Here is a 1,066,755-nt window from a genome sequence, read left to right on the forward strand (position 1 = left end):
CTCGCCGGGGACGCGGGCGGGCGGCGAGGGGACGCGGCGGGGGCGCGGGGCGGGCGCGGCCATGGAGCGGCGGCGGCGGCGGCGGCGGCAGCACTAGCGACCGCGGGCGGACGAGCGGGCGGGCAGGGCCGCCCGGCGCCGCGGACCGAACTGCACAGCTCAGCAAAAGCGCCCTCGCCCTCCGCGCGCCGCCTCCTGCGAGCCCAAACCCGGCAACATTTTTTAAAGCTCCAATCCATCCTTTGAAGAAAGGGGGGGAAAAAATAGCATTGATCGGAGAGACTGAGATATATATATATATATATATATAATTTTTTTTTTTTTTTTGGCTCCTGCTAAAATTAGCCGGGCTCGCCGCGCGCCTGTGTGCGAGTGTGTGCGAGTGTGTGTGCGTGCGGGCGTGTGTGTGTGTGAATGTGATTACTCCAGGACTCCTCGGGCTCCGGAGACGCCATTTTCCCCCTTGATATCTCTCTCCATAAATCGGTGGCGCGGCGGAGGCGGCCGCGCCGGGCGGGAAGCGCGGGGCCGGCCGGGGCGCCCGCCGCTCGCCGCCGCCTCCGCGCGCCCGGGGGCCCCGGCGCCCCCCGAGCGAGGGCGGCCCGCCCGCGGCTCGCGGTTTGACAGATGCTCATCGCCATGGAGTTGCCGCAGCAGCACCTTTGGGGGCTCGGGCAAGCGACGGGAGCCGGGATCTGAGCGAGCACCGGGGCCAGCGGATCCGGAGCCGCCGGGACATGGGTGAGCACACGCGGCGACCTTGGCCCGGGAGCACGGCGCCCAGCCTCCCCGCGGCGCCCCGGGCCCCCGCACGCCCGGGGCCGGGGGCGGTGTGTGTGCCCTGTATGCAAAAGTTAACGTCGCCTCGCCGGGGCTTTGACTTTGCACCGGGCGGGAAGGGGGAGACGGGGCTGAGGGGGCGGGATGCCGGTCCCCGCCAGGCTGCGGAGGATGGGCGCGATTCCGGCCCGCCCGCGGGTGGGCAGCGATGCTGGCTCATTTGGAGTGGCCCGTTGGCGGCGGCGATAGTGGAAGCGTCGGGCTGGAGGGCTGGTCGCTTATTGAGTTTCGCCTAATCTGATTCCCCCCCCCACCCCCCCCACCCCGCCTTTTGCACCCTCCCTCGGTCCTGCCGCCGGCTGCCTGGGCTGGCGGGTTTGGCGTTGGTGGAGTGGACTCGAGAGGGGGAGGGGGTAGGGAAAGAGGTGGGAAGGCAGCAGGATAGGTAGACATATATATTATTTTGGGGGGTCTCTTTGTAACTTGCAGGTTAAGCGGAGCTAGAGAGCTACATTGGATATTTGGGGGGGGGGGCATGTATCAGAATCTAACGTGTCGTTAATAGAAAGAAGAACAGGGAAGAAGTGGTCCAGCCGGCGAAGGTTGGTGTGTGCTTGTGTTGTGGCTGTGTGTTAGTCTTTCTCTTAAAATCTTAATCAATGGATCTGAGTCTCTGTCTCGTGCTCTCCGGTTTTGGGACTCTGAAAAGACAGGAATTCCCTTAAAAGCAGACGAATGCCTTTTTTTTTTTTTTTTTTTTTTTTTTTTTGAAAGCACGCATTGTGTGTGTTTCTAGAGGAGCCCTGGGCTTGAGAATTAACGGCAGGCTTCCCCGTTCGGTGGTTTCCAGTGGGAAATCACTCCGGAAAGGGAGCCCTTCAGTATCGATTTATTGTTTTTGTCTTTCAAACCATTATCTCTTTGGCTAAAATACTGTCTGAGAAGTTCCACAGAGACAAAGTCAGGTAAACTGGACTGGGCAGATCTTTAGCAAGATGGTGATAACGGTGATGCTGTTTGGGGTGTCTGTTTGTGATGGAAGCCTTGCTGGGTAATAGCAATTTCTGATCGGTAGAGCATGCTGCTTCTAAAAAAATAAGTGACTGCCTAAATGCTGTCTTCCAGTCCCCCTCCCCTACATGCTGCAAACACCCCTCCTCCCTTGACCCACACGCTTACAACAATTCTGAAATCGGATCCAACTGGGAATATTTTCTTTGGAGATCGGAAAGTTGTGCAATTGGAAGTAGAAGATGAGGCTAGAGGTACTGGGGGAGTTGTGGGGAGGGGGTTCTTATTGCCCCCTGATGCTGCATTTATTCTTTTTGTGTGTCTGTGTGGGTTCTGAGGGTGTGTATATCCATCTGAAAGGACTGTTGAGGGAAGGATTTCCGATTCGTTTCCGCTTCAAATAAACTGTCCTGATAATCTCATGGTTGGCGTCTAATACTAAAAGGCCAATTTGTGTGTCTCTTTATCGCCTCAGAAACTCTTCCAAAAGGGCAGTTTATTCTGGAATCTACAACAGCTACTTTTCATTCCACGCCCTCACCCCCTACCCTCCACTATCCACACCTTTCCCCCTAAAGTTTGGTTGGAGTCCGTGGTCTTTAAGGAAATCTAATACTACTTGTTTTTCAATAATATTATTATTTTTTTTTTGTTCTCTTCCTTTTCATTCCTTGACTCTGTTTCCTGTTTTTCTTCTTTTCCTGTAGATTCATACAAAAAACTAGTTTTATAAAGTAGCTGTCACTAAAACTATCTTGCTGTTGGGGCCCCACCTCTTACCCTCTAGTAGTTCACTCAGGTAAATCTGATTTACCCCCATTCAAACTCATCTTCGTTTGCAAACGTGTGTGTGTCTTGGGAGGTGGAGACAGGAGTGTAGTAGAGAAGAGGGACGTAGAGAGGAAGGGTGTTGTTCTGTGCAGGCCACATCTGCAACACTGGGGCCAGACCTGGACCCTCTGGGAGAGTTTCCTTTGCTCACCCCAGTTAGATGTTGTCTGGCTGGGATGGGGAGGCGGGGCCAAACTGGCCAGGGGCGTGTGAGGGAGGAGAAAGTTTGTAGCTCTTTAAAATGTAGCCAGTTTACAATCCCTGGTCATTCCCTCCCCTTTCTCCTCCTTTCTGTGGCTTCCACCATCCCAGACTCCCAAGACTCCCGCGGGGAGGCTTGATCTCCTGCCCTGACACGGTTGTCCAAGGCTTCAGAGTGTAGCTGAAGATGTTCTGCTTTCCTCTGTGCTTAATGGGATTGCCTCCTACCAGAGACGGGCGTTAGGACAGATCCGAGGAGTGTGGTTAAGCACAGAGTATTTGTAAACTTAGGGAAGGTGGTCTAAGAAGATAAGGAGACCAGGTACTCTGAAAGTGCTGCTTTGCACTAGATCTCCCCTCCCCCAGTAAGAAAAAAAATTCCTCGTCTTGGGAAGTAGAATTGGTGCAAAAGCTGGGCTGTGGGCGCTGCTAGCCACTCTAGTAACCTGAGCTGGGCTGGGGGAGGAGGTGGTGAGGGAATGTGATCGGGAGCCAGAGGAGGGAAACGGACTCGTCTCCCGGAGTTGGGAAAATAGACGTGTCACTGGAATAAACAAACTGGAGGTGGGGGAGGGGAGGGCTTGTAGTGAACATAAGGGGGAGTGGCTGAGAAGCGGCGGTATGGTAGGAGAGGGCCACTTCTGGCTTAGGAGAAAATATCAACTGCCTTATATGTTCATAAATGGGCTAGGCAAGTGAAGGGCTGTAATCCGATCTTTTGTACGTTAACATCATAATGTTACATAGGAAGGCGCTGCTGGGCAGGCCCAGTTCTGGACTTCACACGGGGGAATCCTAGGGGTATCCCTGAGTGAACCTAGGAGCCTCTTTGGTGCCATCAGGGCTTCTGGTCATGTACTCATATTATTCACAGCAAGCTACTTTGTAAATCACCTAACCTCAGTGAGGGTTGGGAGACAGAAAACATTGCGTGGAATCTTTGTAGAATTTTGTTGAGAAAGGTAGGTGGGGAGAGGCAGGAGGCAGGAGTTTGCCGAAGAAGAAATAAATAGGTAGGCATTTCCCCTGGATCCCTGATTCCCTTTCTGCTGTTATCTTGACTTTCAATTCCATTAGGGGCCGAATCAATACTTCTCTGGCACAAAAATATACCTCTAGGAGAGTTCTCTCAAGCCAGTCATTATTTTTAGTTGTACTTCAATCTCTGCTTCGAAGCTTCTCTGTAATATGCAAAAGGAGGAAGATGAGAAGAGGCTAGATGGATGGGATGTCCTTTCTTGATTCTTGCAGAGACACTGAAACTTGGCTGGGCCTCAGCCTCCCAGAATGCCAGTTTTTCCCTTGGAGACTTGAAGTTTTAATTGAAACCAGAAAGCTATTGAAGGCAGACCCAGCCAATGAAACCTTGTTTTCTCTCTGCTCAGGAATGGGAAATAAATAATTTTTTGCTGATGGCATTTCAAGTTGCTTCAGTTCTGCCCTTGCCAGAAGAATGGGGTAAATTATTATTAACACATTAGCATTGTCAGGAGTAGCAGTGCCTTAAAAAAATGGGATGATGTTATTGAGTTTATTCAGGGACCCACTGTGTGGGAGAGGTCTATGGGTGGGGGGCCGGTGGGGGGCAGGACGGGGGCTGCTCTTGCCCTGAAGTGGGACAGCCCTTCCCTGGAAAAAAGGAAGCCTCACAGAATCCTTGCTGCATACCACTGTGCTTGGTCCTTGGGTTCTTGCAATGAAGAGAACAAGTATCCAACTTCACTCCTGTTCTGTGGTCTATTATGAAACCTGGTGAGCTTACCAAAATGGTTGAGGCCAGGATTACCGTCGTACATATAGACATAGGTTTAAGATTCATCCAGAACTGTTTCTAAAGGCAACCCTGGTATTTCACCAAATTTTCATCAAGCTTCAGTCACTTTCATCAACCTAACACTTGATAAATGCAGAAAAGGAAATAGCAAGGTGTCCACAGAATGTACTACTTCATGAATTTGGGGGATAGAAGCTAACCTAAAGTTTTGTTTTGCTGCAGGTTTTCATTTCCATTTTCCCTTAGCCTTCAACTAGATTCTGATGCCCACTTAGACATACCAAGTTGGGGCAATATGAGGTTTGGGGGGGAACTGGTAACCTTAGATGGCTGAGTGCAAGTTAGTGGGCCCTTAGAGTTCTCAAGTGGAAGTTCCAACCATCTTTCAAAGTTTCTGGTCAGAGCAGAGTCCCTTTTAGAGTGTTTTTTTTTTTTCTTTTCCTTATCCACAGAGGATACCCTCCAAAGTTGAAGGAACATTTTTTTTTTTTCAGTGGCCTTTGGCTTAGAAACTCCCAGTTGACTTCCTATCCTGTTCAGAGCAAATGATGCCAGGGTGAAGCAGAGAGTTGAACAGCCCTGAAGTCCACAGAACACCTGGGGAGGAAGCAGGCAGCCCTCCCAGGAACTGATGATGGATTGTGATCAGCAGACCCATGAGAGATAATCGTAGGTAAAGCCAGCTGAACTGACCCCAGGCAAGCTGAGGCTTCTACCCTTCCAAGTGTTGGGGAGGGATAAGGATGAATGGTAAGCAGATAACAGGTGCAGAACTTTGCCAGCTTGGAGAAATGTTTCCCTTACCCAACTTCTCCCATCAAAAGTATGAAGTATCCTTTCATATGCATAGGTCTTTGTTCTTTTCAACATAGCTTCATATCACATCAGCCCCCTTGATTCTTCTAAGGGGGGAGGCCAGATAAGGAGTTTATCCCCATTCAGAAGATGAGGCAATTGACATAGTGACTTGCTGAAATGACAAGGTGGTTGCCCACCTGGGACCGGATGTTAAAGTGTGAAGAGCATTACACCTGAAGTGACAAGATCTGCTTTGGATCCTGTCCTTGCTACTTCCCAGTTAAATGGCCCCTGGCAAGTTATTTAACTTCTTTGAGCCTCAGTAACCTAATCAGGAAAATAGGGATAAAGATGCTTAGCTTGTCTACTTCACAGGCATTGTAAGGATTAAATAATACCAGCTAATTTCTGTAATTGAACTCTGAGAGGATTTCCATGCTGCCTCCTGGAAACTGGTGCCTGGGATTATTGTCACCATAGCCCAGAGATTAATAACCCTTTGGTGTGACCAGAAATGCCAACAGGGGCCCTTGTGTTCTAAGACAGTCAGGGAATACTTGTTTTCTGTTCTTGAGTTGACTCACAAGAAAAATGTGTGTGTGTGTGTGTGTGTGTGTGTGTGTGTGTGTGTGTATAAATCAGTTGAATTATTGGAGGCCTTGTATATGTCATGCATATCTAAGACTCAAAGTCTCAGATAAGATGCAATTTGGACTCGCAGGTGTATAGGCACTCAGGAAATGCTCTTAGCGTTAGGAATGAGAAGAAGAAAAGAAAAAAGATACGGAGGTACACAGAGAGTTAGGGCAAGCTGGAGAGAGTGAGGGGGAGTTTCTCCTTAGGGAGCCCTAGTGGCTGAGCAGTGACATTCAGGACAGTATTTAGCCTCTCTCAAGAAAAGAGCTCATAGCAAGATTGCCTCTGTCCCAGAGAACCATGTAGGGTGTCTAGAATCAGGAAAGCTTTTCACAGTCCATTTGCTCCCTGCCTCCTTTAGATTGCTTCTCTTTCTCTCTCTCATGATTCCCGGCTTGTCCTGTCCAGCAACCTGCACTAAGCACCTGGTAGTGTTCTCCAGTGTACCCCATTTTACACAACACTTGCTGGCTTCTGCTCCCATCAGACTGGTTTCTTCACTCACCTTGGGACCTCTGTACAGGAGTCCACTTCTGCACCTGAGTTCACTCTTTGTTTCTGCCTCCTCTCTGGAAGGTGTCTTGATTGGTCCCTTTTAGTCAGAGCATTTACCTCTTAGGATATCAGACCAGCTCTCAGCTCTGCACCCTGGTCTCTAGAGCACTTCAGGTATAAAGCACTTGCTTGGCAACCAGCTCATGCTGCTTTGCTGTTTGTTGTCACTACCGCCCTAGGCTGTGTGAATCCTTAAAGAAAGGAGCCAGGTTTGCCCACAAAGCCCTGTTCCTACTTAGGAGTGATTTCTGTTGCATGCATGAATCACAGAATTTATGCAAAGATAGGATATTAAAAGTAAATGTTGTTTAAGGTATACCAAAGCTCTGCACTGTCAAGCAACACAATGAAGGCCTCTTAAACAAAATGAATAATAACCACTTATGTTAATGGCTTTTTATACTTTTGGCCATCTTTCAGGGGCAGTCACCCACTCTGTTTCTCCCTCGAAGCCTAAGAGATAATGATGTTTTACCACGTGCACATCCTAACAGTCACTGATTCACTCATTCATTCAATCATCAAATATTTATTAAGTGCCTACTAGAGGCTCATTGCCACACTAGCACACATAGCTCTTGACTTTCTCTGAAAATTCCGGTTGCATTTTTGTCCACCACACTTCTTTTGGTACTTAACTGCGCAATCTTCTTTGTTACTTTAATCCCAGTGCTTCCCTGCTCCTCGGTGACAGTGAGGCTGGCTGCACTGGAAAGGAAGCCAGAGCAGAGAAATGTGCTCAGTTCCAGGAAGGGCTCCTGAGAGGCAGACTGTATGTTGGGCTGGCCACCCGTTAGCATATGTTGGGGGACACCTTCTTAGCTTGGGGCACCTCGAAGTGAATGAGGTTGGTTGCTATGGATGGAGGGGACCATTCTGAAATTTTGTGATTCTATAGCTAGAAGTGTCCTAGGAGTTTTGAAGCTTTTTTTTTTTTTTTTTTTTTTTTAAAGCTCAGAGCTTCTCAGACCCATTTAATGGCAGCCCAGCAACCATCCAAACCAATCCCACTGAGGAGTTGTGCCTTTTGCTAAGTGCTTGCTGTGGTAGAAGAGCTCTAGAAATGGAAATAGGGTCAGCAGAAATTGCCCAGTTAGAACCAGAGAGCCAGACTTGGAGGACAGGGACAGGGAGAGGCTGAGATGGATGGTGAGCTAAGTGTGAAGAAATATCATAAAGAATAAGATAAAGAATCATGTGGAAGGAAGAAAAAGATTGATTCTCTACATCTTTTTTGAATACTGGCCCCCTTTGGTGAGATAACTGAGTGGAGTAGAGGGAGCTGATGCAGACGGTTTAGAAAATCTGGAGTGTAATATTCCCTATCTGGGCTCTGCTACTGCCTCCTGTGCTAAGTAAGCATCTGGAATCTCTGCTGTGGCTACTCCACAGCCCTCATGGATCTGGGGGGCTGGGTGTTATTTTTGGGCGTGTAGGCTGGGCACAGGCTATGCCTGTGCTTCTGGGATGTCCTCAGCAGAGTCTGTCCTGCATTGGCCAGGGTTCCATAACAGCTGGTGATTGGTTTCTGTGCATTTTGAGGTCAAAGGGAACGATCCCCAGTTTGTCCAAAGCCAGAAGCCTCTGTGATTTGGGGTGGGGTGGGATCAGGAAAGTTGAGCTTTGATCTGAAGCCCTCTGAAAGTTCAGTGGGAATTCTTACCTACTCACCAAGGAACACCTGGTTGGATATTTAGGAAGAGGAAGGTTCTATAAGCTACCAAGACGTGGCAGTTACTTTTATTCTAGGATTTACTTGGGATAGGGGGAAAACCAGGTGACACTATTAGCCTAACTTGGTGAAGAACAATTTCTTCATTTTTCCTTCTGTCTGCCAAAGATTTGCAATTCTGTCAGTAGAAAAAAACTGCTTGGGTTTGAAATTGGGGTTGGAGCTGGAGAGATGGGAAGACCGGAGATGCTGAACTTGATGGATCCAACATAGTAGCCTGAGAATGCTCATCAGAAGCCGTGGGGCACCATTGTTGTGTTTGTAGCAGAATAATGAAATCTGGATGGCAAGTTCCTTGCAGTGGTTAGTGGCTCTTTCTGTGACCTATTGTTATTTGAGCTATGAGACCTTGATTTTTTTAAGTATTAAATTAATACTTAATTTGGTTAATAATGGTGGCTAAAAACAATAATATGATGTCAGAGCCATGTGGGCCTTCTTTCTGCTCATCACTTTGTTCTCAAGAGCTCACTTACAGTGAGTTTTTTGATCCACAAATATCTATTAAAATCTCAACATTGCTGCTGTGTGAGCCATTGTTCCTGATACTTTTCAGTGGAAAAGGTCCATGAGACATGGCTTTTGCCCTTGGAGAGTGGATAGTATATCTGTAGAGACATGCATAGCTCAAAAGGAAAGCTTCAGTCTGCAGCCAAAGTAGGAGTATGATCTAATGGAATTATGCTATTTGTGTGATCAGGAGCAGTCAGGGAAGGCTTTGAGAAGGATGTGGTATTGGGTTTGACAGTAGCATTGGAATAAGGGGATATTCTTAGTGGATAAAATAGCTTTGGCACAGGAGCAGAGGTGGGACAAAGTTCAAATGTAAGTTTGGAATTGCCACACACACACACACACACACACACACACACAGGAGCAGGGTGCCCCTGATGACAAGGTCCAACTGGCTGATATTGAGGGGCTGATCACCCATAGGAGGCATCTTGATGGTCTGAGGACTTCTCAGTGGGAAGGACAAGGTCTCTAAGTTGGACCCAATCTAGCTGTACATAGTTTTCATTCAAACTCATTTTCAGCCCTCTGATTCAACCGACTTTGTACACTCCTTGACATTTAAATATGAATGTGATGAGACTCTGATGGGTGCTGGGGGTGGGGAGGCAAGGACACCAAGGGATGGAGAGGACATTGTCTCTGCCCTCAGTCTGGTGGAAGATTTCATAAGAACTCATGAAAGGCAGCTATCTAAGGCTAACTGAACTGTATTGGGAGTGCAGGGAAGGCCAGAACCACTGGCATTGGACAGATCCCAGAAAGCTTCAGGGACTAGGTGGGGCTTGGGCTGAGTCCTGAACAATGAATGGGACAGTCTTGCATAGGTTCAGATCTGCAGAGAAGAAGCTCAACTTGAGAATATAGAGGCAGAAGGAAGATAACTTCTCAGAGACCAGGGTTCTGTGGAATGTCAGATGGCCAGACAGATGAAATGGGGGTCCTGTGAGAAAAAGGCCAAGGCTGCATGTTGAGATGGGAGCCATGACCAGAGTTTTCAGAATGCCAGGGGAATAGATGTGAGGAGCAGAAGGATGTGCCAGTCAGAGAACTTTCACACATAACACACAGGACAGAACCCTGACATCTGACTGTCCCATCTACCATTGGTATTGTTAGCTACCAACTCTTCAGTCTGGTATTCAAAAGAGGTATTTTCAGAATAAAAAATAAAACTATATACGAGCATTTAGAATGGGAATCAGCCACTCTGGAGAATAAAAATGCTCTGATACTGGCATTTATCAACAGGAGTTTAATGTATAATTGGAGGAAAGACATACAAGTTTTGGTAACAATGTGGTATTAAAAGGCAGTTCAAGATTCCTGAAGGAGAAATATCATAAAGGAAGGGAATAGAGCTAATATTTGTTTAGCTCTGGTATGCCATACATCTCCTTTGTGGAAGAAGCACAAGCATGTAGGTGTCAAATTATACTTTATGTTCAAATGACAGTAAGCAAAGTGATTGTGGAATCAGATGGTTGAGAAGTCGAGGAATTTGAATTAGGACTGAACAGGTAGTGGGGTCAGAACTAGAGACCCTTGAGAGAAAAACTGTCGAGTTTATTATTTGTTGGATTGTTTAGTTTATCTCCATTGCCTTCATGTACGTCTATCATTTTCATCCCCAGTTTACAAATGGCATGGTGGAGGACCAGAGTTTAAGTGGCTGCTAACTCTGGGTATTTGAAGACGGGTGGCATGATGAGTGAGTGGAAAGCAAATGACATTTGAAGTCAAAGAGCACCATCTCAGTGACTTTAATTAATTTCTCAACTCCAGTTTTCTTTTCTTTAAAATGGGCACATCTCAGGGTTAAATAAAAAACTTAAAGCACTCGTTATATACTAACTAGATGCATGTTAAAACGTAGGATCATTTTCTTTGCCAGGTGGCTCTCTCTACTCTATTTGGACAGGAAATACTATGACTACAGTTACTTCTTACATTTTGCTGTATTTCACCTTTTAGGTGCTATTCTGCATATGCTATTTACTGTTGTCTTTGTAAAGTTTGGTGAAAAGACTTGGAGGGCAGGTGAGAAAACTGATACTCAGGATTTGGAAGTAAAATGAAAAGTCAGGTGGCAGACTGGTCTTGGAGCTCGTATCTGTAGAAGTAGCTAGGGGTATCACTTTGTGTTTTAGAGACATTATCATGTAAATGTAAGAGTACAGGCTTTGGAATCTTATAAACCCTGGATTTGATTGTGGATCTGGTGTAGGTAATATGGGCCCTTGAGCAAAGTATTACCCTCTCTGGGCCATTATTTCTACATCTGTAAAATGAAAATAGGTCTTCTGTATTGCAGGGCTGCTGTCTTGATTAAACTCATAATACCTGTTGAGATCATTGGTTACATTTACCACCTCTCTCACGGTGAGTGTGTGCTTTCCTCGACTGCATGGAGAAACACAGGCAACAGATGATATGCCAGAGGTAGAACTTGCCCTACGAACTTGGGGATTGGCCCAGCCAGAGCTGTACAGATCTCTCTCCAGAGGCTCTAAGGCTCATGCTGTTGTGTTGTGTTATTGGTTCCCAAAGGAGGCACTATTTTTGAAGCTAGAGCTGGAACTGTTGGTTAATGGAAAATGTGCCAGCCTTAGGCCTCAGAAGTTTGATTCTGCTTCTCTCCCTATCATGGAGATCCCTGAACACAGGGACTGATCCTTAGTTTTGCATGGGGTTCAGTCAGATGGAGCCATAGAACCAGCAGGATCTAGAAGGAAGTTGAAAGAACCAGCCCAGACTTTGAAGGACTCTGGTTGTCAAGTTCAGGAGATAAGGCTTAGCAGCTGAGAATGTCAGAACTGAAGGAGCCACAGTTTACGTTATTGCACCCTTTCATTCTGAAGACGGGGATGGGGAGATCCAGGGAAAAAAAGGAACTTGTCCAAGGCCACCTAGCACCAGATGGCAGAGCAGGGAATTGAGCCTGTAATTTGTGACTAAACCAAGTCAGTTTCCTCCATAAGACAAACTGGGAAGAAGAAGAAAAGCAATAGTCAAAACAACAGCAAACACTTAAGTTACCAGGTGCAAATTAAACTATTTGTATGTGCTTCCTATTGTATAGGGAGTTTGGGGAGGTTGGCCTCCAACCCCTGTCCCCTCAGGCTTTACTTGGGATCTGTGAAGAGAGGCAGCAATTAGCCAAACACTAGCTTAAATGACACAGGCTATGGAAGTAAATCAAATTTAACAAAATATTTGAGTGTCCACTATGGTGATCCCAACATGTTCTTTCATAATTATCTTATTTAATCTTCAATTACTTCTCAAAACAACCCTTGAGGTAGGATTATAACCCAATTTCCAAATGAGACTTGAACAGTGTAAACATATTTTCTAGGAACAGTTACTAAGTGGGAAAGAGAGGCTAAGTAATCTAAATATGTGACATCAGATTGGTGCTGCTTCCATTCTTCTTTTCAAGCGGAAACATAGCTTGGACACTTGCTGTTGGATCCTTACTGTGTATGCTCATTGTGCTCTGAACTGTGTCAGAGATCCATGTAAAACCCAGCTCCGACCCTTGTGGAGTTCCTGGTCTGGTGGAAGAGAGAAATAAGTACATGGAACATTGCAGTAGTTTGCCAAATGCTCTGTAGCAGAATGCTCAGGGAAGTGAGAGCAAGACCATCTGTGAGTGTAAGTGTGTGTGTGCGTGTGCATGCGCGCGCACGCTTGTGTGTGTGTGTGTGTATACATACAAGGGGAAAGGAATAGAAAAGGAAGTTTCAGCCGGCCTCCATGAAGAATGTGAAACTTGAGGCAAATCCTGAAGAATGACTTAGAGGTTACAGTGTGGAGAGAGGAGAAAGGTCAGCTGGAGGAATTAGGAGGGAATCCCATGAATCAATGCAAATCAGGGGACTTTGGGGAAGCCACAGCTCAGCAGACACTGTTGGGGAAATTGGTGGGTGCAGAACTCAGGAGCAATGCTTGGAGGAGGTGATCTGTGGATAGGAAGGTACCATCCAGATATGTGGTATAAAAAAGCCACTGAGTCTGACCTTCATTTTTCACTGTAGACCACTGGTGTGTTTGCAGGGTTAGAGAGAGCCATCGTAGCAGAGCTATGTTGCCCTCACTGATTGAGAGCTGGGTAAGGGTTGGGTCACTTGATCAATTTATCAGAGTTTATGGTGCATTTACTCTGGGTATTTCTGCAGCAGGAAGGATTTCAGGGGCAGATCACTCAGAGTCATGGGCACCTGAGTCAAATGGTGCTTGGTGGCCTTTGACACATTCTCTTATTCAGCATTTCCTCAGTGAATGATTTGGAGTATTGCTCCATGGATCAGGAGCTGTGCCAGGCTCTGGGGACTCCATGGTGAGCCAAATAGACTAGCTTTTACCCTCAGGGGCATACTGTCTAGTGCAGGAGGAGGCGGGGTGCAGAGTTGCACCCATGAGTGGCACATGCATTTGTAAAATATAATAAATGCTAGTGAAGAAAACCTCTGTGCTGTTAAGGCACAAAATAGGGAGTCCTGATCTGGTTGTGAAGCTTGGGGAAGTGCCTTTAGACCTGGGCCTGAGTAATGAAGAGGCATTATTAACTCAAGGGGGCTGGAGGAGGACCCTAGGTTCATGCCAAGTCTTTGAAATGGGAAAGGCCACTTCTGACTCCCCACCTAAATACCTTAGGTGACATAAAGAAAGATGAACACTGAATCACCTCCAAAACCAGTCAGATCGTGACTGGTTTAAATTCTCTTAAAAGAATTTGAGTAGGGGTTCTTATAGCATTAGGCCAGTGAACCTAGGTTAACATACATTAGCTTCCCTATCTGTAGTTAGGTGGGATCACATTCCATCCTTTTACACCCTTTGCCTTCTAAGATCAGAAACTCCTAATTTCTGTCAACTAGAAAAATTGGCAGTCATCCGGTCTACTGCATGGGCAACTTTAATAAGACAACTGAAGATAGTTTCCTCCCTGCTGTCATTATACATATCTTCAAAGTCTATGGCTTTCAGAAACCAAATGGAAAAGTCTGAAGGAGGGAGGTTTGAGAGGGGTGGAAGCAGGGCATTGACTTCTGGGCAGAGATGGCTCCTCAAGTTCAGCTCTGAGGTAGACACAAAGAGCCCTTGTCACAGTGCATATTGGGGATTTCAGCTCTTCAGAATTTCAAAGAATCTGGCAGAAGAAGCCCTCATCGTCCAGCAAAACAGTAGTAGGTAGATGTCTACTGTCAATGGTGTTCTAGTAAATGCTTAACACCCTGTTCTGCAGATTTGTTTTGAAGCCATTATTTGTGAAGTTTGCTAATTCCGGTGGTGTAAACACTCTTACCATAGCCAATTTTCAAACTACCAGCCTGACCCCATTGAATGTGGAGTTGGGAGGAGAGACACAGGATAGGCTCTCAGGATCCCCTTGAGGCTGCTGTCAGCACACCGCCATTACTGTTCAAGAGAAACTTAGATGATGAGATCATTGACAACAGCAGTAGCACTGAGACGAGGATTTGATTGCCTTCCAGGTGGACTGAAGGTAGAGTCAAAAGCTGCCCAGTGCTTTTTCTGTAGATGAACACTACCTGGTATGACTCTCTTCTCCTTTACAGCATGAGCAAAGAGCAAGAACCAACAGGAGGCCTTAGAGGGAAAAACACCCAAATAAGGTAAAAGGAACAGTATCATGAAAATTATTTACTACAACTGCAAAATAAGAATTTCAGGAAGCTGCCAGACATCTGCAACAGGAAGAAGCATGACCGCCGGTGGGATAGGAGCACAGAGTCACAGGGAGGGAGTGTGCAGAGATGAAAAACATCAGAATCAGCTGAAAGGAAGATGCATGAAGTAAAGAAAGCCTGCAGGGATCCAAACTGTGTAATAGCAGAATTAAAAATCTGCAATAGAGACAAAGGGAACACGGAAAATAGAATTAAGTTGGTATCATGGAGGGTAGTTTGGGGTTTGCTCTCCCACAATGCAAAATCAAGAAATAAAAACAGTAAGAGAGAAAATGAGGGAAATGGAGGACATAGATGGGAATGCTAAAGTGAGGATTACAGGAAAAACTGAGAGAGAAGCCAGAACCATTGAGTAGAAGAAATAGTTAAAGAGGTATGATCGCAGGGGATATTCCTGCCTCTATAGATACAAAAAGCTCATCATGTTGTAGGAAAAATAAAAGGAGAGGGATCTTCACTGTACTCATTTTGTCATTCATAAAATTCTAATACAATGGAGGAAAGATCTTCAACTATAACAGCGTAAAACAAGTTGCCTACAAAGGAAACAAACCAGGCTGGCCTGCATTTTCTCTTCTGTTATTTCCAATGTTAGAAGACAGTCTACAGAGTTTTGAGGGGGAAATGTTTCTGGTCTGAGATTATGCTTTTACAGGTAAAGATGGAAGAAATGACTTATGGGGATTTGCAGGACACAGAGCTGAGGTGGGGCTGGGGGTGGGGCACAGAAGAGTTCTGTGAGAGGGGGAAGGTCAGGAATGAGGCAGGGGACTCTTGTATATTTGTAGATTGTTTGCCTTTAAGACCATATGGGGTGCATGTTTTTAATTTTTTTTTAATAAAGAGCATGTGTAGTTTTATTTAAAAAAAGATAATAGTCATAACCTAATAAGGTAGACCAGGAAGGCATTTGTTCCATCTTGCTGATGAGACATTGAGGCTGAAAGAAGACTTATGTGGGCTCCTACTTGACAACACTAGGTACGGAATCCACATGTTTGACTCCTGTTAAATATGCCAAGGGCTCTGCCAGCTCCACCATATTGTCTCTTTGGAAGGCAACAGTCCAGCTGATGATGGCCTGCATGTGGGTGGTGCCGTGGGAGCAGAGCAGATGGGAGAGGTGGATGATGTTGGGAAACCCAGGCCGTGTTGGGTTGTTCATTTATTAATTCAGTCAACCAGCATTTCTTGAGTGTCCATTATGTGTTGGGCACAGTGCTAGGCATTGGGACTGCATGCATGAATAAAAATGCAACCTTTGTATATTCAGAGACTCAGAATAGTGATGTAAGGGAGAAATACCTTTAAACACAGAGTAATCGTGTTCATTGGTCAAGGCAGGAGGTAGGGGTAAGTACATACATTAGGGAAAGCCTAAGCCCATCAGAATCATCTGGAAGGCTTGGGAAAAGCCAGAGGGCTGGACCCCACCCTGGGAGCCCTGATTCAATAAGTGGGGCTCAAAAATTTGCATTTATGTTGCTATACTCTGGGATTAGTAAGAGTTTCCCAAGGCTTCAGGATTAGGAAAACTTCTTCCATCTTGCAGATTTGAACGGTAGAGAGGATGCGTTCCTTGGGACTCTTTTGGGTTCTGAGACACATCTAGCCATCCAGGATTCCCCAAGTCCCTCAGAGAAATAATTCTGAAGGTCCACACTATCTAATGTGGAGTGTCCTCATAGGTCTGTGGCTGTGCAGGGTAAAATTAGAGTCTTGTGTCTGGAAGAGACCTTGTTCTATTCATTGCTGAGTTAAGTGTGGAGTAAAGGACTCAAAGCAGCCTCTCAAATAGTCACTGTAGAAGGGAGAGCCATGGGTAGAGGGCAAGTTCCTGGACTTCTCCCCCAGTGTTCTTTCCAAATACATCACCACCCTTCTTGCCCCTCTGTTTCCGTGGGACCTGCTGGGCAGTTATTTCCTAAGCAAGTTTTATTACTCCTGTGCCCTGACACCAGGTCCTACAGGAAGCCACCAAAGAGTTAACTTTATTTGGACTAGGAGCCTGAGCCAAGTACAGAGTGTCCATTGTGCACCCGCCCCCTCTGGAGGAGTCGCTGACTGCTGGAATGTGACAAGGCAAAAGGTTTTCACCTTGCGTTGGCTCCTCTCCTCTGTGAGTGCACAAGTGGGTGCGTGTGCTCACGCTCACATGTTGGCAGGGGTACACCACAAGAGAACTCTCAGTTGTCTCCCAGACTCACCAAAAAAGTGAATGGTGAATTTGGGGTGGCAGGTATGTGCTGGGAGAAGGGAAAAGAACAACAGCTTTGTGTGCTGGGGAAGTAAACAGACAGGTTAGGTTTCTTTGCTCTTCACTTTTGAAAGCTTCTTTATTTTTTTAAGGTGAGGGGTGCATGTGGACATGGGGGGCTAGATTATAATCCTCAGCATAGGCAGTGAATTTCACAGAGGGCGCTTGGGCTGGCAGAGCTGCAGTCAAAGTAGTTGGAACCACAGGACTTTGAATAGCTGTCAGGGGGCTAATTCATTTTCATTCAGAAAGAACTTGAAGCCCTTCAAGTACCCAATCCTGCACTCGGTGTTGAAGCAAATGTAAGGGTTGTACAACCACAGTCGGTCTTAGCCTGAGACTGAATTGCGATTGAGTAAGGAAAATAAGATTTGTGTGCTCGAAACAGCAAGAAGACGATGCAAGACTAGTATTTAGTGGCAAACTATACAGCTGGGTGCAGTGTAAGTCAGGCCAGGGAGTGAATGCTGTGGTCCAGAGTTTATAAAATGTTGCCATGAAGAAGTGAAGGCTTGGGCATGACCTTGAACTATGGAAAGGTTTGGGATCTGTGTGTTTGCTTGTTCATTCCTTCGCACGACAAACATTTGGAGAGGACCAGTTATATGCCAGTCATTGCATGGGTCGGTAGAAGGGGATATAAGAAAAGATTCTATAAAAATACCACGGTGGAGAGAATTCTGTGTTTGTAATGCCACAGTGGAGACTGGTTTGACTTGAAAAGGCAATGCAGGTTGGTGGCTAATGAGTCCTAAGACTGGATTCTTTTTTTTTTTTTTTTTTAATTTTTTTTGACATTTATTTATTTTTGAGACAGAGAGAGAGAGAGAGAGAGAGAGAGAGAGAGAGCATGAACAGGGGAGGGTCAGAGACAGAGGGAGACACAGAATCTGAAACAGGCTCCAGGCTCTGAGCTGTCAGCACAGAGCCCGACGCGGGGCTCGAACTCACAGACCGCGAGATCATGACCTGAGCCAAAGTCGGACGCTTAACCGACTGAGCCACCCAGGCGCCCCGAGACTGGATTCTTAAAGTGAGACTGGTACAGAAAACCGTGTTCGTGAACATTGGGATGATTTGAAACTGTGTTACTGTTTGATCTCTGTTATTTACCATGTCATACTCAGACTGCCCTGGTTCGGGTCCTCATGCCACAAGAATTGAATTTCAGTTGAGCCTCCTTATGGTCCCCCGCCTCTAATATCAGGTTCCATTAATTCACCCCTTACACTACATGCCAGAATTATCTTCCTAACGCGCAGCTTTGAGTGCCTCTTTCCTACTAACATCCCTTAAATGGCTTTCCATTACCTGTAAGATAAAATCTAGCTCATTAGCATAGCATTCAAGGGTGTCCTGTGATCTGGTTGTAACCTTTTATCTCCAGCTTTAACTCTCACCAGTCCCCATTTTGTGCCACATCTCCTGGCCAAGCGTCAACTTTCTCTTTCCTGAGCGTGACCCTCCTGCAGGCTCCTGCTTCAGGCCTCCCTGCATGCTGTTCCCTCTGTCTGCCATGTTTTCCTTCTTCCCACTCCACCTGTTGAAGCCCCTGAAGGTCAAAGCCATATTCTGTGCTCTCCTTGAAGCCTTCCTGTGTAGTTTCCCATCTGTTTCTCTGTACCTCACTGAAGTGGGAAACATTTTCTCTTCCCTTGTTTCTCTTCTTTACTATAGGACATATAAATATCTACTTTGTTGTAGTTGTTTTCCAAATCTCTCTTCAAGAATGCGAACTCTTTGAAGAAAGGGACTGTATTTCAGTTGTTATCTTAGGATCTTGACTGGAGGAGCACTGAAAAATAAATTGTTGAATTTTCATTTTTTTGTGGACCTCTCACAACTTGAGTTTTAAGTTTCAAAATGTTGTCTTCAACATCAATTAATTCATGATTTATACCATTCAATATAAGGAACTCTGAAGGGAATTTTTTTTTGATGGGAGAGATTTTCTTAATAATATACCATTTCACACTACTATCCATTCCTCTAAAGTTAGATTTCATCTTCTTTTATCACAGCACAGAACCTGCAATAGACATTCAAAGGTCCAGGTGGATTTAGTTTAGGTTAGGAACGTTTAATGGAGAACATGGCTCACTCTTTTGCCCTGACACAAGAATAACTTCATAAGTACGTACCAGGGAATTAAATGTCACATTGAAGATTCCTGCCAGAGGAAGCAAACCACTGAATACTACTGCCTTGTGAAAACATGGCTTGCAGTTTGGATGGACCCGGGGTACGAGCTGAGAAAGATCTACTGGACAATTGGTGCTTGACACACAGGGACACATTCTAAGGCATCTTGATGTCTCCTCAACAGCTAGTGTGGTACCCGACAACCAGTAAGAGGGGCCTCAATGAATGTTGACTTGAATATGACTTTTTAAAAATTATATAAAGTTTTAGGAAGGTAGATCAGTCTGGATGACACAAATAATCTTACAAGTGAAAGAAACTTCAAGTGTCACCTGGTCTAACTGCCTTCCCCTGCCCCTAAGTGGGGACTTTGTCCCTTCTGTAGCCTGGGGCACAGGTGGCTGCCCAGTCTTCTTGTGACAGATTCAGTGAAGATGCTCTTGCTCTCACTAGGGCAGCCTCTTCTCTTCCAGAAATGCTGTGTTCCTTGGGTTTTCCCCTTAGAGGAAGCAGTTGTAAATGTGTCTTTCTGCAGGGCTGAGCGGTTTCCAGGAGCCGAGTATGCTCCTGGGCTTCTCTGGGGAGCAGAGAATGGCTGCCTTGCTGGCCAGCTTCCTCACACCATGTCAGCCGAAAATGTACTGATTCCAGAGGGAGAAAAGACATGCCCGGTCTCCAGGCTTCATTTTTGGCTGTTCTCAATGTGTCTTTGCAGTTCTTAGGCATTTTCTGGTGGGCACATTTGCTGGTTACTACCTTGAATTGCTGGGCTCCAAGGTAGAAGGTGTGCAGTAATGTCTTCTGCTGGGAAACCCCAGCCCATTGAGCTATTTAAGGCTTGAGTGTGATCTCACCTGCAGCCTAGGGATGGAAGAAGATAGTGTCTTGAAATTTTGTGTAGCCCTGGGGCTCTCTGTTTTCTCTTGAGGATGAGCACTGCATTTCCTTTGGGTCTTGAAAATGACGAGTCTGAAACTGGGAATAATGGGACATACAGTGAATAAGGGTGAGGGATAGTTTAGCTGGTCCTATGATGGTCTGCAGAGAACCTGACTGATGTTTCTGGTTTCCTCTGGAAGGAAGGCAGAATCAAAGACCCTGGGGGTGGGGGGTGGGGAGAGTCATTCCTGATACCTCCAAAGGCCTGTGAAATGCTCCTTCTCTCTTTTTCCCTTTTTTGTTGTCATGTAGACAGAATGCCACTTTATTTAAGGACCAGAAAGGGAATTAAAGCTGTCTCGAATGGCTATTTTTATCTAAATAATTGATAATGATTAAATATCTTTTGTGTGGACAGAAACATTTTTAGTGATTGTTTTGTATTAATCACAGCATTAGAAGTGATTTTCCACTGAACTCTTTATGTTTTCCTCTTTCAAGCCTGCATCTAAGCTTTGCATTTGTTTTAAGAAATAAAGCTAATTTTGTGTAATTGAAATAATTTACCATGGAAGATGATAAAGAAAGAATGGTCAGGAGGTTAGCTAAATGTCCTTCCAACCAGACAGCGGAGGGTGGCTCAGGGGTTGTGTTCAGCTTTGCAAACTGTTCTTCACATGTCAGAGGGAAGTGGTGCAAGAAGCCAGCCAAACGTGGTTCCCACAGACCTGCCTCAACACTTTAGACTTCCCTTTCGTCATGGTTGGTTTTGATGGTGACTCAGCTAGCTGTGGCTTCAGTATAAGAAACTTGTAACTTTGTATTGAACTGGAGGACTGGCTGCTCCTATCTTTATTCTTGGGCCCATAGCCAGAAAAATTAACCATTCAGTGAAGGGCTGTGTGTGTGTGTGTGTGTGTGTGTGTGTGTGTGTGTGTGTCTGCGTAACATAATCCAATATAATCCAATTTGGGGATGTGCATGTTCTGGTTTGTTTTTTTTCCCATCTTTTTTTTTTTTTTTTTTTTTCCCCCCTGATGCCATAGATTAGGGGGAAGGGGCTTCTAGAACTTGAGTTACTTTTGAGGTCATTTTCCTTCCTGCCATGACTAATTATCTCTCTGTTTCTCAGTTGCAGATCTGACCTCTTCTGAACACTTGGCCGTGTCTCCATTCCTGGGACTCTGAACCCAGCAGCTGGACCACTTTGTCCTTGGGATTTCGGGTGTCCTCGCTTCTCACCTTTCCCTTTCCCCCTCTTCTCTCCCACCTCCTGAGAACTCCTGAAGACTGTAGGATTGTCATGGAGTCCAGGGAAATCTTAAGCACCTCCCGGCAAAGGGGGGACGAGTCGGAATTCCTGCCTGTCTCCTCAGCCAAGCCACCGACTGCTCCCGGCTGTGCAGGAGAATCTTTGCTCTCTGCTCCAGGACCTGGGAAGGGGATCCCAGTGGGCGGAGAACGCATGGAGCCAGAGGAGGAGGATGAACTGGGCTCAGGGCAGGATGTGGATTCCAACTCAAATGCAGACAGTGAGAAATGGGTTGCAGGAGATGGCCTGGAAGAACAGGAATTTTCTATCAAGGAGGCAAACTTTACAGAGGGGAGTCTGAAGCTGAAGATTCAGACCACCAAGCGGGCTAAGAAACCCCCAAAGAATCTGGAGAACTATATATGCCCCCCTGAGATCAAGATCACCATTAAGCAGTCTGGCGACCAGAAGGTGTCCCGTGCTGGGAAAAATAGCAAAGCCATGAAGGAGGAGGAAAGAAGCCACTCCAAAAAGAAGGTAGGGAGCCCCGTTTTGTAGGGTTTTTTGTTAATTCATTTTTGCCACACCCCCTCCCCCCCAGCTATTAAAGGTCTGTTTGATTATTACTTATTTATTTTGGAATTATCAATCTCTTTGATGGAATACTTAACAACCTCCAGAAGAAATGCCTCTGATATCTTGTACAGTGTCTAATTTATTATTATATCTTCTACCCACATGAAAATTAACAGCTACTAGAATTATAATTCTGGAACATTTCTATTTATTGTGTAGCAGCCTCTTGGGTAGGTCAGACCTGGCTAAGCTGTGACAAAATTAGAGGGTTTTTTTCTTTTTTAGCTTTAATATTTGCATCTGTTATAGTTAAGCATGGGATATGGAGAGTTTTGGTCAATCAGAAGAGTCAAGAACCTTTATAACCTTCTTTTGGTTTCAACCACCATTGTTAAGCCTGTCTAAAATAGGCAAGTTAATCACTGGACTAAGGAAGTCACCTTCATAGTAATTTAGTCCGGTAGAAGGTGAGAGATCATTGCTCTGAAAGCCAGTGGTGAGCCCTGGAGCTCAAACTGGAGAAAGAAGAAGGAGCGGATAACTGACCTGAATCTTTGTCTAACACATCACAGATGTTTTGAGATTGGGTATTGACTGAACTTGGTTGGTTGTCACTTTCCTCCTACAGGCCTAACTGGTGGAAAGCAGCCCTCTAGGGGATTGGTGGTGGTATTTGGTTGGGAATGAATGGGACCAGGTTTCATTGTAATTATATCACAGGGGGTTACAGTGACTTCCCTTCTTGGGGGGGGGGGGGGCGGTATGGCACTCAGCTATAATAGCAGAGGACTGCCCTAGTCTCGAAAGCGTTCCAAAACTCTCTGGGGCTTGTAAATGCCTCTGAAAGGAGCCCCCTTGTTGACAGAGGTTTTGGGTTCAGGGTGGTAGGAGTTCATCAGAGTCTTTGTAACTTTCCCCCACATCTTATTTACTTGGGCTCTAGACATGATGGATTAGCTAAAAATAGTACAAATGAATGACCCTCTTTCCATTATGGCTCAGAGATAATCTGTAGCATTTTTTTTACTAGTGGTTTTTGAGCTTTTCTGTAATCATTTTCAGTAGAACTGCTAGGACTCATGTTTTTTCATTGGTGTAAGCCTTGTGTCCTCCCTCACGCTAAGTGTTTGGGCTGATATATTGAATTTAAAATCCAAAGACCCCGATGAGGGGAGATTTTCTGGGTGACCAGTGCCTTCTGGTTTGCTCAGACTATCCCAGTTTTAAAACCAAAAGCCCTGAAACCAGGTACCCCTTCAGTCTTGGGCAAGCCAGGACAGTTGGTCATCTTATTTTAACCTTTGGAATATAAAATAATTTTTAGAAATCGGCTTGTTTTCACAGAGCACAGAGGTTGTGCTTTCCTTCCCCTGTCCCCATTACAAGTTGCAGTGATTTCTGGGGTTTCTGTCATAAAAGAGTACCTAAGTGCCTTTGGAAACTTTTGAAATTCTTGCCAGAAAATGGAACAGTTCACATTAGGCTCCACTTGGAAAGTGAGGCTTTGCTTTGGAGTTGGGTCTCTTCAGCTTTGAAAATGAGTATCTTTGTCTGTGGCCATTGAGATGGCCAGTTCTTTGTGCATTGTTGGATTTTTATGTGGGTGGGCAGTCTCAAAAACTGTGGTAACTGTTTTCCCTCCATCCCCATCACTGCCAGGGTTTGAGCAACAGCCCACAGTTTGGGGTGTGCATACCCAAGTTCATTACCCTAGAAAGAGCTACGTTGTCCTGATCAGTTATGACCTTCCATAAAGCCACAGGAGTGTTCCCAAAGATAGTCCTCTGCCTCTTGGAATGCCCCAGAATAAAACTCTGGAATTTGTGACATGGGGATGATTTAGAAGCTGTAGTGTGCAGTGGACCTCCATTCTCATTTCTGAAATTCTCAGGCTGGTCATCATTAACCAAAAAGCTGGATGCCCTTTTTGTGCTTTCTCGGAAAGAGAGGTGACATCACTTCTCCCAATGTGTGACACCCCAAGTGAGTGTTTCTAAGTCTCAGAAATTGGAAGGGAGGCAAAGGGAGGGGAAGGACTAAAATTCAGCTCACAGTGTTGTGTTATGCTGGTTTTGCTGACACTGTAATGGGAGTATCTACAAAAATTTTAAATTGTTAGGGGCTTGCTTCATACTCTGCTTCTCCATCCGTCCTAAATTTATTTATGCCTAGAGCGGTTACTTCCCAGAAATGAATGAATAAAGTTATCAGTACTGAGTCTTAATCACTTGATAGATGATGGAAACGTTCTCTGATCTCTATTGGATTAGAATGTTAACTCTCTTACTTTCCAGAGTTCCTGTTGTTTGGAAAAGAGGGAGTTAGTAAAAGCTGAAGTTGAGGTGGAGAGGTAGAAACCTTGCTTGCTGTTTCAGGGCCATGAACTTGCAGAATTTACTTATTTGTAGGAATGTGAAACGTGATCAGTAACTTCGGACGGGGGAAAGGATGAGGATGGCATTTGGTAAGCAACAGATCAGAGTCTGACTCCAAAATCCAGTCTTCTGGGTCTTTTTTTAAAAAGCAAACTCTACTCTCAATGTGGGGTTCAAACTCACAACCCTGAGATCAAGAGTCGCAAGCTCTACTTGACTGACCAGCCAGGTGCCCTGCCACCACTTTTTTTTTTTTTTTTTTTAATGAGGCAAGCCACTCATTGGAGAAGTGTGCATGGAGTGGCCCCTGGGACTCAGGTCCTAGACTGGGAGCCAGGAGGGAGGCTCTGTTGACCTGATCCTTGAGTTGGTAGAGATGCCTACTTGGGGGTCACCTGAATATACGTGTTGGCTTAGAGCAGGGGTCGGCAAACTGTAGTCTGTGGGCCAAATCTTGCTCCTTCCCTGTTTTTATATAGCCCACAAGCAAAGAATGGTTGGAAAAAAATCAAACAAAGAATAATATTTTGTAACATGTGAAAATTGTTTGAAATTCAAATTTCAGTGTCCATAAATACAGTTTTATTGGAACGGAGCCACATCCATTTGTTTACATTTTGTCTATGACTGCTTTTGCACGAAGACGGCAGAGTGGAGTGGTTGTGACAGAGACTGTATGTCCCACAACGCTTAAACTGTGTACTATCTGGCCCTTTCCAAAAGGGAAAAAATTATGTATATATACATATATATGTGTGTGTATATATATACATATATATGTATATATATACACTATTATTATTACTATTATTTGACGAGCCTTTTTTTAGGGAAAGGACATAGAGTTTCAGGATAACAAGGATTTTGTTTTGTTTTGTTATTAAGGATTCAGCCTCCAAACTTGGAGGCTGGGGGAAATTGGGTGTTACATCATTATGTGCTGACTTTTTTTTTTCTTTTTTTGTAGACCAATTAATTTTGTTCAAGTCATTGTTTGACAGCCTTAGGCAAAGACAGCTTATATTGGATCCCAAATGATTTTCTTTTTCATTGGTTTTTGTAAAAAGAATACTCCTTAGGATAATGATAGCGTTCCTTACATAACAGAGCTAGGCTTTTGCTAGGCTAATTGTATTTCAGTATGTTCTACTACTTTGGTGTGAAGACGTGTATGTGTGGCATCCTCAAGGCTTTATTCCAAGACTGAAACCTAACACCAACCCTCCAAACCAGAGAGGCATTATAGATGTTGAGGCAACATGGCCTCTAAAGTGGTAGGATGGTAGGAGGGACCCATGAAGATACTCCCTCACTGGCTCAAGTTTGCATGGACTCTTTCTAACCAGGGGACAGGTCACCTGTCTTCCATATGAAATTGAGATGGCAACTGAAGTGCTATATGGCAGTGGGTTTCTGATGAATGAATTTATGTGAGGTGTAAGAGTAGCATTTGGTGAGAAGTAGAGGCTGAAAAGAGAATTCTGAACATATTTCAGGGCCTCAGAACTGTGCTGTGGATGGACCTCCTTTGCAGATGATCTCATTAAAGAAAGGCAACTTGCTCTTTACCATGGTACCAGCATTGTTGCATATTAGACTTACTCAGGCAAGTGATGAAATAACATAAACTTCATGTAGTTCCCTTCTAGGTCACTCAGTCAAAACAATAGAGAACATGAGACAGAGTTTCTAGAAGCAAAATTCAAGTATAGCACATGAGCGTAGAATGTTCCAACAGTGACAAGTCTTTGAAAGGCTCGCAGCTGGGCAGAGCTTAGCAGCTCTCCTCTTTCCTGAGAACTTTTTGTGAGAATCAGGAGCTCCTCTCTGGGTTCAACAGGATGAGAAGGACAGGGGACTTTTACCCAAGCTCCATTCAGTGACCCAGGCTAGGAGATGTGGGTGGCAATCTGTACCAACTGGCTCGGTGACTTTGGATCTGGAGTATAACCTTGCTGAAGCCCCAGTTTCTTTATCTGCCAGATAGAGATGATAATTTCCACATTGTATAACTCAATGGAAGATTTTAGGAAAAATGGGTAACTTACAGAGCACACATCATGATAACCAGTTTGGATTTGTGGCAAGCCTTATGCTAGCTGTTTTACACGTATTTACCTTCACTATTAGTCCTTATAACAGTCCTGCCAGGCAGATACTACTTCTTCACAGATGAGGAAATTGAGGCTCATTTGCTTCAAAAGAGCAGGAACAGAAATGGGCAGGGTTGGTCTTTGAAGCCAGTTCTTCTGTACTCCAAAGCTAATGTTGTATTCCAGTCCTGAAGTGGCCACACTCTAAAAGACTGCTGGAAGGTAAAGATTCTAAGCACTGGGACATTTCCTCTACACCTTCCAACATTAGTTAGGGTGACGAGATCATAACCTGGTATATTGCCCTTAATTCTTTTTTTTTTTTTTAATTTTTTTTCAACGTTTATTTATTTTTTTGGGACAGAGAGAGACAGAGCATGAACGGGGGAGGGGCAGAGAGAGAGGGAGACACAGAATCGGAAACAGGCTCCAGGCTCCGAGCCATCAGCCCAGAGCCCGACGTGGGGCTCGAACTCACGGACCGCGAGATCGTGACCTGACTGAAGTCGGACGCTTAACCGACTGCGCCACCCAGGCGCCCCTATTGCCCTTAATTCTAAGTGTTCCAGGTTGTTTGAAGGAAAATTCAAATCCTCATGAGTTAAAGTCTTGTTCTTTTCCTTTGTTGTGCTTACAGATTTTTGTTTGCCTTTAACCAAAATGCAACTTCTATTTCATTTCTTTGGATTTAGTTTTCCCTTTTCCCAGCTTCATCAGGAGAACCTGTTTCCTCCAATAGCAAGAACTTCAACCTCACATTTGTCACGTGCCTGCCGTGGTCCTGGAACCATGCTTGGGATTTGTCCTGGACAATCCCACCTATACCATCTTCGTGTGTCTATGGAAAAACTTCAGCATTCTTCTCTGAACACTGCTAACCCTCTCTTAGGAAGTTCAACGGGTCATGCACTCATTTGCCCATTCTTTAAATAGCACCTTCTTTGTGCCAAATGCACAAAGTATGGATGTAGATGGGAAGCGAGGTTAGCATCAGATTGCAAGGAATGATGAATGTCAAATAAATAAATGGGTTTGTATTTAATTCTGTAAGCAATGGGAATGCTCAGTGGGCTTTGAACTGGGGAAAAGGAAGGTTTGGGGGCCCAGGGAATATAATGAAAGTAATGCAGAGCAAAGCACCTTAAAAGGGGAGTCTTTAGGTAATACAGCTGTCAGTGATGAGGCCTGTACTAGGGTTCTCCATTTTTCCATAGGGTGTTAAGGGGCACATTTCTCTCTTGACTCTCTGTGGTTGTAGCAGTTTGGCACATCAGATAGTTGGGAGGGGGTGCTGGGCAGGAGAAAAAGTTAGCTCAGAATGCCTGATGTCTGGCTGCTGTACCCATCATCTCCTCCATGGTGGTGGTGGCCCTGGGCATCCAGCAGAGAGCCTTCCACCTTCCTTGTGGCTCAGGTGTCCTTCCCTTCCCATCATTTTGCCCAGCAGCCTCTCCGGTCACTCCTACATGCATCCCTGGGTTTGCCCTCCCTTTTTCTGGGGGGTGAGAATGTGGTGTTTTCAACTCCTGAGAGGATGAGCTTCTTCCCCCACAGCACCCTCAACCTGATAAGAGAGCAGGTCTCACCAGCTTTTCTTTGCAAGAGGCTGAATTTCCCTCTTGTTTAGTTTTATGTTTTCTCACTATAGATTTTTTTTTAAAGCAGCACATTCCTATTTATTCATCAGTGTGCTTGAAAATTTTGTTTCCTGATAGGTTTCTTTCTCCCTTGTTATTTTATAGCTACAGCTGCCTGAAAGGTGGTAAGTGACCTTCTCCACAAAGTATTTGTCTTCATGGGGCAACAAGTAATGTTTGACATCTGGAGCTGAAGGTGTGCTGGACAGAACACTGGACTTGGGGACAGGAGCCCTGGGCACTAGCTCTGTCTCTGTCACTAACAGAGACTAATTTCAGCAAGATTGCTTCACCTTCCTGGGTCTCAGTTTCTGCATGTTTAAAAAAAAAAAAAAAAAAAAAGGATGAACTAAAAACAGCTTTTGACCTCTGCAGCCTTATGTCTGTTCTAAAAACTGGAAACTTTAAGAACCATTCTGCTAGATGGGGCAAGTCTTTCTCTTTAATAAAACTAGTTACTATAAACAAAATTTTTGACCTCTCTTTGGACCCACTGTTCCATCATCAGATTATTTCCTTTCTGCCCCAATGTCAAAAGGCCCACAATTGTGGGAGCAAGCGTCAGAGTTGAGTTTAAAAAGTGGTGAGATTTATCAAACTTGTGTTCCATGACGATATTCTGGGAAAGTTTGGTTCTTTCTTCCCTTTCTTGTATTTTTTTTTCTTCTGTATTTGGGATTCTCTAGGGGTTTTAAGCACCATGCTGGCTCTTTTCCTCTTGGTTTTGATATTCCCTTGGTAGTCAGTTTGACTTTGGACTTCTCCAAGGAATAGTCTTTGGTGAACTCCATACTATTGAAGATAACCTGGCAGAGTAATGAAGCAGAGAAACTGTGTTCTGTTCCAGTGGAGAGCCCTTCATTCTCTGAAGTGAGGAATAAGGGATCTGTTAGCAAGAGTCCATGCCCTGAGAGTGAATTGGAAGTCAGATCCCCTGTGTTCTGGACTGGGTTCTCACTGTCTTTGGAGGAAGAGACCTTGGGCTCTGTATCCCCTCAGGCACATTACTTAACCTCTTGAGACTGTGTCCTGATTGTGTGAAAATCAGGGATGATACCAGCACCTTCTTGTTAGTGTCTTGAGGCGATGGAAGGGCCTGTGGCCACTTAGCACAACCCCTCACTCAGTGTGCATTATTCTGATTACTGTGCTAGCATCCAGCACATTTGGGCCACCCACAGGACCATCCTCTATGAAAGCACAGCTGACCCACAGTAACTTGCAGTGGTGCTGGGCTCCTGGGGGTGTGGGTTGTCTCAGAAGCCTCTGTTTCTCTAGGCTGCTTCTGCTTTCATATTGCTACAGGCTGTGTTGAATTGTGTTCGTGGACAGCAGTGCTGCTGTTTCATTTCTGATGCTGCACAAGCATCAACTAATATCACTGGTGGGTTGGTTTCTTTCTTTTTTTATTATTTATTTATTTATTTATTTATTTATTTATTTATTTATTTGGCGGTGGTGAGGATTGCTATGGGGATTTATTTAGAGATGGTTCAAAGGTCTTTTATCTCTGTGGTCATTTATCTGCCAAACCAGGATTGCTGCTGAGCTCAAAGCTTGACTCAAAATGAAAGTGTTAAAGCCGTGTCATAAGAACGACCAGTTGGGGTTCAGTGGGCGCTGCCTTCTCCCCTGGCCACGTTGTCAGCATTTGCAGAATCTCCCTCTTCTCCATCATTGCAATTTCACATCCTCAAAAAGTTCTCTCAGAGCTGCATTTCCGGTTGATCTTCGATGACATGGCCTTTTTTATTTTTAATAAAAGGTGAGAGAAACGATCCCTTTTTGCTCTGCTCTACCCCCTCCTTTGATTCTTCTGATTCCTGCAACTTTAAGTTCAAACGTCCTGCCTTCAAAGCACTCCCATGCAGGATGTCCCAGGCATCTCAGGATGACCCCCGCCTGCCTTGCTTGTGCATGAGACACGAGTGGCTTTGGTCAGGAAGTCATTGGGCCTGGATGAGGGCATAGGCTGAGAGCAAAGGGATGTGGCAGGGAGGTTTTCAGAGCCTGGGTCCCAGGCCTTGGTTCAGGCTCCTGACTGCATTATATATAGAAAACAGCACAAGCCAATGAAGTCTTGTGTTGTGGGGTGGGAGGGTTGTTTATTGACAGTAAGCTGAAAATTCAGTGTTATAATTTGCATACGGCCTAATTGCTTTGAAGAAGGAGTTTCAACTTGGATGGTCTTCAGGGTAACCTCAATTGGAAGGTGGCCATGGAGACTCTGGGAACCACCCCCCCCCCTCCCCCAAAGAGGAACCAGTGGCCAGAGGGATAGGCTGCCAGTGGGGAGGGCAAAAATTCAGTGGAGCCAGTTCCCCGGGAGGCATACAGACAGACATAGCATGCAAACACCCACATGGATTCACAGTTGCACCCAGCATGTGCAAGAGTCTGAATTATATGTCCTGGCTGGTGAAGCAGTGAGCCCTCTGTGCAAGCTGAGGCTGCTGTCTGAGCATGTCAGAACGTGGCAGTCAGAGCTCTGCGTTGTGGGCAGGTTTGGAGTACAGAACTTCGAGGGCTCCTTCTAGCTTTCCATGGTATTCCAGGGGATCTTGCCCTATGAAGGCAAGGGGCCTCCCTGTATACTTTGAATGTGCATTTCTCTCTGGAGTCCCAGGTTTTTATTTATTTATTTTTTTTCCTCTCTGCCTACCCCTCCCTCCCTGGGCCAACTTCTCTCACCTCCTCACCAGCCTGTGACCTCACCAGGGGAAACAATGGAGGCCTTTATTTACTCTGAAATGTCCAAGCAGTTCCCATCTTGCTACCTGGCCTGTGAGGCCATTTGATAATCATCATTAGTATCAAATGCAGGTCGCTTCGGTGTATTTTCTAGACCTTGTTTATTGTGTTTTTCCCCAGACCTTCTTCTTTGCCTCCCACAAGTTTCTAGCCAGCCTCACAGTGGGGGATCAGAAGTAGGGAAGGAGGAGAAAACTCTTGAAGAGAGACAGACTGACAGCAGTCAGACAGACTGACCTCAAGGTGTGCCACATGCCTTGCCATTAAGAAGTATTCATTTGCAAATATGAATGTGCCCAAGAGCGTGGGCAGCTTTTTATGCTAGGCCAGTTGGTTCATTGGCTTAGTGTTGTGAATGAGAACACAGCTCAGGAGTTGCAGTGTTTTGCCTGACAGACTGGACCCCCAGAAAACCACCCTAAGGGAGTTGCTTCTTCTTATGGCTTCTTATAGCAGTACAGCCAAAGGGAATCTATTTTTAACCTATGATGGGAATTTCCATTTTTCCATCCCTGTCTTTTTTAGGGAGCAAGGAGGTGAAAACCAATGAATTTGGGTGTGTGGCCCTTCCCTGTACCATCAGGTTCCTAAAGTCCCTGTCTGCCCACTGGATTGCTGACATTGAATGGGTGGTGGGTTAGCATCAGGCTGGGGTTTGGATGCTGGTGGGTCATGGAGGAAATAAAGATTGGGAGATCCAGAAAGGGTCTGAGACTAGGGGTTAAATCCATCGAGGGCATAGGCTGGACTTTGGCAGCAGCTCAGGGAACAGGGGAAGGCTGACCACAGCAGTTGTAGGTCAGAAGAAAAGAAGGGGTCCACAGTTGGGTCACACTTCCAGAATCATGGAATTCACTGAGAGTGAGTATTTTCATTTAGCACCTCTACTAAACAAACAAAAGATACCTTCCAAAATCCCTTGTGGACAGTTATCTGTCATTTGGCAGCCGCTCAGTGGCCCTCAGGGAAGAGACTTGGTATCTCCTGAGGCAGCCCTGGATTTAGGAGAACTCTTTTTTTTTTTACGTTGCGCTGAAGTCATCCTTTTAAAGCTCAAATATTTCCAGTTCCTGAAACTGTTCCTTGGAGTCCATGATTTCCTGGTGCCGAACCACCTTGGTTCCTATGCTACAGATGCTGGTTTGTCATTGTTTCTCCTAAAAGGCAAAGATGAGGAGGTGGGTACTCACAGACCAGAGTACAGGACCCAGGCCTGGAAGGTGGTCTGGCCTTACACAGAACCAGGGGATTGTGACCTCCCCTGCTCTAAGCACACTACTTCTATTAACAGGACTCTGGGCTGTCCCAACTTTTTGGCAGCTTCAGAATTGTTGGTATGCCCTGAACTCAAGGTCAAGGAAACTCTCCAATTTAATTTTGCCTTATGCTACTCTTGCTGGTCTAAATGATCACATCCTACATTCAGTGGATATTTTAGACCAAAATTCAGGTGTTTGCATTATCCTTATTCTCATCTCTTTGTGCAGAGTTCTAGGCAGAGATGTGAATCAACTGCTAGTCAGACAGTCTCGTCTGGGTCTGTGGACTACACAGAAGGCACAGAAATAAGGCGGCTTTGAAATGTAGATGGCCATCTCACTCAGAATCCCTCTTCCCTGCTTTCTCTGGTGGGATATCTCTAGATGGGTCCACCAACTGCGACCATGCTTTCTCATTTACATAATGGCCTTCTTGGTTCTAACGGAAAGGGTTGTTAAAAGTGTGCTGTCAGAAGCAGGTTATTTTCTTCTCAGTTACTGCGTAAGCTCTCTGAGGACAGGTGTTATATCTGTTAATATAATATTCACTTATTTCCCCAGCCTGGATGTTAAACAAGTTCATGTTCACTGTGTGCCAATGAAGGTAATTCTATGGAAGACACTCTTTTCTATCAAAACACCTTCTCCCTAGTTAGCCCTGTGTATTTTGCATTGGTTCCTTAGAAACATCTTAAATCTTTCATCATGCTGCCTTTTTTTTGTGCACTCATCCAGATACACCATAGCAGAGCTGAGACATCTAAATTCTACACGAATCTACAGAATTGTATGGTGTGCTCAGCATAAGTGCTGTGTGGGGTATAGAAAGACCTTTATTAGAAAGAATCGATCTCAGGGCATTTAGGGAAAAACCCAGGGCAGTATGCATAACCAACTGTCAAAATACGTGTTCCAGATAGTGCCTAGTGTGAAAAATTGGTAGCAACCATCACACCTGACCAGCACCTTTACACAGTGTTCACATCTGCCCAACTGTTGCCTCTTTCCAGTTTGTTTCTTAGGCTAGTTCAGTGAAGTAGCTGTTGTTCTTCCATGTTTTAGAGACTTAGGAAGGGACTTGGAAAGCTTTTAAATGGCTTGCCCTGAAATTACAGGTAATTATGGGATGGGGGGCCTCACACCCTCCTCAGACCCTCAGGTCTCATGGTTTCCAGCAGCGAGAAGCGATCATTGAAAGATGCACTCTAGCGGGTCCTGCTGAGACATCCTCCAGGAGAGAATCACTGAGTCTTGTGCCATCCACCTGCTTGCTCCTGCTGCACACCCGTGGACTAGCCTGTGGGGGAACCTGGGCATTGTGGCATCTTCCCAGAGACTCACAGCCCCTTTCTCGACTGCCCACAGTCATCTCCCCACTGAAAGACACTCAGCAGGGCACCCCAGCAGTGAGGTGTGGTAGACAGTGATGGCTGGCAACACAGCACAGGGCTGTGGGATAATAGGCTCGCTGTGACTTAATCTAGAAGCTATTGACAGTGTACTCTAAAGTGTCCCGGTTTAGACCGAAAATGTGGGATTCACAAAGAGCCCCTCCAAAACAGGACTCCAGGAGCTCTGTCTGGTCTGAGAAATGAAGGGAGGGTGGCTACCCCACACCAGGGATTCTGGGTCCGAACCCCCGTTCCGCCCTTAATGAATGAATCCTTGTTTCCTCATACTTAAAAGGGATTAGTACTGTCTCTCTTCCTTCCACATCACTTTGAAGATAATCTGAACAAATGGTTCTGAAATGTTAAAAGTGCAGTGGAAATATGAGGTGCTCTTCTGTGCAACTGCCCCGCAGTCGATTTCGAACAAACTATAGTCTCTAATTAAACTTTTTCCATGGCTTCCTCCAGTATCCCCTCAGCGCCTGGCCTCTTTCTTCCCCTGCTTTGAATAAAGCCCCCAGACGTGGCTGTGATGAACAGCAGCTGCGGGTTGGAAGCGGTCAGCAGCCTAGTCCAGATACCCGCCACATGGTGTAATTGCCCTTTGTGAAATTCCGGGGTGAGAGGTCAGCCCTCTTTGCCCATCTTTGTCACTTCTCAGTCATCTGTATCCTGGTGGCAGTTGTGTTATCCCAGTATCCTTCCCCTACCCCCCTCCTCCACCCCCCTTCTCCTGGAGCCCAGGAAAAAACCATCTGCTGAGTTGGCTTTCAGAAGATTTTTTTTTTTAAATACCAATTTCCCTTTGTTCCGAGGCAACCTCCAATCAGAGCTGGGGTCTGCTGGGTTTGGCGAAAGGCTGGTATTGTGTTTCGTGCTCCCGGAGGAAAGGTTGTCCACTTGCTTTTCTTTTTGATTCGATTCCCTGCCATTCTGCAGGAGAATCAGGGGTTGCAGCTGCTGCTGTCAGCTGTAAATAGGGAACCCCCTTGTTTAAGAACCTACACGTTAATCCTTTGGCAGGGGGAGGAAAAAAAAAACAAAAAAACAATAACAAAACAGAGAAAAACATTAAAACCAACGCTAACAAAAGTCTTTCTTCCTGTTCCTGTCTCATCCCCTAAATCACACAAGATCCTACTAGTTGCTTAATCTCACAAGAACTTGCTGGCTCTAAGGTTTTCTTGAAGTGTCTTTGGTGTCTAGCCTCTTATGTTTTCTGATTTCTTGCTGAAGAATATGAACTGCCCATTAGAGGCATAGGAGAACCATTTCTCATGGAAAACCTGAATCACAGAGAAAGGCTGTGCAGTCTGCTTTCTTGGTCATAACAACGTCTACTGTTTTGGTGCTTAGAGTAGTTGGGAACTTTGCCAAGTGTTTGACACATATTGTTTACTAAATCCTCCCCACAATCACAGTGGAGATGTTATTATCCCCATTTTCCAGAGTATAAGATGAGGCTCAGACACCTCCAGTTACTTGCCTCAGGTCTCAGAGTCAGGAAGCTGTGATCCCAGCATGTCCACCCTCTGAGCTCTAAGGCCTATGGCAGCTCACAAGGTGCTCAGGCGGACTGAACTTAGTGTGGATGTCAGAGGTCCTCACCTTCAGAGCTTGCCTTCTAGAACACCTGTGGGTGAGGTGCTTTCTCAATGCTTCCATTTCTCTGCCTGTAAAACTGGAACCACAATAGCTAGATGCCAGGGAACCCAGAGAGAGTTGGGCAAGTCTTGTGAAAGCTTTGTAAGTGCATCAATCTCTGAAGCTAGAGCTTGCCTTTATCCTCTTTTTCTATCACATTCCACAAAATGGGTAAAACTTCTCTCAGCAGATTTAGGACATGCTTTGACACATCCTCTCAAGTTACCTGCAACTTTGGGGACTACCCTCCCTGTACACGCTCCCATCTTTAGCCAAAGGCCTTTGCTAGATGTTGGCCCTTTACAAACAAAAGAGTGTTTTGCTCCTTTATGGTGATAAGAAGAGGGGTCAGCAAGTGAACACATGATGAATTCCATAAATTGGTGAAAATCCATAAAATCCATAAAGCAGCTTTGAAACATGACATCTCCTCCCTCTTCTCACTATTGGGCCGGGGCTATGACCCAGAACCCGGGAGTTGGAGTGGGGGGGGGGGCCTCTGGCTTCCCTTAGCATGGAATATAAAATAAAACAAGTGTGTGTGTGTGTGTGTGTGTGTGTGTGAGAGAGAGAGAGAGAGAGAGAGAGAGATAGAGAGAAAGAGGAAGGGAGGGAGAAAGGTTAATATTTTCTCTTTTGCTTTCTTCTGAGGACATAGAATTTTCCTAGATACTTAAAATATGTGTATGTGTCTGTATTGATTTTAATATCGTAAAATATATTGTAGGCTCCTATTAATGTAGATTATAAGAAATGTAGCAAGTTAACTGAGCAATATACTCATCTGGTCTCCAGAAACTAATAGACTCTTGCTCAGCATCTTACTCTATGAAATGAGGTAATTTTAGTAAACGTTCTCTCCTTTACTTTCCAGTACAGTCCAGACGTGAACACAAATCTCACCTGAAGGAATTAGAGAGAGACAGAAGACCAGGTGAGGGAGGTTGTAAGCCCACAGACTGGGCAAACAGTGGGCCTGGGGTCAAGAGGAATTGTCCATTTGCTCAGCTCTGTCAGCTGACATGGGCTGCATGCTGGGTTAACCAGGGTCCCTTTCTAGCCTGGTTTCACCCAAGGCTGCAGATCCCATAGTTGTGAGAGCAGGAGAGGCAGAGAGGAGTAGGAAATGGAAAATGTTGACTTCACAACAGTGTGCTCTGCTGGACGTGAGCAAGATACCCTAACAAAGAGACACAGAGTGAAGATGAGCAGAACTTGGGTGCCTCTGTTAATGGGGACCATCCCACTTAATATACTCTCTTTTTTCTGCATCACTGAGCCATTCACTACTGTATGCATTCATTTAATCAAAGATATTTTCTTCAATAGCTATTTATTGCATGCCAAGCACTGTTGTAACTGGGCATTATTTCTCAAATGTCCAAAGTGGGGTAATGTGTCTCCCTTACTTGCAAGCTCTGTGTCTACGTAGAAAATGAGACAGAAAACCTTCTCCATAATATTGCCGCTAGGAAGAAGGATGCCAAAATTCTCAGAAAATACCTTGTACTTGACTGGTTCTTTGATTGTTAGGAACAGTCTGTGGCAAATTAAAAAGGTTCACAAGAAGCACCTCATGAGATGAGATGTGAGTTGAAGGTGTCCATTCTGGTAGACACATGTGGCTTTATGGTATTGACGTATTTAATCTATAGGATGTCCTTGGGATTGTCAGCAGAGAAAGAGGAGAAAAGAATGGCAAGGTTGGTTCTGAAAAATCACATGTCACATGTTTTGGTACAAGGGACAGAATCCAGGAAAAATAATGGGGGTGTGGGGATAGAAGTGGAAAAGGCTGGTGTATTGGGGCCAATCTGGTGCAAGGGTAGAAGCCACTAGAGAGCTGGCCACTCCCAGGGGAGGACGGGAAGGACAACATCTGGGAGAAGAGGTATGCAAGGGGATGAAAGGTAGGAAATCACATGTGCGTATGGGCCGTGTTGGCATTTTAAGGTCTGGGGGAAGGGACTGTCTCTGAAAGGCTCTATTGGTCCAGGTGACCTTTGCAGAGGAGGAATGGAGCAGTGGAGACACTGGGTACTCCTGGAGAAGCCTGGCTTGTGGTCCTGGACCTTCTCAAAATTATTTAATGCTTCACCCCAGGTACTGGCAGGTTGGTACTGGCATGGAAGCCAGTGATGATAGCCTTCAAGGGGCAGCAGTACAGTTGGGTCTGGAGAGAGGCGGCTGTGGGCCAGGCCAGCTGTGCCCCTCTGCCTCTGGGGAGGAGCAGGTGCTGAACCTCTGGATGCCTGGCTTTCCTTCTGGCCTCATTCCTGAATGACAGCTGACCTTTGCTCCCAATTTTAGGCTTTTAGCCGATTCTTCTCTGTCTGGGCCTGACTGTGGAGGGCCTGTGGCTGCTGCGGCTCATCTCATTTAATGCAGGAAGATAATTGTCCATCCTTACAGCTTCTCTTTCTCAGAAAGAGGACAGCTCAGCTATGGGGCTTCAGTCTGCAGGCACTGGAGGCAGGGCTCGAAGAGAGGACAGATATTCAAGGTGATGGGCCAGGTCAAATCAATACACATCAGAGAGGGACCCATAGGCACAGATATCCTTCTGTCATCATATTTCTCTGACAAGCTGTGTCTGAGAAAGTAGTGAGGTCTGGTGTCTACTAGAGAGAATTTAGTGGTAGGTGAACATACGTGTGTGTGTGTGTATGTGTGTGTGTGTGTGTGTGTGTGTGTGTGTGTGTGTGTACAGCTTCTGGGAAGATAGATGTTGCACATGATGTGATAGAGCCGTGGCCCAAGAAGCAAGAAATTAGGTCTGTGAACTTAACCTAAACCCTAAACCTGTGTTTCCTCATGTGCCTCTTGTTTCTCAGGGGCCCATCGTGAAATGAAGGTAATTAAGCAGAAGACCTCAAAGTCTTTCTCAGCTCTGATATTCCAAGAAATACCCATATAAACACTGATTCATATAACTGGGCATTTACACATGTAACTAGGAGGCATATTAATATATAGACAGGATTTTCCTTCATCAGCAGTATAATGATGTGCACAGTTTTTTTTTTTAAATAACTGTCTATAAGTATCAAATACATATTTGAGAAAAAGTGGACATATTCAGCCACACCTAATATGAAAGATGACCGGGAATTAAAAAGGAGGGAAGTCACATGAGCCTCCAGGCAAGTGAAAGGGTACAGAGCCATTATTCCTAATTTATATGGACTTGTCTGGCCTCCAGAGAGAGCTTCGTATTTTGTTGGGGAGATCCGAGTGTGATGCCCATGTTCTCCCAGATGCTGAGGTATGTGCAGAGCCCAGGGAAGGATGGAAGAAGATGGGATGCTCGAATGAACCTTGAAGAAAGCAAAGGACTGAGGCAGGAGGGAAAAGTAACCCATGGCCTTTCTTGAGTCATTGATGGAGAGCAGAGTGCTCCTGGTGCACCTCAGGCTGATTGGCTGGCTGGCAGGGTTTACCTGGAAAATCTGGAATGCAGAGAAGTCTTGGAAGGCCAGATTAGGGAGATCTGACTTTTTCCTGAGGGCAACAAGAAAGAAATAGAGTTGCCCACTCTGGCACTGGGGAAAACAGGATGGCAGAGTGTGCAGGGATGGGGGCTGCTTTAGGAAGTCATACTACAGCCTGCATTGGGGAGAAGCAAGCCCAAAGGCAGAAAAGAAATAGAAGTGAACTGTAGCACCCAATGAGGTGAGGAAGGACCCTTGGTATTACACTGAAGAGGCCTAGAGAGCCATCAGGCAGGTGAAAAGGTGCCGCCTCTAACATTTTCATTCCTGGAACTTTAAGAAGCTTGGTCATTTTCTTAACAATTCATTGATTCATTTTCTGAAGAATTTCTAAGTGTCTTACCGACACTTACGAAGAGTTGATTGGAAAGTGCCTTGAGAGAAGAGCTTAAGGCATGAGCACAGGCTTCAGATGCTGCCTTCTTATCCTGGGGTTTTGTTTCCACTAGCAATGCCCAGTGCAGGAATGCTAAAAGGAAGGCATTCATCAGATCTATCTTCTTGTCCCTTTACAAACACAAGGTTTCCTGTACTTCAGGGTCATCGCTCATGGTGTGGGGAGTTTAGATTTCATATGGAAGGTTCACTGTTTCTGGTCTGTTCTGTTTTCTGCTCTGCCTTGCCACTCATTCGTCTGCTACTGCAGAGTTCCCCAGCTTGGCTCGGGGCTCAGTAAATCTCTTCTTTCCCACGAAGCTTTCAGGGAAATGGGGGGAAAAGCCAGCATATGTTTGCTTCCACTATCATCTCTTCTCCAACCCCTTTTTAACCAAACTTTAAATGCGACCCACCCATACACAATGTGGAGGAACAAATTGCACTTTTTCTGTGTTAGAAAGGAGTGAAAATGCATATGGCCGTGATGGGGAATTTCCCCCACCCTCAGAAGATGGGGGAACAGGGCAATGGTGTGAAAGAATGAATTAGTTATGGCAAATCTCGTTAGTGTCCATTGTAAGCAGAGAAGCTAAGCCATCTGTGGCCACTTGCAAAATTGTTCCTTGTTTGTTCAGCCTCCCCACCGAAGCAAATCTTTGTGGCTTCTGATAATTTGCATACTGTCACTTGTTTGCCAACTGGAGGGTGTCTGGACATGTGTATATGAGGGGGCATCTGTGTGGACATGTATGTGTGTGCTGAAAAGAACCCACTGTTGGTATGCTGCTGTTGAAATAGATGCCTGGGGGTGGGGGAGAGGTGGCTGGCTTTGACTGAGTTCTGGGCTTAGGAGGAGAGGAAGGAGCCTTGGGGGTCCTGTTAGTATTATTTTTAGACATTTCTAGTCATCATCTTCAACTGCCTTCATGTGCTTCCATCCCTCACTCCTCTCCTGAGTCCCTTGTTGTCCTGATTCCTCTCCCATATTTGCCTTAATTTCCGAGTTCTTAATTAGTGGTGTGTGTTCTGCAAGAAGCAGAACATGTTTAGGGCAGCTTACTGTCTGAGTTATAAGCTAAGAGAGATGTCTTAGGGTAGTGTATGCCACCAGCGTGACCAAATCGTTCTGTGTCAAAGATACTGCTGTTTTATCTCCACTCATTCTAGACGTGTTTTACAGTGGATCTCCTGTAGACGAGTGGTATTCCAGATGCTCTAGGGGGCTAATGGCTGCATGACCTTTATTACCCCTGTCTTCGGAGAGTTTCTATGGGGAAAAAGTGATGCGTGATAAGGAGCTCATGCTCTGTGGATGGGATGAACACAGTTCTGGAGGTCATGAGTGGAGGGATTGGTCATTGTGGTCCAGTGGCCACTGAAGGCTTTGCATTTAAGGGCCTGTGCAAGACAGATGATCGTGTAGGGTGCATGGTCAGGAGGGTGGTCATTCTAGACTCCTAAGATGCCCAGGCTGGCCAAAAAAATTGGCAAATGCAAATCTGCGAAAGTTAAACAAAAATGTTCCTTCTGCTTATCATCCCATCATCCAATGAGAAGGATGATATAATAGGAGAAGAATCTGGGATAAGAGTCGGAGTTCTTCAGTATTTGTTTCTAGCAGCACCAGCAATTTATTCTCCCCATCTTGATAGCAGCTTACTTGGCCACACTGCACCCTAATGTCTCCCTTGAATAAAGGGTATCATGCTCTTTCCTTCTTCTCACTTCCCTTTATACTAGGCAAACTCTGACAAAAAAGAAAGTTGGCACTTTCATCTCTCTGGAAGACCTCTTTTTATACTTCTGCCTTTTAGGGTGGCATTCTTCATAGCTATCTAAGACGGTCACACTGCCTCCCATTGCTTGATGGCTACACACAAAGAATAGTAAAGATGAAGGAAGCCTTGAAGACCATCAGAGCACTCTCCCCTTTACAGATGAGGAAACAGCCCAGATCAGTGATGTTTCATATTTGTCCAGGATCATATGGTCAATCAGTGATGATCTGAAAAAAAAAAACAAAAACAAAAACAAAAACTAGTCTGTCCAGTTATCATAATGCTTGGGGCTAAAAATGAGACTGGATACTTGATTGCTGTGGCCATTTATTGCCACTGCATGGAATTCTTCCCTGCCTATTTGCGTGGCCCGTCTTATGACAGGTTGGCCCTTCTCTCTTGAACCCTCCTGAACACACCATGGCTTCGCCCAGGAGAATCAGATAAAGGAGGCTTTTATTTCCTAGTTTCCATGTGCTTGCAGCATTCAGAGAAGAGGGCCTGGCAGTGGGAGTGGGGTGGGGAAGAAAACATTTGTCTTTCAATACTGGCCTGACATGAAAGCCTCACTGACGGGCACTTTGAGAACCCAGCTAAATAATGGCCACCACCAAGACAAAAGATAAAACTGACCCACTAGTTATGCGGTTACTTAAACATGATTTACCCTGCATTATACTGGCTGGGACCTGGGGGTCTCGTTTCTAACGAGCCAAGAGACAGCACAATTAATTACATGGGAAGGAACGCTATCAGACAGCAAGCTAGTCGTTGCAAAAGAAAAGGTCCTTAAATATTCCCTACCTTCCTCAAAAACTGTCAGAAACACACAGAAATAGCACAGCTCACATATTGGTGGACATAGGCAAGCATGGGGAAATGATGAGGGCAAGTGGTCCGGGTATAGGATGTAAGCAGGATGGGTGATCACCTGGAACTAGAGAGGTTGCAGTGATGGGGGACAGGGCCAGGGATTTGGAAGGGAATTGTCTTATGATTTGACTGAACATGAAAAGTCAACCAGGAGCTCTACGTTTCCACTGCTCTGGTGGACATGATTTCCATCCTGTGTGTGCATCTGATAGTCCATGGGGGCCTCTACCCTCAATGGCATGCCCACTTGTGGTAGTTAGGATGGGGATTGGGGTGGGGAGCTAGAGTAGAAAGAAGGCTCAGAAGGTAGAGAAGCCCATGAGAATGGTGGCCAGTTATAGGAAGTGTCCTGTCCACCATGACGGGCAGTTTTCGAATCATCTTTTAATCTAGAAGCAAATCCCTACAGCCTTCCTCTGACTTAATTGCATTGGGGGTGTCACCATATCTCCCCTCAGTTAAACATAGTGGTCAGAGAAGTTGGCTCTGGAATGGAGTGTGGAGCTGGGAAGATGAGAAGGTAAAGTCTGCAGGGTTTGAAGAGGGCAAGGCCAAAGGTTAAGGGAGAAAGGTTAGCAGCAGGCGAAGACCCAGGATTGAAATATTTGCTGAAGGCTGACAGGCAACAGAATAGAGTCAGACAAGTGGCAAATTCCTATTTTCTCTTCTAATTGAGAAAATATTTTGAGTGGTATTCAGTCAGACTGCATAATGAGTGGGAGTGGGGGCTAGAGATGGAGAGAGAGAACATGAATGAGAGAGAATATTACTAAATTACCACAGAAGACCGAAGTGACTATAGAGTTCAAGGAGTTGTGCAAATGTGCCATCCTCCCTTGGCTCCTCATTGGCCAGCTCAGCCTTCATTTCTTTACCCAGTTGTTTAGCACATGGTCACAGAGGCCCTCCTTTAGATGGAGGGGTTGGTGGCTGCCCTTAGGCGTTAGAATCAGATAAACAAAATAGAGGCCCGTCCCCCCTTTCAAGGCTAGGCAGGTATGTAAGCACGCAATTCCAACACAATCTGTGACCCTTGATTCGATGCTGTTGTTACTGTTGTTTTCTTTAAAACCTAAATTGTATATCACCTGGGTCTATGCGCAGTTTAGTGAATAATCTGAGATAATCTTGCATCTAAGAGATGATATAAAGGGAGTTGATGCTTAGTGGGGTTGCCTGCACAGCCCGAGGGATTGGGTAGCAGGGCCGCAGTCTGTGTGGTTGGGGGAGTCTGGGTGTGGAGAAGTAGTTAGGAAGTAAAGCAGTTGTTTCTTGACTCAACCAGAGCCAGCTGCTCCCCCTCCTTCTCTGTCCTGCCTGCTCTTTCTTGTAAGAAATGGCTGCGGTGTTCCGGAGAGCGAGTGTGTTTGAGTTTCCCTGCTGGTGGTCAGAAGCACTGGTGGTCTCTTCACTCAGATATTTATGAATTGCAAGAGCATAGGGTTGGAAAGGCTGGGAAGGATCCCTTGCCGAGTGGAGCCCACAGGAGTTAAGTGAGGTCACCACCGTGCCTTGTGAGATTGTGGCAGAGCCGGGACCCTGCCCTCAGCCCCCTGACTCCCCAGCCAGCTCTGGGTACACTACTGCCTCTTTCAGGAAGTGATGACTCAGATTTTTTTCATCAACATCTCTCACCCCAACCCCCCTCCATTTTCTTCCCACAGCCACCAAAGCCAATAATAGACCAAAAACAGTTTCAATTTTAGGCAATTTCCTTTTTTACTTAGAAATCTATGGTTAGTGAGGGGTGATGGTGGCTGGGGGAAGCAGGCATAAGCTTTGGAGGGGATGGGTTTTCCTGATTGTCAGGTAACCTGGAGGAAATCAGAACCTTCATGGAACCTTGAGTTGGTCTCTGAAAGAGCCCTTCCACTCTGAAGTCCTTTGGCTTTTAAGTTCACAAGGGAGTCTTCCCCACCTGCCAATTCAAGGCCCATTCCTAAAACTAAATAAAATTCTAACGTAAGTTTTAAACTTTCACAACTAACTCATGTGAGCAGTTACAAATAATTTATAAGTGACATTCCAGGCTTCTGGATTTTAGTTCCAGTAGTCCTAGGTACATATTTCTTTCTTTTCCAAGAAGGTAGAAACTTCGCTTTGTTGCAGGGCTAAAGTTGGAAATCACTTAAAGAAATTATTAATAATCTAATAATAATTGCTATCTCTAACATTTTGTATATTAGGCTCCAAGCCAAGCCCTTTACATACAAATGTATACAACAACCCTAAGAGGTTAGTCATGTTATTCTTATTTTGCTGATGAGTAAACTGTGGCCCCGGGGACTCAGCTAGCATATAGCAAGTGCATATGAGAGTTAGTACTTGAAGTCAAGTCAATATGATTTTAACATTCATACTCTTAATCACGAAGCTATATAAGACCTCCCATTTGCAGTTTGGAGGTCACACACTGTAATAATATAGCTTTTAAATTTCATTAAGTGTTTGAGTCCAAATGGCGTGTACTTAAAGTTTATTAAATTTGTAAGGCACACAAAGACTTCATGAAGACCCTGTTTTAACAAATGCCTTAAGTCACAAACTGTGCATTCTGTTACATTATTTGTTTTTAGAATAATAGGTGGAGAAGAGCCCAAGATGAAAGAACCTGGCTGAATTGTTTTGTATCAGCTATATTCTCACTCTGGCTGTTCCTTTCACGTTCTGGGATCAACAGGAAGACAAATCCCTTTGCCGTGGGTCTCAGTGGGCAGGAGGGAGGACTGTGGAGATGATGGCCACCAGAGGATTTTGGGAAGTTTAAAGTGTTATCCAAATGCCAGAAGAGAATATGTTAACAGCTTTTATTTTATTTTATTTTTTGTTTAACACTAAACAAACTTCAGTCTCACTTTCCAGATCATTCTCTTTGAGATCCCTTTCCAGAACGTTCACTTGGGTAACTAGAATGAAGCCTAGTTTAGTTAGAATGTTTGGGTAGCTCAGTGTTCTGGTTCTTAGGAACAGTTATATATATTTGACTCAAATATTTGGTCAGGATGTGCGTAGGAATGTGTGCGTTTGTGTGTGCATATTTTGACACCCAAACAGAACCATATTTTCTGGTTTTACTGTCAGTGTCCTTATTCCTCTCGCCCACTTTGGGGTAAGAGATTATGATAAGTGATATCTGTGGAGATTTCTGTTTTCAAGACCTTCACATCCTTTTCTTTTCATTTGAAAGCATTTTAAGGATTTGTTGCCGGATATCTTATGTGGTTCCTGAAGGTGCATTCAAATGTGATTGTAAGCTTGCTGTTCTAGAGGCAGCCTGTGCCGAATGGCCAGCATCACCTTGCAGTCCAGGAGGGTAGGAAGCAGAGAGACACTCTCTTTGTGTGAGCACTATTGGAGGTTTTCAGCTGGGTGATTTGAGGTATCCAGAATGTTCCCTCCAACCTCGACAAGAACAGGTGTCATTTAAGCAACCTCTATTGTGTCTTCACCAAGCTCCCAAAATGCCTTAAATGTGAAATCTCAAACACTTTCATAAAATTAGATTCTTCCTGTGAAAGGGACCCATGCTGGTATTCTCAGCAGACACTTAGCCAGCCTCATCTGTGGTTTGTGAGTGGCCTTTCCATTGTCGGAGAGTTCTGGGCTTAGATGCTGCTTTCTTTATTGGGTCAAAGTAATCCTCTTTGTAACCCTACGTTTTAGTCTTATCCAACCCTAGAACACAGAAGCTATGCGAGAGAGTTGGTAACAGTTTTCTAAGAACCCAAAGTAAAACCCAGATTGCATCATAAAAAAGAGACTTGATTTGAGGGGAAGTCCTTACAAGTACCATTCATGCATCCCCTTGTTTGTTCTGCTGTCACTTATTAGGTTCACTCTAAAGAATTAATGAAGGGTCTCTCAGGAAGAAAAAGCAAAGTCTTCCCTCATTTAAGACTCATTACTTAGAAATATTCTAATTCTGAGAGAGTGAATAATGCACTTCTTCTCTATGGTGATCACTTTAGCACAGCTTGGCTACTTTATCCAAATTCCTGTGTTGTACTGTCTATTTATTCCAGATAGCAGGCAGACAGGAAATAGGGAGAAGTAGAAGGCCTCATGGTGTTTAGTGACTGTGCACTATTAGAAACCGGTGGTTCTCAGAACTGGCCATCTCCCTGGGTATCATCACATCTCTCTACTACATTATTTATAGTCTATTAAAAATCACAGAAGGCATGCATGTTTGGGGAAAAAGTTGATGTTTTGCTTCAAGTGCAAGCAATCAAATTTAAGGTACATCTGGGTGCCTGTTATTAATGTCCCATAGTGAGCATTTATTTGTTCCAGTAACATTTGATGAGTTTGTATTCTGAGGTAGTCATTGTATTTCACTTTAAGAATATAAAATCAAATAGGACATATCGTCTTCCTTGAAGAATCATGCAAACTTGAGTGAGATAGGCAAACAAAGTGGAAATTATAAAATAATGTATTAAATGCAGTGAACAGAAGGGATGCTCCTCTAAATCACATTGGGGTGGGGAGAGAAAGCTGCAGGGATGGAGGTGAGGTAACTCTTGAAAGTTTTCAGGAGCAAGAGGAATCAGCTGCAGTAAGAAGGAGAATGATCATTCCAGAAAGTAGGGATGGCCTATGTGGAGGAATGGGTGATAGAGTAATAGATCAATTGGATTATAGGAAACACAAGTAGTTCTGTTCAAATTAGTGATGCAGAGAGTGTGTTGGGAGCACAGATGAGGGCAAGCTATGGGAAGAATGCAGATAAGAACTAACTGGTATTTATTGGATCTTTGCTAATGTGCCAGAGAGAATTCTAAGCCCTTCACATGTATATATCATCCAGTCCCCATAAAACACTAGGAGATAGCTCACATTCATTCTCCCCACAATACAAATGAGGGAACTGAGGCACAGAAATATGAACTCATTTGTCACTGAGATAAAAAGAGGTGGAGTTTGGAATTGAACCCTTGAAGACTAGCTCTAAAGTTTGCTCTGAATCACTGTTCTTTGGGCCTTGTGTATGAGGAGATTGCACATTATCTGAACAACTTGGGTTTATTTTAGACCTAGGAATAACATGGACAGAATTACATTCTGGAAAGGCCGCATGGAGAGCCATGTGGACAGAAGATCATAGGGAAGAAAGGCTGGAGGAAAGGAGGCCAGTTGGAGGTCTTTGACATAATCTAGGTGAGAAGTGATAAAAACCTGAAACGCACTGGTGACAGGAGACATCATCAGAAGCGAATTGATTCAAAAGGCATAAGCAGGTAGGATCTGCAGGACTCAGTGGCTAATGGGATGTGGTTGTTGAGTGAGAAGGTGGAATTTAAGTTATCCCTTAGGTAAATGGATACCACCATTCACAAAGAAAGGAAGGCTTGGAGAATGGATGCTAAAGCAATTCAGTGTGATTCCTGTTGTTTCAAGGGCCCATGGGATACCCATGTAGCAAGCCCAATAGGCAGCTGAAAATATTTGAGTTCTGCAAAATGTTGTGGGCTTGGCATCTGTTAATAGTTGAAAGCATGGGTGTGGCTTAATTTGTCTGGTGTAACATGTAGCGTCTGAGGACTATGGAGAGAGCCTTGGGGAATCACAGGCATTTAAAAGATAAGTGAAGGGAGAAATGAAAATGTTTTCAAAGGCTGATCTTGCCAGAGCAGGAGAAACCCCAAGAAGTTCCCAGGAGTGTATGGTTTACATAGCATAGGCTTTGGCAAGACTGGTCGCTGTGATTTTGGGAGAGTGTTTTCAGTGGAATTGTGCTGAGATCAGAAGCCAGTGAAGAAGGGGTGGAGGAAAATATAGTATAGAACAATCCTCCCAGAAGCTTGCCTTTGAGTGAAACATAGCCCTGCACCAATGTGAGTCAACTTCTTAAACATACATCATGGAACATTTGAAGATACCTGGAATAGAGAGGCTGGGACAGTCTGCCCTTGGTGTATGTAGTACTGAATTTCCACCCCTAAACACATATTGAATAGGACTTGTTTTATTGTGGCCAGGTGTGGGCCCAATATGATAGAATATGAAGGAAAATTATATGGTGTAAGTTCTGCCCTCAAATAATTTTTATTCTTGCTGTAGAGCTAAGACAAACATAGGAAAGTAAGAGAAAAAAAAACTTGCTAAACTGCCAATCAATAGGCTATCACAGAAGGGAGAGATCAGAGTTTTCTGGAGTCCTTGGGGATACAGGAGTGAACTCTATCCTAAAGGATAGAGCCAGGAAGGATCAGGGAACATGGCGTGAGCTTTGACGCAGAGATGCATGGGAATGGCATGTGCAGGCTGGGGAGGGAGGCAGGCAGGAGCCCAGCTATGCCTCTCAGATATAAGGCTTTTCTTTTCTCCAGTAGTCTGCTTAACTGTGTATGCCTTTGTCCGGACTCCTCTTTCAGGAACTTTCCATGTGCTCAAAACCTGTGTTGCATGGTCTCTCCATCCAAGAGGCTCTCTCATGTCACTTCTGCCTACTAAGGGGGACACATTTTGACATCTGCTACCTGTTACGCTTGTACTTTTCTTAGTCCCTCAACAGATCTTTGTTTTTTTTTTTTTAATGTTTTATTTATTTTTGAGAGAGTTCAAGTGGGGTAGGGGCAGAGAGAGGGGGACAAAGGATCTGAAGCAGGATCTGCACTGACAGCAGCGAAACCAATGTGGGGCTTGAACTCACAAACTGGAAGATCATGACCGGATCCAAAGTTGGATGCTCAACCGACTAGGCCACCCAGGTGCCCCCAGATCTTTCTTAATTTCAGAATTTCCCAGTGGTACAAGATATCCCAGTGGATATCAAGGGGAACAGTGAGAAAAGCTGTGGGTGAGAGTGGGAGACAGAGGAGTTGTATCATTGGATCATGTTGGCAGCCCTTTACCAAGGAGGCAGACTGCCATATAACAAACTACCCCAAACTTAGTGGCATTAAAACTACAGCCATTTTATTATGCTGTCAAATTTGTGGATGAGCGCAGTGGGGATGGCTCATCTCCATTCCTTGAGGACCAGGAACTCAGTTGGAGTGGCTGGGACAGCATGAATTTGCTGGCAATGTGACCAGGACCTTAGCCCTAGCTGTTGGTGGGGTCTCTTCACTGTTTTTCATGTTGTGTCTGCTGTGCACGTCTGGGGCCTGGGGTAGTTAGAAAAGCTGGGGCTGCCTAGGTGTCCCTCTCTCCACACAACCTCTCAACATGGCTGACTTGAGTTTCTTCACAGCATGGCAGTCTCAGGGTAGTTGGACTTCTTCCATGATATCCTTCCAAAAGAATCAGGTGAGAGCTGTGTGGCTTCTGTACCTGCCTCAAAATTTCCAAACGTCACTTTCTTCCACATTCTATTGGTCAAGCAGGTCACTAAGGCCAGTCCAGATTGTTAGACTCTGTATAAGCCCTGCTTTTTCTATATGGCCATAGGAGAGAAAGGCACCACTTGTTTAAACGATGTGCTCCTGACAGTAAACCAGTGTCCACGGAGAAGTTTGTAAGAGTGTCACAATCTGTGTTGAGAAGGTGTTTGTACAGTAGTTTAAAGAGCCCTGAATTAGGAGCCGAGAGTCATGGGTTCTAGTTCTGGCTTCATCTCCATCTAACCAACACTAGAATACCTTTGACTTGTGAATTAAGATACTGGTCGTATTGATTTTATATTTTACACTATTAGACCAAGACCCTGGACTGCATGGAGTGAGATTGAGTGTAGAAGTTAGCGAATAGTTCTCTCTCTCTCTTTCTCTCCCTTTCCCCCTCTCCTTCTTACTCTCTGTCATGTGCACACACACACACACACCAAGCACATTTACACACCAGGCAGACACATGCGCCAAGCACACACACGCCAGGCATACACAAATTCTTATATTCTCTATAAACTGGGCAAAGGGTTGAATGACTGACTACTCACACAGACGTTGGTCAGTTCCTGTTTCTGCCACTTAATAAACAGACACATGATCTTTCAACCTCGTTTTCTTTATCTGTCCAATGGGGACAATATTAGTTACCACCTGGCCAGTGTGTAGCTAATATGAAATAATACGTTCCGTTTCTGTTTAGAGTAGATTCTCCATTAGAATCATCATAATCATTCTGATTAGTTGCACTGATAAGAGTCAGAATTCCCATAACGCCTGGCTGGACTCTTTATTATGAAATACCAGTGTGTGTGTGTGTGTGTGTGTGTGTGTGTGTGGCTGGGGGGGGGGGTTGGTGTGGGTTCTCAGGTTTTGTGTCGGGGCTGTCTAGACTTATTTGATGAAAGATGTGCCGTGCAAATGTACCACTGTGTTGGACTCTGCATGAAGGATTTACAATCAAAGCTGACCTAAGGAACTTAATTACCACTCAAGTAGATGATCACATATCCTCATTGTGAGTCTTGAATTGGCTGAAATTTATATCTGAATATGATATTCTAGGAGTTTATCTTACCACTCTCAAGATGAACAGGGCTGTGAGATTCTATTTTCTTTAACGTGCTGCAACTTGACCGCGGGGGCTGCCTGCCCTGAAGCCCCTGCTGTCTTCTGCATGTACAATCACAAACTCCTAGCTGCAGGAACTTGGAGCCCTGAGCAGGCATCCAGTGAAGGAGGAAACCCAAAGCCTGTGTCCCAAAGGATAAATAAGTAAAGATGTTTGTCAAAATGCATAGAGTGCTATTTCTCACCCTTGCGCTTTTGACAGGAGCAAGCATATTGTATGTTGCATTTATTTAGACCCTTACTGCTAAGGGTAAGTGCTCTGCAAACATGCCCTATTTAGCCCTCACTGCATATACTGCTGCTTTTTCTGAGGTCTTTAATTCAATGAAATAAATTACTTTAAAAAGAAGTGCTGTGCAGCTCTCAGAACAGTAAACAAGAACAGTTCAGGTCTTTTCAGGAACCTGAAGCCAAGGGATGGTTTGTTTTTTTGGTCTCCAGGAAGAGCTGGGACAGAAGGAGGTATTGACCTGGCTACTTTGGCCGGCACCCACCAGGTCCCTCCCTGGCGCTCACATTCCCCAAGCATGTAACTTAACACCTGTCCTTCTGCCTGCAAACAGAGCTCACAGTGATGGCTGAGCCCCCTCCTGCCCCAGCCCTGCAGTGGCTCTGCACCCTTTAACCTATGATTTCAAATCCTGACAAACCAGAACCAGAGAATACACATCCCCCCCAGGATTCTGATTTTAGGCCAAGAAAATATTTAATTAGAAAAACAACTCCCAGGGGAGGTCCTAGGATCAGCACATCCCTCTGTTTCTGTTTCCAGACCTAGATGAGAAGAAAAGATGTAGGGGTCGCAGAGACATTTAGGACTCACGAGGAGCTTCCCTCTCTCCCAGAGATGGGCATGTGGGCCGAACAGCGTCCTCTCTCACCATTTCGATGCCAGCCCACATGAGCTACACAACACCCCCTACTATTTCCGTCTGACATAGCCAAGCTGAAACTCGGGTCAGTAAATAATTAATTTGGAAGTTGGGGATGTCAGTGGAAAAGTCAGCTGTGACGGGCTCAAATAACAAGTCCCAAATGTGATAGCCACTCTCTGGCCCTCTGAGAGAAGACCTGCCGGTTCTATTAGACCAGGACAGCCTTGTCTTCCGGCCTGTCTCTCTGCATTAAAGTCAAGGAACTATATCTGTCCATCTTTGAATCACATCTTTGTCCCCAAATGCTTGTGCACACTGGGCAGACTGGTGTTTTCTTTCCTAAGTCCACCAGGCCCATGCAAGTCTGCATGACTCATGAGAGAGATGAGTCTCGGTTCCAATATCTCTGTGGGTTTGGGGAGGGGTCAGGCCGTGAATAAACCATTACGTGGCTGATTCTACATCCTTCTCTTTCACCGCAAAAACCTCAATTTCCCTTTTTGTGGAAAACAAAACCCTCTTTCAGTGCCTCATCAACGGGACTGTGGCCTTTGAATTACATGGTGTCCTTGGAAATTTTAAAGATTAATCGGCTTTTGGATGGAGTGGCTGGGATAGCCCCTGCCCCTGTCCACTGGGGAATGACTGGTCTCCACTTCTGTTCCTTCCGACATTGCTGCCAACTTCATGTGTAGATGAGGAAATTGATTGGTCTCTGAATGCTTTGCGAATCCACAGATGTGTGGCTGAGAGGCCCTCAAGGCATCCACCACAGGACCAGCTGGGTCAGAGAGTTCCCTCACCCCCCCACCACAACCCCAGGCCTCCCTGGAGCTGGAGGCAGGAGTGAGTGATGTTGGGGCTGCAAATCCCAGATTGCAGCAAATGAGGACAAAAGCTGGGACTGAAAACCAGAGGACCTCTTGAAGCCTATTCTAGGGGGCTTTCTAGCACACTAAGTTGAGACATTTCTAGAAAGAGTAAACAAACAAAATTGGACACAAGCTGTGTAAGAATTTTAAAACTGTAAACGTGATGTGAGGACAAGATGTGATGCTTATTTCTTGAGAGAGTTTCTTTCCCCTTTTGTGCATCTAGATGTGTCATTTATAAGCTAATTAAATACCTACTCTGTGCTAGTTTTAGCTTCCTCCCTGGTCTTGCCCAAGACTCCATGTATATCCTACTAGGTGTCTGCTATGTGAACTCTCTTATATACTTTGGGAGTGTATATGGATTGACTTAGGCCCTGTAAATGCCAAGGCTCTTACGAGACATAAAAAGACAGTGAAATGTGCTTCCAATTTCACCCAAACTGCTATTTAAAGACTCATCTCTCACGACTTTCTGAGTGGCCTGTTCACTGCCTGACCAGGCTTCCATTTTCCCACTTCCTTTCTTCTGTTCACATTGCTGTGACCTTAAATGCCTTCCTCCCTGTCCTTCATTTAGCCAATAGTCACCTGTCCATTAACAATCCCCTCCCTTTCTGGTCTCCCCTAATCTTCTATCACCAGTTACTCAGTAGCAAATATGTCCCCATTGTCACATTTCTTCTTTTGGACTTAAATTTTATTTATTTGTTTGCTTTTTGCGTTCTCTCCCATTTAGATTGTGAAATCTCTTTTGGATATAAAGGATTTAATTTATTGGCATTCCCCATAGCACTGTGCTCCTTGCACACAGCAAGTACTCAATAAATGCTAATTGACTTTATATGATTAATCTCTGGACAATATATGAATATATTCTATGCTATTTCCGCTCTCCAGAGGTATTTTGCTATCCATTAAGTGAGAGGAGATGGGGTTACCTGTAAGTCTATATAGAAATCCCACACAGAGATCTTCTTTAGTTAAACATTTTAGAATTGGGACACCCAAGCTAAATTTCTCAATAGTCATTAGAGAAGAGCACCAGAGAAGGGAAATTTGGCATAAGGGCAAAGGATTTAGTACACGTTTCTGAATCCTGTTGAAAATGTGCCTGTAGATTCACCTGTGGTTGTGAGCACTCAGGAGAGATTACAGGTTGAAATTGGCCATCAAGGTGATCAGATTTAATGAGGAGTTGAATTCAACAATGCCTTCCCCAAGCATTCTGCAGTTTCCCTAGGAGAACATGTTCTTTTATAGAAAAGGAAGCATTTAATTGATTGGAAAAAGGAAATGTTGAAATTCAGGAACATGACCCAATGGGCGACAACTCTCAGACACACCAATGTCCCACTAGAAGAAGAAAAAAATGATTTCAACAGCTAACTGGAAGGTATTGGGACAGGCTGCAGAGAACCAGGAGGGGCAAGGAAGCCTTCTGGTGAAGTCATCAGTGCCAACCAAAGCACAAGCATGGTCTTGGTGGGATCAGAATTGCATGTTGCATATCAGGCTATGAGCTAAGATGACATGACTGTCTTTTATATGGGTTCAGGTGGATGGCTTCCTAGCAGCAGGGGGATAGATTTAAAGGCCTTTAAAAGTGTTTTACCCCTCCGTATTTAATAGCATCAAACTCTTTACCAAGACTTGAACCAGAGAACCGGATTAATAATATTTGTTGTAGGGGCACAATCTGGGGTTTGCTGAATGTAAGTTTTCATTTGGAGATAATATACACTTTAACCTATTTCTGAAATATCTCTGAAATAGGGAGTTATGGACCATTTTGTAACAGGGATCAGCTGAATCTGAATGATGCATTGATGCGTGGCCAGGATGTAGAGAAGAGGCTCTGAGTTAGGAGGGAGGAGACTTGAATTCCAGTTCCTCCTCTTCCATCTGCTGGCAGCTCAGCCTCGGGCAAGTCACGTTATTTCCTAGCTCACTTGCTCCTTCCTTACAATTAAGGTTCTATTAACTGCCTGAGGTTAGAGGTCAAAACCTATATTAAAATCTATTAAATTTCCTTTATATATCTAAATTCTTTGATTCCATTATTTAATAAGATTAACCTTGCTTGCCGTCACACGATACATTTTAGCAAATAAAAACTCAACTGAACTGACATCGCAGAAACCGGTGCCAAATATCTGAAAGAAGGCAGATCGACAATGGCTGAGATAGACATGCCATGATAGGTTGTAATGGGCACAGTGAGGGGCAAATACCGGAGTGGTGCCATTTTTCTGGGATGAGAACGGAAGGATTGTGAACACCTTTAGAAGAGATTCTGGATGAAACCTGTAAGGTAGCATGGTCCTTCCTTTCTCATCAAAACCTCACCCATGTACCCAAGCTCCACAGAGAACAGAGAGCTATGAGGTATTCCATGACTGCTGCTCTTGGGTTCAAGGAGCCTCTAGAGAGATGTTACGGTTGGCTCTTCGTGGGGCCCTTTCCCATAAAACATCTGGGCTGAATTCAGTCTGAGGAATGTACACTGCCATCCTCAGACACTTTGGCTGGGAGGAAAGATCATATTTCTCGGATTCCATTTTAGTAGCTGTCAGCTGGTGCTGCCTTGGAATAAAGAAGAACGTTTTTACCTCCAAAGGCAGATCACTCTACTGGTCTTTTGGGACAGTAAAGAAAATGCCATATTCCTTAAGAGAGTCAGGAACAACTTCTTCTTGAGTATAAATTGTCTCCCTTGTGTTTGCGTAGGCCCTATAAACTGTACAAAAGAACACAAGATGTGGTCCTCAATAGCCCAGAATTGACACTACTGTTGGAAAGACCAGGCTTACATACCTGAGGGTGTCGTTACCCTAAGTTGGGGGTATACTACCATCTTGTCTTGGAAACCTTCCCTGATAACAAGTCATTGCATATTTCCCTTTTCTGATTCCATATTGCCTATATTTTATCATTGGTAATATAGATGCTATCATATCTCACTTTTTCTATGTTCATGCTTCTTTCACATCAGCATGTATTTTAATTATAGGCAAGGTTATGTACACGTTTTTATCACTTCAGTAACTCTGGAAATGTATCAAAGCAGAAGTCTTGACTTCTTTTCCTCTTATAACCCATACCACATGTATAAGATGCAGACACACAAGTGCTGACCAGGAATTTGTTTCTTGATTGATTCATTGCCACCATCATTTTGTTTCTCATGGAGTTTGCATGGATTGCAGTTCTTCTAAGGGAGTGACATTACTGGGGCAGACGGGCCTCGTGGGACTGAGAAGTTTATCTGGAACTGTCTTGCAAAGCCTCTCTGACTTCCACTGTGCCCGAGGCAGATGTGGCCACTGTATTCTCTGTACTCCCTACACCCGTGGTTGCCCTCCTGCAGGTGTTTGCCTCCCTAATTATATGTCCAGTTCAGGAGGTAGGGCCTAGCACACAGTAGACACTTAATACGTCCTTGTAAATGAATGAATGCTTAGTGAAGTAATGACTGAGTATTGAGCTCTGGGAGCTCAGATGTGATAGATCAAGGTGAGAAGGGAGAAGAATGCAGTTGCAAGTCTGTCAAGTTGTTTGGTGGGTATTGGCCAGCAGGCCTGGCTTGCTGGAATCCTGCACTGAATTTGTTTGGGTCAGGCCTTCTAGGTCACTTTTGTGACCCAGCAGGAACAGCTTTCATTACACTATAGGGCCCACCTTTCTTGGCTTACTGTGAGCAAAATGAAGTGTTAGTCTCTAGAAGTGTGAGCTGGCTGGTGGCTGAGGTGGGTAAATATAGCCTACTTGGACACAAATGGTCAGTACTCGGTTACCTGCTCTATGAGAGGAAACACTGGTAGCATGGTTTCCCCATGATATGTAGACTCACACACACACACACACACACACTACTGATTTGCCTTGGGAGTACATTGTGCTTATTTGTGAGAGGCCACATGGTGCAGTGTAAAATCCACCGTATCCGAAATTGGATAACACAGATTCTGCTTCTAACTCTGGTCTTCCCTGAGTGTGTAACCTTAGAAAAGCCACTTCACCATTCCCAACTTCTGTCTGTAGGATGCGTGCATTGAACTTCATTATCTCGGAGTCCAAAACTAGGACTTCTCAGAGGTAGAGTGAGTTGCCTTTGTGGCAATGCGTGTTCCATAGCAGGAATTCTGTGCCTTGGAGGTGTGGCTTTGTTAGATGACCATGAGTGTCTTTCCAGCCTGAGACTCTGATGGGGCAACTTTCAGCTGATTTGAAATCACATCAGCATGAGCCAAACTGACATCAGAGGAGAGAGAGGGATTACACTCTTTGTGTGCAAGCCACAAGTGAATTCATTACCCGCCATGGCTATTTTGATGGTAACAAAGTTATCCTCATTGCTCACCATTTTGAATCCTCTTTGTTCAGGCCTGTTATTTGTTGGGCATCTGCTCACAGGCTCATGCCCTTTCTCTTCTTCCTTTGAGAAACTGGCACCTGGAGTCCCTTAGGACTTGCCATAGAAGCTGCTATTGTAGCCGGGGGCTCAGGGTGCCCTGTGCTGGCCATGTCCTCTCTGCAGGAGGCTCTGCAGCCCCTAATGGTCTAATTGCCGTTGTTTGGAGAATGACTTCCACTCTCCAGTCATGTGTGTCCTGTTGTCACTGTCTCCACTCACTCTGTGCAGTCCTCCCAGTGTCTATGCTGCTAGAGATCTTTATCCACGTCAAAATGCTTCTGAAGCTTCACAGTCCTGAGAGGAGAATTATGTCACCTCCATTTTACCTGATATCATTTTCCTGAAGCCGTAAGAGGACATGTTTTCACATTTTTTATAACTGTGTTTTATGGAGGGCATATGCATACACACACACACATACACACACACACACAGAGTCACAACTTCTGTATTAGCCTCCTGTTGCGTCTGTAACAAATTGCCACAAACTTGGTGGCTTAAAACAACCTAAATTTATGATCTTTTAGTTCTGGAGGTCAGAGATCTGAAATGGGTCTCACTGGACTAAAATCAACGTGATTTTAGAGTTGTATTCCTTCTGAAGGTCTAGGGGAGACTCTGTTTCCTTTTCTTTTCCAGCTTCCAGAAGCTGCCCACATTCTTTGGCTAATGGTTCCATTCTTCTATCTTAAAGCTAGGGACTTATGCTGAATCTTCCTTATACTTCTGTTTCTCTGGTTCTACCTTTTCTGCTTTCTCTTCCACTGGTAAGGAGATTTGTGAATCCATTGAGGCCACCTGCCTAATGCAGGACACTCTCCCTATTTGAAGGTCAGCTGAATAGCAACCTGAATTCCATCTTCAATGTTAATTGCCCTTTGCAATGCACCATAATGTATTCACAGGCTCCAGGGATTAGGACATGGGACATCCATTCCTTATTCTGCTTACCACACTTTATTTTAGCAGTTATGATAATTTGGATTAAGAAAACATTAAAGGGGCGCCTGGGTGGCGCAGTCGGTTAAGCGTCCGACTTCAGCCAGGTCACGATCTCGCGGTCCGTGAGTTAGAGCCCCGCATCAGGCTCTGGGCTGCTGGCTCAGAGCCTGGAGCCTGTTTCCGAGATTCTGTGTCTCCCTCTCTCTCTGCCCCTCCCCCGTTCATGCTCTGTCTCTCTCTGTCCCAAAAATGAATAAACGTTGAAAAAAAAAAAAAAAGAAAACATTAAAAAACAGATAACTTGCCTTTAACTCTGTAATCTTCAAGTACTTCCCCAAGCACAATCCTTTATACTTGGAAATGAAAATAATTGCTTTTTGTTTAGTCAAATTTGCTATAATTTGTAGAACTACTGGCATCGTAACACCTTTAAGATATATTTTAATAATAAGACATTTATATATTTGTAAAAGAGTCTGATTAAATATTTCCATTCATCAGAGGTTCTGGAAAATCTGCATTTCACTGTTAGTGATATCTGAATTTGGATTCAGGTCCTTCACGTTTGAAGTACTCTGAAAAGGATAATTTGGCTGTACTACTTTAATCAAATGGACAAAGGATATAGAAGAGATTGGCAGTGTGTTTATTAAATTCACAAAACCAACATACTAGATTATAGTCCAGCGAGTGCCTGCCACATCTTACCAGGTGTCTGAAGCCCAGATAGGAGCAATTCTGGGTCCTAGGAAAAGACTTTACTGTCATGGAGTTGCAGGTGCACACATGGGGAGTGAAGGAGTGGCCTTGTGATCTTCCATGATGATCCAAAGAATAGGGAGTCTGAAGAATAGATTTTGGTTAGAAAAACAGAAAGCCTGTCTGGAGTTGCTCTGGAATATGCCAGAGGATAGGGTATTCCTATCTGTTGAGAGTCGTCACAATTCCCTGGACTTTGTCTCCCCAGTCCCTGGCAGGGAACCCTCCCAAGAAACTTGCCAAGGTTAAGCATTTACGGGTTTTGCTGGTCTTGAGTATGGAGGTGCTGAAGTTTTGGTTATTATTCTAGAGAGGGGGCTCTGGATGATGGGGCTCCAAGGACTCGATGGTAAATTTACATCAACTCCTTCTGGCATTTTGAAGTGAGAATAGGCATATGCTTAGTGTTTTGCTGACAGCTTAGAAAGATTTTACATTTCACCTTTACACTAATGGCCACATTACGTATTACACACTGTGGCCATTACACCAGGAAAGGAAATAGCAAGAAAGCTAGTAAGGAGAGCTGAGGACTGCCACTCTTTAACACTTGTGATCAATTACTTCATTCCCTCATGTTTGGTATGGAAATAATCATTCCTGCCCAATCTATCTCAAGAATTATTATAAAGACTACATATGATGTGGATGTACTTTCAAATTGTCAAGTATTGAGTTTCCAACACTTCAAAAGACACTGGAACAGAAAGGGAAGGTAAGAGGTAAGACTATCCAATTCGATTCTGTGATGCTGCATTGTTTTGTTGTTGTTATTTTTTAACCACATCTCCATGGACAATGGGAAAAGGTAGGTTGTCTTTTGTTTTGAGTCACAAACCCTGCACTTTAATTGATGTTTCATTAATTAGTGGAACATCATTCATGGGATGGAGTTCGTGGAGTGTTAAATGGAAGGCATATATGTTTGGGGGTGGGTGAGCACAAGCTGTGGGATCCATTATCAGTTTATTTCTCAGCTTTAATTGTTTTTATTTTAGTGTTTTGTCTGAAATGACGCTCTACATTCACAAAACATTATTGGATGTCTCTCTAGGAAACAGAAGGCTGTACTTGGATAACTAACCTTACATCCTGATTTCTCTATATTCTTGTGAACGTGGACTAGAGGCCAGTAGATTCTAGGAGCATGAAATGTTAGAAATAAAGGTGGCTTCTAAATGATCTGGCTCAGAGGGTTTTTAAAAGAGAAAAAAAAAAAAAAACATTATGGCAAAAGTTGGGCATTTTTTCACTATAATATTTTCATTCAATCAATGAATGTTTTTGAATACCTGTTCTGTGCCAGGCCTTGAGCTAAGTGCTAAATGCACCAAGATGACAGACTCCGTGCCTGTCTGTAAGGAGTCCTTGGTCCAGAGAGGAGCTGGGCATTAAACAATTAGTGTTCAGTGCTTGTGCTGGGTCTGGCTGATAGGAGGCTATGCAGGATAAACCAACAACAAATAGGACCTGTCTCGAAGATTGCCTGGGGGTGGGGGTGGGACGGTAAGGAAAGGCTAAGTATTTCCCATCTCTTTCTCTAGATAAATAAGACTGGGTCCATGAGGGACTAGTTTTCACTGCCTGCCCCATCAGGACCTCTTTTCCTTCTCAGTTCTTTGCCAACCTCTGACCCTGGAAGCCTAAGATCTATTTTTTGCCATCATCCTTCTTATTGTTATTATTTATGACGGTCATTGTTTTAACTGCTCCAAGGAGATAATTGCCTTAGTTGCTAAGGCAACCCAACATATTGGGTATAAGAGCAGCCAGCAGAAAGGGTTTGCCAAATTGCAGGGCTGGGTGGGAGGTGTGGGGTGGGAGAGCAAGGGAGCTCAGCTGTGGAGCTTGAAAATAGCCATGTTCAAATTATCTCTGCATTTCTTCCACTGAGGAGCGTGAAGCCACTTGGAATCCGGTGCCTGCCAACTCCTCACCCACCCCTGACGCTTCCTATTTTCAACCCAGCTAGTGCACTCTTTCACTAACCCTCAGTGCTCAGCCAAGAGCTTCCTGGGGTTCCAGTTCCCAGACTCACAACTCCTGTCTGCTGCTATTCAGCCCTGGAAATGTTCTTGCCCTTGATTTCTGGGGCCTGCAAGAGTGAAGCTGGAGGGGGTTGCAGCACACAGGAGTGTGCCTGTGTACCCCCTTTTCTGGGCACTGCTCATCGTCCATGGCAAGCAAGTCATAGTCCCTGCTGGTCTTGTTCAAAGCTTGTACCCTCCTCCCTAACTTGGGGAAGAAAACAGGGACCGATGACAATGACCTTTTTTCCATTTTAATTTTTGAAGACTGAAACATCTTAAGAGGTCAGCTTCGTTGCCCCCATTAAAAATAGGTAAACTGAAGCCCAGGGAGAAGAAAGTCATCAGATACATTGATGGAGCAAAAGTGACTGTTCTAGGCCTTGAACCTCAGGCTCCTTTCCCCCTATGCCTCCGTCAATGCCACTGGCTTTTGTCCTTGGCTACTGACTATCTTAGTCTGAGGTTCAGGTGATTATACTCCATCCAGCCTCTGTGTCCTCTAGTTAACTTTTTGTCTCCTAGCCCTGTGTCCTTATGCCAACATGGGGAGTGGTCCAGAGGGAACCGTGGGGCAGGAAGATGCAGGAAATGAGTGTATCTTATTGGCTAGCTTTGTTTGGCAACATTTGGCCATCCAGAAGCAGCTACTGCCATCAAATAGGATAATGGGCAGAGGTAGAGGCAAGATGACAAAAGGATTTCTTACCAGAAGATTTGAGTGGGTGTGATTGATTCTTTCAGCAGCCCCCTTCTCCTCTTCTTTCCTGCTCACCCGACTCACACTCAGCCTCCAGGATGTCTGTGGGGAGGGCCGGGCTGCCTCTGTGTCCTTAGCAGCCTCCAGGGTGTCTCCCTAAGTGTGTCCCAGGGCCCTCTGCTCGAGCACCGCCTCAGAGTTGATCTATCTGAGCAGGTTAAATAAACAGGTCTGTGTTTGGGTTAATTATCACTGGTTCTGTTGCTCTCCATTACTGCTCCATCCGGGACTCTGGCCAAGGAGCAGATGGGAGAGGCTGCATCCTCACCCCTGCCTCCTCATTGTGTCTGGCTCTCCCTCCTTCTCTCTCTCCCTCTCTCTCTGTCTCCCTCCCTCCCTTATTTTTCTCCCTCCTCTCCCTTCCCTCCCCTCCCCCATTCCCTGCTTTCCCTTCCCCTCTTCCCTTCCTCCTCCCTCTATTTGCTCTCTCTTGCTCTCTCTCCCTCTCTCTCTCCCCATCTCTCTCTCTCTCTCTCTCTCTCTCTCTCTCTTTCTCTTTTTGGCTGAGCAAATAGGCCAGATGGCGGTGAGGGGAACAGACAACAAGTGAGGCATGGCATATGGGGAGCTTGTTTAATTTCGGCTCCTGTAGGGAAGTAGATTGGAGGAGGTGAGCTAAAAAGCAGAAAATGGAAAGGAGAGGGTAAAAAAAAAAAAAAAAAAAAAAGAAAAAAAACAAGAAACCACCACCACAACAACTGACCCTTCCAAGGGGGGAAATTGGATTTAATTTACTATTGTTGGCTAGTGAAGCCAGTTGAGAATGAAGTGAATCTAAGGCAGAAAGTACCCTTTGTGCCTCTCCTAGGTTCAGTCCCCTCCTCCAGTTAGCACCCCTTGCACCCCCTCTCCCTCTTCCCCAGGGCTCCAGCTCTGGGGGGCTGCTCTGTGGGGGGCAGTGGGCGCTGGGCAGGATTTCTTATGTGACATGGTAAATGGCTGTTTGTATGTCAATTCCAGGCAGAAGTCTGGCCAGCAGTTCAGGGACAGAAGCAAATAAAGGTGTCCGTGCCTACAGTAGGGGTTGAGGCAAGACTGGCCCCCAGTTAACCTGGTCCTTCCTTTGCTCTGAGCCTTCTTGCCTGGTTTAATGTGCCTTCTCATTTTGATTCAGCTCTTCATGGGTAGCTGCCCACAGAACCACACCTCATCCTGTGGACCTTGTCCACTCCCTGTACCTGCATGGAAAAGTCCAGTCAGGCTCTCGGAGAACAGGGTATAGGGACCACAACAAATGGCCCTTCGGCAGACATCCTTTGTTTTTCATCAGAATTTATTTAACCTTCATGGTGGCTGCCTAGAATGTCAGCCTTTACTCCTTTACTGGGAGTTTTTTGGAGAGATTCTGGCCCATTCCTTGGTCCCCCCAGGGCACGTGTTCCTGAATTACTCTGTGGCTTAGCCTAGCTCCACTCTGCCGTTGCTGGACAATCTTTCTCACAGTAGCAGATTGAGCCCTACCATCCAGGGAAGCAGGGATCTCAGGGACTGGGAGAGACCTAGGAGCCTTAACAATGACCTTAGGAAAGAAAGAAGACTACAATCCAGGCTCATCAGCCTGCCCCCTTCCCTGCAGGAGCCTCCCCAGCTCCAGCAGGCAGCCCGTTCGTGCAGCAGCTGATAACCGGATTAGGCAGCAGAATGGGGAGATGAGCACCCCGAGGGGCCCTGCCTGGGAGCAGGGGCTCCCTGGCCTGGTGTGGCGCTGCCACTGTCAACACCCTGAGCTGCTGCCGCTGGCGGGGCATTTGCATGTGTGTGCCCTACTCTACACGCTGCTGCCAGTGGGAAATGCCTGCGGTGGAGGTTCACACGGGCCACTGCTGCACAAAGCTCCGAGGCCAAGCCGCGCAGTGGCCCTCTCTGGCGAATGTCGCACACTCGGACCCTCGAAGCAGCACGGGTGCCACGGCTGCTCAGAGCTGAGCCAGATGCAGCCTTTGCCTGAGTGTGCCCGGCCGTGTGAGCCAGAGCACAAGCGGGCACCCTCCTGCCTCCCCCAGGCCTCCTCTTAAAAAAGGTCTCTGTCGTGCTTGCTTTTAGTGGCAGGCCGGCAGTTTGATCTCCCCTGAATGCTGTCCCCTCATTTGAGCCTTCGATTCTCAGAAGATTCGGGGCATTGTCCAGGGTGGCGGGATGTCGGATTGATTTCGGAGCCTTTGTGTGGACGTGGGGCTCCTGAATGAAGCTGTTATATGCGTCTGGGGCTGGCGGGCAGGCTGTCCGGCTGCAAGCTGGGCCTCCCTTTGTTGTGGGGGCCTCATTGAGTCCACGGAAGAGGCTCATTTCAGGGTGATTTACTACCACCCAAACACCAGCTGTCTGTTGTGCGGCTGCCTCTGCCGGCCCCCTCCTGGGGGACCGCATCCCCTTCTGAAGCTCTCAGAGCCCCCACCCCTTTCTTTAAACACTTAGGCTATATTCACATTCTCTGTGTGCATCTATTCATATTACAGATTTGTGTTATGTGCATAAATACATATGTGTATGCGCATAGATATGTAACATTCCTTTTTGGGTTTGTTTTTTAATCGGGGGCTGGAGGCTCAGGCAGTGAGAAAGCTGACAGACTGGGAGCTCTGCCCCTCATTAGCTGTGTGACCTTGGGCAAGTCACTTGATCTGTCAGAGCCTCGGTTTCTTAATCAGAAAAAAAAATGAGAACGTTCTTCTCGGCAGGAAGAAAGTATGGATATACTTCTTGGAATATTAATGTATTTTAAAGCCATGGGGAAAAAGAAAGGAGGTTGTCCTATGACTCTGACATTTTTGTAAAGCATTATTCAGTGAAAAGAAAAACCACCAGGCAATGGGAGCAGGGAATTTTACTAAACGACCAAAGTCTCTCAACCTTGCCAGGTGACATGCCAGGTGCTTGAGGAGGCAGCATCCAGACTCCGCTGCCCTGAGATCTCAGACTCTCATGACATGGCCCTCTCCTGACTAAGGCCATGTTCTGTTGGAGGTGCTAACTGCACATCAAAGGGGGACACAAGAGGAAGCTTTTGATGACAGGTGGTGCTCAGGGAAGGCTCCTGGAGGAGGTGATGCAGGATTATTTTGAAGTTCAAGGTAGTCTGTATGAGAAGGGGCTGAGAAAGTTATCCTGTGAAGCCTCAGTGGCCATCCCTTTCTGGGCAGCCTTCCCTGATCTCAGAGGCTCCCAAGCATCAAGGAACCTGGAGAGTGTTTGAATGGAGTGGGGGACATGATCAGTTGTGCAGGGTAGAGAGGTTGCTCTGCCATTTCTGTTTTGGGCGATTTGAGGGTGGGTAGGTTGTCAGTCAGCCAGAGGACTATTTAGAAGGTGAACTATTCTAATAGTTCAAGAAAAATAGCAGTTAAGGTTTGACTCATAACAGGAGTGATGACCAAGGCAGGGGGAGGAGACATTTATGATGTACAACTGGCCTCAAGACTGATTAGATGTCCAGGGTTGGAGAGAAAAGCATGGGTCCGCAATGGTACCCACATCTCTGTAAACTAGGGCAAATAACAATACAAAGCTCATAGCACTGCTAGCCTGGCACATAATAAACACTCAATAAATGTCATCTCTAATGATGATGATTATTATTGCTTTTTTAGGTGGCTGAGTGAGTGGTTGCTTCCAGGCCATGTCCCTGAATGGGGAATATATTTTGAAAAAGAAACAGATTTGGGGGGGTTGGATGGGAGTAGTTGGACGACTGGGATGATAAGTTTGGGGCATAGTTAAGCCTTCATGGGTGTTATTGGATGTAATTTTGGAGGGGGGGACAGAGTCTGGGTTGGAATTACCTCTTGGTTCCCTCAAAATGGGTAGCTTAGTGCTCACAATATGCAAGGCACATTAAAGCTGTTTGATGAATTTATAGAATAATGTATATCCTGAGTCTTAACAATCAGGAACTATCAGCTTAGAGATAATCATTTGCTCTGCAGATACTGAAGAGCACCAGTAAGTGTCATGCATTACAGACACAGTGAGGAAGAACCAGGTGGGTATGTACCAACACGGAGATTGTAGTCTAAAGTGGCTATAAGGATGACCAGAAAGCTACATGCTCATGTGACTGGAGAGGACTATCAACATTGTCCCTGGCTGTCTAGGCGTTACCTTGGAGTAGGGGTGGGGGACAGGATGCAGGAAGCATCTAAGTTATGCTGAAATACCCCATGCTTTTGTCTAGTGCTCAGTGGTCAGAGCCAGATCTTGGCAAGCGGGCTTGTCACAAGCCAGCCCCGGGCATGGCCACTGTCTAAAGCTGCACTCCTAGTGCTGAGAGAAGCAGCAGGTGGGTGGGGCTTCCCAGTTCCCGAGGATTCCAGCATCAACCATATTAACTGTGGCCGCCTTCACACATAGGTCATGGCTTGTACACCAAAGGCCTGCATCTCCCCCATGCTTGCTTTCAGATGTACCTTCATGACCCACAGGGGGGTTTGCTGTTGGTTTCTCCTTCATGTGGCTTGACATCCTCATGAGCTTTTTAAAGTTTAAATTTAGAACAACTATAGGCTCACACTTCTGGGACCTGCTCCAGAAGGTGTTATAGCAAGTACTAGACTCTCTCAATATCCCAGAAAAGGGAACTGAAAAGAGCCTTAGAAATCCTTGGAAGGAAAAAATTATCCTCCTTTTACTGAGAACAAAAGTAACTCTAGGAAGGAGAGGTGCCGGCCCAATCCACATAGCCAGGGGATGGCCAGGGAGGATTCCACACAGACATCCTGACCTCCCACTTCCGAATGTGCTCTACCTTTTCTGTACTGCTTCATATTGCTATTCGTGTGTGAGATTAAGTAAGTTAACGCCCCTCTCTCTTTCTTACTATTCCCATGAGAAAAATAAGCTATTGGACTAGGTCAGCACTTTACAGTGTATGGTCTGTGGAACACACATATTCAGAACATAAAGAGGTATTAGAGGCTGACAAAGATCCCATGAGCAAAAAAAGATTGGGAAACACCTGGCTGAAGGAAGGAAGCTATATAAGCAGATGTCTTTGCAGTAGGATGCCTCAAAGCCTTTAATGTGTTAGTGAGCATCATGGATCTCCAAGTGTGGTTGAGTTTATGGTGTTTCACAAACTCATTGGGTCACAAACTGATGCCTACTAGACCACTTATCCCTGGACCACTCCCAACTTTGATTCTTGTGTAGAGACAGCCTTCTTGGCAGAGAGGCATAGATCTTTGGGTCAGTGGGTCTTTGTAAAGATGTCACACTAATTTTTCTGCCTTGGGAGGCTAGATGGGTTTGGGAGACACCCGGAAAAGATTCTGGAGAAAGAAGCTTTGTGGAACACCAATTCCATTAATTGTCACTATCATCCCCACCTCTGGCCCCCATCACCAAAAGAGAGAGGAAGGAAACAAGGAAGGGAGGGCCAGACAACTAACCTGAAGAAGAGGGCCATGGATGCCTTTCTCTGAATTAGAACAAAAGATGATTTCTTTGCCTCTTCAGGGAGAACACAGTTTAGAAATGTAGGCCTGAAAAAGCAAAGGGGAAGAGGGAACAAACAAGAACCTTGGTTTACATTTCCAGAGGAGGAAAGAACAAGGGGGATATCAGAGCATGCTAGTTTTAGCAACTTTGGCCTCATTTCTTTTATTAAGGAAACATCAGGATGGTTCCTGGTCTTGGTCATACCTCAAGTAGCTGAAGAGTCCATGGCTTTGCCAAATGTCGATTGATAGCATGCCTCTCAGAAGGAAGATTGTCTGTGTGCTGGCATCGTATGCATGTTCATGCACGCACCTCGAAGGAGCAATGTGGGTAAAGGGAATTGTGTCCAGAGCACATTTAGCTTCCACCTAATTGGGTTGGTATTCCAGGACCTTGCATCCAGACATAAAGATCAGCCTCTGATAAGCTGCTTTTGGCAACTTAGATTGTGTCTGTTATTTATTGGGCAACACAGGATGGATCACGTAACAAGATATATTTGCACTTGCTGCCTGGGCATGTGGGAGGACACACAAGTAGACACAGACTGATGAAGAAAGATGGTGAGCAAGTATCTCCCAAGAGCTGGTATGGAACCCTCTGCCAGCTCTTTTCACCATCCGTATCTCCTCATTCTCTCCGTGACTACTGAGTCTTTTCTGTTCATCAGCAGAGTATTTCCTGGGGTAGATACTATGGAGAGAAAGGCGGCAAGCTTACAGAGAGTTCTCGTGGTAATATGTTGTGTATATACAGAGCAACAACCTTGGGATTACCAAGTATCTTTCCCCCTTTCCATCCTTGGAAGCAGCAGGTCCCCAGAGCAGGCATCTAATTATATTCATGACCTCCTCTGCAGTAGATATGATCATTTAGTTATGTTTCAGTCATTACCCCTTTCTGAGGAGGTAAGTGTAATTGGACCCATTTTGCAAAAGCGAAAATGAGGCACAAAGAAACAAGTGTTACTCTGGGATTCAGAGAGGGAAATCACAGTGGAGTCAGAGTGTGCTCCCAATTCCAAAATTCTATACTGTTGTGGGGAAGAAATGACTAAGCCCCTTCACCACCCAACATAGCTATATTTCTGGTTGCTTTTATCCTTTTTCAGGATAGAAGGAATAATTGGAGAATCCAGACTTCAGGAGGCTGAGCTTCTTATTGGATTTCAGGGAAGTAGCTTCCTTCCTTTAGGAAGAAAGCATGGAGAATCTCTGCTGTCCACAGTGTCTTTGCTGAGCAAGTGAAGGAAAACGGATACATAATGTGTGAGCCCTTTCTTAAAAGAGCTTGCAGTCTGTTGAGGAATAAGGACATACATATGAAAACTGAAATACCATATATCATTAAGTCTAAGATGCCACAGACAGTAAGACAACTTCAGAGCCATTAGAATGAAAAAAATCATGCATCCCCAAATCAATGGGATATGGTAGTAATACAAAAGGTAAATGAAAATAAAAGTTGATTATCTAGAGTCCCTATGTGTTCACTTACCAGTTGTTTCTTGCTGATACACCAGTGCATGAGGAAGTAGCCGAGGAAGGGTACAGATAGTCATTGCTGTGAGTTCTCAGTGAGGAAGGCTGCTTGGGACATCAGTAGGGCTCAGTACTAAAGGAAGGACTTGCGGAAGATGTGACACTGGATGAAGCCTTGAAGAGCAGGGGAGATTCCGAATGAGTGGAGAGGAAGAAGATGTGGTGGGGGATGTTCAACTCTGGGGAGTGAATTGCCAAAGAATATCATGGAGACACTAATTTAGTCATAGGTGCATTAAGGTATTGTGTCTTAGCTCAAGCTGCTATGGCGAAATTCCACAGACTGGCTGGCTTAGGCAGTAGGCATTTATATCCTACAGTTTTGGAGGATGAGCAGTCTAAGATCAAGGTGCTGGCAGGTTTGGCTCCTGGTAAGAAACTTCTTCATGGGTTGCAGATGCTTCTCTTCTCACTATGTCCTCATGTGACAAAGAGAGACTCTCTGGTGTCTCTTCCTCTTCTTATAAGGGCACTAATCCCATCATGGGTACTCTGTGATCTCCACTGGACCTAACTAACTCCCATAGGCCCCATCTCCAAATACCTTCACGTTGGGGTTAAGGCTATTTTATTTTATTTTATTTAGAGAGAAAGAGAGAGTGTGCATACACAGGGGAGAAGCAGAGAGACGGAGAGAGAGAAAATCCCAAGCAGGCTGTGCACCATCAGCCCAGCGCACAATGCGGGTCCCGAACCCATGAACTGTGAGATCATGACCTGAGCTAAAATCAAGAGTAGGACGCTTAACTGACTGAGCCCCCCAGGCGCCCCAGAAGTTAGGGCTTTAACATACGAATTTTGAGAGCTTGAGTAAAGTAGCATTATCAGGTCTATGTTTTGAGGAACTGTGGACATCTGCTTTAATCAAACCAAATGCCACTGGGATTCTTCTGGGTTTTACATCTCTGTTCCATACAGCTGTCACAGAGTTCTGCTCTGTGGAGGATGTAAGGTGAAGGGAACACATGACCTCTGTTCTCAGGAGGCTTAGCTATAAAATTTAGGGCATGCAAAATTTAAAGTTATGAAAGACTTTAAGAATAAGGCCAGGTAAGATGGAAGGTGTGAGGGGTACTGACAATCTGTTATAAATTGTGAACAGATAGGAGATCACTGTGGGCTAGTTAAGTAAGACAGGGTTTCCTGGGGCAGGTGGCCTTGGGCAGGGTTTCCTGGGCAGGTGGCAAGGGGCCTTGAAGGTGGCAGGGCTTATGGAGTGGGGCTGGTGGAGTGGAGAAGGGCATGGGTAAATATATGAGAATGTGGAGTCAGATATTTGGGGGTCTTTAGCCATATGAGCATCATCCAGCATTTACCTATTTCATGCTGGACATGGCAAGGCAGTTTGTTGTTGATTGTGTTTATTTGTCCAGGGTATAGCCAATGAAAGGACTAGAAGGGGAAGGGGAGGGCCAGGAAGATAAGGGAAAGCACCTTCCACATCAGCCTTGCTGTTCCCCACAGTCTATGGAGAGAGAGACAGAGGGAGGTTCGCAGCTTCCACTGTCAAGCTGGAAAAACTTTCCTGCTTACCCAGCAGCAAGATTTTGAGAGAGTTTCAAAGAAAGGAACAGAGAGCTGGAGGAGAGACAATAAATGAGAGAGCCTATCAGAATGGAAAGGGCAGGGCATTCATACTTGGATTAGTGCCCATTCTTTGCTTTCTGTGCCCTTTCCTCCTCTCTTCCATTATTTGGCAATTCACCTTATAGGACTGTGGCCTCTGTTTTATTGCAGTTTATAGTTATTTACAGGTTGTATTGTTGACTTATCTCTTCCTTGCTTTTTAAAAATTTATTGTTATTTGATTCATTTCTTCTCTCTCCAATTACAATGCCAGGTCCTTGAAAGCAGAAACTGCCTTTTTGTATTTCTGAAAGTGTTGGGCTATGTTTTCTTCTTCTTAGTAAATACTCAATAATATTGACTTCAATACTTTGGGGAAATAGATAGGATGCAGTTTTTAAATAAAAGAAAAAAATAAAGATATATATACAATCCACGTCTCTTTATGTGGCTTGTATTTATCTGATGAGTTACACTCCCAATCCGGCTGATTTACCAGTCACATTATGAGACACTTCAGGACCCCAGTGGCATTTGAATGCCTGGATCATTGCAATGTGGGCTGGTGGTCAGTGCTTAAGTGGGCCCACCATCTTTTTCATGGACAAAGAGCCTGGATAACTGTCTCTGGAATCATAAGATGCAAAGTGCATGTCATGGTGAGAGACATAGACAAGCTACAGACAGGCTTCTGAAAAATGTGGCAGTTCTCGGGGAATGATCTAAATGGAGTGTCGGTGGGTACTTCAGTTTTTAGTTGAATAGAGATTGTACTCCAGTAGTGACAACTGCAGACTTCGCTGGTTATTTGTTGCTGTTTCTATGCTGTCTGTTAAAATGAGTACACATGACACGTTTTGTATATTACCTTAAGGGTTATATGGGTCAAGAGAACTCTGTGTAACTGGGGGCTAAAAAGCAGAAATATACTTCTTAAATTTTTTAATACTTTTTCAAAAGTTATTTATTTATTTTGAGAGAGAAACCTAGAGAGTGAGAGGGGGAAGGGCAGGGAGGGGGTGGAGAGAGAGAATCCTAAGCAAGTTCTGCGCTGTCAGCACAGAGCCCGACATGGGGCTCGAATTCATGAGCCATGAGATGATGACCTGAGCTTGAATCAAGAGTCAAATGCTTAACTGACTGAACCACCCAGGCACCCCAAAGCAGAAATGTACTTAATAAAATTAATATTTACAGGGAAGGTGTGATGGAAAACTAGAAAGAGAAGCATCAGTGAATATTATGACTTGTCCACAGAGTTTTGAATCTAGGGTCCCAGGTTGCTATAGAGTCCTGTAAGTGGTTTTGAGGTTTTCTCTTAACCTTCTGGAATTGGATGCACAGATTTGTCTGTATATGAATTTAAGCATTTTATGGGAAAGGAATCTACAGCTTTCATCAGATTCTTAAGACCATCTGTGACCCAGTTAGGAGCTACTGCAGATTCAAACTCCTCAGATCTACAGATGAGGAAACCAAGGCTTAAAGAGGGTTACTGACTTTCTTAGGGTCCATCAGAGCTGGGACAATTATGCAGACTTTTAGTCTAACAGCAAAGCATTCTCTCCACTATTCTTCCCTGACAGTTCAAGAAGTCACCTTTGCTTGTGGATTATTTTCAGAATCCTACTGAGAAGGATGAGCCACTAAAAAGAGATTAGAGATTGATTTCCTGCCAGGGCCTCTAATCCACCAAGGCAACTGTTGTATTAGAACTAATGCAAACCCACCACGAGCTCACCACAGAATAGGGATTTTGTGCAATGAATCACAGAACCCTGGAAGGATGATCTGGACAGATCCTAGAAAGCAGGTGTGAAAATGCTCCTCCACCCTTGGTGAACATTGTTTTAAGGAGCCTTACACCCAAGGTTGAGGACCCAAGTATAGGGAATAGAAACTTAGCCTGACTTATCTAAAGTCATAGAAATGCCTTTGCCTAGCCTACAAGCATCTTGTGTATTAGAACTAGTGCTAATTGCTTCAGGCTCTTTTCCTCAATACAAGGAAATCTTTTCCTCAATACAAGGGCATTGGCTTGCTACACAATGACTGGCGCGACCACGGCAGTGATGCTTTAGCTGCACGTGAGCTTTTTCTTGGAGGCAAGGCATGTAGTATGGTGAGGCACACGTCCGTGTGGAAGTCAGGGTCAAGTGTCTGGGAAAGAGTAGTGGAACACTGAGGATGGTGTGTGGTGGACCAGGGAGGTGAGGGAGGAAGAGAAGAGAGCCAAATAGTAGTCATGAATGAGAAGGAAGTCAGGGCTTTGGGGGAAACAGGATGAAGAAGCATGGCCAAACTCTGGGAGCAATTTGAGGCCTTCCCACTTAGTTATGACAGATGAAGTCTGGTTAGAGGTGGCTGTTTGAAGGGTGCTAGGTATCCGGCTACCCACCATTCACGGGCAGCTCGAACTCTTACAAAGTTAGTGCTTATATTACACTGAAATATTGTCTTCTTGCATTCCTTATATATTGCCACTGTGCAGTTTCTTAAAACCCCTATAAACCAGGTCTTTCCTTTCTTCCACAGAAGACTGGTCATGCATAGCTCTAGTCTTCTAGATGTTAAACAACCTTAGTTTCTCCAGTTTCTGCTCACTCTGTAGGTCATTCTTTGTAATGCTTCTTGAGTGGGAAACATTCCCTCCATGAATGCTTTAGTTAAATATAATTCAAGTATGAATAAAGTGGAATCCATTCCTCCAGATGCAGTCTGATGAGTGCAGAACACAGTGGGATTTGTGAAGGTACTTTCGTAACCACCTTGACTCCTTATGCTGTGCCTGTAATGTAAACCTAACTAGCTTAATCAATGCTAAGTCAATTTTGGATCAGTGTCCAAATCATCTATGAAGATGATTTCAGTGTGTTCTCTGTTGTCCATTACTTTGGTTATTCTTTTCCATTTTATGTCCTCAGTGGAGCTGACTTAAAAAAAAAAAAGTTCTATGACTTTATTTAAGTGGATAGAGAACAGAATAAGGTTTAGCTAAGAAGTCTGGGCATAGAGGGGTGCCTGGGTGGCTCAGTTGGTTAGGCGACCGACTTTGGCTCAGGTCATGATCTTGCAGTTTGAGTTCAAGCCCTGCGTTGGGCTCTGTGCTGACAGCTCAGAGCCTGGAGCCTGCTTCAGATTCTGTGTCTTTCCCTTTCTCTACCCCTCCCCTACTCTCACTCTGTGTCTCTCTGTCTCTCAATAATAAGTAAATGTTAAAAAAAAATTAAAAATAAAAAGAAGTCTGGGCATAGAGAAGTCCCTTTATGTCTGTGGTCTTGACTTTTTTTTTTTTTTTTTAATAATGTTGATTTTTGAGAGAGACAGAATGTGAGTAGAGGAGGGGCAGAGAGAGAGGGAGACACAGAATCGGAAGTAGGCTCCAGGCTCCGAGCTGTCAGCACAGAGCCTCAGGCAGGACTGGAACCCATGAACCCTCTTAGATCATGATCTGAGCCAAAGTCGAATGTTTAACTGACTGAGCCACCCAGGCACCCCTGTAGTCTTGATCTTTTAAAATGAGTAACATACTCACAGTAATTAGAACATATAAATAACCAGCCCAGGACATAGAACTCCATCTCAAGAATTTATCTAGACCCAGTCAGCCACACTAGTGCTAACTTTGTCATTGTGGTTCTACTTGGCTCTCCCATTCCATGTTGGATCCTGCATGTCAACTTCACACAGCAATCACTGGCCTTCATGACCAATTTCAGATAAGTTTTTCCTGTTCGAACTCACAGTCATCCTTCGGGTATGATTCTGGTGTGTGACATCTCAAACCTCATCAAAAGGAGTAAAAGACACTCCTTCAGCCTACTGTTGATTGGAGAATGTGCTCAATAGAGTGATATTGATCTGTTGATCAATATTCTTTCTGGCATCTTTGCTGATTTTCTCGGATCTAGTCACAAAATGTCACATGACCTTAGCTCACTAGGAGAAAGAAGAACCACTAACTTGTTTGTGACCCTTAGTAGGTCACTACAATCTTGGTGTACCGGTTTCATATTTTGTAAAATGAGGGATCTTGGACTGGAACAGCTTTTCTGAGAATGTTTTCCAAAATGTTGCTAGGTGTTAGGCTAAAAAATGAGGATAGATGGAAACTTTGGTGATTAAGTAAGTTTTCTAAAAGCTTGTTAACAAATTAAACAAGTTTCTTTATAAAGCATCTCTCAGAACCTTTCACATGTCCGTGTGTCTTATGAAGCTCCAAGAATGACGCTTCATATGCAGTTTCCCCCAAACACTATTTGATCATGGAACACTTTCAGTTGGGACAGATATTCTGTGGGTAACCCTTTTGAAAAACAGTGAACTAGCTAGCTTTGGCAGAATCTTTAGGGATCTCTGTGCTGACAAGTGCATTCTTCACTCAGAGAGCCCAGGGCTGGATGTGAAGGGCAGGTCACTGCCCAGCCATCAGCCAGGCTCCAGTGCCCACCAGGAGAGCTTGTCCTTCTGTTGCAGTTATTACCATGAGGAGGGCACTTCCTGACCATGCCTGACATTGAAGAATGGAGCAATTCCCTGTACATGTCTCTCCCACCATGCCCTCCCCTCCTTCTGCTGTCCCCTCCCCAGCACTCAGGGCATCTGCCTTGTGAAGCTCATTAACCTCTTTAATGATGCAATATCCTTTTTCCATATAAACCTAGGTCCTGAAAATTGGCCACTCTCAGTGCCTTTCAGGAGGAGAGATTTCACTCATGGCTCTTCTATTTCTGGTATGGGGACATGCTTAGGAGAGCACGAGGGGAAAGTTTGGTGGATTTCTTGAATCTTCAGAATGACTTTACTGGTGCACAAGTGTGACCTTCTGGTGCCCTGAAGATCGATTCAGTGCTAAATCCATTTGACAAAAGGCAGACGTTACATTTTGTAAAATTCATTTTTGGGGGGGAGTCACACATCTGAGTCCTGAACCATCTGAGGTAAGAAACTGTTATTAGGATAGGCCCCTTTGACTTTGTTCAGAAGTACCAGTTGATATAGGGCAGCTGGGGAGAGGACTTGGGTTCATTTCTGAAATCCACGGCCCCCTTCCGTCTGCAGTGAGTTTGGCTTCAGGGCTGGATAGTTTGGGTTGACATCTCAGTCCTGCCACTTGCCAGCAAGTTGGGTGATCCTGGATAAGAAACTTGGTCTCTGATTATTTCCGTCGAGGAAGTATGATCTGAATTAAATACCTTTAGTCTCTGTTAGTAGTTTTTCAACTATCTGTGGCCCACAATACAGCTGTAATCCTGCTGGAACACGTCAAGCATGGCATTATCTGGAGCTTGCTTTACTGCTACTGCCAGTTATCTAGACATACCCTCATTGCCCACCCCCAACCTGCCATGGGCACATGCATGCACACATGCACCCAGCGATACATGAGTCTGCATGCTCTATATCCCCTGCAAGGCTCCACTGTAGTTGATGGGCTGTTGTTAGGAGGTTTAAATAACATTCTGCTAATAATAATAGCTAATGTCTATTCAACATTTACTTTGTGCTTCTCTCTACTATGTGCTTCATCTGCTCTACCTCATTTAGTTTTCCCTACAATTCTGGAGGAAACATTTAGCAGATGATGGAATGGAGACTTAGAGAGGTTAAACAGGGTGTCTGAGGCCATGCCACTGGGATTTAAACCCTGACTCCAGAGTCCAAGCTTTCCACTCTGTTATAAAGTAAGGGAAGCAATTCATAAATCATAAAGTGCTCTGCAGATCAGGGACCATTTCTATGGCTGCTAACACTCTCACAATTCAAAATGTGCCAAAGGATAATGAGGAGAATCAAAGTCCCAAGGCACCACAACCACATCACTGATGTTTGCTAGGGGAATGTATTTCTCACCACCCCATTTCTGGTTGGAGATGGTCTATGACGGATCTAAGATTGAGGAGTAGAGGAACTTGTGTGTGACTCTCCACTTTATTGAGAAAGAACTGGGAAGTTCCAGACCCCCTCCTCTCCCATCTGTCACCCACTGAGAGTCCTGTTTGAATTTGGTCTCTGAGCCAGGGGAGTATAGTCTGAGGACAAAGACTACTGAAGTAGAGGATACTGTCAGGACACCACAGAGCACAGGGACAGTACAGAACACACTCCTGAGCTTCAGCCAGGTTAAGGGGATGATCAAATAGGTCAGTCCTCAGATCATTCGCTTGACTTACCAGCCCTTTCCTTGGGGCTAAAAAGCAAGCAGTAGCTGAGAATAGATCTCAGGCCCTAAATCTTGAGACTCTAAAAGTAGTAAGGTTAAAATAGATATTTTTAAAGATCTTGCTGTTTATTTAATAACTTGCATCAGTGATCCATTGCATATCTTTGACAGCCCAGTCTTTCTAATTGCCTCTGTCCTGTCTCTGATTTGATCATTATCATGTCTTTTGGGAAACTATGGACCTGAGCTCCCATCTATGTTTTCCATGTAAGAAAATATAAGCTTGGACTAAGAGGCCTTTCTTCCATTGTCCACTGATGGAAGGCACCCTGTGGGTTCCTGAGATGCCTACAGGGACCATCATAGATGCTGTATTTGTGTGATATCGGTTCATGGTCCAAGCTCAAACTCCCTTTATAACCAGGTTCTCAAAGTAACAACCTCCATCAGAAATCTAAACTTAGTCATCTCCAAAGATGGAGAACATCTTTCTTCCATTTAGTTTATTATTGGTGAATTAAATCCTTTTGGGCTCTTTTGTGATACGGAAGGGAGGTGATATTTATTTTAATTATCAAATGGAACCCATGATGGGATTAGGCACAAGGGTGCTGTTCATAGGGCATGGGAAGGTGGCAGCCCTTTGGTCTTATCTGTGGTGGTCCATGGGCAGTGATCACTGCCTTCTCCTGTTTTATCTCAGGGGACTGTTTTCAATCAGCAGACTGTTTACAGCTCTGCAGCTGCCCCCGAGAAATGCCGTGTCTGCTAAGCTGTACCGCGTGGGGGGAATACTTTCAGCATGTAGAACATAATCCCTCACTAAAACCTTAAATTATCCAAACTGAAAGAACTTTCAGGGTTTAACTAGCTTTTCTCAGTGAGGTGGTTTGTTTTCATTTGCTTCGTTTCTCTGCTCTTGGCCTTTGAGCTGACTCTTGTCAGTTTCGTTCCTATTTAAAGTCAGTTTCACCTTTCGGTTCCCTTCTTCCACCTCAGCCTTGTAGAGTTTCATTTCCCCATATAGAGTGCACGCTGGGTGGCAAGGGGGGTGGTGGGCTTCATAATTAAGTCTAAAATAAGGAGATATCCCTGAAATATGACCAAAATATTGGACAATAAGTGGAAAGCAATTTGATTTAAGAACAAATCGCTCTTGGAAATCTTTGACCTTCCTATTACTCATCTATGCCTAATGGTATTGAAGTAGATCTTGGTTCCCATGGTTCTTAACTCTGGCCGCATGTTGGAATCACTGGTAATTTTTGTAAGAAAGAAAACACCGTGATGTCTGTGCTTTATCCCATACCAGTTAACTAGAAAATCTAGAAATGCCTTCCAGGCACTGGCATGTCAGGTTTCCTAGGTGATGTGGATGCTCAGCCAGGGTGGGAACCACAGGCCTGGATGCTTGCTGAGGATCTTGGTGCCTTCTTAGCTGAGCACTTGTCAGGATTATCATGCTAGTGGCACCTTTGTCATAGCAGCAGCAACGGAACAGGTGTAATGTGTCTCTTGACAATCCCCTTTCCTAGATTGGTAAATACGGTTACTAAAGTAGTATTTGTTTTAAAGGTGATCATCCAGAACATTTCACCTTTATCTTCTTACTACTTCCTTGTTGCGATAGAGGAAGGGAGGCTCTCCCTCATCAGGCCTCATAGAGCTCTCCCAGGATGGGAGGGAAGTAAGCTGGTGTGTGTGTTGGGGGAGGGGGGGGGGTCTCTGCAGAGCGCTGACTCTGTGTCTGTGCTCCAGGAGGCTCAGCACAGCCTCTGAGTGATCACCCAGGGCGGGTCCAGAAGCCTGCCTCTCCTTGGTAACCCAAGTTGGCAACATAGTAATGGCCCGCAAAGCTAAATTCTAAATCTCAGTCAACTGACCTCATTTCTAACATCTAAGAATGGAGCAAGGCTCTGACTGAAACCCAGTGAATTTCATTAACTTTCAATGCCTAAATGCTTATTCTGAGCCATTCTGGTTTACACACCTCCTCTTTCCCTTCTCTTCATCCTCTCCAGTCCCTTGCCTACCCAAGTGTGAGAGAAGCACAGAATCTAATCCAAATTATAAGTGTGGTATGCGATAACAATTTATTTTTCAGTTGTTTTGCAGTCAGTAGATGTGAACTTTTTTTGTTTTTGTTTTTGTTTTTGTTTTTGAAGGTGAGTGAGGAGATAGGGAGAAGTCTTTAGAACATCTTCTAATACACAGTGTATTTAAAAAACATCAGATGCTGATTTCCACCATATCATTTTCAGTTTCACAAATAAAGGACATGCAAAAAGAAGCATGGAGTCTCAAACAAGATTTAAATCATGTTTATGGTATTAGAAACATTTCAATCCTTTGCAAATGGCTGATGAATTTGATATGATATCTGTTGTGCATGAGGTCTTTGATATTGAAACTAATTATGAAAATGGCCACAACATTTGTATCTGCAGTGTGCCAGGAACCGACTTAGAAACTTCACACGGAATCATCTCTAATCTTTACCACAAATAGACGATGTTGTTTTAATTTTACTGATAAATAAAACAAAACAAAAACCGAGGCTTAGCAAGTTTACAAAACTTGCCCAAGGTCACACAAGATAGCAAATAAGAGAGCCAGGAATCAGTCCAAGTTGGTCTTGATCTTAGTGTTCTCCCAGCACCCCTCTGATTCTGAAGAACTGATGATATGGTCCCTCCTCAAGAGAATACTCTTTGAATGAGGGGCAGTGATGGGTTACAGTGCTATCCTTGAGCCTGTGTTAAATTCTACCGATACAAATCTTAAGACAACCCACCATATTTTGTTAGAGATTTATGTCCTATGCATATTGATTTTGAATAGAGCTTTGATAATCATTATTGCATATGAGCCACATGATAATGATATGAGGTGGACAGTGCCATTGCTTTACCCTTTTATTCCCCCAAGGAAGAAGACCAAAGCAAGGAGAAATTGATTGCCTTGTTTATATTTAGAAGCTTCTTCAGTGTCAGAGCTGGGGCTGGGACGCGGTCCTTCTGACTCCTGGTACAGTCAGAAGTGCACAGTGCTCTTTCCATCACTTGTGACTGATGGTAGATCTTTATCCACAGCCTGGCCTCATTGTTGTGCCCTGGCTGAGCAGGTCGTCAAAGACGCAGAGCAGCTATATTAGGACCATTAGGTGACAAACTGGACTGGCTAGCCAGACTGGTCTTTCCAGCTTCATCTCTCACCCTGGCCAATTCACAGTTCTACCAATCTGTTGCTGCTGCTGCTTCTTTTTAAATAATTTTCTATTTCTTTTACTTTTTTTAATTTTAATTTTCTTTTTTTTTTTTTTTTTTTTGAGAGAGAGAGCGAGAGAGGGGGAGAAAGCAAAGCAGGGGAGGGGCAGAGGGAGAAGGAGAGAGAGAGAGAGAATCTCAAGACTCCACACCCAGCACAGAGCCTGACTTGGAATTGGATCTTATGACTGTGAGATCATGACCTGAGCCGAAATCAAGAGTCAGACGCTTCACCGACTGAGCTATCCAGGTGCCCCTGTACCAGGCTTCTAAACACTTTTTTGTCCTGCTTCAAGGTCAGCTGACTTCTTTTCTCACTCTTGACATGCTCTCCTGTCCTGTCACCCTCTGATAAACCTTTCAGTTCCAGAACCCCCCCCTCAGGATCTCTTCTATGATTACAGCCCGTTCTTGGTATCTCCCCAGGCCCTAAGTTCCTAAGATGTTGCTGTCCAGACAGTGCAACTCACTTAGCACTTAGCACATAGAGCTCTGAGTTTTGTTCAGATCCTCAAATATACGTAAAGCTAGAGATATTTTTGTCTATTCTTTAAAAAAAATTTTTTTTAACTTTATTTATTTTGAGAGAGAGTGCACCTGCACGTGTGGGGGAGGGGCAGAGAGAAGAGACAGAATCCCAAGCAGGCTCCACGCCATCAGCGCCAGAGCCCAATGCGTGGTTCCAACTTACAAGCCATGACATCACTCCCTGAGCCAAGATCAATAGTCAGACACTTAACCACCTTCACCACCCAGGTGCCTCCATGTATTCTTTTCTATATGCTAAGTACAGGGATGGACGTGGGGGTAGCGGTTCTTAAGTGTGGCTTCGTGGACCTAGTGGACCTTAACAGATACACACGGACCATTCGCATTTCTCTGGTGTACTATATAGTACTATCTCAATGGCTGCCAGGGTATTCTGTGAAAGAGAAAGGAAAGAAGTAATTATTTTTAAAGTCAGAACGGATCAAGCGTTTCCCATTGAGGCTGGGAGTGTGGGAGTGGTCCCCAGAGAAGGAAAGAATATGCAAGCCCATTTCTGGAGTGGCTGAGCCAAGACCTTCAGAGCATATTGAACAATTCTGTCACCGTCGACAATTGGCGTGGGCAGAACCAGGAACCAATGTTTCTGAAGAGTGGATCTGGGTGTCAGAATTTAAAGATCTTGAATTGAACTCAACCATTGAAATGCTTTTTGCTCTTAAGCCCCATCTTTCCTTGTTAAGAGTCATTCACTCAGTCTCTGACTAACTGTTGAGTACCTATTTGGGACAAGGCACAAATGTTAAGTGATACACAAACAGAGATAATGAAGATATGGTGCCTGTCACCAAAAATATATCAAGTTAGCAGGGTAGAAATGCTAACATGTATATAATAAGTGCTTATGAGTAGGACAAAGAGAAGGGAGAAATTATTCTAGACCTGCAAGTAGCCTCATTTACAGAAATATTCACTGATGAATTTAACTGGGCCTAAAAACTACCTTGAATAGGCAGAGGTAGGGAGGGAAGCATCCTGGTCCAAAAGTAGGGAAGTATTCCAGGTGTTGCGGGAACAGTGAGTAGCTACATGAGTTGGAGTAAATAGTTGGGGTTATGAAACAGTGAGTCGTAGAGGACGTTGAACGCCAGGTCATGGAAATCAAACTTTCCTGGACTGAAGGGACATTTTACTGTGGCATAGCATCCAAATTAATGTTCCGGTGTCTTCCCATCTAAAATGAGGCCAGGTAAACAGACTGCTCCCTCTCAGCCCCCTGCTTGTGGTGAGGAACAGGGAGTCAACTGGCATCGAGGCATCTGCATCCTTTAGCTGGAAGCAAACACCACCGGCTACATACAGCATGGAGCTTGGTTATTGAGGCAGAGAGTTATTATATTGACTCTCTGAACTCTCTCTGTGAAGAATTTGCAAACCCAAGAGGGTTGGTAAGTGACAAAACCTTTCTCCAGTTTTCTTCTGATGCATGCTGGAAGCCAGAATTTAAATAATCTTTGGAGAGATGCTCCTAAGCTTCTGATAACATTAATTACTATCTACTCTCCTGGCCACATTTGTCACATTTGATCCTCTCCTCCTTGAACCACTTTTCCCTTGGCTTCTGGGACTGCACTCTCTGTTTTCCTCTCAGTTCTGCCTGTTTCTTTTCTGAATCTTTTGCTGATCCTTGTCATCTCCCTGACCTCTAAACGTTGGAGTGCCCCATGACTCAGCCTTCCATTCTCTTCTCTCTGTTATATGCTCACAGGACATCGATTATCATCTATACACATAAGACACTCAAATGTTTCTCTCTAGCCTGGACGTACCAGCTGAAACTCCAAACTCGAATAGCCATTCTGTTTTCCACCATAGACGCTCCTCTGCCCCAAATCTGCAATGGCTCCCCATTTCATTCTGTGCAAAAATCAACTCTTTGCAATGGCTTGCAGAGTTGTGAGTGAGCTGGGCCCTGTTACCCGCCTGGCCTCATCTCACTGTGCTCCATCCACCTTACAGAATTCTCTAAGCACCAGTCAACTTCAGGTACTTGGTTTTTGCTGTTTCCTCCCCCATGTATCTGTAGTACTTGCTCTTGATCTCTCTGCTTAAATATCAGTTATCCATGATGCCTTTCCTGGCCACTCTCTATAAAATAACACACTCCATCCCTTCCTACTTTCCCTCTTTCTCCTAACCTACTTCATTTTCATACCTCACACTTATCTCTACCCGATGTGTTATGTATTTTCTTGCTTATTTGTTCATTAGCTGCCTTTCATTAGTTGGCAGAATGAAAACACCTTAAGGTCAGAGACTTTGCTCTGCTCACTGTGTGTCCTTGTGCCTAAAACAGTATTTGGTACATAAGGGGGTGTTCAATAAATACTTGTAAAATGATTCATGAAATCATCTCCTCTAGATAGAGAACTCAGAAGAGACAGTCTGGGTTAGGATCTGGCCCAGGATGAACTTGGTCAAAGGTCACAGCCAAGGATAGTCCTCACGGTGGAAGTCTTGGATTGAGACCAGATTTTGCTGCAAACATGCTCTCTGGTTTTCGGCAGTTTGAGAATAAATCTACCAGACCACAGTTTCCTCCTATGTTGAATCGGTGCTGATATCTTACCAACAGGATAGGAGTAAAGATCAGTTGAGGGCATGGATGTACTTCTGCCATTTACCTGCCCCGAAAAAGCAATCAGACTTGGCTCCTCTTGTTTTCTTGGAGAAGGGTACATGTCCAGTCAATTCTGTTTGTCTTCCTTTGGCACAAGAAAGCAATGTAGGGGTTTTTGTTGTTATTGTTGTTGTTTCTAGTTTCAAGCAGGCATTTTGTGGGTGGATGTGAAGACATTTGGTTTTATTTGGGGGATGGTTTCTTATTTTATCCTCTTGTTTATGTAGGGTTTTTGTTTTGTTTTGTTTTAATGTGATAAATGGCCAGCAACTTCCCTGAACCCTGTGGAAATGGTATCCAGGCTACAGAATAATTATTTAGTGAGTGGTGGATCCAGTTTATGTTGGCACAGATCAAATTAATCATGATTAGTCATGCCTTCTCTGACAGTAACCTCATCCCTTGCAGAAAGGCTCCTCTTTATTAAGAAGGAATAGCTGTGAGGGATTTCTGAGCCCCACTCTGGTTACACTGAGTGTATGGGGCTTTCCCCATATCTTGGCAAGAGAGATTAAATCCGGATTTAATTATCCAGATTAAAACAAACAAACAAACAAACAAACTAACAAACAAATTCCCATGAGGTGTCTCTCTCCCTGCTACTACTGCCCACCAGAGGAATTTAACTTGCAATATTAAAAGGAAAACAGTCTTTGCAGTATGCTCCCCCCACCCTGTAAGGGGAACACAATTAATAAACGTAATAGTAATTATAATAAGTCTTAAGGAAGTAGTGTTCATTATAGTGGGACTAAATCCACAGGTTTTCTATCCTGGTACCTTGGCCAGCGTTTGCATCTTGGGGCTGGCAGTTGCTAAACCTCTAAGCTGCTTACCATCTGAAAAGCACTTCCCTGTCTGGGGTGTGTGTGTGTATTGACTTCCAAGAAGAAGGCAAGTTCATTGCCTGGGAATGTTGATAAAGAAGCCTCCTCTTCAGCTTCAGTCCAAATGGAAACATAGAACATTTGGAGAATAGGGAAGGACACAGTAGGCAGGCAGTGGACAGGGAGTCAGGGGATCTGGCTTCAGTTCCGGTTGTGAAACCTTAGGAAAGCTCTTAACCTCCTGGAGCCTTTACTCTTGCATCTGTAAAATGGAATAATAATACAGAACATCGTTTAACCATAAAAAGGAAGGAAGTTCTGACACATGTTACAACATAGATGAACCTTGCAGACGTTATTCTAAGTGGAATAAACCACTCGTAGAAGGACAGATGCTATGGGATTCCACTCATATGAGGTACCTAGAGTGGTCAGATCCACAGAGATAAAAGGTGAAATGGTGGTTGCCAGGAAGTGGGCAGGAGGGACTAGGGAATCAGTGTTCAGTGGGTACAGTTTTACAAGATGAGGAGTTCTGTGGATGGATGGTGGTGATAGTGGTGTACTGTGTGAATGTACTTAATGCCACACTTGAAAATGGTTAAGAAGCTAAGTTTTCTATTATGTGTATTTTGCCAAGAAATTTTTTAAAGATTAGAAGTGGAATAATAATCATCTCTGAAAATTATGTTTTTGAGTTTATTATCTATTATGTCTCTTCAGAGTGGTGAGGGGTGCGTAAAATGAAGAAAGCATCGGAGGCCAATCTACAGGGTCCCAACAGATTTGGAAATGAGCCCCACACTTCCACCAGGATGTGTATTTGCAGGCCTGTCTACGAGAGGGAGTTAGTTGCATATGCTTCCACAGAGCAGATTTAGATCCAATAAGTAGGAGTGATAGGGAGGCAGAAATTCATATTAATGTAGGGAAATTTTTCTTTTAAAAATAAATAAAAAGCCCGTGTAAGAGAGATGAGCTTCCCCAGGAAGTAGTCAGCTCCCTCTCACGGGGGTGTCTGAGCAAATGCCATGGTCATGTGCAGAGTCCTTCATACTCTCGTGGGATGCTGGATGACATAACTCTACATTGTTTTCCTTTCCCACATTCTGTAGCTTTCTTCTTCCTCTTGTCACTGGCATGAGTGTTTCCTTTCATTCCCCTAAATAACGGCATCTATTACTACAAAAGAGAAAAATAACCCTGGAGTTATTAAGGACTCCATAGGTTCCGTGGGAGTAAATTGAATTATCTAGAGACAGATCAAATCCGCTTGTAAGAAACTGTTTTGTTCTCGGAGGAGTCACCAACTGTGACTTGGACCTCAAACTTAAGGGTTTCCAGTTCACCAAAGGGAAGGAAATCGGCAAACTCAACTCACCGAAGTGGATTTAAGCTTAGGAACACTTTACCTCCTTAAAATGGCCATGCTAAATGCCTGTAGGAAAAAGATTTAATTAGCTACTAAATTGTGTTCAGTGTTATACATGCTTATAACGTTAATCTTTGTGATTAGTGCCAACAGAGGCCACCATATCAGCCACAGCATCATAATTCTCAGCTAGAAGTATGCTTTTTTACACAGTGCAAAAATTTTGTTATTCTTATATCTTTTAAATTTTGGCATCATCATCGCTTACTTACAGGGTTGATAACAGGTGCTTTTTATGTAATTCTTGGGAATACAATGAAATAACTTCCTTGCATAAAGTCTGTCTCAAATAAGCCTTTAATATACTCATTTCTTGAGCTAGCCAGTCTTTTGTCCCAGAGTTAATGAGTTGATAATTAAAGTCAAGAGTCAGTTCATTCTGAAACACGCTCAGTGCCCTGAAAACTTTTGGTAAAATTAAACTGGAATTTCATGGCATACTGTCACTACCTTTATCATATTATTTACCTTAATGTTTTGGAATATTCAGATGATTTCTCTGAGCTCCTTGAGATTAGAATTCATGTCTCTTTTACCACGGTATCTCTGTATATAAGTACAGTGGGTATTTAGTAAATGAACCTCAGAATGAATGGTGAAAGTCTGTAATCATCCCGTACGAAGAGAACCCATACCTGTTGTTTGTAACTGGGATAGTGGTCTTTAAGATGTGATTTCAGGAGCTCTTAATGCACTGGGGGGCCAATGTTGGGGACAAAGAGGACAATAAACCTAACCATAGAAGCTTTGCTCTTTATCTGTTTTACACATTGGATCCCATGCAAGTTTTCTCTAAGAATATTCTGAAAAACACACGTGAGCAAATACTTAAAACATTAGCAAATGCTTTCATGGTATATGTCTATGTGGTGTGGTGTATGTTGCAGAGCTTGGGATAAGGTATAATGTTTTCAAGTTTCTTTACTCACTTTAACTCTCTATTAAATGCTTCTCTAGTTTGAAGGAATTGGGCTGCTTACAATACAAGTTGTTCCATTAGGGATCTGTCAAAACTAGCTAAGGATTTTGTTCATATTCACCAAGTTTTTGGTGACTACCAAGTGTTTTGTTCTTTTCCTTCTAAAGAGATTGGAACTTCCCATTAGTGGATTCATAGTGATCACAGCTTAACCATATTGGACAATGAATTACACAAGAAACCTATAGTTTCCGAATTGTTCCAAACCCTATCAAGTATATAGAGAAGTGTATTTTACCAAAGACTGTTACTTTGACAGTTACTCCTGGTTGTTTAATAAGTTCCCCATCTCTGTAGTCATTCCCTATACCCACAAGGGTGATACAGTGGTAGGCTGATAGACTCTTTTTTGTCTCCAAAGGGTTGTATAAAGAGAGATGGGCAGTGTGACCTGTAGGGTATAATATACCTGCTGCTGACTTTCTTTCTTTAAGTGACAGAAGAAGGAGGTTCATGAGGAATGGGGAAAAGGAGAAGAAACAAGCTGGAAGGTCACTGAACAGTCAGAACTGTGCCAGCAAGCCTGAGGGTGCTGGGCCTAGCATTTGGTGAGGGGGGGCTGGTCCAGAAAAGGAATTCTTATCCATGAAGAGTTCAGGGGCCCTACAGTTGGACACTTCCCATGGGAATGTGGATAGATCCCTTCCATTTAACACATCCCCAACCCCCTTTCTCTCTCTTTCTCTCTCTCTCTCTATTTCTGTGTGTGTGTGTGTGTGTGTGGTCTTTACTTTACCATTTTTGTCTTTCTTTCCATGGTAGCTCAACCCTAGACACTTTTTGCTTACCCTGAAACTGATCTTTACTATTTGGTACAGTTTCTCAAAACCACAAGTCCCTTGGGCACAAAAAAGAAACTAGTCCTGATACGTTCTTCAAACTATATAAGAAGGTCTTTTTAAAGTGTGTTCTTTATCTCTGTTCTTAATGGGTGGAGATTTCTTAGACTCGTGTTAATTGGAAGAGACCCACCTAGATGACCTTGGCTCAAATCAAGTTATTCTGGAGACTCTAATTTTCTAAATGCTTCCTCCTTTTTTCTACCTTATGTAGAAATCCGTGTCTGGAAGTAGGTGTTGGGAAAAAAGCAAAAATGGGGAGTAAAACTTAAAATTTTTATTCTTCCTCATGATTATTCTTATGAAGAAATCTAGTACAAGCAACCCCAAAAGAAACCAATTTCCCTCCCCCCGTTATGTCACAGAAGTTCAGAGAGGGCCATTTTTCTGTTGTCGTGGAATGGAAAACAGCTGAGGGCTGCCTGGCAGCCTTTTAGACACGCGTATCTATATACAGCAGCTGTGAGGATCCTCTTTCAGCAGTGGGACCTGACCCCACCTTTGTGCCCGTATACCTTCTAGGCAGTGTAGGTGAAGGCACACCATCTTCTCTGTGGGCTCACTATGGGCACTTAATTGCAGACATTTCAGATTTTTCACTCTCAACTACACCATCGAAAGGAAGCCCTAGACTGTTCCTTACTGCTAGCGGATCTGGAAATTTTTTCAGAAGACTTTTTTTTTTTTTAAAAAGGAAAGTGTTCTTCCCACTTCATCTTTCCCCTACGCTCAGCCCACTGAAGAAATAAAATGCAAATTCTATGGGAGAGAGACCACTGGTTTGTATTCATACTGAGGTGTCAGTGACTGGTGACTGATGAGTCCATGAGAAGAGTTTCTATAGAAATAATTGAGGAAGAAGAGAGTAGGAAGGCCTGGTGTCCAGCATGTTTAGGTAAGAGACAGCACAGAACCAGAAGTAAGGGATGCTGAGTGAAGGCCAAGAGTCTGGAAAACACAGCATCTCCTTGGTTTGCCTGAGCCTGGCCGTGAGATGGTGAAGTAACAACCTCACTTCCCTTGACTCTTGATCAGCTTGGCATCCAGCGTGTTCTGAGTTTACCTATTTTGTTTAATTTGTTTGCATTTACCTATTTTTCATCTGGTACTTGCCTTGGCTTATCCTTTTATCCTAGAATTTGGTATTTTTTGCTGTGTCCTTGGGATTGCCAGTGGATTCATCATTTTATCTTTTATGCTTGGATGATACATGCAAAGTAGCTTACTATTTTTGCTTTTGTTTTTTAGCACTTGCCAGAACAAAACATTCCCCAGCCTCAATTGTTCACGAACAGCTCAAGGAAAAAATACTTTGAGTCATTCCTTCAAAAGATTTCAGTGATACGTTACAGATGATAACTATACAGATGTCAGGGAGCTCAGTAAACCAAATCTTATCAGAAGGTAAGGGAGGCGTTATAGAACAGAAAATAGTCACGTATTTCATATCACAGGAGAGTGGTGAAGGGTAAAGATGGATTGGAGAAGGTATTCCTAGCAATCGGGGAAGGATGCAGGTGTGCCTCCAGATGCACAACTGTCACTTGAACGCAATGAAGAGAATCGCATGGCACGTTGAAGAGGGATTCTGAGTCAGTTGTGCTCACAGTGAGTATCACAATGGTCCACTACAAACTGCGCTGCCTGCCTGTCCTGAACCACTTGCAAGGAGGGCGACACCGTGACTTCTCATTTCCTCTCACACTCACTTGCACGCTGCTTTGGGGGTCACCAACTGCATCCGAATTACCTGGGAGCTTTTTAAGTATACAGATTTTCAGGATCCACTCCAGACCAACTGCATCAGAACTTCTGAGCGTGGGCCTGGGGAACAGACACAGGCACATGGACGAGCTCACACTCACACATTTTTAAGTTCCCCAGGTGACCCAGGTGAGCAGGACACATGGGAAGCACAGACGGAATAGACAGAGAGCTTACTGTGCACAAGTGAACCAAACCAAGTCCAGCCATCTCCTTTACTGCCTTGGGCTCTGTGAAGGCACATTTTTCATGGTGGAGTCCCCGAGAGAGGTGGGATCCTCACAGGGCTGGCACAGGGATGGCACAGAGACCCCCACAGTGCTGCAGATTGCAGGGGACACCATCCATCTCAGGCCTCACTCAGGCCCAGTGGAACCAAGTCATGCCCAGGAAAGGCAGCAGAAGGCGGAGGCAGGGTTGTGCCCTGTGTTTTCATCAGCATGTGACCCTTTCCAGTCTTATCAAAATCTGCGTGGGTATTTCCTGCTGACAGGCCCCTGGAGGTGCACTAAGCACAGAGGCCGGCTGGGAAGGGAATGGGGGAGAAACTCTGTATTGTGGATTCAATATCAGCTCTGTGATTTCCCCCCCAAGGGATAAATATTGTGCTTTGCAGCTTATATGATGGAACAGACTTCCTATGTGTACGATTCCAGGAAGAGAGTTAATAAAACCTCTTGATACCTTGCCTCCCCGGCAACATTTATTTGTCTAGCAGTGAGGCTGTGTGCTGTTCATACAGTACTGGTGTTAGGTTGACATTTGTTTTGACCTTTAAACTTTATGCTTCCTCCTTCGCCATCCTTTCCCCCCAGCCCCGCCTGCCTCCCCACCTCCTGTTGTTCCTCAGTGAGTGAGTTTGATCTTCTGCGACCTGGGCTTTTCCAGAGGTTGACTCTCCCAGGCTTGGTTTGGGTGGGGTGCAGCCTTTTCCTCTTTTTTCTGTGCAAGGGTCATTGTGCGACTGTAAAATTATTGTCTGGCGGCAGCACGAGAGGCATTTTACGTGTGGGGAGTGTGGAGAGTTTTGTTTTTTCTTTAAATAAGAAAAGGAAAAGAAAACACCTCCGGATCCACATCTGCCTGGGGAGTGCAGGGCTGGGCCTCTTGCATTGGCTGGAGAAGGCCTGCCCCTCCTCTAGAGTCCTGCCTCGGGCCCAGCGGGGATGGGGAGCCCATCCCTGGGAATACTGGTGCTTGTCAGGGAAAGGAACATTCTTGGCTCCGAAGCTTCTTCAGGTCCTGGGGGTATTTTCATGAGAGTGTAACCCCAGGACTAAAGGAAAATTCCACTCCTGGGCAGCCTGGTATTTCTGTTCTTGGTCATCCTCCCCAGCTGCTAAGTGTTGTACTTAAGTTTTCAGGCTCTGCCCTCAGACTGGGTTTGAAGCCAGCTCTGTGGAATACCACTGGACAACCTTAGGTAACTTCATGTTTCTTCACCTCTGTTTTCTCATCTGTTTAATGATTGGAGTTTATGGGGAATCATTGAGAATTAAGTTAATGAGAATTAATTAATTCTCATATTGAGAATTAAGTATGATGGAACGTATAAAAATGCCTAGAATAATACCCGGCATTAAATAGATACCCAAAAGATGTTATACCTTAATGTTACGACTTCTTAAGTATCTCCTATCTGAAAGAATCTTTATTCCATAGTATTTTCAGAAACTGGACTTTTGAAGGTGAACTGTGCCCTTCTGTGTGGAAATATCTAGGAGAGGTTCATTTGTTCTTTGTTCCTTTTACTTTCTTGGTATATGTTAAAGACCAGGACATTTTCTTTATTCATGTCCATGGAATGGATTGTTACTGTCCCTCATCTTCCTTCCATACCTACTCCTAATGAATAAGAGCCCATAATTATCTAGCTATGACCTATGGCGAATTATAAAAAATAAATGTAGAGTTTGTAGAGGAAGCATGCTCACTAAGGGTGCCTCTAGACCTCCCATCCATGGTGTAGACATGCAAAGCTTTTCCCTGCAGGTGTTATGTGTGCTGTGAGCAACCTCCCTTCACCACTACATTTTAGAGAGAGGATGTCTATGGAAAGGATCCTCAATAACTGTGATTCTAAGCAGTGAATCTTAGTTGCAGATATGCCCCCAAAGACCTCGTGGCAAGGTCAGCTCACAGCCAGGCACAAAGACAGGGGTAAGGAGGAACTCTGGCAGACGCTGCAGGGCCGACTTGGCAGGACTGGGGTCTGCAGGTCACCTGCCCACTCCTGCACGGCAGGCAGCACATTGAGGTTTTGCCTGAGTACATCTTTGCTATGCCAACAGAAATTTGCCGCCTTCTTGCTCCTAGAATGTAGAGAAGTCGTAGTTCGTATGTTTGGAACCTCACTCTGTAAGTGCTTATTCCGGATTAATGGAAACCAAAGCCAAAACCTAAACAAATAAACAAGTAAACAAATACCCAATCCAACTATTAGGGCTCTGTGGAGTATCTCAGCTCAGCCAAAGAGCATGTGGTCAGATTCCAAGTACAGTACTAATCTCTCTCTTTCTCCCCTGCTCCCCACTCCCCCTTCTCTTAGGGGTGTATTCATTCCTTTCTTGGCATGGCCTGGCATGGCAGCATGTAGTTCCTAGGTGACATGTTAACATACTTCCTTTCTCCTGCCACAAACACTTAGAGTATCTAGGGACAACATTGCCATCGAATCAGATTAAAAACAGAAGTTCGAGCCAAAGGTAGATCATAGTTATTGAAGGGTAATGTGAGAAGGAGGAAGGAAGGACCAAGATTCTTGTGCTAATTCCTGGTTTGCTATGGTTTTGAAGATGTTTTTCTTAAAAGGATGATAGTCTTTACTGCCTCTTTAGATGTAGGCATGGGCCTCTGCATAGTCAGGTGGGGTCAGTCTCAACTAAAGCGGCGGTGAGGGCATGGGAAATTGTTCTATCTGTAGAACTTCATTGAAACATACATTCCTGGGGTGCCTGGGTGGCCCAGTTGGTTAAACGTCTGACTTCAGCTTAGGTCATGATCTCAAAGTTTGTGGGTTCGAGCCCTGCATTGGGCTCTGTGCTGACAGCTCAGAGCCTGGAGCCTGTTTTGGATTCTGTGCTTCTCTCTCTGCCCCCTCCCCCACTCTGTCTTTCTCAAAAATAAATAAAACATTAAAAAAACACACACATTCCTGACCTATATCTATTGAAGTGTCCTTCAAGAGTATGTGTGTATGTGTATGCCCTGCTCTTCACCCCATACCAAAATGGGAATTAGACAACTCTGTTACCAATGATTGTCACTAGCTGTGATGTGTATCAGAGATTAGCAGGAGCTGTCATACAGAATGTCACTTGGCAGTAGCTTATTTGAGGAGAGGGTGTGAATACCTAGGGTTATGGGAACTTTGAGTTGAGGGTAAATCGAGGGTCATCTAACCTAACCCTTTTACGGACATTCTGGAAGATACTCTTCACCCAGCTTGAAAATGTCATGCAGTCTGGAAGCCAGAATTTGAACCTGTGTCATCTGATCCCAGAGCACACACCCTTGACACTTAGGCATGCAGACAAATGACAGTAACCTCGGGATTTGAGTGAGTCAGGAGTCTCTAGATACTTAACAATAGATTCATGGGATTCTACATTTTTAGTTGGATTTTATTCTAAGTCAAATCACTTCAAAGTTGGTATAATGCTTTGCAGAAAGGATAATGACAAGGTCCCTGGAGGTAAATTTAGATTTTTTTTTTAAACTTTCCTGAAAATGCTAATGAAAGTCTTAAGAATGCTGATACTTTCAAATCAGTTCCCAAGCCTTCTCACCAGAAAGGAAAACCTTTAGCCATTGGCCTGAATCTTTTCTTTTTCTTGTTTTTCTTTTAACTGCTATTGGGGGGAAAAAAGTTCAATGTTTATTCATCCAATATGTTTTTTGACCATTATTTTATAAAGGCTCTGTACAAGATCTGACACATACATGTTTGAGTATGATGCTCTCCCTATCCTCAAAGAACTCATCCTCTTCTAGGAGACACAGACAACTAAATCAACATGTGGATATTCCTGTGTGACAGATGCCGTTAGCAGGATGCAGAAGGTGCTATGGTAACATAGCTGGGGAAGTCAGGAAGGTTTCCAGAAGAGGTAATATAAGGTTATGATGTCTGGACTCCTCTCTTTTTCTCACTGTGCTCCTGCAAGAATTCAGTGCTTAAGTTTTGCTTACATTTTTTTTTTTCTGCCATGACTTCCTCCCATAGTCTGGTTTCCAACAAATGAATGAACTATAACTTTTTGTCCCTCCTAGTTTCTGACCTCTTTTTTCCTGGTAGAGGCATACCTTATTTTATTGTGTTGCACTTAACTTGCGCTTTGCAGAGATTGTGTTTATTTATTTTTTTTATTTTTTTTTATTTTTACAAATTCAGGTTTGTGGCAACCCTGCATTGAGCAAGCCTGTTGGCACATTTTCCCGAAAGCATTTGCTCACTTCATGTCTCTGTATCACATTTTGGTAATTCTCACAGTATTTCAAACTTCTTCATTATTATTATGTTTGTTATGGTGATCTGTGATCAGTGATTGTGGCTCTCTGGAAGTTCAGATGATGGTTGGCGTTTTTTAGCAATAAAGTATTTTTTAATTAAGGTACATACACTGTTTTTGGTTTTTAGACCTAAAGCTATTGCACACTTAATAGATTGCAGTATAGGGGCGCCTGTGTGGCTCAGTCGGTTGAGCGTCCAATTCTTTTTTTAGGGCACTTTTGCCACTGGCGTTTTTTCCTTGCCCTCTCCCCCATCTCTTTCCACGGCTCAGTTGTTCACCCAGCCAGTGCTCAGATTTAGCTATTCCTGATTCACTCTACAGCACAGCCCGTGCTTTTCATGAGGATGGCCATTCAGACCCAGCCTCCATTGATTTTTCCTAAAAGGCCAAAGAAAATATGATTTCCAAACCAGACAGAATCTACTCTCATTTTATTTAGCAGCACTGTGAGGTGGAACTGTCAGGATAAGACTCTATCTAGCAAGTTAGAAACTCCCAAAGCCAGAGGGACAGGAAATTTCATGGTAAATATTTAAGCTCCTGGGCTCCAGGGCAATTGGAAAGTACGTGTTAAGAAGCTTTCCTCTTTCCCTTTAATTCCCCGTATTCATCACTTGAGCTGTGCCATTTGGGTTTATCTTTTATGCCTAAAGAAGTCCTGCCTTTTAATCTGTTAGCCAGGGGGGAAAAAATTGTAAAGAAATATAAAATACCTTAAATAATGCCACAGAGAGATAATATCCTGGGGGTGGGGGGGCATTTAGCACTCAGATGTCCTTACCTGCATGAATGTACACACAGATACTCATCTCTGCTGCTGGCCTGTTTTGTAGAGGAGGATACTCGATATGGGATCAGCAGGGCTTGGGGGCTAGCCCTGAACATTCTGTTTACATTTTGTCTGCTTGTGCCTCAGTTTCCACTTGTGAAGTGGGGAGAAAAGTTTCTCCTTAGGCTGTCTCCCAGGATACCCAGAGGATAAATATTAGATAAGTCGGGAGGGAGTACTTTAGAGGTCAAAGTTGGGCAATGAAGGTCAGATAGAAGTTGGTGTCTCCTCAGTGCCAGCATGACCCTGGTGTGTGACTTGGTGTTCTTTTACAGGGAGCACTGTCTTTCCTTTCCTCCCAAATACAGGAGGAGAAACCAGGGATCAAAATGTGAAATAACTTGCCCAATATCCCCCCACTCGTAAGTAGCAGAACTGGTTTACGCACTCAGCTCAGTGCCTGGCGCTAAATAGTCATCGCATCAGCATGGACCATTATGTTGTGACTGTTAGTGTCATCCTCGTGGTTATGCTGCGTTTCCTTGTGAACCTGACTTTCCTCTCTGCACTGGTACCATCTAGTATGTTCTTGTCAGGCGGGGAGTGTTCTACCTATTTGCCTCCTCTAGGTCTACTCTCTCCCTCAGAGCAGGCACCACCCTCCTTTCCCCCCAGGCTTCTGAGCAGGTAAACTGAGGACTTCTGGACACCAGTCAGGAAGAGAGCAGGGGCTTGTGACAAGCTGTAATAGGTACATTTTGGGGCCAGTGATAAAAAATCTGATTTCTCAAGCACTTTATTTGTCTGCTGGATCAGAATGGCACTGATTAGTACTTTCCATGGAAAAATAGAAGTTGGGGAACAGCCTTCCCATTTCTGAATTTGACTGTTATATTTACAATCTCTAAGCAAATGTCTGGAATTTCACCGACAGATTCCCCGGGGCACGGAAATCAAGTTCCTTGTGTGTGCATGGGCTGAGGGGCAAGCTGGCATTTTGTCTTTATCTGCTGGAGCCCCTCCTTCCCTTCTCCCTGAAGGAGACAGTGCCAAGATTTGAGCTGTTTAGTTTGGCTGAGTTTAGAGGCATTGATACTGAGCTGGTCTTGTATGAAATCCACTTGCTGATTCTTTTCGTCTGAAACTGGAAAGTGTAATAGCCTCTGGAGGACAGAGAGGCATCCCTCCTTTCCATCCCTCTGTCATTCAGCCTGCAGGGTGCTGATACCCCAAGATCTGAAGACCTGCTCAGCAAACTGTTCAAGCTGGCAGGGGGCCCCTAATCACTCATCATCTCCTGCCTCGAGTTTTATTCTGGGCATTTTGTAAATGGGCTCAGTGTTGAAAAGTTCATTAGAAGCTTACCAGTGAGAATTTGGTGTCACTGTTTGGCATATCTGTACAGAACTCTTAGGTACTGAATCCTAAATATTCGTTATTGTTATCATTTGATTTTCTTGACCTCATTGCATGAAGTTCATTAAGAATGCAACCCCCTAAAAAAGCCTATGTTTTATTTTTTCTGAGGTCAAAAATGTAATTATTTGAAGTTAGCAAATCCAGTGGTGAGACAGTGTACTTTCCGTTAAGTGACTCCTTTGCTTTTGCTCTCCAAAGGTCTAGTGTGGCTTTTGTGCTCACTGCCCACCATTGCTATCTGGGTGCCGTGAGAAGGGCTGGGAGCCCGTGGAGGGCTCTCATGGAGGGCGGAATGGTAGAATTTGTCATTCCTGCCCAGAGCCTGGGACAGACCTGGGATCTCTCCACTGGAGCCCCTGCAGGGACTGAGCTGCCTGCTGAGGTCTATTTACTTAGCCCCAGAGAGTTTAATCCTGTTCAGTGTGGGGTGATGTCACTGGGTCAGAGCCTTGGAGCTGGGCAGCAGAGTGGAAGAAGAAGGATGAATGGCTGGTTGAGGCGTGAGGTGTTGGGTGGCCACTGCACAGTGGCTGGAGCAGCCTCCTGGCCATCACCGTGTGTTGATTTTGTAGTGAGATCATTACCTTCCCTGGATTGTTAAATGCAGTTTAATCTTCCTTAAGACAGGGCTGGACAATGTTGCTTTTGTGACTTTAGAGAGTCGCTAGACAAGTTAGAAGAGGCTGGGTTTCCAGAATTCCACCAGGAGAAAAGGCACAGCCCTGTCAGAGTAGGGAGGGTGGGGGCGGGTGTAAAGCTTCTGTTCTCTGGAAATGTGCACAGTGTCATCGTCATCAGAGCCTCGCACTTGGTGGGGATGTTGAAAGGATTAAGGGCATGTGTGGAGCTCCCACAAAGTGCTTCGAGCTGGGAAAGCTTGCCTCAGATGGAGCATAGCATAGCACACCCCCGAAACCAGGAGTATCAGTTCCTGGAGTTCTAGAAACACCTCATGCATTACAGATGTCAAAATACATAAACTGCCTAGGTGTGTATTAGTTTCCATTGGTGACTGAGGTGAGTCTTGCAGTTCCTTTCTTCTTTCACAACAATAATGGCCTGCCAGTGGTTACTTTGGGGACAAAGTTGGCAGGAGAGGACAGACAGGGAAAGGGAGGGAGAGAGAAAAGGAGGGAGGGAGAGAGAGAGAAAGATCGCTTGTCCAGGCTGCCCACTGCTAACTGCAGGGAGACTTTGTAAAGAGACAGGCTTTGAGGAAAAATCTGAAAACACGCTTGGAGTCTGTGTGTGAGCTTATCCAACCCTCTCTAAGGGTGGTCATCTAATTACCTACCTTTACTAACACCTCACCTTTCCGCTCTTCTGCATCGGCTCCTAAGTTACTACATTGCCCTCCTGCTGCCTTTTATTTTTCTCTGTGGTTATGTTTTCTTCTCTCCTTGTCCAATAGTCTAACAGAGTAAAATTTAAATCATAGCATCTACAGATTCTACCAAGCACCACCGTCTGTCACACACAGACATGCTTGCGTGCAACACCACACTTTCCTACCACCACTTTGGGACTACAGGAGAGAGCTCCTTCCTTGTTTGAGAGTCAAGGACTCACAGCCTGTCTACTCCTGGCATGACCTGTGCCCAAGTGTGCAGTCATCTTGTTATTCAGAAACACAAAACACTCAGGCGAGCTGGGCTCCAACTCTCCCAGGAAGACACGTGTTGCAGGAGACCCAGTTGTACTCCATGATGATGTGCTTCGAAAGGCTCCAGAAAACAGGCACCTGTCCTCCTCCTTCCTTCAGTTACCTTCCTAATTTCCTACAGAAGAAGAAGATGCATAGTTCAGGGGTGAGGGGCCTCAGGTCCCTGATGACTAGTCCCATCCTTGCCTCTCTGAATTGTGTTTCCCATTTTAGAGCTGTCATTTCTCTCTTCCTTTCATCCTTTGGGTACTTACGATTTTAAATTATCCCTATCACTTTTAAGGATCATGCATCTCAAGTGTCTGTTTTTTTCCAAGGTTCCCTTTTTTATATTTTAGGACATATCCACTTGTTCTTAAGTTCCAGAACTAACTGATTAAGTCCAAGCTGGAACTTTTCATCCCAGTTGTGATTTTGTGGCGTTTGTCATTTGAAATGTCCATATTCACACCTTCATTTATACATTTATCCATTCATTCATCTACTCGTCCATTCATCCATCCTTCTATCTAAACAATGGATATTTATATAAAACTGGCTATGTGTCAGGCACTGCTCTAGACCTTGGCCTCACTGTGAACAAGACAAGCATGATACTGGGCCTCATCTTAGAGTTAGAGTCTGCCAGAGAAGAGAGACTTTAATAAGGAAAAATGTAAAGCTGTTGAATGTAAGGCCGAGGAAGCAATGTGCTATGGCAGCCCAGAAAGGGCTCTCACCTAGTACTGAGGGTCACAGAAGTCTCCCTAAAGAAGTGGTGTCCAAGGTGAGAGCTGAAGACTAAGGAGTCAGCTAGATGAATGGTGGGCTGGGTGAGATGGTGACAAGTCTGCCTGGGTCAAGAGAAGGAGTTGCAGTTTGTTCAAATGACCTGAGGCAGGAATACATCTGGTGGTTTGGAGGAAGTGATAAGTGCCAGTATGGCAAGCCTGGCCAAGTAAGGCAAATATGCAGCCAGAAGGGCTAGTGAGGGAGTTCTAGAGGGTGGGGTGGGGAGATGAATGGGGCCTCATGGTAGAGGTCTTCCTGGACTTCCTCCCGGGGACAATGGACAATCACTCAAGATTTTAAGCGTGGAAACAACATGACTTTAGTTAATTATTTCAATGATTGCTCTGTCTGTTCTGTGGAGAATGGGTTGTAGCTAATAAGGGTGTCTATGGAAGATATGCTTACCTAACTGAAATTCTTAGAGACACAAAGGAATTGGCCCACATTGTTCTGATCGGCACCACTCCCACTCTGATATTTTTTAATGTGCCCCCTTTTTAAATCACTAAAGCCACAATGTTCAGGTGTACTTCTTGAGACAATTGCACATGTGTGCACACACACGCACACACCCACACACACTGCAGGAAGGGTCCACATCATTTTCACTTACGCATCCCCCATTGCCTAGCAATAAAAGGTGCCCAGTGAATGTTTGCCAAATTGATGAATGAATGAAGAAATGCGTAATCCCTCATTAGACACCCTTTTGAAAGAATTTTCCCACTATTGTTTCCCTTGATATCCAAATGAGGTACATGACAGAATGCAAGGGAGAAGGAAGGAATGCAGAAAACTGAACTGAGAGTTTCTGCCTCTGAGAAGTGAGCAAGTGGGGCCACACTGCGGCTTCTTGATACTCTGGTTCTCCAAGTGTAAAATGAAGGAGTTGGACTGGAGAAAGTCTATTAATCACCTAGTTTGGGTAATTCTATAACTTAAGGCACTGTAATACTGTTAAAATCAAACACAACCCTTATTATTGACAACCCTCAGCATTTTGAGTTTGCTTTGTCAAGGAATGTGGGCCATTCCTAGAGGGATGTCAGAAAACCAGGACCACTTTATCATGAGGTATTGCATTATTTCCTTCTGGTCTAAAGGATTAAGGAAAATGAAGTAGCTTTTAGGAATGCAGGACGACCTCAACCAGAACATTAGAAGCCACTTAGAGAGTCAGGCTGCTTCCAGCAGGGCATAGGCAGAAAGAAGGGATTCCATTATAGAGAGATTTGTTTTCTTCTTTCTCTCCCTTAAAGAGAAAGAAAGGGGATAAAAGAAAAACAAGACCTGAACTTTCACATCCTGATAAGAATTTCCTGGTATTTACAACATGTAAAATAAACTTTTATTTTTTTTAGAGAAATGCATTTTTGCTCCTTGGCCAACATGACTACTTTGGGAGGAAAAGAAATACAGCCTTTTGGTTCCAATATGTAGATCAGACAGAACAAAAGAGCACACAACTTTCTTTCTTTTTAAAATATTTATTTACCTCATAAGGGAAGGAGAGAAAATTCAGGAAGAAACAGAAAAGAAGTTCTGTCAAGAGTGCTAACTCAAATAATGTTTCATGACTGTATGGAAATTGCCTAGTTTGGGTGTGTTGTTTTTCCTCCTGTTGGGACTCCAGAGGGGGCTCCTTTCTTAAAGGACTGGTATGGTTCCAGTGGAGTAAGCTAGATAATCTTTTGGGCTAAGCTCAGGCAGTGAATCCACAGGGATGGATAGAGGCATACTGTGTGCTCTTCCGGATGTCGTGGGGGAGCAGAAATGCCCTGAACCAGTCCCTCCTCTTCCACTTGGTTGTAATCTAGGTAGGCAGACACCATGACAGACAAAGGAAGGTGGCATGTCATGACCACCTTGTCCTTAGGATCATTATATCTGGGAAGCCCTAACGGCTTTCATATACATGACCTGATCTCATCTTCACTAGATCCTTACCTGAAAGAGTCTCAGTAAACTTGAAAGAGCGCTAGACTTAGAGTTAGACTAGTCAGACTTCTGGGATTTTCCACGAGTCACATAACCACAAAAACCTCCATTTTCTCCTCTGTAAATTTGGTTTCCTCATCTCTGTTCTCACTCTTCCCAGGATTATTAAAAGGATCAAATAAAATAATGGATTTGAAATTGTTCCTTACGTGGTGGGAAACTCAACAAATAGGAGATAACCTGCACATTGTGATGGGCAGGTAATAAGTGTTCTGCACATTCCAGGAATGAAAACACACGATGTTAATGGTAACCTAAAGTCCAGAGACTTGCCCAGGGTCTTGTGGCTTGTCTTCAGCAGAATCCTGGATCTTCATCCAGGAAGGGGTATTTCCGTGTCACCTGTGATTGTTTCTCTCACGGTGGGATTCAAACAAAGAGGAAATCAGTGAGAAGTATAACCATGAGGCAGATTGCATAAACCATCAAGTGTTCACAGAGCTCCTCGGATGCATTTTTTTAAACCCACAAAATAGAAAGTTATTCCCAAGGCCGATCCAAGGTAGTGGTGATTGTGCCACATGGTAGAGTGTCAGTGACGGTGCTTAGTCAGGGACCCAAGGAGATACTATGTCCAAGAAAGAAAGAAAGAAAGAAAAGAAATGACAAGGGTAATGATATTCTATTGTACTTTAAAGTTTCTTTAGACTTTCATGTATAGTAGAATATTTGATCCTTTCAGAATTCCATAATGTAGGGAAGAAAGACATCTCTATTATCCTCCAACTTGAAATACAGAACCTAAAGCCTTGGAGAGTTTAAAATAACTTATCCAAGGTCGTAAAACCTGTAAGTGGTGAGTCTAGTGTCAAGTCTTGTTGAGACTTCAAATTCTTATCTCTATGGTGCTAATGCCACCAGTTGTGTACATGAAGCCTTGGACAATTGGTTTATTTTGCCTATATTGCAGATTTCTTGTAGTGAAATTAGTCAGCCCTAGCAAAGAAGTGGGCAGTTTTGTTGAAGCAGCCCAATGTAGGGGTGAGGGGTGGGGCACCCTGACCTGATGGGCTGCATCCTAGAAAGCCATTGACATGGTCTTGGCTAAGTTAGTGTCTTTGTTCTCTGATCTGGAAGATGAATGGGTTGGACTCTTCCCTCTGGCTCTAAATACTATGTTTTGAGAGACAAGGATGAAAGGAACTATAATTCTAACCTTTCCTAAAGATATAATATGGAGGATAGGAGTTATTCTTCATAGTATGCTGGTTCTAATAATTCATTTTATTTGGTAGAGTGCTTTAAATTTTTCAAGGGCTTACCCATCCTGTTTCATTCATTCTCACAATTTTCTTTAGAGAGGTTGGCCAATGAATGATTTTTATGACTTCTTCTGACCATTTTTGCCTTTCTGTTCCTTAAATAGACCTAGCCTAGACCTTCATCAGGATCCTTGTACTTGTTATTATCTCTGTTTGGAATACTGTTCTCTGCCATTACTTGACCTGCTCCTTCTTGTCACTGGAGTTGGGCTCACATGCCACTTCTTCAGAGGGGCCTTTGCATATTCTCCCACTCAAAGTCCCTATGGCCCAGTTATTCCTTATCACACTGACCTGCTTTATTTCCTTCAGAGTATTTATTGCTCCCTGAATTGTGAAGGTTATTTCTTTACATTATCTGTCTCTCCATGCTGGAATTTCAGTTTCAGTAGAGCTGTTTTCCTGGTCTGTATTATAGAACAGTGGTTAGCACATGATAGGAGCTTAATCTTTGTTGGCTGAAATAAACATCTTATGGGAAATTCAGCAACTTGTTCAAGATTACATAGTCAAGGTGTGAATGAGCTAGGATCAGAATTCCATCTCTCTACTCCTGTACAGTTCTTTCCACTTGATATTATGCAGCCAAGACATATGCATATTTATACCTAGGAGTTCCTGATGACTACCGATAAAATTTAGAATGATGGTGAGGCATTTATGTGAAACCGAATGCATTTCTTAAGGGAAATGAGGAAATCCCTGAGGCTTCTACCTTTTAGCTTATGATAACAGAACTTTATAATCTGTGTGCTTTGTATATTCAACATCAATCATCCCATATTTGTTTTAACTCATTTTAAAAGGAAGCTTATTTTAGGAGCACTTTCAATAGTTTTTATTGATGACGCTTGGATTTTAAAATATATACACACCATCACGCACACACACTCGCGAGAGAACGTAAACAATGACATATGGGTTAGATTCCCGGTCAAACTGCAGAGATTTTCTCTCTGACAGAATCTCAGAGGGCTTTAAGTGTAAAACATCAAACACATGAAGTTGCCAGGACATGGCTGTTCCCTCTAAAATCAGACTCAGAGGTTACAGTACATGTATTTCCTTTTTTTTTTTTTTTTTTAGTTTAATTATTTATTTTGAGAGAGAGAGAGAGAGAGCGCAAGTGGGAGAGGGGCAGAGAGAGAGAGAGAGAGAGAGAGAGAGAGAGAGAATCCCAAGCATCCGCATAACGTGGAGCCAGACATGGGACTTGATCCCATGACTGTGAGATTGTGACCTGAGCAGAAATCTAGAGTGGGATGCTCAACAGACTGAGCCACTCAGTCACCCCTACACATCTTTCCTTGATGGTCTAGTTTTCCTCAGTCATCCACTATGAATCTGTCAGTTTGTTGGAACTTGTTTTGGGGATCAGGCAGAGTTGAGTACCACCTAGGTTACCTCTTAATTGTATAGTTTATTTACTGCTGTGGGAAGCAAATGGCCTTTTGTTTGCCCTATGTTTCCTCTTTTTGGGCATTAAGGAAATTCCCTAAGGATGAAAATTTTTGAGAGTTGGTGAGCAAGGCCATGTTTATTGATTTCCCAGTCTCTGGACTTTCTTGAATCTTCACTCATCCTTCTACTTCCCTTTAGAGACTAAATGTTACTGTTCCATCATTTTAAGACCATTGTCCCCTCTTCTTGTTGATTTTAGTTGTGGTTTTTCCCTTTTGTTATCTCTTTATTGAGATAGAATGTCCCCAACAACACACAGCATTTCTAGTTTAGGCCAAGTATGATTTTGTAAAAGGACAAGTCAGCATTGCCATTTTCTCTTATGTCTTTAGTGACCTGCCAGAGTTTTGCCACCTTGGATTTTGTGAGTGTGACCTACTCCTAACTGAAAGAACGTTGTCATTCTCCTTTAAGTATTGTCCAATAACTCACCCTAAATCAAAGTATTACCTATCTGTGTGCAAGCTAAACACTTTTTAGTTCTTTCTTTTTTCTCATCCCCTCTTCCTAGAGTTTTCCCCTCTTTTTATAAATGACCTTGTATAGTTCTATATTTCATGGGGTACTTATTCCCCTGGATCATTGCTGTCTATCAGTCCCACTATGGATTTTTCACTGACGAAGCTTGCAGAGATATGCCCATTCATCCCACCCTTTATTTCTGGTCTGTATGCTATCTTCCTATCTTTGACAGAGTACCTCCTTTTCCTTGGAAATGTAGTATTTGAATAGTTCCTGGTTGATGTCTCTTCCAAAGATTTTGAAAGCTACAGAGTTGACATTCTTGATTTTCCCTGTATATGTGCTTATTGGCTCATAAAGAAAATGTGCCTCCCAGGCTTTTGGGTTAGTATTGATATCAGCCCAGATTTAGACCTACATTCTAGCACACGTAGAAATGCAAACATGTGATTTTAGGGCTTTTTGACTTTTTTCCCCATAGAATTACATGCTTTTCCATACCACTTATTTATGGCATTACTGTGCCATTTATACAGTTATAAGCAGAAGTCATTGGCCAAAGCAAAAAGGCAGATATGTCATGTGGAACTTAGAAATCAGAGTTTTGGACAAATAAGCTTTCATGGTAAAGACCAAAGGAAGAAGGCAGGGTAAGACCCCACCTAGGACCTATGGGGAGGAGAGCATGTGTTTCTAGCTCTAAGACAACATCAACTCCGTTTGGCAAAGAGAAGCTATCTATGAGAGAAAGCAAGCTTCCTTTGTCATCAGTCAAGTGTCCCTTGAAGATGTGGGGCTTCCTTCTTTTCCCTCTCCTGCCAATGAGAAGTTCAGTGGCACAGAGTTGGAGGACCACATGGGACCAGAGGAGTGAGGAGATGTATTGACTTTCACTTGATTTACTCAAGCAATTGAGTTTGTCTGGGGAAATGTGATCTTCTCCATCAGCTGTCATGCTGAGATGCTCCTGTCATGCTGTCAGTAGCTTTCAGTTTTTGATTCTTCTCTCAAATTTGCTGTCTATCCGCTAGCAGAACAGACGAAAGATACTTTGGATACCAAGAAGGGAGAGCATTTTGAGCTGTTACCTGGGAATCCGTCTACAGACTTTGAAGGCCTGTCAATTTAATCATGATGGTGTGTAGTAATGTACAAGGAACAATAATGCTTTTGAAGGTAATTTAGATTTCTCTTTAGGAATGATTTTATTTATGAGGAGATGAGCATGAATAGTGCCAGGACGAGAAAGGGCACTGCTGTGTAGGCAGGCTTGTTTCCTTAGTTATGGTGATATAGCTTAATTCGATATAGTACAGTAGCAATAATTGGAAGGATATTTCATTTATATAGCACCTGTCAGCCTGAAGTGCTTTCAGAATCTCCACAAACAGGCACTGATTTCCGTCTCAAAAAAAAAAAAAAAAAAAAAAAAATGCCATTGAGTTGAAGATGGAACTGAGACCAGCCCCAGAACCTCCAACAAAATATGTAACTGAGTGGCCCATTGTGGTAGACAACCTGGGAATGGGTACCCCTCATTTTATGAAACAGGTGAATTAATGAAAATATATGTAGAAATTGAGGTTTTTTGGAAGTCAGTTCTTCAAAACTAAATACTAACACTTTAGGTATTGGCCATTTAAAGATAGTTCAGGAAAATCCTTAAGAAAAGAATGGAAAGAAAAAAAGAAACAAACATTTCTTGTAATGTGAATAAAGACCTTCTGATTTGTCTGTTTCACTCATTTGGACTTGTATACATTAAGGTTTTGTTTGTTTGTTTAGTTTGTTTTTAAGACAGGAACTAAGTTATGCTTTAAAGATCAATGGCAAAATGCAGCCCCAGAGGGTAATTTCCCAGATGATGTTGGGTAGAAAAAAACCCTCCAGCTACTGAAAGAAGTTCACCCTCAGGAGTGTAGAATCTTAGTTTCTGGCTGGTTCCTGGAAAAGCCAGTCATGTTGGTGGAAAGGGTATCCCTCCTCTTTAGCAAAGGGGAGGGAATCTGCCTCCTTTCACAATGCCTTCCCCCAGCAGCAGAAGGTAGAGGTGGGGGAAAAATATATCCTTGGGGACTTACCCAGTGACTTTGGGGGACAGCATATAATTTTCGATGCATTTTCAAGTTATGATGTCACTGTATAGAAGCTGACGTGTTCACTGGCAGAGCGACTCAAGTCGAGCCTCTGTTTGTTCTGGATGAGGATCCTATGGAAGGTCTCAAGGTATGACTTTAGATGGCTGAGCCATTAGCAGAGTGAAGGGAACAGGTGCCCGGAAGCCACAATATTCTGCGGAGCTTTAAGACCTTATCTTTTTAGTATGTTGGCTCCCTTATGTTGTTATTAGTTCTGCTAGAAACACTCCTAAGAAGGGAGTGGAATTGTTTATGGAAAAGACAAGCACCCCACACTAATTAAATTAGGAAGATTATCATTCATAAAAATGATCAATTAAACATATGAACGACACTCAAGAAACTTATTTTTCCTTGTGGTTTAAAGCCAATCACTGGCTAAGCAAGTCTTCTATCCATGGGCTTTAAAGTGATCATTCATTCATATATAGTGACCGTGGCTAAGAGGAGAAAAGGAAACATGGGGTTTGTCCCTGCTTTACCAAAAACAGCCCTGGGACCTGAAAGGAATCATTTAACACCCCATTGCTTCATTTTCCCTCTGTAAAATGAAGGACAAAATGATAATAGGAACGTTTTCCAGCTCAGTGTTTCTAAGGCTCAAAAATGTAAAGCTGCCGTCAAATCCAGTTCTTGAAATGATGTTTCCTTCCTGTGTTTCAGCAAGTACAAGCATGCTCTCTTGAGTCTGACTTCATTCAGTTTATTGGAAGATGTAGGGAGAAAAGGACATGATCTAAGTGTTGGTCCAGAAAGTAAGTGGGTGGCCGCTGAGCAGAGTCTGTTTGCGGCGGACTGTGTCCATTTCACTCTCTCCATTCACCCTGAGACTCATGTTCAGGCAGCAGCCCGTCACCTCCTTGCTCTCTTGCTCCTGCTTTTCTCTTCTTGTCTTCTTCAGAAACAAACAGAAGATTTGATTTTTTTTTTTTTTTTTTTTTTTTTTTTTTGGTGATCCTCTGTTCTTATCTGTTAACGGAGAAGGAAGCAAGATGGACAGTGGGCTTTTAGCAGCCCGAGTCTGTCCCAACCTGTATGCATAGTAAACTAACTCCTCCCACATTCCTGAAATTTAGCAAAACCAACTGTGACACGCCTGGTTTATGTTAGTTTTATTTCAGAAAGTACTTTTCCACACTGATTCCTCCTGATAAGGCCTGCCTGGGGCTGCTTTGCTGGCCCCGGGAGAGTCAGAAGTTATTGTGTGGCAAGCTGTGTGATCCAATTCACTGGACAAACCCAGGAATGATGTAATTTACCCAGATCTATTCTTCAAACCAAATCTCCACCCATTAGGATATTTTTCTCCCTTCTCCTTTGAGTCCTGGTAGCTGCTGCCTGGATTATGGTTCTAGGATCCCTGCAAGAAGAACAGCCTGTGTTTTCTGTGGAAGAAATAGCCACATATCCCACTGTCATTTTTCTCTTGGGATTATTTTTGCTCCAGAAAGGGGAATTTGGGTACTTGGGGCTCAACCTAAACAACAACACAACGAAAGTAATAATAACGAATCCTCAACTGAACCATTGTGCTCATCAGCAAGTGTTATTCAGTTCTTTCCCTTTACCAGGCACTTGGAAAGATAAAAGGCAAGTCTAAATACTATAGCATCCAACTTATTAGTCCCACATGAACTCATGTTTACAAAGTTTTTTTCTGAGCAGAAGGTATTTATTAGATAATCATTCAGTATTTTTTTCATTTTGATTAATCAAAGCCAACCAGAATTTCTGATCCATAATAACCAGTGTAATCGTATAAGACACTATAAAGCCGTATACAAGCTGAGAACTTTGCTGTTTTAGTTAACATGGGCAGCGTCATCCCCAGTACGTGTAAGCCTCCTCTGTGCTTTTTGAAGTTGATTCCCACGATTCGTTCACAGAGCAGTAGGGTGTAGGCTCTCCACATTGGCTGCTTAGCAGAATCACCTGGAGGGAGGCACTCTTAAGACCTAGGATGCCTGGATCTGACTCCCCCAGGGTCTGTTTAGTTGATATGGAGGTGCTAGCTGGACACTGAGGTTTTCAAGAGGTATGCAGTCCATGTTGAGTATTGCTTGTCTAGAACTTCTTGCCTCCGAGAAATTTACAATTTCTTGGGTGAGATAAAATGAACATCCCTTGAAAGAGAGTAAGTACTCTGAAGAAGTGTATGGCCTAGACAAGCTGTAAGAATATTTGTTTCCTCAAGCATAATATTTACTTATTCAGTAATGTAATTTTTCAGAAAGACTGACTGAACACCTAGTATGTGCCAAGCACTGCTGCAGACGTGGAGGGCACCAAGGGAGCAGAGCTAGTGAGGAATCTGCCTGTTGTGGAGTTCAAGGTTGCCAGTGGGTCCCAGAGATTCTGAGGAACTGGTTGCCCTGGAGGCAGGCTTGGTGGGATTGGTGGAGAAAAACAGGGTAGAGAGGGGGGGCCCTTTCCTGGCACTACAAACAAGATAGGAGACTCGGCCATCAGACATCAGACCACTGAGGTGCTGAGTATGTGACTTTGCTTTTTTATGTTTCACCATAGAAAATACATGAATTCTGATGAGAATATGAAGATTATGAGTCTTTAGCTCCTTCAAATAGGACCTCGGACACACCCCTTTGAGTGAAATTTTTTTCCTATTAATGTCTATTGGCAGCTTAAGACATTCTAGAACAGTGGTTCTCGGGGTGGTTTTGCCCCAGCCCAGTAGGAGATATTTCAGCAATGTCTGCAGACGTTCTGGATTGTCATGATTGGTTGGGTAGAGGCCAGGGATGCTCCTAAGTATCTTATAGTGCACAGAATGATTCAGTCCCAAATGTCACAATTGCAGTGGTTGAGAAACCTGTTTTGGAGATAAGGAAGAAAGATGGGAAAAAGACATCCTGTGGGTATTCCTCTCCCCCCTCCCACACATCTCTGTGCATAGTTGTGCACATGCACATCAGTGCTTTGCTTTGTGGGCCCCCCACCAGCCCTGGGGGAGACTTGCATCTTCCAGGGGTGGGGCCATAGTTAGGGTCTCCATGCCTCCCCTAAAGCACATTGTTTCCTTGTGCTTTCACCACACTGGAGAAATTCCGGTGGAGAAGTGCCCTTTGGTTGCCCATATGTTTTCCTGCTCTGTTTTACCAGCACCTGGGCCTCTGCCCTGGTTAGGATTGAAACTGAAACATTGTGTTCTTTTTTTTTTTTTTTTTTTTCCCTCTGGGGGCAATTGATAGCTAACAAACTCTTCCCTGGACACTGAGAAATTTAGAACTTCTAAATAAAGTTTTGACTCCAGTCTTTAAAAGCACAGGGTGATGTCAGCTGAGGCGGGTGGGTCAGTTGCTCTAATGTGATGGGTGGGGGAGACAGGAAACCATTAGCTATTGCTTCTTCCTCCTCTCCCTAACTGTGGACGGGGCATCCATTTGGAGCCAGAAACCTGCATATGAATCCTGACACCCTTAGCCCTGCAGTTTGGGGTGAATCACTTCATCTCTGACTCTGTTCTGTCTTCTGCAAGGTGCTGTTCATTTGGGGAGCATTAGATTTAATATATATAATGTGCCTGATACATAGGAGGTGCTTAATAAACGGTAGTTTTTACAGTGTTATTATCTGTAAAGGGAGAGGACAGGACTGGGTGATACCAGTATCCATCCAACTCCAATACTCAAATATATTGCCATGTTGTAAAATAGGCTTGGCTTGCACTGAAATAAGGAGGAAATGTTTTATATTTGTGTGAAAGCGAAGATATGAATGTCTGCATGTGTTCCACGCAATTTTTAGGTCACATCGAATCCTATTTCCTCCTCCCCAACGAGCAGAAGCGGCAAGAGCCGGAGGACAAGGTACAGTGACTGCGGTCTGGCTGAGAAATGGCCAGAGCTGTACCTGAGCCACCTCCCAGGGAGCATGCTGTGCACCCGACGTGCGCTCTGTGTCCCGGCCGAGCTGACACAGGGACAGCTGCCAGTGCCTACTGGCACATGGACTTTCGTGTTGCCCACAGCTACCTGGAGCACCTGAACCTGCGGCCTGCGTTCGTCCCCCCCTGCCAACCTGGCACCGGGATGTGTTAATTGTCTTTGCCTGACCACTTCCCCCTCATGTGCTGCCTCCCCTCCACCGACACCACACGTATCAAGTATGAATGCCAGTGTTTGATGTTGGCTGATGTGAGAAGTTTGCCTCCCACCTTTTTTTTTCTCCTTCCAAAGGAGAACAACCTGAATACCACACACAGTGTTATCTTGCTCTGACTTTGAAGAGGAATTTCTCCCCTTAGGGCTCTATTCCTGGTGTAGCATAATCTAAGGAGGGAAAAAAAAAAAAAAAAAAAAAGTTTATCCCAGGGAAGCCAAGTCAGCCAAGAGTTATTCAGAGTGTCTGACTGCCTGTTATATTTAGAAACTACGCAGAGGCCAGCTTGAAGAATGCTCAGAGCCTTTCCAACAATGAGTGGTCCTCTTTGAGTCCTTCTGCTTACTTGAAGCAGCCAGACAAAGAAAGTCCCCCTTAGCCTACAGTGTCTGTCTGGCCATCATTATTTGAGTGCGATAGGATTGGAGATGAGGAGACCAGCAGCTCTATACTGTTAGGAACCTAAAATTAAAGGCTGGGATCTCCAAATTGTTTAGTGTCCAATGCTTCCCTTTCTGCAGAGGCATGTGTCAAAGCACATACCGCTTGATCCTCTGGACCTGTTTTGTTATCTGTAAAATGAGGGGACTGGACTTAATGCTCTGAACCTTCACTGCACGTTGAGATCATTTGTGGAGCTTGTTAAGAATATACGCACCACTGGGGTGCCTGGGTGGCTCAGTCAGTTGAGCGTCCGACTTCGGCTCAGGTCATGATCTCACAGTCCATGAGTTCAAGCCCTGCATCAGGCTTTGTGCTGACAGCTCGGAGCCTGGAGCCTGCTTCGGATTCTGTGTCTCCCTCTCTCTCTGGACCTCCCCCGTTCATGCTCTGTCTCTCTCTGTCTCAAAAAAAAAAAAAAAAAAAAAAAAAAAAAAATTAAAAAAAAGAATATACGCACCACTGCTGTGTGACCAGAGATTCTGATTTACAAGGTCTGGTTGGTGCCCATTGGACCTTGGCGTGTTCTCAGTGCTCCTCCTCAGGTAATTCACATTTCTAGCTATGGTTGACAATCACTGTCAAGTGCTTCTCAAAGTGTGGCCCCAAGAGCAGCAGCAGCATCTGAGAGTTCATTTGAAATGCATATTCTTGGACCCCCCCCCCCCCCCCCCCCACCTACGGAATTAGAGACTAATGGTTGGGACCAGCAATGTGTTCTGTCAGATTTTCCAGGTAGTTCTTATGCATGAAAAAGTTTGAAGAAGCGGTAGATTGGGTAACTTTTTAAGGGTTCTCGCTAGGTTTTAAGATCTATAATCATATAAACAGTCTAGATAGGGTGTGAGATCAAGCCAAGGCCACACAGCTTGCAAAATAGGTGGTGGAGTATTTACTAGAATCTCTGCTTTCAACTACCATCCAGAGCTTCCTTAATTATCCAATTAGGAAAATGTTTAGGATTCATGGCATGTTTCCCTCTCTCTGTTCTCTGTTCCTTTCTCTGTCTCTCTCTCTCTCTCTGTCTGGATTTAGCTTCTAAATCCTGTGAGCCACAGGATTGTGGAGAAAAATGTTATTTTTAGCTCATGGGGTACCTGCAAGGCAGGATATGTCCGTTGTAAAGAGAAATTATTCTTTAATTCTTAGGCATGTAGCAAGGGGTGATCTATTTGGGAATTATTGGCCTGTTTATTGGTTTCTGCTACCACTGTGACCAAGTGGTTTGTGTTGAAGTTGGTTGGCAGGTGAGTATCAAGATCACAGGACAGCCTGCACAGTGTGAAGAGGGGAGCAGTGAACAGGAGGGAAAGTGGCCAAGGCACAGCACCTTTCTCTCAGGACACAGCTGTGATTCCTTTGAGCTTTTCTGCAAAAATATCTACGATTGCTGTCATTGTACTGTGTCTTGTAAAACCCACTCTCAGCAGCGGTTACAATAGTTTTCAAAAAAAAAGATGTTCTTCAGCAGGGTCTGGAGTGAGTTTTAGGGCTGAATTTGAGATGTCTTAAGAAGCAGCTTTATCTGATTGTCCTCTAGATTAACGAGGAACTTGCTCACAGCACTCAACAACAAGAGGCAGATCTAGGATTAGAACCTCGGCTTCCTAACACCCAGGCTGAAGTATTAGGGGTTAGAAAGAATAAGCGGGCTTCCGGGACGGTTTGAACTTGGACACAATTGGGGAGGATCCTGGAGGCTAACAGAGTGACCGACAGGCTAACAGGGCGAAGGGAAGGAGCCTTAGAGACTTTCCAGTAAATTGCGCATCTTATGGAAAGGGAGATGGGAGCCCGGATGGGGGAAAATCACCTGCTGAAGGTGACAGGTGCCGAAACAGATCCCAGTCCTTGTGAGGCCATTCTTATCCAGTGCTCCTTCCATCTGGCACTCCACATTATTTTTTAAAGTCACCAAAATAGAGGATTTGCTGATCCCCTTATCTTCACATCCACCTCAGGCTGTGTTAAGTAGACAATGTTGAGGAAGGATGTGTCTTGGGATCCTGATTCAGTTTTTTAGGGATGTACCATGGGAGACAAAATGTTTCTTAGGGCCCAAGATTTATGTGTCATAAATTCCTTGGATTGTAAAACAAAGAAATGTAGATGGACACAAGATCTTCTAACTGAAATGATAGGCAGAGCTCAACTCCCATGGAGAATCATGGCTTTCCCAGATTTAGCAGAGGTCCTACCCTCTGGTTTCAAAAACTATACATGATTCCCCTGCTGCAGAAAAGCAAGTCACTCTTACTTAAGTGCAATACATCTAGAGTAAGAGAGTGGTCTTATCAGGAGATGTTACTGTGAATAACGTCACTGCTTGCCATGGCGTTTTACTGATATACCAGTGAATCTTCTCGCAGTCCCATTGCTGTTTTCCCACCCACTCTCTTTCCCTTCTTGGAATGCCATGGCTTATGAAAGCGCCATCACTAACCGTGATTATTAAAAGACCATGTGCGGTCTCTTGGTTAGTCAGCCTCAGGTTCTTCTTGGAGGCCCACAATGTCAGTGGTCCCTAAAGTCCTGTTGTTCATGCGTTGCTCCTCAAGCACACTTAAAACCAGGTCTTCCTCATGGCCTGGCCTGGGTTCCTTTTATTCACTACAGATTTTATTAGGAATAGAGTGTTGCAGACTCCCAGGGGCGGGGGGTATTTTTTTCCCCTTTCTGTGTCTCAGTCTGCCCACCTGCAAACTCTGGGCTTTTCTGAAGTTGTTTATTGGTCACATCCAGGGATGACACAACCTGATGAGACCCTGAGGAGCTATTTTGAAGTGGAGTAGGCTATCGATAGCAGGTCTATTTTAGACCTGCCTGGGGGCGCCTGGGTGGCTCGGTTGGTTGAGCGTCCAACGCTTGATTTCTGCTCAGGTCATGATCTCATACTTTGTGAGATGGAGCCCCGCATCGGGCTCTGTGCTGACAGCAGGGAGTCTGCTTGGGATTCTCCCTCTCCTTCTCTCTGCCCCTATTCCCCTCACTTGCACTCTTTTGCTCTAAATAAATAAAATTTAAAAAATCAATAAAATGAAATGCCTGAGACAAATACACCACGCTCTGTGCTGACCCGCACATTTTGAAAGATTGAAATCATTGTTTAGAAAACCACCAAATACACACATGCACACACACACACACATACACAAGCCCTTGCCCTATTAAATAGAGTTCTCTGAACTCTGAACAATTGTCTGCCGAATTGTTAGTAATGCAGGAGAGATCACCAGGGTCTTTTAAGATAAGTGGAACACTTGCCTTCACAGCAGATGTCCCCAGTCTGTGATTTTCAGTGAGCCCTGTGCTGTGGTTTAAAGTGTTTTAGCTTTCTGTCTCCCTGTCTGGATGCTGGTCCTTCCCTTTTCCACTGTTAATAAACATAAGCAGTTTTTTTCACCAAACCCACCTTCCAATTTGTGCTTCCAATTCGCCGTCAATGGAAAACAACATAGCCAAGCTGGTAAAAAATGTACCAAAAGAGCAAATACGTTCTGATCCAAGACCTGAGCAGCTCTTCTACTGTGGAACTTACCTTCCACAGGTTTTCTTGTTTAGTCGGCTTCGGTGAACTCACTTATTGAGTATTTGAAAAGCGAACATCGCTATTTTATGGATTGAGTTTCCCTCAGGATTGTGATTCCTCCCAGGGCCACAGAGGACATGGACAATCATTACATACGACTGAGTTAAGCACAGTTTCAGAGCTGGAAGAGTTCATGAATGTCACGCCGGAGGAGACCTGGCGATAACCAAGGGGAAGGCTTGTCCAGCCTCTGAGAGCGCGTTAGGATGACCAGGAGCTACTAAAGCACCATTGCTTGTTTCCCACCTGGAGAGATTCTTATCTGGGGTGAGTCCCAGGATCTGTATTTGTTAAAACTCTTCCTGTGATTCCAGTCGCAGCAGGAGTTGAGAGCCAGGCATCTCCTGTTACAGATGAAGAATATAAATCCCAGGGAGTGGAGTGGCAGGCAAGACAGCATTGTCTCTGCTCACAGTCAGCCAACAGGCCTACAAATGGCAGAGTGCTGTTCTGGTAGCTTCTTTACATGCAGTCCTGTGGAAACAGCTCTCACTCCTTCAACTGTTCCTCAAGTGGCTTGGTTTCAGGATTTGGCCAACACATATGCACACGCACTCCACAAACACACACACACACTCCACTTCGATAAACTGTGGGATGGTCTGCAATGGCAAAATGATCACCTCTTTCATTTCCTCTCTTTCTCCTTCTCTGCTCTTTTCTTTTGGACTTCCTCCCCCCTGAAAGAGGGTAAATACGGCCTCAGGAATGCACTTGCTCAATATTGTTCCCTGAACTTGATCTGCCAGTGATGTATTAATTAGCTGGTGCAGTGCGCCTTAACAAACAGGTTACAGGCAGCTCCTGGTGTGCGTTAATGCTTAACCAGAGATGCTCAGCAGTGGTCTTCTTTGTGGCCTAAATGTAAAGAGGGATGTGGTTGACTTTATTTTTATAGATGTTTTCTTATAAGTGTTGACATATTGTTTCAAGGCCATATGCCAGCATATTTGCTATGAGTTGTCTCACATATGTTTAAACTTTTGAATAATAGCATATATTCTATAAGTTGTAAGTCCAAAGCCTCAATTTCCGCATACATGACCATGCTTCTGTTTTCTCACGTGCGTGTGTTACTAACTGTATATGGCGTGACTTCCACTCTGCCGTTATGTTTCAAACTTTCCTTGAAATCAATGAGTGAGATCCCTCTCACGTAATCTCCAAGCTATGGTGGCTTATTCCCTGTTACCCTGAGGAAACGCCTCCGACATTCCCTTGTCCCTACCCACTGTACAGCCTCGTGTGGGGCCTCCCCATCCAGGCTGAATTGCTGATACAGACTTGGGATCTCCCAGTGTTCTCCTGGCAGGAGGAGCAGCAGTATCTGGGGCCAACTCCCACCTGCAAAACCAAGCCTTGTTCTTCCCTCAAACCCAGAACTCTAGGGGCTGGTGCTAATGGAAGGCAGGTGGGAAAAATGTGTTGCTCTCCTGTGATTGAGAGAGAGAGCTAAATTAGCACAGCAGCCAGTGTTGGTTGGTTGTTTTAATTAAGAACGCAGCATTTGTACGTAAAATTTTTTTTTTTATGTACAATTATACTCTTGCACCCAGTTCCCAAACTCTGTCTCCCTTCTGTGTTTCCCATCCCCTGATCCCATCCCAAATCAGTACGCATCCTTTTCCTGAAATCTTCCCAACTGTGAGGTCCCAAAGGCTTTTCTTCGTCTGAATCCATAGCACACAGTGGTTAGATGGGTGTGGCAGCTCCTGGGATTGGTCTCCCTTGAATACTTCCCGTAACATCTGAGCATTCACTCCTGTGTTTTTCTGCTGGAAGCACATAGGATCCATATATGGGGCCTAAAAGCCATGGACCTTTTTTCCAGGAAAGATATACATAGGCACAAAATGGTGTATGCTTTATCAAGAGATTCATGGACCCTCTTAGGAGGCCCATTAACCACACAATAAGAACCCTCTGGGGGGATAGATGGCATGTTATCCCCCAAGAAGTAACAACGTTGAGAACATACTGACTTTTAAGACACATTTTCTAGAGAAAAAAATGTAGCTCAAAACCATAAAGTCCAAGGATCTCATAGATCATTTAATATAAGCTATTCATTTTACAGATGAGAAAATCGAGCCCGAGAGAGGGATGGTGTCTCCCTGGGACCACGTTGCGGTTTGTTACAGAAATGGGACTGAATTGGGGTTTCTGTCCCAAAGTTCACCTTTTCTGGCACAATAAAATGCCTTCCAGTAAAGTGAAAGTTGACTTTTTGACTCCTTTTTGGATTCTTTATCACTCTGAGGTATAGGGAGGTAGCCAGGAATTTAACATACAGCCTGAGGTGAAAAGACATCTAAAAAAAAAAAAAAAAAAGAGGCTAATCTAAACTATCATGTCATCTTTCAGAGAAAAGGCGTATTTTATCAAGCATCAGAAGCTTTCAACAAAGGTACCTCCAGTCTTCTTTGACGAGTTGCATATTCGTGGGGACTGGGCAGCATGAAACCCAACAGCCAGGCTGAATTTAACCTGTCACCCTGGAAACAGAGGTCCCCACATATGTCCCAGCTCTTCTCCAGGCGTCAGGAGACCAAAATAACTCTCGCTTATCTCCTATCCTGGGGCCTGAGACCTGAGCAACATTATCTGCAGATAAGTGTAATCTGCCCAAGGTCAACCTCAGACTTAGCTGGAAGTCAGCTCACCTGCACACTGTAAACACCCTCCTTGGAGCACAAGGGAGGTCCCTCTGAGGCGGGGCCCAGCCGCTGCCAGGCTTTGCCCTCTTCAGTCCATCAGTTGCATATGTGTCTTAGTTTGGGCTGCTACAATAAAACACCATAGAGAGGGTAGTGTAAAACAGCAGAAATGTATTTCTCAATTCTGGAGTCTGGAGGTCTGACATCTGAGTCTGAGTCTGAGAAGGCCCTCTTCTGGGTGTCAGACCTCTGCCTTCTCGCCCTGTCCTTGCGTGGTGGGAGGGTCAAGAGACCTCTCTGAGGTTTCTTTTAGCAGGGCACTAATCACATTCATGAGGGCTCCACCCTTGTGACCGAATCACCTCCCAGAAGCCCCACCTCTGAGCACCATCACATTGTGGGTTAGGAATTTCACGTATGAATTGGCAATGAATGCCATCATTTATTTAGCCCATTGCATTATGCTTATTGGACTTCAAATATATAGTTGCCATTGTGCTGGGCACTGTGGACAAAGTCTTGGCTGATAAGCACTGATTAATTCGAGAAGTAAAACTGACATCTGACACTCCAGGATTTTTATGAACATGATTATTATTACCGTTAACATCTTATATCTGTGTAGCCATTAAAATGGCAAACTGTGTTCCCCACAAATGCTTAAATAATCAAATGTGGAAAAAGGCTTAAGACTGTGTGAGAGGGGCGCCTGGGTGGCGCAGTCGGTTAAGCGTCCGACTTCAGCCAGGTCACGATCTCGCGGTCCGTGAGTTCGAGCCCCGCGTCAGGCTCTGGGCTGATGGCTCAGAGCCTGGAGCCTGTTTCCGATTCTGTGTCTCCCTCTCTCTCTGCCCCTCCCCCGTTCATGCTCTGTCTCTCTCTGTCCCAAAAATAAATAAACGTTGAAAAAAAAAAATTAAAAAAAAAAGACTGTGTGAGAGTCAGTTGGTGTGAGGGAAACAATGTGTGACAGGGCCTTTGCACAGGTGGTTCCCGCTTCCTGGGATTCCCTTGCTCCTACCACTAACCTCCTGCCCACATCCCACCCAAACTTGCTTAGATGCGATGTCAGCTTAAGCATGTTTCCCAGGGAAGCCTTTCCTGACTGTTGTCCCTCAGCCACCTCAGATCACAGAAATGCAGGCGCTCATAAAAAACACACCCCTGAGTTCCTTAGACTCTGCGTGGTTGTGCTCTGACATTCATTGCAGTGGTGTGTCTGTGCCTCCAGATGTGAGCCGGGTGTAGGGAAACCACCAATGATGTCTGCAGTCTCCCAGGAGTAGTAATAGCTCAGGGGAACTAGGATCACTCTGGACTTGAAACAGGAAGGACCATTCTGAGAATGTAGGGTTGTTGGGGAAGGGAAGTAAGCTAGATAAGCAGCCTGTGCTGGGGGAATACTTGACCAGAGCCTTTGGGTCAAGGGGCACGGCTGGTCTGGGGATGATCCAGCAGGGAGGAAGCCAGGAAAATAATACTCCCGACTTTCTTCACCTTCCCACCTGCATCTCCTGCTGGTGGCTCCTCCTTGGCTGAGGCCAGAGGGTAAAGGAAAATGACTCCGTAGAGGTCAGTATCCCCAGGAAAAAGCAAGGTTAGAGTCGATGTGGAGCAGGCCTGGAGAGGCATGTGGAAGATGGCTGGCTCTGCAGGCAAGTTACCCCAGTCTTCTTTCCTCTCAGCTCCTGTTCAGGTCAGCACCTTTGAAACCATGGAAAGCTGTCCACAACTGAGTAATCATTCCCTACCACAGTTAATATTTACTCTCCTTTGGCCACTGGCACCATAGGAACCAGGTGTGTTGGGTCCAGGGGACATGCTCCAGCACTAGGGAGATGGTCAAGACTCTGGCTGGCTGTTGTCAGCGACTCCCTTAGCCTGAGGGAAGTGGGTTTTTATTTGATGCCAGGAGATCCCAAGGTTAATCATTCACCACGTCCTGCCTGCTACTGTCTTGGTCCAACATTAAAAAAAAAAAAAAAAAAAGAACCTGCTTTGGAAGTCATTTCCTTTTGATATTTGGGGAAAGTGATACACTGCTCTTTCATTTACATTTTGTTTTGAGGGCAGGGTGTTCTTTAAAGGTAGCTATGGAAAAGCAGTGATTTCCATGGGCATCCTGCTTACAATTCTTCACGGATTTCCATCTCTGATTGGATCTTTATGACAACCCTAGTGGTGATAGGCATTGATCAGACCTTCAAAATGTAAACAAACAATTTCAATCCTGATAAGGACTATGAAACAAAGGTGCCATGAAGGCCTGGAAGGCAAGGGGAAGGTTCTGTGTCAAGACCCTGAGAAGAAGTGAGGGTGGCTTGGGCAGTGCTGCCGAGCTGGAAGGTCAGCATCGTGTAGCTGTGCAGAGCACAGGATGTGATATCATATCACACCACGATGATGTGATAATGTAAGCTAACGATAGCCAGTAGGAGGAGATGAGACTGGAAAGGGAGGGGGCACCTGGCACCTTGCTGTTGCTTGTGAAGGGGTCTTTCTGGAAGCTCTATGGAGAAGGGATAGAAGGGAAACCAGAAATGGATTATAAGGCTCTTGTGGTAGTTTGGGTGAGGGATGGTGATGGGACATTAGATGGAAAGTATCACACGTGTTTGGAAGCTGTTTTGGAGGAGGAAGAAAAGGACTTCTTGCAGATATATGACTGCATTTGGGGGTTTATCCAGTTGAAGTATGTCATGAGCCCTGTCACTGCATAGCCATGCTCTGCAGGAGTCTTGATTTTGTTACCACTCAGGAAAGAGAGAGAGAGAGAGAGAGAGAGAGAGAGAGAGAGAGTGTGTGTGTGCGTGCACACATGGGTGGGTGCATGCGCACGTACATGTATACCAGAGTTTCCCAACATTGAGACCATCCATATTCGAATGTCCTGAAGGTTTGGATGTATTATTTTTTTTTTAAACCAAATATTGGGATTATTTATTGAGCTTGCCATCTAAAAAGAATGAGGTGTAGAAAGGGGACAATTTAACACATTCTTTTTTATAGTTCTTTGGTCTCTTATTCAGTTTACCCAGAACCCAAAAGGAGCATTTCCCACAGTGTGGTTGTTAAACTGTTACCTTTCCAGGCAGACATGCATATAAAGTCATTAATGTATTTATGGGAACCATCTGGCCACTGGAAATGATCCATTTCATACCCTAAAGAGATGGAGATGATCCATTTCATACCCTTCTCTCGGCCCTTCAGTCCAGTCCAGGTTAAAGGAACTAGACTGCTAGTAGGTGAATTCTGGCTGAAGTGAGCTCCTTCACCCACCTGGCACTTGCCTCCTCACTCCCGCTGCTTGGTCAGGCAGGAATGACTGGCGTGCACCACCCTCCAGGGTTTCTTCTTTTCAAGGCTCAGACCGAGGCAGGCACTTCCATCATTTTTCCCCATCAATGTCACTGGGCCTGTATGTCACTGGGCCTGATCAAACTGAATCTCCTTGAGAGGGAAGGGAATAGCTATGTGTGATTTTTGTCCCATACAATCTAACCAGGATGCCCTACCCAGAACAATGATTCATAATTACTTAATATTCAGGTCAAGCTCCGTTGACTTTCTAAACAATTCCCAGACTTAGCACTTCTCTTGTGTAGTGTCAGGGTGTTCATTTCTTGGCCAAAAGGTATACAGGTTGGTATAACTCTAAGAGCCAGACTTTTTTTTTCTTTCAGTAAGAAAGAAGAGCCAAACTTTTCTTTCTTTCAGTAGAAGTGAGCCTAGTTCCCCTGGCATTGGAGGAAATCTATAGGTTTTTGATGGGTCAGCTAGGTCTGGGCATGCTTAAGTAGATACCAGAGGTATTCTTCCAAAGCACAGAGCCCTATGAGGAGTTAAAGACTAGAAAATAAGGGAAATTCTCAGGAGAGAACACACCATAAAAGATAAAGGACACACTTTTCTTGCAGGGGTCAGGGGTAAGGGGCATCATTAGGAACCAGAATTAATGAGTTTGGTCTTCTGAAAATGGTGTTTTGTTATACAGCAGACCATTGAACTGTGTTAATAGTCATATTGGTTATGTTCAAAATGCTGCTCTTTTGTAAATAAACACAGCGGAGTTCTGTAGCTGTGAAGGCCCAGGCCCTTGGCACGGCTATTCCGGAGTAAGTAGTAAAACGTCTCTTCAGGACTGCGTGGCAGCTACCCCAATGGAACACTAGTGACTTGAGTTACACTGGAACTAAAAATAGCAGGTGCTGTCATGTACACAAGATCACATGTGACAGGCAGACAGGAATGTGCTCCTCAGGGCTGTGGACTTCTTAGACCATGTCTCCACAGGGGCTGCTTTCAGATTCAGATGCTCCCTCCCCTCCTCCATCTCTTCTCTTTCTTTCCCTCTTTCCTCTTGTGACTTTCCAATTCCTGCCTTTCCCTTTAGGTCTCACTTTCCTCCACAGTGAAAACAAGGAGTTGGACAACTCTTTCCTAACCTTCTTAAATTCCCCTTCTGCTTACTTAGTCTTTCTTCTTCACCTCTTTTGCCCTCTACTTGTTCTCATTCTTTACATTCCTGTATTTTTCTCCAGAACTCCTTCATCTTATCCATGTCTAAACAGGGTAATTCATTAAATGAAGCCTCCTTATATCCTAGATATGATTTACTGTTTTCAGAGAGAAAACTCTTCACAGATTTAGACAATTATTCATTGTTTCCTTAAGTCATGATATCTTCTCATGATTTTTGGAAGATGACAGAGAAGAATGTGGGAAAATGATGTCGTGTTATTGGAACAATTTTTTTTTCCCTTTTCCTTTTCCATGCACCACTCTTTTGACTAATAACTTATTCTGGGAAGGAAAAGAGACAAAATCTGGGATAGGTAGGTTGTCTTCTGGTATTTGTATCTCTTGGGGAACAAGTTGCCCAGATATGCATGATTTTGAAGGAATAGAGACGCTTGAAGCAAGCAAATGGACCAAACTGGTATAGAATTCAAGGGCTAAACCTCATATGCCTTAAAGTGAGGGATGTACTGTGCACATGTTTGTGTGAGTCTAAGAAGCAGCGTGTTGTGGGTAAGAAAGAAAAGAATAAATAAGTTGGCTTGGACCAGTGGATGATACAAACCAATATATTCTAGGTTCCTCATCATGGGATATTGTACTATGCTTCAAAATCTGGTGTACCTCATTTCAAGCAGCAGATATTTTCCTGAAGAGATACATAAAGTGCATTTTTGTTAATTGAACTACAGAGTCAGTGGAGAGACTGAGGAAGAACATTGTGGAAGACGATTACATGTAAAATGGGGTAAGACAGCTGCTTAAAAGCAATCCTGTGGCGAACTTATTTTATAAGGACTGGTTTTTGTGTCTGATATCTTTTCCCCTTTTAATGGTTACCTTAAAAAAACTCAGTGTTTTTGCTAATGGATCTCAAAGTATTTTTGTAACTCTCATGGTCTGTGAGAGAATCTTCAGTTCTATCCATTGTGAGGAAAGCAAAAGCCCACAATTATGATTCAACTTGCCCCAAACATACAGACACAGAACTTGAGTATAGAAAGGACCATGGGGACCTTGAAATTCAACCTTCCTTGTAAGTGAAGAAACTGACCTGAACGTGGAACAGTGGTCTCTGATTTAGTGAGCCTCATCCACTCTACCCTCGTTAGAGTCCTATTATGGGATGTTCTTATGTGGCCCAGTCTGAGCTTCTCCAGACCTTGTTACTTACTGGTTTGCATGACTTGCTTTTCCTAGGAAAATAGAGTGAGACATAATTAAAGACTGGATATCCCTTTGGTAGGCATTTGACACAAGGCTGCTCTGGAATCCTGGCCTTCCCTGGAGGTCATTCTGTATGTACTTTGACTCTTGGATGTAGTATTCCCTCAAGACCCACAGAACTAAAGTTTTAGGGCGCCTAGGTGGCTCAGTCAGTTAAGTGTCCGACTTCGGCTCGGGTCATGATCTCACAGTCTGTGAGTTCGAGCCCCGCGTCGGGCTCTGTGCTGACAGCTCGGAGCCTGGAGCCTGCTTCAATTCTGTGTCTCCCTCTTTCTCTCTGCCCCTACCCTGCTTGTGCTCTCTGTCTCTTATAAATGAATAAATGTTAAAAAAAAAATTTTAAAAAAAAGAACTAAAGTTTGGGGACAACTAATATAGGACATTTCCTCTCTCCAGGGATTTTAATGTATAGAATAATTTGAACGTCAACATCCCTCAAGCCCTTGAGGAATGAAATAATAGATTAAGGGCAATAGAAGCATTTTCAGGATACTATAAGTTAGTACTGGAAACTTAGATGGAAAACCTGATCTTCACTTATCAGCTGTGTACCTGAGGCTTTGTGTATATAACAGCTGCCAGGCACCTGTGGGGTTGATTGTGGGTCCATGTGTGTGCATGTGTATAAGAGCATGTGTGTGCATGTGTGTGTGCCTACTCCTCTTCCTTCAGTATTTCACAGCCTACCAGTTCTTCAGTTTCTTACTCAAATCCACCCCCCTTCCTAAAGTCATATTAGCCTACTCCATCATGGTCTTCTTAATCACCCTGGACAGGGTGGAGGCACTTCTTTCATGCTGTTCTGTTGTCCTTATTACCCTTTATGCATTTGCATGCTCTGTTGAACTGTTCTGACTTCATGTTGGGCATTTACTTTTCTTCTTCATGTTGGAGAGCAAGACTGCTTGCTACTTGAAGGTATGAGTTGTCCTTCTTTTGGGTTTCCCCACAGCTTCAGCAAGACCCTGAGCTCAGCTCTGAGATTGTAGGGTTAGAACATCTTGCGTTTGGGAATCCAAAAAGACATTGACTGGCCCAACTTGTTCATTCAACAAATAAGTTGCTGAACATTTACTCCACTTGCCAAGGTCAACCAGATGAAGCAATGATAGGGCTGGGAAGAGAACCAGCTCACCTAGTCTTATCCCTCTATACTCAAATACAAGTGTCTGAACCAGATATCCAAGCAGAAGGCTGGCAGGTCCTCCATGCTTGTCTGAAGAATGTAGTGGGCAGTCTTGAAATCATGCCTCAAACTTTCCTTTTTTCTTTGCCCGGTTACATACTTGTAGATATCTCCGTTATTCTGAAGTGTCATATCTTTCCACACATAAATGCATGCAGAATGTCGAATGAGAAAGATGCCACATTAGGGAACCAAAGAAAAATAAAAATGTGGAAGGAATACTGATGTATCTGTGAGAAAAGCAAGAGAGCTTCATTAATTTTTTAAAATTGTTTTCCTTATGGATACCTTTCAAATGGTACTTTTTTTAAAACTGCAAATCTGTCTTCTAGCAGCAGAAATGATCACAAAAGCTTGTGCCTTGCATCATGTCTGAGTCTCCATGCAATACTGTCTTCTTCTGCTCCCTTTTGGGGAAAAGTTATTTCTGAGTTCTGTATGTGCATGTGTGCGCGCGCGTGTGTGTGTGTGTGTGTGTGTGTGTGTGTCTGCATGTCAAGGGTGTTTCTCTCTGATATCACAATGATCTCTGTATATCTATCTAAACATATTGATATCCCAGTTTGCTTGGGTTTTCCCACCTATGTGACTAGTAGTAACACCTAAACTCTAAACATGCTGAAAACAAGCCTACATCTTTCCAGTAAGTTTTGTGCTTGCACCATGTTCATGACAGGAAGCTTTCCTTTCTGGTAGTGGTGCTTTAATGCAGGGACCTTACAGTGGGAGGACTCAGTTTCCCTCCTCCTTGCCACCTTGGCAGTGGCATACCATCTTTTTTATATCTTAACTCCTACCTGAAGCTTTACCCATCCAAACTGACAGCTTCCTTCTAGGGATTCTACTATCACTTCCAGTAGGCTCTCTGCAGCCAGTGCAGAACTGGGCACAAAACCATTGCAAGTGTGTTAGTTTTTACCCCCTGATTACACTGTGTGCTCTGCAAGGCAAGGATAGGAATCTTGTATGTTTTCTGTGACAACAACTTTGCATAGCATGGTCTTGGCAGTATAATGTGAGCTGAGACTGATCAAGGCTCACGACACAGGGAAAAGTATATATTAAAACCACATTTTAAGCTTCTACATAGAGTTTGTTTCTTGATTGCATACTTACGTTGTAGATCTTAAGTTTATGTCCACGGATTTCATCTTTCCATCTTACGAGTTTATTTTTTGTTGTTTTCTGTTAAGATCTTAGTAGTTACTCTACCAAGAAGCATTTTAAATTTGTTTTACTCAATTTAGAATCATGGAACCTTTTCCATCCTATCTTAAATTATCCATGCACCATCATAGAGACATTTCCATTCATATTTGGTGGCTTTTTTTTTTTCCTTTGAGACACTTCAAGCCAAGAGTACTTGGCAGTTTCACTTTTACTTTGAAAGCCAAAAAACCCCCAAATGGTAATAACATCCAGAATCCCCTGGGCGAGTCAACATTTTATCATTGTGAATTTATTTGCCGAAAGCCCTTTATACCTTCTTGATTAATTTTCCAATGATTCCTGATGTTGGGGAACTAATGGCATCACTCCTTGCTAAAAGGTTTATATTGCTGATTTAGGGTGTTCTGTACCTGCTGGAACTTAGCACTCTCTGGATCCACAGGGGCTCCTGGTCCAAAAGGGCATGAGGTCAGGGCAGCCCCTCAGAAGAGGACTTGAAGTCATTTTCATTATTATAATTATTTCTTCTCATTGAGCTAGCCTCATGATAGTTAAGTTGCTTTCCAAATTTTTTGTGTATGGATATAACCAATTTTGGAAGCAACAAATGTTATTTCTGAATCTTTCCTGAATTATCTTGACCTTCTGATCACAAAAAGAAGAAATGGGTCCTTTGGGATGTGACCACATGGTAATGTGGAAGAAGTCCAAGATTAAGACAGAATACATGTCTAGTTGGCCCTGTCCCTCTGTCTCTGCCTAAACTCAGAACTTCTTTGGCATTCACTGTTTTGGCACTGATCAGAGATACAGGGGATCATGACTTGGAGGCTGAAGAAATCAGCAATTTCACTCAGGAGGGTTAGGCAAGGTGTAAGGGGAAGAGGGACAAGTAGGCCTTGGCTAGTTGGAGATGGCATTCCAGTTGGGGCCTGGCACTATGGAGGATGGCAGCTCTGGAGTGGGGAAGTGGTGAGCTGCATAATGGTGGCTGGGTCTTGATGCCGAATAGCCTAGAGAAGCAAGGAGTTTGGACTTTACCCTCAGGGCAAACAGAAGCCATCAGAGCTTAGAAATAAGGCAGTTGGATCTTCGGATCTGCCCCTTAGAAATTACGTTCCTGGGACGCCTGGGTGGCTCAGTCGGTTAAGCGGCCGACTTCGGCTCAGGTCATGATCTCGCAGTCCGTGAGTTCGAGCCCCGCGTCGGGCTCTGTGCTAACAGCTCAGAGCCTGGAGCCTGTTTCAGATTCTGTTCAGATTCAGGGTCTCTCTCTGACCCTCCCCCGTTCATGCTCTGTCTCTCTCTGTCTCAAAAATAAACGTTAGAAAAAAAAAAAAAAAAGAAATTACGTTCCTTTCCAGTGACAGAATGGAGACTAGGTCAGAGGTAGAAGACATTGAAAACCCCCCAACCCTCTGGAAGCTTTTGTGGTTCCAGTAAAGTCATTCCCTTACTGTACCTTAAGTTTAGAGGTAGTAACAGCTTCTCCATTAATCACTGTTTGTGCTCCTCTCGCATCCATCTACATCATTGTAAATTAATTCCCCTTAACTGCCCCGGTTTGGGTACACCATCTGTTTCCTATGAAGACTCTGGCTGATACACCCTTCTTCACACTTCCTTATAATTGCTTGTATCTATGTTTATCTCCCCACTGGCCTGTGAGCATCTGAAATGCAGAGGGCGACCATGTGTCATTCATTTTGAAGTTTTCACCGTTTTGACTGAAATATGTCATTTGCTAACTAAGTTTTGTTTGAAACAAGGATTTCAGAGGCAGAAAAGGTCAGGGTCAAACAGGTTAGCTCAGGGAAGCTTTCAAAGGGGAGACTTGAAGTGAACCAATGGGGATGGATCTGCTGTTTGGGATATATGGAGAGAAACTGAGGGCAGTTCTAAGAGGAACATGAGCACATGTATTAACAGGAAAGCAGGAAAGATCCTTACGGGGACCACAGAGGAGATCGACTTTCCTAGAACGCACTGGTGGGCTGTGTGGAGAATCAGCAGGAAGTACATTTGAAAAACCCTGTTTCCTTTCCCAAGTTATTTCCCTTTCTAATTACATTTGACCCCAGCAAATCTTAACATGATTTTGCTGACCCCTGATCATTTGCTGCATTAAGATTGGGAAAGAAGTTTCAGAAACTGACCACAGAAGAAACCTTAAAAAAGAAATAAATTAATAAATTGTCATTAACCAGCTTTTTGTGAGTGACTGTGAATCCATACAAATCCCTTATTTCCCCATCCTAAACACCAGTAGGATGCAAATCCTAGGCCAAGTAGGATTAGGTGCCCTGGGGTGGTATATAACTGTGGGGCTGGTTGCTTCTCTGTTTTAATTGCTGGCAGCAGAATCCTGAAGGACAGTTTTTGGCATGAAGGTTTCCACTTGCCCCAGTGAGAATATTGTGCTTTTCTTTTGAGGCACTGGAAGGTTCAGATGGGGACATTCAGGAGGATGTAGCAGGAGTTTGGGGAACCAGACTGAAGGAGTGTGCAAGAAATGTTTGGATGACGCTGGGTAATCTGACTTTCAAAACTGCAATTAGATGACCCTAGAAACATGAGACTTCTCTTCATTCTCCTACAAAGGCAGCTCCAGGAAAAACCAAAAGTTCAAAATATGAATCCCATAAATACACATTACCTTTGTGTCCCAGTCTGGAATTAACATGTTTCAGGGAAGAGTAATGTGTGTGTGTGTGGTTCCTAATCTCAGACTTTAAAAGGAAAATTAACCTGCCATCCTGAAAGACTCCTTGGCTCTATGAGGGAAATGGATATAAAGGGAACCGGCCCATAAAAATGGGTCAAGGGGTTACCCATGGCCTCCAGCATTTTGCTGGATCTAGGGAAGAGGCTCCGTCAGGCAATTTGTCCTTAATGAAGTCTCACATACAGATAATATTGTTCCTTTAAACAAGAGCTTTGTCTCTCATTGGCCACAGCTCATTACCCTGGTGTCCAAAAGTTGGGGGGAAAGCTGAGGGGTGGGCGGAGTGGAGGAAACTCAAACCCAAGTGTTAGGAGGCATGATTCATGAAAGATCTGGCCAAAATGGACAAGAGAATCTCTGGAGCCTGTGGGTCAGGGGATAATAAGCAGGTTATAAAATAGAAACACTCAGAATAACCCTTTTCAGGAAAGAATCTAATGCAGAAAGCAAGAGTCCCTATGTTCTGTTAGAACAGCCAGTGTTGGGACTGACACAGTCCTCCAGGCTCCCATCTGCTGTGCAAAAGGGAAATTGCCCTTAGAGCCTCCCTGCAAGGGTTATTTTCTCCCCCATTTGTACAGGTCCCCATGGATTTAATGGATTTTATCACTGCATTTGTTGGAAAGGAAAACAGCGGGAGAGCTCTTATCCTGGGTACCCTTTTCTTCATTTCACAAAATATCTCCACCTTTCCTCTCCTCCCAACACATATTCAACCTGCTTTATTTTCCTGTGTGAGGCCTCTGAAATAGGCAGCAAGGGACGAGGGAAGGGAAAAATAAAGATTTGAGAGTCAATAGAACTGAGTTTGAGTCCCAGCCCTATCTGGTGAGTGTCCTCCTTTCTGAGCATTCATCTGCAAGGGAGATACTGAACTAGATAATGTACAAGGTGCCTTCCAAATTCTAAAATTATGTAAAGGTTGGAAATGAAAAGTATACTAGAACCCCTTTACAAAGATGGAGGGAGACTAACTTTATAATATCGGGCTGAAAGAAATGTGCCCCTGTCTTCGTGGTTTCCTGGTGTCCATTCACAATCAGATTCAAGCAACACTTCAGTTAGGAGACCCCCCCCCCCCACCTCAACTGAGTCGAATAGGAGATGCCAGTTCCCAAGGCTTTACAGACCATCACTTTCACAGCTGAGTGAATAAGGTTTGATTTAGGGATTGGAAACCTTAACTGTAATATCTTTTGCTTCCTAACATGTCATGTCCATTGGATTTGGGAAGCAGTTTTATAGAACTTCAGAACATTTGATGTAACTTTGCATGTAGATCACTGTGTTGAGAGATTGAAGAAAAGAAACATTTGAATGGAAGCCTATAGCCCCCCCCCCTTTTTTTTTTTGCTCAGAAATATAAAGAATAATTTTTTAAAGCTGGAAGGGATCCTGGGTATCACCTAATTCAGGGAGAGGCTTCAAGTGATAAATCTCTTGGAATGTTGTGCAGAATTGTATTCAAATGTGAATATACGTATTTTCTGAAGAGAGACATATGAAATTAAAAAAACAATTGTGAGCAGGGGTCCTCGCCCCAGCAAATTTCCACCTTTCTCATTTTATAGGTTAGAAAGCTGAAACTCCAAGGAAAAGTGTTAGGAAGCTGAGACCCCAAGGGGAAGTGCCCGATAGCTCATGGTCTATCTCAGAGCCAGGGCTTAAACATAGATTCCTACTTTCTGCTTATTTTGTTTGGGTCTGTTGCAGACAACTTGCTATCAGCATTTTAGACCAGGCCTTAAATTTTAAATTCTTTGAAAAGGTAGCATACTGCATTTACTTATGAAGAGACAAAACCCATCTAGCAAGAGATTTTCCGGGCTGCAACTCTTAACTCATCCACCCATCTAGCCCCATGTCTCTCTGGACACTCATCCAGACAGATGTTTAAATAAATACATGCACGTACACATTCACATGTGTGGACATGCACATGTGTTATTACACGTATGTCCCTGTGGCAGTGGCTCACATGCTTTGTGGGAAGAGGGAGACACCAGTGAAAATGGTGCGTTTTTTTAACTGGCTAACAAAAAAAAAGGTTACAGTTTTCCGGTCAGCCTGATCATTTTTTACCCTCCCTCTGCAGTGTGGTCATGTGACTGTGATACTAACTTCTACCCACTGTGTTTGGAGCATACCTTACCAAGTAGAGTTTGTATTTTTGAAATGTAACATTTACCATGACTGCTGAAGAAACCAACAGATCTAAGGAGGATGGGGACAGAAAGTAATTTTATTTACAGTTGCAGTTAAACCTTGCATTGACACCGAATATCAGCCTTTGTCTTTCTTCCTTCTGCCAGGAGGAGGATTAAAGCAACACAGAAGCTCATGCCCCCATACGGTGGTGCAAACGTATCATGGCTTGCAGTATGCAAGAGACCTTCAGTCACTGTCTGTCGGTGGGGGTCCCAACAGGGATGGGCATTCTTGGGATGGCTGGTCCAAGAGCTGACACACATAGACATCATTGGTTTCTCATGCTCCTTAAGGCTGGTGTGGTGACTTTTCTGAGCAGGATGACCGGCTAGCTCAGCAGAGAATAACAGCTTGGTCTTGTTCCCCATAGAAATGAGCTCTAGGAGGCCCAGCAATACCTAACTGGGCAGCCTGACAGGTGCCCCATCAATGCACCCAGGGCTTGTAGGGTTAAGGACTGTGGGAGGCACAGAATGGAGGGCAGTGTTGTCATGAGGATCGTGAGAGGAAGCCTCTGTGTGAGCCTTTGCCGACATCACTCTTTGCCTCGATTCTCAAACTCCTCCTTCTCCAACATGCAAACACACAGACGGAGACACACACACACACACACACACACACACACACACACACACACACCTGCAGAGGTTGTGCCTTGTACCACAGTGATACTGGTCTCATTCCTAAAAATACTTGAATAAGTTAGTTTTTTTTTTTTCCCTCAGATTCAATCATTTTGTATTGATACACAGGATCCCATTGGACATCTATGATTTGGTTAGAATTCTGATTGATTTTTAGTCCTTGGTTCCTCTAGAAAACAGGTGAGCAAGAAGAAATGGTCTGTAACGCCCCTGTGGGGTGAATTGTTTCATTAAATGAGCACTACTTTTTATTCTCCCAATCATTGTATTTGGCTTTTCACATCAGCTTGGCATGGTGCCCAGAGGGATCTGCTGGTGCCTGGTTGAGCACCTTTTCTTGGACTCAGGACAGTTGCCTCTTCCTTGGCAACATTGGTGCTTGTCCCCAACCGCACTTTGAATTGCCTCTTGCCAACACCTTGAAAACCAAGTTTCTAGAGGTGAGTTGCAATGAATCCAACACGTGAGCTGGAAAATGACAAGTCATGGGGCAGTGTTTCTAAACGTTTATAGCTGGAGGAGAGCCTCAGCGTGTGGGGATGCCACACTCAGCAGGCGTAGGCTTTCCCTTGTTTTGAGACTGTTTTCTTTAATGTGAAAATCCCACTGGCCAGGGGTGGTGCTCAGACTGTCACTTCTGTGGCATTAACAGTGGGTGACTCCAGGAGGTCTCTTTGGGCCCATGTCAATGATGTGTTCATTTTGAGCATCAGATACCCAGAGAACAGAGAGGGGACATGCTGTAAAAGGGGAGGAAGGCACTAAACTGCTTCTCTGAGAATCCTTTTCCACTGATGTTCCCTACAGTCAAACAAAACTCAACTTGAACAGTCCATTCTGTCACTGTGTCCTTTCAGACTGTCTTTGAAATTGAGGCGTTACCATTGGAAGATACCCTATGAAGATGGCTTCTCTCCTAGAATGTCAGAGTATGTAAAAAGTTCTGGCTGCTGCTGGGGCGGGGGAAAGCCTTTTCTTCTCTTTCCTAGAGGAAGCTCTCCTTCTCTATCCAGAGACAAGTGCTGGATGGAGATGCAAGGAAAGAAGCCAAGAGCTTCGTGTCTCAGCCACAGGCCTCACAGGCTCTCGGATTTCCTACAGAGCATGACAGTGTGGCCTCACTGACAGTGTACTAGACGGAGAGCAGAAAGCCTTCTGTGAGATCTTGGACCTCAGTGGTCCCATCTGTAGATGAGAAACTGGAATCAGCCCCCAGCTCTATCAGGCTCTACATGTCTACAATGTTGCCAATCATTAAAAAGGGAAACTACACAGCTTTGCCTTCTGAGGAAAGAGAGAGTACGTAGGGATTGATCCAACTTGTATTTAGTAATTAATTTGTTCCATAAACACATAGTAATTCTACAGTGTGCCAGACACTCTGTTCTGGGATCTGTGGATTTTAAGATTTTAGTCATAACCTCAGGGTCATCTGAGAGCTTACACCCAAATAGTCTGCATCTGTTTCTGGACATGGGGATGCTAATGGGCTTTCAGCTCACAGGTTAACCTGGGCCCCCAAGATCTGCTGGGGTGTTAGAATAGTGCTGGTGGCCTTCTCTGCCAGTCAGATCCGTAAGTCCTTTTGGTCAGGTTCCCTTATGGAGTTTAGAAACACCCCTGATCAGGTGCTAAAGTTTCCAAGTCCCATAGGCTAGAAGTACAATGATGAGTAAGGTCAAGGTTCCTTGTTCTCCAGGAACCCTCCGCCTAGCAGGAGATCGAGGCAGAAAGTGGCCTGAGGCAAAGCCTGAAGGAGCAAAGAAGGGGCACCTAACCCCATGCGAGTATAGGGGTAGTGGGGAAAGTGGGAACAGAGAACCTCACCCAAAAGCAGAGGATAGCATCTTCCAGAAGCTACCTCTGCCTTATTTGGTTTGGGCAGAGTTCTATAAAAATACGTCCAGAATCTTCCTCATGTTAAACCTGCACCAGATGCAAGATAGTTCTTGTGGAAATAGAGGTTTCTGTGTGGGGAGAGGAGATCAGCTTCAGAGATCAGACTGGCCCCATAGCATGTAGTGACCTGTTTTCTGCCCTCGGGACTCATGCCCTTTCGTTGGAGAGGCAGGTTCTTCGTCCAAAATGGAGACATGCACAAGAGTGAAGGGTAGTCAAAGAGAAAAGTGATGACTTTGATAGCAGGTTCTTCAGATGGTCAGGAAAATAAAGCATTTGACCACAGAATGAGGTAAAAGGAAATGACTTTAGAGCCACTGAGACTTGAGTTTAGTTCTGTTCTGAGGTCTCTAGCTGAGAACAGAAAGTCTTCAAACTTCCATTTCCTTACATGTAAAGTAAGGGAGGGCACTCTTGCCTCTTGAAGTTGGTATGAGACTTGAGTTCTAGTGATGTGGAGGTGGAGGGGCTCATTGGAGTGGCTCTGTCTCCAGGTTAGATGATGGTTGGATTCCACACACCAAGAGTCAGTCCTTCATGCTCAGAACACGGGTGAACGTTTTTCCGGACGATATGCTGGACTTAAGGTAGACTGATCCCCCTCTGGAGCTAGGGCCTTTCCCTGGTTATGAAGACCACCCCAAGCTTTGTCCTCTCTTCCTTCCCCCTCGCTCCTTCAGCACACTTTGCTCACCCTCATCGGTGAGGGTCCAGATTCAACACTGCTTCTGTGTCTGAGTTCTAGAAGGGGTTCCACTGACACACCAGTTGTAAAGCTGCTGCTGCTCCTTCTTCTTCTTCTTCTTCTGTTTATTTATTTTGAGAGTGAAAGAGAGAGAGAACATGTGTGCATTGGCATAAGCAAAGGAGGGGCAGAGATGGAGGGAGAGAGAATTCCGAGCAGGCTTCTCACTGTCAGCATGGAGCCTGATGTGGGGCTCGAACCTGCGAATTGTGGGATCATGACCTGAGCCGAAATCAAGAGTCAGGTACTTAATGGACTGGGCCACCAGGTACCCCAAGGCTTCTCATTCTTTATTCAGCCATAAGTCTTGCATTTGCCCTCCTGCCGGGTTGCGATAGGGAGCACAGGAGGCAGAGGATGGAGAAGAGGCTAAGATTTCCTTTCTCTTCAGGCTCAAGGTAGTGCAAGTGGAAGTGGAGGTTGCTGTGTACAGTTGTGAGGACCTTTGGCTCAAAGGAATCAGAAGAAATTTAATAAAAATCCCAGCCCAAGGGTGAAGTCAAATGCCTCTGGTTCCGTAAAGGTTAATTTATTACAATAAAGAGGGTGAGAGTTCTCTGTGGCTTCTTACACACTCAGAATTGGCAAAGCAGAAATATTATGTATTAGCTTAAATGATGGCAAATTTTAGGCGGCCTAGGAAGTAGGAGCGTCCAGTGGGAGGCAGAGATTAAATAAAATTTCCTTCCTATTTAACTGGATGTTTGATTAGTGGACCCAATGCTAAGTCCTTTAGAGTCAGACCCTCTGAGCAGAAGTACTTGAAGCTTCAGGGAGGAGACAGATGCAAGCTTGCTGCACTGTGAACTATTGCCCCTGATATTGTGCAGTGTACAACTTGTGCAGCTGTGCATGGTATTCCAGGAGGTCAAAATATGAGCAGAATTTTTTAAATTGGATTGCATTTGACAATCATATTTGTAGAAAAGGTTCACCTGATTGGTGATATAGCAGGAATACAGGTGTGTGAGGGTGGCTTACGAACAAGAAACCTATGGAATTCAGGGACGTCGAATCCTGTTTAGCACTTAATGTGAATTGAAATCTCGTAAGTTGGGCTATGTGTTCGGCTGCTGGCATTGGAAGTATCTTTTTGGCCAGGGAGGACTGGGTGGAAAGATGCGGAGCTCTTGGGCTTGACATGGAAAGTGCCAGGAACTCAGTGTATACTTGGATTCCTGTTCTCTCCTCAGTTTGGAAATCAGTCAGCTGATACTTGCTAAGATTTTGCCATGTGCCCAGTGCCCAGGTACTGAGGTATGATAGGGGAGTATGTAATTCCGGTCCTTAAGGATGCGTCTCTGTCTGGATGAAGACACAAAAGTTAGACCGCACAATCTGACACTCAGGTGTGTGGTAAAAGTCATCGAGGCTTCAGAATTCAGAGATGGGAGCTGTTAGCAGGGGTTTGAATTGAACTTGACACTGTGAGTCAGATTTGAGGGAGTGCTCTAAGGATGGGTCCACGCCTGCTTTCCTAGGGTCAAAGAAGGCAGACGTGGGCAATAGAAATTCAGATTATCCAATTAAGACTTATTGCCACTGTTTACTTGGGTCATTTTCTTGGGGCTGGGGTTCCAGAAATTTGAGGTTTTTTGATAGCACCCCCCCCCCATTTTATTGAGATACCGTTGATGTATACACATTGTGTCATTTAAGGTGTACAATGTGATAATTTGCTGCACATACATATTCTGAAATGTTTAGCACGATAAGATTAGTTAACACATACTTACCTCCCGTAAGCACCATTTTTTGGTTGCTGATGTTACGGTTGACACTGCCTTTTGCTACTAATACCCATGTTTAATATCCCTGTGTGATACGGGCGTCTGGTAGCTTCTAGTCTGTGTCTGTCTCTTGTATCCCTGTCTTACAAGCTTGTGGAGTCAGCAGGGTGACAGATAGAACCCTACTGGAAAGAATGAAGGTGGAGCCAGGATTACACATTTACCGCTTTGGTCAACCGATATGATTGCAGTCTTCCAGATTTTCTTTGAAGCTGAAACATATGTTTCTGTTGCCAGGCAGGTGAGGACCCTGAGACCCAGACAGGCAAAATGACAGCCTCAGGACACACACATGCTTAGTGATGGGGCCGTAGCCTCTCTGGGCCTTCTGTTTCTTCATCTGTGAAGTGACAGGCTTGAAAGACATGATCTGGGAGGACCCTCCAGCCCAGTGGCCTGAGTCCGTGTCTAATACAGCTTCCCTGATTCCAAGTGAATGCACTCTCTGTAACACCAGGCTGTTTCTTTGGCTGAACAAAAGTGATTTGATTCCCCAAATCAATAAACAAATTAGAGAAACAGTAGAGAGAGAGCCTGGGAACCGAGGGACAACAGATGAGAGAAGGCCTGGCCTAGAGAGGGGAGAAGTGGGAGGGGCTCCCAGGGAGCTTCCTGCAAAAGCCAGAGCAGGGCAGGCAGGGGCAGGCAGGGCAGGCCGGCCAGGAGATTGCAGCCTTCACTGGCCTTTTTCATTCTGTGGTGTCACTTGCCTGGGAACCCGCTAATGGGGGGTGGGGGTGGGGATAGGGGTGGGGGGAGAGGGGTTAGGGCAGACCCCTGAAGGGGGAGAGAAGGAGAGGGGCTGTGTAGCAGGTGCAGGCCAAGGTTACATTGCAAATACTTGGGAAGGACCCAGGGGCCAGACTGCAGGGGCAGTTGTGAAAACATTATCTTGGGAAAATGTGGAGAGAGGTCTGCAGCTGGCTGAGGGGAGAAGGTGCAGAAGGAGGAAGGAGGGAGCCCTCTGGGGAGGGGCTGGCCAAATTCTAGAAAAGGCCAGTGGTGAGTTTTGTACTTCAGTGATACCTCTCTACCTACCTTTACTGGAAGGGAATTTTCCCATCGATGTCCAGTTATCAAGACAAGACACAGCCCCTCTGTGGACACCAGGGCGTTGCAGAGAGAAGTACAGCCTTTCTCTGAATGAGTCCTCAGCTGCCTGCTTTTACAATCTGTCAGAGGCCCGTGTTCAGTGCAATAGGGCCCCTCAGCTCATCACCCACATTGTCCCCCTCCCCTTTAAGTTTTTATTCTTCTAGACTGAGTTTTAACAAAAAAGCACTTAGGATTTTTTACAAAATATCTTTTAAATTGATTACTCTCCACACTCCCTTCTTCCCCAATGGGTCCTTTCACCTCTTTCTGACCCAGAATACTGTGTGTCTTGCTTTGAGCTGACAAGAACGCATGAAACATGGATCCAGCCACCGACTTAAGGAAATTGACCATCTTCCAGGGCTTGTTCTGTTTGGGGTCAGATAATAATATTGCCCTGGATTAAATCCAGACAGCATTTAGGAATCTTCGGGCTCATTTTGTGCATTCCCTCAATTGACAAGTAGCAAATCTGCACACAGCACCAGCCCAGCTGCATCCTTGAGGGTAAAACCAAGAGGCCATGGATCCAAATGACTTAGTGTAGGGGTAAGGGGAGAGCCAAGAGACTTTGCTAGGAGTGCAGGCTGGTAAGAAAGAAACATTGCATTTGAAAGCTGGAGGCTTAATTATGTTCCAGACCAGCCTCCTCACCAGGCAACCACATCCCAGACTGGGCAAGTGACTTTCCTAGGGTCACATGGTTAAATACTGGGGACTCAAAAATATAATGTCCAGTCTCTGTCATTGTCCATTTGACCACCCTAACGCAGAACCCAGGCAAGAATCTGGCCAAATAATGAGCTCAATTGCACTTGAGCGTTATACCTGCGTGGGGAAAGTGTGTGGTGACTATAACCACTTTAAAATCAGTCATCTTGGTCTGGGATGATTGTGGGTCTCTGCGGAGCCAGGAGGTGCACTGTGGGCAGCCACAGTTCCGAACAAAACCTGGGACATGTGTGTCCTGGGGACAGTGAGCCATCAGATTATGTGAACTGAGAAATCCGAACTGTGTTGAAAAATCTATGACCTTTCTTCTGGTTCTTGGAAATCTATAACCTTTATGGTTCTTGGAAATCTACAACCTTTCAGAGCATCTTCAGATCTTCCAAGAATAGGTGGGTTATTGCATAGGACTTCTATATCTTGCTGTTTATTTGCTGCAGACTTACCTGTTTCAAGCAGGTGTCTCCATCACTCTGCATCCATGTTGAGTTTTGTAACTTATCACATTTAATCCTCTTTTACCCCAGTGTTAAGTGATCTCCTAAACAGGAAGTGGCAGGCCTGGATTTGAAACCTTGTCTAACACCATGTTACACACTCTTTTGTTAGTCTGTGTTGTCTTTTGAGAGGCAGGTGTTTGTTTTTTTAATTATAGAGATATTTCGTTACAAACTGTTTCATATATAAAAAAGAAATTTATTCCAGTGGCAATGCAGAGGATCATAAAATCACTGAACCTTAAAAAAAGAAGGACTTCGGACTTTGTTGATCTCAGCCTCCTTGTTTTGCAGATGAGGAAATGAGGCTAGAACTATGAAATGACTTTGGCCAAGGTCAGGCAGTAGTGAGCCCAAGACCCTCAGAACAGCGTGCTTTCCACTCTGATGCACGGACTCCTTTGGTTTACAGCTGGTGTCCATGGCCGTTGGGGTAGTGACCAAAGGTTGCCAAGGTGACAAGTGTCCTTAGTGGGTTTCATTTAGTGTCTTAACTCCTGCCCCCATTCCACTGATGTGAATCACTTTTGAGAAGATTGAAATCATACCTGCCTACCTCTTGCAAAGTTAAAGGTGGCCTACACAGAGGCCCAGGGGACATGAAGGATTATTTCTTTGATGTTTGTTATTTTCACAAAAGCATTTATAAGAACATTCTGAGAGTTCTTTTCATGAAAAGAAAAGAAATACACACACACACACACACACACACACACATTTAATGGGATTATGTTCAGTTGTTACAGTACCCTTCTAACCATCTCTGTCTGTGAGAACATGCTTCAGTGCTCCAGTCATTGTTTCTATCCCTGTGAATTTGCTTTCACTTAATATTGTCACAAGTACAGGGCACCTGGGTGCCTCAGTCGGTTGGGCGTCCCACTTCAGCTCAGGTCATGATCTCATAGTCAGTGAGTTCGAGCCCCGCATCAGGCTCTGTGCTGACAGCTCAGAGTCTGGAGCCTGCTTTGGATTCTGTGTCTCTCTCTCAACCCCTCCCTCCCTCCCTCCGCCCCCGACTTCTCTCTCTCTCTCTCTCTCTCTCTCTCTCTCAAAAATAAAATAAAAACATAAAAAATTTTCAAAAAATATTGTCACAAATACTTCTCCATTTGTTGTTAGTGATTTTAGTGACTAGATAATATTTCACTGAGCACACACATACACATACACACACACACACGCCCCACATTTGTTTTAATAGTTTGCTATTATTGGACTTTTGAAAGCAGGCAAATAATTTTGTAGGTAGCTTTTTATTCTCTGGGATTGTTTCATTAGGACAGATACTTGAGAGTGAGAAATAGACGTCCCTTTTACCTCTTGATATTTGTGTCATGTTAGTTTTCCAAAGATGAATCAAAATGTCACCTTTAGTTGGGGGTGGGCGATCACCTGGTTTCCTTTGATCACCAAGATCAAGCACCAGATACGGCCAGAGCTCATGCCCTCTCCCATGAGAACTGAGGAACACTTACCCACCACTCCGTCATCTGAGAGTGTGGGTATAATTTTCCCTTCTCCTCCTTCCTCTGCATAGCAGTGGAGCTTTTCTTTTTATAGTAAGTCTTACTAGCTTATGTTTCCTTCTTTTCAGACAGTCACACAAACATTTTTGGAAGTAGGTGGAGGTGCAAACAGAAATGGAAGCCCTTTCTCTCAATCTTTACAGCCTCCTGAGTGGTAACAGAGGGCACCCCTGTATTGTAGTAGGACACTATAGTCCAGAGGTTGATAGCCTACTCAAGGTACTGAGCAGGCTGCAGAAGTGAGACTCACAGTCAGAACCTTGTACTGGGGATCCAGTGTTTGTCTTTTATTTCCCTAGTTTTACTGAGATATAATTAGGATATAAGCACTGTTTAAATTTAAGGTGTACAGCGTAATGATTTGACTTGTGTGTATTGTGAAATGATTTTCACAGTGAGTTTAGTTAACATCCGTCATCTCATATGGATACAAAAAAAGAAAAAGAAAGTGGAAACTGCCTGGATCTGCCTTGGCTCAGGTGATCATGCTGCACTCGGGTTAAAATACAGCCAGCAGGTAGGAAGTGGACACTAAGAATTTCCACTGAGAAAGATTGTTCCAGAATGAAGTAGGTTTGCATGTATCCCACGTGTACACCCTGAGGACAAGGAAAATTGAACTGATCCCAAGCAACAGCAACAGGTAAAGACCATGGCCAGGTCTGGGCAGGCAGGCTCACTCTTTCACAAAAAGGGGTGCCCTGTGGTACTTGCCAGTCACTGCTGGTGGTGGAATGGGCTGGCAGCTGGAAGCTGTACCAGGCCTGCTAGTCCATGGGGCTTAAGGAGGCTGGCTGGTTCGTGGGGGAGTGGCAGCAGTTGCTGGCGGCTCTTTCTGGCTTGCTCAGCAGGAGAACATTCCTCACCAGGCCAGCCTCAGCTGGGCTTAGAGCCACCCAGCTGAGCGCCACGTGGCAGGTGGGCAGTAACATGACTGGAGCTTGGGTTCTGGAGCCCAGTGCTCAACCTACAGCCCAGTGGTTTCCCTGTTTCAGGGCTTTAGTTTCTTCCTCGATCACGCAAGGTAGGTAAGAATCATAAATGGACCAGGGGAAGACACTAGAAGGCAGTGAAGGCATCCACTCCTTGCTTTCCTAAGTCTTGGAGCTTCTGATGCGGTGTTTTCCTGGCCACCAGACAGAAGGAGTTCTGGCACCTGCTTATCCTCTATCTGGCCTGGGCCTGTGAAGTCTAGCCTGGTGTGTGCCTCCATCCTCAGCTCAGCGTTTCTGAATGGTGGGGGAGGCAGAGGCGGGGGCGGGGATGTGGGCAGGGGTTTACACTCAGGCTTTTTGTCCTCTGCAAGCTGTGCACACACAGGGCACAACTTCAGGAAACCTCTGTGATGTTGAGGGAAAAAATAGCACTCCCTGTTCTACCCACTCCATCATTCACACACCTTTTTCAGAGTGTCGACCCCCATGCCCAAGCACTGGAAATACGGGGATGAAATGGCTCTGGTGGACAGAAGCCATGTCTAGGTCACTCAGAGGGAAATACTGCGTGTCTAGCACAGTGCCTGGGACATGGTGATTGCTCAGTTAACACTTGTCTCAGAGACTGACTGAAGACACAGTCTCCGATTTCAAGGAGCTCACGATTTAGTACAGTAAGACAGATGGATGTATCGTCACAGTGACATTCTGGTAAGTGACTTGAGAGAAATGTATACCTGGTAGCTTGGGAGCCATCAAAGTAACATTTCCTTTCATAGAAGTAAGAGGATTACAATTTCTTATTGGCAGGTAAGGATTCTGCTTCCCACAGGATGTCCGGAGAGATATATTGCTTCCCACAAAGATACATTGACTCTGGGAACAGCCTGTGTTGGTGGAAAGCAGTCTGGGTTAGGAGTAGGGAGACCTATGTTCCAAACCTCACTGGCTGACTGCCCTCAGACACGATCTCTATGTGCTGCAATTGTTTTCATATATAAAATCAGGACATTTATTCCTTCTTTGCCCACCTCCCAGAAAGGTGTTGCTTAAAACCCCCTACTGGCTCCACAACACCTACAGAATAAAATCCAAACTCTGTAAAGCAGAATCCAAGCTCTTTACAATCTTACCTCTCTTTCCTTTGCACCTGGCATTGTCCTGAATTTCCTCAGACATTCTTTATCTTTCTCTACCCCTGTGCATTTGTATGCAGTGCTCCCTCTGTCTAGAATTGACCTATTCAGAGACTTTCCAAGCTCAGCTGTCCCTGCTTTCTCCAGAAGAAGATTTGCATCCTCACCTATAGCTGCTCCCATGCTCCTTCAGCCATCCTTCTAATAAAGAATTCATTTTTCCTGTTTCCCTTTTCCTGTTTATGCACCTGTCTTTCTTCTCCTTTGGTTTCTTAAAGGCTTTGGACTCCCCTCCTACTCCTCTGTTCCTGACACATGGCTGTGTTAAGTAAGTGCTTGTAGTATTGTTGAATATATTGGAATAGACTGGCTCCTGGTCTTTCACAGCAGTGGGTGGGGAAGAACCATGGGTGGAAATAAAAAGAAGCATAATAAAAAGAAGCGTTCAAAAGAATGTCCTCAGAATCAGGGCTGATCATCAAGGATATGGATCCCGTTGGCATATCTGGGGATTTGCGTGTTGTTCCTCGCTAGGGACACCTGCCTTGGGGAGCTGTACCCCACATCTGTGGATGCACAGCTCATTCTGGTGTGGCTCTGTCTAGAGCAGAAAGGCAGAATGGGCTGTGGTTCTCTGGAGCCACTATACAAAGGATATACCTCTACTGATTAAAACCCACTATCTCTCCTTTTATTTCTTTGATTTCCTTGTAACTGTTCGATCATTGTTTGCTGATTGAGTAACTGCATTTATCAGTATGACAGTGACTTAGGCTCTGCAGAGTGGAGTGATCCAGGTTGAAGCATGACTGATTTGGGGAGAAAATTTGCTTTTGTGGACCTTTAGTTTGACCTAGCATCCCTTTTTTTCTTATAGGGAGTGTGAGAAGAGTTATTTAAGTTCAGGGCTACCTATCCCCAACTTCTTCATCACCAGGCAGTCCAGGTGATGAATTGTAATCTGGAAAATTATAGCTTCTTAAAAAAAACAATCATGTTGTACTCCCTTTTTTATCTTCTAGCATGTTTTCATAGCTTCTTGCAGTGTCTTTAATATGAATACTTACCAATTTCAATTTGCATCCTAAAATAATTGACAGTTGATACTAAACCACTGATTAGCAAACAAATTCCAATCAAAATGTCATAGGTGTTTCAATTCTTCAGGTATCGATTCCCTAATTCCTTGTAGAATCCACCACCTGCTGTGGAAAAAAGTGACTAGGTTACATTTAGGCTGCGAGACTGCAATTCTTTGCAACCTCCTTTACTAATAACCCTCCTGTCCAACCAGCCTCACCCTCCAGCTGCCCCCACTGAAGATATTACAGGTGTCAGCCTGGAGAACTGGACTCTAGCTCACTCCCTACTGTGACAGAGGTGGTGCATGACAATGGCTGGTCTATCATTGAAAACCTAGGTGTCTGAATGAGATGTCCCCCAATGCTCTTCCTCACAGGTACATGCATGGCTATGGCCCAGAGTCACCAACTATGCAATTGTTTCCAGTTTGAGTATAGAAATAAAAAAGACTTTACCTTTGCTTAGCTCCTTATGAGTTATTCATTAGAATATATGGCTGCCTACACAAAATATCAAGCAGACTCTAAATCCTAGAGTAGATATTGGTTACCTGAAAGCTGTTAGCATTTAATAGCCTAAAAAGAAATAAACATTCCTGGCTTTGTTTTCTTGCAGGTGATATTAATGAAAAAGACACATGCTTCCATCCATCTGGGGGAGAATACCTAACAAAACAAAAACCAATGCTAGGTTCTCCCTCCCTGTTCTAGTAATTGTGGTTCTATTTTAAGAAAATGAATAACTGAAGAACACATCTTTTATTTAGCAGGACATAGATGGCATTTTTTTTTATGCCTAGCCTTATTATTTGGTGCTGAAAACATTTGCTTTGTGATCAGGACTTGCATCCACTAAGTCTTATGAGTTGGGGGTGTCAGTACCACATACCAACAGGAAGGCATTCTAGAACATGCAACAGCAATACAGAAGGGCCTAAGAGGTCACTCTTAGGTCAAGGAAGTTAAAACCTTGCAAAAACACAGATTCATTGCTTTTCAAATGGGGGCTTTTGTGCAAAAGGGAAATAGGAATGATCCTTATTAGCCAAGTGCCAAAGAAGTAGAAATGCAGATAATGTTAAGTATGAGAACCAAAACGATCTTGGAGGCCAGTGCCCTTGATTCACAAGTAAGAAGCAATTTGACTTTTCTCTTCATCATACTGCTTAGTTGTTACATGTTCTTGAGGTGAGCAATGGGATTAGTTGAATACAAAAGAGAACAATACTTGATGAATCTTCAGTGCAAAAGCACTTTGGCTTAAGAGCAACCATGGCTGGGGCACCTGGGTGTCTCAGTCGGTTGAGCATCTGATTTTGGCTCAGGTCATGATCTCACAGTTCGTAAGTTCGAGCCCCGCATCGGGCTGTGTGCTGACAGCTCAGAGCCTGGAGCCTGCTTCCGATTCTGTGTCTCCCTCTCTCTCGGCCTCTCCCCTGCTCATGCTCTCTCTCTGTCTCAAAAATAAATAAAACATTAAAAAAAAATTAAAAAAAAAAAAAGAGCAACTATGGCAATAATTCCAAGTGGCTGAGGGGATGACTCTCCAGTGTCCTGACAATGTCTCTGTCATCCCAAACTCCACCCAGGTCCCATCTCTACACCCCTGCACAAATCCTGAGACTAGTTGTGGTGCCTTGGAAGGTGGGGGGTGGGGGATAGGGGAGGAGAGTATGGATCTTAAGATGGCAGCCTCCCTGCCTCTTGGCTGCTCTTACAGTCCACCCGTCCTTCAGTGTTCATCTCAAGCCTCCCCTCTGCTGGGTCCCTCACAGAGCATCCTGTCTCTAAGAGCCAGTACACGTCTCATCTCTGGTACACTCTGCCTAATACCTGGTCATTCGCTTCATACAACATCATGTAAAGGGTTTTGTATGATTTGTGTGATTCACTTGTATGGCTTTTTAATGTGGCAGGTACACTAGATTATATCCTTTCTAAGGGAGGTTTCTCCATTCACATTTTTTTTTTTATTGTCATACCCTACTGACCCAGTGCCTGCCTAAAGTCAGTGCTCTGTAGGTATTTGTTGATGGATTTCTTGATTGCTCTTCTATATTTCTGAAGGTTTCACAAAACATTTCCATGGGTATGCCCTTAGCTTTTATTCTAAAAAACCCACTAAATATTTAACACTAGCAAAATATTTTTCTAAATGAGAAGTTACAGCTTTGGGCTATCTCCTATCTCTCCTCCTTTTTTTCCCCCAAGAGCATTGCCATTTTGAGGCAATTCATAAAAAGAAGAGGGGAGAGAAGAAGGAGGAGGGGGCAATGAGAAAGGGACATAGTGGCTAGGAATCCAATGGAGAATGGGGTGGATCACTATGGACAGTAGGTAAAGGGTCGTGGCCCCAGTGCTAGGAGAAAAAGGAGCAAAGAAGAGTCTTGGTCTTGCTGGAGACATGGGGACTGCACTCTTCTGCATGGACACTGTTCCTCTGTTCTACTTGGACTTGGGTTAGTGGCTTCTCAGCTCTTCTCCCAGGAGAGAGGGGCACAGCCTCTCCAGGACATTGCTTACCCAGTCATAGAGTTATTTTTTATCTTTTATTCAGAAACTTGCTCTGTCTTACTCTGCTTGATCTCTAGGTGTGGACATTAGGTAAGATTTTTTCATATTATGGTGATAGCCTGGGATAGGAATGCATATCGGTTGTTTACTTATCAAGAAGTTATACCTTGTCTGTTTCTAAAGGAATTTCAGAGGTTTATAAGCATAATACAAAATCCAGCTATTATGGGAAGGGCAAAGCAGAAATCATCTGAACAGAGTGATAGCTATCTGGTTCCTTCAAAGTTCTGATCATCTACCTTGGGTGACTGACTTGGGCTGTAGGTTTGCTGGAAGCTACAAGGAAATGGGAAATATTTTATACGACCACTTCCATTTAACAAAACGCACACATATACCTGCAGAATATTTCCCAAAGTATCTTTAAACAGGAATTGTTTCTTATGTAGTAGACAGTATTTTCAGGTCCAGTTTTAGAAAAGATAAACACTAATCAAGCAAGCTGGCTTTCAAACTGACCTCCTTGAAATGTAGAGGATATAAAGTTAAATTGGAAATCCAGGAAAACATTTCCAAAGTAGAATAAGATGATATGGTTCATCAACTTTGGGGTAACCCTCATCTGACCCATTTATCCCAAGACAGTCATAAGGAATAAAATAATTTCCTGGCTGCTGCAGATTTCCTGATGCAGATTTACTGGATGATGCAAATAATAATAATAATAATAATAATAATAATAATAATAGAAATAATAATAATGTCCCCACCTTTTCTAGGAACTTTTTATTCAGTCATATTCAGTCATTCTTTCATTTCTCAAAGGTTACTAGAACAGCAGAATAGAATAGGAATAGTATGGCCCTTGGGATCACAGGACCTGAGCCTAACTTACAATACTGCTACATATTAGGTGTGTGACCCAGGACAAGGGAATTAATCACTTTGTGCCTCGTTTCTTCACCTGTTAATAAGGAATCACTATTACCTTGTTTCAAGGATTAAATGGAATTACACATAAACAACTAGCATAGTACCTGGAATTTCATAGGTGCTCAATAATTGTTAGTTGAAACTTGTTGTATCAAAATACAATCAAATATGTGATATCTTCTCTTAAGGAATTTCAAGGGAAGCCAATAAGAGTCCAAAAGGAAAGTTCTGGTAGAGGGATTTTCACTGGTTCAAAATATACTTGGTCCTTTGGAATCTCAGTGTTGTTGCCTTTCTTACAGGGCAAAGAAAAGGATGACAAGGAGGTACCCCCTTGCCACCCTCTCTCTGAGCTGCCAGGCCCTGGCCCTGGCACAAAGGTTCACTGCATTCAGCTCTCCAGTTGCTTTGTACCTGTTGGGCCTGCCCCCATCCAGGGGCCCTTTTGGCCTTTCTTTTTTCCTCTCTCAAAAGACCCCAAGGGGGTCCCAGGGCCCAGTGGCTGGACTCCCAGGTCGCCTCACAGAGGCCGTGTTGTCCAATAGAAAGGCATGTGGAGTCCCAGGGTGAGAGAGAGGAGGACATTATCAATCATGAGCTGTGAAAAACCAGGAGAGAGCGGGAGGGCTAGGAGAGCAGGGAGGACTGAATTGAAGTAGAGGATTTTTTTTTTTCCTGGTCCTGTTGTTGTCGTTGTTGAAGCCAGCGTTCTTGGACATCTGCCCAGACACATGCTGAGTTAAAGAAGCAGCAGGATAAATTCTTAAAGAGTGAATTGGGAGAGGGGCAGGAGCTGGGGGTGGGGAGGACTAGTGAAAAGGAACCAAGGAATGATTCCAAACCCCAGACAAAGGAGGCCCCTGTAGACGAGCCCAGCCCCAGCCCGGCCCTTCTGGGGCTCAAATATTGGTTTGTTTAGCACAGAATCCAGGAACACCAATGCTCCCTAATAGCTGCTTTGGACTCACAAAAGGGCCAAGGAGGGAAACTACAATTTCTTGAGCTTTCTTCTTTATATCCACTGCAGGCTGAGAATGCTTTTGGGAGAGCTTCTCTCTCTTACTTCATTGGCCCTGGAGATACTTATTGATAAGCTACAGTTCATAATACAATAGTATGATGACCTAAGCATGGGGCTAACCAGTGGTGATGGCATCTTCTGTTTGGTGACAAATTTCTGGGTTTGTTTTGTTTTGTTTTGTTTTTGTAGAGAAGAAATTTATGAAAATCTTGCCTGGATTCTATGGTAGGAAATCAAGGACTTTATAATTAAATAATTGATCAAATCAGACTTTGGAATAGATAAATCAGTGAGGGCTGAGCAGCCAGAGATCTCAATGATAGCTCATTCACACATTTCTTTGTTGCAGCATATATATCTCAACTCTCCACTAAAGTCCCCTTGTGGCCCAGCCCCATGCAAGGGTTTGGGAAGATACAGGTATCTTGAGTCTTAGCCTAGCCTATCAATCCATAGATGACCAGCATTTTCAACAGGACATAACAAACTATTCCTCTCCTGGGCAACTAAGTTCATACGTTCATACCACAAAGAGTAACCGCACAGGTAATAGAGGCCTTGGGGGAACCAAACATTATCATTACAATATAGTTCATGTGAATGGCACATCCTTGAGTTGAGCATTACACGCCCTGTGTGCCATATTTGTGAGCCTCAATTGGCTCCTCCATGAGTGTGCCCACTTTCTCTGAGGTTTAATAGGAGGGAGATGGAGAGCAGGAAGAATAGTGGAAATTCGACAAAGCGGTGCAAATTCAGCCCTAGTTAAGCTTAGCACTTTTTATCAATGGCCCCAAATGAAGGAGGATGGGCATGCTGCCATCCAGAGCATGAAACAGTAAGAGAGTAACTTTTCAAAACACAAACTGGGCCTTATTATACTTCCAAGTAAGTGTAGTCACCTCTCAAAGTATTCTTCTAAAGAGGCTATGCACTAAATATTGTCATTGTTCACAATACATTTGAAATATCTCTTTGTTGTCTTCAAGTCACTGGTTTTAAAAAAAAGAGATCATCGCAGCAGTTTGTAACTTACATAGCTGACTTTTCCCAACAGGGCCCGAGGGATCTATACTTAGGAAGTTCCATTATGCTGAAATGTGGTGGAGCATGGCCTTGTAACATGGCAGTGAAAACAGTGGGGCTCAATGTCTGTGAGCTACCGCAAGTCCTGACTTGCCGATCCTGGCTCTTGAATCATAAGTCATCATCAATGTAGTGGATGAGCCCTCAGATACCACTGAACTGGGTACATCCTTGCGTATGGGGATTCCAGCAGCAGCTGAGGAGATGAGGTGTTTTTGATTCATTCTGATTTGTTTTCAGTCACTTTGAAAATTATTTCTGGAGCATTGACTGTTTTTCCTAGTCTGTGTAATTGGAAGAGTTTGACAGAAAGGAGGTGGATAGAAAGAGAGAGAAGATGATGAGAGAAAGAAAGGAGGCCTCCACAAACTTATGCTTTGCATTTTCAGACCTGCTATGGATTGAATTGTGTCCCCTCATAATTTGTATATTAAAACCCTAGCCCACGATGTAACTATATTTGGAGAAAGAAACTATATAAGGTTGAAAAATGATCACAAGTTTGAGTCCCTGAGCCAATAGGATTAGTTCCCTTCTATGAAGAGACACCAGAGAGCTTGCTGGCTCGCTCTCTCCATCATGTGAGGTCACCTTGAGAAGGTGCCCATGTGCAAGCCAGGAAGGGAACTTGAACCAGAAGCAGAACTCTCTTAGAATCTGGATGTTTGACTTTGGGGTCTCCAGCACTATGGGAAAGGAAATGTCTGCCATTTTAGTCACCCAGTGTTTGGTATCTTGTATGGCAGCTGGAGCTGACTGGGCTGACAAACCCTATATCCAGTGACATCTATGATAAGTGAAAAAAAATAATGAACAATAGTGGAAGTTTCTTTCCTAACTTCTTGAAGAAGGCTGAATCTTTATTTAATTTAACCTAGAGAATGAATGGAAATGGCTCCCACTACAAGGCCTGTTTGGATCCATTTGGGATTTTTGAAGCTGTGGATGAGACATTAAGGTGTTATTACAAACTGGGTTGCCAGTGCACCTTCTCATTGCTCGTGATCGCCAATTCAGCACGTCTTACAAATGTTACTGATTTGCTCTATTGCACTGGCACCTCTTAATGATTTTTTTTTCCTTTTTGGTCAGGTATAATTCTACTGATCACACTGGATTCTGCTGATAAAATGGATCTACACTGAGTTTATTTAACTTGTTAAGTCAATCAAACAAGTGAAAATATTTTAGCTTTTCTTTTAACTGCATAGGAGAAATAATTAGTAAAGCGAAATTCTGCAGCTATTCATACCCCAATTTCCATTCTGCTGAAAGAAGAATCACCACCATCAGATTTCTGTTTTGGCAACATGCCATTTTAGATTTCACACCATCATTAAGATGCCTACTGTGTGTCTGCCATTGTTATGACAAGTGAGTTCCAGAATTGTGGGAACATTGTCTTGTAGTAGAAAGTAGTTGTCTTGAGCAAACAAGAGTCCTAAAGATTAAACTAGAGTGACTTTCTATGGCAGAAAAGTAAGGTGGTCAGTTGGTTTTGTCCTTGGCTTTGATCCCTTTGGCCTGGCACAGTCCCCCCTGTAAAATTTGGACATGCCCAATGTCATTTTTTTGGTCAAAGTTTAGAATATCTCAGATCCTTCTGTGTGTCCAAATTCTTACCAATGCTTAGCCCATCTTGTCAAAAGGGAATTGAGACTGGATATGCCCTAAATAACTGAATATAAATTATTATGAAATATTACCTCTGAGTTATTTTCCTTTTAAAGAAGAGAACATACTATGAAATCATGCAGTATTCCCCATATGGCTCACACTGGGACACTCATTTGCCTGCACGTTAGTAGAAATCATATGGTAAAAATTTTAGATAGCTCAATCAGTTTTGGGGGGAAAACAGCTGGGTGCTTAATGGTAGAACCTCTTGGAATCTTTAATACAGCACTTAAGTCCACATTGCGAATCTACAGAAGGGAGGACAAAGGAGGTGATGTAATATGTGTAGCATTTCCCAAACTGATTTGACCATGGGACATTTATTTTGACCCAAGGTCAGAATGGATCAACATTATACAAAACAAATTCACATTTGGGAAATGCTTCTGCAATTTAAAACCTGAATCCTTTTTTTTTTTTTTTAACGTTTATTTTTAAGAGAGAGAGAGAGAGAGAGAGAGAGAGAGAGAGACAGAGCATGAGCGGGGGAAAGCAGAGAGAGAGGGAGACACAGAATTAATCAGGCTTCAGGCTCTGATTCATCAGCACAGAGCCCGATGATGCGAGACTTGTACCCACAAACTGCGAGATCATGACCTGAGCCGAAGTCGGACATTTAACTGACTGAGCCACCCAGTGGCCCCTAAAACTTGAATTCTTATGCAAGGCAGTAACCTTATGTAGGTACTCTTTTACCCCACTGTAAAATTTGGGGACTGGCCTAGCTGATGCAAAGGCTTTCCCCAGATTGCAATTTTATACCTCTCTTATTATAAAAAAAAAAAAAAAACCTTAGAGGCATCTCTAAGGGGAGAATTTCAGATGAAGGGAAGTCATGTGAAGATGTTTGGCTCTTCTCCAATCACACTGAAGTTCCCCACCTCCATTTTGCTTATACAAAGGAGGGTGTTTCTGCTTATCATCGGTGTGTTGCCAACTTTGGGGATGTGATCAGATGGGCCCTGGGCAGAGCAGTGGTCAGAGAACAGTTACTAGGACTACTCCTCTGCTTTACTGACCCTACTACAGTTTTATTCCCATCCCTCTGTAAGCAGTGAATACAGGAAAACCACGCACAAATTTTAAAACATACTGTTGCAAAAAGATTGGGGTTACTGTGTACTTTTGAGGGAGGAGAGGGGAAGAAACCTTATACATGGAGAATTTGAATTGATTCCAAAAGTCTGGATTCACAAAACAGTACGTTGTGTTTTTTCCAGTTTGAAATGTTTCCTTGGTTTCATGAGTCTCTTATAGAGGGAGTGGATCATTCCACAAAGCATTGGGAGGATAGGGAATATGTATCGTTTGGGGTAACTTAAATTCAATTTTCTGCTCAGTGACTTTCCAGAGTGCTTATTTGGTAAGGCCTTGTATAGAGTCGTCTTTCCTTTTTCGTTTTTATTCCCAAACCTCCTTAAAAAAAAAAAAAAAGAAAAAAAGAAAAGAAAAAGAAAGAAAATGAAGAGCAAGGCTAGTTGCACATTTTCTGAATGCAGCAGAGGACTGTTTGTGAACATTGTCAGAGATGTGCTTCTCTGATCCTGGCCTCACCTGGTGCAGGATCGCACACAGAGGAAAGCCAGCTCAGTTTCACCTGTTTTGGTGGATCATTTTAGACCTAACCTGTCCTGCAGGGATGCCCAAGGCTTTACTGACTCTCTCCTTTCTGTAGAAAAGCATGTGGTCAGGGGAGATCTCTCGGTTCACAAAGTTTCAGATTCTCCCTTCCAAAGGTCTGTCTCTTCCTTGAAGTTTACTCCTTTTACCAACTTCTCTGACCTTTTCTTTCTTTGAGTGTCATTATGTCTTTTAATTATCCTGTCCATTTCTGACACTTAGTTACCTTATATCTGGATTATTCACAATGGATATGCCAGAGGCTGACACAGGTTGTTGGAGCCAGGCAGACCTGACCCTATATTCTAACTCCACTTCTTGCTAGCTATGTGAACTTGGGCAAGTAGCTAATAACCACAAGGCTCAGAATCCTCATTTATAATTGAAAAATAATTGTACCTCCCTCATCAGGTTTCAGAGAGGATTAACTTTGCACTGTGCCTGGTACTATGTATGTATTCCATAAATGGAGGGTTTTGTTATTATTGGTTTTAGATTATACAGGCATAGGGATCTTCTGAATTAAAACTAATAACATCTAGGTGATTGTGATACTGGTTGTAATAGATTTTAAAATAACCACCACCTCCCCCCACCCCCCATCTCTTCCAGTCACTGTTCTGTGCTTTCTGCCTCCTGAGGGTGTCTGTTGGAGCTGAGTTGCCGTTTTGATCTGTCTGCACTTCCTCTCAGGCTGTCAGGGACTGTGGCTCATACTTCTTTGTATTTCCCTGGTGGGGTAATAAGAACAAAATTGGTATTTAATAAGTATTTATTGATTACTAAATAGATTAGCAAATGCCGAGAGCCAGAAACGAAGTGCTCCCCTTGGCTCTGGAGAAATGTGGTCTTTGGGGGACAGTGTATAGAAGGGAGCCCTCCTTCCAGTCCAGGGGCTCCCTGACTGCCAGAGCTTTTAGGTGAAGTTGGACACCCTTTATGGATTTGATGACAAAGAACTGGAGAGGCCCTCAGCTTCCGGTGCACTTGCAGCCCAAGCTGTTCTTGTTCTGCTGGAACACATGCGAACACAACAGTTACTGGGGAGGTTGTGTAGCATGCAGATGCCCAGGCCAGATCTGGGTCTACCCTCAGGGATGCTGACTCTGCAAATCTCAGAGTGTCTGGGAATCTAGACATTCCCTAAGTGCTCAGGAGATCCTAATGCCCCCCACCCCCGTTTTCTGACCGCTCTCTGAAAAACACCTCATCAGAGAAAAAGCCCCATCACAGAGCCCCCTCCAGCCCTTTCTCTGGTAAGGCTGAATTTCCTCAGAATCCCAGGATGCAAATGAGTCATGACAGAACTAGATAGCAGTCGTCACCCATTCCCTTAAACATCAGGACATTTGCTGGATTCAGCCTATGTCTGCAAACTCACTGTCTCCTGGGTTGTCCTCCCAGGGCTCCCTCCCCTCACCCTGCCCCTCTGAGGAACTGCTCATGTGCCCTCTGGGTTCTGATTACAGGGGCCTGGTGGGGCCGTGCTGTGCTAGGCTTCCCACTCCCTGGGCCCTGCTGGTCCCTGAATGAGAAACAGCTGTCTGCCCCGCCCCTCCCCCACTCTGTTTAGGCTGGTTGCACAAAATACACGCTGTTCTGCAAGCCAGGTCCCAGCTCTCCCAGTTCTCTGGCCTCTGAAGCATGTCATATTTGTTTTTTAATCACATCGGACAAATGGCTGCAGCAGGCTAGGGCCGCCCCTTAGAGCAGTCTCCTTCCCAACTCATCACTGCCATGTGTTCCTGGGGGCCCTCAGGGTGGAAGGGAAGCGTTGGCTCTGATCAGGGGCCCATGATTCTGGGCCTTATGTCTAAGAGCACTCAAGCTGGGCATGCTGGAAGTCAGGGTCTGGGCCAATACTTACTTAGGCACCACCAGCACCTGGGAGCTTATGAGAAATACAAAATCTTGGGCCTCAGCTCAGAACATGGGGCTCAGCAACCTAGATGTTTCTGATACATATTCCAGTTTGAGAACCTTTGCTTCTAGAGTCTTTGAAGTTAAGCAGCAATTGAGTTTGGGCTAGGCATATCTTTCTGGAGAGAGGAAAACTTGCTGAGAGCCTAGCAGAGGTTACTTTTCCTCCAGTGTTCTAAGAAATGAGAGCATGGCCGTTTGCTGTGGCCAGAGAGCTGGGAGGGTGATGAATAAGCTAGACAAGAGTCTGGAAGACCAGGAGAGCAGGTGTGGGCACCAGAGCCCACATGTGCCATGGTCTGCCTGGGTCAGGTCCGCCTTGGAACTGGATGGGCAGTGGCAGGAAAATAGGACCGAGCACTCAGAGCCCAGGCAGTAACAGGTCACAGGGCAGCTCCCAGGAAGGAAGGATAGTGAGCCCTGTGTTCCTGCCCACCAGGGTGACATGCACGCATGGGTTAGTCTCGTTCAATCCCGAGAGCATGGTTTAACCAAGGTTACATTTTCTCTATCGAAAATGGTCACTTTTTACTCCAAGCTCTCCTGGCGTATAGTTTACACTCTGTGTATTACTTACTATAGTTAGAAAATGGGAAAGACGAATCTTTCAAATTATGAGATTTGCCTTTGATTCTGTCTCTGAGACAGTGCGTGGGTTTTTTGTTAACAAATAATTCAGTTTGGGGTATGAAAGGTGAGGCCTCCAAGGCTTGGCATGAAAGGAAACTGATTGTTCTGCCAAAAAAAAAAAAAAAAAAAAAAAAAAAAGAAAGAAAAGAAAAGAAAAAGAAAAAAAGAGAAGAAAAGAACAGAAAAGAGAAAAGAAAATGTGTAAAGAGACCAGAGTAGGAAGTGGAAAAACAGGTATGTGCAAGGCTGGGCCGCGGGGGGCGGGGTGGGGGGGCGTGAGATCTTGATTCATATCAGAATAGAAAATGAAAAATAGGAATACAGATTGGACTCCAAGAATTTGTAGAAACTTGAGGCAGGCATCAGACTTCTCATTTAACATAAAGTAATGGGACTGCACCCATTGTCTACAGGTCTTCTAGGATGATTCAGCTGACCTGTGGGTCACCTTGCATTTTACCATATGCATAGAAGCTCCCAGAAGACTGGGACCTCATTTTCTGGCTTCCTTCCTCACCAAGAACATGATACTAGGCCTTGCTTAGAGACAGCTCTGAGGACATAATTGTTGATGGGAATGGCAATACAGAAAATAGTTCAAGAAGTGGCGCAAGGAGATTGATGGTTAATTGCTACATAAATACAAGCTAGACTGAGAGCATAGGTTATAAAATGGTAAACGCTAGCTCAAAACTGTGAATTCAAAGGAAGACTTGCTCAGTGCTCTCACCAGAGTGCAGGTGGGGAATATGGGGATGGGTAGAAAGTGGCTAGTTCCAGAGATGATTTGTGACCCCCCAGGAGTTAGAGGAGAGGCACAGAGGTGGAGAGAAAGGGACTTATCATTTCTTCAGCAACTGTCCTAATGTAATAATCTATCAAATAATTACTCATCAAATGCCAGGTGCTGTGGCAGGGACAAGAGTTTCAGAGATGAAATAAGACAGCAGTGCTTGCCTTCAAGGAGTTGTGTAGGAAGTGACCCACAGTGGGAGCGCACAGTGGGAATACCATGCAGTTCTCTGCTTACCAGAGTGCCCCCCCCCCCCCCCAGCAGACTGGAGAGTGGAAGGTGATGAGCTAAATGCAAAGGAGAGAGCTGGGAGCCAGGGCCAGTTCTTTGGAAAGGGTACAGTCTCTGGAGAGACAAGCATTTTTGCAGGCAGGTGATGGAGGAAGGGGTATGGCTGGCTTAGAAAGTAGAAGGCAGAGAGACCAGAGAACAGCCTGGGTTGGGGCTGGGGGACAATCTATAGCAGGTCAGATTGGGACCATCTGGGAGCTTCTAGGGAGCTTGGATTTCACTGATCAACTAAAAGGAGCCATGGAAGAGTATCAATGGAGGAGGGAGGTGAGAAAAATTGTGTTTTAGAAAGGTCATTGTGTTGGAAGGAGCAGTGGAGGCTCAGGGCACAGGCAGAGAACTGGTCACTCATGGCTCAGGACAGCTCTCCCTGGGGCCCACTGCCTTCCAAAGGATGATAGTCCCAGCATCTCACTGAAGCCCATGGGTGAGGATCATTTTGTGAATGTCATCATGCTAGGTCAGCCCTCAAAGAATTGTGAGGGGGACAGCATTATGCTTGGAACTGCTTCCCTACTTCCCCTGTCTCCTTGTTCCCTGCCTTTCCATTCACTGCCCTGCTCTCTCTCAAATTCTCCCCCCTGGAGAGAAAAGCCTATCTAATTAAAGTTGCCAGATTTAGCAGATAAAAATATAGGACTCCCACAAATATCTCTTTTAGTATAAGTATACATGGGACATACTTACACTAAAAAGTATTTGTCTTGTGTCCAAAATTCAAATGTAACTGCTTGCCCTTTTATCTGGCAACGCTGCATATCGTACATCACGTAATTTCATTTTAGGGTTTAGAGGGGTCCATCTTATTTACCTGCCCAGTGTCCCTTTCTCCTATGAAGGTGCTGAGGGCCTAAAAGGTCAAGTGGCTTATTTGCCAAGTTCATACCACCCTTAGGCTCCCCCAAATTGTTTGTGACTTCAGACCAGCCAGCTGTCCACTTCACAACCTCTTCTCCACACCTAGGAATGAATTAGTTAAAAGTGTCAGCCTTCCCAGAGGTATTTGCATTTTAAAAGAAGGCCTAGGGCAAAAACTCCAAGAGTGTGAATCTTTAAGAATGTAAATGCAGGTCTTAAACAATAGATGTGTGGGAAGGCATTCTGGTCCTGGTTCCTTCTTGGAATTCAGTGAGTGCCTCTCACTGTCTGCTCTGGTAGTCAGGGGAGCCCATGTGGAGCCCTTCTGGCCTCTGATCCAACAAATAACCATGTGAAGTATTTGGCCATGGACAACAATCCCTTCTATTGGAATAATACCCCACACTTTTCAGAGCACAATCACAGGCATCATTTTGCTTAATCTTTACAAGTTTTTTTTTTTTAATTGTAAATGATATTTATGTACTTTACATGTTTCCAATTTTGTTTCTGCCACCAAACAAACCAGAAAAGTTTCCACAAACACTGAATTACATACCAGCTTTTTATAAACACACTGCAGTCAAATTTTCATTCTTTTCCTCCCCCTGCCACCCCCCACCCAACTTCATTTTTTAAGAATGCTATAGCTTCTCCTTGGTTTGGTCTTGTTTAACAGTACACTTCAGCTTCGATATTTCTGCTATCCAAGAAAGGGTGTTGGATTGTCAAATTCAGGAAATGGAAGAGCTGGAAGTGTACTTGGGCCCAACCAGGTCATGTTAATGATGGAGCTCACAGGTGTGGAGTCCACAGGCTTCTCCACCACACTCCATTCCACTCTGCTTCATTCCGCCCCACCTCACTGTTTCTGATCCCACTCCACTCCACTCTACTCCATTCCGTTCAACTCCACTCTACTCCCTTCCATTCTACTCCACTTTACTCCATTCCACCCCATTCCATTCTACTCTACTCCACTCCATTCTACTCCATTCCATTCTACTCCACTCCACCCCACTCCATTCTACTCCATCCCACTCCACTCCACTCCACTCCATTCCATTCTCCTCCTCTCCACTCCACTTCATTTTACTCCATTCTATTCCACTCCAGTTCATTCCACTCTGCTCCATGCTACTCCATTCCATTCCCATCCACTCCACTCCACTCCACTCCTCTCCTCTCCACTGCATTCTACTCCACTCCACTCCATTTCACTCAGCTCCATTCCATTCCACTCCATTCTGTTCTACTCCATTCCACTCTACTCCACTCCATTCTAATCCATTCCACTCCATTCCACTCACTCCATTCTACTCTATTCCATTCCACTTCCACTCCACTCCATTCCACTTCAATCCACCTCACTCCACTCCATTCTGCTGTATTCCATTCCACTTCCACTCCACTCCATTACACTCCACTCTACTTGATTCCACTCCACTCCACTCCACTCCACTCCACTCCATTCTAATCTATTCCACTCCACCCCATTCCACTCCACTCCACTCCATTCTACTGCATTCCACTTTACTCTACTTCGTTCCGCTCCATCCCATCCTACTCTATTTCATCCCACTCCACTCTACTCCATTCCACCCCACTCTACCTGACCCCACTCAATTCCACTCCATTCTACTCTATTCAACTCCATTCCACTCTACTCCATTCTACTCTACTTTTTCCCCACTCCATTCCATTCCACTGCATTCCACCCCACCCCACTCCACTCCATTTCATTCCATTCCATTCCACTCCACTCTACTCCATTTCATTCCACTCCACTCCACTCCATTCCACTCCACTCCACTCCATTTCTTTCTACTCCACTCCATCCTACTCTATTCCATTCCATTCCACTCCACTTCATTCCACCCCACTCTACCTGACCCCACTCAACTCCACTTCACTCCACTCCAGTCCACTCCATCACAATCTATTCCACTCCACTCCATTCCACTCTACCCGATTTCACTCCACTCCATTCCATTCTACTCCACTTTTCTTCCACTCCATTCCATTCCACTGTATTCCACCCCACCCCATCCCATCCCATTCCACTCCACTCCACTCCACTCCACTCCATTTCTTTCTACTCCACTCCATCCTACTCCATTCCATTCCATTCCGCTCCACTTCATTCCACCCCACTCTACCTGACCCCACTCAACTCTACTTCACTCCACTCCACTCCAGTCCACTCCATCCCAATCCATTCCACTCCACTCCATTCCATTCCACTGTATTCCACCCCACCCCACCCCATTCCATGTCACTCCATTCCACTCCACTCCACTCCACTCCACTCCATTCCATTCTACTCCACTTTTCTTCCACTCCATTCCATTCCACTGTATTCCACCCCACCCCATCCCATCCCATTCCACTCCACTCCACTCCACTCCACTCCACTCCATTTCTTTCTACTCCACTCCATCCTACTCCATTCCATTCCATTCCGCTCCACTTCATTCCACCCCACTCTACCTGACCCCACTCAACTCCACTTCACTCCACTCCACTCCAGTCCACTCCATCCCAATCCATTCCACTCCACTCCATTCCATTCCACTGTATTCCACCCCACCCCACCCCATTCCATGTCACTCCATTCCACTCCACTCCACTCCACTCCACTCCACTCCATTCCACTCCACTCCATGTCATTGTACTCCACTCTAGTCCTCCCCTGTCCACTCTACCCCATTCTTTTTTTAGGATTCTTATAGTCCCTCTTCCCTGTTTTAAAACAATGCTTTGATAGCCATGGCTTGCCCTCTGTTTCTTTGTCATATTTTTTCTTGCTTCTCAATATTAGTCTGGGTAGTTCTAGGCTAGTACAGATTTATAATTGTCAGCTTGGCAGATGAGAAAAAGAAAGACCAGGTTTATGAACTTCCCAAGGGAAGGGCAGTATGTGACAGATCCCACTGTCCTTGGCTCTTCCAACTCCTGCCCAGTTTAGTTTTCACTGTGATCTGTCTCTGGAAGGTTTTCTAGTCACACCCAGCCTGTGAGGACCATGGAATTCTTGTTGTGTCCCTATATATAACGAGCCACTTGCAGTTGTTTGGCCCTGTCACTTATATCCCTATTTTCCAGTAACTATATGTGGCCAGGATTTTCTCACTGTCCATTTCCATTTCTCCTTTAAGGATCCTTCCATATTAATTTTTGAGTTGTTTGTACTCTCCAACCCCCAGCCCCCGCAAAGGATTGCCAGAGGGCATGACAAGCTCTCCTCCACAGGCTAAGAACCTTGTTTGATGTGTTGGAAACCAGCAGTACTAGCAGGTCACTGTGTAAGTGCCCTGGATATAGGTCCCTGTTAAACTAGGGCGGTCTTTGATATGCACTTCTTCCTTCAACCAACACTGACTGCACAAGAGAACTAGAAATTATGATCTGAGGAGAGAGCAGCAGTGCTTCATTCTGGCTCAAAAAGTGTCAACCAGGCTTCTTGGAGGAGACAGGCCTTCCCCCTGCATGGGAACTCAATTATCTGCAGGTAAATTATCAGCATTGTGATCCACAGCAGGTTTATTTCATTGTTAGTCACTTATTAACACAGTATATATTTTATTCAGTATAGCCTATCTTTTACTTGATAATAACTATGGGGTTATTATATATTCAGTTCTGCAGAAACTTAAGAGAATGTGCCTTTTGTACATAATCATCACTTAACTGACTTCCTTGCCTTAAGATGGGGACGCAGAGGAAAGGCCTGGCCTCAAGCACACTGGACAGTGCAGATGGATGTTTTGCCTCAGCCTGAAAGGTGATGCTGTCTGTTTGCTGGAGGCTGGAACTAGGAGAAACAGATGCATTCATAGGACTAGTAGACAGCAGACCCACATCTTTTGAGGCATTTTATTGTTTCATGGAAAGTGTTGCAAGCCCTGTATCTCCTCACACATCCATATCAACTTCAGGACATAGATACATGCTAAGTGATGTTTTGATTATCTGTCATTTCAGATTATCTGCCCTAGAGTCCTCAGAGTGCACAGAGACATATGCAAACACACGTCTTTCTCTAGGCACACCCAGTTAGTATCTGTTCCGCTGAATTGCTCACCATTCCCTGTTATAGGTTGTGTGCCTCACGTTTCCAGAATCCTCAAGTCTCTTTGCTGCCTGTACTTGTTTCCTCTTGCTGGCTTGTGCCTTGTGGGCCCTCCCTTCTCCCTTCTATAATGAAGATGCTCTCAGTCTGGAGGGTTCTTTCAGGCCTGGCTGTGCCCTTCGGCTCTCTTAGTCATCCGTGAAACATATTTTGTGAGCCATGTTTAACACGCAGCTGCATTCAGTTTAGCATTTCATTATCTGCCCCATGTTAGCCACCACGTAGTTCAACATACAAGTCTCTCCCTACTTATCTCTTCCTCTTGTACTGACATTTAGGACTATGCTACCCTCACTGCAGACACTGTGCAGTTTCTTCCCATTGATAAGAATGGTAGACTTCAATATAGAGCAAAACACTAGAAGAATCTACTCTTTCTTTCTTCTGATGTTCTCACTTAGCTCTTGCCTTCATTTCTAACAAAATGGGAAGGAGTCTGGGCACCACAAAAAGTTTTGAACAGGTGTTGGGGATATCTGGAACCGTTCCTGCAGTTGTGATGGGTCACCTGGCTGAAATTAGGTGGCCCTTGGGGTGTGAGGGAAACGCACACTTGCAACAGTTGCACTGCCTTTGCCACATCCCTTCATAATGTGATTTACTACAAGGCCTTACTCTTGCTGCTTAGATAAGTAAGCCCTAGCTGTCTTCTATGGTTCCTCTTCTATCTTTGGCCACTCGGGTATGGAGTGGGCTGGATGGTGATTGTCTTTCCAGCCCCTTCCTGAATGCAAATGAGCAAACCAACCCCATTAATTACTCCTACTCTAAGTCTCATTGTTTGCTCCTTTGGAAAACACACATACACACATACCCAGGCAGACCCCACCCCCCTAACACCTTAATAACATAATGCCTGGAGCTGACAGTTGTTGTGGCATGCAGGAGCCACGCACAGACAGATGTGACGAAGATGAACTGATCCCATTTTTAAGAGAATGAAATAAGCTCTTTAAAACTAATAATCAGGCTCTCTCTCAGGCTGATACACACTCAACTGTCGGTTTGAAGGATGAGACCCTGATGTGACTTCCCAGCAATGAATGATTTTCTTAATATCTTAAAAAAACCCAGGCTTATTTTTGCTTCTTTCCAAAGAATTAAGTATTACAGAGTAGACAGATGAGAGACCTGGGAAGGACTTCTGGGGAGCCTGGAATACTCATCTGGCAGCATCTTCAGGCATGCGAATGAGCCACAGCAATTGTGCTCCAGAAATGGGAAGCCAGGGTACCAGCAAGGTGGGAGACATTCCACTCAGCCAGCAAGTCTAATCCCCTCTCTCCTCAGGGGATGGGCAGACTGCTGTGCAGATATGGAAGGAGGAGATTGATTCAGATACCTGGCTAACCTGGCACTGCCACTGTGGCACTGCCTATCAGCCTACACTGGCTTTTTGAGCACCTACCAGCTCTCAGCTACTGTTATCGGTGATACAGAGAATGTGGGGGGTGGTCCTGCCCGTAAGCATCATCCATTCTCATGGGAGCCCAGCCCTAAGTTTCCAAAATGAGTCTCCACCACTAGAAATAACACCAAGGCTGAGGCAAATGTGCAGTATCATGGCCAGGCTGTCTGAGGCCATAGCAAGGGGTTGAGGACCAAAGTGGAGCATCCAGATTAGTGGAGATGCGAGATAAAAGTAGATGTGATGAGCATTCTTTGCCCATATGGCTTTTAAGGTACCTGTAAACACTTACTAAATGAACAGATGGAGGAATGAAGGAGGGACTCAGACTTGACATTTTGCTAGATACCCAGGAATGGCATAGAAGATTGTGTTGAAGCATCCTTAGGAAGAACAGGTGAAGAACAATCATAATAACATGTGACTATTAGTAGACTATGAGAAGGTCTCTGGCCATTTGAGGGCAAATTATCCTCTGGATCCATATTGTTATTTATTAATGGATTTAGTGTTTATTTTTCCTCAGAGAAGGAGACCTGGGCTGGTAGTGGAATTCTGCCCATGGATTTCCATGATTCAGGAATATAGCACTCTGACACCTGTACACTACTATCTAGAAGGCTTTTCACCTCTATTGTCTCATTACTCCATAGGACAAGGTCCATATGGCAGGTATATAATTTCCATTTTTACAGATGCAGACCCTGAGTCACAGACATGAACTGACCCATCCAAGGTCTTGCAGCCAATGAGCAGTAAGTCTTTTGGCTCAAATTCCAGTGTGTTACTGCTTCTCAGCACCACAGGCACCCTTGCTAGACCAGCAGTGACATGGTACTCCACCAAGAGGGATTCATGCTTTACAGCACTCCTCTCTTTCAGAAGGACTCTGCTAAGCCAAGCATGGCCCACCTTTGCCTCTCTTCATGCAGTGGGCTGAGGGAATTGATCAATGCCTACTCTCCTCAAATGTGGGCTGTTTCATATTCCCCAGGATGCATCCTGTTCCCCAGGATTCATTCTTATCGTGATGACATTTTACATCTTAAAATATACTTCTTTGTCTCAGGCCAGGCTTCACCAGCTGGAGTAAGGGAATTGTCTTTGGCTCTCCTGGACAGTGTCCAGGCATCTGGAGTAATGGGAGGGAGTTGGGAATGAAGAAATAGACCAACTCTCACATTCCCAGTTCCCAGACCTGCCAAGAGATTTTGTAAAATTGTAAAAAGTGTTTTAGAACATAAAATGCATCTAGTTCATTGGAACTCAATCCTGGCAGTACATTTAGAATCACCTGGAGAGCTTTATAAAATGCCAATGCTGAGGCCTCACCAGGCCGAGGGACTTAGTTCCAGTTGGTCTGTATAGAACCTGAGCATCAAATGCTTTTTAAACAGATGATATGTAGCCAGGGTTTAGAACCTCTGATTTAGTCCATCGTTTACATAAAAATAGGGAACTTGATACCTAGAGAGTTTTAGTTTATTCCCTTGTGTTAGTTATCAATTGTTGTATAAAAATTACCACAATATTTAATAGCTTAAAACAATAAAAATTTATTACCTCTCAGATTTTCTGTGGGTCAAGACTCTAGAAGCAGCCTAGCTACATCATTCCAGCTCAGTTTCATGAGGTTGCTGTCAAGAAAGATGTTGGCCATGACCGTAGTCATCTGATGGCTTGATGGGGCTGTTGGATCCCCTTCCAAGGCTCATTTACATGCTTGGCAAGCTAGCACTGGCTCTTGGCAGGAGGCCTCAGTTCTTCACCATGTGGACTCTCCATTGAGCTGCTTGAGTGTCCTCACAACATGGCAGCTGGCTTTTCTTAGAGTAAGTGATTCAAGGAGGAAGACACAATACCTTCTATGGCCTAGCCTTGGCAGTCACACACCTCGCTTCTGCTACAGTCTGTTCATTAAGAATGAGTCATTAAAACCAGCCCACCCTGAAGGAAAGTGGGATTAGGTTTCATCTTTTGAAAGGAAGAGTATCAAAGAATTCACGGGTGTATTTTAAAACCACCCATGGCCAAAGTGAGGTAACTACGTTTAGTGCCAGAGCTACAAGTCTCTTGACTGCTAGTCCATGGCCCCCCTCCACTAGTCTTATAATTAATTGGTTGATTCTAAATAAGGAAATTCCCATAAAATATTTAAGATTCCATCCATTACCTCCTTCCTGTGAACAGGCTGGTTCTTTAAAATATCAGCATCCAGAGAAAGGTCTCTCACTCATCAGGCATGCGACCATCCCATCCCTTGTGAGATTCACTCCCACTTGCTGCCTCTTTTCACCCATTAGAGTCCTCTGGAGGATCGGATTACCTTGCCAGTGGAAATATATGAGCTCCCTGTGTGATATACCATAACTGCAACAGCACATCATATAATTTTCCCCGAAGGCTTGTTGCAGCCTATGTCGACTCATTTGTATTTATGACAGCTCGGGCGTGATTTAGTGCGACCTCACTTTGATAAAAGCCATTTAAAGCTCATAAATATGGGTGACACGCTGCCTCCCTGGCCGGGGTTTTTAAGGAGAGACTGAGATTTGCATTGCCATTCAACTTTCATTGTTCAGAAAAAAGAAAAGGAAAGAAAAGAGCAAGGGAGTGGGAGAAAGGAAAGGAAAGAAAGAGAGGGACAGAAAGACAGAGGGAGGGATGAAGAATGTTGCAGGTCGCCACCTGGACTGTGGAAATCAGGCTCCCTGCACTTGGAGCTCACTCATCCCTGTTCTTTCCCTGGGAGGGCTGGGGTATGAAGGGCACCAGCTCAGAGGGAGGGCCTGATGAAGCACACAAGAGTGAATAGGTCACCAGACTTTATGAGCCATTTACTTCCTCTTTTAAAAGCATTGTTAAATCACAACCAAATTACAGTAAATTGTCGATTTTTATTGGAACAGGAAAGCCCTATAGCTTCACTCCTCACAACACTGCTCTCTGGGGACAGGTTTACTACCAGGTGGAGCAGGTGACTACCTCAGTCATAGGATCTGAAGGGCACCAGCATGGGGCCCTCCCCTAACAATATCTCACAGTCACCCTCAGGGTGCCTGAAATATCATTTAAGAGCCAACTTTTTTGATTCGGAAGACTGCACAGACTATGAATTCCCAAAAGGAAGTTGTCTTCAGTTTACCAAGTTATCACATGGATTGTGGAGGTTAGGCCTCCAATGGTGAGGATGCCTTCTGGGTAGCAGAGACAGGATGGGTAGAGAAAGAAGCTGGAAGGAAAGACCACAAAATAAACATTTCCCCATTCTATGAGTGTGCTTTGGTCTGGCTGCCCTGCTCATCTGTTGTCCTCATTTCCCATCTGAATCAGGGAACCAGTATAGATAGGGTAGGCCCTGATCTCTCATGTGGATTCCCATTGGCTGTTTATTCAAAACCACCTGAAGATGCTGAAGTCATCAGCCATGACCTTTGAGCTGGTAGGGACCCTGGAGGCCTCCTAGGACAGCCCCTTCATTCTATACATGAGGACCCAGGGTCCACCAACTGATTTACCAAGGAGACTGACAGCAGCCAGGTCACTCAGGCCAGAGCTGTTTCCAAATGCAAGGGAGCCCTGGTGAGCCCACCCTTCATTCGCTGGTTCACTTCTCTTATTCAGAAGTGGTATATCTGTATCAGGAATTTGAGAAGGAGAGAGGTAGGAGAGCATCTCACTAGGCAGTCACATGATGTGAGAAATGGAAGGGGCTTCTGGTAACATTTTGTCCAGAGGCTTCACACAATAGGGGGAGATGGGGTGGGGGTGGGGGACAGGACAGATTCATCCCACAGACATCTTTTTTGATCCAAATATTTGGGTCAAATTTTGACCAAAATTGGCCAACATTTGAAAGTAAGGACATTTCTCACATGCACATACATGCATATCCACACATACCACATCAATGTGAGAATTTGGGCTTCTGCTGTAAAGTAGTCCCGGCTTTGGTACTCGGGTTCACTCCTCGCTCCTCAGATGACCCACTACACTCACATGACTTGTTTGGATTTGTAGCCTCTCCCATTTTACACTTGGGAAAACTGAGTCTCATCCATGAAGGCACAAATGAAGTTAGTGGCAGAGCAGGGACCAGAGCAGAATTCTCCTGATAGCCATTTTTCAAGATCCTGCTTGAAAACCCTGCCTACTGGAGCCAGCCACAGTCCTCAGCGTCCACACACTTCTATGGCATGTGTCTCTCCTTGGTACTTTGCCAAAGGTCACATATCTCTGCTGCCAGAGGGCAAGCCTTTCAAAGGTATTGCTGTGGGGACAAGGAGGAGGATTGATTGTTTATCCATCATGGTGCTTCATGTGAGTCTGGGCACACAGTGGGACTTCAGAAATGAGCAGCAAATTTGTACATGGAGAGGCTCAGTGCATCCTCATTGACGGTCATTCATAAATTCAGGAACAATTCATCTTCACAAGCACCTCCATTAGAGTGTCCCCATAGCAGACAGAGATAGGATGTTATTTTCCACAGATTAAGTCTCCATTTTGGCCCTGCTGACCTCCAAAGTCCACAAACACTTTTCGCCTTTGATCCAGATTCTTCTGTATTCTCTTTCCAAAGGTTCAATTTTCACTCCTTTTTTTTTTTCCCTACGTGTGTGTGTGATTCTATTCTTTGACTTATAATACACTTATTTGTGATAAGGGAATTTCTCACTGAAATAAATGAGTTGTTAATTAAAGCTTTTTGATGTAGTACAGAAAGAGAGTATATTTGATACCAGCAGTTATGTGCTGTTTGATTTATAGTTTGTCTAAGTTCTGTCAGGAACATCAGCCTCCCCCATCCAAATATAGTTCCCTCCCTCTCTTTGGTGGATTTGTCCTTCCCCTTACTCTCTCTGTGTCCCTCTCCTTCCCTCTCTCTCACATGCACACACACACACACACACACACACACGTACACACACACACGCATACGCACATGCACACACTGAAAACTGTTAAGCTGCTGCTGCATTGCGGTGACTTCAGTTAGAGGGACACATTTTCTGCTTCTTACTTTCTCACACGGTGGCCTCTGCTTCTGGCAGCCATGAGATGTGTGGAACCTCAGTCTGTGTGGGAGACACAGACTGACAGAAGTTTTCCTACTTGCTCAAGTGTGCACAGTTAATAAGTCCAGAACTGAGATTTGAAGCCAGGTAGATCTGTTCCACTCATCACACAGCAAGGGGAGAGAAACCATGGGCTTTGTCCTGTAGGCTCTTATCATCCAGCTGGAGGGGCAGGTAAAAATATGACTCAGTTAACCAACTCAACAAGGCACAGACACTGAGTATTTCCATAAGGCTGCTCAGTAATGGGAGTTTAGATGTTCAGAAGGGGCAGTTGCTGAAGGGTCTTGATGGCGGGGGAAGCCTTACAAGGCACATGGAAGCTCCCAGAACCAGACAATCAGGATGGTTATGTGGAGGGCTAAGGTTGTCAGAAGGGCTGATGGATATGGCCTAGGAAAAGTTTGCTTTCTACCATTATGTAACAGTCACAGTTATGCGTAGGGCCAGGAAGGAGGTTGGCATTGTGGGAAGAAGAGTCTTGATATGAATCTGTGATGGATAAGATCTGATCACGTGAGGGAGAGTTTTCTCTGACTGGTAGAAAAGAGTTATACCTGGCTGTTTTCTTTTACTATAGGGCAATTGCCAGAAAGTTCAGCTGTAGTGATTAGAAAAGAGACAAATACCCCATTCTCTTTAAAACCCAGAACTGAGGACGTTTGATTGAGTGTGGTTATTGTACTACATGGTGCTGCTTCTAACTGTGTTGGTTTTCCCACCCACAGTTAAATAGCCTCTCTGGACCATGGTTTTTCAGAGGCCTGGGACACCTCCAGGAGTCTCAGGCAGCCATCCAACCTCTTTTACTCTCCTCATTACCCTTGGCCCCTCAGAGCTGCCTGATTGCAGTCATTTACACACACAGAACTTTCCAAGAAGCAGGAGGCTTCACACTTCATCTCATTAACCTACATGGGCACCCGTGAGCTGAATTCCCATTCAAGGCCCCAAGATGTTCTGATGTTCTTCAGCAGATAGGCTCTGGTCTCTGGGTGATTAATTCCCCTGTTAGTTTGCACAGTGTGCTGAATATGGAGGAGGAAGACTGTAGCTGGGGGTCTCCAGGACCATAGGCCCCCTTAGGAATGGCCCATTTCACACACCCAGCACTGTGTGGACCTCTGGGGACCTTCCCTGCGGCAGCTGGCTCATTGCTCCCTCTTAGGCTCGTTCCAGGCAAGGCCAGCCCCCCAGCCACTGCTTTCTCATTTATCTATATTCACCAGGGAACCCAGCTCTAATTAATTACCATCTACCCTCTACACTCAAGAGGGAAGCCGGCTTGGGGGAGGGTGGGGGGATACATGTAGAAATTCAATCAAGATCTTCAGCTAGCACAGCCTGTTGTTGGCAGCAATACTTCTTCCCAGGCTAAATGAGAAGACAGCATCTAGCTTTGTTCAAAGCTGCATCTGAATTTGGCTTTCCTTGTGCCCCAGTGCCTAGCAGAGGGATCTCCTGGAGGTGCCTGAGAGCATGAGCCTCTCTGAGCCTCCTCCTAGAAACTCAGGGGCAGGTTCAGGATTTACAGAAAGAGTCTTGCCTGTGACCCGGGGAGAGCTTAACTCTTAGTTCGCTGCAGTGTCTTTTGAGATGGATCAGGGAGTGAGTACAGTGATTCTCAACCCTACCTGTGCTTCCCAGTGGCTTGTGGAATTCAGATGCCCAGTCCTATTCCTTCATATTCTAAAATATAATGTTCCCATTGCATCTTTTTAATAATTGAGATATAATTCATACACTTTAAAATTCACCCTTTTATTTTTATTTTTTTAGATTTATTTTTGAAAGAGAGAGAGAGTACAAGGGAGGGGCAGAGAGAGAAGGAGAGACAGAGAATCCTAAGCAGGTTCCACACTGTCAGCGCAGAGCCTGACACAGGGCTCAAACTCACAAACCATGAGATCATGACCTGAGCCGAAATCAAGAGTCAGACGCTTAACCAACTGAGCCAACCAGGCGCCCCAAATTCACCCTTTTAAAGTGAACAGTTCAGTGATTTTTCAGTATATTACAGAGTTGTGCAGCCATCACCATTATCAAATCCCAAAATATTTTTGTCACTCCCAAAAAGAAACTCATACCTATTAGCAGTCACTCTCTACCCACTAACCATCACCACCAGGTGTAGCACTAGAGATGATTTTCTGTCTCTATGGACTTACCTATTCCAAACATTTCTTATAAATGGAATATAATATGTGCCCCACCTCATTCTGAACCTTGTGAATGGAAATATGTGAGCATTATCTGTAAAAAAAGAAAAAACAAACAAACAAAAAACCTCAGATGATGAGGCACAGCCAGGGTTGAGGACCCTGGCCAAGAAATGGTTAAGTGCCCTGACCAAGAGCACTCCACTGGCTCTAATAGTAACTGCTTTGGAAATGGTTGTTGAATGACCAAGCCCCCACATTCTAGAGGAATCTCTCACAAACCAGTGTGATTAGGATGTCTTTCCCCAAAGTCACTGGTTAGTCCTAACTTCTGCAGTTAACAGTTCCATCATTACTGCTTGGAAATCTCAGCCGGAATCCACTCTCATCTCTACTTACCCAAATCAATAAGTTGAATTAGGTCTCAATGACTGTTACCATCTCCCCAACTTGTGTAGAACTTTCCTTCCTGGGGCTGTGGCTGGGAGCTCATGAGAGGTGCTGTCCTTTCCAGAGAACTCTAACAGGGTAGTCCTGGTCACTCAGAAGAACTTAACTGAAATGGCCATCCTAGGTTCTCATGAATGCCTCAGAAGAAAGCTAGATGGATATTACACAGAGGAGATGAGACACAGCCTGTAACAGATACCAAGTTGGCAGCACTGTGGGGAGGGAAGTTAAGAACAGACGTGAGGGGCCCCTGGGTGGCTCAGTCAGTTAAGCATCTGACTTCAGCTTAGGTCATGATCTCGCGGTCTGTGAGTTTGAGCCCTGTGTTGGGCTCTGTGCTGACAGCTCAGAGCCTGGAGCCTGAGCTCAGATTCTGTGTCTTCCTCTCTCTCTGACCCTCCCCTGTTCATGCTCTGTCTCTCTCTGTCTCAAAAATAAATAAATGCTAAAAAAAAAATAAAAGAAAAGAACAGACGTGACACCACTGTGGTTACAACCCAGTTAGGGTCCCAGTCTAGATGATGTTTGTGGGGACTATTGAGCAATCTGAATCCTGCTTCCCTACTTCCAAGTCCTGTTTTCCAAAGGAGCCTGCCGTAGCCAGAGGCCACTCAGGCCACTCCTGTTTGCATAGTGCCTTACTCAGTTCTGTTATGGTGCCTGTATGGTCATTTATCACTCAGCATCTGCACGCTCAGCTCTGTGCCTTCTGGGATGACAGCACTGAGCTAAGTTGTCCAGGGTTACCCTCTCAGTGGGTACACAGGGCCATTGGCTGAAAGTCCAAATTTGGCCTGTAGTTGTGTGACAAAGTGGGGATGATTTACTGCAAACCCATCTCCAGTGCTGGGAACATAAAGCAGAGCCCTTCTAGTAGTGGCACAGAGAGAGATCCATGCAGTGCTTTGTTCAGCAGATTCTTGTTGACTTCCTACAGTGTGCCAGGCAAAGTTGGGATAAAGCAGTGACTAAAACAAGACCAGTCTCTGCACTTTGGGGGTTTACAGTGAAGGAGGATGGGATAGGGGGTGGGAGAAGATAGATAATAAACCAGTTAACGTGCATAATAAAAGGTCAGAGATAAATGCACTAAGAAAGATAACAGGCCCAGAGGATGGAGAGTGACAGAGGAAAGAAGGAGGTGCTGATGCAGAGAGACGAGCCAGAGAAGGCTTCTGATACACATCATGACCTGCATGAAGTTAGAGGGATAGCAGACAGGCATTCGAGGAAAGAGAATTCTAAGAATAGCAAAGAATGAGCACTAAAGCCTCAGTCCTCAACCATGGCTCAACATGATCACTCTGGCAAGTCTAAAATATTCTCTAGAGTCATACCTTACCCTGGAGAGATTAAATTAAAATCTCTAACGTGTGTGTGTATGTGTGTGTAAAATGCACCAGGTGATTCTGTAGTACAATTGGAATTGTGAACCACTGTATAAAAGGAGTGTCAGAAGCCATTGTGGCTTAGAGCTGAGTGAGCCAACAGTGTAGGGGTTGGGGGTTTAGCGTGAAGAGGTAGGCAGAGCTCAGCCAGTTCGTGAGGAGCCTTGAGGCCACGGTAAGGATTGTAGGTGTTATCACAAACAATGGAAAGCCACCAGACAGTGTTGGAGCAGAGGGAACAGTGAACATCACCCCTGCTCTTGGCAGATCAGCATACGTGGGACAAGTGTTCTCTGTATGGAGTTCTCACCAAAGGCTGGGAAGTAGCACACAGAGAAGCTGGCTTTGCCCACAGAGACTGTACACACAGTTAATCCATGTTTGGTTATATGTCTAGAAAAGACATGTATTACCCACATTATAGGCTAGTAGTCTCAAAACTAGAAGGCCTCTGAACTCACCACATTCTAATTTTTCCCCTGGCACATAAGATGAAGAAGATAAATACATCTCTAGGTGCACGAACAAGGAGGGCCTCCAACTGTCTCATTTCTTCCTGAAGAGGTGGTTTAAAAAATGCAAATACAATGAAACAAGATGAGAAGAGTTGCAGATTACATTTCTGACAATGCGTAATCTCTGCTTGTTTGAGCGTTGTCATTAGGAAGCCTTCTGATTATTCTGGCAGCTCTGGTTCCTAACTCCCCACGGACAGAAAGAGACATGAAGAGAATTACATTTCTCCAAGGATGGGGCCAAAGGTCGTTCTGTGCATTGGACAGCTGGCTCCAGTCATATTGAAGCACCATGGCCTCAAGTGTTGCTCACAGAATAGCTGATGGCCCTGTTGTCACTTTCTTTACGCTCACTATCTATTACAAATTAAGCTGAAATTGTGGATTCTCAAAAATCAGGGAAGAAAATCTCCACCTGCTCTCCCCAGTCTCCTGCATTCATTGAGGCCTCTGCAGTTTGTAAAGGCCCCATGGATGCAACACACTGTGACCTGATTGGTTGCCTGTGCCAGAGCCACCCTGATCTGCTGTTGGGCGGGGAGATTGGCATGGGGCCCATGTGTCCCTGTTGGCAACATATTAGTAAAATACCTCTGAGCATTTTAAGTAGAGCTTTGTCCCCTTGCAACACCAGTGCCAAAAAGACAGCCACCCCTGTGTCCCCATGCCCCCATTCCCCAGCCATTGTTCTCTTCTCAGATACCGCAATTCAACTAAAATGGCACTGAACTGGGAGTCAGAGAGCTGGTTTTTAAGCCTGGGCCTATCACAAGCTAGCATTGTGGTGTTGAGCAGGTGATTAACCTTTTAGAGCTTCAACTCACTAATCTGTAAAATGAGAGGATTCTATTTGAATCTCCCGATGGCATGAATCTGGGATGGTTTGCCTACCTGGCGAGGCACTGCAGTGTGAGTGGGCAGAGAGGTGAGGAGGGTGCGGTGGTGCCTTGGTTCTGCCTGTTACACAGCTGCAGGACCTCAGCTATGGCCTCTCCGGAGTGGGGCTGAGCCAGCCATGCAGAAGGCCACAGAGAAGAGTGCACAGGCTCGGAGGCAGAGAGAGTGGAATTGAGAGGGAAGTCAGCCCTCAGTTCAGCCACTTTCCAAGGTGTGGTCTCAGGCAAATGACTTAACCTCAGTTTCCTTATCTTCAACATGGGATAACTGATGCCTCTTCAGGAAAGTTGTTGAGAAACAAATGAGATGTGTATGGAGCACCCAGAACACACGAGAGCCTATCACAGAAAGGCTGACTGTTACCATCGGTCACCTATTCTGTACTGGGTAATTATTGATTACTCATCCTTTTGAAGAATGAGGTTATCTTCCCACAGTGATGAAGAACTCAGCAATAGAAAGATCCATTCTCCTAGTATTTGGGTCTGTTGTAAACGTTTCCAAATTGCCTCTGGATCTTCCCACTTAGCGTTCCCCTCCCAAACTTGATCATTCTTGGTGTGAAGGACCCCACAATAGTGTACATAAGTTGGATCTGGAGTGTTCCTTTATTCCCCAAAACTGTGGCATTAACTCAAGACATACCATGGAATTTGTATCCCGGGCACCCATTGCGATCTTTAAAAATGCATGAAACTCCCAAAGACTTTTCTCCATGCTGGGAGATTAGAATCTGCCCTAACTCAAGGGGCCAGTCCTATCCAGCATTACTGTGCAAATGGTCATATGTGCAAACCATTAATTAGAACCATTAAGTCCTTGTATCCCCAACGGAAGTGAGGAGCCCTCAGATTCTCTAGGAAAAACTTTTTTTTTGTGAAAAAGCAGCTTCTTGGCCTGTTCTCCTCACTTTGTCCACTCCCCCTCCCCACCAACCCCAGGTCTTTTCCTCTCTTCTGCCCCTTGAGAATGGTGCTCAAGTTTAGGTGGAAATAGAGGCAGTCTCACTGACCAGGTCAAAATGAAACGCATGTTTATGCAATACTCACTGTGTCTTTCGTTCAGCCTTCAGCAGGCATTTGCTACAGGTCTCTGTCCAAGGACTGTACTTGGTCTGGAGGCAGATGCAAAGTCTGAAGGTCCAACTCTGACTTCATGGAGCTCCCCAGTCTCCTGTCAAAGATTCAGGAACTGTTCCACCCAAGCAGGTGTGGAGGGGTGTCCTGGAGTGTACCACACAATAGATGCCCTTGGGAGCTTCAATCTGGATGATGGAGCAGGACTCATATACTCATCCTCTTCCAATACTCAAAGGAATTATGTCCCCTGTCAACCCAGGAGCTATCAGGACAACGCATGCTACGTGTCACATGAGTGGTACAGAGAACGTGGTAGAAGACTTTAGGGTAGGGGGTTCTGGAAAAGCTTCTTGAAGGAGTTGAGTCTCCATTTGGATCTTAATGATGTTCATAATCTGGACTACCAGAGAGAAGTGGATATCAAGCTTTACTCAGGCAGAATTTATAAATAGAGGGAAGGGTGGGTCTGGGATTTCGCTGTTTTTAGGGAGATGTGGCTCAGGAAGTTACTGGAGCTGACATGTGGCAAGGAATACATAAACTATGAAAGGCCCAGAACATCTTGACTCCTTAGCTGTTCCCACTTTGCCTCTTTAGCAGTTGCATTCTTTCTTCTGTTGGCATCTGTGTCTCCTTCCCAGCTGTGCATCACTTGGGGCAAACCTCCTTTGTCTCATCCTCTCTCCTGGCCCCTTCCCTCTTCCCAGTCTCATTCCTTGCCTCCACACACACATGCAAGTGCCTGCCAGGCATGTTATGGGTTCCTTGTTCTGGGCCTCAGTGTCCTTTCCTATAAAGTGACAGAGTTTAAGAATTTTTTAGGAGTGTAACTAATGCTGAATGAGCTCTGCTTGTCCTCGGTCCACCCCTGGGTCCACCTGCTCCCCCAAGCCTCTGGACTGGGAATGCCAGCCTTCCCCAAGGCTGCTGAGCCTCACATAGGCGAGGCTGCACTTGCTGCCCCTGGTTCTACTCAGGGTACCCACCCTCCTTCAGATTGCCAGGGGCTGCCTGCCCCGTGGCCCAGGCTCATGGCCTGCCATGCCCTCCCAGGTGCAGGCAGCTCTGGGAAGCAGGCAGGAGCCATGGCTTTGATCACACACACAATAACCTCAGCACTGAGGCATCCATGCTAATCACTTTTGATTACAAATGGATTAAACAGGACAGCAGCTGCACAGAGCTGCTTTGATTCAGGCCTGCTCAATAATGAGATGCATAGGCACAGGCTAGGAGGCTGTAGCCACGGGTCCTGCCCAACCCCCATTCCGCATCCTTCAGGGCCACCTCTGGGCAGGGGGCACTGTTCACAGACACAGGGGAAACAAAGGCAATTCCACTAGCCTCAGTGGTGCCCTCAGCTTCATTCAAGCTATCCTTGTAGCCTCCCTGCAGGCTGTGCTCCTTGCCACTTGTTCAGCCATGTTCCTCACCTGCAGGAAGCCCAGCCTGTTCCCTCTGCATTCCCACCGGGCAAGGTGTGGAATGGTTACACAGCAGCCGCTCTACTGAGAAGAATCCCAAGTCCAATTCAGGAACAGCCAGATCCACAAAGGGTCCAGTGGCTCCTTCCCTGCCCCTAAGTATGTCCCTTATGTGGCCACTGGTTTATCGGGGACCAGCACAGCCCTCAGATAGAGACCCATAACAAGTGTCTGCTGAGAGCTGAATGAAAGACAGAGTATCATTTCTACTATCATAAATAATGATGTCCTCGGTAGTACCCTTCACATGTAGAACAGGAAGGACGGAGGTAGACATTCATAGCCCCCCATCCCATTTTATTTTCCCACAAATCCTGTGAGCTGGCCAGGAGTTTTGGGACCTCTTTCAGAAATAAGGAAGCGAAATTTCAGACAGGTAAAATTCAGACCTTTTCTCGGGTGCCTTCGTGTACCCGTTCTGGATCTTTGGGACCAGCCCAAGCTCTGTCATTTTGCCATGTAATCATCTACCAGCTCCTCTTTCCCCTCACTGGAGAATGTCCTGGGTATATCTAGTTTCTGATCATGGCCCCATGACAGCAGTGACCGCCTGTGTGTCTATTTTTGTCTACAGATTGAACCACTCTGGAGTTGGTGGGGTATGAGCAGCTGCTTTGGCTAAATTACGAGGCTCCAGGGAGGGAAGGGAGATAAGAGGGATTCGGCACTGAAGCCAAAAGTTCTCAGGGCTATAAGATGCACTAATAAATTTGACCTTGGGGCATTTCATGTTTGGCCAAAAGAGTTTGAAATAGGAATGGGGCATCCCCGGTTTCTAATAAAAGCTTCCAGAGAAGAGGCAGCATTTCTAACCACCTCTCACCCACCCTTGCCCTCAGCCCAGGAAGGCACAGTGTCAGTCTCATGCTGAGGTGTCTACTTAAAACCTGGCCACAGCAGAGCCACGGCCAAATCCCTCCACAGTACCCACAACCCTCTCATGTGAGAGAATTTTAGAGGATCATAGTCTTGAGGGCAGGGAAGGGAGAAGAAGGGGTTCAAAGTTTAATGCCAGCTATCCCGTCTGTTGATGTGGCACAGGATACTCTCCCCATTCTCCCACTTGAGTGGCCCAAGTTTAGCCTCACCATGCCTCTGAAAGATCTAAGGAAGAGGGAGCAACTCATCTTTATGAAGCATTGCCTTTCTGTGCTCCTGACAGGCATTTATTTTATCATCTAAACATCCCTGGGAGGTGGCTAATGTTATCCACTTTTTATGGGTAAGAAAACAGAGGCTCAGGAGTAAGCTGCATGGAAGAATTAATAGCTGAACTTGACCCTGGCTGACCATCAGGCATGTGTTACTTTGCAGCAGTCATTGCCTCATCTACATTCCCACTTCACAGATGAGTAACTCAGCTCTAGGGATGATGTGTGACTGGAACAAGCTCCTAGCGCTAAGTAATGCCAGACTTCGGCTTCGAATTCAGGAGTCCTAATCTCAGTCTTTCTTTTCACATTATAGATTGTAGGGGCCATTCTGATTTGCAAGCCATTTTCCTGCTTTAGGCCTTTGAGTCTGATGTTCTGTCTCCCTAAAGTGCCATTTTTATAGGTGTCTGTTTAGCAATGTCTGCTCATCCTTCAGGGCTCAGCTTACAGTTGCCTCCTCCCGAAAGCCTTCCTTGACTAGCTCCATCTTGTAAATCAGGTCTCCATTGACTCTCTTGTCATACCCATGCTTTTCTCTCATATTTCTTTTTCCTTGAACGTATCACGACTCTAAATTACATTTATTTTTGTTGTTCAGCAGTAGTGCTGCCTTCCCCAGTTAGACTCTCAAGTTCCGTGAAGGCAGGGACTTTATCTTATTTGTTCATTACAGTATCTGTAGAATGCAGGGTATTTAGCATTCACGTGGGCTCAATAAGACAAAATTAAAATTTAGACATGAGTAGAATGAGCAGACAAGAAGTCTACTGGTCTGAACAAATTCACACCTAACAAAATCAAGAGATGAAATAAGTCCAGGTTCAACACTGCCTTGTCTGTTCAGCTGCTATAACAAAATATCATAAACTAGGTGGTTTATAAACAACACAAATTTATTTCTCATAATCCTGGAGGCTGAAAAGCCCAAGGTCAAGGCACTGGCTAGCTCAGTGTCTGGTGACAGTCTGCTACCTGGTTTATAGACGGCTGTCTTCTTACTGTGTCCTCTCGTGGAGGAAGGGTTGAGGGAGTCTCTTTGATAAGGGCACTCATCCCGTGCATGATGGCTGCACCCTTATGGCCTAATCATCTTCCAAAGGCCCATCTTCAAATACTGTCCCATTGTGGGTTAGGAATTAGCATATGAATTTTGGTGCACACGAGTATTCAGTCCTTAGCAAGTAGATTTACTGCACTTATCTAGGATTTCCTCAGGTACATCTGGAGTTCTGCATAGTGGAGATTTCTCAACATGGCCTACACGTAGATAAACCCCAAAGTGCTCTCAAATCTCCTTGCCCAGGACACCCTCAGCATACCCAGTGTTGCAGGACCAGCTGCACATTAGCCCACAAACCCACCGTGTGCCTCCTGTTCTGCATTGAAGCTCTCGGTTCCCAGCCACACCAAGGTGTTCCTGGGCTACTGAACACACCTACACCATCACCCACACCATGCATTCCAGTCTTCACGAATGATAGCTCCATTCTTCCAACTTCTTAGGCCAAAACCCTTGGCATCATCCTTTACTTGTGTCTTTCCCTCTCACCCCATGGCTAACCCATCAGCAAATACTATTGGCTGTTCTCCACACAGCAATCTACTGTGGCCTAAACCTCGAGACTAATATTTAATGGCTTTATGTGACATGGCCCGACTCCACCCTAACCTCTAGCCACTGTCCCCCTGGCTTACTCTGCTCTAGCTGTACTGGTCTCCTTGCTGTTCCACCAACACAGTGAGCACACGCTCATGTCCGTAGCTGTGCCCATATGTTTCCTCTGTTTGGAATTCTCCTGAATACCCCATGGCTCACTTTCTTACTTAATTTGGGTCTCTACTCAAATATCCTCCGGTCAGAGAAAACTTCTCTGACCAGCTTATTTAAAGCAGTACATCCCTAGTCTTTCATTCCCCATCCCCTTTCTTTTTTTTAGTTTTGTCTTTTATTACAATCAGCAGGTTACATCATTATTAATATTCTTATTGTTATCATTTTACCGTATTGTCTGCCTCAGTGAAAACAAGGACTTGTTTTATATTGTCATTATTATATCCTCAGTTCCTAGAAAAATAAATATTTATTGCCTGAAATCATTAGATGAGTTTTGGCACCCTTCACATTTACTCCATTCGTTAGCCTGGTTTACTGCACACTGAGATTTGCACAGAGGACATAATAACTCCTGAGCTTATTGGAATGTGCCATGCCATACCAGTTGCCTGGCCTGAGGTCCAGTCCAGCTGCCAGTGGTCTTTAGTAGATGGGTTCATGGGCACACCAGCAGTGTGCTGGATGGAGCCAGATTATGGTAGCATGAGTCAGCTAGGCACATCTATTCCCAACTCTGCAATCAGCATCTTCAACTTGGTAGCTTGAAACAGCAGGAGTGCTTATGGGAATTAATTGCCAAATGCCTTACAATGGGGCTTTGCTACCCTGCCTCCAAGAGTCAGGTATTAAAGCACTAGTATTAAAGGTACTAGTCAGCACAAAACTAGTAACAATTTCTCTTCCCACTGATACAGTGTGCTAGGATCTGAAAGCCAGTAAGAGAGAGGCATTTATAAGCTACATAGTGATGGGGCACCTGGGTGGCTCAGTGAGTTAAGCGTCCGACTTCAGCTCAGGTCATGATCTCATGGTCCATGGGTTCGAGCCCCATGTCGGGCTCTGTGCTGACAGCTCAGAGCCTGGAGCCTGCCTCAGATTCTGTGTCTCCCTCTCTCTCTGCCCCTCCCCCACTCACTCTCTGTCTCTCTCACTCTCAAAAATAAATAAACCTAAAAAAAAAGAAAAACTAATATAAGCTACCTGGTGATGACATTGGGAACCATATACAGAGAAGACGAATTGAAAGCACTGGGATATCCCACCTGGAGATGTACAGATCTGATACCTGTAACCGAAAGTACCAAGGGAGGCCCGTGGCAGGAGGACTAAGCTTAACGTAGTCTGTGCACATGGGCAGAGCTGGAGAATGCATAGGGGAAGAGAGGAGTCTAAAATCCTTTGGGTTTGGTGTAGGCTCTAACTTGAGATACAGGGTCTGCAGTGGGTTGATTAGTCCATCTGTTTCCTCATCTGTAAAATGGGGTTCCCATTCCCTATTTAACAGGAAGATCATGATGGTTTAAAAAAGCAAACAGTTAGTTTCTGTTCTCAGGACTCAGGGGATGAGTTTCAGTGAGGCACATTTCAACTGCATAAGGGTAGAACTTGCTAAAGACTACTGCTGTGGCCCTAAAATAGCAAGTGCCACTTCCTCCAAAGTGTTCAAGCCGGGTGTCCATCTGTCAGAGAAGTTAGAGAAGGGGATTCCTGCATTGGAGGGAGGCTGATCTGGATAATCACCCCCCAAGATCCCTTCCACACTAAGTCTTCTACAGCCAAGAACATGTCCCTGGGCAAGTCACTGACCGATTTTTTTGCCTCATTTCCTCCATCTGTCAAACAAGCAGGATAGTCTCTGCCCCTTTCTGTTTTGTGCTGCTGTCAGGATGATTAAGTGAGATCATCATTTGAAATTTTTTAGGTCTAGGGAGTAAAGGTATTTTGTCATCTCCTACTTCCTTCTTGTTATAATAGAAACACTTTATATCTTGAAATAGGATAACATTCCCTATGACTTGGCTATGAAGAATACCCATGATTTTTCATCTAGTCAATTATAGAGTGAATAATTAAAAGACAGCACTATTGTCAAACTCTTAAATTCTTTGTGGAAATAAGCTGTGTGTCTCAGAATTGAGATTATTGTTAATATCGCATGAGGTCAAGGAAAGCCGTAGGGTGACTGGAGAGATCAGGCCCTGCTGTTGACATGACATGCCTCTCCCATAGCTACAGCAAAGGTGAGCAGCTGGGCACAGCTAGCTGTGGCCTCCCTGCCCTCTTGCCCCTCTTCTAGCCCAGAGTCAGGCTTGCTTCACATAGCCATGTAGCAATAGGTCCTTTGCCCCCCAAATTACGGGCCTCTCTCATCTCTGTTCTTAACTACAATTCCTTAGATATGGAATTTGTTTTTACCAAAAGACATGGAGGCTCTGATTTTTCTTCTCTGGTTAGAAGTGAAACACAGCAGACAGCTATCCTGAGAATAGTTACACGGTGAGTGAGAGATGGAGGGCATGGATCATTCTGAAGACAAACTTAGGTTTCACTAACTCCTCAGTTGTGCCAAGGGCCCTGCTTCTCCTTATCATCCTACCACTCCATCATTTTCTATGATATCCCACCCCTGAGTACCTTTAGTAATAGTTTGTATGAAGCCTGATAATGCCCAGGTGAGTGGTGGGGCTATGCATAGCCTTTCCCAGATTCACAGGCTGTCTGATCATGAGGTGATCTTACAGAGTTCCTCACGTCAGAGGTGGGGAACTACCTAAGAGCCAGGTAGAGATGTTACTTGTGAGAGGTCACACTACCAATGAATTATCAAATATGGCTGCAAAAGTGAACATCACCAGTCCCTGTGGTGGGCCCTTTGTATTTGTGCTATAAATAAATGGCTTGGGCATATGATTACTAAAGGGGTCTCAGACTTAGTTAGCAGCTACATCCAGTCCTGCTGATGTAGCATCTGTGTTGTTCATTCATTTTGTTCAGTCTCAGTGGGCAGTATATAGAGAGGCATCTCCAACTGAGCCAGCCAGAAATCATGGGCAAGTGTGTCCAAAAATGGGTGGACTGTGAGTCAGGCATACAGGAGATTTCAGGGAGAACAATTAAAGGACACTTTATTTGGAGAAGAGGTCCAGGGAGATATAATCAACATTTGACTGAGCCATTTTGATAAATAGGAAACCTCCATTTTTGAGATGCTCCTGTGAGATGATCTTGTTCTTTAGAGTGAAATCATAAGAGAACATTTTTTTTTTTTAGCAAACTGTAGTTAAGTAAGGACTGCATGAAACACAAAACAGGTATATGCACACCCCAGCGAACAGCTGCATCAACTGTTTCCAGAAATCCTGTATAAAGTATAAGAGGGACAGATTTTTAACACAGTACCCAGGTGTGTGTGTATATGTCAAGGAACCATGCATCCTTCAAAGTTGTCATGCTAGAGTCTAGTCCTATTTTCTGAAGGTGTTTTACTCCCTTAATATATTGGGGGACATCTTTACAAGCTGTGGTAGACCCTGTAGAATATCTTCAATGGTGAAGAACCACTCTGGAAACAGCCAGATGTCTTGGTCCTCAGAGAACTCCCATCCCAGGGAGTGGCAGGACCAAGTGAATACTCAGCACTTTCGCAAGGCCTGTAACACTAATGCAAAAGCAGAGCCATTTGTGAAAGAGATTGCACACTGGTTGTGCAGTTTTCAAACAGCAGTTCAAAGAGATTTTCATTTCAACCGAAAACAAAGCATATAAACAAGCAAGTTCTACTTGGTTAATTAAATAAAATGAATAAGCAAATAACCAGATCTTACTTCCTTAAAAATACTTAACTAATCTTTCTGATGAAAACTGCAAGCAGAGGTATTTGGTAAACAAAGGCTATCTTTCAAATTTTAGTTTGTGAAGGCTGTTCCTTGCGAATGAGAAGAACTCCAGTTTCATATCTCTTATCTTTGATAAAGATGGTTGCCTGTCTCTCCTGAAGATTGTACCTACTGCTGTCCATTTTCATCACTCTGTCAGGTGCAAAACTGTCTTTACTACTTATTCCTCCTAGTCCTCATCCTATGTTGAATTCAAGGAGGACATAAACCATGTTTCATGCCTGTTGTAACAGAGATGGGATTTCCCATTTTTGTGTGTTATCTAAAGTGCCCACTTTTATGGCCATAATGATATTATTCTTTCTTGGGATGCAACTACCCACTTCCCGTTATTGGTTACCTTTTATTTATTTTTTTAAATAAATGCCTTCCTCATTGTGTCTTAGCTAGCATCTCTAAAAGGCAGAGATCTTTTCTAACTGGGATGAGATGACCTGTGACAGCATTTAGATTGCCTGCCAGCCCCACACATATGGAGTAGTTAAGAATGAACATAGGCCATGGTTTCAGGTGGAATTGAGCATATTCTCTGGATCTGTCAATTGCTGTCTTGCAACTTTGAATAAATAATTTCCTGTAGCTAAGTTTCTGCTTTCTCATTTGTAGGATGGGTGTACTCATGGTACTGCTTCATGAGGTTCTTGAGAAAATGTAATGATATGAGCTGATCCCTGGAAAGCATTTAGTAGTTCATGGGGACTCCCAGCATCTGTGACATGCCTGGAACTTAGCATGCCCTGATTAGCTGGGAAGGAAAAAGGAATGGAGGAGAGAAAGGTGGGAGGTGGGGAGAGAGTATAAACTTGGTTAGGAAGTTTATGGCCGTGTAAATGTACAGTGCAGACTTTAGTGAGTCCTTGGTCAGCTAGAATTCGTGAACAAAGTTCCTTGGGAAAAAGTTATCTTGAGTTCAGAGAAATTTGAGGAGAAGATCAAGAGAGTGGGCATTAATTTAGATATCTGCACTGTGAGGCCACCTGGGGCTGATGAGAAGCCTGGCTCCTACCTGCATGGCAAGTCATTTGGGGCACAGCTGGCAGTGATAAAAATGTCCCTGGAGCCAGGACTGACTCCCTGGCACCGTAGGAAGGGAGAAAGCACCAATCCATTTAGGGATGACTGAGGGGGTCATGGATGGCTTAGACAGAGGTCTGGACTTGTCGTGATTCAGAGTCATGGTCACATCCCAGTTCTGTCACTTTTTGCCTCCATAACCCTGAATTATTCAACCAATTGGAGCCTCAGATTGCTCAACTATAAATTGTTGAAAATAATACTACCCTGCATTGGTAATGTGAGCATGAAGAGGGATAATGAAGTTAAAGCATCTACCTGGTACAATGACAAGCAAAAGGTGGCTCCTGAAAAATAAACTGTTTTTCATATTATAATTTCCAAGAGTTTAGGGTAGGCTTCTTGGAGGAGATCCTTCTATTTCACCTGAGACTTAGAAAAGCTATGGCTGCTGGCATCTGCAAGGTCCAGCTTGACTTTATCCCTTTTAGAAATTCACCTGTAATTGTGATTAATTGCTCCAGATTTAGCCTAGGGGACCCAGATTACCAGCCAAACTGGTTTCACTGAGGTGAGGAGCAGAGCTTTTGACTCCAGTGCTCAGACCCTCTCTGAAGCAAGTACCTTCTGACTTTTCCATTTTCTGCTGAGAGTGAGCCTAAGGGTGCGAATCAATTTTCTGGGGTTCACCAAGGGGATGCATTTGAAAGCTTTAATATGATTTGTAGAGCCAAGTGAGCCGATCATCTGGTCAGTTCTAAGCAGAAACTCAGAAAATGATGAGAAGAGAGAGATAAGAATGGGTTCCTCCCCTTCCCTCAGCATCCAGCCTTGCTTGGCATATGTTCAATGAGGGGAACCTCCTTTATTGGCCTTTTACGGACTTTGGAAACAGCCCACAGATGCTTGCAATGTGATTTCTTCATTTTGTTCAAAGGAAAGGACCTACAGCCCAGATTGTGCTCCTGAGAAGCAACGTATCTTTAGCTCCTTCCTTTCCTGGTAAATTAGTTATGCTTCCTTAAGCGTGTAGCTTGCTGAACTTCAGGAGAAGAGAGCAGACATCACTGCCTACAGAAAGTGTAAAGAAAGGAAGAGAAAGGATTTTCCTGATGAGTAACTCATAGCAAGTATTAAAGGCTGTGTTCCTAAAACAAGGTCTAATGTGTTCCTAAAATAAGTTGTAAAGGTTAATTCTCCTTTCCCCAGGTATATTCGGTTAGCACTGTGAATGGCATGTTCACCTGTCTAAGGGTCTTCTCTTTTAAGGTATGAATTTTCAAAATTTCTGTTTTGTAAAGCTTTAAATCATCTTCACGGAGAAGTCCAATATGAAATAACAATAGAAGTTGTGCTGCCCTGAATAAAGGGGGTTGGGGTTGGAACTCAGCTCCCTCCTTTCATCTACTCACAGTCGCCAGGACCCTTCTGTGGAATCCAGGGCTCCATAGGGCACAGTTTGAAAACCACTGTTCTCTATGTTTGTTATGCATGGTTCATTCCGAGGTGTCAGAAGCATCATAAGAGGATGTGCTAGAACCTGATCATGCATATTCCAAAAATAGCATGGCTCATAGAATATCATGATGTAGTGAAAAAAGAACATGAGTCAGCCAAACGAGGCTCTGATGCCATTCTACCACTCACTTGTTGTATACCTTCAGAAATGACTTAACCTACTTGAGCTACTTTTTACTGAAACACTTAATAAATGGGGATGTGAACATCCACGTCCCAGTGTATACCAAGTGTACCTTTGTTAACTTCCCACCCAATACCACACAAGATGCTGTCCGTGAAATCCATTTTTCTTGGTCTAAGGAACAAGGAATTTAAAAATAATTCTAATGGGTATTTCAAAAAGGGTGGTACCAGCTTCTATAAGTTCACCAATTTGAAGTAACATAAAACAAAACTCGTTGTCTCAGTGAGTTCCAGATTAAGGCATAAGAGTCCTTTTCTGTCATTAGGTCTCTGTAGTAATAGCTCTAATCTACAAGAAGAAGGATTAAAGACATTTCCACTCAAAAGTTGAAACAGTTGTGATTTGGGCAACAAATATGAATACCACCATTAGAACATAGGTTGTATGTACAAGGTTACAGATGGAAGCTTAAAAAAAAAAGTAGAGCTCTTTTGGCTGCATACCTAGGGCATTTTGTTAGAAATCTCACCTGTAAATATTAGAACCCCTTCATTAAAAAAAAAAAAATATATATATATGTATGTGTATATATGTGTGTGTATGTATATATACACATATATACACATATAAACATATATATACATATATATACGTGTGTATACATATATACACACGTATATATACATATATACATATATATATACACATATATACATATATATGTATATATACATATATACATATGTATGTGTATATATATACGTGTATATATATTACTGCAAGACCAGGCTTGCTTGCAGTTATATTCAGTTATTATTAGTCATCCTTGTTGCTCTTTGGAATGGATTCCATAGCTAAGACTGGAGTTGTCAGTGGTTTCAGATTCAACCTTTAAAATTCCATGAAGGCTGAAAGGATTTAGCAAAAGGACACTCAGCCCAACCAGAATGGCAGCTTTAAGTGTGTAACTTGCTTCTTTGGCTGGTGGGAAGCCAGGTGCTTGGCTTCTATACCACACACTCCAAGTGTCTTGGCAGCTAGACTAATGCTTTTGGAATTGTAAGGTTTTTTACCTTGAGCTCAGATGTGGATGTGACTGCAGGCTTACTGGGATGATGAGCCCATGTAGCAATCTGAGTGACCATCTGTCTAAGTTCCTGATTGCACACCAGTCCAGTAATGGAGATACTAGTACAAGACCATCCCACTGCCCTCCTTTTTGTCTTTCTGATTAGGGATACTTCCAGATAGTGGAGACAGTCTCTTAAAGGTATGTATTTGGGAGGAGAGTTGCTGGAAAAGAGAAGAGGGGAGAAAACTAGAAAGAGTCTGCTCCATCTCTTTTTGGTCCCTGAGGTGAGAAGGACACGTTAGGGTGCTAGAAGTGTACGGCCAGAGAGAGCGTAGAAGTCATTCTATAGGTGGTAAAAGAAGACCTGGACCGGTGAAGTGAGCTGGTGACAGATCCTATAGTGAGTTGAGCTGGAACCAGGGCTAGGACATGAGTTTTCTCCCTCCAAGTCTAACTAATGCCCTTTTGTATAGCAATGGCCATTGACCAGCCCTGTTAGGAGCAGGAACCTAATGGTACCATTTCACCTCCCTATTCCAATTTCCACATTGTCTTTGTGGTCTTGGTGAAGTAGTGAGCTCGCTTATGGTGGGTGTTTCCAGAGCCTGCTGCTTGGTGGAAATCACCTTCAGCTTCTTCCTTTTTCTCTGTCTTAACCCCTGACTTACCTTGCACCTCTCCCCGGCCCTTTCAGAATCTCCCAGTCCTCTGTGTTAGGGCATCTAAAACTTTCTTTCAGTTGCATACATATGGTTGGCTTTGTTCCAGATTATCCATTGGGTGACTCACAATCTTTCTGAGTCTGTTTCCTTTCTGCCAAGTTAAAGAGTGGGGCTAGTCAGTTTTCAAAAACCCCAGTCACACATTTGATTTTGTTTTTGTCTTGGCTTGCTGGGACATTGCCTTCCATAAAGGCTGTCCTGAACTTTGTGGATTGAGGGCCTGGATTGGGATGGGTTTCAGGTTCCATCCTGTAGCCAAAGGAAGAAGCAAATGACACTTTACAAAGTAAAGAGGGAGAAACTGATCCATTTCCTACAAAATAGGAAAGAGAAAAGGGGAACAGATTGAAAAGTTTGTGTGTGTGTGTGTGTGTGTGTGTGTGTGTGTGTGTGTGTGTGAAGGGGGTTAATTAGAAGTTTTATTTAATGAAAGGATGGTATATTTAAGGACAATTTCAAACTGGAGCATTTATTACCCCAAAGCCATCTTTGCTCTGTTCTTTTATCTATCAGCCTACTCATCCATCCATCCATCCATCCATCCATCCATCCATCTCCCATGCCATCATTTATTTCCCAGGCCCACAAGGGAAGAAATATCTGTAAAGAGAAAATGACCTAGAAGGTCCTCAGTACAATGAGGCTTCAGTGTGTCCAGCTGCATGTCTGTAAGGTTGAGATCCTTCTGGATAGATGTCCAGGGTGACCCACATCCCTCCCTTTTGTGTCAGTGACTCCCTTCCCAGGTACATGTACCCCAGGTCATGATCCCCTGGGGGATCAGTGGGGATATATTAGGCCCCACTCTTCCCAAATGAAGTGTGTCCTTTTGGTAAAGGGCCAGCAGAAGGGAAATACTGTTTCTGGGGAAGGAGGGTACAGGGAGGAAAAGGGAGTAGCCTCCTGTTCTCTTCTGAGGGAAGCTTTAGACACTGTGGAAGTTAGTGGGTGGGAGGGCAGCTGCTTGAGGGACAGTCCTAGAGGGCACAAGGTGAGGCTGGCTGCAGCTGGATGGAGGTGACTTTTGGTGAGGGAAGCAGAGGGAGACCCCCATGCAGAGAGCTGGGTGGCAGGAGAGCAGAGAGCAGAATGCCTCTGCACCCGAAGGTGAAGAGACTCCTCTCTCGCCCCCTCAGAGCTTCACAGCTTCCTTCACCCTCCTACCTGCTCCCTAACCCACCCCTCAGGCTTGGAGAGACAAAAAAAAAAAAAAAAAAAAAAAGAACTTGTGCCAAGAGAGAAATTGCAGCTCCTCAAAAATGGAAAGCAGGGTCATCATCCTAATATTTTGAATGTGGACTGTTCCAGAGAACAGCAAGACGTGTCAGGAATGAGAATGGTCTGAGACAGGGCCCCAGGAACACTGCCCACTCCACCAGGGAGATGAAAGAATTTTCTCCTTCCTTTGCCTTTTAAATGTAATTCTGTCTGCCCTTCTCCCCCAACACCCGCTCAACCCTCTCACTGGGAGCAGTGCAGACATTTAGCAGTCCTGGGAAAAGGCAGGATCCTTTTCATTAACTTCAGCCTGATTGAAGTCCCCAGAGCCATAGCAGATTGCATTTTCCTCCCTCTCTGCCTGCCTGTCTTGGATGCCTCCCCGCACAGCCAGGCTGCTCTGGGCAGTGAACGGTTTTCCAGTGGGACAGAATGAGGCCAGTCTCTGAGTAGGGGGATGGTCTGGAGAGGGTCTAGATCAATGCTTTTCAGGGCAGTGGCTTTGGCTTTGTGGAGGGACACCTGAATGTCTTCTTGCCCAGGCCTCAGTTTCTCCTGTGTTCTGAGCATATGCACCTCTTTTTCAGCACAGAGGCAGGCAGCCAGCTGTGTCTGGACTTAGGGTTGGACTGGACTGAGATGGTCACTAGTGGGGGTTTCTGCAGAGGGACTGGGGATTACAGGACTCACCCGGGCTTCTTGTTAACCAGCCATGTGATCTTGAAGAAGTCACTTATTGGGGCACCTGGGTGGCTCAGTCAGTGAAGCGTCCGACTTCGGCTCAGGTCATGATCTCACAGTTCGTGGGTTCAAGCCCCGCATCGAGCTCTGCTCTGACAGCTCAGAGCCTGGAACCTGTTTCAGATTCTGTGTCTCCCTCTCTCTCTGCCCCTCCCCCACTCACGCTCTGTCTCCCTCTGTCTCAAAAATAAATAAACATTAAAAAAAATTTTTTTTAAAGAAGTCACTTATCAACTTCTTCTGCAAAATAAGGACTTAGTCTGGAAGGTTGAAATTCATTTCAGTGGCAGAACATTTGACTCTAAATTAATTTGTGTACATGAAGGAAAGAAAAACAGAACCACTCTGGTTGAAGGGAGGGAGAGGTGGACACAGTAGGAGCTCTCTGACTATACTACCTTCCCTTGCTCCAGTTCCCTAACAGAAGTGGCTCCTGACCCCACTGTAGACATGGTGATTTTTCTTATCCACCCAGAGAGCTTCAGCTGTCTCCTTCAGGTTCTGATAGTCTTTAAGATTGGAACTCTTTTGGGGTACAGATCTGGGTGGGCTGCAATTTCAGAATGCAGGAGGACTTCCTATCCTGTATTTCTAATCTACATCTGAGCACCAGGCTGCAGTGCTGAGGACCAGTCCTTTCTCCTTTCCTGCGTGTGGAATGTGTAGACATTTAGGAAATAATCAGCTTTGTAAATGGGAGTGGCCAAGGAGCAGGGTCTGTGTTTTGCCAAAGTGTTCATGTATTTGGGTTAGAGCAAGGGTAGAATCCAGGAGCCAGGCAGGCAGGGAGTCCTAGCTGGATGTTTTGGGAAAAGCAGACTTCTGCACACTGTTCATTCTGGAACCATTGAGGGAGGAAGTCTCAAAGCTTGCCTTTGGCTGTTTCCATGTCAGATAACACCTAGATTATCTCTGTGCTAGATTGTGATGGAAATAGTTCAGAATTTCCAAGGTAAAACATTCAGAAGTTCTGGAAGTACTTGGTAACCATACCCGACACCTCCTCCTGCCTCCCCCAAACCCAGCTCAGATAAACGACCACATCTGAATGGCCATGGGCTCACTGTGTTGTTTCATCCACAGGCAAGGGAGCTTGCCTTCTCTTTCTGGTAGTGGGTTCATTCACTTTTCAACCACTTTCTCTTTCATACCGGCTTTCCTTCAATTTAACTTTGACTCCTACACTGAAGTGTTCACTCATAAAACCTACAGCAAGGAGAGAAGAGCTTGCTCTCATCATGTAAGTTAATTAATTCATTCAAATATCTGAGTGCCTACTTCATGCAGGAAATGCTCTAGATGTTGAGTGCCCTTTCCTCTTGTCGACTTGAAGGGTGTCATAAGCTGTCTCTCACACTTCTTTTCTCCAGGCTCAGCAACTTAGCCGTTCTAGTCTTCACCTCTAGGTTGACAATATTCACCACTTTCCTTTTAAGTCGTTTGGCCAACAGGTATTTATTGACTAATCACCTGTCTAGACTCTTCTCATCACTTTGAGGAATGCAGAAGTTACATAAGATATAAATCATGTCTTGTTGGGCCTGGTCTCGTTAAGTGAAAAAATAAAACAAAAAATACACACGACAACACAAAACAGAGCCTTAAATAATTAAGAACTAAGTTACATGCATCTGATTTCCTTTGAAGAGAAGGAAGGAAGATATTAAGGCTTCCAGGAAGGTGGGATAGATCCTAATTTTGTTGAGCTAGGGACATAACAAGTAATAACCAAAGATGCCATTATCTCTATATCCAACCAAACAAATGGATCTGGTAACTTCTCAATCCCAAAACCATTGACACGAGGGAATAGTGCATATGTTATGATGCTGTGAACACCCTTGTGGTTGACTCTAGATGTAGCATTTCATGATAGGAGGAAGTAGATGTTTTGTCTCATGCTTTCTCTCTGGCAAACCCTGTTAAAAGAGGGAAAGAAAGATCCCTGCCTGTTGGATTCCCAAGGCCTAGAGAATTCGAGGTTTGATCCTACGTGTTAACACATGTTGGTGGCTCTGTCCTTGCAAAGGTCACTCCCATGCCCATACCTCACTCCAGACTTTCTGTCACTCCTCCCCAACTCTACCCTAACCTTTGCTCAGCTCAAGTTAAAGGCTTAGACTGCACTGATAAGCTCTGAAGAGTAGATGGTCATTACCAATTAAATGAAAGAATGTCTGGAAGAAGGGTCAGTGAAGGGTCATTCATAGGGATATGCTTTATGTTACTGCCTGTGGCTCATTGACTAATAAAGTAACACTCGTTTTTTTTCCTCCTACTCCACCTCCACAAATTATCTCCAATGTGCTATAATCCGGAGGCATCCTAGCATAGAAGGGAGAGGACGAGCTTTGGGAAAATATAGTTTTGGATACATACACGTACTACCTGCGTGACCTAGAAAATGTTATTTAACCTCCATTGAGTCTCGGTTTTCCCTTTCATAAAGTGGAGATACTTTTGATCTCACACGACAGTCATGAAGCTTAATAAAGTATGTAAGGCAGGGACCACACTGCTGGCTACCTAGGCTATTCTCTACCCTCGGTGTCTCCTAATTCCTTCCTTTCTCCTTATTGTACACTGTGGCTGGCAATGTCAGATGCAAAGGGAGCTGGGCTGGGACTGGCACATCCCTCGTCCATGTCTGTCTTCTTCCACCTGCCCATCCGAAGCCCCTTGCCCTGCCACCTTTGTGTTTTCAAGGCTCAGTTCCATCTCCATCTTCCTAAAGCAACCCTGCCCTGACCTCTCTTGCTTTATGCACACAGTTTGATGCTTACACTCTACTACCCTCTGCTTGCACTGACATAAACATATCTCATCCTTTGACCAATCTGTAGGTTCCTTAAAGGCAGGGACTAACAAGTCTTATGATTAGGTTTGGCCCTCGGTGTCTAGTCAGGTACCCTAATGGCTTGTTGCTTGGTTGTTTCATAACAAACAGAGGGGCCAGACTGTCTGTCAGGACTGATGCCACCTTCTCCAGGCATCTTCAGCATGAGGAATCTAGCCCTCAGGACTGGGTGTGGGGAGAAAGGTACAGTGTGTACACTGTCTACCTCCTTTCTGCTCTATTCCGGAGTTAACACCACTTTATGTATCATTTTTGGCAAAGTGATTTAGAGAAGCTAAGCAGCCCAGTTGAGCTTTCCTGAAGGCTAGAGGCATTGGAGCCCAGCATGACTCCCTCTCTTTCTTGAACCGAACAAAATACTGTTACAGCAAACATGAAATCTTTCCTCTTTTTCACAGATGCTCTCCAGGCCTAACAAAGCTAGCAGTCACACTCCTTGAATCAAAATAAGCATCTGCCCTTTTTCTCTTTATCCTACAATTTCCCAGCATTTTTGTGCAACAATAAAGAATGTGATTATTTTAGCAATTAATCGTACGCTTTTATTTGGTGCTTTCTGGAGAGGATGCAAAAATATCAAAACATGAACTTGACCCTTTAATATTGATTAAACACAGAAACTATATAAACCTGACTCTTATCTTCTAATACTGTGCATGGCAGTTTGAGGCATAAGCTGTGAATACCTACATAGTATATAAGATCAAAGGTAATATATGATGAAGGGAAACTGAGTCACATGTAGGTGGGTAAAGGGAGGGTTATTTTTTACTGGTCTAACTGAAGGAAAAGAAGTAGAAGAGGAAGAAAGAGAAGAAGGGGGAAGGGAGAAGGAGAGGGAAAGGAAGAGGAAGAAGAAGAGGAAGAGGAAGAGGAGGAAGCAGCCCTCCTGGAGGAGACAGTCTTTAACTGTCTCTTTAGCTTATGATATCACAGACTACTTTGATAGTAGGAAGACAGGGACCCTCTCCCTAAGGAAGTGTTCTACATCTATAAATTCACACATAATTGTACTGACAATTTCAGGAGGCTGTGGACCTGCTGAAGGGCATACATAATCCCATCTGTAATGTAAGACCCTTTGTAGAATTGGAGGTACATGGACAGGGGGCTGCAGAGGGAGGTGAAGAAGTCAGAGCTGTGGTGGACACCAGGTGAGAAGGCTGTTGGGTCCAGGTTCCTGGCCCAGAAATACCACATTTAGCTCCAGATCTAGATGGTGGTAAGTCCATCACTGGTAAGTTGTCCTGAGGACAGTGTGTGCAAACTTGTGCAAACTCAGAAAACCCCTCTGTTCTTTTCCAGCTCCTCACAGCCAGTGACCTTGCAGCCAGTGACCTCAAAGGATTTCAGCCACAGGTAAGTCCACCAATCCTTTTATGAAGCTCAGGAAAGTGAAGTGTTCTAGTTTGGTCATGACCACATGAAGTTGGGGCCAGGGCAGAAACCCCCATCTTGGATTTACATTTTCTCCATCAGACTGACTCTGTCACCCTTGACAATGAGCTCCTGCTTCATGTCATTGCAAACAAAAGTATCTTTCTGCTATCTTTCTTAATATTTTATAGCAGGGAATAAACATAGGCCAAGATGGCAGTAATGCTTGGTGGTGCACAGTCTAGCACAGGAAAAGGCTAAAACCAGGGAGGTAGAGGATGGGGTGGGACTGGCTTTCTCCCACGGATTTCCCTTTTTGGGGACACGATACTCACATTTCTGAAAACATTGTGCGAATATGACTTGGAGTCATGGGCTGGTGGCCAGGTCATCTCAGACTCGTGCACAGAGAGATGGTTGCGTTTTGCTGACCATGGGCAGGAAATAGGCCACCATTCTCTCTGGCCAGAGTGCTGTTTGGAGGTCATCACAGGCAGAACACACAAGGGAGCAGGCAAGGGGTCTCTGAAAACCCCTTTGGCAGCGGTAAAGATGGAAAATCACCCTCCCTGTCCCTGGAAGAGTATTGCTGGTACCACAGGAACACATATACAGAGCAGACACGCTGAGATCCTTTTGTTCCTCCACAGACCCCAGTGGAGATGCAACATGTATACAAAGAGAGGTAAACCCAAGAGTGACAGCTGTGGTCCTCCATCCCTGCCCCGATCCCTCTTTTAATATAAACCTTTCTGTCACTACCCTACCAATGCCCTTCCTAAGATCCCCATTGTTCTGTACCTCTGTGGGGAGACACCGTAGCTCACAGAAGAGAACATCTGGGACAGAGCAAGTAATTTTCTAGTAGCAAGAATTCCATATATTTGGTAATGTTTTCTTCTTTAAATGTTTCATATCCAAGAGCTCACCATGCCCTCACTATACTTCTACATGTGGTACATCCTATCCCCTCATCCTGCAAGGGAACCAAGGATGGGGGTCTTGATAAGAAATGGCCCCAGATCACACAGAGAGCTGGGGACAAGAGCAAAGAGTAGAAAATGAGAGGCTTGAGAAAGAGATGGAACAAAACAAAGAGCTCCATGGGTGAGAGTCAAAGATGAATCCTTGCACTGATTTGGGATTTGGTGCCCTTCTGTTGATCCTTGTTATCCATTGTTAATGCATGAAGACTTAAAAGTAGATAAGCAGCAAGCCTTTTGACAACTATTGAAAACTGATAATCACTCGTTCACATATTCATACAAACTTCCAGGTGAGCTAAGGGAATGTGAAACAAAGACGAAAGAAAATCAACATTTACCCATACCCCATCCATGGCTACACTCACACGCAGTGGCATCCCAGTTAAAGGTTCATTTTTATCTGAAAATTTATAGAAATAAACAGGGTAAAAAAGGCCTCTGTGATGTTTCATGGCTTGGAAAGGCACATAGTAGAGACTGAGTTTACGGAAGGGGTGTGTGTATATGTTTGCCTCTATGATTTTGGCCCTGATTCTTTCTGAGGTGGTCATATTCTTGCCACGTTTTTTGAGCTACATTTCTAGATATTAGATTTAAAGTGAACTATTAAGGAAAGGAAAGGTTAGATATATCTGGGGTATGTCCATAATATTTGAGGCTGTGATTCTAGAAAGGCTGCTTCTGTGCTCCCACGGATAACCCCACACTAGCTGGTGCAGATGGCTCACTCTCCTGGTTCTGTCTGACCTTTCCACATTATTCCATTTGTGTGACATCCCCTGAGGCTGGAGACATAAATGCATATTTTTCACTCCTCAGGATGTGTGTTCCTGAGGCCAGGAAGCCCTGGGAATCTTGTGGGCAGAGTGTAATGCCCAGATCAAAGTTAATTCTCCAGTGTTATTCCTAAATCAAAAAGGCCCGGATGTGTCTCAAGTCAACACGACCTTTTGGGTGCTCTTCCGAACAGAAACCAAATGCTGCCCACGTGCTTTGGGCTGCCTTCTCCCAGCCCCGCTGCACCAAATTGTCGGTTTCTGTTGTTATTTTCCTCTTTTCGTTTCAGATGAAACTGAGCCCCATGCATCCTGATGTCTGCAGTAATTCACAGACACGTTCCCTTGCAGGAACTGTGGGGGACTTTCAGGAGGGGACCTCACTAAGACATCTAGGACCCCTCCCCCCCAGTTACATTGACAGGCTGTCAGCTTTCACAGGATTCACACTTATCACATGCATGTAAAGGGTTTTCTTTTCCTTGGTGCCTGTTCCTGCTGCAACTGTGTAAGGAAAATAGCCACAATTCCCTCCGTAATCTTTGATGGCTCTCAGTGTTGAAAGTGTGGGGCAGCAACTGTATTGAACTAAACTGTTCTGTCTCTTTGTCTCTGTCCTTTCTGCATCCAGATAAAGGAGGGTAAGGAAGTGACTGTCTTTCTCCCCACAATTATTGGTTTGTAAAGACACCATACTCATTCCTGGAAACAAACACATTACTTCCAAGGACGAGCCTGATGATGGATGCTAAGGTTCTAAGTCTGGGAGGATAATGATGAGTGTTCTTCCTGGACTGGTGTACTTGGCCTCTGGACTGCACAGGATGGAACTGTCTCCTAGAGTCAGGCCTGAGCTGACAGGTGGCTGCCATTCTTAGCTAGTTTTAAAGGCATGAGTTTTTTGGAAAAGCTTCTGAAATCCACACTTGAAGCCCCCCCAGACCCTTCCCTTCCATTTGGTTCCAGCCCCAAGCATTTTTATTTTCCATTATCTTGTTCTTTCGCTTTTTTGAAGAAACAGATGCACTGAGTTTCCTTTTCTTCTTGTCTTTGGATAGTTGGAAATGGGGACCCTCATTCCCTTTTGCCAGACTATACCTCTCCACCTTCCATGAGAATAAAAGCAGGCATCTCATTCCCTTTAGCAAAATCCACCAATCAAATGCTTTCTTCTCTGATTTTCTTTTTATTCTCCCCACCCCACCCCCAATATAAAAGGTATAAGTATTCACTGTAGAAACTTTCGAATGTGTGAAGGATGTCAAAAGGTACAAACTTCCAGTTATAAAATAAATAAGTCTTAGGGATATAACGTACAGCATGGTGACTATAATTAATAATACGGTATATTTGAAAGTTGCTGAGATACTAGGTCTTAAAAGTTCTTACCACGAGAGAAATATTTGTAACCTGTGCAGTGATGGGCATTAACTGTTAAAAAATATAGTTTGGTTCCTGGGTGCCTCAGTCAGTTGAGCGTCTGACTCTTGATTTTGGCTCAGATTGTGATCTCATGGTTCCTGGGTTCGAGCCCCGTGTCGGGCTCCACACTGCAGAGTGGAGCCTACCTGGGATTCTCTCTCTCAAAATTAAAAAAACAAAAACCTTGAAAAAATATATAACTTAAAAAATAAATCTCGAAAGTACAGAAAAAAACAGAAAAAATCTCCTCTAACTCCACCCCAGAAATATAGATAATGACATTTTGGGAGATAGTCTTACAGTCTTTGTTGTATGTCAATAAATATGCATCTGTTGGATTTTTTAAAATGTGATAACATACTTTGTATGCTTTTTGTTACCTTCTTTGCATGCTTTCCATGTCACTGAAGAATCTTCTAGCAGCTGGCTCTTTTGATCTAGTTGCTGGTCCCATCATATAGTTACCACCTCCCCCTTGCTAGACATCACATTACTTTTGTAGACTGAGATCTCCAGGAGCAAATGCAAGTCCTAACTCCACTGCCCTCAATCTAGCGTCCAAGGCTACTTGGCATTTAGTTTTTTTGTTTCTCAGTTCCTGCAGGGATGTGAAGACTTGTTAAACTTTCCAGTGAGGTGTCCATGTGAATGTGCCCATGGGCATTTGTGTGCACACTTACAAGGGGTGGAGGATGTGGTAAAGAAATAACCATAGTATAGGGTCCAGACTCAGATGCAGGGCTTCACATGCCCAGCGTCTATGCTGGGAAAGTGACCTTGAAAAAACCCATTCTTTCCAGAGGAAAGAGCCCACTAAAGGGCTTGTTCCTTACCTATTTTATACACTCCCCATGGTCTTAGAGGAGAGGAGGATACTTCCTGTAGAAAAAATGGAGTTTTACTTCAAGTGTGCCTCATGACAGAATTTTGTGGGGCAGGTGTAATAGCTGTCCTATCAGGGGTAGCCATGTGTAAGGAACTTCTAAAAGGTCCATTGCTATTATGGTTAAGGGTACAATGTAGTGAAAGGCAAGAAGGAAGTAAGTCAAGAACATATAGGAAGACATTTTTCAGTGTCAAGAAAACAGGGCTTTCTGTCATCAAGTTGCCATTTTATTCAAAGGCACCCATGGGGTCCTTTATGTGGCACTCCCTGCTGTGCAAAGTCTTTCCCAGAATTCCTCAGTTCTGTAATGTTCTGCCACTGATACCAACTTTGCAACCCTGGGAAAGTTGCCTAATGTCTTTAGTCCTCATTTTCCTTATTAAAGAACAAAAGTTGTGTAGCTAATCTCACAGATAGTTGTAAGGATCAAATGATGCAATGTTGTGAAAGCAGCCTACTGTGATGACTGCCAGCCTAGTGAATTAAATTTTTTTCTTCCATTAGAAAACTACTGGTTAAGTTATTTAAGAATTCAGGACAAGGAGAAAATTTATGTATATAGAGTAAGCTGGGAAGTCTTCCAAGTGGAGGTGTCATTGTACCCGGGCCAAATGAGTGATAGTGAAGTAGTGAACTTATTCCAGGTCAGGGGAAGCCCAGATGAAGACCAAAAGAAGGGTGGAGATGCTTGGGAATGTTCTGGAGACTTGGAGTGAAGATAATAGTTGCAAATTAGGTTGGAACCAAATTGCAAGAACGTCTTAAATAGCTGGGGAAATAGTTGGATTTTTTTTTTTTAAATGAGCAATTATTGAAGTTTTCAAACTCATACAAAAGTAGGCATAAAAGTATAATAAACCTCCATATATTACCCAACTGTTATTATCTATTACCCAGCTTCAGTGGTTTGTTTCCACCAAAGCCCTGGTTTGTAGCATTTGCTAATTTCTGTGGTTTAAATATCCCCATCATGACCAATTCTAAGCTGCCAATGGTTTAACAAACTCTTTGCAAAGTCCTTGACAGTCAGCTTTCTGAAGCTGATATGATTGGTTCCCAGCACACTGCTGGGCCAGCTTCAATAATAATTACTATTTGCCAATCTTACTTTATACTCCAAGATATAGATATGTATATAGATATCTATGGATATATATAAATATATACACACATATATGTAATTTTATATATGCATATAGATTTTATATGTATATAACTATAATTTTAATTTTAATTTTTTGGGGGGAGTATTTTTTTAAAACTCCCAGTTATGTTATTTCACTCATAAATTCTTCAGTAAGAAGAAACAAATAGTTTTTTTTTTTTAAATACAGTCACAATGCCATTATCACACCTACCAAAAGTAACAGTAATTCCTTTGTATTTTCTGATACCAAGTCCATATTCCGATTTCTCTGATTACCCTAACATGTTGTCTTACAGTTGATTTGTTTGAATCGGGATCCAGAGTTTAGATCTTAAAATCCACCTGAAGGTGGAGCCATTGAAGGTTTGAGGATGGGGAGGAGCTGGTGCTGTGGCAGAGATGATGCTGACATAGGTAGTAGGTGGGATGAAGTGAAGAAGGGATCCAGTAATGAGCCTGTGCCATGGGTCCATTTGAGACACAGGGAATGCAGCTGGACTGGGGTTAGTGGGACTGTTGCTGAGGGATTGAATTCCAAAGAAATTACGGAGGCACAATCAGTGGACCTGGCAAATAGTTGGCTGATTAGAGAAATAGCAGTACCATTAAGCAAAATGGGGGCCGAGAAGGAAGTGCAGGCTGAGAAGCTGCCGTGTTCATCCCTGGATTGAGAATAAGTATGGCCCAGTATTCAAAAGAGAAGAGCTTTTTCATCCTTAAGTGAACTTTACTCCATTTTCCTCGGGCCCCATAGTCATTTCTGCTCATACGTCATCAGAGGATGTAGAATCATCTGCATAACATCCTGGGCTTCAGAAGTTTTTAATGCAAGAACCCCAGATATTTTGTGAGGAAAAGCTGCTTTCTAGGAAGGTGTGGTTATGGAGTTTCTGAGTAGATAGATATCCTAGCTGTGCATCTCTCCAGAGAAGGAGCCATGACAGTAGTCTATGGCTCCATGATGTTCCATGTTTTTGATTGTTATGAATGGGTGCCCCACACTGAGAAGTAGCAGGGCAGGTTGGAGAGTTAGACCTTCCTCCCAGGTACCTTCTTGTTGGCATGAAATTACTGAGTTCCTAAGTTGCTTGTTGTTTCATGTGATTATGTGTTTCGAAGCAGAATCACAATGACCTGACTCTATTCCAATGAATACCCACTGCCTACAAGTTCAGCACCAACAGTTCTAAAGATTAAAATGGAAGCTTTGGAAAATCCAGAGCATCCAGCTCATGTTTGACTCAACAGGAGTTGGTGTTAATACATGTTCACACTGCCTTTGGTTAAGTGTACATATGATGAGGACTTAGTAAGAGTATACTATATGCCAGAAAGTGTCCTTTGAACTTTACATGTATTATTTCATTTAATCTTTACAATAGTTTTGTGAAATTAGTAATAACATCCTCACTTTACAAACAAGCACAGAGAAGGTAAAGTCACAAAGCCCATACGTGGCAGAATTGGGATTTGAACCCAAGCAGTCTAGATCAGTAGTCCTAAACCACTTCTGCTATGCCACCTTGAATCAGAGCTTATCCATGCCGTTAAGGTAAGTCAAACCCAGACTGACCACTGATAATACAAGGATAAGCAACCTCATCTTTACTTTTGGTACATTGTGTTGAGTTTTCTTAAACTTCACCAGGTTCCAGGAAAAAAAAAAATTTACACATCTCAGAGTAGTAGAGGGAGTCGCTACAGAGCATTGTGAACCCTTCCATCTAGGCAAAGAATTCTGTTGTTCTCATCCACATCCTTCACAAACTCCCAAGTGCAGAATTGTGGTGGCTGTTGCCCCTTTTACAGAGATAGAAACTGATTTGAGGCAGAAGGAGACAGTGTAGTCTCTCATCACAGACACACAGCAATGGGAAAACAGGTTGGCTTGTTTTGAGTTCACCACGTAATATCTGCTCTGCCATTTGGGGAAGAGTCCTTCCAAAGCAAGATGATACATAAGGAAGCCCCACAAGTGGTGCTGACTCCCTCCCTCCATTGCAAAACTGAAAGACACACTAGTGAGCACCGAGAGGAGGGGCTCTCAATCTTGACTGCAGGTGGGAGTAATGGGGGGCGGGGGTGGCGCTTGTAAGAACTACAGGAGCCAGACCTCACCCCATCAATTAGTCTGGGTGGAGTCTAGATATTGGTGTTTTTAGAAGCCCACCAGGATCCAAATCAACCTCCTCATTTTCTAGACAAGGCTGCATCACAGAGGAAGTCTTGAAGAGGAGAGAAGGTAAAGGCCCCAAATTCCAATAGTGTTTCCCCTGTGTCAGAAAGGTGCCATGTGCTTCACTTGGCCCCTGGCACCTAATCTCCACATCAGGCCCCTTATCAGCCATCTCACTCTTCCCCTTTAACCAGGAAGAAACCGAGGCCCAGGCAGAGGAAGTAGAGCTAACCGTGGGTTCTGTAAAGCCTATACCTTTGCTCATCCTCTATTTCCATTCAATAGTTGAGATTTGACCAGTATTTTAAACTAGTTAGTTATAGTGTTGGGTTTATGGTCTCCTCTGCTACCTAGACATTCTTTCTGAACTCAAAAAAGATATCTAAACAGATCTGGCTCTACAACACTACCCCAGGAGAGAATGCATTTAGGTGACCAGCACACCACATCCCCTGGCATCAGCAGCGAGGCTGACACCACAAGTCCTCATTGCTCAGGTTCTTGTTTGATAAATGGATGCCTTTTTCTCAAGGCCTTTCTTCTGGCTTGCCTCCTGTCAGCTGCTGTGGACCTTTTCTCCTTGGTTCAATACTATTCAGAGCATGGGCTACAGAACAGTGCTGGCCAGTGTGTGTTACTGGCACACCATGAGATACATCTAGAAACAGAATATTTAGAAACTTTTATAGCCACTTGATGGTTCCATGATATCCAAGCATGTGATCATTTGCCTACTAATTTATCTTCACAGTATTTTACCAAAGTAACTGTACAAAAATATGGGTCAGGGTAAAAACATCTGGTCATTAATCAATAAATGTTTGAGAAGCTCTGGTCTAATTATGCAGTTTCTAATTTTATCAAAAGTGTACGATCTAAGACTCTTTTTTTCTTTGCCTTTTTCTGTGAGCTCATGTGAATATATTTATATTATGAGTAATGTTTCCCCATCCTCCCCGCAAAATGGCTTTGCCTGTAAAGCTGTCTTTCTGTTTGTAGGATACTTACACAAAACATGGATCTTTTCCCATAATTCCTAAGACAACGCACTTAATTATTTATCTTACTAGCCATGGATATCTATGACAATAAGAGAGCATTTTTAACAGTTTTTGCTCACGTGCATATGCCTACCCTGTACTCAGCTGACACTGTTAAAACTCTTCTTACATGAAATCAGCAGCTTCATACTATAGGTATACCTTTTTTGCACTGTCTTTGTTTCGTTAAAAAACAAACAAACAAACAAAAACCAGCATTGGCATTTGGTCCTGGACAGGGAAGTTCTCCAGGTGTTTCCAGAGTGTCTGGCATTTCAGTGGAATATTCTGAAGTCTTAATAAGTTCTCTTGAGATACTAAATCTCTTTAGTGAATATTTTGTTTCTCCCGAGATGCTCTGACCATCTGAAGGCCTCACACAGGTGGGCTGAACTTAAAACAAACCTAATATGCAGAAGTTCACACCAGGAAATTGATAGATGGCAGGTGGGTGTTGGGAAAGGAGGGGTTATTCATATGCAGCAAGTTTTCCCATTTTGTTAGAGGAATCAACATAAGTTATCCCTGCTAGTATATTAAAAAATGATTGAGCCTTTCAAAATCTGATTTAAGCTCAACTTTTCAGAATAGAAATATAAACAAAGTGAAGCCAACCAGTGAGGATTAACTTTGAAAATGACTCTCTTCTCTTTCAATTGTAGTCTTCTCATCTAAAAACAAAACAAAACAAAACAAAACAAAACAAAACAAAACAAAAAACTTAGCAACAAAGGTGTAGGATTGGATGATTTCTATCCTCCCTTGAGACTGAAGCCATTAATCACTCTGTGACTTTTTCCACTGTCTTCATGTTTCTGGTTTTCAATTTTTTTTTTTTCTCTCCAGTCCTTTGGCTATGGGGCCTCACTGTGAGCTTCTTAAAAATTGCCCTGTAGCTCTAATCACTTAAGGCCGGGGGTTCATTGATGTTTGATGATGTATCTTAAATATCTGTGTTTATTAGTGGATTGAGTCACAGCATCAGATTTCCCTGAGTCTAGATTTTAAAATGATGCATCATTTTGTTCTTTATATTTTTAGGTCTAGAAATGACTCACATGCAGGAAATGCAAATTCACAGACCACCTTAGAACTTGAAAGAAGATGTCCTCTTCATATTTACTTTAGCAGGATATTTTCAAGCCGGGCTCATGAGAAAGAAGGCCCAGCCCTCCAACTCCTTTTTTAAATGCTTTCCAACCGTACTGCGTGGCTCACATTTCAACCCTCTTGTCCCGTCACCCATCTACCCAACCCCTTTCCTACCACCTTGTTCCGAACAAAAGGGATCCACTGAGAGGCTTGGGGAGACTCCCCCTACCCTGCAGGAGGAGGGCCCCTCCTAGTGGACCAGCTTGCAGTCCTCAAGCGGCGCCTTCCAGCCATCTGCTGGCTTGTGTTTGGAGGCTGTATTAAGCCTGCAAACAACCTCCACCACAGTTTTCTGATATTTCCCTGATAATGACCATCTCCTTCCCCCACTTTAGCTCTGCACATGAGCTTCCTTCCGCATCTTCCACCTTCCTGGAAATATTTATCAGAACCTCTGGGAAAACCACCAATAGGTATCCCAGGCCAATGATGCATGTGACAGAAAAACCTGATATGATGTTGCTATAATCTTTATTATTATAAATAGTAAAAAGGGGTGCTTATTTAAAAACAGAATGTAAACCTCCCCTTCTGTATCCAATATCTAACACAGAGAACATTTCCTATCAGTTTATCATTTAATAGTTAAGAGCACCAATGCTGGGCCCAAACTGATTAAGGTAGAATCACAGGTCTGCCGTCTACTAGCTGGGTGACCTCCACAAGTTATGTTACTTTTGTGTGGCCCAGATTCCTCACTAGTGAAAGAAGGGTACCTATCCAATAGCATTTTGGGGAGGACTGAATAGATAGACCCAAAGGACCATGTCTGGCATCTGGTAAGCACTTCATCAGTGTGTGCTATAGTACTTATTACTCTCGTAAGTTACATACTTGGAATGGAACCTGGACTTCTGAAGTCAGGTTCGAGCACAAATTGCAGCTGTAGGCTACAATTCGGGATTACCAAAGAATCAAAAAACATCAACAACAACAACAAAAACAAAAAATCTGGATATCTCTTAATCTTTTCACTAATTTGTTCATGATGCTTGCCAATCCAAGTGAGCAATGGTAGGCACTCTGGCCCTGAATGAGTGACCCTCACAGGGGAGGGAGGAGGATAGAGATGGACAGGAATGGACAAGGGATGGCGAGGGACCATTGCTAGGAGATGAGAACACCCAGAAGTGCCTTCATTGATTGCTTCCTTCTCTTACCATCCATGACACTTTCTGAATTAACATTTTCTCTCTTCCCCTTGTTGAAGTAATAGCCAGCCAGAAATTATTAAAATGATCTTAAACAAATGTCTCAAGAGGTTTTTCAGCCACCAGAGTATTGCCTCATCTGAACCCACTCCCTTGGGTTCAGTGATCCTCAGCACAATTCTGGATGTCCACTTTGGCTCTCACCCTGTAGAAGAATCATAGACACAGTGACTTATTGCCTGGAAAAGGCAGTGAGGAACTGTACCAAAAGGCATTTGGATGGGGGCTGTTCAGAGAGACTGTGTTAGGGCTTGGGGATTTGGGAGGATTTTATGTGTAGCCTTTCATACCTATAAATTCCATTGTTTCTATATTAAAAGTGTGGCATGGGGTGATTCAAGCAGCATGTGGGTTCTAGATCTTGTGGGCCTTCAGACTGACACAGCACCTGCAGAAGAGAGCCACCCTGGCCACAGGACTCCTGTCTCCGGTAAGCAGTCTATCGCTGACAGGGCAAGTAGCTTGCTGATGGAAATGAGAGGTCTGTGCCCAGACGCCAGCCTTGTCTGTACTGTGAGAAAACACAGCTGGCTAAATTTGCCTTTCCTGCCCTTCTTCTGGATAGCAGCAGAAATGCCAAAGTGAGGACTAGGGTGGGGGATGAGTATCGTGTAAAGCAAAGAATCCGCATGCTTCTAACAAAAAATTCCGCGCTCAGTAAGTACCTGTAGAACCCATTCTAGGTATGCATGTGTGCACCCCAAAGGTGTAAAGAGATCACTCAAACAAAAATTCATGCATCCAAATTTGTATATTCCTCTAATGCCATCTAACTTTGTGGTTATAGTGAAGATGCCTTCTATTATTTGATTTTTGGAGCTACCAGATTTCATGAGCCTTCTTTAGTACAACCAAATCATTGGAGGTTTGCTCTTCTTTCACCGTTGCCTTATGGTCTAACAGGAGTGTTCAGGCACCTCTGGAATTGGGACCAGAAGTACGCAGCTTTGAATTAAAGCGAAGTTTGATCCCGCTCCACCTCCAACCTCCTGCAATACTGGTGTCTTGTGACAAGAGACTAAGGCCAGGGGCCCATGAGAGAAGTGGGGACAGTGTAGAAAAAAGAAATGCCTGTAAAATCTCAGCCTGCAGGCGTCTGGAGAGACAGCGCATTTCATTCTTGATAAACTCCAGCAGAAAAGAGCAATCAGCCAAACGAGAGCTGGACAAATTAAATGGCTGAGTATTATTTCAAAGGAGAGCTCGGGCAGCATCAGAAATTCCCCATCAGCTGTAATAACGCCAATTACTTTGCCAATTGCAGATTCCACCGTGATGTGTTTAGTGCAATCAGGCGTCGGACTCTTGCAGGGGCCTGATGGGTTTTGTTTACTGTGAATGTGCATTTGTAGCGAATCTTGTGCACCCAAAGGCTTCGAGCTCTGAATGTACTTACTCCTCTCGGTCAGATTCATACACAGCTGAGGGAGATTATCTCTGAGATGGAGGCAGGAGCAGGCTGGTCAGGCTGGACCCAGTGCCCCTCTCACCGGAAAATGCCTGGATTTAAATACAAAGAGCACAGCTGGGTGTGGTAATTCTTAGTGAGTGTGGCGTGGCGATCTCCAGAAAACCTGTTTAGATTGTGAAACCAGTAAATAAATAAATTTTTTCTGATTACAAGCGAGGCTTCTTGGCATGTTGGAATGTTGGACAGATCACCATTAAACAGTAATAACAAACGTGAAGCTCTGGGAGGAGAGAACTCGCCAAGAGTTCATTAAGCCTTAAATACTGACAAATGGGGGTGCGGGGGCTTTCATTGTCTCCCTTTGAGAATCATTTGGTTGGATGTCAAACATACAGATCATTTCAAATATGAGAAGAGATCGTAAGAGAGGAAGATATCCCTCCTCCCTGCAGCATTTTAGCAAGGGAAATAAAATTTGGAGAGTGTACAGGAACATTGATTTTCTATTTACATTTGGCTCCATAGAAATTAATGGGTGTGTGGCTCCAGCTACTTTGGGGAGTGAGCTGTGATTCTCCATTTACACTCCCAATTGAGGAAGGCGCTAATCATGGGCATTTACTGAGCGCTTTGGCCTGACTGGCAGCTGGAGTGGAAGCTGTATCTGTGGCTGCTGGGGGTGCAGACGAAGAGCTAAAGGCTGATTTGATTCCACTTGTGCTCAGCTGTCATCTGAGGCCAGAGCCTGGAGGAGAATGGGAAGCTATTCTCTTCCCTCTGCTTTGTGACAAGCAACCTTTGTGTCATCTTGGTGTTTTTTGTTTTGTTTTGTTTTGTTTTTAAACCTGCCTCTTCCTCCTCCCTAACTATGATAAAGGTTCCCTTGCCTGGGGAAGTAAGGATTCTCCTGAATTCAAAGACTGCTGCCATTGACTCCGAGAGAGTGATTCTGAGCTCACCAAACCCTCCCTCTCCCAGCTGCTGCTAAAGGCTCCCTGCCCACAATACCAGCATTGGGGCAGGTCCTATTTCAGATAGGAAGGCAGACATGGGATCAGGCGGGGACAGGGGATGGGTCCGTAGGATGTCAGGTTTGCATGGCATGGCTTATGCTATGGGCTTCGGCAGCCTTGCAGATAATTCATTCCAGGAGAAAGAGAGAGAGAGAGAGCGTGCATGTGTGTATGCATGTACACACATGGACACATGTGTGTACACATGTTTGTTTCCCCTAAAAACTGTACTTGAACCAGTGCATTTGGTTTGACACCAGCCTTTCTGCAGGTGGCAGCTATTTAGATAACGTCCCTGGCTCTCAGATAAGAGACAGAGCTTGTCTCCCGAAACCCCCTGGGGATGGCAATGGCCCTTGGAAATTAGGAGATAACATACAAAGCATTAAATGGAGGTAAGGGCATCAAATCATGCCATGCGTACGCAGCCTCAGCTACACTACAACCTGATGGCAAAGAAAGCTGCCATGTCCGGCCTCCTCATCAGCACAACTTGGAAAGTATTCAGGAATCTGTTTGTCTTTGGGGAGATTGTTTATTCACAACGGAACTCAGAGGACAGCTCTGGCTTGGTGACACAGCCTCCCCCATGGGCAGGGTGCTCCAAGATTTACTTCATCAAAAGTTATCTCAGTGGGGGTGTGATTGTGTGTCTGCCCCCTTGAGCCTGAGCTAGTCTCAGAGTCACTAACGTAGCTCAGCCAAGAAACTAAACTCTCCTCTTGCAGCAAATAATCATCTTCCATCTTCCTCTAGAATATCTTTGTTTTTTCAATGCCATAAACAATCCAGCGTGGTAAAGAACTTGGCTCTTGTGCCAGTCTTAGTGATTCTACTTTTGCTTAAACCTGAATCTGTCTAGATTAGCTCATCAGGATGTCTGTTGATGTTTGAACTCATCCTCACTAGGTACAGGACCATCTTACCAAAAGCTGTGGCCAGAGAGACTTTTTAAAAAGATATGTAATTCCTCACTCTTGTGAAATTAAGGGAGTTAGGTTCTAAACCCATATGTAGGATATGAAACAATAAAAAAAAGCTTGTATTTATGTATGTTGACATTCCATAGACCTTCTTGAGCGCCAGAATCCTGTGAAACAGGCAAGGATAACAAACTCCACTTTACAGAAGAAAAAAGTAGAGGCTGAGGCAGGTGAAGAGATTTGCTGAAAGTCTTCAGTTGTTTAGTGGTAAAGTGACAGCAAGGATTTATCAAGACCTTCAGATTCTGAAACCCCTTTTCCCCTTTTGTTCTTTGCCCTCTTGTCCACAGACATAAGATGGTAGGGCAGCTGGTATTGTTTACCCGTAAGTGCATTTCTATGCATTTCTGTTTTATATAAAGAAGATATTTAGAATTTCTGCTAAACTAATTGTTTCCCAACAGAAAACCTAGAACCCAATGGGAGTTTGTTGAAAGAGGCATATTTCTGGTTTACTTAGGAAGAATTTCCCAGCAAGGGAAGGAACTTAACCCATTGTGCCCAGTTAGTGCCTCATCTCCAGTTGCTTTTGAGTGACATCTGAAAGGAAGGCAGTGTAGCAGGGGGGTTCTACATGTCCAGATCCAGGTTTGAGACCTGAGACTGAATCTCAGCTTCATCACCTCCTAGCTTTGTGATCTTAGCTGACCTCTCTGAGCCTCAGTTGTTTGTTTGTTTGTTTGTTTGTTTACGTGTACAATGGTGGGAGTAACGCTCACCTACCTGGCTTTAAGAATGTTTAAGTACACATGTAAGGGACCTAGCACTTTGTCTGGGATAAAGTATTTTTTCAATACATGTGATTATGAGACCTCTCCAGCTTGGAATTTCCCCAAGTCATTGCATCCTATGTGTCTCTTTCCCTGCCACCCTTTCCAAGCAAACACACACTGCAAGGTGAGGAACATCAGCGCTGGGAGGTCCTGCCAATGGCAGCATTGAGAGCCTACGGGCCACAGGCCCCACTCCTAGATAGGGGCTCAGAACCTTTTTAAATTCACTTTAGATTCAGAAACCCAAAGGTCATTGGAAAATGGAACTGGAATCTCCAGAAATTCTGAGTAATTCAAAGTGTACCATTAGGAAAATAGTTTATATGTGTGCCAAAGGATGATACATGGAAAATGTGTTAGTGGAGATACTGTTCAAATAAAACTTCTTCCAGTCCATTGTGCTAGACCCTGCTGGCATCTTGAAGAAGTCTTTACAAAAATAAACATGATGTGGGTAATCTGAGTCTCTTAGTATGTTGTGAGTTCATTGCCTCTTAGTATGTTGTGTCTCAGTTTCTTTGTAGCCTCCAGATGACAACTGAGCACAGGCGGAATCAAATCAACCTTCACCTCTTCATCTGCACCCCCAGCAGCCACAGATACAGCTTCCACTCCAGCTGTTAGTTAGGCCACATGTCTCAGTTTCCTTGCCAAATGAAAGAGTGTGATGCTTTAGAAGTCTTCCCTCCAGCTCTATTATTTTACCCTTTTCCATTCTATCCCTTCCCATCCCATCCCAGCCTTTAAGAGGTCAGACTTCCAGAGACTATAAAGAGTATAAATGAAGTTTTTAAGAATAAGTATAGCTCTTCTATAGCTCACTGCTTGGGAGCACTGACTACTTATATTTTTATTTCCTCTGTCCAAGATGTTCCTTGACCCACGTGGATCAAAACCTTTCCTGTTTACTTTTTGATGCCTGCATATTTTTCCCAGTACTTTTTTAAATGAACTTTTATATTCATATGTAGACGTGGTTTCAATTTAAAATTAGAATCTGTAGCCCTTGGGTCTGCATAGATGCCTTTTGTGGGAAGTGTCCTATCACTTTTCAGGTGTATTTGATTCCTCTTAAGCTTGAAACGTCCTTTCCAAATATGGAGAAAACCTCATCTTTGGGAGTTTCATTAGCTTGGCAACCTCTTCTCCTTTTGAAAATACTGGACTGTACATTTTACTACTGTTGTTAATTCAAAGGATGCCAGCTATTCTGTTTAATGCCACATATAAGTGACAGCTTTCTAAAACTCCCAAAGAGTTCCCATTAAGCACCTCCAAAGTGACCTAATTCCTGGTGAAAGATTTTCCACACTGAACTTAGCAAAGACCCTTGGTTTGCAGTAGACTCTCACGAACATTTGCTGAATGAATGAATGAATGAATGAATGAATAAATAAATAAATAAATAAATAAATAAATAAATAAATAAATTGGAGAATGAGTGAGTAGTGTCAAGATGTGGTATTTGGGAAGAATTTGGAGTTGGTATGAGATACAATTGGGTCTGAACTTTGTTCTTCCTTTTAGTAGGTGTATGATCTTGAGAAAATGACTTAACTTTGGTTTGCTCCTTTGTCAAGTAGGGACATGAACTCCCTTTGAGTGTTACTAGAAGGATTAGAAACAACCAATGTAAACTGCCTGATACAAGGGAGATGCCGTTTAAAGAAGGCTTTTTAAACTCTCCTACCTCATGCAGTGCTTGGCACCCAGTGAGCCTTTAGGAAGTGTTTGATGACTGAAGAGAGCCTAGCACCATTCATCTGAGGCCATGAGTCATCGGCATACAGAAGTCACACCTCCTTCATCAACTGGGATGCTATTCTCAGTTGGGGAAGTCCCCAGTCTCCTGATTGGCACATCAGTCAAACCAACCATGTGTTTATAGCTCTCTGTCTATCCTGAGCATGAAAAAGATTACCTGGGGTTTCCCTTCTTGAAAAGACTAGAAACTCCTGCTTTTAGGGCAGTAAAAGCAGCTCCCATAAGATGACAGAACAGAGGACTTTTCTCTGTTCTCACCTAGGGCTCAAGTATGGGAAAGCAAGGTGGAGTGTGCAAAGACTGAGGCCAAGGGCTGTGTCAGGTCTCCAGGATAAGAAGACAGTAGCAAGTACTGGCTAGGATCAGTTATTCTAGGGTTAACACCCAGGGTGGGTAAAATTCTTGGACTGCTAACTACAAGAGGAGTCATAGGCAAAAAATACAATGAGCCAGTAGCCAACCCTCTCCAGGATGTCCAGGACTTAACCAAGTTTGGGAAAAATAGGTGGACATCAAAGGCCTAATCCAAGGTGGTCAAACATAGATCACATAGAGGAATGGCAGCAGGACACCCAATTGCAAATATCAAGAACATAGGCTCCAAGAAATATAAGGGCTTAGTAGGAAGAAGGTAGGTTTCTTGTGTGCAAGATAGGAAAGCCAAACTAGAATAGATCTTAACCAACAAATAAAATCATTTTCTGGGCTTAATAAGGAACTTACACACTAAAGGAACATCTGGTCTCCATTCTAGATGACAGGCAGCCCCAGCCTCTTCCTTCATGGAGTAGTCCAGAGTACTGGTCATATTCTCTGCCAGGGAAAATGATCAGTTTCTACACCAAGCTCCCAGGGAGTTGAGTTGTATAGGTTGACGCTGCAGCTATGCACTTCAGTTGATGAGAAGTAGAGCTAATGAAACCCAAACCAAGGATTTCATCCCCTCGTGAGCGAGTTAGCTCTGCCTGCATGAAGGTGTGTTCTTAGCAGCTCTTCAAATGTCACATATCGGCCACTTTTAGAACACACTCAGGGGTTTTGTTTGGTTCGGGCCAGTGCTTGGAGGGATATTTTTACTGGATCCCCCTGAAATAGTGTTTCGAAGCTGATACAGTTCTCTCTGTTCTTTAGCTAAAGATTTATCTTCCCTAAAGCTTTATGAATTGAATTCATACCAAAAGGAATAGGCTTCCCATTGGTGCAAAATAAAAAGTTATAGAGCAGATAAAGGAGCTTTGTGCTTTTATTAAAACGGTGACAATCAGCCTGTTCATTTCCTCAGACTTACCTTGTCTACTCAAGGCCTAATGCCCCTCTATTATGTTTATCCCTCATGTTGACTTATACGAGCAGTGACTGTCATTGACATGGCCACTGAAGATTAATAACATCAATGCCACTGACAGCTTGCCCAGGGGTTTGTAGCATAGAAACTGATTGATAGTAAATTGGAGGTCCAAGAAACAGATACAAAGAAAGAGGGTTTGGAAATAGTTGACAACCAATCCTTCCTGGGAGTCAAATCAGCTGACTGCTTTAGTTTCGAAACTTTCTCCTTGGGGACTAGGGAGATGTCTTGATCCATGTCCCAAGTGATGCCCACCCATTCTCTCCCAATGTGTAAGGAGTCCCAAATAACACCCATGGCCACTTGTCAACCAGTGGAAGCTTTTCTCTCTCTCGTACTTTTTAATTCTAGAAGTAGAATAGCCAGCTGATTTCATTTGCCTGTAGGCCTTAATTGACTTGAAAGTTGAATATCTTCCCTAATAAACTTCTGATTTTTTTCCTATTATTGTAAAGCTGCATCTTTCCCACCTTTTTTCCCTTTAGCATTTCAAAACAGAGATAAACAATTCTGCTGATGCTTTTAGGATTTCTCTGATTCTTTCATTAATCTCCAGGGACAACAATAGGTCTCTAAAGGCTTTAAAAATGTTCCATTTTCTTGCCACACTAGGAGGAAAAGAATCAAAAGAGGAAGTTAACTTTGTACAGAGATGTTCGTTCTTCCTCTAAAAGTTTAAGAGCTGTCATTAAAAGCCTAATTTATCACCCCTACTCATGCTTGCCCTGAAAACCAGTAAACAACCAAAAAATGACTTGATCAGTTAACTTAGACTGTTTTGATTCTCTGCAGAGCTCAGTTTGGCCCCAGTCATGTAGTGAGTGTACCTAAGAAATGCTGTCTATAGATGCTCAAGTCATTGTCTGTCCCAGAGACCACCAAGCATCACTAAGGGGTGGCAAGAGTGACTCCAAGATACGAAAGCACTGACTCTTCACTTGAAGGAGATGAAACTGAGGTCCTCATTTGTTACATTCTGCTGTGAAGATTTTAGCAGATTGCTACTTTAAACTGTTGAAGTGGGGCAATTAACCCGGGACACATGACAGATTGCATATATAAATGAAATCTGTGTGTGTGTGTGTGTGTGTGTGTGTGTGTCTAGGTACACATAGAGAGGACAGATAGGTGTCAATAATTTATTGTCTAATTTATTGTCTAATTTATTTATTGTCTATGTAGAGAAGCCTTATTCCACAATTTTGACAAATAACTGGTCATTAGAAACTCTTCTAAAATTCCAATTTCTCTGAAAATCTTCTCCTCTTTATTGGGTAGTATAATTTCCCCCAGCATTTAATAGAGGATTTGTTGTTTTATGTGTTCTTATTCCAGTAGTTTTTTTATGTGGAAAGCAGGAGGAGAACACTTTTGTAAAACATAGAATGGTTATTACTTCTATATGTTACCAGATTCTTCTTCTTTCTGGATTTTGCTCCATCTAAGAGATTATTCTGTTACTCTGTGCCCAGTGAGGAAATTTTAGCAAGATGGGGAAACTACTTCCACAGGAATCTTAGAGCACTCTGAGATGTTTGTGTAGATCCTGTTAAAAATGATACATTAACGGGGCGCCTGGGTGGCGCAGTCGGTTAGGCGTCCGACTTCAGCCAGGTCAAGATCTCGCGGTCCGTGAGTTCGAGCCCCGCATCAGGCTCTGGGCTGATGGCTCAGAGCCTGGAGCCTGTTTCCGATTCTGTGTCTCCCTCTCTCTCTGCCCCTCCCCCGTTCATGCTCTGTCTCTCTCTGTCCCAAAAATGAATAAACGTTGAAAAAAAAATTTTTTTTAAAAAATGATACATTAACAAGTTGTTATTAGGACACATTTGCCCATTTTTCTCTGTTCTTTAGTTTAGGGAATTCCCCAAAGTAACCTAAACCTGAAGCTAGAAAAAGAAAAGTGAAGGGGTGACCTTTAGACTGTAACTTATCCATCCTATCTTACATTTGATAGTTCTTTGTTGCTTAAAGAAAACACTTTCCGGGGCGCCTGGGTGGCTCAGTCGGTTAAGTGTCCGACTTCAGCTCAGGTCATGAACTCGTGGTTCGTGGGTTCGAGCCCCGCATTGGGCTCTGTGCTGACAGCTCAGAGCCTGGAGCCTGCTTCAGATTCTGTGTCTCCCTCTGTCTCTGGCCCTTCCCCTCTGGAGCTCTGTCTCTCTCTCTCTCAAAAATAAATAAACATTAAAAAAACTTTAAAAAGCCACTTTCCTAATGATTGTTGCATTTAGTTTTCACATCAAACCCACAGCCTAGTTAGGGTAATTATTTATCCAAATTTTAACACTGAGGAACTGAAAATCAAGAGATTAAAAGATTCTCCTGAGCTTCCAGTATTGGTTAGCAACCCTACTAGCTTGGAATTTACATGGGTCTTCTGATTCCAAGGCTAGAGTTCTTGGCAAACACAAAATGCCAACATGTTGAAAAGGAGGAGAAGCACATCAATGCCAATGAAATAAAACAAAAGCACTGTATGTACTCATTCATTTGGTCATCTGTGTTTGATCTACACTTTATCACCCATATTTAGTCAGCAAATTCTATTAAGTGCCTGCTGTTTGTGAGGCATTCAAGGAAGCTGGTTCGAGAAATAGACTTTCAGTTGAATGGAGTCCTGATTTATTTGTTTTCTTTCCGTAGACTTAGTTGCAGGTAGAAATGCTCATTTCTATATCCTATTCTCTTTACAGATGTGGACACAATCCTACACTATAGGCAATGCCCTTGGGTCTGCCAGGTCAGAGCAAAGGTGTGCAGAAGCAAAGCAGGATGAGTTGGATCTTGAAGATAGAGCAGGATTTTAATGGAAAGGGAGAGTGAGATGAGGAGGAGAGATTTATAACAAATACGTGTTGTATCTTCTCTGGTCTGGACACTATGGTGGACTTTTAATATTCTAATGTGATGCCTGGTCTCCCAGAGCAGAACAGACATTAATACTGGGGTCAGAGACAGACATGAAACACGCAAGTATAAATGTAGTGTTCATTGCACTACTTCTTGCCAAGCACTTCCTGATCCTTTTCCTCATAATCCTTTCTTCCCACCTGTCTTCCTCCTCCTATCCAGATACCTGTGAGCATAAGGCAGGAGTGGGATAGGGTATCATTATAACATAACCCAACCTTGGCTTGAGAGGAAGTCATATAGTGGGGTTTTGTTCCAACTGCAGTTTCCTGACTTGTCCTGAGTGGGTCTATTCTGCCTAAGTGAGCCAAGGTTCCTATAACTGTGCAGTTAACACAAGCTATGAATGTCCTATTCCTGAGACCAAATTATATGTCTGAAGCCTCTGTGATCCCTATTGACTATAAGTATTTATCAGATTTCATGGGCTACTGCTTAGGCTTCTGTTTTGTTTTTTCTTCCCCCTGTTTACCTGACCGATTAAGAGTCCTACTTCAGAAATGCCAAAAGATCTTGGTTCTGTATAATGGAGGCATTTTTTTCTTCTTTAGGTCACATGTCTTTTCACAGCAATTTTTGTCTTAGACATCATGAGATGGGAACTGTAAAAGACATTATTTTTGAACATTTGAACATTGCTTTTCATTTTCTCAAAGGAGTTTGCACATGATCGACAAAGACATATTAATCAAACCCACCTACGAGATGAGAAACCCAGACTCAAAGCTGAGGAGAGGGGGAAACCCTGGGTACTCCAGTGCGAGAAAAAAAAACAGCAGAAATTAAGCTCAAATGTCTCATAAAATGAGTCCTGAATAATCCTTTTACATTCAAACATTTTGACAGTTTTTAGGCATGAGAGGGAGTGAGCAGTTTACATGGAGCCCAAATTATCTCCAAATTGTTTGTTTACTATTAAATAGCTAAAACAAAATGAAGCAAAACAAAACTCCCCTGTGTCTTCACTGTAGACAAGAAGAAGTTCCAAGCTGTAGACAAGCACAAAGACCAAGCTGTTTTGTAAGTGAAGAGTTATATGGCTGCCCAAGTTTTGATTTTGTGGGGAGCTTTAGGAATGGCCATGTATAGGAATCAAGGATGGGAAGCAAAATGTCTTCTAGACACCTACACAGACTTTCTGGGCTGTGTAGACAGGTGCAGGCAGCACTGAAATAACGTCACTTTGCATATGTGTGTAGCTTTGGTTCTTTTAAAGCCCATTTATCTGTGGCATCATAGTAGAATTTTAGCTCTAAAGAGGCTCTATCTGATTTGATCTTTCTACTAATTCAGGAGTTGAACTAGGCACACCTACTAGGTCATCTCATCTCTGCTTGACTGTTTCCAGTGATGAAGAACTTCCTGTTGGGCCAGGCAACTTATTTTGTAGCTAGACAGCTTTTATTGTTTGGAAATTAGTCTCTATATAGAGTTCAAGTCTATTTCATTGGAACTTCTATCTACTGTTCTATCGTAACTCCTACACACTAATTTGTCTTCTTCAGCCACACAATAATTTTTCAGCCATTTGAAAGCAGTTACCAAGGTTCCCCTAAATCTTCCCATCTTCAAGCTAAATACCTCTTGTTTTTTTCAGGCAAGCCTTAAATGATACAGTCTCCATCTCCTCCTCAGTCCAGTTCACCTTTCCCTAGAATAGACTCTTCTGGTGTCTCTGTGACTCTAAAACAAGGTCCTCAGAATTTGGCACATTATTTTAAATGGACTCTGGCCAATGTTGTGTGATTGTTAGCAGTATCCACTGAAATTTTCTACTTAAAACTTCTGCCATCTAGGATTATCATGACTATTTCAGGAACCATTGCTAACTCAGAAAGAGCTTGTGGTCAAATGACATCACCAGTCTTGTTCCCAGAACAACTTGGAGTCATTTCTCCCCATTCAATTCCTTCCATCTTCTTAAAAACAAATAAAAAAAAAAACCTCACTGAACAATTTGGTAGTTAGAACAGATGCTATCACTTCGATTTTAGAAGGATTAGATAACCTTACTGACTGCTTACTAAACCTAGGCATTGGTACTATTCTAAGAACTTTTCCTATATTAACTCACCAAATCCTCAAAATAACCCCTGAGAGTAGGTACTGTGAAGGCTCTATTTGAAAGATGTGGAGACTAAAGCATGGAGAGGTTCAGTAATTTGCCCCAGTTCATACAACCTCTGACTAGGGGAGGTGAGATTCAAACAGACTGGCCTAGAGCCTTCATCCTGCTCTCTGGTTGGTGCACAGTTGGTGGTCAACGGAAATAGACCCTCAGTCTCCTGGCTACTAGAGCTATGTTCTTTCCTCACCCCAAAGTCGCCTTCCTGTAGTGGCAAAAGTCTCTCACTTTTCTTCCTTATACTAGATTTTTTTTTTTCCAAATGGAGACTCGTGATCCATTAGCAGATTGTGAATTCAACTTAGTGGGTTACTAGTTGTGAAAGGAGGGAAGAGAGGAAGGAAGGAAGGGAAAGAAAGGAAAGAAAGAGAAAGGGAGAAAGAGAGAAAGAGAAGGAGAGGGGGATAGAGAGAGGTGGGGGACGGGAGATATCAAAATGCATCATACTAAGGAAATTTTGTTTCATAAAAATTTTATTGTACATGAAACACACACAAATATACACTGCTATGTGTATATAGAGTCACAATAAAAAATGTAGTTTTTATTGTTTCCTATGGTCAAAGCAGTTAGGGAGGTGCCGCCTATGTATTATATATGCCAGACTGCCCATTTCTTTATTCCAAGGTCAAGCAGACAATAGGGCACACCTAAGTTTTAGATCTGCAGCCAGTGAGAACGTAAAGTTGCAACTAAGCTGAAAGTTTAAGCAAAGAACCTTGGAGAGCAAAGAGGTGATTGGGGACTGAAATTAAAAATAAAAAGTTGTTCTAATGACAATTGAGTTTCCATTCAGTAGCCACATACATTCCTAACTCATCACCTCAAGTAAGTCACTTCTCTCCACAAGCTGTTTGCCAGAACCAGCCAGAGAATTCAGAAAATGCTATTCTTTTCCTTTGTGAAGCTTGGCAAAATGACATTAATTTATCCAGCCATGCAGGAAGCAATTGTAAATATAAATGTATTTTACATATTCCTCCCAGAGGAGACTTGCAGTTTGCCTCCCTAGCAAGCAGGGGATGCCTAGACTCCTCATATCCCTGGTGACTTTACTTGGATCGCTTTTTCTTTTTTTTTTTCTTTTTTACCTCTCTGTATAGCACTGTTCTTAATTGAGGTAGTAATACTGAGCTTGTTGGATTGTCATGAAGTTTCATTTGTATGCGTAAAAGACCCCCTTGATGCTCAGTTACGAATCATAAGGAGGAAAAGAAAATTATTATGTTGATTAATTATAGGCACATAGAATTTCTGTCAGCTATGTCCACAGTGATATGTAGATTGTAGACTTAAATGTATTAACTCTCCATGGTTGTTTCCAGAGTCATCTTAGGCATTTGAAAAAACACATTCTCCCATTTCATTCAATTAAATAATGTGTAGGAATGAAGCAAGTGCAGTATTCAAATCTCCATGAATCAACAAAGGGCCATCAAGAGAATCTAAATGGATTTCAGCTACTGAGAACAGATCATTTAGACCCAATTCACCATTGAAAACATAAGTGAATAATTATGATTTCACAACAAACACTGTAGATAGAAGTCTTTAACCGAGTCATGGAGAATTTTGAAAAATTAAGACCTGAAGAAAGTATCATGAATTTTGAATCTATACTCCCTCTCTGAGTTTGGTCCTCAAATATAATTAGGTATTATTCAAGTGGTGTTCAGTCTTCTCTGATTATGGTTAGGGTACGAAATGGCAATAACCTTTGACAGAAGTGAAATGGCTGCCCGAGGTGTCACAGCAAGTTGTTGGAGAAGGTATTTGGACTCACACATGAGTGCTCTTTCCACAACCCCATGCTGCCTCCAAGTGGGAAGGTGGCAGTGGTGTTAGGATGTAATCACTCCATTAATCGCCATTTTTTATTCCAACTGGACAAGTGGCTAAGAATATTAGGATGACTTCTAAACTTAACAACGTAGTGTTTACCATATCATTTGAGGACCAAATGACTTCTCTCCAGGGAAACTAAAATATTTAGTTTTATTTATTTCAGCCAATGAGAAAAAAAAAACATTCGAGATGCATTATAAGCTATTTATTAATATCGAGTGGCAAATTCAAAGACCTTTTTAAAGAGATTTGGTGTGGTACTTAATATTGTGGATACCACATTCCTGGAACATTTGATCCTCTTACCATGGCTTATTGTACTTCACTGACCACTCCTGGCAGGTGGGATGAACAGGGTGGTGTGGGAGAGATGATGGGAGCAGGCTCTCAGCACATGGGATCTTTGAATCAGAGTTGAAAGGTATCTGGGAGATCCCCTGTTCCAACTTTCCATCTAATGAAGAACTCCCTGTGACAAAAGGACAGTCTGCCTCTTCTAAAATTTCCAGTAGCTTCTTCCATTTCTGAACCATTCTGATTTTCAGGAAAAAAAAACAAAAACACTTCATGTTTAGCTGAAATCTGCCTCCTGGTACCTTTCACCTATTGACTTCTTTCTGCCCTCTGAAACAAACAGGGTAAGTCCAATCCTTCCACACCTTGGTCTTTGATATATATGAAGAGAACTGTCATCCTCCACTGTCCCCACTCTACATCCAAACTTTGATTCTCCAGGCTGAATATCCATGTTCTTCCTCCTGTTGCATCGTACCACTTCCATCACCATCCCTATTTGTACGTCTCCTCCTCTTATCTGGTTTGTCAGTGTCCTTACTCAACACTCTTTTGGTTACAGATATTTAAGCAGCTATCAATCCACCTAAATGTATCACCACACACGCGCGCGTGCGCGCACACACACACATGCACACACACAAGGTTCTATCAAAACTGTGAGGCTTTATCAGAAATGTTTAACCAGCTGTCGCTCAGAGCGTGTTGGCTCACTCCTGTTGGGACTCTGCTTCACTCCTGCCTGGGCAGCTGTGCACTCCTAACTTCTGATTTTCTGCCTTTTGCAGAAGAGAGCTGCAGAGGCTGAGATTGTGTTTGAGCTCCAGAGTTGCTGCATTTCTCTACTTTTAAGTTCTACAAAGTCCATTTGGGGCTATTTGAAACCCAAATTGTTGAGTTATATCCCAGTCTGTGGCCATGAACCTCACTGTGGGCTGCTTCCCGCTCCCAAACTGTAAGCTGAAGCTTCAGGGCATCACTGCATCTGAGAAAAAACAATCTGGGACTTTCTGTATATTAGAAAGGGTGAAGATCTAAAGCTTTTGTGGAGACAATATGGTGTTTCTATTGATCCATGTGAGTTGAACATATGGAGGCTCTGAGAAAAAAAGTCTGCCCTATTTAGCGACCCGGGGCTGATGAGAAGGTGTGTTACAAATCCGTATTCCTCCCAGCATGTGGTCTGGGACACATCGACTCATTTTACTGATGAGTTCCTCGAATCAAGCAGGGGCCATCATCTCTTACCAGTTTATGGCATTAATTGAGTTGTGTGAGAAACACTGCAGGTGCATCTGTGAGAGGGAGAAAAAGAGGAAACACTGTTCCTGCTCTCAGAGAATAGGTAAATAGAAGAGAGTGAGCAGACGTGTAACTGGCAGCAGATGAACAAGAGCAGATGTGCGGTGGTAAAACAAGGTCATCTTTTTAGACGGAGGGAATGCGGGAAGACAATCTAGTCCTGAGCTGTGAGCTTTTCCTCTGAGTTGTGGTGACCATATTCACTGAACAAGAAACACAGACCCATGGCCTGAGAAAGGATGTGGTGAATTAGTATAATTTGGATATTAAAACATTGAGATTTTTAGTATCTGCCAGTGGTATTTGGAGATAGTGAGAACATTGGAAGTACAGGCTGTTGCAGGAAAGCTAGTGGATAAACCCTAGTCAGAGTGCCCAGACTTCTGAGGAGTGGACATCCTGACTGTAAACTCAGATGAGCTACTAATTCAAGGCACCTTTGCCTGTTCCCTAGCATGGCTAGAAGTCTAGAGATACCCATTTTATTGTCCCTTCACATTCTTTCTGGGTCCAACAGCAATAACCCATAGTGATCAAAGGCCTTTTCAGCTACACCATTAGAGTTTATATATTTATAAATCATAATCTTTAAAGTGGGGTATAGTACTAACCACTGGTGAGTTTTCTAGAAGTAACAGAGAAATACAATGAACATACATTAAGGATGTGGCTAGCTAGCGACTTGATTCTCACTTTTGGTACACATGAGAATCACTTGGGAAAATATAGGTAGATGATAGATTGATTCCATGTCTCCGAACTCCAATTTACTATGGCTGGAATGAGACTCAGAAAGTTAGGATTTTAATGAGCCCTCCAGGTAAATCTGCTGCAGGCCTCCAAGGTCCGCATCTTCAGAATATTAGCTAGAAGAGGACTGTCTCCAGGGGCTCCAGTTTCCTGAGTTTCTGGAAGGAAACCTGCCTCTGGGATTCATCTCCCCTTCTCACAGTCTGTGAAAATGCTCCAGGTTCTACTGTACAGAATCTTGCCGAGCAGAGTTTGGAGCAGAGTAAATTCCTTTTAGGATTATAGGATTAGGAAGCTGAAAGGTGATTCAAATTCTTGATTAAACAGAGAGAAGGAAACAGGAGGGGATGCTCCCGAGCACGCACATCACTCCAATGTGTTTTCTCTGTAATTAGAGGAAGTGATTGCAAAATATTTGAAAGGATTAAACGCTCAGAGAATATAGTGATCAAATAACATGAGATGCTGCATTCTTTAAAATGATCACTGGCTTGGCTTTGCACGTGTTGTTGAACTGCTGTCACTCCTCAATACTGAGGGAATGAATGCCCGAAAGGAAATGCTCTCTGCTGCAAATTTGGGGAAACAGCCCCAGGTTTCATGCTGGGAGACACTGGGTTCTAGTTTGGGGTCCTCCACTAAATTTTGGGCGGTGGCAAATTAAGGCATATTGTCTCTTTGCTCTGTTTTCTCCTTGGTAGAATTACAACAGTAATCCCTGCAATGTTTGGCTTCCTTTTAGCCTTTATTGATATCCACTAATTCAACAATAATTTGTTGAAAAGCTATTTTAAAGCCTTTCTAGGACAAGAGGAGCAATGTTTTTATATAAATAATCACATTTATTGAGTGGCTTCCACATGCCAAGCTTTTTTGGGAATACAGAAATGCATTTCACCCTCAAGAAGACAATGGGGACTGGGGCACCCGGGTAGCTCAGTTGGTTAAGTGTCTGACTTCGGCTCAGGTCATGATCTCACATTTGTGGGTTCAAGCCCACATCAGGCTCTGTGCTGAAAGCTCAGAACTTGGAGCCTGCTTTGGATTCTGTGTCTCCCTCTCTCTATCCCTCCCCTGCTCACGCTCCATCTCTCAAAAAATAAAATAAAACATTATTTTTTTAAAAAAAGAAGATAATGGGGTCTAAGGGACAACATAGTATAAGGATGTTGGAAATAGACTTGGTGTGGTTTTTCAAGAAAGAAGATTCCATCTCCAAAGGATAACTTCAGTACTTGGCTGTGGCAGTGCATGTTGGCCATGGTGTATGAGCCTGGTGGATCAGCCATGTGGGAGACAGTTCCAAACCTCAGAGCTGGCCAGGTCAGGACTGGACACTTGCTCAAGTCATAGGCATGTGGCATATGTGGTCACACGGGGCTCGGCACTGAGAAAGCCCCACACTTGGTTGGATGCTCTGCTCTCATCATCCTGAAATTCGTCACAAATATTTAAGAAGCTGCATAATTTCATTATGCATTAAGCTCCATGAACCACATAGCTGGTCTTGATTCAGATTCTGTGTGCTTTTGGGGAAATTACTCGACCCTGTGATCTAGAAGGGACCCAGAATCCATCTCTATGATTGTGAAGGTAAAATACAAAAATGTATATTAAGTGCCTTGTTTATGGAAGATGATTAATAAATGTTATGTGCAAGGGAAAGAAAGAAGACTAGAACTGGAGATGGCCAGCTTTTTCTATAACAGGCTAGATAGTAAATATTTTAGGCTTTGCAGGCTATTCTGTCTCTGTTGCAAGTGCTCAACTCTGCCATTGTAGTTTGAAAGCAGCCACAGACAATACATAAATGAATGGGAGCAGCTGTGTTGCAATAAGACTTTATTTAGTAAAACAGATGGTCATAATTTGCTGACCTCTGGACTAGAGGCTAGGGAAGTAGAAGACAAAGAAAGCCGAGACGAATAGACCAGGCCTTTCAGAGTGTGGTCCCAGGACATGAAGCATCACTACCACCTGTTAGAAATGCCCATTCTTGGGTCTTACCCCAGATGCTGTATGTGGGAATGGGGCCCAGGAATCCAGAAATTTTTGTTTAACAAATATTACAGTTGATATTGATGCATGGCTCATGTTTCAGAACCACTTCTCCTAAAGTAAAGAAATCCAATAGTCCAAATACACAGCAAAGAGCAAATGTAAGAAGACCCCAGCAACAGATTATTGATTATCACAAAGGCATGTATCCTGATGCTGCACTATGGTGTTGAACACAACTCCAATATCACAACCAGCCTGGGATTCATAAGAGAATAAAGAGAATGAGAATAAAGTCTTACAGAAAATGATTTGATTTTTCTCCATTCTCCCAAAGATATTACACAGCTTAGGAGAAAAATTAATATAGTACATACAATGAATGCCATGGGGCATTTGCTTTCAAAGAGTGGTCCCCAGACCAGCAGTAACCTGGGAACTTGTTAGAAATGCACATCCTTGGGTTCCACTCCAGGCCCACTGTGGGAGTTGTAACTGACCCTTCAGGTGATTCTGAGCACACTCAAGTTGGAGAGCCACTAGGTTATCACATTAAGGCTTAATTCCCAACCCTGCTTACAAAGGGCAGCCACAACCACCCAGTGGCTGCTCCAGGCACTTGGACAGTACTAGGAAGGGTGTGGACTTGAGGCCAGGCCTTCCCATTGTGAGTCCAGGGCCCCTTGTACTCTGCCAAGTAATACTAGAAACAAACAAAATCCCCCCTCCGCCCCCACCTTCTAATTTAACATATGAATCTACTTAACTCCACAAAGGCCATAAACTGCACATGGGTCTTAAATATATAAAACCGAGTAAAACTGTTACATCTGACACCCTGAGAAGATTCCTCTAATTCACTTGAGCTAATAACGTTATTTTAGTTTAATTCTCTTTCTTTTGGGGGAATTAGCTGCCTCTCACTTTGATAGGTCCCCTCCTTCGCCCTCCCAGCATGAGGAATCATCCCTGGGTCTGTTGCAGCACTGACTGTTCTGTGCTCTTCTGTCTGTGCTGGGATGAGACTGGACCTTCGTCCTTTGTTCAGGCAGAAGCCATGACATTGCAAAGCTGAAAAAAATTAGTACATAAAGTCTACGGGAGATAATCTTCAGATATTCTAGCTTTCGAGGCCAAACAGCCCCGTCTCATGAATTGAGTCTTTTCCTGGTTCTTTGTGTTTCTAGCATCATCTTTGCTGCAGGGGAGTGACTTCTGTGCCCAGGAGGGGCAGCACTTTAGCTCACCTTTATGTGGGAAGCAGCCTTTTCCTCTTGGATGAAGCTTTTGGTGGAGATGGGAGTAAGGAAGGTAGAGAAGTGGGTGACATGACCCCTTGCCATAGCATTTAACCCACTCAATGGGCCTAGAAAGATCCTGGGGATTTGATGTACCCCACCTCCTAGAATCCACCTTTCCTGTCTTAATAGCCTATCATTTACTATACTTGATGCATAAACATACTGTGTGTATAAACAATATGGAGCGATTTCATACTGGGCGGATCTGCTCTGCAATAATTGTGACTTGACCAGTTAAAAATAGTACCCAAGGACAAGCATTCCTAATAGTAAATACATTAAGAATCACCACTTTTCCACTTTCAATATTTCCCCACCGATTATATATCTTAACATATCTTTTTAATTCTCTTAGGAAATGTTCATTCTCCAGTTACCAACTCACTCGTAAAAGCCAGTTATCCTGACTCTCATCCCTTTCATGGGCTCATGTCCCTCTGGAGCTCAATAGTTCACTACGGTGGCCACTAGCCACATGTGGCCATTTAAATTTGAATTAATCAAAATTAAATAAAATTTCAGTTGACCTTGAACAACAAGGGGTTAAGGGTACTTAATCCCCACATGGTCAGAAATCCACATATAGTCTTTGACTTCCCAAAACTTAACAACAAATAGCCTACTGTTGACCAGAGGCTTACAGATAACATAAAGACAATTAACACATATTTTGTATGTTATATGTATTATGTTCTGTATTCTTACAATAAAGATAGAGAAAAGAAAACGTTAAGAAAATCAAAAGGAATAAAAATACATCTACAGTAATGTACTGTATTTATTGCAAAAAAAAAATATGTGCATAAGTGAACCCATGCAGTTAAAACTTGTGCTGTTCAAGGGTCAGCTATGGTTCAGTTCTTTAGTCACACCAGACACATTTAAAGTACCCAGTAGTTAGATGTGGCTAATGGCTACCACATTGGATAGTGTAGATGCATAATATTTATATCACTGTGGAAAGTTCTATTGAACAGCAGTGCCCTCACCCCCATCCGTCTCCCTCTTGCTGTGTTTTTACCTCTACCATCATCTCTCTCTCTCTCTCTCTCTCTCTCTCTCTCTCTCTCTCTCAGGAATCCCATGTAAACTCTCATGTTCTTTCCTCCCTTCACCTCTAACCAGCATGTGTATTAGATATTCATTTGTACATAATATAGTCTGACTAATTACTAACACTGTTTGCTATGTGTGCATTTTAATATGAATAAAACCCTTCAGCTAAATTGGGTTGGAGCCAGAGAAAGCGTAGGCAGAGGCAGAGTGGACTAGAAGTGGGCAGAGGGAGGTGGGGAGCATTCAACCCGGCCTTGGAGTTGCCCCAAATCACACATGATAGACGGGCATTTTCTAACCAATGTTTTCCTTGGAAAATGTTGGAAAATACAGAAAATTTGAAAGAATAATACAATGAACATTCATATATTGTTTACCATCAGAATTTATCAAATTTGATGACCTGTTAGAAAAGTAGATTGCAGGCAGCATGACCAATTACTGCTACCCTACTTCGGCATGCATCTCTGAATAGGAAGGGCATTCCCATATATAACCATGTTACCATCACCACACACACAAAATGAACACTAATTCCGCATCAGTTAAACATTTACACACAGTAAATACTTCCATTGTATCCATTCTTTCCCAAGTGAGAAATGAATTTTGGGTGCACAATGAGGATTTTGTTTCCCTTCTGCTCTGGGCAGTGCCTATCTGATATGTATACACCTGCTGTCTCACTCAAGGAGACCAGAGGATTTTCTCTTCCCTTGGTTGCCCCTAGATGTCAAGGAGAAGGTGAATAAATACATCACTATCTGATGTTGCCAGCAACGCGGATCCCCTTCACTTACTGGCCATCCTGTGAGAGAGCTTGTAAACCAAGCGACAGGGAGCCAGCCCAAGGGGAGGCTTGAGGGAGATAACTCAGGTAATGAGAGGGCGAAATGAAGAAATGTAAGGAGCAACACTTGCCCTCAAAGACTTTATGAAATAGGCCTGGCTTTTGAAGTGGACAAATATCATTGCCATGATTATCATAACACCTCATGCCCTTTCTTTTTCTCTTCAGTCAGCTTCCTGCATCATCCTTATCCTCAGTGCTTAGCACAAACTAGAAACAAAATAAATGCTTATTAATATTAAAATCTTAAAATAGCCATCAGAACAAATTCATCTAATGTCACCTGTTAGATGCCCAATGAATATATTAGTTTAATTGAATTGATTTATCAATCTCCTTTCTGAAAACTCTTTGACACTTAATACCTGTACTTCTCATTTGATGGTCTGAAGTTGTTATTTAATCCTTGACATTTCATTTATTTTTCCTTATATATAGCTTGCCTCCACATTAAATTATAAGGTCTGTTGGGCCAGGAGCCATATCTTCTAATTCTTATTACCCTACATAAAACCTGCTACAGTGCTAAGTCTACAGCAGACTATCCTTACACATTTACAGAATGGATGAATGGATGGATGAATAAATGAATGAATTAAGCAGAATTGAATTTTACCAACAGGAAATATAATTACTTTAGAGACTGGGTTTAGTGTGGATCCATGCTATGAAATCTATGATAGTATCTCTTTTTAAAAGATAAGGGTATAATGAATAGCCCCTCTGTGACTAATTTTTTATTCATGCATAAGATTTCTGGACTTCTGACAACATGTGTACACAAAACACAACATAAACACAAAGCTACCTGTTGTTCCATGCCTGGGGGTCAGCGCTTACCTCTTCTTGTCCAGGCATTTGTAGCTTCTATTCATTTTGCCTTGAATACCTGACTCTTGCAGGTGTAATGCTGTTGGTTTAAATGCCCTCCTTAAAGCGTTTTCATTATGTTCAAAGATGCCAATATTGAATTATAAATGACATTTATATTACAAAAAAATCTTCCCCAAATTTAAACTCATTTGTACAAACTTAGGAATGCAAAATCTTATAATTATTTGAAATAAGCTAGGTGCAGAAGCACAGGTTGGAATGGGTCTGACTTGATGACTGTGAATCTGAAAGAAGACCTATTAGTTAGAATAGGCTAAATGGACTTAACAAGCCTGTGCTAGTTCAAGGCCAAATGTTTCTGGTCAGTGAATAGTACCTCTCCATATAGTGATTCAGGGGCCCAAGCTCTCCCCATCTGTGGCTCTGCAATTTGCTAGAGTCTTGTCTCCTTGATTCAAATTAGAAAGACAGGAAAAGGGGCGTGGCAGAGGGCATCATTTCACCAAGGACTTGTTTGTGAAATGGCACACATGTCTTCCACTCATATGCCACTTGCTAGAATTCATTCTGGTCGTTAATCTAACTAAGAGGAATCTGGAAAATATAATCTAGCAGCATGCCCAAGAAAGAGATGGGTTTTTAATGAAGAGCTAGCAATCTTTGACACTGTTTTAGGTGACTTCAAAATGAAAAGGATAAAAGGAAAATGTAAGCCCCATGAACAGAAATATTAGAGCAGAAATATGTAAGAGAGGCAGTAGTTTTAGGAAAGTACAGACTTTTGCCTCACTATAGGAACACTCACAGCCAGTGGTCAGAATCTGCAGTTAGCCACCCTTTCCTTTTCATGTGCCTTTGCTGCAATCCTGTGGACCAGAAAGGTCAGTCACTGCATGATGAAACCTCTGAATCCTACTTAGGAAATAGCCAGGCTTTGTGTAGATGGGGTCACTAGCACCAAGATTCCAGGAGACACTAGAAATCTTTGCCTTTCCAGCTGAGTCTGGAGATTGGTTGTGATCCGTGGAACAAAACAGAGCCTGGATCACCAGAATTGTACTCTTAAGAAGGCTCCAGGGAAGTGGCGAGGAGCCACCTTCTCCCTCTTCCAATAATGGCCTCAGCAACAACTGAAGTGACTGGCATCCACTCTGTCTTATCTTAGTATTCTTCATGTTCTTAGTGACTTTTTTACAGATTTGAAGGGAGAAAATACTTCCACAAAGATACAATTTTAGACAAACTACTCTTCAGATCTCACTTGCATCAAGAGAGAAACTGCCAGAGCACAGAAAGAAATGGCCTCCTTTTTTTATAAGAATGAAGAAATGCAATATAATAAATGTCCCAAGTTGTGTTTGAAAGTAAAATTTGGTTAGTTTTATATGTTTATTTACAGCTGTTTTTATTCTAGACTTGATTGTAAATGGTTTCGATGACAGGCAAAACTTAACAAGGTAGGAGAAATGAAAAGACACAGAAAAGGAAAAGGAAAATGGGGACATAAATTAATTTAAGTGACTAGACTAATCTAATCCTGTTTGGGTTGTCAGGTCAATGATTCTGTGACCTTGGTAATTCTCTTAAGCTCTTATTTTGCTTTTAATAACAGATTTAATGAAGTATAATTACACACCATAACATTCACCCTTTTGAAGTGTACAATTCAGTGATTGTTAGTATATTTGCAGATTTGTGCAGTCAACACCACTAATTCCAGAACATTTTTGTAATTTCCCCCGCCCCCAAATCCTATATTCATAAAACCTATTACTCTTCCTTCTCTACTGTCTCCAGTCCCTCACAGCTACTAACCTACTTTCTGTTTCTAAGTTAGCCTATTCTGGACAATTCACATGAATGGAAGCACACAGTATGTGGCCTTTTGTGTCTGGTTTCTTTCACTTAGCATTATGTTTTCAAGGTTTTTTGTGTGTGTGTGCTGTCGTATGTATTGGTATCTCATTCTTTTTTATGACTGAATAATATTCCATCATATGGATGCTCCACATTTTATTCATTCATCAGCTGATGGACATTTGGTTGTTTTCACTTTGGGCTTTTATTAAAAATGCTGCTGTAAGCATTTATGTACAAGTTTTTATGTGAACATGTGTGTTCAGCTTTCTTGGATATGTACCTTGAAGTGGAACTGCTAGGTCGTATGCTAACTATGTGTAGCTTTTAAAGAAGCTCCAAATTATTTTCTAAAGTGGATGTAGCATTGCACGGTCTCAATAGTAATGTATGAGGATTTCATTTTCTCCATATCCTCACCGACATTTGCTATTGTTCATCTTCTTTATTATAACCACCCTAATAGATATTATGTAGCATTTTGTTGTGATTTTGATATGCATTATCCTAATTGCTAATGATGTTGAGCATCCTTTCATTTGCTTTTAGCTGCGTGCATATTTTAGGGAGAGGAATGCCTATTCAAATTTTTACCCATTTTTTAAAGTGTTTTTATTCATTTTTGAGAGACAGAGTACAAGTTGGGAGGGGCAGAGAAAGAGGGGGATAGAGGACAGCACTGACAGCAGCGGGCCCAATGCGGCGCTTGAGCTCACGAACGGAAGATCATGACCAGAGCCAAAGTCAGACGCTCAACCTACTGCATCACCCAGGCATCCCAAATTTTTGCCCATTTTTAAATTCAGTTACTTGTCTTTTTACTATTTTGTGGGAATTATTTAAACATTCTGAATACAAGTCCCTTGTCAGATATGAGTTGCAAATATTTTCTGTCACTGTGGGTCATCCTTTTATTCTCTTGATGGTAACCTTTGAAACACCAAAATTTTTAATTTTGATGAAGCCCAATTTATTTCCTTTTTCTCTTGTTGCTTGTGTTTTAGTGCTATGCCTAAGAAGGCTTTGCCTAACCAAAGATCAGGAAAATGTACTCCTATGCTTTCTTCTAAGAGATTCACAATTTTGCTGTTACATTTAGGTCTATGCTCCATTTTGAGTTAACTTTTGTATATGGTGTGAAGTAGGGATCCTACTACTTCTCCTCTGTAGACAGTATATACAGTTGTCCAGCACCATTCACTGAAAAGACTTTTCTTCCCCAATGTATTATCTTAGCCGCTTATGTAAAGTCAATGTGCAATAAATGTAAGGGTTTATTTCTGGAAAGCCAATTCTGTTCTTTTGATCTATGAGTCTGTCTTTATGTCAATACCATTCTTTCTTGATATCTGTAGTTGTAGTAAATTTTGAAATCAGGAAGTATGAGACTTCCAACTTTGTTATTTTTCAAGATTGCTTTAGCTATGCTGGGTCCCTGGCATTTTGCCAGGAATTTTAGGATCAGCTTGTCAATTTCTGCAAGAAAAGGACCGTCCTACATCTTTTAGGCCTCTGTTTTCTCATCTGTTTAAAAAGATTGATGATCTGTGCACTGTGGAGTTTTTGTGTAGCCATGAAGGACATAAACTTGCTTTAAATGTTAAAAAAAATAAAAATTAAAAAAAATAAATAAAAACTAAACTATTAGGTGTGACTGGGTGGCTCAGTCAGTTAAGCGTCCAACTTGTGATTTCAGCTCAGGTCATGATCTCACGGTTTATAAGATTGAGCCCCACATTGGCCTCCCCACTAAGAGCATGGAGCCTGCTTGGGATTCTCTCTCTCCCTCTCTCTCTCTCTGCCCCTCCCCTGCTCATGCCTACACGTGCACTCTTTCTCTCAAAATAAACAAACTTAAAAAAATTAACTAATTAAAAAAACACTAAACTAATATAAATCCTCATCTTCTTTTGCCCTTTTTGTTATCCTAGCTTTGCTAAGTCATGGCTAGTATTATCATTGTCCTGCTTCTGGATTCCATGGAAACAATGATGCTTTCGAGTTTACACAGGGGCCAGGATGCTGCTGGGTCCCTGTGTTAGAATCACAAAATTCTGAGTCCATAAAGGGAAATGGCCTCACCTATCTGAAGGTGGGATAGGGTTACTTTCAGAAAAGAGACAAGGGAGAAGCAATTGGAGGGAAAGAAAAATAAAAAGAAATGGAGAGATTCTTTGGCTGCTGGCAGTACATAGAGAATTAGACCACAAGTGGTCTGTCTCTTGAGAGGTTAGTATCTGGAGGGCAGGTCTGAGGACAGAGTATTTCTGTACTCCCTGCAGACTCCACCCCACCTCTGGTGGGAAAGCCCATTATTGGAGTTGATCCAAATCCAGGGATCCAGTTTGTGTGTGCGTGTGCTTGGCTGCCTTTCATTTTAATTGTGGGCTCCTAAATGCAACCCAGAGCAATGAGACAAGGGAGACCATCTTGGTCAAAGTCTGCAGCCATGAGGTTTTCTCATGCAGACTGCCCTTCTGAACTTGGGATGGAGTAGCATAGCCTTCCTGCTTTGGGGCTGGGCTCAGAGTGGCCTGAAGCAGACAGCAATCCCAACAGCTCTTCATTCTCCTTTCCCCTTTCTACTATTTAGAGTCACTAATGTTACCATTACAGTTATATTAATGAAGTTTATTGAAGGTAAGACATTATGCTATGTGTTTTGTATGCAATATACTGTTTAATTATGACCACAACTCTATAAAGTCAGCACAGTTATTACTATCCCCATTTTACAGATGACAAAACTAAGGCACAGCCAGGTTATATCTTATGTCAACATTATAGAGATTTAAAGGAGGCATGTCTGGGATTGATATGAAAGACACTATATTATAGTCTGCCAGGAATTCTTCTTTTTCATGTCTCTTTTGGTTCAAATGAAATTTTATCAGTTTATCTATATGTGGTGATCAGAGTCAACTTTCAGCTCTCAGAAATTACAAGGCTCTCAAGGTCGAAATCCCATTGCTCCCTGGGTATTGTATGTAAGCAATGAACCACGGGAATCTATCCCAAAAACCAAGAGCACTCTTTACACACTGTATGTTAGCCAATTTGACAATAAATTATATTAAAAAATATATTTTCACTGGATTGACAGATATTTCAATTTAGCACTTGAAAAATGTGCTCCTTCAGAGAATTACCATATGATCCAGTAATTCCACTAGTGGGTATTACCCAAAGAAAATGAAAACACTAATTCACACAGATATATGCACCCCTGTGTGTATTGCAGCATTACTTACAATAGCCAAGATAGAGAAGCAACCCAAGTGTCCATGCATAGGTAAATGGGCACACACACACACACACACACACACACACACACACACACACACGGAATACTACACAACCATAAAAAAGAATTAAATCTTGCCATTTGTAACAACATGGATGGACCTAGAAGATATAGTGCTAAGTGAAATACATTAGAAATAGCATATGATTCCACTCATATGCAGAGTTGAAGAAACAACACGAATGAATAAAAAAAAGAAAGAAAAACAAAAAACACTCAAAGAGAATAAGCTAGTGGTTACCAGTGGGGAGATGAGTGGAGTAATATAGGTGAAGAGGATCAAGTACTTACCATGATGAGCAGTGAGTAATGGATAGAATTTTTGAGTCATTATGTTGTGTACCCGAAACTAACATAACATAGTATATTGTACTTCAGTTATAAAAAAAAAGAAAGAAAAAAGAAAAGAAAAGAAATCCCATTGCTCCAATGAAGCATGTTCCAATTCTCCTCCAGACCACACTATGCTCTCCTTTCTCTAAATTCCCTGTTGTATTTATAAAAAGTTAGCACTGATTTTATTTTATTTTTTTTCAATATATGAAGTTTATTGTCAAATTGGTTTCCATACAACACCCAGTGCTCATCCCAAAAGGTGCCCTCCTCAATACCCATCACCCACCCCCCCCCTCCCACCCCCTCATCAACCCTCAGTTTGTTCTCAGTTTTTAAGAGTCTCTTATGCTTTGGCTCTCTCCCACTCTAACGTCTTTTTTTTCCCCCCCTTCCCCTCCCCCATGGGTTTCTGTTAAATTTCTCAGGATCCACATAAGAGTGAAACCATATGGTATCTGTCTTTCTCTGTATGGCTTATTTCACTTAGCATAACACTTTCCCGTTCCATCCATGTTGCTACAAAGGGCCATATTTCATTCTTTCTCATTGCCACATAGTACTCCATTGTGTATATAAACCACAATTTCTTTATCCATTCATCAGTTGATGGACATTTAGGCTCTTTCCATAATTTGGCTATTGTTGAGAGTGCTGCTATAAACATTGGGGTACAAGTGCCCCTATGCATCAGTACTCCTGTATCCCTTGGGTAAATTCCTAGCAGGTTAGCACTGATTTTATAACCATTGAACGAGTTTGTCTGGAGACTATGACCCACCTGATTTCTGGTTGCTGACAATGCCTCGTCCTCTCCAAGAATGTTTACTATGTTGAGCAGTAGGCTCTCAATAAAGATGAGCAGACTTCATTCTATGGCCTTCATGATGTAACCTGCCATCAACACCATTACTGTTTTAGAATCACAGGACACCCACCATGGTGACTAATGGTGAAGGGCTGATTCAAGAGACAGCAATGAGTTGAGGAGAGGAAGGGAAGGCCAGGGAAGGGGAGATGCCCTTGGGGCACTTTTCCTCCCTTTGTAGCTTCATTCAGGCCAAACCTGCTTTTCCCAAACCTTTGTGTCTTTGATGGAGTCAAGAAGATGAAAGAAGCTGTTTCATGGATGATCCAAAGCACATGCCTCTTGACTGATTTCCTCCCTAAGTGAACCAAACTGAATTGAAATTTTGCCCCATGTTTGTTAATTAAAGCGCAATGCCCAGATATTAGTGATACAGGCAGGTGTCCTGCCAAGGTCAATGTCAAAGCCTTCCTGTCCTTATTGGCAACCCTCTTCTCTCAAAGGAAATGAAATCTCTTGCTGAATGAAAACTGGCAGGGTTTTTGTTTGTTTTGTTCTGTAAGTATACACAAGAGCTCATGGTTTGATTTGATGTTGTTGGTAGCCAGAAGGGGTTATTTCTCCATTTAGATCCCATCTAGTGCCTCTTCACAGAGAATTCTAGCCTCTGAATCCTATGCGTTTTTTCAGTTTACAGGCCTCAGGGTTCCTTCCCCCCACCCCTTCCCCCTTCCTACCCACTCAGCACGATTGGCCTTTGTCATTCTTTGAAGTTATGGGGAAGGTGACGTCCGGGCAAGTTGTGGTTATTGATGAGGCACTTAGGTTTCCCCACTTCCCTGAGTGTGTACCTGTGTTAATGCTTTGTAACACAAGTCTATCCAAAGGTGTGATTTCTTTTGAAAAGAGAAGAAAAAAGAGAGTTTCCATAAAACCAAGGCACCATTGGGCCTGGCCCTGAATTTGAGGTGAGGGTGAGGGAAACTTAGCAACTGTGACAAGAGGCAATTAGGTCTAATACAATCACCCCTGTTTTCTTTCATGTATCTTTATCTCACTGTGGCTGCAATTACTGAAATACCGCCAGCTCCTTAAGTGGGACCTGTGTTAGAGTGTAGAGCAGGCAGAGAATTGAGAGCTGAAGGGCCTTTAGAGATCCATTGCTCTGCCCTATTGCCCTACAAATGATGTTCTCCAATGAGGAAAATTAAAGTGACTTTCAAAGACTCTCAACAGAATCCAGGTTAGAACCCAAAAGATGTTTCTGCTGCCTACCAGCCAACTGCTTTCAGAGCACTTGCAAGTTTAGTTTTGATTCTTAACAGATCAGGAGACCTTCATTCAGGCTGACAATGGCTCCTTCCTGAAAGCTAGCTTCCCCTCAGCCCCTTTCTGTGAGTGGGATCAGAAACAAAGAGTTTTATCTCCCCAATGTTAAAGCAAAGCAATTGCATTGTTTGATGTGGAGAAGTTGAACAGCATCTCATTAAAGATGTGGAAATGATGCCACCCTGTAGGCCTCCCTCCAGTAGGGGGTAATGCTCTCCTGGCTCTCCTTCACCTGTTTAAATTCTACCAGCACAGCCAGACTTTACTATGAGTCTGAGCTCTCCAGTGAAATTCTTCATCATAAAAGGCCTGTAAAAGACGGTTCAGCTTCCCATATCTCTTCTGTAATTGACAATGAACCAATATTCACCAGTGCCTAACTACATGCCAGGTATTGGGACAGACGCCATGGACAAGGCAAAGATTTATAGGCAAGTCTCAAGGCTCCTGCCTTGAGCTTCTTGAGACTCCTGCCCTCAAGGCTATGTCAGGGTTAGATTCAAGTGTAAACTCCCTAATTCAAACCATTGGCACTGTGGGTGTTCTGAGAAAAGAGAGAAGTGGAGGGAGTATGCAGTATCAACTTCATGGAAGACCAAGGATGGAGGTAGGTTAGGACTGGAGGGTGGTGTGTGTGATTGGAACATGTAGAGAAGGAAGGGTCTGGAGAGCAGAGAAGAATGCTCTTGGAAAGGAGTAGGGCAGGAAAGAAAGTGTTTTTCTGCACTCCAGCAAGGTCAGAGCTAGACCATGAACTTGCCCTGGCTGCCCCTACCTATCTAAATTAGAGCCTCATAGTGCCGCTGGAATAGTAAGTGGAATGTGTGTCTCTGCCGTGGTCAACCGAGAACTGTATGTTGTTTCCAGTGTGCTCTCTCAGACATCCTTGAATGGCCCATGGTAACCACAGGTGGTCATGTAAAAGTCGAAGTGACATAACACTGTGGCCAGACCTATTCCATTTTTAGCTACTAAGGAAGGAGTCTTGGTTTCCATTGGTTTATTTTCTGTTTACACCCTCCCTCTGCTCCTTTTTCAACCTTTGCAATACAGGACTTACATGCCATTTTGGTGAGCTTAACAAAACAATACAGGGCTTAGGACGGGTTCCCAGACCTGTCCTTTTGGTGTCTATAGCTTTTGTCCTTAGATGGGGAACGGACCGTAGGCTCATTATAGAGTGTCTGGAGCTGCAGAAGCCATTCTCATCTCCCCTACCCCAGCCCAAGACATGCCTTTCTTTCATGTTCTTTGTGTATAGTTTCCTTTGGCTACTTGTAAATGCTTTACACAGATGTCAATTCAAAGTAAATTGCAGTGTCATGAGTTACCTGAGATGAGAATATTTGTCATTCAAAACTTGACCATCACTATTAGCTGTTAATTATGAAAACATTAGACTAGAACAGGAATTTGACTAATGAAGCAAGGCCCTGCCCTCTAGGAAATATTCTGCTCCTAGGCAACACAGAGTATACTTGAGTGACTGGGGAAATCATGCATCATATTTTGTTTTGCCTTTTGAACACTCAGGCTTGAAGTTTGATTTTTAGTTTGGTTCAGTTTGTTTTTCCTGGGCAGGATCAAGGTCACAGTTTCTCTATACGGCAGGCAAAGGTTGGCAGTAAATGAATGGATTTGGTATTGTCTTTGCTCTTTGAATGACTATCACCTTCTAGACTCAAACAGAAGGAGAGATATTTTTTCCCTAAGAGTCTGTGTAATCAGATGATGGTAGCAGTGATAGGGAAAGATAAGAATGGATGCTATCAGATGTTATTGATTAGACCAGAGTTAGGACTGAGGTTTACCTTCTGAGGTGAGGTTTTTTTATTTGTTTTGTTTTGTTTTGTTTTTAGAACATGAAATCTGGAAGGGGACTAAAATTTCATCATGACCAATCCCTTAATGTTACAGACAACGTAATTTAGTGACAGAAACAGGACTAGAAACTGGGATTCAATTCCCAGACTAGTGATCTTGACAGTAAGCTTTCTCTGAGCACTATTATGCCAAGACTACCCAGCCACACATTCTGAGAATAGATGCCTTAGCACCTGGCTCATGGAATGAGCCTCTGATTTTCGAAATCAAGGCCTATTTTAATTCCTTCACGGATCATAGACAGTGAAGGAGTCCATTAAAAAAATATTAAAGTTTACTAAGTAAATTGCTCAGGTTGTGACTGATATCATTACTGCGTTGTAAATGTGTGCATTAAATTGATTTGAATATAATTGTGGAAACACATGATGAAGAAAGACTGTCTACTGCACCCTCAAGTTGGCAACCAAAGATCCTTGATATATGGGGCGTCTGCAGAGGAGCTTGCAAGAAACATTTGCCCACTTTTTTTCCCCCATCATTCCATTAATCACCAAATGACTGCTGTCCAAGCAGCTCTCTCAATTTCAGAAATATACTCAAGGACCAATCCCTGAAGGATGTATGGGTTTCATTTGGTGACTCAGGGAAGCATTATAAAACGACTTTTTTTTCCAGTCAAAAGGACAGTATCACGTGGAGGATACAAGACACTTAACTAACCAGTGAGTCATTTAATAAGTATACACAGGTACTTAATAGTGGGCTGAGCCCTATGCTAAACACCGTGGGAATTTAAGAGTGAATATGACCCCAGACCTCAAGGGGCTCAGAGCTTTGTTTAGAAGAAAACAAGATATAAACCCATAAATATAATAACAGATTATTAAGGGTTTGCATTAGTCAGGGTTTTCCAGAAAAACAGAACCAATAAGGTATACATCGTATACAGAAGGAGATGTATTCTGTGGAATTGTCTCATGTGGATTGTGGAGACTGAGATGTCCCACAATCTGCCGTCTGCAAGCTGGACACCTAAGAAAGCTGGTGGTGGAGTTGTAGTACAAACCCAAGGGCCAAGAACCAGGGAAGCCAATGGTGTACGTTTGAGTACAAGTCCAAAGGTGCAAGTACAAGGAGTGTTGATGTCTGAGGTCAGGAGAAGATGGATGTTCTAGGTCAAGCGGAGAGCAAATCCACCCTTTCTCTGCCTTTTTGTTCTAGTGGGGCCCCCGACAGATTGGATGAGGCCCATTCGCATTGGTGAGGGCGATTTTTACTCAGTCTAAGGATTCAAATGCTAATCTCTTCTAGAAATATCCTCATAGACACACTCAGAAATAGTGTTTCACCACCTCCCTGGGCATCCCTTAGCCTAGTCATGATGACACATAAAATTCACCATCAGAGGGCTCAAACGTTCAGTACTGAATAATAGTAGCAATCACATGTTAGACATATGAGATAAGATATAGTTGAACAAGAATCCAGGGTAAGCTTCTGGCAGACACCAGAGCTGGGTTTTACTTCAATGGAATGTGGTTATATCAGAGGAAGGGGAAGCTTGGGGAAAGTCATGCACCAGCACCTGCTCAATTTACTGAGCACCCTGGGCAAGGCACTTCACTCGTCTCCTCTCCTTCTGTCCTCATAATAAGCCCATGAGGTAGCTATTATGATCCTCATTTTACAGATGGGGAAATGGGCAAAAAGACTAGATGCTTGTTCCACATCATCCCACTAGGATGTAAGAGTTAAGATTCCAACCTATGCCTAGACGACTCCAAGAAGTTTCCCCTAGCCATGCTCTTTCCCCCTTCCAGTCATCCCATCAGTACTATTCTCAGTGCAAACAAAACCTGTTTTTTTCCCCCTGATTTCCCATTTCCAGACTGACTGAAGATTGTGCAACCAGGAATCCTGATTCCATGATGAAACATTCCTCAGAGTTTTCTCATGAAGAAAAATCCACTGCCTACTGCCTCCAGATGTTTCTTTCCTTACTTCTCTCTCTCCTCTCTTTCTTCCTCTCTCTCTCCTTTTTTCATTGCACAAATATTTATTAAGTTCTTTTCAAACATTCAAATTTCCTAAATATAATTTGGATGTAAATGTAAATATGGTTCCAGTTCAGGTCACAAGGGAATCTGATACTGAGACTCTACCTCATGTCTGAAGATGAAGCATGAATCGGTGTTGCCCTATTTGGGGAATGTGGGATAAAGTGTCCAAGAGACAACCCAGATGTAGAGAGCATATTTTCAGAGCAGGCAGTATAATGAGGTTGAATGAGTACTAAACTATGTCAAGAAATCTATATTTAACTCTCAACTTTTCTATGAATTCCCTCTACCTCAGAGAAGTTGTTTGAGCCCTTTATGCTGCACTTGCTTCAAGTATAAAATGGGACTCAGAATTCCTTCCTTCCCTTTTGAACTTTACAAGGATGTTAGGAGGCATGAGAAATAATGTATGGGTAAAAACTGTTTCAGAAAGTATAGACCACCCTGGGCCCAGTGACACTTACTTCCCAAATGAGCTGCTTTCCTTGTTCCCAGACTTCATCAACACATGGCTACTGGCCAACTTGCCAACTCATTGACTACACCATGCTCTATTAATTGACTCTAGGGAACCCTATCAAAGGAAGAAACTAATAGATAGTAATGGCTTAGAGGTAGCCCCATTGTCCAGAGAACTTCCTGAATGTCCCTCTGAGCGGACAACAGGAGAAGGACACCCTTCTCATGATGCTGTGTGGGGTAGAAAGCACTTGGACCAAGATACCTGTAAGCCAGTTCATCTGGCAGGTGGCTTCGCACCTGCTCTTTCTCTTTAGGCCTCAGTTTTCTTATTTGTAAAATGAAGGATGATTAACCGATTTGGTGATCTTGAATGGTGCTTTCCAAGGGGTCTGTAGCATCTACTTCAGGGCCATTGCCTGGAGAGAGGTGGTTTAGAGCAGGATAATTGGGAGCATTTCCATCCCTCTGATCCCAGGGTGGCTCAGGTCTTATCTTCTTTATTTGTTTATGTTCTAGCTGAGATTTCACATAAACCAAGAATTACAAAACAAAACAAAACAAAACAAAACAAAAATTTAACCATAGAGTGAGGTGATATTTAAATGCCTTAATAACACTCTGGCTCTGTAATCCAGTTAATGAGTGAATTATCTTCGATCCCCTTCCCCTAACCATCAGTAAGTGCAAGGGGTTCAATGCTCTGACTTTTCCCCAGCCACTCCCAGCAGGAGGGTTGGGATCTGACTCCTAGTTTCAGGGATTTGAGTCCCCCAGCACACCCCCTACCCTCTCCTGCTTGTTCCCAAGGCTGCTAGCATCTGACTCCTGCAACAGAGGTTGTGAGGTGCCCTGGATCTCCTTGTTCTCTCTGTGTGCATTCAAAACCAGTGCACATGAGGGCTCTGGGGTGTTGTGCTTCCAGAGGATGATTGCAGCAGTCAGCATGACTTTTGGGACTCCCAGGAGCCAGGTGTAGAGAGGGAAGTAGGAAAGGAAAGGCAGTTCTGAATGTCAGCCCCTGCTGCTGTGGGCTTGCATCTTGCCTAGAAAGCCTCATGTTGCTCACGTGCCCTTACATGGACTTGTTCACCATGGCCTGCCTGAAACATTCTGCCCTAGGTTTGTATTTTTGGAGAGCTTAGTAAAGTAGATGAGATGTTTGAAAGCCAAAAATCCTTCCCAGTGCTGCCGAGCCATCCATATTTTCTTCTCAATAAACAGTTGTCAGAATTTGATTAAGTGAACCCCCACACACAATCTATTTCAAAATAATAATCCACGGGACACCATGTACCTCTGCATAATGTGTGTTTGCATTTGAATCTGGTCATTGTGCTCTGGTTGTGCTTCCTGGGGGCATGCACTTATGGGTAGGGAACACCAGGGTGGAGTGAAAGCCTCTGCCTAAGGAAGAGGGGCCCAGGCTTTGCTGGAATGGCCTGGGGCTCAGTTTCCCCTAGGCCAGGGCTCCTCCATGGAAGGCTTTCTCAGCCCTGGCCTGAGGTGCATCCTGGTGTGAGAGGGTCCCAGTGGAAAGAGCACTTGACTGGGAGTCAGGAGAAATGGAATTTAACCCATCTGACCACTAACAAGCCACTGGGCTGCCAAAAAATGGAAGAGATGCCGTGAGTCATGGGTGCTTTGTTATTGGCAATGTTGAAGCAGAGATGGTTGGCCACTGCTCAGAATTGCTGAGGAAAGGAACCCAGCAGTAGTCAAATGGTTGGACCAAGTAGCCTCAAAAGTTCTTTCCAACTGAACATCTCCCATTCTGGATATTTTGTTCAACTCTACCTAATCCACAGAATTGTTAGAATAAACAAAATGATGTATAGAAAAATACTTGACTACTGTCACATGGCATGGGAATGTGTGAGGTTGTGCTCTAGCTATCAGCTTTAAACCCAAGTTCATATCTGAGGTGCATTGCCACTGGCCAGGACCTCACAAATGGCCTCATCTCTGTCTTAGCAGAAACTCCACTTTTTCTGGATCAATTAGCTGAGATTATGGCAGCTAGCACTGGACTCTTCCCCTAGGGCTTGATACCTTCCAGCCCTACTTTGGATTTTGTCCGAGATAAAGAAGCAGCAGAGGCAGCATAGCTGGAACCAGCACCCCTTGTTGTGTCCATGTGTGTAATGACACCTGTCCCTGCACTAGACCCTGCCCTCCACATGAGCAGAGCCATGCCGACTTCATTCCCCACTGTGTACCCATCATCTAGCCCACAAAGTCTCGCATGGAGTTAGTGCCAGGTAAACACTGATTGAATAAAAATAAAATACACTAGGAGAATGAAGAAGTAGGGGTCTGACTCTACGTGTACTAGTTATTGAGAAAAGTGTTCAGTTCAGCTAGGTCTCTGCTTTCATGTCACTTCCTCAGAAGAGACCAGCCTGTCTCAGTCAAATCCTCCTGTCTTTAAACTTTGTCTTCATATCTTGTTTTATTTTTTCTTAATAATTAATGTCATCGATTAATTAATATACATGTATGTGTATATACTACATAAGCTTGGATGGAAATATACATGTGTATGTGTATATGAGATATATGTATGTGTATGTATATGTAGGTATAAACACATATAGATGTCTGTATAGTTTTCTGTTAGTTTCTCTTCTCCCTTCTCCCCACTAGAGTACAAGCTTCATCCCTACATCCTAGAATAGGATCTGGCATCTAGTAGTTGCTCAAAAAATGTCTCTTGAATGAATGAATGAATGAATGAATGAATGGATGACTAAATGAATGTTTAAAAGACAAGATGGACTTGGATTGAGTCTTAAAAACTGATTACAATTTTACTAAGCCCCCAGGAGAGGGAGAATCGTGTACATGAGGGGCGGCAAGATCAAAAGCAGGTTATTGAAAAGAAGCATAGCAAGAGCCCGGTGATTTAAAAATAATATCTGTGTTTATTTATTATCATGTGGGTGGTGGAAAGCTGTCAGCGGTTGTCCAATGTGGTTTGCAGCTTCTGCCAAGACCATCCATGAAGGTCCCTGCCACATGTGTTGGGGCCCTCAAGGACAGCAGCCACTTACTGGGAGTCTGAAAAACTCCTCCACTCAGGCTTCTCTAGAACTTAGGTCTTGAGAATATAATAATAGATTAGCTAGAAAGTAGCTCCCAACATTGAGAGAGTCACCTTAACTTTTTGCAGATGACTTGCTTGCTTACCCATTGTTCTTCAACTTTCCCCTTTGTTCTCATAAATACTAAAATATATCTACTAGAACATTGCTAATAACAGGGAGAAGGTCTGGTGGAGACTGAGCTCAACTGACGAGTCTGAGGTCTATGTTTCAGTCCTTGCTCTATCATTAACTAACTGGGTGACCTTTCTAGTTTTCAGTTTCCTTACTCCTAAAGGGAGGTGATTGGGCTACAACAATCTTAAGATACTTTAATTCTCAAACTAAGCCTCAAATTCTAAAGTAAAACCTTGACTTATAAACAAAGGCAATTTCTAAACACTACCATCAGGCCCATTGTGAAGACTACCTAAAATGTAATAAATGATGGGTAAGTTCCCAAGCTAGTAGCAAAATTTGCACAGGCTATTTGAAGGTTGAGGTAGTTGACTGCCCTACTGCTGGTCCCCAGCATCACTGGCTGGTGGGCATCAAGGGCTAAATTCTTCTGAGGCTGGCCTTGTGAGCCTTGAGCAGGGGGCTGGACATATCTGATGGGACAGAGTAGGGGTTCCAATGGCAGCAGGTCTTGGAGCAGCTGTGTTAGAGGGGCTAAAGGAAAAGCAGAAGGCACACATTGAGCCCTTCCAAACTAAGGTTTGTGCACTAGGGGAAGCCTGCAATCAAAAGAACAAAAATGCTTTGCTTTTAACAGTGCCTTACAACTTCTGATATGTCACTACAATTTTTTTTATCGTCATAGTCAGTGCAGGTGCTAAATGTTGTAAGGGATCCCCTCAAAGGATTTACAGTCGAGGAGGGAGAATAGTAACAAGCAACTACACCATAAGGCTAGCTGTGCTAAGTCCTATAGAATATGCAGAGCAAATATCATGGGAGCCCAGCAGACAGAGGGATAAATGGCAGTGTGAGGCTTTATGAGGGAGGTGGCATTAGAGTTGACTTTTGCCAGATGGAAACCAGGCATGCAAGGGGAACAGAGAATGGCTTTCCAGGGTGGAAGGAACTATGTGACCAGCATCACACATGGAGGATCTTTTATGATGGGGTCTGCTGTGGTGCGTATGTTTCAGGATGTCAGTTTGGAAGGACTGATTGGCCTGGCAGAGGAATTTGAACTCTATTCATGAGTCAAAGAGTAACCAGAAAAGACTTATAAGCATAAGGATTTACTTTGCTATGTGAAAGTAAAATAAAGAAGCTTAAAGTAACCTTGTTTTCCAAGAACTTATAGTTTATTATAGTAAGGAGCACATACATATGAAGAGTTGAAAAAAAAGAAAACATAAACAATCTTACCTTATTTCTTCCTCACTATAACTCTGTATAAGGCATTCTCATGTCCATTGTATCCATATGTGCAAATAGAGAAATAGAGACTCTGGTAAGTGGCTTGCCCACAATCCCTCACATACTAATTATAGAGCTGAAACAAGGACTTGAACCTGCAGAATCACAAAACTGATGGTCTTTTTAGTAAAGTACATACTTGGCCATGTCTATGAACCCCCACCAAAATCCTAGGAAGAGAAATTTTTTCTGCTCTATCAAGTGTTACCATGTGAACTACAGCCATTGTTGGAATGTAAGGTGTTGAAGTTGCAAAAATTACTTTTATGAAGAGTTAGAGTAATTATCTCTTTTTCCCCTCCCCCAAGCCACCAGGGCTAGAATCTTAGCTTTGTGTGGCCCAGTTAAAAATCTCTTTTCTCCAGTTCTTTGCAACAGCTATTGAAAGGGCAAAGGCCTTGTTTTAATGACAGTGTTTTCCTTGCCTAGCTGAAGTGAGCCCCTGTGAGCAGACAGACAGCATTGCTTAGCTCTCACCACTAGGTAAAGTGCCTCTCTTCTCTCGAGCTGAAGGGGCACAGTATCCATAAAGAAGGAAGTCTAATTACATGGCACATGTTCTATCTTAAGATACTGCCATTATAAAATGTTGGAGGAGCAGAAGCATTAGGGAAGGCACTTACCAGAGATGATAGTGTCCTCTGAGTATTGAGAAGAGTGTTGGGATCCCTCTGGAGGGTAATTGACCCAGAGCTCAGAGACTCCACAGGTTGATCATCAAACCATGGATTATCTCAGCCTTGAAAAGAGCCACTTTTCTAATTGCCATAAGCCAGCTGCCATGTTGGTTAGTGTGTAGCAAGAACTGTGGTGTCATGATGCTGCAGATTTCTAGGATGCTGGGAAGAACTTTAGAGATCGATTCATCTCACCAAATGATTTTATATTGGAGGACACACAGGAAAGTGAAGTGAGTCACTGAAGGTCAAAAGTTATGACACCATGAGCATCTGGAGGACATGTAACTTCCCCTAAAAGTATAGATTTAAGCTCAGTACTATTTGTGTGGCATTAACTCCTTTACTCCTGCACAATATGGCTGAGCACTCAATAGGCAAGGACAGTATTCCTATTTAACTGGCAAACCAACTGAACTCAGAAATATGTATGCCCATCTCACCAAAGGGTTAGGCTTGCAGTCTGCACCAGGGAGATGTCCTGGTGCAGTTGAGCTGGGTTTTTTTTAATGTTCTTATTTATTTTTGAAGGAGAGAGAGACAGAGCATGAGCAGGGGAGGAGCAGAGAGAGAGAGGGAGACACAGAATTCGAAGCAGGCTCCAGCCTCTAAGTTGTCAGCACAGAGCCCGATGTGGGGCTCAAACCCACAAACTGTGAGATCATGACCTGAGCCAAAGCAGGACACTCAACCAACTGAGCCACCCAGGCGTCCCTGGTGCAGTTGAGTTTTTGCATGGCATTGACACACAATCATTTGGCCATTTACTTGGGATACACTTGTCCTGAGCCAATGATGCCCTTTAAAATTAATCATCCTTATGGCCAAGAGTATGCATTTGTGAGCTAGCTGACACTGGGAGGCAGAATTGAGTAAAGTTAACTGGTTGACACACTATTGAACATGGAGTCCTAAGCATTGAACTTACGGTAAGTAAGTAGTTATCCACTTTGCTTCTCTTCTATGGACATGATTGAATCCTTAGCCTCCCCCTTCTTATTAGCCAGAGTTTCAAGAATTTGTTGTTACTGAAGATGAGATACCAAGTAAGTTAAAATCCATACTGCCTCTCCACCATGCTGTAATGCCTCCTGGAAGAGCTAATGCAATCCAGAAGATACAAGGAAGTATCTTTGATACCATTAAGGAAATAAGCCAGTATGGTGATGGTTTGAGGGTTAAGAAACTAAGGTATTGGGTTGTGTTTATAGAAGCTCTATACCTGCCAAAGAGACCCACTCTCTAGACATTTTTTTTTTCTATCTCCTGCCAATTTTTCTGCTTTTCAGGAAATCCCTATAAGCCTACTTTTTATTTGGTTGTAGATGACACAAACAGGAAAACTTCAAAATGACCCAGTCATATATGTGGGACCCTTGAGACTGTGGCCTCCTTTCTACTGTGCTAAGAGGGCGACTGCCATCTAGTTAATAAATGATGACAGGTTGGAGGTTAGGCACCTCTGAGCTCCCAGTTCCCCAGGCTCTTGTCATTCTGTCCTTCCCACTGATAAACAGGCTTTGGGATCAGGGAGTCAAATGTCATCCACAGCCTAGGGTGTTTTTGTAGAATCAGCTCAGACAAACCCTATAAGAAAAGGCTAGAGAGAGAAAAATCACTTCAGCTGTTTTTAGGGCTTTCAAGAATCTTTAGGATTTAATCCTAAATTAAGACTAACTCATTTTAGGGGCACATGGATGGCTCAGTTAGTTAAGCATCCGACTTCAACTCAGGTCATGATCTCACAGATCATGAGTTCAAACCCATATTGGGCTCTCTGCTGTCAGTGCAAAGCCTGCTTCGGATCGTCTGACCCCCTCTCTCTGTACCTCCCCTGCTCATGTGCATTCTCTCTCTCTCTCAAAAATAAATAAACATTAAAGAATAATTTCATTTTAGAGTTTACAATGGTAGAGTCCAGATGAACCTCAAACATCTTATATCACACTATCCATTTTGTTGTTTGCATGTAGAGGCTGATGCCCAGAAGGGCAGTGCATGCACTAGAAATCAGGGTTCCCGACACTCACCCTAATGCTTTATGCCCACTATGCTCGGACTTCCCTTGCATGCGAGCAGCCAGCTTCACCAGCTGAGTAGGACATGGGTCATTCAGAAGAAACCTGCAAACACACCACATCCCAGGGATGTCTCAATGCCAACTCCTCTGCTCATTTGGTGAGAAACAGACTCCCAAAATACATTGCTCATGCCACTTGAGGAGAGTCGATTCATCTAGCACCCATTTAGTAAATCACCTCATGTATGGCATCAAATGTTTTCCCAGGTGGTTCAGAAGAGCACAGTATGCTCTCAAGAACCATGAGATAAGAGAGCAACAGAACTTCAAGGAAAGGTGGGCATAGCTTAGCTCCTTTTCCTTCTTGAGACTGTGTGAGGTTTTCTTTTTCTTTTCTTTCTTTTTTTTTTTTTTTTTTTTAATTTCACCAGAATGACCTAAACTTTCCAGGGCCCATTTAATGGCTGAGAAAGTTGCTACAATCTTGCCTGGATTTTTTTATTTTCAAAACCACAGTACCCAAGCTGTCTGGTACATACCCATGAGGCAGCAACCATAAAAGAAAGGGACAATTAAATCTTAGTTCCATCTCCAGAATGTATACCTCCCCCACCCCTGTAAATTCACACATAATAAAATATTTAAAAATGCTTTTCATTTCCCAATCTATGCAGAGCTGTGAGGGAGGAGAGTAGGGGTGAGGAGAAGAGGGCAAGCTATAGCCTGCTCCAGAACTGGGACCCACTCAAGCTGCTCACTCACTGCAAAGAAATGAGGCTGGGTAGTCAGGATCCTTTTATGATGGGAGAAACGACTGTTTTTATAGCACACTAAATAAAACCTGCTTTGGAGCTGGAAGTTTATTGCCAGAGTGGGGAGGGCTGTTGTTTTTGTTTTCTGTTTCCCTCCTTTCTTCTCCCCTCCTTCCCTTTTAGCTAAGACAGGGAAAGATGGTTGGTGAGGTTTTAGGAGTCCTTAGTAAGTGTATAGGAAGAATATGATTTTTAAAGATACTGAAACTTACCCTAATTTATCCCTGCATCTCAGGCTGATACTACAGGGATTACATTCAGCATTCTTGACTTTCCAAAATCATTAGAAGAGTTCTCACCCACACAATGGAAGTAACTTGCATTTATATAGTGCTTTATGATTTCCAAAATGTTTTCACTTTCGTTAGATCCTCAGGGCATCCTGGAGAGACAAGCAGGCTGGGGGTGATCGTTTCTCTATTAGAAAAAGAAAGATTGATGCTCAAAGGGTTAAGTTATTTGCCCAAGGTCACACCACTAGTTAAGGGTTGAACAAAAACCAAAACCCAGATTGGTTAAATAAAAGGGAAATAAAATCCTTACCTGATAAGTGGAGATTTGTCAGGGTAGTGAAATGAGGGCTAGGTAAGGCTAAGACATTAGTGTGAATGTAGATGTTATAGAAGGTGAATTTCTGTTGACCTGCAGATGCCAGTGGGATGTGGCTTGGACTTTAAAAGCCTTGTGTCTTGATGCAAATCAGCAAAGGCAGGGAGAAAATGACCTAACATGCCTAAACACCCATGAGGCCATAGAAGAAAGCTTTTCACCATAAGATTTTTATCTGATAGTTAATGCCACATCGTCAGGAAGCACCAGGGCAAGGTGCTTGCCCTCTCTGAGATTCAGTGGCCTCACTGAATAGCAGCGTGGTCTCTAAGGGACAGCCCTGGCTCTCTCAGCCCCCATCTCTTCTTGGATGCAAGGAATTACTGAAAACCAGCCTGGAATTACCTGGCCTGAGGCATGGTGAAGCCAATGGGCCAAGGAAGGAAGTCCTTGGGGTGTTGCTGTTAGAACAGTTATTGGTGAGACAGGAGTCCCCACTTAAGAAGCAAGTGAAATGATCAAGGCCAAGCTCTGTAACCAGGGTTGACAAGGAGCTGACAAAAAGGCAGGCACAAAGTCTGAAAGAGATAGTGCAGCAACCAGGCTGGGGCAGAAGCTCCAGCTGGGCGTCACCTTGGAGACAGGTTCAAGAATCCAGAGCTTTGGGAGAAGGTCCAGCAGGTGCAAAAAGGGTCAGCAAAGTGCATGGGCTTGCAGGAGACCCAGAGCATAATGTTAGACCAAAGGGTTTCATTACAGTGCCTTGCACTTCGTCTCCCTGTGGAAGAGGTTCTCACAAGGGAAATAGAAAAAGTCCAGAAACTGTGGAACAACCCTGGCCCTGATTATCTATGTGAAATTAAACAATCCATTTGTCTTTGAAGACTCAGTATCTTCATCTGCAAAAGGACAAGAGGGTCTCCAACATCCCTCCTACTCTAAGATTCTATAACTTTGTGAGAGCACCATATTCTCATCTATAGTGAGACCAAATATATGCTTGCTTAATGAATAATTCTAGGATGAATTGAGTCAGATGCATTTGACCATTACCTATTAGAGGCAAATGTAGATTTTCAGCCCATGTCCAAAGTTCCCTGTCACCATTCAATGATGCCAACTGCTCACAGACAGGCACCAGTACCCATAGGTGATATGTGGTACATCTTGCCCCATAACTTTATAGCATGACGGCACCCCCACCCCAGAGTACCCTGATGAGGACTCCATACAATGTCTAGCTTTCTCTCTCTTGGTGTAGAAAGAGCTTAAAACCCCTATTAAGTTAATCATGACAGTCAAAGACAAGTGGGCGAAGGTGTGTCCAATTTACAATGTCTAGACAATTGACTAACACTCTGAGATATTTTTATTCCATGAAAGCATCAGGTACAACTAGAGAGACCAGGGCCAAACCATTTGGCCCAGGATAACCCCACAGAATCATGACCAGTGAGTTTGCTTGGACTGGATTCTCCTTCAAATTAGTTAGTGTCACTGTGGTTATCAGAGATCTCCTCCCAGACCTGGCACCACACCCCAGGAATTTTAGCTAAAACTCTTATCAAAAAGGCCATGGGGATAATGAGGGGTAAAGGGTGCAGTGACCCCTGACCCCTCTTACCAGAGAACCATGTTTCTGATAGGTGGTAACAGCAATAATTAATAATGACATCATAATGTTAGTAATAACTGGCATTTGTTGAATACTTACAATGTGTTCTGTGATAACATGTTTACCAACATCTTGTTTAATTCTTAAAACAATGTTATTAGGTAGGCTGTGTCACTTCCCCCATTTTCCCCCATTTTAGCCCTTTGTCTCAGGTCACAGAGGTAGTAGGAGGTGAGGCTGGGACTTGATCTTAGATCCTTCTGATTCCTGAGCCTGAGTGTGCCCTCAGGATCCTCCACTGCATAGTAAACACTGAGATAGCCCTGACCATGATCCAGGCGCTGTTTGATGTGCTCTACATAGATTGATATAATCGATTTACCTTTTGACTTTATGTATTAAGTATATTATTATCCCCATTTTATAGGTAAGAAACTGGGGCACAGAGGTTAATCCACTTGCCCAAGGATACACAGCTAGTAAGACTTGTACTCAGCTGAGATTCAAACCCAGTTGTCTTAGCTCAAGATTCTGTTCTCCTAAGTGCTAGACAGTTGTGTTCCACTGCCTCTCAGAAAATAGATAGAAGACAGTCCACAAGTGACAGATGCCATGTTACCCTCAGCAAGAAGCCTCCTAGAGAAAGTTCAAGAGCACAGTTTGAATAGGACATTCCAAGGGCAGTCAACATGCGTTGACATGGGGACCCATGTGACTTTCACACCACGACCATCATTGTGTCCATACTTGTCCACCCAGGATATGAGCTTGTTCCTGCAGCATGACAGGGGAAAGAGTGAATCCAAGTCAGCCCCTACCCATGAGGCCAGCTCCCCCATCCTCGCTCTCCCTAGCTGGCCTTTGAGAGGCCTTGTCATCTTTCCAGACTCATGCTAGATGAATGATGCGCGGAATGCCCGCAGTTTGCAGTGTGAATGGGAATCTTTAAAAGCTGAATTTTCAGGCAAATTCAGCATCTTCATGACATTTTAGACTCAATTTATAATCAACAGTTATTTTAGCTCTAATGGCAAAAAGCACCAGTTTTGCAGTAAAAAGCATTTATGAAAAGGAAAAAAGGAAACATGAGGTAAAGAGGAAAAAAAATACTTCTTTTTCTCCTTTTCTCCACCCTCCCCCATCCTCCCCTCTTCTCCCCTCCCCTCCCCCTCACCCAAGAAGCAAAACTAGATATCATCTTTGGGCTTCGTCTTTGAACCCTGTCTTGCTCTTGCTGGCATTGACAACCTCACATCAGTCTCTCTGCTGCTCCCCACCCTGGAACAGAATGAGCAATTCTAAACTCCCCTTCCTTGTAGAAACCCTTAGGTCACCATATTTACCAGCCTGGGCTGAAGTAAGGATCTCTGGGTCCCAGCCCAGAACCATGACTCTGAACTTGCAAGAGAGAGGCTTGGCAAGCTGTGTATTTAACATAGGCCACTGGTGAATCTTATCCACCGGGCTTTGGGAAATGCCTTTTGAGGGAGTGAGGGGCAGGTTAACTACCTATTTCCCTTTTGCATTTAACTTTCTTGCACTTTCTTCCTTTGCCATTCTGGCTTTGCCTCTGGATTGCACTTAAAATGTTGTTACTCTCTTATACATATGGCATTCAGACCTTAATACTTCACCCTGCTAATTCTGCCACTTAATCACATGCTACCAATCTTCAAGGAAGAGGCAAAAACATACTCTTCTCCCTCCTCCTTTGAAGGAGTGGAATGAAGAGCAAAGCCGCAAGGGAGGATAGCTAACAAATTTTTAAAACCTCACTGTTGCTGCATAACTTCTTCTTTAGGGCCATCTGTAATTGTTGCTCAGTGCCTTCACTGCAGAATGTGTCCAAGGCCAGCACTGAGCCCTGATTTCTGCATGGGGTGCCCAGTCCAGGGCTCCCAGAACTCAGCTGGTGGTGTAGAGAGGCAGGGGCAGGGAGGGCAGAGCCTGCTGCTGGACCAAGGCAGATCTTGGAGCTGGTAGCAGGATTCTAGCTCAGCAGATCCCCAGCACCTGAATGACACAGTCAGAAGGCTTCTGGGACCCTCTGGAAGGATGTAGCCACCTTGATACTCTCCCATTAGTCCTGCCAGGCCTGCTCCATAACTGCCTTTTGTTTTTTTTTGTTTTTTGTTTTTTGTTTTTTTGGCTTTTTTTCAATATGTGAAGTTTATTGTCAAATTGGTTTCCATACAACACCCAGTGCTCATCCCAAAAGGTGCCCTCCTCAATACCTATCACCCACCCTCCCCTCCCTCCCACCCCCCATCAACCCTCAGTTTGTTCTCAATTTTTAAGAGTCTCTTATGCTTTGGCTCTCTCCCACTCTAACCTCTTTTTTCCCCCCCTTCCCCTCCCCCATGGGTTTCTGTTAAGTTTCTCAGGATCCACATAAGAGTGAAAACATATGGTATCTGTCTTTCTCTGTATGGCTTATTTCACTTAGCATAACACTCTCCCGTTCCATCCATGTTGCTACAAAGGGCCATATTTCATTCTTTCTCATTGCCACATAGTACTCCATTGTGTATATAAACCACAGTTTCTTTATCCATTCATCAGTTGGTGGACATTTAGGCTCTTTCCATAATTTGGCTATTGTTGAAAGTGCTGCTATAAACATTGGGGTACAAGTGCCCCTGTGCATCAGCACTCCCGTAATCCCTTGGGTAAATTCCTGGCAGTGCTACTGCTGGGTCATAGGATAGGTCTATTTTTAATTTTTTCAGGAACCTCCACACTGTTTTCCAGAGTAGCTGCACCAATTTGCATTCCCACCAACAGTGCAAGAGGGTTCCCGTTTCTCCACATCCTCTCCAGCATCTATAGTCTCCTGATTTGTTCATTTTGGCCACTCTGACTGGCGTGAGGTGATACCTGAGTGTGGTTTTGATTTGTATTTCCCTGATGAGGAGCGACATTGAGCATCTTTTAATGTGCCTGTTGGCCATCCGGATGTCTTCTTTAGAGAAGTGTCTATTCATGTTTTCTGCCCATTTCTTCACTGGGTTATTTGTTTTTCGGGTGTGGAGTTTGGTGAGCTCTTTATAGATTTTGGATACTAGCCCTTTGTCCGATATGTCATTTGCAAATATCTTTTCCCATTCCGTTGGTTGCCTTTTAGTTTTGTTGGTTGTTTCCTTTGCTGTGCAGAAGCTTTTTATCTTCATAAGGTCCCAGTAGTTCATTTTTGCTTTTAATTCCCTTGCCTTTGGGGATGTTCCATGACTGCCTTTGAAGGGGCTGCCCTGTAGCTCCATACCGTTTTCTCCATTTCTCTAAATTTTCTAAGTCAACTTACAGTTCTCTGGCGAGAGGCTGGTTTTCTGTGGGCCACATAATTGAAATCCCAGTTTTTGTCATTTTTCCTTGTACTAGTAACACATTTCCAGACCCACAGAGGAAGCCCCTTAAAGTCTGGGAGTTGTGGGAGTGGGCCGCCAAGAGCTCTCTTCCAGGGGTACATTTACTCTCAGTTGCAGGGACCTGGTCTTCAGATCTAGGCCAATGCATGAAGCAGTGCTTGTCTCCTTGACTTGCCAGAACTATCTAAGACTTCAGCTCAGGATAGGAAAGCACTGCCTAAGAGAATAATGTATTTTGTGCAGAAGTGAGCTCTCCATAACTGCATATTGTCGAGTAGCTCCCAGGGAGGCCATGAAGAAAGACCTTGAATTCTGAACATTGGCTTAGTTTGAGAAGGAATGGCAATAGACTTAGCCAAGAGGGTCTCTATGGGTGATTGCAAGAAGGCACCATCTCAATTTAAATGAGCTCTCCTTGGTTAATGTCTCCACCACAATCTCCATTTCTGCCAGATGTTGCTTTTCAGAAAAGCAGTTTACTGAAAAACACATAATTATGATAGCCACATTTATATAATACCCACTGTTGGCCAGGCACTAGATTAAATATTTGACACCAACTTTTAATCCTTCCACCCCCCCCCCAACTTTGAGATAGGCACTGCTAACAAACAATCCTAAAATTTGTATGAGACTACAAAAGATCCCAAATAGCCAAAGCAATCTTGAAAAAGAAGAACAAAGCTGGAGGCCTCACAATCCCTGATTTCAAACTATACTACAAAACCATAGTAATCAAAACGTATGGCATTAACTAAAAACAGACACATAGATCAATGGAACAGAATACAGCCCAGAAATAAACACACGTATATATGGTCAACTAATTTACAACAAAGGAACCAGGAACATATGATGGGAAAAGGACAATAAATGGTGCTGAGAAAACTGTACAGCCACATGCAAAAGAATGAGATTTACACCGTACACAAAACTAACTCAAAACAGATTGCAGACTTGAGCGTAGGACCTGAAACCACTAAACTCCTAGAAGAAAATAGGTAGTAAAGCTTCTTGACATAGGTCTTGATGATGATTTTTTCAATCCGACACCAGAAGCAACAAGAGCAAAAATAAACAAGTGGGACTACATCAAACTAAAAAGCACCTTCACAGCAAAAGAAACCATCAACAAAATGAAAAGACAACCTACCAAATGGGAGAAAAATATTTGCAAATCATGTATCTGATAAGGGGCTAATATCCAAAATATATAAAGAACAAAATATACAAAAAATATATAGGGGCACCTGGATGAATTAAGTTCCTGACTCTTGGTTTTGGCTCAGGTCATGATCTCATGGTTCATGTGTTCAAGCCCCGCACTGGGCTCCGTGTTGGCAGTGTGGAGCCTGCTTGGGATTCTATCTCTCCCCGTCTCTCTGCCCCTCCCTCACTTGTTCTGTCTCTCTCAAAATGAATAAACTTAAAAAAATTTAAATACACACACACACACAAATTCCATAGCAAAAACAAAAAACAAAAAGCAGAAAAAAACCATAATCCAATTTAAAAATGAACAAAATATCTGAATAGACATTTCTCCAAAGAACACATACAGATGGCCAACAGGTGCATGAAAGATCCTCAACATCAGTAATCATCAGGGGAGGGCAAATCAAAACCACAGTGAGTTATCATCTCATACCTATGATGTGGAGAAAAGGGAACCCTTCCTTACTCACCGTTGGTGGGAATGTACATTGGGGCAGCCGCCATGGAAAGCAGTATGGAAGTTAACTCTGAAAAATCAAAAAATAGAATGACCATACGATCCAGCAATTTTACCTCTGGATATTTATGCAAAGAAAACAAAAACCCTGATTAGAAAAGATGTATGTACTCCCATCCTCATTGTGGCATTATTTGCAAAATCAAGATATGGAAGCAATATAAGTGTCCATTGATGGATAAATGGATAAAGAAGATGTGGTATATGTATATGTACACACATATATATGTATACATTTATGTATATATATGTAGTGCAATATTATTTTTTTAATTTTTTTTTAACGTTTATTTATTTTTGAGACAGAGAGACAGAGCATGAACGGGGGAGGGTCAGAGAGAGGGAGACACAGAATCTGAAACAGGCTCCAGGCTCTGAGCTGTCAGCACAGAGCCCGACGCGGGGCTCGAACTCACGGACCGCGAGATCATGACCTGAGCCGAAGTCGGATGCTTAACCGACCGAGCCACCCAGGCACCCCTGTAGTGCAATATTATTTAGCCACAAAAAGGAATGAAATCTTGCCATTTACAACAACATGGATGGACCCGGAGGACATTATACTAAGTGAGTAAATCAGACAGACAAATACTGTAGGATATCCTATATATGGGATCTTAAAGGAAAACAAAAGAAAACAATCTCATAGATACAGAGAACACATTAGTTGCAGGATTGCAAGAAGTGAGGTGCCTGGGTGGCTCAGTTGGTTAAGTGTCTGACTTCGACTCAGGTCATGATCTCACAGATCATGGGTTTGAGCCCCATGTCCGGCTATGCGCTGACAGTGTGGAGCCTGCTTAGGATTCTCTCTCGGTCCCTCTCTCTACCTGTCCCTGACTTGCGCTTTCAAAAAGCAGTGGGGGTAGAAATAGTTGCACTGTTGGTTGTTGTTGTTGTTGTTGTTGTTTCTTATAGATTTAAAAAATTGAGTATGTTTTTAAGAGGGAAAAAGGCACTGCTGTTAGTTGCTAGATGAGGAAGACAAGATACAAGAGGCCGTTGACTTGCCCTGTTAATTGTGGGGCTGTGAAAAAGAGCCCAGCATAGAGCCCAAGCTCCTTCACTACACTGCCACCTCTTAGCTGTCCTTTGGATCTCAGGAATAGTGATTCTGGTCAAGGGCCTGGGAATAGAGGGTCTACTAGACCACATCTCAAATGGTTGGCCTTGGGCATCACCTTGTAGCTTGGTCGAAATGCAGAATCTCAGTCCACCCCAGACCTCCTGAATCAGAATCTGCATTTGCACAGGATACCCAGGTGAATCCTGTTCAATTTAAATTTGAGAAGTTCTGAATTCCAATGTCACTCACCTGTTTGCTCTGGTTCTTTTCATCTCTGACTGCCCTGTCCCTTAATTTCCCTCCCATAGTTGAGATGGGGAGGTAGAGGGAACAATGAACAGACTCTAAAATCTAAAGTAATGTCCGTACTCTTATTGCTTTGATAAATTGCTCTCACCTCCAGATATTTTGGTCAGTCCTCATTAAAGTCCTGATTTTTACTGACTGGGAAAGGGATTCGGGCTAGTTGGAAGGGAGGGAAGCAGCAGAGACCAACGGTCCGGTCCCCTTGGGACCAAGTCCTATCCTGGGTCCCTGGGTCCTGCCTACCACCACTCTACACTCGCCCACTCCCCACTCCCTTCACTGTCTGCTTCCCTTCTCTGTGGAGCATAACAAAAGGTGGCTCCCCCACCAGGAGAGTCCAGATTAGTCCCTGAACGTGACAGTCCCTCCAGCCACAGCCGATGTTATTAATTTTTAAAACAAACTTCCTGATTGAGGTTCTGGCTGCCTCTAAATTGTCTCTACAAGGAGACTGTGTACTAATTAACCCATAGAAACAATCAATGATGTACCTTTTTCAAGTTTCAGGGTGATTAGAATATGAAAATGAAGAGCACAATGGTGCAGATGTTTTAAAATCACAGCAGACAGCAATTAGTGACACGGAAACCAGCTGCTTATCTCTCCAGATAAAGCCTCTTAATAGGGAATTACACTGGAGGAGTCATTACCCAGATGGATCTCGTATGATTTACAGAGGAGGCGGGGCAGCGCTAACTTTGATTTGTGAGCAGGTTTTTGTCAGGCTTCCTTCCTTACCTCAAACAAGGTGGATTTGTGGCTGGGAGGGAGGCAGGCTTCACCTTTCTACCTTTTGGCCCAGGGCAGGGATGTTGCCAAGAATGGGGCCTGCAGAAGCCGCAAGCACCTGCCTCCTTGATTCAGGCTCCATTGTTTAGGGATCAACTCCATCAGCTGTCCTTGTGCAAAGGGGAGAGGGAGGACTCTGGGAAGGGGAAACAGTGAGTAACTGGCTGCCTCAGGTGTTCACTGGAGAAAAAAGTCCCTAAGTTCTGCAGAGTGGCTTTGGGGTGTATGGGTGCATGTACGTGAGTGTCGGATATAAGGAGTTCTTAATCATTGTTTGACATAGTCTCTCTCTCTCATGTAATTGAGGTAAAATTTACATATACTGAAATGTACAGATCTGAAGCATACATTTAAGCAGTTTTGACAATGTATTTTGACAAATGTAATTTGAAATCCTCTCGTGATTTAAAGTATGTCCATTATCCCCAGAAACCTCCCTCCTGACCCTTTACAACCCCACCACCTATTCTAGAACTTTATATAAATGGATTTGTACAGTATATACTTTTTGAGAGTCTGGCTTCTTTAGCTCAGCATTGTTGTGTGTGTGTGATTTATGTATGTTGTTGACTATATCTACACTTTTATTTTTATTGATGAATTTTATATTCCCCTGTTGATCAACACCTGGGCTGTTTCCAAGTGCTTTCTACTCAGAATTAAGTTGCTATGAAGGTTCTATGAAAGTCTGATTGTGGATGAATAATTTCTTCTCTCTTGGGTAAATCTGTAGGAGTGGAATTGCTGAGTCACAGAGTATATTTAGCTTTAAAAGGTGTGGCCAAATCAAATTCCAATGTGGTTGTACCATTTTACACCTGCTCCAGCAATGGATGAGAGTTTTAGTTGCTCCATATCTTTGTTAACACTTGTCAATCTTTTTAATATTAGCCATCCTATTAAGTACATAGTAGCATCTTATTGTTGTTTAAATTGGCATTTCCCTGATGACAAATGATTTTTCAGGACATCAGCAGGTGCTCACTGATCATTGCTACTTCTTTTGGCCCAGAATATTTGGGCAAAGGTGTTTTGCTGGTAGGTAATGTTCAGTTGACAGAATGTTGATCCAGTCTTCCATACATTTTTTTTTCCAATTTCTTTGGTCAGTTTGTTCCAGCAGGAAAAATGTCAACATTCTTTTTTTTTTTTTTTTAATTTTATTTATTTTGAAAGGGAGTGAACATGAGTGGGGGAACGGCAGAGAGAGGGAGAGAGAGAATCCCAAGCAGGCTCTGTGCCAGATGCTGAACTGACTGAGCCACCCAGGTTCCCCTTAAAATCCTTTTATTGTGGAATTGTCTCTTTCTTTAATTCTCTTCGTTTTTGTCTCAAGTATTTGAAGTTTTGAGTTGCAAACAAATTTAGCAGTATTGTCTTTTCTTGATGAATTGACTTTTTTTTTTTATCATTTTGAAATGCCCCTAATTATCAGAATACCTTTTGTCCTGGTGTCTATTTTGCATTGCATTAATTGTCTCCAGCATTCTTAATGTTTTTTGTATTTTATCTCTTTCCATCCTTTTACTTTTAAGCTGTCTGCATTCTTACATTTATTTTTTTTTTAATTTTTTTTTTCAACATTTATTTATTTTTGGGACAGAGAGAGACAGAGCATGAACGGGGGAGGGGCAGAGAGAGAGGGAGACACAGAATCGGAAACAGGCTCCAGGCTCTGACCCATCAGCCCGGACCGCGAGATCGTGACCTGGCTGAAGTCGGACGCTTAACCGACTGTGCCACCCAGGCGCCCCCGCCACCCAGGCGCCCCCGCATTCTGACATTTAAAAGTATTTCTTGGGGCGCCTGGGTGGCACAGTCGGTTAAGCGTCCGACTTCAGCCAGGTCACGATCTCGCGGTCCGTGAGTTCCAGCCCCGCGTCGGGCTCTGGGCTGATGGGTCAGAGCCTGGAGCCTGTTTCCGATTCTGTGTCTCCCTCTCTCTCTGCCCCTCCCCCGTTCATGCTCTGTCTCTCTCTGTCCCAAAAATAAATAAACGTTGAAAAAAAAATTTTTTTAAAGTATTTCTTGTAAACGGCCTACAATTGGGTCTTACATTTTTGTTCAGTCTGACAATCTATCCTGTGTGTTGTTGTTGTTTTGGAGTTGTTAATACATTTCGAGTCAATGTAATTACCAGTAGTGTTCAGTTTATCTACAATGTTATGTTTTCTCTTTGTCCTCTTTTCATTCTTTTTCCTCCTTTTCTGCTCTCTTTTGGACTAATTAAGCTTTCTTTAGTATTCCATAAGTTTCCTTCTATTGGCATTTTAGATACATGACTTTGTTTTATTTTTAGAGGTTGCTCTAGAGATTACAATGTGCACCAAGTACCAAGCTACTGTGAACTATTATTACATCCCTTCAAATATAAGAACTTTAATAAACATATACAGTGGACCTTGAACAACAAAGGGGTTAGGAGCATTGAGCCCTGTATGGTTGAAAATCTGTGTATAACTTGTGACTGTCCCCAAACTTAACTCTACTAATAGCTCACCATTAATTGGAAGCCTTACTGATAACATAAACAGTTTATTAACACATATTTTGTATGTTTACTGTATAATCACAATAAAGTAAGCTAGAAAAAAGAAAGCGTTATTGAGAAAATCGTAAAGCAAAGAAAATACATTTACAGTAGTGTATCGTATTTATTGAAACAAATTTGCATGTAAGTAAACCCATGTAGTTCAAACCCATGTTTTTTGAGGGTCAAGTATACTTCCATATACAACTCTCTTGTTTCTCGTTTTATTGTTTTACATTTTATTTCTATAAAAGTCATAAATTCTATGATTTATTGTTATTATTTATGCTTTAAGCAATCATTTGCCTTTTAAATTGTATGTGTGCCCACATATTTTCCATTTCCATAGTCTTCATTTGTTCATGTAGATCTGGGTTTACATTTGGTATTATTTCCCTTTACCCTAGAGAACTTCCTTTTACATTTCTTATAATTTTGGTCTGTCAGCAATTGATTCCTTTAGTTTTTATTTATCTAAAAATATTTTACCTTCATTTTTGAAGGATATTTTCACTGGTTATAGAAATTTAAGTTGACTGTTCTGTTTTTATTTTATTAACATGAAGATGTTATTTCATTATCTTCTGGCTTGATTTTTACTGATGAGAAGTCAGACGTTATTTTTGTCATTGTTTCCCTATAATGATGTGTCTTAATTCTCTTGCTGCTTCTAAAACTTTTATCTTTGGGGGGGTGCCTGGGTGGCTCAGTTGGTTAAGTGTCCGACTCTTGATTTCAGCTTAGATCACAAACTCACAGCCCGTGAGTTCAAGCCCCACGTCAGGCTCTGCACTGACATCATGAAGTCTGCTTGAGCTTCTCTGTCTTCTTTTCTCTCTGCCTCTCCCCTGTTCATGTGTGAGCATACTCTCTCTCTCTCAAAAACAAATAAACATTTTTTAAAAAACAACTTTTACCTTTGGTTTCCATCAGTGTGTTTACAATGTGCCTATGTGTGGTTTATGTGTGTGTTTATTCTGTTTATTGAGCGTCTTAGCGATGTGAATCCATATGTACTATTCTCCTCTACTTCTGGGAAGCTAACTATATATGTTAGACTTATTGATACTTTTCCACGGGGCACTGAAGCCTTGGTTTTTTGTTTATTTATTTTTGTTTGTTTTTTGTTTACATCTTTCTCCCTTCTTTCAGTTTGGATCATTTCTACTGTCTCCCCCTCATGTTCACTGAACTTCTCTTCTGCATTGTCCTATAAGCTGTTAAATACATCCTTTGAATTTTTCATTTCAGATATTATATTTTTCCAATTTAGAATTTTTATTTGGTTATTTTGGTAGAGTTGTCTCTCTGCTGAGATTCCCCATATATTCATCGATTATGTTCATCTTTTCCTTTCAACATTTGAACATTTTCATAACAGTTGTTTTGGGGGCCTTGGATCTGTATCTACTCTCTTGGTTTTGGGTCACATTTGCCTATTTTGTTGCTTGTCTGATACATCTTTTATTGTCCTGGATATTGTAGATATTATATTGTGTAGATTCTGGGTTTTGTTGTTTTCCTTTAAAGAGTTTGACTTTGTTATGATAGGTAGTTAATTTACTGGCAGATTAGCTTTATTCTACTGAGGATTCTTTTTAAACTTTGTTAGAGAGGGATTAACATGGTTTCTATTCTGGGGCTAGTGTAATCCTACACTTAAGGAGTACCATTTCTGTAATATCAACTAAATCTGGAATATTTACTTAAGTTATCCCACTCTGGCTAAGCAGATATCCAACACTGCCAGGTATTAGTGATCTCAGAACTCTGTGTTCAGCTTATGGGCCCCTAGTAGCTGCACTCTGCTGGTTCATGGAGCCTTGCCCTCAAGTGCAGATTAAAAATTGGCCAGAGACATAAGAATATCACTATAAAGGTTTCTAGGATTTCTTTTCTACATGGCTTCCTCTTCTCAATTACCCTGTCTCTCATATTCCGGTTCCCTCAGCCCCATACTCTGATCTCTGTTTCTTCCATGCAGTGAAATCACAGATTTCTGGCTTCTACTTTTCTGGGTCCATGTTCAGAAAGTGCTCCCAGCCAAAAAAAATAGGGATATGGAGGCCTCATGAGTTTCCTTATCTCTAGAATCACAGCCCATATTATCTCTTGTCCAGTGCCTGAAAACAGTTGCTTCATATATTGTGTTCAGTTTTATAGTTGTTTCCAGGGAAAGGGTAAGTCTAATACCTATTACAACATTGTGGCTGGAATGAAGTCAATGATCATTTTAAATTATTCAGAATTGCCCTGTACTCAAGGAAACATATGTTAGGGGCCTCTGTCTTTGCACCAGCTGTTATCACCCCCAGGAAAAGGAGTGTGTTAGTATCGCTCATAGCCCCCAAACAGCATATCAGGAATAGTTCCTATGGGAACTAAATCAAGGTGACTTCCCAGGGCAATTCATGTGACAGGAAATGAGGACACTTTCACTTTATATACATAATTGAAAACTTTATGTTCGTTTAGTAGCTGAGTAGTGTTTCTGTTCAGGCTGCTATAATGAAATACCATGGATGGGTGGCTTATAAACAACAGAAATTTATTTATCATAGTTCTGATGGCTAGGAAGTCCAAGATCAAGGTGTTGGCAGATTCACTGTCTGGTGAGAACCTGCTTCCTGGTTCAGAGATGGCTCTCATATGTCTCTTGCCTCACATGGAGAAGGAGAAGAGAGTTCCTTGGGGTGTCTCTTTGGGGTGGAGCATTAATCCCATTCATGAAAGCTCTGCCCTCATTACCTAATCACACTGTGTTCCCAAAGACCCCATTCCCTAAAACCATCACATTAGGGCTTAGGATTTCAACACATGAATTTTGGAGGGCCATAAACATTCAGTCCATCACACCCATGGAATCAGAGGATCATAAGACCATGGTTCAAATAAGGTACTCAGTGGCATTCTTCTATACCTACTGTTAGCAACTGCAGGAATGAACTGGGTTGAGGAGAGATCCTCTGGGGTCAAGTTCAATGGAAGCTGATATATACATTTTTCCTCTTCATGAGCCTAATGGGTCATTCTCAAAGTCTTTCTTTAAGTGATAGAACCATCTCTCCCCAACCCCTACACTCATAAATGAAATCCTTTGCAGGGCTGTTATGTGTATTTGAGGGTTAAAAGAATGATGTGGAGCATCTCTCTTGCCCCATCCACTGGCTATAGTTCAGAAATGTCTTTACAAAATCCTCGGACTCTATGGAACACATTTGAAAACCACTGAACTAGAACATATCCTGATAATATCAGAGCCTCCCTAGTCCCTAACCCAGACCCCTGTCTTTGATATAATCCAGTGATTCTCAACTTTGTCTGCCCATTGGGATAACCAAGAGCTTTGAACAAAGTACTACTGTTCAGACCCCACTTCTAGAATGCAGATTTAATTGGTCCAGGTCAGATCCCAGGCATGGTATTCTTTATGAAGCTTCCTGATGATTCTAACGTACAGCCAGGGTTGAGAAGCTTTCATCAGACAGTTTCTGGTTACATTCCTTGTCTCCCACACTCAGTTCTTGCTCAGGCTCGAGCACTTGCTTTGAGCCTCAGAGATAAATGCCAGGATACCCCAGGCTCTGGGTATTGGTCTGCATGAGTTGGGGAAATAGAAATCCCAGGGTGGGAGGTCATGAACATCTGCATTCCAAAGTCTTTCTGGGAGAACAACATACTCATCCACCCACACCATTGACTTTTCTGCCCACCTCACCTTGCAGTGTACTTGGAATATCTGAACAGGGTAGAATGTTAGAGTGTCTTACTATGTAAGTTATAAAGAGCTCAGAGAGCAAAACAAGAATGCTCACTGGTGCCAGACTGCATATCCTAACAGGCCTATGGTGATTTGTTCTGCACATTTACCACCAAAATGTGCTACAGATGTCATGGCAACCACAGAAGAGCCCCACCCCAGAGGAATTATAGTATTGAAACATTAGATCAGTGCTTTTAAAACTTGATTGTGCTTCAGAATTATCTGGAGAGCATGTTAAAATGCACATTCCTTGGTCCCACTCTAGAAGATTGCAATCAGTAGATCTGCAGTGGGGCCCAAGGATCTGTATTAACAACCAGTACCTTAGGTAATTCTGGTACAGTGGCCCAGGATCTCATCTTGAGAAGCATCAATTGCCAAATTAAGAGCAAAAGTTCCCCTCGTTCCTCCATACCCAGGCATATTTTCCTACTCTTGTAAAGCAAAATATCTTACAAACAGTAAATTTAAATTATCAGTGTCAGCAGAAAGTAGCACAAACACAGCTAACCCAAAAGAGTAGTTTATCTCCCACAAAGTCATGCTTGATTTTTGATGAGTTATATGATTTTTCTCAGACCCAAATAGCCCTCTTCTCTCATTGTGACAACCCTTACTTTAGATAAGCCATAGATAAGACTGGGTGACTCATTTTCTTCCCATTTTTATGGATTTTTCAAGTTTTTATGCAGTGATCTCATGCTTGTTCTTAAAAGTAGACAAAAATCAAGTGCTTTTTACAAGGTAATCTAACTTACGCAAAATTTAAATGTATATGATCTATTATACATTGTGAAGTTATCCACTTCACAAAATAATTCTTCACATTGCAGAAGAACTTGCTTCCATAAACACATCCTTTAGAAGAGATATCTGTGTAGTTTTCAGAATGGTGGTTCAGTGATGAGCATTTGGCATCTAGGCTGAAGGGGCCCGGAAAGCATTTTTCTTATAAAAGTAAGCCACACCTTCAAAGTGACTGTATGTTTTCAAACAGTTCACGGGGGCGGGGGAACAGCCAAGAGAAATGCTGGGCTTAGTTGGTACTAAAAGTTTTCCACAAAATAATCAGCCCAATGTAGAATTCCATCAGGACTTGCCTTATTTGGTAACCATTTTAGGCAACACCCCTGCCATGGATGAAAGGTAGCAAAGAGGCTTTAAAAGATTCAGGTCTTACTCCCAGAAAAATGTAGAGTCTAAGGGGGAGATGGAAACATGTGCTAAGTAGGTCAATAAAGCCCTCAGTCAAAGACCCCCCTGGGGAGACTGACTGTTGGAAGGGTGGGAGGGGGAGCCCCTAGCTTGCCCCAGCCAGCATTGAGCTAGGGGCCTGTTTTGCCATGTCCATCTCTGTCTCAATGGAGTAAGTACTCAATTCACAGTGAAGGACATATTGGAACTGACAGCCTTACCATTGTGTATATAATATGTCATGGCTGACAGATGAAGAAATGGGATTCCATGAAATGCAATGGGATATAGCCATCAGCCAAGGCTGGAGAAAAGCCGTGTTCTCCTGGACCCCTTAGAGAACACTCCTCAGTTCTCTTTGCCCCTTCACTGCAACCCATCTCAGTGCAGGGTTTAAAGCACCATTTCCCCCATTAGTCCTGATCCTTTGTTGTGCTTCCCTTTTGTCCACCCTGCCCTTTGATTGTGCAGCTCTCCCAGCAGGGCAAATTGCAGCTGAAATGGTAGAAACAATGAGATCAGGCAGTGTCCAGATGGAGGCACTGGGAACCAGGCACACTTAACTGCATTACTTTCAGCCGGTCTGCCCTGGGTATAAGTGAGCAGGCCCCACCTTTCAACTGCCGGAGTGAAATCCACCCTCCTGACAGTCACATGGCCTTCCCCAAAGGCAGAGTTAATTGGAAAGTGAAATAATTAACAGGAGATGAGAGAGAACTAAGTAAAAATTGCATTGAAGGGGAGTTACCTTGCAAATGCCTTTAGTCCTTAAGTATTTGGGAAAGATTTTTTTTGTTGTTGTTCAACACCTAATGCATTTGAGTGCTCCAATTTCCTTATAAGCATTATCAAATGAATGATTGGCAGTTTATTATCTTCTGTGTGCAGCCACATATTTTATCATGGCAATAGGCATCTCAAACATGATTTTGCTTATTCACTCAACAAACATTTATTGGGAACTTTCTGGGTGGTTTGCTTTGTAGTAGGCATAGGGGATAAGAAGGTAAATGAGTCTCTGACCTCAAAGTACTTACAGTCTAGGAGAGGGAGACAGAAAAGTACACAAATAAATGACACAAAGCATTATGGGGATTGTGATCGATGTCTTTATGAGAGACAATGGTGTTTGCAGAAGGGAATGGCATAAGGAATTAGGCTGCAGGGGGTAACTGTGTTTGAGACAATATGTTATAATATACAGGCCATTAATTTCACTATTGATAAAAAATAAAATATCCCCATAGCAAAATGTGTGTTCCTTCATTTATTCAATAAATGTTTATTCAATAAAAGTGCCTACTACTTGCCAGGTACTGTGCTTGGTACTCGTGTGATGGTATGTACAGGCTAGAAAGGGAAACGGGCTTTAATTCAATTAATGCACAAATCAAATGTAAAATTAAAACTAAAATAAAAGTACAACAAAGATGACATACCTGTTTTCATGAAAACTTCTAACAGGAGTACTTCTCTAAGGTAGGGGGCCTCCCTACAATCGAGCTGAGATTCAAACGTGAAGAGTAATAATTAAGGATTCTGCTAGGTTCCAAGAAGAAAAAGACAGAGCAATCGAGGGAAACTGGTGGGATCAGAGACCAAAAATTCCAGTTTCACTATGAAGTCCCAGTGTGGACTTCAGTGACCAGATCTAGAAAAGTGTGGGGAGGTGTGGCAAGAAAGTTGGGAGGGGGGCAGGGGAAACGGGTGACTGTAAGTCCTGCTTTGCCGGAGTCCAAACTAGGAACTCAGATTTCTCTTTTTTTTTTGCACTGTAATGTTTAAGAAGTGCCAGCACTAATTCTCAGAAGTGTTCTAGTATGAGTTACCGCTTATACTATTGCACTAAAGAGTGAGAAATTTTGTTTCCAAGCCCTTTTGTAGACCTGTCGTCCTGTGAGTACACACACAGTGTCAACTAAAATCTAAAGTACAAATGACAAATTAGCAGAGCCCTAATTCATAAAAGATAAGTGGCATTCAACATTTTATGCCATGAATAAGATTCCTGTATTTTTAAAAAAATGGGACAGCAGCTTATGTCCACAGCAGTAATTTCTAGCAAAGCCGTGCAGGATTAGTCTAGATGTTGATGATTAGTGATGCCCCCTAAAACATTGCAAGATGAAGAAAAAGTAAATACAAAAAAGTAAATTTTTGTCTTAATTTTCTCCTAGGCACTTATAGGTTTAGCCTGGGGAGACTGTCTCATGATACTTAAAAAACAGAGTCCAATACTGGAAGTATAAACAGGATTTCACGAAATCAGGGAGGCAGAAAATAACTCTAGGGATTCCAGGAACCACTGTGAAAAAAAACCCTACTTGCTTTACTGCATTGAATTTTACCCATAATGCTTTCTGACACCTGTGTTTTGATTCTTAATAGGGACTATAAGCAGTGTTTTCTAATGAAGCGTAAATGCTAGAACATCAATGGCAAATAGGCACAGATAGATGATAGAAACATGGGTAGATACATAGATAAAGACAGATTCATATTACAGGTTAAAACTTCCTAAGTCCACTAAGCCAACCATCATTTACTTCTCAGTGGAGATATTATCCAAAGCTTTCTTCAATTTACTAGTATTTTCCATTCTTTAACACATCTTAGGATAATGCATCCTGTATGTTTACTGCTTGTGTTTATAAAACAGTACTTACGATAAACTTTGAAGAATGCTTCTTTACACTGGTAACATGGCTTAAAATCTATCTGCAATAATGTTAGTGTATCTACATTAAAAAAAAATTGGGTTAATGTCTTGGGCAAGCTGGGTGGCTCAACCAGTTGAGCATCCACCTTCAGCTCAGGTCATGATCTCACGGTTCATGAGTTCAAGTCCCTCATTGGACTCGCTGCTGTCGGCACATAGCCTGCCTCCGATCTTCTGTCCCAATCTCTCTCTGTCCCTTCCCAGCTTGTGCTCTCTATTAAAAATAAATCAACCTTAAAAAACCTTTTAATATCTCAAAAAGACATTCATTAACTACTCCCTCTGTGACTTTGTAGGCACTGGTTATGTCTGGCCTCTAGCACAGGTTCTGCCTTTCCGGACTGAAGGGTCAGTCCTCAGGAAGGTGCCGAAGTCTGGAGACTTTCCTGTAGAATTCATGCTGGGAGAAGCACAGCTGACAGATTTGGGAGCAGTGATCTTGAGTGACTGTGCATTTTTTTTTGACCCATTTATGTCCACGAGACTCAAGGTTCCTTTTGAGATTGTCCAGGAGTTTTCTCAAGAAAGCTGTCAGTGCCTAACTTGGGTTTCAGGATGCCTCAGCGTACTAACTCCCAACACCACACCGCTCCTAAAAGTCAGAAGGGTGGAAGGTCTTTTGAGTTTCTTTCCTACTCCATTTCTTCTTCTCCATGTCCTTGACTGGCTCCCTTGTCTTCACACAGTCTTCAAATTCCCCCCTTAGTTCCTCAGTTTGTGCTGTTTTTCCTTGTTGCAGTGGTTCCCAGTGAACTACTTGTTTGAGCACAGAGATGCTAAACTCCCAGGTAAAGTGCAAACAGAAATGAACTTCAGTAGGAGGAAGCAAAGGAAGGACATGAGTTGGAGGGGAAGCTGGGACAGAAGTAAGAGGCAGCTTGAGTTAGGCAAAGGGACCGGGGAGTTGGAAAGTTCACATTCTCTCCTGGGCTCTGCCACCATAGGCAGGACTCACCATTAGAAAAGTTTCAGCTTTTTCATGCATACAAGTCGGGCTAAGCTAAGTGACCTGCAGGGCCTGTCCTCTATGCTGAGATTGCATTCAACCAAAAGATCGGTAAAAGTTCCTATTGTTAAGGGGGATAAAGATGGTGATCAAAGCATCCTTATTAATGTTCCAAATCTGTGCCACATGTTTTTACTTCTGCAAATGAGAAAACCTTCAAAACCATTCTGGAATTAAAGGTGGCCATTACCAACTTTCAAATAATAAAGCCTTTTGACATTGAATTTTAAATATCTCCAACATGCTCATCTTTGTTTCTCTCTCTCTCCTTCTCCACCTGCCCCACCTTTAGGCTTACGAGCGGCCACAGAAACACTCAGCTCTCCACTATGACCCAGGCCTCCCACAGGACGTCACCAGTGACACCTTAAAACCAAAGCACCAGCAAAAAAGCAGCAGCCAGAACCACATGGACTGGTCCACCAACTCTGACAGTGGACCTGCCACTCAGAATTGCTTCATCAGTCCAGAGTCTGGCAGAGAAACTGCAAGCACCAGCAAGATCCCTGCTCTTGAGCCCGTGGCTTCCTTTGCAAAGGCCCAGGGTAAGAAAGGCAGTGCAGGGAGCACATGGAGTCAGTTGTCCAACAGCAGCAAAGATCTGCTCTTGGGAGGCGTGGTCCCATCCCCAGGCAGCCACAGCTCACCAGCCCCACCCAGCAGCTCTGTCGAGTGCAATGGGCTTCAGCCCTTGGTAGATCAAGATGGCGGAGTTGCAAAGGAGCCCCCAGAACCACCTACTATAGGCAGCAAGAAAAAGTCCAGTAAAAAAGATGTGATAAGTCAAACCATATCAAACCCGGACCTGGACTGGGTCAAGAATGCCCAGAAAGCATTTGACAATACAGAAGGGAAAAGGGAAGGCTACTCTGCAGATAATGCCCAAGAGGCATCACCAGCCAGGCAGAACACGAGTTCTGTCAGTAATCCTGAAAATGACTCAAGTCATGTCCGGATTACTATCCCTATCAAGGCACCCTGTCTAGATCCAACCAGCCATAAGAGGAAAAAGAGACAGTCCATCAAAGCAGTGGTGGAAAAGATCATGCCAGAGAAAGCCCTGGCTTCTGGAATCACTATGAGCAGTGAAGTGGTTAATAGGATACTCTCCAACCCTGAGGGAAATAAGAAAGATCCCCGTGTCCCTAAGTTGAGTAAAATGATAGAGAACGAGTCCCCCTCAGTTGGCCTTGAAACAAGTGGAAATGCCGAGAAAGTCGTTCCAGGAGGTCTGTCTAAGCAGCGGAAGCCACCCATGATCGTGACGCCTCCAGCGTGCACAGACCACTCTCCATCGAGAAAGCTGCCAGAAATCCAGCATCCCAAATTTGCTGCAAAACGGAGGTGGACATGCAGCAAACCAAAGCCCACCAGTATGCTTCGGGAGGCAGTCATGGCCACCTCCGATAAACTGATGGTGGAACCGCCATCTGCCTATCCCATCACCCCATCCAGCCCTCTGTACACCAACACAGACAGTCTTACTGTGATCACGCCAGTCAAGAAGAAGCGGGGGCGGCCGAAGAAGCAGCCTTTGCTCACGGTTGAGACGATTCACGAAGGGACTTCTACCAGCCCGGTCAGTCCCATCAGCCGGGAGTTCCCTGGCACGAAGAAAAGAAAGAGACGACGCAGTTTAGCTAAGTTGGCCCAACTAGTGCCAGGAGAGGACAAGCCCATGAGCGAGATGAAATTTCACAAAAAAGTTGGAAAGCTTGGGGTGTTGGATAAGAAGACCATCAAAACTATCAATAAGATGAAAACACTCAAGAGAAAAAATATCTTGAACCAGATCTTGTCCTGCTCCAGCAACATTGCTCTGAAGGCTAAAGCTCCCCCAGAGACCAGCCCTGGGGCAGCAGCCATCGAGAGCAAATTGGGCAAGCAGATTAATGTCAGCAAGAGGGGAACCATCTACATTGGCAAGAAGAGGGGCAGGAAGCCAAGAGCAGAGCTGCCACCCCCATCTGAGGAACCCAAAACAGCCATCAAGCACCCAAGGCCTGTTTCTAGCCAGCCGGATGTTCCAGCCGTGCCTTCCAACTTTCAGTCACTTGTGGCGTCTTCACCAGCAGCTATGCACCCACTTTCAACACAGTTAGGTGGGTCAAATGGCAACCTGAGCCCCGCCAGCACTGAAACCAATTTTTCAGAGTTGAAAACTATGCCAAATCTCCAGCCTATCAGTGCTCTTCCAACCAAAACCCAAAAGGGAATACACAGTGGAGCCTGGAAGCTGTCTCCCCCCAGGCTGATGGCCAACTCACCTTCCCACCTTTGCGAGATTGGGTCACTCAAGGAAATAACGCTGTCCCCCGTGAGCGAGTCGCACAGTGAGGAGACGATCCCAAGCGACAGCGGCATTGGGACGGACAACAACAGCACGTCTGACCAAGCAGAGAAGAGTTCAGAATCCCGACGGAGGTACTCTTTTGACTTCTGCTCCCTGGACAACCCGGAGACCATTCCGTCTGACACCAGCACAAAGAACCGGCATGGCCACCGGCAGAAGCATCTCATGGTGGACAACTTCCTGGCCCATGAAAGCCTCAAGAAGCCAAAGCACAAGAGGAAACGGAAAAGCCTGCAAAATCGTGATGACCTTCAGTTTCTGGCAGACCTGGAAGAGCTCATCACCAAGTTCCAGGTGTTCAGGATCTCCCACCGGAGTTACACCTTCTACCACGAGAATCCGTATCCCAGCATTTTTCGGATTAATTTCGATCACTATTACCCGGTGCCATATATCCAGTATGACCCGTTGCTCTATCTTCGCAGGACTTCAGACTTGAAGTCAAAGAAGAAGCGTGGTAGGCCTGCAAAAACCAATGACACCATGACAAAGGTGCCTTTTTTACAAGGGTTCAGCTACCCTATTCCCAGTGGAAGTTACTATGCACCCTATGGAATGCCTTACACATCAATGCCTATGATGAACCTTGGTTATTACAGTCAGTACCCAGCTCCTTTGTACCTGTCGCACACACTTGGAGCAGCTTCCCCATTCATGAGGCCAACAGTGCCACCACCTCAGTTCCACACGAGCTCCCACGTGAAGATGTCTGGTACAGCTAAGCATAAAGCAAAGCATGGAGTGCACCTGCAGGGCCCTGTCGGCATGGGCCTCGGCGACATGCAGCCATCCCTGAATCCTCCCAAGGCGGGCAGTGCCGGTCTGTCCAGCGGTCGGCTCCACAAGAGAAAACACAAACACAAGCATAAGCACAAGGAAGACCGGATCCTGGGGACCCATGACAACCTGAGTGGTCTCTTTGCAGGCAAAGCCACAGGCTTCTCCAGCCACATCCTGAGCGAGCGGCTGAGTAGTGCGGACAAGGAGCTCCCACTAGTGAGTGAGAAGAATAAGCATAAGGAGAAGCAGAAGCACCAGCACAGTGAAGCCAGCCACAAAGCTTCTAAGAACAACTTTGAGGTGGACACCCTGTCTACACTGTCACTTTCTGATGCCCAGCATTGGACACAGGCCAAGGACAAAGGTGACTTGAGCAGTGAGCCTACAGACTCGTGCACAAAGAGGTACTCTGGCAGTGGTGGGGATGGTGGCAGCACCCGACCCGAGAGCCTGGACGTGTTCAGTGACATGACCCCTTCAAATGACAAGTGGGACAGTGACATGAGCGGGAGTAAAAGGAGGAGCTATGAGGGCTTTGGGACATACAGGGAAAAGGACATCCAAGCCTTCAAGATGAGCCGCAAGGAGAGAAGTTCTTACGACTCCTCCCTGTCTCCAGGTAAGGCCGTGTTTCTCCTCAGACCGGGGCTGTCTTATTATTTCATTGCTGGGCTTTGCACATCAGGAGTCTGCCATCATTGACACATTGTATTCACTAGTTTGCAGAGAGGTAGAGACCAGGTGGAAATGGGCGTTCTTCACATGTGACTTTGCAGCACTATTTATACACGGGTTATTTGGTATTTACTGCCTTTCCTCTCAGAGTCATTGCCTTGGGATCCATGGGCCTAGAGACAGCCCCAGTAGCTACCTAGACTACAACCACACCCACTATGTGTATGCTTTCTATTAGAGATGCTATGCTTAAGTCCTCATCCAATCTGATGGTGCAGTTTGTTAGTGGCATAAACCCTCTAAAACTCACTAAGAATGCCAGTAAGATCCCAAGAATGTCAATGCTGGATGGGAGCGATATCTAGTTCATCTGGCATGCAGCCTCCAGAAGTCCCACATCCTAGGTGAGAAGTCTACAGCAGAGCCATTGGAAGCTGCCCACCTGTGCATCCTCAAGTGTACCTAATGAGGGAGCCATAGCTCCAGGCTATCTTTTCCTCATTTTGTCCATGGGCATTTGATAAGCTTCCCTGAGGAGACCCCACTCATCATTTCCCCGCATGAAGGGGAGGGAGCCTGGTTAAAAGGTGTTGCAAGCCTCCTGCCCCTACGGGAACTTACTGCTGCATCTCTTGGCATGTCTGCTGGGAGTGGGATTTTGCCCACTGATTGCTAAACTTAAAGTACTGGTTGCTATTAGAAAGAGCTCATTCCTTGTCAGTTGCTGGCAGAATTTCCTTGCTAACGTTCCCACCCACACAGACCTTCCTTGCCACAGAAGCTTGATACTTCGGCGTAAGTATCCCTTTGTCCCTGTCCAGACATCATGAAAGTGATAAGACTCTTGTAGAACAGAACAGTTGTTTACGAGGAAAACAGCAGAAGCTCCTTTTCTAGGAGCTACAGAAGGTAAAAGGATTTCTCATGCTCCCTCTACCCCCAAATAGCACAAGCACTCTGGCCACAGTCTGCTTTTAAAAGACTAGTCATCTTTATTTCAGGTTTGGGTGTAGTGTTTCTCCTCTGTTTGTGATGTGTACCTCTTCCCTCCTGGGTAGTCCATCATGAGTGAAGGTGAGGGCAGTGTATTCATGAGGAATTAGAGTCATTTTTCTAGGCCAGCAGACTTCAGAAGAAATATGATTATGAGTTGGAAACCACTTAAAGATTGCCTCAAATTACCACTAGCTTGTGAGTTGCTGTAGTGGTGGATGTTCTCCTTGGTTAATGAAGAGACCAATTAGCAGTCATGTCTCCTACTGAAGGTGATAAATGGCCCACACTTCATAATTGCCCAAAGTGGATAAATTGCCCAAAGTGGATGTTCTCATCTAAGTTTCTCTGTTTCTCATCATCAGACTTTGTTGAAAGTATTTGTTTTTTTCTACACAAAGCTCAAATTAAGCCCACCTGGACGGAGTTGCTAGATTAAACTTTTACATGAGAAAAACTATTGCTCTCTTTCAATATGGTGAAATTGATCCACAGGTCCAACACCAGCCATGGATAGAGGGTTTTTTTCATTTTTGTATTTTCTTGGCATTATTTAGCAAAACAGTAATGTTGTTATGTTATTACTAAGCTACAAGCAAGGATCCTAACTTAACAGACCTGAGAAGCAAGATCTTAGAAGCTAAAATCTCTATCCATCATTGCTCATTAGATTTCTCAGCAGTCATACCAAGATTTTTCTCTGGTTGGACTACATTTCCGGGTCCTGGTTGACTTCATGAAGGTTCCCAGATAGAGATCCATCTCTGATCCCTGTGTGTCTCTGAAGGTGCCCACCCTCTTAGCCATACAGTTCTATCTGGGTTTGCATTCACATGATGGCATTACTTTCTTCAAAATTCCCCTTCCTCTCCCTATCTTCTTATTCATTCTTTACTCTGCCACATCAGGTGAAAAGAAACCAGCATTATGACAAGCGTCATAAAAGAAAGCTGGGTTCAACCTAATTGGGTATTAATTGGGTACTCTGTGATGTAGGACCTTAGGCATGGCATTCTGTTTCTTTGGGTTAGTGTCTACTCATCTGTATCTGACAGGGTTGGGCCAGACCTCTTTCATATAGTATGTTACAGTTCTTAAAGCCATTTCGCATGCATTTCTTGATGACACCCTGCAATCTTAGAAGAGAGGTATTTTCATTTCTATTTTACAAATACATTGGGGTTCAGAGATCAAGTGACCTGCTTGGGTTTAGAAAGCCATTATTTATGATTTTAAGCCCAGGGCTTTGGCCATCGCATTGCAGCTTGAACACATGCCACCAATAGTTAAGCCAAGTCTAGAACACCGGTCCTGGTCCTCAGCTCAGTACTCATGTATTCCTCTATGGCCCTTCCTCTCAGATACCCATCCATCCCCCAATTACATGCCTTTCCCTAAGGCATTTTCACAGCGATTATGTGATAATTACAGAAGAGAGTAATTAAGGAAAGACCACATCCCTGTATTCAATTCCCAACCAATGAAAAAGGACCCCTAATGGCCCAACCTTTTCTAGACATTAGCCTGGAAATGTCTACCTGGACAGGCTTCCACCTCTGCTCCTACTGCAATCCAGTTCTCGGAGTTATTTTTGCTACTGCTTTGTGCTTACTCTGTGTTATATTTTTTTCTTCAGCTTTTTAATGAATCATAGTTGTTGGTGGTTTCTATATCTATATGAGTTATGTCTGTTGTCCCTACACATTTTGTTGAATATGTTACTGGAGGAGATCAGATTCTCTATCACTCCCCTCCCTTCCAAACCTTGGCCTCATCTCACCTGTATTCCAAATGTCCCCGCTATTTCTGAACCCCAAAAGCATCAGGGACAAAATGCCTTTAGCAGCACTTGGAATTCAATGTCAGAGTTTGTCAAGACTCCCTGAAGAGTGCTCACCTTAATGTGACACACTTGAAGGAACACCAAGTCCCATTAAAAGGTGGAAGGCAGGTGGAGTGAGACTGAGGTTACTGGAGGCATTAAAACCTTTAAGAGACTTTACCTGAGTCGGGATGTCTCTTCTGTGGATGATACTGAGGGTCCTGCTTGGAAAAAAGTATCAGTATTCCTCACAATTTCTCTCCCTCTACCTTTTCTTTCTCCACTCTGGATTCATTCCCTTAGCATCCCAATGTCCTATTTCACATGAGCTAGTCTTTTCTAAAATAGATATGACATAAATATAGATGCCATTCTTTAGCCTGTTGAGGACCAGATTTAGGAGGTAAGTCAAGAGAGGACTTTGAGCATTCCCTGAGATCAGAGCTGATGGAAGACACCATATAAATGGAAGTCATTACCATTATGGAGACAGAAATTAGAGACTTCATTTAGCAATAGCAATAGTTGCACACTCCATTTCCTCTTTCCTGCTTGGAAAATCATTCTTTCTCCAACCCCCTTGGCCCAGCAGATGGATGCATTGTCTTGTTAGCCCCCTTACAACACACCTAGAGCTTAGAAGTCACATGGACTCTTTACCATTTTTCTCTATTTTACTCCTTCTGCTTTGTGTGTGTGTGTGTTTGTTTGTTTGTTTGTTTGTTTGTTTCAGAAGGCAGTGGATCTTTTGATCTGTTTTCTAAATGGATACCATCTGCTAAATCTCCATTTATAAAAATGCTTGTCTGGGACCAAATAATGGATAAGCAGTGGGAAGGTGCCATCCACAGATACCCAAAGCTGGAAGGAGCCTGATGGGCCCTCATGTGCGCCTTTCTCCCACCAGGCATCACCATCTTTAGTGTACTGACATGCTGCAGATTCCTAGAAGAGCAATCCTGTCCAAGTTTGATAACACATAGTCAGAAGGATGCCACAGGCTCTCAAAGCCAACTTCTCCTTAGGTGGTGGAAGAAGTCTGTAGTGTGAGTGATGTTCTCCCCATTCATACCACTTAGAAACAATTTTTGCATATTTTGACCTAATATTATGCTGGGAACTTCAGACATCTTGAGCCCTGCTATCCAGGCTCCCATCTGATGTTGGAGAAACAGTGAAAAGAGTCAATTTACCTATGTTACCTCTTCATCCAATGCCATTAATTAGTCAAGGTAGCCATCCTGAGTTCACAGATGTCAAGTACTTTCCTCACAATGAATGGATGCTGAGAATGAATCCCTGGCTCTCCTCTCAGATGTCAGAATCTTGCCATGTAGGTAGGTAGATTCCCTTGAGCCTGGACGATTCCACCTCTCCTTGTGGCTTCTGCTTTGCCCTTTGGCAGCTCCTCTTCTCAGCACCATGGGGCATTTTGGGAGTCAGTCCCTGTTGTCACTCATAGGCAGGAAATAGATGCCCAAGCCAAGAATAATACAAAACCCTCCTCCAATCGGGCATCCAGATGAGGAAATTAGCCACATTGATGAAATGTCATGAAAACTATATAAAAGAACTATGTGTGAGGAATGTTTTCTACAAATAGAATAGAAGGAAGAAGAGGTCTCATGGGAGAAAAAGTTAAGACCAGGAAAAAAGAAAGTGAAAAATAAAAAGATGATGAAGTGCAGTCTGTTTTATCTTAATCCAGGTTGAATTCTGGGTCATCCTGTGGGAGGAAATGAAAGATTAATTAGCTAATGGCTGCTGTGTGGTTTAACAGGATTATGAGCACCTGGCCCAGTCTTGTCTCCTCCACTATTCAGCTGAAAGACTTCTTCATCTTTTTCACTCTGTTTTCCCAAGTGGGACTGTGGTAGGAAAAGTTCTGACCAGATCTCATAGTCTCAGATTCTAAAATTTTTTTTTTTCAACGTTTATTTATTTTTGGGACAGAGAGAGACAGAGCATGAACGGGGGAGGGGCAGAGAGAGAGGGAGACACAGAATCGGAAACAGGCTCCAGGCTCTGAGCCATCAGCCCAGAGCCTGACGCGGGGCTCGAACTCACGGACCGCGAGATCGTGACCTGGCTGAAGTCGGACGCCCAACCGACTGCGCCACCCAGGCGCCCCTCATAGTCTCAGATTCTAAAAGTCTCAAATTTATACAGTGCAGTTTGAATGCAAACATATATGCACATGCATGTGCACAAACATACAGATTGGATAGTTAGGAAGAAAGTGCTCAAGTTATTGGCCAACTTGGCCAATTAACTAGCTGTGCAATGAAATTTCCAAACAGATCCCTCTGGTCTATGTATTAAATTATATGACTCACCACCATTCATCTTTGGTTCCAGCCACTTCCTCTATCCATTTGATTTCACTTTTCAAAAAAGGTGGAACTCTCCATACCTGACCCCCCACCAACAAGTTAGCTCATTCCTTTTCTGTGCTGAACCCACAGTCATCACCTTCGAAAAAAGATTAGAGCACTTGTGTGACCCATTGCCTGAGAACAGACAGAGCATGTTTGCATTTGTATTTAGACTCAGAAGTAAAAGAATCTTAACAATGTAGTATAAACACCTCATTTTGCTGATGAGTACATTGAGGCTTAATAAGGTCAAGTGACTCACCCAGTGATACATACCTAATTGGCAGAAGAGCTCAAACCCAGAAGCTTAACATCAGGGAGAGGGAGAGGGAGAGGGAGAGGGAGAGGGAGAGGGAGAGGGAGAGGGAGAGGGAGAGGGAGAGGGAGAGGGAGAAGGGGAATAAAAGAAAAAAAAAAACTAGAAAGGTGAGTTGTGGGAGTGATGTTAAGCTATATGTTTTCTTTTGCTGTGAGCTGTTGTAAAAGGTAAGCATCTATTTGACAATAATTTGGTTTCCAGGCTGTCTCGGGGGACCCATGTTTGGGACTGGAAACAATCTTTGTGGGCTCTGATGGAAGTCATTTTTTTTCCTTTCCTGTCTTAACAATTGCACATACTTATTTTATTGGGCCTCCCAAGGTTCCTCCTAAGGTTTTCTCTTGGAAACCAGGAATTAATCAAATTAAATGTTGTGACCCATAACTTTCTGGCAATGAAAGAAAAAAATCTTAGATTCCCAGCATCTCTTTTTCCACATTAAAATCAGAAATCAAGCCATTCTGCCTTTGGAGCAAGAAGTCCCCAGGCCATTTATCTTCCCACAGTTGGCAAACGCTCCCCTGTCCTGTTGGAAGTTTTTATTTATACCTTGTGGCTTTGGAGAATTATGCAGATTCAGGTGTGGGTGCAGAGAGCTTACAGTTTCAACAGACTTGGCTTTGATACAACATGGAGCCTTTCTTGGCTAGAGAAATCAATAAAGCATGCTTGCCAAAGACTGGTGTGTCACTGGGGCAGAGATGAGGATGGTGCCTTCAGAAAGACTTTCCAGAAACCCATCTCTTTCACTCTATAAACGAAAAGGTAATGAGATTGAATACTTGCTTGGATTGTGGCATAGGCTCGTGTCAGTATAACACTTAGTACAAATTGGCTGAATTCAAGGGGGTGATAACGACAAGGGAAAATGTAAAAAAGGATTTCTTTGGTGGCTGGTATACACACACACACACACACACACACACATACATACATACACACGTTTGGTGCAGTCCTGGGGGAGGAATTCAAGGGTTAATAAACTGGATGCTTATGCCCTCAAAGAAATTACAATCCAGAAGTCTCTCCTGTTAATGCAGAGGAGGAAACTGGATGAAGCTGATCTTACAAGGCAGGCTATAAGCGCCATCAGAAGCCACAGAGGAAGCGCTGGGGCTGCCCAAATGAGGGTAAGCTACCTCCATGTTTTCAGTACAAGTACAGCAGTGGAATCAGAAATGCTTCTTTGCAGTAGTTGCTATTTAAGATGGGTCTTGATGGATGGAAGAAGCTTTGGAGAGTGGAAATGGTAGAGGACTGAAGGGAAGTGGAGGCGAGGTGGGGAAGCAAGCACAATGTGGAAAGGAAGCCATGTAAACAAAGGTATTTAGGTGGAAGTACCCACGAAACATTTGAGAAATGGTGTTTACTCCAGTTTTGTTGAGGATAGGATCTGCAGTTGGGGATCATGACAGATAAGGCCAGAAAAGACTGTTGTCCTCACGAGTTAGGGGTTTTTTTTCCCTACACTGTGAGGCTTGTGCTTAATGAAGTAGGCAGTGGGAAGTCATTTTTTAAATAGGCAAAAGTCATGAAATGACCAAATTATACTTTGTCTTTCTTTCCTGAACACTCTTTCCCACTAGTCTGGGTTGAGCCAACCTGCTCCATCCTTGGTCTTTCCATACGATATGCTAATTATCCATGTCTTATTTGGGTTGTGCCCACCACCCTGCTTTCCTTCCCTACCCTAGCGCCCACATTATAAGTAGCATAAAAATATCATTACTCAGGTGAGTCATTCTTAATTCATCTCTTTTCCTCTCTAGCTAAAGTCAAAGATGATTCCAATATGTTGGCCCCAGACAACTGGAAGAGTGGTAGCATATGAACAGAATTACAGAAACCAAAGAAAGAATCTGGTTGGTGTGCAAGAAATTGAGTTGCTAAGGCAGAAGTCAATAGTGCTGTGCAGAGCAAGAGAGAGAATTATAGAGAATAAAGAAAAGAGGGTGGAAGAGAGGACCCTGTGGCTCACCTTAAAGAGAGAAGCAGAATAAGAGGGAATCAGGAAAGATGCAGAGAAGAAATGCTGGAAATGTTGGAGGGAAACCAAGGAGTCAAAGAAGAATGCATTTAAGAAGAATGGGGTGGCCCTTAGGACCAGAAGCTTCAGAGAGTTCATGGGAGATGAGAATATGTATGAACATATCAGTGGTCCTGAAGCAACAGAAATTTTAAATATTATGTAATTAGTGCCTCATATGGTTACGGCTTGGTGGGCCATGTGCCAAATACAAGTGATAAGAAGTTAAAGAATCAAGTGGACAATGAGAAAATGGGGGCTGTAGGTGCAGACAGTGAAAGTGGTTCTAGCCATGCTCCAGCTTCTAAGGAGATTTTATTTCTTATCAGCCTTTGATGGGAGGTGATGCACCCAATCTTAGTATGTCTTAAGCCTAATGTCCCCACGTCTGGGGGCATAAAAACAATGTGAGAACCTTTTATGCTGTGCCATTCTGCCTTCCCATGAAGTCCATGTATAGAAAAGATAAAGGTTATAGTATTTGAAAAGAGGTAAGAGTCTAGGCCAGCTCCCCCTTCCCTGCCCCACAGACACTTGAGCACTTAATTTTTGATCATGGTAATATCTATTTGAAAACTCCTCTCTGTGGTACCGTGGGTGTTGGCTGTGATCCTGAGAACATATGGAAGATCAGTCCTGGCTGTCACAAGTTCTGACAAATGCATCTTTTATTGAACATTTACTATATGCAAAGTATTATAGACTAAAGCCCAATCGTTGCTCTTCCAGAGGTCTTCACTACTTTGCCGAATGAAGTATATATGCTGGCTCATAAAGACCCTATATTCACAAAAATGATCAGGAGCTCTTTAGTTACTTAATATATATCACAGCGCCAGGGGCAGTTAGAGAGACCAGAAGAAAAAAAAGCAAGGAAGGGCTCCTACTTCAAGTTCCTTATGCTATACTGAAGGGAGGCTAAGTTAGCATACATAAAGCAACCAGGGAATAAATGCAGACCAAATTTAATCCATGCTCAGTGGCCAACAGTGGGGGCCATAGGGATCCAGGATCAGGAAAGATAATAGTATTCAAAAGACAAAATCCTAGAGCCAAGCCTTGGAGAGTGGAAGTGTAGTGGATGAATGTGGCCACATGCGGTAAAGACGTGCAGTTGGGCATATGTGGGGGGTACAGGAAGGCACCTGGCTGACTGAAGTCTGCAGTTGGGTGGGAAAGGTTTTTAAGAGGCAAAGCTGCCATGCAGAGGATGTGAAACTGCATCCTGGAGGATGCACTGAGAAGGACACAGTGACATTAAAGGGTGCTGGGCATGAAGGGTTTTGAGCTTGGTGCTAGCTTGGTGCTAGGTGCCAGGTAAAGTGATCAAGTGCCAGGAAACATGCCTATCCTCGAAGACTTTGTAAAGCTATCAGGAGACAAGAGATGGATATATACACATATGCAAAGCAATTAGACACAATAGTGAGAGTCCATACATTTAATGACTAGAAATAAAAACCCATTCTACAGGAAGAAAGGACCCATAAAATAACTTTCAGAGTAATAACCTGCGTGTTGTAAAAGCAAGTTGGTATTGGTGTTTGCCCCATTGCATAAGGATTCAGAGCAAGTCAGAGGTATTAAGAGAGGATCGGTAGCACATCCCTCAGGCAGCCTCTGCTGTGGTGTTTGCACTCTTCTGTGAAGGGGTTAGGGAGCCTGGGAAGGTGGGGAGTAAGTCCATGTGGAGATGGGGCTCCCCTCGTTGATGGAGGATCTAAGGACACACAGAGATGAAAAGCTTTCCCTGAGGCTGCATCCCAGTCATCCTTACATCTGAAAAGGGTGCTATGCTCTTCAAAGTGCATTTCCTTACTTTTATTTGATCTCCAGAATCCACTGAGGTTTGCAGAGAGATGTTGCTCTCTCACTTGACAGGCAAGGAAATCAAAACCCAGAGGGTTAAAAGTCTTTGTCCAAAGTCACCGAACCAGTTTTGCACAGAAAAAGTGCTGGCTCCCAGGTTTCCTGATTTTTCTCATCAACTCCCTTTTCCACTAGATTTTCTATGTCGTTGACAAGGTCAATAATATGACTCAGCTTCTAAGTTATCCTTAAAGAACCGTTGCCAGTGGGTTAAATGGTGGAGCGCAGAATAAAGCACTAGCGATTTGGTGTTGGTTAAAATTAGTTTTTTATATAGAAGAAGCTCTTTGGAGACAGGTTCAGCCAGGCAGACGGTATAAGGCTGATTCTCTGTGTAGAGACTGGGGAATAGATTCCCCAAATGGAGCATGAATATCCTGAAAATCACAAAGGAGTGTTTTGTGATTATTCACTAAACTACAAAACACTAAAACTAATGTTAAAACTTTGTGGTTTTAAGGAAAAGTGTTACACAGTTTGAGGGACTTTATACATCTCCTAGCAAACACACAGAAACTTTCATCTTGAGAGTGATATGCTAAAAATGAAAACAGAGTGGAACAAGGCCTTAAGGAAACAGTGGGATTGGACTGTATCTCAAAAATTTGGAGAATTGTTAAGTTAGGAGACTAATCATCCCCTTTTGAATGTCCATGAGAACGTGGGGTGTGGGCTGAAAGAACCATTGTTCCAAAACAATTTGTCATGTCTTATATTCCAAGCAAGACCAGGAGGCCAGAAGCGTTCTTGTATAGGATATACTTTTTGTACTGTTAGTTATGTTTATACTTAACTTATTTACTCTAATTACACCATTGAAAAGTATCAAGTAGCTAAAATGTATAAGACATAGTTAGTACTGGGTGATGTTATGACCGTAAGTATGTAGGGGACACCTTGTCATCCTTCAGTGGAGGTGTCATAGTCCTAGGATTCTGTGTCAGTATGACTTCTACAAACAACAAACCCTTTTAACACTAGATGTTATTTTTCTCTCTGAGACCCCAACAACAACAACGATAAAAATGGATTCCCCACCCATAGCATAAAGCAAATGAGCATTTGGAGAAACATTTATTGTGTCTTTCGTTAACTAAAAACAAATACCTATTAGTGTAGAAAATTTCGAACATTTAGGAAACCATGTATGAAAAAAGTCACTTATAATCTCACTAAATAAGCATTATGATAATGTAAATGCACAGGTGCCAGCTAGGGTCTTTCCTTTCTGCCCCCCTCCCTTTCCATCTCTCCTCAGGAGAAGCTAGAGAAAGCCAACCCATACTCCCCTCCCCCAGTGTCCCTCCTTTTTCTCCATTGTCCCCACCACCACTTTGGTTGCCTGATTGTTTCAACTTTCTCTCAAGTACCTTTCCCAGAATTGACCACGATAACTTTTCCTTTTGCATTCTACATAATTGCCCAAGACTATATATATATATATATATATATATATTAAATAAATGCAGCAGCAATTGGGCATGAAAACCATCCATATTTCCACACTATCCTATTTAATATCTCCGCAAGAATCCAAGTGCTAAGACAACAGCCAGGAAGGGACACATTAGTCATGGCTGAAGATGCTTGCCAAAATGTTTTCCTAAGAATCACTGAGTTTTGAGTGTTTCTTCTCAGATTGGAATCTGACAAGGGGGAGGGATGCAGTAACTTTTCCAAAGCTTGAGATCCGCGACTCCACACCACAACGAGGACTGCTACCAGTCGGGGTGGGTTACAAATACCATGCCCACTTTACACACAGACACACACAGAACAACTCCAACTAGAGCTGCTCTTATTGGTCAGTGTTGCTGTCACTTATACTGAGAGCATTTAATGGGAAGGAGCCAACGATTAATTACAGGACACAATTATTATCCACTTGATAATAATTATAATAGTGGAAACTGTCCCAGTGGTCTTAGAGAGGATAATCTTGTTTCTGGGTTTCTTCTTCATCTTCTTCTGGTGAGGACTCTAAGCCATGACTCCTTCCAGGAAGTCCACCAGCATAGCACGTCTGTGCCACCTGTACAGGGAAGTCACTCAGACCCCAGAAATGCTTCACTCATATGGGCTGGCTTTCCACTGGCCTCACGCCATTTGCACCATCTTAGTCTCTAGCACTTTTCCTCTACTTAATTTTTCATTTTGTTGATCCTTTTGGCAATAATCAACTCAGAGAAAAACTCTAATTTCATCTATCCTCCCCTTATAGCTCTAAGTAAATATATTAATTATTGAAATAGAAAAAGAAGAAAAGAATAGTTTCTCATGAAATATCTGGGAAGGCAACCATAGGTAAAGGAATAATTGATGCCAGATGTAGAAACATAAAATCTTATTGCATGAAATCCAAAATTCTTTATCTGGCTTTAAAGAGCCTCCATTATCTACTGTCCCAGCCTCACCTTGACTCCTGATCATTTTCAGCTTATTCCCTTGCTGTGAGTTCTGCTAAATCTCCTCCTTATCCTACAGAAAATCCCATAATTAGCCCTTCATCTGAGTCTCCAACCACCACGTTGCCTCCTTTCCACAGAACATCCTCTTCTTTTCTCTCTGGCTTCTGATCTTACCGAGTCATTTTCTTAGCCATTCTGGCGTCTCCTTCTTCTCTAATATAACCAATCCTAAAGTCTTCAGTTTCATTTCTCTTATTTATATATGGCCTTGTATTATTTACCTTTATTTTAGGTAAGGATGTCTTGACTCACCCAAAGAAAATTTGAGTTGGGGGCCAGGGATCAGGATCATGCCATCTTCTCTGTTTGTAGCTTATACGACATTCAGATGGTACTGAGCATAGATAGATCTTACTAAGGGACCAATTGGCTAGCTTGATCTTGCAGACCTCCACAGGCTCCTGGCACACGCTTTGAGGAACACCAGCTTAAGAATGAATGCAGCAGCTTCTAAGGCAGCCTAGTAGAGCCAAAAAAAAAAAAAAAAAGAAAAAAAAAAAGAAAAAGAAACAACTCTCAGGAGTTAAAGGCTCTCAGATGTAGATTTGGATGCTAAATCCCCCACTTACTGGTAGTGTGACCTTGGGCAACTTAGCATTTTTGATCTTCCTTTTCCTCATCTGAAAAATGAGGCTATTAATACCTACCTGGCAGAGTTTTTTGAGAACTAAATAAAAGCAGAATATACACAGGAGCATCCAGCACACTGCTTACTACATGATTGTTAATAATGTTCATTTCCTTTCACTTCCACTTTGGATAATATATTCAAGCACAGAAAATACAAGCCAGCAGATTGCTATAGAAGTCTTCTTTAAACAGCAGGCTTTCCCTCCCAATTATGCTCTTACTGGGATCAGTTAAATCCCTCTCCGAATACACATACACACACAGAGGGGCAGACATCAGCTGGACGACAGTTGTATTTGATGACAAAGATAAGGTGTCAGGATTATACAGTTATGGTGAATAAGTAACAAAATACACATTTCACCCAAAGTTCTCTTGAAAGGGGTGGCAATTTCAATCCTCTGGCATTTGGTCTGTCACAGTGAGAGTTTGTTAGTGCCATTCAGTAGCACCTGTTTTGTAGACCAATTTATCTACTAACCCCAGACATAAAAATGCAGTGAGAGAGAGTGAGATTTGTATTCGTCTTCTATTGTTGCTGTAACAATTTATCACAAATTGAGCAGCTCGAAACAACACAGATTTATTATTTCACAGTTTCTGTAAGCTGTTGGTCCAGGGACTCAGCTGGGTCCTCTGCTTAGAGTCTTACTGAGCTGAAATCAAGGTGTGGGCAGGGCTCTGTTCCTTACTGAAGGTTCTGGAGTAGGACCAACTGCCATCTCATTCAGGCTGCTGATCCATTCAGTTCCTTGTGCTTTTAGGACTATGGCCCCTGCTGGCTGTTCCAGGGGCTGATCTTTACTTCTGGAAGCTACCCACCTCCCTTATGCTTTTTATGTGGCTTGTCCATCAGCAGAGGGTCCAATATCTCTGACTTTCTCTTCCTCCTCATCTCTCTGACCCCTGGACATGGCTCTCCCCTTATGCCCTCCTGCCTTTCCCTAGACACAGGTACCACATGCTTCCATGCCTTCTGACTTCACATGCTCTTTCTTTCTCCCAGGACACCCTTCAGAGGGGAAGATACTGACATTTGCTTCATGACTGACTACTTGTGTTCTTTGTATATTTCTCCTTATGATCTGATAAAGGTTTATCTCATGGATAAATTTGGAAACACAATTTTTATAAAGTCAGTTATCAAACCTCATATTGCTAAACTGAATGGTAAAGAACTCAGAAGGGAGACCATTCATTTTTAGTGTGCAGTAGCACATGCAATGCTTCATGAAAGAGGTGTTGTCATACTGGGGCCTGGAAGAATTGGCTGGATTTAGATAGATGGGGAACAGAGAGGAACAGCTTAGGGGGAAATACAAATATATATGTAGTATTCTTCAAAAAAATATTGCATTCAGTCATTACATATATATTTTAAAACTTTTGAGAATATAAGAATGAATAAGATAAGGCTCCTGTATTTGTTTGTTTGTTTTTTAATTTGAGAGAGAGATTGAGCATGCGAGCAGGGGAGAGGGACGGGGGGGGGGGAGAGAGAGAGAGAGAGAGAGAGAGAATGAATCCCAAGTGGGCTCCATGTTCAGCATGGAGCCCGACACAGGGCTGGGTCCCATGACCCTGGGATCATGACTTTGGCTGAAATCAAGAGTCAATGGACCGAGCCACTCAGGTGCCACAAGGCTCCTGTATTTGTAAAGTTTATAGTCAACTGGTTGATGTGGAAGAGCAAAAAAAGAAATAAAATAATTAAAGAATAATGTGATCATTTAGAGAGAACAAACATGACGGTCAGCTTGATTTGATTGCTCGTCCTTGTGGAGGGCTAGGGAAGAGGCCTGCCTGGGTAGGTGTGGTCTTATCAGAGAGCTTCTTGTCTTGTGCTAGTTTTCAATTAGGTGCCACCAGCAAGAGGGGACATCCAGGATCAAAGAAATGTCATGGCAATCACTGTGTCTTCTGCAGATTAGTCTGGCCATGATATGACTGACCTTGATCATTTAAGTAGTTCCAGGCCATCTTGCAATTCTGTGATATGTCTGAATAGCTTAACAAACCCTTTCTTCATAAGCAGGCAACGATGGCTCTCCTGCTAATCCCTGCCTGAACGATTGAGTTATAATGACTTGCACTTTGAGGGTGCCTTGGTGGGCTAACCAGCAACCAAAACCTCAGTTTGTAATCCAGGCATAGCTTGCCCGCTAGGAGGAGGTAGCTCAGAACATGTATTAAATCAAACTATTTCTCACTCTTAATTTCTTTTCACAGTTCAGAATCTGTGTTTTATTCCATGTGAAAAGGAAAATAACTCTCTTGCTTGGATTTCTTGCTGACATTTCTCTTTGGCGGAGGTCAGGAGTGTATGTGTGTGTGTGTGGGGGGGTTGTTATGAATGCTTACTGTTCCTCATAGTACAGCTCTGTGGCATTTTCATAAAATACCAACCACCAAAATTCTAGTAATCACAAAAACGTGTGCTTTCTCCTTATATCCACTGAAATTCTTTCTCTCATTAAAAAAAAAAAAAAAGAAAGTTCAGAAATTAAATTAGAAAGCTAAACTTGATATCTTTAAATTCTTTTGGTTTCAAGAGAAAAAAAAAGCTACAGTTTTTCTGATTTCCCTTCAGCTAAATGTTACTCCTGAATGGGGAAAATTGTACAAAAAGTCTGAAGATTTGAGACTCTGACATGAGGGGAGGATTTGTATTTCCTTGCTATTAAATGAGAAGAAGAAGAAACCCTCAGTTATGTCTAATCTTTAGGAACGCAGGGCCCTGTCCAACCCGCAAACTGTTGGCAGTATCAGAATGCTACACACACAGAATGTTCTTTTAAGCTTTTCCCGCCTCCCAAACCTTTCCTGTGAAGTTATAAATCTCAGCATGTAGAGACTCTTTTATTCAAATAAAGTATGGACTTTAGGTTGGGCCCCTTGGCATCGTTTCTGCTGGCTACCTGCTGGAGAGACGGTCCCAAGAAAAGCAGGCATACTTAGCTCGTTTGACTTCACTTGTGAAATCCCATTTGTCCCTCCTACACCAAGTCCCTACTCTGGGAAGCTGTGATTTAATAGCTCTGTGCCCAGAGGAAGTCTTACCCAACCCCTCATAACATCCTCCTGATTGTTTAGAAAATGAAATTGCTCTGAAGGTAACCCCATCGCCACCTTGCATTTCCTCATCTTCTGTTTACAGCAGGCCTCCTGATTCTGCCTACACAATGCTCCCTTCCTCATCATTGCAGCAGGCAGATGTGTGTGGCCTCGGGGGTAGCTGTACCTGGAGGAGTCCCAAATAGTGTCCATTTGGGTTCAGATAGGCGGGCAGATGCCCTGAATATGCTGATGCCTTGAGTCAGAGAATCCTAATTCTCCACATCTGGTTATTTTGCACCTTGGAACAGTGACTCACAGTTTGCAAAGTACATTTGTGCCCTTTCCCTGATCATCACAGCCCCATATGCTAAGAACTCATATTATGTCCTCAGGGAACAGGCCCAGCAGATTTGCTTAGGAACTCAGGCCAGAAAGTGACAGGCACCTTCTGATTTAGAGCAATGAGCAATCATTGGAAGGAACTGGGAAAAGAAAGAGGCTGGCCAAAGAGACAACTCTGCCTCTGATTTCTCAAGTTCAAACAGGGATAATAATAGATTCCGCCTCATAGGGTATGTCTACTTATAAAGTTGTACCATAGTGTCTGACTCATAGAAAAAATGCAATAAATATTGGTGGTTATAATTATTGTTATTATTAAGCATGTATTAGGCACTTATGGTATGTCCACCTTTATTTCATATTTTGTATACAATGATTCCAGTTGGTTTTCAATCATAGATTATATACTGTTGCTATAATTCCAAATAAATGTGATTGTTTTTAAACAAGTGTATTAAGCATCTACCTACTTTGTTTCAGAGACTCTTAATACACAAAGACTCATATGACCCAGTCACTGCTCCTCAGGGGTCTCTATCCCAAGAGAGAGATGCGCAAGGAGACTGAGAAGGGTATTGGGATATTTTTGGTGCTGAGATAGTTTGTGCCCAGGGTTCAGTGGGGGCAAATGAAGACAGTCGCCGGTACTCCCTGGAGGGCAGAAAAGGTGGCATTTGAATGAAGCGTTGAGGGTCTGGTGGCTGGAGAGAGAGGAAGAGCAGATCCAAGCGTTGGCAGCAGTGAGATAAAGACTGGATTCGTCACACAGCCTGCCTTGTTAGGGACAGGAGGCTGCTGGGGTGAGAAGTGAGGGAGGGCCAGGAGTGATATGGAGAGACAGACAAAGAGGAGGCACCGCTCCACCAGGCAGAGGGCTTTGGACTGTTGGCCCTGCACTTTAGGGTACCACCAAAGGTTTTAAGTTGGCAGGGGGTAGAGGGTGAGGTGATTGATATTCTCAGAGTCATACTTTAGAACAGGCTTTTCAACCTATCTGTGGTCAAGGACTATAGGACTCCAGAAGTGTAGAGAGAAAGGGAGGAAGAAAGAGGTGTCTAGATTTCTTCACCTTGCATACTATGGTGCTTTCACTACATAAAAGGCTTTAAGGTTTTAAAATAAGACCCAGAGAGATTCTCCACTGATTCAGATCTGGTACACTGCTCCGAGTGACTGATGTGACCTCGTGAGCCCAGCTCAGGTGAAGTGATTAGATCTACCAAAGTCTGGTTAAACAAAACACAACCAAACAACAAATACATAGAAAAGGAGAAGGGTAGTACCTTATCTTTTTAAAATAAAATAAAATGTAAAATCAAAACCATCACAAGTAGGAGCAAGATGAGTCAAGAGTAGATCAGTTTCATCTAAATAACACAGACCTTTTATATATTTCATTTTTCATTTAAATTTTTTTTTCAACGTTTATTTATTTTTGGGACAGAGAGAGACAGAGCATGAACGGGGGAGGGGCAGAGAGAGGGAGACACAGAATCTGAAACAGGCTCCAGGCTCTGAGCTGTCAGCACAGAGCCTGACGCGGGGCTCGAACTCACGGACCGCGAGATCGTGACCTGGCTGAAGTCGGATGCTTAACCGACTGCGCCACCCAGGCGCCCCTTCATTTTTCATTTAAATATAAACTATGCTATGTGGAGAAAAAAGAAAGCAATAAAAGATACCTAAGTCAAAAGGCTAAATTAGCCTGTGAGTGGCTCACCTTAAAAATTACATTCTCTCTTTTTGCCCCTCGTGAGCACATATACCTCACGAATGCACTTGTGGAAATCTGATTTGACCAATACCTATTTATTAACGTCAGTGTGTGTAGCTCTGTTATCAGTGTCATAAGGTGTATTAAAATCAGTAAGGGGTACATAAATAGGATTGGAAGTCTTCAGATCCAAAGAAAGAAGCTCTCTTCCTTTCAAACATTAGAATTTCTCTGAGCCTGAGAGACCTCCTGTACTAAAAATAAATCTATCATAAAGAACCTGTCACCACTTCACCTGTGGGGACCATTCATTTACCATTTACCATAGAGATGGATTTTAGATTCAGTTCTACTATCTTGCCATTGATTGCCTTGCACAAAAATAAATTCACTTTTAAATACCATTTACAGTTTTTCCTCATGTTAGCTATCCAATCATTTGACAAATGCATTAACTATTTATTGTTACTAAAGTTTGTATGTGGAATATGTGCTTGAGACTGCTTGATGTCCTAAAACTAGTTCTTGGCATTGGCCAGCACCCCAAGAAATAGTCATAAGTATTCTGTAAAAAAAAAAGTTTGATTATCAAATATGTTTATTAAATTTCAAAATAGACAAAAATATATAATTATCTACAACATAACATCTCATCACTTTTAACATACTTGTGGGCAATGTGAATCCATCCATAGAAGAAAAGTCACTTTTTCCCATTGTATCTGATGGTACAACTCCTATTTTTCCAAATCCACCCACTCATATATCAAGGGATACTAGCATTCTGAAGAAATAGTTTGGAAAATATGAATCTAGTTTAATCCCCTAAAATTAAAAATGCAGAACCAAGGCTCAGAGGGTCAAGGGTCCTGGCTGAAGTCAAGCAGTAGTGACCAAGCTGGGACTGGAACACAGGTCTACTGATGCCAAGCCCGAGCTTTTTCCACTTTCCCACTACCTTGAGGAATTATTTGCCCAAGTCCCTGCTGCCACCTTCAGTAGACTGGGTGTGCGTACCAGTCAGCAGTGAGTCCAGCTTTAGGGGAAGAGCACGCGTTATGTATATATATTCACACATGCATATACACCACAGCTCCTGGGAGCATCAAGGCTCCTTTCACACAAACCCAGGAAGTGCACTGGAGCAGGAAGCAGGTGCAGGGAACAGCAGACCACACCACAGTGGGTTGGGAGGTCCCTTGTTTGCAGTCTGCATTAACCTTGGGTTGTTGCAAAGGCCAAAGCTTGGCTCGCATTTGAGATCTGAAGCTCTGACATTCAAGAAGCTCCAAAGCAAATGAACCTGAGTGAGTAAATAATTAAACCACACACACACAAAAGCCAGTATTGAAAAAAATGTTAGTGATCTGGTGTAAACCCCAGAAAGCCAGACTGCAGAGAAGCAATCTGGCCTTTACCTGCCCCTCTATGCCTCATCTGGGCACCAGAATGCATCCAGAACACTAGTGAGCCATCACGTGTGTGTGTGTGTGTGTGGACGAAGGATGGTGAGAGAGGTACATGTCCTCAGGGCTAAGGTGTACTGTTCAGGATAAGTAGGGAAATGATCCATCACCATTATGATAAGTAGATGTCAGGGGCCCCAGCTCTGTCGCTTACCAGCTGAGTAGTCCAGGCGATTGCACACTCCTCTTGTAGTTCATGTCCTGTCTGTCTCTTACATCTGCAATATGTGGATAATGATACAGTGCATCAGAGATGTACTATGAGGGTGAAGGGAGTGACCTCGTGTAAGATGCTTAAAACAGAGCCTACCACATAGCAGGTGCTCAAAAAGTACCTCTGTATTTGTTGTTGCTGTTTTATTCTGGAGCTCGTGGACCCTGAGGTTGAAATAGAAAATATGGCCTTTGGATTCAGACATATCTGCAGCCTCAATTTACAGAATTGACTCCCAGCTCTCTAACTTAACTACCTCTGATAGCTACCATAAAATTTAACCTCTCCGAGCCTCAGTTTTTTTGTCTGTAAAATGGGGGTAAATAGTGTTTATGCGAGAACTTCCTGTCAGGATTAAAACGGCTGATGTGTTTACAGAATGAATGAGGGTTTCTAATCTGTAGTAAATCACTACTACAGGCAACTCTTATTATCTCTGAGACTTCTCCTATCTCAAACCCTGAAATGATTCCTTCGCTTTCACTGTGGGGCCAACTCAGGACATTGAAAATGTCCTGTAATCATCAAGTGAAATGGTTCTAAAATTGTTCCTTCAAGGAGGTACTAGAAAAGAAAAGAAGGTGCCTGTCATGTTCTTTCAGATCCCAGATAGAAAGAGCCCGCAGAAATATCTTTTGGACGTGTTCTGGTCTGTTTTGGTTGGATATAGGAAAAGAAATAGAGGAAGTGTATGTACATGACTGATATTCTGGGGAAAGAGAAAGGGAGGGGAAAAAAGGAGCAAAGAAGGGAGGGACAGCAGATAAGCTTAATCTGAGTTTGGTTAGAAACTCTGGCCAGTGTTCAATCAGGAATGAGCACCAGCCAGAAAAACTGGCTGTAGCTGGCAAATGTCCCAAATCATTCTGTAGAAGGAGGCCCCACAAGTGGGGAAATGCTGCTTGATAGATGAATTGGATTGTGAATAAAATGCTGCCTTCCAGGCACCAGCCTTTGAATTACCCTGATATGTTGATTTAATTCAGATCCTTGATGTTTCCTGAACATTGACTTTTTAACTTTAATTGTCTTCTGATTTATTAGTAGATAGCTGTGTTTTTTTACGTCTCCCTCATAGAAGTTTAAACCTGGCTTCCCAGAAAGATCCTGTAACCTGGGGCAGATCTTACGGCAGCCAGGCTCAATTCACAGGGGCCAATCCGGCCTGAAAACACTAGTTACTGAAGCTTCAGGCCAATGCCTGCCCAGCTAATAGGAGGCTGTCCCAGCGAGCCACATATTGCCACTGCAAACGAAAAGTGTTGGTGAGCTGGTAAAAATCTTCCCCAGCTTCTAGAGGACAGTCTTCAGATACCAAAAAGCTCAGTGGCATGGGACACCTTTCAGTGCAAGGGCCATATGCTCTCACTCTCCCTATTCTTGAGTCTGGGATTAAGGACACAGCAGCAAAAAACCTTCCATACCCCTAAAACACATCCCTCCTCCCACCCCCCACCACAGCCAGGCTGCACTCAGCCCGTGGGCCAACACTAGTTTGAAAAGAGCAAGGGACAAAATAGCTCCATTATTCCTTCCCTTGCAAAGGAAACTGACAGTCACAATTGATGACATAAAACACTGAGACAGGCTCATATTTTAAGAGTGTCAATACAAACTTCACCCTCAGAGGTCCCGATTTCTAGAGGCATCGTATCAACGTTCATTGTAAGCCAGCTTCTTTTCCGTTCCCACTGCAGAAGGGGGCAAGAGAGAAACCAGAAGCTCGGCTTTGTAATAAGGTGTCTGTCTCTGCAGAGGAAACAATGTCATTTTATCTTACATATTGTAGTGATAATAATCATAAAGCCCCCAAATACTAAAGCCCAAAAGGATGAGCATTAGGAAATCTAATCCTAGCAGCCTCATACCACTCAGTATTTACAGTGCCCTTCATCTCCTTTATCTGCTATGATCTTGAAAATGTTTCCCTGATGTGGGTAGGGCTAACTATGATTAGCCCCATTTAACAGATGAGGAGACAAAATTTCAAAGGAGGACCGTTATTGAATGTCAAAATAGAAAACTGTACAAAGTGAACAAAACCAAGCATCATGAATCTTTGTAGGTGGATATGGCGATCCATGTTTACCAAGCCTCGTTCAGTCCCATGTGCCCGCCCGTGATGGCACTCAGTGAATTAGAGCTGTTGGTTGACATTTGTTTAAGCTCTAGGATGCTATGCCATTTGACATTTTTCATAAAATATCCTTAATTATCCCAGATCTCTCGATAATAAGTACTATTATGCCAATATTTTCCAGTTTTATTGATGTACAACTTTGTATTAGTTTAAGGTATACAACATAATGATTTGATGTATGTATGTATTGCAAAATGATTAGCACAAGAAGTTTAGTTAACATCCATTATCTCACATGGCTACAATTTTTTTTTTCTTATGATGAGAAGTTTTAAAATCTACTCTCTTAGCAACTCTCAAATATGCAACAGAGTGTTGTTAACTATAGTCACCGTGCTGTGTGTTACCTCCCCCAGAACTATCCCAGTTTTATAGTTGAGGACGATGATCCTCGAGAAATGAATAATTTGTCGAATGTCATGTATATAATAAGTGGCTGAACTCAAATCTGTCTGACTTCAGAGTTAGTGCTTTTCTTTACCTGCCAAGGTGCTGATTTGAACAACCCACTTGTTCTACAAGTTTTGACTGGAGTTGCCTGTGAGGCCCCCCGAGGTGGGCTTTTTCTCTCACCTGTGGTCTCCTGAGCTAGAAGGTGAGCACAGAGCAGGGCTGGGCTCCCATCTGGTGAATGCTACCTGGACAACTCCATGAAACAATTCTGACCTTACAGACCCAACCCAAATCTGCATTTGCCTCCCTTAGCAATCCAAGAAGTCAACTCCGGTCTGTTCAGTATTTTTCTGTTTGGAACTGTATTCCTGGAAACTGCCTGTTTTTAACTTTATCCATAAGCCTTTCATATTTGTTTGGCCCTTTGTTCTAGGACGACTTCAAAGAAGTTGCCTTAGTTTCATCAAATTCAGCATACTATTGGCATGACTATTAGAACTTTGACTCAGCCTGAGGCTCAGTGCACAGTCTTGAAACAAAATGGAAATTAGTGAAAATTTCTCAATGCCGTTATCTTCCATGATTTCAAAAACAACTTAGTAAAGTTTGGTCCATGGCAGTGATTACAAAGCTACACGATGCCACTACATATAGGTGATATGGGGTGATTCCTTGTATATGTGTTGACCAAATCTGAAACTTTGAGCCATACTGATAGAGCTGATGACGGGGCTCTTACATGGAGAGGCTTTAAGAGGAACAAAACGTGGTCTAGGTTTCGAGAAAACACAGTTGAGAAAATTGAATATTCGTTATTTTTCTTAACACCACCTACTGTACGTATACATATGTATACCAACTGGCAGGGAAGACATAGGAAACCATCTTGTTTCTCCATTCATGTTCTTTATTTAGTACATTTGTAAATATAGGAGTTCCTTCCTGGTTACTAAACTCAACGTTGCTGGAAACCTCTGTAGAGGCTAATTTGGACATAAGCAACCTTCAGACTTCATTCCCTGAGCTGATACTGATCCAGTGTCACTGTGTGCCTGGCACTGAACACAGGTGAGCACTGGGTTTAGAGCAGTGGCCAAGAGACATGAAGTTTTGTTCTCACAGAGCTTGTATTCTGGTCTCCATGGGCCCAGACAATAAGCAAGGCATTAAGTCTATAATATAATCTCAGATATCGAGAAAAGCTGAGAAGACAATAAAGTAGTTAAGCGGATGTACAGTGACTGGGTGTGTTTTAATACAAGTGTCAGGACACGTATTTTCTTTTCTTTTTTTTTTTTAATTTTTTTTTTCAACGTTTATTTATTTTTGGGACAGAGAGAGACAGAGCATGAACGAGGGAGGGGCAGAGAGAGAGGGAGACACAGAATCGGAAACAGGCTCCAGGCTCTGAGCCATCAGCCCAGAGCCCGACGCGGGGCTCGAACTCACGGACTGCGAGATCGTGACCTGGCTGAAGTCGGACGCTTAACCGACTGCGCCACCCAGGCGCCCCAGGACACGTATTTTCTAAATTGCCAAAATAAGACTCAGGAAATAGTAGTTTGCACAGTTAACAGTGTTCAGGGGTCAGCATTATTCGATTACAGCTTGCATCTCGTTGCAAACTCTGGTTTAGTAAGGTAGAAATGAGGACGTTTTACTACAACGTGTATTAAAAAAGACAATTTCATAGATCATAGAATCTCAGAGTGAGAAGGTACCTGAGAGGTCACCCAACCCCAAATAGCTTTTCTGATTCACAAATACCTTCTGCCACATTCCTCTGCTAAGGAAAGAATTCTAGTCTTTGGAAACTCATTACTGTGTAAGACAACCAAGTCCCATTTCTGAAGAGCCCCACGCCTCCCTGGCTCCTCCTCTCCTCTGACCAGCAGGAGTATAGAGAGGAATTTCCAAAGGCCTTTTCCTTTTTTCTCAAGCATGGAGGCTGTTACCTTGAATGAACGCATAGACGTCTCTGGCAGGAAGAAAGCACTCCACTCCCGCCTCCAGCTTCAGAAACTGCTTCTTCATCTCTAGATGGAGGTTATGTTTGTGTGTAGCAGGCAGAAGGGCTGCAAGCATGGTTTAGGGAAATGCCAAGGACCCTGAATATGAAGGCAGGGAACACTGGGTTTCTAGGCCTGTGTGGGTGCAACCTCTACAAATCTGTATTTTTTGTCTCAGGACCTCGGTGTATTCATTCACCTGTAAAGCAAGAGCATTGTGTTAGGCCAGGCCCCCTGACAGAAAGCAGTAGCCTCAGTTAAGAACTTGTTTGGAATGCAGATTCTCAGGCCTCGGCCCCCAAGGGCTGAATTAGGACCTCTGGTACTGGGAACCTGTGAGCCAACAAGCCCCCCAGATTCTAACACAGGCTCCAGTTAGAGAACCACTGTCCTGGATGATCTTTAAGCCTCTCAATTCCAGCTGCAGCAGGCTGTGAATCCCCAAGGCCCAGCAATGAAAGCTGGTCAACCCGGTTTGCTGGGTCTCATCATAATCTCTCAGGTTCCAGTGGCTTTGCTCTCTCTCTCCTTGGATCTGTGAGCCAAGCTGCAAAGCCATCGGCTTCAAGAGGTGAATCTAACTCTCAGGACATGTACCTCCCTTAAAAAATCTATATCCGGTCTTACATGGAATCAATGCTTACAGTCACCTTGTATCTAAGCAAATTGAATAAAGCTGAGAGCTCGAGCAAACCTGCTTATTTATCTCATGACAAGGGAAACAACTTTCAGTTCTGCAGGACTTGACACCTTTGTCAATAAAATCTGCAGATGGCACAATATAGAGTTGTTTTAGAATTCATCTTTCTGACAATAGCAGGACTTTCCAAGAGACGAGCATCTAGGGGTTATGACGGCAGCCGTGTCTTTGCCCGGAGATTACTGACTGCCTTGCCCACGTTTCACACTGTACACAGGAACTATTCAGTGAATTTGCATCAGCGCAGAGATGCTTTTTTTTTTCTTTTCACGCATCTAAAGGAGGCAACCAAGTTTGATTTTTGTTTTTTAAAGAAGCGCTTAGTTTTAATAGCTGATTAGCCTGCAGTAAGGTCGAACTTGTGTTTTGTTTCTAATTAGCAATAAAAACAACAGGGTATTACGTTTGCGGCTGCTTCACTGTAGCATCTTTCCAAGATTTTCTATTCACGCTGTTCGAAAGTGCCATATACGTCGGAAATGTGCATTTATATTCAGAGCGGGCTTATTGTAGGAAGCATAAAAAGAGCTCCCCATAAAGCGGAAGTTTGAGGAAGGTGGGGTGGAGTTAAAGGTAGTAAAAGCCCCTCAATTTCTTGATTGTGTGAATTGAAGTTCCTGTTGGAGTGAATCGCCATTTGTGGCTTCACGGCTCTGGAATAAATGACACTTCCAATAACATTCTCCTATACAGGTGTAAAATATACAAATCGGGTGAGGAAAATGGTAGCATCATTGAAATGCATAAAAGCAGAAAGCCTGGGAAGCAAGCATATGGCAGGGAGCCGGCCTGGGGAGGCAGGGGACTTGGGCTGGAGGATCCACATACCTTGGCTTTCTAGAGCAGTCCTCTCAGGGGGCTGGTGCACAAGCTCCATCCCTCCATATCTAATTTAGATGATTCTGTGATTATTAGATCATTTAGGGTATTCCCTGCCTAGAGTCTTTTTTCCTTTATTCGCGGCTCTGGCTTTACCCCACCCCCCACCCCCCACCAACTCTTCTGAGTTTGCATGAGTTGTTGAAAAGCCTGTTTAACCAAGTAACAGTGCAACTTTTTGGTTGTATCCATACCAGTAAAATATCAAGTTTCCTGAGCAAAAGATAAATTATTCTCTGTATAGGTAATTATAGAGACTGAAAGTGCTATGTTTTATGTATTTCCCCTGTAGCTGAATATTTGCCTCTTCCTCTTATTTTATTCCTGTTCCCAGTGTGTCATTTAATTCCCTGCAGGCTTATGAAGGCTACTTTGAAAGACTTTTGTGACCTCCACTTTTAAAGGCTTTGGAAGTGAGTGTGGCATCGTTGGTGGGACAAGGGTGGTGGGCGGAGGGCATCCAAGTCTTAGTGAGGAGTCAGGGGCTCCTGTAGCAGTGTCCTCTGCAAACCCAGTCCACACGCTAAGGACACCTTTTTTGTTTCTGCACCTGATGTTATAGATGGCAACACCAAGTTCTAGAGCAATTGAGAGACTTGTCCAAGGTCACAGGATGGCTTCACTTAAGCCAACTATATAGTTGCAGTGACAGTATGTGTGCTCTCTGAGGGGTTACTGAAAACCCCTGTCAAATATTTCCTGTGGACACTCAGCCTTTAAACTCCCAAGCGTCGTGAAGAACTTATTGGGGGGCGCCTGGGTGGTTCAGTCAGTTGAGCGTCTGACTTTGGCTCAGGTCATGATCTCACAGCTCGTGAGTTCGAGCCCCGCGTCGGGCTCTGTGCTGACAGCTCAGAACCTGGAGCCTGCTTCTGCTTCTGTGTCTCCCTCTCTCTCTGCCCCAACCCACTCATGTTCTGTCTCTGTCTCTCTCAAAAATAAATAAACATTAAAAAAAAAAAAAAGATGGGGCGCCTGGGTGGCTCAGTTGGTTGGGCGTCCAACTTCGGCTCAGGTCACGATCTCACGGTCTGTGAGTTCGAGCCCCGCGTCGGGCTCTGGGCTGATGGCTCAGAGCCTGGAGCATGCTTCCGATTCTGTGTCTACCTCTCTCTCTGCCCCTCCCCCATTCATGCTCTGTCTCTCTCTGTCTCAAAAATAAATAAACGTTAAGAAACAAAATTAAAAAAAAAAAAAAAAAAGAACTTATTGGGTGGGAGTCAGGCTTAGTGAATAAATCCCGATTAGGAACACAGTAAAATGAGGAGAGGGAGTATGTGAATAAAGTCATTTTAGTTTATAGAATAATAGGATTGTATTTTTTTTGTACATATCAAAGCAAGATTAGAGAATTTAAAAGGTATGAAATAATTTTTTAAATAATAAGTAACCATTAAGGGCTTATTAAGTGTTAGGTGCTATTCTAAGTGTTTTATATGTATAACTTCATCTTTCCTCTGAACAGCCCTAAGAAATAGATATTACTGTTATCCCCATTACACAGATCAGGGAACTGAGACCCAGAGAAGTGAGGTAGACTTTTAAGGACATAGAGCTCACAGGGAGTAGAACAAAGATTTGCCCTAAGCCAGCCCGACTCCAGAGTCCGTGCTCGTCACAGACACCGTCCCATGGCCCTTCCGGTTGGAGCAGGTTGGCACATGTAATTTCAATCCTTCCTGCTGCAACAGCAGCCCTTGTTCCTCTTGCCAAGTAACACCAGAAACAGCCATCCGCCCAAGCCAGCTTGAGTGGCTTCTTCTGGGCTTAGTGACAGCTGTAAGCTGTCAGCCTGGTTAAGTAACCCCTTACTGTTTACCCTTTGCCAATGGATTGTGATGGTATGAAACCACGGGAAGAACCACAACAGTAAATCCCTGTTTCCTGTCCATCTTTGCTCAGGGGACCCATCTTTTCTGATTTTAGGCTTTGTCACTTATCAAAAGATGATTGTTTCCTGCCTGCCTGTCTTATAAGAGGTGTGGAACCACAAGACCATATATGATATAACTACAAAATGGCGTACAATGATAAGGCGGTGTTGTGGTCATGGCTATGATTATGATTATACACCATAAAGGTGTGGAGTAGATTTAGGAGGTCCTACATCTAAAGTACTTTGCTCTAACAGTGCCTGACACATACTGGGCACATGTTGGTTATTACGTTATTAATTGTTGTCATTACTAATGTAGCCTGTGGTGATTTAAAGTTTACGTAGGAGGCTCAAAAGTCCACGCTCAGTTTGCAGAGAATGTTCACCGACTCTGAGATAAGCATCAGGTACCATTGCTTTCACTTTCAAATAACTTCTAACTTCATTAGAGTCTCACATTGGCCAAATTTTGCTTCTCTAGAGCTGTGTTTGCTGTTCCTGTCTTGTAAGTGGCCCAGACAACCCTGCATTTAACACTATAATAGTAATAATAATAATAATTCTGGACTCATGCATTGATTAATGTTGATCAAGCCGTGGAATCCATCAAGAAGCATAGTCATATTTATTTTGTATGAACCTCACCCAAGGCCACAGTGACTTGTGTGATGATTCTTCCTCATCTTCTCTAAATGGCCTTAATTTAAATCTACATTACTACTGTTCTGTTTTTATAGTGTGTAGTTGCCCTATGAGTTGTTCAGTAATCACTCTATAATCCACCATTTTGTATCCTCAGGGTTACGTTTAATCAGCTTATAGGACTACTGTTCATTTTCAGTGTTCCTTTCAGGGTTCAACCTTTAGCCAGATGCATTTTCAAAGTACCATGATTCCCTCCCAGATTTACAATGATGGGCACAGAGATCCTGCAGGGGAAACTACAGAAGACTTTCTGTTTTAAAAAACAATATTTGGAACAGAAAACTAGAGTATATAATACTCCAGTAGAGTCTTATTGCCGGAGGAAAGGAACAGGCAATTTCTAGGATTTTGGTTTTAATGTGAGGAAGAAACACACACATTAAGCACAGCGTAGCCTAGGACCAATTGTAAAGTGATATTGCTTCTACTAGTGTCATTAGCAGACATCTCCATCCCCGTGGGCATTGCCCTTTGAGATGGCAATGTGTCACCTTATCCCAGAGACATAATCATAGACTAACATATTTAAAGATCCTTCTGCATAACAGCCTTCTGAATTATTTTGTGGACCATTCTCCAGTCATGTATGACATTGGAGATACACGGGAATAACGAGACTCACGGAGCCACTGGCAGCCAAACCCTTGCACGAGGATTATTGCCTGCCCAGCAGTGACTAGACGACACAGCTTCTCGTGCAGCTGCCTCTGCTCAAAATGTTTTGGAGCTCTCTTCGAAATGCTTTCAAAGCCCCGCCACATTCTTTTGAATATCTGAAATATCTTCGTCTTTGGGAGGAAGATGTGATTTATGGAAACAGCCGTCACTTGGTGCCAAGCCTGGCGGGGAGGTCAAGATGGGTAATGTTAGTCTAGAATTACCCATTTTAGTTGGAAGTCCTGTCCAGGTTTTCCCAGCAATGACTGATTTGGTTCTCTCAGTGAAAATCTTTACTATCCTTAAGCTTGTGGTAGAAAAACATACATAATTAAAGTAAATTTATTATCAGTAACTCCATTCGTTATTCCAATTTACTGTTTCATTTTAGCAGAGTAGCACGTACAGGCATATATAGTGTGGGCATGTGTGTTGATTCTGTGTAAATAGGCAAATCAGTCTCTAGTTAGACAAACAAACATGTACAGATAGATATAGCTATATATGCTGTTTCTCATGGGATATTTTTTATTCCCTTTTCCCAGACATAGTTTCCAGAATTCTCCTATAAATGTGAACCTTTTTCATTGTTGATATTCCTCTAAGATAAGCAATTCTTAACCTTTTTTTAAGTTTATATACTTATTTTAGGTTCTGCTAAAAGTTATAGACCCTTTTGTAGAAAAAAATAGAAATGTACACACATTCAGGAGATTTGGGAAGGAGGAGATGTGGATGCCACATTCCCAAGTTTTGTTTTAGGATTTGGAAAGAAAAATGGCTTAAAATTCTGCATCATAAAATATAGTTATACGAACAAGTCAAACATTACTTTTCAAAAGGAAGCTGCAATTTATTTATTGTATAGCATCTTCACTTAATTAACTGAATTTCAGATTGTCTGAATAAGGCTAAGAAAAAAAATAATCAATAATAGTGATAAAGGGCACCCAGGTGGCTCATTCACTTAAGCACCCAGCTCTTGATTTCAGTTTAGTCATGATCTCAGTGGTTCATAAGTTTGAGACCCGCATGGGGCTCCACACTGACAGTGCAAAGCCTGCTTGGGATTCTCTCTCTGCCCCTCCCATGCTCTCTCTCTTTTAATAAAGAAATAAAGTCAAAAAAATTAGTTATGATATTAAGGAGAGAAGTTAGTAGGTCACTTTGTATCAACATTTGAAATTAAAATCACAAACACGTTTCTATTTTCAAGATAGAGTGGACAAGACATTCTTTAAAAATCTTTTGATAGAAAAATCTTTAAAAACTGGATAAAGTGCAAAAGGCATCTTTTTATTTTTTAATTTTTATTATTTTTTTAATGTTTATTTATTTTTGAGACAGAGAGAGACAGAGCATGAGTGGGGGAGGGGCAGAGAGAGAAGGAGACACAGAATCCGAAGCAGGCTCCAGGCTCTGAGCTGTCAGCACAGAGCCTGACGCAGGGCTCGAACTCATGGACTGTGAGATCATGACCTGAGCTGAAGTCGGACGCTTAACTGACTGAACCACCCAGGCGTCCCCACAAAGCATCTTTTTAAATACATGCCTAGGTTTGTATGTTTGTTGGGGGAAGGGGTGGTCTGAGAAGCTAAAACTGATTAAAAAACACTAATACAAAGAGGAAAGTAATCTTAAATTTGATGGATTTTAAGGGGCATCAGTTTATGCCTCGATGTCCAAGGCATCGGACAGGCTGCATGTTTATCAGGCTGCATGTAGGGAATAGAAGACGTAGCACCCACGCAATACAGGAGGTATGGGCCAAAAATCCCTTCATAAAGACTAGAGTTTACACATAAAACTCTCATTGAAACAATAACTAATATAACTGACCTCACAAAGAGAGAAAGGAATCTTGTCTGCCCCTGCTCTGGTTGGAGGGACCAGTCACCTCTGAGAAATCTTAACCACAAGACATTTCTCACATGAATAAGAGCCAAAATAAAAACATTTTTGTGTGTGATGTGAAAATAATTGTGCCAAATTTTAGTTTAAAATGCTCTTGTCTTGGGATGCCTAAGTGGCTCAGTTGGTTAAGCATCCAACTTTGACTCAGGTCATAATCTCATGGTTCATGGGTTCAAGCCCTACATTGGGCTCTGTGCTGGTGGTGTGGAGCCTTCTTGGGATTCTCTCTCTCTCTCTCTCTCTCTCTCTCTCTCTGTCTCTCTACCCCCCTTTCCCTCTCTGCCTCTTCCCCGCTTGCACTCACTCTCTCTCAAAATATATAAATAAACTTTTAAATAAATGAATGAATAAATAAATAAATAAATAAATAAGTAAATAAAAATAAAATGCTCCTGTCTTGGTAGAAACCATGGACTCAAAGAATTCTCACACATAAAATGCTCAAAACATGAATGATAATAAAATATCCAAAATGAATGAAGGACCAAGCTTTTATAATAGCAGAAACAAGAAAGTGTACAATTAGACCCACTGAGTCTACAAAATGTGAATCACTCTCAAATATAAACTAAGCAAGCTTGATATGTTTGATACCATAAAGGAGGGCATCAAGAGAAGAATAAATCCAATGGACAGTGAAATAGGACAAATATATTTAAAATCTGTACAATGGACTGTGAAATAGGACAAATATATTTAAAATCTACCCAAATATAATTCTAAAAATGAAATGTGTAGTAATTTAAATTAGAAATGCAGTGGCAGATGATATAACAAATTAGTCATAACTGAAGAGAGAATTGTTGAACTGGAAGACAGGTCCAAAGAAAATATGTGTAACATAGAAACAGTGGAAAGTAATAAACAAAGGTTTAGAGAATCATAGGCTAAAGAGCACATTTTTCACATATGTTATTGAAGGTCCAAAAAAAGACATCATAGAAGGAATAGGGAAAAGAATTATTCTTAAGAATGTACAGGATTGGGGCGCCTGGGTGGCGCAGTCTGTTAAGCGTCCGACTTCAGCCAGGTCACGATCTCACGGTCCGTGAGTTCGAGCCCCGCGTCAGGCTCTGGGCTGATGGCTCAGAGCCTGGAGCCTGTTTCCGATTCTGTGTCTCCCTCTCTCTCTGCCCCTCCCTCGTTCATGCTCTGTCTCTCTCTGTCCCAAAAAATAAATAAACGTTGAAAAAAAAAATTAAAAAAAGAAGAATGTACAGGATTGATTAAAGGCAAGGACCCCCAAAATTAGAAAGCCCAAGAAATTTAACAGGATATGTGTAAAAAAAAAAATTCTCCAGGTAGATACACTATAATCAGAAAGCAGCCAGGAGGAAAAAATAAATGACCTTCAAAAAAACAATCATTAGGCTTTTTGGCTGACTTCTCTACAGGAGTAATGAAATCCAGTAGACAGTTGCAAACTACCTTCCAAATGCTGAGAGAAAAATAAATTGTCAGGCTGGAAAAATGTTAACAGCAATACAATCTTCCAAAAACAAAAATAAAGGTATTTTAAGTCTGACAAAACTGAGAATGTTTACTACTGATAGACTCTCCCTAAAGAGATTTCCAGAGTATGTACTTCAAAATAAATAAATAAAATAAAAATATATTAGATGTTACATATTCCCAGAAAGAAGATCTGAGTTGTGAGAAAATATAGTGAACAAAGAGAATGGGGGAAAAGGTAGATAAATTTAAATATACAAATATTGGCTATACAAAACAATAAAAATAATGTCTAGTTTTCAATGTTAAGAAAAAGATAGAAGTGAAAATACTAAATAATTATAGTATAAATGCCTAGGAGTAATAAGATTAAAATACTCCAAGTTTATTGTTTTGGAAAAGGCTAATAATAACTAATTTTCAACATTATTAAATATGGATTTCAGAATGTCTAGGGTAGCCATAAACAGGTAGAATTAAAGGTATAATTTACAAACCAGTAAAGGAGGGTCAGGGGAGGGGGAATGAATGGCAAAAAATAAATGTCAAAAAAGAAAGAAACATAAGAAACTGAAAATTCTACAATATAAAGAACAAATCCAAATATATTAATAATCACAGCAAACATAAAGTTTTTTTAAAGATCAGATTCCGGAGTGCCTGGGTGGATCAGTCGGTTGGGCATCCGAATTCAGCTCAGGTCATGATTTCACAGTTCGAGGGTTCGAGCCCCACGTTGGACTCTGTGTTGACAGCTCAGAGCCTGGAGCCTGCTTTGTATCTCCCTCTCTCTCTATGTCTCCCTCTCTATCTACTCCTCCCCTGCTCACTCTCTGTCTCTCTCTCTCAAAAATAAGTAAACATTAACAAATTTTAAAAAGAAAAAAAAAGATCAGATTGGATCCTCAAATTCATAATCCAGAAATATGCTGGTTATAAGACATACACCTAACATACATGAAAACATATGACTGAGAATAAAGGTATAGGAAAAATATACCACATAATTAGTAATAGAAAGCTCATATACTGATATAATAATAGCCTTTAATAAAAGCCACAATAGCCTTTAATGACTTTTGCCTATAAAAAGTTTTTGGTGGTCAAAAGGATCATAACACAATCTTGATGATTTATTGTTCAGTTAAAACCAAGAGGATTTAAAATCTCTAACATGAATTTAACGGAGGACCATGGGGGAGGGGAAGTAAAACAAATAGTTACAAACAGAGGGAGGCAAACCATAAGAGACTCTTAAATACAGAGAACAAACTGAGGGTTGATGGTGGCAGGGAAAATGGGTGATGAGTGTTGAGGAGGGCACTGGCTGGGATGAGAACTGGGTATTGTATGTAAGTCATGTATCACAGGAATCTACCCCCAAAGCCAAGAGGACACTGTATACACTGTATGTTAGCTAACTTGACAATAAATTATATAAGATAAATAAATAAATAAAAATTCCAAAATAATAAAATCTCTAACTTGTATGTATATAATAACATAGATAAAGACTATACAAAGCAAAGAAGACAGAAAGAAATTGACAGACAATCTCAGAATGGAACATTTCAACCAATCGTTCCCGGTAATGGATCAAGCAAACAAAAACACATTGAGAAAGGATATAGGAAATTGCAGGAAAACAACTTGCAAATCTAATTTTAATAAATATACATAAATGCCACCTCCAACTAATAGAAAATACAACAAAGCACACATAGAACAATAATGAAAATTGATGACACACTATAGAGCACAGCTAACAAATTTCACAGAATCATGTCAGAGTTCATATTCTCTAACAAAAGGCAATTAGATTAAAACCCAATAATGAAAAGGCAATTTTAAAAACCTCAAATTGCTGGAAATTAGAAAACACACTTCTAATTAACTCACGGGTCAAAATATTTAAAATTAAATATTAGCGGAAATACAGCATATCAAAACTTGTAGAGTGCGGCTAGCTTGGTTCTTAGAGAAAAATTTTAGAAGTTTAATGATTTATTTTAGAAAATAAAAAAGGCTTGATGAAAGACTAAAACAATAAAAGCTTACTATGCAACTTGAGAAATTAGAAATTATTTTTAAATGAGTACACCCAAAGAAAGTAGAAGAAAGGAAATCAGAAAAATAAAAGCAGAAATCAATAACATACAAAACACAGATATAACAGAGAAGGTCAACAAAGGCAGACATTTGTTTGAAAAGACTGCTAAAACTAATGAATGTATGACAAGAAAATTGAGGGAGGAAGGGAAGGACAGAAGGCAAAAATATATGTAATAGAGAAAGAAGGAAAGATGAAAACCAGTTATGGAGGGTGTACAGCTGCAAAAGCATTTAAGATGAAGAGACTAATCCGTTATGAACAACTAGATGCCAACATATTTGAAAACATAGATGAAACAGGCACAGTTTTAGAGAAGAATATAACTTACCAAAATTGATTTAAGAAGAAATCAAAAAACCAAATTTCCCTTTAATCGTTAAATAAAGTCAATAGTTTAAAATCTTCTCAGTAAAACCCAGTCCAAAAGAATTGTATTTAGCTTTACCAAGAATTCCATTATTGCACAAACTTGCCCATAGCAGAGAAGAGGGAACTCTCCCCAAGATGCAGTCTAGATCACTATCAGATGAACACAGAATAAGAAAAACAAACAAATAGACGGTCAATCCCACACATAAACATAGATGTAAACATTCCAAACAAAATAATGGAAAAACTAACGTAGCCATGAATTTTAAAGGATACATTCTGAGAAAATTTGATTTAACTCAGGAATACAATTTTGATTTGACATTAGAAAATATATTAATGTGATTCCCCATATTAACAGAACAAAAGGAAAAAGCCAGATGATTATCTCAATTGATACAGAAGTCATCCGATAAAAGTCAACATTCATTTGTGACAAAAGCTTTCTGCAATCTAAGAAAGAAACTTCCTTATCCTGGTAAAGGATATCAAGAGAAAAGCCTCCAGTAGGCTTCATATCTAACAGTGAAACATTAGAAGCCTCCCCTTTAATATCAGAAGAAGGCAAGGATGCCCTCTGTAAACACTTGTATTCAAAGTTGCATTAAAGGTCTCAGCCAGCAAGATAAGGAGAGTCAAAGAAATAAATGGTATAAGGTTTGGAAAAGTAAAAAGAGAATAGCTTATGAAATGATTACATTTAAATCCAGAAACAATACATGTACAAGTTATCAAAATTGATAAAAGTATAATAAGATAAAATTACTAAATAAATACGGAAAAGCCTTTTTGGTGTATATTTCTATTTATTGCTGGTATTTAGAAATGCAGATTCATAATAACAAAAATAAGTTACCTACAAACAGATAAAAAGAATATGTGCATGATTTCATTTTTAAAATTGAGACTTACTGAAGTACACAAAAAATGAGATTGGGAAGCTATTTATTGATGGATAGACTCATTATCATAAAGGTATCAATTCTCTCCAACTGACCTATAGGTTTGATGGAATTCCAGTCAAAATTGCAACAAGAAGATTTTTTTTAACTTTATAAGATAAATCTAAAACTCATATGAAGGGCATAAATGGCAGATTCATAAATAAGTAACGTCCTCCTAAAGAAAAAAAGATGGAGAGACTTACCCCACCATGTATCCAAATACACAAAACACCATGTATTAAAATACACTTTCAGGTGCATAATTAAATGAGATAGCTGAAACTTTAAAATTTTAGAAAACACTTTATGACCTTGGGATGAGAAAGTATTTCTTAAGGCAAAAAAAAGTGAAAACTATAAAGAATTGATAAATCTCTCTTAATAAAAAGTGTTTATCAAAAGACATTGTAAAGATAAACTACCAACTGGGAAAGTATTTGCTTTGCATATAACCAACAAAGGTGAAGGATTCTGAATATTTACAGCATTCCTACAGTTTACGAAGAAAAGGCAAGCAACCTGGTAACAAAACAAAACAAAACAAAACAAACAAAACAACCTGGATGAAAGACATGCAAGGGCATTTCACATAAGAGGACACCAGAAACATCGTCAGCTTCATTTGTAATCAGGAAAATGCAAATGAAAGCCATGTCCACCACATTGGCAACCATTAAAATCTGATAAGACCCAGGGTTGGAGACGTTATACAGCAATACTGCCATTGAGAGTATCAGTTGCTACAATCATTTTGAAGAACAATTTGACATCATTTGGTAAAATCGCAGCTGCTCCATTCCTAAGTATCTCCTGTAGAGGAATTCGTGCACACATGCATGAGGAAAGATATGCCAAACGCTCATTTTTTTTTTTAATAACAAAATACTGGGGGCACCTGGGTGGCTCAGTCAGTTAAGTGTCTGACTTCAGCTCAGGTCGTGATTTCATGGTTCATGGGTTTGAGCCCAGCATCGGGCTTGTGCTGACAGCTCAGAACCTGGAGCCTGTTTCAGATTCTGTGTTTCCCTCTCTGCCCCTCCCCCTCATACATAAATTTTAAAAAACATTTAAAAAAAACATTAACAAAATACTGGGCACAACTTGGGTGTCCACTGACAGGTAAATGGATCAGTAAATTGTAGGTTATTTATACAAATGAATGCTATTAGCAAAGAAAATTAGCAACCCAGCCACAACTACATGTATTAGCCTGGATGAATCTCAGAAATAGGATGTTGACCAAGAAGAACATATGACTATTTCTATCAGGTTCAAAAGCATAAAAAAAGAAGCAATATGGCATTCATGGTCCATGTGTCTGCGTACATATGATAAAACTACAAGGAAAGGGAGGTTGGGCAGGGTGGCCTATGGATTTCTGTACATCACACAAGGATATCCAGCCAAGAGAGTGATTGAAGCTAAAATCTAGACCTTTGAAAGCTACTCCCAAGCTTTTTACCCTAGTGTGAACAATGCATCTCAACTCGAAGGAAGGGGGTCACCTTTTTCAAGTTTAGTCAAAGGTACTGTGTCGGGAGTGAAAGTAACATACATGGGAGGGTCACAGGTATTGGCAATATCCTGTGTCTTAAGCTACATGGTAGTAAATACATAACTGGCCATGTTGTTTATATTTTGTAAGCAAACATGTGAAGAGCACATTTTTAAATGTACATATACATACAAATATATACAACATACATGGATAATTATATATAATGTCCGCAGTTCAAATTTGTATACATATATAGAATACATGCATACTGTATGTGTATATGCTTAGTATGTATGAGGTGTGACATATCATACAATTTCAAAAATTTGTGTAAAGTGTGTGACATTAAGTTTTCTTAACATGGTTATTTTATTAACTAATTAAAAATGGAGTAAATAATGAATTTCCTATGGCCATAACTATTTGTCTTGGGGGAAAATGGTATATATTTTATATTATATACTTATATCAGGCATGTAACTTTGGCAAATTAATTTTTTTGATCTTTGTCAGGAAAATGTCTTTTCCCAAATTTAAGAAATCAAAACTCAACAGGACCATTGTGAACTTTGAATGAGGCGATCCCCAAAACCCAATACAGAGCTTATGTTATGTAAAATACTGACAAGGCTCCAGAGAATAGCATCTTTAAATAAAGCTTAATGGCCAGGAAGGATGTTTACCTGGAATATGAAAAGTCTTCTCGAAACAATCCCTTAGAGAATTACATAAACTAGAGTCTGCTCACACTGGCCCAGATTTTCAGTGTCATGGGACCATCAGTGTATAACACACTCAGAACCTGTGGAGAAAAGGAACTTCTGTGTGGAGTTAGGGGTCTTCTCCTTCCCCCCATTGACTCGGTTCAGCTCTAAGGTCACCTCTGGGAAGTGCCTCTTTGCTGTGTCAGCACCACAGTGAGAAAGGGAAGCACCGTGGCCTTAATTAACCTTCTCACCTTAACCTTCACTCCGTGGGGCACTGATAGCTCTCCCAGTGAAGATAAAATGGTTGAACTGATTCTAAGAATCCTTCCCACATATCTACAACTTTATAACTTCTAAAGGGCTTTCACCTGTGTTATCCATTCGAGGTTCTAGGCACTGCAGTCAGGAAGGGACAGAACAGCAGATGTTAGCATTTCTGCCTCATACAACAGAGAACCTCAAATCCTGAGATGGGAAATGACTCTTGTAAGGTCAAGTTAGGCAGGTCTCCTGGCTCCTTCAATATCCTTCCTTTTTATCCCAAAGGGGATTGGTTAAGGCAGAAGCAAAGGAGAAGACAGACGGAAAAGGGGGAAAGATTAGGGGCTGATTGAAGAAAGGGGCAGAAGGAACTGGCAAAGTAGATAGAAACTTCCATGCAGAAGCAGTGACAGGAAGTAGGGGCAGGTCTCAGCCAAAGGGTATATGCCTGGCATGTTTACTTTGAGCCCTGTCACTCACCAGGGGAGTGCAGATGATTAGATTGGGGGCCACCATTTGCCATAAGAAAAGTGGTGTAATCAGAGATGAACAGGGCTGCGTGAGGGTGTTTGGGTGAGAGTTGAAATTTAAGTCTCTGTTCCAAGGCCTTCTCTTTGTTCTCAGCAAGCTGCATCAGGCAGGCCGCATCTGCCCCCTCTGATCCTGGCTGATCATCCGGCTCCCCAGAACAGGCATCCCTAGTATTCCATGGGCATCACTCACAGTCACCATGACGTCACAATGGGCTGAGGTCTTCCCAGAAGCCTACCGTCACAAGACCCCACTCTCCAGCAAGCACACACACCTCCACTTGCAGTAAACAGAGGCCTTATGCTTGGCCTCTTTGCCAGTTGGCTCCCAGCTCTAATCCTTAAGCACCACAGCCCATTGCCAGTGTGATGCTGAGTATTCCAGTGTAACTTTTTTTTGCAAAGTTCTAGCCAAGCCCTGGCAAGATGCAGTTGAAGACAAGAAAAAACAGTCTCCCCTCAGGTGGAGGTCACTATGCCATGGTGCAATTCTTGGAATCTAAAGATTGAGCTTTTTAAACTAACAATTTGATCTCCATTGCTTTAGTGTAAATTGGAAATGGATACCATATCTTTAATGCTAATTAGGCATTGCATTACTTAGTCTTCCAGGCCTCGTGTAAATAACAATTAGCAATAATGTAGCAGTTGTGCATGCTGGCGTCTTCTAATCCATACCATTGTATACCATTCCAAATTCCTTTGCATTAATTAGGATCATAAGCCAATCAGTACTAATTAGGAAGAAAATAAGTATAATAATAAATGCAACAAAATTAGTGATTTGTATCTGGTCGGTAGTTCCTTCCCTCTGCAGTTCATCAAATAGTCTTAATGCGTAGGAACTTCTTGTAATTGAAACTAATTATGAGGTTTCCCCTGCTACTTCGAGCCTCATGTTCAAATCCCACAAAGCTCATTAAATAAGTAACAAAACTGGAATCTTTAACACATATTGTAACTTGGATCGTGTTAATTAGCACCACACGCAAAAGGCAGCAAGAGGCCGTTTAGCAGCCCCTGCTCTAGTTAAAGGGAAGGGAGATTGGGATCTTTACAGTTCTTCAGGGCTTTGAAGAAGCCAGGCCAGTAGTGGGTGGGCACCGTGGTGAGCAAGTGTGTGTGGTATTTCAGGGGCAGAGAGGGGACATGGAATCCGAGGCTGTGCTGTGCCTTCACTGGGGCATTTCCAGCAGCACCCGCATATAAGGAAAACATGTGAGTGGGGTTGGTGGCCCACTTACAGGGGAGTCTAGTTACTCTAGGAACTCGCCCCGGTCTTCACTAATCTATGGCTACCTCTCCCTTATTTTGGGCCAGTTTTAGAGCTTTTCTCTTCAAGGTTGAGTGGTGAGCATCAAGGACCCCAGAGAATTCACTTGCCCTGCACAGACTGAAATTGTATACACATAAACCCATGTGTCTGTTTCTAGTCAAACATATGTACCATTCAGTAGACATATTGACTGTATTCACAGCTTCCAGCGCTGATCTAAACGGCTGCCGTTCCTTTTCCATATACAGCTAGATCTGTAGATAGCTCTCGAGGCCTCATTGGAAAGATGCTGAGAAATACACTCACCCCCCAATGTATCTCTCACCCTCCTCTCCATGCTGTGAGCAATCTAAAGTCAAGCAGTGGGGATAATGGTGGGAGGGCTGGACATGGGACGTCGGTTTATGGTGTGCCCACCTACAGTACCAGAATGCCGTAACAATATTATTTATTGCTGTCTTGTGAGAAGTAGTTCTAAAATAATCCTAACAGAAAACACTTGTTAATTGACAACTGGGACTTCTCAAGCTTGATGGCTTGATGAGAAAAAAGACAGGACAGGACAGTTCCAGTTCCAGTTGAAACAGAGCTAATGATGCCATAAGCTATTAACATCAACCTTATATATTTGGGGATAGAATCTTCTGGTTCTTATGTAATAAACAGTCAATTATCCTGAGCATCCATCTAGCCTCCACTAAGGTCTTACTCCTAAATAAAGGAGCTCCTCCTATTTATTCTAGCTCATAAAAATCATTTCTTTTTTTTTTTTTTAACTCCTATAGCTCTGATTATCAATGAGACCTACTTATGCATGGTTGCAAGTTGTTTGAGGAGAATCCTCTAGGCAAGTTTGGTCTCCCTAACCAGACTCTTGATTATACAAGAGCAGAACAGTCCTCAGGTGCCATCCTACTTTTGAGCCCTATAGGGGCTAACTCAGGCTGAGAACCAAAAGTTTCCAATAAGTTCTGATTCACTGATTATGTAAAAATTTAAAAGAGCATCCAGGGTTGCCTGGGAGGCTCAGTCAGTTAGGCATCCAATTCTGGATTTCGGTTCAGGTCATGATCTCACAGCTCATGAGATCAAGCCCCACATCAGGCTCTGCACTGATGGTGTGGAGCCTGCTTGGGATTCTCTCTCCCTCTCTCTCCGCCCCTCCCACCCCCCCACCCCCCCCCAAATAAACAAACTTTTTTTTTTGAAGAGCATCCAGAACACAGCATAAGAATGACACTTTAAAAGTCCAAAAATAAAATTTTAATTATTCTTATATTCTCACTATTTGAATTTGTATTATGAGTGGGTGGGAATGTGAGAAGTCTGTAGTCTTGATATTATCTGCTAAATGATAGCTGGAAAGAACTCTGGGATATGTTCAGTGTGTATCTATATGACTTGCATATTTTATCTGACATTAATGGGTTATGAACGTAGGGCTTTGTCTATACTTATACACAATGGGATAGAGACTTAGAACAACCTAACTCGTGACAAACCCTCTTACCAATGCTCCATAGTAAAGGGGAATATAATAGCTATGAGTTTTCCTGCATTGCTAAAATTAGCTGACCTGGTTAATCCATTTCATGGTGGTTGATTCAAATTGTCTATGTATGCTCAGCCCTCAACATGACACACAAGTAATTTTGAGGACATAATTGCACATCATGAAATGCTGAATAATTGACAATGAAGCTAATAAGATAATAGTTACTCCCTGCCACTAGTCGCTTACAGTCTGCAAGTTTTCTTATCAAGCGTTTGTGACTGATCACAGTGAAATTAAATATAGCTGAGTTACAATGTTTAACCGAGAGAGCGAAAAAAAGCAAAACACAAAAGGATTCTTAGTCCTTCTTTACTTAACCAAAGATTATAGTTGCCAGCATTCCTTTGTCCATAGTCCGATGTTATGTTATATCACAATGCTATGTTTGCATGCCTGCCTCCCCTACTAGCATTGGATTCTGACTTCCTCGCAAAGGCCAACAATGGGCCTCAGATGGTGTTTACACAACAGGGATCTGATTTGGCATAAGGACGCCTACACTGGGCTTCTGAGACAAAACTCCCATCCCTAGTAGAGGATGAAACAGGAGGCTGATCTTGGTCATTAGGGAACCAGTGCAGACACTGGACTTGGACAGAGAAGTGCACATTTGGATCAGTAGAATCAAGTCACAAGGCAGAGTCCACAGTCACAAGGGAGAAGCAGGAGCCAGAGATGAGAACCAGGCCCAGGGGCAAAGCAGGGGCTGCAGTGGGCAGCCAGGATGCTGGGCAGTCTATGTGTCATCCAGAGGTTTTCTGTACATGCTCCTGACTGAAAACAGTAGGGGTTTGGGGAGGTGGGGAGAGAAGATATGGAATAGGGTTGGAGACTGGGTAGAGCCCTGTGTATCGTTACAAAGCTTCCCCCACCTGCCACAAAATCTGTTCAAAATGTATCTGTCTAGGGGCACCTGGGTGGCTCAGTCTGTTAAGCTTCCAAGGTCAGCTCAGGTCATGATCTCGTGGTTTGTGAGTTCGAGCCCTGCATCAGGCTCTGTGCTGACAGCTCAGAGCCTGGAGCCTGCTTCAGATTCTATGTCTCCCTCTCTGTCTCTGCCATTCCCTGCTCACACTCTCCCTCTCTCTCTCAAAAAAGAATAAACATTTAAAAAAATTCAAAATGTATCTAAATCTTATTAAATGCAATTTTAAAATTAAAAATATACACGTATGTTTTAGACATGATAAGCAAGTCTCTCAGATTTCTATATCTTTTCCATTTTATGATTTTCTCGCTGAAAAAAAAGATAAAGCAGAGTAGTTTTTAGGAATATAATAAAGGACCTTAAACAGTAACTAATATGCTGCTAAAAATCTATACAACTAGATCCAGGGTGCACCACTGAAAATGCACGTGCACATACACACACACACACACACACACACACACACACACACACACACCTAGGAAACGTTACACTAGACAGAGTACATACTTTATATTTGTGTCTGCTTAAACGTGATGCTAAGTTCCAAAGACAGCATGAGCCAGTAGGTACCGAAGGACCCAACAGAACATAGTTTGTAGCACTGCAGCTCCTGACTACTTTGCAATAGGATGCTTCTTTTTTTTTTAATTTTTTTTTAACGTTTATTTATTTTTGAGACAGAGAGAGACAGAGCATGAATGGTGGAGGGTCAGAGAGAGAGGGAGATACAGAATCTGAAACAGGCTCCAGGCTCTGAGTGGTCAGCACAGAGCCCGACGGGGGGCTCGAACTCACGGACCCCGAGATCATGACCTGAGCCGAAGTCGGACACTTAACCGACTGAGCCACCCAGGCTCCCCATGCAATAGGATGCTTCTTTAGCACATGTTCATTTGTTCATTCATTCACTCATTCTGCATTTGCTGAGCACTTCCTCTGAATCTAACACAACACTACATGCTCAAGTTGCCGAGGGCAGCCATGTAGTGTAAGGATCGCTGCATGAATCTGGAGTCAGACTGACTTGGGTTCAAGTCTCAGCTCTTCCACTTGCTATGGAAGACATTTCCGGAAGGTTGCATTGCCTCTCAAAGCCTTGGTTTCCTCGTCTGCATTAGGAGGGCAATATTAATTTCTGCTTCATTGGGAACTGTGAGGATCAAATCCAGTAATGCCTGAAAAGCCCCTAGGCCAGTGCATGATGTGAAGTAGGTGCACAAGAACTGTTAGTGGTTTTGTTGTTGCTTTTAAATGTCAGTATTCTAAGTGAGTAGAAAGTGGAGGGAAGCAAATGCTGACTCACAGGAAGAGCTTCCCAACAGTGAGAGCCCGTCCACACAGGATGGACCTCTCGGGAGGTGGTGGGCCTCTCATTTCATCCCTGCCTGCTGCGTTCATCCCTGCCAAGCAGAGCGTGGATTTCCCATCTGTTGGGGATGTGGTAGAAGGGATCCCTGTCTGAGGAGGAGGCTGGGACAGATGTGCTTTACAGGCTCTTCCAACTCTGCCCTCTCCATCCCATCATTCTCCAAGGGAACCTCAGTGGGACAGGAAGTAACATTTCAGATTGCACCCTGTGTGCTGGCCCACCGCTAGTTGCTTTACAGTTATGTTCTGATTTGAGCCTCACAAACTCTCTGCAATGAAGATCTTGCTACTCTCCTTTTGCATTAGGGAAATTGAGGTTTAGAAGGGCCTAGTAACATACCCAAGATGGTGCAACCAAGGAGAGTTAGAAAAGACATTAGACCCCAGGTCCATGCTCTTTGACTCTACTACACTCACTCTGAGTTAACTCGTTCTGAGAATCCTCAGGAAACTTGTAAGAGAATGAAGTCAGAGCGGGATTTTGTCCCCACAGAGTTCGAGGGTGATGCCCCTCCCTCCGTCTCTAGATCTGGTGCATCGGCCAAAGCCCCTGCCTCCAAAAACCAAACCAAACCAAAACAAAACAAAAACCTTGCCTAAAAATACCTCAGATCCAGCAAGTCTGAAAAACTCCCTGAGAAAATCCTCACTTCCGCACATTGATCTCTTTCTGAAAAAACAAAGCCACTCCATCACCTAGCTACACTGATGAAAGACAGGCCCAAACCAAGCATTCCAGAAATTCACTATAGAATCCCATCTGTCAGATCTGGGATCGGAACGTGGTAAGGGGTGGAAAGGGTGGTGGAGGGTGAGGGTTGAGGGGATTTTTTTTTCTTTTTTTTGTCAAGAGAAACAGATTACATTCTTGAATCCTCTGCCATGTTATAAACAAGACTAAGCACACAACATTCCTTCCGAAGCACATGGCCCTGTTTTTAAAACACAGGTCTGGTCTCCCCTGGAATTTAGTGTTTGTCTCAATACTGTTCTTCCTATCCCTTGGGATTTATTATAATTCGGTGCTATTAATGGCGGCCAGGAATGGAACAGCTCTTTTATTCATCCCCTCTTTTCCCTCATCTCTCCCTCCACACCCTCTCTCTTTTATAATTATGTTGGTAAGCCTGTAAACGTTTCCAAGGACACTGCCAAATTTTAAGTGCTGCTTGTTATTACGTTGTGTGGGTGGTTTTACCCTCGTACCTGTAGGCTCCAGTTTTTGCTGGTATGTTGTGGTTCTTTCTCCAGAGTGCTCAGACCTCAGCAAGGACCCCACTTGAGAAGATAGTACCGAGTTTCTTTCCTTTTCTTTTCCTCCTTTTGTTTCTTTTCACCTTTTCAGGCCAGTTGTCAGGGGTCAGTTGGAAATGTGATCCTCAGGGGACCATACAAACTTGGCTGAAGACCAGAGCTGTGGGGGCCTTAATTCTCACTACTTCTTTGGACATTGATTGGTAGTTAAGGACTTGGGTTTTAGGGGTGAGGTGGGATGCCTACTTTGGTATATATGAGGGATCAGTATTAAGTAATTAGATTAAACCATTTAAGAAATATAAGGATATGTACCAAGTCAAATGAAAAGGTCTTTGTCTTAAGAAGATATATCCATTCCATAAAGCTGCTATTCCTCAAAGAATTTTTGGAATATTCCTGGACTTGCTTCTAGAGACTTTGGTGCATTTTCTTTTACATATACTGAATCAGGGAAAACCTTCATCCTCTGTCCACAGCACTAGTGAATCAGTATATGTTTTTAGTTCCCAATTCATGATTATCACAGGATCCTGAGACTGATTTTGTTGGTTGCCTCACAATCTAGTTCGAATGGTTCCAAACTTTGAGCAACATTTGAACAATGGCAGTATTGTTGGGATGTATTATTTGCCTTCCGTGATGGTTCCCTTCCATCACAAGCCATCTATGTATGAGTCAAGGCCTCCTCAGCGAGCTGTTGCCCTATTCAAGGAGCATGGCAATCCAAAGACTTCCAGCTCCATCATGAGTCCAATACCCCGGCAATGTCTGCCTTGAGCACAGCTTCAGAACAAGTGCTTCTCCCTGTAAACAGGGACCACCCACATCCTCACCATCAAAGCATCCTCACCTGAGTTCGCCAAAGATCCTGCCTCCTCATCCACATTAGATGCCTGAGGAATAAGCAATGTCATGAAAAATAAAATAGCAATAATCTGAAAGTCACACTTTTTAAATCTTAACACAGCACTTAGTTGCCCAGGGACTCCAATGTCTATTGACAGGAAGAGTTTAATGCTGTGGCTCTCCTTGAAAAATCAGGAGAGGTGACCTTTCTTAAAGTTGTGTTCTATGATTTGGGTGTGGATAATCTTTGGGAAAGATTATATCCTACTAGAGAAATGGTTCTCACCTTGGCACGATTTTGTCCCCCAGAAGACATTTGGCAATGTGTGGAAACATTTTTTATTGTCATACTATGGGGAAGGGTTTCTGCTGACATCTAAAGAGTAGAGGCCAGGGACACTGCTAAATACCCTGCAAGGCACGGGACACCCATCTCCCTTCACACACACACACACACACACACACACACACACACACTTGACTCAAAAACATCAAGAGTTCTGAAGTTGAGGAACCCTGCACTGGAACAGTTTCACCTTGTGAATCAAGCAGCACATGACATAAGCATGAACATAGCCCTGGCAAAATACCATGTACGCTGTCTTCTTCTTTGAGCAAGATTCAGTAGAGGGGCTTACAACGGTTCTTTTCCATTCATGCCATGAAAATCAGAGTGTTCCAAATAGATGTTGCTCTCAGCGTTCTGAATTCATCTTTTCTGTCCCCATGTCTGGTGCGAACAAGACCCTCATTTTACCCTGCCACGGCACATCCTATTCCATGCACTGTGCAGAAGGCACGGGACATCTCTGCCACCCATGCTTTTGTTCCACTCCATCTTCTGTCGTGTAACCAGATGCCTGTTGTAGAATCACAGAATATTTGGACTGAAAAATATCTTCTGGTTTTCTTACCTGTGAGGAAACAGAAATCTCGAGAATTCAGCCAATTCTTCTGGTAGATAGAAACTGAGCCAAGATGAGAATCGGGTCTCCTGAGATCCAACCTGGGGTTTATCTCACCACCTTATTTTTTACCGCACTTCCTTCTTGTAGGCATAAAGAGCGGCAGCCTCAGGTCAATTGTACCCAGCTTGTAACAGATTTCTTTACATGTCCAGGCAGTGAAATCGGGGACTCCACTCAAGGGTGAGAACATATTTCTCTCTGCCGCTGGACCCTGCAGAGTCTCTGAACTGTAAAGTTCAATTCTCTGACTTTTCTGCTGAGATTTAGAGAATAGTTCTCTTTCTTCAGCTCGCTCCCCATGTCATGTTTAAAACATCACTAATTGATAGTGGGAACAATCCTGATAAGCTTCTCCATCATTATAACCAGAGAACAAATCAGGAATATAACTGATATGAGACAGAGGAATTTCGCGGATTGTGATTGCTATTTTATAGGTAAATAAGTTGGGGCTTCTGGGTGGCTCAGTTGGTTAAGCATCTGACTTCAGCTCAGGTTATGATCTCACAGTTCGTGAGTTCGAGCCCCGCTTGGGGCTCTGTGCTCACAGCTTAGAGTCTGGAGCCTGCTTCAGATTCTGTGTCTCCCTCTCTCTCTGCCCCTTGCCCACTCTCTCACTCTCTTTCTCTCTCTCTCCCTCTCTCAAAAGTAAATAAACATTAAAAAAAAAATTTAAAGGTCAATCAGTAGAAAACCTGTCATCTGCAAAGTACTGTAAGGGTTTTGCCAGAAAATCTCAGTAAAGGAATGAAACCTGATGTTGACAAGACAGACGCCAACCATTATCACTATACAAAGAAAAATTTGGCAGCACCTGGGTGGCTCAGTTGGTTAAGCGTTTGACTTCAGCTCAGGTCACGGTCTCCCAGTTTGTGAGTTCTAGCACTGCAACAGGGTCTGTGCTGACAGCTCAGAGCCTGGAGCCTGCTTTAGATCCTCTGTCCCCCCCCCCCACCCCTCCCCCACTTGTACTCTCTCTTTAAGTAAATAAATATATGTATAAATATATAACCAAACATTAAAAAAATGTTTTTTTTTTAAATTTTTTTTTTCAACGTTTATTTATTTTTGGGACAGAGAGAGACAGAGCATGAACGGGGGAGGGGCAGACAGAGAGGGAGACACAGAATCGGAAACAGGCTCCAGGCTCTGAGCCATCAGCCCAGAGCCCTACGCGGGGCTCGAACTCACGGACCGCGAGATCGTGACCTGGCTGAAGTCGGACGCTTAACCGACTGCGCCACCCAGGCGCCCCTAAAAAAATGTTTTAAAGAAAACAAAAAAATTATAATAAGAGTGCACAACCTCAGGATATTAATTAATTACATTTTGTCTTTGAAATTTGCTAAAACTAAAGTCTTGATGGTCAACCCTTTATTTTTTATTTTTTATTTTTTTAAAAGTTTTTATTTATTTTTGAAGGAAAGAGAGACTGAGCGTGAGCAGGGGAGGAGCAGAAAGAGAGGGAGACATAGAATTTGAAGCAGGCTCCAGGCTCTGAGCTGTCAGCACAGAGCCCGATGTGGGGCTCGAACTCACAAACTGTGAGATCATGACCTAAGCCGAAGTTGGACGCTTAGCCGACTGAGCCACCCAGGCACCCCGGTCAACCCTTTAAAAATCCCCCAAATTAAGGTGCTTGTCAAAACATTCTTAGGCTCACCATAAAGTAAGTGAAAGGAAGCATAATAGTGGTATTTCTGATGGTGGGAAGACTGAGCAGAAGAATCTCCAGCACACCTGCCAGCAGATGGGCCTGTTTTAAGAGGAGGCCCCTAATAGAGTTCTGGTTATAGGGCCAATAGAGTCTTAAAATTGAGAAAGAACTTCTAGACCATTCAGACCAGCTCCCAGTAAATGTACACTGGATCTGGGCTAAGGTAGGTAAAAGAAGAGTGTGAAATAAAACTGAGGGAAAGGAATGCAAGTACCATAAACATGGTCCCGAGGGGACAAAATACAAAACCACTTGGAGACTCACCAAATCAGGGACTAAGCTTCAAAACTGTTTGCACCCTGACTCAAGCCCTCCCTACTCCATGAAGTTTTAAAAACTTTCTTAACCAGAATATCCCCCTTCTACTCAGCACCCCTAGTTAATATATATCTGTTTCTGCTACTGTGCCTTTCAATTGGGTTTTTTTTTTTTTTGTAGGTTTGTTCAGTCTCTGCCGCTGCATTAGTTTGCTGGGGCAACAAATGTAACAGAGTAACAGAGTGCCGTCAGCTGGATGGCTTAAACAAGAGGAATGTACTGTCTCACGGTCCTGGAGAATACAAGTCCAAGACCAACATGTTGGCAGGATTGGTTCCTTCTGAGGACAATGAGGGAGAATCTGTTCCGTGCCTCTCCTCGCTTCCAGTGGTTTTCTGGCAAACTTCTGTACTCCTTTTGCCCTGATATCTGCCTTCATATTCATATGGAGTTCTCCCTGTGTTCGTATCTGTGTCCAAATTTCCCCTTTTTATAAGGACTTCAGTCATACTAGATTACAGTCCACCCTAATGACCTTATTTTAACTTGATATAGACTATCTGCAAATAAGGTTACATTCTGAGGCGCTGGGATTAGTTAGGACTCCAACATGTCTTTTTCTGGGGGGTGGGGGACACAATTCAGCCCACAATAGCAACTAAACCTTAAGGTCTTGAAGACAGGAATTGTCATATTCGTGTGGCTCTGTTACACCAGGCTAACTGTGCAGCACAGAGCCAATTTTTTGGTTGATCAGATATGCAGTGTGAGTCATGAATACATGGTCTGTCCAGGGTCTGGTCTCTGGAGGATTGGTGGAAGGTGCTTTGTGGGAAGAAGTCATTTAAAAAGTTTCACCAAAACATGTCCTACTTCCACCAGTTATGTATCTCCTCGCTTATAAAGTGCAAAGTTGAGAAAACTCTGTGACTTAACCATGCTGTTGGTAGAAGAGTTAGCGTTCCATCCCAGTCAACCCATTCCCGAGCATACAGCTATCCTGCTCCACATTATCTTTTCTCGAATATTTCTAGTTCCAGCTGATCCCAGTCAATGGATCACACTCGTTTTATACAGTTGTTGTTATCTCTTCAATTTACCCTATAGAGTGTAAACTATAGTAGATGACTGTTCCTTTCCATTTGTCTTCTTCTGCCTTCCTCTAAATATGCTTACTAGAAAACAATACCCATTTTGAGGGCTTATTGATGAGAAGGAAGAAAAGATGTCCACTAATGCTTAAAATCCCACTTTGATTATTTTTCTCCTGTTTATCGACTTCAGAGAGCCTACCAGACAAAGCCTACGTTCCTTAGCTTGAACATCAAGATGATGTTTCTGCACTCCTTGTCAGCCATCTTGCCTTATGTCCTTACATACATTTTTTGCATCAGGACATGGTCTCCTGATCTCTCCCATCCAGTCTTTCCCACATCACAGGTATGATTTTTTTTTTTTTTTTGCCATTTTTCCTGCCATTATTAGGATTTATTCATATATTTAGCTTGGAGATATTGATCATTAAAGACACTAAAAAATGAGGAATTCCGTCTTCTAAATTAAGTTGGCTGGCCATGAACTCTTTATTAAGGCCAAGCTGTTGCTTGAATCCAACATGGTCCAGTACAGTCTGAAACTATTCTGAGGATTCAAAAGGCATCCAGGTTGAACCATGGCTGGACCTCCTAAGATCAGAGCGAATCTGTCAATTCAGAGTTCATAAGTCCTGAAAGGCAAATGTTTGCCCAGGTTTTCTCTAGAAAGGATCCAGCAATCTCTCCACACCTTCCTGAGGGGATGTCAAGGGCTCTTTTAGAGCTCCTAAGTTATCAAAACTCCACGTTATCCCAGCAACTGGACCTTGAATCTCCCTACGAATTCGTGAGAAACCCACAGTTCCTCATTTGTGCAAGCAAGAAGGAAGGCTCAGAGAGAGATCAGGGTAGCTCTCTGGGCATCAGTATTTGATTGTGTTGTGTTTTTCCCCCTTTTTCTTACGGTTTGAGCAACATAAACCAAATTATATCTCATCTCTAGTTTTCTTCATCGACCTCTTGGGTGTTGAGTGGGTGAAAAGATAAACTGAGGCTTATTGAATTTTTAAGTGTTTATTTGAGCAAAAATCAATTCTAATTGAGTAGTACCAAACCGGAAGTGGTTAGGAACACTCCACCAACAGGACCTTGGGAACGACTTTTATAGAGAAGAAACAGAAGCAAAGAAAGCAAGATTGGTTCTAGTTTAAGTGATTTCCTTATTTGGGAAAGCCTAATTGGCTGTTGGCAGTTGGTTGTCCTTAGGTTTTGATTTCTTCTTCATCTTGAGGCATTTTTTGAACTTATTTATTTATTTATTTATTTATTTATTTTTGAGAGAGAGAGAGAGAATGGGGGAGGGGCACAGAGAGAGACACACACACACACAGAATCTGAAGCAGGCTCTGTGCTGTCAGCACAGAGCCCAACATGGCACTCTAACCCATATACCGGGACCTGAACCAAAGTTGGAGGCTGGACTGAATGAGCCCCCCCAGGTGCCCCCAGGCATTTTAGGGTTAGGTTTCTGTTTGCTTACATAGGCTTCTAAGGCATTAAAGCCACCTCAGTCTTATGGCTTCATTGTTTAATTAATTTGACAGTTGTATAGATATATACAGATATACATATATATATGTATATATGTATATATATATATAAAGATTCAGTGATATCTCACAGAGATGGGGACGAGTCTAGCCTAAAGCCTGCTCTGAAAATGATGTGTATCCTTGATCATGGGCCAGGTATGCTCATTAGGGGTCAAATGGACATTTTTCATCATCGTTTGCCTCTCTCCTCCCCACCCCCCATCCACCTGTCAGGATTAAATCCAGATGTACTTCCCAGAAGGACTGCTCAGAATCTGTTGTCAGGGAAGTGATGATGCTAAAGATCAATCACATCCTGTTTCTTTCCCAAAAGCCCAGCTTGAGGAGCAAAGATTTTGTTCAAAGAGCAAAGACTTTGGAGTTTGATAAATCAGGCTTGGGCTCCAACTGTTTACTAGCCCTGACCCCAGGCAGAATATTTGAAAGAGCTAAGCCTCAAATTTCCCCTTCAGAGAAATGGGAAAAATAAGGAACACCTTAAGATACGAAAAGGGAAACAGAAACAGACGCCCTGACTCCCCGGTTCTCCTTCTCCCAGCCGAAGGCAAGGTTCTGACTGTCCTCTAAGCTACAAATCGCAGACCCCGACCCTTGAGGAGGCTTGCTGGTCAGCCAGGCGTGGAGGAGGCGGCCAGGCGCGCTTCCCCCTTCACTGTCCAGGTTGGGTTTGTAGCTCACGCGTCACGCATGTTCGCAGCGGCTCTGATAGCAGAGCAGTAAAGGCGAGGCAGCAGAACAACCAGGGTCTCCTTGGCTTTGGGGCAGGATGTGACGCCTCGCTCCAGAATCCGCTTCCACAGATGCAAAACTGGAGGAGACGGGGGAAGCGATTGCCACCTTGCGCTGTGGTGGCAACACTCCTTTTAATGAGGGCTCCTCAGAAGTCATGTTCTCAGAAGGGAGGACGCAGGAAGAACAGTGTTTCCTCACAGCTGCCAACCGTGCCCACAGGGCACCAGAAGGAGTTTAGCTCTGCACACTGGGCCCCGCAGCCAACCTCACAAAATGCTTTTTGGTGTTTGCCAACGGGGAGGCTCGGTCTGCAGCTGCAGCAGCAGGTGCCTGCTGCCAGGTTCCCCGTGGCAACCCAGGTGTCTGCCAGGTTAGCAGCTCTGCCTCGGAGAAATGGCCTCCATCTCGGATGCATGTGGCCCGGAGCACGGACTGGAGCTGTGTCCCCCCACGGTGGGAAGATAATGATGGTGCTGGTTTTTATGGGGCATAATATCACCTCGGTGGGTGGCTCAGTGGTAGCAGTGGTTTTTAGAGGGTATGGAAGATTGCAACACGCTTGTTGCTGTTTCTAGCTTGAGGGATTTTGTTTGTTTGTTTCTGTTGTCGTTATTCAGCCCCGTTCATTATCATTCACGGATTTGCTCAGGCCCTTGGCTAATATGTTTATGACTCCAGGAGGGCTTGCTTCCAGTCACATGATAATTCAAGTTGCTGTACGCTTTTCAGAAATGTTCACATCCAGGATCTTATTTGGGGCTGTCTAGGAAATCATGAGTGAGATAGATTAGGGATTGCTAACCTGGTCTGTTTGGTGTGGGAACCAAGGCCCAGAGAGTGACTCTCCCGGTTATATACCACGTGTCACGGAGCTGGGACCCTCATTCAGGTCTTCTGAGTTGCCTGCCACATCCTTTGCAGCCAGCCCGCTATTCCGGCCTCCTGCTGGCCCCTGTGTTTCTGTTTCCAGTTGCTAGTGAACTGTTTAATCACATGTCTTTTCCTCCGATCGGTTGTGGTCTTTCCTTTGGTACACAGATCAATGCCTGCTAACCACAGTCGCCTGCCTCTGAGGCTCTGTTACTGAGCACGGCGGGAGGAAGAGGAAAGGAAAAATCCCGAGTTATAAAAGCATCCTGTCCCCTTCACCACACTCACCTTCTCTGTGGGCTTCTCTCCTTGCACGCAGGCCCCCATCTCCCTGCTTGTAGCCACTTGTTTGGTCATGAGCTGCCTGCCGTACCTCTTGGAGATTCAAGCTAAGTGGGGCATCCAGGGAGGGGTAACCTGGGCCCCAAAACACTTTGGCTAAAGGTCGTCTGGTGCTGAGGCGCCTGGGTGGCATAGTCGGTTGAGTGTCCAACTTTGGCTCAGGTCATGACCCGGAGGTTCGTGGGTTCGAGCCCTGCATCGGGCTCTGTGCCAACAGCTCGGAACCTGGAGCCTGCTTCAGATTCTGTGTCTCCCTCTCTCTCTTCCCCTCCCCCACTCACACTCTGTCTCTCTTTCTCTCAACAATAAATAAACATTAAAAAAATTAAAAAAAAAAAAAGATCATCTGGTTCCCCACCATGTTGGTAAATTCACATTCTAGTGGACTGCTCACTCCTAATTCTTCTCAATATAGGATGAAGCCTGAGCCTGAGAAATCCATAAAAGCTGATAATCCCCAAATTACCTATGTACACACACATACACACATGCACGTGCACTTCCTGTAACTTTTTTCTGTAACCTTTTAGGAACTTGACAGTGATATGTGTCAGGAAATTTTTTGCCTTAGGCAGAAGTTCAAATGTGTTGTCATTCCTTAAACATATAACTAAGTACACACGAAAGCAGCCCAGAAGCTTATCGAAACACAGACCTAAGACGGCAGGCATCCCTGATGGTTCTCATGGGCGTTACCAAGAAAAGCAGTTCCTGGGACTCGTCCCCTCTACCTTAGTTCCCAATGAACTACTGAAAATAACAACAAGAGCAATAATACCAGCAAATACTAGGTGAGCATTCGCCATGTGCGAGACATTGTGCTAAATCCGATGCATGTATGACTTATTTCTTCCTCACAGCAACCCCCTAGATTTGGTTGCCACTAACTTTCACAAATGAAAACTCATGTGTGACCTAGCTGGTGGGGACTCAGGCTAGGATCTGAAGGAAGGCAAAGCTCTAGTTGTTTTGTTTTGTTTTGTTTTGTTTTTTAGCTTCACAGCAAGTTGTTGTTCATTTATTTGTTTTTACCACTTTATTCAGGTATAATGTATACATGCAAAAAAAAAAAAACATACAAATTCAATGTATACAACTCACTGTGTTTGGAGATAAGTGTATACAGGTGAAACCACTGTGATCATCAAGGCCACAGGCTTATACACCAGCTCCCCAAATTCCTCCTTCCCCCTTTGCCATTATTTTGTTGTTGTTACAAGAATGCTTAACATAAGGTTTACCCTTCTTTGAAAATTTTAGGTATACAATACAGTAGTGTTGACAGGGCTATAATTTTAAAAGAAAATGTTAATTTTAGAACTCAAGGCTAAAGAAGTACATTATCTCCAATAAGAAAACTTAATTCACGTGACCAAGTCAAGTCAAACACTCTACTGACACGAATGTTGTGGCATCTGGGGATGCCACAGAAATGTGCAGCCCAGTCCTAGGATTAGAGGCTCTGTGGTCTGCTGGTGGTAAGATATGCACACGTGGAAACATAAATCACAAGTGAGGATTGTCGCTTGGTTAGAACAGGGCTGTGTTGTTAGAGATACGGAGTTCCAGTGTAGAAGAGGAACGTATGTTGTGACCCTACCATGCGCCATGATGTCAGTACCTGATAAAGATTTGGTCAATGGTTAAGTTATATACCAGCAAGATCATATAGACGAATCTCTCTAGTGCAGGAATACTCACAGCTGCAACCCCAGTGCCTCAGACAGTGGGGGCACACATTCCATTTTCTGGCGGGGACTGCCTTCACAGTGCCACCGCACAGCAGCAAGGCAAGGAAATCACCACAAAGTGGCTGCCTTCGTCCACAAAGTCTTACGTGGAAAAAAGAAAAACACAGGCTGAACTAAACAGTATGTTCAGTGTCATACTTGATTTATATACACGTGACAATCTCTTTCTCTCTCAGGAGCCAGGTAACAAATAGCCTAGTGACCAACAGCTGGTTCGCAGACCATTCTTTGCTCAGCTCCATTCTAGAGCCCTACGTTTGAGGTCTCAGTGCTTTCCCGAAACGCTGCTTCCCCGGGCACGGTGCTGCTCAGTATGCACTGGCCTGGTGTGTGGCCTCAGGAGTCAGAGTGCGGAGTTCTGCATGCCACCTCTGTCCAGCTCCAGCTGTGTCATCTTGGGCAGTCAGTTATTCTCCAGAGACCACAGATGGAGATTGTATGAATTAAAAAAAGTAATCCATGGAAAATTCCTAAAACATGGTAATGCTTTATACCTGTTAGTTCTTGTTGCTGCAGCTTCAGATAATGTGGTTAGAAACACTTGTAAACTTAAAAAAAAAAAAAATTAAGCTCCCAGGGGCACCTGGGTGTCTCGGTTGGTAAAGTGTCCCACTCTTGATTTCGGCTCAGGTGGCGATCTCATGGTTCGTGGGGTTGGGACCCATGTCAGGCTCTGTGCTGACAGCACAGAGCCAGCTTGGGATTCTCTCCCCCTCTCTGTCTGCCCCTTCCTTTCTGATGCTCTAAATAAATAAATAAATAAATAAATAAAGTAAAAAAAAAATAAGCTCCCAGTAAAATAAATATCCTAGCACACAATAAAAGATAAAGATACCAGGGGCGCTTGGGTGGCTCAGTTGGTTAAGCGTCCGACTTCGGCTCAGGTCATGATCTCGTGGTCCATGAGTACCAGCCCCTTGCCGAGTTCCCTGCTGACAGCTCAGAGCCTGGAGCCTGCTTCACATTCTGTGTCTTCTCTCTCTGCCCCTCCCCCATTCGCACTCCATCTCTGTCTCTCTCAAAAATAAATAAATTTTAAAAAAATTTAAATAAAATAAAGCTCCCAGCTTATATTAAGGGATCCAGGAATGGTAAGAGAGTGACTTCTTTTTAATTCCCCAGCTTAATCCAGGGGAGTTGAGAGGTTTAGGGATACGCATGAATCTTAGTGTATGAAAATGCACGCAAGATTTGTTTTCATTGGGTTTGGTAAGACACAGAGACAGGAAAATGACTGTCATGAAGGAAGAAGTTTATATTCACTATCTCTAGAAACAGGAGGTACATCATGCCATGCCTGTGGCATGCAGGGCCATGTGTCATGAAACAAAAGAGCAAAAGCCTTTACTGTGGTCTTCATGGGAAGGAACAGTCAAGGCAGGGTAAGCAGATTTGGTATTGGCTACTTTGAATGATTTCAGCAGACTTTGAGGTGTAGAAATTGCCCCTAGTTGTCTGGTACCTAGTTCAGGGGTACTATTAGGGCAGGGGGAGAGTGGCTCAACCTGTGGAAGCTCCATATAGGATGCAATTGGAGGAGACCAGCTTCTGATGGACAGATTTGCACATGAAAGCCATGCTGTCCGGGAAGTCATTTGCTATCTCTAAGAATTAGCTAGCCCTGGAGAAGCAGCCTTCCAGGGTCAATAAGGCCCCAAATGTCAAAGCATCATAAAATAGGGAAAATAGGGGTACCGGGGTGGCTCAGTCAGTTAAGCATCTTGACTTCAGCTCAGATCAGGATCTCACGGTTTCTGAGTTTGAGCTCCACATCTGGGCTCTGCACTGACGGCACAGATCCTGCCTGGGATTCTCTCTCTCCCTTTCTGCCCACCTGCCCCACCCCCACCCAGTGTACACTCTCTCTCTCTCAAAATAAATAAGTAAACATTTCAAAATATAAAAACAAAATAAGGAAAATAAAAAACATGATTATTACAAGTGGCACTGCGATCCTGGATAGTAACAATAGGGTTGGTATTTATCAAAGGCATAATGATGGCTTTTGTCAAGCTCACAGCCAACTCAGCTTCTAGATTAAGGAATACCATGGTATCTCCATAGTAGGGAGTAGGATGCTTGGTTGGTGTTAGCCATGGTGCCCTGACCCTACTACCATCTCCAGTGGTCAAGATGGCTTGGGGAGACCCAAGAGTTCACCCCTTTGGCCTTCAACCTTCCCTACCTGTTTTACCTTAGATAACTCATTTCATGACAGTCCTATGAAAATCTGGTTGCCTCAGCCCAATGAGTGTTTTGAGAGATGTGTTTCTGGATCTGGATCCACTGACACACCTCATTAGGACAGTATCTGATTAGGAGTAGTGGCCCCTGGATGCCCTTGCCCTTGTGCTGGTCACTAGGCATCCCTAGTGTAGTCTGAAGCTATAATGGTTGTCGTTGACAGACAACTCACCCACCAGGTTTCTCCCTGCTCTGTTTTTAAATTTGCCTTCATAAAAAGGCATGTGGTGTCCAAAACACTTGGGAATACACAGATGTGTTTAAACAACTTGGTTTCTTCTCAGGTTCTGCCTTAATTCAATAATCCATTCATCCTTTCATTCAACAAGCAAATGATGTTTGGCAGATTTTTTTTTTTTTTCCTGAATTCCCAGGCAGCACAGCAAAATGAATCACTGAGCTTTGAGACTCAAATTCTCCAAAGTGGGAGGGGCATGCAGAGCCAATGTCTGCTGTACAATAAGCAGGGAGAATGTAGGCTGAGGGAGTTAGTAAAGATAGCCTGTTATCCATCTATTAAGCAACCACTGGACTTCATACAGTCCAGGGCAGGGAGTTGGAGGTTTAAAGGCTCAAAGAAATTGGTTTCATTCCCATGTCACCCTGTTAGTTCTGGTCAGCTTCACTGGCCATTGTCATCGCCTCACACTGACCGCCGTTCTGTGCGAAAGAGCAAAGGAGGCGACGTGCTGATGAGCCAGGGCGTATCCGCCACATCACAGTGCAAGTAATTCAGGGTAGTTCTTCCTGCTGCTGGGTCAGGGCAGCACATTTCAATTTAAGCCCACCCAGGCAAAGGCATAGTTCATATACTTAGGAATAAATTAATAAATAACGCTCTTATTAAACTGGCAAAGTTGGTTTAGCTTCCTGTTACTATCTGGCCTAGTACCTACTGGCTGAATTTTCTCCTTGCACACACGCAGGAAAGCAAAATATAAAGGGAATCCAGTTGTCTAGTTCTTAAGAGGGTCAGGTATCCAAGTATCCAAGAAACCAGGATTGTATGGCATTGTTTAGTGGTTAAGTCTTTGAAGCCAGCTTGCATGCGTTCAAATTCTGACCCTACCCACCTGTTAGTTGTGGTAATAACAGAAGGCGAATCGCTTACCCTGTCTCAGTTTCCTCCTCTGTAAAATGGGAATAAATATAACATCTCTTCCACATAGGTTTGTTGTAAATGTGAGATGAATTAATACATGTAAAGGTCTTGGAGAGTGTTCTAGTAAAGTGCATGTTCAATTTAAGTATTTGCTATTACTATTATAGCACAGTTGTGAGAAAAGAGTTTCAGAAACTGGAATGTGTGCCTCAAACAACTAGGGGCAAGCCTTCTCTGGCCTCTCTGCCTTGGCTTCAAGGGTTCCCTGATGAGTACCCGAGCATTCTAGGACAGGTAAGAGGAAGCTTCTGGAAGGTAAACCTCCCTGCAGGTTTTGCAGGGTTCAGGATACAGAGAGTGAATGGAAAGGAATGGCTCAGAATCTGGCCAGACCAAGAGAGAAGGAGCGATGTGAGCCCCAGCACTACGATGGAGCAGGCATTCAAGTGCTTGAATTAGATGAACTTCTCAAAAGTCATTTCCACTGTCTCGAGGGTTTGAGCCAGATAGGATGTTTAAGTGGGTGTATCAGGTCATCTGACATTTTGGCCCCAATTCAGAAGCCTGCCCCCTCTCCCAGCTGTACATACTAGAAACTGATGCCTGGGTTTTGATCTACCTTCACCACGATCACCATGAAACCTTTACCTAAGAATCTACCCTTACATGGTGTTAAGAAGCACTCTTGCCTTTCCCAAGGCCTTAAACTATAACAGACACATACCTTATTTTCTCTGGGTGATCACAGCATGCCTCCAACCAACCCATCCATGCTCCAGGCCTTCAGAAGTGTCTAGAATTATCAGAAGGCTCAGAGGGCTTTTGAGGATATATTAACAGTCATGTTTGTGTGAAGTAAAGGAGGAGTATTAGACAACACTGACACGTGTCCCTCTACATTTATCAATGTTTCCCACCAGTGAGTACATGTATAATGAAAGGCAATGAGGGAGGGAGTTGGTTTGCCAAATTATGCTATAGAAACAATCTTGGATTGAACAGAGAACAATAGATCGGTATACATATACATACTTATGCCCATAAATCATCTCTTTAACAGAGAGAAAGTAAAGAGATTTGACATTTGGTCCCGGGAATATTATATCCTTGAGTTAGATGTCTTTATAAGGCATTTTTCATTCAGTTTTCATAATTACCATAGAAAAGGAATTATTATCACTTACACTTAAGGAGCCCACAGTCCAGCCCACAGCGTCCACCCACTAGGAAGTTCCTCCTAAAACAGACAGGTTTAGTAATGCCTCAGAGCATTACCAGAAGATATCAAACAACAAAAGAAAATACAGCCCAGGCGTGATAAAGCTGACCAGCTACTTATTTTGCTTTGTGGAGGCAAATAATTAGCTTGAGCTCTTGCCGAGCTTCCTCTGAACTGGGCTGGTGGGGATGGGGGAGATTCTCCCTTACATATACTATTTTAGGAAAGCCCAAAATTGAATCTAATTTCTGCAGCTGCCGTTCGAAAGCAGGACGGGCAGCAGCAGCATCTGGGGGACAACAGAAGCCCACAGAGCAGGGTGGAAAATGCCGGTGCAACTGAGAATCCCAGGGCAGAGAGCAGAGCCACCTGCCCTAAAGTGGTACCAAAGGCAGCATGGAGCCGGTGCAGAAAGTGGCGGGAGAGTGTGGCCCTCCCCAGCACCCCTGCCCCCCCGCCCCCCACGTCTCACAGAGCATCTAGCAGAGTTCCTGGAGCGGCAGAGCCTCCTGTACCTTTGTTCTCTCTCCGCCACGGCTTGTAAGTATTAGCCTGATGTTGTTTACTTCTTCTCCCAATCTCTCCAAGGAATATGATTCACACGTTTTCAGATTTATTTGAACAAAATGCAATAAATATGCTGCTTCAATTTTAACTGCTGGCCTGTAGCCAGGGTTTTTAATGAATCTGGCCTGTGCTACTGAAGTGTTCCAGGATCTCCAGGGCTCTGGGCACTGTGAGATTATACACACTGGTGTGCGTGCTCGTGCACTCTCGTGCACACACACACGTCCCCACCTCCTGTTCCCTGGAGGGCCAGTGACTCACAGTCAACTACAGGTTTTTCAGAGCCGACTCTGGTTAAAATTAGCAGGAGCCTTTATTGTTCAAGGAGAGGAAAGATTCCTTCATCTCCTTTCACGGCTGCATGGAAATGCCATCTTTTAATTTTTTCCCCTCTGTTGAAATTGCTGTACCCACCACCAAATGCTGCCATCATGAGCCTTGTCTCTTTTCCTTTGTTTCTTTGCAAATGGTCACTAGACCAGGCCCAGCCTGGGAGGGCTTCCATTTCAAAGAGCTTGGATATGGGGGCTTAATTAAGTGGAGACAAAAGGACTCTGAATTGATTTTCAACACAACCTGTCTGTGCATCATGCTTTTGAGAGAGGAAACAGGAAGAGGGACACCCACAAAAGTAGTCCCAGGCAGGGCACCCTTTTTCAGAATGAAGGGGGAGAGAATGAGCAGACATGAGTCACACATCTCCCAGACCCCACCTGTCAGGAAATATGGGCAATCGAGGGTAAAACTGAGGAATCTGCAAAATGGGCCCCACTTGGGGACCACAGCCTCCTCTCTCTGCAGGCAGATGACCACCAGGACCTCCTCCAGCTTCGAAAACCTGAAACCCCAAAGTGTGATGTCAAAATGAACACCTAGGGCCTTTATGGGTAGGAATCCAGGAACCCCCTTAGAAGGGGGGGGCCTATTGTAGGGAGGGGTGATTTTAGGCTCTGGGTCATGGTTTCCCACTAGTGACAGAGACAAACAGGTGACTCCAAAGCCATCGTCTGTTAATGTGGTGGCCAGATGCTGTCTCGTTGCTAAGAACACCACCACCTATTTCTCCTTTCAAAGAATCAACCATAGTCTGATTTATTAATACCAGTGACTTTCACTGATGTCAGCAGCCCACGTTTGCTTTTACTCTCTTGAAGTTACTGTCAAAAGCAAATTACAGGGGCGCCTGGGTGGCGCAGTCGGTTAAGCGTCCAACTTCAGCCAGGTCACGATCTCGCGGTCCGTGAGTTCGAGCCCCGCGTTGGGCTCTGGGTTGATGGCTCAGAGCCTGGAGCCTGTTTCTGATTCTGTATCTCCCTCTCTCTCTCTGCCCCTCCCCCGTTCATGCTCTGTCTCTCTCTGTCCCAAAAATAAATAAACGTTGAAAAAAAAATTAAAAAAAAAAAAAGGCAAATTACAGATTGTTGTATGAGCGTCTGCCCACCTCACTCCATCCTCATCTCATTTCATCACATTCCCTGACGGGACCTTCACAGTCATTAGGCAAAAGAAGCAAAGAAGCTTGGAAGTCAATAGCATGAAATGCCTGGCTGCCCTTACTGACCCGGGATGAGACCAGGGTCCAGAGGTCCAGGCTGGAAGAGCATCACCAAGAGCACACAGCATGAGTTCTGGGAGCCTCCATTTCCTCCTCAAAGCAATGATAGAATCCATTAAGTGATCTTTCCAGCCCCGATATTCTGTGACTCTGACTTCCGGATTGCAGACTTTGAGTGGTTTCCCCTTAACATCCTTTACCCTCACCGTATTTAAGAATTAAAGACACTTACAGTTAAACACCTCCTTCTCTGTGTTTCACTTTCTGGAAATGCAATAATAGCTCTTATTTCTGCTGTGATTCTTCAAATCATAAAAATTGCATCCTCTTATTTATAATATTCAAAGAATTATAGGTCTTCTTATGAGACCAGAAAAAAAAAATCTTGTTTCTACTTCAAGTAGTAGTATTAGTGGTGTGGTCCTGTGTGTATCTCTTTCATGCCCTTAACAAGCACGGATGCAGCTCCATTAAACACAGATTCATTGATCACATGATCTCTTACTAGCCCTTTGCTGGGTAAGCACTGTTAGAAACATGTGAGAAATATAGGACACAGACTCTTTTCTCAGCTTACCAATTATCTTATTGGGAGGTCAGGATTACTGTGCATAATAATAATAATAATAATAACAATAACAATGTTAACAACAGTGTGCCTGTTGGGAGCCAGGCAGCCTTCTAGATCTAGATCTAGATTCTAGATCTAGATCTAGATACTTCTAGATACTTGACTTCCCTGAAGCCTCAGTAATTTTCATAAGGTATCTTACTTTTATTTCCATTTTACCCACAAGGAATGTAAGGATTCAATTAATTCATTTGCCCAAAACTGAGCAGTGATTGAAGATGTACCTGACTGGTTCTATGCGTTCGAGATGTCCTATAACTATGTGTCAAACTGAATGTAAGCAAGGTCGACAGAACCGTGGTATAGGTGGAGTGCCCCCTGCTAGATTAGGGATGTGGAAGTTCTGAGTAAGGAAGGTTACCTGCCACTTGACTTATTTTTTATTTTTTTAATATTTTTAATGTTTATTTCTTTTTGAAGGGGGGAGAGAGAGAGAGAGAGCAAGAGCGAGCATGAATGGGGGAGGGGCAGAGAGAGAGAGACACACACAGAATTCAAAGCAGGCTCCAGACTCAGCTGTCAGCACAGAGTCCGATGTAGGACTCGAACTCACTGACTGTGAGATCATGACCTGAGCCGAAGTCAGACTCTTAACCAACTGAGCCACCCAGGTGCCCCCCTGCCACTTGACTTCTTAATGAAAGGTATAAGCAGGAGCTAACCCTGGGCTCTGGGGAGAAGGCATCTGTCCAGAGGTGAGAAGGAGAATATGGACCCTTCGTAGAGGTTAAAAGGAGCCCTGCTTTGCTACCTGCCATCCTCTTAAACAACGGGCAAGCTTATGATGAGACTGTTGGGAAGAGACAGCGTCCACCTGCCCAAGCCTGGACCCCACTCACTTTTTATGCTGGATGTCCTTCAAGCAAATTCCTGGCTTGACAAAGACCTGCCCCCAGATAACTTTGATTATTTTAAAAACGGTGCTTATAAAAACAAACACATTCCACTTATTATATAACCAAGGCTGGAAAAATAATGTTTTACTGTCAGTTTTATTAGTTGGGAAATGTAATAATTTCCAAGTTTGAGAAATACAGTCTGGGAATTTTTTTTTAACTTTTGTTAAAAGCCTTGCATTTGCTTCGTTGGCCCTTCTTGGCTCCATTTGCTCCCTGAATCCTGATTTTAGCCTCCTGTCTCTTCTTAGGGAAGCTTAATTCTCATGTTTATGTCTATTTTTTAGCTCTGAGTTCATGGATATTTTTCACAGGTGTAGCCTCATTGCACATTCATTCCGGATTTTTTTTTTTTCAACAGGTTCTGTGACTTCTTAATCCCACATTGGGCCATTATCTGCTTGTACCCAGGGCTAGCTAGACAAAATTAAGAAGGAACCATTTGCTAACAAGAGTTCTTTTCTTCAGTCTTTGCCTAAAGAAAACTTCTCACTGTTTCTGTCACTTTGGGGAGCCCGGACACTGAAGTGTCAATCTGTATTCCTAATAGCCATGGGAAAGGCAGGCTGTTTAAGGAAAAGCCCTTGACAGAGAGTTCAAATTCCTGCTAACATTAATTGTTGTGAGACCCTGGATGTGTCGTTTAACATCTCTGGGCTTCATTTTCCTTGCATATAAAATGAGGTTAATAGTATTTACTTCATAGGGTTATGGGGAGGTTCAGGTTAGAAGTGACACATGTAATTAATCTTCAGCTAAGGGCAGTTAGTCAGTTCTGAAGTAACCAAAAGGACTTCATTAAAAAGCAGCTTCCCTGCAAGGTGGCTCTAAGGTAGGCCCTCCCGAGTTACTGTTACCTTGGGGCACCCACAGCCCATGACACAAACACCCAGATGAGCCTGGTCCTGACTGTGTTTCCCAGGCCTTTTCATGTCCAGTTACTATTGAATTTTATTTAGTTTATCCGATGGAAATGAGATCTCTGTTGTCTTCTCAAAAATGGAAATGATTCCCACTGTTGGCTCTTAGATCTTTCCTTACAATGGCCAAATGATTTCCCTCCTGTTGAAAATCACAGGAGGAACACCTGGGTTGCTCAGTCGGTTAAGCGTCTGACTGTTGGTTTCAGCGCAGGTCATGATCTCACAGTTTCGTGAGTTCAAGCCCCACATCAGGTTCTATGCTGGCAGCACAGAGCCTGCTTGGGATTCTCTCCCTCTCTGTCTCTCTGCCTCTCCCCCACTCATGCTGTCTCTCTTTCTCTCACAATAAATAAACTTAAAAATTTGAAAAGAAAGAAAGAAACAAAGAAAGAAAGGAAGGAAGGAAGAAAGGCACAGGAAACCCTTCTATCTACCCAAGATGCAGAGTCGGAGGGACTTAGAGACCATAAAGAAACTCAGGACCAAAAGAAGTGGCATGCCCTGGGAATCCCACCTCGGAGCTTCTGTGGCCTTCCCCCTCCACACCCTCCAGATTTCCTTTGTGACCAGAATCCTTTAAGTGAGCACATATATGGAGACCTCCCAGCCAGCATGGTTCTAAATGAATCGCTGAGCCAGTGTGCAAAATTTTCCAGACAATATCATTGCAACATGGCACATTATCTATTGCATGTGCGCCCACAAATGTGGGCTGTTTCCATGTTAAACTCACCCCCACTGCTCACTATTCCTGTGTCTTTATGCTCAGAGTTTCAACTTGTATGGCTTGCCTTCAGCTAGGGTGATAATTGTCACTGCCCTTTCTCAATTATTGTACTAATTCTTGCCCATCTTTATGCTGTACAGTGCTGGCATTTTTACCAAAGTCTGGCAAAGTTCCTTCTTTATTGTAGAGGCTCAATAGTTTTTGTGGTTTTTTTTTTTTTGAATGAACAAATGGGTAAATGAATAAATACATGAATATTCCCAGCACATATCAATCCAGTGGTATTTATAACTTGCTAGACTGACTTCAGTTTACAAATTAAACAAGCCATGAAATTTGAATTTAGTAAAAGAATTTTTAGAGGTCTCTATGCCAACTAATAACTATCTTGACTGTGGTTTAACAAGTTGTTAGGATGCCATGGTTTAAAGCTGTAGTATACCTGCTTCTTCAGGAACTGACACCAGTCACCCAGCATGGTTTTGTGCCTTTGCCTGGCCATCTCTGCTCTCCTGGTTAAACTAACAGCTTTCCTGTCTTCTTGTGCTGATGAACTGTCCACTCCTCGTCCTTGCTGTTATTTCCTCTTCTCCCTCCCAACCTCCCATTTTCTTTCCCATGTTCAAAGCTTCTTTACTGGTCTGAGATCTGAGTATCAGTAGGAGATTTTTGTATTGAGAATAAAATCGTTCTAAAAGCGTATCAGGGGCACCTAGGTGGCTCAGTCAGTTGAGCATCCCACTCTTGATTTTGACCCAAGTCATGATCCCAGGGTCGTGAGATGCAGCTGTGTGTCAGTCTCTGTGTGGAGCATGGAGCCTGCTTAAGATTCTCTCTCGGTCTCCCTCGGCCCATCTCCTCCTGCTCATGTGTGTGCACATGCACTCTCTCTCTCAAAAAACATAAATGAATATTGAATACCCAGCCCATGAAGACTGGAAGAAAAAGTGAAACTTCAGTGCAGGTGTAGAAAAATCCACACTTGCACCCATCCATTAGGTGGGGACTTAGCTTCTGGAAAACATTTTATAACTTTCTAAAAGCCCTCACCTCCAGCTGTCCAAATGAACAAAGCAAGATTTTATTTACAAAAATATGATTTAAACATGGCTTTGGCTGTCTTCATGACCTACTTATCAGTGTCTCTTTCCCCCATAGTGCCTTGAAAGGAATGTCTAATGAAGAATTTGCCCAATAAAGGTTGAGGAAGGGAAAAAGAAACAGAGGGAGGGCAAGCAGGAATTGTATACAGTAGAGCACACTGGTTAACTATTCTGTATCAAAGCTTCAATTTCCACCCTTGATTTTAAAATATCTTATCTTCTGTTGGCGATCTGCTCAGAAACTCCCTGGGAGCAGCTTTTTTTGCTCTAATCCAAGCTGTGGTAGAGAACAAGCCACCTCTTCTCCATGGTTGGGTGTTGTGTGTCTACATGAAGTCTTCTTCATGACCCTTTTCTACCTTCAGGTGAAATCCAGACTCCTGGCACCATTCCCAGCCTGACCCAGGCCCATCTCTTCTATTATACTTTCCCCGCCCACCCTAGACACTACACTGTAGCCACGTGAGAACTCTTGCCCTTCCCCAAACACGCCATTCAATCTTATGCTTTGAGCCTTTGCACCTGCTGCTCTTCCTTCCTGGAATTCTTTTCATCCCCTTTCAGCCAATACTTCCAAACTATTAAAGACCCAAATCAAATGTTAACCTCCTCAGTGAAGTCCCTTCTGACCCAGCAGGGAAGTCACTCATTCCCCTGCTTAGTCATGGCTCTTATACCTGATCCTATTGTTCTTATCACAGAATGTTAAAAATTAATATTTACATGTTTGCCTCCAGCTCTCTGAGAATGGAGATTGTCTTTGTCTCCTCACATTGAACCTTGGGGGGGAGGGATGGAGGGATAGCTACTCTTATTAATTCTATTATTGATGAGAAAACCAAAGCACAGAAAAGGTTAACTAAGTTGCCCAGTTTCCGACAACCAGTAGCTTGTAGAACTATGATTTGAACACAGGAAATATGGGCTCATAGCTCGCCCTTTTTTTCCATAAAAATGATCATGCTGATTACCTTGTTACTTTTACTATGGTGTCTATATTAATGTAAATTATTATTATTAATCAACCTGATCAATTATTTACATTTGTATATGAACTATACAAGTAATACATTCCATCTTAAACTATCGTTCTAGAATATATGCTAGTTAAAATATCCCCAATAAATCTCTAGTATGGCCCCAGGTACAATAGAAGATAATATAGGTGGTCTTTTCAGCTCAGGGGAGATTGTTATTTTTATTTAAATTTCTTGTTCCTGTGTCTTGGTGTTTTTTTTAACTAACTATTTGACTACCCAAAGACTGGACTGTTTTTTTATATTTTAAGGGTCCCCCAAAGGATCTGGAGTTGCTGTGCTCACAGTAGGCACTGAAACTTCTGCTGAACTAATTAACACAGGAACAAAACTGCTTCCTTTCTGCCAGCCACCACCAACATATTGAGAATGTGTCATTGGGTGGAATATTTGAGTTGATAAGCTTTCTCACTGGGATCCCAGCTTTAAGAGAGAGAGTTGGGAGTTAGTTGGGATGGTGGAAAAGGAGCGATGACTTGACCAGGGACATCTTCTCCAAATCGCTAGTCATTCGCTCAGGTGTCTGGTAGCCTCCTTCCTAATCACCTTGTACATGTCCCATGTTTTCTGTTCTTGTTCCTGGCTGGCTTGTTGGGAGCACATTCTCAGTGTCAGCTACTGTACTAAGCATCTTACACATGTTATCTCATTTAATCCCCATGATAGCCCTCTGAGGTAGGTGGTTCATTAAACTATTTTTTTAATAAGGTAATTGAAACTTTGAGAGGTTAAGTAACTTGAACAAGGTCAAATACCTAGTTAAGCAACAAAGCTGGGATTTAAACCAAGGGTCTTCTGACTCCAAGGTCACAGCCTTATTCATTAGCTTAAAACTCTTTTCCTTGAAAGTAATATATTGCACGATTACTGGCTTTTACATTTGGATTCTGATTCCCTCTTATATAGAATGTTTCTGCCTCCATGTCTTTATTTTACTTTCCTAATTCAGCATCTCCCCCTTTTTAAATAAAAGCTAAAAAAAGTCCACAGATGTTTTTGGTTCTGAACTAGCGTGTCCATCCTCACCTTCCTGATTCCGTGACCCTGGATAGTGTGAGGCAGCTTCTTCAGAAATGCAGGTTCCTTATTATTTTATTTGATTTTTTAATAGCATCCTGCAGTTTTCAGTCTTTGCAACTCCCATTTCTTGGCCCTCCAAATGAAATGCACAATGCAGAAGCCCTTATTCTTTATCTCCATCTAAACACTAGTCCTCAGTAACTTGATTGACTGCCTGTGAGTCTTTGAATCAAAAGCAGTAGTCTCTTAGCCAGTTCCAAACCTCCCCAATGACTAACTTTCCTTCTCTGATCTCAAGCCCCACCCAGGGCTCTTCATCCCCATTGTCCACTTCTGTAAATTTCCCCCCACTCTTCTTTGGATGACCAAGAGACCTCCTCGGATACACTATTAAAATACCCCTCTTTGATTTTTTTTTAATGTTTATTTATTTTTGAGAGACAGAGAGAGACAGAGCACGAGTGAGGGAGGGGCAGAGAGAGAGGGAGACACAGAATCCAAAGTATGCTCCAGGCTGTGAGCTGTCAGCACAGCCCCGACGCAGGGCTCGAACTCACGAACCGTGAGGTCATGACTTGAGCCGAAGTTGGCTGCTCAACCGACAGAGCCACCCAGGTGCCCCCAAATACCCCTCTTTGATTTTAAATCATATTATCAGTCTTGCTGCATGTAATGGCATGTCCATTAGCTCTGTATATGCACCAAACTGGTGCCAACACAGGCATTACCCAAACCAGACATATTCTGAGCCACTTTGGAGTCTGGCAACAGTGAAATTTCCTTAGAGGATGGTTGAAAAAAGTACAGTGCATCCCATCTCTTAAACAGAGGCTTGCATAATCAACCAAGTAGAAAGAAATGTTGAGGTGCATTTAACCTCATTAGTTTCAGTAGGACTGACTCTCTCCAATCCATCAGAATTGAGCTACATTAGTGAAACTCAACTATTTCCAAATCTCATTTACATAATGGATGAGATGTGAAATGAGCCCAATGCGAGGGGAGCCGCCCGGAGGCACTAAAGTTTATCACAATATGTAAGAATCCTTTTAGATCATTGCATTAAATTTCCACTAACAAGGTAACAAATTAATTGTCTGTATTACTGTACTAGCCCAAAGTCTATTGAGTGCAGAGTATCAGTGAGGAAGCAGTTGAAGTTTCAAGGACTGTGGGCGGGAGGGATGTTTATAGGGATGTGATGAATGCTACCTTAGCTCTCTCTTCTGCCCCTTTAAGAAATCCTCGGCACCTCTGTAATCTGATGGCAGACTTTGGCTTTATTAGTGAGGTAAGCGAGGATGAGTAAATCAACTGTATCAGACAAGCCTCAGGACATCTAGAAATTGATCATTCTGCCGAAATAAGCACTCTGTGTTTATTAGCTGGGAGTTCATCACTATCACTTCTCCTCATCCAATTCCTAAGAGATTTCAAAGCCATCATCATGGTATTAGCTCGTCTGACTGAACTACTAGAGATAAAGATTAGGAGATCTATCTAATGATGGGTCTGAGTTTCTGTGATTTTTTTCTTCTATTGCAAAGAAGAGAGCTTTTCCAGCACACATTTTGTGTCCATATGTGTATGCCTGCACACAATCTCAGTGCATTTGCATTCTATAGGATGGATTTAAACAGTGGAACAAAGTAGGTGGTTTGAGGAAGACACCCAATTGTCTTGAAACAATACAACTTTGCCATACATAAAGCGATCACTACTTTAAAAGGGATATATGCGAAACTGACTTCTCTAGCTGACACAGTGTGTCTATACAGTGGGTGATACTGCATTGAGGAGAATAATTTGATTCTATAACTACATTATAATCCTAACATCCACACATGGTCAGACTCCTACAGATATGTCCATGAGAAACGAGTACATATTGGACTGATCTTTCACAAACCAGTAACTATGCATTTATCTATTTATACATATATTTATAGACACACATGCACTTAAGCTCCTGATATCAAGCTCTTTTCTCAGTGTGGCTTCTAAATAAGCAGTAATCAAAATGCAAATAAGGTGACCCAGTTAGCATCGAGATCTGTATTACCATGCAGATGTGCTCTGCGACTCTGCACTATTACGGTAAAAAGGAAGACACTACAAAAGATGCTTAGATTAACCAGCCTTGACTACTAAGCCCTTGCTATTAGGGAGAATCTAGGGAAGACACTCCCAGGGTTGATGGTCTTATAGCTTGGATCAAATCTCTGGTTTTTGGTGTGATCTGTTTTTAAGCTGCCCTGTGAGTGCAGAATAACAGGCATGCACCAGAAGAGCAAGAAGATGGCTTCTGGAAAGTCTCAGAATGGAACCCTGGCAGCTCAATGACAACATGCCAGCCTGAGACAGGTCAAGAATAAGGCCAGGCTCAGAGTCACGGCTTTGCCATTCTCTCTGTGCAACACTAGACAAAGGCAAATCTCATTGCTGTCTGGGATGAGTTGCCCTGGAAGAACCAGACTAACTCGGAACTGCCTTGATTTTACTGTACTGAAGCTTCATTTTGTTTATCTGTTGATGAAACTTGAGACATGCTTATGTACATTACAGTAGCAAATTCTTAAACTACCTGATCTCCAAGGATGTAACAAGAGCATACTTGGTGCATCAGAGCATTAAGTTGGTTTTAATTACATGTATGCATTGTTTTTTCCCTAGTTAATACATCTTGAAAGTCCCTTTGTTATATTTGTCAGAGAACAGCTACTACTCTATTGTCTCTGCATTTTTTAAAGCATGGGAACAGTTACATCAGCATTCTGTTTGGTTCTGTCTGTCTGCCCTTTGTCCTTCTATGGTGTGCGCACGTGTGTGTGTGTGTGTGTGTGTGTGTGTGTGTGTAGGAATCAACTTAGGCAGGTAAGGCTCTAACCTGAGCTTATAAGTACCTATGAAGCTGTTTACAAAATGTGTTCTCTCTGTGTATGTTTGTGTATATATGTACTTTTTTCCCCCTAAGAAGAGGTTTTGGTGTCTGAGATAAATGCAGGAAGATTAAAAACCTCTTACTCAGTATGTCTCCTCTTTGCAATTTTGATATCTGATATATTTCCATTCTGGATGATGTCATTGGGTGCTTCTAGAAAACACCTTTCATCTGGCATGAACTTTTCACATATAGGATCAGGAAAGACTGACTTATGCAGCATTAGAATTTACTGCATAAAGGCTCTGTGAAGTTATAAATCTCTGTGAGGTTCCAGTGGACAAAATATCATCCTCTCAGCCCATTTCTACACCCTTGAATTAAGAGAAGCAAGAACGAATCCAATTGTTTAGCAGTTTCTCTGAATCTGGAAAGCTTAGAAGCAGAATAGTGTAGCTGGAAGAGATTCCGGCCAGGAGGAAAACAAAGTTCAGTGAGATTCCAAGTCTTGTTCAAGTTCATGCAGCGAGTATGGGGTAGATCCTGCAATAGTTCAGGGTCTCAGAACTTTTGTCTCTTAACTTTTATATCAACAAATTATTTGTCCCTGATATAATTTATTGACTGTATTTATTGAACAGTTTCTTTGTATCAGATGTATACTAGGAAAATACAAGAAAAGAATGTAAAGTCTCTGCTTCTTAAAGAATTTAAATCTTACAAGGACACACATAACTTGAACATATGAAATAAGTTTATAATGAGCAAATTAGTGCTAAGACAGTATAGTGCTTAGAAATAATGATAATAGTTAATACAGGTGAGTGCTTATACAGCTAGGCTCCTTAGTAAGGTCTTTTATATGTGTGTTACTTTCTATCACTACTGTACCAAATTTCCACAAACTTAGTGGCTTAAACAACACAAATATATTACTTTACACTTGGAGCTCAGAAGCGCAAAATGGGCCTCACTGGACTAAAGTCAAAGTATCAACAGGGCTGCATTCTTTTCTGGAAACTGTAGGATAGAGTCCATTTCCTTGCTTTTTCCAGCTTCTAGAGACCATGTGCATTCCTTAATATATAACCTTCCTGCTCCATCTTCAAGGCCACCGATGTAACGTCTCCAGTGCTTCCAACACCACATCTTTTTCTGGAACTCTTCTCTTCCACCTCCCTCTTCCACTTTAAAGGACTTTTTATTATTATTATTACATTTTGACCATTTGGTAATCAAGGATACTCTCCCTCTGTTAGGGCAGCTGATTGGCAACATTAATTCCATCTTCAACTTCAATTCTCCTTTGCCGTGTTGCGTAACACATTCACAGGTTCTAGGAATTTGGATATGGACATCTTTGGGGAGTTGAGGTACTATTTTGGGTCTACCACAATGTGTAATCTCATTCAATCCTCAGAAGAGCTTCATTTAACAGATGAGAAAACTGAGCCACAGAGAGTTGATATAAGTTCCCCTGAATCACACAGCTAGCAAAGCAGGTAGTCTTATTTGCACAAAACATATCCTTCATGTCAACTCTCTACTACACAGAAGTAGGAGATTTAGAAAAGAAGGCTATGTGTGGACTGAAGCTTTGGGACTAGAAGGATAGAGGTGTTTTTTCTCTGTTCATTCATCCATCCTACACTGTTGAGTATCTAGTATCTATCAAGCTAACTGCTGGGGAATTAAAACAAAGATATGGTTCCTGACCTCTAGACAATGTTGCAATTGCCTACAAGATTGTCAGAAAAATGAACAAATAATGATACGAGAAGTCAGAAGTCTGTCCAACATGATAAGACATAGAGGAGAGAGGCACCAACTCTACCCAACAATGAGCTGTGGGTTTCATTTTTCCCAACTGCCTTTCCAAACATATCTCCCAGTATTTGGTTTTTATGACACATCCCCAACCATTCTTATATCGGCTTATTATTCCTGCTTCCACTCTTGTCATTTCCCAGCCCTGGCAGAGCCTCCCTCCACTTCAAATGATGGATTCTGGCCCTCAACGCTTGGGTTGTTGTATCTGTGTCTGTCTTCCTGAGTGGATGAGTGTTCATGTTCCCCGTGCTTAATGGTGCCTGGCCCACACAGGTCCTTAATGAATATTGAATAAATAAATGGATGAACACAAGACCACCTCAGATCCTACCAAGATCTCACCTTCCTCCTAGTTCCTGAGGAACTCATTTGGTTTCCTGTCTTGTTTGGTTTTCAGTTTCATAAGTCTTTCTGTCCTATGTCACTCTCCACTTCTAAACTTTCTCTGCAAATACAGGGTTTACATCTTCCAAGTTGTGCTAGTAGGCACTCAAATAATTGTTAATTTTAAAACTATTAAGTCTAGACTCACTGAATAGCATTCCATTTAAGAGTGACCTTGCCTGAATTTCACCTCACAAGGTCCTAGAACAATTTGAAATTCATTTGACATAAAACACAAGTTGATAGAGTCACTATGACTGAACAGGCTGTTCACTGTCCAGTGCACTGGCTCAAGAGGAGGGGAGGACTGAAATCCAGCCCATGCTTCTGCCTCCAAACCTTAAGCAATGAAGATGCATGTGTGCACAGGAAGCCATGTCTGTTTCTAATGTTCACAGGGTTGCCCTCTCTTTGCTGAGATTTGGGTCGTTAGAACTCTATCCCAAAGATACTGTATGAGTGAGTAGTAGAGGCACTGCCTTTTGATGATTAAAACAAAACAAAACACCTTAAGATCTTTCTGTGTCCTTATAAAAAGTAACAATTACCCTTATGCTATGCCAAGGTTATTAGAATGTAATTCTTAGAAAACAGGGATTTCAACCGTTTTGACCAGTGCTGTGTCCCTGGTATGGTAAACATGCAATAAATACTTGCTGAATTAATGAATATGATAATGCAAATATGAAAATAACATTTTTATTGACTTTGGCACAGAAAAATATTTCCCCCAGTACTAAAGGTATCATTTAGTGGTTTTTCTTTAATTTTGTTTCTTATTTTTATTTATTTATGAGAGACAGTGAGAAAGAGCCTTCGTGCATGAGGGGGGAATGGGCAGAAAGAATGGGAGACAGAGGATCCAAAGCAGACTTTATGCTGTCAGCTCAGAGACCAATGTAGGGCTTGAACTCACTGTGAGGTCATGATCTGAGCCAAAGTTGGACACTTAACCGACTGAGCCACCCAGGTGCTCCAGGTATTAAGTAGTGTTTGGTTCATTTTCTTCTGTAACATATATCCCTTTTTGCACCATGAGTAAAGTCCATTTGCAAGGAAGAAAAAAGAGCAATGGAACAATCCAACAACCAGTTATGAGAATGGGAATTATTATCAAGTTTTCAAGAGTTTTGTCTTATGAAAAATGCGTTATTTACTGGTTTACCCAAAAGGGAAAGAAAAGAACATTGAACTGAGTCAAGAGGCAAGATTTTCCACTTCTGCACACATGCCTTGTGTGCATGCCTGCACATGTGATATGTGCATTTGGGCAAATCATCTGGTCCTCTGTGGCTCAGTTTCCATATTTGTGTGTTTGGAGTTTTACCACCTGCCTTTTGTCATCTGCAGAGATGCTTCAGGGGGCAACTGGCATTATCTATGTCAAAGCTCTTTGTAAGAAGAAAAGCTGATGACTGCTCAATATCATATACCTCCCATTGCATGCCAAGAGCTGCATTCTGCAGCATGAAGGGGGCCAGGGAGGTGACTGAAGAATCCAACCACCATCTCAGTGGTGTCAGGCTTTCCTGCTCTTCCAGGCTAAGCTTTGTCACCAAGAAACATCTGCATCTGCAAATCAGATAATTAAAAAAATGAATGAAGGTGTTCAACAAGACCATATTAATCACATAGCATTTTCTAGATCTACTGCTGTCTGCAGTGGATGTTACAAAATGAATTACATATAATCCCTACGTAATAATTCCATTAGCCCCTTTATTTTAAAGAAATTGTGAGATGAGAACCTTTCTAGAAGTCAGAATCTAGTTCTTAACACTTCTTACTGGCTGTTTGATTTTAGGGAAGTGACACAACCTCTCTAAACCTCCATTTTCTCATCTAGAAAAGGGGACTGTACTGTACTCATCCTACTAAGATTTATGTTTGTTTGTTTGTTTGTTTGTTTTCCCCAAAAGAAAATAAGATAAAGTAGCTTTATAAACCTAGAGCAACATACAAATTACTCTAAGGTGAAGCTGGTTTTTATTATCCAAGGTCACAGAGCTCATTAAAGGGATCCTGGGAAAGTCAGCCACCATAGACCCTGCTTTCGTCCATGACCCCAGTGACCTTGAACAACCTGGGGAAGAGGTAATTGAACAGCAACTACTACTTTGGAGGAAACAGAATCAAAATATTGAAGCTATTGACTCACCCTTAAGGCAGTAAACAGTGCTTTGGTCTCTGACCTTTTCGCATCCTGGGGCAGTCAATAACCTGGCCGCTAGATGCAGCGCCTGCCACTGATTCTGATTCGGGAGTACTTTAACCTTGAACTAAGCTCCAAGTAACCAAGGCAACAGGAAGTCAGCTTCTGCATCGGAGGAGTGGGAATCCATAAATCAAGTCCCTAATGCAAACATGGTGTGCAGGTAGAGGTTTGAGGGGATAAGTAGTCTATGAGAAATTACCTTTGAAAATGAGTGACTGTCCCTCGATACACTACAGCACAGTTTCAAAGACTTTTTAAAAAATGTATCAATAGAGGTCAACAGGTTATTAGCAGAATGTTTTCCTATAGGTTTAACTTTTTAAAAAAATTTCCTCTTGGCTCTGTCTTTTAATTATGAACAGATGTTGGATCCACAGTTATTAGCATTGTTACTTCCCCCTTTAAAAACGTACTGGCCTCCAAATGTGCGAGCCTCAGTACAGTTTGTCCCGTGTTGGGGTTTAGGGAGGTTCTGAACACACATCCACCACGTGTGCTCTCTATACAGTCTGCTGTCCAGGATTGAAAAGCAATCCCTCCCCAGATCAAAGCCATGCCCACCTTTACTCAGGTCCCAGGGTAAGTCGCAGTGACATGTCTCAATGGCTCAGTCAGCACAGTGCAAATATCTGGGTTTCCTTAATGGTGAACCTCCAGCTTCAGACATCTCCCTCCCATGGAGAGAAGGAAGCCAGCTCATGCTGAAAAGAAGCTTTCCAAATGCCCCAGCACTCTGCCTTCACCCCATATCTCTGAGAACTTGGTTCTGAACTATTTCACACCTGTCTGGACATTTAGGCACCTCTCCATGGGGCATCAGCTGCCACCTGGAATGAAGGGAAACAAAGACGTGGGGTGGCCCACCTGCCCAGTGCGCCCCAGTACTAAAGGTATCATTTAGCACTCTCTCCCGTGAGGTGTCACCCATTCCAGTCCCCGAAGCCCTGTGCTCTCAGGCAGGTTTTGTGGATTACAAATGCTGCTAGATTAGTCTTTGTTGAAAGCTTATCTAATATACTTGCTCATGTATGCTATTTCTGGGATTGTTTCCATAATCCTCTCAAAACCCAAAAATGTCTGAGAAAACGTCATGGCTCTTTTTTCTTTTTCTTTCTTTTTTTTTTTTTTTCCTAATTGGTTTTCAAATTCATTGGATGGCAACTAACAAACAGTACTATAATCTAGAAAATCCTAAATTATCTAGGGTTTTCAAGACAGCTAAATAGTGACAATTTGAATTATAGAGTTTCTAAGTGTCATTTTATTACTTTTAACATAAACACTTGAGTAGCAGAGTATGCCCAATAGAGGTATGATCGAATGAACTTTAATGAAATGATGTGGACTGAGACTAATTTGGATTGTGAACATTTGCATGAAAATGGGTACAACGAAAATGACTTGAAATCAGTTTGTTCCCAAGTGATAGTTAGTTAAATATCCACTTGCTAATCCTGTTTATGGCTTGTTCCCTGAGCATGTCATAATTTGAGCAAAGAATTACCTGCCCACCCTGTGTCCACAGGTACAAAGACGACATATCAGTGGGTTTTTCCAAAGGACCTGTTATCCAACAGACCTCTGATGGCTCAGCATTCCAGAGGCGTGCTATGGAAAGGCACACCTGCATCTGTTGAATGGGAGCATGACATTGGTGGTAGAGAGCACCGAAATGGGGGATCCCCATCAGACCCGGTGTGCTGTCCCCAGTTCAGATTGTTAGCTGCCAGTTGGTCAAGCATATCATTCTACCCCAAAGCCCATGCTCTGGTAGACTTCTAGATTTTCGCCCAAAGTTTTTTTATTTTCTCAAAGGAAAAAGAATGTAAGTTGTGTGTGCTTTAGGGGCCATTAAACGTCTGACTTTGACTCAGGTTGTGATTTCACTGTTTGTGATTTTGAGCCCCACGTTGGGCTCGGTGCTGACAGCTCAGAGTCTGGAGCCTGCTTCAGATTCAGTGTCTCCCTCTCTCTCTGCCCCTCCCCTGCTCATGCTCTGTCTCTCTCTCTCTCAAAAATAAACCTTAAAAATTTTTTTAAATATTAAAAAAAAGATGTTTATGGTTTAAAAAACATTAACAATAAAGAAGGCTAGGGAGTAAAAGTAAAAACTCCTTCTTCTTCCTCACCAATCTTGCCTGTGCCCTCCTTCCTGAGAATAACCACTGTTAACTGTTTGCGTATATCCCCTTGTGGGTGACTCTGTATGTATTTTACCTGGGTTATATGTGTGTGTCTAACCTATCCCTGACACGCCTGCATTTCTCTCAGATGCGCATACTATACACGTTTGCTGCCCTTCCTGATTTCTTGATGGTCATGCCTTGCAATCTTCCTGTCATAGGATTTGATGTCTGTCTACCTCCACTGTCAAAATGCTATGAAATATAAAATCCAAGGAAGCATAAATGGTATTGTTATTTGCAGCACAAGAGGGGGAGTTTCAGAGGGCGGGATGGAGAATAGGAGGACGGTAGTAGTAGGGTAAATGAAAATGTCATCATGACTTTCTTCCTCAGATGGTTACAGGTGGGTGCTTTTTCCAGGTGTGATACTAGGGCCTGTGCACCCTCAATGTGAACTATGCTGTCGGCAGACTAGGGTGGTGTGGTGGACAGGTGTTAGAAGATGACCAGCTGGGCCAGGATGATCCATGGGTCCAGGATTTAGCATCTGGCTGCTTGCAAAATCCCAGCTCTGACATTAGGGCTGTGTGGGTTTATTCAGTTTTCTCTTAAGCACTCAGAAATGTGTTTTCCTCACCTGCCAAATTAAGCAAATAGCAACTTCCGTGCTACACACTTCACTGGGCTGCCATCAAGCCTACCTGAGCTGGCCTTACTGTGGTGGTGACAGAATGTTTCTCTGGGAGAGGGACTGAACAACTCAAGCTGGTTGGGTTGGAACCAAAGGGTCAAGAACTCTTGTGATAAAGCCTCATTTGTTGCTGGTGCTGTGGGTGGCAGGTAGCCTAGAAATGAAGAAACTCTGTGTAGATGACCAATGGATCAGATACCCCTAGCCTCTGGACTTAGGCTTGGATGAGTTGGAGAGTCACCTTTCTGCAGCCAGCGCTGTTGAAGGTGCCCAGAGATCCTTGGTCAAGTCAGAGAAGAGAGCAGATTTGCCAGCTGATTTTAGTTGCCCTGAGGAAGCAGCAGGCTACAGTACTGGCTGTAGTAATTATAGGAATAATAAATAGTAGCAGAAAGCACTTCTATGTCATGGACTGTGTGCCAGGCACTGTTGTAAGCACTCTACATTAATTGACTCAGGGATGCTCTCAACCATCCCTGTGAGGTTATACTGTTCTGCCCCGTTTGTACAAGTAAGGAATCTTAAAGCTTAGAGAGGTTAAGTAACTCGCTTGTGATCGCACAGCTAATAAGAGAGCCTGGATCCGATCCCAGGAAGCAAGGTTCCAGAATAGCTCTTACAGTTTGTTATAGAGTAAATGTCCAGGCCCTTTTACAGAGGCACCTCACAGGGGTTCTTTTCAGCATCACAAAGACATGACTTATGATGCTTATTAGGACCAGAGACCCCAAAAAGCCCCCAAATCAACTTTCACTCAGCCTGGTGACTGTCGTCACACACCAGACCCCATAGGGCATCTTCTGCTGTAGCAGACTGACCTCTCATCTGAATCGACTTCCTCCCCAGCCATAACTTAGCATATGCTCTTCTCGGCACTGAGAACGCCATTCCCTCTTCCTTGTGCTTTAGCGTGAGCTCTGGAACTTCTCCCCACACTAATCCCTAACCCCTTAGCACTCCCCAAGCACCAAGGATGAACAACGCACAAGCCTGCCTTTATGTGTTACCCAATTTTTCCTTCTCCTTTAGTCTGGCCTCCCCAGCCAGGTGCGATGAGAAGCTAGGGTGGGGCCTGCTTCTCCCCTTCACACCCCGCACACAGCACAGCCTCTGTGAAGGCGCGCTCCTTGACCCATGGAAGACAAAGGGTACCTGCTAAATCCTACTGCTTCGTTGGACCTGTGCCCCCACTTCCAGGCAGCCAAACTGGAATGTTGTCACCACTAATCTCAGCCACAAAACCAAAACCAGTCATGCTGCTAACATTTTTTTTTTTACACGTTCTAAAATTTCATTCTTGTTGGACCAGAAGGAGGTCAGATGATTTAACCATTTCCTCAACTCACTTTCAGGTTTTCTGTTGTCTGTTTTCTTGTTCCTTTCAAGTAACTGAAAGCTTTGGGGTTATTATCTTTTAGGAATGCCAAGTCCCCACCTAAAAGTGGACCAAACGGCACCACATAGTAAGAACGAGGGCTCCGCGTCCACCATGATGACCAGGAAGAAGCCAGCCGCAGTTGACAGTGTTGCAATCCCACCAACCCCAGTGTTATCTCTCCTTGCTGCTTCTGCAGCAACGTCCGATGCAGGTGAGCACTTCTCAAATGCTTTGGGTTCATCCCCGTGACGGTGGGCATGGAGAAGAAAGGCCCACTGGGCATGTGCTGTTGCATATAGGTTCTCTGTGTAGTCAACCTCCCACAGACACTGAGAATGCTTCAGCACTGGATTTCAAGTGGGAGGAAAGGAAGGAGATGAGCTCAGGACCTGGGGGCAGAGGCCCGTGATTGGCAACTTAATGACAGCAGTATTAATTATTTTTTATCAAGCCTTAGTAATTCCTAATCTCCACATCAAGGGCTTTACATATGTTATCTCATGTAACTCATGAAATAAGTCTGTGAAATAAATACCTATGTCCTCATTTCAGAAGAGGAAGCTAAGAGTCAAGAAACTTGCCCCCAGACACCTGTGGGCAGTTAGGATTCCAACTTCGGTCTAGTAGCCATGCTCTTCACCCCTGCATTTTATTTGCTCCCTGGCTCACTGGGGTTGAGAGACGGCAACCAGAGTTTCCCCAAGGCCTTGATTCATCCTACCCCGTGATGTCATGAATTCCTCATTAGCCACCAGACTCCTCACTAGCAGTTGATAAAATATAAAATCTTTATTCAGGCATCCCAGATGCTCTGCCTTCCTCTGCTCCCCACATAATCTCCTGGCAGCGCCTCCCTGTTCCAAGAAGGCAGGCCTTGGACTTGGCTTAACACCTTTTTTTGAGGACAAGCTTCCTCAACTCCCATCCCCATCTCCCTATCCCACAGAACTTCAAAGCCCAGCCTCCTCTGAATGCACACAGCACCCAGTGTCTGTACCATGCATTTGCTACCTACTCAGAGACTGCAGAACTGTCTTCCATTAACTTCTTCTCCCTCACAATGAAATTGTACATACCTCAGAGGTAGAAGCCATGATTTAGGTTCTTGCTATCTTCGTGGCACACAGAATGATGGCGCATTGTGGAATTAATGCATTGGTAAATGTTAAGCATATCATAGTATTTAGAAATGCCTATTATACTTAGAAGCCCAAAAGGAGACTCTTTAGTGATATTCATTCTAAACTCATCTTCTAAGTGACCAGGTTGCTTTGAACAGAGAACTCAACTTGTCTTCATACCTACCTCCTTCATGGAAATTATTGGTAATTAGAAAATGCACCCAGTTGAAATAGCAGTAGGAAATATTTGGAGTGACATTTCCCAAACTGAGTTCTGCAAAGTATTAGTAGGTGTTTTGCGGTAAAAGCTATTTTTATAGTTAAGCGAATATAGGGAAAGCTGCTTTATACCTGCCACTCTTCCATAGGGCTTTTCAGATCCTTTAATTGATCAGTGTGTACTCTGAGGTTCCAGGAGGGAGAGACACCAAATTTCACAATCTTGTCTGACCACAAAACCCATTTTTCTGGCAAGAGCTCTTAATATCTCTTGGAAGAGCTGTTCTCCTCAGCTGTTTGAGAAATATCGCTTAGAAGGAATGGAATAGTCTCTTAAGTGTGATCATGAATCTACCCACCTTTCACACGCTAGGTGTGAAGTGAAAAGTTCTTGGTGGAAATGCCAGGTAAATGATGGCTGCAGTGAAACAGAAAGAGGTCAGAGGGAAAGTTGTAGGTGAATGAGGAAGAAGTTATCTGAGACTTGACAGATGGTGCTACCTTTGCAGGAAAGCGTCCAGGCAGAGGGAGTGATGTGGACATAGTCCAGGACACGGGAGCTGGTGTCAAGCATGGAACTCTGAGAAGGGATCACTTGGCTGGAGTGAAAGATTTGGGTTGGGGTCTGCACTATCCACGCAGATAATTACTTATGCAACCTTGTTGGCTAAGCTCTGGAGACCTCCCTTCATGGATTTAGAAATTAGCCTGTATGTTTCCGCCTTTGCTTGCCAAGCACAGATATTTCCCAGGGGCAAAAAAGACAGGTGGTCCGCCATTTTTCTCCCCTCAGCTCTTTCCATCCAGAGTGAGAGAATGTGTTCTTGGGACCTCCTGCTTCCACGGGCTTGCCTCCTCTGTTTGCATTCAGTTGTTTACAAATATGCCAAAAAGGCGTAGAAACCAGGTGGGTATTAAACTTTTAAACCTGCCTCTCTGGTAATCAGAGCTGAGCCAAAGCTCTCGTGTTTCAGGATGCGGGAATGGGCTGTTTATTTTTGGCAGTGCTAAAATGAGACCCTCGTGAGAATTTCACAGATTTGGTCCATTTCCGGGTCTCAGGCTGTGAGGCAGAACTTTGGGGAGAAAACCAGCCAGAGATTTCCCCAGGTGCTGGAGGCCAGACCTTCCTGAGATTCTACTCCCCACAGATAAATGGATTCCCACAAACCTGAGAGAGTTAGGGTCACACAGCCTGGGCTCATGTCCAATACCCTGTTTCACATGTGATTCACACATGATTGCTCCCGAGATTCAGAGATCTGCCTGAGGTCATGCAATTGGATTAGAACCCAAACTTCTTGATTTACTGCCTGATTTCCAGTGGAATCTCACTTCTATCACAGGCTCAACATTAGAAAAGGCAGATTTCTTTCTCCCTAATTATGGGCCCCTACTTCTTTTAGGGAATAGTGAGGAAAAACTCATCATTTGATGTTTTAACTATGGGAAAGCACACAGTAGAAAGGCAGTAAATAGTATCTTGGTTTGATTTCATTTAGTTGTATGCTTCTGCATTAGTCATATATATTTGTGATGAGACAATTCATTTTTGTTTTCTTTAGAGTCCCTTTTTCATCTTTGGCCATAAGTGAGGAAATTTAGAAGTACTTCTGGCCTGTTTTCAATAGGTCATCCTTTTCACAGAATGGTTTTGAAGATCCAGACAAGGGCTGAGGGAGGAGAAAGGAAAGGAGAATAAAACTAAGTGTCTTAGAAAAAAAAACTAATTTGAGAAATCCTGTATTGAGATAAAAAATATATATACTGAAAGAATTCAATTAATTAGAAATTCCTTTCCTTTTAAAATAATGAATGCTACAGGGTGCTTGGCTGGGTCAGTGAAGCATCCAACTCTTGCTTTCAACTCAGGTCCTGATCCCAAGGTAGTGGGATTGAGCCCACATCAGGCTCTGCACTGAGCATAGAACCTGCTTGGGATTCTGTCTCTCTCTCTCTCTCTCTCTCTCTCTCTCTCTCTCTCTCTCCCTCTGCCTCTCTCTGAAATAAAAATAATAACAATAAATACCAACCTATCTAGTACAGGCCCCTGACACATAGTAGACACTGAATAAGTAATCACTGAGTTAAATGAATCATTGTGAGACGGTAGCTGTGTACTTACATAGCACTAAACATGGTGGGAGACATCTGAGAAAAACATGCTCCATCTTGGAAGTTAACAACCAAATGGAAAACATTTGACGGACATGTGGTAGGCTGTTGGTAAATACTTGCCAAATAATTAATCAGTCTATAGTCCTAACGGTATTTTTTCAAATAGGTGATCTTTGTTAAAAAAAAAGGGGGGGGGACATTTCTCACCTTATTTTATCAACATTATAATGTGGGAGAAATGCATATGGTCAGAAGTTAAAAAACATGTCTTTTCTAGCTCAAGTGTGTGTGTGGGTGGATGGGGGTGGGGGTTAAGGGGGAGGGTGTGTTTTGTTTAAGGCAATTTTTAGCTTCTCGGAGTCTGGGAAGCATGCTGATTATGAAGTTATTGATTTGGAGGAAGAGGCAGAAGACGAGCTGCGGGAGAGGCAGGCCAGACTGAGAACATGTCAGTTTGTGAGCTACCGGGAAGGAGGGATGGCCGTGGCTGCCACCGGTGCTCCGGCAGGTCAGCCTTCGTGATCAAACTGCTCAATAGCTATCGATCAGCCACAGTCCCCTGCCACAGTGAAGGGTCTGATTCAAGGGATCACTGTGTCATTATTGTGAGTAATTAGGGCTAATGCAGTAAAGGCTTCAATAAAGTTTGTTCAAAGTGATGCATAATTTGAAATAACTTCTATTGCGCTGTCCCAATCATGATTTAATAACCATATCAGATAATCCATACCTCAATAAGTCAGGCTAATTTTTCTGTTTTCCTACATATTGAACTAACTTCTCAGGAAGGTCATGCAACGTGTAGAAAATGTGTGATTTCACTACTGAAACACACCCCTCAACCTTTGTATTTAACATAAGACTATATGATTAAATAGATTATAATCTATTTATAAACTCTATTTATAAACTCAGTAAAACACCAATAAATTCTCTGTAGTCCTGCACCTGAAAGACTAGTCATAATGATGGAAAAATGCGCAAGCATATCCATTGTGCCCTTCTCTCTCTTTCTCTTTCACACACACACACACACACACACACACACACACACACACTGATTCACACTAGATAGCCTCTCATCTTAAATCCCAGGAGAAAAAAAAGATGTGTTGTTATCACGGTTGTTATCATCAAATCTTAACTGTTCAAGGTGTGGCTGGGCTAGAGCTAACAGAAGAAAGCAGAGGAGCAAAGCTCCTGGTTTGTATCTGTTTCCTATCAAGGCTAATCCATTATTCTCTAAAACTGTGTGATCTTTGTTTAAAAGTACCAAAACCCAGGGGCACCTGGGTGGCTCAGTCAGTTAAGCATCCGACTTCATGGGTTCCAGCCCTGCATTGGGCTCTGTGCTGACAGCTCAGAGCCTGGAACCTGCTTCAGGTTCTGTGTCTCCCTCTCTCTCTGCCCCTCCCCCACTCATGCTCTGTCTGTCTCTGTCTCTGAAAAATGAATAAGCCTTTAGAAATTAAGAAAAAAAAAAACCTACCAAAACCTAAGCAGAAATATCAGGTGGGAGGATGGGTAAAATAGGTAAGGGGGATTAAAGAGGAGTACGATTGCCATGATGAGCACCAGGTGTTGTATGGAAATGTTGAATCACTATATTGTACACTTGAAACTAATATTACACTGTTATCTAACTGGAATTTAAATAAAAACTTTAATAATAATTACAAAATTAAAAAATAAACAAACTACCTGTAAAAGAGAAAAAAATAAATAAATTTCACAAGTGTATTAAATGCTTAGACATTTTGCTTCTGAAGGCAAAGACTGATATTAGGCAAGCCGTTTAACCAACTATCAGCCCCATCAGAACTGACAGATACCTGTAATCAAGATGCAAAACCTTAAGACTGAAAAGTTACCTTCATAGGGGCACCTGGGTGTCTCAGTCGGCTAAGCATGTGACTCTTTTTTTTTTTTTAATTTTTTTTTAACACTTATTTATTTTTGAGACAGAGCATGAACAGGGGAGGGGCAGAGAGAGAGGGAGACACTGAATCTGAAGCAGGCTCCAGGCTCTGAGCGGTCAGCACAAAACCCGACTCGGGGCTCGAACTCACGGACCGTGAGATCATGACCTGAGCCGAAGTCGGACACTTAACCGACCGAGCCACCCAGGCGCCCCCTGACTCTTGATTTTGGCTCAGGTCATGATCTGGCAGTTCTTGAGACTGAGCCCCACGTTGAGCTCTGTGCTGGTAGTATGGAGCCTGTTTGGGATTCTCTCTCTCTCCCTCTGTCTCTGCCCCTTTCTTGCTCACACTCCCTTTCTCTCTCTCTCAAACTAAATAAATAAATAGATCTTAAAAAAAAAAAAAGAAAAGTTACATTCACAAATAAAAGAATACATTCTTAATTCTAATGGAATTAGAAAGAAATCCAGTATTCTAGTGGCTGGAGCAAAATAATCACGAAAATTGCTTCTGACCACCAAATTCTAGCATTTCTGACTTTGCAGTTAACCAACTGCTATCAATGGAGAGGGTCCCAGAGTAATGAAATAATATTCAGATGCAAAAAGCAACAAATTCCTTTGCAAGAATTGTAAAATTATTTCTTTCATGTGCTTTGAACCTACGTGGAATCATCCTCTGACGCTCCTAGCCAAAATAGCGAATCAATTCAGCCAAAAGCCTTGTCTTTCAAACAACCAAAATAGAGCAAATAAATATGCAAGTTAATAGGATTTGGAACATCTCAGGGCTATAAGTATACAAACTGAAGAAGTCTTCAAATTGTAAAATAAATTCCTATAAGGCCAGATTAATCACTTAAAATATACAGTAGAGAAACGTCAGAAAAGATGTAGAGAAAATAAAGCTTTATTTTTAAAAATCAATTGTTCGGGTGCACCTGGGTGGTACAGTCAGTTTAAGTGTTTGATTCCTGACCTTGGCTCAGGTCTTGATCTCGCAGTTCATGAGTTTGAGCCCAGCATCTGGCTCTGTGCTCTCAGTGTGGAATCTGCTTGGGATTCTGTCTCCCTCTCTCTCTGCCCCTCTCCCACTCATGCTTGTGCACGCGCGCGCTCTCTCTCTCTCTCTGTCAAAAATAAACATAAAAATTAATTAAATGACATTTAAACATTTAAATGTCATTAAAAACTGAATTCTTCAAATTGCCTGAAAAGTGCTGCCTATGGGCCCATGTTGAAGCAGCACAGAATGAGTCTGTTTGCCTGGAGACCTCTACTGAATGTGAGGCTCATGAAAAGCCCCCTCCCCTTGGCTCTGGGCCATGAAGAGACCCAGTAGGATTGGAAACTTCTGCACTTCCTTGAAGATCCCATCACACCAAAGGCCTTCCGAAAAACCTCCAAAAATTATTTTTATTTTTGCCCCATAAGGAAGAAACAAGCCCTTTTCTGATTTGATACAGACCTCTAGAGCAGCTGAGCTGTCCCCATGGCCAAAGCTACAAGCGTCCTAGAGAAGCACCAAACACTCCAGAATCTACCCCCTGCCTCTTCTGCTCCAACCACATCTCCTTAGAAATGTTAGCCAGCACCAAACTCCTTGGGAATCCTACAGTAAGAGTGTGATTTTCAAAAAACTAAAAACTCAGGTCAAAAATTCACTCAACTCTTTAATGAGGAAACCAACATGGTGATAAAGCTGATCCAGAGAAGAATTAGAGGGACAGGACATTATAGGAATGTAAGCACTGAAGAAAGAACATCAAGAGAGATGGCTCAGTTAATGTCCTAATGGGCAATAAAACCATAACCTCTGGGCTTATCTTTGCTACCAGTCAGAAATCATTTGCATATTTTTTGAGCAAAAATCTTCAAGTTAACATATTTCCTGGCAGAGTCTGGGCCTGTAATCAGTAATGGGTAGCAAATGCAACAAAGCTACATTTCCCTAGGTAATTAATCATGGGGGCAGGCCTGTAAAATGGTACTCTAGGAATCCAGAAAGACATGCACCCTTCCATTTGCCTTGTTTCTACATTTGGCCCATTTTTCTTCACACCACACATGGGCCATGCACTGCTCTACTTGAATGCATATATCCTTGCTTCAGATCATCTACACTGAGATCTCAGTGCTACACGTAACAGCTGGCTGATCTTGGTCCTCAATGCTCACATCTGTAAAATGGAGGAAAGCATACTACCTAGTGTAAGAGGATTGTGGTGAGGAATAAATGAGATAGCCCTTGTGAAAATCTTAGCAGAGTGCCTGGCACATAACAAGAGTTTAGCAAATGAGCACTGTTGCCACTGCTGTGGTTGTTATTGTCATTGCCATTGATTATCTGTTTTCCATGCGGGATGTTCCCCTCTCCCTTCACCCACCCTTCAAGCCATATAGATGGCTAATTCATTACCATTCTTCAGTACAGAGCATGGTGACTTCAACTCTACGAATCCTTCCACATTTTCTATATTCCATGACCCCCTATTATAAGCCCATTGATAATTGACTCCTGTATTTAATATGGTGTCTGTGCTCATGCCTGTGCCCCATGCTGGACTGTCCCTTCCCCTATTGTCAGATCCTACTCAACTTTAAAATCCCAGTACCTAGCACCCAGGTGGGCAAACAATAGATAATCATTAAATATTAGTCAAAATGAACAGAACAACAACTTTTTCATGCATAAAACCATCTGGTGCATGAAAATACATACCTCAGAATTATATTCATTCAAGTTGAGAGACAATGATTTGCCTTTATTTTCCATTAGTACCAGAAACAGCAAACCATCCAAAGAATGGTCAGCAGAAGCAGCTACCTGAAAGGGACCTCCAGGGCCTCCAGAATCTTTTGTTCAGTAATGGCAGACCAGGTCCTGGATAATCCACCAGGATATTCACAAGGCAAGATTATTTTCAAGTTAAAGAGTCAGCCTATATGGCACAGTATACATAATACACGAGTGTGTTTTTATTCCGAGAGGAGAAGGAGGGACTTGTACACGTGTCTCCCTTCACTCCGTTCTTCTATGATATTTGGGGGATGAGCCACTCAATGGAAAGCTAGGCTGTAATTTAATTATTTTATATATAATAGTCTTGCATTGTGCCCAGAGTGTTGGCTTCCCAAGAGCAACAACCATATTTCCTATTTCAGGTTTGCCCCCTTCAGTGAGTATCAAGTATCTCATAAATCCCCAGAACCTTGTGTTGTTATATGGGATGAAAATAAGAGAAGCAAAAGCCAGGCTGTTGAGCAACTTGTAATCATATTTGGGTGTCAAGAACCTTGCAAGGTGCTGGGTACATCGTAAATACTCAATAAACATGCCTGGACTTGATTTAACTATTTTTTTTTCCCCCTCCAGAGTTGAGATTTTAGGAAAGACTGAAGGTGTAATAACAGGTTTGAAAGTGCTGTGTCTGTAAGGAACTTAACTCAATTTATCTTCTCTGAATGCTTCGTACAGATTATGCTTCCCAACCACCTCTTGCCACAGTCAGACCCTCTTAAAAATAGAGTAATGATAATAATACATTTTATCTTCTTCCCAGTGATGGTATCATTCACACCTCCATTGAAGCCCAGTGGGAGGTTTGGCTGTGAGGCATCACACGCAGGGGGAGTCAGGTGCGATTATTGTAATGAGGACACCGTGCTCAGCGAAATGCGGGAAAGAAAACCTCCTATACATGAAGCGATTTCTATTAAGATACTCATTTTATATCAAATATTCAAACTCCTCTTTATAAATCGAAGAGAGTGAAAAGAGACTCTTCTAGGGGGAGATTTTATGTGGCCAAGAACGAAAGGGCACAAATATTTTATGATCAGTTTTGAGATGAAAGTGGTGTGCCTGCCTCATTCACGGGCTCTTTCCATTTCCACAGGTCTAATTAGATTGTTGGTTTAATGGTGGCGAGATAATTTAGTGGCCAATGAAAGCAACTGTGTTAATGAGAATGGGGGACAGTGCTTTGGGTTTCCTGTAATTAATGGAGAGTTTTTGAAAAACTTCTTGGTTCCAGTGAAGTTGGCATACTGTGCCCAGCTGTTGAGAACGGAGGCGAGGTCTTTCCTGCTCATTGCTGTGGAAATGGCCTCAGGCAACGTAGAAGAACTGTGTAATGACTGTCATTAAGAATGATCTTTAGTGGTCCAGGCAGGCTATAGTCTGTCTACAACAGAGAAGAGACAGAGAAAGAGGGATAGGGAGAAAGGAGGCAGTGAGGGAAAAGAGAGTAAGGATTATAAAACAGACATGGCAGACAGACAGACAGGCTGACCGCACTATCCCTCACCGGTCAGCCCCCTCCATTCCACCTTTGGGAGCAACTAGAATGATGCCCCAGCATCCTCCCAGGGAATCTCCTTCTCTTGTTGCATAAACTGGAGTCCGACCAAACAAGACTGGGTTAGACCGCATAGAAGGGCTTTCCACTAATCCCTTCATGGCAGAGATAAGAAAATTGAACCCAGAGAGGTGAACTGAACTACAAATCTGGCCTGAGTAGGAATTAGGAAACCTGGATTCCTGGCCACCACATGGATATGTAGTGGAAAGTGGATTTGGAATTCAAGGACCAGGGTTATCATACAGCTTTTCAGAACTTACTAATTCTCTTAGTTAAGTCGCTGAGCCTTCTGAGACTTGTGAGTCTCAGTTTCCCCATCAGTGAAATGGGAAAAGTGATTTCTGACCTTTAGGCCGTGGTGCAAAAGAAATGAAATAGCGGATGAAAACACCAATCACATATTCGAAACAATATATCACTATATCTTGACCCCTCTCATGTCAAGAATGAAGTCATGCCCTGTAATGATTTAAGCATATTAAGTCATAATTTAGTCATGTTATGACTCAAATCATAACATCCATTAACTATCTTAAGAATTTTTTTCCTCACTCACTGCTCCAAATACCTTTATATCTCAGGGCACAGTCAAAGCCTCCCAAAACACCCATGAGGGTGTTAAATGCTATATCAAGTTCATCTTACTGGAACTTTTGTAAGGCTTTGTTACAGTTGTCAAATTTTTTTTTAAGTATCTGCCACACTGATACATAGACGATTAACCCCTGCCCTAGGGAACTTTCATGCTATTTGGGAAGGCCTGACTCTAAAACATGAGATGACCAAATAATATTAACAAGTGAAGAGGCTGAATAACACTCTCAGATCCTAACAGAGATATCACTGAGCAATGGATAAGTTATGAATTTCCAACCAAATGGTACTAGAGGAGATTGGGGGATATGGTAAAATAATCTGGGAAGAGAAGGACTGAAAGAGCTTTCTGGGGATGGATTGAATTAAATAAGCAGATGGGAGCAGAGGGACAGGTTTACAATGTCTCTGAGATAGGAGTATGTGTGGAAATAATGACCAGTGAGGCTGGAAGAGAGATTTGGGGTCAGAATATGGAGAACCTGAAATTCTAGAATGAGGCACAGTAAACCTTATGAGAGGCAGTGATAGCAAGATAGCAGCCATGGGCCAATAGCTATCTGCAGTTGTACTCTGTTTGGCTTACAGGGGGTTACACATTTTTAAAAACTCAGTTTGTGAACCACGGATTTACCTAATAATCAAGAGTTTTGGCTTTTTGAAATTCAGACTATCTGGTTAACTTTGGGCTTAGGTTCCTACCTGGGAACAACTGATTGATACAAAATAACCTCAGCCCTGTTAGATGGGTTATATTCTCTTTCATTTCTTATTCCCCCGGCCCAGCCCACGCTTCCCCCAATCTTCCTTCAGGGTCCTGACCAACTTCACTCATTATACTAGCAGCCTGGCCCCCTACAGGGAGCCATCAAAGGCATTTGGACTGGACAAAGTAACAGGATCAAAACAATGTGCAGGAACTCCTAATCTAGCAGAAGTAGCAGGAATAGTCTGTAGTAACATCTTGTGTTATTTAACTATGGAATTTGGAGGTTGGAGGAGGCCTTTGAGATTGTGAAATTGAGAGAAATTTGGCACTCTGATGCAGTCAATAGTAGAAAAGTAACAGGGAAACCCAGGCTTTCTTACTCTATCTAGCTCCCTGTCTTCTTCACTTTCTTAAGGAAATATCGTTTGAAACTGGCTTTGAAATAGGGCAGCCCTTGCTTGCATCCTTCAGTCCATCACGTCTAAGATGTGTGCCCTTGGGAAAACGATTTAACCTCTGAGGTCCCGGTTTTCATCTCTGTACAGCAGAGGCAGTAATGTTCTCATGTGGTTGTGATCACAATTAAATGAGGATGCATGTGAGATACTGCAAACTGCACTCTAGGTTCCCCAAAAATGTTCATTTCTTCCCCTTTCTCTTTCACATGATAGCAGGAATGTTACCTTGTATCATCTTACCTGTAGACTCCATGGTATGATACAAAGTTGTTGTTACCAAAGTAAATGTTGAGTAAATGAATAATCAAAGACGCTGCACACCTCCCCAGCAAAGAATGAAAGTCCTTGTTCTCCCCTCCCCTCCCCCACCCAGGGCTCCTACAATGTGACATCTGTTACTTAAATGTCCTTTGTAACTAACTCTGTTAGTGTTTTTTTTTTTTTTTTTATGATGTCTGCTTTTGAAAGGAACACAAGGAGAGAACTCAGTGGCTTCCACCTGTTGAATCCTCTTCCCCAGCAATTGTTACATGTTTCCTTGATAGCGCTTTCAACTAAGAGAGACCAGATAGCCTTCTCACAATAATGAGGAAACACGCCATGTGCAGTTTCAAAAGACAGAGAGAAGGTACTAATGGAGGGAATTTCAACTGTTCAATGATCCCAGCAATGTCTGAACACCCTGTGTGGCCTGGACCCAGGGCTTGCCCCATAAAGATGAGAGAGCTGAGAACAAAAGAGAGTAAGCCTGATATTACCTTTAAATTCAGCGGGGGATGCAGGCCAGCCTCATGCAGTGTTCCTGGGTTGCGAGGTATAGTTTCAATGTTCAAAAACACTCCTCCAAGGAATTTTCTTGCCTTCCAATACCTGAAGATATTTTGAGAGGACTTTTCTTATTTTGAAAATCCAGGTTTGTTAGTGCCTAAATATTAAGCCACAATCCTGGTCTTTGTCTCATGCGTGTTGCCAGAGTTAAGTGATTTGGGCTTTACATATGGAAAGTTCATTTTGTTGTGTAATTAATGGGAAGCAGACTTTGGGAAGCTGATGATCCAAGCCCTTATTTATATGAGAGCATATGTCTGTGTTCTGTTTATGACTCACTCTCTTACTCCGCGCATTGTAACTTGGGTTTGTTTACACTAACTTTTCCTAGAATCCAAGCCACATGGTATATGAGCCAATAATTTATGGTCTCTAAAAGGGAAAGATGATGAATGAGCCTTTTCCTCTTAAATTGTCAAATCTTAAACTGAGGAAGAAGTATTTGCTGTCTTGAGTCTGTCCAAGCTTATATTTGGAAAAAAAAAAAAAAAAGGTAATGCAAAAATTAAAAAAAAAAAAAAAAAAAAAAAAAAAAACCACTACTGGCATAGTGCTTAGAACTTGAATGTATAGGTATTTGCCAAGACAGCATATGACCACTCCCCCACAATATACCATTTAATTCTGATCCAAATGTTCAGCAATGAAAAGACCATTCATCCTCTCTCTTCCTGTCTCTCTGTCTCTCTTGTCTCTCTGTTCCTCTCTGTCTCTGGCTCCTATTTTTGATGGTAGCTAAGTAAAATATAATACATAAAAATGTCTCCCTTTTTCAGGAGCCCCATCATTTTAATCAATCTGTGGGCTTAAATGTTCAAGCTGCTTTTCTTAAAGGCACTTAATAAATTCCAAACTTATTTTTGTCATTGAATCTGCATGTCTATGGAGTGGTTTGGGTATCAGTCTATATTTCACAGTACTTCAGTGCTATGGTCATAGCTTAGATCCTTCAGACAGGTAATGGTGCTCTGAGGAGAGTAGGGAACAGCTGAAATATGTGAAGATCTAATTTAATTTACAGTGATTTGGATCCCCTTCAATAAATCCTTTCATATTTCACACACAGCCTTTACAAAACAGACAGTAAGTGTTGGTTTAGGTCAAGTCACATAGATTGATCTCAATTCAAGTAAGTCAGCTGAACTCTGTACTGGTCACATGGGGGAGGAAGCCATGGAATGGCGTGTCTAACACAGAGCCTGGCACAGAGTGGGCTTAGTCAATGCTTCTTCCAAGAATGAATGAGAATGGATAAGGCATGGTCCTTGTTCCTTAAGAAAACATAATTTAAAAGGAGAGAGAAATGCAGATTGATCCCATAATCTTAACACAGGACAGACTATATGAAATGCTGTCAGAAAGATACAAGCAATGTAGAGGGGACCAAAAAGATTAATATTGAAATGAGAGTCCTCGGTGGCTTTTAGAGGAATATCCAATTAAACTGAATTCCAGCAGAAATTAGAAGGCACTGGATGCATACTGACTATTGTTTTGTTTCTTCGTTTTTCTTTTCCTTTCTTTTCTTTTCTCACTAGGGCAGGAGAATTGCCTGTGGATAAAAGAAAAATGTAAGACTCCCCATCCCCACCCAATCCAACATCAGATGCAATATCCTCTCTCTCAGAAATAATAGAGTTGGGCACACACCTGTAGGCAATGCAAATTCATTGTTTCTGTAGCACATCCATCATCTACTGACCAGACAGACACAAAAATACGTGAAAGTCTAAAGCAATGGGTATAAATTCCTTGTTTTTATGAAGAATACAGGGGTGTGTGTGTGTGTGTGTGTGTGTGTGTGTGTGTGTGTAAATTACCATTTTTTTCTTGAAAACCTTAAATAAAGAGAAAAGCAATAGCGTATATTTGGGTCACACGAATCATGCCCAGAAGGAGATAAAGGGACAGTTATTAACTCTGAGGGTATTCAAACCCTCTGTAAATTTTACAAATCTGGGCAGTCTCTGGGAAAACAAAATTAAGATTCAAAACTTTCATAACAGACTAGAACACTGGACGAAAACCAATAAAATAAAACTTTGCAGATTTAAATAGAAAGCTTGTATTTAAGCTCAAAAACCCATTCCACACAGCAATGGCCAGGTTTGGTAGCAGTTTATATGGAAGCATTTAAGGGAGTTAATTGAGCTTCTATTTAATATGAGCCAACAGTGTGATGTTGCTGGAGGAAAAAAAACAACTTTGCAGGTTTTATTTATTTATTTTTTATGTAGTTCTCATTAACGGAAGTGTAGTAGTGCCTTGATCACAGAAATTAATCAACCCAATCTTTCTGCATAATCATTTCATACTTGGAAAATCAGTTCAATCCCAGGCACCAAAATTTAAGATGAGATTTGACAGACACTAAAATCTCCAGAGGAACAGGATCAAAATGGAACATAGTCTAGAATTCATTTCATATGAAACACAGATGAAGGAAGTAAGGATGTCTTACCTGGAACAGAGAAGACTTGGAGGTATATGACTTTTTATTTATTTTTTTTACAAGTAAGGTTCCTGCCAAGGAGTCAAGAATTTGTCTAGAAACACAGAACTGAGGAGTGAAAAGTCTAGACTAGAACCTTATTCTTACAACATCCCAGGCAGTGTTTTCTATCAGATCATAAATAACAAGCCTGAGGATTTAAGTAAACAAATGCAATTATTAAAACTAGGAAGAAAAATAAAGCACGGATACCTACTATTTGACAGAATTCCTAAAGCTCTCACATGGTCAACAGGATTTATTTTATCTGAGCCTAAATATTAAAAATGTAAATGTTTTCATGAAATCATATTTGCCACATTATTCTTTGTTCCCTGTTTTTCTTTTCTTTGTTTTTTTTTTCAAAATTTAAACGAGAAAATCTCTCACAATCAAGTATGAACACACAGCTACAATAATTGGTGTATTATATAAGGGATGGTATTTATGGTTAAGGATACAGTTATGCCACGTTGGAGAGGAAGGGAAAAAGAAATATAAAGAGGCCTTTGAGAGGGTGTGACCACCCCCGCCGTGTGACCACCTGGCATGCTGTGAGACTCAGCAGATGTAGCGTCAAACTTTTTGGCGTTAACTGCATTTCTATCCAGCCTCTCAAGTTGTCTACTCAGTCTGCTGGGGCTTGAGCCACATGCAACAGACAAAAGCCAAAGTTAATTGAAAGAAACAGAGTAAGCCTAAATGGCCCTCATATTTCCCAGTTTAAGAGTGCCACCACTTACAGTTCATTCCTCGCCAAAAGCCTAGGAAGCCACTGTGGCCCTAATAAGCATCATGCCCAGAAAGACTCCCAGCTTTGAAACTCTTCTGTGACCCCTTCCGGGGCAGTTCCTACTAACGAATATGCCCAGTGTGCCTTAGAGACAGAAAAAATTGCCTCTGTTGTTCATCTCCTGATCTCTGAGCTCTCTCCCTTCACCTAGCTTTCTTAGGACTGACCAAGTCCTGGTTACCTCCCCTAGAGGCTCCCTGAGGGACCTAGCTGCATTCTTCCTCTGTGCACTTTCTCTCTGGAGATGAGTTACCACTGCCTTTATCTGTCCAAAGCCACAAGTGGTTCTCCCAAAGCTCACCTCATGAAATGACTGGCATTATTTCCCTGTGGTCAGAGAAGTCAAGGATGCTGAAAACCTAGGGAGCAGGAGCTCAGAAATGACTAACCAAGAGGCATCCAGGTCTGCCTCCAACCTTACTGTAGAAGCTCTCCATGGATAGGACACTGTTCCAACTGCCATGGAATTACATGCAATTCAATTAAAGCTGCTCCAGGGAATATAAAAATTATTGATACCCAGACTTTAGTCTCTAGGAGCTTATGATGTGAAATAATCCAGCAAGATATATTAAGCAAGAATCTACTGTGAAAAAGACACTACGCTCTTTGTCACAAGGTGTATGAAAAACACGTGCGGTCTGTCTTTGAGAAGCTTTAATGCTTCTTACGCTGTGCACGTGGAAAGTTAAGATCTTCTAGAATTAAATACTGAGTGAATAAACTCTTCAGGGGTTTAGAAACAGAAAGGGCAACTTTAAAGCAGCCCAAATTTTTGATCATGTGGTGATATCACTAACATACTTTTGAACAGAAATTCCATGTAAACACTATTCAGAATATACACACTCATATTTTAAAATATGAACTTTGGGGGCGTCTGGGTGGCTCAGTCAGTTAAGTGTCCAACTTGCGGCTCAGGTCATGATCTCACCGTTGGTGAGTTGGAGCCCCGTATTGGGCTCTGTGTTGCCAGCTTAGAGCCTGGAGCCTGCTTCGGATTCTGTGTGTCCCTCTCTCTGCACCCCTTCCCTGCTCACTCTCTGTCTCTCTCTCCCTCTCAAAAGTAAGTAAACATTAAAAAAAATTTTAAATATAAACTTTGAAAGGTTGAGCTAAATCTGAAATCATGTTGTTAAAATAATTTTAAATTTCATTTAACTTTGTGTTAAGGAAACAAAAATATTTTCACTGCTATCAAAATTTTACACTCATTTTAATATTTCTTTCTAAAAATGTTTTGGGAGGGCCAACTAAATGAGTTTGAATATTTCTTTTTGAAAACCTTGTGTTTTTTTTTAACACTTGTGATAAACCAATTTGAAGCTCTGATTCCAAATTTAGTTTGTTTCAATACTCATTAGTAGATGTTGTAGATTGAAAGGGTATTTCACATAAACATATATCCAAGAGGACAAAGTGCAGCATTTTGCTTAAATCAGAATACGGTAAAACCTTGTTTTTATGAGCATAACAAACCTTGGTTTGTGAGCATAATTTGTACCAGAAACATGTTTGTAATCCAAAGCACTTGTGTATCAAAGCTAATATAAAGAACCATGGGCTCATGACATTCACCCTCACATTGTACTACTCCTACTGCAAGACATAGCTTGTTTATCAAGTTAAAATGTATTAGAAGTGTTTGCTTGTCTTGTGGAACACTCCCAAAACAAGTTACTTACTTGCAATCCAAGGTTTTATGTACTGTTTTTTCAGTCCCATCCATCAGTTAAGCAAAGGTGGTTGAAATTGGTCTAACCAACTTCCTTGACAATCAGATGGTCTTGTATATCAAAAGGCATTGCATTGTTTCATGAGTTCAAATCTCTGAAACTCTTCATTTGGAGGTTAACTCTGTTTACAAGATTTTTTAATTTGCAGATCTAAGGAATTTTATAGGTTATAATATATCATTTTCAGTAACAAAATTGCCAATGGAAACATTTTCAATCAGTTGTCAAAAATGCTGTCTCAAGTATGAGTTTCCTCCTAAAAGCGGTTAAATTATTTCCCATTTTACCCTAAAGAGACATTAAGTTGTTTGTATTTTTCACTGACAGCCCATGGACAGCACAGCAAAGGTGAGAACATTTAGAACCCTTGTCTTTTTACACAAGAAACTGCCAAAATTCATCTCTGAAAATGGCAACTCTTATATAGTTTGCTAAGAGAAACCAATAAAACTGCATGGCATGTGACATATTTCATGGATATTCCTGATCTTATGACTAAGTAGTTTGATTTTTTTTCTTTTCAAAGATCTTAATTTCCTAAAAAGAACCATAAGGGCTGACCTATTATAGCATTTTGAATATAGGATGTGCCCTTCCCAAAAGTAAGAAACTGATGGATATGCCCGCCAACCCCCTTAAATGAACGTGACCTGTCCCCCTTCTCCTAGGTACCTCCTGCCCAGCGGTGACAGGTGACACATCTGATGTACAGCCCAAATAAGGGCATCACAGTTACCCCAAACATTAAGCATTAGAATGCTTAGCTTAGTTCTTACTTTTTAGATCAAATATAAGTAATATAAATAAAAACTATTAATATGTTTTTCTTGTAGCCAGGTAGATAGTCCTGCTTCCTCCATGGGAACATGCACCCCACTAAGAAAGTGGCTGAATTAAGAGGTGATCAGAGCTGGAGGGGCACAGAGGCTATGAGTGATGTGGGCAGAGTTGCAGAGGCAGCAGGACAATGTGAGACAAGTTCCTGGATCCCTAATGCCATAATGTCTCCCAGAAAATGTAGGGGAGGCACCCTGGTGGCCCTTGCTGCTTCAGAGCTCTCCTCGTGAACATGTACATCCCGCTGCTTCATTTTCTCCATCAGCCAAAAGGCCCACTTTGCCTCCAACCCTCACTTGTCCCAGGGAGAATGAGAAATAAGAGCAGAACAAAACCAGGATCCCCACCTTCCCCCCGCTCCCCCCAGCCACCAAGGCACTGCAGCCAAGATAGGATGTTCTTTACCTTAAACCCCTAAGTGGGAGCTGCCCTGGAAGAATCAAGCAGGTACTGTGTGCTTCACACAAGCCAGCCACATTTTCAAAGAAACCCCAAACTGTACTATGCCTTTAAAAATAGAATGGAGACACCTTTATATCATGACAAATCTCCCACATCTGCTAACCCTTAATTCTAAATTACAGCTTTGAAATTGTAAAGCAGTACTACGGCACTTAGGCTGATGACCAACAGCAACTCAGATGTGCCCTGCCTTGCAGAAGCCTCACCAACAGAGGCAACTTGCCATCTTTTTTAAAAAGAGCCTTTAAGGCCAGGATTGTATAAGGTTAATTTAAATTCTAGGGAAAAAGGAAGAACGTTTGCATGCCAAGGCAAGTTGCTTCATACATCCCATTAAAAAATAAAAGGCTGCATTAGGAAAACAAGAGATCATTACTGAGTTAAGTACAAAGTACCAAAAAAAAAAAAAATGCACAATTTCATGGGAGAACATTAAACAAGTGAATTCCCTTGAGCTTGTATTTGCTGACCATGTGTTGCTATATGCCAGTTCCATGTGCTACTGTGTGAATGAGCCTGGACTGGGGATTCTGGGAGTACGAAGAAATAACATGGCTTCTGCCTTCGAAGGATCTTAACTTGGATCACCATACAATGTAATTCATACTGCAGCTGTCTGCCTTGATTGAGGGAAAGAGTGTTCCAGCCCTTTCCACCCTAGGAGGCAACTCCAGGCAGTTCAACAGTCCTCCCAGTATTACCTCCCTCCCTGCAGGGATATTTAAACAGCAAGAAACATTCTAACGAATCTAGAGATGAATTTGCTTCCCTTTCTGACACACCCAGAACTTTCTTCTCAAATTAAGATGTGTCTTGCACATGGACAAAGTATAGTCTCCAAATCATTAGCACCTATTTTGGAGGAACTTTACATATAACTAAGCCTTGTTAGCCTCTCTCTTGCTCACAGTGCCTATCCTACATCTGCAAAGTCAGTGTGCAAAACACAGTGCTAAGTCCAGTCTTTGATTATCATAAAAGACGTGACCAAATCAACAAATGCTGATGAGCCAATCCTCTGATAATGGGAACTAAAAGACAGAAAAGCTACATCTGGGCCCAAAACCAAGTCAACCATTTGCATGACAATTTTAAATACAGAGAAAGGTCTAGAAGATGATTTGCTTTGCAGTTATGAAGACATGAATTTTCATTTTGCCTTGGCCACTCATAATTATTTTTTAAAACTAACAAAGAGCAGGCAAGATATGGGCCCATTATAAGAAGGAGAGCAAATATGGAATCAATCTTTGCTGCAAGAGCCCAGAAATTACTGTCTAATAGTGAAACAATTTGAAGAGAGAAAAATCTGAAAACATTTAGAGGGACAATGAAATCATAAGCAATAAGGAGAAAGATTTGTGAATATCGAATCCTGCCAAGACCAAAGTCCTCGCCCCCCTCCACCACCACTAGGATTTCAAAATAATTTGAAATTATTCCACCTCACATTTGGGAAGCCAACTGATAATGAGAATAGGAAAGAATTACAGCAATCTTTAAATCTAGAAGGGAATTTTGAGAGTATCTAGTATAACTGCCCAATGTAATAGATGAGGAGAGATCCAGAGAGGCTAAGATGTTCATCCTAGTTCAGATTTGTTTCTAGCTGCCCCTGCAGAGTCCTTCCCACTGCCCTGCCCTCTGCTGCAGTTCTCATGCAGGCGTAACAAACCTGAACTGAAATATTTGGATTATACATATACGGGCAAAATACAATTCAGATGTTCAGTAGATGTGGATACCTCCCCCCCACCTCCAAAGTTTACAATGTAAAAAAGAAAGAGGCATATTAAGTCTTAGCCCCTGATGGCATCAATGGAGATTGGGCCCTGATACGTTTATTCAGTTGGTCACAGCATAAAAGCCAGAGCACTTAATCATTCTCCCAGCCCATTAAGCCAGGAGGGTAGCTACCAGCAGGAATTTTCTAGGGTGATGATACATGCCTTTTGCTGAGGACATTTCTTATCTTTCAAAAATTATTTTGGTGACAGAGCCCAAAAGGGTGAAAAACCAGACCACCCTACAGTCCTAAGATGTAAAGAAAGATGTTTTATTGCCACTTGCCATGTATATGTTTTCAACCAGGTATTATGGAATTATCAAGTATATACCAAAGTAGGCAGAATAGCATAATAAACCTCAGTGTACCCATCACCCAGCTTCAGTAATATTAACTCAAGAGTCAATCCTATTTCATCAGTACTTCTACTTATCTCCTCTATTCCTCATTATTTTGAAGCCAATTCCAGAGGATATCATGTGACTTCATCTATAAATATTTTAGGGGCACCTGGGTGGCTCAGTTGGTTGGGCATCCTACTCTTGATCTCAGCTGAAGTCTTGATCTCAGGGTCATGAATTCAAGCCCCACATTGAGTTCCACGCTGGACGTGAAGCCTACTTTAAAAAAGAAATAGCAAGTATTTCTAAAAGCTTAGTACTTTCAAACATTGTCATAATGCAGTTATCACACCTAAGTAAATAAACAGGAATTAAATAATATCATGCAATGCCCAGACACTATTCAAATGTCCATGAATTCATGAAATAAGATCTCTTTTGACATTTTGTTTAAACTGGCAGCAAAATATGGTCATTTTATCTCTTACGTCTCTTTTAATTTACAGTCCCGCCACCTCCCCTGCCTTTCTCTACTTGCATCTTCTTTGTCAAAGGCACCAGGTGGTTTGCCCAGAGTTTCCCACAGTCTGTATTTTACTGAATGAACCCAGTGTATTTCATGGTGGTTAGGACTAGAACTGAGCTGCCCAGTACAGTAGCCACCAGCCACATGAAGCTATTTAAATTTAAGTCAAATTAAAAATGTAGTTTCTCAGTCACGCTAGCCACATTTCAAGCGCTTAGTAGCCACATGTGTCTAAGGACTACCAAATGGGACAGCACAGATATAGAACATTTCCACCATGGCAGAAAACCCCACTGGACGGTACTCCTCTAGAAGCTTATGCGGTATGAGGTAGCTTTGGAGAGGAGAGTGAAATCTCATCCACCTAATCCTTAGCTCACAATTGAGCTTCCACATTGTTGTCACTTTAAACCTCCACATTTGCACATTGAAAATGAAATAAAAATTCAAGGGATCTGTGTGTTTTTACACTTTTTCAGATGGTATATTTGCAAGTACTTGTATTCACTTTTGTTACCAACTTTGTTTTGTTTTTAGATTTAACCATGTTGATATATGTTGCTTATTCCTTTCAACAGATCTATAATATTCTATTGTTTACGGATTAAACCAATAGATTAGGTCTATCTATTGTAACGGATTATCTCCTTAACATTTAGACTGTTTTCAGTCTTCTGGGCTTCAGGGAACATCCTTGCACATCCTTAGCCTCCCACTACAGATAAGTAAAGGGGCCAGCCTGGACACAGGTTCTCTGGGGCATTGAGCAAGCCCATCTTCAGTGCTAGTGGTCAGTGCCCAGCTGCTCACCAATATGATTAGTTGAGTTTACACTCCTACCAACAGTGTACAAGGACCCCCACTTCCTTACAGTACCACCAACATTAGGTAGTTTCAGGTCTGTAATTTTTACTAATATGGGTTCATGCATATGCAGTAAAAATATAAATAAAAGCATGGAAAAGGAAAGGACTGGAATGGAATTGAGAGGGGAGTCTGACTTAGCTGAATCTATAATATTTTCTTTCTTTAAAAAAATAATGCATAGGGAGCGCCTGGGTGGCTCAGCATCTGACTTTGGCTCAGGTCATGATCTCATGGTTCATGGGTTCGAGACCCACGTCAGGTTCTGTGCTGACAGCTCAGAGCCTGGAGCCTGCTTCAGATTCTGTGTCTCCCTCTCTCTCTGCCCCTCCCCCACTTGTGCTCTCTCAGTCTCTCAAAAACAAATAAACTGTTAAAAAAATATAATAATGTATAGGGGCACCTGGGTGGCTTAGTCGGTTAAGTGTCCAGCTTCAGCTCATGTCATGATCTCAAGGTTCGTGAGTTCAAGCCCCATGTTGGGCTCTGTGCTGACAGCTCAGAGCCTGAAGCCTACTTCAGATTCTGTGTCTCCCTCTCTCTCTGCCTCTCCCTGCTCGCACTCTGTCTCCCTCTTTCTCAAAAATAAATAAACATTAAAATATATATGGCAAAAGTTAACATTTATTAAATGTGAACAGTGGGTGCAAAGGAATTGGTTATGATATTTTTAGTAAAGGTATGTTTACATGACTCAGAATTAACTTATTTCATAATCATTTTTTCAGTACAAGGGCTTAATAACATATTATGCAGCATACAATGAATTACTGAATACGGTATTATCTACCAGGTTCCTTTTGTTTGTTTGTTTTTTGTCACTTCATGCTAAAAAGAAAACACTGAGAGAGACAAAACCAATGCTTGTATTTCTCCCAAATGACCTGCAGTTCATGGAGTTTTCCAGTCAATCTTTAGTCAGTCAGATGTTGACAACTAATTTCCTAAATGTTTTACTTTCTACCTATATATGCTGTATTATATACTACACAGCGTTTTCTTTCCCCCAAAGATGATACAAAGAAAGGGTTAACTTCACATGAAACTTGTACTTGGAATAATGCCAAAGGTTTTGTGGAGTCTTTCTGACTTCTTCTCAATACTCATGAACTTTGTGGACAAGATAGATCACCTGGCTCGGACATGGAGACCTGCTAGCTCCTACTGTCCCTATTTTTGTAGTGGATGCTTTAGAAATCCAAACTTGAACTCCTTTAGAGAAGACTCTGACTACAAGGCACAATGATTAGTACGATTCATCAGTCCAAAAACAATTTTTAAATCCTGTCCATGGACAAGGCACCACGCTATGCTCTGTGAGGGACATAAAGATGGACAAAAATTGATCCCTGCATCTGAGAACTTACAATTGAGCAATGCTTTTCTTTCACAACACTAACTACAAACATTTTATTTTTGTACTCAGAAGCTCACTCTGGCTTTGTTCTATTTTGATCTTTATAACTTATTTTAAAGATTGTTCAGTAGTTATTCATTGCTCAGTAAGTCTTACAATGACCTTGGGCCAAAAGCAGTAACATTTTGACCTGTCCTATGGAACTCAGAGATTCCCACTCCATAAAGCTAGTGGCGTAAATAACTTCAAATAATACCCTCCTGGAGTTCAGTGCCAGCCACAGCATGAAAGAGAAATGGGGTGAAGCAGGGAAAGGAATAAAGTGGGAGTGCCCAAGAATAAGTGAGAATGGTATCCATGTTTTCAGCATTTTTCCCTCATTTCCCTTAATTATTTTTTCTTAGAGAGAGAGAGAGAGAGAGTACACGTGAGCAGGGAAGAGGGGCAAAAGGAGAGGGAGAGAGAATCTTAAGCAGGCTCCATGGTTGGCACAGAGCCCAATGCAGGGGCTCAATCCTACGACCCTTGGATCATGACCTGAGCCAAAATCAAGAGTCAGATGCTCAACCAACTGAGCCACCCAGGTGCCCCCTCTCCTTATTTCCTTAGGACATAGTTGAAAAAACATGGGATAACACAAGAAACTATGATGCTAAAACCATAATACATGGTCCTGTAATGTTTAGTAGGGTCAGCATCTTCTCCATAGGCATCTTTGGGGTTGAGCATCTAGGGTATATCACAGCAGCAAAAAACTAAGTGAGGACACACTTCTTACGTTCATAAAAAGGGAGGGGACGGTGTGAAGATGGGGCAGAAGAGTATGTGTGAGTGCCTGAGTGTGTGTGTGTGTGTGTGTACACATGGACGCACATGCATGCCTGCTCATGAACAGCACAGGAAGAAAGAATAACCTAAAGGAGGAAAGGTCTGCTACGTCTTGAAGCCATTCACACTTTACAGTGTCTGAACGTCAAAACAAAGCAGTTCTGAAGGCTATTTAGCGGTAGCAGTACCTGACTTCTGGAGATTAGAGGTTTGACTCATACAGTACAGGTCCATCCGGCCACCAGGACCTGAAAGGAGTCTTTACAAACAACACACAGCCAAGTAGTGGAATAGTGGGAGTGATTCAGAAACACCCGCTGGTTTCCCTTGAGGTTTTCGGAGGATGAATTGGTTAAGAAGGACTTGGTCAACTGGACACTATCAGGCAACTAGACAAGTCTAGAACATTGGCGGAGCGGGAGCGGGGCGGGGGGGGGGGGGGCGGAATCAGAGAGATGGTGTCCCAGAAAATAATCCTCCCTCCTGTCAGTAGAGGAGGGTTAGAAATAAATAGGCACACTTACATACATGCTCCCCGTGAGGTCAAGGCATCTCTTTTTTGAGGTTGATAGTACATGTGAAGGATCCAGATTGCTTGTTATAAAGGACTGTCATTTTTTTTCATTCAACATCTTCTACAAAAAGAAAAGGCATAACCGAATCCTAAATTGAATCACATCAAATGTCAAAGGGCTAAATAAAAAATAAAAGTTATAATAGGAACAGGTAATGGGAATATTGATTCTGACATTCACTCCCAGGGTAGATCTTCCTACATGGAGTAAGCCTGTTTCTAAATCCTAGAAATGGGGAACAAGAGCATTCCACAGAATTATTGTAAACAAGAAATAGTATAAATAGAATTGCTGTGTGCACAGAAGATAGTCAACCAATGTTGACTTGTACTATTTTCAGCTTCCGTCAAGGAAAAGGAAGACTAGATACTGGGTCACATCCATAGCATCGCTCCTCCAGAATCTTCCTGGCCAAATATGATGCCAGTTGTCAGTGCGATAGCTGGGTTTAGGGCAGCTTGCCTCTGGTGCTCAATCTTCTCTCTTCCCCTCCTGCAGCCAGCTCCTCCCTGAAGAAGCGATTCAAGCGGCGGGAGATCGAGGCCATCCAGTGCGAGGTGCGCAAGATGTGCAACTACACGAAGATCCTGTCCACCAAGAAGAACCTGGACCACGTGAACAAGATCCTGAAGGCCAAGCGGCTGCAGAGACAATCAAAGACAGGCAACAACTTCGTCAAGAAGAGGAGAGGGCGTCCCCGAAAGCAGCCCACCCAGTTCGATGAGGACTCCAGAGACCAAATGCCGGTGCTGGAAAAATGCATCGACCTTCCCAGCAAGAGGGGGCAGAAGCCGAGCCTGAGCCCGCTCGTCTTGGAGCCGGCCTCCACCCAAGACACCATCATGGCCACCATCGAGGCGGTCATCCACATGGCCCGGGAGGCTCCGCCCCTGCCCCCGCCCCCGCCGCCGCCCCTCCCGCCCCCGCCGCCGCCGCCGCCGCCCCCGCCCCCGCCCCTGCCCAAGACCCCCAGAGGAGGAGGGAAGAGGAAACACAAACCTCAGCCTCCTGCCCAGCCCCCGCAGCAGCCGCCCCCGCAGCAGCCCCTGCCCCAGGAAGAGGAGGTGAAGGCCAAAAGGCAGAGGAAATCCCGAGGGAGTGAGAGCGATGGCCTTCCCTAGGGTGGGTCTGGGCGTCTGAACCTGGGGCTGGGGGAACTGACACTTGGAAGTGCAGTGAGCCGGGGTGGGGGCGGAATCCCACGCTGCAGGGACACCGATGCCCTTCTCTCCAGAAGCTGGGCAGGCAGAATCGCGCCCGATGACGGGGTTGAGCCATCCGTAGCTCTTGGGAAAGCAAAGCAGGGGGACGCCTTCAACAGAAGCTGGTCTGTGCTTTACAGCAGTTCCAAACCAAGCGGCACTTCAGTGTGGCTAGATCCTTTGCAGGCGAGAAGACCCATCGAGGAGGAGAAAGCCGGTGGTGGTGCTCTTTGACAGCCACTGGGCCTCCTGCATCCAAGGTGCGCCTTTGATTCCATTGCATTTGCTGGCCAGGAAAATTGAAAGGGAAGCACCCTCAATTAGGAAACATTCCAAGGGGAGAAAAGCTGCAAATTTCTCAACTGGCTTTGTTGTAACCCATTTCCATTTAATTGGTTTTTACTTTTATTTTGGTTTTTCCAAGCTTGGCTAGGCTTTGGGGCACCAACATCATCTTCAGGTGACCTGAATCTTTCCATTAACCATACAGTTTCTCAGATGGATTCGTCATCAGAAGGTGGAATTCTAGTGATAGGCAACCTTAGACATGGATTCATATTCTTCTGTATGCCTCTGCTATATCACACACTGATACTTAGCATAGTCTGTTCCTACCTTTCCTTTGCCCATTGTACTTCCATATACCTTTTCATTAACTTACTTGCTGCCTTCTTTTCCTTGGTACACACCTAAATAATGTAAACTTTATGTGTGTTGTAATGTTCACCCTTGGCATGCTGTCCCAAGGAACTTGGCTTCGAATCCCAATCATTGTGAAACAGATACACAGTATTGATAGAGCCTTTTTAATAAGTGATTTAGAGCAGCCAAGGATATGTTGGCCGGGGTGTCAATCAGGTTATTTTTATACTTAAAACATATCAGCAGAGAATAGGCAGAACAGAACGGTTTTAATAACCCACAGCAAATGGAATAACTGACAAATCACCAAAAATTGAAACCCCAGACCCACCAGAAAGACAAATGTCTGGCAATGCCTTGGTATGTGAACCTTCATACAAGTAGCTATCATAGATTGTTGGAAAAAAAAAAAAAAAACAAAAAGACAATAGAATAAGTCCATTATCTCTTGATAATTATTTCTTAAAAGCAAATGGGAGTAAGTGTTCTTATCTGAAAAAAAAAAAAAAAAAAAGAAAGAAAAGAAAATGCTCAAAGGGTATCACCACTCCAATTGTATCAAGCCACCTTGGACAAAGTATCCAAATTGTGGTTGCCTTAATAAACTAAAACATTTTTGTACATAATGTAATTATAAATCTATCAGTCTGCATGGATGCAAACTGTGTGTGACAAATCGTCTTTTAAATGGTCAATTTCAACTGTACATTTCTCATCCAAGTTGTACTCTAGCCATTGGTTTAGCGTGGACAAATATTCCATCTCTATCACCCATTTCCACAGCTCAAGTAAAACATGTTAAGAAGACTCAGAATGAATATGAAGTTATTCCATTGCCGTAGATGTTTTCTAAAAGTCAGATGTGGAAATTTCAAATAAGCATTTTCAATTTTCTCCCTTCCTCCTCCCCTTACCTTCCCCAAGACATCAAACACCTGGCATGGTAGATTATAAAAAGAGAGACACTGAGAGACAGAATTCAATTTTCTAATGGGAATTAGAATATCTGGTTTACCTCCAAATTAAGTTTCTTTACAGGAAGTTGGGACTGGCTGGAAATTGTATTATCACTTCAAAACACAACACTGTTTCCTTAGAGAGAGATGGATTTTTGCTGGGAACCCAGGAGAATAAAGGATGGGGTATCTATGGGAGTAAATTTAAAAATCCCAAGTTAATATGCTTGCCAACATCACTGCTCTGTCATGGCACCAACAATGGTTGAAATTACCCACAGAGTCATCCTATTCTGCACTGTCACCTTGGACTTAACATCATTTGCTATCCACTAGATCAGTCACATTTAATCCTAGCAATATGTAAGTTTAAAGGAATGCATCCTCCTGTACTTTAAAGCTTATATCATAGCTACTCCGTTTGTGACCTAGGTAGACCTTTGGCATTTCACAGAAGTTGAACAGCAAAATCAAACCAGCCACTTTCAATCTGTCATTCCCAAGCCATGTCTGAGTGGTTCCAAAGTCACCGGAGAGGAAGATTTAAATTAGCCCCGTTCACCCCACCATGGCTATGAAAGAGCAACCATTTTCATTCCAATTAAACCATAAAGGGGTTTCTCTCCTGCCAGACTTTGAAAATCATTTCCTTCATTCTTTCTTTTGCCCTTCTTCCTTCTGGTGTTGTACCATTTACCCAAACAGGTCTGTGAATAGACTCAGTCTTCCTGCAGAAGAGAATGAGCTGGCACTCTCTAAGCTTCTTAAAGAAGGACCCAAACTCTAATTGACATTAACTTCTAGTTGGAGAGAAATGTCAAATAACTTAAGGATACATTAGAATTTCCAAACCAGCGTAAGGTATTCCAGGAGGGATATAGCAGAGTTGTAACTACATAAATTCAGTTCTACAGTTGCCATGTGACTTAAATGCAAATCCTCTACATTTATGACCCTAAGAATAGATTAGAAAACCACAGAGGACCCAAACTGAGACATGCTAAATAGCCATTGGAAGGTGGAAGCTAGTCCAGGCACGGTACGGCTTCCTCTCTCCCCTGCCCAGCTCCCCACTCAGTATCATGTTACTTTTTTTTTTTTTCTTATACTTTCCATTAACTTAACTCATCTCATTGGTACAACCATTTTCTTATTTTCTAAGTAACCCCTTTCCATTAGTCTCTCCTCTCCTGTCCTGGCTCAACACTGGGCCAGCCTAGTTTCACCTCATTGGATGCAGAACCAGGATGAGAACTCAGCAATCTTGACCCGGACTGAGGAGTCTCTAGCCAGCCAACACTGCCTTCTGGAGGCTGCATTTTTATTTAGAGAAGATGTCATTTGGTATGCATGGGACTCCATAAACACCTCCAGCAATTATTTCATAAAGAAATCTCTTGGTTCTTTGTTTTTGTTTTTATGGAATACTTTCCTTCAGCAAGCAGGCATGAACCCACTTACAGGGAATCTGATTAGAGGTGAGCAAAGGATGAAATCGAGAGGTAAAAGCCTCCTTGAAGGTGATGATGGGTCTCTGATCCACTTCCTAAGTGGCTGAGGAGCCACTTGCTTTTCAACCCCTCATCTCATGTGAAAGAGAAGTTTAACTTCCTCTAATAGCATGGCTCTGGCTACAACCCAAGGAAGACAGGTCAAAAGAAAGGAGAGCATGTCAGGAGCTGGTTTGTGACTTGGCAGGACCGGGACTCAACAGCCACTGACAGCCCAGAGTAGGTGACTAAGGGCTGACAGAGGATTAGCATGTTAACTTGGCTGCTGTTCGGAGTGGGAGGCCATGTTGGATGGCAGTCGGAATTTGTGTTCTGCACAGTGCTGGCTCTATAAATATGATAAGCAAGTGGTGACAGAATTATAGTATAAGGTGATGTACTACATGCACATCATAAAGGATTTGGTTTTAGTACTTTAGTAGAAAATCCCACTCCTACAGCTTATTACCCAACAATATTCAGATAATGAGTTTTTGGAGAATATTTTTTCCCTACCACTAGGAAGATTTACCTGGGAACTGTCTAAAGTCTATACATATATTTCCAAAGCCTTTAAATGCCAACTGTAGCATGGAGAGAGACGGGGTGGCAGAAGCCGAAATGCCTCAAAAGCCATTTAAGTGTTACATTGCAGGATTTTCAGTCTTCTCATTATGTAAAAGTAGATAAATATAGACATTATTCTCAACACTACCCTATAGTATCACAATGGTCCAAATGCCAGAGCTTACAGATAATGTCATCACAGTGCCTAGAAACTCGAACTGTAATATACCGTAGCATTTTCTTGGTGTTTTTTAAAGTTTCTTTCCACAATACAAGGCTCCCTCTGCCTCTTGTTTCTTGGAGAGTTTGCCCCACTAATGAGTCTTCCTTCTGGTGGGACTCAGTCATTTGGGGAACAGTCTTAGAAGCACATATCAACCAAGGAAGAAACTTCCTGGATATCTATCGCCCACTTCCCCAGGTATAATAAACACTAAAGGGGGGAAAAATTGAAAAGAGCTGCCACTGATCAACACAGAAGGGCAGTTCCAACCTAGGTTGGTGTCTTTCTTTTTCTTCCTTTTTTAAAAAATCTATTTCTTAAATAATAATAAATGCACATGATGTGTTAAATATGTATATATATATTTCAAAAGAAAAAATGGGGCACAAGATTGTCTTACAAGTCGTGCTGGCTAATTTTTAGTTTGTATTCATAAGTGGTTTTTAAAAGCCTTTTTTAAAGTGTAATTTGCATGTTCTACTTTGATTGTATGTAAACATATTTTAGAACAAAAAATGTATTTGTATTTTATTGAATATAGAGGCAAGAAAATTGTACATTGTTTGAAATGTTCTTTTTGTAACAGTTTTTATTCATAAAGCATTTTTGTACATTTAAAATGAACACGGACTTGCTGTTATTTGAGGCGTAGATACATCTGGCATGCTTTACTGTCATGCTCCTCCATGGTCTTAGATGTTGGGTTTTAAACATTTTTTCTAAAAGAAAGCTCAGTCTTTTTCGCTACCAGATCAGGTTAGCACAGTATAGAGCACTTAACTATTAAAAAAAAAAAAAAGTTAATCCTATTCATATGTTATTCATTGTGTGAAATTAAAGACATTCAATTCAGTCTAACATGAGTTGTGAATTCTTTTGTTTTATTTTCCATCTGGTTCACATCACTAAGGAGTTTAATAGTATTTGGGGGGTCTTTGCTCACACCAACTGGATATAGAATCATTGAGAAAATTCTAACCAAACTTCTGCCTTTTGTAGGAATCTGGGAAGTACATCTTGGGCAAGATTTGAGTCTGATTTACTGGGTTACTGTTCAGAATATATTACACCTGGATGTAAAGCCAAGGGCTAGATTCAAAGAACCAGTCAGACCTCTGCTGAAAGCAATCAAAGTATGTTGGATAATGTTGGAGACCCATCCTGTCCTAAATTTTTACAACATTATGGATGGGGATTAAGCTTTCTTACTAAATATCCCATGATGTCAGATATCTCAAGGATAGATCCCCAGCTGGATTTAAAGTTTGGAGTGATAGGAAAGGGCACTTAATCAACCGTAGACAGTTATGGATCACCTAGCCAAAGTCTACCAGTCTGAACAAGACCCTGAGGACAAGGGCCAGGAGTAAGAAGTCCTTGCTCTGGAGGAATGTACAAGGCCTGTGTTTGAAAAATGAGCTAGCAGTTCTGAATGTGGCAAGTGGTAAGAGTGATGGGGCCTCCGAAAAAGCGAGGAGCCCCCACGCTGGCACTTTCTTCTCTTCCCACTCTGTTCCAATTTTGCTTTTAGAGTCAAGTTGGTTTATAAAGCCCTTTTAAAGTATAATTTGCACATTGTACATTGAGAATATGTAAACATACATATATTTATGTATTTTTCACTCTCTTTCTTTATGCAGTCTTCCAGAGCACTTCTTTCAAAATCCAACAAGGTATGTAGGAAGTGTCAGGAGCAGCTCTCATCCCTATCAATCCGTCCCGCCGTGACATTTATTAGGACTTTCGGTATGTGGAGCACCCACAGAGGAATAACGGAAGTCTGGTGGAATGAATGGAAGTCTTCAGGAGTAGATTATTAGGGAAGCCTCAGGATGGTCAGAGCACTAGTGCTTTGGGTAGCCTCCTGAGACTCAGAGAATTTAGTCAGCACTTCTAACAAAGTAGAATTTGCCCTCTTTTCCCTCTCTGCCAACTATCTTGCACTGAACCAGGAAAATTTAAAGCATTATATAGTCCTCTTTCTAACTCGGGTTCATTAGGCTGGTGGTATTTCTGAAATCAGCAATGACTTCCCAGAGTGCCCCTAATCTCTTCCCGCCAGCAGGGACAAAGCAGTTGCCTTGGAATGGATTGGCCCATCTTTGGGGGTTTTAATCAGCCCACAGAATAGCAATGTGCTGACAATGATTCTTGGGAAAGTCAGATGTGTTCACACATGGGGCTGGTATGAACCTCAGTCTACAAATAGATGGGTGGAAGGAATATACATTTTTAAATTTCTCTGCAGCTCAACATTATTAATTTTTAAGCCTCCATTCCACCAGCATAGCAGAACCTTAGTTACAGACCTAAGGGTCCCTTATCTTCTAACCTAGAGGGAAAGAAAGGAACGGTCGCTATGAAAACCTTGCTCCAACTTCCTTCCAAATTGTTTCTCTGTGCCCCAAGTTCTTTCTATTTTCCTAGTTTCCAGGCATTTGAAACCGAAACGCCAGGGAAAAAAGTCTTTAATTTTGGTCTCCCCTTTGCTTTCTGCTGTCAGATACATGCCCTGAGGGAATGAGCACAAACCAGCCTAGTTGCCTGTATGGGGGGAGGACACCAGTAGCAGAGCGAGGATATTGGAAATCAGTTACGACTTCAAAAAATTTAACCTGTCACACACGTGATCGGGAGTGAGGACAATGGGATATGAAAAGCTAAAGGATTTGCCCAAGGTCATAGAAAGCTCTTTATAGGTCATATGAGATAATGACTGGGTGTGAAAGGGATTGAGAAGGAGGCAGACAGTGGTGTGCACCTCCATTGTTACTACTAATGCTTTCACTTTTATGGGAAAAGCCCGTATCTGGGGTTTTAATTGTTAGACAGTGGTGGTGGTACACTTCCCTAAAGTGTCACAAGGGCTTTTGTTTACAGAATTAATTAAAGAGAAGACTAGTTCAAAGTGTAATTGACATTTATATATGCTAAAATTGGAAAGTAACAAATTAGAAATAGTAAAACCTCAAAAGAGTTAGAAATCACACATATTCTTTTCATTATTAAGCTTGATATTTTAAAATGTAATTCTGCTTTTAGTGAATAGAGCAGTAACATAAGAGTCAAGAGACCTGGGACGTATTTCTGCTTGCTCACTAAGGAATTTTATGCCCAGGTGCAAAACTTATTGGCATTTCACTTGTTTACTCTCAAATGGGAGGTTAAACTATCAAGGACATCTGCAGTGCCTTCCAAGTCTAAAGTCTCCAATGCTGTCATTTTGTGCCTTCCAAACAGCTCCCACCTTTATTTTCCATTTTTACCCCCACCATTGTGTAATGGTCATATGTCGGGGTCATCACCTCAACATAGTCTATTCTAGGCTAATCTGATTGAAGGGCATGAGGTATCAAAGAAATTAGTGGGAAAAAAAAGTAGAATCATGAGGACATATAATCACGTTTTTTTCTTCCTTTCTTCTGTAATTCCTTCCCTATACACAGTGCCAAGCATCAAAAATGTAAGGATGAGCAAGGAAGACAAGGTCTCGCTGAGCTTTATTTAAGCAAATCCTGATCGTGAACTTCCTGCTCCCATTCTCTGCCTGTCCAACTTCTCGACTTTTTATTTATTTTTATTTCCTTTCTAATTTAAATTCGAGTTAGTTAACATACGGTGTAGTCTTGGCTTCAGGAGTAGAACCCAGTGATTCATCTCTTTCCTTGTCTTTTAAAGTTCAATTGAAACCACACCTCCTCTGGGAAGTCTCATGGCCACAACCCACAAACTGTAAAACCACTCTTTGGGTTACTGTTCTTAATAATATCGAATGTGACAGAGTATAATCCTCAGCCAGGGCTGCCATGTCAGGTTGGGCAGGTTGTTCCCTGCACAAGCAGACCTGGCTGAGAAAGGAAGTGGGGGCTGAAATCCATCCTGCACATTCCTTGTCAAGCTGTGCACCCTCGGTGTGGCATCTGCACCCCAGATCGACATCTCTTTCTCATTCTCACAAAAGTGATTTTGTGAAAACAAAAACTTAAAAAGAAATTCGAGCTCTGTATATCTCTGGAAGGTAGACATGATCTCTGTTGCTCCTTCTCAAACCATCTATGCTGCCCTTGCCCCTGAGACCCCCCAAGACCAGTCTCCCAAGATTTCCCCCTGTACTCCAGAAGACCCTAAACCCATCCCCAAACTAAACAATTGGAAGAAAACAGTGAAACCAGATGTGATGGTTAATTTTATGTGTCAGCTTGACTGGCCACAGCTTGACTGGCCTAGATGAAACATTGCTTTCGAGTGTGTCTGTGAGGGTGTTTCCAGGTGAGATTAGTGTTTGAATCAGTCGACTGAGTTCAGTGGATGGCCCTCCCAGGTGTGGGTGGGCCTCATCCTGTGCCTCCAGGGCCTGAATAGAACAAGAGGAGGAGGAGGAAGGGGGAATTCACCTCTTTTTTTCCTGACTCACTGCCGAGATGAACACCTCAGTGCATATCTTCTGCGGTCAGAGGATGGGGATGCACACCATCAGCTGCCCTGGTTCTCAGGCCTTCGAATGTGGACTGCATTATACCACTGGCTCTCCTGGGCCTCCACCTTGCAGACAGCAGACTGTGGGACTCCCCTGCCTCCATTACCATGTAAGCCAATTCCTATAATAAATCAATTTCTCTCTCTCTCCCTGTGTCTATATATAAATATAATCTCCTATCAGTTCTATTCCTCCTGTGTAGAACCCTGACTAATATACCAGACAACAGCTTTGTGCAAACATGTCAGGTGGTTTCCGAGTCACATCCCCATGAATATAATTTGCTAAACTAGGAGATGTCTGATGTCTCAGAAGGTTTCTAATATGCCAAAGACTTTTGGAACTTTTATTTGGAAAGAATTTTAGATTCAGGGGAGGATGCTCAGAAATACGTCCGGTGCAACCCACCCCCCACGCCACATGAACATGCCATGTAGCCACAGTTCAATAACAAAGCCAAGAAACTAACATTGGCACAATTAGCAGAGCTCATTCAGATGTCACCAATTATGCACGAACTCGCATGTGCTTGTGTGCGCGCACAGATCTCTGCAGTGTTATCACATGTACAGCCCTGCGTAACCACCCCCACATTCAGTCAGTAGCACCATCACCACAAAGATTTCCCTCTGCTAACCACTCCCTCCCTCACCATCCTAATCCCTGGCAACCACTAATGTGTGCTCCATCTCGATAATTTTCTTCTTTCAAGAATGTTACATAAATGGAATCGTGCAATATGTGGCCTTTTTAAAATAAAGTCTATTTTTAGAACAGCTTTAGATTTACAAAAAGTTGTGAAGATAGTACAGAGAGTTCCCATAAACCCTGTAACAAGGCCAATTTCCTTATTATTAATATCTTACATTATGGTATGGCATCTATGTCACAGTTAATAAAACAAATTATTACACTATTATTGACTATGTATTATTCAGATGTTTTTAGATTTTAGCTAATGTCCATTTTTATGTTCTGGAATCCCTTCCAGAATACCACATCACATTTAGTCATGTCTCTTTAGGCTCCTCTTAGCTGGGACAGTTTCTCAGACTTTCCTTGTTTTTAATAACCTTGACCATTTTGAGGAGTATTGGCCATGTATGTCCCTCAGTTGGGTTTGTCTGATGTCATTTCTCATTAGACTGGGATCATAAGTTTTTGACAAGATGATCACAGACGTAAAGTGTACATACTATCAAGACTTATCCCTGCTGAGTTTAACCTTGACCACCTGGCTGAGGAAGTGTTGGTCCAGTTTCCCCACTGTTAAGTTGTTTCCACCCCCCACCCTTTTTCACACTTTGTTCTTTGGAAGGAATTCACTACACAGAACCCACATTTAAGATACAGAGAGTTATGGGGGCTTTTGGCTGGTTTAGTTGGTAGAACATGTGACTCTTGATCTCAGGGTAATGAGTTGGAGCCCTACACTGGGTGTGGAGCCTACTTTAAAAAGGACGAAAAAAAAAAAAAAGAAATGAAGAATTATGCTTCTCTCCTTCAGGGCTGGGTATCTACATATATTATTTGAAATTCTTATGCACAGAGGAGTGAGTGTTTTATACTTTTTATTCTGAAATAATTTTAGTCCTGGGCACGCAGGTGGCTCGGTTGGTTGAGTGTCCAACTTCCGCTCAGGTCATGATCTCTCAGTTTGTGGGTTCGAGCCCCATGTCGGGCTCTGTGCTGACAACTCAAAGCCTGGAGCCTGCCTTGGATTCTATGTCTCCCTCTCTCTCTGCCCCTACCCCTCTCGCACTCTGCCTCTCTCTTTCAAAAATGAATAAACATTAACAAAATAAAAAATAAAAAGAAATAATTCAGGCTTACAGAAAAGTTGCTAAAACAGTACAGGATTCTATTTAATGCCTCCACCCAGCTTCCCCTAATGTTAATATCTTACATAGCCATAGTATAATTATCAAAATTAAGAAATTAACTTTTAAATAGTATTATTAGCTGAAATAGACTTGAGATTTCATCAGTTTTTCCAAAAATGTCCTTTAAAATCTTTAAAAAAATTTTTAATTGTGGTAAAATACACATAACATTTATCATCTTAACCATTTTTTAAAATAATTTTTTAATGTTTGTTTATTTTTGAGAGAGAGAGAGAGAGAGAGAGAGAGAGCAGCAGCAGCAGAGAGAGAGGGAGACACATAATCTGAAGCAGTCTCCAGGCTCTGAGCTGTTAGCACAGAGCCCGACTCGGGACATGGGGCTTGAGCTCACAAACCAGGAGATCGTGACCTGAGCTGAAGTTGGACACTTAACAGATTGAGCCACCCAGGTGCCCCTCAACCATTTTTAACTGCACACTTCAGTAGTGTTACGTATATTCACACTGTTGTGCAAATAATCTCCAAAACTTTTTTCATCTTGCAAAAATGAAACTCTGTACCCATTAAACAACAACTCTCCATTCTCCCTACCCCCCAGCCCGTGACAACCACCCTTCTACCTTCTGTTTCTCTGAGTCTGACTACTCTAGATATCTCTTATAGGTGGAATCATACCGAATTTGTCTTTTATACCCATTTATTCATTTACTCAATGATTTATTTCTATTGATATGGACTCATGGATATTGACTTTACATTCTGGGTTATATTCTAATACCACCTTTTTTTGTTGTTGTTGCTTACATTATTAGAATCATAACCATTGGGAGTTCTTTCAATTGGCTCCTATATTCCTTTGAATTATCCCCATCATTACGTGTGCACAATTTTTTTTTTTTTTTTTTTTTTTTTTTTTTTGGTGGGAGTTGGCAGCACTATTTTATCTTCTGGCATTATAAGATGCTCCAGGCTCATCTTGTGTATTTCCTATGCCAGTCCTAGAATTAATCTTTTCTCTAAGGATCTAAGCTCCTTTTATTAAAGAATGGTATTAGAAGCCAAGATATCGGCACTAGGTTTGCATATTGCTATTGGTGTGTCATAACTTCTTGGGCCTCTTATCTGGCAAAACAAAGAAATCTATATGTGTATACCAACCAGTGTATGTAGACTATATATAAATATTTTTATATGCAACCATCTGCATCTGTATTAAGCAAAACATGAGTCTAAACCGGTATCTCTAAGTCTAATATGTCACCACAGGAGCATTCTAGTTTTCTTCCCTTGTTCGTCTCTACCCTTCTACTCCAACAGTGAAAAACCTGGTTCATGTTATGTGCCATTCATTTACTCTTCTGTTTAACTCCAGTACACCAGTATCAAAGTGGTTGACTTACACCTATCCTTTAAAATTGGCTTTTTGTCGGGGCGCCTGGGTGGCGCAGTCGGTTAAGCGTCCGACTTCAGCCAGGTCACGATCTCGCGGTCCGGGAGTTCGAGCCCCGCGTCAGGCTCTGGGTTGATGGCTCAGAGCCTGGAGCCTGTTTCCGATTCTGTGTCTCCCTCTCTCTCTGCCCCTCCCCCGTTCGTGCTCTGTCTCTCTCTGTCCCAAAAATAAATAAACGTTGAAAAAAAAAATTTTAAAAAAAAAATAAATAAATAAAATTGGCTTTTTGTCTTTCACATAGCATAATTTTTTTGAGATTTGTCCAAGTTGTGTGTTTCAGTAGTGGGTTTCATCTCATTGCTGAGTAGTATTCTATTGCATGGATATACCAGGTTTTTCAACTATTCACCCATTGAAAGATGTTTGGGTAGTTTCTAATTTGGATCTATTATAAATAAATTTGCTATCAACATTGATATATAAATAACTAGGTGAAAATACACTTTAATTTATCTGGGAAAATTGCCCCAAGTATCAATTGCTGGATATGTGGTAAATCCATTTTTAGGGTTTTTTTTTTTTTAATTTTTAACTTTATTTATTTATTGGAGAGAGAGAGAAAAAAAAATGCATGCAACAGCTGAGGGGCAGAGAAAGAGTGAGAGAGAATCCCAGGCAGACTCTATGCTGATGCAGGACTAGAACTCAGGAACCATGGGATTATGACCTGGGCCAAAAAATCAAGTCGGATGCTTAACTGACTGAGCCACCCAGGTACCCTCCATTTTTAGTTTTGAATGGAACAGATACATTGTTTTCTAGAGTGGTTATACCATTTTACATTCCCACCAGCATGTATGAATGATCCAGTTTCTCTGCATCCTCATAGGCATTCGATGCTTTTTATCACTACCTTCCATTTTAGCCATTCTGACAGGTACATGGTAATAACTCACTGTGGTTTAAATTGAATTTCTATAATGGCGAAAAATGCTGAATGTCTTTTCATGTGTTTGCCATCTGTATATCCTCTTTAGTGAAATGTCTATGCACGAATTTTTCCCCTTTTCTAATTAGATTTGTTTTAATGCTGAGTTTTGGGAATGTTTTATATATTCTAAATATAAGGCTTTATTGAGTATGTGACTTGCAAATATTTTTTTTCTAGTCTGTAATTTGTCTTTTCACTTATATTTAAAGTCTTAAAACATGAGTGCTATTCACATTTTAGCATGAGGAAACAGGCTCAACAAGACAAAGGACTTGTTTTTTAAATACAGAGTTATTAAGGGCATAGCTGGGATTAGAACTTGTACATGCTAACTCTTAGCCAAGTACTTTTCTATAATAGACCATAATCTTGGTGATGTCACACTTGGTAATGTGTTTCCCTTTCTTCATGCCAAAGACTCTTTCAATTAATAATAGACTGTTATTTTGAAAGAAACTTGAGAAAGATTATAGCTCAAGTCCTGCCATTTACAAATGATAAAACTGAGCACAGGGAGATGAAATGAATCACACGTAGTCACATGTTTACTAATTAATAATAGAACCCAGCCTAGAGCCCAGGACTTGGACTCCCAGTCTGATATTTTCCCTGTCCTACCATACCTTCCCTTGGTACTCCTCAAGTCTCTCCATTGTTATGTTCACATCTTAAGAGCTTAGGGGGAGGGAAAACAAATGACCTGAGAGCTCAGAAAGGAGCTCTTCACCTGGGATGGGTGAGGGAAAGTGGAGAAGTGTCCTAGAAAATGAATGGCACCAAAGGCAGTGATGTGGGCACATGGGAAGCCTTGGAAGCTTCACCTATGAGAATGCAAGGGGACTGATGGGGCCTGTGAATGTTATCACTGCATCCCCAAATAGATATTTATTTCCCTGCAATATCTGTGACAATCTTAAAAGAGGCTGTTTGTGCCTAATAGTTTATTGTTCTCTTGATTCAAAATACTAAAATATATTTCTCTTAAATAAGTAAATTTTCCTCAGTGCAGCAGTGTATGTATATATATTCCATTGCTCTATCACCACCCTCTACCCTCTCACACCCATCTTTTTAAAAAGATTTTGTTAATGTTTATTTACTTTTGAGAGACAGTACAGAGACAGAATGTGAGCAGGCCAGGGACAGACAGAGAGGGAGACAGAGAATCCAGAGCAGGCTCCAGGCTCTGAGCTGTCAGCACAGAGACCAACATAGAGCTCGAACTCACAAACCACGAGATCATGACCCGAGCCAAAGTCGGACGCTTAACCAACTGAGCCACCCAGGTACCCCGTAGGCACACACACACATCTTAATGTAGGCTGGGGTGGAGTAGTGACGACCCAAATAGCTAGGAAAGAGGCTCTGTTTCTCTTTCTGCCAGAGTTAGAGCCTTTGGCTTAGGAGAGTGTCAGTTATACGTTGTGTTCTTGGTGACCAAGGAAATGTACATGATTTGAATAACCATGAAAACCCCAAAGGCTTTCTAAACACTCTGGGTCCCTAGGGACATTTCATTTTTTAAAAAACTTTGTATTGTAAAATACAACACCAATACAGAAACCACACAAAATATGGTTTCTTGAATCATTGTAAGGTAAATCCTCTATAAGCACCACCCAGGTCAAAAAATAGAAACTATTAGGTTACCCCAGAAGTGCTTCCATGTTCCTCATCCCAACTCAGCCAATTCTTCCTCCAAAATTCTCTGGACTTTTACAGAAATCACTTCAGTGCACTTCTTTATGGTTTATCATCCAAGTGTATATCCCTGGACATGAACAGTTAGTCTTACCCATTTTTTTTTAATTTGGTATGTCTTTTAGGTCTCTTTGAATCCACATGTCTCCCCTTCATCCCCTACTCTTCTTTACATGTTCATGTTGAAGAATTTTGGCTATTTGTCCTGCAGAGATGCCCATGGTGTGGATGCTGCACACTCCAGGTGTACTTCAACATGTTCCTCTGTCTTCAGAGTCCCCTGCAAATTGGCAACTAGATCCCAGAGCTGATTCCAGAAATAGGTGGATTCAGGTCTGATCCCTTAGGACAGATTGTAGGTGGAAATGTATCCATTTATCAAGAGGCACATACTGTCTGGTTATCTCTCTGTAATGTTAACAGCTACTGATGCTTGATGCCTGGAGTTTAAATTTTAGGGATTGAAGAGTGGTGACATTTTAATACTGTCATTACTTTTCACTGATTAGTTGGCATGGTTTTATAAAGAGGTGCTTTCCCTTGTCTCCTTTTCAGTTACCTCATGGTACAGTTTATACAAGAAAAGAAAAAATAAATATTCGATTCTTCCTTTTATTTTAAGGAAAATGAATTAGTTCTCTACCACCCTCCAAAAGTGACCAACTAATCTTTTTTAATATTATTTTGAACTCAGGGACTTAAACTTATTTGAAGGGTTTCATTCCATTCCAATTATTATCATTATTAAAGCTCAAATTAGCCCATCTGTGGCCAGTTGGAGTCTCTTCAAGTTGGCTCCTGAATCCTTTTTTGTATAACCCCAGCAGTTTCATATAACCTAGTAGGCTTTGATAGCTTCTTGGCTATCTGATGTGACAAGATGTTCTAAGCTTATCTTGTAATTTTTTCTGTTCAGGCCTTAAATGGGCCATTTCTCTAGGATCTCTTGTTTTGTCTGGTTTCATTTTTAAGTGGGAAATGGTATTTCAAGACCAAAATCTGAGCGCTAGGGATAGATAGATAATCTGAAATAAATTTGAACTGAAAATATCAGTATGAACTTGGTCTTGGCATGTGGTGTGTGTGTGTGTGTGTGTGTGTGTGTGTGTGTGTGTGTGGTGTATGTTCATACTGATGCTTCTAAATCAAATTCATTTCAAATTCCTAAATGTGAAGTGGAAGAGATTTTATTAAAACTTATGTCCATGTTTTTCCTTCATATCAAGAATCTTAAGGACATTAAAGGCAAACGAAATAGAATAACCGTAATTATTCATTTTTTTCTACTCCACATCATGTATACAACAAGGTCAGCGGAATAACCTAAAACCATCATCAATATGATTTCTAAAAGGTGGGGGAAAAATAACATGAGCTTTCCTCCTCTCATCTTTATAGCTGTTCTATGTCCACATTATTAGAACATAAGGAGCACATATACTTGCTCCCTTTTGACATACATTTAATCTTAGTTCTAAAAAGTAGCTGACTATTTAGTACTTACCACCGGAACTCAGTCAATATCTCTAGTCATTTTGGTGTCTGAAGCTCAAAATCAAGTAAATTCCTAAGGAAAGGTTCTTGGGAGTATAATTTCCTCAGTTCTTGCAGGTAAATGGATCGATGCCCTTTACACTTGCAAGTCCATTGGTTGTTTATAAAATCCTTGTCTCAAATCTTCTTTCTGTCTTTGAAATAGATCTCCTCTGGAATGAAATGCTGTTTTTGAAAATTATGATCTAATGTTCTTTCCTTGTAAGTCACTTGCTTTTTCTTTGTCCTTAAAATCCAATCGTTTTTCTAGAATATGTTTTGGTGTTTGTCAATATTTTCTTTAAATATGTGACTTAAATTTTTTTTATGTGACTTAAATTTTTAAAATTTTTCTGAATCATATTTTTTAGTATTTATTCTGTTTCTCTGTTTTTCTTCTTCAGGGACTCCTGTTACCTTCCAGGATTTTCTTTGTGTAGCTCCAATTTTAGTCACAATATCACATACCCTTTTTCTCTCTTGATTTTACTTCTTTTTTATCTAAAATTTGTTTCCTCCACTTAACCTTCAATTTCTCTGCAAGTATTTTTGTTTTGTGTTTATTCACTCTGGTATTCCTTTTGCTTTCATTTTCACTTGTGACATATTTTCATTGATTTCAAATCTGTCCCTGTCACTTCATTTCTGAGATTTTCTAATTCATGCTATTCTTCTTTTGTGTGTTTTAACATTTACTTCATATCTTTTAGTTTATTTTGAAATGGTAGGCTGAAGTATATTTTATTCTACCTCTTAATTCTCTTTTTACTTTAACAGATTTTAAAGGATTTAAAAGTTGATACTTTTCTGTTTCTAATTTTTATTTCAAATTAGTTTTCCTAAACTTTTAGAAAGAGAAAGAGAGGAGGGTGAGGACAATTTTTCTAATTCCACATCACTCTATCTTCTGTTTCCCTATCATGTTAATAGTGTTGGTTCATGTTCTACGATATTCTGCCCCTGTTTCCCTCACCCACTCTTCTCTGAACCTTCTTTCTCCATCCTCTTTATTATCCCTATCCTCTCTAGTGTCGTTTTATTTTTTATTTATACATGTTTTCTCTCTCTCTCTTTTTTTTCCTCAACTTAGCTAACATAGAGTGTTGTCTTAGCTTCAGGAGTAGAGCCCAGTAATTCATCACTTACATATAACACCTGCATATATTGTATTGCATATGTATTGTAAAATTTTTTTAAAGTAATCTCTATACCCAAGGTGGGGCTCAAACTTACAACCCCAAGATCAAAAGTTGCATGCTCTACCAACTGAGCCAGCCAGGCACCCCTCTAATGTCATTTTAAATGACACAAGGATTTGGCATGAGTATATTTACAAGTGTATTCTTGGTGGCCACATGCTAACTACTGGCTAGAATTTAAGGGGCCTACAGGCCATCTGTGCTCACAAGTTAAGGTAGTCTCCACCTTTGTCTATGGATCTGATATGCAAAATGAAAGAAAATGATTGGTCTAGGATACCAGTATTTGAGGAGTTAAAAAGAGAAAAAGAATGTATCTCAGTGAAAATAAGACCCCAGCCTGACCCTAAAGTGAGGATGTAGGCTTCTGGAAAGGGCAAAGAGGCATCCCCTGGCATGTGTCATAAACAGGAGGAAGAAAATATAAGCAAACATGCTGCAGGTTATGTATATGCTATGATCATAGAACAGAGAGATCAAACTGGATGGTGGGGGAAGGCATCACAGAAAAGGAAGAAAGGATCAGTGGGGAATAGAAGTGAATAAATAGGAAAGCATCATAATGTTAAAAAGAAAGAAAATTGGGGCTGAAATTGCTGAGCATTTATGATACATTTTAAAAACAATAAACCAGGATTCAAAATTCCAGAGAGATTGGTTTATGGTTTATGGTCCAAGTCTTATATTTTCATTATGTGCTCCCTTTAATGCTTAGTACTATGCACATAGAATACTCTCAAATTTGCTGATTCAACACAATAATAAATTACCATAGGCCCACTCCATAAAAAAGTCTGTGGGAGCCAATATAAATACAGTGGCCATAACACAGGTGCTGGCCCTCAAGGAAAGTATATCCAATGATGGCTAACATAATTGAGATAAACTATTCACAATTACCATCCCTCAATTAAAACAAAACAAAATAAAACAATACTCTCCTTTTTAATATTTTTAAGAGATGTTCTTTTCAAGAACATCATTTTCAAGGACTTACTTATGTGAAGAAAGCAAGGAACAAATGACTTTAAACTCACATAGAGGTAAATGTCAGTACTTAAAAAGTACTATTTTTCTCCATCTTCCTTTCCTTCCTTCCTTCTTTTTCTACCACAAGTACAATGCTGCTTCTCCTAGACCAGGAGGTGGCAAACTACAGCCCATGGCCAAATCCTGCCTGCTGCCTGTTTTTGTATGACCTACTAGCTAAGAATGGTTTTTACATTTTCAAATGGTTGGGAAAAAAATTCAAAAGAAGAATAATATTCCATGTCCCATGAAAATTACATGGAATTTAAATTTTAGTGTCTATCTATAAAGTTTTATTTAAACTGAGCTCCACTCATTCATTAACATATTGTCTGTGGCTGCATTCCCACTACCACAGAGCTGAGTAGTTACAACAGAGAATATACAGCCCACAAAGCCTGCGATGTTTACTGCCTGACCCTATAAGAAAACGCGTGCTGGCCTCTGGCATGCTAACCTAACTATTGGTCACCAGGAAGTTAAAACAGATTGTGTGCACGTGATTCAGCTCATTAGGAACGTTGCCTTGTAGCATTTTACTCAGCTCCACAGAGGGAACAATAATCTCATCTCATTTTTATAACTTCCTACCCCAGTCACTTCATCCCATGCTTCAGGGGCCCTCAATCACTGGGGCTTCTAGTTCCTAGATTAGGCTGTATGTACAGGTTTCCCACTATCTGAAAGCAGCACGTTCCTTTCAAACCTTTCATAAGCCAAAACGGCGTAAAGTGAAGAAGCTGCTACCATTAATTTATATGGAAAAATGTTTGAGCATTCCCAGACCCCAAAAATAACCTCTCTTAGGGTTTTCTGATACCTTAGGACACATCTTGCTAATGGATGCACAAAAATCCATTGAGATAAAATATTTGGGCACAGTGTGAAGCTCTGGAGGTTGATGCCAAGATGCTGACTGTGGTTCCTGGGGTGGCTTGCACTGCTCAGGGTTTGCGCTGCCTCTGGAATCATAACTACTGGCTGCAGAACAAACAGTGAATGCTTGTTTGCATTTCTCCTTTTTTTTTTTTAAGAAAAGCAAATATCCTCTTCGAATTTCTTTTGGCTAGCAAAAACAGGTACTAATGTAGGTCTTTCATAAAAGTGAAGTGCTATAACACAAACTTTTGAAAAGCAAGAGATAACTATATTTGGACAGTTCTTACTGGCCCTTTGATACTTCCATTGTGTCTAGGTTTCCAGTCCAGTTAAAGCCTCCTGGCCTCCGGAATTCCTTCCTGTGTTCTACCAGATGATAGCAGGCGCCTCTCTGCCCTTGTGGAGCCTTTAGGCACTAAAGCCAGGTAATCTAGTTCTGATTAATAATTAACTGTCTCTTATTATTTCCACTCTTGTGGTAAGTACTCGTGCCTAAGGTAAACACCTCCTTAGAAGCAACAGCCTCTGTTGAGGATTTTGTTCTATCCCTTCTATCAAATGCTAGTCACAGCCCCTTTGGAGATGATCAATATGTATTTGTTGATTGACTAACTGACCGATTGACTGAGCAGTTGAGCCATTGAGGTGTCAGCCTGGGGTAACAGAGGGATCAGAAAAGCCTTTGTATGAACACTTTGCCTTGGGCAATGTTTGTTTTGTGCTTTTTCTCCTTGGAGTTCTTCTGGGTTTGCTGGATTTGAATAGCATTTGAGAAGGAGAGAAGATGGTGCACGTGAACCAAAGAACTCACTCGCCTCCATCTGCCTTCAATTCTCAGACTGGGGAAACATTTCCAGAAGGCCTGGTGCATGAGAACCTGACGTGGTGACAGAACGTTCTGTCTCCCTCTTATTACATGAGCAGCACACAGAGTTTCTGCAGGCTCATAAATCCTGAGGGCCTTTTCCAGCCGCAGCACTTGGGCCGCTGGCCCCCATTCCAGGAAACAAACACTTTGAAACCCCCATCAAAAGGGAACATTGTGTTTCTGCACATCCAGGCCCACTGTGGGCTGATTTCTCCCAGTGCAGGTAGGCTGGGCCGGCCGGTTAAGTCATATGTGCTTTATGCTTCCTAAGCTCTGGCCTTTTGGAAATCTGCAGAAAAATTCAATGGCCCAACACTGTTCAGTGGTATGTTTGGTGAACTGAAGTATGTATTATGAATTTATTAAGTTAAATTTTCTGGGAGAAAACCCAGGAAAGTGTTTCCCAGGGGCTAACATAAACTGGTGACTCAAGAGAGCAAGTGGGAAAGACCAAGTGCCCAGGGAGGGCCCAGGTCAAACCTGAAGAATCTGTAGTGGGCCCTAGGTGAGCACCTCTCCAGCTGGCTGCTTTGAGGGCTCTCCCCTGGCTGCCAAGGGGAAGAAAGTCTGGTGCACAGCCTGGAGGTGTTCTGATTAATAATCAGAGGGAGGGTGAAGGGAGGAGTTAAGTGAAAACTCCCTGGGGTTCTTGTTCTCCTCTCCCACCCCCGCCATCTGTCTCACTCACACACACGCACACACATGCATACACATGTGCACACACCATCAGCCATCAGCATCAGTCTTGCTCAACACTCCACACACTACCCACGCCCGACACCAAGCAGCTCTTTGGTTTTGGTTCTGCCTTCTCTTCTGCTTCTTTTGCCATCAAGATTTGTGGTGTTCCTGGCCACATCTGGAGCATTTAATGTTTGGCTACACATTAAAAAAGACATGTAGCAGACAGAGTATTATATACTGGCTTGAAGGCAGAGTGCTAGATATGAGAACTTGGGCAAGCAATATAGTCAGTTCCCTCTTCTGTAAAATGAGAGACTGTAGTATCGATCTCTCAGTGTTACCATGAGAGTAAAATAAGACAATAGCTGTGAAAATCTTTCATTAACCACAATACAAGTGGAAAACATTATTAGTATGCCTGGCAATATTATGTAAGCTGCTACTGTTAAACTTGCTACCACTATGACTTCTTGTCTTGCTAATACTACCAGTGATTTTCATCGAAGGGCTGGATAACAAGGGTAAAGAATCTGGAAACCACATCATACCTGAGAGGAACAGTTGAATAAACCAGCTGGAGTTGGCACAAGCAGAAATCTCAGTGGGAAAATAACTGTCTTCAAGGATCTGAAGCTTTGCCATGTAGAAAGGGAGGTAACCTTGTTCTGAGTGCCTCCAGTGAAAACTCAAGACAATAGAGAATTACGAGGAGAAATATTTTATTAAAGGACAAGAAGAATTTACTCTTAATATAATTGTCAAACAATGCAAAATACCACCTTGGGACATGGTGAAGGCATTGTCTTTGGAAATGTTGAGGTGGAAAGAAATGAACATCTCTATGGAAAGACTGTTACTTATGCAACAATCTCTCTGGATGGCCCACTGAATGGCAGGCAGTGCTTTAGGTGCTCTCTTAGATTAGACTAGACTAGATTAGATTAGATTAGATTAGATTAGAGCAGAGCAGAGCATTGGGTAGAGGTTGGATGCTATGCCATGGCTGTCATTTCTTATTGCTTCCATCATTCTGAGTCTTCTAGAATACTATGATTTCACAGGTGTGCAATTAAGAGGACAGAAGGGGACAATCAATCTGTTTTTGACTTGCATGTAGATTCTCCCTTCAGCCTAGCTCTGGAAGTAGAGAATGGTCATGGAAGGAGCCTCTAAATCCCTGTGAATCCTTTCCCTAACTGAGCAGCATTCCTTGGCTGAGAATTGGCTGTACTTTCCCAGTGAAGTTCAGGATCTGGCTATCCTGGGAGCTGAACTTATAAGCTTCCAAGACCTCTTGGAGCTTCTGCAAGGTGAGCAGCAAGGTTCTTGCACCCAGGCAGGGGTGACAGCAGACAGGATGATGTAACTCCCCCCTGCCTAAAACACATCTCCTCTTGCCCTGGAGGTAGCCTGCAATTCCCCCAGGCAGCCTCTCTTAAAATGCAAATATTCCTGACAGGAGTACACAGTACTGCCTGCATTCAAGCAGCCAGCAGTTCTAAAATTCACCCTCCAAAAATCTCATCTGGCCATCTCCTTCTCCCTCCATATCACCTCTGACTCTCCACATCTTATCTAAACAGCTGCAACAGCCTTCTGCCCTCCCCACTATAAACCCTCTTATCCCTCCTGTGAATGAAACCTCCATGACAGTCTCCTTCTTCACAGCCTGCCACTCGTTGATTAACCTTCAGTGGCTCCCTGTTGCTGAGACCGTGGCCTTTAAAGGACCAGGACCCTGGGAAGGAAATACTATAACTTCCATGAATATATTTCTCTAAAAAAAAGGAAAATTAATCTTTAGATAGTAGCAACGTACAGATCAACAGAGGGTCCTTATCCAGTCCTTTTGTCTGATTGTCAGGGGTTACTTAAGGCTCCTGAAGTATTTACAAAGTTAAGGAGGTAGCTCACAGGAGTTGAGTACCATTTTCATTAGTGTACTGAGAAACCACAGACCCTGGAATCAGAGACACCTGGATTCAGTCTCATTCTGCCATTTCCTGATGCTGCCACCTTGAGAAGGCAACTTACATCATCTCTCAAAACCACAGCTGCCTCTTCTGTAAGATGGACATAACAGGCTTACCGCATACTCTTGTGGTAAAAATTAAATGAGATAATGAGTGATTTTTTGTAATTGCTAAGACACAGTACTCCATCAATGTTAGTAACTACTTTACCAATACTACAATACAAAATTGCCTCATTTATATTTTTGTCCAGGGTTGTCTTTGAGTAAAATTTATAAAGTGCTAGTATTTGAATGACTGAGGGAATCAAAGATCATCCTGAATTGGACAGTAAATGCAGAAATCTCATGTGAGGCAGGATTTGTAGAGGGGAGGATGTATACTACTGAGATGTGTGCCATCATGTTTATGAAACCACATGGCAAACATCCAAAGTATCTATTCATTCATCTATCCTCTTTCCCACCCTCTCTCCCCCTTCCTTTCTTCCTTCCTTGTTTCTTCTTCTTCCTTTCAGGCAGGATTAGAGAAGCAAGAGGACTGAACAGCTGGGGAGAGGAGCAGAATCTAGCATTCGTGGACCATTTCCTCAAGTGCATGAAGCTCAGTTCTTAAATGAAACCCTGAACCATAAGGGCTACAGATGGGTGGGATGGTAGTTTGAGATATCCAGGGGGTGTGGAGTTTGCTATTTTACAAAAGAGTTAAATATAATAGTAATTGAGGGAAGCAGTTGGATCAAAAGGAATTATTTGCTAGGCAGTTTCAAAACCAGAAAATGCTTAAAATGCAAACCACAAAATGAAGAAACCTCAAAGGTTAATGAAAACCTGCAATAATAGACAAAGGAAATGAAGAATTGCAACAGAGCCCTCCTTCCAAATCTATTAAGCAGTCATACCAACATCCTTCCAAGTGGGGAATGCTATCCAGCTCCATTTATTCTGCCTTGGAAATGCTGAAATAGGGACAAGATGTTAAGATAAAATGCCTCAGTATCTTCTCTCTTCACTAGACCAAGAAGACACTAGTCCCTACAAACATTGCTGAGACAGCACAGGCTTGTGCAGCTATCCCTGGTAGGTGTCCCATGAGGATTTGTTGAATGAATTAGTCCCTGGGTCTAACTAGTTAAAAGTCAGGCATTTACTAAGAACTAGAGAGAACAGGGGTAGAGAAACTGTGTGGTAGGTCTAAGGTAGAGCCAGAAATATTGGTCCAGGGAAAGCATTTGGACAGTCAAATAATCAAAAGTCAGAGAAGTAACCATAAAATATTAAAAGTAGTGACAGGGAGGCTAGAAAAATCAAACTGGTCGAGAGGTTCTAGATTGTGAGGAGAGAAAACAGTGCTATAAAGGGCACAAGTTCAAGATTCAAGAATTCAAGAGTATGCCCACGTCCAAAACAGAAGAGGACATGCAGCCCTGAGAATAGACCTGGGACTGGTAGATATGGGCCTGGAACACATAAGAGTGAGTTGCCCCTGGATGGTCAGGATTTATGCTTCATGGCCCCTGGCCTTACTTCCTTCAGAATGCATTCTTAAAACAGTGCCATGTTCCCTGCACTGTAGTCTGGCAGTGGATGCCTGAAAACCAAGAATTGTGACTTCCTGCCAGTGCCTAGTCCAGTGCGCTTTGAGAAGTCACTGAACTACATACATTACAGAGATCAAATAAAGACCCAGCTTGCATGACACAAAACATCCAGGGCATGGGAGGAAAAGGAAGCCAATGGACAGCTGTCAGGAGGCCTGGTTCAAGGCCTCACTCCATAACCAACTCATTTGTGGCTTTGGAAAAACCTTCTAGACTCTGATTTAGTGATCACAAAGAAGATAGTGATAAAGTGTCTTATAACTTGCTCCTAGGGATATTGTAGAACCCAAGGAGGAAGTACTATGTAGACTTTAAGCACTATTCAGACATCAGGACTTTTTAAATTCTGACAGGAGAACATCTAGGTTTGCAGCCAGCACCAACCAAAAAGTGTGCAATTTCTTTCTAAGGAAGAACTGAATTTTGTTGTTTTGGGTCAGTTTTGTTTTATTTCTCTCCCCAAAGTCTTTAACTTTTTCCTGGTAAACTGATAGTTGGCCTGATACAGGCCTGGCACACACATCCTTTTCTTTACCTGGCACTAGATTTCAGATGCTTTGATGTCAGACGCTCTTGTTAGCATAACCAGCACATGCTGCATTTTCCTGTATGTCTCACAAGCTGTCAGGACAACAGGAAATTTTAGAGTTGGCATCAGAGTGTAACTCAGCCACCCTGGACTCTGTTCTCTCCAAGAGATAAGCTTAGTTGACCGTGAAGACGAATGGAGGGTAATTCTGCGGAAAATCACAGAGAATTGGCCCATTTGGGTGCCATGTTGTGGCGATCTTGTGCACATTGGGCAAATTGATTTTCAATGAAAACATCACCTCTGTCTGTTCCTTTTTTGCTGACAGCACACAGAAGGAATTCTGAGCCAGGAGAAATGGGTGCAAAGTTTGGCCTGTTGTCTTCCCCAAACCTCTCCACAAGTATCTCCCGGCAGAAGCAGCCTTTGGTGGGGAAAGTTCAACTGCAATACAGTGACAGATTTTCCCTGTGTGCCTTTTCCCTCCTCTACCTCTTTAACCATTGTTCTCTCTCCTGTGGGCCCTCAAAATTTGTTTGCATGAAAGGTCCTATTATCATTAATTAGGCCTTAGAGTAATGTATAATTCAATGAGCCCAAACAGTGATTTAAGAGGCTAGGGTTCAGTTCTGAGTCTTCCATTGTGCATTTGAGTGGCACCATTTGCCTTCTTTGAGGCCCAGCTGCTTCCAGTGTCAATGAAGTGAGGGATAATAATTCCATAGTTTCCCTACCTGCCTTATATACTTGTGAGGGTCAAATAAAACAAAAATAGAAAGGCACTGTGACAAATGTAATGTTACAGTAATTCAGATGGGTTTTCATTATTACTGTTAGTAGCAATAATAGTATTTGTATTGGTAGTAGCAGCAGTAGTGACCTGAGTAGCAGTGGTCTTTATAGAATCCCAGAGTCTTGGAGTCAGAAAAGACCAATTTCTCACCAAATATAATACTGTATTACCTATTAACTTCATTATCATAATTACTATTTTATATGCTTCTTCCATTCTGTTTTCTCTAGGGCATTCACTGAAGTAAAACTAATGTCTTCCTATCCTCTTCCATATTCTCCCCCATCCAAACCTGCTTTTAGGGAATGATCTGATCTCAGTCAATAAAACCTGATGGTAAAAGTAGTAGAACAAGGATCCTAAACCTAGAGAAGAAAAAAAGTAAAAGGAAGGAAAGAGAGAGGCCAAGGCAGAGGAAAAAGAGAACATTTTCCTAGACTTAGAAGCTCTGGGAGAAGAAAAGAAGAAAGAAAGATGATATTTAATGTCTCATTAGGACTTGCCTGCTCCACTTCCCTAGGCCAGGAGCAGTTTGGCCAGTGGTCATTTTCATGGCTGGCTTAGATTTCCTCACTATGGGAAAAGATAGCTCTTAAGAAAGTCCCAGCAGGGTTGGAATACAGGCGATTCTGCAGTTCAGGGTAAAATCTCTGTGTTATTTTACACAATTAATTACTTCCTCCACATTTGCTTTAGGATGCTATTTTCAGATTGGAGTGAGCCACAGGAAGCGCTAAGGCTCCCTGGGCTGAATGGATGGACTGTGTCCTGGTGATCAAAATTCATTTCCAAGTTATTTCCTGAAATGGTGTTTTGACACCTGGGTCATATGTTAGCTTTATGGAGTTCCTCTGCGACATGCAACAACAACACAGATAGGCAAGAGAACATTATTCACAGGGAGGTAACTTGGGAGTTCACTGCTGCTTGTCAAACTGCATTAAGTAAAGGGAAATGTTTAAGACATGAGATTTACTCAAATGCAGAATGCAAGCAGGTTAGCTTAATTTCCAGCTGGGAAGATCTTCTGTGGCACAGTTCCAGACCCTTGGTAAAGATCAACTGGGATTCAGAGAATTCCATATTTTAGGGCTAGAGGGACCCCAAAGGATCACCTTTTTTAGACATCTCCCACAAAAAAACAAAAACAAAAACCAAGAATCATTATGATCCCCAATTTCCTGATGAGGAAACTAAGGCACAGAAATTCAAGTTAGTCATGATCATGCAGCTGACAGGTGGTGGCCAAAAGGCTCAAACCCGGGGCTTCAACCTAAGTAGAGAGCTGTCTTGAACTTTTACCCATAGTCATCCAGGGTTACTATTACAGGCAACAATGAATTACTCTTTACCCTGGGCTTAAGAAAGTTCTAGAGGTAGTCACCTTTGGCTTTCCTAACACAACTGTCAGTGTTTCCTCTGCACACATTGGGCCAGCACCATGAGTTGGCAGAATAGGAAGCTGTTTAACAAGATGGACCGTCTCAGTCAGTCCTCCAGAATCTCCAACACTTGAAATACCTTCGTCCGGGGTCAACATCTCTGTCTTTATTAAATGAGAAGACTTAAAATGCAAATATTTCTGTGGCAGCATGCTACCCTAAGAGAACAGGTTTCATATTCAGGAAAGCCCAGGACCAACTGTCTGTGTTACGGACTAGATGTTGGCCCTCGGGCAATTACTTCCATATTATGATTTAGTTTGCTTGTGTGTTAAACAGCAGTAAAACGCTTATCGTGTGAAGTTTGTATCTGATTAAATGAGATCAGAATATCCAGGCACATAGAACAGATCCAAGGATTCCATTCTGCAAGGATAGGGAAATAGGACAGTCCTTGGCTCCCTCCCACCGACCAACTCTTGAAAAGCTGTAGAAACAAGAAGCTAACATGAATTCTAGGAACTAATAACAATCACAAGTAAGGAGTCCTCAGGAGACTGATGTATTGGTAGGTGCTCAGCTACAGAGGGCAGTGAGGGATAAAATTGGAGGGAAAGGTTATATTCTGCTCTTGCTCTCCCTACGTTAGCATAACTTTGGGCAATGACTGCCTGAACCTTTGTGCTATAAATCTGCAACAAGAACCCAGATGACCAGGGCAGGTCAAAAGTCTCACTGGTTGAATAACTGAAAAGCAGGTGCAAGGGAATGTTTATCTTTGGGCATTCATTGCCACCTCCGCCCTCCCTCTTTCCTTTGTAGACTATCAGCTGATGTATTAGTTTCCTATTGCTGCCTTAACAAATGATCACAAACTCAGCAGTCAGTTCGGTATGTTACAGCCTGGGTACAGCATGGCTTATTTGGGTCCTCTGGGTAGTCTCACTAGGCTGAAATTAAAGTATTGGCAAGGTTGTGTTCCTTCCTGAAACCCTGGCCAAATTCAGTTCCTTGTGACTTGGGGGCTGAGGTCACTGTTTCCTTGCTGGTTGTCACCCACGAGCTGGTCTTTCCTCCTAAAGGCTGCCTGCATTTCTTCTTATGCTTTCCGTGTTGCCTCTCTTATGCTTCAAATTTCCCCAACTTCTTTTACTTCCATATCTCTCACTTCAGCCAGAGAAAGTTCTCGGCTTTCAAGGGCTCATGTGATTATATTGTGTTCACCTGGATAATCAAGATAGTCTCTCTGTCTGAAGGTCTGTAACCTTAACTGCATCTGCAAAGTCCCTTTTGCCAGGTACCATGACATACATGTTCTGGAGATTAGGGCCTGGACCTCTGTGGGGAGATTATTCTGACTGCCACAGCTAGCATGCATACAGGCATATTTTTTTCAACATGAAGAACTATTCCACCACCTGCTCAGAGCTCATCCCTTCACCTGTGTGTGATCTGGATTCTTCTTCTCCTGCCTTCATTCATCAGTTATTTTCTCTTTAGCATGTATTCTTAAGCTGTTTCCTCATAGTTCATTCCTTAAGCCTATATGAATTTTCTATTACCCCCATCTTTTGAAGTCCTTTCTCAATGCTTTATCTCTTTATCTTTTTTCACATTCTCCTCCAAATAATATTCTGTATTGTCTCTGTTATTCCTTCATCTGCTCACATCTCAATCACCATAACAACAGCCAAAGGAAACTTTGGCCCACAACAGCCAAAGGAAACTTCTCCACCATGTGTCATTAATGACTTCCTAGCTTTCTGACCCAAATGAATGCAAATCCATGATTTTCTTATGTAATCTCTCTTTTTTTTTTTTTTTACATTTGATGTTATCCATGATGCCCTTCTTCTTCAAATGCTCTCATCTCCTAGTTTGATGTCCTCCCTATTTCCAGATTTCTCCCATCCCTCTAGCCACTCTTGGGCTCTCTAGCCCACTCAATTCTTTAAATGCTGGAGTTCTTAACAGTTTCTTCTGAGGTCATCTTCTCCCTTCACTTTATATTGTCTCCTTAGGCAATCTCACCCAATTCTGAAATTTCCATTGCCATCAGTATACTCTGGGTTGTCAAATATTTACTATAAATTCATGCTTTGAAAGTGAATTCCATAGGCTTATATCAAGCCACCTCTTGGATATTTCCACTTGAATTAATCACTTTTCCCCAAAATCTCCCCTTTCCCTTTGTTATCTACCTATCAATTTTTGTAAAAAGAGAAATATAATTCTTGATTCCTCTTTCTTTAACTCTCAACATGAAATCAGGGACCAAGACCTATCCAGTAGATTCTGCTTCTTTAGTGCTTATATACATCCTTACACCTTTCATCCTCATTGCTATGCATTTATAATGCATATGTTTTATTCAGTCCCTTTGTATGTGAGACATTGTATTAAACATCTTTTGAAAATTATTTCAGTTTATTTTCACAAAATCTTAGGAGGTAGACAACCTTATTTCTGTTTTATAGCTGAGGATACTTAAGGCATGACTAGGCTAAATAACTTGGCATGGGTCACATAGTTTCTAAGTAGTATCTCAGGTCCATCGAGTCCCTAAATCAATATTCTTTCAAATGCACTGTTGCAATTTACTGTTTGAGCTCTTAGCATTCTTCATATGGACTCTTGAAAAGTTTTTTTTTCTTTTCTTTTCTTTTTATATTTTAGAGAGAGAGAGAGAACTGGGGAGAAGGGCAGAGGGGGACAGAGAACCTCAAGCAGGCTACACCATCAGCATGGAACCCGATGTCAGGCTTGATCCCACGACCCTGGGATCATGACCTGACCTGAAACCAAAAGTCAGACACTCAACCTACTGAGCCACCCAGGTGTCCCTTGAAAAGCTTCTCTAACCAGTCTTCCTACAATCCTCCTTGTCCTCTGCTAATCCCTCTCTCACACCTGTAGTCAGAGAATGTATATAAAATGAAAATTCAATCATGTTACTTCCTGGCTTAAAACTTGTCTTTGGATTGCCTTTGCTACGCTAGGGTAATTCACACCTCTTTAGATAGTCTCCTTTGTGATCTGCTTTTGTCTCCAACTTATTTTCTTGTCTTATCCCATCTACTCCACACATTAAGCTTTGGGCCACTCCCAAAGTTATTTTCTTATTTCACACTACACCCTCCACTTGGGGTCCCCCTTCCTGCCTTGTGTTCTGGAGAATCACCCACCACCATTCAATATGCTTCAGCTTAACATTCTCATTGAAAGTTTCAACCTCCTGGTGGAAACTTTTCTATTCTTTCAAAAACAATGCAGCTACATGCTCTTTTGTGTGTGTGCATCCACCATGCTCAGTACATATTTCTTTGGTTGAACCCAACTTTGCTGCACTCATTTGTTTATTTACATGTCCTTCCCCACTCTACTGGAACAATAAGGTCCATGGATCAAGGAACACATATTACTTGTATTTACATTCTTAAGACAGTGCTTCTCATATGTGAGGATTCAATGATAAATGCTTGAATTCATGAAAGATAGCAATTTGAAGGCCAGACTAAACAGTCTGGATCTTATTCCCTAGAGAAAAAAGAAAAAGGAAAAAGACTGAACTTCTGGGGGCATTTGCTTATTTTTGAGCATGAGAATGCCATGCCCAAGGCAGATTCAACTGACAGCAATGTATAAGAAGGGTTGTAATGGGGAGAGCTAGGCACTGAGGAAACTTTACTGGGCCATTTCTATATGCCAGTAAGAGATGAAGATAAGGTGGAGGAGATCATTGGTGATGACCCCTAAGTCAACGGCATTCACCAAGAGAAAAAGAGTGGAAGTATTATAATGATTGTGCAATAATACACTCTCTTGATGTGACACATCCACAGGCAGAGAACATGGGAAAAACAGAATTATCAAGAGTGATTTCACAATGCCTTTGGATTTTGGAAATGATGGGTGGATGGGGGGAGAGTTTATCATGTCTTTTATAAAAGTCATAAATATTCCTGGCACGAATTGAAACTAAAGGCAGCAGCCTGAGTATTTATTTAGTTTTTATGGTCCATTTATTGTCTCATATTCCCCCAGTCAAAGATAATTATTTCTTAATTAATCATATGTAAACAGTCTATATCCTTTGCAGAACTGGCTACTTAAAAGGACATTTATCATAGCAATTGGTCCCCAAAACCCAACTGCAAATCAACCACTTTCAGCTGGTTTTGCTCTCGTTGACTCCTGATCATTTTTGTGTTTCTAATGGTGTTTGGGGAAGGTGGAAGTTGAAAGGGGCTCTAGAATGTATAACATGTAGAACTGTCCATTTTTCTTGTTGTTTATTTTTAGGAAAAATGTCTGAAGATAGTAAGAAAGGAAGGAACAAAAATTTATGAGCTGGGATATTGGCAATTTGTCTTAGAGTTGGTCAAAAAGTGATTTTATTTCATCTACAAGAAAGGACCCATCAAGAATTTGCCCAACAGAGTAAGAGGCTTTTTAGGGCAGTGAAAATAGGTACATGAATATACAGATACATGTGTAATAATGGATACATGTCATTATACATTTGTCCAAACCCATAGAATGTCCAACACCAAGAGTGACCCAAATATCAACTATGGACTTTGGGTGATTATAATCTGTCAATTTAAGTTCATTAGTTGTAACAAATGTACCACTCTGATGGGATGAGGGGGGGGGGATGTTGATCACATGGTAGGCTATGCATGTGTGGGATATGGGAAATCTCTATACCTTCCTCTTAATTCTGCTGTGAATCTAATATTGCCATAAAAAGTAGTCTTAAAAAAATGTTTGCCTGAGGAGAATAGTCACTAACCTTTTCAATTTTGTGGGGTGGTATTTATAAATGACTCAAAACTACAGAAGTGTGCCAGTGCCCATCTTGGTATGGATTGTATCATCCTGGAAAAAATGTACTGAATGTTTCATCTTCCTGGATTCCCAAGTGAAGATGCAATAATAGCATTTTGGCATCAAACCAAGGAACATCTAATCATTTTGTCTAGGGGTTCTTCAGTCAGTTTAGAAAGTGCTGATCAGCTTTCTCTACCTCCCGTGGACAGTAGCTGATTGACATACAATATAAAAGATTTAAGTTAGTCTAAAGTCAGGAAGGATATAGAGAGCCTAATCACCTGGGAGCACTTGTTGCCTGGAAAAATCAAAAGTACTTTATCTAAGAGAACATAAGTGGACCCCAGGCCTACATAATAAATGTTAAGTCTAAAGGACAGTGGCTTCAGCCTTTGTATAGGTCGTTCTCTCTGAGAGCAAGGATGCTACCTTCTAGATCTTCATATAACCTCTAGCAATTAGCACAGTTTCTGGCTTTAAGTAACAATAGCTATGGTGATGGTAGGTATTTTTACAAGACTTACTTACTATGTGCTGGGTGCTATTCTAAGTACTTTGCACATAGTAGCTAATTTAATCTTATGGACAGTCCTAGGAAGTAGGCTTCTATTAGTGTTCCCATTTTGCAGATAAGGGAATTGAGGCATTAAGAAACTAAGCAACTTAGTGGCACCCGGGTGGCTGAGTTGGTTAAGTGTCCAACTCTGGCTCAGGTCATGATTTCACAGTTTGTGAGTTCAAGCCCTATGTCTGACTCTGGGCTGACAGCTCAGAGCCTGGAGCCTGCTTTGGATTCTGTGTCTCCCTTTCTGTCTCTCTGCTCCTCCGCTGCTCCCGCTCTGTCTCTCTCTTAAGAAAATAAACATTAAAAAAAATTTAAAAAAAAAGAAACTAAGCAACTTAACCAAGTTTTACACAGCTTGTATGTGCCAATGCCTCATGCATGTGAAACCATGGGATTGAACTGAATTGTTAGTTCAAGGATGAACTGAGCCAGATTTTCTCAGAGTATGTGTTACTATTTGCACTGCTTCAGATCCAAGATGATCCCTCCTACCCAACATGTCACTAAGATAAAAATTAAAATCGCATTCACTAGGCCTTCTTTACTGCCAGCTGCACATACTAGCTATGGTGATTAACTGACATTGGCCATACCATTAGCACAAGTTTCATGGCCAACCTCATTGTTCCTAGTGGAACCTTCTTTCTGTATGCTTCCTTCAGATAAAGAATTGAGGGAAAACTTGCATTCTCTCTCCTCTTATTGGCTCCCTTCTTTGTATTTTCTCTGTCCATATCTAGCCTGTAGATTATCCTGAGGAAAAGAAACATGTCTAACATGTCTTACGTTTGTTTTCCTAATCCCTTTGTACAAAGTAGGCTCACAATAAAACATGTTAAATAAATATTTAAAAATTGGGAAGTTTAATGAATTCTTTCATAGTATCAAATTCTAACTTAATTGTACAAACAAAACTTTGTAAACCATCCACTAATGAGAAAACTGGAGTCCGCTGGAGGGAACTGACCTGTCTAGTGCCCAGTTGGCTAAATTGCAGGAACCTGGAAATTAGGCTAATATGGGATATTTTTCCTTCATCCTCTCCCTTTCCTTCTACTTTTTTTCTTCCTTTCTCTCTTCCCTCTCAATGTTCATGTCCCTAATGTTGTAATTAAGGCTCCACTCTGTCTATCTATCTATCTTATCTATCTACCTACCTACCTATATACCTACCTACCTACCTATCATCTATCTGATTTTTGAAAGTTTGTACCCTTTACTAACCTATCCTTATTTCCCCCTACCCCCAGCCTTTGCAACCACTTTTCTACTCTTTCTTTAAGTTTTACTCCCACTACACAGATATATATGGTGGTATTTGTCTTTCTCTGTCTGGCTCATTTCATTTAGTATAATGTCCTCAAGGTATATCAATGCTGTTGCAAATGGTAGGGTTTCCTTCTTTCTCATGGCTAAATAATATTCCATTGTGTATGTAGGTGTGTGTGTGTGTGTGTGTGTGTGTGTGTGTGTGTATCACCTTTTCTTTATTCATTCATCCACTGATGGATACTTCTGTTATTTCCATACCTTGGCTATTGTGAAAAATGCTGCAATGAACATGAGAATGCAGAGATCTCTTTGATACCCTATTTCCACTTCCTGGTATATACCCAAAAGTGGGATTGCAGGATCATATGTTAGTTTTATTTTTACTTTTATGAGGAACTTCCATATTGTTTCCCACAGTAGCTGCACCAATTTACATTCCACTAACAGTATATGAGGATTTCCTTTTTCTTCATATTCTTGCCAACACTTGTTATTTCTTATCTTTTCAATAATAGCCATTCTACCAGATGTGAGTGGTATCTCATTGTAGTTTCGATTTACATTTTCTTGTTGAGCACCTTTTTATATACCTGTTGACCATTTGTATTTCTTCTTTGGGAAAAAAGAGTATTCAGTTCCTTTGTCTATTTTTTAGGCAGATAATTTGCTTGTTTGTTTGCTATTGAGTTGTATGAGTTCTTTATATATTTTGGATATTAACCCCTTATCAGATATACAGCTTGCAAATATTTTCTCTCATTCCACAGGTTGCTTTTTTGTTGTGTTCATGGCTTCCTTTGCTGTGAAGAAGGTTTTTAGCTTGATAGAATTCCTCTTGTTTATTTTGCTTTTGTTGCCTTTGCTTTTGATCTCCAATCCAAAAAATCATTGCCAACACCAATGTCAAAGCTTACCCCCTGTTTTTCCTTCTAGGAGTTTTATGGTTTCAAGTCTTATGTTCAAGTCTTTAATCCACTTTGAATTGATTTCTATGTGTGACATAAGAAAGTGGTCCAGTTTCATTCTCTGACATGTAGCTGTAGAGTTTTCCCAGCACTATTTGTTGAAGAAACCGTCCTTTCACTAGAGTATATTCCTGGCTCCTTGGCCATAATTAACCATGTTTGTGTTTTTTTTTTTTTTTGGGGGGGGCTCTCTGTTCTCTTTCATTGATCTATGCATTCATTTTTATGCCAATAATATGGTATTTTGATTACGATAGCTTTATAACATAGTTTGAAATCAGGATATGTGATGTCCACACATATATTTGGTCTTCATAAAAATTTTGTAAACTGAATATTTTTTGCCCTTATTTTATAGATTTAGAAACTCAAAGTTTATGAAAGTTAAGAAACCCACCCAAGGCACATGGATAGAAAGTTATGAAGCTGGGTCTATCTGATGCCAAATCCTGTGCTCCTATCTCATCTACTCTGAGAACAATGTGTCTTCCTGAAAGAGAAAACTTTATACTGATATGGAAAAACCAGCAAGGTATACTGATAAAAAGATAAGATATACAGAAAATGGGGCACCTGGGTGGCTCAGTCAGTTAAGTGTCTGATTCTTAATTTCAGATCAGGTCTTCATCTCACGGTCGTGAGTTCAAGTTCCACATTGAGTTCCATGCTGGGTATGAAGCCTACCTAAAAAAATGGTACACAGAAAAAAAAAACCTAGAGTATGCTACTTTGTGTAAAAAGGAAAGGAAAAAAATATATACCTCATTGACTTACACATGCCAAAATATTTATAAGAATGAATGGCAAATTAGTCACAGGAGTTACTTTTTGGGAGAAATGAAAACTGGGCAAATATAGCAAGGGTGGGAGACTTCTGCCTGTAATTTAAAAATACATTTTAATATTTTAAACATGTACATAGATTATCCCTTAAATTTCTTTAAATTTAAAACAGGTCTTAACAAATATATGACTTTTCATCTTGGCTGTTTTAACATGAGGTATTTTTTTTTTTTTATTTTTGGGACAGAGAGAGACAGAGCATGAACGGGGGAGGGGCAGAGAGAGAGGGAGACACAGAATCGGAAACAGGCTCCAGGCTCTGAGCCATCAGCCCAGAGCCTGACGCGGGGCTCGAACTCCCGGACCGCGAGATCGTGACCTGGCTGAAGTCGGACGCTTAATCGACTGCGCCACCCAGGCGCCCCAACATGAGGTATTTTAACATGGCCTTAAATATACAGCTTTTGTAACTGTGTAATTGCATGTCAGATACACTCCATTCCATTGTTGAGCCATGGCAAATCAAAACTGGTACAGAAGCCTGATGAGGATTATGTCCACAGCTTCTGCTTTGACCAAAAGAACCTGAAAAATTTGAGAGTCATTGTGATCCTGATTCCTCAGCCTTTAGCTCTCTGGCTCCCACAATTACTCTGTGTACACCACGTTGATAAAACTACAGTTCATGGCTACTTCTTCAGCCTTATGAGCTCATACTCTTGACTCTTCCTCTTGACCAAACGTGGATCTGCATCCCCAGAGTAGACTCACATTATACGGGTTTATGAGCCTGGAATACAGAGCACAGAGCCAGCTTACTGATTTATAATGAGGCATACAACAGAAAAGGTGACACATTCTCTCCCTCTGGGCAAAAACACATGGCAATGCAAACTGTATTGACAGATTGCTTATCCATATGTCATGAGTTCAAGGGGGATGAGCTCTTTGGTGGCAAGTGGTAGGTCAAGGATGAGGCTACCATCTCTGCAATAGGGACACTTCTGACATCAGAAGGACCTAGAAGTTTATGTTCTTGAGTCTAGCTGTCTCTCCTGTGGTTACGGCCTGCATGGACACTGCTAACATCTGCCTCAGGACTCCAGGGTATGCTTCTGATAGATGCATTCTCCCTTTAGAGAGGTTAAAATATTCAGCTTGATTTCTTTTGACCTGGTGACTATTTGGCTTTTTAAGATGACTCTGCCCAGTTTAGTTCTTTTAATCACCAATTTATTGATTATGTGAATCTACAATGGATAGTCTCATTTCCCTTAATCTTCCATTTTAGTCTCCTCCTTGTCAGCTCCATGCCACACACTGTTCGTGCCATGAACAGTCTGTAGAACCCCTGTTTCCCACTCTCAGCTCCCCAGCTCCCTAGGTTTTTTCTGTCTACTCATGTACTCTTCCTGGGGGCTGACCAGTGGCAAGTGGTGGCCAGCTAAAAATACTCAAGAATGATATCTGTCATCCAATCTGGATGCCTTTCTTCCTTGTATGAAAAACTGTATTTTCAATTCCTCTGTTTACATGGGAAAGGAAATCTTTATGTTTGTATTAGGGCTGCACATCTGTGTAAGTGTGAGTTGATAGCCACAGGAAGGGTCAGAATGGGGATAGGGAGGGACTTTACGGCAGTTCCCTTAAGGGGAAGGGGAGTGGCTACAAAGCTCACCTGTCAGAGAGTATTGAAAGAGCCAACTATACCCTAGATCAACCTCACAGTTTTGTGGAGAGCTGATGCTGGAAGAGAGAATCCAAAGGAATCCAAGATCACCAAATCTATTTCTCATTCCTTGCAAGGTTGCTGTGCTAATGGAAGGTCATTAGCATTTTTTTAAAAAGCAGATTGCTTGGGATAGATAATATATCCAAAGTCAAAGTTTAGAAAGATACATGGCAGTGCTGGTCCGTGAACTGTTTGCTTCTGGTGCATCAGAGAAATTCAGAGTAAGAATTAGAGAGTTAGAAACTTTTATAGCAATGTGACATTGTCAACCAAGCACAAAACCAATGGACTCCAGTCCAGGAAAAGGGCAGAGACTAGTTAGATGTCATCAGATTCATGTGGTAAGCAACATGCAGAGCAAGCTGTATGCAAACATGCACAACAAGACTACCTCCTGGGCTGTGATGAATGTGATGGAAAATATTGAGGCTCCCTTCCTGCCACAGGTAGTTTGAAAAGCACTGCTATATAGTGAAAAGCCTCCCTCCTATTCCAATTCCTCAGCCATCCAGCTCCCTCCTGGAGGAAACAAAGTTATTGGTCTCTTGTGTGTCCTTGCACAGTTCACAAACATACATGTATATGTGTGACACACAAATGGTAGCATGCCAAATATTCTGCCACTTGCTCTTTTATTTAACGATATAGTTTGGAGGGTTTTTTCCCTCAGTTTTAAAGACAGCTACAGAACAGTCATCTGTATGGAGGCACTATAGTTTATTTACCCACTTTTCTAGTTTGGTATTCATATAATGCTGCAGTGAATAATCAGATATACATTTGATTTCACACATGCAAATAAATCCTTGACACTGAATAGCTGCAAATTTTTTTAAGCAGGAGGCATGCATAGTATGTACATAGTAGGCATTTAATAAATGCTTGCTGAATTAAGTGAAAAATACAAAAATTGGTGGAGCTTCTGAGGGGAGAGGGGCAGATAGTCTGCCAAACATTTAGTGCACCGAAGAGTTGGCCTCGTGTGGTGGGAACCATGAGTGGAGGGACAGCCCGCAGAGTGCTCAGTACCACCTTTGCCTGGCTTTGTAAGAGGACAACAAAGTGGCAGAACTGGGCTTTGAACCCAGGCCCCTTCTATCCCATGCCTCCTTCAGTTCCCTGGGATGCTCTCTGCTCCTTATTTCCTGTTAAACTCCATAGTGCTGTCATTACTTGTAGGTTTGACTTGCATCTTTTTGCATCTTTCCTCTGCCTTGTCAGCACCAAGAGACAGAAAAGCGGAGTGAGATTAGGCTTTGGTGTAGACAGAAGATTTTGGCTTTGAGGCCATTTCTAGCTGTGTGACTTGGGCAAGCTGCTTAACTTCTCCTTTCTTGTCTCTAAAATGCAGGCTGTAATGTATCCTCACTGAGTGGGGAGAATAAAATCATCTGGCTCATGTAATGCTCCTGTCCTGGTGCCTGAGATATAGTAAGCTCTCAAAGAATTTTAATACCCCCAATTCTCCCTTGTCCCAAGCCTAGGCACTCCATAAATGCTCATGGAACTGAATCTAATTACATTAAGCACCACTTGGACACTTTTGTGCCTCCTCCCACGTAGGTAGCTGCATTCTGTCCTCTTCATGTCTCTAAGATGCATTTGTTCCCAACTCCTAGAAGCTCATTAGAATGAGAAAAGCACAAGGAGCTGATTTTCCCCCAAGGAGGGATGGGCAACACACTAAAGGAAATGGAGACTGCTGCTATTCTAGGAGTTCAATGAGAAACAGAGTCATTAGAGCCAAGGCCTGCTGTGCAGAAAACAGGCTGAAGTGAGAGCATGGTTTGGATTCAATGACCCGAAGTGCGTGTTTCCCACCTATTTGCTTCAGTCTTACATTATGTTAACAAATGTCAGCTTAGCTGCTGAAGGTACACATGGTGCACTGCACAGGATGAACTGAACAAGTTTTAAGCTCAGTGTCGGTAACTCCAAAAGGACTAGGGTAGGAGGGAATCACCGTAACTAAAAGCTACTTGGCCAGTTTAGAGTTGTTTCCTGGAAAATTCGCTCAGAGTGTGGGTGGTGGCACACTGGCTTTCTGTGGAGCTCCTGTTCTACCTAGGCTATGAGCTCTTTAGCTCAAGTATACTCACATGCTCACAAGGAGCACTTAAACAGCACTTGCTGAATGAATGGCAAATGTGTTAGCAGCTTCCTGGCCTTTGGTAAGATATGCTTACTGCTCAGCAACAGTCCAACACAGGTCTAAACCTACGTAATAGCCATTACTGGCAGAAACCCAAACCAGGAATCCCTGCCTTTTGTTATAAACAATTTAATTCCTCTACCTTTCATGAAAGGTATATTTTTGATATTAAAGGTGTACTTCTACCTCCAGAAGAAGACATTTTATTTAGCCTTAAATACTGAGAATTGTTTGGCTCCTCAGGCCAATGTGGGCATGGTCTCTTTGTTTGCCTTTTGCTGATACAACTTAATACAAATGTCAAAGTCTCATGTAATACCAGTACATGTCCTTGGCTTTTGAAAGAGACTGGTAAAAGAGGATTTTTCATGCAGTAAGAGGAGGATCCGGCCTCTCCAGGAGACGAGGCAGAGCTCATAGTGATGCTAAACTTTTCAACTGAGCCCTGTATCATCAACCATCCATCCTCCCATACATTCATGCACCCATCCATACACCCATCCACTCAGTCATTTAACATGTATGGAATAGCTACTATATGCCAAAAACTGTGCCACAGAGTGAAGGATGAAGAAATCATGGTCTCTGTCTTTAAACATCAAGAAATGAGCAACTACCCCAGGTTCTCCAGGAATGACAGGAGGCCACCCGAACTCAGTGCAAGGAATTATCAGTGAGACAGAGGTCTGATTGATGATGGATACAAGAACAGCTATTTCCATCACGACTCTTGTGAGGTTATAATTTTGTTGGGCCCTCTCTTTTTATGTAAATAACACTGGCCAGAGGCTGCTTACCTGATTCATTCCTGTTGATCCTGTCTCTCAAGCCACGGATTCTGTTTCAGTAATGCCTAGCATTTGGTAAACACCTGCAGCATAGGAATCATGTCTTCTAGAATGCCACACTTATTGCTAAATAAATGTATAATTAATAGATGGCTCTCTGGCTTGTTATAGCTCTGGTATAATCTTCTGGTATTAACATGAGTACAGAGTAGAAACAGGAGACACTAGCACAAATGCCAGTCACTCCTCCACCTGTCATTTTCTCCTCATTCATGCCCATCTCCTAGAGAGTCTCCTCTTTAAGACTCAGTCCCAGTATCAGTGGTTCCATAAATCTGGCCACAGGTTGTGTCTCTCGGGATATAAAAAAGAACTCACAGATTAAATACATAAAAAAATCAGTGCTCAATGCTTCAACTAGAAGGCTATGTAACCTTGGGGTTGTGGCCATTTGGGGACTGCTCTGGTTTACATGATGGATACATGAATATAGAAGTTCATCTGTGGTAGAGAAAAATGGAGCAGCAATAAGAAACTCTACCTCACAACCCTCTAGGTCCTAGGACGCCATGCTATTATGGTAGCTATTGAGTTCTGAGTTATACATTTACCCCTTTATAACTCACTTTCTAAAATTTAAACTACTTTGTGTGGACTTCTAATACTTGTAACCAAAGGATAACTGACTAATATAGGGAAAATAAAGGTCTAGATCCTTATTAGGAATATGTTGAGATAAAAGGCTATTTTATAGAAGGAACATGGTATGTGGAGGTCAGGATGCATTAGTCTGTGAAAATCCAATATTCCAAATAAAACAGGGAAAACTATCACATTCACTGCAGTTTTTGCCCCACTTTTCCTGGACTATTTGAATCTAATGCATTTAGTCCATTCCTGCTTCCCTGAGGACCTATTTGGCATCAAATCATTGTATCACCTTCATCTATAGCTATACCAGCTTGTCAGTATCAAGTCTTATGACTTTATTTTTATAGCAGCACTGTCCAACAGAACTTCCTGTGATTATTGGAATGTTCTATAGCTGTGCTGTACAATAAGGAAGCCACAAGCCACATGTGACTGTTGAGCACTTGGAATATGGCTAGTGTGATTAAGGAACTGAATTTTTCATTGTATTTAATTTTAATGAATTTAAACATAAATGTAAATAGTCAAATGTGACACTCTATCAGCTACTGTATTGGATAGAGTAGGTTGAGAATATATTCCCACATCCTGACACTTTGCTGTCTTCATGTTACAACCCACTCTAATAGCTACCAACAGATCCCATGCTTCTTCTCTTACCTCTCCATAAGGTCACTTGAAGAGCTGCTGGAGAGATATTTAAAAACACAAATCAGATTTAGACTCCTGTTCAGAACCCTCCTGTGTTTGTATTTAAATGTGGAATGAAATCTAAACTTCTGTAGCCTGCAAGGTCCTACCTGACCTGGGGCTTGCCTATCTTTCCCACACTTTTCTTCCCAACTCCCTCCACCATTCTATCCCATACACACAACCCTTCAGCCTCATTGGCCTTCCTCCTGTCCCTTGAACACTTCAGGGTTACCATAAGCTCAGGATCTTCATTTAATGACTTTTCTGCTTGGAATGTCTTCTCCCACGTCTTGCTATGGCTGGCTCTTTCTCATCATTCAGAACTACTCAGTATATGTGTCATTTTCTCAGAGAGGCATTTCCTTCTGGTCACTTTAGCTAAAAAAAGTTTCTGCAATGCTGCAATGGACCTCTCTATCTCTTTTTAGACACTTTTATTTTTATTCAAAGGACTTATCACTTTTCGGAATTTATTTCACATATATATATCAATCAGTCCATCTGCCCATTCATCTATCCATCCAACCGTCCATCACCTCTGTATATCCCTAAAATAATGAAGGCCCTTAAAGAAAGAGGATTTAGGGGTTCCTGGGTGGCTCAGTTGGTTAAGCGTCCAACTCTGGGTTTCGGCTCGGATCACGATCTAGCAGTTTTGTGAGTTTGAGCCCCGTGTCAGGCTCTGCTCTGGCAGTGAAGAGCCTGTTTGGGATTCTGTCTCTCTCTCTGCCCCTCCCCCATTTGTACTTTCTCTGTCTCTCTCAAAATAAATAAACTTAAAAAGAATAAAAGAAATAAAGGAAGATTTATCTGTCTTAGTCACAGCTGCAGACCCAGAGACTAGAACCCTGCCTGGCACATGCTAGTCATTCAAAAATATTGGTTGATGGATTGAATGACTACCCATTCAGGGTTTGGACTCCTTGGGTGTGGTCCTCCCAATATTCCCTTCTCAGCCCAACACTGGACCCACTGGGAAGATCCTGATATGTCAAAACCTGAACTTCTGACCCTTCTCCCCAAACTGACTCCTCTGCACTTGTCTCCCTCACAGTGATACGAACATCCTGGTGATTGTGCAGGCAGAACACATCAGTGTCATCATTGACCCCTCACTCACTTTCTCTCACCCCAATCCTATCCATCATCAAATTGTTGGCTCAAATGACCGCTTCCTACTACCTGTACCTCTTCCTCCTGATCAAAACCACTATTATGTCTTCATATTTTGCTCAGATCATAGTAGGCCTTTCCAAACTTCCCTAACTTCTAACCTTAGACCCTTCATCCTAACCTTAACAGAATGCATCTGTTAAAATATCAGTCAAATCATGTCACTCATTTGCTCAAAACCCTCCAGTGCCTTCTCATTTTATTCAGGGTAAAAGCCAAAATTACTTCATAGAGATCCACAAGGCCCTACATATCTGAGCCCTCCCCTCTCAGACATCACCTCTAAAACTGCTTTCTCTGCCTTGGTCCTTATAGCATAATGGCCTCCTGGTACAACAAAAATGCCAGGCACACTCCACCTTGGGCACTTTGCCCATGTTGCCTTTTTAACCGGAAGCTTCTACCCAAGCCATCCTTATCCCCCTCCCCCTTTATTGTTCACCACAGAACTTCCTATTTTTGAATATACTACATGGTTATTTATGTATGCTGTCCATTTTTCATATGTTCCCCTAGCATATAAACTCTATGAGGGCAACGACTTCTAATTGCTTTTGTGTTTGTTTTATTCATGACTGTATCCCCAGTATGTAGAACAGTACTATGCAGCAGAATTCAATTAATATTTGTTGAATAAATGAATACATGAATGATTAAATGAATGACAGCCAGAAATTTAACTAAAGGTAATTTAAATATTAAATGAGGTTTAATTTCCTAGATAAAGTGAATTGATTTTCTAGACAGATCAAGATTACATAAATTTATTAAGGGCCAAAAGTTTGACTTACTCAAACACTTATGTCCCAAAGTCTTGAAGTCACTGAGAGACCAGTGGATTGATCCAATTATCCAATTTCAGAGTAGAACATTCTCTTTTGTCATTGTCACTTAACACTGATGGCTTATTCAGACTTCCTTGGCTAACATATATTAGTCAGCTAGCTACAAATGCAGGTAGGAGGAGAAATCTATAAATAAGTTAAGAAAGTGAATTAAAATTTTCTTCTGTCATGGTTTTCTTGTTAGCATCGTTTACAAACTGCAGGCTCTTTAGAACTGCTTGCCATACTAGGAGATTACACCAGGGGCCCAGAAAGAATTAAAAGGGATATTGAGAAAATGTGCACTTTGCTCCAGGGTCGGAATTGGTATTCAGACTGCTCTATTCCAAGAAAAATACCCCTGGCATGTGGACATAGAGCTGTGAACACCTCAAGAAACTAGAGGTCTACTGTCAAAAAGATAGAGGAAATGCAGACAGACCAAGAGCTACATTGTTAGCCTTTCATATCACCTTAGTTGTACCAACACTTTAATACCCACTCTCAACCTTCTTAGAGGAAACTAACAATAAAGCAAGAAATAAGATATATGCAAGCAAGCATTATGTATTCCATTTAAAAATAATAAATCAAGACTTGGAGAGGCCAAAAGTTTAGTTTTAGGAAATATGATTAGTTTATATAGTAGAGCAGCCACAGAAGAACCCCTCATTCACATCTGTGAATCTCCAAACCTCTAACTCACATCCTTGAGGTGTAATGAACTGAAACACCCATATTTTGACCTTAAGTGAACATCCAAGTAAGCCACTGACTTCTCTGGATCCACTATGCATTCCAGTTCTCCATTAGGGGGAGAAAAGAAAATAAATATTTCCTAGGGATTGATGATTTTGTAAAACATTTTGTGGTCTGACTCTACTCTTTTATGTTTTTATTCAATTGTTCAGTAAATTTGTATGGAGTATCTATTTGGATTAGATCTACGAGGACAAAGGACAGGAATCTGGTGGTGGAGTCCAACATGTAAACAGTAAAGATAGAGTGACAGCTTCCTTGTGGCTGAACACATTGGAGAGCCATCCTATTTGAAGAGTGGTTTCTAAAGCCTAAAAACATGATTCAAAATAAAAATTATCTTGAAATCCCAAAGAAAACAGCAATTTACAACTTCTCAATATATTCAACTCAGCCAGTTTTTCCACCAGAGAACTGTTCCTTGGCTGGGCACCAGAGAAGTGGTTGGCTTTTGTTTAGGGGTCATGTGGAATACGAAATACAACTTTTCAAACAGCAAAATTCCAGTCAACATGGGAAGATTCTCACAGAATAAGGGTCACGTGAGAACTAAGACCAGCTTGAGGCAGACACTCATTAAGGGAAATGACTACAGAATCACCAAATTTTATAGCTTGTTCTCCCCTCTCCCATTCTCTTCTTCCCTCTACCTTCCTCACTATTTTGGCTAACACATATATTTGAATTTGAGTAATTCCAATGCCTGAGTAAAGCAGCTGGTTGTTACTGTGTATTGGATGCTTTGTATACTTCTCAAATCCTCAAAATAGTTATATAACATATATGTTATTATGTCCAGAATATGAGATACAGACAGGGCAGATAACTTGGCCAAAATCACATAGCAATTAAACAAAAGTCCTTGTATCAGTCACAGATGGCACAATAAAATTGGGCATTTGAGGATGGTATAATAAAAGAAATATTGTCAAAGGTGTGGGCAAGGTGCAGTGAACTACAGTGAATAGTGCAACACCCTGGTCTAGTGATAGGGGCTGTACTACCACCTGTCAGCCCTAAAGGAGTAAGGGGGAAGGTTGTGGTTACAAGACGGCTAAGGAGAGAGAATGTTGGGAGCAATGCTAACAGGAGCTATGGCTTTAAGTTGAGAAATGCAGCCAGCATAGGTGACCAAGCAAGTTCTCTCACTCCCAGTCCACTGCGTCTGCAAGGTTCTGCATAAACGGAACCAATCAGAAGACAGAGGGCAAGAGAACTTGATATGGTCCATACTGCTCAGTCTTCTGGGACACTGAAGAGGGTGGGTGGTGAGTCAGGATGGGTAAATGAAAGCTAACCAGCACAGTTCTCTGCTAGAGAATTGGTAACTCCTCCAAATCAATGACAGCAGTGTCTTACTTGTCTTCATATTCCACTAAACAATGCCTGCCATATCATAAATGATCAATAAAAAATGTATTAATACTTTTTTCTTTCTTTCCTCTCCATCTTTGTATCCTCAAAACCTCAGGCCAAAAGTGTGAATGGCATTGCCAGTCAACTGGGGACAGCTGGTGATTATCTAATAAGAGAAAAGTGTTATGTCTTTCCCCACCCCTCATCAGAGTTCAGGTGGTATGAGTGGAGAACATTCTAGAGGATTCCCTCTTATAAAAGACTCCATGTTCCTTGCTCTTTTGCAGTTGCCCTGGAGGCTGGGAACAGGGAGGGTGGACTGTTTCTTTTTCTGGGGAGGTTTCCAAGCCATTTTGTAGAGCATCAGCAACTTTAATTTGGGTCATAACCAACGTTTGAGAACCAAGCTATTCAGTGAACTTCTTTACAAGATGTTGAAAAAAATAAAACAAAACCCACTGTTTTTCAAGCAACCAAAATTGTTGTCAGAAGCATTTCAGATTTGAATCATATTCACGAGAAAAATGTGGCAGAGGAGGTCTGCATATCTGTTCCTTCAATAGGTACTTATTAACTGTCTATCAAGTGCCCTTATATCATAACAATCAGCTAGAGAGGACATTAAGGAATGAATAAACATAGTTTAAAGGCTAACACCTCTTATGATTTTTTTTCTCAAATCCCCTCCCAAAAATCCAGTGTCTCATAAACAGGTCAGTCCTGCTCTGAGGAGGTCGTCTTGCTCTAGTTGGAATATTTGTTTCTTACAGACCTTTCATATCGTTTTTGATGATCTTTTAACTATAAGCAGCTGGGATCTTGCTATTTGTTAAAATTTCTCTGGACACATTTTGCTCAATAAGAGAATGTGTTATGGAATCTTCAGGCTTGAAGATACTGGGGAGGTCATCTGGTATGTTCCCCTGTCTTTTTTTACTCAGTCTTTCCCACACTAGTTGATAGGACTCTTCCTGAGGGTGAGAGCCCAGAAAAAGAGAAATTATCCTTTCTTCCAATCTGCCTTGCCTTGCTATAAGAAAGCAAGCTACTCTCTTTAATCTTGCCTGTTCAGAATTAAAAATGGAAAGTACAACAGTTTAATACATTTTATGACCTTCATGTTTTATTAAATTTCATAAAGGCATTCCATTTGAAAGAGGGTCAGATTTTAAATTAAGGCTCTACAACAAATATTTAAACTCAGATTTAATAAAAAAGTTATTGTGTATTCATGCAATTGCAATTGATTATAGAAGACTTAGGTATTGAAATTTTAAAAGGGTAATAGATATTGTAAATGGATAATAATGTTTAACAGGATACTGAATTTGGCATTTATTTGGCCTATTTTATGTACATTTTGAAAATTTATGGAACAATGGTACATTGTTTTTTAGATACAAGTGCTTCACATATAGAAGGAGCATAATAAATATTGATAGAAAGAATATGTGGATTATATGAGTGAAAACATATCTGCAAACTTCACATTCTTTTTTTGTTATGAGGACTAATACATTTAATTAATTCAATGTAACAAAACTTCATAGAGAGTATAATTTATTCTAGTATTGCTAAGCTTTAAAGGAGTTATATGAAATGTTTGTGCATCCTTAAGGAGATATAGAATTCCTAAGGAGCTATGTGAAATGTTCATGCATCCTTAAGGACCTGAGCAGTGGAATGAGGAACTATGATCACTGAGAGAACAAGAAGAAAGAGATAGTTCCTGGTTCTGTTCCAGTAATCAGGGGAGCTGAAATGGTTAGGTTGAAGACTTTATGAAAGAAGTAAAATTGAGGCAGCTCTTAAGTAACTTCCAAAGGAGCATATAGTCCAATCTCCTATTTTATCTGAACAGACATTTAAAGAATTGTCAAAGAATTAGCCAAAGGTTCTCAGCAATGTGGCATACAAAGGTTATTTAAAGAAATTAAGCTCCCTTCTCTACCCCAGTGTCTATCTCTACTGAAATGTTCTCTTTCATTTTGTTTCTGAAAGTTTAACTATATGGTACTTACATATGATGTTTTTGTATTTTCCCACTTATGCCTCACTGAGCTGTTAAACCTGTGGGTTGGTATCTTTCATCAGTATTAGAACGTTTTTGGCCATTTTTCTCCAAATATCATTTTTTTCCTATTCCTTCTCCTTTCTTCTCCTATGATTGCAATCACATATATGTTAGATAGTTTATTTCATCTTACACATTTCTTTCCACTCTTTCTTACTGTTTTTTTTTCTTCTTGTGCTTCAGTTTGGGTATATTCTAACAACCTCTCCAATTATCCTATCTTCTATTGTGTCCAGGTAATTGTTAAACCCATCCGATTTCAGATACTGTAATTTGTACTTCTAGAGTGTTGATGTAATTATTTTTTAAAAATAGATTCTGTGGAAATATTTTTTGTTTTTATCCATTCCATCCATTTTCCACTCTAGTTTTTAAATTTAACATAGTTTTTTGATGTCCTTGTCTGTTAATTCCAATATCTAATTCCCTCTGGATTTGCTTCTGTTCCTTGTCTCATCTCTCTATTGTCAGTCACTTTTTTCTGTTTCATTTTATGTCTAGTAAATTTTGATGATATGCTGGACATTTTAAATAATGTTTTGCAGAGGTTTTGAATTATGTTATCTTCTGTTAAAGGGAGTTGAATTTTATTCTGGTAGGTGATTAAATTATTGGTGAATCTCCTTGATTCTGTTCAGAGCCTGGTAAAAGCTCTGCTAAAGCAGATCTTTTTCAGTTTTTCCCCCTTATTGTCAAGGCATGGGCCTTACATAGTAGGGTTTTTTTAGGATTTCTAATTGTCCAAGGTCTTTCCCAAAGTACCCCCACTCTTCTGCGGGGTCCCTGTGATCTCTGATGAGCTCTCAACTCCCCAGCATCTGCCATCACCCAGCCTTCCTATAGTCTCATTTTGCATCTGCAAAGACTGGAGATTGGCTCAGGATCTGGGGCCTATTTCCACATATATTTTTGAAATGCTCTTCCTATTGTTTACCTTTTTCTGACACCCTACTCCAAAATTCCAGTTATGGTAGTAGATCCAGACTCTGAATTTTCTTCTTTTGCCTAGAAAGATCACTATTCATTATTTGGGTTTCTCTTTCCTTCATTAGAGCCTAGAAAACATCCTCAGGGAGAAAGTCTGAGTGAATGTGGGTATCCTTTTCTCCGCCTTCATTCTCTTAAAGAGCATAACATTTCATGTGATTGTTCCTAAAAATATTCAAATAATTATTTTATATGATCTATTCTGGTTTTATAGTTATTTGGTGGGCAGGTGAGTCTAGTACCAGTTACTCTATCATGGCTGGAGTCTCCCTACTGAAGAGAAGTTCAAACTCATATATACACATGCATAACATATGAGTTTACTTGTATACTCACACTCAAATGTTCATACACAGATACATACATGCATATAGGCTTGCTTATGTGTGTAGATATGTACACATGTGAACGTGTATATTTATATCTATATGTCACATGCATATAAGTTTGCTTGTGCATATTCACATATATGACTATAACTATGCGTACATACACACACACATACATGAATGAGGTTTAATTTATGCATCGGAGTTAGCTTTGGGTGATGACAGGTTTGCCTTCCTACTGCCAGATAGTCTACTGGAGATTTATTTGGTACATTGAGAATTTTTATGAGGGCTAATTCATTGACCACTGATTCATTTACTGTAAATTCCTTGAAATAAGCTCTCCTTCTGGTAAAGTCCCACATGGGTAAATGCTAGACCTGGCATTCCTGATCAGGTCTCCAGTGTTTCACCCAGTTCTCTTTCCACTATATCAAACTATCTATTTTTAAAAGGCATTAGTCTTTTCCTGGTATTCTTCATTCCACTAGGTACATGATTTCTTGCTGCACTGAGTATTGGCTACTAATTGAGAGGTTCTTGAGTGGCTCTCTGGAGACTCAACTTTATCTTTCTGTTTTGGTTTTAGGCACAGAGTTTCAGAAATCTTTCTTTTAATTCTTTCCATAAACAAAAGAGACTGTTGCTCACTCAAGCAGGGTGAAGAAAAAGAGAACTAACATTCAGACAGAAGAAAAGGGTAGAACAAAGCAAAAGTGAATGGCAGTTGTAGGCAACTTGTCTGTTCAGGGGCTTTTGATTTTGATGTCTCCTCTCATCTACATCTGGTCTTGCCCCATCTTTGTAGATCCAGAGGTCCTCAATGTATATCCCATTGACTTCTCTGGCCCTCAATTTCTAATTCTCTAGTTGAGATGACAGTGACCAAAGACGATAAGCTCCAAGTTACTCCCCTTAGAGACACGTGTTTAACTAGGGGGTCTTAATCTTACATTAATGAAGTAAAAGGTAGTGTTTCCAGCCTCAGAGAGTAAAGTGGGAAGGATTGGGCCAGGACTTGGGAGTGAGGCAGAAAAGTCCTTGTGTACTCCTAAATTAGATGCCTGAGGGACCAAGAATACAAGATGGCTAAAATCCTAAGCTTCTGCCCTCAGTGCCTCCAGGTATCTTGGAGATGAGCATATTACTACACCCAGAGTGAGGTGATGAAGGACTTTGTTAAGTGACATAAGATGAAACTCACTCTTTTGAGTTTTTTTTTCAAGCAGATAAAATGAGTGTCCTAATCAAAGTTTAGTTTAAGAAAGCTGTTTATAGATCCTAGGAAGCTGTACATGGCAACAAAATCTATTCTCCATATAGCAGTCAAACTATATCTTAAAAATGTAAATCATGTCATGCCTTCTTGCAGCTTAAAACCCTCTAGTGTTTCTTATTGTGTGGAGACTGAGCCATCAGTCCCTCTGTGATCTGGCCTCTGTGTTCTCCTTCTCTAAGTTCCAGCCACAGTGACCTTCTGTTTCGTAAAGAAGCGCAGCTTATTCCTGCCTTGGGAATTTTTTACTTTTTGTTTTCAGTGTCTAAATAGATATTCCCTCATGTATTTGTTCCTTCTTGTCATTCAAGTCTCACTTCTAATGCCACCTCCTGGGAGACACTTCCAAGACCTACCACATTCTGTTACATTCTCGGGTTGTACTTTTCTTCAGCAATGATCTTGCTTATTTATGTGTTTGTGGCCTGAGCCCTCCTGTCCCATGAAAATGTCCTTTTTGAGGACAGTGACCACTTTTGTTTTGCTCACCATATATGCACTTTATGTTTGACTTCCAGAATAGTGACTGGCTCAGAGCAGGTGTTCAATAAGGTACTGAAAAAGGAATTAATGAATCAATGAACAAGTAGTTTACTCTGGTATGTTTATAAGAATTTCACATATAGATTCATAAAATGTCTAAACTGAGAAGCCCACAGAAAGCCTCTAGTCCAATTTCTACTTAATGCAGCTCCCACACCGCCTACAGCATTCTTGAAGCTACATGTGTATAAGACAACTTTATGCAGTAGCTCATTTCACTCAGGACAGTCTTCCTAGTCCCTCACTCAGTGCAGATTGACTTTTTTTACTACACAATTTTCACATGTTCATATGGATTCTAAGTCCTTAGGAGACCTGCAGAATCAAATCAGAAGAGAAGGGAGGGGACTGTCACAGAGAGAGGAGAAAGACAGGATATCTCATAGTTTGACAGTAGAAGAGGAAGACAAAACTCCCTAGATCACATGTGGAAACTCAAAACTTGGAAGCTGCACACATTTAGGTAAACAAAAAGTTGTGGATGCACTTCAGTACCTGCAGGGCTTCATAATATCACAGAAGAAAAAAGCTCTGATAAGAACCCAGGCACTGCCATTGAACTGACAGGGTTCAAGTCCAGTAGAATGACCTGAGGTAACAACGTTGTAAGCTCCATATTTCTCACTTGAACATTTGGGAAATAAAGTCTCCTTCAGAGAGATATAGTAGGCATGGATATAATCTGTGTAAAATACTTAGCTCTATATACTGACATGGAATAAACCTTCAATAAATGTGAGCTACCCTTATTATAGTAATAATGTTCAGTGTGATGGCCTTATGTTATAAATAAAAGAATAAATTCTGTGCAATAAATTTTATGAATATATCCAACACTATTACTCTTTTTAAGTTTTAGCATAAAGTAAATAAAACTTCAAATATCCAAACAATCTGGCACAATTCATATCAATGCTAATACAACTTTTATTTTGACAATATATTTTTTTTATTTTTCAAACCCCTTTCATGGATAATCTCTCATTTGATGATTCACAGCTGCTTATTCACTGAATAATATAAAACTTTAGAAGTATTTTGTAATAAAATCTACCTGTATTCCAGTGCAAGAATCTCCTCAGTCTTAATGTTTTGTTTGGCCAAATCTGATTTCCTATGCCAGAAACTACAGAGCCAATTTGTTCTCTTGAAAGCTCAAATATTAAACATAGGGAAGAAAAGTCTTTATCTTAAAAAGGCAGCTTGGAGGTGTCAGTTAAATTCGCTGCCGCCCACAGATGCTTAACCTGGAGAAATCAGAAATAATGGAGGATTAAAGATTATGCGCCTACAGTAATTTTGGAAAATGAAGGAGTCCCTCAGGTAGAAACATGATCCATTAGCCCAAAACTTTTCAAGTTACAGCCTATAAATATTTGAAGTGTTTAACTTCTAAGGAGGCAAAGGAATTATTCAACCCAGTACAAGGAAAGGTGATGAGGAGTAATGGCATGACATTAACAAAGAGAGCATTTTTTCAGTAGGGAGAACAGGTAACGCAAAGGCTCCACTGAAAATGGAGACTCCTTGATTTAGCAGTTAAAAACAAGATGGCACTTTATAGCAAGAGCTGATGGCTAGTTCCATTTTAAGTTCCTGTGGCTAGTGACCTGCTCATAGTACACTGAGTGGTTTTAATGGTTCATTCAGCACCTTTTAAATTGGTTTGAGTGAACTAGTAAAAAGAATAGTCAGAATAAGTAAAAATGTTGATGATTCCCTAGCATGTTGACACCCACTGTTGCTGTTTTCTTTTTTCTTTTTTTTTTTATTTAACACTGGCATAATGAATACTCACCATTTTGATATTTTATCTATTTACTTGAATCTTCTCGGTGATAATTAAATAAGGGAAGGAAAAGGCAAGAGTTGGGCGTGGGGAGTGGGAGAGGGAAAAAGGAGGCTATTAAATGGATCCTCGTGCACATGCAATCAATTGATGAATATGAACATTGCCCTTGTTCAAGCATGAAGGCAACTGTTCCTGTTTGTACATCTAGACCTCTTTCTGGTTCCCTTTCCTGAATTTGTACCACTCAGCCTGCCTTTTATATTACCAAATACAAGGAGAGAAGAAAACAAATATTAAAAATAAGAGGACTAGGGTCATGATGTCTCTGACCTCTAATTTATCAATCTTGAAGTTGATAATGAGGATTTCAAATATTTAGATGAAGTAAATGTTGTATTAAACAAATATTGCATGATTCCATTTACATGAGGACAGGCAAATTCTTCGAAACACAAAATATAATAGAGGTTGCAGGGGCTAGGGGAGGGGGAATGGGGAATTATTTTTCCTGTTTGAGATGAAAATGTTCTGGAGATAGATGGTGATAGTTGCACATCACTGTGAATGTTTTTAATGCTACTGAATTGTACACTTACAAATGGCTAAAATAGTCACTTTTATGTATGTCTTACTATAATAAAGCTACTGTTGTTATTATTATTTAACTTAAATAATAATAACTTTTGAAGTCAAGGGATTAATTTTGATTGATTTGCTAGCTATAGGAAATCTTTTTCAAGAGAAGTCTGTTTTCGAAATTCCTTAGAGATCCAAATCATTCCCTAGTCCTCCCTCTCCCCACTACCACCATCAATAACTTTCTAATATTTAAAGTAAACTTAAAAACTGCACTCAAATATTTATTATAGCCACATATTGATTTTAAATTTATGGTATATTATAACATATAATAAAAAGAATTAATTCATTTACTAATTCATGCCACGAACACATGTAAGCCCTTACTGGCCAAAATCTTATTCTAGGGAGTAAAATAAATAATGGTGGTAGGTGCAAAGATATTAGTGATATTAGTTTCTACTCTTAATGAGCTTAATATCTATTGGGGACAACAAGACATGTACACCAATAATTGAAAAAAATGTATAAAATAACACATGTTGAAGATACTACAAATATTGTTAAATTAGTATCTTACATTTGAATAAGTTTTACAGTTTGGCAAATATATTTGCCTAAAAGGAGGCAGATTTGGTTTAACAGTGAGTCTTTGTAGAGGACTGGACTTTCATCCAGGCCATAGAAAATAGCAATGATATTTATTGACATTTTATAGGTTATATAGACTTTGCATACCTACATACAACTTAACAATTTAATGGAGTATAGATACTACATTTTGAAAGGAAGCACTGAGATTTGGAATCAGACCTAGATTTAATTTCTTTTTTTTTAATGTTTATTTTTGAGAGAGAGAGAGAGAGAGCGAGGGAAGGGCAGAGAGAGAGGGAGACACAGAATCTGAAACAGGCTCCAGGCTCTGAGCTGTCAGCACAGAGCCCGACGCGGGGCTCAAACCCACAAACCGTGAGATCATGACCTGAGCCGAAGTCAGAAGCTTAACCAACTGAGCCACCCAGGCGCCCCAGACCTAGATTTAATTTCTAACTGTACTGATTACAACTATGGGATTGCGTGTAACTTAATTATTCTCTTAGAGTTTCAGTGTTGTTTCCAGAAAATGGAGGCAGTAACTCCATCATGGTCATGTACTGATAACTGAGATTATACATGTAAGGCACTCAGATGTAGCAGCTGCTCAATAAATAGGAGTTGCCTTTTCTAGTTGCGGATGCCGTAGCCTTTAGGTTGTTATGACCAAATGCTGATTGAATACATGATTTACTTAGTGTGATCTCTGGGTCTGGCATACCAGTTCCAATCATAACATTGTTCCTATCTGAAAATATAATTTGGCTCTCAGTGATCTGTGTTTGATAATCCTTTCTGGTGTGGTTTCCAGGAATATGGTTTGATGAAAAACAAGGACTGTCTTATATGAGTGTGTGTGAATACCTATATACATATATAAAATATATTTGTACTATTTTCAAGTACTTTAAGTAATGCAGTCTAGTGTCTAGCAATGTATTACAGAACAGGGTTCCTACCAGATGTGTTTGAATGACTGGCTATCAATCATTTGTAATTAGCACACTGTATGTAAATTTATGCAATTTAAGTGCTTGAAAACAATTTATTCTTGTAAGTAGATTAAATTGTCCTTTTTACAATCCTGTTTACATTGGTAATTTATTTAACAGACCCTCATTTCATTGATGGTAAACTTTACCCCTGCCCAAGTTCAAATTCTCTCATTTTGGCTAAGTGCCATCTGAATTCATGAGGTTATATTGTACTAAGGAAAAAAAAAAAGGTGGAGTACCAAATTCCATCAATCAAGGGCTGGCTGTCAGTGACAGGAAATTGGCACTTGCACAAGGACCCCTGACCAGATGGTAGACATCTGTGCTTTTCTCATCAGCAGGGCCAGGTCAACTGTGTACCCTCCATAGATAGGCCTCAAAGAGTAAGGGCCCCATAGGTGGAGGGCACCTCAGGGCTATTAAAACATTTGGGTTATGAACAGCAAAGAGGAAACTGACACCTTGGGATGCCTTAAACTTTCTTTTTTTAAATTATGTCTTGGAACTTAGGACAGGCGCCAAGTTTGATCTCCTTGAGAATTTCCAAGACTAAGTCAGTACCCGCATCTTGAGAATACAGAAAAAGAATCAGAGGAGCAGTCTTCCAGTAGAGCATTCTATTAGAAAGTGTCCTGGGAGGGAGTTGTGGGGACTCTGGCTCTAACCTGATTTGAGAATGCGGGTTACTTCACAGGTTGGAGTCCCAATTTCTCTGGGAAAAAGAGTTTCAGGGTCCCATGAGCTGAAGGATATGAACGTACTTCTCAAATCCAAAGAGAACAGAAGAAAGCATTGCACCACAATCCTCTTCAACTACTTAAATCCAAGTTACCCTTCATGACAAAATTAAGCATTTTGTCCTCCATGAAAACTATCCCCATTCTTGATACCCAGGTCATGCTTTCCAAGTCTAAAGTGCTAGAACCTCTAAGATCTAACAGGTTCTTGTTCTGTTCTTGACTCCGCTCTGAAATGGTAAGAAATCTGAGTGCAGGAGCCATGTCTTCTCATCCTCTTTCACAGGAAGATGCTAAATAAAAATGTGTTAACTGATTCATAGCTCTGACATTTCCACTCATATTCACAGCCCACTAGGCTGCAGTACTTTTCCCTGAAATCTCTGGCTGAAATCCTGTTAAAAGGACAAGCAGGATATTTCCATTCTGGGGCCTTGTCAGTAAGCATCAGCTCTGCCAATGCCCACAGATGAATCTCTGCCTCTTCTGTTCTATGAAAGTAAAGGGACCCTGTCAACAGCCTCTTGCTCTCTGAGAAAGTCATCACTGAGCCTCAAATGCACTTGAAACTCTGACTCTCTTTAAAGACTACTGCTGTTGGATTTTCATCAGAAAAGTGGTAGCAAGGACAATGAGAGAACGGAATAGAGAGATTCCTTATCCTTGTGCTGGTAGGAAAAAAGCAGTGGGCATAAAGATTATAATTATCTGCTTTTAACCAGCTCTGTAACCTTGAGGAAGTTATTTCATGAGCCTGAGCCTCAGCTTCTGCTCTTCTGAAATGCTCATTTGGACCAGATGGTCTCGTGACCCTTATTGTTCTACTATTTGACGATTTGCAGTAGAAAAGATCACAGATAGTCCTAAGAGGGTATGGAGCAGTCAAGGAGGAATGCGAACTCTTACAATTTTTCTTGAAAACAAACCAAAAAACCTGGGTAGTTACTTACGTGTTAGAATTAGGTTTCTGGTACAACAACTTTTGAACTCTAACAAAGGTAGAATCTCTGTGGATGAGCAAGACAGGAAGTTTATTTATGTGTTTATTTGCCTGTATATTCATTCATTCATTCATTCATTCACATATTAACTTCTTCAACAAATATTTATTGAATATCTAACATGTTCTAGGCAATCTTTTAGGCACTGGGGATACAGCTGTATACAAATAAATAAGAAATCCTGCCCCCCATGAAGTTATAGTCCAATATTCTAGTAGTGGCGGATAACACACAAACAAATAAATACATAATATGTGGGGCAGGGTTAATAATCTGAGAAAGTAACAAAGTGGGATAAGGATATACAGTCAGGAACGGGGAAGGTGCTATTTTCAATGTACCTGGGATGTTTAAGGAACAACTAAGCAACTAGTGGCTAGGGCCAAGAGAACATTGAGGAGAGTGGTAGGAAATGAGGTCAGAGCAGTAGTGGGGCCAGACAGAATAGTGTCTTATCATAGGAAGATAGGTCTTGACCTTTTACTCTGAGAGGGGAGCCATTGTAGGGCTTTGAGTGGAGGAGTGTTGTAATCTGACTTACATTTTAGAAGGATTACTCTGCTGTTTTGTGTTGAGCAGACTGTGTAAATGCAAGGATGGAAGCAGGGAGACCAGTTTTGAGGCAATTTAAATAATTCAGGAGGAAATGGATGACTGTTAGAATAGGGAAGCAGTAATGGAAATGGAGAGACGTGGTCTGGAATCTAAATATATTTCCAAGGTTGAGCTTACAGGAGTTGCTGATGGATTGGATTTGTGGCACCAGAGAAAGACAGATGTCAAAGATGACTCATAACCAGGATGACTCTAAGTTTTTCTGGTCTGAGTAGCTAACTGTTAGAATGGAGTTGCCATGTGTGAGACAAGGAATAGAGTGAGAGCATAAGGACTTTGGTGGAAGGCTCTGAATCAAGAGTTTCATTTCAAACACGTAAAGCTTGAGTTGCCTATCAATATCCAAGTAGGAATGAGAAGTAGGTAGTTAAAGACATGTGTTTGGGGATCAGAAAGAGAGGTCAGAAGTAAAGATATAAATTTGGGCATAGTCAATGTAAGTGGTATTTAAAGCCATGGGACTGAAGGAGTTCACTAGGTAAAAGAAAATAGAGAAGATAATCAAGAACTGAGCCTTAGAGTTCTGTAATATTTAAAGATCAGGATGATAAGAGAATGATAAGCTCTGTCAAATACTGCTGGAAAATCCAACAGGATGAGGGATTTTACTTAGAGTTTCCATTGTGACACAGGTGACTTTTTCTCTCTCACATACAATTATGATTCCCACCAATAGCCTTTCTTGCTAATTTGAATATGAAAAATGACCACTAAAATGAAACCAAATCTTCATCCACCACTTGCATCAAAACTCAGGACTAGCTTCTATTTGAGATGAAATGTGTGTGTGTGTGTGTGTGTGTGTGTGTGTGTGTGTGTGTGAGTGAGAGAGAGAGAGAGACAGAGACAGAGACAGAGAAACAGAAATATTATTCAGGGAAGCACAATAGAATTAGACATTGTCCCTGGACTTGAAGAGTTTCTCTAGAAAGATAACAGAACCACTAACAAGTCCATGTGGATTCAAAATATACTTAAATAACTGCCTACAGAAAGCCAAAATGGAAAGATTAAGCAATCAGACAGGTGCTATGGGGCTGGGAAGATCTATAATGCCTGAAAATTATTGTGACTGTCTTTGGGAAAACTAAGGAATTAATTTATTTTCAGGAAGTCATGCCTTAGAGTCTTTTCTCAAGTTACATTATTACATTCTAGCTTTTGCTTAAGAATGTCCAAAGGCGTTCCATTGTTTAGAGGATAATCTCTCCCCATAGCCCTGGCTGGCATTCAAGGTTTTTCAAAAACTCATCACAATCAGTCCTTTTAACTATTCTAACTTACAGTGAGCTCTCCCTACAAAGTCTTAGACCACTAATTATCTACCTCACATTCATTAGTTGTCTTTAAAAAATTATTAAGACTTGGGGCACCTGGGTGGCTCAGTTGGTTAAGGGTCCGACCAGCTCAGGTCACGATCTCACAGTTTGTGGGTTTGAGCCTCATGTCAGTCTCTGTGCTGATAGTGCAGAGCCTGGAGCCTGCTTCAGATTCTGTCTCTCTTTCTCTCTCTCTCTCTGCCCCTCCCCTGCTCAAGCTCTGTTTCTCTCTCTCTCAAAAAGTAAACATTAAAAAAAATTTAAAATTATTAAGACTTTATTGTTTTAGAGCAGTTTTAGGTTCATGGCAAAATTGGGAGGAAGGTACACAGATTTTCCATATATCCCCTACTCCCACATATGCATAGCTTCCCCCATCATCAACATCCCCTGCCTGAGGGTACATTTGTTACAACTGATGAACCTACATTGACACGTCATAATCAGCCAAAATCCACAGTTCACATTATGTCTCACTCTTGGTATTATATATTCTATTGGTTTGGACAAATGTATAATGATAGTATTAATCATTATAGTAACATACAGAGTATCTTCACTGCCCTAAAAATACTCTGTGCAGAACCTATTCATCTCTCTCCCCCCCCCTCCAACCCCTAGCAACCACTGATCTTTTCACTGTCTCCATAGTTTTAGAATGTCATATAACTGGAATTATACAGTATGTAACCTTTTCATATTGGCTTCCATCATTTAATAATATGCATTTATGTTTCTTCCATGTCCTTTCATGTATTGGTAGCTCATTTCTTTCTTAGCAGTGAATAATACTCCATTCCCTGGATGTACCAGTTTATTTATTTGCCTACTGATAGACATCTTGGTTGCTTCTAAGTCTTGGCAATTATCAATCAAGCTATAAACACCAGTATGCTGATATTTGTATGGATGAGTTTTCAATTCCTGTGGGTAAATACTGAGGGAATTGATGGATATGTTTAGTTTTGTAAGAAACCACCAAATTATCTTCCATTTTGCATTTCCACCAGCAATAAATGAGAGTTCCTGTTGCTCCATATTCTTGCCAGCATTTGGTGTTATCAGTGTTCCTGCTTTTGGCTATTCTAATAGGTAAATGGTAGTATCTTTTTATTATCTTGTTTTTTAATAAGTGTGAGTCTTATTTCCTCCAACAAATTATAAGCTAAGGGACAAATTAGACCATATGTTACTTTTTTTTCCTCTCCAGTACTACAGAACTATTATTAAATGGGTATTTACTAATGCTACTTGAATGAATGCACAAAATAAAAAACAAATATTTTCTTTACCTGCCATTTCTAGTGTTTACCCAGATGTAATGCAAATAAGAAAAAGATGGACAGAAACATTTTGGAGTGGTGGATGAACCACTGGGCAGATATTCGGCTGCTGTGTTTCTAAATTTAAGCAGAATATACAATGAGGGAGTTTAAATCAAGAACTGTATTATTTATATTCAGAGAATTTCATGAAACTTCTCTCAAAGCTGCTCCTCCTGACAAGGGTCATTCCACAAAAAGAGAAAAAGCAATGCCTTGACCCATGGACCTTAAAAAGAGTGACCAAATAATTCATCATCTGAGTTGGGACAACTTTGAGAGTGAAAGGGGATTCTAATAAAAATTATGTCAGAGAAACAGGCATAAGTCAGGACTGTCCTGGATACCCTTTGGGGTCACAGACTCCTTGGAAAAAGGATGGAAACTGTAGTTTCTTTCTATGGAAAATTTTTACCTTAAGTTATAGGATATAACCCCTTAGAGCCTGTCTAATACAGTGTCTGAGAATCTCTAACCCGTACTATCTTATGTCCATCTGAGTATGCTGCTCCTTCAGTAACTCACAGCCCACATGAAAGGGTTAAAATGAATTTCAAAGTTCCCCAAATTAAAGCAGAACAACAATAATACAGTGATTATTTTCTGTAACCAATATACACTTTCAACAGTTATGCCTATACAGTTCATATCTATGGAGAAAATCCTGTTTTCTATAGTTTGCATTTGAAAGTGGGAGATCTGTTCCTATTTAGGGAAACATGTTAAATATTTTTCTATCTATAAAAGCATAGTAATTACTTTCGACATAAATTTCTATTTTTTCAGTACTTTCAAAAGGCAACCTGAGCTCTTTGTCCTTGATCTCCTTTTGGCCTCCTTGACACACACTTATAAAGTCACCTTGCCTCTTGTAATATCTGAGGGAACTTGGCTACTGTACTACATCAGGCCAGTAAGTGCTGCTGGAACGTGCTAGGCTTCTCTGGGAAAATCATTCTTAAATTTTGTATTTTTTGTGTTTTCAAATTTTTGAATGTGATTGTAATAATTCTATTTTAAAGCTTAAATAAGGCTTCAGGGGTATGCCTCCACTCTACTTATTCTGTCCTTTCATTTTCCTAAATATGATGAGCAATGAGCAAAAATGTATGTTTGGCAAGAAGCAGTCATAGGATGTCACCAGTCACTCATCCCAAAAGATACACACACACACACACATATATATATATGTGCATTTTGGGGACAGACTTTTATGTCTCAAGGACTATTATTTTTAAACAATTTTTTTATTTATCTTTATATAATTCCTTTAAAATGTTTACTTATTTATTTATTTTTGAGAGAGAGCAGGGGATGGACAGAGAGGGGAGGGACAGAGAGAGAAGGAGAAAAGGAATCCCACACAGGTTCCACGCTATCAGCACAAAGCCCAATGTGGGGCTCGAATTCACGAACTGCAAGATCATGACCTGAGCCAAAATCAAAAGTCAGGTGCTTAACTGACTGAGTCATCCAGGCACCCCAACAATACCTTTTTTTAAATCTAACGTTATTGCAACTTCATTGTACAAAATCTGAAATCACACACAAAAAATATATAGAAGAATATGTTTAAATCACCCATAATTCTACCTTCTAGAGATAATCGCTAATAACATATGCCTATGTATTTTTCTATTTACTTTCTTATGTATAGTAAATGCATTTAAAAAGTCCATATATACATATATACATATACACATATATACATATATATGTACTTTACACATACACACACACACACACACACACACACACACACACACACACAATCTCCTGCTTATATTTTTTAAGCTTATATAAAAGCATAGGCATTTTCCAAAAATCCAGAACTTAGAGTCAGACAACACATTAATGATCTCCTTGTTTAATGTTATATTACACATGAAGAAATTAAGACATGGATTTTGCATCTACTTTTTTATTTTAAATGAATAAATACACAAAGAACCTATATTTTCAGTAAGTAAATATATTTATTGATGTTCTCAAATTTAGATGTCACATTCAATAAATGTACGGGTTCACTATGATAACTACAACTACACTTTTTTTTATAGTACCTGGAAGATTACAAAGAACTTGCTGGTATATTATTTTCTTTAATCCCTATAGTACAAGAAATACTATTATTATTATTATTCCCATTTTAGACATCAGAGAACTGAAGTTCAAACAGGTCAAACTGTATGCCAAAGTCATACAAGATGTTTTGATTTCAAACTGCATATTGTTTTTAGTATAGTATTATATTCCAGGCAGTAAAGTTAAGAAATAGAACTGATCCTTACATGATCTTGCAGTTTTGCTGGAGAGACAAGAATATATGAACAGACAGACAAACAAGCAAACATACCTAGAATTCATTGAATATTCACTAGGGACCAAGCCCTGTGCTAAAGAATTTTATTGCATTATCTGATTTGATCTGTGAATTATTTCCCCAATTTTACATGTGAAAAAAAACGAAGCTTAGAGAGATCAAATGATAAATTGGTTAAAGTAGGATTCAGTCCCAGGCAGCTGGATGGCATAATCATTAAACTGAATAATGATGTAAATACAATGAAACTTCTTCACTGAACATCTTGAAATTGTTTTTGTGCCATTAAATCTGACATATTTCTGAATGTTGGAGTACTGGGAAGAAGCTTCATAGAAGTTGTAGGGTGTTAGATTATTGATAGTCAAGTAGACACTTAAACTGGACTTTGACATTGAGTAGCAACAAATGGATAAAGTGAGAGTAAGAACAGAACTGTTGCCATTACAGATTGGTAAAAGAGAAGGGTAGAAACAAGAATGTGGCATTTCCATTCAGTACAGAATAGTGTAGCAATCTGTGCAGCCAGAATACTGAGACCCCACCTTGAGTAAGTATTTAGAGCCAGATCAGGAAGGGCCAGGAATGCCTAGATGAAGAGTTTGGGCTTTGCCATTAAAGAAATGAGGACCACTGAAAATTTTTAAACATGAAAGTCTAACAATCGTGTGCCACTGGGGAGATGTGCCTGGAAGGAGAGGATGTCTAGGTTAGTATAATTGACACTGAGCAGGAGCAGCTGTCAGGAGCTTCAGCCTAAAAGCTCATCTTTGGTTTTGCCTACCGAGTTAAGAAAAAGAATCCTTGCTGTCCATGGTTCTATTGCAGCTACAGCCTGAGGCAAGGTTGGAAAAAAAATAGATATCAGTCTGATTTCTTTTGTTGAAAAGCAAAAAAAGAGAGCGTAAACTCTGCTCTGCTTTAGCAGTCTGGATTTTAGGATTCACATTTCAGTGGTTCTCAGGCCTGTTACCTGGGGCACTACTCAAAGGCACAAATGCTCTGGATCCACCCCTGGAAACTCTGCTTTGATTTCCTGAGGGAGGAGCCCGAGCATTGAGAATTTTTAAATCTCCCAGATTATTCTAATGTGCAGCAATGGGTCAAGAACCATAGCTGCAATGGAGGAAGTTAAAATTAGTACTGTGTGTCTTTCCTTATGGTCTTAAAACAAAAATGCTTTTCTAAATCTGTTTTTTAAATTTTTTTTTTCAACGTTTTTATTTATTTTTTTTGGGACAGAGAGAGACAGAGAATGAACGGGGGAGGGGCAGAGAGAGAGGGAGACACAGAATCGGAAACAGGCTCCAGGCTCTGAGCCATCAGCCCAGAGCCCGACGCGGGGCTCGAACTCACGGACTGCGAGATCGTGACCTGGCTGAAGTCCGACGCTTAACCGACTGCGCCACCCAGGTGCCCCTCTAAATCTGTTTTTTAAACCTGAGCATCCAGCCTCTTATAGCCAGAAGAACATGGTCAAGTATTTTATTTTATCTCATTTTATTATTTAAAAAAAATTTTTTTTAACGTTTTATTTATTTTTGAGAGAGACAGAGACAGAGTGCGAGTGGGGGAGGGCAGAGAGAGAGGGAGACACAGAATCTGAAGCAGGCTCCAGGCTCTGAGCTGTCAGCACAGAACCCAACGTGGGGCTCGAGCTCACGAGCTGTGAGATCATGACCTGAGCTGAAGTCAGACCCTTAACCGACGGAGCCACCCAGGCGCCCCATGGCCAAGTATTTTAGAGGGTATCTTTGGATGCTTTCTTTTTACATCTCTGTATAACTTTGCTGCAGAGACTAAGAGAAGGGATGGGAAAACTTAATTGTCCTGTCAGGGTTTATTTTTCCCCCTGATTCTACCTGTCTTACATTTCTCAACATATAGGGCAGGAGCTAATGTTACATGAGAACATACCATCCAGACCTACCTTTTTGGCTTATCTTTTTATTTTCCCTCCACTAACTTTGTCTACTCATTCACAATTATCATGTTCTTAGCAATTGGTGCCCAACACAAGTAAAACACTCTTCCTTCCAGAAGTCTTTGGTTGAATTATTCTCCAGGGCTCAGCCAAGGCAAGCCTCACCTCATTCATGAGTCTTTCACTGGTGGACTCTATCCTCAGATATCATTTTTCCTCACTTATTGGTACTTATGTCAGAAACAGGGCCTGGAGGCATCAAGCTTTTTGTATGTAAGGGTTCTATCTCTTCCTCCTCAAAATGCAATGCCTTGGGTACCTTTATATCCTGCTCAGAATAGATGCTCCATGTATCTTCCCTAACAGTCTTCTAAGATAAACTTCTATATTCATCATTCTCCGAATGCTCAGGTTGTACAATACTCTCTCACTTTTGTTAATTTTCTGTTTTTCATATGCTCATTTTAAATAGAGTTAGTGATTCATGGACCATAGCTTTTTCGGAGGCAGCTTCCACAGGCTCCTGAATTCCTCCTTTTAGGATAGGACCTGGAAACTTGTATGTTTTTACAGCTCCTAGATGGTTTTTTTTTTTTTTTAATTTTTTTTTCAACGTTTATTTATTTTTGGGACAGAGAGAGACAGAGCATGAACGGGGGAGGGGCAGAGAGAGAGGGAGACACAGAATCGGAAACAGGCTCCAGGCTCTGAGCCATCAGCCCAGAGCCTGACGCGGGGCTCGAACTCACGGACCGCGAGATCGTGACCTGGCTGAAGTCGGACGCTTAACCGGCTGCGCCACCCAGGCGCCCCGCTCCTGGATGGTTTTGATTGTTAGTCATGTTTGGAAAGAACTTTCTAGAGCAATATTTTAGTCTTATACTGCTATGAATAGTAAGCAATACATTGTTACACTGTGACTCAATATTCTACACACCCATAACTGAAACAAATATATATCTACCTTTAGTATATGAGGTATTCTCGTATTTTCTATTCTATTCTATTCTATTCTATTCTATTCTATTCTATTCTATTCATATATTTTTTTAAATCCTGATCTTGCAATTCTCTACTGGATTGCAACTCTTACCTTCAAAAGTACTCTTCCAAAATCTAGCACAGACTTACTCACATAAGTATTAACAATGCTAGTGGTATTGATTTATATCTTTTTGTTTTACTTCTAGGGAATGGTTTTTACTTAAAAATCTTTCCCTAACCCATTTCTCTCTCTTTTAAACTAAGTTATGAGTGTGAGCCACTTCCCTGAGGCTACTTACTCCCTTCCAGTTCTCTGTTTCTTTAAGTCTTCAGAAGTCTTGGTGCTTCCAAGAAGCATTTGTTTGGAGAACCTCAGCTCCAGCCATGGGACAAGCTCCAGCTTAGAAGGACAGGGAAGTGCTTTCATTCAGCACCATAAGGACTTTACCAATATCTTGGTTTGTGTGTATCATATGTCTTCTTTGGTGGACTTTAGCATTCTAAAGAACACAGACTTTTCCTGCCTCTATCTTTATTTCAAGAAATGGTAATACTGCTGTATAACTGTTTGTTCAATGCATAGTTGTTGAGTGGTTGTCTTGTGCCTCCTTGCTTGGTCTATGTGTAATAAAACTTGACATCAATTTATTCAGGCAGAGACCTCTTAATACACCAAGCTGTCACTTCTAGCTTCCCAGTTGAGAGACAAGACGGTTGACACTTGCACCAAGATGGATTGTGTCACCTGTTCTCCAAAGTGACAAAGGAAGGATGAGAGCTAAGCCAAAGGTAATCAGCAATACAGAAACTCATTCTTTTCATAATTGCTGATGAAGCCCTAAAAATAACTGACCAGTCAAATCACTTAACTGCAGAAGTAGAGCTATGAACAGCCCTCTCAGTTGTCCATTCTGTGTTAAGTGGACTAAGGATCATGCTAAGAGGACCCCTCTGAGCTTTAAGGTCTTTCAGACACTTGGCAAAAGCTGGTGCAAAGCACCTTACCTTGCATGTTAGATTTCACATGGATGCTACTCAGAGAAAATGTCTAGATTAAAAACTTGGTTTATGAGTAATATACTGTACTCTGGATGAAATTCCTGGGGTTAAACTTGGGCTTACCCTTTTAAATGTTCCATTTTAGCTATCTAGGTTGTGGTAGACTATATCATGACCATATTACAAAAACTATGCAGGAAAATAATAATAGTTAAGACAGATAGAACATCTCCATGCTGAAAGGCTGACTTTTTATTACAATGAAATCTAGGTAAATTTATGGGACCATATTTTATATACATGCAGAGACACACGTATAGACATATATGTACATATACATATACATATATATACACACATACATACATTTATAGACTAACCAACACCATTAAAAAGGTTCAAATTCTGTTGGGCATGTGTAGTTGTGTAAGGAGAGAGAATGAACTCCTCTAAACTGACTATTGATATTTAAGACTGATAACTTCTTTGAATGAATTGGATTAAATAATTGCATGAAGATCATAAGATACAATTTCCTTTTGATTTTTATAAATTTGCTTTACAGATTTCTTTTCATTCATTCAACAATAATTTATTGAGTACTCATGATGTGTCAGGCAAAATGCCAGGTTCCTGACATTAAGAAGCTCTTAATCTAGTCAGAAAGCATGTAAACAAAAAGGTTTTTTGAATGATAAGGTTCAATAGAAGACATAATAAAAGCCTTCTTGGCTAATGCAACTCAAACCTGTATTTTGTATGTTTGGAAAGTTAAAGAGAAGAACTATAAAAAATACTAATGCTACAAATGCTATCCATTTTGCTTAAAATTTAATTAACTAGTTTTAATGTAAGTCCAAGGACTTTTTTTTTATGGGTTCACTAACTGGAGTATCATATGGTCTTCCTTACACAAATCATATCCATAATGCATTATATACAGTTTCCAATTTTATTTTTCTTTTGTTTTAAAGAAAGGAAAAGTTAAAAATACATCAAAACTATCTGAATTTTGAACACCTCTGGAATTTTATGTTTTTGCTCTTACTCATAATTTTTCACCCATCCCTAATTTGACTTGCTTTTATCAATTCTTTCTAAACCAATTAACTTGATTTTCATAGAAACAATATCTCCTTTTATTTCACACTCATATCTCATCAGTTTAAATAATATATGATTAAATTACATAATTACAATGAAAAGTTTGATTGTCATAAACAAATTCGGAAAGGAACATGGTTGTTTTTTGGGAAGTGTGCCATTTGAAGGCTGGTAGGAACTAAAGTATGAGAATGCGCTAGGTAGTACAGTGCCAGCCTCGCACATTCAATGTACCCTATCTGTTATTGTATAGGAGAAGGAAAACACGTTAATGTGACAAATTAATTATTTGAAAAGCTGGGAGAATTCTTAGGATAGTAGGTACTATAATTGAAAGTCTAGCACAATGAAATAAGGGCATAGAAATGTCTAACTGGCTGGGGAAGTTAGAGACAGCTTCATGGAGGTGATGGTATTAGAACTGGATTTTGAGGCTCGAGTAGGAGTTTTCTACATGAAGGAGGAGGCAAGGGATATTCTAGTCTGAGGAAACATTATGTACAAAGGCAGAGAGTCAAGAAGAATATGGGCTATTTGAGGAGGATTTGGAAGTTGGGGCTGAGTGCACATAGGATTCAATGGGCAGAATAGTAAAAGATGAAGAAGAAGGAGGATGGTGTAGATTGTATAGGAGTATACTAATTAATTAGATGCTTAAAATATATTTAGAAAACATGACTTATTAATTTATAAAAGTAAGCAGGGTACTTATTAGGTATATACTAAATGAATGCAAAGGAAAGCAGTGAAGTGCCTGCTACTGTGCATCACTTTTAGCAGAATAACCAGGTTAAGAGTAAATCTTGCCTAGAATGTAAAGTATATATATATATACACACACACACACACACACACACACACACACACACAATTTCTACTGTATATATATATATACACACACACATATATATACAATTTCTACTACATATATATAAAGTATATATATATGTAGTAGAAATTGTCTACTTTATATATATATATATACATATATAAAGAAATTGTCTACTTTATATATATATAAAGCATATATATAAAGTAGATATATGTATATATATATATATAAAGTAGATATATGTATATATATATATATAAAGTATACATATAAAGTAGAAATTGTCCTCCAAGTAGAAGGCTTGAAGTAATGCTTGTTACATGAAAAACTCTTGTGTGTCTTAAAACTCAACATTAATAAAAAATCCAACTACAAAACGGGCAAAAACATGCACAGACATTTCAATGAAGAGGATATACAGATGGCAAATAAACACATGAAAAGATGTTCAACATCATCAGCTATTAGAGAAATGCAAATTTCAAATGCAGTGAGATATCACTACACTCCCATCAGAATGGCTAAAATGAAAAATGGTGGTGAGGATGCAGAGAAACTGGATCACTGCTGGTGGGAATGTAGAATGATACAGCTACGTTAGAAAATGGTTTCTTTCAAAACTAAAAAAATCTACTAAACATCTAACCCAGAAATTTCAGTCTTGAGTATTTACTTCAGAGAAAGGAAGACTTATCTTCATGCAACAACGTTATGCAAATGTTTAGAGCATATTTGAGATACTTCCTGACTGGAAACATGGAAACTACCCATGTATCCTTTAATGGGTGCATGGTTAAATAAACTGTGGTAATCCATACCATAGAATACTATTTAGCAGTAACAATGAACAAACTATTGGTATATACAAAATGTAGAAGAAGCTCAAGAAAATTATTCCGAATTAAAAAAAATCTCAAAAGGAAGTATAACGTGATTCCATTTATGTAACACTCATGCAAAAACATAATTACAGAGATGGAGAACAGATTAGTGGTTTCCAGGGATTAGGGGTATTGAGGAGGGCATAAAAAGTATGGCTCTAAAGGGATAGCATCAGAGAAATCTTTGGTCATAATGGTACAGCTGAGTATACTGATTGTGGTGACAGTTATGCAAGGCTACAATGTGATAATATTCCATAGAACTTTAAACACACACCTAAATAAATTATTGTATCTATAATTGGTACAATTTTAATAAACTCAGTGGATTATGCTAATGTCAAATTCCGGGTTTTAATTACGTAGTAGAGTTGTGTAAGATGTTAACACTGAGGGAGCATGACAGAATGGTGCACTACACTTCCCTGCACATTTCCTTGCAGATTCCTGTGAATATAGTTATTTCAAAATAAAAAGTTTCTTAAAACTCTATGCATGTGTTATAATTTTGATATGTCCAACCCATTGTGCCAAGTGTCAATGCTCAATGATCTCTGTCACCTGGTAGTAGCTCTGTGTGGGTAATTCTTTGCTAGGATGTGGAAAATCTATTCAGTATTCAATAGTTCAAAGCCATAATACATGTCATGGGTACATCTGTTACCATTGACAAAGTGACAGGTTCTATGATGGTTGGCTTCACAATTCCCTGCATATCTTGTATAGCATGGATCATGGCAAGATAGAATTGTTCATGGGAAATGCACATTGATTATATATATATATAATCATACATAATGAATACATAATAAATACATGTACATAATCAATGTATATATTAACAATAAATTTTATACATATGTATGTGTGTGTGTGTGTGTGTGTATACACACACACACCACATCCAAGTTAGCATATAGTGCAATAATTATTTCAGTAGATTCCAGTGATTCATCTCCTATGTATAATACCCAGTGCTTATCCCAACAAGTCTTCCTTACCCATCTCCCCCCACAACTTCTCCAGCAACCCTCCGTTTGTTCTCTGTATTTAAGAGTCTCTTATGTTTTGTCCCCCTCCCTGTTTTTATATTATTTTTGCTTCCCTTCCCTTATGTTCATCTGTTTTGTATCTTAAGTTCCACATGTGAGTGAAGTCATATGATACTTGTCTTTCTCTGATTGACTTATTTCACTTAGCATAATACCTTCTAGTGCCATCCACATTGTTGCAAATGGTAAAATTTCATTTTTCTTGATTGCTGAGTGATTCTCCATTCTTTATCCATTCATCCGTCAATGGACATTTGGGGCTCTTTCCGTACTTTGGCTACTGTTGATAGTGCTGCTATAAACATTGTGGTGCATGTTCCCCTTCAAAACAGTACACCTGTATCCTTGGATATATAACTAGTAGTGTAATTGCTGGGTTGTAGGGTAGTTCTATTTTTAACTTTTTGAGGAAACTCCATAGTGTTTTCCAGAGTGGCTGCACCAGTTTGCATTCCCACCAGCAGTGCAAAAGAGATCCTCTTTCTCCACATCTTCGCCAACAACTGTTGTTGCCTGAGTTGTTAATTTTAGCCATTCTGACTGGTGTGAGGTGGCATCTCATTGTGGTTTTAATTTGTATTTCTCTGATGATGAGTGATGTTGAGCATTTGTGAGATTATTTGTTTTTTGGGTGTTGAGTTTGATAAGTTCTTTATAGATTTTGGATACTAACCCTTTATCTGATATGTCATTTGCAAATATTTTCTCCCATTATGTAGGTTGACTTTTAGTTTTGTTGACTGTTTCCTTCACTGTGCAGAAGCTTTTTATCTTGATGAAGTCCCAATAGTTCATTTTTGCTTTTGTTTCCCTTGCCTCCAGAGACATGTTGAGGAAGAAGCTGCTGTGGTTGAGGCCAAAGAGGTTTTTGCCTGCTTTCTCCTCTAGGACTTTGATGGCTTCCTGTCTTACATTGAGGTCTTTCATCCATTTTGAGTTTATTTTTGTGTATGGCGTAAGAAAGTGGTCCAGGTTCATTTTTTTGCATGCACATTGATTATATTGAGTGATATATACCATATGTCCAATCTCAACATATTAATGCATCTTTTCTTTAGAGAAGGGAATATAATATAGCACATTCTAAAATAAACCAACTGAAGCCTAGTATCAACAAAGATGCTTCTCTGACCAATATCATGATAAAAGATATCACTTCATATGAATATATATGAATTCAAGAAAATTCTGAAGTCTCCTGGAGTTTCATTCCATATGTAAAATTAGAGCAATCTTCATTTGCAGGCTTATAAGGTGTGGTTTCAGGGTTGTCCTAAAGATGTTTTTACCCACCCTCCCCCATGCCACCCGGCTCCTTTAGATGCCTAAACTTTCATAGAAAAGGCACAATGCTTTTTCTTTCAGATGCAGGAATCAGATGTTCTGCAAGCACCCCCACATCCACCCAGGGGTAGGGGTGGATAAATGATGACTTAAATTTCTCTTAAGACTTAGGTTACTGGTATAAGGCACTTTAATAATTATAGGTTTGATTCGGAAGGTCAACAATCACCTGAAAAGAGAACAGAGACATGGCCTCTGAAGAAAGACTGACACAGAAAGGAGACGGAAAAAATGGCTCCCAGCAGGATCTGGAAATAGTCTTGGGGTTTAAATTCAAGCTCTGTTGCTTGTTAGCTGTGCCATGTTTCCCTCCTTTAAAAGGCATATTCATAGAATTACCTTATGGTATAGCCATGAAAAGTATGGAGGCTCAGAGTCACATTCATAGGGGCCTATAGTCAATGACGGGCTATGGTAGTGGTGGCAATGATGGCTGTAGAATTGTCAAATCCCAACTTGACACAGGATGCCTCTCATGTACTCTTTACGTTTCCCACCTTGGCTCCCAGTCCTGAAGGTCTATACAGATTGCTGACCCTGAGCTCCGACAAGTGTCACTTTCAATAAAGAAAGATGCAACTCTATCCAATACTTAGAAAAATCTTTCCAACTCAAGTTATAACTCCCTAAGAAGCAATAACCCCTTCTTTCAGTTTTGAGTGTCTCTGGCAGGATTTAGTGTGCTACATACAGCAAGTGATCAATAAATGTTTGTTGACAATCATGAAGAAACTAGAGTATCTTATAGGTTTCTTGAGTGCATGAAACAGAAATCTACTAAATCCAGGTTAGCAAAAAGATACAGGAAACATGCATAAAATCCAATTGTCAGATATGCAGTGGGTTTTATGCCCAGGACCTGGAAAGCAGGCAGCCATTCTTTCTCCATCTCTCTGAGACAGCTTCTCTCTACACTTAAATCTTTCATTCTCCTTTCTGCATTAGAACATCTTTCACAAGGCTCTTAGATTCTGCTCCCCCATAATGTGGGCTTGAATGTGGCTTTGGCATTCTGGCACCCACTCCAACTTAAAGGAGTTACAGTTAGGTGCCTAACAATCTCTGACTGGTTCAATCTCCATTCTCCTGAGAATCTGAGTATGCCTGACCCACCTCATTCAGGTATTCATCTCTTCTTCAATGAATGGTGAAAAGGGAGGGGTCATGTGGTTTGAATGCTGCTCCCATGGGGCTATGGGAGTAGCAGCTTCTCAACTAGAAAGGATGGCAAGTGAGAGTGTAAAGGGTATCTATAGAACATGGACATAAATATTTCAGGTTTTTTCCCCCTAGAAATCAAAGGAATTTTTAAATTGAATATGAATGCAATTTGCTAAGTAATTTCTAGGGTAGGTCTTGAGATTGATCCAATGTTAGATTCAGGTTATAAGGATTGTCCTCATTTCTGTGCGGAATAAATGTTCCTTTGCATTTGTGAATTCAGGGCTAGCAGCAAAAGTCCCTGCTTTAAGCACCTGACCTTAAGATAGGCCCTTCATCCTTTGATAATCCAAATGCTACACTTTTGTTACTTTTGCCCCAAATGTCAATGAATGTACACTTTTCCCTGCCACAGGTTAAGATCTCCCTAGTACCCAGCTCTTTCACCTTCAAAGGCACCAAGTGCCTGCAGCAGCCCTAATGCGCCACCGTGTTGTGGATCCTGACTCTTCATCCAATTCCCCTGGTCTTGTTGTCTCAGTCTCTGGTGCCTCAGCTGCTCTCTGTAGCACATTAAAGACTTGCTGTCTCTATTAGCCACCAATAACGCACTAATACATTCGTTCTCCTATTACCTCGGACACTAATTTGGTGGAATTGGATAGTGACAGCACATTGATGTTGTTGAAGTTAATGACCCAGCAATTTACAAGATAAGTCACATTAGTAGTCAAATTGATTGTAATCATTGTTTCACTGAGCAGAATCTGCATTAAGTACAGTATGTTGTGCTCTGTCCTTCACCACCCCATTAATGGAGAGAAAGAGGCAATCAGAATCTTTGCCTTTCATACCTTCCCTCAAGTATTTGCAATGAATACACTGGGACTTCTATCTTCTTTTGCATCTTTAACAGAAAGATGCTAGGAACACATGGGAAAAATAGAATTCAACTAGGCCACTCAAATAGTTATTGTTATTTATTTCTTCTTTTATTGGGTACTTACTATTTTCTTAGTCTAATGATTTCCACTGAAGGCTCCAGGACAAAATAAGACATGGTTTCTGCTGTCAAAGAGCTCATGTTTAAGTAAGAATCATGCACCTCATGATGAGATAGAAGACTCTGAAATTCCCAGTGAGTGGAATAATCATTTCTGAGGAGGGAGAGGTTGGAATAGATAGGAAGAATATCATGCTGGAGACAGAATTTCAGATGGGGATGAAAATATTGCTAAGATTTTGATAAATACCAATGATCAAGTCTTTATCCTTTAAACTGTAGCTAGAAAGTATTATTTAAAATATGCTTACCCTTTGTAGTTGTCTAATTCTGGCAGATTATTGAGCCTTGTTTTCCTCCACTATTAAATGGGAATAATATTGTTAGATTTATATATCTTTGATAATATATGAATGATCAAAGAGGACATAAATGAATCTTCTTGGCAAAATGTTGGCATATAGTAAGTATTTCAACAGCAGCTCTTTGATTCCATATGTGATTTAATTTTTAAAGAAAATTAAAAGCCAATTGATGCCAAAATAGAAATAAGGTAAATAGTCAGACTTAAATATATCATTTGGGTTATAAATTCACAAGAGGTATCGCTGAAATGATTGCCTCATCTGGGGAATGTGTCTGTGTGCACATGTGTGCTTGTATATGTGTATATGTATGTGTGTCCATGCATGTGGCTGTGGATGCAAATCAGCTCTAAAGGCAATGGAAAGAGAGATATTCTAGAACTGTTTTGACAGTCAGTCAACTAGCATGGTAGGATGTGAGAGGGTAGGGAGGGCTAAGAAACTGTGTGGTACTACCTCTTAATTTTACACATGAAGAAACTGCAACCCAAAGACAGGAAGAAATGGATTGCTCCATGACACACAATTAGATAGGCATGCGGTGTGGATTAGAACCCTGGTGAACTCACCCCTAGAAAAATATTCTTTCTACCTCTTCAAGACCCTAAGGTATCTCCTATGAAGGATAATACTGATTATATATTCTGGCCTGTTTTCTGAGTAGTTAGTCTCATTTCTTAATCTTTGTGTACCCTTTTGAAAACCTTTCCTCTCCTCTGAGTCTTATTCTCACTCATTTATTTCTCTAAAACACAGGAATCTCCCCACATTCTAGTCTCTGCTCATCTGAGCTTGAAGACCTTACTTTCTCTGATAGTTATATTGCCAGCTGCCTTGACATGGCAGACAAGCATCCTGATCTGGCCTGAGCCTTGTTTTGCCACCAGTCCTGATTAGTCTTCAAGTGACTTCCCTGTCATCAGGAACTGTCCAATTACAAAGTACCCCATGTCCTTATAAATTAAAATGATGATGTTTGATGTTTCCTCATTTGAACTGCTTTTGTGCTGTCAGAGAGAGTAGGGCCTGCATAAAACCCTCCTTTTGACTGGGATGTCTGCCTGCTTTGCAAGCCCAAGGACCCTTTAATTAATGCCAATGAAAAACTTAAAAGCAAAGGCAGACACAAACAATATCAATAATAATAATAATAATAATAATAATAATAATAATAATAATAATAAATGGGTTTCTTCTAGTCCAGAGAAGCCAGAGGGAAGGGCATGTCAGCAACTTACACTGTGATGTATTGTGGGAATGCAACCGCCCACCCCTGAGCAGCAGCACATACCAATTATAAATATAAAACATGCTTCACTGACTGCTGCAAAGGCGGCCTGGCAAAATTGAATGGCAAAATTACTGTCCGCCCATGTTATACTTTTCTATAATCTCATCATAATTAAAAGTTTTTGGGATGCTGTGCTTCCCCTAACCCTTTGTTGGTCTCCTTAGAGTATTTTGTGGTTTAGGATTCAAACTGTCAGGACTGGGTTACTGTGGTATAATGGTGACATGAGCCAGAAAGGACCAAAAAAGTCATGTTCAAAAATGCTGGCAAAAATATGGAGGAAGATGCGCAGGCAGGAAATCAAAGTTGAGAGTGTGTGGGGAAAGGCTTGGCTCCCAGAGAGGATATCAGGTAATGTGTGAGCATCAGGACAACAGAAATGGGGTCCCTAAGAGTTACAGGATAAAATAGGCAGAGTGAATAATCAGCCTCAGCATTTAGAGACAGAGACGGTTAAATGGGCAAAGGCAGAAGCAGGTGCCTAGAAGGCTTTAGAGCTTTTTATATACGAAGCTAGACTTCAGAGCTGACACTAGGAAAGTGGGGGTCTAGAAAGAAGAGTGCTAATGCCATGCTAAGGTGTGACAAGCTAAAAATGTTAATACTAGGACACCAGAGTAAGCTGCCATTTGCCGTCTAGTGCCATATTTTCTTTCTAATCTAGTGATGAAATTGCTATCTCGAAAAGATAATCTGCACTCCCATGTTCACTGAAGAATTATTTACAATAGTCAAGACATGAAAGCAATCTAAGTGTCCACTGATGAGTGAATGGATAAAGAAAATGTGGTATATATACACAAAGGAATATTATTCAGCTATAAAAATACAGAAACCTTTCCATTTATGAGACATGGATGGAACTTAAGGGCATTATGCTAGTTGAATTAAGACAAAGAAAGAAAATACTGTATGATTTCATTTGTATGTGGAATCTAAAAACACTGAACTCGAAGAAACAGAATAGAATGGTTGTTGCTAGGGGCTGAAGGGTTGGGGAATTGGGGACACATTGGTCAAGGGTATAAATTTTCAGTTACAAGATGAATAATTTCCAGGAGGTTCTAATGTACAGCATGAGGACTATAATCAATATTTTATTATATACTTGGAAGTTTCTATGACAGTAGAGCCTTAATATTCTCACCATAGTGGCAACAATAACAAAATGTCAATTATGTAAGGTGAGGGATGTGGTAACTACCCTTATTGTGATAAACATTTTGATATCTATCAATCATATCTATTATCTATCTATCTAATCACCACATTGTACACGTTAAATTTACATGTTATGTGTCAACTGTATCTCAATAAAGCTGGAATAAGAAAACATAATCAAACCTGGAAAATAAACCCAGAACACGTACAACAAACGTGTAGCCTCCACACTTTGAGTTTGATACTCAATATGTATCCATTAGACCAAAGGAAATAACAGCAATATAAATATATTTGCTAATATTTTATAATTTCTGAGAGAAATGTATTGAAATTTCCCACACCTCTAATGATGTATCTGTCAATTTCTCGAGAATTATAAAATTTTTGCTTCAGATCTTTTTAGGCTCTTTTAGAGAATACGTATGAATTTAGAATTGTTATATATCTTCCTGGTGAATTAAATATTTTTGAATCTTTTATCATTGAATTGTGACCAACTTTATTTCTAATAATCTTTGTCTTGAAGTCTGTTGACTTCAATATTGTATCAATATTGCTACATCAGCTTTCTTTTGGTTAGTAACTTCTGGACACATCCCTCTTTTCCCCCTTATATCATCTTTCAAACTTTCTATATCCTTATTAAGGTGTATCTTTTGAAAATAGTCAATAACTAGATTTAGTGTTTATAAAAAAAAAATGCTGTCTGGCAGTCCTCGCATTTTTTTGCTGTTGTCGAAGCAGGCTTCCTGCCCAGCACAAAGCCCAATCCAGGGCTTAAACTCATGACCCTGAGATCAAGACCTGAGCTGAGACCAAGAGTCAGATGCTTAACCAACTGAGCCATTCAGGCATCCCAATCCTTGCCTTTTGAGAATTTAGTGTACCTAAATTTACTGTGATTACTGATAAATCTGGACTTACTTATATCATCTGATCATGGCTTCTATTTGCCTTGCCTTTTCTTCAGTTTTTCCTTCTTTCTTGCTTTCTGTTGATTTTTTTCCCCTTTTCCCCTTTATTAGGTCATTTTTTCATTATATTTATAAACTATTTTTCTGGTGTGTATGCATGTGTATGAGTGTACACATGTGCTTACAGTAACTATTTGAACATGCATTTGTAACAAAGTCTGATGACTAAAATGCCCACTTCCTAAATAATACAAGGGTCTCAGAATATTTTAAATATGATCAACCTTCCTGAACTAATATTCCATTGTTTCATTGTTGTCCAGCATCTTAGTTTTAGCCAGTTTTCCCTCCAAGTAGATCTGTTAATTATATTATAAAGTTAATAGTTTTTTTTAGCTTTACGCCCATATGTTCCCCTCTGTATTCATCAGTCTTTTCTTGCATTTCATCCCTTCCATCAGGGGTAATTTTCTTCTGGCCTGAAATACAGCAAATCATCTTTTTGGTGTAGCCTACGAAGTTTTTGTCAGTGAAGGGAGATGAGCCTGGAGTTTCCACTGTTTGACAGTTTTTAAACAACAAATTCAATCTCTTTAATGGATAGAGATATGTCATCATTGGGTCAAGTATTCTATAAAATTCAGTTATATCAAGTTGGTTGACAATGTCGTTCATGTCTTCTATATCCGTACTGATTTTCGGCCTGCTTGTTTTAGTTGATATGGAGAGAGAAGTATTAAACTCTCTAGCTTTAATTGTAGATTCATTTATTACCTTATGCATGGGAGAGGAACTGGTTTTGTCAGACTTATTTTCTCCATGTCTGATTCACCATTAGCACTGAGTCTTCTCTTTGTGTCTGAGACTCACAGAGAGAGGGTCATTCTGGATATTCTTATCCTGCCCCTCCTCATAAACTACTGTTATTTGTTACTCAGTTCTTGCTAGCCTGGTTGGAAGCAGGAGGAGCAGGTAGGAATTCTCTGTTGTCCTGGACCAGCCTCAGTATTAGGCAGATGCTTTGTCCCTGGGTCTCATGTGTGGGGCTTTCTCCATGACTCTGCCTCTCTCTCAGTGGTGTGGAATCTCTAGTGTTCTGGAAACATGTTTTCTTGTCCCCCCTCTCTTCCCCAGAAATAGAGGTTTGTTTTTTTTTTTTTTTTTCTGTTTTCTTCCCCTAGCCATGATGCATGTTCACTTGTACCTTGAGAGTTACAGGGTCTTATGCTATTCTCCTAGCAGCTTAAGCCTTTTGTCCTGTAGGAAAGACACAGGAGCCAAATCTAGGTGGGACTTTTTGCCTTTCCTGCAGTTGGTGCTGCTCTCCCTTCCAGGCCTGCACCACATCAGTGGGGGGGGGGGGGGGGGGGGGGGGAAGGGGGCTTCCTCTACTCTCTTACCATCTTTTTTTTCCCCATCTTTCTTGTGAGTTAAGCATCTGACTTTGGCCTAGGTCATGATTTCGCCATTCCCAAGTTTGAACCCCGTGCCAGGCTTTGTGCTGACAGCTCAGAGCCTGGAGCCTGTTTCAGATTCTGTGTCTCCCTCCCTCTCTCTGCCCCTCTCCCCCTCTTTCTCTCAAAAATAAATAAACATTAAAAAAAAAGCCTGAAAACAAGTACTCATTTTCTTTGTGTCTGAGGCTTCTGGTGTTTCCATATTCTCATGCTATGCCATACTTAGCCTTTTGCAATAGTTGCAGATGTTAGCTGAGTACTTCCTACCAGCTTATATGATGCTCAGCGCCTGCCCCAGATGCCCTGCTCTTCTTGGATACTTCTCCTTTCCATGGGTTTCAGGCTATGCTAGCCCTGAAACCTTAGCTCTCTAATGGCTTCAAGAAAAATTTTATTTTCATAGTTTACTCAGCTTTTCTTGTTCTAAAGGTGAGAATGATTTTTTTTGAGCTTTCTACATCCTACACAGATGCCAACTATTTATTTTTATTGTTGTCTAGTTTGCTAACCTACTTTTTATGGTCTGTTCCCTGAAGATATTTTCAAGAGCTTTTAATATTTTTAGATATGGATATAGTAAACACAGTTATTTGATAGTATTTGTGCAATATTTATAAAACATGACATCTTTGTAACTATATTTTTATTGTCTGTTGTTTCTGCCAGTTTGCAAACATATTCGTTTGTTTGTGTTCTTGTTTATACTGACTGTGGGCTGGTCATTTTCCTTGAGCATTTATTTGTAGTGTCTCCCCAAGTTGTAGGATGAAGATATTTTCCTCCAGAAAAAGTTCATATTTATTTTACTACTTTTTAAGTACTAAAATTGACTTGGGATTGAACTGATTCTGTCTCCTTTCTGTCTCTCATTCATTTCCCCTCTTTTCTCTGGTTCTCCTTGATAACAAGGCAATTATCCCCCAGCTTTAGGAAGGTAAGCTGTCAGGATCAAGCACTCCAGAAAGTCTCATTCATACTGACACATCAAGACACAGGAATATGAGACACTTGTATCCAAAGAATAAATTTTTTATGATAAAATATCATACCCTCACTGCATATTATTAAAGGAAATAGTCTGTGGAAGACTGGGAGACAAAAAGGGTCTCTTACAAGGGACCCTCCAGTCTGTGATATTAACCATCTCTCTTACACAGACAAGTAACAGCTGGCCCAGAAGACCAATTCCTGCAATGTAGGCTATAGACAGAAGACAGCTCGATGCTGGATCAACAACTTGCTAAGTGGTCTAAGAAATGGAGGGTAGAAATCTGGGCTAGGGACAGCATTATCACTTTGGGGACTAGGCTGGGAGTTTCAATTGGCTGGAATGCATTCTATAGAAAAGGTCATTGAGACTTGGCCTGAGTCCAGCTTCCTGGAGCCAATCAGTGGTTTCCTGGGCTTTTCTGCATGCTGGTTACTGAAGCCTTTTTTTCAATAAGCATACTCTCCATATTCTCCACAGGCCTTCAGCAAAGAACAAATGTTGATCTTACAAATTTTTTTTGACATAAAAATCTATAGCTCTACAGCTTTCCCTAAAGCAAGACAGAGTTCAGAGTTTATCAAAATCGATAAAATTTAAGGAAAAGAATATCATTACAGCTTGGCAAATCAGGAACATAAATAAGGGTCAGCTTTCCCCATTTCCTACCTTCTAGTAGATGAGAACTTCAAGGCCTGAAATTATATTTTTGTTGCTCAGACTTGAAGACTCCAGTATTGGTCTTTGAAATTCACATCTTGGCTTTGTTTCAATTTGTTAAGATCATGAAACAAAAGAAGAGATTTTTCTCTTGTATTCCTTCAGGGGACTCTGCCTACTTGTATAGCAGCAAAACAGGCAAATAGTTCTCAGGAAATTCACCCCTGAAAGCTGTAATGTAACCCTAGCCTCATGCTAACCCTGGGCTACAGGCTTAGATGATAAAAAAGTAGTGTAAATATGATTCTTATTTAATCAGAAGGGATTGTTCAGTCTAGAAGAGACTTAGGTAGCTTACCAAATTATGCAAAATGGCGAGAAATAAAGAGAAATTAGGTGAGAAGAGAGAAGGAAGGAAGTAAATGGATCCAAACACCCCACAGATGCTTCCTATGAGTTGGCCACCAATTTGGTTATTAAACATTTAGTCTCCCTTAAAAAGGAAAATCTGATGAATCACACAAATTATATAGTGTCATATCAAGTAAAATTAGATGGACTGTTAGGGAGACCCAGAACTCTCCTAATACTAACACCAGCTAGGAATGTCTCTCATGGAGCACCATGAAGAAGACTCTTGGTAAAAAAATAAACAGCACTTTTTCAAAAGTGATGGGTGGTGACACAGTACATAATCCTTGGAGACTTTTCTCGTGGATCCCTTCAGCATTGACCGACGACACTATATGAAAGTACAATCTATATATGTAATACCATAAGGGAACAAAAAGTATATAATAGGAATCCCAGGCATGTAGGAGTATTTCTGAGTCCTGGGAGATTATAGAACGAATTCATGGAAGACATGTTCTTGAAGATGGATATTTGGATAAAGTAAATGATGATGTTGGAAATCAATATCCTGTACATATTTGAAGTCTTCTAAATGTATCAAGCAAATGCATGGCAGACACAGGAAATAAGTTCTCCCAATAACTCTAAGTTCCTTGAGAGCAAGTGTGGTAAGATTTTGTATCCGTGACGTATATCTAGGACATAGTTAATGCTTGACCAGTAGGAGTCATTGAATTAGAGACAGTAGGAGGCAGAAATGCACATGGCTGGCACAAACAACAGTGAGGAGACTGGCCTGGCTGAAAAGGAGGACTTTTGTTGCAGAAACTTTCACACATCTCTTCTTCCAAGAGGCTTTTCTTGACCACACATCTTCCAACTGAGCCAGTTACTTCTCCAAGGAGCTGTCTCTCTGCTTGCCATAGGCTCCTACAAGGGATTTCCCCATAGATTGTGACTATTTGCTTACTGGTCTCCTCCATTGCCAGATGAGGAGTTCCTTGGGTACAAGGCTCAGAATTTTACACTGTTGTATCCCAAGTCTAAATACTCAAAGTAGTGAATTGAATTAATAGGAATATTGGGTCTGATCACTGGATAGTCCAAAGGAGTTTTAACTCCATCCCACAGGAAGACTTTGTTCTACAGAAAAAACAATTAAGTCCCTTGAAAAACTGAGTTAAATAGAAAACTTTTCTAGGAATATTTATTGCAAGAATGCAGGCCTGAAACAATGAGGGCCAGAATCATAGTAAACAAACACAAAACTAAAACAGTTGTCTCAGTAGGTAATTTTTTACATCCATATAGATCATGGAGATAAAAAACAGTTTGAGAGGAAGTTTTGGTTAAACTATATTTCTTCCTTTCCTTATACACACATAAAAAATTACTTTCACCAATCTAAACATGAATGCTCTTACATGTATTCACATATCTTTAATATCTTTTGGGGAAAACTATAAAAACAGTATTAATAAGGCAGTACTAAAAGCTGCTATGAGGTTTGTCTGTTTTGAAGGAAATAAGGATAAAAGGGAAGTCACATCTCTGAGACACTGAAAAAATTGGACTTTTTCGTACTCCAACACTAGTGTTGGGAAGTCACTTAACATTTCTGTGTCTATTTCCTTATTCATTAAAGGCAGAACATAAAACAATAATAATTTCTATACCTTAGTCATGGGGCCACCGAGGGCAGGGACCTAGTCATACGCCCTGACACTAAGCACAATGTAGATGATCAATAAATATTTGTCCAAAGAATGGATAAATTATATAGTGAATAGTTTAAGGTCAGGGCAAGGAATTGACATTATAAAAAATAAAACCACCTACATTTGTGCCATTCCATTTGGAACTTCAGCCACAAAGAGAGAGGCAGTTTTTGCTCATGTCCTGGCATTTGCTGGAACATGGTTAGTTGTGAGGCAGGGACAGAGGGCACTGGTGATGGAGAAATGGTGAGACAATTTAATCCTTTAGCTGGGTGCATTGGGAGATGTCTACAGAGCCTGGTCATTTCTGTAGAGGATTCTGGATTCCACCCAGCTTGCCAGAGGCCTCATGTCAACAGCCAGAATTAATGTGTGTCTAATTTTAACTCAAGTGGAACAGACATTTATTTTGGGAAGACAGGAGCTTTTTGAGAATGCCTGCAATTGCCCGTGAGCGGGGTCAGAACTGAATTTCTTGATCATCTTCCTTAGCTGGTGGGAAGATTTTATTGAACTTTCACCTGGCTATGATATGATCTCTCCCTCTAACTTTCTAAAGAATGATCAGGAGAATTTATTTTTAACTCTCCAAGATGCCTTACCTGTTGCATACTTTCTGGAGTCCATCTGGTTTAGCCTTCATATATGTCTGAAGGAATGTTCTAGCAGTAACCTTTGATGGCATTTCCCCTCACCCTCCAGGGTACAGCAGCTGTAATGAGAGGAAGGATCACCAGACTGAGAGTTAGAAAGACCAGGAATCCATTCTCTGATCCTTCACTTATCAGAAGCATAACCTAAGGCACCTCAGGCATGAGACTTGTTAGGAGCCTCCATTTATTCTTTTATAAAATATATATTTATGTAAAATAATATTGCTTTTTTTGACTCCATAAATATGCCTGGAGCTTATGTTGTTCATCTTACACCTAAACCTTTCAAGACATATGTGAATTATTATTCTTGGAATCTCTGAGGCTGATTCCACAGTCATTCTTTAAATCTTTTTATACTGCTTTAGAAGGGAATTGGTATGGGGAAAAAAAAACAGATAAAGGAAATTTCCCAAGAATGCCTTCAAAATAGGGTTGCTTCTATTTAGAAGCCAGTGATATCAGTAAAGACCCAAAGTAGGACAGAATTACTCCCTGGCAGAATGCTACTGGCATATTACTCCCAGCAGGATGAGTACAGATGGGTGTTTTCTCAAAACCAAGTGCTATTGTAGAGGTACTTGCAGGGTCATGGGGCAACTTATTCCATTCAAATTAAGAAACATGTGCTGGAATCTTCTGTATGCCTGAGCATATGGTATATGTTACAAGAATAACTATAAGAAATGGTCCTTGCTCTGAAGCAGTTCACAGTTTACTGTGGGTATATGATACAGACACAAGAAGTATTCAGAGAACAATGATGCATAGTGTATAATAAAATCTAAGTGGAATGCAACCCAAGTAGGGTGGCAGAAAAAGCAATGGAATGTCTGAAATGTCAGCTCAGGTTCTACTAGCTCTGTCAACTTCAAAAAAAACCACTGGTTTTCCTAGGCCTCATTAGTTCATCTTTTAAATAAAAGATGGCATAGTGTAGCCATTAAGTGTGGAACCCCACCAACAGGTAAGGGGGGCACAACCTTGTCAGGTTCCTAAAGCTGCCAACCTCCCTCTCGTCAAGGCCAGGTGGGCACATTCAGTTTTCTACTGATCAATCATTTTGGCCCCTGTCTTCCTTCCCTCCATGGACCTGGAGGACATATTTCACCTAGCAAACCTTCAGTGACAGCTGACAAAACCTGTCTTCACCAAATACTGAGATGTCTCTAACAGAGAAAGCTGTCCTCAAAAATGGGATGGCCTTGGACTCTATCACTGCCTCACAAGGAGGCACCTGTGCCACTGGCAGCAGGACACTGTGTTCACACCCTAGGATTTGGCTAATGTGCCGTCTTCATTAAATCCCATAGGGATTCGAATGAACACCTGAGTGATCTTACCCTACCCAGGAGGCTTAATGAGTCAGTGGTTTCAATCATGAGGCTCTTGGTGAAGAAAACTGTTACTTACTTTGGGAATCATTCTCTGGATCCCGTTTTCTCCTGCGTGAGCCTCGATTGCTGCCCTGGCGGACGCCTCAGGTGCAGCTGTGTAGCAGCCGAAGGAACCACCTCCACCCGAGGGGAACCTTGCTCAGCCTCGGGCATGAGGGGCAGGGTGTGGTTGGACTACGAGAGGGTCACGGGGGCTGGAGACCTGGAGGAGGTCCCGGAGGGGACGCGACTGGCTGACCCGGGATCTGGACCCTTGCAAGCAGAGGCTCCTCACCTCCTCACCCTTTCCCGGAGGTCGGAATGTACGTTCTGCCCGCCGGCCCTCCGCGGAGCCATTTCCAGCGCGCAGGGAGCGAGCGCGTGGTGCTCAGATCCTCTGGACGCATGCGCGCAGTTACCCAGTCCTGCCTCGTGTGAGCGCCCAGACCTTGCGGTGGGGAGGTGCGTGTCCTGTGGTGCCTGGAGGAGCGAGTCTCCTGGGTGAGTTCCGGGCTCCAGAACCCGCCACACGCTCCTTGGCTGTGGGCTCGTCCTCTCTCTAAGCCCTCCTCGCCCTCCTTCCAAGTGCGGGGATGCAGTTTGCAACCAACACTGAAAGAACACGTGGCAGGTGGGGCTTCCTCAAGGCCAGGGTAGGTGTAGCCTGTGTGAGAGAGCAAGTGAGCAAGTTCCCTTTCTTGGAGTAGAAACTTCTTGTTAGGAGAGCCATGAACAGGGCGTGAGTATTCCGGGAGTATTTAGGTATGAAAACCAGTTATGAGAGGGTCACTGTCGCTACAGAGATTGTGCAGGTGGTGGGCGTTACCATCGTGTCTCCACATTGCAGAAAAAGCGAGATGTCCAAATGACCCCTGAAGTTCTGAGGCTAATGTCTATTCCTCCAGAAGAAATGACACTTCCGGTGCAAACGTGCTGTATGATTTCCTAATGAGATGACTGATGTCACTCCATTCCCATCTCTTGTAGGGAGTCTGCCTTTCCTCTCTGGCAGCTTTTAGGTATTATTCTTCCCTTGAGTTTCCGAAATGTTACAGCTGTGTGTCCAGGTATGTTGTCGTTGGCAGTTCTCCCCAGGTTTTCAGGTCCGTACAAACCAAGACTCATGTCTCCCCTTCCTCTTAGTTTGGGGACATTTTTCTGCATTATTTCTGTAAATATTCTCTCTTCCCCATCTTTTTTTTTTTTTTTTTTTTTTTTTTTTCTGATTGCAGTTTCTGGAACTCAGATGGATTTGGAATTTCTGGATCAACTTTTCCTATCACTTAATATTTGTCTTACATTTTTCTATCTCCTTGCCATCTGTCTGTGTGAATTCAACTTTATATTAGCTGTTTGGTTAGACCTTCATCTGTCTTTTTTTCTTGCCATTATATTTTTCATTTTAAAAATCCGGTTCCTTGTCATAGTCACTTACTCTTGTTTCATAATCTCCTGTTTTGGTTTCATAGCTTTTCAGGGGAATATGATCATCTTCCTGAGAAAAATTTAAATATTTTCAGAGGTTTTCAGATTACTCTGTTTCTCTGATTTTATAGTGTTAGCTTTCCTCTAATAATTGGTGGCTGTTGATTAAATGCTTGTCATTAAGAAAATTTTTCCACACGACTTTCCCACACAAATTTGCATTATCCATGAGACTCTCTTTGTGGGATGGCAAAGTAGCAGGTATCTGTCCTCATTATCACCATGGCAGTGACTTTTCCTGTCATTCTGTGTTTCTCTTTTATAGATGTGTTTCTTGTTCTTGAATTTGGCTTTGCAGTAATTTATTTATTTTTATACATGTGATGATTTGGTACAAGAAGTATATATATTTATAAAGTGCCCAGTCCACTTTCTTAAAATCAGAAATCCAGAACTGCCTGTTTCTCAGGTCTCTTATAGGTCTGAAATTCTATAATTCTTTAACTTCCCTTTGGTATATAATTGTATATTGAAAAACATTGTATAGGTTTTAAGTCTTTGTTTTTCATTTCTTAAAAAGGTCAAATCAGTGTTTGCCAAGCAAAACAGAATCTGTAGTAAAATATTACAAGACACTGAATTTTTGTTTCTTTGTGTTTTCACTTTACTTCTGTTTATTTCCAAACAAAACTAAAGCCATGTTTAATTTTTTCATATGATCTAGAACTGTACTATCCAATATGATAGCCACTAAGTACATGTGGCTATTTAAATTTAACTTAATTAAAATGAATAAAAAACTAAAAATTCTGTTTCTCAGCACTAGCCACATTTCAAGTCCTCAGTAGCCATATGTGGATAGTGGTTACCATATAGTACAGCACAAATATAGAACATTTTCATCATCACAGAAATTTCTTTTAGACAGCATATTGATTTAAATCATTGAGGTTCCAGGGATATAAACAGAATTTGTCTTTACAAATATATGTATTTATATTTATGTGGTTGTGTGATTTCACATATAACGTTGAGTTTCTTTGCTGAATGATATTGAGTATGACTAGCAAAGCACCAAGAATATAGTTCTTTAATATATTGAATATATTTATTTAGATCCTTTAGCTAAAAACTTATCCATATGAATAGGCTGTGAGTTCCTCACTGGTAGAATTCCAACTGGAGTGGTCCCAACTCTATTGCTGTCTATGGCTTGTACCTCCCTGTCCTTATAGATAAGGAATCAGGATTGATCACAGTAATGTAAAAGACCTATATATTCCATCTTTCAGGAGAAACAACAACTACATCTTGTAACCATTTTTGTCTGAATAATAAAACTGCTTCCATCTTCCATAAAGATAATGTGTTAGTGTTCTAGGGCTTCCAGAACAAAATAACAGACTGGGTGGCTTAAATCACAGACATATATTTTCTCACAGTTCTTGGAGCTAGAAATCCAAGATTAAGGTGCTGGCAGGGTTGGTTTCTTCTGAGGCCTCTCTCCTTGACTTGCAGATGGCCTCTTCACCTGGTCTTTTCTCTACGTGTGCACATCCCTGCTGTCTCTCTCTATGTCCAAATTGCCTCTTCTTATGAGGACACCAATCATATTGAATTAGGGGCCACACTAACAGCCTCATTTTCACTTAAGCACCTATTTAATGTCCCCATCTCCAAATATAGTTATATACAGTACTGGGGTCAGAGCTTCAACAAATGAATTTTGAAGGAACATAATGCAGCGCATAACAGATAACGTCTATAGAATTGAAAAAAAAATTATAGTCAATTCCTCATATACTAGGAGGCTAGGAGTTCTGTTAAATTTAATTCTTTGTGTACTTGGAGGACAAGTAGAAATTCCCAGTGGGTCTTACCGCATTATTTCCTTATAACTGAAGTCTGTTGTGTATCAGTACTTGTTTTTCCCCACTAATGAGGAGGCATCAGAGTCTGGGGGTAAATATTTCTTCTAAAATAATAGAGAAGGTTAGAGAGTCATCTTGGAATTGTCATTGAACTTCTTTGAATCCCCGTGTCCTCCACTATAAAATAGAAATATCATAACTGTTTTATGATGCTGTTTTCTGAAGCAATGCCTGTGGAAACTGCCTGGCACAAATCCCATTTCATTGCCCATGCCCAGAAATATCTGTTGGAAGCAGAGGAGACTGAGTCTGTGTTGACTTCCAGACAACCTATACTTAAAAAAAATTTCTTCATCTATAATGTTTTCCTTCCACTTTCTGATAAAATTAAAATGTTCAGTCAATGTCATGAGATCCAGTAGTTAAATATTCTAGTTAGATGAACTTTAGCTTATTAAGGTTTAACAAAACCGTAGGAGAATTTGGATGAAATACATAGAAAACATTTTTCTCTTCACCAGAAGATCGGTGGTGATCCCTGCACGCAATTCTTGGGGAATCATCTAGTTGGAAACGGCCACTATTCCTGGCAGTCTTCTCTTGGGAGAGTCCCTGTGCTCTTACAATCCATCTGGGAGTTTCCTGGAAGAGTTTGCTCCATTATGTGTCTTCTTGACTAATTGCGTCACTCCAAGAAATAACAGAGAAAAGAACACAAATACTTTTGAATTAAAAGGAAACAGGAGCCAACCTCCTACCCAGTGGAAATATCCTTTCTCCTGTACCTTCAGCCTCCCTTGGACAATTGTCAGCATATTAAGCTTGCTGTCTGACAAGAAGCATCTTCCTCTTCTCAGATCTAATTGTTAAGAATTCCTAATATATATTGAAAAAACAAAAACAAAAACAAAAACCTTCCTGCCTAGCAATTCTAATCCTAGAAGCAATTTCAACACCTCCCAGCCTAGTCTTAAAAAAAAAGCCACATATATGGTCTAGAAAGAGAACAAACTCATTGATTTAGTGACAGCATTCACATTTCACTGGCAGTAGTTTTAAAATGCTGCTCTGAGGACCATCCCTGCAGTTCAAGTTTGCCCGTTGTGAATTGAGTCATTAAAGGTGTGTGGGTGAGTGGGTGATGCCAACCTCATGGAGAGTTGGCTGAATGATTAATGGCCTTGCCTTCTGATTTTAGAGGTTCCCATTAATTACAAGGGATTGAGTCTTTTTTGTGAAGAGTCTGTTACAGCTTCTCTTGCCACCTCCTCACTTCCTTTTAAAGTGAGTAAGATGAGTATTTTTAATTTTAAAGTGTGGAAATCATTTCTTGTCATTTCCTTTTGGAACTTTCTGGACCAAATCACCCTAAAAACACATTTCTTAATCTTATAATATCTGAACAGTTCTGGAAAAAGAAGGAAACTGGTAAAGGTGCCAATGAATGTACTTCTCCAGCTTTGTCTGTGACGTCATTACCTTTATCATGGGGAATTTTAAGGACAGCATTTATAGAGATCTTAGCAAAACAAGAATGTCAGTATCACCAGAATCATTAAAATGTTAAAGAAGCTTTCATTTGCCATCATTGTCTCTTTACCATGGATGAAGGGTTCTGTATGAGAGCATGGTGTGGAGTGGAACTGACCCCAAAATATGGACCAGGAAATCTGGGTTTGAATCCTGGCTCTGAAATGAACTGGTTGTGTTGCCTATAACTTTTACTGGCCTCAGTTTTCTCATCAGAAATAACAAATGGAAAATATAGATAAAATAATGTGAAGAACATGTAAAAGTCTATGTAATTATTAGTTAAATTCTTATTTAACACCCACCCATTTCTTGTCTTACTACCCTTTATGATTCCCAGATTTTAGCCATTCTGTGCAAAATTGAGGTTGTCCTTTTGGATAAACTTTCAAGGTCAGCAGCAAACTGACCAATGGAATTGGAAAGTACCATAGTGAGGTGAAAATAATTTGGAGTCATACATTCCAGGATTCAAATTCTAGGTTTATTTGCCCATGTAATCTTAAATAAGCTACTTTACTTTCTTGATTTCATCTCTAAAATGGTAATATGCAATTTATTTAATAGGATTATTATAAGGATAAGAAAGATAATATATATATAAAGTAAGTGCCTGGCACCTAGCAGGTACTCTTTAAATATTATAAATACATAAACATCTCTCCTCCCTCCCTCATCCCTCTCTCCTTTCCTTTCTTCATTCCATAAAAATCACTCAATCTCCAACCACCCAGTATGGAACATGTGACAGGGGATTGAGGAGGTGGAATAAATAGTAGATTTGGCTGGATCCAGAGAGTCAGCAGGGCAAGAAAACAATTTACCATGATCTTGCCCATCTGTTACAGGGTGAGAATTCTGTGAGGAATTTATTATCTTCTTTCATCACAAATCCTGATGGGTCCTCCTTACAATACAGTAGAGGAGCAGCAGATAGGGCAAGGAAAGATCTTTGATCTTAAATGTTTCTATAATTGCCCCCCTACAATATCTCATTTCCTAGGCCTGGACACCCTAAAAGTTGCATTTTTGACTTATAATTCACATAGCAAAGGAGGGAATCTCAGATTCTGTTTGCATGAAACCAAACTGAGTTACTGTCAAAATCAAGCTACTTGGAACCTCTTCCCAGTAATACTTCTCTAGTATGAGTAGGTCACAAATACTCAAGTCCATTCCTGCCAATCTAACAAGCCAAGCGAAAGTTGATCCTGGTGGCCATTAATCTCAGAGTGCACTGGAGTGGACTGGGTGAGGTCCTAATTATGCTTGCATCTAAAAGTTCTGATCAGACCAGAAGCAGCCCAAGGTAATGTAAAGAACTCTGCAGGATAAGTTCAGAGACAAGGATGCTAGTCCAGACTCCACCAGGACTTGTTTGGGACCTCAGGCAAGCCTTTTGAGCTTTCAAGGACTGATTCCTCATCTTTAAAATGTGGATAACGATCATTATATCTCTTTGCCTCACAATGCTATGATGAAGATTAACATAGATTATAGGTGATTATAGGTGTGAAAGTGTTGTGTAAAAACAAAACACTATTATTATCTTTAATAATAGTCTTCTGAAGTGTTGCCATAGCTGTCCTGGGGCTCTAATCTATGGGAGCACTTTATAATGAGGTCTTTTGGGAATTTCACTAACCAAATTTCCTTGGATGCCATTCAAATTGGACCAGAATCATAGTATTAGAGAGTGTTAGAGCTGGAAGGGATAGTAACACATCTAGTTCAACCCTCTCATTTCACAGATGGAAAAAAAAAAAAAAAAAAAAAGGAGTCCTAGATAGAGAGAGGGACTTGCCTCAGGTCACCCAGCTACAAAGTAGAAGGGTTGGTGTAAGAGCCCATTGGCTCTTTACACTCCATACACCAAATTTTACTTTTCCATGGAGAGAGCTTAAAGCAAATCCACTTTTCTCCTTAATTGCTGCCACAGCTATATCTTGACCCCTTCTCATTTCTCATCTGAAGTCTTAACACTAGTTCCTCCTAGCTTGCAATTTACCTGTGCAACTTCATTCTACTTATGTCCACTGAGAGCTTTTTGAAGTATGGATCTGTGTATAATACACATGCATACATATAAACACACTATTTAATTCCTTTAATCTTTTCCATTAGCTTCAATATAAAATTAAAGTTTCTTCAAAATAGGGAATACGTGGGGTGCCTGGGTGGCTCAGTCGGTTGATTGTCAACTTTGGCTCAGGTCACGATATCACAGCTTGTGAGTTCAAACCCACATCAGGCTCTGTTCTAACAGCTCAGAGCCTGGAGCCTGCTTCAGATTCTGTGTCTCTGTCTCTTTCTGCCCTCCCCTGCTCATGCTATGTCTGTCTGTCTCTCTCTCTCTCTCTCTGAAAAGTAAATAAATTAAAAAAATAAAAATAAAATAGGGAATATGCTATCCCAGGATCAACCATCCTTTTACCTTACCTCCAAACTCACTTTCATGTGAACTTAACATTCTAGACCTCCTGACTTATTTGCCATTAGGTAGATGTTCTGTGCTCTCTGCTTCTTCCTTCACTTTGAGAGTGATCTTCCCTCTACCTAAAGCTCTGTTTCCCCCTTTCTTAATATGGCAAATCCCCCCTAGATACCCATCATGTAAACTTCCCCTCCACTTCCATGCCCCCAGTTGTAAGTGCTTTATTCTCACCCAGACAAACCTTTATTGTAGCATTTCCACATCATGGGAACGGGGAGGCAGAGATTGGGGCTGGTGCAACTGACCTTTAAGTCTGTGCCAATCCCAAGATTCTATCATTCTATGCAATCACTGAGGAATGAAGCTTCAGGGAAGACTGTTATATAGAAGTAGGGATTTGAAGGATAAGGGGGTTTGGAAAAAAGGGAGAAAAAAAGATATATCAATTTTTACGTGTTTGTATATTATTTTATAAGGCACTTAAAGGTGTCTGTTATCTACATTATATTATTATTCCTTATAGGCAGAGCTCAGGTATTTCTAATTCTTGACTCTTGCTCCCTCCCTGTCCCCACACATCATGCCCAAACAGGGCTTTAGATGAAGAAATGTGGTGGCACGATTTGGCATATTTGTCTTAGAATATTGCAAAGAAAAATTGCTACCCTGTCATTTCTGTGATCAAATGATTCCATTGTCGTCTCTCTCCTTTTTCTTCTCCCTCCTCCTCTTCTTTTAGGTAGCATCTCAGGGGAACTAGTAGGAAGGATGAAGGGGAACTCTTCCAAGTTACTCAGAAGGAACTGTTTAGCTATCACTAGTGACCCCATTTATCTTAGACAAAGTGAAAAAAAACTATTCTAAAAATAGGATTCAGTAATTATAGCACAACCCCACAGATTTTTAATTTCTTCAGTATTCTAAAACATTATTATTAGATGTCATAAAAACCTATGAAGCAGGTGGAGACCAATGTTATTATAGCTATTTTCCAGATAGAGAAACCGAGTCTAAGTGGGATTAAGTAGCATGTCTGATTGGAAATGCTAGGATTGGAATCTAGGGCCCTGACTGTCCATTCTGTGATCACCATGGCCAAAGTTCTGCCACAGATGGAGAGGGCTGAGCCTCTGTTCTGACCACCTCTGGTGAGGGGGGATCCTCCTCCCTAAATAGTACAAGATGTTTGAGCACCTGACACTTTGACACTGGACAAATGAGGTTGATAGAAGTTAGTTTGTAATATACACTCACAATCTGGGATTGGAGAGAGGGGAGAGGACATTGCACACAATGTGGGGCCACATGGGAGTGGTGCCTAGGGTAGAGTGAATAAGCAGAGGCACAGGGAATCAAGACTTGTTGTAACAAGAGGGTGAGGTGACCTCTGATTCCCAAAGGAGGATATGCTTGGCTCCTTTGAATAAGTCTTCAGTCTGTGAGAGAGGTGAATCCACTAGGTTAAGGGCTGAAGATGGTGTAGTTGGTTCAGCTAATAGGGAAGCTAGCTGGGTGGCCGCTTTGCTATCAGATGGGGGAGTATATTTGGAGAGAGAAAAAGAACTCACAGTCGGGCTTTTTTGGCTTCATGGGGCCCAAATATACCAAGGCAGCACATGAAATTTTAGGTCTTAACAAAATTTTAGGTCCCATAGCTCCCCTTCCCTGAACACGCTGCATCTGCTTTGCAGAAAATACCCTTATTCATTGGCATTTCCATTAGGGCTTTCACCAAGATTTCCTTTCTCACACAAATGACTGTTCATAAAAGAATTCTGTCAAGGAGCTGGCCTGTCCCTTGATGGCCTGGTAGATAAGGAGGCCTGACATTAATTTATTTGCCTAATGAATAACATGGTAAAATCTTGGTTTGATAAGTGCACCACTTACACCAAGGTCTTTCATTCACATTCAGCTTCGTAAAATGGACATCCCTGTAGAAACTAATTGAATCTTGTTGGTATCTGGGATAATGAACAATGTCAGCACATTTCAGAGATTAAAGACCCACACCAAAGGGATGTGGCAGCAGAAGAGATTAGCTGTGCTTCCTGGAGACATCAGTTGAAGCAGGATGATCTCCCGTGGTTGGACCATGTTCCCCACTGCAGGCACCAAGATAACCATAACACCCTCTGGATTTTCCTTCCTAAAAGCCTACACACTTGTATCTCAAGATTTCGTTGAAAGCCCCTGACTTCAAAGAATGTTCATGTTCAATGACCTGCACAACAGCTCACAGGAGAATATTATAGCTGGATTTCCAAACAGGTTTCCAGTTATTATTAGGGTTGGGTTTTGGCTCCTACTCCAAATCTCCTAATGATTATCGAGAGTATAACCAGTGGGGCTAGATGGAAACATTAGATGTCTGTGTCCTCTCTTCCTATGGATGTTGCCTTGTCACTAAACTTGCAAAGACTAGCGTCATTGCAGTGGCCCCATTAACTTGCACCTGAGAACATATAGTTTCCTCTGTTTTTGTCTTTGCTACACTATAATGGGCAAATAGGATTTTGGACTTATGCAGCAATGGGAAAGGGAAAGCCTAAGGAAACCATGACTTAATGTCCAATTAAATGCTTCTTATCCCTGCCTGTGCATGAGAATGATCTATGGGATAATCTCTATACATATACGGGAAACTGTGCTCCTTCTATTTCTGCTAAATCAAAATAACCAGGGCAGAGGCTATGCACCTGACTTCACATGTGATTTACATGTGATTCTCATGCACAGCCAGGCTTGAGAAACCCTCATACCTTTTACATAGAGAGGATTATGCATGACTACACATCCAGGAGAGCCATGATTTCAGATCAGAGGATCCATAAACTGGAGCAGAACAAATGGGTCCAGAAGAGAGAAAGCAAAGGTGTTACCAGGAAAGTAAGTTGGCATAGTTACCAGGAAAAGAAGTTACCAGGAAAGAAAACTAAATCCAAAATCAAGCAATACAAGAGCAGCTATAATGAGGAGGCTGATATGAATGGCTGTAAATGGGAACATGGGTATGAACTTGGTTTATATGCCACATTTGGTGGACCCAGGGCTCACTGAGGTTGTTGCTAGGTGGTAGATTTAGACAGATTCTGATTCCAAGCAAGCCCAAGGGTGGGAGGGGTGAAAGGATGGGGTTGTCAGAATAAGTTCTATAAGGTGACACATAGATTCCAAAAAAATAAATTTAAGAATTAATGCATGTATAGGGGCACCTGGGTGGCTCAGTTGGTTAAGCATCTGACTCTCGATTTTAGCTCAGGTCATGATCTCATGGTTTCGTGAGAGTGACTGACAGTACGGAGCCTGTTTGGGATTCTCTGTCTCCCTTTCTGTCTGTCCCTCCCCCACTCATGCTGTCTCTGTCTCTCTCAAAATAAATAAATTAATTAAAAAAAAGAATTAATGCATGTATGTACATGTGTATACAACATCCATCCATCCTACAAAGTACTCTTGGCACAATTAGCTACTTTTATTAGTAAATAACTTATGGCAAAATTTTACTAGCTGGCAAAATTTTATGGCAGAATTTACTAGGATACCAAGAGTTAAAAACCACTGTACTGTAATTAAATTCTTCACTGAACTTAAAATTTGGCTTCGAAGGCAAAACTCATTCATATTGATTATTCTGAAGTCAGAAGAAATCAGGATGGGTTGAATTCTTCTCTTAATAAACCTCCACATGCTCCTACACTCTGGAGATAACCAAATGACTTCTAGTTTCCTAACATGCCAGGCAGTTTCACATCTTCTTGCTTTTACTGGTGTGCCCCCCTCTGTTTGAACTAACCCTAACCCACCAGTGCCTTTGCCTCATTTAAGACCCAACTTCAGTGTCAGTCCTTCTTGCAGTCTTTTCCCCACTTCACCTGTCTTCAGAGAACTACACCTCCTCATTTACAAGTCTGTCTGCCTTTTTGAATGAGCGCTTTTGGTTATGACTTGTTACAGGGTTCACCATTGAACCATGTCTTGATTTTTATTTGTTTCCTGGGAGTTGCCTTCTTCATGGTTTTGCAAGCAGATGGGAAAGAAACACACAGTGCTTAAAACAATATATTTTTGTTTCAATTGATGTAAATGTGCATTGTATAGCAGAAATGTTGAGAAGTGTCAACGCCATTTCATAGTCAGTAGGAAGAAAAACTAGGATTGTAGTGAATGAATGGCAGGCAAAGGACTTTGACTGCATTCATCTTTTGAAGCAAGCCCCTTAACTATCTCATTGTCTTGAAAGCAGGTATTTGTACATGACTATTTTCTGACTTTAATGGTGTATGACAATATAGATTTAGTTAATATTTACTGAGATCTCACTGTACCAGGAGAAGTTCTAGATGTTTTTACCCATTTTAGCCCACATCATCCACACAATAGTACTATGAGATAGGTCTTTTTGCAGCTGAAGATGCTGAGGTTCAAAGCAACATAGCCAAGGAAAAGCAGAGATGGGTTTTAAACCTAGGTTTTCTGGATCTGGAGCCTATGCACTTAACCATTATGTTGATTTTCAGTGGTAAATCTGGGAAAATCCTGGGCGAATTGGAGCACATTGGTCACTCTAGCTATGCTGCAGGATCAGGGCAATTGCAGTGCCATCTTGAGGGCTATGTTAGTGTCCTGGGGCTCCCATATGAAGTACCACAAACTGAGAGACTTAAACAACAGAAATTTGTTGTTTCATGGTTCTGGCAGCTAGGAATCTGAAATCAAGGTGTTTTCTCCCTCTGAAGGTGCTAGGCCTTCACATCTGCTCCAGGCCTCTCTCCTTGGCTAATAGATGACCATCCTCACATTCACATGGTATCCCCCCTGTATATGTGTTTATCTCCAAATTTCCCGTTTTTTTTATAAGGACACCAATTCTATTTGGTTAGGTTCTACTGTAATAACCTCATTTTAACTTGATTATCTCTGTAAAGACCTTATCTCTAAATAAGGACTGGAAGTTAAAACCTCGGCATATGAATTTGGGGGTATGATTAAGCCCATAACAAAGACCATCCAGTAACCAGGGGTCACAGGTTAACATCAGGCCATGGAGTAGATCAAGGGTTTCTCTGTTTTATTACATCATTTAGGTGATGTAAAACATACACACACACACACACACACACACACACACACACACACACTACTTTCGGCCCCTATAGCAGCCCAATTAAGTAAGAATTTTGATGGTGAGCCAAGGCATTAGAAGAAATTTTAAAGTTCTCCAGGTTATTCTCATATACATCCAGGACTCAGAATCCCTAATCTATCTGAGCTGAGGACCTTTCAAGTAGCAAGACCAGGAGGAAGAAAGTTGGGCGAAAGGGTAAGACAAAAGCAGAGGCAAAGGTATGACCAAGGAGCTGTATCAATAGCAAAATTTGCAACTTGGGCTGAACATGGGGCACGGGAGGTCAGGAGACAGAGAATGGTGAGACAGGTTAGGCAAAGAGGTAATGGACAAAAGCAAGGTGCAGACTTGGGCCTAGATGTTCGATACTTCAGTCCTGGTAAGAGCAGTTTTCCAGACAGAAAATGGGAAGTAGCTAACCAATGGTCAAATTCAGGGGCTAGATTTGCTCAAGTGTCTGTAGGGGATTTGCCCCTTCTGATGCTGCCTTTTACTCACATTATGGACTCTGCCAGCCTGTGTACTACCTCTTGCCAGGAGAAACTCCAAGTAAGATTGAGTACCCTGAAATGTTCAGGCTCACACCTACCCCACTTTCAGCAAGTATATGTTGTTTACAAATCCAGATTTGTAAAATAGATGCATTAGAGAATATTTGCTTTACAAAATGACTCACAATGGGTCTCTTTTAAATAGCGAGTTTCCCCTGGGCCAACTGATTTTATTTTCCAGAAATCATTTCACGCGATAGTTTTCCATAAGCACATCTAAATTGTGAACTAAGTTTCAGGAGACAGTATCTTCTGATGCTTAGCAGTTTTGAGCTTAAACACATAATTTACCTCTCTGGGACTTAGTTTACTCATTTACAAAATAGGAATAATACCAGTCCTAATTAACTCAGTATTTTCAATTAATGAATGTGTGAAATTAATTAGAAAATGCTAAATGTCTTAACAAAAGATAATATTTAAGGAAGTTACCAACAGCACTAAAAAGTGACTTGAGGAAACCTCATGTTTCCATTGACATTTATCATTGACATGGTATTGCATATAAGATGGAGGTGGCTTGCCCAATGGATAACTTCAGGAAAGATGCTTAATGCTGCTCCAAATCAGGAGCTGGATCCCCTGCCTTTACCACAGTGAAGGACTGAGGAAGAGCTCAGCAGAGAGAATCCAGGCAGGGCAGGATGCTGAAGCTGGAGAGGGAACTGCAGACCCATCAAGTCATTTCTGGAATTTACAAGCAAAGCAGGCAGCTAACATCTTGTAAAACATAGGAAGGCAATTCATGGCTCCAGAAGTACACGTTCACATGGAAGCTTGGGCATTTGCAGATGGAAAGACTGAAAACTTAATAATAAGGGCTCTGGAATAAACAACAAAAGTCAGTGCAGTGAAGATCGGCTGTGATGGCTCACAGAAGTGGGGTTAGCAGAAGGGCATTGTGGGGTGTTCCAGAGAGGAGGGGAGTGTTATTGAATGCTTTACCAAAGTGTTCTTTATGGGGAAGAACTAGGAGGTAATATTGGAAACTTACTGGAAAGCATTTATAGCTAATTATTTAAAAGCTTAAGATAATTTTTAATGAAATGTATACCTCTCATTAGCCATTCATTTTTGACAGTCTTTTTGCCTAAATAATGAAATCCTACAAATAATCTCTCTGAGCCCTGCTATATACAGAATAGTCCTGCCTCACTCTGAGGCAAGCTGTTAATGGTGTAGTGGACACAGCAAGGAGCAGCATCCTTACAAGATGGTGACCGGATGGATTTGAGTCTGGCCAGCCTGCATGTTACACACAGGCCCCTTCCCTCCACCCTGAGCCACACCCTCTCCTGGCCACTTCTGGGGGATGTTATCAACTGACAACCAGACACATTTTCACTTCTGTCTCTGGCTGTCCCTCCTTAGCAGCAACACAAACACAGGAGTAGATCCCAGAGCCAGAAGGTCCAGCAGATACAAAGCGCAAACAAAGCATGTGGAAGGTGTGATGGGATGACTGTCATCTGAAGAACTAATATTTCATAAAGGCAGTTGGGAATAGATTTTTATAAAGAGGAGAAAAGGGAATTAAAATAGGAAGCATGTGTCTGAAGGCAAACGCTGAAGATCTTAAAGAAGGCTTGTCAGCAGGCTTGCTTCAGCACTGGCTAATTGTTCTTTTCTGAGTCTAGCTATTTCTCATCCTGTATTTGCTGTATTTGGGAGAAGATTCCAGAGATAAAGCAGGACTGAGCCACATCTGGGAATTTGAGTGGGGAACTGAATTTCTTTCATGAGTTGCATGGAAGGTAAAATAGGCAATCAGGGAAATAGCTTTTGAGAAAGAGTCTTTCAAATTCCTGAATTTGGCATGTTGAACAGTTACTAAGCATGTTGAACAGTTACTAAGGTCTAAGGTCATGATCTGGGTCAGCTGGAAAAACTTCTTTAGAACACACAGCATTTGGTGGTATACATATCTAGAAAGTGTCTAAACATTATACCTGGAGTCAAGGTAAATGAATTGTCAGACTAACGCCATCTGATTTCTTCCAGCAGGTGAGAATATATGTTTTTGAAGGTCTCTAGTGGGCTTGCCTAAGAAGTTTAAAATACTGTGCAAATGGGGGCACCTGGGTGGCTCAGTTGGTTAAGTGGCCAACTCTTGATTTCGGCCCAGGTCATGATCTCACAGTTTGTGAGTTCAAGCCCCGCATTGGGCTCTGCTCTGACAGCATGGATCCTGCTTGGGATTCTCTCTCTCACTTTGTTTCTGCCTCTCTGCCCCACCCCTCTCTCTCAAATAAGTAAACATTAAAACAAAATTTTAAAAATACTGTGCAAATTAATCTGAAAACAGATTCAGTACAGCAGCTCTGGCGTGGATTGATTCCTCTCACCAGGATTGGAACACGCTCTGGACAATGTCAAGCCCCTGTTGTAATGCTCATCATGTCTGAGGAGAAGGTTTCCTAAGTCTGAAGGTGATAGGATTTATTATCTGACTCACAGTATATATGACCAAATGTTTTGTAATTACTTTCTCTCTTCTTGTAAACTGGGTTTTAAAAGTGATCTGCTGTACTACAAACATTACTCAACATAAGCACGTGGTCTTAAGATCTTTCTGAATCTGGCCCAGATTCTACTTTTGAGTTTAATTGGCTGGACCTGGTATAGACGCCAATCTGCTCTGATAACCACAGACTGAGTTTGAATTTCAGTTCCATGACTCATAGGTTTGTGCCATCAGGCAGTTCACATAAGCCCCCCACCCCGCCCCGCCAAGCCCCGTTTGTACCAGTCACCTTGAAAGCAATACAAACATTCCATAACACCTGGGATGAATAAATGAACTAATGCATATGGGTGCTCTGTGAAGAGAGTCTTTCTCAGTATACAGTCCTGTTCTGCCTAGATGAGATGTGGTTACTTACTCCTATTCTCTGAGGCCTCTGGCCTTGGTCCTGTCCCCAAACTGATTTGGCTAAAGGCCCAAAGAGGGCAGCATCAGCCTGTCTGTCTCTGTGGGGTTCTGTTACTCTCTGTTCTGACTCATAACCCTCTGAATGTGGTGAATTAGGATAGTGTCAGTAACTCAGGGTTGTCCATTATGGTTCCCAGGGGAATGTTATACTCACTGAGGAAAAATAGGTAGCCACACCTGGCCCTGCATCATGACAATTCCACAGAGTATCCCTATTTGCACTTCCTACTGCTCCACTAGGAGGGGTTACTTCTTTGATAGGCCACTTGATATATTTTATGTTGACAGCATGAGATGTAATGACTTTCAAACATACTGACAGTTTCTTGTTTACTATATGCTACATGCTACTGAATAATGTCACTATCTTTGTTAATCTTCATGTGCTGTTGGGTCAATGTCAAGCCTGGGCGCAGCCCTGGATGTCAGTCCCCCCACAAACTGTTGATCATGCCTCCCAATAGCCCCTGAACTGACCACAACCACAAAGAAGGAGAACCATGAATTTAAGAGCTAATGCTTTTCTCCTAGAAGCTCAAAACAGGAAGGCACAGATAAGACAGAGCTGACAAACACTTGTATGCAGACTGTGTTAAGCATTGGGGCTGTAACCTGACTTCAGTTGTGTTCTGCCCCTTGTCACTACTTTTATGGAAGTGGTGAGGCATGTTTATTAATAAATCTACACTCTCCATTCTCCACAATAGACCAGTCTGAGTGTACAGCCAGTGGGTGGTTTCTGGCTGAGGAGCTCGCCAGTGGAACTTGGAGACCCTAGGCCCTCTTTCTCCAAGTCTCACCTTTCACTGAAGCGCCCCAAGCAACCCACCTTCCTGCCTTCCCACCTGGCAGCAGCTAGCCTACCCGTCTGATGACTCCAGCTGGTGCTGATTCAGGGTTTCCAGGTAGTATCTGGTTTTGTACCAGGTGGGATGTTATCTGAGCTCTCTGCTCAGATGGGAAACAAGCTAAGACAAAAGCCTTTGTCATTTTCCAGCTAAGTTCTGCTGTCCTATGTCATAACCTGATTTGAGCTCAGATTTTCTGTGTAGGCTTCCCCTACATGCTGTTATGCTCCTTTGTCGTTTGTATAACGAAATGAGCCTGACTGAGGTGTTACTGCAGATCCACCTCTACTGAGCATGGCTACCTCAACAAACAGCCAGTTTGTTGAATAGCTTGGTAGAGAGTTCATGCACTCTTGGTATTGCCCTGGATCTGCTACTTCATAATAATGCTGAATAGTTCCCTTTCATAATTGTATGGTTCATGACAGTGTCATTCTTGTTAAGCTTTATCTTTCTCATTTATTGCAACTTTGTTTAAGGTAATGCATAATCGATAGAAGAAAAATGAGCTATTTTGCCTTAAAGCTTTTTATTTACTTCCTACATTGCTCTAGGGCAAAAAAAAAAAAAAAATCCCTAATATGACTTTTAGTATTTATGGTTAAGGCAAACAACTTATCACGTTGTATAGCCAATAGCATGTCATCTGTAAAGCCGAATTTTTTAGTTGAATTCTGGGTGAACCACATAGTAGCTTTGTGTCTATGAGCAAGTTGTTAATCTCTCAGTGCCTCATCTACCCCATCTGTAAGATGGAAATAATAATTAATGCCTACCTCTTATAGTTTGTATAGATTGAATTCAACCAAAACCAAGAAGGGTTAGAACAGTACTAGCCATACAAGAAGCACTCAGTAAATTATAGTTTTTAATAATATTTTTGACATGGACTTACATTTGAAGCACAAAACCTACACATGTAAGTCCTTACATCTTGGTAAAAGTGACTTCCTTTAGAAATTTACCCTATTGTGATTTCAGTGCTTGGAATATAATTGATCATGAGAAATCTTCTTTTGTTGAAGTATTTTATTTTATTTTTATTTATTTTTATCCCTTTCACCCATTTTGCCTGTCTTCCCACTCTCCACTTTGGCAACCACAAACTTCTTCTCTATATTTATGAATATCTTTTTCTTTTATGTTATTATTTGTTTTGTTTTTTATATTTCACACATAAGTGAAATCATATGGTATTTATCTTTCTCTGTCTGACTTATTTCACTTAGCATAATACCCTCTAGGCCTAGCCATGTCATCATGAATGGCAATATTTCATTCTTTTTTTATGGCTGAGTAATATTCTATTATGTATATATGCCACATTTTCTTTATGCATTCATCTATTGATGGAAACTTAGGTTGCTTCCATGTTTGGCTATTTTAAATAATGCTGCAATAAACATAGGGGTATATGTATCTTTCCAAATTAGTGTTTTTGTTTTCTTTGGGTAAATACCTAGAAGTGAAATACTGGATCATATGGTAGTTCTAATTTTAGTTTTTTGAAGAACTTGCATAGTGTTATTCATAGTGACTACATCAACTTGCATTCCCAGTAACAGTTCTCCTCACCAACACTTATTTGTTTTTTTGATACTAACCATTCTGACTGGTATGAGGTGATACCTCATTGTGCTTTTGATTTTCATGTCCCTAATGATTAGTGATGTTGAGTGATTTTTTCATGTGTCTGTTGGCCATCTGTATGTCTTCTTTGGAAAAATGTCTATTCTTCTGTCCATTTTTAATTTGATTATTTGGTTTTTCAGTGTGGATGATGAAGCATTTTAATCAGGATATTGTATTGGGAAAAAAGAGCTGTCTTTTTATGAGGCATTCAGTGCCTTGGAAAAGGCTTCTGGTGATAGAATGGACTTAAAAATGAAGAAATGTATTTTCGGCATAAATCTGCTGCTCCACATTTATTAAAACTTACTATATATTTTAAGTCCTGTGTCAAATGGTGTATAAATAGTATGTTATGGTGTTGGATCACAGGACCAAGTTCACTAAGAATAGAGGTCATGCCTGTTTTGTTTACTGTTCTATATGGGCCACTGCTCAGGTCTGGACACATAGTAGCTGGCCCATAAATGGTTAGTAGGTAGATATACAACCAGTGAAGGTTTGAGTTTGAGTCACTAAGAAATTAACCATATGTAGTTTCTCTGTTTATGCACATTCCTCTTATTCTAAAATTTGGGGGGAAAAAAGTTTTCTGAAAGAAAATGGCATTGATAAAAAGCCATATGCTTTAAAGTCAATTATTTGCCAAATGGTTGGTTGTTGATGAACTTCCCATATGAAATATAATATATATATATATCATATTTTAAGTTCTACCAAGTTTAATTTAGTGTTCTATGGAATTTTTGTTGAAACTATTTGGTAGCCCAGTCCATTCTGACATTGAGACCTGTGACTGCCACATGTCACCTTCTGCAGCTGATTCCATCATTGATCTGGCAGCCAACATTGACATGCCTGGTCCTCATTCAGCCCTCTCCCTCTGCTCACTGATTCACCCCATTTTTAAGGTTGCTGCCACTGGTGTCACCTCTAAAGCTCTTTGGTAGGGTTGTAATCACAGTGTCACAGTTACATGAGTTTTTTAAAATGCCCCTAGCATAATAATACCTCTTTCATGTGTCTCTCTTAACCTATTTATGACAAGTTACTCTGATGGAGTAGGAATACAACAAGATACAGTGAAGTTCTTCACAAGGCCGTCTCTTTTCTATCATTTTTAGCCTGTGTCCCTGGAATAATCCAGGGCACTCCTTCTCCCTTTTTCCACAGATGCTTCTCTGTGCTCAACGCTTTCCCTAGAGTGAAGTACAGCCATACTTCCTTGCTTATGAAAGCCTCAGTCCTTGGGTACAGCAAATGGGTGACACCATCTATCCATTTTTCTTCCCAACAGAACCCTCAGGCATTTAGGAAAATAGTACTCCAGAGGGACACCCAATCTCCTCTTAGCAAAAGGAATAGTTTTATTTTAGAAACTTGCCAACAATAAAAACACAACCTAAAAAGGATGAAGTACTTCAAGAGAGCTACAAATAAAATGCTGTCAGTAGTTAAAGGAGAGAGAAAGAATATTTCTGGTTGGGATGATAAGGAAAGCCTTTAAAAAAGAGGTGGTAGCTAAAGGTGGTTCTTGTTTTAACAGAGAATCCCAAGCAGGCATTAACATAGAGCCTGATGCTGGGCCCGAACTCAAGAATTAGGACATTATGGCTTGAGCAAAAGTCAGCTGCTTAACCGACTGAACCACCAAGGCACCCCAAGGTGGTTCTTGAAGAAAGAACTTAGAAAAGGCAGAAATAGGGGCGCCTGGGTGGCTCTGTCAGTTGAGCGTCCGGCTTCGGCTCAGGTCATGATCTCGCAGTCTGTGAGTTCGAGCCCTGCATTGGGCTCTGTGCTGATAGCTCAGAGCCTGGAGCCTGCTTCAGATTCTGTGTCCCCCTCTCTCTCTGCCACTCCCCCACTCATGCTCTGTCTCTCTCTGTCTCAGAAATAAACATTAAAAAAAATTAAAAAAAAAAAAGAAAAGGCAGAAATAAAAGACTGGGGACATTTTTGAGCCTTGGCTCTGTCACTCTGCTACAGAGTATTGAATAGATAGATCCAAGGTCCCTCTTTTTTTCATATCTAAAGCGATAGTGTCACACTAGATTCCTAGGTCTTCACAAAGCAGGGACTGTGAATAAGTAGGATTTAGAAAGGCAGAGATGGTGAGCATTAGAGATGGAGACAGAAGAGCAAACAAAGGTTCAGGGTGTGTTTGGGAAGTGGTGAGTGCTCCATGTAAGTAGGTAAGACTTGAAAGAGAACAGAACCAGCATGGAAATGAAGTTAAAGTAAAGAACTTTATTTTACGGAGAGAAGTCGGTTGGTACCCTTGGTTTTTCTAGGGGCAGGGATACACAATATTGAATGTTTTTATATGGACACAAAAGGAACTCACTATCACATGAGACGTTCAAAAGCATTAGGAAGTTTGGTGCCTTGCAAAATGGATCTTTTAAGTTAAGAGAAGGTAAGACCAAACTGGCAAATAAGAATTCAGCTTTGCAAGTGACTTTATAGTAATTTTCAATTCACTAGAAGAAATTTGATCAATTTATATTTTTCATTATCATTGGTAATAACTGATCAACTGTTGTGGACCTTAATGTTAATTTTCATTGAGTCCCATCCTATTTTCTTGTGGGCCCGGGCTAATGTGGTATGATTCTGTTATCTTAGCTTGAAGAAGAAGCAGACTGTGACTTAATAATTGGGAGCAAGTACATGGGTTGTGAAGGAGTCTCAAAGGAATTAGCCAATTTTGAAATAATAAAAAGCACCACTTGGGGTAGGAGGAGATGTAAAATGTGTAGCATCTAGCTCTGTCTCTCACAGGACCAATAATCAGTTAGGGAAATCGGATGGACCCATACAGTCAAAATGTTGGATGATAACATAAGTAAGTGTACATAGAATGGTTCAAATGAAGTTCTGTGGGACTTTGGGAATGAGGAGAAAGAACTCTGGTCAAAGGTAAGGTTACTAAAGTTAAAAAATAAAAATATAAGATGCCCAGTTAAATTTGAATTTCATAAAATTACTGAATAATTTTTACCATAAGCATATCCTAAATATTGCATGAAATATACTTACACTAAAATATTCAAATTCAAATTTAAGTGGATGTAGTGCATTTTATCAGTCAACTTAAAAAAAAAAGTCTGTTTTTCCTATGGCTTGATGGATGTGAAAACCTGCAGAAATAATTGGATATTTGGAGAAATGAAGAAATGTATAATTTTAAAAAGAGGCCACCATTTACAAAGGGATGGTGAGTAAAACAGGTAGTCTAGAATTAAGAGCTTATATAGAAGAGAAAGGTGGACCAGCAGAATCCACCACTGTAATTACATGGGAATTTAAAACTGATAGGTCCAATGACCTCAGAGTTGAAGATATAAAAGTCAGATAGATATAATCTTTATTTTTTATAAATGTAAAAAGTTCATGGACAATTAATGCTGGAAGAAATCTTAACAGTCATCTCTCCCCTCGTTTACAGATAACAAAAGCACAGCCCAAATTTATAAAGCTGAGACTATAATTCTGATCTCTTAATTCTCAGGCCAATGTTCTTTTCACTTCACCATGCTATAGTTTCTTATTTCTCAAATAAACCAGTAGTTCCAAACCACCAGTGGGCTCAAACCAACAATCTATTGGGACATAGTGGTGAAAGCTAAATAATGAAATTTTTTTGCAAAGTTCCACCATGAATCCCTCAAATCATCTTAAACAGTTTTGGAAACCTTCCTCTGGTGTTCAGATTTCTCTAGGGTACAGCTTCTTTTATTAGCCCTCAGGGGGCAAATTGCCACTGACATCCTAAATTTAGAGAAGCTGTTTTCCTTCAGAGTTCTTGTGGTTGTTATTTTCCATAGACAACTAAATTCTCCACACACAGATTTGTGCCAGAAAATAATCTTCCATGTGTATCAATGTCGTAAGCAGTGATTGGCTTGGGTTGAGCATGTAAATAAGTCTTGACTTCACTCAAAGAATTATTCCCTTAGTTACTCACTCCCTCCCTAACCTTTGTCTTGCATTCCCTTCACACTAAGCTGGCACTGGAGATTTGGCTCAGGCTATCTCCCAAGTTGGCCTCCTCCCTTCTGTATGCCAGCCAATATGTCCAGCCACCATCAAAATAATTTATACAAAAGAGCCCAATCATCCATAAAGTCAATTCAGAGTTCCCCTTTTAGGTGAGATGATATTTCTTAGGAGCCAATGTCCTTAATGCAGTAAAATAATAAAGAGTCTAAGTGGAATTGTCATCTCAGTAGTCATCAAGCATGTGGAAATCCTGTTTTATCTTAATTTTCACGGATATTGGTAATAACTGGAGCTTTTCTGGCAAGCCTGAGCTATATCTACTGGATTATCTACCTTGTCTACATACTCAGTCATAGAAGTTCGTGCTTTCATTTATTTACCATTTTTGGTATCTTCCATTTGCAAAGCAATGTCATGGCCTATTAAAAGTTATAGCTGGCTGGGGCGCCTGGGTGGCGCAGTCGGTTAAGCGTCTGACTTCAGCCAGGTCACGATCTCACGGTCCGTGAGTTCGAGTCCTGCGTCGGGCTCTGGGCTGATGCCTCAGAGCCTGGAGCCTGTTTCCGATTCTGTGTCTCCCTCTCTCTCTGCCCCCCCCCCCCCGTTCATGCTCTGTCTCTCTCTGTCCCAAAAATAAATAAACGTTGAAAAAAAAAATTTTTAAAGTTATAGCTGGGAAAGGAAGGTAGGTATTTACAAACTGTCCATGTTCTTCTCCTTATTTTACATATTAGGAAATCGAGAACCAGAAAGAGAGCTGGTTTTTCCCTAAAGTCTCCACTTATGAACAAAACTGTGACAAAGTCCTAGTTCTTCTGCTTTCTAATCCTGATTCGTTCGTAGATTGCCTCAACCCTAATGGAAATGACTTCATAAAATATAATTGTTAGAATTGTATCACCAACACAAAAACAGCTACTAAAGATTACAGCTGGCATTTGGAACTTTTACTATTAAATAAACACTAAATTGGTACTATCAAACTGCCAAATGCTCTCTCCTAACTTAGAATGAGTAAAGACAAGAGGAGCAATGGATCAATGTCACATCTCTTCTAAAAGGGCAAAGGGGAAGCCACTTAATGTCATTGTTAAGATGCTAATGCGATTAGCTGTCAGGTAGTGAGTTCTCTGTCAGCAGGAGTGTTAAGCAACTAGATGGCCCTTTGGCAGGAATGCTGCATAAGGAATTTTGAAATGGGTGAGAGACAACTGATATTTTTAATGTTTCTTCCATCTCTAAGATTCTGTAATCAAGTTTAGGAAGTCTTAAAGTAAAACCCATTTCTCGTCATTTAAATCTAGAAGCAATGACAATAATAATAATGAGGCATTGCATAGGATGCCTAGCAGTAGTCCCTGCTCAACATAGAAGGCCAATATCAATTTGTTTTATCTCTTGTTGGCATGCAGTTGAGAGCTAAAGTGTCAAGAGTAGAGATCACCTGAGAAAGTATTTGTAAAGGAAAACGAAAGCAAGGCAAAATTTCATGGATAGGTGTGGGAAGATGACTCAGCCAAATGTCCTGATATTGAACACCGCTAGGTCTGCTGTGAACATAGGTGTTTAGGGCCTGGAGGGTTGTAGAAGAGATGAGGGCCTTTGGCCTGTGGCAGCTGGGAAGACTTTAGTAACTGACTGGCAACTTGAAGCATGAGCAGAGTACCACAAATAATTGTCAATTATTTTCAATCAGTGATAAATATCACTTAAGTATAAATTTTCTTTAAATTCTTGGAAACTAAATTCATGGCCCTGTTTGATAGCACCCTAGTTCTGTGCCCCATCAGGGAATCATAGTATAATAAAGTTGACAAAGGGTCCTGAGATGCCCCATCCTCCTCCCACCCCATTTTACAGAACCAGAAACTGAGCCCAGGAATACTTTAACAATTTGTTCTGGGACACATAAGCTCTGACAGAGCTTAGTCTGCTGGTTTTACTCTGTTAGGTTGGTGGTCATTTTTCAAATCATTTTCTGAGTTTCACCTTAAATGATATTATGGAGTAAACTCTGTTACCTCATGTATGTGTTACCAGGGCAATTCTTGCATTTGATTATGCTTCCTTCCCACCCTGAGCCTCTCCTCAACTGGACTCGCTGTTTCTATTTTTAAAGCACAGGGTAGATCAGATATGTACACCTAGGGAATGAGTTTTCTTCGTGGCAGTGAGCATGTCATAGCAGATCTCTCCCACCACATCAGCATCTCTATTAAGAATGACACTCACTCTACCTTCCCCCTAGCGATGACAGAGTCCTGGCCATTTTTCTTCTTTGCTACTGGATTTCCAGGTGACTGACAGGTGGTTGTAAAGGTGATTCCTCCTGGACAAGTTCCCTCAAATCCCATTCTTTGCTCCACCATTTTCCTAACTACTATCTTGAGAGTAATTGTTCTAGGAAGACCACTCTGGGGAGGTTACACATATTCTTTAATTTGCACGTTTCTTTCAGAACTGGGAAGAAATGAAACCTTGCTATAAGTGGAGAGAGTCTGCCAGAATCACCATTAAAAAAAAAAGAGTCAGAGCTTGAATGTCAATCATAAATTGCCATTCCTCATTTCTTTCCACTTCTAATAATAGTCTCATGTACCCCTTCACCACATACATACACTTACATGTTTATTAGTAGGGAATTAAGGCAGGAAAGGGCCCTGACCAAAAACATAAGGATTGAGTCCCAGGGTAGTATGTTAAAAATTAGGAAGAAGGGGCTATACATGTTTAAAATCAGAGAAAAAGAACAACCTGATGGATGGATACATATGAACAGAAATGAAAATGCAAAAGGCTCTTATATGAAATGATGCACAACTCATGCATAATAAGAGAAATGGAAATTAAAATTAGACTGTGATCCCATTTTTTACTTATCAGATTGGCAAAAATCCAAAGATCAAAAACATACCCTGTTGGCAAAGCTGTGGGGAAATAGACCCTTTTCAGACATTGCTGGTGGGAATTTATATTAGTACAACCCCTATGGAGGGCAATTTGGTGATATCTGTCAAAATTACAAATGCAAATATGCTTTGACCTAGCAATACCACTTCTGGGAATTTATCCCACAGATATTCTTGCACAGGTGCAAAATAATATACTTACAAGGTTATTAATTGCAGCCTTGTTTGTAATAGCAAAAGATTGGAAACAAACCACTAGTCTGTCAATAGGGCCTTTAAAATAAATCATCATATATCCATATAATGACATAATATGGAGCTTTAAAAAAGAAAAGAGCTCTCTGTATTTTGATATATAAAGATACCCAAGATATATTAAATTTAAAAAGAAAGGAAGGTTGAGGTGCCTGGGTGGCTCAGTCAGTTAAGTGTCCAACTCTTGATTTCGACTCAGGTCATGATCTCACGATTTGTGAGATCAAGCCCCAAGCCCCACATTGGGCTCCGCAGAGTCTGCTTGGGATTCTCTGTCTCACTCTTTCTCTGCCCCTTACGTGCTCATGCACACATGCACATACACACACACACACACACACACACACACTCTCTCTGTCAAAATTAAAACAAAAAAAAGGTGAAAAAGTTATCTACATTTGATAATCAATAAATGGGTATAGAGGAACAATAGTACAAACTGACAACTCCAGAAGATTCCTGACAGACTGTAGCTTTGGTTGCCTGTGGTAATACTGAGAACTTTGTGTGTGATAGCTGGGTAGGCAGGGAAGAGGAATGAGCCTCTTCACAGTGTTTGACTTTTGTGACTTAGAATAGGTTGTGTTACATGGAAAACAGAACCACAGACCTAAATTCTTGAGTAAGCTGTTCTCTAAGGTGACAGACAAGAAGGAATAAGACTTGGGTTCAATAAGTCACACTGCGAGCTGTTCATTGTGATGGGTTACAACATTATGGAATATTCTGTGGTGTTGACTTATGATTGGACCACAGGGTTAGCAACCTTGATGAGCCTGCTGTAAAGGGTGCTGACAGTGTACTTTTGAAAGGGGTCACACTCTTTGAACACTTATTTGTTCAGGGGAGTAAAACATAAGGGTCTTATCAGTTTGTTGAGCCATTAATTGTTGTTACTCTATGTGACAAGTAATTCTATTAAGAGGAGCTGATTTCTTCTTCAAATACCTGTTGAAATAAATAAAATAGAAAAATTATAGCATAAAAGAGTCTCTGACTAATACCTACTATTTTCTCCATATAAAATTCATATAAGAACCAGAGTAGATAATATATCTTAGCAACCTGGTGAAGCAGGTTGTGAGCCTGGCAGTGTAGCCTGCTAGGGAGACTGTCAGACTGGTGTGCAGAACTGGTTGTCTACCTCTGCTACCCCCTGGAAAGAGAATAAGCTTGTTCTCTTGAACTAAAAATTGTAGCTGATGCCCACTGTGTATTCCAAAGTGCTAGGCACTGTCAGGAGTACTGTGCAAATATTAATTCATTTAATGCTCACAACCACAACAGGTGGTAAGTCATATTTCGATTCCCATTTGGCAGATGGAGAAGAGCACAGGAAACTTGCTCAAGATTCCTTAGTTAGTGAAGAAGCAGAACTAGGATTTGAACTCAGTCTAACTCCAGAACCAGTGTGATGATTTTGCCACATCACCATTACCTCCCAGTCCCCAAACCCTGCCTCCCCATCCCCGTAGAACCTGCCCCCCTTCCCTAGTTCAGATACACAGGATCTGCATCATACAAAAAGCTTCCACACAGTAGCTACTAGTTGTCCAGCCTAGATTTTTCCTTTCACTTCCTCCCTCTCCCAGCTAGTACTTCCATTTCCATACATACTCACAGATGGAAACCCCCAGAATAACATTTTTATAATCCTAGCTAGAAAGATAAGAAAACTAAGGTGACAAATTTCTTATTTGGCATTGTTGGCCATTAGTCCTTCTGGAAACCCTTCCTTCCCTCCGTTCCTTTCACATCTACTCTCCTGATTTTCCTTCTACATTATGGACATTGTAGTCTGATTTGCTTTTTTATTCTCTTCCCGCAGCTCGTAAATGTGGAGTTGGTTTCACAAGGCCCAGTCCTAACCTGCTTCTTTGTGCACACCAGTTCCTCTTCCTTAGAAATCTCTTGGGCATCGGGGCCCCTGGGTGGCTCAGTCGGTTAAGTGTCCAACTTCGGCTCAGGTCATGATCTCACAGTCCGTGAGTTCAAGCCCCGCGTCGGGCTTTGTGCTGACAGCTCAGAGCCTGGAGCCTGTTTCAGATTCTGTGTCTCCCTCTCTCTCTGCCCCTCCCCTGTTCATGCTCTGTCTCTCTCTGTCTCAAAAACAAATAAATGTTAAAAAAAATTAAAAAAAAATTTCTTGGGCATCTACAGCATTGGCTGCTGCCTATTCACCAAAGACTCACGAAGCTTACAAAATAAGCCTAAACCTTTATTTTGAGCTCCAGATCTGCACTTTAGCTGTTTTCTTGAAATTGTTGCTAAGATGTCTCTATAGCTCCTCAAACTTAAATATTATCAACAATAATCTCAAGCTGTTTCTTTCAAGCCCATTTTAAAATATGATCTCAGTGAAAAACTCTACCATCTAGCCAATTGCACAAATTAGGATGTAGGGGACATCCTTGACCTCCTTTCTCCTTCTACCCCATTCTTTCACCAAGTTCTGTTACTTTTGCCCTTCATATGTCTCTCCAATCTACCCATCTCCGTCCCTATACAACTAACCTGCCATTCTTTCTTACTTAGGACACTAAAATAACCCTAGCTGGTTTTACTGAGTCCATGATAAGTTCTCTAATTCAATTTTTACTCTCCAAGCAGGGAGATTTTCTAAAGACCGTATCAGTAGCATATCACTACAATGCTTAAAATCTGGTTAGTGGTATTCCATTGCTTTTGAAATAGAGACCAGTGTCCTTAATAAGATGTGCAGACTCTACCTACGCTGGCCCCTGGCTGTTTTCACTGAGCACTGCATTCCACACACCCCTTGCATTCAGTCTTTCATCAGTGTATTTACATATACTGTTCCCCCCCATCTGGAATGTTGTTCTTCTTATTCCATTAAATGACTTCAATTCAGCCTTCAGTTATCAGCTTAAATGTCAGTTCCACAGAGAAGTCTTCCTTGATAGCTACCGACACTGAATTTGTTTCTGCTCTAAAATATATATGTTCACCACATTACTCTTTCTCCTCACAGTATTCACAAATTTACAATTATGTCTTGTTAATATTATGTGTGTATGCTTCTTGAGAGATACCAAGGATGTTTTGTTTTATCCCCAGTGCTCATTATATACATACAACTCATAGTTATTAAATGCCTGTCTACATGAAATAAGAATGAATGAATGAATGAATGAGTGAAAGAGGATGACCTAAAGTAAAGCACTGCAGGTAAAGGTAAAGGGAAGGTTCTGCTCTCAAGATATCCTCTGTTTTTTCATGTATTTCATCTGTTCAGACTATCAAAGCTAAAGAAGAAGAAGACACTGAGAGTTGCAGTCCAGTGTTGAGCTGCAAACCTAAGAGAAAGATTTGACCCACAACCCAGAGGGCAAAGGGAAGAGCCCCAGGCAAAGAGCCTGTCAGTGGGCAACAGAGGATCTCCGTTCTTCTCTTCCATGAAGAAGAAACAATTCATTTGTTATTGAGGTCCCTAAAAGACAAAACACTTAAAATAATAGCAGAATTTCATATCAAAATATAATAAAAATGAACTGCTATGAAAAATCATTTACTATGGAAAGCAGAAAATTTGAAAACAGTTTCGCATTCTTAGTAGGAAGCAATAGGATCTAGTCTCCATAAAAGAAGTAATTGAAAGTCATATTAGGAGGGAGAGTAATGAGATGAAAACATTGGTGGATGAGATGAAAGAGATGGGTACTATAAAAAACAATCACAAGAAAACCAAAAACACAGTAGCAGTATTAAGGTATACATTATTGGCATAAAGAACAAGGAAGACATAATGGAAAATTAAACCAGTGATTTAGAGGGCAAACGTGAGATGTTTTACCAGACTATGAAGCAAAACCAAAGTAAATCATGAAAAAAACGTAAGTATAAATGCTTCTGAATAAACAAACAACAGAATTATAGACATTCCTGAGGAAGGTGCTAGAATAATTGGAAGAGAATTGATAGTCAAATATTCAACTACAGTAACAGCTAACTTTTATTAAGCCCCTTACTTTGTGTCAGGTATATGCTAAAGCATCTTCACATTGTTGCACAGAACAGTGCAGGTAGGTGCAGCATTTACCTTTGCTTTACGGGTGAGAAAACCCGAGCACGGGAAGATGTAATTTGGACAAGTTTCCACAAGTCACACATCAATGAGCTGTTCCCACACCCTGACTATTTGAGTCTGGCACCTGTAGCTTTGCTCACTGTGATTAATTAGAAAATACATATTTTTCAGCTGAAGAAAATGTCTGATCACATAAGTAGAAGCGATTAATCTCTTTCCCAGCACAATTCACACTTAGAATACTGCAACAAGTTTATATCCAGAGAACATTATAAAATAGATACCTACTGAAGATGTCAGCTGGGGCATTCCTTCCCCAGACAGATTTAAGTAAATGGACTTCAATCTCCCATTCCTTTGCCTAGGATAGTTTGAAGCCTTCCCAGGTGATTTCTGAAAATTCCCAGGGAGATTACCTTCTCTTTAACTTCTTTGCTTACTTGCTGTGCTTTCCCAGGCATTGTTGTTCTACCTTTATCAATCTGTGTGCCAGACCCAGGACCTTCATTAGCTTTCACAGAGCCACATGTGATATGAGTGCTGATTCATCTGTTCACATGCATGAGCTTAGATACTTGGGAGAGGTCCTAAGGAGCCTTTGCAGAGCATCATGTAGGGTCATAGGCCATCTTGCTGTCTCTCACTTCCTTTCTCTCTGCCCTCCCAATCTTCTCTTTTGTCTCCACCCTTGCTGCATTCACACTAGTCTAACCAGCTTCCTTTGCCACAGAAACATGCTCTTAGAATCTTGCCTCTTGGCCCTGCAGTTTATCAGTATTCTTTCTTGACAAAGAAAAGCGAAGAGCAAAAACAACCCAGGGTTCTCCCTGAAAGTTATTCCATGAATATTTTTTCTACCTTGTTAATAAAAATATGTATATATTTTTGTTTAAAGAATATGCTCTGTGTTAAATGAATTTGTATTTCATAAATGAAAGGAATAAAAAATAATTCTCAGGCATATAGGGACTCAGAAAATATACCACTCCAATACTGTTTTTGAAAAAAGGTACAAGAACCTATGGAAAAATTAACTAAAATTAAGAGCTTACAGGTGAGAGGCAGTAGAGCAGATCGACTGAAAACATGGGCTTGGCACCTCACTGCCTGAATTTTACATCCTGCTCTGTTAATAACTAGTCATGTGACTGTAGGCATGTTATAACTCTGTACCTCTGTTTGTTGATCTATAAAATGCGGATAATATTAGCACTCATTTCATGGGGCTGTTATGAAGGTTAAATGAGTCCTTATTCTTATGTGCTTACAATTCTTGGTACCATGGGATCACTATGTAGTCATTTGCTAATTATAATAAAGAATATGGACATTGAGGTATAAAAGATTGAGAAATAAGCATTGAAATGGTTCACTTAAACATAGAATTAAAATAATTCTTGGGGCTCCAGGGTGGCTCAGTCAGTTAAGCATCCCACTCTTGGTTTTGGCTCTGGTGATGATCTCACCCTTCATGAGTTTGAGCCCCACATCAGGCTCAGTCCTGACAGTGTGGAGCCTGCTTGGAATTCTCTCTCTCCTTCTCACTCTGCCCCTCCCCCACTTGTGCATAGACATGCTCTCTCTCTCTCTCTCTCTCTCTCAAAATAAATAAACTTAAAAGAAAACTAAATCTTGTAAAGTAGTTGCTTAAAAATAATTTAAATGTTGAAGAATTTGAAAGATGATACATGTATCATAAAAAGAATAGTGATTTATCAACAAGCTGTATAAAAATGCTAGTTTATTATTTTAAAAGAAGTATCAAGTCAGAGCAATAAAACGATGCTGAATCCCTTCCCTTGTATAAATAAGACTCAGGAGACTCCGTTCTTGATTTTAATAGTTACAGAAATATCAACTAACACTTAATAAAATGATATTTTTGGAAAACTGAAAGATATTCACTAATAGAATTCAAAACAGGATATAATCCCTTCGAGTCATTATAGCATATAAAATCAAACAACATATTCCACATAGCAAAATATAGAAAATAAAGGAAAGAGCACAGAAGTTTATGAATAGAAAGTGGGAAGCAATGTGTTATTTGGGGCCCTTTGATTACAAATTCAGATACTCTTGGGTTCCCTAAGGTGAAAAGGAGGCACAGGGAAGTGGGGCAGCCCAGAACACCAACCCAGCACATGTGATGGTGACCTGAAATGCCATTCAGCTCTCACCTGGTGGTGCTTGTTTCCCACATCAGTTCCACACTGCAGCACACCTGCTGGACTCTCAGCCTCCCCAGATACTACTGACTGCCTGCTATGTCATCTCATTTCTTCTACAACTTTTCCATATGCTCAGTGTATTTCAGAGGTTTGTATTCTCTATTGACTGCTGACTCTCTTTGTCATGCTTTCAAACTCCTATAAGGTGAGGGAGTGTTTGGGCTGCCCCACCATTACTATATAAGTGCCCTATTGACTCTTGAGTCTGGGAATTTCATAGGGCCTCTTTGGATCAGATGCCTGATCCAAATCAGTCCATTTACTTATTCCTACATCTAGTCCTATATCTAGTTCTCTTCCTCGCCCTATTACCTCAGCCCAGCAGAGGTACAAAGCCCCAGGAAGGAGGGTATGAGTAGAGTCAGCAATGTGGCTTTTCAGATGGAAGTAATGTAACTCAAAGGATTATTGCATAGTCTTTTCATAACCCTGAAGGAGGGCCAAACAAGATATAAAGTGAATGTAAAATCTCTTAACCCTTCTTTTGTAAAAGACTCTCTTTGTAAAATTCCAATATGTGTTCTTTTATAAACAGCACTCAAAAAAGTTAAAACTAAAACAACAGCAACAACAAAAACCTGTATCAAGCAAATTCAAACATTAGAAAAAAATAAATGACAATATTAATTTTATATAAAGTAAAATAAAAAGAAAAAATACACAGAATAAGACAAGGTGTCATTTAAAAAAATAATAAAACAAGTTTTAAAAAATAAGTTGAGCCACCCTAGAGCCCCGGGAAAGAGAGAGCACATGTGCATGAATATGCATGAGCACGTGGGCGTGTACAAGTACAGGCAGGGGAGTGGCAGAGAGAGAGGGAGAGAGGGAATCCCAAGCAGGCTCTGAACTGTCAGCACAGAGCTTGATGCAGGGCTCGAACTCATGAACCATGACATCATGACCTGATCTGAAATCAAGAGTTGGATGCCTAACTGACTGAGTCCCCAAAGGGTTATTTTTAATTGATAAAAGATGTCATCTGAAGCAGAGATTTATGTACCAATCAAAAATATCAAAATATTTTTAAAACCCATAAGAAATAAAAAGAAATTTGCACAAACCTTGCCTTAATAAATCTGTGACACTCTTTAATGTATGAAGTAGACTAATTAAGAGATTTAAATATAATAATGAGGTTGCATAAATATAGATTAAATAAGAGTTTATTTTTTAACACAGGCAATTTCCATAAAAATTTCTTGGATTTGAGAGGAAATAAAAACTATAATTATAAAATTGTTAGTACCTAAAACAAGAGCAGTGTTAATCAAAATGTATGGTTTGTGGGCAAAACAGAATCACTGGGAAAACTCCTACCATTTTATGTGTGTGTGTGGTTTTAATTAAGCAATAAGGAATGAAAGTAATGAATTAAGCATCCAGCTTAATAAGCTTTAATACACCAAAAAATAAAGGGAGTATAAGAATAGATATGAAATAAAGAAATTAGTACATTACAAAGTAGAAAAATTAGATAAACAGAATTTTTACAGTATCTGGTACATTAGGGGCAAAAATCTCAACAAAATAAATGATCTCTGGAAAATATGATTTTAAAAATATGACAAAAAATTAAAAGGGTATTATAAAAAGAGATCTACTGAAGAAAGACAAATCAGACTTCATGAAAATTTTATAATTTTGTACATCAAAGGACAATGTCAACAGAGTAAAAAGACAACCCATAGAAACAGAGAAAATATTTACAAATCATGTAAGTTATTAGGGATTAATATCCAGAATACATAGAAAACGCCTAACACTCAACAAAAAACCCCAAACCAAAATCGAAAATAAGCAAAGGAATGGAATAGGCATTTCTCTAAAGAAGACATGCAAATAACCAATAAGCACATGAGAAAATGCTCAGTATCACTAATCATTAGGTAAATACAAATCAAAACTACAATGAAATACCACCTCACACCCATTATCATGGATATCATGAAACAAAAGCAAAAACAAAAGCAACAAAAAAAAGAAAATAATAAGTGTTGGTGAGGATATGGAGAAATTGGAATTCTCATGTACTGTTGGTAGGAATGCAAAATGGTACAACCACTGTAAAAACACTGTCAGTTCCTCAAAAAATTAAAAATAGAATTACCATATGATTCAGCCATTCCAGTTTTGGATATATACACAAAAGAATTGAAAGCAGGGTCTCAAAGAGATATTTGTACACCCATGTTCATAGCAGCATTATTCGCAATAGCTAAAACATGGAAGCAACCCAAATGCCCATTGGCAGATAACCAGATAAATAAAATGTGGTATATCCTTGCAATGAAATATTATTCAGCTTTAAAAAGGGAGGAATATGGATGAACCTTGATGACATTTTGCTAAGTGAAATTTGTCACTTACAAAAAGACAAATACTGTATGATTCCATTTAAAAGAGTACTTAGAGTATTCAAAATCAGAAACTGAAAGTGGAGTAGTGGTTTCCATGAGCTGGGGGAGGGAGAAATGAAATAAGCTAATGGGTACAAGGTTTTAGTTTTACAAGATGAAAAGAGTTATGGAGATGGGCAGTGGTGATGGTTGCGCAACATTATGAATATATTTTAACATCACTAACTTGTATACTTAAAAATGAATAAGGTAGTAGATTTTGTGTTTTATGTATTTTACTACAATACAAAATTGAAAAAATAATAGATACACAATACTTCACTTTTATTTTTTATTTTTTTTTTTAATTTACATCCAAATTAGTTAGCATATTGTGCAACAATGATTTCAGGAGTAGATTCCCTAGTGCCCCTTACCCATTTAGCCCATAATCCCTCCCGTAACCCTCAGTTTGTTCTCCATATTTATGAGTCTCTTCTGTTTTGTCCCCCTCCCTGTTTTTATCTTATTTTGGTTTCCCTTCCCTTATGTTCATCTGTTTTGTCTCTTAAAGTCCTCATATGAGTGAAGTCATATGATTTTTGTCTTTCTCTGACTAATTTCACTTAGTATAATACCCTCCAGTTCCATCCACGTAGTTGCAAATGGCAAGATTTCATTCTTTTTGATTGCTGACTAATACTCCATTGTATATATATGCCACATTTTCTTTATCCATTCACCCATCGATGGACATTTGGGCTCTTTCCATACTTTGGCTATTGTTGATAGTGCTGCTATAAACATCAGGGTGCATGTGTCCCTTCAAAACAGCACACCTGTATCCTGTGGATAAATGCCTAGTAGTGCAATTGCTGGGTTGTAGGGTAGTTCTATTTTTAGTTTTTGAGGGACCTCCATACTGTTTTCCAGAGTGGCTGCCCCAGCTTGCATTGCCACCAACAATGTAAAAGAGATCCTCTTTCTCCACATCCTCGCCAACATCTGTTGTTGCCTGAGTTGTTAATGTTAGCCATTCTGACAGGTGTAAGGTGGTATCTCATTGTGGTTTTGATTTGTATTTCCCTGATAATGAGTGATGTTGAGAATTTTTTCATGTGTTGGTTGACTATCTGGATGTCTTCTTTGGAGAAGTGTCTTTTCATGTATTTTGCCCATTTCTTCACTGGGTTGGTTGTTGTTTTGGGTGTTGAGTTTGATAAGTTCTTTATAGATTTTGGGTACTAATCCTTTATCTGATATGTCATTTGCAAATGATATTTTGCATGTTAGCCATTCTGTCAGTTGCCTTTTAGTTTTGCTGATTGTTTCCTTCGCTGTTCAGAAGCTTTTTATTTTTATTTTTTTAATGTTTGTTCATTTCAGGGGGGGGCAGAAAGAGGGAGACATAGAATCTGAAGCAGGCTTCAGGCTCTGAGCTGTCAGCACAGAGCCTGATGCGGGGCTCAAACTCACAGTCTGTGAGATCATGACTTGAGCTGAAGTTGGATGCCCAACTGACTGAGCCACCCAGGCTCCCCGGAAGCTTTTTATTTTGATGAGTTCCCAGTAGTTCATTTTTGCTTTTGTTTCCCTTGCCTCCGGAGACGTGTTGAGTAAGAAGTTACTGCGGTCAAGATCAAAGAGGTTTTTGCCTGCTTTCTCCTTGAGGATTTTGATGGCTTCCTGTCTTACATTGAGGTCTTTCATCCATTTTGAGTTTATTTTTGTGCATGGTGTAAGAAAGTGGTCCAGGTTCATTCTTTTGCATGTTGCTGTCCAGTTTTCCCAGCACCACTTGCTGACGAGACTGTCTCTATTCCATTGGATATTCTCTTCTGCTTTGTCAAAGATTAGTTGCCCATATGTTTGTGGGTCCATTTCTGGGTTCTCTATTCTGATCCATTGATCTGAGTGTCTGTTCTTGTGCCAGTACCATACTGTCTTGATGATTACAGCTTTGTAGTATAGCTTGAAGTCTGGGATTGTGATGCCTCCTGCTTTGGTTTTCTTTTTCAAGATTGCTTTGGCTATTTGGGGTCTTTTCTGGTTCCATACAAATTTTAGGATTATTTGTTCTAGCTCTGTGAAGATTGCTGGTGTTATTTTGATAGGGATTGCATTGAATATGTAGACACAATACTTTTAAAGTAACATACTACTATATAACACCTTAGGGAGGTAATTTGAAATTCTCAAAGAAGTGGGTGGTTTTCTTGGAAAAACTATACCTTTCCATATTGATTTAAAGAGAAGAAAAATAATTGGGGAAAAAAGGCCCTCAAAGACCAGACTACAACTGACTTGAAAAATATGTTATTTTAAACTTTGGAAAGATAGCTAATCCTCTTGTACCAGAACATAGAAAAAGATGGATAGTATTTAGGAAGAAAACTAATGTAAAAACTAACAAAGTCAACATGAGTATTTGATAATGTAGAAAAAATACATAGAAATCCAGATCTGCCTCTATTTGGGAAAAAAAAATCAGATAGAAAATATTATTTTAAAAAGCAAATTTATGAATACAAAAAATACAAAAATACATAAAGCAAAAAGAAACACACACAAAAAAACAAAAAAACCCCAAATACATAATGTAGCCCAATATAAAATGTGCTATAGTCACATGAAGAAAGTCAAAAAAATTGACTGAGGGTATAAACATGCCTTAATACATGAGAAATATGCTATGTTTGTATATAGGAAAACTAAATATAAATATGACAATTCATCTCAATTGTAGCTTATAGTTTAATTCAATCTAGTGACTCTAGAATTTATCTGGAAGAATAAAGGATGCAGACTGCCAGGATTTTTTTTTTTTAAATAAAAATTATGAGGAAGTAATTATAACAGTAGGGTATTGGTGCCAGACTTTACAGACTGGTGACTGGAACAGTATAATGGCCAAAAACAGAGGTTAAGTATAGATTAGAATTATGACCTCTTAAATTTAGAAATATAGTTCACAGGTTCATCTGTTCATAAGCTTAAAGTGATTAGGAAGGTGGTGTCTAAGATGGCTTCTCCCAATACATTCCTACCAAATTAGATTGAGAGGTGGTCTTTCAGTGCTTTAAACCCAGGGATAGCCTTCCTCATGTATTAGCTTATGTATTATGCTTTTGGAAAACCCATTTTGTGGAAACTGATAAAGACTCCTAAGGTAGACAGGTCTCCTTGAATATCCCTGAATGAGACCTGAAGACACCAGCAGTTAAAATAACGTCACTTGGGGCGCCTGGGTGGCGCAGTCGGTTAAGCGTCCGACTTCAGCCAGGTCACGATCTTGCGGTCCGTGAGTTCGAGCCCCGCGTCGGGCTCTGGGCTGATGGCTCAGAGCCTGGAGCCTGTTTCCAATTCTGTGTCTCCCTCTCTCTCTGACCCTCCCCCATTCATGCTCTGTCTCTCTCTGTCCCAAAAATAAATAAACGTTGAAAAAAAAAATTTTATAAAATAACGTCACTTGCTATCTTACTGCTCATTTTGATCTGCTGATATGAATAAGCCTTGAACTGGAGTGAATCAGCAGCCTAATCTTGCCATAGAGATTTTATGTTCTCAAACTCCTATCCTCTCAGAATATTTCACAAATGGCTTCTGATGTTGATATTTCTTTAGCCCACACCTAAAATTCTGCCCATTAGTTTTCTTTGTTAGTGTGAATTATTATTTATTGCGGAGGAACCCAGCACTTTCCTGTATTGAATTGATTTGTTTTTGTCCATCAGAATCATTTCTAACTGTGGAACTCATGTGTGCAATTTTGTCAGTTTCTGAGAAACTTCAAATGTTTGTAATGTTTTATTTTTTAAGACTCTGCTTTAAAAAATGATCTCTACTTTGTTTCTGTCCTCATTTTACCATATTCGCACTGCTAATTACATTTCTTTTATATGATGGACTTCATGATATTAGTAAAATAAGTCAAAATTAGCAATGAAAAATACAAATACATTTAGTAAATAAACTAAAATGACCACAGATGACCACTAATGGCACCTCTTGGTGCAGATGTAGTTGACATAAATTTGTTCTGGAACATATCATGATTATTATTTATGAAAGTTAATAATGAAGAGATGTCTATAAAAATGTCATCACAAATCAAGGAATAAATTTAAAAAGTGAAGGAATGACTTGTGCTGACACAATAGTTAATTATTTGCAATGGAGATAGTGTTGGATCCTTACCTCACACCATATACACAAAACAATCCACATAAATGAAGCAGTTTAATTTAAAACTTTTAAGCCAAGATGGGGAAAAGGTCGGTATTTATTTAATATCACAATTGGAAGCCACTTTTTAAGTATAAAAGTAATGGAAGAAATCACAAATAATGATTGAAACATTAAACAAGGCATAGGTAGTATATTTTCAGCTGAAATTAACAACATATTCAATTGTTAAATGGCTTAAATAAGAAACTGTGTTGTTTCACAAAAATTGTATTTGCTTCATCAAAATATATGAAATACTTAGGCAAAAATCTGATCCAAAAATTGTAAGACCAGTACACAGAAAACTGCAAAGCATTGCTGTGAGTAAATAAAGATTTAAATAAATGGAGCAATATACATTGCTCTTATGTCAGAATATTCAGTATTGTTAAGATGTCAATTCTCTTCATATTGGCCTCTAAATTCAGTACAATCCCAATCAAAATACCAGAGGTCTTTTTTTTTTTTTTTTTTTTTTGTAGGAATTGACAAGATGGTTCTAAAATGCCTAAGGAAATGCAAAGCACTTTGAAAAGAACAGAGTTTGCAGAGAAACACTATCTGATTTCAATACTTATTATAAATCCACAGTAATCAAGACTATATGGCATTGGATTTAATATAGACATAAGGAAAATAGAACCAAATAGAGACCCACTTATACATGGACAACTGATTTTGGATGGAGGTGCAAGGCAACTAAATGGAGAAAGTATAGTTTTTTCGATATATGATATTGGAACAATTAGATATCCATATGCAAACAACAAAAAAAAGGGAAACAAAAAATAACATCAATTAATATATTGCACCAACTACAGAAATTAATTAAAAATGGATCATAGACTTAAGTGTAAATCCTAAATCTATAAAACTTACAGAAGAAAATATGGAGAAAAACCTTTAGAGACTTCCAATTTCAGCTCCCACATGTAAAGAACTTGGAACTCAACACTCTCTTCCTTATTACAGGAAAAGCAGGATAAACTGAATTTTAAGGATTTTTCTTTGACCCTTCAGAGAACTGGAGTTTCAGGGTAAATTGCTACCCAAAAATCTGAAGAGACAGGTACATCCCAAGTGTGATAGCTGAGGTCTGCTTAACTGGAGCAGAAGCCACCAGAGTCAAACTGGTAGGAATACTTACCTGGTAATACTTACCAGCAATTCTAATGAATTGCTCGAGGCTGAGTGTGAATGAGTGGGAGAGTAAGAAACTCCTGGGGGCTACAGTCTTAAAGGGAAGCCTTTACATTTTTGTGAACTTTCTACCCAGGAATTCTACTTTCTACCAGGTTCCCATGGTAAAGCTTTGAAAATGATCTTCTCATCGCTCTATCAGTCTCCTCTAACTGAAACTTTTTATAATCCCAGGACTTTGTCTTCTTAAAAGCCATTCCTTGACATAAATGGCTTCTCAGTTACTCCCTCTGCTGGGATAATCCTCTGTAGTTGCTTGTGATATCCTTTAGATTATCTTCAGAAATCACTATTGCCCACCACAGCACTCCCTTCTGCTGTCCCAAAGAATCCTTCTTTTGAGAGCATGATTGCTTTTCAAGTTCTCACCACCTGGGAGCATTATGTATGTTCTTTAACTTAAAATGTTTTTATCTACTTTGGTAACTGTAGCAGAACAATGCCTAGTCCATGACTTATATAGACCAATAATGAGGAACCAGAGAAAATTTGTAATGTTCTGTGGTTGACTGGGTAGATAGACTACCTCAAAGTTTAAATGGGGCCTTCCCAATACTTGGGACTGCATATGTAACCAAGATCTAAATATAATCTAGAGAAAGAAGTGGAAGGAATGACAAACTGAATAAGGTTAAATGTCTGCCACCAACCCCAAGAGAATGGACTTGCAATTGGAATTAAGTTGTGGAGCAATAATGATTCTTGGTTTTGGGGATCTCAAATTATGAACTGAGATTTACATTCCCTAGGATACTCTCCTTGGTAAAAAAAAAACAGTATTGTTCACTGAAATTTGGGAAGGAGATAGTCTTGGCACTATGGTGTTGGAAGAAATGTAGAAAACTAGGACTTTTTAGCATTTATAGGTGGTTGCCAAAAAAGAAAATGAGGTTGACTAATGATGCCCTTGAAGAAAAACATCTGTGACTCAGGGCAAATGTAGGGTTTCCAGATCATTCCTTCCTTATCTTCTGATAACTATGCTCTTACCCCAGTCTCTGCTTCTGGTAGGAAAAAAAAAAAGTTGTTTTAGTGATAGGAAGGTGTTATCCTTAGAGAATATTGTGAAAAAATGTTTATCTTTGTGAAAATATATCCTATTGAGTCAAGCTTGAGTTATCTTATGCCAATGGGTATTACAAGGTCAGTAAAATTTCTTAAAAAGTCTGTGAAACAGAGTAGGTTCCATTTCTTCAACATTGCATGAGACTACAGGGAAGTATCCTGTCGATGCTAATAGAGGATATTTCCCAACTCACTAAAGACAAGTTTGTGCCATAGGCAGTCTCTGCTTATGCCAAGTGACCTTCAGAGCAGTCTCCATGAACAAGAGAAGATTTGGGCCAAAGTTCACAGGATGCTTACATATCCTGGGAACGTCAATATTCCCTGTATGGAGAGTATAATTTAGAAGGTATAAAAATGAACTATTTGGATGTAGCTCCCACCTACAGGTCCCTATAAACCTGACATAGACTGTTAAGTTGGAGATGATAAAAGATGGGGAGAATGTGTTGGTAGACCAAGAATATAGTTTGAAGGAGATACAAGAGAGAAGTAACCAAGTAGGCAACCAAGAGTAGTCTTCTGTATTGCTCAGATCCCCATTTCTCAACTGCCAACGTCCACAGGTGAGAATTTACAGAATCCCTGGGCACCTGCTCAATGATGATTATTGCTAATTCATCCAGGCCACTGATCCTCATTCAATTTATGTCTTAATCTAGGTGTAAAAAGCTGAGGATCTTTGTTTAGGGAAGTAAGCCTAGAAGTAAATCACAAATCCAACAACAAAGGGAGAGCCCGGGGTGTGTGTCAAAGTAGGCAAGCAGTGTCATTCCTTAATTCAACTTAGTTTACATTTAGAAGAGTCCTCCTCTCTCACTAGTTCCCTGTGGAGTGTCACCTCCTGGCCCCAGAAGACCTCCAAAGGCACAGAGCCTGAGATGGCAGCCCTGGTTTTCCCCAAGATACAGCTGATGCCTGGGCCTTGAGTGGGGGCACAGGTTTGTAATATGAATCAGAATATCAGAAAAAGCTTTGCAAGTGAGATAAATATAATTTGTTATTAGCACATTTCCCATTTGGCGGCATTATTTGCATACCAAGTGGCTTTTATAATTTCTTGGGAATCATTTGTTGACCTTTAATCTTCAGCAGGCTAAACATTTTCCTTATTTATACAATAATTTTCTCTACAAACTCTTCCTTTAGATCTTGCTTGGGAAAGCAGGAAATCAAACTACAAAAGTTGGCAAATCCCTTTTGGGGGGACAGACAAATAAATGAATGTTGACACTTAGTGTTGGAACTGACAGACCTCAAAGGGCACAGGTTTCCAAATGCTGTTTTAGACTACTTGCATTAGGCATTTAAAATATAGTTTCCCTGCTCATATCGTAGGTTGAATGAAACAGAACTTCTGCATGAGTCTAATAGTCTGCATTTTTTAAATTTTATTTTATTTTTTATTTTTTAAAATTTACATCCAAATTAGTTAGCATATAGTGAAACAATGATTTCATGGGTAGATTCCTTAATGCCCCTTGCCCATTTAGCCCATCCCCCCCCACAACCACTCCAGTAACTCTCAGTTTGTTCTCCATATTTATGAGTCTCTTCTGTTTTGTCCCCCTCCCTGTTTTTATATTTTGTTTCCCTTCCCTTATGTTTATTTGTTTTGTCTCCTAAAGTCCTCATATGAGTGAAGTCATATGATTTTTGTCTTTCTCTGACTTAGCATAATACCCTCCAGTTCCATCCACATAGTTGCAAATGGCAAGATTTCATTCTTTTTGATTGCCTACTAATACTCCATTGTGTGTGTGTGTGTGTGTGTGTGTGTGTGTGTGTGTGTGTACCACATCTTCTTTATCCATTCATCCATTGATGGGAATTTGGGCTCTTTCCATACTTTGGCTATTGTTGATAGTGCTGCTATAAACATCAGGGTGCATGTGTCCCTTCAAAACAGCACACCTGTATCCTGTGGATAAATGCCTAGTAGTGCAATTGCTGGGTTGTAGGGTAGTTCTATTTTTAGTTTTTGAGGAACCTCCATACTGTTTTCCAGAGTGGCTGCCCCAGCTTGCATTGCTACCAACAATGTAAAAGAGATCCCTCTTTCTCCACATCCTCGCCAACATCTGTTGTTGCCTGAGTTGTTAATGTTAGCCATTCTGACAGGTGTAAGGTGGTATCTCATTGTGGTTTTGATTTGTATTTCCCTGATGATGAGTGATGTTGAGAATTTTTTCATGTGTCAGTTGACTATCTGGATGTCTTCTTTGGAGAAGTGTCTATTCATGTATTTTGCCCATTTCTTCACTGGATTGTTTTTTTTTGGGTGTTGAGTTTGATAAGTTCTTTATAGATTTTGGATACTAACCCTTTATCTGATATGTCATTTGCAAATATCTTCTCCCATTCTCTTGGTTGCCTTTTAGTTTTGCTGATTGTTTCCTTCGCTGTGCAGAAGATTTTTATTTTGATGAGTTCCCAGTAGTTCATTTTTGCTTTTGTTTCCCTTGCCTCCGGGGACGTGTTGAGTAACAAGTTACTGCAGTCAAGATCAAAGAGGTTTTTGCCTGCTTTCTCCTTGAGGATTTTGATGGCTTCCTGTCTTACATTGAGGTCTTTCATCCATTTTGAGTTTATTTTTGTGCATGGTGTAAGAAAGTGGTCCAGGTTCATTCTTTTGCATGTTGCTGTCCAGTTTTCCCAGCACCACTTGCTGACGAGACTGTCTCTATTCCATTGGATATTCTCTTCTGCTTTGTCAAAGATTAGTTGCCCATACGTTTGTGGGTCCATTTCTGGGTTCTCTATTCTGATCCATTGATCTGAGTGTCTGTTCTTGTGCCAGTACCATACTGTCTTGATGATTACAGCTTTGTAGTATAGCTTGAAGTCTGGGTTGTGATGCCTCCTGCTTTGGTTTTCTTTTTCAAGATTGCTTTGGCTATTTGAGGTCTTTTCTGGTTCCATACAAATTTTAGGATTATTTGTTCTAGCTCTGTGAAGATTGCTGGTGTTATTTTGATAGGGATTGCATTGAATATGTAGATTGCTTTGGGTAGTATCAACATTTTAACAATATTTGTTCTTCGTATCCAGGAGCATGGAATCTTTTTCCATTTTTTTTGTCTTCTTCAATTTCTTTCATAAGCTTTCTATAGTTTTCAGTGTATAGATTTTTCACCTCTTTGGTTAGATTTATTCCTAGGTATTTTATGGTTTTTTGTGCACATGTAAATGGGATCGATTCCTTGATTTCTCTTTCTGTCTCTTCATTTTTGGTATATAGGAATGCAACCGATTTCTGTGCATTGATTTTATATCCTGCAACTTTGCTGAATTCCTGAATCAATTCTAGCAGTTTTTTTTTGTGTGGAATCTTTTGCATTTTCCATATACAGTATCATGTCATCTGCGAAGAGTGAAAGTTTGACCTCCTCCTGGCCTATTTGGATGCCTTTTATTATTTTGTGTTGTCTTATTGCAGAGGCTAAGACTTCCAATACTGTGTTGAATAACAGTGGTGAGAGTGGACATCCCTGTCTTCTTCCTGACCTTAGGGGGAAAGCTCTCAGTTTTTCCCCATTGAGGATGATATTAGTGTTGGGCCATTCATATATGGCTTTTATGATCTCAAGGTATGATCCCTCTGTCCCTACTTTCTTCGGGGTTTTTATCAAGAAAGGATGCTATATTTTGTCAAATGCTTTCTCTGCATCTATTGAGAGGATCATATGGTTCTTGTCCTTTCTTTTATTGTTGTGATGAATCACGTTAATTGTTTTGCAGATATTGAACCAGCCCTGTATCCCACGTATAAATCCCACTTGGTCGTGGTGAATAATTTTTTTAATGTATTGTTGGATCTGGTTGGCTAATATCTTGTTGAGGATTTTTTTCATCCATGTTCTTCAGGGAAATTGGTCTATACTTCTCCTTTTTAGTGGGGTCTCTGTCTGGTTTTGGAATCAAGGTAATGCTGGCTTCATAGAAAGAGTTTGGAAGTTTTCTTTCCATTTCTATTTTTTGGAACAGTTTCAAGAGAATAGGTGTTAACTCTTCCTTAAATGTTTGGTAGAATTCCCCTGGAAAGCCATCTGGCTCTGGACTCTTGTTTTTTGGCAGAATTTTGATTACTAATAGTCTGCATTTTTAATAGGTGTCCCATATTATTAGTGTAAGAAGTTGGGTTTGAGAATCATTTCAGGTCAGTCTCTTTGGAATTTCTGTCACTGAATCAATTACCAAGTTGGTCAACTGGTCTAACTCCATGAGAGATAAAGATGGGCTGCAGCAGTGTTATAAAATTCACCAGAATCCACCTCTCCCTTCCTCTTGTCTCCAGCTCAGTGAGAACAAGACATCTTCTTGCCAATTCCATAACACGAAGAAAGTCCACCCTGCCAGCCTGTCTTGTGTAAAGCATCTACACAGGGTCTACACTTTCACACAAACTTCAGGATATCACTGAATTAATCAACTAAAAGCAAAGGTATTGTTATTATTCAAGTTGTATAGATGTAAAAATGAAGAACTGAGAAGTGGTAAGTACTCTGTCCAAGTCTTCATAGCTAAGAACTGCAGGTGCAAGGTTATAAACCATGTCCATTCTCTGTATTCCACGTAGCCTTGTTTAGAAGGGAAAGGCGTAATGTTTACCTTGTTCCAGATAGGGAATTTTGGCTTTCATGCAACATGGTCCAGAGAGAGAGGACATTGTTCTTGCACCAAAGGGCCTACAGTTCAATGGGGAACCAGGAGGGCAACCCTGTCTTCTCCCAGCTGACAGCCACCTCCATCTCTGCTGAGCCTCCCTTTCCTTGTCTGTCTCTCCAAGGCACATTCTAAGCCAGATTCCTGTATGACTCCAGTCCTCTCCTCCAGTAGACTATGGTCCCCACTCTCTTCGACTCTTTGAAGACTGAGAGGTGATGGAGCTGTAGAATAAAACTTTGAAGCTAGTAGAGCTTGGTTAATGAGGTTTATGGAAAGAAACCATCTTCATATCATCAAAGTGCAAAGTGAAGCAGCAAGTGGTGATGTAGAAGCTGCAGCAAGTTACCCAGAAGGTCTACCTAAGATAATTAATGAAGGTGCCTATACTATTTTCAATATGATGAAACAGATGTATATTGAAAGATGCCACCTAGGATTTTCATGACTAGAGAGAAGTCAATGCTTGGCTTCAAAGCTTCAAAGGACTGTCTGACTCTCTTGTTACAGGCTAAGACAGCTAAATGGTGACCTTAAATATAAGCTGGTACTGATTTACCATTCCAAAAATCCTAGGGCCTTTAAGCATTATGCTAAATTTATTCCACCTATGCTATATAAATGGAACACGACCAGGATGACAGCACCTCTGTTTACAACATTGTTGCTGAATATTTTAAGCCCACTGTTGAAACCTACTTCTCAGAAAAAAAATTTTTTTTAAAGATTATTTTTTAAAATATAAGTATTTTAAAAAATATCACTGCTCATTGGCAATGTGCCTGTCCACCCAAGAGATCTGATGTACAACAAGATTAACATTGTTTTTATGCTTGCTGACAGCATCCATTCTGAATGGATCAAGGACTAATTTTGACTTTTCAGTTTTAGTATTTAAGAGATAAATTTTGTAAGGTGTCGTAGACTCTGAGTCTGGAGTTCTTTCTTGTCCAGCAAGAAAGCGGGACGCAAGGTTAAAAATGCTACAGGTGGCTAGTGTCTGGGAGAAGACAAGAGTCCCGATTAAGGGTCCTTGCTCCATTCTTATTAGGATCAGAAGCTTACAAACATGGTGATGGACGTGCACAAAGAGACAAACTGTGAACACTAACTCAGGGGTATGAAGGAAAGGGGGTTTTGAGGATATGCAGGGTTTGGGTTTGGGTTAATACAAAACAAAATCCTGGCCCTGAGCAGAAGGTTATTTACAGCAGATGTGAGGCACCACCTCTGTTTACCTAAATTGGTCTAGGGGCCAAGAAAGAGCATGCTACCCCAGGGTCAATAAGGCACCTTTCTTTTGCTAATTAACTCGCTCTGGGCAACTTCTCCCAGCAACAGTCTATATCCCTAGTTGCTTGTTTACCTAATTTGGTCCTAACTTCCTGTGAAAGCAGCTTTCTGCTGTAGTACTAAGTTGGGAAGCATTTCCGCTCTGAATACCTAATCTTGTTTACCTCATATATCTTTGGGCCTTTGCCCCACCCTGTCTATACTGGGGCCTTTGCTCGCCTTACCTATTCTTTTTTTTTTTTTCTGCCTTACCTATTCTTATTTACCTAATCTTGTTTACCCAAACTTGGGTGAGGACATCTATGGCTTTCTAATTCTTTATGCCTTGTTAACCCATCACTGTAGGCTTGTTCCCCACAAGCTATAGCTATAGCTGCCACTGGCACTGATTCCTCTGATGAATCTAGGCAAAGGAAATTGAAAACCTTCTGGAAAGGATTCACCATCCTATGGATGCTATTGAGACCATTTGTGATTCATGGGAAGAGGTCAAAATATCCATGTTAACAGGAGTTTTGAAGAAGTTGATTCTAGGATGATTTTGAAGGGTTCAAGACTTTGGTGGAGGAAGTAACTGCCGATGTGGTGGAAATAGCAAGAAAACTAGAATTAGAAGTGGAGACTGAAAAGATGGCCGAGTTGCTGCAATCTCATGATATAACTTTAATGAATGAGGAGTTACTTCTTATGGATGAGCACAAAAAGTAGTTTCTTGACATGGAATCTACTCCTAATAAATATTCTTTGTTGAAATGACCACAAAGTGTTTAGCATCTCACATAAACTTAGTTTATAAAGCATTGTCAGGGTTTGAGGGCATTAACTCCAATTTTGAAAGAAGTTCTGTGCTCAAATGCTATCAGACAGCATCACATACTATATGTTCATGAAAGGAAAAATTAATAGATGAGGTAACCTTCACTGTTGTCTTATTTTAAGAAATTGCTACAGCGTCCCCAGCCTTCAGTAACCACCACCATGATCAGTTGGCAGCCATCAACATGGAGGCAAGATCCTACACCAGCAACAAGATTACAATTTGCTGAAAGCTCAGATGATAGTTTGCATTTTTTAGCAATAAAGTATTTTTAAATTAAGGAATATGCATTATTTTTTTATACATAATACTACCGCACAGTTAACAGACTACAGCATAGTGTAAACAAAACTTTCGCAGGCATTGGGAAACCAAAAAATTCATTTGACTTGCTTTATTGCAATATTCATTTTATTGCAGTGGTCTGGAACCAAACCTGCAATATCTCTGAAATATGCCTATACCACAATTTGTTTATCTGTTTTCCTATTGATAGACATATGGGCTGTTTCGAGTTCTTGGCTATTACCAATAAAGCTGCTATGAGCATCCATGTACAAATCTTTGTGTAAACATATGTTTTTTTTTATTTCCCTTGGGTAAAATACTTATGATTGGAATGGCTGGATCATATAGTAGGTGTTGCTTAACTTTCTGAAAAACACTAAAATCTTCAAAAATGCTTGTGTCATTTTACATCCCCATAGGAACGTACACAACTTCCAGTTCCTCTACATCTTTGTCAACACTGGATATGGTCAGCCTTTTAATTTTAGCCTTTCTAGGTGTATAGTATGGTATCTCAATGTGGTTTTATTTTTCTTTCCCTAATGAGTATCTTTTCATGTGCTTATTTAATTTTTTTTTATCTTCTTTGATCAAGTGTCTGTTGAAATCTTTTGTTCATATTTCTATTGGGTTGCTTATTTTCTTATTATTACATTTTCAGAGTTCTTTATGTATTCTGGATATAAGTCCTTTATCAGATCTATGTAATGTGTCAGTATTTTCTCCCTGTGACTTATCTTTTCATTCTCTTAATATCTTTTGAAGAGCAGCATTTTTAATTTAAGAAAGTCCAGTTTATCAAATTCTTTCTTATGGATTATACTTTTGGTTCATATATAAAAATTTATGCTTTAAGGATTTACATTTAGTCTGTGATCTATTTTGAATTAATATTTGCACATGGTATGTGTATCCAAGGTCACTTTAGGCATGTGAATATTCAATTGTTCCAGTACCTTTTGTAGGAAAGAATGTCTTTCTGAATTGAATTTTGTACCTTTTTAGAAAATAGATTGTCCATATATGTAGTGATCTATTTCTGAATTCTCTATTCTATTCATTGGTATATTTGTCTACTTTTATGCCAACACCATACTGTTTTAATTACTGTGGATTTATAGTAAGTGTTGAAATCAGGTAGTGCTAGTTATCCAACTTTGCTCTTTTTCAAAGTTGTTTTTGTTTTTCTAGATTCTCTGTATTTCCATATGAATTTTAAAATCAGTTTGCCATTTTCTACAAATGCCTACTCAGATTTTACTTGGAATTGCATTGAATCTATAGATGAATTTGAGAAAATTGACATCTTGGGAATATTATCTTCTACCCCATGACCAAATTTACTTAGGTCTTCTTTACTATCTCTCAGTAATTTGTAGTTTTCACTGTGTACATTTCTCAAATATTTTGTCAAATATTCCTCTCAATATTACATATATATATATATATATATATATATATATATATATATATATAATTTTAGAGAGAGAGAACATGTGTGAGCTGGGGAGAGGGGCAGAGGGAGAGAGAGAATCTGAAGCAGTTTCCATGCTGACCTGGGGCTCAATCCTACAACCCCAAGATCATGACCTGAGCCAAAACCAAGAGTGGGATGCTCAACCAACTGAGCCACCTAGGTGCCCCAAGATCACATTTTTTATGGTATTTTAAGTTTTTTTTTTTTTAAGTTTTAATTTACAATTTCAGTCTTCTTCCTATTGAAACTGGGGATAGGAGGAGGGGATTGTAGCTTATTGAGTGGGAAGCCATCTGTGGCCTCTCAGAAAGCCCTAAAAGGAGGTGTCTAGTTGCAACATTTCATTTTGAGTTGGGGCTTTGGCCTTACACACAATTCAAGACAACAAGAAAAGCTCCAAAAACATATCTGGCCAGGTACAGAAGTTACTAAGAAAGAGATCTTATCAAATATTCCAAAGAACTCCTTACTGATCAGGAGGTCACTAAAGTAGTTGAAGCAGTTACTGAATGGTAAGAGAATAAGAAATTCTTATCTGGGATATAGGATAAGTAATTTCTGTATTAGAATCATAAATTCAATATGTTTAGTCATATGCAACATTCAAAAAATGTATTAAAATGGGATAGAATTTTATCATAGAATAGGAGAAGATAAGACAAGACCTATAATATCAACTGAACCACATATAGTAGTTAGAATTTCCTACAACTTTTGTTTAATTCTCATTTTCTTCCTCTCTCATTCAATCACACATATGCACTCTGCTGCAAAGTAAAATGGAGTTCTTACTGTAGATAACATTTGAAGAATTTGAAGCTCCTGAGCTAAGCGACTTTTCCTCTGTGAGGCTCTGATTCTCTCAAGTGGCAGTAAGGTAAGGTTTACAGCTATTGTTGATTACCCTTTAGGTGCTCCCTGTAAGTCCAAATCTGCTTTGAGTTTGCCAACCTTAAGGTAATATTGAGGAATATTTCTTAAACAGACTGCTACCTTTGTGGAACAATGGAGAAGTATGAATATAGACAATTTGAGAGTGGTCTGTGCCCCATCTTACTCCACCAACTTCAAGACTTTAAGGAGGGCTGATCCAGAGGAGTGGAACTGGTGTCTTCTCTCAACAGAGGACTTGGAGTTATATGACTTGCCATGAAGCAGTCAAGCAACACATAGCTAATTCTCCAGTGCCTGGTAGTTGTCAGCACTGTTCTCAAACTGTGTTTCAGTCCCTGAAACAAGGGGCTGCTTTCAGAGGCCTCTCTTGTTTACTTGGCAAACAGAACAAATATCCCTGAAATAACTCAGGCCAAGACAACTTGTAAATAACTGCTAAGCTGCATATAACATTAAGTACAAAAGGAGTTAAGAGACAACAGGAAACTAATGAGCAAAGGGAGAAGCTTTCTCTAAGATGGACTTGGACAAATCATGAAGGATGGAAAATTCAGGGTTATAAAGAGGTCAGGGTGAGGACCAATATGGTCAGGAGAGTCATACTAGAAGAGGTTCGTGTTTGTGTTTGTGACAATCCTGTGGGTCCTATCCAGCCAACCCTTCTCAGCAGTGACTCAGCAAATTGATTTCAGAGGTAGCCTCTGGGCACTTACATCCCGCTGATGGGTTTATAATGAAAATGCTGACGCACTGCTAAGTTGCACTGGGACCGTTGAGCAGCACTACAGAATTGAGTGCGTCATTTCCCCCTGAACAATGCATCTCATTCATTGCTTGAAGTGTGACCATTCATGTTGAAAATGAAATTCCACAGAGTGATCTGCTTGAGGAAATTATTCAGACTACTCACTTAGAGATCTTGCTATCTTTTGTGGTCCTCAATTAAGGCTCACAAGAACCACTCCAGGGTAAATTGGTGCCAATCTAGGCATTGAGAATAGAAGAAAAAGTGATGAAAGCCCAGACTTGTATGAACTTTCAAAAGTCATCTCTAAGGACCCCAGGGACCAGCGAACATTGATTATAACCAGAACACCTAGAATATTGGTGTAAAGGGAAAAAGTATGGACTTGGAATTAGGAGACCTTGGTGCTAGTTCTGATTCTTCCTGTAGCTGCCTGGTTGTTTTTTGGTATTTTCAGAAATATATACGTTTTTTTAGACATAGAAGGAATAACTAAGCCTAATTTTTTTTAATGGAAAAACGTAAGGCATACAAACGTAAATCTAATAATACCTGGGTTTGCATCAACTCCAATTACTAAGTGTGAATATTTTGTTTTCTTTTTTAAATATTAATAATATATAATTAATAAATGTAGATAAAGTCTTCTTAGACCTCTTACTCAATATTCAACCACTATTATGAGGTTGATTCTTTCCGTGTATTTAAAACATTCTATAGAGTTGGTTACATAAATATGTATCTGCATTATAATTTATTAGGGATTTAAAACTTACATAATAGGCATCAATGGTATGTATAAAGTATTATTCTGAAAATTGCTGCTCTCTATGTATTTGGATTTATTTCTGTCATCTTATTTTGTGTATTCTCTTTATGTTACTTTTTCTTTACTTCTTTTCCCCTCTTCATTAGTAGTCTTTTTGGGTTGATATAATTTTCTGTCTTTTGTTCTTTTCTCCCTCATAGTGGTTTGTAAATTATGCATTTTTGTTCTCTTAGCGGTTGCCCTCAAATTTTCAATATACATATTCCATTACTAATTTTCTAACAATGTGTATAGGGAAGAACCTTAGTATACCTTATACTCCTTAGATCTTCTCACTCTCAAATTCATGCTATTGTTGTTTAGAATTTTAATTCTAACATGTTTTAAACACAAAAGAAGCATATTTTCTTTTTTTGTTTACAGTAAGTATGTATTTTTATCACTATATCCAGTTTCTTTGCTCAACAATTTTCTTGAACCCCCTCCTCATTTCTGAATTTATTTTTAGTGTTGATGAATTATATCCTTTAATAGTTCTTGCAGTAAGTTAGTAATAAACTTAGTCCTGAAGATATCTTCATTTACATTTATTCTTGAAGGCATAACATTCTACATTTACAATTTTTTTCCCGTAGCACTTTGACACATTCTTTTATTAGTGAAAAAATGAGCTGGGTCAGCCAGGTTACTGTTATTTTAAGGTAATTTTTCTTCTCTGGTGGGATTTACAGTCTTTCATCTATTGCAATGTCTATATGTGGATGTATCTTTATTTGTCTTGCTAGGCAAATATGGTTTCCCCAATTTGAAGACTCTTACCTTTCTAATTCTAGAAAATTTCAGCCATTACCTAACTCCTTTTGACCCTGTCTTTCATTCTTTGTATATTTTTTCTTCTGAATTTCTTATTAGACATGTTAGTACTTCATAGTCTTGATGTCAATTTCTTTCATTTTTTTTTCTGTCACTATGTCTTTCTGTTTTCATCCTGGGAAATTTTCTCAATTCCAGCTTTCACTTCACAATTTCTTTGGTTGTTAGCCTAATACTTAACACACTATCGAGTCTCCCAATCCTCCCTTATTTCTTTGAGGATTTCAAAGAAATTGATTTTTAAACATCTTTTTAGATATTTTTTCAATTATTTCTATTTCCTTGAATGAGAATTCTCCCATTTCTTTGGTTTCACTCATCTCTTGGGGAGTTCCTCCCTATGCCTCTTTCCAGGAAGGACATTTCATGATTGCTTTAGCCGATGCCTCTTGGTGTCTGGATACAGACAACCTTATTTTATCAGTTCAGCAATACTCTCAGTGCTCATGCCTACAATAGCCTGGAAAGCAGGCTCATGTGAGAATTTTGACTTGGCAGTAAGTTCTGAAGGACCATGTTTTTAGAGGCAACCTGGGCAGACAAGAGAAGATGTTTCAATCTCTGTTACACATAGTCTGAGCCATTTGGAGCCCACACATTCCCATCTGAGGGCCCCACCTGGACCATACATACACAGCTAGTCTTATCCCCTTGGTGACCATGGGGGCTTTAGCCTCTGCCTATACCATACTTTCCTTTCCTTTTTGGTCCTTGGATTTTTTTTTCATAATATTTAGTGCATTTATGTATTTATTTTACAATAAATTTATTATATTCTATGTGTTTGGATTGGAGGAGGGTTTGTATTCTACATGAACTTTCCTCTATCATGAATGTACCCTTCATTTTCAGATAGGGAAACTGGACCCCAGAGAAGTGAGACCACTGACCCAAGCTACAATCTAATTATTGTCAACATGTAGATCAGGAAGCACTTCTCTACATTAAATGTGTTGTATATTTTCCCTTTGTGTCAAGATTCTTGATGTTTACAATGGAGAAAGTAATGTCTACTTTGCCTTTTTCAATTCATTATTATAGGAATTGACATTGCAAATAAATGTGAAAGTATTTTGAACATAAAAATTTTAACCTCTTATTGATGTTATCATTTTTAATGTTTTATTGTGATGGAGATTTTTAGTTATGTCATATATACTTTCCTTGCTAAGAAATTCTCATTTTTTCCACTATAGAATTCCTTTTTTTTTATATACCACTTTTGCCCTCAAAGTCATTTTGGTATTAAATAAAAGAAGACCTCCTGAATAGAAGGTGATTTACTAAGGTCAACTCAGAGAGAATAAAGAATAAATTTTATTTTCATACATTCAACAAACATTTGTTGAAAGTCAATGTACCATACACTTAAGCTTTGCCTAGGGTATAGTAAATAAGTTACATTTTTATTTTATTTTTTTTAAATTTTTTTTTTCAACGTTGATTTATTTTTGGGACAGAGAGAGACAGAACATGAACGGGGGAGGGTCAGAGAGAGAGGGAGACACAGAATCGGAAACAGGCTCCAGGCTCTGAGCCATCAGCCCAGAGCCTGACGCGGGGCTCGAACTCACGGACCGCGAGATCGTGACCTGGCTGAAGTCGGACGCTTAACCGACTGCGCCACCCAGGCGCCCCAATAAGTTACATTTTTAAAGGAAACAGTCTTTTTATTCTAGAATAATTTTAGATTTATAAAACAATGCAAAGCTAGAATTCCCATATGCCCATCCTTTTTGCCCCTACATTAACATCTTATATCAGTATGGTATATTTATCTTAATTAGTGAACCAATATTGATACATTATTATGCTTTTATTCAGATTTCCTTGTTTTTTATCTTGTTTGCTTCTAGGATCCCACACAGGATACCACATTACATTTAGTTATCATGTCTTCTTAGCCTCCTCTTGCTGTGACAGAAGGTCACACTTCCATTTTTGGATATCCTTGACAGTTTTGAAGGCTAATGGTCAGTTATTTTGTAGAAAGTCCTTAAATTGGCATTTTTCTAACATTTTTATCATGATTGCAGTGGGGTCATGTCTCTCTGGGGGGAAGACCACAGGGCTAATGTGGCATTCTCATCACTTCATATCAAGGGTACATGCTATCAAGATGAGATCATTTTTATGTTTGAGATAATGTTTGTAAGGTTTATCAACTAGAAAGTTAACTCTTTTTCCCTTGTCCATATTGTATGGAATCTCTTTGGAAGGAAGTCACTTTAATAAGCAGCATGCAATGAAAAGAGTGGGGAGTTATGTTTAACCTTCTTGAGAGCTGGTTATCCGCATAAGTTATTTGGAACTGTTCTGCTTGGGATATTTGTCTATTGTCCCCCATTTATTTATTTAATCATTTACTTATGTCAGTATGTACTTGAAGGAGTTCAGGACATGTTACTTCAAAATATATCATTTTAGCATACTGATTTTTTTTTTTTGAGCTGAAGGCATTGAGAAACAGCAGATATAGGAGAGTTCTCTTTCTCTTTTCTACTAAAACCAGGTTCTAAAATTTCGCATGAATAGATGGCCTCTTTGTATCAGCACAAGAAGAACATTCTTTTCACTAGAGACTGGAATCATTTCCAAAATAGACCTGTATGAACAAACCTACTAAAATAATCCTTATCTTCCATTAATTTCTCCCATATATTTCCTGGCCACTGTCCAAAGATTTACTGCCTCTATTCTAAATGTGTGTGTCTTGTCATATCCCCACAATTTATTGTTTTTTGTTTAAAAAAAACCTATATAAGCTTTTGAGCTTAACAGTTTCTTTATTTTCCTTCTGAAGATTCCTGTGTACATGTAAAAATATTACATAAAATTTGTATCCTTCTTGCTGTTAATGTCTTATGTCAGTTTAACTCTTAGACCCCATCACAGAACATAAGAAAGTAGAAGGAAGTTTTTCCTCCCATACAGACTCGTGAATACTTATTTTACTACTTTATTTATTTTGTTGTCCAAATTGTTCCAGCTTTGGCCATTGAATGCTTTTGCCTCTCTTTGTGTTCCTTTCACATTCTCACCATCTGTTTGTGTCTGTGTATTTAAATTCTTACTTCTTGGTGATGCAAGATTCTCTAAGCTTATCTTATATATTTCCTGTACCAGTCTCAGAATCAGCCATTTCTCCAAGGAGCCCTGGTTCCTTTTAGTAAGGAGATTATTAAATAAAAGGAAATGTTGCATTGAATCCAACATGACTAGACATTGTTTTCTTTATTTATCCCCATTTATAAAATATTTTGTACTTGTTCTCCTCTAAGCCTCATGGGAATGCTGAGAGTAGAGTGAATGGCCTCACAAAACCATTAGATTTCTTTGAAAGGGAAGACTTTAAAAATAGGAATATACACCTCTTAGAGGAAATTAGGAAACTCCTTTAAAGATAACAGAGAACTTCACTCTCAATTGCCAGTTGAGACCATACATCTCTTCTAAACATAGGTCTCATATTAATTTATCAGATGGAAATGCCTTAAATGCAGGAGCAAATCAACTTGGAAATATACTAAATTTCAAGGAATAGGATCCATTTTCATTATTCAGAACCGAGACAGTACCTCAGCAGTTATTAATAAGCTGTTGTTGCTGTTGTTGCTGCTTTAAACAAAGAACCAAAAATGTTTATTATTGCAGTGTGTCTTTTTATGTGTGCCAAACCCCAAAGCCTAGTTTTATTTGTAAGGTTCCCCAACAGAGTGGTTGCTATAGATATAGGAAAAGCCCAAAGGGCAGCATGCTGAGCCTTTGGAAAAACAGTTGCATTTCCCAAAGCAAGGGATAGATATTGAAGCTTAAAGGGAGTTGATCCTTAGGATAAAGTCATAGCTAATGTAAGGGTTTCAGAATAAAATATAAGATTTCAGGGAAATCTAGGGACCAATTATGTGATGTTCAAAGGAAACTGTGAATATGAGTGAGCCTTAGTTTTTACCCTATGCTTAAGGCAAATATGTGCAAATCATTCTGCTTAAGGTTGGGGAATAAAAGACTATTTTTGTTTCTTTTTGTGATAATGATAATGAAGGAGAAGAATGAAGTGAAGATGAAAGCTGACATTCTAGGCACCTGAGTTTAAAATTGCTTCAGTTCAGTCATAACCACAGGGATTGAATTTGACTTTGGTTTGGTCCTCTTCAGAGAGGAAGGGACAAGATCCTATGTGAAGCATTTATCATGACCTTTTCTCTGAATCTGCCTCTGTTTTCTGAATTTCATGGTAAAGTTTGCTCATGTACCAACCTTCAAGATAGTCAATTAGTTTCTCAAATGGAGTTTTCCATCCTGGGAAGGCCAGGTGTACCAGCCCTCCTTATCTTCAATCAGCTCAAAGACAAAAATGTCTTATGAATATAAGATTTGTAAAAATTTAACCTTTCAGTAATGTGTAAAGAAAAAAAAAGGAGGAAACAATGTGGCAGAGGGGAGACCAAGCAGAACCAGAGTGGCCACAGGAAGCACGATCTTCCAATAGTTCTCACTGGGGCCCCTGAGATGGGTTGTCTGGCTACTTAATGATAAGCAAATTCTCCAATGGGAGAACAACCTGATCCTCACGTAACACCTGACCATTGAAGGAGAACGGGATGCTAATGAAGGCAGTCCAAGGGGAGGCACTTCAAAAGCAGATCTCCTAGATTTGCCAAACCCACTTTAGTGCTCAGTTGCTGATAAAGAATAAGGAAGGACTGAGTGAGCCAAGATAGCAAACACCTGAACACACATGTGTCCCCCATGTCAGCTGCCTTCTTTACCTTGACCACCTGAGAAGGATCCCAAATTCTTATTCAGAGTTGTCTCTTTGGTGACATTGGCTACTCTTCTCAAAACCATCATTTCAAGGCTCAGGAGGAACTGCAGGGTAAGGCATAGCTTTTTCTAATTTTGTGCCGTCTTACTAACATTTGGAAATTTGTTTCTACCTGTTCATGGAGGAAATTATTGGCTTCTAAGCTTCTTTTCCTTTTTCTCTCCATCCACCAAAAATCCTAACATTGTGTGTGTGTGTGTGTGTATGCACATATGATCATTTTCCCATTATTAAAAGATTTGAAGTGCTTGTTAGCCAATAGTATAGATGATTTGAAAGCCTTTTGAGGATAGGATCCTACTTTCAATGGCATGGAATGGTATAGCTGTTATTTCTCATAGAGCATCTCCCAATTAGTTTACTTTCAACCCCCCTCCACGCCTCTGACTCCAACCCCAATTTAGATTACAGTGTTAAAAAGATCATCATAAAATGTAGCCTTGTACAAGGAGATGATCTAATTATTCAGCCTTGCCATACCAGCCTAATAAATTATGCTGTTTTGCCAGCAGTATTTCACCTGAGAGAATGAGTGTGTCAAACACTATAGCACATGAATTCTCCAGCCAGCTTGTGTAGGTGCCTGAGCAGTTGAGTGTTTAGTGCCACGATCTGAAAGTTGGTTTTACAGAACTTGAAGAGTGAATGTTAATAACTCATTTTGGTTTTGGTTGGGGTTGAGAATATGCATTACCCTAAAGGGACTTGTATGCACATAGAATATCCTATATATGATAATTGTTGTATATTTAATAATGTTCGAACAAAGAGCATGCTGTCACTTAATTATGTGTATATTATTCCATAGTGGTAATGACAAAACTAAAGGGAATCCCCCAAGAGTTCAAACAAGTTTTTTTGAGATGGATGAATATTAGCCTCTTGAGGCTCCTTTTAGAACAAGAGGACATATTTACAGATCCTTCTGTGCACGTAGGAGGAAGTTCCAAAATCTATTCCAACTATTCAGGCTCACTGAATGGTTGTTAAATGGAATCCTACTAGTCTACCTGATGATTTGCTCCACCATTACCATAGTGTGATTGCAGAGCTGAAGTGTGTGGCTCCCTGTTAACTGTGAAACCTTCTGACTGGTCTAATGGAGGGTTGGGGTTTGTTGACTTTTGAGAATGTTGTATGGTGGGGTGTCTAGATTCTTTGTAAGTGTGGGTATAAAGGCAATGATGATAAGTATGTGTTCTTATTTTGTCTTATCAATAACATTCTTGAGAATAAAGTAGATATTGCAAATTTATTATGGCTAAAAATCCCAATGCTAATTGGCCTTACCTATAAAATAAATACTGTTAACAAATCATTGCCTTATATGCAGGTTAACTGGTTAATGTCAAAGGAAATTTTACTGGATATGTAAGCCTTGATTTTATATCAGCTAGCCAAATTTAATCAAAGCATTTTTGTGAATTAAAAGCAATTTCCAATTTTTAAACCTCTTTTTGTGGTTAAAAAAATCCCTTTTCAGGTAAGGTACCTACCCAGTTGCTTGCCAGAATGAACCCCCTGCCTTACAGTCCATTATATAAATTTTGCATGAAGAGAGAATGCCATGAGGTGAGAAGGAATGGGAAGTAGGGTAGAGTTTGCTGAGAGGAGATACCTGTCTTTCGTAGTAGCTTTTTCAGCTCTGTTCAGAATACCTAGATAGAAGATGTAGGTGTTGAGGTATAGTTGTAGTGTTGACCATGATATGGAACTAGTTGAGAACTGGAGCCTACAATTTGATGTTGAACATGGGAACCACTGTCCCAAGAGCCTTTCCTCCAACATCCCAGCATCCTAGCAGCAGTCCAACAGGCCCTTGACCTTCCCCCAGCAACACCAGTCAGGCAGCATAGAGGGCCAAAGATCAGCATTACCATTCATCTGCTGATGGATGATGTCTTCAGATCAGCAGGCCAAAGGTGGTGTAGGTGTCATGTGCATAGGTTGCATGAACTTTGAGCCAGTGAATGTAAAGGACAAGCTGGAATGTTCTTTTAGAGATAAAAGAACAATTACCTGACAAAGGATCTTTAGTGACTTCATGCAGTAAGTTCCAAATCATTTTATTAGAGTTAACTCTAAATTATCTGGGGATGGAAGGACCAGAAATAGCTGGACATCAGGATTTGTTGAACAGAATTATATACTGAGGACCACTGGGGGTTAAACCCAGAAGCAAGAAAAGGGTTATTGCCTTTCTGGTGCTTATGAGCTCTTGATAGAAAAAGAGATTGAGTAAATGCAACTCAAAGACATATGACTCAAGACTTCATGTGTGCATTGAAACTAAAATCCCATCACTAGAAAATGAATTTGATGACTTTAGAGATCTTTTCAGTCTTTCACATATTAAAAACATGAAGATCTGAACATGGAACATGTCAGAGAGCAAGACCTTATAGAGAGGATTACTGGCTGGACCCCTTCTGGAATCCATCCATTCATTCTTTTATTTCACAGATGCGAAGTGAACACTTCACATATGTGAATTTCTGGGATCTCAACAAAGGGATCTGCTACAGAACCCCTCAGCTCCAGTGCAAGAAGACAGGAGCGTGGAAAGAGAGAGGGACTTCCAAAGGGAGAAGAAAATGGGAGGCAGAGCAGTAGTTCAGATCACAGATTCTGCTTTGGAGTTCTGCTTGAAGCAGAAGGATCTCCAATAGAGCCTGAGATGGACACATGAAATGGAGAGGCTGGTGGGGATAGGCAGGCCATGGAAATAGACAAGTAGTGTGTACCTTTTCATCTGCATACAGGAGATAGTGGTCATTCAGAGCAGACTTAGTCTTTTTTTTTAATTTTTAAAGTTTGTTTATTTTGAGAGAGACAGTGTGAGTGGGACAGGGGCAGAGAGAGAGGGAGAGAGAGAATCCCAAGCGGGCACCATGCTGCCAGCACAGAGCCCTACTCAGGGCTTGAACTCATAAAACTACGAGATCATGACCTCAGCTGAAACTGATAGTCATATGCTTAACTGACTGAGCCACCCAGGGGCCCCCAAACTTGATTTTTATATTGAAATTTAGAAGATAATTTTTCTAAAAGACCAGATGGGGATGAGATCAAGTTTGACCTTACCTCCCAAATATTCTATGTAGCTCTTGCATAACTCAAGTTAGCCACTGAAGAACACACCTTCCTGAAAGGCTGCATGACATGAGGGTACTGGATTAGGAAAATACACACAGACACTTGCACACACTTAATTTGAAAAGGAGTTTGCCTTTAGTCCAAGGCTAGCCTTAATATGCAATAAGTTGTAAACAATTGTATTACATTTCATTCCAGCTTGAAAATTCTATGATATTTATGCAGGCCTTTCTTGTTTATAATTCAGTGCCTATGGCAATTTACTTATTATTTCCTAGGGGGTATTACTTTTCTTGACCTTGTATTTTTAAGGAAGGACAAAATACTACACTTTAAAGACAAAAATCATCTGAGAAATTGAGCACCATAAGCAGCTGGTGTGCAGGTGCTGGTTCCAGGGGTTGTGTGACGCAGGCCTTGTGAAGGGGGGTTGCACATACATTGAACTAAGGATACCCAGAGGATGCTGAGTGGATTCATTATCAGATCAATAATCTGCAAACTGTGAATATGCAGGAAACCAGAGTCTGTTGGCTTTTCAATTCATTGTGAAAATAAGGGTCTTTACGTGGACTCTGAGAGCATTAAGGTCCAGTGAGCCAATAATTCCCATCATATCATAGAAAATGTATCACCCCTATAGGCTGCAGAATGCCTGGGGGATGCTCTTCAGTAATCAACTGTCTTGCATAGTAGATTTTGCATTAACTTTATAGTCTGCCCTGGGACCTAATTGGTAAATAACATACAGTTAGGTGCATTTTACCTATGTTTGAGTAGAGCCGGACTGAATGCACTGGAGAAAATGGTGAGGCTTTACAAAGTGTTTCATGTAGACTTAGGAAAGGGTGAAGTAGAATATAGTCACTCTGGTCATGTAGTATTTTCTGATGTGAATATTTCTAGACTCTTCCTGGAAGAAAGAAAATAGTAAGAGAAGAAGGCATGAAGGAGAGAAAAGGAAAGGAGGAGGGAGGGAAGGGAACAGAAGGGAATGGAAGGGGAAGAACGGAAGGAAAACCTGATGGTATGTGTGTGTACTGGGGGGGGGAGGGGGGGACAGTGCCGGGGGAGTTGAAAGTCCTAGGTTGGATTCAGCATATTTCATTGGGTTACTAACAACAGCTCGAGCAGCAGTCTTCAAACAATAAAGAGAAAAAAATGTTTTTAAAAAGTTAACTCTGCTAAATGTAAATATGAACAGAGTTGGAACTAGAACATGGAGCGATCATAGAGACATAAGAGAATCTCATGTTCTGTGATAGAAATTATTCTAGGTCAATTGGAAATACCTCTAGTATTAACAACAGCTATACCTCTAGAACAACAGCTATAGCTGATGGCATGTCCTCCTACTGTGCCAATAACTGATTAGTGGCCACCATGCCCAGTGCTCCTGATCCAATATTCTGGGCATCTCAGACAAATAAACCTGAGATGCCCAGAATATTTCCTTAACAGTAATATTTGCAGAGCCCCTTATAATTTACAAGGCATTTTACAGCAATTACCACAGTTAATTCCCACAATAACCCTGTGAGTTTAAATATTAGACTTCTTATTTTACAGCCGAGGGAAGTGCTGCCCAGGAAGGTTAAGTCACTTTTCCCAAGGTCACTCAGGAGTCATCCATAAAACCAGAACCAAAAGCCAGATCTTTTGACTATCGATTGTCCTTCTATCTCATCCTCTCTGCTTTTATATTCATTGATCCCTCTGCAAACAGTTACTTTATAAGGTAGAAATGGAACTACTTGGAGTATGTCCTTGACACAACCCCATGGGCACCTGTTCCTACAACCAACACAAAAACTTGGGCTTGAAGTCTAAAATTTCAATAAACTTTTTTAAAAGAACAAAAATGTATGTTGCTTTTTCCCTCAGAAATTAATTCTTTTAGATATTTCTGACTTCTTTAATAATAAAATTTTGTCACCACAGTTAAGCTTAAAGATAACACCACATGAGTTGCTGAGTGTCAGGTCATCAAATGTGATCCTGCTTAGGGACATTCATTTTTGAGAGTCATAGATGAGGGGGGCGGGATTTGAAGGCAATGCAGGTAGACAACTGGTCCTGTGAAGGAAGCAGTAATGAGCACATAACCACCTGTGCTCTCAGAGGAACTGCAATCTATTGACAAATACACCTGCACATGTGGGCAGAGGGGAGAACACAAAGGTGGGGGAATTGAGAAAGCTTGTATCCTGTGCAGGGATCAGAGAGTGAGTTGGTTGATTAAACCAAAGGGCTCATCTTGGAGAGCAGCGCAGAGATCAAAATGCCAGACCGAGAACAGTAGAATGTCACAGATAGAGGGGTGAGAAAGGCATAATGAAAGTGTATTTAGGAAAGGAAGATCTGGTAGGAAAATAGAGAATCAATCTGACAGGAAAAGTTGGGGACCCAAGAGACCTATTACAAATATATGGTGGTATTCTGAAGAGAGAGAGTATGAGCATACCAATAAAAATACCAATAAAAGAAATACCAACAAAAGGCAATTATTATAATTATTATTTATACTTTGATTCCCAATAAGAAACATTTCCAGAACTCTCTCTGAATTGCTTTGAGGTGTTATTTCTTAAAATGGGCTCTAAGAAATACTAGTGCCTCTGCATATTAACAGGTGTTTAAAAAAAAAACCTGAAAAAAAATGTACAGAATTTATGGGGAGAATGAGCTTTAAAATTTTATAGCAGGATTTATGAGACTTTTGTGTGCATAATGTATATCTTACATTCTGAAAAGATGATAGAGAATGCCACATTTCCCAAACACATTTGACTAATTAGGATCCTCCTTTCTTTCCCCAGCAAGCCATCTTCCAATATTTGTGGAAATACCTTGAATCAGAGATTAGTTTTGACTGGAAGTTTAACAAACAACAACAACAACACCTGGATTCTAGTTCACTTGTAGACTAATGATGTGACCTTGGACATCTATGGGCCTTGATTTCATCACTCATCTTGCTATCCTCGTTTGGAGTTTAAGCAGATAAAAGGAGACTGTAGGACAAGAGTTGAAATAGTCATTCCTTGAACAACAGCTATAGCTGATGGCATGTCCTCCTACTGTGCCAATAACTGATTAGTGGCCACCATGCCCAGTGCTCCTGATCCAATTTGTTATAGTCCTGTAATAGCTCAGAAAATTATTTGCTAGAGACAAGGTGAAGCTTTGAGTTTCTCCCTTAACTTAAAAAATTTAGGTATCTCACATGATTTTATAAGTGTGAATGTGCCAGAATGGTGTAGAAAAAGGACCCCCAGGGGGGTCAGACATCTTCCTTCTCATCCCTGCCTGTCTCATCTCCTCAAGTACCCATGGAGGTAACCTCCAACTGTTGGCCCATATCCCATGGCTTTTTAAGCCCAGGGAAGGATGATGCTAGGCTTTTACGCAAAGATCTAGGATCAGCCAAACAGAAACACCCAAGAGAGAATGAATATTTCAGACCCCCATTCTCTCAGCCTGTGCACAGATAAAAACAGCTTTATTGAAAGAAGTAACAGGGCCACCTGGGTGGCTCAGTTGGTAGAGTGTCCAACTCTTCAGTTTCAGCTCAGGTCATGATCTTAATAGTTCATGGGTTCGAGCCCTACATGGGGCTCTGCGCTGACAGTGAGGAGCCTGCTTGGGATTCTCTCTCTTCTTTTCTCTCTGCCCCTCCCCTACTCATGTCTCTTACTCTCTCTCTCTCTCTCAAAATAAATAAATAAACTTAAAAGAAAAAGAAATAACAATCCAAGGGCAGTAACACCTTTGAAGAAAGCAAAGGGAAGCATTATCAAATACCTACTGTGTGTGAGTTAGTGAAGCAGGCATCTTGTAAGTTATCTAAGTGTAGCATGGTAAACCACAGATGGCTTTCCTTTCAGCTAGCCCTTGGTTTGAGTTTTAGCTCTGCCAACTAATACTTGTGTGCCTTTAACCAAATTATTTAAATTCCCTGAGCCTCATATTTCTCATCTGTAGTATGATACCTACTTTATGGAATTATATTGAGTATAAAGTGATAAAATACATGAAAAACAGTGCTCTGCATATAGTAATATTCAATAAATGTTAGCCTGTATTATTGCTATTAACTTATTACCAACTCAATTCCCAACACTCCCCAACACAAAGGAAAGAAACAGGCCTGATATGACAAAAATCTACATAGGAAATTTACTAAATGGAATTTTACTTTTGAGAATATTTTCCTTTTTTCCCTTCTGTCTGGGTTATGATTTCTCCTTTCAGATACTGTTTTTTAGAGCTCAGAAACACCAGAGAAAATCTATTTCCCTTTTTCTCTAGGAGTTTCCACATCTTCCATCTAGTTTCAGAGCAGCGATGTTAACCTTTACCATGCTGCCAAATAGTCCATTTGTAAATAACACAGCCAAAATATTTTCCAAGTGCCCAGAGTACAAGTTGATGAAATGCTTATTGCCTTTCTCCTCCTTTTCAATTCCACAATCTCAACCAGGGGCTCTGTTCTCAGGACATTCTTCTTTAGCCTACAGAAAAGGTAACCAATCTTAGACAAAAAAGGGAAAATTGCACAAAGCCTAAGATGAAGAATAGAATAATTTTCAGGGGCAGGGCATATATTTAATATCCCATATTATTTCAGATGGTGTTTTTGTATCTCTGGGAGAAGCTCTGACACTGAGAAGGCAAGGGCTGGAAATTGTCACTTTGATCCTATATCTCGCTATAATTCTACCTTCTTTCTTTTCTCTTTGTCCGTTTCTTTCTTCTTACATTTTCTCTTCTCCTCCTTAGTCTTCCCTTCCTTCAGCACTCCCTCCTCTGCTTCCTTTTCTTTCTCCTTACAGTCATCATACTCACCATTGTTGACTTTTAACTTTTTTTTTACTTTTTTTTTTTTTTGCCAAACATTGTGCTAAATGCTCATTATGCACTCTTCTTTAATCTTCTTTAATCTGCGTCACAAAAACATAATTTACAGAACAACACACTTTCTGGAGAAGGAAAAAAGATTGAAAGGCTTGTGCCCAAAGGCTACACAGTCTTCAATGACAATAGACCCTAGTGGAGTGGGTTGAATTAAGGTGTTCCAACCACCTCAATGGAAATGGCTTTTCCTACAACATAAAGAGGCAATATTAATGGAATTCATAGTGTCACCTTAATGCTAATGTATTTTGTGGCAAGTAGTGAATGTATTCAATTATGTATGCATGTGGATTTGATATATCCATTTTAAAATAAGCTTACTATTCTTTTAAATGACTCATTTTAATTGGGTCATGTATTAGAATTCATTCTTATGTATAGTTCTATGATAGGGTTCTTCAGTAATTATCTTGGGGTAAAAAGGGGGAAGTGGAATGTGGTATTTAACTTTATATATATATTTGCAATCCAACATAGATCAAGCTTTTGCATATATATTATTTTAATTTTGTATAATGCACATGTCTGTATTGTTTGTGCAAACATACCACAATTATGGTATGGAATTAATTTGCACATTGCAAAAATCTATTGCAAGTCTATGTGATGTGAAGCATGACTGTATTATGGTTTTGAAGACTGTGTTAAAGTTTTGGAGCTAAGCAGACCTAGATTTTAATCCAAGCCCTGCAGTTTTTCAACTCTGTAACCTTGAGCAAGTTTCTTAATCTGTATGAAGTTCATGAAATTTCCTCTTTATGGTAAACATGGAGGTAATAATAGCCAATTTTCACAGCTATTGTCACATTCCAATGAGAAAATATACAGTCCTGGCAGACTGTACATTCAACAGAAACTAGTCCTCTTTCTCCATCCAGATTTCTATTTGTTGTAATAACGTCCCTCCATCCATATCTATACTCATATCAACCCATATCTGTCTATATAAGCTAACATTTTTCTGTGTATATGTGTGTTCATACACACCCATATTCATACCCGCATGTGGAATCCTACTCATAAGAACATATACATGTGCCATCCCAGGTATATCTTCAATTTAAGATCAAACCTAAGGAGGTGTGAAATACCCACATAAACTCACTTTAATCCATACAGCACTCTATATAGAGCCTCGCTTACAAAGGAGTGAAAGCTGATCCCGTCCCTGTGCTCTGCCTTGGTAGCAATACCCATGGGTGCCACAGATGTATCCTAGCGCCATCTAGTGGGGAATCCCACTTTCTGCCCCACAGTGCCTCCTTGTGCTGGCTGCAACCATTGCTCCAACTCACCATTTTGCAGGCTGCCTCCATCATTCTAAAAAAATAACCATCCTAAATGAACTCTGTATTTTGTTTAGACTCTTTCCAGTTAGAAAACTGGATGTTTTCTGGACATGTTTTCCTGGGTGTTTCTGGACATGAGTACATCCCACTGAAATATTTCCACCTCTATCTACAGACAAAGAAAAGGCTTGGAGCACCTCAATCTACTGTGCCAACAGGACATGAATGACCGTGAGTACATGAATCACTTCTAAGGCCATGTCTTTAGGATCTAGAAGGAAAATTCTATATCTTATAATGGAAGCTTCCTGTATTCACTAAATATAGGAATACTTTATATATGTATAGTTCTTTCTTGATTTCAATAAGAACTTTGGCTCACAAAGAGATACCACAGGCAAATTATTTCAAAGAAATGAGATGGTTTTGGTCTTCCTTTGGCTGTGAAGGAAACCAAGTTGGCTATAGAAATTGTTATTGCTACACATAGATTAACCCATGGAATTCAATCCTCATTTCTTTTAGCTAGTGTATTCAGTGCACGAAAATGATTAATAATAGTGAAGAAAAACCAGGCCAGAGCTGTATCTATATAGACAATTAATTTTGCAAGTTCCTTGACCCCTTCAGAATTTTAAAGGTGACTCATAAACATGGTAGTGAATGAGGTGAAGAGTAAATGCACTCATTCAAATCTTCTTGGTAGGTTAATTAAGCCAGAGAAACTAGTAAATCCTATTGAAACAGTCAAATCATTATCAATGTTCTGTTGAATTTATCAGTTAAGTTAATTATCCTTGTTCCAGTTGTCCATATAGCAACAAAGCATATGCAGTCTAGGGGAGAATTTCAACCTGTGGCCCCCACTTGGTCTTCCCTTCCTCCCATCTTGCTCCAGATCTTTGCCCGGGGACCAACGGCATTTGGGTTTGCCTGATCAATCTTTTCACAGCTTCATATCAGTTAGGCCAATGTGGGCACTGAATATGTTACCTACATATTCAATAACAGTGGTAGAGAGCCTTCTCCCTAAGAGTCCCCTACCATCAGGATAAAAGAAAGGGTGTAAATAGAAAAAGAATAAAGAGTGACAGGGAAAGGCAAGATGAGTTTCACTGCTGGAACAGATTTGGCCCATACTTTCTGTTACTAAGTTAATAAGCCAAACCTTGTGGAAGGAGATAGGAATTCAGACAAGAGGTAAGTAGATTGTTTTACTCTCTGTATATGTGAATGAGGATTGTATGAATGTACGCAACCTGACTCATATTGTAAGACCATAACTCATTTAAAGGGTTGAGTTTGTTTTGGCAAAGGTTGAATGCCCAAGTTTGCCTTCCTGCTCCTTTGTTTGAGAGGCAAGTGACACTCATTCGAAGTATCTTGTAAGAAATCAGCATCTCAGTCTCTGGGCTGGGAAGATAGAGAAGGAGGAAATGAAAATGCCATGCTTTCATTATATTCCAAGTTACTTATTTGTAAAGAAGTTCTTCATCAACCAAATCTGTCTGTTTCTCCCATATATTGTCTCTCAGTTCTGCTGCCTTTGTTGTAATGTTACATTTTGTATCTAATATTTCTTGCTACTGTTTAGAAATCATTGTGAGTACATTGGTCTTTATCGATAATTTTATGTAGCACAATCCATCACCATGTTGGATGTTGGGCCAGGGAGAAGGGCATTACTTTGTCTTTCACTTGGAGTTCAGACAGCTCTCTTGTATTGATTTCTTGGCTTGCATGTTCGTTAGATGATGATTTGCACTTTTCCTGTATTGTGTTTATCCAGATTATGTTTCAGATGCATCTACAACATATCATCATTAACAACAAACATTTATTGAACTCTTATGGGCTGTGGATCAGGCTCCAGGCTAGATACTAGGGATAATAAGAGGAATTTAATGCGAACCCTACCCTGGAGGATTTTATCATCTATTGGATCATGTTTGTTTAAGGAAAAAAAAAAAGATACCTAACAGCTTATGCCCACTGAGTGCTGGGGGCAATAAATGCTCTTTGAGTTCAGAGAAGGGAATGGTTGGTGATGGCTGGATGACGGGTCAGGAAAGGCTTTATGAATGAGATGAAATTTGAGTGGTTTCTTAAAGGATAAGAGGGATATTTTTTATGGGATACTGAATACAGGGAGTTTCTGAATACCACTATGCCAGGTTATATATATAAAAAAAAATAGTGCCTGTTTCTTTAAACTACAATTGCCTCTTTAATTATTTATGAGCTTCAGACAGAGAATCAATATTCACCTGCTTTCCACACTGCTTTTTGCAGAGTTCTGTTGTTAATAGCTTTGCACACCTCATCATGCACACCAACAAAAAGCCAGCTAGTCTGTTAACTTTCTCATTAAGACTTCCCTGGCCTGGTTGCCAACTTTTAAGATTGTCTTTGCTCTGTCTAAAATTTGCCCTAGTTTCTCTCCTAGTGAAAGCTCCAATTAGAAGAATGTATATTCAGTGACTTCTTAAAGCAAAGTGAATTTTAAGGTAAGAGAATAAGAAAGAAAAAAATAACTGACTTTCCTGTGAATGTTGCCTCACTGAATCTTCAGGAGAATGCAGGTTTGACCCTGGAGAGGATATTAGTTCCCCAAGGGAAATATCCATTTATGAGAAGTTCCAGGGGTTTTTTCTCTGTAAGAGAGAGAGATGTTCAAATATTTTTGAGGATTGAAAACTTTGCTTATTACTTTTGTGGGACTTTACTGGTCCAGATAGATATTTACCTCAGCTTATTGACAGAAACCTTGGCAGGAGGACTGTCTGTGGCCAGCAGTATTAATATTCCAAGGACTAAACCCTGTGACTTTCTGAATGCCAGTTCTTTTTCCAGAACTCTCTCTGTGATTTTTCTTAAGCTATTTTTTTTAAATCTCTCTGTTTTATAATTTATCTTGACTTTGGTGGAGTGAGAGGCAGGGAAGAAATGAAATCCATATTTTTTTCTTTCTTTTCTTCATATAATACATTTTAGAGGCACCTATTGTGTATATAGCATAAAGCATTGCACAGATCTCTGGGAGACTGCAGTCTACTTGTTGTGTTAAACATGTGAAAAGGGATTAGCATTTACATACTCTAAGTGGGTCAAAAAATAAAAGAATGCATTTCTTTTTTTAAGTTTATTTATGTATTTTGAGAGAGAGTGTGCAAGCAGGGAAGGGGCAGAGAGAAGGAGAGACAAAATCCCAAGCAGGCTCCGTGTTGTCAGAGCAGAGCTGGAACACACAAACCGTGAGATTGTGACCTGAGCCCAGATCAAGAGTTGGACGCTCAACAGACTGAGTCACCCAGGCGCCCCTAAAAGAATATATTTCTTTTCTATACCTGTTTTCCTCAGTTCTACCCATAGTGATAGGAGGGATTTAAAATTTCCAATTAAAGGTGATTCAGTCTTTTTCATTTTAGAATAGTTTCTTAGGTATAATTGGGACTAATTTAGACAAATATTCTGTGAATTTGAACTATATAAATGCTCTGTCAGGAATATTTCTCTTTTCACAAGAAGCACCTCTGTATCCCCTCCCAAGATGGTGAGATGTTTGCAGGGAAAGCTGACACACCCTCTGGGGTGGGGGGTGAGGTGGCCTTTCTTATATACAGTTCTCCCTACCTTCACCAGAGTGAGGTTGGTCTGGTCCCTGAGCACTTTGTGCTGGTAGCTTCCCACATGGAGAATCTCATCTGTTTTTTGTGGGTATTATGCTGTTGCTCACACCATCAAAATATATAATCATCAAATATATACATGTTGGAGAGGTTTTTATCCTTTTCATCTAATCCTTTTTTTTAATCCTTCTCATCAAATCCAGTGTTACAAGGTCTCAGTAACTCTGTGTCTGTTCCTCCCTCCCATGGAAGCACATGGGAACTCAAGCTTTGCTCATGAAATGTGAAATCAGAGCTTTCCCTCTCAGACTTTAAGATTTTCCCTAGCCATCTTGGGTGCAGAGGGGCAGAGCAGCAACCTGGATGTTCTAGAAGGCCTCAGTCTCTAGAGTCTAATGTTTCAGTGAACTAACTTCCCACCTTTGGTCAAGACCCAAGAAAGTCCAGGCCTTTGATTCTCAGAGAACCTGACAATACTCTTATCCTGTGGTATCTACACAAAATTATCTTCTTTCTTGCCTGCAATGCTTTCTTCTCGTCTTATCTGTAGAAAACTCCCTGTTGTCTCTATTCTCTGCAATGTGAGGGTAAAATTCTACCATGGAGTTTGCTGGGTTTGGCTTCTAATCTGCAAAGGGAAACTTTGGGAATTTAGAAAATCCTTCTCTCTAGACCATATCTTGCTTTTAAAACCTTCTCGCACTATGGACAAAAAGCACCCATTTTCCTCTTTTTCCTTTCATTCCTATTTTAACTATTTTAATCATCCCCAAATCAATGGATATCTTAACCAAATAGGGAAAACACATGAAAATGCATAAAAATATATATTAACCATGTTGCAGTGTCTACCTAAAACCATTGAGAGAAAAGGGCAAGGCTCTGAATGGTTACAGGAAGAGTGTGATTACAGGATTTAAAAAGGTAAACCTCAGTGGCTTAGAACATTGACCAATGGCTTCTCAGAGGCAGTGGAGCTGGATCTGAATGTTGGCGCTAGGAGAATTAGGGTAGGTGTGAAGAACAGGAAATGGGTCCTCGATCAAACTTGGTGCCTGGAGTTCTGTATTTATAACTCATACATATGTATCAGCACAGAGTATCTTGACTCCAGGTTACTCATGGGTGAGTCTTACGGTGTGATTATAAATTATTTGAGAACAAGGTTAAAAACTTCTTGTGTTTCTATCTATGATATTACTTAGGCCTCTGCTTCTATACATTAGGGTCTCATATATATTCAAAATTTAACATATTAAGAACTTAGGACTTTTTATTTTTTTAATCTTAAAAAAAATTTAATGTTTATTTTTGAGAGAGAGAGACACAGAGGGCAAGTGGGGGAGGGGCAGAGAGAGAGAGGGAGACACAGAATCTGAAGCAGGCTCCAGGCTCTGAGCTGTCAGCACAGAGCCTGACTCAGAGCTCAAAGCCACGAACTGTGAGATGATGACATGAGCCAAAGTTGGACACTTAAATGACTGAGCCACCCAGGCACCCCGGGAACTGAGGACTTTAAATATTTTTGTCCTTAGTTCTCTCCTTCAAAATTGCTATGTTACTTTACCCACTCTATTAAAGAAAAATGTATTTTGAAAAATCTGAGTAGAGATTTACTTTAAATATTCTTTTTCTTTTAAGTTTATTTATTTATTTTGAGAGAGGGAGAGAGACAATCCCAAGCAGGCTCTGCACTGTCAGTGCAGAACCCAATGCAGGGCTTGAACCCATGAACCGTGAGATCATGATTTGAGCCGAAACCAAGAGTCAGACACTTTAACCATCTGAGCCACCCAGGTGCCCCTAAATATTCTTCAAATACCAATTGCTCAGGTTCTCCTTTCTCTTCTTTATTTATTTTTGGGACAGAGAGAGACAGAGCATGAACGGGGGAGGGGCAGAGAGAGAGGGAGACACAGAATCGGAAACAGGCTCCAGGCTCTGAGCCATCAGCCCAGAGCCCCACGCGGGGCTCGAACTCACGGACCGCGAGATCGTGACCTGGCTGAAGTCGGACGCTTAACCGACTGCGCCACCCAGGCGCCCCTCTCCTTTCTCTTCTTGATATCCCACCCTTCTTTATTGTGGGATTACCATATGCTGATCACCTCAAACTGTTATTTTTTTATTGTAAAATATACATAACATGAAATTTACCATTTTAGCCATCTTTAAGTGCATAGTTAAGTGGTTTTAAGTGCATTCACATTGTTGTGCAGTCATCACCGCCATCCATCTCCAGAATTGTTTCTTCTTCCCAAATTGCAACTCTATACTTATTAGACAATAACTTCCCATTTCCTCCCTCCCTGCAACCCCTAGCAACCACCATTCCTATTTTATATGTCTATGAATTTGCTTCTTCTAGGAATATCATATAAGTAGAATCATATAACATTTGTCTTTTTGTGTCTGGCTTATTTCATTTTGCATAATGTGTTCCAGGTTCATCCGTGTTGTAGCATATGTCAGAATTTCCTTCTGTTTTCAGCCTGAATACTATTCCACTGGGTGGGTAGACCACATTTTGTGTATCCATCATCTCAAATTTGTGGTGAAGGTAAAATGTTCATTACTTTCCAATGATTATTTTTGGTGACTTGATTTTCTCTCTATTATGAAATATTTGATTATTTGATTAAAGGGTTTAAATACAGCCCTTTTAAAAAAGAATATGCCATATGGTACTACCCAAATCAGCACTTCCTCTAAGGCAATTAGTAGCAGTTTTAAAGTCAAGTAGAGTAGTAGCTAGAATTTTTAAAAGAAAATAAAAATGTTTTTGTGTTAGGCCTTTAAGATTTCTTCCTTCTCTAAGTCACTTGAAATGATTAGAGACATCATACCATTACTCCCTAGACCACTAATCCTAAAAGATTTTTTGCACAAAGTGGGTATGGGAGGTCAAATAAATTTGAGTGTTGCTTCCAATGGCATCCCTTGTGGGTCCTCATGGTATGCAAGTATTTTAAAATCTGAGGAGTCTTGCTGCTTTAAAAAAACAAAAACCAAAAAACAAAAAAACAAAAAAAAAACACAAAACTTAAGTTATTCTATCTAGCATTTTACAAGCACATCTGAATTCAGAATCATTTTTTAGTTGTTATTTTTGTAATACTTAAAAATACTCTGGATTAAAATAAGGTAAAATCTTTGAGAAGATAAGACTGAGAACATCTGAGAAAGCAGAAAAGTAGATTCTTTTAGAGCGTTAAGTAGACTGGATTGTGACCCACAGACAACTGAATTCTTCTCTATTTTCCCATAATTAGGACAAAGACACTTATAGTCAGAGAATTTATTTGTTGTTTATTTTTAAAAACTTTACCTCAACACAAGAATTTATCTTGTGTCCACATATTGAAAGATAGATACGGTAAATAATTTTAATATTTTTTGTCTGCATTTTTGTAGAAGACATAGCAGTGCTGTTTAAATGAATAAGTGTGTAAAATTTTATTTAAATAAAAGGCTGTTTAAGTCAAGTTTTTTCTGTAGTCTTTCAGTAAGTGAAACAAGAAACAAGTAAAGGCAATTATTTGTTAGAAGCATGTTCACCACAAAGAACTGATTTTTAGCCATAGTTTTCACAAGTGGTACAATATAGTGAGGAAAAGAGGAGGTGAAAGGTGGAAGGAGATTATCAAAGCCATGAATGAAATATTAAGAGAGCTACGTGAGACTTGTGGGGGAGAGATGCATTTGGAAGAGCAAAGGGAACTTAAAAAAATAAGTTTTCTGTTTTCACACCTCTGAAAACCTCAAATACCAGTTACTGAAGACTTTTTTATGGCTTAATACATTTCTCATTGTTTGTTTTTAACCTGTTTGCTGAATTTTTCTGAGTAAACACTTTAGTTTACTTTTAAACAAGCAAGGGGTTTACTGATGTATGGGGAGGCAGGAAAATATGTTCAGAAACTTTATTTTAGGAGAAAGAGCACCCCTGCAATGGAATGGAGTGAGCAGGCAGCAGTACATGAGGATTATAGCAGGCAAAACAACCAAAAAACACAATCGAGAATAAATAGACCGCAAAGCTTTTGAAGATTTAAGAAGTAGTCCCCAAGGCTGACGCTTGTAGAAGGTTAGGACATTGAATCTAAGTTCAATGATAGATGTTCTATAGCAGCCTAAACTACTGTGTGGTCAGGCTTCTCTGTTTTCTGATAACTAGTAGGCATGCAGTAGATACTTGGTGAACGAATGGTGGTCCAACCTAGAATTCAGATATTATTAGATGAAATAAAAGAGCAATTTTGAACTTGACCAGGTAAAGTCATTCTTATTAGAGCTAGGAAAAAACCCTTCCTGGGAGTAAGCAAATAGCTGGTTTGGAAGTTGGAAAAATGCCCTAGGAAGAGTTTTCACCCACTTGTGTTTAAACCAAGCCACCTGATCTTAGTTGAGTGGCCACCTTCACTGGAGGTACTAGGGGTTAGGGATTCATCATATGAATTTGGGAGGAGGTACAATTCAGCTTTCTAATACGTTTGTTTTATCAAACCATCTAACTGGCAGGATGAGAGCTGCACTGGGAAAATAAAGAATCAAACATGGCCAAGATTCTCTTCTTCTAAGTGTTGTCTTTGCTCTTCTCTCTCAGTAGGCTTCATCATTTCAGAATGACTTCTCCAGTAAGAGGGAACCATGGCTTCCAGACCCTCCGACCTCTCATCTTTAGTGCATTATTAGAGAGGAAAATAAGTGCCCTCCTATCAGTTTAAGCTTGAAGCATTCTGGAGGAAGCCTCTAATTGGCTTATCTTACATCATGGAGTCTTCTGTGAACCAATCAATGTGGCCACAGCAGTGAGATACTTTGGTCCAGGTTCAATGGGTGCCTGCTGCCTGGCCAGTCACTGCTACCAGGGTGGCAGGGTCTTATCAAGATGGCAGCCCTCATCTGGAGCATATTTCAGGAATGAACAAGATGGGGAGGAGGAATTCTCCCAAAGAACTAGGGCAGCACTTGGTGGGAATACCCCAGTCTTGGGAGGGTTGGTGAAGACTTCACATAGGACTTAAAAATAAGTCCTAAGTGGGGAGAAGGCTAGCCAAGTGGAGTGAGTCATGGAAAAGATGTGCAAAGACTGGTGGGGGAGCTTTGTGGGGACTGTAGGTATTTCAACAGGGTAGAGGAGAATGTAGAAGTTGAGGCTAGAGAGTCCATGTTTTCAAAATAGCAAAGTTTGGAAGGCCCACAGTGGACCCAAAGTGAACATATATTTTTGACTGTGTTTCTGATTAAACAACAAAACTCAGAACTTCCATTAAGATAAAGGTATAAAAGGGAAAGGGGAGAGGGTGGGAAGCATAATTTGGTTTGGGTTCTCTCTTATAAACCTTAACACTTCCCGTAGCCCAAGTAGAAAAACAGTAGCCTGGGCTCTGACATTAACTGTGAATCTGATCTAGGAACATCCCCTCTTTGGTTCTCAGTTTATTTATTTCAAATGAAAGCATTTGTCTTATGAACTTTCAAGACCTGCCAGGCCAGTTAGTTGCTACTTATCTTTCTGTCCAACAAGTATGTAGCTTGAAAACTTGTTATCAGCCCCATCTGGCCTCTGTAGTGACCTTGGTTTTGGAATGCAAAGATCTTTATTTGGCATGGGTCCTGTCCATGAAGAACTGCAGACTAATCATCAAGGCTTAAATGTGAACAATGGAATATTAGTGCAAGGTCACCATACTGAAACTGACATGTGAGAGATACAGACAGTTCTGATTTAAGGGCTCAGGGAAAGGAGAGGGACATTTGGACTGCAGCGGTAAGATAAGCTTTGTGGCACAATGAGATTTCAACTGAGATGTAAGGATAGTTGTGATTAACATAGACAAAGGCAAGGAGTGAGGGCATGGATGTGGGGGTTGGGCATGAGCTAAGGGTGGTGTGAACAAGAAAGAGGAAGTGGGAAAGTGTTTTCCCAGATAGAGACACTTAGGCCTGCAGAAGTCCAACTGCCCTTCTGAATATCACTGCACACCATCTCTTTTAAATATTCCAAACCATTTTTATCCTATTGTTTGACACTTCTTATGTCACCTGCTGGGGATCAGTCTCCCTAGGAGTTGGTCCTATTCATGGGAAGCCACCATTTATGGGGCTTAAACAGTGCATATGTATGTCCCAGCACTCATCAATGACACTCCGCTGCTGTCACTGAAAAGCCTTTACTTCCCTCTCAGTGCCACTCAGAGCCTCAGCCAACTCACCAAAGCTAATACCGTATGAGAAGCATATAGGGTTGCCATTTCTACCAACACACCAATTGCCAATAATCATGGCCAACATGACTGTGCTCCAAGTAGTGCCAAGTCTTTAATAGTTAATATTTCATTTAATCCTCCTAGTAGCCCTAGGAAGTGGGTTCTATATTATTTTCTCCATTTCCAAATGAGGATAATAATTCTTAGAGATGTTTAGTGGCCTGCCTAAGATCAGAGGTGGTCACTGATGGAGCTGGGACTTAGACCCTGGCCTCTGACTGTAAGGCGCTCACCATCCCTGTGCATGTGAGGTCACAAAGGATAGAAGTTCAGGATGGGAAACAGTCTTGCTACAGGTGGTAGGAGTCGCTTGCCATTACACATTAATCAATGTGGGATCCCTTCTCTGCTCTGCTTGATGGATTATTTGCTTGGTGGCTATGCTGGAACATAGCCTGGATCCTGGAAGCTTTGGAGGTAGGGTTGGGCTGAAAAGAAAATACAGAATTTTGCTAGATAAAATAGGAAGAAGGTATTCCAAGTGTGGAGTTTCCATGGAACAAGTATGGATGTGGACATTGTGGTGGGAAGATGAGGCAAGACTGTGGTTGGAGGGAGACAGGAGGCACTGAGGAGGAGCATGGGTTTGGAGCCAGGTAGAGCTGGGCCCCCAACCAGCCTTACCAAGTCCATGGACAAGTCACAATTCCTTTCTCCTCATCTGTAAAGTGGTACTATGAGAATGATTATGGTGAAAAAAATTTTTAAAACATATTGAATTCTACAACAGTGCCAAAAAAAAAAAAAGCTTTCAATAAACGGTAGCTGTAGTTTTTAAATTGCTTTTGTGATTGAGGAGTGAAAGCATGTCTGACTCCGCAGGGAGAGTGATCATTCCTACCTGGAAACTTTCACTTACCATCACATTGATCCCCCCTCTCTCTTCATCAATTCACCTGTGCAGGTATTTCATTGAAGGACACTTAACCCCTAACTGTGGAAACAAATAAAAGACATTCCTTTGATAGATGCTTTACTTTATATACATATGTAGGTGTCTTGTCTCTCATCTAGACTATAAGAAAACAAAAAGTCTTTTATCACTTGCCTGCATGCCTGAAACACTTGGGGAAAACCAAACACAATAAAAAGTCCCTGGTCTTTGCTAATTGATGGTCAGGGAGGAAACTTAATCTCGGATAAGGCTCTAATTTCCAGAAGTTTTCAGTGTGTGTGTGTGTGTGTGTGTGTGTGTGTGTGTGTGTGTGTGTGTATGTGTATGAGGGAAAGAGAGAGAGAGAGAGAGATCAACCAGCCCCTGATTAGACTTTCATGACCTGTCTTCACTAGAAGTTCTTCCATGGGAGGCAGCCATTCTCTTTCCCACTGTCCAGTAGGGACATAGATGCCTTCTCGAAGTTTCCATAAGGGCTCTGAAACTAAGCTGGCCCTGAGGTCGAGACAGGAGGTCATCCACTGTGGTCAGAGCCTGAGGCTGAGCTTTGGAGACTGGCAGACCCCCAAGACTTTGGGCTCTTCTGTGTTGGAGTCGAGCTCCATGGGGCAACTCTGGGGAAACAGGGCCTTTGTGAAATGCTCCTTTGATGAGAAGCATAATATAAATACAAATTGCTATTATGTCAGCTTCTGAGGAGCCACTTCAATCCATTTGGTCACCTTTGATTTTATTCTCCAATTGCTTTCCTTCTTCAAAAAATTTAATAAGAGCAAGTTTTCATCTGGCCTCAAGGGAGTAATTTATTTATTTAAAGTAATAATAAAGTTTCAGCATAATCCCCAGTTCCCAAGGGGGAAAGGGACTCTTTGAATGATTTATTTTTCCCATCCTTGAAGTGCCAGGGAGACCAAGTGGCTGCCGTGGTGGTGTCTCGGAGTCCACTGCCATGGCAACAGCCAGAGCATCTGGGGCCACTCGGAAGCAGGGGAATGGAAAATGGAGTCATAACTCTCTTCCTTCCCTCTTTCTGCTCTAAGTTCCTCCTTCAAGGAAACTGAAGGGTAAGTAGAATGAGGCCCCAAATAAGTTTTAGGAGCCAAACAGAAACTGTGAGAGCTTATCACATCTAGGTCCAACTTAGGCCCCAAGTGGAGGTCCACGAGGGCAAGTCTGGGCAAATGGGTGGAGTACCTACTCTGGATTCTCTCTTCTCAGTGCAGAGTCAAATATGGGGCACTGTGAAGGGGAGGAGTGAGCCAGCTGCAGGACACAGGAAGAGTTTAGAAATCTCAGTCTTCAATGGGTGCTGAGGGATGATAGTAGCACTTCTGCTAGGAAAACCAGGGTTATTTGACACTTATCTGACAGTCCTTGTTTTAATATTTTATGTGCATTATCTCATTCAGCATTTATATGAAGCACACACCACTGTGATTCCCATATTATAGACAAGTAAATGAAGCTTCTGGCAATTAGGAAACTGGGTCGAGGTTATTTGGCTAGTCAGTGATAGATCCAGGATTTAAAATTAAGGTTGGTTCCAAAATCCAAATTTGTAACCATTGTATACATAGCCTCTCAGGTTGGATTGCTTAGGGGAGGCTAATGAGGGTGGTTACATCAGTTAAAAATACTTTTGATTGCAAGTAATAAAAAACCTGATTTACAGCAACTTAAATAAATGGGGGAGTCGATTTTTTTCTCTTAGTAAGACTCAGGAGGTGGGCAGCTGCTGGTACACAGTCAACAGCTCAATTGGAGGGAGATTGTTCACTTGCCCTTGCCCTCAGGTGCCATCACTTTCTTGTCACAAGAAGGCCATGCACCTCTAGACTTCACATCTGTATTCAAGGCAGAAAGATGGAAAGGAGAAAGGTTGGTGCCAGCCTATCTGTTTCCTTCCAGCAGGTAAGAAAAATGCTTTTCAGGACAACTTGTCTCCAACAAAAGCAACTTCTAATGTCTCATTGACGATAAAGGGGTCACAAGGCCTCCCCTAGCTGGAAGGAAGTCTGAGGAAAGCACAAATTTGCCTTTCCAATCTCCATATTGGAAGGGCAAGAATGGCTTTTTGCAGCTGTGACCTGTGCACTGGATGGTCAGAGAGAAAGGGAAGATGCCAGAGAGGAAGGGTGCAGGCATGAAGATGGGAGGCTGGTCTATCTGGATCTGGTTTGTGCCGAGAACAATGGGAGCATAATGGAAAGCCATCCGAGGCTCAGACTACAGTGAAATGTAAGTGCCAGTCCTGAAAGCCAGACTTCATCTTCATGGGTATGCACTATTGTTTCCATGCTTCTGTCAGCCACATTCTCTTGCTCCTACTTTAACAAGATGCATGTGTTAATTACTTCAATTTGCTAAATTTCAGAAAACTTGCCCCAAGGCTTGGGGCCAGGCCAGATTCCACAGTAGGAAAAAGAGGTTCTAGGTTCATATGTGAATAGATCCTTTGTGCTCCATTTAAAGTAGATTGTATCACTTTAAGTAGATAATGGAAAAATTCTTCTATGAAGAATGTCTCATCTTCTCATTGGGAATGTCCCTTCTATAAGACAAGAGAAAATCTGTCATTGATTAGAGGAATTATAATAAAAGACACTGACAATAGGGGTTGTGTTGGGTGACAGGATATGGAGTGATTTATTATTATTATTACAACATTTTCTTTAAAGTTGAATTGTATTTTAGTAAAAAGAGAAGGAAAAATATTTAGGGTCATTGAAAAAGAATCTATTGTCAAGTTACCATGACAGCAGTTCTAGTAGGGACGATTGTCAATAAATGTAATTGTCAGAAACTTCTCTAGAGGTGGAGCTATTACCAACACCTCTGAGGATGAATTCTGGGAGACTTGTCTTGGCTATACCTTCATGTGGGACACTCTCCCTCCCCTTCCTGCCACCATGTGAGGCCTACTGTGGTTTTTGGTTCTTTCAGCCTCTCTAGGACTATTTTGGATGCTCAGTGACTCAGAGGTCATGTCCAAGTGACTGCCATAACCTCAGGACACAGCCTTTTAGTGTTCCTCATGGAAGGGAGGTTTTTTGTGTGTTTAAAAATTTTTTTTTAATGTTTTTATTTATTTTTGAGAGAGAGAGAGAGAGAAAGAGCGAGCGCAAGTGGGGTTGGGGAGCAAAGAGAGAGGGGGGAGACCACAGAGGCCGAAGCAGGCTTCAGGCTTGGAGCCACCAACATAGAGCCGGAGGTGGGGCTCGAACTCACAAGTCATGAGATCATGACCTGAGCTGAAGTTGGACGCCTAACCGACTAAGCCACCCAGGTGCCCCTGGAAGGGAGTTTTTTCATGAGGGTCTCTGATTTTGGCCCCCAAATCCTCTCAGTGAGGGGTGGGGTGGGAGTGAAGAGACACTCTTCTCAAAAGTCCAGAGTGTCCCTCACAGAACCCCCTCTTCCCTAGCATCAGGCTGCCTTTGACTCTCATCATACTCTGATGTAAAATGCCACCCTTCACCTTTTTCTATAAGAAAGACAGTGGCATTCACCACTCAGTGAGTTCAGGGCCTTGACAGATTCTTTGGAAGGCTGCAGAGAGACACCCCAGTGCATACAGACTAGTTCAGGCTGTCTTCCGTGGATGCTGCATTTCTCAGACCCCACCCCTTCGATATCCAGCACTCCTGTCATGTGATGGTCCATGGTCATGCAGCCCCTGAGCCTGTGGCCCAGTCTACCTCTCCAGTGGTTCCTAAAGTTGAAAGCAGGCCTGGTGGGCCAGCTGGCCTTTCCCAGCTCTCACATCCCCTCACCACCATCACCACATCTCCCAGGGCAGAAATCACGGAAACTGCTGAAATCTGGTGTCTGGATACTCTCCAATTTTTAGCAAGACTGTTTGGTTTGGCATACACATGTTTCCTGAACGTCTGCTCTGTGCATTATTGGCCTACAGTCTTTCCAGAAAGCAGACAAGGCATGTATCTCCAATAAAAGAAGTTCAGGAATGCATTACTTGACCTGACTGTTCATTCATTTATCAGTTTCTTCTCTAGAAACCCCTATGCTGAGTTGGCCCTAAAATAGGTGCTGGAGATACACACAGATAGAACCCAGTTCCTGCCTTCTGGAGGATTAGAAATCAGGAGTTAATAACTAAGGAGTTTAATGTTGAAGAAAAAATTCAGAATTTTAGGGGCGAATAATCAGTATAGATCTCCTGAGACTCAAGCCAGTGATTTTTCCCATAGACAAGACTTCTTAACAAATAAATGCCTTTTCTCACTGCTTTCCAATTCTTGCTTTCTTGGTAGATCAGGTAAAAAGCTGAATGGGTTCTACCATCTCATTCCATGTAGAAAACTTCTATAGCTCCCATCTACCTACAAATTAGAACCCAGTGCCTACCATGGTCAGAGCTTTGTGATTTATTTTGAACCTGTTATTCCAACTTGTCTCTCCTAGTACACCCTCTGGCACTGTACGTGATGCCAACTCATTCTTCACCTTCCCCCAACCGTAGTGGTGTCCCCATGCCATTCTTCACATAACTCCTCCACATGGTGGTCTGACTAGTCTCTTCACTCAAAACCCTACTTACCAGTTCAAGGTCCAGCAAAATCTCCCATAATCTAGAAAGTTGCTGCTGGGTTCCCAGGTGAGATCTTTCAACCCTATGGAGTGAACATGGTTTCAAATTCTAGATCTGCATGTATTTGCTATATAAACGTGGGCAAGTTAGTTAATACCCCTGTGCCTCAGTTACCACATCTATAAAATGGTATCAATAATAAAACATATCTCAAGCACTACACAAATGCTCTTCAGTGTTATTTAAGCATTATTATTATAACCATTATCATTATTATCGATGTTACTGACTTATCTCACTTTTGCAGAATTTATCCCAGATGTCCTTAGATTGTCATGATTTCTCCCTTTGTTTCTACTTTGTTATTTCATGAGGTCTGTGTTAATTTTCTATTGCTTTCATAAAAAGTTACTACAAACTTAGTGGCTTAAACAACACAGATTTATTACCTTATAATTTTTCAGGTCGGAGGTCCAAAAAAGGTCAAAATTAGGGTGTTGGCACAGTTGTGTTTCATACTTGAAGCTCTGAATCTATTTTCTTGCTTTTTCTAGCTTCTAAAGGCCACCTTCATTCCATGGCTTGTGGACTCCTTTTCCCAGCCTCAGAGATAGCATGATGGTATCTCTCCAACCATTTTTCTGTAGACATACCTCCCTCTCTGACCACCATCAGGAAAGGGACTCCAGCTATGTAATTAGATTGTACCCACCCTGATAGGCTAATCCAGGAAAGTCTTCTCATCTCATGGCCTTTAACTTTATCATATTTACAAAGTCCTTTTGCTAGGTAAGGTGGCATATCCACAGGATGTGGGGATAAAGACGTAGATATCTTTGGGGGGCATTCTTTTGCCTGTTGCAAGATACTTGAAGAGAGATCTCCTTTCCCTCAACTACTCCTTATGGGGCCTGGCATATGAAAGACTTTTAAGAAATGTTGAACTAAATCCAATCCTCACAGAGAGCCAGGGAAGGAGGACTCAAAGAGAATTTTGAAGAATCTGTTGTTTTCCAGAAAATATATTCCTAATGTCATTTGTGCAAATTATTGGAATAAATTGTTATGTGTTAATACCTCCGGCAGGAAAAAATTTTTTTTGAGCCCAGGTTGCAGTTATATTAAATATTTAACAAAAACAAAGTAAGTGTATTGGCCAAAGCCCAGGGTGTTTTACAGTTATTCTACACAGACTCATAGATGTCATAGAGTAGAATGGCATTGCTATCCAAGCATCACAAAGTAAGGAACCAATAAATGTACAGAGAGTCTAAATAATCTGGCCAAGGTTGCAGTATAATGCAGAGGCACAACTGAAATAATAAAATCTTGGTATTCTTATGATGATGGTAGGCCTTTCTCAGCTCATGACCCTAAAAATCCTTTCTTATCTCAAGCCAGTATACTCTGACCTTTGTTTTCTCATTACTCAAATTATGTCCAAGTCATTGTCTTCACAACATCTTTGGCATTTTCTCCTAATATGGCTATAATTTAGATGAAATAGCAAATGATATGACCAATAACAGTGCAGGAGAGTGGGGAGCCAGTTTGAAGAGTGGTGCACACCTCAGTTATGTCATGCTGTGGGGTGTACATGGGGAATTAGGTCCTTCATTCACTAAGTAGTTATCGAACATCTAAGTGTTGTGAGTTGCCCAGTGAATATCCAGGGTGCAGCTACTGCCCATGTGGAGTTTTATAGTGTGGTAGTGAAGACAATCCTTCAAATAATTGAGTACATGTCTCAAGAGTGTTACCAAAGAAGAAACATAAACTTCTCTGGGAAGAAGCAACAGGTGAAGCTGGAAACCTCTAACATAACACCTTGAGAACCAGGCTGAAGGATTTAAACTAGGAGCCCAATGTAATAATAAAAAACACAAAATGCTGAGAGCTTAGACCAGGACTGAACCTGCAGGTACAGAAAGGGAAGGATCAATGAGGTCATCATAATAACACATCTCAACCCATGTTCTAATTCTTTGGCATTTCAGTGACCATTTAGAGATGTGGAAGAAACAACCAACTTGGATTCCAGCTTTGGAGACCCATTTGGCAAACCCAGATACACCAAGCTAACACTGTAGACAATATCTTTGGGACCCAATCAGGAGACTATATTTAAATATATTCTAGGCTGTCACTTTTAAAAATATGTTCCATTTAATTGGTTTAGTAACCAAGGTCTTTAAAGAACAGTCAGCTAGCTCCAGGCTGGATGTCATGGAAGATACCGTTAAGCAGCCGTATACCCACTTGTGAGGCACAGCCATGAAACCACAAAAGGATAAGATAATTTAAAAAATTATCAAGTGCCAAGCTATGTGGAAGAGGCTACCAGTGCTGTGTGGGTTTAGGAGGGGGTCTATGAAAGGAGAGGTTGCAGGTTGACTTCCTACACAATTTTCCTCCAACTTAAATGGCTACGTGAGATTTTTAATACTCAAAATGCTTTATTTTTGGCTAGACATTTTCTTCTTGCATCTGTCTTTGAAACTACAAGAAGGGCGCCTAGGTGGCTCAGTCAGTTAAGCATCTGATTCTTGATTTGGGCCCAGTCCTGATCTCATGAAGCCCCACATCAGGCTCTACACTGACAGCGTGGAGCCTGCTTGGGATTTCTCTCTCTCCCTCTCTCTGCACCCCTCCACCCCGACTCACACTCTCTCTAAAAATAAAAAAAATAAACATTTTTAATTTAAAAAATCCACAAGAAATGTTGGGTCCCCTTAGTTTCATTCTACTTTCCAACAACTTTCTCACATAGAGAGTGGTCCAACAGCAGAATCTGCATATGGGAGGGGCAGGAAGTTCCTGTATGTCAAGAGGCTCAAACAGAACCTGAGTGACCATCTTTCTGCCATGTTGTAGAAGGGATTCCTGTGTGTTTCAGGAGATTCCACAAGTTGGCCTCTTATGATCAGCTTTCTCCTAATCTAATCTCACCTGCCTGGCAAAAGCATGTTACTGGGATGCTGTCTTGTTCACGGCAAACTACCCCCTCCCCAAACCAACCTGTTGATGTACAGATTATGTGGTTCTTTGCTCCTGATGAGTGGGTGTCTTTTTCTCTTGGTATGGATGAAAGTGCAGCATTGGAATAAACCAAACACAAACCTCCCCTGTTTCATGGTTTTGCTTTAGGATCTGTGGTCATGAAAAAGATTTATGAAGAAAGGACAATCTATGTGACTCAAGAGAAGCAAAGTTAAGCTGTGATGGGGCCATATGTTTGTTATGACTCTAAGTTTGGCTTACTGGCCTGATTTTTGTTAAGTGTGTCTTAGCCTTATTGCCTCCTGAGGTTGTCTTTACATTTTTGGGAAAGTGCTCTTCACTCTCCACCCACACACTGCCCCACCTAAAAGCATTTCCCAAAAGCTACAGTGCCTTTATGCAGTAAAGTGGAATTGTTTCTTTTCTGTAAAACACTGGCTTTTTCTGCTTTTTTGGAGTAAGGGGTGAATTTAAAGCTACCTATCAGAAAAGTGAGAAATTAGCTCATTAGGAGAATGCAGGCTTAATATTAGATAAAGAAAGTCTATCTGACATATTCATTGTCTAGACTGCTTATGGCCTTCCAGGCATTATCAGAGGTAATTTCTTCACATTATACCTCTGGCCAGAGTCAATTATTCTCTCTGTTTGAAAAATTAGGAAAAATTAAGTGCTGATTACTTAGATAAATTCCTTCATCTGCTCAACAGTGCTAGATTACTCAAGAAACTCAGTGTAATTGTACATACAGTCCTGGGCTGAGGATCTGGGCCTTGGGCACCAAACACCATTGACCTAAAATATCTACAAAGGGCTCATGGTGAACTCACTAGGTAAGGCAGCATCTCCTACTCTGTAAAGTATGAACAGATGTTGGAAGATTACCATTTGTGTCTTAGAGTATTCAAACACTCTACTTCAGTGGATTCATGTATTGGTCATCTTATAAGTCTTTGTTCACACAAGACATTCTATGACTAAAAAAAAAGAAAAGAAAACCACTGACTTTAGTCTGTCTACCTCACTGACATTTAGGAAAGTGAATTCCAGAGTGTTTAAGTGACTTCAGAAATATACAAAATTTTGGAGGAAAAAGATAAGGGAGCAGCAATTATTTAAGTGGGAGATGGATATTGTATATTAGTTATACTGTCTTTGTAACTACTTTCATTCATCTTTCCATTCTTTTGGCTTCCTCTCTGTGTTTGCATCACAAATCAAGCATGCTCTGTCCCTGAGCTCCCTCAGAGAACCAATTTTTATTATCTACTGCCTTTTGGGAGGACCTACCTGCCTAGAAGTCAACCCAGAGTTTCTAGAACCAAACTCTGTTTCCAATGGAATGCATCATTTTTATAGAAATTCCTTGTATTTATCATTTAGCTCTTCTTTTTTTTTTTTACTTTTCAAAATGCATGTTTTCATCCAATGCCTTATTTGATCTTTACAACCTCCCAGTTAGATAGATGAAGAAGATGTTAGTAAAGCACATTATACATTGAGCAAAATAACTGGAAAGGTAGAACTTATTTTTTTTAATGAGAGAATTTATCTGCTATTTCACTGTATAGGTGGGTACAGAAGGTAACTTTGGAACCCTTTAAATTTGCCTCTTTTCTGAACAGAAAGGTGGTCCCTCCCAATTAGGCAAATCTAAAATGTGAAGGGGATAAATCTTTGCACCCTTTTGTTACTCTGTAGTATGTTTAGCTGGAGAAGAGATGAGTAAGTTTACACAGGTGCCAAGGGATCCCCTGGGAGGCTCAGATTTTAAACATCCCCTTTAGACCATGTATATTAGCTTGGAGTGGGTCAAATGTTATCTCTTAGTAAGAAAGACTTTACCTATCTGGAAGTATTGCTCTGGTCTTCACCCCAGGCCCTGGAAGTCTTGGGGGAGAGCCCAGAAATAGTGCTGCTGGGCATGGGTGTGTAACCACTGACAGCCTAGTAGTAGGGGGTCACAAATGAGGAGACCCTCCTCCCACAACCTATCACAGGATCTGGACTCCTGAGGGCATCATCTCATCCATAGAAAGAACACAGGGGACTCTGTGGGGTGGGAATGTTTTTAACAGCAGTACCTGTGGTAATAATAGAAACAAAGGCAGCTCAACTGGGGACCTTTAATGGACACATCAGTCTCCTAAGTTCTCCTGACACTTGAATGAAAACTGGCCCCATTGGCAATTCTTGGGTAATTAAAGAAGAATCCTCAAGAGGAAGACACTATACTCCTTGCTAATATGAACATAGAAGATCCTCAGGACGGTGGTTTTGATTTCCTATGGATGAAGTATAGATGAGATAAGGTGTAGGTTCCAGGTGACAAAAGTATAAGGACTTTGCCCAAGGTCACATGGCAGCCCAAGGCCCCTAACCTCTTTTCCCAGCTTGTTGCTAACTCATCAGTCGGGACAGTGTGCTCAGTTCACTCCTAATGACTCTGCCTTAACCACGCACCCCATTTCTCATGTCTGTGAGTGGAAATGTGACCTTGGAGTGGTGGCAAATCATAAATCCTCTCGAGCTTTTCTCTTGCCCATGCATTGGCTGTTTCCCATCTAATTTTTCATATTGTTAGGGACAGTTCTCGGAAACCATTAGATGCATCATCTTAGGGCCCTTAAGCACAGCCCTGGAATGCAGAGAGCTCCCGTCCTGCTTGTGGGAGTCTGGAGGTAAAAGATGATTCTCCTCCAGCCCTTCTCCTAGAAGCTGACAGCAAGACCGGGGGCACCTTAAGGTTTCAGCACAGGCTGAGGGGCCCCAGGGAGTGCATTGTCCTGGCTCCTGCAGACTTCCATTGTGGTTATTAGTATGCATGATAATGGCAGTTTAGTTCTTTTCCCTTGAAGATAGCTTTTAAATTTGCTCTGTTGGCCTCTTGATGAAATAGCTTCATGCATATTAATGACATCTTTTATTTACTGAGCAGCACCATTAAGCACTTTGAAATACCAGATTCCACCCAAGGTCTCCAGGGAGACAAACCAGTGTCTCTAGACTTACTGAATGAATGGGAAACTGAGGAAACAAAAAAAAGCTCAGTAACTTCCTGAAAGCAACACAGAAAGTCCCTCAACTACATATGCAGTCTGTCTAGCAGGTGGTTATGGTCTTGACTGGTAGCATTATATTGGGTTTCCTGCATGTCCATTCATTCTTATAATAGGCTTTTATTGAGCACTTGCTGTTTGTATAGCACCTTACGGGGCACTGAGTGAGGGGGGCGCAGGAGGTGAATATAAGATACATGGAAAGCCATCCCCTGTTCAAGGAACAGTTAGGCCCCTGGTTATCTGAGAGAGAGGTTAGAGTACAGAAAGCCATGTCAGAAAGTTAAGATGGCACTGTACTGTTGCAGAATTTGAGGGCTTACTACCCCACAATGCCCATTCTTCTTGACTTAATACTCCATTTCTAAGAGTGTAAGCATTGGTAAAAATGAGGCAGATTCAGATGACTTGGGAAAAGATGTTCAGGATAGAGCATTAAATGGGGAAAAAATTCTGCAGGCCAAAATTTTATGCTAACTATGTGTGTATGTTTATGGGATTATATGCATAAATTATGCATGTAGGCAAGTAGATAGATATAGAAAGATAGATAGTCAGATGGGACTTAAGTAAGAGAGAGTGGAGAAAAAGAGAGAGGCAACTAGAGAAACAGGAAGACTTTATATGAAACTAATAGCAATATGGGGGCTGGGGTGGTGGAAAGGGTCACATTCTTGGTTTGTATTTCATATAATTTTCTGAAGTCAGATTAGCAGTGACTTTTTTGTTTGTGTTTTAGTATTTTAAAAATAAAAATGTTCAAAAGTAGATACCTAAAAGGCATAGTCCCCCACCTCAAGGGCCTTAGAACCCACAAGAGCATAGAAGCATTAACTACATGATCAGAAAGACTAAAATAAAGACACTCCTAGTTCATGAGGAGTGTTTTTTTTTTTTTAAAGGTGTGTCTAAGATAAAAAGGCCACATGTTGAAAGAAGGTTTCCCAACAGGAACATTGACCAAGGACTTTATTCTTTCATCTCTACAGTGGTAGCTGCTAATGAATTGGCTTCTTTGGTTCCGGGTGGTACAGTCAGCTCTATGTACCTCTGGAGCTAACCACCAGCCAGCCCCAGATCCTCCCTAGGTAGGAAAGTGTTGGACCCGCCTTTCTAGGCCTCTGTTCCAAGCTTGCTTTACCAGAAGGTCTGTCCAGGAGGTCTGTAGGTGTAAGAGGACTGATATAGCTTCTCTGATTTAAATTTTCCTTGGAACTTTGAACTTTTTCAAAGCGAAGACCAAATCACAGGTAATATACCAGAAATTAACTTTGTACTATGTGTGTTTGCATCCCACAACAGGACCCCAAAGGTGGCAAACCTATGGGGTGAGGAAGGCAAGCAAGGCTGACGGTTGGCTCAGTCACCTGCTGTCATCCTTTTATGCAGTGGCTCCTGTTACTTATGAAAATCATGATCTTCTGGGCAGAAACACATGTGATCTTAGTAAAAATTCTAAGTAAAAAACATAAACATATGCGGGGGGGGGGGTGACAAAGGCACAGAAGGGTGCCTCCTCATTCTGACAGGAAAATCTAGTATGACTTGACTGAGGAGGAAGCATGCTAATTCTGGAAGGATTGGATTTTGATTAGCAGAGAAAGTAGAAAGGGTATTCTAAAAGAAGAAATACGGAATAATGCAACATTCAAATAGCTGCTTACACTTAAATAGCCTTTAGTCTGCCAAGTGCTATTTACATATATAGAATAAATTAATCCTCATAACAATCCAGTGATGTAGGTATTGCTATTATACCCATTTTGTAGATGAGGAAATTGAGGCACAGGAGCTAAGTAATTTTCCTAGGGTCCCAGAGGGAGTAAGTGGTACAACTGAGATTCAAACCAGGGAATTAAGCTCTAGAGTGTAGCTCTTGACCTCTCCAAATGTTTTAGTAGGTAGAGAAATGATGGAGTGCAGGGGAAGAAGTGCTGGGAACACTCAAAGTGAAGTGCTGGTGCACAGACCAGTTACTCCCTGGTGTGGTTTGAATGGAGGCAGTCACCTGGAAAGGTAAAATGCTGCGGTGTGGTTTTCCCAGGATGCTGAAGAAAGGATTGAGGACTTACTCTGAAGGAGGGGGAAGCCACTTGACATGTTTTCAGAAAAGACAAGGGAGGACAGGAGAGGCAAGGGGCTGGAGATTTGGAGCCAATGAGGCAGGAGATGCTGAGGACCTGAGTTAAAAAGTGTCATCTCAATTAGAGAAGAAGTGGACATGAGGATCTATAGATGGAAAATGACCTTCCCTTTGTTTCCACCTCCCTGCCAGGTCCCTGGTAAAAAGTGAATGGCAGAGATGGAGGTGCCAGCTGAGAACAGGTGATAACCAACCAGTAGTAGTGTCATCTTCAAACCATCCCCTGGTTTACTGTAGGCCTCAGTTCACTTATTTGATTTTCAGAGCAAACATGCCTCATTAGCATCCTCTCCCCATACTTTCCCTTGCTCCGGCTTTGAAACTAGAAAATGGTCCTACGTGTCTGAGAAAGTATTTCAGAGCACCTCACGGCACAGTAAAGCCTGAAGCAGCCATCACGATTTTGGCTTCTTCAGGTCCAGGTCTGGAGGGAGGCAGCTTGGACCATTTCCTGAGGGGTTTGGAAGCAGATGACGCCAAGCCCAGGCCTGGTTTGCTCTCCTCCATTTGTAAAGTCCTCACACTGTAAATTGCAGACATTATAGCCGGGCACTCTCTTTATGGCTTACTTTCATCCTGAAATGTTCCCGTGCTACATTTTCATGTAACTTATGCACCTCGAATGTTGTAAAAACTGCCGTAAAAGTCAATATAAATGCAATAATGTCACGTCAGTCAAAGGCAGCAGAGCAGCCCTTTTGAGCAAACAATTGGGAAAACTAGAGGGAAAACTCAATTGCTCCATGTTGCAAATTGATTAAAGATATGAATCAGAAAATTAAAGGGCTTTTGGAGTTTAGGTTATTACTAACTGCTTTACTTTATGGAGCAATTACTTTGATTCTATCTCGAGTCCAGTAAAGTGACTGCTAGCATATGGCAGGATGGGGCCCTGTGTCTTTCTTATTAATGTGAATTACTCAAGATCAGACTAAATGAATGCATACGTGCATCTTGGCCATGCAAGTTCATTTCTTAAGCACTGTATTTACAATTATAAAAGAATAATTTATAGTCAGGGTCACATCTCTATTAGACCAAACTTGCATATTTTTCTCATCAGCTAGGAGGACCAATCCTATTTTCAGAGAGTGAGATGTTGCAACGGTCACCTCTATGTTTAGTTTATATTTTTTAGTTTATATTGGAAGTGCAGGGATGTGTGGGGTATTGTCAATATGGGTTGATTTGTGCTACCACAAGCTTAAGCCTATTGAGTGCTGAGATGTCATTCTCATATGGTTGTCTTGGTATCTGAAAGTCCGTAATTAGATGGCCATTCCTTCAGAGCTTAAACCTTTTTGTATCAACCTTCTTGTAGAAGTATCACAGAACTGAATAAACTTGAGCTCTGAAAAAAAACCTTAGCAATAATTAATATGGCCCTTTGGGCCTTGGCAGCCAGGAAGCTAAAAGCTAAATTTAATATTCAGTTGTAGTAATTATCCTGGGCTAGATTCCTGGCCTAGCATGGGGCCGGGCACATTTAGTGGGTGCTCAGTGAAGGATGGCTGAATGGAGGAATGAGAAATAATGACTAAGAGTCAAATTTATTATTGCTTACTGTGAGTGAGAGTTTGCAGGTGTGCTAAGTACTTCTAAACATTACCCTAATTAATCCTAACAATAATTTTCTTAGCTGTTTTCACGGCCATTTTACAGACGAGGAAGCATGCGTGTAGAGGTTAAGTGACTTGCTCATGTTCACCCAGCTTGGATTTAAAACCAGGTCTTCATGACTCAGAACCAGTACTCTCAGCTACTATTCTCTGTATCTATGAGCTAGTTTTTGGGGTGTTTTGTTGGTTTTTTTAGATTTCACACTAAGTGAGATCATATAATCTTTGTCTTTTTTTGTTTGTTGACCTTAGTGCCCTCAAAGTCTATCCATGTTGTTACAGATGGCAAAATTTCCTTCTTTTTATGGCTAAATAATATTCCATTGTTATTACACCATATATATATATATATATATATATATATATATATATATATATCACATTTTTTTCCCATTCATCCACCAATGGACACTTAGTTTGTTTCTATGTCTTAGCTATTGTAAATAATGCTGCCATAAACATGGGGGTGCAGATAATATTTTTGAGTTATAACTTTCATTTCTTTGGATAAATAACTAGAAGTGGGATTTCTGTATCATATGGTAGTTCTGTTTGTAATTTTTTTGAGGAACCTCCAAACATAGTGGCTGCACCACTTTCCATAGTGGCTACACCAATGTATGTTCCCACAAATAGTGCACAAAGGTTCCCTTTCTCCACATCTTTACTAATGTTTGCTATTTCTTGTCTTTTTGATAATAGCTGTTCTAACAATTGTGAGGTGATCTCATTGTGGTTTCATTTGCATTTCCCTGATGATAAATTTTGTTGCGCATCTTTCCATGTAACTTTTGGCCATCTGTATGTCTTCTTTGGAAAAATGTCTATTTTTTTTATTTTTTATTTTAGAGAGGGAGAGGGAAAGCATGTAAGAGCAGGGTAAAAGAAGAGAGAGAGAGAGAGAGAGAGAGAGAGAGAGAGAGAGAGAGAGAGAATCCCAAGCAGTCTCCATGCTCATCATGGAGCCCCATGCAGGGTTCAATCCCAGGACCCTGAGATTGTGACCTGAGCCAAACTCAAGAGTCAGATGCTCAACTGATTGAGCCACCCAGGCACCCTGGAAAATTCCTATTTTCATTTTTCATTGGATTATTTTTGGTTTTGCTATTGAGTTGTAGGAGTTCTTTATATATTTTAGATATTACTAGGGATATAATTTCCAAATATTTTCTCCCATTCAGTAGGTTGCCTTTTCATTTTGTTAATGGTTTTCTTTGCTGTGCAGAAACTTTTTAATTTGATGTAGTACTACTTGTTTATTTTTGTTTTTGTTGCCTTTGCTTTTGGGGTCAAATCTAAACAAACCTATCACCAGGACTGATATAAAGGAACTTTAACCCCATGTTTTCTTCTAGGAGTTTTATGGGTTCAAGTTTTATGTTCAAGTTTTAATCCATTTGAGTTGATTTTTGTGTATGGTGTAAGATAGCGGTCTAGTTTCATTCTATTGTGTGTGGCTGTTTAGTTTACCCAACATCATTTATTGAAGAGAGTGTTTTTCCCCATTGTATATTCTTGGTTTCTTTTTTGTAAAGTAATTGACTATATATGCATCACTCTTTAAAAAAGGTTATCACTTTAAATGAATTACCACTTTTATTTTTTTTTAATGTACATTTATCTATTTTTGAGGGGGAGAGGGGTAGAGAGAGAGGGAGACAGAGAATCCCAAGCAGGCTCCGCAGCTGTCAGTGCAGAGTCTGATGTGGGGCTCAAACTCACAGACTATGAGATCATGACCTGAGCTGAAACCAAGAGTCAGACGTTTAACCAATGGAGCCACCCAGTGCCCTGAATTACCACTTTAAAACAAAAAAAAAGTTATTTAAATAATAAATTTCACCAGTTCATTTAAAATTTGATTTTCTTTAGAAAAATTGATTTATACAGTCACTTTCCAAAAACACATCCATTGTGTAAAAAGACATAACTACATAACTACTAAAACCAAGCAAGCGATACTGAAGACATCATGATAAGGACAGTAATAGCATATGGCCTCCTTGATGGATTATGGAGGCCTGGAAATGTGTGGTCTGAACTCCTAGATCCTGGCCTCAGCTACTTATCTGTATCAAGACTTAAATATAAGCAACAGATTTACATAGGAATATTTGTAGATTTGTCTGAGAAACATACATCACTTTGTCTACTCCTTCCCACCCTCCTTCCTTCTTCCAGATATACTCCTCCTCCCTTCTTTCCAGAGGAGTTCAAATGGGAGCTGCCATTTTTGAACAGATCTGCCCCCTGAACAGGTGGGGCCAATTATAGAACTTTACTCTGCTGTCTTTGATTGATTATTCTGGTCATGGGCACCTTATTTACATTAGCTCAGTCAAAGCTCTTTCTTAGCATTTTAAAATTTGGGTTCCAAAAGAGGAGAAGCTCTCTGGTAATCTGAAATGAAGCACTAAACTTGTAAGCAACCATGGGCCCTGTTATAAAAGAAGCCAACCTGTGGTGGGAGAGAATGGAAGTGACTCAGTCAGAAGCATAGATGAGAGGGAGAAAAATAGGAAGGTTGGTAGAATTATAGTCCCTAACTGCAAGTGTTGCTGAGGCCCAGGACACCACACCCACACCTTTCCAGCAGCCAGGTGATCTCGTAAGTTTCCTTTGTGCTTCAACAAGTTTAGGTTGGATTTGTCATGTGAACAAAAGACTTCCTTCTGTATCAATAAGAGTCTTGGGGGAGGGGAAGAAATGTATATTAAATACTACCTTGAAAAGAGGGTAGCAGCCTGCTCTGAATTTGCGCAGTAAATAATTAGCTGGCAGTGGTCACTGCATAGGAAAGGAAGGAGGGAGGGAGGCAAGAAAAAAGAAACACCCTCTTCCAGTTTTGCCAAGGAAAACTTTGCCTTAGAGAACAAAATTTCCAACCAGAAAAAGGTCTTAGACTTTGTCAAACCTATTTTGTCCTACCATAGCACTTATTGGATGCTTTGATTTGATTTTTATTTCTTCTCCTTAAGCTCTTCCGAGGCCCATGGAAGGTACTGGTCCATATAGAAAGGTCCTGATCCCTGGGATCAAGGTATTTGAACTTTATTATTCTCATCCTAGTGCAGAACAGGAAGACTTGGCCTGTTCCCTCCAGAGATCTCAGCACTCACAAGACCCCTGCACCACAGAATGAGGGAATAAAATATTGGTTGAGCTTGTTCAAACAAAGTCTCAATTTCCTGACAAGCAATTGCAACTTCAGGTTACATGTTGAGGTAGACTTCAGACTCTCTTAATGGCATTCAGAGACATGGTTCTCCAACCAATTGGCATTCAGGAAATGTTTATCAGTTCTGACAGCCACAGTTCCACCCTGCCCAATTTTAGCTCCTGTGACTGGAAGTGACTTGGATGTTTGAAATTCTGTAAAATACAGGCTAGTTTTGAAATGGAGCCGCAGAACTACAATGGTATTCTGGCTTAGCTCTTAGGCAATTTAGGTCAAAATCCTCTCTCTTCTGAACAAGGGGAAGTTTCCCTGAAAGGACTGGTGATAAATTTTCAATAAATCTGCTGGGTGGTGGGAAACGAAAGAAGAATTTTTTAAATGATTTATGAACCTGAGTGAAATGATATTTTCATTGCTGTCCACTTTCCATAATTTTTCTCTTTTAAATTCCCTTTAGTGTCTTTTCAAGGAAATAGAAGAAGGGATCCAGATTTCTTTGGGGAGTTTCCTCCAGATAGTCATCAGACTGTATACATGCATGGGTCTATACATGTATATAAGTGACATTCATTTGGGAGCAACTGTTAGCCGTTTATAAGTGTGTTTCCTTCAGTATCAACAGAGAAGGATTTTTGCATAAGCGCATTTTTTGACATAATTGTTTCCTTATTTTTTTTTTTTTTAATTTTTTTTTTTTTCAACGTTTATTTATTTTTGGGACAGAGAGAGACAGCGCATGAACGGGGGAGGGGCAGAGAGAGAGGGAGACACAGAATCGGAAACAGGCTCCAGGCTCTGAGCCATCAGCCCAGAGCCTGACGCGGGGCTCGAACTCACGGACCGCGAGATCGTGACCTGGCTGAAGTCGGACGCTTAACCGACTGCGCCACCCAGGCGCCCCAGCCTTATTTTTTTTAAAAAAATTAATGTTTTATTTATTTTTGAGAGAGAGTGAGGGGGAGGGGCAGACAGAAAGAGGGGGAGACACAGAATGTGAAGCAGGCTCCGAGCTGTCAGCACAGAGCCTGACGTGGGGCTCAAACTCACAAGCCTCGAGATCCTGGCCTGAGCTGAAGTTGGAAGCTTAATCTGCTGAGCCAACCAGGTGCCCCCACAATTGTTTCCTTCTTAAAGGACTTTCATAATTTTTTTAAGTAGGTTCCATGCCCAACATGGGGTTTGGACTCACAACCCTGAGGTCAAGAGTTAAATGTTCTGCCAACAGAGCCAGCCAGGTGCCCCTATAAAAATGTTTTTACGTTTCTTTTTAAACTAAGGAGGGGAAGTAACTTTAATTAATTTGCTCACTCATTTACTCTTTTTCTATTATCTTATATTTGGACTTAGCTACATCCCTGTGATGCCCTGATGAGGACACTAAGGTGTTGTTAACTGGGTCTTTGTGTGTGCACATGTGCTTAACATTTATTGAGCATTTACTTTGGTTTGTGTTATTTATGTTTCAAGCATTCTTTCTTTTAATGTTCTCAAAAATTCTTGAAGCAAATATTATAATGCTTGTTTGAGAGCAGATATAAGAGCTCAAAGAGGTTGAGTGACTTGCCTGAGTGTCACTAGAGGCAGAACTATAGCATTTGGCCTCCTGAAAACCACCTGCCCCTTTGGTCTTTGTCTCCTTATAGGTCCAGTGAATGGTCTCTCTCCTTCCTTCCACCTGCAACACTTGGCAAAAATGACTTTCATTTCTAGTGTAGAAAATGTCAAATTCAGGGCATCTGGGTGGCTCAGTTAAGCGTCTGACTTCGGCTCAGGCTGTGATCTCATGGCTCATGAGTTTGAGCCCTGCATCGGGCTCTGTGCTGATAGCTTGGAGCCTGGAGCCTGCTTAGGAGCCTGCTGTGTCTCCCTCTCTCTCTCTCTGTCCTTCCCCTGCTCATGTTCTGTCTCTGTCTCTCTGAAAAATAAATAAACATTTAAAAAACCTTTTAAAAGAAAAGAAAATGTCAAATTCATTCCATGAATCAAAGACATTGGCTAAATATCCAAACAGGCCTAATAACCACCAGAAGATAAGAAGGATCCTCACTAAGGCCAGATCCTGGAATTGAAATAGAAGAAATAGCATAAACCCACCCGTGGAAATTCAAACAATATGATTTACCAGCATGTCTTGATAACTCAACTGAGGTGTGGTCATTTTAAAGAAACAAGAGGCTAAAATCAAGAGGCATTTAAATAGGTCCTAATGAGCATCTATATTAATGTTTTTTCCGCTCAGGGCAATAGCTGTAGTTTGATCTTTGGGTTTTAGATCAAGGATTCCATTGACAGACACTCACACATGCATGCACACATTTGAGGGTATATTTTAATAAGTCCTCATTTGATTTTTAATCTTGCTTTTATTCCATGACCACTTTAAAGTGTTTTATTATCACATATAACATATTTCCCCTCTTTATTCTTTTTCTTTCTTTTCTACTCTTCCTTTTCTTTTTTCTTTCCTTCCTTTGCCCCAATTGTTCCATTATTCTTTTCATCTCTCACCTTTAGTTTTCCTTCTTCATCCTCTTGCTGTACTCATTGCCCCTTCTCCCTGTTTTCTAAATGTACTTTCCATCTCCCTGATCTCCAAAGGTAATCAGTGGTAAATAGGGTTAAATCAAGGCTGTCCATTGGAGACCGACTGCACAGTGCTGGTCTGAGATTGCGAAGTGGTCCAGAAGATCAAAAGGGCTGACTGCTCCTGAACTTATCACAGAAACTTGTCCTACAACTGAATCTTCTAGATAGTTGCTTTTTTGGGTCTGAGACATCGTTGGGAGAAAAAAGTGTTATCTTTATAGGTCTGTTTCCCTGAACTGAAAGCCAGTTGTGAACATTACTGGAAACTTTGAAGATGAGATGCCTGAGGCAAGCTAGCTGGGAAAATGTGTAGGCCCCATGAGAAATAATATTCACAGCTCTTCTGAAAGGGTTAGTGGAAGGCTACAGAGAGAGGTTTCGTAGGGGAAGCCTTAGGAGATTAAGAGAAACAAATGGTCATCTCTCCTGTAGCTGATGTTCTCACAGTTCTCTTTCCCTGTGCCTCTATCCCTCTGTCTGGCTCTCTCTTCCCACATATACGTACCCTCCCCATTTATGCACCTGTGAGCTAGCTTCTGAGTCTTGGTGCCGCAATCACCTCTCTTCTATGAAACACAGACAGGTGCATAACAGAGCTCTCCAATTCTGGATCCTTCAGGTCAGGTCATGGATGAGATGGTGTTAAAGAATAAGCTTTTCTTGTCTGATGTTGTCAAACCAAATGTTCATGCAGACAGAGGCTGTATGTGCTTTCATACAATGAAGTCAGAGTAATTAAGGAAAACTTCCTGTTCTTTCCATATCCCTCCAGAGATACGTGATCTTTTATATGCAGGTGGGCATTGTTCTCCCACGAGGGTGCTAATCTGAAGCCAGTCATTACTAAAATCAGATCATATCCTGGTATTAAACAGTGATCATACTGGCTACCTTAAAGAGATCACTGGCTCCATGCCAAACTCGCTTTAGGTGCTTTGCTTACATTATGGAAAATTTATATGAATAATTCTGTAAGGTACAAATATTTGTAGAGCACTAGGCATTCATAGGATATCATTATGAGTGAATGACCCTGCAAAAACAAGGCTTCTTTTTCAAAATGGATGTCATTGTCACTCTCCTCACCATCTTCCGCAAAACATTGTCAAGTTTGGTCAATTCAGGGCACTGTGGAGCCAATTGTTTGGGGTTTCAGTGATGTTGAGGCACCCTCTCTGCATCTTCTCCCACCCTGGCTATGAGCATTTCTGTATCTAAGACACCTGTATTGCCACCTGGTCCTCAAAACACATCTCATCACCAATAACCTACCAGAAAGGCAGCTGACTCACAAGGTTGCATGGCTTGTGCCTCTTAGAGCTGGATCTGGAGAAATTAAGCTTTCTTGGTTTTCTTTCAGAAAGATAAATCAGGTGGGAAGGGAGTAGTTATGGGGAAAGGTGAACAAATTAATATGCATAAAAATATGGGGGGAGGGGAAAAGGAGGAAGAGAGGAACAAAGTGGTGGAAAGAGGGAATTCAAGTTGCAAAATGTACTTGACCAGAAGGTAAATTGCACTGATAGTACCTTGTCAGGTATTGTCTGTGCTTTGCTGGCCTCCAGCTGGGCAGCACTGGGTAAGTCACTTAATCACTCTGAACATATACTTGTCTTGCCTCTAATGTCATTCACCTTTTCCCTTTTTCTCTCTCTGTATGTTAAATGTTGGTGTTTCATGTTCTGTCTTTCTACATCCTCTCTTCTCACCCTTCAAATTTTCAGGTTTTCTCTGGTTGATCTTACCCACTCCCTTGGCTCCTGCTGTCATCTTTCTGATAAAAACTCATACACAGGTGCAGACAATTAAATGTGCCTGCTCTTTGGCACAGTGTGACTATGCCTTTTAGGACTTTTTTTCCTACTTATTAAAAACTTGGGCAGTTAAAATGGACAGGTCTAGGGTATTTTTACATAAACTACATTGGGAATGATGGTTCCTGGAATTGGCTGTGTAGTGGGTCAGTATATAAAATGGATGCACTGTACTGGGCAATATTGTTGTCACAACAAATGATTGGAATCACATAAATGTCCATCAATAGAAAAGGAGTTGATTATATTATGAAATAAAATGAAGACATTAAAAACATTATGCTATAATAGTACAAAGAGCTGACATTACAAAGACTGACCATCTCAAATGTTGGTGAGGATATGGAGGACCTGGAACCTTCATATGCTGCTCGGAAGGAGTGGCAAATAGTATATTCATGGTTCTGCACTTTCTTGAAAAGGTAGCCATACATGTACCATATTATTTTGACACTCCACTTGTTAAACACTCCAGCACATTTGGACTTAGTAGGTCTGAAGTTGGTGCCTGGCATCCAAATTTTGAAAAATCTCACCATGTGCTTCTGTTGTATACTTCTGGTTGAGAGACACTGTCCTTAACCTAAAGCCTGTATCACAGTACCTTGCATATAGTAATTCAGCAAATGTGTGCAGAAAAAGAATCAAAAGCAGACTTATCTGGTGAAGGTAATTAGGATTGGGATCAAGACTTTGGACCAAGGTTTGTCTCTGCCACTAACTAACTAATGACCCAACTCAATTGCTTAACCTTTTAGTACTTCATGTTTTTTTTTTTCTATAAACAGAGGGTGGGAAGGGTAGGTAGAGCAGATGATCTCTGAAATCTCTTCAACTCCATCATTCTAGGAAAGAGTGTTTGTGATTCAGAATATAAAAGATTATAAGATCATACACTGTGAAGTAAGGCTGAGAAAACTTCATAATTCATTTATAGACAAAGAAGAATCTTGCTTTGCGATTTTTGCACTGTAGTCAAAGAACTCAAACTATCTTCCCTGTCAGAAGAAAATTCTTCCCTTGAAAATGCACTCTGGGGGGTGCCTGGGTGGCTCAGTCGGTTAAGCTTACGACCTCAGTTCAGGTCATGATCTCATGGTTCATGAGTTCGAGGCCTGTGTCAGGCTCTATGCTGACAGCTCGGAGGCTGGAGCCTGCTTCAGAATCTGTGACTTTCTCTCTCTCTCTTTGTCCCCTCCTCCGCTCATGCTCTGTCTCTGTCTCTCAAAAAATAAATAAACATTAAAAAAATTAAAAAAAAAAAAAAAGAAAATGCATTATGATTCACAGGATAGGTAGTATATTAGTTTCCTAAGGCTACCATAACAAAGCCTACCACAACAAAATTGTCTCCAAATACAGTCACATTCTAAGATACTGGGGGATTAGGGTTTTAAAATATGAATTTGGGAAAACACAACCTCTAATAGGTAGGTAATAGAGGATCTGTGCAAATGCAACCTCTACCTACCTGTAATGGCAGCATCTCTCCTGGTCTGGAGCTTAAAGAAACAGAGTAGCATTATTAACAGAATAAAACATTAAAATTTTGATGGAGGAAACATGTATCTCTTGAGTTCTTTGCTTTGTTTGATGCATCAGCCTTCTTCAGAAGGCCCTGTTATTGATAAAAGCTATTTCCACAATAGAAAGACCTTGGTCCCCATTGCTATCAGTAATGGGAATTATACCAGGGGTGCCTTGAGCCTCACACCAAACTCTGGATTGAACAGACTCTATCTTTCTTTTTTTCTTTTTTCTTTTTTTTAACTTACATCTAAGTTATTTAGCATATAGTGCAATAATGATTTCAGGAGTAGAATCCAGTGATTCATCCCCTACATATAACACCCAGAGCTTATCCCAGCAAGTGTCTTCCTTAATTCCCCTTGCCCATTTAGCCCATCCCCCCACCCACAACCCCTCCAGCAACCCTCAGTTTGTTCTCTATATTTAAGAGTCTCTTATGTTTTGTCCCCCTCCCTCTTTTTATCTTCCCTTCCATTATGTTCATCTGTTTTGTATCTTAAATTCCACATATGAGTGAAATCCTATGATATTTGTCTTTCTCTAATTTTGCTTAGCATAATATACTCTATTCCCATCCACGTTGTTGCAAATGGCAAGGCTTCATTCTTTTTCATTAATACCGTATTGTATGTGTACACAACATCTTCTTTATCCATTTACCTCTTGATGGACTTTTGAGCTCTTTCCATACTTGACTATTGTTTTTTTTTTTTTTAATTTTTTTTTTTTCAACGTTTATTTATTTTTGGGACAGAGAGAGACAGAGCATGAACGGGGGAGGGGCAGAGAGAGAGGGAGACACAGAATCGGAAACAGGCTCCAGGCTCTGAGCCATCAGCCCAGAGCCCGACGCGGGGCTCGAACTCACAGACCGCGAGATCGTGACCTGGCTGAAGTCGGACGCTTAACCGACTGCGCCACCCAGGCGCCCCAACTTGACTATTGTTGATAGTGCTGCTATAAACACTGGGGTGCATGTGCCCCTTTGAAACAGCACACCTGTATCCTTTGGATAAATACCTAATAGTGCAGTTGCTGGGTCGTAGGGTAGTTCTACCTGTAATTTTTTGAGGAACCTCCATACTGTTTTCCAGAGTGACTGCACCAGTTTGCATTCCCAACAGCAGTGCAGAAGATATCCTCTTTCTCCCCATCCTTGCCAACATCTGTTGTTGACTGAGTTGCTAATTTTAGCCATGGACAGATTCTATCTTTTTAACTCTATATCAGAATCATAGATTTTTATTTTATTCGTGAAAAAAAAATGAGAATTGATTGTGTTATAAGAGAAATCTGAAGATTTGAAATCACCTAAGATTGGGATAGTAGAGAGATGAGGAGAAATTTGGGACCACAGAAATTTGAAAGCATACAGGGATCTTAGAAATGACTTATGGCTTTGTTTCCTAGACTTTTTGCATCTTACTACCAATAATTTTTTAACAGGGGTGTCTTTTAGGGTTTCTGATTTTGCTTTGCCAAATATAGAGGTTTAAAAAAAAGTAAAGAACGTATTAACAGCAAAAAAAATTGAAGGACAAAATCTTACACCCAAAAAAGTTATATTCATTTAAATTGAATATCTGGCCTTATTAAAAAAACAAGCAAACAAATGCAAAATAACTTGAACATCTTCACCTGAACACCTTGCTTCATTCTGACAAGAACTCAGTCACAGATCAGAACAGTCTATAGAGTGGTATTTGTGACTCCTGATGTTCTACATCAGTGTAGTTCAAACTTGACAATGTTCAGGCTTTCTATAAACCCAATTTGAGAAACATTAAAATCAAAGCTAGTTATTGTCACTTTATGTTTTACCTAGGTGCCAACATACTCAAAGCAATTTGACACTGAATTCTTTTTACAGACAAGAGAACTCAATGGAAAGAGATCAAAAGGAATTAGGAAGTATAATTGGCTACATGTTTCCTCCATTTCTACCGATAGGCTAAAATAAGGAGAGGCATTCAAAAAAGATGAGAGTTGGGGTGGTCAAGGAGCAAATCCGTGACTGACAGAATTAAAAAGGTTCAGTTCTGCCACCCTATAACCTTCTGCTTCAGTTTCTAATGCCTTCCTTTAACCCAAATTCTCATATTGAACATCAGAATCTCCTGTGGGACTTGGGGGAACCTACCCAATTTCTGACTCCACAGGTCAGAGTGGGGCCCAATAATTTGTGATGATAATGAGTTCCCAGTTGATGCTCCTGCTGATGGCTGGAAGGCCACACTGTGAGAACCTTTGTTCTAACACAGTCTGATAAGCAAGCATCCCAATGGCCCAGTATTGAGAGGTAGGAAAGAGCAAGTATAATGATAAGAAACACAATGGAGAGAAGACAGAAAACAGACCAAGAAACATATCAAAGCAAGTTCAAAGAGATCCATAGATTTGGGAAAATGAGCACTGTACTTTTATACAATACTTAAAGTATTTGCTCTTTGAAATATGTTGGATGCTTTGAACACAGACATTCATTATAACTTTAAAAGTCAAATGACTGCATAAAAAAAAATCATAATTTGAAAGCACAGAACCCAGGCACTTTAAAATTTGGTGTGCACACATCATTTTCCATCAGCAGCTGTTAGGAGGATAATTAAGAATTAAATTTTCATTTAATCATTTTCAGATATGAATATACTTTCCCTCTCCCTCACCCCCACCCCAAGCCATTTGAAAGATGCAACTGAACCTCTAGCTCCAGATCTTATCTTTAGAGAATAAATAGATTTACTTCAATTTTGTAAACTCATTAAAGTGATTTAAGAAATATTTGGTTTAATTTCTATTTCCCAAATTAAATTTTCATAGTGAATAGTTTTGTTGTTGTTGTTGTTGTTGTTGTTGTTGTTGTTTATTAAAGTTCTCATGTGCCTGAATGGGTGAGGAAATTCTATTCCATGCCTAAAAAGAAATATGAGCAGTTCACATCCTATTTGATTCTGTGTTGGAAATTGGTGGAAATCGCCAGTAGGGGGAAGTGAGGAAGTTTTGTAGGAGAATCACAGATATGAAACACAAGAAGGAACCCTACAGGTCACCCAGTCCCACAGCTTCATGTCACAGGTGGGGAGTCCTTGGCCCAAGGTCACACAGCCAGGCAGTGTGTTTGCTGACACTTTAACCCAGGTTGTCTCATTTAGAACCCTGGTGCTGTTAGCTGGGAACATTGTCATGTCCTTGCTTTTGTCAACATCCTAAGACTTTGGCTTGGAGAGACACAGGAATGTGGAAGAGCTTGCAAGCAACCTGAAGACAAGCCCTGGGAATGTCAGTCACTCAGCATTTCCTGCACAGGACAGTGACCAAGCACATTGTAGACCACACACAGACTTGAATCAAATGAGCTGAGATGCTTAAAATTTGGAAAGGGGCCTTGAAGGGAGGAGGAGAGAGAGAGGTATAAATACTCACCATCCAACTGTGCAATTTGGCCAAGATTTTGTTTCCATATACTAGGAAACACTGGACTTCAATTCCAATGCTTTGAAGGCCTAAAGGCAGTTGACTGGATTTTGCTTTTTCTCTGGGAAGAATCTATAATGCTTTATCTCTGCCTTTGAGGAGAGAAATTATTCCATTTGAACATTCCAGCAATTCAGGTGAAAATGTGGGCGGAGCCTGAGCGGTCCACATCGGCCTGGATTTCAGGGCTGCTGAAGGCTGGGGTAGGCCAAGTTCTTGCTGTCCCAAAGAGGCTGATGATTCTGGCAGGCTTGAGCCAGACCTTGCCAAACCAGAGGGCAGGGCTTCCCACTGCTTCCCCAGAGCCGGCCTGGGCAGCCGCCCACATTCACTCCGATTGATTCCAGCTGTGTGGTGCCATGCTGGCCAAGTCGGCCGCATTAGTAATGCTATCTGAAGGGACAAGGGGGCTTCCGTGCAAGTGCCTGAAAAAGGGACACCCTGCTTCCCTCCATTGCCCTCTTTTAGCCATTTTGCTGGTTCTCTCCCCATACTCCCATTTTTCACTTCTTTTCCTCCTCTCTTTTTCCCATTCCCTCTCTCCTCTTTCCATCTTTATCACGTGCCTCACACTGTGCCACCTTTTTCTTTCCCTCTGCATCCTTTATGGCTCTCCCTTTCCGCTACCCAATCCTTTCCCCCTCTCCTCTGGCACCCTCAATCACCCTGATGTTTCCTCTTCCCAGCCCTGCCTCACATTCCCTCTAGCATCACAACAGAGTTAAGCTACAGGCCTTGCTCCTTTAAAATAAAGAGATCTTGGTTTTGCACAGCTGCAAGCAGGATTGAGCAAGACTGTATTTAACAGCATGGTTTTTTTGTGGCCAAAAAGGAAGAGTGTGCTTGTGCGTGTTTAGTAGCTTTGTCCAGGCTTTCATTGTCCAGCATTCAAGAGCAGATCCTTAATTTGCTGAAGAATCACAGCCGAATAGTCAATTTGCTTTAAAAGACTCTTGATTTAAGCCTTCTGAGAGCTCTACCTCTGGCCGTGGTTTTGGAAAGTGATTGCCTGTCATCTCAAAATGTTAGAGTAAACAGCGGGTCTGCTCAGCATCATATGTTTATTTTCCACAGTGGCATTTGCTAGGTCACGTGGTGGCCATTTAATTTCCACGACTGACATTCCACAGGTCTGAGATTTCATTCCTTTGGGAGTATTTCAAATACTTGTGGTTTTAACCAAGATGAAAAAATGTATATATTTAAAAAGAAAACCCATATGCCACCAGCCCCAAACCCCAGTCAGTGGTGTCCCTGGCACAGTCTCATGGGCAGCTCCTCTGCCCTTCACATCTCAGATGCCTGCAGACACAGGGAGAGTAGGAAGGCCCAGATGCCTGCCTTTGATAGATCTTACAAGACTAAGCCCTTTGAATTGACTCCAGCCTTAGACTTGAGTATTCGTTCTATTTTTGACTCCTGACACCTGGTTTGGCCTTATGCATCGAGGAGCTGGGAGATGGTTGTATCCTGAGTTGCAGTCACTGCTGGAGGAGCCTGAACATGTGCCCACCACCGTCCCCCAGGACCCTTGATTTTCCCTGGTGAAGAGACTGGTGGTACCATCTATCTAAAATTCCCTAAATTTCAGATAGTGGAGGACAAGAGGAACAAGTTCTTATCAAAGTATTTGGATTGTTGATCATTCACTGGGAGTCAACGTAAAGCAACAGGAATAGTTGGAGAAGCAATGGCTGCTGAATAGGAATGAGGTTTCAGAGATAAGGCCAGCCCAAAGCCACATGCAAAAGAAAACCAGAATACATCACTTTCATTTCAACCACCCTTTGAACTCTTTGAGTTCCATTTGAACTTGGCATCTCTTCATGATCTTCCAACTGCCTAGAGAGCTCCCAGAAGTATATCCTGCTAGGGTCAAAAATGGCTTTCAGCGTCCTGCCTCTCCTTTTCTGTTTATCTTACAAGTTCATTTTCTCACTTCCTCTTAGCCTGTCCTGCAAGAAACTGATGAACTCCATTGAGTGAAGGCATCTTAACTGATTGTGCTTCTTATTGCTCTTCTGGTGCAATAATTTTATTTTAAGAAAGGCCAAGTTACCAGTTGTGGAACTATCATTAAAACATATATCGGAAAGTTCAAATTCAGCAGGAAGCTTTCTATCACCAGCTGATGACTAAAATAAGAACCTAACGGTTAGTAGCCTTTATTTTTCAAAGTTACTTTTCTTGACTATCTAAGTAAAGTAAGAGGAAAGAGTTAAAACACAGGTATAGCATGAAATAGGGATTTGGAATGTCAGCACTAGAAAGGCCCTGAATGGAAGGCCTCCCAAATATCATGTATACAAACCTAGAGAAAATATCAGAAATTAAATTTTAAGGGTGCCTGGGTGGCTCAGTCAGTTAAGCATCTGATTTTGGCTCAGGTCATGATCTTGCAGTTTGTGGGTTCAAGCCCCGCATCGGGCTCTGTGCTGACAGCTCAGATCCTGGAGCCTACTTCAGATTCTATGTCTCCTCTCTCTCTGCCCCTCCCTTGCTTGCATTGTCTCTCTCTGTTTCTGTCTCTCTCTCAAAAAGAAAATAAACATTAAAAAAATTTTTTAAGAAATTAAATTTTATTATATCCTGTTACTCTTGCCTTCTTTCCTCACACTTCCCCCAATGTTTTCCCAAAGGCACATCTTCTGAAAAGTTGGCATGTGGTCAAGGTGGGTCTCTGCAAAGACTGGCAGTGATAGCACACTTTCAAAGAGGTAGAAGGTAGACAATAAGGTGATCACTGCATACAGACACATTGACCCTAAAATTGTCTCATAAAATTGCATTTCAACTTAGGAAGTTAATTGTTCCAGGGAAAATGGAAGCTGAAGAGTTTTAGATAAATCAGATAAAATCTTTTTAAATGTCTTCCTTTAACAGTTTCTCCTATGTTGCAGGTTGAGTTAAGCTCCCTAATTTTTGTGTTTGCCGGTGGATGAGATACATGTATTCCTCATCACATTCCTTTGTGGCCCTTTTTTCATTAGTGAGATGGAGAATGACACAATTTTAAACTCTCTAAAATTGCAGGTGAGCTGATGGCCAGAGAGAAAAGTCAGTATTTTACTTGTTTTTAATCAATCAATAAAGAACTAATAATTACATTAAAATATGCAAATCATTTGAAATTTTTTAACAAAGCACTCACAATACAGTTAATATTTCCAATTGATTTTATTGTTGCTGTATAGTCCTTGATTAAATTCAGAGTACTTATAAATTGGAGATATCTCACCTTTTTTTACTCTCTTAGAGTAAGTTCCTTGATGTGTGCTTTATAGAGGAAGTCTAAAGTCACTGTCTTATATAGGAACCAAGGGCCACATGGGTATGATAAACAATCTAGTTGGTCTGTGTTAAATATCTTTATTTTTAAGGGTTTCTCATATTTTGCAATGCTCATGCACATTTTTATATGTAAAATTCAGAAATTACCATATATTTCAGCCACAGAACCCCCTCCCCTGTATGAGGAAATACTTGCAGTACTAGTGTCTTCTGAACACACTTTGGGAAATACTACTGTTAACAATAATAGTAATAATAGCAGTGACAGTTGCTACAACTACAACTAGCTTTTACTGAGCACATACTATGTGCCAAGCACTGTTCTTAGTATTAACATGTATTCATCCATCATCCCCATCATTCTATGACAGGTACAGTTATGGTACCCAAGACCTGAAGAGCATAAGTAACTTATCTAAGGTTCCCAGCCATTACATTTGGGAGGTATGATTTGAACAAGTCTGATTAACCCTACTTGCACTCTTCATTCTTTTTTAAAAAAAAATTTTTTTAGGTTTCTTTATTTTTGAGAGAGACAGAGAGAGAGAGAGAGCGCGCGCGCAGGAGCGGGGGAGGGGAGAGGGGCAGAGAGGGAGACACAGAATCCAAAGCAGGCTCCAGGCTCTGAGCTGTCAGCATAGAGACTGATGTGGGGCTCGAACCCATGAACCGTGAGATCACGACCTGAGCCAAAGTCAGAAGTTTAACCGACTGAGCCACCCAGGTGCCCCTCTTCTTCTTACATTATGCTCCCACTACTCTTTTCTGTGACAAGAGGTTGACAATGGTAGAACACAGTGGCCTAGAGTATGAGACCCTCCAAGGTAGGAACTTGGATGCCTAGGAGGTTCCTGCATCTCACATATCACTCCTTGTTGCTTTCTAGTTAGAGAATTACCCGGACTTAGAAGGAGGAGTGTATGTTCAATGTTATTTCCTAACGAGGTATTTAAACCTCCAAAATCCTAACACCATTGCAGAGTATTCCACAGCACAGAATTTAACTCCAGATTTTCTCTGCTTTCTCATGGATTCAGCTGTGTAACTCTTGATAAGCTGTGTAAGTTTTGTCTTCTCAACTGGACTTTAAGCTTCTATGGCCAAGAACCTTGTCTAATGCTTTTTTCCCACATAGTAAGTGCAAATCATACTGATCAGTTGATTTGAATGGCCATATTAATAACCATACTCTTATTCATTGCTGCAAAATCTATTTTTGAATAAAAGCATCCACATGGTATTTTGCTATTTGTGAATACTTCAACAAGTGCAGAATGCCTTGATTCCCATGACAGCCCAGTGAGGAAGATATGAACTGTCTCTCCCCTTCCCAAAGATGATCACATATGTAATTTGACCAAGGTCATGGAGGAAAGTTTGAAGGTGGCAGAACTGAGACACAATGCAGGTTGTTCAAACCCAGACCTTGTGCCTCTCTCAGCTGCCATATCACCACAAATAAGTGGAGTGTCTTATTTTGGAGTAGCCATTCTCTTTGGAGTATGCCCAAGCATGTGCACACTAGCACACTCACAGGTCAGTTCATCTCAGGCTACACTGCTTTCTATCTCCCACACTTTCTCTTCTTAGAATAGAAGCCTGTGGTTTTGGCCCACCAGAGTTAGGCAAGGGAAGAAAGGAGAAGAGATTTAGAGGACTTCAGTGCTAATGTTTTATCATCTCCTCTCCCTTTCCCACAGGGTGGGGAAGTACCCCTTTCATTCTGGGACACTTATTTAGGGTCAGGAGAATAATAAAACTTCTGGGACTCATGAAACATTTCCACTACTGAGCCATAGAGGCAAAATGGGAGGAAATAATATATTGGAGAGAGATGGCAGCCAGGGTGGGGGGGCAGCATTTGGATAATTCTTGAGCAAAATCATTGCTGTTTGCAAAAATAAAAGGAGTCTGCAGTACGCCCAAATCTATGGGACTTTATTTCATACAAATGGCACCATAGGAATGATCATAATGATAGCAACAGACCCAGGATCCCAACTTGGCTGCCTCATGTTTGGCCAGAAATAATTTAGAAGTATGTAAGTGGAAGAAACACAAAGAGAAGGAAAGGTGAAGAGTAAAGATAAGAGTGATTCATAAATTGAAAGATGATATTTTTTTTCTTCTATGGAATAATGCATTCAGTAAGGAAACAAGTACATCTTCAAGGGCACCGAAGGAGCACTGCACTTTAGATATTGAAAATGGAAGCACTAAAAAGAATGTGGCCAAAATGCTTAACAAGGAGGGTGATATTTTATTTCTTTAGTAATTGCCAACCATTGAAGCTCAAGTTGACTCTGAATATGTATTCTTGGAAACAGGGACAAAAGAACATAAAGAGATAATCTGGGAAAGTGGATGGCAGGGTTTTTTTTTTCTTCCAAACAAGAGGAAGGAGAAGGGCAGAGTACAGTCAAAGATTGAGTGTCGGGCGTGCTATTTCTAAGTTTGTCTTCTCAGACATGGTGCTGACAGGCGATTTTTGGTGGAGAGGGATGGGAGGAAGAGATGTCAAAAAGCTAACGACTCCCACAGCAAACTCTGACAGAGTTCAGGAAAGACCAGTTCTAGCACTAGAGAATTTTCTATTTTCTAAGTTTGTTTAAATATACACAGATGACAAGTTGGCCCGAAGCAAAATTGTGAAGTAAGAGAACATTGGCTTTAGGGCTTTATGAATCAATCAATCATTGGATATTTATTGAGCAACTCCTGTGCACAAGGCATCATGCTGGGGAAGTCTGAGCCACATTCATGCCACATGAATCCCTGCCCTCAAAAAACCTACTGTTTAGTTAGGAGGGCACAAGTTGCTATACCCAGAGGAGGTAAATAATATTCTGAATAGTGTCATGAAGTACTGGGGAAAACAATATTAATGTAATGTTAAAAACAAACACTATACTGTTTACCATGTTGCAAGATTAAAAGCTTTACAAATATTATGTCCTTTAATCCTTACAACAACCCTACGAGGTAGGTTTTGTCACTACCCTTATGTTACAGCCAAGGAAATTACAACACAGGAGTATGCAGTGACATTAGAATGGGAACCAGGCAGTATAAACCCAGAGTCTGGAGACTTAACCACTACACATGCCACCCCTTGTAAAATACCACTGTGTACAATGAAAAGTAAATGAGTTAGACATGCGATAAATGCAGGGGAACTCTAAGTGAGGTCATGCCTCTGTCATTGCATTGGTCCAGACTCTCACTGTGGCCTTTGAGCCCAACAGTGACCCTGAGAGTGAGGGAGGCAAGGTCACTGTTAATCATTTCTGGACAGAAATGATTGAATAACTTTCTCAAGGTCACATCATCAAAAACAACAATCTGATGAGCCAGAACTAGAATTAAGGTCCTTGCTGCAAGTCAGAGCTTCTGACTCTGGGGGGAGCCGTCCCACTTTTCCATCTCTGCACCCTACCCAGTCCTGAGTATGTACCACCTTGCTGACATTTTATTTTCTTTCACAACATTAATTGAGCACATTGCTATGTGATGAACATCAAGGAGAGGATGAAACAAAGGCAGTGTCAGCATGAGCCAGAATGAGTGATCAACCCTTAAAACATGTATGTTTATTTTAAAATTTCTATTTTGAAATAATTTTAGACTTAACAGAAAAGTTGCAAAACTAGTACAAAGAATGCCTATAAATGCTTTACCAGTTTCCCCAAATATATACGTATGTATTTGTGTGTGTGCATATATATATATAATTTGAAACAGAGAGAGAGCGTGCATGAGCGGGGAAGAGGGGCAGAGGGAGAGAGACAGAATCTCAAGTAGGCTCCACACCCAGCACAGGGCCCAATATGGGGCTCAATCCCATGACCCTGGGATCATGACCTGAGCCCAAACCAAGGGTCAGACACTCAACTAACTGAGCTACCCAGGCGCCCAATCCAACTTCCCCAAATATTAATATCTTGCATAACCATAGCACAAATATAAAAACTAAGTTACTACAGTACTGTTAACTAACTGTAGACTGTATTTGGATTTCACTCGTTTTTCCACTACTGTGCTTTTTTTTGTTCCAGGATCTGATCCAGTATCATACATGATGATCCAGTATCATGTCATACGTTTAGCCCTCATCCCTCCTGAGTCTCCTCTAATCGTGACAGTGCCTCAGCCTTTCTTTATCTTTCATGGCCTTCAAACTTTTGAAGAGTAGCTGTCATTAATTTTGTAGACCATCCTTCTATCTGGGGTTGTCTTATGTTTTCTCATTACTAGATTGTGGTTATGTATTTTGGTGAGAACTCTACCTAGGAAGTGATGTGTACTCAGTGTATCAGTCAGGTGTCAAATGATGACATCTATTTGCTGGTGATATTAACCTTTATCACTTAGTTAAGTTAGTGTTTGATAAGTTGTTCAACTGTGTGAAGTTCTATTTTTCCCTCTGAAATTAATATATCTTAGGGAGATGAGGTTATATAAATATGCTGTCTCTCTTCAAACTTTCCCCCACTAATTTTATGTTGGGGATCTTGCCAGTAACAATTCTAATGTAGTGTCTTAATGATGATTTTCCATTTCCCTATTTTTTCTACATTTTTAAGTAAAATTATTCTAGAAGGAAAAGCTATTACTTTTCCCACATTTATTTATTCAGATGTTGATGTATATAAGTATGGACTTATACATATTTGTTTTATCCTATTGTTCTAGATTTGGTCATTAAGAGCTCTTTTATGTTGGTCCCTATGCCATTTTGACATATCTGCATTCTTTTTAAAGCACTTCATAACTTTTTGGCACCACAATATGCCCCAGGATCATCTTGTGTTTTCTCTGAGTAGCTTTGGAATCAAAAAGGTATCTTCAAGGAGCCCTGGCTCTATCTGTTGGAGGATGGCAGTTAGAAATCATGATCTGAGCACCAGGTGTGCTCATTGCTATTGTAGTGTCATTGCTCCTAATTCCTCATAGCAGACGGAGCTTGCAAATAAGTGAATGAATATTAACTTATGCACTCACATGCATCTATATTTATTTAGATACTTATGTACATATATTAAAAGGCCTCGAGTTCATACTCATATTTTTCATTTTAATCCAACACCACAAGGTTTATTGTACCCTTTTCTCTTTTCTTATGTGTAATTTTATTTTCCAGTAGTGAAAAAGAACAGATTTTCTGACAGATTTTTAGATTTTTCTAACCTGACTCTCATTATCTACAATATATTTACTTATTGGTTCTAAACCAGAATACACATGAAATAGTTTCAGAATTATGAACCCATCCCCTTTTGAGAAGCAAATTTACTAACTATAACATAGTATTTGTGTGTAGTTCTTTTTGTCTTTTGCCTTACAGTATGGTTTTTGGGTTTTGAAAAACAGAAAGTCACATTTAACTCTTAGTTGTCTTGTTTTCTGTATAGTTCATATCTCTCCTGGATGGTTATGTTGTAGAAAATTTACTTTAAGACTACACCAGCGAAGAAAAGAGCATGTAGAAAATGATGCCAGAGGTGGTGAGGGGTCTACAGTCAAGGCATTCATTAATCAGTGAGTGAACCCTCTTCTTATATGCATCCGTATATTCATTCAGCCAGCAGTAGTTTATCTATCCATTGAAAAAGATTTATTGGGGGGCATATAACACATGGGCTATGAGCAACTAAATGCTGGAATTATCGAGACTATATTGGAAATTGGAGTGAGACCAGGATGATTCTCTTCAAGTTTGTGAAAGCATTTCATGTGGAATAAGAATTAGACCTTTCCTGACCAGCTCCATTAAGCCAAACCAAGACAAATTAATCAAATATATGGTGATGCAAATTTTCATTAAATGTAAGAAAGAATTTTCTAATTCTTAGAATGGCCCGACAATTGAATAGGCCATCTTACACAGTTATGAATCCTCATTGCTGAGAACTTCTCCAAGAGGCTAGAAAGTTGGACAGGAAGTCCTCTAAGATCCTTTTGAAAGCTGAATCTGTGTGGTTCTAAAACACACCCTTTAGCACCCAGATATCCATTTGCTCTGTGTCTAAGTCCTCTTTCATTTCATCTGGACCCTTGTCAAAAGCACTTGGCTTGACAGAACACTGTCAGAGATAGAAAACCTACCTATGAATGAGAGAAATCCTGTCATATTAAGAGAGACACAATTGTAACTTCAACATTTTTAAATAAATAATTTAGGAAAAAGTACTTCAGGGATTGGTCTGAGGAGGGTAACCCCATTATTTGGGGAAGTAGTATAGATAAGGGCAATTCATAAGCATATATCAGTGAGTTGCATGGTTTTCAATGTTCTTAAAATTCATGTCAGGTCAACTAATACTATTGAATACCTAATTTGTGCTGCCATGGTTTTAGGCACTAGGGATACAACACTTATCAAAAGAGACAAAAAGTTCTCACTATTGTGAAGTGTACATTCTACCAGACAGAGACAGACATCAAGTACAGTGGTTAAAGTATATAATAGGTAAAAAGGAGATATATAAAATCACTTAAAAAAAAAAAAAAAAAAAAAGAGGGAGAGGGGAAAATCAGGTACACCAGGGACCAGGGTAGGAGATTGTTATATAAAGTGAAGAAGTAAGTGTGGGTCTCCTTGAGGTGACTTTGACCACAAACTTACAGGAGGAGTAGAAGTCATCACTGCTAGGCTCCTAACCACCTTCTGCTTTCATGAGGCCATGTGACTAGTCCTGGCCAATAAGCTAAGAGAGGATGGAGGATGTAATGGCATTGAATTTGAGGAATTTGAATATAAATTTTGACGGGTTCATTTCCCAAGAATACCACACTAGAGGCTGAGAAGGCACTGAGGTCACTTGTTGAGGTCACTTCCCTGTGCCATGATAAGTGGCTCCTTTTAGTCATTGGCTTTATTTACATATCCTTACTCCTTTCATTTACATTCTTTAAACTTCTGTTCAGACTGAGTTATCTAAAATTCACTGAGTGTGGGGCCTCTTCATAGCTATTAATCAAGGCTTTATTTTCATGGAGAGTTCAACAACCAAAACTCCTTATTTACATATTATATATAATATATAACTTATATGCATGTATGTTCATATATATATATGTATATATATATATATATATATATATATATATATATATAATATGTCAAACATACTTAAGCAAAGGAATAGTTTTAAGATCAGGTTTTTCATACATTTCTCACATCCTCTTATGGCCATAATGTTATGAAAAGCTCACTGTAAGTAGAGGTTTTCAGTTGGTGTGTGGTTATTCCCTGGGTACCAAACACCCTTCACAGACACACTGCCAAATTACACATACAAGCTATGTGTACACTAATTTTGTTGGAACCAAAGATCTATAATTTTATAGCTGTGGCTGTCAGACTGGATGCTAAGCTGAGGGACTTGAGTAATTCTTGCTACAGGTCAGGGTAAGGAATGTGGCATGTGATCAAACAAATATCAGACAAGCATCCTGTATTTTCTGTAACATGTGAGAATACTGCCTTGTGAGTTAGTGAGAGCGGAGTCTGGACAGTGACAAAATCTCTTTAAACATGACACAGATTTGAAGGGTAACCAGGCAAACAAGTGTGTATATTTATATGGGTGTCTTTATGGGTACTGGAGATCCTCCAATTGTACTGGTGATTGTCTTGCCCTCATTGACAACTTGTTTAGAAAGTGTTAGTATTTAGTGTTCTGCCAGCAATTCCAACTACTCAATCCTGTCTTAAAAATCCTCACAATATGTACAGACACAGGCTTGCCCCATTGGGTCACTTTGTCAAACCTGAGATAGGTGGGTATGTTATAAGATGTCTGCTGATTCAATCCTCCTCGTCTAGCTAGCAATAGACAGAGCTGAGAACCTGACTGTTTCCTCTGACCTCTCAGGCTCCATACTTTACTATGTCATTTGATAACTATACAACATTGTGTGAACTACCACCCTTCTCTTGTTATCCTCACTGTATTCTTCCTGGCTTCAAAAGCATGAAGATGTCACGTGCTATTCCTATCATCCCTTTTAGACCCATGGTAGCCATTCTTGGGAGAACTAAGTACTTTTAGGAGGGTGAGCTAATCCATGCACCCAGCACCCACCATGACACTACTAAACACTGAGATACAACCATGAACTAGGAGTGTTTTGATGTTAAAGAACAGCAAAGCTGTTGCCCCTAAAGTACTCCTGGGGCGCCTGGGCGGCTCAGTCAGTTAAGTGTCTGACTTCGACTCAGGTCATGATCTCACAGTTCGTGGGTTTGAGCCCCACATCGGGCTCTGCTGACAGCTCAGACCCTGGAGCGTGCCTCAGATTCTGTGTCTCCATCTCTCTCGCCCCTCCCCCACTTGCACTCTGTCTCTCAAAAATAAATGTTGAAAAAAAAATTTGTAAATAAACATTTAAAACATAAGTGAAAATAAACAAAGTACTCTGAATCCTGTGAGTCACACCCTAACAGTTTATTTAATATGGAGGACATTCCTGGGGAGGAATACGATCATCATTGTGAGGGGAAATATAAAGGAAAGAAACCAAAAGTGAGGGACAAGGGAGATGAGATGTGTGGAACACTGGGCCAACCACATCAAGGAGATGGAAGACAAAGGTACCAGGAGACCTTTAGTGACTTAAGAAACGATGACAAGGAATTGTGAAAGGCAGTAAGAGATGGGGTGATAAGTGTTTGAGTGCTGGAAAAAACTCTCTGGGATGGAGAACACTTCAGTTTCTGGTATTTCCCAGTGACTTTGATGGAAGCTGGATGCTGAGCAGCATTCAAGACTGCTTGGAACAACTCTGAGGAGATAAACTGTAGGGAGCAGTTTGGCATGGACTGAAGGATAGGCCTGTTTGTTGTTCTTCCCTTTCAGCTCATGATTGTAAAAAGTTTACTTTCTCAGGAACTTTTGTTTGTTTTTTAAAACCCTATAGCAAACAGAGCCCATTGCTCATGATACACTACTTGACCATAAAATGTTTTGCATTTGTCTCTATTTGTTTCATGCTCATTAATCTTACTCTGCCCTGCCCCCCACCCATAAACTCCATAATCTCCAGGGAAGAGAGGGTACCATAAAGTTTTCTTCTGTAAATCCCACAGTAACCAGAACAATGTTGAAGCAAATACCGAGTGCTCAATAAATATGTATTGATAAACTATGGGTTTATTTAATACAAATATCTGCCTAAGCCCTCTGCTAGGAGCTGGGTAATGTAAATATGTCTTTTCCTCAAAATATGAGAGAAATGGGGAAAAAATCCACAAGTAGTTAATTTCCATTTAATGTTAAACAGAAATGTTGAGCACTAATATATAATAATAATATGTAATATATAAGAAACCAAAAGCAGTTTATGACCCATGCTAAACAAATGGTAGGATATCATATGTACAACTGCTGTGACTCCATTGTTTCCTAAACAATTGGATTCAAAATGACAAAGGATTTTTGTCTTTTTAAAAAACATTTTTTTAATGTTTATTTATTTTTGAGATAGAGACAGAGCATGAGCAGGGGAGGGGCAGAGAGAGGGAGACACAGAATCCAAAACAGTCTCCAGGCTCTGAGCTATCAGCACAGAGACCGATGCAGGGGGTTTGAACCCACGAACCTCGAGATCATGACATGAGCCAAAGTCAGACACTTAACCAACTGAGCCACCCACGTGCCCCATAAAGGATTTTGTCTTAGCTAAAGTGAAAAGCAATGCTGCTATTTATTTTTCCCTTCTTTGTCCTGTTGTCTCTTTGGGAGAGCAACATGCATTATGCAAAGTCAAAATACATGGCATGTGACCAATTTGGAAGCACATATATACAGTTGTGAGCAGTGTGGTCCAGCCTTGGAGCAGCAAGCAGGTGGTCACAGGTCCAGACTCCTGATATTTCTTCTGGTTGGGTGGGCATGGGTGGGAGCTGGTAACTGCTGTGGGTCAGGCTGGCCAAAGGTGGAGCTCCACATGACAGGTGAGGCTGGATAGTCATACCAGATCATGAGAGTAATTGGAAAGGTCCAGAGTTCAGCAAATTAGAGCCTCTTTTTGGTGTGTGTGTGTGTGTGTGTGTGTGTGTGTGTGTGTGTACTAAATGGATGGGAGGAGGTTGAGGTTACCAGTAATAATCACTGACAGAAGGAGGTAAGGCCCTGAGGTTGAGTCATGCTTCCAGAAGGAGACCTGAATAGGCCAAGTTTTATAGTGCCAAATCAAGATAAAACTTTGAAAATGACCTGAATTTGATTCCCAAGGGTCTGCCCTTTCATTTTCATTAATAGGGCACTCCTTACCCAAAAGCAGAATGGATGGGAAGGATTTCAGTGTGCTGAGAACTTTCTTCTCATTTGTTTTTGGCTGATACCTATAGGTCTTTACCTTGAAATAAAACTTTGCTTTAACACAGATTTGCCATATAGGGGAGCACAGTAAACTTTTAGCTGCTTTAAACATCAATGAGGGTGTTCTTTAAAGCCATCCACATAGGGCTGAAAATAGAGAGCAGGCATGGTAAATGAGTAGTACAGCTCATGGCACCAGTGTCCATATCCCCTTTGTACAGTGGGGGCCCCACTTCCAGGTAAAGAAGGCTAGTAATGCCTCTGTTTGAAATTCAAGCTGCATTTGCAAAACTTAACCAAGTCATAAGAGCAAAGGGAAATAGTAGTTCTTGTAAGAATCAAGCCAGCACTTCCCCAAAGGAAATGCCCTCTGTTGTGTAGACATCTTAGTGGTTGGGCCAGTTTAGTTTTAGCTCTCTCTAGCAATGTTTTTTTCTCCCTTGAGAGGTGATTCTAGAGTCTAAAGACCATGCCATCCTAGATCCTAGAAAACTCAGGGAATTCACAGCTTGAATGTAAATATAGGCTGATGGTTTAATTATAAGTCATGACTTTATGAAAAAGCATGAAGCAACTGAAAAGTGACTTTAAAAGTACCAGCAAAACATGCAATGATAAAAAGATACCTAAACCAGCAACCAAATCCCTTCTGGGTGAACCTAGATATTAGATAAACTCTACACGGAAAAGTCTGTCAGGAATCTTGCTATTGCAGGTGTCAGAATAATGGAACCAACTGGCTTAAATAAAAGGGTGATTTTTTGGTTCATATAACTGAAATGTCTAAGGTTTCAAGCTCAGATGAATCAAGGAGTTCTAACAATATCATCAGAATGGGTTTTTCTCCATCCTTCAACTCTGCTTTGCTATGTATTGATTTCATTTTCGGTGACTCTATACATTGCAGAAGTAAAATGATCATCCAGCAGTTCCAGGCTTACATCCCCATAACTGTAAGTTTAGCAAGAGAGAATGCCTCTATTATGGTACTCCTGACAGAATGCTTCTATTATGATATTGCCTTTTTGGCTCTAATTGGGTCACATGGCTCTAATTGAAACAATCTCTGCGGCCAGGGCAATTGGATGCTATGATTGGTCAGGTTTGAGTCACACTCCTCTCTCTGAACCTGGAGGTAAAATCAAGATACCACTCAAATCATTGACACTGAAGTGGTTGGGGAGAATATTTTTCAGGAAGAAGAGTTTCTCTTTCCAAATCAAGAGGGAATGGATGGTGTACAATAAAACCATCAAACACCACTATAGTCTAGAGTCAGTTTTTCTCTGATAATGTGTGTTTGTTGTGTGTTTGTGGTAGGGGGTGGCAAAGAAGAAAAGAGGAAGCACAAAAAGATGGGCAGAGTAGCAAGGTCTCCAAAGAAAAGTCTGAAAGTCTATAAAGAAAGCATTAACAAGGAGCTGGGAGGTAAGATGTAGGACAAATAGGAGAGCAAGCCAGATTCAGTATGTTAGCACAGATTGTTCTTTGAGTGAAATAAAATCCTCTTCTTTTTTTGGAAATTAAAACTTAACTGTGACTTCTGCAAGTCCCTTTTCTTCTCTGGGCTCAGGGTAATCATCTGTGAAATGACATGGAAGGGTGAAGAGGATTTAAGTCCACTGAACACTAAGGTTCCATTATGCTGAAAATTTATGTCATATTTAATGTTTAATGAATTTTATTTAGTTTGAATTATAATTTCAAGGCAGGACTAATGAGGATTACCTAATACAAGAAATACTTAATTCAAGAAAATGTAATACAGTTCACCTCTACTTCCTTATATTTTTGTATTCCATTTATGTGACAATGGGCTTGCCAGGAGTCCCTTGTATTGGTGATAGTACAACCTAACTGACCAAAAGTGGTACCCAAAACTTTGAGACCTTATATATAGTGCTTGGAGCAGAGGCCAAAGTGAATTGATCAGCTGTAATTTGTCTGTATAGTTTCACCCATGTTGATCTTCCTGAGTCAATTCAGGCAAGGTGTGTGTTGTTCTCATTAGTGAAATTAAACATCTGTCTTAATGAGAAAACTTTAGTCTGCTACTAGCTTAAATATTAAGACTTGAACAATTTACTAAACTTGTAGTCCCTTTTTTTCTCTTATATTATTGGAAGTCTTTGGGATTAAATGATGCCTTAGCCATTGTTTTCCAAGGCTAAGACCCAGCCATAGATCTTTTATTACCTTTGCTCATAGATGTAGTCCAAGTTTTTATAAGATCCAGGTTTTTCAAATGTCTGATTTTTCCACAGTTATGAACATTTTATTAACATGGCTTTGTTCTGTAAGTCATCCATAGAGTAGGAAATCCATGCTCCAGCAAATTCATATTTTTTTCAGAGCAAGATATTGCCAGTCAACAGATGTTGAAGGTGGGAACCACCAAAGCCCAACAGAGTAAGGGCAGTGTCCTCAGATCCTTTATAATGACTTCTGTAATAGTATTTCAGGCCTTGCCCAAGGGAGTGTGACTCATAATTCTCTGTGACCTCCCTGATAACTCTCTTGTCCTCTTGAACATCATTTACTCTTCATTGAACACACCCTAGGCTCCCTTGAGAATGTTATTCTTGGTGTGAATTCCTCAAGCACAGCTCTGCCAAGAACAGTTTTTCCAGTCTTGATTCTCTGCCTGATGAATGAGTTTGAAGGTCTCTTCCAGGGAGAACTATAGAGGTGCATGAACTGAATTCTCTTTTTAAAGCTCCTTCCCACCTTGCAGTCTTTCCGTTACTCATGCTAAGATTATGTTTCTCTGTAATGCTTAAGCATTACCCCTGGAAAGGGGTGGTAGTGGGTAGGAACAAGTAAAGTACTGTTTTTCATGTTTCACAGAATCTGTGGTACCTTTTCCACATTTTGAGTGACTTTATTTTTGGATGAAAGTAACAATGAAAGAGTATATGTACATAACAGGAAGAAGAAACGAATACTTTGCTAAACTCCTATATGAGAAAAGCTGTATGCATCCCTAAGAATGGAAACATATAGAATAAACTCAAGTACTGAGTAAACTGTTGAATAAAGGTAATGGGATAGGTAGATTTGCAACAATGAGATAGTGTAAAGATAGCAGGGTATAAAAGAAAGTAAATGAGATTTAGAAGAACCACAATTATTTCCTCTTCTAAATTGGATGTGATGGTACCTGTGTGCTAGGGCTATTATGAGTGATAAATGAGATAATAGATGCAAAGAACTTAAAATGGTGTATAGCTGTATTAGGTGCTCCAAAAAAGTGATTTTCTCTAGAGGCACTATGCCTGCAGTTCTGTGTTTTACCACCAGGTGGAAGTAGTCTCATTAAAGATAGTAATTGAATGATTCATTTATTGCTGAGTGATTATTATCTGCAGATAAAAATCCTCATCTTCATTACTTTATATTCCAGTAGGGAAGATTGGCATATTAAAAAAAATGAATATATACAAATATGTAGGTTGTTGATAAGTGCTAAGAAGTCAAATAAGAGAATGAAGAAGAAAGGTACTACTTTTGACAATATAGCGAAAACACTTTGTGCAGATGACATTTAAGCAGAGACTCAAATCAAGAAAGGGAATGAGCTATGGCATGCATCTCAGAGGAGAGTGCTCCGGACAGTTGTAAAAGCAAACGTGCAGGCCCAGAGGTCTGGTGTTTGGGGACAGTAAGGAGATGTGTGGGTTAGGATGGAAGTGTGTTGGGAAATGGGGTCTGAGAGACAGCTGGGGTAGATCATTAGAGCCCTCTAGGCCATGGTGAGGAGACATTTCATGGCATGCATACCTCACTTATTCATACTTTTAGCCAGTTCACTATCATGTGTAAATCAGGGGCTATGCTGATGAGTCCAAAAGGATAAAATGATTCACAAGGACCAGACAGAAATGGACTGCAAAATATTCAGTGGAGCTTCATGGTCCTTGAAACAGAAATATACACAAAGTGCAGAGGGAACATAGGAGAGGCTCTTATGTCTAAGGAAATCAAGACAGGCTCTTAGGAGATCAGCTTTGAAAAATGAAACATGAGTGAATTTTTCTAGGCAAAGACAAGGGGAGTAGTGAGGTAGGATAAACATGCCAAGTAACAGCAGTATGACATTAGTGAGCATGACAACTTCAGGAACACAAATGGTATCGGATAGAGAAAGCCCATAATCCTGGCCATGATTTTTTTCCTTTAAACATTGTTGCATTCAACAAGTGTAGGTATTAGACATTACCTATTTATGTTACCATTGAGTTAGAATACCATTTGGAACAAGTTCAAAATAAATTCTGTTCCTAGGCATAGATTGGTGCCATATGAATAACTGAATTATCATCAAGCCCTCCTAAGTTAAACTATATTTTATTGGTCTCCAAACTCCCGTGCAAGGCTGAATTCCTGTACCAGTATCCAAGACAACCAACAGCATAATGGTTGATAGCTAGACCTGACCTCCCACTCTAGCCCTGGCTATTTCTATCAGCAATATAACATTTTATTATATTATTTTATTACATATGTATTTTATTATATATGTAAATCTATATTACATATATTTAATTGCTTGTCTTCTCTGATAGACTTAGATCCAATAATGTTGATGTTAACAATCATCCTTGGCCTTTACCCTTTTCATTCCATCCCATTACTTTAAAACATCCCCCAAAACATAGAGTAACACAAATGTACCATTTTCCTTATCTCACTGCAGTCATCCACTCATCTCAGGAAAAAACACTTTAGCTGATTTTATGGGAAACCTGTAATGCACCACTTGAATTTCCTTGCTGGATTAGAAATGAATAGCATCTAGCATCTTACAGTTGCCAGTTCTGCCATGTTATTAGTAGTGTGATCTTGGATAAATGACCATATTTTATGAATCTGAGAAGCCAAAGATTGTAAGATGAATCCTCACTTCAGATGTATTAAAATGTGAAAAAAAAAGAAAAGGGGGGAAAAAAGCCAACACTGATTCTAAGATGGCATCAGTGTTTTAAGGTGCATTCCATTCCAGAATGTTAAAATGTGAAAAATGTATTTGATTTAAGATCTGTGAAATATACCCTTAGTTTTTCTAAGCCTCAGTTTCTACCTAATAAGGTTGTTGTGAGGATAAATGAGATAACACACTTAGCACAGGATCTGTTTGATATATTAGAGGCACACAAATATGTGCACAGGGTCCAAAAAGTCCCCATCCTTTCTTAGCCTGTTTTTATTTTTTTATTTTTTTTATTTTTATTTTTTTAAATGTTTATTTATTTTTGATACAGAGAGAGACAGAGCATGAACAGGGGAGGGGCAGAGAGAGAGGGAGACACAGAATCTGAAACAGGCTCTGGGCTCTGAGCTGTCAGCACAGAGCCCAACGCAGGGCTCTAACTCACGGACCACGAGATCATGACCTGGGCTGAAGTCGGACGCTCAAACAACTAAGCCACCCAAGTGCCTCATCTTAGCCTGTTTTTAAAAGGGACTTCCATTTTCCCACCTTCTGAACATATTTAGCATTTACATGAATAGCCTGATAGTATGGATTTCTCCCAATAATTACAACCTGGTCTTATACCGCCTCTCCCTCCATCCCAGAACTAGCTCCTTGTGATGATCCACACACAGGAGGACTTTGTCTATGAAGCCAAATTCCCATGGTTAGGGTGCTCCCCCAAACACCGCTAAATTCTGTGATAATCACTGTGACTTTGTGGTTTAGTGAATATGTGGAAATTTACACAGGGCCTTCTTTAGGAGCTTCCCGTTGAAATACATAGCCCATGAGATGAATCAGTGGTTTCCTCATAAAATGTGGGTTTTTCTGATACTAATTAAGTGTCTCATCTGTGTGTTTGGTGAGAAGAACATGAGATTTCCTGTTAAGTCAGGGTTTCTCAACCTTGGCACTGGTGACGTTTGGGGTCAGATAATTATTTTGTTGTAGGGTCTGTCCTCTGCATAGTATGATGTTAGCAGCACCCCTGGCCTCTGCTCACTAGATGCCAACAGCATTGCCCAATTGTCTCCAAACATTGTCAAATGTCTCCTGGGGGTAGGCAAAATTCCCCTGTTAACACCCATTGTGGTAGAGCATTGGAGGCAGGAATTCTGACTTTGGCTGGATACCTGGCTTGGGCAGGAAATAGGTAATATTGGCTTACCTAACTCACAGGGTCACTCTGATGGTCAAAAAGGAAAAAGCTCATGAAGTGTTATAAAATGTTATATAAAATTTTTTTTTTTTACAAATATTCTTCTCTTTCTGAAAGCTGGAGGGTGATCATTGTTTATTTTGCTTTGTAAACAGCATAGTTGCTGACTGATACTTACTAGTGCACATTCACTATATATGATGTGTGATATAGAAATACTTGGTAAGTAGGGGCGCCTGGGTGGCTTGGTGGGTTAAGCATCCAACTTCGGCTCAGGTCATGATCTCATGGTCCGTGAGTTCGAGCCCCGCGTCAGGCTCTGTGCTGATAGCTCAGAGCCTGGAGCCTGTTTCCGATTCTGTGTCTCCCTCTCTCTCTGCCCCTCCCCTGTTCATGCTCTGTCTCTCTCTATCTCAAAAATAAATAAACGTTAAAGATTAAAAAAAAAAAAAAAAGAAATACTTGGTAAGTATTATCTCACAACAGCCCCCAAAGATAGGCAACATACATACCCATTTCATAGATGGGAAGCAGAAATATAGAGATGATAAGCAACATGACGCACATGCATGTGAATTGTGGAGCTGAGATATTCAGCAGACATTCTGGCCGCATAGCCCGGCTCTGATCTGTTCTATAGGCCATGGGGAAGGTTTACGTCTTCCTCAGCAAATATCCACTGAGGATCCAGTGGGCCAGTTCCTGTGCTGGGCAGCCAGTGATAAAAGAAAACATAACATGGTGGCAATAGCAGATTGTCTGAGATATGTTTTAGAATAATTACAAAGAAGCAGTAGAAAGACTTTGAAATTTACCTACAATATTTTCCAGAAAAAACAGGCCTCTTGAAACATTTCTGATGAATTTATGTGCAAAGGTGACTTTTTCTCACACTGGCCAGGCCCTGCTCATATGTCATTTTGATGGCTTGCAGTATAAAAAGGATGAATTTAGTCAAACAGTCTTTCTTTTGTTGTCAACCTGTTGGAACGCAGTGACTTGACTGTATTTTTCTCTTTTGAACTGTTTTTAGAATGATCTGGATATAGTTTTAACATTATCTTCTAATACTGCAGCTTCGGGGGAGGGGAGAAGCATAGTATATGGCTTTACTTCCATCTTAAGCCATGAACAGATGAACCCAGCTGTACAAAACAGATTTACTTTTTTGCCAGGAGTCAAAGTCTCTTCCATGTTTATAAGAAATTGTGAGCCTTTTTGCTGTGCAGGGCTCTGAATAAGAAACAAAAAGTTTTTAGATACAGCCTCTGCCTGCCCTCAAGAAGCTTACAATCTTCCAATAACATGTATATATATATATTATATATCCATGCAATCCATGATAGAAGCTATCATTGATAGAGAACCCATGAGACATTGAAAGAAATTTTATAAGGAACCTCGTCCCTATTGACACTTGGGGCTGGAAAATTCTTTGTTGTGGAGGGCTATCCTATGCATTTAGGATATTTAGTAGCATTCCCTGGCCTCTAATGACAAGACGCCAGAATTAACCTCCCCTCCTGCACTTGTGACAACCAAAACTGCATAATTGCTAAAGTTTCCCCTGGTTGATAACCACTGATTTAATTGTAATGAGCTTGCGTTCCTGCTGCATATTTTTACTCCACAAACCAGGAAACTGAGGCTCCAAGAGAGTGACTAACTTTCCCAGGAGCACAGGGCTAATGAGGGGCAGAGGAAAGATTTGAGTGGGGTCTTCCTGATTTTAAGTGTTGTGACCACATCACCACACTGCCTGCTGGATTCTAAGGGCCCAGAATGCACACTAGTGAAAATCAGCGCAAGGACACTGCATCGGCCTGAAGAGGCTGGGCATGTGAGAGAAGGGGCCTCAATGTAGACAGGTGGGATGGATCAGAGAGGAGGGCAGGATAGCCCAGGTTCAGGAGCATACAAGAATTCTGAGGGGCTGTGGAAAGTCTGGGAAGGGTAAGGGAATGATTTGGTCCAAGTGGGTTGAGGATCCACATTTGGAGAGTATAATCTCCACCACCAAGTGTTTAAGTCTATATAGGGGTCTGCTGTCTCACAGGCCACAGTTTATAGTGATTTTATGCTCCTTCAGGCTCTAGTTTTCCTTCAGCATAACATTTCTACAGGTCCTGGAAGAGGAGCACAGTCTGGATGGTTGTCTGTGACCCTTAGCCCTCATGGGAGGCGTTTGTCATTGGGGTTTCCCTCTCTGGAGCACTAAGCAGTCCTGCCAGCTCCAGAGACTGCAAGGAGAAATAAAGTGCTGGACAGTGATGCTTATTCCCCATGCAGTCTGGCTTTTGGCCCCTGCCTTTACCTCCTTAATAGTCCCCAAAGAGGCAGATGTGGTAAATGCAGTTCCACCCTTCTCACCTCTCCCCACCACCAGCATCTCAGTCTTCCTCTGTCTTTATCTTCATATCTCCTCTCTCTCTGCCCTCTGCTTTGAGAATTCCTGTGCATGTTTGTCAATCTGTCACGGGGGTCTCCAGCCCCCCACCCCCACCAAGTCCCTCCCCCCATCACCTCCTTGGCTCTGTCCTGAACATCAGTCTGTGTCTGTCAAAACACTGACAGTGCTTCTCCCTGCTCAGAGAGCGTCAGATCCCATCTGTACCACAAACAGTCTTCCAGGTCTATTTTGCCTATCACTTCTGAACACTTGCTATTTAAATTCCAAATCATTTTTATGGGGGTTAACAGTGCCCCTGCTATTCTTGGAGTTTACTCACTACATCCCCAACTCAGCCACCTTATTTGTGTGCTCCTAGACTCATATATATACACCCTTGCACACACATAAATGTATATTCGTACACATGCACGTGCAGACACATGAATAATGTCTTGCCCACTCCATCACTGCCATAAGCATCAGGCTGGGTTAATTGTCCATCTGTATGTTAAACGAACAGCAGAATGTCTGAGATCATTCCTGCTTTCAAAGACCACTTGAATCATTGGGAAGAAAAAAGAAATATGGGATAGCTTAGATTTTTTTGTTTGTTTCTCCAGGCCCTTTCCAATCAAAATTTAATTATGTGATCCTGTCAGTTGAAATATGTTGAGAATGCTTGTCATCATTCTCTCTCACCTCTCTTAGATGCTAGAGGGGAATTTAGAAGTATTTCTTGGTAAATAAAGCAAGCCCATCACTTTCCCTGCTTATTAGTAGAAATAAGATCACTCCACAGCAGGAAAAGTGAAGTAATCCTGCCTCATCATGATGCAGGACTCCTGAGGCAGATCCTATACCTTTCTGTTAATATTAAACACTTCCAGGTCCAATGATACTCAGCAGCCAAGAGTATAAAATAGAGAATAGGCAGTCAAACAGTCTCAGCTCTAGAATCAGAAGTCAACCTTGTTCACCAGAGCTCTGGCAAGTGGCTCAACTCGTGAACTGCTCTAGTTCAGATGCCTGCCTACCTCTCAGGGCATTCCTGACCTAGGTCCTGCTTTCTGCCTGCTTCCTGCTCATGTAGCTGCTTTTCTACTGGAGTTAAGTCTTACTTACTCTTTGAATCCATGCCTAGAATGCCAAGTCCTGGCCAGTTGCATGCTGGCCCAGCTTACTCCCCTGTGGCAGTGAAGGCCTTTGGGTCAAAGAGTTTGTACTACTACCAGGCTAATGCAAATAGAATGAGATGCTGAGCCATTGAACCCCTGGCCTGATTTGAAAGAGGGGGTTTGAGACCTGGTGCCAACTCCAGAAGAGAAGTCCACCCTGCCCTTTTTAGTAAGGCCTGGCTTAGAATGGCATGTGAGGAGTCTGCTGTGAGTGAGAGTAGACCCAGCATCTGGGGTACTTCTGTTCGGAGTCATGAGGCACTCAAGTTACATGGATCCCAACTTAACTCTATAGTTTGTCATTTTCAAGTCTGGACTTATTCCAAAAGCCAGGGAAAGGTCCCTAATCTATTGTGTGTTCAGCTGGCATTGAAGCCCAAGTTGTATCATTCCACCACACCAACACCATCCCAATTTTTGCAAATCATGTGCCTTTCTATTTTTCTTATAAAAGCCAATCAAAGGGTCTGACCTCAAAGAATCATCTCATAAAAGACACAGGATTTGTCAAAAGATAATGGCCTTTTGCCAGAGGGAAATGCCAAGGCCCAGCCTCATCTACTTTGGAGTATCTCCATGTCTAGGAGACATCTGCCCTAGATGTATGAAGCTGGACAGTGGGGCAGACTGCAAAGATGGGATTTCAAAATACAACAAAGCATCTCTCTGCCTGAAGTCAGTTTATACCAGTTGGATATTCTGTGTTCTTTGTTTCCCCTTATTCTCTCCTTTCTCCTTTTCCTCACCCTCTTCCTTCCTTTTTTCCTTCCTTACCTTTGCCTTCCTCATTTACTTTGTATGCATTTGCATGAGTGCCATTTGTGATTTTATTAAATATCAAAAGAATAAAAGCATTTATAAAATATACATGGACTATGAAAACTAGCAACATAATCAACACTTGCACACCATCACTGAGTAGAAACAATAGGCCATGGTCACACCTTGAAACTCCTATCTCATTTTCTTCCCTCCCCCATTAGAACTAATCACTGCCCCTACATTGTGTGCATCTGATTTGTGATGCTCATGACCTGTTGAGACTTTTACAATCCCAAAATTCCCCAGACACTGAGCCATTACCTCCTGTAAGAAAAAATTTCCCTCCAACTTTGAGAAGATGACAGGAGGGACATTTGTGAACACTGTAGTCTTGTTCTTATTAATAAACATGGGAGATATTAAAAACTAATTTATCATCATCCAACATCATCCAAGAGAAACCCGCAAATCAATAACAGCCCATGATTCCAAAGCTACTTAATATTATGTGTGAAAAAGTTTTAAATGTTATTAAATTTAGCATATATAGCACTGCCTTATTCAGACTTCTAAGATCTATGTTCAACAGGTTCCTGTTGTGTTTTCTTCTTACTTTTTTTCAATTTCCGGTTATGAATTTTTTTGGAACTTTCACTCACGTGACGTTTTCTTTTAGATATGGAGACATTCTCCACAGTGGATTCATATCCTACATTCTCTTATGAAATCACTCAAGACTTCAGTAGTCAGCCACTAGGCACATGTGACTATTGAGCACTTGAAATATCCCAGTTGAGAAGTGCTGTAAGTATAAGCTGCACACTGGATTTCATATGGAAAAAGAAATTAAATTATCTCATTAAGCCTGGTAGTATTGATTCCATGTTAAAATTATAATATTTGGGTATTTTGGGTGAGATAAAATATATTATTAAAATTAACTACACACATTTTTTTTTCATTTTTAAAATATGACTAGTAGAAAATTTAAAATAGTCTGTGCAGTCTACATTTCATGGCTTGCATTCCATTTCTATTGGGTACTCTGTCTTAGAATATCAGACAGAACAGGATACAATCCACCATCAGATTGTGTTATACAAGCTACAGGTACAGTATAAGTTCTTGACCTTTTGCCCTCAAACCCATTCCTTACCCTGCTCCTACTTTGCTTTGTACCACAGGGGGGCTGCTGCTTGCCAGATTGTTTCCCAAGTTCCAGTGGAAGCTACTGGATACAGCCAGTGGAAGGCACTACTAGGGAGATGGAGAGAGGATTTCTTTCCTCTCTGCTTCTACTTTGGCAGTGTTTTGACAGGTGCTGTGTCATCAGCATGCTTCAGGTCCCTACTAGACAAACCACTCTAGGGCTCCAATCCCCTGGTTCCCTGCCCCAGGTAGAGGATTACCTGGACCCTGGACTTTGGTAACAGAACCTTCTCCCTTCATTCTTTCAGCCCAGAGGGGGTGGCCTCCTGCTTCTACACTGGATTTTCATCTTTTGTACCCCCTGTGTCACAAATTCCATTTTCTTTTCCTGGCTGGACACTGACTGATCCAAAACCTAAATGAAGGGAGAGGTTGGCCCCAGAGCTGGAGAAGATGACGGAACACAAAATGAGGGTTTGAGGACTGGAAGACTCTCAAAAGTGATCAAGTGCCCCTTTTAGGCTGGAAGAGAGGAACTTAAGTGGGGATGTAAGGAAGGGGAGAGAGAAAGAAAAAGGAAAATTCAGGTGAGGGGGCTAGCCCCGGAAAAGGCTCAAATGTCGGGATGTGCAAGTTCTGTTCAGAAGACAGGGAAGAAACCATCCGATGGGATGGAAGAGTTTGGTTTGGTTTGATTTTATTTTAATACACTTTTGATTCTGGAATAATGTGGGCATCCAAGGTTTACAGAAAAGTTGTGAAGATATTACAGAGATTTCTCATATACTCCTTACTCAGAGTCCCCTAATATTAACATCTTACATGACAATGGTAACTTGAAAGGTTTCTTTTAAATGTGAGTGATACATTCTATTGGCAGAGTAGAAGCAGATTATAAGAGGATCTATATTCGTTTCCAAATTTTAGAATTTGAAGGGGTCTTGGGGACCTCTCATCTAATCTTTTCCTTTTATAAGAAACTCAGTGTCTTTTTATTCACTCACTAAAAATAAATTACAGTCCAGGCACTGGTCTAAAGTGGTAAGCTGAGGGTAATATAGCTCGTTAGTGGAAGAATTGAGACTAGAGCTAGATGCTTCTTCCGTGCAGTCCAGCGATTATTCCCTCAGCCACTGTGTTGTTATTGGGGCAGAGGGATTTACAGAGAACCACAACCAGAGTTTTATGCATGACATTTCTCAGGGCCTGGGTCTGTGCAGGTCTGTACTTTGGGGTGCATGTCAGACCTCAATTGAGGGAATCCAGAGCTGCCCCACATTTCTTCAGAGTAGCAATTCTTTTTTTTTTTAATGTTTATTTATTTTTGAGACAGAGAGAGACAGAGCATGAATGGGGGAGGGTTAGAGAGAGAGGGAGACACAGAATCCGAAGCAGGCTCCAGGCTCTGAGCTGTCAGCACAGAGCCCGACGCGGGGCTCAAACTCACGGACTGTGAGATCATGACCTGAGCTGAAGTCGGACACTTAACCGACTAAGCCACCCAGGCGCCCCAGAGTAGAAATTCTTAACTTTGCGTCCCCGTTAGAATCACCTGGTGAGCTTGAAAAATGCCCGTGCCTCGGCTACAGCTTCTCATCTTTGGTCTGGTTTGGAGCCTGGTAATTGGTATTTCTAAAAAACTCCCCAGGTATTTCTAACATGTGGTCAGGGTTTAGAACCAGACCTAGAGGGCACAGGAGCTCTAGAAATTGGCACACTGTGGCTTAGCGACTCTCCCAGACGCTGACAGCTGAGCTGAGTTTGAATTTCCATGTGCACTGTGTTTCATCAGGACCCTTTCCAAGATTGGTCTTCCAGACTTCCTTGGAAACACTCATGTTCTCACCTGGGCATTTCTCATTTTGCTTTATTGCTATTAGCATACAATTGAGTTTCTCTCCTCTTTATCATGGCCCATGTTTCCATCTTTGTCCATATGATCACATGGTCTTGATTGGATGCTCAGAGCCGTTTGGATTCAGAAATAGTCAACATTTTGAACATTGTCTCTTGCCACCTTCCGCCTCTTCATCCAGTGCCATTTATTATGCCCTTCATCCGCACATGTCCAAAACCCCCATGGCATTGCGGCCTCTCCTTTCTCCTTTATTAAAACCTGACTTGTGATTTCTCACTTGTGCCAAGTTCCAAATCTTAGAATTCAAAATTTTGGTGGTGGAAAAAAACGAAGGGACTATATTTGCCCCCATTTTGTAGAAGCCTAAGGGAGGGCGCTCTAAGTTTTGGCTGAGTGTTGCTTTTGTTCATCCCATACCATATCTTCTCCCTCTCAGAAGCTGAGGGACTGAGAGGGTTTCTAGTGTTCAAAATCCCTCTTTCTTTTCCCTGGCATTCACTGTTCTAATGTATGCATGACTCTGTGTGTGTGTGCACGCGTGCATGCACTTGCACACACACAAGCATGCATGTCCGCAAATGTTAGGGTCCATAATACACAGTACCTGCAAATGCTCATAGATGTTATGGAAGTGATGGAAGGGCTGTGCCAATCTCGCAAACACAGAGCATGTGTTATTCTAAGACTTTGGCTTTCCAAATGGGAACGTGTAAAAACAGCTGATAGATTTATGTTCATGTATTAAACAGGCCACCCAGCCCCGGTGTAAAATCAGGGTGACAACAGAATACATCACTGTTCCCGGCAGCTACCTGGGTGCACTCATTACCCAGTGGAAAATGGGCCAGGCTTGTTCATTAGAACTCCCTTCTCCTAAGGAGAGCCATTTACACGCTGTCTCATTTAAAACAAACAAACTAACCCCACAGAGATTTAAAAGAAAGCAGAAAGACCTTTCCCTTTATAGCTTCTGGAAGGTGGTGCGTGTTACTCCTGTTTGCCTGTGTCTAAGCTGTCGTGGATGAAGGATAACCGCACACCTGCTCAGAAGAGGGAATTGTTTCCTTGTGGGAGGAGGGATTACCTGTCGGCATTAATTAGAAAGAGGTAAAAGCTGGTAAATATTTTGGGGAGGAATTACTGCAACTTGCATGAACAGCATACTGATTGCCACCCATGTCACCTCAGAGGAACAAAAGGGCAGGTTGGAATTAGGGTACCATCCTGTGAACGTTGCATGCAGGTCAAGGCCCTGCAGGTGATTTCCCACACAGACACCTGGAGAGCAACAGCTCACGGTCTGTGGTAAGGGAGTTCATTGTTAGCCCATGAGGGAGTTCATGGGTACAGGACACAAAAGTGTTCTTTCCCAGACAGCTTGCAGCCTTACCTTCTCAAATTCTCATGCTGTGAAATTTCAGGAAGGAAATGGAGGCCACATGGTGGCCATGAGAATCAATGATTACCCCTCACTCTGTCCCTTCTGTCCTTCTGCACCCCACCTCACCAGCTGTCCCAGACTTACACCTTTCCTCTCAGACTCTTTGGCTGTTTGTCTGGGCTCCCTTCTTCCCAAGGGCGCTCCTTGCTCTCATAGGCCATTTGGGCAGTGCCTCCTACTTTAAACTTCTCCCAGACACCACAAGGTCCTCTCCCTTTGGCCTGACACCAGTGACAGGGGATAAAATCCCCCAGGACCCCTGCTGGCATGGCCGCCCTGGCCAACCATAAGCCTGGGGACTGGATAGCCCCAGTATGCTACGCTTCTTGCTGTTGAATCCTGCTGGGAGCAGGACAACTGTTCTTCAGTCTTACTTCCTTTTGTCACTTGCCCAACAGCCTTGAGCAAGTTACTTTTGTTCTGTGAGCTTCCATTTTGCCTCTCTAAACAGGGACACTCTTACTTATAGAAATATTCAGTTCACAGGGTTTCTGGGAGGTAAAAAAAAATGAGAGGAAGACAGTGAATGAACCTTGCAGACACAAAGGGGCAAATGGTGGCACCTGCTGCTTCTGACCCTTCTCCTCAGACATCTTTTCTTGGGTCTAAGGTGGACTTAGGAGTAGAGTCCATAGCCAAAAATCTAAACCAAACTCTGTGATGCTCCTAGTGGTCTAACCCTGTGTGTTGGAATTGATTATACATGGTGAGCTGCCTTGCCCCAGACTCCTGAACACATAGATGGCAAGCCAGGATCCCCTGCTCCACCCTCCATGGGGCAGGAGGGTGGGTGGTGATAATAATAGCAAACACTGGAAGGTACAGTTCACTTGCCCTGCCTGAAAAGGGTCCCTGGGCCAGTGCCCCACCTCTCTAGACACCTCGTTTTATTCACAGGCAGCTTGGGAGAGAGGTGGGCAGGCGTGATATCCTTACTCACCACTTCTCGCTTCTCTATGTGGCATACGTTGCCAGACACATAGTATATACTGAACCCCAAAACAGACCATATATTTGAGGAGAATAAAACCATGTCTGTTAGGGAACTGCAGAAACAGGGAGAATAATAGTTCCTTCCTTGTAAGGATTCTGAGTGGCAATTGAGATCGTTCTTACATAGCTGACATAGTACCATTCTGCGAGTGCAGAGAGCATGAACTTTCCCTCTGCTACGCTTTTGATCTTATTCCCAGCCCCCACCCCCTCACACACACACCTCTTACTCCCAAGGGGATATGTGGACTCTGAGGACTAGGGACATCTCTAATCCTACTTGTGGTTCCTGTGAGGGTGAAACCACCTACATGCAGTAACAGTGCATTCCACCAACTCATGCTAAACATGAGTGAAAGCATTCTGGGGCTCACTAACCCAGGATCTCACTGGTCTGTGCAGGGCCTGGGGCCATCAAGGTATACCCTAGCTCTGAGCAAGTAGGTGCCCAGACACCTGTTGATCATTCTCAGCCACTTCAACAAAGACACTTGCCTTCCTTCCATGGGGTAGTATTGGCAGGGACCCGGTACACTGCTCATCCTTTGCTTTCATCATTGCGTCCATATCTCTCACACTACTTTCTGTTGTTTAATTTCTTATCACATTTTAAAATCTTTTTTATTTTAAAATATTTTTTAATTGGTGGATATGCACCACCAGCCCAAGGGAGGAGGCAGCAAGGATGCTTAAGCAAAAGAGAACTGACACTATCCCCCTCCAATTCCAGTCACCTCCACAGTGGTCCTATGAGCCAAGATTTAATAAAAATTCCCTAATTAAATACCCTGGGATTCCACTAACACAAAATTCTACCCATCAATATAAGAGGGGGACAGACCTATTTTTTTATTTATTATTTATTTTGAGGGAGAGAGAGAAAGTGAGCATAAGCCAGGGAGAGGCAGAGAGAGGGAGAAAGGGAGAATCCCAAGCAGGCTCCACACTGTCTGCACAGAGTCCAATGCAGAGCCCTGAGATCATGACCCTGAGATCATGACCTGAGCTGAAGGTTGGACACTTATTTAAAGAGCTGGACGCTTATTTGACTGAGCCACCCTGGCTCCCCAACAGTCCTATTTTTTTAAAACCCCACAACGCTGTTATATAAACTCTACTGAACCACAGACCAATGTTCCTTAACTTCTACCCTGTCCCCTGACCAGGACACCTAGAAGTCCTGCTGTATGTGCAAATTGGCTAAGTTTCTGGAATATAGTCTTTATCCTCAAATGAAAAGCTCTTCTGGCATCATCTGTATCCCATGTGTGGTCCAGGTACACCTATTCCCCCTAAAAGTATCCCCAAGGCTGAGCAGAGGGGAGGTGGTTACTAATCTCCAACTGGGTATGTTAACTCACAAAGAGCCCCTCTCCATTAAGAGGTACCAAGGTGTTATGCAAGGTAAGGATTTTGTTTTCTTTTAACATCATTTAAAGGATCACTGTCAAGTTGAGGCAAGACCTGAAGAACCTGAGAGAATAACTCTGTGCCTTGATAAATGAGTTTGTACACTGAAAGAGAGAAATATGGCACATGGTGAGGGCTTCCTTGCTGACAAATGGACAGATACAATGGATTCTTGATAATAACATTGACAAGGCCTCCAACTGCCAAGATCCCATCTGTGGCTGCTCTTCCCTCCACCCACAAACCTTCAAGCTTCCATTGCACTGTTTTAAACCTGCATTGTTAAAAGCAAGGCAAACTCACTCACTTTCTCCTGAGACTTCTCAGCTTTGTGTGGCTATGAGCTTCTCAGACATGTTTGCTGGAGTTTGGTTCACAGCTGAAGCCAGGATGTACTGCAGGGGGCAGGCAGAAGGGGAATCAGCTCTGAGGTGGAAAGAATGTTGGCTTGAGGGTCAAGAGACGTGGGTTCTGTTGCTCTACTATGACTGACAGTGGGAACCTAGAACTGTTCTGTCCAACAGAGCAGCCACCAGCCCTGCACAGCTACTGAGTACTTGGAATGTGGCCAGTCCGATTTGAGATCTGCTCTAAGGGTAAAAAACACACTGGGTTTCAAAGACTTCGTGCACACACACAAAAATATCTCATTGGTAATTTTTGTGTTGATTACATATTGAAATGATACAATTTGGATAAATCAGATTAAACAAAATAATTGATTTCATCTGTAATTTTACTTTTTAATGTGGCTACTAGAAAATTTAAAATTTCACACATGACTTACATTATATTTCTATGGGTCAGTGCTGCCCTAGACTAATCAGTAGAGCTTCCCTAATTGGTAAAATTAGGTATGTTAGAGACCACCTCTGACAATCAGTATTTTCCTTGCGTATGCTATATCCTCCAAGGTTCACTGACTTCTTTGATATTTTAGAAATGATTCCCCAGCATCATCAGTGGATGTTAAAGAAGTACTGAATACAAAACATGTCATGTGGGACACATGTTGGCATCCAGGCACTATAAAGATATAAAAAACATGAGCCCCACCCTCAAGCAGCAAATGCTGGGAGTGGAGTTATAAGACATGGAAACACAAAATAATCACTGATGATACAGAGTCAGATGTAATTAAATGCCACCTTAGTTCTTTGCACGATATAGGATGTGTAAGTCTTTAATCAGAGGACTTCACATGGGGAGACTCCTTCTAGTGGGGATTAATGGTGAGAACAAAACAAAGATGAGACTATTATTTCTCATTCCCCCATAAATAGTTGCATGACAATAATGGGGAATGATGAGTGAGCTAAGTGTTCTCCAAAACAGAAAATGTCTACTGAGCCATTATCTTTCCCTCTAAGAATATTTCCCCTGCTTTTTTTTTTTCCATCAAGATTGGGACACCTGGGTGGTGCTACCCCTTGCTTCTGCCATTTTCTCCAAACTCCCAACTGTGGGAAGCTAGAGATGATAACAAGCCTCTCTGAGGCAATGGGGGGTTATATTAGAGAACTCTGGCAACAAAGAACAGTAAAGGTGTGAGGCATGTTTTACTCCTCCAGGAGAGGGAGAAAGTGGTGTTGCAGCACACTCCTTGGCATACTGAGTAGCTTCCAGTCTGCTTTGTGACTTCCCTTCCCCAGCCTGGAGACAAATGCCCCCCTCAGCGAATGCGACCATAGCATTTCATAAAGCTTACATAGGTGTTATGGTGATGAATCAATTGAACTGTCATGCTATTCCAGGTTCCTGTACTGGGGGAAAAAAAAAAGCCTTTGGAGAAAACCACGAACTGGCCCTCATCCTCCCTCTCCTTCAAAGTTTTCCTCCCAGCTAATCCAGGAAATAACATCGCAGAGGCTCCCATCTTGGTGTGTGTGGTGTTTTTAAATCCCTTCTAAATGGCTAAGAAGGCAATTCTTTTCAGTCATTTGCTTTGTGCAGCCCTCCCCTTTCCTGGCAGAGACAGTGTATGCACTCTATTAGAGCATTTTTTTTCTACATATAATGGCACCAATTAAATTACCTTGCAGCCCGACCTTAATCTGGCAGGAATGATTATTCCATGAAACAGTTAGGGCTCTAATTGACATGAAGTGCCTGCAAAATATGTCTTTTGCGGCAACCCCTGTCAAAGTCACATTGATATGCTAATCCCTATAGCTGGCAGAATCACTTCATAAAGAGAGACATTGAAAATTGAATTATTTCAATTTCAGTACCTAGGAATCTAGTGATCTGTCTGTATATGTAACTAAGTAGGTGCAATACTTTATATGGGTAAACAGCTGTACTAGGGCGTTGCCATGGAAACTGCTTGACTCATGGCAGTTGTGTTAGTGATGAAGTCATTAGCAGTGTGAAATGTACTTTGAGGTTGTCAAGTGTAACACTCCAGGAATATTTCAGCGGTATTAGTGGAGCCTTTTCATTTACATAATTTAGGCTTTCACACATGATCTCATTATGGTGCAGGGAAGGAGTGGGTTGTGGGGGCAGTTGTACCCAGACCAGATGAATCTCCATTATAACACTCAATTATTATTCTTTCCTCCTGAAATAGGGTCCCCCAAATAAGTCTTATGGGAAATTGATAACTCCCTCAGAACAATGACTTTGAGAAGCCCTGTTGGTTGTGGGACAGGCTGGATTAGTCTACATGTTGCATGTGCAGTTAGAAACTATTGAGTATATTGGGCCAGTTTATCTCCAGATGCATCCGTTATTTTTGTTCTGATGTTTCATTAACCTTATAAATTAGGAAATAAAACTTTAAAGTCACAAGATTCATTTTTTAATCACTATCCAAGTAAGTGTTATCCCCTTTCATGTGCATCTCCAGTAGCTCCTTCATGATCACAGTGATGATGCAACGTATGTTATTAGTGGATTTCTAGTTTGGAAATTGTCTTCCAAGTCAAATTACAAGCCCTATTTCTTGGCCCCCCAAAAGATGATTAAACTTCTTCCAGGTTCTTTGGGGTCAGTTCTGAAGGATTTCTGGCCATTTCACAAAATCAGGTCACCCTGAATCAGGCTCTGAGCACTCTTCCAAAAGGAGGATTCTTAACATATTTTAAGCAGCGATTACTTTATTAGTGTAAACAGGCAACTTCCCATGGGGAACTTTTTTGACATGCAAAGCACTCAGATGTATGAATGTAGGCATATGAGTTTATAGCTACATCTCAGTTTTTCGTTTGGTATTCTGGGTTTTTTTCACCCGCCATTCATTTCATTCATGTATTCACTTGTCAAATATTTATTGGGTGTCTTTATACCAAGAAGTATTCTAGATGGTGGAGATTAAGTGGTAAACATAATAGACACAGCCCCTGTCTTCATGAAGCTTAGCCTAATGGGGAAGACATATTTTCAAATATATATATATACATATATATATATATATGCAGTTGTAAGAACCAGAAATGATGAGAGGGACCAGAGGGAGGTGCCTAATTTAGATTGAAGGGATCAAGCAAAGTCATCAGGAGAAGTGCCATTTTAAGTTGATATTGGAGAGATCTGAGGAATGTGGGGAGAGTAAGAGGAAGCATATTTTACACAGGAGACAGCCCATGTGAGACACTGAGGCCAGGGGAGTTTGCTGGGATGAAGGAATTTAAAGCAAGTAGGAATGAGTTCACTCTAGGCCTCATATTTGGAGGGAAAACAGATGTCATCTGAAAAGGGTCATTGCATTTACCATTTTCAGATGAGTGATGATTTTCAAAGAATGCCATCCACATAGGATGAGAATCTTCACATTTTCCAGAAGTTTAAATATCTGTCGAAAATCTCAAATAGCCACACATTTTTATGCCTGTTTTTCCCTTGTGTATAGTGAGTCATCAAACAGGTATTAGATATTTACTCACGGAAGTAACTTCTAGGCTATGCCATAGGGTCTGCTCTAATTTACTTTTTTTCCTTGACTTCTAAATAAAGTTACTTTCTAATCAAATTTCCCTGCACTTTATATATCCTTTGACTATGCAAGCTATAAATTAATATTAGTACTATTAATATTAGCATATCTGTTGCTGTTCCTATTAAATTGTGACAGGGACGAACTGTTATTTATTTTGCTTCCCCCTCAATTATCTTTTAGAACTATATCGCATAGGTATTATAGAAGTTACTAGAAGGAACGCATGAATGGTAAGTGCTATGCAACCTGGCATGCCTTCCTTGGTCCTATAAAATCCTTAAGTGTCTACAAAGCTAAATTGTTCCTGCAGAGGAATTTTACAAATGTGAACAGGAGTAACTTGAAAATTATTTCTGTGGTCAAATATATTTGACTACATTATATAACACTTTTATGAAGACACACAGTGCATATTGGCATCTTACAAGCTTGGAATCCTGCTTTAAAGATGATACTTAACTTTGCTTACTCCTGAATTCCCAAGCTCAGTTAATCATAGACCTCTCTCTGTTCCCCACTCCGTTTTGGCCACATATTTCTCAGCATCTGTGAAGTGCAGTTCAGGGAACCTAGTTCATGTTAAGGCTTTTTCAAAATGTTTGAAATATACATATTTGTTTTTCTAGTTTTTGAAAGCATATGACAGTCTTCAGTTAAAGTGAATCCTTAATGAATCATAAAACTTTTCCTTTCATTCCATTACTCACTGGTCAAATATACATTAATTACCTCCAGTGGACTGGTAGTGTGCTAGAACTCATAGTTCAAGCAAAGCAATGAATAAGAAATCCCATTCTTGCAGTGATGTGGTAAGTGGTGATGGAGCTTGTCCCAAGGCTAATCTTGGCACAGAAGTGCAAGCCCCTCCCATTCCATTTTGGACCAATGGGAGATTGTGATTTATACCAGTGATGAGCCATTTTTCAGCTTGGTTCCATATTACCCATTCACTTTGCATCCTCTTTAAATGTTCCTTAATATACATTTTTTAAAGTCTTTTTTTTTTTTTTTGAGAGTAGGGGAACACCCATGGAAAATGCAGCTGCTCATAGCTCTCCAAGTCCCTTGATACGCCACTTGCAGCAGTGGTGGTGATTGTGACCACTATAGGCATTATTATGGGTTGTCATAGGGCTGTCTAGGGTCATCATCAAGAAGCTGTCCATCCTCTTCACAGACTGTAGCTTCCTGCAACTGAAAAGGAGAAGAGGAAAGAACCCATTACAAACATGTTTCCTTAGAAAAGGTCAGGGCACAGTCACTGCTGGATAAGAATCAGCACATTTCTCGGAAGCAATACCAATCCTTTCCATCAGTCCTCCCAGTGAGGCATGTCATGTTCTGTCCATTTTTACAGGCGTTATCTATCCACAGCCTGCCTTTTCGCCTTGATAACTGATTTCTGCACTATCAATCGCGTTGGCTATGGGAGCTATCTGAAGGACCGCAGAAGTGGGCGAAATGCCAGATTTATCTCACTTTCCCTCTCTGGTGTCTTTTATCATAGAAATACTTACTTGCTGTATAACTTAACCATGGGCTACTGAATTGAGCTCCAACTTTGCCCATCCGCAGAATGGGAATAACAACTAATATTAACCTCAAGGGACTGTTGTAAGCAAAAAGCAGATCACAGAGGGAAGAAACTACAGGGGATATGCCACAGGGTAAATGCTCAAAGAATGTTCCCTATTTTTTTTTTTTTTTTTTTTTTTTTTGCTCATCATTTCTTACTATTCTTTATATCATTTCTTAGGTTTGGAATTAATTTTTGAATGAAATAAGTCTTAAGTGAGCACCAGACATCTAATTCAGCAAATATTTATTAACTATCCATGATGTGCATGAGGAAATAAAGGGGCTCTGAGGAAATAAAGGTCAATAGAATAAGAATCTTGTCTCCAGAGGACAGCACCATGGAATAAAGGACCTTAGAATTTACTATGTGTTCCATCTTGGGATGGAATGGGGTAGGTACAATTGTAAGACAAAACAGTCCTAGGCTCCCAAAGATCCTATGACTGTTCCTGTACAGAGACATTAGCTTTTTATGCAGGGAGCAGGTTAGGTTGGGATATAATTAGACACCCAACTGATGGAACTGTTTCTGTGGCATAAAGTAGAGAAGCCAGATGTGAAGCTAACCTGGCTACAACATCTGTCACCCAGGGGTTCATTTGGTATCTCAAAATTAGCTAAACCAAAAAACAAACAAACAAACAAACAAACAAAGGTTAGCTAAACCAGTGTCTTGGTCCTTTCACCAAATGATCAGGGAGTCAACCTTCCCCCTAGAATTTTGCTGTTGGGTCCATCAGTTAAGAATAACTATATTCCTGCTCTGGGTACCCCAAACCCACTCTCTATGCCCATCAGTAGGAGTTGATGTTCCCCAAGCTCTGTTTTCAGCAATGGTAAGGGGGCATTGTTTGTGAAGAGTGGTGGTCTCTACTTCCTCAGTTTATGGAGAAATGTAAGACAACTTCTTTTCTGAATGTATTTGTCCCAGGGTAACCATCATAAAAGTGTCTGTCTCTGTTGGCGGAGATATTTTTCTCCTTTTCAAATATCCTATTGTTCTTTTCATGTTTATTGTTTCCTTTATGCCTCTTTGATAGCTTCTTTTGAGGCCTTGTAAGATATTTTGATACTGAGTAAGGAAGGCAGATGTGAGACCCTCTATTATTCTGCCTCTTATTTTGATTTAAAGTTACATGTTCCCCTATGGAAGAAAACAATAAAAATACAGTGCTGGAAGAAGGAAAGAATGTGGGAAGATGAATAGGAATCTGTTTCACTGGAGAATGAAAGAAGAAGAAGGATATTGGGCATAACAATCAATGCAGGAGATCATGAGTGACACTCAGATAGTCTATTAACCTGATAATAACTGCCTTGTTAGATTTATTTCTTGAAGGTGCAGCAACTACTGAAAGACAGTCTGAAAGTGTGGTTTGTCCCAATATGTTGTCTAATTCAGTGTAATCACCATCTTTTATGTATTAATTATAGCTTAGCTTCACAATTGGGATGAACGGAAGAGCTGACATCAAATCAGGCCAGATTTGATTAGCATTCTTTGACAGAATTCTTATCCAGGATGGCATTTTGAATCTCACATCCTCTGAGGACGAATGTGGATGAGAGCATTTTGTCAGTGATCGTGAGCAGGGTCGCACATCAAGCCAGGATGCTCCATGTGGAAGTTACCTGCCTTGGAAGAGACAGGCTTAGTTCTAATTCCTGTTCTGTTACCTGGTAGCTATGGATTTGGGACAGATCACCTGAACTTCCTGAGTGTCAGTTGCTTAATCTACAAAATAGGAGTAAAAATAGCCATTCTGTTGACCCAACAGGATCATTTGGAGGGTCCAATGGGATAATGTACATGAAAGTGCATTAACAAGTGTTAATGTCAGTCCCTGAGTGACCAGAGACACCAATCCCTGCCAGACGAATAGCTCTATCTTCACTAGTCGTCTTCAGGGTCCAGGTTATTATTTCTGCACACAGCAGGCACTTGCCCCATGGGATTGACCAAACAACCTGACTGTCCGGCATGGGCATCACCCTGAAGGAGAGAGTTTACAATCCCATTTAGAACACAGATAAAATGTGACAAGCCACTCATTCAAAAGGTCAAAATAAGTTCACTTTAAAGACAAAGAGGCATTTTATACTCTACGCCTGTGTCTCCATTTTAAAAAGTAAGTGGAAAAATCCTTCAAAGATGAATTTACTTAATCAGGCCACAGTTGGAGCCATGAAAAACCTATAATCATAATATAGTATCTTCTGAATATTTATTACTTTTAACTGGACATACGCATCATTTCTTTTATTCCTCACATCATTTTCTGTAAAGTAGCAAAAGAGATAATTTAAGATTTAGGAAAATGTGTTCTAGAACCATTTGTCGGAAGAGACATCCCTGTAATTGGTAGAGCAGCAGTGAGAAAGCAGGCCATCCAGGGCAATGCTTGTTGCTGTTACTTAGAGAAAAGGCTAATGAAATACCCATTTATTTAAAGTGGCTTGTTTGTTTTGTCTTCCCCTTGATGCAAATATGACAGTGCAGCATGCAAAAATCTACCGGGAGCTCAGGCTACACCTATCCACAGGCAATATCTAGAGCAAGTAAGGTGTTAAGACCTGTTTACTCTCTACTGATCAAATCATTTCAAAATAGGATTTCCTCTTCCTGAGGCCCCTTTCGCCACCTTTTATTCCCCAGCCTTTGCCCCCTGTAGCTTCATTTTTCTTCCTCTTGTTTAGATAGCAAACCTGATCAAAGACCATCTGTCTGCAGGCTTTCAGTGGAGGTTAGCATGCGTCAGAACGTGATTAATGTTTGATTGTATATTAACATCATTTTAATTATGAAAACTGAAATTTAAATAAAAATATCCAATTTAAATCTCTCCCAAAGTCAGCCTCCTGTGTGGTTCTCTGGGAGAGAAAAGAGGGGGATTTTCTGACCTAATTCACTGGGAAGACTGAGAGAGCATATACCCCCAAAGGCCAGGTTTTCTTGCTCTTTAGTATGACAGTGACATCTTTCTCATTCTCTACTAAGGAACAATTCACCAAGTTTTTGTGTTTTTAAAGACACAGTCTGGAGCTGAGCTGCTTGACCCATTGGTTGAAGAGCCATTGTTTAGCTGTGAAAAAATGCAGAGTAACTGATAAAGCCCATCACAAGCCCTCTGGCTAAAAGGTAGTTTTGTTTTGCAAATTAGATTCTTTGACACATTAGAAATTCGGTAAAAGAGATAAGGCATTCAGCTTGGGTTCTGAATAGACCGTGTTCATGGGAGATAGCTCAGCTCCTAATGCATAAAGAGTGGGGTTCACAGGAGTGCTGCTGGTGTTGCCCATGACATCGAGCTGCCACCAGTAAATGCAAAGCTCTTTCTCTTTAGAGGGTTTCCAGCATTCTGTGCAAAGATCTGTTCTATGTAAAGACAGGGAATTAGGGAGAGACTCTTGGCATGCCACTTTAACTATTGTCTTCTCTGGGCCTTTGCTATTGTGATGATGATGTAGATTAGATCCCAGGAAAAGGAAGGGACACACACACACACACACACACACACACACACACCCTACTTTATAATGCAGCTGAGGAAAATAATGCAGCAGGTCCCCTCTGCTGCTCCTTTCCTGAATCAAGTCCTGGCCTAAGAGAGTCAGTTCCCAGTACTTGTGTCTTTGTCCTGTCCTCCTAGGCTGTCTCAAATGGTGCTAATGCTTGAGGCTGGCAGAAAGATGTGCAGGGGAGTGGCTTCCTGGCTTTTTATTCTTGTTAGTTATTTGGCCAGTAATTAGGTTTGTGGTTTTGCCTTGTGCATTTTCCACAGGAAGAGGAGTGGCTACTCCATCTTAATTATTGTCCCTTGGAGGTCAGGACCCAAGGGCAGGTCCCGGCTTGGTCCAGGCATGGTTCAGAAGAGAGGCTATGGCTTCAAGAAGGGAAAGAGTAAGACCACCTATGTGGCACTGTTGCTCTCTCTTGTCTGTGTGTCAGCATCTAGCAGCCCTTTCTGAGGACTTGCAGTCTCCTGTGTTGTAGGATTTCCTTCTTCCATTTTTCAACAGAAGTAGTGAGGTAGGGGCTGTCACATCTTCATTTTACAGTTGAAGGCCCTGGGGCTCAGAGAAGTTAAGTAAATTGCTTAGGTTTGCACAGATAGTTAAGTAGTTAAGCCTGCTGTGTCTGTCTCCAGAGTCCTTGTCACTAATATGTAATTTTACTGAACCCTCCCACATTGAAGTCTAAGAAGCTGCATCATTTCCTTCCCATTTAATTTGAAACTAATGATAATGCTGTGTTGTAATAATTCATTCACATAATCAAAAAAAAAAAAGTTTATTTATCACTGTCTTAGTCCATTCAGGCTGCTATAAAAATACCAGATACTGGGTAGCTTGTAAACAATAGAAATTTATTGTTTGTGGTTCTAGAGACTGGGAAGTCCAAAATCAAGGCACCAGCATGGTTGGGTGAGGGTACTCTTCCTGGTTCATAGTAAAGGGGAAGAAACATAATTTGACCCTTCTGAGTTCTTGGCTGAGACCTCTGTAATAATAGACTAACAAGAGAGAAACAAACAGAAATTTATTAACGTGTACTTTGTATGCACAAAGGAGATATCAGAAAAAAAATGAATAACTTTAGAGGTGGCTGAGAATTCAGGCTTAAATACCATCTTAATAGAGAAAGGGTTGGGGAGATGTAGGCCTCTTAAGGAAAAAGAAATGATTCTTAGGGAAGATAAATGGGCCCTTAAAAGAATAGACTGGAGGTATGATAGTTTGTGACAAAGCCTGTCTGGGTGTGGTGTTGACTTCCAGTCTCCTCTCCTGTGATAAGACTTAGTCCTTTCTGGTTGATGACACTTTTGGGGAGGGGATTGACACTTACATTCCTTTTGGAAGATCTGTCTTTAGGCAGATAAAGGGAGTTCAGAGAAAGCCTCTCCCTGCATTTTCTGGTTGGAAGGTGGAGGAGGGACTAGAAAGGATCCTCTAAACTAGGAAAGCACTTTGAGACACAGAAACAAGGCAGGCAACTCCATGTGGTTTACACAGAAATTTATTCAGCATGAGTTCCAGAGAAGATCTGGTGGACCACAAGGTGGACAGCTGTGCAGCTATTCTCTGCAAAGTCTGGACCTCAGTCTACAGATTTTTATAGAGCAAGGGGATGTGCGGGAGGGCACCGTGGTGAGGTCCACACTTATCAGAACTTGTGGAGCCGTCAGGAGGGGTTGGGGAACTATATTGTCTCTACTCGTTATCTAAACAAATTTAGGAAAACCAGAACAAGCCTCCGTGCAGCCTGGCCATGGCATACATTAACCTCCAAGGGGCCTGGAACGTGTAGCCTTCAGGGATGTCATCAAAGATGGAGTCACTATTGTCAGTACTCCTACATGCTGTTTTTCAAGTGCTATGAAGTTCAAAATGATCAGTATGCCAATGTGGCATATTTTAGCCAGTGCCTTCTCACTGTGTCTTCACATGGTAGAAGAAGCTAGGGATCTCTCTGGAACCTCTTTTATAGAGGCACCAGTCCCATTCCTGAGGGCGCCACCTTCATGACCTGAGCACCTCCCAAAGGCCCTGCCTCCTAATATCATCAAATTGGGCATCAGGATTTCAGTATAGGAAGGGGGGGCGGGGGAGGGGGGGGCGGGGAGCAGAGGCAAGCGGCACAAACATTCAGTCCATAGCAGTTACCTCTTACATGCCAGTCACTGGACTAGATGGTATAGGACAGGTGAAAATTAAAACAAAACTTCCTTTTCATAAGTAAAAATAGTTAATAGTGAATCCTGATTACTTTCCCACTATGGACCAGGCACTGTCTTAAGCATTCTACATACTTAAATATGATGAATCCTCAGAGCACCTCTGAGGTAAGTACTATTATTATGCCCATTTTATAGATGAAGAAATGGAGGCATTGATGAGTACATTCCTTCCCCAAGATCACACAGCTAGTGTGAGGTAGATCTTGGTTTGAACCCTGTCTGACTCACAGCCTGTATTTGTTGCCCCAGGAGCAGCCTCATAAAGGAGGCCGATATGTGTCGAATATCTCTGCTATAACAGAGGAAATATCACATGGCCAATAGGAAAAGGAGATGATGCTGATGTGGGAGGATTGTTATCTGGGCCTTGAAGGTTGGGTAGGAGTTGGGGTCAATGAAACGTGGATGATGTGACTTCCTACATAAGCAAATCATCTGCCTGCTGGCTGGCTCAAGGATTACCACTCTTCCTAAAAAAGTTTATGATTTATAAAACATTTTTACAATTGTGTAAGGAGGGCAGAGTAATATTACCCCATTTTAGAGACCAGGAAACTGAGGCTTAGTGGGGACTTATTCACGGTCACATACCACAGCTAGTAGTTGAGTCAGGACTAGAACCTAATACTGGCCCTGTGGTTCTCAACTCTGCTATTTTGACCTCACTGAGCTGCTATACTGGGTGGATTAGAAGCCAGTGAATAAAGACAACTTAGGGTCCCCCAGACACAGCAGAAGGAGGACCTGGAGTCCCACCTGAGCTGGCCAGAGGCTGTACCATTCATGGACCCGTGGCAGGTCCATCCAGAAGCCTCTTCTCCTTTACCCTTTAAAAGAGGCCTGACCTGCCTACCTATTTACCAAGAAAGAGGGAGTTGCTGAGAAAAACTAAGAAGTGGATATTGGCATCACAGACACTCACATTTGTGCCTGCTCTTGGCTCAGAGAATTTGTGACTGATTTCAGAAATTTTGTTTTTGCTCCATTCAATCAAACTGGTTTGTTTGTGTGGTGAAGTTATAAGCCAAAGCAACAGCTTTGAGAAAGGAAAATGCAATCTATCGAGCAGGTTGTTTCCTCTCCATAATGCCAAATCATCGGTTGGGATGATTTTTGTACCCTGTATAGTCTCCTGTTGCTCCTCTTCGGAAACCTTTTCTACAGCCTTCTGGTCTACTTACTAATCCCTGAATGCGCCACAAACATTCTCACCACCGTGAATATTTACTTTTGTTTAAAATATTGCTCGTCCACCCCCACAAAGCTCCATGCTCCTGTTTTCCAGGTCAGGCCCTCCCCTGAATATTCCACCCAAAGAACACTTGTCTCTGAAGCCTGTTTCTCAGTGCCAGCCCTCAGGTCTCATTACCTCTGTTGGGTTCTTCCAGGTCTTACAATGGCCACTCTATTTCGTGTTCCCCTCTCTGCCCTGTAATGCTTATCATCTATGTTTATGTCTCCTCTCTTTTCATCTACACAGGAGACCCTGCAGAGGAAGAGACCAAGTCTGTGCTTAGTACCTCTCTGAAAAATGTCACATAATCTAGTCCTGAATGAGGCTGTTGTGGGTTTTATCAACTCAAGATACTTTGGTTGATCTCTAACAGGTCTATTTTCACATGATGGTGTCTCTGGCTGCTGAGGTTTGGAATAAGTAGATGGTTGGTCTATACTCACTTGTAGATAGCTGGAAGCCATTGAATTAGCAGATATCTGCACTAGCAGGAACCTTGCAGAGTAGCTTTTCCAATGACTTTATTCACTAGATGAGGACATTGAAGCCCAGAGAGGGACAGTGACTTTGTCAAAATTCTCTCAGGAAGTTATGGAGTAAGGCCCCTTGTCTGTTTGTCTGGGCCCCCTGGCTCTTTTCCCATCACTCTACCTAATCTTTCCAGTATGTCTGGCTGCTTATACTTTCCAGAGATGGGGACTTTCTTTCTTTCTTTCTTTCTTTCTTTCTTTCTTTCTTTCTTTCTTTTTTTTAATTTTTTTTTTTCAACGTTTATTCATTTTTGGGACAGAGAGAGACAGAGCATGAACGGGGGAGGGGCAGAGAGAGAGGGAGACACAGAATCGGAAACAGGCTCCAGGCCCTGAGCCATCAGCCCAGAGCCTGATGCGGGGCTCGAACTCACGGACCGCGAGATCGTGACCTGGCTGAAGTCGGACGCCTAACCGACTGCTCCACCCAGGCGCCCCTCTTTCTTTCTTTCTTAATTTTTTTAATGTTTATTTATTTTTGAGAGAGAGAAACAGAGCATGAGCAGAGGTGGGGCAGAGAGAGGGAGACACAGAATCTAAAGCAGGCTCCAGGCTCCAAGATGTCAACACAGAGCCCGACGCGGGGCTCAAACCCATGAACTGTGAGATCATGACCAGAGCTGAAGTCGGACACCCAACCAACTGAGCTACCCAGGCACCCCTTCTTTATTTCTTCTTTAGTTATCCATTCTTTGGTTTTATCAAGTCCTGGATCAGGGTCTTCTTTCTATACCCAACAGAAACTCAGCTTCTATTACAGAAAGAAAAATACTATTCTTGTAAGTTCATATGCTCATCCTAGTACAAGCCACTGCTTGTATCTCTTACATTTCAGATTCAGTCTTTACTCATAAAATACATGTAATATAAGTGAGAAGATGGGACATGTGCATGGAAACTGTTAGCAAAAATATAGAGCAGTGAGTGATCATTGTTCAAAGTCATTAACCAGTCAAACAAACTACCAAAACAATTCCTCAGAAAGATCCTTCCTGTGGAAGTCAGTATTGGGTAACTATGGATAAAAGGCAATCTTTTTGTCACATGTCAAAGCCAGGGTCCAAGATCACTGTGCATCAAGGAACTTTCATGGAAGTGTCCAGGGATGGAGAGCTTGGTAGAGACAAGGCTTCTATGGTGGACATTTCTGGGCACAGCCACCTGTAGTGGCTGCTCTTATCTATGTGAAATGTATACAGACTTGACTTATGATGTGCCAGATGAGGAGACACCTCTGCCCTCTTCCATGATTTTTTGTGTTCTTTTTTTGGTGGGTCTGAAATGTCACAGTAATGTTCACTGCAGAACCACCTTGGCAAATCAATTTATAGGCTAGTCAAATAGTTGATATACACCGTGCAACTTTAAAAGTGGGTCTGTTCTCTGTATGTTATTAATGTTTCTTTTTTCTTACATTTGGCCAAAAGATCAAGAGTCAAGCTTTATACCAAGATCATAGTCTATAACACTAGTGTTGGAGTGAGGTCCAGCTGTCCCCATCAGTCAATGATGCATCCATCCCCAAGCACTTACAATGTGACCCCGACATGTTAAATATGCATTGTGCTTGAAAGCCTTCCACATACCTGTAGCAGCAGAGTAATTGGACCTCTCTATGAAAAGATGCTAATAATGACACACCAGTTGAACTTCTAATTTATTACAATTATGATTTAAAATGTGCATTCTTTGAACAGTTTGAGAAAACTGAATGTTCAAGAAACCCAACTCTTCAAGACTTGGCAGGCTCCCCACTTCCCATTTTTTCAGTATGTATACGATATGTCAATAATGTTAGAATACGATTCTTTCCAGAGAGTCTCCAAGGAGTCACTCTTTGCTGTTTCAGCTCAACAAGCATGGCTTCACCTGGTCTCCATTATTACTTCCTGTGCTGGTCTCTTGGTCCTCTCCATAGATGCCTTTGGTTTATGTTTACGTGTGTCTGGTGGGACCTCAACCAGACTCCAAGCCCTCTAAGGATGGGACCTATGTCTCATACTTGTTGTATTCTCCTTGCTCATGAAAGTATCTATCACAAACTGTACTCTCTACACTATCTACATATATCTACTATAAGCACTGTCTGCAAACTGCAGAAACTTTCAGAAAATGTGATAATTAATTAATAACTGAAGTGTTTTTCTAATTACTTGACATCCTGACTCATTGAAAAGATGACCCAGAGATCATATTACTCAGGATTTTCTTTTTCTATAAATGAAATTTAATGATGTAGAATAGTTTTCCAACCTATGGGCCACTGACCCCTAGGAAGACTAACAAGTCATTGCAAGAGGATTTCAGTCACACACGTACATAAATATTTTCTTCACGAACATATAACAAAAGTACAAATGTTGTCATTTGGGCCCTTCCATACACTTTGCCACTTCTGTAGCAATTAACTTAAGGCTTTGGAACTTTTATTAAATGCAAACCCTGGGTAGTAGGTGGTCTGTGTGGTGGGAGGGTGATCATTCTTTGGTGAAACAGTGATCATTCTCTAAGGAATGAATGGAAGATCTATAGCTGGTATCGGGAGCTAGAGAGGAGACAAGATTCATAGTGCTAAAGAGGAGAAAGTAAGCTTACTGCATAGTGCTACCTTTGGATCCCCTGAGAGGCAGACAGGATTCAGCATATGCTTCCAGTTTGTATTCATCTGCTAGAGAGGAGGACTCAGAGGCCCACAGAGTTAAAGAACCACCTCTGGGTAAAGGCTCCTGCTCCCTATTTCATTTAGGAACATAGGATAACTCTTCATTAGCACATCAATTATGTCTAACACAGATCAAATGGAGCCTGGTTAGAGAATACTTATGTGTTTTCCTTGCTCTCATGGAGTCAATAAGAGACTGTCTGAGAGGCAGAAACCACCTCTGGGAATCATTCCACAAATAGTGCTCATGGCCAAATGCATGGTGAGTGCTTGCAACCTGACCTGTGACAGAGGTTGGGAACAGGGCTGATGGGCTTGCGTTAACAGTAGTCCTGGGGAGAGATGGAACTTGTTCCAGATACAGAAAGCTAATGGTGATGTGGTAGGGGAGGCCAAAGCATTGCGGGACCAGCAGCAGGGCTGGGTGAACAGTAGGAAAAAGTGCTGTTGTTGGAGATACAGGATACAGCACTAAGTGAACACATGTGTTAAGGAAGGAGTCTGAGGTCCTCGACTGTCTTTTGGTGCACCCAAGAGTAAATCAAGCCAACAAACTGTTTAATGTTATTGGCACTTCCTAGCAGAATGTATCTTTCCAAGGTCAAAGGATTTCAAAATCTTAATCTTGAAGTACACTTGGATGTCATCTAGTTTGACCTCCACCCATAGTGGGAATCTCCACCCTAGCTAGGTCTCTGCTTTGAATTCTTCCAGTGAGCATGAACTCACTGCTTCCTGGGGCTCTTGATCCTTTCTGGATGGGTTTTATTATTAGGACATGCTCCCCCTGATTTTCTGATGCTCTCTCCTTTCCTGTTCTTCCCGCACCCTCTGTTACAACCCTCTCCCTCCAAGCCACCATGTATCACTGCAGACACATCTGACCCTACCACTTATCACACTTCCACCCACTGCTTGAAATTTAGAACTCTAAATTAGACCAGCTTCTCTGCCTTAGTCACCAGCTTAGGGCTTCTTATTATATTAATTGCTGTGTGTAGCAGAGATGATTTTTTTTTTCTGCCAGATTTCTTCTCAGCCTTATTATTGTTCGGAAACCATAAAACTGAAAACTGCATTTTTATGACTCCAAATGACCTTCAGAATTCCAGACACGGCTGACTCCTGCTTGGCTATAATATTTTGGCTCATTAATTTCAGAGAAGATATTCCGATTTATAATTTTATTAAGTTTCTGAGGATTTTTAATACTGTGTTTCTAAATATGATGAACTTCTCTCCACCAAATTTTAATTAGGGAGCATATTAAATCCTCAATTAATGCTTGCAGTAATGCATATTTAATATCCAATAACATTTGATCAGGATCCTCTCAGCAAGGAAGGGACTGGGGTATTCAGGGTCCTTGGTTCTCACTGGCCGATAGGGAAACCATATCTTCCTTTTAGTCCTTCCTCACCCAGGAGAGTAGAGCCCATTAGGAGGTATTGGTCAGGAACACAAATTAACACTCTCATTATTAACTTCCCCACCGAAGTGAGTGGAGAATATTCTGCCACTGGGTATGCAAGAGGCACCAAGTAGATTTTCTGAACAAGCAAGTCCAAAGTACATGAAGGAACTTTTAAAACTATGTTCTTTAAAGGTATTTTATTTCTTCTTTTCATCTCTAATTTATTTTTCAATGCATAGGAGTAACATACATTAGTGCAAACTTTTTCTATAAGGGGCCATTTTTTCTGTAAAGACATTGTGGGTCATATGGTCTCTGTCCCACCTGCTTGATTGTGCTTTTATAGCAAAACAGCCATAGTTAATACATAGGTGGATGGATGTGACTGTGTTCCAATAAAACTTTGCTTATGAACAATGAAATATGAATTTCATGTAATTTTCACATGTCACAAAACATTCTTCTTGATTTTTTTTAACCATGTAAACATGTAGAAACCATGCTTAGCTTGAAATTTGGTCAGTGGCCAGTTTTCCAGCCATTGCTTGAGTGAAAAGAGTGCAGAACCTAGGTCAGGAGACCAGCTTTGCCACTAGGTCACCTAGGGACTCTTGGAAAAGCCACTGCACTCTCTTGAGAACCAGTTTCTTCAGTTGGAAAATGAAGATTTGGCCTGGATGGTAGCTAAGATCTTGGTCTAAGAATGAATCATTGCTTCTACTACAGTAACTTGCTCAGGTATTCTTTCTAGAGACCATAAGAACCATCTATTCTCATTTCCCTCTTGCTTCTTAAAGCAGTCCCTCTCCTTCAGCATCAGAAGGCTAATTGGAAGAGCAAAAGTAGCCAGGCCAATTCAGGAGTGCCTGAGGTTCATGGTCTGCACTTTGGGATACAGAAGCTTCATTTTGGCATTGGTTGCAACAGAAACAATTTCTCCCTCTGCTTCTTTGACACCTTCTCTCTCTCTCTCTCTCTCTCTCTCTCTTTAAATTAAGTTTATTTATTTTGAGAGAGAGAGAGAAGGCACACATGAGCTGGGGAGGGATTGCAGAGAGAGAGGCAGAGAGACAATCCCAGGCAGGCTCCACATGATCAGTGCAGAACTGGATGTGGGGCTCAAACCCACAGACCATGAGATCATGACCTGAGCCAAAATCAAGAGTTGGATGCTTAACCAACTGAGCCACCCAGGTGACCTGGAAACTTCATTCTCTTGAGAGCTTCAGAATCTTCATCCAGAAAATCCATCCAGGAAGTGCTGACCACCAGGGAAGCCCATAGAATTCAGAGGTAAGCAACATGGCTATGGTATGGAGAACATGTTTCTCTTAGAAGGGCTGGCCCTCAGCTATATTCAAGCCACCAAAGGAAGCAGAACTCCCTCCAGTCTTCCACTTTGGCTCTTATTCCTTCAATAGCCATGTCTGTCCCTTTATGCTCTTCTTCTTCCTATAAAATCCCATTGTCAGGATAAGGACATAATTTGGCCATTCATGTTGAGATAAGGACAGTTGTTGAAAACTTATAACACTGGAGAAGGCTGGAAGAATCGGGCTCTGATAATTATGAAAGCCAACACTTAATGGGTTCTTACACCTGGTAAACTCTGTGTGTAGGTGTGCACATGTGTGTGTACTTTTCTACCTAAAATCCCCATTTTGCAGATAAAAAAAATTAAGATTAAAAGAATCTTAGTAACTTTCCCAAGGGTATCACCTATTAAGTGATGGGATTTCAACCCAAGAAGTTTGACCCTAGAGCTGCCACTCTTATATTGTCTCTAGAATAGTAAAATTTGGAGAATCAGTAAGTGGAAAAAGGAAAGTATTTAGAAGAGCTTGCCTGAACCATCCTCTTATACATACTTTGTAGCTGCCATGCATTTTGTCTCCTGTGAGGTTGCCTCTCCTGTAATATGCTTTCCTTCCCTCATTCACAGTTTGCCAAGAAGGAGGATACTTGTATACTGGAATCTGGGAGCTGATTGTCCTTGGAGCTGTTAGTTCTGCCTCACTCCCTTCCTCCCAGGTTGCCTTGCCATCCTTTTTGCAGTATGATTTTATCCAGATGGCCAAATAATAACTTCATTATAAAAATAATTGGTTAAGTAAAGCTAATATTTATGATTTATACTCAGAATTTTCTTTCCCCCTGTTCTGAACATAGCAAAAACATAACACTTTTAAATGCCACTGAGGCCATCTGTTGTTTCCTATCAGTTCCTGACGTCATTTGAGTGGCTCAGTTATTTTAGGGTTTCCATAACCATGATCACACAAGGAGGTATTTCAGAGCATTTTGGGACCACTGAACAAGGGACTCAGACTTGTAAGGGATCCACAGGTCATCTATTTCTCCCTTCTATGTTCTCCAAGTGTTTTGTTTTGTTTTGTTTTGTTTTTTTCTGATAGGTAGAATTCAACCTAAGTTTTGGAGATTCCTATCCAGTGAGAAATTCCTGATCCAGTTGAGAAATTTATTAGGAAATTCTCCCTCCCTCTATATGCCAGTGTAGTTCTCCTCCCTGAAGAATTTGCTCACATGTCTAGGTTCTACCCTCTTGACCTACACAGAGTAAGATGTCGGCCATGAGTAGATGTCCAAAAGTTTCAAAACTGTGATCATGTCATTCTGGAAGCTTCCTTATTCTAGTGAGTTTTCTCTATTCCTTCAAATACCTTTTAGGTGATTTGGTATTGATCGTGCTCACTTTCCTAATCTTTCTCTTCCTATTAGACTTCAGGAATCCTCTTACCATGGGTGACCATCACTCTCAGAAAGCACTGGAAGAGTTATTATATCATGTAATCTTCACAAACACTCTGTGAATAGCAAGGACATTGGGGTTCCCTGCTGTACTGATGAGGAGACTGATTGCAAGGTGGACAAACTGTTGTGTTCACCATAAATCCCTGACTCCTCTACTGTCCAGTGAAGAGTCACTGAAACCTAATACTTTTCTCTGCAGCCCAATACTTGCTTATGATGCTCAGAGCTTTTTATTTTTTCTTCATTTCTTTTTTTTTTTTTTTTTTTTTTTTTGCTCATTTTACATAACATTTTCTCTTTTAAAAAAAATTTTTTTTAATGTTTTTATTTATTCTTGAGAGAGAGACAGACAGCATGAACGGGGGAGGAGCAGAGCATGAGAGGGAGACACAGAATCTGAAGCAAGCTCCAGGCTCTGAGCTGTCAGCACAGAGCCCCACAAGGGGCTCAAACTCACAGACCGGGAGATCATGACCTGAGCTGAAATCGGATACCCAACTGAATGAGCCACCCACGTGCCCCCATTTTCTCTTTTTTTAAATGTTTATTTCATTTTGAGAGAGGCGGAGACAGAGCACAAGTTGGGGAGGGGCAGAGAGAGAGGGAGACACAGAATCCGAAGCAGGCTCCAGGCTCTAAACTGACAGTATAGAGCCTAACACAGGGCTCAAACTCATGAACCGTGAAATCATGACCTGAGCTGAAGTCAGACACTTAATCAACTGAGCCACCCAGGCACCCCTTTTTTTGTTCATTTTAAAATGAAATACCTAAGGCATACCAAAAGTGTATAATTAATAACTTAACGAACCCCCTTATAGCTATTACCCAACTTAGGAAATAAAACATTACAGATACATAACTTATGTACCCTTCTAAAATGACCCCCACCTTATCTCCCTTCTTTTAATCCATAAGTAACCACTATTCTAAATGTCATATATATCATTCCTTTTTGTGTCTATCCCTATACAACACATAGTATAATTTCATGTTTTCTGAAACTTCATATATATGCTGTTCATAATGTAGGTATCCTGATTTTTTATTTCATTTAACATTTTGGTTTTGAGACTCATTCATATTGATACATGTGACTATAGTTCATGTTTTTCTATGTCCTGTAATATTCCCTTTAATTAATATGTTATATATTTACTCATTCTACTATTGCTGAACATTGTAGGTTCTTTCCCATCTTGCTGTTGCAACAATGCTTCAACAAACATGCTACTTGGCTCCTGGAGCCCAAGTTTCTCTAGAAATTGAAATACTAGGTGACAGAATTTGTGCATCTGGAGTATGTGCAGCTTTACCAGGTATGAACACATTGCTCTCCAAATTGGCATTTTATGCTCACTACTAGCAGTGGTCGAAGGACTCCATGGTGCTACCTCTTCATCCACACTTAGTAATATCATACTTTGCCAGTCTGATAGGCAAGACCATCACTGTTTTGCCAGAAATAGATATTGTTGCTTCTAATTTATAGTAGAGTGCAGAAAACTAAACTTTATTCACATTAAGTGCCTCGACCAAGCCACACAGTCTGAACTGGAAGGCAGGCTTCTCCAGGAATAGAATTTGCTCTGCTGCTCTCAGCCATTCGTCAATATTGCCTAGGCATTGGTTTGTAAAAAATAGCTATCCTAGGTGCCATGCGACATCCATAGGAAATCCTTTTGCATTTGTTAATGCTGATGGAGGCAATGTACAGGTAAAGTGGGTTTGTAATTTGGACGTATGCTGCTTTTGGTGATGTAATTGAAGTGTGCACTGTGTCAGTCTATATAACAGCAAGACATGTGATCATAAGGTTCTGTGGAAGTGGACACACTCCATCCTCTCAAGGAACCTGCCATTAAATGGTAGAGCAAGTGAAGACCACAAGCAGTGGCCCAGATGGAGGCTAAAGAGTGGCGTTGGGGTTAGAGTAATAGAAACAGAAAGTCAACCCAGCTTTGAAGATGTGCTCCAAGAGATGTGCCCTGCTGACTTGGTGGTGACAGGAAGATACAGACAGCCTGGACAAGGATATGAAGACCTGCTAGCCAGGGAAGTTCAGGCAATATTGAAAGCCCAGGCATCCAGCAGGCAAATGCCAGTGAGTCTACTAGAGCAGTTCCATTGGAAGAGCTTATAGGCACATAGCACAGAGAAGGTGGTGATGTTTCCCTTGGAGCCACACATTGACCTAGGGAAGCCCAGGGCAATGGCTACTGACTAGATCCAGAAGGTAAAGTTCACAAGCCCAGAGGTGCAAGTGTATACAAATTTTTACTCTGCACCTGCCAGCTTCAGACACTTGAGAGGTACTGAGATATGAGATAGCAAGTATAAGGATTTTGTTTATCATAAGAAAGCTGGAATAAGGAAAGTTAAAAGACTTTGTATACATATATGTTAGAGCAGAAGTAGACATATGGTAAGGAGTCAGTAGTAGGGAATGGTAGTACCAAAAGCTAAAGTGAAAAGCCAGAACCACTGATGGGGAGTCTTGAATGCCAAGCAAAGGAACTGAATCATCATCCAGTAAGACTACCGGCATACTTATATGGCACTGTATATACCTTATATCATTTAATTCTCACAATTGCATATGAAGTGGGTGTATTTTTATCTGTTTTATAGATGAGGGAACTGGGCACAGAGAGATTAGGAGACTTGTCCCAAATCTTCCAGCTGCTATGTGGTAAAGCTAGGCTTTGGACCTATGCAGGATAGCTGCTGGGTCTGGACTTATAACCACTATCTTAAGTCCCATTATAGGATCTGAGAATTTTTAAGTAAAGGTAGTTAAAGCCTATTGCTTTTCAAAAATCCCAAATGTCTTGCTGCATCACTGGACATTCAAATTCCACGCATCTGAAATATTGAACAGCTTCCTGGGTAATTCAGGTGCACATGCACATCTGACTGACAGTCACTGCTGTTAAGCCAGGTTTCTGATAAGCCCAACAACATTCCCAAAGTTCACCATGTGAGCAAAGGAGTATCACAAGCAGTATTTTAGCAGAACTGATCTGGGACTTGTGCTTGGCAGGGACTAGGAAGGTCCAGAGAATTGAGGTCGAGAGAGGGTGGCAGACTGTTCAGAGGCCAGGTCATGGGAAAGGAGGAGCTGGGCCAAGAGGAAACAGAAACTGAATAAACCGTTGATGCTGAAGACCAGTTAACTCTATCTAAAAAGAGATATGGATGCCTTCAAGCTGGGAACTTGAATAAAGAGTAACAAAATCCTCATGCTGCTGAGTCCACCACAGTGGTTAACACATGGGCTCTGGTTCCAATCCCTACTCCATCACTTACAAGCTGTGTGGCTGTGGATAGGCAAGCTATGTAACCTTTCCATGCTCCACTGGGTTCATTTATGAAGTGAAAACAATGACAGCACCTCTCATTGGGTGATTACTATATAAACAATGCTTAGAGCAGTGGTTTGCTCACAATATGTCTGCAGTAAATGTTAGGTCTTATTTTTACTGGTAGGAGATGGAAATCAGGAAGTATGAGAGACAATAAACTACGATTTAGAATGCTTGGTCTTTGATGCAGCAAGATCTCTGATCCTACTGCAGGCTACCTTCAGACTGGGGGGGAGGGGAAAAACCTCTGCTTTTCCCAAAATGACAGCAGCTTCATTTTCAATGAAAATGATGCTAATTACTGGGTATTGACCCAAGATGAATTTCTCTTTGATGAACTACATACTGCTCTTCAGAAAACCTAGCCAAATCATCTCAAATACCAGGAAGTGTGGGGTAATGCAGCAAATTGGGGGAAAATGTGTATCAGAAAAAATTATTGCTACAAAAATATTTTCAGTAAGTTTGTTCCCTTCATAAATAGTGTGAATGGAATGCCTCAGCAATCAGCTGAAAGCCCGATCTTCGCTGTGGGCTAATTGCTCGTCTGGTTAGTGCAGAATTTAATTTGTGCTATTGTGCAGGCAAGGCTGAGAGCGTGAAATAAACAATGTGTGTTAATTTCACGTTTTCCAGTCTACTTAGCCAAAGAGAAAGCTTGGGCTCCTTCTCAGGCCTCACCCCACCCCCACCCCAGCTTCTCATCCTGGAATTTGCAGACCATAGAGGGGTACGATATTTGCTGACTGCAGGTGTGGGGTTTTTGCTCCAAGACCAAAGTCACAGGAAAGCCGGTTCACTTGGGCAGTGATGCTGACCAAGGACATGCATGGTACTCTCCCCACGATGCCCAGGACTGGTGCCCAGACCTTTCTTCCAAGACAAATGGGTACCTGCTAGTGCCAGGCAACTGGCTTTACGCTCTCTGGCTTGGAGATACCCCTGGCCTCCTGCGGAGCTGTTTTCTTCCAGGGAAAGAGAGAACTACCTAATCCACACTAAATGGATTAATTTGATGAGCTAAGTGGATTCTTCTCTGTTGAGGGCAACAAAGGCAGCTTTTTGAGGATGCAGAGGTGGAACTTGGCACTAAGCGACTACCTCCTTTCTCTGTGGCCGAAGGCATGGAAGCCCAAGAAAAGTGACTGGCTTAGGGTCAGAGGAGCAGTCGGTAGCTTGACTAGGGCCTAGAACTCCAGGACATCACCACCCTTCTACTACTCTCTGCTACACCATTTCTCAACAAGTCTATAAAGTAAACCCAGTTACCTTCTTGATTGCTACCTTGTGAGCAGGAACCCAGAGCCAGACTGCCTAAGTTCATATCCTTGCTCTAGCTAGATAATATTGCATGAACTACTTATGCCTTTCAGTGTCTCAGTTTCCTCATTTGCAAAATGCAGATAACAATAGCACACTCTTCCTAACAAGATTATGAGTACCAAACTAGTTAATACATGTAAAGTGCTTAGAACAATGCCTGGCAGAAGGTAAGTGTTCAGTAAACATTAGCTATTATTAGTGTCATTATTTGGAATATTCTAAATTTCTGCTGTGATTTTATATTAAGATTATTTGTATGTGCATGTATGTGAACCCAGATATTCCTGTCCTCTCAGAAAGGAGAGTTGTTATTCCCTTGCCTTCACTTACCATCTGTCCTGCTTTTATTATTAAAAATCTAATAAGGGAATTCCAGTATTTGGAAATATCTGAGGCTCCCTCTTAATAAGGAGAAGAGCAGAAGAACCAAAGTCATTGATGCAAATCCTTGTGATGGCAGAAAACTTGCCTTGTTTGTCACTGTCTTACCAGTGACCAGCTCAGGTCCAATACAGAGTATATCTTGAATGTGTGCTAAACTACCAAGAGTCCAATGGGAGAGGCAAGTTGTAGCTATATCTTTCAAGGCTATAGAGGACAAAAAAACAAAGTGGAGCAAAACAAATCTCTACCCTTCAGGCTTTCTTTGGTCCTAGGGATGACTGCTATTTCTTTCCAAGGAAAAGCAAGATCACCAGTCTTATTTTAATTTATTAAAGCATAGGGTAGAGCCACCTGACTCTGGTCTAAGAGACACTGCTGTATATGCTCTCAGTGGGGCCTCCATAAATAGTCATTAAGGCCTTGCCTTGGGCTGGCTACTATACCGAATACTGAAGATACAAAGATTGTGCCTATCCTCCAGGAGGCCACAATCCCTGTAAGTAGGGATATTAATTATATAATGCAACTTGACATTGAAGCAGCATCCTGCTGTTGGTAAAGCACTGTGCTAACCATTCCTAAACAATAGGTGAGGACAGTAGGACAATGAAGGGTTGAGGGATTTACCCAAGGTCACACAGCTGGAATGTGGCCTCAGGTCTCTGGGTTTAAGATCCTCTCCTGTCTCCCCTACACACATCAATTCCTCCATGAAATACGGGCTATTTGGCCTGACAGCCTTGCTCCACTGACAATTGGCAATGGCAGAGAAAAAGCACATTTTGTGATAGTACAAGGTGGGGCTGCGTGACCTGAAGATAAAAGAAGCAGCATGTTTCCACAATGCTACAATTATGAACTGGGAATCTAGGAGAAATGAATACTCTCAGTAAAGCAGCCATAGTTATGGAGCACCTACTGCGTACAAGACACCAGGCTGGAGTTTCGGCAGGAGGGAGTAGAACTTGGGCACAGAGATAAGTAAGATGCTGTCCCTACCTTCTGGTGCATCACAAACTCCAGGAGAAGATACAGTGAGAATCCCCAGAAGGAAATTTCATATTAGCTTTTGGAAGCTGTTACCAAGTTGTATGGACTAGATAGGCTAGAATTTGAGAAAAGGTGAGAGCCTATAAATGCTGGCCTGGATTTAGGATGCAAGAGGAGAATCATGCAAGAGGGGACCCCAGGAAGTGCATCACTAGCTGCCTGGCAATAAGAGGAACAGGATCTTGTTTGCTGCAGGGAGGAGAAATCAGGGAAAGCTTCTAGAAGCAGGGGAACCTATATGGGCCGAGTAAATGACAGCCATCAGGAGGCTTCCTGCTGCTGCAGTGCCACAGAGGACAGGCAGAGGGAAGGGAAGGTTAGAGGAAGAAGGATGCAGATATCAGATAATCCAACAGGGAAGGTGCAGTGTCTTGCCCAAGCCGCACAGCTGGTCATTTCACTGAATGAATCAGCCAGTCTGGTATTTAAAATCTTCTAACATGTGGAACTGGATTGGTGGTGGTGTTGCAAAGAAAGTGACTGCTTGAGTGCCTCTGAGGACCCCGTGCGACGACGTCTTTTCCTTAGGGATTTCTAGAGTGGAGAGGGCCTGCATTCTAAACCCTTCATGATGCTTGGAGCTCCCTGGACCTTTGAAATTTTCCAAGTGTGAGAATTTTGAGTTGAGGAGCCAAGAAGAATACAGCAGTATTCCGGAATAATGTGTTCTGCCCTGTGACGTCACCAACCTCTATGCATGACCTGGATGACTCATTGCTGTACTGTGCTTCCATGGGCAGAGCTTTTCCTTCACCTTCAACTCACCAACCTTCTCCATCCTTCTAGAACCAAGTTGAGGCCTCTGCTCCATGAAGGTAGCTCCAAATAGCCAACACCGATCCATATGTTTTCCCAAAAGCTAGCTAGTGAGAGCTCCCATTTGAAGAATGCTGACTCTAGGCCCTGTGTTAGTCATGGTTTCTTCATTTATGTTCACAACAAACCTATGAAGTGAAGCATTATGTTAACTGATGGGAGGACAGAGACTCAAAGAAGCTGAGGAATCTGAACCTGGGTTCAGCCAATTCCAAAGTCTGAGCTCTGAACCACTGCATTCTAGTGCCTCATCCAGCCCTGACCACGTGCAGAACTTTTTTTTTTTTTTTTTTTTTTTTTTTGTATTAAGACCATATAGATTGGGGCGCCTGGGTGGCGCAGTCGGTTAAGTGTCCGACTTCAGCCAGGTCACGATCTCACGGTCCGTGAGTTCGAGCCCCACGTCAGGCTCTGGGCTGATGGCTTATGATGGCTCAGAGCCTGGAGCCTGTTTCCGATTCTGTGTCTCCCTCTCTCTCTCTGACCCTCCCCCGTTCATGCTCTGTCTCTCTCTGTCCCAAAAATAAATAAACGTTGAAAAAAAAAATTAAAAAAAAAAAAAAAGACCATATAGATTAAAACTGAACTTGCTAGGTTCATTGGGGGTATAAAGTATTATGAGATCCACATCCCCTTTTGTTCAAGGAACTTATAATCTGGATATACAGATAAAGTATTTAAATAGGTAGTTAAGGGGCACCTGGGAGGCTCAGTCAGTTAAGCAACCGACTTTGGCTCAGGTCATGATTTCACGGTTCATGAGTTCAAGCCCCACATCAGGCTCTGTGTTGACAGGCTGGATCCTGTTTTGGATTCTGTCTCCCTCTCTCTCTCTCCCCCTCCCCCACTCATGCTCTGTCTCTCTCTCTCAAAAATAAATAAATATTAAAATAAATAAACAAACGAATAAATGGTTAAAATACAGAACACATTACATCATAACAAATGATGTTTATTGAGCATCTAGTATGTGCCATCAGGCATGGTACTAAGCTCCTCAAGATCTTAAGAGAACTGTCTCTGCTCCATTGAAGCTTATAATCCACTGAGGGAGTTAGTCCTTAAACAAATAAGTTTGCAAATGGCTATATAATTTGTACCATATGAAATGTTAGGGAGAGAAAGATTAGTAAGCTATGAGAGATAATAGCCAGGGGACTGTTTTTAGATGGGAAGACCAGAGAAAGCCTACCTTCAAAAGTGTTATTTTAGCTGAAATTTGGAAGATGAACAAGAGCTGGCAGAATGTAAGGAGATTGGGATCTGGTAAAGGGGTGATTTCTGGTCACAGCTCGAGGCAGAAAGAAACATGGAGCTTTAAAGGAACACACCTAACGAAGGCAGCCAGTGTGTGCTTTCAGCTTGTGCCATGCTTTTTGGGGTTCTTGATCCCCCGGGCCCCACATTCTGAATGCCCTGAGCTTAGCAGATGCCTCCCCTTCTGTCTGTATCACTGGTCTGTTTTTATGACATTATCCACAGCTTCAGTCAGAGCTTGGCCTCTTTTTTTGTCCATTTTCTCCTTTTGATCATGGCAGGGGCTTCTGGACCACTTGGACAGTGGGGCTCATGGCTCATCTCCCCAAACAGGGGGTTACTGGGGGCTGTCAGAGCCCCACCTGGAGAGCTCTGCTTTCTTTTGTAGCTCCCCCTCCCCAGTCTTCGTGGGAGCTAGGACCTGGGAAGACTGTAAATTGTATACATTATTTCCTTTTTGATTAGGTGAATAAATAACTTGATTGAGGCGCGCCTCTTTGGAGGGTGATGCTGGCAGGCTTCCAGGAGTGGGAGGCAGCTGGCTCTGAGCACAGAGGAGGTGGCAACAAAGACTGGAGGGATAGACACATCGTGGGCAGGCTTGGGATCCTGCCTGGTACTGGAGAGAACCGGCCAGAAATATTTAGGGAAAGCAGTTTGCCCCCTCTCTGTCCCTGAGAGGGAAGGTTCAGGTTTGGGCTGCCTTTGCAAACACCGGGCCATTTGTCCCAGCCCACTGCTCTCCTGAGTGACAGGCTTCAGCTGGAAGGAATGGGCACAGGCTCAGAGCTGATGACGATTTTGCTACCCAAGTGAGTTGGACCATGGGAAAATTCTCCATAGATGAGAGGTATAATTTTTAAGAAAGGCCTTTAGATCCTGGACAGTGTCTCCATATGTGCAGGGCAAAGACATATTGGTGCATGGAATACATTTTTGACCTTTGATCCATGCTCCTCTTACTGCTCTAAGTTTAAAGTATGGAACTAAGCTGGGATTCTTTTCCCTTCCTCAAGTGACCTCATTGGCCACCTGCACAGCCTCCCATAGTGGTCGTGCCCCACCTTAGAACTATGACAAGCTCTGGTGCTAACCACCCATGATGCCCTGTAACAAGGGGCAGTTTCAAAGTGGTGGGAAATAGCATGGCAGACTTTAAGTGATTCAGATACAAGTCCTACCCCGAGACCAAACCTTGAGATTCACTGCTCCGAGGACAGGGGAGAAGCCAGCTTTTAGTGTAGACACTAAGATATCTAAAATAAGCCTCTTGGTACAAAATTGGGTTTCCTTGCTGGTTACTGATCAACCATCTGGTTACAGAGTTATTCCTTGGAGTTAAATCATGGTGGCTTCAGAAATCCCTTAAGATGGAAAACGATTAAACCAATTTTAGTCACAAATACCTTATTTGGTTAGAGAATAATTGATTACTACCCTTTAGGGCCCAAGGAGATAGATGGAGACATACAACAATTTAGGGAGCCCATTACAAGCCTAGGAGAACACTGAGTCTTTCATGCATGTCTTCTCATATCATCCTGAGGATCTGTAGTGACAACCACTACACCTTTTCCATTCTTCCAGCTGCTTTACCTTAAGGTATATTGGGGAAATGAGACTGTTCTGAGAAAACACCAGCCCTGGAGAACCTCTGAGAGGGCTTCTCTGAGTATCTGGGTACCTAGGATGGAAGGGAGAGTACCACAAGCTGTAAATGGCCCAGATTTGACTCTGTTCACCTACAGTCCGTGATTTACATTGTGACCCCATACCTTGTACTCCTGGTTCCTGGGCAGATCCTCCACAGGCTATAGGTATCACTTTTTTTTTTTTTAATTTTTTTTTTTAACGTTTATTTTATTTTTGAGACAGAGAGAGACAGAGCATGAACAGGGGAGGGGCAGAGAGAGAGGGAGACACAGAATCGGAAGCAGGCTCCAGGTTCTGAGCCATCAGCCCAGAGCCCAACACGGGGCTCGAACTCACGGACCGTGAGATCGTGACCTGAGCTGAAGTCGGACGCTTAACCGACTGAGCCACCCAGGCGCCCCTATAGGTATCACTTAATACCAGTCAGCATGCTTGCTTGCAAGGTCTTCTGGAGTCTCAGGAAAGGCCAAATGCACAGCCAGATGTTGAGCCACACTTGAGTACATTGCGATGAAGATGATGTCAGGGGAATTGGAGAACCTGAATCCAAGTTACAGTACGTGGATACTGCATTATTATCACCGCACACACTCCTCACTTGTGCCAAGGAAGCCCCAAGCTGGCTTCCATATAGGAGAAGACCTCTCACTCCTCTTATTCTACCCAGTTCTGACCCTTACCTATAGTCTTTCCATGTGCTTCGCCTCCTCTTTGTGACCTCTTTATTACTCCAATCATATCCTTGCACCTGGAAAATTCCTTACCATGCTTTGAGGTTCAGCTCAAAGATGTTCTTCTTGATGATCGTTGACCTACAGCCCCCTCTTTGGTTTTTCCCTGGCACAGGAGTTCTCCCCAACTCCTGTGACAGAGTTTATCACCCAGTTATGCAGATCTGTCTTCCCTTCTAGACAGGAAACCACCTGAAGACAGTGTCTGTTACCTTTCTAGTACCTAGCACAGTGTTGGCACATAACAGTTCTTGTGGGAAAACCTCTCTGACCTCTTCTCCACCTCCCAGGCTTGGTTCGATATACATTCTCTGTACCCTCACATTACCCTGCTCACACACATAGTATGATGAAGACTGTTTATTTGTGTGCACCATTTATAAGGTACAGTATCAGGAGAACTGGGCCCATGACCATCCTGTCCATCAGCCAATCACTAATGCCTGGCATATGTCTGACACCTAGGAGCTGCTCAATTAATATATATTGAGTAAATGAATGAGTCCATCTGGGATTTTGAAAACCAATTGTAGACTTCGTCTGAGTCAGACACCTTATCCCAATAAACACCTTATTCTCTTAGTCCAGGTCCCCTGCAAGGCACACTTGATCTGCAATTGCCCAGAGTCCCAACATCATCAAACTGTGCTTAACTCAATCACTGTGCTGAGGTAGTAGTTGTAGTTAAATAACTTCAATCAAATACGTAATTTTTCCAGAAGTTCTGGGTTCTCACCTTTGTTCTAGTACAAACAACATTAGCAATTAATGTGCTCTTTCCTTTTACGTACAAGGAGAGAAGAGAAAAATACTTTGTCCTATGGTAGGTTTGATATTCTTCAAAACTGGGAAATCTGATGTCTTAGAAAAAGCTTTATTCCGAAGAGTTAGAAACTAGAGTCTGCTATTAAAATGCTATGAGACCTCAGGCAAATTCACCCAACTGGCCTAGTTTCCTAGTTGCAAGTGCTACTTCTATGCCTCACCCCTTTTTTTCTAGTTGAGGTTTTCTAGACTACCTTTCTAGTCTGTTCACTAATTGTTACAAAAATATTAAAAATTGTTTCCACAAGTTCAGCCCTTTATATGAAACTTATATATTTGCTTATCTCTTATTTCATTGCTCTGTGGGGTAAGTAGGATAGTTTGATCTAGAGGATTTCTAATATGTGTTATAGTTTTCAGTTTCTAAGAGGTTTAAATTTAAAGATTTGTACCCTTTGGCCCTTGTATACAGGATCCCTTCCTCATGGTAAGGCCAAGAATTCCCAGGTACCCACAAGTCACAGAACACAAACCTATTCATATGGGGTGGTAAGAAAGAAAACCCAGAGGAGCTTATTCTCCAAAGACAAGGACTCCCTGGTGGAGAAATCTCCCATAGTCATGATGGTCTGTGTTTTTTGGAAAAAGTGTCTTCCTACTTCCCTGTCAGTCACAAACCAGGGCTATTGATCTCTGGAAGTGCATCAGGCTTACCCTGACTTGTGGTCCAGTGATCCTGGCATTGGACCCTTTGAGCCTGGCAGAGATCATGGGAGGGATCCAGACTTTCAGCTGAGTCCCAGTTAAGGACACAGCTCAAGTACTTTCAGCCATGCCACATCAATTGCTATCATAAGGTAAGAAAGGGTGGTTGGTTTGTTATACTAGTTTTGAAATATAAGGCTTGGAAAGGTGTAATGGCTGGTCCAAGGAACCACCAAAATTCAGTGGTCAGGACATATGGCTATACTCCCCATGCACTGCCAGAAGAGAAAGCTTGCTTCTCATTCGAAAGTGCCTTTTAAACTTTGACCTCAACAGCATCTGTATGAATATTGCATCACCAGTGTTCATGGGCTTGAACATGTGGAAACCATATGATTTCATATGGAAAGAATTCTAGACAAGAAGACAGCAAACCAGAGTTCTAGCTGAAGCCCTAGTTAAAGTATTGCTTCCATGTTCTGAGTCTTACTTTCCTCATCTTTACATAAGAGAATTATTCAGAGAAGTGGTTCTCACTGTTTAGTCTGAGGACCAAGTATATCCACATCATCTGGATGCATGTCTAGAAAGGCAGATCCCTAGGCTTCCCCAAGACCTGCTGAATCAGAGTATTAAGGAGTGGGCATGAAAAACAGCACTTGAAACAAACTTACCAGGTAAGATTGTGAAGCATGCTAAGGTTCAACAACCCCAGGACCCGATGATCAATAAACTTCCATCGTGAGATATCATCTTATGATCTTATGGATATAATTATTGCAAGGTCCAAAAGGTGCCAGCTATACTTTTAGTCTCCTGATTTTTTATCCCCCACCATGTGTGCCAGTTCTTTGTAGAAAGTAGATGCGTTTGAAAAAGCTAGTTCATTCTGGGGTGCACTGTAGTTGCAGACTCATCTTGAGATTCCCTCCAGGCTGTTGTGGAGCATGAAGCTCTTGATGGTGGGATGAGAAAGGAAGAAAGCCTGCTCTGTGTTCTGAAGGAGAAAGAGAGTCCCTATAAACAGCAGTCCCAGAATTACCCTCCAGCTCCCTCACCATTATAAAGAAGAGCTGACACAGCAGAGTCCAGGGGATGCTGAGTGTCTGCAGAGCCTTAATCACTAAGCCAGTCAGGCTAAATGCAAGAAGAACATTTTCACAAACAGCACCTGTACTGAGCAGCCATCCTCTATTTTTAGAGCTGCTGCAAAGAGAAGAGGGACATTTGGAGAGACTCCTGAAGGGCACTAGGCAACAGGAAGGTGGGGAGGTTCCAGCATGTTCTCTCTGGTTGATTCTATAATGCCCTGTGAATGGAGTCATTGAAAACTTAGCAAGTCTGACTTTTTGCTTTGTTTTGGTTTGTTTTATGGTTGAGGATGAGGTGGGGACATAGTGGTAGAGAAACAAGATGGGGTAAGGAGTGTCATTCACATCTATTGGTGATGTTTTTGATGGAGGAACACATATTTAAAATAAAGTTAATATGATGTTAATTCTAAAATATACAACAGTCTTTTCTCCAGGACTTATTCTGGAGCAGCTCAAGGTAGGACTAAATGGGAAATTTTTTATCTTATTAATTTTATCCAGCTGCAAAAATGTCCTCCTTGTTGGGATAGTCACACTTTGCATTTGTAGATAGGACAAATTACATAATTTAGTGCTAGATATATGTTAGGTTGGTTGGTTAGAACCTGACCATTAGAGCTTCTGGCCATTTGGAAAGATTGTCAACTTAGAATGTCAGCTCTTATTTCCAAATGAGGAATAATAGCAAACACTAATTGAGGGCTTAAACATTTCCAAGGGCAGACCTATTGACAATTAGCTAAAAATATCAATACACATGGAAAGGTAGACTGGAACTTTGGTAACATTTTATGACATGGAATTTCCCATCCAAATGAATACCATCAATCTGATAAATGTTATGCATTTGTTTGACCTTTCAGGTAGATTCATAACACTTCAGGTCAGAAAATGTCATTTTCTGATCTACCTCCTCCTCTTTTCCCATTTGCAATTAGGAAAGTCTCCTCTTTCATTTTCAGCCTTCCTGGGAATATTGGGTTGAACGATGCAATATCTGGTCTAATCCTCTCCCATTGTGGATGAACAAAAAAGTCTTGTCTCCTTTTCAAGCTCACACAGCTATTTGTTTGCATGGTTAGCTTGGAACCCTGACTCCCAGCTTAGTGCTTTTTCTACTACATCAGAGAATCTGAAGATCCTAGAGTTGGAAGGAACCTTAAAAATCATCCAACATAACCAGTTATCCCCAATGCTTAACTGATAAATTGGAGATCACAGACTTTTTTCTAATAATTCTTTTGAAACACAAAATTAGACAAAAGGGATGAATGCCAAGTTGAGTCAATTTTCTTTTGATCCTGCTTAACATAAATGCAGAACAAACAAATAAAAACACCACCTGGCTGCATCTTAATGTAGAGTGGTCTTGAGGTGTGTAATTCAGAACTTGTGGACCTCGTAAGACTATTTTTACAGGGTAAACAAATTGTGATGGAAACCAAGCTGTGATTTTGCTGCATAAATACTGTATATATTCCTTAATGCATTCTAGCTAATGCAAACATTTTGTGACTGTTGGAACAATAACCTTAGTGAACTGTTAACAGAATTTCAGAACAACAAATTTTGCTATTTTCCGATGTCCACTCAACTTCCTGATGATTTCTCCCTGTTTTTTATGTTAGGCCTCTTCCAAGAAGCCACCCCTTGTGTTAACCATCACCCTTTGGAGTCTTGCTGTCAGCCAGCTGCCATATCCCCCCTTAAAGCATTTTCCCATAAATATGTAATACGTTTGAGAAGGCCAAAGGGAAGAAGAGAGGTGTGCTTGTCCATTTGGGCTGTTGTAACAAAACAGATTGGGTGGCTTGTAAATGACAGAAATTATTTTCTCATGGTTTTGGAGACTGGATAGTCCAAGATCAAGACACTGACAGATTCAGTGTCTCATGAGAGCCTTCTCCCTGGTTCATAGACAGCTATCTTTTTACTGTGTTCTCACATGGTGGAAGGAGCTGTCTGAGGTGTCTTTTATAAAGGTACTAATCCCATTGAGGAGGGCTCCACCTTCATGATTTAATTACCTCCCAAGGACCCCACCTCTTAATATCATTACATTGGGGATGAGGTTTTAACATAAGAATTTGGGGATCTATTTTCAGTCTATAACCAGAAAGAAATAGAGGTTTAAGAAGTACAGATTCCTAAATCTAACCATGTATTTCTCTCTCATTCTTCTGATTTTGTTTGCTTCCATTATGGGCTTTTTCAAATTCTGCTTTGTATTAGATTGAACCCTAGAAAATTGTCATTTTTGTAGGTCAAAATCAGTCAAATATCACCAATTTATTAAGATTCAACCTAATGTCATTGAGTCAGTATGTTCTGAGGATTGAGGATGCCCCCACAGCAGTGGGGTACTTCCTTCTTCAGACTGTTGTTGCTATGCAGCCACTCAAATAAATTAAGGTTCTCATCTTCATGGACTTTTTTGCCAAGACAAGTTCCAAACACCAGTATATAGCCTGACCCCTTTTCACCTCCCACCGCCAGAATACATCATGGTTTCTCAGGCTTTTGCACTAACAAACATTGGAAAGTAGCAGGTTTTTCTTTCTGTTTTCACTATTGATTTCAGGGATATCTGTTGAACTATGCTTAGCACTCTGTGTAAAATGCATGCTCTGGAGATTTCAAGTTTAATGGCAGTAGGAAGGAGAGCAAAAGAGAAAGTATGAAAGAGACATTATAATTTGAAAGCAGGAACAAGCAATGTAAGCACATGTGGGGGTAGTGGGGCATATGTCCATCACTCAAAAGGGAGTAAGCTCTTTGGAGTTAAGTATTAACTTTTTGATACCATACATCGCTAGGAACATAATAGCTGGTCACCAGGTATCCATCGAATCAAAGTAAATACTTTGTTTAGGATCTTCAGTATTTAAGCCAATAATGGTGGAAGCATGATGTCCCTTCTCCAGGCATTTTTCAAACCACTCTATGGAGGCAGCCACTGGTTACCTGTACTTGCAAAGCCAGATTTGATCCAAATTTTTTTTTTTTAAATGTTTGTTTATTTTTGAGAGAGACAGGGAAAGAGAGAGTGTGACTGGGGGAGGGGCAGAGAGAGAGGGAGACACAGAATCCAAAGCAGGCTCCAAGCTCTGAGCTATCAGCACAGAGCCCAACACAGGGCTCGAACCCACAAACCACAATATCATGACCTGAGCCAAAGTTGGACACTTAACCAATTTGTTTTCAATCCGTTTACTCTTCTCTGCACCCAAGCAATGTCCAGCAACTATTTTAAGCAATATTCATAGCTCTAAGTCCTCTTTTATTCGTCCTCCAAAGGACTACAAAAGCTAAGAAAGCAAGAAGTCAGGGAAGGAAAAATAAACAGCCAATTTAAAAAGGAAGGAAGGAAGGGAGGGAGGGAGGGAGGAAGAGGGGAGGAAAGGAAAGAGAAGAGATCAGGAAAGGTGAGCCCTTTGAACTCCATCCTGGCCTTACCCCATCAGTTATGTATGCTCTCCTTGCCTTTGTAGGACACTGCCCAGCTCCATCTACCCCTTCTCACACCACATCGTGCTGTCATCTTATCCCAAGAAACTCCAGCAAGTCTTGAAACAAAGACCGACAGCAAATGAAATCCCCTGCTTGACTGGGAATAAAATGCAATTAGCCAGGGAAGGTTTTGAAATTTATTTTTAATGCTACGAATATTTTATCTCCTGACCCTCACCTCCATTCACTCCCCCCCACCCCCAGCCACTGCCTGGACCCCTTCACACAGGGTCTTTGCAAAGTGAAGCATGACCTTTGGATTGAGACATTCTGTGTTGCAATATGTTGGAATAGGTTTCAACACGGTAACTCGAGATCTATTTACTAAACTGTTTGGCACATTCAGCACGTCCTGGGGGAATTGTTGGCGGGACCCGCAGTGCGTTTTTCACTCTTCCCTGATGCATTACCAGACATAAGGTCATCCCAGTCTAGCAGAGATGGGTGCTGCACAGGGCTCATTACCTCGCAGCAAGCCAGCCAGATGAGGCTGTGGGATGTTTTCTCTTCATCATTCAAGCTTGAAAGGAAACTGTCAGCCTCCACTTGCTCTTAAAACAATGAAAATTTAGGTGACAGCACTCTCATTAGCTCAATGGAAATGAAGGTTTCTAGGCAAAGACTTCTCTCCTTTGTAGCATACTAACCAACTCTACTTTAAGAGTCATTCTAGAGGCCAGGGCATGAGGATGGCTATCAGCTTCTGGGAATAGGGTAGTGACAATCAAATAACCCCCATCTCTTCAGTAAGACTAGAAACTTTCAGGATGAAAAAAAAAGAAGCTTTCAGGGCACACAGCATCTGAACTGAGAAAAATGGGTAGATTTTAGGTAGGTCCGGGTTTTCCATGGCTTAGCTTTGCTGGAAAATGGGTATATATCTAGGGCTATCCTCTTTTGACTTGCATGTACTCACATTATCAGAAAACAAGCAGGGATATTATTACACTGGCAAATGTTCTTCCTAAAAGAAACTCAGGCAGAAGTGCCAAGTGTAGATCCTATTCCCTAGACTTATCATTGCAGAATTCTAATCTAAGAGGGTATGCTTAATATTTGATGAACTACTTGAATAATGCACAGAATTATGGGAACCCTAATAAGTGCTTACATTTGTATAGTACCATATTCTAGGACATCCATATGCATTATTTTCTCATATGATCCTTATAAAAACCACATTTAATGGCCTTAGTAGGTAGTCAGTCTTTGTTTTTATAAAATCTTAAGAATATTAGAACGGAAAGTGACCTTAGCTATAATCTTGATCAGTAGATGCTAACCAGGGATACATGGTGAATCACCAGAGAAACTGTTTTCAAAATCTATGTGTGTGCACCACCCTCCCAACTCTCTACTTCCTGCTGTCCTCCCCCAACACACACATACAGAGTCTGAATCACAAAGTGGGGAGGAGAACCCACACATAAATGCTTTTTAGAAAACATTCCAGAGCACACCCCAGTTTACATCACTACTCTAGACCTGTCCTTCATTTGTCCAATGGGGAATTTGAGGAGTAAAGCAGACATGACTGACCTGGAGGCAAAAGTGTCAGCCCCCCTGACACTTAGTTGAGTAGCCTTTCTTTCCCACTTTCCTGCCACTTTTCTAAGTCAAAGGACAGACTTCCAGGATGAGGTTCTTTATTTTAAACTATTTTTTGCTTCTGGCTTTCAGAAGGCAAAATGATAAGAAATGCTCTGTACAAAATATACCTCATGTGAGTAAAGTTCCCAGAACCACAATTTTCTGTTAGAAGCATTTCTACCTGAATGCATGTTCCTCACAGGTTTTACTCTGCAGTGCTACAATTTGGCTCTGATTCTCATGAATAGTGATTACCCTCTTTCTCTTGGTGGCACTTCATCTCCAGATTCACTATACTTTCCCCAAAACACAGGAGCATTCCACTGAATTTGGGGCTTATATCATCAGTACCCCAAAATGTATGAAAAGACACTGATGAAGAAGAGAAAGGACTCTGGGCAGCAAGTGAGCTATGTTGGAGACAGGAGCAAAAATCTTTCTCCCCTGCTTCTTTGCCCTTCTGTCATACCCTTCTCTAGTAATTTCATCTGATCCCCTCACACTCCTGGACAGGAAGGTGGCATCAGATTGCTCAGTACCATGCCCTTCATTGGTTCCATTTACTAGTGGGCTGGTTACTGTGTGAGGGGTAAATAGAGCTCTAGTTCCGGTGCTTCCTGAGCTCAAGTGCTAAGAAATGAAGGCAGACCTTTCTTCGTGGCTAACCTCTTTCATGCTGCAGGTTGGATAAGCAGACCTAAGACAGGCTTTACAAATTTCCTGATCAGTTCCTATCCAGAGTGCAGGAAACCTCATTAGGAAGTTCCTGATGGAAGAAGGCAATGAAGAGTTACCCAGTCCTGCTCTTAAAAACAGATGCTGTGTCCAAAATGTCCTTCATTTGAGTAAGGTTCTATGCACCACAATTTTCTATTATGAGTGTTGCCACCTACTTGGTAGGAGCCGTAATGTATTTCTTTACTCCAAAGAATGTGCATATGAGGCTTTCTTGCCAGTAATAAGGGTCTGCAAACCAGCAGCCCCAAAACTTTGTTTTCTTATTGTGATAGAATATACATAACGTCAAATTTACCATTTTGACTGTTTTTTTAATGTATACAATTCAGTGGCATTAAGTATATTCACAGTGTTATGCAACCATCATCACTATCCATTTCCAGAACTTTTTCATCAACCCAAATGGAGACTCTGTACTCATTAAACAGCAACCTCTCACTTACTTTTTCTCTACTTCCTCACTCCCTGGTAGCCTTTTTTCTACTTTCTGTTTCTATGACTTTTCCTAGCATAGGTACCTCATATAAATGAAATCATGCAATATTTGTCCTTTGTGTCTGGCTTATTTCACTTACCATAATGTTTAAGGTTCATCCATATTGAAGCATGTATCAGGAATTTCATTCCTTTTTAAGGCTTAATAATATTATGTTGTATGTATAGACCACATGTGTTTAACCATTCAGTAGTGGGTGAACTAACCTAGGCATTTTTATACTATTATTGGTTGAGTGTGATGCATATTTAACTAACTAAGCTGTGGCATAGGAATGAAGGAAAGAAATAATGAGGTTTGGTGAGGTCTTAGGGAACCTCTGAATAAGGCATTATAAACTGTAGAAATATTATAATGTCCACATTTTTCTGAACTAAAAATGAGGACATGATTTGACAAATATGTTTGAAGGTGGATAACTGAAGAGAACATTGAAAATAGACTGTCCAGAAGATTAAGCAGGTGTGGTCACTATAACTCCCTTAGCAACTGGAAAAACAAAGTGGAGGACAAAAAAAAATGTTGTTCCATAAGGATTTCTCGCTTCTAAAGCAGAGGTTCTACAATTCTCTCTCCCCACCTTCCTAATTTTGTCCTCTTCTGTGAAATGAGTGCCTTCTTTTCTTGAAGGTGCTGTGTCTGCTGAGCAGGAAGGGAACATAGCCTGGAAATTCCAGGAAAAATGTCTTAGAAGCACCTTGTGGCCCAGGAAGATGACTGTGTTATCTTTCAACCTCTTAGGACTTCGATGCTGTTATCACTAAATATCAACCACAGTACCTGGGTAGAAAAGATGGGCAAAGTCTTGAAAAGCAGAATAGGGCTGAAATCAACCCTGTCAGAACCTAACTGTCTTGAGTTGGACTGAAGTTATTATGCTCTAATATAGATGCTTTGGGGCTCAGATAAGACAACTCAATACTGAGATTCATGAAGTCTCAAATAACTCCCTCGGAGGGCTATGTCAGCTTCTTTCCAGGGGGTGTTTGGATATCATGAAGTTGGTAGCATAATAAAAAGCATACATGAGATTGGGTCAACAGTAAATCCTTAGAAAATCTCCTTCCTCTTGCTTTACCTTAATTGGTGGATTTCATGTTATGTAAGAAGGGCATGCTTGACACTCAAGCTGGAAAGCTTCTGAGGGGGATGATGGAGCATTGGGGGAGGGGCCAGTGGGTTTTATGAAAAGCAAAGGAATTATGGAAAGCACATTGCAAGTCCTGTTATTTTTCTTGTACTATGTTCCAAACCCAAACAAACTCGAAAAAAGTATGTGTGCAAAAGCAAACCTTAAACCGTTTTTGCGAATCCCACCCTAGATTTCACATTTCTCTAGTGAGGCTCACATTCCTTTATTCAGATTCCAAAAGTAGAGATAATTTGTTCCAAATGTTTCCAAAGCCGACCAGCAGAAGGGCCTAACGATTTTTCCAGAGCTGGAGAAAACTGTGAAATCTTCTACAGTCTAATGGAGCATTCAAAGTGGAAAAAAGAGAGAGACAGAGACAGAGACAGAGAGACAGAGACAACAAGGGGAAAGGGAAAAGGAGTGTTTTGATTATCTATTTGTTTATTTTGTTACAGTTATGGCTTTTTGACAAGGTCTGAGGAGACGTGTTGATTGCCAACATCTTATTTCCTTTGGCAAGGTAGCATTTCTTCCGTATTATGGAGCAGATTATGATGGAGAAATCGGCCACACAATTATGTATTTCTTGTAAGACAATGAGCAAGCTCATTTCAAAGAAGTTGAACTTGGGGATTCTCTGTGTGTGTATGTTTATATGCTGGTTTATGCTGGTGACCTCCTTCCTCTCCCTAACAGATCTTCATATAACCATCAGTTTGCAGATAACAACTCCCTGTACTAATAGAAAAAACTGTGCCCCAACATAGTTTCCATTTAGAAACATGTTTGGGCACTGGGGCCAAAGCTGATGATTGATAGCTAGAGTAATTTCTTTTTTTTTTTTTTTAATTTTTTTTTTCAATGTTTGTTTATTTTTGGGACAGAGAGAGACAGAACATGAACGGGGGAGGGTCAGGGAGAGAGGGAGACACAGAATCGGAAACAGGCTCCAGGCTCTGAGCCATCAGCCCAGAGCCCGACGCGGGGCTCGAACTCCCGGACCGCGAGATCGTGACCTGGCTGAAGTCGGACGCTTAACCGACTGCGCCACCCAGACGCCCCTATAGCTAGAGTAATTTCTAAGGAGGGACAAGTTTCAGTGGGATTGGGAAAAAAAAAAGACTTTTTTTTTTTTTTAACTTTCCTAAACTGTCACTAGACTATATTGTCATTCAGTAGTTTAATATGTGTACACCTCATCTCCACTGTGAGATTCCGAGTTTCTACAAGTCTAGAAGTGTGTCTTCCTCCCCTTTGAAGCTCCCACAGTGCCTGGCACACTGTTCAACCAGCTATAGATGTCGATTTTGGGAAAAAATTGATAGAATGGGACATGTGACACGCTTTTTAGCTCATTAAATTTTCATGGAGCCAAGGAAAACTTAAATAACTTAACTAGGAAGATAACCAGTTCAGATTTCAAACTGTTATGGTTTGCAATGTAGTAATAATTATAACTTATTTTTAATATCATATTATCATCTTTACCATTTATTGAGGTTACACTATATGCTAGGCACAGTGACAAGTGCTTTACATATATAATCTCCTTTAATCTTCCTAACAAGCCTGAAAAATGAAATGACTATCTTATTCTAAAAATAAGGAAACTGAGGCACAAAGAATTAAATAACTTTGGATCCCAGTGACTGAAGTTGGGTCAGATCCAGGTTGGTTGATGAGTCTTTGGATATGAGATGAGACCTTGAAAGTAAACAGGGCTGATGTCATAGCCAGCTCACTCAGTGGGGTCAAGCAAGGGACTAGGGAGCCCACAGCTATGATTGTGACTCTTTGTGTTTGTGATGCATCAAGACAAACTTTTTTTTGGATTCCAACCACACCCCTAAGCCAAGCCAGATGGATTTGAAATTGTGCAATTGGTCACAGGCAAAAGAGTGTGGGTGGCTTGGGGAAAATCCATCACTAGGCTTGAAGCTGCATTTCGGAGCACATGGTCTTCTAATGGGAGGCTGGGAAAACATTTCTGTGCATGAGTGATGATGGTGCCTGGCTGCCAGGGTCTGAGAAGGGATCGAGATGGAATGTTAGCCATGGTCCCTCTCTTTGAATGAGGGGGATTTATACAGGAAGGCAAGATGTCCAGCCACCCCAAATAGGACATGGGAATATATGGGCTCATGGATGAGCACAAATACACTCTTTTCAAGCTCAGTACACACATATGAAGACATGGATGTGATATTACCAGAGAAATCTTTTCCTTGTCATCCAGAGTCATCATTTGCTGCTCTGTCTCAGACCCCAAGACCCTTTGTTCCCAAAACATATCCAGTTATAGGAAGCTTGTATTGGAGAAAAAGAGCATTGGCTTTGAAATAAGAAGACCATGGCTCAAGTCTTTCACTGTCACTCACTAGCTAGAGAAGCTAAATCTTCATTCTTGAACTAGATGTCTGAAGTAATCTCTGTCTTCCTGAACTTATGTGATTGTTGAGAAGATTAAATTACACATAGCACACATCCACAAACATGGAAGTGCTTCATGCATTTTCAAAAAGTATGTGAATGATTGTGTATATCATAAAACCCAAGGGACATAAGAAATGCATAACTAGCTAAAATTATTGCTGGGTCTTTCTATGTCCAAGATTCTGTTAGACATTTGGATGAAATGACTAAAGACATACATTACATAGTTCTTACCATTAGGCAGCCTATACTATTTTAGAGATGGTAAAACTAGCAAGTGTTATTGGTTTATTGAACAAGCTGGGCTGAGTAAGGTGTAAGAAAGAAAGAAATTAATTTCTTCCTGCCACTGGCTATCTCTGTCTTTAGTGATATCTCAGAGCCCCTAGTTTTCAAAGTCATTTTTAGATATCAACAGACAGTCTCATTTTGAGGTATTGAATTGTTGGGTCAAAAGTGGTGAAAAGCTCCACACCATTTGAACTCGGGAAGGAGGGGTATACATAATCTGTTTTATATCCTTTTCTCATTCCGACCTTATTCTTGATAGAATTTGTTTTTCTACACTCCAGACCTCAAGATTGACTACAATGAGGAAAGAAAATTTGAGGAAAAGAACACAGCTTTTAGTAGCAAGTTGTCTCTACTGTATTGGGCTCATTTTGAATTAGGTGAACAAATACCAGCTCTTTCTCTCATGGGACACTTTTATGAGTTCTTTGTCAGTCTTCTCCTTTCTGAAGTCCAACCCTGAATGGTTTCTATGTACACTGATACCTGTGTCTGAACAACTTTGAATCTCCCTTTATTTCAAGCTGTTGGTGGCGAAACTCATGTCAAATCTTTCTGCTGTGGCTCCCTCATCCTGGCAGGCAGCTCTTGAGCAGGATCCTTTCAGAAGAGCTTATTCCTAGTCACTTCTGCAGAATCCACTGGCCTTTCTTCTAACCCACAGGAAATATTTGGAAGCCAGCACAGTCCTCACTCTTTCCTCAGCCACTACAGGTGCTGCAGTCTTTGGACATCTTCACTTGGGAATCAGGCACCAGGCTCTGAATCCTTCAAAATCTAATGATACAGGTCAAGCTCCCGGACAGTTTTCTGGAAGCCCCTTGACCTAGTTGAATGTGAAGAGTTGAGTGGAAGGGAGCCATACTTCCTGGAAACTCTCTCTGCAGAGATCTATTCTCCCCAGACTTCTCCCTCTAAATTCCCATCTTATATGGTAGAGGAAGGATGAATAATGAGCTATGGGCAGCAGAACTAGTGTTTGGCCACTGAATTAGTTTCCTAGAGCTGCAGTAGCAAATTACCACAAACTGGTGGCTTAAAACAACAGAAGTTTATTCTCTTACAGTTCTGGAGGATAGAAGTCTGAAACCAAGGTATCAGCAGACTTGGCTCCATCTGGACACACTGAGGGAGAATCTGTTCCATGCCTCTCCTAGCTTCTGGTGATTGCCAGCAACTCTGGACATTCCTTGTCTGGCAGATGCATCACTCTGATTTCTGCCTTTGTCTTTGCATGGCTTTCTTCCCTCTGTGAGTGTCTCTGTGTATAAGGACACCAGCCAATGGATTTAAAGTACCCCCTACTCCAGCATGCTCTCATGTTAACTTGATTACACCTGCAAAGAATTTATTTCTAAATAGGATTAGATCACAGGTACCTGGGGTTAGAACGTCAACATTTCTTTTTAAAGGACACATATTGACCCACAACAGCCACCTTCCTAGCAACTATTGAATAGAGGTTCTGGCATCTCTCTTTAGAATATATGGACACCTAACTCTCTTTGTTCTCAGATTTGGGGCCTCATGAAATGAGACCCAAAGTGAAGTTTCTTGTAATATCCACTTAAACACACACAAAATCATTTTCAAATGGCATAAAAATTCTAACAGGCAGAAGAAAGCTATTCGTCCCTTGGTTGGCCAGTTTCTAAGGGCAGTCTCTCTTTTTTTCCTACTTTTTATCTAATTAAAAATTGTTTAAACTTTCAAATATATACAAAAATAGAATAGTATATATACCCCATGTACCATCACTCACCTTGAATATCATCAACATTGTTGAATTCTTGTTTCATCTATTTTCCCCCAACCAAAAGCACAAAAACAAACAAAATCTTTGTTTTTTTGAAGTACATAGCTGTCTGTAGAGGATAAGTCCTTGCCCCTTTGAAATCTACATCTGCTGTCTCATCTCTTAAAACATCTTCTCTAAAGTTAAAGTCAGTCATAACATTCTCATCAACCAGTGTGGTAGAGTCACTTTGTTTTCATCTTTCTAGGCTTCCCCTTGACAGTCAATTCTATGTTTCAAAGATATAATGTGTCCACTAACGATCAAGGACCTGGATGGATACTGTAGAAACATCTCTCAGGAGGCTTCCAAGAGAGTGGAAGGGAGGAAATAAAACAAATAGGTAACCATAACTCAAGGAGAATAAAAAAATAATAAAATAAAACTGAAGAGGTATAAAAAATTGCAAGGCTGAGTCAAAGCCTTCACCCAGAATGACAACTGCTTCCAGAGAAGTTTCTGGAATTATGGCTATATACTAAGTCCACAGCTTAAACTGGAATAAAAGTACTGGCAGAAGTTTGACTGATGCAATTTTGCATGAGGAGAGAAGCCTACAGGGTCAGGAGTGGGGAGATGTACAGGGTGAATTTATCAGCCATGTTTCTCAAGATTCAGGCCACCTTAGGGAGCAAATGCAGCCATTCAAATCCTGACTATTAGACTTTCCATTTCAAAGTTCTTTCCTCAAGAATTCATAAAAATGCAGCTGGGGTGAAACCTTCTGAGCTACACAGGGCCTGGCAATTTATCATTCAGCAAGGCTTTTCTCCAACTCAATTCGGCCTTTTTCTCTTTGTTAATAATAGAGTGTTTAGGGCGGTTTGTGGTTTCAGGTTATCTCCTTCCCTGGCCAAATTATACTCCCAAATGCATCAGTATCTTCTGGGGAATCATATCCATTGACAGAAGAAATTATTTGCCCTCTCAGAGGATCAAGCAGAGTGGTCTGGAACTGAGAGATGAAAATATTTAGATAGAGAGGCAAAAAAATAATATAATCCTTATTTGTAGTGGTGGCTACCTCATGCAACAGACCCAGTGGCTGCACATCTCTAAGGGTGAATATATAGAGTCTCTGCAATAGTAAAGAAGTAGTTGGGATTGAGGCATAATGCAAAGAGGGACTATGTGAAAGGCATTTTTGGGGTATTTCCTTAAAATTCAATGCATGGTTTAATGCCATTTATTTTGTATTGGCAGTGTAATTTATATTCTAGAACAGTATACATAGAAAATGACAGAGGACCTGTCCCAGCACTGGTCCTGAGAAAAATCATGGAGTCAGTAAATTGTAATCACTTAAGCCATGAATCTTTATTGAAGTTTCCTGAGGAGCACCACACTGTGCTGTGGACAATGGCAGGTTCAAAGGGCTAAAGACTCGTGGCCCATCAGTCCTAACGATGCCTTGTTAAAAGAGAGAAAAAGTGTAATGCTTGACTGGCTGTGCTTTTTTTTTTGGGCAACAGGATCTTGACTCCATTCATTAATTTAATAAGTGTTTATGGAGTGCCAGGCCCACCCAGCACTGACACTTATTCATAATAATATTTGAAATGGTTCTTTAACTTTATAAAAGTGTCTGTTGAGAATGACTGAGACTGGCTTTAAATTGAGGGCTATATATAGTTTATTATACCTAGCGGTATATGATACACTATGAAGGTACATAACAGGTTCTGACGTTAGTTGCAGTTTCTTCTTACAAAAACTAGTAATTTAAGGTAAAGGAAATATTTCTGGTTTATTCCACATTCTGCTCCTTTGCATCTGTCCCTTGAGGCCTGGTCAATGCTGAATTGTTTGCTTCAGGATTTGTATGTAATCAGTGATACAATAGAAGAGCCAATGTAAAAATGGAATCCCAGTCATCGCCTTTTATGGTAAATGTAAGTCTGCATATTAGGAATCCAAATAGCAATTGCATTTTGTTTTGCCTGTTTGATGAGAATATTTTGTTAATCCTTTATTAATGATGTTTAAACACTAGCCAGCAGAACTAGGGTGCACAGGCAATATTTGGGAAATGAGGTGTAGTAGCTACATATTCTGTATCCATGAGGACCACCCTAGATATTAGTGTTTTTTTAAAACTTCTTACAACTTTTTAAAAAAAAAAATTTAACGTTTATTTATTTTTGAGACAGAGAGAGACAGAGCATAAACAGGGGAGGGTCAGAGAGAGGGAGGCACAGACTCTGAAACAGGCTCCAGGCTCTGAGCTGTCAGCAGAGAGCCAGACGCGGGTCTGAAACTCATGGATGGCGAAATCATGACCTGAGCCGAAGTTGGCTGCTTAACCGACTGAGCTACCCAGGCGCCCCTTAAACCACAGAAGCAGTTACCAAATTCCCATTACACCTACTGAAGAATTAGAAATAAAGTCATTCAGCATTTTGGTCACAATATCACATAAATGTACTTCCCTCTGTGGGTCTATCTTGGTCTGTAAACTCCTAGCACATCGGAAACCGTCCTTTGGATGTCTGTTTTAGATGACCGCTCATATACAGAAGCCACTTTGCCTTCATCTCCCTTTTCTTTTATCTATAAAATAGTAAAATAAAATTTGCACCTCTACCTCTTGGGCTCATCGTAAGGAGTCAGTGAGTTAATCCCCATGAAGTGCCAAGAGCATGCCGTGGCAGCACTCAGTAAATGGTGAGTGCCACCCACCACAGACCAGGTGCTTCTCCACCCACTGCTAGCTGAGGAGGCATCTGTTCTGAGAGCCCTGTTCCACCTGCCTCCCCTGCCTCTCTCTACCTGCAAAGTATTCACCTCCTGCCTTCAGTCATGTGTGCTCCCACAGGAATTTGAGTGAACAAGTATATAGCTTTTATTTATTTATTGTTTATTCACTTATATCCTTACTTATTTAAATACCTTTTGGGGGGATACGATTGACATAAAATAAATGACACCGATTTAAAGCACACAATTTCAAAGTTTTGACAAATACGTACACTCTTGAAACCACCATCACAGTCAAGACTAGGAATATACCCATCACCCCTATAAGTTACCTTATGTCTCTTGGTAATCCCCCCCTACTCCAGGCAACCACTGATTTTCTTTTGGTCACTATAGATTACTTTGCATTCTATAAAGTTTTATATAAATGGAATCATGCAGTGTGGACTCTTTCTTTTTTATTTTATTTTATTTTTGTTTGATTTTGTCTAGCTTCTTGGCACTCAGCATAATTATTTTGAGATTCACCCATGTTGTCGTGTGTATAAATGAGATGTCCTTTTGAGGATGTCCTATTGAAAGTAGATTCATTGATTGCAGTAGAGGATGGTGGCATAAAAGCTATTATATTCAGACATAAGAATCTAAAGCATTTTGCATTCTGGATGTGACCATCAGTGTTGCACAACTCCTATGATTCATTAAAGCCAGTAGAATTAGTGTCAATACAGATGACCCTCAGCAATCAAGAAAGGATAAGTCATGGTCAGGATACTCTATTTAAGAAGACATGGAAATGCAGAAAATACTTTGTAGAAATGTCTTCCAAAATAGCTAGAATTATTTTGAATTTTGAAGTCTAAAAAGGCATCTTAAGCTACCTGGAAAACTTGCCTCACCGGAATTCTCCAAGGCTTCCAAGCAGCCAAGGATTTACTGCACTTCACTTGTAGGGTTTCTTCTTCTAGCCAGGAAAGGAGGGGCCTGTCCCTGACTCACTGAATAAATGGCTCCTTTCAGAGGAAGGTGCTAAACTCTCCTGGCTCCCTGGCCAGAACAGGTAGATGAAGCCCTGGGCTTCCACAGCATCTTTGCAAGCTTAATGGGGCGATAACGAGGAGAAAATGGCTTAATCTGTGTTTTGGCCTCCTTCTTGCCAAGCTGGTTGGAATGAGAGAGGCTGTAACTTTGGAAAATCTAGCCATAAAATAGGTTTTTTAACATGGCTGTTTTTGGCAGGGATAGAGAGACCCTAAAGGAGTAAGTGCCTGCCAGTTTCAGCTTTGAAAATGGACCAATTAATTAGAAAAGTGAGGGTGGTGAAGGAGATACAACATACACCACCTGGACAGCCTGCTTTTGTGTTGCCTTATTGGTAAGGAAAACAGATTTAAAAGAAGCAAATCCAAAAGGAAACAAAAAGGTATTTGAACTGGGAAAATGTCCTCTGGGCAGTAGCCTAACCGGATATAAAGGTGAGGGAGAGACCCTTGAAAAATGGAGCTTTCCAGAGAAAGCAGCAGGGGATCCTTATTAACATCAGCCTGCCATAGTTAATAATTCTGCATTGGGCAGGAGGTTGGACCAGATGATCTCTAAGGGCCCTTTCTCACTCTGAGATTCTAAGATGCTGATATTTATAGTGTAATATTCAGAACCTATAAATCAGCTGCTCTCTGAAGGTGTGCCTTATAATGTCTCTTTTATTTCATCAGTTTTCCCCCTGGATCTTGCCTCCTTCCCTCTGTTACCTCCTTGCCAACAGAGCAGGAAGAGTGCATTCATAGATTCCCTGAGTAACATCTGGAGGATATGCATTGGCCTCCAGCCCTGGACAGATGTTCTGGGACTGCTCTTTTGGCCCCGTATTTCACATGGAAATGTAACAATAACTGCCTGTGATAGCTCCCTGTTTCCTCCACCACCAAATCTAAACCCACATCCCAGAATTCAGCATCCTTCAGCTGGCCTCCACCTTGCCCCAGTCCAAATACATGGAGGCTCAAGACTTGTTGGTTCAGATCCTTAAATAAATTGACAAGCCAGCAAGTATTTACTGAGTATATAATATGTGCTTACCTTTGGGTCAGGCATTAAAGGCATCCAACGGAAGAACACATCTCCACACCCAGGATGTTTACAATACAATTTTTAAGAAGTGTATAGGCAAAAATAATCAGAGAAAAAAATAATAATGAAAGAAAAAAGCCCCATGTACTAGATTGTGTGTGTCCAGCTCTAAGTGGTATAAGAGTTTAGAATAGGAATCCAAAAGGACTGGAATAATCAGAAGGTCCTTTGGCTCTGAGGGGCACCTGAGCTGGGCTTTGAAGGATGGGAATGAATTGGAATGGGAGATAGGAAGAAGGGGCAATCTAGTAAGGAAAAACAACATGTAACAAGGTATGGAACTCTTTGCAGACTGACTTGTGCCAATTATTAAGTTATTTTTGGTAGGTACTGGTTGCCTCCAAAGTTAGAAGTAGGAAAGGTCTATAGGTCTGTTTTCCTACTAACTTGCTTCCATAGTATAATTTACCAGTTGAGTCATGCTTCCAAGGAGTACTCAATTCTGCCATGCACAAACAAGTTTATTAACAGGCAGGTATGAAAACAGTCACATAACCTGTGCTGTAAACAACATGGGTAGTGTCCCTCTGTCCTTGTATGAAAATACATGTTGAAACAGATGGAGCAATGTTCTGGTGGCAGGATTTCAGTAATCTTCTAGTCTGATAAACAAAGACACAGGACCCATTTGGATTCCTAACCCAAGGGACACTATTCCAAAGTGAAGAGAAAATTGTTCTCACTAGTTTATTATACTTTGTGCAAGGGCAGGGCTGCCCATAAAACAGTGCCAAAAAAAAAAAAATCCCACATTTCTAGCTGTCAATGAAAAAGAAAAGGTTTCTAACTTCCATTATTCTAATTAACAAAACCTCTGGTCATAACCCATAACTGTAAGCGTCAGACTCTTGGTTTCAGCTTGGGTCATGATCTCACGGTTGGTGAGTTAGAGCCCCACAAGGGCTTTGTGCTGACATTTGTGGAGCCTTCTTGGGATTCTCTCTCTCTCCCTCTCTCCCTCTTCCCTGCTCGTGCTCTCTCTCTCTCTCTCTCTCTCTCTCAAAATAAATAGATTAAAGGGGCGCCTGGGTGGCGCAGTCGGTTAAGCGTCCGACTTCAGCCAGATCACGATCTCGCAGTCCGTGAGTTCGAGCCCCGCGTCAGGCTCTGGGCTGATGGCTCAGAGCCTGGAGCCTGTTTCCGATTCTGTGTCTCCCTCTCTCTCTGCCCCTCCCCTGTTCATGCTCTGTCTCTCTCTGTCCCAAAAATAAATAAACGTTGAAAAAAAAAATTAAAAAAAAAAATAAATAGATTAAAAAAAATAAAGCTGAAGGCCTGTGGTAGGTGTCTCTGAAGTTATGGTTTCTGATTAGAGTCTTTCTAATGCTAACTAACCCCCTGTGGAGTGTGTATTCCTGATTAAGAAACTACAAATATTAATCAATAGTCTCTACAGATTAAAGTTAACATCTATGCACCCATTATGCCATCCCTCCTAATGCATTTTGAAGTAAATTACAGATAATATAAATAGATGAAAAATAATGCGGCATGGAATGTGGACAGTGGAAGGCATTTTGAAGTAAATTACAGATAATATAAATAGATGAAAAATAATGCGGCATGGATTGTGGACAGTGGAAGGACCATCAGCTGACCTGGTAGATGTTGAGAAGAAAGGAGAGAACAGGTTGTATGGGCAGGTTTTTGGCAGATTGGTGATGTGTGGCATTACAGGCTGAGCAGATTTGATGGTGTAGTCTATGGATAGGGTGATCATATAATTTATTGAGAGTACAAAAAGAAAAAATTTATTGGAGAGCAGAAGAGGGCATTATTAATAATAATGCCAGAACAACAGATGTAACTGGCTCTGTCCTAGGCAAACCAAGACATATGGTCAACTTAGCTAGGTTCATTGCATTAAAGCACAGAGAAGACGTGACTAAAGCTGCATTCTATGAAGCCTGGTCCATCAGACACTTTTGCTGTGAGTCACCTGGACACAGCAAATGTTCCTTTGGGTGACTTGGTAGGTCACTGGGGCTATCTGGGAAGAAAACTTCCTCTAACTGTACTTTGTTTAGTTATTCAGACTTGTTCATCTGCTGCCAGTGTGGTGCCCTACTTTCTCAGAGCAGCATTTCTGGAACATGTTCTGCATCCTAAAACTTTGGCTTTCCAGAAGCAATTACACAGTAGTAAGGAAACCACCTTCCTCCCTATTATTTTTATGTGACTTTGGGCAATCACTTCTCTGGGCCAACAATTTAGATTAGCAGGTCTTTTTTGAGAAACTACTGTGTGCTTTTCCATATGCAATCCCATTCCTCCTAGTAGCCCTGAGAAGTGTGTGGGAGGCAACATGACCTGCCTATCCATCCATAAATGAAGGTGTAAGTATCCACCCTACTTTCATCCCAGGATGTGTGAAGATAAAATGAGGCAAGAAGATCCTTGAAAAATTAGAGAATTGGTTATCCTGGTTATGAAGGTAGAATATTCTTGAATAGAAGAACTAAAGTTCAAGTTACAGTCCTTGAGATCCATTGTGGAATAACTGATAGAAAAGTCCCACCAATGTAGATAATTCCAGGAATATTTGTGAGCTCTGGTTCCCGAAGCTACTAGGTGGTTAAAATTAGAATAGAACTTTATTGGTCTCTTGGAAGGCAGAGATTGTCCATTAGAAATGCCCTTCCTATGAAATAATTGGTAGATTAATGAAACACAAGCTATAAGCACTGTTTGTTTGAAAGGGGATTCTGTGGTGTGGGGAAAGGGCACTGGTGTGGAAGTCAGGTACTGGAAGTTCTGGTCTCTGCTTTGGCCCTTAATGTATGTTACCACAGGAATATCATTCCGTGGATCTGGGGTGATACCAACTGTCACATCCTGTTACCTCAAGAAGTGGTCTATGCTGTAGATATGTCCAGTTGATGGATGATTACATCTCAGGTAGGTCAGTCCCATGACAACTTTTATAATAATACTGGAGAACTATTCTGAGTCATCCACCATATCATCCAGCCCAGAATTCTCCCTCAGACAGAGGCCCCAAGGATGGTTGTAGAGGAGTTTAGGCTATTCCTTTAAACAAGCAGACAAATGACTAAGACTGCTATTTTTTTTTCCAGTATCCAGCCTCAGTTATCCCTCACACTTATTCATTTACTGAACATCTATTTATTTTATTTTTTAAATGTTTATTTATTTATTTTTGAGAGAGAGAGAGCAAGAGAGCAGAGGAGAGGCAGAGAGAGGGAGAGAGAGAGAATCCCAAGCAGGTCCACACTTAGCATGGAGCCCAGTGCAGGGCTTGATCTCACAACTGTGAGATCGTGATCTGAGGTGAAATCAAGAGTCCATCACTTAACCAACTGAGCCACTTAGATACCCCCAAACATCTATTTATTGAGCATGTGCCACTTTCCAGGTACTGTTAGGTACTGTGAATCAAGTGGAAAGGAAAAAACAACCAAGCAAACTTCATATAATTTATAATCTAGTGAGTATAAAATATAATTGATCCTCATTATTTATTGAGTATAAAATATTATTGATCCTCATTATTTATTGATTTCATATTTGTGAATTTGCCTGCTTGCTCAAATGTATTTGTAACCCCAAAATCAACACAGGCAACACCTTTGAAGTCTTTTACAGACTTGCACAGAGCAGCAAAAAATTTGAGTCACCAGATATGCACTTTCCCGGCTGAGTTTGAATAAAGCACTATGTTGTCTTCTTGTTAAGTTCTTTCATACTGTAAAAGTGTCTTTGTGATCTGTTTGGTGCCACAATTTTTTGCACTTTTGAGCTTCTTCTTGGTGAATTTACTGTTTTAAATTTTTTTTTTTTTTCAAAGTTTGTATTTATTTTTGGGACAGAGAGAGACAGAGCATGAACGGGGGAGGGGCAGAGAGAGAGGGAGACACAGAATCGGAAACAGGCTCCAGGCTCTGAGCCATCAGCCCAGAGCCCGACGCGGGGCTCGAACTCACGGACCGCGAGATCGTGACCTGGCTGAAGTCGGACGCTTAACCGACTGCGCCACCCAGGCGCCCCTGAATTTACTGTTTTAAATGGCCCCAAGCATTCAGCTGAAGTATTGTCTAGTGTTCCTAAGTTCAAGAAGGCTGTGATACACCTTATGAGGAAAATAGATAAACTTCCTTCAGGATGAAGGTACAGTGCTGTTGGCCAAGAGATCAATGTTAATAAATCCACAATATATATTAAATAAGGTGTCTTTAAACAGAAACACCCATAAAACAAGATCATGTATTCATTGACTGCCAAAAAATGTGACCAAAGTTTCATAGGAACCCAATTGTGTATTTCCCTTAGAAGCAATAGTTCAGTATTCACTAACCCAACTACCATCAATGGTGGGAATTGACTGTGTTAACCAACATTTAAAAAATTTTTTTAAAGAATGCAGCTGTGTATAGTTATAGGTGCTTGAGGTGAGAGTGAGCAGGTGAGACCTTGCTGGACAAGGAAGGCTTAGCTGAGATCTGAAGGATAAGAAGGGAACCAGAGGGAGGGTGTTCTGGGGAAAGGACACAGTAGGGAGACCTATCCTGCCCCCAAAAGAGAGAGAGATGGCAAGTCATGTGGCTAAGATGGAGAGTGAGGGAAAGCGTGATTTAAAGTCAAGGTCAGGGGCGCCTGGGTGGCGCAGTCGGTTAAGCGTCCGACTTCAGCCAGGTCACGATCTCGCAGTCCGTGAGTTCGAGCCCCGCATCAGGCTCTGGGCTGATGGCTCAGAGCCTGGAGCCTGTTTCCGATTCTGTGTCTCCCTCTCTCTCTGCCCCTCCCCCGTTCATGCTCTGTCTCTCTCTGTCCCAAAAATAAGTAAACGTTGAAAAAAAAATTAAAAAAATAAAATAAAATAAAATAAAGTCAAGGTCAGAGAAGTGAACAGGAGCCAGTCCATACTGGGCCCTATAGAGTTGTAATTGGTGAACAAAGGGGCATGATTAGATTTGCATTTTGAGATAGCTTTGGCTAAAATGTGGAGAACACTTTTGAGAGCAGTCAGAGCGAATTCAGGGATCCAGAGAGAAGGTTATTGCTAATGTCCTGTAGAAAATGGTGTCTGGTTTGTACCAGAGTATTGATGATTAGGATGGAGAGAAGCAGTTATTTGAGTTGAGGAGTTACTTGTTAGGAGACAAACTGGGCAGAAGTTGGTGATTAACAGAATTGGAAAGGCAATCAGGAATTGATCCTAATTCCAAAGACCTTCCCATGACAGTGCACTTCAGTGCTCAAGCTTTGTCCTTGAGAGAAATATAAAACTTCTAAACCCACTTTTCAAATTAGAACTAAAGAAGGCACCTCTCAATCTACCAAACTTTCTACGTGACCAAAGTCTATCGAAGCACCCTTTAAAGTTGATTTATTTTTTATTTTTATTTTTAGAGAGAGATAGAGAGCAAGTGAGGGAGGGGCAGAGAGAGAGGGAGACAGAGAATCCCAAGCAGACTCTGCACTGTCAGTGCAGAGCCCAATGTAGGACTCAAACTCACGAACTGTGAGATCATGATCTGAGCTGAAGAGTGGAAGCTCAACAGACTGAGCCACCCCGACACCCCTGAGGCATCCTTTAATCAGTCTTTGAGATATGAATGACAAACCACCATTGTCCCTGGTCCCTAAAGCCCTGATGAGTTGCCAAGTCTGATAGTAGCTGGGGTCAGAAAACTGGACATAGAACCTAAATCTGGGCAGATGGGTAGTGCCCCTCATCAAAAGTAATCTTACCACTTCTACTCCAGGTAGTCCTATTGGATTGTCCTTCAGTACTGCTGAAAACCTTTTTCTGCTGCTTTTTCTCATGAGCAAAACCCTGATCCAACTCCAAGGGAAACCCTCCCTCCAAAGCTACCTTCATTTATCGAAATTTGTTTGATCACAGTCTCTCACTGCTCTGAAAATCTACATCTGAAATGAGCCCCACAGAGGAGCTGGGTCTTTTTTATTTGGGCTACATTCTTCCCATTAGTATGTTCTTTCAGGTGGTCAGGTGGAAATCAATAATGCTAGGGGACCAGGATGCTACAGTGATGGTCCCCTTATTGATAGGGACACTCACATGGCGGTTCCTATTTCTCTCGTGTCACTTTACTGTCCCTATCTCCAGTGACCCCCTCTGCTGCTGTGACACACAGAGAAGTTGCAGCACAGAGCAGGAGAACACAATTCAGAGTCTCTTCCATCCAATTAAAATGTTTTACTATCTTTCCTTTTTATCTCGCCTTTGTAATTGGATTCCCAGTTTCTCAATTTTCATGGCAGCAAAGGGAGGGGGAAAATGATAGCAAGTATCTGATAAAAATAAAATGCTATGATTTAATTTTTGCTGAAAGGATTCTCTCTCCCCTTTATGAGGCCTTTGAAAGGGTTCCGGAGTCCCTAACCCAGTCAGATTATGGCCCTGTGGTTCCTTCTGGTTATTCAAAGGGTCTTAGAAATTCCAGGTATTGTGAGATCAAAAAATACAAAGTCACTCTCTGTACAAACCGCATAGAGGATCCAGAAGAGACAATTTGTGAGGTGATGACGAGACCAGATTTTATGTGACAGCAATATCTGATTATATGAGACTGCAGTTATCCCGAAACTATAGTCCCTAGGGTGGGGGTAGGCTCATTTTACAAGGCTATCCTTTCCTAAGAAAGCGTTCATGATGAAATCTGCACATACAAGCAGCTACAATTTGCTGGCCCAGTATGTTTCATTAGCTGTAATATTCCAGTTTTGTTCTTAGAATTAAAAGGGTCAATGTATGTTGACCTTCTGTGTAGTTCTCTAGTTAAATCTTATCACTATCTTTGTTGTTGTGGTGGTTGTTGTTGTTACTCTTTTTATGTCCATAATGTCTGGCAAAGTCTCCTACATATATTGTTTACTAAATAAACATACACTGATCAGTTTGTTGAGATGTTACTTCACCCATATATTCTTCAACATTAACTGTCTGACATCAATGAGGTGTCCACCGATTTGGTTCAGTTCTAACACTAACTACCCAGGGTTGGTGCAGACCCAACAAGTTAAGGGCTCATTCCCACAACACTGCTCCCACTCCAGATACTAGCCACAAGTGCCAGGTACCCCCCAAGCACTTGTAGCCACTTACAGATTTGGGGCTTACCACAACATCCTCAGGCTCAGGAATCACTAGAACAACTCACAGAACTCAGGAAAGCTGTATATTTATCATGACCTATTTATTATATAGGATACAAATGAATATGCAGATGAAGAGGTATATAGGGTAAGATCTTGGAGAATCCAAGCAGAATACAAGCAGGATACAAAAGGGAAGAGGCAAATCCCAGAAATGTTGTCAAAATGACGGATTCAGTAAGTGATTTCACTCTGCGAAGACTCAGGGAGATTGAGAAAAGGAGAAAATCATCTGGCCAGGAAGTGAATGTAGTAAGAACAAAGAGCACACTATGTCTTTCTGTGTGTATCCCTATAAAGAAAGGTAGAATTGGTTCTGGCACATTCATTCATTTAAAAATATGTTATAGGGGCACTTGGGTGGCTTAGTCAGTTTAAGCATCCATCTCTTGATTTTGGCTTGGGTCAGATCATGATCCCAGGATTGTGGGATTAAGCCCCACGTTGGGCTCCACACTGAGTGTGGAGCCTGCTTAACACACACTCTCTCTCTCCTTCTGCCCCTCTCCCTCACTCTCACTCACTCTCTAAAAATAAATAAATAAAATAAAAATACCTTATAGATGAGTGATGGGTATTAAAGAGGGCACTTCTTATGATGAGCACTTGGTGTTATATGTGATGAGTCACTGAATTCTGCTCCTGAAACCAATATTGCACTGTATGTTAACTAAAACTTAAATAAAAGTCTAAAAATATCTATTATTGAGAACTTACTCCATGCCAGGCGTTCTGATAGGTGCCAGAGACATGGAGATAGAAAAGTTAGAGTGTCTACTCTAGCAATGACTTCACGAATCCAACAGTCAGATGTTCAGGAGAGAAACCCAACTCACATTGCATCATGCATATGAGACCTTCTGCTTCTTTTCAGAAGCACAGCTCTGGTTCCCTTTTGTTTATTACCCTGCCGTCTCTAGTTCTCAAGCAAACCAACCATCACTTCTGGGCTTAATTTGTGAGATTGATCCATACGTATCATTTAGTTCATCTGTTTACAGTGCTCTGTATCATTCCACTGCAGAACCATCCCAGTTTATTTACGCAGTCTCCTTTGATGGGACCTGTGGGTTTTCTCCAGTTTTACACTGTGCAGTGATTCAGATATGTGTATTCTTGACCTCACTATGAGTGTTCATATAGAGAAAATATTTATAAGAAAATTTGCAGGAATATAGGAAATATGCATCTTCAACTTTTCTAGGTATGACAAATTGCTGTCCAAATTAATGGTGTCAATTTACACTCTCATTAACCGTAGATGAGAGATCCCATCAGTCTGTATCCTTGCCAACACTTGGAATTGTCAGACCTTATAGTGTTTGCTAATATCATGGATGAGACCCTGTATCTTACTGTAGTTTAATTCACATTTGCCTGATAATAAGAGTTGAACTTCTGCTTACAGATTTATTGTGATTTATATTTCCTCTTTTGGAACTGCATGTTCATATTTTATCTCCTTTTCTGTTGGGTTGTCTTTTCTTTGTGATTTTTACCAGTTTAGAAAAATATGTTTTAAACATCAATCTTTTGTTGATTTTTGGGGTTGCAGACATCTTCTCTGCGCGTGATTTTTCTTTTAATGGCAACTTTTGATAAACAAACGTTTTGAAATTTAATATAAATTTACCAATATTGAAAAATCATACCCACCTTAATTTTTGCTGCAATTTTCTTTAAAAAAAGTTTTGCCTTTCATATTTAGATCTTTCTCTGACATTGATTTATGTTCAAGATTGAAGTAGTGATCCAATATCTGACATCATTTTCTTTCCATTTGGATAACCAGTTGTCTCTACTCCAAAGTATGGGACAATCTTTCCTTCCCCTGTAAATCTACAAGATCACCTTTATCATAGATCAGGAATCCAGAAAAGAAAAGTGTCTGTTTTAGGGCTCTATATCTAGTTCTCCATCTGTCCCTGTACTAATACCACACTGTTATAATAACTCTAGTTTTATAATAAGTCTTAATACAGGGAGGTCAGTGTATTCTGATTCTTTAGTCCTTTTGAATCTTTAATTTAGCCTTTATCTACTTTCATTCCTCACTTACCATCGACTCAATCTTCAAGGCTCAATATAAACATAAATACAGCTACAGAACCTTCCATTGACAGACCATTTATAATTATTATGTTTAACCCCAATGTTCTTTTAGCACTTTTACCTTCATGATGGCATCTTTCAAGATCTGCCTTGGGTCTCATCCCATTATCCTGTGTGCCCCAGCCCACTTCCCCCATACCCACACAGCTGTGAGCTCCCTACAAAACAAGGTCTTATCCCTGCATCCCCATAGCATCTCAACTGAGTGAGATGTACATAATAGGCACAGGTGGACTTCATGAGTTGAGGCTCTTTGCCATCATACAGTTCTCTCTGCACTACCACACCATCCAGGGCACTGAGACCGTTTCTCTGGCAGAAGCTTACCCAGCTTTTCCACCAGGTCAGGGATGCACTTGAACAAGATGACATCAGTCATAAGTTCTGGTTTGTGAGATGTCTATGAAAATTATTTACAAGGTTTGAAATGTTCATCGATAGTATTTAGTTCTTTTACACATTTATGTACATGTAAATAAAAGTTTGGATTTCTCAAAAGCCTTGCACATAGTTCATCTCACTTGGACTAGATGACAGTGGATCCAAATACCCAAGGGACTTAGCCCCAATTTTCCCATGAATTCCCTAATTTCTCTCTTTTTCTGGGCTTCAGTATTCTCACTATAAAATAACAATACTGTACCAGGTCAGTCCCAAGGTCACTTTTAGCACAAACACTCTATGGCTGTGATTAGGATCGTGGTCTCCCCTGTTCCTCCTAAAGTTCTACTATTCAGCCTCGGTAGCTCTGGACCTCAGTTGTTTCATTTGTAACAGAAAAATGTTAGACTCAACAAAGTCATCTTCAGTTCCAAAATGCTGCAGTTCTATGTTCCTCATAACCAATTTGGGAGATGGATAGGACAGTAACAATTTGCTGTAATTTATAAAGAAACAGACCCAGAGAGGTTTAGTGGCTTGCCCCGAATCACACTGTAGGAAGTAAAAAAGCAAAGACTAATAGTCGGGGCTCTAGAAGATGAACTAAAGCATGTTTCTTGTATCATTCTGTCTCCCATTTCTTTTGCATTCAGACCACTTATGTGACCCTGTCTTCCTTTTGCATGGCTAGTCACCGGATAGTTTTAGCCTCATACTTTGCATTCAGCAGCAACTGACTGGAATGTTAATATCAGAGGTTTCAATTTGTGTCAGGCTCCTGGCCTCCATGTCAGGGATGAACCTTTTGTTGACTGAGGAGAAAAGATTGGACTTAGGATACAATTCATGACAGATTGAGATAGTTTATAATGGAGTCTCACTACTTTCTTGTCAATGTCTCTATGCTCATTTTGCTTTTGTGCTTTTAAAAGGTGCTTCATGTTCCCTGTCCATTTGGACATAGATCATATTTGGAAGGACTTTTGTTCACTGGAAAGCTCTCTTGATCAAAAGTTTTGCATGATTCAGCCTGTGGATGATATCAAATGGGAGAAAAGCCACATAAGTCCCCAGGTAGATGAGAACAGCCACGTGAGAACTTCGAGAACTTCGCAGTATACCAAAAGTGGCATACGGGGCTTGTGAACCATGTCATGTGGATAGAAGCTGATTCTGTTTTTTAAAAAAGGTTGCTAACAATCCCCTTTCCCCTATTCTATGTTTTGATTAGCTGGCCACATTCCAACCACCTCCTGGGGATGAATGGAAATATATCAATGGGCCTCCTAGGTGGCAGACCAGCACATCCATTTCCAGACACAGCAAAGGTCAAGCAGAGACAGACAGCAACAGTTGTCCATGGTTTGCACCCGGCATTTCAATTCTGATACATCATGCAGTGAATGCAGTGAACAGGGAGACGGCACAAACATCACCCCTCTTGGCTACAGCACTCTCCTCTCCTGGGCATTTCCCCAAATGTTGCCCTAGAATTATCCAAGGTGCTGTCATCTCTAGATTGTAAAAAATTAAAGGCAAGAAGTGGAACATAGAAGAAGATTAAGAGAACTAACTAGGCATAACTTAGCTAAATGAAAATGCCAAGGGACCTGAAAGCAGTCTCTAAGTATTCTGTGTGCCTAGGTAATTTGGCAAGAGGCAACATCTAAATCTATCAATGGTGGAAACAATGACTGCTTAAGGTAGGCTAAGAAATCAGAAGCAGTCAAAGGAAGCAATATTATCATTTTTATTGAGCATATGCTATGTGTCCAACCTTGTGCTGCACATCAATGAAGACTTAAGATGAAAGCAAAACGAGTTACAGCACCCACCTGGGAGGACAGCAGGCAAAAAGACAGAGCACATATCCTTGAACAGAGTCTAGAGAGTGGACAATATTAGAAAAAGGTACAGGGCACGGAGAGTTCCCTATGACCGGGGGTGGCTAAAAAGCCAGAGAAATGTATAAGAATCTGATTTAAAGAGCATTTTCTCCAAAGTGAGTAAATGTTGCTAAAATCCAACCTGGATAAAGCCCCAGAATCATGAGGTATGCCACTGAGATGCCCTGAATGGTTGCTATTTCTGATTTCTCTGATTCCCAGGAACACCCCGTGTCTCAGATCGGGTTGATTATAAAACAAACACACTCACAGCCCAAGGTCACAGGGAGAGCACGTTCATCACCATGAGGGAAATTCCTCAGAAAGAGGCTGTAGTTCAGTCTCCTGATGGCAGGACCAGCATAGCTCTGTGTGCTTAATAATTAAGAGGCTCAGTTTAATTCTAAATATCTGGGCGACAATCAATAGTGGGAGCATGAGGGGTGTGTGGCTGGACTGGTTTATGTGACAGGTCACACATTAGGTATCTAATTGATGTGGCTTCTCAGGACGTGGCAATGCCGCTGACACACACCACTTTCCTATTACTGGGCTTAATGGTTCATCTTTTGATTTCTGCCTCACTCCCAGCACTGTGTTATTTAAATAAGACCCTATTAGGAAATTTATTTATCACAAGGAAAAGATTTATCCAGGAAAAAAATCTACTGAGACACAGCAGTTCCCTTTTCAGAGGTGCCTTAATAAAGAAGACAATAGCAATATTTTTACTGGTTAGGTCGATACAATTATAGGATGGGAGAAAGCAAGGAGCAAAAAGTATAAATTTCACACTCAGTGACCTAGTAATTTGTCAGTCATTTTCTGCATTAAACCTAATGCATCCTCTGGGACTAGGGGATACCAGAGAAATGGCGCTCTTGGACTGGCCATGTTCCGAATTCCACACCGTCTCCTCTTTCATCCTACTTCTTCCTTGATCTTTTTCTGTATGTGTTAAATTGTCTTTAACAGATAGTCTTCTCAGTTCCTACGGCTTTCCAATGAGAGTTGTCTTTACTCTTTTATTCTTATACCAACTGGTGGGAAAATAATTTCCTCTTCACCTACCAAAGGAACATTTTGTATTTCTTTACTGGAAGAAAAGGGCCTAATATGGAGTGCTGAAAAATCTTCACATTGATAAGTTAAACTTTGTCAACAATGGGAAAAGAGGGCAATCCTATTCTTCCTGGGTCTCCAGCCCACATAATCTCCTTTTTTTTTTTTTTTTCCAACATAACCTTTCTTCACTACACTTAGGCACTTTTCATTCAGCAATGAAAGCCCATTGTGTTTTCAGCCAAATGTGGGGTTTGAGAGGTATATAAAAGAGGCAGAAAGGAAGTTGTTCCTTTCCGGAGCTTACAGTCTATATGAGGGGATGAGACACACACATGGAGCATAGAACTGAGAAGGACACTGTGGGAGTAGGATGGACAGTAGATGGAAGGAAGTGAAGAGGTGTGACAACTGTATCCAAGTATCAGAAGGACAGTGAAGGGCCTGGAGGAGTAGATGTCCTGTGGGAGCTCTGGGGAACATGAATCGGATTAAAGTATGGGATCATCAAAGACAGAGATGTTAGGTTGACATCAGGAAACCTTCTCAATCCAATAAGTGGAGTCATCTGGCAAAAGAAGATGACATCTATGAGTAACTCATGGAGAGGGCTATGGTCATGGAATTATTGTATTGGACAGGTTATGAGACTGGCCCATTTAAACCCCAAGTTCTCTGATGTGACAGATATGTGCTTTAAGAGTCTGTAGAAGGAATACATCTGTGAGGGCTTTAGTTATCAAGGAAGACTTCAAAGGAAAGGTAAAACCTGACTTAGTCCCACTGTAAGAGCTGAACTGCTCAAGAAGATATGGAGAAGGTGCTTCTAAAGAAGGAGCAACACACATTGAACTTGTGCTCACACTCCCCCACACACATTATTTCTTGTAATTCTTCATTCAAAGAGCAAATTTATCTAGTTTAGGCAGAGAAAAAATAGTTCATATCGTGTTTATCCATCCCACAAAGAGAAGGAAAAAGTACAAGAAGTGGACCAAATTTTTAAGTTCATGCCTTTATTTTCTTTCTTTTGTCTAATTCATCTATTTTTCTGTCTTCTAAAACAACTTACTGAGGATCAAGGCACTGGACCAAGTGCTAGAGATGTAATGATGTGCAAAAACAGATGTAGTCTTTGCCCCCAGAGAGCTTACAGTCTATCAGAGGAGATGGACATTAGCCAAGTAATGTCACAGATACATATTTACAAATGACACCAGAGGAAAATACAGGAAGAAATGAGAAGATGTAAGAGAGAGCCCAGATAGAGGCTGCAGTGGAGACCAAACAGGCTTCCCTAAGGGAGGGATATATGAGCTGAGAGCCAAGGTTAGGGGATGATAAGAAGGTGAATGTGAAGAGATTCAAGAGCTAAGAAGAGGAGGAATAAATTATTCCAGGAAGAGGAAACAACATAAACAAAGACAGGAAGAACTACATGCTCAGGGAACTCAAAGAAAATTCCAGGAAACACAAACATGGTACCCATTCACAATGGTAGAAAATACCCGGATTAGGATCATGGTTAGTCACCAGGGATACAGGAAGGAAGGAAGGAAGGGTAAACTGATGAAATTCAGGAACCTCAGATTGCTGGAAATAGTACCGTCCTGCTGTGTACAGTTCTTTGGGAATATGGGGAGAATAGTGTTCATTTCATAGGTCAGTTGTATTACAGAAAGTATTTTGGATTGGGGCAGCCTGTTTTAGCATAATTCTCCTGTAGGCCCAGGCAGAATGTACAGATTAAAATTTCAAGATCTCTTAATTATCCATGCATGCATCATCCCTTGTAACCTGGGCCCATAAGTGGTTTTCCTTTCTACCACGTTACTAACCCTCAGCAGGACAAGAAGAACACATTAGATGTGAAGGAATCCTGGGGCTGGATACCAAGAAAATGGATGTCTTAGAAAGTCTGAATATGATAGGCATACATTAAGCCTGTGGCTAGTGGGGTTTTTTCTCACCATGTTCCAAGACTAAACATAGGCCCCTGGATTATCCAATCTTTTGTATTAATCTGCCTATGGCTGCTTAGGCTGACTTTATTCTGAAATCTCAGAGATTTATGTTAAATGGACAGATTAAGTGAGCTGCTAATTGTTTTCTCCTTTCTTAGATTAAAAACATTTTTAACAAAATAAGTGAGGAATTTTTTAAGAAAGACATAATGGGTAGAGATGATGGGAATTATTTGTTCTTAATTGGTCTCCTTCCATTATGAGAAAGCAGCAAAACTCTTAGCTTTATCTTTTTAATATCAAAGGCACTTGATGTAATTTTTTGGAGGGGGTATATTTAAGGTAAGCTATAGAGTGAATGAATAATTGTTCTCTTTAACATCAATACTAAGTAAATATAAAGACAAATTACCTGTGCTATATACCCAGTAGAAGTCGCTGATTCAAGCTTATCTCAGCTATTGATGTTCTCTGGCTCACCAGTCCAACTTGTTAGCATTCTATTTACCTAATCAATAGTCTTCAAGAATCCCTGGTAAATCAATCAGCAAAGCTTCTAGACATCGAAAGCAGGATGATTTCTGAGGAACCTTTGGAAATACGCAGGGACTGGATGGGCTAGCTCCTGGGTTATTGGTGGTAACAAAAGTTATTTTGATTGATTCCTCCACTCACCTCTTGAGTAATGTTGACTCTGTGGCTAATGCTAGATAAAAGCCATGTAAATAATAGTTCTGACTTGTGGAGGTTCCCAGTTCAGTAAAGCAGACAAACATGTAAACATATCCTCAGGTCACTGAGGGGTACTGTACCTAAACCATGTTTAGTAGAGTTGGAGCAATATCCCCAAAACTGATGGCACTTGGCTATCTAGTGGGGTCAGGTTGTTAATGCCCTGGTAAAGCCACTGCTATGGTAAAAGAAAATATTCACAGAAACAGATGAAATAAACATAGGCAAGAGATGAAGTTTTCATAATTTCACACTGTGTACTGCCCACCCAAGCCCTCACTCCCCATGTGCCCTATTCGGCCTGCTATACGACAGAGTGGCTCAACCTCCAAATTAATCTGTTGTTCTCCCCTCTCAAAATCCCAAAGGATTTTCAGCTGTGTATACTAGGAAGCATCAACTAAGAACACTCACTAAAGGACGTCAGTGACTGATCACTCCTATGTATTTTTTTAAACATGTATGATGTCTTAAATGGATGATATAGTGATGGAACTGGAGAAAGATAATATAGAACAAACACTTGAGACTTACCTGCCTTTGAGACATGAAGACAGGGCCCTTTTACCTCCTGGTTCTGTAGCTTGGGGCAGACAGATGCCCATGCATTTCTGCACTAATCTCTTGGAGTCCAATGCCCTAATCTATAAAAGATCATACCTCTGTCTTGTAGGGAGACCAAGTACACAAAGCACAGGTCCTGGAGCATAGTAGGTGTTCAGTGAAAGACAACTCATGATGCTGGTAATGATTCATATCTCACACAGATGTAAGAGACCATCTTTCTTTGGCTGCTAAGGTAGGTTGGAGAAGGCAGGCATCTTTGGATAGGAAGCACAAAGACTCCTGAGCTATGTTCACACTCACAGAGCCTCCATAAGGCTTACCCTGGCTTCAGATAATACCTGGGTCCCAAGTGCCTAAGAATTATTGTCTAATGTTCCACTCCATCTCAGGGCACTGGGTGGACTGACCAGTGAGCTGACCAGGTTGGGCTTCTGGGGAACAGTCAGGACAAGCCTACCATCTAAGGAAGCAAGAATCAAGGAAACCAGGATAAATCCCCACCAGGGTCCAAGGGAGAAGCTGACTGCTGTAGGAGTTGGAGGGTGGTGCTGAACTGCTGTGAACACCTGAGGGCTTCTGTGATGGCTTTGATGAGGAGGTGGTGGGGGCTTCATGGACATGTCAGTTTTCTAACTACATTACAGTGTACCAAAAGCATAGCTGTGCTCAGCATACTGTAACCTTCAGTGTTCAAAAAGCCCAGAAAGATAGCTTCTATGGATCTTTGCATATGCCCCTTACCTTCTCCAAGTCTAAGTTTATAAATCTGTATAGTCAGAATGACACTGGTAGGTATTAGAGATTTTACTAAGACCAAATGAGATAATGGATAGGGAACAACTTTGTTTTCTCTTATAGGTGACTATTATTATGATTGTGAATTTTATATTTTCAATAATCATCACTGTATAGGGGTGCTAGTTAAACAGCAAAGCCCATTCAACAGACTTTTATCCTATTTATGGAATTTCTCTAGTATGGGATAATGTCCCACTTATAGATGTCTTGGAAGAAACCCATCGCATCAGCATAGACAGCAACAGGAATGATATGGAAAGTGGTTGAATCTGAGACCAGAAAGCTGGATCTCCCTAAAGTCATAGCTGGAGGAAATAAACTGTAGACTGCAAATCTGGGTCCAAAGAGATAAATATACAGATTAAGAATGAGATAATAATTCGTGGTCTAGATTAGTGGTCCTTAAACCTGACTGGCTCTTACTAGAATTAGCCAGGAGCTTTAACAAAATATAGACCTAGTGAATCAGAATCTCTGGATGGTGTCTGGGGCAAATGTTTTTGAATGTTCCCTATATAGTTGGGTGATCAGCCAGGTTTGGGAAGCAGAGGTCTGAGCCAGGATCTCAGGTGGGTCCAGGTGCATGAAGCCATCAGCCCTGCAGGTTCAAGTGCGTGGGAGTCTGGGGTCTGCAGTTCCCTGGACCACGCCAGGGACACCAAACACTGGTACATAGCAGGAAGAATGAAGGGGACAGCCTTCATTGGCACATGGATTTTGTTTATTTGCTTAATTCTAGTGATGTGGGAACTTCAATTAAAGATGCTGAAGAGCTGGGTCTGTAGGTTTGGGGAGAAAGAAAGCTACAGTTAGGATGGGGAGCCAGAAGGAGCCACTGGGGATGACTGTGAAAACAAGCACGTTTCCTCTTCTCATGCTCTCTAAATTTCTCTCCTGAGGCAGTAGGTTTGGGACACTTTTTTTTTCCTTACTGCTACTATCAGGACAGGTTAAGAAAATAGCACTTGAGGGAGAAATACAGTGGAATTAGAAGAAGAGGGAAAAAAAATAAGAGTGTGTGGATTCGGATTTTCCTCTCCTTCACCCCATCCTCCACAACTACAGAGGAGTGAAGAGAAGCCACAGGTGCCCTGAGGAGAGTGATGCTCTGGGACTCATGTTCTCAGGTGTGTAAGGAGACCAGGTTGGTGGGCTGACAGGATCCTGGAAGAAGTTGTTTTCACACCTTGGTGAAGGGTTTGAATCCACCACATCTCAGAGGACTTCTACAAATCCCCCAGTTCTTAGACATAGAGCTTTTGGTAACCACAACACGGGGAAAAAAGCAAGAGAGAGAGAGAGAGAGAGAGAGAGAGAGAGAGAGAGAGAGAGAGAGAGAGAGAGAACAGAGTTTGTGAACCAAACAAATGAATGGGTAAGAGCCGCATAATTCCCAAAGCAAGGTATTCGGTTGTGCATATCTTCAGTTTAAAAAAATCATAAAAAATAAACTCTTTTAAGGAGATAGAATGAGAGAAAGGTTTAGTTGTCTACCCTCTGTCCCAGTAAAGTGCCAAAATGAGGATTCCACATTAAATTCTCCAAAAATTTGCCAGACGGACCGAGTTACATTGAACAGTATGCTTCAGAAATGGAAGAAACAGTAGAAAGGAGCTTTATCTTTCTGGCCAAAGCCTCATTACTCCTACATGCCACTCCTTCTGGAAGCAGTACCTGCTTGAGTTCATATGAAATATCGGTGAGGATCCTCAGAGCCCCATTGGCCCATCAGAGGAACATAATAAAACACTGTATCATAAAACTTGACTTGGTTCAAGTAACTTTTCTTTACCCATAATCAATTATATAATGTGTGACCAAGATAGTGCATCATAGAGGAAGGACTGTTAACTTAGACCACGGGGCCCAACCCTGCTTATAACACTTCCAAGTTATATGGTCTTGGGCAAATTTGTAAACACCTGAAAAGTGGACACAAGGATACCCACACCTGCCATGTAGAGTTCTGGAGAGAATCAGATGAGAGACTATGTATGCAGTCACTCATGACAGTGTCTTAAGTATAGCAGGCAGGCATCAATAATATGCCTTAAAATATGATGCCAATTCACTCATCTGTGTGTGATCCCTCCCAGTTTTCAAGCAGTTATTTGTATTTCTCCCAAGTGCCCTGGATTTTTTTTATACACAGAAGGCCACAGTTAGGTCCGAGGAGAAAGTGATGTTTGAGCTGAAAGGGAAGCATTTGGTTAGGCGAGCAAACCAGAATTTCAGGCATGAGCTAAAGGAAGATCTTTCCATAGAGCTGGTTTGAGCTGAAGAGGAAGAGTATGCAGAAGTGGGAGATAAGCTGGGAAGATAGGTCATAGTCAGACTGTAAATCAGAGATCAGAGTCGGCCCACTTCAAGCATTGCTTCCAAAGTGGCTCCCCAGGGTGATGGCTCAGGCTCCTAGTCCCCACATTACCCCCCTGCCCTTTTCCCTGCCCTCTGCATTGGCCAGTTAGTGCCCAACCTTTTGGTTCCGATACCCGTGGGGTGAGAGGCACCCAGAACCTGATCCTCCCTTCCCTGGTAGGAGATATGGAGCATCCAGGCTGCATACCTCTGTGCCTTCAACTCTCCAGGGTGCACCTCTGTGATCAGGTGCTTATCTCCAGGTGTTTGCCTGAAGGGAGGTCATGAAAAATCAACACCAATCAGGGCAGTTTCCTTGGAAGCTGAAATTATCTTGCAGGCATCTCAGAGCAGGTGCAGGGCTATTTTGGGCCAGCAATCACTGTGCAGAGGAGGGAGTACCACCTCTCCTCACAACAAGGCAGCAGCCTAGAGAGAGCCAATTATGGCGAGACGTTTCCAGCTCCTTCTGTCTGTGTCTCCGAATGCTGCTGAGTGTCCTGGCACAGGTTTCTCCTATCTGACCACCGACCACTGGGGAGGGCCTCTCTCCAACTGATGAAATGATAGGGGCTCAGTTTCCTGGTCCAAAAAAGAGCTTCTCTAGCCTACAGGAAAAAGTTCACATCTCTTAGCTTGGAATTCAAGGCCTCCAGTCTCCAAATTCCCATGCAATCTTTATTCAGAATCTTTGCCCACATTCCCCTCATGCTCTTTGCCAACCCAGACCCTCCACACATATCAGGAAATGTCTTCATTTTAACCAGATAATGCTTAACCTGCCTCTGGACTTCTTCCCAAGATTCCCCTCCACTTCCTCCCTTCCCGGTTAACCTTACTGTTTGATTTATGATTTCTCCAGATTCCTCTTCTTCATCAAAGGGCACTCCCTCCCTTGATGGCCACTCTAGCCCCACACAGACCTCTCCCTTTTCTTCTCTACCATTTGGAACTGCAAAACCCAACAGTGCATCTCTGTGCACTCCTTAATTGGTAAGGTTGGTTTCCTGGGTGTGTTACACCACCCCCACCACAAAACAAAAAGTGACTCAAGGGTCTGCTACTTTTTGTGTCCCCTACAGTATATGAGACTAAAGTCTAGGCACTGAATAACTTAGTAACTCAATTTCTATCCTAACTCCTGAACCTTCAGCAGAGCCTAGCTCACCCCTGTCCCTTGGAAATGTCCTGTAGTCCTTCAAATGGTCAATGCCGGTTATAGTCACAGACAATGTCCCAGAGTTTAGGAATTCACTAAAATTCATTTTTAAAAAGCTTCTGGTAGTTTGTCTTGTGTCTCCAAATAGTCCATTTCTGGGGACCAGCACCCTATCTCATGTGGACTTCCTCATACCTCACCTCCACCCCAGCTAACACAGAAAGGTGAGTGCTCCATGTGTGTTCCGTTTGCTTAAAGGCTCTCCAGCTGGTGATCCGGTTTCCAAGGAAGGGAAACACTTGCAATGTAAACTGATTTACTAAGATACCTGCCCACCATTCTTGCCTTTTAGAAGCCAACAATCTAAAAATATGTCACAGAGAGAAAGGGCACACAGACAATTGAAAATACAAGAACTAAGAGCAGACAGTGTCTAAAAATATCAAATGAGGGAAGTTTTATAGTGTTACCCGCTGAAAGCTTGTCCAAAGCAGACCTCCCTCCCTCCCTTTCTCTCTCTCTCTCTCTCTTCCTCCCTCCCCCCACCCCTAAATTCTTCACTTCTTTTTTCTATTCATTCCTTCTCTTCTAATATTTAATCCTTTAAAACGTCAAAACAGAATCCACTGGGTAGCAAGCGCCCACATCCATCCCTGCTTGTTCTCTCCCCAGAAACTGGGTAGCACATTGTGTAGCTCCTGTCAGATCACTGAGATGAAAGTCTTCCTCCTTCCTCTGAGAACATTTGGTGCCCTTCTGATGCAGTACTGATGAAGTGGTCCTGGACTGTAGTCATTGTGTGTGTGTTTTTCACCCTTATTAGAGTACAAACCCCTTAACAGAAGGAACTGTATCCCATTCACCCCAGTAGCAGCAGGACACAGTGCAGTGTTTTTGGTATAAGAAGGTGGTCTTTTGCTAAAGGAATGAGTGAGCTATTCTTTGAAACCATGATTCTCTCCAGGGCTTGACAGCCCATGGACACACTGATATTAATAACCATGTTTTGGTCCCACAGAGCTCCCACCTACACAACCAGACAGTCTGTCACACATTGACTCCATCTGAATCGGGAATGGAGGAAAGGGGCAGACCCACAGACAGACCCTAATATAAAAAACATATGGGACAGGTTAAAATGTCTGGGTTTGGCAGAAGGCTGCTTTGCAGAATGCAGAGGCTCCAAGCAACAAGGGGGCCCAAGTGCTCTGTGCCTGCGCCCAAGAGGTCATCTGAAGAGTGAGAACAAGCAAGCTCCCTCCCCCTTAACCAGGGCTGTTCTGCTCCTCCCAGTTTCATAGTCTGGGGTTGTAGGTAGAATTTGGTCTGGAGAAAGTCTTCCGGTAGTTAGAAAAAAAGAAAAGAAAAGAAAAGAAAGAACTAGGTTCCATAAAGTTTCCTAATTACTGCTCCATGGAACAAAATGCCATTGTTCATGCCCACCTTTGCCCCGGGGGCACTCCTGACTACAGACCCCAGAAATGCTTAGATCGCTGACCACCAAGCAGTAGAATTTGCATGGGGAACTTGGCTATGAACTTCCCTCCTCCTACAGGTGGAACTCTGGAAAGTTGCCTTTCCTCCTGTTCATCTGCAGGCTCCCCAAGCCCTCTTGCACCCTGCCCCCTTCCACACCTTCTCATAAAGGCTCTGCATTATCACAAGTGAGTAACTGAATGCGAGAGCGTCCAGACTCTTCTTGGTCTTAGAGATGAAGAAACCCACTGTGAATTCTGGACAGGCAAGATGAAGGCCCAGTCACACTGTCAGACTGTGGCTTTGGAGACTCCTGCCTTAGGGTGTTTGCATACTCAACAAGTTCAAAATATCACACTGCAAGCACCCAGGGCTCTCACAGAGGTTCAGGCATTAGGCACTTCCAGGTTAGGCTGTATTTAATCCAAAGTAGGGAGAGCACAGTTCTCCTATGGTCAGACACAGCCGGGGGATTGTCACCCATGCTGCCTGCAGAGTACAAAGCCAGCATTGCAGAAATTGTGTTTTCTGAAAAACTTCATAGTTTCAGCCAAATGAGAGTAGCCTCGTACTCCAAGGCCAATATTTAACTCCCATCTTCTCCAGTCGACCTGACTCTGGCATGTGCTGGAGCTGTTCCCCCGAACTAGGGACAGGGCTGCTATGGGGACCAGAACTGTGTGGCACCAGCTTAACAGCATCCATGTGAATGGAATCTGCCCTGGCCTGGCATTTCTCTGCCTGCTCACACCCATTCCTGTCACCCCTTGCCCGCCCCTCTCCTCTGAAACCTCCCCCCAAATCAAGAGCGTTGTATTTCCCAAACCCCATTTCACAGCTGTATTGTTTTATAAGGCCCCTCCAAAATACCTTGAATAGTCCCTTTTTATGGTTCCCATTTTCTGAAAACTCCAGCTGCTCCTCTGAAACCATCCAAATCTAATTAACCGCATAAGCTGGAGTTAGGGAGAGTGGCTCACTTTCGGGTCCTTAGCATACCCATTCAGGCCTTCTTTCAATATGGGCACAAAACCAGGAATTTCTAATAATTGTATCTATGGGCCTGGAAGGGGGAAAAAAAAGAAAAGAAAAAGAAAGAAAGAGAGCTGCTAATAAGTAGGTCTGTGAAAGCAGGGAGATCAGCACCTCGCATGAACTTGGCAGCCTGGCCCCGAGAAAACTTGGAGACAATGCCGTTGGGGGATCTAAAAAGCTTAGCCTCCTGACTCAAATCTGGTGAGAACGCACCCTGGCTGTGAATAGAGATCCGAGTCTCAGCTCTAAATTGTCCCAGCTCAGACTCATTGAAATGTCTTCTCACAGAATTAGACAAGAAGGGGGCCAGGAAAGTTTGCAGAATATCAATGAGGCTGTGCTTAGAAGTGGGAGATGGAGAAACGCAGAGGTTGATTCTGGAACGCCATGGATTAAGACAAAAGCACCAGTTGGGTCCTTGCCATGTGGCACTGATGGGGGGGACCGGGCTATTTGGGGAGCTAGGAATGGGCATGAACCACCTCCTGGGGTGTCACGTCTGGGCTGGGGCCCTGGGGAGTCACCTACTCAGTCCTCACTGCTCCTTTAACAGATGAGAAGAAAGAGTGGGAGCAGAGAAGGGGCTTCAGCATGCTCCCCTCACCCCAGGCTCTTGTTGCCTCACCAGGCCACCTTCCTCCCCATTAAAATTCAGTCCCCTCACTTGCCAAAAGAGGCTTGTACAAATAAGTATCTGTTTCTATCCTTCCAGACTCATTGCAAATTCCAGCGCCTTCCCCAGTCTTCACCTTATACTCTCCCTACCCCCTTCACATTCCTCCAAACCCTCTACCCCCTTTATCTTCCCTGTGCCCCTCTCATGTCCCTTTATCTTCCCTGTGCCCCCCTCGTGTCCCTTTATCTTCCCTTTGCCCCCCATGTCCCTTTATCTTTTCTGTACCCCCATGTCCCTTTATCTTCCCTGGGTCACCTGTATCCCTGGGCTTCCCTGTACCCCCCATGTCCCTTCATCTTCCCTGTACCCTGCTATGTCCCGTTATCTTCCATGTGCCCCCATGACTGTATCATGTACTTATGGTATTCCCCACAATCCCATATGCTTAGGAGATAATTAATAAACATCACTTGAACCAGATACATAACTAACCAATGTTGAGTCTGAAATTCAGGTCTCCAAATTCCTAAAATCAGAATTTCCCTACACTATGCTTAAAGGCTCTTACCCATGGTTGGTCGACTTACTTATTTCAGTCATTGCCAAGTTCAAAGTCAGATAAAAGCAATAAGGTAGCCCTTCTGTAATAATGGAAATACTAAAGATGGACAAATTAAAAGAAGAATTAATTTTTACAAGAATGTAACTATAAATGAATGCGTACCTATGTTATATATGGGTGTGTGAATGTCTGGAAAGGTATATATATCCATACATATATGGAATGGGAGCACACATATTTCAACAGAGCAATTACAATAAGAGGAAACAGTTTTCTTCTGGAAAGGGGTCGATGGTCTCTCATTGTAAACAAGAACTGCAGGTTTTTATAAGCAACATAGATTAGGCAACACACAATTTTAGAATAGTGCTTGGCACCTAGCAAGCATGACATGTTTTGTTCATTTTTATTATCAATGTTGTCTCAAGTCGTTTTTCCAGGAGTGGGAATGTGTTGTCTCCTGAATAGGAATTCACTCACATGGCCTCACTAGCTTTTATGGAGAACTAAAGTGCCATTCTCTCCTCACATCTTTGCTCTTGGGGACAGTGGTCAGAAGTCCTGTTGTAGCCCCAGATGTGAAGGGTGAAAGACCTGGAACAGGGTGAATGACAAGCTTTTTCAAGCCATAAATCTTCAAATGAAATTGCAGACAGGTAGATAAGTCAAGAGGACCCTCCTTCCCGTTGTCCTCTGACCTTCCACTCGAGCCCCAGCAGCCCTAGCAGGGTACAGAGACTTCCAAGGCCCCCTGGCTCAGAGCAACACTGTACAAAACTTCTTCTTTCTTCCAGTGACCCAGATTTACAGTTAGAAATTCTGAGGCAGGTCCCAATTCTGCCTTTTTCTAGCTTCATGGCCTTGTGAGATCCATTCTTCTAGTGTAATCTTAGTAATCTTGCCTAGAAAGTGGTCATTACATGTACTCCTTTTTTTAATGGTTGTTTATTTTGAGAGAGAGAGAAAGAGAGAGAGAGAATCAGAAAGAGGAAGAGAGAGAATCCCAAGCAGGTTCCATACTGTCAGCACAGAGCCCAACTTAAGGCTCAGTCTCACCAACCATGAGATCACGACCTGAGCCGAAGTCGGACACTTAACCAACTGAGCCACCCAGGCGCCCCAGGTACTTCTTTCTTTGTGTAAAAAACAGTGTACATTCCCTTGTGGAGCGTGAGGATCACCAAATGCAAAGCAGGATGCATAACAGTGAGATGTCTTGGTCTTAATAGTCTTCTTTGCTACTCTGATTATTTACAGAAGGCATTGAGGATTAGAAACAGTATTGTGCCCAGTGTCACAGATCCCAGGTCACCTACAGCTCCCTACATCGGTATTCTTCCCCTGGTCTCACTTGGATTACATTCTCGATGAGAAGGAGAGATCTGTCTTTTGGTGGAGGTCATCACACACTCTAGAGCCAGAAGGACTGGGTTCAAGTCACAGCTCTCCCACCTGGCTTATAATAACCACTGTATCTGTTAGCTACTACTACTATTACTATTATTATTATTACTATTGTAGCTTTTAATTGTTTTTCTAGGACTATGAATGGACTCTCTCTTGTGTGCTCAGAACACATAAGCTGGACACTTAGCCAATGTAGAGTTGCAACTGGGCTGGATTATCCCATAAACAGACTAAGCACGTACACCCAAGCAAAGGAACCAAAAAAATAACTTCAATAAACTTCAATAAACTACGTTTTGTAACTAGAAAATTTCACCAGCAAGGGTAGAGTGAGTATAACTATATGTTTTAGTGTTTCCTTTCCAAAGGACTTACCATGAAGCAGAGTGCCCCAGAGGGGAAAACGGAGCACAGCTGCCTCCCCAGTCAGTAGTCTGAACCCAGCACCTCAGCCAGAGTTCGCCAGCCCCACTGGTCTGCCCCCTGTGCTTACTAGCCATAGCAGTCACCTCAATCACATTGCCCTTTCTGGACTTAGCCCCCCACTTGACCCAGCGGCCTCTTTCTTGGCTTCTCTCCACATTTGTTCTCCTCCCCTTCGGTCTCCTAAGTGTGCGCAGCTAGATCAGCTGCAAGAAAGGTTGTGATGAAGTCAGACTCAGATCTGTCCACCCAGGTGCTACCAGGTCTGGAAGTCACTCTTGACAATCACAGAGACAAAGGCACTAGCATAGTTCATGCCGAGGACCCCTCTGTCACCACTACCATCTATAGCAAAAATAGAAATATGCAAAGTGGTTCTCAGCAAAGTGTGAGCCAGAGAATTGTCTCCCACTTTCTACCTTCGTTTTTGGAGTCCTTCTTAATCCTAGTGCCTTCCCCTCTCCCACCACCCACTGGCTGTCCTCTGGCTGCCCAGGGGAACTAGCTGCAGCTTTCTGCCTGGGACATATCTCCACCTCCCCAAGACCTGAGACTGACTCGGTATCCTGTTTACCCCTCTCCACACATACCTGGTGCGTGTCTCTCATCATTGGGAGAATTGGCTCAGCTGGTATCTGGTAGAATATTTATGGATACAAAAGCATTTATGGTGACTGATGGATTCCATCTGCTTCATCAGAGTGGTCTATGCACTTCAGAATGGAACAGAGTTTATATATAAAGGTAGAATGTCAGGCCAAATACTGGGCCAGTGGGAAAGCAGCTTAAGGACAAAGGCTGGTACTTGCTGGTATCCTTTCAAATACCAGGGCATGCTGAGGCCCTGCAAGAGGGGTGTGGAAAGAAATCTGTCAGAATCACAGCTCCATTTGGGTAAGGGGCAGGGAACCAGTTATCCAGCAGCATGTAAACAGAAAAAGGTGTTTCTTTGACTGGAAATTTCCACTTGTGTTTTACATTGTGGATTTGTACCTCTGAGATTTTCAGTATTGTTAAAACTGAATGTTAAAACTATGAGGGACTTGGGAGATTTTGTAACCCAGATGCCTTATTTTGCAGATGCAAAAACAAGAACCCAGAAAAGAGACATGACTTGACCAAGGTCTCACAGTGAGATGGTGCCCCGCTATGTGTTTGAGGGAAATTACCAAGATTTCACAAATGTAAAATGAAGTAAGGTTTCTTCTACATTATGGAAAGAATGGGGCCACTTGCCTCAATATATCCTTCTCCTTGGTTTTTGGGTTCTCAGAAACCAGCTGAATCTGGTAAACACAAGAGCAAAAAGAAACTGCACTTGAAGAATTACCATCTTTGGATGTGAGGGATTATCTGGCTGTGGAATCTGTCACGCCATTGATCACCAGGGTTCATTTGGCTGATGTGACTGGCTAGACAGGTGTCCCCTTCTTGTCTTTCCACTCCAAGTGTACCCCTCCCAAAGCTGCATGCTCAGTGGAGTACAGTCTTCCCTGGTGGAGAAGAATCGGTCTTTGGTCAAGAACACATGAGTAGCTGTGCTCTCCTGCTAGAATCTCCAAACAAGCTCTCAAGGTCCATTTATAGGAAAACATAGGGCAGTCAAGCTTCCAAGACTCCAGACACATCCAAATGAGGCGCTGCATGTGGCAGTCTTTCTTAACAATGAATGAATGAATACATACATACATACATAGGAATTAACATCTTCTCATTTTATTTTTTTAAATATAATTTATTGTCAAATTGCCTTATATACAACACCCAGTGCTCATCCCAACAAGTACCCTCCTCAATGCCCATCACCTACTTTCCCCTCTCCCCCACCCCCATCAACCCTCAGTTTTTTCTCTGTATTTACGAGTCTCTTATGGTTTGCCTCCCTCCCTCTCTGTAACTATTTTTCCCCTTCCCTTCCCCCATGGTCTTCTGTTAAGTTTCTCAAGATCCACATATGAGTGAAAACATATGATATCTTTCTCTGACTGACTGACTTCACTTAGCATAATCCAGTTCCATCCACGTTGCTGCAAATGGCATGATTTTATTCTTTCATTGCCAAGTAGTATTCCATTGTATATTAAACCACATCTTCTTTATCCATTCATCAGTTGATGGACAGTTAGGCTCTTTCCATAATTTGACTATTGTTGAAAGCATTGCTGTAAACATAGGGGTACATGTGCCCCTATGCATCAGCACTCCTGTATCCTGTGGGTAAATTCCTAGCAGTGCCATTGCTGGGTCATAGGGTAGTTCTATTTTTCACTTTTTGAGGAACCTCCACACTGTTTTCCAGAGCAGCTGCACCAGTTTGCAATACCACCAACAGTGCAAGAGGGTTCCCATTTCTCTACATCCTTGCCAGCATCTATAGTTTCCTGATTTGTTCATTTTAGCCACTCTGACCGGTGTGAGGTGGTATCTCAGTGTGGCTTTGATTTGTATTTTCCTGGTGATGAGCGACGTTGAGCATCGTTTCATGTGTCTGTTGGCCATCTGGATGTCTTCTTTGGAAAAGTGTCTATTCATGTCTTCTGCCCATTTCTTCACTGGATTATTTGTTTTTCAGGTGTGGAGTTTGGTAAGTTCTTTATAGATTTTGGATACTAGCCCTTTATATGATATGTCATTTGCAAATATCTTTTCCCATTCCTTTGGTTGCCTTTTAGTTTTGTTGATTATTTCCTTTGCAGTGCAGAAGCTTCTTATCTTGATGAGGTCCCAACAGTTCATTTTTGCTTTTAATTCCCTTGCCTTTGGAGAACACCTTTCAATTTTAAATAGCAAATTGCTTTAACAGTGAGCAAGTATGCTGGAACATCATGCCATCCTGTGGTTTGACATTTTAGTGACCTTGTGACCTCACAAAGGTCACTCTCCCATTGGTATGCTGGAGCTGGCTCACACCAAGCCAACTGTGCTCATCTTTCTCCAATTCCAATTTCAGTAACTTCATGTTGGTAGCTTGAAATTGGTCATGATGGAAGTATTTACACCATGGAAATCAGCAAATGCTACAGATCAGAGCTTTTTATTGATGTTGCACTGGTTCATCAGCTTTCTCCTTTCCCAGGGCCCCTACTTACCCTGCTCTCAGAGGCAATCTTGGCTCAGCCTACTTCTGGCTCCCAAGTTGAGGAATTGTAATCAGAACAAAGTGGCAGCTCTTTATCTGGAAAAAGAGACACTGAAGATTTAATCCTCTTTTTGATTAATGAAAGGCAAATGTTAGGCTCACTGGTTGACACCTTGGATCAGAAACATCTGGGTTCCTGTGACCCTTCATGTCCTCTGGTGCTTTGTACACACTCATTCCTCAATCCTACTATGGGGACGCAGGAGGTCAGGAACAACAGATACATCCTTCAAGCAGATTTAACCAGGGAGACATGGAGAGACATATTCTGATGCTGTCCCTTTACCTGAATAAAGGTCTTATGAACAGTGCTAAAGAGCAAGTTCTCCCAAAAGAGTGACATCCTTATGCATATGGTTATTCATTTCCTTTGAATGTATACTTTGGTTTGTTGCAGTTGAATTTCATGACATTAGAATATATAGAAGAGGCATAAGTTGAGGGTGGCAGTGTGGGAGGGAAAAAAAGACTTAAAATAACAGCCATATCTTTGCTTACCAAGAGCTAAGAAACCTCGGTCTCTGGGATTCATTGTTAGTTTTTCCCTGGGTATAAATTCCTAGGAGTCAGAGACTGAGATGTGGGTAGAGTTGATGACTGCTTCAATGGCAAGGTTTAAGGAAAGACCCATCACATTAGGCATATGACTTTATAATGTTTCCCTTGTTAAGCATTTGGGAAGTCAGGTTTATTTCCATTTAACAATTAGTGAAACTGTGCAAATGTCAAACCCAGAAAGGTTTTCGGCCTCCAGTGTTGACAGCATAAAGGAAAGGCCATGTGGACAAGAGAGATATAATGAGCAAGTGGAAGGGGCTTAAGACAAATCTCAGATTCCTCATAACTCTGCTTTGATTTGGCTTAACCCCTTACTTCTCTCACACCAAAGAGAAATTTGTCCTACTGGACGTTGAAGGGTTTCAAATGATGTTAATAGCCAGTAAATACCAAAGATCTTAACCATCCAACTAAATTAAATCTTTCCTAAAATTTTTGGTCATTCAACAGCAGAATGGCAAGCCTTAAGACTCAGGAGCCATCTTCAGCCAAGAAAAATCCAAGCAACAACTTGGGATGTTGTAATGGGGGTTCCTGAATGAGTGACTGCAACCAGCTGGTCTGGAGAGGCTAAGATTCTCTGTTAGGTAAAAGTAATTATTTTGTATTAGTCTTAGTCAACATGGGAAAAAACAAATAAATACTGTCACTGCTCATCTTTTCAGAGGGTATCCCCTCTATACATCCTCTCTTTGTTTCCCCTACCATATAAAAATAAATTGGGCCTGATCACCTGGACCAGAAAGATGGGGGTAATTCAATCTCTGATGAAGACTCGGTTTCCAGCTTTCTCATCTAGTATCCTTCTACCTACCCACTCCTCTTTGAAGCTAAACAAAAGGAGAACTGGCTGGGGTGCCTTGGTGGCTCAGTCAGTTAAGTGCCTGACTTCAGCTCAGGTCTTAATCTTACACTTCGTGGGTTTGAGCCCCGTGTCGGGCTCTGTGCTGACAGCTCATAGCTGGGAGCCTGCTTTAGATTCTGTGTCTCCCTCTCTCCCTCTCACTCTCTCTCCCCCTCCCCCACTCATGCTCTGTATCTCTCAAAAAATGAATAAACATTAAAAAAAATTAAAACAGTAACAACAAAAACAAAACCCCCAAAGGATAGTTGGTCTTTTCTGTCTATCTTAGGAAGTAATTTTTCAAACTAGTTCACATATAGAACTTAATGTGATGCCCAACACAAGTACATTTGCATTTTAAAGGTGGTCATAGGAAAATGTAAGGCTAATAAAAAGAAATATCATACACTTAATGGTGAAATCTCAGGATCCAGGGATCCAAGATGGGTATTTTAAATATAGTTGGGTTGGCTGAAGGACAGTGTTCCAGTGGAGGATAAGCTAAGATTTATATGTATATATGTTTTATGCTAGGAACATTGTTTTGGGGCATTGTTCATAGTGCTTTTATTTAATCTCTTTTAACATAAAAGTACTCTGTGAGTATGTATGTGTGTGTGTTACACACATATATAACATATTTAATATATGAACTTACTCCAGATCATATTTTCATTATTAAACACCTGTTATACACCAGGCACAGTGCCAAATCTGAGACACGTTGGGAAGCAGATGCAGTGACTTTTTGTGAAGCCCACAGTCTAGTGCATATACCTTCTAAAAGTCCTAGCCAGAACTAAATGCAAGACTCCTGATAACAAGTCCAGTTCTTTCTACTATGTTATTAACTGTTTCCCAGAGAAGTTGTAAGAAATGGCAAAAGCTTATATTGGTAGATTTCTGCCCCCAGAGTCACCCCTGGATTGCACCAGATCAGCAATGACACCATGGACCAAGAGCTGTTCACTCCACGCCAAGGCATCATCTCTGATTGGCAGGGAAGGACCTGATGCTTTCTCCAACTTTCCCTTCCCTCTTCTTGATACACATTCTTTCCTCACATCCTGTGCTAGGAGACACATAGAAGATAACAATGGGGTTAACTGTTTCGTGGAAAAGAGATTTAAAGGTTGAACACACAGTGAGAACCCAAGGTCCTGGATGTTTAGCCACTACCTCAACTACTCCCCAAGGACACTATTTCCTTTTTTTCTGGGATCCCCCAGAAACCTGCAGGAAAATCAGCCACAGAGAAAGATTCAGGCAGGCCTGAGCAATGAAGGCTGGTGAGGAAGTGAATCCAGGCAACTCTATCATCTGCTCCGTGGGAGAGGAGACTGGTGAGCTCAGAGGCCTGCTTTTCCCTTAACAGATGCAAGAAAAGAGCCGGAAAAGGTCAGAGATAAATGCAGCCCTCACTTTGTTCTGCATATTCAAAAGAACTTCTCTAAAGAAAGACCCAAAATATATGTGTGTTCACTCAACCTTTTCCTGTCAGGCACAGGGTTCCAGATATGGAAATGACAGGGTAACTACTGATGAAATTTGTGCAGGTCTGTGCAATAGCAGTGCTTCTGAGCTGGACCCCCCAAAAGAGTACACTTCATGCAGGACCCATCAATCTGGCTGGAGAAAGGAAAGCTTGGAAATAGCATATTATCTTGAGAAATCACTCCCAGAAGGGAGCAAAAAGTTCACAAGGAGAATGCCAGGGAGGGGGAGAGAAAGGGGGACTGGAACACTGTCATCAGAAGCAGCTGGAATTGGAAACAGTCCAAGACTTCATCATGGCTGACATCCCCGCGCATAATCAGAAATTCCTTTCAATTATGTGGGAAAAATCTCTTTGCATTGTCAGCCCAGATGCCCCCGTGAAGAAATAGCATGAAATGAGTCTCAGGGAAATGTCAGCATGGGAGCGAGATCCGATTGCCAATGGCTTGGTTGGGGGAAGACAGGCCAGAGAGATGGGGCTGATGGAATAATCTGTTGTAGCAAAAGCAAACAACACCCCAAAGGTAAAGAGGCTCTGCATCATGGCTTGGTAGTGTAGACACACATTTTCTCAATGTTAATCAAAAAATTTTAATCCTGTAGCCCTGAAATCTCTTCTACCTCAGTTTCCACAACCAAGGACCCACCCTCCCTTTTCCACCATAATTCCCCTTATACCCTTATGTTCACCAAATTAGATGACTCAAACATGCTTAGGTCTTTCATGCTCCATAGGTCAGGAGTTTCTTCTATCTAGGATCCCATCCTTCTCTCTTCCATCTCTCCAAACTTTATTATACTTCAAAGACCATTTCAAATTCCACCCCAGTGTGGTGTTCAACTACAATTAAGACCCTCTCCTAAGACTTTGTCACCCACATAATACCTAGCCCCACTCTGTGTTAGTCTCATCTAGTAACATTAATAATAAAAATAATAATATTTATTGATCCCAACACCATGCTAAACTAGTTTAGTCCCTATATAATCTATTTAGTGAATAAACAGTGACATTATTTTATCCTTTTTGCAGAGAAATGAACTGAGGCTTAGCTAGGTAAAAATACTTATCTGCAATTACACATATGAGCAGAGCCTGGATATAAAATTCAGTCCTTCTGATTTGAAATATTCTGCTGTTCACCCCTGTGCTTTTCTACTTAATGTTTGCTTATTGAGGAGGAATTTTTTTGTTTGTCTATTGAGGAGGAACTGATGAATGCCCATTTTGCAGATCTAGCCAGAGAAGATGTTCAAAAAGCTGTTGTAAGTAATGGCATTATGTCTGACCATTTTCATTATTCAGTGCATATATTCCAAATACTAAAACCTCCACTGCTTACTTTCCAAGTAAATTTATTCATGAGTATGAATGCTGGAATAAAGTTTTCAGAAGAACATGGGACTAGGTTATCTGGTCTAGAGTTAAATATTCTTGAAAAGAAGTGGAAAGGTATTACTCTTAGATAAGACCTTGACTGTGAACTAGAGACTCAAAAATTAATTGTTATGAACAATTAACTTTTTCTACCAGATAACAAAATTTCTACAGTATAATCATAGAGTCAGAGCACACTAGATAGGGCTGAAAATGACCCTAAGGGCAGCTCCTTTTTGTCTTAGATGAGAAAATCTAAGATGTGGACTAAGAACAGACCTTGTTCTTGGTCATTCAGGTAGTTACTATTAGTCCTGGCATTGTTTAAGTGTGCAGACTAGGAGAACAGCCCGCAAAGGAGACATTGAACACTGGTGTTATCTAGTGCTTCTCAAACTTCAGGGCCTGCGTTTCTAGCAAGCTCACAGATGATGCCCATGCAAATGGTCCATGAGTTAACTATATCTTAGGTAGCCAGGAGCTAATCTAGACCAGCACTATCCAATAGAAATATAATGGAATCCACCTGTATCATTTCAAATTTTCCAGCTACCACATTTTAAAAAGAAAAGAAAAAGGTAAAATTAATTTTAATAATATTTATTGAATCTAATATATACACAATATTATTATTTCAACATATAAGCAAGAGAAAATATATGCTTTACATTTTTTTCATACTAAGTCTTCAAAATCCAGTATGTAGTTTAAATTTACAGCAGAATTTGGACTATTCATGTTTTAAATGCTCAATAGACACCTGTGGCCAGTGGCTAACAAATTAGACAGCACAGCTCTATACCACACTGGTGTCACTTGTAGACTATCTTGTGGAGTTTATGTCATTTTGTAAAAGTCTTGAAACCCAACTAGGCCAGCTCATCCCACAACAGGGCTCATTTCTGTGTATGTCCTGTGACATCTTGCCCAGGTCTGGGCACATACACATGCCATCCATGGAAACTTACTGATTTCTGCTCACCCTGATCTCTTATGAAGAGACAGCAGCATTTCCCAGCATCTTCATACATTTATATTGTTCAGCTCAGGGCTCTCTGGTTCCTGCATTGTGTATGACATTAGACAAGGTGACTTCCAAGCTTCTTTCTTCATGCAAGAGTCTCTGCTTTTATCCCTTCCAGCATTAATGGCAGCCATTGTCTCAGACACCCTCTTAGCCTCTCCTATATCCCTCACTCATTCCCCCTCTTAAAAACTCATTAATCACCCTCACACTCCCTCTGGAGCCAACTTCAGGCAACTCTCAGATTTAAAGCCTTATGCGGAAAACTGGAGTCTAATAGAGGACAGTTGGAGGCATTATATCAGATGTTCCTGTTTCTGCCTGCCCTCAGAAGCCAGTCTTGTGTTTATATATGGCCCCAAGAAAAATGGCCTATGGTCAAAGCAATATGAGTCTGAGGAAGAGTAGTATGTACTATAGCCAGTAAGTGCACTGGCTCTGGGATCAGACAGCCTAAGATCAAATATTAAGTTCAGCATGAGGCATATGTAAATTCTCCAAAGTTCAGTGTCTCCTAAGAGCTATGAGGTTAAATGAGATAACCCAAGTAAAGGACTTAAAACAGTGCCCCTACATATTCATGCTCAGTAAGTGGCAGGTGTCTATTGAAGCTGTTTTTTTTTTTAAGTTTATTTATTTTGAGAGAGAAAGAGAATGCACGCACATGCAAACAGGGGAGGGGCAGAAGGAGAGGGAGAGGTAAGAACCTTAAGCAGACTCCACACCTAACTCAGAGCCCAACACAGGCCTGATCTCATGACCAAAAGATCATGGCCTGAACAGAAATCAAGAGTCGAAGGCTTAACTGCCTGAGCCACCCAAGCACCCCAGTTGGTGGGGTTTTTTTGCATTACAAGGAAAGGACCTGATCATTGCATTTTTCAGCCAGAAGAAATGCTGTGGCTCTAAAGGACTGAGCACATTTTAGTTTGTGCCTAATTTACAGCAAAATAATTTCTCTTTCCCATTAAACATCTGATCACTATTGTTTTTTTTTGTTTTTTGTTTTTTGTTTTTGTCTTTCAATATATATAGAAATCACTATTGTATCAAGACCTTTTGATTTCAGTCCTTCTCTTAAAAATCTTCCACTGGTTTCTTTCTCATCATTTCTCATCACCTCACTGCCCAGCACTCACTGGTGACCTTCAGCTGGTGTCAAAGTGCAGATCATCTCAGGGAGCCTCACAAAAATCTCCTGGCTAAGGTTCTGTCACCATGCTGCCCAAAGTCACCCTCCTGCACTTTGCAAATAAACAACTTCTCCCCTGGAAGAAAGAACAAATAGTTCATAATTGGCAATCTGCATAATGAGTGGTGCATCTATGCAAATATAACATTTGGAATAATCTATTAATATCTCGACTGTGATGTCTGTGGGCCACCACTTCCCATGCTAAAAAGCCAGAGCCAAATATTTTCTGACTCCTCTTGAGGTGAGAAGAGAAATTGACAAGCTGCCGTCTTCTTGGGGTTCCAATTAGAAATCTGGAGACCACTAGGGTTGGAAGGGATCTCAGGAACTGTTCAGTCTTACATTAAGGATTAGGAGTCAAAAGCCCAAAAATGTATGGAGGCTCCCAGGTTTCCTGTGCTGTTAGTAGTAGAATCGAGGTCACAAGACAGCAACAGACTTCCAGTCTCAGCTCTCCATGAGATGTCAATACATGTCTCTCCTGCTGATTGGGCTGTTGCTGCTATAAAATGCAGCCGTCTACATGGAATTGTCTCTAGCTTTCCCTCCCCTGCCTTCTCTCTCTTGGTTGAACTCTCTTTGATAATCTGGACTTCTAACCTAGAGAACCAACTTCTAGGGCTGTAGGACAGAAGATTGGGAGGCTCAGATGCCGTGCAGGCTCTGTGAGTAATCTGTAACCACATTTTCTTAACCTCTTCCCTTCTCTCCCTGTCCTCCTGCCAATCTTAGGCAGCCTCACCACTTCCATTATGCTCCTTCCCTTCCCTAGAGGCTTGCCTTGAGGCATGGCACCTTCTGTCACCCAAATATCTAATAAGCACCAGTCAAGTCTACATCCCTGCTGGCCAGGGCAGGGTGGGAAGCTGTGGCAAGAGACCAAGCATTCAATTACTCAATCAGGCAATTAACCAATGCCCAAGTTGGAAGAGTAACAGTGTGGATTTGGGAGATTTGGGCTACACACTGGCATGGACATTAACAAGCTGTAAGTTCTCAATATTTCTTTAAGGCACAGGGCAAATAGCTCCTCCTCCCCGACACTTTTTTTCTGGACTTGACCTCATTTCTCAGATTTAATTAACAGCCCCTCCTCCTGTTCCAACTTGTGCAAACCACTATTTTACTTTGTATAATTTATACTTTTCTGAGCTGTTTACATGTCTCTTTTCCAGGTTAAATTGTGCATCTCTTTGTCTCCTAAAGTCCTGAGCATCTTGCACAGTGTCTGCCACATATAAATGCTTAGCAAGTGTTTGACAAATGATGGAATGAGTAAACTATGTCATAAAAGCCTCTCCAGACTTCAATTTTTGCATCAGGAAAATAATGTAGTTGGACTTTCTCAACTTAATTCTGTGACTTTAAGATATTATTGCACCCACTGTGTACTCAAATTCTGGTAGGAGTTACTAAGAATCAAGGGAAGTATGAAACCTGTTCTTGCCCCTCACAAGTCTAGTTAGAAAGACAAACCCATCCAGTAAAGAAAGTCATTTCAGGCTAAGCTGGTTGGTTTTAGTTGCCGTAACAGAGATTCAGAGAAGAGAGAGATCTCTGCCAAGTGGGGCATTTAAAGATGGTTCTTGATAGTAGTAGGTGGGTGGGCACAGGGTGGGAGCAAAGAGGAGATGACTATGGGAGCCACAGCATGGCTTTGAGGCAGGAGTATAAGCAGAATGGGAATGGCAACCTCTAGAGCTATGGTCCATGATTTCTGACTGTCAGTTCAATAAGAGACATTTACAACTAGATTTTGGTTCTTTTTTCTTGCTTATACGTCTAGCCTCTCACTTCCTACCTACTTCTTTCTAAAGATAGGTTCTTATATCTCTGTCTCAGTAAAACATGTTGTTGTCTATGCTATTCTCTCAGAATGTCCCCTTACCTCCTTAACCTCTTTTAAATGTGGCTTCCATCACTGCTTCCACTGCTCAAACAACCTCCTGAAATATGACTGTTTCTTCTACCATGTGCTGTTGCTACTTTCTAAAGGTCTCCAAAACATCTGTAATTGCCAAACCTCAAAGCTATTGCTTATTACTAGTCCTCCTTGACCTCTGACACTATTTGATCTATTGACCACCAACCCAGCTTTCTTGAAATGTTACCTCTGAATTATGTGGTCTCGTCAGTGGTGACTTCTTCATCACAAACTTCATTCTCTGTGGGTTTTTTTTTCACTCCCTCCTCTTCTTCCTTAAACACAGTTGAGGATCCTTACCCTCAGTCCCTTGATGGTTACATCTTTTCATATAACATTGGCTTCTACCCATATGACTTGTAAACCCCTGATACAAACTGCACCTCCTATCCCAAGCTTTGGACACTGGTTTCCGACTACCAATCAAACTCTCAGCCTGAAGTCAAAACTGGTGTCTAAGCCCCAGGCATTTCTATTTTTCCTTAACCTAGGTATTTTTTTAACTTCCTCCCTACTCCCCCTTTCCTTTCCCAGCTACATTTATTCCAAAGCTAATGCCTTATAGATTCTCCCACTCTAGCATCTCAGATTCATCCTCTTCTTTTTATTTTTGGTTCACCCTTTTGTTTGGGTAATCTCTACCTCACAGACACCTGCCCTATCACTCTTATTTCCAATCCATTTAAAACTGCCAAATGTACCTTTTCTATGGTATGGTTCTTATTATTCCTCTTCTCTGGTTGAAAGCCTTCCATGATTCTCTATTACCTACTGAACTTAAAATAAACCCTCGGTCTAGGCATCTGAGCCTCTGTCTTCTGTGGCCCTATCTTCTATCTTTGCCTCCTACCACTATCTACTCAACCACCCAGTTACAGATATCTTGACTTTTCCAGAGTTGTCCCACAAATTCCTATCTCTTTTGCTTTCTCAAGCTCACCTCTCTTCTTGGAAGATCCTACCCCCAACAATTACCATAAAAATTTACATATACATCAAAATTCCTGTGAAATTATCATTTCCTTCTTTGACGCAAAAACTACTATAATGTATCTCTTTATTTCTCCCCTAAGGCACTTAGATATTTTACTTTGAATTTACATTTATCTGTGGGCTCCAAACTAGACAGTAAGCTCTTAAGACTGGGGGCTAGGTCTTACTTGTTTCTGAATTCTCTGGAGTACTTAACACAGTGCCTTAAAGGCTCCCATTAAGAAGTGAATTGAATTGAACTGAACTGAATTGAAATATTGGTAAAGAGGTCTGAAGACCGTTCCCTTTATTCCTCATCTCTAGAGTAAAATCTTTGGAGAACTACTTCTTGAAAAGAATCTCTGAGCTACAGCACAGCTCACATTTAGAATTGAAATTGGATTACCATCTCCCATCTCTAGTGGAAACTGACTTCAAAGGGTTCCGGAAGTAGTTTTTCCTTTAAAACTCTTGAGATAACATAATAGAGGCAAGTGATTCAGCAGAAGGTATCTGGGCTTAGACAATTGTCCTGAATTCTAATTTATTCTTGCATATGCAACCACATTAATATGCCATTTCACTGATGCTCTTAGGGAGGTAAAAATTAGACTATGATATAGCTCCTGCCCTCAAGTTTAGGATCTTTATGGAAATCTATAAGAAGAGGATTCATGTCTATTTTATACAGCAAGGTATCCACAGAGCCTGGAAAACATAAGTGTGCAACACATTTTTATCAAATGGATCTGATAGGGAGATGATACCTGACCAAAGAGCTAATTAAATTAGCAAATGATCAAATAAAAAAAGATAGAAAGTGACTGCATCTTATTAATCCTTGAATTCCCTACCTGACCCTCACTCCCACCTAGAATCTAACACACTGCCTGGAACAACCCAGATGGACATGGTGGAGATGGAATAGCCACAGGTGTCATGGAATACAAACTTCCACCTAGTACAGGTTCTGTTCTCAAGTGTCCTTGACAAAATGTCCTCCAGGCTGTACTTAAATTCCCTTAAGAATAATAAGCTTTCTGACATCTACATTGTTGGACATCTCTTCATGTTAAAAAGACAATTCCTATATTTAGCCAAAGCTGGCTTCTTATAAATTCCACCCACTAGTCCTAATTCTGCCTCCAAAGTAACATGGTGAATCTATTTTCTCTTCCATGTGATGGCCTTTCCCATGTCTGAAGGAAGCTATCATGTCTCCACCATGTGACCTATTCTCCAGGCTAACTGCTCCTGCCCTCATTCTCTCAACTGTTCTATGACCTGGTTTCAGAGCCACTCTTCATAATCACTAGCCTCTTCTGAATGTGCTACAAGTACCCACTGATCCTCTAAAATGTGGTTCCCAGACCTGAGCAAAATACTGTCTTTATGCTCTGTCGAAACTACTTACCTTCCACAACTGAGCCCCATCCACTGCTTAATGAGGCCCAGGAGCACACCAAATTTTATCAGAGCTTCATCACTATTTGCTTACATTATTATTATGTTAAAACTTCATGCCCATTTTAGATAAAATCCTCCCCATCCTCTAATTTTGTGGTTATCACAGTATTTGACTGTGGCCAAAAAGAATGTTATGCATGTCCTCCATGCATGGACTTGTAGGAGTAATATGATAGATAAGGAAAGGGACTCTCCCCAAACCAGCCAAGGATGATCATTTCCTATCTCACCTACCAAATAGCACAATAATACTAATCCTACCTTCCTCACCAGAGTAATGTAAGGCTCAAATAAAAAAGTTAGATTTGGGGCACCTGGGTGGCCCAGTCGGTTAAGCATCCAACTTCAGCTCAGGTCATGACCTCGCAGTTTGTGGGTTCGAGCCCCATGTCGGGCTCTGTGCTGACAGCTCGGAGCCTGGAGACTGCTTCAGATTCTGTCTCCTTCTCTCTCTGCCCCTCCCCCACTTGTGCTCTGTCTCTCCCTATCAAAAATAAGTATATGTAAAAAAAATGTTTTTTAAAGTTAGATTTGAAAGGGATTTGAAAAATTGAAGCAGAGACTCAAGTAGAAATTATTAACATGATTCATTCTCCTCAAATCCCTGTGCCTTGCAACTATCTTCTGGTGGCATCCACTATACTCTCTGGGCCTCTCCCCTATGGTGGTGGGTAAAGGTCAGCCCTGTTCAGTAGTATCGTGCCCTGGAAAGAATGGGGGGCTGGGTACCACAAGCCTAGCCCTTCCTGTGTGTCTTTCCATGGCAATCCATTTAACCTTATGGAAATTCTCAATATCCTCCAGCCAAAGACCATCAGGAGCATACTACAGTTAAACATGTTGGGCTTATTACTCTTTGCAGCAAGGGAGAATGCACACCATGAGGAACCACAGGACATTGCAGTAATAGGGTGTTAGAAAGAGCCTATTACAGTCTTTGGGCCTTGGTTGCATGATGTGAGATAGGGTCTAAGGAAATAAAGATTTTCTCTAGATTGGATGCTATAACAAGTGGGGAAGAGTCTTATCTTCATCTCATCTACAGTGAGAATAAGGATAAATCTATGACTGGTAAAGAAGTAAAAGTCACTCATTTTACCCACAGTTTGATATTTGTGGGTGGCATGGTGGCCTTGTTTTTGTCTATGTTTAGACAAAATTATGAAGTGACCTTGCTTTGTCTTATTTTATTATGGTCTCAGAATAACCTTGTCTGAATTTAATATTCTTTGAGATTGTTTTTGTCCAATAAGAGAATAACATGACCTAGATGTGACTGCCAGGCCAGCTTTCTGATGTCGAGCTGTTCTTTATTTTCTTTTCCAAAATTAATTTAACTATTTACTGAACCTCCTTAAATTTTAGTTTCCTCATCTGGAAAACAGAAATCACAATTCTAAGCACTGTGTTGGGGATCGAAAGCGGTAACGTTTGTGAAAATGCTTTGTTAACTCTACAGTTGTTTGACAAATATGGAACTGCCTTGGCCAGTTCTGTTCTCCAGATCCATGACCTGTAGAATTTCTCAAGTTTTCCTGAGCCATATTACCTTCATATTACCCCTCAGGAGCTAACACATCTTACCTAGAACTTCATAGCTTGAGTCTTCTGAGAAAGCTGATCTTGAATTCTTCTGATAAACCTCTCTCCATAGATGAAGCCAGTCTACCTCACTTGTTAAACAGTAAGTTATCTTCTCCACCAGCGGAAGCTGAGCTGTCTTGTAGGACAGAATCTAGCAGGCTTAATCCAGGCAGTTGATAGTGACACTGAGCATATATTTGATTAATTAATCATTGCACTCTTCAAATCAAAACATAATTGGATATTAGATTTGGAAGACACTAGACATATTCTTGACCAAGCCTCTTATTTTATAGTTTAAGAAATTAAGGATCATAAAAGAAAAGACCTCCTGCATTTAGTTTTCTGTGGTCTTTTGACTATAATCATCCCAAACTACATGAGCCACAAAGACACAGAATGGGATTTTATATATTCCCTTTGCTTCCAGATCCTGACCTGAACCAATTGAGAGCTTCAGCATTTGAGTTAATATTTTATTATTTTCTTCTTCACTGTGTCTTGAGAATAGCTCTCAGGGATCCAGTAATATGGACTATAAATGCTTTAAGGGGCAGACTGGTAGGAGACAAAAATGTGACTCCAGCTTAATTCAAGTAACATTTTGGAATAATACTTGTGCTAGTGTTGGAAATATAGAAAATAACACAAATTCTACCTTCAAAGAGTTTATGCTATTATAAGAAAGATAATAGGGGCGCCTGGGTGGCGCAGTCGGTTGAGCGTCCGACTTCAGCCAGGTCACGATCTCGCGGTCCGGGAGTTCGAGCCCCGCGTCAGGCTCTGGGCTGATGGCTCAGAGCCTGGAGCCTGTTTCCAATTCTGTGTCTCCCTCTCTCTCTGCCCCTCCACCGTTCATGCTCTGTCTCTCTCTGTCCCAAAAATAAATAAACGTTGAAAAAAAAAATTAAAAAAAAAAAAAAAAGATAGTACATGTCAGAGTGTATTGAGGAATATAATGAGTGTCAAGGACAATGGTATTTCATTCTACCTAAAGGTATAGGATAAGACCATGCAAAAAATTTATTTATGCTAGAGTAAGTCTATATGACTTGCTCTGCAGTATCCCAGCTACCCATATTACGTTTCCCAGGTTCTCCCCAGTAAACTCTTTCCACCCTACTTTTGCTACCTAGAAACTAAATGATTACCCACACTTCATTATTAGAAAGAACCATATGCCCTTATGGGTTACAGTGAGTTTAAGTTAGGTGCCATTAGTCCCTGGAAATATTTGTATTTTAGGCCTAATTTCTACACAAAGAACTTATGAAAGTTCTGGTCACTTGGTGGGCACTTCATAAATACTCCTAATATATCAAATAACACCAATATTTTCAAATGTCTTTTTTTATACTTCATGTCACTATTTTGAAAAGAACTGCTAGATATGCATTTGTTCTGTGACCATGGCAGTCTTGTGTAATATATGGCAGAGGAAGAGTTTAGTTTAGAACTGTGAAAACCTTTAAAATTGTCTCATCCAGTGATGGCAAACAGTTTTACTCTCAAGAAAAAGCTCTGTTTGGTTGATAATGGCTGTTTCAAATGCAGCGTTGAAAGGGATTCTGAGTCTAGTTCAGTAGGAAAGAGTACCATAATCTATTAGCACTATGTGCTGTGGGCCTTGACTGCCTGGCTTTTTTTTTTTTTTTTTTTTTTGGCTTTTGTGCTACACATTTGCCTTCCCTGATGTATTCCAGTACCTGGATTTGTAAAAAAAAAAAAAAAAAAAAAGCAAATTAAAAACCAGAGAGGAAAGTGACTTGCCCAAGATCACACAATGAGTTAAGACCAAGTAGGAACAAGACCCATGTCTCTTGATTCCAAGTATATTGCTTTTCCTATAATCCTAGGCAGCCCCCAGAAGCAGGTTCTATGCTGGCTGTCTGCAGAAAATAGAGGACATTGGCCTATTGTATGCTAAAACAGCTCAGCTCCATGTGGAAAACATAGTGACCATATGGAAGCGCCTTCAGCCAAAGGCACTTCCGAACTCCATCCAGCTCTTAGAATCCCAGAGGCTGGGAGTTAAAATGGGCTTAGCAGTCGTCTAGTAAAACTATCCAGCCAGTCGGCAGCTTCCCTGATGGTCCTAAACAAAATTTGGAGGTAGGCAAGATTTATATTTGTTACACTCCCATCATCCCATTACATCCTTGCCTTCTCTACTTCTCCCCAACCTCCTGGGGCTCCTTTCATGGGCCTCCAGGTGTTCATACCCTTATGATGCTCTCAGTGTAGACCTTCAACCAGGCTTAGTCTTGCCCCAAGTTGTTCCATAACTCAAAATATCTGCGTCACTATCCCTGCCAAATGTTATATAAAAGCAACCTGAAAAATATCCTTGGGTGGCTGCCCTGGGTTCTGCTTTCCAGGCTTCTTTACTTCCTTCACTTCTGGACCTATCAATTCCCTCTTCTTTCTCACTGCAGTCCCCAAGGGGCCTCTGACAGTGAGATGAGGTGAGAAGAATGAGTGAGGTTAATCTGAGATTCATTTGTGGAATGGATTTGAGAAGGACCAATATCAAGGGTAAATCCCCAGAAACATGAACAAGTATAGGAAGCCAAGAAGAGTCTCTGGGTTGGCTGAGAGCGGGGAGAGAATTGCTCTTATATACAGCATGCTAGCATAGGCACTGCAGAAGGAAATAGAGACTGGATGCTAGCATAGGCACTGCAGAAGGAAATAGAGACTGGATGTAAATTACAGTTCTTTGAAAATGAAAGAGCTGAGAGCTTTGCACTTTTTCTTAAACCACTGGGACCTAACCCATGCACCAAAAGGAGGAGTAAGAGCTTGAGGGCACCATATAGATCCTCTCTTCCCCTGGCTGTGACATCCTGGCTTCACCTCCAACAGTTGATTTCACCTTCAGAGTAAAGAGCAGCATGGAACCCTTCCTGGCAATCCATGAACAAGTTTTGCTGCTATAAAGTGAATGAATCAGTCTGTTGCTCTCTGTGGGTTCTCTCTCCATAGAGCTAGGATTTTCTGTGTTCTCCAATGGAAATCGGCCGACAGACTTTATAAAGGAAACATTCCCCACTTTCTTGTGGATGCAGAGGATGCTCCAAAGTCATCCCCAATCTGCCTTGACCTGTCTCTGAAGATAGGGATGGGTTTAGGATGGACTGTTAGGCACTGCTGCCCTCTGCTGGGTGGTATGTAGCCAACTGACCCCACAAGGTGTTCTGTCCACCCCCAGCTGCCCAGCCACTGTCTCTGTGGTCCCCTCTCGTAATCTATCTTGCACCTCATGTTCAAGTGGAAAACCACAAAGAAACTGAGGACCCAGGAGGGTGTATGTACCTGTATGTGTTGAGGGCAGATGGCACATGAGTATAAAACCCAAATGGCCAGTTGTTCTCAATTAGGTGAAAGCTCTCTGTGACTCGAGCGAGACCTTAACCGAGGTATCATTCAGCTGACAGCCCCTCGCTGGTTACCGGCATGATAACACCTTCAAGCAGAGATGACCAGGGGGCTTTCAAGCTTTACCTGCCTTCTGCTACTGATGAGCTAAAGCACAGAAGCAAAATGGGAATAATTGGATGGCAAGGGAACATCAGGATATTGTAATTGTTCTCCTTGGAGATGAAAAGGGAAGCTGAAAAACATCTGCACGCTGAAATCTGCTCCGATGTGCTAAGTGGGCCAAGAAAACCTGCAGCCACGAAGTGGGGCTAATTTACTGCTCTAATCACCAGCATCCAATCTGAAGCCAGACATTATCTTAAAGTACACACCAGTTCCAGGTGGTGCACAGCAAATGTTTGATTAGTGCTACCAAATTCCCTGCAACTTGATAACGCTTCTGAGCACGCAGGAGTCACAGGGCGGCTCTCCAATGGTGGGGGCTGCTGCTGGCTTGGCAGCAGGCTATTTACCCTTAGGTCACAACCTCCCCCCAAGAAGCACAGCTCAGCCCTCTTCCCAGGGTGCTGAGGTTCTGGGTTTAAACAGAAAAAAAAAAAAAAAGAAGAAAGAAAGAAAGAACTTAGCAGAGGCACAGGGAAGTAGATTTAGTAGATGAAGAACCAGACTGTTTCCAGTAAAGCTTGAAAATGAACTAGAGGGAGAGTGGGGGGATTAAAAACCCATATAGTGTTTGCTATGTCCCAAGTGCTGAGTATTTTATATATTTAGCATCCTCACATAACAGTACATGGTTACATCACTGTTTTCCCATTTTGCAGATGAGAACTGAGGTGTAGATAATTTAACTGACTCACCCAAGATAACTCAGCTAGGAAATTATGGAGTCATAATTTGAATGCAGAACTGACTTTAAAAGCCTTCAAAGTAAATGTGTCTGATGGAAACAGGAGTTCAAATGAGGTACTGCAGATGTTAGGATGTTCTAGAGGTTACACGGAAAAGTAAGAGGAAGACAGAAGCCAATCAATGGCTTCAGATAAGATGAAAACAAATAAACTGGAAGCAGCTGAGGTCTTCACTGAGCCCCTTCCATGTCCCCAGGACTGCATTGAGTGCCATGGGCGAAGTGAAAAGCACAGTGCTTGCCCTCAAGGAGCTCAGGGTCTATTTGAAGGAGAGGAGATTGTTCGGCCCAAAAAGGAGAGGTGCTTGGGGTTCAGTGTTGAGAGCTGCACTGACAAAAGATGACTCAAATCAGCACAGAAAAGAACATATGCCAAATGGTGGAGGTGCAAGTGATGGTGGTGAGTTATTCTGGGGTAAATGAGAAGGACCAGATGAGAAATTACATCTGCCTAGCTGGAGTGGGTTCAAAAATTGCAGCTGGAAGCTACTTCTGGCTGGCTTTTAAAACCCAAACTGAAGGGTCAAAGGTCTTGTGGAAATTTCATAGATGGGAGGGGAGATCATATTAAAACTGAAGAGAAGACAAGGTAGAGTGAGGATTGGTGACAAGGAACTCAGTTTTCATGACACCTGGAGTTGGAGCTGTTTCCTGCAGTGTCCTCTACAAATCAAAGAGCCCAGGAGGGTCTTAGAAAACCAGGGCCAACCGCAACCTTGTGGTCTGAAGGCCCACAGCACCCCCTAATGGACCCAAGCATCGCCTCCATACCTGGCTTCTCCCCTTCTTCCATCATAGCTCACCTCCTGGGGTCCCATCCCAAAAAGACTCACTTCTTGCTGAGTGGCAGTGTGCACAGCTACATTAACAGTTAAACAGAGTCTTGCTAACATGTAATCCTAGAGTCCCCCTCCATTCAAGGGGCCTGCTTTCAGAAGCAGAACATCACTGTGGTTGTCAGCATGGACTCTGGCTGGGATTTGAGTTTTTGCAGTGATATCAACTGGCTGTGGGACCTCCAGCATGTTACTTGACCCTCCCTGAAACCTCGGTTTCCTCAACTGTAGAAATGGAATGATGACAGTACTTACCTTTCAGGGACACTGTGAAGGTTGATGGTAATGTATGCAAACCACTTGGCATATAACCAGGCACAGGATGAGCACATGCAATAAATAGCAGCTTGTTAGTAGTAATAGAATTGTGATTCAATCTGAATTATTCTCTATGAACATTCTATGAATGTTAACTCTCTCTCCCTCCAGACCTGGGCTCAAACTGTTTGTGGAATGCTCATATCTAAATTACAGTTTTTCTCTAAACTGGGCCTAGCCCAGTTGCCACTTCTTCCGTTGGATTTTCCCGTACACTCCACACATTAAGGAATCGCTCTCCATAAGAATTTTGCTGTATCTCCTTTACAGCTTTCTTCCTTATATTATAGTTGTGTTTGCCCACGTCCTGTTTCTGTCTTACAAGGATGAGCTACTTATTTTAGTCAAAATAGGCCAGGCTATGCTGCAGCATCAAATGACTCCCAGTCTCAAAGGTTTTAAACACTCAACTCTCTCACGTTCCTTGTCCATCATCTGGGGGGCTCTGCTCGTGGCAGTCACTCAGGGGCCAGACTCAACCACCATCTCACACTTTCCTGGTCACCATGCATGAAGAAGAGTACTGGGAGGGTCTCACACCAGCACTTAAATGCTCCAGCATGAAAGGAGAACCCATGACTTCTTGCCACAGCTCATAGGCAAACTGATCGTATACCCTGTCCCCAACGCAGGGAGGCAGTAAATACAACCCTACCATGTGCCTCCTCACCCCCAAGGTGAGGAGAACTGGCTATTGGTGAGAATGAGTCGTGGGTACTACATTTCTGGAAAGCAAAGGCAATATCCCATTCCATTTTGCACTGCCCCTCTTATTTACCCAGCAGCGTGCCTTATACACAGTAAATGCACAGCGGAAATCTTTGAGTGAATAACTGAATGAATATAGTTGTTCACATTTATGTTATCTTTCCCAGTAAAGATCAATGCCTTAGATCAAAAGTCTCTCAATGACTGCTTGTAGAAATTTCAGATATCCTCAGGGCAAGTCCAAAGGGGTGGTACTGGTCACAGTTCTGTTCCCCTCTTATTCACACTGTGTGTTTTTACATGTAAAAAGTTGTATGAATTATTATGGCAGTTAATAACTTAAAGGGATTATTTGGCCTCAGAAAACTGATTCACACATGAAATAGCACTTACACGTAACATAGCTGAAAGACAGTCCACAGCTACTTGTAGAAAAGGCATAAGAGCTGGTATATACTGTGTCCATAGGAGAGACTGAAAAATAGATTGATCCCTTGAAAGGTCAGGCTATATGGGAAGCAGGTCATTCTTGACCTGATTTTTAAAGGCAGTGTACAGTCTGGGAATGCTCAGAGAAGGAAGAGTCCCCAGTCACCTTGTTCATATCTTAAAGAAATCATGAACCTGAAATAAGGCCTTACTTTATCACAGATGGAGAAGAGTTTCACTTCTTAGCTCTTAACAACAAGAGCTGTTGAATTATTTGAGAGCTCCTTCCTTTCCTTCCCAGCAGCTGGGGCCACTCTGGCATTTCCCTTCAATGCCCCAAGGCCAGTAGTACCTGGAGTTGATCATTCGTATATATTCAGATACATAACCGCTAACCCTTCATCTCCACCATCCTCCTTTACTCCCCAAGAGATCATGAAAAAGATAGGAATTCCACCCATGTTTCTGATTCCACATGCTAGCTAGAAAAGAAGAGTATCTCAGCACTTGCATGGAGAAGAGGTACAGATCACAAATCCTCCACTGCAATCCACAAATATAGAGGGAGCATAAAGGCCACAGGTGCACATAGGTATATGTTTGTGCGTGATAGGACTGTAAAGCCAAGGGATTCTTCTACCTCCAAATGTGGGTTGGCTCCTTCAAAGAAGGCATGCTGATGTGCTAGAAGCATCTCATGGAGTTTTTTTTTAAATATTGAATAAATAATTAAGACACAAATAAATATTCATATATAAAAATATGTGCATATAAATAGACACACAGTAATCTGGCATGGATAAGCACAAGAGTTAACCATTTGAGAGAGAAAATCTTTTGATTTCAAGTTGTTTTGATAGAAATCTTCTTAAAATATATGACACAAGTGTGAAGCTTTGTATAGAGAGGAAGCTGGCCAACCTGAAGCCATTTGCTGGTGATAAAGATCATCTTTCCAACCAGTTAATAGGCAGCTATTGAAGCGTACAGCTTGAGTAATGGTACGGAATGTGTGTTAACTTCAGGACAGGCTTGCAACTTGTTTTTCTGACTAAATTTTGATATTGGTTTGATGCTTTATAAATTTTCTTTTTCATAAATATGGGCTACAGTTTCCATGTTCATGATTTTTGAACCATGAATTTTCTCCGAAAGTAATGGTCAACCCGGTGGCCAAACTAAGCTTTTCCAAAAAACTGTCTTATTCTTCATTCATACCATTCCTCATATTGAAGATCTGACCAATTTTCTGGGATAAAATGCACTGTTCTTGTAGTTACTCTCAGAGTCCCAAATCAACTTCAACCAGCATTCTGTCTTCCTTGGATTAAGCTAACAGGTCAGCATTGCAAATCTGTGACATTCTAGAGTTCTGCTACAAAATGTTTCTCAAACAGTTACTCAGCTATAGAACTGAAGTTGTTTTATATTTGAGGATATTTTTCTTATAGGTGCCAGAGGGTTAGGCAGGTCTTAAGCAAAATAAGAAAACTGATAAAGTTTGGATACCTCACCTAATGGTTCTCTCCTTCTTTCTGTCCTGTTTCCTGAGCTGAGTGTCTCATGCTTATCCCCATTCCAAAAGATCTATAGATTAGATTTCACACTCTAAGGAGGAAAAATGTTGACCCTGCTTAAAGATCTTTGCATTTTGACAGATATCCACAAGTTAAAACATCTTTGTAGCATACAAAAGCCCCAAGGGCATTTGGAGAGAATTTGAGAGGAAGAAAAGGGCCTTTCCATAGGTCCTGGAGCTGCAGAGCATGGGTGGCCCCTTATTCTCCCTACATCCCAGGCTGCAGGATAAGGGTGATGTGAGCACCGGGAGAGAGCTGAGTTCTGGCGCAGACCCTGGCATGTCCAGATAGTGATAAAGAGAGACGTATATGTGCCCTGCTTCCTGTGTTCTATGTGCCATCGTGTCACTGGGCTTTGTGAGGCAAGCCCTGAACAACCTCAGGCAGTACCTCCTCTCTGCCTCGTTAGCTTGTGGGGCTCTGAGAATGGGAGAGTCAGGATGGAGTAAGTGGTTTTGCAGTCCACTAAGCTTCACAGTGGGAATGGCTGTCCACCTTGTGTCCATTGTGCTATCTGCCCCACACCCTCATCAGCGAATTCATTCATTATGAAAAAAATTTTTAATGTTTATTTCTGAGAGAGAGACAGACAGAGCATGAGTGAGGGAGGGGCAGAGAGAGAGGGAGACACAATCTGAAACAGGCTCCAGGCTCTGAGCTGTCACCACAGAGCCCGACGCGGGGCTTGAACCCACGATCCGCAATATCATGACCTGAGCTGAAGAAGAATGCTTAACTGACTGAGCCACCCAGGTGCCCCATTGTATTCATTCATTATTAAACAAACATTCCTGGGGTGCCTGGGTGGCTCAGTCGGTTAGGTGTCATGATCTCACAGTCTGTGGGTTCCAGCTCCGTGTTGGGCTCTGTGCTGACAGCTCAGAGCCTGGAGTCTGCTTCAGATTCTGTGTCTCCCTCTCTCTCTGCCCCTCCCATGCTCATGCTCTGTCTCTCTCTGTCTCTCAATAGTAAATCAGCGTTAAAAAAATTTTTTTAAACAAATGTTCCCTTTATACCTGCTAAACACCAGGCACTTAGTGAACAAAGAAAACCCTACCCTAAAGGAGCCTACATTTTATTATCCAAGACAGGTAATTTTAAAAGATGCACAAATTAAATAGGGTATATAGAGAATGGGAAGGGAGTTAGGAGGTGAGTGTGAATAGGGATGTGATTTTGGCTGGGCTGGTCAGGGGTGAAAATGATAATAATTGCCACCTGTCACGAATGGCCAATGGGCCAGGCACTGAGCTGAGGACCTTCCATACTGTTCACTGAATGCTCACGATAACCAGGGGGAGGCAGTCAGTATTGCTGTGCCCATTTTACAGATGAGGTAGGCAGCATTCAGAGTGTAAATACATTGTCCTGGACACACAGAAAGAAGTGAAAGCAGGTTCCAAATCCCCAAATCTTCACTGTGCTTAACCACAATGAGCACAGCCACCCAAGGCCATTTGGCCCCTTCAGGACACACTGTCACCAGCAACCTCTCCCTCTCCACACACACGTGCTTTTCATCTATAATATGCTGGTTTTTCACTTTGTATCTAAGACTTTAATTTTGTTTGATGTGTATGCATTCTCATTGCTAAATGTTTAGGGAGGAGATTGAAAAAACACAGATGACTGGCCCCAGGTATTACTGGGGCCAATGAAAGCACCGTTTCTTCACAGCACAGCATGGTAATCAGTGTGCATAGTGTTGACCTGGAGTTCACCATAAAATGTCAGAATACATTTAATCGCTCTGCTTAAAATGGGCCAGAGCAGAATAACAAATTTTTAAAAGATCTTCTACTAAAATGGCTATTGTATACACTATTTGCTTTAACTGGCACATAACATGCTTACATAAAAAATTCCCTTATCTAGGGGCGCCTGGGTGGCGCAGTCGGTTAAGCGTCCGACTTCAGCCAGGTCACGATCTCGCGGTCCGTGAGTTCGAGCCCCGCGTCGGGCTCTGGGCTGATGGCTCAGAGCCTGGAGCCTGTTTCTGATTCTGTGTCTCCCTCTCTCTCTGCCCCTCCCCCGTTCATGCTCTGTCTCTCTCTGTCCCAAAAATAAATAAACGTTGAAAAAAAAAAAAAAAAAAAATTCCCTTATCTAAAATACTGAAATAAGGTATCATTTTATGTGACAGTAGACTTTGTATCTGAACCTTTGAACATATGTATATGCAAATATGTATGTGTATAATTTTTCTATCTCACTTTGTAATAAAAATGTGTAGACAATTAGAAGTTTCAGTATTTAAAATGTTGGGATTAAACTTATTTTCTTTTTAAGAGCACATTTGCTTTCTAATAATGTGAACCAACTTATTTTCTTTGCAAGAAAGCAGTAAATTCTTGGTGAAGATAGAGCATGAAAGATTTTTCTTCATTGGCTCCACTAGCATTCTTTCTACAAAAAAAAAACCCACTTTGACTGGAAAGCCTCTCCTCTCTCAATGTTTCCCCTTGTACCTATGTGATAGTGTCAGTTAGTATCAGTTTTATAAGTTGATACATTTTAGATCACTTTTGTATGCATATGATCTTAATCTATTTTTGAAATAACTCAAAAGGGTCCAGGAAGACCCAAACTCCTGAAAATGCCTTGCCCCCTTCTGCCAACCCATGCCTAAAATTTTGCTGGTATTTGAGTCACTCCCTTAATTGAAACCTTGTCCTCTGCTGCAAAAATTTGTAAAATGTATGCACTCCTGGGAGACATGGCACATCGCTTGCTGCTTTAACAGGGAAGCACGCATCAGTTCATCTTTTTCTACAGAAAAGGTTGTGACAATAGTTTGTCCCTGTGCATCATGGAAAGCCAAGGTCTGAAACAAGACAATACTCAGAAGCTTTTGAAGGTTGGATAGCCCACGAGGGTGGGAGGGATCTTGAAGCCCTTGAGAGTCACTAGGAGTAGACCTGGTTCATCCACTCTGACTTCACCTTCTCCAGGTTGACTGAGGGAACATAAGGCTGACTCTCTTCCCCACCCTTTCTGGCATAACTCTGGCCTGATTTGCAGGCTGGATGGACAACACTACCATTTTTCTGCCAGTTCTCCATACCAGAGCAGCAGCCAGTACTCACTGAGTTCTTGCTCTAGACAGTGTACCTTATAAGCATTATAATCCTGCTGAATTCTGACCCCAAAGCTCTCTGTGGTATCATAATCCCTATTTTACAGAAGAGAAAATGGGACCCAAGTTCTCACCATTAGGAAGTGACAGAGGTGGGATCCACTCTCAGGTCTAAAAGGCTCCAGGCTCTTAGCCCATCCTTAACCCTGTACCTCAGATGGTCTTACTTAATTTTTTTCTTATTGTTTGTTTATTTGTTTATTTTGAGAGAGAGAGAGAGAGAGAGAGAGAGAGCAAGCAGGGGAGGGGCAGAGAGAGAGGGAGACAGGATCCCAAGCAGACTCTGCACCTTCAGCATGGAGCCAGATGCAGGGCTCCAACCCTCAAACCATGAGATCATGACCTGAGCTGAAATCAAGAGTCTGGCACTTAACCGACTGAGCCACCCAGGGGCCCCTCTCAGATGATCTTAATTCATTCAAGTCTGCCTACTTAAGGCAAGTCAGCCTTTTATCATTTGCCTTGTTAATGAAACCAGAAATATTATGCACATTAAATGCTTTGCTGTGCTGCAATGATACTTTCATTGCTCAAAGTATTATACGAGGACAAATGACATTGAATTGAAAATTTCTGTGCCTACTTCTTCTCATTGTTCTGTTGCATACCAGGCTGTCAGGAGTCACTTTCCACTGACGTAAGTTGCTACTTTACTTTACTTGATTTCGTATAATTTCTTAAGATATTGGAAGTAAAAGAATCATGCTCTTAGAATGGTGTATAAATTGAAAGTTAAGAGACACTGAATCAAGTCCTCAGGCTTCGCCGTAAATATATGTGAGGTTTGTAGTATCTTTTTCAACTCACAGTGTTTTAGTTATTTTAAATTTAGAATCACAAACTGTCACAGTAGAAATTACTTTTAAAATATTATCAATTTTTTTTTATATTGGTCATCTTAGCAGTTGTGAAGTCCTATCTCATTTTGGTTTTCATTTGCATTTCCCGAATGTTTACTGATGTTAAGCATCTTTTCATACACCTGATGGTCATTCTAGATCTTTTATGGAGAAATGGCTATTTAAGTCCTTTGCCCATTTTCCTCATCCGGATACTGTACCACTAATTGAAAGGCCTCAGGGAACATTAGATGTTTGGCAACTATATCCCATAACTAGAGCATGAAGCATTTCTGGCCAAATAAGTCATTCTTAATCTTTTCTCATTTAACTTCTGGCAAGTCATTTCATCTACATTCCAGTTGTGCAGTTTTGTTTTGTCTTGTTTTGTTTTTTACCTGAGGTTAGCCTTGCATATTTTTTATTAAAATTTATGTTGTTTGTTCTGCATCTATCTCTATAGAGAACTTTTTGACATCTTAGTAGCTGGCCCTCCCAGATCCACATGATTGTATAATTGTTCCTTCTATGACTTCATATAAAATAAAACTGCTGATCATGTCAAGGGAAGAGTCCTGTGGAACTCTACTAGAGACTTTTCTCCATCTTTATAGTGGTTCATTAACCTATACCCTTAAGGTCAGTTATTTACTCAGATACATGTTCATTCAACAAACTGTGAGAATTCCTCCTGTTTTATTTTACTTTCTATTATTCATGTTATTTTGTTATCATTTTTATTATTGAAGTTAGTTAGTGGGGCAGTGGAGTAGGAAGGTAAAGAATACAGCTCAGGAGTTGACCTGCCTAGTTTTAATCCAGGCTCTATCACTTACTACCTTGCACAAATTAATGAATCCCTCTGAGCCATAGTTATCACAATTGTAAATTAGAGATAACCATAGGACTTACCTCTTTAAAGAAATATTTACAGAATTGAATAAATTAATCTATGTAAAGAAAAAATACTTACTCCAGTGCCTGTTCCATGTAGACCCTCAAGAATTGGCAGTAATGATGATTATGATGATAATGATACAAATAAATCACCTGCCAATTGATATTACTTGTGACATGAATCCTCGTGGGGGATTTAGGAAGTAGCATTCACTGAGGACCTACTATGTGCCAGGAGCTTACATATATAATTTCTGTTAATTTTCACACACAAAAATAAGTAGATATTCTATGTACAGAATTCATTTTACATATAGGAAAACTGAGGCTCATAGAGATTAAGCGAATAAGGCAAGGCCCATAGAGTTTTAAGATAACACACCAGGATTCTAAAGGAATTCTTCAGAGTCCAAAGCCCTCCCCATCAACCTTTCTTCTTCCGATTTCTTTGCATTGAGTGTATGGCTGACATCAAGGCTGGATGTTTACTTTTGACCAACATCAGATAATGAAGGCCAAGGTTCTTGAGGGAAAGCAAATGACCATGCCACTTCCAAGCTGTCTTGAGCATCAGGCCAGATTCTTATCATGAAGCAGCAGGGATTGGGTGGGCAGACATTACTATAAAACAATAGTGTGCTCAAAAGAAGTGAAAGCAGGAACTTGCACAAATATTTCTGTACCAGTGTTCGTAGCAGTATTATTTACCAAAAGCTGGAAGCAACCCACATGTTTGTTGATAGATGATCAGATAAACAAAATGTTTTCTATATGTATTGTGGAATATTATTCAGCCTTAAAAAGGAATGAAATTCTGACACGTGTTATAACATGGACAAACCTGAAGACATTATGCTATGTGAACTAAGCCAGACACAAAAGGACAAAGACTGTACAGCTCCACTTACAGGAATTTATAGGAGTAGCCAAACTTACTGAAACAGAAAGCAGAATGGTGGTTGACAGGGGCTGAGTGGAGCAGGGAGTGGGGAGCTGTTGTTGAGTGGGGACAGAGTTTCAGTTGAGGTTAATGAAGTTCTGGAGATGGACAGATGGTACAACAATGTGTGCATACTTAATGCCACAGAGCTACACATTCTAAAATGGTTAAATTCTGTGTTATGTATATTTTACCACAATAAAAAGTATATTTAAAGAGCCAAAAAATAGCGTAGATGCTCACTTATTAGACTAAGTTTCATCTCATTCGATCCTCATAATAATTTCAAGAAGTAGGTCTTATTAGTGCTCTAAATTTTGACATGAGAACCCTGAGGCCGAAAGAGGTCCAGAAACCTACCTCTGTTCACACAGCCAGTAAGGGCTGGAGTCAGGATTTGAAGCCAGCCTGGCTTCTGAGTTTATGCTCTTGCCCCCTGTGCTAAAATTGGCAAAGCAAACTAGAGCTCCAGAGTCTAAGGAGAACCTTCGGCTTTAAGGAGTAGAGGCAATGCCAGAGCCGGGGTGAGGTCCCCTGTGGGGGATCTGCTGCCCAAGTTGTGAGCACCTGAACCAGCAGAGGAGGAGCTGGCCGACCCACAGGCTTTGAAGCCATCACACTTCTCTGAGTGGTGGAGTTTAGAGTTTATCTCCAGTTCTGAACACCTTCCCAGAGCCTCATAAATATCCCAGACGTGGGAGACCCAGCTGAGGTCCATCGTCAAGAAGTGCATGTGGGTGAAATGCCACTTCCTTGGCTTCTGTTGTTTTTTTGGCACTAAAGAACTTGAGAGGTTCCCTGCTGGTGGCTGATTTTTGTTTTTTATTTTCCTTTCATTATTCTGTTTGATAGGGCTGTAGGGGAGGAGAAGAATATATATTATGATGGAACTTCTTTTTCCATTTGCATCTATTTTTTTCTACTTTTTCAGATTTTTCTTCTATTTGCTGCCACCCACACACTCCCAACCACACAGGAAGACAACTGGTGAGCTTACATTTAGAGTTAAAAGGGGTCTGATTATGCTACTACTCCTGCAGAGGAATTTGCAAATGTGAAGGGTAAAAGCCAAGGGATAAAGCCACCCCGTCAACATCCTCTCCATTCTTTTCTTCCTCCTCATACTCACCAATCAGCTGTGGCCCCAAAGGTCCTACATACCTGAGGCAGTCGACTGTCTTGTCTCCATTCATGGCCACATCACAGTCGATTGCAATTTATGCTGCAAGAAGCTTGTCACCTAGCAGTATTTGAAGTATGGAAGTTTAGGGTAAATTTTTTTAATGTCATATTATTTGAATCAAACTCACCAAAAATGTTGCGAGAATAGTACAAGGAGGTTTTATATACTCTTCATCCAGAGATGCCAATCAGGCTACACATCAAGCCAATCATGCCAGTCAAGCTCCGATAATGTCCTTTATGGCAAAAGAATGCTGAGTTGCACCCAGTAGTCATATCTCTCTAGCTTCCCTCCATCTGGAACAGTCTTTTAGTTTGTTCTCGAGTGTCATGCTCTTTACCTTTTTGAACATTACAAGGCAGTCGTTTTGTGGAATGTCCCTTAACTGGGGTTGGTTGCATCCTTCCTCATGATTTGACCCATGTTATGCATTCTGGGCAGGAAACCACAGGATCAATGCTGTTCTGCATGTTGGCACCCCTCAGGTGGCATGTAGTGTCAGTTTGTCCCAGTCTTGTTGGTACTGTAGTAACCTAATTAAGATGGCATGTTCCAGATTTCCCCACTATGAAATTATTTTTCCCTTTTGTACTTAACAAATATTTTTTGTGTAGATATTTTGAGGTAATGTAACGATCTCTTTCATGGTCCCATTTCATCTGCTATTTTTAGCCTCCTCTGTTGTTTCTTTCTTGCCTGTTACTGTGATTGACAAAAGGTGATTTCCTAATTCCTTCATTCCTTCTACATTTATTGGTTGGCATTTCTCCTGTAACAAAGAGCTTTAATTTCACCCCATGCTTGTATTCATTTATGTATATCAACATTGACTCATGGATTTCTACTTCATTCAATGGGTCATAATCCATTCCTATCATTGTTTGTTTTGACATTCAGCTTTGTCCTAGATTTGGCCAACAGGAGTTCTTTCAATCTGGCTCCTGAGTCCTTTTCTGAGTCAATTTCATCTAGTTATGAGTCCTTTTCATCTAGTTATGTCATTCGTTGAGCCCTTCATTGAATTATACTTTCCCTGCCACAGCCCTGGAGTCAGCCATTCCTCCAAGGATGCCTGGTTCTTTTTAGTGGATGATGGCAGCTGGAAACTGAGATCTGGGTGCTGGATGTGCTCAAACCGACTAGGGTGTTGCTGCTTTGAAGACTTCTCAATGGCAAGACTCACTCCCTGCCTCCTACACATCTTTACTCAAATTTCATCTTCGTGGGCCTTCCCTTCTACCCTATATACAATGGCGACCTCTGACACCAGACCTAGCCGTAGTTTATCCATCATTCTTGCTTTAGTTTTTCCCAATCACTTATTATTATATAATATCATAAGTATTTTAATGTATTTACTTTATTAACCCACCCACCCCTTCAAAAATACTGGCTTAATGAAGGTAAGCACAATGCTAGGTGACCAAAACAAATGAAAATCCTTGTCCTCATTAAAGAATGTGAACAATGTGTAGGAGTTACCTAGGGGAAAAAAAGTCAAGGCCAGAGAAACCAGATGAGCCCACACCAGGCCAGCCTGTGTAGTTCAGCAAAAGGATTTGGTACATTTCCATATAAGTGCCACAGGAAGTCCCTACAGGGTGTTAAATTACAGGAGTGACCTAATCTGCCTTATATTTTTCAAAGATCACACTGGTTGTTTAATGGAGAAATAATTATATAGGGGCAAGACTTTTAGGAGAGATAGGTATATGCAGGTTGTTGCAGTGGTCCAAGAGAGAGATGTTTGCCTAGGGTGGTGGCAGTAGACATAACAGTAGAAGACTTAGGGGATATTTTGGAGACAGACTCCCTAAGGCCACTGGTGATAGATTAGATGTGATGGGTGAGGAAGAAGGAAGTATCAGTAATGATCCCCAAGGTATAGTTTCAAGAAGAGGGAATTGAATCTGGGCCTCTCTAGCTTCAAAGCCTGTCATCATAACTGCCTTGACATCCCTAGATGTATATAAGAGAATAAGGTTTAGCAGGTGAATATTTGGATCAAGAATTGCTTTAAAAAATCTGTCCATACATCTTTACCTACCAGGGAGCCAAACCTCCCTCTAGTCAAAGAAGTGATGATCTAGGCCCTCAACACCTATGACAGAGGCCTACAGTCCCTTTGGAGGTCTTAGCAGAGAGCCAGGAGCTGGCAAAGGAACCCCCATGAAAACCGAAGAATGAGGAATCACATTCTAGCTTTCTTACCTAACACCCCCTCCTTTCCTTTCTTCCCATAAAAATGTTTCTCTTTGTAAATGTCTATAAAAGATTATTGTCTGCATTTTATTTAATTATTCTGTATGAAGTAATTATGAGAGAATAATCAGCCAGTTCTCTGATAATAGATGTTTCATAAAAGAACACAAAAGACACTAATAAAGGCAGAGCCAGCCCTCATTGCTGTCATTATTAGTTTCTCTACATCTTTAATTTTCACACATTTTTATTGTTTGCCTGAAATTAATTGTCCATTTCTTTCCCCAGTCAGGTTTATTGCAAGTGGGCCACTTCTAGATTGTTATACCATTGGTGTGTTTAGCTGGTGAATGTCCCAGTAGATCTTGTCAATATTGAAATATCTATCTAGGAGGCCAGGAGGAAAAGAATAATAAAATCATTGTCCCTTGGTTGTCTAAGGGTATCATTAGAATTCAGCCACTCCCCCCAACCTGCCCCTGCCCAACATCCTCATTTTACAAACAAGGAATCTGAATCCTTGAGAGGAGCTTGCAGACTATTTGGTGGTTGTCCTGAGACCAGAACCCAGACCTCTTGCATAAATCTAGAACAGTGGAGATGTAACAGGATTTAACTAATCTCAAGTAGAATTTAATTTCCTGTCATAGGTGTGAACCATTGATAGGATGGCATCTGGGGCTTCACCACCCCTGCATACACTTTTAGGATGGATCTTCCTTCAGCTCCTAGCTTCTAAAAAATTCTTGTTATGAATAAGACACTTCAGTATTCCTTAACAGGTTGTATTAATATCCTAGGGCTGCCATAAAAAATATCACAGACTAGATGGTGTAAACAACAGACACTTTTTTTCTCACAGTTCTAATGTCTGGAAGTCCAAGTTCAGGGTGCTAGCTGATTCGGTTTCTGTGAGGCCTCTCTCCTTGGCTTACAGACAGCCACCTTCTCACTATGTCTTCACGTGGCCTTTCCCTTATGTTTCACAGAAAGCTCTTGCTCTGTTGTTTTTTCCTCTTCCTATCAGATTAGTTCCCCAACCTTATGACCTTATTTAACTTTAATTACCTCTTTAAAGGCCCTATCTCCAAATATAGTCATTAGGGGTTAGGGCTTCAACATAAAAATGGGGTGGGAGACAGAATTCAGTCTATAACTGGATAATAATAATTAATTCTATCATAGAATTCTAAGGATAATAAATTAGGTTTATCACAGAATCTTTTTTTTTTTAACTTTTAAGCTAGTAATGGTAATAATTGCTTGGAAGTGACATTAGAATTCCATAACTTTGGGCCATGGATATAGTGTTGTCTCTCAAACCCTTAAAATGGGTTATTCCTGAGCTCCCTGCATTGCTGCTCACTCCTTCTCATGTGAGCTGACCAGAGAGTCTGTGCCAGGGGTGCACCCTGGGCACAGGAGCAGGCAGGAACTTACTGGACACTCCATAACCTAGTTCACGGCCTCAGCATTATTCACCCTGCATGCTGGGTAAGGACTATGGTTTATCTGTCCTCCTTTGTATCCTCCTTTGAAACAGTCAGAGATGGATGGATGGATGGATGGATGGATGGATGGATGGGTGGATACTTCATATGAATCAAATTTGATTGCCAAATTCCTCTGCTTACAATGCTTTAGTAGCTTCCCTACATCCAGAGGGTGAAGGCTGGTACGGATTTCCATGATCCAGCTAAATCCACTCCTCCAAGCTCAGAACTTCTCACTTTGACACCAGCCCCTTTTCCCCTCTCTGTACATGCTAAGTTTTTTGCAGTTTTCGGCCTACCTGTAGCCCTACCATACATATGTGTCTTTGCTCATACTGTTCATGCTGCCTAGAAAGACCCTTCCTTTATCTGGTTGGCTGAGTTCAGGCATCAAGACACCCTCACTTCCTCCAAGTTTGGGAGGTTCTCACATTATCTGGGCTCTTATTGCTTTCTATCCAAATCTGGAATTATATGTGTCCATTAACTTGTCTGTCTCCCTCCATTAGATATGACACTGTTATCTGTATATCTTACTATCTAGCACAATGCCTGATACACACATGATTAATTAGCCAAGTGTATTATGATATTATTAATTTTGCATTATGTAATAATAAGGCTAGATTCTAATCTATGAATCAGAAGCTGCTGCAGTACATAGATGTGTAAGAAAGTTTATGGTCTTGGGAGCTCAGAGAATTTGGCCAACTCCTGAGTTCCCTCCCTTTCCTACTTCTTCCCATAAATGGGAGATGTCTCCCTTATAGTGCTTCATACTTACTGGAATGGGAAGCTTGGTGGACAGTGGGAATGATGCAGTAATTCCCAAATCTGTCTGAATCTCCTGGGAAACTTATGATTACATGTTATCAGACTATACCCCCTATTTCTAGTGAATGAATCTCCCCAGGAGAGACTCCAGGTGTCTCTGTGATCAGCCAGGTGGCAACCACTGGTACAGTGGAAAGAAGACCAAAGCTGAAGTTTCTATCTGGTTTGGCCACTGATGAACTGAGCCTCCTTGGTAAGGTCATTCATTTCTTTAGATTTTTACCTTGGTTTCTATGCATGTAGAAAGAGTACAAATGGGTTAGGGTTTGTCAGTCTTATTTTCATAGCAGTGGAACAAAATCTTGCACAGAAACCCAATACATAAACCAAAAAAAAAAAAAAAACAACAAAAAACAAAAAACAAAACAAAACATGGCTGTAATGGTTGAAGCTGAAGAGGACTTCCCACTCAGCCTCATTCTCATTTCCACCAGCACTGTCCTGAGAAGCCTTCAAGACACTTCCGTGCGGGACTTCCAGGGCTCTCTAGCATATAATTTGCAAAACCTTAGACCAGAAAATCTATGTCTTTTTCAGTTGGCATTTTGTCACTCCATGGTAACAGTGTACTTACTTACCTGATAAGCCCTCAGGTCACTTTATGGAAGTGTCTGGAAAGTTGCAGAATATCCCCCAGGGCAGAAGAGCAATCTGAGGATGTGCAGGAACAGTTCCAAGAAAAAAAAAAAGGCAGAAAAACAGTTGAAACAGCTCTGGAGCTCTGAGATGCAAAAGGTGTAGTGAGAAGGACATCAGTGAGCAGAACACATCAGCAAGCTAAAGCCGGGAGAGATACAAGTAGCAAAGAGTTGAAGTAGAAGAGTCCAGATGAATCCAGGGCATCCAGAAATTCCTGTATACCTCAATAAGAAATCAGAGAGAGGCACCTGAGTGGCTCAGTCAGTTAAACACCGACTTCGGCTCAGGTCATGAAACCAGTGTTTGTGAGTTCGAGCTCTACATTGGGCTTGCTGCTATCAGCACAGAGCCCACTTTGGATCCTCTGTCCCCCTCTCTCCCGCTCTCTCTGCCCCTCCCCTGCTCATGTTCGTGCTGTCTCTCTCTCTCTCTCTCTCTCTCTCAAATGAATAAACATTTATAAATAGATAGATAGATAGATAGATAGATAGATAGATAGATAGATAAAAAGAAATCAGAGAGTGCTTATTGCTGAAATAGCAGTCAGTATCAGGATTTATCCCATCTAATTCTTCCACATGGAGGAAAATATAACCTAATAAACCCTTAGTACCGTATGGTTCTGTTTCAGGACAGTGTCATATTCAAAGAAATAAAATTTAATGACCAAAGCCAATTAAAAATATCTAATCTGTGCTGGTATCTTTGAGGTTCAAATTATAACACATAGCAATAGTTCTCTAAAATCCACTTTTCTTGCCTCTCTACTTCTTTTCCATCCCCACTGTTAGGGTCTTTTCATTCTAGAAGTTCCTCATCTTCCACTGTACTCCCCTGACTCCACCCAACACCCAGATGGAAACCTCCTTGCCTGCAAAGATTTTGACCAGGTTTGACCATGTATGGCTCTACCTCATGGTCCACCATTCATGCCTAACTCAGACTCATTCCTGAATGTCTTTCCTTTCATTTGAATCCACCTCATAATTTTAACCCAGTTGTCCATTCAGAAGAGGTGCTTTGAATGCTATCTCTAGCAAGAATTTTTTCTGGATGCTGAGCCTTGCTGTTGGACTCTACCTGGTTTGGACCTGCCTCTTCCTCCCACCGCACACCACCCCCCATCTCCTCCTGTCCTGACACTGAGCAGACCCACCCAGAACCTTGGAAGGAAATTCATGATACATGAGGTTCAAAGAAGCAGACTGTGAGGAGCCAGGTACCAGTTATTCTCACCTTTCACTCCAAAGACTCTTCTCATAAAAGCTGAGTCTCCTCGATACCTAAACCACTAGTTACTAAGCAAAATGTTTGCACTCACCCACAACAAGAGTTAATTGCCTGATCCAAACTTTTAAAATCCTGTATTGTTTCAGCTAGTGCAAGACATAGACCTGGCGCTGGTAGACAGCACCACTGTCCATTCAAACAACACGTCACATACATCTGGCGGCTTTGCAAAGGGGCAACTGCAAGCTCTAATCAGTGAGCCTACGTAGAGGAACTCTGCCACAGAAACAAATCTTACCATTTTCGCTCACATAATAAGCAATTGCAGTTATGAACCTCCCCACGTTGCTTGCTTAATTATTACCTAGGTCAGGCTGAAGTACATTTGGTGAAAATTGAGCTGCCTTTCTTCGAACGAAGGCGCAAATGCTTTAGTCTTCACTGTTCATATCATTGCTGGGGAAATCAAGCTGGCATATGTTTTCAGTAACCACCACTGAGATCATTTCTCTCTCCCTCTCTGGGGGTAATTCTGGGAAAGGAAAGCATTCAAAATATTATATTTGCCATCCCCTAGCACATTCATGTCATGTAGCACCTACAATTAATGAGTGGTACTTGTGAGGATGTGAGTCATTACAGCAAAGCATTTAATTCCATTCTTCTCTAACGCACTGATTTAATCCACCCTGAGTTAAACCAGAGCTGTAACGCACCTTCCCTGAATAGAGCTCTATGAGATAACGTGGTGTGTCCGAATGACAGTAATTTTGCACATGTACATAGCAGCTTCCAGGCTAGGATCTCCAAGAGTTGCTTCGTACATGGTAATTGATGGCACCTCTAAGCGTTACATTAAACATTTAATTGAACAGTTAAATGTGGATTAATGAGGCCATTAATTAATACAGTGGGGAAGTCTACAATTCTTATCTGTGAACCACAGAGAGGATTTCCCCACACCATGTATTTGAAACTCCATCAGGAAAATTCAAAATTGTGCAGCTGTTGGCAGTGGGGAAGAAAAAGTGCAGTGAAAGTAGAAATAGCATAAGGCTGGCAGAAGAAGACCCAGAATTTGGAGGCATGAGGCTTTACTACCAACTAGTTCTATGACTGTGTAATTCACTTTACCCCTCTAGGACTGGTTTCCTAATCTGAAAAATAGAGATGTACAACATTATCCCTAAGATTTATTTTATTTAACCAATGCTCTGAGAGTCTATGAATTTAACCAAATGGATTCTGGGAGTGGTTCAGTTACTCAACCATTGAAGTATCTGTTGACTTCTGCTCCCCAAACATGTGGCTCAAAGCTCCAACCCCTCCAGTTACAGCCCTCCATGGGCAGGTGGAAGAGCACTGACTTGGATTCACAAGTCCCACTTCCACTCTGCTACCAGAGGTGAGATTCCAGAAGTCAACAAATGCATCTGGTTCTCTGCCCCTCACTCTTAAAATGATCAACTGCAAGAAGTTGTTATAAGGACTAAATGAGATATTTTATATGAGGACTGAAAACTGTAATATGTATGTGAGCTACTGTTTTTGTTTTTATCATCATTACCAGGGCCACTGACAACTGGTTATGGGAGTGATGTCAGGGCCTGTGGCTACTCCCTCATCTTTCAGCTTTTCTCTCCTTCTTCTCCTCCTTAATGCTTCTACCTTAATGCTCATTCTTGACTTTTTATTTTTCTGAATATAGACTATTTATCATCAAGCCTTTTGGTACCTATGATTCTTTACTCAACAAACTATTATTTTTTAAGTTTATTTATTTATTTGTGATGGTGGGGAGGGGCAGAGAGAGAGAGGGAGAGCAAAAATCCCAAGCAGGCTTCACGCTGTCAGCACAGAAGCCTGACATGGGGCTCAATTCCATGAACCATGAGACCATGACCTTTTCCAAGATCAAGAGTTGGACACCCAACCAACTGAGCCACCTAGGCTTCCCTCAACAAACAATTATTAAACCCTTTTATGACTAAAGTAGTGAAATGAAACAGAAAGAAAATTCTAAAGTTTTATATGGTGGTATTGCCTCTTTCAAAGTAAACCTGACCCACTGAGCTTCAAGACAAACTTTCTTTCCACCCACCCCTTTTTTCCAAAGAACATTTTCAGGACTTTTCCTAGATGGAAATGAAGAAGCAAAAGTATTAAGTAAATAATTGTTTGTACTTCAAATCCCTACTCCCCAAATCCACACGAGCAGTATATTCTAGAGAAGTTATTTAACTTTAAGTGAATTTTATAAACTTTCATGGTGAGGTTGTTTGGGATGACCTTTATAGGAATCTATGAGGCACATTATCCTAGGATTAAATTATGTTCAATAGCACTTTATTGCTAAATATACTTTATTACATACCTCATATAAACATATGAATTCTCTCTTAACCAACGCTGCTCTGAGGGCTCTGAGGTCAGCATGCAGTAACAGACACCAGAAAGGATCATCTCAACAAGATCTTCTTCCCAAACAAGGCAGGAGAGAGTACGGCGATATTTTTAAAGCAGTCAAAATGAAAAAGCAAATTGTCAACCAAGAATGCCTTCTCTTAACCAAAATGTTTTATTTTTACTGTATTAAATAGCAAATCTTATTAATTAATTCATTCAAAAAATGTTTATTGGACATTTACTGTATGCCAGATAATGTGCAGAAGAATATAATTATATATATATATCTTTTTATAGACATTGGATCCCTCTTTGCAGATTTCATATTGAAAATTCATCTGCATGCTAAAATTTATTTGTAATCCCCAAATCAATACTCATAGTGTTTTCAAAGTCATTCAAGGACCTGTGGAGAATGGTGAAAACTTTGAGTTGTCTGACTCACACATTCTCAGCTAAGTTGAACAGGAAGCCATTCTTCCTTTTTGTTTCAGCTGTCATACAACAAACAAGTGTCTTTTTGTGGCTTATTTAATGTCACACATTTTTTTGCATTTTTGTGCTTTTAATTTGTGATTTTCTTGTTTAAAATGGCCTGCAGCACAGTGCTGAGGTCCTGTCTAGTATTCCTAAAGTTCAAAAAGGCTGTGGTGTGCCTTACAGAGAAAATATATGTGTTAGATAAGCTTCATTCAGGTATGAATTATATATATAGTTATGGTATTTTTGATATATTTTCATGAGAGATATCATGCTGCTGGCCATGACTTAAATGTTAGTGAATTAACAATATATATTATATAAGGTATCTTTAAACAGAAACACACATAAAACAAAGTTATATATTGGTTGGTTGGCAAAAATGTGACCAAAGGCTCTCAGGAACCTAACTCTGTATTTCCCATAGGAGAAATGACTCAGTATTCACTAAATCAGTATTAGAAGCAACTTTCTAGAACATAACTCCCTCAAATACTGAGAATTGATTATACACACACACACACACACACACACACACACCTGTGTCATTTACTTAACTAACAGACACTGACTATAGAGGAATATAATTAGCAAATTTATGCAGTACTTTTCTATTTAACCTGTTAATCTCACCCAAAGTTGTTAATTTCAATGAGCATTCATGCTTTATTAGGATAAATGAAAAACAGTCAGCTGAGTCTTAAGAAACAAAATAGTCAGGCTTCAAAACCAAATGTCACTGTGTTAAGAGCTCTGATCCAGCCAAAGATGCTTTATCTTGGTGTAAGTCAAGTTTGAGTCTCCCCATAACACAGATTCAGTTCCCCACACCCACAATGCAAATCATGTCATCTCTGTTCTCTCGGAGGTCATCTGTCCACTCTGCAGCAAGCGTTCACCCAAGCTGCACTAGGTCCTGGTTAGCAGAGATGACAGGTCTTCATCTTACATTTGCCACAATGTTATGGGCTGATTGGGAGATATGGGGAGACTGCTGAGGGGGACTCAGTGTAAGGGGGAGGGTACATGTTAATAAAGATTGCCCTGAGGATAAGATGCTTGAACTGAGAGACAAAGACCAATGAGCATGGTGACCTGGCTGGGATCCCCTGGTGCAAGGGTCCACAGCATTTACTCTATGTAAGGCACAAGAACAGATATCATGGGCCCTCTCTCACCCCCCGCAAAGGCCAGGTTTGTTGTTGTTTTTTTTAATTTTTTTTAATGTTTATTTATTCTTGAGAGAGACAGAGACAGAATGCGAGTGGCTTAGGGGCAGAGAGAGGGAGACACAGTATCCGAAACAGGCTCTAGGCCCCAAGCTGTCAGCACAGACCCCGACGCAGGGCTTGAACTCAGGAGCTGTGAGATCATGACCCGAGCTGAAGTCGACACTCAACTGACTGAGTCACCTAGGCACCCCAGGCCAGTTTTTCAAGAAAGCTTTCCCTGGAGACATGCTCCCCTCCCTGCACACATACAGTCCCAACCAAGACTAGATCCGTAGCCTCCCATAGGACTCCTTTCTTTTTCATCCTGGCACTTATTTGATTAGTATCTGTCTTTCCAAATAGAGTGTGTGCCCCTGAAAGCGAGGGCCAGGTATTTTTGTTGTTGTTCGCCATTGCATCTCCTGCCTTAAGCACCACCTGGCACAAACTGCTGAACAGCTGAATGAAGATTGCAGAGTAAGGCCACAGTCTTATCCCTAGAGTGACAGCTTTGCTAGGAGGTTTGGCAAATCAAAATATTGGGGGGATTTTTCCCATATGGAACAATGTTTTATCCTGGGAAATAAATGTACATCCCACAGGTATTTTTGTCATCATGTTCTAAGCTTTTTTTTGCATAACTCTTTGACCTGATAATGGGTAAATTAGCAGTAACTAGAACTGAAAAGAGAAAACAGAAAGGTTTCAGGCCCTCTAATGCATACTTTTAAATGCAATCTTTGATCTTAGCACCTTGACCTGTATTCTCAGCTCAGAGTGGAGACTACCCTCATGGGCAGGAGTTCACATACCTACTTTTATAATAACTTGATTTGATATAATCGCCAGATTTGAGCTTCAGGATAAGCCCAGAATCCCATCCCCAAAGAATTATTTGCTTGTCCTCAGTCCCCTTAAATTCCCTTACCATGAAGACACCAAATCTCTGGGTGTACAAAGTAAGATAAAGCACATCCAAGTGGGCCAAAAGTCAAAGGGTGCACAGGTGCTGATCATGGCCAGGATAACCAGAATGGCCAACCCCAAGATGGTAGAATACTATGAGGTGTCTGATCCAGGAGGCCTTGCCCTTCTGTTTCTCACTTATTTTTTGTGGTGTTCTTAAATTCAGCTGTTCACATGGCTGCTAGATAAGCAGAGTGGTCAGGTAGAACTGTGATAAGACCTGTCTAGTGAGGGTAACTGCTACTCAACTCCATGCAAAAATTTGGGACTAGTATTGCCACATTTTCTGATTTTTTTAAAGAAAAGGCAGAACTCTGGCATTCTATCTTCAACTTGTCAGTTTTGTTGTTGTTATTGCTTTCTGAAGTGCCTTTTATCGATCATTAGGAAGAGGATAAAGATAAACGGAACCATGTGCCCATTTAAAGGAGCCAATGGTCCAGGGGGAGAGCTAAAGCCCATGTATTCAAAGATCATTATACACAGTAGCTTATGTTATCTAATGTTATCTGGAGAAAGAGTGTTGCAAAGTTTTATTAGGCAATTTTGTTGAGAATCTCCTCTTTAGTAACAAAAAAGTTTACTGTTTCTGCTCCCAGAAAAAGAAGGTTTTTCTGCCAATAGGGTCTCTTTGCTTAGCTTGTTGAATCGTAGAATTGCTTACAGAATTGTGTTGCAATGTGGTTAGAAGGCTACTGAAGGTGGTTGCATCACATACATGCCTGAGTTAAAATATAGTCAAACAACCATACTGTGCCAGCATTCTTCAGCTTCCTTTCCTTTTCCTCTTTCCTCATCTGGACTCAGATCTAAGTCCTTGACTTCCAGTAAGGCATTCTTTCCTCTCTTTGCTTATGAAAAAGGAGCAACCAGAACTTTAAGGTAATGGGAACGTTTGAGATTCAGAATTCCAGTGCTTTCTAAAACATGGTTGCTTTTTCGTCAACTTTGTCATTCAGCAAGTAATCAGACTTTCCCTGTTTCTGCCAGTGCTGAGCCATAGTAGTTAATATGTAGGGTTCTGGAGCAACCGTTCTTGATTCCAGTCTCTTTCTTCTCATACTAGCAGTGTGACTTTGGCCAAGGTATTTAACCTGATGCCTAAGCCATAGTTTTCTCATCTCTTTATAAGGTAATAATAGTACCTATTTCCTGATTATTTTATGAGGAACAAATGAGATCATACATGTAATTTTACATGCATAAAAAACTCTATAGGTATCCCACAGAGTTTGATAAGAGAGAAGATCATGCATAGGTCTATATGTGAAACACAGAGATCTGCACCTGACATTTAAAAACATGCACAGTTCATGGCCCCTGGGTGGCCCAGTTGGTTGAGCGTCCAGCTTCGGCTTAGGCCATTATCTCATGGTTCAGTTCATGAGTTTGAGCCCCATATCAGGTTCACTGCTGTCAATGCAGAGCCTGCTTTGGGTTCTCTGTACCCACCCCCTCTCTGCCCCATCCCACTCACACTCTCTCTCTCAAAAATAAGTACACATTTTTAAGAGCTTCTCAGTTAAAGAGAGTCCGTATTATCAAACAGGAGCACAAATACTTTTTGGTATGGAGTATTGTGAGAATAAGGGTGCATCTGCATAATTTCTAATTCATTGCATATGCAGCAAGTCAGCCTAGGCAAAGCCACATTTAGTATCATGTTGGTGGTGGATGAGTTCTGGCCTGGCCAATGGAGGAATGTGCCCCTCCAGGCCCAGCACTCAGCGTGCAGCATTGTAGGCCTGAGTTGAGGCACAGTGCATTTGTCCAACCCTCTATGCCACTAGTTGGAAAGTGGCCCTGGTTAAATAATAAACAATGGCACAGAGCTTTCCAAGTTTTTTGGAATCCTAGAATAAATGTGTGTGGACAGAGGAATCTTCGAAGAGAACCCAACAATTTAAGAGGAAGGAAATTCCTTCTTCTGTCTTTCTTTCATCACTCTTTTCTCTCTTCCTACTGATCCATCCATGTCTATAATGAGGAGTGCATTAGAACATTTGGACACACGAGCAATTTACTTTTCCAGAGGAAAGTTTATCCTCCACATACTTACATAATTGCATCAGTTCTTCAAAGATCCAGTGGACCTTTCCACGTGCCTTGCACAGTGCTGGGCATTGAAGATACAATAATTGGAAAATAAAGTGCCTATCCTCAAGGGTCTCATGGCATTGGAAACAAGATTATCTTTGTAAATCTTCAGTCATCCTTCTTCTCCGTCTATGGTTCTTCCCATCCTGAATGCCCGGTGTGTTCACTTGTTCTCTGCAAACAGTCTGCTCAGCTTCTTTGTACTAAAGTCTGCCTGGCTACCTTGCACACAAGCCTACATTTCTAACCTCTTCTCAGATCACAAGGGTGTCTGCTTTTTAAAAGGAGAAGATACATCTTAAACCAAAAAGATGATCTCAAATGACATATTTTTAGGCATTCTTAAAAGAATAGGTGGAGCAAATTTTGATAAATTGGGTATGTATTTGCTGACCAAGTGAGTAAACCAGCTATTTGGCTACCAAATATGTTGGTCAGGATCCTCCTTGGCCTACTGGGTAGGTTTAGAAGTCCCATATCCTGTAGGTATCCTTTATCACAGACTAGTGGAAAGACTTAAGCTGTGGCTCAGAATTAAGGCCCAAGGGCAGCAGGTGTGTTTCTGTCATCATTCTCTCCAATTTTCTACAACTGAGTACTTACATTGTTGTCCAAGCAAATGTGTGGTTTGTTGGACTCCTCGGAACGCTGCAATATGTGAGTATGCTGAGTCTTGATCACATACTGAACTGAACGTGCCCGTCAAAGCTCTCTAATTGAGCCATCTCCATTGTTAGATGGCACAAGTCAAATATTAGTCTTAATTTAAATTAGACCATTAACATACTAGACTTCTCTGTCATTCTAGGTAACTTCAGAGCCAATGGCTCTCACATTCCTGAGTGTTAAAAAAATTGCCACTTCAAAGGGTTCAACTCTTCCCCAATTTTTATTTAGAAAACTGATAATGGTTGAAATAAGCCACAGGGGGTCAAAGAGCCAGGTGGCCAGGGAGCTTATACCCAAGATGAGAAACCCTTGCAACCTGCTGGTTTAATAGTCTGCCCTTATTTCTAATGGGGCTTGAGTAGAGCTGAAATCGAGGCCGAGAGACCATATCAGAGTGATCTTAACATCGAACCACCTGACACTGGGTCTGTGGGGGATATTTCATCATTGTCTGCTTGACCTTTGGCCTCTTAGACTTACAGCCCATCATTTCTGGGAAGCAGCGACTAAAAAAGCCATTTGTTCCCCGTTGAATGTACCTGTCCTGATGCGCTGTCAACAGCTGTTTGCATTGCTAACTGTGCCAAGGGAAAACAATTGATGCCCGCAAACTCGAATTTCTAACCACCTCTTTTATTTTTGTCACTCCTGGTGCTAATGATGACCTATATTCTCTACCATAATGATTATCTTAAAAGTCTTTTTGGCTTTGAAGAGAGCGTTTGAGTCCTAAGTGCCCGTATTGTGAAAGAATATAATATGGAGAGGTCTATTATCTTAGAATTCATTTGCCCATTTTTTTCTTTTTTTGAGGCAGCATTGTAAATTAAACCGCTTGAGTTGGCTTTGTAGGTTTCCTTTTTCTTTCCTTATTTTTTTTTTTTTTTGCATACACAGCAAGGATAACTACACCTCAGATTTATGAGCATTGTGAACAGGTTGCCATAGCAACCACTCTGGCTGCTCTACACCAAATAACCTTGTCATGTGAGCATTTATCACAGGAACATCAAGGACTGGATTGCACTGTACGCTCTTTGGCTAAACAGCAGGATTTTTCTGAATAATAATTGGTCGTGGCCTTTTATTCCACCAGTCAGAGTTAATCATCCTCGGAATCTGAAATTAACCATAATGCATTCAAGACACAGAGTGCAGCCATTCAAAAATTCCTCTTTGGAGGAAGAAAACTTTCGAGTGATCTTTACTCTTTGTTGTATATGACCATTGTTATTATTGTTATTGTCATTATTATTACTGAGAAGGCTTAACGAGAGAAGAATGAGGATTTGAGAACGGCACATAGAACTCATTACCATGATATAAGTAAAATGGGCATTTTAACTAGCCTATTATTTATGAGAAATAAAAGATATTTTAAACTGCCATCAAAACCAGTAGTTTTTTTTTTTTCTTCTCAGATTACCTTTACAGGACATTTGATCATTTGAATGGATTTTACTAGGTTAATTTATTTTCCATAAATTCATGTTTTACTACACATCCAGAAATTTCAATGTGCTTCTGATGTAGCATATTAGGAGGGAAAATGAATGGGGTGTAAAGGACCAGTGAGCTGTCTCTGTGCCTACACAGCATGCACGTGTATGCACACCCACACCGGCGTTCATGTGTAAGTACACGAGCCCACAGGATGGACCCCAGAAAGAAAATAATTACATCACAGGGATACAGCTGGTGCTCTGTCACAGGCAATTACATTAGAGCATGGGGGGGTTGGGGGATGGGGGGGTTAAAAAAAAGTGTCAGGATTGTTGTTATTCATCAGCAGAGAGGTTTTCTGATCCATGAAAAGTTGCCACGTAAAATTCTACTAGGGATGAGAACAAACTTCAGCAAATTCACCAAATTGTTGTTTTCTTGGGGACTTTAACACTTACCATTTTCAGTGACCCTTTCTCTTACGCCTTCTTCTTGCACTTTCCTAGTCCTAGAGTCATATTTCTTACAGGTCATCTGTCACGGTTATCCCATTAATAATAATTTTCACACCTTAAGTGTGGCCTCTCCCAAGAATAGTTACATAAAAAAAAAAACTAAATATTAAATCTCAAATGGAAGAATTTTTAAAAATCAGTAAAGAATAGTGTTTTTAAAGAATTTTTTTTTTTCAACGTTTATTTATTTTTGGGACAGAGAGAGACAGAGCATGAACGGGGGAGGGGCAGAGAGAGAGGGAGACACAGAATCAGAAACAGGCTCCAGGCTCTGAGCCATCAACCCAGAGCCTGACGCGGGGCTCAAACTCACGGACCGCGAGATCATGACCTGGCTGAAGTCAGACGCTTAACTGACTGCGCCACCCAGGCGCCCCAAGAATAGTGTTTTTAAAGAAGGGATTGAAGGAGGAAAGCACATTTTAAAAATCCCCATCCAATTTTACCTTTAGCGTAGCCATGTACTTTACCACCTTCTAAAACCTGCAGTCAGTCCAATTAAATGAAGTTAACTGATTGGATTTGGAGATGAAAAGTAGCTACGTGGGCAGATTTTGAGTCAAGTTATTCAGGGAAATGGCACTGTCCATCCCATATCAGATCCCTGCTCTTGTCTTTTTGCAGTTCCCCCTTGGAAATAAATGTGTACTTGGGGCAGGCAGTAAGTTGAGTTGGAAAAGACACAGAGCAATAGTAGGAACACAGTAATTCATTCATGCATCAATGAATTAAGTTCTTGTAAATGTCAAAGATACTGCTAGGTGCTGTGGGGGAAATGGCAAGGAATGAAATCTAATTCCCATCCTCTAGGGCCTTACCAGCTTAAAGAGCAGATAAAATACGTACAGACCCTAGGTAGGAGCTGCACTGTTGAGTGAGAAACCAACTTCTTGTAAGAAAGTAGCATAAAAGCCCAGAGATGACAATAGTCATTGGTATTGTCATGAGAGGGTTCCTGTACTTTGTGGTGTTCAAACTTCTAGATTCTAAAGAGGTATGGAGGGCTGGTGATTGGAAAGAGAGCATTTCAGGGAGAAAAGATGGCAGGAGTGAAAGCAAGAGGCACAGAAGTGTTTGGTGTGCTCTGAGGCTGGTCAATATTTGTTGGGGCTCCAAGTTCACATCCATGAGTTGCGAGTAGACATACGACTGGCAAGTATTTTCAGGCTAAGTGTCATGCTAAGATTCTTGGACATTTATTTGGGTGATTAGAGAGTCATTTCAGGTTTTAAGTAGAATATTGATCTGATCAAAGCTGTAGGAAAATTTAAATGAGACTGGGGTGAGAAAGAGAAAGACGTTTCAGAAGTTGTTTTATCACTTGGAAAGGTGGATTTACCCCAAGTCCCTGTTCAGCTAGCTTTCCTTCTTGTTTTAATTTTTGGGTGGGGGGGGGGCAGGAAATGAATTTCCTTTTTAATGATGGCTTTGAAGTACTATATTAGAAGTGATCAGAGGATCCCTCGGCGTGCAAGCCTCAGATCCGTGGCTTAACAATTAGGTAGGAGAATAGTTAAGAATATGCAACTGGTCGCAGTTGGGCTGATCAGGCTGAAGCACCAAAGATACAGCCAGACTCATCATCATCATTTGATTTCTTAAGTTTTAACAAGACTTGTGAAGAGGAAAGAAGTGATCAGTACTGACCAACACTCAGTAAGCTATGATCAATCTGCCAGTGAGAGTTGCTGTTGTTAGACCCAACAGTGCTTTACTTAGATATTAAAAAGAGAAACATGGGGGCGCCTGGGTGGCTCAGTCGGTTAAGCGTCCGACTTTGACTCAGGTCACGATCTCGCGGTCCCTGAGTTCGAGCCCCTCATCGGGCTCTGGGCTGATGGCTTGGAACCTGGAGCCTGCTTCAGATTCTGTGTCTTCCTCTCTCTCTGCCCCTCCCCCGTTCATGCTGTGTCTCTCTCTGTCTCAAAAATAAATAAACGCTAGGGACGCCTGGGTGGCGCAGTCGGTTAAGCGTCCGACTTCAGCCAGGTCACGATCTCGCGGTCCGTGAGTACGAGCCCCGCGTCAGGCTCTGGGCTGATGGCTCAGAGCCTGGAGCCTGTTTCCGATTCTGTGTCTCCCTCTCTCTCTGCCCCTTCTCTGTTCATGCTCTGTCTCTCTCTGTCCCAAAAATAAATAAACGTTGAAAAAAAAAATTTTTTTTTAAATAAAATAAAAAAATAAATAAATAAACGCTAAAAAAAATTAAAAAAAAAAAGAGAAACATGTTCACACTACATGGTGGAGAATCTTCACAGAATTGTGTCTGGAATGTGGGGTTCATGAAGCCTACCCTGACCTGGATGATCCCTGGGGCTCCTCATGGCTCCCTCTGACTCTGTTAGTGGGGGTGACATCTGTAGATGAGCTTTAAAGTGTGAATAGAAGGGTAAACAATTCTGTCTCTGGTGTCTTTACTCTGCCTTGCTCTTGACCATCAAACTATTGAGCAAATTTCTTTTGTATTATGGTTCTGTCCCAGAAGCTGTTGAAAATGGAGTTCTTCTTCTTTCTCCTTTTTCATTTTATAAGATCCATGAGGACAAAAAGCAATGTGTCCTTTGTATTCTCAGTAGAGTAGGCATTCTTCTTGCTATTAGTTCTCAATATCAGGTTCTCCCTGGCTAGAAATAGCAGCTCTATTTGGAAGATTGTGTGTTATCTATAACTGCATAACAAGTCTCTCCAAAACATGATGGCTTAAAACAATAATAACAATTTAATATCTCTCATTATTTCTGAGGATCATAAATTTAGGAATACCTTGGCTAGGCAGTGGTGGGTAGGGGTCTCTCATGAGGTTTCAGTCAAATGTCAGGGAGGGCTATTGTCATCTGAAGATTTGGCTAGGGCTAGAAAATATACTTCTGAGGTGGTTCACTCACAAGCTGGCAAGTAAGTTGGTATTAGCTGTTGTGGAGAGTCCTCACTTCTTCACTACCAGGGTCTCCACCAGACTGCTCAAGCGTCCTCATAACATGGTGGTTGGCTTCCCCCAGGATAAGTAATATAAGATACCAAGCTCAAAGCCCTTAAGACCCAGTCTTAGAAATCACACTACCACTAATGATTCATTCTACTGGCTGTACAATATATTGTGTTTATTCTATTATAATATATTCTGTTGTCATGCAACAGGACAGCCTGATTGGATGAGGTAGGGAATTACACAGGTGTGAACTCCAGGGACTATAGATCACTGGGAGGTGTCTTTAGAGGCTGCCTATCACAGAAGTGCTATATCTTGTACCTCACAAGTAAATGTATGAGCTTCTGGTATTAAGAAGAGTAACTTCCCTGTTTCTGATCAAAAACTCTGGGAAAATTTTTACCTGTACTAAGGTTAAGCAATGCTCATTGGAGAAGAATTGCTTTAATCTGACATAGTCTGGAATAATGGTTGATAATGGGTCAAAGTATTTTATTTTATTTTATTTTATTTTATTTTATTTTATTTTATTTTAAAGTTTATTTATTTTTGAGAGAGAGAAAGCACAAGTTGGAGAGGGGCAGAAAGAAAGGTAAAGAGAGAGAATCCCAAGCAGGCTCTGCACTCTCACTGTAGAGTCCAATGTGGGGCTCAAACCCATGAGCCATGAGATCATGACCTTAGCCAAAGTCAGACACTTAACTAACTGAGCCACCCAGGTGCCTCAATGGGTCATAGTACTTTAAACATACATTTAGAAAGTAAGCCTTTTATTGTAGCTTATACTTATAAATATGCATTATTTATCAATGTTTTCATTTTTCTTTTTCATGAGAAAATAATTTTCCTTTGAGTAAGGACCTTCTGATTAAAGTTCTGCATCATCTTTTCCCCAAAACCATTCCCAGAATACATAATTTACATAATCTAGTTTTGGTTTCTTTAAAGTAAAGCTAGAATCTAAAATGTATTTTCCAAGCTATGTGAAAACAGAATTTGTCAAGACCTTTATGATTTTTGGCTAATTTCTTAAAGCTGCTTCACCCACACTCAATTCAACATCATTTTTTTAAAATCAACTTCCTATTTATTGACTTTTTCCAAAGCAATCAACTTGGACTTGGTTTTTATCAATGAAACAACTCTCTTTGCATTCATATTTCACATTTTTGCATAATTTCCACAAAAATTGCATACTTACAACTACAACCAGCATAAAAGGGCTTGAGAACAAACATAATTGATTCTAAGAAAGCATACAGAATGACAGGTAGAAATAGAATGCACTGGGCTCCTGGAGAGGACTGTGCTAGCCCCAGAATTCATCAGAATGTCTTGACGGGATGGACAGCATTGGTTATATGGTCATGTGTTAAGGCAATGTTTATGGTCAGTATTTTTATTTATTTTTTTTTTTTTAATTTTTTTTTCAACGTTTATTTATTTTTGGGACAGAGAGAGACAGAGCATGAACGAGGGAGGGGCAGAGAGAGAGGGAGACACAGAATCTGAAACAGGCTCCAGGCTCTGAGCCATCAGCCCAGAGCCCGACGTGGGGCTCGAACTCCCAGACCGCGAGATCGTGACCCGGCTGAAGTCGGACGCTTAACCGACCGCGCCACCCAGGCGCCCCAATGGTCAGTATTTTTAAAATATGCATTTAAATGACTGAGCTTTGTGCTCCTTCCTCAAAAAAAGTCAAATTTGCAAATCATTGAACTGGCCGTATAGCTGATCAGATAATCATTGATTACCAATGAACCCCCAGTGCTCTTCTTTCCAAGCATGTAGGAGAGGCCTGGAGAAGATCTTAGGAATGGAAAAATGAATGCTTAAGAGTTAATTATGTTTGGCCCCAAACCTTAGGGTGATAATGTAGATCAGCTTCTAATCCAATGCTGAATGGCAATACGTGGCAATAAGTGTGTCAGCATCAGTATCAGTAGTCAGAGTAGGCTTTCTGGAGGAAAGGGTCTTGGTTTTGGCCTTGAATAGGATATTAGACCTCCAATGGGACAGGAGGTTCTACTACAGAAGTGAGTGTGAATGGAAATGATAAGAATATTTGTAGAATAGCAAAGAGAACATGGAAAAGAAAAGCTGAAAATGTGATCTCTTGGAGATATTTGAGAGTATTTGAGGACTATCAGACTGTCAAGAGGGCACTGAGTAGATTCAAATGGGAAGAAGAAGCTGGAGCCAAGGTCAGTATGCAAGGAGCTATTAGAGTAGTTTAGAAACAATGTGTGAGAGGGTCCTGACAAATGTAGGTTGTGTGTACAGAGTTTTCACTAGAAAAAAATAACTGAATTTGGAAGCTATAAAACAAGGAAGATGAGTAGAAGAAATGCAAGAGTGAGTCTAGAGAGATATGAGAAATAGTTGGTGCCACTCTCATAGTGTGAACATACGGGAAGGATAAGGAAGTGAATGCCGATTTAGGCTGAGTGGGAGGGTAGAGGGGCAGTTTGAAGAGGAGTGGTATGAGGTGGAGGACTGGACCCAAGGAAAGGGGATAGAACCCAAGGGGTAGATTAAGGAGTCATCTATAGAGCAGCCTGTGAGAGACCCTAAAAGTGGGTGGGTCAAACCTCTGAGGAGGATCTTGCAGGGAGAAAGAAAGCCAGTGTCAAGTCTGAGCCTTAGCCAAAACCCTGCTCCATCCCCTTAGCCAGATGTTTTCATGGCCCAGAAACGGTAGCTAAAGGTGCTGCTGTCTAAGATCTTACAGCCCAAGCTTTTTCATTTCTCCATTCAACCCCTTTTTGGGAGTCCCATCCTCTATGTTTCCTTTCTGGATCTCCATTTAAACAATAGCAATCAAACTTTGTGTAAGCCTATGCTCTGTTTCAATCGGCTTTTTATTTTTATGTGTAGACTCAGCCTGGCTCCCCCATCCTCTCATTTATTTGTGCCCTTTCTTTGTTCTCCCCTCCTAGTTTTTCTACTCATTCCATTACCTACAATTTCCCACTGTTAAGGATGGGAAGCCCTCCATTAGGACCCACACTCCATTGTGTCACATATTATTTAAATATCTTTATCACTTTCCCACTGGGAAAAACAGTAATTGATAGTATCTCCATTTATCTTCACTTTCTCTGTTGCGTTTGGGGAAAAGATGACGGTTTCAAATAGCTCCTTATTTATTTTCCACTCAGGCTCAAGTTGGATTCCAGCACCGTCCTTACAGGGACCCAGATTTCCCACAATCCCATAATGTTTTATGAGCAGTTTTACAATCCAGACACTGCATTATCATGTCCTTCTGAAGGATGGTTATGTGAATTGTCAGGAAACAGGAACTGAAAGACAGGATAATCGGCCACTGCTTGACAGTTCAGAATTTGCCCTGGTGACAGCCCTTTGCTCTGAAGCTCCTGTGTGGAGGAACTGCCACGGTAAAGCCAGGTGACCACTAATTTTTAAAAGGCTCTCATATTCAACAACAGTGTGCATAAGCTGAGGGGCTACAGTGAATCGCTGACATGGAAAGATTCATTAGTGAGCATCTAGGCTATCCCACCCATTTCACAGATGAAGAGACTAGAGCTCACACGTGGGATGTGATCAGCCAGGGCACACATATAATGACAACCTCAGGATAGGAAATTAAGCTTTCTGAGAGTCAAAAAATATCTTCTTAAAAGAATTGTTTTGCTAAATACATCACAGATGTGACATCCAGCATGTCTGCTCAACTGTCCTAAGTAGAAACAAAAACCCACAGATTATGACATAGAGTAATTCTAATTTGATGTTTTATGTTGAGAAAACAAAATAAACAGAAGCCCTGGTAATTTGCATGCCTTTGTCTCAAGAGTTGGTGCTCAAGTGCTCCACTTTTGATTTACCTTGCCAAACTGCATCATTCCACCCAAGATTTATTGAGGTGGAGTTTTTTCTATCCCTTATTCATCTCTTTTTTGCCTTCCTGAAAAAGAGAGAAAAAACTGGAGTTGAGTGGAGTAGCCCCTCCCCGCTGAATTTGGGACATGCTAACCAATGCCACTCTTGGGGCTGGCTTTCAGGGAGATGCCTGAGATCGCAGAAGGAGGACGGCACAGACTCACAGACTTCACATAACAGCATCTATTAAGAATCTCAGCTGAACCCTGGGCGCATGGGATTTCCTGTAAGAAGATGGTGTTGGGAAGTACAATGTTTAAAAGGCCTAAGGTGACATGCAGTAAAAAGAACACTGGACTTGGACCCAGGTTCTGGTTCTGACTTTGCAACCAGATAGCTGTATAACCGTTCTGAGCCTCCATACTTTCATGTCTAAGATAAGGGGGTTTGTTCTGTAGACTCAGAGACCCTGCTCAACTCTAACATTCTGGGATTCTGTGGAGACTCTGCATCCGGGCTATGGTGAACAATGATTGCAAGGAGCATGGGCCGGAAGGGGAATGCTAAGGAGAGGCTAATGGAAAACACATGGTATGGAGGACTAGAAGCAGGAAGAAAGGGAGGCCCGGGAGCTCCCTGTAAAAGCTTCACTTCTCTAGGGGCAAACTGTTTCCAAAATCACAACTGAGCACAGGCAAGACTTAGGCACTCATACTTAACTTTTTTATTGCGTATCAAAGAAGAGCAATTCATAATCATCTCTGTTAACTTTCAGAACGCCCCTGTGAAGTAAACAGATTCTATAATCTTGCATTTACATAGGAGATAACTGAGGCTCCAGGAAGGTAATAGACTTCCCAAGGTGTAGTATATGAGCTGAGCTGGACAAGTTCCAAAGTTTCCTAGGTCCTACTCACAGGTCTTCTCCCACTCAGTTTGCAATAATAACCACTTGCATTTCTACAGAACTTTTTACTTTTAAAGTGTATTAAAAAAAAACAACAACATTACCTCATATTTCACCCGCCATGACCCTATTAGTTAGGATACTAGGAACCATTTCTCCTATTTTAGAGATGAGGAAACTGAGTCCCAGGGAAATTAAGTGATTTTCCCTAAGTTTTCTATTCATCCAACAACCTCTCACAGAGCATTTATGATCCACCAAGTACAACCCAGACACGACTGCCTACTGGCAAGGCCAGTTTTGATCTCATAGATCTCAAGTGCATATCCAGTGCATTTAGGAGCTGTGATTTTTTTTTAATGTTTATTTATTTATTTTGAGAGAGAGAAAGAGAGAAAGAAAGCATAAGCAGGGGAGGGGCAGAGAGAGAGAGAGAGAGAGAGAGAGAATCCCAAGCTGATAGCATAGAGCCTGATGTAGGGCTTGATCCCGTGACCCTGGGATCATGACCTGAGCCAAAATCAAGAGTCAGACACCTGACCAATGGAGCCACCCTGGTGCCCCAGAGCTGTGATTTTTAATGTGAAAACAAAAACTCTTGAAAGAAGTTTCTAAATATGGCATAGACAAAATAGCTCTACAATGGTAATATACCACCCAAACATCAAAATAGTGGTCCTCCACCACCCACTCTTATTTTTAGATGGCCTTCTAGCCCTAGTTAATGACTTAGGAGATACTGAATAATTCTTATAGGAATGGCAGGACAATAGTAACAGTTGATGAGGGCAGCAGGCCCAGGCTTCAATTTTGATTTGACATAAGCAAAGCATATAGCAATATTTTCCAACCTCTCAGTGCTGTCTTAATCTCTCCCTTCTTAACACCATGATTCCACAGTCTCCTCCGCCCTAGAAATGTATCCTTGGTTCAGTCCCTACTAAGCCCCACTGATGTGCTGGTACATCAATGGAATAAGCAGTTGCAAGAACAAGAGGCTAGATGGCCAGTACTTAGAGATGGCTCAGAAAGAGAGCTCTTGCCTTGGGAGAGGGCACTGGGATTCTTGCCACCTTTAAAAAATATACTCACAGGAAGTACTACACTACCTCCGGTGTGTCCCAGAATTTGTTCCTTCAGTCAAGCCTTTGTATATATTAGTAAGTTGTCCATTACTTTCTAGTTGACAAACATGACATTAACATTCTGCAGATCTTCAAAGCAATCCCTGTTTCCACATTTCCCTTCAAGTTTTCTCTATAGGTAGGTAACACAGCCCAGATGTATTTTTTTTTTTTTCAAATTGGGGTGGAAGGCGGGGGAGGTCGATTTTATTTGTCTGAAAAATTGTGTTCTATCCCTCCATCTCAGAAATGGTGTTTCTCACCCAGGATGCTCTTTGAGCCTCTGGAAGTGGAGGCAAGTTTCTCCTGAGTCATCTGCATTGCCTTGTGTAGTCCTTTGTGACTATGAGAGAGCAAGTCCCTGGACACAAAAGGGTAGTCTGTGTTGGGGAAAATGACCAAGTCAGTGTGCCTGCTTTCTCCCATCTGCACTTCCTTCCTTGCCTCTGGCACCACCTGCCTGGTGACTGCTCCTATCCAGCAGCCATCCAGCAGTCAAGACCCAACACAAGCCCACACTTCTGATTCTGTCCAGACTGTCCCACCTACCTTGGACCTTCCCCTTTCCAGGGCTATGACAGCCAGTCTTTCTGTTCTTCACTGGGTGCCATTCATCATTATTATTCTTCAGTTGCTCACTGACTTGTCGGGTGTGTAATCATGGCTTTCCAGTTGGAATATAGCCTCCCTGAAGGCGGAAGACATACTTTCTTCATCTCTGTTCCTTGCTATGGTTTACTTTTGCTAATCGCATAGAATATGTTAGTTTCTTTTAAAAATGACTTCTAAGCAGAGTATATCCTGACTTAGGCCTCACAATACAAAGCAGAACTGAGTGAGCAAAACATATGTGTACTCAGTGGAATAATGGCTCTTAAATAAGACTGGACATTTTCTGGGGGAAGCACAGTGCTGTCCCACAGTTCTGTCTCTGCCCCAGGGAACTTGCATTGGTCACACATGGTTGTGTGAGGAAGTCCCTTCTTTTGCTGATTCTGGACCACCCATCACAACAGCAGGAAATCTATCCATCTGCTGTCCTCCCTCAGGGAATGACTGCATTGTAACCATCTCTTTTCACCTCTTAAGATGCCAAATATATTCATTCCTTCTTCAACACAGAATTGGGGAAATATTAGTATTGGCTGAGTTGAGACTCTGGGTCATTTTACTTAGTTAATAGTGACTGAGTCATTCCAAAATACCTACTGAGGGACATAAGTAGCTTGGAAATGGACACCCAACCCCTTCTCACTGGAAGATTGTAAGAGTGATTCTTTATATTTGCCATGGGTGAAACCAAATCCCTGATCGGACATTCACTTAATTTTTCTTCATGGTAAAAGCTGTTGACTTCTCCTATTAGTGGGATTAGAAAAAAACAGCACTGGCCTGGAAGTCAGAAGAGCTGGCTTCTTACCCTGGCTCTGTGCCCAAGACCTCCTCCCCTTGGTTCTTTCCATGGGACCACACCACTTGCACACCTGCCTGTCACTTAGTACCAAGTGATGGGTTCATTTGGGTGGCATGTTTCCTTTGAAGACCACCCAGAAGTTCCTGCTGACACTCATGCTACTTAAAATTATTGGCAGCAGGGAGACCAACCTCTGAGGTATACAGTGTGTGTGTAAAAGGGTGTCAAAGTACCACCTGGAGGGTCTGGGAACCAAGTTCTCTCCTACCTCATCCATTGATCCCCATGTGATCAGCAAAGCCCCATTTGTCTCTGTGTTTGTTTCTCTGACTGTAAGTTGGAAACAATGATGCAGATAAGTTTCTTCCAAGGTTCTTGAGAATTAAATGGGATTAGAAATATGGTCATATTTTAGAAGCAAAATGATGTAGAGAAACAGATACGGTTGTCAGAACATCATCATTTGTGTTGCTAAGGAGATAGCCCAGGTAGGGGTATCTGGCATGTGGTTCTAACTTGGCTGCTATGTGATCTTAGGCAAGTCATAAGATCTCTCCAGGCCTCACTTACTTTATCTGTCAAATGGGGATTAAAATAAATGCCCTACCTTTCACACAAGGGTGCAGTGAAGATCTGAAATAAGATGTATGAAAGAGCATTGACAGGTATACAACACTGTTTTCAAGTAAAAAAGAGTTCACTGTTTTTAGCAAGTCTATCTGGATTGAAGTCCATTTGTTCCATGTAAGAAACCTACCTTCCTAAAAGGGAGTCCCAGAGGGAAAGCTTATATGCAAATTACCCTGCTACTATACCTGCATTACTTCTGGATGATGTGTCATTCAACACAAGGAGCACCAGCCTGGGAATTAAAGATGGAAGCTAGACATTTACAAGGAAAACTCACAACACAGCCAGTCCCTGGGGATAGCATATGTCTTAGCAGTATTATATCCAACTCAAATAAAACAACACCTTTCAAGGGCGCAGTGTCACTTCTTTGGATTGTTGAATAGAAATGATCCATGTTTAAGAAGCTATAAAATGGTGACCACAGACCATAACTTTAAAATAAAAAAACCTGCTTTGCAGAACTGTAACTGAAGAAATTGTACACAATATTGGAAGTACAGAGGGAAATAGTGCTAACACGAATGTAAGCAGAGAACAATACTGACAATGGGCACCACAAAATTGTGGGAAATCCCTGAGGGCTAGAGAGAGAGCTACCCCTGTGAGCTGGAGGTTATGGGCACATAACCCCCAGAGCATATACCATATAAGTTTGCCCTGGAATGTGGATTATAATTGGAAAATCAAAAAGGGGGAGGACCACTTCAAGGTGACATGGGTCAGGGTAGGGAAGTGAGCAGAAGGAATAGCGGATTTAATGATAGAAAGGACCAATCCCTGGGATTGCACTTAAAAAAATCCTGCCCCACTTACTACCCCAAGCCAAAAGAAGAAAAACTAACTGAAACTTCCATTTGGGTTCTATTTAATAAATATAAGACATAAATTCAGCTTCCCTGAAGTCATTCAGGATGATGACTAGTAGTTCTTGTTGAATAGTGGCTCATCATGATGAACTGGTGATAAACTGATTCTTAATGAGCTCCCAAAACTTGTTCTCTACCATTGGTTCTAGATTTCTGGGAGGAGATGGGAATCTGTTGCTCTCTTGGGAGAAATCGATGTACTTTTCCTGTAAGCATTGACAACATCCCCTCACAAGTGCCTGATGCATAAAAGGACTGAGTAACAGTAACAGGTGTATTAATGAACAGGGATGAGAGAGAGTCCAGGGAGCAAAGGCAAAATTCACTGTCTTATATATATGGAGGAACATTGATCGGGACCACAAATGGAGTTATGCAATAAGGACAAGGAAGAAAAGAACAAAGATGTTAGATGCTGAATTTATTGGCATGAAGAGATGTTTATAATGTATCATTAAATTAAAAATTACCTTATAAAATAATATATACTGTGTGTTTTCATTTTTTGCAAAAGTAAAAATACTTACTGGATAAATTAACACAGTTACATTTTTAAAAGCTAAATCCATCAATCCAGGAATCTGGGGAGCTCACATTTCTAGCAAGAACCTGCCTGTGACAGTAGACTTATGGCTAAGCATAAGAAGCAACTCTTTGTGCAGATGTTTTGAGAGGCAAGGACCTATCTGAACAGAAGCATGCTGGCAAGGCTCAAGGAGGACCATCTCACCTGCACAGCCCTCAGGCTTTTCTATAGTAGCACTGGAAAAGCCCTATCCCATCACTCCATTCCCTCTTGTCAAACTCTGTGATATGGACAACCATTAGCTCCTAGGACCCCCACTCATAGTCAGACAGCCCTGTCCAGCCTAGCCGGTCTTAGAATAGAATTAACTTAACATTTTGCATACATTTCAGCCCCACAAAGAAATTCTAGTCTGTGAAAAGAGTCTAGAATAAAAGGAAGACAGAGTGCTTGAGTGTGATCTTCCAAGTCAAGCTACCTTCTGGGGCACCTGGAATTCTTCTGTGGCTCCCCTGGGGTCGCCGAGTTCTGATCACTGCAGTGGGGGAATGTGCCATTGCACCAGGTCCAGTGAGGGTCGGTGATTGAGGAACCTGATCCGCTGCACTCCAAAAGTTCTTTTTTATTATTATTTTTTTATATGAAATTTATTCTCAAATTGGTTTCCATACAACACCCAGTGTTCATCCCAATAGGTGCCCTCCTCAGTACCCATCACCCACCCACCTTCCCCTCCCTCCAACCCCCCATCAAACCTCAGTTTGTTCTCAGTTTTTAAGTCTCTTATGTTTTGGCTCACTCCCTCTCTAACCTTTTTTTTTTTTTCCTCCTTCCCCTCCCCCATGGTCTTCTGTTAAGTTTCTCAGGATCTACATAAGAGTGGAAATATATGGTATCTGTCTTTCTCTGTATGATTTATTTCACTTAGCATAACACTCTCCAGTTCCATCCACGTTGCTACAAAAGGCCATATTTCATTCTTTCTCATTGCCATGTAGTATTCCATTGTGTATATAAACCACAATTTCTTTATCCATTCATCAGCTGATGGACATTTAGGCTCTTAACATAATTTGGCTATTGTTGAAAGTGCTGCTATAAACATTGGGGTACAAGTGTCCCTATGCATCAGCACTCCTGTATCCCTTGGGTAAATTCCTAGCAGTGCTATTGCTGGGTCATAGGGTAGGTCTATTTTTAATTTTTTGAGGAACCTCCACACTGTTTTCCAGAGTGGCTGCACCAGTTTGCATTCCCACCAACTGTGCAAGAGGGTTCCCGTTTCTCCACATCCTTGCCAGCATCTATAGTCTCCTGATTTGTTCATTTTAGCCACTCTTACTGGCTTGATGTGGTATCTGAGTGTGGTTTTGATTTGTATTTCCCTGATGAGGAGCGACATTGAGCATCTTTTCATGTGCCTGTTGGCCATTCGGATGTCTTGTTTAGAGAAGTGTCTATTCATGTTTTCTGCCCATTTCTTCACTGGATTATTTGTTTTTCAGGTGTGGAGTTTGGTGAGTTCTTTATAGATTTTGGATACTAGCCCTTTGTCCGATATGTCATTTGCAAATATCTTTTCCCATTCCGTTGGTTGCCTTTTAGTTTTGTTGATTGTTTCCTTTGCAGTGCAGAAGCTTTTTATCTTCATGACGTCCCGATAGTTCATTTTTGCTTTTAATTCCCTTGCCTTTTGGGATGTGTCAAGTAAGAAATTGCTGTGGCTGAGGTCAGAGAGGTTTTTTCCTGCTTTCTCCTCTAGGGTTTTGATGGTTTCCTGTCTCACATTCAGGTCCTTTATCTATTTTGAGTTTATTTTTGTGAATGGTGTAAGAAAGTGGTCTAGTTTCATTCTTCTGCATGTTTCTGTCCAGCTCTCCCAGCACCATTTGTTAAAGAGACTGTCTTTTTTCCATTGGATTTTCTTTCCTGCTTTGTCAAAGATTAGTTGGCCATAGTTTTGTGGGTCTAATTCTGGGGTTTCTATTCTATTCCATTGGTCTGTGTGTCTGTTTTTGTGCCAATACCATGCTGTCTTGACGATTACAGCTTTGTAGTAGAGGCTAAAGTCTGGGATTGTGATGCCTCCTGCTTTGGTTTTCTTCTTCAATATTACTTTGGCTGTTTGGGGTCTTTTGTGATTCCATACAAATTTTAGGATTGCTTGTTCTAGCTTTGAGAAGAATGCTGGTGCAATTTTGATTGGGATTGCATTGAATGTGTAGACAGCTTTGGGTAGTATTGACATTTGAACAATACTTATTCTTCCAATCCATGAGCATGGAATGTTTTTCCATTTCTTTATATCTTCTTCAATTTCCTTCATAAGCTTTCTATAGTTTTCAGCCTACAGATCTTTTACATCTTTGGATAGGTTTATTCCTGGTTTTTTATGCTTCTTGGTGCAATTGTGAATGGGATCAGTTTCTTTATTTGTCTTTCTGTTGCTTCATTGTTAGTGTATAAGAATGCAACTGATTTCTGTACATTGATTTTATATTCTGCCACTTTGCTGAATTCATGTATCAGTTCTAGCAGACTTTTGGTGGAGTCTGTCGGGTTTTCCATGTATAATGTCATGTCATCTGCAAAAAGTGAAAGCTTGACTTCATCTTTGCCAATTCTGATGCCTTTGATTTCCTTTTGTTGTCTGATTGCTGATGCTAGCACTTCTAACACTATGTTAAACAACAGCAGTGAGAGTGGACATCCCTGTCATGTTCCTGATCTCAGGGGGAAAGCTCTCAGTTTTTCCCCGTTGAGGATGATATTTGCTGTGGGCTTTTCATAAATGGCTTTTATGATGTTTAAGTATGTTTCTTCTATCTCGACTTTCTCAAGGGTTTTTATTAAGAAAGGATGCTCAATTTTGTCAAATGCTTTTTCTGCATCGATTGACAGGATCATATCTCTCTTATCTTTTCTTTTATTAATGTGATGTATCACATTGATTGATTTGCGAATGTTGAACGAGCCCTGCGGCCCAGGAATGAATCCCACTTGATCATGGTGAATAATTCTTTTTATATGCTGTTGAATTCGATTTGCTAGTATCTTACTGAGAATTTTTGCATCCATATTCATCAGGGATATTGGCCTGTAGTTCTCCTTTTTTGCTGGGTCTCTGGTTTAGGAATCAAAGTACTGCTGGCTTCATAGAATGAGTCTGGAAGTTTTCCTTCCCTTTCTATTTTTTTGGAACATCTTGAGAAGGATAGGTATTATCTCTGCTTTAAATGTCTGGTAGAATTCCCCTGGGAAGCCATCTGGTCCTGGACTCTTACTTGTTGGGAGATTCTTGATAACTGATTCAATTTCTTTGCTGGTTATGGGTCTGTTCAAGTTTTCTATTTCTTCCTGTTTGAGTTTTGGAAGTGTGTGGGTGCTTAGGAATTTTTCCATTTCTTCCAGATTGTCCAGTGTGTTGGCATATAATTTTTCATAGTATTCCCTGATAAATGCTTGTATTTCTGAGGGATTTGTTGTAATAATTCCATTTTCACTCATGATTTTATCTATTTGGGTCATCTCCCTTTTCTTTTTGAGAAGCCTGGCTAGGGGGTTATCAATTTTGTTTATTTTTTCAAAAAACCAACTCTTGGTTTCATTGATTTTCTCTACAGTTTTTTTAGATTCTATATTATTTATTTCTGCTCTGATCTTTATTATTTTCTCTTCTTCTGCTGGGTTTGGGGTGTCTTTGCTGTTCTGCTTCTATTTCCTTTAGGTGTGCTGTTAGATTTTGTATTTGGGATTTTTCTTGTTTCTTGAGATAGGCCTGGATTGCAATGTATTTTCCTCTCAGGACTGCTTTTGCTGCATCCCAAAGCATGTGGATTGTTGTATTTTCATTTTCATTTGTTTCCATATATTTTTTAATTTCTTCTCTAATTGCCTGGTTGACCCATTCAGTCTTTAGTAGGGTGTTCTTTAACCTCCATGCTTTTGGAGGTTTTCCAGACTTTTTCCTGTGGTTGATTTCAACTTTCATAGCATTGTAGTCTGAAAGTGTGCATGGTGCAATTCTTGTATACTTATGAAGGGCTGTTTTGTGACCCAGTATGTGATCTGTCTTGGAGAATGTTTCATGTGCACTCAAGAAGAAAGTATATTCTGTTGCTTTGGGATGCAGAGTTCTAAATATGTCTGTCAAGTCCATCTGATCCAAATATCATTCAGGACCCTTGTTTCTTTATTAATCTTGTGTCTAGATGATCTATCCATTGTTGTAAGTGGAGTATTAAAGTCCCCTGCAGTTACCACATTCTTATCACTAAGGTTGCTTATGTTCGTGATTAATTGTTTTATATATTTGGGGGCTCCCATATTCGGCGCATAGACATTTATAATTATTAGCTCTTCCTCATGGATAGACCCTGTAATTATTATATAATGCCATTCTTCATCTCTTATTACAGTCTTTAATTTAAAGTCTAGTTTGTCTGATATAAGTATGGCTACTCCAGATTTCTTTTGACTTCCAGTAGCATGATAGATAGTTCTCCATCCCCTCACTCTCAATCTAAAGGTGTCCTCAGGTCTAAAATGAGTCTCTTGTAGACAGCAAATAGATGGGTCTTGTTTTTTTATCCATTCTGATACCCTGTGTCTTTTGGTTGGAGCATTTAGTCCATTTACATTCAGCGTTATTATGGAAATATATGGGTTTAGAGTCATTGTGATGTCTGTAGGTTTCATGCTTGTAGTGATGTCTCTGGCACTTTGTGGTCCTTGCAACATTTCACTCACAGAATCCCCCTTAGGATCTCTCGTAGGGCTAGTTTAGTGGTGATGAATTCCTTCAGTTTTTGTTTGTTTGGGAAGACCTTTATCTCTCCTTCTATTCTGAATGACAGACTTGCTGGATAAAGAATTCTCAGCTGCATATTTTTTCTGTTCATCACATTGAAGATTTCCTGCCATTCCTTTCTGGCCTGCCAAGTTTCAGTAGATAGGTCTGCCACTAGTCTTATGGGTCTCCCTTTATATGTTAGAGAGTGTTTATCCCTAGCTGCTGTCAGAATTTTCTCTTTATCCTTGTATTTTGCCAGTTTCACTATGATATGTCATGCAGAAGATCGATTCAAGTTACGTCTGAAGGGAGTTCTCTATGCCTCTTGGATTTCAATCCCTTTTTCCTTCCCCAGATCAGGGAAGTTCTCACTATGATTTGTTCAAGTACACCTTCAGCCCCTTTCTCTCCCTTTTCCTCTTCTGGAATTCCTATTATACGGATATTGTTCTGTTTGATTGCATAACTTAGTTCTCTAATTCTCCCCTCATACTCCTGGATTTTTTTTATCTCTCTTTTTCTCAGCTTCCTTTTTTTAAATAATTTTATCTTCTAATTCACCTATTCTCTCCTCTGCCTCTTCAATCCGAGCTGTGGTCACCTCCATTTTACTTTGTACCTCATTTATAGCATTTTTTAGCTCCTCGTGACTATTTCTTAGTCCCTTGATCTCTGTAGCAATAGATTCTCTGCTGTCCTCTATACTTTCTTCAAGCCCAGCAATTGATTTTATGACTATTATTCTAAATTCTTGTTCCGTTATATTGCTTAAATCGTTTTTGATCAGTTTGTTAGTTGTCACTACTTCCTGGAGTGTCTTTTGAGGAGAATTCTTCCGTTTTGTCATTTTGGATAGTCCCTGGGGTGGCTGCCAAACTGCAGGGCACTTCCCCTGTGCTGTCTGGAGTAACTTGTGTTGGTGGGCGGGGCCGCAGTCAGACCTGATGTCTGTCTCCAGCCCACTGCTGGGGCCACAGTAAGAATGGTGTGTACCTTATCTTCCCCTCTCCCAGGGACAGAACTCACTGTGGAGTGGTGTGGCCCCTGTCTGGGCCACTTGCACACTCCCAGGCTTGTGGTGCTTCTTTGATGGGATCTGGCATATTAGCTAGGGTGGATCCGCAAGGTGCACAGTGGCAGGAGGGGCAGGCTTAGCTCGCTTTGCTGGTGGTGGTCCCCTGTGGGAGAGGCCCTGCAGCACTGGGAGGGAGGCCGGCCTATCAGAGGGATGGATCCACAGAATCACAGCATTGGGTGTTTGCGCAGTGCAAGCAAGTTCAGTAATGGGAACTGGTTCCCTTTGGATTTTGGCTGGGGGATGGGAGTGGGAGATGGCACTGGCCGGTGCCTTTGCTCCCCTCAAGCTGAGCTCTGTCTTCCGGGGCTTGACCCCACTCCCTCCTGGTGTCCTCTTGCCATCCCACTCTCTGAGCAGAGCTGTTGACTTATAACATTCCAGATGTTAAGTCCCGCTGGCTGTCAGAACTCATGCAGTCCGGCCCCTCTGCTTTTGCAAGCCAGACTCGGGGGCTCTGCCTTGCCAGGTGGGCTACCCCTCCACCGCCTGGCTCCCTCCCACCAGTCCGCGTAGCGTGCACCGCCTCTCCGCCCTTCCTACCCTCTTCCATGGGCCTCTTGTCTACATTTGGCTCCAGAGAGTCCATTCTGCTAGTCTTCTGGCGGTTTTCTGGGTTATTTAGGCAGAAATGGGTGGAATCTAAGTGGTCAGCAGGACAAGGTGAGCCCAGTGTCCTCCTATGCCACCATCTTCCTCCAAAAGTTCTTTTCATCATTCCCTAAAGGCTCACTTAAGGAGGACCAGATTGCTTGGACCTAGTGATTTTTTTAAAGGAAACTTAATAATCTGCCTTAATTAACTGTGCTGTCTCTTGCCCCTTCATTCATATAGCTCACAGCCCAGCCTCCATTTTCAGAACAGTTGTGTTAATTAGGGTTTGGGCCAGGCCTTTCTTTGTAATTTCCTCTCTCTTCAAATGTTTAACCAGTTCACTAAACTTTGAAAAAGGTGTTAGAAGCCATTTGCTCACACATCACTATTTTTGCAGACAGGGAAAACGGTTTTTGAGAGTTAAGTAACTTTCCCCAAATCACAATAGCTGGTTTGTAACAGGGTTGGAATGAAAGACGGGTTTCCAAATCACTAACTCGGTGTCTTTCTATGGCTTCATTTTAGCAGTTAGATTTGTTGAACATTTGCTACCAGAGGTTAGAGAAAAGCATAGGCCTGGCTCCTACCCTCAAAGCTATAAATCAAATTGAATAGACAAAACATACACAAGAGAAATGAGAGGGCTATTGTGGTAACCCATTTAACACTGACTAACGGATTTCAGGAAAAAAGGAGAGAGTGGTATGGGTGGGAGTCTCTTGTCAGTTTCTGCCTATGGAAGGGAACTGTGACCTCAGGAAGATGCTGAAGGGAGTATCTTGAGAAGGCAGGTTGGAAAGCAAACATAACCCAGATACAGAGGGACTGCAGAGGTGGATGGACTTCACATGGTGGTAAGAAAGAAGTTCTGCACACTACCCTCCAAAACACAGAGATTTATAGATCAATGAAGCTAACAGGTAGAGTGGGCAAGCCAGAGAGCTCCATTAGCCCTTGGCCAGTGTGAGCCCCATGCTTAAGGAGACTTCTCTGGCTGGATGTGAATGGCTTAATTTTAGAAGGGGGAGGAAACAAGGAGATTAGAACCCAAGCATGGGATACAAAGGATCTGGAGATGAGTGAAGAAGGATGTAGAAGATCTTACATAATTGATTTTAGATCTCTTACAGTGTATTTGGAAACAATAATAAAACATTTCATTTAGGTTGATAATTAGATAAAGCTAAATGCTGAATAGGTAGAGGGAATAGCTCTTTATATGGCATTATTCATGCTAAAGTCTGACAGTGACCATTAGACTCTCTTCTCAAGGGATTTCTGGAGACAGTATTTTGTAAGAATTAAGAAGTTATATATATCATGCCTATTATCAATAAAAAAATACACACACACATGCCTAGCAAGTGAATGAGTGTATGGTGTATGTGTATGCATGCAATGTCTGGTTAATGAAGAATCTTGGCCTATTACTAACTAGTTCAGTGACCTTGGGTAATTTACTAAACCTCTGTGTGCCTTAGTTTCTTTACAGTAAAATAAAGATACCTTGTAGGATTATCAAAAGAAGTAAATAAGATAAAAACACTTATGAAGCACCTAGCACATTATGCACCCAAATAAGGTTGATTCTCTTTCCTCTTTCATAACTGCAAAGAAGGAACACTGTGGGGAAATTGGGCATGGGGACAACAGAAGGCTGGAGGTTAGGACACTGTGTCAGCACAGTTAGAAAATGTTAGAAATTGGAAGTTGTCAGCAAGCAGTGCCGGGGAGCAGTGATGTGTGTGCTGTGGACTCTACACAGTGTGTACTGTACAGAGGAAACAAGCATTACCCAAGCCCAGTGAATCTGGTGTAGGGCTGATGGCCTATCAGGATCACTCGCCCCTTGGTGCCCAGGCCTGGGCTTTGCAAGGCATACAGGAAAGTCATTGTGAAATGATGATTCATTCAATCAGATGAAAGAAATGGGAAGAGTGATGCTGGGGAGAGGAAGAAGCAGACTGCCCTGGGTAGAGCCCTTGGCCCTTGGAGGGCTCATACTTTTCCAACCGAGTCTCCTTGTTAGGTTACTTGACAATGGAAGGCAGTACAGTGCTGGTAAAGGAGTCCACACATCCCCTGGTTTGTGCAATCAAAGAGGCTTGGAGCACAGAGCTTCACTGTTGAATATCATTCCCCCAGCAAGACAATGCCTCATTTGCATATTTGTTCTTAGTCACTATTTGTTTTTATTCTGAGCAGCCATTAACCTCCTACTATGTCTCCATCTTTTATAATAAAAATAGCAGTGTTAGAAAGGATAACAGCATTCCTCAGCATGGCACCCTCCTTGTTCAGTGTTCTTCATGGCAAGGAAGGAAAAAAAATGACAAGACAATCCCCTATTGCAGGGGCAGACCAGACCCAGGTGACTGAAAGGAGTTTCCGGTGTAGCTTGGGGGAAATCACCATTATGAAGCCTTCTTCCAAAGAAAGTAGCTAGAACACTAAAGGGGTAATTAATTAACAAGTGGCCTAGAATACTCAGTCCCTGATCAGACTTTTGCTCATCATACCCCAGGGAGTCAGCCCAGCACATACATCCTAACCCAGGAGAGCTAGTTTCTGTGCTGGAAAACAGCCAGCATGATCAATGTGAGGCAGAGCCCAAGAGAAGTCACCAACTCCAATTGCTCTGCTGTTCCCTAATGTGCAAGCCCCTGACCTTCAATCTTGATTTGGCCTTGTGAGGCACCTGTGGTGTGTTCATGGTTCTCACATGATTCTCTACAAAGGCCTGGACTACAACTATCCAGCATTTTTGTCTCCCTAGTATAGGGTCATGTGGATGCTCAGGACAGCCTGGTGGAAGATGGGATCTCAAGATGGGATTTGATGGCACATAGACACAGCCTCAGTTATTAAGTGTCTGCTGGGTTGACCTTGAGCCATCAAATCCAACATCAGGGGTAAGAGTTTGTCTGAAATTTTGATTCCCTTATATTAGCAAATAAATTCCTTTTGTATATTTTACAAAGGCTCTCATTTGTCATGACAGCAAATTTTCTAAGTGATCTCTCTTCCTTTTCTCTGGAGATGTGCTCCATCAACTCTTCTGTGTTACCTCCTCAAAATAAATCTTTATCTTCCCCAAACTATATCCTTCTCAATATGGATGAGACTTAGGTCCTGGCCTCAACATTTATTAGCTAAGAGACTGCAGACAGGATCCTTAACCTACTCAAGCTTCAGTTTCCCCATGTGTTCAGTACCCCCTCACATGCTGATATATATGCGAGAGTTAATTGTTAATTGTAATAATGCTTGTAAAGAGCAGAATGTGATGCCTTTAACAGAAAGCATGCACTAGATATTGTTTTATAATTAATAAAATTGTATTGTCAATGCAGTTAGCTAAACAGAACTATTTGCTTTTCCTTGAATGTAATCTCAGCTTGCCTATGTCCATGCTTTGCCTCTCCTATGCTTTTATATTTCTAGGCCTTCTTCTTATGATGAATATAAAAGCCTCAGTCATTTCTAAAAGTCATCTCAAATGCATATAACTTGCTCTGATTTCTCCAAACAGGAAATGCCCTCTCAGAGTACTCCCTGCTATTCTCATGGCCCTTACCTTATCTGTCACACTTCTGTGAGGTAGAAGGATGTGGAAGTCTGACAATGTGCAATGTCATCAACTGACATGAGATCAATAAATGCTCGTGGAGTTGCATTATCCTAAAGTTTCCTGATTCCTGTATTTGGGTTTGGGAAGGAATTTACCTTGATCTGATTCAAATCATGATGATGTGAGAATCATTTAAAGTCACAGGACATTCAAACCCTGGGGAATGATGAGACCCAGGCTGTGGAATGGGCATGAAAGTCCAGAGTGGGCACTGAGTATGACTGTGGTACAACAGAAAAGAAAATGTGGCTTTTCCTCCTCTGAGATGAGGTGGATGGAGGGGAAAGTGTCGTTATGGCCAACTTCTCCCTGCCTTTGGTTCACCCCATGCTCATAATACTTATTCTTCAGCACCAGATGGTCCTCTCCACCTCACATAACCTCATCACCATCTCTGAGGGACCTTCCTGGGTATTGGGGACCACTCCTTCACCCCCTTATTTCTTCCATCTCTGAATCACAGGTGATCCCGTAGTCTGAACCTCCCCCCTTAACTTTGTAGATTGCTTCATATTATTCTCTCTCTAAAGCAGGAGCCCTCAGGGACCAACATAACATCTATGCTTCCTTTACTTTCCAGACAAGGGTGGGTCCTTAAGAAGTATTTGCTCTAAGACTGATGGACTGAGAGCCCCTCTTACAAATGGAGGTTGTGCTCAATGATAGGGAAAGACTTTTCAATCCGACGAGACTCTGAGATGTCAACTGTTAACAAATAAAAGAAAAAGGTGTAAGACCTATTTTCTATTTCATGGACTAAAAGTCTGAGAGGTTAACTCAATTTAATCAGGATATTGTTTTTGTTGCTTGTACAAGTTTCTGTAAGTTTAATCCATTAAACTGTTTTGTACATGTAGCCGCAATAATGGAAATCTGGGGTTTCTTGGACAGAACCAAGAGCAAGGAAAACCCATGAGCTAGGGCAGTCCTTGGAATCACTACATTGTTAGTGGGTTTACTAACTGACAGCCTGGAGGCAATCTATTTTATTAAGAGATTGAAAAATAGTTTAAAAAACCAGCATGTGAAGATTTCAATCAGAAATAGATGGGCACTTTTTAAACTGCAATTGGTTTCTAAAGAATGGGCAAGATAAGAATTGATAGAGGTGAATAGCTATCAAAACGTGGGGTGAAAAAAAAAGAAGCAAATTGCCACCTACTTGAAGTGAATAGCTCTTGTAATGTAATGGGTTTTAAACTTTAAAATTGTTTTGTACTGTGACATACATAACAGTGGAAGTCTGGATTGAGAGTGTTTATTGGTTTTTTCCAATGGAAGATTGCCTGTTTGGTATTTGAATAATAATCTCCATATAAAAATATGGTAATGTAATTATGCTAACTAGTATTTTCTATAATTCAAGACTCTGTTTATAATAATATATCATATTTTGCAGTCAGGTAAGAATCCATTTGTCCCCTCCACCTGGGCCCAGAGATAGGAAGAGGAACTTTAATATACAGTTCTCTGCAATCTGCTCCTCTCTGGAGTTAGCATTTCCTCGAAGGTGATACAGTAAATCTCACCAGAAATGCCTTCATTTACCACATGCTGCCAAGTGGAGATGAAGCTGATTCTTCGAAATTTTGCAGATAAACTTGCTTTGACCAAACTCACAGATGGAAACCTGCAAGTGTGAGGATATTAGCCAAACTCAAAGACAAAGGAAGTGAGAGAGTATTTTAAATTAATTTGGAGAAAACAAATAGAATGGGTCAATTACATTTGTTACCACACAGTATATTATTGAGAAATTTATACATGAAAAGTGAGTACAGCATCAGCTAGTGTTATGATATCACCCACATGAGAAAACACAAATTGTGAAGTTGTGGTTGGGTCTGGACCTGGTAGAGTCCTCTTTTAAGTTGGTGTCGTACTAAGACAGTTTTCACAAAGCTAGTCCATTATTCTTACTTTCATACTAAAAATATTAGTGCTGCTGGAACACCAGGGACCTAACAGTGTAAGACTTTGCCTTTGATTGGGAAAGCTAGCCCTGAGAATACTGATTAATGGAGCAATAGGGTAGTATCTAGTGGCCTGTCCCAGTGTTCTGTATCAACATCGTTCAGATTGACAGCCTTAATAACAAGGATGAGGATACAGAAAACTACAGTTTTAGTAAAAGTGGTAAATACATTGAAAGGTATGCTGCAATCTAAACTGGTCTTTTTGGCTCATACAGTGGGCCACATTTAACCTATTAAAATGTAGAAGGCTAAGTATAAGTTTCTGTATGTAGGTTTCTCAAAAGCTCACAACCAAGGAAGCACATCATAGGGAACGTGGGTAAACAGCAGCATATGACATGCCAAAAAAAGCTTAAAAAGTTTTGAGGCTCTATTAATAGTAATACCATGCCCGGAGAGAGGGAGGTGATTGCCCTTCACTGCACAAAACACCCTTGGAGTTTTATGTTAAATTTGAGGGTTGGGGCGCCTGGGTGGCGCAGTCGGTTAAGCGTCCGACTTCAGCCAGGTCACGATCTCGCGGTCCGTGAGTTCGAGTCCCGCGTCGGGCTCTGGGCTGATGGCTCAGAGCCTGGAGCCTGTTTCCGATTCTGTGTCTCCCTCTCTCTCTGCCCCTCCCCTGTTCATGCTCTGTCTCTCTCTGTCCCAAAAATAAATAAACGTTGGAAAAAAAAATTTTTTTTTAAATAAAAAAAAAAAAAAATTGAGGGTTACCACTCTTTAATAAAGAAGTTGATACTTTGGGGTAAAATGCCTAGAATAACGAATGAGAAATGCTTGAAAGAAATAAGGCTGTTTATGTTTTAAAAAGTAGTCTGTTTTTAAGTATGTTCAGAGCAGTCTGATAAATGAAGAAATGGACTTACTCTGGGTAACTCCAGAAAGCAGATGAATTTCCTGTAACAGCCCAGATCTATAGACCACTCCTCTTTCCTCTGATAACTCCCAAGCTCTGTGTTTTTGTTTTCATTCTTCAGCTTTATTAAGGTACAACTGACAGATAAAAATTAACCCCCAAGTCCTCTGTATCTTTTCACGTGGGTACTCAACAACATTGTTAATAGAGGAAATAGGGAGAAGCAGCAATCTGTGCCCCTCCTACAGAGAGAAGAGCAGGGAAGGAGGGATGTGGGGAAAATCAGGTAAGGAGTACAGGCCAATCCTCAGAGGAACAGAAACAAAACCCTTCCAGTCTTCATCCCCTTTCTGTGCACACTCTTTTGTCCTCTCCCCCCCACCCCTGTCAGAGCATCCCCTTCTACAATTTTTGTGTTTGCATACGGGAACCTTGAAAGTAATGACCAGGAGAAGTATGTTGATTCAAACCTCCTGCAGCATTCTGGTTACCTTTCTATTTTTGTTCAACCACAGTGACAAGTGATTTGAGGTGATGATAAATCCATGCATTTAAAGCCTTGATTGCCTGAATAAATAGGTTGGATAGCTTCAGTAATTGGATAATTAAAGCAAAATGGAGATGCCAGTGGGGCCAGAAGCTGAGAAAATCAGAATGGCTAGAGATTTCATTTTGGAAAAGTCAAAACCCAAAAACTCTTGCAGTAGAGCAGGTAAAACCAAAAGGCACGCATTCCCAACAAACAAAGAAACAAACCCAAAAAACAGGTTGCAAGGAAAGGGGGAGGGTGCTTGATTAAAATGAACTGAGATGCAAATAAAAAGGAAAGACACACTTGAACTTCTTTGCATATTTTCTTCTAAAGCATACTGTCCTCTGCTCAGGATTTCAGCCAGATTGGACCAAGGAATAGACAACAGAGGGTGGAGTGCTGTTCTGAATTAGTGCTTTCCATTCCAGACCTGTCCTCCCCCCTCTCCCGCCCCCCCCCCCCCACAGTCTGCTTTGCTCTGTCTTTTCATCTTCTTTCCATTTCCCTCCCATTTTTCTTGCCCTCTAAGCAAGGTCCTTGAGCGCTGTGGTTAGACTCTAAAATCTGGTAAAAAGCGACCAGAGAGTGCACCTTACTGAGACACAGCTAATACTGGCAGACCCTAAGGGGACATAAAAGAGATGAGGGCTATGGGGCTGGCACTTCCTTGTTTCTAGATGGTGGAACACACATTGAGGAGACATAGTCATTCATCCAGAACCCTACTGTCAGACAAGATAGTCGTCTTCTTCTGCTGATACCAGATGTGCTCCCACCAAGGAGCCAGCCATGCCCACCATCACGGTACACTGCAAGGGTCCCCACCTCATTTAAGCCCCCCCATCAGAGAGCTGACCCATCTGCTCCAGCCCCCCAGCCACCTCCATCTCACATGGCCCCTGTCTCTCTTTTCCCCACGCACAACTTACATTGGAGATTATTAAGTGTTCACTATGCAGAAATGTTCACCATCACCCCAGCAGCAGTATGGGAGTTGTACTTGTGTGTCGAACACTCACTATGGCACATCAACAGTGGGTTAACCCTCAAAATCACCTGTTGTTTCCACCATTTTATTGATGAGGAGATTGAGACTTGAAAAGGATAATTAACTTCTTAGTAGATAGTTCCTGCCAGAAGGAAAATCCACACTCGTACTGAGAACAAAACCCATACTCTTATTGTATGTGATTCCCTGCTGCCTTCTGAGGGCCTGGTAAGCTTGAGTTACAAATACTCTTACACTCCTGACTTCCTGTTGCCCTTCTGTCTTCAGTCATACATTCAACAAAACATTTATTGGGCACTTACTATATACTGTGCCAGGCACTGAAGCTGTAAAAATGAGCAGCAACATGGTGCCCTCAAGGATATGGAAAGACAAAAATAAAGACTCCTATTAAGTACAAAATGTGGTAAGTTCTTTGTTTATGGTAGGTGCTCAGTGCAGGCTGGTTAAATAAAATCACTTGAATTAAACCTTCAAAATCATTCCTGTGATAGTAGGCAGCAAATCAGCATTTCTCTGCATGACTGGCTCAAGCAGGTCAAGGAGAACATATACTAATGGGGGAAGGGGTCCCTTCTATTACTATTGAAACCACAACCCTGCCTGAAAAACACAAAGAAATATTTTTGATACTACAGCCGAGAGGATTCACCTCCCGTTAGCTGTATGTACACAAACTAGTTTGACAGAGTTCAGGTACAACTTTAAAGAAAGGCTCCATGTGTGTGCACACATGTATGTTCATGCATGTGTGTTTACAAAAGAAAGAGAGATTTTTATATAAGACTCTGATTAAGATGATATATATAATACCCAAAGCAGCTGTTTAAAGGAAACCCATTCTGCTGAAGGCTAAACAATACCATTTCCACTCAAGCAAGCAATGAATAGCATCCCTCAGATTAGAAACCAAGAGTAAAAATGTAGTAATGATCTAGGAAGAAAGTTAAATTAAAGGTTCATGTCTGTCCTATGCTACGAAAATAGACAAGAAGACCAGCTTGTAGTGCCTAGAGGTAATCCAGTGCCAACAAAGTTACCTGGCTAAGAACCCAGCACAGAGCTATGAGGGACACACACGGAGTTCATTATTGGCCATACTAGGCACTGGGCATTTTCTGTGCAGTATCTCCTTTAATTTTCCCAATGACCCTATGTAACCCCAATGTTATCTGAGACCTCTAGCATCTCAAGATCAGGGAAAGACATTGCAGAGTTGGCATTGAAATAGCAAAGGTATATGATTTGCTTTTCAGATTCCCACGTGTGGTTAACTTGGGTTAGAATAAGGGATTTGATGTTTAGCAGTATTCAGTAAAGAAACTACCGATTCTCATGCTGTCTGTATTTTCTGGGATATTCTCTTTTGGTTTTCCCTTTAAAAAAAAATGTCAATGAGCAGCTATTCCTGGAGCATCTACAATGGGCTCCGCACACTGTGGTAGGTGCTGGGATGTGGGGATGAAAACAGCCAATCTAGTTCTTGCTCCTATGATGCTTAGAGGCTAGCGAGGAAGAGATGCCAAATAAATCATTACATGTAATTAGCCACATCATTGTAGACTGGTCTCTGCTGTGCTAAGGAAAAACACAGAAGAGTTGTGTCTACACTTGGTGCAGAATTTTCAAGAAGATGGCACCATGTCTACACTAGCAAGTGTTGGGGGTGGGAGAGGCACAGGAGTCACAGTGTGGGGGAACTCAAAGAAAAGAGACCACACCACTCTCCAGGGAGAGAAGTGGTGCCAGCTCACACTTCCTACCTGGACAGTCTCCCCCAGGCTCTGCCCTATATGGAGCAGTCCTTGGAGACTCTGTGCTCTGTTTTCATAAGCAAGACCCTTGCCTTACAAGGGAGCAATTCAGCTTTGGAAAGCTAGTTTCAGTGCCCAGTGACTGGTGTAACTGAATGTTTCCCTTCTCAATGAATCGCTTTGGCATTATTTAAGCCCAGTCATAATATTGTGGTTCACAGGAAGCTAAAAAGTGACCTTTGTAAGTTGATCAAATCATAAAACTAATGAAAATGGAAGGCCAGGGCTTCCAAAGGGGCATGAATATAGGCCTTCTCCAGGCAGCTCAGACTGAGCTCCTCTCCATGCAAACACAGCTTTCAAAAATTTTTTTTCCAAGTCTTTCTTTTCTTTCTGTCAGCCATTAATTCGTGACAGCCTGGACTAAATCCAGAAGTATTGCTCTATAGCTTTTGCTCTCACATACATACTCTGAATCCTACGTGATTGCCTCCTAATGCTCCATCCACCCCCAGCCCTGGCCAGGTCCACCTATGGGCACTCACTCCAGGACCATAACAGCAATTGGGTAGCCTGGGATTTCAGCATAAACTCTGGGCCTGGTTTTCTTTTCCCTCCTCATGAAAAGAACTTCTCCAGCTTATTAGAAGTTAAAAGAGTTCTCTGGGCACCAGAATACTCATATCAGCAACTAAGGGGGAGGTGAACCTAGTAAGCCTAGTAAATGGGAGGTTAACCTACAAGAGGACAAGGTCTGAAGACTACAACCTTAAAAGTACTTTCCCTATCTGATGGACAGAATTCTAAGAGTAAATTATCTGAGTGGCTGGCACTACTTCTTACTAGCTGTGTGACGTTTGGCAGGTTAGCCTCTGTACTTTGTCATCTGTAAATGAGGAGAATAATAGAAGCTACCTCAAAGATAAAGTCCTTGAGTTGACCCAGGACACAGAGACATTGTGCAATAAAGGAAAACTATTGCTATTGTTACTTTGAGTCATAGATAAGAATCTTCCATAAGCTCAGAATGATGGACCCTTTGAGTTTTTAGGTCTCAATCTGGTGTTGCCCTGGGACTTAGGTGTTGATTCCTACTCTGTCAAGGGAAATAAAGAGCTGTCTGAGGAGTAGCAAGGCTGCCTTGTTGGGGCTGCACAGTTTTGATCTAGTATTGACCTACTTTCTTGTTTCTGGTCTCCTGTTTTGCCTGGCCTTAAGGCTGCACTCTGGGTTTGTAACTGCCTGACCTGCTTCTGCCTGCTCCCAGACTGTCCCTTCTGATGGACAACCATGCCCCCTCTCCCTCCACTTTGGCAGATTGTCTGCATCCTTGTCACACCAACGTCCTAGGCCAATGGATTGGAAAACTAACAGTGTCCCCTTTAAAAAATATAGTTTTACATAATTTCTCAGCTTGGGAAATGCTGAGAAGTCCTTCCTTGCAGAAATTCCAAGGATAAGTCTCCAAGTACCCTCCTGCTGAGGGGCACTAGATTCAAATGATTTGGAAATGGAATCCAATCCAAGCTGGTGGCCATTTCTCTATCCTGGGGCTCCCCTTTTCTCCACCCAGTCAAAACCCTGAGACAGGAATGCCATAGCTGCTAAGGCAGGACCACCATGGATCTTGGCTTCAGGAAAGATGGTGGGAGAAGCCATCTGAGGGTGGGCCCACTAGAGCTTAGTGCTGGATGGATGGTAAGATGAGGAGGCCCTGGAGGAAGCTGGTCTGTTTGGCTTTGGTAAAACAGCCCAGTTCAACTTTCAGGTGTGTGTGTGTGTGTGTGCACGTGTTTGAAGGTTGAATGGATGAATACCAGGCAGCAAGAGGGCTGTTTGACCACAGAGATCAGGAATAAGGGAGCATTTAATTTTAAACTTGACCCTTCTCTCCACTCCTGGTGAATTTTGGTATTTACCACCTCAGAAACAGTATGAAAGTGTACACTGTATTTGAGGGCCTCAGATGTATTTCCAGGGCTAAACAAAAATTAAAATAAGATCAAATAAAATGAGAAGACTGGGGTGAGAAAATTTATTTTTCTTTTTATTTCTTTAATGTTTATTTTTGAGAGAGAAAGAGAGCGCACGCACCAGTGGGGAAGGGGCAGAGAGAAAGGGGGACAGAGGATCCCAAGCCAGCCCTGCCCTGACAGCAGTGAACCCGATGTGGAGCTCGAACACAAATGGCGAGATTATGACCTGAACCGAAGTCAGACACTCAACCGACTGAGCCACCCAGGCACCCCAGAAAATTTATTTTTCTAATGCTAGCCCGAGGCAATTGATTTGGGGTTCTGCTGTTGCTGGAAGGGGAAAAATGTGGGAGGAAATAGAGGATGTACCTCAGAGTTGGTGATAGGGTGTGGACTGGGAGACCCAGCTGCCCTGTGCCAGGCTGAGAAAGAAGACATATCACATCCTGCTTGAAATACAGAGAAAATTGACCTTTTCTATTCCTTACTAGAACAGATTCCCACATAAAAGCAACAAAGCATGCAGTACTAAGTTTAAATTCTGGCTCTGCTCCTTACCAGCTGTGTGATCTAAGGCAAGTTATTTAACCTCTCTGAGCCTCTGCTTCCTTGTCTGCAAAATAAAGAAAATAGTGCACAGAGGCTTTATATTCATTTGTTAGGGCCACCATAACAAAGTTCCACAGACCGGGTGGCTTCAAGAGATACTTATTATCTCACAGTTCAGGAGTCCAGAAGTCTGAGATCAAGGGGTCAGCAGGATTGGTTCCTTCTGAGGCTATGAAGAACACTCTGTTCCATGCCTCTCTCCTTGCTCCTGGTCATGTGCTGGTGATCTGTGGCAGTCTTTTGATGTAGAAGCATCACCCAAATCTCTCTCTTCATCTTCACATCACATTCCATCCGTGTGTCTGTCTCTGTGGCCAAATTTCCCCTTTTTTTATAAGGATAACAGTCATATTGGACTAGAAGTCCACTCCATTTCAGTTTGAATTCATCTTAACAAATTGCATCTGCAGTAACTTTACTTCCAAATAAGTCACATTCTGAGGTATTACAGGTTAGACTTTAGCATATTGAATTGGGTGGAGGTGGAGGAGATACAGTTCAACTCCTAACACGATTGTTGTAAGAATTAAAAAGTATGACATATATGTATAAGGTTCTTAACAGAATCTCCATTACAAAATAAGCATTCGATAAAAGAAGCAGTTTCATTGATACTTATTTATTTTTTTGCTAAACATTGATTTACAAAAGATTTATTTTTAGCTAGGCCAGATGACAGGGAAAAAATCACCTCCCATATACATCAATCACATCATCTAAGTTACCCAGGATGTGTGTGTGCCTGGGAGGTGGGGAGGTGCTAGGCTATAGGAAGTTTTAGGCTACGTCCATACAATGTCAGTATATGAGCCAGTCGGGGCACCTGGGTGGCTCAGTTGGTTAAGCATCCAACTTTGTCTCAGGTCATGATCTTACAGCTTGTGAGTTCAAGCCCCACATCGAGCTCTGTGCTGACAGCTCAGAGCCTGGAGCCTGCCTCAGATTCTGTGTCTTTCTCTCTCTGCCCCTCCCTTCTCTCTCTCTCTCTCAAAAATAAATAAATGGTAAAAAAAAATTTTTAAAACAATATATAGGACAGCCATACTGGCAAATGGACAGTTATATATGCACACCTTTTGCAAAATATATAAAAAAAATCTTTTCTCTAAAATCTAAACCCCTTGAAATTTAACCTTGAGATTCATCCCAGATTAGTTGCTAGCCAGTAAGATCTCAATTCAAATGAGAGTGTAAAGCATTCCTCTTTACTTGAAACCTAGGACTAAGGAAGGAGGAGGAAGGGGTCTTTCCAGAGCCTGGGTTCTGTGGAGAAAACCTGGTTAGCAGTATGAAATTCTGGGGGAATGTGCCTAGAGAATGAGTCACCCAGAAATGGCAAAGGAACCCAGAGGGAGGATGTAGAAGCACAATAGAGTGAATATCACCAATTTTGCAAATTGGCCTCTATCATAAACAAAGAAGGTTTGGTTCCTGTGTGAAACCATCAGCAATTTACCTGAATGTAGGATTAGGGAAGGTGCTGAAGAACCCAAGCCCCTGTTTGGGGTTTCCTGTGGTATTAGCAATAGTCATGGTGATAAGACAGTTGAGGGCACTAGCTTGGGAATTGCCAATTTGGGAACTGGTGCCCCCTGCTCTGCAACAACCTTGCTGTGTGACCTTGGACAAGCTTCTTCCCCTCTCTGGCCTCATCTGTAACATGAGTGGCCAGAATGCCTTCTCTCTGTGGATGCTGCTAGCCCGACATTCTATGATATTCTGGTCCCTGCTCAGGCCCAGCCCCAAAGTCAGTTAGAAAGAAATCCTGCTGAATTATGAGTGTCATGAGGGATAGTACTGTCCTCAGCTTAGATTTCTTCCTGGCTGGACTGCTTCTGTGCTGAGGCTGTGCCTTTCAATCAGGAATTGGAAGGGAGAAAAAAAGAAGGAAAGATCATCTGCTTGTATTTAAAAAGGAAGGAGAGCAAAATGGGAAGTACAGATCAGGCTTGCTCATGCCCATCTTTGAAGTACGGAAAAGCACTTTCCCTGAATAGTGTGAGTGAATATGATGAATGAGGCTATTTGATTAAGCAGGATGAAACTGGTGAGCCAGCGTTCTCTGTGTTTTATTTTGCCTAATGGCTGTAATCAGAAATCACGCAGTCATCTTTTCAAAAGTGGGAGCCAGTGGCGAAGCTCACAGGTAGTTGTGCGTCTGCAGTTCTTTTGAAGACCCCACATCTCTCCTGGAGCCTCTGGGAGATTGAGAATATGGAGGGGTCTCTAACGAAGTCTCCACCAACACCAAAGTAATTGGATCACTTTGTCAATTCAGTTAACAGCCCATTGGTTCAATTTCCTTTTGTAAATTTAGATTAGATAGCCAGTACCTAGGACAGTAGCTGGCACCAAGTAATGTGCTTCTAAGTATTTATTAAATTAATTAATCAGTGAGTGACAGGAACAATGAAGGAATGCATGAATAATGGATGGCAACCTTGTAGGTAAGGGAAAAAATGTACAGATGAATTTTCGCTCTTTCTGTCAAATTGACATCGTTTTTGATAGGACATGAGAAACGTTTGTGATGTACCATCCATCTGTTCATTGAGTTTTCATTGATAAAAACAGAGATTCCTACATTTGAGCCCTAGGTCTTTCCCTCATTTGCTGTGTAAACTTAGGGAAGTTGCTCAACCTGTCTGTGCTTTAGTTTTCTCATCTCTAAAATGAAAATATTAATAATACCAATCTAGTGCCTGGGGATAGTGGGAAGACAGAAGGAGATAATAAGTGTGAACACTAATTACACTTTATGGCCCAAGGAGCTACAGATTAGGCTAGATGAGAATGAAGTTGGCCCTATGTGTGTACCACAGAAGGCACTTGGGCAGTTGCCTTTAAGGCATGATTTCAGAAGGTCGATGAGGCCCTTCTCTCCCCAGGCATCATGCCACTGAGAAGTAGTATGCTTAAAACTCCTACTCTTAGAATTCCCTTTGGGAAAAAAAAAAAAAAAAAAAAAAAGAATTCCCTTTGAGCTAAAAAAAAAAAATGCCCAGAGAAGTTCCATTGGTGATATAAATTATATGAGAAGGTAAACACATTCAGATATTAACCACTGGTTATTTCCCAGACTTTAGTCTACCCTCAAAAGACAGAGCCGTATGCATATTCATCAATGCCTTGGCTTTGGAGTCACTCAGTTCAAATCTAGGGTATGCTACTTACCAGCTATGTGGCCTTAGGCAAGCTACTGAACTCTGAACCTCTGTGTTCTCAGTTGTAATTGGCTAATGATATTTACTTCTTAGTGTACTATGGGGATAATATGAGATAATGAACATGAAACTATTTGCATAGGTCACTCATACTCAGAGGAGAGTGATTATTATTAACATGACTTTTCTCCCATTGAAGATGTTCATAGGAACATTATTATGGATGGAATGTTTGTGCCCCCACCCCCATATTTATGTGCTGAAGCCCTAATCCCCAGTATGATGGTATTAGGAGGAAGAGCCATTAGGTGGTAGAGGCCCCCGATGGGATTAGTGTCATTATAAGAAGAGGAAGAGACTCAGAGTTCTCTCTCTGCCCTATGAGGACATAGCAATAAAGTGGCCATCTACAAGCCAAGAAAAGAATCCTCACCAAGAACCCAACCATGCTGGTACCCTGATCTCAGACTTTAATCCTGTGGAACTATGGTAAATAATTGTCTGTTATCCAAGCCACCTAAGGTGTATGGTATTTTGTTATAGCAGTGCAAGCTGACTAAAACAAACATGAAAGTCAGTTCTCAAAGATTTTCAACCATATTTGGAGCACAGCAACAGTATTGCAACGAATTTCAGTTCTTGGAATGACCACTTTAAAGGACACCCTTCAGGATGCTTGGATGGCTCAGTTGGTTAAATGTCCAATTCTTGATTTCTGTTTGAGTCATGATCTCATGGTTCATGAGATTGAGCCCCACATCAACCAGGCTCTGCCCTGACAGCACAGAGCCTGCTTGGAATTCTCTCTCGCTCCCTCCCTTTCTGCCCCTCCTCTTTCCACGCTTTCTCCCCCCCCCCCCCATCTTTCTCTTTCTCTCTCTCTGAAAAAAAATAATAAATAAAAACTTTTTAAAAAATAAAGGACACCCCTCATCCTCATGTAGCCCCTTTCCCACCTCCCAGAAATCAGTGACTATTGACTGGCCCACACTGTAGGTGAATGCTGCTGGAATGCACAGAGAGTTAAGGAAGATCTCTTGAAAGAGATAGTCTCTGAATGGGGTTCAGAGAGATGAATAGGATGGGGTGTGAAATGGGGAAAAGAGGTCATCCCTGCCTCCTTGTGATTGTCGCCATTTTCATGAGTTCCTGCCATCCTGTCTCCTCCTCCTCTCCCCTCCCCCTATCTCCTCCCCCTATCCCCTCCCCCTATCCCCCAACCCTACTTGTGCCAAAGGGAGTCAAGGAGAGAGATTCTTCCTTCTCCTTCAGAAACCTCCTTTTCAATCATTTCTCCACAGAATTTTATAGTGTAAATGCTAGGAGGCTGCTCCATGCATCTTGCTCCCCAGCCATCACATCTGGGGTCAGTCACTTCCTCTGGAAGAAGCCCAGGCTCAAGGAGAAAGTACCAAGTTAGAGAATGCAAGGGGCACATGAATTTTGGTCTTTTGCTTGTTTTATAGATCATCTTTCTCTTTTGACTGGAACCTTACCTTGCCTCTTTGCCCCAAGGTAGAGCCAGGGATACCGCAAGGTCTGCATATCGAGATATTCCCCCTTCACTTTATCAGGGGAAAGGTGGGAGTCTGGGAGGAGCAGAGAAAGAGACACACCAGACAGCTAAATGCAGCCCCATATTTGGATTGCAGCTAAGAAAAGGGTTAAAGAGAGATTTTCTTCTCATATCTTATTGAGATCATTTTATGGCTCCAATCTCAAGGGAAATGAGCAGTTTGCACATTTACCGTTTCCTATCAGTCGACCATCTGTAGGCACCACCTTTCACAAAGAGCTTATACATTAACTGGTCACTTTATCATTGTAATATATTTGGAAAATCAAAAACCAGCTGTTATAAAGCTATAAACTGGAGACTTTATTACATATTGTTTATCATTACTTTAGTATTTGGAGATTCATAATGCACGGACTTTGAGATCTATCTGTATTGCCAAGGAGGCCAAAGTTTATTTCCCTAATAATATGTAAATGGAGGCTTTATACCAGATAATGAATAATCACTTTAGATTAAAGGCTGAATTTTCTTTTAGTGGTACTGGCAGTGCAGCCTTTTGCATGCAGTTAATAATTAATTTAAAGAATTACCACTTCAGTGAGCCCTGCTTACATTATTTATTAAGTGTAATTAAAGTATTTATTAGTCAAGTAATAAATGAGGGACAACCCCCAGCACCTTCACAGTGTTGTAAAATAATCACAGACCATGTTTATCTGCAAAACAAGACTGAGTGTGGCTCGAGTGTGTTAATAGATTTTTCGTGATCATTCCATGCTCTATCAGTGTACCTCAACAATGGGTGTGTGTCTGGCGTGCCCACCTGCTTCCATTGCTTGGTTCATTCTACAGGAAAGGAATACCTTGGCTTTTTCTCATTGTTGATCTGTGTGTGTTCGTTTGGAGGCAACATAAAGAGGATTTCTTGGTTCAAGGGAACATCCCCAGTCTACTATGTTGGTATAGCTCAGATTGGCTGCTCCTGAAGGGCTGCTGAAAACATTACCTATAATGAAGATGACTGTATAATTCTTGTCCAAACCAGGACAATTTTGAGAATGAAAGAGGATGTTACTAATAATAATATGTAAATTGAGAGCATTCTAGGCAAACCAAGACTGAACCTTCAAAAATTAGCATGGCCTTTACCTACCCTTCAAGCTGGGTTGCCTTTACCGGTTGTGAATTTAAGAGTCACCTTTTACCTCTGACTGCTGCTTACCACATAGGGTTTTAGACAGAAAGCTGGACTGCTGCCTTCCCTCAACTTCAGGCAACTTTGGGCTGCCCATAGTCTTCCCCAGGAAACCTTTCCCGGTCCCTCCAACCATAAATGACCACTACTTCTAACCCCCATCACATTGCTTACACCTCTGTGGGGGCCTATCTCAGAGGCTTGCTGCGCCTTGATTTATTTATTTTAACCACCCTGTAAAGAGATTGCAAACTCCTTACAGTAAGAGACAGACTATACTTGCAGACGTTTAACTCTTCCATCCATGCTTACATTGGTGCCTCGCTAAAAGTAGATTATAGTAAACATTTACTAAATAGATTTTATAGTTGGGAAGCACAATCCCTCATCTTTCTAATCAGGAATGAAGACAGAATTTCAATCCAGATCACTAACCAGAATCTGTAACTGAACAGATAAGTTTGCAGAGTGGACATAGCAGGGGAAGGTGTGGCCAGCAGGCAGTATTCCAAGAGCCATTCAGGTCTGCCGTGGAAATCACTTGAGAATAGGATTACTCACAGATCGGTGAACAAAGCCTTAAGGCCCACTCCAGGCAGACTAGTGCCTCATTGGCCCTAGAGTATCATGCTTAGCCTTTGTTCTCTGAGTCCTCTCTCTGGAAAGTTCTCAATCCTATGCTCTCTGAAAAGCAAGGATAAAATCTATCGAAGCATATACAGGTTAAGAGGCTTTCCAAAGGTTACCCAGATGATTGCTGCATCTCTGCAAATCTGACTTCTTCATTTGTGTGAATCCCACCTACCTCATGTTCCACTTCCTCTCTAAGGCTTTTTCTGACCACCTCACCGACCATTTACAAATTTGCATTATCCACATCACTCATTTCAGCCCTTTGCATCTTTGGGTTGCTCTGCTTTATACACATAAACCTTCACCATCCAGAAAAGGATGATGTGTCCTTCTCTCCCTGTACTTCTCCACAGTACTGGGCACCCAGTGCTCAGCAAATGAAGAAAGGAGAACCAGACCTCACCTCAGTTTTCCCTCAATGCATCCCTCTCCTGCCTGCCTGTCTCCAGCCTCACTCACTTCCCAGAATCCCACCTGGAAGGTATTATCACTTATCCAAAATACTACTGTATTAAAAAGGAAAAGAAGTGATGTCCGGTCAAAGTTAAAGGGGCTGAGTGACATTTGAGAAAGCAAGCCCAAAGAATCAAACTTCATGCTTTAATAACAGCCAAGACTACTGGGCCCAAACTTGTGGGCTTATAAATTGATTTGTCTTTGGGCCCCTTTACAGAGCTGTTTCTAGGCGACCGACAGGTTGGCCGTATATCATGTGTGCTCTGGCCTCGTGCTGTGGCAGCCTGCTCCTGACCTCTTAATCAAGCCAAGTGCTGGGGCACAGAGAGGAGATATGCGATCACTTATGGAAACACCCAGCTGGCGTCAGGCCCACAAACCATCTGCCTGTCTCGCTTTGGTCAGACTGACTGTCTGCTAATGCCCTCTTCTCCTATGAGCCATTTATATATTTCCCCAGCCTTTTTTTTTTTTTTTAAGTGGAAAACAAATAGCATTATTGGACGTACTCTGCCTGGCTACAGCTGTGAATCACAAAGTTGGAAATCAGTCCAAGACAGAGTCGACAGCATATTCTCTGCTTGGTTGGGGAGAGATCCAAACTGCTGATCTAGCCTCATTTGATCTTTGATATTTTATTTATCTATAAATTTGACATGGCCCTGTTAGGAAACATCTTTCTGTTGTTCATTTTCTCATTCTTTTTTGTGTTTCCAAAGGGAAGGGGCCTTTGCTTAGTTGTAACCAAGGGTCAGCATTTCTTCCTGGCCTTGTCAGAAGGTAATCAATGTAAAGACAATAAAACATGAGAATTGCATGCAGCTGGTAGCAGCAGGGATGGGAGAGAGGGAATAGAGGTTTGACATAATTCCCCTGGGCTCTTTGCTACTTACCGAAGTCAGTAATAGATCACAAATACAGAGTAGTGAACAGAGCTAGATGAACCTGGGGTGGGAATCCTTGCCCTCATCATTGTTCCATTCAACTAGGAATGAATGAGTACCACTGGGCAGAAAAGCACCATGGCTTCCGAAAAAAAACGCACAATCCCTGTACCTGCAAGGGAAAACACTGACAGTCAGCTAATCATCCAACCAATAAGTCAATATTGACAATATCCTCTATACCTGTCTTGGTTTGAGTTCCCCAGAAGCAGATCCTGATGTGAGTGTAAACTATCTACTTGGGCACTGCAAGTAACACAAGGAGAAAATGCAATAAATAAAGCAATAAATAAAGGGTACATGACTTTTTTTAGCCAGCTACTGCTATGGACCGCTGGAGCCTAACTCTCAAGAAAACTCTGGGAAATGGTGCAAAGCACATGATTCAGAACCACTTCAAGGAGTGAGGGAGCTGGGGTATTTATATACCAACTTAAGAGCTTCATTAGTTTGAGGGCTGTTGCTAGAGGGTGGTAACTCTTTGAAACTCTGGCCTGCCATATATACAAAGAGCAAGCTTTCCCCTACTGAGGGTGAAGGAAGGGGAGCCTTCAGGCACACAAAGGCAGATACTGACATTTTTAAGTTAGCTGGAGCCCACTGAAGGGTCCAAAGAGTAGGGCGGGGCCCTGAAAGCACCTGCTACAAAGTCAATCCCTAAGTGAGGGGCTTCTGGGGAAGCAAGAAACTGAATATACACTTTCTGTGTCCTTCACACAATCAGTTAGAATGATGAAACTATTAGAATGCAGTCTGAAAATCAAACACTAAGTGACATAAACAAGACTGAGAAAAATGGAAGTCCAGAAGGAAAAATAGCTGTCCCACCATTGAGGAATTTCCATGAAAAAACTTACAATTAATTTAGGACTTGAAGAATGGACAGAATTTGGATTATGGAAAGGAGGGAGAGGAAGATTTGGATAAAATTATTTATTCCCAAAATTGGATATAAAAATACTTGAAAAACAAATAATCAGATTGAGCCCAGTGAACTCTTCCTTCCTATTCACATGCACATTATCATCTTAGAGATGATATCCATGATTATCCACAATTTCACTCCAATAGACTCTTTTAGTTTAAGTTTCATGGCATCTCAATTCAGTAGTCAAGGAAGTTTGCATCAGATGAACTTCTAAATTCCTTTCCTATCAGAGATTTTAAGAATCATGAGTCATCAATAAACTACTCAAAGGACTAATGATATTCTATTTTGAAAGATTATTTTGCTGGTTATATAAATAATTACCTCCTGGTTTATCTGTTTGCCCATTCAGTAACTCAAACCTCAGTTAAGCAGAACATTTTAGGACTGGGGGTGGGGGGTGCTCATACAAAGGGTAGGGACAGGTCTGGTCACATGCCCCTTTGACAGAAGACTGGATACATGTGTAAGAGATGTCCTCGGCTGCTGGTTTAACCCTCCATGGTAGGCAAAACAGTGCTTGGGTTTAGCTGCGAGCTTGAACTCAGAAAAGACTGGGTTTGAATCCCAGGTCCGCCATGTGTCAACTTTGTGACTTTGGCAACTTGACTCCTATAAGCCTTAATTTTCTGATCTCTAAAATGGAAGCAAAGCACCCGCTGTCAGAATTGCTGTATGTATTAAAGTTAAAAGGGACAGTGCCCATAAAATATGTAGTCCAGGGTCTGAAAACTTAACAATCCAATATGCAGTGATAATGAAAACAAGTACATTAAAAAAAAAAAAAAGAAATCAAAGGGCATTATTTGCAGTCATCAAAACAGTGCATGCCCTTCTGGTTTCAAAGCTTCTTACTGCTTAATTTTACATACCACACACTAAATCATTGTATTAGTTCATACCATGCATAAGTGAGATGGGAATCTGCTATTTCTGGTGAGGTACCTTGCACATTAGTCCATACATGCATTTTAAGCTCAGGACAAACAATGCAAGTGAAAGGGAATCAAAGTGTAGGTTAATACCATAGAAATAAGGGCATTTAAAAAATTTGACATTAATTTTATGTATTGATTATTTTTCTTGTCAATTTCACTTTTTTCTTCTCTCCAACACCATGGACTAAAACAATGCCATGCTTCTTTGTGAGTGTTGCTCCCAGGACAGCTACTCTGTGGTGTTGGCAGCAGGTCACACGGCAAGGCCATGAGGGGCAAAGAGTCTGGCAAGATAAGGGCAAGGTCAGACACATGAAAAATGGCTACAGGGCAAAGGGTAAGCTATGAAGCATAGCTAAGGTCTGAGATGGGTCTGAGGAATTCTTCCAGCAGCACCAGACATCATCAGAGACCGGGTCTCAGGTGGAGGGCAGTGTCTTTCTCCTTTGTAGGGGTTCAGAGAGGCCCACTACAGCACTGGCATGGACAGCAGCCGGACCCAGGATGACCATACACGGATGGCCCAGCCCTGGACACTTTAGAGAGCAAGAGGAGGAATTATTCATCCTGCTGAGACAGCTGGTGCACCCAAGACTGTCCCAAGCAAACCAGGACCTGCCATCCCAGCCCTGGGGTCTTTTTCCCTTTCACTTGGAATCAGACCATCTCCTCAGCCCCAGTCTGCCTGGGAAACCCAGCCCTCAAATTCTAAGATACCACCCGCTGTCCAAAAGCTCCCCTCTCCTTAATCCCCATCATCTGTGTAACCCATCCCTCACCCTGTTTCTCTTCCTCAGAGAGGGATGTCTGGAGCTTCTCTCTGCTTCTAGACAGTCCATTGCTCTCCAGCCAGGTGAAGAAGGTGAGGTGCTCACCCTCAGGCACAAAACTGAAGGAAGTGATGGAGATCTCAGTAATCAAGACAAATCATATTTCAGTGCCATGTTTTTTAAAAATCAAAATTCATGCCAAAAAAATACTTGATGAGAAATATCTCAAAATTTCAAATAAAGACAGCATCAGTATCAGCACTGTGCCAAGGCCTATGGGAGCCTAAAGCAAAAGGAAACAGTCATACTGATCTTGTCTTTAGCTAAGATCTTGGTGTTTCCTTCTTTGTGGATTTTTGCATTAATTTTTATTTTTAAAAAATATTGGATTAAAATATTATCTGTCTAGATGGCAGAGCTTTTTGGTCACACCTTCAATTTTGTGCCTGAGGTTAGTGCCTCTCTTGCCTCACCCTAATCCTGGCCCTGAATTCTTCATAAATAACAACAGCTGCCATTCACCACGCATTTGGTGGGAAGCTGGCCTTGGGCTAAGTGCTCTGCTTATTTAATCCAGACACTATCCCCTCCAGGCAGGACTCCACCCCACGTGCTGTGCCTTTACAGTGCTGCCTTACTAAAACCTGCCCTCTTGGGTCACCCAATACTCCCAGATTACTCTTTCTTGGAGAATAGAAAAAACTTTAAGCTGAAAAGACCCATTGAAACATTCTAATCATTTGCTTTCTTTTTTTCACATGACAATTTCAGTGCATATTACAGGAGCTAAGTGACTGGCCCAGGGTCACACAGCTGCTTGGGATTAGTGTCCATTTATTCATTAACTCAACAAATGTTGACTGAATATCTACTATATCCTCTATTGTAGACACTGGGAACAGAGTAAGGAGCAAAAGGGGCAGCATCCCTGCTCTCACAGAGCTTACATTCTAGCGTGGAAAGGCAGTTAATAAACAAACACAACCACACACATGCACATATCAGACAAGGATAGGAGCCATGAAAAAATTGAATCATGGGGAGAGGGAAAGGAGTGGTGGAATGAGATCGGGGTTTCTCTTTTATATAAGATGGTCATGAAGGGATTTTTGGTAGGTGGTTTGAGCAAACACCTAGATAAAGTGAAGGAAAGAGGAAGTTATGTGGCCCGGGTGGAGGTGGTGGGAGCTAGTTCTAGGGCAAGGTGCCTCCACTTTGACACTATTGATATTTGGGGCTGGATAATTCTTTATTGGATCAGGGTGGGGGGGTGACCTGCACATCGTAGGATGTTTAGGAGCATCGTTGGCCTCTACATACTTGATACCAGTAGCACTTCCCTCCCAATCATGACAGGCAAAATGTCCCCAGATATTGCCACGTGCCATTTAAGGAGCAAAATTATCCTCAGCTAGAACCAGAGTCAACGCACATGGTAAGAGGCAAGTGCAAAGGCCCCAAACAGGTCAGGCTTTTTCCATAGCTCAGAGCAGCACTCTTGGTCACAGGCAACCCCGTCAGCCCTGAGCACCCACCACCTGCAGAGTCAGCACCAACAACACACTACTGGTCTCTGATTCATTTCACACAGGCTGCCTGTGGGCCTCCTTTCATCCTCCAGAGCAAAAGCTCCCTGAGGGTAGACGTCCAGCCTACATTCCTTTATATCCTATGAAGGCTGGGCTCTGGCTGCATGCCTGTACATTCCCTTCTGCTCCTGCTCGGTGGGGACACTGTCCAAGGACTGGGAAGCTCAGAGCCAACTTTGGAGGCACCATGTCCCTGCACAGCAACCCAGCCCATGCCATCCTGTCAGTTGCCTTCTCCACATCTTTAAGGCTGTGCTTTCACGAAAGGACAACATGTGATGAAAGTTCACCTTCCACTCAATTAACCTTGAGAGAGAAGGTGGTTTTTTTCCCCCCTTTCTCCCCCAAGAGACTTTTTTTTTTTTTTTTTTTTTTTTGATGACCTTTTTGAAGCATCTTATTTTCTGGGCAAAAAGCCAAATGATACGCTCTCTTCCCAGCTGCAGGGCTGTTGTAGATTCTCAAAGCTGAGGTAAAGACAGCCTTTGGAATGAATGCAAGATGGGCAGTGGGGTGGAGGGAATGTGAAGAAATGCCTTATTATTCCAGGCGAGATGTGCCTGGAGGGATAGAGCCTACAGGACCCATGAGATGCAGGGACCTAGAGACCTCAGGGCTGCCAGACACTCCCCCCAATTAGGGACCATGCATGAATATGAATTTTAAAAAATCAATTCCACTTTGGGTGAAAGTTGAATGTTAATAAGTTATAACAAAGCACATCTTGCACAGTATTTTGCAGTCTATGAAGAGGTGTTTTGTTTTTGTTTTTCTTTTTATTTCTTACCTATTTCATCTCTTTGAGTCTCAGATTCAGTTATCAAGTAAGATTGGATTTTATTTAAGATTGGATCAGTAGGGCAGAATAAATGGTATAGCACATTTGCAATCTATTCCTTAACAGTGGTGCCCAAAAGCTCCCCTACCCCATCCCAGATGTTCAGCATCCCCGGTAGGGTTTAGAGAGGGCAGCACATGCTCCTCTCTCTCTCCCTGATGCAAGGCCTCCAAAACCAACTACATGTACATGCAGAAGGGAAAATGAAAAGAAGCACCCAGCCCAGGCACACCTCTTCATTGGGGTTCTCACCAGCACCAGCTCTGGTGGCAAAGGGAGATTCATGAAGGTGGCCAGGTTTGCTTCAGGTCAGTTTTACCCCCTCTCTCTGAGGTCCACAGGCAGTTGGGAGACTTCTAGAATCTTAGAAGCATTGTCTGAAAGCAACAGTTTAGAAAGAGTCTCTGGGTGGTGGCTTTTTTCATGGGGACCAGGAAGTTGTGACTGGGAGTCAGAAGACTGTGCTGGTAAAATAATAATAATAATAATAATAATAATAATAATAATAATAATTAATAATAATAATAATAATAATAATAAAGAACCACAAGGTCAACAGCAATCTCAGGAGCTGGACTGCCTGTGTTCCAGTTCTGGCTTTGAAACTTGCCATCTTCATGACCTTGACCAAATCACTTTACCTCACTATGCCTCCATTTTCCCATCTGTAAAATGGAGAAAATAGGAGTAGCTACCTCTTAGAAGTGGGAGGTGAAGGGGTATCCTCGATCCAGATGCACTCCAACAGGGCACTGAATATCAAGGATCAAAAGTGGCTGAGAAGGGTGGCAGGAAGCTGAGGAAAAGCACATGCAGGCTGTCCCAGGAAAATGATGTTGAGAGATGTGCCAAAGGGCAGATGCCATGCTGGGGCTTTGCTGTGGGTATGAGGGAACTGGGGGTTTCAGGCTACAGCATGAAGAGAGATAGACGTAGAAGAGATGCCTGCCCCAGGGGAGGCACTGCTGCCTAACATCTGCCATCCTGCAGCCTCCAGGGGGAGGCCCTCAGGCCAGAATCCAGGCAGCACAAAGGAGATTTCTGGAACAAGTTTGCAGAAACAGACACTAATGTAAAGGCATCTCTTAAGTCCCAGTTCCTATCATTAGTCTCCATTTGCTGTCACAGGATGAAGGACCAGTGATTTGTGTTCCATGAAAGCGTTCTTCCCGGAACATTAGGAAAGGAGAATTGGCATCATTGCAAAACCCAGAGTGGCCCTGCAGCTTCTGGGCAGGAAACCCCCATTCGGGGTGACACTCAGGAAGAGGAGCCTTTCCCTTTGGGCCATGGGCTACCCACAGCCCCCAAATCTGTTCACCCACTACCCCTTTGCTAAAGAGTCTTTTCTTCCTGACAGTGTCTTGAAATGATCAGCTAGCCATGCACTGATTTCAGCACCACCTCTACTGGCTTGTCAGCCATCCCTACCTCAGTGATCAGGTTAGAGCTAGAAGAAAGCTTTGAATATTTCTTTTCATAGAAGAGCAAGCTGGCACCCAGAAGGATTTTTAATTTGCCCAAAAGCACATTTACTAGCCATGATATGATGTCTGAGCCCCCATGTCCTCGTAGGTTTGTGGAGCTGTGACAGCAAGGTAGAGGTAGAATCATGTTACTTGAAATGTAGATGGTGAGTTGAGTTATCCTGCCTCATGACCTTTCACAGTTCTGGCAAAGTCAGAAAACTCACAGAATGTTTGGTGTAAGTGAGTATACTGATATACAGAAACCATACCTCGGGGTACAAATGACAGTTAAAATAAGACATATTATAATGAGATCCTGTCTGTATAGCAGAGGAAGATTAGACATGGGAGGACCGTGCATGGCCATCAGTTCTGGGCTAGAGTGGATTTGTAGCGATCCCTCTGCTGAATTAGTGATTCCATGAAGGTGATTGTCAGATCCAAACTCCCTCCAGCAATGAAAAGAGTGCCAGCTCAAGTAGAAGACTCTAACCTGCCATCCATCTCCCAAAAGTGCCCTGCAAGTTGCAAACTTCTATTCCCAAGACCCCACCCAGTGCCCGGTACATAGAGCTGCTAAGAAAATAGTCAGGAATCAAGGGAGTATGTAGCCCTATCCAAGTCTGACATTTGGGGACCAGATTTGGAAGCTAGAAGTGTTCAAGCTATGACCTGTCTCACTTCAGTGGGTGGTTTTCATCATGGCTTTGAGGGAGGAACCCCTCTTTAGAAGAACCTATAAATGTGTGCTGCAGGCCTGGCCTGACCAAACCAGAAGACAAGAAAACTGAGTGTTCAGCCCCATCATCTTCGCTCCCCTACCCCTTCACTGAGTCTCCTTCCTCCTACCCTCAGCCATTTCCCACCCAGCACCCAGTGCCCTCATGTGCCCCACCCCTGTCTACCCACTCTGGTCACTAGTTCACTCTACATTCTGGGCTCTTCCAACTTCCTTTAATACTCAAAACTTCTCTTGAAGACAGAGCCATTGGCTTCTGAGGGATTGAGAGGCCATTTTCATGAAGCTGTGATCTATTACCTTCTCAAGCATATTCTCATCTGACAGGAAACAGTGCTGCCTTAAACCAGTGACGGCTCCAACATATACATCTCAGACAGCCACCAAAGGCAGGTAAAGGAAAGGAGGTAGAAAGGAGAGGAGGTAGAGGCTGAGACTCCTCACTGACAGCACTCCACAAATCACACACTGACCCCTCACCTGTTTTCCCACCACCGCTTCTATGCGAAGTCTTCTATTGGGGTGCTGTCCCCACAGGTACACTCTGGGGTTGCCCAATCCACCTTGCAGTAGGGCCCGCCCAGAATTTGTGATTCAGGGGAACTTCCTGACTATTCCCAAAACGAGTCCACAATAAGAGAATCTTCCTTTGTGAATTCCAACTTAGGTAAAATAGGATTAGAGTCTAGGTTTAAAAACCCTAAAGAAGCTCTAACGAAATCTACTCCAACCAACAACAGAGACTATGCACCAAATAAAGAAAATATCAGTAACATTTCACATATCTTAAATTAGTAATAATGGGTCCTAATGAGTTCTGTGCTATTAATTCCATTTACCATCCCTCCCTCCCTGGAAACTTCTCACGTTCTTCCTCCCCTGCAGCTTTAATGAGATACTTGTAAATTCATTTTGCTTTGTTGCAAAAAATATTCACCCTAAGAAGCATTTGGAATGTGTGGGCCTGGTCCTTGGTGTTTTTAAGATTTTATTGGCTCCTGCCTCCTGGGTCTCACTGTGTGACTTGGAAGCTGGAGAGAGAAAAGCTTTGGCTTGCCTTTATTTAACTTATTTGGATGCCAAGTGGAGATTTCTCAAATCCTGTCTCAATGCATAATGTCATAGGCCCTGGGCACCTGCCCCGATCCTTCCTACCAGATTTCACCTCTTACCTCCCTCTCAAAGGCCATTCAACATTGTTTTCCCCAACTCATCTTCACTGTCCCCCCAAAACTTTATCCCTACTTTCTATTTCCTACTGTACTCTTTCCAAGTCCTTCTGTTTCTTATTATTCCCGACATTGACAACCTGCTGGTCCAGGCAGCCGTGGTTGCTGAGCAGACATGCAGAAGTAAATCAGAGTTCGCTAATTTTTATTGCATTAGGGGAACTTGCACGGGGGAGAGCATTACTGTGGTCACTTCTCAGAGATGCTCCTTTGCATTAGGGACATTGGAGAATGTGAGGATGAATCTGAGTGACACGGTCATCTCCAGGATCTGCCTAGCTTAGGTGTAATTGAGCGATCTGTTAATGAGAATTGCGTTTCTCTTTCTTCCTCCTCTGCTAGGGGCAGCATTCTGAGCCATCCTTTGGTAGACCCAGACTAATCTCCTTTTTTAGGACCTACTCTAATTTAGTTTTGGCCCTGGGATCTATCACTCAACTGTGCTTGGAATCCTCATGCTGATATTTGAGATCAAAGTGTCTAGAATAATTTTGGCTCTCTAAAGAGCTACTTCTAAAGCAAAATCTATGTTTACAGTCAGAGCCAGTCTCCTGTTTAGTCAGAACCCACCTTTGCTTATATGATACAGCATGAAGGGCAATGAAAAGATCTTCAGATTCCACCCGAACTTATTTCTCTCCCAAGTGCCTAAAATCATATCATTTGAGAGTGAGAAATATATTTCAGTTAGCTATCATTACTCACCTTCAGCATTTTTTAAAAGACACAAATACAAAAGGAATTGTGAGCCATCCATTCTTCATAATTTCTATGAATTAATGCTAGATTATTTTCCTCCCTGGGAAAGTCTAGATTACAGGGAACACAGGATGGAAGGGACACAGAGGATGGGGAAGAAGGTGCAAGAGACAAACTTCACAATTTTCCCAGGTGCCAGGCTTACCTGAAAGAAATGTGGCCCTCTCAAAGCACCTGAAAACATCAAGCCATCATTCAGAAAAGTGACAAACCCCAAGCAAAACAAATCAATGTTTCTGTTTTCATAAATCTGTAGAAAACAACATTTCTTTTCCCCTCTTCAGCAGTTTCAAACACAGGGCAAATATTTTCCTACTACTCCATAAATCTGGAGTCTGTTGAGCTGTAGGGAATTTCCTCTTCAACTGTCCCCCATAACAGCATCGAAAGGGAAAATAAAACCTCAGTACCAAAGGCATAGACTTTTAGAGCCCAGCTGACTGCTGGAACTGGGCCCTTGTTTCCACAGAGTCTTTGGCCAACCGGCGTCCTGCATGCCGAGCAGGCAAGGGCCTTGTAGGCCATCTAGCAGGGCCTGTAAATTCCCCAGTTTTTAGGGCCCCCTCATGAAGCTGCCAGGCAGGATGTGTATATTGTCCACTAGAGCCTGAGGGTTTCGAGATATATGATTTGAAAGAGAGTCGAGGAAGAGTATATAGACAGAGAGGCTGTTCTGCCTCGGTGACTGTTCCAGGTAATTGAAATGTATCCCTTTTAGGACTGAGACCATTCTGAAGTTTTAATTATTTAATAGAAAGCTTTTTAACTGGTAATGTGTACTTCCTTGAGAGCAGGATGGTGGAAAAGCATTGGAAGCAAGCAGTTTGACATTTGAATCCTAGTCCCACACTTAAAATGTGAATAAATCTGAAGAGGTTTGGGTGGGGGGATTATTTGCTTTTAATATCTTTGGACTTGAGTTGTTTTCACCTGCAAAATGGGATAATGCCGAATTCACAGATGTCTATGATATATAAGTGAGGCACATAGCAAACTGCTTATCACCTGCTAAGTACTCAATATTCTCAATGTTTCTCTATATTATCATTCACATCATTAGGATTATTCCTTCCCTTTTAAAACAAAACATGCTAGGGGTACCTGGATGCCTCAGTCGGTTAAGCATCTGACCAGCTCAGGTCATGATTTGGTTCATGAGTTCAAGCCCCGTGTTGGGCTCTGTGCTTACAGCTCACAGCCTGGAGCCTGCTTTGGGTTCTGTGTCTCCCTCTCTTTGTCTTCCCCTCCCCGCTTGCACTTTGTCTCTCTGTCTCTTAAAATTAAATAAAAATGTTTTTAAAAATTCTTTTTTAAAAAATAAAACAGGGGCGCCTGGGTGGCTCAGTCGGTTAGGCGGCCGACTTCGGCTCAGGTCATGATCTTGCGGTCCGTGAGTTCTAGCCCCGCGTCGGGCTCTGTGCTGACAGCTCAGAGCCTGGAGCCTGCTTCATATTCTGTGTCTCCCTCTCTTTGACCCTCCCCTGTTCATGCTCTGTCTCTCCCTGTCTCAAAAATAAATAAATGTTTAAAAAAAAATTTTTTTTAAATAAAACAAACATTCTGAGCATGCATTAACTTTGTGTTTCCCTTAGGGTGGATGATACTTGATAAGTATTCACTCTGTGATACCCTGCGATGCCCTTGGGAGCCTAGAAAGTAAACAGGAAGGTTCACCTCCCAAATAAGCAGGCCCATCTGCACTACCTGCACTACTTTGCTGTCCCTTCTTTTCCTGGAGCCTTGGGTCTGGAGTCCGTGTAAATAGACAAACCAGGAGGCAGTTGGACAGAGGATAAAGAACAGGGACGGCCCTTGTGGCTAGAAATCCTCAATTCAGCACTCCACTCCCTCTCCCCACAGCCCTGTGGGCTTGGCCTCCCTGAGCCTCAGTTAGGGAACCAGACAGTGATGGTGTCCCCACCATCCTGGGTGGCAGTGAGGATTAAGGGAGACGATGCTGGAGGAGCCTCTGACACAGTGTCTGGTGCGCTGCAGATGCCCAATAAATGGCAGCTCTTGTTAACTGATGGCCACAGGGGAGCAACCAAGGCCATTCAGTCTGCAACTTTACACTCGGCCCAACAGTGAGCCGTGATCTGGTCACAGCCAGGTTCATAGCATATTCTAACCCTTCAGTCACCCTTTCTGCATGCCTCCATTTCCACTTGGGGTTTTCCACATGTCAAGTGAGGCAGCACCACAGTGCACAGCACATATCATATAGCCTACCGTGAGGCTGGTGGCAGTGAGCCACTAACCCTGGACACAAAGGTCTCTGAGTGAGCACGTGGAGTGTGGCTGCATGCACACAGCGGGTACAGGGTGCCCTACCATGAAATGAACCTATAACACATGGTGACCTTGGGGGAAAGACTCGTTGAACATACGTAAGCACTTTCTGACGGTATTGATACCTTTGCTTCAGTATTGATGAAAAGAGTCTCCATGCTTGGAACCATCTGCAAAGGCCCAAATCAGCCCAAGGTAATTAGCCCAGCCTCTTCTCAATATCTCTGATTGCCATTGTGCTTCATGAGTTGGTTGGCTGGTTTCAAGGACAAATAAATGAGATATCAGAAGATACTGGGACTCTAACACCTAATAACTGAGTAACCTGGGTAGAACTATTTGTCTTCCTGGAGGATCTGTTTCCTCCCTCATTAAAGGCAGTGGAGTACAGAGTGAGATGGGCACTTTACCAGGAGCCTGAAAACTGGAGTCCCTGGCCTTTGCTACCAACTTGCCGGTTGACTCTGGGTACCTTTCTCAGCCACTCTGGTCTACAGATTTCCCAGCCCCGAAATGAGAGTCCTGGCATAAACAGCCTCAAAAGTCTCTGTCAGCTCTGAAATCTCATCGACTTCTGAAAAAGAAAGTGCCAGGTTGCAGCTGTGACTCAGCTTACAGAGCCACACAGGTTCCTATAAATAACAGGTCAGCCCCCAGCCTGGTGGTACCAGGTACACTAACTTCCAGTGATGTCATATGGATGAATTTGTATGAATATTTCAAATAAGGTAGATTCGAAAGCCACCCTTTAAAAAAATAAAGAAAGTAAAAATCTGGATGTGTGGCAGTGTTAAAGTGTGTGTGTTAAGGGGAGGTAGGGGCACTGTGTGCAATTTATAGTTTCTATTTTTTGCACCTCATTCCTTGCCTCTGTGAAACACTAGCAAGTCTGGAGGGACATTTGCAAATCTGCCCAATGTCAATTCCACCCGTAGAGCAGTCCATCTTCTCTGGAGTGTGTGTGACCTTTGCAGGTTGTCACATCCTGGGCATGGCACCAAGCGGTCCTCCAAGGGGGCTGGGTTGGGGGAGCAGACCCTGAGCCGCGGGGTGGTGCAAGCGGCAGTTTCCGGGCCCTGTGCCAACCTCCAGATAATTGCCAGCAGCAGGAGAGAGGTGGTCGAGGTTGGCGGAGCCTGTCTCTGACAGATAGATGGTCCCCTTCTCACCACTGCAGCATTATGGCCATGAAAAGGAGAGCAAGGGAGCCAAACTGCAGGTGGAGGAGTGGGGAGCAGGGGGAGGGCAGGAGGGAGGGAGGAAGAGTCAGCCTAAGAGAGACAGAAACAATAAAGGGATAGCTGGAGAAACGACAGAAAAGCAAGAGATGGGAATTGCAGCGAGGTCAGCTAAAGAGAATAAAAAGCAGATCTGTAGAACAAGACAGACGGAGGAGAGCCAGAGCCAGAGAGAGTAATGCAGAAACAGAAAGAGAGGGAGAGAAGAAGAGAGCTCTGTCACAGCACTTCACCTCCCTGAAAGCCTCTGGAGCTATCTGAGCATCCAGCAAGAGAAGAGGAGTGTGCAGACAGGCAAAGACAGAAAAGCACCCAGACCAGATCCATGTCCTCGTGGGGCCTCATTGTCAGCAGCTCAGGTGACAGAGGGAGTTAGTTTAATGGAAGCAGCCAGCCTTGCTTCACATGTCAGTTTTGTCCTGTCTCTCCCAGGCCCAGGCCGGGGAGTCCCTGACTGGCCTGATCTTCCCTTTCCTTTCCTTTTCCTTCGGTCTAGCAGGTGAGACAGTTTGTGGTGAGGGGAGAAGCTGGCTGCTTGGCTAGCTGGAAGGCAGCCACACAGGGAAGACTCTTGAATGGGGTAGATGTGTGGCAAGCCACATGGCTAGGTATGAAATGGAGAGAACTATCAGGTTGTAAATGTCAGAGAACTGGCCTGGATGGAAAATGGAAAGAAAATGTCCTTTTGGCTTTCTGGGTACCTAAGACCTATCAATAACAACAATCAACACTTATTGAGCACCTAATAATGTGCCGGCATGGACTAAGCACTTTGCATAAGCTATGTATTTTATTAGCCAACCCCAGTAAAGTCTGTAGTTTTATTAACTCCACTGTATGGATAAGCCATGCACAGTGATTCCACGGGCTTGTCCCAGTCAGGCCAGAGTTTACTGTTTTGCATTGATGTGCACAGATTTCCTCATGCATAATAATATTCACTGGACATCACCTTGTGTGAGGCTGTGCTAGGATCTAGTTGGTAAGAAAATGTGGTGATGTGTGGTGAAGAGGAGGGCCAGAAGGAGAAGCTGATGGACAAAGAGAGAGAAAAGGAGCACTGTGCCCAAGGAGCCTGGAGTCCACTGGGCAAGAGAATGAATGTGCCTCAGTATCTCATTATTGCAAATTCAGAAGACAAAGGCTGAAAGAAGGTGCTATGAAGGTTCAAAAAAGCATGAGATTCTTTCTGAATGGGAGAAACAGGGCCAGCACGTGGCATGAGCTTCTTCTGAGCCAGGCCTTGAGGCATGAGTTTAAAACATGAGATTTTGAACTGCAGAGAAAAAGTGACTTCCAGATGATTGGAATTGCCCAAGCAAAGTCACGGAGGCTGCAGAGACAGGCTGCAATCTGGTGAGCTTAACTCCTACTGCGTACTAGGAGGCTCTTTGAACACGTGGAGGAGCAGTGAGAGATGAAGCTAGACAGGTGGGCTGAAATTGAGCTGAGGGAGGGTTAAATTCAGAGTGCAGTAGGCAGTGACTGAAGACGTCTAATCAGAAGAAGAAAGGCATATGAATGAATGAATGGCCGCATTCAGTGCTTCTTTCGCTTAACGAATATCAATCATGGGGACGCCTGGGTAGCTCAGTCGGTTAAGCATCCAACTTTTGATCTCAGCTCAGGTCTTGATCTCAGGGTTGTGAGTTCAAGCCCTGCATTGGGCTCTAAGCTGGACATGGAGACTACTTAAAAAGAAGTATTTGAGGTGCCTGGGTGGCTCAATTGGTTAAGTGTCTGACTTCGGCTTAGGTCATGATCTCCACAGTTCATGAGTTTGAGCCCTGCTTTGGGCTCTGTGCTGACAGCTCAGAGCCTGGAGCCTGCTTCAGATTCAGTGTCTCCCTGTCTCTCTGCCCATCCTCCACTTGTGCTGTTCCTGTCTCTCTCTCTCTGTCTCTGTCTCTCTCTCTCTCTCTCTCAATAAATATTTTAAAATTTTTTTAAAAAGAAATATCCATCATGTACCCACTGTATGCCTAGCCCTGTCTGGATAGATGGGCACATCAGAGAAGAAAGCAGGCAAGTTTCCTTGTGTCCCTACCTCATGGAGCTCTGATTCTTATAGGGACACATGCATTTTATGCCTTTTCTACCAATGATGAGACTGGGTCCATGAGGGCAGGACTTTTAGGGTTCATATGCAGGCAGGAATCAACCCCCCTAGGAGGCCCCAAGGATGCTGTGTAAGAACACCTCGTTTGGGGCAGCTAAGGACAATACAAGGGCATCTGGAGCCTCTGATGAGAAAAGTCGGACAGGAAGGATTGTATAGCCAGGACTTTCTTGGTTGCAATTAACAAATTAAACTGGCTTCAGCAGTAAAAAGTGATTTATAGGCTCATGTAGCCAGACTCCTGAAAAAGCAGGGTTGGGAGCTAGCTTCATGAATAACTAGAATTGGAGATGTTAATGCCACCCATCCCTCAATCTCCATTTACGTTTCTCGGTGGGTGTTATGTCATTTCCTCAAATTGGCTGTTGTTTAGAATTTGGCATCAGCTCCTGCAGTTTCATATCCTGACAGCTCAATAGCCGGACGGCAAGATTGGCTTCCTCTGCCCAGCTCCACTTTGCAACTCCTAGGGAAGAACTCTGGCTGGCCTGGCTTGGGTCCCATATGCACCCCTTGGACCAGTCTGATAGCCAAAGCCTGTTCACCTTTATGGCTAATAAAGACAGAAGGGGAAACAAAAATCATAGATCTCTGCTACTAGTACTGTGATAACTTGAAACCCATTTTACTTAATGGACAGTTATGCTGAGGGGTGCCCCCAGCATCTCTCCAAAATGCATAATACAAGGTCACTCCTACTCAATTAGTCTGAAACATAAATAGTACTCTCCCCACTCCACCTCCACAAATTATAGTAATAGCACTGGACAATTTAGAGAAAGAGAAAACACAATATGAACGAGCCTTCCTGGAGGAAAGTAAAGTGAATCACTTTAAAGATACAGTGTTGGGGTTGTGGGGGGTGTGAAGAGAGTGGGTCATTCAAAACAAAACCAGGTACCAGCAAGTTCCAAGGCTTACCAGACCTGCATTAGCAGAGACTCCTGCCTGTGATCGCAGAGTATCAGTGCAGGACTGCAACCCGCTCTCCCGCCAGCCTCAACCCCCACCTCCCAGCAGGATTGGGAAACTTGGTCAGGAACAGTGCCTTCAGCTAGAGGCTCCTCATTAGCCAAGAAGGCCAGCCCTGCAGGAAATCCTGAGCTGAGGAACAAGAACAATTTGAAAGGATGCAGGAGGCATTAAGCCAGAATGGTTCTCCAGGGGGTGGCGGGGCTAAGTGGAAACTCAGGCAAAGAAAACCAAAGGGGGACCAAGTGGGGCCATCATTCAGGAAGGAAAAAGAATGCTTGCCGTCAGGGGGGGAGGGCAGTATCTTCACTAGGAAGGAGAAATCAAAAGCAAAATAAAGAGCCATTTGAGCAAAAATCAATGTTTTAAAAACACACATTCACACTTCCAGAGAGAAGTTCTAGAAACTTAGGGAAGAGACACAGCCTGCTCTGCCATAAAGGCTATTAGACTAGAAATAGAAGCCAGGGGTCTGGTCTCACTGGCAACAGATGCACTGACTTTATTTCCCCATAAATCTCCACCTTGCCTACAACACACTATTGTGTGCAGGTCCACTGAGATGATGGGTAGGGAAGCAGTTTTTAAAATATTAAGCAACTCTATCGTAATTAATTAGGCTAGGTAAATGATTAGAAAATGACAGTTGGAAATTGGGTCACTTACAACCCTGGAAGGGAGGAGGGCAGTGAAGGAGGCTGTTTAAGGCTCGGGACTCAGGTGACCTGCCATCCTGCTAAATGACACAGATGGAAGCAACAGATTCTCTGTTTTTAAAAAAGCATCTATGATTGCTGAGCACCTACCATATTCTCAATCCCTTGTAAGATGTCGAGAATAGTGCAGAAGAAGCATAAGATCTTACTGCTGAGGCTTACTGTCTATCAAATGAGATAAACATGTACAAATAAGCACAACTCCTAGCATGAGTTATGATAAAAGTCAAGCTAGGGTGTTGATAATAAATGTCCAAAGGGCTCAGAGTAGGAATCTATGGGCTGGGAACCTGGGTGGCTCAGTCAGTTAAGTGTCCAACTTCGGCTCAGGTCATGATCTCACGGTCTGTGGGTTCGAGCCCCGCGTTGGGCTCTGTGCTGACAGCTCAGATCCTGGAGCCTGCCTTGGATTCTGTGTCTCCCCTTCTCTCTGCCCCTCCAATGCTCATGCTCTGTGTCTCTCTGTTTCTCAATAATAAACATTTAAAAAAAGAAAAGAAAAGAAAAGAAATCACTGGCTGGTAGACCAGGGAGGGGTACCCATGGAGTTGCTCTTGAAGCAAAATTTGGATCAGTAAGCAGAGAAAAGGAGAGAGAACATGAGGAACATAAGGAGCAGGTCAGGAAGCCCATGGTGATGGCATGGTTGGAGGGGTTGTCAGTATGAATGAAATAGTTGGGAGCGATGAACAATCATCACGAAGGGCATCATAACCAGTTGCAGAAAGCCTTGACATCATATGAAGGAGTTGATCATAAAGGAAAAGGAACCCATCAGAGACTTTGGAGCAAAGGAGCTGGCTTGACCAAGTGGTGCTTTAGGCACATGGGTACAGGAGTAGAATGCTGAATAAACAGGGCGCAGGGTGAGGCTGGTGGCAAAATACTTACAGAAGAGGAGCTCAGGAGTGCAGGGGGCAATGGTCAGATGGGTACAGAGGGAATGAAGACTAATAAAGGAAGAAAAGGTAGGACTTAGTACCTGTGTGCATGTGGAGCATGAAGGATGTTCTGGAGTAAAGACATCATGATTGCCTTGATCCTAAAGAACTGGGTTAGTTATAGGGAGTTGCAAGCATGCCCTAACAGTCCTGTAGCTGGCAGGACTGGGGACAAAGAAGGCTTCCCAGAAAAGTGACATGTTCGTGAAGTCTTAAAGGTTACATCTGCTTGCTCTCAGAGAGTAAAGAGCATCCAAAGAGAGGAAACAGCATGGACCAAGACAAAGGAAGGGAAGTGTGGAAAAGAGAACCCCCCCTTGTGGGGATGTCTCTGAACACACGAAGAGTGGGAGAAGGCTGGAGAACTAGGCAGGGTCTAGATCACAGAGGAGCTTTAGGACTTCAGGCAGCAGGCACTGGGAGCTTGGAAGGCTTTAGCACAAGGGAGAGACACTGTAAGAATCTCTTGTAGCTGTTTGTACAAATACAGGGAGTTGAAAAATACAGATAATCTCAAAATGAATTGTTATGTGACTCTGAAAGCATCCTCAATTACCTGAATGGAGGGAATTGTATTAGTCTTTTACTACTCATGTGTCTCTGCCTTTATTTTTATATGTTCCACCTTTCAGCGTAGTAAATGTTACTACTATAGGGGCACCTGGGTGGCTCAGTCGGTTAAGCATCTGACTTTGGCTCAGGTCATGATCTTGCGGTTTGTGGGTTCAACCCCCCTGTCGGGCTCTGTGCTGACAGCTCAGAGCCTGGAGTCTGCCTCGGATTCTCTCTCTCTCTCTCTCTCTCTCTCTCTGTCCCACCCCTGCTCACACTCTGTGTCTCTCTCTTTCAAAAATAAATAAACATTAAAAAAAATCTAAATAAATGTTACTGCTATAAAAAAAAATGGGCGTACATAAATCCTCCTAATAATTATAGCATCAGTGAGATTGCAATACAGTTCCCATTTTTGCATCATCTACTGTTTTGTGCCCTGAACTCAACCTTGTCTGAAACATGTCTAATATTAAAACTGGGATCTCTCCTTGTTTTGGTTTTGGTTTGGTTTGCTGGTTTGCCTTTGCCCACCTTTTATTTTCAACTTTCCAGTCACTTTGTCTTACTTGTTTCTCTTGTACACAGAATATGATTGTTTTTTTTTATTTGTAATTTAAACCGAGGATCTATTTCTTTTGCTTGATACGTTTGACTTTTATTAATTTTAATTTGCTAGATATACTTAGAACCAGTCTTAATATCATATGCTTTCTGCTTTTATTTTACTGTATGGTCTTTGTTTTGTTCTCTTTTAATTTAATAGATGCATGGGCTCATAGTGATACTTTAGAAAGTTTTAATATTTTTTTTAATTTTTAAGTAAACTAAATATAATATACTTGATCCTCTATATCCTTAAATATAGCTCTGCAAGATGATGAAATTTTCATACTTACTCTTCTCCTGCCTCTCATTTTCCTATCATACCCAATTTTAGTTGATGATGATGATGATAATGACAATGATGGTAATATTTCTGTTAATCTTAATTATATAATTTTTAATATATATTTCTTTCTATTCCTTGATTCATTAGCCCTACATGGTAATTTTGACTCTTGGCTCCCCCCAGCTTCTCTCTTTCCTCACCTTCTGAATTGTGTTAGTTTATTTTTTTTTTAATTTTTTTTTTAACATTTATTTATTTTTGAGACAGAGAGAGACAGAGCATGAACGGGGGAGGGTCAGAGAGAAAGGGAGACACAGAATCTGAAACAGGCTCCAGGCTCTGAGCAGTCAGCACAGAGCCCGACGCGGGGCTCGAACTCACATACCATGAGATCGTGACCTGAGCTGATGTCGGACGCTTAACCGACTGAGCCACCCAGGTGCCCCCGTGTTAGTTTATTTTTTAATGTTTATTTATTTATTTTGAGAGAGAGAGAGAGTGCACATGCAAGCAGGAGAAGGGCAGAGAGAGGGAGAGGGAGAATCCCAAGCAGGCTTGGCACTGTTAGCACAGAGCTGGAGGCAGGGCTCGATCCCATGAACCACTTGATCCCATGAGTCTAAATCCAGAGTCAGATACTCAACCAACTGAGCGACACAGGCACCCCTGAATTGTGTTAGTTTTACTGTTTTTCATGTTGTTCTAGTTTGTTAGAAAGTACATCATTTTCTAGAACCATAATTGCCACAGGTCAGTGTTTGTTAAGGTTTTTTTTTTTTTTCATCTTAATCCTAAACTAAATTGTTAAAAACCCAGTACTAGTCTTTCTGCCACGCTTTCTCTATTCTCTACTGGTTGGTTAAAGTGCAATTTATTCCAGACAGGATCCTAGTGACCACATTTTCTGGGTTGTCAGATGTTTAGTAGCAGCATTTGTACTTGAACAAAAATTTGAATGTAACATTTTTTTAATTTTTTTAAATTTATTTTTTTTTTTGAGAGAAACAGAGAGAGAGCATAAGCAGAGGAAAGAGTAGAGAGAGAGGGAGAGAGAATCCCAAGCAGGCTCCATGCTATCAAGCAAAGAGCCCAACACGGGGCTGGATCTCATGAAACATGAGATCATGACCTGAGCTGAAATCAAGACTTGGATGCTTAACCGATTGAGCCACCCAAGCGCATCTCCCTTAAATTTAATTCTCACTGAGATTTTTGTAAGCACAGTTCCACTGTCTCCTAGCATAAGATGTTACCATGGAAAAGTCTGAAAACAACCCAAAATTTTTCCCCTTAGAAAAGACATTTTAGTTTTGTTTTGTATTGTTCGTTTTGTTTTGTTTTGTTTTGTTTTGTTTTCATTTGTTTTTATGGTAAAGAGTCTTTCTTTACCTTTTGGGTTGCTGGTTCTGTACTGACTTTCTCAGATAGTTTTGCTTGGTTTGGGCTTTGCTTGTACGTAGACTTAAATATCTTATCTCTGTGATTATAATTCTCCAAATATAATTTCTATTATTTTTTTTTCAATATTCTTTATCAAGCACTGCTTGGTCTATTTATGCATACACATAGGTCTATTTGATCTGTTTCATCTTCCACAGCTACATGTTCTCTTTCTAATCCTTGTTGACTAATCATTTCCATTTTGTTTTGCTCACCTTAGCATTCCAGTTCTTAAGCCCACTTTTTTGAGCATTATCTGTTTACCTTCTTGTTGCCTCTGATGGCTTCCTAATTTTTGTGAGGACATTATGTCTCCTCTACTTCTTTCCTGAGCTCTGCTAGCTCATTTTTTATCTCTTTCAGTGGTCTTGACATTTCTTCCTTGAGTTCTTATTTTATATAAGTGATCTTTTCCATTAAAGTTTATTGTTTTGGTTGTCTGTGCTAATTTGCCCAACCAGAGATAGCACCCCTAGCTGTTTTCTTGTTCATACCATATTCCCTGTTTCTTGATGGAGCCAGAAAGGGCCCAAGGATTCTCTCACAGACAGCTGATTCACTGTAGACAAGTTGTTTCCCAAAAGATTGTGTTGGTTTTGTTCTCTTTGATGAACTCTGTGCTCTGCCAACCTTGCTTGAGGTCTTTGGCCCAAGACATCCTTCAACATCTACCTGCTCCTTTTGGAGTTTTATTGCATTTGACAGATTTTCCTCAACAAAGGTGAAATTTGTATTTCTGCTTTTTCATTTTCCTTATCGTTTGGGAATGAATTTAGAAAGAAGTGGGCAAGGCTTTCTTAACACTATCATCTTAAAAGTAGAAGTCCCCTTTAAAAGTCTGTAAATCCCTGTCTTGCTCCTTCTGAATCCCCAGCACGTAATATTATATCTGGGAAAGAGAAAATCCTCAATAAATACTTGTTAGATTAAATGAATAAATGAAAGAATGAACAAACAGTTCTCAAATGTAATAGTTGAGACATAACTGCATTTAAGACCTTTCTTCAAGGGGCGCCTGGGTGGCGCAGTCGGTTAAGCGTCCGACTTCAGCCAGGTCACGATCTCGAGGCCCGTGAGTTCGAGCCCCGCATCGGGCTCTGGGCTGATGGCTCAGAGCCTGGAGCCTGTTTCCAATTCTGTGTCTCCCTCTCTCTCTGCCCCTCCCCTGTTCATGCTCTGTCTCTCTCTGTCCCAAAAATAAATAAACGTTGAAAAAAAAAAAAAAAAAAAAAAAAAGACCTTTCTTCAAAAGACCTTCTGCAACTAATCTGGTTCCTCCTCGCTACAGCATAAGGAGGCATATTTCCCAAGGCATTTCTCATGGTTTAAAGATCTTCTGCCCACATTCCTCCCATCTTTCACACCTTTTCTTAGCATCCTGATGTCACTTACTATTGAAGCTTGGAGTACCAGTACCCATGAAACAGTAAATTCTACAGAAACACTTTATACAGTGGGGTTTTCTTTCTAGCTTGGTATCTAGCCCATTTTTATGGATGCATTTTATGATTGTTTCTCCTTGGCTTACTTCTGAAATTGGAAAAGCCCTGTATCTTCTTTACCATAAATCATCAGAAAATAAAAGCAGAATGTCATTCTGCGCCATGTTTTGGTAAGAAAGGATCCTTATATAAGGATCACATATAAAAAATAAGGAATTGTTCACATTTCCCCAGGTCCCCCCAGGGCCCCACAGTGGTCTGGACTCCATCCAGTTGCAGCCATAGAGGAAGGATCCTTTGAGAAATGGAACACTGTAAGATACAGACACTCTTTTCAGCCCTTGTGAATTCCATGGCGGTCTTTAGCATGTATGTGATCCAAGAAAAGATCATCCCGGCTGTCAGAAGAGATACCAAGTCCAGGTTTCTCTCTGGTTTCCCTTCCAAAAGACAGGAGCCTTTAACTCAAAGAATCTACTCCTTAATTCCCTTGAGAATAAGATGTATGTCTCAGACTATTCTTATGCCTTCCATATAGGATATAATAGGCATCTGAGAAACATACATGTTAATTTCTGATTGTCCTGGGGTTTATAGGTAAAACCAAAAGCTGTCCTACTTGCTCAAAAAACTTCAGTGCCTAATCTCTGACAAGATTCCTCATTCCTTTAAGAGATCTTCAATGGATGATTTCCCTTCTTCCTTTGTCTTGGGTCACTCAAACTTCTCCAAATTGCTTATGCTCTGCACCCTTCGCATTGCTGAGCTGACTGCAGTTGGTTGCCCATAATTGCCCATGTTGACAGACATGAAACCCAGAGTCATGTTGACTGACCATGAACTATCTATGCCAGCCTGCAAGACCAAGATGGGTAGGACAACAGGAAAGGGAGAGCCTGGGAAATGCATAACCAAAGTCCTTATTATAAATACTCCAAACAAAAGCACAATGACCAGCCTACAACCAGCACATAAGTGCTCTTCCTTCCAGACGTACATGATATTACCCTTCCCGCCCACATCACCAAAGCAGAATACCTCCCTGCTTACCTGCCTGAAAACCTGTGTCCACACCAACCCTACCCCTATCCTGGGGACTTTGATGGATTTTCATTAGGGACACAAGCATCCTGCTTCGTCTAGAACAGTCCCAGGTTATGTCTGGTATCCTCTCAAATTAAGCATGTGTCCCAATCAAAAGTGATTTTTGTATGACAAATTATATGCTGTCCCTAGTTTAATTTAATACATGATTTTCAAAAGGCAGCACGAGTCAGAATGCCTCTGGTTATAAGAAAAGTCCTTCTCTTTTTCCCACCTTTGTAGAAGAATATTAGGACTCACCAAAAGAATGACACCAAGAAGAATGACACAGATACCTGAAGTCCCAGCACACAAGTGACCTGGAACAGGTGACTGGGGAAAATTTGACACTGTAGGGTGTCCAGACAGGCTCAGAAAATTTTACCTGAGGTTTGAAGGAAGAATCTATCCCAGAGAGTAGGAGGGAGGGGCAGGACCTGAGGCTCAGGGGAGATATTTGGGGATAACATAATCTCCAGGTCAAAAAGAAGGGCATTTATGGAGAACAGGCATTTTGTGTGTCCTCTTTCCTCCCTCCTTGCACCTGCACATTTTGACCAATAATGCACCAATAACAGTGATTTCTCTCTGTTATTTCATTTATGGCAATAACTTCAGGTCTTGTGTCTGGTCATAATGGTGATCTATGTGTGCCATCTACAGTGGGCATGGATAATGAATCCTATTTTATTTCTTAATTAAGAATTTGAAAGTACCGCAAATTACTGCAATTAACATGGATTTTCTTCCTCATTTATTTACTTATTTAGATGCCTGAAATTGCACCCTTAGCTTAAACCAACCACAGGGTTCAAAGCCTGTTAAAATGTATAGTCATTAAAATATTTATTCTTTCCCCAACAGTGAAGTTGCAATTTGGAAGTGGTGGTGATATCCATGTATGCAAAACTAAAAAAATAAATTATATCTATCTATATCTATATCTATATGTAAAATATAGAAAATATAGAATTCATCCAGCTAATTTAGAAAGTTGAATTCACTGACAGTCTTTTGTGTGACTGAAATAAACTAAGATTTTCAGAATAGCTCATTATTATTTTGACTTCAACTAGCACTGTGGTTTTCCCTCTCAAAGTTCTTAGGGACTTGAGCATCATCATCTTTTCAGAAGTTCAGTGTTCACTGAGAGATAAGAATAACAATTTGAGGGTGGTTGAATTCATCTGCCTGACTTCAAAACAATATACTTTGAAGAAACTGTTTAGCATCAGATTATCTAGTAATTTTGAAGAGTCAACCTTAGGTTGGGTTTTTGGATTTGGTTTTGGTTTTGTTTCTAACTGGTTTGCAGAGAGACACAGCTCAAGAGAGAGTGGTTGAACTTAACCAAAAGTATGGCTGAGAAACGTAAGCCCTGGGGTGTGGGCAGCAGCCGCTCCACAATGCTGCCAGCAGAGGTGTAAAAGGGTACAGTTCTACCAGAAAGCAACTGGGAAATAGCATCTCAAAAGCCTTAAAAGATGAAAACCCTTTGAAATCCAGCTATTCCACTTCAAGGAATTTATCCTTAGGAAAGAATGAAGGATGTGTACTGAGATTTAGCTACAATGATATCTATTACTGCCCTGTTTATAATAGCAAAATAAATAAACTAAAATAAGCAACACACAACAGTAGAAGATTGAGTAAACCTTACACTGGAATACTAAACAACTATTACAAACTGTGTGGTTTATATTAGCTATCTATGGCTGCTTTACCCCACAGCTTAGCAGCTTAGAGCAACAAACATAGTATCTCACAGTGTGAGTCAGGAGTCTGTGGGCAGTGGCTGAACTGGATCCTCTGACTCAGGACTTCTCATAAGGCTGCAGTCAAGGTGTTTGAACCATCTCAAGGCTTAACTTGGAGAGAATCCACTTTCAAGGTCACTCCAGTGGGTGTTGGCAGGATTCAGGTCCTCTAAGCCTGCTGGTGGAGGTCTCCCTCAGTTCCATTGCCCTCCTTTCCTTGGGGCAGTTCACAACACAGCAGCTGTTTCATCACAGTAAACGAGCCTGAGAGCAGGAGAGGGTGAGCAAGACAGCAGCCAGAGCGATTTTGTAACCTAATCTCAAACTGACATCCCATCACTCTTGCCATATTCTATTGGTTAGAAGTAAGCCAGAGGTCCCGCCCACGCTCCAGGGGAATGGATTTCACAATGGTGAGGATGCAACATAGTGGGGATCCCTGGGAACCATCTTACAGGCTGTGTACCACACAGTTGACATTTATCTGGTGGCAAAAAATATTCATAACATCTTATTCAATGAAAGAAGAGCATGTCACCAAACAGCATATGCAGTATGATCTCAATTCTATGAATGAAAAACAGTAGAAAAAAATATATATCCATATATACATAAATACTCATGAAACAATCTGTAAGTGTTCCATGGGTTAACTAGTGATTATATCTGGATGGTGGGATGACAGATGAGTTTTATGTCTTGTTTCCTAATACTTATTTTCTATTTTTTTCTAAAATGAACATTTTTGCTTACAATTAAAACAAAAAAGAGCACATGTTATTTAATCAAAACCCAAAGCAATTTAAAGTTGACCTCCACTGTCTATCTTTACAGGACTTTTTATTGCTTACTACTTGAAGGCACCTAAATAGGAGTTCACAGGACTCTTTGTAGAACCCATTGACCCCACTGTCAAGAAATTGTGAGTATGTTCTAGAACTTTCTATATTTGTGTCTTCTGAAATAACTGTTACCACCAGTAATGCTGCCATGGAAAACTAAAAAAAATTTCCCCTCTGAGGTCACTAGGAGCACATGGGAAGTACCTGAGACAGCTAGGTCATATGAAGACCTTCTTCCCCTTGAGTCATTGTCTTCCCAGCTCAGTCATGCATGGCTGCTTTCAGACATAAGCTAGCATAATCACATAGTGTCTGTTTTCTCTGCAAAATTCCAATAGGATAGGTTCTATTTATATGTCAAAAATAGATGAACAGATCTGACACTACTGGATATATTTGTGAGTTTGTAAAAGGAAAGGGGATGGGTAAGTGAGAAGATAAAATCATTAATAATCCCCACACTTCATTAGTTTCCTTGCCATGTGCCACCAGGAGGGCCTGAGTTGGGATGCCTCTGGTTCAGGGTTGGAATGATTTCTCTAGCAATGTAAATGTTATCATAAGGTCACTTACTGATGAAAACTACTGTTTTGCTTAACATAGATTTATTGGTTGTTTGACAAGCAGACTAGCTTCTCTACACCTAGAGAGAACACAAAGAAATCTGCTTAGGATGGGTGAGCTGGTATCCATGGAGAAGGAACGCAGTAGTTTTTAAATGGCAGGGAATTAGGACCAGGTCTGAAACACTGGTGAATCTTTCAGTGGATCTATAGTACAATAGCTGGTGTAACGTATAACACTTAAATCATGGTGGTTTAACACCATAGATCATTTTTCCCTTCTATAAGGCCCCATTGGGTGTTTATCAAAGTGGTGATTCAGAAACCCAGGTGTCTCCTGTCTTGTGGCTTCACCATCTTTTAGGGCCTTTGAGTTCTATGCTTTATATTCTTCATCTACCTGGTTGATAGGGAAGAAGAAAGTGAAGATGGTACGCCCACTTCCTACCCACCTTGGCCTGTGATTGATACACATTATATCCCATCGATGAGCACGAGTCACATGGGCCTTACCTTGATAAAAAAGGCCTTGGGTTAGTCCATGACTGGCAGCCACTTCCTAACAAATCCACTATGTGGTAGGAGAACACACCTCATGGGCTCTGTGAGGAAAAATCATAGTGTAGAGAGTTCCTGCTGAGAAAATTCTTAATGGGCATTCATGCATCAATCACAGAGCAGTTAACTCAGAGTCAGTTGACTCATCAATGACTTTGAATAGTGAATCATTCTGTTCCTATGAAGGAACTTCTAATACCAACCATACCCCCTTCTTGTGATTAAGGCAACAAGCCCCTGGTAACAAGGCTCTAAAGATTGTTCTATATAAGAAGTGCTAGATATGCCTGCCAATGCTGGAAGTCTGCAGAAGCCACTAGGTTCTCATGATACCAGCTTTAAAATCACTTCTGCCTGTTTGCCTATCTCTCTCTCTCTCTCTCTCAGCCTTAGCTTCTTGTTGTGTCAAATGACAGTAACAAGTTCTAACTCTTAGAATTGTTGTAAAGCCCCAAGGAAATAATTCGAGAAAGGGCATGGTACACATTTTCTCAACACCAGTGACTTCTCCAGCCAATATCCACATATGATGAATAATCTCTGAAATGCCTTACCAGCACTACCACAGTTGTTGATTCTAATAAGATCCTTGTTACTATTAAACTACAATTATAATAATTAGCACTACCACCAATAATAAATCCATAACATCTCTTCTATGCAAGATCTACATAGACGAGCCTTGATCAACAGTGCTTTACATTTGGATTTTTGACTCTCATGACAATGGTATAAAGTGGGAAGGAGACTCACTATTATCACACCCATTTCATAGGTGAGAGAACTGAGCCTCATGGAGGTAAGTGATAATAACCAAGGTCACATTGTAGCCCACTCAGAGAGTTACCACTTGGCTCTCAAACCCAAGTCCAAATGATACTACTGCACCAGAAGTAAAATAAGAAATTGTTGGAACAAGTGGAATCATTGAGGAGACCTAGTCTCACCCCCTCATTGTTCAGATGAAATGGGGATGCCTTTGAGGGCTACTCCGTTTTGTGCCACTGGCCTCAGGTTGTCTTATCTCCTTCCAGATTAGTCAGGCTAATTGGACCTGGGTTGTGGGATGGGGATAGAGGCAAGTAGTGAGTGTTGATGTCATTTTACAGAGGACATAACACATGGGGCTCTTGGAAACTGTACCAGGGAACATGAACAGGATCCCAGGAAGGTGGAAAAGGGGGTACTTTTCCTCCACTCTGGCTCATACACAGACACACTGCCCAGCACCACAATCCTACTGATATGGGTGACAGACTAAAAACCACTTCTAGGTTTCTTACCGTTTTCTTTCTCTTCCATTCAATTCTTCGGACTTTTCCCAGCTGATGTTAATGACTAATTCTTTAGTGACTTTAGGGGCTCCTGGGTGGCTCAGTCAGTTAAGCGTCCGACTTCAGTCAGGTCATGATTTTGCGGTTCATGAGTTAAGAGCCCCGTGTTGGGCTCTGTGCTGACAGCTCAGAGCCTGGAGCATGCTTTGGATTCTGTGTCTCCCTCTCTCTCTCTGCCCCTCCCCTGCTCTCTCTCTCTCTCTCTAAAAAATAAATAAACATTAAAAAAAATTTTAATTCTTTAGTGACTTTGTTCTTTCTGTTGAGAGAAAAAAAAAAAATTTCTACTAGCCTTAGGTTTGCAGTATAAATAATGTCTCTGGAGATAGTGTTTGACCCTGAGTTGGGTGACTCCAACTGCCAGGGGCAGTGAGCTATAACAAACGTGGATCTCCATGTACAGCGCAGCCCCCAGGCCCAGACCTGCTGCTCACAGCTGTGACGACATGAGGGTCATTTAGACACTGTAGGTCAGGATTCCCTCATCTGTCAAATCAGGTGGATGATGCTCTCCTCACCACCTCCCCCACTTTCTTATGGAAATACTGAGACCTAGGGGCTCAAACAAGTAAATAGACAGAAAGTGCTTTGAGAAGCATAATGTGCTAAATAAATGTAGCAGGCGTCATCATTATCACTGTGCTATTGCCATTATTATTTTGTGGTCAGCTCAGCTTTTCTTAACGCAGAGCAGTTAATGAAGTGGCAACTGTATTGGTTTCCCACTAGGAGGGTGACGGGGCCAAATGAGGCTCTATTTTTATCCCATTTTAGTGTCCAGTTTTTTTTTTTCCACAACAGCTATATCTAGTGGGTTTATCAGTATTTTAATTACAGTGCCACTTTGTTATACTTATTCCTAACAAAAATCAGGCCAAGGACATTTTTTTAATCTTAAAAATGGTAGATTTCCCTAAAGAAATCCTAACTTTCACCAGCAACCAGAACACTGCTACCTTACCTCTAAGCTTGGTACCTACAACTTTTAATGAATTATTTTCAGCATAACCAAATTTTTAAAATTGTACTTGAAGGTCTACCAGTAGAGAGAAAAATGACAGAATCTATTTGTTATCAGGCTTTGGTTTATAAATTTTTCACCAGCTGAGATGCATTTTTCCTATGGTCATGAGGAGTTATGGGAATAGGAAATTTAGAAATCAACATAAAGACAGACTAGAAGGGCCAGACAGACAAAAAGAAAGAATACCCACTCCAGACCCTGGTGCATGGCCATTCTGTTGCTTCCTGCAGCATTTCAGATAGGCTTGCCCTCGTATCATCATCAAAAACAAGCAAACAACTGCCTCATTGGAAGGAAAAAATAAATGTTGCAAAGTAGGGAATCTAGCCCATTAGGGCCATAAAATATCAAGTTATAAGGGGTTTTGTAAGCATATGGCCCCAAATAACCATTTTATAGATGAGAGAAGTAAGACTTACATAGGTGAAGTATATATCCAAGATCATATAGATGCACAAATATTAAGTTGAGCCATATATTACTTTCCTATTGTTGTTGTAACAAATTACCACATACTTAGTGGCTTAAAGCAACACAAATTTATTATCTCACAGCTCCATAGGCCAGAGGTCTTACACAGGGCTCACTGGGCCAAAATCAAAGTGTTGGCAGTGCTACATTCTTTTCTGGAGACTCTGGGGAAAATCCATTTCTTAGCCCTGTCCAGTTTATAGAAGCTGCCTGCATTCCATGGCTTGTGGCCCCTTCCTCCATCTTCACAGCCAGAAATATTGGGTCTCTCTGATCTTTTTTCTGTAATCACATCCCTGACCACAGCCAGGAAGGGTTCTCTGCTTTTAAGGACTCATGTGATGAGACTGAGTCCACTTGAATAATCCAGGATAATCTCCCTATCTTTAGGTCAGTAACCTTATTCACATCTGCAGAGTCCATTTTTAGCATAGAAGATAACACATTCACAGGTTGTGGGGGATTAGGGTGTGGACATCTTTGGGTGGGGATGGGCATTAGTCTGCCCACCACAGGGAGAATGAATTTATGGAGAAAGAAAATGGTGAGATAGAGCATTGATTGCTTGAGCAAGAAAATAACTGTGGACCCTTGTGGTAGGCTAGAGTCTCTAAGATTCTGACTCCACTTGGAGATTTGTTGGAAGTAAGAGTGCTTAAGATCAAGCCCTGCAGGGTAAGGGAAGGAGGGAGGAATGGGCAGAGAGAGGCGCTGGGCAGCAGACTTTCCCAAAGCCTCAGCTCACCCCATGAGAATCCAAGAAGGGGATGGCCCTTCAGAGTTGTCATCAAGGTCTCAGCCTTTAAACTCTTTCCCTCTGATTGCTGTGACCACAAGCAGTCACAGGGTGTGGGCTGCCCCAACGAAAGGTTGTGATCTTGAACAAGTCTGCTTTCTTCAGAGAGGACAACTCCCAGTAGCTAGTGGAATTTGTCCTTCATTGATGAAAGAAGTTTATAAGCAGACAATCACAGCTTCTAGCAGAGAACTTGTGCCTATGTTTCATGCCCACGTTTGAAAATATTAATAATAATAAAGTCAGCTGTGATCTGTTTTGAATGATACCTAATTGACAGATTTTGCAAAGTGATTCATCTATAGCAAGACAAGACAGGGTCTAGAAGGAGACTTGCATGAACATGGAAGCAAAAGCAGGAAGGAATCACATGGGAAGAGGAGAACAAGACTGGGTCAGGAATGGTGTGGACCCCAAAGGAAAGGACAGACAGATTGCAAGTTCTGGCGACTAAGATCCAAACCCAGGTCAAAAGTCCAGGACTCTTCCCAAGCCACAGCAGAGAAGTGGACATTGGCAGAGGCTACAGGCAGGGGTGGTAATGCTGCTAATTGGTTTAGAAGGATTCCAGCAACTTCCATCAGAGACTGGTCAGGACATTGCAGTCCATCATCAGCCACGAAGATGACTAGGGAACAGGTAAGAAGTCCTGTTTCAGTAGAACTGAGGAAAGAACAGGAACCAAATTACCAAGGAAAAGGGTGTTCTGTATGAGATTAAGCAGGTGAGCTGTGGTCTCATGTCATCTAGCCCATGGATGTCATTTGGTGTAAGGCCAAGTCTGATTTTGGCACAAGAGCACAGGATGCTCCAGTCATCTCAGTACCAAGGGGTAGACAGATGGGGAGGCATTGCTGTGTGCTCACTCCACAGGAAGTCTTTTCACAGAACATCAGGGCTAACCTTAATGTTAATTTTAACAAAATGGTATATGTGAGGAAGGTACAAAGACTGATATGTTCCCACCCTTGAATCTCTGTGACTCTCACTGTCTTTAGTCAGTGCTAAGCCCAATACCTGCACCAGGGTTAGCTTAGTCTTTTTTTCCACACAGACCTCATGGAATCTCAACCACCTCCACTTCTTTGCACATCCAGACTGAAAATGTCTAAAGAAAATGGTATTTAAGAAAGGGACTTCTTGGGGCACCTGGGTGGCTCAGTTGGTTGAAGTCCGACTTCAGTTCAGGTCATGATCTCATGGTTCATGAGTTTGAGCCCTGTGTTGGGCTCTGTGCTGACAGCTCAGAGCTGGGAGCATGCTTTGGATTCTGTGTCTCCCTCTGTCTCTGCCCCTCCCCCACTCACATTCTGTCTTTCTCTCTCAAAAATAAAATAAACATTAAAAAAATATATTTTTTTCCCAACGTTTATTTATTTTTGGGACAGAGAGAAACAGAGCATGAACGGGGAGGGTCAGAGAGAGAGGGAGACACAGAATCGGAAACAGGCTCCAGGCTCTGAGCCATCAGCCCAGAGCCTGACGCGGGGCTCGAACTCACGGACCGCGAGATTGTGACCTGGCTGAAGTCGGATGCTTAACCGACTGCGCCACCCAGGCGCCCCTAAAAAAATATTTTTAAATGATAGGGACTTCTTGCATCTTCTAGAAGTCTGTGTAGATACTGCACTGGGTCTACCATACTTCCAAAGTAGATTTCTTTCTCCTACATGCACTGATTCAACTGGTGACAGCAAAGCACTTCAACACAGTAAACACCATTACCTTCCTGTACGTCCTTTGTCACATGTAACTGTCAGCAAAAACACTAACAAAAACTTCTGTTTTTTATAAAGGCTTCACATTTTTACCAAGAACTTTGATGTCCATTATTTCATTTTAATTTGACAATACTACTTGGGGAAGGAACATTTTATGCCCCTTGTAAAGATGAATAAATTGAGATTCAAAGAGTTTGAGTGACTTACCTCAAGTCACAGGTTAGAGTCTGAAACTGGAGCCGGACCTTATTAACACAAGTTGCCTCCACCACCTTTTCATGGTATGTCCACCCCAGTGAAAGAGCTGTGTCTCATAACCCTGGAAGTTTGGGAGAAAGGAGTAGGAATGGTAGAGAAGGCAGAAAGCTGAGGAAAAAAATGTCCAACTTTCACCTTTTATCTTAGGCCAGTCCTGAGTTTATTGTTTTTGACTCTTTTTGACTTTAGCTCTGTGTTTTTAATTGTCCAAAAAATTCTTACATCCTTACCTCATTTGTTCCACTCAGCAGTCCAGTCCCGTGAGGTAGGCAGAGCACATCTAACAAGGGATGATGAAGCTGAAGCGCAGAGAGGTTAGACCACTGGCCTAAGAACAGTTGGCCATCTGGTGGCAGTGTTGGAGCTGGAACCCAGATCTTTGCTTGGGGATGGGATGGGGGGGAGCACCTGCTGAGAGAGGTAGGAAGGAGGCATTGCCTTAAAAGACTCGTCAATATTCATATACATTTCACAATATACGGAAGTCAAGCCATTATGCTGAACACCTTAAACTTACATGTCCATTGACTGTCCATTGATGATATCTCAATGAAACTGGAAGAAATAAATTTAAAAATTCATACAAAAGTAAAAGGGGCCAAGAATAGCCAAAGAGTTTTGAGAAAGAACATAAAGAAGAGGGGCTTACCTAACAGACATCAAAACTCATGATAAAACCTTGTGATGGAGGTGTAGGGATACAGAGATTAATTAAATAAACTAGAAAGTTCAGAAAGAGACCCATGCATTTTGGGAAGTTGGGTACAAGACAGCAGTTGATTACAAATAAATAGGTAAAGTATGGACTTTTGATATTAGTGTCACAACAATTGTCTCCCCATACTCGAAAATTAACATTAGAGTTCTATTTCATATATTAAATAACAGAATATTGCAGATAAACTCCAGGTGGATTTGAAGCTAAAAGTTCAAATAACAACAACAACTTTTAAACTATTAGGAGAATGGGGTGCCTGGGTGGCTCAGTTGGTTAGCTGTCCGACTTTGGCTCAGGTCATGATCTCATGGTTCATGAGTTCAAGCCCCACATTTGGCTCTGTGTTGACAGCTCAGAGCCTGGAGTCTGCTTCTGGTTCTATGTCTCCCTCTCTCTGCCCTCCCCCACTCATGCTCTGTCTCTCTCCATCTCTCAAAAATGGATAAACGTTAAAATTTTTTTTAAATTTAAACTATTAGAAGAAAGTTCAGAAAGATGTTTTTATATCAAACCAGGGAAATATTTCTTAAGATTCAAAAAAAGCACAAAAGAAAAAGATAAAGTGGATCACATTAAAATTTAAGATTTCTATAAGGCAAAAGACACCATGAGCAAAGCCAAAATACAAGTGAGATATTTGTAAGAGGCAGTTGCAATGCATTTGACCAACAAAGGATTAATATCTAAAATATGTTGGTAAAACACTGCAACAAGGAAAAGACAAACAGCCCAACAGAAAAACAGGCAAAATATAAAAATAGAAATGTAAATCAAAATGGCCTATAAAAACATGAAAAGATGCCCTACCTCATTAATAATCAAGGAAATGCCAATTATAGCAAACAGATACCATTTCACACCTACCCAGTTGTCAAACATTAATAGTTCAACGGTGCTGAATGTTTGAGGGAAATAGGCACTGTCATTCTAGAGGGAGTGCATTATTTAACCCCTTTAGAGAACAATTTGGAGAAATCTTGTAAAAATGAAGATATGTGTCTCTATGACAACTAGTTTTATGTCTAGATATATACCCTAGCAAAACTCACTCCTATGTGTAATATGACTTGTAAAAGGATGTTTATTATTGTATGGTGTGCAATATTGAAAATTTGGAAACAATCTAAATGTTCATCAATAGGGCAATGGAAAAGCATTGTACATTTCATAGCAGTGAGCCTCCCTGAGCTAGACTCATGTATCAAGGATTACTTTAGAGAAAAAAAAGAGAAGGATTATTTTGGAAATTCCAAGTTAAACAAAAAGAATCATATCATATCAGTGTACCGCTTACATCCATGTTTAAAGCATACACAACAATACTATTACTTACAGATTCACGCATAGGTGTGGTAAAAACATAAAAACACAGAGAAAGATCCATGCAGTTCAGGAGAATCGTTTTCAGAAGGAGGAGACTAATAGGCTCAAGGATAGTACACAGAAGATTCAACTGAACCAATGTTTTATTTCATTAATTAAAAAAAAAAAGCTAAAACAAATTCAGCAAGATGTGAACATTGTACCATTCTGTGCTGTGGATATTGAGTGTGTGACATAGTAAACAATTCCAGAAAGAAAAAGTTATTCACCAGCAGCCTCTCTTTCCTCCGGTGGAAATGAGAAGGCAGTGGGGAGCATGAGTCTGCAGGAAACAGAGCTGACAGCTTTGAAGATTATTTTGGCTTTGGATTTCTGCTCATGCACACACACCGAGACAGTTCCACACACGGGAGCAGCGGGGTCATGCACAAAGCGCTGCCAAGCAAAATAGTCAAGGCACACAGGGGGCTCCGCCAGCCCCAGCTCTGCCAGGGCATCAAGAACATTCTGTGGCTAGGAACAGGGCCCAGGAATGACAATGGCTTAAATACAATAGGACATTCTGTCTCTCAACATAAAAGAATTCAGAGGTTGGCAGTCCGGGGCTGATAACAATGTCTGTGCGATCTCTCCAGGACTCAGGTTCTTTCCATCTTTCTGCTCTGCCATCCCTAGTTACATGAGTTCCATCTCCAGGGTCACTTCATGATCTGAGACAGCCCCACAACTAAAAGTCATTAAGGTCAGAAGCAGGAAGAAGCAGGGAAGGACAAAATGTTTCCTATGGGCCATCCTATACCCTCCAACAGTTCTTTCCTGGAAGTCCGTAACTTGCCTGGACATTTTATTGGCCATTCCTAACCCCAAAGGAGACTAGGAAATGTTTTGTTAAATGCAGTCAGCAGTGTGCCCAGCTAAAAAGCTGGGAGCTCTAATGCTAAGGAAGAGGGGGAGAGGCTAGTTGGTTAACAGCTAGTGGTGGCTCCCAGTCAGCAGTAATGCATTTTGTGCCCCTAGACAAGAGCTTGCCTCCTCTGGACACTGCTTTCCTGTCCATGCAAGAAAGAGCATTGACTAGGTGGCTTCCTCAGTGGAGCCAATCATCTTTGCTGTTAATCCCGTCACACTTTGGTCAAACTTCCACTTGGGTAATTATACCTGAAGCCCTTATCTGCCCATTTGGCTTCTACCACTCAGGGATAGGTCTGAGTTGGGCTGCTAACCTTTTTCTCCCCCATAGTTGTCCTTCTGCACTTACGCTTTATACCCCCCAGTCTAGGAATTGCAGTTTCTCTTCTAGGCTCATCAACTGCTAAAAACACCCAGATTCTAACCTTCCAACTCACCTCTTCCAAAGAGCCTTCCCTGGCTTGTGGTACACGCACTGAGACCACTTCATCTCTCTGTCCATTGTCAATAGTTTCTTTCACATAGACAGTCAAGTACTTTTATTGAGGATGGGCCTTCAACTGTCTGGTGCAGTGCTCGTAACATTTTTTTCCAGAACCCCTCTTCAACTGAACATTCTGTGAAACCCCAAGGAAATGGATACAATGAATTAAAATGGTGGTGTGCAATGGGGTGGAGCCCAAAGTCTTCAGAACACGCTCTGAAAAGAGAACATCTTGCCCTTATTTTATGAATGAAGACATTGCTGCCCTAAGTCAGAATTGAATTGTCCCTGGTCATACAGCTCCTAACAACAGTGATGATAATGACAGCATTAGCTAACACTCACCCTCTGTGTCAAGCACCAGTCTGAGTGCTTTTCATAGTTAATTAAAGGCGCTAAAAGTAAAATAATAACAAGTCTCTGATTGCACCTTAGAAACAATATGAAAGTCTGTTTCTGTCCAAGACCCAGAAAAAACCTTTATACAGACATTGCCAAATACATCATCTATTGTATAGCTATAAAGTGATAATGTATCTGTACCCTGTGTAGCACAAGTTTTCTAAAAGGTTTAGCAATCAAATAAATCAACAACAAGGAAAACCATTGCCCAAATACATTCCTGTATTTTATTACTGAAATCAGCCCAGGAGAATTTTGTTTGCTGAGGGCTCAAGGAGCAGCCATAAGGGAGCAGGGGGAGAAGCCCCTGGACAGGGTCAGTGTCAGATGCCCGGAGATGGAGAGACTCAGAACAGGAAGGTCAGCAAGAGGCTGCCAGACACCCTGAGCCAGGAGGCCTTGTGCCTGGAGGTGACAGGAACAGCCCAGCTGGATGGGAGCGCGCTGCTTGCTGTAAGCGCCATAAGTAGTGCTGTAGACGAAATTGGCAGGAAAAGTGCGTGAAGCTCACACTTTCTCTGCATCTTCACCTCTCCCTCCCACCACCACGCCTGCTTCAGGAGAGTCTCAAATCTATTCTAAAGTGAACGCTCCATCTCAGCTCAGGATTCATCCCCTCCTGTCTCCTAATTAGGCTCCTACGTTCTCACCTGGTCTCTCCCTTTCAGTTAGATTCTTCCTCCACAAACACATCATCTCCCATTTTTAAGGAGATTAAAAAAAAAAAGAGGGAGAGAATTTTCCTTGGTCCTGCTTTCCCCCCAGGCTAGCACCCCATCTCTCCACTTTCCTTAATTGCCAGATTTTAAAGAAGTACTTCTGTGTTCACTGTCTTCCCTTCCTCATCTCCACCTTCTTTAACACCTCACAGTCTGCTTTCTGGTCCCACAATTCCACAGAAATTCCTCTGCCAGATATGCCAACTTGTCCAAGCCTCAGTTTGGTCTCTACAGCATTTGTCACTGTGTAACCATTGCCTGAACCCAACATCTTAAAATAGTTGCCTCCTCTGGCCTACGTGATGCCGTTCCCCTGTGCTCCTCTGAAGCCTTCTCATCTCCTTCCTGGTCCACTCTCCCCAGACCACCATCTTAGTCCATTGGTGGAAAAGAGACCAGAATAATTCAACACCCTGGATGTTTGGGGTTAACGTACTCTTTCGAAAATCTGATGGACGTTTTAAAGAATCTCCCTAAAATACGGTTTATATTTACATATACATGCATATGGACATATAGAGATAGATAGATAGATAGATAGATAGATAGATAGATAGATAGGATAGATAGATATGCGTTATTTCAGGAGAAGCTCATGGACTCCCTAAATTAAGGACCTCTCCCCAGAGAATAGCTTTTTGTACAAAATGCAGTTATAATGTCATGTGTCTACCCCATATTGCTGTTAAATCACATGTTTCTAGTAAGTTCTTGGCTTCCAGGGGTGCTATAATGGAGTCACACACTTTATCAGAAGGAGCCCATGATTCCCATCCCAGTTTTCATACCTTAAAAGCTCAATCAAGTAACCTCTCTAAACCAGAGTTACCTCCTCTGTAAAATTGGGCATTATAATGTCTTCTCTGTGGCACAGGATTGTTGCAAAGGTCAAATGAGATCAGGAATTTAAAAACATTTTTGCAAACTTCAAAGCACTACAGAAATGATTACCATTAAAATCACTGATCGATATCCTTAGGGGTGCACTAGCAGGGTGTAAACATGGGTTTTACTCCTCTGTTGGTCATCATCTTATGATCTGACCTGGGTCTGCTTCCCAGTTTGTAAACTGTAGATAACAGCTATTGTAGCTACCTCATAGAACCACTATGTGTATCAAATGAAATAATGAATGTGGAGGGACTTTGCAACTCAGCAAGACCGAGGTGCCTGCCATTTCTCATCCTCTTCTTTGTCTCTCTCCATGTGCATTAATTGAGCTCCATAAGCCCAGCAGAGTGAGGCTGTGCTCACAAGAGTCCCACCGTGCCCAGTGATGGAACATTCCTACAAAATAACTCTAGAGTCAAATTAGACTCCAGTGAGTTAATCATGGATAATGTAATTATAAGAAGCAGCAAATAAATTGATAATAATTGGCTACTTATTATTTTTATAAAGGGGACATGGAGAGAAAGAATATAGTGTGTGAGAAAGATTATCCATTGTAGAAATAATCACTCCTTCTAGCCACTTGGCCTATATTTGAATCCACCCCAAGGAGCACACATGTCTCTTTGGTATACTGGGTTGCTATAAAATACTTCCTGACCTGAAATCCTGGCTTTACCTTGATGCATGAGCATTCCTAGCCTCTAGTAGGTGTGCACAGGTTTCCAGCTCTCCAAGAAAGAGCACAGCAGCTGGAACTGTTGTGCTTTCTCTGTTCCCAGTCCTTTCTTCTGTGTCCCGCTGTGCCCAGCTGAAGTTCAGAGCAGTAGGTCAGGGACAGGTGCAGACAAATTATCAAGCTTAAGATTGATCCATCTCTGCCTTTTCACCAGGTTCTCTTTGGTTTCAGAAAGAGATGGGATTTCCATGGTGCTATGAGAAGGGAGGACTAGCTATTATCTGGTGAAGACAAATCAGGGATGCTGTCAGAGTCAAACAACAGAGCAAGAAGCATTTCTCAACAGTCTCTAGGACCTGAGAGGTGCAAAACTGGCCCTTCATTCCAGAAGTGAGGAGCAACAAAGTGTCTTGGGTTCCATATAGAGAGGAAGAAGAATAAGGAAATGGAAGGGAAGCTAATATCTACTGAGCCAAGGACATTACCTACATTATTTCGTTCAGCAATATCCTCTGGCATGGGATTATTGTCCCATATTACCAGCAAAGAACCCGAGGGCCAAAAAGGCTAAAACTTGCCCTAGATCACATAGAGAGTAAGGAACAGAGGGACTCCAAATTCCAGACCATTTCCACTCTGCAGACTGGCTCACCATAGGTGTCAGAGATCTTTCCAAGTATTGGGCACACCCAGATAAAGAGTAACTCTCCAGTTATGTCCCACCCACAGACATTCCCCTTGATAAAGGACCTTTGATTATTATGTGATAGACACAGACTATAGATGAATAAGAAGACTCCAGTCTGAAATGGAAGACGCAAGTCTTGTAAACTTAACTACGTCCCTTATGCTTACCTATAAAATAAACAGAACATTATCTCTCTAGGAAATGTGTAAGTTGTGTAATTCAAATGCTGTGATGTTTGTGAAAATACTTTGTCATAGTCAGATAGAGAAGGTGGCATTGCCTTCATTCGCAGAGCTGCAGCTGAAGGCCACGTCCCTGGCATAGACACAAAAGAGCAAACGCTACAGAGGTCCTGGAACACTGGATAAGAATGAAGCAGGAGCCTAGAATGCAGCTGAGGTCTGATAATGAATTACTAGGTCAGAGCAGCACTAGCAGTGACAAGGGACCCCACACATGCTGCTTAAAACCTTCCTAGGATCGATGGGGTCCCAGAGCCTTGGGCAAAGCTAAATCTTCCTGTGTTAAGTCTAGTGGCTTCCAGCCTGGGAAAAGGAGAGTCGTGGGGGAAGAAGCTGACAGGTCATTGTAGCTGGCTAGAGCAAAAATACCAAGAGAGATGAGCTCCAACTTTGCTTTTCCCCCCTTATCCCTGGATATGGTTTCCTGGTTTTATGGCTCTAGACAAAAGTATAGGCTGTAAGATCCCAGAGGGAATGGACTCTATCTCAGATTTTATTGGATTTCCCATAGAACCTAGAAGAGCACAGAGCTCAAATAAGTGGTCCATAAAGACAAGATGCTGTGCCATTGCCTTGTGAGTTCCCACAGCTAACTTTTCCCATAATGAACTTTTTGTTAGGCAGAAGATCCTAGAGGACTTATTAAACAGGGAGATTCCCAAGTTCTGCTCCTAGGGATTCAGATTCATGAGGCAGGGATGGAAAGAAATGTGCCTTTCACAAACTCCCTAGTTGTTTCCAATGCAGGTAAGCCCTGGGGCAAAAGCTTTGAGAAACTCTGTGATAGTCTATTGTTCCACATACTATCTTGTATTGAAATGATGTATTTATGGGTCTGACTCCCCCCACCAGACTCCAGGACAGGGCCTGTGTCTCCTCATCCTTGTACCCCAGAGCCTGGCAGAGCACCTGGCACATGATAGGTGTTTGGTTGTGCTCAAGAATGAGCCAAAAAATACACCCATTCCCATGGGAACGGTTTCAGATCTAAGGCTTGTGTTGTTGACAAGCATCACTGGTAATCCCCATATACTGTAAATATGGCAACAGTACTGAATGGTGGGATGCTAGAGCGATAGAACTGAAAAGTACCCAAATCCCTTCTTTAGCATCCCTAAAGCAAAGGCACAACTCTGGCTCTCTGCAATTATTTGAGTCTGTAGGATTCTGCTCTGAGAAGCATTTTCTCAGAGATCATCTAGCCAACGTAATTACAGTCACTTTGTAGACGAGGGGATGGAAGCCTAATGAGGCTAACTGACAAATTAAAGATTGCACCCTGAATCAGTGTCATGCCCAAAACTTAGACCCAGTTCTCTGGATTTTCTGGGCAGAGCTTCCTTAAAGCCGTAAGATTCTGAGAAGAACCTGTATTGGTTTTTGTGTTTTGTTTTTTCAAAGAAGGGTCAATAAAATCTTTTCTTTTTTTAATGCCTCTACTGCTTGCTACAGGGATATTTGTCACACAAAGAAGGCATCGTTTTAAAGTTCCCTGGACAGCTCTTACCAAGAACCTGGGCCATGGAAAGTCTTCCCCAGAGCCCTTTGGAATTCTAAGAAGGAAACAAAATTAGAGCTAATTAAGTGTGTAATTACTGTTGATTGTAGCAAGCATGCTTCTTTTAGGTCAGATTTATGACGCAGTGGCCTATAGTGTTTGTGACATGTGATAGCATTGAGTATGTTTTCAGGAAATGGGACCTTGTCTTGGCCTTGGGATTATTACTAGAGGCAGGTTTTTATAGGATTGAGGAACGGACTGCAGTGGATTTCACAGAACAAGCTCTACAAAGGGCATCTCCATGTTATGCACATTAACCAAAATGGAACCATCCTGTGCTCTGCACTTGCCAATGGGGCCTCTCTTCTTCAGTACTATGTCCCTGCCCATCCAAATGTTTAGTGAGTCACATTAATGCAACTAACTCAATGTCTGGTTTTATGTGTCCTCCCTCCATTCTCTGTTCCTTCAATTTGGGTTGTCACTGTAACCCACCTATATTAATGTTTTCTGACTCTTCAGGTATTCTTGCTACTATGTCAGGCTCCCTGCGAGATGGGTTCCTTTTCTTCAGTCCTTGGGCACATCTTCACTTTTTTTCCTTATGCAAAATCTCGTACACTCTTTCTTGGCAACTCTAGTTAAAATACTTACTTACAGAGGTAGGCGGACCCCATCTGTAGTAGATCCAATGAGAGAGGCTGTGCCCCCTTCTTCCTTGCCCACCGGTGCTAATGATTTGAAAATAAATCCCTCTGATGGCTCAAGTACTATCTGCTGCATTGTAATCAGCCTCGTGGATTCAGAGTAATTTTCCCCATCAAAGACTCTTCTCTCACAAGGCTTCCCACACCACCGGGAAATGGGTGAGACAGAAAGGATTGTAAAGGATTGTGTCCATTTTGCAGGTTTTGAAGCTAAGGATCAATGATCAAGCTGACTTACCTAAAGTTAGTAATAAGGCCCCTTCAAGAACCATGACTTCCTGTATGCTGGTCTAATTGTCTTTAGTCCTTTTTTTTCCCCCTCTGATAACGCTCTTGCATAGCTAAAGTGTACTCACTCACAAGGTTGGCTGATGTGTCCTCGGTAGGATGGAAGGGAAGGAGGAGGAAATCTTTGTTTTCATCTCCTGGAATGTTCCAATGGTTCCAGCTGTGGCTACAGTTCATGACTGCAGGGATTTTTTGCTTGTTTATTTTCTTTTGAAAGATTCTATCTCAATTCCAGAAAACTTTCCAGCAAACAGTACTTTGAGGCAGCTGGGGAAGGGAAGGCTGTTCCTTCCCTGTCATATGTCCTTAAAATAACACAATGGGGGAGGCAAGCCCTCAGGGCCCCCTTGAGGTACCAAGGATAGCATAATGAATTGGCTAATCATAAACCATTCGCTCCTGAGTTCCAAGCGATATGGTAATGAATTGCCAACGAGCCATTCGCCAGACTGCAGCCATATGGTGAGGGATGGGACCCTGGCACATTGTAGCCATACTGTGGATTTGTCTGTGTAATTGTACCCATCCAGGACCTCCCTATCTCTATGGCTGCTAATTAACGTCCTGTTTAAGCTTCTGTTGTCAAAACTAATTATTTGTTTGTTTTATGCAGACAGGTCTTTCTCTTATCTGGTTAGTAATAGTGACCATTAAGAAATTAAAATGTGTTTGAGTTCACATAAAAATATTTAAATTTTACATCTTGTATTGCCTAGTGGGTACTGAGGCCTACCAGCCCTGGCCTATGGTAGCAACTCAATCTAGGAGCTTATTAAAATCAACAAATTATCATCTTTCCCAATAGAAACTCAAATGAGGTTTCAGTTCATTAATTTTCCCCATTGCTCTTCCTGTCCATGGACATTACTGTAGTTGGTTCTTCAGCTATAAAATGTGGATTTTATGATAATAGTGACGATAATAAAAATAATCAGGAGAAGAAAGAGATTCATTTATTAGAATAAGGCACCATTTCAAATACATATTTCCTATTAGTCTGAGGAGATGGTGAAATTTTGGAAAGAACAATGTTGGTTTCCTTTTGCTCTTCTGCCATTTTGTTTCCTTGCCTCTTTAATTGCTTTCCTTAGTTATTACCCAACTGGGGCCAGAAAGAGTTTGGGGAAAACCGAAAGAAAACAGAGCAAGGCTACCCTGAAAGGAAAGGGGAATGAGGACCTACTACCAGGAAACAGCAAAGCCAATTGGAAAGAAACTATCTTATGAAGGATTTAGGAGACCAGCAGCGTCAGGGAGGCTATGAGTCGGTGTGCTGTTTTCCTACACCAGCATGTGTCCATCATTCCCCGACCCTCACCACTAGGGAACAAGGGGTACTGACCCTTTATCCCCAACACACATCTTTCTGACAGCCTTTCCCCACTGACTGCCTATTACTCCTGTGCATTGATCTTCCTTTTATGATAATGTTAAAGAATATGAGGAAATGAAGGCAAAGAGGAAAGAGGATGAAGGTGTGAGGAAGCCCCCAGGGTAGTGTTTTCTGAGAACGCTCCTGGACTCCTCCTCGTCTACGGGACACAGTGGGAACAGTCTCTCTGTTTCACAACTTCCTGATTTTTCCCTGAGTCCGTGTCTGCACCCCAGAAACAGTCACTGTGTTAATTGCAAGGGTCAGGCCAGTGTCTTCCGTGGCATCTGGGACATGGTATAATGCACACAGATTTCCATATGCAGTCCCTCCCCGCAGTCCTCGGCCCCAGAGCACCCACACCACGTGAGAATGCGGCTTCTCGGGAGACGCTGACATTTTAATTGGAAGCATCTGTTGCCTTTTCTGTTATTTTTGGCCAGGTTTGGTTTATTTGTATGAGCCGATGTTTGTGTACAGACCCGCCTACGTGTTTCACAGGAGGCGGGACACAAAGCCTAGCATCACCGCCTCTCTCATTTTCTTCTCAAGTGGCTGACTGGGACATGTGACAGGGCCACCTGCATTCACCCCAGTCTGCTCTGTGCTGGGGTTCTCTCAGACGAACCGAGGGTGGGGAGGGCCAAATGGAGAGCAAAAAGTCACCTTCCTGGGAAAGGAGAGATTTGGGAGAGAGACGCCTGCCTCCCTCTTCCCACCCCTGGCCTCTCCCACCACCCGCCCAGCAGATGTCCCTCCCCTGCTCTGACTCACACACTAGCCAGGGCTTTCATCCTCAAGTCACCTTCAAGCCCCATTCCCACCGGCCTCTGAGACCCTGCCCTTCACACGGAAAAACCTCCCTTCTTTTCTCTGTCAAAGCTAATCATCTCCACAGAACCTCCCTACAGCTGGCCAGTGGGCCGGGCCACACATTCAGCAGCACTGCTTCCAGTCAGTAATCAGGACATACTGTGCTGTTGCTGCATTTAGAGCCATAGTGGGTTGATTAGTGGTCCCCTCCAAAGTTGTCCCCTCCAGAACCTCAGGATGAAAACTTTAGGAGATGAAGGTCTTTGCAGACATCTTTAAGGTAAGGATCCTGAGATGAGATCATCTTCATGAGGGTGGGTCCTAAATCCACTGATGGAGGAAACAGAAAAGGAAATGAGAGAGGAGGATAGAGGCCAAGATTGGAGTGATGCAGCCACAAGCCAAGGAATGCCGGGAGCCACCAGATGCTGAAAGAGGCAAGAAAATCTCCTTTCCTGGAGCCTTCAGAGCAAGCATGACCCTGCCAACACCTTGATTTTGGACTTCAAGCTTCTAGAACTGTGAAAGAATAAATTTGTTGTTTTAAGGCACCAAATTTGTAGTACTATGGTAAAGCAGCCCTAGGCGAGGGTGACGTGATGCACAAAATTCTAAAAATGGGAATTGGAATCAGCCCTAGATTTGCCACTAGAGGATCTAGTCTGCTGTGTCCCCTCAGAGAGGTCACATAAGCCCCCTGGGCCTCAATATCCTGGCCTGCACATTGAAGGAGGTGGAGAAAATGATGTCTATGACCTCTTGCAGGTCTAGTATTATATGTGCTATACAAAAAAGAGAGGCTGTAACTACATAGGATGATGACATTATCAGCCCAAGTGCCCACTGTGAAAAGCAGACTAAAAAAGCCATCATGGATCAGAGGACAACTTCACATGCGGCAATGTCAGTGAAGGCCCAGCAGAGGAGGCAGACTGATCTCAAGCACAGATTGGTAAAGGAGAGGAGCAGAGAGAGCATTAGACACAAGGGCCAAGGGGAGGTAACATGCAGAGGTTGGATGAGTGGGTCACAGTGAGGAAATGGGCCAGGGCAGAGCAAGAAAGACCATGAGAATACCACATTCCCACTCACCCAAAAGTCATCTTTTGGTAATGTCTGCTCCACTGCCAGCATCCCTGCACCAAGGGATGTACTTTGCTCTGTGGGAGAAGTCAGACTCTTCCTCAGCTTGCACACATCCATGCATTAAACAAATACATATTGAACACTCACCATATAGCCAGCAGTGGCCCATGCACTGAAGAGTCAGTGGTGAGCACAGCCTCTGCCCTCAGTGGGTTTGCAATTGGATGGTGGAGGCCGATCATTGAGCATGTAACTATGTTCAAGGTGGTGGGTATTTTAGTCAAGAACATAAACAGAGGGATACCTCAAGCTGAGTCCCACCTAGTTTGAGGGGCTTGGAAATCTTCCCAAAAGAAATGACTTTAAGCTACCTGAAAAATGAATAAAAGTTGGCTAGTTGACAGGAATGGTGAGGGCTTCCTTTAGTTCTCCCTCATTTGAGTATGTGTAAAATAAAAAAAGCAGAAACATACAACAGGAATAAATAGGAACAGTAAGAAAAGGCAAGAAGAATAATCAGTTAGAAAAACATGGCCATCTGGGGCCATCTGGCACAGGGACAAATATCCCTGCACAAACTAGGGCCTTCCAAGTACAACTCTGAACCTAAAATACAAGCTCAAAATAGATTCACTGTCCTTTGCTTTTCTCAAAGGTAAGAAAGACTAGAATAATTTTCAGAAATGCCATCATTCAATATCATCAACAGGGCACCTTAGCTCTCTGGAAGACTGATTGGGGTAGATCTGTTCCCAGTAGTGGCCGGCCTCCTGAATCTTCTCTTGTTGACTGTTACAGACTGGTCTTCATGTATGTTCTTGGTGTGATCCTCTTCTCTCTCTCAGCCCTTGGAAGAGAGTCCTAAGTTCCTCAAAACCAGGTCCTTTATTGTTTCTTTGCTTGCCAACCCATTCATGGGTGCCTAGCCATCTACAAAGTTTTCCTATACAAATAACCAGTGTTGATTTAGTGAGTCCCCTCAAACCTTCCAGCATCCATTCATATGGACCATTGAAAGTGGTCTGAAGATGTGAGCCCAGTAACTCAACAAGACTTTGTTAAAGACTCTTAGTTCAAGGCATCATGCACACACAAAAGCACCTGCCCTCAAGGAGTTTACAATCTGGTTGTGGAGACCAAACATACACATGTAAAAATGTAAACGGAATCACAAAATGTAGAGATATTTGGAAATCAAGGATGACCTCTGAGCTGATATCATGGGTAGCAATGCCAGCTTCCTCCAAATCATTGCTTTCAGGTCGATCCAAGGGAAAATTCAGGGATGAAGGATCCTTGGCCCTAGCCTGGGGACTGCAGATGGGTCTGGTCTATCCTGGAGCTTCCAGTATAGCCAAAGGCCTTGAAATCTCTTTGAAAAGAACAAGGATGAAAATAAAGACTCCATATACCCCCTCATGGAATACATTCCACACCTTACCCAACTCATCTGTGGACCTGGCAGTTTCTGTCCCATCCCTCTTTGTAGCCAGGGACACAAAGAGGAGATGGACCAATGTCCCTATCTCTGCCTATCCATCTGTGTCATCGCCTCCCTATCTTCTCTTTGTCTTTCTGTCAAAACCTGTCTGTCTTAGGGGCACCTGGGTGGCTCAGTTGGTTAAGTGTCTGACTTTGGCTCAGGTCATGATCTCCTAGTTTGTGGGTTCAAGCCCCATGTTGGGCTCTGTGCTGATAGCTCAGAGCCTGGAGCCTGCTTTGGATTCTGTGTCTCCCTCTCTCTCTCTCTCTCTCTCTCTCAAAAATAAACGTTAAAAATTAAAAAAAAAAAAAAACCTGTCTCACAAATTCTCCAAAAGTTTCCTTTCTGTGTTTTTCTATCTCTTTCTGCCTCACAGTCCTTGTCTCTTTCTATTACATGCACACAGTTATATTTTGGGGAGAAACCCCCTATCCTTGTCACAGTGAGCCTCAGTTCTAATTTATTAGCATAAAGGAGATCAAGGTTTAAAAGATGAAGAAAAGACACTTACAGGAAAGCCACGATAAGGTTGTGACTGCATTTCAGGTCACTGAGGGGACAGGGAAGGAAAAATAAATTGGACAGAATTGAAAAGTTAAGACCCAGAAAGGCTGGGTTATATTATGTCAGCAATCTGCTGCTATAATGGCCGTGATTCTGCATTCTGTGGGCCCTCACCCCCTGCCTCCCTTTGATTGTTTTCACAAGAGGTGTTGGGGCCAAAGCCTTTGAGAAGTTCTGCTAAGATAAATTCTCTTTGTAGAGCTATCTCACTTGGAGCCCACATGGTTGCTTCTTCTGGAATACATAGGATTATGGGTCATAGGCCAGGCCTCTGCTGCACAGAGGAGTGAATAAGTCTCCTTCAGTGTCAGGACTGGAAGAGGCTTTGGAGAGTGTCTGATCCATCCTCTGCTTAACAGAGAGGGAACCTGAAGCCAGAGAGATGAGGTTGTCCAAAATTCCACAGCTAGTTTGGGGCAGAGCCAGCCCAGAGCATTTCTCCACCACCTTCTCACTGTGCTTCCCAGGTTCCTGCCTCATCACCGTCTCTAATGCGCAATGTTGGGTGAGATGCTTGACCTCTCTGAGCCTCAGAGTTCTTACTACAGAATTAGGGAGCATGGGAAGAGAGCATTTCTGAGGGCTTCTTGTAGAGTAACAAGTGCTTACAACTATTTTCGTGTTTAAACCTGACATTTCTGCGTTTTTCAGTAGTCATAAAAATTCCCATACTTAGGGGAGAAAAATTAGTCTTTGTGAGATTAAGCGAACTCCTTAAGATCATGAAACTTGTAGAGTCAGAATCTGAATCCTGATCCCAGCAGTTTATCCAGGACCCATCCCCTGCCCCCACCTCCCCCCCACCCAAAGCTGTACTTAGCACAGGCTTAGAGAAAATGAGATGTATTTGGACCAATGACCATGCCCTCCCACACTCCCCAGACTCTCCACGCTGCTCTGTCCCCCAACCCCGCCACCAGTGGGAGTGAAGAAGTAGGTTGCCAAGCTCACAGGGAAGCAGCCTGGCCCACTCTTTCATGGAATATCACAATGTCACATTCCCCTTGGCCTGCCTGTCAGGATCCTGCCTCCAGAAAGTGGCCCAACCAGCTGTGGAATAAAAAGGCATTCAGCCCTGCTCCCCACACACAGGTGTCTGCCTCACCGAAAGAGGCTTCAAGATGCCCAAAGCCCCACACCAAACAGCTAGATGATCCCCTGAACTCAGAGAGGAAACTTACTTGGAAAGGTGACAGCTCACTAGCTTGTTCTCATCCTGCTTGCACAGCACAGCAGCATTTCCAGCTGGCATTTGCAAAGGCCATTTTCCCCACTCTGGATTCAGGACACCTCCCCACCAGCCAGTGCTCAGAGCTAGTTGCACCATTAGACATTTCTTTGGACACACACTCATTCATACACATGCACATCAAGTCCTGTTATTTTTATTGTCTTTTTTTTTTTTTTTTTTTCTCCTTCTCTCCTGAAGATCCCATAGAGTCCTGTGCAGGGCACAGGCCAAAGAAGACAGCCACCCACATGATTTGATTTTACAGATAGCAAAAAGGTCCCTGTTCCTAGCTCATGTAGTAACTCCCTTTTAATTGTGTACAGAGTCACCCCAAGCCAATAGCCTTGTTCTCTTCCCAGCCTTTACAGAGAGCATTACCTGGGCCAGACAGTTTGGCTCTTAACACATCCACGGTACTTGTCTGTATTCAAAGCAGCACTTTATTATGTATAGCCTTGCATCCTTAGTCAACTGTTTACCACGTGAGGAACTTTTTTCAACCAGGATATAGCTTCGGTGGGGCAGAAACTATATTTGAGGCAACAAGCTCTGAAATTCTAGGGTGTATATAGTAACTTAAAGCTTCTTTTTCAGACTCTCATATATTACTCATAACAGTGGACCCTTTCAGGGTAACTTTTCCTTGGAAGACCCTTGTCCTCCAAATCAACCCTCACCCCTCTTTTAAGGTCCATTTCCACTGTTTTCCTTGTGACGTCCTTGGCTCCATTCCATACTCCAATGACATTAGTAACCCCTTCCCTGTGCTTGCTCCATGGCCCTTTATACATACCTTTATCTTTGCCTGATCACAATGGTTCATTTTTATCTGCTAAATATCTAGATGTCTTTCCATCCAGAATGTGAGCACTAGGTGGGTAACTGCCATACCCAGGAACAGCTAGCAGGAGACAAGCGAGATCTCAGGGATGTAAGCTTGAGAGAGAACGCAGTTGGAACTAGGTGGGAAAGAAGGAGGACCTAATCCAAGTGTCCCAAATTCCCCCACAAGAATTCTCCCATTTGTGTTAAGTCCTGTCCCCAAAACAGATCTTGGAAAAAGCATTGCCTTGGAAGAAGAGTCCAGAATCCAAGGGGTGGGATGATATCACACAGGGATCAGGCCTCCATCTGTATATCAGAAGGTTTGCTACAGTAGGCAAAGCATTACTGCAGAAAATGCCCAGGGACACGTACTATTTGAAAACAGGTAGGCTGTGGCCTCAAGGCACTGACTCATCAGTCTGCTCATGGCAGGGCCCTCCTAGGAAGAGTGGGGCTAGAAAAATGGGCTCTCGGTTCTCAGGGAATAAGCCTAGCAAGAACCCAGCCTAACAGACTAAAGTTTGAGATGTGGTTTCAAGCCCACAGGGGAATTAGGAGGCTGGGAAGGGAAACTGAAGCAGGAACCCAGATGCACGTACAGGAGCACATTTTGGGGGAAAGATAAATGCTTGGAGACTATATACCAGTGCCCATGGAGCATCCCTGGGCAACAGACTATACACTGTCCATCAGATGGTGGAGGTGAGGCTCTCAAATGAGTTCTTGGCCTCACCAGGTATAGCTCGTGAATTGGGGTAAACAGGCCCAGCAAGGAAGGAGTGGGGAGCAGGGAAGCACAAGCCAGATTAGGAGATTCGCAGGCCAGGAGGAAGGGTCCTTTTTCAATTTTACACCTCCCACACCCAGAAAACTGCCTGATCCCTATGAAGCAGTCAAGAGAGATTTGTTGGAGTGCATTTAGGAGTGAGAGAAGTTTCCAGATACCTTTCCATCATTTTGGCAGGTAACTCCCAGCTTTCCTGGTCAGGCCCTGCTTACTGGAACTCTCCGTCCAGTGCCACAGAGAAAGTGAAATTCCCCCTCTGCACTATTGCTCATTACCAAGAAAAATGACGGCTTGATAGTCTTCCAGCAAGAAAGAACGATCTATTTCATTTGGAAGTTTGGTAATTGATTAGAGCAATAGATTTTCTTCAGGGCAGCCTCGCTGGGAGAGTCTGGCTCGGGCACAGGATTTACATACATCAGGTTCACTATGCCTTCAGAGTTTGTCTGAGAGGATGAGATCACAAGGCCATTACTGGAGTGGGTGGTGGGCTGGAAGGATGGGGAAGGCAGAGGGGAATTCCCAGACATCATTTCTCAACAATGAGGGTCGTGTCTAGTTCAGAATACTTTCAAGTACTTGGTAAATCCATTACCAAGGGTCTGTCTACTCTGGGCTGTGATCAGAGAAAGGGCTTCTTTGAGGATCCCTGTTGACCAAGTTTCAGTATAGATGGTCTCCAGAAACTTACCACTAACCAGTGTGGTGCCCAGTCAGAGAGGTGCCCAATGATGGCTCACTATTCCATGGCTGTACCTCAGCCTCGGTGAAGGGATGCCCCGAAAGTTCATATCATGGAGCCACTGTAGAGGTCAGTGGAGCCAGCTAGTAGCAAACACAGGTCTCTATTACAAATACCATCTGAGGCACATCCTGATCTTATATACCCCAGCCTTTACTTCCCTCTCTGTGTGTCTCGGGGTCAAAACCTACTTTAAGAAAAACTCTCAAACTGGTCATTTACCCCCCATTGTAAACATAATTCATTATGTTCTCTTTCCCATAGTAACCTCCACTTTCAGCCTTATCACTAACTCTCTGGCAAAGAAATTTCCAGCATCATTACATTTATGAGATGGGGGGTGTGGAATACATAGGAGGGATACACACCACAGACAAAACACATTTTGTAATACCATTGTGTAATATTACTGCCTTTCTTTGAGTCACAACACTAGCTCCAAATTAGGGCCTGTAGGACTCAAATACAAAATTGATTGTGATATGTGTAATTATAATAATGACAGTTTGACCTTAGGCCCAAAGTAAAGAAGGAAGGGTAAAGGTGTTTAGATCTTACCTACACATATGCAAAGAATTGATAGTTGACTTGGGCCTTTAGTGCCTGGCCCCAGATGTCTGATGGTGAAAAGAATAAGATACTTACCTGGTCTGTGCTATTCTCACTATACCTACTCAGACTCATGGGAAGAAGTTTCTCCTTTGACCAGCTGAGAATGGACCCAACCTCCATGGAGATCCCAGACTAAGAGAACATCTCCACCTCCACAAAGTGTTCTGCCCTGGAGTGGTGAAAAACTGTAACCTTTCCTGTGCCTCCCTGGGTAGGCATCCTGCCCTTTCCATGCTGCAGCTCCTGGTTTAATCTCTAGAACCACAAGTCAGTCCTAATCAGACCAATAGCATCAGCCACAGATGGGGAAAAAAAGCTTCCCCCAAGGATGATACCGTGGAGGTAAACATCGACTCTGATAAAATGCAAATCTGGCCCTGTAGACGAACTTGCCTGGTTAGAAATTTCCCATAGATGCCTTAGGTGAGAGTTCTAAGGGGGACCTGGCCTATATTACTTGTTGTGTAAATGTGATATTGGGAAGCATACCAGTCAATCAGCAAATTTTATTGCACATCTATGATGGGCAAGGCTCAATTCTGTGAGGGATGCAAAGATGAATAAAGATCAACCCATGCCCTCAAGATTTAGGTGGAAATCCACCCATGGCAAACTTCCTGTTGCTTACATGGCACTGAGATAGCTACTAATATAGCCATTAATACTCATTAAAATGTTAATTTATATATTAATAAATGCTTTTATTCCTACCCTTAAGGCTATCTTCTTTCCTCTGTTCCCCAATTTATCAAAAATTGAAATGCAAGCACCAGATTCAGTGATTCTCTTGAAACCTAATAAGAAAACAATAAGAACCGCATTAATCATAATGGCATTCTCCCGGGGCAGGTTGAGGGGGATGTGTTAGCTAAACAGGATGAGCGCTTCATTCACAGAACTGTTAAAATACCTGGTGGTGTATGCCCGGCACCATAACGGTGCCTGGCACTAAGTGATTTGTCAATAAATATTTGTTCAATGAATGAATGATCGATTGAAAATGGAAGAGTTCTCAAGTGCTCTTAATACAACTACAGATTCTGAAACTTATGATTTTAATTTTTTTTTTTTCAACGTTTATTTATTTTTGGGACAGAGAGAGACAGAGCATGAACAGGGGAGGGGCAGAGACAGAGGGAGACACAGAATCGGAAACAGGCTCCAGGCTCTGAGCCATCAGCCCAGAGCCCGACGCGGGGCTCGAACTCACGGACCGCGAGATCGTGACCTGGCTGAAGTCGGACGCTTAACCGACTGCGCCACCCAGGCGCCCCTGAAACTTATGATTTTAAAGTAACTGCCTTGTCATACTAACTTGTAGCATCACTGAGCTAAAATCCATTTTAAGGAGCAATCATGGAGACCGTGGACAGAGTGTAAATTTGTATCCAAACACCTGGGTACTGAGCTTGACTAATATCATGTAGCCAGGTTGGCCTTGGGAAGGTCCTTTCATCTTTCTGAGCCTCTGTTTCCTAACAAAATAGTCTGGGAAATGCAGTATAAGCAGAGTCAAAAGGAGGCACAGAGGAGACTAAAGGAGCACCTCCCATCCAATGAGGGCACCCTCCATCGCTCACCCCCTATGGAATGTAGACACATGGGGCCTGTGGAAGCAAGGTGGGCAAAGTCACAAGGGGGTGACATTCCTGGGTCAGAGAAACTGTCCCTCACAGGAAACAGGACCTGGAGCAAGAAGAATTTAACACAGACCTTTAGTTCTTGGGAATTAATCAGGGTCTGATCTGCATTGCTCTCCTTTGTGTTCCGTAAGTGTGAGGCACCTTACATACCCAAACTGCCCTGTTAGGTGGAAATTCCTCACTGTGAAAATTCGAAGTCTTGATAGGCAGTGTGAAATCTTAATATTAATAAGTAATTGAGTTAATCATTGATATGGTTTCCTAAACTCCCTTTCTGAAGATTCTCATTAAAAAAACATCACAGTTGGACTTTTGGGAGTGCAAGGGGTATGCTATACCAAGTATAAGGCTGTGTTGATGCTGGAATCAAAGAGAACATTAAATTAAACTTATCCAGAACGTATTGAATTTTCATGTTTTTCTTTATTTCCCTTCCCTCTCCCCACTGTTTTCCTTCTTTCTTAATTTCCTTCCATCCTCCCTTCCTTCCTTCCTTCCTTCCTTCTTTCCTTCCTCGCTCCCTTCCTTCTTTCCTTCCTGTCCTCCTTCCTTCCTTCCCAGCCTCCTTCCTTCCTTTCTCTTAGCCTAAAGTAAAGCAGTATCATAAATTGGAAAGGTCACTCAGGCAATACTTTGGAGACCTTAATTCTCCTCCCAAATTTGCCACTGAAATAAGTGTGAACCTAGTGGGGTCACTTTATTTCTCTGGCCCTCAGCATCCTCATGTATAAAGTGAAGGGTCTGAACAGACAAGTGGTTTTTCAGATGCTGCCTCAGGGAGCTGAGTGGGGGAGAGAAAGATCAGACGTGGGGCTTGCAGCCCTCTGCCCTCTCCTCAATCAGGAAGCTGGTTTCTTATCTGCTTTCCACAGGGGAGGAGACTTCATAATAGTTTGTTTGAAAAGATTAAAGTGTTCTCTTTGCTTTTTAAAAACAAAATGTTAGAGACCCACTGGGCCACTTGATCTCCAAGGTCCTTTCACACACCAGGGGAGTGGGTTTCCAGTGTTTATTGAGTTTCTGTCATGTAAAAGACATGGCGCTGGCCCTGTAAAATGAAACCAGGAGGACTGTAAGGCAGAGACCCCGTGGCTCGAGGTGCTCCCTGGACTCTGGCACTCACCATGGGGTACTTGAGTGCAGGGGTCACTGACAGATCAGGGAGCAATGTCAGCAGCAGAGGAAGATGCACAGAGGGATGGAACTTGAATTAAGCCTTCAAAGATGGGTGGCATCTGAAAGGAAAGAAGGGAGAGCACACGGGAAACAGGGAGGGCCACCCCTTCCCCCCACAGTCCTGGCCGTGTGCCATCTGTGCGTGGGCATGGGGACACAGAGGTGAACCAGACATCACCGTTTGGTGAGATGTGGACAGCCCACCAAAGAACCCAGTGGGCTCAGGGTCCAGCTCCATTTGGGTCCTCGATGGTGACGACAGAGCTTTTCCCACGAATTCATCTGACTCTAGTTAGCTTGGAAAAGGCCGCCTGAGTCAGCAGCAGGGCAGACAAAATGACCTTCCGAAGTAACTTCTCATGAGACACGGCCCTGGCTGATTCGGTTTGGCTGGGATTCCGAGACATTCCAATATCTGCACAAAGGGCAGGCCCTCACCCCAGCCAGACTGACCTCAGCCTTGCCTCTCCCAATAGATAATTACCCCTTTAGGTCTCCAAAGCAAGCCCTGTTGTGGGTAACCCTTGGAAGTGACATGCTGTTTTCTGAAGGGAATTAAAGGGTCTGGAGTAGCCAAAAGGCTCCTCAGCAGGAGGGTTTGTTATTCTTTTAATTGTGGCATTAAACCTCAGGCTAGCATTACATAAACATTCATGCTGCTATCCAACTGCCGAATTAGCTTCTTTTGACAGGCTTTATCATGGCCAAGGCCAGTCTCACCAGGAGGTGAAGGTGGCCACCAGTTCTTGGCTGGGAGTTGTAAATCCTGTACCTTGAGGAACCCCATACAGTGACCTTCCCTCCCAGAGCTTTCTCGCCTTTTGACTGATGCCTGGAATTCTACCTTTGGGATTTGGGGCATTCTCCTGAAGACTTTAATCCCTCTTTTTTCTGGGAGGGAATAGTAGGTTCATAGGGGTGCAAAAAAATAAAAGTACACTGGTAACAGAGAAGAGTTAGGAAAGAAGCAACTTCCTCAATGGGTGACTTCTATAGAGTAATGTGTTTTGTTGCATCTGTTTTAGAAGATCATGGAACTGGAATGTTCAAACTAATACCATACCTTAGCTTTGACATCTTCGATTAGATATCCTAAATGCAAAATAATAACAATAACAATAATAATGATAATGATAAAGAACACAGATCTAGATTCAATCTGGTCTCTACTGCATCATATAGAAGAAGGAATAAGATGTATAATATGTTTTCCCAATTGCAACTCCATGCTTTATAAGAGCTGTTACCTATTAAAGCATAGATCATAGCTCTGGATGACCACAGCATTTCCAAGACATCTTTGAAATGGTCCATTTCATTTCACAGTTGATACAGATCAGATCCCTGTTCACCATGTGCTATGCACTTTAGCTTTCATACTGTATTGAATACTGTGATTTTAAAAAATAGATAATCATCTTGTTTAAAAATCACATGTCCATTTTTTGCATGTAGCCAGTGTTAAACTTCAGTAAAACTCTTTTGTGACAGCATCTGTATTCAGCTGTTTGTCATTCATTCAGTTTAGCAGCTATCAAGTACAGTTCTCGACACCAGGATGACTCAGGGAAAGAAGAGAACTCAGCCCACACGTGCAGTCTGGAGGTGATATAGACACATTAGTGAGTAAAGCAGCCCTGTACCCACTGGGATGGAGTAGTGACAGACAACCCAGAGCAAGGAATTCTAACGTGCTAGGTCCCCAGGAAGAGCTTCACGGAGGAGTGGTTCAAGTTGTTGCTGTCAGAATTCAGCCACTGATGGTCAGACATTAAGACATGGTGACCAGAGCTCACTTTCCTTTGTGTTTTCACAAAATGATGGATAATCTAGGGACTGGAGTTGAAATCTCTTTCTCTTCCTTTTCTTATGAAAAAAGAACAGATGGATCTCGGGGTTTTGAACATCTCTTCAATAGTGTGCCACCTTAACTCCCTTTCCCTGGAGAGCAAAGCCAAGGACAGGCAAACTAGTTTGCACAGGTGTTAGGGAAAACAAGATGTGTCCACCGGTGATTTTGGTGAACTGAGAGCCCCAGCTGGCAGGGGGCCAGCCCAGTGGCATACAAGTAATATAATACACAATCTAAATGCAAGCATTTGGGGCCTGTTTGGGGAATCAATTAACAATAAGCGTATACATCCATTTACAAAATAGCAGTGTGCTGGAGTATACCCACATTGTAATTGGAAACTAAAATAATACCGGGAGGAATAATCATTAAAAACTCTTCTCTGAAAAGCCAAGAATAATATTAAGAAAATAAAAAATGTCGTCCATCTGCAGAGTTATATCCTTAGGGAGGCACCGCAGAGCGCACTAACAAGCAACTGAATCCATGTATAAATGAACTGAAATCCACGAAGGCAGGAAAGGCAAGGTGGGGCTCGGACTGAAAAGAAAAAAAAAAATCTCCCTTGCAGATTAGCTACCCCTGAACCAGGCATAGTTCCATTTGATGGCTTCTTGTAGGAGATGGAATGCTGACCCTCCAGGGAAATCATTTGCCCATTCACAGTCCCCGGTGTTAGTTCTGAACTTGGATCATCTTCTACTCCCACAGCCCTGTGCCCACACAGAAGCTCACATGCAAGCACACACAAACCTCACTTGCTCAACCCCCCAGGGGGGATCCCAGACTCATAATTCACTGTTAGTTGCTAACTGGTGAAGGGGAACAGAATAGGACACCCCATAATATGACTTTTGGACATAAGGATTGTCTTCAGCTGATTTTTTAAAATTCATTTTTAATGTTCATTTTTGAGAGAGACAGACAGACAGACAGGTAGTGAGTGGGGGAGGAGCAGAGACACAGGGGGAGACACAGCATCAGAAGCAAGCTCCAGGCTCCAAGCTGTTAGCACAGATACCGACGCAAGACTTGAACCCAGGAACCTCAAGATCACAACCTAAACTGAAGTGGAGGTTAACCCCCTTAGCCACACACAGAGGCACCCCTTCAGCTGATTATTTTTAAGAAGCAAACAGAGGAGAAGCTCTGAAAACCCAGTAAACCCAGTTACCTTTTGCAAGAGACATTTACATTTGTAAGGGAAATCTCTATTTGTAAGAATGTCTCTCTTTGTATCAGGAAGAGATCATTCTAAATATCTAAAACTCTTTAGAAGTGGAGAAGGTGACTTAAATCTGCATAACAATCCTTACCCTTGTTTACTGTGCCCTTCCTGGTCAGCTCTCCATATGCACCTTTACCTCCCCAGGCCCCCACACCATCTTATCTTCAGCTGAAGATGATATTTAGGGTGATAGCTTGAACCATTCCAAAGAGTGACTTGATTGTCCTGGGTCTCTCCCATACATACAGGAGATATATTTGTGATTAAACTTTTGTTTGTTTTTCTCCTGTTACTCTGTCTTTTATTACTGAGGGCCTTTGGCCTGGAAGCCCTGTGGCTGTAAGAACGCTCTGGGCTCTACCCTACAGTGAGGTCTCTGAGCTAAGCCAGAGTCAGGTGGAGTGAGTCCTGAACCAGGAACTAACAAGCTAGACAGGCACCAGGTACCTGGCAGTAGCATCAAGCTACTCGCCCAGCTCCTCTGGTCTTCAGCAGGGCTCTGCATACATGCATAGGAACTGGCAGCTGCTGTCACCTTCACTCACTGGAAACCACCCCTGTGCCGTGCTTAGAGCGCTTTGCACCCGTGGGCATGCCTTATACACATCAGTTGTGTCCCCCGTAGTGCCAGGCACAATGTTTTCATAGTACTAAGGACTATATTGATACTTTTTAAATGATTGATTAAATGTGTTTAAAATCACTCTTCTTTCTGGGGTGCCTGGGTGGCTCAGTCGGTTGAGTGGCAGCTTTGGCTCAGGTCATGATCTCACAGCCTGTGAGTTTGAGCCCGGCATCAGGCGCTGTGCTGACAGTTCAGAGTCTGCAGCCTGCTTTGGATTCTCTGGCTCCCTCTCTCTGTCCCTCTCCCACTCGCACTCTGTCTCTCTCTCTCTCTCTCATAAATAAATAAACATTTAAAAAAATTTTAATTGTTTTAATAGTTCCTTCTATTCTTTTTTATTACGATTTATGGAATAAACTCTGCATGTAAAATGAGTTAGATCTATATGGAAAAGTGTTTGGGAGTTTACATCCTGAAGAGGTGTGGCCTACAGGTGACAAGCTACATGGTGTCCTGGGAGAGCATGACATTTCAGCATCAGGAAAGTGGGGTTCTAACACATCTAGCTGTATGGCCTGGAACAATTCATTTCACCTCTGGGAACATCCATTTCCTCCTCCCTAAACTTGGAAGTAGCAGTTTACCTAATATGAAGGTGATTATGAAAAGATCATTGAAAGGGCTTAGTAAATGGCAAAGTTGGGAGCAAATATAAACAGTTATTATCATAGTTGTTACAATTGCAGAGGCCTGCATTCCATTCCTTTGAATGACAAAGATGATGTTCTGTGCACTGCTTGAGTAGGACCTATGTGTTTGTGTAGGACAGCGTGCACACCTTCTCCCCTGCCTCCTGGGAGATCCTCCAGGATCTGAACAGCTGGCCCAGGCAAGAGTGATGTCGACAACCAACCAACAGGCCCACCTGTGGGCTGGACCACCCTCTGCACCTTCCAACACAATTCTGTATCAGCCAATCCATCAACAGTCATGTTTTGTACATCCATATTTATGAGTCCCCACATTTTTGAAGGGGGGTTTTGAGATTTTAGGTTTTCACCTTGTAGGAACTCAGGGCCTATTTGATAATGGACTTGGCATCTGTAGCAAGCACACTTGATTGTCCAAATCGATGCAGGGAGTGGTGCTAGGCAGCATCCAACAGAGTTAAGAGGTTCATCCCAAGAATGTGCCGAAAGCGTCTTTGCAGTTTCCAGTATTGTGCCAAGGACTCTTACAGAAGACTCACCCTCAGAGACTGCGCAGGATAGGGACCAAAAACCACAAGGCCGACCCACAGTGACTACATAGTCATGTAAGTATGATGCAGCTCAGGGAGCAGACACTAGCGCAGAGAGAGGGTCAGAAAAGCTTGGCAGGTTGGGAGTAAAAGGAAAGGGGCAGGGGGGGGGGGGGTTTCAAGGCAAAAGTAGTAGTCTTGGAAAAGGCTGCCAAAAAGGATGTTTCTTTTTTATCTTTTCTTTTTCTTCTTTTTCACTTACCTTTCTTTTTTTTTTAATTTTTTTTAATGTTTATTTTTGAGACAGAGAGAGACACAGCATGAGCAGGGAAGGGGCAGAGAGAGAGGGAGACACAGAATGTGAAGCAGGCTCCAGGCTCTGAGCTGTCAGCACAGAGCCCGACGCGGGGCTCAAACTCACGAGCTGTGAGATCATGACCTGAGCCGAAGTCGGACGCTTAACCGACTGAGCCACCCAGGCACCCCTTTTCACTTACCTTTCAAGGGAACAGATTTATATGTGAGATCATGTCTGGCTCAAGTGATCTTGAGAATGTACTGTATTCCCTAAACCAGCAAGTTGCAAAGTTTAACATGCATCAGAATCACTTAATGTGTGTGTCAAAAATGCATCTTGTTAAAGAATCAGAATATCTGGGGTTGGGCCCCACATCTGTATTTGTACCAAACTGCCAGCTGATTCTGGGGACTCAAGCAGGAACAGGCTTGTGCTTATAATAAGTGGGAGGGAACATCACCAGAAAGCATTTACTCCAAGCTATATGGGAAAACTGGCTCAAACATTGTGTGCACTCATTGAGAAGATGCTTCATTTGGGGGCAGCTTGTCAAGAAGGAAAGCACACTGGGCTGGGAGTCAGGAGATGTGGGTTCTAATCCTGCCTTGATTCTTTGCCTCCTGAGTCATGTTAAAGCAGTCAGGTTCCTCTTCTGACCCTCAGCCTGCGAGTCTCATGACTGGAGATAACGTCTCCCTCACTGGGTTACTGTGGGTTTCAAATGGGAGTGTGAACACAAAAGCACCTTCAGAAATAAAGTGCCGTGGGCACGCTGGTGTCGTGTTATGGGTATGATGCTCTGTGAAAAGGAAGGATTTCTTTCATTAGCCTTGTTATCCAAGCAGCTAAGCCCTAGAAGCATAAACACTGTGAGCCCATGAGAAAATGTCTAGTTTGCAGTGATAAACTCGGGAAGGGAGCCCTCGCAGGCTTGCCCTTAACATTTCAGACCAAGGCGAGTTTTAACCCTGCCATATCTTAGGTGCAGCTGCTTCCTGGCAGCACCCGTCAGCGCCCGTCTCTCATTCTGCTCTGGGAGGGGACAGTCCTACATAACTCACTACCCGGAATGGAAATGCCACCAAGCACACTTAATTCTGCACTGACAGCTCCCGGGAAGCGGGCCTAGTTCTCCCTCGTGCTCTAAAAGAAGCTGATGGTTTTGGTAAGAGGACTTTTTTCAGGAAATTCCATTCATGTATTCATTCATTCATTCCGCACCACAACTATTTATCGATTCTTCTCAGGGTTCTTGTTGTCGCTGCTGTTGTTGTTTGCTGCATGAGGATTTTCATTTGCTTGCTTGCCTGCTTTCCTCAGGCTCTCATCTGATTCTCACTGACATGTGGGTCATTGGAAAATCATATTACCCAACAGCTACACCCCATTGCCTTGGGCAATGGAAGTCAGAAGACATTTTAAAGGAGGCCTAGTTTAGACAATCGGGATTGCTTGAAGTTCCCAGCACCGCTAAATTCTAATACAGAACACACACGTCTTTGTACACATGCAGCCAAAAAACTGGTCCATTTAGGGTTCAAGTCAGGAGCAGCCCAAGGGTCTAAACAGAACCCCGTAGATGATCTGCAGCAGTCTGTAGTCTACACAGATCACTACGATAATGGGAACTCAGAGGTCTTCACTTTCAAGCTGGTGAGGATTGTAGCTGATACTCAGTTGAGGAAGGGATTAAATAAATAATGGGGGGAAATGCCCAGAAATTCCCCCAAGCCTCTAATACTATACGAGGTCTGGGTAATCCAGCCCAGACACCCTACAGTGTAGGGAAGTGTCATGAAGACAGGACCCTCAGGGCAGCAGCAACCAGAGCCCTTTGGTGGCCACCATTCTCTAACCCCACCCAGTTCCTCCCTGTCTTTAAAAACTCAGCTCAAATGGTGTCTCCCACCTATGACCTGCCCCAATCCATGGCTAGCTTCCCTGAGGTCTTCCCTCACAGATGTCTTACATTTCCTGGAGTATCTGGGCCTCTGGTCACATTTGTCAAGCACTTTGCCAACACTAGGTCTTTTGTGTGCATTTTAGCATTTAATCCTCACACCCTTCCTATGAAGGTTTTGTTGTCTTCATTTTGCAAATGAAAGATGCAGAGAAGTTAAGTAACTTGCCCAAAGACACATAATTTGTAGAGTGGAGATGGAATTTAGTCTTAGGACCAGTTACAAAACTGGAGCTCTTTTGAAGGCACTGGGCTGCATCTAATACTTATCTTTTCTGGCCTTGGAAGGATTGGCAGTAACAAATATTAAGTGCCTGGGACGGAGTCCGGTAATTTGTGGGTGCTCAATAAATGATCTTTATTACTAGTACTCTCAGTCTTGAGCTGTGGGTCTTGATTGTTTACAGATATGTCTTCCCCTTGAGCCTTGAACAGAAAATGTGTTTTATTCACTTAGTGTCCTCAACACCTCCAGTAAATGTCTGGCTACACAATGCCTTGTATACATGAGGCCCTCAATAAATGTCTGTTGAATTGAATTACATTGCACTGAACACAGCTGGCCCTTGAAGACCTGGCAGGGTTTGAATAGGGTGGGAAAAAGAGAAGACAAAGACATTAAGAGGGATGTGCACTTGACCCAGTGTGGGACCAGCCCAACTGGACCCAAAGAGAGATGGAAGGTTGGACAAGACCTTGAGGAAGCTTAGAGCAGCCTGATCACCCACAGCAGGCAAGGCACACTGACCTCAGTTCTTCATCCAGCCCATGGGACAGCGAGCAGATAGCAGGTGTGTGTGAAACTTCAGCATTTCATTCTTCTTCCTAGTTCAGAGCTCACTTAGAGAGGAGACGAGTGATGTCTTGGTGGCAAGAATATGGCCCAGAAATGAAAACACAACAAGTGTAGATGTAATTCTTCTAAGCACCTAAATGACTCACCTGCCTTCTCTGGCCTCATTCTCTTTGTCTGTAAAATGAGGTATAGGCACCATCGCCCTGCCAGATCCTGCATTCCATGATTCTGTGGCTCTAAGTGAAGCTTCAAACTCAGAGTGGCTTCCCTTACAAATCTCCACAGCAGTTTGTTCTACAACAGCACCAATTAGCATTCCTTCAACTAACAAATAACACCTACTCCATGCCCAGATCGGGGTCAGTCACCATGAAAAATACAAAGCCTATGTCCTCAAAGAGTCTAATTCTAGTATGAAAAGCAGAAAAACGATCCTGAAGCCACTGGGGAAGAGCAAGGCAGGGAGGGCACTAAATGCTTATTTGCCGGCTCCAGGTTTAGCATTCGATGACTGCAGCTGGACTCCCCAGCAACACCTCCCTCTGAGCCCTGTACAGTGTGTGAGGCTGGACAGAGACATGCAGGCTGGGGCCCCAGCCAGGGTCTCACAGAGAGGCTTCCAGAGCTTGACCCAGGTTATGGCAGATGAGGGCAGCGTGGCTCGTTGCCAAGGGAGGCAACCAATGCCACATGCTCTCTCTGAAGGCATTTGCCCTGTTCCCAGTCATTTGTAAATTGGAAGGAGCCCCTCCAACTGGCTTTCTAGCTGATTCTTCAGGACACAAAGGTACTCTCTTCTCAGAGTCATCAAGAAGGCCCGTTTTCTTTGATGACCATTTCAAGCTGGGTGACCCATGGCTTCCACATCCATGGATTCTGTCTGTGTTCAATCTCACCTATTGAACCGTTCCTGGCAATGTTAGTTCCTGAAATTGAGTGGGAAATGCCTTTCTCCGGCCATTTTGCCTGCTCTTGGACATCTTTTCAGTCACTTCCTGACTCTCTGTCCTGGAAGCTCCCCCCTCCTCCCCCACCTTGCATTCCATGCTTCTCCTAGATACCAAGTCCCTCCATTTCTTCTGTTTTTCTTCTCTGAGTGCCCCTGTCACATATACTGTGATGGCCTGCTACTCCCCTGTGTCCCTGCTGCCACCCCAGTTTTAAGCATAGTGCCTGGCCATTGGTGAGGCTCAGCAGATACTTGTTTAAAAAACAAATGAGTGAATTAATCTAGAACAATCAACATAGGTAGAACAAATGACTGAAGAGGTGGGGGACTGTGTCCAGCTTTGCCATAATTATCAAGGAGCTCTGGGCCCCCTCTATCTCACCCTGGTCTCCTTCCAGCTTGCTCCAGACTTCAGATACTTGTTGAAACACCACCCAGTTCCTCTTACATTAGGATAACTTTGTATATATCTAAAGAACCATCACAGCCATTATCCCATCTAGGGTGCTAAGCACAGTAAAAATAGCACAAGACTTGCATTGGAATCCTAACATCTGCCACTTACCAAATCACATACCTTCAACAAGTTACTTAACCTCTCTGAGTTCCAGGCTGTCATATGACATATAAAATAGAGATAATATTGACTTCAAAGTGCTATTGTCAGGATCAAATGGGAGAAGTGCCTATCCCAGAAATGGGTGTCCACAGACCCCTACACCTTCCCTGAGAGTCACAGAGCAGGCATGATTGCTCCCACCCCGTCACCATTACCAGTGAACAGATGGTGAATCCTGAGCTGAGAAAGCCAATGAGCGTCTTGTCTAAATATGTGACAGAACCAGGAAGAGAACCTGGTCTCAGATTCTGTCTGTTTACCCCATCTGGTTTCCCAGAAACTCTCAGAGCTGCAGCACCTGCCACAGGGTCATGCTGTCTGGCTTAGAGCAAAGCATGGCATCAAAGAAGCAGTTTCTGGTACAAGGGCTGCCTCCCATGAGGTGTATTTGGACAAACAATCTGATTTATTCATCTGAATTTCAGAATTTTCTGTTTTCAAACTAAGAGCGATGAACCCCACCGTGGTGTACAGGATATTTTCAATGATCCAAGTAGAAGATATATGTAAAAATCTTTTAAATTGAAGTGTAGTTGACATGTAATATTATATTAGTTTCAGGTGTACAACATAGTGATTCAACATTTATGTACTTTACAAAGTGATCACCATAATAAATCTAGCTACCATCTGTCGCCATACTAAGTTGTTACATATTATTAATCATTTTCTCCATGCTGTACTGTTGCATCCCCAACTGGAAGTTTGTACTTTTTAGTCCTCTTCCCTACTGTGCCCACCCCCCTCTGTAAAATGCTTTAAATTGTATGAAATACTAGGGGTCTGGACAGTGTGGTTAAAGTTATTTTCCTTCATCCTGAAGCTGAAAGGCTTTTCCCCACATTTTGCCTTGCTCTACCCCCTAGCCTAACCTTGACATGGGAGACCTCTGCCCTCCTGTCTTGACTCTGGCACGTGAAGGTAAAGGAATGTTTTCTTCAAAATTCAGTGAGATTTCTTTTAGAATGAATTCAGGAGACCTCCCACCCATCTTCTCACCACATGTGGTCACCAAAGATGAAGTAATTTGGAAATCCCAAGGCAGATGATTGTGTGTGTGTGTGTGTGTGTGTGTGTGTGGCAGAGACAGAGGAAGAGATAGAGACAGAGAGAGGAGCTCCTTTATTACCAAGTGAAATGCCATAAAGTATCCTCTCTCCTGCCTCTGCCCATCCTTTAAAATTCTTGCTCCCACCTACCTGGCAATTCTTTAATGTGGTTTCTATTGGTAATGAAGCAAACAGAATTACTTGCAGTTAATCATAGAAATAAGCAAATGAAGCAAGGACTTCATGAGATCAGCCCTGGCCTTTTCTCCTGGGAACGGTCTGGTAGATTGGGCTTGCAGTGAATGATTGATTATGGTGACATGAGTGCAGTCCACCCTGCACGTCTCGAGGACTGTCCCTTCTGCCGCTTCCAAGATCCCTAGAGATATGCAGCTTAGATATTCCTTGGCTCAATTTCCCTTTATTACTGGTTATTAATCCTTTGACTTGCACTGAGCATGTGCCAAAGCCCTTGGCTCAAACGCAGAAATGGCTTTTATTAAACACTAGGAATAAAAATATGCTTATATCACCCATGATAATTTCAAAACGCTCACGAACTTAACTGACCTATTTGCTGTGCATTCCAATTAGCATTTTGTAAATCTGCTCAAGAATTGTTTTCACACTTTAGATGAGACTCCTAAGACCAGGAATATATTCTCTGATGGTGTTCTAGATGAACTCTGGCCCATGAACGCACCTGATGCAACAGCAACTTCAAATTTCCAACTGTACAAATTTAAATTGATGGCAGGTGTACCATTTTTAATGCAGCTGATGGTGATCATTTTGTTTCTCACTGTCCTCTGAGACACCATGGAATTCAGGGCACACCTTGGGGCCCTTTAATATCCCAACAAGTCCCATCAAAATCAATTCACTAGTTCAAAGGAGATTTGTAAGCAAAAAGGAATTAAAAAAGCTAAGTGGTCAATAAAAGCATCATTTCATTTGGTTAAATGAAGAAAAAAGGCATAAGGCATAGAAATATTCTTTTTTGTATGAAAGATAGCTTCAGAGAAAATGAACTAATGTTGTGGCTGTAAATATTTGGATTATGCAGGGAGGGTCGTTGTGGTAGCATAGCCTACCCTGCACAACCATTCTCTTCCCAACAGTGACCCCTCATGGACTATAGTCACTGGGATTCCTTGTCCAGCTGAAGGGAATAAAAAAGCTTCTTTGCTGGTGTAATCTAAGAGAACCGTGGGTGACATGACCAGTAGTCATTGTCAGGATGCTTTGACACTGCAGTGAGATGTTAGTTCCTAATTCCAGTGCCTAATTGGGAGACAAGCTCTTCTAACCAATAGACACCCTCACCTATCAATAGACCCACACTAACTGTGTTTGGCACTGTGGGGATGCAGAAGGAAGCATCACACAATATCTGAGTTAAATAGCTTGTAATTTACTTGGAAAGATTTTTTAAAAATCCAATAAATGGAAAGCAGTAGGTCCAAAGTAGTGCTTCAGAGAAGAAGTGATGGAGCGAATTTGATAGGTAGTAAAAAGTCACAGGGTGTATAATATTAGAAAACCAAGCCATTAGGAAGGGGATGTGGGTAGAATATCTGACTTAGCTGCAACAGGAAGTTCCTGCAGAAGAGGAAGTAGAAATACACTGCAGACAAGCTGAGTGGAGCAAGACTGCAAAAGCCTTATTGACCAGGCTAAGGGGGATGGATTTTAATTTTCTCAATCTTTTATGATAATCTGGAGCAGGGACTTTATAGGCCAGGAGGGAGCAGCTATGAAATTTACCATGAGCTCACACAGAGCACAAATAGAGGAAATGTAATTAAAGAAGAAGGAACTGAACAGGAAGAAGATTCTTCAAAATCAGAATACTAGATGATGGGTAGACAAGATGGAAAGTTATAAACATAAAATATCAGAGTTACAAGGATCTCAGAGATCATCTAACAAAGCCTTCATTTTATAGGTCAGGAAGCTAAGACCCAGAGAGGGGCATGTCTTGCCCAAGGTCACACAGCTGGTGAATGACAGAGCTGAGATCTTCCAGTGTCTTTTCCCAAGATTCCTCCAAGAAAACAAAGCTTGACTTGCTGTGTCCTGTGGTGACAGATTTCTCACGGTTCTGTTGAGCAGTAGGATCCTAAGTCTTTCGATGGCACCTTTCAGCTAATGAGGCAATGCTAGTGGATCCAAAACATGAAATGATTAGGAGTAAAGTCACCTTCATGATCCCATTTTTCATCTCGAAAATCTTAACGGCACACCCCCTTACTTGTCTTATTTATTGTAGATGATGTAGATGAAATCAAATGTAGATTTGAGGTATTTGATAAAGATGTTTGGTGATGTTATAGAAAACAGCTTATGTGGGGCGCCTGGGTGGCGCAGTCGGTTAAGCGTCCGACTTCAGCCAGGTCACGATCTCGCGGTCTGTGAGTTCGAGCCCCGCGTCGGGCTCTGGGCTGATGGCTCAGAGCCTGGAGCCTGTTTCCGATTCTGTGTCTCCCTCTCTCTCTGCCCCTCCCCCGTTCATGCTCTGTCTCTCTCTGTCCCAAAAATAAATAAACGTTGAAAAAAAAATTTAAAAAAAAAAAAAAAAAAAAGAAAACAGCTTATGAGAAAAGCAAGATAAGGTTGCCCCTAAAATTAGCAATAGCAATAGAATTACAGAAATTGCCCAATTCATACTTTAAGCTATTTTAAACTTTTTACAAGAAAAAAAAAAACATTTAGAGAAAAAACATAAATCTATGCCTTTTCTACTAGTAATATGGAAAGGCCATGGCAAAGCCCCAGGTTCAGTTCTAACTGTCACATCTAGCAGCTGTGGCCTCTTGAACAATCACTTACTCTCTGTGTTTTCAACTGTAAAATGGAAATAGCAATATCTGTATTACAGGATTGTGAGGATTGAGTGCAATAATATATTTGAAAGTGCTTTGAAAACATGCAAATTGGTGTACAAATGTGATTACAGTTCGTGACTCTTCTTCTCTACCACCCACAACTTCTCTCCCAGAAAGCTATTCTTGGGGCCAAATCAACAACTCTTTCCAAGAAAAGAAGTTTACTTACCTCCAAGGAACACTGTCCTATAATTAAGGCAGGAAACTGGCTGTGTGTGTGTGTGTGTGTGTGTGTGTGTGTGTGTGTGTGTGTGTTGCCCATAGAACCATCACCAGCTTAAAGGGACCTTAGGACATTCTTGTGGAAATTATTTTCCCCTACCTCCAGGCAGGCACACAGGTTCGACTTCAGACCATACTTGCTCCCTTCACCAGGTGCACAACTATTCACAATAGTTGTGTGTGTGCGTGCACACACACACGCACTTCCTCAGTCTCTCTATGTCTACATATGAAGACATTCTGATTTCAAAACCATCTCAGGAATTCCTCCAAAAAAGTATCTGAAAGGAACGGGATTGTTCTAGATTTAAGCAAAGAGGCAGACATTGGAAGCTGCCAGTAAGCTTTCAGTATCATTCCTGTAGTTTTAAATTAGACTTCAAAATCAGTGTTGTTGAAGAAGGCCCACTGACATTCTGACATCTTAGGATTACACCAGTTTCCTCACCTGGGCTGAGAACCTGTAGCATCAGGAGTGTTTACCACCCTGGTCATAAATTGCATACAGTTGTGTTCTGTTTCAAATCGCTTCGGTAATGAGTTAATCATACAGCCAATAGGAACTCCATTCCTCTACTCCCAGTTAAAACACACGCACTCCACATTTGATTCCATCAAAGCCTGACTGACTCATTCTAAACCAGAACCATGGAAATATTCAAGATACACACACAAAAGAGCAATCCCTGGTCCTGGCACTCAAGTTACTAGACCCTAAAATCTATTCAATTAATTGGAAAACAAAGATTCAAACAAAAAGCCTATGCTAGAAAGCATCCAAGGATGGCTGCCATCTATTCTGCCTTTCCCTGTATGCTTTTTCCATCAAGAAGGGGAGGCTATTTCACCTCCTCTGGGGGCTGGCCTAGTGAGTTTCTTTGACCACTAAACTGAGGTGAGCATGAATTTGTGTCAATGCCAGACCTAGACTAGAAGCTTCCACTTTTCTGCTTTTGGGGAAGTCAGCTGTATAGAACCTTAGGCTAGACTTCTGAATGATTAGATGCCACTAATCACTTGTTACTCTTTGTCTCCTAGAGAGAAAGAGACTACATGAGGGAAAACCAAGGCACCAGACATGAGAGTGAAGCCTTCTTGCACCTTCCTCTCTGGCAAACAGCTAAATGAGTGACTCCAGCTCACATGAGGGCACAAAAGAGCTGAAATTTTTGACCCACAGAATCATGAGAAATAATAAATTTTTGTGCTGTTAGGCAGCAATTTATAACAAACAAAATCAGCAGTGGGAAGATGAACATAACCAAAACAGCTGTTTAGCCTGGTGCAGTAAAAGATTTCTTTAAAAAACAACTATCTCTGGAAATGCAAGCTGGTGCAGCCACTCTGGAAAACAGTATGGAGGTTCCTCAAAAAAACTAAAAATAGAACTACTCTATGACCCAGCAATTGCACTACTAGGCATTTATCCATGGGATACAGGTGTGCTGTTTCAAAGGGACACATGCACCCCCATGTTTATAGCAGCACTATCAACAATAGCCAAACTATGGAAAGAGCCCAAATGTCCATCGATTGATGAATGGACAAAGAAGATGTGGTGTGTGTGTGTGTGTGTGTGTGTGTGTGTGTATATGTATACACACACACACACACACACACACACACACACACACACACACACATGATGGAGTATTACTCGGCAATCAAAAAGAATGAAATCTTGCCATTTGCAACTACATGGATAGAACTAGAGGGTATTATGCTAAGTGAAATTAGTCAGTCAGAGAAAGACAAAAATCATATGACTTCACTCATATGAGGACTTTAAGAGACAAAACAGATGAACATAAGGAAGGGAAACAAAAATAACATAAAAACAGGGAAGGGGACAAAACAGAAGAGACTCAAAAATATGGAGAACAAACTGAGGGTTGCTGGAGGGGTTGTGGGAGGGGGGATGGGCTAAATGGGTAAGGGGCACTAAGGAATCTACTCCTGAAATCGTTGTTGCACTATATGCTAACTAATTTGGATGTAAATTTTAAAAAATTAAAAAATTAAAAAAAAAACTATCTCACTATGATCTACTAACCATTGGTTATTTGGCCATATACCCACATAGGTGTTAAGTATATAATCCTATGTGAGGAACCCTGGGGGTTGGGGTAAATCCAAGAGGCAGAAGTTGTACCTCCTACAACCCAAGCTGGTTGTATCTTAGCCCTTAGATGGTTTTCTATAAGAAAAGGTCTAGGTCTCCTATTTCTTTGTCCCTTTCTAGTAAAGATCTTGACATAGTTTGCTGGGCATATGAGTCACCAGTAATAGATTGATTTCAATAGTTTGACCCATATGTCAATCCCTAGCTTATTACCCTCTCTCTCTGAAATCTTTAGCCTTGTCATATTGAGGCCCAAGACTTAAGGTTGAGTTGTAGTTAATCAGCCAGCAAGAAAAAAGTAGCTTTGATTTAACAAAAGAGCCCAAGGTACAGGAAGGTGGAGTGAAATAACACCTCATGTGTGTTCTTCAGCATGCCAATCCTATGTGGGATTCCCTTCCTGACGCTCTTTGGTGGAGGACTATCTTGTGTCTAAGGGTTTAAAATAAAAGAGTGTCTGGAATGGGCTCCCCTACGGCATCTAATTTCTCCAAATAGGCACAAAACTGCCAGGGTCCCAAAGTATGCCCAATCTTCAGAACCAGGCATCAGGATGGTTCACACTTACTGTTGCAAGGGGCTGTCATTGATCCAGCACCATTCCCTAAGAAGGAAGGCCCTGCTTCCCTAGTTTGTAGGTTTTCCACAAAGATTTTTATTCAGTGAATCATTGGAAAGCATGATATCGTACATAAGTGAATTTTCCAGAAATTAAAAAATACAACCCTTCAAAACATGCCTTCTTTTCATTCATCAAATGTGGAGCACCTGCTGTGTACTAGGCAGTGTGCTAGGTACTGGGGACACAGAGGTACAAATCAGAGTTCCTGAGTTCAGATGAATCTCATCAATAATAACCGTGATGGGGGTGGGGAGGACAATTTGTGTTGGTAATTTCCCTGACAAGATTATTTCCTCCCTACTATTATATAAAGGAAACGCTGAAATTGAATGTAGCTTCTTCTCCATAACCCATTATTAAACAGTGCAGGGGCGCCTGGGTGGCTCAGTCTGTTGAGCGACTGACTTCGGCTCAGGTCATGATCTCACGGTCCGTGAGTTCGAGCCCCGCGTCGGGCTCTGTGCTGACAGCTCAGAGCCTGGAGCCTGCTTCAGATTCTGTGTCTCCCTCTCTCTCTGCCCCTCCCCCACTCATGCTCTGTCTTTCTCTGTCTCAGAAATAAATAAACATTAAACAGTGCAAAAGCCTCATGGGTTACTGAATTATATGAGGCTACCTGCCCTAATATAAAAGTGTCCTTGTATTGCTATGTTTTCATGTTAAGTCCAAAAAGTTTTTTTCTTTTGATCCTATACTGTCAATCTTATTTCTTCCTAATGCCAGTGCCTCTCATAACCCACTTTCAGTTCTGATCCTCCATATCTAGTCTTCTGTAAGCTTTGACAACCATCTATGGCTGTGTTGAAACCGTGTATTGACTAAGAGTCAGTAAAGTGCTGCATGATAGCCTAAGGAGAGAGAAGGTACGTGGACTTTACATACTGCAGAATATTCTGTGGGAAGCTATTTCAGTTGTCCAGAAGGGTCTTGTCCTTGCCCATAGGGTCCAAGGTCCAAGCTGCTACTAGCCTGGCCTCTGAATAAATGTGGTACTGAAATAGCATTGGGGTATTATTCTTGGTAAGATAAAGCATTCAGGGCAACTGCAGCCAAAGGAGCTTCAGGTATTCTGCTACATAGAAGTTTCTGTGAACCTGGAGCCATTGCAGATTTATATGTGTCCTTTGAAAAGTGGTGGCTCCACTCATTTTATGTGATCAATTTCAAAGTCTATGTTAATTAATGTGTTTACTATAGCATCACTTCTGGTGGGGGAAGTCTTACTAGAAATCACCTTCCTTTTGTTTAGAGTCTAGAGGCCAAGGTCAAAGACTGCTTTCAGGAGAGATCAAATGATGCCAACTGGCAAGCTGAAGTGGTTAACTAATCTCACCCAGGGGTTTGCATTTGAGCCCCACTTTTTCTTTTTTCTTTTTTTTTTTTTTAATTTTTTTTTTCAACGTTTATTTATTTTTGGGACAGAGAGAGACAGAGCATGAACGGGGGAGGGGCAGAGAGAGAGGGAGACACAGAATCGGAAACAGGCTCCAGGCTCTGAGCCATCAGCCCAGAGCCTGACGCAGGGCTCGAACTCCCGGACTGCGAGATCGTGACCTGGCTGAAGTCGGACGCTTAACCGACTGCGCTACCCAGGCGCCCCAAGCCCCACTTTTTCTAATGACTGAATCTGTCTCAGCAGCTTTATAAAGCCAAACATGCCAGGCTCAAGAACTCAAATCAGGAAGAAGGTGGAAAAAGAATAAACACCTTTGTTTAGGATCTCAAGCTGTCTCGGGCTTTGGGGCTTCACATCCAGGTGTGGTGAAATTGCGACTCTGTCAGGGAGGTACTTTAAGTCTGAGGAACTAAAGCTGCAACTTTTGAGCTGGAAGAGACCTTAAGAGTTCACTTTGCATGTATTCCTTCTACAAATTCCACTCTACTCCTCACTGTAAATTATTCCCTTATGAGATGTTGCTGAAGTTGGAGAGATAATTCTACAGTGGTATGGCAAGTCTCAGAAAGAGAGAGCTGGAAGAGGCCCAAAGACTAACTAGTTCAAGCATCCAAATTTATAGATAGAAAAAAAAAAAGTACAGAAAGGTGTGTTGACTTACTCAGGATAGCAAAGCTGGTTAGCAGCTGGTCAGAACTCAAACTCAAGCCCAGCGTTTTCCCCATCGTGCATGTGCCTTAGCCAGTTCAGGCTGCTGTAACAGAATACCGTAGACTGGGGGGCTGGAGGGTGGTTAACCAACAAACATTTATTTCTTAAAATTCTGGAGGCCAGAAGTCCAACATTAGGGTGCCAGCATGTTTGGGTTCTTGATGAAAGGCCTCTTCCTGGTTTATAGAAAGTTTGTGGCAGAAAGACCATCTCTCTTGTGTCTCTTCTTGTAAAGGTACTCATCCCATTCATGAAGGCTCCACCCTTATGATCTATTTACCTCCCAAAGACCACACCTCCTAACACCATCATACTGGGGGTTAGAATTTCAACATAGGAATTTTGGGAGAGACACAGACATTCAGTCTATAACACCTTGTGAGGCAGCTTTATGAGGTTTTTCATTTTCTTTCACCATAAACACTTGAGGTGAAGGCCTTGTAAACTTAATCCTTTAATTAATTAACTAATTAATTAATAATAGTAAAGAAGTTCACTTTCTTCCAGATACTTACAAGTGTCTGTAAAATGTGAGATTGGATCACATAAACTCTAAAGTTCCTTAGATATCATACTGCCGTAAACAATAACATGTGAAGTGTCAAAGGAACTTTGGAGATTATCTGGTCCAACTTTTACATTTTAAAGTTATCTATTCAAGGTCAAGCAGGGGACAAATTGGGCCTTCGTGGAGGATGTGTAACCTGGACAAAGGGTTGAACATGGAGCGGCAGTATATAAAATTATAAATTTAGGAACCTCAGAGAGCGTTAGTCCTACCTTGCATTAGCTGAAGGGTGACCCTGAGATTAGACGAGTGCACTGGCTGGTCTATAGTCGATTAATGGTAGAGCTGGTTCTTAAATCCTGGCACTACTATTATCAGCCCTATAGGCTGTTCAGTGCATCACACAGGACATCTTTGCAGCCATTGATGGGAAGAAAAAATATATCCTCCAAATATTACTATATTGTAAAATCTCAGTTCACTGAAATTCTCAGAAAATGAGGCATTCTGGTTAAGTGAATTAGCTAGTTAATGAGACCCAAGGTCTGTTCCATGTCTGTAATTCTTGCCCACTTTCCCATGTGCAATGATATCTGATCCTTCACCATGGGGCAACCAGAAAGCTCCTCCTGTTTCTGCTCTGGTGTTTGGAAATCTTTCCAAAATGTCGGGTTCCCATTTCCTTTATATACTCAGTCAAGTTTAGTGAACATCACTGGGCCTTTGTTTGCTGATGAAGGATCTTGCTAGCACTATATAACACTTGCTATTAGTGACAAGGCTGGGATAGATTATTTTACACACTTCCATTATTTCTGACAACTTTTCCAACTTAAGCTGAATGTGACAAATAGACCAAGATTTTGTTGAAAATGTAATTTGTTTCTACCTTTTTCTAGTTTGGAGTTTATGTGATGGGAATAAAAGTTAAGAAATGAACGTTTGTTGCATTCCCACAGTACACAGGCTCAGTTCCTCGATGACATTCTCATTGCATCCCCCTCCCACCCTGCAAGGTTGATATTTCCACCCTCATTTTTCAGATGAGGACCCTGAGGCTTGGGGAGGTTAAATAGCTTGCCCCAGATTGTACAAGCAAAAAATGATGGGGCTGGGATTTGAATATAGCTCTTGGTCTATGGTTAGCAATGACTATACAAGGGCTTATATTTGTAACTGTTTGACTTTGAGCAAAAGCCCCAGTGTTAGATATCCTATATGGAGATAAAATGGAAACATTTGGTGGTTCTTCATCTCTCGGGGTCACTTTTCCTGCCTGGGCCTCAGTTTCCTCATTTGTAAAATAGAAAGGGAATAGGTAAACCAGACAACCAGACCCTTACTCACCAAACAGTCCTTATCAGTCAGCATGAGTGCCTTTTCTTTACCACAGTTGGACTTATAACTATGGGCAATGAAGGAGACACATCTGTTTCTTATCATTTGATGACATTTAATCAGAGTGACAAAATGGTAATGAATGAACAAGTCAAGAAAATAGATAAGATGGACTATCTACATTTTCTCAAGCCAGTAGAATGCACATTAAATGTGAAAGAAACCATATATTCTAGAGTTTAACCTTTAAATACTAGAATGCTAAGAGTTTTGACCTCCTTCTTCTCAAGCTGTCCAAGAGGGCTTCTTTTCTTGGAGGATATGAGATTCATTCTATTGTACATGAGAGAAAAAACACTCTGTGGCAAATCAAAGGTGCTGTGTTCTTTTTTTTTTTTTTTTTTTTTTTTCTCGTGTTTATTCTTGAGAGAGACAGAGCATGAGCAGGGGAGAGGCAGAGAGAGGAGGACCCAGAATCCGAAGCAGGCTCCAGTATCCAAGCTCTGACCTGTCAGCACAGAGCCCAACACGGTGCTCAAACTCAGCTCAAACTGAAGTCGGACGCTTAACCAACTGAGCCACCCAGGGGCCGCCCAAACTGGTGTGTTCTAATAGTCTGTTAATGCTGAGAGAAGGCAGGACTGGGATAGTCTTGGAGAAGGCATGGAGATATGTGTAAGTGTCGTAGCGCTGCTATAACAAAGGACTACAAACTAGGTAGCTTAAAAGAACGGAAAGTTATTCTCTAACAGTTTTGGAAACTGAGCATCTGAAATCAAGGTGTTGGCACAGTGGGTTCCTTCCGGGACTCTGAGAGAGAATCCATTCCATGCCTCTCTCCTAGATTCTGGTGATGGCCAGCAATCCTTGGCACTCCTAGACATGTAGATACATCACTTCAATCTCTGCCTCAGTCTTTGCATGTGATTTTCCCTATGTGTCTCTTCTTCTTAAGAATACAATTAATCATATTGGATTAAGGTCATACTTTTCCAATGTAACCATATCTTAACTTAGTTAATTATATTTGCCACAATCTTATTTCCAAATAAGGTCATATTCTAAGGTACTGAGAGGCTGAGACTTCAACATATCTTTTAGGGGGACACAAGTCAACCCATGACAAAGCCAGAAAAGCATAGAGCTGGATGTCAAAAGCAGCAAAACACCAGAGAAGTGAAAATATCCAGGTTTTCTGGATGGGGAGAACAGCAAAACTGAGGGATTCCTGGGTGGCCCAAGCAGATCGTTCATACACATTCCCTGACTCCTGGTCTCAGCAAGCCTGCCACCAAATGTTGGGGTAGGATAGCCTCTCTCACCTTCAAACATCTTACAAGGAGAGGAACAGTTCAGATTAAAATGAAACGTTCTCATAGAGTTGTCCTTCCTCCCTCCTTCACCATCCTGACCCCCTACCATCTATTCCTCCCTGCCTTCCATCCTTCAACAAATATTTATTGCCTACCACTATGTCCCAGGCTCATAGTTCTGGGTCTTCTGTTCTAGGAGATGCCACAATAAACAAAATAGAAAACATCAACAAAAACCCCTCTTCTCGTGGAGATTACAAACCAGCAGAGATAGGCAATAAGCAGTAAGCATCATAAACTAATTGTATAATATTCTTGAAGGTTCTAAGTGTTGTATAAAAAGGTGATGGTGAGAGGAGCAGAGTAATGAGGCCTGGGAATTCAGGCGGTTGAGTGGCAAATTTTGGTTCAGAGTATCATAGTCTGACTTACATTTGATCGGGATCTCCAGCTGTGGGGTGGAAAACAGACTGCAGTGGCCAAGGGAGGAGGCAGGTAGCAGAGAGGAGGCTGTAGCTAGCCTCCGGGTAGGAGTTGCCACCAACTCTCATGGGAAAACTGAGGAGAAAGCAGGTTAAGAAAATGATCAGGAGTTCAGTGTGGAATGTAGGGCAGAGAGGTAAAGGAGGCAGTTGGGTATACAATTCTGCAGTTGAGCAGAGAGGTCTGAGTAGGAAACAAAAATTTGGTGTCATCAACATACAGATGGTGTTTGTATGTAGTTATCTATCACTGTGCAATACATTATTCCAGAACTGAGAAGCCTAAAGAATCTTCATTTAGTCACATGAATTCTGAGGTCAGAAACCTGGGAGCAGCTTAGTGGGATTGCAGTCAGGTTGCCGGCCAGAAGCTTCAGTTTCCAGACACACAGGCCTACCCATACAGCTGCTTGTACAACATGGCAGCTTGCTTCCCCAGAATAAGAAATTCAAGAGAGAAGGAGAGGGGAAAAGAAGAAGCTGCAGTCTTTTGTATAACCTGATCTCCTAAGTGACATACCACACTTCTGCCACATGCCATTAGTCACAAACACTAACCCGGTGCATTGGGTGGGGAGGGACACAAGGATGTGCTAGCAGGAGGTGGAGGTCATTGGGGGCATCTTGGAGTCTGGTTAGCTTATTATTTAAAACCAGGAGACGGAGAGATCACCAAAGATCCCTCTCTGCTTTCTCCCTTTTTCCTTTCTTTCTTTTTGTCCTTTCTTCTCCTCCCTGTCTTCCTTCCTGCCCCATCCCTGTGACCACCTACCACACAGCAGGTTTGTGTAAAAGCCACTGGGCTAACAACTTTAAGACAACTTAAATGCAACCCTTGTTGCTGAGGAGCTGTCAGGGATGATGAGGCAGCCAGGCAAATGAACACCCGCTCCCAGCCCCATAGTGTCTCACAGCTGGGCAGACAAGGTGCCCCAGGGGCTCACAGGAAGAGGTAGGGGACTCTAGGTGGATGTGGACAGTCAAGGAAACTTCACTGCCAAACTTGGAGCTGTACACGGGTGACCTTGTCTAGAACAGCTGGAAACAGCTTCAGGGAGACAGATGGGGACCAAGAATGAAAGGACAGTTGTACTTGTGGGGAAGGTGGAACCTAGCCCTTGCCACCCATCCTAGGCTGGCTCTCTGTCTGTGAAGCGGGGTTACCTCCTGACTTCTAGAAACACTCCTGCTAGGATGCTCTCTGCCACCAGAGGTGGCACCTTGGCAGGCCAGGCTGAAGGAGTTTGTGAAGCCAAGAGCCAGGTGCGCCTCCATGCAGGTGGGAGCTGGAAAGATCTCCGAGTTGAGGGTGAGATCAAATCCAGACCGTTCCTCTATCCCTACTGCAGCCAGCCTTGCTGGAGGCCAGCCAGGCGGCCCCATCGATCCCAGACCACGCAGGAGAGCCTTTGAAATACGGCTGCCTCTTCCTGGGCCTGCTCCCCACGCCCCTATGGTGTCATTTCCAAATCCATTACATTCCAATGGCTTTGGGATCTTTTAATTACATGTGACGAAGCCCTGCCGTTGCTGGAATTAGACGGCCTGTGTTGACGATTTATAGGCCTCAGCTTTCACGCAAGCAGGGTAATAAATAACATGAAATGGGCCCTTCAGTATTAAAAACTTCAGAGCTACCCACTAAGCCATGACAGAAAGAAAAAAAAATGAAAGGGTAAAAAAAATAAAAAAAAAAACAGTAATGTCTGTGTCTCATGTATTTAAAATACTGTATGTGAAACAGGGAATGTCAAAAATATGGGGTGCTGAGCAATAGGCAACTCATAAAATTTTATCTCTGGTATGAGGATTTCCAACCACATAATGAGGCCTTTCCTTCTTCTTCTTCTTTTTTTTTAATCCCGGGTAATTCATGCCTGATGAGGTGATTGAGAGGGCAGGTTGGCCAGCTCACCATTTTACCCCCCCAGATTTAATGGCAGGGTAAGGACTGCAGAGTAAAGCCATCTCCAGCCCCCTTCTCCTCTCCCCATTTGGACCTTCCTCCTGGCCCCCTCGACCAGCTTCATTCCCTTCCTCAGACATTTGCTCATGTTGGTCTCTGTAACTGGGATGATCTCCCCAATCCTTTCCTTCCAGCCACATTTTCTCACCTCCCCCAGTGCCCAGAGGCCTCCTCTGACTTCACAGGCACCCAAATACACTGCATTCAGGGATAGTCAGACCCTGGCTTGGCAAGTTACCAAGCTTGGTGGTGCTCACAGGCCTTCCCTGTCTTGCCGGAATAGAGGCTCCCTGCGGGCTGGGGCTGGACATCTTACTTCCTTCCTTATCCCTTTTGGCACCTGGCATAGGACTGAGCACTTTGCAAAAACTTCACAAGTTATTGGGATTAAGAAGCTAAGTATCAGGAATTCTGTAAGGCTCTGGTCCAGAGAGGCAAGAGAGAAAGCATGTGAGGGAAGATGACAAGAGGGAAGGGATGGGGCTGGAGGAGAAGAAACATCTCACCTCAGCCCTTTGATTTAGAAGGAACAGGAGCTCAGAATACCTCAAGCACAGTGGGGCCTCTTCACAGGACAATAATATAAATGGGAATCAAAGACCATTGAGATCTAAGGCCATTCTGGCAGTGCCCCTTGACAGCAGGAGTCTACTGTCTTCTTGCCAGAGTTCCGCCTCTCCCATGATGCAGCTGTGTGTGTGTGTGTGTGTCCCTTCCTCTTATCTGCTTCCTCTGTCAACAGCCCTGTAAGCCCAATTCAGAGGCCAGACTGGCCCACTGAAGTCACACACTGCTCCTTTAAGCAAACCTCTCAAACGAAGACCTGCTCAGAGGCACATGGCCAGCCTAGAGATAGATAGGCTGCCCCAGGATCAGGTGCCCACCGTAGTCCAGTCACCTATCTGTAAGAGACAGGCTCACAGGCACCAGCTTGACTGCTCAGGTAAAGGAATGGAGCAGACCTGTGCCCATGGGAGAACTGAGTAAAGACAGGTTTTCTCAGAGTTTCTAATACAGAATAGTTCACAGAAGAGGTTTAACTTTATTTGAGCCTTAAATGTTGGTTCATATGTAAGTGGATAGAGGTGTAATTCCAGACCTAAGAGAGTGCCTGACTTAAGTACTTGATCTAACAGTGTCTAGTGGCCATTAGACATCCAAACCTTACCTATAAAATAAGATCTAGATTTTCACATCTGAAAGAAAGGGAGAGAATTGGGAGTGGGCACAGAGGCGGATGGGACTGTGTAAAGTCATCAGGCTGTCTGCTTTGCCTGTGGCTAAGGCTTCTTGAAATGTAATCTCCATATGGACAGAAATCAAGGGCACCACACTCACTGCTGTGTCCCCAATGCTCAGAACAGGGTCTTACACAAAATAGGTACTTTTTTTGTTAAGTGAATTAATAATGTTGAAAGGCAGAGACCTCTTCCTGACAGCAAGCTAAGTTCTTTGACAGACATTATAAGGTGCATCTATCCTAGGGGCTTGTTAGATGAAAGAGAAGAGGGGCTTTTGCTTCTGGGTCCCCCAGGCATCAACAATCAAAAAGCCTCACTTAGGTTTTCAGCTCACTTGCCTGAAATAGCCTCCAGGACTATCACAAAGGTATATTTCTCTGCTTAATAATAACTTCCTAGTCTCTGTGGGCTCAGAAATCTCAGAGGGCATGGCTGAGAACTGCAGTGAGTGGTTTTAGAAGTCCCGCTGGAACCCAGAGTGGATGGTCAGAGCCAAAATATTGTCACCAAGGACTGCCTTTCCTGAAGGATGGGCAAGGGAAACAGAATCAGGCCAAGTCGGCAATGCCAGTCAGTGTCTCGTGCGTAAAAGGTATTAGAGTGGAATTTGGTGAAAGAACAGAGAGATGAGGAAGTTGGATTTAAGATGCAGAAAGTAATGTACAACAGGAAGCTTCTGGGTGATTTGTGTGTTTTCTTTTTTCAATGAACTTCCTGCAGTGGATAAACAATGATAGTATCCATAAAGAAGTATCTTGAGTTATACAAGAAAAAAAAAAGAATTCTTAAAATAATAAGTAAAAATTGAATTCCATTTTCCCACTGACTTACATTACGAGGTCTCATAGAATCAGGGAAGTGTTGTCTAGTAGATCTGGAAGGTACCCTAGAAGTTTAGCAAAAAGCTCTTCCTTTACACAGGTAGCATATGACACTACATAACCAAAGTAAAAACGTGATAATGAGGTTTCCATGGTGGGAGGGAGGCTGGGCTGATCAGCATCAGCCATTTGCTCACTCTACTGTCCTCAGGGGTTGGATGTGGCCTCAGCCCCCTGAGGCTGTTGTTTATTTAATATTTGATATTATTTGAGATTTATTTAAGATTTAATTATTCTATATTTATTAATTACTTAATATTATTTAAAATTTGTCTTTCAATTAACACGTTTTTAAAAAAAAATTAACCTTTTTACTCACATGTGGATCTTGAGAAACTGAATAGAAGACCATGGGGAAAGAGAAGGGGGAAAAAATAGATACAAACAGAGAGGGTGGGAGGCAAACCACAAGAGACTATTTAATACAGAGAACAAACTAAGGATGGGTAGGGGGTGGGGGAGAGGGAAAATGGGTGATGGGCATTGAGGAGGGCACTTGTTGGGATGAGCACTGGGTGTTGTATGTAAGCCAATTTGACAATAAGTTATATTCATTAAAAAAAATTAGCCTAATCCTAGATAGTACCTACAGTATCAGGTTTTTATACAGATAACAGATAGATATGTAGAAATATACACATATATACATAATGTCTGTGATATATTATAAAATATTATTATTAACTTTACATTATATATGTATAGGCATACCTCAGAGATATTGTGGGTTTCATTACTGACCACTGCAATAAAGCAAACATCACAATACAGTAATTCAAATAAATGTTTTGGTTTCCCAGTGGATATGAAAGCTATGTTTACACTATACTTAGCATTATGTATAAAAATGTACATACTTTAATTGAAAAATACTTTATTGCCAAAAAATGCTAACCACCATCTCAACTTTCAGAGAGTTGCAATCACTGATCATAGATCCCCATAACAAATGTCATAAATATCTATACATAGCTTTTATAAAAATGGTATCATGATCTTTGTTACCTGTTTTTACTTAATAGATCATGAACATGTGTCCATGTGATTACAGCATAACAAGTATAAAAGTGAATAATATAATAATAATGTGAAATACTGTGAGAATTACCAAGATGTGACATAGAGACACAAAGTGAGAAAATGCAGTTGGAAAGTTGGCACCAATAGACATGCTTAACACAGGGCTGCCACAAGCCTCCAATCTGTAAAAAACACTGAGAATATCTGAGAAGCACAACAAAGCAAAGCACAATAAAATGAGGTATGCCTGTAACTGTGCATCAAGATAAATATATGAACATTAATATATACAAATTAAAACAATTCAACATTCATCCATGGATAGTCTAAAATGGACTTGCATACTGCTGATGGCATATGCTTGCCCTCTGGAAGTTCTAGACGAGATGACTTTTATGACCCCTTCCAATTTTAGGATTCTCTGATCTCTGAAAAGAGGTTTAGTTTTGAGTATTGGCCACACCTGGAATACTTTCCCTTCTTCTCTCCATCTCCCTAAATCATGGCCCTGCTCAAATCTCATCTCCCCTGTGAAGGCTTCTGTGCAGAGGAGAGATAAAACAGAAGGCCTGCGATTGCTATCCTTAGAAAAGTGTGCTGCAGGCAAGGTTGTCTTTGGCTGGTATTGGGAACTTGGATTTTAGGAAAGTTCCGACTATTCCCTAATAGGCAAGCATGGCTCACTGTGCCTACACTATACAAACTATGTGCTTTATGCTGAAACCCGCTTTCCTCTGGGAGTCTAAAATTTTGGTACATGCTAGGTAGGCGGTGTCTGTGTGACCAGCCCCAGTAAAACCCTGAGCACTTCATGTCTGATAAGCTTCCCTGATAGACAGTACTTCCCATGTGTTGTCACAATTCAGCGCAAGAGTTAAGCTTGTCCTATGTGATTCCACTGAGAGAAAACTCTTGGAAGACTATGCCTGGTTCCCTCTGGACTTCACCCCATGTGCCTTTTCCCTTTGCTGCTTATGCTTCGTGTCCTTCCACTTTGGTAAATCTTAGCTGTGAATGCAACCCTAAGCTGAGTCCCGAACCACTGACCTGGGGATGGTTTCCGGGACCCCACATATAGCTGCCTTCCATGGCCATGCCCCCTCCAGTTGCATGCCACCCTCCAGTTGCTTCCCTATCTTGAACCCCTTCAACAACTTAGATATAATCATGTAACTCTCCCACTTGTTTCATCAATTAATATATCACTAGTAAATGTGATGTCTCTCCCATTCATTAATAAGCTTCTGGATGACTCATGCAACTTTGATTTGTATTTGTGTTTGTGCCTAATAGTGTCTTATTCATGGTAATTGCTCTAAGCTTCTTTTTTAAAACGAACACAAACAAAACAAATTGTGGATGCAATATATGATTATTGTAAAAATAACTTAGAAAATACAGAACAGCAATGATTCCCTTCCCAGCAAAAACAAGTTTATCCAATTGGTTATATATCCTTTTAGTCATCTTACTATCCATAAATAGCCCTTATAAAAATGGTATGATCTTTGTTACCTTTTTCTACTTGCCATGAACATGTGTTAGTGTGATTATATGTTTATCAATAATGTCATTTTTAATGGTGACATAATAACTTATTATGTGTCACAAACCCAATGACTCACAAGTGAAATACCACCACCTAAAGGCATGTCTTTTCTGTGTAGGATAGTATTGAGCTACCCAATAGTTATAAAAAGAATATGTTAGAATTAGTTGCCAGTATCTGGATATTGGGAGACTTTACATAAAAGTCCATAATTTCTGCTTCTCTCTAAAAAAATGGTAATAATCACATTCTCATCAAACTACATGGGGGAAGCTGAGTAGAAGCTTATTTCTTTAGATGGAACTTGTGTTCACTCTTTGCCTCAGTCCCCACCATGCCCAATGGCCTCCTTGAAACTAAACTAAAGTTAAGGGTCAGTTGCTATTTATAAGAGTCTTGGACTGATTTTCTTTTCTACAGTCAATAGAAAAGTAAAATATTTCTTGTATTCTTATGTCTATCAAAAGCTAAACCAAAAGGGAAAATAAAGAAGGCAGTTTGTTTCAACAAAATGGAATTGAACATATTTCTGCAATTCCCAAACTTTGTTCCAAGGAACTCCAGGGTGCCACAGGGAACCCATAAGGGTAGTACAAGATATCTTTAATTATCAAAGGACGCACCATTGTACTTAATACTGTCAGATACTACACAAATTACCAGCCTGAGGGAGTTCAGAGATTATATCATGCTACATATATATGATATCATCATATCTTTGCAACTCTGGGTTTTCATTGGTTGATGTATTAAAAAGAAAGTACCATACCAAAATCATTGTAGAACAGGAAATTAGGGTGGATCTGTCCAATCTGATTCCAAGGTTTGACTAATTGTACAATGGCCAACAGGTGCACATATTCCATTGGTAAATGATTCTGATTATTTAAGACTGAATTATAAATATTTTTTTCTTTCAACTTATGTGAAATATTTTTTCAAACAGCTACTAAGCTGTTAGGAAATAAATACTTATCAGCTTATTTGGCCTTACATCCTTAATAAACTTAACCATGTGTCACCTATTTTGGTTTATGGGTGCTATAAAAATACTACTGAGACAAAGTTTGGGAACCTTTGGCACATTCCTTGTGCATCTAAAGATACTGCACTAACTGGTTTTCCTCCTGCCTGACTGGTTTCAACCTGCCTGACTATGTCATTAGAGCTTGTAAGGCCTGTATTAAATACATCTAATGCTTGTCTCCTATCCCTGAGAAATTTGTATTGCTTTTTAAACAAAGAGGAACGTCTTCATAGCTAATATTCCCATACATTCAAGATTATCTTCTTAGTTTAAGCTCCTAGAAAAAGAATTGCTGAGTCAGATTAGCCTAACTTTTAAGACTTTTGAAATTATTTCTGGATTGACTCGGCTTCATTTGAGAATCCCCAAGACTGAGAAAACTTCCTGACACACAAATAGTGCTGAATATGTGGGAACGGAGTTGAATTGAATCGAATCCCATTGAAGCAAACCAAATCAAATTGAATCTCTGAAAGCATTGGACAATGCTTTTACTTTTCTTGGCCCGAAGTCACCTCCACCTCTGTTGGAGCCTGGGGCAGAGGGTGCTGGGACATGTGAAGTGGGCATTGTAGAGGTCCCAAGGGCCTAAACGAAGGAACCCCAGAGAGTGAAGTGGGTGCTCTGCATCAGTCCCACCATCCTGCCTCTCTCCCATCTGTCTTCCTGTACTGCTTATTTCCCCTGCTTCCCATTCAGGATTTGGGATATGTGTTGCTGCTTGAATGGAAGTAAAATGGACCAGGCGCTGGAAATGTGGCCACAAGGGGCTCCTTCTCCATTCACTAGATGGGAGCAGGTAAAGAAATAGGAACTTGGCTTCCTTCCTGTCCCTTGGTGCCCTGCCCCCTTCGGTGCCCCAGACGAAGGTCTGCAGTGTTTGGGGCTAACATTTCATGCAAACGGCTGATGTTCAGATGTGCTGCAAGCATGGCAGGGCCAGAGCCAGCCAAGCCGTGGGACGCACTGGGGAAGAGGGCTGGAGCAGCTGCCTTCTCGAATCTCTCACACCGCCTCTGCGCGGCCTGGGCTCTGCCTTCCCCAGACAGGAGACAGCTTGTTCCGGAGACACTTGTGAACATGAAAAGGGAGAGGGAGGGAAGCAGAGGGGAAGAAATCTATTCTACCTCGCAGCTTTCCATCTATACCCCAATGGAACGTGGGTAATTTGTTCTGCCTAATGAGCAAGTGCTGCCTTCTGCGGAGGCAAAAACGCCAGTGGGTTGATGAGGCGAGTTGCCATGGGAGACCAAGGGACCCCCACTGACGTTTGTACCGCCTGGCAAGGGAGTCTTCTCGGGAGGAAGGAGCGGCTGTCTCCTTCCGTCAGGGTAATAAGCCCTTGCATTTGTGCAGAGTGGTACGTGTTTTGAGGCTCTTTTACACGGATTGTTATATTATAGTTGAGCAATGAAGTAGGTGGGCCTGATGTTATTTTCTGTTTTTCAAGTGAAAAGACTGAGGCTCAGAGGAGTTAAAGAAATTGTCCAAAGTCGTGAAGGTAATAATAGATGGGTCTGTCTCCAGACACCTAGTTTCCAAATACTTGTCTGTATGTGTCTTGTTTTTTATAAAGGACACGCCACTGGACTGAAAGGAATAGGAGGAACTTGAGGGACACCAACCCCCCAGAGCCCCAACCCACAATTTAAGGTGAATCAAAGGAGGTCCCCACTTCACCTAGAGGAGGACAAACCCATAAACCTCATTACCAAAGAGTTTAGATAAATGCACGCATTGAGATTGGAATAAATGACCAGGGAGAGCGGGGATGGGCGTGTCTAACAGAGCAGGATGGGGCCCCCTGCCCGACCCTCCTACCTTCCAAGGCTGACCTCTCAGCACCACCTATGCCTCCTATACCCCAGCCACTCAGAACCACAGCTGCTCCCAGAATCCACCAGACTCTTCCTACTTCTGTGCCTTTGTGCATCCTCTTCCTGAAACTTCAAGTTCAAATGTTAGACATTTTTAAATTTCATGATGAGTTCATTGCTTTCTCCTTTTAAAATCACATGGAGGTGCCCACATATCCCTCCCCGGCCCCGCCATCTATCTCTCTCCTCTAATAGACTGTGAGCCCTTTGAAGGTAGGAACAATGATTGAGTGTTTCCATCATCATCGCCATCGTAATTTAAATCAAAATTATTCACTGAGCATTGCTTTGGTCTGGTCATTATGTAGGCAATGGGATGTGAGATACCTTCCCCACAATCCAAAGCTCACAGAGTGCTTTGGCAAAGCAGGAGGAACGTAGGTACTATATTGAATTCAGATTATTTAGATGACACTCTACGAGTCCAAACATGGTGAAAACCTGAGCTGTTCAAAAAGGATCTGAGGAGCCTTGAAGGAAAAGAAGGATTTAGAAGGCATTCCAAGACTTCATAAGGTCCCTTCTGGACTGGGCTCTGTGGCAGTTGCAAGATCAACGTGAAGTATAGTCTCAGTTGTCACAGAGCTGACAAGTACAAGGCCAACACAGCTGAGGAAAACAGAAGAAAAGTAAGGACACTGTTCTAAGGAGCTACCCATTCCTACCATGATGATGTCAGAGAAGGGAAGGCTAGAGTAATCATGAAGGCTTTGTGGAGGAGGTAACATGAGCTGGGCTTTGAATTATATTTAGGTACAGGAAGATAAACATCCCTAGAACAAGGAACAACCATGCACCTAGAAACAATAATTAATCCATATAGCTTGAAACAAGCAATGAGTAGCCCTAAATCTATCCCTCTGTTCTAGGACAGGTTCTGCCACAGGCAGAAAAGATATGAAAACAAGGCACCTTCTTTTGCACCAAGACACTGATTTTTTTTAATATGGATAATTAAAAGAAAAAAAAAAAAGAACTCCAGATGGATTTTAAACACAGTGGGGAATTGGGCGGTGTGATGGCAGATGGCTATTTCAGCTGCACATGGGTAAAAATAATTTCAACTCCCCAATACCCAGGACTGCTCTGAACTTGTGAAAACCTCTTAAGGAGAAGCTGCACTGCAATGCTCAAAGCACAGAGCTGCAGCAGATGGGGTCCGGCAGCCTGGAGCTCACCGACAGGAAAATATCTATTGCCGTTGGATTCAGCAGGAGACACCCCAAACAAAGGTTCTGTTCTCAAGGAGCTGATATTCTGGTGGGAAGACACAGACAAAAGTAAATATGAAGTCAGGTGGTGTTGGAGGCTGTGGGAGAAAATAAAGCAAGGAAGAAGGATTGGGAGTAGTGGGGCAGGTGGTGGCTGTGTTAGATGAGGTGAGGAGCAAGTGTGAAACATGAGCAGTGACCTGGAAAGGGGAGAAGACCAACCATCAGAACACCTGAGACAGGTGTATTGTGGGCAGAGAGAAACAGCAAGGGCAAAAGATGTGAGGTGGTAGCTTGACCAGCTCGTTTGAGGAGCATCAGGGGCTGCAGTGATATGAGCAAAGGGGAGAGTAATAGCAGATGAGGGCAGAGCAGGAGGCCATGACAAGGGTTTGGCTAGGACCCAGAGTGGGATGGCAGCCATGGGAGGGTTTAGGCTTAGGAGACCTGGCATCTGGGAAACCCACCCTGGCCACAGTGTTAGGGGTAGGATGTGAGGGAGAAACATGCTCGGGCTGTATTAGCAATCAAGGTAAGAGGGGATGGTGACCTGGATCACTGATAGAGTAGACCAAGGCCTCCTAAACTTACCAGCTCAGATCCCTTTTTTTGCATTAAATAACCTCCCAGCACAACAGTTACCATTTTTGTATCTGTTGATTAGGCCAACACTTAATGTTCACATCTCGACAGCATTTACATACATTTGGAAAAGAGTTGCATGTGGATATGTGCATGTTGCATTGTTTATTAGGTCTGCAGACTGCAAGTTTAATGAGTAGATGATTTTCAGACCTCCCCTTGCATTGTGGCCCAAAAGCAGGCCACTGAAATTTTGCTTCTCTCATTTTTCCCATTACCTTGGCCAGCCTAAGACCTGTTCCCTGAGGTCTCCCTGCTAGAAGGGGTCTAATAAGTCCATGTGAGCTAGACTGTCAGTGGGCAAGGATGATAACTAAGCAGGGATTCATAACCTGGAGTTGATCCATAGCAGGGATTTGGAAGATCCAAGAACAGCCCTACGTTGTAGGCAAAACATGTGTGTGTGCAATATGAGGTCAGCTTTCATTAGATTCTCAAGGGTCCCTGATGAAGAAAAAGAAGAAGGAAGGGAGTAAGAACCACAAATTTGATGCATTATTTCTCCCAGATACCATACATGTTTGAACAAGGACTTCCAATGCTTAACCCCAACAGTGAGCACCAGATGGGGAGGACAGACATTTTGAAACCATAAGGCTTCAATTCACCCTGCGCAGAAAGATCAGCACAAAGTATAGATAAAAACCTAACATCTCAGATTCCCAGAAACACAACTTTTGTTCCCTCCTAAGGTCAGTCTTGAACCCTGCCACTACTATGCTCAATAAGAATGTGTGGAGTTAAAAAAAAAAAAAAATTATACAAATGTTCCCATTTAAGAAAGACAAAGTCACCCCAAAGGAACTCATGTATTTGGAGCAATAAATAAATAAATAAATAATCGTGAGCCTGTATGCTACCTTTGGATAAATCACGCTTGATTTGAAGGTCAGGAGCATTACAATGTACTGCTTGCTTCACCGAGGTGTGTGAAGGCTGAAGCTTGTGGCATGGCAGAAGAATTCACAGGGTTTAATTATGCTCCCCTTCAACATCCCCACCACCTTCCACGTGAGGTGACGTGAAACAATGTGTCACAGTCCCACACAGTCAAAGCAGTAATTTACAAGAGTCAGCAATTCTGCAAGGCAGGTAGGCCGTATTTCAAAATGGGAGAGAGAGTTGGGGGGACGCACGGGGAACCAGCCGATCAATTTACAAAGATCCTGTTTCTTTGCCACTCTGTTGACCTTTCAGGCAAGACCTAATGCCAATTAGCTCAGTTATAAAGTCCATAATTCTTGCGGAGAAGGCCGTGTGTAGCACACGATCATTTTACAACGTTTGCCCTAATTTGCAGCCCCCAAACATGGACTCCTGGGGCTGCAAGGTGGGGGTGGGGAGGGGGTTGTTGGCAAGCGATGGGAGCAGCTGGAAGGGATCACAGAGCATAATTACTGTCTGCGCATGGCCACATCTGGAAAACAGCTCCATGCTGGCTTTAAAACAGCATTAATGAAGAATGGAACCTTGTGCTGGGAAGAAACCGGGTTGGGGGGGATGGGAAGAAATAAAGGGGGAGGCGCCCTTCTGCCCAATTTAGTAAGAACACAGCAGGCAGGGTATAAGGCCAAATCCAAGGAGAAGAGGGTGTTGACAAGAGAGGGGCAGCAGGGAGATGCTATTACTTTAGGGAGAGGTCTAATCTTTCTCATTTTTGCCATCTTCAAAGCTGGGTACCCATGCAGGACTGGCCCTTTTTGCAGTGATTGAGCAGATTTGTCCACAGTGTGAGATTTTAGTGGTATCCAAAGATTCCCAACTAAGGGAATGTACCCTACTAGTACCTAAATTCTACCAGTGAAAATATCCAGTCCTTTGGTCAAAGGGCCCCCTCCAAGATAGATTTGAAAATGCACATGCACCTGTTAGCTTTAAGATCCAAGGCACATAGTAGTTGCTCAATAAATCTTTGTTCAGTAGAACTGAAATGAATGAGACGAATAAGCCATTTTGTGACTATGGCCAAATTAACTCATATCTCTGGCTTCTCAGCTACAACCGTTACACAAGACCGGTGATTCTCAATTGTGAGGACAGCAGAGAGGGTGGCATGTCTTTCCAAAGGGGTATATCACACTCCATGGGGAGGGAGAAGGCATTCATAGTTTAAGAAAGAATATTCAGTAGTATAATACAGTGTTGTATTTGGAAAACCAAAGAGTCTGCTTCTAAGACAAGAGACTTTCCTAATGCAGTCTACAGAAAGAAATGCTCCACAGAACCTTCCCGGCTGGTGAGGATTCATAAACTAACTTTAGTATTCAAGATAGGCACTTTCCAGCCCACCAAAAATGAGAGCATCTCTGGATCTCCCTGAGATGAAGAGGATTTATTTTATCATGGGTCCATGGATTGGAGTAGATGGACTTGAGGCCTCCCACCCCATCTTCTCCATTGGGCTGTTTAATATTCCTTCGTTAAGACAGATCAGCTTCTCAGTCCCCAGGGGCCAGGTACCCTTAAAGGGGCAGCAAGAACAATTGCAAAGAGAACAGGGACTCAGGAATGTACAAACAGACTTCACCTAGCCTTGCCTTTGTGGCTGTTTCTCTGCCTCCCCAGTATCACATTCTTTGAATTACTTAGGGTTGTGGAGGCTGTGCCAATTTGGCATATGTTTGTGTTTGCCTGAAAACCGTAGAGGCCAGACCATAGACCTGTAGAGGTGGAAGGAACCTTATCCACCCCAGCCCTGAGGCAGCAACTCCCCATCGGTGTCTCTGGCAAGGCACCCTTCTTCCTGTGTTTACATCCCTCCCATAGAACATAGAAACTAAGACCTTAGCTCTGGGTTCAAGTCCTGCCTCAGCCACCTATCAACTAAGTGACGTTGGCCAATTTGCTTCATGTTTCCATGTCTTGGTTTCCTCTTTTGTAAAATGAAGATAATAGCACCCACCACATGGGATGATCATGAGTGTTAAATGAGATATGTTGCTGTGATTTCTATGCTGCTGCTTGGAATTCTAAATTTCTATTTATGTAATACAATGTATTTATATTTACATACGACCTTCTTTGCAATCTGTGTGTAGCCTGATTCAGGATGAGTTGAGTGTGCATGCCAAAAATGATGCCGGCCGGCCGTCGTTTCTGTAAAGAGTCGTTTCCTCACATGGATCACCCACAGAGGGGGACGTGTATGTCACTTTCCCACTCCTCAGAGCACACTGCTCTATTCATTATGAAACGTTTATGCATATCTTCAGAATACTCTTACCAAACAAAGCATTCCCCTACATGTTCCAAAAAGGCCAAAATGTAGTCTCTGTGAGCCTGAGTATGGCCAGCTTTCTACTGTGCTGGGACACAGCATCAGGCCCCGCACATGAGAGGTGCTCAGAAAGACCAGGAGACCCCGTTGCAGGCAGTTCCCATGCTTGCACAATAGACCTAGGGTGTTAGGACGCCACTATCCTCTAAGTCTTAGTCTTGCCCTCATGGGAGCACTGCCCACAGAGCTGAAGGCCTCAACCTAGTGACAACTGCTGTTCTGTGCCCTCTGTCATCGTTCCCCATGTACCTCATCCTCCTCTCAGAGTTCCTAGAGGAGGTTTCCTCTAGTCCCTGCCATGCTGGTCTGGGTGTTCTCCATGCCAGTGTCTTTCTTAAAGGGGTTGCATGCTCAGGCCAGGCTACTGAGCCCCCGTGATGTGTCTGAGTTTGCATTTCATTTTCAGCCCCCTCACCCAGTGGGCTTGAGTGCCGAGGCTCTGCATTCCTGAGCTTCCTAAGGAAAAGGCATTTGGAAATAGCCTGGAGCAGCTGGATTTGACACACTCCTCTGTTGCCTCAAAAAATGTCCTCAACAGTGCCTCTCTCAGGGTCCCACTTTTCTGCACTTGAATTATGGCCAGGAGAAGTTCTTGCCTTCATAAGACATGTCAGAGTCCCCACGTTTAGGCCTGGGGTCTGTGTGTAAGCATTCCCCTCATGTGGCTTCCTCTCTTATTTTGCCTGTTCTCTTGGTGAGCCTTCTCTCTCTGAAGCACACGCGGCCTTGCCCACTTGATTGATCTTGCCTAGTGACTGTCACACTCCCAAAGCAGATAAGGCACTTAAGAGAGACCATCCTTAAATCCCACATGAGTGTGGACCAAGAAGGATGCCCTCCCCCCAACTCCCATTTGGCTAGAAAAGAGTGAATTCACCCCATGCCTGAGGGTTTGGGTATTTCCAAGAGTGGCACAGGCACGAGCCAATCTGGTTGTCTCTAGTCCAGCACAAGGTGGGCACTCATAGACGCTCAGAAAGACTTCAGGTACGAATACTGTGTCGTTTTGGATAATTCCCCATCCTGGGCCATCATCTAACTTCTGCCCCATGTCCTATAATTCCTCTTTCCCAGCCACTGTCTGAATTCACTTTTCCCAGGCACTCTTTGCCCTGTTGTTTCTGCAGCTTTCTCCTTGGCCGGTCCAGATCCTGCCCATCCTCACTGCTCAGTTCCAGCGCCGCCTCCTATATCCTTGAGGACCCACCCACCCACCCCCAGTCTGGAACTGAGCTCACCCTCTCTGAACAGCACACATCTGACCCTGCACAGGTGGCAGTAATCTGCAAATCTGGTTTCTCCCACCCCACCCCGAGGGGACCACACAATGCAAAGAAGGTGGGAATGAAAAGGGAGGGACACCGAGGAGGATGTCCCATCCTCTGGGAGATCACCCTGGGCTGTGAGTTTGTTTCTCAGGAGCACAAGGGGAGTGGTTAGGCATTGAAGTGTAGTGTTGAGAGAAAAACAGCAAATGCAGCATCACCAAGGCAGGATTACACAGGTGCTGCATGTTATGTAGGGTCTAGTAATGAGTCCAGCCTCACACACCGGGTGCGAAGGGGAGTATTTGGAGGTGGGAGCTGAAGCCAGGTGTCGCCTGCTGATGCTTGCGCCTTGGCAAGCATGAAAAGTTGTGACTGCCCGTAACTGTCCATTTAGCCACAGATACAAGGGACAAGGTGTTACTGGGTCATGAAGAATGCTATCTTCCCAACAAGTCATCAAATATTTGGGGGGTTCCCTATATGCCCAGCACTGTGCTAGGGGGATTAAAGGGCACAGAAATTGTAAACTAAACTTCAGAGAGCTCACAGTGTGAAAGGAAAGGTGAGGTACAAACAGGTGCAATGCTAGGCAGAGAATGGTGAGTCCAGTGGAGGGTAGGGGCAGCCGAGCATGTGGAGGATACAAATGGGAGAGTGTGAAAACAAAAAGACGTAGTTTGAGGGGAAGGTCTGAATCCACTGGGAAGAAGGTGAGCTTTGAGAAGTGCCCTGGTGATGGGACCCATGGACTGGAAGGAGTTTGTGCAAGGCAGCCAAAGTGGGAGAACACACCAGAAGGACCAGCTGGCCCGTTTCTGGAAAGCTCCAGTGTCCAGAGACAATGCTCAGATTATATTGCTCAGGGAAGTAGGAAGATAAGCGTCTCAGAGAAACAAAACTCTGTAGTATAAAACATGTGTGGTCCTTACACCCTCCTCCAGAGTATTTCCATCCTGAGTTTGCATCAGGGTCTCCCCTAATTACATTTGTGATTGTCTGTTCCTTTTCTAAACATGCAGTAATGGTGCTCTGCATGCCATTTGACCAGATTACTAACATCTGAGGAACGGCTTTGTTTCCCATGTCCTCCTTGGACTGGACGCAGTTTGGGGCTCTGGTTGGTGCTAGAGCCCTGGGAACCCTCCATTAGCTGCAGGCACCAGGTATTTGCTCTCTCCTGGGGAAGAGGATGCTTGACCAAGCCCTCCAGTCTTTAGTAGGAGATAAGGGATCAACCACATCAAGGTCATGCTTCCTGGGTGTAGTCCCAAGTCCCTACTCAGTATCTGTCTAGATACTGCCTCTGCCCACGTGACCATGCCCTGGTCCTCTGGACCACCTTGTGAGCATATGACCCCTCCCTAGCTCATTCCCTCATCCCTTCATTCACTCATTCAGTAGCCTTTTCATTCTGACAGGCCTATCTCTATCTGGCATCTATTTTGTTATCCACATCTGTTAAAGACACATAGATCCCAATTATTTGCATGGCACTCACAGGTTGATAAACCCTTTCATGGATTTTATTCACTTCGACCTCAGCAGCCCAGCAAAGTTGTATTATCTCTTTTCTAAAAATAAGGAACCTGAGTCTCAGGGAGGCTCTGTAACTGGCCATTGCTACGCCCCAGATGAGGACCCCATCCCTGCCCCCAGGATCTTCTCTCCATCCTAGGCTCCCGCACGGCCACCTCCTTTCTACAGATAAACCTCAGGAATAGGATGCTGCTTCCTGATGTCTTCCCCACCTTCCCCGCTGCCTCTGAAATAGACACCATTGCATTCTATGGGATCTTATCTGGAGTCCCTACAGAGGAACCAGAAGTGAAACAAGCAATGTTAAGAAACTCGGCTGGAGTTAAACTTGATCTTCTCTGCAATGAGAATGAATCTAAGCTGCGGGTTCAGAACCCTCTTCCCCAACAGCTCCTCATAAGGGGGCTTCCCTGCTGTGCTCTCACTGGGGCACATGCCCCGCCTCACCCCTCTCCAGTAAGGATCTCTTTTACCTCAATTCTGAAAACTCCAAACAATGTGTTCTGAACCCATCAGACTCGCAGAGGGCACCAGACTAGACTTTGTTATTCTCCCCCCACCCCCACCACCACCCCACCCTGCATAGCACAGAAAAAGTCCACTTAGGTCCTTCCCTGACAGACAATGCAAAGATAAGGCATTGTCCCTGTCACGAAGATACAAGCAACAGCAAGGACAGTGTGTGGTTAAAGCCAAAACAAGCAGTACAGATAGAGTTCTGGGAATAGGTTGGGATGAGGGGATGTGACGTCACCAGGACAGTAGCCTGAGCCAGGCAGAAGGGTTTGATGGTTGAGTATGTGCTGAAAAAGCAATGTAGGGGTATATCCCTAGTGGCAAGCAGATCAGAAATGAGCAAAGTGTGGTCTGGGGACAGTGAGGAGGCTGGCTAACATGAATCAGAGGGTCAAGTGCCTGTTGCAGGGCACTGGCTGGCAACTGGAGGCTTCACCTGCATCCTGCAGGCAGCAAAAGTCCCCTGGACTTGGCTCTTCCTGTTCCCTGCAGTCTGGCTTAATCCGGGGAAGCTCCCTGGGGAGGGTGACAGCAGAATGAATGGCTGGTTTGCTTGCTTCTAGGGCTGCTGACCCAGGCCAGGTATTCAGCAGCCAGACCTGGAGCCACTGTCGTATCATTCCCACCCACCTGCCCGCTTCCCCAGCCAGACTGAAGTCACATGGCTGCCACAGAGGAGGCCAGGAAAGGGGGTCCAGGGTGAACTAGAGGAGGGGGAGCCCATGAGGTGGGCCTTCTGCCACTCTCTCCCCCACAGACACCCATGTACTCATCAAGCAGAATTAGCAAATGTTAACATTCTCTTGTTTGCTTCAGAGTTTTATAATGGGAAGAAAAAGATATCCAAGATGAAGAATCTTGGGTCCCATTCCCCATTCCTTTCCCTCCCTCTCCAGAGGCAACCCCTGGCAAGAATTGTGTGTATTTCTTTCTCATCCATGTGTTCACACATGGATATGTTCATATGGACCCATAAAATGCTACATAGTATTGGTTTATGTGGCATTGAATCATCATAAATTATATCTTAACAAACATATTATTCTGCAGTTTGCCTTTTTCAGTCAATGTTTCTGTTTTGGGAATCTATACATATTGATAATTCAACTCCATTTCCTTTATTTTAACTGCTCCAGAGCATGTTACTATATCCCATATTCTCTTTATCCATTCCCCACTGTTGGACACTTAGCTCAGGTCTTTTTTATCTCTTGTAATTTATTTATTTTTTAATTTTTTTATGCAAACAATGCTGCCTTAAAATCCTTGCACCATTTCCTGAGGCACAAAACTCATTCTCCTGTTAGAGAGAAAATATTGAGACTCTCCATTCCAGTCTACATGCAAGTTTTAAACCTCCATCACAGGCAGAACACCCAACTAAAGGCAATGAATCATGCAAATGATACATCCAGAGGAGTTCCTGCCTTGGAGGAGCTTACAGTCTGGAAGTAGGGAGAAGCCAGTTACCAGCCTGCAGGTTAAAAGTTCTAGGCTAAGACAGTGCCCAGACAGCCCTTATGAGGTAAGAGATGATGTGCAATCAACTCAGTGAAGAGAAGTTGAAGGCAATGAGATTACATAGGAAATCTACATGGATATGGATTTTATCAGGAAAGCTTTCTTAAAAGAACTTGATCTTGATAGGGGCCTCGAACAAAATATACTGTTTAAGTGTTCTGTGGTAAGCGCCAGTGAACAGGAGAGAGGGCATTCCTGGCAGGGTGAACAGCAGGAGCAAATGCCCTGAGGCAGGACTAAGTGTGGAATGTGAGATGTCTAGTCTGGCTGGAGCGCCTGGCTGAGATGAGCCAGAGGGGAGCCATTCTTCCATTTTCAAAGCTGAGCTCAGCCCCACAGTCCGGATAATGTCCACGTGGCCTGTTGCCCTGGGCAGCCAGCCCGGGTGGTATTTTTCCATTACCCTGAACAGAGAAGAAGTTCAGTCACTTGTTGATAGCAATGTGACCATTCAAGGAGAAAACAATTAGGGATGCTGACCTCTGGCCCCAAGAGAGGAGGGAGGGAAGGAAAAAATTCTCCCCGGGGGGAAGGGGCCGGGTGGGAAACATCCAAGAGGGTAATTGGTAAATATTATTGTTCATTCCATGTTTGCCTGCTTTGCTCGGGTCTCTCTGCAAGCGGTGCGTTTAAATCACACTGTCTGACTTTGGCAGGTTTAATTGAGTCGCCACTGAAAAAGAAATTATCCCTGTGCTATTAATTTTTATAGTTCCTCGGGGCTTTTAAAAAGTGTTTGGATTTTCTAGGTCTTTGAAAATGAAAACATTAAATTTTATTAAAAGGAAACGCAAGGAGGGGGAAGAGCTGGCGGGGCCCAGCCAGGCCCCGACGAGACTGTTGGTAGAAAGGTTTGTTGCCCCTCATAGGCGGTGTGACAGAACTTTTGCCCCTTTTAGAGTAAGAGTCAGGTGGTCTCTAAGGATGTGTGATGTCACCCAGCGGCTAATGTGGCCACTGTTGTTAGTGCCACCCACACCTGTCCCCACATCCAGAACCTCTGCTGGCAGCCACAGGCCAAGGCAGCGCTGGGTAGGGACCTAGGACTACACAGAGCAGACCCACCTTGGTGTGGGGGTGGGCAGAAACTTTCACAATTTAGGGGACCCTGCTGAAGGGAAAAAATTCAAAATTCCAAGTACAAAATTATGTTTGAAAGTGAAGTTGTAGTTACAAAAACAAAAGAAATCACAACAAATTACAAACGGTAAAACACTGACAAATTCCACAGGCACCACATAATCTACAATAACTGTCTGATACACATCCATAATACTCTTCTTCCTACTTTTTTTTTTCTTTTTTGGCTGCAAACTCTTTGATCATCTCTTTAAATGACTATCATTTTTCAATATCATTTTTGTAGAGAGAATACAAAGATAATTCAGTCTCTCCTCTAACAAGTTGATCCAATTTTTGTATTTTATTATTCACGGTTTGGAAAGGTTTCTTTGAGTCTCTCAATTTGTCACTGGTAATGCCATGTGAATTTTCAGGATTGTTATCAACTTTGGGAAAACCTCTGTCAAGTATCTTTCATATATGAGCTATGAGATTTCAGGGCATTTCAACTTCTCATTTACAGTGACAAATCTAAAATACTCTTTGAATTTATGAAACTTATAACCAGATTGTCATCGATGTCCTCATTGTGGTGGCGTATAATGAGTTTTCTGTTATCTCTGTCAGTGTCAGTATTTCCTGTCAAATCAGCAAGACATTTAAACATGGGGGTTCTGATAAATTCTGTGTCGGTAATTCCCATCAAAAAAGAAACAAAATGAATAGTGCATTTGTAATTGTATTACTTTGCATGATAGAGTATATTCCTGACAAGAGAGAACTTTCATTTTGACTAGGCAGTGATGAGAATAGAATCTTCTGCTTACAATTTCACCTGCCTGATGATTGGAGGAATCCCCCACCAGCTAGATTCTGGGGTCTGTACATGTTAGTCCTTGTTTTTCTTCCATTCTCCATGTACCTCCAGGGCTGGACACTGTAGGACACATTCACTCAGGTCTCCACACAACTTCCGGTGGCTCTTTGTGGCATGACACAGAATACCTCTGCACAGTGGGCAGCAGTCTGTCCCTGGAAGCCTTTGCTCCACGGTGACAGCTAGCAACAGTGAATTGCTTCTATAGAAGGGACTAAGTACCACATTAAATACATCCCGCTCAACGCAAACCCAACACCCCCAACTCAGCCGCTCCTTAGCTAGTTTCCAAACTGGCATTCTGATGCCACCAGAGAAGCGTGACAGGGGGTAAATCAGAGGTGAGAGAAACGCAGGTGTTAACAGATCATAGCTAAAATATCTTGCATTCACCAACTGTGTGCAAACATGTGACCACTTAAGCACGGTGTTGAGGAAGGCCGTGAAGCTTATACATCATTAGTGGCACAGAAAATTCACTTCTGTGCACCATGGAAGTTGTTGGGGGGGAGGACCTAGAACCTGGGGCTGTCAGGGGCTTACTATGCATGTGGAGGAAAAAATAGTGCAGAACTACACACACCCCAAAGTTGACAAGGAAATTGAAGGGAGACTTCGTGTGGGCCACCATGAGAGTTCAGAAGAGCAGGAGATCAGGGTGGAATGGGAAGACCAGGGAGGCAGGAGGTGGAACTTGAACTGGGTGTGAGTCAGACGGCTGAGGAGGAGCACACTTGTGTTCACATGTGTGTGTACACACGTGCACCCGCACCTATGGTGCACTCTGTGCACGTATGTGTGCCTCTGTATGGGCGTGCATGAGTGTGTGTGTGCACATGTGCCTGTGTGAGTGTGCAAAGAGAGGGAATTAAGGGATCTGTGTGAAGGATGCAGGAGAGATGGCCTGGCATAACGGCGGACATCAGTCTGACATGTGAGGAGGACACTGAGGCCCAGAAAGGTGAGGCAGCTTGTCCCAGGTTCTGCAGTCAGCCGGTAGCAGAATACTGAGCCACTCCCAGGCCACTCGTCACCACATGCACCACACACAGCCCCAGCCTCCTCTGGGGCACTGTATCAGTGTACCCTGACAGGCCTATCCATGGGCAGAGCGCTTTCCAGGCACGAGGGGCGGCAGGGGGGGACGCTCTGTCTGAAGGCCACCTGCCTCCTCCTTGGGTCACTCTGTTACTATCTATCCCCCACCCAGCCCTGACTCAGAAGAGAAGAAAGCTGCCTTGTCCTTTTACCCTGCCTCCTCCACTCCAGCTTCATCCCTATTTAAAGCCACAGGCACTGGGTGTCAGGTGGGAAGATGGGCTTGGGGGAGGTGTGCCTTTTGCTTCAGTGGCAGAGTAGACGTGGGTTTGTGCATTGCTTTCTTGAGGAAGCAAGTAGGGACAGGCCATTTCTGCCATAGAAGGAGTTCTCAATGGTCTCGGCATTGCTGCAGGTGAGGAAATCAGGGAGAATATCAAAAAATAGTAATAGTAACTGCAGATTTCTGGCCCTGTGCTAGGCACTCAGCAATCTCAACTCTACAATGTCAGTTTCTTAGCCATGCCCATTTTATAGACAAGAAGACTGAGGCTTAGAAGAAGTGCAGGAGTTTGCCCAAGTCACACAGGTAGAAGTAGCAGGACCAGGATATTTCAACTCAGTCTGATTTCAGAGACTGTGTCTTAACCTCTATGGTCTACTGCCTTCAACAGAAGAAAATGGGATAATTCTTCCATAAGCACAGAACCCCGACCAGAACCCCTCTACATGCAACCACTTAAAAATCCTCTAAATAGGAAGCTGATGTCAGCCCTCTCCATGCTGTCACCCCAACACATGTGCACACACACACGCACACATCACTGCCTCCCTCATCTGGCCAGACTTCCTTCCCTGTCACTGTCCCTCCACTGATAATTAAGGCTTCAGCCGGTTAGCTACTGATCTTTGACTCCCATTTAAGCTCCACATACAACTTTGGCCCCTTAATACTTCCGTGTATTAAAGGAAGAATCTTGGGGGCAGGAGATGCTATCTCCACTAACAGATAACTGCAAGGCAGTGCAGGCTGAGAAAACTTCCAGCTTTGCTCAGAGGTCAGGTTTGTGAGAGGTGCTGGTGCGCACAACTCACAAGAAGACAGAAGACTAGAGAGTTAGCCTGACACAGGCTGAGGGCTACCAGTTCCAAATGTTCTTCATAAGTGTTTACCATTGTTCGTGCCGAGAAGTAAAGGCCAACGCCCCCTCCCAGACTGAAGTCATAAATCTCAGGCCTGTGGGAACAGGGCCCACCCTTCCCCAGCAGAGATAGACAGAGACTCTGGCCCAGACACATAGAGTGTGGAAACTTCCACTGGCCTGTGTCTGACCTCCCTACCTCCGAATTCTCGCGTCTTAAAGGGACCCCAGCTGAGAGAGAGCAAGCTGGCTGGACAGTCCAGATCTGTCTGCTTCTTTTGAGCTGTTGTCCTTGAACAGAGGGAAGCTTCTTTATCTTATTCAATGTCTAGAACACCTTAAAATTTGGGAAGAAGTCAGAGTATCCATTAATTCAGAAGCCTGAGGTTCTTTTCACTCTATTTCTGAAGAAACTAACCTTTGTCTGGGTTTCGCCTAGTGACCATGTGGCACAAGGAGGAAAGTGAGAGAGGTGGGACTCCCAATCGTTAGCCTCCCTGCTTGCAGTAAGCCTTCTGCCTCTCTGGGCCTCCACCTTGGCTGACCACTTCACTGGGGAGTTGTTGGGTTCAAAGGCAAATTGGTCAGTTACCTCAAGAGGAGACCAATAAAAAAAGATTTTTAAAAAAAAAACACCAGGAAAATTCAGATCATTTCATGAATAACAGATCCACCTGAGGATGTTCAGGAGAAGGCTGTGAAGACGTGGAGAAGGGTGGCCATGGTCTCTTCCAGCCTGCCCCTCAATATCATAGGGCTTGATCCAGCCTACTGTTTCTAATGTTCTTACACTCAACTCACTGCAGTCAAACCAGCATGGCTGTTGGGCTATTCTCCTACCCTCTTTCAGACACTCCTGTACGTGCCCAGCACTGTGGGGGCTGAACCACCCAAGATGGCAACGTCAGTGCCCCTGTCATTGTGAGCAGACAGACTCCTTTATGTTTCTTACTACTTGCTCCTTATCTCCTTGTGACCTTCACTTCCACTGCTACCCCCAGCAGGTCTTGCCTCCCCCCTCCCTGCCTGGCCTGCTTCATGAGATTTGTAGCCTGTGGCCTCAGGACTGGGCTAATTGGTGAGCTGGGTGGGTGCAGCTAGAACATCCCTGCCTTGTGACTGGTGCTAGGGCTGCCAAATTCGGCACCTCCGCTAGAGAAGCAGGAGGCCCAGAATGGCTGGCCTTCCTTTCAGAGAGCATGTGGTCTGACTGGAGGAGTATAGTAGCGTTAGTTCTGTTGGCTAAAGATCTACCACCCTTCCCCATTCAAGGCACATAATAGGATTACGTTTACTGCTCCTTGTGCGGGGTAGTAGAAGAACGGTTCTGGCCAATCGGCTGTGAGCAAAAGCGTCACATTACTTCCAAGCCAGAACATCTAATTGCTGAGGCAAGACCTCACAAAACATTATTTTATATTTGGCATGAGGACCAGCTACTTCAAGAAGGCAGCTCCATTGTCAGCCTGAGTCCCTGCAGGACAGTGTTGTGCAGAGCCCAACCCCCACCCTCATACCCCAAGTGAGACATTTAGTACTCGCAAGAAATAAACCTAGATTGCTTTAATCCTCAGAGATGTGGGAGGCTATTACTGTAGCACAACCTAACCTAACCCTGACTGATATAGGGACACAAGGTGTGTAGGTCTTGGACAAAATGATCATAATACAGGACTATGGATAGTCATATTCTGGATGTTATGGATTTGGGGGTAAACCCTGGATGCAGTAAAAGAAGAGGAATTTACTGTAAGCTGGCAGAGCCTGAGATCACTTGCACCTGCAGAAGTCTGAGTAGGATTGAAGTTAGGTTGATGAGGGTGAGATGAAATCCCCACTCCCTCATTTCTCCCTGAACATTGGGTACCTATTCCAGCCTAAGTTGTTCTTCCAACATTTCTTTAACTAAGAGGGCAATAGGCTTCAGTTGCACCCCTCATGACCCCCTCCCTTCATCCCAACTGCCTCCCATCACACACCTTCAATCTTCTGTTGATTTCCATCTTCGCTTATCCTTAACCTCCAGTCTGAGAAAATATAGTGCCTTGCTCTTGTCCAAATCCAGTCACCCTACCAGTTCAGGAACTTTACTCCCTCAGTGATCCACCCTTGCCCTTTCTTGAGTTTGTACCTCCCTCTCCACTGGTTCCTTATCAACAGCCTATAAATGTTCCCAGATGCCTCCCTACTTGAAATAAAAATCATCTCTTAACCTTGAACGAACCCCTTTAGTCTAAATGATTCATTAATATACCAATTCTATACTTCCTTATTCCTATAGAATCTACTATGAGCTTCTTCCTTACAAAATAAAATTCAAGATTTAGGGATCAGAGGCTATAAAAAGCACATCAAGGTATATTTATCCAGACTTCATATCTCATCCTAGCCAATGTTAGCCATCTCACAATGTATCTGGGAAATCAATATTCTATGAAATAGCGATTTCAAGAGGAAAGTTCACCCTTGCTGACTACATGTGGGTAATTAGTGATGCTGTAGTGACAATGGATCTGATTTACTATGAAATGTTCATGCCATTATGGTAAAATAATTTGGCTCATTAAATAATCCGTCTGCCAAGAGTGCTGGTCCACACCAATATCCATTCTCAATGACAGTGGGAGACAGAGCCCTGGCATGGAAGTCAGGAGTCCTGAGTTCCTTTCCCAGCTATCAACTAACCAGACATGTGACCTTGAGCCAGTACCATTCCTTCTTCAGGCTGCAGTTTGTAGCCCACCCACCTCCACCCCTAATCAAGAGAGTTTGACTAAAAGCCCTGCAATGGTGTTTCAAACTACAACATTATTGATTCCTTCTCATCATTCTTTCCTGTGCTAAAGTATAGTGTTGTCAGGAATGAAGAGCTGGACTTGTATCAATCTGTTCCAGATAAACAGGAAACATTTATCTTTCAACCTATAGCAAGTGTGTGCCTTTGAGGGGGACCAGCTGGTGACAGAGTGATATGGACTGGTGTGCAGTCAACACTTCTTAACAGAAAAGAAGTACAGACAAACAGCTGTCTTTTCTCATTCCAGCTATACCCGTTATTAGCTGTGTGATCCTGAACTTGCCATTTAACCACTCTGGACTACGCTTTGGCTCTAAAACTCCATGATATTGTACATGTTCTTGAATGCCTAGTCTGCAGTCTCCCCGATCCCTCACCCAACCCTTACCCTGAAATGAAGTTCTTCATGGATTATAGTGGTTGGCACTTAACCAAAATGGTAGATATCAAAGCACCATGGCACAGGTTCTTCCTCACATCTCCCAAAGCAGACTGAGTGGCCAACATCAACTCTGATATCACCCCATGCCCTCGTGTACCCAACTACTGTGGCCTGAGGGGCACATGAGAGTAAGACAGCAGTTTAGAGTATTCACAGCTCACAGGCTTGAGTGAGTCCACCATATTCTGGCACAGAGTACATTCGTAACTTGGAATCATAAAAATCGTATTCATCCTTTAAGTTTACACAGTATATTGAAGTCTCCCGACTGAGTGACTTCCATCTCTTACTTGATCCTCACAATATTCTTTCTCAGCTTTCCCACGTGGGACCATGTGCTTTAGGCAGTATACCACCATGACCAGGGGCCCAGACCTTATACCTCCTCTTGGAGCCTCATATGACACCAAGATGAAGCAAGGGTAGAGGGGGTTTTAAGGAATTTGAACATGTAAATAATGTTTCTTTGTTTTTATATTAAACAAACAGATAAATTATAATTTATTGTGTTTCCTTCCATTAGAAGAGAAACAACATGAGACTAGGGTCTTTTTTATTTTAGTGATTCCTTGCTGAGTCTGAAGTTCTTAGGGTAATACCATGCTTATCATAGACTCTCAGTAAAATTTTGATGAATGGAGGTGCCCAGGTGGCTCAGTTGGTTAAGTTTCCAACTCTAGATTTTGGTTCAGGTCATGATCTCATGGTAGTGGGTCAAGCCCCACATCAGGCTCTGTGTTGAGTGTGGGACCTGCTTGGGATTCTCTCTCTCCCTCACTCTCTGCCTCTCTCTCTCATTCTTAAAATAAATAAATAAACATTTAAAATTTCGATGAATGAATGAATGCACATCATATATAAATTTCTAAGCTAAAACTTCAGGCTTGGGAAAATGATGTCATCAAAAGCATGTCACTTTAACCTCTAAACCTAGACTCCTCCAAATTTATCAGTCCATTTGCCCATGCCTTTGGGGCACTTCCTAAAGACTGGAAATTAGATTATGATTTACCCCACTTGGAAGAAGTACACTAGATGAATAAAGAAGATATTCTAGGGTACACAACCCAGAAGGAGTAGAGGCCAAGACTAGAACACATGTCAATTAGACAAATATGTATTTAATTAATTCTGTGTGCTGGGTAATGGGTTAGTTGTACTTTTAAACACAGTGAAGTTACAAGAGACTTCTGGCTGTCCTTCCGGAAGCCATGTTCTCTTTTCTCTTGAAAACTGTCCCTACCCAGGCCTGGCCTGAGAGTTCCTTCCCTCCAAGACACTGTGCCACAAAGCCCTCCAGTTTTCCTTTCAGGCCCTGACAACAAGCCTTCCATCCTTTTTCAATTCCAGAGATTTACTGGTAGTTTCTGTGGAGCTACAGAAGGAAGTATAAAAAATAAACATGTGATGGTTATAAAGTCTAGGAAATCGGACAATGTTTTTATAATTGCGCTTTTGATCTGCAGTTCCTGACTTCTTACTGGTGTTGTATAGAAGTCTTCAGATGTCCTACCCAGAGTCCTTTCCACTGCTCCACCTCACCTTATGTTTTCTTTTCTGGGTTCATATTTTTTAACACTCCAGCCAAGATCACTTGTGTCTGCCAGACTCCCCAGCCTGCCAAGACCATGGCAATCTGCCACATTATTTGAAGAGCCACCAAAAATCAGAGACAACCGATGTCTGAGACAACAGAAACACTTCCTTACTGAGAATGTGTTACAAGTCATTGGGGTTGATCAAATTTTATCTGAGTCCTACAATTATATCTTCTGAACTCTGCAGGGACCATGGTTCAGAGCACTAGCTGAACCTCAGAATCACCTGGGGAGCTTTTAAAATATAACAGTACACAGACCCCACCCCAGACCAATTAAATCAAAATCTCTGGGGCAGAATTCCTGATATGGACTTTTTAAGCTCTCCAGTGATCCTGTGTAGCCAAGGTTGAGAACCACTGATATGATGAACTTGCTTCTTCTCCCCTGGGGTGTCTTAAACTCTGTGGTTGGGCTAGTCTTTAAAGATATTAGGAGTTAATTAACACATACACATTTAGACTGGCTCCATTGAGCCAGCCATGGAGTTCCCAAGATAGGTTTCAAGTGTTCAGGCCTCAGACTTCTGGCCTCTTTCCTGAAAGCATGTGATCAGATGCCCCCAACACATCACCAGGTGAATAGCCCACTGACCCTAGAGGAATCTAAATCATGACTAGTGATGATTTTTCTCACTACGAGTTTCCAGATCACTTTGCTTACCATCAAGACCCTCCACAACTGGCTTCAACATCCCCTTCAAATTTTCCTCCACTATATCTCTCTGTACACACCCAACTGCTGGTAGTTGGTAAACTCACTGTCCTCCTCTGCACCCCCATTTTAGTCTACATATTTAATCCTGGCATTTACCTGCTAGGGCTGATTATAAGTGTCCTTCCCCCACCCACCCATCTCTCTGTAGCCTATTTTTATGTCTCACCTCAACAAGTATCTTTGATATGCAGCCTTCTCTGTGTGACCACCATAGCTCTCAGAAGCTGCTTCCTCTTCTGAGTTTATTGTTCATTATAAGTACCATTTATTCAGACATTTTAAATACACACACAACCATGTATGTGCTCATTCCCCAAGGGGCTGTAACACTTACATATGGTAGAAACCAAGATTTCTTACTATGTGATCCAGTGTAAAATAATGAGAACTTGGGCTCCCTTGGGAATTCTGAGAGTTGAAAGAAAATCCTGTAAGGATGTGTATCCAGTGAATTATTTTATTTTATTATTTTTTCATAAAATAAAAAACTATTTCATCTTTAGAACAACTTTGTGAAGTATTGTTACTATTTTCACCATGTCACCAGTAAAAAAAAATGAAAACAAAAGCAAACAAAAAAACCTAAAAGGAGAATAGTTCATCTTTGTCCCCAAAGACACCAAGACAGACAGAAGAATTGGCATGAGGAAACTAACATTCAGAATGGGTCATACAGCCTTTTAATAATAGAGCCAGAGCCAATATTCAGGGTCTACCCTGCCAACTCAGTGTTCTTTCAACTAATAGAGTGATTCTCAAACTTTAGCTAATGCATCAGAATCACCTAGAAGTCTTGTTCAAATAATAGATCTGGGCCAGGTCCTGATAATTGCATTTCTAGCAAGTTTCCAGGTGGTGCTGATGGTACTGGCCCAGGTACCACATCTTTGAGGACCACTGTTCTAATACAAACTGTTTCCTAAAAGAAAACAGATAGAAACAGAGACTTCAGGCCTAAGAGAAGAGATGTTAGAAAAGCAAACCAAAATCATATGGAAATAATAAGAAATAATAAATGACTTAACCTATTTATTTCAACACATGCTTGTCTATAAGAGTAATTTGGTGTAAATTACAAATAAAAACTCAAATTTGTAGTAAAGAAATCACTCTTATTAAGACTTCAAGCCAAAATATCAATATGTTCAAAGGGGTTGAAATAAATTCAGGCATGATAGATACAAAATGCATTAGAAATAATCCAGCAGAATGATAAAAAATGGCAAGGAGAGAATATAAGCCAGACCACCCGAGCTCTTTGCAAATTCCTTTGCAAGGAAGGAAGTTTGGCAACAAATCAGTTGGTCCCTCCATCAATCTGCCTATCACTCAGTCAATGGGTCTTTGCTGCATATCAACTTTATACTATTAAACTATGCCTGCCAATGAGTGGGATATGAAAATAGTTCAACGGAGCACTCCTGCTCACAAGAAATCTGTCATCCAATTTAGATATAAAATCTATAAGAAAATTTAAGAAAACAGTGTTGAAATTTTGTTAAAATTTAGTAGTAATGATGTCATATGAAGTAGAAATTAGGAAAAATCAAGATCAAGATCAAGATGAGTTAAAGTAGGAAAAAAATTTCCAGATGACTATAATCCAGGCAATGGTACGTGACTGAGTTTCACTGATTAGTCCATTTAATAAATTAATTAATAAATAAACACAGTGTAAGAAATTCAAATTGAACTAGATCTTTAAAAATAGGTAGAATTTGGATGGGTGGAGAAGACGAGGAAAGCCATTTGAGGCAGAATAAATGTCATGCGTAAATTGAGAGGAGGGAAACTGTGTGTGTGTGTGTGTGTGTGTGTGAGAGAGAGAGAGAGAGAGAGAGAGAGAGAGAGACTGAGAGAGAGAGAGAGGCAGGCAGAGAGGAGTAGGGAGTAGGGAAGAGGTTTATACTACCACATAGAAGGTTCATGGAGGGGAAGAAGAGTGATGGGAAGTAGGGTTAGGACAGTAGATTGGGCCCAGAATGTTCCGTAAGCCTTCAGGACTCTTCCTGTAGATGAGAACAATCATTGTTGACTCTTGAGCTGGGGTGCAGGGGAGGGGTTTGTGAGAGAAGTCAAAGTTGAAAACAATACCATCCAACTGTCAGGGATAAGGCTGGAGAAAGTCTGAGTTCCCTGCAGCTGACACAGCAGACCAACAGCACACTCTGCCTCTGTCCTTTGCACAGACCTCTCCTAATATTTGTAGGACCAGGGCAAGAGTACATATGGAGGCCCACATGTGCCATATGGCTACATATGTAAGAGTTATAAATAAAGATAACAACTGTCAAATACAATATGTTCCCTCCTCCTCTATTGATAGATGTACTTTTATATCAACCTAGAAAGCCAAGTTTCAATTTAAAATTCTCAGAATTCTCAGTTTTCTGTACCAAACCTGCAGGCCTGGGGATGTGTAGGTTCCAGCCTCTGCCATATACCTCTCTTCTCTTTTTTCACCCTTGGCTCCACCCACATAGTAAAGGCCTTATGCTCATGCATGTGAACATCCCAGACAATGTGTCCAAGTGCCTCCACAGGCTCCCGTAAATAGCTACCACCTAGCCACCCCTCAAGTCTTGGGATATAGTCTGTCCTCAGAAGAATGGACCAAGGAGGAGGTTCATGCAGCCCCTAGAAGTGAGCTTGGAGCCATTATGTCAGGGAATTACAGATCCCAGGAACTAATGGTAAAATCTAGAAGAGGACACACTCCAGGTGAGCACATCTTCTTACTCGCATGGCTTTCCTGCCCATGTGGAAAGCATGGCTGGAAGACAGTCAAGAGTAGAGAGATGGATCAGGGGCTCATGTCTCCTGGTCTAACAGTGATTCAGCCCCTGAGCCATGGTAAGCTAGAATTCTACTGTCACAACCCACTGTGAGCCAGTCCCCTCCTTCCATACCCCTACCATTCTCTCCATATTAGAAGCGTCTCACTTCCAGCTGGTGATGGAAGAGTCACTGAATCAAAATGCCAGCCTGGGCTCTCAGATCCACCCTTTGATGGAGAGCTCAGTCTATGGCGAGCCAAACCAAACAAAGCATCCTGCAGGGGTCTCACATGCAGAGATTGTAGCCCATCTTTCATAGGCTCCCCTCCCTACACTGCCAAGCATCTACAGATCTTGGGTTTCAGAAACTCATCTCATCACTTCCCTTTTAATCTCCACGTTAGCACTTGTGCCCTCCTTCAAGTGCTCCAAGGTAATTTTAAAGAATACCTCATTTTGCTTTCATTTTGCTCAGGCCTGGCTTTCCCATAAATCAGGGCTAAGGCAGAACTTGAGAGGACCGGGCTAATCAAGACTTCAATCTCAAGAAATGTTTAAATATAAATCAAAATAGTTGAAGGCTCTCCAGATCCTCAATTTTCTTTGAAAGCCTACTTTGTCTTGTTTTCTCCCCCCGCCCCACCACCTTCTCTTTTTTTTTTCTTTTTTCTGATTGACCATGCTGAGCTCCAAATTTCATCCTATTGCTCCTAGAACTATTTCTAAATTGTTTTAGATGTTTTCTTTGAGGCACTGCATAAAGCGATACAAGCGGGCTATTACTGGTACTGTGGGGTGATGGGGGGAGGGGCGGGGGAAGTCTGTGGCATCTTGCTAGAACTGGAGGAATTTCAAATTTCAGGAATTAAATGGTACTAAAAAGGCATGAGCAGGAATTTGGCTGTCAAAGGGAATATGAATGTAATCAGCAGAACCACTCTTTTTGATCACCCCTTCTATTTCAGATACCTGTGTTTCTCTAACAAACCATCCAAACTGTGTTATGAAACAATAGTCATTTAATATGATTATCTCTCATAGTTCTGGAGTGGCTGATAGTTCTTGATTGGGATCTTCCATGAGGTTGCAGTCAGAAGTTGGCTGGAGTAGGGGTCTTCTCGAAGGCTCCCTTCTATATCCGGCATCTAGGCTGGGAAGGCTACAACAGCTGGGGCTCCTCAGGCATTCCTTCCTCTCTATGTCATCTCTCCACATTGTCCCTCCAGCGTGGTGGCTTCAAGGTACCCAGACTTCTTACATGGTGTTTCAAAACATAGGTTGTATTATTATTTAGTATGGTGAGGCCAGTGGATCAAGAGACACTTGCCATTTAAAAGGTAGTTTGTTATACTGACAGATCTTAAGAAGAAGGGGCATGCCTTGCTATGGGGAACCACATGGAGAAGCACTAGGGGTGGGAGAGGGGTGGAATGTAGGCACAAGCCTATATTGTATCTCTGTGGGAAAGAACAAATGAGGCAAAGTATGCAGCCTTAGGATCGACTAATTTGACTAATTTCAGTAGGCTCTGGAGCATAGGATCTGTCCCCTAGTTGTCTGGTACCTGGCCCTAGGGTGATGAGAGCGGGTGGATAGTGGCCCACAATGTGAGAGCCTGATAAATGAGGCAATTAGGGGTATGGGCCCTTTATTGGTTAGTTTACAAATGAAAGATGCACTCCCAGGTGAGTTGTTAGCCATCTCTAGGAATTCACTAATCGTAAGGAGGGCAGTCCCTCCAGAGTCAGCAAAGTTTCAGATGTCAAAGCATCAAAATATAGAAAATGAAAAGTATGGTTAGTACACATGGTAGCTCAGGGCTCCAAAAGCACATGTCCAAGGTAGACATTATCATTGCCTTTTATGAGCTAACTGAAAAGTCTTGCAGTATCATTTGTCACTTTCTATTTGTAAGAAGCAAGTCATTAAGGCATCCCATTATTAAGAGGAGGAGAATTTGACTCCACCTTTTGATGGAAGGGTAGCAAAGAATTTGTGAGCATGTTTTAAAACCAGCACAGCTTCCATAATAGAGGCTATGCAACTTATCATAAAGACTAATGGGCCCCTTCCTCATCCCTTACAACTCAGAAGCCTTAGACTTGAAAGTTAACAAATCCAGTTGCCCCTCTGTTAATACCACATTTCCCAGCTGAAATTCTAGATTCAGTGTTGGAGTCAGAATAAACTTCAGAACTCCCTTAAGTGGCAGGGATTGAGAGGAGGAAGTGTGATCCCAGTGCTGTGAGTAATAGGAACCTGCCACCATGCAGTTCATCATTTAGTGAATGTACACATGTCAGATTCTCCCAGTAGATGTCCAACTCCAAGAATGAAGGAGGACAGGTGATATTATTCCCATCTTATAGACAAAGCACTTGAGATTGCCAAAGAGGTGAAATATTGTGCCTATTGTCTCACAGTCCTTTCTTGGGCAGGCAGCAGTCTCACCCTGCTCCTCCACCTATGGGATCCCTGCACTCCCAGACTTACTGCCTGTTTTGGAAGACAACGTACAGACAGGAGGGACCAAAAGAGGACCCACATTTTTAGATGCTTTTGTAGATGCATTTGTAGATGCTTAGGGGTGTGCAAGCTGGAGACTAAGGGAAACGAAGAAGTGAGAGCTTTCAGAGTCTTGAAAAACTGAGGTGGCAGAAAGGAAACTGGAGGTGTCTCTGGATCTGTGGTGACCAAATTCATCAGGGTGAGGAAAAGGAAGGGTGTTGGGGGACAGCTCATAGGATGATATCAAGGGAGTAGTGAAGCTGCAGAAGCAAAGCTGAAGCCTCACTCACCCAGGGGAAGTATGTGCTCTGTCTGCCCCAAGAAGCCACTGATGGCTCTAGGGCATAAGAGGGAAAAAAAGCAAGACAAAATATGTTATTTAAAAGCACTTTCTGATAGGTGGGCAGAGTGAACCAAAGAGGGAGCTCTAGATGAAAAGGTAAACAGTCCAGTACAATATGCAAGATACCATCCAGTTCAGAAAACTTGTGCTCTTGACCCACCGATTTGGGAAGCAGGAAGAACCCCTGGCCATGGGGAGATGATGAAAGGAAGGGCTTACCATGGGCAACCATGGGCCAGGCAACCTAGTCTCTACCTCTGGCACCAAATAAGACAATTGCTGATCTCAGAATGGACTAAGACTAATTAGAAAGGAATGATATAGGGCCAGAGATGCCAGGAAAATGTGCAAATCCCTTTGCTCCAGGGTTAGAAATTCCGCACTTTAGGTCTTAGTATTGCCAGTCATAGCAGAACAGAGGTATAAAGTAGAGATGAAAACGATTTTGGGGTTTTTTTTGAACATTTATTTGAACACTTATTTTTTGAGATACAGAGAGAGACAGAGCACAAGAGAGGGAGGAGCAGAGAGAGGGGGAGACACAGAATCTGAAGCAGGTTCCAGGATCTGAGCTGTCAGCACAGAGCCCAATGTGGGGTTCAAACCCACAAACCATGAGATCATGACAGAGTCGAAGTTGGACACTCAACCAACTAAGCCACTCAGGCTTAGCTCCCGAAGGTTTTTAGTTTCCATTATGTACTACTAACCATTTGTGATACTGACCAAAGCCACATCAGTACAAAATAAATTCATTTAGCCTTGATTTTATAAGAAATAGAAAATACTCTAGTCACGTGTTTAAAATTTAAGAGAAAAGATAAAGTAATCAACAAATATAATAAACATTAAGATTCACAAGGTTTAGTATGACTTTCTCATCTTAGACATGAGGAACTGAGGTCCAGAGAGGAGATGATTTTCCCATGTCACATACATAGCAAGCTGCTGGCCATGTGCTCTTTCTACACCCTTTGCTATTCCCTATGCCACCCCCACCCTGCCACTGGCACCAACAAGCAGAGATTTTATTTCGTCTTCACTCTGCATCTCCAATACATACATCCCTGGAAATTCTGAAGCCACCCACATCCTTAGGTACACTTCAGATGACTAAACAGAGACTTCTAGTCTCCACACATGGAGTCTCTGAATCTACCTCACTCCTGGCCCTTGGGGGTGGGAGTGCCAGTCTGATCTCCTCACCACCCACCAGTGCCTTGTCTCTTTCATGGAATCTCTGGCCCTGGGAGATGAGGCTTGAAAAATGAAATGCTTTCCATTCCAATTCTCCATTGCTGGAAAGAGATATTAGGGAATCGGAGGAAAAGAGAAAATATGTGTGAGGCTTGTTAGCATGTAATACAAAGCGTCCCTTGTGTTCCAAAATCATATTCCGGTCCCATCTAACATTGCTCCTCTTTCCTGTCCCCCATGAGGTGCCAACTCCATCCCACCTGGAATGATCTTTCCCAGAATCTCTCCTGACAAACTCCTATTTATCCTTAGAGACCCAACTCAAATAGTCCTTCCTCTCTCAAGCCTTTCTTGCTTCTCACCCCTGTGCAGGCACTGCAGACTGCCCTATTCACTGGGTCCTACCTGCACCACTGCCATGGTGGTTTGCTCCAACTTCTATCACTGCTGCCCCTCCCACCAGATCCTGAGTGCTCCAAGAGCCGGAATGTGATTTATTCATTGTAAATCTCTGTGGTCTAAGCCAGTACTTTATACATAGTACTTATTCAGTGTTTGTGGATGAATGAAATAATACAGGCACTAGGGAAAAGAGATAAGAAAGCACACAAACTCCCATATTCAACCTGCACACCCAGAAAATAAATCTTAGGAAAACAAAACATCTAGAATAGAACTGAGAAATATAATATGAGGAGTGGCATGTTGATAAACCAGCTCTCAAAAAAAAGCCATAATTTGCAATACTTTCCAGTTTCCATGGTGTAAAAACCCCCTCCATGACTGATTGTAAGCTACTAACGTGAACTCACTAGACACAGAGTCAGTACACAATTGGCTCTCATGAGCCATATGGTTCTAGCCCACCACTGAAAGCAAGCCACATATGTAATTTTAAGTTTTCTAGTAGTCCAACTAAAATTGTAAGAAGAAACAGCCAAAATTAATCTTAATGCTTTAACTCAGTATACCCAGAATTTTCCTTTAACATCGAATCCTTACAAAAGATTACTAATGAGCTATTTTATATTGTTGGTTTCATATTTAATCTTTGAAATGCCAGTGTGTATTTTACAAGTAGGGCATCTCCTCTGGGACTAGCTGCATGTGGCTAGTGGCTGCCAGTATGGGACAGACAGCACAAGTCTAGAATCGGAGTCAGAGCCACACAGAGACAGAGTGACATGGACAGCTGTCATTTTTCGGATACTGTCAGTGATGTTTTAAATGCTGTTGCTTTTTAAAACTTTAGGCAGAAACAGTGCTTGTCCCATGGGCTAGATTAAGAGAAGAATCTGTTGCACTTCAGCAGGACATCATGTCCCTCTGACCCATATGGCTGCTCCATTAGGATCCTGAGCACTTATTAATTACTACACCTTCTTTCCAGCTTTCAAAGTGTAAGATTGAAGGCAGCCAGTGAACACCCAAATGTACTTTTCCCTCTGCTCCACATGCCAATTTAGCATCAGAAATTGCCTGCCCTCCCCCACAACCCCTAGGACTTTTCCTCCCATCACATGATTGCTAGAGACTGTGGGTACACAGATAATGAGGCTGAACTTTTCAGAAGTTAAATGTGAATGGGAAGTGGACAGAAATGCACCTGTTGAGAGGCACCTGAGTGGCTCAGTTGGTTGAGCATCCGACTTCGGCTCAGGTCATGATTTCAGGGCTTGTAGGTTCGAGCTCCATGTTGGGCTCTGTACTCAGAGCCTGGAACCTGCTTCAGATTCTATGTCACCCTCTCTTTCTGCCCCTCCCCCACTCGTGCTCTGTCTCTCCCTCTCTCTCTCTCTCTCAAAAATAAACAATTAAAAAATTTTTTAAAAATGCACCTGTTGACTAGTGGAGGAGGTAAGCTGCCACATAGGAGCCTCAGGGAGGAGAATACAAGGCCTTCATTTTGGAAAGGAGAGTCTGCATCTCCCAAAGCAGTGGCCTGGGCATCAGAAGTCATGGGTTCCAGCTCAGCTCTGTGGGACTTTCAGAAAATCCCATAATCTCTGTAGTTTGCTTTATCCTTCTGTAATCTGACATTGAGAGGCAGCAGGTTTCTGATCGAACAAAACAATGTTTATGAAAATGCTCTGGAAAAATGTTAAATGCTGGGATATCGAGGTTAAAAGCAGCAGACCTTAGTGAGAGATGCAAAGACTGGAAACTGGAAAACCTGGATTCTTTTCTTGGATCTGCCAGAAATAAGCTGTGCAAAGCATAAAGCCTTTTCCTTATCACTAGAATGAAAGGGCCCATCTAAGCGACCAGCGTTAAGTTAGATCATGCCATCCTGTATTAGCAAACTCCATGGCTTCCTACCCCCCCCCAGGGTCAGACTGCCCCCACCCCACCTCTCTGGCACCATCTCCTCCCCCTCTTCCCCTTTCTCTAGCCTTCAGCCACTCTGACCTTCTTACGGTCCCCATGACCGTAAGAACTTAAAACTGACACCTTTCGGTGATGTCCCTGTTTAAGTTGAAACCCCCTCCCCTATTTTATTTCCTTCATAGTAATTATCACCTCCTAGCATAATTGTATTTATGTATTTAATCTTTATCTCCCTTCTCTAGAATATAAGCTCCATAAAGAGAAGGGATTTGTGTCTGTTTTCATAACCAGATATATTTCCCATGCCTAAAACAGTACATAGCAGGTAATCAACAAATATTGGTTAAATGAATGAGTGAATGGACACCATTACAGCTCTGACATTCTAAAATTACAACTTCCTGGGGCGCCTGGGGCCAACAAGTCGGTTGGGCGTCCAACTTAGGCTCAGGTCACGATCTCACTGTCCATGGGTTCGAGCCCCATGTCGGGCTGTGCTGACTGCTCAGAGCCTGGAGCCTGTTTCAGATTCTGTGTCTCCCTCTCTCTCTGACCCTCCCCCGTTCATGCTCTGTCTCTGTCTCAAAAATAAATAAATGTTAAAAAAATTTTTTTAATAAAAAAAAATAAAATTACAACTTGCTATCAATAAAAATTAATATTTGAAACAAAAAGATTAATAGCCAAGATTCTAGAAAACTTCTGTTCACAGGAATATTCAAATTACCTTTTTCCCCTCTAAAGGTACAGCCAGCTCAGTTCACCTGTAGCACTGAGCTCAGGGAATAAAAGTGAAATAGCCAAGGTGCTCTGCTCCATCTGATGAGCCCCAGCCTCCCATTCCTGGTGCCTGCTCCAGTCCTGACACCACTCCCACCCCACTGGAGATGCCCCCAGGCCCTTCCTGTCCTTTCTCCCCCCTCTTGAGCCATTTTCAGGAGATGCTCTGATGACCCATCCAATATATGGGTGGCTCCTTGTGAATGTGAGTCTCTGGACTGCCTCATCCTGAGCAGGAACCAGTGACACCCTATCTCACACTTGAAGCAGGTTCAAGGCTCTCCCTCTGACAACATCTCTCACTGGGAAAGGGAAGGCTTTATTCATTCACTCAGTTATTCATTCAACATGTATTTATTGAGCATGTTGGAAATATGGAGGTAGATAAGACATAGTTCCCTGTTCACCTACGACAGAGACAAGTAATAAACAAATATGCTAATAAATATATATAATATACTATCAGGTGGTAATAAATACTATGAAAAAGTGAAGTAGGCTAGAGGAGAGAATGGCAGGGAGTGCTGCTCTAGGCACTGAGACAGCCTCAGTATAAGGGAATGAGTCACATATCTGGGACCAATCAGTACAAAAGCCCTGAGGCAAGAGTGTCCCTGGCTTGTCCAAGGAACAAAGAGAATGGTAGTGTGGCTAAGAAGCAGAGCGTGAAAGGAGAAGGGGTGGAAAGTCAGGTAGTGGAGATAGCTAGAAGCTAAGTCTCATTAACTGTGGAGGCCTTGGTAGATGGGGATTGTATTCCCAGTCTGATGGGAAAGATCCAGAGCAGAGAAGCAACTTGATCTAACTTGTTTTTAAACTATCCTTCTGGCTGCTGGGTGGAGAATACTCTGTAAACGAATAAGAATGGAGGCAGAATGGCAGCCGTTGCAACAGTCCAGGTGATGCTCAATGGGGGCTCCAACCAGGCTCTGACTGGTTTGCCCTCCCCCATGCCCCAGTGGACTGCACCATTTGAGGCCCTGGTCTTCCGTTAGAGCTCACAGATTCTGTCTTCCATCCTTCAATCTAGTCATGTGTGTCAGTGGTTTGCAGCCTTTGGCTACTTCCACCTGCAAGCTGAATGGGGCTCCCAAGGAAGGATGGGCATGCAGGGATTTGGAGGGAGATAAAATGCCAGCTATCACTTTGCCCCTTTATCTACCATTTTTAAGAACCTATAATAGAACGTGCATGGGTGGGAATGACCTTATAGGAAAACAGCTCCATTCTGTTTTATCTTTTTAGTTCTGCACTCACAAACTCAGTACTGTAACTGTTACTGATAATGCTTGGCTTGCCACATACTGCCACACACCCGGTGTGTCAACACTAGGAATGAGAACCTTCTTCCAGGATACCCTTTGGGGCATCCTCTGATTCTGTCCTCTGTGTATGTCTTGTCTCATGAGTCAGGAGGTAGGTTCCCAGCAGGCAAGAGCCACACCTTCTTTTCCTTGGTCTAGTGCACTGCTGGCACCAGTTGATAGATGAGCAGAGGACACTAGGATCTGAGATACAGAAGCTTCTAGGTCTTTGGCTCCAGTTGGCATGAGCACTCATCTTTGTGAGTCTATTGAACTAGAAGGGATCTTGGAAGTTGTTTAATCCAGCTCTGATTTCCCAGAGGAAGAAACCAACCCCCAGACAAGTGAAGTGGGTGGCCCAGGGCCCACACAGCTTGAAAAGGCAGGTGCAGATAGTGAAGATGAGAGGCCACCAGAGGCTCCCCACACTCACCAACCAATGCTGGTGTCAGTGCTGAAGAAAAAATGCTGAGGGGATAAAACTGCACTTCACTCCAATCTTTGCAGCCATTCTAGACAGTAGGAATTAATGGCAAAATTATCCTCATTTCATAGGTAGAACAAGCAAAACTAAGATTCCGCTGAGTGGTCTAGACCATATATTGAAATGAGGGGGGTGAATGAAAGCTGGGTTTTTTTAATCCATGGAAGGGGGAAGTTTGGGATGAATATGACAATGATATATGGATATAATGATATGATAGGAACATAATAATGATAGCACATAAATATTACAATGATATATGATAATAAATCATGACTGTCATTCAGAAGAATTCCAGTTCTTCCATGTAGCTCCTGAGAACAGAATGAGGACCCCCAAAAGTGAGAAATGGAATGTAGATCTGGGCTCAGGAGGAGAGACAGCTTTCTGATCACTGGGGCTCTCTGAAAAAAGAGAGAATGGACTGGGGAGATGGTGGGCTCCTGGAAGGACCTGGGTCCAAGCTGGAAGTCAGCCAGTCAGAGGCACTGTTCAGGGGTCCCCAACTCACAGGGGCAGTTGAACTGGATGGCCTCTGAAGTCCCTTTTAAGCCTGGCATTCAGCAATTCTGTACACAGGGAACTTGGCATTGGATTCCTTCCTTTTGAAACCAGACTTTCTCCCACCTACTTGACTGGAGGTGTTCTCTCCAATAAAGTCATCCTAAAGTCTGACATCTAAAAGTCTGCCATCCCCCAGGATGGAATAAGGAGAAATGGCCTTAAATCATGTGACTTCCATAGGACTTGTGAAAGCCTTTCCATCTTGTAAGGTTGGAGGTGGGGTTCACGTGCCAGAGAATGTTAGAGGAACACCTCTCTGGGTGATGTCGAAGGAGAAGGTGGGTACCCATCGACCTCAGTGCTACAGATAAAGCAGTGTGGAGGCAGGGAGATGGAATTCATGACCTCTCCAAGTTCCTGCCAGCCCATTCCAGCTATAATTCTATGATAAAACCATTAGAGGGCCCAGAGGTGGTTTAGCCTCATTTCTCCCATTCTGGTGATAGAACACATTTTTTTTAAACCCTATAAACCCTAAACCATAATTCTTTTACAGCAGAGGGAAAGACAGGACAGTCATGCATGGTTTGAAGCATAGGAGCTGCGGGGAGAGGTTAAAGGAAGAAGAAGGTTTGTTTAGATTGTGGTTGTCCTTTTCGTTCAGGTGGGAGTTGTGGGGGTGTTAAATGTGAAGTTTGATGCGAACAAAAGCAAAGCAAAAGAGAAAAAGGAATGTGAAAAAACTTAAACCTGCAGTTTTCTGATACACAGAAGGGAAACCCAAACTCGGCTCATTATGGCACACATTTATGGCAGATCATAACATTAAATTACAACTCAGCGGCCTCGGCCAGGACTGTGCAGCTCTTCCCATGTGCTTCCAATTTAGCGCGTTTGAAGTTGCCCTGGATATTTATTTGTAGGGGATTTACTGCAAAGAACGATTAAAGTTTGTTCTTGTTAGGAGTTTGGGGCTAGTTTGGGGGGTGGGGAAGACAGAAAGGGAGAGAGTCAGCTAGAGAGAGGAAGGGGGCTGCCAGGATACCCCGAATGAATACATGTATATGTTTTAAAGCACACACAAACACACACACAAGAGCCCTTTGTTTTCGACATGGTGAGGGTCCAACATCTCTGACTGTGATTTTGTTTATAGGAAATCCTTCATAATGCACGTTTAGTGTTTCCATATGGAATTCTCATAGGACATTTCCCCACACCACCCTCCCCCCTCCCCTTCTTTTATTTGGATAAGGCAAGAGAAAAGGGACTGTACATTCCAAAGATTCATAGTCATTCCGGATCAAATTCAATGGATTTTGGCAAGAGTTGAAAAACCCAGATGCAGGGCTTCAGCCTCCTGCTGAGCCGCCTCCAGCTGTGAGTGTCTGGTGGAGGCACTTTGTAAAATCATGAAAACCCTATTAAATTCGTGAAATATGATATACTGTCGTTTCAGACTAACTTTCCATTGAACTGTCCATGAAGAGAGAATTTGGTTAACTTGCCGAAGAAGGGGGAAGTGGCGAGGCTGGGGCAGGGTTGGGAGACAGGAGGCCCTATTGAGGGAAACAGAGAAGCGCCAGAAATTCTGAAGAGGTTGCAGATTTCTGTGTCTGGGTATGAGCGCTCCCTCAGACCCCAGCAGCACAAGGCTTTCTCAAGGTTTGACTCTTCCCAGGAAAGGGGGTGGTCACCATGATCCCTCTCCCTCTCAAGTTGCTGAGCTGTCTCAAGTGCCGGCTGTTGTGACAGTTTCTCTGCTGGGATGATTGTTTCAGAGCACAGGAGACTCCAGCAATCCCTGGTGGATATTTAGACTCCACCCCTTTTTTCATAGCTGAGGGGCCAAGGGCAGCAGGAGAGAAGAGTGACTCCCTGCAAGGTCCAGCAAATTGAAAGAAAACCCACAGCTCCTCAATCCCAGTGTAGTTCTTTCTACCAAAGCACACCTCAGACACCTTCACTGCCTGCCCCAGATCAGAGCTGCTGACGACATGGTTTTTTTTGCATGAACTCATAGGCCTAGACTACCCCCCAACCCCAGCTATGAAACAGTCTATCCTAAAGAAGTTGGACACTCTAAGTTCATTTCCTATTGGACTATAATTCACATCATAAAACTGTTGCATGTTTATTTTCAAACAGATCAGGGTGAGGGCTCCCTGGAGGTGAATTGGTTTTGTTTTCTGGAAACCTCCACAGGACATGGCAATTTCAGGAGCTCACATGTACATGAAGAGTTCACCTTGCAGGAAGCCAAGTGGGGCCCTTCTTCCCCAAATGTCTTGGCACCCTAGGGATCCAAAGTCCGGACTCTTGGAATGGAAGGGCACACAGAACATCGTGACTCACCTGTCATCCATGTAGTGGTCCCTGAAATAGGAACGTCACATGGTACAAGCAGCTGCATCTCTTGCCCTGTGTCATGTGTAGAAAGAGATCAGAATAAAAGCTGACTTTGATTGAGGGCTTACAGTACGCTAAGGTGCTGTCCTGAAAGCTTGGCATGAGTTAAATCATTCCATCATAACAACAACCTTATGATATAGTGGCACCATTATCCCCATTTTGCAGATGAGAAAATTGAGACAAATTTCCCAAAGTCTTGTAGCCAACTAAAATCACATAATGGACATAAGCGACTGAGCCAGTAACTGAATCTCAACAATCAGGTTCTAGAGCTTGAGCTCTCAAACTGCCTGCCACCCTCCCCAACCCCACACCCAAACACACAGACCTAAATATCAATGTCAGAGGAGAAGGTCTTAACTCTCCTTCTTCTCACTCCCATTGGAAATATACTTTTTGAAATAAACAGCTCAGGCTTTCTCTTTACCCTTTTGAAATATAAATAGCTCCTGAGTGTGGGTGGCATTAAGTCACTAATACTCTAAGCCAAGGCTTCTCAAACTAAAATGGACATACAAATTGCCTAGCCATCTCATCAAAATGCAGATTCTCATTTAGTAGGTCTGTGAAGGAGCCTGAGATTCCACATTTCTAACAAGCTTGCAGGTACTGCAGTGGTCCAAGGAGCACACTCTGAGTGACAAGGCTCTAGGCTATTTACCTGAGTGCTTTCCTCCACCAAAAGAGGCACCCATAAGAAGGCAGCCAGAGGGTCAAAGATGGCTCATCAATTTCACGGCTGTGATGGGGCTAGCCCTCCTCCCCCCACCATCAGTAGAGCCACTAGATTTCCAAGCTTCAAGTCTCAGGCATTGGGAGACCTGGGGAAGGTCTTTGGGGTCACAAGAAACCGTGGGATTGATATCTTTGCAGCAGCAAAGAGCAAAGCTCTTTGGACCAGAGAGTCCAGTATCTATACATCCCTGGCGGGGGCAGAAATAAGTGTATGGTGACCCCGGGGTCAGGAACAGTCAACACCAACATCTCTCTTACATCCTGCTGACCAAGAGGAACTGGCCCAGTGTGGCAGTTTCCACCTTCTTGCTGGGGAGTTTGGACAGACATTTCACCTTCCAGTTCCATTTGTTTGACATATAAAATGAGAGGATTGCACTAGATAATCTTTGAATCTTTCCCCTCCTTCCTATCCCAATCTATGAGTCTACAAATGCCTATACAATAAATAAAAATTCAGCCACTGTTCTGCACATCTAAATATTCTGATGTCCTTGTTGCCAACACCACATAGCAGGATATCAGACAGAACCCATTAACTTTCCAGTGGAGGCTGAACACCACAAACACAGCTCTCACAGGAACCTGGCCGCCCCATTCCTGGTCCCCCTTTGGGAAGCAGATGGAGGAGGCTGATTCCCCCGAGTAGCCAAGCATGCTGCCTGAGCCCGGAGACTGGAAGGCAGAGCCTAGTCCCCAGGGCTCTGTTTCACAGCCAAAACACACCGTGTTGTGTTCCTACCAGCTCTGAAGACCTCACACAGCCAAGAGAAACAGGCATTTAAGAGCAGAAAGGGGCAGCACTTGACCCCTGGCCTCTTTGGTCTGGCTCCCTCTGCCAAGAGGACGCAAAGCACTGTGGCCTAGTGAGGGGCATGGTGGCCCAGTATAGCCAGCCCCACAGAGCTGGGCTCAAACCCCCAGGTCCCTGGATCTGAATTGCAGACTCTCTAGCTCTGTGACCTTTAATGTTACAAGTGTCTTTCCTTATAAGGGCTAGGCACAGAGTAACTGGGCCATAAAGTGAGACCATTCCTTTGAGTGACTGTTGATAATAAATCAGATACTCTCCAGATCTGTTCTCCAATCTGACAGAGTCCAAGAGACACTTGGAACCTGTATTGTGGAACAACTAAAGATCCAGGGTTAGAAATGCTTACAAGCCATCAATGTGTATCTATGTAATTCTAAATTTTTAGTAGGGGCGCCTGGGTGGTCAGCCCATTTAATGTCTGACTCTTCATTTCAGCTCAGGTAATGATCTCATGGTTCATGGGTTTGAGCCCCACATCGGGCTCTGTATTGTCAACACAGCAACATTAACACCACCCCATTCCCACCAACTTGCGCCTATACTCCTTCAGTAAATACTTTTGGAACTCTGACTGACCAGTGGAGAAGGCATTGGTCGGTGCAAAAAAGCACCTGCGGGGGAAATTTCTCAACAAATGAAGTATTCAGTATTGTTTCTTTTTGAAAATGTGATTTAAGTGAGGACCTTGAACAGCAGAGCTCAGCATGCATGGGTGCAGGGTTAGAACAGAGTCAGGGCATTAGGGGGTGGAGGGAAGGGTGAATGCATTTGGATGGATTATTTGCCGGTAGAGGAGAGGTTTGAGAAGTACTGTGGTACAGACGAGTCAAGTACAGAGTACCAGGCTGGAGAACACAAGGACGCCGAGTATTAGGATCTGGCTGGGACAGTGTGAGTTTTAAAAATAAGACACATCAGAGAATATTGGACATTAGATACAAGGTTCAAGGGAACCAGGGCATGGCAGCAGGTGGAGCAGAGTGAACAGCCCTCCTCCAGTCAGAAAATGGCACTGAGGTTTTTTCTACTAACTCCATGGCTTGCTCACTAAGCTTTTTTTGGTCTTTATTTTGTCGTGAGGACAAGGTTTTGCTTGTCTCTTCCTTCTTTCCTCCCTGACACCCTCCTCTCCTCTCTCTCCTGGATCAATTGTTACCTCTGCCAACAGAAGGTGGTGGGACAGAGGGGAGGACCAAGGGGAGCGGGGTCGGTGATACAGACCCATACAACTCGGCACCACCTCCTCCATTCCTTGTAAAAATTGGGATAATATTACTAGCCTGATAGACTGGAAGCTGAACCAGATGTCTTCTAGTGTTCAATTCTAGAACTCTAGGAAACAAGCCAAGAACTCTACAGCCTAAGTCTTGCTACCAAAATGAGACTCCGACACATGGACCTCATGGCATACCACTACTCTGACTCCACCCTGGGCAGCGCTCACACCCCACCAGAACAGGCTCCTTCCAGGTAACTGCCCAACACACACACACACACACACACACACACACACACACACACACACAGATGTACACACAAATACACAGCCATGCACATACACACACACACACACATGCACATGTACACACACATACAGAGGCACAAGCACACACATGCACACACAGGCACAGACAGACACACACACAAATAGACACACATATCCAGATGTGCACACAGACACACACATGCACACACACAGAGACACATTTACCTACATGTACACACACACACATATGCACAAACACACACCCAGGTGCAGACAAACACACACATGCATGCACACAAACCCACAATTTCCTCCCCGTTCTGTGAGATTTTATCCCCTCTCCAGAAATGAACACTTTTTTCTCCAAAACATAGCCCTTTCCTGTTTCCAAACCCTGCCCAGACTTTCAGTCTTCTGTGAAACCTTTCTGCATTAATCCTTAAAATCTGACCACCTTATTTATTCAACTGTCTACTCAACAATTTTATCTACTTGTGCAACCAGCTTTTTAAACTATTTCCTTTCATATGAAAATAATAGTATGCTCACAACCTTTCAGTGTGTTTGCATACCTATTATAGTACCAAACATAATGTTATGCAAAAAGCAGAAGCTCATTAAAAATGAGCTGAAAAAAAAATGATCCCCACAGTGTCTCTATGAGGAATTAATGATAGTTAACATTTATTTTGCATTTAACAACATGACCACCAGCACTGTGCTAAGCACTTTGTATACAATATCCCATTTCATCAATAACCCTATAAGATAGGCATTACAGATTTTTTATTTTTATTTTTTAAGTGTATTTATTTATTTTAAGATAGAGAGAGAGAGCACAAGCAGGGAAGGGGCACAGAGAGAGAGGGAGAGAGAATCCCAAATAGGCTCCACACTGCTAGCACAGAGCCCCATGTGAGGTTCGAACTCATGAACCGTGAGATCATGACCTGAGCCAAAGCCGGATGCTTAACTGACTAAGCCACCCAGGCATGCCTAGATCTTTTATTTAAAAAAAAAAAAAAGCTGTGGCATAGAAGATTCTAGAATATAAGGCAGTCTGATTTCAAATGCCACACTTTTGCCACTGCACAAAACAACTGTCTTTCCATTTAACCATTAACTACACTGAGACACACAGACATTAAGTGAATTACCTGAAGTCACGTGGTTGGGGCTAGAAACCAGGCACTCTCCACTGAGCATCACCACCTCTTTCCAGCTTGGCAATTGAACTCTTCCTTCCATGTGAGAAAAGTGTATACATGAAACAGCAAGGACTTTAAAGCCAGGCAGAGACTCAGTTTCACCTTTTGTAAAAAGAAAATAGCAATAATTACCTAGCCAGGTTGCTGTGGGGGTTAGGACCAAAGAAGACCACGCATTTCCTGGCACAGAACTAGAGCTAGCTTTCAGCCTCTTCTCTCCTCCGGTCTCCACCCACCCCCCTTCCCACACACTGCAGCCTGTGGGCAGTGTCCTTGTTCCGTCTGCCTGACCTCGTCCTTGAGAGCCAGTATCAGACCAAGCAGGCTGCCCTAAGCGTACTCATTAAGAAGGTTTTGTCCCCTGACAATCATGAAGACACTGCAGAAATGGGATCACAGAACTTGTGTTGCTCATGCTTCATGGAGGCTCTCCCGCTGAGTAGTACAGATTCCATCCAAGAAAAAGACAACCACCCATTGTGGATGGGAGGAAAGCATCTGCTCCGGAAGGTCCCCCTTCCCCTGTTCATAGGGAACCTCTCCCCATCAGCCCTTCCATAAATTCTACCTGTGCACTCCAGTTGCCCTCTCCTGTCTTGCTATGGTGGCATGAGGCTAAATTAATTAATGTGTGTAAACCATGTGGAAATGTTTGGCTTGCCAAGTGCTCTTGATAGGTTTGAAATACTATTGGAAGCAGTGGAAATTGGCACGGCTATCTGGAGCAAAATTGATCTCACCCCCAGGACTCCTGAGATTGACTTTGGTTAATGGAGGCATATGCAGATAGAGCAGGATAGACATTAAAAAACACTATGGATATATTTCAAGCCCTTACTGGGGAGCAAGGAGACAGAATTAAAAGGGAAAGAAAGACACCAGCATAGGGATTCTCCTGTGATGCATCAGACCCAAAGGGAATTGCCCAAGGTTAGGACAAGAGAAAGGGGATACCTACTAAAGTGAGGCACATGGGGCTGGGTGGGTTTGGGTCTCTCTGAGAGGCAAAAATCCAGTCCTAAAATTATGGGTGCTTGTATTTATGAGCACTCAGAGGATGGGCAGGTACATAATGCCCTTCCCTAAACAGACTCCTCTTTGCTTCTGTGACTCCATCAGCTCCTGAAAAAGGAGGAAGGGGAAGAAGTACCCTAGCCTGGGGCAGGACTTACTGGAGGGAACCAAGAGACCTGCCTCAGGCAAGGGGCTGGGCTTGGTTCTCTCCTAGGGGTTGTATCATCAGAGGTCAACCAGAAAAGCAGAACCAGTAGAAGATAATACATAGTACATAAAGAGATTTATTGCAAGAAACTGGCTTATATGATTGTGGAGGCTAACTTGGCAGGTCCGAAATCCACAGGGTGAGCTGGAATTCTCAGGCATGGGGTGAAGCTGTTGTCCACAGGCAGAATTACTTCTTTTCTCAGGAAAGCTTCAGTTCTGCTCATAAGGAATTTATGATTGAATCAGGCCCACCCAGATCATCCAGGATCATCTTCTTACTTAAAATCAGCCAATCATGGACTATTATCACATCTACAAAATACCTATGTACCAACACCTACATCGGTACTTGAGTAACTAGGGACATAGCCCAGCCACACTGACACGCTAAACTGCCCATCACAACTGCTCTGTCCTCCCGCCACTCAGCCCCCACCTCCTCTACTGTCAGACCCACTCACCTCCTACTGAAGCCTCCCCATCTCACATGGTTCTCCAGTGTCCCAGTCCTCCAGGAATGGCCCTGTGAGCTGTCTGCCAGCCAACCCTATCAAAGCCAGGTCTCCAAGATAGAGTGCATGGCTTCTCCCTGTCATCACTTTTCCAGCAGGTGCCTGAAATAGCCTACCACCTGCTATCCCTGCCTCCAAATCCTCATTGTCAGGAGAGTGTATTTCTAATCTCTACACCTGGTCTATCTCTTTGGGGACTAAGACTCCTTCAGCAACCACCCACAGGGTTCCTATTGAATCATGCTTTCCTCAGAGTGGTGTCTAGCCCACCTTCTCACCTGCCCACACTCCCCTCTGTGCTTCTGCGTTTCCTGGAACTGACCACACTGCTCACCTCCATGCCAAGGCCCATGTCCTCCTCTGACCTTCACCCATGTCTTTGGCTCCCCACCTCTGCCTCCTCACTGAGGACTAGCTCCCCTAGTGAGAGAAGCTCCCTCTCTGGGCCAGAACTACCTATCATCTGCCCCCACTGCAAACTGACCATCGCACCTCTGCCCCACTAGCGCCCATCCCGACATCCATAGGGCTGACTATGTGTGTCCTGCAAATGCTGGCTCAGTTCATGGACAAAATACACCAGCAGGGTTTCCCCAGCTCCTTGTGTTAGCTTGGCTCCTCATGTTATTCCTCTGCCTGTAGTTCCGTTGGAATTTTATTGGGGGTAGGGAGTGGTTTTTTCTTATCCCTCTCCCTTCTCTGTCTTCCAATTTGAGAACTGTTTTGAGCAATGATACTGTCATGATAGTTTATGGTATACAGAAGTTATGCCTTGAGGTATTGAGGTCCATTTCAGGAACTGAAAAAAAAAAAAAACATAGGGTAGTGCAGCCAAGAGGGTAAGGCAGGCAGGGCAAAAAGTGGGGCTGGACACTTGTCTAAGGAGTGGCCATTGACCCTGAAGACTGCAGGGAGCCTTCCAAGGGTCCTCAGCAGGGCAGGGACAGGCTAAAGTCCATCTTAGGAGTACCCTCCATTGGCAACAGGAGGAGGGGCTAGGAGACCAGCCACCTGGCTGTTTCTAGAATGCCCTTCAGAGGAGATGAGGGATAGAACTAGGCAGAGGCCAGAAGAGGAATCACCAAGATTTCAGAATCCAAATCTAGGGTGAAAATAGGAAACCTGCTCATACAGACAGATGTTCAGACATTTTTAAAGGACAAATTACTTTACAGCCCCAGACTTTAATTCGTTCATTCAGTAAATATTATTTGAACATGTAATTTGTTAGAAGCCTAGAGATTTGACAGTAAAACAAGGTTCCTGCTTTCAAGGAGCTTCATCCCAGTGGGAGGGAAGGACAGGAAACAAATGGGGGTGTGCCAGAGTGTCAGATGGTGGTAGCGTGCTGTGGAAAGTGACAGGTAAGAGAGATGGAAAGTCAGTGGGGGATGGGGTACTACAGTAGAGGGGTGTCTGGAGAATACCTTTCTGAGGAACCATGACTAACCAGGAGAGGGTGGTCTACGCAGAGGAAGTGGCACATGCAAAGATCCTGGAGCAGAGGTGGATTTAACATGCTCTAAGCAGAGGAGAAGATGATGTCAGAGATGTAGCTAGAAGTCAGGTGTGGAGGCCAAGCGGGAGGCAGAAGGACTTCAGCTTGTGTCTACACAAGCTGGGAAGTCTCTGGAGAGGTCTTCAGCAGGGAAGGGACTCGTGCTACGTATTCAAGGGACCACTCAGGTTGCTCCGGCTGGACTGAGGCAGGCACAGGAGGAAGCTGAGACACATAAACAAGGAGAAGGATGATGGTGCCTTAGGCTCCGCCACTAGCAATGAAGGCAATGAGAAAAGCCAATTCCAGATGTAATTTAGAGGTGGAACTAATAGGAATTGCTGCTACATTGCAGTGTGGGGTGTGAGAGAGAGTCTAGAGCACTTGGGTGGGGGTGTCTTAGTCCATTCCAACTGCTGCAACACAAACCATTGACTGGGGTGGGGGGCTCATAAACAACAATTCTCACAGTTCTGGAGCCTGGGAAGTCCAAAATCAAGGCGCCCCAGATTTGGTGTTCATTCTTTGTTCATAGACAGCTATCTTTGCTGTGTCCTCACATGTCTCTTTTACAAGTGCACTAATCCCATTCGTGAGGGCTGCACTCTCTTGACCTAATCACCTCCCAAAGACTCCACCTCTTAATACCATCACATTGGGGTGTAGGTTTCAACCTATGAATTTGGGGGACACATTCAGTCCATAGCAGTGAGTGACAGTCTCTCTTACTGAGACTGGGGACCTCAGGCTGATCAGGTTTGAGGAGGTGCAGGCTAATCAGTATGTACCCAAGCAGAGGTACCTGACACATCTCACATCTTTACTTTTTTACTAAATAGGCCACCCCCACATTCACACAGCATTTGTGGCTCACATATACCATGGAGACCCTGAGACTCAGAGCATCCTCAAGTGCCTTCTGAACTCAGCAGGGGTTTGCAATTCAGTGTGCATTTACCCACATGGGTTATCTCTGTCACTCTTTACCCATCATAAGATATTATACTCAGAGCCTCCTCTTTCCTGTTTGAAATGATCTCCCTGCGGAGAGATAGACAGAAAAACATCTGAGATATGGTGGCTTAAAAGAGGTGGGGATGGGGAGGAAGCAGAACCTCATTGCTGTGGGGGTGGGGTGGGGAGGATTCAATGGACTGCTCCTCACCTCCCTCATTTCTCCCACAGTCCTCTTGGGTGGTCGGTATTGGCAGGGCCACGTTATGACTTGCGGGGACCCTAGGCACTCAGCTTTCATAGGTCTCTTTCTCCATAAAAAAATATTAAAAATTATATTTTATGACCACATTGGTATTGAGATGAATATAATGCAGGCTGGATTATATGTGTTTTTTCTTTCTGATTTTAAAGAAATTAAAGCAATGTTGTGGTCCTGAAGACTATCATGGGCTCCGGGCACAGTGCCTGTTGTGCCCAATAGAGAAGTGTCCCTGGGTATAGGAACGGAAGAGGGTGGGTCTGGAGCGACAGCGGCCATCAGGAGACCTGGGCCCCTGTCCTAACTCCTGAACAATAAGCTATGAGATCTCTGATCAGTGTCTCCACCTCACAAGGCCTCCTAATCTCTCCAAGGAGGGGTGGAACTTGACCATCTCCTGGCCACCTTCTAAGCAACAACTCCCAAGGTTCTAACTAAAGCATGCAGACCTCGAGCTTCATTTTTTAGCTTTCTGACCCCAAGGGAAGGCTCTTCCTCCCCCCTCCCGCCCCACCCCACTAACTACAATATTAAACTTGTTTTCCTTTCTGGATCTCCTTCTCTCATCAAATCATTTGCTGGTGTGTGCAGCCACTGATTTCCAAAAAGCGGCCATAAAACCATAATGAGTATGGAGATACCAACGTGAAATGACAGAGAGAAGGCCATAAACATTCAAATAAATATATAAATATAAACAAGTCTATAAACCAAACCCGGGAGGTATTTTAAACGCATAATGTAGCATTTATATCTCTTACTTTGCGCAGCAGAACTTTCAAAGGAAATTCATTTAATTCTATTGCTCACACCCCTAACCCCCATCCAGGAGTAATCGCTAATAACCAGCACAATTACCGCCTCCCTCCTGATGGAGAGTTCATTTCAGAAGCTCGTTCTTGAATTCATTATCATGCTGGAAATGAGTTGAATCACAGCGGATGTGACCACATGACGATCCCCCTGCTTCCTTCCAGTTGGGTTCAGCGAGATGCCTGCTGCAGCCCTGGCCCCTGCCAGCCCTATTGCAAAGGGAGCTGCCTCTCTGTGCCTGGCCCGATTTAAAGAAGCTTGTCAGGAGTTAGGAAGAGAGCACATGACTCTGCTTTATTATGGGCTTGATGGGTGGAGGGACACCGCCCACCTTGCTTAGAGCATGGCTGTGGCCCTCCCTCTCCAAAGGAAAGGAACCTAACCATGGCTCACATGTCCTGCCAGGAAATGGCCAAGAGTGAACTGAGCAGCACCACGCATACACTGGCCGTTTCCACTGCTTCCAGGTCCTCATTCGTCCAGTCCTCAACAAGCCCTGGGGTAGTTCAGGGCCAGATACAGATTTAATGGAGCCTTTGTTTAAAAAGCAGGGGAGGGGTGTCTGGGCGGCTCAGTCGATTAAGCATCCAGCTCTTGACCTCAGCTCAGGTCTTGATCTGAGGGTTGTGAGTTCAAGCCCTACATTGAGCTCTGCCCTGGAGTGTGAAGCCTACTTTAAAAAAAAAAAAAAAAAAGCTGGGGAAACATGCAGTTAAGGGTACTAAAATATAAAACTTTTTTCATTCTTCCTTGGGTGGTTTCCTCTGCACCCCCACCACCACTCCCTCCCTCTCTCTTCTTGACCTGTCATAACCTATCATGATGTTTTTATCTGCTATTTAATGATGCGGTCCCAGAAGCGCAGGGATTCTTGCTAGGTGAGCACAGACTCTCACTGCACAGGGCCCCACCCAGTGACTAAGTGTACACACAAAAGATCCACTCTCTGCAGGTTTCCCTCCCACCAGCCATCAGATTGCCACACTGAGCCCCAACCAAAGTTGGATAGTTGAGCCAGGGGTCTCCCCTTCCCACAAGCCCTCCAGCCCAGCCCACTGTGAATGCATGACCCCCAAGGGACTGCAATCTATGTGCCAGGTTCTGCTCAGTACCAAGAATGGGCCAAAGTGCTGCAGGGTGCATCATCTAACTCCAACCCTCCCCACACCTGTGCGCACCTGAGCACAGAGAGTAGCAGCAGTCCCAGGGTGAGGGGCCAGGAGGGAGAGGCCCTGGGCACCTAAAGGCAGTTGAGAACAGGAGAGGCAGCAGGAGGCAGGACTGAGTATAGGCCAAGGATCCAAGTCACCCCCATTCATGGTCCACTGACCTATCAAACTTCACATATAAAACACAATGTTAGGGTTTTGAACAATTGAATATGTTTGAATTATTAAGAATTTCAAGATGGTGCTTGTGGAGCATGAAACCCCAAGCCTGGGGCCCTTTTAAGCAGAAGACTATGTACAATTGCACTGGTCACATGCCCATGAAGCCAACTCTGGGTAGATATTACCACAGTCCTAATTTTGCATATGGGGGGGGGGGGCTCTCAGGCCCCAAGGCCTATAGTTATAATTAGCCCAAGGCCATGATGCTGGGAAGTGGGGGACACTAAGACTCAAACTGCGTAATCTGGCTCCAGAACCTCATTCTTTGCCATTTCCCCATGCTGTGCCTCATTCCAGTAAACCTGGCTGCCTCCCCTCAGGGTGATCAGCACAATACCACATGGTCTGGTGGAAAAGGCAAAAGAGAGTACGCACCCCAACCTGCACCATATGCTGACTCAACCAGCCACTGGCTGTGTGTCTTTGGGCAAGTCATGTAGCCTCTCTGAAATTTAGCCCAATCTGCCACCTGAGGGGCACTGTGAAGAAAAAATCTGAAGTAATAAAGGTACACTTATGGGGAAGCACCTGTCTTACCTAATACATATAAGACAAGTAGGAAAGCCTGACCAGAACTGGACCCCTCAACCATCTCCTTCTTTCCCAGGCTTTTCCCCACTCCTCTGTAGGCAACAGACTCTGACCCTGAATGTCCAGAGAAGACAATGCACATGCTTTGTAATATAACTACTCTGTAGCCACACAGTAAGAAAGGGACAGGCTGGGCCAGTTCCACCATTCAGGTTTCTAAAGGATGTAATATTTTATGGGTCTATGTACACCTGCTTTGAGTTCATCATCTTAATTGCAATGGAGATTTTTTTTTCTTATATGCATACAGTCCACCGGGCTAGCTCTCTCCATTGATGATCCAGGACTTCCCCTGCCCAGCCGACATTTGCGCCACTGCGTAGATGTTTGCTGAATGAAGTCATCAAAAGTCTACATGACGTTTTTCCTCAAATGAACTCATCAGATTGACCCAGTAGTAAGCATTGAAAGTAAGACTGAACTATTAGTAAGCATTGACTTAAGGGACCCAAAACTGTAGTAAGGCGAGAAAAAGCCTTAGGGACCCTCAACCTTTATGTCTTTTCTGCTGAACTAGAGTGACACGTGCTTCCTCAGACAAGCTTGGGAGCTCTCCTTTGGCCTCATCATAGAAGCTTCTGCTTTGGCAAGACTGGCTGAAAGATCTAAACAGTCAGAGCCTTTGCGTTGGCCACTGTAGTAATTTATGCCAGCTGAGGGCGTGCATGGCCGTGCGTGATGCCCAAGGGCCCCCCATCTCTCCGGGATCCGGGGCCTGCTCGAGGAGTGCTAGTTCACTGCCCAGACCAAGCCAAACATATTTGACAGAATTTCAGCTCTCAACTTCAGCCAAGAGAGTTATTTCATTAACTAATGGCCATAGATGAGGGGCGCTTGGGTGGCTTGGTTGGTTAAGCGTCTGACTTCAGCTCAGGTCATGATCTCACAGCTCATGAGGTCGAGCCCCACATCAGGCTCTGTGCTGACAGCTCAAAGCCTGGAGTCTGTTTCTGATTCTGTCTCTCTCTCTCTCTCTCTCTCTGCCCTTTTCCTGCTCATGCTCTCTCTCTCAAAAATAAATAAACATTAAAAAAAATTTTTTAAGGCCATAGATGAGCCATACGATGGTCAGTGGTTGTTAGGAACATGTGTACATTGCTCAGTACAGCGCCTGGTTCATAGTAAGTGTTTGACCAAAATGTCAGTCCCTGATAAATGTAATCTCTCTTGGGGAGGCTTAGGGAGCAGCATGATTTGTCACTCCTTCCGTGGGGGGATTGGAGGCTATTTGCCCTAGAAAGGGACAATATGAGAGCTGGACACCCTGATAAAGGGAGAACAGAGGTGGACAAAGGAGTTTGAGGCATGGCGGGAGCAGGGATTATGGAAAACTGGAAACCCCTTTTACCTCCTGCTCTGCTTTCCCATGGTCTGGCTCTAGAAACCTCAGGAAGAGAGTTAGTATGAGGTCTCTGGTGTAATGTGAAAAACATCTCTACTCAGAATCACTTCCACTGCTTTTACTTTCCCCCAGAGACCATGTAATTGTAATGGGCACATGAGTTGGTCTTTCCTGAACAAACTCAGATTCTTACAAGAGATCAAAAGACACAAAATATCACTCAGGTCCTTTCAAAGAAATCTCCTCTTGGATCACTTATTTCTTGAGGCCAAACAGCTTGTACTTCCTCATTGTAAAATGCAGACATTTGAGTGCTTTCTCCAGAGCAAAAATTGGTTGACACTCCCCACTGATGAATTCAAACATTTTGACTTGAACTCATTCAAATTCCCGTCAGTGTAGTCAATGGATGTCACATCAAATATCTGTCAGCACAACCAGCCAAGTCGATTAGACACCTGGTCTTTTTAGTCAGCTAAACTTGTTATTTCTGAAAACAAAAATAAAAAAAAAATCAAGATAAAAGTAACCTATCAATTTAGTTAGCGACTGACTAATAACTTCTATCAAAAAGTACATTTTTGTGGAACTACTTTGATTTTTTTTTCCCACTGAATCTACTAAATCAATCAGTTGTGTGTGGGGTGGGGAGGATATTGACCAGATGTGCAGCTTGCTGAACAAGCAGGGAGGTGAACATCAGAAATGAAATCATCAAAGAGATTCCATCAGAACGGCCACTGCTCAATCATCCACAATAACAATGAGGAATGGGATCCTGCAAGATGTATGACAGGTAGTCCCTAATCAGGACAATTTGCTGCACTGAAGAGCATTTTTCTATTCTTTCTAGAAATTCACCTTCCTGTCTCGTTTGTCCATAATTGATAAGAAAATGGGTGTGATTGCCCAGGGAGTGCTGATTTGTGTCCCCAATTGCCTGTCAACCATCAACAAGCTCATGGCAGGTTCACTGAAAACTGAAAGTTGATTGTATTTATTTGGGGTCCCTTGAGTGTTATATTATACTGAATTAATTCTGAAAGATATGATGCCTTCCCAAGTCCAGAGGATTATGATGAATTCAGTGTTTGACACAGTCTATTTTAGACCTGAACTAAAGAATTAAAATCAGTTTCTTTGTTTAAACTGAAACCCTTCAACCTGGCCTTTGGCACCCTCCTTCTCTACCTTTACTCTTTTCTCAAGCCTCACCTCACCCTTTCCCAGCTCCCCACCTCCTCACACACCCTCTCCAGGATGCCTGGAGCCTTGATACTTACTGTTCCAGAGCTCTCCCTGCAGGGGCAGCCATTTAGTAGACCAAGTTATACCAAGGGACCTTTTACTTACTGTGCTAAATCTTTCCAAGGGTGCTTGTTTTTCAAAAGAGGATACCTGAAGAGGTCTATGTTTAGTTCAAAGGAGTAAATCACTAATGATATAATTTCAGATGCCAGGTAACTGGAGAGAATCCAAATGTCAGCAGACAGGATTTTAACAAAGCCAAGTATTGTGAAGAGCAGTCTTGCTTAGAGAATCCAAACATATTCACTCTTGAATGTATTCATGGAGAATTAAGTGGCCCACTTTTGTCCAATTCAAAATTTTCACTGGTCAGATTTTCTCCTGGTCATAGACATTTCTGCAACTGGAATAAGCTGATTATTTATTGCTAACCACTCACCACCTACAATTCACTTTTCCAATTTTCCGTGTTGCCTGTACAGTGCCACTTTGTCAATCCCTGCAGTTTATTGACTGTGTTCTGATGGCTAGGGTAAACAAATTACTTCAAGAATAACTGGAGCAAAAAGGGCATTGCTTTCTGGCTTCTAATGATGGAGCTGGTGTGCGACCCAATTGGTCCTAATGTCAGCAGGCAATTCACCGTCATGAGGGTGCAAGTCACATAACCCATCCTATCAGTGACAAAATTTTGTATGGTACATAACATTGACCTTGTTTTATTCTGAGTAAATATCAGATAATATCAGATCAAATGATTTTGCAGATAAAATACTCCCAAATTTTGAAGTATACTCTTTTAAAATCCATTGAAAATATACTGCACAGTAACAACTCTGCTTTATGAATGCATTAAAAGCATCAATAACCAAGAAGTTCATACTCTTACATTAGGGCCAGAGGACATTTATTGGATCTGGGGTGTCTTGTGCCATTTAGACCCAAATCTGTCCTTAGCTCAGTGGTTTCCAAATTTCTTTACTGTGCAGTTCTACCAGAAAAAATATTTTTTAATTCATATATTAAAAAAAAAAAAAAGAAAAGAAAAATATTTTTTAAGCAGGGACCCCAATACGTTTGTTTAATTACAAATTATATTTATGTATCTACATCAGCCAATATGTCAAGGCACAATACATAGTTAGGTCAGGGTCATCTATAATGATAGTCAATGTAAACCCTTTTTATTTTTTTTTAATATAATTTATTGTCAAATTGGCTTCCATACAACACCCAATGCTCATCCTAACAAGTGCCCTCCTCAATGCCCATCACCCACTTTCCCCTCTCCCCCACCCCCATCAACCTTCAGTTTGTTCTCTGTATTTAAGAGTCTCTTATGGTTTGCCTCCCTCCCTCTCTGTTTGTAACTTTTTTTCCCTTCCCTTCCCCCATGGTCTTCTGTTAAGTTTCTCAAGATCCATATATGAGTGAAAACATATGATATCTGTCTTTCTCTGACTGACTTATTTCACTTAGCATAATACCCTCCAGTTCTATCCACATTGCTGCAAATGGCCTGATTTTATTCTTTCTCATTGCCAAGTAGTATTTGATTGTATATATAAACCACATCTTCTTTATCCATTCATCAGTTGATGGACATTTAGGCTCTTAACATAATTTGACTATTGTTGAAACTGCTGTTATAAACATTGGGGTACATGTGCCCCTATGCATCAGCACTCCTGTATCCCTTGGGTAAATTCCTAGCAGTGCTATTGCTGGGTCATAGGGTAGATCTATTTTTAGTTTTTTGAGGAACCTCCACACTGTTTTCCAGACAGAAAACAGTGCGGCTGCACTAGTTTGCATTCCCACCAACAGTGCAAGAGGGTTCCGGCTTCTCCACATCCTTGCCAGCATCAATAGTCTCCTGATTTGTTCATTTTAGCCACTCTGACTGGTGTGAGGTGGTATCTGAGGGTGGTTTTGATTTGTATTTCCCTGATGAGGAGCAACATTGAGCATCTTTTCATGTGCCTGTTGGCCATGTGGATGTCTTCTTTAGAGAAGTGTCTATTCATGTCTTCTGCCCATTTCTTCACTGGATTATTTGTTTTTCAGGTGTGGAGTTTGGTGAGTTCTTTATAGATTTTGGATACTAACCCTTTATCTGATATGTCATTTGCAAATATCTTTTCCCATTCCATTGGTTGCCTTTTAGTTTTGTTGATTATTTGCTTTGCAGTGCAGAAGCATTTTATCTTGATGAGGTCCCAATAGTTCATTTTTGCTTTTAATTCCCTTGCCTTTGGAGATGTGTCAAGTAAGAAATTGCTGCAGCTGAGGTCAAAGAGGTTGTTGCCTGCTTTCTTCTCTAGGGTTTTGATGGTTTCCTGTCTCACATTCAGGTCTTTCATCCAATTTGAGTTTATTTTGGTGTACGGTATAAGAAAGTGTTCTAGTTTTCATTCTTTGGCTTGTTGCTGTCCAGTTCTCCCAGCACCATTTGGTAAAGAGACTGTCTTTGTTTCCATTGGATACTCTTTCCTGCTTTGTCAAAGATTAGCTGGCCATACATTTGTGGGTCCAATTCTGGGTTCTTTGTTCTATTCCATTGGTCTATGTGTCTGTTCTTGTGCCAATACCATACTGTATTGATGATTACAGCTTTGTAGTAGAATGTAAGCCCTTTTTAAAGTAGACTTCATAATTTTGACATTTTGGGGGCCTAATTCTTATTGTGGCTAATTAGGTTGTCATTGCCTTTACTTTCTAATGTGGCTGGAATCATCAGAACATAATCAGAACTGAAGAAGCAATAGCACCACTTTCCTGTGATTTATTTGGACTTATATTAGTCATTTTTTATGTTCTGAAATTTCTTTGTAGGACTCTTTCTAACCCATTTGTCCATTTTGTGTCAATCCTTTTGTACCATGGAAATTCCACTCTATTCCAGAATGATAATAATAATATTAATAACCAATAAGAAGCACTTATTCAGAAAGTTTTCCTCCAGAGCCTAAATAGATAGCCACTAACCTCCTAATCTTGCAACACTAAAGGTATGGTACATAAGATCCATAAATGACATGTGACAACTTGAAAAAGGATCTGAACCAGGATACCTTAAGTTTATCTCAATTTTTAGATAAAAATATACATAGAAGTTCTAATATGTATCCACACCCCAATTGACTGAGTGTCTTACAATATCCCTCAGGATGAATGTCCCACTTTGGGGGCCCCTGGTTCTAGTTCACCTTAAAATTAAGCCTCTTCTGGAGAGGAGAGAGGAGAGGAAATTGGAGAGGTACACTGAGACCAAGTTGGACTTAATATCCTGCCTGGGAGTTTGGGCATCCTGGGTTCACTGGGAAGCATTAAAGAGTCTTAAAGAAGGGGTGATATGACATGATTTGCATTCTTGCAAATTATTCTGAATGCACCAAGGAGAACGGATTGTGGGGCATACCCAGATACCAGGAGTTATAACAGGAGGTATGATAATGGTCTGACTTAAGGCTGCAGCCTGGAGAAAAGTGGGAAGATTCACACGATAGTAAAAATTTTGTTATCCATTAAACTTGCCCAAGGTTAAACAGCTGGTAGGCAGCAAAACTAAATTTAGACCCCAGGTCTCCTCACTCCCAATACAGTGATTTTTCTTCTGATTTGCCATGTCAGAGAACACCTGGTCCCTCTGTTTTATCCTCCCCCAGGGAGATAGGTGATCAGGAGCTAAGCCCAGATAGCAGCATGCAGTTTCCAGCAGCGTGATGAAGGAAGGCAACAGGAAAGGAAAAGCACTGCCTTCTCCAGATGTATTTATCTTTGCAGGATCCATGAGGGGGCTCCATGAGAATCTGTTTTCTGGGTATTGAATCCTGTACTGAAATAACACACTTTCCAGTGACAACAAATTGAAACTCCAAGTGACTGTTCATTCAAGTCCAGGCCTTAACAAAAGCCATAACCCATCCTTCTGAAGGGTGGAAGGTGATAGGGAGGTACCAACTTGGGGGAAAGAGAAATAGACTCTTGTAATCACTCCCACTAAGGGGCTTTCATCTCTTCTGTTGGGCTGTTTACAGTCCTTCTTCCTTTAAGCTAAAATTTAGCTCCTCCAAAAATTCCTTCCTAATTACCCCTTCTCTCTTGTCCCCTGCCTCCTGCCCCAGTCTCCTTTCTTATGGCATCTATTGGTCAAGGTTTAGTACATAAAACAGAAACCACTACAGGTATTTTAAGCAGAAAGGGATTTAATACAGGAATTTAGGGGCTCACAAAATTGGGGACACAGTTGTAGGAGTGAGCTTTGGGCCAGAAATTACTCCTGAAACACTACAGAACTGACCTACCATAGGAGCTACTACCTCTGAGGCCACCACTGAAACTACTGAGTTCAAAAACCCACCATTATATTCCAGGAATCAGGAAGCCAGAATCATGAAGTCACTATAGCTCCTGCCCCTCAAACCCACAAAGCTAGTGGCTGAGCAGTGAGCAGCAAAAAACATCATCTGTCCATGACCTTTCTTTCAGGAGAAAACAGCTGAAAAGGCAAGACTTCTGCTTCACTTCTACCTTCTAAATTTTGCCTAATGCCTCCAATTGACAAAGCCTGATTTTATTCTAAAACCTCAGCTGCAAGAGAAGCTGAGAAATTTGATTTTTTTATTTTTTAATGTTTATTTATTTTTGAGAGAGAGGGAGACAAAGCGGGAGCAGGGGAGGGGCAGAGAGAGACAGAGACAGAATCTGAAGCAGGCTCCAGGCTCTGAACTGTCAGCACAGAGCCAGATGCAGACTCAAACTTACAAACCATGAGATCATGACCTGGGCCAAAATCAGATGCTTAACCAACTGAGCCACCCAGGCGCCCCTGAGAAATTTGACTTTTAACTTTCTAGCCTCTTGGATATAGTAAGGTACCCTAGAAGGATTGAGCAAGCCACCCTACAGGCTCCAGCATGGGATATCCTAAATTACATTCTGTTTTTTTAATGTGTCTAACCACCCCTCAGCTCCTGAAGGACAGAGCTCCTGGAGGTCATGTCTGTCACATCCTTCAAGGCTGCAAGACTTGCAGATGAGAGGTCCTTGCTAAGGACAGCCAAATAATCAAATGATGAAACACATTCACTGTTTCGGTACTTTCTTACTTTGCTTTCTGATTCTGTTCCTGCCTTTAAATGTTATCTCTGAAGTAAACCCCCTTGAAGATAATGCTGGTTGGTACTTCTCAGGTGTGTCCCCACAGAGTGAGCCACAGGGCTGGCCACATACATTCCTCCTAAATTAGTGTGTTGATTGTGTTTCACAACTGATTCTCACCCAGAAGTGGTTTCTTTTCCCCCAAAAGACATTTTTGCCCTATGAAGTTCAACCAACAGGAAACTAATTTCCTGCAAAAGTGTGAGGCCAACAGATCTTTCTTACATGCACTATTGTCTCATTTTGGCAGCAGACTACCTCCAAATTCTAAAAAAGGTGCCCTCTACACTATTCTACAAGGTTGCTATGAGGATTAGATAACACAGAGAGCATTACCTACCACATAGTAGATGTCAGTAAGTATCAATTCCTTCCTTTTTCCTTCATAAAAAAGTATACCTTTCCGGGCTTCTGCTAAGAGACTGGCTAATTAGATCTTTGAAGAGGTATTAATGGCTAATGTATTAGTTATCTACTGATGTGTAACGAATTGCCCAAAACTTAGCAACTTAACACAAGAAAAATGTCTTTGGCCAGGAATCTGGGAGCAACATAGCTGGGTGGTTCTGGCTTAGAGTCTCTAATGAGATGGCTGTCACGATGATGGCTTTACTAAAGGCTTTACTGGAGCTGGAGGATCCGCTCTTAAGATGACTCTCTTGTGCATCTAGCCAGCTGATGCTGGTTGTTGCCAAGAGGTCTCAGTTCCTCTCCACGACAGACTCCTAAGGCTGCAGTTCCCCCAGAGCAAGTGACCCAAAAATGCAAGGCTGAAGTGGCAGTGTCTTTTAAACCTAGCCCCAGAAGGGACAGAACCTCCTTTCTATGATGTCCTGTTGGTTACACAGGTCAGCTCTGTGAGTACCGGGAAGCAAGGGTCACCAAGGGCCACTGTGGAGGTTGGCTGTCACACCTCATAATGGCCTAATAGGGTAGATGAACTCTTCCATTTACTGTCATTGTGATTTGGAAGGGATTTTGAATGTCTCAATGCAAGTTTGTAAGATATTCTTAGAGATACTTTAATCTTTGTCAAGATTTTAGCTCTGGAGCACACTCATTAGACACTCAGAAAATATGTGAAGAAAGAATAAATTTGTCCCTTAAGCAACATATAAACATTCTCCAAAATGGAGCAACTCAAGAGATAAAGCATCTATGGGGCTTTCTTGTGAATATATATGTATATAAATTATGCATTGTGTGTGTGTGATAAAATGTCACCCACATAGTGAAATAAAATAAAGTACTTGGGAACATATAAACTATAAAAAATTAGTGATAATTGCTGAATTCCTTTTTATGTATATATATATATATATATATATATATATATATATATATATATTCTTTCTTCAATAGATAGGGACAGAAATGTATGAAATTATGAATTACAATTAAGGAATGGAATGAAATGGTATAAATCTTGACAGTGCAATAATAATAATAATAAAATTAGTAAAAATTGATAAAAGCATATGAAAACAGTTTTCCTATTTTTCTTAGTTAGGAGGCAATCAGTACTACCTAAATATGAAACCTGGATTTTTTTTAAAGATACTGAGTTCTTAATTTTTTAAATGCTTTTTCTGTTTTCTTAACCTTAAAAGGTTACAAAAACTAAAAATATTTCCCATGGTGAATAAACATTTATCTGAAGTTTAGCAGTTTCTCTAGTTTCACTTTAATTCATTTTTCTTTTGTTCAAGTCACACAAAATTAAATATGATACTTTCCATTAAAAAACAATAGCTCAAAAAAACAAAAACAAAACAAAAATAATAGCTCATAAGACATTACCCTATTTCTAGGAAATAATTTTGTCTTTCCATTTTTTCTTTTGCTGTTCAGGAATATGAGCACAAAGGTATCTGGAAGGACAGCTCCCCAATGTTTATGATGGCCATTTCTGCATTTGGGAAGTGGCAGTAAGTTTCTGCATTCTTCCTGTGCTCTTCAGTATTTGAAATTTTCATAGTGACTACATATGACTTTTTTAAACATGACAAGGAGAGGCTTAAACTAAAAAGAATATGATTATTGGGTGGGTGATACTATCATCTCATTTGAAGGCATATTCCCCAAAATGTTTATGTCTTAGAACCTCAGAAGCCCTTGAAGATGTTATAGATGGGCCATCAGTTTTGAGAGGTGTACTTTACCTGCCTTTTGCCCTAGTGGGTTGGTGTGTAGAATTAATGCAACCAAGACAATGGGTTTGGTTCTCCAAATGAGCCATTTGTCTTCTCCCTGATCTGTGATCCCCATCTGTACCCCTAACCAGAACTGGACCACTTACAGAGGCAGAGCACTGATCAAGGGGCCTGCAAGTTGGAGTCTTGGTTGAATCCTACTTCCTAGTTCACAGTTGTATCAGCTGGGTCATGAAGGAATTAGGAGCACCACCAAAAAGGCAATGGAATCACAGACCCTTAGAAGGATGGCTCTGTAAACTCTGAAAAACAGAAAGAAACAGGACACAGGACTCCTTCACATCCAATTAAAATATCTCTTCAAAGTTGATCTTGGAGAAATGATGGTATTAAAAACCTTTCTACCAACAGGGAAGTTTTTGACTTTCATGACTTTTTGCATCCCTGGCTTACCAGGTTTTCTCACTGAGCATTTTGTGGGGGACCGTCCCTTGTCATATAGGCTTGTCCTGCATATTGCAGGATATGTGGCCTCCCTGGCCTTCACCACTAAATAGTAGTGGTACCCCTCCTTCATTGAGTCAACCAAAAGATGCTCCCCTCATTTCCACCTTCATTCTCTACCCACCCCCACAGTGGGAAGCAGGGCTGTCCCATCCCTGTACACTCACAGTGTACCTTCTGATTTCCATGAGGACAAGAAGAACTTTGTCTTGCTCACTGATGAATCTCTAGTGACTGACACATAGTAGGTACTCAACAAACATTTGAATTAATAAGCAATATCCAATGTAGGATCTGCTATGGAGAAATTAGTGTTTTAGGAAAATGAACATTTCTAAATATTTACATCAGCAAATCTACTCTCATTAAATTCCTGGTAGTTGGAGCCTTTAGAGCTTATGAACAGCCCCAGAAAAGCCGGGAGGATGTAGGCAGAAACTAACATTTGGTGACACCTACGGTTCGTGGAGTAGTGTGCTGCTCAGCCCTCTACATGTTGCCTTATGAGGCAGCAATCACTATTCTGCTTCCCAGACGAGGAGGAATCCCCACGTGGTACATGGTAGATGGCAGAGCTAGAATTTGGCTGGACTCCCAAGGCCATGTTCTTTTGGTTCCACCCACTGTGACCATCCCGGTGGAGTTTGTTCATCAACACTCACCCTCCTTTCAGATGCTCTCGAGAAAACACATCTTCAGAGGTTTCACAACAAAATTTGTTTTCCAGTGATGTCCAGATAAACTCCATCTCTTCGGAGGCTTGACTGCATAAATATAGCCAACATATCTCTCCCATTACATCAGTCAAGCTGCAGGGGGTCAGAGGACAAGCATCTCAGCAAATGTCTTCGGCCACTTGCTAAATGCATACTTTCTTTAACACTCAACTGTTGTAACCCCAAGTGTCTTCTTTGGAGATCTGAGGAAAGCTCATTTGGTAAATCTGGTTAGGGCTGAAGGAGAAGAAAGAGTGGGATAAAGTTAGATTAAGTGCCCATCTCCACACCAGGATCCCTCTGCTTTTCCTTCTTCAGTAGCTGGTCCGGAGCTGGCTGTCTCTGGAACCACATGATGTGCCAGGGCCACATACGGGGCAGTGTGACAGAACAGCTCACTTCCTCTCCCCAGGAAGACTGTTGCTCCATCCTTCACAGGACTCATGCAAGAGAGGAGGAGGAGGGAGAAGCCTTGCCAGGGAGTCTGGCAGCCTGGAGGCTGTGGCCCCTTCAGAGCAGAGACAGAGGGCTCAGGAGTGCCCATCTGTCTCCCCAGCCCATCTCCTCGCCTGCTCCATCTCCTTCTCAGCACATCCTCTCCCACCAGCACTTCAATCCTCCTACTGTGCTGTGACTCTGAGGTTTCTCTCCTCTCTTCTCTTTCTCCTTCCTCCTATTCTCCTCCCTCCCCTGCCACTTCCCTTACGTCTCCCTGTAATGCCCCAGTCCTCCCACTTTTTCCTTCCTGCCTGCCAATTCCAACTGTATTCCTCTTCTCACTACCCCCACGAAATGTCCCCTTCCACTCTGGGCGGGGCTTCCTCTATTCTGTCTTCTCCAATATGGCACGAACTTATTGTTTGATTACTGATGTTCTTACTAGTGCCCTTCATTCCTGCATACCCCCACCCCCACCCCAGCATCCCACTGACGTTCATAGCGTGAGGCTGTCATGACTAAAGCCTCCTAACCTTGACTCACCCCAACATGAATCCATGTTTATGCCCTCTTTGGGGCCATTCACAGCAAGGACCCAACCTCACCTCCTCTTTATGGTGTTGTCCGAGCTTACAAAGCGAAGGTGAGTTTTTGATTTAGGTATTTTCAACAATAGGAGGAGCCTCCAATTCCATAGGTGCTACATTTTTATTTCTGAAACTGTGCACCCCTTACAAACTGGCTTTCTTGGGAGCATGCCATGGTTAGGGCCCTGCACAGGTTGTGTGGGAAGCTGGGATTAACTGCCACAGGCCAAGACACATGATGGAAAGGACTGGGGTGTTTGCCATCTCCTTTCATCTGGAGGTAGAGGATGTAAATGGTATTTAATGAAAATAATAAATCTAGCTTTGGTTTCGTTTTGGTTTTGCTGTTGGCAAATCTAATCTGGTTTCACTTGTTTACCGAATGCTTTCACCACTCAGCCAAAGTTCTGAAAAGAATGGAGATTGTGCCCAGGCCCTTTCCTCCTGCTCCCTTCTTGTAGCTCCCCACACCCAGTGCCTTCTCCCCACAAGAGCACTGCCCAGCTAGACCCCTGCCCCTGTGCTTCCCAGAGCTTATGAGTAAAGGAACCACCTGAAGGTCTTATTCAAATGCAAAGTACGCTTCTGAGAAAGGGCCTAGAACCTGCATTTAGAAATGCAGTGAGGGTCTGTCTGGGTGGCTCAGTCAGTTGAGCGTCCAACTCTTTTTTTTTTTTTTTTTTTTTAATTTTTTTTTTTTTCAACGTTTATTTATTTTTGGGACAGAGAGAGACAGGGCATGAACGGGGGAGGGGCAGAGAGAGAGGGAGACACAGAATCGGAAACAGGCTCCAGGCTCTGAGCCATCAGCTCAGAGCCTGACACGGGGCTCGAACTCACGGACCGTGAGATCGTGACCTGGCTGAAGTCGGACGCTCAACTGACTGCGCCACCCAGGCGCCCCAAGCGTCCAACTCTTAATTTCAGCTCAGATCATGCTCTCATGGTTGTGGGATCAAGCCCAGCATTGGGCTCCACGTTGAGTATGGAGCCTGCTTAAGATTCTCTCTCTCTCCCTCTCCCTCTGCCCCTCCCCTGCTCACATGTGCATCCATTCGCATCCTCTGCCCTCCCTTCTCAAAAAAAAAAAAAAAAAAACAAGAAAAGAAAAAAGAAATGTAGCTGATCCTCAGCCTGCACCATGAGTAACAGGGCAATAAAATGTGTTCTGCAAGGTCAGACACCCAAAGGTCCAGGTCATTGCTTCTCAGTCTTGGCTGCACATCAGCATCAGCATCACCTAGAGAGCTCTTAACATTCTCAGTGCCCATGCTGTGCCCCAGACCACTCACTGAAGCCACAATCTCTGGAGGAGGAGCCCAGGCATCAGCATTTTTTTAAAGCTCCCAAGAGAAAGATGGTTGTGTGGTGTCAGGGATGAGAATCTGCTCTCAGGGTTGAAAGGAAGGAGCATTCACATCTGGCTGAAGGGAAAGGGAAGGTGCCCTGAAAACAGCATTGCCCCCTACTCGCCCAATTGTTTTTCCATCCTGTGCAGAAAGTGAGGTCATGTTTGAAGACGGAGGGTGACTTGGGGAAGCCAGTGGCTGTAATGGCTCCCAAGCACTTTACAGAATGCTGAGAAGTCTATCCAAAAGCATGGAGGATGGGGCAGTGGGGTGCTGCACTAGGAGAACCCCGTCCTGGGGCCCCTTTGGCTGTTGCTTAAGACCTGAGACTTAACACCATCCCCTTAACTGCCCTTCTTTACCTGTACCCAACACCACCCCCTCCCCCTTCAGAACACCTCCACTCTGTCTCCAGAAGGCCTTCAGTGTCACCTGACTCTGAGTTGTGCCCAGATTAGAGGCTCCAGGGACAGCGCCTGATGGGATCTGTCCCAATTTCTGCACCCTCCCAGGGACAGCCCTGCCTCCCCACTCTAATCCCTGTCACTTCTAGAAAATAAACATCTGTGCAGGGAAAACATTATCAAGGTTTTACTGAAAAGAAGAGGAGTAGCCCAGGGGCCTAAAGAACATGCCAAACTAAGTCCTTGGAGAGGTTGATTTCGGAAGAACTGTATCCCTGCCAAATGGAAGAACGGGGTTGCATACTGCCCCAGGTTACACATAGGAAGTTCCAGTTTGAGGCCGTGGTTCAGTTCCCAGAAGGAGGCATGTATTTGTACACATGAAACCTAAACTACATAAAACCAGGCCCCAGGGAGAATGGAGGATGCACTAGCCTCTGAGCTCTGCATGAGGGGAGAGAGACATCCTGGGGGCAGAGCCCATGGGGTCAGTGATGGTGTTGTGGAAAGAGCCCAGGCCTGAGCATTAGGAGGCAGGGTCAGCCCCAGCCACTGTGTCAATGCCCTGTGTGACTCAGGTGAGAACCCTCACTTCTCTGGGCCAGTGAAATAAGAATAACACCACCCTGCCCCTCTCCCCATCATGGGATCATTCAGAGAAACAAATGCAGTTCTGGATAGGAGAGTGCTTTGTAGAGTATGAAATATTATGTGCACAGAGAGTTAGAGCAGTGTGGAATTTGCAGAGTTCGGAGTGCATATGTGCATGTGAGTGCACATGTATGAGTATGTGTGCACATACATGAGGATTGTGCATACGTATGAGTACAAGTGTGTGTGTGTGTGTGTGTGACTGTTGCACTGGGAAACAGATCCTAACCACTGCACGGGCCAAAGTAGAGGTCAGAGTGTCCCTGGGTCAGGAAAGCACTATAGCAGTAATTGGGCTGGGACATGTGGGCAGGATTCAGGGAAGTAATGGAGAACAACACACGAAGAAACAGAATGGAGCCTGGGGCAGCCGTGGGCCCAGAGGAGACCTCCTGCCCAGAACAGGAGTACGTGCTACAGAGAAGCTGGAGATTGGTTCAAGCACAGATGAAGCCCTGCCCCCCACCCCCTGCACCAAAGCAGAACCATGGGAGAGTGAGAACACGCCTACCTTCACCTTCGGCGCCACTCACCTCTTCCCCCAAGTAGCCCCCACCTGTGTGGAGACTGGACACGTTGCCCCCCGGGCAGTCTGGGGACACACCTGAAGTAGCCATCTGCAGACTCAGAATGTCTTCCTAGCAATTCTGTTTTAAAATAAAAAAGGTAAAAGCGGTAAGCACCCAGTCCCAGCAGCAAGGCCCTTAGACTTGGAGCACCTCAGAAGCTTTCTGAGTAGTGGCAGGACCAAGCCATGTCTTAAGGTATTTCATCCATCACCAGGGGCAAGGTGGAGAGAAGCTGGAGAGCTGCAGTCAGGGAGACTGGCTGAGAGCTGACCTGGACAGAAGAGGACCAGCCCAGAGGGAGAAAACAGACTTACACAGCCAAGGCCCTTGAAGTGAAATTTGATGGCTTAGTAATTGCTGGTTTAGGGATGTGGTGAAGCAGGGGCTCAATACACAGCACATCAGAGGGTCATCCCACTTAAAGAATGTCAGCTGAGAAGGGTACAGTGACCCCCTCAGAATGTCCTTCCAAATGCAAGGAGATCCAGTATCTAAGGAGGAGATCCATGCAGGTCTAGCCTCCTCTCCCAATCCCACTCCGGGCCCTGGTTAGGTCCCCAGCTGCAGGCACCAGCCCTGGCCCCTGCGAGAGAACCCAGAAAATAGAGCCCCCAATGTGCTGACCACCAGCCATCTCTAACCCCGACAGTCTGCAGATGGGCCAGGGGAGGCTGTGCTCCCTCTTGACTCCCATCCCTCCCAGCCCGACCCCTGGCCCCGTGAGTCAGGATCCTCTCAGCCCACATCAGACTCGCCGGGCTGGAGCTGCCAAGAAAAAATCTGAGCCCCCTAATAAAAAGGAGCATTCAGCCAACATCTTACACAAGCCAGCCCTGAGAAAGGCACCTCTCACCTTAGCCCAGCTGCCGGCCAGCCCCTTCTGTTCCCTGCCCTATCTGTCAAGGGACGAGGCCTCTCCTGGCTTGATCCCCTCCTTGGCCTCACTGAGGTATGATCCATGGATCTGTCCTGTCCCCATTCCAGCATCAACTTGGCCCCAGACAGCTGATTTCTCCCTTTCAACAGCTGTCCACGGGGCTCAGAAATCAGCAGAGCCCTGGCCCAGGGACCCAGCCTGACTCAGCAAGGTCCTTTTGGAGTCATGTCTCTGCCTTTGATCCTGCTGTCACTGAGATACACAAGCAAGATGGCAGAGAGTCTGGGGGCTTTGTTGGGTGAACCAAATTAAAGGAAATCCAGAGGTCCGCCCCAGAGAAAGGAAGATGAAGATCAATCTTTGAAGTGCTCTCATGTAGGGAAGGGAGGACATATATCCTGTGCAGATATGAAGGCAGCACTAGAACCAGCGCTGGGTGAAACCGCAGGGACTTGACATCAGCTCCATAGACCTAATGGCTTCTAGTATGCAGACATGTTCACAAGGAGAGCAGCCTGCTTCATGGGATCGTGGGACACCAGCCAACTGTCAGAAGCACTAAAAAGTAGATTCCTTCATTGATTGAGAGAGGTGAAGAGTATCCTTTTTGATCCTGAGGTTGTAGATATACACAGAAACTGTTTTCCATAATTGCATCAACTACAAACTCTTGGGAAAAATTAATTCAACAAATATTTTGGAAAACCTGCTAATCACTTTTTCTTCTCTAGAGCTGCTGTGACCTCCATAACTCAGCTTGGGTAGATGATGAATAAACGAGGCCATTTTAGATTCACCCCGGGATGACAACTTCACTAGCATACTTAATCCCAATAGGCCACGGGAAAGGGAGAGAGCCTTGGCTCTGCACTAATTCACACCAACAACTCAAGAAACCCCTCCAGTCACAAGCCCCCATTCTCCCTTGACACCCAGAATGTGCTAGAGAGGACACAGCCCCTTCCCATTGAGCATGAGCATGCTTTGGCATTGCTACCAGGGACAGATAGTCCTTTAGAGAAAAAAGGTCAAGAATTAAAGTTAGGGGCACCTGGGTGGCCCAGTCGGTCCAGTGTCTGACTTCGGCTCAGGTCATGATCTCACGTTTGTAAGTTCAAGCCCCGCGTCAGGCTCTGTGCTGACAGCTCAGAGCCTGGAGCCTGCTTCAGATTCTGTATCTCTCTCTCTCTCCCCCTCCCCTGCTCATGCTCTGCCTCTCTCTGTCTCTCAAATATAAATAAATGTTTAAAAAAAATTTTTAATTAAAAAATAAAGAATTTCAAAGTTAGTACAATAGAGTCAGACACGTTTTCTAAATATTGCAAGAATTGGGGTCCAAATATAGGGACTGAGAACTCTTCCCAGTCTGGCTTCTGACTCCCTACCTTCCTCTTTCTATTGCCTGCTGACACCCTTCCCCATATTCCAGCAAGGTGTACAACTGGGATTTCCTGGCACAAACCATGGATGTATTTTCTTAGGCATTTCCTTGGCCTTGAGTGTTCCCCTCCCTCTGTCTTGCTCAGCCAAGTCCCCACGTGAAAGCCTGGGCCCCAGTCTTTTCGTGCCCAGGAGCTGCCCTGTGCTCCTACAGCTGGCCCCACATCCCCTCTGCTATTGCCTTTCTTCTGTTCTGAAAGTCTGTTCACTTCTCTCTCCCTGCCTTCCGAAGCCCAAGCCCAAACATGAGCACTGTGCAGGCAGCTCTGATGCTTCTGGGGGAGTCCAAGGACACACAGTAGGTGCGCAACAGAGAGCATTCTTACAAGGAGGATGGAGGAGCTAGTGTTTCGGGAGCCCCCTTGTGGGAACATTCAAGGCCTGGGTTTTGGAGAGATGTGAGGCTGATCCAACAGCCCTTTCCGTCCATATTTCTGAGGGAGAAGAGGTGCGGGCAGCCAAGGGGAGCATTTGCACGCCAAGCAGATAATTATGTGTTCTTGGAAGCTGGTTTAATGGACTGGCTCAGAGCTGAGTTGGGAATGGGCTCTGAGGCCTGCCGCCTTCAGACGGGACGTGGCTCAGGCAAGGATTTCACCGTCCAGTTTTAACAAGTGGCCAACGCCTTATGGAAACTTTTGAAAGGCGTTCTGTTTCAGGCCAGCCAGCTTGTACTTCATCTGGTTACTTTACCCATCTTTCCTTCAATTTGAGAGCACAAGAAGAAAGGAAACTAAAAATCACTGAGTGCCTACTACGTGCCAAGAACCAAGTCAGCAATTTCACTGTCCTAAGAGTCCCACATTGCCCTTTGAAGAGGGAGAAACAGAGGCCCATGTAGCCCCTCGCGGCAGAGAAAAGAGTGAAGCTGGGCATCTCAGCTTCTGCAGCCTGTGTGCTCTTTCCAGACACAGCGACCTTCTCTTTACAAGGCCATTCTTGCTGCACGTCTCAATCCTACCCCAAAGCCAAAATTCCCCCAGTTGAACAGGATAAACATTCCCATGGCAAAGGAACGCTGTGTTCCCCAGAGGAGATGCAATCACGTTGTTCCTGCTTAGGCTATGTGTGCTTATGAAATAGAACTGGGCTGAGGGCCTGGACACGGGCTGAGGGCAGCCACCCCTCTCCTGAATCCCCCAGCTGTGCCCTGCAAGGCAGTTAGAGTAACAGAAGGGTAGGGAGCCCAGGGTGGAGAGCTGGGTCTAATCTTGACTTTGCAGCAAGCTGCTGGTTTTCCTGGGTCTCTGCTTCCTCTTGCCATCACAAGGCAGTAGCTTGCTTCGAAAAGTGCAGAGTTAAATCCATGTGATAAATAATTCTTATTTTGCTTTCCTGGGCATTGATTTCTCTATCTGTAGTTGCAAATGTTGTCCACATACAGGAGAGACTCAGAGGTAGAGAAGAAAGTACCTTTTTGGAGATGACTCTGGAGAGAGTACTTCCCTCGTACGATCACTCATTCTTTCCAAAATCATTAGACACATATTGAGGGCTTACTATGTGTCAAGCTCTCTGCCAGGCAGAACAAATACAGAAATCAACAAGATAAAGCCCCTGTTCTTAAAGGACTCCTAATGTATAAGCCATTTTTTCATCAAAAAAAAAATGTATATATATACATATAAGTGTTTGAATTGTCATGGTTAGAAAATAATCCTGAATATACCCATTCTCCACTCCTGTATACTTAAGCCCTATCACTAAAAAATATTTCCTTGACTATATAATATACATTGTTCTCATATTTCAAAATTTATTAAATCAGCACACATCTTGCAATTTTGATTGGCAGCATTTTCTTCTTGGCGATACACCAAATAATGATCATCTTACAGATGATCACATCTTACATTTAATGAAATATATTTCATTTCACTTTTCAATTGGGCTTTTAAAGGAATTAACAGCCACTGAATTTAACATAAGGTTTTTCCAGCACATTTCTAGTTCGTCCAGATGTATGGTGTCACACACATCATGTGTCTAAACCTGATTGCCCCTCATTTTTTCTTCTGGATGGCTTGGAAGCAATCTCATACCAATGGGCCAGGATGCTGTATCACCTCTTGGCCACCAGAGGGAGAGAGCACCTTGGTTCTCAGGCTTGCTGGTTTTCCCTCTCTCTTAAACCATTCCAGCATGCCCCCTCCAGGGCAATCTGAAACACACTCAAACTGCACCTGCAAGGTCAGAATAGAGGAAAGGGCCCTCTTCCAGAGCAATGGCAGTCAGAAAGAGGAATTAGTTCTGAATGATGTTTGCAAACCTACAATAAAAATCAGCTATGGTTTAAATGAGCAACTCTGGGGAATGAGGACACGTGTTAGACATGGCAGAGTTCTTGCCACAAAAAATGCAGAGCTGATGAGTGGCCCCATGCCCTTCTTAAACCATTCAAGACTCAGGATACTTGTGAAGTTGTGCAAAGAAGTTTTCCCACTCCAGCAATCACCTGTAGCCTTCTATTCTTCCTCCTTTTCTTCCTCCCCTTCTTCCTTCCCTCATTTAACTATTTATTGAACATCTGCTATGTGCCAGGCACTTAGCTAGGAGCTAAGAATAGAATACAGCAGTAAACAGAACAAAAAAGGTCACTGTCCTCATGTATCTTAAGTTCTGGTGGGGAGACATACACTATAAAAATAAATCTATCATCACTTGGTACAAAAAAAAATGCTATAAGGAAAGACATTAGGTCCCATGAGAGTATGATAGGAGAACATGGTCAGGAGCTGATCTGGGCAGGCTTCTCTGATGAGTGGTAATGGAGACAATGCTTGAGGGAAGAAGAGGAGTTTCTAGGTAACTAGCAACGGAGAGCCCATCTGGGCACACAGACCAGCATTTGCAGAGGCCCTGAGGTGGAAAGTGTTCAACACTTAGGCACTGAAAGGAGGCAAGTGTGGAACTTAGAGACAAGAGGCAGGAGAAACCCAGGGTGGGCTAAAACATAACAGGAACATGGTGGTACAGAGTTCTGTGTGCATGTTTAAGATGCATTTTTCCATCAGTAGCCATTGATGGGATTGAAGCAGGGAACAGACATGAGCAAAGTTGAGTATTGATATGACAGCACTGGTGGCCCTGTGGAGCATGGCGTGAAGGAGAAATCTGAGAAGTGAGGTGTCCGATTGGGAGTTACTGGAGCAGTGGCAAGAGGTGATGGCAGCCAAATGGTGACAGTGGACATCCAGGTGTATTTTAGAGGTAGTATTACTGGATTGGGGGAGGTTAGAAGGGGTATTATAAGGAGTAGCTTGGATTGGAGAGAGGACTTTCCCTGAGACAGGCACCTTTCAGACAGGACAGGATCTGAGAAGGAAACATTATGAGCTGTTTCAGTGCATTAACTTTATGCTATTTCTGGAACATCCATATGCAAGTGTAAAGTAGACAATTAAATCTGTGAATCCAATGCTCAAAACTGGGCTGGAAATATTAGATTTGGGAGTCATAGGTACACAGATGGAGGATAAAGCCACAGTGAGAGCTGACGTCAGCTGGGTAGGAGCATCAGTAAAGAGAAAATGGTCCAGAACAGAGCTCAACAGAATGCTTATATTTACAGGAGGAGCCAGCCAAGGACAGTGTGAAAGAGCAGCTAGAAAGAGGATCAATGTAAATGCCAAAAAGAGGAGAGTGTGTCAAGGAGGGATGGTCAGCTGTGTGGATGCCCTGAGCTGTCTGATGAGATGAAGACCAAAGCATGTTTCAGATTTGCCAACATGGAGGTCTTACAGCAGGGGCAGTAGCAGCAGAAACCAGCCTGGGCTGGCCAAAGACGGAAAGGAGAGTGCCAGGAGTCCGCCCAAGAGGATGGCAAGCATAAATCTAAAGTGACGGCAGCCTACCCAGTTATGCAGTTTTTCTCAGGCAATGTTCAGTTGCTTGATGAAAGCCTAGAAGAGATGGAGTGTTGGGTTTAGCCTGGCCAGGATTTCACCACGCAAGCATGAGAAGGGATTGGGGAGGGCAGAGCAAGGGTGTTGAAAGAAGTAAAGTGACTGCTCCAAAGTCTAAGTTGGTTAAGGAGGGCAGGGGAGATAGGGAGCTGGTGGAGCTAAGGGACTGGAGGTCTCCCAGAAGTGAAAGTGCTGTCAGTGGACGCACTTGAGCAGGTGAGCCTGAAGTCCAAAGGAGAGCATCAGACTCTGGAGATTTCATAGTTTGTGTAAGACCAAGTCCACATGGTGACTGGAAATTAGTGGCTGAAAAGAAGAGGTAGAGAGGGTCACTAGAAATGAGGAACACAAGGGTCTGTGAAGTCAGAGAATGCAGTGATGACTTTATGTCAAAGAGATCAATCTCAATCAATGTACAGACATTGAAGTTACTGAAAATTATTGGAGTAGAGATGAAGATGACTAGAAAGGAGCCCCTCAAGTCTTCACTGAAGGAGTGAATGACCAGGAAGTCAGTAACACAGCAGTGAGCAGTGAGAGGGATAGTGTAAGCCTCAAAAAAGAGGGCTTTCTGCACCAGCGAAGTGAGCAGTGGTCTGGAAGCAACAGGGAAGAACAAGAAATCCTTTCATTGGGAGTAGGAAATAGCCCAGGGAAATGGCACTAATGCAAGTAGAGGAAGGGGTCTGGCTCCCCTTTGGAAGAGAACTCTGCATCATTTATCTGGGTCTGCAGTGCTAAGTGGGAGGAACACCAGCACCCATGCTAGGGATCTGCAGACCCCGTCCTAAGATACACTGTCTTGCAACTCAGGGGAGGCAGGGTGGAGCCATGGGGAGAAGTCTAGATCATACTGAGAGGGGACTGTGCAGGTCCAAAGCCACCTGTCATAGGAACAGTAAAGTAAGTGAAGACATAACTGAGCCAGGGGAAGACAAAGAAGAACAGAATGGCTAAGGTGGCTTGAAGAGGAAGGAGAGAAGCACGCACTACCAGCGGGCAGCCACAGTAAGCCAGGAAACTGAGGACCGCAGGCAGAAGTTACTCCACCAGCTAGTCCTGGCATAAACCCTGGCCCCAGTAGTGAAGGGAAAAGGAGTCCCACGTGGAGGGGGAAGGACCTCCAGCCTGGTGCACACAGCTTCTAGTAGATGTTACCAGAACTGCTGCTGCTTCTTTGAACTGTTCCTGGGGAAGGAAAAGGAGGAAGAAGCTGGAAAGGGCACTGACAGCAGAGGGAAGAGAGGAGGGACTAGAGGTCAACCATAATCAACATAAGCTCCATAGCAAGTAAGAAAAGGAGTCGCCCTTAGATCCCCACTCAGTTAGAAGCCCCAGATCTATGTGTGCATATCAAAGAGAAAGTATTTTTACAACTACAGCAGTGAGATAGTACTATGGATAATATAAAAGGTAGAGAAAAAATATTTCAGTGATCAGGAAAAAAAAGAGAGGCATCTATTCTAACTGGGTGGTCAGGGAAATCTTCACGGCAGAAATGGACTTTCCTCTGGACTTGGAAGAATGGGGGGATTTTGAAAGATAAGGCCACAATGGTGGAGGAGTGGCCCCAGGGCTCTCTGGCAGCACTCTACTGCAAGAGTCATGTATCAGGACCGACTGCATGCCTCCTGCGGCCTCCCTGCAGCCTCAGCCAAGTCCCCTTGGGCCCCATCCTGACTCACTGTTCTCCCCCTTTCCTTTCCGCTTGCAGGACCTAGGAGCGACTGCCCCCTGAAGGAAATGTCTGACACTCATCACAGCAGCCCTCTCCTGACAGAGCCTCTTTCCAGCAGATACAAACTGTATGAGTCAGAGTTTACCAGCCCTAGCTGGCCCTCAAGCCCCCAGGATACACACCCAGCCCTGCCCCTCCTGGAAATGCCTGAAGAAAAGGTGAGGAGTGTCCCTCCCAGGATATTTCACAGGTGGAGGGAAGGGTAGGAAGGGTGATGAAAGATGCTGCTCTCCCAGCTGCCCAGTGCACGGGTTGCATAATGCCTTGGAAGGGTCAGTGGCCGGAGAGGCTCTGCCCCAGTCAACGCAGGGTTCCACCCCCTGGTTGGTCCCAGTGGGTCTAAGATAGAAAACGTGTTTCTGTGTGCAACATGATTTTAGAGGCAGGCGGGGAATGCACAGTCACACACTGGTCTTCCAACCAGTCCCCGAAATCTTTCCCCTTAGACCTGCTCCCTTGAATTACCTTATTGTCTCCCAAAGTAAGGCCTGTGTTCAAATGCTAGCTTTTAACACTCCTTGAACTGATAGAGTGGAGAGGGATCCAGGACCACTAACGTTTGGGTTTTTTTTAATGAGATATAATTTACATGCCATAAAATTCACCCCTTTAAAGTATACATTTCACTGATTTTTCGCATAATTACAAAGTTTGCCAACATCACCACCACTGAACTCCAGAATATTTTCATCACCTTGAAAAGAAACCCAATACTCATTAGCAGTCACTCCGCATTCCACCGGGCCACCACCAATCTACCTTGTGTCCCTGTGGATTTGCCCGTTCCGTATGTGTGATGTAAATGGAATCATATAACATATGGCCTTTTGTGAAATGCTTGTGTCATTTAACGTAACGCTTTCAGGTGCATCCTTATTGTAGCATGACTCGGTACATCATTTCTTTTTATGACCCAACAATATTTCATGGTATGAGGGTACCATAGCCTACTTACCCATTCATCCATTGACTGACACTGGGTTGTTTCTTTTTGCCTGTTATAAAAAAAAAAAAAAAAAAACAATGCTACTGTGAACATTTGTGTCGAAGTTTTTGTGCAGACATATGTTTTTCTTCTTCTTGGGTATATATCCAGAAGTGGAATTTCTGGGTCATATGGTAAATCTATGTTTAACATTTTAAGGAGCTGCCAAACTGTTTTCCAAAGTAGCTGCATCAGGTGTACATTCTCTCCAGCCAGGTATACATTGTTCCAGTCTACCTCCTTGTCAAAACTCGTTACGGTCTTTTTTATTACAGCCTGGGTGGATGTGAACTGACATCTCACTGTGATTTTGATTAGTATTTCCCTAATGTCAAATTGATGTTGAACATCTTTTCATGTGCTTAATGACCACTTATATACCGTCTTCAGAAAAATGTCTTTTCAAATCCTTTGCCCATCTTTCAATTGGGTTATTTGTCTTTTTATTGTGGAGTTGTAATAGTTCTTTATATATTCTGGATATTAGGCCCTTGCCAATTGTATGATTCACAAATAATTTCTCCCACTTTATAGGTCTTTTCACTATCTTGATAGTGTCCTTAGAAGCACAAAATTGGTGATTTTAAGTCCAATTTATCTCTCTTGTCTTTGATTGCTTATGTATTTGGTGTCATATCTAAGAAACCATTTTCTTATCCAGGTCACAAAGATTTACTCCTATGTTTTTATCTAACAGTTTTATAATTTTAGCACTTACATGTAAGTCTCTTCTCCATTTTGAGTTAATTTTTGTATAAGGCATTAAGTAGGGGTCCAATTATCCAGTTGTCCCAACACCATTTATTGAAAAGGCTATTCTTTCTCCATTGAACTGTTTTGACACTCATCAAAAATCAACGGACCGGGGCACCTGGGTGGCGCAGTCGGTTAAGCGTCCGACTTCAGCCAGGTCACGATCTCGCGGTCCGTGAGTTCGAGCCCCGCGTCGGGCTCTGGGCTGATGGCCCAGAGCCTGGAGCCTGCTTCCGATTCTGTGTCTCCCTCTCTCTCTGACCCTCCCCCGTTCATGATCTGTCTCTCTCTGTCTCAAAAATAAATAAAAACATTAAAAAAAAAATTAAAAAAAAAAATCAACGGACCGTAGGTGTATGTGTTTATCTCTAGACTCTCAATTTTATTTAACTGATTTATATACTTATCCTTATGTGAGTACCACGCTATCTTGATTACGGTAGCTTTGAAGTAAGTTTTGAAATCAAGCAAGATTGTTTTATCTGTTCTCAGACCCCTGAATTTCTATATTAATTTTAAGATCTGACTTTGAATTTCTGAAAAAAAAATGAAACTCAGATTTTGGTAGAGATTGTATTAAATCTATAGATCAATTTAAGGAGTATTGCCATTTTTAACAAGAGTAAGTCTTCCAATCCATGGACACAGGATATATTTCCATTTACTTAAGTCTTTAATTCCTTTTGATTTTTTGTAGTTTTTAGTATTAAAAAACTTGTATAAAACCTTTAGTTTTAGGATATAAAGACTTTCTTGTTAAATTTATTCCAAAATATTTTATTCTTTTTCACACTGTCATGAATAGAATTTTCTTCACAATATTCTTGGATTGTTCCTTTCTCATATATAAAAATAAAGTTGATTTTTGTATATTGATCTTCTATCCAGCAAATTTGCTGAACTTGTCCATTAACTTTAATAGATTTGGTGAGGGGCGGGGAGGTGGTTGAAGATTTTTTAAGGAGTTTCTATACAGCAGAATGTCCCATCTGCAAATGGAGAGATTTTAAATCCTTTCTTTCTTTCTTTCTTTTTTTTTTTTTTCAACGTTTATTTATTTTGGGGACAGAGAGAGACAGAGCATGAACGGGGGAGGGGCTGAGAGAGAGGGAGACACAGAATCGGAAACAGGCTCCAGGCTCTGAGCCATCAGCCCAGAGCCTGACGCGGGGCTCGAACTCACGGACTGCGAGATCGTGACCTGGCTGAAGTCGGACGCTTAACCGACTGCGCCACCCAGGCTCCCCTAAATCCTTTCTTTCTAATCTGGGTCCCTTTTGGCCTGTTTTTTTCTTATCTAATTGATCTGGCCAAAACTTGCAGTACATTATTAAATTGAAGTGACAAGAGAACCAACATCATTGTCTCATTCCTGATCTTAAAGGGAAAGCATCCCATCTTTCACCGTTATATATAATATTAACTGTGGGTTTTTAGTAGATATCCTTTATTCAGTTGAGAAATTTCCTTTCTATTCCTGGTTTTTTGAATGCTTTTATCAGGAAAGGTTGTTGAATTTTTCAAGTGGTTTTTCTGTGTCTATTGAAACAATCATGTGGGTTTTTTCTTTTATTCTTTCAATAGTAATAATTATTGATTGATTTTTTTATACATTGAAACAGTCTTGAATTCTGAGAATAAATCCCACTTGGCCATCATTCTTTTTATATGTTACTGAATCTGGCTTGGTAGTGTTTTGTTAAGGATTTTTGCATCTATATTTATAAAGCAGATTGATCTGTAATTTTCTTTTGTGATGTCTTTGTCTGGCTTTGGTGTTAGGGTAATACTAATACTAGCTTCACAGAATGTGATAAGAAGTATTGCCTTCTCTTCTGTTTTTTGAAAAATACTGTTATTAATTCTTTAAAGATTTGGTAGAATGTACAGCCATCTGAACTTGGGCTTTTCTTTGTGGGAAGTGTTTTGTTTGTTGTTTTTGGTTTTGCTTTACTAATATAATTTACTTTGTTATAAGTCAGCTCAGATTTTTCTGTTTCTTCTTGAGTCAGTTTGGTAGTTTTTGCCTTTCTAGGAATGTATCCAGTTCATCTAGGTTATCTGATTTGTTAGCACACAATTATTCATTTCTTTAGAATCCATTTATTTGTAACATTTTTAATTTTTTTAATGTTTATTTATTTTGAAAGAGGGAGAGAGTGTGTGAGGGGGGAGGGGCAGAGAGAGCGGGAGACACAGAGAATCTCAAGCAGGCTCCTCATTGTCAGTGCAGAGCCTGATGCGAGGCTCAATCCCATGAATCATGAGATCATGACCTGAGCTGAAATCAAGAGTCAAACAACTGCCTGAGCCACCCATGCACCCCAACCCATTTTATTTCTTGAAGGTTGGTAGTCATGTCTCGTCTCTCATTTCTGATTCTGGTAATTTCAATCTTCTTTTCTCGTCTTGGTCAATCTAGCTAAAAGTTTGTCAATTTTGACCTTTACAAAGAACCATCTTTTAGTTTCAATGATTTTTCTGTATTTTTCATTCTCTATTTCATTTATTTTCTTGATCATCTTTGTTATATCCTTCACTCTACTTGCTTTTGGTTTAGTTCACTGTCATTCTAGTTTCCTAAAGTGGAAGGTTAAGTTGTTGATACAGAATATTTCTCTTTTTAGCACAGGTCTTTATACCTACAATTTCCCTCTAACACTGATTTAGCTGCATCCTGTAAGTTTTGTTTTCATTCATCTCAGAGTAGCTCCTAATTTCTCTTCTGATTTCCTCTTTGATCCATTGATTATTTAGGAGCGTGTTGTTTAATTGCCACATCATTTCCCAAATTTCCTTCTGCTTTTGATTTCTAAATTCACTCCATTATGGCCAGAAAACATGATTTCAATCCCTTTAAATTTAGTGATACCTTTTTATCGGTAAAAATGTTTTACTTATCCAACTTCAAGCTGTATTACAAAGCTGTAATCATCAAGACAGTATGGTACTGGTACAAGAACAGACACTCAGATCAATGGAACAGAATAGAGAACCCAGAAATGGACCCACAAATGTATGGCCAACTAATCTTTGACAAAGCAGGAAAGAATATCCAATGGAATAAAGGCAGTCTCTTCAGCAAGTGGTGCTGGGAAAACTGGAGAGCAACATGCAGAAAAATGAACGTGGACCACTTTCTTACACCACACACAAAAATAAACTCAAAATGGATAAAAGACCTAAATGTAAGACAGGAAGCCATCAAAATCCTTGAGGAGAAAGCAGACAAAAACCTCTTTGACCTTGGCCACAGCAGCTTCTTACTCAACATGTCTCTGGAGGCAAGGGAAAAATATTTTACTTATCTTATGGCCTAACATATGGTCTATACTGGAGAAGGTTCCATGTGTGCTGTAAAAGAATGTGTATTGCCTTTATAGAAGAGAGAATTTTTGGAGATCCTTACTCCACTGTTTTCATTGATATCCTCAAGACATTTAAGTTTTGATGTAGGAAGGAAGTTGGGGAAATCTATAGACCATCAGCATACAATAGAAGTATAATATGAGCCACACATGTTTGTTCAAATGTCTATTAGCCACATTTTTTAGAAGTAAAAAGAAGCAGTTATTTCATTATATAGTCAGTATAAAGTATCGTTGAGATATTTTACACATTATTTTTTCATAGTAAGTCTTCAGAATATACTTAGAGCACATCTCAATTCAGATTAGCCACATTTTAAGTGTTCAATAGCCACAGCTATTGGCTGTGATATTGGACAGTGCAGTTTAAGAGCAAGCAGTCCTGACCTAGGAGGCCACAGATAGAACCAAGGGCAGATAAACTTGAATGGGGAAGATAATTTACCTTTATTTCACTAACCTCCAATGAACTTTAGTACTTACTTCAATTATAAATATAAATAATGAACTATAATCATATCAGTAGCACCTGAGATTGTTGTCATTGTCACAGATTGGGCTCCCCTAGAAAGCTGACTTTGAGATGGTGATTTTCATGTAAGAAGTTAACTGGGATGTGCCTTTGCAGTCAATAGTTGTAGAAGAGGAAGGGCAACAGGATTAGGTGAAGAAGTTGGGCAATAAGGGCCCCAGGTGACCCTATGGTCAGCTCTAGATCTCAAGCAGCCCTTTAAAGTTGTCCTGAGTTGGGGTGAAGAGGCCCCACTTATTCACTCACTGCTACTTTGAAATTATAATAGATATTGGACTGGCTGTACCTATATGTAGATCATAGGATTTTTTTTAATATTGTAATAACTGCTTCAGTATAACTGGTTTTCTTTGCTATCCTGTTTACTTTATCCATTTCCAAACATTATTCTGGAAAGAAGTCCACAGCCTTGCCCAGCTGCCACCAGGGATCCATGGCACAAAAGTCTATGAAACCCAACTGTGAAGAATGTGTAGTGGTCCTAGGAAGAGATGGCCTGTGTGCAGCACTTTGGACCACAATAGAGAATGGACACATGTTTTATGATCATTTGTCTTTATCAGGACACCTGCCAACCTTCCCTATCCCCAAATGCCCTTGCTCTCAAAAGTCTGTATTATTTGATAGTTTGTCATGGCTTCTCTTAAAAGGATCTCCGGTCATCCAATGAAGACAGCCATATTGTGAAAATGGAAAAACTCAATGAAAGGAGTAAAAGGAGAGAAAGCGGGGCAGCTCATCGGGGCTCTGCAGGCTTGGGGGGCATCAGCCTCTTCCAAGCAGTGGGATACCTCACAGGGGACATGAAGGAGTGCAGGAGCTGGCTGAAAGGTAGGCAAAGTCCCAGGAAAGAAGCAGCCGGGCTGGGCCAGGGAGACAGCCCTCCCTCAGGCGTGAGTGGAGGAAGCTGCTCCCTCACTCACCCATTGAGAGGACTCCCACAGTTGGAGTACTCCCACCCTGAGTTGGCTCTGGATGGGTCCAATGTACCCTACTAACTTGGAATTCCCATAGAGTTTCAGAATTAAAAACACTTCACTAATTTTAGGGCTTTGCAAATTCTTTGCCCCTATGTGGAATAGATACAGGACAACCACTTAGTGGTATATAAGTCATTTCCCAAACAAGTTGTCATTCCTTCCCTTGTTCCATGGCCATTTATTATGTGCCAAGAAAATATTGACATCACCCTCCACCATGTTCCAAGGCTCTTTCTTTCCTTTCAATGTCCTTCTTCTCCTAGTTTACCTCAACTAAATACTGCAAAAAACAGCCCTTCCCTCCCCAATCACACCCGCATAGGCTGTCCTGGAAACCAAACCAGAATGTATGTTCCCTCTTCTTGACCTGGCTTCCCCCGGGTCCTAACTCAATACTGATTCCATAGCTGAGCTAAAGCCATTTCCTTTCCAGCTCCTTTTCTCTAGATGACTTTCTTTGCTGCTCAGATACCAGTTCTCAACTGAGTCATACGGCACAACACAAAAAGAGGGTTTCCCTGCCTCCTCACCCCTTCCCTTGGACCAATAAATTTCCCTTGGAATGCTCCTGAGGCTTCCTTGCCAACCAAGTCGAGGGCTGGAACGGCGTTAAATTGGTCTCAGCACGATGCCTCAGTCTGTACGGCAAAAACTAACACCCACTGTGGACTGATTGCCTAGCCACTCAGAGACTTGGGCTAGGTGCCAGGCCAAACGAGAGGAAATGTCCTGGCTCATGCATCCTTGTTTGCCTTGGTTGCCACGCCAACCAGTGGTCCAGCAGGGAAGCACAACCGGGACTCTGCTGATGGCTCTGCCTATCTCTTTCAGATAAGCCACTGGCCCTCCAGGTTACAGAATGGGTCCTGAGGGGCACTGCTCAGGTAATGTTTGTCAACAACCCTTTCAGCGGATTCATCATCTTCATAGGGCTTCTGATCCAGAATCCCTGGTGGACGATTGCTGGGGTGTTGGGGGCAGTGGTCTCAACCTTAACTGCCCTCGCCTTGAACCAGGACAGGTGGGTGCCTGTCTGCAGTGGTCGTGGGGTCTTGGGTTAGACAGATAGAGAAGTGTGTCCCTGAGTGATCAGCCAACGTTATCCTACCAACCAGCCCAAGTCTCCTAAAGATCAACCTTGAACAGGTCACTGGAGGTCTCTACAGAATTAAACCACTCCTGTGCTCAAACCAAGTGACAGCACTAGGCTCCTTTTGACTGTAGATCCTTCTGGAAACATTCCCTATGAGGTGGGTGCAGAGGAACTCTTAAACTGTTCTTCCCTTATGGAGCCTACAGTCTGGTTGACTAACAGGCAAGAAATGTCCCAGAATAATATGAGATGGTATATACCGGAGAGCTCAGAGAAGACAGATGTTTCAGAGTGTTTTGGGGGTGGGGGTATGAGAGAGGGTGGCCTTTGAGCTGGAAACATGGGATCTGGGAGAGAGGAGGAAGGTAGAGTGGGGAGGGCAGTGTGGAGGTGGGAGACAGCTAGAGGAGGGCCCCTCCAACCCAGTGCAGAGCTGGGAGACAGCTAGAGGAGGGCCCCCCCAACCCTGCACTGGTAGCCACAAAGTCCAGGAACAATAACAAGTAGCATTTTCTGGAACTGGACCATTTTCTCAGACTTTGCCCCATGCTGTTCCAAAAGTTCCCAAATTTTCCTGATGGCTAGAGTCACCAGGGCTCGCTGTTAAGAAATGTGACTTCTCCACCCCAACCACTTCTGTTCCCTCAGATAGTCCCATTCAGTGGGTTTGGGAGGGGATGTTTTTAACGAGATCCTCCTGGATGCTTCTGATCATCAGAGAAGTTTGGGAATGCTCTTATTTTTAGTGTTTTTCAATTTGTGGTCACCAATCCATTTGTGGATCATGAATCAATTGGCAACAGCATTTTTAAAAATTAAAATAATAAAATAAAATAGATTAGAGTAATTCATGTGTAGGAAATATTTTGTGACATTTTTGTTTCATTAATGTTGGGATGTGTTGTATATGTGGGGGGTGGGTGAGGTTAGGGAGACTGAGAGAGAGAACTGAGTCATGCTCCTTACCGCGGTATTCCCTCCTTACCGCGGGTTACTGTCAAAAAGATTGAAAAGCACTGTCATGCCTTGTTACATGTGAGTCTTTCCATCACATCACCAGGCAGACAGTGAAGGTAGGAGAAAGACTGGGAGGAGCAGGTATTCACCTAAGGTGCCACAGTCAGTGGGTAGCAGGGCTCGGGCTGCAACACAATGCCTGCATCTTCTAGGCTGAAGGTCAGTACTGTCCTTGTCATACAGACAGAGTGTGGACAGCAAGGCCAAAGGGCCCCTGGTGAACCCAGGGGATGGGGAGTCATCAGAGTTGGTTGTGTTGTGACCAACATCACACTTCATCCAGGCCTACCTCACATTCCAGATGCCACCAAGGCAAATTTGTGAGTCAGTTTGTCTCCCCTGAGAAGCCATTCATGCACCTCTGAGGTAGCATTAGGGGAGCACTCTGATTCTAGCAAGCCAGGAGGCCATGACAAATTGGATGAAGGAGAGGCTGAATTATTTTGTGTGCAGGTTTGGTGAGTGACATAAAAAATAGGCTCCAGCCAGGATTTTGTGTCTCTCTTTAACCCAGTAGGTTCCCTATTCCTTGTTTCCAGTTACTTGTCATCTCATGGACGGCTGGCACAGAACTGGCCCCTGACAAGATTAACTCTTGTCTCACTGCTTCATCACTGTTGGGTAAAACACCAGCGGTGAACTCTGTCCAGCCCACTAGCTCCTTAGCTATGTGACCTTGGGCAAGTACTTCCCCTCCTGGCTCCATTGTCCTCATCTGTGAGATCTGCTTACTGGCTCACCTTCAAGGAGCCAAAGCCCCTTCATGCTCTGACTTCCCTCTTGACCATAATCTACTGGTAAATTTGCCAAGCCATTCAGAGAGTTGCTTCATGGACTTCAGTACTATGGAGGAGACACATACCATACCTGCCTAATCCTCCCAAACATTTTAGTAAGACTAGTGTGTGCCAGTTTTGCTTTCAGAGATTTCTCTGCTGGGGCCCACCACATCTACCACTCAGCATCACACTGTTCCCACCTGAGCATTTTTGCTTCTGCCTGTCTAATCCTACCATTCCTTCAAATCTTCCTCCTACAGGGAGCACCCCTAATTATCCCAGTGCTCTCTGAACCCTCCCTTCTCACTGGACAACCACAGAACATACCCTGGTACTATATGGGTTGGCTCTCTAATTATTTTCTGAGTCTTCTCTCCCTGGCTGTGTTCTAAGCATGTTCAGGACAGGAAGTCTGTTTTGAATGTTTCATATTCTACTACTATGTCAAGAAAAGATTCATTGCTGGTAGGTCAGTACCATGTTCTATACCATAGGTTCAAAACTCTAGACACCCTACACAATATCCACACATAAATCCTTCTAAGGAGCCCTGACTTCACCACTGTCCCCAGCAAATCACTGACACAGCTACATGATCTAAACATAACCCCCACCATCCCTCTCTACCACCCCTACTCCCCCAACCCTGTTCCCCTGACCACCGCTACTTCCTGTCCACCAGTCCTACTCCCCTCCTCCTCCTCCATCAGCCCATGTCCCTCCTTATCCCTGTTACCCTAACCCCACTACCCCAGAGACTGTAGCTCACAGAGAGTAACTCAAGGTCAACAGCACTAATGCTGCAGTCCTAAAGGAATGTGGTCCTAATGAAGATCTTTTTGGCATTGGGGTTAAACCAAGTTTTACATATTTGATAGTCAGAGCAGATATAAGGTAATGGGTTTCATTCTGACAACCAAACCCAGAAGCCACCAAAGTTTTGGTAGAGAAGTGTTCTGGGAGGGGACTTCCACAGAGAGGGGTTCTAATTTTGTCTCCCCTGGGCTCCCTTGTTTGATTCCTGCTATGCCCACTGCACCCTGCCACTGGGACTACAGGACAGCCCCCAGTATGGGTCAGCCATTTTTTTCTCAGCTTGCCTGAAGCAACTAGTATTAAAACCAAAAAAGTACTAAATCCTAACACTGAACAGAAATGGGAAAATACAGATAAAATGCACACACACACACAGACTTAAAACTAATTATTTTCCCAAAACATGGGTTTCTGCTTTTTAGGTAGATTTTCTAGTCCCAAGGAGATAGATTCCAAACCCCAGCGGTCTTCCCTCCCAGCCACTCTTCCACCCACTTCGTCCTCCCCACCCCCTACCCCAACCCCCGTCTCCAACTGCCTCATATGTTTATGGCCTCAGGAGCAGCCAGCCCTCTAACCAGTGTCCCATACAAGTGTCCCCACACAGTGCCATGTGCTCAGCTTTTCTTGTTGGAAACTGTTTAGAGATACCTCCTCCCACCCTCCAGCTGCTCCCACTCTCCTCAGTCTAGCTGAGCTAATCTCCTGGCCACTCCAGAGCTGAAAGCTCCCCTCATTCCAGACCCAAGCCATGGCCTCTGCCAGGCAGGAGCCATCCTCTAGCCAGAACGCCCTTCTTCCCTCCTTATGCTTCTGGATGCCCTTGCTGGGCAAGGACAATCAGTCTGTGAAAAGCTTTAGCATGTACATACACCCATTCAACAACTAAGCAAGGCCTAGAGCCCTCTGTGCACCAGACGCTGTTTTCTGTTACACTGATGTCAGACAGACAAGTTCCAGCCTGGACAACTTACAGTCAAGGGCAGGACAGAGCACAGTACACAAACCTCATGCTCTGGCAGGGGTCTTGCAGTGATTTGCCCAGTCCCTCCTTCACCCTGTTCCCCATCCCCAGCCAGCTGAGCCATAGGAAGGGTCAAGGGCAGGGTTTATTAGCATCAGGGAGAGAAGTTTAGGAGCACATAGCCTTCCCTGATGAAACAAAAAGAAAGGATAGACTCAAGCTTGGATTCTCCCCACCTCTGGGCCCCTCCCTATCCTGCTGTGGGGAGAGGCTTTTGTGCATCCCCAGTGGGTTCAGCTTGTCCACTCTGGGACACAGGCCAACTGCAACAATTACAGCTTCACACGATGCAGTCAGATGCACTCTCTCCTCCCCCTTCTCTCCCACCCCTCCTCCCTGTCTCCTACACACACACACACACACACACACACACACACACACACACACTTTCCCTGGTGTCATACCTCAGGTTTCTGTTAGATCTCTCACTAAACTTAGCAGTCTGAGACCCCCTGAGAAGCCAAGAGGGAGCTTAGACACAGTGAGAAGACAAAGTGCATACTTTAATTCTAGAACGGCAAGGTAATCAGGGCCGTGTGTGTGTGCACGTGTGTGTGTGTCAGATCTAGGAAGGCACTAGCAGCTGTGTGACTGCCCAACACTCAGGAGTAAGCTTTCTTCTGGGAGTACCAGGGAGGGCCCTACAAGCCCCACCAAATTCAAATGCAATGTAACTGCCCCCACCCAGGTCTGCCATCGCCTCAGGCCTCCACGGGTACAATGGAATGCTGGTGGGACTACTGATCGCTGTGTTCTCTGAGAAGTTAGACTATTACTGGTGGCTTCTGTTTCCTGTGACCTTCACAGCCATGACCTGGTGAGATGCCTCCTTCTTTCTGCTCACAGACCCACAGGGCCCCGTGGTGCTTGCATCTTACACTGGACGGGGACATGTGCCCTCCTGGAGCCTAGTGTCTTCAGAGTCAGGCTGGCTCTGACACGTGACCACAAGACATGGTGGCGTGGCCACAAGATACGGTGAAAATCCATCAGTTTGATTGCAACACAGCAGATCATTTTTGTATTTTGGAATAACGGGGACCCTTTAGAGCAGCAGTGACCACAGGTGTTTCATTGTGCTAATAATCTTCCTTGAATGTTAGGTTTAATAACAAAAGGTAACATTTATTGAATATTTCCTGCAAGACAGGCCCTGTGCTTAGCCAGGTAGGGTTATTTTTGTCCCCAGTTTACAGAAGAAAAGAACAAGTCATGAAGAGGTTAAGTAACTTGCCCCAGGCCATACTTTTACAAAATTTTTGATGATGAACCCAGAGTCTGCAACTGTTAAACTCCAGGCTACATGGGAATTATCTAAACTGTGGCCTGACCAAGATGGAAAAGCTAAAAACTCACTTGTGATAGAATCAGAACTCTCTTGGAGAAGAATGTCTATAGTGAAAGCATAGGATCTTTGAACAAGAAACATCAGTTGAGATCTTGCTGTACAATCACTTAATTCTGCAAAGGAATAAAAAAGTCAAGAGAAAGGGTCTTGGGAACAAATATTTGTTGAGATGAGGGGTGTGCTGTGGCTCAGCTCACCTGGATCTTGGGCAGGTCTTTGCTACCTGATGCTATCATTCTTATGCATGCCATCACCAAAGAGCAGGAGCCCAAGGTGACCCATGTCCTCCAGTCTGTGCCCCACAGCTGTGAGACATGCTAACTCATTTTCAACACCTCTAAGAAGTACATATCTTTCTTAGATTTCTGGAGTCACTAAAACAGTTAGTTTAAGTACTAATTTATTAAGTTTCAGTTTATTACTTTTTAGCAGTGCTTGTAAATAAATTACTACATTAAGCATTTTGGAGAATTTATGTTTCTTCTCAGGGTTTCTGTGTTTCTGAATCCATTGGGACAAAAACTATAGCAGTCATTTCTATGGGGATTTCCTCAATGCCCCGCACCTGCCCCCATGTAAGGCATAGGAGACCCTGTCTTCATTTGCATACATTTGGTTTATAACAAAAGAGTAAGCCTCTCATGTCAAGATTTAATAACTGCTTTGAAGAAAGCAAAACAGAGCAAGTGGGACAGAGAGGGATTCCAGACGTGAGTGGTCAAGGAAGGCCACTTTCAGGAAGGAGCATTCATGCTTTCCCCTAAATGATAAAAGGCACTTGCCATCTGAAGATCTAGTGAAGGACGTTGCAGACAGCGGTGGTGGCATGTGCAGACCCCAGCTGGAGGAGTGCCCCATGTTCAGGAAACAAGACCAGCGGGGGCTTATGCCCAGTGAATGAAGGAGGAATGGAGGAGGTGAAGGCAGAAGTAAATGAGGGCTAGACTCCGTTTGCTTTGAGGATCCAGTAGGCTTTTGTATTTTTATTACAACTGTGATGGGAAGCAGTTAAAGGGTTTTAAGCAGAGATGTGATAGGATATGGTTTAAATTTAAACAAATCGCTCTGCTTGCCTTGTGGAGAATGGATTTTAACTGGAACAAGAGCGGATGCTGGAAGCAGAGTCAGGAACCCACAGAGAGATGAGAGTGGTCTGGACAAGGGTGATACACAGGAAGGTGGTTGGGTTTAGGATGTATTTTAAGGAAGGTAAAGGCAACAAGACTCTCTGGGAGGCTGTGGAGTTTGGGGGGTGGGGAAGAAAAGAGGATTCAGTACACTCCTATAGTTTGCCTGAGCACCTGGATTGATGGACAAGACTAAGAGAAAAACAGGTTGGTGGTAGGAGACAAGGTGTAAATCAAGAGTTCTGACAGACATATTAGGCTATAGACTTCCAAGTAGACATGTTGACAAGGTAACTGGACGTACAAATCCAGAACTTTGATATGGTCAAGATTTGGAGGGCAGAAGTATACAGAAGACATTTTGCCCATGGGACTAAAAAATATCACCCAGAAAAAGAAGATGAAGAGAAGACCCAAGGCCGAGCCATAGGATATTCCAGTATCTAGATGACTGGGAGAAGAGAGAAAGAACCACAAAGAAGTGACAAGGAGCAGCTGGAGAAGTAGGAAGAAAGCTAAGAAAGGGCAGTATCATGGTAGCCCTGACAGAAAATATTTCAATCCAGTTGGAGCATCCGATTATCAAATGAAGGGAGAAGGGAATGGCCATAGATTTGGTAGGATAGATGTCATTAGTGAACTGGACAAGAGCCACTTGCATGGCATGGAAAGAACACACACCTGATTGGAGTGGATTTAGGAAAGAAAGGGAGTGGAAAGATTGACCATAGCAATCTGTTGAGGAATATTTGTTATGAACAAGGGCAGGGAAGTGAGGCAAAATAGCCAGAGGGGACATCGGATTAGAGGAGGAGGGTGTTAATAGGAAGAAGATACTAAAGCATTTTGCAAATTTATGAGAGTGTTCCAGAGATAAAGGAGAGACTGCACCTGCAGGAGAGAGAGGAGAGAATTGCAAGAGTGAAGTCTTTGAGACAGATTGGATCTTGAAGCACAAGAGTAAGAATTGGCCCAATAAAGAAAGAGGAATACTTTCATTATGTGACAAAGGCAGAGAGGAAAACTATTTAGGAGCTGGGCAATTGGAGTGTAGAGCTTACGGTTGGGAAAATGAAGCATTTCTCATCTTGTCATTTCTATTCTTTTATTCTCAACAAGTTGGAGAGTTAATTTGCATGGACTGTGTAGTAGGGTTTTCAGGCAGTCATAAATGCCCATTGGAGACTCAAGGTCATGAATTAAAGGTAGACCAGTCAGCCAGATCATGTGATTTCATGTTTTGTCCCAACAGCTCTTTGAGTGTGAAGATGTAGGGTGTTAAGTGTCTACGGTGGCTTGTCCTTTCGAGGAAACTAAAGTTCAGGGAGATCATTACCTAATGCTGCTCACTCAGCCTATAAATGTAGGAGTTAGGATTTGCACCCAGCTACATCTGCTTCCAACATGCCTGCTTCTCCCAAGGAAGAGGCCGAGAAAAGAGAGGACACAAACAACTGAAGGTTTCATCTTCATGTGGTGGCTTCCAGAGTAGCTCAAAGCACTTCAGTTGAATCAAGCCCACACATTACCTTTGTGCCATAGCAGCTGCCTCCTCCAAGACCAGGCTTCTAAAATGTTATCACAGTGCAGGAGAGTAGCTGTTGTACATCCTGATGATTCAAGGGCAATACACATTATTTTCTAAGGATTACGTTTTGTTTAATTTTCTTGGTTTAAGAAACAAGCAAATATTTAAATTATAAAGGTTTATATTCAAGTATTATATTTGCTATTCAAGTATAATTTATAATATATTCAAGTATATTTATACTTTAAAAATGCATCTCTCAAAGATTCACCTTAAATGGAACACCTTATCCCCAGTCCCAGATAAATGGACCACTAGAGTCTCAAAGGAGCCAGGAATGGCTGGGCCAAGGACAGGGGGGCACCATGGACAGAGCTGACGAGACAAGATGGTGTAGACCTAAGGATGAGCACAGATTAACCCTTTGTCTTGCTCATCTTCAGCCCAGTTCTTTCCAGTGCCTTGAATTCCATCTTCAGCAAGTGGGACCTTCCTGTCTTCACGCTGCCCTTCAACATTGCTATGACCCTGTACCTGGCAGCCACCGGCCACTACAACCTCTTCTTCCCCACAACACTGGTGGAGCCTGTGTCTTCAGTGCCCAATATCACCTGGACAGAGATGGAGATGCCCTTGGTAAGTTACCCAATGGCAGATGAGTGGAGACCCCTGCTTATACCACACACCTTCTTGATAACTGGTTTGTGGATTATCCAGGCTCTCAGCTTCTCCAGATGCATCTCCACCAGATGATGGTCATAGTAGAGAACAGGACAGAGAAAAAGGCTGCTGTGCTTTCAACAAACCCTCATTGAAGGTCTGATATGTACCAGGCACTGTATCAGACACTAGGAATACACGGGGAATAAAAGGACAACAACTTCTCTGCCCTTTTGAAGTGTACTCTCTGTACAGGGAAACAGTAAATAAGTGCATAGGTCAGTACCAAGTTAATTATACAGAATGGTAGGGTTCAGGGAAAAATACTCAATAAGGTGGATGGTTGGGTGAAGGGGCCAGATACTAAAACAAATGTTTAAAATTAGGGTTTTAAAGGTCTTATCAAGAGAAGATAGGGATGAATTTTCATGTACTTTCCATATCAGTGACTTTCAAGCAGGGGTGACTTTGCCCTCCTGGAGGGAGGAGGCAAAATTTAGACTGGGGGGAGGGGTGCTACTGGTATCAAAAAGTCAGGGATGCCACCAAACATGCTACTATTCACAAGACAGCCCTCCCCATAGCCAAGAATTATCTAGCCCCAAATGTCAATACATATCGAAGTTGAGAAACCCTGCTTCACATCCAACTATCACAAATGTACATATTCATTTATTCTACCAATCTCTAGACACTTGGGATAAAGGGATATAATAAAAACCTAACACAAGATTAAATAGACAGAATTGTAAAATTTGGCCTTGTTCATGAACAATAGAGAGAGCTAACAGCTAAGGCTACGGCAAGCTTATTACGTATCAGACACTGTTCCAAGCCCTTGACTTCTGGACTTAATTTAACCCTCCTAATAGCCCAATGCTGTAAGTACTATCATCATTCCCATTCACAGATGAGAAAACTAAGGCACAGAGAAGGTTAGCTGCCCAAGCTCAAACTGCTGCTAGTGCCTGAATATAAAACCCAGGCAGCCTGATGTAGAGCCCAGGCTTTGACCCATCACCCACTTAGTCCCAGGTGAGACAGACACCCTCATCTGGAACAACCACAGTGAGGTGAAACCTGCTTCTCAATGCAGTCCACCCCTCATTAGGTACCGTGAAGTATTAGAGAGCTCTTTACCTTCCTCAGAAATCTGTCCCCCTCCATCTTTCACCCATTGGTTCTAACTCGGCTGTTTAGAGTAATTCAGAATATTATTTCTATGATTGCCTTTTGAATACTTGCACATAGAACTACATCCTCAGTATTGTTTATGTAGCCTGCTTTCCCAGCCCTCACCACCCAGCTGAGCCCATCATCAAGATGGGCTGCTGGGGGCTCAGCTCCAGGGCCACCACTCGTGGGTGGGGAGGACAGTTCAGGGGTTTCAGGGTCAGCCACACTCGGACCTGAAGCTATCAGAAAAGGAAAGTCTTCCCTGCCCCTAGTGCAAATGCTAACTATGCAAACCCTTTTTGAATATTTTGTCTTTTCAAAGTTTTGTCTGGGGCAGGGGCTGGAGGGGCATCAGAGTCAGGGTTAGGATCTAAATCCAAGAGAATGGAAAAGACAGAACCCTGCATTGGAGGGAAAGCCCACTGTCTCAAGTGGAAAATGGCAGGGGCAGGAGCAGGGACAAAGCTCTAACTCTGAGGGGACTGTCAGTGATCATCAGCTGGCAGTTAGGCACATTGCCATAAGGGCACAGACCTGCTGTCCCTGAGCCCTACCCATGAGGCAGAGTCCCAGTAACAGCCTCGGGGGCATGGGCGTTGCCCATGGAGCCTCCCACCCTCCCCACTGAGGGGCACAGGATGGAGACGGCCACCTGCGAGAGACGCCTCTCATTCATCTTCAAAGTGAACAGAAAGTGGCAGCATGCAAATCCATATACCCTGAGGCACCAGCTCACCCACCACACCACTACTTTCACAGTGGGCTCCTTCTCTTCCACACCATCCAGGTCCCAACTCCCCTTCCCTCCTTGTCTTTTAAACAATGATGAGAATGACTTCCTTTTTGTTTAACTGGCCTTTCTTGTTACTAGAGGATTGTCGAGAGTAGGCAGTAGGAAGGATGCAGGGGCTCAGTAAATTTCCATGCACACCCGACTGCCCTTCACACCTTCACCCCAGGGTGTTGGAGAGCAGGTGGAAGGGAGGGGTGCCACCCCAGGGCCACAGTTCACCAAGCTAAAATATGGATCCCGGCAGAGGAAGGTGCTTTCTGAGCCCAGACTCTGTTCTGAGGCTACTTGTCCCTCATTCTTCTCATTCTTGACTGCTTGGGCTTCAAATCTGTGTTCCCAAACAGCAAGGGGGAAGTTGGAACCCCCTTTGCATCCTGCATGCCTCAGACTTTGGGAAGTCATGGAATATTTATTGAGTAGATTTTCAGCCAGTACCCCACACTTAAGCTGAGTTCCCTGAACTGGCAGAAAGCATTCTCAGGGTTCCTTTAAATAAGATGCACACCCCCATCATTCCTGGCATGAGGCTCTAGGCTCTGGCCCAGACGGTGCTTGGTAATTGAAAGGCCACCCATCCAGAGACCAGGATGGGCAAAGCTTAAAAAGCTCTGTGGGACTCCTCAAACACTGTTCTCTAAAGAAATCAGACTGACTCCAGAATTAAATCAGGTTGTTAAAAAGTACAAAATTTCACCCAAAGGGAGATGTGCAATTAATTTCCAACATCTACAGCAGGTCATGTATAACTAACTCAGTGGTCCCCAAACTCAGTTGCACTTGGGAATCTCCTGAGGCCCTGGTCATGCCCCATACCAGTTAAATCACAATGTCTAAGGAGGAGCCAGTCATCAAATTTTTTTTCTAGGATTTCCAATGTACAGCAAAGTTTGGAAACTGCTGAGCTAATCAATACATATTTATTAAGCACCTATTATGTACCCAGCCATCAAGGAGCCTGGCCCTCAAAGAGGTCACATGACATAGTAATAGAGCAAAGACAGCAGAATTTTAAAGGTGGGAGATTATCTGCTATGGCAGCCTTCTCATGTTACAGAGAAGGGCACCAGAGCCCAGCATGAGGAAGTGACATACCCACCATCATTCCATGAGCTTGTGCAAAACTCCCCTGAAAGCTGGAGCCCTCAGCTCCCAGGCCAATACTCTTCCCTAGCCTGCCAATCTCCCTCCTCTCCTTCAGGCCCTCCTCTGTCAGATGTAGATGGTTCAGCTTGGGCAGAAAAAGGGCCATCTGACTCCCAAATTAGCATCTACAATTACAACACCCTCAAATGACTCTCAAACTCGGGGATGTTTGGCTTTATTCTGTTTTCCAATGGTATACATCGTTCTACAAATGCTAAGTGATCCTCAAGCAGGAGAAATGCCACCTCCTTCCCAGAGCCCCATAATACCCTAGGTAGCTCTGAATATGCAGCAACCACCTCTAGACTAGGGGCCAAGCTCAGAGGCTCTAGCCTGGCCTTAGCCACCAATGATCTGGGTGACCTTTGATGAAATCAATCATCAAAATGGCCTAGAATATTTCCAATACAGAATACTGTAGGATATCAGAAGGTCTGGTGGAAATCCCCTAGTGCCCTGAAATTTCCAATGGCATTCTCGGGAGAGGGTGCCCTCTGGTTCTCTCAAAGCTCCTCCTCTCAGAGCAGAAGCCATGTGTCTTTCAGAAGCACCTGTGTTGGGAGGGTTTTGCACGGGGGATGCCAGATGCCTGCTAGGTGGTGGAGTGAGGAGCTATTTGTTCCAGCTCATGTCCTTCCTCCCAAGTTCTCTTCCACGCTAGAGGGCACCGCCATCCTCCCGTTCCAACCCATTACCCCCACCAGGAATGGCTTTGTCCTGACCCTAAGGCCTGCTCTTTTCATTATGTGCCCACACTCCAGTGACCCCAGATTCTGTTGACTTTGCAGCTGCTACAAGCCATCCCCATCGGGGTTGGCCAGGTGTATGGCTGTGACAATCCCTGGACAGGCGGCGTGTTCCTGGTGGCTCTGTTCATCTCCTCGCCACTCATCTGCCTGCATGCAGCCATTGGCTCAATTGTGGGGATGCTAGCAGGTAGGACAGGGTCCCCTCTCTGCAGGGAGGACCTTGGGATAATTTTCCTGAGGTCATTCCATCCCTGCACAGGGCAAATAATCTAGACTTGTTATCTTCACTGGTGTTTTTGAACATTGTAAGGGGAGAGACTTATTTTTCCCTTTCTTGATTTTCCAAAGTGAGCAGACTGCCACAGCAGGATATGTGGGGAGACGCAAGGGGCTGAAGACCTCATTGGCTACCTGAGCCCCTGGGAGCTGAGGGGTGGAAGGAAAGGGAGGGTCACTCAGAGGCCTGGAGAGCAGTAACAGACCAAGGAGTATAAATGACCCAGTGCTTTGAAATTTGGAGTAAACTAAAAGAAAACAGTTTCTCAAAAACTGTATTCCTATTTGACAAATGTGATTTAATATTTCTGCGTGTAGGCATATGTATGTACATGCATTTATATATGTAAATATGCACAGTAGAGCCAGAAATTGGAGTCGGGCACATAGGACTAGGATCCTGTTGACTCATTCCAATGTTTTTCAAAAACATCTTGGAAGCAGAACTTTAAAAAAATCATTTGAAAATAATTTTGAATTTATCAGAAAATTATAAAAGTAAAAATGGTACATGAAGCACCCATAAATTCTTTGCCTGATTCACCTATTGTTCACATCCTGTACTTCTATTTGTCTATCTCTATACATCTGTATGTGTATATACATACTTTTCCTCAACCATTTGAAGCAGACCTTTTTCACTTGAAAAGTTTCTTGCTAAAAATGCAGCTACTCAGGCCAAAGGTGTGGAGAATACCTAGAATCCCAACGCCTTGACCTCCTCTCACCCTGAAAGTAGTCACACCTCTGTGTGAAATCTTCAAGCCACAGTTTGGGAACCACTGCTGTCCTCTTGTTGCTGGTTCCTGAAGACCAGATGCCATTTCTAGAGGCTCTTTTGATGGGATGGGGGAGGAGCGTGGGGAGGGGATAGCAGGAGTGAGGCCATCCTGAGAGCTGGCACCAGCCACGAGGTGGTCTTTGTGTGGGGACCCAGAACTGGCCAGAAACGTCACACCTTGTTCCACAGCCCTGACGGTGGCCACGCCCTTCGAGACCATCTACATGGGCCTCTGGAGCTACAACTGTGTCCTCTCCTGCATCGCCATAGGGGGCATGTTCTACGCCCTCACCTGGCAGACGCACCTGCTGGCCCTCGTCTGTGGTGGGTATTTGGGGAAGCTGACCACCAGGTCACTCTGCAATTCCTTCCTTCCCTCCCTACTTGATTATGCAAAACCCATGAGGAACATTAATCGGAACTTGGTAGCAGTTCTAGAAGGACCTGTGGCTTGGGTCCCAATGGGGGGACTTGAGGTTCCTCTTCTGTGAAATGGAGTCACAACCATGCTTACTGTTTTTTATTTACACAGTGTTGTAAGTTTCCAAGGAGATCACACATGCATTTCCTCAGGTGCTAGTGGCAGTGTTCCGGGATAATAACTTCATCCCACAACCTTTTAGAGAACACCACGTAGTGCCACGCCCTAGGCTATGCATGGAAGATACAGTGGTGACCACATTGTCATGAAGCCACATCTAGAGGAAGAGCAGTTATCACACAATCATTAAGGCTGTGATGTCTGAAAAGATTATTACAAAGACCCAGTGAGATGACATACCTGGCAGCACTGAGGTGTCAGAAGATCACAACATGGGAGCTTGATTTCCATGGAGTAAGTAGTGCACTGCCCCAAGGGAAATGGGTGCAGGCGCTCTCAAAGCTGCACCCCAGCGCCACATACAAACTCAGTCCTCCCAGGTCACTACCAGGCATAGATTGTCAGCCCATTGTACACCCTGGTACCCAGAAGGTTTAATGAACTTAATCTAAAACACAGCTATTGAGGGCAGAAGCAAGATTCAAACCCCAGCCTCATCTTTCCCCCAGTTTTCCTGCCCTGGAGTTACTTACGTTTTCTGGAAACAGCAGGACTTTAATAAGCAAAACTGGAGACAAGTAAAGGGCAGAATAACATTCAGAAGAACTTTTTCCCCATTCATATGTGGAGACTGTAAATGACTTCCATGTATGTCTCTTGTATTCCCCTCAGCAGCCAGCAAGGAGACAGTAGGCTCGGTAAATATCTGTCAAGTCAGAAGTGCCAGATATTTTGAAGCTAAGACTGTAACTGCCTTTGGTCTTTGGAGAAGTGGCACATTCCTGTGGCTAGAACCATCTGGGAAGGCTTTGCAGGGAGGACGGGGTTTATCTCAATGCTTCCAGGATGGGAATTGGGTAGGTAGAGACAGGGGGACAAGGTGTTCTGGACAGAGGAACAGAAAGAGCAAAAATGCAGGGGCATGAGAAGCTTGTCCAGAAGCACAAGGGTGTGGTTGAGCTCCCCTACCTGTCCTGGGGGCCACACCCTACAGTGAACCCCAAAGCCTGGATCCTAGGGACAAGCTCACAGACCAGTAAGGTCCAGTTCTGGTGAGGCTTGGTGCGGGTCCAACAAGTTCCATCAGGGCCGCTCAGAATCTTGGATGGGAAGAGCCTTGTTGGGGGTTCATATAGTCTGACCACTCATTCCTAAGACAGATAATAATCCAGCCACACATCCCCAAGGTCAGCGTGGACAAGCAAAAAATGCTTACTGACCCCTGACTGTATGCAAGGCCACCATGGAAGTGCAGAGGAGATAGAAGGCTTTAATCTCTGCCCTCAGAACACAGTCTGGTGGGAGATTGGCCACACCTACCTGCAAAAAAAAAAAAAAAGCTACCATAATAATGTCAGGCAAATATGCCAGATGTCAGGATGTGGTGAGACACCAAGGCTGCTGAAGACAGTATAGGACCCCTGCCCTGGGGAAGAGGTGGGGGCAAACCCTGGGAAGCTGACTCCATGGTCCTTGTTTTTCCACAGCCCTGTTCTGTGCATACATGGGAGCAGCCCTGTCCAACATAATGTCGGTGGTAAGTTTGGATTCCCCTGAACATGCCTGTCCCAGCCAGGGCTTTAGGACATTTACAGTTTGTGAAAGAATCCTGAATGCATTCTGGTAGCTTGTATCCACACAATGCCTTTGTCAAGGTTTATCCAGGACGAATGTCCAGAGAAGGACTGGACATTGCATATATGTGCCTCTGAGGTGTGTTGGAGGTGGCTGTGTGTGTGCACAAAAGAGTGGTATAACCAGCAGTGGAGAACCTAGATGGACAGATGGAGGTACTTGTGTGTGGCTGGATGTGGGAAGTCGTACCTAGGCTGATTTTCAACTCCATCATTAAAAGATTCTGATTGTGCCCAAAGGTACCAATATCTCAGATTCCTAGACCAAACTAACCTTATCTTATGAACCTAAAAACCGATGTCATCAATAGGGAAGGATCCCCATCCTCAGCTGCTACCACAGCCTTCTCCCCCAGGGTCCCTGGAGCCTAGGACCATTTTCAGACCCCAATGCTTTTGCTTCCAGATTGGTGTGCCGTCAGGCACCTGGGCCTTCTGCCTCTCCACCCTCATCTTCCTGCTCCTGACAACCAACAACCCTGCCATCTATAAGCTCCCACTCAGCAAAGTCACCTACCCAGAGGCCAACCGCATCTACTACCTGACAGTGAAGAACATTGAAGAAGAAAAGTCCCCCAGCGGTGACTAGCCCATTTCTAGGCTGAAATGCTCTTTGCCTGGACCTGGTGTCTGCTCCCTGTGGTTTCAACTCTGGGTCAATCAGCAACAGCACTCACCTTCTGTGCCTCTCCTTGCACCTGTGTAACCAAACACACCTGTACCTCCCTTATCCTGATGGCTGATTTTTCTCTCTCTGCACAGATCACCATAACTATCCATGTGTGACATTAGAGAATGTTGGTATGAGCTTGCTGGAGTTAGAAGTAAGACATGTGCTTTAAATGTCATTGTCTTAAAGCAAAAACGTTTCTATTTAGTCTTTTGGGAAGATGATTACAAGATGATCTTCTTGGCTTGTTTAACTAAATAATAGATGCTGTAAAATTGAACTTGCTGAGTGGTTCCTAGGCAGATACAGAAACAGAGTGTGTGGAAATTCAGGGGATATGCACAAAGAGTTGAAGGTGCCTTAGTGCGCTTAGCTAGTGGTTGATGGGCACACCCAGCTTTACAAAAAAGAGGAATTTCACACTGATAGACTGTTAAAGTCAAAAGAGATAATTAGGGAATTGGGAGTGCCTAAATAGGATATTTCAAACATTCATTGGTCAAAGGAAAGGGCAAGATGATATCTAATAGCAGGAAGCAATTAATAAAGATTAGAATCCCATATATGAGTTTTATTATGGAGGATAAAATTATGAAGGATAAGCATTTCTCAGTATAAGTCAAACCAGCAACTTTGAGTAGAGATCTCAATTGAGAAAAGTATCTGATTTCAATGTGTGAAAATCTGGGGAAATTTATTTCATTTTCCTATTTGCTTATGGGTGTTGGAAGCTTTATCAAGTCTGTGATACTTAAAACAAATGGTTAGCCTGAGTAGGACCAACAATTATCCATGAATTTCATACTTTAACTTCCCAATTACAGCCATTAGCTTACATTCAGTCTTTATATGTAGATCAGGGCTCAGCAGACTTTTTCTGGAAAGGGTCAAATAGTAAATATTTTTTATTCTGTCTATAGAAAGACTCACTTGTGTCATTATAGCATGAAACAGTCTTGGACAACATATAAATGAATGAACATAGTTGTATTCCAAGAAGACTCTATTAAACAAACAAACTAGTTTGGACCCAAAAGCTGAACTTAGCCAGTGCCTGACATGGATGTTCACCATAATAATGGTTAGGAGCTTGTGGGCAGCAGGCCCATAGGACATCACCAAATTCTTTACAACAGACAGCCACATAACCATTTATATGCTGGGTGATACTGGAAGCTTTTTAGGAAAGTGAGATTACTATGACCAGAATCTGGAAGATCTGAGGCTCTTTGATAGACCCCAGGCACTAGGGGCTATAGTTTTAAACAGGCTCTCCTTCCACGGAAATGTCTGGGAGCCACCCCTAAGCTTCCCCCTCCTCCATTCCCTCACTCTGTTTCCACCTCTGCCAACAGGCATACCACCATGAGAGCGGGGGAGAAACCTGACCTTTAGTACAGGAGTTTCCAGCAGGAAGAGCAGGGAGGCTTCTAGAATTCCAAGCTTGGAGGGGAGTAGTGGTGAGGGCCAGAGGGTCCTGCCATTCTGAGATGCATGAACCCCTCTATACAAAGGATGGGGGCTTCAGTTCCCTGCCAGGCTTCCAGGCAGGACTAAATTACCCAAAAGGGAGGGGAGAGCCACCCCCAAAACATTCTAACAAGAGATAACAGAACCAGTTGACCTGTTCATTCATTATGGACAATTGCACCTGGAAACCTACTTAAGCCCAGGAGACTCTCCACCCCAAGAACTGGATCTGATGGGAGCTGTGTTTAAACTGTGCTTTGTATTGGATTTCCAGGACAGGAAAACTATTTGGGGGTGTATGTATGTATGTGTGTGTGTACTTGGACAAGAGTGTCTCTTGTCCGTTTCTTTCTCACCCCACGTCTCTGTCATTAACAAGGTCCACTTCAGTTACAGGTATTGGGTTTTTTTTTCCTCCCAAGTTCCCACTTTCACCCCTGTAGAAATTAAATGTTAACTGCATTGCCAGCTGCCAAACTCAATGAAGAAACATGGATAAAAGCTAAGTGGTTCAGAAAAAGGAAAAAGTATGTTCAGCAAAAACCATAGGGCCTCAGAAGTTCTATAATACACTATAATAAAGATGGCCAGATATGTAGGTAGAAATAGGAAAACACCTACTAATTTAAAATAAGAAAGAACTGTCTGGATGAAGTATTGTGAATCACTGAATTCTTGCCAAGAGATGTTGTCCAGGAGTGATGAAATGTTTTCAAAAGACATCTTTTGGGATTAAGAGGCAGAAAATCGATGGTATTTCCCCAATGTGGTCAAACAGGCTCCTCCTGGAGCAGAACAAATCTTATTAAGCCAGCCTGGTGGGCAGATGCTTTGTGTCTCTCATGAGCATGGAGAAGGGTGGGGCAGAAATGAGAATTCCCCATCCCTCTAAGAAAAGTCAGCCCTATGCAGGTCCTGCGCATGGGCCATAAACAGATGCCCAAATGTCCTCTGAAGTAGCCCAAATAGTGATAGGGGGGTTGGAGAACTCCCTGCAGTGACCTTGTCCTGACTTCACCAGCTCCTTCCCATCCCACTGCCCCCCTGGATGAGTAGTGGCAGGAGCTTTAACAGCAGAGACACTACCACCAACATGAGGTTGCACAGGAGCGAGCCACCAGGAGAGAAGGAGAAGAGATTTGGGGTACACATCCCAGCTGCTTTGCTATCATCCTAAACTCTAGGCAGCAGCTCTTGGGTGCACAAATGGTAGTTGGACGTAAATATGGCTGAACATAAATAGGCATTAAAAAGAGAAGGAATGTATGTTGGGCATCAGGGGACAGTAGAGGAGGTGCTGTCCTAACCTGTCCCAATCACACCCCCCTCCCTGTCTCCACTATTCCCTCCTCAGACCTTCTCATTTCCTCCCTCTGACCTCATCATCCCCACCCCCTTTCCAATCTCCTCTACTCCTCACGGAAGAGCTCCACTGTCTGCCATGAAACAGTGTCGTTCTGCTGTATTTTTAAATGATCAATCTCAGCTCATCTTTCAGTCTTGTCTATGATAACTGACATAGCCAAGTTCCATAGTCAAGTTCTCTACGTCTTCTTGGTCAAAACTTCAGTTTGTTTGCTAAGAAATAATGCATCTTCTTTAGATTTAAACCAATGCTGCCATAGTGTTACTCATAATGTTCTCATACAGTAATTCCAATCTGTCCTGTATCTATGGCTCTCCTTTCTCTTTCCAGTCTTATGGAATTTTGCTCTCTCTTCCCTAATCAAGTATGTGAGGGGTTCATCCATTTTATTGTCTTTTTCAAAGAAGCAGTTTGAGATTCATTTGTCCTTTCTACAGTTTGGTTTGTTTTCTATTTTATTGATTTCTTTTTCCTGTTTTCCCATGATTTATTTAAATGTTCATTTTCTCCTAATGTTTTGAAATTGATGTGAAGTTTCTTCATTTTACATCTTTCTCCTTAACAACAAAGGCATTTTAAGGCTATTAATTTCCCCCTGAGTACAACTATAGCTGTGTGATATAGGTTTTGGAATAAAGTATTCTACTTTAATCAGTTTTTAAATAGTTTGTAATTTTAGTTTTGATTTCTCTTTGGTCCAAAAATTATTTAATGTATTGCTTAATTTCTAGCACTTGGAATCTTTTGATATATTTTAATTTTGTATATCTAGTTTTATTAGATTATGAGCAGAGAGGATGGCCTGTAAAATCTCTATTTTAAAATTATATGAATCTCTCTTTGTAGCCAAGTACTTGTTTGATTTTGGAGATAAAAAATGCAAATTTTTGATTTGAAGGAAATACATATTAAATTTATTTATTAATTGCACCATTCAGTTCTTCTATGTGCTTGTTTATTTTTTGTCTATGGGATCTTAATTCTGAAAAGAGTTTATTAAAATTCAACTATAATTGTATAGTTTCATGAAACTCTCTGCATTTTTATGACATTTGTCTCAAATATTTAACAACTACCTTGTTTGGTGCCCATTGACTATAACTGTCATTGATTTTTCATAAATGTTATCTTTTACTATTACATGCTACCTATTTCTATCCTCATTCATGCTTTTAACTTTATTCCAACCTGACATTAATGTTGCCATACCTATTTTTCTTCCTAGTGTTTTCTTATCCCTTTGTTTCAACCTTCATCATTTTCTTTTAACTGTATTTGTTAAAAATAGCATTTAACAAAGTTTTTGTATTTAACCTAATCTTAGTGTTTCTATAATTTAATAGGATAATTTAATCTCTTCCTATTTAGTGTAACCATCAATATGCTGGTTTTACTTCTTCCACCTTACTTTATTTTGTATCATTTATTTGTGATGACTGCTTTTGCTTTTTCAGTTTCCTCATTTGGCAAGTTTGATCACATTATTATCTTTTTCTTTCTTTCCTTTGTTCATTTGGAAGATCTACCATTCTTTTCCATTTCACTAGTCATTCCTGCTTCTTTCCCAACACTCATGATCAAAAGTATATTTCTCTATTATTATATAAAAACAAGATGCCAAATAGTTTACGACAAGATTTCCCATTTCTCCAATGCTCCTTCCCCACTCTGAGGAACTAAAGCCCATATGCCACTTTCACTATTCTCCTCCCCTAAGCCCCCATTCTTACAATACTTTTACTTCTCCAGCATCACCCACCCCTGGATCTATGCTGAGATTATTTATCATTTTCAGTTTTTTTCCCTTACCTCTCATTTTTGCAAGAATCCTTCCTTGGCCTCTATGCCCCACATTCCCAGTAATTCTATCATTGTCCATTTGGAGTTTACTACGTATAGTGGACATGTTACTTTCTATCACTGTCTCCTCTATTCTGCACCTTCCCGTTTTGTTGTGATTCATTTGTTACTTGTTTAGAACCCTTGCTTGAATATTGAGTGTTTTGTTCAAATAATATGAGAGAATATGGGTGACGTGTTCTCAGACTCTGCACATCCACAAAGTTTCTTTGCCCTGCGTGTGAATGGCATTTTGGCTGGGGGTCCCTGGGCCCCAGCCTTTCCTTCAGCTGCCTGTAACCATTGCTCTTTATTTTCTGGCTTTCAAGTGTTACAAATAAAAACTGATGTCAATTTCATTATTTTTTTCCTTTGTAAATAACCTGTTCTTTCTTTCTAGAAGATTGTAAGATCTTCTCCGTATCAGTGGATTTCAGGAATTTTATTAAGTAAAGCATAAGTGTGTGTCTTGTCTTATCAGTCCTGCCTTTAAATCTGCAACACTTAAATCTTTCTTCAGCTCAGCAGCCTTTCTTCCAACATTTGTCTGATTATTGCTCTTTCTCCATCCTTTCCTTCTTCTATATCCAGAATGCCTATTATCCACATGTTCAGTCTCCTTGACCTCTGTTCCAAGTTGCTTTACCTCCTTCGCAGTTTTTACCATTTGTATTTTTGCTTTGCTTTGAGATATTTCTTCCATTTGATCTTGCAGGTCACTGATTCAAATCCCAACAGTAGCCTTTCTTTCCTTCAATTCAAGAGATAAGTTGAATTTTTTAGCTGAAAAATTGTATGTTTCATTTCAGAAAATCTTAGGGATGGGGACCAAACTTCAATATCCATGTATGTTTATATTGTTTTGTTGTTGTGCCCAAGGCTACTTGCCAATTTTCATGAGCCAAGGCCCTAGAAATTCTGCCTTATGGTCTGACCTCATTCACTCATTCATCCAGAAGACATGTATGAGGAACTATTAATATGTTACTCAGGTCTCTACTTGACAACAAACCAGGAAAGAATCAACCCAGCTCCTGCCTTCAAGGAATTCATTTTATGGGAATTTGCCTGGCCAGGTGAATAGTCTCACCTGAGGTGATGATGAGGATAACACCACAGATTGCCTAAGTCATGTAAGTTCACAGCACCAGTTTCGTTATTTTGAGTGAATTATCTGGTTAGATTGGTCTTCTGTCCAGGAAAAGTATCAAGAAAGAAGGTAAGGGTCCCAAGAAGATTTCTGTGCCTTGTCTCTTGTCCTCTATCTTGCCATTAGCTGATGCCCAAACATTCCTAGCCATCCCCTCAGGTCAGGACTTTGAACCTGTTAAAATATAAACAATCCCAGGAAGGTAACATAATAAGCATGATCAATCATTTGCATCTTAAGTTGAAGGAGTCACTTCTGAGAATAGGTTGGATGAAAAAGGAGGGGAAAGTAGGAAAAAAGTGGGTAGCATACTTTGAGAGAGTCTTTGGCAATGGAGGACATGCTAGGTGAGGCCAAGCTGGGTGAATGAGGTCTGAAGCCCCCTTATTTCATCAGAAATGATGATGACACTGTTATATTTGGCTTGGAGAAGAAAAGAAATGGCTAGGGCCATGGCTATCTGCAGTATGAGGTAATGCACATGGAAGAAGTCAGCTTACTCAGCATTACTTTAGAGGGTAGAACAAGGACAACTAAGTGGGAATGACAAGCAGGCAGACTTTGAATCAATGGATAAGGGTGCTTTTTCTCAATGCAAGTTGTCTGAGAAATAGTCCTGTGAGACCCTGAGTTCCCTGCTTTGGCAATACAAGAACAAAGGCAGTACTAGACGCCTGTTGGGAATGCTTGCTTTGGGTGGGGGTAGACCAGATGACAATGTAGCCTCTCTCTTCCAACAATAGTTTCTGTGATATTCTGGCCCTGGATTCCTATAGAGGAATGAGAAAGAAGCATCACTGAGATGACAAAAAGTTAAGAATATGGAGATCAAATGTACCAAAAGCATACCATTGTTGCCTTTACAGATTTTCCTATAGCTTGGCCTTTAGCCACTTGGTTAGTTTACCAAAATGCTCAACATGGTTGCTTGTGCAGATGCAAGTTGAGGGGCCAACATCAGCCAACTCTGCCTTGTCCTTGAATTACTGTCCCCTATCACTCTCCCCTCTCGGGGAGTTCTTCTTTGGGTCAGTCTTCTAAGATCTGCCCATTTGGAAACTCAAATCTTCATGGCCTGCATTTGTAGTTACATCAAACCCATGTGCCCCAGTTTGTTTATGCTTCCTATATGAGCCTGAGCTTTGTTTCCTTGGGTCATAAAGGTTGTGAGAGTCTGGGGATAGCTATAATCCAAACTAGTTAGGAGTTGGCAGTTTCAGTGTGGGTATGCTTTCTACTCAATAAACCACAGTTTCATTTGGCAACTTGAAAGGCATTCACTTTTTATGTGAAACTGTTTTACTTGCCCGGCTTTTCCCACCTCTTGCCATTCAAAGAAGATAGAAGAATCCATAGGGAACACTTCTGTCCCTAGTGAAACCAGAATTGCAAGACTCCAAGGAGAGAGATGAGGAATTGCTAAAAAAAAAAAAAAAAAAAAAAAAAAAAAAAGTCTTTCTTACTCTCTGTAAATAGATAAGTAGGAGCCCCCAGCCCCCTCCTACAGCTGAATGGGCTGCTGGAACAGAATTAAGTAAAGGAAGTCGCTCCTTGGAGACCATCTAACTCAGCATGCATTTATTCCACCTAAACTCTGGCCTATTCTGGAAAAATCTGACCTCCCCAAGTTTAGCCCCTAGTAGTCAGTGCATCCCTCCTCCCTCTACAAGATTGGAAATGTGGAGTTGAAGGGACCCATGAGATCTGTGAAGAAAACTTCGTTCTAATGTGAATTCTGATTGAGGCTTTAAGGAAATAATCTGTAGAGATAGACAGATGTCTTGGGGAGCCGTGGTATCTGAGCTGCAGCCTTCAGTAAGATCTATCTGGGACAAGATTCCATCTTAATCTTCTGTCTCACAGGACAGCACTCGATTGCCCCACCCTTAGTGTGTATGACATATACTCTACATGTCTAAGTTGCCCGTGGGCTCCATGTGAGCTTGTGAATGGCTCCTCAGAATTATTTCCTGTCTTTTCACACCAGTTACATGTTGTGCTCAGATGGCATATTTCCTGTCACTTCTAGGGCGGATGGATGCTTAGGGGTCTGGAGGGACTACACCACAAGAAGTTCAGGAACCCTCAGGAAAGACCAGAGCAAGAGGATAACAGATACGGCATGCAGGGCTGAGCCAAGGACTGCCAGCTGGGGAACAAGGAAAAGTGTCATTGGCAGACATCCATGGGCCCTGAGCTAGCAATACCAAAGTAGGGACCCTATGCAGGGGACTGATCTCTAGTCAGCTCCACACCTGTCCATGGAATGTTGGGCCCTCCAGCTCCTCCCCCCTTTGTTTGCTTTTCTTCTTCAGAAGGATCTCCGTGATCAGGACCCCTCTTTGGCAGTTCTAAAACACCTGGCATGGTGGGAAGGGGGCCTTTGACGTCAGTGGGGAGATTGTCTACTCAGGTGTAGCTAATTTCCTCAGTGTGAGGTTTTATTTCTAAACCTGGGTAGGCCGCCTCACACCCCATCACTGACAGAGTATGTGTGTGTGTGCATGGTAGGGGTGCAGCAGGGGGAGATACACAAACCTGGGGCTGGCTGGGGAGGGGGTGGGGGGAGTGATGCTTGACCCATCATACCACAAAGCCAAACAAAACATGTTTAGATTGGGCCCCCCTCCTCAAACTCCAGCCCACCAGACCCCACAGCCCTATGGGATGTGGGAGGGCCATCTTTCCTAATATATAGACCTCAAGTCCTTTCTGGAGGCAGGAGTTAGGTCATGCCCTTCTTGCTCTGAGAGGGTCTCATGGTGAGTCCCTGGGACCCCCATCAGGAAAAGTCAGAAGGAGGACAGGTCTGAAATTTTCCACAGAACCAGAAGGACAGCATCTATTATTGGACTATGCAGAAATTTCCATCAAGATGCTGATGGCAATACTGTTCCCCAGCCTGTGCCCTGCCTATATGGGGAATTAAGGGAGTTTATTGAGGTTGGAAGGCAAATTGGCCCCCTGAGAAGACAACACTTAGATGATTACTTTAAAGGCAAGTGCTAGAGCAAATTTCTAATGAAAGGAGTAATTTAGGAAGGACAGGGAAGCTCCTACTACACAATCCCTCGCTCTGCCCCTTTAAAGGAAACCTGCCTGATCAAAGCAGGTGGGAGAACCATGGTAGCCAGAGCCAGTCCTCCTCAGGGTGTGTAGAAGGTAATCTTTTGTCAGGAAGGCCAGTGTGAGAGCAAGCTGCAAAAAGAAGATTTGTCTTTCCTCTCCCTCCTCCTCCATGATACCCTTTCTCAACTGGAAGACGTGTGCCAGGCATAGGATCAGGGAATGTAAAGTGAACTTACAGAGGACCAGCAAGAGGATGGGCAGAAGGGATCCAGGAAGCGAAGGGCTTTGGGTTTAGGGGAAAGTCCAGCATCCGGAGTTGAGGACCAGAAACGCCACTCAGTCTGAAAGAAGCTTCTTGCCACATCCCAGTGGTCTAGATTCCTCCAACCCTGTGCAGAACATCAAAAGGAGCCCAGGTAAGAGGTCTTGTGGGAGAGAACTGAACCGTAGGTCCCCCCACCCCCACCCCAGCCAACAAGACCATCTGACTTTTCAAAGGAAGAGACAAAAAAAGAAAGGCTGATCTTTTTATCCCTTTCTTCTGTTGGGCTGTGGTGTCTGGGGAAGCTAGTCCTGAGATGGGAATGTTACTAAGTATTCTAAAGAGAGTTTAGATTCTGGAAGCTTCTAGCTGAAAGAGCTATTAAATAGGTATAGTTCAAAGCCCTTACTTTATAGATAAGGAAACCATGGTTTGTCCAAAGACCTGTCCAGATGATAAAAGAGCCTGGAAAAAAGTCCAGGGGTCCCAACTCACACCTCATGTGGTGATGTAACCTGGTTAATCCATCCACCTTCAATCCCCTTACTGAACTAGCTGCCCACTGGGTGAGCCTTCACACTATTTGTTATCCTTTCCACAATTTTGTGACCCATGGCTCTGACATCAGTGTGGTTCCTGGGGCAACACCATGTGGACTTGAACTGTGGGAAGCTAATGCAGTAAATTTGAAAACTTCCTTCCCAGGCATCATTACGTGCTGTTTCCAGGGTGGAGGTACCTGGTCCAGGCATCTTGGCCCCTCTCCTCAGTAACCCTTCCTCAGACATGCCAATAGAACTAGACAATCTCAGTATATGCAAACATCGTAACATCCCAACTTAACAACCTGTACCTCTGGTGCTCCTCTCTTACACAGCCATCTTAGATTACTGTAGACATATTATGTGTCGTACAGAGAGTGAGTGTTTCTGGAAGACAGATAGCCACCCTATAAGGAAGATTCCAGGATATTGAAGTTATCTTATCAGAGAATAGACAACCTTGTAAGGCATGCAATCTCCTCCAAAACTGGCACCAAAGGATATGAGCTTTTGTGACCTTGCTGAGGGAAGGCTATCCTGTGAGGCTTGAAGATGCCTGTGGCCAGGCCTCTCTGCTAGCTGTCAACACCATAGCCTTGATATACCCCTTCTCTCAAACTTGTACATCATCGACACCTTCCTTTAAGGCTAGAGGGAGAAAATTAGTTTACTCTCAAGTGCCAACTCTAAATAATTAGTATTGGTTGTCTGAGAATTGTGTTAAAAAGGAGTCTGAGGCTGTTTGGGGAACATATTGAGAGAGACTGCTATGACTAATTAGCTATGTCTGCCATAGATAATGGAGAGAAGGGAGACAGAGGAAAGAGGATGTGGGGCAAGGGGTATGGAAACACCGCTACCAGAGAAGAAGCTGGTGTACAATGGCCCAAAACTTTCCCTGGCCTTTTATTTGGTGTCACAGATGGAATGATACACAGGTGGGTTTGGAGTGGGGGGGGGTTGGGGGGTAACTCTTGTTTTGGGAGGAGTAACAAATGGATCTTGATGGTAGGTTCCAGATGTTCCATATGTTGGACATTGTAAGTGATGTGTGGATGGCATCGATCCACCTGCAGGAGACAGTGACACCTGTTCAAAATCTGAGGAAGACAACTTGTAGAAATAATTTCAGCGTGGGCCTGCTTGATTAAAGATTGACTTTCAGTAAGATGGACTAGATCAGTTTTCATCCTCTGAACGATGTCATACATGGTTTGGGTTTGCTCGGTTCCTCTCAAAGAAATTCCAATAGGCTTCAAAATTGTATTTGACAGCCTCCTCTACAAATTCTTTTTTAACCCTGGTATTTGAATGGTTGACGTTTTCTGTACGTTCGACGTCAGTAGAGGCATAAGTACTATGGGACACTGCTCTCCAGAAAGTGTTTCTGAACAAATACTGTGGCTCATAACTGTTCTTTCCTTGTGTGAGTCAACGGGAGGAAAGCGTTGCTGGACTCTTGCCCATAAAAACACAGGATGGTGGCAATCCTCGAGGGCGGACACAGTGCCCCTGAAATGGCAGTGTGAAGCTACATGCATTGGGATGCTTAATAAAGCTTGTCAGAGCAGGAGAGCTGCGGCTCCTACACAAGGCAGGCAGGCCGAGGAGTTAGTGAGCCGCTAAGGTTTACCCACGGGCTATGAGGGACAGAGCTTTCCAACCGTGTACAGCAGAGCACACAGAGCTGGGCTGGCAGAGCAACCACTGGCCCTCCGAGGGGCCAGGTGGGCCTGGTGGGGCTGGAGTCCGAGGGCCTATGCCCTCTGGCCGTAAACAACATTATCTATTTACTACACCGTGCCACACACTATTTTCTATGTGTGCCATGATGTTAGGGGCAGAAAAAGTGAGTTATGAACAAAATTGCTCTTGGGCTATAGAACACCCAGCCCCACCTCTGAACCACTTAGGGCTTGTGGCCACCCAGAAGGAACCTGTGGAACATGCCGGTTATTGAAAACAAATCCTATCAAGCATGATCTCTGTCTTCAGTGACCTGTTTCTTTCTCTGTAATTAACCAGGTTCTTCCAGCCACTCTCACAGTATTCCTGGGTTTCTGGTTGGTTGGTCATAAATGGCCAAGCATTGTATCACCATTTATAAACTTCCCTTCTTGTATCCAAGTACCACGGAAAATAATCAGCTCTTACCCTGTAACCTGCAAAGCCCTACACAACTCAGCTATTACCTCTGTCAACCAATGAAAGACTCTCACCTTTATTTCAATATTTATCAAGCATTTAACAATTATGACGAGATATATTATTCTTAAAAATAGTTTACACCCTGAAATATCCAATGATTGTTATACCATTCAGAGACTAAAATGTGTAGTATAATTACCCCTCATCAATTTATTCAGCAAATGCTTCTGAGTGCCTACAGAATACCAGGCTTATGGTAGGTGCTGGGGGAGCCAAGACAATCAGGTATAACCCAGGCTTCCAAGGACCTCACCATCCTGTGAAGGTGACAGACAAGAACACATAATTGACACTTGACAAGGTAAGAGTCAGTGCAGGCAGGTATAAAATGCCAGGTGTGCACTGGGACCAGGAGCCCTTCTGACTGAAGGAGGCAGAGGGTCATGTGCCATCGAGGGACGTGGCCTCACTGAAAAGGTATCTGATATGTGAGCCCTGCAAAATATTTCCCAGAGCCTTTTGTCTTATCTTCATAACAATATGAGATCGAAATGGAGGGTACCCCTCCAAAATATCTGCCATTGTTCTATAGATTGAGTTTGCAAGGGCTGCCTATGGCATCTACACATTTCTTTCTTAGAGCCATGCCTGCATTGGAGAAACTGTCAATGAAAAACGCCATGCAGAGATGAGTGAGCCTGGTTCCTGGCCAGTGTTACTGTTGTTTTCTTTGTATCCCCCACCACATCAATGGAACATTTATTTTTGGAACATTTGATAGATGTGTTCATGATATTCTTGAAATCGCCTTTATCCATTATGAAAGTCCTGGGAATCTGACCCAAAAGCAGCAGTAAACTGCTATCCCCTTATCTTTAAGTATTTTCACAGCCGCGGGAAATGTGTTACTTTATCTCCAGTCTTCTTGGTGGCAATGTTCCCGCTTTTCTTTCTCAACTGTTATCCAGCACAGCCAGACGGGCCACTGCCCTCCACCTGGAGGTGGAGCCCAGCACCCCAGTAATACCCGTGTGAGACCCAGAGCCAACCCTGTGTCGGGCCATATGTGATGCCTCCTCCCCAGCTCACCCTAAATAAAGACCAAAATAAGTTGCCAAGGGAAGGAAAGATACTTCTTGTTTTTGCTTTTTGTGGCTGAGACATCAACGCTAGGAACACATAGTAATATGGGCCCTGCCCCACTTTCCTGGGACCTAAGCAGGTAGCAGAATCTGGAAGGCTAAAAATGAAGGGCCAGGGCATGAAAGGTGAGCCAGGCCTTCTGCAGCCATTTATAAAGCCTCAAATTGGGTGTCAGGAGAGCTGGGAGCAACTCCTGGCTGTGCTGTGATTAATGAATGGTGTGACTTTGGTAAGTTGATATTTCTGGACACAGGAGGTAGAGTGTGATCTTGAAACTCCATGCAATTCTCGGTCTAGGAGGCTAAGGTAAAATATTCCTCCGCCCAGGAGTGGCTGGGGCAGCTGGCACTCCACATATAAGGAACGAGAAGCAATGGGCCAGCAGAAGGGCCCTTCTAGCCTGGCAGATGCACACTTGGGATGGGTGCTCTGGGAGAATGCCCCACTTTATCAGGTGATGTATGATACCCCCTTGTCCCTTGGTGCAAAACCTGTCTGCACAGGTGTCCTATGGCAGGCTTATGTTCCAGGTGTATCTCAAGCATGGGATTGGGGTTGGGGGGGGGGGCTTCTCCAGCATGGGGAGTTATGGCCCGATGCTGACCCACAGACAGGATGCTGAAATAGTTTCTTCCCCACCCTGAGCCTAGAGGAAATGGACATGGTTGCATGTTTTACCTTTGAATCTGAGAAGATAGACAAAACCCCTCTCCTTGCTCATATGTGTCCCACATACTCTCTGATTGTTGGTCTTGCTATATTCTAAACTTTGCTAAAGCCATTTTTATCTGAGAAGTGTGATCTAGACCAGTTTTTCAACTTCAGTGTGCACGCAAGTTAGCTGGGGATTTGGTTTAAAAAAGATTCCAGGTTGGTCAGTCTGAGATGGGACCCAAGAGTCTGAATTTGATGTCCGTGGAGCTGGCCCACAAACCAGACTCTGAGCAACAACATGCAGAGGAAAGGGTTGGGGGCTGAGAGTCACATGGCTCACTGTTTGTAGGTAAGCTTCAGAAACCATGCTGAGCCTCAGTTTTGCAGTTTGTGCAGATAACAATGCCCAGGTGCTATTCCAAACCACTAAATCATCTAACTCTAGAGTCCACTGGAGCTCCAAGCAGAAAGTGTTAAGGGGTGCCTAGGTGGCTTAGTTGGCTAAGCGCGACTTTGGCCTGGGTCCAGATCTTGTGGTTCGTGGGTTTGAGCCCCATGTTGGGCTCTGTGCTGGCAGCTCAGAGCCTAGAGCCATTTCAGATTCTGTGTCTCCCTCTATCCTGCCCCTCCCCTGTTAGCACTCTGTCTCTCTCTCTCTCTCTCTCTCTCAAAAATAAGTAAACATTAAAAAAAATGTTAAAGAATGTGTTAAAGCTGCATACTTGGGGACCACCAAATACTCCAGCTGATCAATGTGGGGTGGGCACAGGAACGAGCATCCCAGCAAGCCGCCAGGGTGACTTGATGGTGTCGATTCTCAGACCCAGCTTTGAGAAACCCTGTCCCAAGTGAGGAGCGTGCTGTGCTCCCCCAGGTGTGGAAATCTGAAATAATAAAGTTCAGCAGAGGGTTTATTGTAGCTGGTCATAGCCCCAGACCCTTACCTCCCCATAGACTCATGCTTGTCAAACTTAATGTACACAGAAACAGCTGGGGAATCTTGTTGAAGTAGACTCTGATTCTGACAGTCCAGTGGAACCTGAGATTCTGCATTTATAACATGCTCCAAGATGAATTTGATGATGCTGATCCCAGGACCACATTTTGAGTAAGAAGAACCCACATTAGTGATTCTCAACCCAAGCTACACACTGGAGCTATCTTTTAAATAAAAATGGGCATTTAAAAACTTTAATTTTTTAAATTGGTCCGGGATAGGGTTCCTGCATCTTTTAAAGCACGCTGGTGGTTCCAAAGGGCCGCCAAGATTGAGGAGCTGCCACACACACCCCCTGCCACAGATGGCGGACAAGGCACTGGCTGAAGGGCAGAAACGGCAGCCAGCTCAGGTCCACCATCCACGCTGGCCTAGGCCCAGTTAAGTAGGTCTTAGGGTAGTTTCTTGCTGGAGTAATAAGGCAGACTGGCTCTTGACATGTCTATGGTCTGTGATATGGTTTCTGCAGGGAAAGGAAGTGGATGTTTTAGTGGGAGGAAGGGGGGAAGATGCTGCTTGCATCCAATGCACCAGTGTGATTACTACTGCAGCTTCAGAGCACACTGTGCCTGCCTTTCCAGCTTCTGCACGTGATTTTCCCTGCGCTGCCTGCCTGACTCTTACAGGGTACAGGCCAGGGCAGACACCGACCTGTCTTATTTTGCCCCTGGCCAGGTGTTGGTGGGGAGCAGCCAGCCACAACCAGCCCAAGAGCCGATGAGGGCTCAGAAGCCGTGCCCCCCAAGCCCAGGAGCGTGTTCCACATCGAGTGGTCATCCATTCGGAGAAGGAGCAAAGGTGTGCACTGCCTCCTCCTTGCTTTTGGGTCCTCAATTTACTCATCTCTAGAATGGGGACCATGGCAGTACCTACTTCATAGGGTAGTAGGGAGAGACATGAGGACCAGGCTCATTCTTATCAAACCCAACCTCTGACCACAGCCATGACCCCAGTGTCTATACCCTCCCAGGAACGGGGGGATGCTGGAACTGGGACAGGCAGCCGACTCTATAGGCCTTGACTACGTATTGGAATCACCTGCATCCCATCCCTGGAGACACCAATCTAATTTGTCTGGGGATTAGCCAGGGTGGGCATAAGGATCTCTCAAAGCTCCCCATGAGATTCTAATTTCTGCCAAGCCACAAACTACCAATGACCTACAAGACTAGAGGTGAAAAGTTTTTATCTACAGCAGCGGTCAATATATCAAGGCCAAGGAAACAGATGGAGAGCCACAGAGGGAAGGGGGCTCCCAAAGGCCAAGAGGGGAAGGTCCAGAGGGCAGCCAAAAATGAGCAGGTGGGGAAGCCAGGGAGGAGTCAGGGGAAGCGGGGGTACAAGGAGTCCTCCCCAATCAGATTCCAAGGCAGCCACGTGAAGAGCCAGGGCAGAGGGCCAGTCTAATTTTGCCCCTTCAATCTCAGGGAGGGGAACCAACTTGCCCAGAGTCACACAGCTGGCAAGGGACAAAGTGGAGGAGGACCTGTTAGTGTCCTTTTTACAAACCGCGTGCTTCCCAGAAGATGCATTAGTGATATTCTTGCATTTGCACTTGCGCATCTAGGCCTCGTTGTTTCTCACCAAAAGTGGCCATCCCAGAGACACAGGCCTGGGGTGGTGTGGGAAAACATCACACAAGATGGAGAGGGCATTGAGCTAGCTCGAGGACCCTGTAGCCCGGGGGTTTGTATTTGACAGGTGCCACTAGCATGTCAAGGAATACTGTGTGGCTTTCTTCTAACAATCCCCCTCCAAACATCCTCTATCACTGTGGTTGGGAGCCGAGGGGGTGGGGAGCACTAGCAGAGCGTGCAAAGGAAACTGAGATACGGGTTTCCTGGGAATTGCTCAACGGAAGACAGAGGGGGGCTTCACACACAAGCAGCAGGTCCATCAGGGTGCCATGCACCTGGCTTCAACGTCTAGAGGAGTTTTCTTTGCTCCCACCCTTTCTTTCAAAGATTCCAAAATTAGTTTGTTTCTTCAGCATAGTGTAACTTCCCAAAAACACTGTTATTTGCAGCCCCTGCCCTTTCAAAAGTGGGCACATGGTGCCATTGATGCATCCTTCTAGTGCTTAGGTTCCCTGAAAGCTCATGAATTCAGTGGGAATGGTCCCTTCAGTCTGAAAATACAGGGTGTTCAGAGCCCAGCCTGCCATCCTCACACTTGACCACAAGAGGGAACCAAAGCACCAAGGCCGAAACACTCAAGTCTCGGAACTCCCTAAATTCCTGTATAAAGTGTCCTGCTTACATGGGGATGTACATTTTTTACCCAAAGTGAGAACCCAAATGGGTTCTTGACCAGTAATATGAAAAGGGGTCTTCCAGCTGCAGGATACAACAGTTCTGGACTTCCTCAAGTGGAATAGGAAAACTGTAAGAATTTGCTGCTAATACGCCAGGGTAGAGGTGTCCTAATTGATGATGTGCTTTCTTTCAACTCCAGTGTTTGGAAAAGGCGAACACCAGGAGAGGCAAACCAAAGACCCTTTTCCCTATCAGTACCGGAAGCCCACGGTTGAATTGCTGGTGAGTAAAGAGTGGCCTGAATTGGGCAGGGTCCTACAGACACAGAACCTGCAGCAGATTAGGGAGAGAGGGCCAGAAAAGATGTCTCTTGAATTCATATTTCCAGAAACATAATTACCTGGGATAAAAATGTCTACTTTTCATAGTCTACTTTATAAAATTTCATATCCCTTTTATTTGAATTAGTTATCTGTCTTCTCTAAATCTGGCATTCAAGCATTTGGGAAACAAGCTGGTACCAATTTTCAAAAACAGAATCTTTATATGTTTAATTTTATGGACAGTTAAATTTTAAAGACTAGACATGTTGGGGGGTGTGGAATAAGGAATAAGTTCACCTGGAAAGAGTGTGGTATAGTAGAAGTAATGGTTTAAATAAAGAGTCTAAAGATCTGTGATTAAATATCAATTCTGCTCTTTGACCTTGACCTTTGCCAATGAGAACCTTCCATCCATGCCCTAGCCCTCACCCATAGAATGAGGATAAATACAGTATCCTGTTGTACTGCAAGGTTGTTGGCCATATTAAGTGAGGTAACATGTCAAACAAGACAAAAGGTGTTCTAGTCTACAGAAACACGGAGATGATTAAATAGCAATTTCTCTAAATAGCAAATGAAAATATTAGCTTGGCCCCAGAGCCAGCACAAGTGTCGCTTCTCAGGGTGAGAAACACAGGATGTGGGAGTGTCTTTCTGTCTCTTGTCCCCGGGCAGGATCTAGACACCATGGAGGAGAACACTGAGATAAAGGTGGAAGGGAACGTTTCCAAGACTTCCTGGATTCAGAGTCACATGGCCGCCAGTGGGAAGAGGGTCAGCAGAGCCCTCAGCTACATCACAGGGGAGATGAAGGAGTGTGGTGAGGGTCTTAAAGGTAAAGGTCCTGGGAGCAAAGCCCTTGACCCTACCCCTAAAGTGTCACTTCCAGCCATCCCCAGAAGGCACAGTGCCTTCTTGATAGACTAGACTGAGTGCCATTTCGGTCTTTTAGAAGGGACAGGGATTTTGCTGGTAGGACGCAAACGCAGTCTCTTGGGGTAGAAATACAATACATGTCAGTGTGTGAGCTCTCATTTCTGAATGTTAGCAGTTGTGCTCAACAAATATCCCATCAGGGGATGGGCATTTAGGCATGGGATTCTAGAGTCAGCGTTCTAAAAAAGTGCCCACCCTACAGATGACTCTTGGAAGAATTATATCTACTATTCAGGTAAGTTCTTTCTAGGAATCTTCCCAGGGCTCAGGCCATGGGTTTGACACCCTCTAGGCAGCAAAAGAATTATCTTTTTGGATACGTCTTCTTGAAAATTCATGCCCCTATCACAGAGACATAGATAGCTCAGGGTACCTTATCCCCACTGCTTGAAAAACAACCTAAAGACCACAACCAGCTGGCGATGGGTCTGAAGAGTTTTCTGGGCAGTCAAACACCCTCTTGGGTTCTTGGTTTACCCTCTTCTGGGGCAGGTGACAGCAGAGGCTGGTGCCCTGTGAACCCACATTGGACATGGAGCTTCCCCGACCCTCCATCCGCCCACTGAAGTCTCCCCCAGGGCCAGCACACCTGAGCATTGACCGACTCCCTGCCCTGGTTCATTTTAGACAAATCCCCAGTGTTCCAGTTCCTTGACTGGGTCCTCCGGGGCACGTCACAGGTGATGTTTGTGAACAACCCCCTCAGTGGCATCCTCATCGTCCTTGGCCTCTTCGTCCAGAACCCCTGGTGGGCCATCTCCGGCTGCTTGGGAACTGTTGTGTCCACTTTGACAGCCCTCATCCTGAGCCAGGACAGGTAAGTTCCAGGAGACCCAGGGTCCAAGCATGAAGCCAGAAGTCGCTTCCCATGGGGACCATTTCCCGTCTCCTCACTGCTGGCCTCCAAGCTCAGAAACTCCTCAGAATAAGGACACTAATAACTAAACACAACCATTCCCTGATTATTTGGTAACATCTACACACTGTCCAGGGAAATGCAAAGGGTTGATGTCTTCCCTTCCCATTCTCAGAGGAGCCATCTTCTTGAAGGTGTATATGCAGTCAGGCCCCAGCTGAGGAAAATGTGAGTCAGAAGGAAAACCAAGAAGGCAGTGGCCCTCCTTAGCCCTGGGGAGTCCCCCCTTCACCAGCCCTCCTCCATCCCCCCAGGTCCGCCATCACAGCAGGACTTCACGGCTACAACGGGGTGCTGGTGGGGCTGCTGATGGCTGTGTTCTCAGACAAGGGCAACTACTACTGGTGGCTTCTGTTCCCTGTCATCATTATGTCCATGTCTTGGTAAGTTTGCTCCTAAGGCTGTGGGTGCAGTCAAGGGCTGCCAACCTTTTCATCCCAGCTCCCAACTGTCTGTCTAAACTCAATTTTAAGGTGGCATTGACTTAGCTTTCACAGAAACATCCACTGGAAATAACTGCTAATGTCATACAGCGACAGCACTGTGCCAGGTGATCTGCGGGCACTCTCATTACCTACCATTCTTGACTCTTTTTTTTCTTTTAATTTATTTTTGAGAGAGAGAGAATGAGCTGGGGAGGAGCAGAGACAGAGGGAGAGAAAGAGAATCCCAAGCAGGCCCCGTGATGTCAGCACAGAGCCTGATGTGGGGCTTGAACTCACAAACTGTGAGATCATGACCTGAGCCAAAACCAAGAGTCAGATGCTTAACTGACTTAGCCGCTCAGGAGCCCTTCTTTACTCTTTTTTTTTAAGACTTAACAGGGTTTCTGGTCCTACTCAACCAGAGGACAGAGAAAGGTGAAGAGCCACCCTATACCTTCCTGTCAGTTTCTGGAAACCTTCTCATTCCTCCTGCCTCCCCCACCCCCGCCACACCCAGCTTTTTCCTGTCCTTAGAACCCCCTGACCAGACTGAGACAACCTCCTAGCGTGGGCTAAAAGACCAGCCACCAGACAGAGCCCTCAGAGGATCAGGGATCAGCTCCCTTTCTCCTCCAGAAATCATAGGACACTCTGGATGGAGGCTTGGAACTCTTAGCTGCTCAACAAACATTTGTTGAATGAATGGATGAATGGACAAATGAATGAGATCCCCCTCCCTGGTCACTCCCCCAGCTTGTCCTCTCTCCTCATGCCTGAGCGTGGAGCTATATGACTTATCAAGGAAGTTCTGTGACCCCTTGCCTTAGGTCTTCCCGCTTTCTGAAATGGAGCCTGGGCATCTGCCCCATCACCGTGCCAGGCCCACGGAGGGGGCCAGAGGGAGACCTGCTCAGGGCCAGTCGGGCTCAGAGAACATACCCAGCGGGCTGCTTTTCCTCAGGAAAGTCCAGGGACCCCTCTACTCCTGCTCAGTCTAGTGTCAGGACCGGAGCTTCTTGAACAGTCTCTTGTGTTTCTGTTGCAGCCCCATCCTCTCCAGTGCCCTGGGCACCATCTTCAGCAAGTGGGACCTCCCCGTCTTCACGCTGCCCTTCAACATCGCTGTGACCCTGTACCTGGCAGCCACCGGCCACTACAACCTCTTCTTCCCCACGATGCTGCTGCAGCCTCCATCCTCCGTGCCCAACATCACCTGGTCAGAGGTCCAAGTGCCCTTGGTAGGTAACACGGAAGCCAAGAAGGCAGCGTCTGTCCAAATGCAATGTTAAAGTGGTATTTACTGACTCTGCACATCAGAAGCATCCACAAATGATGACTATTAACAATCATACCATACAAGGCAGTGGACGTGCAGTATCTCATTAGCCACCATCCTTTTCCTTTCTCTTTCTAGAAGCTAACAAGACTATTTCTGGTGCCACACTGTCATAGCACAGAGGAAAAAACTGAGGCCTGAGGTCACACAGCTAACTAGTGAAGAGCAAAGTCAAGATTAGCACTCTAGGGACGCCTGGGTGGTTCAGTCGGTTGTGCGTCCAGCTTCGGCTCAGGTCATGATCTCACGGTTTGTGAGTTCGAGTCCCGCATCAGGCTCTATGATGACAGCTCAGAGCCTGGAGCCTGCTTCGGATTCTGTGTCTCCCTCTCTCTCTGCTCCTCCCCTGCTTGTTCTCTCTCTCTCTCTCTCTCTCTCTCTCTCTCTCTCTCAAAAATAAATAAACATTAAAAAAATTTTTTTTTAAAGATTAGCACTCTGGCCTCCTGACTGTTGGAACTGGTTTCTTTCCTTTTTCCTTTTGGAAAAAGTCTTTTTGATGCTTTCTTCCAGTTTTCATTCAACTTACATTATCTATTTCTTTCCATCAATCTCACTGAACCATTAAAGGCATACATATCACACAGCCACCTGTGGGCTAAAGTCTCTGTTCCAACCTCCAGAGTTGATTCCATTGGCTTTCCAAGGTCACACCATAAAGTGCAGGTGTTCCTCCATTAAGAAATGTCTATATATCAGAACTTTTAATGTTTTTAATAAGTATTTTGTATATAATGCTGGCCTCTGGAAGTCTTCCAAGATAATTAAGAAGACATTTTGTCTGAGGTTCTCCTGCATTGCATTACACTAAACTACCCCATGGTCTGGGCCCACTCTACAACTTTGTTATTGGCAATTCATCATCTAACCACAAAGCCACTTGGGCTTGTTGAGGACCTTTCAGAAATAATGATGCCTAGTTTCATTTAGCATTTCATAGTACACAACAGCACAGCATGGTAGAAAGGACTGTGCATTTACACTAAGGCACATTATTTAGTAAAAGAAATATTTGTGTTAGTGTTAGCTTCATCCTTGTTGATTCGTGTGTGTGTGAGAGAGGACCCTCATGAGCCAGAGGTGAGAAAAGGTTGGCAATTCACTCCATAAGCTTCCTTTCCATGGTATTTACCCCAGCAACATCTCTTGGAGGCATAATCGCTCTAAACTGTTGGCTCTGAGGAGCTGATGTTAGGAAAAGTAAGTTTAAGACATTTTGCATTCTCTGTGCCACATGTTCAATGGAAAGATATCTAGGCATTTTGCAGAATTGAAAAACAGCTAGGGAATCCTGTACAAATATTTTAGAACCCCCAAGTTCCAAGAAAGAAAAATTCAATTTTTGGCGGTTGCCATTTTAAGAAGTAACTTTCTAGGGGCGCCTGGGTGGCTCAGTCGGTTAAGCACCTGACTTCAGCTCAGCTCATGATCTCACAGTTTGTGAGTTCGAGCCTCGTGTCAGGCTCTGTGCTGACAGTTCAGAGCCTGGAGCCTACTTTGGATTCCATGTCTCCCTCTCTCTCTGCCCCTCCCCCACTCAAGCTCTGTCTCTGTCTCTCTAAAAAATAAACATTAAAAATTTTTTTAACTTTTTGTAGAAATAACTTTCTAGCCAATTAAATGGATTATAATAAGGACTAATATGTTTCGTCTTTTTAACCATTCATGAGAGCCTGGAGTGTTGGGGAAACAAGTAAATGTCAGAGAGAGGGTCTAAAACTCCCAACAATGTTGAAACCCCATGAGTTCCTCAGCTCCTTGGCCACTGCAGGGCCCCCTGGATGGTGTCACAGCTCAGGACTAAACTGCCCAGCACCACTGCCTCTGTATGAAGCTCTCCCACCTGCCCACCCTGACCCACGTGGTAATGCCAGGGCCCCCACCCTGTTCTCTGTTCCTGGGGTAACAGAAGACAGAGTCTGGAGGGTTAGCCCACTAGGCCAACCCACAGCCCCTTAGTGTCCTCCTATCTCCGCACACCCCCAGAGGGCATGGGCTGAGAGAAGAGCTGCCCCCTCCTAATATACGTACACCCTCGCCCCAGGACTCTGTTTCTCCTCAGCTCACTGTCTGAGGGGTAAGACATACCCGAGTGTCCCCTGTGTGGCCCACAGCCCCCTCCCTTATGCACTTTCCTAGCTCAAGGGCCTTTGGCCAACCTTCCAAACCATAGGACCCCAATGCCAGTTGCTGGGGAAGGCTGCATGCCCAGGATCCTTTTCTGGAACTGCATAACACATGTGCAAGTGCCCACAAGGCAGTGGACCCTGGACTCATCAAACCCTTCACGTTTGCGGACAGGCCCCGCACCCCCTGAGATACACGGAGGCCTGATGCAAGCAGGGACTCGTCTATCAGTCACCATTTACTTGGCTTCTCAATCAAAAACGCGCATACCATGATACTACCTTCTCAGGGATTCTTCTCTGGATACGAATCCAGCTGTTCACCCAGACTGAGCTAACGTGACCACAGCCCAGACACCTTATTCTTGGAAACACAAAGGACTACTCTTTCACATAATATTCAGCCTTTTGGTCATAATTTTAGGGTTTTTTTTTAGTGTTACAGGAGAGCTTTTAAACCCCAACTTTGATCAGACATCTCCTGCTTTACTGATGAATAATACCCTCATTTGAAAAGTTTTTAGTGTCTCTTCACTGGGGGTTGAGTGCCTTACACTCATATTCCTAAAGAAAGGAAACTTAACACCCTAAACTCCTATTGTTCTAAGAACGCAAGATTAAAACAATAAGGCTTGTGTTCCTTTTAGAGTTAACCTATTTGGATAAAAATGTCTCAGAAACCTGTTGCGAACTGTTGGTGTACAAGGCTTGGCACGAATCTTTTCCAGCCAAGGTTCAAGTTGTCTCTTCTGCCTCCTTAACTGCATGTGACCCTTTGCACCTGCAGCTCTTGAGAGCCATCCCTGTTGGAGTCGGCCAGGTGTATGGCTGTGACAACCCCTGGACTGGAGGCATTTTCCTCATAGCTCTGTTCATATCTTCACCTCTCATTTGCCTACACGCTGCGATCGGCTCCACCATGGGGATGTTGGCAGGTTAGTGTCATCGCTTCTGACGTGTTAATGGGCCATACGGATGTTAGTGTCTCGAGTCAGCTCCGAAGAAAATGGTGACAGGTGTTTTCGATACCCACCTCCCCACCCCCACTTATTCCTACAAACTTTCCCCCCTTCCATTGTACCCTGGTTCCCTACTTTGGGTGCCAGTGCCCTCATGCGTTTCTGAGCAAAAGCTCCCTTCCCGAAAGGATTCGGTGTTAGTCAGTTACACCTTAGTATAAATTTAAAGTTTGGAGAGGTTAATTCCAGTCATGTTTGTATTTTAAGTCTTGTCTCAAGGGATGATATTCCACTAGAGAACACGGAGATATCAGTGAAGGAGCGCCTGGGTGGCTCAATCGGTTAGCGTCCAACTCTTGATTTGGCTAAGGTCATGATCCCAGGGTCATGGGATGGAGCCCCACGTTTGGCTCCATGCTCAGCATGGATTAAGATTCTCTCTCTCTCTCTCTCTCTCTCTCTCTCTCTCTCTCTTTCTCTCTCCCCACCTCCTGCACCACTTGTGTGGTTTCTCTCTCTCTCTCTTAAAAAAAATATCAGTAAAGAAGGAAAAGTCCTCTTTCTTGGCAGGGAAAGGAACTTCTCTGCTTTAAAAGGCTGCAGAGGGGCGCCTGGGTGGCGCAGTCGGTTAAGCGTCCGACTTCAGCCAGGTCACGATCTCGCGGTCCGTGAGTTCGAGCCGCGCGTCGGGCTCTGGGCTGATGGCTCAGAGCCTGGAGCCTGTTTCCGATTCTGTGTCTCCCTCTCTCTCTGCCCCTCCCTCGTTCATGCTCTGTCTCTCTCTGTCCCAAAAATAAATAAACGTTGAAAAAAAAAATTTAAAAGTCTGCAGAGTCTATACTCAAAAGGCTCTCTTCTACCTATAACGACATCACCACTAATACTCGTGTGACTCTATGGCCATTTGTTTCCTTTAGTTATCTTTTCACTGAATAAAATCGGAAGTTCTTTTTTATAAATGCCTAAGAGGATGATTGGTCTGGGCTTTGAGAACTATGGTGGTTTTCAGGAAGGGCAGGCAAGCCCCACGAGACCCACCCCCCCCCACCCCGAACTCAACACTGATGCCTGCCTTCTCTCGCAGCCCTCACTATTGCAACGCCCTTGGACTCCATCTACTTCGGCCTGTGTGGCTTCAACAGCACGCTGGCCTGCATTGCCATAGGAGGCATGTTCTACGTCATCACCTGGCAGACCCACTTCCTGGCCATCGCCTGTGGTAGGGACCACCACTAGCTCCCTTTGCACCTTCGGCGCCACCTGTGACTGTCCCTGCGGGGAAAACCACCCTGAAGATTCTGTGGATCCCCCAAAGATAAATGGGAGGATCGTTTGCTTCACAAAAGCGTTTATATCTAAAATGGTTTTGAGTGGTTGTTCAACGAGTCACACAGTAAAAACTGTTTTCACGGAACACAGAGTGTTCAGCCACATGAAGACAGAACTTTTAGACGGTGGCTGTTGGGTTGTTGTTCATGGGTTGTCTCTGTGATGGCTACTCTCCTGGCTGGTGATTGGAGCCAACCGACAGAGCAACCCTTACTCAAATTAATCTTTATGTATAGAATTGGGTGATTTACCTCAGATACAGAGATTAACTTTAAGCACCCAAATACTCATCATTAGGACCTGCCAATAATGCTTATGCCAGAGGAATGCTGAAGGATGTGGTCACATGGCTACCAGCCAGGTGCTCAGTGACTCTTTAATAAAGATTTGCTGTTGTTAATATCCTGAGGACAATTGAGATGCTTTCAGTTGAGAAATTGAGAGTTGGGAAGCAAAGCCCAATTACACTTGCTCGTTTTCACAGAGCGTCACCTCTTACCGGCACGTGGCTCTTCCCAGTGGCCAGCCTGGCCGCACCCTCTGCAGGCAGAGCCGGGAAGACAAGGCAGTGGGCATATTCGGTCTTCCTCAAGCTTAGAGAATGCTGTTCCTCCCTGGAAACCGTATTACATTAATAACTCGCGGTGAAATATTCCAGCGGGGAGCTCTGGGATCCACTTGCCTTGGCTGTATAGTAAAATTTTCATGTACGGTTTATGCTGCTAAATGTTCCTTTGCTAGAATGCAAGGTGGTGGGACCCAAGAGAACCATAATCACTCCATTCTGGCCCTTTTTTAACAAAGTTCATCTGCTGTCTTAGCTGTACCGGCATTTGCCTGGAATTTAACACATTTCAGGGCTGTCAACTAATAGAAACATAATTCAAGTTTTATTTTAATCTGAGAGATAGCATTTGTGGCATAAAATGTCTGGGGAGATAATATGTAGACTAAGCTTGAGGCACCGTCAGTCACTGGACTGTTTCTTGGTTCTTTTCCCAGCACTGTTTGCGGCCTACCTGGGTGCTGCGCTGGCTAACATGCTGTCCGTGGTGAGTCAGCGTCGGCTAAGAACGTGCCACAACGCCCTTCCCCCGTTCTTTCAGCTCCCCACAGCCAATGCAAGCCTGTCCTCCGGGGACCCTTCCCCAACTCATCCTTCTCATCTCAAATCACACCGCTTGCCTCAGCACCTGCTAGACAGAAGGAGCTGGGTCTCTAAAGGTTCGATGTCAACCACCGGTTAAACAGACCCCATTGTCAGGGGGCCAGTGGAGCTTGTTATAGAAGGACAATTTGAAGAACACTATCTTGTAACTCGAATTCTTTCGGCTGCATCATCCCCTAGAACTAGTTTTAAATCTTTATTATTTAATTTTTTTGTATGTTTATAGATCAACTGCCCAACTAACTTATGGGCCAGGGTACATCTCCGTTCATCCGTTGGCAGCTAGGAGTTGAGGGGGTCATGAGGGAAGTCTCCAGGGAAGACAGGGAACCAAGCCCCAGCAATACCTGAGAGAAGCCAGCGCTGGTGGCTATGTGCACATGCACCAGTCCAAGAATCCCTTCCTTGTCTGAGCCCTAGTGTGAGGTGGTGTCTGAGACAGGAGAAGCCGCATGGCCAGCCCCAGCCCCCACGTACACTGGGTAGGGCCCCCGGTCCGGCACAGAGTGTTGAGGGCTCAGCCCACAGTTGATGCCTCCCCCTTTTAGATAAGGGTTCAAGGGCACATTTGATAAAAGCAACCAGGAAAAGTCCCAGTGGTCCTGAAGGTAGGGATGAAGGTGGGCATTTTACTCACACCTGCACAAATCCCTTCCTCACCCTTAAGGAAACTGGGCAGGTTGAACTTAGCATAGGAAGGAATTTTCTAAGCAATAGAACCCGCCTTCCCTGATACCATCCTATGTCTCCCAGTGGGCTAAATCCTCCTCTGGGCTCTGGTGAATCTTGTACATGCCTCTGCTATGACACTTGACGTACAGTATGGTGACGAGCCTTATACATATTCTTCCTTTTCCAACTTCAGCCCATGTGCTCCTTCAGAACAGGGGCCCGGCTGTATTCTAGTCTTTATCCATAGTACCTATTACAATACCCAGCCCATAATAGGTGCTCAAGAAATGATGAATGAATAAAACCCTAAGATAGCAAGCCTGCACCATGGGGAATCTAAGAGCTGGGGCTGATTGGTCAGCCATCAGAAGAATGGGCGGGTAACTAGAGCATGGAGTATGGTCTCTGCGGCTCCTTTGCACTCCAGGCTTTCCCATCATTCTTGTACCCGTCCTTCCACCTGACTGTCCAGCCAGTGAATATGTGTCACATGCCTTCCCTGGGCAAGGTACTGGAAGGGATGCAAACAGGAGGCTTTTGTTTCTGATCATAGGCATTTAGAGGATGACTGGCCCTTTTCCTCTGCGGGCAGAGAAGTTAGAGGCAATACCATTCCACTTAAACTTTTTTTGAACTCGAGTTTACTTTCTGTGTGCCTACTATGTTTAGGACACTATGCTGAACCCTCTCAGGGAGACAAAAAAGGGCAGGCTATTTACTCCCGTGGAAGGAATGTCCAATCTGCTTGAAGAACAATATAAAAATGTCAAGTGACATTTACGAGCCCCTTCACACCCTCCACAGACAGAGCACTTGGGAGCTGCACTCCTCTGCTTCCTCACTGGCACTCATACACGCAGCCCTGTCTTCCACTTGCCCCCCCCCCCCCCACTTGACAATCATGACCGCTGTTTACTGAGTGCTGAGGGCTGTTTATGAGTCCTTAATATGCACTAGGCATTAACTGTCTGAGTGGACACTGTTATCCCTACTTTACTATTGAGGAAATAGGTTTCAGATGGATGAAATAACTTTAACAAGGTGGTTGGAGCTGAGATGTGGGTCTGAGATGTGAACTCCAGACCTACTTCCTTTCCCACTGTGGGGTTCCAGAGGGTTCTTCCCAAAACACACTGTGTAGTGTGAGCAGGGCTTTGGAGAGACTTGTTGGGTGGAATTCATTACTCGTGGGTATTTTTATGGCCATGGTTCTGGCTGCTGTAGTCCTTCTCCAAGTTTCACCCAGCAGTGCCATCTTCGAGCAGCACTTTACTGGCATTGTTATCCCCGTGGTGTTTTCTGAGGTCTTTACTGCTTATAAGGAAATGAGGTTGGGTGTGGGGGAACATGATTTGGTCAGCCTTATAGTTGAGTCTGCAGACTCCTTATCACCAAGCTCTCCACTCAAGTGATCTCAAGGAAGAGTGAGAGGTGTATTAAAAAGCCGCAGGGCATGGGCCGCCTGGGTGGCTCAGTCGGGTAAGTGTCCAACTTTGGCTCAGGTCATGATCTCACAGTTTGGTTCACGAGTTCGAGCCCCACATTGGGCACTCTGCTGTAGCACAGAGCCCACCTTGGATCATCCTCCGTCTCCCATTCTCTCTCTCTCTGCCCCTCACTGTTCTCTCTCTTTCTCTCAAAAATAAATAAACATTTTGTTTTGAAAAGCCTCAGGGCATCTTAAGGAAGAAAAAATAGGTCAACACCATGAGAAGGAGAGCTGGGAATGGGGGAGCCTTGAGAATAGAGGCAGCTACCCTCCACCTCCAACCCCTAGGACTAGGACATTACATCTCTGCCTCTCTCCAGATGTCTGTTCTATCTCCCTGTGTCTGTGGTGGGTTTCTTCTGCTGCACACAGCCCCCTAGCGGCCACCCAGCACTGGTTGGCTCTCCAGTCCTTTCAGACCAAGAGCCCAGTCTCTCTTAGTTCAAATTCTCAAAAGAGGGATTCAACTCCCAGGCCATCTGCCTGTGGAAGTCGCATTGCTGGAGTCCAATCAGCTGTGACCAAAGAGATAAAGATCGTGAGCTACAACATGGCTGCCAATGCCACTCCTTCAACAGGGGCTATGGGAGAGGCAGGCAATGGTCAGTTCCTAGAGTTGAAGGTATAACCTAGCCAGACAGCCCAAGGCAAAACATGACTTCTACATAAAGCCATATTGTAATAGGATTCCAATGGCTGCATTTTGGAGAATGTGCATCCACCTGTTACTATTCAGGCAGACAGCACTGACATGCTTTTATTTATATTGGTCAAGAAGTATTATTCCTCTCAAAGCATCCCGTCCTCTACCCAGGACTGTAGGGGAGTGTTAAGGGCTGATGAAACAGGCCAAAGCATCTGATATAATCAAGGCTTCTCTTGTGTGTCTCCTTTCTGCCCCTGCCCAGTTTGGACTGCCACCATGCACCTGGCCCTTTTGCCTCTCAGCACTCACCTTCCTGCTCCTGACGACCAACAACCCTGCCATCTACAAGCTTCCACTCAGCAAAGTTACCTACCCAGAGGCCAATCGCATCTACTACCTATCCCAGGAGAAAAACAGAAGAGCATCAACCATAACAAAGTACCAGGCCTATGATGTCTCCTAGGCTGCCTTTTCCAAAACATGTCACTGTGTACTCAGCCTTCATCAGGTCATCCAGGTCCCCAGGCTGAAAGCCACGCAAACTCCCTTTCTGTCTGTTCTGTGATTCTTTCCCCAAGCAAGCCTACACCCTAGTTTTTCCCCACATAGGGAAATACGTGTCTAGTCACCATTTAGGAACCTCTCTGTTCTAAGATGTACAACATTTATCAAAGATACCGTTAGTTTAGACTTCATACTCACAAATCATACCATAAGAGCTCCCTTTGAAGGGAATTTGCCCTCTTCTGCAAAATAAGCCACATCCCTAAAGAGAACTCATCAAGAAGGGGACAGGGATTGGTGGCATGAGCCTCCAACTCAGTCATTTTATGGAGCCATGCACATTTCCAGGAAACATGCATCAGCCTGGAAGGCGATAGGATGGTTTGGCCCTAGCTCTGCCCCTAGGGAGCCCCTGCCATCTGGAGTGAACGCATCCCTGCTCTCAGCCTTGAATTCTTACTGGTTTCATGACAGGGAGGGATTCAGTCCCTCCCACCTTGGAAGTGTTGATTCTTCTCTCTCTCCCATAAACTGATGAAATCAGTGTGACCATCAAGTAATTACTCTGAGTCAAGTAATAGATGGAGGGCTTACCTGGAGAAAAGGCAGGAAATTTTTAATGTTCTGAGATTTGTTCTTGAGTCACGAGAAGATGTTCTCCAGATTTGGGGTTAGGAACTTAAATTCACTGGAAATGCCAATGTGCCTTCCTTTACATAACAGAAATATTTCTGGAAATGTCATAAGATGAAAACTGATCTTTTTCAACATTCAAATCATGTTTTAAACAAATGTTTTTTCTTTAGTAGTATTCATAAACATGCTGTCATTAAACGGTTAAGTTCACAAGATGGTATCGGGATTTTCTTAAAATGGGGCGCACTTACGCTGTTCACACATTGCCCATCTGAGGGGTTTTCCATGGTCAAGCATGTGTCTGACAAGGGATGGGATGGGTAACAAATCATCAAAAGAGGGTTTGATTTGCATACAAAGGGAATTATACAGAAACGACTGTGGTCTTCTATTTCTGTTTGAGTAGAAATATAGGCTGTCAGCAACACATCTCACTTTCAAGTGAATGGTGTTTTAGTCTTGCACCCCTAAATTACAAACCCAGCCCCTCTTGCATGGTCAGTAACTCTTGTTATTTAATCTTTTTACGACATTGAGCCCCTAACCCTCAGGAGCCCTTTGTGAGAAGGCACGTGGCTCAGCACCCCCCCCCACCCCTCCCCTGCAGGACAGGGATGAACCATCAGAGGACTTGGTAGGACACCCTTCCCCCATCTCACACATTCTAGTTTAGCACGATGGGGTGAGGATACAAGATGGGGGGAAGAAGGCAAGGGGGAGGGGACAGATCCTCTATAAATGCAGCTTTAAGAAAGACTTACATTTGGCCAAAATCCATTATTTGGAAAAAGCCGGTGTCTGTATTTATCTTTTCTTTTCTCTGTCTGCCCTGAGATCCCAGCCATTTTCTGCCACCCCAAGAGCACTGGTCTGCCTATTTCTCTACCAGATCATATCTAGCCATTATGACTTCTCCAGGAAAATGGAACACTTCCCACTGGAAGCAAATCCCGCACATGGGAAAGGGGAATGAGTCACATTCCAGAGGCTACCTCTGAGTTTGGGATCACACCTTGCGGCCAAGAAGGTCTCAAGCTATATTTTAATGACCATGGAGTTGTGGCTCTCTGAAGATCAGGCATCCAGGAATTTCCCCAGATGGTTGTTTCTGCTCACAGCTCACTCAGCTACCCCAAAACCTCTACGTGATGACATCGAACCATTAAAATAGCACTTTTCGTGCATTTTCCACCAAAGTGTTATAATCTGGGTTTATTAGAACAGGAAACCCTCCATGTGCATACCATTCTGCTTAGTGACCACTGACAAATCCCCTCAGCTGTTCTAAGTATTTCAATATCCTCATCTATAAAGCAAATTGAGTTGGCCCAGGATACCAAGCAAGGTGGAAATGGATGGGATAAAAGAATTCAATGTATGAAAATATATGATGGCCACAGGATTTCAGCATCTCAATTAGGCATCAACAAAGAGAGGGAGTCAGGTCCCATCAGTTCCAACACAACCAGCCAGTTGTGCAAATGAGTGCATCAATCCCATCACACCAATGGCTTGAAGTCAGCTTCAAGGGGAGGGGAGTATTTCCCGCAGCAAACTATAAATCTGGACCTTTTTTCCCCAGACAGACAGCTTACCAGCACACCACCACCAGGCCAGTTTGGTGGGAAGAAAGAGGACAGCGGTAGGGCTCCAGACCCGAGGATCAGAGACTAAGCCAATGTATTCGATTCTGTGATGCCACATAGATGCCATTCCACATACAGGAGGCATCTGCAAGGATAACAATCATGTTCCCAGGCATTAACAAAAGCTCAGAAGATTTACCCACAGAGTCCGACACTGAAAACACACCAGGTGGAAGTATCCAACTAGGAACAAATCCAGGAAATGTTGCAAGGGACACAGGAAGTGCAAGGTGATCAAATACCTTGGTAGTGTTTGTTGTTCATTGGGACTGAAGGGGGGAAAATAGAACAAATGTAACTGTAACAACCAAAAGTGGAATATTAAATGATTGGCAAGGGGAGAGGTAGACAAAAGAGATAGGAGAGCCTGTTAGAGTACTTGGCTTGTACAGAAATTGGTATGTTTAAAAATTCCACAAAGAATAAAATGAGTGATAAGAGCAACCACCATGAGAACAAAATTAGAATTTTTGAACTAAAAGAAAATTCTCTTTCCAATGGAAAGCAGCAAAGAAAGAAAAAATTCCTCCCCCCAAAAAAGACAATAAGAACAACAACAAAAAACCCCAGAAAGTAGAAATCAGTCATAATATGACAGCAATTGAGCAAAATAAAAAAATGTTAACTATTAAATTTACCACTGAAAGACAGAGACCCTTCAGTTGCACTTTTGAGAAAAGACTTCACCATTTGCTTTTCTCAAGAAAAACATTTAAAACAAAGACATAAAAGGGCGCCTGGGTGTCTCAGTCGGCATTCTCTCTCTCCTTCTCTCTCTCTGCCCATCCCCTGCTAATGTGCGTGAGCACTCTCCTCTCTCTCAAAATAAATAAATAAACTTAAAAAATTAAAACAAAAGACATGAATGTTTAAATACAAAAAAATTCAAATAAATAAATAAATAAACGTGGACCAAAAGAAAAGTTTAGGGCATCAACCATAATACCTTGAAAAAGTGAAATTGAAGGCAAAAAAGTTAAAAAACAGAGAATGATCTACATCATGAATCATCAGGAAAATGCAAATCAAAACCACAATGAGATATCAGTTCACCTGCCAGAATGTCTAGTATCAAAAAGACAGGAAACAATAAGTGCTGGTAAGGAGGTGGGAAAAGGGAACCCTCATGCCCTGTTGGTGGGAATGCAAACTGGTGCAGTCTCTGTGGAAGACAGTATGGAGGTTCCTCAAAAAAATGAAAAATAAAACTATCCTATGATCCAGCAATCCCACTTCTGGGTATCTACCCAAAGAATACAAAAAAAAACTAACTCGAAAAGATATCTGCACCCCTATGTTCATTTCACCATTATTTACAAAGCTGAGACATAGCAACAACCTAAGTGTCCATCGATAAATGAATGAATAAAGAAAATGTGGAATGGATATACAGTGAAATATTATTCAGCTATAAAAAACAATGAGATCAGGGTGCCTGGGTGGCTCAGTCAGTTAAGCATCTGATTCTTGATGTCGGCTCACGTTATGATCTCATGGTTGGTAAGATCAAGCCCCATGCTGAGCTCTGCTCTGACAGTGCAGAGCCTGCTTGGGATTCTCTCTCTCTCCCTCTCCCTCTCTGCCCCTCCCCTGCTTGTGTGCATATGTGAGCTTGCTTTCTCTCTCTCTCTCAAAATAAATAAACATTAAAAAAAAAAGAATGATGTCTTGTCATTTGTGACAACATGGATGGATGCTGAGGGTGTTATGCTAAGTGAAATAAGTCAGATAGAGAAAGACAAATACCATATGATCTCATATGTGGAATCCAAAACTAAATAATTTTTTTTTAAGTAAGTTCAGGGGCACCTGGGTGGCTCAGTCAGTTAAGCGTCCAACTTTGGCTCAGGTCATGATCTCATGGTCCATGAGTTCGAGCCCCACTGTCTGTGCTGACAGCTCAGATCCTGGAGCCTGTTTCAGATTCTGTGTCTTCCTCTCTCTCTGCCCCTCTCCTGCTCATGCTCTGTCTCTCTTTCTCAAAAATAAACATTTAAAAAAAAGCAAGCTCATAGAGACAGAACAAATTGGTGATGGCCAGAGGTGAAAGGTGGGAAGTGGGAGAAATGAGTAAATTGTTTTTGCTTTTGTTTAGTTTAAATAAATTTAAAAAAAAGAATGATGTAAAAAGGAATAGGAGAAGAGTGAAGAGTACATAATTATCATAAACAAATTATCATAAACACATATGTGTATAAACAATCAACCTTAAATACATCAAGCAGCAATTGACTGCACTTCAGGGAGAAATAAATAAATCAATAATTGTAGCTTTTACCAAAACCTCAGAAACTGATATATCAAAAGAACAAAAGGTGAACAGAGTTTACAGACATATAACAAGAGGATTGATAAGTGTGAGCTATTATTTACATGTAGGATTATCAACCCTCCCAGTCAACATCCCCCCTCCAAAAATCCAAACAGAGAACACACATTTTCCTTAAGCACCCATAGAACATCTGCAACACAGACCATGTATTTATTACACCACAAAACAAGCATGGGATCCTCATAAAACACCGGTAGGAAGTGGCTGGTGCAGCACTTGGAGAGCAGGTCCTCAGTATTTAGTGGCATTAGATGAATGGATAAAGAAGAAGCGATATATATATATATGTGTGTGTGTGTGTGTGTGTGTATATATATATATATATATATATACACACACAATGGAATACTACTCGGCAATGAAAAAGAATGAAATCTTGCCATTTGCAACAACATAGATGCAACTGGAGGGTATTACACTAAGTAAAATAAGTCAGTAAAGAAAGACAGATATCATATGATTTCACTTGTATGTGGAATTTGAGAAACTTCACAGAAGACCATGGGGGAAGGTAAGGGGCAAAAAGCATTACAGAGAGGGAGACAAACCATAAGAGACACTTAAATACAGAGAACAAACTGAGAGTTGTTGGGGGTGGGGGAAGAGGGAAAATGGGTGATGGGCACTGAGGAGGGCACTTGTTGGGATGAGCACTGGATGTTGTGTTTAAGTGATGAATCACTGGAATCTACTCCCTAAGCCAAAAGCACACTGTTTGCACTGTGTGTTAGCCAACCTGACAATACATTATACTCAATTAAAAAAAAGTCTATCCACCCTCTGTGACCTAGAAACTCCCCTCCAGAGTGTGTTCTCAGGGAAAAGTTCTCAGGGAAAGTACCCCCGCTCCCACATGGGCCACGAGGCAGGCTCTTCATCACGGCATTGACTGGGGTGGGAGAGCTGGAGAAGGCAGAGGCTAAGCAGAGTGGGGCGTGTGTTCAGTCCCCACAGCAGGTAGATGCCCAGGACCACAGACAGAGCAATGTCGACAGATCTTAAAAACCCGGTGCTGGGCTAAAACTAAATATGTGACATTTCAGGGCACCTGGGTGGCTCAGTCGGTTGAGTGCCGACTCTTGATTTTGGCTCAGATCATGAGCTGGGTGTTGTGGGAATGAGACCTACATCAGGCTCCACACTGGGCATGGAGCTCCCTTGAGATTCTCTCTCTCCCCCGCTCTGCCTCTCCCCCTCTCTCCCCCATCACTCACATACTCTCTCTCTCTAAAATAAAATAAACAAAAAAAACAAATATGGCATTTATTATCAATATCATTTGCATAAATAAAAATGCATGTGCACCAAACAACAATAGACCATTTGTAAGCACTCACACAAGCAAAAAAGAGAAATGATAGTGGAGTATACAAATGAAAAAAAACATATACACTTTCATACACTCAAGAAGAATGAAAATAGGCACCTCTCCTGGGCCAGTGAAGATAACATGCAGGAACTAAGCCACGTGGGTAACTCAGCTCTGCTAGAAAAAATCTGAACTGGGGCTTAGCATGTGCTCTGCTCAGCCTGTCAGAACCTCTGACAGTTTCCCAGTGACCCCAGAATTGGGGCAGGGTCGGTCTGCAAAGCCCAGAGGTGCTCCATTCTGTCTGCACCAACACTTGAAAGCGTTTATACATATTTTATAACTTAAAATATGTATTTTTAATATATTAAATATAATTTTTATATATTAAAATAATTCTGTGCTTTGCCTCCAAATTACAGGAACATTGTAATCCCGAGCGTAACAACAGTAATGAACACGTTATGCATTTCTGCTTTGGAATGTTTTAGAATCTCAGATAAAATGTGGAAAGAAAGGGAAATTTTGTTGTTACAGAGATTGCAAAAAGGTGGGACAGAAAAGACCTTCCTGAGAATGAAAGCGGTGGCGTGGAGGCTATCAGCTGGGCTCACAAAGAGTGGGGATCCCCGAGATGATAAACTCACAAAACCTCCCACAGTCATCAAACCTAATTGGTGAGTCAACCAGGAGGTTAGGTGAGGAAAGTTCCCAGCTCTGAAGTCAAATGGACCTGGTTTTGAATCCAGCCTTTCTCTGTTCCTTACTGGCTGGGGCTAATCTACACAATGAGAATGGTTCCTGTCTAAGAGCAGTGTTGATGTAGAGGCTAAATAAGAACTCCTGGAATGTAACTAGTCCATGCCAGAATCCATCAGTGTGGGATGCAGATAGAGGAGCTCACACTCTTACCTTCCATTCTTATCCCGATTCCTTGAGTCCCAGTGACCAGAAATGCCCAGGAAAGTCTGGACATCTTCTCGTTGGTTTTCTTTAAAATGCGGTGTTCAGGCCAGAGGGGCCAGATCAGAACCTTTTCTTAGCTTCAAGGTGCTAAGGAAAGGACTGGCTGGACACTGGACATAGCTCAGGTGTGACCCAAGTGGGGTACCTTAAGGCTGTTCCCTCATTTCACCATTTGGACTGTCCTCCTTCCTTCCTCTCCTACCTTACTTGTTTTAGGAAAACTTTCTCAAAATGAACTTCCCGAGACGCCCTGTTTCCTTAATCCCTCAAGGTCACTACCGTGGAGGGTACTGCACAGTTGTTCTTTGTTTCAATTATGTGGGTCTTTTCTCCAAAAAGACTGTAAGTCCTATGAGGATAGTGGTTCTAATATAAACACCCACACATATAACACACACACACACGCTTATTCATATGCACACATACATGCACATGTGTTCACACATAGATACATAATACCACACACTACCACAGGAGTACGTACATACACATGTGCATGAGCAAAGAGACACAACTGCCTACGTATACACATGCATTTATGCATTCAGACATATATCCCACATACTAATATACTCACATATGTAAGTACATCTATATATACACACATGCAATTGTTTTTGGGTTTTGTGTCTTTCCTTCAGAGAACTAGCTACTGATAGGCACATATTGGCCCTGGGAAATGATTGATTGAGTAATAGAAACACCTCCTCTCCCCACTCTGTCTCCCTCTACAGAGCCCACTCGCTCATTCCGGCTGGATCTTGTGATCTGTTTCACACATAGAACCACATACACATAATGGACACACAGAATCTCAGGCGGGCCAGCTACCTGAATCTTGCCTCCGAAACTCCTTCCCAACATATACTCCCTGCATAGTCCTCAGAGAAGGAACTCTGCAGAATGGTACACACCATCTGACCAGAAGTATATCATCATTTGATGGGTAATAACTTCAAGCCTCTACAAATGCTTTTTCTACCATCCTTTCCTTATAGAGTCTCCATGGTTTAGACCCAAATCATGTAATGGTCTTGGGTGAGGCAGGTAGATGGTAGACCAGTAGCTCTCAAGCTTGAACACACATCAGGTTCACCTACAGTACTTGTTAAACAGTGCTGGGTCCAACCCCCAGAGTGTCTGATACAATAGGTCTGGGGCCAGACCTGAGAATGTGCATTTCTAACAAGCTCCCATGTGATGCTGTTGTTGATCCAGGGACCACACTTTGAAAACCACTGGTGTAGACTCAGAAATAGGATGCTGCCTCTGGTCATCCCTTTCCCTTGCTTTGCAGGTTATAATGCCCTGGTTTGCAAACTCTTGTGCATAGAAGAATCATCTACAGTAGTCATTAAAACACAGATCCCTGGCTCTCAACCCTGAAGATTTTGATTTAGTGGATTTGGGTGGTAGCAAAAATCTGAACTTCTAGCAACTCTCAGATCATACAGATGTTGCTGGGTCAAGGTCCAGATTTTGAGATCCTTGTGTAATGGTGCTTAGCCCCGACTGGATGAGAATCACCTGATTCTGAGGCCCAGGTCCCACCCCAGACCACTTAAGTCAGCAGGGGCCTGGGAACAGGTATTTTTTAAAGCTCCTGGTGCAATTCCACTGTGCATTCAGGGTTGAAAACAACTACAGTGTCTGTGTCCAACCTGTCTCCAATCAGAATCATTTCTAGAGGCTGTTAAGCCCTCACCATCCTCAGTTCCCAGAGGGTTTTGGTAAGAAGCAGTAGGTCCAGCAAGGCTGCAGCGAGAAGCCCTGGGTGCCTGAAGGTAGGAGGGGTATGTGCGAGAGGCACAGAGAATCCTCAGAAGTGATGCGTGCCTCTTCCTCAGTGTTGTTGGGGCCCAGCCCTGCACCCCAAAAGAGACTAGATTTTTTTTTAAAAATGAAACCACTAAACAGGAAACACATGGCCCAGGAGGCTGAGCAGACAAGCAAGGTTTTGCATTGGCCCCGGAAACCCGCAAAGCACGCAGCCTAGGCCCTAGAAAGGAAGCAGCGGGGTCAGCAGCACCTCTGCTCACAATGCTGCTCTAGGCAGGGGGGTCTCCCTGGTGCTGCCACACGGGCAGCGGCTGGTGGGGGCAGAGAGGCGTGCTAAGTGTGCTGTGTGAGCGTGCAGGTGTGCTGTGTGAGCAGGTATGGACATGGGGTCCAGGGCTGCCCCCCCACCCACCCAGGGCGGGGATAGAAAGTGGGAGGGGTTGGAACGTAGGGCCGGCAGCAGCTGCTGCCGCAGGTGGACAAACAGGTGAGGAGGTGGCAGGAAAGAAAAGGCGCTCCCTGGAGACCTGCATGCAGAAAGCCGAAGCCAGGGAGACATTTGAAGCAAGAGATAAAGAAGATGGAGAAAAAGCAGAACACAAAGAAATATGGGAGAGCAGGTGCTGGGCGGCCAGGTGGTCCCACAACAGGAAGCCGGCAAACAACAGGCAGGTTTGGGTGGAGGTCTGAGGCTCCTCCCCTCGGGAGGTGGGGCCAGGATGGGACAGAGGCAGAGGTAGTTCCCACTCCTTTCCCCAGCACTTGCTTCTCAAGGAGTCAGTCTGAGGAGGATCCACCGCTGGAGAGCAAGTGTCACCTGTAGTGTGGCCTGAGCAGCTGCGGCGACGAGGGTCATGCGGGTGGAGCTGAACAAACCGGGCAGCAGAGAATTTAAAAATCCTGGTGGCCAGACCGGCTCCAACAGGATGTCGGGGTTGGGGGACAGGCAGGAGTAGTTTTCAAAGCTCCCCAAAGGGTGCAGCCAAGGACAGATGCCCCTGCAGTGGAGGTAGAGAGGGACGCTCGGGGCCACCGGTGCTGGGCGGCAAGCCAGCGCCCTTGAGGATAGTAAGTACAGGGAAGCTGCAGCGGGAAGATTCTCTGAAGACTTATTAGATGGGAGGAACCCCAGGCAGCATTGTTTTGTCAAAGGAAGGTGTCCCCATCCCCAGGGTCAGAGTTGGCAATTCTTAACCTCTGGAGCTGGACACATTTCAGCTGTGCTCCTGGCCCCACAAAGGATTACATTCGGCCCGTCTGATTGCTGAACGGAGAGAGACACTGGCCCGCAGCTAGTTTCCGGCAGCCCGGGTACAGAGCTCCACAGAGAACACAGGACCCAAGATTGAGGTGAGGACCTGGGGGGGAAGGAAGGGGAGCCCGGGGCCGGGGCGGGAGGACCCAGTGCGATTCCTGGGTCCCCACCTTCCCATTCTCCTGGGTCCCCACCTTGGCTCCTTGGCCTTGGCTCCAGGACCTCAACAGGAACAGACTGAGCCCCTTGTGGAGAGGGGTGGGGACGTGTCCATCCTTGGGCCTCAGCCTCTCCCCTGGGTGCAGGCAGAGAGTGGCAGATACAGTTGCCCTGGAGCAAACCTAACTATACACAGCACCCCCCCCCCCGCCCCCCGCACTATCTCCTATCCCCTGGTCCTGCCTCCTTCCCTCGCCTCCACAGACCACCGGGTCCCCTGACAGGCAGGTTATTTGCAAGTTAAAGTGATGTACTGTCTGTCCTGTTTCCAGCCCCCTGGGCCAGGGCTAGCCTTCTGGGAGCCATGCAGTTACATGGGCCTCACGTCTGGTTTAATGCTCTTCTATCGCTATCTCAAAAATCTTAATACTTTTTGCACTGGACCCTGTGGATTATGTAGCTGGCTCTGCACTGGGCTCTTGCTGAAGACTGGCGCTCTCTCTCCCATGGCAACAGCATCAAAGCTCCTCCTCTGCTTTTCTAATTCCTCCCTCCCCTGTGACAGCAGAAGACAGCAACATGAGCTCCATATACACAAAGGGACCTCACAAAGAGAAGGCACGTACCCAAGGGAAGAGGGAAACCCAGAGAGAGGTGGCATCTGCCATTCTGAAGCCCCAGCATACCCGGGCTCCATGGTGCAGGGTCTGGAACAAGCCAGGAAGACACCCAGTGACATGATCTGGCATAAATTTCTTAGTAGCCTCCATACTCTTTAAGCAAGCTATAATTTTAATATCAAATGTGAGATTGACCATGGGACTTAACACCTAATTTTATGGAGTCTGCTATTGCTAGTTTCATCGGGATGAGTTCATACTCATACTTCCTCAACGAGGCGGCAAATTCTGAGGCCAGGGACCTCATCTCATAATTATGTGGACACAACAGTCTTGGGTTCAAGTACATGGCTGGGCGCAGGGTTTCCTTGCAGCTTGATTCGCTTGTTTGGGCTCATAGGACTGTTACCTGAAGGAAGGAAGGCGCTGGGAGGGCTTCTGTGGGGAAAGGGAAACAGTGTCTGAGTGTTAAGGGTGAGGGCTGGGTGTCTGCAGAGCCGATTACAGTCCCAGCCCTGCTGCTGCGTGACTCTGCATCGAGCCATCTCTCTGCCAACCTCCATCTCCTCACCTACGAAATGGGAGTAATAGTGGAAGCTGTCTTCTAGGTTTGTCACGAGGTCCAAAGGAACTACACCGTGACCCCTCCTGCACTTGAATGTGCACCCAGATCTCCTGAGGGTCTTATGTAAATGCCAGCTGTGTGTCAGTAAGTCGCAGGTGGGCCTGAGCTGCTGAAATTTGCAAGTGCCCGAGTGATGCTGATGCTTCTGATCTCCCAGCCAAATTTTATGGTGACATTGTGTGGTCCCCAGATAAGCAGCACTGCATCACTGGGAAACTTGGTAGAAAGGCAGATTCTCAGGTGCCACCGGACCTACTGACTCAGAGACTCTGAGGGTGCGCATGGCCGAACCATATGAACAAGCCTTCCAGATGCTTCTGCTGCAGGTGGGTTTGAGAACTCTTCAGCTCAGCACGGTACCTACTTTTCAATCACACGAGTACCGACATAAGTACCTGTTAGGTACGTAAAAGTGTGCTCAGTGATGTGGTAGGAGCAAAGACCCTGGAACCCTCCTGGTCTCTACCTGCTTAGAATTTAGCTCGCTGGGCACCAGCTGTTGTGTATATAAGAATGGGGGGAGGAGGTAGGTTGGGGGGTATGCTTATGGGAAATGCAGATTTAAGGTTTGTCTACCATAAGAGATTTTTTTTCACCCCCAAGAGATTTTGATTCAGTAAGTCTAGATTTTTAAAATAGAACCCCAGCGTTTTCTGACCCTTATTCTGTAATCCACTGACAAACAGTGATTTAGAAGGTGACACCAGAAAACTCCTTGGAAGTTAACCAGCTGTCAAGCTGTGTGATGCAGACCCTTGTGTGCTTGAAACATCTTTTGGAAGGGGAAGAGGTTGCTACAACCTGGCGAGCCAAGCAGAATCCCTTGGATGCGATGCAATGTCAGCCAGTAGAACTGGGTGAGACGGACGCAGCCTTAAGCCCCGCACTTTACATAACAACTCAGCTACATCTTATAAGTCCTATCCGGTTGAACATCTCATTCCCATTTTACAGGTCAAATGCCCAGAGATCTAATACATTAAGTGGCATCTTCACAGACACCCAGTTGGTAAATCTCACAGCTGCAATTCACACCCAAGCCCCCATGCCTGCCTTTGAAGGCTCTAGAGCAGGAGCGGGACTTGAAGACAGAGATCATTTGGAGATGTTAGTTTGTTAAGGGTGGGCAAGACAGACAAGGGACCAATGACAGCAATCAGCCTGGCTATGGTCTTCTGGCCAAGGAAAGTAAACAAAGGAGACTCAGAGATTTTGACCATCATAAAGTGCACGGAGACCTCTCGGGGTAGAGGACAGTTATTGACAATGGAAAGAAGCCACAGTAGTGTAAACAGACATGGAATCCAAAAACCTCAAGCCCATGTCCCTTTTCTTTCTAATCGTGGCCCTGAGCAAGATATTTCCTGTCTTGAACCTGTTTTCTCACAGTAAAATGGAAATTATAATCCCTGGATTGCCTGCCTCAGAGGTTACTGTAAACACATGTTTACACGTTTTGGAAACTGTAAGGTGAAATACTGTTAATAGTGTCAGCTAAGCTGCCTTAAGTAGTACTGGGCATGTTAATAGACTTAGTCCAAGGAGAACTTTTCGCCTGTCTTTTCTCCAAGAATATATTTTCAAAAACTGTAAGTCCTTACCACCGTTTCAGCTCGGGCAGCTAATAGTTCTTCTTTTAGTGGGAAGGTGCAATTTAAAAATAAAGATTTCTTTTTATACCCAATTCTTGTGATTTTCCCATGGCTTCTATGGTGGAAGGAATTTATAAGAATTTTTCTATAACACTTTTGTTGAGATGAAATTCACATTTTATCAGACAATTCATCCATTTAAGTATACAGTTCCATGGAATTGTGCAAACATCACCACCATCACTTTTAGAACATTGTCATTGCCCCCAAAGAAACCCTGTACCAATTAGCAATCACTCTCCATTTCTCCCCAAGCCCTCCAGCCCTAGATAAACTTTAATCTACTTTTAAGATTAATATTAATATTAAACAGTAAGGTTTTTTGAAAGTCGAGGTGGTCCAAGAACCACCTGCATAGAATCACCTGAATGGAGTTTAAAAATGCAGATCACTGTGGCCCCTTCAGACCTAGTAATCAGAACTCTGCAGCTGGAGCCCAGATGCTGCCTTCCCAGCTCTCGTGATTCTTGTTCACACCAAGGCTTGAGAACCACTGCTCATCCTTGGATTAAAGGAGAGAGACAAGCTGTCTGGGGAGAGATGGGGGGCAGAGGTTGACAGGCACCTAGGACTAAGATGGCTCTTCCTGTCTCGTCTTCCTTTCTCTTCCCCAGCTTCACTGCCCACCTCTGTGCCCTTTCTCACGCTGACTCATCCCATGTGTGGGTATGATCACTGAACTTCAACACACAAAGTACTCCTTGCCCTGTGATACCTCCAGATTCTCACCAGAGGGCACCAGAGCATCTCCAAAGCCAAGCCGCCCTCCCCTTCCAAGGCAGGCTCTCCACTCAGGAGGGTCTCCCAATCTCAGGCGGTCCCTCACCTTACCGGTTCTCCAAAGGATGTCAGGCCACAGGAGGGTGCACGACTGCTAAAAAGCAAAAAGCACTTATTACTTGAGAGCCCTGGAGAGTTTGTCTAATGCCTCTGAGCCCAAGTTTCTCCTCCTAACAAGGAAAAATACGAACTTAGCTACTGCTGTGCTTTCAACAGTGAAAGGAGGTAACTGCAGTAACGCTCCTCCATCAACTCCTGGCTACTACTGTTCTACCACAGGCAGTGATTTGCACTGCTAGGAAACCAGAAGCTTGAGTGGCCAAAACGTGTATTTTTTAACTTTATTATGCTTTAGGAGCATTAACTTAATAGAGCCAAATAAGGAATATTCAGTTCTGAAATTTTGGATCATCTCTGCAATGAGGTGCGTGGCCTGCTCTCTCCCCAGCCCGCGTGAATGCTGGAACTTGATGTTCAGTGGATACACCCCACTTCAGAGACCCTCATGAGCTAGGACTTCTCGAAAGGATGGGTTCAGGAACTTAACCTTAGACTTAGGTACACTGTGATTGTGTTTTAGAGAAATTGTTATTTGCTAAAACCCGTTAAGTTTTTGTAGGTGTGTAAGTGACAGAAAAATGAATTTTACAAAATGCTTATAAAAGTATTTATTTTATTATTATTTATAATTAATTTCATAATGAACAAATCTAAGTTTCGTTTTGACTAAACCGGTGGGCAGTGAAGCTGGGGAAAAGAAAGGAGGAAAAGAGAAGAGCCATCTTGGTCCCAGGTACCTGTCAGCCTCTGCCCCCCAGCTCTCCAGACAGTTCTGAGAAAGTGCTTCACAGGCCTTACATCTTTAGCCTCATTTCTCACCAGCCACACACACATACACACACACACACACATACACACATACACACGCATACACACATACACACATACTCACTAAGCTCTTCCGCATTAGGATACTTCCTGAGCCTCAGACACAATGCGCCTTATTTTATTCTTTGTTCATACTACTCTCATCATCATTTTCTTCCCTTTTCCAACCAGAAATATTTCTATTCAGTCTTCAATACCCATTCCAAATGTCGCTGGCATCTTTTGAGTGGAGTTCTTTGATTCTTAAGGCAAAGTTAAGTTTCCTTCCTCAACATTTCCATGGTACCTCAACTCCAACATTTTTTATCTGCTTTGTAACAAACAGGCTAATGGGATCTCTTTGCCTATCAGAGGTGGCCTTAAAACTGACCCTTCCACAGATCTTAGGCTCTGACTCAATGCCCTCATGCCAAGCCAGCAGTCACTCCATTTCAGTCTGGGATGCCTGCTATGAGGTCAAGTGGCAGAGCTCAGAAAGCCTACGACAAATATTTTTTTTTGTTTTATTTATTTTTGAGAGAGAGCATGAGAGGGGGAGGGGCAGAGAGAGAGGGAGACAGAGAATCCCAAGCAGGCTAAGTGGTGTCAGCACAGAGCCCAATGTGGGGCTCAAACCCATGAACTGTGAGATCATGACCTGAGTCAAAGACAGATGCTCAACCTACTGAGCCACCCAGGTGCCCCTACAACAAATCTATTTTTAACATATATCCATAAAAGTGAGACAATCATAAGTGAATACTTTGTAAACGAATTTCTGATAAGTGAACATACTCATGTGATCAAGAAACAGAATGTTAGCAGCCTCCAGAAGCCCCTCAACAATTGTATTTAAAAGTGCATTTCTATTTAAACTCATAATTTCAAAAATGACCTATCAAATTTCAAATATGCAAGCAGATACTTGCTTTTCCAAGATATTTTAGAAGGTACAGAAGCCAGACGCCCCTGAGGAAGCCACTCTGAGGATCTGGAGACACTGTGTCCCTTTCCAGAGCAACACCCAGGCCCTCAGCTAACCTGCACCCCACAGGGGGCACTCCTGAGCTTTAGAGCTGACCCAGGATCAGGGGCAGCAGGTACATCATCTAATTGAGTGAAACCACTAATGACGTTTGAAGAACAAGCTCACATTGACTATAAGGACATTCCAGGATAGGTTAATGGAAGTGAGGTCGTGAGCAGCTGCTGCCGGTCGCCTACCAACTCTGTGCCCATCTCTGCCAGGGACTTCCCATATACCACGCCCCAGGGAGACCATTGAGAGTGTCATCCTATCTGAAAGAAGAGGGAGCTGAGGAGAGCTAACAGGACTTGTCCCAAATCTTCAATCTATCATGCTCAGAAGCCCCAGAACCAGGATTTCGATCCATCTGACTCCTGAGAACATCTTTCTAGAAGTAACAGCATAGGGAAAGGCACTGAGGTGGGAATGAGGACCACTTGTCCTGGGCACTTCCACTCTGGGGGAACGGACACACCCATGTGACATCCCACTGAGGAGCAATGAGAGTTAAGGACGGAGGGGGGGCGGAGGAGCACCCCACATCACAGAGCTGGTGGGCAGAGGGGTGGAGGAGCACCCCATTTCAGAGGGGCGTCCTGAAAATAGGTAGAGGAGCCTTAGTGAAGGGACTTCAGCTTGCCCCAACCAGCTACTTTGCCCCTCCTGCCCTTCCGTGTATGGTTAAGTGTCTGTGGTGGGGACCTTGGTGTGTGTGTGTGTGTGTGTAATGTCTTAATATACATTTTTCTTCTGCATTTCTGCAGCTGTCTTGATGTTTCCCGTTGGCATGTTTGGTAGTCCCCATTGCCCTGGTATTTTCCATTAGAGGAAGTGTACTGGCTCTGTTATCGACATATTGCCTTGGCCCCCAGCATCACACAGGGGTTAGAATGGTACCCTGACCTTCTGACCTAACGTGCTTACAGGAAAAGCACAGGCCCAGCAGCCCACAAGTGGGACAACGAGCCTGGGTGGCTGTTCTGTGTGTGCCCGTATTCCAGCACATTCCTCTTCTCTCGAGAGGCCCCTGTGTTCCAGGGAGGAGTGCCGGGCAGCACGTCGCCTACTACCCCCTCAGGCTGACCTTCAAGGGTCTTCTGTGGGGCTTGTCCACCTGCCCAGGCGGCTTGATGCCCTGTGCTAACGGCAGCCACAGTGTCAAAGGTACCACATGCCTTGTAGGTGGATGGCGTGGCTGGATCCTGGCTCTACCGCCCACCAGCCCCAAACATTTCGCCTCACCCCCCTCCTCTGTTTCCTCACCTTTTAAAAGGTGATGCCACCTGCAGGGATGAAGAAGCATCCGCCCTCCACCCCAGAAAAGTAGAAGTCCCAAAGGACAGAGCCAAGCAGCGGGTCCCAGCGCAGTGAAGTGCTGAGTGGCTTCTTTTTTTTTTTTTTTTTTAACGTTTATTTATTTTTGAGACAGAGAGAGACAGAGCATGAATGGGGGAGGGGCAGAGAGAGAGGGAGACACAGAATCGGAAGCAGGCTCCAGGCTCTGAGCCATCAGCCCAGAGCCTGACACGGGGCTCGAACTCACGGACCGCGAGATCGTGACCTGAGCTGAAGTTGGACACTTAACCGACTGAGCCACCCAGGCGCCCCTGTGCTGAGTGACTTCTGATGAACGACTCTGCTCACTCCTCACCCTCCCTGCACCTTCTCACAGGGCCTGATGCTGGTTCCAACAGCCCCCAATAGCCACTAGGCTCTCATCTTCCCCATCACCTCTGGGTAAACAAGCCCCAAGTTCAGTGTCTCCAGACCTGCACTCTTGCCCAGACCAGTCTTCCATCTCCAACTGCATCCTGGGCATTTCCACCAACCTGTCTAGACATCTCAAGCTCCCTGCCACAAAATGGACCTTACCTGCCTTTACTCTACCTCAGATTGTCATTTCAAAATTGTTATTAAAGAGCAATAGACTTATTGGGGCATCTGGGTGGCTCAGTCAGTTAAGCGTCTGACTCTCGACTTTGGCTCAGGTAATGATCTCACAGTTTGTGGGATTGAGCCCTGCATCAGGCTCTGTGCTCACAACATAAGACCTGCTTGGAATTCTCTCTCTCTCAATCTCTCAAAATAAATAATAAACATTAAAAAAACAAGAGTAATAGACTTCCCTTGAAGTGCACATATCATTAGTACACAGCTTGGTGGATTTTCACAAACTAACACACCCCGGTAACCAGCATGCTGATCGAGACACAGAACATCATCTGCCCCCAGAAGACCTTCCTGTTTCCCTTCCAGTGGTGGCTGACATACAGATTTCTCTCAGGTTAGCCTGTTTCAAACCTTGCGTAAATGGAATTACACAATCTATTATTATTCTTTTGTGTTTTGCTTCTTTTGCTCAATGCTGTGAGATGAATCCCTACCATGGCCCGGAGTTGTCAGGCACTCATTCTCTTGAGGCACAAATAGATCATTATTTATCCTCTCTACCACTGATGAACCATCGGGCTAGTTCCTATCTGGGGCTGTTACGAGCCGTACTGTACCGAACTTTGTGGTGCGTGTCTTTTGGTGTGATGGATGCACATCTTTCGTCTGTGCATGTTGCTGGGAAGGAATTGCTGGGCAGTGGCTGTGCAGATGCCCGTTCTAGCAGAGACCGCCAGGCAGTTCCCTAAAGCAGTTATAGGTACATTTCTTCCAGCAGCGGATGTGAGTTCTGGCTGCTCCACATCCTTGCCAACGCTGGACGCCATTTTTGATGGATTCAACCTTCACCCCGTGCCTATCTGTGTCCCTTCTGCCTTCCAGACTATCTCATATGTGCAGCCCTTTCCCGTTGACCCTGCCCTGCTTCAGGTTCAGGCCCTGTGAACTCCCGCCAGCCTCCCTAGCTTGGGCCTTCAGGCTCCGTGAAGCACTCCCGGCCAATCCTCCCTAAATGTGGCTTTAATCATCATGCTGTTCTTTCCACACACCTTCGATGGCTCCTCGTCTCCTATTACATTAGAGCTACATCTCTTCATTTGTCTGGCTTCGGACACTGTCTGCAAACCTAGTCAATGAACAGGTAGACCCCATCTTTCCCTCGGGCCTCAACGCCACCTCTACAACTCTTGTATGGTGAATTCCAATGCCTCAGTCCCTCTCCCTGTAAGTCTGGGACGTCAGCTTCTCTGGCAGGAAAAATGTCCTCCTTGTTAGCAGTTCTGTAAGAAACCCCCCAGCTGGAGAGGGTTAGGGCTGGCAGAGGCTTAGAGAGCCTGGTCCAACACCCCTGTTTCCAAAGAAGCCCCAAGTTATAAAGAATTTTTTTTTAATCCTGATGACTTGGCAGGTATTTTTGTGACTTTCTTAAGGTGACAGCTATCATTTCTTATTTGCTGGTAGCTTTGATCTGAAAGCAGGCAGAATTGGGGATATTAGCCAGATGGGGAGAAGAGGGGCAACAGATAGAAATTCCAAGTCAGCTCTGCTTTTAAAACTGCTTCTTGGTGAGAGAAACATCCTCACCAGCGGAAGCTCTCAAGCAGCCACCACATTTAAGGAGCTTTCTGATCTGTAGAAAGTTTTCGAAACCTCCCGTCATTACAGAGAATCACAGAAATACTCAGAGGAAACAGAAATCAGATTTTTCTTCTCCCAAATTTTAAAAAGGCAAATAAAACTATGTGTTTTGTTTGCTTACAGTTACTTATAGTTATCACTTAAATTCTTTACACAAGGGACCCCAATATACTCTAGTTCGTATTGCCCATCTTTAGAGCTTGGAGCATAATTTTGCTATTTGAAATGGCCAGAGAGGTTCATAGGCCCATCTTTTCTTCTATAATGTAGCATTTTTCTCATCTGTCCTTCTTCTGATGCGGAGTCCTTCGGAAGGGATTCAATGCCTGGCTAGTGTATCCTATCGGGGGAAGCCCATGTCAGAGGACACCGTCAGTCTGGATGCCTTGCACAGATGGAGCACTGCCTTCCTTGGGGACCCGAGTGGGGGCTGGACCTGTGACCCACAGCACGCACCCTCCCGTGCAATCGTGAGGCTGTTCGCAGCCCACCAACACGCCATGTTTCTCTCGGCTGACTCTCAGGTTTCTTCCTGAAAGGCTGTTCCGTCTTTTCCTGCCTTCACCAAACACTGCTCAGATGTCAAGGGCCCTATGAGGCCCGTACCTTCAGTAAAGCCCCGTCTGCCTACTCCAGACACCACTGATAGTATCCAAAGTCTTCTAGCTCTAAGCTGCGTCTGCTCACGATTTAACACTTCATTGCACATCATCTTGTCTCATTTAAGAGAGCCCTAAAAGCTGCCAGTTCTTGATTAAACTTGACAGGCATCTTGTCCCTCCCTGGAAGACTGCATGATGGGCTTTCTTGTGGGTTAATGATATTACACATCCCTTCTGTGCTGAAGGAAAAGTTCCTTTCTGCTCATAGCATGACCAGTGATCACGTACAGCCTTGAACATGACACTAATGCTCTCCTGTGTCTTACTGCTGCACCAGATGTGAGAACTATCTTATACTTTGTGCCATCCACTACAGTCATGACGACTTACCTTCGTATGGCAGGATGGGAAATTGGGGATGAATAAATGGCAGATAACTAGAGGGAAGGGGGTGCCTCAGAGCATGGCCTACAGCCTGAGAGAATGCTAAGTCTGAGGTCAGCAGGAGAGCAGCGAATGGGCAAGGCGTCATGAGTATACAGCCTCAGACCCGGGATGTAGAGAAAGGAGGAGTCAGTCATGCCCCACCCCCAATCTTTGGAGAGCCCAGGCCTCCTGGGTTTAGGGTGAGCCCAGGTTGATAGCTGGGATTGGGGCTGTCTTATATCACGATCTCCACCATGGAGACCCCAAAGGTGCAGGCTTCCTTTCGGCTCACCCCTCCTCAGGATGACTCAGTGACCCAAGAACTTGCCAGCCTGCATGCCTGGAGATGGGGCTCAATCCTCCCGGGTTTTAAGACAGTCCTAGAGTCAAGCCAGAGCCTCTGACCAGAAAGGCTGACCTGTAAGCTAGAGTGCTGGGTGCTTGGTGCCTATGGCTGGTTGACCTGTGGCAGAAGCAAATGAATAAGGGCCATCCATGTGTGTTCCAGAAGGCAGGGGCCCTGCCCCCTGGACTACATGTCCCAGTCATGATGCAGGATGCCACTCTGAGGGCTGTATTTGACACAAAACTATCTCAGTACCATACAAGAACTCACCCCAGCCCGTCAAGTCCCCACAGTCACGGGCTCATTCACCCATTTATTCATCCATATACTCAATGAAGAGCTATTGAGGATCTCTATGACCCAGACACTGAGCTCAAAACTGGGGCTACAGCAGCGAACAACATAGCCCAGACTCTGCCCTCAGGAAGCTTGCAGTCTAGTGGGCAAACTCAATGGAGCAAAAGCTCACATGATTATGTAATTACAGACAATGGTCAATGCTGTGAGAGAAAGAGAAACACTCTGGGAGATGTGTGCTGTGACTGTAGTCCTGGCCTGAGAGTCACCTTCTCTCAGACAATGAGTCCCAGTGAAGGACAATTTAGCTTCCCCTGCCCCTGCGTAGGAGGGATAGCAAACGGGAAGGCAGGTATAGTTTGTAAAGTGTATTCAACATGTCTACTGGGTAGGGTAGGCTATAAAAAGTACAGTTCCACACGGGTGTTTTTGCCTTTCAGCCAAAGCAGTTGTATACCAGGGTGGGGTGGGGGAATTATTGCAGGACCCCCAGGGTAAAAAAGCCAAGGAATCCCAGATGGAGAACCAAGTGGTGGGGGCCCCCAAGGAAACTGCTCGGGGAAGATCCTGAGCCCTGGGGGGTGTGCGCTGTTCTGGCAGTGTGGAGGTGTTTGTCCTGTGGGTGGGCAGGATGCAGTGGCCTCTGGCCGGACCACAGGTGCCGCTACTGGGCTCCCCAGGCAGGAGGAACCTGCCCCTGTGCGTGCAAGCTTCCCCCTCTCGTGACCTGTGATAATCTCTCTGCGGTGACTGCGGGCCTCGAGGCACTCACCAAGCCCATGTGAAGCAATCGACACCAGGCAGAGGGTGAGGCCTAATGGAGTGGCCTGATGGAGTCTAATGGGATGATGAGGCTTCTCCTGGAATGCTGCCTTCCAGCGGCGTGGCCCAGCCTGTGACAGCATGTTCCATGCTGCCAGCTGGACCGGCACAATGACTCACTTGGGCTCTCCATGGCGTCTCCAACCAAGACGTTGGAATTCGTAAACGGTCGCCGCTCGGGGGTGGGGGTGGGGGTGGGGGTTGAATCCATCCCTTTTCACCGAGTCTCAAGGACAGGGATGTTTGAGAGGGTGCTTCCAAAACTTTAATGTGCATGCAAGTCCCCTGGGGACCTGGTTAAAATGCAGATTCTGATTCCAGCAGGCTGAGTGGGGCTGAGATTCTTCATTTCTAAAATAGTTCCCAGGGATGTTGAGGCTGCTGGTCTGCGGACACTTTAAAGTTTGAGAACATCGGTAAGAGTGAATGAAATTAAACCTTCCCCACTTATTCGTAAGTGAGGAGGGTCAGATCCACCATCCATTACTCACTCAGCAAGCATTTGTTGAGCCCAAGAACTGAGGCCGTGATGGCACCACTGGCGGAAATAAGGAAGTCAGAGGTAAGAACTGTTTTTAGATGCAAGTAAAGATAAAGATTACCTTTCCCTAAATGTCTTTCGTGTGCCATGATCCTGCTTAATCTTCGGATTTGGCAACGTAGGTATTGTTGATCTCCATAAATTTCATAATGGAATTAAGGCTTGGAAAGGTGAAATAATCTTCCCCAGGGTGGGATAGCTGGCTGGAATTTGAATCTGATCTGTCGAACTCCAAACTCCAAGCCATCTCACTATGACACATGTCCTTGTTTTAGAGGGTAAGGAAGTAGGATTGAATTCAGTCCAGTGGTTCTCAAACTTGCTGGCATGTTAGAATCATCAAGAAGACTTTTAAAGCTCCCACATCCCAAACCAATGACATCAGACTCTACTATCAGTGTTTTGTCAAGCTCCCCAGCAATTCCAATGTGCAGATAAGGGGGAGAGTCACTGAGCTAGTCCCGCTCCCCTTCTAATAAGTGAGACAATTTGAGAAGCTTATGGTTGAAGTCCATTCTCATCAGAACTAGTACCCCTCAATTCCTACTCCAGGACTCCTTCCAAGAATCCAGATAGACACAAAATGACATATTAGGGTGAAGCAAGACCAGAGAGGATGTAGGATGGAGGTGCTTGCCAGGGAGAACTACGTAGAAAAGAGCAGAAAATGTCAGCTGATGCTAAAGTACTATAATTTTAGTACCTGAGGTGAAAATTCAGAAAGAAAAACTCACCAAACCAAAGTCCTTGACTTATCTCTAAGTCATCCTAGCATATGCTAGACAATGGATAGATGAGTGAATGGATGGAATAAGGAAGATGGGGTGGGTCCCATGGACAAGGAAATCTGAAACCCACGTTGAGCAGACAAGTGGGGACTCATACTGGGATTAAGGGAAGGGATAATGATGGAAGAAAAGCTTTCACCTAGTATAAAGCTACCATCACAAAAGGGACTAGTCCATTAGGAAACCTTGTGTTGGGATTTTATTTTTAAGATTGGAATTGTTTTTTTAATAATAGGATGAAATGCACCAAGTGGAGGAAAAAATGGAGCAATCTGAAGCAAAAAAAAAAAGTTTAAAGCTTTTCTAAGACACTTGGCACATCATCTCTTGCCATAATCAAGATGAAGGGCTGAGGCTGCCCACCAGCCCTTCACATGGAAATCTCAGATTCTAAACCAAGCAAAACTCTGGGTCCTCCCCCTGCCCCCAAAGCTGACTTTGGGTAACTTTTTACAACTTCCAGATTTATACCTTTACAGACTTATTACAAGTCTGTAATAGATATTAATTTAAAACTAGTTTTGCCCTTTAAAATTTTGGGGATGAGAAGCTATTGAGAAATTGGTGGTCAGCATTACATGGCAGTTGGCTCCCTCTCTGAGAGTCTGTAAACCCCAGATTCCGCAAAAGTATGAGTCAAGAGGAGTCAAAACTCCGAGTGACGTAGAATATTAAGAGTCCACCTGGGGATGTTGTTTTGCTCATCACTTATCAGTATGTTTGTTTAAATTTCTTACTGGATTTTTTCCCCTAATTCAATAGTGTTTAATTCATCCATCATTAGTACCTTGTGTGGCTTTAATTATGAACCCACAGATCTTCATCTTCAAAGATGACATTGCCTGAGCTCTATCTCAGGTGTTTTTCTGCAAAGAGGATGAACTTTTCCACAACCACCCAGGCTCCCCTGGCCCACTTTGTCACATTGGCCAAGGTTCCAAGAAGCTGAGTCCTAACCTGGCTTCTTCCATTTGGAAACAACATCATTGGGGTGTTTTTCCAACTAAGGATTACAATAGTGTTGAGAATTGCCATGCTTTCTTTAAAAACAAGAGTTTGTGATTAATTGTGAACTCTTCTTCTAGTCTATTGCCATTTTTACATCTTGTTTTAAATAATAAATTGAAATTTTTTATTTTCAAATAGCTATGTACAGAGAACAATGGCATTATAATGCTTAGGTGATATTTTTTTAAGTTTTAACAAGAGATATTGCACCAAAAACATATAATGCCTTCTCCACTGGGTTTAATTTTGGTTTTGAATGAAACATGGAATTAATTTCATTCTCTAAGAACAAGATGCAGTGTCAGACTTGCACGGGAATTCTCCCCTGTGTCTGTCGTGGTATGCCTGCACAACTGCGTTTCTTAAGCCAAGAATTGCTACGGTTTGAGTTAAGCTTCGAGTTGAGGATTGCTAAGGCTCTGATGTGAATCTGTGGCCAGTTAAAGCATAATAGCTCAACTAATCAGCTCAACTGAAAATGCAGTATGGTCCGCCTTTGAGCTGGTTGGCAGACAGGTAGCGGAGCTGGTTAGTTTGCTCTCAAGGTCCAGACTCTCTGCCTTTGGCCCCTACCCCAACTTGGCAGATGCCAACAGTGGGGAAAGAAGAGGCGAGGAGAACAGAAAGACGGGTGAGGGCCAGAAGATTCTGCATCCCTCTCTAGCTCTTGGCTGCCAGTTGGTATGAGGCAAGGGATGGTAATAGTGTGCATTTCTGAAAACCACAGAACTGTGCAGCCAGCACTCAGCAAGCCTCCAGTTGGGACAATCGTGAGGAGCCCGAGCCAGCTGCCACCTCCTGAGCTCCAGAGGGCAGCCTCACCTAACACGTCCACACCGTCCCTTGCAGTTTCTTGGCGACATTCCTGCCAGGTCTCTCTGTGATGCTCTCCAGTGAGTAATCCCGATTCTGGAAGTGACCTCAGCCCGTCCCACTCAGACTCTGGTGGCTGATGTCTTTGGCAAGAGCCTGTAGCCCTTGACCCAGAGAGCCCCGTGGGCAATGGTGGTGCCAGGTCATCTCACTTTCTCTTCCGGGCCCAATTATAAAATAAAGCTTGACTCCCCAAGCTTGGAGCCAATATCACAATATCTTTAATGGTGAGGAAACAATTGAATGAGCTTTAAATTAGTCTCAAGAGAGAGTCAGGGAAACAGGGCCGTGCCACTCCCCAGCCCTCATTTTCCCCAACACTTCAATCCCTTCCTCAGTCTACTCAAGAGATTGAAAAGATTCTAATCCTACCCCCTTTCCTATTGTCTTTCACTGGGATTTTTTTTCAATCCTGGAGAAACAAAACACCAGCAGGACCGTTGCTAGCTGACATGGCCCCTTCGTGCAAAGGCATCCTGACACCCTTTCCTCAAGACACTTTAGTACCCTCTGCAACAGTTTTGTGGCAATGAATACATAAATGTCTAGGATGTTAGTGGTACCACTTTAGACGTGGTGCATTTGTGCAGTGCACAACCTGCTCATCCTTAGACACTGGCTGTGGAGATAAGAGATCTACATGACGGACCTTAATGTGACCTGAGTTTAAGCTAAAATCTGGAAAGAAGGTGCTGCATGGAAAGAAGCACCTGATAAAAGTCATGGCAGGGATGGAGATTCTCTCACCATTCTAATGTGTGCAGGAGAAACAATGAGCTTTTAAATGGAGCAGAATAATTGCATGACCGCATCTGAGAGCTAAAAATGTAGGCGCCTCACTGCCTCCTGCTTCTATCCAACCCCACGCTCCCCTGGCAAGGACAGGCAGTGAGAGAGACGCGACACTATGCGCCAGCTTGCCTCTTGGCTCTACATCTAGGGAACGCCTGTCACAAAGGGTGCCCCCCAAATGACGTTCAGGGTCAGTGTGAATTTGGGCTCTCATCTGGTGCTTTTTGTCTGACTGTTTACCAAACGACAACGTTGTGGGCTCGGAACACACTGCAGAGGAACATTGTGTCCTGGATTTGCTGGTCCTGCTTCTCTGGCGGGGGGGGGGGCAGGGGGGATAAGAAACGACTTGAGAATAAGTTTCTCCCATGCTCCCTCTGCCATTTAGAACCTGCTGCTCAGGATGCAAAAGACACTCACGGTCAGCCACATTTCCCAAGCGCGGGCATTCCAGCTGTGCTGTGCTGAAGTCATTTGTAAAGTTTAAGTGTCTATAGGTAAACCCAGAGCAAACAGCAGTCCAGACCAGGTGGTGTTGGGATAATTTCTGGGTCAAACAATACGTATTTAGAAACACCTACAAATGCAAGACGTAGGAAACACTGAAATCATGTCATTATCCGTAACTTTGTTCTCCTTCTCATCTAGTTCCTTCCTCTTCTCACATATATTTTATGAACTTTCTCAAAACCTTTCTGGAGAGAGATCTGTTGGGAACAAAGACGACTCTTAGATCCCAACCTTGTTGTCTAGTATCTTCCAGTCCAGGTGGGATGGTGCAGCATAAGATACATTTTTTACAAAATAAAGGACAGTGCCAGAGCTGTTGCGGGGCCAGGGGGTATGGTCGCCGGTCTAGTGAGGAATAGGGACATAAATTGCTTTTTGGTTCCCAGGAGTGTGGCATGGACAGGAGTCTGCTACGAAATCCAAATAGAGGAAGAAAGAAAGTGGGGTGTGAGGGTTTGGGCAGAGCAGGTGGGGAGAGGAGAGAGAGAACTTTCTAGGGGCAGAAATTCTATGGAGACATTCAGAGGAGGGAAAACTCTGCATACATTTGGTTGTGATAGAGCCAGACTGAAGGCTGGCAGATGGGTTCAGAGAGCCAGTGGAGGAGAGGGGCACACACAAGGGAGAACTGGCGGGGGGACTCAGGGCAGGTGAGAAAAGAAAAGCAATGTCTGGGCTTAAACACTCAGCCAAAGATATGCCGTAAGTGATAGCAGGAGATGCTGGAGAAAGAACTGAGAAAAAGGCATCAAATTCTTCAACGAGGGTTGAAAAGCACCTAAGAACCCAGGTTTGCACCCATTGGGTGCCCAATCGTCCCTCTGCTCTCCTGCTCAGGGGGTTCTCTGCAAAGCTCCTGGGTGACAGTAGACACTTGCGCCTTGGGATCTTGCAGGACAAAAACTCGGGGAGCCTCGTCAGCCAGCCACCTACCCCCGAGTTGTTGCTGAACAGCGGTCTCCACACTCATAACTCTGCCCCTTCTGGTGTCACAGCCGGGAAGATTTTCCCCGTGTCCAAGCTGGGAGGAGGGACCTTTCGGGAAAGCTCAAGGACAACCCAACCTCTATGGAGACAGGGAGGCGTCGGAATGGCAGCACCTCCACGGGTCAGGCGCAGAGCTTTACCAATTATCCTTGCCAAAACTCATCACGACCTTTTTAGAGAGGAATCTCAGTTTCATAAAGGGGTGTGCACGTATCTAAGGTAAAACATCTAGGAACTGACAAAGCGAGGATTCGAACTCAGGTCCGCCTGACCCAGAAGCCCACATGGGCACACTGCCTGTTGTACACACCACATAGCAAGGCTGCATTTTGCAAGCGGTACTTTAGGTGTGACTTTACAGGAAGTGGGGAAGAGGATGGGGAGGGATGAGGAAGGTGGTCCTGCCAAGAAGATTTGGGACTCAATTCTGACCAAGGCCACTGAGGCAGAAGGTTGCATGGGTGCCGTGTGGAGGCGGCTTCAGGATTAGGATCGATGTGTTGAAGGCCATGTTCGCGAAGCTAATCAGTGAATTAGTGAAAAGCAAAGCATGGGCAGCAGTTGGAAATATTGGATGGTGCTGAAGTACATCAAAGTACAAACTTTGGTGTTAGACTTTGGATGAGTTATTTAAACCCTGTGAGCCTGTTTCCTCATCTGCAAAATGGGGATAATGGCATTTAACTCATGGGGTTTTTTGCAATTTTTTTAAATGTTTATTTATTTTTGAGAGAGAGAGAGAGAGAGAGCGTACAAGTAGGGAAGGGGCAGAGAAAGAGGGAAACAGAATCCGAAGCAGGCTCCAGGCTCTGAGCTGTCCGCAGAGCCCAATGTGGGGCTCAAACTCACATACTGCGAGATCATGGCCCGAGCTGAAGTTGGACGCGTCAGATGCTTAACCAACCAACTGAGCCACCCAGGTGCCCCTAATGTTTATTTTTGAGAGAGACAGAGAGAGAGCACGTGCGGGAGAAGGGCAAAAAGAGAGGGTTAACGAGGATCTTCAAAGCAGGGTCTGTGCTGACAGCAGTAAGCCCAACAAGCCTGATGTGGGGCTCAAACTCATGAACCATGAGATGTAAGACCTGCGCCGAAGTCTGATGCTCAACCAGCTGAGCCACCCAGGCACCCCAGACTCTGACAATGTTTAAATGGCTGATGGGAATTAGAATGAAGTGATTAGCACAGTGCCCAGCACACAGAGTGATTCTCAACCACTCCCACCACTCTTACCTCTTACCGCGATCGTTATTATTACTGTGAGGGAAGGATTTATGTTCCATTTGCACGAGGAACTTCTAGAAACTAGTGTGATTCCTTACATTCCCATTCCAGGCCCTCTGACTGTCCTCTTGACATTCATTTTTCCCTTTCAGGGTAACCTAGGAGCTTATTTTCTCCTTATTTTCCTACGACAAAATGTTGGAGGCAGATTTCCCTGAAGCTCAGAACTGTAATCATGAACCTGGACCTCTGGTCTCCTCCTAGATCTCAGACACACACACACACACACACACACACACACACACACACACAGAGGCATGAGCACACACACACAGACACACACACACACACACACACACACACACACACCCTGAGCTGCAGCAGGTAGGAGTGGGGGCTGCCCACAAAGGGAGACCTGTGGTTTCGTGGGTGTCCAGTGGGAGGAGCCAGAGAGTCGCAGCTGCCTCGAGGACCTCTGACAAGCCCTTCAGCTCCAACAGGAGGCCAGAGGCCCAGAAGACAGAAACATCATGACATCTGCAGGGCTTTCTGGGGGTTGTCTGGTTTTTTGTTTTTGTTTTTTTTTTTTTTTAATTCCGTGCTCCATGAAGTGCACCTGAGTTAGTTAGATTCCTGCCATAACAGAGAAAGCCCCAAAAACTGAAGTTTAAGAAGGATGGGGGAAGAAATGGATTTTTCACTTGAATTTCAGATTCCTCTGCTATGGAATGTTTGCATCCTAACTGTTAAAAGGCAGCAGAGTTTGTCCTGGGATCCACACCTGGAAAAAAGAACATTCCAGGGAACTTTTATTTTTGGTTCCTCCTAACTGGGGAAAAGGGCAGGTCAGTTTCCAGAAAATGAATTGCATGCCCCTTGCCCTCCCCACCCTCACACCACACCCCTCGGGACTTTGCTGGATTCCTACACCTGTGCAGAAGCTGCATGGTGTCTAAGAGAAAATTCCACCGGGAGCAGTCACGTAGCACAGGAGCCTACAGTATAGCAACCTGACCCTCAGTTTCTAGTTTTCAGGGACACTATGTTGATCTTTTTTAGTTACAAACATTCCCCGAAATATTTCAGGGTGAGGGCAGGAGCTAAAGCAAGAGGGAAAAGACGAAGTTGCAGGATTATCCCTGGGCACGGATCTTGGAGCACCACACAGAGATGGCACCAAATCAAGGCCAGAGGGGGAGACAGAGAGAGAGAGAGAGAGAGAGAGAGAGAGAAACATCAGCAGAGAGAGGAAGAGAGAGAGACACAGAGAGAGAGAAACAAGAGACAGAGGAGAGACACACACAGAGAGAAACATCAGCAGAGAGAGACAGAGAGGGATAGGGAGGAAGGGAGGGAGGGAGCGAGGGAGGGAAGGGAAGAGAGAGAAACATCAGCAGAGAGACAGTGAGAGAGAGGAAGAGAGAGAGGGAGGGAGGAGGAGGGAGAGAAACAGCAGAGAGGTGGGGGGGAGGGAGAAAGAGAGAGAGAGAGAGAGAGAGAGAGAGACATCAGGTACAGGACAGGGGACTGGTCCTCCGCAATGCTTTGGCCCTGGGGCTCGAAGTGGGAGGAGAAAGCCAAGTGCAGGGGCGGGGGCGGGGGTGGGGGTGGGGGTGCAGAGCCAGTTTGAGTATAAAACTGTTAGGTGCCTCCTCCCAGTGCTATCTCCTCCTGAGCACCTCCCTCTCAGTCGAGCCCAGCAGGGCTCTATCAGCCAGTGCCTTCTGCCACCAGGAAGCCCTATCAGCCAGTGCCTTCTGCCACCAGGAAGCCCGTGGAGTGTGAGTACCCTCCTCCTCCTCGTTTCTATTCATTTCCAACTGCTCCTTGCTGCCGGTTCATCTTCTTACTCCTAATTGTTGCTTTTCGCCCTTTTCTTCTCTTTAATGAAGAAATACATCTCAGATGGTTGCAACTGAGTAGAAGCAGCCAAGTCCGAGTCCTGGCAGTCTAGAAAGCAATTCACCAAGGCCGCGGGCTTCTTCCTGGAAGCCTGGAAGCAATGTCTTTGCTCATGGTTTCCAAAGCAGGGTAGAAGGAGCACCTGAGTTCCATGTGCAAGCGGGGTTTGGGCAAGCAGTCCACTGCACCTGCCGAATGACTCTGGGTTCATCAATGCTGTATAGGAGTTTCGAGCGTGTTCTTGAAATAACTGAGTAAAGTTGGAAACCTATCATTTTGACTCAAAAAAAAAAGTGGGGTGCTAGGAACGGCCCTTCCCCACTCTGGCTCTGTGCACCTCTCTGCCTGTGCCGTCATGCTGACGGGAGTGTGCTGGCCCATCGGAGAGTCCAGCGGCCACACTGCAACCATAGATCTCACAGCTTCTTTGCTGCTGCATTTTCTGGTGTGGAATTCAGACCTCAAGGCTTCTAGGAGTGGTGCCTTCTGAGGACAGAAGTGTTTTCCTCAGGAGACAAGAACACCTGACAGCATTTTCTTTGTTTCTGATAACAGCTTTAAAGAACACCGAGCACCTCCTACCACTTCAGACCAAAAGCTACCTAAAAGCAGGATTATTGTAAGTACCAAATAAATGTCAATGCTTTCGTTCTCTTTGTGATAGAGCATGAATGTTTAAATGTTTTCTTCTATGTCTGTACCCGAAACTTTGCATTGTTTTTTTTAAAGTGATACTTGAGCCATAGAAAATTAAAGACTTTCGGGTCTCTGCAATTGCACAGATTTCTAATATACCCTGGCAACAGAATGAGTTTTATTTCATAGACTAAAATAAGGAGTGTTGGTTGAATTGAAATCCTGATATTGTCTTGTATTGGAATAAGTACTGCTTCATTTCACTGGTGATTTGGGTTATGACAAGCGCTTTCTGACTCCCGCTGGAAAGCTCAACAGGTGCAGCTTCCAGAATATTCCTCAGATGTTGTGAGGATGTGTCAGTGATAGAAAAGAACGAGGCTCTCTTTGAGGTACAGGGTCATGTCTGTTTGTCAGGAGAGTCACCGTTTCCAGCAAGGGCGTGGGGTGAGAATGGGGGTGGCTGGGCCCTTGGTTGTTGTTGGCCCCCACCCCCACCCCAGGGTTATTTCAAGGTGGCCATGAACGCAGCCCGTGTGCGCTGCATCCCTGAGCACTCTGCAAACCTCCTCTTTGAAGAGGGGCTCCTTCACTGTTGACTTGAATAGACTCTCGGGTGGCATTACTGTGCCTGGCTCCAGGAAGACAAAAAACCACCGCAGCTTCCGTATTGCGCGAGGCTGACTCTGCCGAGTAAACTCTGATGGCCCCACTCGGAACCTCAGTTTTCTCTTCTATAAAATGAAGGCTCGAACTACGTGCTCTTTACGACCTCACCCAGCTCTCACATTTTTCTCTCGTGGCTCTAAGAAAATACTGATGTTGAGCTCAAGGATATTGTCCTCTTAGATGTGTGTGATTTGGGTGGCAGGGGACAGGCAGGAGCCATACAGGGGCCAGAGGGGTAAACACCGACACTGAGGGAATGTGACAGTCCCTGCTTGTCTCTTCTATTTCCTCCTCTCCTTTTTTTTAAACCACAGGTAAGATGAGAGCCCTGCCATTGGTTTTTCATAATGTCGTTCTTTATCAAACAAAAAAATGCATAATGCAACCCACAGACACTTCGTTTGGTACTTAACTAACCAGATAGTTTAACCATGGATAAACCCCTACACACACAATTTTTTCTAAGACATGTCAGTAACATTTTTCCCAATTGTGGCTTTTTCAAAGCAAGCTGGTAGAGGAAAGTAAAAATTAAAATAAAGGTGAAAAAAACTACCACACACAGGCAACTTTTCTGGAACTTCTGAAGGAAGAATGATATCCCTGAATGGAATGGAAGTTTTTCTTTTTTAAAATAAAACTTAGAGGGGCACCTGGGTGGCTCAGTCGGTTAAGTGTCCAACTTCAGACCAGGTCATGATCTCATAGTTCGTGAGTTTGAGCCCCGCATCAGAGGATTCTCTCTCTGTCCCTTTCTCTGACCCTCCCCCGCTCTCTCTCTCAAAATAAATAAAATAAACTTTTAAAAATAAATAAATAAATAAAACTTAGGAAGAGTTGCCACGCTTGTTGAATTCAACTAAGGATTGTTTGTTATTAACAAGATGATATCCAATATTTAACAATTCTTATTTTGATACAAGAAAAAAAAATGCCACTTAGCAGTCTCTGAGACGGGGCTCTTGCTGTGCATTAAAAGTGTGGCTCATATCTTACTACAGAAAATAGAGCCCAACCCCCATGCCTTCTTCTGTTTGTAAAGAACAAGGCTGAGGGAAATTGTTACATTGGCATTGGTCCCCAAGATGGAGCCCTAACAGTTTGCCTGAAGCATGTCCCAGCCTGAAGCCCACCCCTCCCTCTAGACAGGCTTCAGATCTACCAACCTCCCGCTAGCAGAGAAACACAGCAGAACAAAGTCTGTGCAGTGGTGTCTGTGCAGGGTGGTTTGACATCATTTTTTCCTTTTATTTTAAACAAAGTAAAATGAGCATTCCATGTCTGTAGTCAGCTCATTGTCTCTTCTTGTTGATGGAGAAGTGTGCCTTCTCTGCTGGCAGTCTCCATCTGGGGCCACAGCTCTGCTCCCCAGAAACCCACCAGGCACCTCCTGCCTCCCACCACCCTGCATTTCACGTGCTCAGCCTTCTGATGCATGTCTTTTTGCCCTCTGTCAAGTATGGAGAGAAAGGAAGGATGAATGGACAATCTTTGGTTGGCGGCTCTGGTGATGCCCCTTGTGGTCCTCTTTGGAAAGACTCTTTTGGAGTTAAGGTTGGTGAGGCTGTGCGTGGAGGCTCCTCCTGGCACAGCTTGGCCCAGGTGCATGGGCCACCGGAACAGGTAGGATCCCTCTTTGCAGCCTCCGTCTCCAGGAACGTGGGGGCCTGCCCTCCACGCTCTGGTGTGTCTTTTCTGAACACAGCCTGGGAAGTGGGGTCCTCATGCTCTGCTGAGTGGTGTGGCTTGAGCTCAGTGGCATACACAAGAGTCATGGCCGAGAAGTCACAGGGTGCTCATCTTGGGTTAGATGCTGACTAATGAGTTTTGGTAACAGTGGAAAAGTGAGGAAACAAAGTAGTCTGGGGTTTAATCTTACCCTGCTTCTACTTAATTAGAGCTTCTTCCTTTCATTTTCTTGTCTTTTTAGTTAAATTTCATGACCTACTTAGATTTAAGAAATCTGAGTATCAGTAGAGGTTCCCTGCTGCATTCTCTTCCCGATTGGAATTATTAAAGTTCCCCCCAAGACCTGCAAATAGTCAAGCGTGATAGAATTCTAAGGTGAACTACAACCTTGAAGTTACTGGTTTCTCATGACCAGCGCTCGTGCCTGAGTTCCGGAGCAAGTTGTCAGGATTCAAGGGGTTCTGGAAGTGTTTAGTAGTTTAGAATGAATGGTTCCTGGGGTGGGGTGGGGGTGCCACAGCAGCACCTGTCCGCTTAACTCGGGAGAGGAGCCCTCTCTTTAGGGCATGGTACCCCAACAACTCATCCCAACATGTGGGTACTGGAGACACAAATCACAATAAGCCTTCTATGGCTGTGGATTTAGACAAAAAATAACCCAGGCTTTAACGTTGGGTGGCTCCGCAGGGAACTCAGGCCATGCAGGTTCTCAATCACGTCTGGCCAGTTAGAATATCGAGTCTGGCATCTGTTATCTCCAAAATCTCTGAGGTGGTGGTGTTTTTTAAATAAATAAATAGATGCCAGAAATTTCAAGAACATAAATTTGTTCACTCTGGAATAACTTATACATTTAATTGTTTCTGTAGTTGATGGAAAACTTGTAATGTTTTCATTCAGTGCTGCCTCTGTAGAAACTGACTTCCTCAATTACAGAAACTCGAAGCAATTGTGTCTGAGGCCCTTGACGTTGCCTGGGATGAATCCTGATGCCTCTCACAGATCGGTCTAGCTTTGCACGTGGGTCACTAGAACTGAGGAAGTTACTCACTGAGCAATATGGTCAGTTATAAGATTTAAAGAGGAAGATACATGAAAATAAATGATAGCTATCACTTAGATTATAAAATAAAAGATAATTTTTCATAATTGCTTAGAATTTGAATAGTTTTCCATGTTTAACTCTGGGGCCAGCTGAGCTCCATATAGGCAAAGTTTTGATTCCTGACCTCCTACAGCAATTTTCAATTTAAGAATTTCTTTTTTTTTTTTTTTAATTTTTTTTTTCAACGTTTATTTTTTTGGGAACAGAGAGAGACAGAGCATGAATGGGGGAGGGGCAGAGAGAGAGGGAGACACAGAATCGGAAACAGGCTCCAGGCTCTGAGCCATCAGCCCAGAGCCTGATGCGGGGCTCGAACTCACGGACCGCGAGATCGTGACCTGGCTGAAGTCGGATGCTCAACCGACTGCGCCACCCAGGCGCCCCTCAATTTAAGAATTTCTTAATGCCAAGGTTCATTGGAAATCTCACAAATGCTGGTGTCTAACACTATTTTGCCAAGACGAAATGAGCTTGCTCTAGAATTCGTTGCATAAATAGCTTCTGTTTTGCGTAATGATTAATGGCTGGCCATTGTTTAAAAGTGGAGCAGTTAGTTGGGCAGTGAAAGAATGGAATTGAAGTGTAATGGTTACTCAATAAAAAAAAACCAGTGACCCACATTGATTTCTGTACTGGAATTAACAGAAGCCAAAACTAGACAGGATTGCAAAAAATAAAAATTTTGAAAAGGCGTAACTTTATCTTTTAATAGGTGTTTGTTGGCTATGGTAAATGCAACAGTGATGGGGTCAGAAATAGCCATGAGAACCCCTTATGCACAGCCTGGCCACAGAGAGAAGATGAGCTGGTTTATCTGCATAGATTTGGGGTATTACATGTCTTATATGCTTGTGGCTTCAACATTCCACTTGTGCCTACTGGGATCTGAGAGTTTTGATGTTTTCCTACTCCCTGCTCGCCTGGCTGTGCTCTTGGCATTTCTTGCATGCTCACAGTGGTCTTGCCATTGTCTTTCTCTCTTTGCCTATCTCTGGGATTACCTCATTGGTATTCTTCATTTGCTTCTACCATTGGCACGATGAAAACTTCATTGTTGTCTGGAGGGTACCATTCTGGTGATGCTGGTGCTTTCCTATCATATAGTTATCATGAGAAGGGAAGAGCCTCGTAGTGAACACAAGCTACGGTCATATTAGCATTTTCCCGAGGCACGCTGACTATAATCATGCCTCGTACGTTCTTATGTTTTACAATTCCTAGATTACAACTCTTTGGTTTTCAATAGCTTGGTTCACTTTTACCTTTTCCAGTGTCTATACTTTGTGGAATATTATCCTTGTCTGTTTTTCAACATTTAAATAACAAATCCCCAAAACAAAGAATGTCTGAGGCAGTTGCCTGATGTGGGGACCTATTCAAGCAATCTTTGAGTTGGAGAGTGTCTATGAGGGGCTTTACTTAGGCTGTGTCAACGCATACAGACTGTTTTGTAAACAATTCTGCCCTTTCAAACCTTAAAATCTCCAGCAATGTTCAATTTTTTGTGTGTGTAAAATAAAAACTTAATTTTACAAGGCTGCTTGGGACTTCTAGGAAAGGTGGTGGAGTAGGAAGACCCTAAGCCCACCCTGTCCCATGGATACATCTAGCTAACACTCACTTCAATGTAAATAACCCAGAAACCACCCGAAGACTGGCAGAAAAAACACCACAGCTAAATGTAAAGAAGAAGCCGCATGGAAGAGGGTAGAAAGGGCAAAGACACGGTCAGGAGCTAAACGGACCCGCAGGTTGGTCCATGGTCATGAGGGAGTCCAGGGCACAGAGAGAGGACAGAAACAGACCCCTGGACCAGGGAGCCCACACAGGGAAGACAAATCCGCATAACATTTGGCTTTGAAAACCAGAGGGACTGAATTTCATGCGTTCTCACAATGAGCGGGACTTAAAATCTGAAACTTTAAAATCAGCAGACTTGGCACTAGGAGAGCAGAGCAAGAGAGAGGAAACTGAGGCCCTGTGCTTAAAGAGACTGCACAAGAGCCCTGTGGAGGCACAGCAGAGACGCAGCAGTTTGAAAAACGCCTGGGACATGCAGGAGAAAGAGTTATCTACTCGTCTCAGAACACATCCTGGAGGGACAGAGATCACTGGGAGACCCTCCAGGCACGAAGGAGCTGGCAGGTGCCACATCCCTCCCATGCCCCCCAGCATAAAGACACCACCAACTGCAGGAACCAGAGAGGCGCTTGCAGTAGCTACCTAACTTGCTAAAGCAACTCCCCCGCTGATCCACCCCCTGCAGACACACCTGCCTCAGCCCCAACGCTGCAGGGCCCCTTTTGGCTGGAGCCCATTCAGGGCAGTGCCACAGGCCTGGCAGAGTACAAGCAGGCCCGACAGGACAGGTGGTGGACTCCCTCCTGACCACCACTCCAAAGTGACTGCTGCCCCGGGGAAAGGGAAAGATAACCACACACACCAGTGAGACTACAGCCCCAGCAGTGGACTGGGGGAAGACATCTGACTGCAGGCCCTGCCCACCACCAAAAGGTTCTCAGTGGACAGCACGGGGAGAGCACCCTGGCAGATGGGTGCTACTGCATCTCTGGCAAATGCCTGGTCTGACTCAACTCAAGCCCCAGGCGTCCTCAGACTGGCCCACTAACACCACACGGACCAAACCCTGCCCGCAACAGGCAAAGAAAGTCGCTGCAGACGACCGGACTGAAGGAGAAATCAGCTCAGTCACAAAAGCTGGATGCACACAGCACACTTAGAAGACACCCCTGGAGCACCAGGTCCTGGTGAACAGGGGACACTGCACTGCAGGGCACTACAGGACCTCTTCATAAGGCCATTACTCTCCAGTGCAGGAGACATATCTGACTTTCCTAACACAGAGAAACAGATGCCGAGACAGACAAAATGAGGAGACAGAGGAATATGTCCCAAATGAAAGAACAGGACAAAATCACAGCAAGAGATCTAAGCTAAATGGAGATAAGTAATATGTCCGATAAAGAATTTAAAGAAATGATCATAAAGATACTCACTGGACTGGAGAAAAGAGTGAGGGACAACAGTGAGACATTTGGTGATGATAAAAAAAGAACCAAACAGAGATGAAGAACACAATAAATGAAATTAAAAATACACCAGATGGAATAAATAGCAGACTAGAGGAAGCAGAACAAATCAGTGACCTAGAGGACAGAGGAAAGGAAAGCAATCAAGCTAAGCAAGTAAGAGGGGAAAAAATTATACAAAATGAGAATAGACTTAAGGAACTCAGCGACACCATCAAGGGTAATAACATTTGCATTATAGGGATTCAGAAGAAGAGAAAGTAAGGGGGGGCAGAAAATTTATTTGAAGAAATAATAGCTGAAAAATTCCCAAATCTGGAGAAGGAAACAGAAATCCAGATTCAGGAGGCACAGAGAGCCTCCAACAAAATCAACCCAAGGAGGTTCCCACCAAGACACATAGTAATTAAAATGGCAAAAAGTAGTGATAGAATTTTAAAAAGCACCAAGAGAAAAGAAAACGCATACAAGGGAAGTCCCAAAAGGCTATCAGCTGATTTTTTCAGCAGAAACTTTGCTGGCCTGAAGGGAATGGCATGATATATTCAAAATGCTGAAAGGAAAAAAATCTGCAGCCAAGAATACTCTATCCAGCAAGGCTATCATTCAGAATAGGAGAGATAAAGAGCTTCCCAGACAAACAGAAGCTAAAGAAATTCACGAGCACTAAACCAACCCTAGAAGAAATGTTAAGATAGGAGAAATTTTGAGTAAAAAGCAAAGACCACAAGTAAGAGTAAGGAAAGTAGGAAACACAAAAGCAGTGACAAAAAAAGTGTATCTGCAAAAATCAAAGTACTCACAAAATAAAAGGATGTGAAGTATGACACCATATACCTAAATATAAGGGCAAGGGGAATAAAGAAGAGGTTCAAACTTAAGCGACCATCAACTTAATATAGACTGCCAAATGCAGAAAATGTTATATACAAACCGAATGATAATCACAAATCAAAAACCAGTAATAGATATGCAAAAATTAAAGAGAAAGGAATTCAAGTATAAAACTAAAGAAAACCAACTAATCGTGAGAGAAGAGAGCAAGAGAAAAAAGGGAAAGAGAAAAACCACAAAAACAACCATAAAAAAGTAACAAAATGGCAATAAATACATACCCATTAATAATTATCTTGAATGTAAATGGACTGACTGCTCCAATCAAAAGACATAGGGTGGCAGAATGGATTTAAAAAAAAAAAAGACCCATCTAGATGCTGCCTGCAAGAGATTCATTTCAGACCTAAAGACACATACAGGCTGAAAATAAAGGGATGGAGAAGGATTTATCATGCAAATGAATGCAAAAAGAAAGCCAGGATAGCAATACTCAAATCAGACAAAGTAGACTTTAAAACAAAGATGGTAACAAGAAACAAAGAAATAAACTACATAATAATAAGGGGAACAATCTAGCAAGATAAAACAAGTGTAAATATTTATGCATCCAACATGAAAGCACCCAAATACTTGAAAAAGTTAATAGCAAACATAAGGAAAATAATCAGTAGTAATACAATAATAGTAAGGGACTTTAACATCCCACTTAACATCAATGGACAGATCATCCAAATAATAAATCAATAAGGAAACAGTGTCTTTGAATGACACATTAGACCGTATGGATTTAAGAGATACAGTGAGAACATTCCATCCTAAAACAGCAGAATACACATTCTCTTCAAGCGCACATGGAACGTTCTCCAGAATAGATCACATGTTAGGCCACAAATCTCCATAAATTCAAGAAGACTGAAGTCATACCATGCCTTTTTTTCTGACCACAACACTATGAAACTACAGATCAACCACAAGAAAAAAATCTGGAAGGAACAAAATACATGGAGGTTGGATAACATGTTATCCAACAACGAATGGGTCAACCAAGAAATCAAAGAATAAATCAAAAAATTCATGGAGACAAATGAAAATGAAAACACACACACAAAAGAAAGGAAGAAAATGAAAACACAATGATCCAAAATCTTTGGGATGCAAACGTGGTTCTAAGAGGGACGTCATGTAGCAACACAGGCCTAAATCAGGAAGCAAGAAATATCTCAAATAAGGAACCTAACATTACACCTAAAGAAGCTAGAAAAATAACAAGAAACCCAAATCAGAAGAAGGAAGGAAATAATAAAGATTAGTGCAAAAATAAATTATATAGAAATTTTAAAAACAATAGAACAGATTGATGAAACCAGGAGCTGGTTCTTTGAAAGGATCAACAAAATTGATAAGCCTTTAGTCAGACTCATGAGGAAAGAGAGAGAGAGAGAGAGAGAGAGAGAGAGAGAGAGAGAGAGGGAAAGAGATAAATAAAATAAACAATATCACGAAAGAGGAGAAATAACAAGTGACATTGTGGAAATACAAAGGATGGTAAGAGAATATTATGAAAAATTATACGCCAACAAACTAGACAACCTAGAAGAAATAGATAAACTCCTAGAAACATATAACCTCCAAAAACTGATTCAGGAAGAGATAGAAAATTTGAATAAACTGATTATCAACAATAAAACGGAATCAGTAATCAAAAACTCCCAACGAACAAAAGTCCAGTACCAGATGGCTTCACAGGCTAATTCTACCAAACATTTAAAGAAGAGTTTAATACCTATTATTCTCAAGCTATTCCAAAAAATAGAAGAAGGAAAACTTTCATATTCATTCTACGAGGCCAGTATTACCCTGATACCAAAACCAGATAAAGAAACTACAAAAAACAAACTACAGTCCAATATCTCTGACGAACATGGATGCAAAATTCCTCAACAAAATATTAGCAAGCCAAATCCACCAATGCATTAAAAAAATAATTCACCATGATCAAATGGGATTTATTCCTGGGATGCAAGTGCAATATTTGCAAATCAATCAACATGATATATCACATCAATAAGAGAAAGGATAAAAACCATATAATCCTTTCAATAAGTGCAGGAAAAGCATTTAACAAAGCACAGCATCCAATTATGATAAAGAAAAGTCTTAATAAAGTAGATTTAGAAAGAACATACCTCAACAGAATAAAGGCCGCATATAAAAACCACACAGCTAGCATCATACTTAATGGTGAAAACTTGAGAATTTCCCCCTAAGATCAGAAATAAGACAAGGATGTCCATTCTCACAGCTTTTTTTTTTAATGTTTATTTATTTTTAAGAGATAGAGAGACAGAGTGAGAGCGGGGAAGGAACAGAGAGAGAGAGGGAGACACAGAATCCGAAGCAGGCTCCAGGCTCTTGGCAGCTCAGAGCCCAACGTGGGGCTCGAACTTACAAACCATAAGATCATGACCTGAGCCGAAGTCGGACACCCAACCGACTGAGCCACCCAGGAGCCCCTCACCACTTTTTTTTAAAAGTTTATTTATTTAAAGAGAGAGTGTAAGCAGGGGAGGAGTAAAGAAAGGACAGAAAGAGAGAGAGAGAGAGAGAGAGAGAATGCCAAGCAGGCTCTGCACTGTCAGTATGGAGCCCAATGAGGGTCTCAAACAAGCATGAGATCATGACCTGAGCTAAAATCGAGTCAGATGCTTAACCGACTGGGCCACCTAGGCACCCCCACTCTCACCACTTTCATTCAACATAGTACTGGAAGTCCTAGCCACAGGAATCAGACTACAAAAAGAAATAAAAGGCATCCAAACTGGTAAGGAAGAAGTAAAACTGTCACTATTTGCAGATGACATGATGCTATAAATAGAAAACCTTAAAGACTCTACCAAACTACTAGAACTGATAATTGAATTCAGTAAGATCCCAGAATACAAAATCAATGTATAGAAATCTGCTGCATTTCTATACACCAATAATGAAACAAGAGGAAGAAAAATTAAGAAAGCAATCCCATTTACAACTGCACCAAAAATAATAAAATACCTAGAAATAAGCCTAACCAAGGAGGTGAAAGACTTGCACCCTGGAAACTAAAACATTGATGAAAGAAATTGAAGACGACACAAACAAATGGCAAGATATTCCAAATTCATAGTTTGGAAGAACAAATATTGTTAAAATGTCCATACTACCCAAAGCAGTCTATAGATTTAATGCAATCAGTATCAAAATACCAACAGCATTCTTCACAGAACTATGACAAATAATACTAAAATTTGTATGGAACCACACGAGACCCCAAAGAGCCAAAAGAATCTTGAAAAAGAAAAACAAAGCTGGAGGTATCACAGTTCCAGATGACTACAAAGCTGTAGTAATCAAAACGGTATGGTACTGGCACAAAAACAGACACATAAACCAATAGAACACAATAGAAAGCCTAGAAACAAACCCGCAGTTATATGGTCAATTAATCATCAACAAAAGAGCCAAGAATATGCCATGGGAAAAAGTCTCTTCAATAAATGTTGCTGGGAAACCTGGACAACTACATGCCAAAGAATGAAACTGGACCGCTTGCTTACACAATACAGAAAAATAAAGTCAAAATGGATTAAAGAACTAAACATGAGACCTGAAACCATAAAAATCCTAGAATAGAGCACAGGCAGTAATTTCTCTGACATGGACATTTCTAATATGTCTCCTGAAGCAAGGGAAATAAAAGCCTAAATAAACTATTGGGACTACATCAAAATAAAAGGCTTCTGCACAGCAAAGGGAACAACCAACAAAACTAAAAGGCAGCCTGATGAATGGGAGACGATATTTGCACATGACATAGCTGATAAAAGGGTAGTATCTAAAATATATAAAGAACTAATAGAACTCAAACCCCAAAAAACAAATAATCCAATTAAAAATGGGCAGAAGACATGAACAGACATTTCTCCAAAGAACACATACTTATGGCCAGCAGACACGTGAAAAGATGCTCAACACCACTAATCATCAGGGAAATGCAAATCAAAACCACATAAGATACCACCTCACACCCATTAGAATAACTATGATCAAAAACAGAAGAAGCAGCAAGTATTGGTGAAGACGTGGACGAAGAGGAACCCTCACGCACTGTTGCTGAAAATGCAAACTGGTGCAGTGACCGTGGAAGATAGTATGGATGTTCCTCAAAAAATTAAAAACAGAACTACTCTATGATCCAGTAATTGCACTACTTGGGATTTACCCAAAGAATAAAAAACACGAACTTGAAAGGATACATGTACCCCTATATTTATTGTAGTATTATTTACGATAGCCAAATTATGGAAACAGCCCCGGTGTCAATAATATATGGTCCATCAATGATAGTAATATTCATATATATTTTTTATATATGAATGATCTTTTTTGTGGCTGAATAATATTCCATTATTGTATATATTTTATATAATATAAAATGAAATATTATTTGACCATAAAAAAGATGTGATATGATATACAATGGAATATTATTCAGCCATAAAAAAGAATGAAATCTTGCCATTTGTAACAACATGGATGGAGTTAATGCTAAGTGAAATGAGACAGAGAAAGACAAATACCATATGATTTCCCTCAAATGTGGATTGTAAGAAACAGAATAAACGAACAACAGAAAGAAAAAGAGACAAACCAAAAGCAGAGTCATAACTAAGGAGAACAAAGTGATGGTTACCAGAGGGGAGGTGGGTGGGGGGATGGAGGAAATAGGTGAAGGAGATTAAGAGCACACTTACCATGATGAGTACTGAGTAATGTATAAAATTGTTGAATCAATATTGTACGCCTGGAACTAATATAACACTGTATGTTAACCATACTGGAATTAAAGTTTTAAACTTAATTTTTTAAAAAAGCCTTCTTATCTCGGGAAGTAGCTGTTTGGTCTGCATTAGTGAGCACCATTTTGTAACCTGACGTTTGGCTCTTTAACTGACAGCATGAAGCTTCAGTACTTGGTCTTAGCTCTTTCTATATTATTAGTTGACTCAGTATGTTGAAATTAACTATTTTTCAGTCTTTCCCATTAGACTGAGCTCCTTGAGAGCAGGAGGTAGGTGCTCAATGAATATTTGTTGAACTAGAAATGGACTTACGAAATTCAAGGCCAGAACCTTCTCATGGTAGCATTAAAGGCAGTGATGAAAAAAGTACTATGGGATTTGGATGTGGACAATACTCGCCACGACAGTGTTTCAGGAGGAAATCGATGCTTTCTTAGTCCCCTGGGATGTCATGGTCTAAATGAAGTGCTTTTAAACTCATCCTCTGTGGCCACTGTAAGCAGGCCCGATGCTGGCCAGTCTCGAGTGCTCTGGCTTAGGATGTTTATGAGTTCTGTCCTTTCCTGAAGGAGCCAGAGGAAGAGCTATCCATGGAGAATAGCCCCACTATGGCTAAAATGGACCAGGGTGAAAATCAGGTTTTACCAAGTCCAAGAAGAAGACGCCTCCCCAAGGCACTTGGCTACGTCACCGGTGATATGAAAGAATTTGCCAGCTGGCTTAAAGGTATTTATGCTTCCATCCCTTGGGTTGATGGGATAGGTAGCGTGGGGTTCTTGTACTCATATCTTTAGTTATATTCCCTTGACTTTTAACTATTCCTCTCCTCTCCAGTTTTTAACTGTTCGTTTTTTTTAAGATTTTATTTTTAACTAATCTCTATACCCAACATGGGGTTCAAACTTACAACCCCAAGATCAAGAGTCACATGCTCTATCGACTGAGCAAGCCAGACACCCCTAACTTTTTATCTTCTAACCTGCAAGCCCCTTCCAATGTTTTGTTTTTTTATGGAGATAGTGGTCAGGATCAGGGCCCTGTTCATAATAGAGGAAGGCACCTGGTTCCATCCCATAATTTCAGCACTTAAAGACTGAAGCTTCATTATTGGTAATTCATTTCTTTGACTTAAGAGTCTTTACCACTGAGCATGGTAAATAAGTGCATTCTGTGCTTTCTGCAGTGGAGATTCTAATAGGGGCAGTGTGGGTGGAGCATAAAGAAACAGAAGGGTTTCAGGGATCTGAGGGCCACTAAAAGGGAAATGACTCAGAGGGAAAAAGCTTCCAGGAATATCAAAACTTAGTTCACCTTTCTCAGAAGGGGTGTTGATTTTACTCAGGGTGGGCACTAGGCACGGAAAGGAGAATCTTGCCTTGTCGATTCCTTAGCTCTGCGTATCTCATCTCTTCCAGACAAACCACAGGTGCTCCAGTTCGTAGATTGGGTTCTTCGGGGCATATCCCAAGTGGTGTTCGTCAGCAACCCCATCAGCGGAATCCTGATTCTGGTGGGGCTCCTCGTCCAGAATCCCTGGTGGGCTCTCAATGGCTGTGTGGGAACAGTGGTCTCTACCCTGACGGCCCTGTTACTTGCTCAGGACAGGTAGGCGCGTCCATTCAAGCCTGCTCGTCTTGCTTCTGAGAACACAGGAGCCAACCAGTGACTTTGGGAACCAGTGATAAAGTCCCACTCTTCCCAGAAAACCTACCTTTATTCCACAGAACTCTACATTTGTCTTGAGTCAGACATCAAGGGATCATCTATATCCCTTATTATTTCTCTTTCATCATTCACTAAATCATTCTTCTTTAGTGATTAATCAATTATTTATCATGAGCATTTTGTTTGGGCATGAGTTCTTAAAAAGTCTTGATGGCTTAAAATTTAAAAAGAAAAAAAAAGGGTGGGGGCGCCTGGGTGGCTCAGTCGGTTAAGTGTCCAACTTCAGCCCAGGTGATGATCTCACAGTTCGTGAGTTCGAGCCCTGTGTGGGGCTCTGTGCTGACGGCTCAGAGCCTGGAGTCTGCTTCGGATTCTGTGTCTCCCTCTCTCTCTCTGCCCCTCCCCAGCTCATGCTCGCATGCTGTTTCTGCCAAAAATAAACAAACTAAAAAAAAAAAAATTAAAAAAAAAGTCTTGATGGCTTAAAAAATTCCACTAATTCCATTATATCTTGTTTCCATGCTTAGTTTAGCAAATTCATTCTTTATAGACAGTGTAAAGGTTAGCTCAGTTTCTAGAAAGATGAATAATCACAAATTCCAAGTTAGTAAGTTCTGACTTATGAAGTGTTTGTGTGTTTTCTCAACTACATGTTAGGTTAAAAATAGCACATACATTTTTAAGTTTACTTATTTATTTTGAGAGAGAGAGAGAGAGAAAGAAAGAGCAGGCAAGTGGGGGAGGAGCAGAGAGAGAAGGAGAGAGAGAAAATCCCAAGCAGGCTGCACGCTGGCAGCAAAGAGCCCAACTCAGGGCTCGATCTCATACTCGACTCAAAAATAGCATGTACTTTATAAATTGATCTGTCATTGAAGAAGTGATAAGCTGACTTCTACAATGGGACAAGACAGCTCCTGACTTCCTAGTTTTATCAGGGAGGCCACTGGTCTTCTAGATGTCCAGGCTCAATGCATAAGCACCAGTGGATGGTCATTGTAATGACTCAGCTCTTATAACACTTACCATAAATTACCTAAGGAGCTAACCAGAAAGAGAATCAGAAAAAGTTCCACTCTCCCATCAGGTCCAAAGAGCCTGATTTGTTCTCCATAGCTTACGTTCAGTCCTATTCCAACGCACATCAGGAAACAGTCTATTCAGTATGGAGGTGTGGTCCAAGACTGCGCCATATCAACTATTCCTTCATTGTTTTGTTCAAGTGGAAAATGACACATTTTCCTTATCAGGTGTTATTTAAAAATCAAGCCATATTTACACGTGTTGATTTTCATATCTCTTTTACTCTCTTCAGTCCCAAAGGACCGCATTAAAATGGCAATCCTGTGTTAAGCGAATCCACATCTTCCTGCTGCCTTAAGTATGGCGTTCTGCAACTTGCAGACGTTGCCATTAAAGCAATGGCAGTCAAGCATCAAGTCTCCATGTCCCTTATTAGAAGATGAGTTTTTGCATAGCTGTCCACCGTCCTCATGTATAGTCCCACATTCTAGAAGACAGTATCACTTCTGGGGTTAAACCAGTACAAAGCCCATCACTTTCTACCTGTCCTGATAGATTAGTTAGGGGAGACCAAGGACATTGGACAGAGAGTCCCTCCTCTCATGCTCTCACCCAGGTGAGTGTAAGCGACACCACCTTGCTATTACACTGGTACCTACTGCCCCCGCTGAAGCTCTCACACCACCCAAACGACCCCTGTAGTGTGGCCTCTGGCTGTGTCACCTTCCTTCAGACCCTGCAACTAACCTCACATACTCACTCCACCATCTTTGCACCCGGTGGCCCAATGACTTCATCCTTTAACTCAGCCCTTCGTGGTGTGAGATGCCAGCTCTTAGAGCCCTAGGGGACCTGGCTTGTCAGCCTTGGGGCTTATTCTGTAGAAGCTGTTCTATTTCTCACTTAGGGCTTCTAGTGCCCTCAATTATGAAACGGGAACCATTTGGGTCAGGAATAGAAAATTGCCAATAGGACAACCTTCAGAAGTGAGGTGAAATGCTGAGAAGCATAAAGAATTCGGTGCTAAATGTGCACATAAATGGAGTACCCTGCCCAGGAAAGGTAATTGTTTTTCATTGCAATAACTTGAAAATGGATATTTGGAGATGACCAAATGGAGGTGCAGGAAGATGAAAATGTATGCTGAGCTGGAAGATTAATGTTTATAAGGTCACAGACACTACAGAAGTGAATTTACAAGTCAACAATCTTACACCTCTTACCAAGAATGTCAGAATTAGGAAAGTTTCACATAAGAGCTCTGAGGCCCTTAATGATGCAGGTCAGAGGCCCTTAATGATACAGAAGAAATAACAACTTTCCAATGGCCATGCTGTGCCTCTTGCCCGCAGGTCAGCAATTGCAGCCGGGCTGCAGGGCTACAACGGCACCCTGGTGGGCATACTCATGGCTGTCTTTTCAGACAAGGGCAACTATTTCTGGTGGCTGTTATTCCCTGTGTCTGCTATGTCCATGACTTGGTAAGTTATACCTGGTTTTCAAAATGCCTTAAAAAAAAAACATGTATAGGGCCAAGAGAGAATGGGGAGTTAGTGTTCAATGGGTACAGAGTTTCAGTTTTGCAAGATGGAAAATGTTGTATGAATGGACAATAGGGATGGTTACACAACAATGTGAATGTGCTTAATGCAAGTGAACCGCACCCTTTAAAATGGTCAAAATGGTAAATGTTATTATACATTATATTATATATATAAATATTATATATTATATATATATAAATATGTATGTGTGGGATGGAGCCTAAAGATTTGCATCTCTAACTAGTTGCCTGGTGATGTGGCTGATCCAGGAACTACACTTTGAGAACCACTCTGTGTGTGTGCCTATATGAACTCTCCCTACCCACCTGTCCCTGCTACCTTCAAAAAATTTCTTTACTGAATTCAATTCCTTTTTTTTTTTTAAACCTAAATCCTTCAATCCTTCACACTAGTTCCTTAAACCTCCTCCCCCCTTTGTTGGAAGCAAACATTTCCTTCTTATTATGACATATTTAGGATATAAAACACTGATATCCACACAAATGAGAAGTGTGGCCCACTAAGGACAGTGTCTGCCGGGCCACCCACCCTGGCTTCAACCACAGGTGTGTGAGAGAGAACTTGCTGGTAGAGCCAACCTGTCCAGGAAGTAATTTCTGACCAGTTCTGAAGAACTGGCTGGAGGATGGAAGTTGTCCCCTGCAGTGCTCCCCACACACTTTCCCATAACCTGGAGCTCTTGACCTTAGTGATGGGCCAACACGGGAGAGCACAAAAGAGGCCCAGAGACCATCTAATCTAATCCAGTCCCCCAGGCTACAGACAAGGAAATGGAGGAGTAGTTCCCTGCCAAAGATCACCAACTGCTAAAGCTGCTGCCCCCATCCTCCATCCCAATCTTCTTCCTCCAAGCCCACACCACCTTATATCCTCCCTTGGACAATTGTTTCTCTTCTTCAAAAACAGATATAGTAAACACGAAGATGATCTAGAAATTCAAGATGGTGGTCACCTCTGGTGGGGAGGGAGGGGCATATGATCAAGTGGGTTACACAGGGGGGCTTTAACCGTGTAGATAGTATTTTACTTCATGTCTAAAATACTTCAAAAATATTTCTAAAACCTGGATTTCATAAGTCACTGTGAGAAACCCCAGAATATAATTTTTCAAAACCAAGTAAGCAAAGCATTCATTTTTGACCTTGTGTAAGAATTATTCTCTGACAGGGTTTATTCCACGTGTGTTTATTTTTTTGTTTCGTTTTGGTTTTTTGGTTATCTTCCCCCCACCCCCACCCCGCCATGAAAAGTTTGTTGAAATAGTACTTTAGGGACATATTTGCCCAGGAGACAAAGCCCCTCCATGGTGTAGAGATTCAGTGTCAACTGACTTGTCACATGCACGTTCTTCCATTCTGTTCTGTGGTTGTTGCTGTTGTCATTAGTCCAGTTTTCTCAAGCGCACTGAACTCCTTGTTCTGCAAATGGGACCTCCCCGTCTTCACCCTGCCCTTCAACATGGCGTTGTCAATGTACCTTTCGGCCACGGGACATTACAATCCGTTCTTCCCAGGCAAACTGTTCAAACCTATAACCGAGGTTCCCAATGTCACCTGGACTGACCTCAGTGGCCTGCAGGTAAGGTATACCGTCTTCTCACATTCCTGCCTGGCTCTGGAAGACTCTGTGTCCTCCTGGCTAATTGTTCTTGGGCATCAGAGCCTTATGGAGACTCAGCTCTAGGGTGGCCTTGCTGCCTTCATCTTGCCCTCTGAACCATTTGTCCTGCTCCAAAGCTTTGGGCTCTAAGGGTTTGTGTATTATTGTTATTGAAGTATAGTTAACATACAGTGTTATATTAGTTTCAGGTGTACAATATAATGATTCAGCAATTCTATACATTACTCAGTGCTGATCAGGATAAGAGTACTCTTAATTCCTTCCACCTACTTCACCCGTCTCCCCACTCACCTCCCTCTGGTAACCACCATTTTGCTCTCTGTATTTAAGCATCGCGTTTTTTGTTTTTTGGGTTTTTTGTTTTTTGTCTCTTTTTTCTTTGTTCTGGGGTTTGGGGATTTAAAAAAAAAATTTTTTTTTTAATGTTTGTATTTGAGAGAGAGACAGAGCATGAGCAGGGAAGGGGCAGAGAGAGAGAGGGAGACACAGAATCTGAAGTAAGCTCAAGGCTCTGAGCTGTCAGCACAGAGCCTGATGTGGGCCTCAAACTCAGAGACCACGAGATCATGACCTGAGCTGAAGTTGGACACTCAACCAGCTAAGCCACCCAGGCACCCCTGTTCTAAGGGTTTTTTTTTTTTAAATTTTTTTTTCAACGTTTATTTATTTTTTGGGGGACAGAGAGAGACAGAGCATGAACGGGGGAGGGGCAGAGAGAGAGGGAGACACAGAATCAGAAGCAGGCTCCAGGCTCTGAGCCATCAGCCCAGAGCCCGACGCGGGGCTCGAACTCACGGACCGCGAGATCGTGACCTGGCTGAAGTCGGACGCTTAACCGACTGCGCCACCCAGGCGCCCCTAAGGGTTTTTTTTTTTAATGTTTATTTATTTATTTTGAAAGAAAGAGAGTGGGGGAGGGGCAGAGAGAGGGAGAGAGAGAGAGAGAGAGAGAGAGAGAACCCTAAGCAGGCTCCCCACTGTCAGTGCAGAGCCCAACATGGGGCTCAAACCCACAAACTGTGAGACCATGACCTGAGCCAAAGTCAAGAGTCAGACACTTAACCAACTGAGCCACCCAGGCACCCCTCTAAGGGGTCTTTTAAATGACTGCTCAAAGCTAACTTTTCCTCCTCTTTTCCTAAAATCCACTCCAGAGTATAGCTCTGTTTCAAAGTTGGAGTCAAAGACTGTTTCAAACTTTGGGTGGGTGTGTTGGGGGCCATCCTTTGAGGCAAGGCCTCCAGCCTGGAGTTAAGGCTTCCATGATCTGGCTCCTCTGATCAAAAGAATTTGTTCCCTCCATTAGATCTCATTACAGAACCTCTCTATTCTGCTTTTTCATTTGGCAGATCTCATAGAATATGTACAATAATTCATGGTTCTCAAGCTTTGGTAGGCATCAGAATCATTGTTTGTTTCTTTTTTAAATACCAGTACAAGCCCCATCTCAGACTCTCTAAATCCTAATCTCTGGGAATAGAGTCTGGGAGCCTGTATTAACAAGCTTCCCAAATAACAGTGATGTAGGCCAGAGTTTGAGAACTGCTATCATAAGATGTATTCTATGTATCTCTTTACAGATGTGCACAAAGAGAGCACCTTTTTAAAAAATCTGGTTGACCCAGGGGTGCCTGGGTGGCTCAGTTGGTTAAGTATCTGATACTTGATTTTGGCTCACAGTTTGTGAGTTCAACCCCCGTATCAAGCTCTGTGTTGACAGCGTGGAGCCTGCTTGGGATTCTCTGTCTCCCTCTTGCTCTGCTCCTCCCCCATTTGTGCTTATGCTCTCTCTCTCTTTCTCTCTCTCTCTCTCTCAAAAATAAACATTAAAAAATAATAAAAATAAATTAAAAACCTGGTTAACCCAAATCACATTCCAGCTCTTCCTGTTGGTGTTTATCTAATAACTCTGTTTAAGGTTTCTTGACTATTAAAAACAAGAGGACACTTAAAATCAGAAGAGGGGCGCCTGGGTGGCTCAGTCAGTTGGGCATCCGATTTCAGCTCAGGTCATGATCTCACAGCTCGTGAGTTCGAGCCCCGCATCGGGCTCTGTGCTGACAGCTCAGAGCCTGGAGCCTGCTTTGGATTCTGTGTCTCTCTCTCTCTCTCTGCTCCTCCCCTGCTCACACTCTGTGTGTGTGTTTCTCTCTCTCTCAAAAATAAATAAACATTAAAAAACACTTTTTTTTAAATCAGAAGAAAACTACCACCTTTTATGATGTGAAAAAGACTGGCTTTCCCACTATCAGGTTATGAAACCCCATTCGCCGTCCTCCTTGCTGAGCTATCAAAACATGTGAAGAGCTCAGGCAGGCTTTTCTGTACATTCTTGCCCAGAAAATAAATAGGAGCATTTGGAAATAACCCAAAGAGAAAATCAAATGTTTATTCAAATCCCCTGTGAAAAATATTATAAATAATATTAAGTAATCTATCTAAAATGTCCCTGTCCAACATAGTAGCCATTATCCCCATGTGGCTATTTTAATTTAAATTTGAAATTCATTACAATTAAATGAAATTAAAAATTCGGTTTCTTAGCCTCACTAGCCACATTTCAGGTGCTCAGTAGGCACACGTATTGGGCAGCACACATATGGAATATTCCACCTCCGTGGAAGTCCTGCTGGATAGTGCTGATCCGCGGAGGTAAGGGTCTTGTTCTTCTCACTATGAACTACCGCCCCAACATCAGCACCCTTATTTCCCATCTCACCCAGCTTCCGCCTCCCGGGCTACCCAGGGGATAGTTCTGCTGTCCAGTTCTGAGATGAAAGCCTAAGTAGTCTTTGCCCGCATCAAGTTCCCTGCTCTAGAGAAACAGGAAATGATTTCGCGTAGACATGAAGATCCAGTGTGGGCTGGAAATGTTAAGGTCCATCTTAGGATAGACTCAAACTCACAGTATGGTCCCGTGCTCTGAGCAAGGACTGATGCAGCATTTGGAAGCCAGCATTAGTTCCAGCCTAACGCATGAAGGGGGAGGGCAGTTCCCCGTGCCGAGGCAGAGCCCCCTGTGTCAGAGTCACTGCTTCCCCAAGGCCCCTCAGAAGGTATACATGTGACCTAGAGAAGACGGAGGAAGCAAGATGGGAAGGCATCTTTCAGTAAATGGTCTTGGTCACAAAGGAACCTAGTGTGGCTAATTATGCCTATCCTGGACCTACCGAATGTGTTGCTATAAAATGCTATTCACATTTGTTAGCTTAAATCAAACCCTGTCCCTTCCCGAAAACTGCCATTCTGTGAACACATGAGCTGAATTCAGGCCTCGGCCAGAAAGTAGAAATTTACATGTATTACATGTAAATTTACATGACATTTACATGTATTTTTGTGGGGTTTTTTTGCACTGACTGGCAGTTGTTGATAACTGGAATAAGCTAAGGATATTCTGGTTTAAATAAATACATGTTCTCATTAACAGCAGAAGTGTCAATAGGGTCCTGATTCATGAACTTGCTGATAATTGCTTCTGAATTATGGATAAGAGAACCCGACTCTGGGTCTCTGGCCTTAACAACCCAACTGCAAGGGAGCAATAGTACTTCTATTGACCACAGTGTGCACTGATGTATTAGGCCTGAGAACCAATGGACAGTTAAAAGCAACACAAGTGTAAGCTGTGGGGCAGTGACTCCACCTGGGAGCTTAGCAGCCAAAGCCACCGTGTCAGTGCAGCAACGGAGCCCCAGAGTGAAGGGCGTTCTAGGAAGGTGTGCTCAGTATGCAGCAGGTATGGGCTGGTGCATCTTTTGGGATAAAGCAAAAGTGTGAGGTTTTTCTGTAAAGAGAGAGAATTTTTAAAAAGGCGGGGGGTGGGGGTAGGGTGATGGTACCTGGGTGGGCCAGTTGGATGAGCACCCGGCTCTTGGTTTCAGCTCAGGTCCTGATCCCGGGGTCATGGGTTTGGCTGGAGCCCCACGTGAGGCTCCATGCTGAGCGTGGAGCCTGCTTAAGATTCTCTCTTCCTCCCTCTGCCCCTCTCCCCCACTTGCACGCACTCTCTCTCTCTAAAATTAAAAAAATTAAAAAATTAGTCACACTGATCTCAAAAGACAAGATAAGCCCACTCTACCATTGCCTTGTATGTGTTTGTAGGTGTCTGTTCAGCTGTTTTAATGACCTCCTTCTCTAAATGGCTTTGCAGCTGTTGAAATCCCTGCCCGCGGGTGTCGGTCAGATCTACGGCTGCGATAACCCATGGTCGGGGGGCATTTTCCTGGGCGCCATTCTGCTCTCCTCCCCGCTCATGTGCCTGCACGCTGCCATCGGGTCGCTGCTGGGGATAGCGGCAGGTAAGCCTGAGACGGGCAATGGGATATCGAGTACCTCCTCCGCTGCATGCACCCCCTCCGGCGTCTTCCATGCTCCAGACCTTTCTTGAGAGCTCTGCTTCCAAGAACTCCCTTGGTGCCTCCCCCACCCCTAACCTCCTTCCAGAGCGTGCTGCCTTTTGTCCACAGCTGTGACTCCTTCTGTCTTACCTATCAGGACTCAGTCTTTCAGCGCCATTTGAGAACATCTACTTTGGACTCTGGGGTTTCAACAGCTCTCTGGCCTGCATTGCAATGGGAGGGATGTTCATGGCACTGACCTGGCAAACCCACCTGCTGGCTCTTGCCTGCGGTGAGTATACTGTACCTCGGAGGGAGGCTCGCTCATAACCATGGGATCAGCCCAAACAGTGAGATACGACTGTGTGAGGAACTGGGGCAAGGGTTCCAGTTTGGGCCCAGCTCTCTGCGTGTGTGAGCAGGGCAGGTGGCTTCCTCTCTCTGGGAGGATTAAGCCCTGCTGGGCCTGCCTCATGGGTTATCGTGAGGACAGGAGAGCCTGTTGAGCCATATTAAACATTTGCCTTATGTATATGTTGGGGGATAGAAACTTGACTCGTCCTATGTTCTTCATACTAGTCGTTGACCCAAGAAACAGTAATAAAATGAGTCAAGCTAAACACAGAGCCATCTCTCCTGGTGAGTCAGGCAGGACTACATGTGGCCCTTTGAGAATCACAGGAACCAGCTGTTCTCACACTTCGGGGAGTGTCAGGATCACCTGGAAGGCTTGTTAAAACACAGATGGCTGCCCCCCTTCCCCAGTCCCTGATTCGTCGTTAGAGGTGGGGGAGGAGTTGGTGTCTCTAACGAGGGCCAGGTGGCACTGATGCTATTCCTCCGGGGACCGCATTTTCAGACCCTCTGTATTCATCCATTCGGACCCCCATATTCCAGCCAGACTCCTCCTGTCAGAGCCAGATGGTTCTGGAGATCCCCACACCTTCCTTCTCATTTTACTACTGGGGTTCTGAGGCCAGAGAGGTGAAGTGATGTGCTGAAGGGCATCCAGTCAATTAGGGTAAATTCAAGCCCGGAATCTACATTAGGTAACAACTTCTGTAATTCCCCTACCCTACTCTGTTCCCAGTGGCAGCATTCAGGCCTTTAAGAGAATACACCTCAAGTGATAGAGATTTGAAAAGCTAACGGATTTCTCAGGCCCTTGTAAAGTGGAGACATATTCGCCCAGAGCCTCTGGCATCCCTAATTCAATATGAAGTAAAAAGTAAGATAATGTATTAGAGTGTAGGGATACTGGGGTACCCCTGGGTGATACTGGGGAAGGGTGAAATGTGAAGAAATTATTTGTAATCTAATGGAAATACTTGTTTAGAGTCAGTTTATCACCAGATTAATCTATCCAAGTTACCTACACCGCTATTAAAATGGTGGACCACATACACACACACAATGGAATACTACTCAGCCATAAAAAGGATGAAATCTTGCCACTTGCAACAACATGGGTAGACCTTGAGGGCATTATGCTAAATGAAACAAGTCAGAGAAAGACAAATATCATATGATGTCACTTACAGGTGGAATCTAAAAACACAAAACAAAGCAAAACCCAGACCCGTAAGTACAGAGAACAGATTGGTGGTTGCCAGAGAGGAGGCAGATTAGGAGTATAAATGGATAAAGGGAAGTATAAACTTCCAGTTATAAAATAAATAAGTCATGGGGGGTGTAATATACAACATGAGGAATCTAGTCAATAATATTGTATTAACTTTGTGCAGTGATGGACGGTGACTTTACTGAGGTGAGCATCTCACGATGTATGCAAAGATGGAAACACTATGTTGCACACCTGAAACTAATATAATATTGTATGTCAATGATACCCCAATTTAAAAAAATAAGATAATAAAATAAAAGGGTAGACCACATGTCAGGCAGAGAATGTGGAATGGATTCCTGCACTGGGCAGGAAGCAGGACCAAGGATTTCTAAGGCCTCACTCAATTTTAATTTTCCGATGCTGTAGTGAAGTTAAAAAATCTCAGATTGTTGTGGTGTTGCCACTTTACATGTCATTTTGCCAATTTCCTTATAGTGCACAGCTGTTTCACCAACTAGTCCTATCAAACTTTTTGCTCATTTTCCCATATTTGTTCATAAGCTTAGGGCAAAGGAGAAAACTGATTACGTGTCACCTGAGGTAGGCCAGGTTAGAAGCTTTACTATGAGATTCTTTGAGATTTCAAATCTTTTTTTTTTAAGTTTATTTTTGAGAGAGAGAGAGAAAGAGAGAGAGAGAGAGAGAGAGAGAGAGAGAGAATCCCAAGCAGGTTCTACGCTGTCAGCACTGAGCCCAACACGGGCCTCGATCCCACGAACGATGAGATCGTGACCTGAGCCGAAACCAAGAGTCCGACACTTCACTGACTGAGCCAGGCGCCCCGAGATTTCAAATCTTTATTCAAGGGGCTTACATTTATGTTTCTGTGTGGGCGGTGGTAGAAAATACATATTAAACACTCATGAAACCCACGTGGCCATGGCCGGATACGATGTATCTGAACTTCCTCACAGACAGTACTGGAAAGACCTAGGGGGTTAGCAACTTTAGATCCAGAAATTCCTGTGCGCAGAGAGTGTTATGGTCAAGGGCAGAAGCCAGGTGGGTGAGAGCAAGCCCACTGGAGACCATATCTGTGACAGAACAAGGACACATCTGCAGTACCAGATTCCCTGGGGGCACATGACAGTGCAGAATCATTGAGAAGCACCTCCTAGGGGCGCCTGAGTGGCTCAATTGGTTAAGTGCCCCACTTCGTCTCAGGTCATGATCTCATGGTTCATGGGTTTGAGCCCTGCGTCGGGCTCTGTGCTGACAGCTCAGAACCTGGAACCTGCTTTGGATTCTGTCTCTCCCTCTCTCTCTGCCCCTTCTCTGTTCTCACTCTGTCTCTCTCTCTCAAAAATAAATAAACATTAAAAATAAATTAAAAAAAAAAAAAAGAAGCACCTCCTAGACACGGTGGCTTTTCTGTATGTCCTAAAATTGAGAGGAGGAAGTCCTGTTGGTGGAGGCAATCTGACTGGATGGTCGGGGCCAGCATGGGGACAGCCTGAGTACATCCTTCAAGATCAAGCAGAAACTGTTTTGGTCACACGAGTTGTTGCTGAGATCTTGACAGACTGTGGAAAGGGATGAAGCCAAGATGTTAGCAGATGGGTTTCCTCAAAGCAGGAATATCTTCATTTTTTTCTTCACTATAGAAGTAGTATGGGCTTATGGTACCAAAAAAAAAAAAAAATTGATAAATACAGAAGAGTATAAAGCAGAGTGTAAAAAGACTCCCTCCTGCTCCCTCAGTGTAACTTTTTTTGCCTCCCTCTTATAAGGACCTCGGGTTACGTTGGGTCCACTTGGATAACCCACACTCATCTCCCGGTCTCAAGATCATTAACCTAATCACAGCTGCAAAGCTCCTTTTGACAGATAAGGTAACATATTCACGGGTTCTGGGGATTAGAGCGTGAACGTCTTTGGGGGCCGTGACTGTGCCTATCACGCCTACCTTCCTTCGGACAGGTCAGATTTTCTTTAATGGCGTAGCGTAATGGATAAGGCAACGTACTGAATTAGTTGAGAACCCAGACCCTCTGCCACGTCCTAGCTCTGCCAAGTTTAACTTCAGTAGATGCCACGTTCAATAGATGCCCTCCCCCAGGGGCCATCCCGCATTCCCCTGCCACCAGTGGTGTGTGAGAGGGCACGTTTCATCCACACTAGGTACTGGCCATCCTTTCCCTCTTTGGACATAAAGTTTTGAGGCAGACCTCCAGCCCCCTCCTGTAAGGTAAATCTCACATGGAAAACGTAACAGCAAGTTCCAGCTTGCCCACGTCACCCTGACCCTGCCAAACCAAAGACCGACTCGGCCAGCCAAGTAAATAAAGAACGGACATTCATTACAGAGTTGCTCTTTCATTAGATCACATGGCCTTATCAGCAAGAGGACCCAGGAAGCTCTGACAGGGCCCGGCACTGCTGCCTTCCCTGCCTCGACACCGGAAGCTGCCCACCAAGGAATTCCTCGGTCTTGTTATTTTATCAGTGCAAACTGTAAACACATTTCATCTCCTTTTAATGCTTGGCTTGTCACAGTAGGACTTGTACACGGTGGCCTGTGGGGACGGACATTGCCGGCCCTTCAGCTCTCGGGGCCTCTCCTCTCCCTCTGCTGCCCAGAGCTCTGTCAGAGTCATCACCTACAAACTGTGGTGTGCAGAATGTCACCTCTACCATAAGGCTTTCCCAGTCTGATTCAGCAAATCTTAATTGATGGGCAGTTACTGTTACGCAGTCTCTCTTACTATGGGGAGAAAAGTGACTTGTAATTGGAGAGCACCTGGAAACCGCGTAACAGTAAGAAACCAGAGCAATGCCTTCCAAATGCAATAAGTATCAAATGGAGAGAAGTGGCAATGAGTCTCAGGTGCTCAGGGGACATCTCCTAGAAGAGGCGGCGCCCAAGGGAGCAAGGACAGAATGTTCCGGTACTTGCCCAAGGGCCGGTGAATATTTGTTGAATGAGTGAGTGAGTGAATGAACAAATGAAATAGAAAAAAAAAGAATGAAATTCTCAAAACCCAACAAAAAAGCTCTTCCACCCCAAGCTGTTGCTGGCTTCTGCTCAGATCAGTATCTCAACCCCCAGGGACAGGAATGGGTTTGAGAGCTGCTCATGTTGAAATACAGGATTGCATGTGAGATCCATCTCCTCCCTGTAAAGAGCATCTTCAAGTTGCCCTTTGACAAATGATAAAACCAGATTCTGAAGTTCAGGGATTTGTTGTACAATTAAATGGCAGAGCTGGGGTTTGAAGCTTGTCTTTCCAAGACACGCCTTTCCCGCTAGCTGGAGACAATTCAGATGTTGAAAGACATACTGTTGAACAAAAATACCAGGACAAAAGGACCAAAGATTGATAAAAGTTTGGAAGTCTGTGGTAAAGTAAATGAGGGAGGGAGTCCCTCCCCCCAACTTCCTGCCCCGCCCCCCCGTGGTGGCTGTGTGATTTCTCCTGCTTTGGGGCAGTAGATGGTGGGCGTGCCTACCGGTGAGTGCTGCTGGGCCAGGTGGCTGTGTGGCCAGCTTATGAAGGTCATTCTGCAGCCTGCCTTGGTGAAACCCGAGGGCTTCCCTGAGCCTTCTTGAGCCCCACCCCCCTTCAACTGATGATTAGCTACTTGAGAGCTTTGTTTTTGCTGTTTCACATTGAAGGTCACAGATATACTCAAACTGCTACTTTAAGATTTGGGCTCGCTCAGAGTAAATAAAAACGTAGCATGTTAGTTCATTAGCCCGTATGCCGATCTTAATGGTATTTGGAAAAATGTTGTTATGGGGAGAAATCCCAAGTTTGTGTTCCGTTTCTACTGATCTCTGAGTTAGCATCTATTTTTTTATACCACAAGTGTTTCTAACTGTGAATTCTAAGCAATACGAGAATCCTTGTGATCGTACAGAAACCGTGCTATCCGAAGAAACATTCATACTTTTCATTTTAGTCCAACCATGCTCAGATAAAATAACAGGGAAGTTTATTGGCCATAGAAAGCCTTTTCCTTAAGGATCAGCAGTAACATGAACCAAATAGTAATCACAGAAAAGCTACCTTTACTGAGTACTTCTTTTTAAATTTTTGTTAATGTTTATTTATTTTAGAGAGACAGAGCATGAGCGGGGGAGGGGCAGAGAGAGAGGGAGACACAGAATGTGAAGCAGCCTCCAGAATCTGAGCTGTCACAAGAGCCTGATGCGGGGCTCAAATCCATGGACCTCGAGATCATGACCTGAGCCAAAGTCGGGCGCTTAACCGACAGAGCCACGCAGGCACCCCTACTGAGTGCTTCGTACTGCATGCTAAACCCAAGTATTACCTGCTTTCGTGTCACACCAACCCCGTGAGAAAGGAATTCCTATTCCCTCTATTGTGCAGGTGAGAAAGTGAAGGCTTAGAATGGAGGCCACCAAGCTCCTAAGTGGTGGAGTCTGGATTTGAACCCAGAGCTGCCGACTCTAAGCTCATAATTATAACCAGGGTGCTGGGCTGGCTGGAAAAATATGGAAGTTTCCTTTCCAGGGGATTTATACCAGAAGGCAGTCTTCCCTGTAATGAGAAGTGCACCTACTAAGTGCTGTTGTTCCCCTTTGTTTGTAGCCCTGTTCACTGCCTATCTTGGAGTCAGCCTGTCACACATGATGGCTGTGGTGAGTTTGCTTTAATCTTGCATTGTCGTAACATGATTGATCAGTTTCTGATGATTTGGAAACCCTCCCAAGGTCCCCCTGGGTGGTGTCCCATGCAGGCTCCATGGCTGTGATAGCCACTACTTTCTCATCTCCTGGACCTGCCTGTCCCCACTCCCCTTGTAGCTTCTTCGTGAATCATAATCCAAACTACAATCACCAGGCTTGCTAAAAATATCAGATTGATAATTTAAAGAAGTGAAACTTAGGCTGTATAACATATTTATCAAGTTCATATTCTAACTCTGAGTGTCAGGGAATTGACCTTAGAATATCTTCTACTTGAACAGAAAGCCAAGACCATGTGGTGGTTGAGAAATCAGGAAAGAGAGAAAAATATAATTGGCTAATGACCCAGACGGTGCTGTCTTTTGTTTTGGGTCAAGCCATTAGTTTTTCATACCCCTTGTCTTTTTTTTTTTTTTTTTAATTTTATGTTAGAATGAGAGACAGAGAGAGAGAGAGAGAGAACAGGGGAAGGGCATAGAGAGAGGGAGAGAGAATCCCAACTCAGGGCTCAACCCCATGACCTGAGCCGAAATCAAGACTTGGATGCTTAACCGACTGAGCCACCCAGGTGCCCCACACCTTGTCCTTTTTTAAATCTCCATCAGTCGTAAGACTTATTCAGACTCACATCCTGGCTTAAGTATTTAAAAAATTTTTTTGATGTTTTATTTATTTTTGAGAGAGAGAGAGAGACCAAGCCCATGAGCAAGTGAGGGGCAGAGAAAGAGGGAGTCACAGAATCCAAAGCAGGCTCCAGGCTCTGAGCTGTCAGCAAAGAGCCTGACGCAGGGCCCAAACTCGTGAACCGTGAGATCATGACCTGAGCAGAAGTCGGACACTTAACCAACTGAGCCACCCAGGTGCCACCCCTGCTGAACTATTTAATAGACAAAACCATCTCCATTTAGTGGCTCCTGCCCCTCTTTCTCCTTCCTTTTCAGCACTGTCCTGCCCTTGACCTTCTCTTTCAGAACTGCATGAGTTGCCAAGAACAGCCCAAAGGAAGGACCTCCCCTCAAGGAGCTTAGAATCTATTTGGGAACTGGAACAAGAGGAAGGAAAGCCAGTAGAGTCCAAGACTAGTCTGGGTGGAAATCGGGAGGAGAGACGGCACCACAGGCTGAACTCAGCAAAGAGGGCCCTGTGGGTGTGATGAGGGTCAGGAGACATTGGCGGCTTGCTAAGTGACATCTCTAGGTGCCCCGTGGCATAGGAAGACCACTGTATGAAAGGAAGGGAAAGATGTACAAGGTGGACAGGCCAATGGCCACCCTAAGAAGCAGATGAGGGCATTTCACCTGCTAAATGCCCTGGGATCTTGGACTCCATCTTGGGCATTAGTGGAGCCTGGGTCAGTGCTCCAGGCATGCATCCCCTTGGGCTGAATGAGAATAGGATGAAGGTTGGTACTTTGTGACAGGATCTCAGAGGAGCATGTGCCTTGTCTCTTCCTTTTCAGGTGGGATTGCCAGCTTGTACCTGGCCCTTCTGTTTGGCCACACTACTGTTCCTCTTGCTGACCACGAAAAATGCCAACATGTACAGGATGCCCCTCGGTAAAGTCACTTATCCTGAAGAAAACCGCATCTTCTACATACAAGCCAAGAAAAAAAGGATGGTTGAAAGCCCTTTGTGAGAGCAACCCCACCCACAGCCATGGTCACAAGGGGTGACTGACCGACTGCCCCAGGTGACCCCCAGGGTCTTGGCAAACCGCTGTTTTTTGTCCGTAACGACTTTCGTACTACTAACCCATTGGCGATCTGCTCTTAGGCTCATTTTGTAGCTTTCTCTTAGACTCCAGGAGCATCCCCAAACATGAGAGAGACCAGATGGTGTGCCCTGGTGGGGCGTTGGTGCTAAGACTAATATATTCATAAGGTCAAGTGCTCCAACAGAACGAAGACATGAGACCAGAGCTAATGATTGACATTTATTGATATTCTTGGTGTTTGGTTAGGCTACGTGATGTTAACAGTATTAAAAATTAAGCTCTACAACTAAGCCTCAAGTGAATGGAATTCATGGTCACAAAGTCAAAGTCAACCCAGAATTCTCAGATAAGCAGTGTGACTTATTTGAAATCGATACAAGTTACACACGACAGTGGTAGTGCCCACAGCTCATGCCCCAGCCCCTCAGGAGAACGGCCTGGATCCTGCCCTGTGTGGGTGGCATTCTCTTACGGGAGATGGGCTGATTCTTTCCAGGCGGACACAGCTGTAGGAGAGAGAAAGGGATTTTATCAGTCAAAATTATTCTGGAATGTTACTTTTCTTAGACGTGACAAAGGATTTTTTTAGATAAGGTTTATTATCTTTTTCTTATGAGAATGCATTTGTGTTTTCAATGAGGTAAAATAAGAGAAGTTCCTGGCTTAACCAGTTCCTAGATATTAAAGAAAAGTTACATTTTTATGAAATATTCGGCATAGCTGTTTTCACTTTAATCCACATGTTGATTTTGTAAATGCCAGGAACGTGTAGAACCAAGTTATCAGCATCCAAGGGTCCTTTAACGCCACAATTTGCAATCCATTTGGGATGTTTTACATGTTATAAAGCCTGAAAGTTAAGTTCAGATTGTTTCTGGATGCTTGGAAGTTGTTGAATTTCTTAAAAAAAAAAAATTCATGAAAAAAAAAAGTCATTATTATCTGCACACTCACAATATTCTCAGAACCCAAAGGTAAAGGGTTCTCCTGTTTTTCTTTGTTTTAATTTTAAAGTAATCAGTCCTATAAACATCCTATAACCAAACACACTGAGGATGCCATAGAAAGTGCCACTCGCTACCTTCCACTGAATCCGTATGGATTCAGTATTTTGGAGGATTCGGAAAGAGAAACCGTGGAATCCTAAAGGGTTTTCCCCCCTTTGGGTTTGCAGTGCTCAGTGCAAAATATTTAGGTTGCTGCAGGAATAAACAGAAGAAGGGAAGCCAACCTAAAATATTTCAGGGAGAAGTCCACTTCTTCCTTTTCTCAGGAAAACATTGTTCTGATTTAACAACCCTGTGACCAAAGCCTTTTGAAACCCTGAATTTGCAACTGTCACAGAGTCATGTGGAAAAACTAAATCTTCACCGTGTGAACGGAAATCTCCCTTGTTAGGGAATTTGTGAAATAAGACTTGGTGGGAGGGCAGGGGAGGAGGACTCAAAAACGAAAGCAGAACCAAAGATAAACCAGGAGAGAAGAGTCCAGGCTGTGGTTGAGTGAACCAGAGCCTCTGACATGCCTCCAGGCCCATCTTCACAGGAGCTGGAGTGTTCTCCATATACCTTCTGCTGGTGGGCTCACACAGGCATGTAAATAGGAACATTCTAAAGCCTTGTATATTGCCGAATTTAAATGGTATTAATTTTTTCAAGCTGTTTTTGTTACTAAGTGTTACCCTGAAATGAAGTGAGTATTTTGTTAGTTTCCTCAGGGATCACTTGGATTCTCTTCCTATTGTTTGTATAACAAATTTCTAGGTAAGAATATGAATAAAATTATACTCACAGCTCAGTTTTGTACAGATTTTGTTTAAAAGTTACCTATGCCTTTTATAGCTATCGTGTATGTATATTAACAATCACATGCATAATTGTGTCTTGCTTATATGTGCTTATGTTTTGATGTGCTGGTATCCTGATTCCTTTCTTCTACTTGGTAACAGCACCAGACGTGCCTCTGAGCAAACCCTGTTCAAGTCAGATATATGGGCCCATCCCTGTGGGTCTCCTCTCAACTACACATCGTTTTCCCCACTCAGGGTTGAGACTGGATTACTGAGGATAGCCATGGACGTTCAGGACATGCTCCTAAGACTTTAAGATGAATATCCCGCCAGGCAGCTCCAGGCATCCCGTCCGGGCCCTCGGTACCCCACCGGGACTGGGCCTGAGGGGGCAGCATTCTGGGAGGAACTACTTCTCAGAACGTTGCCCCTGAAGGTGAAGCAGTGCTTGTCTCTGAAACCTGCCTTCAGAGACTGCTCTCCCACCTCCCTTCATCCACGGTTAGCATGTTTGAAAGAAAACATGGTAAGAATGGAAATTCACTCCAACCTTCAAAGGCAGTCCAAACAAGAAATAGAAGAAGGCCACAGTAGATGAGCCACATTGGAATGCCTTCTGTCAAAACAAAACCTCTTCTACCTATTGTTTCAAGATGATAAATATACAAGAGTGATCTGGTCATTAAATGCCCCCTTTGGTCTTCGGTAGAAAACAGAGGAAAGGTTTTAAGGCTCTTCAGCTAAAGACTCCAAATGCTAAATAGTTACCTATGACATCTGATTAGCATGAAATATGTTGAGATAGGAGGTTAAGTTCGAGATCAGGATTTACCAAGGGGGGCCTCTTACAGACAATCTTGCAGAAATATCTTTGAGGTTGTTAAGTATAGCAAAATGTTTTATGCGTATGAATGTTTTCAGCCTTCCTTTTATCTAACAACCTCCTTCCAAAAGGCTTTCATCTTTAGAGTAAAATCTCATTTTTTTTTAAATTTATTTATTTTGAGAGACAGAGAATGCACACGGGGCAGAGAGGGAATCCCAACCAGGCTCCATGCTGTAAGCACAGAGCCTGAGGCTGGGCTCGAACCCAGGAACTGTAAGATCATGACCTGAGGCAAAATCAAGAGTCAGATGCTTAACCAACTGAGCCACCCAGGTGCCCCTAAAATCTCCTTCTTGAACCTGCTTTGACAATCCCCCCAGAACATTAGAAGGCTTATAATTTCAAGGCTACAGAGTGCCATTTGCTAAAACAATTAGCAATATAGATCCTGAAGGAATTTAAACAAATATAGTAAATAACAGACTTTTAAAGAAGTGGATTTAAGGCCTCTATAGTCTGCTTTCACAGCTCTTAAAATCGAATTATAAAACACATGTAGTAGATCAAAGCTGACATGTGAAATCGTCTAAACAACTGCTCCAAGGTCTGACCTTAACCTTACTAAATATTAACCAGATAGGTGTTAACATAGCTAAAGCAACCTTACATCTGAGGGGGACCAGGTCAGCCACTGAAGCTTAGGAGTTGAAGGCAGACACAGTGTGGGGGGGGGGGGTCTCCAGCACGGGGAGTAGTGGTCTAGGAACAGGTGTCTAGGGAGACCCTTGTGGTAGAAATGGGCACACTGGAGGAATCATGGCTTAGCAAATATAATCATTTAGATCAAGCAGCTAATGTTCCTTGTCTGAGCCCATACTCACAAGCTATTTGGTTTCCTATGTAGATTTGCCTTCTAGGGGAAACAATGCTCTTGTCCATACTCGTGAATTCCTGACCCTGGATAGTTACAGTTCTCATTTTAATTAATAATTCAAGTGTGATAATAGGGGTTTTTTAAGTTGTTTGTTTCTTTGTTTATTTGGTTGGTTGGTTGGTTAGTTGGTTGGCTTTTTTGCCCATACATGTCACCAAAAGCCAAATCACCCCATGGTGTTCCAACAAACTTAAATTTCTGAGGCTACAAAGGTGCATGGGGTTGGGGGTATGTGAGGTTGTGAGGTTTAGGCCAAGACCTAGAGTCGACCAGAGATGGGCAGGTGGAGGAAGTTGGAGGATGGAGAGAGCAGTGTTCTTGGCAGATGGAAGCTCATGCAGAAAGGCCTTGAGACAAGGATTGGTGCTTTCAAGGAGTGAGAGAAGGGGCACCTGGGGGGCTCAGTCGGTTAAGCGTCTGACTCTTGGTTTCAGCTCAGGTCACGATCTCACGGTTTCGTGAGTTTGATCCCCACATCTGGCTCTGCGTTGGCAGCATGGAGCCTGCTTGGGATTCTCTCCCTGTCTCTCTCTCTCTCTGCCCCTCCTTTGCTCATGCTGTCTCTGTCTCTCTCAAAAAAAAAAAAAAAAAAAAAGAAAAGAAAAATAGGAGTGAGAGAAGACTGACGTGGCGGGCTTGGAGTGGACTCGGGAAACCAAGCAGACCACTGCAGTAGTGCAGGGGAGATGTGGTTTGGCTTGAACTCTAGTGGTAGCAGGGGGATGGAGAGAAGTTTATGGGGGTGAGAGACAAGAAGTGGAATCATGGTAATGGATTCACGTGGGAAGGGAGGGAGAGGGAGGTGTCAAGGATGACTTCCCGAATTCTCACTTGGGTAACAAGGTAGATGGCAGTGCCACACAATGAGATGGCAGCACCCAAGAATCACTTCTCTCATGCTATACATCTTCCCGTCCAAGCCCCATCTTTCCAGAGCTTCAATCCAGACCTGGTGTTCAACCGTCTATGGGGACTGTTCCAAAAGTATCCATCTCAACACATCCAGGGCAAAACTCATCTTCTTCAATGACTCTGCTCTCCACCCTGTGCTAACTTACAAGGTAGCACCCTCTCGCCAACCGTACAACCCAGAAACAGTTCATCATCCTTAGCTTCATTCCCTCACCTCTAGGCAGTAGCCAAATTCTAAGGATCTTACCTCCTTGATAGCCCCCATTGGCTCACGAATTGGCAAATATTTGTTGAATGACTATCACATGATGGAACTGGGCTTCCATAGTGAACCAGTCAGTCACGGCCTCTGCTCTCACAGAACTTTATGAGGTGAACTGACCAGTAAATGAGGAAAGGGAGTAGCATGATGATGAGGATGTAAGAGGTAGCTGGCCAACGAGGTTGAAGGAACAGTGTTTCAGTGACTTCTTCCTTCTAAGAAACAGAAGACAAGAATATATCACTAAATGCCAGGCATCCATACCAGTTAGCATGCTTTTGGCAGCAAGTAAGAGAATACCTGCCCAAAAGTACTTTAAACAACAGTAGTTTCATTCCTAAAAGTAGAATGTTCTGCTCCAAGTTTGGTGCAGCTGCTCAGTGACGTCATCAAGGATGCAGTCTCTTTCTATCCTCCTCCTCTTTCGCAGCATCCTCAGAAGACTTCATTTTCATTCTCGGGCTTGTTATTTCACAGTCCCAAAACAGCTGCCTTGTTACAAACCTCACAACCACATCAGGAAGAAGGAGGCAACCAGAGTTGCAAGACAGTCATTCTTTCATGTCTCTCTCTCTCTTTATCAGGAAGGAAAATCTTTCCCAAAATGCTTTCACTTGTGTCTTTTTGGCATAAAAGGGTCATAAGGCCATTCCTGGCTGCAAAGGAGTCTGTAAAAGCATGCATGTGGCATTGTCAGCCCCTACTGTAGCAGGTGAGCTCCGCCATATTGCAGGGAATGCAGGAAGAATGGCTATTGGACAAGCAGACAAACATGTCTGCCACAGTGGTACAGAGTATACAATACCACACAGTATACAGTACCGTCGTGCCCAGACCACACTGAAGAGAGCTATGTGGTGACAGACAAGATTATCTATTGTGGGATTTACAAAGGGGTTTGGGACAGAGACCTAAACCAAGACCTTTTACGCAGAGATGCTTTATGGAATAGTTGCTGGAATATTCCCAGAGTACTTTAGGATACCCCAGCTTCTGACTAACAAGAATCTTGTAGCCTCTGACTAACAAGATGCTAAGCAAAAGGTGAGGCAGCCAGTGATACTGACCAGAGCAAGGAAAGTTTAGGGTCAATTCATGTTTTAATTAGCCCTCTCGATCTAACAGTTGAAGCTTCTAAATCATTCCATGTCAGAAGGCCCCACTGGAAATAGTTAGTTTCAATTCAGTTCCAGCTCAATGAAGCATTGAAAACAAGTGTCTGACATTTTCTGCTTTATGGCTCCAAATAAACAATGAGAAAGCCAGTTTCCTGTTTGGGTTGGGTCCATTGGATCCTAGCCCTTACAAGCTTTGAATTATATCGCAGTGACATGCAAGGACTCGAAGGGGAAGAAATGAAGCAGAGAGGAAAGTTGGCACAGTGTCAGGAAATCTAGCTAGGGTTAGGTCCCTCGGACAGCAGGAAACAAACGGCAGCTCGAGCATGAGTCAGTGACCCAAGAGCAAGCACATCTTAGGGGAACAAGAGCACATACGGGCAGGTCGTAGGAGCGGCAATTCCACACTCTGAGACCCCATGTTGGCCTCTCAGCCAGATTTGTGGGAGCGAGTAGCCACACGCAGCACCTGAAATAAAGCCAGCCCAAACTGAGGTATGTTCAAAAGTACACACTGGATTTCAAACATATACGACCAAAAAAAAAAGCAAAATATCTCAATAATTTTGTATATTTATTAAATATCAAGATGACAATACCTTGTATACATTGAGTTAAATAAAAGATATTATGAATTTCACCGTTTAAAAAGTTTGTAATTTGGTCACGAGAAAATTTTAATCACATATATGATTTGCATTTGCGGTTCGTATCATATGTCTATGGGATGGGGCTTGGTTAGACGAGTCCCAACCCTGGGCTCTTAACAGGCTACAAGGTCTCCATGACAACTCAGATGGCACCGAGCTGTTGGAACTCAAACTTCTAGAGAATCATTATTTCCTGAATGAATGGGTAAGAAGCCTTTCCTGTATCACACTGTGGAGACAGAGTTAGCTAACTCTGGAGTGTCAATTTCAGGTAAAATTTTACACCTTTCCAGGAAGACCTTCTGAGAGAGCAGGGGAGGGGCTGAGAGAAGGGGAGAGAGAATCCTAAGCAGGCTCTGTGCTGCCAATGCAGAGCCCGACATGAGGTTCAAATTCACAAACCATGAGATCGTGACCTGAGCTGGAACCAAGAGCCAGATGCTCAACTTACTAAGCCACCAGGCACCCCGAGAATGTCATTTTTAAAGAATAATCATAACATGGCTACAGAGGGAGAAGACTGATTTTCTTGTGTGTGGAATAAAGTTATGGTGAAGGCGGTACCTAAAAAGCAGCCTCAGAAACACTCGGAGCTGGGGCAGCACCACTGGGATAAGCAGGCTGCCGCCCAATGTGTCCATGTGAAGAACAGTGTCCCAGATGCACAAGTGCTCATGAGTCACAAGCGATGAAAAAAAGCAAAGCACCTGGTTATGAAGTAAAAGGGAACAGTGGGACTGTGGATAATTGAAAATTGCACACCCCACCCCAAGCCTACCAAAGCATTCATGTTTCAGATTTTTTTTTTTTTATAAGTAGATTCACACCCAGGGCAGAGCCCAACCCGGGGCTTGAACTCAGGACCCTGAGATCAAGACCTGAGCTGAGATCAAGAGTGAGATGTTTAACTGACTGAGCCACCCAGGAGCCCCTCAGATATTTTTAAACACTGTACTAGCCAAACGAAGCCAGTTTGAGAGTTAGATTTCTTGCAAGGGCTCCATATTGCAAGTTCAACTCCCAGGCACTCTTACAAGTGTTCCATAATGTTTGTCAACCAAGTGCATTTATCAGAATTATGCACAAGGATCTTTGAAAAAATACAATTGTCCTATCCCATCCTGAATCTTTAAAGGCTCTCCAGACGATTCTAATGTGCTCTCCTACATAAAAGCAACTGCAAGTTCAGAAATCCCAGAGACTAACAGAAGCTGGATGGCTTCCTGGAGGAGGTGAGACTCTGCCGTTGTTCTGGCACATTTTCTCCCTGGGTCATCGGGACTCGGCTTTGGAGGCTCATTTGGGTTCCTCCTGGGTCCCCTGACTACCACCCTTTCTAGAACCACTGCTAAGGTCCAAAGAAATGAGCCATGTCTTGGCGGGCCCTGAAATTCACAGTGATACCAGAGTACAAAGAAGGTGGTCAGGGGCTGAAGGAAGGGCCTGTGGCAGAGAATCTAGTCTTTAAATGCCCAAAGCTTTGCTATGTTGAGTCAGTCCTTCACAGCCACCATCTTCCCACCTCACTCCCACCTGTCTCACTGCCAAGGCCATGGTACGAGTTCACCTTAGCCATCCTCATGGGCTGCCGTGTGATTATTTCTTTTCACCTGTAGGAAAGACTTAGAAATGGCTAATTAGATTTTTCATAGACACAAAAAACCCCAAAGAAGAAGGATAACATTGTTAGCCCCCAGGTCCTGCCCCGCACCCCTCCACTCACTGTGTGAGGACAGCTTTGCTTCTCTTTCTGTCTTTTGGGGGCCTCCTCCAATGTCCACACATGCACCGCTTGTCCTGCCTCTGACCTTCACATTCCTTGTGGAAAGTATCCTGTCACCTGCAGCCCTGCGCCTCACAGCCTGTCACAGCCCCAGGCGTGGGGAGCCCCCTTCCTCAGCATCCTGGATCTGATTGGTCAGTATCCTTGCCAGAGCAGTTAAAGTTTCTGAATGTCACTCCCGTGTATATTTGGCCAACTGATCCGTGCAGACAGACTTTGTGTGCTTAATACCGCCTGTAATTTAACATAAAGCAGTATTTCTTTCCAGGCTGCAAGGTGGGCTCTACCGTCCCAGGACTCAGTGTCAGGTCCATGAAGGAAGTGCATGCCCTTGGTGTCAGAATCAGCACAGCCACACCTGGGCCAGATCAGGCCACCACCTGCACGATCTGAGAGGTACCAAGGCCCTATGATGGCTTCGCCAGCAGCCGCCCACGCAATCAAAAATTTCTCCCTCAAATTCTCAGTAAAAGAGCATTATGTTGTGACAGCTGCAACTCGTTAAGATCTCAGACAATAAAAACCTGGTGGAATTCGTTTATCTGGATTCTTCCCACCTAATAGTCAGCAAGAACAAATCATATAGGAAAGGGGCTCTAGAAAGACCAGTTTTGGTGGACAAATCCAAGAAAGGCGGTCATCCGGCACTAGGGGAGCTGTCACGCAAAGGAAAGGAAAGAGGAGGGGGCTGGAGGAGGAGGGATGTACAAGAGGAAGCCAAGGACAACGCATGATTAAAACACATTCCATGCTGAGCACATGGAAGTGAAGCGAGAAGCCAGCCAGCGAGGACCAAGGAGCCAAGTCAGGTGCGTGCCTGTGCCGCCGGGCAGGCTGTAGGCTTCCCTCCTCCATGCTATTTAGAATACCGTTACTTCCTCTTCCCAGAATCTTGAAATCCCAGCTTGCCTGCCCTAATGGCCATTTTTGTTTTTATCTTCCCAACATACTTCCTACCTTCTTCTGGTAACAGCACCTCCCTTCCCTTAAGAGATCTGCTCTTTCCCATTCACTGGGTTCTCTTGGGGCCGCCAACCTCAATACCCTACAGCAGGCACCTGAGAGTCAAGGGGCTCCGACCTGGCCAATCATTGGACTCTAATCCCTCGGTCAGAGGGATTGACCCAAAGGAGAGCCACCTGACCCAAACTGGGCCAATCAGATTCCGTCCTGCAGGAATTTGAAATTTGAGCAGACATCCAGGGTAGAAGGGAGTTGGAGCTGGGTCTGACCGCAGTGGTGTGGAGAAAGGCCATGCAACCTTCATGCGATCTTGGCTTCTTCCCCCAGGGCCTACCCCCCACCCCCTCCCAAGGCCAGATTACTATTAACTTTCATGTAGTGAACTAGCCCCATGACTTTCCAATAAACAGGTACTTAAATGAGTTAGAATCAGTTTCTGTTGTTGTGACCAACAACCAAAACTGATATAGAAGGGGCGCCTGGGTGGCTCAGTGGGTTGAGCCTCCAACTTCAGCTCAGGTCATAATCTCGTGGTTGGTGAGTTTGAGCCCCGCTCGGGCTCTTGTGCTGACAGCTCAGAGCCTGGAGCCTGTTTCAGATTCTGTGTCTCCCTCTCTCTCTGCCCCTCCCCTGCTTGCACTCTCTTTCTCTCTCTCAAAAATAAAAACATTTTAAAAAAACTGATAATGGAATATTCAAGTGACACACTTAGCGGATGGAACAGGCTGAGTCAAGAGGGGGTGGGGAACCAAGGGAGGACACCTCTGCCCCCCCCCCCCCCGCCCCATCCCAGACTGGGTATCTGATATTACTTGCTACATGGGGTTAAACTACCAACTGATGTTATGACCCAAACTCTGCGTCCCCATGGCTAATGCTTTGGGACACACATGGCAGAAAATGCCAGGCTGTGGGAGGGCTCCGGCTGTGCTCCTGGCTCATGTTAACATGGGATGTATGGGCATGTTGAGAATCTCTTTCTGCCTTCAGCAGTTTCTCCTCAGCCTGTTAGCTTCTGCTAATAGGATGGACCAGAGGGAGACTCAGAGGCAGGAGGCAGGATGCAGGGAGAGGGATTCTGCCAATTTCTTGTCACTGTCCGATGACCTGACTCACCACACCCCCTCAGAAGTCCCAGGTGTAGGACCAGCCTGGAGGTCCCTTTCTCAGCTGAGTTCTGTCCCTGCACTAAAATTAATGTCCTGACTAGGAAGCAACAACCTGGGAGGATGATGAGAAATGGGGGAAGTCTTATCCCCAGGCCCTTTCCAAACACATTCTAGTATAAATTCACTCCTTACCAAAAGAGACTGGCAATTCCTGGCCACGATTAAATGTCACTTTCTGGGGAGCAGCCTGGAGACAGAAGAAGAACACGCTTTCGAGCTGGGCAGTGAAGGCCCTGTCCTGACCCTCTGTGCTTTAAAATGTCCTAATCTGACTTCCCTCTGGCCATGCCCTTCCCTACAGGATGAAAAGCCCAGAGGACCCAGAGGATGTGTACACCGGGAGCCTGGGACCCCCTTCTAGACCTTGCTTTGAACACCCACGATCACAGAATGTCCTGCCCAAATGGCCAGAGCCTGCTTCCTGGGTTCCCATAAGGACCCCTTCCCTGAGTCATTCTTCTGAGAGGACCCTGTGCTTGCAGGTCACAGACCTTTGGGCCCACGGTGCTACTAAGAGACAGCTGATAGAGGCGGGGGTGACCAGAGCTTGGATATGACCCCTGAGTTGCCCGTGTGCAAGCAGGAAGCCCTGTTGTGCAGGACAGAACTGAGATGGGGTCTACCAAAGCCCTCTTTTCGTGCTCTTGCCCCAGCCCCATAAATGTTGGGGGAGGGCCTGACAGGAAGCAAATCAATTCTGCTCCCTGGATCTCAGCCGTTATGTGGGGGTGGGGGTGGGGAGGGGGGTGGCTAAGAGGCAAGACTGGGTCCAGATTCAAACATCATGACTTAACAGTCAATAAATCTCCCCTACATGTAATCAGGGAGAGTTTCATTAAACTTTATTTGCAGAGATACTCTAGGCTGGACACTCAGGAGCTTATAATTATGTCAACCCCAAGGCAAACCCAGGCCCCAAGCCCATTCCAGGAGGGAGCGGGCCTCAAGGCCCAGCCCCAGCAGCAAAATCTTGACCAGCATGGCTCAGGTGTGGCAAAGGCAAACCCCAGATGGAGGCTCCAGCAAGCAGAGCACAGGGGAAGCCACAGCGGCCAACCGAGGACTCACCCGTTAGCTCACCTGGGGTAGTGAGTTGGCAAACATGTCTGCCTGCTTACTCACTGTTCCTGACCAGCAGGACATGCATCCTCTGGGCCCGTGGCTGTCATCTCCTGTTCCCTTTCCCCTTTTTTAAATGGAAGCTTCTATTGTTATTCTGTCCCTCCCCCAAAAAGATTATATATAGGGTGTGTTGAGGGGCACATTTCTCTTTTCACGAGGTCACACGGTGCACATCCAGCCCTGAGGGCGAAGGGTATTCAATAGACTTCTGGTTGTCTCCCAGGGGGAGGTGTGAGCAATGTGGTATTATCTTAAGTAGGAACATTTTTGAAGTCGTGTATATGGGGAGAAGAGGGTGTGTGCGCTGGGCAACAAAGTGTTGTCTTTGTTCAGTCTGCACCCACCTCCCACCCCTGACACTTCCGGTCACAGACCTTGAACCTCTGACTGCCGAGGGAGGCCCATGAGCCAGGTTAGAACAATCGCTGCACTTTCCCGCAGTGATTGATTCAGGAAGGTCATATGACAATGACAATAGCTGCCAATTTCAATTCTTGTGGCTGGAGCCTGTAGAAGTCCTTTCTTGGTGACACAAGAAAATGTGAGTCCAAGGGCTAGAATGTGAGTACAAGGCTGTCAGTGTCCATGTTCCCCTCTGTGTGGAGAAAGACCAGATGAAGTAGGAGAGAATGAGGCAAAGAGAAGAGAGAGAGTGTGTGTGTGTGTGTGTTCTGGATGGCCCAAGTGTCCGGGTCTGGTCCCTGAGGTGCCCATAAATTCCCTGATTCCTGTGTGTCTTCTTTATCTATTGATTCTCTGAACTTACCTTTTCTGGTTAAGCTAGTATAGAAAGTGTAGTTATCGGGGCACTTGGATGGCTCAGTCTGTTAAGCATCTGACTTCAGCTCGGGTCATGATCTCACAGTTGTTAAGCTCAAGCCCTGCATTGGGCTCTCTGCTGTCAGCGCAGAACCCACTTCAGATCCTCTGTCCCCCTCTCCCTCTGCTCCTCCCCTGCTCCCACGTGCTCTCTCTTGCTCTCCCTCAAAAATAAATAAGCATTTTTTTAAAAAGGAAAGTGTAATTCACCTAAAAGTCCCAACAAACCAACCATTTCTGAACATTTGAGTTGAACTCTCTCAAACCATGGCCTTTTACAATACTTTCTGGACTAATCCACATAAGACATGATGGACAGAATGGCATTGGACGGGAGAGAAGTAAGAGACTCTAAAGCACTTTGGGAGATGGAATTAGGACTTAGTGGTTTACTTCATGTGGGGAATAAGACCAAGTCAAGGACGGCCGTCTTGGGCAGCCGAATGGTGGCGACAGTCACTTCTGTGAAGTGAAACACAGAAGAGAAGCAAGTTGAAGAGTTTGGAGCAGGGGAATCCAAGTAGAGGCTCCAGAGAGGCAGGTGACCACAGTGGTCTGGGGCTTGGAAAGTGCCTCAGGCTGCAGATGATAATTCACCCCATAAGTTAATGAAATGACCCAGGAGAGCATAGGGAGTGAGAAGATGAACACAGGACCCAGAGAAAATCCACTGTCAAGCTGCAACAGAAGAAGAAGGTCAGGAGAAAGGCTGAGAAGGAGTAGCCAGAGGGGCAGGAAGAAAACCAGGAGGGTGGGTACCACAGAACCCAGAGGAAGGACAGATTTATTTCTTTTTTCTTTTTTTTTTTTTTTCCTCCTTTAGAGAGAGCAAGGGTGGGGGAGCTGGGGGGTGGGTGAGGGGCAGAAGGACACACAGAGAGAGAGAGAGAGAGAGAGAGAGAGAATCTCAAGCAGGTTCCACACTCAGTGTGGAGCCGAGTGCAGGGATTGATCCCATGACCCTGGGATCATGACCTGAGCCAAAATCAAGAGTCAGACGCTCAACCAACTGAGCCACCCAGGTGCCCCATAAGGACAGATTTCAAAAAGAAGGGAGTGCTAGTGGTGGCTGCTCTCCCAAGAGACTGATGGTGAGATCCCACAGTCAGGAGGTCTCTGATGACCTTGGGAGGCAGCCCTTGGGGTGGTGGGAGCAAAAGCTGGGGAGTCTTGGATTCGGGAGAGAATAGGAGGTAGAAGTGCAGACAGCGAGTTAGGAAAACTTTGCTAATCTTTAAAGAGTTAAGAAAAAAGAGAAGAGCTACCCGGGAGGGAGATGGGAGGGATATTATTTTAAATATGGGAGCCACTTGGGGTCGTTTAAGTGACTTCAGTTTTGTTGCATACTCCCGTGTGATCTCATTTGCACCATATAATAACCCTGTGAGGAAGTTTTCCCGTTCTACAGACATGGCAACTGGAACTTAGACCACATGAATGTCCCTGGGAATGGTGGGAAGTTTGGAAGAGAAGACACAGCCATTCCTTCCCTCCCTTTACACTCACTGCCACCCCATCATACTAAGGCCCCTGAGGCTGAGAAAGGTTACGCCTTGGCCAGGGCACACAGCCAATAAGTGACAAAGCCTGGATTTGAACTTGTGTCTGCAGATGTTGAGGTGTCTGTGCTCACCACTTCCAGGGAGCCCTCATCACAGGTTCCCGGGGCCTCTCCTGTGCCCTCTCGAGCCCTGCGTGGCCCCGTCACACACCGGAGCCCGCAACCCCACAGGAGTGCAAGGCGATGTGCCTGGGGGATGAGAGCCTGGAGAAGAACATACCAGGTCCTTCCCTTTCACTCAGTGATAAGTAACTTAAAATACTTGCAATTATTTTATTATAAAAATAATAATATGAAGTAATATAGAAGTCATATAAAAATGCCTCTAATAATTTTAATATAAAAGATGATTTTTATATTGAAAATAAACACAGAGATATTGTTAAGCAGGACACAAGAATCACATGAATTTCCAAGATGAAACACGAGACTTCTATGAAATGTCTTGCTGGCAGTTGCCAGTTTGGACTCCAACCAGGTCCTGTTTAGAATATTTCCAAAGAAAACTATGAAAAACAACTGGCAAACAGGATGAAGGGCTTAGTACGGAATGTCAGAATTTCTGGTCTGTCCCACTCACCTTCCAGGCTCAGCTAACCCCACTGCCGCACAAGAGCCTCGCTGGATTCCCCCTCTATATCCCTTGGCTTTCCCCCATCTGCTTGGTTTCCTCTGCGGTCTGGGATGGCTCACGAAGCCCTCCAGGACGGCGATATCTCCCTCGGCTAAGCCCCTGGATTAAGCCAGTGGGTTCACAGCTACGTGCATGGTTGTATTATCCAGCTGCGGCGTATGGAGGGTTTGCCTCATTAAGCATCTTGAGAGTACGGACTGCAAGTTCCACACCTCTGTGGCCCACACACGGAGCAAGATATCGTTCCCAGAGAAAACAATAACAGCCACACCAACGTAGATTTAATGAAGACTCGCATATGTGGTCCCATCTGAACCCCATAATAGCCCCACGAGGAAGTTTTCCCATTTGACAGATGTGAAGACTGACACTGACAGGCTAATTGTAAGGTCATGTAAGGAGGAAGTGATGGCACCATTGTCAGGCCAGAGTCTGGGCTCTCAACCACCATGAGACCTAGGTGTGCAAAAATATTTATTGGTGTTTTCTTTTTCCTCTTCTTCCTCTTAAAATGTTAGCAGAGGACCATGGAGTGATCTTTATAGACTCTATCCAGAACAAAAGAATCACCTGGCAAAGCCCTTCTCTCATTTCTGATCCACAAAATCATTTGATGAAATAAAATGGATGTTGACTTAAGCCACCAAGTTTTGGAGAAGTTTGCTAGGCCTCAACGGGAAGCTGGGACACCCTCACGGGTCTCCAACAGCCTCCCGCTCAGAGATGGCATTTCACCCTTATTATCAAGGCACATTGGGCAAGTTTGTATTGAACGCCCTCCCAGCTACCTGCAGTGTCCTGTCCTAACATCCAGGGCTCTTTAAGGTCCTCTGCCACAGCCAGGTATTCCTGAAGATGCCCCCGAAGTCCTCCCGCCCCCAAGATGCCCCAAACCTGCTCCCAAACCTTCACTCCCTTCCCAGCCCTCCCTCCATCCTTCCCTCTAACGTGTTCAGATGTGTTAGTGTTTTAAAGGAAGCATCTGGAAACCCCAAAGAAACTTCAAGGTGACGACTTGAAAGAGATCAACTAAAACAGTATCTCTGGGGGGGCTTGGGAGGAGAGAGCCTGAGGGTTTAGCCACCCTCCTGATATTTTTCTCCATCTTACACCCAGAGCCTCCTACATGAACCAGACAAAGACCATCCACTTTACAGCAGGTGTGGGAAGATACCCACCCCCCTCCACCAGCTTCTCATGAATAGTTGCTACCTTTTAAATCTAAAAATGACTTGACATTTCATTTCCTTTGGAGCTATGGCATTACAGACCTCATTACCTTTTCAGGGAGAAAACTTCTGTTAGTGATATAATTTGAAGGTTGGGTTTGAGAGTGAACGGCTAAAAAAGAATTGAGACATTTTTGATGCAAAAAGGTGATTTTATTATAGCACAAGGACAGGACCCATAGACAGAGAGAGCTGCACTGGGGTTGTGAGGACTGATGGATTATATACTTTTATGTTGGTGGAGGCAGTGGGGATAAAGGAAGTTTCTAAGGAATTTTGAAGTAATCCTTTCAGGACCTTGAGGGGCTAGCTGCTGCTAAGGTAAGGTCACTTTCAGTCCCTAGCAAAAAACACATCAACATTAAGGCAGCTATGAATTCTCTGAGGAAAGTCACACTCTGTATGTCTCAGGTCATATCAGCAGAGATTTAATTTAAGCCATATTTGTCTTGTCTTTGTTTTCTTCATCATTTTCTTCATCATTAGGATCAATAAAACAAGGGCACCTGGGTGGCTCAGTCGGTTAAGCATCCGACCTCGGCTCAGGTCATGATCTCACAGCTCATGAGTTCGAGCCCCGTGTCAGGTTCTGTGCTGACAACTCAGAGCCTGGAGCCTGCTTCAGATTTTGTGTCTCCCTCCCTCTCTATGCCTCCCCCACTCACACCCTGTCTCTCTCAAAAAATAAAGATTAAAAATTTTTTAAGAAAAAATAGTAGTATAGGTACGTTTCTTTCAGAGCCTGTAATAAACATCAGACCTCCACTGTGAATCCTTTCTTCCCTTCTGCTCACCACAACCCATCCTTCCCTTCCAGCGCTTCTGATTATTAACCAAGAACCCATTGAAACTGGGATTTCCCTCAGCCCTGCCCAACTGGGTTTTTTTTTTTTAATCGTTTTAATGTTTTTATTTATTTTTGAGACAGAGAGGGACAGAGCATGAGCGGCGGAGGGGCAGAGAGAGAGGGAGACACAGAATCTGAAGCAGGCTCCAGGCTCTGAGCTGTTAGCACAGAGCCAGACGCGGGGCTCGAACTCACGAGCTATGAGATCATGACCTGAGCTGAAGTCGGATGCTTTACCGACTGAGCCACCCAGGCACCCCCAGCTGGGGTTTAAATAAGCCATTAGCCACATCTAACCAGGCCTTCTTAATTAAAAAAAAAAAAAAAAAAAAAATCACCCTGGAAGATCAACATCACTGTCCTATTATGAGGCTGCCCAGAAAACTCCAGACAGCTTTGTTTCCACCTTTGGATCTCCTGTACCTGCCCAAGGCTTTGCACCATTTTCCCAAAGGCTCTGAGGAAAGCCAAAAAGCCAGAGTTCACAGAATTGCATGACTCAGTCTTTGTCCAAGTGTGAGGCAGCACATCCTGTGTCCTTACCAAGGCGGCTGGTCACCGAAGTATAAAGGTCTATGTAAAGACCGTATCTACTGGAGGAGAGGAAGTTTCACATGCCAACTCACACCGTCACCTATGGGAGCCCTCCCTCCGCCCCCTCCACCATGCCATTCCTCAGGTCACTCCCTTCCCCCAACCGAGAAAGGTCTCTCTCCTTCTGTCCAACCCTCCCAAGTCCACTTCAAGCCCACCTCCTCTCTGAAGCCTCTTCTGACCACATAAGTGACTTTTTTTTTTAAGTGTATTTATTTATTTTGAGAGAGAGCACAAGGAGGGGCAGAGAGAGAGAGGGAGAGAGTATCCCAAGCAGGCTCCACGTTCTGCCCTGAGGCTCAATCTCACTGACCAGGGGATCGTGACCAGAGCCAAAATCAAGAATCCAACGCTTAACTGACCTAGCCACCCAGGCTCCCCAGTGACCTTTCTCGATACTCACACTGCAGATGGCAACATGTGTTCAACTTGTATCAGTCCTGGAGGCGCCTCCACCCTGGGGGAGTGAAATCGTTTGTGGACCCTGCCTGTTGTCCTTGTGTCCCCAGCATTACCTTTAAGTTCTAGAGGGCAGAAGGTGTGTGCGTGCCACGTTTGAATGCCCCACAATGTCTAGCAAAGGGCAATGGGAATGGCAGACCCACGATAAATACCTTCTAAATACATGGAAGGGAAGGGGCCCCACATGGCTCTGTCACTAGTTAATGATGTAATGGACACTAATAGTTGCCCTTAGTAAGCCCGTGGGGCCCTGCAGACAGACACGGAGACACGTTCCAGGCTCCAGGACTCCCAAGAACTCAACAAGCCGGAGGGACCCCTGTTGGGAAGGAGACTGTACTTGGGGGGGGGGGGGGTTGGGGGAGGAAGACCCCGCCAGCTTGAGAACCCTCGAGGGGGAGGGGCTGCCGGCAGCGGCTGCCCCATCTCCACCCCAGGCCCACTCGGGGAGAGTCGTTTCCGCGGCGGGACGGGAGGACACAGTGCTCCGACGGCACCTCGCGGCGCGCACCGGCGGCCTGGGGGACCCGACTGTCGCCGGCGCGGCCGGGCCTCTCCCCCGCGCCCCGGGCCACCGTGCGCAGAGCGAGGCTCCCTGGTCAGAGATGCTCCGCTCCCGCGGCGGTGTCGGGAGGCGCTGCGGGGCCCGCCTGAAAATCCGCGATTAAACTCGCCCTCCGTTAGGTTAAAACGGTGCCTTCCTGGGGCGCCTGGGTGGCGCAGTCGGTTAAGCGTCCGACTTCAGCCAGGTCACGATCTCGCGGTCCGTGAGTTCGAGCCCCGCGTCGGGCTCTGGGCTGATGGCTCAGAGCCTGGAGCCTGTTTCCGATTCTGTGTCTCCCTCTCTCTCTGCCCCTCCCCCGTTCATGCTCTGTCTCTCTCTGTCCCAAAAATAAATAAACGTTGAAAAAAAAAAAAAAATTTTAAAAAACGGTGCCTTCCTGAAAAGTGGGTCGCGGAGTAAATTGGAACATGCAAATTTCTCTGCCTCACAGGTGGCTGAAAGGAGGGCGCTGCGAGCGGAGGTTCCTGCGGGGAGGGAGGCAGGAAGGGAGGAAAGGCTGTGGAAGATCCTAGAAGGGAGGGGCTCCGCTGGGAGGGGAAACAACTCCAGTTACTCTAATTGGCCCGACTTAGCTGCGTGACCTCGGCTAACAGGCTAACGCACTTCCTTCCCCTCCAGGTCTCAGCTTGTTGGTCTGCAAGGAAAAAAAAAGGGCCAGAGTAGTGGTTCTCAAAGTGGTCCTCAGACCAGCAATAACAGCAAGTTCCCCTGGGAACTTGCATTTCTGCCCCCTCCCCTGACTTACCAAAGAGGAAGCTCAGGGCAGAGCCCAGCAGTATGTCTTTGAATAAGATCTCCCAGAGATTCTGATTCATGCTGGAGTTTGAGGGCTGCTGGACGACATGATCTAGAAAGTCTCTTGGAGAGAAGAGAGCATGTACTTAGAGCGGTGCATGAGGACGCCCAAGGGCCTCACTAAGCCAGGTCCTCAAGAGGTCCAGGCTCCTAAGGCAACAGGCCTCCTCGTCTGCATAAAACTGCTAAAACTTTCTTTAAGGACTCTGTGCCTTTACACCTGCTATTCCTTCCTCTTGAAATAGATTTTTTCTTCCACTACCTGCCTCCTATTTGTCCTTCAGAACTGGTTTTAGTGGTCACCTCTTCCAGGAAGGCCTCCTAATTAATACCTCACTTCTCAAGTCAGGTGACTCCCCTCCACACCGTTTTAGCATTTTATAAATATCTCTGTTATATCATGGGCCACCTTTATCTGGTCTCCCATCAGACTGAGCTAGATGTGGGCAGAAACTTTTATTTTTGTACATTCAGTGCCTGACACAGCGCCAGTCATAAAACATGTCCTCAGTAAACATCGCTGCTGAAGTGAGAGAATGGATGATTTGAATCCTGGTGTCAACCACCTGAGGGCTCAGATGAGGACTTTGGATTCTTGTTAACCTCTCATCAGTGACAGCTGAGTCCTCGTGTCATAAATACCCAGTGATTGCTTGACCATCAATGCTTCTTACTATTAACAATTCTCTATAGCATATTGCATAATCTAGGTTTTTCCATGTCTATTAGCCCATTTGAGCCTCTCAGCAATCTTGTAAATTAGGTTAGATGAGATATTGTTTTCATCCTTTTAACAGCTGAGATCATGAGTCATAGATATTAAATGGCTTTCATGGTTACCTTGAGTTACTGTCTCTCTCCCTCTCTCTCTGTCCCTTCCCCACTCATGAGAGCGTGAGCACACGTGCGTGCCCTCTCTCTCAAAATAATTCTTAGAAAAAAATTTTTAAAAAAGAGTGTATAATAAATCCAATCTGGAGTGTGTCAGTCTATTAAGGCAGTAGGAGACTTGGTAGACAAAGGAGTCACGGGTGACAGAGTCACTAGGGGTGACATCACCGTGGCAGATGCAGAAATTGCACAAAGACTGGTTAGCGGAGGCCCCCTGGGCAGACAGAGCCCTGAATGCCAAGCTCACCTCTTTGGATTTCTGTCTTCTAGATTTTGGCTTGCTAATCACTCACTATCTTATTTTGATGTTTTAGGGAACATTTTTTAAAATATTTTCTTCAGATCATTTTAATTATTTTCTGAAGGAGGGTTGGTCCAGATTAGCTGGTCTGCCTCTACTAGGAGCAGAAGTCTGATGTGAGGTGTGGATAGAGATGAAGATCGGAAGTCTCCAGCAACAGAGGGACATGAATAGAGACATTAATCAAGTATGGGGTTGATTGAGGGAGTAGCTGCAGGGGTCACTAGAGGGGTGGGAACAGAAGAAAAAGAATTCTTTTTCTTGATTTCCTTCCCTTGCTCCAACCAACTTAAAGAATGAAAGAATTTATTGGGTTAATTCTCATATTGGTACTTCTAATCCTACTTAAACCCGTGGGACTTCAAAAACAGGCAGCATTGTCCGACTTAATTACTTCCTTGTTGGGGAGCCTTCGATTCCAACTGCCAACTGTCCCGAGAGGAAAGAGAGACCTAAGCCACAGAGAGATTAATCCTCCGCCCTGCCTGGGAGCACTGAACCATTGTCCCTTCTCCAACTCGAGTGCCCATGCCCCCCCCACCCAGGTGCGTGAGCTGGGCTGCCACAGCGGGAGGTGCTGGAGACCTCGTGGACGGAGAGGCCCCGAAATCCTCCGAGATGCCGGCCCTGATGCTGTTTTCTTATATGAGAAAGAGAAACCACTGTTTGTCCAAGCTGTTGTGGTTGGGTGTTCTATGGTTTGCAAATGAAACACTCTTCACTGAGACAGGGAGATTGAGAGAGAGACAGAGAGACAGAGAGAGAGAGAGAGACAGAGACAGAGAATCCCAAGCAGGCTCCACACTGTCATCACAGAGCTCGACGCAGGGCTCGAGCCCACAACTGTGAGATCATGACCTGAACTGAAATCAAGAGTCAGATGCTTACCTGACTGAACTGCCCAGGAGCCCCCAAATCTGCTTCTTTTCAGGAGAATTGGTTCCAGGGTGCCTGGGTGGCTCAGTTGGTTGAGCATCTGACTCTTGATTTCAGCTCAGGTTGTGATATCGCAGTTTGTGAGTTTGAGCCCCATATCAGGCTCTGCATTGACAGTGCAGATTATGATTCTCTCTCTCTCCCTCCCTCTCTGCCCTTTCCCTGCTCAGGCTCACACTCTCTCTCTCGAAATCAATTAATAAACTTAAAAAAAAAAAAAAAAAAAGGAGAATTGGTACCTAGAAACCTAACCAATTGGCCCCTCCATATCTTTTATGATGGATGGTTGAAAATTTCTGACCTAGCATTGCATTTGATTTGACAGTTGAGGAGACTGGGGTCTCCCTGGCCGAGTGGAAGCAGCTCGTTCTCGGAGAGGCAACAGGCTTGCTGGGTGCTTGAGTGAAATCTACAACTTCAGGAGCATTTGGAGGCCTGTCTTCTCACAGAGATCAAAAGAGGAGAGGAGAAGGTTACCCACTAACTGGCTTTGCAGCAGCAATACCTGGTCTGCGAGACCCAAGAAAGGGGGAACCCAAGTGAGCAGAAGTAGCTCAAGCAGGCTTCATGGAGGAGGTGACACTTGAATAAGGTTGTGAAATATGGATAAAGACAAGACAGATCAGTGGTTCCATTGCCCCCCCCCCACCCCCCGCAGTGGGCATTTGGCAGGGTCTAGAGACATTGTGGATGTCATAGCTCAGGAGGGGCGGTGGCATCTAGTGGGTATAGGCCAGGGATTCTGCCAAATGTTCTATGATGCACAGGACAGTTGCCACAACAAAGAAATATCTGTCCCCAAATATCAACAGTGCTGCGGATGAGAAACCTGGCCTAGATGGAGAGAAGGGGAGAGGAGGGCAGGCAGGGGGTAGTGTGAGCTGATACACAGAGGCAGAATGAGCAATAAATTGCTTGAAAGCAGAGACTGCCCTCTTTTCTGTATCCCCAGCACACATCAGTAGCTGCCCCGTGAGTAATTAGTTGTTGGATAAATGAATGAACACTGGCCACCCTTGAATTCTACCCTGGATCTTTGGCAGGCAAGTGCTCTGCTCAGGGTAAAGAAAGAAGTCAGCTTGGTTGATCCTTTTTTTCCTCCTGCCCCACCTTTTCCCTCATCCTACATGTTCAGAATCGGTTGCCTCTCTTACTTGCTTATTCATCCTGCTCAACTTTCTAACATTCTTACACCAAGCCTGCTCTCAGCACTCACCAAACCAGCTGCCTGGTGTCATCCTGCAGGGTCTCGGGAGCTGGAGAAGGTGCCAGTCCTCACCCTCACCGAGGAGGCAGCTGCAGGAGCTGGGAAACGGTGTGTCCGGTGTGTCCATTTGTATTCAACAACCGTCAGTCCTTTGTGACTCCCCGCAGCCCAGCCCGATCTCCCAGCTGTCCCACCTGTAAGTTCTCCAGGGACCAGCATGTCCCCAGGATGGAACCCCTGGCCCCGGAGAGTCCCACCCTCTTCTGGAAGACTCTCTCAAGTAACTGATAGGCGCCTGTGAGCCCAGGTCCATTACACATCTTTTTATGCATATCCTAATGGGAGACATCTCGCTGAAATTTAATTGCTTCCCAGACCTCAATACCATCCATTTTATTTACGCAAACAGCAGCTGGTGAGACTGCTCAGGACAACAAATGTAGGCAAGGGCGAGCCCATGCCGCAAAGCATCTGGCTCGACAAACAATGTGTCTAAGAGACAGCAAAGGATTAAACAACCGTCAGAACATCCGAAGCCAGGACACTGTCTGTGGCCTGCCTCCACCCTGCAGCCCACTTTCCTGCCCCCGCCCCAGCCTCAGTCTCCTCCTTTTTTCAGTCCCCACTGGCCTCAAGATCTCTCTCTCTCCCCTTCAGTCTGTATCAAAACACTTTCCGCATATTTGCTATCAGTCACTGACCCTTCCATCTACTATAGCTCCAAGGGGCTATATATAGTCTCTTCTTATCTCTGGTTCTAGAAGAAAAAGAGAAAAGGCTTAACCTCTATAAAATTCATTTCAGGCTCTGGGGCACAGGGGAGGGCGGACTCTTACACGGTGTTTATGCGGGGGTGTGGGGGGCTCCTCCCTGGGATTCCTGAGATAACTGAGCACTATCACCTCCTTCCGAGAAGACCAGCTCTGCCCCTTTCAGATCAGCTTATCCCCATTCCTCAGATGAGCTATAGCAGAGCCAAAAGGCTAAGTAGCTTGTCTGGGGTCACATAACTGAGTCAGTGCCAAGGCAGTATTTAAATCCAGATGTGTTCCACCCCAAAGGCAGCGGCCATAACACCTCTAAGCAGGAGGGATGGGAAGTGGCATCAACGCGTGGAGAAGTGTGCACGCAAGTGGAGATCTGCGCCCTGGCAGAAGCCGGGCTTCTCAGCGAAGGGAAGTGGACAGAAGCACACTCGCGCTAGAAACACGCACAGCCAGCTGGAGGCCTGGAATGTTCTCCCCTAACAGGTATCATAAACCCCGGTGCAGCACCCTGAGCGATGGGGCGGAGGCCCGGGCCTGCACAAGAAACCATGTTCTGCCAAAGTCAGAATAGCTGATAAGACGTTGCCTTGCCTCGCTGGCAGTTTTAAGCTAGAAAAAAAAAGCAGTAACACGAGGAAGTGGGCCAGCTTCTCAGGACTTACATCTGAGCAAAAAGAGAGAACTGGTCTGAGCCATGCAAATAACAAAAACCTTGGGAGACAGTGATTTCTCTCCTGTTGAAGCCGGATTTTAAAATGGCATGGATAGGGGCGCCTGGGTGGCTCAGTCGGTTAAGCGTCTGACTCTTGATTTCGGCTCAGGTCATGATCTCATGGCTCATGGGATCAAGCTGTGCACTGACAGTGCGGGGCCTGCACTCTCTCTCTCTCTCTCAAAATAAATAAATAAACATTAAAAAAAATTTTTGTAAAGTAAAACGAATATAATAGCATGGATCCATAGATATGCATAGAAAAAACAAGACCACATACAAAAAATATTAACAACATTTTTCTTTGGATGCAGGGATTACATCATTTTATCTTTTTATATTATTATTATTATTATTTAATCTTTATTTTTGAGAGAGAGACAGAGTGCAAGCAGGGGAGGAACAGAGACAGAGAGGGAGACACGGAATCTGAAGCAGGCCCCCAGGCTCGGAGCTGTCAGCGTAGAGCCTGACACAGGTCCTGAACTCGTGAACTGTGAGATGATGACTTGAGCCAAAGTCGGACACTTAACCAACTGAGCCACCCAGGTTCCCCATTGTTTTATTATTTTAAAACTATTTTATCATTTTTCTCTTTTGGGCCACTTCTGGATTTTCATGTTCTGTGTAATAAACATATATTACTTTTATAATTCCACATATGAAAATATATAAGACATGCACATATGTATGTTTCGAAGTTAATGATAATATCCAAAAATGGAAGGAGGAGCTTTAAGAGTTTAGACTGAAATTCTATGAGTAGCATAAACATATCCAAAGTCCAGAATGAACAGGATTTAGGAAAACATCTAAGGATTCCAAACGGTTGAGTAAAGTTATGCTCAGAGAAGGCAGAAAGCCTGTGCCCAGAGAGGGGGCTGTAATGTTAAGGACTAACAGAAAGAAAGCAGAACTCATCAACGCCCCTTCCTGCAACACCTCTTCTCCACCAGAGAAGATTCTCCTCAAGTTGGAAAGGACATATAAAAACTATTCATAGACATATAAACATAGACATATAAAAACTATTCAAGACCTAACATGGTCTGTTAATGAGGGTTCGAGAAGGCAAGTGACCTAAACCGAATTCGTATCAGCTGATGAAAGAGGGAGGGAATTTCGGAGAGAAGGGCGGCTGGTGCCACTCCCAGAGCCCAAAGGAGGCCTTGGTGCAGCCAGGATTTGCCAGTCTTACTACCTCAACTCTCACCACTCCGTCCTTTCCCTCACTTTTTCCTGTCTTCATCTTTTTGGTCTCTTTTTGTCTCTTTAGCTTCCCTCTGCAGAGACTGCCTGCACCGCGCCTGTGGCCAGGTATGGGGACTGCCAGCCCCAGGGCACACACAGCCTACATCCATGCTCCTAGGAGAAGAGAACCAGAAAGGTCAGACCTACCCTACCTGAGTTTCTTTCTAGGCTCACATGTGTTGCACTCTATTATTTTAAAATAAATGTCCAAGGTATCATTAGATTCGCCAACAATCATAGTGATAAATTATAGAAAATAGAACACATCCCAAAAGGGGCTATATGTTTTCTTAAAGGGGACAAGTAGTGTTTTGAAAGACCCACTGGAAAATTCCCAACAAAGAGCCTGAGTCCCCATGACACTTCCATGCAAAGCTCTTCTCCTTCTCCAGGGAAGCAAATTTGGATTAATGGTTGCCATTGTCTATTGTTCTCAAGTGAAGTCCACCAAGGCCATGGTGCCCCTTCCAAGAAATCGGCTGCACATGCGCAGTGAAGGAGGAGAGCACGAAGCACCTGCAGATCCACACTCAATGTCCCTTTTGTTTAGAAGTCCTGCTGGCTTTATATCTGCAAGTAAGTTGATGGAAAACTTGTCTATCAGTGTTCCAAATAAAAGTAAAAGAAGGTTGTGTTTGGATGTCATCTTGGCCCTTAATTTCTGCCCTGAGGGACATAATAAAAGAATCCAAAACATTCTCAGTTATGGTGAGTCAAGGGACAATGCTGGCCTCAGGTCAGACCCTGGACAAGCCACTGCCCACCACCTCACTGTGGAGCGTAAGCTTTTTTTTATACCTGAGAACGTTCCGATTGCTGGCAACCTCCCCAGAGGTGAGAAGGGACAGGGAGGCAATATGAGGCATTATAACTTACAGGGAGAAGCTAAGTGAAACTCCTTGACCAGCCTCAGACTCTTGGGTTCTCAAAATTCCCATTCACTGCAACAAAAGAATTAAAAAAGGACTTGCCTGGGAGGGCAGCCCTGATTCTGGCTGACAGAAAAATTCTAGAAATGAAATACCTTCTAGTTTCATGTGATTGCCTATGAAACTATAGAATGGTGTGTGGCCGGAGATACATGATCTAACACATCTTTACCAGAACACGACATTCGGGGAGAAGCGTAGTTGGTATAGGACACAGGTCGAGGTAATGATGAGATGTATCGATTCGCATTTGCAAGCATCCCTTGTGAGTACACGTCTCTCGGGAACCTTGTGGAAGGAGGACAGATTGGCAGAGTGGGCATTAGGCAATCTGGATGCTGCTCGATACCTAGCATTCAACAAGCCATTCATTCGTACCACAGCATGGCAGCCACTGTGCTAGGCTTGGGGAGTCCAAAGATGAGGGACAGCCCAGTATTCAAAGTTATTTCACAGATGGAATGATGGACCAAAACAAACAAGAGAAAATTGAATGTAAAGTCTTGCATTCCAGTTGCAAAACTTCAAATCATACGATTACGTAGAAGGAAGGGCACCTGTGTGCCCCTCTGCCCAGCTGCCTCCTCAGGCTTCCCGCCAGAACAAGGAATAGCTATCCTATCGGTGACATTTCAGGATGTAGAGTCGACCATGTCACTGTGGTACCCATATCAAGGTCACTGAGAGCCCCCGGTGCTCAGTCTAAACACCATGCTTGCAGGGACACCACCTAAACAGTGAAAGATCTAGAAATTGACTGCTGGGTTTAGAAGAGAGAAGACTTGCGGGTGGTAAGGAGGATGTGGAGAGTAAGACAGCTTTTGTACCCACCACGGTTCTTGTCAATGATAGAAATCCTCTCTGGCCGAGCTACACAGGAGTGGAACCTGTCAGTAGACAACAGCAAGGACAGGAAGGCTGGAGAATCAGGCGTGGGAAACACACTGAGACAAGGAGACGAGGCAGCATAATGCGGCCGAGATAGCCCCAAGGACAGTCGTGTTGGGACGCACTGTTGGCACTGCTGATACCACCGAAGTCTTGGTGCCGTCTTCACCGGCACCTCCACCACAACTGTACGAAGCACGGACGCAAGACAGAGACATGAGATCCCGCAAACAGCCAAAGGGAATCCACTGGTAACTGCGAGGGGCGCTGACAGCATGGCGGCCACAGGAAGTGGAGCAGGCAGCCAGTCCCAAGTGGGGTGGGACAGAGGACACCGGAAAGACATGATGTGGTTGAACGCATAAGATCAGACACCCACAAAGGAGGCAGGGACGGGATTGGTTCCCATCAGGGACAAGTCCATAAAAAAATGAAGCATGTTCTTAAAAAGTCTTAAGTACACATAGCACAAAAAAATACAAGAAAGACAAAGTAAACAACTGTGAAAGCACTTCTGTCATCATAATATTCATCCAGAAATGATGACAACATACTCATAACGTCAGGATGAGAGAATGGGAAGATGGCATATGTATTGAGGCGAGAAGGTTCATAAGGAAAAGAACTAAGTCCTCAAAAAATCAAGTAGCATTATAAGCATGTTATATAGAGGTATGGACAGAAAGACAAAGTGATCAGTTAAAAGTCAGAAGTGGTTGGCTCTGCAGAGTAGAAAAATAGATGCGATGGACTAGACAGGAGGGGACTGTATTTTTTTAATGTTTAATTATTTATTTGGAGTGAGAAAGAGCAGGGGAGGGGCAGAGAGGGAGAGGGAGGGAGAGAGAGAGAGAGAGAGAGAGAGAGAGAATATCAAGCAGGCTCCACCCCCAATGTAGGGCTTGATCTCACGACCATGAGCTGAAATCAAGAGCTAGATGCTTAATTGACTGAGCCACCCAGGTGCTCCAAGGGACTGCTGTATTTTTTTTTAAGCCTTGTATATCTAGATACCCCTGAAAACTAGATGTACACATTTAAAAATTGATAAAATAAAATTTGGGGCACCTAGGTGGCTCTGTCAATTAAGGATCTAACTCTTGATTTCAGCTCAGGTAATGATCCCAGTGTCCCTGGATTGAGCCCCATGTCAGCCTCTGCATGGAGCCCACTTAAGATTCTCTCTCTCCCCCTCTGCCCCGTTCCCACTTGCATTCATGCTCTCTCTCAAATAAAAAAATAAAAATAAAAATTGATAGAATTTGTCAGTTTTTTACCATGATAAAAATTTCAGCCAAATAAAAAACATTTTTGAAAAATAATTTAAAATACATATTCATAACATAGGAACAAAATACTGGAACGTCCTAAATATCATCAATAATGGAGTGCAGTACAGCATGGAAAATGAATGAACTACCACTAATTCAATGTAGATAAATCTTAAAAAGAAAATATTAAGCAAAAACAGTGACAAAGCTTTATATACTGTATGATTCCATTTATGCAATTGTCAAAGTATTGTTTTAGAATATGTACATAGACGGTAAAATTAAAAGTGCAAAGATAATTAACAGGAAATTCGGGATAGTAGTTATCTCTGTCAGGGGAGAAGGAAGATGTGAGCAAGGAGCTTCTAAGTAACTAGTAATTTTTATTCCTAAACTAGGTGGTGGTATTCCAGTGTTTATGCTGGTGTGTGTGTGTTTAACTGTCATATATTTTTATAGTCTTTTGTATGTGTTTTGGTTATTTATTGCTTCATAACAAGCCACCCCAAAATTAGTGGCTTAAAACAAAGACTTACTGTTTTTTAGGATTGTGTTTCCAGCTGGGCTCAGTTGGGAGTTTCTCCAACTCTTTGTGGTGTTGGCTGGAGTTGTTCAGGGGGCTGCGCTCAGCAAGAAACGTAGGGGGCTGGAACACCTAAAATGGTTTCACTCACATGTCTGGTACCTCAACTGGAAATAGCTGCAAAGGCTGGGGGCTGATGAGGCCTCCCTCTGTCTACATGGCTTCTGTCCATTCTGTGGTCTAGCCCAGGATCCTTTAAATGGCAGCTGGCTTCCAAGAGAGCAAAAGCAGAAGTTGAAAGGTGTCTTAAGGTCTAGGGCTAGAAGCCACAATGTGTCACTTCCACCACTTTCTGTGGGTAAAAGCAAGTCATAAGACCAGCCCAGAGTCAAGGGAAGGAGGAATCAATACCACTCCTCCACTCCTTCTAGTAAGAATCAAAGAATCAATACCACTCCTCCACTCCACGAGGAGTGGAGGAGTGGGCATATGGTGCAGGGATGGGGGACGGTGCTGGAAGCCATCTTTGAAGACAAGAGGTCACAGGAGTCTACCAGAGGATCTCGTGATCACCAGGACTTTAAAAGTAAATTTAACAAGAAAGGCACAAGACATATGAAGGAAACTATAAAATAAATTGTTGATTTCATAAAAATACTGATTCTCCAAAAGTCAATATATATAATTCATGCAATTCCATTTTGAATCGTTATTTTTCAATCGGGTAATAAAAAATTAATTGGATAATAAAGTTTACAAACCAGGAAGAGAGCCCTGCCCAGAAACTAAATTTTCTGGCTCCTTGATCTTGGACTTCCTGGCCTCTATAACTGTGAGAAATAACTTTCTGTTGTTTAAGGCCCCCACTCTGTTATGGCAGCCCCAGCAAACTAAAAGGCAATATATATGAGATAAGGGCAGAAAACACCTTCTTAATCAAGATTGAGAACCTGAAAGCTATAAAAGAAAAGATAGGCATATTTGGCCGTGAAAAGTTACAAAGAAAACAAAAGTCCTTTGAACAGTAAAATATCCCCTAAACAAATAATGGTAAAGCAATAGCTTAGGAAAAATATTTATAATGCAGATCATATAAAGTTAACATTTAAAACATGCAAACAGCATTTACAATTGTAGTAAGACGATCATTGCAAAGAAACACAGACAAATCAAACTAGAAAAAAATCCGGAGTTGCAAGTTCATTTATCCTGCAAACATAAGGTGCTTAAATTCACTAGCAGGCATGGAAGTGTTACATAGCAACAAAATATCACTTTATGCCCTTCTGACATTGCAAAAAAAAATGAAAAGCTGTAACTCCTGTTCCTGGTGTGGATGTAGAGAAACTGTCCTACATTGTTGGTGGAAACGTAAAGTATCACAATCATTTCAGCAGCCATCTGATGCTATCACTAAAATTATAAATGCATATGACTTTTGACCTAGAAATTCCCCTGCTGGGGATCCATCCTATAGAAATAAAATCACTAGCACATATGCGTGAGAGCATTCGTTGTAGCAGAGCTTATCGTGAGAGAAAAATGGAAACAGGTGGAATTATCATCAATAGGGGAATAGCTAAATCAATTTGGGTACAACCACACCATAAATATTACGCCACTATTTAAAAGAATAAATTAGACATATAATACGTGGCTTAAAGGGGCCTCAAGGAAGCATGGTTGGATAAAAAAGCAGGTACAGTCAGGTGGTCATAACTTGATTCATTGTAATAAATTAATCACCATGTAAATATTTGTGTTCACATGTCTATATACATGGATATGTGAACATGCACATATATTGCATACATGCACACCTATGTCTGGCATTCAATAATATTAAGAACTATGGCAGGGGGAACAGTAGTTGTGAACTCGGGTTACCTGGCTGCAGGGGCAGGACACTGATGTGGAAGAGAAAGAGAGGAAAGGGAGAATGAAGAGTAAACCAAAAAAGAAAAAGGGGGGTGGGCACGGGGAACTACGCACAGATGGGCATATAAATAATTGTATTTTTGCAGCTATAAATTTGTGTTTGCAGGAGGTTGCATGTCCAAGAATATTAAATTAAGAGTGGCTGTTTTGTTTTGTTTTGTTTTGTTGTTTTGTTTTGTTTTTTTCCCAAGGCAGCAGAGCAGAGGCAGTGCCTCCATTTAGGCAAATCCAGTCCCTGGTCCCCTGCAGCCTGGATCTTGGAATTGGCACAGAAACAGCAGTTTTGGAAAGTCCCCATCCACCTGCATTAAAACTATGACAAGATCTGGCGAATCAAAACCACCATGAGATATCATTTCACACCTGTTAGAGTGGCTACTGTCCAAAACGCAAGAGCTATCCAGTGTTGGTGAGGGTGCGGAGGAAGGGGAATCCCTGTGCACTATTGGTGGGAATGTAGACAGGTGAGGCCACTATGAAAAACAATATGGAGTTTTCTCAAAAAATTACAAATAAAACTAGCATACGATCCAGCAATTCCACTTCTGGGTATATGTCCAAAGGAAATAAAATCTCTATCTCAAAGAGATACCTTCCCCCATATTCACCATGGCATTATTCCCAGTGACCCAACACATGGGAACAACCCAATGGCCCATCAACAGATGAAGGGATGAAGAAAATGTGACTTATAAATAATGGAAAATGTGGTATAGATATAGATATAATAGAACATATCTATGATATATTTATACGGCCATAAAAAAGAAGGGAAAATCCTGCCTTTTGCCACAACTTGGATGAATATTGAGGGCATTATGCTATGTGAAATGAGTCAGACACAGGAAGACAACTACCAGGCAATCTCATTTATACGGGGAAGCTTAAAAAACAAACAAACAAACTCAGAAACAGAGAGAAGATGGGTGGCCGCTGGGGCTGGGGGTGCTGATGGGTGAAAGTGGTCAAAGGGTAACAAAGCTGCGGTTCCAAGATGAGTCAGTTCCAAGGATGTAATGTACAGCATGGTGACTTTAGTTAACAACATACTGTACTGTATAACTAAAAGTTGCTAAGAGAGTAGATCTGAAAAATTCTCAGCACCAAACAAAACAAAGCAATTGTAATGAAGATGTTGGATGTGTTCACTAAACTCATTGGGATCATCATTTTGCAATATATACATATATCAAATCACTTCCTTGTATACCTTAAACTTACATACTATGTCAATATGTCAATTATATCTCAAAGCTGGAGAATAAAAAAGAATGATAAGGTCTGTCCTTCCAGGGACACGGCCTTGAGCAGACACTCCGAGACACTGATTGGCCTTGATCTCAGTGACAAATGAGTCAGGTGCTGAGGCCAAAACCACAACCAAAACCAAAATCGGAGCAACCCTATACCAGACCCACCCACGACTCCCAAGCCCTCAGAAAGCCCAGCTTACACTTAGCCACGGTGCTCTCCCCACTTCCCTTGACACTCTGTAGTATGTGGCAGGAGCCTGGTATCAGGGGGCAGACAACCCGGGTCTACACCTGTCTCTGCCTCTCACTTGCGCACCATGATGGAGATCCGGGTGCATAACTTTCCCCGTGATCAAAGCAACAGAAAGGTTTTTTTCTAGCTTGCAAATGACCTTTCCAAATAACCCGGATGTCCATCCAGTGCTGGTGGGAATGTGAACAGACTTTGAGAAAGTCATGAGGTGGAATAGAGTAACTGACTCAAGAATAGGGCTGAAGCGGGGCGCCTGGGTGGCTGGGCTGATGGCTCAGAGCCTGGAGCCTGTTTCCGATTCTGTGTCTCCCTCTCTCTCTGCCCCTCCCCCGTTCATGCTCTGTCTCTCTCTGTCCCAAAAATAAACGTTGAAAAAAAAAAAAATTTTTAAAAAAAGAATAGGGCTGAAGCTCGTAATGGGGCGGGAGGACTGGGGGCTGGGAAGGATTAAGGGAAACCGGTCCTTCTGGTCGTCCCACTCCCGGAATCTGTCCTAAAGGCTTGTGCTCCAGCATGTTCATTTCAGATTCATTTATAATAACTTAAAAGTGGAAACACCTTGCATATCCAAAAAAACTGGCCCCTTGTTAAGTAAAATAGGCATATACTTTTGACAGGACATTATGCAGCCATTGAAAGTGATGCTTACGGGAAACCAATTTGACAATAAATTTCATAATAAAAAAAGAAAGAAAGAAAGAAAATGATGCTTACAGAATTTTAATGTCATAGGAAAATCCTATTAATAAAGGGCCTAAGTTTTAAAAGTAGCATGGAAGAGGCGCCTGGGTGGCTCAGTCGGTTAAGCCACTGATTCTTGGTTTCAGCTCAGGTCATGATCTCGTGGTTCGTGAGCGCGAGCCCCACACTGGGCTCCGAAGCTGGCAGTGCGGAGCCTGCTTGGGATTCTCTCTCTCCCCCTCTCTCTGCCCCTCCCCTGCTCACACTGCCTCTCTCTCTCAAAATTAAAAATATAAACTTAAAAAAAAGAAATACTTTAGGGGCGCCTGGGTGGCTCAGTCGGTTGGGTGTCCGACTTCAGTTCAGGTCATGGTCTCGCGGTTCATGAGTTCAAGCCCCATGTCCGGCTCTGTACTGACCGCTCAGAGACTGGAGCCTGTTTCCGTTTCTGTCTCCCTCTCTCTTTGCCCCTCCCCCACTCACACTGTATCTCTGTCTCTCAAAAAAAATAATAAATAAACATTAAAAAAAATACTTAAAAAATAAAAACAGTACGGAAAAGAGTATATACTATTTGATCTCATATATACAGAAAGAATAGATGTAAAAGGAAAGGACCAGAAAGGAATGTGCCAATGTTACCAGTGGGTAGTAAATCTATGGACAATTTCTTCTAATCTCTTTATCATTTTCTCTATTATTCAAAATTTCTACAGTGGGCACGCAGTCCCATGATGCCTGGGGAGGAATAGCTTAAAAAGTACAAATACAAACAAAAACTGGTAAGATGTGTCACTGAGCAGTAGTTCAATGGCAGATGTGACAAATGACACATTTGCCATTGGAGGTCCTGTCTCTTGACAATCGTCACCCTCTGATCTTGGAGCTTCACCCTCTTCCACTGCATTTTTGGCCTGGAAGAAAGATGTGCTCTTCAGGCCGGGCTGCCCAGGAACCAGGACCTCTGACACCCCAGAGCAGAGAGACCCCCTGGGTGTGGACAGACAGGCATGCAAGCTGAGACCAAACACCTTCAGAGCCGCTGGAGCCCCTGCTCAGATTAGGGAAAGCCTCCACGAGGGGCAGGGCTGATAGCTATTTGGAAGGAGGGGAAATTGCTTATGGGGAAATCGGATTGGTGAAAAATTTGTAAAGAGGAAGTGAATAGATTCTAAAGCATCACCTCCTACTTTTTTAAGTTTGATAGAGGGTGCTGGTGAGCACAAACTTGACAGCTAATAAACTGGTGTCCCAAATGTGGGGGGCAAAGGGGACAGGGAAAAGGACTGTGAGCAGAGTAGAATCTGCAACACTGAGCAAATGACATTTGCCTCCACGCCCTCCACCATCCCCTTCTGTTTTCTCCCTTCCTTCAGCCCCTCCTCCTCCCCTTCTCCCACTGTCTTAAACCACCTGGGGTCCCACACCCCTGGAAGGATGAGGCAGGGAGAAGAATGCATGTTGCCTTCCTGAAATAGTAGTCGCTCTGTGGAAGCAGCTCAGCCCAGGGAGAGGAAGCCCAGCGGGTGGTTTTTCAGGTCTGACCCCTTGGGAGGACTTGGCACTCACTGACCTCTAAACTCTCCTGGGAGGTGAAGGAAGTGCCCTCTGCAGAGAAAGCTGCACTTTCTGACCCATACCATGGGGTTCTCTGGGTCTACAGTGGACTTGGAGGAAAGGTTAACAGGGAGAGTGATGATGCCTTCTGCCTCTGGCATATCGCCCGCCAGTGTCCACACTCTCCTGACCCTAACCACTCAAGTCTTGGCTCCTATTCCCATAATCCCCCCTCTGGTGAGTGCTGATAAGGTGGAGAGGCCCCTCCCTGGAGACTCAAGCACATCTAATCCATGGCCAGTTTTACAGAGGAGAAAAGGGAAATGACAGAGCCCTTCCAACAGCCCAAAAGCTCCTAAGCTACAGAGGACTAAAGCGGTGACAAAGGCTGGCACCAATCTGTGAGACCCAGGTCCGTCCTAACTACCCCCAAACATCCAACCCCCACTTGGGTGCTCACAGAAAGGAGGACTAAGGGGGGCCCAGTTGTGTCAAAGGTCTCTGACCTTGGCGTCTCCCCAGGGGCCTAGCACCTCCCTCACCTTCCCCTCCCCCCAACAGTGCTCTGCGTGACTGAATGACTTAATACAAACTGCATTTATTTGCTTGTTTCTAATCACATCCTAGGATCTCATGCCCTCTTGATGGTAAATAAAAAGGAACAGAAGATGCCTCCTAATGACCTGGAAAATCAAGTTCATACCTTTGCCAAATCAGAATCAATTTGTTCTAAGTCTAGCCAAGTCAGAAGCAAGCATTAGCAGAAGGCCCACCCACTTGGCCATTTCCCCCAGTCTCTTAAGGTCTAGTGAGTCACCCTGAAGGGCTGGCTTCACCCTAGATGAGTCAGTATCTCCTGTTTGCATATGGTCATTACTTTCTTTACAGAAAAAAAAGAAAAAAAAAAAAGGGGGGGGTCCTTGTCTGTAGATGGACAAGCATTAACAAAAATTAAATTAACAAAAATTAACAAAAATGAAAAAATTCAAAAACCATCATCAGGTTCACATAGTGTTAAAAACCCACTGTTTCAGACACTTCTCAGAGAAATGACTTCTTTCGAGAATATTTGATGAAGCCAGATCAGCATTTTACTAAGTGATAGTCAGTATATCTCAGTGGTTAAGAATCCAGTATCTAGGGGAGCCTGGGTGGCTCAGTCGGTTAAACTTCTGACTTCCGCTCAGGATATGATCACGTGGACTGCGAACAGTTCATGAGTTCAAGCCCCACATCAGGCTCACTGCTGCCATCCCAGAGCCTTCTGCAGATCCTCTGTCCTCCCCCCCTTCATGGCCCCTCCCCCCACTCATGCTGGAGAGCACTCGCGCATGCCTCCTATCTCTATCTCTCTCGAAAATAATTAAACATTTTATTTAAAAAACTTAAAAGAAATCCAGTTTCTGGACTGAGTTCCACTTCTGATATGGATGAGTAAGTCTGTACTGTACCAACCTTCCTGCAGATAACACCTATTAGCTCCAGACTCAAAAACAAAACAAACAAAACAAAAAATCGAAATAAAAACCTACCTGAAGGCTGGAGGCCCTGAAGAGTGTACAAAAGCTACAGATTCCAGAGGAAAGTTGATTCTTGGAAGAAAAGAACAGCATGAGGTGAATGCCCTGGTTTTAGGACTTTTCAACTGAGGGCGGCATCAGTCAGTGTCCTCAGAGGTAACTAACACTGAGAGAGAACCCACAGCCTTTCTGGCCTGAAAAACCGAGGGATAGAATTTGGAGCAACCACAACTTCTGGGAAATGAGTGGAATCTGGAAAAGGAGAGGGAGAGAGAGAAAAAGCCTCAACTTTCATGTGTAAATGCTGCTCAAATTTCTGCCTGACCCCCAAACCCCCTTATGCAGGACAGACTTTAGGCAGTCCCGATAAGGATAAGACAGCTGAGCTGAGATTTGAGATGTCACCCTAAAAACAAAGTTTGCAGCTTGAGCTCAACCAAGTTAATTATTTGCTAAAGCAAAATTTCAAACCTTTCTGAAGGAACACAACAGATCCAGTCTCCACAACGTCACAATCACACTGTCTGGAATACAATCTAAAATCTCTTGACATACAAAGAAAATGTGACCCCTGCTGAGGATGAAAGACAATCAACGAAAAGCCAAGCTCAAGACAATGCAGATGTTGATATGAGCAGAAAATGATTTTAAAGCCCCAATTTTGACTATGCTAAATGATGTAAGCGAACATGTTAAAATAATGATGAAAATAAAGTGTCTGCAGATAAAAAACAACCATAAAAAAGAATAAATGGAAATATCAATATCTGAAAAACACAATATCTAAAGTTGTAAAGATCAATTGGATGGGCTTAACAACAGAATGGAGAAAACAGAGGAAAGAGTCAGTGACTCCAAAGAGAGATCAACACAAAACGTCCAACTGAAGAATAGAGAGAATAATAATAGAGACTGTAGGGTAATATCAAAAGGTCTAACATACATTCAATTGGAGCCCTAGAAGGAAAAGAAAGATGAATGGGATAGAAATACTATTTGAAAAAATAATGACCAAAAAAATCTCCAAACTTGGGGAAAGACATAAGTTTTTTTAAGTTGATTTATTTAGTTTGAGAGAGAGAGAGCAAGCAGAGGGAGGGACGGGGTGGGGAGGGGCAGAGAGAAGGGGACAGAGGATCTGAAGCAGGCTCTGTGCTGACAGCAGGAGCCTGATGCAGGGCTTGAACTCATGAGCCATGAGATCACAACCTGAGCCAAAATCAAGAGTCGGATGCTTAACTGAGCCACCCAGGTGCCACGGAAAAAGACACAAATTTACATACCTAAGAAGTTCAGCAATCCTCAAACAGGTTAAATAAAAGAAAAATGCCCAGGCACATTAGAGTCAAACCTCTGAAAATCAATGACAGAGAGAATATCTTGAAAATGTTACAAAGCAGGCAACAGTGATTCAAATGACTGGTCTCTCATGTCAGAAACAATGGAGCCCAGAAGACAGTGGATTAATGTCTTGGAGGGCTGAAAGAAAGAAAGAAAAAAACCTAGCCCAGAATTCTATCTCCAGCAAAAAAAACACTTATCAAGTATGAAGGCAACATAAAGATTTTTCAGATAAAAGAAAACTAAAAGAATTTGTCACTCGCAGATCTGCACTAAAGAAATGCTAAAGGAAATTCTTCAGGCTAAAGAGAAATGAGACCAAATGAAAATATGAATCTTTAGGAAGGAATTAAGGGCATCCAAAATGATAAATATCTGGTAAATATAAGACTGACTTTTCCATCTTAATTTGTTTCAAACATATATGACTATTCAAAACAAAAATTGTAACACTGTCTTGTATTTATAATATATGTACATGTCAGGTGCCATAAAGGAAATGTTATATGTCAGATCGATATTCCACTGGGGGTGACAAGTGGACCTATATAGTTGCAACGTTGCTAGATTTATGTGAAGTAGGACAATATGTACTCTAACTCTACGGTGAAAATTAAGACTATATGTCATGAGTGTTACAGAGCCCCCGGGGGAGGGGGAATGCACTGGGATATGGCAAAACTACCAGCATGGTAATGAAAATGGAATTCTAAAAAAATGTTCAAAGTATAATTTCTAAGAGGGAGTCTGTTTCCCCCGGAGTGTGTGGCCCAAAAGAGAGAGCAGAAAAGAACCCACAATGACTTTTAAGATACAGTTGTCACATTCTACTCATTAGATACAAGTCAGTAAGTCCGGCCCCAGAGGAATTAAGGCTTTGCCCTTTGAGGGGAGGAGTATATTTGTGGACATATATTCAAATCATCTCAATTCCCCAGATGCAATTGCCTTTAACTTTCTTCTGAGTCTTTCCAGAAATTATCTACACATTCAAAAGCTGATAGTCCTTTCTCCTCAACATACCTAAGACCTCACTCTCTATATATTATTCTATACCTTGCTCTTTCCATTTGATAGTATATCTTGAGAATCTTCCTAAGTCAGGACAGAGATCTATCTTGCTCTGTGAAATAGATTCAAAGCATCCGATCTCAGGATGTCTACAGTACTTAATCAGCCCCTGTTGATGGTCATCTAGGTTGTTTGCTACAACAAAATAATGCTTCCAGGAAGATTCTAGTGTGTATATTGTTGCCAGTTTATGTAAGAATATCTAGGAAATAAAGTTCTTGGGGTAGAATTGCTGGGTGAGAGTTTGTGCACATTTGCAATCCTGATTATGTCAATTTGTCTTCCGAAAAGATGACTGGGTGATACATCCACCTGTGTTACTGACAGCCCATTTCCCTATCCTTGGTAATGCAAGGTTTTAATGTAGCCCTTAAATGCTGCCCACCTGAGAGGCCCATATTGTATTTCATTGCTGAGTTGATTTGTTGTTTAAAAAAAATTTTTTTTTCAACGTTTATTTATTTTTGGGACAGAGAGAGACAGAGCATGAACGGGGGAGGGGCAGAGAGAGAGGGAGACACAGAATCGGAAACAGGCTCCAGGCTCTGAGCCATCAGCCCAGAGCCCGACGCAGGGCTCGAACTCACGGACCGCGAGATCGTGACCTGGCTGAAGTCGGACGCCCAACTGACTGCGCCACCCAGGCGCCCCTGATTTGTTGTTTTAAAATGAGCATTAAGGTTATTAGCCTCTTTTATCTCTTTTCTGTGAGCTATCCTATACCTTAGTAACGTGTGAAACAAAGGCAATGTGTCTTTATCTATCACATATGCTGCAAACGTTTTCCCTCGCTTTGTCACTTGCCTTGTGCCTTTCTTTTCCCCCCATACAAAATGTTTAAGTTTTGAACTAGTCAAGTTTAAAGTGAATTTCTTACGAGGATGTTAAATGTATCAAAATTTCATTTTATGGGGCGCCTGGGTGGCTCAGTCGACTCTCGATTTCAGCTCAGGTCATGACCTCACAGTTCATGAGTTCAAGCCCCACATCGGGCTCTGTGCTGACCTCATGGAGCCTGCTTGGGATTCTCTCTCCCTCTCTCTCTGCCCCTCCCTGACGTTCTCTCTCTCTCTCTCTCTCTCTCTCAAAAATAAATAATAAAACATTAAAAGTTTTTCATTTTAGGGGCTCGGTTAAGTGTCTGACTTCGGCTCAGGTCATGATCTCACAGTTCGTGAGTTTGAGCCCCGTGTCGGGCTCTGTGCTGACAGCTCAGAGCCTGGAGCCTGCTTCAGATTCTGTGTCTCCCTCTCTCTCTGTCCTATCCCCACTCATGCTCTGTCTCTCTCTGTCTTAAAAATAAATAAAACATTAAAAAAGTTTTTTAATAAAAGAAAAAAGTTTTTCATTTTATGATTTCTGTTTTTTCTCCCCAAAGTTAGAAAGATCTCCACTTCATGGTTCATTCATGCCTTCTACTAGCATTTTTACGGTTTTAACGTTTATCTTCAAGTAACTGTGGCATCTGGAATATAGATTAAAAAGTAAGGATGTTATCTATCTTTATTTTTTTTATCCGAATGACAAACTGGCTTTCCCAGCATCAATCATTAAAGAATCCACTTCTCTCCAGTGATTCGAAATGCCATTTTATGAGATGTGCAATGTTCCCTCTGTTTTGCAGACTGTTTATGAACTCTGCTTTGTCTCATCGAACGACAACTCCTCTCTGAAGAAGGGCAGATTTGAAGCCACAAAAAGGAGAAAGGTCTGGATCTTTGGAGTTCAAGGCCAGGGAAGAAACACAGCTGTGGGGACCAGGGGTTTCTGTCTGAGCAGCTTGGGAGGGAGAGCGGGAGGAGAGTGAGGATTTGGGGAGCACGAGGCATACAGAAAAGAGACTGATGGCTAATTTTTAAAATTTTTTTAGTTTATTTATTTTGAGAGAGAGAGAGAGAGAGCATGGGAATGGCAGAGAGAGAGAGAGAAAGAGAGACAGAGACAGAGAGAATCCCAAGCTGGCTCTATGCTGTCAGTGTAGAGCCCGATGCAGGGTTCAAACTCACGAACCATGAGATCATGACCTAAGCCGATATCAAGAGTCAGATGCTTAGCTGACTGAGCCACCCAGGTGTCCCATAAAGGTATTTTTTAAGAGCAACTGTGCTGTTTCCCAAAACAGCTAAAACTAATAATGAGCACTTGTCCTGGGTCTCAGAGGACCCGCTTTTGTGAGCAAAAGATGAATTTGCTAATTAGCTAATCAAACATTTCTACAGTTCTTGAAATCATTTTGACCTCTGATAGGCGTCTAGTTTCTTCTATCATCTTCCTTCCGACTCTTGAAATCATGCTGGTTTTTATCAGAATCTGAATCTGTGTGTATTCCAAACAAGTGGGATTCCGAAATAAAAAGATGATCCTGTCCCTGATTGAAGATTAGGGGTGTTCTTACTCTGCGCCAGGCACCCCGAGTGGTCCCTCGTAAACCTCACCCTGTGGTCCTTGTAGCAGCACGAGAGGCCATCGTTATCTGTGCTTTACAGAGAAAATAAGTGCTCGCCCAAAGCGACAGTGGAGTCATCAACAAAGCTGGAACTCAGCACAGCACCGTCTGTTGTGGGAGCGGTGGCCTCGCCAGGATGCAACACGGCCTTTCCCGTGTCATCTATAGTGTAGATCGGGGGAAATGACAAAGATCTTTAAAGCTGAGTTTCCCAGAGAAGAGGAAATGGAAAGAAGACTAGGAAAGGAACAACCCGCCCCATCTTCATCCAGAACTAGCAAGAGGACGTGGCCTCATTTACCCCAATCAAGAATGACTTAGGAAACCAGAAGCCTCCTCTCCTTTCCCAGCCTAAGTGGTTTGAGCTGCTGTCCCACTGGCCTGCATCCATGCTCAGACTCCTGTCATGTCACAGGGGATACCCTTCTCTCTGGAAGCCTCTCAGCAGAGACCTGATTTGACCTCCGTGACTTCCTGGCCACCTGAGCCTAGCAAATGGCCCTGTCCCTGAATCGGGGTGTTATCTTACCTGGATACCTGGAATCAGCAGGTGCAAAGGAATGAGAAAATCATATCAGCCTGTAACCCTGTGTGTGGCCTCCAACTGGAAATCCCTGTAGGTTCCGTCTGCCACTCCTCCTTGCTGCTACATTTCCACCCACTGCCACTCCTGGGGTTTACACTCTGGTTCCAATGACCTAGGCCAGCTGGGGGTTCACTTTCACTAGATGAAATCTGATTAAGAGTGTCAGGTAGCAGAGAGGGGCCCTAAAGCACCCCAGAAACAATATTGGCTTCATGTTCCAACCCTTCCTTCTCCCAAGTATTCACATGGGGTGACCATATACAGTTGTGCAGGTTGTATACTATACAACATTACTGAAGATATAACTTGCAATGACCCCTGATTCACATACTCTCAGTGTTTCCTCAACTATGAGGACCCTGGTGTCAACTTACAGCTCACCCTCAGAGGTCTGTACACATACATCAATCCCAATCCTCTCAGTTGGTGACTCCCAGGAAAATCGAAGCAAAGGAACTCAAAAGGCAAGGGCAATATTCTGCCTTTGATAGCTGGGAATACCAGCGCCTTCTCCCGCCCCCCACTCTTCCCCCACCCCAATATTCATATGTGGATCCATAAAGCCTTTGAGACACTCTGCCAAGAAATTCATAGCGCAGGATGTTTCCAGAAGAGTGACCACATGTCTGATTTTCCCAGGACAGTCACAGGTTATGACTATTGTAATGGTGGTCCCAACAGTTTAGCACTTGTTCCAGACAAAAGTGTCCCGGTTGGATAGTTCATTATAGTCACCCTACTGAAAAGCCACAAGTGGGCCAGCCCCGGGAGACTGGGAAAAGGCAGCACCAGCTTATTGACCAACAACACAAACAAACACTAAGGATCATTTAACTGAGTCACAAATATATATACGTATATGTATATATGTCTGTGTTATGTGCATGCACCTATGTATGTTTTTATATGAATCCATATATAACATATATATAACATGTATAATATATGTAACAATGGTAGCTACATATGTGTATGTACCATTCATATACATATGTAGCTACCATTTATTAAGTGTTAGACACTCCTCAACCTTCCAGCCTCTGCACTAAGAGCTTTAACGGCTCTGCATCTATCTGTGTATACATTGTAAAACCAAGACTATTCTGACACCTCCAGTTCCAATCCAATTATTACAAGGGTCATCCTAGCTCTTCCCCTTTTCTCAACTGTAGCTTTTTTCTACAGCAAAAAGAAAACTGCCTCTCATGATCTACATCATACCTACTTATCTGTTCAGCCCTCATGTACACATACATAGTTTCAGAGTCTCTGGCTCTATCCTTAGGAGAAACCAGTTTGCTAACTACAGATCGGTGTCTACACCCAGTGTTTTGTCTTTAGCCAGAGCATTCAGTCAAAACACTGTTTTCCAAAGTAACTTCAGCTAGTGCTATATTCTTTCTCGTGGGCTAAGTTATTCTTCTGTAATACATGTAGATGTTTTGCAACCTTTTGTATTCCATTTTGGGTTTTCCCCACAACCTGGTTAAGTTTTTTAAATTACATATGTCAAAGTCATTCTTTGCGGTGCTAATTCTACGCATATGCGTTTGCAATTTGACCAACGCAGAGAATCATGTGTTCACCGCCTCAGTCATGACACGAGACAGTCCCATCACCCCCAAATCCTCCAGGCTGCTCCATTGCAGTCAACCACCCTGCGAGTCCCTTCCATGGTAGTTTTTGCCTAGTCCCTGAACGGAATGTAAGGTGTACCCGTTTGAGCCTATCTTCTTTCACTAAGCAAAATGCATTGAACTCATCCGTGCTATTGTGTAAATCAGTGGTTTCTCCCTTGTTGACACTGAGTAGTGCCCTGTTGCACGCTGTGTGATAGGTTGTCATTCACTGGTGAGGGACAGCTAGCTGTTTCTTCTTTAGGGTGAGTATGAAGACACGTGCTGTAAACATTCTCACACGGACTTTTTGTAAGCATAAATTTTTATTTCACTGGGTGAATACCCAGGAGTGGGATTGCAGGGCTATATGCTAAGAACGTCTTAACTTTTGTAACTTTTTAAGAAACTGACAGCCTGTTTGCCAAAGGGCACAGCACCATTGTGCATTCCCACCAGCAATATATACATGACGGTTTCAGTTGTTCTGAGGCTCTTCAGCATCTGGTATTGTCAGTATTATTTATTTTAGCCATTCTAACATTCTAATGGGTGTATAGCAGTATCTCATGATAAATCTAATTTGCATTTTCCTAATGCCTAATGATGTTGGGCATGGTTTCATGAGCTTATTGGCCATCTGTACATCTTCTTTGGTGAAGCGTCTTTTCAAATTTACTGATTTAAGTCATAATTTTCTTATTGTTGGTCTTTGAGAGTTCTTTATATATTCTGGATACAGATTCTCTGTCAGAGATATGATTTGCAAATATTTTCTCCCAGTCTTTGTCTTTTCACTCTCTCTCTTTTTTAAAATGTTTATTTATTTTTGAAAGGGAGACAGCGCCAGCTGAGGAGGGGCAGAGAGAGAGGGAAACAGGATCCTCAGAGGGCTCCGTGCTGACAGTAGAGAGCCCCATGCGGGGCTCAAACTCACGAACCGAACCTTGAGATCATGACTGAGCCGAAGTCGGATACTCAACTGACTGAGCCAGAAGGGTGCCCCTTGTCTTTTCATTCTCTTAACAGTGTCTTTTGGAGAGAAAATGTTTTCAATTTTGACAAAATCCAATTTCTCAAATTTTTTGATTAGTACTCTTTGCCTAACCTAAGCTTACACAGATTTTTTTTTCC

At 42.7% G+C, this 1,066,755-nt stretch overlaps 3 protein-coding genes and 2 long non-coding RNA genes across 15 annotated transcripts; 4 read left to right on the forward strand and 1 right to left on the reverse strand.

Moving 5' to 3' along the window:
* Nucleotides 1–411: 411 nt before the first annotated feature.
* On the forward strand, nt 412–377,189 carry SETBP1 (SET binding protein 1). Of its 4 annotated transcripts, none has more exons than XM_045457590.1 (7): nt 412–741; nt 20,959–21,615; nt 188,968–189,021; nt 263,319–266,778; nt 346,364–346,534; nt 360,194–360,226; nt 371,750–377,189. In XM_045457590.1, exons 2-7 carry the CDS (start codon nt 21,130–21,132, stop codon nt 372,370–372,372), a joined length of 4,827 nt encoding a protein of 1,608 aa, XP_045313546.1. In that variant the 5' UTR covers nt 412–741; nt 20,959–21,129; the 3' UTR covers nt 372,373–377,189. The 4 variants fall into 4 exon arrangements, with proteins under 4 accessions (XP_045313546.1, XP_045313549.1, XP_045313547.1 ...); XM_045457591.1 differs by lacking the exon at nt 412–741 and adding an exon at nt 1,289–1,382; XM_045457592.1 differs by lacking the exon at nt 412–741 and adding an exon at nt 5,121–5,270.
* LOC123587663 lies at nt 107,776–133,503 on the forward strand. Its single transcript, XR_006707450.1, has 3 exons — nt 107,776–107,787; nt 123,966–123,968; nt 128,211–133,503. It is a non-coding gene; the product is annotated as an uncharacterized LOC123587663 (long non-coding RNA).
* Nucleotides 377,190–456,641: 79,452 nt separating the features above from the next.
* SLC14A2 (solute carrier family 14 member 2) lies at nt 456,642–962,092 on the forward strand. 2 transcript variants are annotated; one of them, XM_045459754.1, is made up of 19 exons: nt 907,807–907,982; nt 914,113–914,293; nt 915,274–915,463; nt 919,860–919,988; nt 923,618–923,810; nt 927,735–927,882; nt 928,942–929,076; nt 930,781–930,830; nt 931,334–931,508; nt 946,913–947,035; nt 948,692–948,774; nt 949,491–949,650; nt 950,379–950,568; nt 950,922–951,050; nt 952,138–952,330; nt 955,342–955,489; nt 956,598–956,732; nt 957,845–957,894; nt 961,080–962,092. In XM_045459754.1, the coding sequence occupies exons 1-19, from the start codon at nt 907,830–907,832 to the stop codon at nt 961,278–961,280; spliced, it is 2,766 nt and encodes a 921-aa protein (XP_045315710.1). In that variant the 5' UTR covers nt 907,807–907,829; the 3' UTR covers nt 961,281–962,092. The 2 variants fall into 2 exon arrangements, with proteins under 2 accessions (XP_045315709.1, XP_045315710.1); XM_045459753.1 differs by lacking the exons at nt 946,913–947,035; nt 948,692–948,774; nt 949,491–949,650; ... (5 more) ...; nt 957,845–957,894; nt 961,080–962,092 and adding exons at nt 456,642–456,960; nt 523,210–523,265; nt 778,635–778,722 and having other exon boundaries at nt 907,801–907,982; nt 931,334–934,911.
* Nucleotides 752,600–896,634, reverse strand: LOC123588582. Of its 3 annotated transcripts, none has more exons than XR_006707918.1 (10): nt 895,813–896,629; nt 894,793–894,948; nt 877,445–877,597; nt 785,598–785,775; nt 785,317–785,428; nt 779,719–779,807; nt 777,810–778,064; nt 762,171–762,248; nt 761,309–761,402; nt 752,600–755,250 (listed from the first exon to the last, which is right to left on the reverse strand). It is a non-coding gene; the product is annotated as an uncharacterized LOC123588582 (long non-coding RNA). The 3 variants fall into 3 exon arrangements; XR_006707917.1 differs by having other exon boundaries at nt 785,598–785,778; nt 895,813–896,628; XR_006707919.1 differs by lacking the exon at nt 785,317–785,428 and having other exon boundaries at nt 785,598–785,778; nt 895,813–896,634.
* A 21,248-nt stretch (nt 962,093–983,340) lies between the features above and the next one.
* Nucleotides 983,341–1,024,446, forward strand: LOC123587382 (urea transporter 1). Of its 5 annotated transcripts, none has more exons than XM_045457108.1 (12): nt 991,336–991,452; nt 991,486–991,499; nt 992,176–992,239; nt 994,384–994,548; nt 1,005,014–1,005,170; nt 1,005,860–1,006,049; nt 1,008,482–1,008,610; nt 1,010,080–1,010,272; nt 1,014,468–1,014,615; nt 1,014,812–1,014,946; nt 1,020,838–1,020,887; nt 1,022,395–1,024,446. In XM_045457108.1, the coding sequence occupies exons 4-12, from the start codon at nt 994,402–994,404 to the stop codon at nt 1,022,569–1,022,571; spliced, it is 1,326 nt and encodes a 441-aa protein (XP_045313064.1). In that variant the 5' UTR covers nt 991,336–991,452; nt 991,486–991,499; nt 992,176–992,239; nt 994,384–994,401; the 3' UTR covers nt 1,022,572–1,024,446. The 5 variants fall into 5 exon arrangements, with proteins under 5 accessions (XP_045313061.1, XP_045313062.1, XP_045313064.1 ...); XM_045457107.1 differs by having other exon boundaries at nt 991,339–991,425; nt 991,459–991,499; XM_045457105.1 differs by lacking the exons at nt 991,336–991,452; nt 991,486–991,499 and adding an exon at nt 983,341–983,557.
* The last annotated feature ends 42,309 nt before the right edge of the window (nt 1,024,447–1,066,755 follow it).

The sequence above is a fragment of the Leopardus geoffroyi genome, chromosome D3, assembly GCF_018350155.1.
Source record: "Leopardus geoffroyi isolate Oge1 chromosome D3, O.geoffroyi_Oge1_pat1.0, whole genome shotgun sequence".
In the NCBI taxonomy this organism is placed as follows: domain Eukaryota; kingdom Metazoa; phylum Chordata; class Mammalia; order Carnivora; family Felidae; genus Leopardus; species Leopardus geoffroyi.

Bases quoted from the DNA above. Each gene is read 5' to 3' on its own strand.
- SETBP1 (XM_045457590.1), top strand. From the start codon at position 21,130: ATGGAGTCCAGGGAAATCTTAAGCACCTCCCGGCAAAGGGGGGACGAG. The intron at 189,022-263,318 runs GTAAGTCCACCA...CCCCACCTTTAG, and splicing joins TCAAAGGATTTCAGCCACAG to GCTTACGAGCGGCCACAGAA. The intron at 266,779-346,363 runs GTAAGGCCGTGT...ATTATCTTTTAG, and splicing joins CGACTCCTCCCTGTCTCCAG to GAATGCCAAGTCCCCACCTA.
- SLC14A2 (XM_045459754.1), top strand. From the start codon at position 907,830: ATGTCTGACACTCATCACAGCAGCCCTCTCCTGACAGAGCCTCTTTCC. The intron at 947,036-948,691 runs GTGTGCACTGCC...TTTCAACTCCAG, and splicing joins CATTCGGAGAAGGAGCAAAG to TGTTTGGAAAAGGCGAACAC. The intron at 957,895-961,079 runs GTGAGTCAGCGT...GCCCCTGCCCAG, and splicing joins TGGCTAACATGCTGTCCGTG to TTTGGACTGCCACCATGCAC.
- LOC123587382 (XM_045457105.1), top strand. From the start codon at position 994,402: ATGAATGGACAATCTTTGGTTGGCGGCTCTGGTGATGCCCCTTGTGGT. The intron at 1,008,611-1,010,079 runs GTAAGTTATACC...TGTTGTCATTAG, and splicing joins TCTGCTATGTCCATGACTTG to TCCAGTTTTCTCAAGCGCAC. The intron at 1,010,273-1,014,467 runs GTAAGGTATACC...ATGGCTTTGCAG, and splicing joins CTGACCTCAGTGGCCTGCAG to CTGTTGAAATCCCTGCCCGC.